The sequence below is a fragment of the Homo sapiens genome, chromosome 12 (assembly GCF_000001405.40).
Source record: "Homo sapiens chromosome 12, GRCh38.p14 Primary Assembly".
Classification (NCBI taxonomy): domain Eukaryota; kingdom Metazoa; phylum Chordata; class Mammalia; order Primates; family Hominidae; genus Homo; species Homo sapiens.
The window spans coordinates 121,693,702-122,796,704 of NC_000012.12; the positions used below are offsets into that span (position 1 = coordinate 121,693,702).

The 1,103,003-nt window shown below is 47.1% G+C and overlaps 23 protein-coding genes, 6 long non-coding RNA genes, 2 other non-coding genes and 4 pseudogenes across 134 annotated transcripts in view, besides 188 other annotated features; 18 read left to right on the plus strand and 17 right to left on the minus strand.

The window, feature by feature from the left end:
- Positions 14,466 to 14,515: an enhancer, noted in NCBI's record as "active region_7181". NCBI's record gives its function as "activates an Ori minimal core promoter by ATAC-STARR-seq in GM12878 lymphoblastoid cells {active_cell/tissue: GM12878}" and the evidence as "EXISTENCE:reporter gene assay evidence [ECO:0000049][PMID:35858748]".
- Positions 18,893 to 19,152: a silencer, noted in NCBI's record as "silent region_4984". NCBI's record gives its function as "represses an Ori minimal core promoter by ATAC-STARR-seq in GM12878 lymphoblastoid cells {active_cell/tissue: GM12878}" and the evidence as "EXISTENCE:reporter gene assay evidence [ECO:0000049][PMID:35858748]".
- Positions 19,051 to 88,367, plus strand: TMEM120B (transmembrane protein 120B). The gene is made up of 12 exons (NM_001080825.2): positions 19,051 to 19,263; positions 49,928 to 50,046; positions 54,625 to 54,741; positions 56,679 to 56,738; positions 58,427 to 58,522; positions 67,948 to 68,037; positions 77,206 to 77,271; positions 77,787 to 77,848; positions 79,720 to 79,812; positions 80,957 to 81,021; positions 81,361 to 81,429; positions 81,908 to 88,367. Exons 1-12 carry the CDS (start codon positions 19,195 to 19,197, stop codon positions 82,019 to 82,021), a joined length of 1,020 nt encoding a protein of 339 aa, NP_001074294.2. The 5' UTR covers positions 19,051 to 19,194; the 3' UTR covers positions 82,022 to 88,367.
- Positions 19,163 to 19,212: a silencer, noted in NCBI's record as "silent region_4985". NCBI's record gives its function as "represses an Ori minimal core promoter by ATAC-STARR-seq in GM12878 lymphoblastoid cells {active_cell/tissue: GM12878}" and the evidence as "EXISTENCE:reporter gene assay evidence [ECO:0000049][PMID:35858748]".
- Positions 19,393 to 19,522: a silencer, noted in NCBI's record as "silent region_4986". NCBI's record gives its function as "represses an Ori minimal core promoter by ATAC-STARR-seq in GM12878 lymphoblastoid cells {active_cell/tissue: GM12878}" and the evidence as "EXISTENCE:reporter gene assay evidence [ECO:0000049][PMID:35858748]".
- Positions 34,136 to 34,756: an enhancer, noted in NCBI's record as "H3K4me1 hESC enhancer chr12:122165743-122166363 (GRCh37/hg19 assembly coordinates)". NCBI's record gives its function as "activates a minimal SCP1, AML or CMV promoter by ChIP-STARR-seq in naive H9 embryonic stem cells {active_cell/tissue: H9 hESC(naive)}" and the evidence as "EXISTENCE:reporter gene assay evidence [ECO:0000049][PMID:30033119]".
- Positions 63,300 to 63,800: an enhancer, noted in NCBI's record as "H3K27ac hESC enhancer chr12:122194907-122195407 (GRCh37/hg19 assembly coordinates)". NCBI's record gives its function as "activates a minimal SCP1, AML or CMV promoter by ChIP-STARR-seq in naive H9 embryonic stem cells {active_cell/tissue: H9 hESC(naive)}" and the evidence as "EXISTENCE:reporter gene assay evidence [ECO:0000049][PMID:30033119]".
- Positions 72,788 to 73,291: an enhancer, noted in NCBI's record as "H3K27ac-H3K4me1 hESC enhancer chr12:122204395-122204898 (GRCh37/hg19 assembly coordinates)". NCBI's record gives its function as "activates a minimal SCP1, AML or CMV promoter by ChIP-STARR-seq in primed H9 embryonic stem cells {active_cell/tissue: H9 hESC(primed)}" and the evidence as "EXISTENCE:reporter gene assay evidence [ECO:0000049][PMID:30033119]".
- Positions 76,381 to 76,893: an enhancer, noted in NCBI's record as "H3K27ac-H3K4me1 hESC enhancer chr12:122207988-122208500 (GRCh37/hg19 assembly coordinates)". NCBI's record gives its function as "activates a minimal SCP1, AML or CMV promoter by ChIP-STARR-seq in primed H9 embryonic stem cells {active_cell/tissue: H9 hESC(primed)}" and the evidence as "EXISTENCE:reporter gene assay evidence [ECO:0000049][PMID:30033119]".
- Positions 79,581 to 79,630: a silencer, noted in NCBI's record as "silent region_4987". NCBI's record gives its function as "represses an Ori minimal core promoter by ATAC-STARR-seq in GM12878 lymphoblastoid cells {active_cell/tissue: GM12878}" and the evidence as "EXISTENCE:reporter gene assay evidence [ECO:0000049][PMID:35858748]".
- Positions 81,282 to 81,576: a silencer, noted in NCBI's record as "tiled region #8824; K562 Repressive non-DNase unmatched - State 23:Low". NCBI's record gives its function as "represses a minimal TATA promoter and a strong SV40 promoter by Sharpr-MPRA in K562 cells {active_cell/tissue: K562}" and the evidence as "EXISTENCE:reporter gene assay evidence [ECO:0000049][PMID:27701403]".
- RHOF (ras homolog family member F, filopodia associated) lies at positions 84,053 to 99,987 on the minus strand. Its single transcript, NM_019034.3, has 5 exons — positions 99,795 to 99,987; positions 99,451 to 99,538; positions 87,382 to 87,491; positions 87,171 to 87,305; positions 84,053 to 85,961 (listed from the first exon to the last, which is right to left on the minus strand). The coding sequence occupies exons 1-5, from the start codon at positions 99,930 to 99,932 to the stop codon at positions 85,797 to 85,799; spliced, it is 636 nt and encodes a 211-aa protein (NP_061907.2). The 5' UTR covers positions 99,933 to 99,987; the 3' UTR covers positions 84,053 to 85,796.
- Positions 85,265 to 85,783: an enhancer, noted in NCBI's record as "H3K4me1 hESC enhancer chr12:122216872-122217390 (GRCh37/hg19 assembly coordinates)". NCBI's record gives its function as "activates a minimal SCP1, AML or CMV promoter by ChIP-STARR-seq in naive H9 embryonic stem cells {active_cell/tissue: H9 hESC(naive)}" and the evidence as "EXISTENCE:reporter gene assay evidence [ECO:0000049][PMID:30033119]".
- Positions 85,784 to 86,302: an enhancer, noted in NCBI's record as "H3K4me1 hESC enhancer chr12:122217391-122217909 (GRCh37/hg19 assembly coordinates)". NCBI's record gives its function as "activates a minimal SCP1, AML or CMV promoter by ChIP-STARR-seq in naive H9 embryonic stem cells {active_cell/tissue: H9 hESC(naive)}" and the evidence as "EXISTENCE:reporter gene assay evidence [ECO:0000049][PMID:30033119]".
- Positions 88,212 to 88,271: an enhancer, noted in NCBI's record as "active region_7182". NCBI's record gives its function as "activates an Ori minimal core promoter by ATAC-STARR-seq in GM12878 lymphoblastoid cells {active_cell/tissue: GM12878}" and the evidence as "EXISTENCE:reporter gene assay evidence [ECO:0000049][PMID:35858748]".
- Positions 88,312 to 88,381: an enhancer, noted in NCBI's record as "active region_7183". NCBI's record gives its function as "activates an Ori minimal core promoter by ATAC-STARR-seq in GM12878 lymphoblastoid cells {active_cell/tissue: GM12878}" and the evidence as "EXISTENCE:reporter gene assay evidence [ECO:0000049][PMID:35858748]".
- Positions 93,653 to 93,702: a silencer, noted in NCBI's record as "silent region_4988". NCBI's record gives its function as "represses an Ori minimal core promoter by ATAC-STARR-seq in GM12878 lymphoblastoid cells {active_cell/tissue: GM12878}" and the evidence as "EXISTENCE:reporter gene assay evidence [ECO:0000049][PMID:35858748]".
- Positions 95,559 to 96,275: an enhancer, noted in NCBI's record as "H3K4me1 hESC enhancer chr12:122227166-122227882 (GRCh37/hg19 assembly coordinates)". NCBI's record gives its function as "activates a minimal SCP1, AML or CMV promoter by ChIP-STARR-seq in naive H9 embryonic stem cells {active_cell/tissue: H9 hESC(naive)}" and the evidence as "EXISTENCE:reporter gene assay evidence [ECO:0000049][PMID:30033119]".
- Positions 96,402 to 96,471: an enhancer, noted in NCBI's record as "active region_7184". NCBI's record gives its function as "activates an Ori minimal core promoter by ATAC-STARR-seq in GM12878 lymphoblastoid cells {active_cell/tissue: GM12878}" and the evidence as "EXISTENCE:reporter gene assay evidence [ECO:0000049][PMID:35858748]".
- On the plus strand, positions 96,454 to 138,955 carry SETD1B (SET domain containing 1B, histone lysine methyltransferase). 4 transcript variants are annotated; one of them, XM_047428553.1, is made up of 17 exons: positions 96,454 to 99,122; positions 111,023 to 111,210; positions 111,417 to 111,515; positions 112,134 to 112,404; positions 114,507 to 114,619; positions 115,902 to 117,134; positions 120,405 to 121,229; positions 123,332 to 123,593; positions 123,669 to 124,003; positions 124,098 to 124,203; positions 125,703 to 126,194; positions 128,789 to 130,048; positions 131,499 to 131,665; positions 133,818 to 133,949; positions 134,034 to 134,153; positions 134,232 to 134,369; positions 136,365 to 138,955. In XM_047428553.1, exons 2-17 carry the CDS (start codon positions 111,037 to 111,039, stop codon positions 136,536 to 136,538), a joined length of 5,901 nt encoding a protein of 1,966 aa, XP_047284509.1. In that variant the 5' UTR covers positions 96,454 to 99,122; positions 111,023 to 111,036; the 3' UTR covers positions 136,539 to 138,955. The 4 variants fall into 4 exon arrangements, with proteins under 4 accessions (XP_047284509.1, XP_024304666.1, NP_001340274.1 ...); XM_024448898.2 differs by lacking the exon at positions 96,454 to 99,122 and adding an exon at positions 109,390 to 110,277; NM_001353345.2 differs by lacking the exon at positions 96,454 to 99,122 and adding an exon at positions 110,308 to 110,532.
- Positions 96,552 to 96,751: an enhancer, noted in NCBI's record as "active region_7185". NCBI's record gives its function as "activates an Ori minimal core promoter by ATAC-STARR-seq in GM12878 lymphoblastoid cells {active_cell/tissue: GM12878}" and the evidence as "EXISTENCE:reporter gene assay evidence [ECO:0000049][PMID:35858748]".
- Positions 99,058 to 99,889: an enhancer, noted in NCBI's record as "H3K4me1 hESC enhancer chr12:122230665-122231496 (GRCh37/hg19 assembly coordinates)". NCBI's record gives its function as "activates a minimal SCP1, AML or CMV promoter by ChIP-STARR-seq in naive H9 embryonic stem cells {active_cell/tissue: H9 hESC(naive)}" and the evidence as "EXISTENCE:reporter gene assay evidence [ECO:0000049][PMID:30033119]".
- Positions 99,058 to 99,901: a biological region, named in NCBI's record as "H3K4me1 hESC enhancer GRCh37_chr12:122230665-122231496".
- Positions 99,362 to 99,901: a silencer, noted in NCBI's record as "silent region_4989". NCBI's record gives its function as "represses an Ori minimal core promoter by ATAC-STARR-seq in GM12878 lymphoblastoid cells {active_cell/tissue: GM12878}" and the evidence as "EXISTENCE:reporter gene assay evidence [ECO:0000049][PMID:35858748]".
- Positions 99,895 to 100,435: an enhancer, noted in NCBI's record as "H3K27ac hESC enhancer chr12:122231502-122232042 (GRCh37/hg19 assembly coordinates)". NCBI's record gives its function as "activates a minimal SCP1, AML or CMV promoter by ChIP-STARR-seq in naive H9 embryonic stem cells {active_cell/tissue: H9 hESC(naive)}" and the evidence as "EXISTENCE:reporter gene assay evidence [ECO:0000049][PMID:30033119]".
- Positions 100,382 to 100,431: an enhancer, noted in NCBI's record as "active region_7186". NCBI's record gives its function as "activates an Ori minimal core promoter by ATAC-STARR-seq in GM12878 lymphoblastoid cells {active_cell/tissue: GM12878}" and the evidence as "EXISTENCE:reporter gene assay evidence [ECO:0000049][PMID:35858748]".
- Positions 100,976 to 101,516: an enhancer, noted in NCBI's record as "H3K4me1 hESC enhancer chr12:122232583-122233123 (GRCh37/hg19 assembly coordinates)". NCBI's record gives its function as "activates a minimal SCP1, AML or CMV promoter by ChIP-STARR-seq in primed H9 embryonic stem cells {active_cell/tissue: H9 hESC(primed)}" and the evidence as "EXISTENCE:reporter gene assay evidence [ECO:0000049][PMID:30033119]".
- LINC01089 (long intergenic non-protein coding RNA 1089) lies at positions 101,566 to 109,245 on the minus strand. Of its 7 annotated transcripts, NR_002809.3 has the most exons (7): positions 109,178 to 109,245; positions 108,930 to 109,083; positions 108,006 to 108,107; positions 107,871 to 107,907; positions 106,146 to 106,255; positions 102,490 to 102,541; positions 101,566 to 102,025 (listed from the first exon to the last, which is right to left on the minus strand). It is a non-coding gene; the product is annotated as a long intergenic non-protein coding RNA 1089 (long non-coding RNA). The 7 variants fall into 7 exon arrangements; NR_152736.1 differs by lacking the exon at positions 107,871 to 107,907; NR_152737.1 differs by lacking the exons at positions 107,871 to 107,907; positions 108,930 to 109,083.
- Positions 101,812 to 101,981: an enhancer, noted in NCBI's record as "active region_7187". NCBI's record gives its function as "activates an Ori minimal core promoter by ATAC-STARR-seq in GM12878 lymphoblastoid cells {active_cell/tissue: GM12878}" and the evidence as "EXISTENCE:reporter gene assay evidence [ECO:0000049][PMID:35858748]".
- Positions 104,218 to 104,759: an enhancer, noted in NCBI's record as "H3K27ac-H3K4me1 hESC enhancer chr12:122235825-122236366 (GRCh37/hg19 assembly coordinates)". NCBI's record gives its function as "activates a minimal SCP1, AML or CMV promoter by ChIP-STARR-seq in primed H9 embryonic stem cells {active_cell/tissue: H9 hESC(primed)}" and the evidence as "EXISTENCE:reporter gene assay evidence [ECO:0000049][PMID:30033119]".
- Positions 104,760 to 105,299: an enhancer, noted in NCBI's record as "H3K27ac-H3K4me1 hESC enhancer chr12:122236367-122236906 (GRCh37/hg19 assembly coordinates)". NCBI's record gives its function as "activates a minimal SCP1, AML or CMV promoter by ChIP-STARR-seq in primed H9 embryonic stem cells {active_cell/tissue: H9 hESC(primed)}" and the evidence as "EXISTENCE:reporter gene assay evidence [ECO:0000049][PMID:30033119]".
- Positions 105,300 to 105,839: an enhancer, noted in NCBI's record as "H3K27ac hESC enhancer chr12:122236907-122237446 (GRCh37/hg19 assembly coordinates)". NCBI's record gives its function as "activates a minimal SCP1, AML or CMV promoter by ChIP-STARR-seq in naive H9 embryonic stem cells {active_cell/tissue: H9 hESC(naive)}" and the evidence as "EXISTENCE:reporter gene assay evidence [ECO:0000049][PMID:30033119]".
- Positions 105,840 to 106,379: an enhancer, noted in NCBI's record as "H3K27ac hESC enhancer chr12:122237447-122237986 (GRCh37/hg19 assembly coordinates)". NCBI's record gives its function as "activates a minimal SCP1, AML or CMV promoter by ChIP-STARR-seq in naive H9 embryonic stem cells {active_cell/tissue: H9 hESC(naive)}" and the evidence as "EXISTENCE:reporter gene assay evidence [ECO:0000049][PMID:30033119]".
- Positions 105,840 to 106,669: a biological region, named in NCBI's record as "H3K27ac hESC enhancer GRCh37_chr12:122237447-122237986".
- Positions 106,170 to 106,219: a silencer, noted in NCBI's record as "silent region_4990". NCBI's record gives its function as "represses an Ori minimal core promoter by ATAC-STARR-seq in GM12878 lymphoblastoid cells {active_cell/tissue: GM12878}" and the evidence as "EXISTENCE:reporter gene assay evidence [ECO:0000049][PMID:35858748]".
- Positions 106,250 to 106,669: a silencer, noted in NCBI's record as "silent region_4991". NCBI's record gives its function as "represses an Ori minimal core promoter by ATAC-STARR-seq in GM12878 lymphoblastoid cells {active_cell/tissue: GM12878}" and the evidence as "EXISTENCE:reporter gene assay evidence [ECO:0000049][PMID:35858748]".
- Positions 106,740 to 107,079: a silencer, noted in NCBI's record as "silent region_4992". NCBI's record gives its function as "represses an Ori minimal core promoter by ATAC-STARR-seq in GM12878 lymphoblastoid cells {active_cell/tissue: GM12878}" and the evidence as "EXISTENCE:reporter gene assay evidence [ECO:0000049][PMID:35858748]".
- Positions 107,090 to 107,159: a silencer, noted in NCBI's record as "silent region_4993". NCBI's record gives its function as "represses an Ori minimal core promoter by ATAC-STARR-seq in GM12878 lymphoblastoid cells {active_cell/tissue: GM12878}" and the evidence as "EXISTENCE:reporter gene assay evidence [ECO:0000049][PMID:35858748]".
- Positions 107,270 to 107,389: an enhancer, noted in NCBI's record as "active region_7188". NCBI's record gives its function as "activates an Ori minimal core promoter by ATAC-STARR-seq in GM12878 lymphoblastoid cells {active_cell/tissue: GM12878}" and the evidence as "EXISTENCE:reporter gene assay evidence [ECO:0000049][PMID:35858748]".
- Positions 107,450 to 107,549: an enhancer, noted in NCBI's record as "active region_7189". NCBI's record gives its function as "activates an Ori minimal core promoter by ATAC-STARR-seq in GM12878 lymphoblastoid cells {active_cell/tissue: GM12878}" and the evidence as "EXISTENCE:reporter gene assay evidence [ECO:0000049][PMID:35858748]".
- Positions 107,570 to 107,629: an enhancer, noted in NCBI's record as "active region_7190". NCBI's record gives its function as "activates an Ori minimal core promoter by ATAC-STARR-seq in GM12878 lymphoblastoid cells {active_cell/tissue: GM12878}" and the evidence as "EXISTENCE:reporter gene assay evidence [ECO:0000049][PMID:35858748]".
- Positions 109,853 to 110,102: a silencer, noted in NCBI's record as "silent region_4994". NCBI's record gives its function as "represses an Ori minimal core promoter by ATAC-STARR-seq in GM12878 lymphoblastoid cells {active_cell/tissue: GM12878}" and the evidence as "EXISTENCE:reporter gene assay evidence [ECO:0000049][PMID:35858748]".
- Positions 110,373 to 110,502: a silencer, noted in NCBI's record as "silent region_4995". NCBI's record gives its function as "represses an Ori minimal core promoter by ATAC-STARR-seq in GM12878 lymphoblastoid cells {active_cell/tissue: GM12878}" and the evidence as "EXISTENCE:reporter gene assay evidence [ECO:0000049][PMID:35858748]".
- Positions 110,543 to 110,602: a silencer, noted in NCBI's record as "silent region_4996". NCBI's record gives its function as "represses an Ori minimal core promoter by ATAC-STARR-seq in GM12878 lymphoblastoid cells {active_cell/tissue: GM12878}" and the evidence as "EXISTENCE:reporter gene assay evidence [ECO:0000049][PMID:35858748]".
- Positions 111,677 to 111,766: a silencer, noted in NCBI's record as "silent region_4997". NCBI's record gives its function as "represses an Ori minimal core promoter by ATAC-STARR-seq in GM12878 lymphoblastoid cells {active_cell/tissue: GM12878}" and the evidence as "EXISTENCE:reporter gene assay evidence [ECO:0000049][PMID:35858748]".
- Positions 116,630 to 117,439: an enhancer, noted in NCBI's record as "H3K27ac-H3K4me1 hESC enhancer chr12:122248237-122249046 (GRCh37/hg19 assembly coordinates)". NCBI's record gives its function as "activates a minimal SCP1, AML or CMV promoter by ChIP-STARR-seq in primed H9 embryonic stem cells {active_cell/tissue: H9 hESC(primed)}" and the evidence as "EXISTENCE:reporter gene assay evidence [ECO:0000049][PMID:30033119]".
- Positions 117,484 to 118,096: an enhancer, noted in NCBI's record as "H3K4me1 hESC enhancer chr12:122249091-122249703 (GRCh37/hg19 assembly coordinates)". NCBI's record gives its function as "activates a minimal SCP1, AML or CMV promoter by ChIP-STARR-seq in primed H9 embryonic stem cells {active_cell/tissue: H9 hESC(primed)}" and the evidence as "EXISTENCE:reporter gene assay evidence [ECO:0000049][PMID:30033119]".
- Positions 118,331 to 118,650: a silencer, noted in NCBI's record as "silent region_4998". NCBI's record gives its function as "represses an Ori minimal core promoter by ATAC-STARR-seq in GM12878 lymphoblastoid cells {active_cell/tissue: GM12878}" and the evidence as "EXISTENCE:reporter gene assay evidence [ECO:0000049][PMID:35858748]".
- Positions 118,791 to 118,880: a silencer, noted in NCBI's record as "silent region_4999". NCBI's record gives its function as "represses an Ori minimal core promoter by ATAC-STARR-seq in GM12878 lymphoblastoid cells {active_cell/tissue: GM12878}" and the evidence as "EXISTENCE:reporter gene assay evidence [ECO:0000049][PMID:35858748]".
- Positions 120,399 to 120,905: an enhancer, noted in NCBI's record as "H3K27ac-H3K4me1 hESC enhancer chr12:122252006-122252512 (GRCh37/hg19 assembly coordinates)". NCBI's record gives its function as "activates a minimal SCP1, AML or CMV promoter by ChIP-STARR-seq in naive H9 embryonic stem cells {active_cell/tissue: H9 hESC(naive)}" and the evidence as "EXISTENCE:reporter gene assay evidence [ECO:0000049][PMID:30033119]".
- Positions 145,147 to 145,817: an enhancer, noted in NCBI's record as "H3K27ac-H3K4me1 hESC enhancer chr12:122276754-122277424 (GRCh37/hg19 assembly coordinates)". NCBI's record gives its function as "activates a minimal SCP1, AML or CMV promoter by ChIP-STARR-seq in primed H9 embryonic stem cells {active_cell/tissue: H9 hESC(primed)}" and the evidence as "EXISTENCE:reporter gene assay evidence [ECO:0000049][PMID:30033119]".
- Positions 145,780 to 145,979: a silencer, noted in NCBI's record as "silent region_5000". NCBI's record gives its function as "represses an Ori minimal core promoter by ATAC-STARR-seq in GM12878 lymphoblastoid cells {active_cell/tissue: GM12878}" and the evidence as "EXISTENCE:reporter gene assay evidence [ECO:0000049][PMID:35858748]".
- HPD (4-hydroxyphenylpyruvate dioxygenase) lies at positions 145,826 to 194,910 on the minus strand. Of its 2 annotated transcripts, NM_001171993.2 has the most exons (16): positions 194,724 to 194,910; positions 169,831 to 169,895; positions 165,224 to 165,490; positions 164,986 to 165,012; positions 164,056 to 164,118; positions 163,627 to 163,731; positions 162,882 to 162,924; positions 162,623 to 162,705; positions 161,002 to 161,091; positions 155,986 to 156,089; positions 155,298 to 155,375; positions 153,351 to 153,513; positions 153,161 to 153,232; positions 150,009 to 150,131; positions 146,231 to 146,347; positions 145,826 to 146,137 (listed from the first exon to the last, which is right to left on the minus strand). In NM_001171993.2, the coding sequence occupies exons 6-16, from the start codon at positions 163,705 to 163,707 to the stop codon at positions 146,027 to 146,029; spliced, it is 1,065 nt and encodes a 354-aa protein (NP_001165464.1). In that variant the 5' UTR covers positions 163,708 to 163,731; positions 164,056 to 164,118; positions 164,986 to 165,012; positions 165,224 to 165,490; positions 169,831 to 169,895; positions 194,724 to 194,910; the 3' UTR covers positions 145,826 to 146,026. The 2 variants fall into 2 exon arrangements, with proteins under 2 accessions (NP_001165464.1, NP_002141.2); NM_002150.3 differs by lacking the exons at positions 165,224 to 165,490; positions 169,831 to 169,895; positions 194,724 to 194,910 and adding an exon at positions 165,120 to 165,158.
- Positions 146,489 to 147,158: an enhancer, noted in NCBI's record as "H3K27ac-H3K4me1 hESC enhancer chr12:122278096-122278765 (GRCh37/hg19 assembly coordinates)". NCBI's record gives its function as "activates a minimal SCP1, AML or CMV promoter by ChIP-STARR-seq in primed H9 embryonic stem cells {active_cell/tissue: H9 hESC(primed)}" and the evidence as "EXISTENCE:reporter gene assay evidence [ECO:0000049][PMID:30033119]".
- Positions 162,080 to 163,279: an enhancer, noted in NCBI's record as "MED14-independent group 3 enhancer chr12:122293687-122294886 (GRCh37/hg19 assembly coordinates)". NCBI's record gives its function as "activates an origin of replication core promoter dependent on BRD2, BRD4, P300/CBP and CDK7 cofactors, and independent of MED14, by STARR-seq in HCT116 cells {active_cell/tissue: HCT116}" and the evidence as "EXISTENCE:reporter gene assay evidence [ECO:0000049][PMID:35650434]".
- Positions 162,095 to 162,274: a silencer, noted in NCBI's record as "fragment chr12:122293702-122293881 (GRCh37/hg19 assembly coordinates)". NCBI's record gives its function as "represses an EF-1alpha promoter that drives an FKBP-Casp9 reporter gene in an ReSE screen in phorbol 12-myristate 13-acetate-treated (for megakaryocytic differentiation) K562 erythroleukemia cells {active_cell/tissue: K562(+PMA)}" and the evidence as "EXISTENCE:reporter gene assay evidence [ECO:0000049][PMID:32094911]".
- TIALD (transcript inducer of AURKA lysosomal degradation) lies at positions 162,552 to 180,636 on the plus strand. The gene is made up of 3 exons (XR_002957437.2): positions 162,552 to 162,945; positions 163,918 to 164,137; positions 180,494 to 180,636. It is a non-coding gene; the product is annotated as a transcript inducer of AURKA lysosomal degradation (long non-coding RNA).
- Positions 166,300 to 166,817: an enhancer, noted in NCBI's record as "H3K27ac-H3K4me1 hESC enhancer chr12:122297907-122298424 (GRCh37/hg19 assembly coordinates)". NCBI's record gives its function as "activates a minimal SCP1, AML or CMV promoter by ChIP-STARR-seq in naive H9 embryonic stem cells {active_cell/tissue: H9 hESC(naive)}" and the evidence as "EXISTENCE:reporter gene assay evidence [ECO:0000049][PMID:30033119]".
- Positions 166,818 to 167,334: an enhancer, noted in NCBI's record as "H3K27ac hESC enhancer chr12:122298425-122298941 (GRCh37/hg19 assembly coordinates)". NCBI's record gives its function as "activates a minimal SCP1, AML or CMV promoter by ChIP-STARR-seq in naive H9 embryonic stem cells {active_cell/tissue: H9 hESC(naive)}" and the evidence as "EXISTENCE:reporter gene assay evidence [ECO:0000049][PMID:30033119]".
- Positions 168,322 to 168,616: a silencer, noted in NCBI's record as "tiled region #2080; K562 Repressive non-DNase unmatched - State 3:PromF". NCBI's record gives its function as "represses a minimal TATA promoter and a strong SV40 promoter by Sharpr-MPRA in K562 cells {active_cell/tissue: K562}" and the evidence as "EXISTENCE:reporter gene assay evidence [ECO:0000049][PMID:27701403]".
- Positions 182,762 to 183,056: a silencer, noted in NCBI's record as "tiled region #2229; K562 Repressive non-DNase unmatched - State 23:Low". NCBI's record gives its function as "represses a minimal TATA promoter and a strong SV40 promoter by Sharpr-MPRA in K562 cells {active_cell/tissue: K562}" and the evidence as "EXISTENCE:reporter gene assay evidence [ECO:0000049][PMID:27701403]".
- Positions 194,746 to 195,359: an enhancer, noted in NCBI's record as "OCT4-NANOG-H3K27ac hESC enhancer chr12:122326353-122326966 (GRCh37/hg19 assembly coordinates)". NCBI's record gives its function as "activates a minimal SCP1, AML or CMV promoter by ChIP-STARR-seq in naive H9 embryonic stem cells {active_cell/tissue: H9 hESC(naive)}" and the evidence as "EXISTENCE:reporter gene assay evidence [ECO:0000049][PMID:30033119]".
- Positions 194,746 to 195,392: a biological region, named in NCBI's record as "OCT4-NANOG-H3K27ac hESC enhancer GRCh37_chr12:122326353-122326966".
- Positions 194,993 to 195,392: an enhancer, noted in NCBI's record as "active region_7191". NCBI's record gives its function as "activates an Ori minimal core promoter by ATAC-STARR-seq in GM12878 lymphoblastoid cells {active_cell/tissue: GM12878}" and the evidence as "EXISTENCE:reporter gene assay evidence [ECO:0000049][PMID:35858748]".
- Positions 195,089 to 224,596, plus strand: PSMD9 (proteasome 26S subunit, non-ATPase 9). 3 transcript variants are annotated; one of them, NM_002813.7, is made up of 6 exons: positions 195,089 to 195,293; positions 201,038 to 201,140; positions 205,933 to 206,144; positions 209,305 to 209,406; positions 222,155 to 222,243; positions 222,583 to 224,596. In NM_002813.7, the coding sequence occupies exons 1-6, from the start codon at positions 195,156 to 195,158 to the stop codon at positions 222,608 to 222,610; spliced, it is 672 nt and encodes a 223-aa protein (NP_002804.2). In that variant the 5' UTR covers positions 195,089 to 195,155; the 3' UTR covers positions 222,611 to 224,596. The 3 variants fall into 3 exon arrangements, 2 of the variants coding, with proteins under 2 accessions (NP_002804.2, NP_001248329.1); NR_048555.3 differs by lacking the exon at positions 205,933 to 206,144; NM_001261400.3 differs by lacking the exons at positions 201,038 to 201,140; positions 205,933 to 206,144.
- Positions 195,360 to 195,973: an enhancer, noted in NCBI's record as "OCT4-NANOG-H3K27ac hESC enhancer chr12:122326967-122327580 (GRCh37/hg19 assembly coordinates)". NCBI's record gives its function as "activates a minimal SCP1, AML or CMV promoter by ChIP-STARR-seq in naive and primed H9 embryonic stem cells {active_cell/tissue: H9 hESC(naive and primed)}" and the evidence as "EXISTENCE:reporter gene assay evidence [ECO:0000049][PMID:30033119]".
- Positions 214,402 to 214,462, plus strand: RNU7-170P (RNA, U7 small nuclear 170 pseudogene; annotated as a pseudogene).
- Positions 217,970 to 218,126: a silencer, noted in NCBI's record as "fragment chr12:122349577-122349733 (GRCh37/hg19 assembly coordinates)". NCBI's record gives its function as "represses an EF-1alpha promoter that drives an FKBP-Casp9 reporter gene in an ReSE screen in HepG2 liver carcinoma cells {active_cell/tissue: HepG2}" and the evidence as "EXISTENCE:reporter gene assay evidence [ECO:0000049][PMID:32094911]".
- CFAP251 (cilia and flagella associated protein 251) lies at positions 224,891 to 310,218 on the plus strand. 2 transcript variants are annotated; one of them, NM_144668.6, is made up of 22 exons: positions 224,891 to 224,994; positions 227,585 to 227,982; positions 229,921 to 230,289; positions 238,045 to 238,185; positions 240,546 to 240,655; positions 248,833 to 248,944; positions 249,194 to 249,274; positions 255,283 to 255,360; positions 257,779 to 257,829; positions 260,419 to 260,633; positions 263,373 to 263,567; positions 264,571 to 264,821; positions 265,242 to 265,393; positions 266,884 to 267,057; positions 268,277 to 268,461; positions 273,254 to 273,368; positions 274,305 to 274,468; positions 281,543 to 281,633; positions 281,841 to 281,984; positions 306,015 to 306,243; positions 307,796 to 307,897; positions 309,951 to 310,218. In NM_144668.6, the coding sequence occupies exons 2-22, from the start codon at positions 227,605 to 227,607 to the stop codon at positions 310,061 to 310,063; spliced, it is 3,450 nt and encodes a 1,149-aa protein (NP_653269.3). In that variant the 5' UTR covers positions 224,891 to 224,994; positions 227,585 to 227,604; the 3' UTR covers positions 310,064 to 310,218. The 2 variants fall into 2 exon arrangements, with proteins under 2 accessions (NP_653269.3, NP_001171474.1); NM_001178003.2 differs by lacking the exons at positions 281,543 to 281,633; positions 281,841 to 281,984; positions 306,015 to 306,243; positions 307,796 to 307,897; positions 309,951 to 310,218 and adding an exon at positions 277,857 to 278,368 and having other exon boundaries at positions 224,891 to 225,007.
- Positions 225,020 to 225,169: a silencer, noted in NCBI's record as "silent region_5001". NCBI's record gives its function as "represses an Ori minimal core promoter by ATAC-STARR-seq in GM12878 lymphoblastoid cells {active_cell/tissue: GM12878}" and the evidence as "EXISTENCE:reporter gene assay evidence [ECO:0000049][PMID:35858748]".
- Positions 230,781 to 231,459: an enhancer, noted in NCBI's record as "H3K27ac hESC enhancer chr12:122362388-122363066 (GRCh37/hg19 assembly coordinates)". NCBI's record gives its function as "activates a minimal SCP1, AML or CMV promoter by ChIP-STARR-seq in primed H9 embryonic stem cells {active_cell/tissue: H9 hESC(primed)}" and the evidence as "EXISTENCE:reporter gene assay evidence [ECO:0000049][PMID:30033119]".
- Positions 231,022 to 231,316: an enhancer, noted in NCBI's record as "tiled regions #2985 and #8376 (exact overlaps); HepG2 Activating DNase matched - State 8:EnhW". NCBI's record gives its function as "activates a minimal TATA promoter and a strong SV40 promoter by Sharpr-MPRA in HepG2 cells {active_cell/tissue: HepG2}" and the evidence as "EXISTENCE:reporter gene assay evidence [ECO:0000049][PMID:27701403]".
- Positions 233,679 to 233,798: a silencer, noted in NCBI's record as "silent region_5002". NCBI's record gives its function as "represses an Ori minimal core promoter by ATAC-STARR-seq in GM12878 lymphoblastoid cells {active_cell/tissue: GM12878}" and the evidence as "EXISTENCE:reporter gene assay evidence [ECO:0000049][PMID:35858748]".
- Positions 264,503 to 265,022: an enhancer, noted in NCBI's record as "H3K4me1 hESC enhancer chr12:122396110-122396629 (GRCh37/hg19 assembly coordinates)". NCBI's record gives its function as "activates a minimal SCP1, AML or CMV promoter by ChIP-STARR-seq in naive H9 embryonic stem cells {active_cell/tissue: H9 hESC(naive)}" and the evidence as "EXISTENCE:reporter gene assay evidence [ECO:0000049][PMID:30033119]".
- Positions 265,023 to 265,541: an enhancer, noted in NCBI's record as "H3K4me1 hESC enhancer chr12:122396630-122397148 (GRCh37/hg19 assembly coordinates)". NCBI's record gives its function as "activates a minimal SCP1, AML or CMV promoter by ChIP-STARR-seq in naive and primed H9 embryonic stem cells {active_cell/tissue: H9 hESC(naive and primed)}" and the evidence as "EXISTENCE:reporter gene assay evidence [ECO:0000049][PMID:30033119]".
- Positions 277,460 to 277,959: an enhancer, noted in NCBI's record as "H3K4me1 hESC enhancer chr12:122409067-122409566 (GRCh37/hg19 assembly coordinates)". NCBI's record gives its function as "activates a minimal SCP1, AML or CMV promoter by ChIP-STARR-seq in naive H9 embryonic stem cells {active_cell/tissue: H9 hESC(naive)}" and the evidence as "EXISTENCE:reporter gene assay evidence [ECO:0000049][PMID:30033119]".
- Positions 286,805 to 286,884: an enhancer, noted in NCBI's record as "active region_7192". NCBI's record gives its function as "activates an Ori minimal core promoter by ATAC-STARR-seq in GM12878 lymphoblastoid cells {active_cell/tissue: GM12878}" and the evidence as "EXISTENCE:reporter gene assay evidence [ECO:0000049][PMID:35858748]".
- Positions 286,905 to 286,954: an enhancer, noted in NCBI's record as "active region_7193". NCBI's record gives its function as "activates an Ori minimal core promoter by ATAC-STARR-seq in GM12878 lymphoblastoid cells {active_cell/tissue: GM12878}" and the evidence as "EXISTENCE:reporter gene assay evidence [ECO:0000049][PMID:35858748]".
- Positions 297,334 to 297,383: an enhancer, noted in NCBI's record as "active region_7194". NCBI's record gives its function as "activates an Ori minimal core promoter by ATAC-STARR-seq in GM12878 lymphoblastoid cells {active_cell/tissue: GM12878}" and the evidence as "EXISTENCE:reporter gene assay evidence [ECO:0000049][PMID:35858748]".
- Positions 298,466 to 298,565: an enhancer, noted in NCBI's record as "active region_7195". NCBI's record gives its function as "activates an Ori minimal core promoter by ATAC-STARR-seq in GM12878 lymphoblastoid cells {active_cell/tissue: GM12878}" and the evidence as "EXISTENCE:reporter gene assay evidence [ECO:0000049][PMID:35858748]".
- Positions 301,322 to 301,616: a silencer, noted in NCBI's record as "tiled region #10891; K562 Repressive non-DNase unmatched - State 22:ReprW". NCBI's record gives its function as "represses a minimal TATA promoter and a strong SV40 promoter by Sharpr-MPRA in K562 cells {active_cell/tissue: K562}" and the evidence as "EXISTENCE:reporter gene assay evidence [ECO:0000049][PMID:27701403]".
- LOC124903038 (uncharacterized) lies at positions 302,772 to 311,999 on the minus strand. Its single transcript, XR_007063499.1, has 2 exons — positions 311,911 to 311,999; positions 302,772 to 303,272 (listed from the first exon to the last, which is right to left on the minus strand). It is a non-coding gene; the product is annotated as an uncharacterized LOC124903038 (long non-coding RNA).
- Positions 328,062 to 328,141: a silencer, noted in NCBI's record as "silent region_5003". NCBI's record gives its function as "represses an Ori minimal core promoter by ATAC-STARR-seq in GM12878 lymphoblastoid cells {active_cell/tissue: GM12878}" and the evidence as "EXISTENCE:reporter gene assay evidence [ECO:0000049][PMID:35858748]".
- BCL7A (BAF chromatin remodeling complex subunit BCL7A) lies at positions 328,183 to 368,343 on the plus strand. Of its 2 annotated transcripts, none has more exons than NM_020993.5 (6): positions 328,183 to 328,482; positions 336,999 to 337,080; positions 341,630 to 341,726; positions 350,185 to 350,352; positions 361,104 to 361,288; positions 365,391 to 368,343. In NM_020993.5, the coding sequence occupies exons 1-6, from the start codon at positions 328,391 to 328,393 to the stop codon at positions 365,460 to 365,462; spliced, it is 696 nt and encodes a 231-aa protein (NP_066273.1). In that variant the 5' UTR covers positions 328,183 to 328,390; the 3' UTR covers positions 365,463 to 368,343. The 2 variants fall into 2 exon arrangements, with proteins under 2 accessions (NP_066273.1, NP_001019979.1); NM_001024808.3 differs by having other exon boundaries at positions 361,104 to 361,225.
- Positions 328,272 to 328,591: a silencer, noted in NCBI's record as "silent region_5004". NCBI's record gives its function as "represses an Ori minimal core promoter by ATAC-STARR-seq in GM12878 lymphoblastoid cells {active_cell/tissue: GM12878}" and the evidence as "EXISTENCE:reporter gene assay evidence [ECO:0000049][PMID:35858748]".
- Positions 328,736 to 329,551: an enhancer, noted in NCBI's record as "H3K27ac hESC enhancer chr12:122460343-122461158 (GRCh37/hg19 assembly coordinates)". NCBI's record gives its function as "activates a minimal SCP1, AML or CMV promoter by ChIP-STARR-seq in naive H9 embryonic stem cells {active_cell/tissue: H9 hESC(naive)}" and the evidence as "EXISTENCE:reporter gene assay evidence [ECO:0000049][PMID:30033119]".
- Positions 328,742 to 328,901: a silencer, noted in NCBI's record as "silent region_5005". NCBI's record gives its function as "represses an Ori minimal core promoter by ATAC-STARR-seq in GM12878 lymphoblastoid cells {active_cell/tissue: GM12878}" and the evidence as "EXISTENCE:reporter gene assay evidence [ECO:0000049][PMID:35858748]".
- Positions 330,382 to 330,471: a silencer, noted in NCBI's record as "silent region_5006". NCBI's record gives its function as "represses an Ori minimal core promoter by ATAC-STARR-seq in GM12878 lymphoblastoid cells {active_cell/tissue: GM12878}" and the evidence as "EXISTENCE:reporter gene assay evidence [ECO:0000049][PMID:35858748]".
- Positions 335,816 to 335,935: an enhancer, noted in NCBI's record as "active region_7196". NCBI's record gives its function as "activates an Ori minimal core promoter by ATAC-STARR-seq in GM12878 lymphoblastoid cells {active_cell/tissue: GM12878}" and the evidence as "EXISTENCE:reporter gene assay evidence [ECO:0000049][PMID:35858748]".
- Positions 336,016 to 336,115: an enhancer, noted in NCBI's record as "active region_7197". NCBI's record gives its function as "activates an Ori minimal core promoter by ATAC-STARR-seq in GM12878 lymphoblastoid cells {active_cell/tissue: GM12878}" and the evidence as "EXISTENCE:reporter gene assay evidence [ECO:0000049][PMID:35858748]".
- Positions 361,077 to 361,691: an enhancer, noted in NCBI's record as "H3K27ac-H3K4me1 hESC enhancer chr12:122492684-122493298 (GRCh37/hg19 assembly coordinates)". NCBI's record gives its function as "activates a minimal SCP1, AML or CMV promoter by ChIP-STARR-seq in primed H9 embryonic stem cells {active_cell/tissue: H9 hESC(primed)}" and the evidence as "EXISTENCE:reporter gene assay evidence [ECO:0000049][PMID:30033119]".
- Positions 369,202 to 369,496: a silencer, noted in NCBI's record as "tiled region #9922; HepG2 Repressive DNase matched - State 1:Tss". NCBI's record gives its function as "represses a minimal TATA promoter and a strong SV40 promoter by Sharpr-MPRA in HepG2 cells {active_cell/tissue: HepG2}" and the evidence as "EXISTENCE:reporter gene assay evidence [ECO:0000049][PMID:27701403]".
- On the plus strand, positions 369,589 to 374,859 carry LINC02985 (long intergenic non-protein coding RNA 2985). Its single transcript, NR_135044.1, has 4 exons — positions 369,589 to 369,830; positions 370,849 to 370,981; positions 374,327 to 374,490; positions 374,588 to 374,859. It is a non-coding gene; the product is annotated as a long intergenic non-protein coding RNA 2985 (long non-coding RNA).
- Positions 370,362 to 370,656: an enhancer, noted in NCBI's record as "tiled region #8907; HepG2 Activating DNase unmatched - State 1:Tss, and K562 Activating DNase unmatched - State 1:Tss". NCBI's record gives its function as "activates a minimal TATA promoter and a strong SV40 promoter by Sharpr-MPRA in HepG2 and K562 cells {active_cell/tissue: HepG2 | K562}" and the evidence as "EXISTENCE:reporter gene assay evidence [ECO:0000049][PMID:27701403]".
- Positions 370,417 to 370,566: a silencer, noted in NCBI's record as "silent region_5007". NCBI's record gives its function as "represses an Ori minimal core promoter by ATAC-STARR-seq in GM12878 lymphoblastoid cells {active_cell/tissue: GM12878}" and the evidence as "EXISTENCE:reporter gene assay evidence [ECO:0000049][PMID:35858748]".
- Positions 370,607 to 370,836: an enhancer, noted in NCBI's record as "active region_7198". NCBI's record gives its function as "activates an Ori minimal core promoter by ATAC-STARR-seq in GM12878 lymphoblastoid cells {active_cell/tissue: GM12878}" and the evidence as "EXISTENCE:reporter gene assay evidence [ECO:0000049][PMID:35858748]".
- Positions 370,977 to 371,026: an enhancer, noted in NCBI's record as "active region_7199". NCBI's record gives its function as "activates an Ori minimal core promoter by ATAC-STARR-seq in GM12878 lymphoblastoid cells {active_cell/tissue: GM12878}" and the evidence as "EXISTENCE:reporter gene assay evidence [ECO:0000049][PMID:35858748]".
- Positions 377,803 to 378,647: an enhancer, noted in NCBI's record as "H3K4me1 hESC enhancer chr12:122509410-122510254 (GRCh37/hg19 assembly coordinates)". NCBI's record gives its function as "activates a minimal SCP1, AML or CMV promoter by ChIP-STARR-seq in naive H9 embryonic stem cells {active_cell/tissue: H9 hESC(naive)}" and the evidence as "EXISTENCE:reporter gene assay evidence [ECO:0000049][PMID:30033119]".
- Positions 383,281 to 383,330: an enhancer, noted in NCBI's record as "active region_7200". NCBI's record gives its function as "activates an Ori minimal core promoter by ATAC-STARR-seq in GM12878 lymphoblastoid cells {active_cell/tissue: GM12878}" and the evidence as "EXISTENCE:reporter gene assay evidence [ECO:0000049][PMID:35858748]".
- Positions 384,598 to 384,877: a silencer, noted in NCBI's record as "silent region_5008". NCBI's record gives its function as "represses an Ori minimal core promoter by ATAC-STARR-seq in GM12878 lymphoblastoid cells {active_cell/tissue: GM12878}" and the evidence as "EXISTENCE:reporter gene assay evidence [ECO:0000049][PMID:35858748]".
- Positions 384,888 to 385,337: a silencer, noted in NCBI's record as "silent region_5009". NCBI's record gives its function as "represses an Ori minimal core promoter by ATAC-STARR-seq in GM12878 lymphoblastoid cells {active_cell/tissue: GM12878}" and the evidence as "EXISTENCE:reporter gene assay evidence [ECO:0000049][PMID:35858748]".
- Positions 385,055 to 453,643, plus strand: MLXIP (MLX interacting protein). 7 transcript variants are annotated; one of them, XM_006719290.5, is made up of 18 exons: positions 385,055 to 385,565; positions 433,555 to 433,661; positions 434,182 to 434,267; positions 435,436 to 435,525; positions 435,887 to 435,928; positions 436,240 to 436,411; positions 437,143 to 437,232; positions 438,591 to 438,682; positions 439,647 to 440,286; positions 441,523 to 441,644; positions 441,788 to 441,965; positions 443,768 to 443,889; positions 444,490 to 444,594; positions 444,723 to 444,850; positions 445,114 to 445,237; positions 447,253 to 447,382; positions 447,707 to 447,818; positions 447,990 to 453,643. In XM_006719290.5, exons 1-18 carry the CDS (start codon positions 385,153 to 385,155, stop codon positions 448,117 to 448,119), a joined length of 2,883 nt encoding a protein of 960 aa, XP_006719353.1. In that variant the 5' UTR covers positions 385,055 to 385,152; the 3' UTR covers positions 448,120 to 453,643. The 7 variants fall into 7 exon arrangements, with proteins under 7 accessions (XP_006719353.1, XP_006719354.1, XP_006719355.1 ...); XM_006719291.5 differs by having other exon boundaries at positions 444,493 to 444,594; XM_006719292.5 differs by lacking the exon at positions 447,707 to 447,818.
- Positions 385,398 to 385,637: an enhancer, noted in NCBI's record as "active region_7201". NCBI's record gives its function as "activates an Ori minimal core promoter by ATAC-STARR-seq in GM12878 lymphoblastoid cells {active_cell/tissue: GM12878}" and the evidence as "EXISTENCE:reporter gene assay evidence [ECO:0000049][PMID:35858748]".
- Positions 387,505 to 387,554: an enhancer, noted in NCBI's record as "active region_7202". NCBI's record gives its function as "activates an Ori minimal core promoter by ATAC-STARR-seq in GM12878 lymphoblastoid cells {active_cell/tissue: GM12878}" and the evidence as "EXISTENCE:reporter gene assay evidence [ECO:0000049][PMID:35858748]".
- Positions 387,625 to 387,674: an enhancer, noted in NCBI's record as "active region_7203". NCBI's record gives its function as "activates an Ori minimal core promoter by ATAC-STARR-seq in GM12878 lymphoblastoid cells {active_cell/tissue: GM12878}" and the evidence as "EXISTENCE:reporter gene assay evidence [ECO:0000049][PMID:35858748]".
- Positions 389,282 to 389,331: an enhancer, noted in NCBI's record as "active region_7204". NCBI's record gives its function as "activates an Ori minimal core promoter by ATAC-STARR-seq in GM12878 lymphoblastoid cells {active_cell/tissue: GM12878}" and the evidence as "EXISTENCE:reporter gene assay evidence [ECO:0000049][PMID:35858748]".
- Positions 402,506 to 403,006: an enhancer, noted in NCBI's record as "H3K4me1 hESC enhancer chr12:122580754-122581254 (GRCh37/hg19 assembly coordinates)". NCBI's record gives its function as "activates a minimal SCP1, AML or CMV promoter by ChIP-STARR-seq in naive H9 embryonic stem cells {active_cell/tissue: H9 hESC(naive)}" and the evidence as "EXISTENCE:reporter gene assay evidence [ECO:0000049][PMID:30033119]".
- Positions 403,007 to 403,507: an enhancer, noted in NCBI's record as "H3K4me1 hESC enhancer chr12:122581255-122581755 (GRCh37/hg19 assembly coordinates)". NCBI's record gives its function as "activates a minimal SCP1, AML or CMV promoter by ChIP-STARR-seq in naive H9 embryonic stem cells {active_cell/tissue: H9 hESC(naive)}" and the evidence as "EXISTENCE:reporter gene assay evidence [ECO:0000049][PMID:30033119]".
- Positions 404,245 to 404,404: a silencer, noted in NCBI's record as "fragment chr12:122582493-122582652 (GRCh37/hg19 assembly coordinates)". NCBI's record gives its function as "represses an EF-1alpha promoter that drives an FKBP-Casp9 reporter gene in an ReSE screen in phorbol 12-myristate 13-acetate-treated (for megakaryocytic differentiation) K562 erythroleukemia cells {active_cell/tissue: K562(+PMA)}" and the evidence as "EXISTENCE:reporter gene assay evidence [ECO:0000049][PMID:32094911]".
- Positions 404,245 to 404,912: a biological region, named in NCBI's record as "H3K27ac hESC enhancer GRCh37_chr12:122582507-122583160".
- Positions 404,259 to 404,912: an enhancer, noted in NCBI's record as "H3K27ac hESC enhancer chr12:122582507-122583160 (GRCh37/hg19 assembly coordinates)". NCBI's record gives its function as "activates a minimal SCP1, AML or CMV promoter by ChIP-STARR-seq in primed H9 embryonic stem cells {active_cell/tissue: H9 hESC(primed)}" and the evidence as "EXISTENCE:reporter gene assay evidence [ECO:0000049][PMID:30033119]".
- Positions 404,913 to 405,566: an enhancer, noted in NCBI's record as "H3K27ac-H3K4me1 hESC enhancer chr12:122583161-122583814 (GRCh37/hg19 assembly coordinates)". NCBI's record gives its function as "activates a minimal SCP1, AML or CMV promoter by ChIP-STARR-seq in primed H9 embryonic stem cells {active_cell/tissue: H9 hESC(primed)}" and the evidence as "EXISTENCE:reporter gene assay evidence [ECO:0000049][PMID:30033119]".
- Positions 415,089 to 415,408: an enhancer, noted in NCBI's record as "active region_7205". NCBI's record gives its function as "activates an Ori minimal core promoter by ATAC-STARR-seq in GM12878 lymphoblastoid cells {active_cell/tissue: GM12878}" and the evidence as "EXISTENCE:reporter gene assay evidence [ECO:0000049][PMID:35858748]".
- Positions 418,421 to 418,715: an enhancer, noted in NCBI's record as "tiled region #11163; HepG2 Activating DNase matched - State 9:DNaseU". NCBI's record gives its function as "activates a minimal TATA promoter and a strong SV40 promoter by Sharpr-MPRA in HepG2 cells {active_cell/tissue: HepG2}" and the evidence as "EXISTENCE:reporter gene assay evidence [ECO:0000049][PMID:27701403]".
- Positions 432,836 to 433,348: an enhancer, noted in NCBI's record as "H3K27ac-H3K4me1 hESC enhancer chr12:122611084-122611596 (GRCh37/hg19 assembly coordinates)". NCBI's record gives its function as "activates a minimal SCP1, AML or CMV promoter by ChIP-STARR-seq in naive H9 embryonic stem cells {active_cell/tissue: H9 hESC(naive)}" and the evidence as "EXISTENCE:reporter gene assay evidence [ECO:0000049][PMID:30033119]".
- Positions 433,349 to 433,859: an enhancer, noted in NCBI's record as "H3K27ac-H3K4me1 hESC enhancer chr12:122611597-122612107 (GRCh37/hg19 assembly coordinates)". NCBI's record gives its function as "activates a minimal SCP1, AML or CMV promoter by ChIP-STARR-seq in naive H9 embryonic stem cells {active_cell/tissue: H9 hESC(naive)}" and the evidence as "EXISTENCE:reporter gene assay evidence [ECO:0000049][PMID:30033119]".
- Positions 435,786 to 436,985: an enhancer, noted in NCBI's record as "MED14-independent group 3 enhancer chr12:122614034-122615233 (GRCh37/hg19 assembly coordinates)". NCBI's record gives its function as "activates an origin of replication core promoter dependent on BRD2, BRD4, P300/CBP and CDK7 cofactors, and independent of MED14, by STARR-seq in HCT116 cells {active_cell/tissue: HCT116}" and the evidence as "EXISTENCE:reporter gene assay evidence [ECO:0000049][PMID:35650434]".
- Positions 444,465 to 445,327: an enhancer, noted in NCBI's record as "H3K4me1 hESC enhancer chr12:122622713-122623575 (GRCh37/hg19 assembly coordinates)". NCBI's record gives its function as "activates a minimal SCP1, AML or CMV promoter by ChIP-STARR-seq in naive H9 embryonic stem cells {active_cell/tissue: H9 hESC(naive)}" and the evidence as "EXISTENCE:reporter gene assay evidence [ECO:0000049][PMID:30033119]".
- Positions 448,788 to 448,988: a silencer, noted in NCBI's record as "peak2016 fragment used in MPRA reporter construct". NCBI's record gives its function as "represses an SCP1 promoter by STARR-seq MPRAs in K562 erythroleukemia cells {active_cell/tissue: K562}" and the evidence as "EXISTENCE:reporter gene assay evidence [ECO:0000049][PMID:32103011]".
- Positions 472,339 to 472,388: an enhancer, noted in NCBI's record as "active region_7206". NCBI's record gives its function as "activates an Ori minimal core promoter by ATAC-STARR-seq in GM12878 lymphoblastoid cells {active_cell/tissue: GM12878}" and the evidence as "EXISTENCE:reporter gene assay evidence [ECO:0000049][PMID:35858748]".
- Positions 472,813 to 473,415: an enhancer, noted in NCBI's record as "H3K4me1 hESC enhancer chr12:122651061-122651663 (GRCh37/hg19 assembly coordinates)". NCBI's record gives its function as "activates a minimal SCP1, AML or CMV promoter by ChIP-STARR-seq in primed H9 embryonic stem cells {active_cell/tissue: H9 hESC(primed)}" and the evidence as "EXISTENCE:reporter gene assay evidence [ECO:0000049][PMID:30033119]".
- Positions 473,069 to 473,118: an enhancer, noted in NCBI's record as "active region_7207". NCBI's record gives its function as "activates an Ori minimal core promoter by ATAC-STARR-seq in GM12878 lymphoblastoid cells {active_cell/tissue: GM12878}" and the evidence as "EXISTENCE:reporter gene assay evidence [ECO:0000049][PMID:35858748]".
- Positions 473,169 to 473,258: an enhancer, noted in NCBI's record as "active region_7208". NCBI's record gives its function as "activates an Ori minimal core promoter by ATAC-STARR-seq in GM12878 lymphoblastoid cells {active_cell/tissue: GM12878}" and the evidence as "EXISTENCE:reporter gene assay evidence [ECO:0000049][PMID:35858748]".
- Positions 474,018 to 509,770, plus strand: LRRC43 (leucine rich repeat containing 43). 12 transcript variants are annotated; one of them, NM_152759.5, is made up of 12 exons: positions 474,018 to 474,081; positions 490,818 to 491,078; positions 492,489 to 492,599; positions 494,000 to 494,139; positions 496,429 to 496,667; positions 497,679 to 497,866; positions 499,044 to 499,303; positions 506,488 to 506,629; positions 506,831 to 506,959; positions 507,045 to 507,233; positions 507,595 to 507,628; positions 509,614 to 509,770. In NM_152759.5, the coding sequence occupies exons 4-12, from the start codon at positions 494,033 to 494,035 to the stop codon at positions 509,739 to 509,741; spliced, it is 1,416 nt and encodes a 471-aa protein (NP_689972.3). In that variant the 5' UTR covers positions 474,018 to 474,081; positions 490,818 to 491,078; positions 492,489 to 492,599; positions 494,000 to 494,032; the 3' UTR covers positions 509,742 to 509,770. The 12 variants fall into 12 exon arrangements, with proteins under 12 accessions (NP_689972.3, XP_016874613.1, NP_001091989.1 ...); XM_017019124.2 differs by lacking the exon at positions 474,018 to 474,081 and adding an exon at positions 489,422 to 489,593 and having other exon boundaries at positions 490,794 to 491,078; NM_001098519.2 differs by lacking the exon at positions 474,018 to 474,081 and adding an exon at positions 489,422 to 489,593.
- On the minus strand, positions 478,328 to 480,520 carry IL31 (interleukin 31). The gene is made up of 3 exons (NM_001014336.2): positions 480,456 to 480,520; positions 480,143 to 480,291; positions 478,328 to 479,040 (listed from the first exon to the last, which is right to left on the minus strand). The coding sequence occupies exons 1-3, from the start codon at positions 480,469 to 480,471 to the stop codon at positions 478,711 to 478,713; spliced, it is 495 nt and encodes a 164-aa protein (NP_001014358.1). The 5' UTR covers positions 480,472 to 480,520; the 3' UTR covers positions 478,328 to 478,710.
- Positions 489,450 to 489,549: a silencer, noted in NCBI's record as "silent region_5010". NCBI's record gives its function as "represses an Ori minimal core promoter by ATAC-STARR-seq in GM12878 lymphoblastoid cells {active_cell/tissue: GM12878}" and the evidence as "EXISTENCE:reporter gene assay evidence [ECO:0000049][PMID:35858748]".
- Positions 491,143 to 491,212: an enhancer, noted in NCBI's record as "active region_7209". NCBI's record gives its function as "activates an Ori minimal core promoter by ATAC-STARR-seq in GM12878 lymphoblastoid cells {active_cell/tissue: GM12878}" and the evidence as "EXISTENCE:reporter gene assay evidence [ECO:0000049][PMID:35858748]".
- Positions 509,693 to 510,322: a silencer, noted in NCBI's record as "silent region_5011". NCBI's record gives its function as "represses an Ori minimal core promoter by ATAC-STARR-seq in GM12878 lymphoblastoid cells {active_cell/tissue: GM12878}" and the evidence as "EXISTENCE:reporter gene assay evidence [ECO:0000049][PMID:35858748]".
- On the plus strand, positions 510,008 to 515,251 carry B3GNT4 (UDP-GlcNAc:betaGal beta-1,3-N-acetylglucosaminyltransferase 4). Of its 3 annotated transcripts, NM_030765.4 has the most exons (3): positions 510,008 to 510,100; positions 510,821 to 510,983; positions 512,617 to 515,251. In NM_030765.4, exons 2-3 carry the CDS (start codon positions 510,918 to 510,920, stop codon positions 513,685 to 513,687), a joined length of 1,137 nt encoding a protein of 378 aa, NP_110392.1. In that variant the 5' UTR covers positions 510,008 to 510,100; positions 510,821 to 510,917; the 3' UTR covers positions 513,688 to 515,251. The 3 variants fall into 3 exon arrangements, with proteins under 3 accessions (NP_110392.1, NP_001317421.1, XP_047285491.1); NM_001330492.2 differs by lacking the exon at positions 510,821 to 510,983; XM_047429535.1 differs by having other exon boundaries at positions 510,821 to 513,836.
- DIABLO (diablo IAP-binding mitochondrial protein) lies at positions 513,961 to 533,755 on the minus strand. 7 transcript variants are annotated; one of them, NM_019887.6, is made up of 7 exons: positions 533,655 to 533,755; positions 532,264 to 532,952; positions 530,811 to 530,943; positions 524,565 to 524,696; positions 523,058 to 523,168; positions 522,787 to 522,883; positions 513,967 to 514,876 (listed from the first exon to the last, which is right to left on the minus strand). In NM_019887.6, the coding sequence occupies exons 2-7, from the start codon at positions 532,311 to 532,313 to the stop codon at positions 514,680 to 514,682; spliced, it is 720 nt and encodes a 239-aa protein (NP_063940.1). In that variant the 5' UTR covers positions 532,314 to 532,952; positions 533,655 to 533,755; the 3' UTR covers positions 513,967 to 514,679. The 7 variants fall into 7 exon arrangements, with proteins under 7 accessions (NP_620308.1, NP_001265232.1, NP_001265271.1 ...); NM_138930.3 differs by lacking the exons at positions 530,811 to 530,943; positions 533,655 to 533,755 and adding an exon at positions 530,944 to 531,047 and having other exon boundaries at positions 513,961 to 514,876; positions 532,264 to 532,867; NM_001371333.1 differs by lacking the exon at positions 533,655 to 533,755 and having other exon boundaries at positions 532,264 to 532,351.
- Positions 530,753 to 531,658: an enhancer, noted in NCBI's record as "H3K27ac-H3K4me1 hESC enhancer chr12:122709001-122709906 (GRCh37/hg19 assembly coordinates)". NCBI's record gives its function as "activates a minimal SCP1, AML or CMV promoter by ChIP-STARR-seq in naive H9 embryonic stem cells {active_cell/tissue: H9 hESC(naive)}" and the evidence as "EXISTENCE:reporter gene assay evidence [ECO:0000049][PMID:30033119]".
- Positions 532,068 to 532,117: an enhancer, noted in NCBI's record as "active region_7210". NCBI's record gives its function as "activates an Ori minimal core promoter by ATAC-STARR-seq in GM12878 lymphoblastoid cells {active_cell/tissue: GM12878}" and the evidence as "EXISTENCE:reporter gene assay evidence [ECO:0000049][PMID:35858748]".
- Positions 532,128 to 532,367: an enhancer, noted in NCBI's record as "active region_7211". NCBI's record gives its function as "activates an Ori minimal core promoter by ATAC-STARR-seq in GM12878 lymphoblastoid cells {active_cell/tissue: GM12878}" and the evidence as "EXISTENCE:reporter gene assay evidence [ECO:0000049][PMID:35858748]".
- Positions 532,421 to 532,715: an enhancer, noted in NCBI's record as "tiled region #2179; HepG2 Activating DNase matched - State 4:PromP, and K562 Activating non-DNase unmatched - State 1:Tss". NCBI's record gives its function as "activates a minimal TATA promoter and a strong SV40 promoter by Sharpr-MPRA in HepG2 and K562 cells {active_cell/tissue: HepG2 | K562}" and the evidence as "EXISTENCE:reporter gene assay evidence [ECO:0000049][PMID:27701403]".
- Positions 532,421 to 533,496: a biological region, named in NCBI's record as "Sharpr-MPRA regulatory region 2179".
- Positions 532,658 to 532,797: a silencer, noted in NCBI's record as "silent region_5012". NCBI's record gives its function as "represses an Ori minimal core promoter by ATAC-STARR-seq in GM12878 lymphoblastoid cells {active_cell/tissue: GM12878}" and the evidence as "EXISTENCE:reporter gene assay evidence [ECO:0000049][PMID:35858748]".
- Positions 532,665 to 533,496: an enhancer, noted in NCBI's record as "H3K4me1 hESC enhancer chr12:122710913-122711744 (GRCh37/hg19 assembly coordinates)". NCBI's record gives its function as "activates a minimal SCP1, AML or CMV promoter by ChIP-STARR-seq in primed H9 embryonic stem cells {active_cell/tissue: H9 hESC(primed)}" and the evidence as "EXISTENCE:reporter gene assay evidence [ECO:0000049][PMID:30033119]".
- On the minus strand, positions 532,729 to 532,863 carry LOC128125816 (uncharacterized). The gene has a single exon (NM_001414998.1). The coding sequence runs from the start codon at positions 532,861 to 532,863 to the stop codon at positions 532,729 to 532,731; it is 135 nt and encodes a 44-aa protein (NP_001401927.1).
- On the plus strand, positions 532,741 to 535,091 carry LOC101593348 (uncharacterized). The gene has a single exon (NR_103497.1). It is a non-coding gene; the product is annotated as an uncharacterized LOC101593348 (long non-coding RNA).
- Positions 533,497 to 534,328: an enhancer, noted in NCBI's record as "H3K4me1 hESC enhancer chr12:122711745-122712576 (GRCh37/hg19 assembly coordinates)". NCBI's record gives its function as "activates a minimal SCP1, AML or CMV promoter by ChIP-STARR-seq in primed H9 embryonic stem cells {active_cell/tissue: H9 hESC(primed)}" and the evidence as "EXISTENCE:reporter gene assay evidence [ECO:0000049][PMID:30033119]".
- On the minus strand, positions 535,863 to 572,793 carry VPS33A (VPS33A core subunit of CORVET and HOPS complexes). Of its 5 annotated transcripts, none has more exons than NM_022916.6 (13): positions 572,606 to 572,793; positions 570,433 to 570,498; positions 569,871 to 569,998; positions 567,560 to 567,746; positions 557,282 to 557,398; positions 556,170 to 556,344; positions 550,868 to 551,061; positions 548,681 to 548,807; positions 546,177 to 546,244; positions 544,886 to 545,023; positions 542,085 to 542,222; positions 539,099 to 539,267; positions 535,863 to 538,726 (listed from the first exon to the last, which is right to left on the minus strand). In NM_022916.6, the coding sequence occupies exons 1-13, from the start codon at positions 572,705 to 572,707 to the stop codon at positions 538,545 to 538,547; spliced, it is 1,791 nt and encodes a 596-aa protein (NP_075067.2). In that variant the 5' UTR covers positions 572,708 to 572,793; the 3' UTR covers positions 535,863 to 538,544. The 5 variants fall into 5 exon arrangements, with proteins under 5 accessions (NP_075067.2, NP_001337947.1, NP_001337948.1 ...); NM_001351018.2 differs by having other exon boundaries at positions 572,376 to 572,793; NM_001351019.2 differs by having other exon boundaries at positions 572,294 to 572,793.
- Positions 571,911 to 572,000: a silencer, noted in NCBI's record as "silent region_5013". NCBI's record gives its function as "represses an Ori minimal core promoter by ATAC-STARR-seq in GM12878 lymphoblastoid cells {active_cell/tissue: GM12878}" and the evidence as "EXISTENCE:reporter gene assay evidence [ECO:0000049][PMID:35858748]".
- Positions 571,911 to 572,794: a biological region, named in NCBI's record as "NANOG-H3K27ac-H3K4me1 hESC enhancer GRCh37_chr12:122750160-122751042".
- Positions 571,912 to 572,794: an enhancer, noted in NCBI's record as "NANOG-H3K27ac-H3K4me1 hESC enhancer chr12:122750160-122751042 (GRCh37/hg19 assembly coordinates)". NCBI's record gives its function as "activates a minimal SCP1, AML or CMV promoter by ChIP-STARR-seq in naive H9 embryonic stem cells {active_cell/tissue: H9 hESC(naive)}" and the evidence as "EXISTENCE:reporter gene assay evidence [ECO:0000049][PMID:30033119]".
- Positions 572,321 to 572,470: an enhancer, noted in NCBI's record as "active region_7212". NCBI's record gives its function as "activates an Ori minimal core promoter by ATAC-STARR-seq in GM12878 lymphoblastoid cells {active_cell/tissue: GM12878}" and the evidence as "EXISTENCE:reporter gene assay evidence [ECO:0000049][PMID:35858748]".
- Positions 572,491 to 572,630: an enhancer, noted in NCBI's record as "active region_7213". NCBI's record gives its function as "activates an Ori minimal core promoter by ATAC-STARR-seq in GM12878 lymphoblastoid cells {active_cell/tissue: GM12878}" and the evidence as "EXISTENCE:reporter gene assay evidence [ECO:0000049][PMID:35858748]".
- CLIP1 (CAP-Gly domain containing linker protein 1) lies at positions 577,768 to 729,255 on the minus strand. 24 transcript variants are annotated; one of them, XM_005253593.4, is made up of 27 exons: positions 728,820 to 728,968; positions 686,667 to 686,857; positions 683,688 to 684,259; positions 670,282 to 670,406; positions 667,258 to 667,480; positions 661,414 to 661,611; positions 660,752 to 660,855; positions 659,025 to 659,085; positions 657,410 to 657,442; positions 653,674 to 653,778; positions 647,052 to 647,996; positions 642,931 to 643,047; positions 640,947 to 641,004; positions 640,326 to 640,409; positions 639,286 to 639,442; positions 634,560 to 634,725; positions 634,246 to 634,461; positions 625,531 to 625,647; positions 623,048 to 623,154; positions 616,061 to 616,181; positions 594,788 to 594,840; positions 585,327 to 585,444; positions 585,091 to 585,241; positions 584,453 to 584,502; positions 582,738 to 582,743; positions 580,337 to 580,461; positions 577,768 to 579,399 (listed from the first exon to the last, which is right to left on the minus strand). In XM_005253593.4, exons 2-27 carry the CDS (start codon positions 686,749 to 686,751, stop codon positions 579,174 to 579,176), a joined length of 4,323 nt encoding a protein of 1,440 aa, XP_005253650.1. In that variant the 5' UTR covers positions 686,752 to 686,857; positions 728,820 to 728,968; the 3' UTR covers positions 577,768 to 579,173. The 24 variants fall into 24 exon arrangements, with proteins under 24 accessions (XP_005253650.1, XP_047285263.1, XP_047285274.1 ...); XM_047429307.1 differs by lacking the exon at positions 728,820 to 728,968 and adding an exon at positions 706,431 to 706,902; XM_047429318.1 differs by lacking the exon at positions 661,414 to 661,611.
- Positions 588,708 to 588,908: a silencer, noted in NCBI's record as "peak2017 fragment used in MPRA reporter construct". NCBI's record gives its function as "represses an SCP1 promoter by STARR-seq MPRAs in K562 erythroleukemia cells {active_cell/tissue: K562}" and the evidence as "EXISTENCE:reporter gene assay evidence [ECO:0000049][PMID:32103011]".
- Positions 595,287 to 595,446: a silencer, noted in NCBI's record as "fragment chr12:122773535-122773694 (GRCh37/hg19 assembly coordinates)". NCBI's record gives its function as "represses an EF-1alpha promoter that drives an FKBP-Casp9 reporter gene in an ReSE screen in HepG2 liver carcinoma cells {active_cell/tissue: HepG2}" and the evidence as "EXISTENCE:reporter gene assay evidence [ECO:0000049][PMID:32094911]".
- Positions 599,620 to 599,679: an enhancer, noted in NCBI's record as "active region_7214". NCBI's record gives its function as "activates an Ori minimal core promoter by ATAC-STARR-seq in GM12878 lymphoblastoid cells {active_cell/tissue: GM12878}" and the evidence as "EXISTENCE:reporter gene assay evidence [ECO:0000049][PMID:35858748]".
- Positions 619,006 to 619,506: an enhancer, noted in NCBI's record as "H3K27ac hESC enhancer chr12:122797254-122797754 (GRCh37/hg19 assembly coordinates)". NCBI's record gives its function as "activates a minimal SCP1, AML or CMV promoter by ChIP-STARR-seq in primed H9 embryonic stem cells {active_cell/tissue: H9 hESC(primed)}" and the evidence as "EXISTENCE:reporter gene assay evidence [ECO:0000049][PMID:30033119]".
- Positions 619,507 to 620,007: an enhancer, noted in NCBI's record as "H3K27ac hESC enhancer chr12:122797755-122798255 (GRCh37/hg19 assembly coordinates)". NCBI's record gives its function as "activates a minimal SCP1, AML or CMV promoter by ChIP-STARR-seq in primed H9 embryonic stem cells {active_cell/tissue: H9 hESC(primed)}" and the evidence as "EXISTENCE:reporter gene assay evidence [ECO:0000049][PMID:30033119]".
- CCDC150P1 (coiled-coil domain containing 150 pseudogene 1) lies at positions 628,473 to 630,146 on the minus strand (annotated as a pseudogene).
- Positions 655,461 to 655,755: a silencer, noted in NCBI's record as "tiled region #10749; HepG2 Repressive DNase matched - State 7:EnhWF". NCBI's record gives its function as "represses a minimal TATA promoter and a strong SV40 promoter by Sharpr-MPRA in HepG2 cells {active_cell/tissue: HepG2}" and the evidence as "EXISTENCE:reporter gene assay evidence [ECO:0000049][PMID:27701403]".
- RPL21P1 (ribosomal protein L21 pseudogene 1) lies at positions 671,041 to 671,973 on the plus strand (annotated as a pseudogene).
- Positions 691,039 to 691,672: an enhancer, noted in NCBI's record as "H3K4me1 hESC enhancer chr12:122869287-122869920 (GRCh37/hg19 assembly coordinates)". NCBI's record gives its function as "activates a minimal SCP1, AML or CMV promoter by ChIP-STARR-seq in primed H9 embryonic stem cells {active_cell/tissue: H9 hESC(primed)}" and the evidence as "EXISTENCE:reporter gene assay evidence [ECO:0000049][PMID:30033119]".
- Positions 692,307 to 692,938: an enhancer, noted in NCBI's record as "NANOG-H3K4me1 hESC enhancer chr12:122870555-122871186 (GRCh37/hg19 assembly coordinates)". NCBI's record gives its function as "activates a minimal SCP1, AML or CMV promoter by ChIP-STARR-seq in naive H9 embryonic stem cells {active_cell/tissue: H9 hESC(naive)}" and the evidence as "EXISTENCE:reporter gene assay evidence [ECO:0000049][PMID:30033119]".
- On the plus strand, positions 701,841 to 706,243 carry CLIP1-AS1 (CLIP1 antisense RNA 1). Its single transcript, NR_045382.1, has 3 exons — positions 701,841 to 701,964; positions 702,882 to 703,004; positions 705,595 to 706,243. It is a non-coding gene; the product is annotated as a CLIP1 antisense RNA 1 (long non-coding RNA).
- Positions 706,258 to 706,317: an enhancer, noted in NCBI's record as "active region_7215". NCBI's record gives its function as "activates an Ori minimal core promoter by ATAC-STARR-seq in GM12878 lymphoblastoid cells {active_cell/tissue: GM12878}" and the evidence as "EXISTENCE:reporter gene assay evidence [ECO:0000049][PMID:35858748]".
- Positions 706,786 to 706,835: an enhancer, noted in NCBI's record as "active region_7216". NCBI's record gives its function as "activates an Ori minimal core promoter by ATAC-STARR-seq in GM12878 lymphoblastoid cells {active_cell/tissue: GM12878}" and the evidence as "EXISTENCE:reporter gene assay evidence [ECO:0000049][PMID:35858748]".
- Positions 706,856 to 706,915: an enhancer, noted in NCBI's record as "active region_7217". NCBI's record gives its function as "activates an Ori minimal core promoter by ATAC-STARR-seq in GM12878 lymphoblastoid cells {active_cell/tissue: GM12878}" and the evidence as "EXISTENCE:reporter gene assay evidence [ECO:0000049][PMID:35858748]".
- Positions 706,856 to 707,558: a biological region, named in NCBI's record as "H3K27ac-H3K4me1 hESC enhancer GRCh37_chr12:122885121-122885806".
- Positions 706,873 to 707,558: an enhancer, noted in NCBI's record as "H3K27ac-H3K4me1 hESC enhancer chr12:122885121-122885806 (GRCh37/hg19 assembly coordinates)". NCBI's record gives its function as "activates a minimal SCP1, AML or CMV promoter by ChIP-STARR-seq in primed H9 embryonic stem cells {active_cell/tissue: H9 hESC(primed)}" and the evidence as "EXISTENCE:reporter gene assay evidence [ECO:0000049][PMID:30033119]".
- Positions 706,936 to 706,985: an enhancer, noted in NCBI's record as "active region_7218". NCBI's record gives its function as "activates an Ori minimal core promoter by ATAC-STARR-seq in GM12878 lymphoblastoid cells {active_cell/tissue: GM12878}" and the evidence as "EXISTENCE:reporter gene assay evidence [ECO:0000049][PMID:35858748]".
- Positions 707,559 to 708,244: an enhancer, noted in NCBI's record as "H3K27ac-H3K4me1 hESC enhancer chr12:122885807-122886492 (GRCh37/hg19 assembly coordinates)". NCBI's record gives its function as "activates a minimal SCP1, AML or CMV promoter by ChIP-STARR-seq in naive H9 embryonic stem cells {active_cell/tissue: H9 hESC(naive)}" and the evidence as "EXISTENCE:reporter gene assay evidence [ECO:0000049][PMID:30033119]".
- Positions 709,908 to 709,957: an enhancer, noted in NCBI's record as "active region_7219". NCBI's record gives its function as "activates an Ori minimal core promoter by ATAC-STARR-seq in GM12878 lymphoblastoid cells {active_cell/tissue: GM12878}" and the evidence as "EXISTENCE:reporter gene assay evidence [ECO:0000049][PMID:35858748]".
- Positions 722,435 to 722,494: an enhancer, noted in NCBI's record as "active region_7220". NCBI's record gives its function as "activates an Ori minimal core promoter by ATAC-STARR-seq in GM12878 lymphoblastoid cells {active_cell/tissue: GM12878}" and the evidence as "EXISTENCE:reporter gene assay evidence [ECO:0000049][PMID:35858748]".
- Positions 722,535 to 722,654: an enhancer, noted in NCBI's record as "active region_7221". NCBI's record gives its function as "activates an Ori minimal core promoter by ATAC-STARR-seq in GM12878 lymphoblastoid cells {active_cell/tissue: GM12878}" and the evidence as "EXISTENCE:reporter gene assay evidence [ECO:0000049][PMID:35858748]".
- Positions 728,265 to 728,664: a silencer, noted in NCBI's record as "silent region_5014". NCBI's record gives its function as "represses an Ori minimal core promoter by ATAC-STARR-seq in GM12878 lymphoblastoid cells {active_cell/tissue: GM12878}" and the evidence as "EXISTENCE:reporter gene assay evidence [ECO:0000049][PMID:35858748]".
- Positions 728,685 to 729,034: a silencer, noted in NCBI's record as "silent region_5015". NCBI's record gives its function as "represses an Ori minimal core promoter by ATAC-STARR-seq in GM12878 lymphoblastoid cells {active_cell/tissue: GM12878}" and the evidence as "EXISTENCE:reporter gene assay evidence [ECO:0000049][PMID:35858748]".
- Positions 730,144 to 730,243: an enhancer, noted in NCBI's record as "active region_7222". NCBI's record gives its function as "activates an Ori minimal core promoter by ATAC-STARR-seq in GM12878 lymphoblastoid cells {active_cell/tissue: GM12878}" and the evidence as "EXISTENCE:reporter gene assay evidence [ECO:0000049][PMID:35858748]".
- Positions 737,923 to 738,424: an enhancer, noted in NCBI's record as "H3K27ac hESC enhancer chr12:122916171-122916672 (GRCh37/hg19 assembly coordinates)". NCBI's record gives its function as "activates a minimal SCP1, AML or CMV promoter by ChIP-STARR-seq in naive H9 embryonic stem cells {active_cell/tissue: H9 hESC(naive)}" and the evidence as "EXISTENCE:reporter gene assay evidence [ECO:0000049][PMID:30033119]".
- Positions 744,081 to 744,375: a silencer, noted in NCBI's record as "tiled region #9757; K562 Repressive non-DNase unmatched - State 23:Low". NCBI's record gives its function as "represses a minimal TATA promoter and a strong SV40 promoter by Sharpr-MPRA in K562 cells {active_cell/tissue: K562}" and the evidence as "EXISTENCE:reporter gene assay evidence [ECO:0000049][PMID:27701403]".
- Positions 749,705 to 750,205: an enhancer, noted in NCBI's record as "H3K27ac hESC enhancer chr12:122927953-122928453 (GRCh37/hg19 assembly coordinates)". NCBI's record gives its function as "activates a minimal SCP1, AML or CMV promoter by ChIP-STARR-seq in primed H9 embryonic stem cells {active_cell/tissue: H9 hESC(primed)}" and the evidence as "EXISTENCE:reporter gene assay evidence [ECO:0000049][PMID:30033119]".
- Positions 764,280 to 764,329: an enhancer, noted in NCBI's record as "active region_7223". NCBI's record gives its function as "activates an Ori minimal core promoter by ATAC-STARR-seq in GM12878 lymphoblastoid cells {active_cell/tissue: GM12878}" and the evidence as "EXISTENCE:reporter gene assay evidence [ECO:0000049][PMID:35858748]".
- Positions 764,360 to 764,419: an enhancer, noted in NCBI's record as "active region_7224". NCBI's record gives its function as "activates an Ori minimal core promoter by ATAC-STARR-seq in GM12878 lymphoblastoid cells {active_cell/tissue: GM12878}" and the evidence as "EXISTENCE:reporter gene assay evidence [ECO:0000049][PMID:35858748]".
- Positions 764,440 to 764,489: an enhancer, noted in NCBI's record as "active region_7225". NCBI's record gives its function as "activates an Ori minimal core promoter by ATAC-STARR-seq in GM12878 lymphoblastoid cells {active_cell/tissue: GM12878}" and the evidence as "EXISTENCE:reporter gene assay evidence [ECO:0000049][PMID:35858748]".
- On the minus strand, positions 777,899 to 807,231 carry ZCCHC8 (zinc finger CCHC-type containing 8). Of its 7 annotated transcripts, none has more exons than NM_017612.5 (14): positions 806,941 to 807,231; positions 805,126 to 805,168; positions 799,014 to 799,088; positions 796,761 to 796,866; positions 795,685 to 795,762; positions 789,759 to 789,862; positions 789,578 to 789,643; positions 788,934 to 788,994; positions 788,244 to 788,386; positions 787,821 to 787,963; positions 786,489 to 786,610; positions 784,505 to 784,591; positions 784,140 to 784,257; positions 777,899 to 780,574 (listed from the first exon to the last, which is right to left on the minus strand). In NM_017612.5, exons 1-14 carry the CDS (start codon positions 807,137 to 807,139, stop codon positions 779,796 to 779,798), a joined length of 2,124 nt encoding a protein of 707 aa, NP_060082.2. In that variant the 5' UTR covers positions 807,140 to 807,231; the 3' UTR covers positions 777,899 to 779,795. The 7 variants fall into 7 exon arrangements, with proteins under 7 accessions (NP_060082.2, NP_001337865.1, XP_047285073.1 ...); XM_047429118.1 differs by lacking the exon at positions 777,899 to 780,574 and adding an exon at positions 784,963 to 785,095 and having other exon boundaries at positions 784,146 to 784,257; NM_001350936.2 differs by lacking the exon at positions 805,126 to 805,168 and having other exon boundaries at positions 806,272 to 807,231.
- Positions 780,351 to 780,400: an enhancer, noted in NCBI's record as "active region_7226". NCBI's record gives its function as "activates an Ori minimal core promoter by ATAC-STARR-seq in GM12878 lymphoblastoid cells {active_cell/tissue: GM12878}" and the evidence as "EXISTENCE:reporter gene assay evidence [ECO:0000049][PMID:35858748]".
- Positions 806,199 to 806,890: an enhancer, noted in NCBI's record as "H3K27ac hESC enhancer chr12:122984447-122985138 (GRCh37/hg19 assembly coordinates)". NCBI's record gives its function as "activates a minimal SCP1, AML or CMV promoter by ChIP-STARR-seq in naive H9 embryonic stem cells {active_cell/tissue: H9 hESC(naive)}" and the evidence as "EXISTENCE:reporter gene assay evidence [ECO:0000049][PMID:30033119]".
- Positions 806,199 to 806,939: a biological region, named in NCBI's record as "H3K27ac hESC enhancer GRCh37_chr12:122984447-122985138".
- Positions 806,790 to 806,939: a silencer, noted in NCBI's record as "silent region_5016". NCBI's record gives its function as "represses an Ori minimal core promoter by ATAC-STARR-seq in GM12878 lymphoblastoid cells {active_cell/tissue: GM12878}" and the evidence as "EXISTENCE:reporter gene assay evidence [ECO:0000049][PMID:35858748]".
- Positions 806,891 to 807,584: an enhancer, noted in NCBI's record as "OCT4-NANOG-H3K27ac hESC enhancer chr12:122985139-122985832 (GRCh37/hg19 assembly coordinates)". NCBI's record gives its function as "activates a minimal SCP1, AML or CMV promoter by ChIP-STARR-seq in naive and primed H9 embryonic stem cells {active_cell/tissue: H9 hESC(naive and primed)}" and the evidence as "EXISTENCE:reporter gene assay evidence [ECO:0000049][PMID:30033119]".
- Positions 806,891 to 807,649: a biological region, named in NCBI's record as "OCT4-NANOG-H3K27ac hESC enhancer GRCh37_chr12:122985139-122985832".
- Positions 807,080 to 807,159: an enhancer, noted in NCBI's record as "active region_7227". NCBI's record gives its function as "activates an Ori minimal core promoter by ATAC-STARR-seq in GM12878 lymphoblastoid cells {active_cell/tissue: GM12878}" and the evidence as "EXISTENCE:reporter gene assay evidence [ECO:0000049][PMID:35858748]".
- Positions 807,360 to 807,419: an enhancer, noted in NCBI's record as "active region_7228". NCBI's record gives its function as "activates an Ori minimal core promoter by ATAC-STARR-seq in GM12878 lymphoblastoid cells {active_cell/tissue: GM12878}" and the evidence as "EXISTENCE:reporter gene assay evidence [ECO:0000049][PMID:35858748]".
- Positions 807,470 to 807,649: an enhancer, noted in NCBI's record as "active region_7229". NCBI's record gives its function as "activates an Ori minimal core promoter by ATAC-STARR-seq in GM12878 lymphoblastoid cells {active_cell/tissue: GM12878}" and the evidence as "EXISTENCE:reporter gene assay evidence [ECO:0000049][PMID:35858748]".
- Positions 807,585 to 808,276: an enhancer, noted in NCBI's record as "OCT4-NANOG-H3K27ac hESC enhancer chr12:122985833-122986524 (GRCh37/hg19 assembly coordinates)". NCBI's record gives its function as "activates a minimal SCP1, AML or CMV promoter by ChIP-STARR-seq in primed H9 embryonic stem cells {active_cell/tissue: H9 hESC(primed)}" and the evidence as "EXISTENCE:reporter gene assay evidence [ECO:0000049][PMID:30033119]".
- RSRC2 (arginine and serine rich coiled-coil 2) lies at positions 809,753 to 833,235 on the minus strand. 15 transcript variants are annotated; one of them, NR_036434.2, is made up of 11 exons: positions 833,147 to 833,235; positions 828,442 to 828,598; positions 827,684 to 827,727; positions 826,803 to 826,880; positions 825,138 to 825,328; positions 823,526 to 823,729; positions 821,404 to 821,526; positions 817,408 to 817,487; positions 814,517 to 814,749; positions 813,133 to 813,222; positions 809,753 to 812,005 (listed from the first exon to the last, which is right to left on the minus strand). NR_036434.2 is itself a non-coding variant. In NM_023012.6 (10 exons), exons 1-10 carry the CDS (start codon positions 833,150 to 833,152, stop codon positions 811,826 to 811,828), a joined length of 1,305 nt encoding a protein of 434 aa, NP_075388.2. In that variant the 5' UTR covers positions 833,153 to 833,235; the 3' UTR covers positions 809,753 to 811,825. The 15 variants fall into 15 exon arrangements, 10 of the variants coding, with proteins under 10 accessions (NP_075388.2, XP_005253658.1, XP_016875319.1 ...); NR_036435.2 differs by having other exon boundaries at positions 814,517 to 814,746; positions 825,138 to 825,350; NR_036436.2 differs by lacking the exon at positions 826,803 to 826,880 and having other exon boundaries at positions 814,517 to 814,746; positions 825,138 to 825,350.
- Positions 810,368 to 810,568: a silencer, noted in NCBI's record as "peak2019 fragment used in MPRA reporter construct". NCBI's record gives its function as "represses an SCP1 promoter by STARR-seq MPRAs in K562 erythroleukemia cells {active_cell/tissue: K562}" and the evidence as "EXISTENCE:reporter gene assay evidence [ECO:0000049][PMID:32103011]".
- Positions 820,523 to 820,712: a silencer, noted in NCBI's record as "silent region_5017". NCBI's record gives its function as "represses an Ori minimal core promoter by ATAC-STARR-seq in GM12878 lymphoblastoid cells {active_cell/tissue: GM12878}" and the evidence as "EXISTENCE:reporter gene assay evidence [ECO:0000049][PMID:35858748]".
- Positions 832,915 to 833,374: an enhancer, noted in NCBI's record as "active region_7230". NCBI's record gives its function as "activates an Ori minimal core promoter by ATAC-STARR-seq in GM12878 lymphoblastoid cells {active_cell/tissue: GM12878}" and the evidence as "EXISTENCE:reporter gene assay evidence [ECO:0000049][PMID:35858748]".
- Positions 833,548 to 932,695, plus strand: KNTC1 (kinetochore associated 1). Of its 11 annotated transcripts, none has more exons than NM_014708.6 (64): positions 833,548 to 833,650; positions 836,290 to 836,491; positions 840,963 to 841,083; positions 844,638 to 844,753; positions 845,975 to 846,053; positions 848,349 to 848,426; positions 849,899 to 849,933; positions 850,458 to 850,568; positions 852,475 to 852,568; positions 852,921 to 852,973; positions 853,714 to 853,829; positions 854,214 to 854,268; positions 856,065 to 856,163; positions 857,618 to 857,661; positions 857,757 to 857,822; positions 857,920 to 857,995; positions 863,683 to 863,808; positions 863,899 to 863,988; positions 868,220 to 868,273; positions 868,937 to 868,998; positions 874,560 to 874,671; positions 875,980 to 876,123; positions 877,175 to 877,231; positions 877,324 to 877,425; positions 879,236 to 879,355; positions 879,441 to 879,584; positions 880,581 to 880,679; positions 881,842 to 881,945; positions 882,099 to 882,198; positions 883,194 to 883,328; positions 883,971 to 884,090; positions 886,204 to 886,276; positions 886,902 to 886,969; positions 889,004 to 889,284; positions 890,577 to 890,749; positions 891,192 to 891,289; positions 891,935 to 892,073; positions 893,000 to 893,056; positions 894,010 to 894,173; positions 895,011 to 895,115; positions 896,906 to 897,034; positions 897,636 to 897,752; positions 900,575 to 900,684; positions 904,030 to 904,237; positions 907,835 to 907,924; positions 908,868 to 909,039; positions 909,128 to 909,186; positions 909,326 to 909,542; positions 910,863 to 910,936; positions 911,176 to 911,386; positions 911,605 to 911,714; positions 915,683 to 915,729; positions 917,121 to 917,199; positions 919,411 to 919,529; positions 919,925 to 920,060; positions 921,290 to 921,385; positions 921,769 to 921,825; positions 924,642 to 924,696; positions 924,781 to 924,844; positions 926,778 to 926,907; positions 928,180 to 928,269; positions 928,761 to 928,906; positions 930,897 to 930,987; positions 932,504 to 932,695. In NM_014708.6, the coding sequence occupies exons 2-64, from the start codon at positions 836,363 to 836,365 to the stop codon at positions 932,525 to 932,527; spliced, it is 6,630 nt and encodes a 2,209-aa protein (NP_055523.1). In that variant the 5' UTR covers positions 833,548 to 833,650; positions 836,290 to 836,362; the 3' UTR covers positions 932,528 to 932,695. The 11 variants fall into 11 exon arrangements, with proteins under 11 accessions (NP_055523.1, XP_006719769.1, XP_011537329.1 ...); XM_006719706.3 differs by having other exon boundaries at positions 836,321 to 836,491; XM_011539027.4 differs by having other exon boundaries at positions 836,321 to 836,491; positions 920,003 to 920,060.
- Positions 835,482 to 835,581: an enhancer, noted in NCBI's record as "active region_7231". NCBI's record gives its function as "activates an Ori minimal core promoter by ATAC-STARR-seq in GM12878 lymphoblastoid cells {active_cell/tissue: GM12878}" and the evidence as "EXISTENCE:reporter gene assay evidence [ECO:0000049][PMID:35858748]".
- Positions 919,151 to 919,220: an enhancer, noted in NCBI's record as "active region_7232". NCBI's record gives its function as "activates an Ori minimal core promoter by ATAC-STARR-seq in GM12878 lymphoblastoid cells {active_cell/tissue: GM12878}" and the evidence as "EXISTENCE:reporter gene assay evidence [ECO:0000049][PMID:35858748]".
- Positions 944,239 to 944,308: a silencer, noted in NCBI's record as "silent region_5018". NCBI's record gives its function as "represses an Ori minimal core promoter by ATAC-STARR-seq in GM12878 lymphoblastoid cells {active_cell/tissue: GM12878}" and the evidence as "EXISTENCE:reporter gene assay evidence [ECO:0000049][PMID:35858748]".
- Positions 944,376 to 945,276: an enhancer, noted in NCBI's record as "H3K27ac-H3K4me1 hESC enhancer chr12:123122624-123123524 (GRCh37/hg19 assembly coordinates)". NCBI's record gives its function as "activates a minimal SCP1, AML or CMV promoter by ChIP-STARR-seq in naive H9 embryonic stem cells {active_cell/tissue: H9 hESC(naive)}" and the evidence as "EXISTENCE:reporter gene assay evidence [ECO:0000049][PMID:30033119]".
- Positions 953,442 to 953,511: an enhancer, noted in NCBI's record as "active region_7233". NCBI's record gives its function as "activates an Ori minimal core promoter by ATAC-STARR-seq in GM12878 lymphoblastoid cells {active_cell/tissue: GM12878}" and the evidence as "EXISTENCE:reporter gene assay evidence [ECO:0000049][PMID:35858748]".
- Positions 953,602 to 953,661: an enhancer, noted in NCBI's record as "active region_7234". NCBI's record gives its function as "activates an Ori minimal core promoter by ATAC-STARR-seq in GM12878 lymphoblastoid cells {active_cell/tissue: GM12878}" and the evidence as "EXISTENCE:reporter gene assay evidence [ECO:0000049][PMID:35858748]".
- Positions 962,975 to 963,024: an enhancer, noted in NCBI's record as "active region_7235". NCBI's record gives its function as "activates an Ori minimal core promoter by ATAC-STARR-seq in GM12878 lymphoblastoid cells {active_cell/tissue: GM12878}" and the evidence as "EXISTENCE:reporter gene assay evidence [ECO:0000049][PMID:35858748]".
- LOC124903124 (uncharacterized) lies at positions 987,584 to 987,695 on the plus strand (annotated as a pseudogene).
- Positions 987,696 to 1,002,205: 14,510 nt separating this feature from the next.
- Positions 1,002,206 to 1,002,298, minus strand: MIR9902-1 (microRNA 9902-1). Its single transcript, NR_162094.1, has one exon. It is a non-coding gene; the product is annotated as a microRNA 9902-1 (primary transcript).
- A 5,293-nt stretch (positions 1,002,299 to 1,007,591) lies between these two features.
- On the minus strand, positions 1,007,592 to 1,009,656 carry HCAR2 (hydroxycarboxylic acid receptor 2). The gene has a single exon (NM_177551.4). The coding sequence runs from the start codon at positions 1,009,580 to 1,009,582 to the stop codon at positions 1,008,491 to 1,008,493; it is 1,092 nt and encodes a 363-aa protein (NP_808219.1). The 5' UTR covers positions 1,009,583 to 1,009,656; the 3' UTR covers positions 1,007,592 to 1,008,490.
- Positions 1,014,427 to 1,014,627: a silencer, noted in NCBI's record as "peak2022 fragment used in MPRA reporter construct". NCBI's record gives its function as "represses an SCP1 promoter by STARR-seq MPRAs in K562 erythroleukemia cells {active_cell/tissue: K562}" and the evidence as "EXISTENCE:reporter gene assay evidence [ECO:0000049][PMID:32103011]".
- MIR9902-2 (microRNA 9902-2) lies at positions 1,015,631 to 1,015,723 on the minus strand. The gene has a single exon (NR_162150.1). It is a non-coding gene; the product is annotated as a microRNA 9902-2 (primary transcript).
- A 5,331-nt stretch (positions 1,015,724 to 1,021,054) lies between these two features.
- HCAR3 (hydroxycarboxylic acid receptor 3) lies at positions 1,021,055 to 1,023,110 on the minus strand. Its single transcript, NM_006018.3, has one exon. The coding sequence runs from the start codon at positions 1,023,034 to 1,023,036 to the stop codon at positions 1,021,873 to 1,021,875; it is 1,164 nt and encodes a 387-aa protein (NP_006009.2). The 5' UTR covers positions 1,023,037 to 1,023,110; the 3' UTR covers positions 1,021,055 to 1,021,872.
- Positions 1,027,740 to 1,027,789: a silencer, noted in NCBI's record as "silent region_5019". NCBI's record gives its function as "represses an Ori minimal core promoter by ATAC-STARR-seq in GM12878 lymphoblastoid cells {active_cell/tissue: GM12878}" and the evidence as "EXISTENCE:reporter gene assay evidence [ECO:0000049][PMID:35858748]".
- On the minus strand, positions 1,032,375 to 1,037,143 carry HCAR1 (hydroxycarboxylic acid receptor 1). Its single transcript, NM_032554.4, has one exon. The coding sequence runs from the start codon at positions 1,036,636 to 1,036,638 to the stop codon at positions 1,035,598 to 1,035,600; it is 1,041 nt and encodes a 346-aa protein (NP_115943.1). The 5' UTR covers positions 1,036,639 to 1,037,143; the 3' UTR covers positions 1,032,375 to 1,035,597.
- Positions 1,035,905 to 1,036,572: an enhancer, noted in NCBI's record as "H3K4me1 hESC enhancer chr12:123214153-123214820 (GRCh37/hg19 assembly coordinates)". NCBI's record gives its function as "activates a minimal SCP1, AML or CMV promoter by ChIP-STARR-seq in naive H9 embryonic stem cells {active_cell/tissue: H9 hESC(naive)}" and the evidence as "EXISTENCE:reporter gene assay evidence [ECO:0000049][PMID:30033119]".
- Positions 1,040,417 to 1,040,916: an enhancer, noted in NCBI's record as "H3K4me1 hESC enhancer chr12:123218665-123219164 (GRCh37/hg19 assembly coordinates)". NCBI's record gives its function as "activates a minimal SCP1, AML or CMV promoter by ChIP-STARR-seq in primed H9 embryonic stem cells {active_cell/tissue: H9 hESC(primed)}" and the evidence as "EXISTENCE:reporter gene assay evidence [ECO:0000049][PMID:30033119]".
- Positions 1,056,221 to 1,056,515: an enhancer, noted in NCBI's record as "tiled region #1215; HepG2 Activating non-DNase unmatched - State 8:EnhW, and K562 Activating DNase unmatched - State 8:EnhW". NCBI's record gives its function as "activates a minimal TATA promoter and a strong SV40 promoter by Sharpr-MPRA in HepG2 and K562 cells {active_cell/tissue: HepG2 | K562}" and the evidence as "EXISTENCE:reporter gene assay evidence [ECO:0000049][PMID:27701403]".
- Positions 1,057,619 to 1,058,480: an enhancer, noted in NCBI's record as "OCT4-NANOG-H3K27ac hESC enhancer chr12:123235867-123236728 (GRCh37/hg19 assembly coordinates)". NCBI's record gives its function as "activates a minimal SCP1, AML or CMV promoter by ChIP-STARR-seq in naive and primed H9 embryonic stem cells {active_cell/tissue: H9 hESC(naive and primed)}" and the evidence as "EXISTENCE:reporter gene assay evidence [ECO:0000049][PMID:30033119]".
- Positions 1,059,123 to 1,077,363, plus strand: DENR (density regulated re-initiation and release factor). The gene is made up of 8 exons (NM_003677.5): positions 1,059,123 to 1,059,249; positions 1,059,992 to 1,060,106; positions 1,068,486 to 1,068,505; positions 1,069,144 to 1,069,228; positions 1,071,603 to 1,071,686; positions 1,073,787 to 1,073,903; positions 1,075,081 to 1,075,220; positions 1,075,333 to 1,077,363. The coding sequence occupies exons 2-8, from the start codon at positions 1,060,001 to 1,060,003 to the stop codon at positions 1,075,375 to 1,075,377; spliced, it is 597 nt and encodes a 198-aa protein (NP_003668.2). The 5' UTR covers positions 1,059,123 to 1,059,249; positions 1,059,992 to 1,060,000; the 3' UTR covers positions 1,075,378 to 1,077,363.
- Positions 1,059,382 to 1,059,431: a silencer, noted in NCBI's record as "silent region_5020". NCBI's record gives its function as "represses an Ori minimal core promoter by ATAC-STARR-seq in GM12878 lymphoblastoid cells {active_cell/tissue: GM12878}" and the evidence as "EXISTENCE:reporter gene assay evidence [ECO:0000049][PMID:35858748]".
- Positions 1,059,572 to 1,059,631: an enhancer, noted in NCBI's record as "active region_7236". NCBI's record gives its function as "activates an Ori minimal core promoter by ATAC-STARR-seq in GM12878 lymphoblastoid cells {active_cell/tissue: GM12878}" and the evidence as "EXISTENCE:reporter gene assay evidence [ECO:0000049][PMID:35858748]".
- Positions 1,080,709 to 1,080,918: a silencer, noted in NCBI's record as "silent region_5021". NCBI's record gives its function as "represses an Ori minimal core promoter by ATAC-STARR-seq in GM12878 lymphoblastoid cells {active_cell/tissue: GM12878}" and the evidence as "EXISTENCE:reporter gene assay evidence [ECO:0000049][PMID:35858748]".
- CCDC62 (coiled-coil domain containing 62) overlaps positions 1,080,871 to 1,103,003 on the plus strand; it is a 52,957-nt gene continuing 30,824 nt past the window's right edge. For 7 of the 8 annotated variants that reach the window (XR_944784.2, NR_027918.3, NM_201435.5 and 4 more), the window contains exons 1-6: positions 1,080,871 to 1,081,005; positions 1,083,790 to 1,083,982; positions 1,087,463 to 1,087,629; positions 1,092,018 to 1,092,119; positions 1,095,057 to 1,095,228; positions 1,098,319 to 1,098,420. Coding sequence is in view for 5 of the 8 variants with exons in the window: in NM_201435.5 (NP_958843.2) it covers positions 1,080,970 to 1,081,005; positions 1,083,790 to 1,083,982; positions 1,087,463 to 1,087,629; positions 1,092,018 to 1,092,119; positions 1,095,057 to 1,095,228; positions 1,098,319 to 1,098,420 (772 nt within the window). In the remaining 3 variants the exon portion in view is untranslated. Of the gene's footprint in view, positions 1,081,006 to 1,083,789; positions 1,083,983 to 1,087,462; positions 1,087,630 to 1,092,017; positions 1,092,120 to 1,095,056; positions 1,095,229 to 1,098,318; positions 1,098,421 to 1,100,578; positions 1,100,621 to 1,103,003 lie in introns of those variants that run through there. The other variant, XM_047429680.1, reaches the window with a different exon arrangement.
- Positions 1,081,018 to 1,081,711: an enhancer, noted in NCBI's record as "H3K27ac-H3K4me1 hESC enhancer chr12:123259266-123259959 (GRCh37/hg19 assembly coordinates)". NCBI's record gives its function as "activates a minimal SCP1, AML or CMV promoter by ChIP-STARR-seq in primed H9 embryonic stem cells {active_cell/tissue: H9 hESC(primed)}" and the evidence as "EXISTENCE:reporter gene assay evidence [ECO:0000049][PMID:30033119]".
- Positions 1,081,018 to 1,081,735: a biological region, named in NCBI's record as "Sharpr-MPRA regulatory region 13845".
- Positions 1,081,099 to 1,081,238: an enhancer, noted in NCBI's record as "active region_7237". NCBI's record gives its function as "activates an Ori minimal core promoter by ATAC-STARR-seq in GM12878 lymphoblastoid cells {active_cell/tissue: GM12878}" and the evidence as "EXISTENCE:reporter gene assay evidence [ECO:0000049][PMID:35858748]".
- Positions 1,081,441 to 1,081,735: a silencer, noted in NCBI's record as "tiled region #13845; K562 Repressive non-DNase unmatched - State 18:Pol2". NCBI's record gives its function as "represses a minimal TATA promoter and a strong SV40 promoter by Sharpr-MPRA in K562 cells {active_cell/tissue: K562}" and the evidence as "EXISTENCE:reporter gene assay evidence [ECO:0000049][PMID:27701403]".
- Positions 1,096,202 to 1,096,755: an enhancer, noted in NCBI's record as "H3K27ac hESC enhancer chr12:123274450-123275003 (GRCh37/hg19 assembly coordinates)". NCBI's record gives its function as "activates a minimal SCP1, AML or CMV promoter by ChIP-STARR-seq in primed H9 embryonic stem cells {active_cell/tissue: H9 hESC(primed)}" and the evidence as "EXISTENCE:reporter gene assay evidence [ECO:0000049][PMID:30033119]".
- Positions 1,102,047 to 1,102,247: a silencer, noted in NCBI's record as "peak2023 fragment used in MPRA reporter construct". NCBI's record gives its function as "represses an SCP1 promoter by STARR-seq MPRAs in K562 erythroleukemia cells {active_cell/tissue: K562}" and the evidence as "EXISTENCE:reporter gene assay evidence [ECO:0000049][PMID:32103011]".

A 1,103,003-nucleotide genomic window follows, 5' to 3' on the forward strand; every position in this document is an offset into this window, starting at 1 on the left:
AGCACTTTGGAAGGCTGAGGCGGGCAGATCATCTGAGGTCAGGAGTTCGAGACCAGCCTGGTCAACATGGTGAAACCCTGTCTCTACTAAAAATACAAAAATTGGCGTGGTGGCATGCGCTTGTAATTCCAGCTACTCAGGAGGCTGAGGCAGGAGAATCACTTGAACCCAGGAGGTGGAGGTTGCAGTGAACTGAGATGGCACCATTGCACTCCAGCCTAGGCAACAGAGCAAGACTCCATCTCAAAAAATAAATAAATAAATAAATAAAAATAATTATGTTCATACATAACTTTAAAAATAAAAGATCCAAACCAGGAAAAATAAATATAAGTGGTAAAACTACAAAGAAAAGCAACTAAATTACCAGAAAAGCAAGGCTGTGGTTACGTCTGGGGGAAAGAAGGAGGCCAAGGCTGAGAGTCTGCATGTTCCAGGATTCTGGGCTCTGGCAGTGATTAATTTCATGACCTGGGTGGTATGTACCTAGGTGTTCAGCTTACTATTACTTGACAAACTGTACATAATGGTTTTTGTGCTTTCCTCTATGCTTATTTCGTGAGAAAATATAAATGTAAAAAAAAGCTGACAAAAGCAAGTCTCAGCACATTGTTGTTTTAAATGTAATAGATTAGTATACAATTTATTTACAAGATGAACAGTACACAACATAATGAGATATAAAAGAACATAAATTGAACTAGAATGATATACCCCAAGTTCACAATAGTGGTTGCTTCTGGAGAGTGAGAAAGTGGGGATTAATGTATAATTATATGCCAGGTGCAGTAGCTCACACCTGTAATCCCAGCACTTTGGGAGGCCAAGACAGGAGGATCGCTTTGAGACCAGCCTGGTCAACATACTGAGACTGCCATCTCTACAGAAAATGTAAAAAATTAGCCGGGTGTGGTGGCATGCACTTGTAGTCCCAGCTACTCGAGAAGTTGAGGTAAAAGGATCACTTGAGCCTGGGAGGTCAAGGATACAGTGAACTGAGATCACATCACCGTGCTCTAGCCTGGGCGACAGAGACAGACCTTGTCTCAAATAAATAAATAAATTAAATATTTTTTAAAAGGCCAGGCCTGGTGGCTCACGCCTGTAATTCCCAGCACTTTGGGAGACCGAGGTGGGCAGATCACGAGGTCAATAGATCGAGACCATCCTGGCCAAAATGGTGAAACCCCATCTCTACTAAAGATACAAAAATTAGCTGGGCATGGTGGCTTACACCTGTAGTCCCAGCTATTCAGGAGGCTGAGGCACAAGAATCACTTGAACCTGGGAGGCGGAGGTTGCAGTGAGCCGAGATCGTGCCACTGCACTCCAGCCTGGGTGACAGAGTGAGATTCTGTCTCAAAAAAAGAAAAAAAGAGGCCAGGTGCGGTGGCTCATGCCTGTAATCCCAGCACTTTGGGAGGCCGAGGCGGGTGGATCATGCGGTCAGGAGATCGAGACCATCCTGGCTGACATGGCGAAACCCCATCTCTACTAAAAATATAAAAAATTAGCCAGGCGTGGTGGTGGGCGCCTGTAGTCCCAGCTACTTGGGAGGCTGAGGCAGGAGAATGGTGCGAACCTGGGAGGCGGAGCTTGCAGTGAGCCGAGATCGCACCACTGCACTTCAGCCTGGATGACAGAGCAAGACTCCGTCTCAAAAAAAAAAAAATATATATATATATATATATATATAATTATATAATAATATGTAATTCTAATCTAGTGGTTTTTAAGGTATTCACAGGGTTGTGCGACCACTACCGCTATCTACTTTTGGAATATTTTCATCACTTCGAAAGGAACCTGATACCCATTAGTTGTCACTCTTCCTTTCCCCACTCCCCCAGCCCCTGGCAAGCACTTCTCTGCTTTCTGTCTCTCTGAATTTGCCTGTTCTGGACATTTCCTATAAGTGGAATCATACCCTATGTAGTCTTTTGTGATGCACGACCTTCACTTCCCACGATGTCTTCAAGGTTTTTCCATGTGACAACCTGTGTCAATACATCATTCTGTTGGATGGCTGAATCATATTCCATTGTGCGGTAGATCACATTTTGTTTATTCATTCATCAGTGGATGGACACTTGCATTGTTTCCACTTTTTGGCTTTTAGGAATAATGCTAGTATCAACATTTGTGTACAAGTTTTTGTGTGGACATAATGTTTCATTTCGTTTGGTGCTACACCCAGAAGTGGAATCGCTCTGTCGTATGGTAACGGTGTTTCATATTTTGAGGAACTGCCAAACTGTCTTCCGAAGTGGCTGCACCATTTCACATTCCCATCGGTAATACGTGAGGGTCTTAATTTCTCCACATCTTTAACATTTATGATTGTCTTTTTAACTTTAGCTATTCTAGTGAGTGAGATCACTCTGATCCGATTTGCATTTCCCTAATAATTAATGATGTTGAACTCAGGATGTCTTTGTTAAATGCAGAAATAACCATGTAAATTTCCAGATTAAATCGCCACATCAAAATTTTTATATGATTAATTTGAACAATTAATACTTTAGTTATTTTCTGATTACAAAAGCAGTATATACTCAAATGATTATTCCCAAAGTCAGGGTAATCCTTTGAGGGGAAGAGAGAGAGAGCCAGGATCGGAGAAGAGGGACATTGGTCATTTAAAGCGATGGCATGGCCAGGCCCAGTGGCTCACACCTGTAATCCCAGCACCTTGGGAGGCCAAGGTGGGAGGATCACTTGAGGTAAGGAGTTTGAGACCAGCCTGGCCAATATGGTGAAATACCATCTCTACAAAAATACAAAAATTAGCTGGGCATGGTGGTGGGTGCCTGTAATCTCAGCTACTTGGGAGGCTGAGCAGGAGAATCCTTTGAACCCTGGAGGCAGAGGTTGCAGAGAGCCGAGATCAGGCCACTGTACTCCAGCCTGGGGAACAAGGGCAAAACTCCATCTAAAAAAAAAAAGAAAAGAATGATGGCAATGTCTTCTTCTTGACCTGGGTCAGTTACACAGATTGACTTTGTAATTATTATTTAAATTACATCTGTACATTTTTTTTTTTTTTTTGAGATGGAGTCTCGCTCTGTCACCCAAGCTGGAGTGCAGTGGCGTGATCTCAGCTCACTGCAAGCTCCACCTCCCGGGTTCACGCCATTCTCCTGCCTCAGCCTCCCGAGTAGCTGGGACTACAGGCGCCCACCACCACGCCCGGCTAATTTTTTGTATTTTTAGTAGAGACGGGGTTTCACTGTGTTAGCCAGAATGGTCTCGATCTCCTGACCTTGTAATCCACCCGCCTCGGCCTCCCAAAGTGCTGAGATTACAGGCGTGAACCACCATGCCCGGCCTACATCCGTACATTTTATGCACAAAAGATTATTACTGTTTCACATTATTACTGTGGAAAATTTGGAAAGCAAATGTTTTGCCTTATCAAAGATGAATAAGGATGAATGTTTACACCATCTAATCATATCAGTGAGTTTTTCTTTGAGTGGTAGGTTTTCAGATTGTGAGAAAAATGGAAAAATAATATTTGTTAATAAATCTTCAACAAACGTTTCGCCTTTTGTTAGATGAAAGAAATTTCAAGATGTTGCCAGCAGGTGGCAGAATAAAATAAGATTTAATCTTGTAGCCCAAAAAGCAAATCAAAACAAAAACGTAAGCAGCAGCCAGCCCTTTACCTGGTCATTGGAAAACATTTCTTATAAATTTCCCAGCCATATCTGCCATAATAGAAAATAACCTGGTAAACAGGGCCTCATTGGAAAACTTTCATTTTATTTTTTTTGAGATGGATCTCGCTCTGTTGCCCAGGCTAGAGTACAGTGGCGTGATCTTGGCTCACTGCAAACTCTGCCTCCTGGGGTCAAGCGATTCTCCTGCCTCAGCCTCATGAGTAGCTGGGATTACAGGCGCCCGCACCATGCCCGGCTAATTTTGGTATCTTTACTAGAGATGGGGTTTCACCATGTTGGCTAAAACTTTAAATTTGGACACCAAGCCAAAAAAATCATTCTCATCATCCCTTTCATTAAGATACATTTATTTGGGGCAGGAGGGAGGATGCAAAAACTGGGAAGAGGGTGGTGGCAGTGATGGGAGATGGGTTATGTATCAGGTGTGATGATTGGATAAATAAATACAATAAGGAGGCCAGGCACAGTGGCTCATGCCTGTAATCCCAGCACTTTAAGAGGCTGAGGCCAGTGGATCACCTGAGGTCAGGAGTTGGAAACCAGCCTGGCCAACATGGTGAAACCCTGTCACTATCAAAAAAGGAAAAAATTAGCTGGGTGTGGTGGTGGGCACCTGTAATCCCAGCTATTTAGGAGGCTGAGGCATGAGAATCTCTTGACCTGGGAGGCGGAGGTTGCAGTGAGCCAAGATCATGGAATGCCATCACATTCCATCCTGTCTATCCTGGGCAACAGAGCAAGACTCCATCTCAAAAAAAAAAAAAAAAAGGCCAGGCGCGGTGGCTCATGCCTGTAAATCCCAGCACTTTGGAAGGCCGAGGCGGATGTATCACAAGGTCAGGAGATCGAGACTATCCTGGCTAACACAGTGAAACCCCGTGTCTACTAAAAATACAAAAAATTAGCCGGGTGCGGTGGTGGGCACCTGTAGTCCCAGCTACTCCGGAGGCTGAGGCAGGAGAATGGTGTGAACCCGGGAGGCGGAGCTTACAGTGAGCCAAGATCGCGCCACTGCACTCCAGCCTAGGTGACAAAAAAAAAAAAAAAAAAGATCGAAGAACTGTTTCATATTACAGGCAGCCAAAGAGACATGACACCTGAATGTGATGGAGAATCTTGGATTGGATCCTTTGCTATAAAGGATGCCGGCCGGGCGCGGTGGCTCATGCCTGTAATCCCAGCACTTTGGGAGGCCAAGGCGGCAGATCACCTGAGGTCGGGAATTCGAGACCAGCCTGACCAACATGGAGAAACTCCGTCTCTACTAAAAATACAAAATTAGCCGGGCGTGGTGGCGCATGCCTGTAATCCCAGCTACTCGGGAGGCTGAGGCAGGAGAATTGCTTGAACCTGGGACGCGGAGGTTGCGGTGAGCCGTGATTGTGCCATTGCACTCCAGCCTGGGTAACAAGAGTGAAATTCCGTCTCAAAAAAAAAAAAAAAGAAAGAAAAATATAAAGGATGCCATTGGAGGGTGGGCATGGTGGCTCATGCCCGTAATCCCAGCACTTTGGGAAAGGCTGAGGCTGGAGGATTGCTTGAGCCCAGTAGTTTGAGACCAGGCTAGGCAGCATGGTGAGATTCAGCTCTACAAAAGTCACCAAAGACCATACATAGTAAGACTCCATTCATATGAAATGTCCAGAATAGGCAAATCTTTTTTTTTTTTTTTTTTTTTTTTTTGGGATGGAGTCTTGCTCTGTCGCCCAGGCTGGAGTGCAGTGGCGCAATGTCGGCTCACTGCAAGCTCTGCCTCCTGGGTTCACACCATTCTCCTGCCTCAGCCTCCAGAGTAGCTGGGGCTACAGGCGCCCGCCACCATGCCCGGCTAATTTTTGTTGTATTTTTTTTAGTAGAGACAGGGTTTCACCGTGTTAGCCAGGATGGTCTCGATCTCCTGACCTCATGATCCGCCTATATCGGCCTCCCACAGTGCTGGGATTATAGGCGTGAGCCATCGTGCCCGGCCAGAATAGGCAAATCTCTATAGAGAAAGTAGATTAGTGGCTTCCAGGAGCTGATGGTAAAGGAGTGACTGTTAATGGGTATGAGGTTTTTTGGGGGAGCATGATGAAAATGTCCTGGAGTTAGGTCATGGTAGTGGTTGTATAACCTATGAATTTACTAAAAACCACTGAATTATTGCTTTTAAAACCAACTTAAAGGGGTAAATGATATCTTAATACAGGTGTTATCTTTATTGCTTCCTTTTTTTTTTTTTTTTTTTTTTTTTTTTTTGCAGACAGAGTCTCGCTCTGTCGTCCAGGCTGGAGGGTAGTGGTGAGATCTTGGCTCACTGCAACCTCCACCTCCCAGGTTCAAGCAATTCTCCTGCCTCAGCCTCCCAAGTAGCTGGGATTACAGGCATGCGCCACCACGCCCGGCTAATTTTGTATTTTTAATAGAGATGGGGTTTCACCATGTTGGCCAGGCTGGTCTCAAACTCCTGACCTCAAGTGATCTATCCTCTCAGCCTCCCAAAGTGCTGGGATTACAGGCATGAGCCACTGTGCCTGACCAAAACATTTATTTATTTATTTATTTATCTATCTATCTGAGATGGAGTCTCGCTCTCTCACCCAGGCTGGAGTGCGGTAGTGCGATCTCGGCTCACTGCAAGCTCCGCCTCCCGGGTTCACGCCATTCTCCTGCCTCAGCCTCCCAAGTAGCTGGGAATACAGGTGCCCGTCACCACGCCCGGCTAATTTTTTGTGTTTTTAGTAGAGACGGGGTTTCATCGTGTTAGCCAGGATGGTCTGGATCTCCTGACCTCGGGGTCCGCCCGCCTCGGCCTCCCAAAGTGCTGGGATTACAGGCGTGAGCCACCTCGCCCTGCCCAAAACATTTATTTTTTAAAAAACACAAATACGGGAAGCTGAGGCAGGAGAATGGCGTGAACCCGGGAGGCGGAGCTTGCAGTGAGCCAAGATAGCGCCACTGCAGCAGTCCGGCCTGGGCAAAAGAGAGAGACTCCGTCTCAAAAAATAAAAAAATAAAAAATTTAAAAAACACAAATATCGTCTGGGCGTGGTGGCTCATGCCTTCAATCCCAGCACTTTGGAAGTTCAAGGTGGGGGGATCATGCGGTCAAGAGATCGAGACCATCCTGGCCAACATGGTGAAACCCGGTCTCTACTAAAAATACAAAAAAAAATGAGCCGGGAGTGGCAGCGTGCGCCTGTAATCCCAGCTACTTGGGAGGCTAAGGCAGGAGAATCGCTTGAACCTGGGAGGCGGAGGTTGCAGTGAGCTGAGATCGCACCACTGCACTCCAGCCTGGCGACAGAGTGAGACTCAGTCTCTAAAAAAATAAACAAATAAAATAAAAAACAAAAGAAAACACAAATATCTAGTGCTGACATGCTAGGCACTTCGCCTACCTACATTATTACATTTCATCCTTGCAACAATCCTACAAGGAGGACTTAAAATCCTTCTTATAGGGGCAGGTAAATAAAGTATTCTCCTGCAAGAACTAAAACTGGGATTTTTTTTTTTTCTTTTTGAGATGGAGTCTCACTCTATCGCCCAGGCTGGAGTGCAGTGGCACGATCTTGGCTCACTGCAACCTCTGCCTCCCAGGTTCAAGTCATTCTCCTGCCTCAGCCTCTTGAGTAGCTGGAACTACAGGCGCCCGCCACCACGTCCAGCTAATTTTTGTATTTTTAGTAGAGACGGGGTTTGACCATGTTGACCGGGCTAGTCTCAAACTCCTGACCTCAGGTAATCCACCTGCCTCAGCCTCCCAAAGTGCTGGGATTACAGGCATAAGCCACTGCGTCTGGCATAACTTTTTGTTTCTTTGTTTGCTTGTTTTGAGACAGGGTCTCACTCTGTTACCCAGACTGGAGTGCAGTGGCACTATCTTGGCTCACTGCAACATCTACCTCTCAGTTTCATATGATTCTTCTGCCTCAGCCTCCCAAGTAGCTGGGTCTACAAGTGTATACCACCATGCCCAGGTAGTTTTTGTATTTTTTGTAGTGACAGGGTTTTGCCGTGTTGCCCAGGCTGCTCTCAAACCCCTGGGCTCAAGCGATCCTCCCACCTGGCCTCCCAAAGTGCTGGGATAACCTGATCATGTAACTTTAATCAATAGGTACACATTATTTTTGGTCCTACTTTTCTTTGCTAAACATGACTTAATATAGCTGTTTACAGGTATCCATTTAATTCCCATAATTATCATTTTAATAGCTGCATGGCATGACGTGAAATAGACTATAGTTCACCCAGCTGTTGCCCTATTGTGGGTATTGAGGATGTATCCATTGTGTGGCTGATCTGAAAAGTGCTGCTATAAACATATTTGCACAAATTGTTTGTTATAATCTTTGGGACTATTTTGAGCAAGGGCATTTGTTGGAAGTAGAAGAAGGAAAAGTCTGAGGAATTTTAACTTCTCCTTGGACAGGTGCCCTTGCTTTTAGAATTGGCTCTTAGTATTTTGCAATGCTTAAGTAGCACAGCTGCTATTAATAGTAGCTACATGATCTTGGGTAAATTCCTTCACCTCTCTGCACCTTAGACTCTAGCACTGGCTGGTAACTTGTAGAATTACAGGATCCTGGGCCTCTCCTAGAACCTACTGAATCAGAATCTGCATTTTAGCAAGATCCCCAGGTGGTGATTCATGGGCACATTAAAAGTCAGAGAGGCTGGGCATGGTGGCTCACACCTGTAATCCCAGCACTTTGAGAGGATCACTTGAGCCCAGGAGTTTGAGACTAGCCTGGGCAACATAGCAAGACCCCGTCTCTACGAGAAATAAAAGAATCAGCTGGGCATGGTGGCACACCTGTAGTCCCAGTTACTCAGGAAGCTGAGGGGAAAGAATTGCTCAAGCCTGGGAGCTGGAGGCTGCAGTGAGCTGTGATCGCACCACTGCACTCCAGCTTGGATGACAGAGACCTTGTCTCAAAAGAAAAAAGAAAGAAAGAAAAAAACAGTTGGAGAAATCATGACTTAGAGTACTTACCTGTAAAATAGGTATAATAAAGGTCTTATGTCATAAGACTGTTATGTAGATAATGCATGTACACACACACACACACACGCACACACACACAGTGTAGAGAAGAGTGCCAGGCACATAGTGAGTGTGTGTTTGCTACTTTTGTGACTCTCCCCAGCTGGTTGAGCAAATCCGCAGGCTGGCGGTCCCTAAGTAGAATGTCTCAAAGAGAACAAAAGGTGAGGGTGGAGGTGAGGGTGAGGGAGGATAGTCTCCCACCATACTTTCTCACCCACCATAATCACAGTCCCCAGAGAGCCAGGTCCAGCCTCCGGTTGCTGATGAGTGCGTCTGAAAGCACTCTGGGGGCGGGGCGTGGTGGCTCACGCCTATAATCCCAGCACTTTGGCAAACCAAGGCAGGCGGATCACCTGAGGTCAGGAGTTCGAGACCAGCCTGGCCAATGTGGCGAAACCCCATCTCTACTAAAAATACAAAAATTAGCCAGGCGAGGTGGCACACACCTGTAATTCCAGCTACTTGGGAGGTGAGGCAGGAGAATTGCTTGAACCCGGGAGATGGAGGTTGCAGTGAGCCGAGACTGTGCCACTGCAATCCAGCTTGGGTGACAGAGCAAGACTCTGTCTTTAAAAAAAAAAATGGAAGTGCTTTGGGCAAGAGCAAGAACCGGGACAGGGCAGCAGCCAAGTCAACCCTGATACTTGGCACATGAGCGGCTGCTCAGATCGGGGTGGCTGGCAGGTGCCATCTACAGAAGGGCTCATAAATAATGCACATGGAGTCCTGACCCCACAGAGAGAAGAGTCCCTCCGATTCGCAACCTGACCGCCTGGCTGACCTGCCCATGGCACCTGCCTGGATCTCCCTGGGAGGCAGGGCCAGCCTCCCCTGCCCAGAGGCAACTTGAGGCTGAAGGACCTGTTTGGATTGCAAGCTGCAAGCAGAGGTGAAGGGGTATCTGCTTCCCAAATCCTCTGCTTGGTAACATTATATTCTTCCTCCAAGGTCCTGTGTTTTTGTAGCCCCAATGAAATGAACTGTTTTCTGTTTTTTCACCATTCAAGTGATTTAACTGCTTTTAGAATCTTCACAACAACATTGGTTTATTCTCTTCATGACACATTGTACTGGGAGTCTTAAATGTCTCCAGTGACCAGCAGGTAACATAAACCGATGATGGAGTTTATGTTATGGAGGCCTGGGCAAGACAACTGGGAATGGTGGGGACTGCGGCAACAGGCAGGGCCCATGTAATGGTGCTAGCTGTTCCTATGTTCCAGCCAATCGCCATGCAGGAATGTGAACCCAGTGTGTCCAGATCTTCCCTTCTTTTTTTTTTTTTTTTTCTTTTTTTTGAGATGGAGTCTTGCTCTGTTGCCCGGGCTGGAGTGCAGTGGTGCGATCTCAGCTCACTGCAAGCTCCACCTCCCGAGTTACACCATTCAATTGCATCAGCCTCCTGAGTAGCTGGGATTACAGGCGCCCGCCACCACGCCCGGCTAATTTTTTTGTATTTTTAGTAGAGACGGGGTTTCTCCATGTTGGCCAGGATGGTCTCGATCTCCTGACCTTGTGATCCACCCGCCTCAGCCTCCCAAAGTGCTGGGATTACAGGCGTGAGCCACAGCTCCTGGCCTTATTTTTTTTTAAAGAGGGAGTCTTGGTCTGTTGCCCAGGCCAGAGTGCAGTGACGTGATCTTGGCTCACTACAACCTCCACCTCCCAGATTCAAGCAATTCTCCTGCTTCAGCCTCCGGAGTAGCTGGGACTACAGGCGCTCATCACCACACCTGTCTAATTATTGTATTTTTAGTAGAGACGAGGTTTCACCATGTTGGCCAGGCTGGTCTCAAACTCCTGACCTCAGGTGATCTGCCCGCCTTGACCTCCCAAAGTGCTGGGATTACAGGCATGAGCCACTGCACCTGGCCTCAACATGGGTGAGTCACAAATGCATTTGGCTGAGATGTAGTAACAGTGTAGATTTACTTTCTCACCTGAAAGAACAAAACAAAATAGATAAAATATATATGAAACAATGTTTTTCAAGACATCAGACATCAGTCAACAGAGGACAGTGATCCCTGAGGGACAGGGAACAAACGGGGTGAGCCCAGTGATTGCCCCCGCAATGCTACTGTCTTGGGAGTTTCCAGGCCATGATGCAGAGAGGGGGAACTCAGGTGGAGTCTGGCAGACCCCCTGAGTTGAGCAAACACAGCTAAGAGTTCAGGGGGACCAGGGAGGTTAGAGTTCTGGAGAGGATACAGCTGCACACAGAGAATCCCAGAGATCTGCAGCGAGCCCTTCTCCAGTCATCCTTTGAGTGATGCTCAGCCCACTCACGACATCAAAGGGCAGACCCAAGGCCAGAGAAAGAACCACCTGAAATGATTAGAGGTGCGAGTGCATTCTGCTTGTGCCACCAGCCAGCCTCAAAAACCTCAGGGTTCTTGGGGGATTGGTCTTGCCTCGGTAGTGGGGAAAAATTAGCTCTAGACTAAGTTGCACCTTTTTTGTTGTTTTTTATTGTTGTTGTTGTTGTTGAGACAGAGGCTTGCTCTGTCACCCAGGCTGGAGTGCAGTGGCGTGGTCTCTGCTCACTGGCGCGGTCTCTGCTCACTGCAACCTCTGTCTCCTGGGTTCAAGCAAGACTCCTGCCTCAGCCTCCTGAGTAGCTGGGATTACAGGTGCCTGCCACCTCACCCAGCTAATTTTTGTATTTTTAGTAGAGATGGAGTTTCACCATGTTGACCAGGCTGGTCTTTCTGACCTCAAGTGATCCATCTGTCTTGGCCTCCCAAAGTGCTGGGATTACAGGGGTCAGCCATCTTGCCCAGCCTTTTAAAATTTAATTTAATTTAATTTAATTTTTGAGATAGCGTCTCGCTCTGTTGCCCAGGTTGGAGTGCAGTGGTGTAATCTCGGCTCACTGCAGACTCTGCCTCCTGGGTTCAAGCAATTGTCATGCCTCAGCCTCCGGAGTAGCTGGGGTTACAGGCGCATGCCACCATGCTTGGCTAATTTTTGTATTTTCAGTAGAGACAGGGTTTCACCATGTTGGCCAGGCTGGTCTCGAACTCCTGACTTCAGGTGATCCACCTGCCTTGGCCTCCCAGTGTGCTGGGATTATAGGCATGAGCCACCTTGCTCAGCCTTGTTGTTTTTTTAGGAAAAGGTGGGGCCAAGGCACAGAGCAAGCAGGACAGGGGAAGGGGAGGGTGGTCCAGGGGAAAGAGGAAAGAACATTTTTAAGGATACCAAAATATAGAAGAAGTAGAAAGAGGAGGAGGAAAGAGGAGGAAAAATGATGAAGAAAAAGAAAGAGAAAGAGAATCCAGCAAGGTAAAATCCACAATGTCTAACATCCAATCAACAATAACCAGGCAAACATGCAGGAAAATATCACTATTAAAGAGGACAAAAATACATCAACTGAAACCAATCCAAAACTGACACAGATATGAGAATTAGTAGATAAGGATATTAAGATAGTTACTGAAACTGTATTTCATATGTTTATAAAGTTAAGTAGAAACATAGAAGGTACAAAGACAAATAGAACTTCTAGTGATGAAAACTACAGTATGTGAGATAAAAAATACTCCAGATGGGATTAATAGCAGATTAGACATTATAGTAGAAAAGATTAGTGACCTAGAAGACATGACGCTAGAAACTGTCCATTTTTGGTGTGTTATTTCATGATTGTATTTGTCTGTTTAAACTCATACAATTGTGTTCCCAAAAGAATAAATTTGGAAGAGGCAACACCTTCACTCCACACCAGAGAATATCTCTTTCTGGTTTGCAAAAATTGAAAAAAAAAAAAAAAAAAAGAAAGAGTTTTACTACTTGTTAGTTATACCTTACTAAAGCTGACAGAAAAAAAAAACTTTGGAATATAATGCCTGGATTATTATTATTATTATTATTATTTTTTTTAATGAGACAGTCTCCCTCTATTGCCCAGGCTGGAGTGCAATGGCACGGTCTTGGCTCACTGCCACCTCCGCCTCCTGGGTTCAAGCGATTCTCCTGCCTCAGCCTCCCTAGTAGCTGGGACTACAGGTGTGTGCCACCACCACGCCTGGCTAGTTTTTTTGTAGTTTTAGTAGAGATGGGGTTTTACCATATTGGCCAGGCTGGTCTCAAACTCCTGACCTTGTGACCTGCCCGCCTCAGCCTCCCAAAGTGTTGGGATTACAGGCGTAAGCCACCGCACCTGGCCAATGCCTGGAATTTACTTCAAAATAATATAAGGGTCAGGAAAAATGGGTGGGAACGTAGATGAAACAAAGTTGGTCATGATGTGTTGAAACTCACTATTAGATATTATTTTCTCTACTTATAAATTTCTCCAAACTTTTCTTTGTAAAAGAAAAATAAATAAATAAATAAATATTTCAGGTTGATTTTTTTTTTTTTTTTTTTTTTTGAGACGGAGTTTCACTCTTGTTGCCCAGGCTGGAGTGCAATGGTGGAATCTCGGCTCACCACAACCTCCGCCTCCTGGGTTCACGCGATTCTCCTGCCTCACCCTCCCTAGTAGCTGGGATTACAGGCATGTGCCACCATGCCCGGCTAATTTTGTATTTTTAGTAGAGACAGGATTTCTTCATGTTGGTCGGGCTGGTCTCAAACTCCCAACCTCAGGTGATCCGTCCGCCTTGGCCTCCCAAAGTGCTGGGATTACAGGCATGAGCCATTCTGCCCGGCCATTCAGCTTGGATTTTTAAACCCACAGGAATGTAAGCTCCATAAGGGTAGGCATTTTGTCTTCTTTTGTTCATTGATATGTCTATTTTGTTGAATTTTTATTTTATTTATTTATTTTTTTGAGATGGAGCCTCACTCTGTTGTCCATGCTGGAGTGCAGTGGCATGATCTCGGCTCACTGTAACCTCCACTTCCTGGGTTCAAGTGATTCTCCTGCCTCAGCCTCCCAAGTAGCTGGGATTACAGGCACCCACCACCATGCCCGGCTAATTTTTTGTATTTTTAGTAGAGACGGGGTCTCACCATGTTGGCCAGGCTGGTCTCAAACTCCTGTCCTCAGGTGATCCACCCGATTCGGCCTCCCAAAGTGCTGGGATAACAGGCGTGAGCTACTGTACCGGGCATTTTTTTTCTTTTTGAGATGGAGTCTTGCTCTGTCGCCAGGCTGGAGTGCAATGGCGCAGTCTTGGCTCACTGCAACTTCCACCTCCTGGGTTCAAGCGATTCTCCTGCCTCAGCCTCCCAAGTAGCTGGGATTACAGGCACCTGCCACCATACCCGGCTAATTTTTTGTATTTTTAGTAGAGACGGGGTTTCACTGTGTTAGCCAGGATGTTCTGGATCTCCTTACTTTGTGATCCACCCGCCTCAGCCTCCCAAAGTGCTGGGATTACAGGCGTGAGCCACCGTGCCCGGCCCAACATTGTTTTAATCAATAAATACACACACACACACACACACACACACACACACACACACACGTATTTTTTTGTTTTAAACGGAGTCTCGCTCTTGTTACCCAGGCTGGAGTGCAATGGTGTCATCTTGGACCACTGCAACCTCTGCCTCCTGGGTTCAAGTGATTCTCCTGTCTCAGCCTCCAGAGTAGCTGGGATTACAGGCGTCGCCACCATGCCTGGCTAATTTTGTATTTTTAGTAGAAACGAGGTTTCACTATGTTGGTCAGGCTGGTCTCAAACTCCTGACCTCAAGCAATCCACCCACCTCGGCCTTCCAAAGTGCTGGGGTTATAGGCATGAGCCACCACACCTGGCCTATATACATATATATTTTTTTCTTTTGAGACGGAGTCTCTGTCATCCAGGCTGGAGTGCAGTGGCACGATCTCAGCTCACTGCAACCTCTGTCTCCTGAATTCAAGCGATTCTCCTGCCTCAGCCTCCAGAGTAGCTAGGATTATAGCCACACCCAGCTAATTTTTGTATTTTTAGTAGAGACAGGATTTCATCATGTTGGCCAGGCTGGTCTTGAACTCCTGACCTCAGGTGATCTCCCCACCTCGGCCTCCCAAAGTGCTGGGATTACAAGCGTGAGCCACTGCGCCTGGCCATGTTTTAGTAAATATTTTAAAAATAGATGAGTGATTTCTCCTTTTCAGTTTGCAGTTCCAGCATTAGACCCTGGAAACTACTGATCTGAAGACAGAAACCAACCTTTATGCACCTGAATGTTCCCACCCCCGGGGGCCGATACTTGCAATGCCACAGACAATTTTTGAACTTGACTGCCCCACAGTCCACCAGCGAGCTTGGGAACCTCTGATTTGTTAATTAATTGATAGGGCTCTGGTTTAGGAGTCAGAGATGATAACTTTAATTCAAAGTGAGCCATTAATTAGCTGGGAATCGTGGGCAGGTCACACCCCTCTTCAGTCCTCAATTAAGACCTGCAAATATTTCTCTGTGTGCTTATGTGCATATTTCCCATTACAAATCCTCAGAGGGGCTTTTGAACCCCAAAAGTTGGGGACCTCTGCACTAGATGGTCTTTAAAGTTCATTCCTTTAACAAATATTTATTGAGGGCCTACTATGTGCCAAGCCTTGGGGCTGAACAAAGCCTGAGACACAGACAAGTTCCCTGAGATCTTGTGGAGGTTACATTCCTATGGAGGGAAACAACCAACCACCATGGGAACAAACAATTACAGATGATGGTAAGTCACAGGAAGGAAATGAAACAGGTGATAGGGAAGTGATGGGGTGATGGGGGGAGGCCGGCCCTCCAGGTGTTCAGGAAGGGTCTTTTTTCAGAGGTGGTATTATGGGTTTGAACTGTGTTCCCCAAAAAGACATGTTCTGTTTTCTTTCTTTCCTTTCTCCCTTTTTTCCGTCTTTCTTTCCTTCCTTCCTTCCCTCCTTCCTTCCTTCCTTCTTTCTTTCAGACAGAGTCTCGCTCTGTCATCCAGGCTGGAGAGCAGTGGCGCGATCTTGGCTCACTGCAACCTCCGCCTCCCAAGTTCAAGCGATTCTCCTGCCTCAGACTCCCGAGTAGCTGAGATTACAGGTGCCAGCCACCATGTCTGGCTTATTTTTGTAGTTTTAGTAGAGACGAGGTTTCACCATGTTGGTCAGTCTGGTTTTGAACTCCTGGCCTCAAGTGATCCACCTGCCTTGGCCTCCCAAAGTGCTGCGAATACAGGTGTGAGCCACTGGGAGGCCAGAACTTCAAGTGATCTGCCTGCCTCAGCCTCCCGAAATGCTGGGATTACAGGTGTGAGTCACTGCGCCTGGCCTCATTCCTATGTCTCTAATGCCTGGAACAATGTCTGACACATAGTAGATACTCAATCTTTTTTTTTTTTTTTTCAAAGACAGGGTCTTGCTATGTTGCCCAGGCAACTCAACATTTACTCAACAATTAAGTATCCACTATGTGGTTGTTTCCCTCCACGGGAATGTAACCTCCACAAGATCTCAGGGAACTTGTCTGTGTCTCAGGCTTTGTTGGAACCCGAGGGCTTGACACATAGTAGACCCTCAGTAAATATTTGTTAAAGGAATGAACTTTAACACTTAGTAACACTTAGTATCACTTAACACTTAGTATCACTTTCTAACACTTGGAATGTGACCCTATTTGGAAATAGGGCCTTTCCAGATGTAAAGTTGAGATGTGATCACACTAGGAAAGGGTGTCTTTTTTTTATTTTTATTTTTTTGAGAGAGGCTCTTGTCCTGTCACCCAGGCTAGTGTGCAGTGGTGTGATGACAGCTCACTACTGGAGGCTGCGAAGGCCCCGAGCCCTGGGAGCCCATGCTATTTATTGGTAATCCAACAGAGAAACAGGTGGTGAGAATGTGGAGGTCAAGAGGGCACGTTGCATTAAGCCCATGATTTACAGCTGTGATGGTTTAGCATTTGCTCCGCTACTTAAGATAATGGAGAGCAGGTTCTTTTAACACAAGATACAATTGATCCTGGGTGAGCAAGGAGCAAGGAGCCAGCAAGTCTAGACACATTCCAGAGCCACGAGCCCTGGATTCTATCCAAGCCACGAGGGGTTTTATGCCCTGGGCTTAGATTATGGTGCATCAGGGCAGCCTTCCACCCTTTAGCACAGAGCTTGGTGTTCCAAAGGCCACAAGGGGTTTTAGACCTTGGACCCTGGACATGTTCCAAGACTCTTTTACATTGTGTCAGACATACAAGCCCTGCCTCAGCTTCTCCCAACACTCAGCTTTTCCCAACACACTACAGCCTCGACCTCTGGAGCTCAAGTGATCCTCCCATCTCAGCCTCCCAAGGAGCTGGGAATACAGGCTTGTACCATAATGCCCGGCTAATTTTTGTATTTTTAGTAGAAATGGGGTCTCACTATGTTGGCCAGGCTGGTCTCCAACTCCTGGCCTCTAGTGATCTGCCCACCTCGGCCTCCCAAAGTGCTGGGATTACAGGCGTGAGCCACCATGCCTGGCCAGAAAGGGTGTCTTTTTAAGAGAGGACACACACAGACATGCACACAGGAAAGAAGACGGTGCAACAGGGTAGAGATTGGGGTGATGCAGCTGCGAGCTAAGGAACGCCAGTGAAGGAGCCCCCCGCCACCACATACACCCACAAGCTATGAGGAGGGAAGGATTCTGCCCAGAGCTTCAGAGGGAGCACTGCTTTGCTGACACCTTCCTCTCAGATTTCTAGATGCCAGAACTGTGAGACAATACATTTCTTTCTTTTCTTTTTTTCTTTCCTTCCTTCCCTCCCTTCCTTCCTCTCTCTCTCTTTTTTTTGAGACTCAGTTTCACTCTTGTTGCCTAGGTTGGAGTGCAATGGCACGATCTCAGCTCACCACAACCTCCACCTCCCTGGTTCAAGTGATTCTCCTGCATCAGCCTCCTGAGTAACTGGATTACAGGCATGTGCCACCACACCTGGCTAATTTTTTTGTGTGTTTTTAGTAGAGATGGGGTTTCTCCATGTTGGTCAGGCTGGTCTTGAACTCCCAACCTCAGGTGATCCTCCTGCCTCAGCCTCCCAAAGTGCTGGGATTACAAGCGTGAGCGACCGCGCCCGGCCTCCTTCTTTCTTTATGAGACTGGGTCTCGCTCTGTTACCCAGGCTGGGGTGCAGTGGTGCAATCATAGCTTACTGCAGCCTTGACCTCCCAGGCCCAAGGAATTCTTGGACCTCAGCCTCCGGAGTAGCTGGGACCACAGGCGCGTGCCACCACACCCAGCTAATCTGTAAATTTTTTGTAGAAACAAGGTCTCCTTATGTTGCCCCCGTTGGTGAGAATACATTTCTATTGTTTAAACTACCCAGGTTGTGGTTATGGCAGCTTTAGCAACGAACACAGGGGGCCGGGCACGGTGGCTCATGCCTGTAATCCTAGCACTTTGGGAGGCCAAGTCGGGCGGATTACTTAAGGTCAGGAGTTCGAGAGCAGCCTGGCCAACACTGCAAAACCCCGCCTCTACTAAAAATACAAAAATTAGCTGGATGTGGTATAACCTGGCTACTCCAGAGGCTGAGGTATGAGACGCACTTGATTCCGGGAGGCGGAAGTTGCAGTGAGCTGAGATCACACCACTGCACTCCAGCCTAGGCGACAGAAAAAAAAAAAAACACCCATAAAAATAGAAGAAAAAAGAAAGATAAAAAAGTAAAGTAACACAGGTGTCATTTGAAACTGAGGCCTGAATGATGAAAAAAAGGCACATCGTATGAAGATTTAGAGGGAAGAAAGTTCCATGCAAGGTCAGGAAGAGAAAAAGCAATGGCTGGAGGGTACGAGTCCAGGGCGGTGAGATAGAAGGGACTGGAAAGCTAGGCAGGGGCAGTTCTTGCAGGACTTGGCAGAGGAGGGGACAGAACTGGATTTAATCAGCTTGGAGGCGGTTGTCCCTTGAGCGACAGAAACAGCTGTTAAGAACGTCACCCAGAGCGTTAGAGGGCAGGAATCTAGGATGTATTAGCTGCAGCACATAATAATGACAACGTGAAATGACCGTGCCCTCTCTGCGCTGCGCCGCCCGGCCCCCGACCTTTTTGGATGGTCGATGTCAGCGCCAGCCTTCCGGGGCGCTGGCCTGGGCTCAAGTCAGGCAATGACCAGGGGCCGGTGAGCTTTCATTTCACCTCCCCCAAATCTCCTTTCCCCAAACTCTAGACACCCCCAAAACACACAATCTAAGTCAAATAATCTCTGCAAATGCAACCTGCAGACAAGTCCCCCAACTCTTCCTGGAAGAGACAGATTCTGGAGGCGCAGAGGCACTGCCAAGGGGGCCGCAACAGACCCCGAAAGACCTTGCGAGCCTGCCATGTCCCGGTCCGGAACGCCGCACGCGGGGCGGGGCGGGGCACATGCGCACGCGCGGCCCCGCCTCCCAGGCGTGGGGCGGGGCGGGCGCCGGGGCGGGGCCGTGACGTCAGTTGCGCGCGTGGCTCTGGCTGCGCAGGAACAGCTGGTGCCTCCGAGGGCGGTCGGCGAGCGCGCGGGCGTGGGGCGCTGGGGGGCCGGTCGGGCAGCGCTGCGGGAGCAGCCGCCGGCACCGCCGCCTTGCACCATCGCATCATGTCCGGGCAGCTGGAGCGTTGCGAGCGCGAATGGCACGAGCTGGAGGGAGAATTTCAAGAACTGCAGGTAGGGCCAGGCCACCTGGTCCCGCAACTCTGCTGCCCGCGGTGCAGCGCCTTGCCCTTCCTGAGCCCCCCGGCCCGGGCGGTGGGGACAGTCAGGGCCTAGGGAGTGCCCCGGAGAGGCCCTGGGGGCGGACGGGAGGCATGGACCAGCCCCCTCCCATCACCCGGCGCTTCAGCTCTTCGTCCACGTGGGGCGCCGGGTCGCAGCCCCCTCTTCCGCCGCCCTCCCACTGGCTCTCTGCTCCACGCACCCCCTTCGCTGCAGAAAGTTGGTCTGTGGCCTCTGAGGCAAGTTCCAGGCGTGTTCATCTGTGGGGGTGGTTCAAAGAGAACAGCCCAGCCCCCACCTCTGCAGGGTCTCCCCAGATCTCACCCCGCCCCCTCCCATCTGCTTTTGGTAGCTCAGCTCCCACCCCGTGCTCTGGCGGGGCAGCACTATCCTGCAGCTCTGTTTTGGGAGGTGTACTTAAGAGCTGTTCACCTTGAACCTCTAGGTTGTGCTTGGGGATTAGGGACCCCTATTTCCTGTCTTTGGGGGCTCTGACGCTGCTGCAGGCTGATTTTGGCGTGGAGAGCATCTGTCAGTTCGGACAGCTGAGTAGCCTCACCCAGTGATAGGGGAAACTCCCAGCTCTATCCTTCTGGCCCGGAGCCTTACACGGGGTGGAGTGAGGGCGGGTGTAAGGCGGGGGTCCCCTGAGAGAATGGCATTGCTGCTGGGTGTGGGGAGCGGTCCTGGCAGCAGTTGTTCCTGCTAAGAGGTTCAGAGAGGCCCCAGCTACCTACCGTGTTGACTAGAGACGCCTCAGGAAACCTTGGGGTTGACCAAGAGGGACTCGGTGACTATTTTTGAAGACAGGGCTGTTCCCTCTCCAGTCACGGGATTGTTTTTCGGGGGGTTGGCTTTGCCTGAAATTACATTGCACACTATCACCCCAGTCCTCTCATTTGGAGCAGTGACATTGTCCCTGTCCATGTACCTCTTGTCTGCAGTTCAGTTGGCCTCCTACAGTGTGCAGAGGGGAGAGGAGGTTGCCAAGGGTGTCTCTGATGGGTCTTTCTAGACACGTGGTTGTAGATTCTGATCAATAGACAGAGGGTTGCTGGAGAGCCGGGGCAGGAATGGGGGTGCCCTTTCAGGCATGAATAGAGGGGAAGGGACCTAGACACATCTCGACCTGTCCAGCATGTGTAGGTTGATGCCTTCTCTTCTAGGGCCTGGGTCCCATCCGGTTCTCAGGGGACTGTTTTGGCTCCACTCCCACGGAGAAGACTCAGCCACTTCTTGTTTTGTTTTGTTTTGTTTTGTTTTTGTGACAGAGTCTCACTGTCGCCCAGGCTGGAGTGCAGTGGCGTGATCTCGGCTTACTACAGCCTCCGCCTCCCGGGTTCGAGCCATTCTCTGCCTCAGCCTCCTGAGTAGCTGGAATTACGGGTGTGCGCCACCGTGCCCGGCTAATTTTTTTGTGTTTTAGTAGAGATAGGGTTTCACTATGTTGGCCAGGCTTCTGACCTCAGGTGATTCACCCACCTCGGCCTCCCAAAGTGCTGAGATTACAGGCATGAGCCACTGTGCCTGGCCCTCAGCCACTTCTTTTTTTTTTTTTTTTTTTTTTTGAGATAGAGTCTTGCTCTGTCACCAGACTTGAGTGCAGTGGCACGATCGTGGCTCACTGCAACCTCCGCCTCCCGGATTCAAGCGATTCTCCTGCCTCAGTCTCCCAAGTAGCAGAGATTATAGGTGCGCGCCACCATGCCCAGCTAATTTTTGTATTTTTAGTAGAGACAGGGTTTCACCATGTTGGCCAGGATGGTCTCAATCTCTTGACCTCGTGATCTGCCTGCCTCGGCCTCCCAAAGTGCTGGGATTACAGTAGTGAGCCACCGTGCCTGGTCCTCAGCCACTTCTTAATGCTTTGTCTTACTGGGCTCGGAGGTCATGGTCAGCTGTGGAACCAAGTGGGTGTTAGGGTTGGGAATGGGAGAAGAGAAGAGGTTTGCTGTGTGAAGCTTGTGTTGTTCATAATTCCTGTCCCTTGCTTTGCCTTAGACAAGGAGGAGGAGGGGGAAGAGTCTTAACACTTCAGAGTGAGGCCCAGCGCGGCGGCTCATGCCTGTAATTCCAGAACTTTGGGAGACCGAGGCGGGTGGATCACAAGGTTTGGAGTTTGAGACCAGCCTGGCCAACACAGTGAGACCCTGTCTCTACTAAAAATGCAAAATTAGCTGGGTGTGGTGGCATGTACCTATAATCCCAGATCCTCGAGTGGCTGAGGCAGGAATTGCTTGAAACTGGGAGGGGGAGGTTGCAGTGAGACAAGACTGTGCCATTGCACTCCAGCCTGGGCAACAGAGCAAGACTCCGTCTCAAAAACAAAACAAAACAAAAAACAGCAACAACACTTAAGAGCTGTGCAATTAATGCAATTAACAGCAATTAGATAGCAAGTCTTGGCAGGCAGAGGTTGCAAAGGAGTTGTTTGACTCTTTCTTAGGACTTGGTCCTCAGATGCTGAGGTATGTTAGGGACAAAGGGATTGGGAATCAATTCTTGATTTTGTTCCCTGGTGCACAGCAAGGGTTGTAGAAGAAGGTCTGAGTGAGTGGAAACTGATGCCTCCTGCTCGGTTCATGATGGGGGAACTAGAAGGGACTGCATCCTACTTTGGGGAAGAGGGAGCCTGCTTGCTGCAGGCTTTGGTGGTCACCTGCTGGGTCAGGGGCCAGTCAGGGATGGCTCCCGGTGTCAAGATCATAGATCGGAGCAGAAACTGCCATCTACATCTTCAATTCACAGATGAGGAAACTGAAGCTTGGGCATGCTGATTCCCTGGACGGGGGCCACACAGCTAGTTAGTGGTAAAGTTGGGGCCATAATTTAGTTCTCTAAATATTGGTAGGCCCCTCTCTGCCTTCTCACGTTCCCCTTCATGTTAGATGTGAGAGCTCTGAACTCTCAAGATGCAAGGCTCTGGGACTCTGTATATGGTAAGTAGGATGTCCATTGCGTATGTGCTGGGCAGTTTCGGATACGAGATATTTGTTGGGAGCTCGGTGCATTGGCTCATACCTGTAATCTCAGCACTTTGGGAGGACAAGTTGGGAGGACCGCTCCCAGCAGGATTGCCCAGCAGTTTGAGACCAGCCTGGGAAACATAGGGAAACCCCTGTCTCTACAAACAGTAAAAAAAAAAAATTGCTGGGTGTGGTGGTGCATGGTTGTGGTCCCAGCTACTAGGGAGGCTGGAGTAGGAGGGCTGTTTGAGCCCCAGAGGTCAAGGCTGCAGTGAGCCATGATTGCACCACTGTACTCTAGCCTGGGTGACAGAGTTAGACCCTCTCTCTCAAAAAAAAAAAAAAAGAGATTTGTTGGGGAACAAGCAGGTAACAGCAGGTAGGTAGGTGGGCACACTGAACTAGAAAGCTTAACAATAGGAAGGATTTTTTTTCTACTAGAAAATCCTGGTCTATTTTAATTTTCCTACATCTTCCTTAGAATCCGGGTTGAGGGTTTCATATTTGTATCTCATTGATTCTGGGGTGATGTGTAACAATGTGTAATGTCTCTGTGTCTTACCTCTTTTTCTCTTTTTTTTTCTTTCTTTTTTTTTTTTTTTGAGACACAGTCTTGCTCTGTCGCCCAAACTAGAGTACAGTGGCACAATCTTGGCTCACTGCAACCTTTGCCTCCCGGGTTAAAGCTATTCTCCTGCCTCAGCCTCCTGAGTAGCTGGGATTACAGGCACCCGCCACCGTGCCCGGCTAATTTTTATATTTTTAGCAGAGACAGGGTTTCACCATCTTGGCCAGTCTGGTCTAGAACTCCTGACCTCGTGATCCATCTGCCTTGGCCTCCCAAAGTGCTGGGATTACAGGCGTGAGCCACTGCACCTGGCTTTCCTTTTTTGAATGAAGGAAAGAAAGAGCAAACCTAATTCTCAGACCCCAGAAGATTTGAAAGATCTTTGGAATTTCCCTCCTCCCCACCCCAAGAAAACCCAATGTAATCTCTGGGACTGAGGAGAGGAAAGGATCAGTTTTCTTTGGACTGTGATTTGCATGTGTCAGGGCCTTCCTGAACCCTGGGGCACAGTTGAGTCTCCATGAGGACTTAGTTTTTGGGTGGCTGGGGTTTCAGGCATGCTGGTGAGTTGAGTGCTAGTCTGAGACCAGTGTGCTCCTGGTCTCCTGGCCTGTGGCGTGACCGCAGAAGGTCACTTACAGACACAAGGGCAAGTAATTTAATGAGCATTTCCTGCCTTGCATCACTGGAAACCTGATCTCGTTCCTCCCAGCCAAGGAAGAAGGTGGCCCGTAGCAGCTTTTCCCTAAGTCTGACCTCACAGTGATGCAAGGGCCTTGAAGGCCATGGTAAAGATTTTGGCTTTTACTGCTAATGACATGTACATCCGTCTGGCTGCTGTGTATAGAATAGACATCAGGGAGACAGGCTCGAAGCAAGAAGATCAGCATTATTTCATTAATAACCCTATGAAATTGATCCTAGAATCTCTGTTTTACAGAGGTTAAGTCACTTATCCAAGGTCACATGGCCTGTCAGTGCAGGAGCCAGGATTCGAACCCAGGCTGTTGAACACCAGTGTCTGTGCTCTTAACTACTGCCCTAGGCTCATCTGTGCCCTGAGTACTCCTGTTAGCTTTTGTTTCTCTTCTATCTTGGCTTGTGGGGCGTCTTTCTTTCTTTTTTATTTGAGACGGAGTCTCGCTCTGTTGCCCAGGCTGGAGTGCAGTGGCTCGATCTCAGCTCACCACAACCTCCGCCTTCCAGGTTCAAGCGATTCTCCTGCCTCAGCCTCCCGAGTAGCTGGGATTACAGATGTGTGCCACCACTCCTGGCTAATTTTTGTATTTTTAGTAGAGACAGGGTTTCACTATGTTGGCCAGGCTGGTCTCGAATTCCTGACCTTGTGATCCGCCTGCCTCAGCCTCCCAAAGTGCTGGGATTACAAGCGTGAGCTACCGCACCCAGCCGGGCATCTTTCTTTAGTAGCAGATTGTGCAGAAAAAGACACTGCACAGGGAATCAGTATTCTTGAGTTCAGGTCCTAGCTTTGCCATTGTCTAGTATCTGAATTTGGTGAGCCACCTCTCTCAGGTTGAGTTTCTTTATCTAAAAACAAAGGCTGACAATAATAATAATCATAACAACAACAATAACAATAATAGCTAACTGCGTGAAACACAGATTATCCCATTTAATCTAAATATCAACCCATGGCCTGGCGCAGTGGCCCATGCCTGTAATCCCAGCACTTTGGGAGGCTAAGGAGGGCAGAGCACTTTGAGCTTAGGTGTTCAAGACCAGCCTGGGCAACATGGTGAAACCCCATCACTATAAAACAAACAAACAAACAAAAAACAAAAAAAAACCTTAGCTGGGCATTGGTCGCTCGCTCCTGTAATCCCAGCTACTTGGGAGGCTGAGGCTGAAGAATCGCTTGAACCCAGAAGGCGGAGGTTGCAGTGAGCCAAGATCGTGCCAGGGTACTCCAGCCTGGGTGACAGAGTGAGATCCTGTCTCAAAAATAAATGAATGAGTGAATGAATGAATGACAACCCTGTTTTTTAGATGAGGAGATTGAAGCTAAGAGATGCTGAGTAACTTGAAAGTCATGGAGCCAGAATTCGAACCCATGCCTGCTGTATAACTCAGATACTAATACCGTGGGCTCCAAAAGTATCCTGAGACTCTTAGCTCTAGAAGAAAAGTTTTGAACTTGCTGGGTCCCTTTTCATTTATATAGTGCTTTCACACAATGCACTATCAGGACTCTTAGTTGCAAATGAAAAAAACCCAGTCTGACTGGTTTTAAGCCAAAAGAGGGTTTATTGAGTCAAGTCTAGTGGCAAATGGCTTCAGGCAAGGCTGGATCCAGGAGCTCAGGTGATGTCTGTGTCTGTGTGTGGATGTCTCTCTCTCTCTCCTCTGTGTCAGCATTATTCTCAGGCAGTCCCTCCCATGTTGTGGCAAAGATGGCCAGGTGGCCCTCAGCTGACATCTGTCAGCTTAGCAGCTCTGGCAGAAACAGAGCATCCTTTCCCCCTGTGGTTTCAGCAAGCGTCCCAGGGCTGACTCTCATTGGCCCAGCTTGGGTCATGTGACTATGCCTTACTTAACCAGTCACTGTGGCACTGATTGGCCAGGTCACGGTCACATATCTGCTCCTGAAGCCTAAAAGTGGGATCAGTGCCACCACACTACATGAAACGAGTTGGGGAGGGATGGTCCCATGAAGGAAAATCAAAAAGCTGGTAGTTTAAAAAAAAAAAACAGAGAGAGGGATGCTGGACAGGCACCTTTTGGGGGGCTAATAGAAATTGTTGGCTGGGTGTAGTGGCCTATGCCTGTAATCCCAACAGGAGGCTGAGGCAGGTAGATCGCTTGAGCCCAGGAGTTTGAGACCAGCCTGGGCAATGTAGTAAGACCCTGACTCTACAAAAAACCACAAAAATTAGCTAGGCATGGTGGCGTGCACCCATGGTCCCACCTACTTGGGAGGCTGAAGTGGGAGGATTACCTAAGTTCAGGAAGTGGAGGTTGCAGTAAGCTGAGATCCTGCCACTGCACCCCAGCCTGGGTGACAGAGTGAGACCCTGTCTCAAAAAATGTTTTTTTCTTCAAGGGAAACAGTGGCATCGATTGGACACTGCTTAAATTGCTAACGGGGGTAGTTTAAGGGGGTGGTTCACAGTTGCATGTTAGGCCACACTGCATTCTTTTTTTTTTGAGACGGAGTTTTGCTCTTGTTGTCCAGGCTGGAGTACAATGGCTCTGTCTCGGCTCACTGCAACCTCTGCCTCTCGGGTTCAAGTGATTCTCCTGCCTCAGCCTCCTGAGTAGCTGTAGCTAGGACTACAGGCACATGCCACCACACCTGGCTAATTTTTGTATTTTTAGTAGAGACAGGGTTTCACCATGTTGGCCAGCTGGTCTCGAACTCCTGACCTCAGGTGATCTGCCCACCTCGGCCTCCCAGAGTGCTGGGATTATAGGCATGAGCCACCTTGCCCGGCCCACACTACATTCTTGATGATGTCACATCTTTGTGACAGTGCCTAGCCTGCTGCATGCACCTCATCTCCTAGCTCTTTCACAGCTGATGACACCGAGGCACAGAGGGATTACATAACTCAGCTAATAAGTGGCAGGCTCTGGATCTGAACTCGGGCAACTTGATGGCAGCATCAAATCACTTAACCATTGTGTTTTCATGCCACCCAAATGCGTGCCTCCCACGCACAGACCCCCACTTACCGCTCCCGTAACATACCGTTCATGGATTCTGACACATGACTCAGAATCTGTCCCGCACAGGACGCATACACGTTAGGCGAAGTCATCCTTGGTGGTGTTTCTATGGTGATGAGTCCTGGTTAAGTATAGTCAGCGTCTGAAAGTCTATTTGAAGTTGATTTCTTAGAGCTATATAAAAGTAATCTCTTGTCCAGGCACAGTGGCTCATGCCTGTAATCCCAGCACCTTGGGAGGCCAAGATAGGCAGGTCATTTGAGCTCAGGAGTTTGAGACCAGCCTAGGCAACATGGCAAAACCCCTGTCTCTACAAAAAATACAAAAATTAGCCAGGCATGGTGGCACAGGCCTGTAGTTTCAGCTACTCGGGTGGTTGAGAGAGGAGGATCGCCTGAGCCCAGGGAGGTGAAGGCTGTGGTGAGCAGCCATGATTGTGTCACTGCACTCCAGACTGGGCGACAGAGTAAGACTGTGTCTCAAAAGAAAAAAAAAAGGAATCTCTTGAAAGTTTACCACCAGCAAGAGGCACAGCTCTAAGGCACCACACTTAAGTGGCGGTATGGCCCTATTGCAGTCTACTGGACTGCCCAGCGACTTCTGATGCTCCTGGGCCAGAACCATGTCTGTAAATGCCGTGAGATTCCTCTAGCAATTCCTGCAACACATGTTGACTCCCCAGTCCTGGATCTTCCGACAGCCAAGATGTGTTAAGGAGGTGTCTTCAGATGTTTCACATCTGTACTGGGAACAGGAGTCATTAACCTCATCTTCCCACTGGGGCAGAGCTTGGGTCTCAGAGGACAGCAGAGGTGGCAGAGATCCCTGAATCTTCCAAAGGAAACTTGCTTGTTTGTGTCTTCTACATGCGGAGGATGGTAATTAGACAAGTAGGGAAGATGCTCTGGGCATGACAGCTCACAGAGCTCATGTGAGCAGTTCTCCTTTTTGTTGTTGTTTTGTAAGAGAGGGTCTCACTTTGTCGCCCAGGCTGGAATGCAGTGGTCCCATCATGGATCACTGCAGCTTCAACTTCCTGGGTTCAAGTGATTCTCCCTCTTCAGCCTCCTGAGTATCTGGGACTACAGGCACACACCACCACACTTGGCTAAGTTTTGTAATTTTTGTAGAGATGGGGTTTTGTCATGTTGCCCAGGCTGGTCTTGAACTTCTGGCCTCAAGCATTCCTCCCATCTCAGCCTCCCAAAGTGCTGAGACTATAGGTATGAGTGCCTGGTCCTCCTTTTTTTTTTTCAACCAAGAGTTTCACTCTTGTTGCCCAGGCTGGAGTGCAGTGGTGCCATCTTGGCTCACTGCAACCTCCGCCTTCTGGTTTCAAGCAATTCTTCTGCCTCAGTCTCCCGAGTAGCTGGGATTGCAGGCAGGCACCACCACGCCCAGCTAATTTTTGTATTTTTAGTAGATGGGGTTTCACCATGTTGGCCAAGCTGGTCTTGAACTCCTAACCTCGTGATCCGCCCACTCCAGCCTCCCAAAGTGCTGGGATTACAGGCATAAGCCACTGCATTCAGCCCTGGCCCTCCTTTTTTTTTGAATGGAATCAGTTCTACTTTTTTTTTTTTTTTTTTTTTTGAGACAGCGTCTTGCTCTGTCGCCCAGGCTGGAGTGCAGTGGCTCAATCTTAGCTCATTGCAACCTCTGCCTCCCGGGTTCAAGCGATTTTCCTGCCTCAGCCTCCTGAGTAGCTGGGACTACAGGCATGTGCCACCATGCCCAGCTAATTTTTGTATTTTTAGTAGAGTTTCACCATGTTGGCCAGGATGGTCTCGATCTCTTGACCTTGTGATCCGCCCGCTTTGGCCTCTCAAAGTGCTGGGATTATAGGCGTGAGCCACCACACCTGGCCTTTTTTTTTTTTTTTTGAGATAGAGTCTCGCTCTGTTGCCCAGGCTGGAATACAGTGGCACGATCTCGGCTCACTGCAACCTCTGCCTCCCGGGTTCAAGCGATTCTTCTGCCTCAGCCCCCTGAGTAGTTGGTATTACAGGCGTGTGCTACCACAGCAGGCTAATTTTTTTATTTGTAGTAGATACGGGGTTTTACCATGTTGATCAGGCTAGTGTCGAACTCCTGACCTTGTGATCTGCTCACCTCAGCCTCCCACAGTGCTGGGATTAGAGGCGTAAGCCACTGTGCCCGGCCTCCATTCTACATTTTTATAAGTAATACATATTCACACAGTTAAAAATTCATGTAGCAGCCATGCATAGTAGTTTTTATAACACAACTAAAAACTGGCAACCTGAACGTCCGTGGGAATGGATCATTACACTGAGCACCCAGAGAGAGGTGAAGCAGGAGAGTGAATAAACTGAGCTACCTGTGTTAACATCCTGCAGAAAGTTGCAGAGGGGTATGTACAATGTGGCACTTGCAATAAAGGCAAAAACATTGAAAACAACACAGTATATTGCTTAATGATACATTGTATGTAGTCCAAGTATAAAGACTTGCAAAGGAGTGATAAAGACCACAGTTGGTGCTATCATGGAAATTCAGACAGGGCCCAAGCAAGAAGTCAATGGCTGTCTCAGGAAGGTCTCGCTGAAAATAAGGGGCTGTTTACAAAGGTGTGGGCAGTTTTTTAAATTTACTTTTTTTTTTTTTTTTTGAGATGGAGTTTCGCTCTTGTTGCCCAGGCTGGAGTGCAATGGCGCGATCTTGGCTCACTGCAACCTCCGCCTCCCGGGTTCAAGCAATTCTCTTGCCTCAGCCTCCCAAGTAGCTGAGATTACAGGCATGCACCTCCACACCCGGCTAATTTTGTATTTGTAGTAGAGACGGGGTTTCTCCATGTTAGTCAGGCTGGTCTCAAACTCCTGACCTCAGGTGATCCGCCTGCCTCGCCTCCCAAAGTGCTGGGATTACAGACATGAGCCACCGCGCCTGGCTTTTGTTTGTTTGTTTGTTTGTTTTGTTTTGTTTTAAGAGAGAGGGGGGTCTAACTCCATCGTTCAGGCTGAAGTGCAGTGGCGGTATCATAGCTCACTGCAGCCTTGAACTCCTAGGCTCAAGCTATCTTCCCACCTCAGCCTCCTGAGTAGCTGGGACTACAGGCATGTGCCACTGTGCTCAGCTAATGTTCTAATCTTCTGCAGAGACAGGGTCTTGCTGTGTTGCCCAGGCTCAGGTATGGGCAGTTTAATGGCTGGAGCTGGCCACAGCAGGGAGCTGTTACTAGTCCTGATCCTGAAAGGGGAGGAGTCACCAGAGCTTGGCACAAGCTTGTGCTGGCGGGGCAGGAGCTGCCAGTGAGGAGCTGTAGTGGATGAAGGGGGCAGCAGAACAGGGAGGAGGCAGGAGAAACAGATACCCCAGCCTCTCTCTTCTCCCGCCCTCCAGTCTTCTGGTGACTACCATTGACTAAACTCAACTGGAGGGCAGTTCCTAGGGATCAGCCTCCCAGGGCACAGAGAAAGCCAGGACTGATCTGGGGTGGGCATGGGTTGAGGAAATTACCACAATCTACCTCTTTGGCAGGGGCAGAGGATGGGAATACCATGTAGGAGGGATCCATGAGGCCATTCAACTCTGTGTGTACTATTCCTTCTTTTCTTTTGTTTTTCTTTTGAGACAAGGTCTCTGACACTCGGACTAGAGTGCGGGGGTGTGATCATGACCACGGCAGCCTTCACCTCCTGGCTCAAGTGATCCTCCTGTCTCAGTCTCGCAAGTAGCTGTGACTACAGGCACATACCACCATGCCAGTTATAATTAAATTTTTTTTTTGAGACATGGGATCTCACTGTGTTGTCCAGGCTGGTCTCAAGTGATCCTTTTTTTTTTTTTTTTTTTTTTTTTGAGATGGAGTCTTGCACTGTCACCCAGGCTGGAGTGCAGTGGCACGATCTCCACTCACTGCATCCTTCACCTCCTGGGTTCAAGTGATTCTCCTGCCTCAGCCTCCATAGTAGCTGGGATTACAGGCACCGGCCACCACACCCAGCTAATTTTTTGTATTTTTAGTAGAGACGGTTTCACTATGTTGGCCAGACTGGTCTTGAACTCCTGACTTCGTGATCCGCCCGCCTCAGCCTCTCAAAGTGCTGGGATTACAGGTGTGAGCAACTGTGCCCAGCCAGATAATTTTTATATTTTTGGTAGACACAGGGTTTCACCATGTTGGTCAGGCTGATCTCGAACTCCCGGCCTCAAGCAAGTGATCCACCCGCCTTGGCCTCCCAAAGTGCTGGGATTACAGCTGTGAGCCACTGCACCTGGCTGTACTATTTCTTAGGTTTATGGTGAGAAGATGGATGTTAATTAAATGATGTTATGTCTTTTTTTTTTCACATGCCTTAACTGTTTCATAATAAAATATGCAGGAGACCAAAAAATAATGCAACATACTAAAAGTTGTGTTTTTTTTTTTTTGAGATGGAGTCTCGCTCTGTCACCCAGGCTGGAATGCAGTCGCGCAATCTCGACTCATTGCAAGCTCTGCCTCCCAGGTTCACGCCATTCTCCTGCCTCAGCCTCTCGAGTAGCTGGGACTACAGGCGCCCGCCACCACACCCGGCTAAGTTTTTGTATTTTTAGTAGAGACGAGGTTTCACCACATTAGCCAGGATGGTCTCGATCTCCTGACTTTGTGATCCACCCGCCTTGGCCTCCCAAAGTGCTGGGATTACAGGTGTGAGCCACCGCGCCTGGCCAACATACTAAAAGTTTTATAAAGAGAAACAGTTCTATAGGCTCCATGTCAGTCATTTACGTGGTTAGGACCATGCAAATATCACTTACAGCAGAATCAAGTAGTGTACTATGATTGTATTTTTCTCTCTTGGATGAATAAGTGTCTTGGTATTTGATTCCTTACTGCCAATGTTTTCCTTATAATTACCCTTTTTCCCCTTTGTTCTGATTTGGGTATTCTATGAAGTGTGCTTTGTTTGTTTGTTTGGATTGGCTTTGAAGTAGGCAGCTGGGGAGCTGGGGTTTGCCTTGTGCTGCAGAATGGATTTTCTTCCACAACTGTCTATCAGTGCCCCCAGCACTCTAAGTTAAATTTTTAGAGCTAGGGATTCGATGGTGGGAGTCAATCATGTTTAATGTGCTGGTGGTCCCTGCACTGTCTGCAGAGAGCTGCCTCCCATTTTTGGGTGAGGGTCTCCCGTGTTCTAATCTACTGCTGCCAAGGTTGGAAATAAAAATAGCAGTTTGGCATCTTCTTTAAAAGTTAGACAGAAATTTACCATATGACCCAGCAATTCCATTCCTAGGTATCTACCCAAGAGAAATGAAAAGACAGGTCCACACAGACTTACATGACATCGGATCTTCATAGCAGCATTATTCACGATACAGTAACCAAAAAGTCAAAACAACCCAAACAACTGGTGTATCTGGGCCACATTTTTATTGCTGACTAGCAATAAAAGGAAACAAAACAGATCCATGCTACAAAAACATGATGCTAAGTCAAAAAAGCCAGATGCAAAAACCCCATGCTGTGTGATTCCATTTATATGAAATATGCAGAAAAGAACTATAGAGACAGGGCCAGGCATGGTGCCTCACGCCTGTAATCCCAGCACTCTGGGAGGCCAAGGAGGGCAGATCACCTGAGGTCAGGGGTTCGAGACCAGCCTGGCCAACATGGTGAAACCGCATCTCTACTATAAATACAAGAATTAGCCGGGTGTGGTGATGCGTACCTGTAGTCCCAGCTACTGAGGAGGCTGAGGCAGGAGAATGGCTTGAACCTGAGAGGCGGAGGTTGCAGTAAGCAGAGATCATGCCACTGCACTCCAGCCTGGGCAACAAGCGAGACTCTGTCTCAAAAAAAAAAAAACAAAAAAAAAACCACCTCTGGACAGAAAGGTGGTTAAAGGTTGCTGTGGGTTAGGAAGAAGGGGAGATGGAGAGTGACTGCGAAGAGACACCGGGGATCTTATTGGGTGATAGAAGGTTCTAACACGAGATGTGGTGATGGTTGTACAACCTGGTAAATGTATAAAAATCACTGAATTATATTATTAAAATGGGTGAATTGTATGGCATGTAAATTATATATCAATGAAGTTGTTAAAAATAATGCTTCGGCTGGGCGCAGTGGCTCACGCCTGTAATCCCAGCACTTTGGGAGGCCGATGCAGGTGGATCATGAGGTCAGGAGATCGAGACCATCCTGGCTAACATGGTGAAACCGCGTCTCTACTAAAAATAGAAAAAATTAGCCGGGCATGGTGGCAGGCACCTGTAGTCCCAGCTACTCGGGAGGCTGATGCAGGAGAAAGGCATGAACCTGGGAGGCGGAGCTTGCAGTGAGCCGAGATCGCGCTACTGCACTCCAGCCTGGGTGACAGAGCGAGACTCTGTCTCAAAAAAAAAAATAAAATAAAATAATAATAATAATGCTTCAGGCCAGGTGCAGGGGCTCATTCATGCCTATAATCCCAGCACTTGGGAAGGCCAAGGTAGGTGGATTGCCTGAGGTCAGGAGTTTGAGACCAACCTGACCAACATGGTGAAACTCTGTCTCTACTAAAAAAATACAAAAATTAGCCAGGCATGGAGGTACGTGCCTGTAATCCCAGCTACTTGGGAGGCTGAGGCAGGGAGAATTGCTTGAACCCAGGAGATGGAGGTTGCAGTGAACTGAGGTCTTGCCATTGCACTTCAGCCTGGGCAACAGAGTGGGACTCTGTCTCAAAAAAAAAAAAAAAAAAAAAAAAAAAAAGCTTCAGGCTGGGCACGGTGGCTCACGCCTGTAATCCCAGCACTTTGGGAGGCTAAGGCAGGATCAGCCTGGGCAACATGGCAAACACCCATCTCTACTACAAATACAAAAATTAGTCAGTTTCATAACCCGGTCTCAAAATAAATAGATACATACAAATAATTTTAAAATGCTTTAGTTTCTCCGTTTGGTAGAAAAACACCCAATGTGGGTGTTCAGAGATATGCATTTTTAGGGGTGCTGCTTAGTTCCTGGCTTGATGAAGGAATCATTCAAGCAGCCTCCAAGTCCCTGGTTTTTCACATCTTTAGGATGACATCCAGGGGCCATGGCTCATGCCTGTCATCCCAGCACTTTGGGAGGCCAAGGCAAGAGGATTGCTTGAACCCAGGAGTTTGAGACCAGCCTGGGCAGCATAATGAGACCCCGTCTCTGCAAAAAAATAAAAAATGAGCCAGGCATGGTCGTGCGTGCCCATGGTTCCAGCTTCTCGGGAGGCTGAGGCAGGAGGATCACTTGAGCTGGGGAAGTTGAGGCTGTGGTGAGCTGTGATTGCACCACTGCCCTTCCAGCCCGCATGACAGAGAGAGACCCTGTCTCAAAAAAAAAAAAAAAAAAAAAAAGACCGTGCCCTGGTTAAGAGATTCGTAACATTGGCCCGGTGCGGTGGCTCACGCTTGTAATCCCAGCACTTTGGGAGGCCGAGGCGGGCGGATCACGAGGTCAGGAGATAGAGACCATCCTGGCTAACACGGTGAAACCCTGTCTTTACTAAAAAATACAAAAAATTAGACAGGCGTGGTGGCAGGCGCCAGTAGTCCCAGCTACTCGGGAGGCTGAGGCAGGAGAATGGCGTGAACCCGGGAGGTGGAGCTGGCAGTGAGCCAAGATCGTGCCACTGCACTCCAGCCTGGGCGACAGAGCGACACTCCATCTCAAAAAAAAAAAAAAAAAAAGAGATTGGTAACAATGAGTCCAAGGTTCAGAGCTTCTTTTCTTAACTAAGTGTGGTTAACTTTGCTCAGAAGGAAAGTTCTGTTCTTTGCCATATTAATCTGATTTTTGACACTCACTTTTCTTTTTCCCCCTAAGACAGAGTCTCACTCTGTCGCCCAGGCTAGAGTGCAGTGGTGTGATCTCGGTTCACTGCGCCCTCTGCCTTCCGGGTTCAAGTGATTCTCCGGCCTCAGCCTCCCAAATAGCTGGGATTACAGGTGCCTGCCAGGACGCTTGGCGAATTTTTGTATTTTTAGTAGGGAATGGGTTTCACAGGCCGGGCACGGTGGCTCACGCCTGTAATGCCAGCACTTTGGGAGGCAGAGGTGGGCGGATCATGAGGTCAGGAGATCGAGACCATCCTGGCTAACACAGTGAAACCCTGCCTCTACTAAAAATACAAAAAATTAGCCGGGCATGGTGGTGGGCGCCTGTGGTCCCAGCTACTCGGGAGGCTGAGGCAGGAGAATGGCGTGAACTTGGGAGATGGAGCTTGCAGTGAGCCGAGATTACGCCACTGTACTCCAGCCTGGGCGACAGAGCGAGACTCCGTCTCAAAAAAAAAAAAAAAGAGAATGGGTTTCACCATGTTGGCCAGGCTTGTGTCAAACCCCTGACCTCAGATGATCCGCCCACCTCGGCCTCCCAAAGTGCTGGGATTACAGGCATGAGCCACCGCGCCCGGCCGACACTCACTTCTGAAATGGAAACACTCAGCCCCAACTGGGAAGGTAAAACAGAACAGCACAGAACGTGTTTACTTATGTAATTAGGAAGTCAGAAGGGTGCTACCTTCAGGTGTAAGCAGTTCCAGGAGCTCAGGTGCAATCATTAGGGCTCCGCTTTCATCTACCTCTCTGCCCTGTTTTCCCAAACTGGGTTCATTCTCAGGCTGGGTCCTCCAGAGACTGGCAAGACAGCCCTATGAGCTCTGGGTCCCCATCTTGCTACCTTCAGAACTAGGGAGAGAAGAGTTTCTCTTTCTCAGCAGTTCTCATAAATCCTCTTCTACTGAGTTTTGCTGGTTCCAGATGCCCATCCCTGAATTACCTGCTGGGTTGGGAGGCCGATGTTCTGACTGGCCAGGCCTGGGCCATGTGCTCTCTCCTGGAGCCTGTGGCCAGGCCTAACCCTGCTTCTAGCCACATTTCATGGACTGAGTGTGGCAGAGGGATGGGTACCGCAAAAAACTATGGGGATGTTAACCAGAAGGGGAATGGCTGCCTGATTGGCAAAAACAGCAGAAAGCCTCCATCCGGCCAGCTGGTTCCATTCGAGGCCACAGGGCCAAGGTTGCTTGGAGGCTTGCAGTGCCTCCGTTGGCTCACCCTCTGCTCCCGGAAAAAGCATCTCAAAGCACAGATCCAACTGAGGGCCTGCTGGAGACACCCTGATGTGCAAAGAGTAGCCAGGGACTCCAAGGGAAGACTGGGATTGTATCTCGTCCACCTGGCAGAAATGCCCCATGCACAGTGCATCAAGACAGCTGCATAGAAAACAGTATGGCAGTTCCTCAAAAAATTAAACATCGAATTACCATATGGTCCAGCAATTCCACTTCTGGGGTATATACCTAAAACAATTGAAAGCAGGTGGGATGTGGTGGCTCACACCTGTAATCCCAGCACTTTGGGAGGCTGAAGTGGGAGAATAGCGTCAGCCCAGGAGTTGGAGATCAGCCTGGGCAACATAGACCATCTCTACAAGAAAAAAAAAAAAAAGCTGACAGGGTGGCACATGCCTGTAGTTCTAGCTACTCGGGAGGCTGAGGTGGGAGGATCGCTTGAGCCCAGGAGTTTGAGGCTGCAGTGAGCCATGATTGTGCCACTGCACCGCAGCCTGGGCGACAGAGAGCGATCCCGTCTTTTAAAATATAGAAAGCGGGGTTTCAGAAAGATATTTGTACACCCATGCTCACGGCAGCACTATTCACAATAGCCAAAAGATGGAAGCAACCCATCTTCCATCCATCAGTGGAGGCGTGGATAAATAAAATGTGGCTCGTCCATATAGTGGACTACTAGCCTTAAAAAGGAAGGAAATTCTGGCCAGGTGCGGTGGCTCACGCCTGTAATCCCAGCACTTTGGGTGGCTGAGGTGGGCAGATCATGAGGTCAGGAGATCGATACCATCCTGGCCAACATGGTGAAACCCCGTCTCTACTAAAAATACAAAAATTAGCTGGGCGTGGTAGCAGGCGCCTGTAATCCCAGCTACTCAAGAGGCTGAGGAAGGAGAATCCCTGGAACCCAGGAAGCGGAGGTTGCAGTGAGCCAGGATTGGGCCGCTGCACTCCAGCCTGGCAACAGAGTGAGACTCCATCTCAAAAAAAAAAAAAAAGAAGGAAATTCTGATACATGCCATGATACAGGTGAGCCTGGAGCACATTATGCTAAGTGATAAATAAGCCAGTCATTAAAGGACACATACTGGTCTGGGCACGGTGGCTCACACCTGTAATCTCAGCACTTTAGGAGGCAGAGGCGGGCAGATCATGAGGTCAGGAGATCGAGACCATCCTGGCCAATATGGTGAAACCCCTTCTCTACTAAAAAAAAAAATACAAAAATTAGCTGGGCATGATACTGCATGCCTGTAGCCCCAACTACTTGGAAGGCTGAGACAGGAGAGTCACTTCAATCCAGGAGGCGGAGGTTTCAGTGAGCCGAGATCACTCCACTGCACTCCAGCCTGGCGACAGAGCGAGACACAGTCAAAAAAAAAAAAAAAACAAACAAAAAAAAACCGGGCGCGGTGGCTCACACCTGTAATCCCAGCAGTTTGGGAGGCTGAGGCGGGTGGATCACCTGAGGTTGGGAGTTCGAGACCAGCCTGACCAACATGGAGAAATGCCATCTCTACTAAAAATACAAAAATTAGCTGGGCATGGTGGCACATGCCTGTAATCCCAGCTACTCGGGAGGCTGAGGCAGGAGAATCACTTGAACCCAGGAGGCGGAGGTTTCGGTGAGCCGAGATTGCGCCACTGCACTCCAGTCTGGGTAACAAGAGCGAAACTCTGTCTCAAAAAAAAAAAAGAAAAGACACATACTGTATGATTCCACTTACAGGCGGTACCTAGAGTAGTCAAATTCGTAGAGACAGAAGACAGAATAGTGATTGCCAGGGGCTGAGGGGAAGGTGAAATGGGGAATTATTTGATGGGTTCATAGTTTCTGTTTGGCATGGTGAAGTTCTGGAAATGGATTGTGGTATAGTCACACATTGCATACTGATGTGTCTGTCAAAGACAGTGGTCCTATGAGATTATGATGCTATATTTTTACTGTACCTTTTTCTGTGTTTAGATACATTTATTTATTTATTTTATTTTTTTCAGGCGTAGTCTTGCTTTGTCGCCCAGGCTGGAGTGCAGTGGTGCGATCTAGGCTCACTGCAACGTCTGCCTCCCCAGCTCAAGTGATTCTCCTGCCTCAGCCTCCTGAGTAGCTGAGATTACAGGCGGGTGCCACCATGCCTGGCTAATTTTTGTAGTATTTTTAGCAGAGAAGGGGTTTTGCCATACTGGCCAGGCTGGTTTCAAACTCCTGGCCTCAAGTGATCTGCCCTAGGCCCTGTTTAGATACATTTAGATACATGAATACTTACCACTGTGTTACAGTCTGCTACAGTATTGAGTACAGTAGCATGCTGTGTAGGTTTGTAGCCCAGGAGCAATAGTCTATACCATCCAGGTTTCTGTAGGTGTACTCTAACGTTTGCGTAATGACGGCATCGCCTAATAATGCATTTCTTAGAACGATCCTGTTTCTTAAGCGACACATGACTGTACCACAGTATGAGTGTAATGCCATCGCATTGTACAATTAAAATGATTAAGAGGATAAATATTTTGTGTATTTTATCACAATTTAAAACATTTACAAATGGTTAAAAGTTATGTATATTTTACCACAATTAAAAAATGAAAGAGAGGTTCATGCCTGTAATCCCAGTACTTTGGGAGGCCGAGGCAGGCGGATCACCTGAGGTCAGGAGTTTGAGACCAGCCTGGCTAACACGGTGAAATGCTGTCTCTATTAAACATACAAAAATTAGCTGGGCGTGGTGGCGGGCGCCTGTAGCCCCAGCTACTCGGGAGGCTGAAGCAGTAGAATCTCTTGAACCCAAAAGGCAGAGGTTGCAGTGAGCAGAGATCGGGCCATTGCACTCCAGCCTGGGCAGCAGAGCAAGACTCCATCTCAAAAGGAAAGAAAGAGTCTGGAAAAAAGTAAGGATACAAGAAATGAATTGATGACCTTTCCCACTGCTTGTGAGGCTGGCACAAGGGTGGAATCCACGAAGACTGGGCGTGGGCGCAGAATGCCTTGCGGGTGGAGAATGTGTCACACTAAGGTCCTTGTTTGTGGCTCCCCTCACTCCATGTTGTCCTCCTCGTGGCTGGCAAATCCTGAGCCTAGAGCTAAGGCTGGGGGTGGACTAGGTGTGTGTGACCTCCAGTGAGGGATCCCTCCCCTTTACCCCTGAAATGACTCTGGCCAATGACAGAGCGAGAGAATTGCAGGGGAGCAGGAATGACCTCGTGTATCAGGGGACAAAATTATGGGAAGGCCCACGGATTAACCATTCTTATCCAGTCACCATCACCAGTGGAACATTAGAAAAGTACCTGAAAAAAATTAAATGTTTATAGCATGGAGTGTTGCTCAGATGTGGACAGCTGTTATATGCTGTGGGTGGGACTATAAATTGGTATAGCTACTCTGAAGGGCAGTTTGCCAAAACTTACTAAATCTAATAACAAGGCCGGACGCGGTGGCTCACGCCTGTAATCCCAGCACTTTGGGAGGCCGAGGCAGGTGGATCACAAAGTCAGGAGATCCAGACCATCCTGGTTAACATGGTGAAACCCTGTCTCTACTAAAAATACAAAAAATTAGCCGGGCGTGGTGGCACGTGCCTGTAGTCCCAGCTACTTGGGAGGCTGAGGCAGGAGAATCACTTGAACCTGGGAGGCGGAGGTTGCAGTGAGCCGAGGTCGCGCCACTGCACTCCAGCCTGGGCAACAGAGGGAGACTCTGTCTCAAAAAAAAAAAAAAAAAATCTAATAACAAGCCTGTACCCTCTGACCTGCAATTTTACCTCTCTTCCCCAGAGAAATCTTCTCTAGAGACATACTTGCCTGTGTGCCCAGAGAGGCCGTGCAAGGATACTATTCTTTTGCATTGTTGGTTATAGTCAGACACAGGAAGCAACATAAATATCCAGCAATAGGGGAAGGACTAAAGAAACTAGAGTATATCTGTAGCACAAAATATGCATACCACTAAAGAGTGGAGTGTATCCATATATTCTTTTTTTATTTTTGAGAGAGAGAGTCTCGCTCTGTTGCCCAGGCTGGAGTGCCCTGGCATGATCTCGGCTCACTGCAAGCTCCGCCTCCTGGGTTCACACCATTCTCCTGCCTCAGCCTCCCAAGTAGCTGGGACTACAGGCGCCCGCCACCATGCCTGGCTAATTTTTTGTATTTTTAGTAAAGAAGGGGTTTCACCATGTTAGCTAGGATGGGTTTGATCTCCTGACCTCATGATCCGCCCGCCTCGGCCTCCCAAAGTGCTGGGATTATAGGCGTGAGCCACCGTGCCTGGTATTTTTTTTTTTTTTGAGACAGAGTCTCACTCTGTTGCCCAGGCCGGAGTGCAATGGTGTGACCTCGGCTCACTGCAGCCTCTGCCTTGGGTTCAAGCAACTCTCATGCCTCAGCCTCCCAAGTAACTGGGATTACAGGTGTGCACCATCATGCCTGGCTAATTTTTGTATTTTTAGTAGAGATGGGGTTTCGCCATGTAGGCCAGGCTGGTCTCGAACTCTTGACCTCAAGTGATCCGCCCACCTCGGCCTCCCAAAGTGCTAGGATTACAGGTGTGAGCCACTGCACCTGGCCCCATATATTGTTATGTGCGTAGATCTCCAAGACATATTATTGAGTGAGAAAAGCAAGTTATGGAATCTAATGTATATTCTGATACTGTTAATATACTTTTAAAAAACCCAAAGGATGTGTTTAGGGTATAAGCTACGCTGCTGTCACAAAGAGATCTGAAAGTAAAATGCCTGGAATTAAGTAGTTTCTTTGTCACATGACAGTCCAGAGGGCGGCGTGGCCCAGGGTGAGTGGTGTTTTTTATCTACGGTGCATAAAACAACGGCTGCCTGATGCTCGTGGATTCTGTGGGTCAGGAATATAGACAGGGCATAGAGGGAGGCCTGACTGTGCTCTGTGATGTCTGGTGCCTTTTCTGGGAAAACTTGAGTGGCGAGGGGTAACTCACATGGCTGGGGCTGGAATCTTCTGGAGGTTTCTTTCTTTTTCTTTTTTTTTGAGATGGAGTTTTGCTCTTGTTGCCCAGGCTGGAGTGCAATGGCATGATCTTGGCTCACTGCAACCTCTGCCTCCCAGGTTCAAGCAATTCTCCTGCCTCAGCCTCCTGAGTAGCTGGCATTACAGGCATGAACCACCATGCCTGGCTAATTTTGTACTTTTAGTAGAGATGGGGTTTCTCCATGTTGGTCAGGTTGGTCTCGAACTCCCGACCTCAGATGATCCACCCACCTTGGCATCCGAAAGTGCTGGGATTACAGGCGTGAGCCACCACGCCTGGCCATGAAAGTTTCTTTTTCTTTGTTTTTTTAGTTTGCAAAATAAGTTTTATTTTTACTTCTTTTAAAAAATGGACAGGCTGGGCATGGTGGCTCACACCTGTAATCCCAGCACTTTGCGAGGCTGAGATGGGTGGATCACCTGAGGTCAGGAGTTTGAAACCAGCCTGGCCAACATGGCAAAACCCATCTCTACTAAAAATACAAAAATTAGCTGGGCGTGATGGCAGGTGCCTGTAATCCCAGGTACTTTGGAGGCTGAGGCAGGAGAATCACTTGAACCTGGGAGGTGGAGGTTGCAGCGAGCTGAGATAGTGCCATTGCACTCCAGCCTGGGCGACAAGAGCAAAACTACATCTCAAAAAAAGAAAAAAAAAAGGACATTAATATTTAGTATATATGTACATAACTTCACCCAGGCTATTCTGGACATGCTGCCCATGGGTTAGCCCTGCTCTTCAAGGAGCAGTAAAATACAAAAAATTAGCTGGGTGTGGTGGCATGCGCCTGTAGTCCCAGCTACTTGGGAGGCTGAGGCAGGAGAATCACTTGAACCCAGGAGGCAGAGGTTGCAGTGATCCAAGATCGCACCAGTGCACTCTAGCCTGGGCAACAGAGCAAGACTCTGTCTCAAAAAAAAAAAAAAACAAAAAAAAAAACCCAGAAACAAAACCTCCCAACTTAGTGAAAACAAGGCATTCAGTGACAGACCAGCAGCAGAAACTGCTTATTACCAATTTATACTAGTTATTTTATGAAGTCATATCTGTATAAAAACAAACATTAAAGAGAATAAATAGATTTAAATAAAGTTGCAAGCATAATTACAAATAAATACCATATTACCAGATTTTTTTTTTTTTTGAGACAGAGTCTTGCTCTGTTGCCAGGCTGGAGTGCAGTGGCACGATCTCGGCTCACTGCAACCTCCGCGTCCTGGGATCAAGTAATTCTCCTGCCTCAGCCTCCCGAGTAGCTGGGACTACAGGCGCACACCACCATGGGCAGCTAATTTTTGTATTTTTAGTAGAGATAGGGTTTCACAATGTTGGCCAGGATGGCCTCGATCTGTTGACTTTGTGATCCGCCTGCCTTGGCCTCCCAAAATGCTGGGATTACAGGCATGAGCCACCGTGCCCGGCCTTTTTTTTTTTTGAGACCAAGTCTCACTCTGTCGCCCAGGCTGGAGTGCAGTGGCGCATTCTCGGCTCACTGCAACCTCCGCCTCCTGGGTTCAAGTGAGTCTTCTGCCTCAGTCCCCTGAGTAGCTGGGATTACAGGCGCATACCACCACACACGGCTAATTTTTATATTTTTAGTAGAGACGGGGGTTTCACCGTGTTAGTCAGGCTGGTCTTGAACCCCTGACCTCGTGATCCACCCGCATCGGCCTCCCAAAGTGTTGGGATTACAGTGCGCCTGGCCATATTACCAGATTTTAAACAATAATCTATAAAAGTGTTACTACCTAAGGACTTTCACTCAAGAAGAAAAACTACATAGTAACACCAAACTTGCAGGGTGGTGAGTTACTAGATACGTTTTCTCTAAATGGAAGCTTACCTAGCTTCAGCAACATTTCTGGATGAGGCATCAAGTTACTGTTGCACATTTTATTTATTTATTTATTTATTTTTAAGACGGCGTGTCTCGCTCTGTGGCCCAGGCTGGAGTGCAGTGGCGTGGTCTCAGCTCACTGCAACCTCTGCCTCCCAGGTTCACTCCATTCTCCTGCCTCAGCCTCCTGCCACCATGCCTGGCTAATTGTTTGGTGTTTTTTTTTTTTTTGTATTTTTAGTAGAGACGGGGTTTTACCATGTTAGCCAGGATTGTCTCGATCTCCTGACCTTGTGATCCGCCCGCCTTGGCCTCCCAAAGTGCTGGGATTACAGGCGTGAGCCACCGTGCCCGGCCGGTCTCGAACTCTTGACCTCAGGTGATCCGCCTGCCTTGGCCTCCCAAAGTGCTGGGATTACAGGTGTGAGCCACCATGCCCGGCCTTCTTTTTCTTTTTGAGACAGAGTCTCCCTCTGTTGACCAGGCTGGAGCGCAGTGGCACACTCTCAGCACACTGCAACCTCCGCCTCCCGGGTTCAAGCAATCCTCCTGCCTCAGCCTCTGGAGTAGCTGGGATTATAGGCATGCACCACCACACTAATTTTTGTAATTTTAGTAGAGATGAGGTTTCACCATGTTGGCAAGGCTGGTCTCAAACTCCTGACCTCAGGTGATCTGCCCACTTTGGCCTCCCAAAGTGTCGGGATTACAGGTGCGAGCCACTGCACCTGGCCTGGACGTTTCTTTACGTACATGTCTGGAACCTATGCGGGACTGACAGATTTGTCTTAGTTGGGGCTACTGATTGGAGTGACTACCTGGGACTTGTCTCTGTGGTTAAAGCTTCTATATAGCATGGTTGCCTCAGGATAGCTGGACTTTTTGCTCCAAGAGCAACTAGTTCCACTTCCTTAGTTGCTCCAGGAACTTAGGTGGAAGCCACAGGGCCTTCCGTGACTTTTTCTCAGAAGTTATGTAGTGTCAATTCTGCCATATTCTATTGTCAGACTAGTCACAAGCCTACCTAGATTTAAGGAGAGAGAACAGAGGCACTGCCTCTCTATGTGAGGCATAATAAAGAATAGGTGACCCTGTTTTAAAACCATCACAGTGGACGGGACATGGTGGCTTACGTCTGTAAACCCAGACTTTGGGAGGCCGAGGTGGGCGGATTACCCAAGGTCATGAGTTTGATACCAGCCTGGCCAAAATGATGAAACCCTGTTTCTACTAAAAATACAAAAATTAGCTGGGTGTGGTTGCATGCACCCTTAATCTCAGCTACTCGGGAGGCTGAGGCAGGAGAATCACTTGAACCTAGGAGGCGGAGGTTGCAGTAAGCCGAGATTGTGCCACTGCACTCCAGCGTGGGTGACAGAGCAAGACTCTGTCTCAAAAAAAAAAAAGTCACAGTTGGGAAGCTCTGTCCCATGAGGTTGCGTTGGGACTCAGGTTAGTTTGGTTGGGGAGGGGCAATGGCCTCTGCCATTTGCATCATGTGACTTCCATTTCTGGCTTCAAGGTAACTGAGCCCTTTGTTGCATTTCCCAGCCAGGGAAGAGAGGGTGGAGGGCAAGCAGTTCCTAATAAAAAATGTGGTTCAGAACTTGCACAAGTTGCCAGGTGCAGTGTCTCACATCTGTAACCCCAGCACTTTGGGAGGCCAAAGTGGGCGCATCACTTGAGGCCAGGAGTTTGAGACCAGCCTAGTCAACATGGTGAAACCCCATCTCTACTAAAAATACAAAAATTAGTTGGACATGGTGGTGCACGCCTGTAGTCCCAGCTACTTGGGAGGCTGAGGCACAAGAATTACTTGAACCCGGGAGGTGGAGCATACAGTGACCTGAGGTGGAGCCCCTGCACTCTAGCCTGGGTGATAGAGTGAGACCCTGTCTCCACAAAAAAAAAAAAAAAAAGAAAGTCCAGGCACAGTGGCTCACACCTGTAATCTATTCTACTAAAAATCTACTCTACTAAAAATATAAAAATACAAAAATTAGCTGGGCATGGTGGCGCATGCCTGTAATCCCAGCTACTCGGGAGGCTGAGGCAGGAGAATTGCTTGAACCCAGGAGGCAGAGGTTGCAGTGAGCCGAGATTGCGCCACTGGACTCCAGCCTGGCCACAGAGAGAGACTCCATCTCAAAAAAAAAAGCAGACCTCAGCCATAGCTGTGGTGTTTTAATTTTTAACAAGGATGATGTCTTCATGTTTTACTTGTGACATTAAATATTAATTGAAACAGATGAGGGCCTGATGAGCATCTGGCAGCTGATTTTGCAGCCCTGGTCTTATCTCTCCATGGCGGGACCCAGCACCAAAGGCCACCAGGAGGGGTGCGGGCCCCTTATCTCGCAGCAGCCTCTCAGGCCAGGGCCCCGTCTTCCCCAAGGTTGCATCATCTGGGCAGGATCTCTCCACCTCTGTCCTCCTTGTCTGGGTTCATTACCAGCAGGTATTTGTTGGACATACAGGGCTGTTTAGCACTGAATAATTCAAAAGTGATTAAAACACAGCCTTTCTCCACACAGATAACTTATTAATTACCAGTGGAAAGTTGGACGCTACATAGCGCAGAAACTGGATGGGCATCCTGGCTGCCTTTACCAAGCAAAGTTAGCATCGTGGACACGGTGTCCCTACTGGCAGGAGCCACTAATAAGGGCACAACATCCTTTTAGTAGCATGCTGGTCCCCACACATACCCCAAATCATGAGGAAACATCCGCAGACCCCCACTGGGGGACATTCTTCCAGACAACTGGACCGAACTCTTTAAAAACTTAAGTTCGGCCGGGCATGGTGGCTCATGCCTGTAATCCCAGCACTTTGGGAGGCCGAGGTGGGAGGATCATTTGAGGTCAGGAGTTCCAGACCAGCCTGGCCAACATGGTGAAACCCCGTCCATCTCTACTAAAAATACAAAAATTAGCTGGGTATGGTGGCACCTATAATCCCAGCTACTTGGGAGGCTGAGGCAGGAGAATTGCTTGAACCCGGGAGGCAGAGGTTGCAGTGAGCCAAGATCGCACCACTGTACTCTGGCCTGGGCGACAAGAGTCAAACTCTGTCTCAAAAAACAAAAAACAAAAACAAACTTAAATTCACGAAAGACAGAGATTGGGAGATTGTTCTAGATTAAAGGAGAGTAAAGAGATATGAACAGTACCAGAAGGCATGAGACTGAATTGGATCCAAGATCTGGAGGAAAATTGCCATAAAAGAGACAGTTAGCAAAATTTGAATTTGAGTGGTATATGAGGCCATAGCATTGTGTTATATCAACGTTACATTTTCTAGACAATTGACCCTTGAACAAGGTGGGGTTAGGGGTGCCAATCAGTCAAAAAGCCAAATATGTAACTTCTTTTTTTTTTGGAACAGAGTCTCCCTCTGTTACTGAGGCTGGAGTGCAGTGACACGATCTCAGCTAACTACAGCCACCACCTCCTGGGTTCAAGTAATCCTCCCACCTCAGCCTTCCGAGTAGCTGGGACTACAGGCGCCCGCCACCACACCTGGCTAATTTTTGTATTTTTAGTAGAGACGGGTTTCACCATGTTGACCAGGCTGGTCTTGAACTCCTGGCCTCAAGTGATCCACACACCACAGCCTCCCAAAGTGCTGGGATTACAAGTGTGAACCACCCAGCCTGGCCGGAAACTTTTGACTCCTGCAACACTTCTTTTTTTTTTTTTTTTTTTTTTTGAGACAGAGTGCAGTGGTGTGATCTCAGCTCACTGCAATCTCCCCCTCCCGGGTTGAAGCGATTCTCCTGCCTCAGCCTCCTGAGTACCTGGGATTACAGGTGCCCGCCACCATGCCCGGCTAATTTTTGTGTTTTTAGTAGAGATGGGGTTTCACCATGTTGGTCAGCCTGGTCTCAAACTCCTGACCTCAGGTGATCGGCCCATCTTGGCCTCCCAAAGTGTTGGGATTACAGGCGTGAGCCAACGCGCCCGGCGACTCCCACAAAACTTCTATCAGCCTAATGTTGACCAGAGTCTCACTGATAACAGATACAGTTGATTAACACACATTTTATGTATGCATTATACATTGTATTCTTACAATAAAGAAAGCTAGAGAGGCCTGGCACGGTGGCTCATGCTTGTAATCCCAGCACTTTGGGAGGCTGAGGCAGGTGAATCATCTGAGTTTGGGAGTTCGAGACCAGCCTGACCAACATGGAGAAACCCTGTCTCTACTAAAAATACAAAATTAGCCAGGCGTGGTGGTGCATGCCTGTAATCCCAGCTACTCGGGAGGCTGAGGCAGGAGAATCGCTTGAACCCGGGGAGGTGAAGGTTGCAGTGATTCGAGATCATGCCACTGCACTCCAGCCTGGGCAACAAGAGTGAGACTCTGTCTTAAAAAAAAAAACCAAAAAGCTGGAGAAAAGAAAGTGTTATTAAGAAAATCATAAGGAAGAGAAAATATATTTACTCTTCATTAAGTGGAAGTGCACCATTGTAAAGGTCTTCATCCTTTGTGTCTTCACATTGAGGAGTAGCAGGAGGAGGAAGAGGAGGGCTTGGTCTTGCTGTCTCGGGGTGGCAGAGGTGGAAGAAAATCTGTGTATAAGTGGACATGCAGTTGAAACCCGTGTCGTTTAAGGGTCAGTTGCATTTGATAATTGTACTATGGATATTTGAGAGAATATAGCTGTTCTTACTATATACACACTGTACTATTTAGGAGAAAAGAGGTGTGTTGCCTGCAACTGACTCCCAAATGGTTTAGCACTGGAGTGGGCAAATCTTTTTGGTAAAAGGCCAAATAGTAAAAATTTTGAGCTTTATGGGCCATATGGTCTCTGTCACAACTACTTGTTTTGCTGTTAGAGTCCCAGCACAGCCACAGGGAATATTTGAATGGGTGGGTGTGGCTGTGTTCCAATAAAACTTTATTTATGGATACTGCAATGCCAATTTATATAATTTTCACACACCACGAAAGATTCTTGTGATTTTTTTTCAACCCTGCAAAACCCATTTCTGTCTTACTGAGCATACAAAATTAGGTAGCCAGACTTGGCCTGCGGCGGTGGTTTACGAATGCCTGCTTGATAGAGAAAAAGAACACACAGGCAGGCACACATACATGGGGGATAAAGCAAATACAGCATGATGGAACAGCTAGTGAATCTGGTGAAGAATAGAGGCGAGTTCTTTGTATTGTTTTTGTAATTCTGCAAGCTTGAAATTATTATTATTACTATTATTATTATTTTGAGACAGAGTTTCACTCTTGTTGCCCAAGCTGGAGTGCAATGGCGCGATCTCGGCTCACCACAACCTGTGCCTCCCGGGTTCAAGCGATTCTCCTGATTCAGCCTCCTGAATAGCTGGGATTACAGGCATGTGCCATCACGCCTGGCTAATTTTGTGTTGTTAGTAGAGACAGGGTTTCTCCATGTTAGTCAGGCTGGTTTCAAACTTCTGACTTCAGGTGATCCATCTGCCTTGGCCTCCCAAAGTGCTGGGATTACAGGCATGAGCCACTGCGCCTGAAATTATTATTATTATTATTCATTTATTTATTTATTTGAGACGGAGTCTCACTCTGGAGTGCAGTGGCATAATCTCAGCTCACCGCAACCTCCACCTCCTGGGTTCAAGCAATTCTCATGCCTTAGCCTCCCGAGTAGCTGGGATTACAGGCGTGAGCCACCATGCCCAACTTGAAATTATTTTAAAATAAAAACATTAAGTAAAATAAAAGCATTGATTTTTCCTTCCTGGGGGGCCCAGGAAGGAGAGAAGGGAGTCACCCTTTCATCTTCCTAGTGGGTGGGCCAAGGTGACTCACTCACAGCATTCTTGGATGTCTCCTAATTGTCATCTAGTTAATTCTTAGCCTTTGCCTCTTCCTTATTTACTGACTTAACTTCCTTTTTTTTTTTTTGAGATGGAGTCTTGCTCTGTCACCTAGGCTGGAGTGCCGTGGCACGATCTCAGCTCACTGCAACCTCCGACTCCCAGATTCAAACGATTCTCCTGTCTCAGCCTCCAGAGTAGCTGGGACTACAGGCATACGCCACCATGCCCGGCTGATTTTTGTATTTTTAGTAGAGACAGGGTTTCACTATTTTGGTCAGGCTGGTCTCGAACTCCTGACCTCAAATTATCTGCCTGCCTTGGCCTCCCAAAGTGCTGGGATTACAGACGTGAGCCACCGTGCCCGGCCTGACTTAATTTTCATACCTAGGTGCCTTGCTTGGCAGGCAGGGGAGTTTAGCCTCTGTGCTCACTGTTGGACCATCCCCTTTTGCTCTCCCTCTAATAAATCCATCTCTTCAACTGCTAAAAACAAAACAAAACAAAAAAAATCACTTTAAATATGTTTGTTGGCTTATCGTTGCTTTGTTTTTCAATGTTTTTTAATTCCTCAAGACCCATGTTGACCTTGTCTGTATCATTCTAATTTTGGTACATGTGCTGCCAAAGTGAGCAGTGGCTTATTGTTTTTGTTTTTATTTTTATTTTTTGAGACGGAGTTTCATACTTTCGCCCAGGCTGGAGTGAAGTGGCGTGGTCTTAGTTCACTGCAACCTCCGCCCCCTGGGTTCAAGTGATTCTCCTGCCTCAGTCTCCCAAGTAGTTGGGATTACAGACGCCCGCCTGGCTAATTTTTACATTTTTAGTAGAGACGGGGTTTTGCCATGTTGGCCAGGCTGGTCTCGAACTCCTGACCTCTGATCTACCTGCCTCAGCCTCCCAAAGTGCTGGGATTACAGGCGTGAGCCAGCGCGTCCGGCCAGCTTATTGTTTTTAATGTCATGGTCTTCATCTCCCATGCTGGTTTCCCTAGATTGTTGGTGTTTGTCTTAGAAGTCCAGAGATAAGGGGTTGTTTCCCTGCCTGTGGTGGTATTTATTTGGAGGTATGTGATGGTGGCAAAGTCAAGAAGTTACTGTTTTCTGTTCCCCCAGCACTGGGGCGAAGTCTCTTATATTTTTCCTGGCCTTGTGGCCCTGAATGGTTATTTCAGGAATGAGCTATTGAATTCATTGGAGTGACTGTGTCTGGAGTGGGGAGGGTGGCTTTAAGGAAAGGGGTATGTGCTTTTCTTAGTTGACCTAACAGGAACTCTCTTCATTGTCAGGATCAGAAACTCAACTCAAAGTGAACACTAAATAAAGAGTGATTTATTGGCTGGGTGTGGTGAGTCACGCCTGTAATCCCAGCACTTTGGCAGGCCGAAGCGGGCAGGTCACAAGGCCAGGAGTTCGAGACCAGCCTGGCCAATATGGTGAAACCCCATCTCTACTAAAAATACCAAAAAAAAAAAAATTAGCTGGGCGTAGTTGTGGGCACCTGTAGTCCCAGCTACTTGGGAGGCTGAGGCAGGAGAATCGCTTGAACCCAGGAGGCGGAGGTTGCAGTGAGCCAAGATCATGCCACTGCACTCCAGCCTGGGTGACAGAGCGAGACTCTCTCAAAAAAAAAAAGAAAAGAAAATGAGCTGTTCATATTCTCCCACACACCCTCCCCCGGGTCCCCTGTTCTTCAGGAGACGCACAGGATCTACAAGCAGAAGCTGGAGGAGCTGGCTGCGCTGCAGACGCTGTGTAGCAGTTCCATCAGTAAGCAGAAGAAGCACCTCAAGGACTTGAAGCTTACACTCCAGAGGTAGGTGCAGCTGTAGCCCGGGGGCTGCCCTGGTTCTGAGGGACAGAAGTCCAACTCAAAACAGGCTGAAGCAGAGAATGGAAATCTCAGTGGAAAAAGACAGGACTGGGAGTTGCTTCAGGCATCACTGGATCCAGGAGTCAAAGGGTGTTTTGGGGCATGTATTTTTCCCTCTAAATTCTGCCTTCCTCTGGATTGGTGTCACTCTCAGGGTGACTGTCCCCTTCACCAGCAGTGCCAGGCTTATATTCTCCAGCCTTGCTTCCTGCCGGCTGTGCCACCCTGGCTGAAGGAGAGTGTCTCTCTTTTTTTTTTTTTTTTTTTCTTGAAATGGAGTCTTTCACTCTGTTGCCCAGGCTGGAGTGCCATGGCATGATTTCGGCTCACTGCAACCTCTGTCTCCTGGGTTCAAGCGATTCTCCTGCCTCAGCCTCCTGAGTAGCTGTGATTACAGGCATGAGCCACTGTGCCTGGCCGAGAGTTTCTCGTTCCCAGTACTTCAGCCGACATTCTGGGTTCAGTCCTCATTGGCTGGGATTGGTTGAATGCCCATTTGTGAACCAATCACTGAGAAGCTGCTTGGGCAGCGCCATGCCGTGTGCTAAGTCTGTGGCCCTGGGCGGTGGAGGGATGGCCACATGGGTGATGGGAGAAGAAGATAAGTAGTTTCCCGGGTGAAAGTTGGGTGCTGTTATAGGAAGGTGCCCTGCCGGACAAGTAAGCAGGCAGCGTCCTTTTGTGGGTGTGGGGTGCCCTCCCCACTGGGGTTGCTGGTGTAGTGGCCACTAGGCTGCCATCCCTGGTGGAGATGTGCTTGAGCTCATAGCTTAGTTCAGTTCCCAAGGCCTGGATCGTGTTCATTTCCTGACACTCATGGTCTCCAGGTCTGGGAAGTCCCCTCCTGCCTGGTATGTGAAGGGGCCCAGTGGATGCCGTGACCCCATTGTCAGGCAGGGAAACTGAGGCTCCAAGTGACTTGTCCCAGGTCACTTAGCTGGGCCTCCATTTTAGAATCTGGGACTCCTGGTCAACTCTTTCCTTGTGGACAATTTTGGAGGAAGGTCCTGATTATAGCTCTCAGTGTGGCTGGCCATTTTGGAAATGGAGGCCCGCAACTAAGGGGTAGAGAGTGTGGATGGCCCTGTGCAAACACGTCACCAGATGTGGCTTTGGAAAAACACATCTTGGTAATGGCAGGGCTCAGAGTCTAGAGTTTCTTCAGATTCTCAGTGATTGCTTCACAGATGGGCACATGGCGAACCCCAGCACTATTGATGGGTCTTTGTGGGGGCCGTGCAGTGCACTGTGGGATAGTGAGTAGCATCCCTGGCCTCTGCCCACTGATGCCAGTAGCACTCCTGCCCCAGGTGTGTCCACCAAGATCTCTCCAGGCATTGCCAGCTGTCCTCAGTTGAGAAGTGCTGGGTTAGAAGGTTGACCCGTGAGTTAGGGTCTTAGACCAAGGACCCCTGTCATTCTGAGATGTGTCTGCTGACTTGTTTTCTGGTTTTGAGAGTTCCGTGTTACCAAAGAATAACAGACCATGATTGGTCGACTGCTTATGCTTTCAGGTGCCTTTTTGTCTGTCTCTTGGTCATCTGTAGGTTATTCCTTTATTTCTATTTTTTAAAATTATTTTCATTCATTCATTCATTCATTCAGAGATGAAGTCTCGCTCTGTTGCCCAGGCTGGGGTGCAGTGGTGCAATCTCGGCTCACTGCAACCTCTGCCTCCCGGGTTCAAGCAATTCTTCCTGTCTCAGCCTCCCGAGTAGCTGGGATTACAGGTGCCCGCCACCACGCCCAGCTAATTTTTGTACTTTTACTAGAGACAGGGTTTCACCATGTTGGCCAGGCTGGTCTCAAATTCCTGACCTTAAGTGATCATCCTGCCTCGGCCTCCCAAAGTGCTGAGATTACAGGTGTGAGCCACCATGCCTGGCCTTACTTTTTTTGAGATAGTGTCTTGCTCTGTCACCCAGGCTGGAGTGCAGTGGCGCAATCACGGCTCACCACAGCCTTGATCTCCTGGGCTCAAGCGATCCTCCCACCTTAGCCTCATGAATACTAGGACTACATGCATGTACCACCATGCTTGGTTGTTGTTTTTTGTTATTGTTGTTGTTGTTTTTGAGATGGAGTTTTGCTCTGTCACCCAGGCTGGAATGCAGTGGTGCTATCTTGGCTCACTGAACCTCTGCCTCCCGGGTTCAAGTGATTCTCCTGCCTCAGCCTCCCAAGTAGCTGGGATTATAGGGGCCTGCCACCACACCCAGCTGATTTTTATATTTTCAGTAGAGACAGGGTTTTGCCATTTTGGCCAGGCTGGTCTCGAACTCCTGACTTCAGGTGATCTGCCCACTTCAGTTTCCCAAAGTGCTGGGATTACAGGCATGAGCCACCACACCCAGCCCCTGGTTGTTTTCTTAAACCGCCCCCCCACTTTTTTTTTTTTTTGAGACAGAGTTTCGCTCTTGTTGCCCAGGCTGGAGTGCAATGGTGCGATCTTGGCTCACTGCAACCTCTGCCTCCCGGGTTCAAGCGATTCTCCTGCCTCAGCCTCCCGAGTAGCTGGGATTACAGGCATGCACCACCATGCCCAGCTAATTTTGTATTTTTAGTAGAGACGGGGTTTCTCCATATTGGTCATGCTGGTCTTGAACTCCCAACCTCAGGTGATCGGCCCACCTCAGCCTCCCAACGTATTGGGATTACAGGCTTGAGCCACTGCACCCGGCCTTGGTTGTTTTCTTTAATTAATTTTTTATAGAGACGGGGTCTTGCTATGTTAGTCAGGCTGGTCTCAAACTCATGGCCTCAAGTGATCCTCCTGCCCTGGCCTCCCAAAGTGCTGGGATCATAGGCGTATGTGCTGGGACTATAACATCATGCCTGCTAGCTATTTCTTTAGAAAAATGAGAAGAAGGCCGGGCGTGGTGGCTCACGCCGGTAATCCCAACACTTTGGGAGGCCGAGGCAGGCAGATCATGAGGTCAGGAGATCGAGACCATCCTGGCTAACATGGTGAAACCCCATCTCTTCTAAAAATACAAAAAAAAAATTAGCTGGGCGTGGTGGCAGGCACCTGTAATCCCAGCTACTTGGGAGGCTGAGGCAGGAGAATGGCGTGAACCCAGGAGGCGGAGCTTGCAGCGAGCCGAGATGGCGCCACTGCACTCCAGCCTGGGCGACAGAGCAAGACTCTGTCTCAAAAAAAAAAAGAAAAGAAAAGAAAAATGAGAAGAAAAATAGTATTGTCAGTAATTATCCCTTGAGCTCATACTATCAAGTATTATTCTAGATGCTCTATGCTGTACTTACTCATTTAATCCTCACCAGGCTATTGTCTGTGAGGTAGGCTTGAGGTTATCCCGGCTTTTCAGGTATGGAAAATAAGGCAGAGAGGTTTAAGGACTTTCTGAAAGTCACAAGACTACCTGGGAGGCAGCATCACTCCTCCAACCCCGAGAGTTGAGATGGGGAACTGCGGTTGCGAGAGGCACTGGGGTAGAAGGTGGGAGGCTGGGGTAGAAGGCGGGAGGCTGGGGTAGAAGGCGGGAGGCACTGGGGTAGAAGGCGGGAGGCTGGGGTAAAAGGCGGGAGGCTGGGGTAGAAGGCGGGAGGCTGGGGTAGAAGGCGGGAGGCTGGGGTAGAAGGCGGGAGGCTGGGGTAGAAGGCGGGAGGCTGGGGTAGAAGGCGGGAGGCTGGGGTAGAAGGCGGGAGGCTGGGGTAGAAGGCGGGAGGCTGGGGTAGAAGGCGGGAGGCTGGGGTAGAAGGCGGGAGGCTGGGGTAGAAGGCGGGAGGCTGGGGTAGAAGGCGGGAGGCACTGGGGTAGAAGGCGGGAGGCTGGGGTAGAAGGCGGGAGGCTGGGGTAGAAGGCGGGAGGCTGGGGTAGAAGGCGGGAGGCTGGGGTAGAAGGCGGGAGGCTGGGGTAGAAGGCGGGAGGCTGGGGTAGAAGGCGGGAGGCTGGGGTAGAAGGCGGGAGGCTGGGGTAGAAGGCGGGAGGCTGGGGTAGAAGGCGGGAGGCTGGGGTAGAAGGCGGGAGGCTGGGGTAGAAGGCGGGAGGCTGGGGTAGAAGGCGGGAGGCTGGGGTAGAAGGCGGGAGGCTGGGGTAGAAGGTGGGAGGCACTGGGGTAGAAGGTGGGAGGCTGGGGTAGAAGGTGGGAGGCACTGGGGTAGAAGGTGGGAGGCTGGGGTAGAAGGTGGGAGGCACTGGGGTAGAAGGTGGGAGGCTGGGGTAGAAGGTGGGAGGCACTGGGGTAGAAGGTGGGAGGCTGGGGTAGAAGGTGGGAGGCACTGGGGTAGAAGGTGGGAGGCTGGGGTAGAAGGTGGGAGGCACTGGGGTAGAAGGTGGGAGGCTGGGGTAGAAGGTGGGAGGCTGGGGTAGAAGGTGGGAGGCTGGGGTAGAAGGTGGGAGGCACTGGGGTAGAAGGTGGGAGGCTGGGGTAGAAGGTGGGAGGCTGGGGTAGAAGGTAGGAGGCACTGGGGTAGAAGGTGGGAGGCTGGGGCCCGGGGAGTCCATAGCCCTCCTCCCTCTGAGTGACGCCCCTTCCCCTGTGCCTGCATCTCTGTCCGCAGGTGCAAACGCCATGCCAGTCGGGAGGAGGCGGAGCTCGTTCAGCAGATGGCAGCGAACATCAAGGAGCGGCAGGACGTCTTCTTCGACATGGAGGCCTACCTGCCCAAGAAGAACGGGTAGGAGCTGGCAACCTCCCCACCCCTAGCACAGGCCCATGCCCAGGCCTAGCACAGCTGGTCCATATAACTCTCGCCTTCCTGCTGGTGCTCAGATTGAAGGGGAAAGAGGGAAACAAGGGCAGGAGAGATAAGGAGCCTTCCTTACACATTCCTCCATGAGCCCAGGAGGGGACCTTAGCCACACCGTGTGACAGCAGCATTCCTGGGAGGTCCGTTGCAAGGAACCAGCACTCACTGCATGCCTGCTGACACCTGGGGTTAAGAGGGAAACTGTCCTCTCCCAGGAGAACAAACATGCATTGCGTGCCTCCTGCACGCTCAGAGCTGTGCCGGGACCTCCTGTGATGTCACCTGGTTTATCCTCAACAATCTGTGCGTCAGACCAAGAGATGCCCATTTTTACAAGATTCAGAGACATCAGCGAATGTTTGGCCACACCAGGATGTGAACAGCAGACATTCTGACTCCAAAGCCCACGTTCTTTGTATTTTCCCCCTTCAGAGAAGTCCCCGTTCCCTCCCTTAAGTGATGTCATTGCCACCTTGTTCTGGAGAGAGAGAGCTGCTTACAGCCTCATATCATCATGACCTGACTTAACGCTGCTGAGCACAGTCAGTTCACCCTGACCCTGTTTTCCGGATCAGCCTCGCGCTGAGTCAGAGCCGTGCATTAGGAGGAGGGGCTCCTTTCAGGCCTGTAGCGGGTGGGAGGGAGCTGGCTAGCCCTGTTATATTTTAACCCATTCCTCCGAGCTTCTCCTTTTTGACTGTGTTCGAATAGACCCCATGAGTTAAGTGATGATCATTTTCTGCAGAATGAGCAGCAGCCTAGCATTCGTGACCCTCTTACAGTGTCATGCGTGTCTGCCTTCCTGCCCCTCTGTCCCTAGGCCTCTGTGCCTCTTAACCTCAGTTGGGAATCTTTGGATTGCAAACGATAGAAAACCCAACTCAAGGCCGGGCGCGGTGGCTTGTGCCTGTCATCCCAGCACTTCGGGAGGCCGAGGTGGGAGGATCACTTGAGCCCAGGAATTCAAGACCAGCCTGGACAACATTGTGAGACCACATCTCTACAAAACTTTAACAAAATTGGTGTGCTGGTGTGTACCCATAATCCCAGCTACTTTGGCGACTGAGGTGGGAGGACTACTTGAGCCTAGAGGTTCAAGACTGCAGTGACGCTGGGCACAGTGGCTCATGCCTGTAATCCCAGCACTTTGGGAGACGGAGGCAGGTGGATCACTTAAGGTTAGGAGTTCAAGACCAGCCTGGCCAACATGGTGAAACCCCTAAACCTACTAAAAATACAAAAATTAGCTGGCCTGGTGGCACGTGCCTGTAATCCCAGCTACTTGGGAGGCTGAGGCAGCAGAATTGCTTGAACCCAGGAGGTGGAGGTTATAGCGAGTCCTGATCGTGCCACTGCAGTCCAGTCTGGGTGACAGACCGAGACTCTGTCTCAAAAAAAAAAAAAAACAAAAAACACTGCAGTGAGCTATGATCATACCATTGCACTCTAGCCTGGGCAACAGAGTGAGACCCTGTCTCTAAAAATAATAACAATGATAATAATAATAATAATGAAAAATAAAGAAAATTCTTTAAAAATTGACCTAGAGGTTGTACCTTTGCCTCCACCTCATTGGCTATGCTTAGTCACCTGCTCACATCTGGCTGCAAGGCAGGCTTAGAAATACGGTCTCTAGGGTAGCATGGAGGAGAAATCGACTCCTCACACTGTCCTGTCACAGGTTAATGTCCTTTGGTTAGTTGTCATTCTCACTCGATGTGGGGGCCCATTTGCCCGCTGAGCTTAGGCCCCCTATCTTCTAACATCAGTGCTTGGGATGTGCTCATTAAGTGTGTTGAGTTTGAATGTTGTTGATTCGCACCCACCTGCTAAGGATCATGCCCCTCACAGGTGTTTCCTTCCAGGCTCTACTTGAACCTGGTCCTCGGCAATGTGAACGTGACCCTCCTCAGCAACCAGGCCAAGTAAGTGTCCCCCACCCACCACCCAGACCCACACCTCACACCGCCCCCACACCCACACCCACACCCCAAACCCCACACTGAGAACCCACACCCCACATCCACACCCACACCAACACCCCACACCTCAAACCCACACCCACACTCCACACCAACACCCCACCCACACCAACACCAACACCAACACCACACCCACACCCCACACTGCGAACCCACACCCACACCCACACCCACACCCCACACCACACACTCAAAACCCACACCCCATGCCAACACCCCACCCACACCCTACACCCACACCCCATACTCACACCCCACACTCCACACTCACACTCCACACCTTACAGCCACACCTACACCCCACACCCCATACACAACACCCCACACCAACACCACACACCACACTCCACACCCCATACCCACACCCCACACCCACACCACACACCACACCCCACATCCCACACCCACACCCCACACCCCACACCCACACCTCACCCCACACCCCACACTAACACCCCACACCCACACCACACACCCCACACCCACACCCCACACCCCACACCCCATATTCACACCCCACACCCAACACCCACACCCCAAACTGACACCCACTCTCTACACCCATATCACACTCCACACTCACACCCCACACCTACACCCCACACCCACACCCCAAACCCAAACCCACACCCCACACCTTACACCCATACCTATACCCCAAACCCACACCCCACACCTAACACCCCATACCCCACACCCACACCTATACTCACACCCCACACCCAACACCCCACACCCCCATTCACACCCCACACCTAATACCCAACACCCCACACCCCACACCGACACCTATACCCACACCCCACACCCACACCCCATACCCCACACCCACACCACACACCCCACACCCACACCCCACCCCACACCCACACCCCACCCCACACCCCATATTCACATCCCACCCCACTCTCACCCCACACCCTATCCTACACCCCAACCCACACCCCGTCTCACGCTTTTCACCTGGCTCAGAGGCCTCCGGCATTCTGTTCCTTCAGCTCAGGGAAGTTGCATCTAAGCTAGAATTTTTGCATAAATAAAAACCTGGTCACAGGTGAGGCGCTGGCTTTTGGAGTTTCTGACACTCTCCTCCTCTGTAGGTAGAGCACCTGGGAGAGGGTTGGTTCCTTGGTTCCTTCCCTTCCTTCCCTCCCTCCCCTCCCTCCCCTCCCTCCCTTCCTCCAAGTCAGTATGTTGGGTGGACAGGACTTCCCATTTCGCACAAGAAATGGCCCTGCTCTGTTTCACGCCCTATCACACACATAGGGAGATGGGCAGTCCAGTCTACTCTGAGTCTACCCCATTTCCAGACAGCCGCAAACCCTGGCCTTTCAGCAGCAGCAGTTGGTTGAGGGAAGAGGCCCTGTCTCTGCCCCCTGCCTGTCCCCAGCATGGGCCCAGAGCCCCAGACCAGAGTCCAGGGACATGGGCCTTCTGCATACTTGGCCCTCTTCCCCTCATTGGTCACCACTAACCCGTCAAGGCCAGGTCTTTCCTTTAGTGGAATGGGAAGGTCCTTATGGGCCATGGCAGTGGCTGAAGGACAAGGGTCTGATGGGGCTGAGGGCCATGCCCAGGTGCTGGAATAGTCATGGTAAGGGGCACACCCCTGGGCGTGTCTGTCGTGGCAGGTTCGCCTACAAGGACGAATATGAGAAGTTCAAGCTCTACCTGACCATCATCCTGCTCCTGGGTGCCGTGGCATGTCGATTTGTCCTTCACTACAGGTAGTGGGTGTGGCCGTGTGTGCCTGGGCCTGGGCATGCAGACGTCAGGTGGGGGCCGGGAGAGAGGGATCCAGGGGACCCGGAGCCTCTCCTGCTTCTGTGTTGTTTGGCATGATGAGGTGTAGGGGAGAGAGGGGCCATTTCTCATGGGAAATGCCAGTCCTGTCTGCCCCACCTCCATCCAACAAGTATCTGTTAAACGGCTGCTGGAAAGGCCTTGTACTGTACTAGTTAAGAAGGAGTTCATTACCTGGCGCGGTGGCTCACGCCTGTAATCCCAGTACTTTGGGAGGCCGAGGCAGGCAGATCATTTGAGGTCAGGAGTTCAAGACCAGCCTGGCCAACATGGTGAAACCCTGTCTCTACTAAAAATGCAAAAATTAGCCAGGCATGGTGGAGTATGTCTTTAGTCCCAGCTACTCGGAAGGGTGAGACAGGAGAATCGCTTGAACCCAGGAGGCAGAGGTTGCAGTGAGTTGAGATCGCTGCACTCCAGCCTGGGTGACAGAGTCTTGCTCTGTCACCCCAAAAAAAAGGAGTTCACTGTGGTCTATCTGTACAGTGGCATATCATTCAGCTATGAAGAGAAATGAAAAGTTGGGCGTGGTGGCTCACACCTGTAATCCCAGTACAGTACTTTGGGAGGCAGGAGGACTACTCGAGGTCAGGAGTTTGAGCCTATCCTGGGTAACACAGCAAGACCCCCATCTCTACAAAGATAAAAAATAAAATTATTTAGCTGGGTGCAGTGGCTCACACCTGTAATCTCAGCACTTTGGGAGGCTGAGATGGGAGGACTGTTTGAGTCCAGGAGTTTGAGGCTGCAGTGAGCCATGATCACACCACTGCACTTTAGCCTTGGGGACAGAGGGAGACCTGGTCTGAACAAAAGGGAGAGAGAAATGAAGTACTGTCACCAGTACGGAGCCAGGCTGCAGCATGGATGAACCTTGAAAATGTGATGCTGAGTTAAAGAACCAGTCACAAAAAGATACACAGTAGGATTCCATTGCTGAGAACTGCCCAGAACAGGCAAATCTATAGAGACGGGGAGTAGGTGAGTGGTGGCCAGGGGCTGCGGGAGGCAGGAAGGAGGGCATGACTGCTACTGGGTACAAGGTTTTTTTTTAGAGTAATAAGAATGTTCTCCCAGCCTGGGCAACATGGTCAAACCCTGTCTCTACTGAAAATACAAAAATTAGCCAGGCGTGGTGGTGGGTGCCTGTAATCCCAGCTACCCAAGAGGTTGAGGCAGGAGAATCACTTGAACCTGGGAGGCAGAGGTTGCAATGAGCCAAGATTGTGCCACTGCACTCCAGCCTGGACAACAGAGCGAGACCTTGTCTCAAAAACAAACAAAAAAAAAAAGAATGTTCTGGAGTTAGGTAATGGTTGTACAACTCTGAATATACTAAAAATCACTAAATTATATACTTTAAAAGAACAAGTTTTATGGTATGTGAATTATATCCCAATTATATTTAAAAAAAAAAAGAGAAAAAGAGAAAAGAAAATGGTTTTGAGACCAACTGGCTGTTACTATGGGCAGGTTCCCTCTGGGAGCCTCAGTCTCCCCATCTGTAAAACAAGGGTGACGGCAGTCCCTGCCTCACAGGGCTGTGACAATTCAGGGAGCTGGCACCGTGTGTGGAAGCTCCACCCTGGCTGGCACGTGGAGGCGCTGCTGGGGGTGCTCCCCAGCTGCTGGTACCGTCCAAGTGCAGCACAGCCATGCCGTGAGGCTGTGGGCTGCTGCTGCCCTGCCTGGGCTGCTGTTCCTTTCTCTGGCCCTGGGTTCTCTGTCCCCAGGGGAAGCGGTCAAGTACGGTTTGGGCATTTGGCCTATGTGCCAAGCGTTTATTGCCTGGCAGGCACTTGGCTGGGCATCCGGCTGCTGGTCTGGCCACTTGAATGCCCAAACAAAGGCTCTTTCAGGCCCTGGGCCCGTGCTCGCCTGCTGCCCAGAGCCTGGCCTGTTTCCACGAGGGCAAAGGCTGCACACATCTGTACTACTCCTCATGTGCCTCCCTCAAAGAGGGTAAAAGTTGTCAATGTGCAGCCACAGTCCCTTGCACAGGGACCTCCAGGGCCCTCCGAAGGCAAACCCTTGCTGTCCTGAGGCCCAAGGTTCCCCGAGGGCCTGGGCGTCTCTTTTTCTCCTACCTGCTTCTGTGTTCATCTCCTAGGGCCACTGTAACTAAGTACCATAGACTGGGGGCTTAAAACGACAGACACATTTTCCCACAGTTCTGGAAGCCGGCGGTCTGAAAGCAGGGCGTGGCAGGGCCATGCCGCTCCACAGGCTTCGGGGAGGGAGGACCCTTCCTCGCCTCTCCAGCTTCTGGGAATTGCCAGCAAGCCCGTATTGCCTGGCTTAAAGCTGTGTTTCACTCGCCTCTGTCTCTGTCACCACGCCACACGGCCTCCTTCCCTAGTGTAAGGACACTAGACACTGGATTTAGAGCCCACCCTAACACAGTATGACCTCATTTGAACTAATTCCATCTACAAAGACCCTGTTTCCAAATAAGGTCACATTCTGAGGTCCCAGTGGACGTGAATTTTGGAAGGATGCTATTCAACCCAGTACACCTTCTATAGGCTAAAAACGGGGCAGAGGAGGGGGATTGGACGGGCCGTTCATCTCTGTGCCGGTGCCCCCGGGAAGCCTGCCCTGCTGTTTAACCTTAGGCAAATGACGAACCTCTCCCAGCCTCAGTTTCTTGACAGATACAGTGAGCGTGACAGGAGCTACTTGGCAGGGCAGCTTGGAGGGCAGGAGAAGCTGTGTCTGGAGACTGGTTAGACTGGTGCCTGTTTAAATATTAGCACCGGTTAGCATCACCGTTGTTTTGGGCTAAGACTGGGCATACGGGAAAAAGGCTCACAGCTTCATAGCTAGTGCGTCCACAGAGCAGGATTCTCTTTTCTTCCTCTTGCCCCTCTTGGGATGGTTTCCTGGCTAGGCTCCCCACCCGGAGGCCCTTCTTGGTACCACTAAGCCTGCAGCTGGGCATGGCCAGCATCCTCTAGGGTTCTGGGTCCAGCTCTGCCACTCACGGGCTTTGTGACCTGAAGTGGATCCCTGGGCCTCTCTGTCTGTCTCCTCACCTTTTCCACAGGCTCCAGGACATCTACTCCACCAGTACTCCTTGGGCGTTTGGAGGCTTTGGTGAGGCAGCAGGAGAGTTGGAAGCCTCCTTCTGCTGCCTTCAGGCCAAGAGGCTGTGCCTGGTTAGGACTGTCCTCTATCAGGTTTGAACCAGGCTAGGAAAGAGGTAGTCAGAGTTAATTTTGGCTCGAGTGGGCTTGGGTTTGGACCTCACTCCAGTGCTTGCCGTCTGTGTGATCTGTAAAATGGGAAGTGGTACTGTCTTAGTGTGGGTTGGCCCAGAAGAGACCCCCAAGACAAGCATTTTAGTGCCAGTAGTTTATTTAGGAGGTGATCCCAGGAGACACTGGTAGTGGAATGGGAAGTGAGGCAAGAAAGCATTATCCTGTGGGTAGTTGGAGCTCAATACTGCTAGGGAATGAGGGGACAGCGTAGAACATGCCTCAGAGTTATCCCACCTGAGGGTGAGGGAGCTGGGGTATTTATCCACCATTTGCTATCAGTTGGGGCAGTTGAGGACTGACCCCAGAGGGTGTTAATTGCTCCACCCTTCTGATCTGCACCTTGCACCAGCAGAGTAGATGCTGGTGGCTTGATAAAGCCCCCCAGGAACACCCAGAGTGGCGGGTTCTGGTAGTTGGAAGTCATGCCGACAGGGATGTGGTAAGTGCACCTGCTTTAGGAACCAGTTCTGTAGTGTCCAAGAATCCAGAGCGATCATCTATGCAAAATGCCTGCAAGGTTATAAGTTCCCAATAATTAGTCTCTGCCTAGTGCTGAATAATGATCCCCAAAGATGTTCATGTCCTGGTCTCCAGAGCCCGTGAATAAGTTACCTTACAGAAGGGACTCTGCAGATGTGATTAAGACTCTTGAGATGGGCCGGGTGTGGTGGTTCATGCCTGTAATCCCAGCACTTTGGAAGGCTGAGGTTGGAGGATCGCTTGAGCCCAGGAGTTCAAAACCAGCCTGGGCAACATGGCGAAACCCCCTCTCTACAAAAAATACAAAAATTAGTCGGGCCTGATGGCATGCATCTGTAATCCCAGCTACTCGGGAGGCCAAGGCAGGAGAATTACTTGAACAAAAGAGCAAAACTCTGTCTCTAGATGGAGTCTTGCTATGACCAGTCCTAGCTGGTCTCAAACTCCTAAAGTCTTTGTCCTTGACCCCAACAGGGAAGGTCCCATGTACCTCCCAGTGTCACACAGACTTATCCAGTATGGGAACAGAAATGGCCGCTGGGTGCAGTCTATCTTCATAAAAGGGAGGGAACCCCCCCGAATCTCCTCCATTTCTCTCCCTAAACTGGGAGATGATTTCACCAACTGTAAGGGCCCTGGGGGCAAAATGAAAGGAGGATGCAACTGCTTTGAAGCTTTGTGGCCCTACTTTGTGGTCACAGACAACAGTCACTCTCTGCCCACACCTTGCTGAACCTTTGCTCACAGAGTTCGTCTCAAGAGAGTCAGGAACAGACCCTGGAATCTCAGGGCCTCAGTTCAAATCTGGCTCTGCCTCTTCCCGGCTGTGGGACTGTGGGCAAGTCAGTTGTTCTCCTGAGCTGACACTCCCCACCTGGAGAGCAGGGAGAAGACATGCACCTCCCGTGCAGGGCTGCTGAGGACACTAGCTGAGGACGGTGCCTGAGAGTAGCAGGGCAGTGTACGGTGTCCGTCATGACTTCGGCAGCACCAGAGAGCGTCCACAGTCTCAGAAGCACAGCTCTGAGGACATCAGAGGTCAACATGACTTGAACAGGAAATGAGTGTGGCAAGGGAGGGAGCTCGGCCTCCCTGGGCGGTGGGGGGGGGGGGTGTCACTTATTTATTATTTATATTTTTGAGACAGAGTCTCACTCTGTCACCCAGGCTGGAGTACAGTGGTGTGATCTCAGCTCACTGCAACCTCTGTCTCCTGGGTTCAAGCGATTCACCTGCCTCAGCATCCCGAGTAGCTGAGATCACAGGAGCGCACCACCACACCCGGATAATTTTTTGTATTTTGTTTTGTTTTGTTTTTTTGAGACAGAGTCTCACTCTGTCTCCGAGGCTGGAGTGCAGTGGCGCGATCTTGGCTCACTGCAAGCTCCGCCTCCCGGGTTCACACCATTCTCCTGCCTCAGCCTCCCAAGTAGCTGGGACTACAGGTGCTTACCACTGCGCCCGGCTAATTATTATTATTATTTATTTTTTTTTTGAGACAGAGTCTTGCTTTGTCGCCCAGGCTGGAGTGCAGTGGCACGATCTTGGCTCACTGCAAGCTCTGCCTCCTGGGTTCATGCCATTCTCCTGCCTCAGCCTCCCGAGTAGCTGGGACTACAGGTGCCCGCCACCATGCCCGGCTACTTTTTTGTATTTTTAGTAGAGACGGGGTTTCACCATGTTAGCCAGGATGGTCTCGATCTCCTGACCTCGTGATCCACCCACCTCGGCCTCCCAAAGTGTTGGGATTACAGGCGTGAGCCACCACGCCCAGCCGATTTTTTTGTATTTTTAATAGAGATGGGGTTTCACCATGTTGGCCAGGCTGGTCTTGAACTCCTGACCTCAAGTGATCCACCCACGTTAGCCTCCCAGAGTGCTGGAATTATAGGCGCAAGCCACTGTGCCCAGCCAAGAAAAGTTTTTAAAATTAGCCTGATGTGGTATTGTGCACCTGTATTCCCACCTACTTAGGAGTCTGAGGTGAGAGGATCGCTTGAGCCCAGGAGATTAAGGCTACAGTGGGCCATGATCACGTCACTGCACTCCAGCCTGACTCTAAAAACAGAAAAAAATTGCCAAAGACAGAGCCTTTGTCAGTGCCTCCTCAGACAGACTGGCAGTGGTGGGGAAGCCCTCAGAGGGGCGTCTGTCACTGACTCTCTCACAGAGTTCTTTTCCCTGGGGATGCTCACATGGTGGGTCGGCCTCTCCACTTCACAGATTGCAGGGCTGAGGCCAGTGGGGCTCTGATAATCCCCACACAGCGGTCTGCCGGCCCTCCATGCTGACCAGGTACAGCATGCTCCACAGCCCGGGTCTGTCGCCTTCAAAGCTGGATCGGCCCAGCCCCGCGCTGTGGTCACCATGGAGGAGGACGGCCCAGCCCCGCGCTGTGGTCACCATGGAGGAGGATGGCCTAGCTCCACGCTGTGGCCACCATGGAGGAGGACGGCCCAGCCCCGCGCTGTGGTCACCATGGAGGAGGATGGCCTAGCTCCACGCTGTGGCCACCATGGAGGAGGACGGCCCAGCCCCGTGCTGTGGTCACCATGGAGGAGGACGGCCCAGCCCCGCGCTGTGGTCACCATGGAGGAGGACGGCCCAGCCCCGCGCTGTGGTCACCATGGAGGAGGATGGCCTAGCTCCACGCTGTGGTCACCATGGAGGAGGACGGCCCAGCTCCACGCTGTGGTCACCATGGAGGAGGACGGCCCAGCCCTGCGCTGTGGTCACCATGGAGGAGGACGGCCTAGCCCCGTGCTGTGGTCACCATGGAGGAGGACGGCCTAGCTCCACGTTGTGGTCACCATAGAGGAGGACGGCCCAGCCCCGTGCTGTGGTCACCATGGAGGAGGACGGCCTAGCCCCGTGCTGTGGTCACCATGGAGGAGGACGGCCCAGCCCCGCGCTGTGGTCACCATGGAGGAGGAAAAGGAGTTCTTCAGTTAGTGTTACAGACAATATGGCCCACTGGGATTTTTTTATATATGTAACAAAGTTTACAGATGGTTTAAGGGGACACAGGGAGTTTATAGCTTAACACTGCAGACAACCTAAAATAGAACATAGAGTGTCTACTGTTTTTTTTTTTTTTCTGAGGTGGAGTCTCGCTCACTCCCCTCGGCCTCCCAAAGTGCTGGGATTACAGGCGTGAGCCACCGCACCCAGCCAAGTCTCCTGTTCTTAAAGTTCTCCCGTTAGTGGTGGTAGTATTCAAGTTCCCTGCGGCAAATCCGAACGGGTCTGCAGCGACCTCCATTCTTGCCTCTTCAGAAGAAAGAATTTGACTGAGGGGCATAAGGCAGAAGAAGAAACAAGTTTTAGAGCAGGAGTGAAAGTATATTAAAAAGCTTGGCCGGATGCGGTGGCTCACGCTTGTAGTCCCAACACTTTGAGAGGCCGAGGCAGGTGGATCACCTGAGGTCAGGAGTTTGAGACCAGCCTGGCCAATGTGGTGAAACCCTGTCTCTGTTGAAAATACAAAGATTAGCTGGGTGTGGTGGCAGGCGCCTGTAATCCCATCTACTCTGGAGGCTGAGGCAAGAAAATCGCTTGAACCCAGGAGGTGGAGGTTGCAGTGAGCCGAGATCCCACCATTGCACTCCAGCCTGGGTGAAAGAGTGAAACTCCGTGTCAAACAAACAAAACGCTTTAGAGCAGGAATGAAAAGCCACTGGGCGCAGTGGCTCATGCCTGTAATGCCAGCACTTTTGGGAGGCTGAGTTGGGTGAATCACTTGTGGTCAGGAGTTCGATACCAGCCTGGCCAACATGGTGAAACCCCATCTCTACTAAAAATACAAAAATCAGGCCGGGTGCGATAACTCACCCCTGTAATCCCAGCACTTTGGGAAGCCGAGGCAGGTGGATCACGAGGTCAAGAGATCGAGACCATCCTGACCAACATGGTGAAACCTCTTCTCTACTAAAAGTACAAAAATCAGCTGGGCATCATGGTGTGCACCCATAGTCCCAGCTACTCAGGAGGCTGAGGCAGGAAAATCACTTGAACCCAGGAGGCGGAGGTTGCAGTAAGCCGAGATCACGCCACCGCACTCCAGCCTGGCCCCAGAGCGAAACTACGTCTCAAAAAAAAAAAAAAAAAAAAAAAATTAGCTGGGTGTGGTGGAGCATGCCTGTAGTCCCAGCTACTCGGGAGGCTGAGGCAGGAGAATCGGTTGAACCCGGGAGGCAGAGGTTGCAGTGAGCCAAGATTGCGCCACTGCACTCCAGCCTGAGCGAGACTCTGTCTCAAAAAAAAAAAGAAAAAGTAAAGTACACTTAGAAGAGGGCCGAGCGGGCATCTTGGAGGACAAGTGTGCGGTGTGCCCTTTGACCTGGGGTCTTATATGCTGGCAGACTTCCGGGGGTCTGGTGACCCTCCTCTGATTCTTCCCTTGGGGTGGGCTGTCTGCATGCGCAGTGGCCTGCGAGCTGGGAGGGGCGCGTGCGCAGTTTGTTTCCTGGAGTTGCACACATGCTCACTTGAGGCATCCTTCCCTTTGCCAGTGGAATGTCCCCGGAAAGTCATGTACGAGTTAAACACTGTCATTTTGCCTCCTAGTGCACGTGCTTGAGCCCACTTGCTCAGCTCCTGAGATCTTACCAGGAGGCTGCTGATCACCAGCTTCATGTTTTTCCTATCTATAGGGAGATTGCCTTTCCCTGGCACTGGGTGTGGCCAATTATTATTTAAGAGAGACAGTTAACAACCACCTGACCATTACCTGATGGTCACCTGACATTCCTGGTTGGAGGGGGCCCTGTTTATATCTGATTAGCTACCTACTCTAACTCTCTAACATCACAGACGGTAGGGCCCATAGGTAATTTTTTGTATTAAATACATGTAACAAAGTTTACAGATGCTTTAAGGGGGCAGAGGGAGTTTATATCTTAACACTGCAGGCAACCTTAAATAGAACATTAAGTCTCCCATTCTTTTGTTTTTTTTTGGGACAGAGTCTCGCTCTGTCGCTCAGGCTGGAGTGCAATGGCACGATCTCAGCTCACTGCAACCTCCACCTCCTGGGTTCAAGCAATTCTCCTACCTCAGCCTCCCAAGCAGCTGGGACTACAGGTGTGTGCCACCACACCCTGGTAATTTTTGTATTTTTAGTAGAGATGGAGTTTCACCATATTGGCCAAACTGGTCTCGAACTCCTGGCCTCAAGTGATCCATCTGTCTCAGCCTCCCCAAGTGCTGGGATTACAGGCGGGAGCCACCACGCCTGGCCAAGTCTCCCGTTCTTAAAGTCCTTCCGTTAACATCCCACCAGAAATTTCACATCACATGGGAAGAGTTTAGAAGACAGACAGGTTGCCCTGGGCTGAGTGGTCAGGGAAGGAGGGGGAGACTCAGCTGGAGCTTGAAGCGCAGGTGGGACTCAGGGAGAAAGATGAGGAGGTTCAGAGGCATTTGCAGGGCCGGGGAAGACGCTCAAGAGACCAAGCTCCCCCTGCCTCCCTGGTGTCATAAGGGCTTCCAGAGGCAGCGCGTGCTGTGGGCAGCCCTCAGCCTGGTTTGCTGCTCTGTGAGGTGAGGGTGGGATGGCTGTGCCTGGTTCTCACGCCCGCACCCCTCCCGGGGGCTGTTTCCTTGCACAGGGTGACTGACGAAGTCTTCAACTTCCTGCTGGTGTGGTATTACTGCACCCTGACCATTCGGGAGAGCATTCTCATCAGCAACGGCTCAAGGTACCTGGGCACCTGGCTTTGTGGGGAGCACAAGAGGAGTTAAAGGGAAATGTCACGAGGGGCGTCAGATGGGGGCCGACACCCTCAGGCTGCATTCCTCTCCTCCTTGGGGGTTGCTCTGTGACTGTTCAGATCCAGGAAGGAGGAAAGCTGATGCTGTTGATGCGGCAGCTCTTGTTTATGATCAGCCTCTTGCTTATGAGCAATAGAAGACCTAACTCAGACTGGCTCAACACAATAAGAAACATATTTTCTCATAAAAAGAAGTGAGCGGCATGGCACGGTGGCTCACGCCTGTAATCCCAGCACTTTGGGAGGCCGAGGGGGGCAGATCACGAGGTCAGGAGATGGAGACCAGTCTGGCCAACATAGTGAAACCCTGTCTCTACTAAAAATACAAAAAATTAGCCGGGTGTGGTCCCAGCTACTCAGAAGGCTGAGGCAGAATAGCGTGAACCCAGGAGGCAGAGGTTGCAGTGAGCTGAGATCGCACCATTGCACTCCAGCCCAGGGACAATGCAGGACTCTGTCTCAAAAAAAAAAAAAAAAGAGGTGACCCATTGTTCTGCCTTCAGTTAAGTCTTGATCCAAGTGCTCTCCGTCTCTCACTTCTGCCTTCTGTGTTGTGTTTATCTCAGGCTGCTATTGGGGCACCCAGCAACTCCAGGCTCATGTCACTATTTATAGCATTCCCAGCAAACGGAGCACATTCCTCTCTTCCAAGACTCTCACTGGGTCGCACTGGCTATGTCCAGGTGCAGAATGGATCATGTACCTATCCCTGAACCAGTCACTGTTGCCAGGGATTGCAGTGCTGTGACTGGCCAGGCTGGAGCCTCACACCCACCCTGATAGCCGTCACTGGGAGCGGAGAAGCTGAGTGTCAGGAGAGGAATGGTTCCTCAGAGGAAAACTGGGAGACCGTTACTAGGAGGATGGACGGGTTTTGGTGACAAGAGTGGGTGGGTGGTCTTCTACGGGGAGATAGAGGGGAGAGTGGACAGGTGAAGAGGATATTAGGCCAAACCTGCCCCACCAGAGAGATGATGCTGGGGAGGACAGAGGCCGGGCTAGGAGTGTGGACTCCTGGGTTCCGGTCCCAGTGCAGTCACTGAGCAGCCCTGTGACCCTGGGCAAGCCATGTATCCTCTTTGGACTGTTTCAGAGTCCCACGGGGGAGTGGGTGTGTCACAGTGGTGCTGAGTGAGTCCAGGCAAGACTGGGGGTTCCCTTGGCCCCCATCTCTGAAGGGCTCTGAGTGCGAGAAGCCCTGTTGTTTTCTCTCAGTCTCTTTCCTGCCCTGCCTGCCTCTAAGCTGAGTCTTGAGACCCAGTTAAAACCCATGACTTGCCACCTGGAGGACCTATTTTCCAAAGGTCTAATTCCTTTTGGGGGTGGCCATTGGAACCTCGGCATGCCTTTTTTTTTTTTTTTTTTTTTTTGAGACGAAGTCTTGCTCTGTCGCCCAGGCTGGAGTGCAGTGGCGCAATCTCGGCTCACTGCAACCTCCGCCTCCCGGGTTCACGCCATTCTCCTGCCTCAGCCTCTTGAGTAGCTGGGACTACAGGCGCCCGCCACCACACCCGGCTAATTTTTTGTATTTTTAGTAGAGATGGGGTTTCACTGTGTTAGCCAGGATGGTCTCGATCTCCTGACCTCGTGATCCGCCCACCTCAGCCTCCCAAAGTGCTGGGATTACAGGCGTGAGCCACTGCACCTGGCCGAGATGGAGTCTTGTTCTGTGGCCTAGACTGGAGTGCAGTGGCACCATCTCAGCTCACTGCAACCTCTGCCTCCCAGTTGAAGCGATTCTTCTGTCTCAGCCTCCCGAGTAGCTAGGATCACAGGTGCGTGCCACCACGCCCAGCTAATTTTTGTATTTTTAGTAGAGACTGGGTTTCATCATGTTGGCCAGGCTGGTCTCAAACTCTTGACCTCAAGTGATCTGCCCTCCTTGGCCTCCCAAAGTGTTGGGATTACAGGTGTGAGCCACCGCGCCCTGCCAACGTGCCATTCCGGTTCCTGTTCTTTCCTGAAACAAAAAGTAACAAGCTCCTGCTTCCTCCTTCCTCCTGGGAACTAGTGAGGAACACCCAGGAGCTGCGCAGCCCCCACCGCCTAATGTGCCACCTTCCCACTTGTTTGCCTTGTGGTTTCGTATGGCAGGTCCCTGCCCTACACTGAACGTAGAGCCTGGAGGTAAGGAGAGCCCCCCTCCTGCCTGGCCTCCTGAGGGCAACAGGAAGTTTCACGAATGCAACCTTGTAGCTGCACACAGCCATTTAGAAAACATCAGTGTGTAGGCCAGGCATGGTGGCTCACGCCTGTAATCCCAGCATTTTGGGAGGCAGAGGTGGGCAGATCACTGGAGCCCAGGAGTTCAAGACCAGCCTGGGCAACAAAATAAGATTTCATCTTTACCAAAAAAAAAAAAAAAAAATTAGCTGGGCATGGTGGTGTGTGCCTGTAGTCCCAGCTAATTAAAAAATTAACCAGGCATGGGCCAGGTGCGGTGGCTCATGCCTGTAATCCCAGCACTTTGGGAGGCCAAGGCGGTGGATCACCTGAGGTCAGGAGTTTGAGACCAGCCTGACCAACATGGGGAAACCCCATCTCTCCTAAAAATACAAAATTAGCCGGGCGTGGTGGTGCATGCCTGTAATCCCAGCTACTCAGGAAGGCTGAGGCAGGAGAATTGCTTGAACCCGGGAGGCTGAGGTTGTGGTGAGCCGAGATCATGCCACTGCACTCCAGCCTGGGCAACAAGAGTGAAACTCGGTCTAAAAAAAAATTAGCCAGGCATGGTGGTGTACACCTGTAGTCCTAGCTACTCAGGAGGCTGAGGTGGGAGGATTGTATGAGCCCAGGAGGTTGAGGCCACTGCACTCCAGCCTAGGCAAGTGAGACCCTGACTCAAAAAAAAAAAAGTGCTCTGGGGCATGTGATGCCTCTAGCAATCATTAACACTTTAGTAAGAGTTACTCTGGGCAGCTTTTTATTCTAATGTGACGCTGTGGATGGGGGGCGACCAGAGAGATGGGAGCAGCACTGAGTGGAGGTCTCTGCAAGTGTGGGACTCTCCAGCAAAACAGAGAGGGCTGCTAACAGGGCAAAAATGGACTTCCAAAGCCAGCCTCCCTTGCCTAACAGTTTAGCAGGAGCTGTTCAGAGTTCCTGGAGTTCACTCTCTGACAGGAGAGCAGGGATGGTTGTCCCTGAGCTTGCAATTCAAAGCTTCGTGTGAGTCTGCTCTACCCTCCATCTGCCATTCATCAGACATTTATTGAGTGTCTCCTAAGTACCAAACACTGAACTAAGGACTCCAAGATAACTTACACTCTGCCTCCTGGGAGCACCCACAGAGGTTTTTTTCTTTTCTTTCTTTTCTTTCTTTTTTTTTTTTTTTTTTGAGACAGAGTCGTGCTCTGTCACTTAGGCTGGAGTGCAGTGGTGTGTTCTCGGCTCACTGCAGCCTCCGCCTCCTGGGTTCAAGCAATTCTCCTGCCTCAGCCTCCCAAGTAGCTGGGATTAGAGGTGCACACCACCATGCCTAGCTAATTTTTGTATTTTTAGTAGAGATGGGGTTTCACCGTGCTGGCCAGGCTGATCTTGAACTCCTGACCTCAGGTGATCTGCTCACCTCGGCCTTCTGAAGTGCTGGGATTAGAGGCATGAGCCACTGTGCCCAGCCCCGAGTTTTTTTTACTAAGGACCTTTTATGGCATATATGGTTCAAGGAATTTGAGGTTGCAATGGAACCATTCCTCCAGGCCTGTCTCCCCTTGGTGGTCTGAGGCAGGGGTTTGAATGGGCAAGTGGAGTCTGGAATGGGGCCTCTGGGCCCAAATAGATGCATTATCTTCTATTTAGGTTAGTCTAAAAGTATTTGTGTTTTGCAGTCATTTTTTGCACCAACCTAATAGAAGGACTACAGGAGCTGGGGCCAGCTTGTCGGGGAGGGAGCAAGGCAGGTGGGCTAAATCCGAGTGACTCATACTTGTGACTCATCTTCCACATCTGTTGGAGATTTAGCCTCCGCCCTCCTCCAGCTCCTCCTCAGGGCTGATTGATCCTGGGGGCAGGCAAGGGAGATGCCTTGGAGGCCTCCCCTCCTGCTTGGTTCTTTACCAGGGAGTAGCTCAGAAGCCCTTGCAGGAGAGCCTGTGTGGAGGCGGTGGGAGGTGAGACTGGGATGAACTCTAGTTTCTCATCCCTGAAGCATCCACTCACTCGGGGCTGGTGCGCGCCGTCAACACCCCACAGTCTTTGCCGAAGTGACCCAAACCCAAGTTCTGCGTGAGGAAGGGTCCTGGGGCCATCACGGCATTCTAGAGACGGCGTCGCTGAACCCTACGGGCCTCCTGGGGGCCTGCTGCCCTGTTTTGTCTGATGGAGGCGCTTTTGTCCAGTTCTGGCTGCACCTGAGATTTGAATTGGGACAGGAGGTGTGGTCAGGGGAGCAGGTAGGGGTGGGGACTTCCTCATCGAGATATGAAGCCACCCTCGGTTTGTGTCTGGTGCCTGCCAAGTGAGATGCCACTCATCAGCTCAGCATAATAAGCAAGTCAGCTCTTGTAAACTTGAAAATGATGGAAAACCATCCCATAGGGACTAAACCTGAAGGGGTCTTATGGGCCCATGTAACTGGGAATTTCCATTCAAGGAGGTCAGGAGGGCTCAGGAGGTGTTCATGGCCCGGCTCCAGCTCCCTGTTCTGTTTTCCCCTGCGATGGCCCCCAGCGGCCCCCAGGCAGGCCTCCCACCAGCAGTAACCCCTGGGCTGACAGACCTCCCTCCACCCCAGTTGGAATCTTGACACAGACTTCTGATTGGCCAGGCTTGGGTGACCTACTGATCTCTGAGAGCCAGTCACTGTTGCCAGAGGACTGCAGAGGGTCCTGATTGGTTGGCTGGGGGTCATGTGCTTGGGTATAAGACTGTGGTCTATCCCAGCCACCCAGACTGAGTGTGGGGGTGAGGTGGTTCCCCACAGGGGCAAAGCAGAGGCCACCCAATGAGGATGGGCTGTGATCAGCAACTGGGCAAAACAGCCGATGTCTATTACAGTTAGTTCTGGGCCAGAATGAGTAATGACTCGGTGATCATGTTTGGTTTTCTAGGGAGCCAGCCTAGGGTGCCTGCCTCCAACTGGCTTTTCTAGGAGGGATCCTCAGTGGAGAAGCCATTCCCCACTGTCTAGATGGCCCAAGGCACAGAGCCAGGAGTGGCCTGGGGTTCACAGTGGCTGGTGCACATATCTCCTGCACACTCACAGCCATGTTAATGTGTCCTGAAGGGAGAAGTCTACCCTTGCAATTTCCAGATATTGGGACATGCTGTCCCTACGTCTGGCCATTGATGCACCTGCTCCTCCTGGAGCTCATAAAATAAAAAAAGGCCGTGAGCTCCTGCAAGGTTTCTTTTTTGTTTTGTTTTGTTTGAGATGGAGTCTCGCTCTGTCGCCCAGGCTGGAGTGCAGTGGTGCGATCTCGGCTCACTGCAAGCTCCGCGTCCCGGGTTCACGCCATTCTCCTGCCTCAACCTCCCGAGTAGCTGGGACTACAGGCACCCGCCACCACGCCCGGCTAATTTTTGTATTTTTTAGTAGAGACGGGGTTTCACTATGTTAGCCAGGATGGTCTCGATCTCCTGACCTGGTGATCTGCCCGCCTCGGCCTCCCAAAGTGCTGGGATTACAGGCGTGAGCCACCGCGCCCAGCTGCCCCTGCAAGCTTTAACTTCTGTGGTGAAATGAGCCCAGAGAGTGACTGCAAATGGGTGTAGGTTTCTTTCTGCAATGATAAAAAGGTTTTAAAACAGATTCTGGTGACAGTTGCACAACTCTGTGAATATACTAAAAGCCACTCAGTTGTGCACTTTCAGTGAGTGAATTGTACGGTATCTGAATCACATCACAGTAAAATGGCTACATAAACACATGTGCACACAACCAGCCCAGAGCCCCGGGGTGTGCAGATGGACGCCTGGGCTTGTGAATGCCGGGCCAGGGAAGGAGCGATTTCTAGCCTCACCCGATGTCACTGAGCTGTGTTTATTGGTGGCATCTGTCAGAGCTGGGCTCTGGGCACGGCGAGCTGTGAAATGAAAAGCTGCTGCTCAGTCAGGCTTGTTGCCTGGAGTCTGTGTCTGCCTCAGGCTGCTCCTAGACAGAGGGCATTTCTCAGGGGAGCTTTGGGAGCAGGACAAAGGAGTGTGGCGCCTGCCAAGTGCTGAGGGCTGACGTGGCTCTGCAGAGCTCTGGGAAGTTGCAGAGAGACCTCCTGGTTGCTCTTCAAGCTGGAAGTTGGGGGATCTGGCCAACTGCCTTTGCTGTCAGAAATTTGGAGCCCAGGGGCTTCTTAGACTCTGACAGGCGAGACTAGGATACATGAGTGGAGGTGGGAGTTTTCTGGGGACAAAGAAGTAGATGGACATCTCACCCTGTCCCCATGACCGCACGTGGCACCTGCAACAATCTCCTGTCACCTCTGCGCTGGTGGCATCCAGATTAGCTGCTGCTTTCACCAGCCACACCTCCCAGGCATCATTCATGTCAACATTTATTGAGTGCCTGTTGTTTACCTGGTGCTGTTAGTGCTGTGAACACAGAGCTGCATAAAACCTTGCCCCTCAGCATAACTCCTGGGGAACACACAGGCTGTTGCTTGAAAAGCCAATTTATGCCCAGAACTGTTGCATGGGCCGTCAAGGGAAGAGTGATGGTTTAGATCCAGTCTCGTTCTTACGATGTGCGTATGCGAGACCCTGCCTGGAAAAAAAAGAGAAAGCACGTGGGCGTGTGTGTGGACCCATTTCCCTGCCCAGTCCCAAGAGAGTTCTGGAGGGATGAAGGTTAATGACTGTTCCCACGAGCATCCCCAGCCTCCACCTCCCAGTCCTGGGGAGGAGGGAGTTGGCTGCTCCTGGGTGCATTTGGCAAGTTGCTGCCATGTGTTTGGACTAGAGGAGCCTGGGGAGGCCAGCCAAGGCCTGAGACACACTCTGGGATGTTGAAGGTTACAGGGTTGAGGGGTCCAACTCCTTTTTTCCTAGGCTGCCCCTGATGCTGGGGGTGGGGGGTGACAACCAGGCTCTACCCAACTGTGGATCAGGAGCCCCCAGCTGGGCCGGGTGCAGTGACTCATGCCTGTAATCCCAGCACTTTGGGAGGCCGAGGCAGGTGGATCCCCTGAGGTCAGGAGTTCGAGACCAGCCTGGCCAACCTGTTGAAATCCTGTCTCTACTAAAAATACAAAAATTAGCCAGGTGTGGTGGCAGGCGCCTGTAGTCGCAGCTACTCGGGAGACTGAGGCAGGAGAATTGCCTGAACCCAGGAGGCGGAGGTTGTAGTGAGCCAAGAATGTGCCATTGCACTCCAGCCTGGGCAATAGAGCAAGACTGTCTCAAAAAAAAAAAAAAAAGGCAAAAAAAAAAACCCCAAAAAACCCAGCTGGGGGAGTGCTGAGTTCTGGAAACAGAGTTCCCATAGCCTCTGGACTGGATAGATGAAGTCCAGGGCTGGGCAAGGGCCTCCTGTCACTGAGATGACAGGAGATGGGCCTGGGGCATGTAGCTCCTGGGGAGAAGCTGCCTCGGAGATGGTGTGAGGTGCCGCGTGTGGCATCCATCAGCCTCTGCTTCTGTACAGGGCAATGTCATAGCTGCAGTCCTGTGTAAGAATGTCTGGCCAGGCACAGTGGGTCACGACTATAATCCTAGCACTTTGGAAGGCCAAGGCAAGAGGATTGCTTGAGCCCAGGAATTTGAGACCAGTCGGGGCAACATAGCAAGACCCTGTCTCTAAAAAAAAAAAAATTTAGCTGGGCGTGGTGGCGCACGCCTGTGATCCCAGCTACTCAGGAGGCTGAGGTGGGAGAATTGCTTGACCTGGGAGGTCAGGGCTGCAGTGAGCCATGATTGCACCACTGCACTCCAGACAGGGTGACAGAGTGAGACCCTGCCTGGAAAAGAGAAAACGTGTGTGTGTGTGTGTGTGTGTACATGCATGCTTATTCAACACATTTATTGAGCAGCTGCTTGGAACCCAGGGTCACAGATAGACTGGTGAACAATAGAGACAAGACCCCTGCTCAATCTAGAGGTGACATAGGGGTGGGAGAGGGGGCAGATCACAGGAAGAAAGGCACGTAATTGCAGACAGTGATCCATGCCATGAAGGAGGTGAAGTGGGGCAGTGTGATCCGAGTGGGGCCATCAGGCTGGTTCAGATAAGGCGGTCAGGAGGCCTTTGTGAGGTGACAGCTAGTCTGAAGCTTGCACTTGGACGAGGAGCCAGGCACGTCAAGGTCTTGGAGCAGAGAGAGCAGCAAGTCCAAAGGCCCTGGGTGAGCCCGCTGGGTGTAGCTGTAGGAAGTACCGCCCGCCGAGTGTCCTAAGCCACAGAGTGTATTTCCTCACAGTTTGGTGCTGGAAGTCTAGAATGGAGGTACTGGCGGGGCTGGTTTCTCCTGAGACCATTCTCTGTGGCTCACAGATGGCATCTCCCCGTGTGTCCTCATGTGGCCTTTTCTCTGTGCACAAACAGCCCTGGTGTCTCTCCCCTTCTTGCAGAGACACCAGTCACACTGGACTAGGGCCCACCAGTGTGACCTTGTTTTACCTCAGTCCCCTCTTCAAAGGCCCTGTCTTCAAATACAGTCACGGACGTTCTAAGGTGCTGGGGGGCTCAGCTTCAGTGCAGGAATTGGAGCCACTATTCAGTCTGTAGGAGGCCCTGAGGTGGCAGCAGGCAGGCTTGGCGGGTTCTAGGAGAGCCCACATTCCTGGAGGGCCTGCGTGCTGGGGAGAAGACCTGGTGGGGAGGACAGGAGCCGTGCCTGGAGCGCCCGCGTGCTGGGGAGAGGACCAGGTGGGGAGGACAGGAGTGAGGCTTGAAGGCAGGTGAGGCTAGGGGTGTGCTCTGAGGGTTGCTGGAAACCACTGGAAGCCCAAGTGGGAGTCCAGGCTAATCTGCAGCTGGTTTGTGTGGGATGGTGCAGCCCTGTGGGACAGAGAGGAGGGCACGGTCAGGGTTCCAGTCTGTTTCTTACTCCAAGAAGCCGTCTCTGAGTGCAGAGTAACCCCTGCTGCATAGGTGGGGCCTCAGCGAGACACATGCCTGCGTTGCTCTCCCCTCCTGAGCACTTTCCGTTCTCTCCCTCTCCCGAGAATTAAAGGCTGGTGGGTGTCTCACCACTACGTCTCCACATTCCTGTCCGGAGTGATGCTGACCTGGTGAGTAGCCCCTCGCTGGGCCCCTCCAGCCTCCCAGGGAGTAGAGCCTGGGGCCCGGGAATGGGGAGGGGGCTGATCCAGACAGCGGTGGGGGGTGTGCTCCAGGGCCAACTTGGGAAAGAAAGTATGAGCCTGCAGCTGCGCCGGGCTGCGCGGGCCCCACCCAGCCCGTGAGGGGTTCTCCAGGGAATGGTTTCGGGTGTCCCTGGCCAGGGCAGAGGTAGCGGGGCTGCAAGGCTGGAGGGAGCGAGTGAGGCTGGGCACTGAAGGAGACTGCGGAGGACAGAGGGGTCACAGGGAGTTAGCGCTTCTGCACGGCCATGTGGACCCCTGTGCTTCTAGAAAGGAAGATGGGATGACCTCGCCCAGCCCCAGGGATAGAAGGGCGGAAGTCTGGACCTCAGTTTGACTTTATACACCTTTTCGCCTCTTCTGGTTGGAATGGAGTTGGGGCGGGGAGGAATGTCTCATTTCATAGTGGGCCCCACCTTTGTTTTTTCCTACCTTCTCTCCAGGCCTAATGGACCCATTTATCAGAAGTTTCGCAACCAGTTCTTAGCATTTTCCATTTTTCAGAGTGAGTGACTGTTGCCTGGATTTGGGGGAAGGGACATGGTTTTCTGAGACTTTCACCAAGGGAGGGCCCCAGCTGACATCAATCAGTGCTTGCCTGTGTGGCAGGGAGACCAGACTGGGGGAGAGGGTCCCAGAAATCCAGAAGGAGAGCTGTCCCCGCCCCAGGTCAGCTCCACCCACCTCCCAGCCCCCAGCACTGCCTGCTCCTTCCCCAGGCTGGAACCCTGCCAACTGTGACCTTTGGGAACTGAGTAGCATTGGGGATACCAGCCTTTTTTCCAGTCCTAAATAAGTCCTCCAAATGGAAATATATATTATTTTTCTCATCTGAAAATTGCTCTGGATTTGTATACTGGTCCCAAGGGTTGCCTCTGGGGAAGGGGGCTTGAATGCTTGGGGACAGGGAGAGCGTCTTACTTTTCACCAACCTGTTTGTTCCCTTTAAATTTTATCCCATGTGTGTATTGCCTTTCTTTCCCTTTCTTTCTTTCTCTTTCTTTCTTTCTTTTTCTTCCTTTCTTTTTCTTTCTTTCTCTTTCTCTCTCTCTCTCTTTCTCTCTTTCTCTCTCTCTCTCTTTCTCTCTTTCTTTCTTTCTTTCTGATGGAGTCTTGCTCTGTTGCCCAGGCTGGAGTGCAGTGGCGCGATCTTGGCTCACTGCAACCTCCGCCTCCTGGGTTCAAACGATTCTTCTGCCTCAGCCTCCCGGGTGGCTGGGACTACAGGTGCGCACCACCACGCCCAGCTAATTTTTTTTATTTTTAATAAAGATGAGATTTCACCATGTTGGTCAGGGTGGTCTGGAACTCCTGACCTCAGGTGGTCCACCCACCTCTGCCACCCAAAGTGTTGGGATTACAGGCATGAGCCACCACGCCGTACCGTTTCTTTCTTTTTTTTTTTTTTTGAGATGGAGTTTCTGTCTGTCACCCAGGCTGGAGTGCGGTGTTGTGATCTCGGCTCACTGCAACCTCCACCTCCCGGTTCAAGCGATTCTCCTGCCAAGTAGCTGGGATTACAGGTGCCTGCCACCATGCCTGGTTACTTTTTGTATTTTGGTAGAGATGAGATTTCACCAGTTGGCCAGGCTGGTCTTGAACTCCTGGCCTCAAGGGATCTGCCTGCCTTGGCTTCCCAAAGTGTTGGGATTACAGGCATGAGCCATCACGCCTGGCTGTATTGACTTTTCAGATACTACAACCTACATTTTAAGTTAAAACCTGCTTGCAAACAAATACAAATGTATAAAGCCAAGAATGGAAATTGTATATCAGCCCACCCTAGAGGTGACGTTAGTTAAGATCTATGTCCTCTCAAAAGTTTTTATTCATAAATAGGTATATACATGTGTGTATTACATTATGTATCTTTTACAAGTATGGGACCTTTCTGTACATAGAGCTTTACTATTATAACCTGCCTTTTGAATTTTTAACAGTTTATCATGGCTATTTTTCATGTCATTACCACCTCATTTTTAGCAACAACGAAGTATCCCATTGGATGGAACTCTGTCTTGTGTCTTAGCATTGCACAGAGCTCCCAACATAGCACTGGCATAGCTTGCATTCCAGCAAGCATCTATTGAGTGTCTACTGCATGGAAAATTCCAGAAGTTTCAAATCTAGTTGGGGCTTAGATGGGTCCTCACATACCTGTGTTCTCTCTGTGTTCTGGATAAGGGCTAAAGCAGGTTCAGACCAGAGTGTGTGTGTCTGTTTGTGGTGTGTGGGCGTGGGAGAGGGTTGTAACCAGGGCACCCTTTCTGCTTCTGCCCAGTAAAGACCCATCAGCCTGTGCTTGGGGCAGAGAGGTGTGGCCCTGTCTTCCGGGGACACCAGGCCCTGAGCCCAGGTGCTGTGCTCCCCCTGCAGGCTGCGTCCAGTTCCTGCAATATTATTACCAGAGGGGCTGCCTCTACCGGCTGCGGGCCCTGGGGGAGAGGAACCACCTGGATCTCACAGTGGGTGAGTAGCTGGGCCTGGGTTGGAGCCGGGGCAGGTACTGGACCTGCCAGCTCCCCACACCGGGAGTGCAGCCCTGCGAGCACCTCCCATACAGCGGAGCCAGGCCGCTGCCCTTTATCCGAAGCGCCTTCCAGAATTCATCCTGGATTCTGTTTCAGCTGCCAAGTGCCAGGCCAGCTGCATACCAGGCCCCGAGGGCAGGGCCTCTGTCTCAGCCTCTGGAAGTGTCTATTTTTTTGTGTGTGTTCTAGAATACACACACACAAATTAGCCATTTGTGTGTAACATGTCTACATACCAACACGTATAAGTATATAAATGCATGTACACGGGGGAGACATGCCTCACTCTGAAGCCATAGGAGTGCCAGCCAGAAAAGTGAGGAGACACCTCATTGAGAATTTCAGGGGAAACTGTTTTTAATACAACTCTGCTATCTTTTTTTTTTTTTTTTTTTTTTTTGAGACGGAGTCTCACTCTTGCCCAGGCTGCATTGCAGTGGCACGATCTCTATTCACTGCAACCTCCGCCTCCCGGGTTCAAGTGATTCTCCCGCCTCAGCCTCCTGAGTAGCTGGGATTACAGGCATGTGCCACCACGCCCGGCTAATTTTTGTATTTTTAGTAGAAATGGGGTTTCACCTTGTTGGCCAGGCTGGTCTCAAACTGCTGGCCTCAAGTGATCTGCCCACCTTGGCCTCCCAACGTGCTGGGATTATAGGCGTGGGCCACTGCACCTGGCCAACTCTGCTGTCTTTTGACATAGTCATTTCCATCAAATTACTCTCCTAAGTAGGTCCTCCTGTCTCAAGACTCGATAGAACTAATGCATGTGAAAATTCATTATAAAATGCAAAACCCTGTGCAGATTAAAGAAATTAGTAACAACATAGCGCCCAGTGTCTGTGTGTTGTCACCTGGCTCTTGGTGGCTTGAAGAGAGAGAGCAGTCAGGCCAGGTGACAGGGTTGCTATTGTCATAGTGAATGCCCACCCAGCTATGACAGGTGAGGGCTGACCCCCCGCATGTGTGACTGTCCCTGGCTCATCTTAGGGTGACTGGTGTGGCTGGGGGTGGGCGTCTGGTGGAGCTGTGGGGGCAGCGGACCCCCTCAGCGGGTCCTTTTTCTTCCCTCCTCTCCACAGAAGGGTTCCAGTCCTGGATGTGGCGGGGCCTCACCTTTCTCCTGCCCTTCCTCTTCTGTGGCCATGTGAGTCCCCCTGGAGTTTGTGGGTATCTCCTGTCTGGGCTGACCCCCAGGAACAGAAGGTCTTCAGGCCTTGCCCTCCTTCTCCATCCGTCCCCATGCTGGGGCCCACAGCATCCTGGGGCCGGGGCAGCCTCTGGGCCCAGGGATGCCAAGGCAGGAGCCAGAACTGACCTAGCTCTGCCCTGGCCTCGGGTGCCTGCATTTCATTTTGGGGGTGTCTGTCAGTGTTGTGGGTAGTTGATACCCAAAGTTGGGTGAGGGGCCTGGCCATCACCCTGGCTTTCTACGTGGCCGGCCAGGGGAGTCTGGTGGGTGAGCAGCGCCTGCCTTCCTCTCCAGTTCTGGCAGCTCTACAATGCCGTCACGCTGTTTGAGCTCTCCAGCCACGAGGAATGCAGAGAATGGCAGGTATGGGGGGTGGGGGCATGCTCGGGGGAGGTTCCCGGGAGGGCTGGGGTGGCAGGGATGGGGTGTATGTGTGGCATGCTGGGGTGCGGATTCCTGGGGAGGGCTGGGATGGCAGATGTGGGGGTGGGGTGTGTGCGTGTGTGTGGTGTGCTGTGGGGAGGTTCCTGGGGCGGGCTGGGCTGGCAGGTGTGGGGTGTTGTGGGGGGCCTGCTTGGCGGGAGGCTTCTGGAAGGGCTAGGGGTGGAGCCTCTCCCAATCTGTGGATCCCAAGGAGGTTCGCCCCATCGAGCCCTTCCCAGGCCCTGCCCAAGCCTGAGGCCTCACCCTTCCCCCAGGTCTCCTGAATCTCTGCCTTCGATGGCAAAACCCTGCAGTTTGGGAGTTTGGGGGCAGCTGTGCTGGAGATTCTGGGGTGCTGGGGGCAGGGGTTCAGCAGGGCAGATGCCCCAGCCTCGCCCTCCTCTCTGGACTCCCCCAGGTGTTCGTACTGGCGTTCACCTTCCTCATCCTCTTCCTCGGCAACTTCCTGACCACGCTCAAAGTCGTGCATGCCAAGCTCCAGAAGAACAGAGGCAAGACAAAGCAGCCGTGAGCCTCGGGCTCCTGTGCCCTCGGCCCGGACTTCAGACTGCAGGGGGCTCCCGGGCTCCTTCCCAGCAGCCCTCTCAGGCCCGTGGCATCGCTGGGAGAGGGCCCAGGCCCTGGTCCCCCAGTGGACCCCAGTGGTCTAGAGGAATGTGAGCCCCGCCTGTCCGCACAGTGTCCGCCCACCTATTTATGACATATTTAATGCTGGGTCCCCCATCGTCCCTGGAACCCGAGGCCTCACTCCTGTGCTTGAAGGTGGCTGAGGCCGGGCCAGTCTTCCTGGGGATGGGGCCTGAAGCCTCAGGGAGCCCCTCTGTTCCCACTCCTGTCATTTGAACCCCTCTGGGTGGGGTTTGGATGTGCCTCGCGGGGTTGGATTTATGCTGACCTGCTACTTACCAGGCCCAGGCTGGGGTGGTGTGAACCCTCAGTGTCCTGTGGCGCCCCCACCCCGGGGCCACTCTGCTTCTGCTGTGAGCCCCCTCCTCGCCCACCCCGCCACGTGGTGAGGGTTATTTTAAGTTCTCAGAGACCCACCGCGTCTGCCTCGTGCTCTTCTTGCCCCTGGAGCGCTGGGGGCATCCTGAGTCAGGCTGTGAGAAGATTCGCCACCAGAGGGCGCCCCGGGCCCTGGGTCGTCCAAGGGGACAAGGACGTTCCCGTCTGTGCTTCGGGGTTCCCTGACCCCCCCATCCTGCAGCCCACCTTCCTGCAGTGTCGTGGCAGGTACTTGGAGAGTGGGACCAAGACCCTTGGCCCCTGTGGAGGGGAACCACCTCCCCCCTCCTTCCCAGAGCTTCTGGATGTTGTGGGAGGGAGGTGGGGGTGCCTGGCAGGCTCACCCCCAGGGGCCGCACCCTGAGGCGGGGTCAGAGCCACTGGGCATCGCTTGGGTGAGATTCTGCATTCGACGGGAGGCAGAGAGGCCACCAGGTTTGGCTGAGTGCTCTGCCCCACCATTCATATATGGGCCTCAGCTCCCCCTAACTGTGGCCCTACAAATCCCTAGGCCAGACCTCACAGCAGTGCCCACAGGCATGCCTTGTTTAGCCCTCCTCAAGGAATTTTAAAATTTTTAATTACTTTTTTTTTTTTTGAGACAGGGTCTGTTGCCTAGGCGGGAGTGCAGTGGCATCATAGGTCACTGTAGCCTCCGCCTCCAGGGCTCAAGGGATCCTCCCACCTCAGCCTCTGGAGTAGCTGGGACCACAATCACACACCACCATGCCCTGCTCCTTTTTTTTTTTTTTTTTTGAGATGGGAGTCTCGATCTGTTACCCAGGCTGGAGTGCAGTGACACAATCTCAGCTCACTGCAACCTCTGCCTCCCAGGTTCAAGTGATTCTCCTGCCTCAGCCTCCCGAGTAACTGGGACTACAGGCGCGTGCCACCATGCCTGGCTTTTGTTTTGTTTTGTTTTGTTTTGTATTTTTAGTAGAGACAGGGTTTCACCATGTTTGCCAGGATAGTCTCGATCTCTTGACCTTGTGATCTGCCTGCCTCAGCCTCCCAAAGTGCTGGGATTACAGGTGTGAGCCACCATGCCTGGTCACCCTGCTACTTTTTAATACTTTTTAGTAGAGATGGGGTCTCACTATGTTGCCCAGGCTGGTCTCCAACTCATGGGCTCAACTCATCCTCCTATCTTGGCCTCCCAAAGCGCTGGGATTACAGGTGTGAGCCACTGTGCCTGGCCTGATTACATTTTTAAAATGAGATTTCCCCACCCCTACAGTGAGATTCCACATAAAAATCCAGATTTCTGCTTTCCCTAGAAAAACGGACCTGGCAACATTCCCGTGGCACAGGACGCCTACTCTCCAGTTGCCACAGGCCCTGCCACCCCCCTGCCCTTCATTCTGGTCTCCTTTCTGGTCCTTTTTAGGCACCTGCGTTTGCCCTAGATTAGGAGTCAGCTAGCTGTCTGTAAAGGGCCAGATGGCAACTATTTTGAGCTTTATGGGCCAGGTGGTTTGTGGCAGCTACTCTTCACCTGCAGCCCCAGAGCACAAGGCAATGCAGAAAGGAATGGGTGTTGCTGTGTTCCAATAAAACTTTATTTACAAATCAGGCTGTGGCCAGATGTGGCCCACAGGCTGTAGTTGTTGGACCTCTACCGTAGACCATCATGAGGCCTGGGGTTCTTCGAGAACAAGAACTCCTTGGTTGATTCCCCAGGGTACGGCAGGGCCTTGGGAACCTGGGTGGGTTGGGGAGGGTCTCAGAAGGCTCCTTCCTTTGGCAACCTGACTTCTTGGAAGCTCAGGTTTAGCTGACGCCCCAGCACTGGGCCAGGGGGGCTGAGGCAGGAGATATGGGGAAGGCTAGGAGTTGCCTGAAGCCATTATCCCATCTTAGGCGACACCGACTCCTAGGCGCCCTCCAGAGCCAAGCAGCTTGCGACTTCTGGTAGGCACCGGAATCCCCTGGGATGCTTGTTTTAAAAGTCCTGGGCCGGGCACGGTGGCTCACGCCTGTAATCCCAGCACTTTGGGAGGCTAAGGCGGGTGGATCACGAGGTCAGGAGTTCAAGACCAGCCTGGCCAACATGGTGAAACCCTGTCTCTACTAAAAATACAAAAATTAGCCGGACGTGGTGGTGTGCGCATGTAGTCCCAGCTACTCAGGAGGCTGAGGCAAGAGAATCGCTTGAACCCAGGAGGTGGAGCTTGCAGTGAGCCAAGATCATGCCACTGCACTCTAGCCTGAGTGACAGAATGAGACTCTGTCCCAAAAAAAAAAAAAAAAAAAAATTCCCAGACCCTCGGCCCCAGACCTTCCCAAAGGAGGCTCAGGGATTAGGTATCTGGCTGTTGGTGACACAGGTGGTCTATGAACCAGTTCTGAGAAACTGTCCCGCGTGGACAGGGGGTAGATCCCATCAGTTCTCAAAGGAGGCCAGGATGTCTCGCCTCCTGAACTCCACAGGCTGGTAGAAGCGGGGCTTGAGGGACAGCAGGTTGGGAGCTTGAGGACTAAGTGGGCCAGTCCTGTCCTACCACAGTGGGGGGAACAGTCCACAGAAAACTTGCTCATGACCACACTGGGAGCCGACTGTTCTTCCCATCCCAAGTCTCTGACACTGGGGGCTTTGGGTGAAACCTTAAGGAGATGGTCAGATGGGTGGTCCAGGGTATACTTTTAACAACTGAGAAGCCATTTTTTCTGCCCCCTGGGCACATGTGCCCAGCTCTGCAAAGACAGTGGCCAAGTTGAAGACAAGTCTTCCATGTGGGGTGGAGATGGGAGGGGTGGGTGCCAGGCTGCAGCCTGTGTCCTCCTGATAGGCCCAGCCCCCTCGGTGGCCTCCGTGTTCCTGGGGGAAGGAAGGAAGGAGCTGGAGGATACAGTGGTGCCTATCTCGGGAGCCCAGGGAGGCAGGGACACAGGAGTGGCAGGCTTGGGGCGCCCGCGTGGAACAGTGCCAGGTCTACGTTTACCCACTACCAGATAGACTTTTTCATTTCAAGCATAACTTGAGTCTGCACTGGGGAGACACTCGTGGTGGGGGTGGCTGTGATGAGGGCACTTGCGAGTCCCGACAACAGACACTGGCTCCTGCACCCACATCACCACCATGTCCCAGGGGCAGCCTGGAGGGGAGTTTGTGGTCAGAGCCCCAGCCAGGAAAGGAGAGAGTTCCAGAATGTTCCAAGAGTCTAGCCGCAGGCCCCAGACACCATGAGCTGGAGGGTCGGGATGGGGCAGCCTCCCTGGTGCAATCGGCACCTGGGCCCCCGGGCCCTGTCAGTGCTGTCGTGAGGTCTGTCTGCCCTGGGTCAGAGCAGCAGGCAGAGCCGGCGCTTCTTCTGCCGTTGCGCCTTCTTCAGAGCGCTGAGAGCCACCTTGGCGGCCTCCCGGAAGACGTCCTCCACATTCTCCCGAAACTTGGCGGAACATTCCAGGTAGAGAGCAGCTCGGATCTGTTCGCAGGCGCTCAGGCCCTGGGTGGGGGGAGGAGCCAGCATTAGGTGAGGGGCCCCTGGAGGTCTCCTAGCACCACCTGGTGGGTTTGGGACTGGCTCTGAGGACTCTGCAGGGATGGAGGCCTTGGTTTGGGCCTGTCTGTCTCCTCCATCCTGGCTGCCCCTCACAGTGTGTGGGTGGAATGGAGGGCCAGGGCAGTGCAGCCCGCAGGTTGGAAGAAGCCCTGTCCAGGCCCCCACCCTGGCCTCTCTCCAGCTCCGGGCAGGGAGGGGCTGAATCCTGAGACCCGGGGTTGGTTCCCCCAGGTGTCTCCCAGGCCTGTGAGAAGAGTTGGAGGCCTCAAGACAGAAAGGACTTCCAGCCACCTCTCTCCCTTCTCTGAAAGTACCATTTAGGCAAATTAATTTGCCCTTTTATTTATTTATTTTTGAGATGGAGTTTTGCTCTTGTTACCCAGGCTGGAGTGCAATGGCGCGATCTTGGTTCATCACAACCTCTGCCACCCAGGTTCAAGCGATTCTCCTGCCTCAGCCTCCCGAGTAGCTGGGATTACAGGCATGCGCCACCATGCCCGGCTAATGTTGTATTTTTAGTAGAGATGGGGTTTCTCTCATGTTGGTCAGGCTGGTCTCAAACTCCCAACCTCAGGTGATTCGCCCGCCTCGGCCTCCCAAAGTGCTGGGATTACAGGCGTGAGCCACTATGCCCGGCCGGATTTGCCCTTATTAATGGTTATTTCTTGTGAAAGTTTCTTTTTGCCTTTGCATTCCTTTTATTCTGTTTATTCCCCCATGCCTCACCCAAAGAGTTGCACGGTCAATTGGCCCGTGAAGGGGACGCCTACTTTCAAACAAGGCAGACAGGACACGACAGGACGGCGGCTCATAGCACAGACTTTGGATTGCAGTGGATGGGACCAGATCCTGGCTCCACTTCTCGCTAGCTGTGTGGCCCTGGGCAAGCTGCTTAACCTCTCTGGGCCTCAGTTTCTCCCCCTGTAAACTGGGGGATGTGAACAGCGCCTGCCTCCGAGTCCTAAGGATTGGGAGTAGTCGTGTAAAGTGCTCAGGTCCACAGGCCATCAATACTAATAGTTAAAAATTATTCTTAGAATCTTGCTTCCCTCAGCTCCCTGAAAGGCCACTAAGGCACCCCAGTTGCAGAGGCCAAAGGTCCGGGAGGCTTCACAGCCACGGCTGTGCCCCAGGGTCTTGGCCCCGGCCCACCTGCATGTAGGTGATGGGCTCCAGCTGGGCGGCCCGGAGCTTCCGCAGCTGCTCCTTGTCCTTCCTCAGGTCTGTCTTGCAGCCGATGAGCACCATGGGGATCCCGCGGCAGAAATGCGTGACCTCAGGGAACCACTGTGGAGGGAGGAGGCGGGATCAGGGGTGCGGCCGGGCCCAGATGTGGGGCCACCACCCAGGAGGCCGGCCTCACCTTGATGAGGACGTTGTCGTAGCTGGTGGGATTCATGACGTCATAGCAGATGAGCACGAGGTGGGTGTTCTGGTAGGACAGGGGCCGCAGCCGGTCATAGTCTTCTTGCCCTGAAAGCACAGAGCAGCGGGGGTCAGGGGACGTCCCCTCCCTGTCTGGACTCTGACGGGTGAAGGGGAAGGGGCCAGGCAAGTGACCCTGCCTTAGGGCCTCAATTTCCTCATCTATACAATGGGCAGCAAGCCAGGAGTGCTGGCACAGGCCTGTGGTCGCAGCTACTCGGGAGGCTGAGGCCGGAGGATCGCTTGAGCCCAGGAGGTCAAGGCTACAGTGAGCCGTGATCATGCCACTGCACTCCAGCCTGGGTGACAGAGCGAGACCCTGTCTCTTAACAACAAAACCCATGAGCGGCAGCCCCCCAGTCCTGGATGGTGGTAAAGAATCCTCAAGATCAAACCCACGCAGTGCTGAGAGCTTGGCCTGATTCTAGGGCTGGGGCTGGAGAAACTGCTAGAGATGATGCCGATAGCCAGTGTGATCCCCCTGCCCTGATGGTCAAGGGCAGAGTGCAGACTGGAACCCTCCCCTCCCCAAAGATTCAGACCTGTGGGGCTGAGTGGGCTCATAGTGTCCCCAAGTCCTGAGAGGCTGGTGTCTGGCTTCAGCCTCCAGCTTCTCAGGTTCTGATGCAGTCAGCTGAGTTCCCTGCCTATTCTTGCAAGCACTAGGAGGAGGGTGGTGGGTTGCTGGGAACAGCACCGAGCGCCCTCCCCACCCAGATTCACAGAGCACACTCCCTGGGGGGATACTTTAATCCGGAGGCCGTGACGCCTGGCTCCGCCCCGAGACGAGCTGAATCCAAATACGGATCTAGGCTTGAGCTTGGTTGGGTTTGCTTTTTTCTTCTTCTTCTTTATAAACAATTCTTTGTAACTTTTTGTATTGACAGTTTCAAACTTACAGTAAAATTGCAACACGAGTATGAAGAGCTCTCTGACTGTGATTCACCACCTGTTTGCATTGGCCCCTCTGACTTTATCTGGAGACAGACACTTCTGTTTCTCCCTGTCAGGGCACGGTAACTGTAGACATCTGCCTCTTCACCCCTTAGCTCAGCGCCTATCTGCTGAGAACAAGGGCGTTCTCTCCCCTGCCCCAAGCCCCCAGAAACCGCATGGACTCTGCATTCTAATCTGATCCACAGACCATAGTCAGATTTTGACCATTTCACCAATATTGTCCTTTATTTTTTTCCCCGTTGAGGAGCCAGCCCAGCCCAGGGTTCTACACTGCACTTAGTCATCCTGCCCCGGTATTTTTTTAAAATCCCCACAGTGAGAACTGAGAGCTTTTCAGGCTCATTGGTGACCAGCCCCCCGCCCCTCCACTTCCTTCCACTGAACAAGGAACGTGGAGGCCCAGGAATCCCCCTGCCCTGTCCGCAGCTGTTGCAGGTGCTGGGTGGCACCAGCCTGCCCCCCGTTCCTTCTCTGCCAGACACCTCTCAGGACAAGTGGCCTCTCCACGGAGTACCACCAGGCCATGTCTGCTCCTAACCCCTTGCTGGTGATGGGGCATGGCCACCCTCTCCCCACTGGATCCCCCTCAACCCAGGGACCTCCAAAAGTCTTCAGCCAGCTCCCCCATGGAACAGTGCTTAAGGGTGAGGTCACTAGAGACAGATGAGACACATGTTCAAATCCCAGCTCTGCCCTCACTGGCTGTGTGACCTTGACTTAGACAGGACAGTGGTGGGAGTCTTGGCTTCCCCATCTGGGACATGAAAATCATAAAATCTACCTCACGGGGCTGTCACCAGCCAAGGCACACCATTGCACTCCAGCCTGGGTGACAAGAGCGAAACTCTGTCTCAAAAAAAATAAAAATAAAAATAAAAAATGAATTAACATAAAGCATTCAACGCCTCAGTTGCACAAGCCTCATTTCAGGTGATGAACTGCCGCCCGGGGCTCATGGCTAATGCAGTGATTGGGGCAGGTGCACGGCATTTCCTCCACTGCAGAAAGTTCTACTGGACGGTGGGCCCCTGTCTACTGCTGGCCACCCCCCGCCCCTACACCATCCTCATCTAAGTCCTCGTCTGTCCCTCTTCCCTGCCTCCTGCAGCCCTTTGATGAATCCATTATCCACCTGACAGCTGGATGGATCTTAAAACACAAGTCATATCCTGGCCCCCTCTCCACAACTGAAGCATCTTCAATGGCTCCCTATTGCCCCCCCCCCCACCTTTTCTTTGAGACAAGAGTCTCGCTCTGTCACCCAGGCTGGAGTGCAGTGTCCCAATCTCAGCTCACTGCAACCTCTGCCTGCCGGGTTCAAGCAATTCTCCTGCCACAGCCTCCCAAGTAGCTGAGATTACAGGTGCTTGCCACCATGCCTGGCTAATTTTTGTTTTTGAGACAGAGTTTCGCTCTTGTTGCCCAGGCTGGAGTGCAATGGCGCGATCTCGGCTCACTGCAACCTACACCTCCCAGGTTCAAGTGATTCTCCTGCCTCAGCCTCCCGAGTAGCTAGGATTACAGGCGCCCACCACCACACCCAGCTAATTTTGTATTTTTAGTAGAGATGGGGTTTCTCCATGTTGGTCAGGCTGGTCTCGAACTCCCGACCTCTGGTGATCCACTCACCTCGACCTTCCAAAGTGCTGGGATTACAGGGATGAAATTTTTGTATTTTTTAAGTAGAGATGGGGTTTTTGCCATCTTGGCCAGGCTGGTCTTGAACTCCTGACCTCAGGTCATCCACCTGCCTCGGCCTCCCAGAGTGCTGGGATTATAGGCATGAGCCACCGTGCCTGGCCCCTATTGCCCTTTGCATAAAATCCAAACATCTCCCCTGGTTCACATGACTTCATCGCCTGCCACACCCGCTTGCTCACTGCAGTCCCGCCAAGGCACCATCTCACTGTTTCTCAAACCCACCAAGCTCTCATGTCCCAGCCTTTGTGCTTGCTGTTCCACATGCCAGGAAGGTCCTTCCCTCATTTCTCTTTTCACCGTTTTCTCTCTAGCATTTTATTCTTAAACATCCAGATTAACCATCTATATTTTTTCCCTTTTGAGGATAACTGCCTGCCCTCTGCGACTGCCTTTATAATAATACATCCTATACTCTATGCAGTTTTCAGGGTGCTTTAGTCTAGAAATGGTTAAGAAATCCTTGGTGAAGCGTGGTGGCTCATGCTTGTAATCCCAGCACTTTGGGAGGCCGAGGCAGGGGGATCACGAGGTCAGGATTTTGAGACCAGTCTAACCAAGATGGTGAGACCCCGTCTCTACTAAAAATACAAAAATTAGCTGGGTGTGGTGGCAGGTGCCTGTAGTCCCAGCTACTCCAGAGGCTGAGGCAGGAGAATTGCTTGAACCTGGGAGGCAGAGGTTGCAGTGAGCCGAGATCGTGCCATTGCACTCTAGCCTGGGTGACAGAGCAAGACGTCGTCTCAAAAAAAAAAAAAAAGAAAAAAAAATCCTTACATGACAGCCAGATATGGTAGGGAAATGATGAATACTCCCACAACATAGGAAGAACCTGAGAGTCACAGAAATGAAGTGATTTGCTTGAGGTCAATGACTCAGTGACTGGGCCAGGAGTCAACCCCAGCTCATGAAATTCCAAGTGGGATGTTCCTTCTGCTGATACACACTAACGTGCTATTTTGTTTTGTATTGTGCAAAAATAGGTTCTGGTCCTTTAAGATGTAACAATGGGGTTCACAGTTCTGGCATAACTTATTCCCTTTTACAAATATGGCCGGAGTGAACAGGTACATTAGTCCCCCTAACCCACAAGGGTGGATTCCAAGACCCCCAGTGGATGTTTGAAACCACAGTCTAGAACTCTAGATACGCTGTTTTTTTCTATATGTACACACCTATAAGACAGCTTAGTTTATGAATTAGGCACAGTAAGAGATTAACAACAAGAATAAAATAAAACAGGGCCAGGCACCGTGGCTCACACCTGTAATCCCAGCACTTTGGGAAGCCAAGGCGGGAGGATCACTTGAACTCAGGAGTTCAAGACCAGCCTGGCTTGTTACCGAGCCAGCTACTGACTGACTCACAGGCAGGTGGTGTCTCCAGCAGGGATACACAGAGGAAGGGGCGAATCATATCCCGGGTGGGATGCAGCAGGACAGCGCACGATCTCATCACGCTGCTCAGAGCAGTGCATGATCTAAAATTTATGAATTATTTCTCGAATTTTCCAGGTAATATTTTCAGACCTCAGGTAACTGAAACTACAGAAAGTGAAACCGTGGATAAGGTTATAAAATGGGGCCCCCTTGGACGTCTTCTCTCATTTCTTTTTTTCTTTACTTTTTTTTTTTTTTTTTTTTTGGAGACAGGGTCTTGCTCTGTTGCCCAGGCTGGAGTGCAGTGGCACGATCTCAGCTCACTGTAAGCTACGCCTCCTGGGTTCAAGTGGTTCTCCTGCCTCAGCCTCTTGAGTAGCTGGGACTACAGGCAGGTGCCACCATGCCTGGCTAATTTTTTTTGTATTTTTATTATTTTATTTTATTTTTGAGACGGAGTCTCACTCTGTCACCCAGGCTGGAGTGCAGTGGTGCGATCTCAGCTCACTGCAACCTCCGCCTCCCGGGTTCAAGCGATTCTCCTGCCTCAGCCTCCTGAGTAGCTGGGACTTGACAGGTGCCCGCCACCACACCAAGCTAATTTTTTGTACTTTTAGTAGAGACGGGGTTTCACTGTGTTAGCCAGGATGGTCTCGATCTCCTGACCTCGTGATCCGCCCACCTCAGCCTCCCAAAGTGCTGGGATTACAGGTGTGAGCCACGTGCCCAGCCTTTTCTTTTCTTTGTTTGTTTTGAGACAGAATCTCACTCTATCGCCCAGGCTGGAATGCAGTGGCGTGATCTCGGCTCACTGCAAACTCCGCCTTCTGGGTTCACGCCATTCTTCTGCTTCAAGCCTCCAGAGTAGCTGGGACTACAGGCGCCCACCACCACGCCCGGCTAATTTTTTTTTTATTTTTTTAAGTAGAGACGGGGTTTCACCGTGTAAGCCAGGATGGTCTCGATCTCCTGACCTTGTGATCCACCCGCCTCGGCCTCCCAAAGTGCTGGGATTACAGGTGTGAGCCACAGCACCTGGCCTTTTTTCTGTATTTTTAGTAGAGACGGCGTTTCACCATGTTGGCCAGGCTAGTCTCAAACTCCTGACCTGAGATGATCCACCTGCCTCGGCCTCCCAAAGTGCTGGGATTACAGGCGTGAGCCACCATGTCAGCCAAGGTTGTTCCACTCTCGTCACACACAGCAGAGACAAGGGTTGAGACTTGCCCACTGGGTTTGGCAACTATGGCATGCAGTGACATCAGGACAGGAGGTGGCGGGGCAGGCATCAGGCTGCAGTGGGTGAGGGAAGAAGTCAGCCCCGGGGCGCTGGAGGCAGTCACACCCTGCCTGCCTTTCCTGGGGCCTCTGCCCTTGCTGTTCACTCCTCCAGAAGGCTCTTTCAACAGGGAGCAGTGTGGCTCCTTCCCTCCTCTCCTTCAGGGCTCTATGGAATGTCGCCTCCTCCCAGAGACCTTTCCTGACTGCTCTGAAACAGCTTCCTTGGCAGTCTGCCCCATGACAGTGGCTTTACTCATGGCTCTCACCCCTACCTGATTTCACAATACTTCTCTGGGGCCGGGCGGGGTGATTCACACCTGTAATCCCAGCACTTTTGGAGGCTGAGGCAGGTGGATCACTTGAGGTCAGGAGTTCGAGACCAATCTGGCCAACATGGTGAAACCCTGTCTCTACTAAAAATACAAAAAACTGGCCGGGTATGGGGCCAGGCACGTGTAGTCCCAGCTACTTGGGAGGCTGAGGCTGGAGAATTGCTTGAACCCAGGAGGCTGAGGTTGCAGTGAGCTGAGATCGTGCCATTTCACTACAGCCTGAGGAACACAGCGAGACTCTGTCTCAAAACAAAAACAAAAATCAAAAACAAAAAAAACAGTAATTCTCTGGGTTTTTTGGTTTGCCTCTCCTGCGGGCAGGAACCACCTCTGTGCTGTTCACTGTTGGGTCCCTGGGAACACAGGCGAGCTCAATACCTGTTTGGTGAAGGAAGGCTCAAAGGAAGGAGTGGTTGAAGAGGGTTAATCGTCATCTCTCTGGCTTTAGGTGCCCTGCAGCCTTGGCAAGGGCATTCCACTTCCTGACCTGTGTTCATTCAAGCAGCCACCCTGGGAGGTGCGCTGGGTGGGGACAGTTCTTCCTGTTAAGAACGCAAGTGGTGGAGGGGGCCTTTGTCAAGGTCAGAGACAAGCACCCTGTGAGCCAGAGGCCAACCAGTCCCCAAGGTCAGCTGCCTGCCAGGCCATTCTAAAAGCACCAGTTCTTCCAGGAAGCTGTCCCCAGCCTTCCCAACCGGGAATTAACCTCTGGGCCTCAGTTTTCTCATCTGTGAAATGGAGATGTGAAAAGTGAGCGAGCCTTGATGACAGTCATAATAAAGATGGTTAATATCGACTCTCTTTCTCTCATATAAAAGTCATGGTCTAGACCGGGCGCTGTGGCGCATGCTTGTAATCCCAGCACTTTGGGAGGCTGAGGCGGGCGGATCGCTTGAGGTCAAGAGTTCAAGACCAGCCTGGGCAACATGGTGAAACGCTGTCTCTACTAAAAATACAAAAATTAGCCGGATGTGGTGGCATATGCCTGTAATCCCAGCTACTTGGGAGGCTGAGGCAGGGGAATCACTTGAGCTGGGGAGGTGGAGCAGAGATTGAACCACTACACTCCAGCCTGGGCAACAGAGTGAGACTCTGCCTCAAAAAAAAAAAAAAAAAAAGGGGGGGGGGGCGGGGTTTGCTCTGTTGCTCAGGCTGGAGTGCAGTGGTGTGATCATAGCTCACTCCAGCCTCAACCTCCTGGGCTCAAGCCATCCTCCTGCCTCAGCCTCCTGAGGAGCTGGGGCCGCAGGTGTGTACCACTGTGTTACATGCCAGGTCTAGCTCAAAGCCCTTCACCTGGATTAACTCATCTTTCCCCCAAAAGCCCTACAAGGTAGACACTATTGTTGGCCCCATTTTACAGGCTGAGAAACGGAAGCACAGAGAGCTGGAGTGACTTGCCCCAGGCCACACAGCTAAGGGGAAGCTTTGTAAATAACAGAGGACCTTACTGGAGTATTTTTTTTTCTTAGCCTACCCCAGAAAACAGGAAGGAATCCTCACCCTACTTGTCCCAGCCCTGACCAGGTGAGGAAAAATGTCAGCCCTCTCAAGAAAGAGGGCCTCTGGAAAGGGAGAGGCAGCCAGCTCCGACTCCAGCACCTCCTCCAGGTTGCCTTCCTGGCTTGACTCTGCCCAACCCAGCTTTCCCTAGAATTCAGTGTGGGCCTTTGGGGCGTGGGGGTGGTGGGGGGACCAGGCCTGCAGAGGACTACTTCCGTGTGCACCAACCCCATGCCCACTTGGGGATGGGGGAGCGTACTATTAATAAATACCTTCTCTCATATGAGTCAGGAGGGTCAGGTTCCATTCACTCATGCACATTCTGGGCAGGACTGTTCAGGGCAGCCTCCACATCTCGAATTGACGCCCACATTTCCCTCTCTGGGTGTCAATTTCCTTATCTGGGAGAGGGGGTGATAACAGTGATAACCCTCCCCCTAATCTGGAAGGTGAAAGCCCAGGAGAAGGGAGGCAATGCTTAGAGCGGGAGCAGTGCAGGGGCAGGGGTGGAGTGGGGGGCAGTGCCGGGAGGCAGGAGGACTGCTATTGTGGTTACTGTTGAAACTTCCAGGAGAAGTTAATAGCCTGGCATGGTGGGTGGTCAGAACCCCAGAATCTTTGGACCCAGAAGCTTCAGGGGCCTCCCAGCCACCAGGTGATACCATTACCCTCCACATTCTACCTAAAATGATACCAGGGCTGAAAGGGTCCATGTCACCTGCCCGTAGTCACAGAGGGGGCCCATCCAGCCTCTGCAGATGGGCTTAGAGGTTAAAACAGCCCAGGTAGACCAGGCGTGGTGGCTCACACCTGTAATCCCAGCACTTTGGGAGGCTGACATGGGAGGATCACTTGAGCCCAAGAGGCTGTGGCTGCAATGAGTTATGATCATGCTATGGCACTCCAGCCTGGGTGACAGAGCGAGACCCTGTCTCTAACCATTCCCCACCTCAAAAAAAAACCCAGGAATTACATGCAAAGGATGCACGTGCTTCTGGTGAGGAAGTCTCTAGGCCTGGGCTCCCCCTAGAGCCGCCCATCGTCCTGACGTGCACTCAGGCGGTGCGGCAGGGCTGGGCGGAAGGGAGGCTCATGCCGCACACAGGGCTATTTTCTTGGTGGGATGAGGCTTTGCCAAGGAAGTCCTGCTTCCAGGGACAGGGGTCTCTAAGGCCCAGAGCAGAGTTGAGGAAAAAAGACCTCAAATCTGCAGGAGGACACACAGGGCGGGTGGACCCCAGCTCCAGCTGCGGCGTTGGTCAGGGAGGGGTACTGGCAGCATGAGAAGTGAAGCTGCCAGAAGAGGAACCCACTTTTACTCACTCTGCTGGGGGCCGCCCACCTGTGCTTTCCCAGGGAGACAGGGGCTGGGCAGCCCCAGCTGGGAGTTGAGACCACCTTCTGGGTGACCCCAGCCTTGTCTCAGCCCAGGCCTCCGGTGCTTCTGGGGCTCACAACACACATCTGTCCCTGGTTCCTTGTCTTAGCAAATCCTACTCCATTGCCTAACAATTTTCTTTCTGTTCCCATCTCAGGCTGAAAAGGGGACCACCGCTCCCCGGGCAACCCCTATCCCATCCTGTGCCCCTCTAACCCTGGACCCCACACCTTGGCCCTGATGAGCTCACTCTCCCGTCTGTGTCTTCACAGCCCACCTCACCCCGCCTCCCCCGGCCCAGGAAACTTCAGACTTCACCGCAGCTTCCTGCCTCAGAGGATGTCAGGGCCCCGGTGAGGCCGACAGAGCAGTGAGTGCCATGGCCCCCGCCCCTTCCCTTCTGAGCCCTGCGAGCCCCGTCACCCGATCTGCCCTCCCTCCGCTGTGGTGTCTGTAACTACTTCCTCAGGAGGGAGACAGCCACACGGGCCTTCCACGAGGGCCCCTGTGGGCAGCGTCCGGCCCCTGCCCAGGACCAGCGTTTGGTCCTGGGTGTGGAGAAATTCAGCCTCTGAGAGCCACCCCTGTCTCACAGCTCTGGTGGCCACCAGTCGGGAAGATGCCCCTTCCGCCACTGTGTGTGGCCCATTGGGTTCTAGAACTTTCTACAACTACGTTTACTAGACTCATTTCTGGCTTGGCCATTCCCTCACCCTCTTGGCCTTTGCCTCTCTCTACGTGGCCGCCTGGCCATGGCTTTCTGTCCTGTTCTCCTGAGAGCCGTCCACCTGCAGGCCGAGATGAATCATCTCCGGCATTCGGATCCACTACCCATTCATTCCATCACCTTCCAGGCCTTGCTCCATGACAAGCACTGGGACCTGGGCTCTCCCTGGTGGCACTCACTGACCAGGGGATTTCCTCCTATGAGCAAGCCTTCCCTGGTCACGGGGGGATACCCTACAGGGAGCAGCCAGATCTCTTCTCCCTGGGTGCCCCTCCTTGGGGTCTGTCAGACTGTGAGGCTAGCCACCTCCCCTGAGCCCTGCTTCTCTGCTGCTTGGAAGAGACTTGCCAGGGAAGATAGATCTCCCCGCTGCAGCAGGGTCTGGGGGTCAGCTTGGGGCATGGCACCGTAGATTCCAAAGCACAGGCTTGAGCTAGGGCTGGGCAGGGATGGTAGGAGGATCTTTTTAATTTTTTTTAATTTTTATTTTTTGAAACAGGGTCTCGCTCTGTTGCCCAGGCTGGAGTGCAGTAGCGTGATCTTGACTCACTGCAATTTCCGCCTCCTGGGTTCAAGCAATTCTCCTGCCTCAGCCTTCCGAGTAGCTGGGACTATAGGTATGTGCCAACACGCCTGGCTAATTTTTATACTTTTAGTAGAGACGGGGTTTCATCATGTTGCCCAGGCTGGTCTTGAACTCCTGGCTTCAAGCAATCCTCCTGCCTCAGCCTCCCAAAGTGCTGGGAGATGTAGTCTCGCCCTGTCACCCAGGCTGGACTGCAATGGCACAATCTCGGCTCACTGCAACCTCTGCCTCCCGGGTTCAAACGATTCTCCTGCCTCAGCCTCCCGAGTAGCTGGGATTACAGGTGCCCACCACCACACCCAGCTAATTTTTGGATTTTTAGTAGAGATGGGGTTTCACCATGTTGGGCAGGCTGGTGGACATCATATATTAATCTGATTTAATCCTCATGACCCTCTTAGTGCTCATGACAGATCAGGAAACTGAGGCCCAGACATCCCCAATGATACGTAGCCAATAGAGCTGGGGTCAAAGCCCAGATCTGACTCCAAAGAGGATGGCAGGAACAGGATGGGACCATGGATGGGATCCCCATGGTGCCAGTGGTCGCCTGCTTCTGGTGACTGTAGCAGGGGATGCTCCTCCATCCCTCTGGTAGCAGCTCTTAGCACAAATTCTTCCTACAGCAACTTGCAGCTTTCCAGAATCTCCACAACTCAATCTACTCTGACATGTTCCTTGAGCATCTCTCTCTGGGCAAGGCCAGAAAGGCCATCCCTGTTCTTATGATGTGGAGGCTGCCCTGAACAGTGAACCCCGGGACCTGATAGGGGAGGCCCTGATGGCAGAGGAGGAGGAAAGAAAAAACCTCCTGACCTCTTGCAGGGCAGTGGGTTGCTGTGAATGTCTCCACCCAGCAGCACTTGACTCAAAAAGTGGGTCAATGACCTTGCCCCTCCCTGGCTACTGCACAGGAAACATGAGAGTAAAGGTGTCCCAGACCATGACTTTTACTACCCCCGGGCCACGCCCCGGGAATTCCTCTGATGCCTCAGCTCTCCCAGCTCACCAGGGGCTAGAGACAGGCGCTGTTTTGGGGTTGGCCCTACAGGGCCCACATCCCACAAAGACAGGTTCCTCAGAGGCCACGATAGGACCTGCTGAAGTCGGAATGGAGGGGGGCTCTGAGCTAGGACAGCCCCTTTTCGGGTCCTCTCCAAGGTCTAGGTGGGGGTGGAGGTGTCTGGATTTTGGCTCCATCCTAGGTCAGTGTCTGACCTCACCTCACACACACAAGGCTTGGCTGGCCGGAGAGGGCCACCGGATGACGTGGTTCCCTGCAGGTCACTAAACACTGAGTCACAGAGGTGGGGTGAGGCCCCACCTGGGGATCTCAACCTTTGGTCCCCAATGTTGATGAAGCCCAGATGGGAGTCAGGGTCCTCCCACTGACTGTTTCTCCTGTCCCCACCCCTCACAACACCGACTCCCAAGCAATTGCACATAAATCCGTAAACCACCCGTGGGGGCCTGCAGGTGGCAGGCAGAGCCTGGTGTGGGGCCCCTGCCCCCAGTGCTCTGTTCCTTCCTCAGTTCATTTTCTACACTGTCTGGTTTTGTCCCAGGGAACTAGGAAAGCACAGAAGTAATTGTAGCCACGCAATTCCAGAACCACCAACTGCAAGCCGTGGAATCCTGGGAGCTGCAGACACAGAACTCGCATCCACAGGACCCCAGAGCCTCAGGCTGCAGAGCGCAGGCCACAGAGCCCTGGAGCCACAGGCTGATCTGCAGCCGGGAGCATCCCAGAACCACAGGACCCAGACACACAGCCCAGGCAATCCGAGCACCAAGGGACTCAAATCTGCAGCTCACAGAGTCTGCAGAGACCACAGCAGGTAGCGCAGCAATCCTGGAACCATGGGAGGCCCAAGAGCAGCCCACTGCTTTCTAGAACCACAGGAGAGGAACGAGCTGTGGGCTCTCAGCACAGAGCTGGGAGGGTGGCCCCAGAGTTCACCTCCTCCTCCAAACACCTTCCACTTACGTATAGGGCTTGGCCTCTAGGGCCCCGCAGCCAGCGCCCCTGAGCGGCCTCCAGGAGTGAAGAGCCGGCCAAGGCCCTGCCAAGGCTGCAGGGCGGGGACACCCAGTGGGGGACGCCCGGGAGGGGAAACCCTTCGGGCGGGCGGACCCTCGGGCCCCCCGGCGCGCAGGCGCACTCACCGGCCGTGTCGTAGAGGTTCAGGGTCACCTCCTTGCTGCCAACGGTCACGCTGGCCGTGTACTTCTCGAACACCGATGGGGCGTAGTGCTGCGGGAGAGGGGGTCGGGTTGGTCCTTAGTGGGGCCGGCGGGGGCCAAAGTTCCAGCTGAATCCACTGTCCACCCCCCTCACTCGTCCCGGATCAGCCCCCCCTCACCCCGCTGGGCTCTGGAATTCCCGAGGGGGCGCCCCGGGGTGGCGGCCGCCTGTCCGTGCTCGGGACGCTGGGGACTGAGGGTCGGGGCTCTGGGCTCAGGGTAAGGGGCGTCCCTCGCCCCCACCCCAGCCCCGCTGCGGGCCTCACCTCGGGGAAGGAGCCCTGGCTGTACACCATGAGCAGCGAGGTCTTGCCGCAGCCGCCGTCGCCCACGATCACGATCTTCAGCTCCTTCCTGCCCGGACCGGGGGCGGCGGTCTGGGCCAGGGCCCCGGGGGCATCCATTGCCCGGAGCCCGCAGCACTGGCGGCGGCGCGCCGGGCACTAGCGGAGCCAAGAGGTCGGGGGCGGGGCGGGGCCGGAACCAGCCCCGCCCACTCGGAGCAGCGCCGCCTCCGCCAGGCAGCCTCCCGGCCGACCTCCCAGCCTCAGTTTCCTTTCTGCTAAGGTCTCAGCCCTGGGTGTGGGTATTCAGCTCTCAGTCCCAGGGATACTGCAGCACCGGAAAAACGGGGCTCAGCTGCGAGCAAAGCTCCCACCCCCAACCCACCGCCACCCTCCGCGCGTCACGTCGCGCCCCTCGCCGGCGAGACCCGATCGTGGCTGCCCAGCGACTCCAGGTGCCCCTGATTAGCAGGCTCCGCCTTCGGCAGGGACCCTCTGATTGGCTGGCGCGGCCAGACAGGGTCTCCCGGATTGGCTGGCTGTGCCTCCGCACCGGGTTCGAGAAGCCCCCGGCCTCCAGCTCCGGGAAGAGCCCCTCAACTTTGCACTGCCCCAGCGGTGTGGCTTGGCACATGTCCGCCTCTGGCCTCAGCTTCCCCACAGGAGGTAGCGGCGGTGGCACCAGGGAAGATGCTGACGCGAGAGTCATGTCTGCCCACCTCGCCTGGGCCAGGGACGCCAGCGTGCACGCGGGTTCGGGGTGAGGGACTGGGCTCCGCTTACCCGCACCCCGACCCTGGGCTGCAGGGTGGACGTCTGACGCCCTCTGCCGGGCAATCGCCTCGGCGCCGGCCGCTCCGGGCGCAGGTTGGCCCGAAACCACTAGGGGCGGCCGCCTCCTTCCGGCAGGAGCCAGAGGCGTGAACCACGCAAGACGTCGTCAGGGAGGGGCAGGTTGGAGTAGCTCTAGTTGAAGTCAACTTGGTCCCTCTCCTGGAGCTTTGGAGACTGATAACCCCACACCCACCAAGAAATGTAAGAAAATGCGTTTCCTTGCCAGCAGCCACATGTCCTTCATCCCAGGAATCCCCCCAACTCTCCCATCCCCTGATCAAAACAGCTTATTTGTTGAGCACTTACTGTAGGCAGTGCTATCAGGGCTGCTGGCTGAATTACCCGTAACCCCCACCCCTCCTCTTACTCCTCACCCTGGGCGGGCTGACTGCCCTCTGCACCACCCAGATGAGTCGACAGGGTGGCAGAGGGACCCCCCCCTGGAGCCGGTCCACGGCAGACAGGCACGAGAGCATGGCCGAGAGTGGGATCCTACCAGCTGGGGTAGGAAGAGCCCATTTCTAACAAAACCCCCAACAGCAGCATGGTTGGGGGCAAGTGGCCTTCGTAGTTTCCTCAGATAGGGGCTGGCAGGACTCAGGATCTTTTTGCTGGCGACCCCACCCCGAAGACTCCCAGTTTTCAAGGTCTCGGCAAGGGTCATGTAAACCTCACTTCGTGGAGGAAAACCGCCAACCTGGCAGTTCCATGGTCAAGGTTCTCACAGTGCAAGCAAGGCACGGTCTGACCACCAGAGGGCAGCAGCGACCGCCCACAGAATCCCAAGACCACAGCAGAGCTGGGAAGGGGAGGCCGGGGAGGCACCCCAGGTTCTCAGTGGACGCCCTCTTCAGGCACTGGGCAAAGGGTAATCTCCTGGGTCAAGCACCCCCTAGACAAATGCACAGCAACTCATCCATTCCTTTTTTGCAACACGTTTATTGAGAGGCAGTTGTGCTCCAGCCTTCCAGGAGGTCACAGTCTTAGGGGAAGCAGTGCAATGGAGGTTGGAAGCAGGGGAACCCTTTACTGAAGGCTGAGCGCTGGCTGGCACACTAGGCCTGGCAGCACTGGAGGGCAGGCAGGGAAAGTAGGGTGGGTAACCCAGCCTGGCAAATGCACGGCAGCTAGAAAACCTCTTCAGGTTCTGGGGTGGCTGGGCCATGAGAGGGGAGGCCAGGCAGGGCTGTCAAGGTAACCGGGGTCAGATCATGGAGTTGCCTGCCAGGCTCCACAGGAGTGGGGGACAGAAGCAGAGCAACCCAGCTACCAGCCGGGCCCTGAGCTCCCTCAGGGTGACCAGGGAGGAGCTGTGACTGGCTGGGGAGGCAGGGCTGGGGCCGAGGTTCCCCAGGACGACAGGAGGGAGCCAAGGCACTCTAAGAGGTGGAAGAAGAGGACCAGAAGCTGGTGAGTGCATCACTGGAGCCCATAGGAGGGCTCCTGACTGTCCTCAAAAGCCTCAGACCTCAGTGTCCACTTTCTCCATCCAAGAAATGGGGCTGTGATCTCTGCTTATGACAGCACAAGCTTGCACAGAAGTGGAGGCGGGAAATAAGCACAAGTGTGCCTTCCCAGCCCGGCCTGGGTCCAGGCAGAACAGCTGATACTGGCCCCAGTCTGCCCACCCACCCCTGCTGGCCAGGAGGCTGGCAGAACCCCAGCCCCACCTGCCTGGAGCGCGTTTGATTTGGACTCGACTGTTGTGGTGATGGAGGGGGGCTGGATCTGTAGCTAAAAATACCTCGGAGCCAAGCCAGCTGCTCAGAGCTTCCTCGGAGGCTGGGCCGCGCTGGGCCCACTGAGGAACTGGGCATGCCCACCCAGGAGGTAGCTCCCTTACCTGCTAGAGGTTGAGGGCCTGAGTCACTCCCCCTTCCAGTCACCAGGAATTCCTGGAGAGTTTGAGAAAGCAAGAAAGATTCTTTAAGCTGGTTCCTGACACAACAGCTGTTAGGCCACTGAAGCCTGGGGGAGCGGCCGGGTGGCATTTGTGGGGTCAGCTCATCGGTGTCCACACAGGGGCCTATGCCATAGTGCGGCCAACAGGGAAACTGAGCCCTGGAGAGTTGCAGGGGCCCAGCCACTGCTGTGTTGTCAGAGCAAAGTCCAGCCAGCCCCAGTGAGGCTGGAGGCAACGCTGTGGCACCCACTTCCCTGGATGCCTGAGAACCCTGCAGAGGGGCCACCCACATGAGGCAGAAGACACTCAGCCTTCAGGGATGAAGCTACTCCCTGAGGTCCCAGGGACGGGAGCTGGCCTGGCAAATACATCTACCCTGCCTGAGCAGTCCCCAGGCCTTGGCTGCCCATGAGCACTCGGGGACAGGCCAGAGACAAGGCCACTCCTTGAGTGCTAAAAGTTCCCGTCACAAAAGCCAGACTCAGCAACAGCTCAAAACATTATTGTCCGGCCAGGCGCGGTGGCTCATGCCTGTAATCCCAGCACTTTGGGAGGCCGAGGTGGGCGGATCACCTGAGGTCAGTTTGAGACCAGCCTGACCAACATGGAGAAACCCTGTCTCTACTAAAAATACAAAATTATCCGGGCGTGGTGGCACATGCCTGTAATCCCAGCTACTCGGAGGCTGAGGCAGGAGAATCGCTTGAACCCTGGAGGCGGAGGTTGCGGTGAGCCCAGATCACACCATTGCCTGGGCAACAAGAGCGAAACTCTGTCTCAAAAAAAAAAAAAAAAAAATTATTGCTGGACCTGCTCCTCCCAGCGCTCAGGGGCAGGAGCTTGCTGGAAGTCACATGCCAGCTACAGATGCACTGGGCCAGACGACCTGAGATGGTGGTGCCACCTCACTGCACAGCCCAGGCAGAGGCTGTGTCTCCACCCAGAGGGTCCGAAAGGTCATGTTCCACGCTAGGGCTCCGGGCGGAGAGGCCGGAAGAGGCGGGGATGCCGGCGACTCAGTAGTAAGGCAAGTCCTGCCACCTCCTGGCCGGCCCTTCCGCTGGCGTGGCCCTCTCTCTGCAAGCCCTGGGGCCCAGCGCCAGCAGCGGCCCCGCCCCGCGTTCGCTGGGTGACCGGTGGGCGGGGCGCCCTCGAGGGACCAGCAGGAACAGCAGCAGGAGGACAAACTGCCTCACCCTCCCTGCCCCAAGAGGTGATGGTGGGGGGACAAAGAAAGAAGAGGGACCAAAGCAGAGAGAGAGGGGTACAGTCCAGCCAGGTGGGTCCCGACACCGTGCCGAGAACCACATCCAGACCACAGCTGAGCACCCAACAGCTCACTGATTGGATCCAGGGAGGGGAGAAACTGGCTGGAGCCCTCCAGGGTGCAGCTGGGAGGGAGACGTACATCAATTACTTAATTATCCAAAGCAGGTGGGGAGTAAAGACCCCACCCGGAGAGCAACGAAGACTCTAAAGGGAGGCGCCACACCCTCGGGCGGCAGAGGGTAACGTGAGAGCAACGGGGTTCAATGGCAGAGCCAAATTTAAAACAGGTTTCAGGGAGTATAGAAGGAGGAGGCTTTTGGGATATTAACAATGTGAACCTCAATTTTTATCAGGTGCTTTCGCCCTCTTGCTGTACTTGGGCAGCGGGGAGTCTGGGCAGGAACACTCTTCCCTCCCAGCAAAGGAGCTGGACCCAGCACGGCTCATCGGGGATTGAAGACCCAGCCCTGGCCCTCACAGGAGGAGCCAACAGCACCACGCCAGTTACTTCCAACCAGACAGTCCCGGGCAGGGATGCCAGCAGACAGCTGGCACGGGAGGAAGCCCAAAATAACCCAGACAGCTGGGGTGAGGGGGTGCCATGGGCACAGGCGCTGGCTGCCAAGTCAAGCCACCTGGAACCCCATCCTGGCTCTATTGGTGGTGGCCTTGTGACCTTGGGGAGTCACTTCTCCCCGGACCATGGGTGGGTGACCCAAATCTTGACCCCATCATGGAACAGCCCCTGTGGATGGGGAAAGGCCTGCAGCTGGACTCAACCACTCCAGAGGAGAACCGCGTTGGCCGCCTTCCCAGGGAGCGCCAGATTCCCCTTTGCCCTGAGGCAGGGACACGTGCTTCAGCAGGTGGGCTGGTGCGGGGGGAAGCTCTGAGGCAGCCCAGCCCCCACCCCCTGCAGCCACTCCCAGCAATAACCACGATCACAATGGAGGCCAACTAAAAGCTTGGGAGGAGGGCCTCTTTAACGCACTTAATCCTCCCACCACCCTTTCCAGCAGGCATCCTTATCACTTTACAGGGAGACACTCACCCAAGGTCACCAGCACTGAGAGATCCTAGCCCATGGCGAACTATCTCCCTTAACTTAGCACCAAGATACCTTTAGCAAGATCTCCTTGTTAATCCGAACAGGCCCCCAGAGCTCGGTGTAGCCCTCACAGCGGGAGTGGGGCACAAGTCCCAAATAGGGGAGGTGGTGTGATCAGGAGCACCTGGACCCAAATGGTTCATCAAAGCAATCACAAAGCAGAAATCACAAGGAGGGGGGCTCCGAGACCAAGGGCCGCCATCTCCAGCTGTGGAGCTTCTTAGACACTGAGATGGGAAACTATTCAATACATGAAGTCGGCTAGCGTTAGAATGAAATCAATTACTATGTGCCAAGCGTGGAACGTGGCACTTCTGCGTCAAAACCCCAGGTGTTACCAGGCTAGGGGCTGGAGTCTCAAAATGTGTTCCCAGACCACAGCATCAGCCTCACCTCACCTGGGAACTTGTTAGAAATGCCAGTCCTAAGGACCAACCCACTGAATCAGACACTTGGGCACCAGGCCCGGTGGTCCATTTTCAGTGAGCCCCCCTTCCGGTGTGATTCTGATGCCGGTTCCAGACTAAGAACCACTGATCTAGCCCTGTTTTCGGAGATGGAGAAATAGGCTTGGAGGCTATACCGCTTACGCAAGGCCATAGCTGTTCAATGGCTCGCCAGGTTTCAAATCCAGCTTTGTCTGGTTCTAGAAACAAGGCTTATATACAGGCCTGCCCATTCGGGGACTGGAGAAGAAAACAATCCCAGGAAGGTGGAGAAGCGTCAAGGAAGGCCCTTTCATAGAGAAAGGTGGCCGGAACCTCGGGTCTCTGTTCTTTGCCTCTCTAGCAGCCAGACATCAGAGGACGGCTCACACTGTCACCCCACATGCCCCACGGGGGCGGCTGGAGGGAAGGCCACAGCACAGTTGGGCTTTCTGACAGTGACCTGTGTCTTTCAGAAGTAGGCGGCACCCAGGGCCCTCCCCCCGCCGAAGAACACACAACTGGGAAATACTTGCAAGTGGATCCTCTCGTATGCTGCTATATTCGGCAGAGACTTACACGCCCCAAATGCCTGACAACAGAAGCTGACAGACGGGGATGGATGGCCCCGGCGGCCCAGCAGGCGGCCCTACGCGCTCGCAGCTGGGGGGGGGGGGGTGGGGTGGGGCGGGGCCGCAGAACCAGCCCGGCGTGTTTGGGGTTCGGCCCTCCCTGGGCTGCAGGCCAGAGCCCCCCAAATCTCCCTCACGGTCTGGGCAAGTACTCACACCTACCTTAGTGGGAGGACTGTCAGAGTCAAACTAGGCCTGCCCCTGCCGTTGACAGAAGGAAAGATTGTCCATTCGGGGGGTGCCCGAACGTCGCCCCTTCTCCGGCCCAGAACCTGGAGGAGAGGAAGGTGGAGGGCGGATCAGGGCGTTGGGGGAGAGAGATGTGACCGGCCGAATACACAGCAGACGGGCTCCGGGGCTGAAAGGGAGCACCCCAGACGCCGCCCCTCCCCCAGCGGCCCGGGCGGCCGGGGGTGGCTGAGTCAGAAGGTTCAACCCCGGCCCGGGCGGCGGCTCATCTGCATTTCCAAAGGCCCGCCCCGCCCGCACCCTCCCCGGGAAGGGCCGGAGATCTGAGGCTTCGCCGGGAGCCCCGCGCCTCGGGGGATCCCGGGGCCCCCCCTCCGCTTTCCCAGGCTTCCCCCACCTCCTGCCTGGAGAGCTGGGCTGGAGGGCTGCCCAACGGGGCGTCTGCGGCCACCCCGAGGGCCTCCCGCCCTGAGTGAGGACAAAGGGGGCGACCCCCCGCCCCGCGCTGACTCGGCTCTCAGAGGGCGACTGGGAGGTCGGACCTGGGCGCCCAGAGCTGGGTGGGCAGCGGGGGGCGGCCTGGGGTCAGGGCCAGGCCGGTCCGCGGCTTCCGGAGGAGCCGGTGGGACCCGGGGCGGCCTCGAAGCCCCGCCGACCCCGTGGCCCTCGGCTGCGGGCGCCCGCGCAGGACAAAGACGAAAGAGGGAAGCGGTCCGGGGCGAGGCCTCCTGGTGCCCGCGTGGGCCGCCGGGTCGCCCAGCCCCCTACCCCTGCCGCTCCTCCCGCCCGGCGCGCGGCGGCCGCCACCGCCCCAGCCACGGGCAGCGCGCGAAATGGCGCCCATCAGGCCGCCGCGCCCGGCTGAGGCGAGCGCGGGAGGCGCGGCGCGCGACGCCCCCGAGGCCCACGGCCCCCGAAACGGCCCCCGACACCCGGTCGCCAGCGCTGCGCCCCGCGGGCTCTCGGGGCCCGACCTGGCCGCGGGCCCGCCTCCTGCTCCGGGCTCCCCACGACCGGGGGGACGGAGGAAAGGAGGAAGGAAGGAAAGAGAGCCGCCGCCATTAGCAAAGCAGCCCTGCCCGGCTGGGCCCGCCTGCCAGACCAGCCCGGCCCAGCCGCGACGGGCTCGAAGCCTGTAAAGAAAACTGGTGTTTGGGAGGAGGAGCGAGCGCGGCCGGGAGGACAGCAGCTCCGGGCTGCGGGCGGAGATGCTGCGTCATGGTGCCAACATGGACGCCGGCCTTTTGTCCTCCTTCGCGTTGCCAGCGCAGGCGCGCCCCGGAGCCCCGAGAAGCCGGCTTCGGGGTGCGGAATCCTCACGATCGAAAGGAAAGTGGGCCCAAGGCTGGGCGATGAGGCTCCCTAGTGTTTTAAGCCCCCCCGTCTCCAAAGCACTTCAATTTCTTCTCCCCATCCAGGTTCAGACCTGGGAAGAGCGAGGGGGCGAAGGCAGGCGGCTCCATGGACCCCCGAGGGTCGCTGCGAAGCCCGTCTTCTCGCCCTTGGGGCAGAAGAGGCACAGGGGTCCGAAGAGCCCTTCGTGTCCCAACCCCCCGCCCACTGCCCGCTCCGGCTGCCAAATACAATGCTCCAGAATCCTCCTTCTCCTCTCAGCTCCCAAACACTTGCAGCCCTTGCTTGGCCTGCAAAAGGGTTTCCTCGAAGGGGCAAAAGGCACTTTTTATCTTTCTTACTTACCCGCTCAGCCCGGTGCCATGGAGTCTAGAAGATCAAGCTGGGCGGTGGTTTTGGAGACGTTATTGTAAAAACATATATATTTTTTGATTTAGTTGGGAAATTTGGGGGTTATGGTGGTGTCTTTGTTCTTATTACCTTTTTGTAAGTTACACCCTCACGTTCTGCTCCTTCCACTTCTGCAAACTTTCCAGGGTTGGGTAGGCAAAAAGGCGGCTTCGCTGAGGACTGTTTACTGCTCTGGATATAGCAATGGTGTGATCGTCATTAAGAGACAAAAGGCGAAAATACAGTCAAATCAAACAAAAGGCACAAGACGCACCAGCCGCCCAACCACCATAGAAAATACCCCCCACTTAACGTTGGTGTTTGCTGGAACCAGCTAGGACTTGTTTTCCAGTTTTAATCTAGTTTCCTGTGACGGCTTTAGTCTCTCTACACAAAGAAAAGGTCTTCCTTTCCCTCACCCACCAGCTCCCCCCAACCCCCAACACCAAAGACGAGAAAAACAGGGCTGTTTTTCTTCAAATAGATCGATTTTCAAAGAAAGTGTACAAGCTACGGGGAAGAAAGCTGACTAGCATTTAGTGCTGTAAACATTTTCAAAAGCATAAAGCTAGAACCTTAGCTTTATAAAGCAAGATCGTCTCAAGCATCTTAACTGGCTTATATTAGACAAGAGAGACAAAGACATACATGCAGATGAAGGTTCGGAAAATTAAGGACATCTCAGCAACATTAACATCAAAACTGTACTGCGTCAGGACAGAATGGATTGGGTACTTACAATGTAAAAGGTTTTTTAAAAACTAAAAGAGTAACAACTGCTCACAATTTTTTGTTGCTGCCATTTCGCTAGTCCTAAAGCTATATACATTTAAAACATTACCTTGTTAAAAAGAGAGAAGGAGTTAATAAGATGGCCAGGTTTAAGTGTTTAATAGAGGAAACTAGATATATTTAAAAATTTATTGTTCAGTCAAGAGAATACAGATTAAGACAGCTCCAAGCTCCCCCCACCCACCCATAGAACAAAAAGAGGAAAAAAAATATGTCATTTACTTAGGTTTTTTTGGAATTCAAAACTGTTAACTGCTGACATGAATGGTGTGCTATGACCTAGTTATACAAGACAAAGATGGATTCCAAGTCATAAGGAAAAATCCAGATCTTTTTAAAAAGTCTTCTCCAGTCTTCCAACTGTGAGTCCTTGGGCCTGTTGACAAATGTTAAACACACTGAGACGTCCTGAACTGGATGGTAGAGTCAAAGGAAAAACATTCCCCATTTGCAACAAAGGAAAAACCCACTTGGCCATTTAATTCCATTGCAGAAAAATGGCTTCCCTCATCTGTTGGCCTCTCCTTCGTGTCTGATGAAGGATGTTTTGAGATCAGCGTCTAATAACTCAAGCCCTATAGAAGCCGCGCGCTGATTGGCTGCCGCGCCCTGCCGCCCTGCTCCAGCCAATTACCTACCCACGGCCAAATTACAAACCCCGAAAAGAGCCCCAATATGAGCTACACCAGCTCCGAGCCCCGGCGAGGCGGCTCCTGCGCCTCGGCCGCCAGAGAGGAGCGGCAGAGGGGGCTGCAAACGCGTCCTCGCGAAGCCCGGGAGCCTCGGAGTTGAACTCACAAAATGGAAGCCGCGCGCTGATTGGCCGCCGCCACTCCCGGACCTTTAATAAAGAAAGGGGAAGGAAAAGATAAATGCAAAAAAGGGGGACTCTCTCCTCCGCGGGTGGCTGGAGGAAGGGGGGGAAGCATGTGTTCAGGACAATTACAGGGCGCTCCCCTCCAAAAATAAAAACAGAAGAAGGCGTCTATCGCCCAGGTCCAGGCGAGGGCTGCATCCTCCCAGGAATGCGAATGCTAACGTGGTGAACCCTGGTCTCCCTTCCCCAGCTCAGCTCCGGGGAGGGGGTCGCGGGCCGCAGGAGGAAGCCGGAGCGCAGATACCTCGATTGCAACTCCTCTGAGTCGACGCCGGCCTCCCCCCGCGGCTCCCAGCGTCCACACACACCCTCGGCCCCCCAGACCCCAGCCATCTCCCCGGGCCCCGCGCGCCCGCCTCCGGCCCGGGCAGTTTGGAAACAGTTTTGCAGGCCCGGGACGCACGCCGCGGCGGTCGCGGCTCTGAGGGTAGTCCCGGCCGCGGGAGGTAGAGCCCGGGGAGACCCCCTCCCCCGCCAGCCAAGACCCCCACCCCAGTCCCAGAAAAATAAATAAATTAAAAGGCCTTCCCCCGGGGAGGGGGAGGCAGTGTGGGAGCGCGCGAGTGAGGGGTGGGGGGCCGCTGGGGCCCGGGGCTTTGGCGGCGCAGCTGCCGCCGCCGGGAGAGTGCCTGGGGAAGCGGCGAGGAAGGAGAGGGGAGGAGGAAGAGGAGGAGGAGGAGGAAGAGGAGGAGGGTGAGCGCTCGGGTCGGGCTCCTTAGCGGTGTATTGTGGGATGTGCGGCTACTGGGAGCCGAGCCTCCGCCGCCAGCCGCCTCCCGGGCAGCAGCAGCAGCAGCGGCGGCGGCAGCGGCAGCAGCTCCGGGCCCGGCAGCCGCGGCGGCGGCGCCCCCCCTTCCTGGCCCCCGGTCCGGCCGCCCCGGCCTCGGCTCCCTCGGGGGACACCATGTACTGGCTGGCGGCGCAGGGAGGCCGGCGCCCGGCGGGGATGTAAGCGCGGCTCGGGGAGGGAGAGGCCGCGGCCGGCAGCCGGGCGGCCCAAGCCCCCGGCCCCGGCCCTGGCCCGAGCGGGCGAGCGGGCGGGCGGGCGGCGGCGCCGCCAGGCCCTGCCGCCAGCCTCGCGCCAGAGCCGGGCCGAGCTAGCGGGTGAGCGCCACGCCGGGCGGCCGGGCGGGCACCATGGGCCGGAGTCCGCGTCCTCCGGGCGCCCCGGGCCCCGCCAGCCCGCCCAGGGGACCCCCGGGAGCCCCTCGCTGCCGCCCCGAGACGGTGGCCGAGCGGGCGGGCGCGTAATTCTCCCGGAAGGGTTATTCTCTCGCTCCATTCTTGTTTTGGGGGGAGCCAGCGAGACAGCTCCTTTCGGGGCGCGCTGGCAAGGTGGGAGGGGGTGGGGGCCTGCCGATTGGATTCTTTCGCGTGTGTGTAGAAGCGGCCGCCGCCGCCGCCGCGGCGGAGACGACAACAACTTGCTGGTTTTCAGGTTGGGTTAACGGCATGGAGAACAGTCACCCCCCCCACCACCACCACCAGCAGCCCCCGCCGCAGCCCGGCCCTTCGGGCGAGAGGAGGAACCACCATTGGAGAAGTTACAAGTTGATGATTGACCCGGCTCTGAAAAAGGGGCATCATAAACTGTACCGCTACGATGGGCAGCATTTCAGCCTGGCGGTGAGTAGCCGGCGCGCCCCCCCAGCCGTGCCCCGCGTCGTGTCCGGGGAGACGCGCCTAGCGGCCAGGGACCCCCCGCCCGATCCCCCGGCCAACTGTCAGACGGGGCCCCAGCCCTGGAGTTTGACAAGTGCCTCGAGAAAGGGGTCTGCCCATGGGGAGGGGGACCAGTTCTCTCATCCCGGCCCCCCAATTTCTCCCCACAGATGTCCAGCAACCGCCCGGTGGAAATTGTCGAAGATCCCCGGGTCGTCGGGATCTGGACCAAAAACAAGGAGCTGGAGCTGTCGGTGCCCAAATTCAAGGTAGGACCCCTCCCCACTGCCCCGCCGTCCCTCCCCCACCTCCCCGAGTTCGAAAATAACGCCAGTCCTGACCGAGCCCAGCCGGATTCCCAGTTCCCGCCGTCCGGGGCCAGGGAAGTTTTGGCGGGGAGGGGTAGAGCGCTGGCGAGAGGGTGTCCCCTCTCAGCTACTGAAAACAAAATAACACTGGGTGAAACTGTAATCACGGCGCAGATACAGTGTCCTGCACGCCCCGCGGGGGGCTCGGCTCCGAGACTCTCCCCTCTCGCTAGCCCACTACAGGACAACTTCTTAAGCCTGAGGGGTCGCCCCTGACCCGGCAGCAGGAAGAGAAGGCCAGAAAGGGGGGTGGGGAAAGAGAAACTGTTTCTTTTTCCCCTTTCCTTCCGAACCCAGAGGACTTCCACGTTCCAAACGATTTAATCCTCCGCTTCCCGGGCCCGCCCGCGTGCATTTTTTTTTTCCAAAAAAAATTTTTTTTTTTTTTTTAATTTTTAGTTTTTTTACCCTTTATTGTTTTCAACGGGTGGGCGAGTTGCGGGCGGGGCGGGGGGGATGTTGTGTTTTCCCTTAGGTTTAAACGTTCTTCAAACTCCCTTCCCCCTCGGCCCCTGCCAGATCGATGAGTTCTACGTGGGCCCGGTGCCTCCGAAGCAGGTGACATTTGCCAAGCTGAATGATAACATCCGTGAAAACTTCCTGAGGGACATGTGCAAGAAGTATGGGGAGGTGGAGGAGGTGGAGATTTTGTACAACCCCAAGACCAAGAAGCACCTGGGCATCGCCAAGGTGGTCTTTGCCACGGTCCGGGGAGCCAAGGATGCCGTTCAGCACTTGCACAGCACTTCCGTCATGGGCAACATTATCCACGTGGAGCTGGACACCAAAGGTGAGCCTGGCAGGGGAGGAGCGTGGGGAGACCTGTCAGCCCGACCCTTTCCCTCCCCACCCTTCCTGCAGCGTGGGGAGGACCCCCCCTCACTCTTCCTTGGGATCCCCCCCCACAACCTTATTTCTTAGCCCCCTCCTGAGGGTAGAGTCGCGTGGAGCTAAATGTGTTGTCTGTTGCTAGGAGACAGTCTGTAATTTACCAAATGTGCCGGTCCTTGGCCACCGCACCCCTAGGGACCACCCGGAGGCTTCCCCACCGCTGACACCCCCGCGGGCCCCCTCTCTGAGCCCTGGTGGCTTGGGTTTAGACAGTCCCCAGTGTTGCCTGTGTTAGGGGAGGAGACAGAGTTTGTTTACTTGTGGGGGACTGAGGAAGTGCCACTAGGATGCCTTGAAATACATCAAGAGAAGGTCTGAAAACTGAAAAGAGAGTCCTCTAAGGATCCAGGGTGTCCCCCCACCTCCTTGCTGCCCCTTCCCCTCTGGAAGTGGCAGCCAATCTGGGGCCAGGAGTGTTGTTTCATTGATAAGGTTCTCGACAGAGCCGCCGGGGAAGAGCAGAGCCGGGAAGAGGGAAGAGCCAGGCAGGCGGCTCTGGGTGCTCAAGGGTTGACACTGTGTCTTCCCTCCTCTCTCTTAAAGAGACCGCAGCACCTCCCCTGCTCTGGAATCAGCTAGGTGCTCTCTGGAGCTGGCTGGGGAGGCCATACCTCCCACCCTGTGGGTCTTCGGAGGCCCCTGCAGGACCAAGGGGCTTGGAGGACTCGAGGGCATTCCCCAAAGTGTGCCTGAGGCCTCTTTAGGGAAGCTCCCACCTATAAAAGAAGGTGCCGAGTGCTTTGAGGGCCAGCCAGCTTGTGGGGAGATGTCATTCGGTCCCTAGCCCACCGGGGTCCCCTGGGAAACCCTGCCTGGGAGGGCAAAAGTGCAGCTTCCAGGAATTTTGTGAGCATGGCGTTCAGGGACAACTGGGACACACCAAACCCAAGGCAGGAAAATCAGAACTTTTCTTTTTTTGCGTTTAATGATTAAAATGTATTGACCGAGCTCTAAGCCGGTGCCGGGGGGTGGTGGCAGTTATTCCACGCACACTTGCCGAGCCTGTGCCCGGTTCTGTTCCTCCTCTCAGGGCACAGCCCTCTTTTTCTGTCCAGTCCACAGTCCCTCCCACCCCTTTCCCTAGCTTCTCAGTCTCTGGGGGTTGGGGGGGCAGTGAGGACCTTGGGTGGCTGCAGCACGATTTCTCCCTGATAATTGAATTGAACATGGTAACCCCTTTCCTATCACGTGCCCACATTTTAAGGAGCAGCCAGGTCTCAACAAAATTTCAATTCTGTAAAAAAAAAAAAAAAAAGAAAAGAAAAGAAAAGAAAAAAAACACAAAAGCCCTCAGAGACTGCCAACTAAGTTTGTATTTCAAGAAAGAGACCAGTAAAGTGTAGCTCCAGGAACGTGTCTTTTTTGCATATGTAAGCAGCTGCCTCTGAGGCTCTATAAATATCGATAACCCCTGGGCCCTGGTCTATAAAAGCCTCCTTCTGCTGAGGGGTGGAGGGTTCAAGCCCAAGGTAGTCCCCAGGCCACCCTGGGGCCCTCAGCCTGGTCAGGGCCTGTGGAGTTCACAGTAATGTGCTACTAGAGCGTGTTGCAAACTCTGCTGCTCACCTGGCCCCAGATATTTAACAAACTCTGGCTTCTGTGTCACGGGCTTCCCTTCCTCTTACTGCAAGCCCCTGGGTATTGAGCAGAAAGGGGAAGACCTGGCTCTGTGGGTGCCATGGCCCAGGTAATGCAGGGGTGGGGGGGGGCTGGGCGTCGCGGGTGGCACCTCTGGGTTTGGGTTTGGGGGAGTCTCAGCCCCAGGAGACATGAGCTTCTGGATCTCAGGATCAGAAAAATGGTGCAGCTCAGCAGCTTTGTTGAAGAGGTGGGGACCCTGAGCGAGGTGCAGAGGGGTGGGAACTCAGGGCCACACAGCCTCCCTAGGACTGGGGTCTCGGGCACAAGGGACCCACCAGGGTGCCACACAGGTTGGAATCCTTGTGGGGGCTGCCCCATCCTGGAACCTCACTGAGTTCCCCCTTTCCTGCCCATCTACAGGGGAAACCCGAATGCGGTTCTATGAACTGTTGGTCACTGGCCGATACACCCCCCAGACCCTCCCAGTGGGCGAGCTGGACGCTGTCTCTCCAATCGTGAATGAGACCCTGCAGGTGGGTTTATGGCCGTCAGTCTGCCCCATCGCCAGCTCTTTGATGTGCCCCCCACCTCTGGAAAGCCTCACCAACTCTCTTATGGGACCCCCAGCCTACCCCCACCTCACTCCAGCTTTGGAGACCAAGGCCTAGGAGGGTGTGAAGCCTGGCCACGCCCCCCACAATTGGGAGCAGGGCCTAGAGCCCCATTTTCCCAAGTGCTCCTGCAGTAGGGCTCCATGGGATTGGTTCTGTTTCCTGTGGCTTCTCCCCTCCCCAGCACAGGCTGTGATTCCCACAGACCCAGAGCCTGCCCTGGCCCGCTTTTCCACGTTGATGCCAAACATTGCTGTTTCCGGGGTCCTTAGTGTCTGGTGTCCTGGGCATGCCACTACCCCTAAACCCAGAAACCAGAGTTCATGCCCTGCCTTCCAGAGCAAGGCTGACTCCTTCCAAACCACTGCCTTCCAGGACACAGGGACAACTCTCGCGTGGGGCGAGTCTCATGCCAGCTCCTCCCTGGCATCAGGCTGACTAGCTGCCACTGGCCTGTTCATCACTTTTTTTTTGTTTTATTTATTTTTTTGAGACAGAGTCTCAGTCTGTCCCCAGGCTGGAGTGCAGTGGTGCGATCTCAGCTCACTGCAAGCTCCACCTCCTGGGCTCAAGTGATTCTCTTGCCTCAGCCTCCTGAGTAGCTGGGATTACAGGCACACGCCACCACACCTGGCTAATTTTTATATTTTTGGTTAGTAGAGGTGGGGTTTCACCATGTTGTCCAGGCTGGTCTTGAACTCCTGACCTCAAGTGATCCACCTGCCTCGGCTTCCCAAAGTGCTGGGGTTACAGTCATGAGCCACCACGCCTGGCCTCTGTTTATCACTTTAAATCCTAAAGCACTGGGTGACTAGGAGGACAAAGCCCTTGGCCATCCTCTCGTGCACAAGATTGTAGTTCTTGGTCATAATCCTGCCTGGAAGGTCTTTGATTTCTGACAGCCTGAGGCAGAAAGAAAATCCCAGCCTAAACCAAGATGTTACAGTCTTCTTTTTTCTCTGCCTCCTCTGGAATTAGGAATGACCCTCAAGGTTCCCTGAACATATTTGGCTACCCCTAAGATTAGAGAAAAAGTTAGTACCATCCTGACACTCCTCCTCAATCTCCCCCACTTCCATTCCTTATGCTGCAGTTCTAGAGCAGTTTGGCTCTGAGCTTCCCAGCAGCCAGAGTGAGAAGGGAAAATAGCCCTGTTCCATTGCATGTTTTCCCCCAGTGGTCTGACATCTCTGTCTCTCCTTAGCTGTCAGATGCCCTGAAGCGCCTCAAGGATGGAGGCCTGTCTGCAGGCTGTGGCTCCGGCTCCTCCTCTGTCACCCCCAATAGCGGTGGGACACCCTTCTCCCAGGACACAGCTTATTCCAGCTGCCGCCTGGACACACCCAACTCCTATGGACAGGGCACCCCGCTCACACCGCGCCTGGGCACCCCTTTCTCACAGGACTCCAGCTACTCCAGCCGCCAGCCCACACCCTCATACCTCTTCAGCCAGGACCCTGCAGTGACCTTCAAGGCCCGGCGCCACGAGAGCAAGTTCACGGACGCCTACAACCGCCGCCACGAACATCATTATGTACACAATTCTCCCGCGGTCACTGCGGTGGCCGGGGCCACAGCCGCTTTCCGGGGTTCCTCGGACCTCCCGTTCGGAGCAGTCGGCGGCACTGGGGGCAGCAGCGGTCCCCCGTTCAAGGCTCAACCACAGGATTCAGCCACATTTGCCCACACTCCACCACCCGCCCAAGCAACCCCTGCTCCTGGATTCAAGTCTGCTTTCTCTCCGTATCAGACCCCAGTGGCCCACTTCCCTCCACCCCCGGAAGAGCCCACCGCCACAGCCGCTTTTGGGGCCCGCGACAGTGGGGAGTTCCGGAGGGCACCGGCGCCCCCACCCCTGCCACCTGCTGAGCCTCTGGCCAAGGAGAAGCCAGGCACGCCACCCGGCCCGCCGCCCCCCGACACCAACAGCATGGAGCTGGGCGGCCGGCCCACCTTCGGCTGGAGTCCTGAGCCCTGTGACAGCCCTGGCACGCCCACGCTGGAGTCGTCCCCTGCAGGGCCAGAGAAACCCCACGACAGCCTGGACTCGCGCATCGAGATGCTGCTGAAGGAGCAGCGCACCAAGCTGCTCTTCCTGAGGGAGCCGGACTCGGACACCGAGCTGCAGATGGAGGGCAGCCCCATCTCCTCCTCCTCCTCCCAGCTCTCCCCACTGGCCCCCTTTGGCACCAACTCCCAGCCAGGCTTCCGGGGCCCCACGCCCCCCTCGTCACGCCCCTCCAGCACCGGCCTGGAGGATATCAGCCCAACACCCCTCCCAGACTCCGACGAGGACGAGGAGCTCGACCTGGGCCTTGGGCCTCGGCCTCCACCTGAGCCAGGCCCCCCGGACCCTGCTGGGCTTCTGAGCCAGACAGCTGAGGTGGCCTTGGACCTGGTTGGAGACAGAACCCCGACCTCAGAGAAGATGGATGAGGTACCACCGTGTCTGTCCATCTGTCTGGGACTGGTTTTGTCTATCTTGTATCTCCCTTTCCCCCTTCAAGCATTTAGCATGACTAGCTAAGATGCGGAAGCAATGGGGCTAGGAAAGCCAATATAACAGGTGGAACTTACAGAATAAAAAGGGGATGCAGAAAACACCAGGGGCTGTGATTGAGCAATTGGTTTGGCAATGAGCTCCCTAGCAGCCGTGGAGAGAAGGAAAGCATGGCCTAGTTCTGATGCTCTCCTTGTTAGGTAAGAAGTCAGCTTTTCCTAGGGATAAATTCTGGCCTGAGCTGCTTTGGTAGGCGTTTGCTGAGAGTTCAGAGAGTATGAGCTGTGGGGATGGCTCTTGGTCCCCTTGTCTGTTGCGTGGCTTGGGAATGATCAGGGAGAGTCCTGGCCCTCAGGCAGAGGGGAGGAGAGAGATTGGCCAGAATACTGTGCTGGGCTAAGTGGGGTGAAGCCCCGGAGCATTGTCTCCTAGAGCCTGGTGCCCTCTGAAGAGGGGGAAACCATGGCAGACAGGGAGGGTGCTGGTTTCCCTTCTTCTCCCACTGGCTCCAGGGATGAAGGAGTTAAGAGCTAACTTGGGGTGGGGGTGGGGTGCCATGTAGCCAGAAAAAGGCAAAGTTGACCATCCCCCACCCTCTCCTCAGGTCATGGGGTCTCGTTGCCTAAACCTCCAGCCTCAGGAAGTCCCGCCCAGGGGTTGGGGGTGAGGGTGCCACGTGCCAGGTTCCCCTGGGAGGGTGTTGGGTCATCTTCCTTGGCTCCACTCCTCCTTCTCGGTCCAGGCACCTGCCTTGGAGCCGTAGTCCCGGTGGGCATGGGCAGTCAGGGGCTTAGACAGAGCTCTGCGTCCCTGTGGGCGGAGGGGAGGAGGACTGCCCCCTTCTTGGGCCCTTTGATTAGGCGGGTCTGGCTGCATCAGGGAGGAACGAGAGGAACTTGGCTTGCCTGGGAGGGTGCTGCAGGTGGCTGGGGCTCCAGGGGGCCTCCAAGCAGTTCTGGGGAAGTGGTTTCTGGCATCAAGGGGTCCAGGCAGGGGGCCTTGGCAGGGGGCGTTGACAGGTGTGCAGCTGTAGGGGGGCCGCCGGCCCTGGCACCCGTCTCCTCCGCTCCGTCTAGGCTGCCTGGGGTGAGGAGTGTTTACCATGCTGACCACGGTCCAGGGCTGAGAGGCCCGCAGTGGCTGGAGCGAAAGGCAGGCTGAGGCCCCGGGAGCGAGGGTCTGGGACTGCCCGGCCGCCAGCGCAGGGAGTCGCCGAGTGCCGGGAAGCTCCGGGCCGGCCCGCGGGCGCCCCCTGCTGGCGCCGGGGAATAGCGCCTGGGCTTTCTGCGGCCGCGCGCAGTGCGGGGAGCTGGACCCCGTCCCATCCTAGGTGGGGGAGCGGCGCAGGCGGGGCCAGCCGAGGGTGCAGGGGGGGCTTTTCTTCTAAACAGTGGCTGGTCGTTAAAAGTTCAGGCTCAAGTTCTTGAGTCCTGCCAAGTCACTTACTGGTTATGTGACCCTGGAAAAGGCACTTTTGCCTTTCTGAGTCTCAGTTTCGTCATCTGCCAAATGGGCCTGTGAGAGTCCCTGCAGCACAGGACCTCAGCTTAAGTGAGGTGCCGCACAGGATGCTCCCGGCACCGCCAGGCCTGCTGGACTCCCAGTTCTCAGCAAATTCCTGCCGCTTCTCACCCCGAGACTGCTGGGCAGAGGGAGGGGCAGGGCCGGCCGGGGCTGGAGCGCAGGATCTGCCTCCCTGTGATTGGCTGGCGGCGGCGGCCCGGGTTAACCCTCTGTGTGCCGCGGCGCGCTGTGCTCGGCTCTGTCCAGGACTGATCTGGGGAGTGCTCTCTGAGGATCCACCCGAGCCCGTCTGTCTCTTCTTGATGTGCATGGGGATCCTGAGAAGGAGAGTGTGTGCGTGCGTGCGTGTGTGTGTGTGTATGTGTGCACAGAGGGGACCTGGTAAAGTCCAGAGCTTCCTGCCGCTGCCTTAGTTTGGGTAGTCTCCGTCCTCCTACCCCGCTACCTGCAGTTTTCCTCTGAGGCCTTCCTCACCTGTAGTCTGACCTCTGATCTTGCAACTTGCACAGACTCCACCTCCACCCCCACTCCCCCTCAGCCTTCAAAGGTCCCCCCACCCCAAGTCCAGACCTGTCCACTCGGCTCCCTAAAGCCCCACGCCCATCCTTGACACCTCCCACATTTACCCCTCACCACCGCCCTGGATCCCAGCTGCAGCCCCGCACTGGGCAGGTCCTGGGCTCCAGACCTTCTTCTGACTGGCTGTGCCGCGGGGCCACGGCTGAGGCTCTGAGTGTGTTTATTAACTGTCAAATGGGTCGGAGCAGAGCCCCCCGCCCTGTGAGGTTATCTTTCGGATAAAAAATGAGGCAGCCGTCTGCAGCGCTTAGCCCCACGCGGGCCCACACTGATTGTGCAGTCACGAGACTAGGTGAAAAGAGTAATCAAGGAAAAATAAATAACAACACACTTCCTGTTTATGGGCCTTAGTGCTGCTAAACCCCCGCTCCAATGTCACCTTTCCTGCCTGGCCGTCTGCCGCAGAGTGAGGACAGCAGGGTGACTGAGAGCACAGGCTGCAGAACCACTTCCTGGTTCAAATCCCGGCTCCATCTCTTCTTGGCTGTGTGGCCTTGGGCAGGTTACTTAAATTCTCTGTGCCCCAGTTTCCTCGTGGGGCAAAAATGGAGTTGAAAATAGGGCTGTTCTGAGGATTAGCTGAGTTAATAAATGTGGAGCGTTTAGAAAGGCCCTGGCACATAAGAGACACTATGGAAGTGGCAACTATTTCTGCACACAAGTTGCAACAGAATCTCTGAAATTGCAACAGTTTCATCCTCTGTGCCCCACCCGTCTCCCTGCCTTCTTTCTCTCCCTCACGTTTCCCGTATTCACCCTCATCATCCTTTTGCCTTTTCCTGCTGGCTCCGCTCCACAAGAGTAAGATGTTTGCCTGCCTCTTCAACTTTGTGTCCCCAGCACCTAGACCAGTGCCTGGCACACAGGTACTGAGCAAATGTTTGTTGAATTGGAATGAATGAATGAATTCTAGTGGTAACTCCATGAGGCAGGGACTATGATGCCCATTTTGCAAATGAAGACGCTGAGGCTTGGAGAGGCTGAATGGCTTGCACTGGGTCACACAGCTGGGAGTGCCACTGATTGCTAGTCTTGCAGAGGGGACTCCGAGAGCCCCTTGGCCTTCCAGACTCACCTCACTGTCTCTCCCTGCTCTCTCTGCAGGGCCAGCAGTCCTCAGGCGAGGACATGGAGATCTCGGATGACGAGATGCCCTCGGCCCCCATCACCAGCGCTGACTGCCCCAAGCCCATGGTGGTGACCCCAGGAGCGGCAGCCGTGGCAGCCCCTTCTGTGCTAGCCCCAACCCTGCCGCTGCCCCCGCCACCTGGCTTCCCCCCGCTGCCCCCCCCACCACCACCACCCCCACCGCAGCCTGGCTTCCCCATGCCCCCACCGCTGCCCCCACCGCCGCCCCCACCCCCTCCAGCCCACCCTGCTGTGACAGTGCCCCCACCACCCTTGCCAGCGCCGCCTGGAGTCCCGCCCCCACCCATCCTGCCACCACTGCCCCCCTTTCCGCCGGGCCTGTTCCCTGTGATGCAGGTGGACATGAGCCACGTGCTGGGTGGCCAGTGGGGCGGCATGCCCATGTCCTTCCAGATGCAAACGCAGGTGCTCAGCCGGCTGATGACGGGCCAGGGCGCCTGCCCCTACCCGCCCTTCATGGCCGCTGCGGCCGCCGCTGCCTCAGCTGGGCTCCAGTTTGTCAACCTGCCGCCCTACCGGGGCCCCTTCTCCCTGAGCAACTCCGGCCCAGGCCGCGGGCAGCACTGGCCACCACTGCCCAAGTTTGACCCGTCAGTGCCTCCACCAGGCTACATGCCACGCCAGGAGGACCCACACAAAGCCACGGTGGATGGCGTCCTGCTGGTGGTCCTCAAAGAACTCAAGGCCATCATGAAGCGTGACCTGAACCGCAAGATGGTGGAAGTGGTGGCTTTCCGGGCCTTTGACGAGTGGTGGGACAAGAAGGAGCGGATGGCCAAGGTGGGTGGGTGGGTGCAGGGCTCTGCAGGGTGGCTGTGGAGGGGGGCAGGTCCCCAGCCGGGCACCTCCTCTTTCCCTGAGACTGTTAACTGGAAACGCTGCCGTGGACCCCACTATGGGAGCTCCATTTCATGTGGCCACTTTCAAAGTTCCGCAAACTGTGCTCCACTTCAGCAGCCACTAGATGCACACGGCTCTTTGAATTTAAATGAGTGGCCAGGCATGGTGGCGTACACCTTTAATCCCAGCACTTTGGGAGGCTGAGGTGGGAGGATTGCTTGAGCCTAGGAGTTCAAGATCAGCCTGAGCAGTATAGCAAGAGCCCATCTCTAAAAATAAATGTGCAAATTAACTTAAATGAATTAAAACAGAGTAAAATTAAAACTCCTCCTTTGTACATGCCACATTTCAAGTGCTCGGGAGCCACAGGTGCCTAGTGGTAGTACACAGGATAGCTGGTGCAGACTGCCCCCCCCGCCCATTGCAGACAGCTCACAGCTGCGACTCCCTTTGAACTTGACTCCCCTCACCTCCCCTCATGCCGCCTTTTACACGGAGCCCTGTCTTGGACCACTTTTTTCCTTTTTTTGTTTTTTTGAGACAGGGTCTCGCTGTATCGTCCAGGCTGGAGTGTAGTGGCGCAATCATAGCTCACTGCACCCTCAACCTCCCTGTGCTCAAGGGATCCTCTCACCTCAGCCTCCAAGTAGCTGGGACTACAGGCATGTACCACCACACCCAGCTAATTTGTGTGTTTTTCTGTAAAGACAGAGTTTCACCACGTTGCCCAGGCTGGTCTTGAACTCCTAGGCTCAAGTGATCCTCTGCCTTTTGGGCTGGGATTATATGCGTCAGCCACCGCTCCTGGCCTACTTACTATTTTCTTTTCTTTCTTTTTTTTTTTTTTTTTTTTCGGAGATGGAGTCTCACTCTGTCACCCTGGCTGGAGTGCAATGGCGTGATCTCAGCCCTCTGCAGCCTCCACCTCCTGGGTTCAAGCGATTCTCCTGCCTCAGTGTCCTAAGTAGCTGGGACTATAGGCACCCACTACCATGCCTGGCTGATTTTTGTATTTTTAGTAGAGATGGGGTTTCACCTTGTTGGCCAGGCTGGTCTCGAACTCCTGACCTCAAGTGATCCACCTGCTTCAGCCTACCAAAGTGCTGGGATTACAGATGTGAGCCACTATGCCTGGTCTCTTTTTTCCTTTTTAACATATTATTTGCCTGTTTGCAATCTTACAGGTAATCTAAAATTACTTATTTTCTCCATAAGAGAGAACTTTTTCTTGAATACTTTAAACTCCCCTTAATCCCTCCCCTCCACCCCATTCCCCCCTGCTCCCCTCCCTCGACCGTGGTTATGAGTTTGAGTGTCCCCTGGAGCCTGCTTTGGGAAATGCTTGCTTTCTGCCACAGAGGTAAGCAGCACTTGTCAGAGCCTGTTTGTCATCCGTTTAACTGGGCAGTAAAATTAGAATGAACCGTCTGAAATCACTGATACACAGCTCTTTATGGTTCAGCCAAATTATACTGACCCTACAGTAACAGCTAATAGCTATTCCATTCACAATTTGAATAAAAAGAGCCACCAGGCCTCATGTGCCCTGCACCTTGCAAAGCTCTTCATGTGGCTCGTTTTGTTAATTCTCACAGCATCCCTTTGAAGGCAGAGCATTTCAGAACCACAGGGGCAACCCCTTAGTGAGCAGTGAAATAAAGCCAGTAGGTCCTGTTTTTAATGCATGGGAAGAGAAGAGAAAATGGGATAGTGTAAATCTTACCTTGTGAAGGTGGTGTTGCACAGATGTGTCCCTATGGTGTAGTTTTTGGATTGTCTGCAAAGTGCAAAGGCCACTGTTGTAAGGAAGGCAGGTACAGTAGTCCTATTCTACAGGGGAGGACATTGAGATCTATGAGGCAGAGCGGTGCTCTAGAGCCTCGTGGGTAACGGCATAGTGTGGCCAGGTGTGTAGGGAATGAGGATGCAGTTACCTGTGGTGGCTGTTACTGCCGAGTGGAAGGCAGGTAGCCTGGGGAGGGCTCCCTGCAAGGGTTGGTGGTGCCAGAAGCGGTGACGGTCCCCTCCTGTCTCCACCCCAGGCCTCGCTGACCCCGGTGAAGTCGGGCGAGCACAAGGACGAGGACAGGCCGAAGCCCAAGGACCGCATCGCCTCGTGCCTGCTGGAGTCATGGGGCAAGGGCGAGGGCCTGGGCTACGAGGGCCTGGGCCTGGGCATTGGGCTGCGTGGGGCCATTCGCCTGCCCTCCTTCAAGGTCAAGAGGAAGGAGCCACCAGACACCACCTCATCTGGCGACCAGAAGCGGCTGCGGCCCTCGACCTCTGTGGATGAGGAAGATGAAGGTTCGTGCTCTGGGTGCTGGGGTCCCCTTCTTCCGCATCCCCCCAGCCCAGCTCTGACTCCCTCCCTTCCTGCAGAGTCCGAGCGAGAGCGAGACCGGGATATGGCAGACACCCCCTGTGAGCTCGCCAAGCGGGACCCCAAGGGCGTGGGTGTGCGGCGGCGGCCGGCGCGGCCTCTGGAGCTGGACAGTGGTGGGGAGGAGGACGAGAAGGAGTCATTGTCGGCGTCCTCGTCCTCATCCGCGTCATCATCCTCGGGGTCCTCAACCACCTCACCCTCGTCCTCGGCCTCCGACAAGGAGGAGGAACAGGAGAGCACCGAGGAGGAAGAGGAGGCGGAGGAGGAGGAGGAGGAGGAAGTCCCCAGGAGCCAGCTCTCCTCCTCCTCAACCTCATCCACATCAGATAAGGTGCCTAGCAGGCCAGGAAGCCTCAGGGGGCCGGGCCAGGCGACGAGGGCCAGACCCTTCGGCTCACCTGTCCCCACTCTTCCTTCTCCCCCAGGATGACGACGATGACGACAGTGATGACCGGGACGAGTCTGAGAACGATGACGAGGACACAGCCCTGTCAGAGGCGAGTGAGAAGGACGAAGGGGACTCGGATGAAGGTGAGCAGGGAGGCCGTGGCTGCCTGGCCCTCCCGGAGTCCCTCTTTCCCCGGGGCAGAGCCTGAGCAATTGTCAGAAATACTTCTGAGCCAAAATGTTGTGCTTTTGAGACGTTACCTTGTTAAAACACACACACAGGGTGGCGTACGGTTCCATCTTCAGGGAGTGCCGTGAACATAATGGCATGTCCATAGAAATAGAAAGCAGGTCTGTGGTCCTTAGGGCTGGGGAGCCCGGTGTTCAGGGGGGCTTGCTCAGCCTACATGGCTTCCTTTTCAACTGATAAAAATACTTAGGGACCAGATCGAGGTGGTGGTTGTGCAACATTACAAATGTACTAAATGCTGCTGGAATTATCACTTTGTAACGAGCAGTTGGCCGGACGCAGTGGCTTACACCTGTAATCCCAGCACTTTGAGAGGCCTAGGCGAGTGGATCACCTGAGGTTAGGAGTTCGAGACCAGCCTGGCCAACATGGTGAAACCCCGTCTCTACTAAAAATGCAAAAAATAGCCAGGCGTGGTGGTGGGCACCTGTAATCCCAGCTACTTGGGAGGCTGAGGCAGGAGAATTGCTTGAATCCAGGAGGCAGAGGTTGCAGTGAGCTGAGATCATGCCACTGCACTCCAGCCTGGGTGACAGAGTGACACTCCACCTCAAAAAAAATAATAAATAAAATTTTTTTTACAAAGTGAGCAGTTTTTGGCTGGGCGCAGTGGCTCACGCCTGTAATCCCAGCACTTTGGGAGGCCAAGGCAAGTGGATCACGAGGTCAACAGATCGAGACCATCCTGGCTAACACGGTGAAACCCCGTCTCTAATAAAAATACAAAAAATTAGCCGGGCATGGTGGCAGGTGCCTGTAGTCCTAGCTACTCAGGAGGCTGAGGCAGGAGAATGGCGTGAACCCAGGAGGCGGAGCTTGCAGTGAGCCGGGATCGCCCCACTGCACTCCACCCTGGGCGACAGAGCGAGACTCCGTCTCAAAAAAAAAAAAAAAAAGTGAGCAGTTTTCTGTTATGTTAATTTTACCTCAGTTTTTAAAAGCGACTACTAGCGGCCGGGTGTGGTGGCTCACTCCTTTAATCCCAGCACTTTGGGAGGCTGAGGCAAGTGGATCACCTGAGGTCAGGAGTTTGAAACCAGCCTGGCTAACATGGTGAAACCCTGTCTCTACTAAAAGTACAAAATTAGCCGGGCGTGGTGGTGCATGCCTGTAATCCCAGCTACTTGGGAGGCTGAGGCAGGAGAATCGCTTGAACCCAGGAAGTGGAGGTTGCAGTGAGCCGAGATCGTGCCACTGCACTCCAGTCTGGGCAACAAGAGCAAAACTCAAAAAAAAGAAAAAAAAGACTCCTAGTGAACACATGCCCCACACACATATCTGAGGGCCGTGTTCAGCCTGGGTGCCACCAGTTTGAGGCCATTGGTGAGGGGTCTGGTGGGGGCTGGGGCACAGCGGGTCCTCAGGCAGCCCCTCGTCTGTGTCCCCCATCCAGAGGAGACAGTGAGCATTGTAACCTCCAAGGCCGAAGCCACGTCGTCCAGTGAGAGTTCCGAGTCTTCTGAGTTTGAGTCAAGCTCCGAGTCCTCGCCCTCATCCTCGGAGGATGAGGAGGAGGTAGTGGCCAGGGAAGAGGAGGAAGAAGAGGAGGAGGAGGAGATGGTGGCCGAGGAAAGCATGGCTTCTGCAGGCCCTGAGGACTTTGAGCAGGACGGGGAGGAAGCGGCTCTGGCCCCGGGGGCACCTGCAGTGGACTCGTTGGGCATGGAAGAGGAGGTGGACATCGAGACTGAGGCTGTGGCCCCTGAGGAGCGGCCCTCCATGCTGGACGAGCCCCCCTTGCCTGTGGGTGTTGAAGAGCCAGCGGACTCCAGGGAGCCGCCTGAGGAACCAGGCCTGAGCCAGGAAGGGGCCATGTTGCTGTCTCCAGAGCCCCCTGCCAAGGAGGTGGAGGCTCGACCCCCATTGTCCCCTGAGCGAGCTCCAGGTAACACCTGCAACCCCCTGGGAGGGTGGTGGGAGGGAGGCAGGAAGTCCTCACTGTCAGAATCAGCCCGGGCTTCCTGGGGTAGATCGCTGACCGTCCCCAGCCTCAGTTTCCCGTGTAAAACGAGATCAGCCGGTTGTGCCTCCCTCGAGCGAGATGAGGTGTTGGGTGCCAGCACTGAGCCTGGCACTGCATGGATCAACCCAAAGGGGAACGACTGCTATTTTTCAGTCCTCACTGCCAGCGTTTCCCTGGTGGCTTGGTCCTTGGACCATCAGTCCCATGAGATGCTCCCCAAAAGGAGGATGGGTGTCCATGGTCACTTGAGTGACAAGTCGGTGGGGTAGGCCCTGGGGTGCTGGGCCAGGTGAGGGCTGCAGGCATTGCCCCCTCCGGCATCGTGATGCTGCTGCACAGAGCATATGAGAACTCTAACTGCATGGCCAGTAGAACTTTCCACAGTGATGGCAGCGTTCTCAGGCTGTGCTGTCCAGCACTGTAGCCTTCAGACACAATGTTGCTACCAAACTCTTGAAACGTGGCCAGTGGCACAGTGGAACTGAATTTATAATAGTGTTCAATTTATTTTGGCTTACATAGATAGCTGCATGTGGTTAGCACCTACCTCTTTTTTTATTTTTATTTTTATTTTTTTTGAGACATAGTCCCGCTCTGTCACCCAGGCTGGAGTGCAGTGGCACGATCTCGGCTCACCGCAAGCTCCGCCTCCCAGGTTCACGCCATTCTCCTGCCTCAGCCTCCAGAGTAGCTGGGACTACAGGCACTCGCCACCACACCCGACTAATTTTTTGTATTTTTAGTAGAGATGGGGTTTCTCCGCGTTAGCCAGGATGGTCTCGATCTCCTGACCTCATGATCCACCCACCTCGGCCTCCCAAAGTGCTGGGATTACAGGCGTGAGCCACCATGCCCGGTCCTAGCACCTACCTTTAATAAGTCCTTCAGGAAAGGATTACAGCTGCCCCTGTACATTGAACACATGGCTAGGGCCCACGGACATGCAGTTTTCAACCAAATATGGACGGAAAAGACCGGTGGGATGCGAAACCCACTGTATATGGAGGGCGATCGCCTATACGTGGGTTCTGCAAGGCAGACTACAAGCTTTGAGTATGTGCAGATTTAGGTATACCAGGGAGTGTTAGAACCAATTCTCTGTGTGTATTGAGGGACGACTGTGTTTTGTTTAATGTAATGTATTTTGTTTTGTTTATTCCACCATTAACCACAGTCTTTGAACATTGACTCAATACTAAGCCTCTATTGTGTCCCTGCTATTATTTTAGGCAGTAGCAATGCAACAGTGGACCAAACAGACAAAAATATCTGCTCCCACGGAGCAGGGGAACAGATGACAACAGATCAATTAGAAAATGAAAAACAGGTGGCAGGCTCCTGTAATCCCAGCTACTTGGGAGGCTGAGGCAGGAGAATTGCTTGAACCCGGGTGGCAGAGGTTGCAGCGAGCCGAGATCGTGCCACACTGCACTCCAGCCTGGGCGATAGAGTGAGACTGTCTTAAAAAAAAAAAAAAAGAAAGAAAAAGAAATGTGCCGGGCGCGGTGGCTCACACCTGTAATCCCAGCACTGTGGGAAGCCGAGGTAGGCAGATCAACTGAGGTCAGGAGTTTGAGACCAGCCAGGCCAGCATGACGAAACCCCATCTCTACTAAAAGTACAAAAAATTAGCAGGGCGTGGTGGCACGTGCCTGTAATCCCAGCGGCTTGGGAGGCTGAGGAAGGAGAATTGCTTGAACCTGGGAGGAGGAGGTTGCAGTGAGCTGAGATTGTGCCATTGCACTCCAGCCTGGGTGACAGAGTGAGACTGTCTCGAAAAAATAAAAATAAAATAATGTAAAAATAGAAAATGAAAAAGATGTATTCTGTGGTCGGGCATGGTGGCTCACATCTGTAATTCCAGCACTTTGGGAGGCCAAGGCTGGCGGATCACTTGAGGCCAGGAGTTCAAGACCAGCCTAGGCAACATAGAGCCCATCTCTACAAAACATTTAAAGATTAGCTGGGCGTGGTGGCACATTCCTGTAGTCCCACCTACTCAGGAGCCTTAGGCAGGAGGATCCCTTGAGCCCTGGCGGTCTAGGCTGCAGTGACCGTGATCATGCCACTGCATTCCACCCGTCTCAAAAATAAAAAAATAAGTAAATTCATTAAAAAATTAAGAAGTGTATCCTGTGACAGTGGAGATAAGTGCTAGGAAAAAAATCCTTGAAGGCTCCGACAAGTCCTGCAGAAAAGAGACTTGTTGAATTTTATTCAGTCATAGAGCAGATTTTCTTGGGCCACAGGGACTTTGTTCTGAAGACGTAGTATGAAAGGCTGGAATACATGTCTCCTGCATCTGTGATTTAGCCTAGCAACATTGATAAAGCACATACTGTGTGCCTGACACTGGGTTGGGCGCTGAGGAGTCCTTGAGGGGTTTAGCTGGAGAAGGACAGGTCCCGTGCTCAGACTCAGGGCTGTGAGCCTGCCAGGTATGGAGCACAAAATAAGGCACTGAGAGACGTTTGGATTGAATAGTAAATGTCTCGTGTTCGCTCACCTCTCTGCAGAACATGACCTGGAAGTGGAGCCGGAGCCCCCTATGATGCTCCCCTTGCCGCTGCAACCACCATTGCCGCCCCCACGACCACCCCGGCCACCCAGCCCACCGCCGGAGCCTGAGACCACAGATGCCTCACACCCATCTGTCCCTCCGGAGCCCCTTGCCGAGGACCACCCCCCGCATACTCCAGGCCTCTGTGGCAGCCTGGCCAAGTCGCAGAGCACAGAGACGGTGCCAGCCACACCAGGCGGGGAGCCCCCGCTATCAGGGGGCAGCAGTGGCCTGTCCCTGAGCTCTCCGCAAGTGCCCGGCAGCCCCTTCTCCTACCCAGCCCCGTCCCCTAGCTTGAGCAGTGGGGGCCTCCCTCGGACACCTGGCCGGGACTTCAGCTTCACACCCACCTTCTCCGAGCCCAGCGGGCCCTTGCTCCTGCCCGTCTGCCCACTCCCCACTGGCCGACGCGATGAACGCTCCGGGCCCCTGGCCTCCCCGGTGCTCCTGGAGACGGGCCTGCCCCTCCCTCTGCCCCTTCCCCTGCCCTTGCCCTTGGCATTGCCCGCCGTCTTGCGGGCCCAGGCTCGTGCGCCCACCCCGCTGCCACCCCTGCTGCCCGCCCCCCTGGCCTCTTGCCCTCCCCCAATGAAGAGGAAGCCGGGCCGGCCCCGGCGATCCCCACCATCTATGCTCTCCTTGGATGGGCCCTTGGTCCGACCACCAGCAGGGGCCGCCCTTGGAAGGGAACTCCTGCTCCTGCCGGGCCAGCCACAGACCCCCGTCTTCCCCAGCACCCATGACCCCCGGACGGTGACCCTGGACTTCCGGAACGCGGGGATCCCAGCCCCTCCACCACCCCTTCCCCCCCAGCCACCCCCACCCCCACCTCCCCCACCTGTAGAGCCCACCAAGCTGCCCTTTAAGGAGCTAGACAACCAGTGGCCCTCCGAGGCCATTCCTCCGGGCCCCCGTGGGCGCGATGAGGTCACTGAGGAATACATGGAGTTGGCCAAGAGCCGGGGGCCGTGGCGCCGGCCACCTAAGAAGCGCCATGAGGACCTGGTGCCACCTGCGGGCTCGCCCGAACTCTCGCCACCCCAGCCCCTCTTCCGGCCCCGCTCGGAGTTTGAGGAGATGACCATCCTGTATGACATCTGGAACGGTGGCATCGATGAGGAGGACATCCGCTTCCTGTGTGTCACCTACGAGCGACTGCTACAGCAGGACAATGGCATGGACTGGCTTAACGACACGCTCTGGGTCTACCATCCCTATATCCTGCTGGCATGGGGGGCTCTGCACCTTCTGGGATGCAGGAAGTCCCTGCTCACCTCTCTGGGCCCCACCACCCAGTCTGTAGCAGCCCGCGGTGCCCATGAAGGTGACAGCATGCACCACCGTCACTTCCCAAGCAGGGTTTGTGTCCCGGCACCATGCCAGGCTCCCGAGTGAATCATTGGCACGTTTTAAGGACTCCCTCTGCGCCAGGCCCATCTCACCCCCAGAGTTAGCAGGTCTCAGGGTCACATGTAACAGCAGTGCCGTGCAGCTTAACAGCACACACGGGCGCAGGGCCTCCTTGTCCTGTCCCCTTCATAACCTCAGGTAATCCCGGTAGCCTGGTGAAGATGGGGGCTATGATTCCCATTTTACATATGAAGAAGCTAAGGCTCAGAGAGGTTCAGTGACCTGTCCAAAGACACAGCTACAGGTGGCAGAGTTGAGATTTGAACCCAGGCAAACCTGGCTCTAGAGTCCAGGCTCTTCACCACCAGGCTTTCATGAGGCTTGGCTGTTCACATAGGCCAGTGAGGCTAGACCTCTCATTATCCCTGCTGTATTAGACTGATTTGTGAGCACTCAGTTTGTGTCAAGAGCTCTGCTCAAGTGCCGGGCACCATGGCTCACAGCTGTAATCCCAGCACTATGGGAGGCTGAGGCGGACGGATCACTCGAGGCCAGAAGTTTGAGACCAGCCTGGCCAACATGGCAAAACCCCATTTCTACTAAAAATACAAAAATTAGCCGGGTGTGGTAGCACATGCCTATAATTCCAGCTACTCTGGAGGCTGAGGCAGGAGAATTGCTTGAACCCGGGAGGCACAGGTTGTAGTGAGCCAAGATCGCACCACTGCACTCCAGCCTGGGTGACAGAACAAGACTCTGTCTCAAAAAAAAAAAAAAACTCTGCTAAGGACCATAAGCATATTTCATCACTTGCAGAGAGGCATCACTGTCACCCCAATTTACAGATGGGAAACTGAGCAGAAAGTTGTTAAAACACCCAGCACTTTGGGAGGCCGAGGTGGATGGATCACTTGATCTCTGGAGGTTGAAGCCAGCCTGGGAAACATAGCAAAACCCCATCTCTACAAAAAAAATCCAGAAATTAGTTGGGTGTGGTGGCGCACGCCTGTAGCCCCAGCTGCTCAGAAGGCTGAGGCTGCAGTAAGCTGAGATTGCACCACTGCACTCGAGCCTGGGCAACAGGAGACCCTGTCTCAAAAAAAAAAAAAAAAAAAAAGACACCTAGAGCCATGCAACTAGGTATTGACCGTCAGCAGGGTTGGTCAGCGGGCAGCCACGTGGAGGTGGCATGGGAGTGGGCAGTAGAACTGGACATCGCTGTCCCTGAAGGGTGGTCTGAGGATGGGCGGGACCAGTCTATGAAGGGACCAGAAGGGGCTCTCAGAATGTCCATGTGGCCCTTGACCCACACCCACCCACCAGCCTCTCTTCAGCTAAGAAGAAGAAACGGGACGATGGCATCCGCGAGCACGTGACGGGCTGTGCCCGCAGTGAGGGCTTCTACACCATCGACAAGAAGGACAAGCTCAGATACCTCAACAGCAGCCGTGCCAGCACCGATGAGCCCCCCGCAGACACCCAGGTACTGCCAGGGCTCCTGGACACATCAGAGCCTGCTGGGCTGGGCCACGGGGATCCAGGGCACTCATGGAGGGGTGCCAGGCAGAGGGAGGAGTTGTGAGGCCAGAGGGGCTGGCACACAGAGGGTGCAAGTGGAAGGGGAGAGGCGGGTGGGCGGGGCCTAGGAGAAGGAAGGAGTTTGCCTTAGTCCCATGGGCCCTGGAGCACCTCCAAAGGGTTTAATTAGGGATGTGACGGAGCTGTATTTCCGCAAGTTCATTCATTTTTTGTTTTTTGCTTGGGTTTTTTTTTTAGGGGGGGACAAAGCCTTGCTCTGTCACATAGGCTGAAGTGCAGTGGCACAGTCTCAGCTCACTGCAACCTCTGCCTCCTGGGTTCAAATGATTCTCCTGCCTCAGCCTCCTGAGTAGCTGGGATTACAGGTGCCCACCACCATGCCTGGCTAATTTTTTGTATTTTTAGTAGAGATGGGGTTTTGCCATGTTGGCCAGGTTGGTCTCGAACTCCTGACCTCAAGTAATTCGCCTGCCTTGGTCTCCCAAACTGCTGGGATTATAAGCATAAGCCACATCGCATGGCCTCATTCATTCTTTTTTTAATCCAGTAAATATCTGTTGAGTACATGCTGTGTACCGGGCACTGTTCTGGGTCTATAGCAGTGAACAAAACCAAATCCTATTCCTCGTGGAATTTAATTATTTATTTTTATTTTTAAATTAAAAAAAAATTGAGACGGGGTCTCACTCTGTAGCCCAAGCTGATCTGGAACTCCTGGGCTCAAGCGATCCTCCCGTCTCAGCCTCCCAAAGTGTTGAGATTATAGGTGTGAGCCACGGTACCCAGCTGGAATTTATATTTTAATGGGGACTCATAGGAAATAATCAAGTGAAGAAAGAAGCACGTAATTCCAGGCAGGGAAAATGCGATGGAGAAAACAGGAGAGGGGTTAGGGATTACCAAGTCAAAGGGGAGTCAGAGAGGGTCAGACCCAGGCGAAGTGTGGGAAGGCGCCATGTGGATGCCAGAGAGACTACAGAGAAGTGAAAAAGCGACTTCCATAAAAAGTTAAAACCAGAGAGGGGCTCACTGACCCCAGCAGGCCTCCCTAGGACAGCAGCAGTGCAAAGGCCCTGAGGCAGCAGGGAGCTCCATGGTGTGAGGAAGGGAAGGGAGAGGCCACTTGTGGGAGAGACAGCACAGGCCACCAGGGTCGGGGGTACTGTGGTGGTAAGTGACCTGTCTCCTGGGGTGACAGGCAGCAGAGGGAGGTTGTGAGAGGAGCTGGGGTGGTGTGGAGCTGGTGCAGGGGTCCTGAGGGCAGACTGTTCGGGTTGCTGCGGTTTCCAGACCGGATGTGCCGGACTTAGCTGGGCCGCGAGGAGCCATTAGCTGTGGAAGAATATGAGGAAGTGGGATGGACAGGACCAGGGCTGGCCTGGGTACAGGAGACAGGGATGGGCGGGGGGTGACAGCCCAGGGTGTGGCTGGGGTCGGGGGTGCTGGGAAGCTGGACACCAGGCCTGAGATGGGGAGGCTGATATGCTATCACCACGAGGCAGCTTGAGTTCTGCGGGTTCTGAAAACACCCAGGCAGAGAGGTCTTGGTGGGCATGTGGGTATGGCGGAGCTTAGGATGGGGATCTCCGGCCCGGGGACCTAAGTGTAGGCATCGCCAGGAGAGAAGTGGTGACTGAAGGTCACAGCAGGGTGACCTCACCTGGGAGGGCACTTGGGGCAGAGGCCTGGGATGCTCCAAAGGTTAATGGCTGGGGCAGAGGCCCAGGGAGGCCAAGAGCAGGACGTGACACAAGGGTTTCGGAAGGATCCCCGATTTTGAACGCTTGTGGGGTGAGAGGGGTCTGGGTGAGAGCCAAGGAGGGGGTCAGGGTAGACAAAACTTTCGGCTGAAATGGGGAAAAGACAGCGCCAGGCAAGAGTGAGTCTCGTCGTTTTGAAGATAGAAGGAGCTTGAGACGCTCAGATACTGATGGGATGGAGGAGGCAGGGAAGCGGTGACAATTAGGGACCGACAGGTGTGGAGAAGCCCAGAGCAAGGAGCCCAGGACACTGGGGATGACAGAGATCCAGAGCCTAGGGTGGGACCGCCGAGGACACGGCCAGCTCCGCTGAGCCCCGCACACCGTCCACTGCAGGGCATGAGCATCCCAGCACAGCCCCACGCCTCCACCCGGGCAGGCTCGGAGCGGCGTTCGGAGCAGCGCCGCCTGCTGTCCTCCTTCACTGGCAGCTGTGACAGTGACCTGCTCAAGTTCAACCAGCTCAAGGTGAGGCCGGGCTTCACCCAGATCGCCGGGGTGGCGGCAGGACCTGAGACCGGGGCTCACCTCTCCCCCTCTTCCCTCCCACAGTTCCGGAAGAAAAAGCTCAAGTTCTGCAAGAGCCACATTCACGACTGGGGCTTGTTCGCCATGGAGCCCATCGCGGCTGACGAGATGGTCATCGAGTACGTGGGCCAGAATATCCGTCAGGTAGGCACCGCCCGGCAGGATGGGCACCGGGGTGGGCATGGGGCCGGCCCAGCCAGACTGACCCCCTTTTGTGGCCAGGTGATCGCAGACATGCGGGAGAAGCGTTATGAGGACGAGGGCATCGGGAGCAGCTACATGTTCCGGGTGGACCATGACACCATCATCGACGCCACCAAGTGCGGCAACTTCGCGCGCTTCATCAACCACAGCTGCAACGTGAGTGCCCAGCGGGGGGTGGCCCCTGCCCCTGCTCCTGCCCCTGGCCCTGCTTCTGTGCCAGGAGGGCCTGGAAGCCCCGGCACGGGAATCAGCTCGGCCTCCTTCCCAAGCTCAGGTTGGCCAAGGGTTATAGGGAGAGGAGGACATGTGAGGTCTTTTACCAGGAGCTCTACTCCTCTGAGCCTCAGTTTCTCATCTGTCAAATGGGCATAGTGAGACTTCTGTGGCATTTAGAGGACTCAAAGAAGTGGTTGGTTCAGTTCATTGGTAATTTCGGAGTTATTTCTCTGCGTTAGCCTTTTCTCCGTGCCTTCATTGGTCAGGCTCAGTCCTGCTCGGGCCGAGCTGTCCACTAGAACTTTCTGCAAGGGGGAGGTGCACTGCGTGCATCTGTGCTGTGGGTTAGCCACATGTGTGGTGGTGAGCACTGGAAATGTGCCCAGTGCATCTGGGGACCTGAGTTTTAAATTTTATTTCATTTTGATGAATTTAAACTTAATTAGCTTGTGACGACTGTATTGGGTGGTGCAGGCCTAGAGGGGAGGGACACTGATAACAGGGATTTGAGTGCTGAAGGAAGAGCACAGGAAGCTCTGAGCAGGAGGCAGGCATGTTCCGGGGTGGATGCCCCTGACTTTGGGTTCAAGTCTTGGCATTGCAGCTTAGTGAGTTACTTAATGTCTCTTATGCCTGAGTTTCCTTGTCTGTAAAACAGAGACAATAACAGTCTCTCCTTTTAGGTTGTTGGGAGGGCCACATAGGTGGGTCACTGCACGTGGGCCATTTGAGTGCTGGCCAGGCCAGTCCTCAGCGCCTGCTGGCTCTCTTCGTTGTGACTTGATCCTTGCCTGGGTGGTAGGGACTTTCCTGTGAATATCCGGGGAGATCTGAGGGGTGAGAGGGAATTGCCCAGGGGAAGCGGTGCTGGGGCAAGGGGAACTGCGTGTTCAAAGGCCCTGGGGCAGTTGGGAGAACACCTGTTTGAGAGATAGCAAGGGAGGCAGTGGGCATGGGGTGGGGTAAGAGGATGGGGTGGGCAGGGCTGAGGGTGGCCAAGCTGAGGAACTAAGTTTCTCTGAGAGCCAAGGTCGCTGGAAGGTTGGAGCCATCGGGCAACAGGTTCTGCTATCCCTTTGGAAACGTTTCCCTGGCTGCTGGGGCAGGAGTGGATTTTTTCAGGGGTGAGAGTGGCCAAGGGGGCTGTAGCAGGCGGGTGAGCAGTGATGGGGGCCTGAGCGTGGCTGGTGGCCCCAGAAGTGGAGAGCAGTAGACACAACCAAGAGGCCCTTCCGGGACTGAACTCACCGGCCCTGGTTGGGGCCAGATCTGGACTGAAGGAGGCAGGGAGGCAGATGCTCTGGGGCCTGGGTGTGTGGTGCAGCGGCTGCCCAGAGCAGGAGCAGATCATGCTTTAGGTGTGAGCTAAGTCAAAGACAGTACCCAGGGCTGCCACTGGCAGACAGCAGGTAGTTGCATTTATGGGCTTGGAGGCCTTTACCTTTTCTGTAAAGGGCCAGATAATAAATGTTTTTGGCTTGGTGGCTCAGATGATCTCTATGGCAACTACTGAACTTGGCTATTGTAACAAAAGCAGCCACAAATTATATGCAAATGAATGGGAGAATGGATATGGCTATGTGCCAGTAAAACTTTATTTACAAAAACAGGCTGCTAGGGGCTATAGTTTGCTGACCCTTTTTTTAGAGCTCAGAAGTGAGACCTGAGCTAAAAATAGACATACATTTGGGAGGCACTTGTACTACGAATGGAAATGAAAGGCCTGGGAAATAATTTTTATCATCATTATTTAATATCAGAGGCAAGGGGTCACCCCTGGGGGTCGGGGGAGCCAAGGTCCAGAGCAGAGCAGTGGGCTGGGGGTCACGTGGCATGTCAGGCCTTAAGCACAGGCCTGGTTGGGTTTGGGGGGTCTGCAGTGGTGGGGGACCCTGGGGGACCAGGGGCTCATTCTCCCCCCCACCTTGCCTGCAGCCCAACTGCTATGCCAAGGTGATCACGGTGGAGTCACAGAAGAAGATAGTCATCTACTCGAAGCAGCACATTAACGTCAATGAGGAGATTACCTATGACTATAAGTTCCCCATCGAGGACGTCAAGATCCCCTGCCTCTGTGGCTCCGAGAACTGCCGGGGGACCCTCAACTAGGCCCCGGCACCAGACTCAAAGGATGTCAGCCGTAGCCCTGGGACTCCCGAGCGTGGAGCCCCTGGCCCCGGGGCCCGGCCCCCCGCGCCCGCCCCCATTTCAGGTGCTGTCCTCTACCCAGCGGCCATTCAGGGCCTGGCGCCCCACACTACCCCCTGGAGCCCCTGGCTCCGGCCCCTCCGCGGGAAAGGGCTTCTCTGTCGTTCAGCCCACGTCTCTCTCATTTTAACAAACGCCCCTTTCAGGATTTCTGTTTAACTCCAGCATCAGCTTCTCTCTCTCCGTCTCTCCTCCCCTCTCTCTCTTCTCTGTCTCTTCTCTCTCCCACCATCACCCTCGGCCTCTTCCTGTGAATGCTGCTACGTTGTTTTGTCTTCTCTATTTTTTTCCTCGTTGTGAGAAAAGACATTTAACCGTTGAAATGTGAAGGTGGAATCAGAGAGGGGCCCCGCGGGGGTCTGCAGAGGCCTCAGTGTGGCTGTGCGTGGCCCGTGTCCTGGAAGCCACCCGGACCTGGACGCAGGGCCAGGTGCTGTGGGAAGGATGGAGGCCCCCACGGCCTTGACCTCAGAACACTACGCCCTGAAAGCGCCCCTCACTGCCCGTGGGCACAGTGAGGAGACCCCACACCTTTCCCCACCCGAGCTGCAGCCTGTTCCTTCCCCAGAGGCCTGGGGCACCACTGACCCGGTGGACCCTGATGGAGCTAAGCTGTCCCAGGCAGGGGTCTCCGCTCTGGGCTTTCCCTGCCACCTCACACCCCAGCACCCCCTAAACCTTGGGTTCAATGTTTACTTTCTCATTCGGATGCCAGCAACGCGGGAGCCTCTCGGAGGCCCCAGTGCAGGTGAGGGGCGCTGAGAACGCGGGCAGCCACTCTCTTCTGCCCTTGCCTTCGCCCTGGGTGGGACAGGGCTCCCAAGGGCAGGCGGGTCCCCCAGTCCCGCCATTACGGGTTGTCAGACCGTCTGCGTGTGGCATTTTTTGGCTTATAAGCTTCACCCACTCACCCCCAACCCACACCCCACATCCCCCTGCCGGCAGCCCCTCAACCTAAGAAGGCCAGAGCATATTTATTTTCGGAGGGAGCAGATTACTTCTCCCAGAGAAAGGAAAATCTTGGAAAAGATTTAAAAACACAAATCTAAGCCTTGACGGTTTTTTTTTCCCTTTTGACCCCCTTCCCATCTCTTCAGAATTTATTCCCATGGCTTTTTTTTTTCTTGTGCGTGTATAAAATCAAAAGGAAGGGGAAAAAGGTTTTTGAAGTTCAGAACCAACTTCTGTATATAGAGGCTGCCGCAAAGGACTTTCTCTTGGGAACATTGTTTCTTGTAGAAACATGCGGGAAGACATTTTTTGCTCATTTCTTTGTACTTCCAAAAAAAAAGGAAAAAAAAGACAAAAGCAAGTCCCCCCGTACCCCAGAAAGCAGAGGAGGCGTGTAAATAATTTCTGGAAAGTGACTGTTGTGACCCGGAGTCCTCATCAAGATGAGCGCGCTCCATGAGGGAGCTGCTCCCACCCTGCGGACGCAGGCGGCCGGAGCCTCTGGTATCTCAGCTTGTGTCAAGCTTGTTATCATGTAAATTCTGTACAAAGAATTGTTATTTTTCTCTTTTTTGTTGTTGGTGGTTTTGTTGTGTGTTTTTTGTTGTTTTTTTTTTATTCCTTTCCCCCAGGCCCTCTCTATTTGAGACTGTGCCCGCCGGTTTCAAGATCAAGGAAATTGGTGGCAACAAGACACAGATGGGGTACCTGGGCACAGCGGCGAACTTCTCTTCCGTTTGCGGTTTTCTGCCTAATTGTGCAACTGAGGAAATAATTTATTTTTCACATGAGGAAATGCGTAGCTTGTAGAGACGGCTGATTCAAGTTACATGTACAGCCTCCAAAGGGCTGTCTCCATTCTGTCCCCTTCCCATAAAAGAAGTGGGGGTGTTCGAGAAGACCAGGGAAGGGACCCTTGCCTCACCCCTCCCCCTGGCCTCACCTTGCTCCCAGCCATCGTGCCCAGTGTTAACCTCGGCTGGCCTTCACTAAGGGGACTAGACCTCCCTCTCCCCAGGAGCCCCAGCCCCAGAGTGGTTTGCAATAATCAAGATATGTGTCGAGTCATTTTTCTTTCAACTCCCTCATTTTTCATTGAACAAATCTCTGCTTTTCAAGAGTTGGGGGTTTCTGCTATTTTTTGCTTTCTCTCCCTCCCCCTGCAAAGATGAGAACCAATGAGTTTTAGGGATGTTTGTGCGGGTAGACTCCATCATCCATATGTAACTTGTTTTGAAGAGAAGTGTTTCCGTTGTGTGTCTTGATGTAAATATTTGTTCATATTTTTGTGAATTCAATACTATGTACCATTGTATTATAGTAACTTTTATAAAGCAAACCATAAATATACTGACTTTTCTTACAGATACGCCGTCTCTCTTGCTCTCCTCTCTCCCTCTCCTCTTTATTCTTTCTTTCTGTTGGGAGCACATCCTGCTTCTGTGGAGGGTGGAGTGGTCCACTCAGACACTCAGATCAGCAGGGGTTTTTTTGTTTGTTTTTGAGACAGGGTCTCACTCTGTCACCTCAGGCTGGAGTGCAGTGGTGCAATCATGGCTCACTGCAGCCTTGACTTCCTGGGCTCAAGTGATCCTCCCACCTCAGCCTCCTGAGTAGCTGGGACTACAGGAGCACACCACCATGCCCAGCTAATTTTTAAGAAATTTTTCTGTAGAGACGGGGTCTCCCTATGTTGCCCAGGCTGGTTTCAAACTCCTGGGCTCAAGCAATCCTCCCACCTCAGCCTCCCAAAGTAGTGGGATTACAGATGTGAGCCACCGTGCCCAGCCTGAACTTGTAGGTGGGTTTTGTGAAATGGGCCAAATTATAGTCACCACTAGACCTTCCACAGCTTTTAAGTGTGATTTCTAGATTTTTTTCTTAAAACCTCAGGTTTCTGACTCATGAGGTCTGCAATGAAGGAAATAAGATCAGGTATCCTTTTACTATCACTAGAAGAACGTAGGTGGTTCCTCAGAAATGTTTAACACTTAAGGAGATGCCCCCCTGGTCTGCATTTGAGGGAGGAAAAAGGGCTGATAAAATAGTAGAAGTTGAGAAGAATTAAATCTATCCTGTATTCATGGCATTTCAGAGATGCTGTGCCCCAGTCAGTCTCAGCTCTGCTTGACCCAGTAGACGGGTGATAAAGGGCTTATAGTTGGCGTCCACGGTAAATGTCTCCAAGAAGACGTAAAACCTTAGCAAAAAGCAATATGCCTGAAAAGACGCTGTACGTCACTTCCTACTGGAGAAATGTGAATTATCCCAGGATGCCGTTTCCCCCTGTCAGGTTGGCAAATATTAAAAGGTGGAGGAAACCCAATTTGAGGGAGCAGGAGGCTGGGGTACTCTCGTGTGTCATTAGGGGAAGCCAAAAATCACTGCAACCTTTAGGAGGAAAAATACCTATTAGTAATCATTATTTAAAATGCACACGGCCGGCACGGTGGCTCACGCCTGTGATCCCAGCACTTTGGGAGGCCTAGGAGGGCAGATCACCTGAGGTCAGGAGTTCGAGCTAGCCTAGCCAACATGGTAAAACCCCATCTCTATTAAAAATACAAAAAAATTAGCCGAGTGTGGTGGTGCACGCCTGTAATCCCAGATACTTGGGAGGCTGAGGTGGGAGAATCGCTTGAACCCAGAAGGTGGAGGTTGCAGGGAGCCGAGATCATGCCACTGCACTCCAGCCTGGGCGACAGAGTGAGACCTCGTCTCAAAATAAAATGATCAAATGCACACAAAAGTCTTGGCTCCGTTGTTCCACTGTGAGGAATTGAGCCTGACAGATACAGTGGGCAACAATATGAAGAAGAGTGTTCTTCGCAGCCTCATTTCTGGTATCAACGAAACGAAGGGAGAGTAAATTGTCCGTTCACAGTGGGCTGCTTTTAGGAATTGTGCATCCAGACAGGTGGACACTCCCGTAAGTGGATTCATGGGAATAGAGGGCTGAGGTCCGGGCTGAGCCAGGAAAGAGAAGGAAGTGTCTGGCCATTAATTCAATCAACCAATATTTATTGAGCACCTTGTATGTGCCAGGTACTCTTCTAGGCTCTGGGGATAGGAATGAAGGAAACATACTGTTCTTGAGGGCGAGCCAGACAAATGTGAAAAGTAAGTGCAATAGTAAGGAGGAATAAAGCTAAGAGAAGGGGGTGTAGCTGAAGGAATATACAATTTTACCTTTATTATTTATTTTAGAGACAAGGTCTAGTTCTGTCACCCAGGCTGGAGTGCAGTGGCATGATCATAGCTCACTGCAGCCTCGATCTGCTGAGCTCAATGATCCCCCCACTTCAACCTCCTAAGCTGATCAGGGCCATAGGCACACTTTACCATACCAGCTAATTTTAAAAATTTCTTTTCTTTTTTTTTTTCTTGAGACAGAGTTTTGCTCTTGTTGCCCAGGCTAGAGTGCAATGGTACAATCTCGGCTCACTGCAACCTCCACCTGCCGAGTTCAAGCAATTCTCCTGCCTCAGCTTCCTGAGTAGGGATTACAGGGATTACTAGGATTACAGGCATGTGCCACCAAGCCCAGCTAATTTTGTATTTTTAGTAGAGATGGGATTTCTCCATGTTAAGCATGCTGGTCTCGAACTCCTGACCTCAGGGGATGTGCCCTCCTCGGCCTCCCAAAGTGCTGGGATTATAGGTGTAAGCCACCGCGCCAGGGCTTTTTCTTTCTTTCTTTTCTTTCTTTCTTTCTTTCTTTCTTTCTTTCTTTCTTTCTTTTTTCTTTTTTTTTCTTTTTTTTTTTTTTTGTTGTTGTTGTTGTTGAGACAGAGTCTTGCTCTGTCACCCAGGCTTGAGTGCAGTGGTGCAATCTTGGCTCACTGCAACTTCTGCCTTCTGGGTTCAAGCCATTCTCCCACCTCAGCCTCCCGGGTAGCTGGGACTACGGGCATGTGCCACCATGCCCGGCTAAGTTTTTTGTATTTTTAGTAGAGATGGAGTTTCACCATGCTGGCCAGGCTGGTCTCCAACTCCTGACCTCAAGTGATCCGCCCGCCTTGGCCTCCCAAAGTGCTGGGATTCTAGACATGAGCCACCGTGCCCGGCCTTTTTTTCTTTCTTTTTTTTTTTTTTTGAGGCAGTCTCTCTCTGTTGCCCAGGCTGGAGTGCAATGGTATGGTCTCGGCTCACTGCAACCTCTGCCTCCCAGGTTCCCAGGTTCAAGGGATTCTCATGCCTCAGCCTCCTGAGTAGCTGGGACTATAGCTGCGCACCACCATACCCAGCTAGTTTTTTTATTATTAGAAGAGACGAAACCCTATCTCTATTTTTTATTTTATTTATTTTATTGAGACAGAGTCTCACTCTGTCGCCCAGGCTGGAGTGCAGTGGCGCAATCTCGGTTACTGCAACCTCCGCCTCCTGGGTTCAGGATATTCTCCTGCCTCAGCCTCCTGAGTAGCTGGGATTACAGGCATGTGCCATCATGCCCGGCTAATGTTTGTATTTTTAGTAGAGACGGGGTTTCACCATGTTGGCCAGGCTGGTCTCAAATGCCTAACCTCAAGTAATCTTCCCGCCTCAGCCTTTCAAAGTGCTGGGATTACAGGTGTGAGCCACCTGTATCCGGCCAATTTTTAAATTTTTATAGAAATAGGGTCTCACTATGTTTCCCAAGCTGGTCTTGAACTCCTGGGCTCAAGCAATCCTCTGGCCTCGGCCTCCCAAAGTGCCAGGATTATAGGTACGAGCCACTGCGCCTGTCTTCATCTTCTCTCTTGAACTTGCTCTCCTGTCATATTTTCTACTTTGGTCAATGACACTTCTGTTCTCTGCCTCCACCCACCGCTGCCTGCCACTGACCACCTAAGCTCAAAGGCCAGGGATCCTGGATTTAAACCTTCTCTTTCCCTCCCTTACCTACCAAATCTGATGCTTCTTCCCTATTCCTCAAATCCATCCACCTCTTCCTCTGCTCCTCAGTCCCAAGAGATAACTCCTTTCTTCATTGCCTCTATTGTATTGTGGGGGCCAAAATGGGAGCCCCTCTCCAGCTTCTCAGGAGGCTGAGGCAGGAGAAAGGATCACTTGAGGCCAGGAGTTTGAGGCCAGCCTGGGAAACATGGAGAAACCCTGTCTCTACTAAAAATACAAAAATTAGCCAGGCGTGGTGGCATATGCCTATGGTCCCAGCTATTAGGGAGGCTGAGGTAGGAGGATCGCTGAAACTGGGGAGATCAAGGCTGCAGTGAACTGTGATCATGCCACTGCTCTCCAGCCTTGGTGACAGAGACCTCAGACAGAGAGAGGGAGGTCCCAGACAGACTTGGGTTCCCTTGTGGGCAAGAGCCCCTCCCCCCAAAATAAGACTATTCATATAGCATTGACTGTGCCAGCCTCTGTTTTAAACGTCTTTGATACTAGCAACAGGGCTAGGAGGAGGGTATTATTATAATTCCCACTTAACATAGGAAACTGAAGCACTGAGAGGTCAAGTAGCTTGCCATAGGTCACACAGCTACCACGTGGCTATCTGAGAGGTGAACTCAGGCAGCCTGGCTCTCTAGTATGTTCTCAGCTAGTGGGTGTCTGCTCTGCATGCTTTATTTATTTATTTATGTATTTATGAGATGGAGTTTCGCTCTTTTTGCCCAGGCTGGAGTGCAGTGGTGCGATCTCACTGCAACCTCTGCCTCCTGGGTTCGAGTGATTCTCCTGCCTCAGCCTCCCGAGTAGCTGGGATTACAGGTGCGCACCACCAGGCCCAGCTAATTTTGTATTTTTAATAGAGATGGGGTTTCACCATGTTGGCCAGGCTGGTCTTGAACTCCCGACCTCAGGTGATCCACCCACCTTGACCTCCCAATATTTATTTTTGAGATGGAGTCTCACTCTGCCACCCAGGCTAGAGTGCAGAGGCGTGATCTCGGCTCACTGCAAGCTCCACTTCCCAGGTTCAAAGGATTCTCCTGCCTCAGCCTCCCGAGTAGCTGGGATTACAGGCACCCTCCTCCATTCCCGGCTAATTTTTGTATTTTTAGTAGAGGCGAGGTTTCACCCTGTTGGGCAGGCTGGTCTCTAACTCCTGACCTCAAGTGATCCACCTGCCTCAGCCTCCCAAAGTGCTGGGATTACAGGCATGAGCTACCGCACCTGGCCATATGTGCCCAACTTTCTAAAATGTTGACTCAAATTTGTTTGAAACCATGCAGGCAAAACGAAGTAGGTCTATGAGCCACATTTGGTCTGTAAGCCACTAGTTTGCATCCTTCTGGGTTATACAATTTCCCTTCTTCACATTAAGTCACAGGAGAATAGAGGGGGAGTATTTTTTTTGCACGGAATCCTTTGGGTTCTCTCTGATCTCTTTATTTCTGAAGTTCGTGATCCCAGAAGCTCTGATTTCTTCTATAATCTGAAAAAAATCCCCAATTCCCACCATTATACCAACTCAGAGTATTTTTTTCTTCTATTGAGCTCTGCTGCCTCCTAGCTCTGAGTTGACTTATCCTCACGGAGGGTTCTCAAGCATTAGAAGCAGAAAGAGGCCAGAGACAGTGGCTCATTCCTATAATTCCAGCACTTTGGAAGGCTGAGGTGGGCGGATCACCTGAGACCAGGAATTCGAGACTGGCCAACATAGTGAGATCCCATCTCCATGAAAAATAAAAACAAAATTAGCTGGGCGTGGTGGCACATGCCTATAGTCCCAGCTACTTGGGAGGCTGAGGTAGGAGGATCACCTGAGCTCAGAAGGTGGAGGTTGCAGTAAGCCAAGAGCACACCACTGCACTCCAGCCTGAGCAATGGAGTGAGACTCTGTCTAAAAAAAAAAAAAAAAGAGAGAAAAAGAAAAAAAAAAGAGGCCAAATTTGCCCACCACCAACTCTTACCTGGTTTTGAAGAAAGAATCTCCTTCCTAGGGTTTTAGGACCCAGCTGCCTCATTCTTTTGCAAGGATCACTCACTCTTCTATGAGTATGAACAAGCCCCTTTCCAAAAGAAGTCCTCACTGCGGGCAAGGCTGGGGCAGTGCAGCTGCGTGGGTGGTCATGGGCACTGCCCTGCTGAGGGCAGGGACTGGGATACCAGGCCCCTCCTACCTGCTTTATCTCTGAGACCAGGAACCAAGGGACCATATCCTACAGTTGATGAGCAGGGATGCTGCCCCTAGAGTCCCTTGTCTAACACTCTCCCCTCTCCTGTGTTCAGAGGTTTGGGCTCTGGGTAGCAAAACTGAAGACAGCTCATCTTTAGAGATCATCGGCCGGGCGCGGTGGCTCACGCCTGTAATCCCAGCACTTTGGGAGGCCGAGACCATCCTGGCTAACAAGGTGAAACTCCGTCTCTGCTAAAAATACAAAAAATTAGCCGGGCGTGGTGGCGGGCGCCTGTAGTCCCAGCTACTCGGGAGGCTGAGGCAGGAGAATGGCGTGAACCCGGGAGGCGGAGCTTGCAGTGAGCCGAGATCGCACCACTGCACTCCAGCCTGGGGGACAGAGCGAAACTCCGTCTCAACAACAACAAAAAGAGATCATCAAGCCGGCAGACAAGATGCTGCCAAACTCTGACCCCACCTCAGGGCCTTTCTCCGTTCGCTCTTCCTGGAATCCTTTTCCCGAGCATGGTCCCATGGCTGGCTCCCAAATGTCACCTTCTCGGAGAGGTCTTCCGTTATCAAAATTAGCTCCCCTGCGATCTTCGCTTCCACATATTCTCATCAACTGCCTTTTTTTTTTTTGAGACAGGGTCTCACTCTTGCCCAGGCTGGAGTGCAGTGTCAGGATCAGGGCTCGCTGCAGCTTAGACCTCTGTCCATCAATCGATCCTCCCACCTCAGCCTCCTGAGTAGCTGGGACCACAGGTGTGCGCCACTACGCCAGGCTAATTTTTATTTGTTATTTGTGTAGACGCAGGGGGGTCGGGGTCTTGCTATGTTACCGGGCTGGGCTCGAACTCCTGGCCTCAAGCGATCCTCCCACCTCTGCCTCCCAAAGCGCTGAAATTACAGGTGTGAGCCACCACGCCCGGCTCATCGCTTGCTTTATTGTCTGAATCGCGTTTATCTCTCTACAAAAGCAGTGTCATCCGTCTTTCCCTCCAGAGCAAGTCCCCTTCCTTCCCTGGTTCCAGAATTCCCCTCTCCGCGTGGTCCCGCTGGCAAAGCGCTGGCACCCGCAGCTCCTCGGTCCCGCGGCGCTGGCGGCCGCCCTGGCCTCCCCCTGGCTGCCATAAGGCACTACTGCCTTATGCGCAACACAAACACAGACACAGTATTGGACCGGGGCACGCTTTAATCGGGAGGGCTGGAGCAGAGGGCGGCCCCGCCGAGGGGCGTGGTCAGTGTGGGCGGAGCCTTGGGGGCCGAGTCCGCTGGTGGGCGGGACCCAAGGGGAGCAGCCAGTAGGGAAGTTGGGCGAGTTCCAGAATCAGGGGGCGTGGCTGTGTGGCTGTGGCCTCCGTGGGGTGGGCGGGGCTTACATGCCGGGCACCACCCCATTGGTCTCCATGTTGGTGAGGTTACCCCGCAGGTTCTGCTCCTCCTCGAAAGCCTTGAACAGTGAGTTGAAGTTGCCGGCTCCAAAACCCTGTGGCGGGAAAGAGAGGAGATGAGCCAAGGACCCAGAAAACCGAGTGTGCTAGCTGCCTGTCCCCTCGGGCCTGCCGGGGACAAGCAGTACCTGGTGGTTGTGGCGCTGGATGACTTCCAGGAAGAGCGTGGGCCGGTCCTGCACCGGTTTGGTGAAGATCTGCAGGAGGTAGCCTTTCTCGTCGTAGTCCACCAGGATTTTCAGCTCCTAGGCGGGAGACAGGGGGCTCTGCTAGGGGAGGCTGGCACGGTGAGATCCTTGGAAAGTCCACAGGGGCTCCTGCACCCCAAAAGTCTGGAAATGACCTCTTTTTCTGGCAGTTCAGCCACCTCCAAATATATCCCCAAACTGTCCTATTACTATCCCCCTACTACAGTTCCTAAGGCACCATTCAAGACTGCTGCCCGCTTCTAATCTTGTATCCTTACAATCCATCCTCCCCGCAGACATTATCAGGACACTTTCTTTTTCTTTTTTGAGACGGAGCCTTGCGCTGTTACCCAGGCTGGAGTGCGGTGGCGCAATCTTGGCTCACTGAAACCTCCGCCTTCCGGGTTCAAGCGATTCTCCTGTCTCAGCCTCCCGAGTAGCTGGGACTACAGGCGCAGGCTACCATGCCCGGCTAATTTTTGTATTTTTAGTAAGACGGGGTTTCACGATATTGGTCAGGCTGGTCTCGAACTCCTGACCTCAGGTGATCCACCCACCTCGACCTCCCAAAGTGTTGGGATTACAGGCGTGAGCCACCATGACCTGCTGCGGGATCTTTTAAAAGTCGGATCATGTCATTCCCCTGTTTAAAATCCTCCAGTGGAAATCGGAACCCTCATGTACTGCTGGTGGGACTGTAAAATGGTGCAACCACTTTGGAAAACAGTCTGGCAGCTTCTCAAAAAGTTAAACATATAGTGTTGCTTCCTTAAAATACGGATTAAAAAAAAAAAAGGGGGTGGCCAGGCATGGTGGCTCACTTTGGGAGGCCGAGGCAGGTGGATCACCTGAGCTCAGTTCGAGACCAGCCTGGCCAACATGGGGAAACCCAGTCACTACAAAAAAAAATACAAAAATTAGGCTGGGCAAGGTGGCTCACGCCTGTAATCCCAGCACTCTGGGAGGCTGAGGTGAGTGAATCACCCGAGGTCAGGAGTTCGAGACCAGCCTGGCCAACATGGTGAAACCCCATCTCTACTAAAAATAAAAATAAAAATAAATTGGCTGGGCATGGTGGCACACGCCTGTTATCCCAGCTACTCAGGAGGCAGAGGCAGGAGAATCGCTTGAACCCGGGAAGTGGAGGTTGCAGTGAGCCAAGATCGGCCACTGCTCTCCAGCCTGGGCAACAGAGCAAGACTCTGTCTCAAAAAAAAAAAAAAAAAAATTAGCTGGGCGTGGTGGCGGGCGCCTATAATCCCAGCTACTGGGGAGGCTGAGGCAGGAGAATTGCTTGAACCCAGGAGGCTGGAGGTTGCAATGGGCCAAGATCGCACCACTGCACCCCAGCCTGGGAAACAAAGCAAGACTCCATCTCTAAACAAACAAAAGGGAACATGGAATTACCATGTGACCTAGCTACTCCTAGATATATTCCAAAGTGCATTGAAAACACGTCCACACAGAGCCTTGTACATAGATGTTCACAGTAGCATTACGTATAACACCCCAAAAGTGGAAACAACCCAAATATCTATCAACGAGGAATAGATAAACAATGTGTGTCTATCTATACAATGGGATATTTTTCAGCCACAAAAAGGAACGAAGCACTGACACACACCCCACGCAGATGAACCTTGAGCACATGCTATGGGAAAGAAGCTGCTCACAATAGGCCTATTTTGTGATTCCTTTTTTTTTTTTTCCGAGATGGAGTTTCACTCTGTCGCCCAGGCTGGAGTGCAATGGCGCGATCTCGGCTCACTGCAACCTCCCCTTCCCTGGGTTCAAGCAATTCTCCGGCCTCAGGCTCCCCAGTAGCTGGGATTACAGGCATCTGCTATCACACCCAGCTAATTTTTGTATTTTTAGTAGAGACAGGGTTTCACCATGTTGGCCAGGCTGGTCTTGAACTCCTGACCTCATGATCCGCCCACCTCAGCCTCCCAAAGTGCTGGGATTACAGGCATGAGCCACCGTGCCTGGACTTTGTGATTCCTTTTGATGAAATGTCCAGAATAGGCAAATCTATAGAGACTGAAGGTAGATTAATGGTGCCTAGGGCTGGGGTGGGAGGGGGGAAGGGAACAGAGGGGGTTGGGAGGTGCTGGCTAAGAGGCTCAAGGTTTCTTTTTGGGGTGACAAAAATGTTCTAAAATTGATTTTTTGCCCAGGCTGGAATGCAGTAGCCTGATCATGGCTCACTGCAGCTTTGACCTCCTGGCCTCAAGTGATCCTCTCACCTCAGCCTCCTGAGTAGCTGGGACTACAGGCACGAACCACCATGCCCAGCTAATTTTTTAAAACTGTTTTTTTTGTAGATACAGGGTCGCCCTGTGTTTCTCAGGCTGGTCTTAAACTCCTGGCCTCAAGCAATCCTCTCACTTCAACCTCCCAAAATGCTGGGATTATAGGTGTGAGCCACTGTGTCTGGCCTAACTGTTTTTGTTTTTCTTTTAGACAGGGTATCACCCAGGCTGGAGTGCAGTGGCCTGATGATGGCTCACTGTAGCCTCTACCTCCTGGGTTGAAGTGATTCTCCCACTTCAGCCTCCCCAGTAGCTGGGACCACAGACACAGATCACCACGCACAGCTAATTTTTTTTTTTCTTTTTGTAGAGATGGGGGTTTCGCCATATTGACCAGGCTGGTCTCAAACTCCTGACCTCAAGTGATCCACCTGCCTTGGCCTCCCAAAGTGCTGGGATTACAGGCATGAACCACCATACCTAGTCCTAAAATGGATCTTTTTTTTTTTTTTTTTTTTTTTTGAGACAGAGTCTCACTGTGTCGCCCAGGCTGGAATGTAGTAGCGCAATCTCGGCTCACTGCAACCTCCGCCTCCCGGGTTCAAGTGATTCTCCTGCCTCAGCCTCCTGAGTAGCTGGGATTACAGGCATGTGTCACCACGCCTGGCTAATTTTTGTATTTTTAGTAGAGGCAGGGTTTCACCATGTTGGTCAGGCTGGTCTCGAACTCCTGACCTCATGATCCGCCCGCCTCGGCCTCCCAAAGTACTGAGATTACAAGCATGAACCACCACACCCAGTCCTAAAATGGATTTTGATGATAGTTGCACAACATAGCAAATAGCTAGAAATCATAGAATTGTACACCTTAAAAAAATGACATGTTATGTGACATATGTCAATAACACTGCTAAAACCAAACCAAAAAACCCTCCAGTGGTTTCTGGTCACAAAAGAACAAAATCCAGATTCCTGAATAATAGCTCACAAGAGGAACTGGCTCTTGCTTACCTGTCTGACCTAGGTCATCGCTCAAAAACAGCCTCCCATCCACTCTAGCCTATTCTTTCTGTTCCTCAGACGCTCAGGGCATGCTCCTACCTCGGCCCTTGCTGATCCCTCTGCCAGGAATGCCTTTCTTCCCGCTGTTCACATGGCCAGCTCCCGCTCATGATCTAGACTTCACTCAGATGTCACCTCCTCAGAGAGGCCCTCCCTGACCAGTCTCTGTAAAGCAGCCCCAGGCTGCCTGTTTGAACTTCCTGCACTGACTATCTCTGACCGTGCTTTTATTGTTTATTTGTTTGTCATCTGTCTCCTCCTCCCACATAGACCCTAGAATAAATGTCCTTTGCCAGCAGGGACTTGGTCTGGGCTCCCCTCCGGGCTGAGACAATATTTCTGAAAAGATGCAATGCAGAGCTCATACTCCCCCCACAAGGCTGCGGATCCTGCCTGGGCCTCACCTCCAGGGCATCAATGTTCTCCTTCACCTTGATCTTGGCCGTCTTCAGCTTCTCCCGCAGTTGTTTGTAGTACGTGGAGGGAACAGATAAGAACTCCAGGCCTCTCTCTCTCAAGTGGCGAATCTGTTTCAGAGCAAAGCTGAGGTCAGCCTTCGGCCTCCAAGTTCAACTCCCCTAGCCAGGTGGAGGTGCTGGGTCATCAGGATACAGGGTCCCTATCCTAGCTCCCCTCAACTGCCAGGATGCTGTGTGGCCTCTTCCCCTTTCTTCTCTGTCATGGGCCCCGTTAGAACAACAACTGCTAGATTTATAGAACACTCACCATGTGCCTGCCTTGAGCACTTTCTTTTTTTCTTTTTTTTTGAGATGGAGTCTCTGTTGCCCAGGCTGGAGTGCAGTGGCACGATCTTAGCTCACTGCAACCTCTGCCTCCCGGTTCAAGCGATTCTCCTGCTTCAGCCTCCTGAGTAGCTGGGATTACAGGTGACTACCATCACACTCAGCTATGTATTTTTAGTAGAGATGGGGTTTCACCATGTTAGCCAGGTTGGTCTCGAACTCCTGACCTCAGGCGATCCACCTACCTCGGCCTCCCAAAGTGCTGGGATTACAGGCGTGAGCCACTGAGCCCGGCCTGAGCACTTTCTACGTATTCCCTCATTATGTCCATGCAGCAATCTTTTGAGGCAGCTGAAGGACTATTCTCCCATTTCATAGCTGGGGAAACTGAGGCATGAAACGATTAAGGATCTATTAGGCCGAGTGTGGTGGCTCACGCCTGTAAGCCCAGCACTTTTGGAGGCTGAGGCGGGCAGATCACTTGAAGTCAGGAGTTGGAGACCAGCCTGACCAACATGGCAAAATCCTGTCTCTATTAAAAATACAAAAAAAAGGCCGGGCGAGGTGGCTCACGCCTGTAATCCCAGCACATTGGGAGGCCAAGATGGGTGATCACGAGGTTAGGAGATCAAGACCATCCTGGCTAACACAGTGAAACCCCTACTAAAAATACAAAAAAAAAATTAGCTGGGCGTGGTGGTGGGAGCGTGTAGTCCCAGCTACTTGGGAGGCTGAGGCAGGAGAATGGCGTAAACCCGGGAGGCAGAGCTTGCAGTGAGCCGAGATCGCGTCACTGCAATCTAGCCTGAGCAACAGAGCGAGACTCTGTCTCAAAATAAAATAAAATAAATAAAAAATAAAAAATAAAAATAAAATACAAAAAAAGTTATCCAGGCGTGGTGTCATGCACCTGTAATCCCAGCTACTTGGGAGGCTGAGGCAGGAGAATCGCTTGAACCCAGGAGGTGGAGGTTGCAGTGAGCCAAAATCGCACCACTGCACTCCAGCCTAGAAGACAGAGCAAGACTGCATCTCAAAAAAGAAGGATATATATATATATACACACACATATATATATTTGAGAGACAGGGTCTTTGTTCTGTCACCCAGGCTGCAGTGCAGTGGCATGATCTTAGCTCACTGCAGCCTCAACCTCCCCAGGCTCAGCTGATCCTCCTACTTCAGACTTCTGGGTAACTAGAACCACAGGTGTGCACCACCACACCTGGCTAATTTTTTGATTTTTTTGTAAAGATGAGGTCTTATGGCCGGGCGCAGTGGCTCACACCTGTAATCCCAGCACTTTGGGAGGCCAAGGTGGGCAGATCACAAGATCAGGAGATCGAGACCATCCTGGCTAACACAGTGAAACCCCGTCTCTACTAAAAATACAAAAAAAAACATTAGCTGGGCGTGGTGGCGGGTGCCTGTAGTCCCAGCTACTTGGGAGGCTGAGGCAGGAGAATGGCGTGAACCCAGGAGGCGGAGCTTGCAGTGAGCCGAGATCGCGCCACTGCACTCCAGCCTGGGCGACAGAGCCAGGCTCCGTCTCAAAAAAAAAAAAAAAAAAAAGGATGAGGTCTTACTATGTTGCCCACGTTGGTCTTGAACTTCTGAGCTCAAGCAGTCCTCCTGCCTCGGCCTCCCACAGTGTCTGACCCCCCAATTTAAATGTGCAATGCCATTCACCCTTGCTGTCCCAATTCCCTGCTTTACTTTCTTCCTGGGTGCTCTCTACCATCTAGCATTTATATTTTACTTATTTTGTTTATTGCTCCACAAGGGCAGAAACTGTTATAGGCATGAGCCACCATGCCCAACCTTAATTTCCTCATTTTAAAAAAAATTTCTTTTTTGAGGTTGCGGGGAGATAGGGCCTCACTCTCTGTCACCTAGGCTGGAGAAAAGTGGCTCAATCATAGCTAACTGCAGCCTTGAAATCCTTGGCTAAATGGATCCTCCTGCTTCAGCCTCCCAAGTAGCTAGGACTACAGGCATGAACCACCAAGCCTGGTTAATTTTGTTTACTTTTTGCAGAGACAGGGTCCCACTGTTTTCCAGGCTGATCTCTAACTTATGGGCTCAAACAATCCTTCTGCTTTGGCCTCCCGTGTAGTTGGGACTACAGGCATAAGCCACTGTGCCCAGTCCTAATTTCCTTTATTAATTACTATTATTTTTTTCTAAAGCAGAATTTCACTCTTGTCGCCCAGGCTGTGGTACAGTGGTGCGACCTTGGCTCACTGCAACCTCTACCTCCTGAGTTCAAGCACTTCTCTTGCCTCAGCCTCCTGAGAAGCTGGGATTACAGGTGCCCGCAACCACGCCCAGATAATTTTTGTATTTTTAGTAGAGATGGGGTTTCACCATGTTGGCCAGGCTGGTCTCAAACTCCTGACCTCAGGTGATCCCCCTGCCTTGGCCACCCAAAGTGCTGGGATTACAGGTGTGAGCCACTGTGCCCGGCCCTAATTTCCTGATTTTTAAGGTAAGGCAACTAAAGTCCAGAGACAGCACTGAATCTCCCAGAGACACAGAGCAAGCCACTGGCAGAACCGGGACCATCACCCAGGCTTCCTGATACCCTGGCGCCTGCTACCTCCAAAGCCCAGGGGTTCTGTGGAGACTGAACTCTCTGGGGGTGGGTGTGGCTGTGCCTGCCCATGAGTTGCAAGAAGCAGTGAGGGAGTCCTGTCAGTCTCCCAGCCCAGAGAAACGGGCCCAGGACTGCCGCCACCCGCCCTCTCAATTTTGCAGAGATCGTCCCTGGCTCTGAATGAGAGAGGAATTCGGACAGGGAAGGGGGTTCTAACCGCTGTGATGATGTCTTCGGTCTTGAGAGCGATGTGCTGGACCCCAGCGCCCCCGTTATAGTCCACATATTCCTGGGGGAGGGAAACAAGGAGACCACTGTCATTTGCCCCATCACCCACATCCCTGACCCTACAAGAGCCCCCAGACCTCTTCCCTGCTCCCCTCTCCCCCAGCCAGGGGCGGCCTCACCTGGATCTGGGACTTCTTCTTGCCAGGCGCTGGCTCATTGATGGGCATCTTGATGGACTCTTCATAGTTGGCCACCACAATGGATCGCAGAGAGCTATATTCCGTGTGCACCTGCGTGTCATCCACGGACCAGAAGCGGTGGAACTGCAGGTTTTTCAGGTACCTGTAGGGTGGGCGGTGGAACACATATGCTCTGAGCGCCTCCAGGGACGGCCTCCATCACCCATTTCCACCTTCCAGAATCTGTCCCTGAGCAGGCTCCAGAAAGGAGATGCCACTGCCATCATACCCATCAGAGATTTAGATCTTTTTGTTGTTGTTGTTGCTCGAGACAGAGTCTCACTCTTGCCCAGGCTGGAGTGCAGTGGTGCAGTCTTGGCTCACTGCAGCCTCAATCTCCAGGCTCAATTGCTCCTCCCACCTCAGCTTCCCAAGTAGCTGGGACTACAGGCATGTGCTACCACACCTGGATAATTTTGGGGTATTTTTATTTTTTGTTTTTTGAGACGGAGTTTCGCTCTTTTCGCCCAGGCTGGAATGCAGTGACGCAATCTCGGCTCGCTGCAGCTGCCACTTCCTGGGTCCAGGCGATTCTCCTGCCTCAGCCTCCCAAGTAGCTGGGATTACAGGCATGCACCACCATGCCCAACTAATTTTTTGTATTTAGTAGAGACAGTGTTTCACTGTGTTGGTCAGGCTGGTCTCGAACTCCTAACCTCAGGTGATCCACCCGCCTCGGCCTCCCAAAGTGCTGGGATTACAGGCATGAGCCACTGTGCCCGGCCGTATTTTTTGTAGAGATGGGGTCTCACTATGTTGCCCAGGCTGTCTTGAACTCCTGGGTTCAAGCCATCCACCTGCCTGGGCCTCCAAAGTACTAAGATTCCAAATATGGGCCACCACGCCCAGCCTAGATTTGTACCTTTATGATGACATTTTTCCTTCAGGTGGAAGTGTCTTGGAACGAAATACATACAGGACGGCAAGGCTCCCACAGATGGAAGTAAAGTGCTTTGAGAAAAAGGCCCTTGCTTGGAATTTGGACAGGGGGCTCTCTGGGTGGTGGCAACCTTCCTCCAAGCCTCCCTGGACTGTGATGTCCCCAGGGTTCCTCAGAAGGAGGGCCTGTGGGTCGCTTTGGGCCTCAAGTCCACTGGTCTCCATGTTGACAGTTTTACAGTGAATAAATGCATCAGTGGCCTCAGGCTAACTCCCAACATCTTGTGCTGTATTTTCCACTTTTATTTTATTTTACTTTATTATTATTATTATTATTTTGAGACAAAGTCTCTCTCTCTCACCCAGGCTGGAGTGCAGTGGCGTAATCTCAGCTCACTGCAACCTCCGCCTTCCTGGTTCAAGCGATTCTCCTGTCTCAGCTTCCCAAGTAGCTGGGATTACAGGCACACACTGCCACACCCAGCTAATTTTTGTATTTTTAGTAGAGACCGGGGTTCGCCATGTTGGTCAGGCTGGTCTTGAACTCCTGACCTCAGGTGATCCACCCGCCTCCGCCTCCCAAAGTGCTGGGATTACAGGCGTGAGCAAGTGCGCCCGGTCTATTTTATTTTATTTGTTTATTGGAGACAAAATCTTGCTCTGTTTCCCAGGCTGGAGTCTCACTCTGTCGCCCAACCTCCACCTCCCGGGTTCAAGCGATTCTCCTGCCTCAGCCTCTTGAGTAACTGGAATTACAGGGGCCCAACACCTCGCCCACTGAGTTTTTATATTTTTAGTAGAGACGGGGTTTCTCCATATTGGTCAGGCTGGTGTTGAACCCCTGACCTCAAGTGATCCTCCCACCTCGGCTTCCCAGAATGCTGGGATTACGGGTGTGAGCCACTGCACCCAGTCGTATTTTCCATGTTAGTGCAAGGACCAGGGAGTGGGCCAGTCCACCGTGAGGACCCGTCATCTTCACGCAGAGGGAGAGGGCCAAGGTCTCACCATTCGGAGGCGGACACCATCTCCTGATCAGGCTGGTTTCCCACAATGTGGTCGATCATCTCCAGACTGCATTTGGGCCTGGGAAGGGAAGAAGATGGGGGTGAGAAGGTGGCTACCCCCCAGATTGCTCCCTTCTCCATGACCCCTCAATAATAATAATAGCTCACACTTCTGTTTTTGGAGTTCTATTTTTTTGTAGAGATGGAGTCTCTACAAAAAGAGAGACTCTTTTTTTTGCCCAGGTTGGTCTAAAACTCTGGGGCTCAAGTGAACCTCCTGCTTCAGACTCCCAAAGTGCTGGGATTATAGGTATGAGCCACTGCGCCTGGACTCACACTTATGTAGCATTTACTAATGGGCCGGACATTTTATTTTGTCAACTCATTTACTATTACAGTCCCCATTTTACAGATGAAGAAACTGAGGCCTAGAGAGATGAAGCGACTTGCCCAGGGTGAAATGGCTGTGAAGTAACAGAGCTGGGATTTGAACCCGGGGAAGTTTGGTTGCAGAGGCCATGGTCTCAGCCTCTGTGCCACCTCTTCAAGCACCCCTGAGGACTTCCAGGAATTCCCTAGCCGGCTCCATTCTGCCCCAACACACATGCGCAGTGGACATGGAGGAAGGGGCATTACTTTTCACAGTCCCTCAGGGCTTTCCACCCACCTCTGCCCTGAGGGACACTCACAGTTTAGGAAGTAGGGGGTCCATGAACGCTGGGGCCTCATATCCAGGCAAGAATTGGCCGATGTAGTTCATCTTCTCCACCAGGGTGTGTGTGGTGTCCCCATACTACGGGTGGAAAACAGCCTGGCTCGGCCCCTGGGCACCCATCCCCGCCGAGGACAGAGCACATTTCATAGCGCTAACGTAGCCCCGGGTTCCAACCTGCATCTGACCCTAACCAGATGCGTGATCTTGGGTAAGTCACTTCTCCTTTCTGAAATGAATTGCAATCTGTCACTTGTTTGAGAGTTTCCGTGAGGGCGGGGACACTGTTTTGCTCATGATGGTGTACCCAGCGCCAAGCTCAGTGCCTGGCACAGGGGAGGTACTCAATGAAGCACCTACTTCATTTATTTCAGTAGGTCAACTAGATGAAGAACGCAGGAGGGCATTGGATTAAATTATACTGAAGAGCAGCCTGGCGCGGTGGCTTAGGCCTGTAATCCCAGCACTTTGGGAGGCCAAGGCGGGTGGATCATGAGGTCAGGAGATCGAGACCATCCTGGCGAACACGGTGAAATCCTGTCTCTACTAAAAAATACAAAAAATTAGCCGGGTGTGGTGGCGTGGCGGGTGCCCGTAGTCCCAGCTACTTGGGAGGCTGAGACAGGAGAATGGCATGAACCCAGGAGGCAGAGCTTGCAGTGAGCAGAGATCGTGCCACTACACTCCAGCCTGGGCGACAGAATGAGACTCCGTCTCAAAAAAAAAATTATACTGAAGAGTTCTGTCAGCCACTTTAACCATCTTTTTTTTTTTTTTTTTTTAAGGCGGAGTCTCACTCTGTCACTCAGGCTGGAGTGCATTGGCACGATCTCGGCTTACTGCAACCTCCATCTCCCGGGTTCAAGCCATTCTCCTGCCTCAGCCTCCTGAGTAGCTGGGATTATAGGCGTGTACCACCATGCCGGGCCCACCTCAACATCCCAAAGTGCCGGGATTACAGGCATGAGCCACTGTACCTAGCCTTTTTTTTTTTTTTTTTTTTTGTTTGAGACGGAGTCTTGCTTGTTGGCCAGGCTAGAGTGTAGTGGTGTGATCTTGGCTCTCTGCAACCTCCGCCTCCCAGGTTCAAGCGATTCTCCTGCCTCAGCCTCCCAAATAGCTGGGACTACAAGCACGTGCCACCACACCTGGCTAATTTTTTTTTTTTTTTGAGACAGAGCTCCGCTCTTGTTGCCCAGGCTGGAGTGCAATGGTGCGATCTTGGCTCACCACAACGTCTGCCTCCCGGGTTCAAGCGATTCTCCTGCCTCAGCCTCCTGAGTAGCTGGGATTACAGGCATGCACCACCACGTCCAGCCAATTTTGTATTTTTAGTAGAGATGGGGTTTCTCCATGTTGGTCAGGCTGGTCTCAAACTCCCAACCTCAGGTGATCCGCCCCCTTGGCCTTCCAAAGTGCTGGGATTACAAGCATGAGCCACCGTGCCCAGCCCCACACCTGGCTAATTTTTGTGTTGTTTTACTTAGTGACATGGGGTTTTACCATTTTGGCCAGGCTGGTCTTGAACTCCTGACCTCAAGTGATCCACCCACCTTGGCCTCCCAAAGTGCTGGGATTACAGGCACACTTTAACCATTTTTATGTTTAATTTAATTTTTTAACTTTTATTTTTTAAAATTTTTATTTATTTATTTGAGATGGAGTCTCGCTCTGTCGCCCAGGCTGGAGTACAGTGGTGCAACCTTGGCTCACTGCAACCTCTGTCTCCCGGGTTCAAGTGATTCTTCTGCCTCAGCCTCCCGAGTAGCTGGGATTACAGGCGCCTGTCATGCCCAGCTAATTTTTGTATATTTAGTAAAGACAGGGTTTTGCCACGTTGGCCAGGCTGGTCTCGAACTCCTGAACTCAGGTGATCCACCTGCCTCGGCCTCACAAAGTGCTGGGATTACAGGCACACTTTAACCATTTTTATGTTTAATTTAATTTTTTAACTTTTTAAAACATTTTTATTCATTTATTTATTTATTTATTTTTTTTTTTTTTTTTTTTTTTTTTTTGAGACGGAGTCTCGCTCTGTCGCCCAGGCTGGAGTGCAGTGGCGCGATCTCGGCTCACTGCAAGCTCCGCCTCCCGGGTTCACGCCATTCTCCTGCCTCAGCCTCCCGAGTAGCTGGGACTACAGGCGCCCGCTACCACGCCCGGCTACTTTTTTGTATTTTTTTTTTTTTTTTTTTAGTAGAGACGGGGTTTCACCGTGTTAGCCAGGATGGTCTCGATCTCCTGACCTCGTGATCCGCCCGCCTCGGCCTCCCAAAGTGCTGGGATTACAGGCGTGAGCCACCGCGCCCGGCCTATTCATTTATTTTTGAGACAGAGTCTCACTCTGTCAACCAGGCTGAAGTGCAGTGGTGTGATAACAGCTCACTGCAGCCTCTACCTCCTGGACTCAAGCAATCCTCCCACCTCAGCCTCCCATGTAGGTGGGACCACAGGCATGCTCCATCATGCCTGGCCAATTTTTAATTTTTTCGTAGAGATGGGGTCTCACTTTGTTGCGCAGGCTGGTCTCAAATTCCTGGGCTCAAGCAGTCCTCTTGCCTTGGCCTCCCAAATTGCTGAGATTACAGGTGTGAGCCACTGCACCTGGCCTATTTATTTTTTATTTGTATTTTTAATTTTTGTAGAGATGGGGTCTCCCTATCTTGCCCATGCTGGTCTCGAACTCCTGGCCTCAAGTGATCCTCCTGCCTCAGCCTCCCAAACTGCTGGGATTATAGGTGTGAGCCACTGTGCCCAGCCCTTTATGTTGAATTTAATCTCAAGGAGGTAAGAGCTATGATTGTCTCTGTATTACAGTAACACGGGTCCTAAACAGAATTGGTCATCTTTGCTGAGTGTCTAATGTGCCAGGCACTGTTCTAAGTGCTATACACAAATGACCTCATTGGATCCTTTTTTTTTTTTTTTTTTTTTTTTTTTTTTGAGAGGGAGTCTTGTTCTGTCGCCCAGGCTGGAGTGCAGAGGTGCAATCTTGGCTCACTGCAACCTCTGCCTCCTGGGTTCAAGCGATTCTCCCACCTCAGCCTCCCAAGTAGCTGGGACTACAGGTGCACACCACCATGCCTGGCTAACTTTTGTATTTTTTTTTAGTAGAGGTGGGGTTTCACCATGTTGGCCAGGCTAACTTCTGACCTCAAGTGATTCGCCCGCCTCAGCCTCCTACAGTGCTGGGATTATGGGCGTGAGCCACTGCGCCCAGTTCTCATTGGATCCTTACGATGACCCTATGAGGAGTCATAGTTGAAGATACTGAGGCTTGCAGCCATAAAAAGGAACAAGATCATGTCCTTTACGGGGACATGGATGGAGCTGGAAGCCGTTATCCTCAGCAAACTAACGCAGGAACAGAAAACCAAACACTGCATGTTCTCACTTAGAAGTGAGAGCTAAATGATGAGAAAAGATGGACACATCACGGGGAACAACAGACACTAGGGCCTGTCAGGTGGGGGAGGTCGGGGAGGGAGTGCACCAAGGAGAGTAGCTAACAGATGCCGGGCTTAATACCTAGGTGATGGGATGATCTGTGTAGCAAACCACCATGCATGCGTTTACCTATGTAACAAACTTGAACATCCAGCACATATACCCCAGAACCTATAATAAAAGTTGAAGAGGTGGGGCGCGGTGGCTCACACTTATAATCCCAGCACTTTGGGAGGCTGAGGCGGGCGGATCACAAGGTCAGGAGATCGAGACCATCCTGGATAACACGGTGAAACCTCTACTAAAAATACAAAATTTAGCCGGGCGTGGTGGCGGGCGCCTGTAGTCCCAGCTACTCGGGAGGCTGAGGCAGGAGAATGGCGTGAACCCGGAAGGCAGCGCTTGCAGTGAGCCGAGATCGTGCCACTGCACTCCAGCCTGGGCGACAGAGCGAGACTCCATCTCAAAAAAAAAAAAAAAAAGAAAAAAGAAAGTTGAAGAAAACAGCCTGGCACGGTGGCTCACGCCTGTAATCCCAGCACTTTGGGAGGCTGAGGCGGATGGATCACTTGAGGTCAGGAGTTCGAGACCAGCCTGGCCAACATGGCAAAACCCTGTCTCTACTAAAAACACAAAAATTAGCCGTGTGTGCGGGTGGATGCCTGTAATCCCCAGGAGGCTGAGACAGAAGAATCACTTGAGCCCAGGAGGCAGAGGTTGCAGTGAGCTGAGATCACGCGACTGCACTCCAGCCTGGGCGACAGAGAGACTCCGTCTGAAAAAAGAAAAAAGAATAAAAAAAAAAGAAAAAGGCCGGGCACAGTGGCCCACGCCTGTAATCCCAGCACTTTGGGAGGCTGAGTTGGGCGGATCACCAGGTCAGGAGATTGAGACCATCCTGGCTAACACGGTGAAACCCCATCTCTACTAAAAATACAAAAAAGAAAAAATTAGCCGGGCATGGTGGCACGCACTTGTGGTCCCAACTACTCGGGAGGCTGAGGCAGGAGAGTCACTTGAACCTGGGAGGCGGAGGTTGCAGAGAGCCAAGATCACACCACTACACTCCAGCCTGGGCGACAGAGCGAGACTCCATCTTTAAAAAAAAATTTTTTTGAGGAAAACAAAAAGATACTGCTGAGGCACAGGAAAGTTAAGCGCATGTCCCAGACCACATAGGTGTTCCAGTTCCAGTCTTTGCTCATTTAAACAGAGTCATAGAGAGGTACAGTAATATGCCCAAAGTCACACAGCTCGTGTGGGAACTGATGTCCCCAGACCCCATCCTTCTCCCTTCTTCAGAGCCCCTGCCTTCACCCCCTTGCTGTCATCCTCCCGCACTGGGAGGAAGGGAAGCCTGGGAGGAGTGGCTGGTGGCTCCTGCAGTCCCCGTACACTGGCCAGGCAATACGGGGGACAGACTTGAGGGACAATGTCTGTGCTCCAAGGCCCATGGGTGGGATGGTTTGATGGAGTCAGCTGCGGGGCTCCTGGCATCTCAGTGGTGCCGACAGCAGGAGGGGTGGGGGCACCAAAGGGAACTCACCGTCTGCAGCACAGCAAACTTCACCTTCCCAAACTTGTCTTGCTCTACCCAGGGCTCCCGCATGATTTTGGCGCCCCGTTCCCGTGCTTTCTGCAGAGAAGATGGGATCGGGGAATTGGTGAGGGCTGGAGCCTTCCAGAACCCTTGCCTGCTGCTCCTGCCTGGTGGCCTCTGCGTGGTCCTGCAGGCCCCTCCAGTTTCTCCAGCCCCAGGTAGGAACCCCAGCCAGCTTCAGCCATTACCCCCAATACTCATGCTCATTTGGCAAATAGGGAAACTGAGGCCCAGGCCCAGAGTTGGGGCTATGGGAGACAAACTAGGTAGGGATGGGTGTCTGTCCTGCCTCTGCTAACTCCCCCTGTGATCAGTCCCCTTCTCTAGTCCTCAATTTCACCATCTGTAAAAAGAATGGTTGGATGAGAATAATAAGAAGATTCATGCATTTATTTAGCAAAACTGGACTGCATGACAGTGCTTATATCATGCACCAGGCTCTGTTCTAGATTCTAACCTCGTTCATCCTCACAGCAACATTATGCAAAAGTACTATTATCATCTCCATTCTCTAGGTGAGGACGTTGAAGCACAGAGACATTAAGTCACTTGCCCGAAGTCACACGGCTAAGATTCAGACCTGGAGAGCCTGGCTCTGGAACGCACACTCTGAATCTGTAGGCTGCCTGTTGGGTACAGTGTTTGGTTTAGAGTTGTGCTCAAGAAACAGTAATTCTGAGGCCAGGCAAAATGGCTCATGCCTGTAATCCCAGCACTTTAGGAGGCCGAGGTGGGTGGATCACTTGAGGTCAGGAGTTCAAGACCAGCCTGGCCAATATGGCAAAACTCCATCTCTACTAAAATACAAAAATTAGCTGGGCATGGTGGCAGGCGCCTGTAATCCCAGCTACTCGGGAGGCTGAGGCAGGAGAATCGCTTGAACCCAGGAGGTGGAGGTTGCAGTGAGCCAAGATTGCGCCACTGCTCTCCAGCCTGGGCAACAGAGCAAGACTCTGACACACACACACACACAAAAGAAAGAAAAAGAAAATGAAAAAAGAAAAAAAAGGAAATGACCAGCCTGACCAACAAGGAGAAACCCCATCTCTACTAAAAATACAAAACTAGCCGGGCGTGGTGGCGCATGCCTGTAATCCTAGCTACTTAGGAGGCTGAGGCAGGAGAATTGCTTGAATCCAGGAGGCAGAAGTTGCGGTGAGCCGAGATCGTGCCATTGCACTCCAACCTGGGCAACAAGAGCAAAACTCCGTCTCACAAAAAAAAAAAAAAAAAAAAAAGGAAATGGTAATTCTAATTTCCTCCTTTGACAACCCAGCTGTGGTTAGCCCCATCTGGCAGCTGTGGAAACTGAGGCTCAGTGAGAGAGAGGACACGGGGGAAGGCAGGGCACCCCCGGAGCCCAGGTGTGTGTCACACCAGCATCTGGGCTTGTCACTGTGATGCAGCATCTGGGCTTGTCACTGTGATGCAGCATCTGAGCTTGTCACTGTGATGTGGCATCTGGGCTTGTCACTGTGATGCAGCAGTGTCCTTCCAGCCCTGACTGATGGGGTCCCCATGGCAGACGGAGGCCTTCCTCTCTCAGTCCACCCAGGTGCTTTCTTACCTGCACGATGTAGTCACAATCTTCCACCTCGAACGCAATGTCCTTCACTCCGTCACCGTGTTTCACCAGGTGATCGCCCATCTCTGTGGCCGGCAGGGAGAGGATGGCACTGGAGTCTGGAGTCTAGGTCCCCTCACCTGGCTTTTAGTCTCCATCCAGGCCCTGAACCCAGAGCCCACCCACGGAGCCATGCGTCCACCCTCCCAGAACCCAGATCCCACCCACAGAGCCATGCGTCCACCCTCCCCGGGCACCTCACCTTTGTTCCAGGGGTTGAGCGCTGAGGAGAGGACAAACACAATCTAAGATAGGAGGAGAAGGAGGTGAGGCTAGTGGCTCAGGGGGGCATGGGGAGGTGCACCCATCGGCCCCTCCCTGCCGACCCGAAACACCCCTGATGGAGCACAAGAACTCCTGGACCTGGGTTCTAGCTCCTTCTCTGCCTTAGTTTCCCACACTGGTCCTGAGGGATGGGGCTTTCAGCCAGACCCCCTCTGGATCCTCAGAGGAACTGCTAGGTCAGGTCTCCCTCGGGGAGAGAACTCCAGGGACCCCATCGGTCAGGGCACTGCTTAAAATTCCTCTCCTCTGATATCCCAGGTTTTCTGAGCACCTGTGGGGTCAGTGTTGGGCCAGGCTGAGGAGGAAACGAAACTAGGAAGGGCCGTGTTGCATGGCTGTACAAAGATGCCAGCGGAGGGGTCGGTGGGAGCTGAATTATATGTTTTTGTTGTTGTTGTTGGGGTTTTTTGTTGTTTTTTGTTTTTTTTTGTTGAGATGGAGTCTTGCTCTGTCGCCCAGGCTGGAGTGCAGTGGCACGACGTTGGCTCACTGCAACCTCTGCCTCCCGGGTTCAAGCGATGTGCCTGCCTCAGCCTCCTGAGTAGCTGGGATTACAGGTGCCCACCATCATGCCCAGCTAATTTTTCTATTTTTAATAGAGATGGGGTTTCACCATGTTGGCCAGGCAGGGGTTGGGGGCTGTCCTGGGGGTGGTGACTCACCTTCCCTTGTTTGATTACATGGCTGACCACCTCCCGGGAACCGGTCTCCAGGCCCCTGTAGGCTAGAGGTTCAAAGCCCATCTTGCTGCAGTAGAATGACGTGGCCTGAATCACAGGGTTGCAGCAGGGTTCATGAGGGTCAAGGGGCCAGCATGGGGGACTTCCGCAAGAGAGCCCCTGGCCCCCCTCAGCCTGCCTGCCCTATTGCCTCAGGGGCAGAGACCCTCCTGGGAAGATAGACTGCTGCCTGCACATTTTGCTGACAGATAACTTTCCCGCTGGTGTAATTAGGATTCAGAGTATCTGGCCCACCCCTGGCCTGATCCTCCCTCCCAAGGGCCAATCACAGACCCTGCTGGAGGCCTGCCCTTGTCAGGCAGCCCTCTGCCCTGCCGTCTGCTCACTCCAGCACCTTGCCCCGGCTTCTACCTGCTTGGCGTTGCCAACCCAGAAGGTCACAGAGTGGAAGTGGAGGAATCGGCCTCTCTCAGGCTGCAGAAGGAGAGAAGAGGTGAGGTTGAGTCCCTGAAAGTGAGTCTAGAAAAGTGCGGGTGGAGTGATGTCCCCTAGCCACCCTCCTTATTCCAGCCTCAACCACAGAACTTAGGAGCAGCGGAACCCCATGCAGCCTTGCCAAGCCTCAAAAGAGGTTTCTCATGTGGAAGTTGAGCTCCTGGGTGTCTTGGATGGGGAAACCCCCTCAGGAGGCCTGCCAAGGTTTCACACAGGGAAATAGACTTATGTTGCAGCAATATGGATTTAAGTTAGACCTTAGAAAGAACTTCCAGATGGGATTAAAAGATTGGCAGGCATTTGAGAAGGGGTACAGGTTTTGTTTTGGTTTTTGTTTCTGAGATGGAGTTTTGCTCTATTGCCCAGGCTGGAGTGGAGTGCAGTGGTGCAATCTTGGCTCACTGCAACTTCCGCCTCCCAGGTTCAAGCGATCCTAGGGTTCAAGTGATCTCCCCCACCTTAGCCTCCTGAGTAGCTGGGATTACAGGGGTGCGCTACCATGCCCGGCTAATTTTCGTATTTTTAGTAGAGACGGGGTTTCCTCATGTTGACCAGGCTGGTCTCGAACTCCTGACCTCAAGTATTTGCCTGCCTTGGCCTCCCAAAGCACTGGGATTACAGGCATGAGCCACCATGCCCGGCCAGGATACAAGTTTGTTGTGAGGGTGAGGTTGAGTCCAGCTCAGTCTCGGGGAGCCCCGGGGGTAAAGCTGAGTGTGCAGGCATGCACGTCATGTATCCACTCCAGTCCTTCCTCTTCTGCTCTCTGCTGAAACCCCAGTCTCCCTGCACTCCGACCCCCTTCTAGACTCAGGCCCCTACATTTCCCACATTTCGCCTGCTTACCTTTGCCCCTTTGTCACTGTAAGTCGTCTAAGGAGAAAAAGAAGGACAGTGAGACTTGGAGGTTCCAACACAAGGTGCTTCTGGAAGCGTTACTGAAGATGTCCCACCCAAGGGGAGATGGCCATGGCACTTACCATGATTGATCTTAGTCAAACCTCCTACTGGGACTAGAGGCCTGGGGAGTGCTGGGCCGGAGTATTTAACCCCAAGCAGGTCCCGCCCAGGCCTCCTGGCCTACCTGGGGGATGGGGTGGGGAGCTGAGCCCAGCCCTGGAAGGTTCCAGGCCTGGGGACCTCTGATCCAGCCGCAGCCTCATTGAACAGGATGGTGTTGCCAGGCCCAGAGAGGGGCAGTGACGTCCACTAGTCAGTGGGAGGCAGAGTCAGGGCCAGAAGCCAAGGGCAAGCTTTTCCAGGACGCTGGGAATGTGACCATTACTGCCCAGAATCCAAAGCTCAGAAGCCAAGGCCGGCTGGAGTGCAGTGGCGGCTCCAGAACTCTTGCCTAGAGGAAATTTGAGGGGGCATTTGGAGACTGGCCCCAAAGTCCTGTTTGCGTCACAGCGTTGTATTCCATAGCTCTGAGAGGCACGGCAGGAGAAGGTTTGCATCCTGGCTCTGTTACATACAGTGTGACTTGGGAAAATCACCATATCCCTTTGAGCCTCATTTGTAAAACAGGAATGAGAATAGTGTGGTGGGGATTAAAGGAGATAAGCACGCTCTTTGGAACAGGACCTGGCACACAGGACACTCTCAGTGTTGGTTATAATTCATTGGGACAGAGAACATTCCTAGGCCATGAGGTCAGCAAGCGGCAGGGAAGAACTGGAACATGAACCGGGCTATTCTAACTCCAGGACCCACACTTTAAATTGCTAGATTGCCCTCTATACAAATGGGAGATATTGATATCCCCATCAGATGGGGAAACTGAGGCCTGGAGAGGTGAACACATGTCTCCCAGGTCATGGAACTGGTAAGAGCAGAGCCCCAAACTCTGGCCTGTTTGATTCTGAAGTTGGATCTCATTGCACCAGTGCAGACCACTTCTCCCTCCTTTTCTCTATTTTCTGGGCCATTCAGGAGGCAGGCAAGGTGGTCCCACCCCCTTATTCTGCCTGTCCTGGGCCTGCCCAGTGTGCTCCCAGTGTCCACCTCAGCTCCTTAAGTCTAAATTTCCAACTGGGGGCCGGGGGTGGTGGCTCACGCCTGTAATCCCAGCACTTTGGGAGGCCAAGGAGGGAGGATCACTTGAGGCCAGGAGTTTGAGACCAGCCTGGCAACATGGTAAAACCTCATCTCTACTAAAAATACAAACATTAGCTGGGCACGGTGGTGCACGTCTGTAGTCCCAGCTACTCAGGGGACTGAGGCAGGAGGATCACTTGAACCAAGGAGGCAGAGATTGCAGTGAGCAGTGATCATGCCACTGCCCTCCAGCCTGGGTGACAGAGTGAGACTCCATCTCAAATAAATAAATAAATATCCAACTGGGAAAACTTGAGTGGAGGTGGCCCAGGGTGGATCTCACAGGCCCAGAAGGTTCCCATGGAGGAGAAGAGCTCTGTGTAGCCTGCCTATCCCCTCCAGGCCAGCAGGAACATCTTGTCACTTTGATTGCTGTGGCCAACTCAAACCCCCACTCCTGGAGCCTGCCCTGGCTTATATGCTAAGCACAAAGGCCAATGTTTACTAACTCAAGGAAGTGTGTCAACAGCAGTGGGTTGCAAAGGCTGGCAGGCATCTAGAGGTAGGAACTCTGTCCCCAACACTGTAGGTCTCAGTCCCATGCTGGGTGCACCCCTAGATGCCATTCACATGTCTGGGCAGAGAGCAGGGAGGCAAGCCTGCAGGGCCCAGTATCCAGAGTCCCCTCCCTGATGCTCTCTGTTCAGGCTGGGCTCCACTGGATAACAGATCAGCAGTGGCTGGGTGTGACTGTCTCTGTTCTTCATGCCCGACCATGCAGAGGTGGGTTCCAGAGGCCTTGCTCAAGAAGCTCACTGATCAGATGGGTTCATAGGACGCATCCTTGAAAATACCCTGGTGTGCAGAAAAGCATTCACCTAGCTGGGCCTGGTAGTGAGCACCTGTAGTCCCCAGCCACTCAGGAGGCTGAGGTGGGAGGATCACTTGAGTCCAGGAGTTAAAGGTTGCAGTGAGCTATGATCACGCCACTGCACTCTAGCCTGGGGAACAGGGTGAGAACTTGTATCAAAAATAGATAAGGCAGGGCCCAGTGGCTCACACCTGTAATCCTAGCACTTTGGGAGGCCGAGGAGGGAGGATCACTTGAGGTTAGGTGTTCGAGACCAGCCTGGCCAACATGGTGAAACCCTATCTCTACTAAAAATACAAAAATTAGCCTGGATGCAGTGGCTCATGCCTATAATCCTAGCACTTTAGGAGGCTGAGGCGGGTGGGTCACCTGAGGTCAGGAGTTTGAGACCAGCCTGACCAATATGGTGAAACACCGTCTCTACTAAAAATACAAAAATTAGCTGGGCATGGTGGCAGGCACCTGTAGTCCCATCTACTTGGGAGGCTGAGACAGGAGAATTGCTTGAACCCAGGAGGTGGAGGTTGCAGTGAGCCGAGATCATGCCACTGCACTCCAGCCTGAGCAACAGAGTAAGACTCTGTCTCAAAAAAAAAAAAAAAATTAGCTGGGTGTGGTGGTGTGTGCCTGTAATCCCACCCAGCTACTTGGGAGGCTGAGGCAGGAGAATCACTTGAACCCAGGAGGTGGAGGTTGCAATGCGAGATTGTGCCACTGCGCTCCAGCCTGGGCGACAGAATGAGACCCTGTCTCAAAATAAAGAAATAAGTAAGTAAGTAAGTAAATAAAATGGAACAAGTCTCAGTTACTGATAGTTCTTACTATAGTGTTTGCTAATATTACAGCTTCTGGAAAAAAACATGAAAAAGAGGCAATCTCTAAATGGAGATACACTTTCAGGGTTTTAAAAAGCAGTTTTTAGTTGCTAATGAGCCCTTGTGAAACCACACAGCTGACCCTTAGAGTCATGATTTTCTAGCTGATAGGGATCTTTTTACAGGCGTCCACCCGGGCTCTGAAACTGACAGACTTAAAGGGCTTAAGAAAGCCTCGCTTCGCTCTTAGCCTCGAGACAAACAGTCTCTTGGCTTAGCTACTGCAGAAGAAAATCCTGAATTCACGAATTCTAGTTTTCCAAACCTGATCCCAAGCTGAAAGCTCTGCAAGGGGACGGTTGCTTGAGCCCAAGAGGTCGAGGCTGCAATGAGCTATGATCGCACCACTGCACTCCAGCCTCGGTGACAGAGTGAGACCCTGTCTTAAAAAAAGAGAAAAAAAAATGCTGAAACCTGATGCTGTCTGCTGTGAGCTGTTTCAGTGTCAGCATGAATTCTGCCAAACTAAAAAAATGGGCAAAATTGCTCCACTCAACACACAGGACTTTAACTCTAGGACCCTGGCAGATTAGAGACATCCCTCCCTGGGGCCATATGCTGTGCAAACATCGTGGATGCTGCTGGACAGTGTGGGTCACTTACAGATGTCCATGATGAAAGAGTTCCTCTCTAATGGGACCATTTACATTGGGCTGCTCTTCAGCTCTGCATTTCTTTTTTTTTTTTTTTTGAGACGGAGTCTCGCTCTTGCTGCCCAGGCTGGAGTGCAATGGTGCGATCTCGGCTTATTACAACCTCCGCCTCCCAGGTTCAATCGATTCTCCTGTCTCAGCATCCCAAGTAGCAGGGATTACAGGCATGTGCCACCACGCCCAGCTAATTTTGTATTTTTAGTAGAGATGGGGTTTCACCATGTTGGTCAGGCATGTCTCGAACTCCTGACCTCAGGTGATCTGCCCACCTCGGCCTCCCAAAGTGCTGGGATTACAGGCGTGAGCCACCGCTCTCGGCCTTTTTTTTTTTTTTTTTTTTTTTTTTTTTGAGACAGAGTCTCCCTCTGTGGCCCAGGCTGGAGTGCAGTGGCGTGATCTTGGCATCTCGGCTCAATGCAAGCTTTTTTTTTTTTTTTTTTTTTTTTTAGGCTGGAGTGCAATGGTGCAATCTCGGCTCACTGCAAGCTCCACCTCCAAGGTTCACGCCATTCTCCTGCCTCAGCCTCCGGAGTAGCTGGGAATACAGGCACCTGCCACCTGGCTCAGCTAATGTTTTGTATTTTTAGTAGAGATGAGGTTTCACCGTGTTAGCCAGGATGGTCTCAATCTCCTGACCTCGTGATTCGCTCGCCTTGGCCTCCCAAAGTGCCGGGATTATAGGCGTGAGCCACCGCGCCCGGCACCCCCCCTCCTTTTTTTTTTTTTAAGATGGTCTTGGGATGTCTCCCAAGCTGAAGTGCAATGGCGTGATCTCTGCTCACTGCAACCTCCGCCTCCTAGGTTCAAGTGATTCTCCCGCCTCAGTCTCCCAAGTAGTTAAGACTACAGGCATGCGCCACCACACCAAGCTAATTTTTGTATTTTTTATCAGAGACAGGGCTTCGCCATGTTGGCGAGGCTGATCTCGAACTCTTGGCCTCAGGTGATCTTCCCGCCTCGGCCTCCCAAAGTGCTGGGATTACAGGCGTGAGCCACTGCGCCCAGCCAGCTCTGCATTTCTGGTGCTGATTCCTTCCTAACTTGTGATTCCTGCCCAAAGCAACAAGCCGAGAGAGGGTACATCACAGGGACCGTGATCCTTCCACGCACTCCTTCAGACTGGACTCTCAAAACTCCCCACCAAATGTTTCACTGCAGTTGATCGTTGTGTCTGACTTTCTCAATTCGTTGCAATTTGCAACAATGGACTAATAGCCTGATTCTCCTTCCCGCATCTTTGTCCTGACGTACTCACCTTAGTAAGGCTGTCTGTTAAATGCAACTGTCCCTCAAAAGGCATTATTTCTTCTATGCTGCTCACTACAGAAATGATCAGAATGAAAAGCATTGGTGGCGAGCCAGGAGCAGTGGCTGACACCTGTAATCCCAGCACTTTAAGAGGCTGAGATGGGGGGATCCCTTGAGCCCAGGAGTTCAAGGGTACAGTGAGCTATAATTGCACCACTGCACTTCAGCCTGGGCAGCAGAATGAGACCCTGTCTCTAAAAGAAAAAAAAAAAGAAAGAAAAGGGTGGAGAGTTATATAAGCCCATTTTGGAAATTTGTGAAAATCCAGGATTTTGCCCCTTCCACTTCCTGAACCTGAAATGAAGCTTTCTGGTTAAGTTGTATAAAAATGTTTTTCTGTGAAAAGGTTTTTGTCCCTCTTGGCTGGGCACGGTGGCTCATGCCTGTAATCCCAGCACTTTGGGAGGCCAAGGCAGGCAGATCATTTGAGGTCAGGAATTTGAGACCAGCCTGGCCAACATAGCGAAACCCTGTTTCTACTAAAAATACAAAAAAAAAAAAAAAAAAAAAAATTAGCTGGGCATGGTGGTACACACCTGTAATCCTAGCTACTCAGGAGGCTGAGGCAGGAGAATCACTTGAACCCGGGAGGCAGGGTTCATTGAGCTGAGATCGTGCCACTGCACTCCAGCCTGGCGACAGAGCAAGACTCTGTCACACAAAAAAAAGAAAAAATATCTTATTAAAGCCAGGTACAGTGGCTCATACCTGTAATCCCAGCACTTTGGGAGGCGGAGGCAGGAGGATCACTTGAGGCCAGGGGTTCAAGACCAACCTGGGCAACCTAGTGAGACCCTGTCTCTACAAAAAGTTTAAAAAGTAGCCGGCTATAGTGGTGCATGCCCGTAGTCCCAGCTACTCAGGAGGCTAAGTGGGGAAGATCTCTTGAGCCCAGGAGCTTAAGACTGAAGTGAGCTATGATTGTACCATTGTACTCCAGCCTGGGCAACAGAGGGAGGCCCTGACTATTAAAAAAAAAAAAAAAATGGCCGGGCGCAGTGGCTCACGTCTGTAATCCCAGCACTTTGGGAGGCCAAGGCAGACGGATCACGAGGTCAGGAGATCGAGACCATCCTGGCTAACATGGTGAAACCCCGTCTCTACTAAAAATACAAAAAATTAGCCAGGCATGGTGGCAGGCGCCTGTAGTCCCAGCTACTTGGGAGGCTGAGGCAGGAGAATGGAGTGAACCCGGGGCGCGGAGCTTGCAGTGAGCCAGGATTGCACCACTGCACTCCAGCCTGGGCGACAGAGTGAGACTCCGTCTCAAAAACAACAACAACAACAACAACAACAACAAAAAACTCCTGTTATAGACAATACCCACATTAATTCCCATCCTCAATTTTAAGGCTATTATCACTTCCACTGGTTCATCTTAGGGTAGAAAATATTATAAACGTCTGGGCATATTGGCTCACGCCTGTAATCCCAGCACTTTGGGAGGCTGAGGTGGGTGGATCACTTGAGGTCAGGAGTTCGAGACCAGCCTAGTCAACATGGTGAAACCCCGTCTCTACTAAAAATACAAAAATTAGCTGGGCATGATGGCGGGCACCCGTAGTTTCGGCTACTCGGGAGGGTGAGGCAGGAGAATCGCTTGAACCTGGGAGTCGGAGGCTGCAGTGAGCTGAGATCATGCCAGTGCACTCTAACCTGGGCGACACAGCGACACTCTCTTTCTTTCTTTCTTTCTTTCTTTGAGACAGAGTTTCGCTTTTGTTGCCCAGGCTGGAGTGCACTGGCATGATCTCAGCTTACTGCAACCTCCGCCTCCCGGGTTCAACCAATTCTCCTGCCTCAGCCTCCCAAGTAACTGGGATTATGGGTGCCCGCCACCACACCCGGCTATTTTTTGTATTTTTAGTAGAGATGGGGTTTCGTCATGTTGGCCAGGCTGGTCTCACACCCTGACCTCACGTGATCTGTCCGCCTTGGCCTCCCAAAGTGCTGGGATTACAGGCATGAGCCACTGTGCCCAGCCACGACACTCTCTTTCAAAAAAAAGGAAAAAAAAAAAGAAAGAAAATATTATAAACAAAGTAATCTAAAGTAATCTAAGTATCCATCAACAGGAGATTGGCTTAATACAATAAAACATTAACTATTAAAAATAATCAAGAGGCTGGGTGTGGTGGCTCATGCCTGTAATCCCAGCACTTTGGGAGGCCAAAGCGGGAGGATCACCTGAGGTCAGGAGTTCAAGGCCAGCCTGGGCAACATGGCGAAACCCCATCTCTACTAAAAAAATAAAAAGAGCTGGGCGTAGTGTTGGGCGCCTGTAATCCCATCTACTCGAGAGGCTGAGGCACAAATTGCTTGAACCTCAGAGGTGGAGGTTGCGGTAAGCCTAGATTGAGCCACTGCACTCCAGCCTGGGCAACAGAGTGAGACTCTGTTTTTTAAAAAACAAAGCAAAACAAAACAAAAAGGTGGGGCGCCGTGGCTCACGCCTGTACTCCTAGCACTTTGGGAGGCCGAGGTGGTTGGATCACGAGGTCGGGAGATCGAGACCATCCTGGCTAACACGGTGAAACCCTGTCTCTACTAAAAATACAAAAACAAAATTAGCCAGGCATGGTGGCAGGCGCCTGTAGTCCCAGCTACTCGGGAGGCTGAGGCAGGAGAATGGTGTGAACTCGGGAGGCAGAGCTTGCAGTGAGCAGAGATCTTGCCACTGCACTCCAGCCTGGGGGACACAGCGAGACTCCGCCTCAAAAAAAAAAAAAAAAGAATAAATAAACTTTCTAGATGTTCTAGATGGTGATGGGAAAAAGCTCTAAGATATGTTACGTTTAAAAAAAAAAAGGCACGGAGCAGTGTATATAAGTTACCATTTGTGTAAAAAAAAAACCCCACAGTTTACAGATGGTTTTAATTTTGTTCTTACAGTTTATTTGAATTTTCCACAGTACAAAACATGCCAACGGTTCTCAGCCATTTGACGGAGTTTAAATAAAGAGAACCAATGCAACCTTGCCATTTGGAATCTTCTGCTGTTGGGAGCACCCCAAGCTTAGTGACTTCAGGGTTTATTTCATACTTCTCTGCACATCTAGTTGGCCTTTCTGGTTCTGCAGCAAAGTCTATTTACATGTTTTACATCATAATTTACATGATTTAAGATTTTGTAAATATGGCTTCTATTTGTTGAGCTATAACTTACACAGAGTGAAATTCATAGAACTGTACACTGAAAAGAGTATTTCAGCGTACAGTTCTATGAATTTTGAAAACATATACAGTTGCATAACTATGACCTCAATCAAGATACAGGACAATTCCATTACCCCAAAATGTAATCACCACAAATCCACCCTCGCTGTGCACCTTTGTCCTCAATCCACCCTCATCCCAACCCCTGGCAACCACTGATCTATTTTCTTTCCTTACAGCTTTGCCTTTTCTAGAATGTCATATAAATGAATCAAGCAGTATGTAGCCTTTTCAGTCTTGCTTCATTCACCCAACAAAATACATTTGAGGCCGGGTGTGGTGGCTCACGCCTGTAATCCCAGCACTTTGGGAGGCGGAGGTGGGCAGATCACCTGAAGTCAGGAATTCAAAAACCAGTCTGGCCAACATGGCAAAACCCCATCTCTACTAAAAATACAAAAATTAGCTGGGTATGGTGGCACGCATCTGTAGTCCCAGTGACTCAGGAGGCTGACGCATGAGAATCGCTGGAACCCAGGATGTGGAGGCTGCAGTGAGCCAAGATTGCACCACTGCACTCCAGCCTGGGAGACAGAGAGAGACCCTGTCTCAAAAAAAAAAAAAAAAAATTGAGATTCATCCACGTTGATGCTTGCATCCAGACTTTACTTTCTTGTTTTTCTTTTCTTTTCTTTTTTTTTTAGACAAGGTCTCACTCATTCTGTTACCTAGGCTGGAATGCAGTGGGACTACAGGCACACACCAACATGACTGGCTAAATTGTTTTTTTTGAGACGAATTCTCACTCTGTCACCTAGGCTAGAGTGCAGTGGTGTGATCTTGGCTCACTGCAACCTCCACCTCCCAGGTTCAAGTGATTCTCCTGCCTCAGCTTCCCGAGTAGCTGGGATTACAGGTGCACATCACCATGCCTGGCTAATTTTTGTATTTTTAATAGAGACAGGGTTTTGCCATGTTGGCTCGGCTGGTCTCTAACTCCTGACCTCAAGTGGTCCGCCTGCCTCGGCCTCCCAAAGGGAGGGACCCCTGGGATTACAGGTGTCAGCCACCGTGCCCGACACCACTGGCTAAATTTTTGTTTGTTTGTTTGTAGAGTCAAGGTTTTGCTATGTTGCCCAGGCTGGTCTTGAACTCCTGGCTTCAAGAAATTCTCCCACCTTGGCCTCCCAATATGTTGGCATTATAGGTGTGAGCCACAGTGCCCCGCCCAAACTTTGTTTCTCTCTATTGCTGAGCAGTGTTTCATTGTATGCTTGTGCCAGAGTTTAATACTGCTCATTGGCCAGGCACAGTGGCTCATGCTTATAATGCCAGCACTTTCAGAGGCTGAGGCAGGAGGATCACTTGAGCCCAGGAGGTCAAGGCTGCAATGATCACTTCACTGCACTCCAGCCTGGGTGACACAGCGAGACCCTGTTCCCAAAAAAATGAAAACCCAAACAAACAACACTGCTTAGTTGCTTTCTGTAATCAGCCTATTAACAAATCAAGGGAGAATGAGTCTTGGTTACAAAACAGAATACAAATGTGAAGGGTTAGAGAACAGAAGCTGGGCAATACACTTCCTCATCTTTTTTTGTTTTGTTTTGTTTTGTTTTTTGAGACGGAGTCTTGCACTGTTGCCCAGGCTGGAGTGCAGTGGCGCGATCTCGGCTCACTGGCCTCAAGTGATCCTCCCGTCTCAGCCTCCCAAAGTGCTGGGGTTACAGGTGTGAGTCAACACACCCAGCCCTTTGCCTGTCTATTTCTTTCTTTTTTCTTTTTTTTTTTTTTTTTGAGATGGAGTCTTGCTCTGTCCCCCAAGCTGGAGTGCAGTGGCAAAATCTTGGCTCACTGCAGCCTCTGCCTCCCAGGTTCAAGTGATTCTCCTGCCTCAGCCTCCTGAGTAGCCTGGGATTACAGGCCTGTGCCCCCATGCCCAGCTAGTTTTTATATTTTTATTAGACATAGAGTTTCACCATGTTGGCCAGGCTGGTCTCAAACTCCTGGCCTCAAATGATCCACCTGCCTCAGCCTCCCGAAGTGCTGGGATTACAGGCATGAGCCACCATGCCCGGCCCCTTTGCCTATTTCTTAATCGAATTATAGTCTTTTTATTATTGAGCTATAAGAGTTCTCTTTGTTTGTTTTCTTACTTTTGAGGCAGACTCTCGCCCTATCATCCAGGCTGGAGTGCAAGTGCAGTGGCACGATCATATTTCACTGTAACCTCAACCTCCCTGGCTCCAGCGATCCTCCCAGCTCAGCCTTCCAAGTAGTTGGGACTACAGGCATGTGCCACTGTGCCCAGCCAATTAAAAACAATTTTTTGGCTGGGTGTGGTGGCTCATGCCTGTAATCCTAGCACTTTGGGAGGCCGAGGCGGATCACTTGAGGTCAGGAGTTCGAGACCAGCCTGGCCAACATGGTGAAACCCTGTCTGTACTAAAAATACAAAAATTAACCGGACATGGTGGCAGACGCCTATAATCCCAGCTGCTCAGGAGACTGAGGCAGGAGAATCGCTTGAACCTGGGAGACGGAGGTTGCAGTGAGCCAGGATCGCGCCATTGCCCTCCAGCCTGGGTGACAAGAGTGAAACTTCGTCTCAAAAAAAAAAAAAAAAAAAAAAAATTGGTGGATATGGGGTCTCACTATGTTGCCCAGGCTTGTCTTGAACTCCTGGGCTCAGGGGGTCCTCCCGCCAAAGTACTGGGATTATAGTCATGAGCCACTGGTGTGGAAAGAGTTCTTAATATATTCTAGATATAAATCCCTTATCGAATATATTTGGAAGTATTTTTTCCCCATTTTGTAGGTTTTCACTTTTTTTTTTTTAGTGCAGTGGCTCTCGGCCCACTGCAACCTCTGCCTCCTGGGTTCAAGAGATTCTCTTGCCTCAGCCTCCTGAGTAGCTAGGATTAAAGGCGCCCACCACCAGGCCCAACTAATTTTTGTGTTTTTAGTAGAGACAGGGTTTCACCATGTTGCCCAGGCTGGTCTCAAACTCCTGACCTCAAGTGATCCACCCACCTTGGCCTCCCAAAGTGCTGGAATTACTGGCGTGAGCCACCATGCCTGGCCTTCACTTTCTTAATTGTATTATTTTTAGTGCAACAGCTTTTAATTTTGATGAAGTCCAGCGTATCTACCTGTTCTTCAGTCACTTGTGCTTTAGTGTCCTAAGAAGTGGGCTGATTATTATTATTATTATTATTTTAGAGATGGGGTCTTCCTGTGTTGCCTAGGCTAACCTTGAACTCCTGGGCTCAAGCAGTCCTTCTGCCTCGGCCTTCCACAATGCTGGGATTACAGGCATGAACCACCACACCCAGCGTAAGCTGATTTTTTTTTTTTTTTTAGCTTAAAAGGAAAAAATCTTCTGCAGAAGGAACATGATTCACCAGATGGTTACCTCTGGAGGCAGCACACTTTTTCAAAATAATTAAAATAATGTTAACACAAACTAAATTCCCATTTTCTGGTCACTTTGTTTTATGTGCCAGGCACTGTACTAAGCACATTCCATGCTCTGCTCTTTACTCATTAAATCCACAACAACCCTGTTAAGTAGGTGCTCTCATATCCCCATTTCACAGATTAGAAGATGGAGGCTTACTAGCTAGGTGTGGTGGCGCATGCCTGTAATCCCAGCTACTAGGGAGGCTGAGGCGGGAGAACCACTTGAACCAGGAGGCGGAGGTTGCAGTGAGTGGAGATCGTGCCACTGCACTCCAGCCTGAGTGACACAGTAAGACTCTGTCTCAAAAAAAAAAAAAAAGAAGGCAAGGATGGGTGATCTCATTGTCAGGGGGTTTAGATTTTATCTTTGAGACAATAGGGAGCTATTGAAGGTTTTTTTTTTTTTTTTTTGAGACAGAGTTTCACTCTTGTTACTTAGGTTGGAGTGCAATGGCGGGATCTCAGCTCACCACAACCTCTGCCTCCTGGGTTCAAGCGATTCTCCTGCCTCAGCCTCCTGAGTAGCTGGGATTATAGGCATGTGCCACCACACCTGGCTAATTTTGTATTTTTAGTAGAGATGGGGTTTCTCCATGTTGGTCAGGCTGGTCGTGAACTCCCGACCTCAGTTGATCCGCCCGCCTCGGTCTCCCAAAGTGCTGGGATTACAGTCATGAGCCACCGCACCCGGCCTATTGAAGGTTTTATAGTAGAGATGCAACGTGATCAGAACATTAAAGCTTGCTCTGCTCTAGGTGAGCACAGGGAAGAGAGCTGGGCTGGAAACCCAGCTGCCCAGAGCTGCTGTGCCATTGCCCAGTGGCCTATTTGTGATTCTCCATTAGGTTTGGGGAAGATAAGTAAACCAAGAAGCTTTACATTTAAAAATTGGATCTAGGCTGTAATCCCCTCACTTTGGGAGGCCGAGGCAGACAGATCGCTTGAGCCTAGGAATTCAACATGACCCTGGGTAACATGGCAAAACCCCATTTCTACAAAAAAAAACCCCAAAATCAGCCAGGTGTGGTGGGGCACACCTGTAGTCCTAGCTGCTCAGGAGGCTGAGACGGGTGAATCGATTGAGCCCAGGAGGTTGAGGCTACAGTGAGCTGTGATTATGCCACTGCACTCCAGCCTGGGTGACAGAGTGAGACCCTGTCTCAATTAAAAAAAAAAAATGCATCTAAAAGCAGTCAAATAGCCCTGTGCTCTGCTTCCTGCAATCTACAACTGGAGACTCCCAAACAGGCAGAACTAGTGAGGATTCAGAGGCAGAAGTCCATGGACAGAACCTCACCCCTCCCCTGCCAGGCCCCACAGCTCTCCCAAGCAAGGGCAGCTGGGACCAGAGCAGGTGAAGGCTGGCCCGGGTGCCCAGCTAGTCTTGTTATCAGGGCTGGTGATCCTGGGCAGGGCCACTTAGGTGGGGCTGGTCTTTATCTCTTGAGGTACAGAGCCCATGTGTCTGAGCTTTGTGGTGACAGGAAGCTGTATCACCAGGCACCAGTGATGGCTGGGAGGGACCAGAGAGTTGGTGGCACGGGACATAGGACCCCTGGGCTCTGAAGACTGTGTAATCTTGGGCCACTCCTGGCATCCTCTGAGTCTTAGTGTCCTAACTGTGCAAGCCAGGGAGCACTGGAGCTGGTGTGGACCGTAGGATGTCCTCTGTTCCTGGCACCGGGGCATTGAGGAGTGTCCTGGAGATTTCTTTTCTCTCTTTTTTTTCTTTTTGAGATGGAGTCTCGGGCTGGGCGCGGTGGCTCACGACTGTAATCCCAGCACTTTGGGAGGCCGAGGCGGGTGGATCACAAGGTCAGGAGTTCAAGACCAGCCTGGCCAAGATGGTGAAACCCCGTCTCTACTAAAAATACAAAAAAAAAAAAAATTAGCTGGGCGTGGTGGTGGGCACCTGTAATCCCAGCCACTCAGGAGGCTGAGGCAGAGAATTGCTTGAACCTGGGAGGCGGAGGTTGCAGTGAGCCAAGATCACGCCACTACACTCCAGCCTGGGCGACAGAGCGAGACTCCTCTCAAAAAAAAAAAAGAGATGGAGTCTTGCTCTGTCGCCCAGGCTGGAGTGCAATGGTGCACTCCCACTGCAACCTCCGCCTCCCAGCTTCAAGTGATTCTCCTGCCTCAGCCTCCTGAGTAGCTGGGACTAACAGGAGCCCGCCACCAGGACCAGTTAGTTTCTTTTGTATTTTTAGTAGAGACGGGGTTTCACCATGTTGGCCAGTCTAGTCTTGAACTACTGACCTCAAGTGATCCACCTGCCTCAGCCTCCCAAAGCATTGGGATTGCAGGCATGAGCCACCGTGCCTGGCCTAAAATTTCTTGTCTCTCCAGCATCCACTCCTGTTCTCATAACAGCGTCTCCCTTCTCCATCCTTTCCCTGCTCCGTTCATGTCGTTTGGGTGGGGCATGTGAGCCAGGACTGGGCAGTGAGAATCCCTGTGATTGGTTCAGGGCTGGGCACCTGGCCAGAACTGGCCATATGGATTTGCTCTGGATCTTCTGCTTGAGAAAAGAGGCTCACTCTGAGCTCTGAGTATGCTGCACTGATCCAGTGGTGCTGCGGGGGCCAACCCTGAGTCAGCTGAAGGAAAACATGCTTGTATATAAAGCCAGAACAGAGAAACCAGAGCTGAGAGAAGATAGGCTGATTCCTGATGTCTGAGCAACTTGTTCCAGGCAGAAACAAGCTCCTGGATGAGTCAAACCTTTTTCCCTTTTGCTTAAGCTAGTTTGAGTTGGGTTTCTGGCATTTACAACCACTGGTGCTGACAAACACAAAGAAAGAAACAATAACACCACCACCATCTGTGAGCATGTATTCACTGTCAAGCACCGAGGTAGGGATCATGGGGATTGTCTGTTCCACAGGGAGGTAGTACTTGATCATTTTGTTTGCATTTGCTGGCACACATAAAATAAAGTTGACTGATTTTAGCAGTTTTTATTATTATTTTAAAACTCTCTGCAGACATTGCATCCCTGTGGTAGATTCTACTGTCCATAACCCTTCAAGGAAGGCCTCAATGCCCAGCTGTAGGGAGACTGGTTGGCTGTCACCTCCTATCGGATCTGCCTCAGCTGTAGAGACTTGGCCACAGCTTTCCCAGAGCAGCCCACTTTTTGTGATTGAGCAAGGGAGTAGAGAGGCTGGTCCCTTTCAGCCCAATGGGGGTGACTCTGACCAGTGAGTCTGTCTCCAGGGCCCCGGTAGGGCTGGCCAAGGCCTTGTGGAGTCTCCACCACTGAGTTCTCCTTCTCCCCAGTCCAGCCTCCTCTGCTTCCTTTCACTGATGTGGATCCTTAAAATCATTTTATGGCCGGGCGCGGTGGCTCACGCCTGTAATCCCAGCACTTTGGGAAGCTGAGGCGGGCGGATCACAAGGTCAGGAGATCGAGACCATCCTGGATAACACCATGAAACCCCATCTCTACTAAAAAAATACAAAAAATTAGCTGGGCGTGCTGGCGGGCGCCTGTGGTCCCAGCTACGCGGGAGGCTGAGGCAGGAGAATGGCGTGAACCCGGGAGGTGGAGCTTGCAGTGAGCCGAGATCGCGCCACTGCACTCCAGCCTGGGAGACAGAGACTCCGTCTCAAAAAAAAAAAATCATTTTATGGCCAGGCATGGCGGTTCACGCCTGTAATCCCAGCGCTTTGGGAGGCAGAGGCAGAGGATCGCTTCTGTCCAGGAGTTCAAGGCTGCAGTGGGCTATGATTTTGCCACTGCACTCCAGCCTGGGTGACAGAGCAAGACCCTGTCTCAAACAAAACAACAGCAAGAAAAAAATCTTGCACCCTAAGCTCTGTCTCATCCTCTGCTCCTAGACAACCCAACGCATGACAGCTCCCTTATGACTTGTACCTGATGGGGTGGGAAAGAGGTGATGGAGGCAGCACCCCCCGGTATATGCCACGGCTAAGCACTGTGCCCATTTTATCTCTCAGCTTTCTATTTTTCTCCTCTCATTTTGCAGATGAGGAACTTGAGATTCAAGAAGAGGAAGAATTGCCCAAATAACTTGTTCTTTGTGGCTAGAAAATGCTTACATGGAACTCACCAGGCCACATTCATATTACTATGTTTGTGATCATCCAAACATAAAACCAGTTCCTAGGCCGTGTGCGGTGGCTCACATCTGTAATCCTAGAATTTTGGGAGGCCGAGGTGGGTGGATCACCTGAGGTCAGGAGTTCGAGGCCAGCCTGGCCAACATGGTGAAACCCCCATCTCTGCTAAAAATACAAAAATTAGCTGGGCGTGGTGGCGGGCGCCTGTAATCCCAGCTACTTGGGAGGCTGAGGCAGGAGAATCGCTTGAACCTGGGAGGCAGAGGTTGCAGTGAGCCGAGATCACGCCATTGCACTCCAGCCTGGGCAACAAGAGCAAAACTCCATCTCAAAACAAACAAACAAGCAAACAAACAAAACCAAAAACAGTTCCTGCTTCCAAGATTTTAAGGCATTAACATCCATTTGGGAGATGTGTGCATGTGAAACATCCATTTGGGAGACACCTGAAACATCTGAACTTTCTTTGTCACTTTCTTTTTTTTTTTTTGAGACGTAGTTTCGCTCTTGTTACCCAGGCTGGAGTGCAATGGCACGATCTCTGCCCACCGCAACCTCTGCCTCCCGGGTTCAAGCGATTCCCTTGCCTCAACCTCCCGAGTAGCTGGGATTACAGGCATGTGCCACCACATCCGGCTAATTTTGTGTTTTTAGTAGAGAGGGGTTTCTCCATGCTGGTCAGGCTGGTCTCGAACTCCCAACCTCAGGTGATCTGTCTGCCTCAGCCTCCCAAAGTGCTGGGATTACAGGCGTGAGCCACCGTGCCTGGCCTTGTCACTTTCTTAAGTCTAAAACAAGGCCTGGCAAACATTTTCCATAAAAAGCCATATGGTAAATATTTCTGCTTTGTGGGCTATCAGGCCTCTGCTGAAACTACTGTAGCCTGCAAACAGCCACAGACAATAGGTGAACAAATTGGTGTGGCTATGTGCCAATAAAAACTTATTTACAAAAACAGTCAATGAGGGAAAAAACAGACAGTGGTCCAGATTTAGACCAAGGGCCATGGTTTACCCACCCCTGCCTAGGCAATCAACAAAACAGTAACCTTGGTTTGTAGCATTTCCTGAATTCTGTGGTGTAGATACTCTGTATGGTCAATTTCTTTTCTTTTTTTTCTCCCCCTTTTTCTTTCTTTCTTTTTTTTTTTTTTTTGAGACATGGTCTCACTGTGTCACCTAGACCGAAGTGCAGTGGCTCAATCTCGGCTCACTGCAACCTCCATCTGCCAGGCTGAAGCAATCCTCCTACCTCAGCCTCCCAAGTAGCTGGAATTATAGGTATGTGCCACCAAGCCCGGCTAATTTTTGAATTTCTTATATAGACAGGGTTTCACCATGTTGCCCAGGCTGGTGGCAAACTCTTGGGCTCAAGTACACTGCCCACTTCGGCGTCCCAAAGTGTTGGGATTACAGGCATGAGCCACTGCACCTGGCCGGTATGGTCAATTTCGAGTATCAACATGAAGTCATTGAACTTGGGGTTAAGCTAAGTACAGTACATACCAAACGGATACAAACAGAAGTAAATAACCCCAAAAGCACAGATGAGGCTGGGTACATTGGCTCACATCTATATTCCCACCATTTTGGGAGGCTGAGTCTGGAGGATCATTTCAGTCCTGGAGTTCAAGACCAGCCTGGGCAACAAAGCAAAATCCCATCTCAAAAAGAACAGAGTAGAGAAGAGAAGAGACAGCATTGGTGATACTAAAACTTAGTAAAAATGATTAGGAAGTTGAGGCCAGGCGTGGTGGCTCACGCCTGTAATCCAGCACCTGGGAAGGCCGAGGTGGGAGGATCACCTGAGGTCAGGAGTTTCAGACAGGCTTGGTCAAAATGGCGAAACCCCATCTCTACTAAATATACAAAAATTAGCTGGGCGTGGTGGCGGGCGCCTGTAGTCCCAGCTACCTGAGAGGCTGAGGCAGGAGAATCGCTGGAACCCAGGAAGTGGAAGCTGCAGTGAGCCAAGATTGTGCCACTGCACTTGAGGCTGGGCCACAGCGAGACTGTGTCTAAAAAATAATAATAATAAAAACTGGCCCACAAACTTCCTGGAGAATTGACCGTGGGCTCTCCTGAGTGAATAGGAGCTACTTCCCTGCTTTCGTTGCCTGAGGTTTAGAGGTGGGAGGCCCCCATGATAGGGAAAACAGCCACCAGGGAGGCCGAACAGCTGATACGGGATCAAGGCCCGGGGTACATCAAAGGGCTTTTCCTTCCTCTCAGGCTAAATTACCATCACGTCAGTAGCTCCATCACTTGCATAAGCGGAGGGTAAGGTTACTCAAGCCCAGCCATCGATCCCTTTCAGGCTGAACCTGTGTCCTCATCATCCAAAGTCCCCATGCTTGCATACGTCTCCCACCCTTCAGTTTGGAGCACTGACTTTCATCGTTGGCAAGGGCAATGGGGAGTTCTCTTTGGCCTCTGATTTGCTGAATTGCCTTCAATACATGGCTTAACCTCTCTGAACCCCCATCCCCATTTCCGAGTCTTAGGAAGAACTGTGGCAGGGCGCGGTGGCTCATGCCTGTAATCCCAGATCTTTGGGAGGCTGAAGTGGGCTGAAGTGGGAGGATCACTTGAGGTCAGGAGTTCGAGACCAGCCTGGCCAACATGGTGAAACCCCGTCTGTACTAAAAATACAAAAATTAGCCGGGCATGGTGGTGCACGCCTGTAAGCCCAGCTACAAGGGAGGCTGAGGCAGGAGAATTGCTTGAACCCAGGAGGCGGAGGTTGCAGTGAGCCAAGATTGCGTCACTGTACTCTAGCCTGGGTGACACAGCAAGACTCCATCTCCAAAAAAAAAAAAAAAAAAGAACTGTTATGAGTCTCTGTTACCTACAGGGATAGAAGTGAGTGACTACATGTCCAGTGCTTTGCATGCAACACAACCACCCTGTGAGGGAGGTATTATTCTACCCATTGTACAGTTGAAGAAACTGAGACTCAGAGAAGCTAACTGGCTCATACTAGTAGGTAGAGTTGGGATTCATCTCTCCTTACCCCAAATCCTAGTTTTTCATCCTTTCTGGTGTGCCTTACTGCCTCTAGAGCCCCTCCAGATTTTTACAAATGAGAGGGGTGTGAGAGGCTGCTGGCCACAGACCTGAAACCTAAATGTGCCAGGAGAGCAACAGAGAAGAGCTGGGTGAGGTTGGGCGCGGTGGTTCACGCCTGTAGTCCCAGCACTTTGGGAGGCAGAGGCAGGTGGATCACTTGAGGCCAGGAGTTCGAGACCAGCCTGGCCAACATGGTAAGACCCCCATCTCTACTAAAAATACAAAAATGAGCCGAGTGTGGTGGCACATGCCTGTAATCCCAGCTACTCAGGAGGCTGAGGCACCAGAATAGCTTGAACTTGGGAGGTGGAGGTTGCAGTAAGCTGAGATCGTGCCACTGCGCTCCAGCCTGGGTGACGGATTGAGACTCTGTCTCAAAATAATAATAATAATAAACAGAAGAGCTGGGTGGGATTGGGGAAAGCTGCATCCCACCCCCACACTCTGCCAACGAGGGCAGTAACTTAGCTCCAGACAGTTGTTGCCTGTGGGTACATGGGCCTGGTGTGGCCGGATTTTGTTCAAAAGAAGTTAGCAATGTGAATTTTTATGTGAAATCCTTTGATTTGAAGATTGTCTTGTTTTGAATTCTATTTGTATGAAATATCCAGAATAGGTAAATCCACAGACCCACAGTGCAGACTGGTGGCTGCCGGGCTCTGCGGGGAGGGAGGAAGGGAAAGTGACTGCTTAAGGAGAATGGGTGTCCTTTTGGGGTGATGGAAAGAAGTATTCTGGAACCAGATAGAGGTGGTGGTTGCACAACATTGTGAATTACTAAATGCTGCTGAATGTTTTCACTGTTTTGTGACTCTCATCTCAATAAATTGAATTGGTTTTAAATTTTTCTTTATGATTTTGTGCGTTTTTAGATATTGGGAAATAGCATTTTTATTGAAGATGAGTATACATGGAGAAGTGCATAAGTGTATAGCTCTGAATTGTCACAAACAGAACACACCTGTTTAACCAGCTCAGCTATGTGGTTTTTTGTTTGTTTTGTTTTTTTATTGAGATAGTCTCACTCTGTCGCCCAGGCTGGGGTATAGTGGTATGATCTTGGCTCACTGCAACCTCTACCTCCTGGGTTCAAGCAATTCTCCTGCCTCAGCCTCCCAAGTAGCTGGGATTACAGGCGTACGCCACCACGCCCGGCTAATTTTTGTATTTTTAGTAGAGATGAGGTTTTGCCATGTTGGCCAGGCTGGTCTCAAACTCCTGACCTCAAGTGATCCACCCACCTCAGCCTCCCAAAGTGTTGGGATTACAGGCATGAACCACTGTGCCCAGGTTACAGATATGTGTTTTGGTTTTTCGTTCTTTTTTTTTTTTTTTGAGACAGGTTCTCACTCTGTTGCCCAGGTTGGAGTGTAGTGACACCATCATAACTCACTGCAGCCTCAAAATCCTGGGCTCAAGTGATCCTCCCACCTCAGCCTCCCCAGCAGCTGGGACTACAGGCATGTGCTACCACACCAGGCTATTTTTTTTTCCTTTGGCAAAGATGGGGGTCTCACTATGTTGTCTCGGCTGGTCTCAAACTCCTGGGCTCAAACCATCCTCCCGCCTTGGCCTCCCAAAGTGTGGAGATTACAGATGTGAGCCACCATGACTGACTTATTTTGTTCTTTAATACATAACTTATAGGCCGGGTGAGGTGGCTTCTGACTGTAATCCCAGCACTTTGGGAGGCTGAGGCGGGTGTATCGCCTGAGGTCAGGAGTTTGAGACCAGCCTGGCCACCTTGGCGAAGCTCTGTCGCTACTAAAAATACAAAAATTAGCCAGGCGTGGTGGTGGGCACCTGTAATCCCAGCTACTCAGGAGGCTGAGGCCAGAGAATTGCTTGAACCCAGGAGGCGGAGGTTGCAATGAGCCGAGATTGCACTCCAGTCTGGGCAACAAGAGGGAAAATCTGTCTAAATAAATAAATAAATAATTAATTAAAAAATAACTAATACAACTTGGTTGGGGCGGGGTGGGGGGATGAAAATACACATAATTAAGAGGAAAAAAAAGTAAAGAAAACAAGCCTACTGATAATCCTTCATCTACAGACAACCACCTTGGATGATCTGGGAATGCCCACCCAGACTACTCTTTTCTTTTCTTTCCTTTTCTCTTCTGTTCTCTTCTCTTCTCTTCTCTTTTTTCTTTTCTTTTCTTTTCTCTTATTTGATGGGGTCTTTCTCTGTTGCCCAAGCTGGAGTGCAGTGGTGTGATCAGCTCAGTGCAGCCTTAAACTCCTGGGCTCAAGGGATCCTCCCATCTCGGCCTGAGTAGCTGGGACTACAGGCAAGCACCACCATGCCTGGCCCACACAGACTACTTTCTAAAAATGTATAAACATATATAGATATGACAAGATATACAGATAATGATACATATGATTTGATACTTATGCTAATTTTTTTACATATACTTTGTAAACACTTTTGTCATGGCAATAAATACACATGTTCACCTGGTGTGTGTATATGTGTGTGTTTCATTGAAAAGCTATACTGGGTGGGGCCAGGTGCAGTGGCTCATGCCTGTAATCCCAGCACTTTGGGAGGCAGAGGTGGGTGGATCACTTGAGCCCAGGAATTCGAGACCAGCTTGGACAATGGCCAGAACAGATCTCTACAAAAATTTAAAAATTAGCTGGGTGTGGTGGTGTATGTATATGGTCCCAGCTATTGGGGAGGCTGAGGTGGGGGGATTGCTTGAGCCTGGGAGGTTGAGGCTGCAGTGAGCCATGATTGCACCACTACACTCAAGCCTGAGTGACAGAGCGAGACCCTGTATCAAAATGAAAAAAAGAAAAAAAAAAAAAAAGAAAGGCTGTACCATGATTTCTTTTTTCTTTCTTTCTTTTTTTTTCAGATGGTGTCTTGCTCTGTCGCCCAGACTCGGGTACAGTGGCATGATCTCGGCTCATTGCAACCTCTGCCTCCCAGGTTTAAGAGATTCTCCTGCCTCCGCTTCCCTGGGATTACATGCGCCCACCATCACACCCAGATAATTTTTGAATTTTTAATAGAGATGGGGTTTCACCATCTTGGCCACGCTGGTCTTGAACTCCTGACCTCGTGATCCACCCGCCTTGGCCTCCCAAAGTGCTGGGATTATAGGCGTGAGCCACCATGCCCGGCCTGTACCATGATTTCTTTAACCAGCTCCTAGAATCAAGCATTACCAAGATCTTCCCATTAGAAACAGCATGGATGGTGATCTAGCTCATTTGAATGTAGAGTTTAATGCTCTTTAACAATTGCTTTATTAAATTACTCTGAATTTATATTAATAAGTATCTTATTACTATTTTATGTTTTGTAGAGACAGAGTCTTGTCATGTTGCCCAGGCTAGTCTCAAACTTCTGGCCTCAAGTGATTCTCCTGCATTGGCCTTCCAACATGCTAGGATTACAGACATGAGCCACCATGCCAGGCAGTATCTTATTATTGTTATTATTTTCAAGGGTCTCAATCTGTCACCCAGGCTGGTGTGCAGTGGCGTGACCTCAGCTCACTGCAACCACTGCCTCCCAGGCTCAAGCAATCCCCCCACATCAGCCTCCCAAGTAGCTGGGACTACAAGTGTGTCCCACCACGCCAGGCTAATTTTTTGTATTTTTAGTAGTAGGATTTCGCCATGTTGGCCAGGCTGGTCTCGAACTCCTGACCTCAGGTGATCTGCCCACCTTGGCCTCCCAGTGTTGGGATTACAGGCGTGAGCCAACGTGCACAACCCAGTATCTTATTTTTAAAAATTACTTTCTGCTCTGCTCCACGCTCTGCCCAGGTACTAAATATTAACACCCTCACAGGTATAACTGCTTCCCTTTTTCCATTCTATGGGGGAGTTGACTTTACTGAATAAAAATAGGATGATTTACTATGTGGGTCTCTGCATCTTACTTTTCCAAATGCTTAATTATTGGCAACTGTGGTGGATATTCCTTTAGCCCCTCCAAATCTCTTCCCTCCCTGCCCTTCTCTGTGCCCCAAGCCTTATCACCTTCAGCCAACCTGAGACCCTGGCAGGAAAGGAGAGGAGAGACAAGTGGGGGTATCTCTTCCTTGGCTTCCTCCCTGCCAGACGTTGTTTTAGCAGCTGTTTTAGCAGCAGCTATGTCCCTGTACTGAAGGCCACACTCCTGTTGGGTGACTACAACTCTCTCTAGGTTTCCAAACCCTCCCTTCTCTTGCCCCTTTAGGCTTAAGGGGTGGGGTAAGAGACCCCATGCTCACCAGCCCCAGGTGGCTTCATTATCCTTATCTGCTCCCATGACTTTGTTTTTTTGTTTGTTTGTTTGTTTTGTTTTGAGATGGAGTCTTGCTCTGTCGCCAGTCTGGAGTGCAGTGGTGCGATCTTGGCTCGTTGCAAACTCCGCCTCCCGGGTTCAAGCGATTCTCCTGCCTCAGCCTCCCAACTAGCTGGGACTATAGGCATGTGCCACCATGCTCAGCTAATTTTTTGTATTTTTAATAGAGACAGGGTTTCACCATGTTGGCCAGGATGGTCTTGATCTCCTGACCTCATGATCCGCCCACCTCAGCCTCCCAAACTATTGGGATTACAGGCGTGAGCCACCGCGCCCAACCTAATTTTCGTATTTTCATTAGAGATGGGGTTTCACCATGTTCGCCAGGCTGGTCTTGAACTCCTGACCTCAGGTGATCCTCCCGCCTAGGCCTCTCAAAGTGCTGGGATTACAGGCATGAGCCACTGTGCTGGCCTGATTAAGCAACTAATTTACAATTCTTAAAAACTTTTAGGGGGCCAACTCATGAGCGAGCCTGCCACCTTTATGGCTGTCAGAGTCCAGACCCTTGTTTTATAGATTCAGGAAACGAGGGGAGGATTTGTCGTTTGTAGGATTCCTGGGCCAGAGTGAGGTGAAACATGGAAAGTGTGGTGGTCCTCAAGTCAGGCAGTATGAATTCTGACCAACCAGGTCTCGCCAGGGATCTCTAGTTCCCTGGCTCTATTTCCCATGTGTTTGTCTCTTGGCCTACCTCTCGTTCTGAAATGAAGATGAGCAAGATGTGAAAGCTTGAGAGAGGCAACTGAAGTTCTCCTAGATCTTGGCAGCTTTCTAAAACAAAGGTTTTGCTGGGCTGTCTGTGGCCACTGCAGGGAAGATGAAACAGAACAACTGGAAAGGGGAAAGACAGCTCTCTCAGACTGTTCCCTTGCAATCCTCAAACAGTCCAACATTTGAAGATAAACAAGCCTCAGTCCACATTCTCTAAGAATCTCCAGTGCATGGGACAGACAGGTAAACATGCATTTACAATACCAAGTGAAAAGTGCAGAAAACAGCCCAGCTGTGGGGTGGGACACATAATGATTTCCAGGGAGGTAGTATTTCTTTTTCTTTTTGTTTTTGAGAGGGATCTTTTTCTTTTTGTTTTTGAGAGGGAGTCTTGCTCTGTTGCCCAGGCTGGAGTACAGTGGTGTAATCTCAGCTCACTGCAACCTCTGCCTCCCAGCTTCTCCTGCCTCAGCCTCCTGAGTAGCTGGGATTACAGGCACCTGCCACCAAACCCAACTAATCTATTTTAGTAGAGATGGGGTTTCACCATGTTGGCCAGGCTGGTCTTGAACTACCGACCTCAAGTGAGCCACCCGCCTCGGCCTCCCAAAGTGCTGGGATTACAGGTGTGAGCCACCTCACCCAGCCTTGAGCTGGATCTTGAAGGAGAGGTTCAAGTCAGCCTGGCCTGAGATGGTGTTCCAGGGTGGGAAGAGCAGGTGCTAAGACCCAGTGCTAAGAGAGACTGAGCAAAAAACGTGCCAGAAACTGTTAGAAGTTCAGCATGGCTGGAGCATAAGTTGTGTGTGTGTGTGTGTGTGTGTGTGTGTGTGTGTGTGTGTGTGTGTGTGTGTGTGGTGGGGTACAGGGATGGGAGGTGGTCTAAAGGCAAGCAGAGATCAGGAGTCTTAAAGGCCAAGAGAAGGGCACTGAAGCCATTAAGCAGTAGCGTGCCAATGTCACTCTTGGGAAGGTTGTTCTGGCTGCTTTGGAGACTGGGTTAAAGTGCGCAACCTGAGACAGTTCAAAGACTGCCCAATCAGGAGGAAGAGGTGGCGGGGTAGGAGTAGAGGTGGAGGAGATGGGTGGATTTGGGAGCTATGAAGGCAGTCACAGGATAGAGGTTTATTATAATGACAGCAATATTGACAAGCTCATAATGTAGTAACCTAACAACAGCTCTCTTTTCAGACCGCATGGGTAAGAATCTTCTCCTCACCCTTTTTATTTGGAAAAATTTCAAACCTCAGAAGAACTGCAAGATAGTTCCCCCACACAACCAACTTTTCCTTTTCCTTCTTTCTTTTTTTTTTTTTTTTGATAGAAACTGGGTCTTGCCACGTTGCTCAGGCTGGTCTCAAATTCCTAGGATCAGGGGATCCTCCCACTTCTGCCTCCCAAAGTGCTAGGATTATAGCCATGAGCTGCCTACAAAAGTTTCCTTGAACATGCATATACTCTTCATGTGGATTTGCTAATTGTTACATTTTGCCTCTTTCTCCCCTTGTATCATTTTCTTTGAACCACTTGCAAGTTAGTAGCTGAAACCATGACGCTACACATCTAAATATTTGAGCATTTATCTCCTTACCATAAAAAGAGTTTCTTTCACATAATTGCAACATCATTATCTGACTGAGGAAACTTAACACTGATATACTATAATTTAATATAAAGTTCATATTTAGATTTCATCAATTGGCCCAGTAAGTCTTTTAAAGCCGCTGTTTCTCATTAATAATTCAAGTAAGGATCATGTATTGCATTTAGTCATCGTTTCTCTTTTCCTCTCTTTTTTTTTTTTTTTTTGAGACGGAGTTTCGCTCTGTCGCCCAGGCTGGAGTGCAGTGGCATGATCGCCGCTCACTGCAACCTCTGCCTCAAGCAATTCCCCGGCCTCAGCCTCCCAAGTAGCTGGGATTACAGGTGTGTGCCGCTGTGCCCGGCTGATTTTTGTATTTTTACTAGAGATGGGGTTTTACTATGTTGGCCAGGCTGGTCTCAAACCCCTGACCTTATGTGATCCACCCACTTCGGCCACCCAAAATGCCGGGATTACGGGCGTGAACCATCATGCCTGGTCCTCCGCTAATTAATTTTTTTTTTTGTAGAGACGTAAGTCTTGCTATATTGCCCAGGCTGGTCTTAAACTCCTGGACTCAAGGGATCCTCCTGCCTTGATCTCCCAGAGATATAGGACTACAGACATGAGCCACTGCACCTGTATCTCTCTCTCTCTCTCTTTTGACAATGTTAGAAATGTTAGTTTATTTTTCTACCTTTTCTCTTTTTTTCTTCTTTCTGTTTAAAGTTTGTTTTAAAATTTTATCTTGAAGTGGTTTTAAACTCACAGAAAAGTTCCAAAAATATTATAAAGAACATTTATATGTTTCACCAATTATTTACATTTTGTAAATGTAAATAATTTACATTTACAAATAATTTACAGAGTCACCAATTATTAACATTTTGCCGTATTTACTTTATCTCTCTCTTGTCTACAAATATATATCTCTTTCTTTTTCTTGAGACGGAGTCTCACTATATGGTCCAGGCTGGAGTGCAGTGGCACGATCTCGGCTCACTACAACCTCCACCTCCCAGGTTCAAGCGATTCTCTCCTGCCTCAGTCTCCCGAGTAGCTGGGATTACAGGTGCCTGCCACCACGCCCAGCTGATTTTTGTATTTTTAGTAGAGACGGGGTTTCACCATGTTGGTCAGGCTAATCTCAAACTCCTGACCTCAAGTGATCCACCCCCCTCAGCCTCCCAAAGTGCTGAGATTACAGGCGTGAGCCACCATGCCCGGCCTTACATATATATCTGTATTTTTTTTTTTTTTAGATGAAGTCTTGCTCTGTCGCCAGGCTGTAGTGCAGTAGCACCATCTCGGCTCATTGTAACCTCTGCCTCCCGGATTCAAGTGATCCTCCTGACTCAATCTCCCGAGTAGCTGTGACTACAGGCATGAGTCACCACGTCCAGCTAATTTTTGTATTTTTGGTGGAGACAGAGTTTCACCATGTTGGCCAGGATGGTCTCCATCTCTTGACCTTGTGATCCGCCCACCTCGGTGTCCCAAAGTGCTGGGATTACAGGTGTGAGCCACCACGCCCGGCCTATATCTGTATTCTTTTCTGAACCATTTGAAAGTAAATTGCCTCTCTTAACCCTAAATACTACAGGGTACTTTTTCTAAGGGCACTGTCTTACAAAACCACAGTGAAAGTATCAAAATCAGGAAATTTTCAGATATCAAGGGTGGGAGGATATTACAATTTTTTTAAAAATCAGGAAATTTGGCCAGGTGCGGTGGCTCACGCCTGTAATCCCAGCACATTGGGAGGCTAAGGCGGGTGGATTGCCTGAGGTCAGGAGTTCTAGACCAGTCTGGCCAACATGGTGAAACCTTGTCTCTACTAAAAATACAAAAAAATTAGCCGAGCATGGTGGCATACGCCTGTAATCCCAGCTACTCGGGAGGCAGGGGAATTGCTTGAACCAGGGAGGTGGACGTTGCAGTGAGCCGAGATCTCGCCACTGCACTCCAGCCTGGGCAACAGAGCCACCACGCCCGGATAATTTTTGTATTTTTAGTAGGGACAAGGTTTCAGCATGTTGGCCAGGCTGGTCTTGAACTCCTGACCTCAGGTGATCCAGCCGCCTCGGTCTCCCAAAATGCTGAGATAACAGGCGTAAGCCACCGCACCTGGCCACATATTGCATTTAGTTTTTTTTTTTTTTTTTGAGATGGGGTCTCACTCTCTCGCCCGGGCTGGAGTGCAGTGGCACGATCTCTGCTCACTGCAAGCTCTGTCTCCCAGGTTCATGCCATTCTCCTGCCTCAGCCTCCTGAGTAGCTGGGACTACAGGCACGTGCCACCATGCCCGGCTAAATTTTTGTATTTTTAGTAGAGATGGAGTTTCACCGTGTTAGCCAGGATGGTCTCGATCTCCTAACCTCATGATCCACCTGGCTTGGCCTCCCAAAGTGCTGGGATTACAGGCGTGAGCCACCGCGCCTGGCCTAGTTTTTTTTTTTTTTTTTTTTTTGAGACGGAGTCTTGCTCTGCCGCTCAGGCAGTGAGCCACCTGCCCTGGCCTCCCAAAATGCTAGGATTATAGCCATAAGCAGCTTACAAAACAGTTTTCTTGAACATGCTTATACTCTTCACGTGGATTTGCTAATTGTTACATTTTGCCTCTTTCTCCCCTTGTATCACTTTCTTCGGACCACTTGCAAGTTAGTAGCAGAAATCATGACACTACACATCTAAATAATTGAGCATTTATCTCGTTCCAATAAAGATAAAAGTGATTCTCTCATATAATTGCAACACCATTATCTGACTGAGGAAATTTAACACTGATATACTATAATTTAATATAAAGTTCATATTTAGATTTCACCAGTTGGCCCAATAAGTCTTGTAAAGCTGCTGTTTCTCATTAAATAATTCAAGTAAGGATCATGTATTGCATTTAGTCATTATTTCTCTCTTCCTCCCTTTTTAACTTTATTATTTATTTATTTATTTGAGACAGAGTCTCACTCGGTCACTCAGGCTGGAGTGCAGTGACATGATCTCAGCTCATTGCAACCTCTGCCTCCCCGGTTCAAGCGATTCTCCTGCGTCAGCCTCCCAGGTAGCTGGGATTACAAGTGTGTGGCACTGTGCCTTGGTAACTTTTGTATTTTTAGTAGAGACGGTGTTTCACCATGTTGGCCAGGCTGGTCTTGAACTCCTGACCTCAAGTGATCCACCCACCTCAGCCTCCCAAAGTGCTGGGATTACAGGTGTGAATCACCACACCTGGTCCTCTGCTAATTAATTATTATTTTTTTTTTTTTGTAGAGATGGAGGTCTTGCTATGTTGCCCAGGCTAGTCTCAAACTCCTGGACCTAAGGGATCCTCCTGCCTTGATCTCCCAGCATAATGGGACTACAGGTATGAGCCACTGCACCTGTATTTCTCTCTCTCTCTCTCTCGATAATGTTAGAAATGTTAGTTTATTTTTGAGGGGTGCGGTAGCTCACTCCTGTAATCCCAGCACTTTGAAAGGCCGAGCTGGGCTGGATCACTTGAGGCCAGGGGTTCGAGACCTCAGCCTCCTGAGTACCTGGGATTACAGGTGTGTGCCACCACACCCGGCTAATATTTTATATTTTTGGTAGAGACAGGGTTTCACCATGTTGGCGAGGCTAGTCTCAAACTCCTGACCTCAAATGATCTGCTTGCCACAGCCTCCCAAAGTGCTGGGATTATAGGCATGAGCCACCACACCTGGCCCATTGCATTTAGTTGATGCACATCTTTAGTGTTCTTAAATCTAGGCAATTGCATATCCGCCTCCTTTCTCTGTCCCCCACCCCTTATTCCCCATGTGTATTTCACAACATTGACTTTTTTTGAAGTTTTCAGGCCAGTTGTTTTGAAGTATGTCCCTTCTTTTGGATATGTCTGTTTTCCAATGATTAGATTCAGGGCAAACATGTTTGAATACTACACAGATGACCGCTGAGCCCTTTTCAAGACAAAATATTAGAGGCACATGGTCAGATATCAAAGTTGATTGTTTAGGTAAGCTGGGTTGGAATTTTGGCCTCACATTTTGCTAGTTGGGTAAATTGGTTATTGAGACGGTTTTCTCAGCTGTCAAATTGGGATGTAATAATCTAGCTTCATGAGGTTGTTGAATTAATATATGTAAGGCATTTAGAACAGCGTCTGGCACATTATAAGTATCAATAAATAAACACTGTTACCGTTATTATTATCACTACGATTTTTAGAGGCCTTAACAGGAACATCCAGCACCTTCAACAGTATATGGCTCATAGGAATCATTCCATGAATATTTGTTAGCAGAAGGACAGCTCTATGAGATAGATTGCTATCAATTACTGCCCCATTTTACAGATGAGGAAACTGAGGCCCAGAGAAGCCAAGTAGTGACCTAGGGTCACACAGATTGCCGTTAAGTGGCAAGATACGGGGTGTGTACTCAGGCATATCGGATCTGTAAAGTGAGGGATAAGGAACCTTAATGTATTTTGTAAATCCTCCAGGGCTGTGTGGATGTGAAGAACTGAATTGGAGCGCCACGCAGCGGTTCTCTGGCGTACAGTATCCATCCATACAGTAGGCGCTCAATAAATGTCTGCTGCACGAATGAGAAAATGAGTCAGCTGGGGCGAGATCATCCCCTAGCGTTGGTGTGCAATTGCGTGGGGATCCATTGCTTCCGACGCTACTCCTGCCGGGTCACCACAGGCGCACGTGTTCCGGCAGGGCGCGGCTTCCGGTGACCCAGCTCCGCCCTAAGCCCCATCCCAAGCCCCGCCCCTTGACTGTTCTCGCGTTCGCGGACGGCTGTGGTGTTTTGGCGCATGGGCGGAGCCGTAGTTACGGTCGACTGGGGCGTCGTCCCTAGCCCGGGAGCCGGGTCTCTGGAGTCGCGGCCCGGGGTTCACGATGTCCGACGAGGAAGCGAGGCAGAGCGGAGGCTCCTCGCAGGCCGGCGTCGTGACTGTCAGCGACGTCCAGGAGCTGATGCGGCGCAAGGAGGAGATAGAAGCGCAGATCAAGGCCAACTATGACGTGCTGGAAAGCGTGAGTGTGGGTTCGGGGCGCCCCAAGTCGCCTAACCCGGCCCGGAGTCCCTGGGGTACTGGGATGCCAGGGCGGCCTCAGTTTGGGCGCTCCGCAACGGATCTCCCTGGGAGGCCCAAGGCGCCGCAAGTGCGGCCTCTGTCGGCACAAGAAGGCAGGCAAAGAACTTTAGCAACTGAAGAGTTAGCCATATTGATATCCAGCAAGAGTTTGTGGAGCCCTGCTGTGTGCTAGGCGCTGGTTTAAGTGCTGTGCATTGTTGAGTTAATTTAATCTTTGCAACAACCCTTTGAGGTGGATGCTGTTACTCTTTCCATTTTAGGGAGGGGGAAACAGGTGTTACTTGGTGATTAAACAGCTGTCATGTGCCTCGCTGACTGCCTTATCTTAATTTTGTACTTTTTGTAAAGACAGAGTCTCACTGTGTTGCCCAGGTTGGTATCGAACTCATGGCCTCAAGCGATCCTTCCACCTCGGCCTTTCAAAGTGCTGGGATTACAGGCGTGAGCTACTGCACCCGGCATTTGCTGATTGTATCGTGAATTCTTAAACTTCAGTGTGTATATGAATTACCTGGGGATCTTATTAAAATGCAGATTTTGTTTGAGGCAAGGGAGCAGATTCTGCATTTGTAGCAAACTCCCAGCAATGCTGATGCTAGTGGTCTAAGGACCGAACTTTGAGTTACAAATAAGGCTCATCATCCTTATTGCATAAGGAGGAAACTGAGGCCCAGAGTGGGGCAAACGCCTATCTAAGGTCATGTAGTTCGGAAGTGGCAGTGGTGGGTCTGGCTCAAAAGCTGATGCAGGTTTTCTTATGCCATCTAGTGTAAAATCACAGATCAGTTTGCAGAGGAAGATGCAATTAATTATGCCCAAGTAGGGTGGGATGGAATGCATTTTAGGTGATGTAAGATGAAGTTTCTTTTTTTTTTGTCTGAGACGGAGTCTTGCTTTGTCACCCAGGCTGGAGTGCAGTGGCTCAATCTCGGCTCACTGCAGCCTCTGCCTCCTGGGTTCAAGTGATTCTCCTGCCTCAGCCTCCCGAGTAGTAGGGATTACAGGCGAGCGCCAGTACGCCAGGCTAATTTTTTATTTTAAGTAAAAGCAGGGTTTCACCATGTTGGTCAGGCCGGTGTTGGATTCCTGACCTCAGGTGATCCGCCCACCTTGGCCTCCCCAAGTGCTGGGATTACAGGCGTGAGCCACCGCGTCCGGCCATAAGATGAAGTTTCATACGGAGGGCCAGAGAACCATTTTACTGGGTGCTGACTATATGCTCAAAGTGGGATTCAGACTTCAGGTCTGTTACATTCAGAACCTGTGCTTTCAAGCAAATTACCAGCAATTTCTCAAACTTTAGTTTACTTTCTACCACATGCAGTATACTATATGCATATACCACTTGTGTTATTCCTTTGATATTTTTATTTAAATAGATCTACTTTTAATCTTATATAAATGTATTATTATTGTTATTATTATTATTGAGACAGGGTCTCGCTCTGTTGCCCAGGCTGGAGTTCAGTGGCACCATCTTGGTTCACTGCAGCCTCAATCTCCTGGTGTCAAGCAATCCTCCCACCTCAGCCTCCCAAGTAGCTGAGACTGCAGGTACGTGCCACCACGCCCAGCTAATTTTTGTATTTTTTGTAGCTATGGGGTCTCACTATGTTGCTTGCTCAGACTGGTCTGAAACTCCTGGGCTCAAGCAGTCCTCCTGCCTCTGCCTCCCAAAGTGTTGGGGTTACAGGCATGAGCCACAGTGCCTTGCCCATAAATGTATTTTAAAAGGAAATTTCAAAACTCCGCTGCATATGGAAAATGATAATCTCTTCTCTTAAATATAAGGTCAGATGCTTTGCATGTTGATACGGCATGTTGGTTGCTTCTGGCTAGCTGCTGTTGCTTGCTGAAAGCTTTCAGCCTGAAACCGTGCTCTATATTTGTTTTTAAAAAGTGGGTTTGGGCCGGGCCTGGTGGCTCACGCCTGTAATCCCAGCACTTTGGGAGGCCAAGGTGGGTGGATCACCTGAGGCCAGGATGGTCTCGATCTCCTGACCTCGTGATCCGCCCGCCTCGGCCTCCCAAAGTGCTGGGATTACAGGCTTGAGCCACCGCGCCAGGCCTACAAAAAATTTTTTTAAAAATTAGTTGGGCGTGGTGGTGCATGCCTGTAGTCCTAGCTACTTGGGAGGCTGAGGCAGGAGGATTGCTTGAACCCTGAATGTTGAGGCTGCAGGGAGCTATAATTGCACCACTGCACTCTCTTGTGGGTGACAGAGTGAGATGCTGTCTCTTTAAAAAAAAAAAAAAAAAAAAGGCCGGGTGCGGTGGCTCATGCCTCTAATCCCAGCACTTTGGGAGGCCGAGGCGGGCGGATCACGAGGTCAGGAGATCGAGACCATCCTGGCTAACACAGTGAAACCCCGTCTCTACTAAAAATACAAAAAATTAGCTGGACGTGGTGGCCAGCGCCTGTAGTCCCAGCTACTCTGGAGGCTGAGGCAGGAGAATGGCCTGAACCCGGGATGTGGAGCTTGCAGTGAGCCAAGATTGCGCCACTGCACTTCAGCCTGGGTGACAGAGCGAGACTCCGTCTCAAGAAAAAAGAAAAAAAAAAAAAAGACTGGGCATGGTGGCTCACGTCTGTAATCCCAGCACTTTGGAAGGCCGAGGTGTGTGGATCGCTTGAGGTCAGGAGTCCGAGACCAGCCTGGCCAACATGGTGAAACCCCGTCTCAACGAAAAATACAAAAATTAGCCAGGTGTGGTGGTACACATCTATAATCCCAGCTACCCGGGAGGCTGATGCAAGAGAATCACTTGAACCTGGGAGGCGGAGGTTGCAGTGAACCAAGACTGCACCACGACACTCCAGCCTGGGTGACAGAGATTCCATCTCAAAAAAAAAAAAAAAAAAAAAAAGAAGTGGACAGCTAAAACTATAAATCTCGTATAATAAAGCATAGGAGTAAATCTTCATGACCTTGGATTAGGCAAAGCCTTTTTAGATATGGCACCAAAAACACAAGCTACAAAAGAAAAAATGATAAGTTGGACTTCAACTTTAAAACTGTGTTTCAAAGGGCATAGTAAAATGAAAAGATAAGCTCCAGAATGGGAGAAAATATTTGCATATCATTTCTCTGATAAGAGGATAGTATCTAGACTATAATAAGAGCTCTTACAACTCAATAATAAAAAGACAGCCAATTAGAAGACAGGGAAAGGATCTGAATAAACATTTCTCCAAAGAAAATATGGTCAATACAAATGGTCAATGGCCAGGCGTGGTGGCTCATGCCTGTAATCCCAGGACTTTGGGAGTCTGAGGCAGGAGGATCACTTGAGGCCAGGGGTTTGAGACTAGCCTGGGCAACACAGTAAGAGCCTATCTTTACAAAAAATTCAAAATTAAAGGCCGGGCATGGTGGCTCATGCCTGTAATCCCAGCACTTTGGGAGGCCGAGGCTGGCAGATCACGAGGTCAGGAGATCGAGACCATCCTGGTTAACACGGTGAAACCCCGTCTCTACTAAAAATACAAAAAAATTAGCCGGGTGTGGTGGCAGACGCCTGTAGTCCCAGCTACTCGGGAGGCTGAGGCAGGAGAAGGGCCTGAACCCAGGAGGCGGAGCTTGCAGTGAGCCAAGATCTCGCCACTGTACTCTAGCCTGGGCAACAGAGCGAGACTCTGTCTTTAAAAAAAAAAAATTAAAAATTAAAAATTAGCCAGGTGTGATGACATGTGCCTGTGGTCCCAGCTACTTAGGAGGCTGAGACAGATCGCTTGAACCCAGGAGTTTAAGGCGGCAGTGAGCTATGAACACACCACTGCACCCGATCCTGGGCAACAGAAGATCTTGTCTCAAACCAATACAAACACAAAAGCCATTACCTTTTACACTTTACATGGGTCAGTTATATGGTATCTGAATTATATCTCAATAAAACTGTTATAAAAACAGAGGGTACTAGAGATAGCAAGTAACTGGGGTGTTGCAGAGACCAGCACCAAATGGACACTTTTGCCTTGACAATTGCAGGATTGTAGAGAATTGGGAGAGGAATATGTATTTTTGATTCAGGGTTATTTAATGCCGTGTGTGTGAGCTGCTAGTGTTATGGATCCCATCCTTTGAGAAGCATTATCCAATGTGATATTGATTCTCAAAGGCTGGTCAACCCTTAACCACTGTGGGAAGGCAGGAGCAGATACAGGTTTTTAGCCCCTGGCGCATTTCTGCAGTGTCACGGCGAGTCCTGTGTTAGGGGAGTGTGGAGAACTATCTCCCTGCGCAGTGGACAGTAGGTTTGGGTGTAACCCGGAGGCTTCCAGAGAGAAAGGGAGCAAAATGAATGGAATCCCTCTTCTCAGTGCCTGTGTACACTGGCAGCTTGTCCCTGGACTGACTAATCCTTACAGCCACTATTTATGACTTCTGCGCGTAGTCGTTTTCTGAGGCCACCTTAACACCACAGAGTTGGTGACTTAAAACAGGAATTTACTTTGTCCCAGCTCTGGAGGCCAGAAGTCTGAAATCAAGGTGTCAGCAGGGTTGGCTCCTTCTGCAGGCTCTGAGAGAGAAGCTCCCAAGCCTTTCTCCTGGCCTCTGGTGACTGCTGGCGGTCCTTGGCCTACAGCTGTGTCACTTGAACCTCTGCCTGCATCTTCATGTGGCCTTCCTCCTGTGTCTGTCCCACACCTACCTCTGCCTTTCTTTTATGAGGACACCAGCCACCAGATGAGCTTATCTCGAGATCCTTAACATAATTACATCTACAAAGACTCTTTTTCAAATAAAGTCATATTTACAGGTTCTGGGGGTTAGCTCGTGGTTATCTGTTTTTGGGGGCCGCTCTTCAACCCACTATGCTGTGTATGCGCGTGGCATGTGCTAAGTACTCTGCAGGTCAGCTCGTTAGTTCTTGCAGCAGGTAGGGAGGGAGGCGAGTGCTCCTATTCCCATTTTATAATTGAGGAAGCTGAGGCTTAGAGAGGAGAAGGTCTCAGCTAAGGATGCCCAGCTTGTACATGGCAGAGTTGAGATTCAAATTAAAGTCTAACCAATTGCAAAGCCCCTCCCCTGAACCATGTGACTGGTTTCACTGCTTTTGTGTACTCTCCTCTGACTCATGTTAAAAAAAAAAAAAGTGTTGTTTTGAATAAAGAATACATTCCCATAGGCAAAATTCAAAACCTACAGAGGGGTATAAAATGGACTGTCTCTCTCCCTGCCCTGTCACCTAGCCACCCAGTTCTTCTCCCCGGAGGCAGCTGGTGCTATCAGTTTCCTTCTTCAGATCTTTTTATTTTCAGAAGAATCAAAGCCCTGCCACAGCTGGGTGCTGTCTGGGCTTTTCACTCCCCTCTAGCTTCCAGGGCCAGCAGCCAGGTGTCAGCCACCTGTGGGAAGGAGGGTGTGAAGGAGTGGAGGAAGAGGCTGGCCTTGGGGATGATGCTCAAAGGAGTCTTTGGTTTTATCGGCACTGTTTTAACTTCAAAAAAGAATGGATTCATGCATTACTTGCGTCGTTAAAAATAAAAAATGAAAAACACAGTGCCCACCCCAGGGTAGTTGTGAGGGCATGAGTAGAGCCCCTGGTGTAAGTGATCAGTATGTGGCAGTTTTCATTACTGTCACCTTTATTATGACTTCAGAGGAGAAGGGTCTGGGGAAAGACATCCTGGGGACATTACACCCATGAGCACCTTTTAACCACGTTTCTTTCCTCCAGCAAAAAGGCATTGGGATGAACGAGCCGCTGGTGGACTGTGAGGGCTACCCCCGGTCAGACGTGGACCTGTACCAAGTCCGCACCGCCAGGCACAACATCATATGTGAGTGGCCCTCTTAGAAGACTTTCCCCACCTTGTGGTGGGAAGGTGTTAAAGGCATACAAATAAAACCAACTATCTGTATTATCTACTGCCTTCTCTTCTGCCTTGATGGGATTGTCTTGTCCCCATCCAAGGACTGAGAACCAAGGGAATGGGCTAGACTCTAAGGTTCTATATTTCTGGTTTCATTTTCTCTCTCTCTCTCTCTCTCTTTTTTTTTTGAGTCAGGGTCTTGCTCTGTCTTCCAGGCTGGAGTGCAGTGGTGCTAACATGACTCACTGCAGTCTCAACCCCCCAGGCTCCAAGTGCTCCTTCTGCCTCAGCCTCCCAAGTAGCTGGGACTATAGGCATGTGTCGCTGTGCCTGGCTAATTTTTTTTAGTAGAGACGAGTCTCACTAAGTGGCCCAGGTGAGTCTTGAACTCCTGGACTCAAGTGGTCCTCCTGCCTTGGCCTTCCAAGGTGCTGATTGTTTTTAATTAAAGAGCTAGCAGAGAGTACAGATTGGATAGTATATTTGTTTTCTGTTTCTGCCATAACAAATGACGTGATTTGTTTTTAATTAAAGAGCTAGCAGAGAGTACAGATTGGATAGTATATTTGTTTCTGTTTCTGCCATAACAAATGACCACAGACTTAGTAGCTGGAGATAAGAAGTCCAGATGGGTCTCACTGGACTAAAATCAAGGTGTTGGCAGGGCTGGCTCCTTCTGGAGGATCTAGGGGAGAACCTGTTCCTGGTCTTTTCTGGTTTCCAAAGGCTGCCCACCGTCCTTGGCTCATGGCTTCGTCCATCTACACAGCCAGCAGTCGCATTTCCCTCCCTCTGATTCTGTCATAACATCTCTTTCTCTCACTCTCCTGCCTCCCTCTTTCACCTATAAAGACCTCTGTGATGACACCAGGCCCACCTGGATAATCCAGGATCATGTCCGAATCTTAAGGTCCTTAATCACATCTGCAGAGCCTCTTTTGCCATGTAAGGTGGCATATTCCCAGCTTCTAGGGGCTAGGATGTGGATGTGTTGGGGGCCATTATCCACTCAGCCATAGGTAGGCAACCGTCTCCACCACAGAGTCCTATTAGCATTTATCCTCCACATTTTTCACTTACTAACTCCTCTTTAATCTGTTTGAATCTTGATTCCATCTGCATCACATCTTATTTATTTATTTATTTTTTGAGACGGAGTCTCGCTCTGTCACCCAGGTTGGAGTGCAGTGGCACGATCTTGGCTCACTGCAACTTCCACCTCCCGAGTGACAGAGCAAGAGACCGTCTCAAAAAAAAAAAAAAAATCTGTTTGAGCAATTCCTTATTGGTCTTTTTTTGAAAAATCTGTTCTCGGCCGGGTGCGGTGGCTCATGCCTGTAATCCCAGCACTTTGGGAAGCCAAGGCGGGCAGATCACCTGAGGTCAGGAGTTTGAGTCTAGCCTGACCAACATGGCAAAATCCTGTCTGTACTAAAAATAGAAAAATTAACTGGATGTGGTGGCACATGCCTGTAATTCCAGCTACTTGGGAGGCTGAGACAGGAGAATCACTTGAACCCAGGAGGCAGAGGTTGCAAAGAGCCGAGATTACACCACTGCACTCCACCCTGGGCGACAGAGCAAACAAAACTCTGTCTCAAAAAAAAGAAAGAAAATCTATTCTCAAAACAGCCCTTTTTAAAGAACAGTTATAGATTTACATAAAAATTGGAAAATAATGGCTGGGTGCGGTGGCTCACGCCTGTAATCCCAGCACACTGGGAGGCCGAGGTGGGCAGATCACCTGAGGTCGGGAGTTCGAGACCAGCCTGACCAACATGGAGAAACCCTGTCTCTACTAAAAATACAAAATTAGCTGGGCATGGTGGCACGAACCTGTAATCCCAGCTACTCAGGAGGTTGAGGCAGGAGAATCACTTGAACCCAGGAGGCGGAGGTTGCCGTGAGCCGAGATTGTGCCATTGCACTCCAGCCTGGGCAACAAGAGTGAAACTCTGTCTCAAAAAAAAAAAAAAAAAGAAAAGAAAAAAAAATTGGAAAATAATGCATAGGTCCTTTGGCTTCTGTATGTAATCTCCCGTGTTGTTAACAGCATATATACACATACATGTGTATATATCTACACATACATGTAAATATATACACACATACATGTGTATGTAAAATATACACATGCGTGTATATATGCAAAATACACATATGAGTGAATGACTCAGGCTGGGTGTAACCAAGATTTCACTTTTCTCTGAAATCCTCTAGAAGGAAAAATGCTGCATAAGCTGGGCACAGAGGCTCATGCCTGTAATCCCAGCACTTTGGGAGGCTGAGGCCTCCCAAATATATACACATGTGTATACACACAGGTTCAAGTGATTCTCCAGCCTTAGCTTCCCAAGTAGCTGGGATTACAGGTGCCCACCATCACACCGGACTAATTTTTTTTTTTTTTTTGAGATGGAATCTTGCTTAGCCACCTAGGCTGGAGTGCAGTGGCATGATCTCGGCTCACTCACTGCACTCACCATCTCCCGGGTTCAAGTGATTCTCCCATCTCAGCCTCCCAAGTAGCTGAGATTACAGGCATCCGCCATCGTGCCCGGCTAATTTTTATATTTTAGTAGAGACAGGGTTTCACCATGTTGGCCAGGCTGGTCTTGAACTCCTGACCTCAGGTGATCCGCCCGCCTCGGCCTCGACAGGCGTGAGCCACCATGCCTGGCCTAATTTTTTAGTAGTATTTTTTTAGTAGAGACGGGATTTCACCATGTTGGCCAGGCTGGTCTCCAACTCCTGACCTCAGGTGATCCGCCCGCCTCGGCCTCGACAGGCGTGAGCCACCATGCCTGGCCTAATTTTTTAGTAGTATTTTTTTAGTAGAGACGGGATTTCACCATGTTGGCCAGGCTGGTCTCGAACTCCTGACCTCAGGTGATCTGCCCGCCTCGGCCTCGCAAAGTGCTGGGATTACAGGCATGAGCCACCGCGCCCAGCTAACAGCTTATGTTAATATGGTACGTTTGTTATAATTGCAAATTTGTTTTTTGAAATACACTGCAGAAACATTTTGTACTGAAAAAAACCCTTTCAACATTTTGATTAGAATTGTAATATGTTGTAAATAGTCGTTCGTTCCATTCCCCAACAGCTGTGTATTGAGCACTTCCCTGTGCCAGGCATTGCAGAGTCTAGGGATGCTGTGGACCTCACTGGGGGAGGGCTTTTCTAGTGAAAGTGACCATGTATTATGTAAGTCTGCCTCCCAAGTGCATGTCTCCACTTGTTCAGATCTGGGTTCTTTTCCCACATCTGCTCCTGTGGGTTGAGAACTTGAATCCCTTCATGACTGAGGGTCTTGCCTTTGCTCCAAAGTGACAGTGGCAGAGGAGGCAGGTCAGGTAGTACCGCAATCCCACTGACAGGCACAAGGTATCAAAATACCAGCTGCTGTGCTGGCGTGGCCTGCAGATTGCCATGGTGGTTCACAACATTTTGAATTAGCTATCTGTACTGAAAAATCAGAGAATTTCACTTCAAAGATCCCAATTTTCAGCTTTTCTGGAAAAATCAAAGATTTTGTAGCATTGGGTCTTCCTCCCAAACCCAGCCAATTGGCAAGAGCCCTGTAGCAGGGGTGCCCTTTGGCCACCTCCCTGTGGACTCCCTCTCCTGGACTGAATGTCTCCAGGATTACTAGGCTTATGCAGCACTTTTTTTTTTTTTTTTTGAGACGAATTCTTGCTTTGTCGCCAGGCTGGAGGGCAGTGGTGCGATCTCGGCTCACTGCAACCTCCACCTCCTGGGTTCAAGTAATTCTCCTGCTTCAGCCTCCCAAGTAGCTGGGATTACAGGCACCCGCCACCACGCCCAGCTAATTTTTGTTTTTGTTTTGTTTTGTTTTGTTTTTGAGACGGAGTCTTGCTCTGTTGCCCAGGCTAGAGTGCAGTGGCGCGATCTCGGCTCACTGCAATCTCCGCCTCCCTGGTTCACGCCAATCTCCTGCCTCAGCCTCCCGAGTAGCTGGGACTACAGGCGCCTGCCATCATGCCCGGCTAATTTTTGTATTTTTAGTAGAGACGGGGTTTCACCGTGTTAGCCAGGATGGTCTCCATCTCCTGACCTCGTGATCCGGCCACCTTGACTTCCCAAAGTTCTGGGATTACAGGCCTGAGCCACCACGCTCGGCCTAATTTTTGTATTTTTTAGTAGAGACGGGGTTTCACCATGTTGGCAAGGTGGTCGCGATCTCTTGACCTCGTGATCTGCCTGCCTCGGCCTCCCACAGTGCTGGGATTACAGGCGTGAGCCTCTGTGCCCGGCTTATGCAGCATTTTTCCTTCTAGAGGATTTCAGAGAAAAGTGAAATCTTGATTACACCCAGCCTGAGTCATTCATTCACATGATCACAGCGCTGGCCCCTCATACATATGCCTTTGAGTTCATGGCTGTGGATTCAGCTGGTTGTTACCTTCCTTCTGCTCACCTCTCAGGGCTCACCCGAGACAGCACTGCCTTCAGGAAGCCTTCCCTCATATCCTAGACTAGCGAGGGCAGACTTTGCTGCTGGCCAGGCCTCCCTGCAGTCATCAGATGTTATTGTAATTACTTATTCTGGAGCTGCTCCTTGCAGGACTGAATGCTCCATGAGGGAATGTCCTCTGTCTTGGTCAGAGACTCCTTCTCACCTCTAGCTCCACATCTGGCATGTAATAAGCACTTGTTAACTCTTCAGTGAATAAATGTAGGAGTCTTGTGTCCTCCACTGTCTTCCTTGGCCCCTGATGTGTGGTTCTCATCCCAGGCCTGCAGAATGATCACAAGGCAGTGATGAAGCAGGTGGAGGAGGCCCTGCACCAGCTGCACGCTCGCGACAAGGAGAAGCAGGCCCGGGACATGGCTGAGGCCCACAAAGAGGCCATGAGCCGCAAACTGGGTCAGAGTGAGAGCCAGGGCCCTCCACGGGCCTTCGCCAAAGTGAACAGCATCAGCCCCGGCTCCCCAGCCAGCATCGCGGTAATCCAGGGGTTGGCCACTCAAGTCCATGCCCAGGGGACACGGTGGGTCAGGTAGCCTTCGGGGATGTGGAAAGACAGACTAGTTCTCTCCGTGCTGCGGTGCTGAGTTCAGTTACTCATTTAACAAACACTGACTGAGGCCTGTCGTGTATCCAGCCCTGTGCTGGGGGCAGAGTTTTAGAGAGGGGTCAGCCCCGGCTGCCCACTACATTGGTGGGGGAGTGACCTCTTCCCAGTGACAGAAGATGATAAATGTCCCAAGAGAGGGAGAGGATCTCTTCTTGGGGCTCATTTTAGCTGGGCACTGAATGATGAAAATGAGAATGGCATCTTGCCAAATGAGTTATGCATCTTATGTGGTGTCTTAAAAAAAACATTAGGCTGGGCACAGTGGCTCATGCGTGTAATCCCAGCACTTGAGAAGGCTGAGGCGACTTGGAAAGCTGAGATGGGAGGATCACTTGGGCTCAGGAAGTCGAAGTTGCAGTGAGCTGTGACTGTGCCACTGCACTCCAGCCTGGGTGACAGAGTGAGACCTTGTCTTAAAAAAAATTTTTTTTTGACCGGGAGCATTGGCTCACGCCTGTAATCCCAGCATGTTGGGAGGCCGAGGCCAGTGGATCACTTGAGGTCAGGAGTTCGAGACCAACCTGGCCAACATGGCGAAACCCCGTCTCTACTAAAAATACGAAAATCATGCCACTGCACTCCAGCCTGGGCAACAGAGTGAGACTCCGTCTCAAAAAAAAAAAAAAAATTTACCCATTTAAAGTCCGTATACAGTTTAGTGTCTTTTGGTGTATTCACAGAGCCATGCATTACCACAATCAATTTTCTTTCTATTTAAAAAATTTGCAGCCAGGTGCAGTGGCTCACGCCTGTAATCCCAGCACTTTGGGAGGCTTAGGTGGGCGATCACCTTATGTCAGGAGTTCAAGACCAGCCTGGCCAACATGGCGAAACCCCATCTCTACTAAAAATACAAACATTAGCCGGGTGTGGTGACATGTGCCTGTAATCCCAGCTACTCGGGAGGCTGAGGCAGGAGAATCGCCTGAACCCAGGAGGTGGAGGTTGCAGTGAGCGGAGATCGTGCCACTACACTCCAGAGCCTGGGCGACAGAGTGAGACTCTGTCTAAAAAAAAAAAAAAAAAAAAAAGGAGATGGGGTTTCGCTCTGTTGCGTAGGTTGGTCTCCATCTCCTGGGCTCAAGTGATTCTACCACCTTGGCCTCCCAAAATGCTGGGATTATAGGCATGAGCCACCATGCCCAGCCATAATCAATTTCAGAACATTGTCATTGTCTTGTAAAGAAACTCTGTAGTGATTTGCCATCACTTCCCAATCCCCCAGCTCCCCGCACCCAGTTATCTACTTTCTGTCTCTATGTATTTGTCTATTCTGGATATTTCCTATAAGTTGAATCATATAATATGTGACCTTTTATGACTGGCTTCTTTCACTTAGCAAATTTTCAAGTCATCTGTATTGAGCATGGATCAGTGCTTCATTTGTTTACAGACAGGGTCTCACTCTCTCACCCAGACTTCAGTGCCATGGTGCCATCATAGCTCACTGCAACCTCAAACTCGCAGAGTCAAGTGATCCTCCTGTCTCAGCCTCCCAAGCAGCTAGGACTGTAGGCACATGTAACCATGCCTGGTTAATTTTTTATTTCCTTTTTTTTTTAGAGATGGGTTCTCACTATGTTGCCCAGGCTGGTCTTGAACTCCTGGCCTCAAGCGATCCTTCTTCCTCGGCCTCCCAAAGTGCTAGAATTACAGGCATGAGCTGTCATGCCTGGCCCTTCATTCCTTCTTTTTTTTTTTTTTTTTTTTTTTTTTTGAGACGGAGTCTCGCTCTGTCGCCCAGGCTGGAGTGCAGTGGCACGATCTCGGCTCACTGCAAGCTCCGCCTCCCAGGTTCACGCCATTCTCCTGCCTCATCCTCCCGAGTAGCTGGGACTACAGGCGCCTGCCATCACGTCCAGCTAATTTTTATTTTTTGTATTTTTAGTAGAGACAGGGTTTCACTTTGTTAGCCAGGGTGGTCTCGATCTCCTGACCTCGTGATCCGCCCGCCTCAGCCTCCCAAAGTGCTGGGATTACAGGCGTGAGCCACTGTGCCTGGCCCTTCATTCCTTTTTATGGCCAAATAATATTCCACTGCCTGGATATATCATATTTTATTTATCCATTTGTCAGTTAATGGACATTTGAATTGTTACCACTTTTTGGCTATTACGAAGCATGTTGCTGCGAACATTCTTGTACAGTTTTTTTGTGGAGATGTAGTTAAATTTAATTCCACAGCCACTTCTGGGATAGGTCCTAATCTTTACTCATTTCATCCTCGAGGAAAAGCCTTGCAGACCTGAAGTAACTTATGTCAGGACACATAGTTCCTGCCAGGTGGAATGGGGTCCTAAACCCTGGTCAGGACACATAGTTCCTGCCAGGTGGAATGGGGTCCTAAACCCTGGTCAGGACACATAGTTCCTGCCAGGTGGAATGGGGTCCTAAACCCTGGTCCTACCAGTCTTCTTTAATGGTCACAAGTCTGTAAGTTACACAGAAGCTCCCTATCATTCACTACCCCATCTACTGCATCTAACCCAGTGCCAGTTGGCCCACAACAAATACTTGTTACAGGGGTGAATGAGTGGTGGTCTGTCTTCTTAGGACCTAGAACAAGAGCGTCACTCTAGTCTTGGATGCGCCCTGTGCCTGTGGCTGCTTGTCTGGGGGCTTCTAGGGCAAGTGTCTTGTCTAAATGTTGATCACTGAATAAAATGGGCCCAGCCTGGCTTGCCTTCTCTTACCCTTGAACCTGGGTTAGGACCGCAGAGAGCAGCATTTGGCCTTTCCCATGCTCCTCAAGGCCTTCACAGTGTCTGGTAACTGCCAGCTCTCAGACATTGGGCAGACCTGGTCATCTTTACTAGAGCTGCCCTCAAAGGAACCCCAGGAGGAGGTGGCCCCGTTACCCACTGCCCCTTCCTGCATGAGGTGTCTACATCCCTGACCTCTTTGTTCTGAGCCTACCCTGTAGAAAACAAGCTCGTGACCTTGGCATTAAATTGGGTATTGAAGGTTAGAGACCACCAGGAGCACACTGAACCTCTAGCCTGATTTTCCATTTTTCCTTCCCTCTCCAGGGTCTGCAAGTGGATGATGAGATTGTGGAGTTCGGCTCTGTGAACACCCAGAACTTCCAGTCACTGCATAACATTGGCAGTGTGGTGCAGCACAGTGAGGGGGTGAGTGGGGCTACCTGGTGTCTCGGTCTGTTTGGGTTTTTCTAACAGTATGCCATAGACTGCGTGGCTTACAAACAACAGAAGTTCATTTTTCACAGCTCTGGAGGCAGGGAAGTCCAAGATCCAGGCACCAGCCAATTTGGTGTCTGGGGAGGGCTTGCTTCCTAACTCCTAGGTGGTGCCTTCTTGCTGTGTCCTCACATGGCAGAAAGGGGAGGAACCCTGGGAGCTCTTGTATAAGGGCACTAATCCCAGTGGGGGCGCCACCCCTCATGACCTAATCACCTTGCAGAGGCCCCACCCCTAATACCATCACATTGGTGGTTAGGATTTCAACATATGAATTTCAGGGGGCCACAGACATTCAGGTCATAGCACTCGGCCTCTGGTCTATAGCCCTGGAGTTACTGGAAGTGTTGCTGAGGCCCTGGACTGCTGCCTTCATGGTGTTGCTCAGCACAGCCCCATTCAAGGACTTGGCACCTGCTATTCCTTCTGTTTAGAATGCTCTTCCTCTTCATCCTCCTTCTGTTTTACACTGGTGACATGCTCGCAGGGGGCCTTTCCTGGCTACCCTAACCCAAATTCCCCTCTCCTCTGCCCTGTCTCTGTTTTCATTTAACAAGGTTTCTTAGAGATCTTTTCTTTTTTTTTTTTTTTTTTTTAAGACAGGGTCATGCTGTGTCACCCAGGCTAGAGTGTGGTGGTGCTATCATAACTACCTCACGGCTAATTTTTTTATATTTTGTGGAGGCGGGGTCTTGCTATGTTGTCCAGGCTGGAATTTTTGTTGTTGTTTTGTAGCAAAGATCCACACTTTTCAGGAGTGATACTGTGGCAAAGCCCAGGAAAATTATTAACTAAAGTTTTTGGTTCCCAAATGAAGTCTCCAGTTAACCCAACAGTTGTGGATTTTTTGACTCCTGCTTAGCTGCACGGTTCATCTACTTGTAACCCATCAGTGCAGGCCAGGCCAGGTCAGGTCAGGAGATGGCTGGCAGTTGCCTATGCCCCTGCTAGTGGTCAGGCCATCGTTTCTGCACTGATACTGTCATCAAATCTGTAACTTGTATGGACGTTTAAAATGATGATTTTGTGAAATTTATCAGTTTTTTTGCTTATGGCTCTTGCATTTTGTGTCCATTTAAAGAAATTCTTTTTTTTTTTTTTAATTAAGAAATTCTTGGCTGGGCGTGGTGGCTCACTCCTGTAATCCCAGCACTTTAGGAGGGCGAGGTGGGTGGATCACGAAGTCAGGAGTTGGAGACCATCCTGGCTAACACGGTGAAACCCCGTCTCTACTAAAAATACAAAAAATTAGCCGGGTGTGGTGGCACACACTTGTAGTCCCAGTTACTTGGGAGACTGAGGAAGGAGAATCGCTTGAACCCAGGAGGCAGAGCTTGCAGTGAGCCGAGATCGCGCCATTGCACTCCAGCCTAGGCGACAGAGCAAGACTCTGTCTCAAAAAAAGAAATTCTTTTAATTCTTTTATTGTTTTATTTCTGTTTTTCCTTTAGTCCATCTGAAATTTATTATTATTATTATTATTATTATTATTATTATTTGAGATGGAGTCTCGCTCTGTCACCCAGGCTGGAGTGCAGTGGTGCGATCTTGGCTCACTGCAACCTCCGCCTCCCAGGTTCAAGTGATTCTCCTGCCTCAGCCTCCTGAGTAGCTGGGATTACAGGCGCCCACCACCATGCCTGGCTAATTTTTGTATTTTTAGTAGAGATGGGGTTTCGCTATGTTGGCCAGGCTGGTCTCAAACTGGCCTCCCAAAGTGCTGGGACTACAGATGTGAGCCACTGCGCCTGGTCTATTTTTATTATTTTTACAACAGTTTTATTGAGATTTAATGCACATACTACACAGTTCACCCATTTAAAGTGGTTTTTAGTGTAGTCACAGAATTATGCAGCCATCACAATTGTACATTTTCATCACTTCTCCTCCTGAGGCAGCCACTTTCCAGCCACATGTCCTTCAGAAAGACTGCTCATATACCAGCACACAGAGCTGCCAGTTGATTTTATTTTATTAAGGTGTAATTTACCTGCACCAGATCCACCTTTTTCAGTGTACAGTCCCATGAGTTTTCTTCTTTTTCTTTTCTTTTTTTTTTTTTAGATGGAGTCTTGCTCTGTCGCCCAGGCTGGAGTGCAGTGGTGCAGTCTCGGGGGGGCTACTGCAAGCTCTGCCTCCCAGGTTCACGCCATTCTCCTGCCTCAGCCTCCCGAGTAGCTGGGACTACAGGCATGTGCCACCATGCCCAGCTAATTTTTTTGTATTTTTAGTAGAGATGGGGTTTCACTGTGTTAGCCAGGATGGTCTCGATCTCCTGACCTCGTGATCCACCTGCCTTGGCCTCCCAAAGTGCTGGGATTACAGGTGTGAGCCACCACACCCAGCCGAGTTTTCTTTTTTTTTTCTTTAAGATGGAGTTTTGCTCTTTTGCCCAGTCTGGAGTGCAGTGGCACGATCTCGGCTCACTGCAACCTCTGCCTCCCAGGTTCAAGCGATTCTCCAGCCTCAGTCTCCCAAGTAGCTGGGATTATAGGTGCCCACCACCACGCCCAGCTAATTTTTTTTTGTATTTTTAGTAGAGACAGGGTTTCAGCATGTTGGCCAGGCTGGTCTCAAACTCCTAACCTCAGGTGATCCACCCACCTCAGCCTCCCAAAGTTCTGGGATTACAGGAGTGAGCCACTGTGGCCTGCCATTCCCGTGAGTTTTCACAAATGTATGTAGTATGTCATTGCCACCACGATGAAGGTCAAGAGCATTCCAACACCCCATAAAATTGCCTCAGGCTTCTTTGTAGTTAATCCCTCACCGTCAACTTCCAGAATGTCATAGAGAGAAAAACCACACAATATATTGCCTTTTGAGTCTGGTGTTCTTCACTCAGCCCAGTGGATTCTGAGACTTCTGTCTGTTGTGTGGATCTGTGAGAAGAGCTGCTGGTTTTTAATCTGTTTTATCCAGTTAAATGTATTCTCAGCTTCCGTGTAGGCTTATAAATCCTTCTTTATAAAAGTAGTGATTCAATTTTAAGCAAAATGAATCTTTTCTTCATGTGAAATTTCACGGGGAATTCCAAGATGTCACTGGATAAAGGCTGAGCTGTCTTGGTGGGCTGGAGGATGGAGAAGGTCGTGTGTTGTGAGTAGGGCCTTTCTGGCTTCAGCCTCATCCCCTCAGGGGACCTGAGCTCAGCTGGAGAATCAAGAATCCGGGTTTGGTTGTCTGTTTTGTGAGTCAAGAAAAAAAACCTTGCATAGCACAGTGGCTCACACCTGTAATCCCAGCACTTTGGGAGGCTGAGGCGGGTGGATCACCTGAGGTCAGGAGTTCAAGACCAGCCTGGCCAACATGGTGAAACCCCATCTCTACTAAAAATAAGAAATTAGGCCTGGCACGGTGGCTCACACCTGTAATCCCAGCACTTTAAGAGGCCAAAGTGGGCAGATCACAAGGTCAAGAGATCGAGACCATCCTGCCCAACATGGTGAAAACCGGTCTCTACTAAAAATACAAAAAAAAAAAAAAAATTATCTGGGTGTGGTGGTGTGTGCCTGTAGTCCCAGCTACTTGGGCTGCTGAGGCAGGAGAATCACTTGAACCTCGGAGGCAGAGGTTGCAGTGAACCAAGATCACGCCACTGCACTCCAGCCTGGGCCGCACAGCGAGACTCTCCCATCTCAAAAAAAAAAAAATTAGGTGTGGTGGTACTCTCCAGCTACTTGGGAGGCCGAGGCAGGAGAATTGCTTGAACCCGGGAGGCAGAGGTTGCAGTGAGCTTAGATCATGCCACTGCACCCTAGCCTGGGCGACAGAGTGAGGCTCTGTGTCAAAAAAAAAAAAAAAACCAAAAAACTCACAGTGTTCTATTGTGAGACATTTAGATAGTTTGCCATTTTGTGGAGATTAACACTCTTGCAGATGGATTTCTATTTCTTTTTTTATTTTTTTTGAGACGAAGTTTTTCTCTTGTTGCCTAGGCTGGAGTGCAATGGCATGATCTCAGCTCACTGCAACCTCCGCCTCACAGATTCAAGCGATTCTCCTGCCTCAGCCTCCCAAGTAGTTGGGACTACAGGCACCCGCCACCACGCCCAGCTAATTTTTGTATTTTCAGTAGAGATGGGGTTTCACCATGTTGGCCAGGCGGGTCTTGAACTCCTGACCTCAGGTGATCTGCCCGCCTCGGCCTCCCAAAGTGCTGGGATTACAGGCGTGAGCCACTGTGCCCGGCCTTTCTTTGTTTTTTTTTTTGTTTGTTTTTTATTTGAGATGGAGTCTTGCTCTGTCACCCAGGCTGGAGTGCAGTGGCATTATCTCAGCTCACTGCAACCTCTGCCTCCCGGCACCTGGCCTTTTTTAGCGAACTTCCTACAGCTGGGATTTCTAGATCAAATGCATACATTTTCAAGGGGAAAAGATCTTTAAAAAATTATAAATGACTGCTGATGGATAATGGATTTCTTTTTGGGTGATGAAAATGATCCAGAATTAGATAGTGGTGGTTGTTTATACTAAATACATTGAATATACTGAACTCTGAATATACTAAAACTCACTTAATTGTATACTTTAAAATGGTGAATTTTATTGTATGCAAATTATGTCTCAATGATAAAAATAGGCTGGCTGCAGTGGCTCACGCCTGTGTTCCCAACACTTTGGGAGGCCAAGGCAGGAGGATCACTTGAGGCCAGGAGTTTGAGACCAGCCTGGGCAATATTGTGAGACTGTGTCTCTCCAAAATATTTTTTAAGAAATTGGCCAAGCATAGTGGCATGTGGCCAAGCTGCTCTGGAGGCTGAGGCAGGAGGATCACTTGACCCTAGGAGTTCAAGGGTGCAGTAAGCCAAGGTCACACCACTGCACTCCAGCCTGGATGACAGAGTGAAACCCTGTCTCAAATAAATAAAATACATATTTATCCTTAAAATCACATAGTGCAATTGTATTTACAAACAAAAGTCCTAGTGTTATAGCTCTAAGAATTTGTCTACCAGGTTTTCTGGTCATCGCTGGAAACACCCTCTCCCCTCAAAAATAAATTTTTTTTTTTTTTTGAGACAGAGTTGTCGCTCTTGTTGCCCAGGCTGGAGTGCAGTGGCGCGATCTTGGCTCACTGCAACCTCCGCCTCCCGGGTTCAAGCAATTCTCCTGCCTCAGCCTCCTGAGTAGCTGGGATTACAGGCATGCACCACCAAGCCCGGCTAATTTTGTATTTTTAGTAGAGATGGAGTTTCTCCATGTTGGTCAGGCTGGTCTCTTAATTCCTGACCTCAGATGATCTGCCCGCTTCGGCCTCCCAAAGTGCTGAGATTATAGGCGTGAGCCACTGTGCCTGGCCCCAAAATAATTTTTTAAAAAGTCCTGTGTCTCTCCCTTCCTTAGTGCCTCTTCCGCTGCACATGCTGGGTCCTGGGCGAGGTACTGGGGCTGTAACGGGGAACGAAACAAACAGGGTCCTTGCCTTGGGAGCACTTTGGTGGGGGAGCCAGGCCTTAATCAAATAATCTCAGCTGTATAATGATACACACTGATAAGTGTTATGAAGGAAGAGTGTTAAGAAGCTCAGAGAGTAAATCATGGGGCCCTGATTTGGTTTGGGATTGAAGGAGTGTTCCTCAGGAAGTGACCTTCAGATGTGTATAGAAGTTTCTCTGGTCGAGGGGAAGCTGGCAGGGAGAAAAGCCTTCAAAGCAGGTTCATAGGCCCTGGGGTGGGAGGATCAAAGAACTCAAAGGAGGGTGGAGCCCAGAGCAGAATGGAGAGAAGGGGAGGAGGTGAGGCCAGGAGGTGTTAAGGTCAGGCCTGTGGTCCTTAGTAAAGATTGTGCTGTTTTTTTCCTGAGGTGCAGAAGGGAGCCACCGCACAGTTCCAGATTGGGGTGTGACAGGGGTAAGAAGCCTTCTCTGGATGTTAGGTAGAGAACAGATTGGAGGGTGACAGAGCTGTAGCAGTCAGTCAAGAGAGGATGGTGGCTGTGACAAATGGGGTGGAGGAAGGGGTCAATCAAAGAGACATTTAGGGTGTAAAATCCATGGGCCTTAACCTGATGGAGTGTGTCAAGGAGGCCTCCAGGTTTCCAGCCTGCCCAGGGCTGTCATTTATAGAACTGGAAGCACACAAGTGTGTCCCTCACACAGTTTCCACACGTGGGTGCATGCGTCTACAGCCACTGCCTTTTTTTTTTTTTTTAGGACAGGGTCTCTCGCTCTGCTGCCCAGGCTGGAGTGCAGTGGTGCAATCATAGCTCACTGCAGCCTCAAACTCCAGGGCTTGAGCAGTCCTCCTGCCTTGGCCTCCCAGGTAGCTGGGACTACAGGTGTGCACCACCACACCTGGCTAATTTTTTTTTTTTTCATTTTTTGTAGAGACAGGGTCTTGCTATGTTGCCTAGGCCGGTCTAGAACTCCTGGGCTCAAGTGAGCCTCCAGCCTCAGCCCCTCAAAACATTCAGATTATTAAGCATGAGCCACCACGCCTGGCTGTGATTGCTTTTTGACAAAGATGACACAGAAAAGGCCTAATGTACATGTTACTCTGCATTTCCGCCCACTTCGAAGGGAATTCCTTGTCGGCACATTTGTATCTTCATTCCTTTGAATGATCCCACCATGTTCCATTGGTCGGTTCACCATCTTTTACTTAGCCAGCCTCCCATGTTCGACATTTAGGTTGTTTCCAGTGTTTGGCCGTAACAAACAGTGGTGTAGCGAGTGTCCTTGCCTGTGGGAGAATTTCTGCCATGTTGCTAGATGTGTCATTACTGAGTTAAAGGCAGTGCACATTTACCCTTCATAGATCTTGTCAAGGTGTCCTCCAAGAAGCTTGTGCCAGTGCACCTTCTCTCAAGTAGCACCTGTGAGTGCGTCTGTTTCTAGCTTTCCCAACTATGTTACAGTCTTTGGCAATAACATAGATATTCTTTGACAATCTGGTAGGAAATGACTTTTTTTTTTTTTTTTTTTTTGAGATGGAGTCTCGCTCTATAGCCAGGCTGGAGTGCAGCGGCATGATCTCAGCTCACTGCAGCCTCCGCCTCCCAGGTTCAAGCGATTCTCCTGCCTCAGCCTCCCAAGTAGCTGGGACTACAGGTGCCTGCCACCATGCCCAGCTAATGTTTGTATTTTTAGTAGAGATGGGTTTTCACTATGTTGGCCAGGATGGTCTCTATCTCTTGACCTCATGATCCGCCTGCCTTGGCCTCCCAAGGTGCTGGGATTACAGGTGTGAGCTACCATGCCCGGCCTATGCTGTATTTTCTTAGATTTAGAGATTCCATTGATAGACCTGACATATTTATTTTTTTGTGGTAAATATACATAATATAAAAATTACCATTTTAGGCCGGGCGCGGTGGCTCACGCCTATAATCCCAGCACTTTGGGAGGCCAAGGTGGGCGGATCACCTGAGGTCAGGAGCTGGAGACCAGCCTGCCAGCGTGGTGAAACCCTATCTCTACTAAAAATACAAAATTAGCCGGGCGTCGTGGTGGGCGCCTGTAATCCCAGTTACTCTGGAGGCTGAGGCAGGAGAATTGCCTGAACCCGGGAGGCAGAGGTTGCAGTGAGCCGAGATCACGCCACTGCACTCTGGCCTGGGTGACAAGAGTGAAACTTTGTCTCAAAAAAAAAAAAATTACCATTTTAACCATTAAAAAATCTACACTTTAGTGGCATTAAGTACATTCACATTATTTTGCAAATATCACCCCTACCCATCTCCCATCTCCAAAACTTTTTCACCCTCCTAAACTGAAACCCAAATCTCCATTAAACACTAACTCTCCATTCCCACTTTCCGCAGGCCCTGGCACCCACCATCCTACTTTCTGTCTCTATGAATTTGACTACTCCAGGGACCTCATCTAGGTGAAATCTTACATACTGTGTAGTTTTTTTGTTTTGTTTTGTTTTGTTTTTGAGATGGTGTCTCGCTCTGTTGCCCAGGCTGGAGTGCAGTGGCTCAATCTCCACTCACTGCACCCTCCACCTCCCAGGTTTGAGCCATTCTTCTATCTCAGCCTCCTGAGTAGCTGGGACTACAGGCGTATGCCACCAGGCATGGCTAATTTTTGTATTTTTAGTAGAGATGGGGTTTTGCCATGTTGGCCAGGCTGGTCTTAAACTCCTTATCTCAGATGATCTGCCTGCCTCTGCCTCCCAAAGTGCTGGGATTACAGGACACTGTATAGTTTTTGTCTGGCTTATTTCACTTAGCATAATGTCCTCAAGGTTCATCCATGTTACAGCATGTGTCAGAATTTCCTTCCTTTTAAAGGCTGTATAATATTCGACTGTATGTATACACCACATTATTTTTATCCATTCATTAGTCAATGGACACTAGGATTGCTTCCACCTTTTTGTTGTGAACAATGCTGCTTTGAACATGGTTGTAGCAATATCTGTTCAAATCTCTGCTTTCATTTCTTTGTATATATGCCCAGAAATTTAATTGCTGCATCATGTGGTCATTCTATGTTTAAAGTTTCTAAAATTTTTTTTAACTTCAATATATGAACTTTTTTTTTTTTTTTGAGATGGAGTCTTGCTCTCACCCAGGCTGGAGTGCAGTGGTGCAATCTCAGCTCACTGCAACCTCCGCCTCCCAGGTTAGTGATTCTCCTGTCTTAGCCTCCTGAGTAGCTGGGATTACAGGCACCCACCACCACTCCCAGCTAATTTTTGTATTTTTAGTAGAGACTGGGTTTCACCATGTTGACCAGGCTCGCCTCGAACTCCTGACCTCAAGTAATCCACCTGCCTTGGCCTCCCAAAGTGCTGGGATTGCAGGCGTGAACCACCACACCTGGCCTATGAACATTTTAAAATGTCAAAGATGACTTCCAGGTTTCTGGAATGAGCTTGCTTATTTATTTATTTATTTATTTATTTATTTATTTATTTATTTATTTATTTATTTTGAGACAGGTTCTCTGTTGCCAAGGCTGGAGTGCAGTGGTGTGATCTTGGCTCACTGCAATCTGGACTTCCCAGGCTCAAGCAATCCTCCCACCTCAGCCTTGAGAGTAGCTGGGACTACAGGCATGTGCCACCATGCCCAGCTAATTTTTGCATTTTGTGGTTTTGCCGTGTTGCCCAGGCTGGTCTTGAATTCCTGGGCTCAAGCGATCCCACCCGTCTTGGCCTCCCAAAGTGCTGCTATTATAGGCGTGAGCCACCGTGCCCGGCGCTTTGTTTAGGTTTTGGAGGACCCTCCATTACTGTTTTCCACTGCCGTGCACCGTTTCACATTCCCACCAGTGGTGCACAGGGCTCCATTTTCCCCGCTTCCTCGCCAGCACTTGTTTTCTGTTTCATAATCAGTGTGTGGTAGAATCTCATTGTGGTTTTGATTTTCATTTCTCTTATGATTAGTGACATGGAGCATCTTTTCCTGTGCTTTTTGATCATTTGTATATCTTCTTTGAAGAAATGTCTATTTAGGCTGGGCGCTGTGTCTCATGCCTGTAATCCCAGTGCTTTGGGAGGCTGAGGCGGGCGGATCACTCGAGCTCAGGAGTTTGAGACCAGCCTGGGGATCATGGTGAAACCTGTCTCTGGAAAAAAATACAAAAATTAGCCAGGTGTGGAGGATTGTGCCTGTAGTCACAGCTACTCAGGAGGCTGAGGCAGGAGAATCGCTTGAGCCCAGGAGGCAGAGGTTGCAGTGAGCTAAGGGATTGCATCACTACACTCCAGCCTGGGCAACAGGAGTGAAACCCTGTCTCAAAAAAAAAAAAAAAAAAAGAAAGAAAAAGAAAGGTCTATTCAAGTCCTTTGCTCATTTTCTTTTCTTTTCTTTTTTTTTTTTTTTGAGACGGAGTCTCGCTCTGTCACCCAGGCTGGAGTGCAGTGGCACAATCTCGGCTCACTGCAAACTCCGCCTCCTGGGTTGACGCCATTCTCCTGCCTCAGCCTCCCGAGTAGCTGGGACTACAGGCGTCCACCACCAAGCCTGGCTAATTTTTTTTGTGTGTGTATTTTTAGTAGAGATAGGGTTTCACTGTGTTAGCCACGATGGTGTCAATCTCCTGACTTTGTGATCTGCCCACCTTGGCCTCCCAAAGTGCTGGGATTACAGGCGTGAGCCACCGCGCCTGGCCTTTTTTTTTGTATTTTTAGTAGAGACGGGGTTTCACCGTGTTAGCCAGGATGGTCTTGATCTCCTGACCTCATGATCCGCCTGCCTTGGCCTCCCAAAGTGTTGGGATTACAGGCGTGAGCCACCACACCCAGCCCTTTGCTCATATTCTAATCAGATTTTTTTGTTGATGTTGAGGTATAGGAGTTCTTTATATGTTCTGGATGTTAAATCCTTATTAGATATATGATTTGCATGTATTTTCTTTTTTCTTTTTTTTTTTTTTTTAAGACAGAATCTCACTCTGTCACCCAGGCTGGAGTGCAGTGGCACATTCATGGCTCACTGCAGCCTTGAGCTTCTGGGCTCAAGTGATCCTCCCACCTCAGCCTCCCAAGTAGCTGGGACTACAGATGTGCGTCATCAAGCCTGGCTAATTAAAAAAAATATATGTTTTTTGTAAAGACGAGATCTCTCTTTGTTGCCGGGCTGGTCTTGAACTTTTGAGCTGAGGCAGTCCTCCTGCCTGGGCCTCTGAATGTGTTGGGATTACAGGCATGAGCCACCGTACCCAGCATGTATGTATTTTCTCCTATCATGTGGGTTGCCTTTTCACTCTGTTAATAGTGTCATTTGATACATAGAAGTTTTAGATTTTGATGGCATCTTGTTTTATTTATTTATTTTTATTTTTTTGAGACAGGGTCTCACTCTGTTGCCCAGGCTGGAGTGCAGTGGTGCAGTCACAGCTCACTGCAGCCTTGACCTCCCTTGAGCAATCCTCCTGCCTCAGCCTCCCGAGTAGCTGGGACTATAGGTGCACACCACCATGCCTCGCTAATTTTTATACTTTTTGTAGAGTCAGGGTTTCACCATGCCCAGCCTGGTCTTCAACTCCTGGGCTCAAGTGATCTTCCTGCCTCCCAAAGTGCTGGGATTACTGGCGTGAGCCACCGTGCCTGGATATCGTATTTTAATTTGTAATTTTTTTGGTATGTACTCCCCCTGCTTTAATTTTAATTTTTTAAATTAAAGTACTATATACAGGCTGGGTGTGGTGGCTCATGCCTGTAATCCCAGCACTTTGGGAGGCTGAGGTGGGTGGATCACCTGAGATCAGGAGTTCAAGACCAGCCTGGCCAACATGGCGAAACCCCATCTCTATTAAAAATACAAAAATTATCTGGGCATGGTGGCACGTGCCTGTAATCCCAGTTGCTCAGGAGGCTGAGGCAGGAGAATTGCTTGAACCGGGGAGGCGGAGGTTGCAGTGAGCCGAGATTGTGCCACTGTACTCCAGCCTGCGCGACAGAGAACCCATCTCAAAAAAAAGAAAGTAATACATACATGCCAGGTGTGGTGGCACATGCCCAAAATCCCAGCACTTTGGGATGCTGAGGTGGGCAGATCACTTGAGCCCAGGAGTTTGAGACCAGGCTGGCCAGTATGGTGAAACCCTGTCTCTACTAAATATACAGAAACATTAGCTGAGCATGGTGCTGCATGCCTGTAGTCCCAGCTACTCAGGAGGCTGAGGCACGAGAATTGCTTGAACCTAGGAGGCTGAGGTTGCGGTGAGCTGAGATTGCACCACTACACTCCAGCCTGGGCAACAGAGCAAGACTCTGTCTCAGAAAAATAAAGCAATACATACGCATGGTTAAAAAATTAATGATATGGAAATATATAAAAGTAAACATCTTCTTTTTCCAAAGGACTAGTCCTCTCTGGAAGTAACCACTCTTAACAAGTTTTTCCATGTTCTTCCAGAAAACTTCGCACACTAGAGCAACACAGGTGTCCTTTTAGAAAATATTATCGGCCGGGCACGGTGGCTCACACCTGTAATCCCAGCACTTTGGGAGGCTGAGGTGGGTGGATCACCTGAGATCAGGAGTTCTGAGACCAGCCTGGCCAACATGGCGAAACCCTGTCTCTACTAAAAATACTAAAATTAGGCGGGTGTGGTGGCGGGCACCTGTAGTCCCAGCTACTCAGGAGGCTGGGGCATGAGAATTGCTAGAACCTGGGAAGCAGAGGTTGCAGTGAGCCAAGATTGTGCCACTGCACTCCAGCCTGGGTGACAGAGTGAGACTGTGTCTCAAAAAAAAAAAAAAAGAAAGAAAATATTATCAAATAGGTTCATACTTTGGTGGGGTTTTGGTTTGTTTTGACTAAAACCCTTCATTCTCTGTACTGTATTTGAACAATACCTATTGATGGACATTTCTGGTGTTTTCAGTTTTTGAATTTCTACACAGTCCTGGAATGAACATTTCATTTGTATGTCTCGCTAATTTTTATACTTTTTGTAGAGTGCTGGGATTACAGGCATTTGTATGTCTTGTAATTTGTATGTCATCTTGCAATTGTGTACTATGTACCTTGGATGTACCTTTTAAAGATCGTTGGTGGTGGGACACGTGTTTTTTGAGGAAGATGGTACTGAGGTCAGCACCCTGGCTGCCCTGAGAGTGCAGTGCCACGTTCCCCACCCTCTCGCCAACCACAGGATTATGCTGCAAATGTAAATCTTTACCAATTTGATAGGCAAAAAATGGGATCTCAGCATTTTAGCCTGCATCTCTGAGTACTAACGAGGCTGAACACGAAATGAGCTTATTTTCTTTTCAGAAGCCCCTGAATGTGACAGTGATCCGCAGGGGGGAAAAACACCAGCTTAGACTTGTTCCAACACGCTGGGCAGGAAAAGGACTGCTGGGGTAAAGTATCTGTTTCTGTTCATTCTCACTGGGGCATCATTTGAGTGTTTGTTAAACATGAAGCTGGAGGGGAAGGCTGGGGAGACATTGGGGAATAATGGGAATCCCCAGTTTGCATGGAAACTGCAGATAAATCCTCGTGGTAGGAACGAGACTACAGCTCTAGAAGCAGAGGGAGCCCCAGAGTCTCTCCTGGGAGTCTCTCCAGTTCATTCATGCACTAGGCATTTGCTTTAAAAGAATGAAAGAACATTGGTGAAAAGGTCAGAAGGGCTCAGCCTCTGACCTTCCTGAAGGGAGCCTCCAAACTTACGCCATTCCTTTTCTTCTTTCTTCCAGCTGCAACATTATTCCTCTGCAAAGATGATTGTCCCTGGGGAACAGTAACAGGAAAGCATCTTCCCTTGCCCTGGACTTGGGTCTAGGGATTTCCAACTTGTCTTCTCTCCCTGAAGCATAAGGATCTGGAAGAGGCTTGTAACCTGAACTTCTGTGTGGTGGCAGTACTGTGGCCCACCAGTGTAATCTCCCTGGATTAAGGCATTCTTAAAAACTTAGGCTTGGCCTCTTTCACAAATTAGGCCACGGCCCTAAATAGGAATTCCCTGGATTGTGGGCAAGTGGGCGGAAGTTATTCTGGCAGGTACTGGTGTGATTATTATTATTATTTTTAATAAAGAGTTTTACAGTGCTGATATGACCCTGTTGTCACCCCAGCTGAATTTCTTATGACCCTCCCAAACCAAAGCTCAGATGGGGTCAGAAGAGCTTCATAGAAAGTTGGGCAAAACAGGCTAGCAATTGCAAAGTCAGGCTTTGACCAACATATTTCTTTGCACTGAGGCCTTGCTGCTGTGGATACGGAAATGGTTAAGTACTGTGCTTCCTCAGCAGCTGGGCTGTCAGGGCCATAGTAGCTCCCTTTGGAGAACAGGGAAAGCCTGGAGGCTTCCCAGGTGGCCCAGCGTGGTGTCCTGTCAGCTTCCTCTTTAGGAACCCACCAGAGGGCAGCAAGCTCCTTTCACTTCGCTAGTAAGAACCCCTCCGTTTTTGTGTGTTTTTGTTTTTGTTTTCTGGAGACAAGGTCTTGCTTTGTCACCCAGGCTGGAGTGCAGTGTCGTGATCAAGGTTCACTGAAGCCTTGACGCTGTGGGCACTGCCTCAGCCGCCCAAGTATCTGGGACCACAGGCGTGCACCACCATGCATAGCTAATTTATTTTTTGTAGAGACAGGGTCTCCCTGTGTTGACCAGGTTGGTCTCGAACTCCTGGGCTCAAGCAGTCCTCCTGCCTTGGCCTCCTAAAGTGCTGGGATCACAGGCGTGAGCCACTGCGCCCAGCCCACTGCTAGTTTGACTTTTTATAATTGAACCTCCTGGCTATGCCCTGAGATCAGCGCTATTTTGTAAACCGCTGAGGTATGGATAGGAACGAGTAGATCAGACCTCTTGAAAATGCTTATTCTTCCTCCCTTTTATTTTTTGTCTCTTTTAAGATGGTAAAATGGTTCTCAGGGATTCCTGCCAATACTTTGAATTATTTTTTCCTCTCCATGGTATCAGTGTTCATTTCCCCAGTTCTTGCACACCGCTTTCTGTTTTGGCAGTTCTGCCAGGCAAGCCCTGTGTTCCTTGGGACTGGTTTTGCTGTGGTTGGATACAGATACCAGCTTGCCTTGATGGGATTGGTATTGCTGTGTGCTTCCAGCCACAGGTTCTCACACTCAATTCCAAAGCCTTCCTATTGGGCGAATTCCCTCAAACTCTATTTGACCTGACAGCCATACGTATTCCCCTCTGGTAGCCACAGACATGCTGTGTTTACCAATGTTTGCTGTTTAAATTGCATGTTCTAATTCCACGTATTTTCCAGTCTCTTTTATAAAGTCTCAGACTATAATAAACACAGCTTGCCCAGTTTATCCTTTCTTTTTTATTTTAAGATGTATGCATATTAATCAATTTACCATCACTGGGGCATGGCAGTGTGGGCGGGGAGAATTATTCACATTCTCCTAAAATGACAGCAGCAGAGAGCCTTCTGCCTCAGTGGCTCTGGCTGGTTTCCTGCAGGGGTCCCAGTGGAAACCCGTGTGGCCACCTGTTGCCGTCTTCCATGAGATGTTAGTGGAGAGCCACTTTGACGTGGAATGATCCTAATAGATATAGCCAGACCGGTTTTGCGGAAACGCTTTGTGCTGAGAACCGCAAGCTGGTGCACCCTGTGTCATATCTGCCCCCAGCCAGCTGGAATTGTCTGCAACACGCGGTGCCCGGTGAGGAGGCAGGCAGGACGGTTGTGTGCTGCATCCATGAGACCTGGAAATTCAGTTTGCTTTTGGAAAAGAGCATTGTATCCGAGTTCATACTTCTCCACCCCATCTTGCCAAGGTTGCGGAAAGTAAAAATTGGCAGTATTGGCCGCTGCAGCTTCTTAGGGGACGGGACCATGTGAAAAGGTGGGATCGTGCGAGCGGAGGAAGGACAGAAAAGCGAGGAAAGTCTATGCCGCCAGCGACCGGCAGGAGGCACGTCGGGCACGCTCGTCACCGTTTCCTGGCACGTGACCACCGCCCTGCCCTGTCGCTTTAGGGCCTGTCGCTTCCGGCGGTGGCGGTTGCCATGGGGACGGAGCTTGGGTGGCAACCAGAACTAGGGAGCTGGTGGAGAAGGTGGCGGCCGCTGGAAGGAGGCCCGGGAGGTGGCTGAGGGGTCCAGGCGGCGGGACGACTCTGGCCTTTTGAAGACCGGGGTGGGTGCTCTCTGTAAGTCCGGGGCGGAGGCCACGCGGCCCTGGCGAGGGGGCCCCCGACCTGGCGGGGTCTGGTGCCCCTTGGGGGGCGCTCACCCGACCTGGCCCTTGTGGGGCCTGGGGCGGCCCCAGGGAGACCTGAGTTGGAGGCAGAGGCCGCACCTGGGCTTTAATCCCCTCGCAGAGCCACGCACCTGGCACCCCTGCCCCAAACCCCTGCGGCTCGAACCCGGCTGTCCAGACGCGCCGGCGAAGTTGGGCTCAGTCAAAAGAGGCTCGGTGGTGAGAGCCCTAGACTTGATTCAGAGCAGTGATTTTTCAGCTGGAGAAACTAAGTGCCAGAGAAATCTCGTTCTTACTAGCGGTGTCATCTTGAATAAGTCACTTCACCTCTCAGAGCCTCAAACTCATTTATCCATTCATTATTTATTTATTATTATTATTATTATTTTTTTTTTACCAGAGATGAATTTGAGGAGCTGATACATTTAGTGCTGAGAAAGAAATTAAGAAATAGAAATACCTTTTCTACTCTGTACTCTCTGGGACTTTATTTTCAAAGTGTTGAGTTCTCTTATTCTAATGTCACTGAAAATGTAGGGATTTTTTTTGTTCGGGGTCCAACTCTTTAGGGATAAAGTATCCATCCTTATTGTTTTCCTAGTTCAAACTCTTGTTTGTTGTAAGGAATAAATGGAGAATATGCCAGAAGGCTTTCAAACTGTTCATTTCTTTGCACATTAGGGTTGCTTTTCTCTCAAATAATAACAACTGCTACCATTTTTTCAAGCTGTATGTGCCAGAATTGTGATGAGCATTTTATATATGTTATCACTTCTCTACAACAACCCTAGAATTTAGGATTATTCTTTTCATTTTGCCCATGAGAAAATGCAGACTCTGAGGGGTAAAGTGACTTGCCCAAGGTCACAGAGCAAGTACGTGGTGGAAATGGGATTCAATGCTAGGACAAGCTGACAGCAAGGCCCTTGCTTTTAACCACTAGGCTACCCTGCTTCTTCTCGTATTCCTGTTTCTAGAATTGTTGCTAATATGTGGGTTATGCATTTTGCTGCCTGTGGGAATATAAATATATTTTAAATGAGTAAAAAGGCTACAAGGTGTTTATTCCCAGAAAGTTGACAGGCCCTGGATCAGTATTTTTAAGATCTGGGCCACAAATACATATACTTTAAGATTTCCCAGCTGCGCGTGATGGCTCACGCCTGTAATCCCAGCACTTTGGGAAGCCAAGGCGGGCGGATCACTTGAGGTCAGGAGTTTAAGACCAGACTGGCCAAAATGGTGAAACCCTGCCTCCATTGAAAAAATACAAAAATTAGCTGGGTGTGGTGGCAGACGCCTGTAATCCCAGCTGCTCGGGAGGCTGAGGCAGGAGAATAGCTTGAACCCTGGAGGCAGTAATTGCAGTGAGCCAAGATCGTGCCACTGCACTCCAGCCTGGGCAACAAGAACAAAACTCTGTCTCAAGAGAAAAAAAAAAAAAAGGTTTCCCACAAATGTGACTTTTTTTTTTTTTTTTTTTTTTTGAGAGAGGGTCTCGCTCTGTTGCCCAGGCTGGACTGCAGTGGCATGATCTTGGCTCGCTGCAACCTCCGCCTCCCAGATTCAAGCTATTCTCCTGCCTCGGCCTTCTGAGTAGCTCAGATTACAGGCACCACCACCACACCAGGCTTTTTGTATTTTTTTTTTTTTTTTGAGACGGAGTCTCGCTGTGTTGCCCAGGCTGGAGTGCAGTGGCACGATCTCGGCTCACTGCAAGCTCCGCCTCCCGGGTTCACACCATTCTCCTGCCTCAGCCTCCCGAGTAGCTGGGACTACAGGCGCCCACCGCCAAGCCCGGCTAATTTTTTGTATTTTTAGTAGAGACGGGGTTTCACCGTGTTAGCCAGGATGGTCTCGATCTCCTGACCTCGTGATCCACCCGCGTCAGCCTCCCAAAGTGCTGGGATTACAGGCGTGAGCCACCACGCCCGGCCAACTTTTTGTATTTTTAGTAGAGATGGGGTTTCACCATGTTGGCCAGGCTGGTCTCAAACTCCTGACCTCAACTGATCCTCCCGCCTCAGCCTCCCAAAGTGTTGGGATTACAGGCGTGAGCCACTGTGCCTGGCCAGAAATATGACATTCTTTTTTTGTTTTTATTTTTGAGACAGAACTTTGCTCTTGTTACCCAGGCTGGAGTGCAATGGTATGATCTTGGCTCACTGCAACCTCTGCCTCCCAGGTTCAAGCGATTCTCCTGCCTCAGCCTCCCAAGTAGCTGGGATTACAGGCGCCTGCCACCACACCCAGCTAATTTTTGTATTTTTAGTAGAAACGGGGTTTCATCATGTTGGCCAGGCTGGTCTCAAACTCCTGACCTCAGGTGATCCATCTGCATTGGCCTCCCATAGTGCTGGGATTACAGGCATGAGCCACCGTGCCTGGTCAGAAACATGACATTCTTTTTATTCCTATGGAAAGGGAACAGAGCCATTTATGCACATTTCATCAGTAGGTTAGTGCACTAGGAGATGGAAATGGGAAGCTGAGGGCCAGCTGGTTATTATGGTCAAAATCTCTCTAGAGGAAACTCTACAGAGAAGAATGTCAGATGCAGCAGAAGCTCCCCGAGAAGCAACAGGAGAAAATGGAGAAACAGAAATGAAAGAAGAGGAGGAACCTAATCCAAATTATAAAGAAGTAGAAGATCCACAACAGGAATCAAAAGATGACACAATAGCATGGAGAGAGTCTCAGGAGGAGGAGAGGAAAACGGGCGAGGAGGAAGGGGAGGAGGAGGGGAAGGAGGACAAAAAGATTGTCATGGAAGAAACTGAGGAAAAGGCTGGAGAAGTCCAAGAGAAGGAGGCTTCAGGAATACAGGAAGAAACCACAGTAGAGCCCCAAGAAGTCACAGCGTCCATGATCCGTTTGGAGACACAGATTACTGATTCCCAGTCAATCACATCAGGAATTTTCCCAGTAAGTAGTCATCTTAATTCATTCATCAATTCATTCAGAATCATTAGTTGAATGCTTAGTATAGGCCAGACTATGGGAACACAAAACCAAATAAGGTACAATCCATTCCTTTTTTTTTTTTTTTGAGACAGAGTCTCACTGTTGCCCAGGCTGGAGTGCAGGGGCACAATCTCAGCCTGCTGCAACCTCCGCCTCCTGGGTTCAAACTATTCTCCTGCCTCAGTCTCCTGAGTAGCTAAGATTACAGGCATCCACCACCACACCCAGCTAATGTTTTATATTTTCAGTAGAGATGGGGTTTCGGTCTTACCATGTTGGCCAGACTGGTCTCAAATGCATGATCTCAAATGATCTGCCCACCTTGGCCTCCCAAAGTGCTAGGATTACAGGCACACGCCACCACGCCCGGCCACAATCCATTCTTTTTTTTTTTTTTTTTTTGAGACAGAGTTTCACTCTTGTTGCCCAGGCTGGAGTGCAATGGCGTGATCTCGGCTCACTGCAACCTCTGCCTCCTGGGTTCAAGTGATTCTCCTGCCTCAGCCTCCCGAGTAGTGAGATTACAGGCGTCCGCCACCTCGCCTGGCTGATTTTTTTGTATTTTTAGTAGAGGCAGGCTGTCACTTATGTTGGCCAGGCTGGTCTCAAACTCTTGACCTCAGGTGATCCACCAGCTTTGGCCTCCCAAAGTGCTAGGAGCCCCTGCACCTGGCCACAATCCATTCTTTTAAGGAGCTCTAAGGTGTGTAGGGAGGCAGACCTATGAGTGCAGTGAGTGAAAGATGCACAGGAGATGAAACAGGGCCTCTTAACTCAGTTTGGAGGATGGCCAGGGAAAGCTTCCTGGAGGAGGTGTGTGCCACAGCTGAGGTGCTCGCCTTAGAATGGAGTCGGTATGATAATAGGAGTGTAGGCTTCCCACAGACTGCTCCCAGTAGGAGAACTTAGCTGTGGCCTAAGAATAGGTCACTGTCTGTAGCTAGTCAGCCTTTTGGAGACCACGAGTGCCACTTAGAAGAATGATTTTGCCATTGTGGGTCTGCTGGTAGGCCAAGAATAAACTTGAACACACCCACGTTTGTCCTGTTCTTTTCTTTTCTCTTTTCTTTTCTTTTTTCTTTTTTGAGACGGAGTCTCGCTCTGTCGCCCAGGCTGGAGTACAGTGGTGCAATCTTGGCTCACTGCAAGCTCCGCCTCCTGGGTTCATGCTATTCTCCTGCCTCAGCCTCCCGAGTAGCTGGGACTACAGGCGCCCGCCACCACGCCCAGCTAATTTTTTGTTTTTGTATTTTTAGTAGAGATGGGGTTTCACCATGTTAGCCAGGATGGTCTCGATCTCCTGACCTCGTGATCTGCCCGCCTCGGCCTCCCAAAGTGCTGGGATTACAGGCGTGAACCACCGTGCCTGGCTCTTTTCTTATCTTTTCCTTTTCCCCCTCCCCTCCCCTCTCCTCCCCTTCCTGTCCCTTCTTCTCTCCTCTCATCCCTCCTTCCTTTCTGGGGTCTCACTTTGTCACCTAGGCTGGAGTACAGTGACATGATCTTTCACAAGCAGCCTCAACCTCCCAGGCTCAAGCAATCCTCTCACCTCAGCCTCCTGAGTAGCTGGGGCTACAGGCATGTACCACCACGCCCAGCTAATTTTGTTCATTTTTGGTAGACATAAGGTGGCACTGTGTTGCCCAGGCTGGTCTTGAACTCCTGGGCTCAAGTGATCCTCCCCTCTTGGCCTCCCAAAGTGTTGGGATTACAGGGGTGAGCCATTATACCCCATCTTGTTTTGTTTTTTAAGTACAAAATGTTCCAGCCTCTTTTAAAAAACATTTCATAATTCCTAGGTGAGGCTAACACTAAGACTGGCTGACTGGGAATAGAAAAGGTGAATAAATGGTGAGTAGCAGCACATATGGAATCATGATATTTTATTTCTTTTTAAAGAAAACCCAAAGAGGTAGCAAGTCAAAGCTTTCCTTACAATTGGAGGATGCAGAAACAGATGAGCTTTTAAGAGACCTGAGCACACAAATTGAATTTCTTGATTTGGATCAAATCAGTCCTGAGGAACAACAGATTAGTTCCCCTGAAAGGCAGCCCTCAGGAGAGCTTGAGGAGAAAACCGACCGGATGCCCCAAGATGAACTGGGACAAGAAAGAAGGGACTTGGAGCCAGAAAACAGAGAGGAGGGACAAGAAAGGAGAGTATCCGACATCCAGTCCAAAGCAGGGATCTCCCGGGAGTCACTGGTGTCCAGCACCACAGAGGACATTCTGTTTCAAAAGGATAAAAGCACCCCGGTGTATCCCTTGGTAAGTGTAATGCTTTTAAATCTCCCCCAGTGCTTTTGAGAGTGTTGCGCAATAGGGGAATTTTATGCATGTTGGGGGAAAAAGAATACCACCAGAAGGATACTTTTTAAACTAATAATAGACTTGTGTTTTTTTTTTTAAGACAGTCTTGCTTTGTCGCCCAGGCTGGAGTGCAGTGGCACGATCTTGGCTCACTGCAGCCTCCACCTCCCAGGTTCAAGCAATTCTTGTGCCTCAGTCTCCCGAGTAGCTAGGATTACAGGCATGAGCCACCACGCCTGGCTAATTTTTGTATTTTTAGTAGAGATGGCGTCTCGCCACGCCATGTTGGCCAGGTTGGTCTTGAACTCCTGACCTCAGATCATCCACCTGCTTCGGTCTCCCAAAGTGCTGGGATTACAGGCGTGAGCCACCACGCCCGGCCTAGACTTGTGTCTTTTTTTTTTTTTTTTTTTTTTGGAGACACAGTTTCACTCTTTTTGCCCAGGCTGGAGTGCAATGGCACGATCTTGGCTCACTGCAACCTCCGCCTCCCGGGTTCAAGCGATTCTCCTGCCTCAGCCTCCCAAGTAGCTGGGATTACAGGCGCCTGCCACCATGCCTGGCTTTTTTTGTATTTTTAGTAGAGATGGGATTTCACCATGTTGGCCAGGGTGATCTCGATCTCTGGACCTCGTGATCCGCCCACCTCGGCCTCCCAAAGTGCTGGGATTACAGGCGTGAGCCACCACGCCCGGCCTAGACTTGTGTCTTTTAAAGTTCGGTTAAGAGCTCCGACTGGAACACGTGTGACTGAACATGAACTTGAGAGCGGCATCTGCGTTCAATGGTGTTGCTCAGCAGGCAGGAAATTCCAGACATAGTTTGTCTGTTGCATAGGGTGCTATTTCACGTGGGAGATCCAAACTCCATTCCGCCCCTTTCCCCAGCTTCCTCCTCCCCCTTTCCTTCCCGCTTCCTCTCCCTCTTCTTCCCTTCCCTCTTCTTCCCCTCCCCTCTCCTTTCCCTTTTCTCTCTTCCCTCCTGTCTCCTCTCCTTTTTTCTCTCACATTGTAAAACTCCTCCTTCATGCTGCCAATTCCACCCCTTCCCCTTCTTGCCTCACCTCTTCTGCCTTTATCTTTACATGACCCCAAAACCATCCATTCCAAGAGGGTCCCAGAGTGGAAGGTAATGGAGGAGTGAAAGCCGCAGTGAAAAGCCCCAGGCAGTCCAGAGGAATCTGCCTTTGCCACTGCTGAAAATATTCCAGGGAGGCACCATCTGCGAGGAGTAAAAATATTATCATTTACCAGGAGAAGGAAAAGGAGGAGTTTTTTCCTTCTTCCTCCATCTGCTACTTTCTGAAAATTGTTTCCTAGGATTCATCCTTCCTGTAGATTCATGCCTTTGGAAGATGTGGAAGCGATTGAATGGATATCAAATACTTAATGTAGTTCCTAAGACATAGTGAGTACTCAGTAAGTGTCCGCAACTGTGTGTCATGACGATGACGGTGGCAAGACGTCTGGAGGGAAATGCAGGCAACTGGAAACCTCCTTTCTGCATATGGGCTTCATTTGAGCCCCGTGTGACAGCCTCTCTCCCACAGCTTGCAACTGTTCACTCCGAGAGAAAGAATAATTGAGCTTTAGGGCTCACAAAGACTCTTGTCTTGTTTAGCCAGCAAACATAAATCAGGCAATGTCTCTAAGAAGGTGTATTCTTTGTGTCAGGGGCACAGCTATCTGGACTTGGCAAGAGCCACTCCCCCAAGTTTTGGGTCTCGCTTAGCCTTGGTCTCACTGCGGAACCAAAACGGCAGAACCAAAAATTTTCTAGACTGTCTTCCTTTACAAATTACTTTAGCTTTTATTTATTTATTTATTTTTTGAGGTGGAGTCTTGCTCTGTCACCTAGGCTGGAGTGCAGTGGCGTGATCTTGGATCACTGCAACCTCCACCTCCTGGGTTCAAGTGATTCTCCTGCCTCAGCCTCCCGAGTAGCTGGGACTACAGGCATGCACCACCACGCCCAGCTAATTTTTTGTAATTTTTTTTTTTTTTTTTTTTTTTTTAGTAGAGACGGAGTTTCACCGTGTTAGCCCGGATGGTCTTGATCTCCTGACCATGCAATCTGCCCGCCTAGGCCTCCCAGAGTGCTGGGATTACAGGCGTGAGCCACCATGCCCGGCCTTTTTTAAGAGACAGAGCCCTGCTGTGTTGCCCAGGCTGGACTAGAACTCAATCCTCCCACTTCAGCCTCCTGACATTTCTTTAGCTTATTGCATGTATCTTCTTTCTTCTTTCTTTTTCCTTCACTTTCTTTTTCTTTCTCTCTTTCTCCTTTATTATTTTTTTCTTTTTGTTTATTTTGAGACAGGCTCTCACTCTATCACCCAGACTGGAGTGCAGTGGTGCGATCATGGTTCACTGCAACCTCCGTCTCCTGGGTTCAATGGATCTTCCCACCTCAGCCTCCCCAGTATCTGGGACTACAGGTGTGTATCACCACACCCAGCTAATTTTAAAAATCTTTTTTAGAGATGGGGTCTCACTATGTCTCTCAGGCTGGCCTTGAACTCCTAAGCTCAAGCAATCCTCCCGCCTCGGCCTCCCAAAGTGTTGAGATTATAGGTGTGAGCTACCGTACCCGGCCTCAATTTTTTCTTTTTGTTAAAACTATTCAGTGTTGGCCGGGCGCGGTGGCTCACACCTGTAATCCCAGCACTTTGGGAGCCCAAGGTGGGTGGATCACCTGAGGTCAGGAGTTCAAGACCAGCCTGATCAACATGGTGAAACCCCTCTCCACTAAAAATACAAAATCAGCCGGGCGTGGTGGTGCATGCCTGTAATCCCAGCTACTTAGGAGACTGAGCCAGGAGAATCGCTTGAACCCAGGAAGGCAGAAGTTGCAGTGAGCCAAGATTGCGCCATTGCACTTCAGCCTGGGTAATAGAGTGAGACTCTGTTTCAAACAAACAAACAAACAAAAACTATTCAGGATTATTTGTAAAAAATTCAGACAACTTATACATGTTTGAAGGCAAAGATTCTTCTTCCTACACACACCCCCACCCAATCTCATTTCCCTATGTAATTCCTGCCACAGTTGGCTGTGACTGCTCCTCTCCTGACCTTGTTCTGTGCATGTACAACATGTTATCTGTGTGCCCATGCCTGTGCACATGGCTCACATTTAGTTTTTGTGTTGTTTAGGTTTTTTTTTTTTTTTACCGGTGAGATAATCCTGCATTTCTACAAAATGTTTTTCCACTTAATATGTCTTGGAAGGTTTCTTGTATCAGTGCATGTATCTCTACTTCCTCTTTTTGTTTTTCTTTTTTTGAGATGGAGTCTCACTCTCACCCAGGCTGGAGTGCAGTGGTGCTATCTTGGCTCTCTGCAACCTCTGCCTCCCTGGGTTCAAGTGATTCTCCTGCCTCAGCCTCTCATGTAGCTGGGATTATAGGCACGCACCACCATACCCAGCTAACTTTTGTATTTTTGTAGACACAGGGTTTCGCCATGTAGGCCAGGCTGGTCTCGAGCTCCTGACCTCAGGTGATCCACCCACCTCAGCCTCCCAAAGTGTTGGAATTTCAGGCATGAGCCACCGTGCCCAGCCCACTTCCTCTTTTTAAATGTAACTGTTCCCCTTTCTGTGGCCATTTAGGTTGCTTCTAATTTCTTGCTGTCACACAAGGTCCTACAGTGAACGTGCTCCTCCATCTCTCCTGTGTCCACAGCATCCTCCTTTTCCTTTGGGGTCCTCTCCTTAGTGCTAAGGCCTGTACTAGCTCCCATTGTTCACGGTAAATAGACATGACTGTGGATCCCACCTCCAGCTAGGAAACAAGGCAATCATGTATTTATGAGCAGGAATCTTATGAATATCAAATACAATGAAATCTGGTTTTGACAGCAAAGTTTTATTTTCCAGATTAATATGTTTTAGAAAAAGATTGATGTAAGCAGTGGCTATCTCCATAATCATCTGTCATGCATGTTAAAACTTCTGCAAAACACGATGATTAATACTATTTGATTTCCACAATTGTGAACGCTGCTCGAGTGGGGTTGTTCTGTTACCACTAAGTGAAGTCAGCCTCGTGGTGACCCGGGAAGAGCTGTTGTGGCTGAAGACAGGAGTCCTTTTAGGAATGCTTTCTTTTTGTCACTAATTTGTTAAATGGCAAAATAAATTTCCAGGAAGATGATCCTTTTAGGATTAGCAAGTTTCCAAAAGAACAATTTCATTTGAATAAATCAGCTTTTAAGAAACAGCCAAATATTAAATAATTCTGTTCCTAGAAGTTGCAGCTTGAGACAATTATGATTCCATAATTCTACCACTCACACCCACACAATAAGAGATCTAAATATAAATATAAATTATAGGGAATGAGCAGATGGAAACAGGAGAGGATGGGGAATTAAGAATGTAGGAGAGAGAAATTGGCCACATTACCTGCTATGTCTGTCTTGGGGAGAAACAATTTAATTTTATAAGTATTGTTCAAAGATAAGAAAGGAAACTTACCAGATTTTGTTTCTATATGCCAATTTAATTCACTGATTCTTAGCAACGCAACGCATCACTTTCAGCACTCTACTGCATTTGATTACTTGACCCTAGATAATTTTATGTATATGTGTATATATATACGTATATATATATATATATACGTATATATATACGTATATATATATATATATACGTATATATATATATATTTTTTTTTTGAGACAGGGTCTTGCTCTGTTGCTCAGGCTGCAGTGCAGCATGACGATCTCGGCTCACAGCAACCTCCACCTCCTAGGCTCAGTCAATCCTCCTGCTTCAGCCTCCTGAGTAGATGGGATTACAGGTGCACACCACCATGCCTGGCTAATTTTTGTATTTTTTTTAGAGATGGGGTTTCACTATGTTGCCCAGGCTGGTCTTGAACTCCTGGGATCAAGCAATCCACTCACCTCAGCCTCCCAAAGTTCTGGGATTACAGATGTGAGCCACTGCACCCTGCCTGGATTTTATTTTTGAGCAGTTTTAGGTTTATAGAAAAATTGAAGGCCGGGAGCAGTGGCTCATGCCTGTAATTCCAGCACTTTGGGAGACTGAGGCAGGCGGATCATGAGATTGAGAGACTGAGACCATCCTGGCCAACATGGTGAAACCCTGTCTCTACTAAAAATACAAAAATTATCTGGACATGGTGGTGCATGCCTGTAGTCCCAGCTACTCAGGAGGCTGAGGCAGGAGACTCTCTTGAACCCAGGAGGTGGAGGCTGCAGTGAGCCGAGATCATGCCACTGCACTGCAGCCTGGTGACAGAGCGAGACTCCATCTCAAAAAAAAAAAAAAAGAAAAAAGAAAAAAAAATTGAGCTGAATGTACTGTACACAGGGCGCCCACATATTCCTCTGCACATCCCTCCTCTTTTTCACAGTTTTCCCTTTTATTCACATCCTGGATGAGTGTGGTTCATCCGTTAGCACTGATGAGCCAATACTGGTACCTTATTATTAACCTAAGTCCATAGTGTATATTGGGGGTCATTCTGTGTGTCATGCTTATTATGGGCCTGGACAAATGTATCCTGACATGTACCCAGCATTCTAGTATCATACAAATAGATTCATGCCCTGAAACCCCCTGTCCTCCACCGATCCATCCCTCCCTTCCTCCCCTGAGCCCTGGCAACCACTGATCTTTTTTTTTTTTTTGAGACAGGGTCTTGCTCTGTTGCCCAGGCTGGAGTGCAATGGCGTGATCTCAGCTTGCTATAACCTCCGCCTCCTGGGTTCAAGCAATTCTCCTGGCTCAGCCTCCCAAGTAGCTGGGATTACAGGCATGCGCCACCACACCTGGCTAATTTTTGTATTTTCAGTAGAGATGGGGTTTCACCGTGTTGACCAGGCTGGTCTTGAACTCCTGACCTGAGATGATCCACCCGCCTCGGCCTCCCAAAGTGTTGGGATTACAGGCGTGAGCCACTGTGCCGGGCCACACTGATCTTTTTATTGTCTCCAAGTTTCACCTTTTCTAGAAAGTCATAGTTGGAATCATGTAATATGCAGTCTTTTCATATTGGCTTCATTCACTTACCAACACGCATGTAACTTTCCTCCATACCTTTTTGTGGCTTGTTAGCCCTTTTTTTTTCCTCGTTGAATAATATTGCATTGTCTGGATGTGCCACAGTTGGTTTATTCTTAATTTTTAAAAAATACTTTGAGCTGGGCGCCGTTGCCCACTGCTGTAATTCCAGCACTTTGGGAGGCCGAGGCAGGCGGATCATGAGGTCAAGAGATCAAGATTATCCTGGCCAACATGGTGAAACCCTGTTTCTACTAGAAATACAAAAAGTAGCTGGATGTGGTGGTGCATGCCTGTACTCCAAGCTACTCGGGAGGCTGAGGCAGGAGAATCACTTGAACCTGGGAGGCGGAGTGAACAGTGAGCTGAGATTGTGCCACTGCACTCCAGCCTGGCAACAGAGTGAGACTCTGTTCCCTCCTCCAAAAAAAACAAAAAAAACCCCAAAAAACTTTGAACACAAAACTAGTACATAAATAAACTAGTATTGAAGTAAAAGCAGTAGTCAGATTTATTGTACTTATAATTTTTCATTTCATAAAATTTTAATTTTGGGTTTATTCCAGGCAATACAGAATTTTTAATTCTTCTGAAGAGATTTTGTCTCTTCATCCTTTATCCTTCCAGTAGAAATAGTACATAGGGACCAAATACCCAGGCTGAATAATTAATTGCCTTTCTTTTTTTTTTTTTTTTTTGAGATGGAGTATCACTCTGTCATCCAGGCTGGAGTGCAGTGGCACGATCTTAGCTCACTGCAACCTCCGCCTCCCAGGTTCAAGTGATTCTCCAGCCTCAGCCTCCTGAGTAGCTGGGAGTAAAGGTGCGTGCCACCACGCCTGGCTAATTTTTGTGTTTTTAGTAGAGATGAGGTTTCACCATTTTGGCCAGGCTGGTCTAGAACCCTCAACCTCAGGTGATCCACCCACCTCAGCCTCCCAAAGTGCTGGGATTACAGGCATGAAACAGGGCTCCCAGCCTATTTGCCTTTCTTATAAAGTTACGTAATGACTTCATTGTAACTTGTCTACTCTACATGCTTTTAGAAAGTAAATGGAATTTCACAACGTTAGGTGCTCACTGTGTGTCTGGTATTGAACAAAGTTTAGGTCCTGGGGAGTGGAAGAAAAGGAAGTTATTTCTGTGTATTGTTGAAGACTTTCTTTTCTAATGGAGATATAATTAACATGCCATAAAATTCACCCTTTAAATTTTTTTTTAAATTGTGGTAAAATACACGGAACATTAACGTTGCCATCTTAACCTTTTTTTCTCACACTGTCGCCCGGGCTGGAGTGCGATGGCGCGATCTCGGCTCACTGCAACCTCCGCCTCCCGGGTTCAAGTGATTCTCCTGCCTCAGCCTCCCAAGTAGCTGGGATTACAGGCATGCATCACCACACCCAGCTATTTTTTGTATTTCTAATAGAGACAGGATTTCACCATGTTGGCCAGGTTGGTCTCGAACTCCCGACTTCAGGTAATCCACCCGCCTCAGCCTCCCAAAGTGCTGGGATTACAGGCATGAGCCACCACGCCTGGCTGAGGACTTTCTTAAAGTGGTTCCTCTTCACTGAACTGTTGATGTGAAATCCTTCCCCTCCGGCGAGTTCCTGGAGCCCCAGCTCTGGGCTGAACACGCTGTAATGTCTTGCTGGCTTTGCCCTTGTCTTCCAGACCATGACCTGGTCGTTTGGATGGAACAGTTCTCTTCCTGTTTACTATATTCGAGAGGAAAGGCAGAGAGTTCTTCTGTATGTTTGTGCTCACACTGCGATCATCTACAACGTGTTCAGGAACAATCAATACCACCTTCAGGTATGCAGGGATTTCCTTCCTACAGGTGGGGGAGTTGTCTTTAACGTGCGTGTGGTATTTTGTTTTGTATCTCAAGGGCTGACTTCATTCTATCACTGTCGTATTTTCCCACTCTCCTTGGAACTAAAAGCAAGCCTGTCTTTAGAAACACATGGTATTGTTTATTGTCTCTCTGTTTCTAATCAGAATCAACTTACAAAACAGCAGTTGATATTAATTTTATAGTGAGAATTTAAAACATCTGTATTTTTTACACTTCTGCAAAAATGTGGACAGCGTAGATCATATCTCCACAGATATAACACAAAGGGCAGCTATTCAGCAGGGTGCCGACCTCACGGACACTTACACACATCTCTAGTTTTCAAAGGGCTTTCATCTTATAACTGTACCGAGAAGTGGGTATTCATATATCCATTTTACAGAAGAAGAAACTGAGGCTCAGAGTGTTTTAAGTGACTTGCCCAAGACTGTACTAGTAAACAATGACTCTACATCTCCTGTCTTGAAAGTGTTAAGTAGGTCAGTTGTCCTTTTATCCCTCCCTCCTCTCAGCAGCTTTGCTCATTTTCACCCCTCTCTGAGCCTCCCCCATTTGTCCTTCATGCCTGCCCTCCTCACAGCACTCTGCCTCCTTTGTTCCTGATATTTGGGACCCACTTCATTTTCATCATTTACCTTTCCAAGCATCCTATTCCTTGGTGTCTGACTTTCCACTCGTTGGCCTGGTCAACTGTTCCACATCACCCTTTCAGTTGACGTGTGTTGTTACAGGAGTGTCCTTAGCTGATGCCTAGATCAAAAACACCACGAGGTATTTACCAAGGACCCAGTCAGTACTCAGTGTTGTGCCAGGGACTCAAGATGTCTGGGTGCAACTTAAGGAATTCACTCTCTAGAAGTCCAGAAATACGCAGGCAGAAATCAGCAGGCAGCTCCCCTTGGAGCTTCATTGAATGCATGGCACTGAACACAGTGGTGATGGCAGAGAGAGAAGGAGAGATTGCTGTGGGCAGGCTCAGATAGTCAGGGGAAGCAGGATGCGCAGATGGGCTGGGGTGGAAGGAGGCAGGAGTCCAGCCTCACTAGGGCCAGAGGGCTGGGAGTGGCCTTGACCATCCATTCGTTTCACAAATAGTTATAGCTGCTATGTTTCACAGTATAGGTCTGTAGTAATGAACAAAACAGATGTATTCCCTGCTCTCATGGAGCTTACAGTCTAGAACAGAGACAGATGTTAAACAAGTGAACACATAAATGATTACAAATTGTAACCAGTGCTTGAAAGGAGATGTGAAAACGCTCTAAGGGAGAAAAATCAGGGTAAGAGAAGACTTAACTTTAGATTGAGTGGGCAGGGATTGAAGAGGTGCTGTTTCTGCTGAGACCTGGAGGATGCGAATGAGCCAGCCAAAGACAGTCTGGGGGAGAACATTCCAAACAGAGGGAGCAACAAGTGTTCAGGCCTGTGTGTGGGGCCTGGAAAGAAGGCTGGTGTGGCTGCTGCACCATGAGGGAGACAGAGAAGGAAGGAGGGAAGAGGGGCCATTTCCCAGCAGGGAGTGCTGCCATTTGTGTTCCCAGAAGATTCCTCTCTTGTGTGCATAAAAGGATTGTAAGAAGATAAGAGTGGAAGCAGAGGCCGAGCATGGTGGCTCATGCCTGTAATTTCAGCACAGGCTGTGGCCAAGGAGGCTGAGGTGGGTATATCGCTTGAGCCCAGGAGTTTGAGGCCAGCCTGGGCAACATGGCAAGACCCTTGTCTCTACAAAAAATGTAAAAATTAGCTGGGCACGGTGGCATGTGCCTGTAGTCCCAGCTACTTGGGAGGCCGAGGTGGGAGAATTGCTTGAGCCCAGGAGATCGAGGCTGCAGTGAGCCAAGATTGTGTTGATGCACTCTAGTCTGGGTGACAGAGTGAGACCCTGCCTCAAACAAACAAAAAGAGTGGGAGTAGAGAGACCAGTGAGGAACTTTTTGCCCCAGAGCTGCTCAGAGCCCTGAAGTGAGCAGTGTTCTAGAGAGAAGAGGCCGGCAGCGTGACTCAGAGTGGCTGGGGGAGGGGAGGACCCAGATGCTTATCCTCCACTTGGGTTGGGAGTTGCCGCTTGCCTTCACCTCTAGGAGCCACTGTTCATGTAGGGAACTTATCTTTCAGGTGTTTGGAGGGAGAGGAAGTTTGAAAATCACCCACTAGGAAGTGGAGAAACACCCAGGAAGGCCAGCGGGAACAGAATTTCCAGCCAGATGAGCGTTGAAAGGAGCTCAGATCTTTCTGTGGGTCCCCGGCCTTTGCTGATAGTGGCCAAGGCTGGGCCGCATCTTGGATGTTTCAAAGCGTTTTCTCTCCATTTCCATAGGGCCACGCCAATATTATCTCCTGCCTCTGCGTCAGTGAAGACAGGCGGTGGATCGCCACAGCAGACAAAGGGCCAGACTGCCTGGTGATTATATGGGACTCCTTCACAGGGTAGGCTTTGTGTAGCCACTTCTTTTTTCCCTGAATTTCTGTAGAGTATCTGCCACTGTGTGACAGTGACAGAATGAGCAATGCCAATGCCTAGAAATTTGATTTGTTGGTGTTCCACAGTAGACTGGCTTATGCTGACTCACACTAACCTAGCTCACACAAGCTCAAAGCATAACCCAGATGGCAAATCTGTCATTTACAATGAGAAACATTACTTCTACAAGGACAGATTTTTTAGTGGCTGGTCATGCTGCCTCTTCTGGGCAGTTCTTAATGGTTGCTACCAAGTGTTCGTGTCTATCGCTGCTCCTCATTCCATACATTTCTTGTTGGATATGTTCGATTTCGATCTGTTTGCCTGCCATGGTTTTAGGTATAGTAATGATGGGAGGCTTTCCAAAGCTGCTGTTTCTCTGCAGTCTCTCTCTAATTCTAACAACCCACCATTGCCTCCTTTCTTTTATAGTACAGACAGGGTCTCGCTCCATTGCCCACGCTGGAGTGCGTTGGCGCAATCATAGCTCATTGCAGCCATGAACTCCCAGGATCAAGAGATTCTCCTGCCTTGGCCTCCTGAGTAGCTGGGACCACAGGCGCATGCAACCACACCTGGCTAACTTACTTTTGTAGAGAGGAAGTCTTGCCATGTTGCCCTGGCTGGTTTTGAACTCCTGGCTTCAAGAGATCCTCCCATCTTGGACTCTCAAAGCACTGGGATTATAGGCATGAGCCACCTTGCCTAGCCTCTTTTTAAATATTTTATTTTATTGTATTATATTTTTGTAGAGATGGGGTCTTGCTTTGTTTCCAGGCTGGTCTTGAACTCCTGGGCTCAAGCCATCCTCCTGCCTCGGCCTCCCAAAGTGCTGGGATTACAGGCATGAGCCACCGCATCCGATCTCTCTTTCTCTCTTTTTTAAATTAACAGACTTTTATTTTTAGAACAGTTTTAGATTTACAGAAGAATTGGGAAGATAGTACTGAGGATTCCCATAAACCCCACACCCAGGTTCCCACATTAGTTACATCTTACATTAGTAGGATCAATTTGCTGTAATTCATGAACCAATATTGACACATTATTATTAACAGACATCCAGGATCCCACCCAGGAGACCACATTCGATTTAGCTGTGATGGCTCCTTAGGCTCTGCACGGCTATGGCCGTTTCTTAGACTTTCCTTGTTTTTGATGACTGACAGTTTTAAGGAGTACAGGTCAGGGATTTGGTAGGGTCTCCATCTATTGCACTGTGTCTGATGGTTTTCTCGTGATAAGCCTACCAGCCTTTTGACACACTCTGGTGTCTAAGAAATGAGTTGCAGTGACCTTCTTAACCTGGGGGTAAAAGGCAGGCTCACTTCGATCAAGCGTCAGATAAACCAGTCCAGGTGGTGAGGGGAGGTTGACAGCCCACGGACTCTCTGGCACTGGAGCTGGGTCCGGAAGGCCGGGGTTGTGTTCCCTCCTTGTATCTGCTTCTGTAACTCACTCTCCTCCTTCCCCGGCTGGAGGCAGACTGAATGGAGAGTCTCTCTGGTATCAAGGTTGTCATCCGGTATTGCCTTTCTTCCTAACTCATCAAATTCACCTTTTCTGGTCCCTTTTCTGATAGTGCATCCAACAAGGAAAGGTGGAATTTCCGTGGGCTTGGGCAGTGCTGCTCAAAGTGTGGTCTGCAGGCTGAGCTCATCTGTCAGCTGGTCCTGGGCTATGCTGAACAGAAAGTACAGAAAATGAGAGGGGGCCTTTGGGAACTTGTATAGCAATTTGTTCTTGCTATGGTATTTTTATTTTGTGAAAGTGTTTGACCTGGGCTGGGTGCAGTGGCTCATGCACTTTGGGAGCCTCCCAGCACTTTGGGAGGCTGAGGCAGGAGGATCACTTGAGGCCAGGAGTGGGCAACATAGTGAGACTCTGTCTCTACAAAAAATTAAAAGTTAGCCACATGTGGTGGTGCATGCCTGTAGTCCCAGCTACGCGGGAGGCTGAGGCGGGAAGATGGCTTGAGCTTAGGTGTTTGAGGCTGCAGTGAGCCATGATCGTGCCATTGCACTCCTGCCAGGGCGACAGAGCAAAACCCTGTCTCAAGGAAAAAAATATTTATTGGTCTGCAAAGGAATAAAGTTTTTAAAAATATCTTTCACCACAGATAGTTTGCAAAGTGCTGGGCAAGATGATGCCTAGGCAGTTGGGGGATACTGTGGGGCTGAACACGCCACCTTGTGTGACAGCCGTCAAGCAGGAGGCAGTCTTATCTGCCGAGGACATTGGGAATGGGGCTGCTAGTTTGGGCTGTGGGATGTGACATGCTGTAATCAATGAGAATGCAGTAGAGGTCCACCAAATGAAGGGAAGGAGCTGTAGGGTTTCAGGGAGGGGCCTGGTTGGGGACAAAAAGCATGAGCCTGCAGCAGATGGTGGGTGGGTGGTGATGCTTGTCCAGCCGTGCTGGGCAGGGTGGGAATAAGAACAGGGAATGTGACTGGTGGTGGCTTGCCTGGGTAGGATAATTGGAAGGGGAGAAGGGAAGGGGCCCAGGGGAATTCAGAGTGACATGAAAGAGCAGGTGGCAGGAGGCAGGTGTGAGTGTGGGCTCTGGCGTCCACCTGGGCTTCCATGCCCGGTCAGCCGTGGTCTGCTGTGTGACTTGGAGGCCCAGAGAAGAAAGTGACTTTCCCATTTGTGAAAAAAGAATAATGACATCTACTGTTTTTTACTTTCCTTGGGCTGCTGTAACAAATTACCTCAAACGATTTACTCTCTTGCAGTTCTGGAGGCCAGAAGTCTGAAACCAAGGTGTCGGCAGGGTTGGCTGCTTCTGGGGGCTGTGAGGGAGAATCTGTCCCAGGCCTCTCCCCTTGCTTCTGCTGGCTGCGGGTGACCCTTGGTGTCTTTGGCTTGTGGACGCATCCCTCCAATCTCTGCCGCCATCTTCCCATGACATTCCCACCATGCATCCATCTGTGTCTTCTTGAGGACACTGGGCATTAGATTTGGGGCCCACCCCAGTCCAGCACAACCTCATCTTAACTAACTATGTCCACAAAGGACCTGTGTCCAAATAAGGTCATATTCTGAGGTTCTGGGTGGGCCTGAGTTTGGAGGGACCACTTAGCCCATTAAACCCAATGCACAGGATGTTGTGAGGATCACTAGAGCGCAGCACCAGGCCATGATAGAGGATCCTAGATGGGTTTTCTTTCTTAACTCCTGGCCTGAGGCAGAGAGCAGTCAGATTTCACTGACAAGATTGTTAGGGCCTGGTTGGGTAGGTGGGTGGGGAGGGAAGAGTTCAACAAGTGAGTCCAGATGCACGAGGAGGTTAGGAAGAAGTTACGTTGAATGTTCTAGAGTGGGGGACACAGGAACTGCTCTCCCACAGGTGACCAGTGACCTCCAGGGGATCTCATTACCCAACCCTGATCCTCATCTGACTTGACTTCTCTGTGGCATCTAACACTTCATTTCCTGTGGCTTCTCTGATCTCACATCCCTACAATACATGGCCTTTGTGTCTGGCTTCTTTCACTTAGCATCGTGCTTGAAGGTTCATCCGTGGTGTGGCACGTGTCCTTTCTATGGCGGAATCACAGTACATTGTATGGATAGATCAAACAATGTATAGTCTTTCATCTGGTTTTTTGTTTTGTTTTTGTTTTTGTGAGACAGGGTCTCACTCTATCACCCAGGCGGGAGTGCAGTGGTGTGATCATGGCTCACTGCAGCCTTGGCCTCCGAGGCTCAAGTGATCCTCCCACCTCAGCTTCCTGAGTAGTTGGGACCATGGATACATGCCACTGAGCCTGGCTAATTTTTTTTTTTTTCTGGTAGAGACAGGGTCCTGCTATGTTGCCCAAGCTGGTCTCGAACTCCTAGGCACAAGTGATCCGTCTGCCTTGGCCTCCCGAAGTACTGGGATTACAACTGTAAGCCACTGTGCCCAGCCTCATCTGTTGTTGTTGTTGTTGTTGTTATTTTTGAGACAGGGTCTCGCTCTGTTGCCCAGGCTAGAGTGCAGTGGCACAATCTCAGCTCACTGCAACTTCTATCTCCTGGGCTCAGATGATCCTCCCATCTCAGCCTCCCAAGTAGCTGGGACCACAGGTGTACACCACCACACCCAGCTAATTTTTTTGTATTTTTTTTTTTAATAGATACAGGGTTTCACCATGTTACTCAGGCTGGTCTCGAATTCCTGGGCTCAAGTGATCCACCTGACTCAGCCTCCCAAAGTGCTGGGATTACAGGCGTGAGCCACCATGCCCGGCTCATCTGTTTAATTTGTAAAAAAATGATTTTAGTACATTTTAATAGAAAACTCTTAAATTTAATGAAAACCAGGCCGGGCATGGTGGCTCATGCCTGTAATCCCAGCACTTTGGGAGGCCGAGGCGGGTGGATCACTTGAGGTCAGGCATTCGAGACCAGCCTGGCCAACATGGTGAAACCCCGTCTCTACAAAAATACAAAATACAAAAAATTAGTCGGGCATAATGGTGCACTCCTGTAATCCCACCTACTCAGAAGGCTGAGACAGAATCGCTTGAACCCAGGCGGCGGAGGTTGCAGTGAGCTGAGATCGTGCCATTGCACTCCAATCTGGGCGACAGAGCGAGAATTCATCTAAAAAAAAAAAAATTAATGAAAACTGATACATTTTCATGGAAAGCACTGGCTGCCATCTCCGATCTTAGTCTTCTTTCTAGAGGTAATCAATTTGGTGTGTTTCCTTCCAAAACATTTGCTTTTGTTTTGAACACACGTATATGGATATCTTCATGTAGCTTGTCTCCACAACATTGTTGGTGTGATGTTTTCCCAGACAAATCTGATTGTGTTGCCACCCTGATTAAAACCCTTTAGAGACTGTCCATTGTCAAATCAACTTATGCTACAGGGGACACGCACCCTGCATTAGGGCCCTGCAGACACTTCCCCCAGAAAGTGAAATGCCCGCTGCCTGCACCCATAGCCGTCTGTGGCTGCTACACGCTCTCAGCTGCAAGTACTGGCACATCCAACTTAACCACAAGGGAAGGGTATTATCTCATGCAGTAGAAGCCTGCAGTCGGCCGGCAGAAGGGTCAGAGTCCTTCAGGTGTGTCTCATCTCTGAAGCCTTTGCTGACCAACACCTTCACCAGACAGAGCTGCCCCGTTATGATGTGGAGCCACTGTTTTTTCCTTATTTGTGAAACTCTCTCTCTACTAGACATGAAGCAACTTGAGGGCAGTGATTTTTTTTAAAAAATTTCACAGTAAAGCATATCTGTGGTTAATAATGCAAATGCTATGTTAATATGAATTTTATGATATCCCAAGTGATTACTTTGGGACCCAGAAAAGATTATTCAGAGGCTGTTTTGGTTTTAGGATTAATATTCATTTTATTAGTGATAAATTAAAAACCGTAGTTCTTCCTCCAGTTTTTCGCTCAGCTTAAAAATCTTACTCTGTTTATAAATCTAGCATATTTTTGCAATCACCTTTGAAGAGGCTTTGATTAATGTTTGGCCCCACTTACAAATTTGGTTATTAACTCCTTTTAAACATGTAAAACTGCATTTCAATATTTAAGAGATTTAGTTTCTTTACGTTTTTTAGTAGTCTGATTAACAAACAAATCCTTCATGGTACTTAAGTAATTACTGCAAATCTAGTAAATTAGACATAAATATGGTAAATCTTAAGTTTCCTTAAGTGTTCTAATATTGTTTATAAACCTATTACGATTTTAATTTAAAATCACAAGTCTAAATCAACTATATATTTTAAATTAGCATCACAAATCTAATCTGTTAGCAACTCTGGTATGTCAAATTCACTTAAACATTACAAATTCCTAAAAAATGAACAAATTCTCTTATCACAAATATGTTAATAATGCAGGTCTGACTGACTTCATCTTCTCTATATTCAATTCCAAGTATCTCCAGGGATGAGATACATTTTCTCACTAAGGACTTCACTGTGTTATTTCCAATCATTTTGGAATTGCCTTCCCAGGTGAATTTCTGGGGCTACTTCTCAGTAGGATGAAGTTTCTCCAGTGACAGAGAACCAGAGAAGTCCTCAGCTGGGACACAGACTTGATACCAGCCAGTTGGGACCCTAGCGTGACATACAGAGATGCTGAGGCCTGTTTATCTTCACTGTATCTAGGACTCCATAAACAAACAAACAAACAAACAAAAAAGAACCATGTGACCCGCATTCCTGGTTTAAGTCTTGCTACCACCTACTTTTCATTCCAGTGGGAATCAGCAGACCTCCCCCAACCCAACCATTACAGCTTCCATCTTCGCTTCCACTGCTTCTGTGCTTTGGCTGTCTTAGATACTTGCATGTCATCTAATTCTGGGTATTTCAAGGCTGTGTTGGAATCATACAGCTCTAAGGTCTTGTCAGTAACACAGTATGGAAATGTAAGAGCAAAAAATAAAAGTTCCTCCTCACCCAAACCCCATCTTCAGAGGAACCATTGCTTACAGTTTGGAGTCTATTCCTCCAGAGTTTTTTCAATACATACACACGCACACACACACACATGATTAGGATGATGCGATTGTTTTGCAGTGTGCTTTTTTCACAAATTTTGGTCACTTTCCCAATCTACCTCATTCTTTTTGAAGGCAGCAAAGTTTTTATTTTTATTTCTATTTTTTATTTTTATGTCTTTATTTTTTTTTGAGATGGAGTTTCACTTTTGTTCCCCGGCTGGAGTGCAATGGTGTAATCTTGGCTCACTGCAAACTCCGCCTCCTGGGTTCAAGTGATTCTCCTACCTCAGCTTCCCGAGTAGCTGGGATTATAGGTGCCTACCACCACACCTGGCTAATTTTTTGTATTTTTAGTAGAGACGGGGTTTCACCATGTTGGCCAGGCTGGTCTCGAACTCCTGACCTCAGGTGATCCACCTGCCTTGGCCTCCCAAAGTGCTGGAATTACAGGTGTGAGCCACCATGCTGGCCTTTTTTTTTTTTTTTTTTTTTGAGGCAAGATCTTGCTTTATCACCCAGGCTGGAGTGCGGTGGCGTGATCTTGGCTCACTGCAGCCTCAACCTCCTGGACTCAAGCGATACTCCCACCTCAGCCTCCCAAGTAGTTGGGCCCACAGGCACGTGCCACCACACCTGGCTAATTTTTCTATTTTTGGTAGAGATAGGGTTTTGCCATGTTGTCCAGGCTGATCTTGAACTCCTTAGCTCAAGCAATCCACCCTCCTCAGCCTCCCAAAGTGCTGGGATTACCAGTATGCAGCACTGTGCCCAGCCTAGTTTCTTATCATATGGTTATGCTATAATATCTTTTTAAATAATTCATGTATGGTATATTAAGGGACATTTGTGTTGTTTGATTTTTGCTATTAGAGCAGTACCATGATGACTGTGAATTTTCATTGACCTTTGTTTACTTTTTCCATGATTTCCCTAGGAAAAAGTCGTAAGGGTGGAGTTACTGGGCTGTAGGGTGTATGCATTGAAGGTTTTGATAGATACAGCCAAACTGCTTCTAGAAAAGTGCTGCTCCTTTGCATTCCCACCTGTGTAGGAGAGTGCCCGATTCCCTGAGAGCTGGGACGTTGTCCTAGTCATCTTTTCATATTTACATCCTTCCTGCCAGGCACAACCTGGCACAGAATCAGTGCCTGGTACCTAGTGAATGAGAACCTAGAGCTTGTGAAGAGGGCAAACAGCAGGCCCATTGCCTTGAGTTAGGCTTGACTATTATTGTTGTTGAGGTTAAATTCGCATAACATAAAACTGACCATTTTAAAGCATACGGTTCGGTGACATTTAATACATTTACACTCTTATGCAACCATCATCTCTATCCAGTTCCAAAACATTTTCACCGCCCCAGAAGGACACCCTGCATCCATTATCTGTCTCTGTGGGTTTGCCTATTCCGGCCGTTTCATATGAGTGGACTCATACACCACACGCCTTTCGTGCCTGGCTTCTTTCACTCAGCATCGCTTCCGACGCTCATCCATGTCATAGCATGCATCAGTGCTTCATTCCCTTTTATGACTCAGAAAGATTCCACTGTATGGATAGACCACATTTTGTTCTGTTTTGGAGAGGTTTGGGCTGAGCTCAGACCTGCCCTGGGACTCTCTGGGAAGCCAGGGAGACCTCAGCAAGTGTCGCCCCCCTTGTCCTGTTTTGCAGTATTCCTGTGCACACAATATTTGACAGCTGCCCTGAAGGGAATGGCATCATGGCCATGGCCATGACCCACGACGCCAAGTATCTGGCAACCATCTCAGATGCTGAAGTCCAGGTAAAGGCCCTGGCCCTTTGGGTCAGCATCAGCGAGCTGGCCGACCTGTGCAGCGTGTCCCCATGGGCAGCTCTGTTCAGGCTGGGCTGTGTGATGTCTGTGATATTCTCAAAAGACCAGACTCCACAGCACAGAGTCTGGGCCTCTGTCCTTAGTTACTTGAAGTTTTGGGGTCACCACAAGAGGTGTAAGTTACTTCAGCAGACTTCACAGACCTTCTCATGCCCCTCTCTCTACTGTCACCTACAGAAGGTATGCATCTGGAAGTGGACTTTGGCAGTGGAAACGCCAGCATGCACTCTCGAACTCCCCACAGAGTACGGTGTTCAGGTGAGTTCAGTTGGAGCCTGTAAACATCAACCTGAAGTTATACAGGTGCAAGGCCAGGCTGGGCGTGGTGGCTCACACCTGTAATCCCAGAACTTTGGGAGGCTGAGGTAGGTTATCACTTGAGGTCAGGAGTTCAAGGCCAGCCTGGCCAACACAGTGAAACCCTGTCTCTACTAAAAATACAAAAATTCCCTGGGTGTGGTGGCACATGCCTATAGTCCCAGCTACTTGGAAGACTGAGGCATGAGAATTTCTTGAACCTGGGAGGCAGAGGTTGCAGTGAGCCGAGACTGCGCCACTGCACTCCAGCCTCGGTGACAAAGTGAGACTCTGTCTCAAAAAAACAAAAACAAAGTTCTACAAATGCCAGGCCAAAACCTACTTTTTGTTTCAGTAGAGTTGTGTTATGTTGCAGTAGAGTGTTTTTGTTTGTTTGTTTTGTTTTTGTTTTTGTTTTGAGACAGAGTTTCGCTCTTGTTGCCCAGGCTGGAGTCTGGAGTGCAATGGCACGATCTCGGCTCAACACAACCTCTGCCTCCCAGGTTCAAGCGATTCTCCTGCCTCAGCCTCCCGAGTAGCTGGGATTACAGGCACGTGCCACCACGCCTGGCTAATTTTGTATTTTTTTTAGTAGAGACGGGTTTTCTCCATGTTGGTCAGGCTGGTCTTGAACTCCCGACCTCAGGTGATCTCCCCACCTTGTCCTCCCAAAATGTTGGGATTACAGGCATGAGCCACTGCACCTGGCCTCAGTAGAGCTTTTAAAACCCTTTCATTTCCTGATCTTGTTTTACTTGAATATAATAGCTAATATTTTTGAAGCACTTATGTTCCAGAGTCTGCTAAATTCTTTACTTACATTATCTCACATAATCCATGCAAACATGCTAGCAAAAAAGATATTAATATCTGTGGAATACTACCATTAATTATTAAATAATTTGTCTAAAATCACCCACCTGGCAGTCTTTCTTATTCTAGAAGTGTGCTCTTAACTACTTCAAACCTTGTAAAACTAACTCTGAGGAGTATAGGGAAGTTATCATTATTGCTCCCAACTTGCATGAGGTGACTTGCCAAGGACACCCAGAAAGTTTCTATCAGGTCTCCTTATTTCCTGAGTCACTGCTCCCTGCTTTTGTGACTTGTCTCATTCATCCTTGCATGCTTCATTTGTCATACATTTATTGAGTACCTGTTCTGTGCCAGGCACTGTGGTAAGTACATGCCTGACTTGCAGGATCTAAAATCCAAACAGAGGGTTTGGGTGACTAGACTCAGCCAGGGAAATATGGTTATGCAGCCATATGTCCATCTTCTTTCCTTTCCCCCCAACATTCCTCTTGCTCCTAAAAAATTTTTTCTTTCTCCTTAAGGTTGTGTTAACACAGTAGCCACCAACCATATGTGGCTATTTAGGATGGATTTTTCTATTGCTGCAAAAAACACCATTGGGGTTTTGATAGCGATAGTGTTGAATCTGTAGATCACTTTGGATGGTATCATCATTTTCACAGTGTTGTCTTCCAATCCATGAGCATGGGATGCCTTGCCGTTTATTTATGTCTTCTTTAATTTCTTTCAGGGGTGTTTTGTAATTTCCAGAGTTCAAGTCTTCACCTCCGGTTAAATTTATTCCTAAGGATTTTGTGGTTTTTTGATGCTATTATAAATGGATTTGTTTTCTTAATTTCTGTTTTAGATTGTTCATTGCTAGTGTATAAAAAGGCAGCTAATTTTTGTGTGTTGATTTTGTACCTTGCAACCTTGCTGAGTACACATGGTGATTTAAATTTAAAATGATTAAAATGAAAAAAAATCTTTTTTGAGACAGGGTCTCACTGCTGTCCAGTCTGGAGAGCAGTGGCGCGATCTCAGCTCACTGCAGCCTCTGCCTCCTGAGCTCAAGCAGTCCTCCTACCTTAGCCTCCTGAGTAGCTGGGACTACAGGTGCACACTATCATGCCCAGCTAATTTTTTAATTTTTTTCAGAGACAGAGTTTTGCCATGTTGGTCAGGCTGGTCTCCAACTCCTAGGCTCAAGCCATCCACCCGCCTCAGCCTCCCAAAGTGTTGGGATTACAGGCGTGAGCCACCACACCTGGCCCTCTTCTTCTTTTTGCTATGCTTTCTTCTTGGGTATTGTCATCTATTCCCAAGGCCATTTACTTCCAAGACATATCCTGAAATCTTTCCTCTCCTTTCCACCTCTGTTGCTACCATCCTAGTCCAGGCCACAGTCACCTCTACCTGCATTATCTGGCCCGCTGGTCTCTCTGTGTTCACTCTCGCTTCACTCTCTAACAGTCTTCCCACAGCAGTCAGACTGTTTTTTTTGTTGTTGTTGTTTTGTTTTCTTTTCTTTTCTTTTCTTTTCTTTTTTTTTGAGATGGAGTCTCATTCTGTTGCCCAGGCTGGAGTGCGGTGGCACGATCTCGGCTCACTGCAACCTCTGCCTCCTGGGTTCAAGCGATTCTCCTGCCTCAACCTCCTGGGTAGCTGGGACTACAGGCACGTGCCACCATGCCTGGCTAATTTTTTGTATTTTTAGTACAGATGGGGTTTCACCATGTTAGCCAGGATGGTCTCCATCTCCTGACCTCATGATCCGCCCGCCTTGGCCTCCCAAAGTGCTGGGATTACAGGTATAAGCCACCGTGCCCGGCCAGAGTGTTATTTTTATTTTTCATTTTTATTTATTTATTTTTGAGACAGAGTCTTGCTCTGTCACCTAGGCTGGAGTGCAGTGGCGCAATCTTGGCTCACCGCAAGCTTTGCCTCCTGGGTTCACGCCATTCTCCTGCCTCAACCACCTGAGTAGCTGGGACTACAGGCGCCCACCACCACGCCTGGCTAATTTTTTTGTATTTTTAATAGAGACGGAGTTTCACCGTGTTAGCCAGGATGGTCTCAATCTCCTGACCTTGTGATCTGTCTGCCTTGGCCTCCCAAAGTGCTGAGATTACAGGCGTGAGCCACCATGCCTGGCCATATTTTTAAATAATTAAAATATTACATCACTCCTGTACTTAAAATCCTTCAGTAACTTCTCATTGTCCTCAGAATAACATTAAAATTCCATGACATGTGGCCTCCAAGGTGTGATCTGATCCCTCCATCCATCTCCTAATGTCTACCATCCTGATTATTGTTTATCAGTTTGCATTTTCCAGAATTTCATGTACAATAAATGGACTCTGTTTGCAGAGAGCTTTGGTTTCTTCCACTCAGTTTTGTTGTTGCACGTATCAGTAGTGTATTCCTTTTTATTGTTGAATAGTAGTGCATTGAATAGGTGTGTAACTGTTTATTAATTCACTGTTAATGGACATTGGGTTGTTTCCTGGTTGTGGCTATTGAAAATAAAGCTGCTGTGAATGTTCATGGACAAGTCTTTATTTTTGAAGGAGATTTTCCTGTGGTATAGAATTCTAGAGTGGTAGTATTTTCTTTCAGCAGTTCATATCTTCAAGGATGTGATTCTGTTGTCTTCTGGTTTCTACCATTTCTGTTGAAAAGTCAGCTGTCGATCCCTATTTTGAATGTTGTGTGTCTCTCTCCTTGGCCCCCAGCTGATTTTACAGATTTTTCCCTTGGTTTTCAGCAGGGTTTTTGTTTTGTTTTGTTTTGTTCTGTTTTTGAGACAGGGTCTCACTCCATCACCTAGGCTGAAGTGCAGTGGCACAGTCACTGCTCATTGCAGCCTTGACCTCTTAGGCTCAAGTGATTTTCCCACCTCAGCCTCCCAGGTGGCACCATCACACCTGGCTAATTTTTTTTTTTTTTAGAGATGGGGTCTCGCTGTGTTGCCCAGGCTGGTCCCAAACTCCTGGGTTCAAGTGACCTTCCCACCTCAGTCTCCCAAGGTGCAGGGATTATAGGCATGAGCCACTGCTGCACCAGCCCCAGCAGCTTTTCAATGATGTGTCTATGTGGAAGTGGGTATGTTGTTGATTTTTGTAAAGCTTATCCTTTAGGATTTCTTGAACCTGAGATGTTATATCTCTTCTCAGTTTTGGAAAATTCTCAGCCATTACCTCTTTACACATTTCTTCTGCCACATTCTTTCTTTATTCTTCTTCTGGGGCTCCAATTACATATACGTTAGACCTTTTCTGGTCTTGTCCCACTGGTCTTTTATTTTCTTTTATGTATTTTCTATCCTTTCATCTGTTTCTGCTTCAGTCTGAATGTTTTCTACTATAATTTGTCTTCCTTTCCTGCTGACTAGTTCTTTCTTTGGCTATATCTAAATTTTTGTTAAACTGTCTATTAAGCATTTTAAATCATTTTTTCAGGTCTAGAATTTCCATTTGATTCTTTTTTAAGTAGAGCTATCTGCTGAGATTCCCCATCTTGTCCTCTACTTCCTGCATGTTAATCCTGTGATTGTCTAATAACCCCAATGCTCGGATCTCCTGTGGCTTCTTTCTGCTGATTGCTTTTTCCCCTTGGTTTTCAGTCATTTGGATGGGTCTTTTTTCTTTTCTTTTCTTTTCTTTTTTTTGAGATGGGGGTCTTGCTCTGTTGCCCAGGCTGGTCTTGAACTCCTGGCCTCAAGCGATCCTCCTGCAAAGTTCTGGGATTCCAGGCATACACCACAGCGCCTGGCCTGGATGTATCTCTTTAATATGCCTGGCTATTTTTTACTGAATGCCTGATGTTGTGTTTTTTAAAGTGTAGAAATAAATTTGAGGCTTGAGATGACTTCGTCCAAAGAAGACTGACTTCTGCTCCTTAAAGGCACTTAGCAGAGTGGTCAGCTTAATCTAATCAGAGCTTGAGGTCGTTTGAGGCTGATTTTCAGGCTTTGTGAAGTCTGCCTCATGCACTTGCTTTTGCCAGTTCCTTACCCTACCCAGGCTTTTGTGCTGTTCTGATATGAATTCTCAAACACTGGCATTAGTAGTTTACACCCCTGTGGTATGTAACATTCATAAAATGTTCAGAAAATGATAGGTAAGGAATAGGCGTGGAGACGGGGTGGAAATGGCAGAAATGGAACTTAAAAAGCTTTTTTCCAGCCTGTCCCTCAGTGCTGTCTCCTGCAGCCCTTCTCCCCAGGCTGTAGCCACCCACCTCCCATGCACATTTCAAACACATACCCCATGGCTCCCCAGGAAGAGCTTGCTTTGTTGTTCTTGCTGTGGCTGTTTGGTTTCTGTATTTAAAACTTTCCGTCACTTCCATAGTTTCTGCAGGGTTGGTTTTTGGGAAGGGAGCCAGCAGCCCATGCTATTCACCATCTTGGCAGGAATTAGAATCCCCTTCCAATATCTTGCATTCATTCCAAGATATTGTGTGGCCCTGTCAAATTTAGAAATGTATACGCAGCAGTCTTTATCTAAAAGGATACAGAATAAAGGTTATTGGTGAATACTGGTTTACTTTTGCTTGTTCCAATTTATTTTATTATTATTATTGTTATTATTTTAAATTGACCACTATCAGAAAAGCTTGTTATAGCCAGGCGCAGTGGCCCACACCTGTAATCCCAGCACTTTGGGAGGCTGAGGCAGGTGGATCGCTTGAGGTAGGGTTCAAAACCAGCCTGGCCAACATGGTGAAACCCCATCTCTACTAAAAATATAAAAATTAGCTGGGTGTGGGGGCACATGCTGGTAGTCCCAACTACTCAGGAGGCTGAGGCAGGAGAATTACTTGAACCCAGGAGATAGAGGCTGCAGTGAGCTGAGATGGCGCCACTGCACTCCAGCCTAGGCGACAGAGCAAGACTCTGGCTCAAAAAAAAAAAAAGAAAAGCTTATTCTAATTTATAGATGATGAATTATAATAGATCAAACTGGAAAGGGAACACATTTGACACTGTTTATTTTAATCACCAGTATTTAAATGATATTCCTATTTTTTTTTACGAAATGCGGTATCTTTTCTGTTTTATATTCCTACTCATTTGTTTTAATTAAAATTATTATTTAATTTTAACATTCAGCTTAACCAGAAACAGAAAATTTATCATTAATGTATTTTCATACTTTATATTTCAGAACTACGTTACTTTTAACCCAACAAATAATAAAGAATTGGTGAGCAATAGTAAAACACGGGCAATATATTATGCATGGGTAAGCAGAAATATTTTGATTTGTTTTAAATGTGGGTAGAAGTATGTGTTCATTCTTTGAGTACAAATGTTTCAGTAATGTAACAATATAGTATCTCTACTTAGGAAGCAATGAATATATATTAAAATGTTTTTATTTAACTGTAGTATTTAGTCCTATTAGAAATTAGCATATTAAATCAAAAGCAAATAATCCAATTTTATTTATTAAATTTTATTGAAGTAATGAGGCAAATGTTTATTTGAATTTATTTAACAAGACTAAAATACAAGTTTTATGGTTTTTTTGGAGATGAGGTCTCACTATGTTGCCCAGGCTGGCCTCAAATTCCTGGGCTCAAGTGATCTTCCCGCTTAATCCTCTCAAGTAGCTGGGATTAGAGGGGTGAGCCGGCCACACCTGGCTCTAAAATACAGCAGGTTTTTTTTTTTTTTTTTTTTGAGACCTTGGTCTTTTTTCCCTTTTAGAAAGGAATTAGCAAACAGATTAGTGATACATATACTGACACAGGGCAAAATCATGAGAATAAAAAACATTGAGGCTGAGCACAGTGGCTCATGACTGTACTTCCAGCACCATGGGAGGCCAAGGCAGGAGGATCACTTGAGGCCAGGAGTTTAAGACTAGCCTGAGCAACATAACAAGACCTCATCTCTACAAAAAATTATTTAAAAAAATTTAACAGTGCATGGTGATGCATGCCTGTAGTCCCAGCTGCTCAGAAGGCTGAGGCTGGAGGATTGCTTGAGCCCAGGAGTTTGAGACTGCAATGAGCTGTGATGGTGATGGTGCCACTGCACTATAGCCTGGGCAACAGAGTGAGACTCTGTCTCAACAAAACAAAACACAACAAAACAAAAAACGTTTCAAGTTAAACATGGAATAGCTATGTGACTCAGCAATTCCAAGGTAAGATGTAAAAGAATTGAAAAGAAGCATTCAAACAAATACTTCTACACAAATGTTCACAGCAGCAGCAGCAGCACTATTTGTAATAACCAAAAGGTAGAAACAAGCCAAGTGTTCATCAACTGATGAGTAGGTAAACAAAATGTGGTCTATCCATACAATGGAATGTTATTGTATGAAGTGCTGATACATGCTGTGACATGGATCAGCCTTGAAAGTATGATGCTAAATGAAAGACACCAGACACGAAAGTCACGTGTTGTATGATGCCATTTCTATGGAATGTCCAGCATAGGCAAGTCCACAGATACAGAGTAAACTGGTGGTTTTCAAGGCCTGGAGAGAGACGGAGTGGCTGCTTAATAGGTAGGAGATTTCCTTTTGGGGTTATGAAAATGTCTTGGATCTAGATGGTTGCTCAGCATTGTGAATGTATGAAACACCGCTGAATTGCACACTTTAACATGGTTATGATTAATTTTATGTTAAGTGGATTTTACCTCAATAAAAAATTGTAGAACAAAACCAAAACACATTGAGTCACTGATTGTGAGTGATAGTCATTATTTAAGATATTTATTATAGCTTTATTTTATTTTATTTTTGAGATGGGGTCTCACTCTGTCATCCAGGCTGCAGTGCAGTGGTGCGATCTCAGCTCACTGCAACCTCTGCCTCTCAGGTTCAAGCAATTCTCCTGCCTCAGCTTCCTGGGTAGCTGGGATTACAGGAACCTGCCACCACACCTGGCTAATTTTTGTATTTTTAGTAGAGACGGGGTTTCTCCATGTTGGCCAGGCTTGTCTCAAACTCCTAACCTCAAGTGATCTGCCCGCCTCAGCCTCCCAAAGTGCTGAGATTATAGGCGTGAGCCACCGTGCCCAGCCGATTGTGACTTTACATAGTACTTAATGCAAATTCGAATTCTCTATTAATAAGCCTTTAAAACTTTAATAAATACCTTAAGGTCGGCCGCAGTGGCTCACGCCTGTAATCCCAACACTTTGGGAGGCTGAGGTGGGCGGATCACCTGAGGTCAGGAGTTCGAGACCAGCCTGGCCAACATGGCAAAACCCCATCTCTACTAAAAAAAAAAAAAAATTAGCTGGGCATGGTAGTGCGCTCCTGTAATCCCAGCTACTCAGGAGGCTGAGGCAGGAGAATTGCTTGAACCCAGGAGGCGGAGTTTGCCGTGAGCTGAGATCGCGCCACTGCACTCCAGGCTGGGCGATAGATGTGTTTCTGCTTGAAGACACCTTATTTAATATAGAACTCCATCTCAAGAAAAAAAAAGTCATAATCATTTGTGGCATTTTTTATATTTTTTATGTATTTGCTTTTCTTTCAGAATGTTTTTAGATATTTCCCAAGACAGCAAGTTCTCTTACCTGTAGAAACTGCAAATTTCTGACCTTGTTTAGATGTATTTGTTTTGCTTTTATTATTAATGCCGTTCTTCCTTTGGAAACTGGGTCTTTTTGAGTAGTGATTATTTTTTCCTCTTATCAGTATGAAGAGAGGGATACACTGGCTCACAGTGCCCCACTTTTAACTGAAAAAGTGAGTATGCCTATTGCATTTTTGTCCATCAGATTTTGTGGAGAATAAATATTTATGTGCAAGCTTAGCTGCTTCGGGCTACTCTTTGTACATCTTGATATTAAGCTACTGGGAAATAATTTGAAAAATTTTACTTGGGTCCTGTATACATATTGAATTGTCAGTTGAAAATCATGTAAGTATTGTTAAAAATAATTTTTTTTTTTGAGACGGAGTCTTGCTCTGTCGCCCAGGCTGGCGTGCAGTGGCGTGATCTTGGCTCACTGCAAGCTCTGCCTCCCGGGTTCACGCCATTCTTCTGCCTCAGCCTCCCGAGTAGCTGGGACTACAGGCGCCTGCCACCACGCCCGGCTAATTTTTTGTATTTTTTTTTAGTAGAGACGGGGTTTCACTGTGTTAGCCAGGATGGTCTTGATCTCCTGACCTTATGATCCACCTACCTCAGCCTCCCAAAGTGCTGGGATTACAGGCGTGAGCCACTGCACCTGGCCCTAATAAAATGTTATACAAAGAGTTATTGCTGTGAGAAAATATAAAAACGTGATGGCTTTTAGAATGTGTATGTGCATATTGACAAGGAATGAAAGTTGTGGGGGTGCAGTGGCTCTCATCTGTAATCCCAACACTTTGGGAGACTGAGGTGAGAGGATCACTTGAGCTCAGGAGTTTGAGACCAGCCTGGGCAACACAGGCTAGACTTCGTTTCTACTAAAAAAAAAAAAAAAAAAAAAAAAAAAAAAATTGCCAGCCAGGGTGGTATGAGTCTGTGGTCCCAGCTACTCGGGAGGCTGAGGTGGGAGGATCACTTGAGCCCAGGTGGTCAAGGCTACAGTGAGCTGTGTTTGTGCCACTGCATTCCAGCCTGGGCAACAGAACAAGACCCTGTATATAAAAAAAAAAAAAATGAATGAAACAGTGTAAGTAAAGTCGTTGAACATGAGTGGATCCCTTATAAAGCTGCTCAGTTTCAGAATAATACATGATATTAGGTATTTAGATGTTTGAGAGCCAATAAGAGGGAGGTGAACCAGATGTTGAGAAAACATTTTATCTTGCCTGCTTGCCGCAAGCTCTTGTGTCTGAGGTGGAACTTGAGTCGTCTCCTGTAGCATTTTCTGCATTTGCTGCCCATGTAACCTGCTCTCAGGGAGCACCTGATGATGAGTTTTCTGCATACTTGCTTCTCTCTCGGTATGATTTGTAGAAATTTATTTAAGAGGGCATGCCAAAAGACAAAAACAAAAAATAAAAAGTTGAGATGGATGGGCACAATGAGATTATTCTGTCTGCAGACTTGTTTTTCATAAATGAAAGTACTAAAAAATACCATCAGTTCTCATTATTGTTGGTAGTTATGTTATATAAAGTCTCTGTAAACACCAAATTAGCAGATACTTAACTATTGCTCTTAAGGGAAATATAGGGGTAGGTTTCTGTGAGCCTCTGGTCACATTTTCACCAATTGATCAATACATAAGCTTGTTTTATGTGTATTTCTATTTAAAGACACTTTATTTAATATATAACATTGATTCATTAACATTGAACTCATGGCCAACAGCACTATAACTCATGACTTGAACAAAACTCATCTAACCTACATATTTTCTCCATAAAGCACATCACAGCATTCTTTTGCTTAGGAACACTAGCCAGCACTTCAGCACTATGTTTCAGGGTCAATTTAAATACTAAAATCACCAAGAAAAATGCAAACAACCAAAAATGCAAACAACATGGCACTAAATAGACCATGAAAAGGACACTTGTTTATAGTCAGAGCTGAGACAAGAAGGCGGAGCATTGCCCTGCCTGCCCTCAACTGGAAATGTGCATGTTGAGTGAGTAAAATTATTTGTCACACTGCACATGCACTTCTGCAAATGACCGTGAGAGTGCTGCAAGTATTGATTTTGGGATTACAAATCAATTCTTAAAGTAGGTAAATTCGCAAATACAGAATCCACAAATAATGAGCCATTTGAAATGATAAAAATGTATTGAAACAGTGCTGCTCTTAGAAAGAACTTGGTGCTCTTGTTTGACTAATCATTATTTTACTATTCCTCTTGTGTTCAAGTCAGAAGAGGTAAACCTTAGGATCTTCTCTGTATTATTAGAGAATCGGGCAGCATAGAGAATAGGGCATTTCTATGTACAGTGCTTAAATATTTTCTACTGATGGGAAAATACCTTATGATAAAAGGAGGCTGGGATAATTATTTTATGCTATTTTATAACCAGAGCATGCTTTGACTCACAACAGGCATTAGTTTCTTCACCAGTCTCTGAAACCTCCATAAGAGAAGTTTAACAGGTATAAACAGTGATTAACCACTCTCTCGTTTGCTTTAAACAAACAATGTAATTGAACAGAGTACATAACCCTTCACTTGCTCTTAGCAAACTTCCAGAGGTTCAGAACTGCCTGGACCATGGCAATTCATGGGAGACGGTTTTAGTGATTGTTTTCTTTTTCTTTCTCTTTTTCTCACTATATTTCAGCATAGCATTATAAAATATCGTATTGATAAATGCTTTGTTTTATATTTATTACCAACAGTAACTATAACCTTTCTTTTGAAACAGACCTTCAACAAGCTTGTGGGAAAGTTTAGCCAGTCCATCTTTCACTTGAATTTAACACAAATACTCTCAGCCACAATGGAAGGGAAGCTGGTTGTCTGGGACATACACCGCCCACCCTCATCTGCCTCCACCTTTTTGGGCTTTCCCTATATCAAGCCTTGTAAATTGGTTCATTTGCAGAAAGAGGGTATCACGGTACTTACCACAATTGATAGGTAATTTTAACTTAATTAAAAGATAACTATGGATAATTATAAAAATATTTTAAAATTGTTATGGGAGGTTGGGCACAGTGGCTTACACCTCTAATTTCAGTTCTTTGGGAGGCTGAGGTGGGAGGATCACATGAGGCCAGAAGTTCAAGACCAGCCTGGGCAACATAGTGAGACCCTATCTCTACCAAAAAACAAAGAGAGAGAGATGGGAGGATTGCTTGAGCCCAGGAGTTCGAGGCTGCAATGAGCTATCATTGCCACTGTGCTCCAGACTGGGTGTTAGAGTGAGACCCTCCTGTCTTAAAAAAAAAAAAAAAAAAAAAAAAAAAAAAAACCTCTTTTGGATGTATATGCATATTTTGTATAGCATAAAGTATTCTGGGGAGAATCATAATGAACTGGGAACATTGGTTGCCTCTGAGGAAAAGAACTGAGAACTAAGATCAGGGATGGGGGTGGATTTACTTCTTTTTATAGTTCCATTTATACTAATTGGATTTTTAAAAAAATCATGAGTATGCATTATGTTTAAAAAATCCCTTTGTGTCGATGAAACAAAAAGGAACTAGATTTTTTCTTCTGTGCTAATTGGATGGATTTTGCACCCAACATTTTACATGCATTAAATGTAAGAAAATAATTTGAATAGCTGTATTATTTTTGTCTGATTACAAGATAACATTTACAGCTGGGAGCGGTGGCTCACGCCTGTAATCCCAGCATTTTGGGAGGCCGAGGCGGGTGGCCTCAGGAGTTTGAGACCAGCCTGGCCAACATGGTGAAACCCTGTCTCTACTAAAAATACAAAAATTAGGCAGGTGTGGTGGTGTGCGGCTGTAATCCCAGCATCTTGGGAAGCTGAGGCATGAGAATCACTTGAACCCAGGAGGCAGAGGTTGCAGTGAGCCAAGATCTCACCACTGCACTCCAGTCTGGGCGACAGAGTGAGACTCGGTCTCAAAACAAAACAAAAATAATATTTACCCATTGTGAGAAGATCAAATGCATCAAAACTCTGTCTTAATTAAGACAGAGTTCTCATTTCAGCTGGGTCCCTTCCTTGCTGAGTGACCTTGAGCAAGGAACTTAACCTTGTTGAGCCTCTATTTCTTCATCTGTAAAATGGGCATAACAGTACTATTTCTCTCAGAGTGGTTTTATGAGGATTTCACGAGATATGGATGCACATGCTTGGTGCAGGGGAACCCTAGGTAAATGGTGGCCATCGTCAGTGTGTGAGAGAAGTTCCCGAAGGTGTGGAGAAAATTGCCTAGTGATGGGGACGCTACCCATATGGTTAGAGTCACTGGGCCATCTGCTTTCAAAATGCCCATTTGCTTCCATTCGCCTTTCTTTCGATGCAGGGGAACAATGAGGTCTTGACATGGTTTTACAAAGAGAAATGCAAATTGTCACCCTCACTCAGTGGAGCGAGAAGATAGGAGAACTGCAGTTGGCCATGCAATCAACCTTTAATCGGTTGGGGTTTAGGATCCAGTGGAGACCAGGCCTGGGTTCTCCAAGTTAATAAAACCCAGTCAGGACCTGGGAGTCCAAGAAGGAAAAGGTCTCTGGAAATACTTGGTCAGTATTGCTGCTTCTGTCCAGCAGAGGGCAGGGACAGATGTTCAAGCCAATTAGCCCACCTGCCTTGCTTATTAATCAGAAACCTCATTTAACCACTCTGCATATGTAAGAGAAAAATCCTCCTCATCTGCCCCCCGTGATTAGAATTATGTCAAAGTCTTTTTTAAAAAGCCCATTTGGGATGGATCCAAGGACTGGAAATGAAAGCCATTTTGTCACGTGGCACTGCCTTCTGCCGTGATGACTGGACAGGGTTTTATGATCACACTAACAGTAGTGCCTTCCTGTAAAGTGGCTAGTGTCCCATTGCCAGCCTGCATGATTTCAGAGGGCTGGTGAAGCGATTCTCTCCATTGTCATCTGTAGTTATATGGGGAGTGTAAATCCTTGTCCACCTCCATTGCGTATGGCTGATCTTGGAGGGCAGGGAAGAACTAGCAGAGAGCATGGACTTTGCTTTAGATATACCTGGGTTCCTTGCATAGTCAAGCCACATGGCCCTGATAAAATTGCCAGGTATAAGTATGTCCCATGCAATATATGGGATGTACTTACACTAAATTTTTTGTTTGTTTGTCTGTTTTGTTTTTTGAGACGGAGTTTTGTGCTTGTCACCCAGGCTGGAGTGCAATGATGCAATCTCGGCTCACTGCAAGCTCCGCCTTCCATGTTCAAGCGATTCTCCTGCCTCAGCCTCCCGAGTAGCTGGGATTACAGGTGCACACCACCACACCTGACTAATTTTTGTATTTTTAGTAGAGGCGGGGTTTCACCATGTTGGCCAGACTGGTCTCGAACTCCTGACCTCAGGTGATCCACCCGACTTGGCCTCCCAAAGTGCTGGGACTACAGACATGAGCCACCACACCCAGCTACACTAAATTTTTTTAATGCAAATTTTCAAAGTAACTGGGTATCTGTATTGTTACCTGCTAAATCTGGCAACACAATGCCCTGAGCAAATTTCTTAACTCTCTGAAAGTTAGTTTCCTAGATGTAAATTGGGATAACAGTAAAATCATTCTCGTTGGGAGTATTAAATTAAGTTTTTGCAATGCCCCAGAATCCAGAGCCTGACATATAATTAGGTATTATATAGATGCTACTTGTTATTATTGCTATTTGCAAAACTGATGTTATTCTCCATTTCAGCTACATTGTCACAGGTGACATTAAGGGGAACATTAAGTTCTATGATCACACCCTGTCTATTGTTAACTGGTACAGTCACTTGAAACTGGGCGCCATAAGAACTCTGTCCTTTTCAAAGACCCCAGCAACTCCTCCTACTGAAAAATCAAACTATCCTCCTGACTGCACTTTAAAAGGTGACCTTTTTGTCTTAAGGTAAGTTGTTAATGAATCTAGTCATTAGAATGGTTGAAAAATGATCACTGTCTTCTTTAGTTTGCATACAGTGGGAGGTTCGTGTTGTTCCTGGGATATCTCCCTGGCTGATTGTGATAACCACTGGATCATTTAAAAAATTAATGAAACATAAGGCCGGGCGTGGTGGCTCACGCCTGTAATCCCAGCACTTTGGGAGGCCAAGGCGGGTGGATCACGAGGTCAGGAGATCGAGACCATCCTGGCTAACATGGTGAAACCCCGTCTCTATTAAAAATACAAAAAATTAGCCGGGCGTGGTGACGGGTGCCTGTAGTCCCAGCTACTCGGGAGGCTGAGGCAGGAGAATGGTGTGAACCCGGGAGACGGAGCTTGCAGTGAGCTGAGATAGCGCCACTCTACTCCAGCCTGGGCGACAGAGCGAGACTCTGTCTCAAAAAAAAAAAAAAAAAAAATTAATGAAACATGACTTTAATATTAAGACTCTTTAGTAACTGGAAGCTGTAAAGTCCTGATCCCTGATCTCTCACCTCTGTTGAGTCTGGAGTCTTTTGCTGCAGGTTGGTCTCTTTTCTCTAAGCTGAGCTTGTCCTAGCCACTGCAGTTAAAGGCACTGGATAATTAATAGCCATAACATTTCAAGACCGAATTATCTGTGAGTCTGCTTAATTACCCTTGCAGTAGTTACAGGCACATCTGTATGTGTGCACCAAACTCCATATTTGCATACACAAATGAATATTTGCATGTGCAGATTAGCTAATTGTACAACTGACTGTCCATCTGCATACTTAATGACTCAATTTACATGGAGAAAAGTGGGCTTTTTCACTTGCAAATGGAGGCTGTTGGGTATTGGTGGTATATTTTTGGAAATGTTGGGTTAATAATGTCACTAAATTACAGACGACAGAGGCGTTTTATGTGCAATTAGAAGCAGAATAGCTGGCATGCCCCATTCCCTGCAAACACTGATATTGTTTGGTCTCTCCTTGGCAAACAGGAATTTTATCATTGGAACATCTGATGCCGCGGTGTACCACTTAACAACAGATGGGACCAAACTTGAGAAGTTATTTGTAGAGCCCAAGGATGCCATTTGTGCCATCTCCTGCCACCCATATCAACCCCTCATTGCCATCGGGAGCATCTGTGGGATGATCAAAGTGTGGAATTATGAAAACAAACAATATCTTTTCAGCAGGGTTTTTGAGAAGGGGCTTGGAGTCCAGAGTCTGACCTACAACCCCGAAGGTATTTTCATCTTATCAGCCTACCATCGGTTCCACATGGACAGCCCTGAAAGGGATGGATGCACCTGGGCTGGCATAGCTCCAGGAAGTCTCCCCGACTCCAGCCCCCAGCAGGCTGGATGAGGCGCCTTCTCTCTGGGGCTCCCGTGGTGTTCTGGGCCTATCTGTGCGTCTCTGCGCGCTCACCCCAGCAGGCTGGATGAGGCGCCTTCTCTCTGGGGCTCCCGCGGTGTCCTGGGCCTATCTGTGCGTCTCTGCGCGCTCACCCCAGGAGATCACGCGTTTCGGTTCATTTCTCCGCACGGGAGCTTTGTTGTGTTAGTTGCTGTCTTCTCCGCACCCAGAACAAAGCCTGGCACAGACTCAACATCTCTTGAATGAATGTAATCCTTTTCCATCGTTCTCTGGCTTGTCATTTCAGGAGCCCTTCTTGGAGCTGGCTTTACAGAGGGGACAGTTTACATTCTTGATGCAATGTCTTTAGAAAATGAAAGCCCAGAGCCTTTCAAATATTCCAGAACCAGTGTGACTCATATAAGCTTTTCCCATGACTCCCAGTATATGGCAACTGCTGTAAGTATTTTCATGGACAACCCATCCAGTGGCTTAGCAATTTTATTTGAAACCAAAAGAGGCCAGACATAGTAGCTAACACCTGTAATCCCAATGATTTGGGAGGCCGAGGTGGGAGGATCATTGGAGGACAGGAATTCAAGACCAGCCTAGGAAACACAGCAGGACCCCACTGCTACAAAAACACTTTTTAAAAATTAGCCAGGCCTTGTGGCACACATCTGTAGCCCCAGTTATCCAGGAGGCTGAGGCGGGAGGACCCCTGCGGGCCAGGAGTTTGAGGTTACAGTGAGCTATAAGGCAGGTATGTTGGTCTGCCTTTATGTTGGGAGGGAAAAGCAGTGGTCTTCGCTAAACTCCTGTCCCTTCCGGCGCTCTCCATCCCCACACTGGTGCGGCCACTCCTCCGGTTTGTGTACACAACGCTTCTGAAGCCAAAGCTGTCTCAGCATACTGTGGGTGCACACAGTCCAGCTTCTGTGTCCCCTCAGGCCAGGCTCTCCCACTCCAACTGGGTTCACTTGCAGCCTTCATACCTTTCAAAAACACATAGCTTTTTTATTATATGTAGCTGGACAAAGAAAAGGGAGGACGAAGGCACAAAGAGTCAGGCTTTTGGCTTTCCACAGACAGCGAGGGGGCACCTGGAAAGGAGTGTAAAACCATAGTTTCACGTTCATACTTTCTTCCCCGCTACCTTTTCAGTTTTCTGCTTTTAACTTTAATTTTCTTATCTGTAAAATGGGCATTAGGCCAGGTGTAGCTTATACCTGTAATCCCAGCACTTTGGGAGGTCGAGGCAGTCAGATTGCTTGAGGCAGGAGTTCGAGACCAGCCTGGGCAACATGGTGAGACACCCCCCATCTCTACAAAAACTAATGAAAAAAAACTAGCCAGGTATGGTGGCATGTGCCTGTAGTCCTAGCTACTTAGGAGGCTGAGGCTGGAGGATCTTTTGAGCCCAGGAGACTGAGACTGCAGTGAGCCGTGATCAGGCCACTGCACTCTAGCCTGGGCAACAGATCAAGACTCTTGTCTCAAAAAAAACCCAAAAAAACTAAACTAAAACTAAAATGGATATTGTTTTACTACTTGCTTGAATAGACTAAGATTATTTTTGAAAAAAATATTCTTAGTATTTTTTTTTTTGATAGGGTCCTGCTCTGTTGTACAGGCTGAAGTGCAACAGATCTTGGCTCGCTGCAACCTCCTCCTCCCAGGTTCAAGCAATTCTTGTGTCAGCCTCCCAAGTAGCTGGAATTATAGGCATGTGCCACCACGCCCAGCTAATTTTTGTATTTTTAGTAGAGATGGGGTTTTGCCATATTGGCCAGGCTGGTCTCAAACTCCCGACCTCAGGTGATCCACCCGCCTCGGCCTCCCAAAGTGCTGGGATTACAGGCGTGAGCCACCGCGCCTGGCCCATAATGATGATTCTTAATTTACTAAACGTAAAATGGGATAACTCCTTCTCTTTTGCTCATCTTCAGGATAGAAGTTTTACTGTGGCTGTTTACATGCTGGTGGTCAGAAATGGACAGAGGGTCTGGGAGTACTTAGCAAGACTTCGCTCTCATCGCAAAAGCATTCGAAGTCTCCTGTTTGGGGTTTACCTGGACAGCAATGAGCCTAGACTGCTGAGCCTTGGGACAGACAGGCTCTTGGTGAGCTGTTTAGTTTTCGTTGACCTGGTCGCCAAGACTGTGTCTCACTCTTGTGACATCCCTGGCATCTTGCATAGAGCCAGGCCCACAGTACGTGTGTTTGTTGGAGAAAATGAATGCACAGTGAAGGATCACAAACCTCTCCAGGTTGGCATTTTGCCTTAACATGGCTGGGACACCACCTGGGGACTCCTGTGCTGAACGAGGAGGCTTCCCGGGCAGCAACAAGTTAGAAGGCAAGGAGCGGGGAGTTCCCCATAGCTTGGAAAGCAGCCGCCCTTGCCTCCCAGTGTGCACGGGGAGGGCTGACACTCACTAACACTGTCTTCATGTCCATCAGTTGGGGCCAGGCTGCTACCTAAATGTGAAAACTAGGAGAGGTTGTGAGATAAGAGGAAAAGGTAGGGATGGGCAAACGCAATATTACAGAGTCAGGTGAAATGGATTCAACCAGTCATTGTATCTGTCTGTTTTTCCTTCCTCCCTCCCTCCCTCCTTTCTTCTCCCCCTCTCTCCCTCCCTCCCTTCCTTCCTTCCCTTTCTTCTTCCCTCCCTCCCCCGCCCCTCCCTTCTTTCTCTCCCCTTCCTTCCTTTATTCAGTTTCTCCATCCATTCATCCATCTGTCCATCCATCCATCCATCCGTCCATCCACCCATCCATCCATCCATTCTGCCCTGCCCACGGAAGCATACCTGTATGGGCCCAGTTCAGTGGCTACTGATTTGTGACTGCCAAGTGTTGGGCTGAGATTTAGATATGAATTAGTTCCTAAGATAATAAGTGACACAGTATAACAGAACTGTAAGACGTCAGGTGTGGGAATCAGCTGGATCTAAATTTGAATTTTTGAATTTTTACTCTGCCACTTTTTAGCTATGTGACCTTGGACAAGCCACTCTGAACATCCTTGAACATCTGTTTTCTCATCTGTAAAATGGGCAGAACAGTACCCCTTTGCAGGGAAGTTCTGAGGATGACATGACAGCTGTTTTTAGAGCACTCAGCTCATTGTCTTCCAGGTAGTGAATTCTCAGTACTGATGACTTAGTCAGTGTCAGGTCTAGGCAAGTCTTCTCTTAGGAGACCTGATACCGTCTCCCCCAGAACAGCACTGTTGGCTGATAATTATAAAGGCTGTCACCCAAGAGCTTGGGGTTCCTTAGCTGAGCCTTTAATTTGGCTTGGTCCTCATGTGTGTCCATCTGGGCTCCTCTGCAGATAGAGTATGATCTTCTCAGGAGCTACAAAGACCACCTGGAAGTCCTGGACATTCACCACACCGACCAGGGCTGCTATCCCACCTGCATGGTCTGGTACCCACCACTCACCAGGGAACTCTTCCTGCTTATTTGCAACAGTGGCTACAAAGTGAAGCTTTTTAATGCTACTACCAAAATGTGCAGGTAAGCACCCGGAGCTTCCCATTGCAGGGGGCGTGGATCAAGTTCTCTGCCCCCAACCTGTTTCAGGTCTCCACATAGGGACCTGCAGGCAGCTTGGCTACTATTATCATCCTCTTTGCTTTGCAGAGGAGGAGACTGAGGCACAGATAACGTAAGTAATTCTCACCAAGGTCATGTGGCCCTGTGTGGAGGTGAGATGTGCAGAATCCAGGAAGGACACAGACCCTGGGGCCCTGGGAAAGTTGCTAATGCTATCTCCTATTCTCCTCTCATTAAGAAAAACATAGTTTTACCTGGCTACTAACAATTGTTTGATTTTTTCTTACTCTTGGGTCTCAAAGGAGTTTTAACTTTAATTGCTAGCCCTCCTTTGTTTACACCCTGCGTGAGCCAGGTACCGTTTTAGGTGCTGAAGATGATGAAAACAGAACAGTTTCCATCACTGTGGAGTTTACATGTTGGCGGGGGCAGGTGATGCAATGGCGTGAACAAGTAGCAAGGTAGTAGGTATGTGGTAATCAGGTCTGTGCAAAGAAGAAAAAAAAAAAAAGGAAAAGGAAAAGGCAGGATAAAAAGGTGGGGAGGCAGGGAAGGCCTTGGAGAGCAGGGGACATCTGAGCATCCAGACAGAGACTTGAAGAAAGTGAGGGGGAAGCGAGGGGCTGCTGTGCGGTTGGAGGAAAGACAGTGGATCAGCAAGGGCCAATGAGTGAAGGTGGGAGGCGTCTGGGGTTTGGGAAATGCCGCGAAGGCTGGTGAGGCCAGAGTGGAATGGGCAAGGAGGGGGCATGGGAGAGCAGGTCAGAGGTACGGGCTGGTGCCAGGCACACGGCACCCTGGAGACTCTGGTTCCTTCCCGGGTAAGGCGAGAGCTAGTGGAGGGTTTTGAGCAGGGGAGTGACATGTTCTGATTGATGCTTTAGAATGATGTCTGGCTTCTGTACAGAGAGCAGACTCTGGGGCGCAAAGGTAGAAGCAAGATTCGGGAAACTGGTGTGAGAGCTGATGGCGGCTTGGCCCTGAGGGCAGAAAAGAGGGGTCAGATTCTGGATATATCCTGCCGGCAAAGCGAACAGCGTTTGCTAATGGAGGGAACAGGAGGTGTGAGAGAAGACACCTCTCGAAGTCAGAAGAATGGACTGGACCTTTAAAGAGATGAGGAGGACAAGGGAAAGATAGCTTTGAGATAAACCAGGGGTCAGACTGGACAAGGCAAGCTTGAGATGCCTGCTTGGCATTCAGGTGGGAACCCACGAATCAGACTCTGGATTGTGGAGGTCCCGGGAGAGGCTGGGCTGGAGTCAGGAACACAGGATGGTTGAAGGCACGAGACGGGGAGGACACCAGCCGGGGAGCAGGGCGTCCGCTGCTGGGGAGCAGGGAGTCCACAGCCAGGGAGCAGGGCATCTGCAGCCCAGCATCCTAGAGTGGCATCTCCTCCCTCCTGATGCCATCCTGCACATGCACGTGGGCCCCTGTGCTTTGGCCCCTGTGAGCCCTCACAAGAAACACTGACGATTGTGCCTCGAGTACAGCAGGGCCTGCACTGTCATCCCATTCCCTCATCCACAGCCCTGCTAACTATTCTCCCACCGAGCTTCAGGAGGCTGTGTGACTTGTCCAAGGTCAAACAGGGCAGGACTTGACCCTTGACCCTAGCCCTGACCCCATCCTCTACTCAGCGCTGTGGGGCCTCGACACAGCCCTGGCTTTGGGATCTTACCTGGTCAGCCCTGGAGGGGAGCTTCTGCCTTTGGTTTGGCTGTGTCTTGGGTATGGCTGGAAAGAAGGATGGAGGCAGGAGAAGTTCGAAGGGAGAATGTTTCAGTGATCCACCACGACCACCACCACTGCCACTGCCACCACCACCAGGAGAAGGAAGTCAGGGAACTGGCAGCAGCTGGCTCAGGCTTGAAGACTATCATGGTTTTGAAATGTATCTCAGATAAGACAGGTCCTCAAAAGGCCAGGACCACCCGGGATTTGTTGTTGTTGTTGTTGTTGTTGTTGTTGTTGTAAACAGTTCTTTCCCAGAAGGCACAAGAAAAAATGACTGAGAAATGCCATGTTTTATGGTAGAGAGAAAAATCCAGGACAGTTTCCTTAAACGATTAAAACACTGGAAAGCATGTGTAAAGAGGAGCTTTAGAAAGATTTCAGAATCATTGTGCATAGTTTTTAATGAAAACATACTTTTTGGACAAAGAATATCTCTCAGATATGCGCAGTCCTAAGACACTGAATTGGCAGAGCTGGAGAATGAGGGCTGGCAGACCTCGGGCCTGAAGTTCCTGCTAACAGTCATTCACTGGAGGAAAGAGGCAGGAGGGACTTTTAGACACAAAGTTGGGAGCTTCTGCCTGTTGATGATCAATCTGAAATTAGCATAAAGCATCTTAAAAATTTTTATCAAGGTGATACTCACGTAACATAAAATGAACCATTTGAAAGTGAACAGTTCAGCCGGGCGTGGTGGCTCACGCCCCAGCATTTGGGAGGGGCCGAGGCAGGTGGATCACCTGAGGTCAGGAGTTCGAGACCAGCCTGGCCAACATGGTGAAACCCTGTCTCTACTAAAAATACAAAAATTAGCCGGGCGTGGTGGCATGCACCTGTAATCCCAGCTACGTGGGAGACTGAAGCAGGAAATCTCATGAACCCGGGAGGTGGAAGTTGCAGTGAGGCGGGATTTTACTAGCCACTTTACTCCAGCCTGGGCGACAGAGCTAGACTCTGTCTTAAAAAAAATAAAATAAAATAAAATAAAGAAAGTGAACAGTTCCATGGCATTTAGTACTCATGGTGCTGTGCAACCCCCACTGTAGCTTCAGAGCATTTCCATCATTCCAGAATAAAAGCCCTTGCATAAAGCATCTTGTAAGCTGTAGGAATAAGAAAGCCTCATAACCATGGCTTAATTGGGAAGGAATTGTCTTTTTGTGATAAATCCAAAAGAATGTAAAAATGCATTTAAAAAAGATTTGAAAGAACATGAAAAGGCAGTTCACAGGAAAAGGCCAATAAACCTATGAGCAGATGCTCACTAGTATGTCAAAGATGCAAATGAAAACAAGATATCATTTTTTCACCAATCAGATTAGCAAAGATAAAAATGATTGATAGTGCTTAGCATTGGCAAGAGGCTAGGAAAACGGGCACTCTCATCCGCTTCTGGGGGCGGGTGTGAATCAGTGTAACCTTTTGGGAAAGCAATTTGTCACCCTCTATTAAATTTTATCATATCTTCTGACTTCTAGGAATGTAGCCCACAGAAGTACTCACACAGTATGCCAAGACATAAGTAAACGGATGTCTTGTTTGAAAATATTTTTAAAAATGGAAACAATCCAAATGCCCATTAATAGGGGATGAGTTAAACAATGGTTTGTCAGTACACTGGAACACGATGCTGCTTTTAGAAAAGAAAAAAAAAGGAAGAGTAAGACAGCTCTCTGTGTAATGACGTGGAAATATCTCAAAGATGTAAAATGAGATAAAGCAAATTACCAATGAAGCATGAATAGCATAATTCTATTTTTATATAAAATTATAATTACAAAAGAAATTCTTGAGTCATATACACCAAATTATTACTCATGATTATCTTGGGATAGGGTGCAGCAATGTGGAGATATAGATTTTCTCCTTCTTCTTCTTCTTTTTTTTTTTTTTTTTGAGGCAGGGTCTCACTCTGTTGCCCAGGCTGGAGTGCAGTGGCATGATCTCAGCTCACTGCAGCCTCGACCTCCCAGGCTCAAACAATGCTCCCACCTTAGCCTCAGGCCACCAAGCCAGGCTAATTTTTCATAGAGACAGGAAACTACTATGTTGCCCAGGCTGGACTCGAACTCCTAACCCCAAGCAATCCTCCCACCTTAGCCTCCCAAAGTGCTGGGATTATGGGAATGAGCCACTGCGTTCTGCCCATGACCAGAGTCTTAAAACCTATGTTGAGATTTATGGAATTTTAAAAACTCTTCCCTTCCCTCCCCTCCCCTCCCCTCCCCTTCCCTCCCCTCCCCTCCCCTCTCCTTCCCTCCCCTTCCCTCCCCTCCCCTTCCCTCCCCTCCCCTCCCCTTCCCTCCCCTCCCCCTCCCCCTCCCCTTCTTCTTCCTTTCGATGGAGTCTTGCTCTGTCACCCAGGATGGAGTGCAGTAGCGTGATTTCACCTCATTACAACCTCCACCTCCTAGGTTCAAGCGATTCTCATGCCTCAGCCTCCTGAGTAGCTGGGACTACAGGCGCGCACCACTATGCCTGGCTAATTTTTTTTTTTTTTTTTTTTTTTTAGTAGAGGTGGTGTTTCACCATGTTGGCCAGGCTGGTCTTGAAACTCCTGACCTCAGTTGATCCACCTGCCTCGGCCTCCCAAAGTACTGGGATTACAGGCGTGAGCCACCATGCCCCATCCATGACCAAAGAGTCTTTTTTTTTTTTTTTTGAGATGGAGTCTCACTTTGTCACCTAGGCTGGAGTACAGTGGCGTAATCTCAGCTCACTGCAGCCTCCACCTCCCAGTTTCAAGCGATTCTCCTGCCTCAGCCTCCTGAGTAGCTGGGATTGCAGGCACCTGCCACCACGCCTGGCTAATTTTTGTATTTTTAGTAGAGACGGGGTTTCACCATATTGGCCAGGCTGGTCTCAAACTCCTGACCTTGTGATCCGCCTGCCTTGGCCTCCCGAAGTGCTGGGATTACAGGTGTGAGCCACTGCGCCTGGCCCGACCAAAGAATCTTAAAACCTATGTTGAGATTTGTGGAATTTTAAAAACTCTTTCTCTTTTTGCCTTCAGAAAGACGCTTCTGGGGCCAGCTTATGGTTCCCCTATTGAGCAGACACAAGTCCTCCCAGTGAGAAGCATGGCGGAGCTACAGAAACGCTACTTGGTGTTTATTAACAGAGACAAGGTAACAGCGCTCTCTTCTCCAGTTCTGGGAGTTGACTCTGTGTGTCATGAGCAGCAGTCATTACTGAAGATCACGAGACTCAGAGAGTTCTGGGTTTACAGCCAAGCCCAACTGCTTCCACCCCAGTCAGCTGTGATACTGAAAATTGCCCTTGATGAGTTAGGAAGACTCTTGGGAGACATTTCTGAGCAGAGTTACTGCATTTTCTATATTCCCAGTGAAGATACATGGGCCACCAAAGGATTTTTCCTTCTTATTTATTTACATGGAAAAACTCTTGTAAAAATATGCAAATTAGTTACACTTTGTTGTACATTTAATGAATAATCTGCGTTGAAAAGTGTAAAGTCGGGCCAGGTGAGGTGGCTCACGCCTGTAATCCCAGCACTTTGGGAGGCCAAGGCGGGTGGATCACGAGGTCAGGAGATGGAGACCATCCTGGCTAACACGGTGAAACCCCGTCTCTACTAAAAATACAAAAAATGAGCCGGGCGTGGTGGTGGGCGCCTGTAGTCCCAGCTACTCAGGAGGCTGAGGCAGGAGAATGGCATGAACCCGGGAGGCGGAGTTTGCAGTAAGCCGAGATCGCGCCACTGCAGTCCAGCCTGGACGACAGAGTGAGACTCCGTCAAAAAAAAGAAAAGTGTAAAGTCATAGGTTGTGAGATGTATTCTGGAAAACCCTGGACAACTGACCATGAAGGCAGGGAGGAAAGCTTCCCTTCTGTGTACCTGTTAGAGCTGTGCAAGGGGCCCCCTACCAGGGCTGGTGTGTGTGGATGCCCAGCTACATTAAATGTGGCTCTCACACTCAGAGATGGGTCCAGACACACAGGTCCTTCTGGCACACAGATCTGGAGGTGACATGTGAACGTGCCAGGCCTCTCTCGGGCCCAGCTACCTGAGTCTGAATATCCAATTATGTGTTCCTTTCTAGGTGGGACTTCAGATCTTACCAGTTGACGGCAATCCACATAAGACATCTGCTATTGTTTGCCACCCGAACGGGGTGGCCGGCATGGCCGTTTCCTATGATGGCTGCTACGCCTTCACTGCGGGAGGGCACGATCGCTCGGTGGTGCAGTGGAAAATCACCTTAAGGTACACGATGGGGCGAGAAGGAAGGTATCAAGTGTAAACTCCTTTTCACTCAGCAACAGTGATAGACACTGAACCCTACTGCGTGCCAGGCACTGTGCTAGGATGTCACAGGGCCTGGCCTTCAGGTTGCTCCCCGGTGGCATTGCTCACATTACTCTGCAGACAGGAGTTGCTGTCCTGTCCCATGGACCAATGGTGTTTGCAGTTCAGGCGATGTGACAGCACCTTGGGCTCACCCCTGCTCCCTAAAATGCTTCTCCCTCTGCTCCACATATCCACACCTGCTAGAAAGATCTAGGCCGACCCTCCAAAGCATATACTACGGAAATAGTAAGAGGATCATTTCAAGTGGTATTTTCGGCTCCTCTTCTCACCCTCCCTGCCCTGAATGGAGAACCTCTGCCTGAGGCGAGGCTGGAGAATTCTAGAGTTGAACATTGGAGAGTATGTGGACTTTGAGGTGAAAGGGATAATATGAGTTTGAATATGGGCCCACCCTCTACTGGCTATGGGGCCTAGGGCAAGCTTCTTAACGTCCCTGATCTTTAGATTCCTTGCATGCAAAATGAGGGTGATAGCATGTGAAATGGGGGTGATAATAGGAACTTCTGTAGGATCCCTGTAAAGATCAGGTAGTTTAATAGGGGAAAAGCACCTAGTACAGAGCAAAGTACTCGGCAAGTGAATGATTTCCTTTCGTCTCTTCTTCCTGTAAGGGCATTTGCTTATGAGCTCAGAATCTTCCCTAATAAAGAGGGGACAAGCACCCACACTGTCCTCTCATCTACCCAAATCCGGCATGCTGCCGCAGGGCAGAGTCAACCATGTGGCAGCCGGTTCCTGTTCCTGACCACTTCTCCAAGCCCCTGCGCTGCCTGTGGCTCGGCTGGGCCTCTCTCGGTAGTGTGACGTTGAGGAGCAAAAACAGCTCAGAGGCACCTTCCTTCCTCGGAAAACAAACCTGATTCCTGGCTGCCAGCACAGTGTACCCCCTGCCATCTGCCAAATGCACATCTTTCTTTTTATGGCAGATATTGAAGCTTCTACTCTTAACCTGAATATGAGCAAAAATAGCCGGTTAAATCTGCTTTGGAACCACGGTGGTTTGAGATTGCACTTGCAGCTCTGACTTCCACCCCACCTTCACCTGAGAGAGCAGATCTTGGGAACTTGAGGATTTAGGAGCTGGAGGTGAACTCTCCTATTGAAAAGGGATCATGGCCTCAGAATGGCTGCCTGGTTCCTTGCTCCCTGGCTTGTTGCCTGGAACCATGGGGGCAAGCCACACCCTGTGGGGACAAGCAGAACCTTCCCTTCTATTTGTTGTTGTTGTTGAGACAGGGTCTGGCTCAGTCGCTCAGGCTGTAGTACAGAGGTGTGATCATGGCTCACTGCAGCCTCGAACTCCTGGGCTCAAACAATTCTCCTGCCTCAGCCTCCTGAGTAGCTGGGACCACAGGCATATGCCAATGTGCCTGGCTAACTTTAAAAAAATTTTTTTTGTCGATACAGAGTCACACCAAGCCTAGGCTGGTCTTGAACTCATGGGCTCAAGCCTTGGGCACCTAAAGTGTTGGGATTACAGATGTGAGCCACTGCACCCAGCTAGAACCTTCCTTCTGAAATGTTTGTCTTCTTCTCAGTCGTCGTGGGATCTGGAATGGTAGAAATTTAAGAAGAAGAAAAAAAGGCCTCTGCTTTCCAATAGCTTTCGCCTGGCCAGAGTCCAGGCTTCTGAGAATTTCAATTTAATCTGTGGTGGGGACAAAGGATCATTATAAACTAATTATCACTTCATTGCTGCTTCTGGTGACTTAATATGATCAGCACTTCACTAATGGAGAGAAATGTAAAAAACCTAAACAAGTAAACAAACAGAATTTCCTACTAGAGTTACTGATGATGAGTTGTAGGGGAGATAAAGATGATAAATCCCCTCACATTCGATCATTTCAGTCAGTGCACCCCTTGGCCCCAACTGCTACCATCACAGTCTATGGCGCTTCTGCCCCGGGAGAGCCCCTTCCATCCCCTCTCTCAGGGTTCATTCCGCACGCCCCTTCTTCTCCTGCTCCGTGCTAGCATGCACCCTTTCTCTTCTCCTTGTCTGGCATCTGTTTCCAAATCCTGCATTACTTTTTTGTGCTCATCCTCCCTGCCTCCTGTCATCCTGCTGCCCTGCTCAGCCAAGAGCAGAGAGACCCCGATTCGAATCCTAGCTAATCACTACCTGCTTGCTGGATGACGCCAGGCAAGTCCCTTCACTTCTCGGAGCCTCAGTTCCTCCAACTCTTAAATGGGACTGCTACCACCAAGTTCAGACCATTCCTCCTCCTCCTCATCCAGGGAGCGTTTACAGAGCACCTACTGTGTGCTTGCCACAGGGCTGAGCTTTAGCTCCTTTCCAGAAGTACTGTATGGATTGCTGGGTACAGAGCAGGTTTTCAATAAGTGTCATTTCCCTTTTGTGCCCTAATGACCTCTTTTCTGTTGCAAGTGTTAGAAACACAATTTAGGCAAAAGGGAATGTATGAGAAGGTCGTTGGGATCGCATGTAGCTACACCACAAGAAGGTCACGGACAGCGGCACACTTGGTGCTCACAGCACTTGCTGTCTACTTGGCCCTGCTGTTGGCTTCATTCTCTGCAGAACTGGGTTTCCTTACTCAGCAGGAAGATGGCTGCTGACAGTTCCCAAATTTCACAAATTATAGCTCTCACCACAGAGAGAGGGAGTCTCTTTCCCAGCTTGTGTTGGAGAAATGCCAGTACAGCCCCCTGGCCCCTCTGGGGTCAGTTGACGGTGGCCAGGAGGTAGGGGATGTAGGGGAGCTCTGAACACCAGAGCCGGGAGCTGCAGGCTGTTCTCAGAGGACCAGGTGCTCTTGCTAGCCTTTCCCCTCAGGGGCTCCTGCTGGGGACAGGCTCCTCTGTGTCACTTCTGGCCTTTACCTGGCTCTGCTCCAGAGCCACATGGCTAAAAGTGGCCTTGCTGCTCACTGAGCTTGTTGGGATTGGGCCTGGGCCTGGCCTGGAGGCCACAGAGAGGGAGCCCTCTCAGCTGGACACTTGCCTCCATGGCAAGTGCTGAGAAGTGGGGAAGACCCTTGCTGGAGGGGCCCTTGCTGGAGGGTCTTGCTGGAGGGGCCCTCAGGCACCCCTGGAGAATACCCAGGTTCCTCAGACCTTAAGCCAGTCCGTGGGCTTGTGCATGCCTCAGTGAGAGGACCCAGGACAGTGCATGGCAGACTCTTCCTAAGAAAGGTGTAGGAGTGTGCTGATACCCATTTCCATGGCCGTAATAATCCCAACCACTTGTGCTGAGTTTTCTCAGGGCCGGGGCCTGCACTGAGTGAGTTCCATGTATCATCTGATTTCATCCTGACAGCCATCCTGGGAGCCAGGCACCAATATTATCCCCATCAGACACATCAAGAAGCTAACTCCAAGGGGTCTGATGACTGCCCAAGCAATGGAGGAGGCAGTGGAGCTGGGATTCACAGCCAGGGCTTTCTAAGTCCACCCCACACCTTAACAAACATTCATTACAGGAGGAAAATAAAGGACTTTTGTCTCCAATCTTTGTGATATGGTTTGGCTCTGTGTTCCTACCCAAATCTCATCTTGAATTGTACTCCGATAATTCCCGTGTATGGTGGGAGGGACCTGGTGGGAGATGGTTGGATGGTGGGGGAGCAGGGGGTGGTTTCCCCCATGTTGTTCTCGTGGTAGTGAATAAGTCTCACAAGATCTGATGGTTTGATAAGGGGAAACCTGTTTCACTTGGCTCTCATTCTCTCTTGCCACTGCCATGTGAGACGTGCCTTTCACCTTCCGCCATGATTGTGAGGCCTCCCCAGCCACATGAAACTGTAACAATAAACCTCTTTCTTTTGTAAATTGTGCAGTCTCAGTTATGTCTTTATCAGCAGCATGAAAATGGACTAATATAGTACATTGGTACCAGTAGAATGGGGCACTGCTGAAAAGATATCTGAAAATGTCAAAGTGACTTTGGAACTGGGTAACAGGCAGAGGTTGGAACAGTTTGGAGGGCTCAGAAGAAGACAGGAAGATGTGGGAAGGTTTGGAACTTCCTAGAGACTTGTTGAATGGCTTTAGCCAAAAGCCTGATAGTGATATGGACAATAAGGTTCAGGCTGAGGTGGTCTCAGATGGAGATGAGGAACTTGTTGGGAACTGGAGCAAAAGTGATTCTGTTATGTTTTAGCAAAGAGACTGGTGGCATTTTGCCCCTGCCCTAGAGATTTGTGGAACTTTGAACTTGAGAGAGATGATTTAAGATATCTGGTAGAGTAATTTTTTTTTTTTTTTTGAGATGGAGTCTCACTCTTGTCACCCAGGCTGGAGTGCAATGGCACGATCTTGGCTCACTGCAACCTCCACCTCCCGGGTTCAAGTGATTCTCCTGCCTCAGCCTCCTGAGTAGCTGGGACCACAGGTGTGTGCCACCATGCCTGGCTAATTTTTTGTATTTTTAGTAGAGAAAGGGTTTCACCGTGTTAGCCAGGATGGTCTTGATCTCCTGACCTCGTGATCCACCTGCCTCGGCCTCCCAAAGTGCTGGGATTACAGGCATGAGCTACCGCGCCTGGCCTCTGGCGGAAGAAATTTCTAAGCAGCAAAGCATTCGAGAGGTGACTTGGGTGCTGTTAAAGGCATTCAGTTTTATAAAGAAAGCAGAGCATAAAAGTTTGGAAAATTTGCAGCCTGACTATGTGATAGAAAAGAAAAACCCATTTTCTGAGGAGAAATTCAACCCAACTGTAGAAAGTTGCCTATGTAACCAATAGCTGAATGTTAATCTGCAAGACAATGGGGAAAATGTCTCCAGGGCATGTCAGACATCTTCTTGGCAGCCCCTCCCATCACAGTCCTGGAGGCCTAGGAGAAAATGGTTTCTTGGGACAAGCCCAGGATCCTCATGCTGTGTGCTGCCTAGGGACTTGGTGCCCGGCATCCCAGCCACTCCAGTCATGGCTGAAAGGGGCCAACATAGAGCTCAGGCTGTGGCTTCAGAGGGTGGAAGCCCCAAGCCTTGGCAGCTTTCATGACGTGTTGAGCCTGCCAGTCCACAGAAGTCAAGAATTGGGGTTTGGGAACCTCTGCCTAGATTTCAGAAGGTGTATGGAAACACCTTGATGCCCAGGCAGAAGTTTGTTGCAGGGGCGGGGCCCTCATGGAGCACCTCTGCTAGAGCAGTGTGGAAGGGAAATGTGGGGTCAGAGCCCCCACACAGAGTCTCTACTGGGGCACTGCCTAGTGGAGCTGTGAGAAGAGGGCCACCATCCTCCAGACCTCAGGATGGTAGATCCACTGACAGCTTGCACTGTTTGCCTGGAAAAGCCATAGACACTAATGCCAGCCCATGAAAGCAGCCAGGAGGGAGGCTGTACCCTGTAAAGCCACAGGGATGGAGCTGCCCAAGACCATGGGAACCCACCTCTTGCATCAGCGTGACCTGGATATAAGACATGGAGTCAAAGGAGATCATTTTGGAGCTTTAAGATTTGACTGCCCTCCTGGATTTCAGACTTGCATGAGGCCTGTAGCCCCTTTGTTTCGGCCAATTCCTCCCATTTGGAATGGCCGTATTTACCCAATTTTGGTACCTCCATTCTATCTAGGAAGTAATTAACTTGCTTTTGATTTTACAGGCAGAAGGGACTTGCCTGTCTCAGATAAGACTTTGGATGTGGACTTTTGAGTTAATGTGAAATGAGTTACGATTTTGGGGGACTATTGGGAAGGCATGATTGGTTTTGAAATGTAAGGACATGAGATTTGGGAGGGGTCAGAGGCGGAATGATATGGTTTGGCTGTGTCTCCACCCAAATCTCATCTTGAATTGTACTCCCATAATTCCCATGTGTTGTGGGAGGGACCTGGTGGGAGATGGTTGGATTGTGGGGGCAGTTTCCCCCATGCTGTTCCCATGGTAGTGAATAAGTCTCATGAGATCTGATGGTTTGATAAGGGGAAACCTGATTCACTTGGTCTCTCATTCTCTCTCTTGCCACTGCCATGTGAGACATGCCTTTCACCTTGCGCCATAATTGTGAGTCCTCCCCAGCCATGTGAAACCGTAAGTCCAATAAACCTCTTTCTTTTGTAAATTGCCCAGTCTCGGGTATGTTTTTATCAGCAGCATGAAAACAGACTAGAATACCGTGTCTGCGTTTATTTATTAATTCTTACAACAATGCTGTGAGGCAGAATCGTCTCATTTTATAGTGGAGGACACTGATGCCAGGGGGGTTAAGTCACCTCCCCAGAATCACACAGCTTGCCAGGGGTAGAGCCGGGACTTGCACACATGTCCGTGTGACTCCACACTCTGGACACTTCCCCACTTCCCCACTGTGGTCTACATGAGGTGTGCTTGATGTCGCAGCAAAAAGGCTAATCACCCGATTAGCAGTAATCCAGTTAGTGGATTATTAGAATGATTTCTGATGATTAGCCTTTTGTAGGAGGCAAAGTTGGTCTCATACAAAAGTAGGTTTTCTTACCATTGAAAGGGCCTATTTTTGGAAAGTCTGACCTTGAGTTAGAGAGCAGAGGGTTATTTTTATCTGACTGGCATGGGTCCCTGTGGTCTCCTGAGTTTTTATGGAAGCAATTAGTGTTGGCAGTTCACTTGTACAATATCCCATTCTTTTGACTCTGATCGTTCGTGGATCTAAAGTTACGGGTAAGGCTGCTCTGTCTGGGAGGATTGTGGTTTCAGAACACAGGATGCCTCCCCCACCCCCAGGAGAGACATGTTCCCCAAAGATTGCAGACAAATTGCCAAGCACCTGCCCTGTCATCATCAAGAGAATATCACCATAATTAAGGCAGATGCCCTCTACCTCTGAGTTCCACGCTTGAAATGGAATTTTCTGGTTTGGGCTTCATTTTAAAGGACCTTTTCTTAACAAGTGTGTAGAGACCCTAACTGTATCTGTGCTGTGATACCCTTCAGAGGGCCGCAGTGCTGTGCGGACCACCTTCTGAGCCATGCTCATGCTTGAGCGCTTTCTAATAGAGACATTTCTGTTGTTGTTCCAGTGTCCTGGAGGCAGCGGTTTCTCTTGGGGGTGAAGACTTGACCCCATTCTATGGTCTGCTGTCTGGTGGCCGGGAAGGAAAATTCTACAGGGTAATTGTCCCTAGAGTAAACACCTCCTGGTAACATCTAGTTAAGTTTGTAAAGCAAATGTGCCCAGGGTTAACCTTGCTTTATTCCAAAGCTTTGTTCCCCCATTCAGCTTAAAAGGTACTTTCTAGAAAATGTCCTTGAAGTGTTCATGGATGCTTCAGACTTAAGCCTAAATGTGTGTTGTGTTTCCGTTGTATTCCTACATAGGAGCTAGAAGACTACTTCTACTATTCTCAGCTCCGCAGTCAAGGCATCGACACAATGGAGACCAGAAAGGTGTCAGAACACATTTGCCTGTCAGAGCTTCCTTTTGTCATGAGAGCAATTGGCTTTTACCCATCTGAAGAGAAGGTAGGGAGAACGAAAACAAGAGCAGCAACGGGATGTGCTATTTATAAAAAACAACCTCTGGGAACAATCATTATAGGTCAAAGCAAAAATTGCACATTTTTCTTGCATAAATGGATCAGAAAGATGGTTCTGGGCATTTCAGATGCACTCCTGAGTAACTGCCTTATGGTAGAGATATGCTGTTTCTGAAAGGCGCACTCCTCATGGAAGTTTGATGTTGGTTGGAGCATGGGTCTTGCAACCATGGTGTTGAATTGGACGGACTGGGGCTGCCGTCTCAGCCCTGACCCTTGCTAGGTGAGGACCAGCCTCGTAGGATTTTTTTCTTTTTTTTTTTTTTTGAGGTGGAGTCTCCCTCTGTCACGCAGGTTGGACTGCAGTGGCACAATTTTGGCTCACTGCAACCTCCACCTCCTAGGTTCAAGCGGTTCTCCTGGCTCAGCCTTCCGAGTAGCTGGGATTACAGACACCCACCACCACGCCCCGCTAATTTTTGTATTTTTAGTAGAGACGAGGCTTCACGATGTTGGTCAGACTGGTCTCAAACTCCTGACCTCAAGTGATCTGCCCGCCTCGGCCTCCCAAAGTGCTGTCATTACAGGCATGAGCGACCACTCCCGGCCAGCCTTATAGGATTTGAGGAGGGGATTGATGCCTACGCAGCCCTGGGCACGGTGCTGGGTGCACAGGAAGAGCTCAGTGAATGGAGGGAGTTATTATCCTTGTTAGTCTCGCTGTCTAGTTGCTCTTAACCTAGCAGGTGTTAATGGGGCACCTTTGGAAGCTGGGTGCTTGTCTGGACTGTGGAGCACGGAGGGTGCAGCCGTCCCTCATGACCGTGCTGCAGAAGCACCCCTAGATGCAAGAAGCCCCAAGCAGAGTCAAGAAGCATCTCAGGGAAATGTTCCTCATGTAAACTGTTGTTTAAAGTGCAGGTAAGCCGGTTGTGGCAGCTCACGCCTATAATCCAAACACTTTGGGATGCCAAGTTGGGGAGGATCACTTGAGCCCAGGAGTTTGAGAGCAGCCAGGGTAACATAGAGAGATCCTATCTATACCCATCCCCCCCAAAAAATTGCCCGGTGTGGTGGCCCATGCTTGTGGTCCCAGCTGCTCAGGAGGCCATGGCAGGAGGATCACTTGAGCCCCAGAGGTGGAGGCTTCAGTGCCCGTGATTGTGCCACTGCACTCCAGCCTGGGAGACAGAGCGAGACCCTGTCTCAAAAAAATTAATAAATAAATAAAGTACAATTTATTGTATTTCTTCTGACTTTTATTAATATTTTCCTGTTTTATACATATTTATATAATCATATATATAATCATGCATCATTTAATGTTGGGGAGATGTTCTGAGAACTGTGTCATTAAGCAACATCGTTATTGTGTGAACATCATAGAGTGTCCTTATACAAACACAGATGGCAGAGCCTACTACACGCCTGGGCCGTATGGTAGAGCCTGTTGCTCCTAGGCTATAAACCTGAACAGCATGCGGCTGTACTGCATATTGTAGTCAGTGGTAACACAGTGGTATTTGTGTATCTAAGCATATCTAAATGAAGAAAAGGTACAGTAAAAATATAGTATTATGACCGTATGGAACCACCATCATATATGCAATCTGTCATTGCAATATTATTAAGTGCAGTGTGACTGTATAGATGTATATAGTTTTAAAAAACTAATTGGCCTTGGCGCAGTGGCTCACGCCTGTAATCCCAGCACTTTGGGAGGCTTAGGTGGGTGGATCACCTGAGGTCAAGAGTTTGAGACCAGCCTGGCTAACATGGTGAAGCCCTGTCTCTACTAAAAAATACAAAAATTAGCTGGGCATGGTGGCGCACGCCTGTAGTCCCAGCTACTTGGGAGGCTGAGGCAAGAGAATCGCTTGAACCCAGGAGGCGGAGGTTGCAGTGAGCCAAGATCACACCACAGCACTCCAGCCTGGGCGACAGAGCGAAACTCTCCTCAAAAAATAAAAAACTGGCCGGGTGTGGTGGCTCAGACCTGTAATCCCAGCACTTTGGGAGGCCAAGGCGGGCGGATCACGAGGTCAGAAGATCGAGACCATCCTGGCTAACACGGTGAAACCCCATCTCTATGAAAAATACAAAAAAAAAATTAGCCGGGCGTGGTGGTGGGCGCCTGTAGTCCCAGCTATTCAGGAGGCTGAGGGAGGAGAATGGCGTGAACCCGGGAGGCGGAGCTTGTAGTGAGCCGAGATTGCGCCACTGCACTCCAGCCTGGGTGACAGAGCGAGACTCCATCTCAGAAAAATAAAAATAAATAAATAAATAAAAATAAAATAAAATAAAAACAAACAAAAAAACTAATTGATACCACATGGAATATGTGTTTGTATGCTATATTTTCCCTTAATAGTGTATCATAAGTATTTTCCATTATATTAAAAATTCTCCAAGGCCGGGCGCGGTGGCTCACGCCTGTAATCCCAGCACTTTGGGAGGCCGAGGCGGGTGGATCACGAGGTCAGGAGATCGAGACCATCCTGGCTAACACGGTGAAACCCCGTCTCTACTAAAAAAATACAAAAAATAAGCCGAGCGTGGTGGCGGGTGCCTATAGTCCCAGCTACTCAGGAGGCTGAGGCAGGAGAATGGCGTGAACCCGGGAGGCGGAGCTTACAGTGAGCCGAGATCGTGCCACTGCACTCCAGCCTGGGCGACAGAGCAAGACTCTGTCTCAAAAAAAAAAAAAAAAAAAAAAAAAAAATTATCCGAAAACATGCTTTTTAAAGGATATATTTTAATTTTTTAACTTTTTCTAATTTAGAAAATAGAATTATAAAGAAGAAAATAGAAATTACTCAGAGATCATCACTGTTATTATTTTGGTAGATATCCTATCATTTTATATATGGACATAGATATATCTATATTTTTAAACAAGGAATTGAGATTATATGGTATATATATGTATATACCTATATATATCAACATTATACAGAGGATGCGTGTGCATATACATATGTATCGACATTCTCAGTAACTTGTTTTGTGAGCAAGGTGGTAAAAATTCCTTGGCAACATGCTTTTAAAGGCTGCAAACTTAATTGGACCACTCTCCAGTTGATAGCCGTGTGAGTTGTCTAAAGTAGCTGGTGTCAGAGACACAGCTGTGTGGAGCATCTCTGTGCATGGTTTTTGCACACTTCTCTCATTATTTTCCTGGGTCATAGTGCAAGAAGTAGAATTACTGGGTCAGAGAATATGAAATTGCAGACCCTATTGCTAACCTACTTTCCATAAATGTAGCATTTTACGTGCCCATCTTCAGGAATCCACAAGTCCTGAAACCCAGCTAAGACTCAGTGTTCATGTTGGCTGAGAACACTTGAGCAATATAAACTGTGGTCCCAGTCCCTGCTCTCGGCTTCAGTGGCCTACCCAGAATCACCTGTTTTGTGTGCTCCAGGTACACAAAACTCATTTCTCGAGAAATTAGTTATCAGAGCCCTTTAATCCCTTCTGAGTCTTGAACGAGGACCTTAAAATCACCAGGTACTGTTGTAAGCTCCTCTAAAGGTCTTTGGCTGATGTGCATTTTGTCATAGCACATTGCTAGAAACATAAGCAACTCTGAGAAAGTTCGTACAGCCCACGTGGTGTTCCAGAGAGTGGCATTTTCCAAAGAGTGTTCCCTAGAACATGGCTTCCCAAACTGGGAAGCTGCATCGGAGCATTTACTGACTATTCAGCTCCTGGGCCCTGCCCAGGTCCAGCCAATCGGAATCTCCAAGCACAGGCTTGGGATTCTCTACATCTCCTGGGGGTGCTCACTGCGGAGCCGCCGACATTTGAAGAGAGGGAGGGGCTCAACACACTGAGTGAGATCATTAGTCAGCTTTCTTCTTCTTTTTTTTTTTTTTTTTTTGAGACAGCATCTTGCTCTGTCACGCAGGCTGGAGTGCAGTGGTGTGATCTCAGTTTACTGCAATCTCCGCCTCCCAGGTTCAAGCGATTCTCCTGCCTCAGCCTCCCGAGTAACTGGGATTACAGGCATGCACCACCATGCCTGGCTAATTTTTGTATTTTTTAGTAGAGACAGGATTTCACCATGTTGGCCAGGCTGGTCTCGAACTCCTGACCTCAAGTGATCCACCTGCATCAGCCTCTCAAAGTGCTGGGATTACAGGCGTGAGCCACCGTGCCCGGCCTCAGCCTTATTCTTTGGTTACAAGTTACGGAAACCTAAGTCGACCCATTTTCTGGTTCACAGAATTCCAGGTCCAGAGGGAGTGGGGATGTGCAGTGTAACCTAAGCCAGGCCCTCATCCATGTCGCTGGGAAGGGTCTCTCTCTTTAGGCCTCGCTTTCTGCTGTGTTGTCTCCCTCCGTGTCCGGCCCCCAGTCCACATCCAGTGGGATTCAATGCCACAGGCAGGAGCCTGTCCCCTTCCCAGAGCTGCAGACATTGTCACTGTCATCACTGCCATCAGGCATGTGCCACTCAGGTTGGCCAGGCGTGGGCACTCTCCTTCTTGGAGTGTGGGGTGGGCTCAGTCCCCTTTAACCATGGGGACTATGACCAGATGACAGCTAAGACGTGGGCAGGTGTCTCAGCCTCTTCATGCTTCAGCTTCCTCATCTACAAAATGAGTGCAGCAGTCGCACCCAGGACCACTCTGAGCAGGTGGCGTGGCTTCCACGGAATTCTGAGCAAGGCAAAAAGTGGGCCCCTCTTCATTCTCACTTCCTTCTTTTTTTTTTTTTTTTTGGAGACAGGGTCTCACTGTGTCACCTGGTCCTCCAGCCTCAGCCCTCCAAGTAGCTGGGACTACAGGAGCGTGCCACCATGCTCTGCTAATTTTTCAATTTTGGTAGAGATGGGGTTTCTCCATGTTGGCCAGACGGGTCTCAAACTCCTGAGCTCGAGCCATCCACCCTCCTTAGCCTCCCACAGTGCTGGGATTCTAGGCATGAGCCACCGCTCCCTGACCTCATTTCCTTCTCATTTTACATTAGAAATGTTGCCTCAGATGTCTCACTGTTCCCACGGCCGCTGCACTTCATCTGCATGGTTCTGTCTGTGGTTCTGCTTCTTCTGTTTTTAGTCCAACGTTTAACCAAATACCCACCTCCTCTGGGTGATTGGTTGGCCTAACACTTGGTACTTCAAGATGGAGAAAGGGAAGAAGCACATCTTGGTGCAAACTAGCTGGCCTGGCTGCAGTTCCCAGCCTCCTTGGCGAGCCATCCCAGCGGTGGTCTGAACGCCGGAGTCTGCTCTGTAGATGAGGCTGGAGCAGGCTGCGCTCTCGTAGGGGTGTCGTGAGGACTAGAGAGCGAGGGTCTGTGCGGTGCCCAGCGCACAGAGGTGCTTACTCAGTGGGGGGCTCTTCCCTCAGTATTTCCTGTTGAGTCAGCATGTTCCTCTTAAGAGGCGATGGGATCGCCCCTCATTTTCTTATTTTTAATTTTATTTTGTAAAATTCCAAGCAAACACAAAAACAGAGAAAAGAATAAAATGAACTCTTGGCCAGTCACGGTGGCTCACACCTGTAGTCCTAGCACTTTGGGAGGCTGAGGCAGGAGGATCGCTTTAGTAAGCCCAGGAGTTCAAGACCAACCTAGGCAATATAGGGAGACCCTGTCTCTACAAAAAATAAAAAAAAAATAGCTGTAGTGGCATGTGCCTATGGTCCCAGCTTCTCGGGAGGCTGAGGTGGGAGAATTGCTTGGGCCTGTGAGGTCAAGGATGCAGTGAGCCGTGATCACGCCACTGCACACACACACCCCACACTCCTGCATATCCATCAGTCAACTTCAGCTTCAGCAATTCTCAGCTCCCGTTTGGTCCAGACCCACTGACCTGCTCCCGCCCCATGGGTTATTCTGAAGCAAGTTCCAGGCACCCTTGCCTCACAAGGAGGCCTTTCAAACCCAGGTGCCCCTTCCTCAGCCAGGGAGAGGTTCTCCTTCACAAGGCCTGCAGGCACCTGAGGTTCACACTTCTATGAAAGTCACCAAAATGCCATCGTGGGCCGTGCCTCTCGCAGTTCCTGTGGGTGAGGAGTATTCCGGCAGCTCTCTGATGCCTGCAGGTCAGTGCTAACCATGGAGGCCACATTGTGGAGGCTCCAGGGTCAGGCAGCTCTGGGTTTGAATCCTGACTGTGACCACGTGCCAGTTACGACTTGGTCAAGTTTCAGAACCTCTCCATGCCTCAGTTTCCTCATCTACAAAATAAACATAATAGTAGTACCTACCTCCAGAATTATTGTGAAGATTAACTGAGTATCCGTTTCGTACAGTACACGGCACACGTTAAATGTTTAAAAATGTCATCTGATATTTTTGTCTTTGTCATGATATCCCCATCTGTGGATCCGTGATTCCAGAAGCCCTTTATGAGAATGTTTCTCTGACCTTGTGCTTCTTTGTGTATAATACCCTTTCCAAAATCTAAAAGTTTATATTTTCTTGATTTTCTGGTAAAGATACTTTACATAAATGTCCAAACGCCATCAAATTGATGGCAGTCTTCTCACTTGTTCAGGATTTTTTTTTTTTTAAGAGGCAGTGTCTCACTCTGTCGCCCAGGCTGGAGTGCAGTGGTGTGATCACAGCTCACTGCAGCCTCGACTTCCTGGGCTCAAGTGATCCCTCTGCCCCAGCCTCTCTAGTAGCTGATATTATAGGCGCACATCACCACATCATTCAGGATTCTTGATTTTTTTTTTTTTTTGAGACGGAGTTTCACTCTTGTTGCCCAGGCTGGAGTGCAATGGCGCCATCTCAGTTCACCGCACCTCCACCTCTCGGGTTCAAGCAATTCTCCTGCCTCAGCCTCCTGAGTAGCTAGGATGATAGGCATGCGCCATCTTGCCTGGCTAATTTTGTATTTTTAGTAGAGACGGGGTTTCTCCATGTTGGTCAGGCTGGTCTCAAACTCCCGACTTCATGTGATCCACTCACCTCGGCCTCCCAAAGTGCTGGGATTACAGGTGTGAGCCACTGTGCCCAGCCAGGATTCTTGAGTTTAATCCCTGGGCTGTCCTGCTTTGTTGGTGAGGTGTTTAGCCCTGGCAACCAGTGCCCACGTGTCGCACAAAATACTTGAGAAAGAGGGTGGGCACAGAGCAACCCGCTTGTCTCTGCTTCCTATAGAAATAAGGAAGTCCTGCATATGCCTGGAGTCCCGGCTGCTTGAGAGGCTGAGGCAGGAGGATCACTTGAGGCCAAGAGTTCCAGACCAACCTAGGCAACATAGCGAGACCCCGATCTCTAAAAAATTTTAAAAATTGGGCTAGGCACAGTGGCTCACAATCCCAGCATTTTGGGAGGCCAAGGCAGAGGGATTGCTTGAGCCTAGGAGTTCAAGACCAGTCTGGGCAACATAAGGAGACCCGTCTCTGCTAATAAACAATTAGCTGGGTGTGGTGGCGTGCACTTGTAGTCCCAGATACTTGGAGGGCTGAGGTGGGAAGGATCGAAGGATCGCTTGCGCACAGGAGATCAAGACTGTAGTGAGCTGTGATTGTGCCATTGCACTCCAGACTGGACAGCAGAGTGAGGCCCTGTCTCAAAAAAAAATTAGTTGGGGATAGTGGTGTGCAACCGGAGTCCCAGCTACCCTGGAGGCTGAGGCAGGAGGATTGCTTGATCCCAGGTGCTGTAGGCTGCAGCATGCTATGATCATGCCTGTGAATAGCTACTGTCCTCCAGCCTGGGCACCATAGCTCTCCAAAAAAAAAAAAAAAAGGTAAGGAAGTGTCTAATTATTAAAGATGTACTCATTTGTTCTATCATTGGCAAAAAATAATAAAGCTTAAACAACTTATCAAAATCTTGCTGATGAAGAAAAGGTATCCGGAAAAAAATGTTAGTTGGTAACAAATGTTACAAAGTAACAAACATTGACAATTACTTAAAAACATAAAGACAGAAATAAAAACGGAGGTTGTAAGGTTTGCACTGGATGTTGTATGTTCTCCCGGCTGACCCCACCACTTCCCAAAAGGAGAGTTTCGGTGCCGCACTCAGTGAGGGCCCCGCTCACCCTTGGATTACAGGGCTTTTTATCTACTTTAAAAAAAAAAAAACGTTTCCTCTTTGGAGATGTTTTCTGAAGGCTCCAGGTGTGCCCCACATCAGTGAGCAGACTTGATTAGCTGATGAGTTAGTTTATATCTGAAGCTACACCGGGAGAAGTTTCTGACCTTTTGTTTTCAAGTCAGATTTATAGTGATTAAAAAAAATCTTTTCAGGGCTTTGAAACTAACCCAGGCTTTACCGTGGTTAATGAAACATTTCCTACTGAGATGTAGCCGCTCCCCCTCCTTCAGGAAGTTGCATGGAGTATACGCCTCACTACTGGAGTGTGTTCACACTTGGTTACAGAAAAGACGCAGATGCAGGGTTTAAACCAGCGGCCCAAAGACTATACATTATTGATATCTTTCTTACGTCATTACAACTGTCTTGGGGATTTGAAGCTAGTTAGTGTGGTACACTGAAGCCAAATTACACAAGAATATAACCCTCCCCAAAGAATTCCTAGCCATTCCCTTCTTTCGCAGAAAGCTGTGCTCAGGAGCAAAACACAGCCAAAGTGGTCATGGTGGGCTGCTCCTAGAAATCATTATTTATTTATTTATTTATTTATTTTTTGAGACTAAGTCTGTCTCCCAGGCTGGAGTGCAGTGGCTCAATTTCAGCTCACTGCACTCACTGCAACCTCTGCCTCCCAGGTTCAAGCGATTCTCCTGCCTCAGCCTCCCGAGTATCTGAGACTACAGGCGCCCACCACCACACCCAGCTAATTTTTTGTATTTTCAGTAGAAACGGGGTTTCACGGTGTTAGCCAGGAAGGTCTCAATCTCCTGACCTCCTGATCCGCCTGCCTTGGCCTCCCAAAGTGCTGGGATTACAAGGTGTGAGCCACGGCGCCCGGCCTAGAAATCATTTTTAAATGAAAGATCTGCAGCATGTATAATGTTATCAAAGGAACCATAGCTTAGGTGTCATCGTTTCTACAGATGATTTCACATACAAGGCAGTTCCATCCTCTATCTTTATAAATGTGTCTTTTCCTCCAGGATGTTGGACTGTCCACGTTGGGATGGGGCCCAGCATATCATTCGTTTCCTGCTTACTTGCAACTTCACTTCTTTTTAGCTTGCAGAGTGTTGTATAATCTTGACAGGTTTGGGCAGGGAATTAACATTGGTGCAACCACCTAGTTCTGTAAACTTAAGTCTAATCCTGTAGAGACGTATGTGCCCAGCAAGTGCCCACATGGTGGACGCTTGGCAAATGTTGATGGAATGAGTGAATGAATCAATGATGCTCATTGGTCATATTCGACAGCAGAGACAGTGAGGAAGACACAATCCCTGACATTATTATTTGATCTCAGTGTAATTCTTAGTAACCCTAATGTGTTTGATATATTCAGGAGCTTGGGCATAGCTTAGGAGCATTTAGAAAGGAATTAAATAGTCACTTAACTTTTTATTTTATTTGCTATTTATTTTTTGCTTAACTTTAAAAATGTATATATCTTTTGACTCAACAAATGTACTTTTAAGAGTGTATCCTGGCCAGGCGCGGAGGCTCACGCCTGTAATCCCAGCACTTTGGGAGGCCGAGGTGGGAGGATCACCTGAGGTCAGGAGTTCGAGACCAGTTTGGCCAACATGGCCAAACCCCGTCTCTACTAAAAATACAAAAATTAGCTGGGCATGGTGGTGCATGCCTGTAATCCCAGCAACTCCAGAGGGTGAGGCAGGAGAATCGCTTGAACCCAGGAGGCAGAGGTTGCAGTGAGCTGAAATGGTGCCACCATACTCTCCAGCCTGGGCGACAGAGCAAGACTCCATCTCAAAAAAAAAAAAAAAAAAAGGGAGTGTATCCTACAGAAAAACTCACCCAAGTTTATAATGATGTACATATGGAAGGAATAATTTTAAATATATAATATATATAAATATTGAGATGGAGTCTCACTACGTTGCCCAGGCTGGTCTCAAACTCCTGGGCTTAGGCAAGCCTCTTGCTTTAGCCTTCCTAGTTGCTGGGACTACAGGCCCTCCAAACCTGTACTTGACCTGAAGGGACAATTGTTGTCACATAGTCTATTGTGTTGAAAATCAAAACAACACTGATATCCATTGATAGGAGATGAGATTAATAAAATAAGGCACACCTACAAGTGAGATTGGCCTGGTACTGTGTCTCTTCACCTGTATTCCCAGCACTTTATGAGGCCAAAGTGGAAGGACCGCTTGTCCTTGGGAATTCAAGACCAGCCTGAGCAGCGTAGTGAGACCTTGTCTCTACAAATTATTATTATTTTTTTGAGAGAGTCTTGCTGTTTTGCCCAGGCTGGTAGGCAATGGCGTGATCTCGGCTCACTGCAACCTCCACCTCCTGGATTCAAGCAATTCTTCTGTCTCAGCCTCCCGAGTAGCTGGAATTACCCGCAGTGCCACCATGCCCAGCTAATTTTTTGTATCTTTAGTAGAGATGGGGTTTCGCCATGTTGGCCAGGCTGGTCTCGAACTCCTCACCTCAGATGATCCTCCCACCTTGGCCTCCCAAAGTGCTGGGATTATAGGCATGAGCCACCATGGCTGGCCACGAATTTTTTTTTTTTTTTTTTGGAGACCGAGTCTCCCTCTGTCACCCAGGCTGCAGCGCAGTGGCACGATCTCAGCTCACTGCAAGCTCCGCCTCCTGGGTTCACACCATTCTCCTGCCTCAGCCTCCTGAGTAGCTGGGACTACAGGCACCCGCCACCACGCCTGGCTAATTTTTTTTTTGTATTTTTAGTAGAGACGGGGTTTCACCGTCTCTACAGTGATCAGAGGATCACTGACCTCGTGATCCTCCCACCTCGGCCTCCCAAAGTGCTGGGATTACAGATGTGAGCCACCGCGCCCAGCCGAATTTTTTTTTTTTTAATTGCTGGATGTAGTGGCTCACGCCTGAAGTCCCAGCTACTCAGGAGGCTGAGGTGGGAGGATCACATGAGCCCAGAGGTCAAGGCTGCAGTGAGCCATGATTGCACCATTGCTCTCCAGTATGGGCAACACAGTGAGACTCTGTCTCAAAGAAAAAGAAAAAAAAAAAAAAGCCCATCTAGGGGTTCTATAAATAAAAGGCCGTTTCATTCAGTGGCATCTGCCCTCCTTAGGAGACAGTTGTGGCTATAAATTTGGGGAGACCTCGGACATACATTTCTGTACTATTTAAGTTCTCCTAACTATAAACATGCAGCTTGTGTTGCTTTTGTATTCAGAACAAAAACGAGAAAGATAAACAAGCAAATCCCCCCAAAGCCCTGTGTGCTAATCTTCATGGCTAAAGCAGGGTCCCAGCTGGGATGGAGGTCTGTAGCCAAGTGGTTCAGCCTCACCCATAACGAGGGGGGTAATTTGAGCCAAGAAGCACAGGGACAATTTCTGTTCTGATAAAGACCCCGAGGGAATTTGGAAATTTGCACTTTGAAGAGAAGCCCTCAGTATGTTGGGTCTTGCCCTGAAACGTAAATATCAGCAGGCATTTCCATCCTGAAGGTAATAGAAGTGGCCCAGTGTTCTAGGGGAGGCCTTCCTGGCCAACAGAGAGTCCGTGGCCAGGCCCCTGCCCAGCGAGAGGTGGGCTTCCTGCAGAAAGATCAGAGCAAGACAAAACTATTTCTGCTTTTCACATGTAAAGCATTTAAAGAAATAAATCTTGGATTACTATGCAGCCATTAAAAAGAATGCAGGCGATAGAGTCCAGGCCTGGTGGTTCATACCCGTAATCCCAGCAGTTTGGGAGGCTGAGGTGGGCGCATCACCTGAGGTCAGGAGTTCGAGACCACCCTGGCCAACATGGTGAAGCCCTGTCTCTACTAAAAATACAAAAATTAGCCAGGCATGGTGGCGCACACCTGTAATCCCAGCTACTCGGGAGGCTGAGGCAGGAGAATCGCTTGAACCCGGGAGGCGGAGGTTGCAGTGAGCTAAGATGGCACCATTGCACTCCAGCCTGGGCAAGAAAAGCGAGACTCCGTCTCAAAAAAAAAAAAAAAAAAGAATACAGGTAATAGTAATGCATAATACCATTCTGGGAAAGTGAGGCCTAGAGAGAGAAGAAAGATTGTATAGTCACTTAGCTACCGAGGGCACAGCCAGGGTTTGAACCAAGCTGGCTGACCCCCAACTCCAGGTTCTGTTCCTACGTATGTATGAGTTGGTACAAAGAAGGAAGAAAACCCTAAAAATTCTGGCATCCAACACTGGTTATTGCTGCAGGACGGGGAATTTCAGGGCATTTTATTATTATTTTTCTTTATATCTCCATTGTTAGAATTTTTCATAACAAGCATGTTTCACTCTTGACTGGTTTTATGATATAAAAGGGTAGATCACAATGATGGTGGAAGATATATTTTAAAAATATTTTAAATATTTTTAAATATTTTTAAAAATATTTCAAAAATATTAAATTAATGTTCTTAGAATCGAAATGTTGTTACTTGCCATTGCCATGGCTTCTCCATATTATTTATTTTCTTTTCTTAAAAAAAACTTTATTGAGATATACCACATACCACGTAATTCACCTGTTTAGAGGATGCAGTTCATTGGTTTTTAGAATGTCCACCGAGTAGTGCAGACATCACCACCACGTAATCCTAGAACATGTTTATCATCCCAAAAAGAAACCCCAGACCCATGAGCACTCACTTCCCATTTCTCCTTCAACCACCGATGTGCTTTCTGTCTCTATGGATTGGCCTATCTTGGCATTTCATATAAATGGAGTCATGAAATATGTGGTCTTTTGGGTCCAGCTTCTTTCACTCACTCAGCATCATGTTTTCCAGGTTCATCCAGGTTGTAGCTTGTCTCAGTCCTTCATTCTTTTCTTTATGATTGAGTAACATTCTATTCGTTCATGTAGATATGCCACATTTTATGTATCCATTCACGAACAGATGGACATTTACGTTTTCCCATTTTCTTGGCTATTATGGATAAGGCTGCTGTGAACATTCGTGTGCAAGTTTTTTGTTGTTGTTGGATTTTTTTTTCTTTTTTTTCTCTTTTTTTTTTTTTTGAGATGAAATCTCCCTCTGGCTGGAGTGCAATGGCGCGATCTCGGCTCACTGCAGCCTCTGCCTCCCAAGTTCAAGTGATTCTCCCACCTCAGCCTCCCGAGTACCTGGGACTACAGGTGCCCGCCCCCACGCCCAGCTAATTTTTGTATTTTTAGTAGAGATGGGGTTTCACCATGTTGGCCAGGCTGGTCTTGAACTCCTGACCTCAAATGATCCACCCAACTTGGCCTCCCAAAGTGCTGGGATCCCAGATGTGAGCCACGGTGCCCGGCCCACATCACTTCTTCACTTGAGCTAGGAACCATCTGGGGCTTTAGGGTGCATGAGGCAGGATCAGGATTTTAGAGAGCTGTGGACACAGAATTAGCAAATCCTTGATTGTGGGTTTGGTACAAGGTGCAAGACTTGTCATTCAGCTAGGACTGTCTCTTTCAGACCTTTGAAAACATTCACTGGGAAGGGAAGAGTCCCTGGAGGTGTTTGAGACCTGGGCTCTGATGCAGGGCAGGGTGACAGTCACTCTAAAGGGCCCTGTGAATGGGTGTTGTTCACATGGAGTAGAAGACAGTGGGCAAGAGCACCAGGCCAGGCCTTGGCTGCTGTCACCTGAGACTGCGTCCAGAGGGCAGAACTGTGCATGCATGCCCCACTCCTGGAAAAAGAGGCAGTCGCCATCCAGATCTAGTTCCTGGAGGGAGGTATGGAGCAGTTGGGGTCACAGTGTTGCATGAATCGCAGAGGGGGCGCTCACAGGGGTCTCCAGATGTGGCCATGCAGTGACGCTGCCCAGCCCTTACGCCCCCTCCTCAGCCCACTACTCCCTGCCCCGGGTCAGCGAGGAGATGCAGGGGGTGACCAGGGGAGGGTATGAGTGAAGATGATGAGTGGGAACAAGACACTGTGCCCCATTAGTTGAGAATGTTCTAGAGGGTATTGTGCGTTGGGAAGAGGGCGTGGGGAAGAGGGTGAGTGCTCCCAGTCCTACTGGTCCATGAAACCATTAGAAAAGCAAACCTGCCCCCACCAGGAGCCTGCTTATAAAAACAAGGAATGGCCCCAGTTCAAATATATCGTGTTCCTCTCCATTTAATAGGGAGGTTGTAAAACTTAATTATAGAACATAATTCTAAGGACATCAATGGCTTCCTGAGGCTGACAGCAGGGATCACAGACCCAAAGGCCTGCGTCATCAATGACAGAGGCAGAAATAAGATGCTCTCGGGTGAGGGGACTCCAGCCCACCACCAAGAGGCCACCCTCATGTCTTGGGGCCTGGAGCAGTCGGGGCAACAGAGGCCCAGATGCTGTATGTCTAAATGTTTAAAAGTTACCAATCAAGCAACAAGCTGATAAATAAATATTCCCCCTTGACAGTTCAACCTTCAACATGAGCTGATTCAAAGTTCACACCCGAATGGGCAGCATGCAGGGCCAAGCCAAGCTGGGCCTGCCCCATGTGTCCTCCCAGCTCTGACCCCATCCCTGGCCACTGTGTGCATGGCATTCAGGAGGTGGACCCTTCTCTATACTCTCCAAACAGCAGCCCCGGGGCACCCTTCAGGCCTATGGGTGGGCAACACCAGGGGCACAGGTTGGCCTCAGGAGGGTGAGATCCCCATGGGCCCCGGAAGTGGGCTTAGGTTATGTAGGGGAGAGAAGCCTCGGGTTCAGGTACCCAGAGTGTGGTCTAGAATTGGGTGCATGGGCTCGGGGTGGGCACCTCCTCTGCACCCTCCTCCTCATGCTTGTTTCCCAGCATACAGTGTCTTCCTCTGACCTCCTACTGGCCAAACCCTTCATGGCTCTGCAGTAGGCCCACCTCTTCCAGGAAGCCTTCCCGAAGCCCACCTGGCTGAGAGCTCCTCCAACCTTTGATGATGTTCTCCTGCATCTTGGCACTGAATCTTCTAGAGCCACGGTAGCCAACCTTTTAAAATCAGTTGAGGGCACTTAAAAAAATACATCAGTATTTTTACACCTGATTTTTACACCTGGGCCCCAGCCTTGTGCAACAGAACCTAGGGGTGGAGTCTAAGCATGGACAGTTTTTAAAGCCCCAGGCAGCCAGGGCTGAGGACCTTGGCGATGGAGCCTGTTAGTTCGCTTTCCTTGTGTATATCGTCTCTTGAGCATCTCTTCACATGGCCCAGACCTTAATAGACACTGAATAAATATTTGCTGACCCCAGTGACTAAGATTGAAAACCAGAATGCAGAACTGTTCTAGTAATAATTGAGAGACTTGTATTTCATTGGCTTTGCACTAAACCAAATGCTCAGTAACTACTAGTAAATCGAGTAAAATTAACTAGGGCACTAAATGATTATTCTAAGCTTCTTGTGAGTTTCAAGAGAATTCTTTTTGTGGCCTCACTTGTGTCCACATTATTTACTTCATCATTCATTCATTCATCCATTCATCCATCTATCTATCCATTCAGTAAACATTTCTCTGAGCCTCTATAATGTGCCAGGCTCTGAACTAAGCTGCCGGGGAAATAGAGATGAAAGCTCTGGCTACAGCTTAATGGGGAAAACAGATGTGAGCCCAAAGAATTAGAGCGTGCACCGCAGCTGCCACCCATTATTACTCTCTACTGAAAGTCACAAGCTTGGGGCTGATTCATTTTGGCACCAGTATCACCTCCGTGAACCCCTGTGGTCTAAGAGCAGCAGTATTCAAAGTGTGGTCCCCAGACCAACAGGATTGACTTCACGTGACCTAGGGACTTACAAGAAATGCAAATGGTCAGACCCTATCCCAGACTCAGAAACCCCCCAGGTGGGACCAGCAGTCTGTTTGAACAAGACCTCCCGGTCATTGTGAAGCCTGACATGTCAGCGAGCCTTTGCCTTCCAGCCATGTTTCTCAAGCTTGGCTACGCATTCAAATCATTCGAATGAGAAGCTTCCAAAAATTTGGTCCCCAGACCAATTAAATCAGGATCTCAGCTGGTTGTGGTGGCTCATTCCTGTAATCCCAGCAATTTGGGAGGCCGAGGCAGGCAGATCACTTGAAGTCAAGAGTTTGAGACCAGCCTGGCCAACAGTAGGAACCCTGTTGCTACTAAAAATACAAAAATTAGCCAGCTGTGGTGGCGCGCGCCTGTAGTCCCAGCTACTTGGGAGGCTGAGGCAGGAGAATTGGTTGGACTCAGGAGGTGGAGGTTGCTGTGATCCGAGATCACGCCACTGGACTCCTGCCTGGGCGACAGAGTGAGACTATCATCTAAAAAAAAAAATCAGGTTCTCAGGGAATAGGATCTGGGCCTCAGAACTGTTTAAGCTCTCCAGGTGAATGGAATAAAGCCCCGCCTTAGCAGGCGTGAGAATGCCAATCAAAGGCCAGGCTGACTGACAACCACCAGTGCGTCTGGGCCGCTCAGCTAGGACTCCTGCTTCTCTCAAGCCATCTTCACACGGGGGCGTTCAGAACAAGCTCTGCGTTCTATTTCCAGCTCCGAGGTTCCTCTCCCAAGCATGAACTTTGTTCAGACAAGTAGCAGAACCTGCCTTTTCAACGAACACTTGCGAAGTCGGCTCAGGAAGGAAATGTCAGTGATGCCGAAGCTGCCAACTCCGTGCTTGTTGAGTAGTGATTCTTGATCAGTCATACGGGAAGAGAGAGTAAGAGGTGAATCACATGCTGAGTGGTTTGTGCTGTGAATGTTTGCTGAGCTCTTTGGAACTCTCTGGGTATGAGTAACTCAGGCCCTTATGAATTCCTTTTGTCGTCTTAGTCTCCTGTTCTGAACTGAGTTAAATCATATATTACATTGGTAATTTATATATATTTATATATATTATTTCTTTTTTTTTTCTTTTTCAGACAGGGTCTTACTCCTCACTCCTGTTGCCCAGGCTGGAGTGCAGTGGCACAATCACGGCTCAGTGCAGCCTCCACCTCCCGGGCTCAGGTGATCCTCCCATCTCAGCCTCCCAAGTAGCTGGGACTACAGGCACATGCGCCACCACGCCAAGCTAATTTGTTGTCTTTTTTGTAGAGACAGGATTTCACAGCCCAGGCTGTCTCAAGCTCCTAAAACGATCTACCCACTCCAGCCTCCTAAAGTGCTGGGATTACAGGCGTAAGCCACCCCACCCAGCCAAATTATAATTTATCTTATGTTATGATTACATGTATTGTAATTAGCAAGTGCATAGAAAAATATAATCACAAGAGCTCTCCCTCTCCCTCTCCCACTCCCTCTCCCTCTCCGTCTCCCTCTCCCTCTCCCTCTCCCCACGGTCTCCCTCTCATGCGGAGCCGAAGCTGGACTGTACTGCTGCCATCTCGGCTCACTGCAACCTCCCTGCCTGATTCTCCTGCCTCAGCCTGCCGAGTGCCTGCGATTGCAGGCACGCGCCGCCACGCCTGACTGGTTTTGGTGGAGACCGGGTTTCGCTGTGTTGGCCGGGCCGGTCTCCAGCCCCTAACCGCGAGTGATCCGCCAACCTCGGCCTCCCGAGGTGCCGGGATTGCAGACGGAGTCTCGTTCACTCAGTGCTCAATGGTGCCCAGGCTGGAGTGCAGTGGCGTGATCTCGGCTCACTACAACCTACACCTCCCAGCCGCCTGCCTTGGCCTCCCAAAGTGCCGAGATTGCAGCCTCTGCCCGGCCGCCACCCCGTCTGGGAAGTGAGGAGTGTCTCTGCCTGGCCGCCCATCGTCGGGGATGTGAGGAGCCCCTCTGCCTGGCTGCCCAGTCTGGAAAGTGAGGAGCGTCTCCACCCGGCCGCCATCCCATCTAGGAAGTGAGGAGCGCCTCTTCCCAGCCGCCATCACATCTAGGAAGTGAGGAGCGTCTCTGCCCGGCCGCCCATCGTCTGAGATGTGGGGAGCGCCTCTGCCCCGCCGCCCCATCTGGGATGTGAGGAGTGCCTCTGCCCGGCCGAGACCCCGTCTGGGAGGTGAGGAGCGTCTCTGCCCGGCCGCCCCGTCTGAGAAGTGAGGAGACCCTCTGCCTGGCAACCACCCCGTCTGAGAAGTGAGGAGCCCCTCTGCCCGGCCAGCACCCCGTCCGGGAGGGAGGTGGGGGGGTCAGCCCCCCGCCCGGCCAGCCGCCCCGTCCGGGAGGGAGGTGGGGGGGGTCAGCCCCCCCGCCCGGCCAGCCGCCCCGTCCGGGAGGTGAGGGGCGCCTCTGCCCGGCCGCCCCTACTGGGAAGTGAGGAGCCCCTCTGCCCGGCCAGCACCCCGTCCGGGAGGGAGGTGGGGGGGTCAGCCCCCCGCCCGGCCAGCCGCCCCGTCCGGGAGGGAGGTGGGGGGGGGGTCAGCCCCCCCGCCTGGCCAGCCGCCCCATCCGGGAGGTGAGGGGCGCCTCTGCCCGGCGGCCCCTACTGGGAAGTGAGGAGCCCCTCTGCCCGGCCAGCCGCCCCGTCCGGGAGGGAGGTGGGGGGGGTCAGCCCCCCCGCCCGGCCAGCCGCCCCGTCCGGGAGGTGAGGGGCGCCTCTGCCCGGCCGCCCCTACTGGGAAGTGAGGAGCCCCTCTGCCCGGCCAGCCGCCCCGTCCGGGAGGGAGGTGGGGGGGTCAGCCCCCCCGCTCGGCCAGCCGCCCCGTCCGGGAGGGAGGTGGGGGGGGTCAGCCCCCCTGCCCGGCCAGCCGCCCCGTCCGGGAGGTGAGGGGCGCCTCTGCCCGGCCGCCCCTACTGGGAAGTGAGGAGCCCCTCTGCCCGGCCACCACCCCGTCTGGGACGTGTGCCCAACAGCTCATTGAGAACGGGCCAGGATGACAATGGCGGCTTTGTGGAATAGAAAGGCGGGAAAGGTGGGGAAAAGATTGAGAAATCGGATGGTTGCCGTGTCTGTGTAGAAAGAAGTAGACATGGGAGACTTTTCATTTTGTTCTGCACTAAGAAAAATTCCTCTGCCTTGGGATCCTGTTGATCTGTGACCTTACCCCCAACCCTGTGCTCTCTGAAACATGTGCTGTGTCCACTCAGGGTTAAATGGATTAAGGGCGGTGCAAGATGTGCTTTGTTAAACAGATGCTTGAAGGCAGCATGCTCGTTAAGAGTCATCACCAATCCCTAATCTCAAGTAATCAGGGACACAAACACTGCGGAAGGCCGCAGGGTCCTCTGCCTAGGAAAACCAGAGACCTTTGTTCACTTGTTTATCTGCTGACCTTCCCTCCACTATTGTCCCATGACCCTGCCAAATCCCCCTCTGTGAGAAACACCCAAGAATTATCAATAAAAAAATAAATTAAAAAAAAAATAATAATCACAAGAATAATTACTGTCTGTTGAATGCTTGCTATGTGTTAGGCATTATGTTAAGCACTTTACGTACATAGTCTCAATAAGCTTCAGAAAAGCCCAATGCATACGTATTACTGTATTCCCTGCTTTTTCAAGATGAGGAAACTGAGGAGAAGGAATGTGAGTAACTCACTCAAGGTCATATAGACAGAAAATGGCAGAGCCAGAGTTTGAACCTAGGTCTATCATCAAAGATTGCTCTTTTAGCCCCAACCTCTACTGCCTCATGGTAAATAGTAGCATTCCTATGTAGTAATACTGTCAAAATTATATAGTGCAATATGCAAATAATTGCTACTGGATAGTGTTTTTTCCTACATAAAATTATACATGATTTAACAAGCAATTGTACATAGTATAAACTCAGTAAATGCTGTATATGAAACAGTGTTACCATTTACAGCTACTTTTATAATATCAATTATGTATCAATTACAGTTAATTTGTATCTGTAACCAATAATGTTATTTCAACATTCCTGGAATCTTGCCTTTTTTTTTTGAGACAGGTTCTCACTCTGGCCCAAGCTGGAGTGCAGTGGCACAATCAGGGCTCACTGCAGCCTTGGCTTTCTGGGCTCAAGCCATCCTCCTGCATGAGCCCCCCAGTAGCTAGGACTGCCACCACACCTGTTTTTAGATTTTAGTGGAGATGAGGTCTCATTATGTTGCCCAGGCTGGTCTCAAACTCCTGAGCTCAAGCCATCCTCCCACCCTGGCCTCCCAAAGTGCTGGGATTATAGGCATGAGCCACCATGCCTGACCTGGAATGTTGCATTGAGAATATGTGGCATCTCTGAAACTACTAGGTGATTACTTAGATACAGCGTTAAAGGAAAAAAGCAGGATGTAAAATTATACATATGATACCAGTTTTGTAAAAAATATGCATGTGTATTTTATATGCATAGAAAAAATAGGAAGGAAGTGCCCCAAATCTCACCGAAATTGTGATTGGATGGTTGGATTACAAGAGATTTTTATTTTTTTCTTGATACTTGAGGCCAGACCAAGATGTGAGGGTGAAGGGTACTTGAGATAGGTTGGTAGCTTGGCAGTGCTGCAAACTGGTGTCCTCTGAATTTTTGTTCCACATTTTTTAAGTGGGACATGGAGAAATTGGTTACCGATTGATAAGTAATGTGTACAAATAGAGATTAAATTCCTGGTTCATTCCCACAGACCAAAGTAGAATGCCTGTTCTTTGGCAGGAGCAGGGAGGAGAGGAAGCAAATTGGTTCCCACTTCTCTGTTGCTCTTATTCTTTCTTTGTAAAATTCCAAACCCCACAGTTTATTGGGAAACATCCTAGGTTAAAATGTAAATGCTAAAATAAGTTACTAATTCCTAGCCCTTTCACTGGTATAATTGGGGTTTCTGCATTTCAGCTGACTGCTACATGCACGGTACAAAAATACTGCACAGAGAGAGGCTGACGGCAGTGAGGAACAGTTTTGTTTGTTTCTTTATTTATTATATTTCTCTCTTCCTCGTGTTTTGCCAGTGACATAAGGCGTCCTGTGAGGAGTCCTGTGTTAACTGGCCCCGCATTTCCACTTAAACCTAGGCATGTCAGCACCCTTTTCTCATTCGAGAAAAATTAGAAAATACACAAACTTTCCAAATGAGAAGGGGAAAATTTTTTAAATTATTATTTTTTTAAGCTGCAAAGAATGAACGTCTAAAAGATCTCATGGGCTTGGGCTCTGTAGGAGTTGGCAGTAGTAACACCATCACCCGATCATCTGCTGGTGGCCAAAAGGAAAGCCCTTATCAAAAAGGTATTTAGGAGCCTGGAGTCACAGCTTTTATCTCTGATGGGAAGCTGTGCACACTCTAAAGTGAGGTGGCCTGGTGCAGCCCCACTGGAGGGTGTTTTTAAGTTCTTGCAGTGACAAGTTGTCACATTTTCTTTTTGCTTCATCCAGATGCATGAATCAAAGCAACTGAAGTCTGAAAGGGAATGAAATGCCATGAGCCAGTATCTGTAACCTGCGGGTGACAACTCGAGAGCAACAAGTGACTGGGTTTAAGATGATCTCCTTTTAAAGGCGTCTTTAAAGCAAAAGGAAGCATGTGTGTTAGGGATCCACGCGCATGTGATGAACCACATAGAGCAGTGAAGTGGTGCAAATGGAAAATTCAGTAGCCAGTACATGGGGCGAGGAGGTAGTGAGATGGCACGAGGGAACAGCACATGCGTGAATGCAAAGGCGTACGCCACAACACCCGGCTCATTTTTGTATTTTTTGTAGAGACAGAGTTTCACCAGGTTGTGCAGGCTGGTCTCTAGTTCCTGGGTTCAAGCAGTTCTCCTGTCCCAGCCTCCCAAAATGCTGAGATGGCAAGGTGTGAGTCACCGTTCCTGACCATCATCTCTCAAAAAAAAAAAAAAAAAAAAGGCATGCATGATGGCTCACTCCTGCATCCCTACACTTTGGGAGGCAGCTGTGCTGCAGCCTGGGTGATAGAGCGAGATTCTGTCTCTTAAAGAAAAAAAATTTAAGTCTTCCAATCCCTGAATATGGAAAGTCTTTCCATTTACTTATGTTTTCTTTAGTTTTTTTTTTTTTTACAATATTTTGTAGCTTTTAGAGCACAAATCTTGCATTTTTGTTAAATTGATTCCTAAGTACTTTATTCTTCTTAATCCTATTATAATTGGAATTGTTTTATTAATTTATTATAATTATTGTGCTGTTCACTGCTAGTGTGTAAAGAAATACAATAGTTTGTTTTTTTTTTTTTGAGTTAGAGTTTTGCACTTGTCACCCAGGCTGGAGTGTAATGGCGCCATCTCAGCTCACTACAGCCTCCACCTCCCCAGTTCAAGCGATTCTCCTGCCTCAGCCCCCCGAGTAGCTGGGACTATAGGCATACGCTACCACGCCGGGCTAATTTCGTATTTTTAGTGGAGACAGATTTTCACCGTGTTGGCCAGGCTGGTCTTGAACTCCTGACCTCAGGTGATCTACCCACCTTGGCCTCCCAGAGTGCTGGAATTACAAGCCTGAGCCACCATGCCCGGCCTCAATTGATTTTTTTTTTAAGACAGGGTCTCACTTTGTGTCCCAGGCTGGAGTGCAGTGGCATGATCATGGGCTCACTGCAGCCTCGAACTTGTGGGCTCAAGCAGTCCTCCCACCTCAGCCCCCTGAGTAGCTGGAACCATAGGTGCATGCCACATGCCTGATTAATTTTTTGTTTTCTGTAGAAGCAGGGTCTTTTAATATGTTGCCCAAGCTGGTCTCGAACTCCTGGCCTCAAGCAATCCTCCAGCCTCAGCCTCCCAAAGTGATGGGATTACAGGGGTGAGCCACTGCACCTGGCCTATAATTGATGTTTATATTATTGATCTTATACCCTGCAACCTTGCTGAAGTTGTTTACCAGTTCTAATAGTTTTTAGTGTAATATATATATATATATATATATATATATATATATATATATATATATATATATATATGATTGTGTTATCTGCAAATAGAGATAGTTTTGCTTCTCCCATTCAATTCTGGGTGCCTTTTATCTTCTTTTCCTGCCTAATTTCCCTGGCTAGAACCTCCAGGACAGTGTGGAATGGAAGTGGTGCCAGGTGGCTCATGCCTGTAATCCCAGCACATTGGGAGACCAAGGTGGGCAGATTGCTTGAGCCCAGGAGTTTGAGACCAGCCTGGGCAACATGGTGAAACCCCGTCTCTAAAAAAAAATACAAAAATTAGCCAGGCATGGTCAAGCATGCCTATAGTCCCAGGAACTCTGGAGGCTGAGGTGAGAGGATCGCCTGAACCTGAGAGGTCAAGGCTACAGTGAGCAGAGGTTGCCTCACTGCACTCCAGTCTGGGTCAAAGAGTGAGACCCTGTATCAAAAAAAAAAAAAAAAAAAAAAAAAAAAAGGGGGAAGTGGTGAGAGTGGACATCCTTGTCTTTTTTTCTGATCTTAGGAGGAGAAAGCATTTAGTCCTTCATCATTAAGTATGATGTTAGCTGTGGGTTTTTCACACATGCCCGTTATTGGGTTGAGGAAGCTTCTTTCTATTCCTAGTTTGTTGAGTGTTTTTACCATGTAAAGTTGTTAGATTTTGTTAAATGCTTTTTTTCTATGTCTGTTTAGATGATCATGTGGTTTCTGTCCTTTATTCTGTTAATAATAATGTATTATATTAATTGAGGTTGACATGTTAAACCAACCTTGCATTCTTGGGATAAATCCCACTTGATCATGGTGCACAATCATTTTGTATGCTCCTGGATTTAATTTCTTGTATTTTCTGGAGGATTTTTCCATCTAAAATAATTGGAAAGTATTCCTTTTTCCTCTATTTTTGTGCAGTTTGTGGAAAATTAGTATTCTTTTTTTTTCCCCCCGCCGAGACAGAGTTTCACTCTGTTGCCCAGGCTGGAGTGCAGTGGCACGTTCTTGGCTCACTGTAACCTCAACTTCCAGGGTTCAAGTGATTCTCATACTGTGCCAGGCTAATTTTTGTATTTTTAGTAGAGACAGGGTTTCACCATGTTGGCCAGGCTGGTCTCAAACTCCTGGCCTCAAGTGATCCTTTGGCCACGGCCTCCCAAAGTGCTAGGATTACAGGCATGAGCCGCTGCACCAGCCCTACTGTCCAATTTTTAGAAATCTATCCTGGTGCCTTTTCTATTTACTGTGGTCTTTTTTTTTTCCCCATCTTTCCCCTAGATTGATGATATATTTAACGAAATCAAATTTGGTGAATATGTGGACACTGGAAAGCTAATCGACAAGATCAACTTACCAGATTTCCTAAAAGTGTACCTTAACCACAAGCCACCTTTTGGTAACACCATGAGTGGCATCCACAAGAGCTTTGAGGTGCTCGGTTATACCAACTCCAAAGGGAAAAAGGCCATTCGAAGAGAGGACTTCCTGAGACTGCTCGTTACTAAAGGTAAGCACATACATCAGGATGTCTGGTAACATCCTGGGGCCATTCCCAGTGTAGAGAACTGAGTTTGGGGAGCCAGCCCCTGTGGAGCTCCATCTTTCATGAAAGAGGTGATTTGACCAGATTTGAGCCATGAGGGGTCTGGCTGACCCACCTGCATCCCTGGCAAGTACGAAGTAATGGGAGGGACCCGGAGCTAGAAAGCAAAAGAATGTGATTCGTGTTGCAACTACCTGAGCCTCAGCAAGACTCGGCATCCTCACTTGTAAAATGGGAATAAAAATGCCAGCTGATCCATCTCCCTGGGCTGTCATAAGATTTGGGTTGGGGCCGGGCGCAGTGGCTCATGCCTGTAATCCCAGCACTTTGGGAGGCCGAGGCGGGCGGATTGCTTGAGGTCAGAAGTTCAAGACCAGCCTGGCCAACACAGTGAAACCCCATCTCTACTAAAAATACAAAAATTAGCCGGGTATGGTGGCACACGCCTGTAATCCCAGCTACTTGGGAGGCTGAGGCAGGAGAATTGCTTGAACCCGGGAGGTGGAGGTTGCAGTGAGCCAAGATCACGCCACTGCAGTTCAGGCTGGGTGACAGAGCGAGACTGTCAAAAAAAAAAAAAAGAAAGAAAAAAAGAAAAGAAAAGAAAACAAATATTTGGATTGCATTTGTGAAATGCAACCACACCAAAGTAAACTTTTTAATTTTTACCTACTATGTTTCTCATTATTGTACATGAGGATGTCAAGTAAACTCTCTTGGGATGACAGTTTCATCTTAGTCCAAGTGGGTGGTTCTGAGAGGAGGGAATTTGAAATGAAGCAGAGCCTGGTCCCCGCAGCATGCTGTCCTATTTCTCTATGCCAGCCCCATGTATGTTCCTTGCCTGGAGGACCCTGTTTAACACCATTAGGAAGCATATGTGACAGTACCATGGGACTCTAGATCATTTTTGTGTCTAAAGAAAAGGGGCTGGGCGCAGTGGCTCACACCTGTAATCCCAGCAGTTTCAGAGGCTGAGGCAGGAAGATCACTTGAGCCCAGGAGTTCGAGACCAGCCTGGCCCAACATAGCAAGACTTCATCTCCACCAGAAAAGTTTTTATTGTTTTTGTTGCTTTTTTTTTTTTTTTTTTTGAGACAGAGTCTCGCTCTGTTGCCCAGGCTGAACTGCAGTGGCACGATCTCAGTTCACTGCAACCTCCAACTCCAGGGTTCAAGCAATTCTCCTGTCTCAGCCTCCCGAGTAGCTGGGATTACAGGCCGCGCCACCACACCCGGCTAATTTTTGTATTTTTAGTAGAGATGGGGTTTCACCATGTTGGCCAGGCTGGTCTCGAACTCCTGACCTCAAGTGATACGCCCACCTTGGCCTCTGCAAGTGCTGGGATTACAGGCATGAGCCACCACGCCCAGCCTAAATTTTTTTTTCAATTGAGTAAAAGAAAAAAAAATAGTGGGATAATTCTCTTTAAGACCTCTGAATAATAACGCTAAGCCCTGACAGTATGCTTAGCCTCAAGAGTTAAACAATCACCTTCTCACTCTTTGACACACAGGTGAGCATATGACGGAGGAGGAGATGTTGGATTGCTTTGCTTCACTGTTTGGCCTGAATCCCGAGGGATGGAAATCCGAGCCTGCAACCTGCTCCGTCAAAGGTACCCCAGCTGGCTTTGTCTGGGCATGTAGCTGTGGCTCACTGATTTGTTGTAGACTTCAGTACATTTATTTCTCCTGATCGGTGCAAGCCACTCTCCCTAAGACTGCACATAACAAAGCATGTCTGTTGGGAATCCCACATGAATAAGTTATGAAAAGAACAGTGAGTGGTGGCTTTTGTTCCCGCGCTCTGTCCGTCCTTTTGTTTCTTCTGGGCTTATTTTCCCTTTGTTCCACTGACCTGTCATCTTGCCGGCTTGGGTGGGTGAATATTGGCCACCCGTAGAGGATCCAGTTTGACAGCTGTTTCAGGAGAATAGGTATGTAAAGAGAGACTTGGGGGCCAGGCACCATGGCTCACGCCTGTAATTCCAGCACTTTGGGAGGCCAAGGCAGGAGAATCGCTTGAGGTTCAGAATTTGAGACTGGCCTGGGCAACATAGCGAGATCCCATCTCTACAAAAAAAAAACCAGGCTGGGCGCAGTGGCTCACGCCTGTAATCCCAATGCTTTGGGAGGCCGAGGAGGGTGGATCACATGAGGTCAGGAGTTCAAGACCAGCCTGACCAACATGGTGAAATCCCATCTCTACTAAAAATACGAAAATTAGCCAAGCATGGTGGCACACACCTGTAATCCCAGTTACTTGGGAGGCTGGGGCAGGAGAATCGCTTGAATCCAGGAGGTGGAGGTTGCAGTGAGCCGAGATCACACCATTGCACTCTAGCCTGGGTGACAAGAGCAAAACTCCGTCTCTAAATTAATTAATTAATTAAAGCAAAACAAAACAATTAGCTGGGCATAGCGGTGTATGCTTTTAGTCCCAGCTACTCAGGAGGCTTAAGTGGGAGGATGACTTGGGCCCAGGTGTTCACGGCTGCGGTGAGTGAGGATTGTGCCACTGTACTCCAGCCTGGGCAACAGAGTGAGAGCCTGTCTCAATTAAAAAAGAGAGAGAGAGAGAGAAAGATTTGGAGAAGGAGAGAGCATCAACTTGGTGGGCAGTACAAGCCCAGCTACAAGCTGCCAAAACTTTCAGGTTTTTAAAGATCATCCTCCTGTCCCTTCCTGCTATAGCCTAAGTATTTTTCACCTTTTCGTGCACTGGACCTGAAGTTAGGGCCGTGACTTTCAGCTCAGGAGGAACCAATCTAAACGGCTCTTCTAGGCTCACTGGTACAGGAGCAACTCTGCTGACAAGCCCGGGGATGGTCAGATCCCACCACCATCACCAAGACTGAGGAGGGTGCAAAGACCCCTCACCCATTCCCCTTTTCCCTCTCCTTTTATTGTCCATTCCCCACATCAAATTAAACAAAGTCCCTGAACTCAGATAATTTCAGACTCCAGTAGCTAACAGGTCATTCCCAACCTGCAAGCTCTCCCTACCCCATTCCTTTATGTGCTTCAGATCTCAGAATGTACCTTTCCTGATTGTTATATATTTCTGCTGTGTTCCCAGGCATCTTGAAACAGAAAAATCAATCATACCATGTGGTTAAGGCTTTCCAGTAAGGTTTGCAGAGATTTGGTTAACAGCGTTCTGTTCCGTAAAGGAGAGATTTTTAAGCAATTTCCACCCAGAGTTTTTCAAGGAATCAAAGCCAAATCACAGCACAAAGCCCCTCTTGTTTTTGTTTAGTAGCATTTCCTTGTGTTTTTGGAAAATCCTCCTGAGTTAGAAACATAGTCATTGAGGCCAGATGCGGTAGCTGTAATCCCAGCGCTTTGGGAGTCTGAGGTGGGAGGATCACTTGAAGCCAGCAGTTTGAGATCAGCCTGGGTAACATAGCGAGACCCCATCTCTACAAAAAAATTTTAAAATAAGCTGGGCGTGGTGGCGTGTGCCTGTAGTCCCAGCTACTTGGGAGGCTGAGGTGGGAGGATCACTTGACCCCAGGAGTTCAAGGCTGCAGTGAGCTATGATCGTGTCACTGCACTCCAGCCTGGGCAACAGAGCAAGGCCCTGTCTCAAACCCCTCCCCTCACCCAAAAAAGAAAGAAACATAATCATCATGAAGGCATTTGGTGTTCTTTTCTTGTTTTGGCTAGGTTCAGAAATTTGCCTTGAAGAAGAACTTCCAGACGAAATCACTGCAGAAATATTCGCGACTGAAATTCTTGGCTTAACCATTTCAGAAGATTCCGGCCAGGATGGTCAGTGAAGTTACCAGGAATGTTTAAAGCACAAAGGACTTTGGGTGTGTGTGCATGCACATGTGTGTGTTTTCCATGAGGCACTGCTTTTTATGCATTTCCCTCCCCCCTCTCATCTTTAGAACATTTAGACATTAAAGCAAGTTTCTGGTGAGCAATGGAATTCACAAAGTTGGACATTCCACTGTTTCTGAAATAGAAAAGTGGGCGGAGGCGAGAAAAACCCTGGCAGCTGGATGTACATGGTGGCTGGATCTCTGGGTCTCTGGTGATGCTGCCTGGATGGGGTTTGCACGGGATATGGAGGGGGCGTGGTCTCAGGGGGCAGAGGGGTCCTCAGCCAGCAGCAGGCCTCCCTCGCGACACATGTGGTCCAGGGAAATGATGGTCCATGGCCTCATTCCCTTTCCCTGCAGGGCCACCTGGACCCTCCGCCCAGTGTGGCCCAGTGTGGATCACCCCTGCCTGTTGTGGGGCTGGGGTGGGGGTGCCGGGTGCGCCGGGCTCCTGAGAGTCCCAGATTGTGGCTTCTTATCAGCAAAACACCCAAGTGGTGGTGTGTGACCGTTATAAAGAGCATCATTAGCCATGCTTAACCCCGGTGGCAGCTGCCAGGAGAATGCAGAAGCCCCTCTGAGCGCCCCCGAGCCTGTTCACGCTGCACCTGCGCCAGAAACCACAGAGCAGCCCCGCCCAGCAGAGGCCGGGGCCTCCCTCGCACCCACACTCACCAGTGTGGTGGCTTGGCCGCCTCACACTCTGCTGGGCCGCAAAACATGTAGTAGGCAAAAATAGGGGCCGGTTCCCCAGCTCTGGGACGTTCAGGGGGCGTTACTAAGTTTATAGCAGTATTTTGGCCTTGAAAATAGCATAGCATTGTAGTGTGAACAGATGAGAGTTAGTCTGACTTTGGAGTTTTGTCATCCGTTCTGAGGCCTCATTCAGGCAAAGGTGCCAGATGTCATTCTCCAACACACTCCGTCCAACACACCCCCTAGACCAGCTTCTTCCTCAGAGAAACTAGCATCTGAGATAACATTTCTGATCCACTTAAAGTGCCTTTCTCGGAAGGAACATTCCGTGGCAGAGAAACAGAATAACAACCACATCCTTACTCATGCACGAAGCCCCCTCCACTACGTGGGGTCCAGCTGGAAATCTGGCATGGTGAGAATCTTTGGAACGCCCCGGAACGTGGAACGGAACTGTCTACCCCAAACCAGGCTGTGTCACTGTGACCTTGGGGCAGACAGCACGGGCCAAGGTTCTGCCGGTGCCAGCTTGTCAGATCATGTCACCAGGGCTTTGCAACCTAATTTACATTTTGTTCTTTTTAAAAAACATGAAAAGAAAAACAAGCTTTATGAATCAATTTTGCAGCTGCTGAGGGCTTAGGAGATCTAGTATCAAGCCAGTTAAAAAGTTCCTGGGGACATTTTAGGGAACAAGAAACTCTCAAGTGACTTGTTCTCTTCAAAAAATAACTCGGAATTGGATGCAGTCTCTCACCAACCGGGGGCTTCATTCATTGAATCTGGCGCCCTCTGATTTGGTTCTGATTGATGGCATGTATTGGAATTGTCTTGAGCAGAACCGACCTGTGGTCAGTTGGACCCACTATGGCAGGTTCATTAAGCTGGGACACTGCCTAGCGCAGGCAGATGCTCTTTCTCTCTGCCCATCCGGCTTCAGCATCTCCTTTGGACTCAGAGAGCGGGGAGGTGGAGGTCCTGGTTATGGATCATGGTTACGGTTATGTTCACTGAGGAGACCAAAATCACCATGGACAGCAGGATTGGCACGAATGGCATCCCACCCCACACCCAGCCCAGCCTGGCAGGGGGACCCTTCTTACCTGGGAACCTCTTTCTGCAGGTGTTTGTGGGTTGTTTGGTTTTTCGTTTTTGAGATGGAGTCTGGCTCTGCCACCCAGGCTGGAGTGCAGTGGTGCGATCTCAGCTCACTGCAACCTCCGCCTCTTGGGTTCAAGCAATTTTTGTGCCTCAGCCTCCTAAGTAGCTGGGATTACAGGCATGTGCCACCAGCCACCATGCCTGGCTAATTTTTTTTTTTTTTTTTTTTTTTGAGACAGAGTCTCGCTCTGTCGCACAGGCTGGAGTGCAGTGGTGCAGTCTCGGCTCACTGCAACCTTCACCAGAGAAACTAGCATCTGAGATAACTCAGATTATGTCCCAGGTTCAAGTGATTCTCCTGCCTCAGCCTCCCAGGATACAGCTGGGATTACAGGCACACACCACCATGCCTGGCTAATTTTTCTATTTTCAGTAGAGATGGGATTTCACCGCGTTGGCCAGGCTGGTCTCGAACTCCTGACCTCAGGTGATCCACCTGCCTTGGCCTCCCAAAGTTCTGGGATTACAGATGTGAGCCACCGCCCTGGCCAAGGTGCTTGGGTTTTGTTGTCTCCCAACTTCCTTGACAAAAGCAGGGCACAGCCAATTGCCCCTTTCAGCTCCAGGAGGGCCTCTTCACCTCTCATCAGGGCAGGCCCAGCCTGTTGGCCTCAAAGATGAGAAAAGGGAGGACCCAGTGGCCCGGTCCCATCAGCAGGAAAGAGGATACAGTGCAGAGAGCTCAGGCTTCCAGCAGTAGGGTGGCAAGGCAGCGACAACAGGAAGGGATGGCAAAGAAGACAGCGTCGCGGAGCTTGCTCATGCATCACACTTAGGGACTAAATGCTGAACACCAAAAACACTGTGATGCTCCTTTGCAGAAAGATTCCTGTGCGTTTCACACGGGGCTTGTGGCCGGCTGACTCTTACATCCCGGTTTGTGAGTTCTGGATCAGGAACCACCAAGAGCCTCCCCGGCGCCAGCTCTCTGCTCCAGACCCGGTCCCACCTGCAGGTGAGGGCCTCGCACGCACAGCGTCTGCGCTGGGAGCCCATGGACTTGCCGCGCTCCTGTTCAGCTTCTGCAACTTTCTAGCCACCTGTGCGCCCTTGGGTGTGGCTAAGCTCTTAGACCTCAGTTTCCTCCCGGAGCAACTCCTGCGGTGGTGGTGCGGATGAGAAGAGATGGTGCAAGTAAAGCGTTATTGGCACAGGGTAGAGCTCCAAATATGACAGCAGCTATTATTATCACAGCAGAAACTGTGCCCGAGAATCAGGAAGACATTTGGTGCAAATTAACCTCTCCCAAACCCAGAGTTTGAGCAAGAGTTAGCGTTTGCTCAAATAGGGGTCTCTCCTAGTTTTGACGATGAGCTCTCAACAAGTATTTGTGGAATGATGGAATGAATGAATTTGAAGCCTCCCTGCTCTTTTCTTTTTTTTTTTTTTTGCCGCTCTGTCACCCAGGCTGCAGTGCAGTGGCACAATCTCGGCTCATTGCAACCTCCGCCTCCCAGGTTCAAGTGATTCTCCTGCCTCAGCCTTCCAAGTGGCTGGGATTACAGGCCTGCGGCACCACACCTGGCTAATTTTTGTATTTTTAGTAGAGATGGGGTTTCACCATGTTGGCCAGGCTGGTCTCAAACTCCTGACCTCAGGTGATCCACCCACCTCGGCCTCCCAAAGTGTTGAGATTACAGGCGTGAGCCACTGTGCCTAGCCACTCCATGCTCTTTTCATAGCTGACTTAGCTTTGGAATGAAGGCCAATGGCAGGTCCTTATAGGGCCCTCATCAGGCTGGGCAAACCTCCCCTGTCAAGGGCCAGGGAGTAAATATTGAGGCTCTTGGGGCCAAAGGGCCTCCGTAGTGACTTCCCAATCCTGCCATTGTAGTGCAAAAGCCCCCAGGGACAACACAGAAAAGAATGCCCGTGGCTGCCTCCCAGCCCCACTTCACCTATGGACACTGACATTTGGATTTCATGATAATTTCCACATATCATGGACTATTATTTGTCTTTTGTTTTTTTTTCAACCATTTAAAAATGTGAAACCCATTCTTAGCTCGGAGACCTGCAAACACAGGCAGCAGCCTAGATTTGTCCCACAGGGTGTAGCTCACCACCCCCGACTCTGCCTCGTAGGCCAAGGGTACTCATTCCAGCAGATTTCCACAAATACTACAAATCTGTACCAAACACCTGACCGGCACTCTTCAAAAAATGTCAAAGTCATGACAGACAAGGAAAGATGGAGAAACTCTCACAGACCAGAAGAGACGGAACCATGACAACTAAATGCAGTGTGGACACCTGGATCCGTTCCTGAAACAGAAAAAGGACATCAGTGGAAAAACTGGTGAAATCCAGCTAAAGTCTGTGGTTTAGTTAACAGTGTTGCACCAATATTAATTTCTGAGTTTTGGGCGGTGCGCAGTGGCTTACACCTGTAATCCCAGCACTTTGGGCAGCCGAGCTGGGAGGATCACTTGAGCCCAGGAGTTCAAAATCTGCCTGGGCAACATAGGGAGACCCCGTCTCTACAAAACATTTTTTTAAAATTAGCTGGACATGGTGGAGCATGCCTGTGGTCTCAGCTAGTCAGGAGGCTGAGGCCAGAGGATCACTTGAGCCTGGGAGGTTGAGGCCGTAGTGAGCCGTGATCGTGCCACTGCACTCCAGCCTGGGTGACAGAGTGAGATCCTATCTCAAAACAAAATTTCTGAGTTTTGCTCAGTGTATCACAGTTGTGTAAGATGTTCACATTAGGGAAACTGGGTGAAGGGTCTAGGGATCATGGCACTATCTTGGCAAGCCTAAAATTATTTCAACATAAAGTTTTTATTTATTTTTATTTTTATTTTTATTTTTTGAGATGGAGTCTCGCTCTGTCACCTAGGCTGGAGTGCAGTGGCGTGATCTTGGCTCACTGCAACCTCCGCCTCCCGGGTTCTTGCCATTCTCCTGCCTCAGCCAGCTGGGACTACAGACGCCTGCCACTATGCCCGGCTAATTTTTTATATTTTTAGTAGAGATGGGGTTTCACCATGTTAGCCAGGATGGTCTCGATCTCTTGACCTCATGATCCGCCAGCTTCGGCCTCCCAAAGTGCTGGGATTACAGGCGTGAGCCACCGCGCCCGGCCATAAAGTTTTTAAAAAATGAAATCTGTACCACCTTTCTGACTCAGTCACCCCTGAATTATTTCCACTATCTGCTCTGTGCTTTCAATTCTTGAGCAGATTCTCCTGCCGGCGCCACAGCACCTGGTCCCCTCACTGGCTGCCTGGCCTGTGCAGACCTGGCCTTCTGCTGTGCTTCGAGGTGATGCAAACAAAAAGGTCTTTTTTTAAACATCTGTGTCCTCAAGCTGTGGCTGCCTGAGACACTGGTGTTTTCGGCTTGAGCATGTTCTTTAGGGATTTGGCCAGCAGTTCCCTTGCGGGCAGCTATTTCCAAATTGACTGTAATAAATAGATGCCAGGCGCTGGGAGTTGACAGTAGTTGCCACCCTGCTCATATGTCATGTAACCGCCCTCTGCTAGCTTAGCTGGAAGGAATATTAAAAAAAAAAAAAGAAAAGCCGGTTGATCCAACACTGTTCAGCGGCAGCGAGATGCTGACTGGTGGGACAGTGAGCTGCGGGTCTCGGTGCCCCGAAGCTGGTGTTCTCCCGAGTGCACTGATGCCAAGGCGGACTCACATTTATCAGTGCCCAGGCGTGAGGCATCAGCCCCAGGAAAGTCGTCCAGCACTGGCATCACTGCCCTCCCTGAGAGTGTGAAATTGCAAGTGATGCCGTGAGGCAAGGGTGGGGGCGTCAATACTGAAGCTGCCCCGCCTCAAAAGGGCTTGGACCATGGCTGGGCACGGTGGCTCACGCCTGTAATCCCAGCACTTTGGGAGGCCGAGGCGGGCGGATCACGAGGTCAGGAGATCGAGCCCATCCTAGCCAACACGGTGAAACCCCATCTCTACTAAAAAAAAAAAAAATACAAAAAATTTAGCAGGGCGTGGTAGCAGGCACCTGTAGTCCCAGCTACTCGGGAGGCTGAGGCAGGAGAATGGCATCAACCTGAGAGGCGGAGCTTGCAGTGAGCCGAGATCGCGCCACTGCACTCCAGCCTGGGCGACAGAGCGAGACTCTGTCTCAAAAAACAAAAACAACAAAAAAAGGGCTCGGACCATCGTCTGAGGCCCCCTCCCCATGTCCTCTTGTTGTTTTGATTGGAAGTCATAAAACACATCAGTGTAAATATAGTATTTATTTTTGCATATCTTTTTAAAGCTGCATATCTTTAAAGCTGGTGGAGTTTTTTGAGGGGAGCAAGTTTCATGACCACAGCAAGGGCAGGCTCCAGTGAGCACTTCACGCCACCTGGATGTGCTGCAGACTGCACCACCCCCAGCCCACCGGCCAGACTGGCTGCCCTGGAGAAGGCTTAGTGGGTAGTCCCCTGGGCCTGGACCACGGCTGTCCCTGCACCCGCGAGGGGATGGGGGGAGTGGGGCACATGCCTCCTGGATGCGAGGGTGGCTGCCGTCCCCCCTCCCCTGGAAGCATCTCATTTCTTCCTTTATAATCTGAGCGAGATGGGGCTGGAAGAAGTGGCTGTAGCCCCAGCACTTTAGGAGGCCAAAGTGGGCAGATCACCTGAAGTCAGAAGTTTGAGATCAGCCTGACCAACATGGCAAAACCCCGTCTCTATTAAAAATACAAAAATTAGCCGGTTGTGGTGGCGCGCTCCTGTAATCCCAGCTACTTGGGAGGCTGAGACAGGTTAATCGCTTGAACCTGGGAAGCAAAGATTGCAGTGAGCCGAGATGGCGCCACTGCACTCCAGCCTGGGTGACAGAGCCAGACTTCATCTAAAAAGAAGAAAAAAAAAACCTGAGAGAGATGGACTTCATTTATTACCCACTCACGAATTCAACAAACGCTGACTGTGTGCTGGGCCCTGTGTGAGGGCTGCCTATCTGGAGTGAACAAGAGAGTGGCTGTTGTCTTTAGGGGGCTCATGTTAAACAAACACATTAATGTAAACTTGCAAACGGTGCTCAGAGCTACGAGGGAAAAGCCCGGCCCCTGTGAGAGGGAATCCCTAGAGGGGGGCAGGTTTAGATGAAGTGGTCAGAGAGGGGAGAATGTTCCAGAGGGAGCCAAGTGAGCCAAAGCTGGGAGCTGCGGAAGAGCCAGATGCATTCAGTGAACCAAAGCTTTCCATGGTCAACCCTGGGGAATGCTGCAGGCTCAAGACAAGGCATCTAGAATGACCTCTAGTGTTCCTTTACCACTGCCAGTGTATGATTCTTCCTCATGAGCCTGAGTAGGAATGTTTCATATGGGAAGTGGGTAGGTGGCGGGGTGCAGCAGCTCACACCTGTAATCCCAGCACTTTGGGAGGCTGAGGTGGGAAGATTGCTCGAAGCCAGGAGTTCAATACCAGCCTGGGCAACACAGCAAGACCCCGACTCTATTAAATTTAAAAAGGAAAAAATGAAGTGGGTAGGAAGAATGGAGGCTGGTCAAGTGTTCCAAGTGGAAGATCTGGCCACTTCTCATTTCTTCATATTCCAGGGTCCTGATGTGGGATAGGCGGTCACTCAGAGGGTCCCAGGAAAGACTAGCCCCAAAGTCAGTGTGTTCCTTCCTATGACACCAGCCACAGATTGAATGGCTCACAGTGGGTTTCAGCCCCACCTACTTTAAGTCCTTAAGTTGGCACTTTTTCATCCTTTTGAGATTTCCAGGGATTTCAAGTTTTTAAAAATGAAATCAGCTGGGCAACATGGCTCATGCCTGTAATCCCAACACTTTGGGAGGTCAAGGCAGGAGGATCGTTTTGGCCTAGGAGTTTGAGACCAGCCTGGGCAATATGGTGAAACCCCATTTTTATTAAAAATACAAAATTTAGGCTAGGCCCAGTGGATCACACCTGTAATCCCAGCACTTTGGGAGGTCAAGGTGGGCGGATCACCTGAGGTCAGAAGTTTGAGACCAGCCTGGCCAACATGGTGAAACCCCATCTTTACTAAAAATACAAAAATTAGCAGGACATGTTAGCACGCACCTGTAATCCCAGCTACTCAAGCAGCTGAGGCAGGAGAATTGCTTGAACTCAGGAGGTGGAGGTTGGTGAGCCAAGATTGTGCCACTGCACTCCAGCCTGGGGGACAGAGCAAGACTCCATCTCAAAAAAATAAATAAATAAAAACAAAATTTAGCTGGGCATGGTGGCACAAGGCTGTGGTCCCAGCTACTCCAGAGGCTGAGGTGGGAGGATCACTTCAGCCTGGAGAAGTTGAGGTGCAGTGAGCTGTTTTGCACCCCTGCACTTCAGCCTGGGCAGCAGAGTGAGACTCTGTCTCAAAGAAGGAGAAGGAGAGAGGGACAGCTTCAATTTGGTGTCAATCATGATCTTTGGTTTGCAGTAATAGAAATTGACTCTGCTTAGCTTAAGTGGAAAAGGACTTGATTTCAAAGCTACCAGGCAACTCACAGAATCAATGGAGACACTGGAGAAGCAAGCCCTGGAGATGAGTGGGAACCAAAGGATGCCAGGACGTCCCAGTGGTGCTGCCACCCCTGAGCACTTGATCCTCCAATCTCGTTAAGATTTCCAATGGCCACGTCTGCTGTGAGTCATTTCTCCATTGTCCCTACCTTCCTCAAACCTCAAAGTCAAAATCAATCCCACAGTAAGATCCCGCTTGACCTCCACTAGGATAGCTAAAAATTTAAAAAGACAATAACAAGTGCTGGCGAGGATGCGGAGCAGTTGCCACATTGCCGGTGGAAGTGTAAAAGGGTGCAGCTGCTTTGGAAAGTAGCTTGGCAGTTCCTCAAAATGTTAAATATAGAATTACCATATGACCCAGCAATTCCCTTCCTAGGTATGTGGCCAAGAGAAGGGAAAATATACATCCACACATAAAGACCATTATGTACATTAGTGTTCACAGCAACATGAATCATAGTAGCTAAAAGGTAAGGTAAGACCAGGCACGATGGCTCATGCCACAGATCACAGATCCCAGCACTTTGGGATGCGAGGGTGGGAGAATTACTTGAATCCAGTAGTTCGAAACTTTGAGACCAGCCTGGGCAAGTGAGACCTCATCTCTTGAAAAAAACAAAACAAAACAAAACAAAACAAAACCAAGGCAGGGCATGGTGGCTCACGCCCGTAATCCCAGCACTTTGGGAGGCAGAGGCAGGTGGATCACCTAAGATCAGGTGTTTGAGACCAGCCCGGCCAACATGGTGAAACCCCATCTCTACTAAAAATACAAAAATTAGCTGGGCATGGTGGCTCGTGCCTGTAATCCCAGATACTTGGAAGGCTGAGGCATGAGAATGGCTTGAACTCGGGAGGCGGAGGTTTCAGTGAGTTGAGATCATGCCATTGCACTCCAGCCTGGGCGACAGAGCGAGACTCCATCTCAAAAAAAAAAAAAAAAGAAAAACAAAAGGTAGAAACAACCCCATAACCATCAACAAAAGAATGAAAAAACAAATTGTGGTATATCTATACAGTGGAATATTATTTAGCTATAAGAAGAAATTATGTATTAATGCATGCTACCGGATAGATGATCTTTGAGAACATGCTGAGCAAAAGAAGCCAGACCTAAAAGGCCACATATTGTATGACTCAATTCATGTGAAACATCCTTAATTTACGTGAAACCATATAGACTAGTGGTTACCAGGGACCGTGGGGAGGGGACAGAGAGTGACTGTTTAATGTGACTGTTTAATGGGTACAGGGTTTCTTTTATGGATGATGAAATGTTCTAAAATTGATTGTGGTGACAGTTGCACAACTCCGTGAATATACTAAAACCCACTGAATTATACACTTTAAAAGGGTGAATTTTATGCTGCATGAATTATATCTTAATAGAACCATTATTTTAAAAAATCAACCGGCTAGACCATCCACCATCCACACCTAAGGTTGGAACCCATTCCCAGGACTTAACTGGGCCCCCAGTGAAGAGAGAGACAGACCCCCTTTAGCTCCGGTAGCGGGGTGGGGAGGGGCTGCCTCCACCCACAAAGGCTCACCCAGAACTAGGAGGGTGTTCAGATGCTGAACAGGTGGAATCACTCCACATGTGGAGAGTACAGGGGAAGAAGTCTGGGCAGCCTTCTAGATCCCTGACCTAAGAATGTACCGAGCCTGTGTGTAGAAGGATCCCAACTTTATTCCAAGCCACTGGGTCATCCAGACTTTCTGCATTTAGAAAATGCTAATAATTTGGGACCTCACTGAGTTCCACCAGCTGCGTGTTGCTGAATGCTTATCAACCAGCTCTGGGTGGGGAAGAGGGGAGGGGCCTGACGTATAGCACTTGCCAATTTCCATAGTGTAAATATTCCCATTAGAGCTGATTTCAAACTATCAGCATTATGACATGTGTGGAGTCCGGAAGCCCCGGTTCCCCAATCGGGAGAGCTGAGTTCTGGCCACAACTCTGCTAAGTGGCTGGGCAGCTATTGAATTGTAGCTTTCTTTTCTGTAAAAGGAGGGAGGTGGCCTTGATGGTCTTTGTCGTGCTTTGCTTCATCGCCTTTCTGTTCCTGTGTCAGAGGAATGGAGTATATTTCATTCTGTGGTTGGAGCTTTCTCCTTAAAGCTTTGCCTCTTTGCTAGGCCTGGCTAATGACCTGCTCCCTAAACACCAGAGCACCTCTGTTTATGAAACCACAGGCTGCTGCTGCCGCTGCAAGTTGCTAGGCTGCAGAGACTCACCGAGGCTGGGCCTGCACGCGCCTCACAATTACACATCTCTGTTCCAGAGATGGAAACCTCCTCCACCCCGCAGTGGTGAACGAGCCTCCACCCCGCAGTGGTGAACGAGCCTCCACCCCGGAGGAACAGCAGCAGGAGTGGATGGAGACTTGAATTTAGAAAGCAGGGAAAGGGGAATCGTTTGACTTCAGTCCCTAGCGAGGGTCATTACATAGTAATGATGTTTAATCATTATGATGATTATAATGATGACGTGAACAATCGTACAGGTCCTCTAACAAATATAGTCATGTGTCGCTTAACGACGAGGATATGTCCTGAGAAATGCATTGCTGGGCAATTTTTTTCCTGTTTTTTTAAGAGAGTCTCATTCTGTCACTCAGGCTGCAGGGCAGTAGCACGATCACAGCTCACTGCTGCCTTGAACTCCTGGGCTCAAGCGATCCTTCCACCTCAGCTGGCTGAGTAACTGGGACTACAGGGGTGCACCACCACACCTGGCTGATTTTTTTTTCATTTTTTTGTAAAGACTAAGTCTCGCTATGTTGCCCAGACTGGGCTTGAACTCCTGGCCTCAAGTGGTCCTCCCACTTTGGCCTCCAAAGTGCTGGGAGTACAGGTGTGAGCCAGCCATGGTGCCCAGCCCAGACAATTTCATCAGTGTGCAAACATCACGGAGTGTGATTTCACAAACCCAGATGGTGTCACCTACTGTAAACCTAGGCTGTATGGTACAGCCTACTGCTCCTAAGCTACAAACCTGTACGGCCTGGGAATCCTATACTGTACCGTACTGAATTCTGCAGGCAATTGTAACACAAAGGTAAGGGTTTGTGTATCTAAACATTTCTAAGCATAGAAAAGGTACAGCAAAAATACAGTGTAAAACATAAAAAATGGTCCATCTGCACAGGCACTTACCGTGAATGGATCTTGCAGGCTAGAAGTTGCTCTGGGTGAGTCAGTGAGTGGTGAGAGAATGTGAAGACCCAGGACATTACTATCCACTACTATAGGCTTTACAAACATGGTACACTTATGCTGCATTAGATTTATTTTAAAAATACAGTTACAGCCAGGCGCGGTGGCTCATGCCTGTAATCCCAGCACTTTGGGAGGCTGAGACGGGTGGATCACCTGAGGTCAGGAGTTCAAGACCAGCCTGACCAACATGGTGAAACCCCATCTCTACCAAAAATACAAAAATTAGCCGGTGTGGTGGCGGGTGCCTGTAATCCCAGCTACTTGGGAGGCTGAGGCAGGAGAATTGCTTGAACCAGAGAGGCGGAGGTTGCAGTGAGCCATGATCATGCCATTGCACTCCAGCCTGGGCAACAAGAGCGAAACTGTATCTCAAAATATAAAAATAAAAATAAAAAAATAAAGTTAGGCTGGGCATAGTGGCTCACAAGTGTAATCCCAGCACTTTGGGAGGCTGAGGCAGGAAGATCCTTTGAGCCCAGGAGTTTGAGACCAGTCTGGGCAAAAAAGTGAGACCCCCCCCGCCTTACAATAAAGAAAAAAAAAAGCGTGGTGGCACACACCTGTAGTCCCGGCCTCCTCAGGAGGCTGAGGATGGCTTCAGCCCAGAAGGTCAAAGCTGCAGTGAATAATGATCCTGCCACTGCACTCCACCTGGGCAATAGAGTGAGACCCTGTCTCAAAAAAATAAATAAATAAAAAATAGCTGGGCATGGTGGCCCACATCTGTGGTCCCAGCCACTTGGGAGGCTGAGGTAGGAGGATCACTTGAGCCTGGGAGGGGGAGGCTGCAGTGAGCCATGATCCTGCCACTGCACTCCAGCCTGGGCAGAGTGAGACCCTGTCTCTAAATAAATAATGTAATTGCGGGAGCAAGACCCCGTCTCTAAATCAATGAATGAAAGTAATTGCACTATGACGTGAGGATGGATCCAATGTCATCAGCTCCGTTACAATTTTCTGGGACCACCATCGTATATGCAGTTGTTGACTGGAACGTTGCTATGTGGCACACGTCCGTCCTTTCTGATGCAGCACTTACCGCGTGGTGACACTGCTCTAAGTGCTTGACAGATAGTGTGCATAATTCTCTTTTTATTTTGTTTTTTGAGATGGAGACTCGCTCTGTCGCCCAGGCTGGAGTGCAGTGGTGCGATCTCGGCTCACTGCAAGCTCCACCTCCTGGGTTTATGCCATTCTCCTGCCTCAGCCTCCCGAGTAGCTGGGACTACAGGCGCCCGCCACCACACCCGGATAATTTTTTGTATTTTTAGTAGAGACAGGGTTTCACCATGTTAGCCAGGATGGTTTCGATCTCCTGACCTCGTGATCCGCCCGCCTCGGCCTCCCAAAGTGCTGGGATTACAGGCATGAGCCACCGCGCCTGGTCTAGCGCGCGTAATTTTCATAAGAACCCTATGAAATGGGTGTAGTTATTTTCATCCCCATTTTACAGATGAGGCACAGAGAGGTTAGGACATTTGACACAGCCATAACTAACTCACTCACTCCTGTGACCCTGGAATCCCTCTTTTACTCTTTTTTTTTTTTCTTTTCTTTGAGATGGAGTCTCGCTCTGTTACTCAGGCTGGAGTGCAGTGGTGTGATCTGGGCTCACTGAGACCTCCATCTCCCGAGTTCAAGTGATTCTCCTGCCTCAGCCTCCTGAGTAGCTGGGATTACAGGCACCTGCCACCACACCCGGGTAATTTTTGTATTTTTAGTAAAGATGGGGTTTCGCCATGTTGGCCAGGCTGGTCTTGAACTTCTCACCTCAGGTGATCTGCCTGCCCGCCTCAGTCTCCCAAAGTGCTAGGATTACAAGCGTGAGCCACTGTACCCGGCCTCTCTTTTACTCTTTTAACATAACTAGAATAATAGTAAACATTTGTAGAGAGCTTGACTTCCAGTTTCTAGTAAACAATTATTCAGACTAACTCTCGAAGTAACTAAAAATGCTAGGAAAAATACTTGAAAATATCCTAAAAGCCACTACATGCTGACTGTAAGAAAGAAGATAGTGAGAAATTAGGCCAAAATTGAAGGAAAAAAACTGAAATGTAATCTGGCAAGGAAGCCACTTTTACTTTTGCCAGCTTAGCATATTTGAACTTGACCATGAATGATTTTATGGGGCAAGAGGCCAGAAAATTAGGCTGGGTGCGGTGGCTCACGCCTGTAATCCCAGCACTTTGGAAGGCTGAGGCGGGCGGATCATGAGGTCAGGAGATCGAAACCATCCTGGCTAACATGGTGAAACCCTGTCTCTGCTAAAAATACAAAAAAAAAAAAATTAGCTGGGCGTGGTGGCGGGCGTCTATAGTCCCAGCTACTCAGGAGGTTGAGGCAAGAGAATGGTGTGAACCCAGAAGGCGGAGCTTGCAGTGAGCCGAGATTGTGCCACTGCACTCCAGCCTGGGCAACAGAGCGAGACTCCGTTTCAAAAAAAAAAAAAAAAAAAAAGGCTGGGCGCGGTGGCTCATGCCTGTAATCCCAGCACTTTGGGAGGCTGAGGTGGGCAGATCACGAGGTCGGGAGATCGAGACCATCCTGGCTAACACGGTGAAACCCCGTCTCTACTAAAAATACAAAAAATTAGCCAGGCGTGGTGGCGGGCGCCTGTAGTCCCAGCTACTTGGGAGGTTGAGGCAGGAAAATGGTGTGAACCCAGGAGGCGGAGCTTGCAGTGAGCTGAGATCACGTCACTGCACTCTAGCCTAGGTGACAGAGCAAGACTCCGTCTCAATCAAAAAAAGGCCAGAAAATTAAAATCCACGACTCACACTAAGCGGGAGTCCTTTCCCACGATAATCTGGGCCCTGTCGGACTCCACCAATGGTATGCTGGTAAATGTTCAACCACCAGCTCTGGCTGGGGCTGGGGAAGGAGGGTCCTGATGTATAAATCATTTGCCGATTTCCATGGTGTAAATACTCCCTCCACAGCTGATTCCAAACTCTCAGCATGAGGTCACTAAACACAGAGCTGGGAAGCAGAAGCCTGTAAACCATCTGCAGCACATCCCTGGCTCCACCCTCAGACTACAAGAAGTCAACCAGTCTTGCACAACTATGCGGCCAGGATTCGCATCACCTGAGTGGTCGGGGGCTCACAAACCCTGAACTAGGATTGAGGTCACCCCAGACTAGCAGTGACCTGAGGGGCCTGGCAGAAGCAAATATAAATTATTTCTAGGGGGAGGCCTCAAATTATCCCTATGAATAAATTTTAAAATAGTGTCCAGCATGGTCAAAGAGAACCAGGCATATAACAAGGAACTATGACACCATGAGCAAGACCTAGCAGAAACAGACTCTTGGAGACTTCAAATACTAGAATCATCAGACACAGGCTGTAAAACTACTGTGCTTTGTTGAAAGAAAGAAGTGTAAAAATACCTGCAGGAGACAGGAAACTACTAAAAGTGACATACTAGATTTACAAAGGACATTTGAAGAAAGCTTTATGGTTTTATTGGGGATCAAAATCACAAATACTTTCAGGGGCCAGACAGGTAACACAAATGAGTAAAGTGGCTATGAGTGCACTGGTGACCCAGATAACTCTGTCTGAAAGATACAGACAGAGCTCTCTGCTCTAGCCGATGGGTGCCATGTGGCACTGAGGGTCCAGTTTGCAGATCTGCTGGTTCTAGAGAAGCTGGGTATTTTTTTTTTTCCTTCCTTCCTTCCTCCCTCCCTCCTTCCCTCTTTTTCTTCCTTCTTCCTTCCCTCCCTCTCTCCTTCTCCTCATCCCTCTCTCTTTTCTTCTTTCTTTCTTTCGTTCTTTCTTTTCTCTCTCTCTCTCTCTCTCTCTCTTTCTTTGCTTCATGCAGTGGCATGATCTTGGCTCACTGCAGCCTCTACGTTCTGGGCTCAAGCCATCTTCCCCACCTCAGCCTCCTGAGCAGCTGGGGCTGCAGATGCGCACAACCACACCTGGCTATTTTTTGAATTTTTTGTAGAGATGGGGTTTCACCATGTTGCCCAGGCTGGTCTCAAACTCCTGGCCTCTAGCAGTCCACCCACCTCGGCCTCCCAAAGTGCTGGAATCACAGATGTGAGCCACCGCGCCCAGCCTAGATTTCTTTTTATTATGATCAAATACACATAAAATTGACCATTGTAACCATTTAAAAGTGTACAATTCAGCGTCATTAAGTACATTCACATTGTTCTGCAACCATCACCACTATCTCATTCCAGAACTTTCCTATCACTCCGAAAGGAAACCCCACATCCGTTAGCAGTCACTCCTGCTCTCCCTCCCCCTTGCCTCTGGCAACCACCAATCTGATATCTGTCTTTATGGATTCGCCTAGTTGTAGATATCTCCCGCAAATGGACTTACGCATATTTATCCTTTTGTGACTGGCTTCTTTCACTTAGCGTGTTTCAAGGTTCACCCATGTTGTAGCATGTATTCATTCCCTTTTATGGCTGAATAATATTCCATTGTGTGGATAGACACATTTATCTGTTCCTCAGTCACTATTTGAATTCTGACATAATATTTTCCTATTTTAAATTTTAAGATACATTTTTTTAAAGTTTCATGTGGCCCAAAGCACATACCTATTGATCTCACATATCTCTGTGAGATCTGTTTTATGACCTGCTGTTGCATATTTTCCCAGAAAATTCTCGGAACGATTCTCTGAAGTCCTTCTTTCTCTTTCTCTTTTTTTTCTTTTTCTTTCTCTCTTTCTTTTTTTGTTTTGTTTTGTTTTATTTTGTTTTGTTTTGTTTTTTTGAGATTCAGTTTTGCTCTGTTGCCCAGGCTGGAGTGCAATGGCATGATCATTGCACCTCTGCCTCCCAGGTTCAAGCATTTTCCTGCCTCAGCCTCCCGCGTAGCTCAGATTACAGGCCTGCACCACCACGCCCAGCTAATTTTTGTATTTTTAGTAGAGACAGGGTTTCTCCATGTTGGCCAGGCTGGTCTCGAACTCCTGACCTCGTGATCTGCCCACTTCGGCCTCCAAAGTGCTGGGATTACAGGCATGAACCACCGCGCCCGGCCTTTTTTTTTTTTCTGAGACAGGGTCTCACTCTGTCTCCCAGGCTGGAGTGCAGTGGCTGGATCTCTGCTCACTGCAACCTCCGTCTCCCAGGTTCAAGCGAGTCTCCTGCCTCAGACTCCCGAGTAGCTGCGATTACAGGAGCCCACCACCGCGCCCGGCTAATTTTTGTATTTTTAGTAGAGACGGGGTTTCACCCACCATGTTGGCCAGGCTGGTATCGAACTCTTAACCTCAAGTGATCCACCCGCCTCGGCCTCCCAAAGTGCTGGTATTACAGGCATGAGCCACCGCGCCCGGCCAGTATTTGTTCTTTTCTTCATTTTTCACGTCAGGAGACTGCGTTTCAGAATAGTAAAAACAAATGCCTAGGAAAAGGCCTGCGGTCTCTCCATTTCCACAGTAGCGTGTTCCCCAAAGACCAAACCCTCAGGGGAAACGTCTAGAATGAGTAACAACTTAAGGCTGCAACCTTAAACTTTCCCAGGACTCAGTTTCCCCAGCTGTGAAATGGCTGCTGTCGGGCTGTCATCTCCAGGCCCGGGGCGCTGACATTTGGGCCACTCTCGGTCTCCCTCTTCATTCTGGGCGCGCATTAGCTCTGGTCCGGCCGGTTCCGCTGCAGCTGAACAGCAAGATGCGGCACCCAGGTTACCCTGATCATCGCAGATTTCTCCCCGGGGCTCTGTTCTGAGGCCTCAAAAGTGCTCCTTGTAGATGGGACCAGGGGTCATTTGGGCAGTAGCAGCGCCTGGTCTCAGTCTGGTACTGAAGTCAGGAATGGCTTAAGGTGAAATCGTGGTCCTCTGGTGAAGCTCAGCGAAGACCCCCTCGCCTTGTTTATGACAAGAGAACTTCTGGGGGCGGGAGGAAGAGTCCCTGTTACGATGCTGATCATCATTGAGCTTTTGCTGAGCAGAAAACTCTTTAGTACTCAAGGTCGAGAGTCTCTGGTGGTCTGCCTGGCACCAGGCACCTTCCTACAACCCTAGTTTTCCAAAAGGACAAAGCCTGGGGCAGGCGACGTCCTAGCTCGCATTTGAACAGGGCCGCGGGCCAGCAGAGATGCGCGATGCCCAACTCTTTCCAAGAGCACCTCGCGTCCCGAACCGGTGCCTTCAACTCGGAGAAGTCAAGAGACCCGCAAGAAACTTGCACGACTGCACCCGCCGCCGCGCTCTGGGGGCTGGGCAGGGGCAGCTGGGCTGGCTCCCGGGGAACGCGACCCCCCCGCGCCCCGCAGACCGGCTGTCTCCCATGGACCCCTCGGCACCTGCAGCCTCCGAGGAAGGGTCAGCGCGCGTGTCCGCACGCCCGCCCCCACCGCGCGCCCAGAGCCGGGGGTCGCCGTGCGCCCTTCGCCACCTCCCCAGGAGGGCGTCCGGGGCGTCCCCTCTGGGGGCGCAGGAGGCCCGGGGGCGCTGCCCGGTGGCCGCGGCGCCCGGAGGCCGCACTGCCGGCGGCGGCGGCGGCGCGGCTCCCCCTGCTCTGTGCAGCTGCCGCCCGGCGCTTGCGCACTGGGCCAGGCGCGCGGCGGCCCCGGGCTTTGTGTGTGTGTGTATGTGTGTGTGTGTGTGTGTGTGTGTGTGAGTGTGTGCGTGTGAGAGTGCGAGTGTCTGTGCGCGAGTGAGTGAGCGGCGGGCGGGCGCGAGTGTGGCCGCCGCGGAGCGCGAGCAGGACCCGGCGGGCGCGCTCCCCAGCCTCCGTCTCCCCGCCGGAACCATGTCGGGCAGGTCGGTTCGAGCCGAGACGAGGAGCCGGGCCAAAGATGATATCAAGAGGGTCATGGCGGCGATCGAGAAAGTGCGCAAATGGTAAGCGGAGGCGCCCGCCGCCAGCCGCCTCCCCGGCCGCCCCGAGCCCGAGCGCGGCTCCAGAGAGCCGCGGGGCGCAGCGCCCCGGCCGCCTGCCCCGGCCCAGCCCCGCCGCGGGCCCCGGGACTTGGCGAGGGCGGGCGGACGGGCGGGCGGCGCGCGAGCCGGGTCACCTGCGCCAGGCTGGGGCCGCGGCCGCTGCCCAGGTGCGCTCGCGCCTGTAGCCCACCTGGCGCGGCGGCCCGGAGGCGGCGGGCGCCGGGGCCAGGCGGTTGGAGCGGCGGGGCGGCCCCCGCCGCGGCGCTCGGCTCCCGGGAGGGGGGCTCGGGGCCGGCCCCAGAAGCCATTTCGTTTTGTGCAAGTCACATGAAAGCGGCTTCCCGCGCGCCGGGGCCGCGATGCCGGCGGCGGCGGGGAGAGCGCGAGCTCCATTGTGCAGGCTCCGAGCGGGCCGCCGCCGCCGTCTCCTCCCCGCGCACCCCGGCCCGCGCCCCGCCGCCCTCCGCCAGCCCCGGCCCGCCCGGCCGCCCGCTCCCGCCTCCCGGGCCCGGCGCCCTCGAGTCTGCGGAGTTTGCAGAGCGCGAGCCGTTTAAATTTAGCGCTTTGGGCTGCCTGGAGCGAGGGCTCTCGGCGACCAGGAAAGATGGGGGCGAGCGCTGGGAGCCAGCGGCCAGGGGCGCGGGGCGCCCACGTCCCACCCCGCTCTGCGCGGCGCCCCGGGCGGGGGGCTCGGGCCAGCCGATGTTTTTGGCCAGAAGCCGTTCGTCCTGGGCCGCGGCTGCCTCTCCACACCGGGAGCTCGTGTTTGTTTTGCGGAGGGAGCTGTTGTTTTTGTTCTCTGCACCGGGGAGAGGGGGACTTGGTGGCGGCCGCGCGTGGTTTTCGGGATCACATTAGCGTCCGCCCGGCGTGGCCCGGTCGACATTAAGGGGATCGAACCTTTCCGCGGCCTCGTCGGGGTCTGCTCGGAATCGGCCCCTGGGCCAGGCCCGAGGCGCAAGCAGATCGCCAGGTTGGGTCAGAGTTGTTGAAAACTCCCCGCTGCCTGATTTCAACTTTATTATTTTTTTCCCACGCCTTCACTGGGGTCCCGGAGGGAGAGGAGCCGCCGCAACGCTGGCTCTGAGTGTCAGCGCCCGCGGGCTCGTCTCGACCCTTTATTTCGAGCCTGGAAGCTGGGCAGGCCCTGTGGCAGGGGATGTTTACGTTTGGGGGTGTCGTTTCTCGAGTAGCGCCTCGGTCTCTAAAAGCCACTGGGGGCGAGCCTCCGGTGTGGCGGTGTCACAAGTTAGCTGTCCTTTCTGAGTCAAACCCAACAAAAAAGGCAAGAGGAAAATCAATAAAGTCCACGTGCTCCCCGGCCTCCTATGGAAAGGGCTGGCTGCGATGGCCGGATGCCCGGCCGTGGGCTGGGTTTGGCTCCAGTGGGACAAAGAATTTTCAGAACCGTGAGAAGGGGAGGCTTTCCAAAGTTGAGATCCAAGTCGTCGGTGTCTCGGGAGCTCCCCTGGTACACAGGGTGCCCGGTGCCCGACTGGAGCCATTTAAAAATGGCAGAAACAGCTGCAGGCCAACACACACACGCTGGAAAACAACCCGCAGCCCCCTCTACTGTGGGATTCCCCGCGGGAAGCCCGGAGTTGCTCCCCTCCTTGCCTCAGCCCCTGTGCAAAGAAAGAACTGGTGTCTGTGCCTGGGTCCCTTCTGTCGCCGGCCTGGAGGTTGGGAAACAGCCGGCAAGCCGCCTTTCTCTGCTCGAGGAGGCGTGGTGGGGCCTCCTACTCCAGGTTCCCGGCTGGACAGAGGCTCCTGCACCCTGACAGCTGCTCCCGCAGAGCGGCCAGCTGCTCTGCAGGGAGGGCAGATGGAGAGATGGGGCTTCCCACCCCGCGGGCCCCGGGGCGGCCGGCCTGGAGGCCTTCCAGCCCGCTGACCCCGCGGGGACCAGGCCTGTAGTTGGAGCTTGAGGGGCTGTACCTCTGCGCCTCCCTGGGTTTGGGGAAACAACACATCGTGTCCTCTGAAGACCTCAGGCTTTGGGATCTCATGGTCCAGCTTCCAGTTCACTTCGTTGCCGCGACCTTGGGCATATCATTGTCACTTCTCTAACCATGGTGACCCGGGGTTTTGTGCTTGGCTTCCAGGTCCCCTCGGGTTATTGAGGACGATTGAGGTCATGCCTCCGAGAGCACCGCGCCCTGGGCGCAGGAGGAGCTGTTGCTCAGTGTTGTCTGTGTTGTAAGGTGGACTTTGTAGAAACTTGGCTTTGAGGTTTTTTGTTTTTTTTTTTTTTTGGCCCCTTCTAAGCGAAAGCCTTGGACTTATTGCCCAGGTTTCTCTGGCCCCTGAGAAGCCATATCTCACCTTCCCCGCGCCTTCGGATTGGGTCTTAGACTCAGCCCATGAGACTGTGGGTTGTTTATTAATTGTGTGGTCACCAACCATGCATTTCACCACTGGTGGGGGGGTGGGGTTGCCAGGTTTAACCAGATAAAAATACAGCACACCCAGTTAAATTTGAATTTCAGATAAACAATGAAAGATTTTTTTAAAAATAAATGTTTTTGAGTATGTCTCATGCAATATTTGGGACACACTTATACTAAAACATTATCTAATTTATCTGAAATGCAAATTTAACAGGGCACCCTGTATTTTACCCAGAGGGAAGCCGAAGTGTTTGGCAGATCATTTGGCCCCATGAGCCTTGGGTGGGTTTCTCCTCAGCCCTAGTGACCCCTAAAATTACCCCCCCGACCCACCCACTGTCCCCTGATGCTTCCCCCACCCCCGGAAAAAGCTGTGGCCTCCCTCTCATTTGGGGCAGGCTGCCTCCTGTTCTCTTTTTCTGGTGTTTCAGCAAGGCAGGCCAGTGGAGGTGAGGTGACCAGAAGATGGCTAAAGGGAAAACAAAATGGTGGGCCTCTTTTTGGGAAACTGGGCCAGGGTTTGGGGGCCCTGTGCTGGTGGAGGAGAGAAGACCCCAGGGCGATGGTAGGAGACGAAAGCTTGGGCTGCAGCGTAAGCTTGGAGGCCCGCTGCGGTGGCTCACGCCTGTAATCCCAGAGCTTTGGGAGGCTGAGACAGGAGGATTGCTTGAGCCCAGGAGTTTGAGACCAGCCTGGGTCTCAAACCAAAAAAAAAGAAAAAGAAAAAAAAGAGCCGGGCGCGGTGGCTCACGCCTGTAATTTCAGCACTCTGGGAGGCCGGGCAGGCGGATCACGAGGTCAGGAGATCAAGACCATCCTGGCAAACATGGTGAAACCCCGTCTCTACTAAAAAAATACAAAAAAATTAGCCAGGCGTGGTGGCGGGCGCCTGTAGTCCCAGCTACTTGGGAGGCTGAGGCAGGAGAATGGCGGGAACCCAGGAGGTGGAGCTTGCAGTGAGCGGAGATTGCGCCACCGCACTCCAGCCTGGGCAACAGAGCGAGACTCCATCTCAAAAAAAAAAAAGAAGAAGAAGAAAAAAGAAAAATTAGTCTGGACGCAGTGGCTCATGCCTGTAATCCCAGCACTTTGGGAGGCCGAGGCAGGCAGGTCACCTGAAGTCAGGAGTTGGAAACCAGCCTGGCCAACATGGTGAAACCCTGTCTCTACTAAAAATACAAAAAATTAGCTGGATGTGGTGGTACACGCCTGTAATCCCAGCTACTCTTAAGGCTGAGGCAGGAAAATTGCTTGAACCTGGGAGGCGCAGGTTGCAGTAAGCCGAGATCGCGCCACTGCACTCCAGCCTGAGCAACAGAGCAAGACTCCATCTCAAAAAAAAAAAAAAAAAAAAAAGAAGAAAGAAAAGAGAAAAGGCCGGGCACGTTGGCTCACACCTGTAATCCCAGCACTTTAGGAGGCCGAGGAGGGAGGATCACGAGGTCAGGAGATCGAGACCATCCTGGCTAACAGTGAAACCCCATCTCTACTAAAAATACAAAAAATTAGCCGGGAGTGGTGGCAGGCGCCTATAGTCCCACCTACTTGGGAGGATGAGGCAGGAGAATGGCATGAACCCACGAGGCAGAGCTTGCAGTGAGCCAAGATTGCACCACTGTACTCCAGCCTGGGCGACAGAGCGAGACTCCGTCTCAAAAAAAAAAAAAAAAAAAGAAAAAAATTAGACAGGCATGGTGACCCTCGTCTGTAATCCCAGCTACTCAGGAGGCTAAGCCTGGAGGATCACTTGAGCCCAGGAGGTTGAGGCTGCAGTGAGCTACGATTGTGCCACTGTACTCTAGCCTGGGTGACAGGGTGAGACCTTGTCTCAAAAAACAAACAAAAAAAGTAGGCTTAGGCCCAGGACCCCTTAGCACCTGGTCTGAGGGTTCCCTCAATGACTTGCTGTGAGGACTGAGAAAGGTCTGTGCCTGAAGAGCTCCCGTCTGTCCCAGGAGAGGTAGAGGTTTGGGCCTGAGGCCTCCCTCACCTCAGCTCCTCCAGAGGTTTCATCATGGAGACATTCCTACTGGGCACATGGCAGGTCAGGCAGACCTGGGCCTAGCTAGGGTGAGGCCAGCCATGGGCCAGGCCTCTTGAGGTGACAGGGACTAGCCATGAGGAGTGAGTACAAGGACAGGGAGTAGAGCTTTCCTGGAGGGAGTCAGCAGGGTCCCCTTGAGTGGTGGGTAACCCTAAGATGGTCTTGTTGGCTAACCCTTGGACCTGGACACAGGAGAACATTCGAAATTGGCCTTAGCCTGGAGAATCTGGGATGGATTCTTGTAGTTTATATAGGAGTCCGTGCTGGGGAGGAGCAGTTGGGGCTATATTCCTACTGCTGGGACCTCATTTTTTCCTTTCCTCCCAGAAGCTCAAGTGTAATGGGAAGGGAAAGGTGTTGAAGTCAGGGTAAGGTGACGGGGCCGCCAAGACAGGAGGCGCGGGGCACACCCAGGGCCAGCTTTGCAGCAAGTTGGGCTGCAGCCTGGTGGTTGTGGGGATTTCTGCACCTGGTGCTTACAGGTGTCAAGAGTGAGGGCATCTGAGGGGGGCCAGAGAGCCCATCTGGGGCAAGCTGTCGCTCCCTGGGGCATGTGGGCCCAGGTCATGTTTTCAAGAGTAGCCAGAAGTCTGGATTCTTATGCAAAGCCTGTTTTGTTGTTTGTTTGTTTGTTTGTTTGAAGTTTGGCAGCAGATTTAACATTTTTAAAGTACTGTGCAGGCCAAACAAAACACGCCTGTTGACTGGTTGTTTGCCATCCTAAATATAAAGTGGGGCCCATGTGTGGTGGCTCACACCTGTAATCCCAGCATTTTGGGAGGCCAAGGCAGGAAGATCACTTGAGCCCAGGAGGTCGAGGCTGCAGTGAGCAGTGATCGCACCACCGCACTCCAGCCTGGGCAACAGAGGGAGACCTTATCTCAAAAAAATAACAAATAGGCTGGGCACAGTGGCTTATACCTGTAATTCCAGCACTTTGGGAGGCCAAGGCGGGTGGGTCACCTGAGGTCAAGAGTTTGATGTCAGCCTGGCCAACATGGTGAAACCCGTCTCTACTAAAAATACAAAAATTAGCCGGGCGTGGTGGCATGTGCTTGTAGTCCCAGCTACTCAGGAGGCTGAGGCAGGAGAATCGCTTGAACCCGGGAGGCGGAGGTTGCAGTGAGCCGAGATTGTGCCACTGCACTCCAGCCTGGGCCACAGAGCAGGAGTCCGTCTCAAAAAAATAAAAAAAATAAAAAAATAAGAAAGTGATGAGTATAGCTTAATACCCTCATTGGGGAAGAGGAGCAACGCCCTTTTTTGGGGAGGGGTATGTGTTCTGTGGTGATGGTTTTGGGGGGCAATTGTGGGAAACCTCAGCTGCTCCGCTGAACCCGTGTGCCCACCCAGTGTGTCTGTGGCTGTGAAATCCCATGTCCTCCTGGGTGCTCACTTGGTGCCTTAAACTTGAGCTCCATGGCCCCTCCGGGTGGCTGCTTAGCTGAGCATAGGTCCAGCTCAGAGGTAGAATTCTTAATGTTCTTGCCTCTGTCCCAGAGTCCCCTCAATGTCCACACCTAGAAATACAGTTTCTCATCACTGGGGTAACTTGAGAACTCGGTGAAGAGGTTGCCAGTTGGGGCAAAGAGAGGCACGAAAGCCTGGCTGCATTCAGCTTGTAGCCTGCGGTGGCCTCGAGCCTCGCTGGGAAGCAGCTGCAAACTTGCATCTTGGCTGATTTGCGGCCGCAAAGCCCAGATCTCTGGCACACTTTCTGCCCTGAAAGGTGTCCTGTGTGTTACAAGTCAATTACTTTTTTTTTTTTTTCCCAAACACAATCAAACCTTGAATGGGTTGATTTACTGGGAAGCTGGTCCAGGGCTCATGAGTAATGAATGGCTTTGGCCAATCTGCATGGAGTCCTGGCAATTTGTCATTCTTCCTCCAGCTTCTGTTACCCTGGCGCTCCTTTAGAATGATTCTTGGTTTTCATGGCCAACAGAATAGCAGGAGGTGGTGTCTGGGGTCCGAGCCCAAATCTAATTCTCTTCTGCCACTTCCTGTCTGTGAGACCCCAAGCTAGTGGTATAACCTCTCTGGGCATCCTGTTTCTGCATCTGTAAAAAGGGTGACAATCGTCCCCCTCTTGTAGCCTGTTGGGAATCCCAGGGAGAGAGGGTGTGTAAGTAGAGTGCTTGGCGTGGAGCCTGGCATGTAATAGCCTGGGCACACAGTGGCTATTGTGATGGTTGCTCTAACAACTGAGGTTCTTCCCAGGAGCACTCGGTCTCTTCTGGACACCTTCTGATTGCTCAGAATTGAGGAGGGGAAAGGTGGGCATTGTGGTTTGTCTGCTCTGCCCACAGGAGGCAGGAGACGGGCCAGTGGACTTAGACACTCGTCTTTCCTGCATCGTTTCTGGGTGAAAAGGTGCAAGGAGGAGGGAGCAGAGAGGCTGGTCTCAACAGCTGTGCTGGGTGAAGGGTTCGAGTGCTGGCTCTGGGAGAATGAGTTCACCTTCACCGCCCTGTGCCTCGGTTTCTTTATCTGTCAAATGGGGAAGTTGCCATTTCCTGCCGGATGAGCCGGCACAGTCCTTGGTACATAGAAGGCGCTAGGAATGGCCACTGGTATAATAAGAAAAGCCGGGCCGTAGCGTCCTCTGATGGAACACGTGGGACCCGAGCGGGCAGGGTTTTTGGGGGTGAGGTGTCTGTGGTTTCGGCTGGCTGGGTTTGAGTATGCTCCGTCATCCCGCAACCCCCGTGGTGACAGGGTGGGAGTCCTGTAACCTGTCACACCAGCATGTGAGGGCCACATGCCCCACGAGGGGGTGATCTAAGGCTGAGTTTGGGCAGAGAGGCCAAAAAAAGGTGCCAGGCAGCTCACGGACAGAGGTGCTCGTGCCACACAGAATTCTCAGTTCTGGGAATTTTTGTCACCAAAATTGCTGAGGACTCGGGCAGCTACGTCGCCTGTACCAGGGGTGCGCCTGCCCCAACAGTGCCTGCTGGGCCCCTTAAATCCGCCAGCCTCCTAGCTGAGCCATCAGTGGCTCCTTGGTGGCCTCGCAGGTCTCCTGATCTGGCAGAGTCTTGATTTAGGAGCCTCGGTTCCAACCCCAGCCCTGCTTCTGGGAGGCTCTCCTGAGCCTCAGTCCCCTCAGGGGTGTGGCTGCTGGGTCTTCGTGGCGGTAAGGGACAAGTCGGAGTGCAGGGGGTCAAGGACAGGAGGTGGCTGGCTGTAGCAATAATCGGAAAAATGACAGTGGCTCGGAGCAGAGTGGTGGTGGTGGAGGAGAGGGTGGGCATTGTTATCTCGAATGAAAACCAGTCCTGTTTGCTTCTGTGGCTTGTAAGTTTCTCCTCATCCATAAACCTGCCTCTCACAGTGGGGGGTCTGGACTCCGTCCTTCAGGCGTTTGTAATGCAGCTGGGGTGACCTTGCAGACAGGGTCACTAGGAGCCCTGAATCAGGGGTGCAGTTCCCCTCCCACCTGGCTGCACCCACACATTCAGGCTGTGTAACCTCCTTTCGGGCCGAGGTCACCACTCCCTGGCTCTCCTTGGCCGCCACGAAGGGCATTCTTCCGGCAGAGTGTGGGCGGCTCCCCGGCTTGCCTGCTCATGCCTCCCCTGACCTCAGACGCATCGCCCAGAGGGCAGGAGGAGCCCCGGGGTGTCCTTGGTGACGACTCCACCCCCCATGAGAGGAATCGGCCTGCTGGCCTGAAGCCCTCTCTGCTGCCCAGACAGGCGCGGGTGGCCCAGTCCACTGGCTGCGTGGCATTGGCAGTGACACAGGAGGAACCTGGGCCCGACTCGTGCCACCCATAGGAGTCCTTGTAATGGCAGCCCCACCCTCAGCCTTTTTGGCGACAGCCTGGAGAGGGCAACCACCCTATGTGGTGTAACGGGTGGAGAAACCAGGCTTAGATGGGTGATGTGGCCTGCCCAGGGCCTCCCGCTAGTGAGGGTGGAGCTGGGATTCCAACCCTCATCTGTGTGATCTGGAGCTTGCTCTCAGCCCCAAGGGAGTGTGGCCTGTGTCCCCCAGGGATGAAGAGTCCCCGGTAACAGGCTCTTCCTCATCCTCCTCAGGGAGAAGAAATGGGTGACCGTTGGTGACACATCCCTACGAATCTACAAATGGGTCCCTGTGACGGAGCCCAAGGTTGATGACGTGAGTATGGAGGGCTGGTCCCCTGGGGTGGGCCACCCATTCGTGCTCCTCCCACCATGGGGAGGGAGATTGTCCACTGCTACCCACCGTGCTGGGGCTCTGGGACCAAGAGCCCCTGGGAGTAGAAGGACCCAGATTAGACCTGGGGAGGCTGCTGTACCAGTCCCCACCCCTCCCACTCCAGCCCCAGAGTCTGGCCCTCAGAGCGGTGGACGGGGGGATCCCGCAAGCTGTGTCTTCTTCTTCTTCTTCTTCTTCTTTTTGATACAGAGTCTCACTCTGCCGCCCAGGCTGGAGTGCAGTGGTGTGATCTTGGCTCACTGCATCCTCTGCCTCGTGAGTTCAAGCGATTCTCCAGCCTCAGCCTCCCGAGTAGCTGGGATTACAGGTGCACACCACCACACCCAGCCAATTTTTTCGTATTTTTAGTAGAGACGCAGTTTCACCGTGTTGGCCAGGCTCGTCTTGAACTCCTGACCTCGGGTGATCCACCTGCCTGGGCCTCCCAAAGTGCTGGAGTTAAGGCGTGAACCAGTGCGCCCGGCCTGCAAGTTGTGTCTTCTGGGCCGAGCGCCCCCCCCAGGGCTTGGCACTGTGTTTTGGGGCAGGTGTGGTGGTGCCCACAGTTAGGCACGTTCTCCCCACCTTTGTGGTTCTGTTCCTGAGCCTCTGACCATCTGCCAGGCCCTGGGCTGATGCCTCACATGTGGCATCTCCGTTATTTTTCCTACTCAGCCTGTGGAGTTGATCTTTTTAACCTCTCCTCTGTACAAGTGAGGGCACAGGCTCAGAGAGGTGAAGCCACTTCACATGGCTCACCTCAGAGCTGTGAATGGAGCTCAGGTCTGTCTGACTCCAAAGCGCAGGTTCTCTCTGCGCTTGGAGAGGCTTCTGGTGAGTGGAGCTGCTGGTGACAGGGGTCCCCGGTGCTAGGAAAGCCTGGTGTAGGGATGCGGGGCTCCAGGAGGGCTCCAGGAGGGGTGGCGCCATCCCGACTTCCACCACTAGAGGGAATGCGAGGCGCTGTCCTGTGATGGCTGGCAACTGCCCCGAGCAGACAGTGCTCTCCCAACTTCGTGGTTCCCAGGCCAGTTACCTCCAGAGACCCCTCTCATTTCCATCCCAAATCAAGAACAGTCTGCCCCATAGGCCTTTGCCTGGGCCATTCCCCCCTGCCTGGACTGCCTTCCGTATTTACTCAAACTCAGTCCTTCTACCTGGGAAGATGGCGCAGACTAACCCACATGGCTGCGGCCACTCCTGGGAGTGACGTAAAGTCATGATTGGTAGGTTTGGGGTGGGGGAAGCATGTGGGGGTCCAGCTTCCTCCAAAAAGACAGGGGCTAAGTTTCTCGCCCCCATCTTCAGTTATCTGCCCGGCAAGTCTTGGGTCTCTGGGCAGGGCTGTGGCTCCATTCTTCACCCCGTGATCACATGCTCACCCCTGAACTTGGGCCTTTGTTGTCCCTTCTGGTTCTAGCCTGGGCTCCCGGAATCACCAGGGCTGCTTTCCCCAAAGGGACTGAGCCTTGGTCTCTCTCCGCATCTCCCAGGGAAGAGCAGGGCAAGCTCCTCGAAGGCAGTTCCTGGCTCCGGCCCATGTCTGTGCCTTGCCCGCCATTAGGTGTAGAAATGCTGGTTGCATTTGAGAAGATGTGGTCCCTGCTCTCAAGGAATTTCTAATCTCGTTTGGGGAAGATAATTATAGAATAGCATGAAACAGATATCAGGGAAGTGCCAAATGGAATATGATCAAGGGGAAAACGTAAGCCCTGGGCCATCGGGAAGGACCGGGCAGCTCTAGGCTTCAAGGGACCGTTTGATTTGGAGGCAGACAGACCAGCCCCGATTAACCTGTGATGTTAGGCAGGTGACCCCACATTGCTGGGCCTTAGTTCCCTCTTTTGTGTAATGGAGCAGTAACATCCAAATCGCGGTTTCTGCAACAGAGCAAAAGCAATATATCACCACGGAGAATACTTAGCACTGTGCCGGCTGTGCAGACGGTGCCGAGAAATGCAAATTCCCTCTTCATCTGTGAGCCATGATGTGCCATGTGCCACTCCCCCACCCCCTTTCCCTCTAGGGCGATGGTTCTCGGCCTGGCTGAGCACCTTCAGAAGATGCAGATTCCTGGGCCCATCACCAGCCGCTGAGTCTCTGCAGGTTGAGGCTGGGAATCTGCCTTGTGGAGGGAGAGCTTTTTATTGTTTTAAACACTCAGTATCTATATGGTTATATCCATTTGTTACTTTAGAACTCTTGAAAATTTCATCCTTTTAAATAGGTAAAATATGTTACAAAATTCAAATTCAAAACAATTTTTTGATTAAGACAATTTACATATCATAGAAGTCACTTTTTTTTTTTTTTTAAGAGACAGGGTCTCTGTTGCCCAGTCTGGAGTGCAATGGCAGGATCATAGCTCACTGCAGCCTCGACCTCCTGGGCTCAAGCAATCCTTCTATCTCTGCCTCCTGAGTAGCTGAGACTGCAGGCATGCATACCTGGCTAATTTATTTATTATTTTTATTTATTCATTTATTTTTTTGAGACAGAGTCTCACTCTGTTGCCAGACTGGAGTGCAGTGGTGCAATCTTGGCTCACTGCAACCTCCACCTCCCGGGTTCAAGCAATTCTTCTGCCTCAGCCTCCCAAGTAGATAGGACTACAGGCGCGCGCCACCACGTCCAGCTAATTTTTGTATTTTTAATAGAGACGGGGTTTCACCATGTTAGCCAGGATGGTCTTGAGTTCTTGACATCATGATCCGCCCGCCTCGGCCTCCCAAAGTGCTGGGATTACCGGCGTGAGCCACCACGCCCAGCCACACACCTGGCTTATTTATTTATTTAATAGAGACAGGGTCTGGCTGTGTTGCTCAGGCTGGTCTCAAACTCCTGGCCCCAAGCCATCCTCCTGCCTGAGCCTCCCAAAGTGCTGGGATTACAGGCGTGAGCCACCATGCCTGGCCAGAAGTCACTGTTTTATTCAGTTCAGTTAGTGTATTCACAAAGTTGTGCACCTGTCACCACTGTAATTCCAGAACATTTTCATCACCCTAAAAAAGGAACTCATACCCATTAGCAGTCACTTCCCATTCCCCTCGCCTGCCCCGGTAACCACCAGTCCACTTTTTGTCTGTTTGGATTTGTGTATCTTCCGATGTTACTCTTTTACTGCATATCTTTTATAAATCTGCCTCTCATCCCTGCATGCACCCCCCATCCCCACCCCAGTTCTCGCCCCTGGAGGCAACCAGTGTTGCCAGGTTTTGTTTATCCTTCTAAAGGGAGACTTCGCTCGCAAACATGCATGTAAATACACGCATGCACATACAGAGCATGCACACACACACACATCCTTTGCTTACCACTGGTGGTGAGGCTCACGTATCCTGCATCTTTCATATATATATATATATATATATATATATATATATATATATATATATATATATATCTTGGCGATATTGACATATGTTAAGTGTTAGTATTCTGCAGATCACCCCATGTTAGTCTGTGAAGAACCACCTTATTCCCTGTAATTGTTGCATCCGATTTCATTGAATGAATGTACCACGATTGATTTAACGAGTCTCCTACAGTTCAGCCAAGGTTGTTTCTAACATGATTCCTTTCGTAAAAAAAAAAAAAAAAAAAAAATTGAATGGCCGGGCACAGTGGCTCACACCTGTAATCCCAGGACTTTGGGAGGCTGAGGCAGGCAGATCACGAGGTCAGGAGTTCGAGACCAGCCTGGCCAATATATTGGTGAAACCCGTCTCTACTAAAAATACAAAAATTAGCCGGGTGTGGTGGCAGGCACCTGTAGCTCCAGCTATTTGGGAGGCTGAGGCAGAAGAATCGCTTGAATCTGGGAGTTGGAGTTGGAGCTTGCAGTGAGCCATGATCACGCCACTGCACTCTAGCCTGGGTGACAGAACGAGACTCTGTCTCAAAAAAAAAAAAAAGAAAAAAGGAATGGCACGAAAAGCATCCCCATCCTCCCTCCTTTCTCCCGGGGTCCTCCCTCCTTTCTCCCGGGGTCTTCCTTCCTAACTCCTCTTGCGCTTTTGTGCTGGAGGTCAGTGGAGTACACTTTGAGAAAGGCTGCCCCAGGGGGCCTGCAGCTGGTGGAAGTGAGTGACCTCTGGGTCACCTGGCATTACTTTGTACCTGGGCTGATGGTAGCCTCTTCCCCAGATACTCTCCCTAAAAGAGGAGGCAGGTCCTGCCAGCCAGGGTGTTTCCACACTGCTGCTGACAGCCCCAGAAACAGGCAGGCTTATTTTCCAGGGTGCCGGAGCTGGGCCAGCCTCAGAACCCTCCCCACTGTGGGGCTCTCTGATTCCACAGTGGGCGAGACCCAGAGGCCAGTCCCTAATAGGACGTGTTCAAATGTGGGCCCAGGAAAACCTCCAGAGGCCTGGGGGCTCCAGGAGGCTTCAATGGAATAAAATATTCACACCACTCCCCAGGGGCTCTGAGCACGTGTGCGCACACACATGATCTGGTGACTTGGTTTCTGCTCCATTTTCCCCTGCAGAAAAACAAGAATAAGAAAAAAGGCAAGGACGAGAAGTGTGGCTCAGAGGTGACCACTCCGGAGAACAGTTCCTCCCCAGGGATGATGGACATGCATGGTGAGTGCCCATGGCCTGCCAGCCTCTCCTGCCCAGCCCGGGGCCTTGGCCAAGCACTCGGTCATGTTTTTGTTTCTCCAGCAGGTTTGTTCACATTCCAGGCAAGGGGTAGGAGGGCTGGGCAGGGCCCGGCGGCCTCTGTGCCAAGGAGAAGAGTCAGCGGAGGAGAGGATGTTTCTTTTCCCAGCGTACCAAGCCAAGAGACATAAACTAAGCCAGAGACATAGAAATTAGACCCTCTCCTCACCCAGGGACAAGAACCCCGCAGGAGATGTTTCTCTCAGCCTCGTGTGTCCAGGAAGATTGTTTGGGCGTATGTTTCTTCGCCCCCTCATATAAATTATATAAATGGCTGTGTTTCCCATTTTGCTTTGGCTGCTGGGAATCTCCAAACTGGATTTTGTTTGTTTGTTTTGTTTTGTTTTGTTTTTGAGATGGAGTTTTGCTCTGTTGACCAGGCCAGAGTGCGGTGGCGTGGTCTTGGCTCACTGCAATCTATGCCTCCTGGGTTCAAGCAATTCTCCTGCCTCAGCCTCCCAAGCAGCTGGGATTACAGCCATGCACCACCATCCCTGACCGATTTTTGTATTTTTTAGTAAGACGGGGTTCCACCATGTTGGCAAGGCTGGTCTCAAACTCCTCGCCTCAAGTGATCTGCCCGCCACGGCCTCCCAAAGTGCTGGGATTACAGGCATGAACCACCGTGCCCGGCCTCCAAACTGGATTTCTGATTTCATGTTAATCCCACCAGGACCTTGGGAACTGCCCTTCCACGTCTACACCTAACTTCCTTTGCTGTTTAATTTCAAATGTTGTAACTTAGCCGGGTACAGGAAACACGCACCTGTAGTCCTGGCTCCTTGGGAGGCTGAGGTGGGAGGGTCGCTTGAGCCCAGGAGTTCAAGGCTGCAGTGAGCTATGATTGCACCTGAGAGTAGCTGCTGCACTCCAGCCTGGGCAATACAGTGAGACCCCATCTCTTCAAAAGGCAAAAAAACCCAAAAAAGTTGTAATCTAGGTCCATCAACCAAATCCAGATGGTGCTGTCTGCCATTGTTTCCTGTTGGCGGTGTCTGTTTCTGTTTTGACCTTTTTATTTGAGAGGAAACGTGCAAATGATGTGTGTATGACTCCATGAAATGTTCCCAAACTGCACACACCCACGTAACCACCCAGGTCAAAACACAGAACGTTCCGAGCTAGTCCCCAGTGTCCCCCGCAGGTCCTCACGGTTTTCTCCATCCACCCAAGGAAAATGCCCTCAGAGATTCAAACCTAAAGCTCCTTTTTTTTTTTTAAGGCAGAGTCTCGCTCCTGTCACCCAGGCTGGAGTGCAGTGGTGCGATCTCAGCTCACCGCAACCTCCGCCTCCTGGGTTCAAGCAATTCTTCTGCCTCAGCCTCCTGAGTAGCTGGGATTACAGGCACGTGCTACCATGCCTGGCTAATTTTTTTGTATTTTAGTAGATACGAGGTTTCACCATGTTGCCCAGGCTGGTCTCGAACTCCTGGTCTCGAACGCCCGCCTTGGCCTCCCAAAGTGCTAGGATTTACAGGTGTGAGCCACCGCACCCGTCCCTAAAGCTTCATAAAAATTAAGTTGGTTTTCCGTGTTTGGAAATCAGGAAATCTCCGTCCTGCCATCCCTTGAGAAATCAGATCTGGCAGCCCCGTGGCTGTGTGCTCCCTCGAGGCAAGGGCTGCCTGGAACTGCCTGAAGCCAGAGCCGCCTTCCCTTAGCAAGAGTGTGGCGCCTCCAGGCCCACCTGGCTCACCCACTGCCTCTTTGTCACCTGCCTGGCCTGCTAGGACAAGAGCCTGCAACCCCTGCCTTTTTCTATCTCTTGACCCCAATTTCAACGTCTTTGTACTTTTGACCACTGGAAGCTTTGGTACAGCCAGGTAGTAGTAGACAAATAACTAAAAAAGGAACTGGAAGGGAATATTGGTTTGCTGGAGTTTCTGATCTCTCCAGACCCAGGGCTGTCTTGTTCTGGGGAAGGAAGGCCAGCGAACTTCCCCACGTGCTCAAATCGACCTGTCTGGAAAACACAGTCACCAGCTCCAAGGGCAGGGGGACTGGCAGGTTTCTGAACGGGCTTTAGAAAAGCACAGTGGCGGTGGCTCATGCCTGTAATCCTAGCACTTTGGGAGGCTGAGGCAGGCAAATCACAAGGTCAGGAGTTCGAGACCAGCCTGGCCAACATGGTGAAACCCTGTCTCTACTAAAAATACAAACAATGGGTGCGGTGGCTCACGCTTGTAATCCCAGCACTTTGGGAGGCTGAGGTGGGCGGATCACCTGAGGTTGGGAGTTCGAGACTAGCCTGACCAACATGGAGAAGCCCTGTCTCTACTAAAAAATTTACAAAATTAGCCAGGCGTGGGGGCGCGTGCCTGTAATCCCAGCTAGTCGGGAGGCTGAGGCAGGAGAATCGCTTGAACTCAGGAGGCAGAGGTTGCGGTGAGCGGAGATTGCGCCATTGCACTCCAGCCTGGGCAACAAGAGTGAAACTATCTCAAAAAAGAAAAAAGATACAAAAAATTAGCTGGGTGTAGTGGCGGGCACCTGTAATCCCAGCTGCTCAGGAGGCTGAGGCAGGAGAATCGCTTGAACCTAGGAGGCAGAAGCTGCAGTGAGCCGAGATCGCACCACTGCACTCCAGCCCAGGCAACAGGGTGAGACTCCGTCTCAAAAAAAGAAAAAAGAAACGCACAGTGGGAGCCAGGCACAGTGGCTCACGCCTGTAATCCCAGCACTTTGGGAGGCTGGTGTGGGCGGGTCACTTGAGGCCAGGAGTTCAAGACCAGCCTGGCCAACATGGCAAAACCCCATCTCTACTAAAAATATAAAAATTAGCTGGGCATGATGGCGTGTGCCTGTAATCCCAGCTACTCAGGAGGCTGAGGCAAGAAAATCGCTTGAATCTGGGAGGCGGAGGCTGCAGTGAGCTAAGATCAGGCCACTGCACTCCAGCCTGGGCAAAGGAGCGAGACTCTGCCTCAAAAAAAAAAAAAAAAAAAAAAAAAAAAGAGCAGTGGGGCTTTGTTGCTGGTTAATGTGTCAAGAAAGCCCCCCCAACCAGCCATACAATCATAGTTGGGTTATGTTTCATTTTCAGAAATAGATATGTGAGCTGGGATGTGGCCTGTCTCAGTGGCATTCCTTAGCATCCCCTTTCCCTCTGGGGACTGGGGAGACCCCACGCCCGACTCAGGACTGAGGTTGGATTACAGACGCAGAATTACACCAGAGGGCCTTTTCGAGCTGAGGCCAGGACCCCACCTGGGTTCACATCCTAACTCTCCCTGCACCTTCCCCTGGCTGTGTGATCTTGGGCTATTTGTTTAACCTCTAGCTTTGGGGTTTGTTTAGTTTTAATCTGTAGAATGGGGATGGTAATGCCTACTTCATAAACTCACTGTGAGGATTAAATTAAATAATCTCTTAAAAACCTTGGCATGGGACCAAGCACAGTGGCTCACACCTGTAATCCCAGCACTTTGGGAGGCCGAGTTAGGAGGATCACTTGAGCCCAGGAGTTTGAGACCAGCCTGGGCAACACAGGGAGACCTCATCTCTACAAAAAAAACAATAGGTGGTTCGTATCTATAGTCCCAGCATTCTGGGAGGCCAAGGCGGGCAGATCATGAGGTTGGGAGATCGAGACCATCCTGGCTAACACGGTGAAACCCCATCTCTACTAAAAATACAAAAAAATTAGCCAGGCGTGGTGGCTGGTGCCTGTAGTCCCAGCTACTCGGGAGGCTGAGGCAAGAGAATGGCGTGAACCTGGGAGGTGGAGCTTTCAGTGAGCCAAGATCACGCCACTGCACTACAGCCTGGGCGACAGAGCAAGACTCAGTCTAAAAAAAAATAGATTAAAAAAAAAAATAATAATAATAATAAATTTAAATTAGCAGGTTGTGGTGATGCGCACCTATAGTCACAGCTACTCTGGAGGCTGAGGATCATTTGAACCTGGGAGTTGGAGGCTGCAGTGAACAGTAATTGCACCACTGCATTCCACTCTGGGCAACAGAGCAAGACCCCATCTCTTAAATATATATATATATATAATATATATATTATATATATTATATAATATAATATATAATATAATTATAGTAAATATTTTATTTTGGGCCAGGTGTGGTGGCTCATGCCTGTCATCCCAGCACTTTAGGAGGCCGAGATGGGAGGATCATTTGAAGTCAGGAGTTGGAGACCAGCCTGGTCTCTATGGTAAAATCCCATCTCTACTAAAAATACAAAAATTATTGGGTGTGGTGGCACACGCCTGTAATCCCAGCTACTTGGGAGGCTGAGGCAGGAGAATCACTTGAACCTGGAGGCAAAGGTTGCAGTGAGCTGAGATCATGCCACTGCATTCCAGCCTGGGCGACAGAGCAAGACTCCATAAAAAAAAAAAATTATTTTACTGTATTCAAAAATAGAGACAGGGTCTTGCTATGTTGCCCAGGCTGTTTCCAAACTCCTGAGTTCAAGCAATCCTCCTCCCTCAACCTCCCAAAGTGCTGGGAGTATAGGCATGATCCACTGTGCCCAGCCTATAATAAAAATTTTAAAAACCTTGGCATGTTAACAGCTCACATTTATGAAACCGTCACAATGTGCCAAGTATTGTGCTAAGCCCGTTACATCATTGCCTCATTTGAGTCTAATAACCAACCGCATTTTACAGATGGAGAAACTAAGGCCCAGTGAGGTGAAGTAACATGCATGGTTAGCAAGTTCATAACTTCCAGTGCCATTGATGGCATTTGAGGTTGGTTCTTTGAAGACAGAATCCAGGTTTGTGGCTGGCCGTGGTGGCTCACACCCATAATCCTAGGACTTTGGGAGGCCAAGTTGTGAGGATCGTTTAAGGTCAGGAGTTGGAGAGCAGCCTGGCCAAACAATGGTGAAACCCCATCTCTACTAAAAATACAAAAATTAGCCGGGCATGGTGGTGGGCACCTGTAATCCCAGCTACTCGGGAGGCTGAGGCAGGAAAATCCCTTGAATCGGGAAGGGGAGGTTGCAGTGAGCCAAGATTGCACCACTGCACTCCAGCCTGGGCAAGAGAGTGAGGCCGTGTCTCCAAAAAAAAAAAAAAAAAACCAAAAGATCCAGATTTGTGACCTGGATAAACTCTCCAGAAAAATCTAGGATGCTGAACAAACCAGGTCCCCAGACACAGGTGCCCTGTTGACTTTCTGATTTTCATTTTAGTGCACGTGCAGCCGAAAGCCAGTCAGACTGCAGAGTGTGTAAATGGGAAGGTCAGGGAAAGGTGTGGGCCGGGCAAGTTTTCTGGAAGGCTTCAAGTGGGAGGATGGGTACAGCAGGGGATGAAGGAGAGGGCGGTGCCCCGGGCCCTTTAGTCCACAAGACTCAGCTGAAGTTAGCCCAAGTATCAGGGTCACGCTGTTACCAGGCTACCAGGCTAGACCAGACGTTAAACATTAGTGCTCATTGTCATTCATTAACAGAGCCTCAGGAACCTACGGGGCCAGCCTCTTGCGCGTGTGCTTGCCATAGGAAGGAAGTCTAGTTTTTCTCAAGGGAGAAATCGGGGAGCACACATCCTTCTTTTTTTTTTTTAAGTCCCAGAATTCACAAGAGGATGCTTTTGTGTAACGAGCACCCCAGAGTACAGTTAAAATCAGATCCAGGTTACCCGTGTGGGGCCGCCTGACTGCCTGGTGCTTCCTCGGCAGGTTGAGGTAGAGGAGGGGCGTGGGGCTGGGAGTTGGGCAGATGGGTCCGGCAAGTGGCTCTGCTGCTCCCAGCCTCAGTTTCCCCCTCCGGAAAGTGAAGGTGGTAACGGTGCCTTTCCAACGGGTTGTGGGGAGGATTCCACGAGGTGTCCATAAATGCTTCTGCCCAGTGCCTGGCATGGTGGCAGGTGCCCAGGTCTGTTGGGGTGTCTCTGTCTCTTTCTCATGTTTACAAAAGTGGCCATCGCCCCGGGTGCAGCATGGCCCCCAGAAAGGCTGCTTTGGTTTTGAAACCTCCACTTGGGTCTCTGCTGTTTAAAACGACTCTCCTAGGTTGGGCACAGTGGCTCAGGCCTATGATCTCAGTGCTTTGGGAGGCCAAGACAGGAGGATCACTTGAGCCCAGGGGTCCAAGACAGCCTGGGCAACATAGTGAGACCCCATCTCTACAAAAAACTTAAAAATTAGCCAGATGCAGTGGCACATGCCTGTGGCCCCAGCTACTCAGGAGGCAGAGGCAGGAGGATGGCTTGAGCCTAGGAGTTCGAGGCTGCAGTGAGCTATGATTGTGCTGCTGTACTCCAGCCTGGGCAACAGAGCAAGACCCTGTCTCTAAAAATAAAAAATACATAAATGGCTGGGTGTGGTGGCTTACTCCTGTAATCCCAGCACTTTGGGAGGTTGAAGCGGGCAGATCACCTGAGGTCAGGAGTTCAAGAGCAAGCCTGACCAACATGGCGAAACCCCGTCTCTACTAAAAAATAATAAAAACAAAAGTTAACTGGGCATGTTGGTGCATGCCTGTAATCCCAGCTACCTGGGAGGCTGAGGCATGAGAATCGCTTGAACCAGGAGGTGGAGATTATAGTGAGCCGAGATCGCGCCACCGCACTCCAGCCTGGGTGACAGACTCCATCTCAAAAAAATAAATAGAGTGACTCTGTGCCTGAGAAGGGGGTGCAGGACAAGGGGAGGTGCAGCCCGGGCCCCAGCTCTGCCCCCAGCCCAACTGTAAATGCCATTGCCCAATTACCCCTTCTCTTTCTTCTTTGTATTGTGAAGGGTTTTGTTGTCAAGAACAGTAGAGAGAGGAATACGATCCCCCTGTACACTCCACCTTGATTTTCATGAACACGGTGCCACATTTGTCTCATCTATTTTTTCAATGTGTTAGATTTTTGTAATTAAAATATAATTCACATATAAAAAATACACAGCTAGTGGCCGGGTGTGATGGCTCACACCTGTAATCCCAGCACTTTGGTAGGCTGAGGTGGGCAGATCACCTGAGGCCAAGAGTTCGAGACCAGGCTGGCCAACATGGAGAAACCCGTCTCTACTAAAAAATACAAAACTCAGCCAGGTATGGTGGCAGGCGCCTGTAATCTACTTGGGAGGCTGAGGCAGGAGTATTGCTTGAACCCAGGAGGTGGAGGTTGCAGCGAGCCCAGATCGCGCCATTGCACTCCAATTTGGGCGACAGAGCAAGACTCCATCTCAAAAAAAAAAAAAAAAAGTGTAAAAGTTCAGGGAGTCCTGACAGTGGCCGGCAGCCTGCACTGAAGTATTTTCTGGTAAATTTCCCTGCCTCATGACATTCAAGTCTGCACCTAAACGTCATAGCATGCATTGCTGAAAATATGACGTTTCTACATACCCACTGTCCCATGATCACTTCTAACTAAATTAACAACAGTTCCTTAATAGCTTTTAAAACCCAGACCATATTCAAATTCCCCAATTGTTCCAAAGTGTTACAGCTGGCACGTTTGAAACAGGATCCAAATCATTTCCATACATCATATTTAGTCGAGTCTCCTAGCTTTCTTTATTCTAAAGTCATCTCCCCTCCCCCAACTTTTTTTTTTTTTTAAATATGATACTGACTTTAAGGGAGTGGACCACGTGTCCCGTGGAATATGCCACCTCCCGCTGTCTCTCTCTCCCTTTTATTTCCTATCAAGTGGAACTCAGCTCCAGGCTGGATGCAGTCAGACAGAACGCCTTGGCAATCCCGCCTCACGGACCATGCCGTGTCTTCTGTATCGCTTCCCTGCCAGACACACAAGACGTCTGGTTTCTACACCCAGAATGAGGCCTCAAATGTCCCCCCAGGATTTTAAATATGTTAGGCCACCATCCCCAGCTGGCTGCCTCCAGACGCAGGGTACAGTTGGCTCAGTGTGGGGAAGGTCAGGCCAGTGCCGGAATTCTTTGCCTCTCTGGACACATGGGATGGCTGTGGTGCTTGGGTGGGTGGGTGGGTGGGGGTCAGGGGGCGGGAGTGAGCTCAGGGGTCCCAGGAGGAGGCGTATCCAGTATCCAGACCCCTACCACACGGCCGGGTGCAGTGGCTCAACGCCTGTAATCCCACCACTTTGGGAGGCCGAGGCAGGAGGATTACCTGAGGTCAGGAGTTCGAGACGGGTCTGGCCAACATGGTGAAACCCCATCTCTACTAAAAATACAAAATTAGCCAGGCGTGGTGGCAAGTACCTGTAATCCCAGCTACTCGGGAGGTGGAGGCAGTGAGCCAAGATTGCACCACGGTCCTCCAGCCTGGTTGACAGAGCGAGATCCGTCTCAAAAAAAAAAAAAACGGTAACCAGACCCCTCCCCGGGAGAGCTGCCATGGGGTTCCGGGCATTGAGGCACAGGGATGCTGAGCCCTCTGACCTACCCGTCCTTGGCAGCTGTGGGATTTCATCCTGTGGTTCTGTTCCCACCCCCTACAGACGATAACAGCAACCAGAGCTCCATCGCAGATGCCTCCCCCATCAAACAGGAGAACAGCAGCAACTCCAGCCCCGCTCCAGAGCCCAACTCGGCTGTGCCCAGCGACGGCACCGAGGCCAAGGTGGATGAGGCCCAGGCTGATGGGAAGGAGCACCCAGGAGCTGAAGGTATGTGGCCTCTGGAGGTGGGGCTCTGACGGCCTCCCTGTAACCGGCCTTCAGGCAGTCTGTGGCTAGGTGTTCCAGGAGGCCCTGTCATGTGCCAGCCCCAGCAAGGAGACAGTAAAGAGAGGTGACACCTGGAGTACATGGTCTCGTGGGGGAATTAAAAAAATCAGACAGGCCAGGTGCAGTGGCTCATGCCTGTAATCCCTGCACTTTAGGAGGCCAAGGTGTGAGGACTGCTTGAGCCTAGGAGTTCAAGACCAGCCTGGGCAACATAGCAAGACCTCATCTCTACCAAAAAAAAAAAAATAGCCAAGTGTGGTGGCACACACCTGTGATCCAGCTACTCAGGAGGCCGAGGTCGGAGGATCACTTGAGCACAGGAGGTCAAGACTACTACAGTGAGCCATGATCATGCCTCCGCACTCCAGCCTGGGTGACAATAAGACCCTGTCTCAATAATAAGTAAATAAATAAAAATCAAACAATTGGCCAGGCATGGTGGCTCACACCTATAATCCTAATGCTTTGGAAGGCTGAAGCAGGAGGATCACTTGAGGCCAAGAGTTTGAGACCAGCCTGGATAGCATAGCAAGACCCTGTCTCTACAAAAAAATGCTTTAAGATGAGCTGGGCATGGTGGCATGTGCCTGTGGTCCCAGCTACTCAAGAGGCTGAGGCGGGAGTATCCCTTGAGCTCAGGAGTTGGAGGCTGCAGTGAGCCGTGATCACACAACTGAACTCCAGCCTGGGTGACAGAGTGAGACCCTGGCTCAAAATATAATTATATTAATAAATTTTAAATGTATTTAAAAATCAGACAACCTAGTATTAGGAAGATAAGTGTGGCAGAGAATTATAAAGTAGGAAAGGGGTGGGGGGTCTTGCTGAATGACCTGGAGAGTTGCAGTTTTAAATGGGGTGGTCGGGGCGGCCTTTGAATAAGACAAGGCTCAAACTGGGCGACTGAGCAAGCCATGTGGGGATCTGGGAGGAGAGCAGTGTGGGCAGAGGTAAGAGTGAGTGAGGAGCTGGAAAATAAGATGGGCACCAGGCGCGGTGGCTCACGCCTGTAATCCCAGCACTTTGGGAGGCCGAGGCAGGCGGATCACTTGAGGTCAGGAGTTCAAGACCAGCCTGGCCAACACGGTGAAACCCTGTCTCTACTAAAAATACAAAAATTAGCAGAGTGTGGTGGCATGTGCCTGTAATTCCAGCTAGTCAGGAGGCTGAGGCAAGAGAATCACTTGAACCCAGGAGGCGGAGGTTGCAGTGAGCCGAAATTGTGCCATTGCACTCCAGTCTGGGCGATAGAGCAAGACTCTGTCTCAGAAAAATTTTAAAAAGTTAATAATAATACGGGGTCAGACAGCAGGCAGCGCCTCAGGTGTGGGGGGCTCGTAAGGCCACTGCCTGGCCTGGGTTTTCATGGTAAGACGGGAGCCACTGGGGGCTTGGGTGACATGATCTGAAGGATTAAGAACAGATGATGGGGTGATTGTGTGAGAGTGTGTGTGTGATTGTGTGAATGTGTACACAAATATTTGTGTGTGTTTATTTTGAGTCTCTACAGAAAAATTAAAAGAATGGCATAATACTGTCCTATATATCCACCTGCTGAACTTGGCAATTGTTGGCTTTTGGGTTTCTTTTGCTTTGTATTTTTTCTGGGACCATTTGAAAGTAAGTTATAGATCTCAGGACATTTCATCCCTAAACATGTCAGCACGTGTCTTTTAAAAATAAAGACATTCTGGGCTGGGCACAGTAGCTTATGCTTATAATCTCAGCACTTTGGGAGGCTGAGGCAGGAGGATCTTTTGAGCCCAGGAGTTCAAGACCACCCTAGGCAAGAAGACGAAACCCCGTCTCTACAAAAAATATAAAAATGAGCCCGGCATGGTGGCATGCGCCTGTAGTCCCAGGAGGATCGACTGAACCTGAGAGGTCGAGGCTGCAGTGAGCCATGATTGCACCACTCCAGCCTGGGTAACAGGGTGAGACCTTGCTAAAAAAAAAAAAAAAAAAAAAAAGGCATTCTCTTACAGATTTACAAATACCGTTACTGCATCTAAGAAAATGAGCAGCATTCCGGATGGTCTAACATGGAGGTATATTTTGAAGGTGAGGGGAGAGCCTGTGTTGGGCAGTACATAGGGGTGAGTGCGGACCTGAGGGCAACTCTGGGCACCTGGAGGGACAGCAGTGGCTGAGCGGGTCTGGGGAGGGCAGGCCAGGTCTGGAGCGCCTTGCACACCCATGAGGAGCTGGCGAGCATGGAATGTGGAATGGCAAATGTGACCAGCCTGCAGCTAGGGCCACCCCAGGGCTCAGGGCGTGTGTGTCCTGGGAGCAGCCAGTGTGGTTCTAGGAGAAAGGCTGTCCCCTGCTGCAGAGCTGATCCGCACCCCTGTGCAAGGAGGCTCTGGGCTGGCGCCAGGGCCCCAGTCATAGCTGCACTCTGCTTCCTGCACCCCAAGAACCCATAGGTCAGCAGGGGAGACAGACACTGGAACGAAGGACTCATTGGCAGAGATGCAGACAGACTCTATCCAGCCCGTGGTGTGAGAATCTGGCTATACAGAACCCTGCAGTATCATTTTTTAAATTTGAATGTGATGTCAAAATTTAAAAATTGAGCTTAAAACAGGATTGATTTCTAGCTTCTTTTGAAGAATCAGCTTTGACAATACCGGGCCTGCTCTTCCCTGGGGCAGTTACCAGCTGAAGCAGAAGAGACCCTTCCCTGTTGTCTCTAAACCAAGGCCAAAGGGCGCTTGCCTTGTGTTACCTCATGGCCACTGTTGTTTTTCTTATTGTAGATTTTAAAAGGAAAATTAAGATATTTCTTGGGTTTTTTTTTTTTTTTTCCAGACGGAGTCTTGCTCTGTCGCCCAGGCTGGAGTGCAATGACGTGATCTCGGCTCACTGCAACCTCCGCCTCCCAGGTTCAAGTGATTCTCTTGCCTCAGACTCGTGAGTAGCTGGGTTTACAGGCGTGCACCACCACGCCCGGCTAATTTTTGTATTTTTAGTAGAGATGGGGTTTCACCATGTTGGCCAGGCTGTTCTCAATCTCCTGACCTCGGGATCCACCCACCTCGGCCTCCTAAAGTGCTGGGATTACAGGTGTGAACCACCACGCCTGGACTATTTCTTGGTTTTTGTTTGTTTGTTTGAAATGGGGTCTTGGCCGGGCGCAGTGGCTCATGCCTGTAATCCCCGCACTTTGGGAGGCTGAGGCGGGCGGATCACAAGGTCAGGAGATTGAGACCATCCTGGCTAACATGGTGAAACCCCGTCTCTACTAAAAATACAAAAAAATTATCCGGGCATGGTATTGGGCGCCTGTAGTCCCGGCTACTCGGGAGGCTGAGGCAGGAGAATGGTGTGAACTCGGGAGGCGGAGCTTGTGTTGAGCCGAGATCGCACCACTGCACTCCAGCCTGGGCGACAGAGCGAGAATCCGTCTCAGAAAAAAAAAAAGAAAAAAAGAAATGGGATCTCACTGTTGCCCAGGCTGGAGTGCAGTGGTACAATCTCCGCTCACTGCAGCCTTGAACTGCTGGGCTCAGGTGATCCTCCTGCCTCAGTCTCCCAAGTAACTGGGACTACAGACATGCACCACCATGCCCTGGTAATGTTTATAGTTTTTTGTACAGACGGGGTGTTGCTATGTTGCCCAGGCTGGTCTTGAACTTCTGGGCTCCAGTGATCCTCCCACTTTGGCCTCCCAAAGTGCTGAGATTACAGATGTGAACCACCACACCCAGCCAAGATGTTTCTTGAAGCTATTTCTCTATCAGAAGTGGAGGTGGAAAAGTGGAAAAGAAAAAGGCTGGAGAAGGCTTTTTTTTTTTTTTTTTTTTTGAGACGGAGTTTCGCTCTTGTTGCCCAGGCTGGAGTGCAATGGTGCAACCTTGGTTCACCACAACCTCCACCTCCCGCGTTCAAGCGATTCTCCTGCCTCAGCCTCCAGAGTAGCTGGGATTACAGGCATGCACCCCCACACCCGGCTAACTTTTTATTTTTAGTAGCGACAGGGTTTCTCCATGTTGGTCAGGCTGGTCTTGAACTCCCAACCTCAGGTGATCCGCCCGCCTCGGCCTCCCAAAGTGCTGGGATTATAGGCGTGAGCCACTGCGCCTAGGCTGAGAAAGCTATTTTTTTTTTTTAAGAAAACTGGGAAAGTACATATTTGAAGAGAGTATTTCTTAACATTTTATTTGTGAAGCTTATCTATGTCTGAATCCAACAGCCCACTTGACTCATTTGTGGTATTGCCTGGCCCCTCATGGGGCTTTTGAGTTCATAGTCACCGCTGTGATGGACACAGTTAAAAAGGGATTGGAGGGGCCTCCAGGAATGCTTCTTGGAGGAGTTGCTGTCTTGACCTGGTATTAGAAAGGAGGCAGGCTGGCCGGGTGCAGTGGCTCATGGCTGTAATCCTAGCACTTTGGGAGGTCGAGGTGGGTGAATCGCTTGAGCTCAGGAGCTCGAGACCAGCCTGAGCAACGTGGTGAAACCCTGTCTTTACAAAAAATTTTAAAATTAGCTGGATGTGGTAGTACATGCCTGTGGTCCCAGCTACTTGGGAGGCTGAGGCGAAGATCACTTGAGCCCAGGAGTTTGAGACCAGCCTGGGCAACATGGTGAAATCCCATCTCTACAAAAAATACAAAAATTAGGCCGGGCACAGTGGGTCACACCTGTAATCCCAGCACTTTGGGAGGCTGAGGTGGGCAGATCACCTGAGGTCAGGAGTTCGAGACCAGCCTGCCCAGCATGGCAAAACACTGTTTCTACTAAAAATACAAAAAATTAGCTGGGTGTGGTGGCGAGCACCTGTAATCCCAGCTACTCGGGAAGCTGAGGCAGGAGAATTGCTTGAACCCAGGAGGCGGAGGTTTTAGTGAGCCGAGATCATGCCACTGCACTCCAGCCTGGGCAATGAGAGTGAAACGTGTAAAAAAAAAAAAAAAAAAATATATATATATATATATACATATACACACACACAAAAAAAAATACATAAAACTATAGGCATGTGCCTGTAGTCCCAGCTGCTCAGGATACTAAGGTAGGAAGATTGCTTGAGCCTGGGAGGTGGAGGTTGCAGTGAGCATGGTCCTCCCACTGCACTCCAGCCTGGATGACAGAGCATGACCCTGTCTTAAAAAAAAAAAAAAAAAGAGAAGAAAAAGAAGAAGAAAGTAAGAAAGTGTGGTGTGGCAGGACCACAGAGCTCAAAATAGGGAGTGTTGGGAAAGAAAGCTGGAAATAACAGGAATTTGGAAGGCCTCCCTCGCTCAATGGGATAAGCAATTGGGTCTTCAAATATGCTGGAGAGGCCGGGCGTGGTGGCTCATACCTGTATTCCCAGCACTTTGGGAGGCCGAGGCAGGTGGATCACCTGAGGTCAGGAGTTTGAGACCAGCCTGGCCAACATAGTGAAACCCCATCTCTACTAAAAATACAAAAAATAGCCCGGTGTGGTGGTGCATACTTGTAATGCCAGTTTCTTGGGAGGCTGAGACAGGAGACTAGCTTGAACCCAGGAGGCAGAGATTGCAGGTTCATGCCATTCTCCATATCAACTATAATACTTCCCGTTCAAGTCTGTGACTGTGCCATAATTTATGTGAACAGTCCCTTAGTGATGGTCACTTAGGTGTTCCCGTCTTTTGTTTTGCACATGCAGTCCTGCGGGGGGTCTGGTACCCTCATCTCTCTTCACTTTTGCCCAGGTGCAGGTGGCTCTGCAGGCTGCGTCCCTGGAAGTGGAACCGTTTAGTCAGAGGCTGCATATGCACTCAGAATGTCACAGGTTCTGCCTGGCTTTTCCCCCCGAGAAGTCATGGGTAGGATGACACCACTAGCACAGGGGTTCTCAGCCTCAGCACCCCTGGCATTTGGAGACGGATCATTCTTTTTGTTTTTCTGAGACGGAGTCTCGCTGTGTCACCCAGGGCGGAGTGCAGTGATGCAATCTGGGCTCATTGCAACCTCTCTGCCTCCCGGGTTCAACTGATTCTTCTGCCTCAGCCTCACGAGTAGCTGGGACTACAGGCGTGCATTTGCCATCACACCTGGTTCATTTTTGTATTTTTAGCAGAGACAGGGTTTCACCATGTTGGCCAGGCTGGTCTCAAACTCCTGACCTCAGGTGATCCACCCGCCTCAGCCTCCAAAGTGTTGGGATTACAGGCGTGAGCCACCACAACCAGTCTTGGATCCTTCTTTATTGTGGGGGGGGGGCCATCCTGTGCATTGTGGGACATTGAGCAGCATCTCTGGCCTCCACCAAAATGTTTCCAGTTGTTAACCAATGTCCCCAGGATAGGGGCAGGGGTAAAATCACCCCCTGCTGAGAGCCAGTGCCCTAGCGGCTTTGCCATAGCCTTCGCTGCGTACAGTATGTGTCGTCCCCTCTCATCTCCCCTCATGGCCCCCGTGATCCCAGCATGCCCACCAGGCTTCCCTGGAAGGTGGTTCTGCAGGTAGAAGGCAGAGGGGGTGAGACGGGGGCTGTGGTCACATACAGGGGGACACTCACCAGCTGTGTGGGCCTGGGCAGGAACATCACCTCCACACACCCTCCTACTTCCTTGTTTGTAAAATGGGATGACCAGCTACTCGGGAGGCTAAGGTGGGAGGATCACTTGAGCCTGGGAGGTGGAGGCTGCAGTGAGCCATGATCGTGCCACTGCACTCCAGCTTGGGCGACAGAGCGAGACCCTGTCTCAGCAGAAAATAAAATGGGATAAACAGAAGCTGCCTCCCTCGCCGGGAGCGAAGGGGGCGAGAACGCCAGCAAAGTGCTCGGCCTGGAGCTGGGGCTTAGGAGGAGGGTCTGGGAGCTGCAGGGTTGCCTTGTCCACCCTTCTGTCGGGGGAGCGATTGCGGGGTTCCCAAGGACGGACATGGGCTTCGTGTGCAGCCGCGTTCCTGCTTCTTTCCCATCCTGGTTTCTTTCTGGCCGTGGCCTTGTTTCTCCCACGTTGGGGGTGTGTGTCTCCTTTGCTCTAGAAGCCCGATTTGAGCTCCGCAGCAGGAATTATGTTTTGAGTTAGTGTGTCCAGTTGGTTGCTACTTTCTCGCCACTACCACCAGATGCTAAATTGGTGGGACGCAGGTGGGACCTCCACCAGGGTCCTCTCTGGCCACCCCAGGCCCCTGGGCCTGCACGGCTGCCCTGCACTGCTCAGCCAGGATCCACCTGCCTGCTGCCCGAGCTGCCCGTGGGAAGGGCACAAGGACAGACCCGTGTGGCCTTCCCAGGTGGGTGCGTGCTGTCTGCCGGGATGGGGCAGGTCGGCCACCAGCTGTTGACCTTGCTTTGAACTTGTTTACTGCTGTGTGAGTTCAGGGAATGACATAATTCCTGTCCAAGCTCCCTGGACTAAATTTAGGTCCCAGGAAAATAATTTTCCCTGGGTGAGTTCCAGCACCGCAGCGCCCAGAGAATCGGCTGCTGCCCTGAGCTCCTGAATGCTCTGTGGGTTCCAAGGCCAGTTCCCACCAAGCTCTAGGGCCTGGCTCTCAGGAGAGGCCTCTGCCGGGCACCTCTCTGCCCAGCACGGGTCAGCGTGAGTCTCTGGGTGACTGGCCACCTTCATGATTTCTAAGCCTACATCTGGGGCACCCACCTCCCCCACCACTCTGCAGAGCCTGCTGTGCCCGGCAGAAAAGGAGCTGTGGTCAGATCCAAAGCCACAGATGGGCAACTTTTCTAGTAAAAACTTTAAATATTTATGTTAAAGCAAACATTTATTATGAAATAGAGTATAACAATAACATGATTTCTCTCTCTCTCTTTTTTTTTTTTTTTTTTTTTTTTTGAGACAAAGTCTCACTCTGTCACCCAGGCTGGAGTGCAGTGGTGCGATTTTCCGCTCACTGCAACCTCCGCCTCCTGGGGTCAAGCGATTCTCCTGCCTCAGCCACCCGAGTAGCTGAGATTACAGGCACCTGCCATCACACCCAGCTACTTTTTATATTTTTAGTAGAGACGGGGTTTCACCATGTTGGCCAGGCTGGTCTTGAACTCTTGACCTCAAGTGATCTGCCTGCCTTGGTCTCCCAAAATGCTGGGATTACAGGTGTGAGCCACCACGCCTGGCCTGGCCTGGCCCCTCTCTTTTAAAAAAAAAAAATAAATAAACTAGAGATGAGATTTCACTATATTTCCCAGGCTGTTCACAAACTCCTGAGCTCAAGCTATCTTCCCACCTTGGCCTTCCAAAGTGTTGGGAGTACAGGTGTGAGCAACTACACCTGGGTGATTTTTCTTTTTATTGAGATGAAATTCACATAAAATTAACCAGGTTAAGTGAATAATTCACTGACAGTACACTCACAAGGTTGTGCAACCACCACTTCTATCTGGTTCCAAAACATTTTAATCACCCCAGAAAGAAACCTTGCACCCAGCCGCAATCATTCTCCACTTCTCCCTTCCCCAGCAACACTGGGTCCCTGCCCAGGGCAACCACGAAACTTTCTGTCTCCATGGGTTTGCCTATTCTGGACTTTTCATATAAATGGAATCATATACTCTGTGGCCTTTTGTGTCTGACTTCTCACTCAGCATAATGTTTTCTTTCTTTTTGTTTTTTTATTGTTTTGTTTTTTGTTTTGTTTTGTTTTGGAGACAGAGTCTCACTCTGTCACCCAGGCTGGAGTGCAGTGGCATGATCTTGTCTCACTGGAACCTCCGCCTCCTGGGTTTATGGGATTCTCCTGCCTCAGCCTCCCAAGTAGCTGGGATTACAGGCGCGCGACACCACGCCTGGCTTACTTTTGTATTTTTTTAGTCGGGGGGGGGGGGGGGTTTGCCATGTTGGCCAGGCTGGTCTCAAACTCCTGACCTCAGCCGATCCACCCACCTTAGCCTCCCAAAGTGCTGGGATTACAGGCGTGAGCCACCGTGCCTAGCCTGTTTTTGTTGTTGTTGTCGTTTTTTGAGACAGTCTTACTCTGTCGCCCAGGCTGGAGTGCCGTGGCATGATCTCGGCTCCCAATCCAGGAGGTGGTCCTGGGTTCAAACGATTCTCCTGCCTCAGCCTCCGAGTAACTGGGATTACAGGCGTGCACCACCATGCCTGGCTAATTTTTGTATTTTTAGTAGAGACGGGGTTTCACCATGTTGGCCAGGCTGGTCTTGAACTCCTGACTTCAAGTGATCCGCCTGCCTTGGCCTCCCAAAGTGGTGGGATTATAGGCGTGAGCCGCCGCGCCCGGCCAGGGCTCCTAGTCTGAGAAGTAAGTGTCAACCCTGCTCAGACTCCCTGGGAAGGAGGGTCTTGCTGTCCCGTTCCCCCGCCCTCTGTGTCCCGGCCTGTCCCAGGCCCTGCACTGTCTCCTTCTTCTTCCCATCTTGCCTGCTTGCTTTTAAACTTAAGCATGGGTTATTTTCCCCTTTGTTATTACTCTGCCTCAGAAACCCCAGCAGGGAAGTCTTGGTCGCACAGGCATTCTCTAGGATTCGTTTCGTGTGTGCTTTTTAACATCAGGGTACCATGGTGTCCGGGCCTCGGGTAGGATTTTTGCTGCCCCTTCACGAGTGTCTGGCTCTGTGTCCAGTAAGCTTTAGGAAAAACCGCTGCCGCCACTGCCTCCTCCCAAGCTGCACCCACCCCCCCGCCCCATCCAGCCTGCACCTTCCTTCTGCTAAAGAAAACTTGGGGTGGAGCAGCAGGAAGACAGGCATGAGAAATCACCCGAATAACTGGGTTCATTCTACTGGCGATTCCTTGATGGAATGGTGTGCGGCCATCTTGTAAGCTGTGATATTTAAAGAACCTTTAAAGACATGAAGAATTCCTCCGAAATACCACATGACCCCCATTTGGGAAGAGGAGAAAATTTGTACGCATGGAGGGAGGGGAAACTGGAAAGACGGGAATTAATCCTCTAAAACATTAGTGGGGTGGTCCCTGGGTGGTGACAGGTGATTTTTAACTTTATTTTTTCTGTACTTTTCTGTTTCCTGCAATGGTCAGTCATTGCTCTGGCAATCGGAAAAATACCCTTATTATTGTTATTATTTTGAGACGGAGTTTCGCTCTGTCACCCAAGCTTTAGTGCAGTGGCGCGATCTCGGCTCACTGCAACCTCCGCCTCCCGGGTTCACGCCATCCTCCTGCCTCAGCCTCCCGAGTAGGTGGGACTACAGGCGCCCGCCGCCACCACGCCCGGCTAATTTTTTGTATTTTTAGTAGAGACGGGGTTTCACCGTGTTAGCCAGGATGGTCTCGATCTCCTGACCTCGTGATCCGCCAGCCTCGGCCTCCCAAAGTGCTGGGATTACAGGCCTGAGCCACCGTGCCCGGCCAAATACCCATATTATTAAGAGAAATGTTTACAAAAGGTTAGGACGAAGCCACCTTGGCTGCGGGAGAGAGGAATTGACAGCCATGATTGTTGGTGCGCACTGCGGCCGCCAGGGGGTGCTGGGTGCACGCAGCACAGAGACTGCAGCCTCCTCCAGTCGCCTCCCAGGGCCCTCAGCAGCTAAGTGTGCAGGAGAGGGTTGCAGACGCCAGGGTCCGTGTGTGACCTGGCTGCTGGAAACAGCGCCACTGAAAAATCAACAGGAGACTCCCCAGCCCTCCAGCCCCCCAGCTCATTGTAGCCTTCAAAGACCACTGGCCCCAAAACTACCCGATTCAAGGTATTTTCAGTATTTGGCCCCACCGGCCCCGCCTCTCACGTGTCTGAAAACAGCTCCTGTCGTCTTGCTCTTCCCTCAGATGCTTCTGATGAGCAGAATTCACAGTCCTCGATGGAACATTCGATGAACAGCTCAGAGAAAGTAGATCGGCAGCCGTCTGGAGACTCGGGTCTGGCCGCAGAGACGTCTGCAATCTCTCAGGTACCTCGCTCGAGGTCTCAGAGGGGCAGCCAGATCGGCCGGGAGCCCATTGGGTTGTCGGGGGTACGTTGAAAGGTGTTTCGTCATTGTGTTTTGTTGTTTTGTCGTTGGACCATTGGAACTGTCATTTGTCCATTGGGCTATGTCCATGAACACAGTCCTGGGCTCTGCCTTGGGCTCTGGGGCCGAGGGATAATGAGACTTGTGGCCTCTGCCCTCAAGGAGCCTCTGGGTCGGAGGAGGATGAAGGGACCTTGAACCCAGCCTCGGCTGCTACGTTTTGTCTGTTCAGGTTCACACAGGCATTGCCTCATCTCAGTGATCCCCAGATCGGTGACCTTTAGAGCTGGGAAGACAAGACTTCAGAAACCTAAGTGGTGGGGCCTCCGACGGAGCGGTGCTGCTGGCCCCACTTGCACTGCATGGGCCCCTCTCCAGGGCATCACTCTGTGTTGGAATCTGGTCTGAATGAGTCAGCACAGGTGCAGTGGGGCCCGGTGGTTAGGAGCAAACCTCCCAGAGTCGGGCCCAAGTTTGAATCCCAGCTCCCAAAATGGGATCACGGAACTGTCTTAGGGCCACCGTGAGGATTCGATGGGAGAACTTGGGTAAAACACTTAGCATGGAGCGGACACAAGATGCAGAGGTGTCATTGGCCATGACCACTATTAGGATTTTTCACTGTAAATCCTCTAGACTTTTTTTCCTTCGAGACAGAGTCTCACTTTGTCACCCAGGCTGGAGTGCAGTGGCATGATCCCGGCTCACTCCAACCTCCACCTCCTGGATTCAAGCAATTCTCCTGCCTCAGCCTCCCAAGTAGGTGGGATTACAGGTGCCTACCACTCTGCCTGGCTGATTTTTGTATTTTTAGTAGAGATGGGTTTCACCATGTTGGCCAGGCTGGTCTCAAATTCCTGACCTCAAATGATCCACTCCCTCAGCCTCTCAAAGTGCTGGGATTACAGGCGTGAGCCACTGCGCCTGGCAACTTCAAAATCTTTAAACCCTTTGATTGGCAGGTCCCTTTCCAGAACCTCACCCCATGGAACCCCCTCCACATGCCCTAGCTCTAAGGGGCTGCTTAGGGAAATCTGGGGTCTTGTCTGAGACAGACTAGGGCGCAGCCATCTAGAAGAGCATGGTTGTGCCTTCCAGGTTCTGATAAACATTCTTGCAGCGTGCAGTGAGAAAAGCAAGCTGCAGATCCGCAGGCGTAGCATGAGCCCATCTGGTTAAAAACAGTAGAAACCAAAGCCTGGTGATTTATATTAAGACCAAAGTTGTCGGCTGGGATCTCTGGGCCTCTTGATCTCAGAGAAGAAAAGCTCAGCTTGAAACTTTGATCCATACCCTGAGAGTATCCAATGCTCCCCCGCAGTACCTGGAAATGCCAGGAGTCCCCCATTCTCACATCGCCCCCACTACCCCACACTCTTGCTTCCAGGAGACCCAGACCTAAAATTGGGCCTCTTCCACCATTTTCACAGGCACACCGACACACATATTGTCCACAGAGCTAGGTGTGTGAGTGACATGGAGGATGTACTCCAGTAAAGCAGACAGCCTGACATTTCAAGCAATACGTTTTTGGCCGGGTGCAGTGGCTCACATTTGTAAGCCCAGCACTTTGGGAGGCTGAGGCAGGTGGATCACTTGAGGCCAGGAGTTCGAGACCAGCCTGGGCAACATAGCAAGACCCCGTCTCTCCAACAAAAAGAAAAAGAAAATTAGCCAGGCATGGTGGTGCGCTCCTATAGTCCCAGCTACTCTGGAGGCTGAGGCGGGAGGATTGCTTGAGCCTGAGAGTTCAAGGCTGCAGTGGGCTATGATCCTACCATTGCCCTCCAGCCTGGGTGACAGAGCAAGACCCTGTCTCAAAAAAATAAATACAGAAAAAAGGAGAGAAAGGACAGAAAGGTAGCCTTCCTGACTCCCTGCGATCCCTGCTCCCAGGGTCCCCCAGAAGGGGCTCATGTCACTGTCTCTGCAAGTCCATCGCATGTCCTACTCGAGGCCTCTCCTCTGCAACATTTATCTCTGAGAACCCACCATGGACCAGGGGCTATACCTAATCCCTGCCTGCCACAGTGGGGCTGACAATGGGCTCAGGATAAGCAGACACAAGTAGGTCACAGAGTCCCACTAAGTGCCGTGAGAGAGTGAAACAGGGTGACGTGAAGAAGCAGAACAGGCCATGGGTAGAGGGTGCTGTGGCTGGCGTCAGCAGGGAGGGGCTGGCTGTGAGCCGGACATGAAGGGGGCCCAGGCTGGGACGGTGAGCTCTCCAGGCAGGGGCAGACCAAGGTGCAGAGACCTCAAGACAGGAGCCAGCTTGAAGAACGAAAGAGAGGCCAGGGTGGCCGGGGAGGCCAGAACCTGGTGGGTGAGGAAGAGAATGGTCTGATGAGGGAAGAAGTGGGCCAGGCTTGTCACTAGGGCCTTCTTGGTCCTGGTGAGGAACTGGGTTTGTTCAGAAGTCAGTAGGAAAGTTGTGGAATGCTTTGTATTTGTAAGTTGTGGTTTCTATTGGAGGAAGGTTGCTGGGGCCATCCTGTTGGCCACAAGCAGGCTGCTCCATCAGCCAGGCCAGAGGCCGGGTTGGAGGGGGGGTGCGGGCGGAGAGGTGGCTTCAGGGGGTGTCCAGGCCTGGGTCTTTCTCCCAGGCTGATGGGGAGCACCAGTTAGGATGGCTGCGGTCAGGAGTTTGGTCTCAGGTGACAGGTTAGGTTTGAGAGGCCCAAGACAATTGTGTGATGGATGAGTGAGTGTTAAACCTTTTCTGGTGTCCTGGGTTTCATGGGAATTCAGTGACAACTACAGACCCTTTCCCCCAGAATAACACACACACATATGTGTATACCCAGCAAATGCTGAGAGTCCAGCCCAGACCAGGCACTGTGCCCAGCCCTGCAGGAGCAGGAGTCTACATGGCAGAGTGGGTCTGGGCCTCTGGGAGATGGCCTAGAACTTGCAGAGATTGCCAGGCATCATGGCTCACACCTGTAATCCAAGCAGTTTGGGAGGCTGAGGCAGGAGGATCCCTTGAGCCCGGGAGTTCAAGACCAGCCTGGGCAGCATAGCAAGACCCCATCTCTACAAAAAACTTAAAAAAAAAAAATCATCCGGGCATGGTGGCACATGCATATAGTCCCAGCTACTCAGGAGGCTGAGGCAGGGGGATCCTCTGAGACCAGGAAGTCGAGGCTGCAGTGAGCTATGATGACCACTACACCCCAGCCTGAGCAGCAAAGCAAGACTCTGTCTCTAAAAAAAATTATAAAAAGAACTTGGAAAAGCTGGTGCGGTGGCTCACGCCTGTAATCCTAGCACTCTGGGAAGGTGAGGCGGGCAGATCACCTGAGGTCAGGAGTTTGAGACCAGCCTGGCCAACATGGTGAAACATGGAGACATGGTGAAACCCTGTCTCTACCAAAAATACAAAAAATTAGCCAGGCATGGTGGTGTGCACCTGTAATCCCAGCACTCTGGGAGGCCGAGGTGGGCAGATAACCTGAGGTCAGGAGTTTGAGACCAGCCTGGCCCACATGGTGAAACCCCGTCTCTACTAAAAATACAAAAATTAGCCGGGCATGGTGGCGCGTGCCTGTAATCACAGCTACTTGGGAGGCTGAGGCAGGAGAATCACTTGAACCCAGGAGGCGGAGGTTGCAGTGAGCCAAGATTGCCCCACTGCACTCCAGCCTGGCAACAGAGTGAGACTCCATCTCAACAACAAAAACAAGAACTTGGAAAGGTGAACTTGAAACAATAATCACAAGTAATCACCCTAGCAATGAATCATAGATGGGAAGATTGATAACAGCAACTTCTGGTCCAGTCTGAATGAGTGGGGAGAGCCTAGGGTCCAAGGCAGCAGTGTAGGAAATGCTCCCGAGTTACCAGCCATTGGCATGTGATAGGGTCAGGCAGGGGCCAGGGGACACCGCGCTCCATAGCTCCAGGAAGAGTTTGGGTGTGAGGGTCTCCATAGGTCCTCAAACTCTCTGGAGTCCACGCTTGGGCCTCGGGTCTGGAACTGCTGGTCTGAACCACAAAGCCGCCCCCGCTCGGTTCCTTCCTTGGCTGACCTTCGGCCTCACGCCTGGCCTAACTTGCTCTCCTGGCCCATTAACCTGTGTTCCCCTTTTCTCCTCTCCCCAAGGATTTGGAAGGAGTGCCACCCTCTAAAAAGATGAAACTGGAGGCCTCTCAACAAAACTCCGAAGAGATGTAGACGATGCTTTAAAGCCTCCGATCCATGTTCCATGGAAGGTACATCAGCAATTAATTCTAGAGCAACTTTGCCCCAGCGATTCCTCTTGGGTGCGAACAGAACTACTAACGTTTCAAGTTTACCAAGTGCAAATCCAAGAAGACCCAGAACGGCGTCACTTCTCAGACACTGAAGAACTCTGCTGTGAAGCAAAACACTCAAACCTTTAAGGGACTGTCCTTGGGGAGGCAGGCGGGGCTGACAGCTCAGGAGTGTCTGCACACTGTCTCGGAAGCCAGGATTCCATTTGTGTTGCTGCTGTATTTTCCCCCCACTTCTCTATGTAACGATATAAGCTATCGGAGGGTGGTACCGATCAGGAACGCTTTTTGGCGGGGCTTTCCACTGTTCAACCGATTCCTTCCGCTTTCTTTTTTTGTGCCTTGTGCCCTTGAGGTGACCTCTGGCATGTATCCTGGTGGTTCTTACATCCCCCTCTGCAAAGTGCCCTCTTGGTTTGGTTCGGGCGGCGGCTGCCACCCTACTCACCGCTCTCCTCCCTGCCCCAGGACTTCATCGGAGCAGGCAGGGTGGAGCGAAGGAGCTCCTTAGCCCACCTGGTTTGCAGGTGCAGGGGGACCTTAGGCACGCCCCAAGCACCAGGCACCAGGGCCCAAGGACGCGCAGGTGTTGGGGCACAGTCCCCAAGGGCTCGGCCCCTTGGATCAGGCTGGGCACTCGCTGTGCTCTCCCCTCCTTGGGGCGTTTAGGACTGGGCGTCTCCAAGCCCACCATGGCCCAGATGGACGTGCAAAGCCCTTGGAATTTTCTGGCACTTCCTCTCTATTGCCCCCACCACCACCACCCCCATCACTGCTTTCTCCCAGACCTCCGAATACGAAATGGCTTCTCTGGCTGACTGCAAGGCTGTCTCCTTAAGGCACTGAGTGGGCCGGGGAGGCTGGGAGCCGGCGGCAGGATTAGCTGGTGCTGAACTTTCTCTCATAGGACGTCGCTTGGATTTCAAATCCACGGTCACCTGCTGCCCTTTGCCTCCCCCGACGCCCCAGCCTGTGCCCCGGAGAGGCAGGATCGCAGTGGTCAGAATCCACGTGCTTTCCTATTCTCAGGCTGTTCTGACTCTGAGCCAACAGCTGGACCGTGTCTCATCCCCAGAACATGCCGTCTGTCCCCACCGGGGAGTGGGCCTTGATGGCCGGGCCTCGAAGGCCACAAACAAGGCGTCGAGGAATTGGAAAGATTTGCACACCCTCCAGAAAGGAGAGACGCAATCTCCCCTCCCTCCCATCCCCCACCTTCGCTGGAACAGCTTCCTCTCACTGAACGGAGACGCCCCCTTGGACGAACTGCCTAATCGTTTGGTTCTGAGGCCTGGTTTGCTCTTAATTAATATATGAACTCCTCAGACCTTAAACCTTTTCCTAAGCTTTCTTTACTGCACTGGAGTTCTGACTCCCTTTGAGTTGTGTGTTACTGGGGGTGGGGTGGGGTCATGGGTTTTGTTGTTTTTGGGGGCTAATTGGTGCATATTCAGGTACCACCTTTGACGTGTGGCTCTTTCTCCTGACCATCATGGGAAGTGTCTGCTGGATTCCATTTTCTAAGAGTTTCTGAGGGTGAGGCTCTTATTTTTTTTTTTAAGGGATCCTGTCTATTTCCTGCACTTCGAGAAGAATCAAAATGTTCCTGAATTTCAAATACCTCATGCAAAATGTCTCCTGAAATAAGGGAAAAAAAAAAAACCACAACTTTGAAAATCTTAATGTTGAAGTTAGCAATGCCGAAAGGTTTCTGTCTTAAAAAAAAAAATCCTTGTACTTATCAATTTTGCCCCTTAGGCAGTCAGTTTTGTTGAGAACTGTGTCCTGCATCCTGGCGCAGAACCTACCTGATGCGGTTCCTCTCCACGCATCTCGAGGCGGCGTTACCTCCAGATTCCGTAGAGTTAGAGTCACATTTTTCTTTGCAGCGAAACTCCATCTTGGTGAGAGATGAATTTGGATATTTATTTCCTTCTCTGTTTTTGGGAAACGAGAGGCTACAACCAAGACAGCTGAAGGAGAATGAAACACACACATCCACAGAAACAGAGAGGCGTAGGTGGCCCTGCCGTTGACCGCAGCCTCTCTGGACAGGCAAGGGGAGTTGGCGCAGGTGAGGACTCAGACGACGTCCACCGTCCCAAGGCTGTCACTAGTATTTCTCTGAAGTGCCTGAAGGTAGGAATGGGCCGGCGATTGGGACCAGCTGGGCCCCACCACGGCCACGCCAGGCAAAGCGCCAGCAGCCCTGCACTCCACGCTGGCCAAGAAGGCCTTCCACGCAGAATGACAAGACTGCAAAAATCCGATGTGCTTCCTTCCCTGGCGCAGTCGCTCCTCGAGCCGCTGCCCCCCACCCACCCTGCACCCCTCGCCCTCCCCCCACCACAGAATCTAAGACCTTTCAGCTTCGAGCCAGGGGGCGGGGGATCCCGAGCAAAAGCCTTCCGTGGACATCAGGCCCCGTGGCCTCAAGGGCTCCCAGGGCAAACCTAATTCCCCCCAAAACGTGAAGTCGGGGAAGCTGCGGCTACACATTCCACAAAGTGCTGGCACTTACACCCACAACCCGGAAGGCTGTGGACCGATTCCTCTAGGGTGGTGACCTCCCATTAGCAAACGGTGTCATGGTTTGGAATGTTCATTATCGCCAAGAACCTGGTTAGAGGCATAAAGACCTTTTTTCACCGTTACCTAATTTTTTCCCCTTTCAAGAATTTTTTTTTTTTTTGGTGTGTTGTACAGCAGTATAATTTTTCACTTATTTATTCCATCAGTAGATATGGTTTGTACAATGTACAATTGTTTCATTTCAGAAAATAAAAATTTCAAATCATGAATACCTTGTGGTTTTGTCTCATTTTAAGTAAGGTCAGATCGATGGTGACGGTGTCCCTCTCCAGCTGCTCCGGCCTCTCTTGCTTGGCCGTGTGGCCCTGATTCTACAAGACACACAAGTTCCTTGCACACAGGAGCTGTTGCCTTCCATAGTCATAAGAGCTGCCATTATTAAGCACCAGCTGGATGCCAGGCAAGCCACTAGTTGCTCCTTTCTGTGGGCAGGTATTGTTGGCCACCTTGTGCAGGTGAGAAAACAGCAGGACAGTCCCCTGCAGGGCTCTCATGCCGGGTCAGGCCCCCAGGTTGAAAGCCACACCTGAGGCCAGGCGTGGTGGCTCATGCTTGTAATCCCAGCACTTTGGGAGGCCGAGAAGGGCGATCACCTGAGGTCAGGAGTTCGAGACCAGCCTGGGCAACATGGCGAAACCCCGTGTCTACTAAAAATAGAAAAATTAGCCAGGTGTGGTGGCACACACCTTTAATCCCAACTAGTTGGGAGGCCAAGGCAGGAGAATGGCTTGAACCTGGGAGGCAGAGGTTGCAGTGAGCTGAGATCACGCCACTGCACTCCAGCCTGGGTGCAACAGAGTGAGATTCTGTCTCAAAAAAAAAAAAGCCACACCTGATCCGCCTACCCCGAGACCTGGGTTCCAGCAGGGACATGTTTTCAGCTTCCCTGTCTCTGAGGGGACTCTGGATTGTGGTAGGGACTCAGGGGCGTTAGTGCATGGGTGGACTGCAACCTCGGCTTGACTTGTCCTAACAGCCTCTAGTGACTTACATGGTTGGGCTGGAACCAGACCTTTCCCAGGGCTGTGACCCTTTCAGCCCAGACTCCTTCCCCCACGCTGACTTCCCCACCTCTGTCCAGCGTCACCTGGCCCTTGGGTCAGCCCCTAAAGAGAGCTGGCAGGGGTGGGGGTGTTGTGTCAGCGGGTCTAGGCCAAGCTGCACTGCGTGGACCGGCTGCAGGCAGATGCTCTCTCCTGTTTGTTCTGTCTGACTCTCCTTCCTACCCGTTCCTTTTTAACATGTTCCAGTGTTTTTACCAGAATTGGCTGCTCAGCTAAATAAACTCCTGATATGGAAAGTTCAGCCTGACAAAACACAAATCATAGAGGCCTTGTTTGCTTAAGGAAAAAAAATGCCTGAGCTGGCACACGTTCCCGCGCTTCCTTTCTGCCCTCCCTGCGTGTCTGTTCCCAGCTCTCACTCTCTGGATCGGTCCCTCCCTCCTCTCTCTAAGGCTTCTGCCCTTTCCCCCTGCCTCCCTTGTCTCCACCCGCCTAGATCACTGTCTCACAGTCATTCTGTGGAACTTCCTCTGTGTCTCTCACTGGAGCCGCCTAACTTCCTCTCCCACCTCCCTTCATCAAGGAGCAGTCTCATGCCCAGGAGCTAGAAATGTAGGCTTTGCCGGCATTGGTTGAGCTGTGCTGGGCCCTAGGCAGCGATGACTCAAACTTGACCCTTAACCCCCAGGCAGGTAAGTGAGCCGCAGTGCTTTACGATGCCGACCACAGTTTGGAATTAGGGGATACAGACATTCTGATGGCAAGGGTCAGGGAATCTCCTAGGACACTGGAGGAATACCAGGCCTGGGGCTAAGCAGCTCGTTTTTCCTTTTTGACACAAAGGAGGGGCTGGAGGCTTCTGAGCCAAGGCTCTGCTGGACTAGGGATGGTGTTGCCAATGAATAGCATGGATTGGAAAAGACCAGACTGGAAGTGGGAGCCGGGCAACTAGGGAACTGGAACAATAGGCCAAGCGGGGGGCCAGCGGTTGGCAACAGGGCCCATGTGGCCCCAGGCAATGTGAAGGCGGTCAGTAGGCAGGGAGGTGGGGTGGGAAAGGGATCAGCTGGGGGAGGTAGGCAGAAAAGGCTCAGGTCCAAGTTCCAGGCCATGCTAAGGCAACAAGTGTCACAGAGGTCCGTGGTGGGGCCGAGGATGGACTGCAGACCCTAAAGGCCAAGTCCAACTTCCCTCTATCGCTCCTCTGGGTGAAGAATGCATGTTTCCTCCAGAGTCTCAGATTAGATAGACATCCTTTGACCTTGTCTATCCAGTTCTGTTTCCCTCTTCTTCCCATAGGGGTCTCCCTCCCTCCCCGTCCTTAAGTGGGGCGGGCACTTAGCCCAGGGTGGTGATATGACCCAGTCCTATCCAATCACCATGGTCCCGCCTCCTGGCTACCACAATTGGCTCAGGGATGAGCACGTGGCCCATAGCAGCCCAGTGAGAGTCAGCCCTGGGTGGGAACTGGTGGGAAAGAATTCTGCTGGAGCATCTGGAGTTGCTCAAATGGAGTGGCTGTGGCCATCTTTCCTTACACGTGGGGAGGAATCAGCCTGAGAATGAAACCATCACAGGAAAGGGCTGAAAGACGGTGAGTGTGTGCTTTCTAAGGGCAGCATTTGGGCCTTGGCCCCAGCCGGCCCTGAAGCCAGCACAACCCCCGGAACGTCTCAATTTGTGAGCCAATAAATGCCCTTGATGGTTTAGGCAAGTTTTCACTGGGTCTTACCCGACGTGAGCCCCCACTCCTCCATATGGACCTGTTTTGGACCAATGAGGCATCCTCTTCTGTAGTCCTCAACACGCGGAGCTCCACCACTCCTGAGCAGTGTGACCTCAGGCAAGTATCTTAACCTCTCTGGGTCCCTGTTTCCTCATCTGTATAATGAGGACAATAATAATGCCTACCAGGGTTGTTGTGAGGATTAAATGAATACGTGTAAAGCGCTCAAGGCAGGCCCAGGCACACAGTGAATCTCAAATGTTAACTGCTATTTTATAGTTATTATCCTCGCGCACCTCTAGCTTTAGAAGACCAGTTCCGAGAGCAGGAGGCACAGGGAAGGGAAGAATGGCCCTCCCCTGGTTGCCTTGGGTTTGCCCTCAGTTACACTTTGCTCTCTGAAGACCCACCTCTTCCCCAAGTGATTGACACTGGAGTCATCCGCACAGCATGCTCCAGATGCGGCACAGCCTGAGTCAGGCCTTGTGGGATGCGCCCACCCGGGAACAGGAAGGAGAGACGTGCCTGACTGAGCAGAGGGCTGGAGGTCAGACAACACGTCCCTGCCCTGGGCACTGGCTGCTCAGTCATTAAAACAGACCCAAATAGCTTCTGGCCAGGGGCTCAAAGGAACAGCCTGTTAGAGACTCAGTTTTCCAGTCTCTCTTCACTGTTGTTCTCTCTCCACAGGTGGGGTTGGGGAGAGGCCTCGGGATGGCAAGGACCAGGGTCTGCGGCCAAGCCTGTGGGTCCTGTCTCCCTCTAGGATGCCCCTGGGACACTGGTACCCATGGATGCACTGGGTGACTTGAGGTCAATGGCTTTCTCTCTCCAGACCTAGGCAGAAAAAGCAATCTGCTTTGCATCAGAGAACCTCAAGAGGCTCTTAATCCTGCTCTTTTCTCCCTCTGGGCTCCCTCCGTGATGAGCTCATCTGACCTCCTGGCAACCCCGAAGGGTGGTTTAGAGCAGGGAATCAGCCTCCCGATTTACAGAAAGGATAACTCAGGCCAGGGAAGCGACTTGGACAGGGTCCTGCAGGGACTCAGTGAAGGAGGCTTCGGAACCCAGCCTGTCTTCCAGCAGGCCAGGAATCAGCAAATCTGGCTACCTGTTTTTTTATTTTTATTTATTTATTTATTTTGAGACAAAGTCTCGCTCTTGTCATCCAGGCTGGAGTGCAATGGCATGATCTCGGCTCACTGCAACCTCCGCCTCTGGGGCTCAAGCGATTCTCCTGCCTCAGCCTCCTGAGTAGCTGGGATTACAGGTGCCTGCCACCACGCCCAGCTAATTTTTGTATTTTTAGTAGAGATGGGGTTTCACCATGTTGGCCAGGCTGGTCTTGAACTCCTGACCTCAGGTGATCTGCCCGCCTTGGCCTCCCAAAGTGCCGGGATTACAGGCCTGAGCCACTATGCCCAGCCCACCTGATTTTTTTAAAATAAAGTTTTATTGGAACAAGCCATGCTTATTCATTTACATATTGTTCCTGGCTGCTTTCACCATGCAACAACAGAGTTGAATACAGATGCTCTTCAATTTACAGTGGGGTTACTTCCCAGTAAGCCCATAAATTGGCCTGTGGTCCCAGCTAACTTGAAAGGCTGAGTGGGAGAATCACTTGAGCCTGGGAGGTCAAGGCTGCAGTGAACCCTGATGGCGCCACTGCACTCCAGCCTGGGTGACAGAGTGAGACCCTGAGTGAGGGTCCCAAGTAGCTGGAAGCCTACAGGTGCATTCCGCCATGCGCGGCCCTTTTTTTTTTTTTTTTTTTTTTTTGGTAGAGACTGGATTTTACCATGTTGCCCAGGCTGCTGTTGAACTCCTGGCTTCAAGTGATCCTCCTACCTTGGCCTCTGTAAGCATTTACAGGGATTACAGGCATGAGCCACTGTGCCCAGCCCTGAATATTTAATCAACATGTAAGGGTGTAGCTCAATGATTTTTCACCCACTGAACACACCTGCATGACTTGCATCTGCATCAATAAACAGAATATCACTAATCCCCAGTCCCCTTCTTATCCCTGTCTAGTCACTACCCCTCGAAGTGTGGCCGACACCCTGACTTCTACCTGCACCGATTTCTTTGGCTTATTTTTTAGCTTTACATACACAGAATGATGTAGTGTGTGCTCTTGTGTGTCTAGCTTCTTTCACTCAACATGGTATTTGTGAGATTCAGTACTGCTGTGTGAGACTGTATGTCATTCATTCTCATTGCTGGAGAATATTCCGTGGGATGAGTGTACCACAATGTGCTTATCCATTCTTTGGACATTTGAGATATTTCCAGCCAGGGTGGTGGGGAGAATTATGAATTCTGGAGGATCGCTTGAGGCCAGGATTTCAAGACCAGCCTGGGCAACATAGCCAAACCCCATCCCAAAAAAAATTTAAAAATTAGCCAAGCATGTGATACACACCTTTAGTCCCAGCTACCCAGGAGGCTGAGGTGTGAGGATCGCTTGAGCCCAGGAGTTGGAGAGTGCAGTAAGCCAAAATTGTGCCACTGCACTCCAGCCTGGGCAACAGAGCAAGATCTTATCTAAAAAAAAAACGAAACAAAAAAATGGCCTGGCAAAATCTTTGTGACTTTGGTTAGCGAAAGCTTTTTGCTAAACGTTTGCCTAACCCCCTCCCCACCGAACAAAAAAAAAACTTCTTTTTGCCTGTAAATCCATCACTTTGGGAGGCTGAGGCAGGCAGATCACTTGAGGTCAGGAGTTTGAGAACCAGCCTGGGCAACATGGTGAAACTCTGTCTCTACCAAAATACAAAAGTTAGCCGAGTGGCCGGGCATGGTACACCTGTGATCCCAGCACTTTGGGAGGCCAAGGTGGGTGGATCATCTGAGGTCAGGACTTTGAGACCAGCCTGGCCAACATGGTGAAACCCCATCTCTACTAAAAGTACAAAAAATTAGCCAGGAGTGGTGGTGGGCGCCTGTAATCCCAGCTATTTAGGAGGCTGAGGCAGGTGAATTGCTTGAACTTGGGAGGCGGAGGTTGTAGTTAGCTGAGATTGCTCCACTGCACTCCAGCCTGGGCAAAAAGAGTGAGACTCTGTCTCAAAAAAAAAAAAGTTAGGGCCAGGCATGGTGGTGCGCACCTGTAATCCCAACTATTCAGGAGGCTGAGGCCCCAGAATCACTTGAACCCAGGAGATGGCGGTTGCAGTGAGGCGAGATTGCGTCACTGCACTCTAGCCTGGGTGATGAAGTGAGATTCTGCCTCAAAAAAAAAAAAAAAAAAATTCCAAACCCACACCCATCTATTTCTTCACCCTTCTGTGCCTCAGTTTTCTTATGTGTAAGATAAAGGTAACTGTCCCTGACCTGCCCACCTCCCAGGGTTGTGTGGGAACCAGTTAGATCTGGACCTTTGAGGAAGGCTGTACAAACTGTTGAGGGCTTTTCAGCCATGAAACTCTTCTGCCCGTACCCCATAAATACAATTAGGTGCTTGCTGCAGAGGCATCGGGGGTCTCTGGCCAGAGGTGACATCTGAAGCAATCGGGATCCTGTTTGGTTTTGCCACATCCGACCTGCCGCCCAGCTGGGGCAAGACAGCCACGCGCGGCGGATGCACCGGCCCTGAACTCTTTCTCGAGTAGTCCCCAGAGGTAGCTGCTGCCTTTCAGTTTCTGCACTTGTTTATTTTCAAAGGGACGTTGCCAGACCACGAGGCCACCCTGCCCTTTCATGGTTTGTTTTATGCAGATTTCAGGAAGAGAGAGAAGAGGTAAAGAGACCAGAAACAAAGTCTTCTGCAAGCAAAGAACTGCAACAGGCCCCAGCTGTTAGGTTTGAGGGGCGTATGGGGCAGGCGACTGAACTGCAGAGTTGGAGCCAGAGGTACCATTGCTGACCCCTGAGCCCAGGAGCCTTGAGAATACTGACAGTGTTAATAATAACTGCAATCATCCAACATATGATGCTAGAATAACTGGACATCTGTGTGCAAAAATATTAAACCTATACCTTGCACCTTATCACAAAATTCACTCAAAATAGATCATAGACCAAAATGTGAAACATAAAACTAAGACTTCCAGGGGAAAACAGGAGAAAATCTTTGTGACTTTGGGGTTAGGCAAAGCTTTTTGCTAAAGACATTGATAAGAGATTGAAAAAACAAGCAGATTGCCAGATGATCTTTGCAAAACATGTATCTGATAAAAGACTTGTAGCCAGAACATATAAAGAACTCTCTTTTTTTCTTCGTTGTTCTTTTTTTTTTTTTTTTGAGATGGAGTCTCACTTTGTCGCCCAAGCTAGAGTGCAGTGGGGCAATCTCAGCTCACTGCACCCTCTGCCTCCTGGGTTCAAGCAATTCTCCTGCCTCAGCCTCCCAAGTAGCTGGGATTATAGGGCATGCGCCACCATGCCCAGCTAATTTTTTTTTTTTTTTTTGAGACGGAATCTCGCTCTTATTGCCAGGCTGGAGTGCAGTGGTGCGATCTTGGCTCACTGCAACCTCCAACTCCCTGGTTCAAGCGATTCTCCTGCCTCAGCCTCCCGAGAACCTGGGATTACAGGCACACTCCACCACGCCCAGCTAATTTTTATATTTTTGGTAGAGATGGGGTTTTGCCATATTGGCCAGGCTGGTCTCGAACTCCTGACCTCAAGCAATCCGCCCATCTCGGCCTCCCAAAGTGCTGGGATTACAGGTGTGAGTCACCACACCCAGCCTCTTTTTCCTTTTCTTTCTTTCTTTTTTTTTTTTTGAGACAGGGCCTTGCTCTGAGCTGGAGTGCAGTGGTGTGATCACGGCTCACTGCAGCCTCAACCTCCCGGGCTCAGGTGATCCACCCACCTCAGTCCCCCAGGTAGCTGTGATCATGCCACTGCACTCCAGCCTGGGCGACAGAGCAAGACCCTATCTCTAAATTTTAAAAAAGTGCAAAAATCTGGATGTAAATATTTACACTGGTCTTATTCATAACCACCAAAAACTAGAAACAACTAAAATGGCTTCAACTGGTAAATGTATAAACACGCAGTGGTACGTTCATAAAATGAAATACTATGCAGCAATAAAAAGGAATGAGCTACAGATACATGCAGCAGCAGGGCAGAATCTCAGATGTATTATGCTAAGTGAGAGAAGCCACACTCAAGGCTACTTTTTGAAGGATTCTGTTCCGGAAAAGGCAAAACAATGGGAACAAGAAACAGATGGGTAGTTGCCAGGGACTAGAATGCAGAGAGGGACTGACTACAAAGGGCAAGTGGGAACTGGGGGTGACGATGGGTACTGGAACTGGTGTGTGTGTGTGTGTGTGTGTGTTTGTGTTTGTATACGTGTCTATGTATGTATATGCGTGTGTGTATATTTTTTAAGAGACAAGGTCTTGTTCTGTCATCCAGTCTGGAGTGTAATGGCACGATCATAGCTCACTGCAGCCTCGAACTTCTGGGCTCAAGGGATTCTCCTGCCTCAGCTGCCCGAGTGGCTGGGACCACAGGCTCATGCCACCATGCCTGGCTAATTTTTAATTTTTTTGTACCAACAGGATCTTGCCATCTTGCCCAAGTTGGTTTCCAACTCCTGGGCTCCAGCGATCCTCCCCCCTCAGCCTCCCAAAGTGCTGGGATTACAAGTGTGAGCCACTGTGCCTGTCCTGTCCTATATCTTTTTTTTTTTTTTTTGACAGAGTCTCACTCTGTCGCCCAGGCTGGAGTGCAGTGGTGCAATCTTGGCTCACTGCAACCTCCGTGTCCCAGGTTAAAGCAATTCTGCCTCAGCCTCCCAAGTAGCTGGGATTACAAGCTCATGCCACCACGCCCAGCTAATTCGTGTATTTCACCATGTTGGCCAGGCTGGTCTTGAACTCCTGACCTCAAATGATCCACATGCCTCAGCCTCCCAAAGTGCTGGGATTACAGGCATGAGCCACCGCGCCCGGCCCTGTCTTATATCTTGATTGCGGTAGTGTTCACTTGACTGTATATGTTTGTCAAAACTCCTGGAACTGTACATTAAAAAGAACTTTTCCAGGTGCAGTGGCTCATGCCTGTAAACCCAGCACTTTGGGAGGCTGAGGCAGGCGGATCATTTGAGGTCTGGAGTTCAAGACCAGCCTGGCCAACAGGGCGAAAACCCGTCTCTACTAAAAATACAAAAATTAGCCGGGCATGGTGGCATGTGCCTATAGTCCCAGCTACTCGGGAGGCTGAGGCAGGAGAATCGCTTGAACCCAGGAGGTGGACGTTGCAGTGAGCTGAGATTGTGCCACTGCACTCCAGCCTGGGCAACAGAGTGGGATTCTGTCTCAAAATAAATAAATACATAAATGAATAAAGAGGACAGTCAGACTGTGCACAGTGGCTCATGCTTGTAATCCCAGCACTTTGGGAGCCCAAGGCAGGAGGATCCCTTGAGCCCAGGAATTCTTTTTTTTTTTTTTTTTTTTTTTCTTGAGGCAGAGTCTAATTCTGTCGCCAGCCAGGTTGGAGTGCAGTGGTGATCTCGGCTCACTGCAATCTCCGACTCCCAGGTTCAAGCGATTCTCCTGCCTCAGCCTCCCGAGTAGCTGAGATTACAAGCGTGTGCCATCACGCCCGACTAATTTTTGTATTTTTAGTAGAGACGGGGTTTCACCATGTTGGCCAGGATGGTCTTGATCTCCTGACCTTGTGATCCGCCCGCCTCGGCGTCCCAAAGTGCTGGGATTACAGGCGTGAGCCACTGCACCCGGCCAGAGCCCAGGAATTCAAGACCAGCCTGGGCAACATAGGGAGACCATGTCTCTATAAAAAAATTAAATAATATAAAAATAAAGAGGATAGTTGCTCCTGAGCTCCAGCTGCTGACACGTGGAAATAAGGGCCCGGTATTGTCAGGTGTTCTGATAGTACAGGAAAATCCTAACTTTTCTTTTTTGAGACAGAGTGTTGCTCTGTCACCCAGGCTGAAGTATAATGGCGTGATCTCAGCTCACTGCAACCTCCGCCTCCCGGGTTCAAGCGATTCTCCTGTCTCAGCCTGCCGAGTAGCTGGGACTACAGGCATGGGCCACCACGCCCGGCTAATTTTTGTATTTTTAGTAGAGACGGGGTTTCACCATGTTGTCCAGGCTGATCAACTTCTGACCTCAAATGATCCACCCACCTTGGCCTCCCAAAGTGCTGGGATTATAGGCGTGAGCCACCGGCGCCCAGCCAATCCTAACATTCTAATGTCTATAATATGAAATGTCATGATTTTTACAATGTTAGCAAATCATTCAAAATTTTAGTAAACTGTCTAGATGTTAGTTTTTACTATGGTAAAAACATCGGCCAGGCGCGGTGGCTCATGCCTCTAATCCCAGCACTTTGGGAGGCCGAGGCGGGCGGATCACAAGGTCAAGAGATCGAGACCATCCTGGCTAACACAGTGAAACCCCGTCTCCACTAAAAATACAGAAAACTAGCCAGGTGTGGTGGCAGGCGCTTGTAATCCCAGCTACGGGAGGCTGAGGCAGGAGAATGGTGCGAACCCGGGAGGCGGAGGTTGCAGTGAGCCGAGATTGGGCCACTGCACTCCAGCCTGGACGACAGAGCAGACTCCATCTCAAAAAAAAAAAAAATGGTCACCCCTTTTGCTCCTAAATCACCCTCAAAGTAAAAGAGAACAAGAAACAGAAGCAGAAATCCATATTTAGTGAAATAAGACAACACCTGTAGCTCCAAACCTGTAGAAGCAGATCCCAGAGAAAAGCAGGCCAGTTCTCTCCTGGAATCCCAGAAAGTCCCAGGAATTGGAGGCTTCAGTGCTGCAGTAGGGAGGGGACTAAAAACAAAGTCTGTATATGGAGCAGTAAGACCTCCGGGTTCTCATCCCCCATCCTGTGTGCTCTCGGGTGACTAGCCCTCTCCCTCTCCAGGTTTAGCTTCTGGAGAAATTAAATCAAAGAGGCTCTAGAACTGGGGATGGCAGGCATTGAGTGCAGGGAGTGAGTTGCCAGAGGCTGAGAGCAGAGAGATTTAGTGGCAGTGGGCAGAGCAAACAGCAAAATGACTGCCCTCTTCCCTGGCCTTGCTCCAGAAACTGAGCAGCCAGACATACACACTCCCAGAAGGCAGTTGGAGGTCCCCCCGGGCAATCAGAACCACCCACAGAGAAGACCTCCAGATACTGACATTTAGAAGCCTCTGACCAAAGAGCTGCCTGGCCACCCACTGGCTTACTCGCTGACAGGCCATGCTCCTGCCGTACACACCGATCCTATCAGTCATCCTCATGGGCTCCTTTCCAGACTTCTGAGGAAAGCTTCCAACATGAAGAGGGAGTTCAAAACAAACAGAGAGAGAGAGAGAGAGAGAGAGAAAAGAAATATAAACAATGCAGGGAGCAAAAGATAACTTCAAATAAACTCAAAATATTCTTCTGGGAGAGATGAGACAATATTGCATACATAAAACAAGAAGAGGATGCTATCACTAAATTTTAAAAAAAAGTAACAGAAAGTAAGAAAGACCTCTAAGAAATGTTTCTGAAATGAGGTATAATTTTTTTTTTTTTGAGAGGGAGTCTTACTCTGTCACCCAGGCTGGAGCGCAGTGGCGTGATCTCAGCTCACTGCAACCTCCGTCTCCCAGGTTCAAGCGATTCTCGTGCCTCAGTGCCCCGAGTAGCTGGAATTACAGGTACACACCACCACGCCTGGCTAATTTTTGTATTTTTAGTAGAGGCGGGGTTTACACCATGTTGGCCAGGCTGGTGTCAAACTCCTGACCTCAGGTGATCCACCTGCCTTGGCTTCCCAAAGTGCTAGGATTACAGGCGTGAGCCACTGGACCTGGCGAAAACTCTTTTTTTAATCATAACTTTAAAAACCCAGTTTTAAGTTTTATTTTTTGTGCTACACTGTTTCTTGTGTTCCATATCGTTCTCGTACTTGAATTTCATTTTTGTCTTCTTGGAGAGAACAACCTCTAGTAGTAATTCTTTCTAATGTGGCCAATGGATGAAAAGACTATTTTACCTTCTATCCTCTAAAATTTATTGAGGTGACAATATAAGGAGCTCAAACAACTCTACAGGAAAAAAAATCTAATCATCTGATTTAAAATGGGCAAAAGAACTGAATAGACATTTATCAAAAGAAGACATACAAATGGCAAACAGGTATATGAAAAGATGCTCAACATCACTGATCATCAGAGTAATGCAAATCAAAACTACAACGAGGCCAGGTGTGACGGCTCACACCTGTAATCCCAGCACTCTGGGAGGGTGAGGTGGGAGGATCACTTAAGCCCAGGAGTTCAAGACCAGCCTGGGCAACATGGGGAGACCCAGTCTCTACAAAAAATTAATAAATTGGCCAGGTGTAATGGCACATACCTGTAGTCCAAGCTACTCTGGAGGCTGAAGTGGGAGGATCACTTGAGTCCAGGAGGTAAAGGATGCAGTAAGCCTTGATTGTATTACTGCACTCCAGCCTGGGCAACACAGTAAGACCCTGTCTCAAAACAAACAAACAAAACAACAACACACTAAATGAGAAATCATCTGTATTAGTCCATTTTCACACTACTGATAAAGGCATACCCGAGACTGAGCAACTTACAAAAGAAAGAGGTTTAAGGGACTCACAGTTCCATGTGGCTGGGGAGGCCTCACAATCATGGTGGAAGGTGAAAGACACATCTCACATGGCCGCAGACAAGAGAAGAGAGCTTGTGCAGGGAAACTCCCCTTTTTAAAAATCATCAGATCTCATGAGACTTATTCACTATCACTAGAACAGCACAGGAAAGGCCTGCCCCCCATGATTCAATTACCTCCACCGGGTCCCTCCCACAACACATGGGAATTCAAGATGAGATTTGGGTGGGGACACCCAAATCATATCATCATCTCACCCCAGTTAAACCATATCATCATCTCACTCCAGTTAATGCAGCTCTTGGCTGGGCACAGTGGCTTGTGTCTGTAATCCCGGCACTTTGGGAGGCCAAGGTAAGCAGACAATTTAAGTTCAGGAGTTCCAGAGCAGCCTGGTGAACATAGTGAAACCCTGTCTTTACTAAAAATACAAAATTTAGCTGGGCATGGTGGCGGGCCCCTGTAATCCCAGCTACTCTGGAGGATGAGGCAGGAGAATTGCTTGAACTGAGAGGAGGTTCATAAAATAAAAATAAAGGCTGTGTTTGTATCGCTGGGAAATTTTCTTTTATTGCTGCTTTGGTTATTTCCTCTCTTGTTTACTTCTTTCTTTCTGTAACTATCTAGATGGATCCTCCATGTCACAACTTCTCTTTTCCTTTTGGCAGTTTTCTGGGAGAAACCCTCAGTTTGTTTATTTATTTTGAGATGGAGTTCGCTCTTGTTGCCCAGGCTGGAGTGCAATGGCGTGATCTCGGCTCACCAAAACCTCTGCCTCTTGGGTTCAAGTGATTCTCCTGCCTCAGCTTCCTGAGTAGCTGGGATTACAGGCATGCGCCACCATGCCTGGCTAATTTTGCATTTTTAGTAGAGACGGGGTTTCACCATGTTGGCCAGGCTGGTCTGAAACTCCCGACCTCAGGTGATCTGCCCACCTCAGCCTCCCAAAGTGCTGGGATTACAGGCATGAGCTACCGTGCCTGGCCTGTGTATTTTTGGAGACAGAGTCTTGCTCTGTTGCCCAGGCTGGAGGGCAGTGGTGCAAACTCTGCCTCCCGGGTTCAAGCGATTCTCGTGCGTCACCTCCCAAGTAGCTGGGGCTAGAGGCATGTGCCACCATGTCTGGTTACTTTTTATATAAACCTTCAGTTTAATCTTTTAGCTTACTGCTGTGTTTTTCAGCTTTATTCACTTTGCTTTTTTTCTATATTTTCGTTTCAACTCAACTTTTAAAAAATCATACTTGTATATTTGTATATTTATATTTATTTTCCAAGACCTCATTTGCCTCTTTTTCATAATGGGCTATTATTGCTCCATGGTACAGAATCTTCTGTTCTTTCCTAAACTATTAGTTATTTTTAAAATATTTGTTAACTTTCTCCCCCTTGCTAGTTCTCAGGTACCCGCTTTCTCCCAGAGTGCTGGCTTTCCTTAATTATTTGCTGACTTGTGCTGGTGTGTAACCCTTCATACTTAGGTATTTCTATTTGTCTGACTGCTGATTTGATTCCAATCCAGTGTTTCTTCTGATTCGTGGAGAAGAGACGACAACGCTGTGAGGCTCTGGTTTTGGTGGCTTGTCTGGGTGTGGGAGCTCCTTGTCATCATGGGATTTTTAGCTCCCTGGGTCGCCATCCTACATGGCCACTCTCCTGCCGATGCTGCCCGCTACTCAGCAGGAGGGGAAGTCGAGACCACCTCCTTAACCTTACAGACATTGATTGTGAGCTTGGAGCACCTTCCGTGACTGGACCACCCATGCAGTGGTCCTTTGCTTTTTGCATTTTTAACTGCAATTTTCCCCAAGAGTCTTCCCTAATACAGTCTCTTAGGAATTGACGGTGGGATTAAACAAGGCATGTTTCTGCACTGAATATGGTCTATGGGTTGCCACTTTGCAACCTCAGCTTTAAGGCTTATTTCCTCCCAGGAAACTGATGTTAACTTTTTAAGTTAAAAATGTGTATATAAGTAATACATGTTTATTTTGGAAATTAGAAAATACAGGCCAGGTGTGGTGGCTCATGCCTGTAATCCCAGCATTTTGGGAGGTTGAGGCAGGAGGATTGCCTGAGCCCAGGAGTTTGAGACCAGCCTGGGCAACATAGGGAAATTCCATCTCTACAAAAAAATTAAACATTAGCTGGGTGTGGTGGTGCCCACCTGTGGTCACAGCTACTCGGGAGACTGAGGTGGGAGGATAGCTTGGGCAGGGGAGGTTGAGGCTACAGTGAGCCACGATCACACCAATGTGACACAGTGAGACCCTGTCTCAAAAAAAAAAAAAAAGAAAGAAAATATAGGTAAACACAAAGACAAAAAAGCAGGGCATGGTGGCTCACACCTGTAATTCTAGCACCTTGGGAGGCTGAGGCAGGAGGATCACTTGAGGTCAGGAACTCGAGACGAGACCAGGCTGGGCAGCATGGCGAGACCCCATCTCTATAAAAAGTACAAAAATTAGCAGGGCACGGTGGTGTGCACCTGTGGTCCTGCTACTTGGGAAGTTGAGGTGGGAGGATCACCTGAGCCCTGGAGGTTGAGGGTGCTGTGAGCCATGATGGCACCACTCCACTCCAGTCCAGGTGAAAGAGCCAGATCCTGTCTCAAAAAAAAAAAAAAAAAAAAGTGGCTGGGCATGTAAACTTACCAAGGACCAAGGAGACAAGTCTTGAGAGAAAGGAAGGCAACTCAAAGGATGGACTTTTAAACACTTGTAACCAGCATTGGGAACAGTAGTAGGTTGAAGAGGGAAATCTAGAACTCATGCCTGAAAACTGCCAGTCATCCAGCCCATTTTTCCATACAGACATTTGGAAATAAGTTAATGGAGCCATTTTGGTGAGAGCCCTCTGTTCCCTTCAGGAGGCCTTTGTCAGGAAGAGGGTGGGGCAGGGGACTCACCCCCCACTCAAATCTGGAACTGAAACCAGCTTCAAAGCCGAGTGCAGAGCCAGCGCGGTGGCTCATGCCTGTCATCCCAGCACTTTGGGAGTCCAAGGCAGGCCTCACTTGAGGTCAGGAGTTCCAGACCGGCCTGGCCAACATGGTGATTGCACCACTGCGCTACAGCCTTGGGTGACAGAGCAAGACTCTGTCTCAAAAAACAAAACAACAATAAAACAAAGCAGAGTGCAGGAGTGGCTGTGGACTCTGGACGCCCTGCTAGGATTAGGATGGGTGTTCCTGGCTCATGGGCCTCACTGGCTCTTCTGATGCCCTGCCACCCCCACCCCAGACTGGCTTTGAGCCCCGGAAACCTTGACAGCTTTCTAGAGGTGTCTGTCAGTTAGGTTGTGCCACGCGAAGTTGCCGTTTCTGCAGGTCAAATAGTGGTGGACTATTGGCAATTTCTAGGCACCTCTGGTCTGGTTGATCCAAATCCTCCAACCTGTGGCACATTTATTTAGCGCTCATTTTGTGCCAGCCTGCCTGCTAAGCAACTTATAGCCATTTTTATTTGTATTTATTTTTCTTTTTGAGACAGGGCCTCGCTCTGTCGCCCAGGCTAGAGTGCAATGGCGCAATCTCGGCTCACTGCAACCTCCACCTCCCGGATTCAAGCGATTCTCCTGCCTCAGCCTCCCGAGTAGCTGGGATTACAGGGGTGCACCACTACGACCGGCTAATTTTTGTTATTTTTAGTAGAGACAGGGTTTCACCGTGTTGGCCTGGCTGGTCTTGAACTTCTGGCCTCAAGTGATCCACCCGCCTCGGCCTCCAAAAGTGCTAGGATTACAGGCATGAGCCACCGCGCCCCACTATAGCCATTTTTAAACTGTCCCAAGTTTCTGAGGAAACGGAATTGTTCACCATTTGACAGAGAAGAAAACTCTGGCTCAGATACTCCCCTTTTAGAATTGTTTCGGGGGCTGGCTCGTCCGTCAAACTTTAAAAAAATAACAACAGCATGCTGAGTTGAAGTTAAAAGAGCTGGGGTCTGGAGGTCGCTGGGCTCAGGGGCGCTGCCACTCAACAGCTGCGCCGAGCTGGGGACGCGCAGGGGAAGCAAGTTCCCAGCTCTGTGGACTCCAGGTCTGAGAAAAATCCTGTCGGTATTCAGCCACCCAGTGTTCCCATCAATACGATGAGAATAATGAGGACAATAGCCACCACGTCCGGCAAACTCAGGCGTGAGCTGCGAGGACTCGGTACCGCCCGGCAGGGAAAAAGCAGGGCCTGGAGGCCGAGGAGCCCCACCCGCACCCACCACGTGGAGCCGGCCGGGCCTGCGGCGAAGCCACAGGGCGACTCCCGGGGCGCGGAGCGGGGCGGGGGCGGGACTAGCACGGCCCCACTCTGCCGACGCCTCTCCCAGGTCGCGACACCGGCGAGCCGCTCCGCCCGGCCACCGTGTCCCTCAGCACCCACGGACGCCGGGAGAGGAGGAGGTGGCGAGGGGCACGGCCGGGAGGCGTGGCCTCCGCTTCCCCTTTTTTTTTTTTTTTGGTCCGCCTAGCTAAGGAAAGGTTCCCCTGCGCCTTTAAGAGGCCGACGCGGGCAGCCGATTGGCCCAGACGCCTCGGTGACGTCACGCCGGGGCCGGAGCCCTCCCCCTCCCGCCGCGCCGCGCGCTCGCGGACAGTCGGCGCGCGGGCCGGGCCGGGCCGGCGCCCCTCTGCCTCGCGCGCTTGTCGCGTTGCCCCGGGCTCCGGGGGATGCCCCCGGCCGAGCCCTTCTCATGGCCGCCGACGTCTTCATGTGCTCCCCGCGCCGGCCTCGCAGCCGGGGCCGCCAGGTGCTGCTCAAGCCCCAGGTGTCCGAGGACGACGACGACTCGGACACGGATGAGCCGTCCCCGCCGCCCGCCTCCGGCGCGGCCACCCCGGCCCGGGCCCACGCGAGCGCCGCGCCACCGCCGCCTCGGGCCGGGCCGGGCCGCGAGGAACCTCCGCGCCGCCAGCAGATCATCCACAGCGGCCACTTCATGGTGTCGTCGCCGCACCGAGAGCACCCGCCCAAGAAGGGCTACGATTTCGACACGGTCAACAAACAGACGTGCCAGACCTACAGCTTCGGCAAGACTAGCTCCTGCCACCTGTCCATCGACGCCTCGCTCACCAAGCTCTTCGAGTGCATGACTTTGGCCTACAGGTAGGGACCCCCGCGACCCCCTGAGGCCCCGGCCGGAGGCCCTTGTTTGACAAAACAAGCGTGGAGGGAAGGGCCGCCTGGCAACCCCGTGGCTTCATGCATTCCCTTTGGGTCTTCCTCCTTCGGGAGGGTTTATGGATCTGGGGTTCCCCGCGTTGCCAGAGGAGCCGGGGTCCTGGCCTCTTCCCCTGCCAGCAGTGCCGGGGTCCTTTCGGGTTCACGTTCCCCATCCAGGCCCTCCCCTCCAGTGTCCTGGGACCACCGATGTTGGACGAGGAAGAGGTATAAACACTGGCTGCATCTTGTGTTACCCGACTCTATCGACTCCTTCCTCCAAACGCTTTGTGTGTTTCCCCCATATCCAGCAGCGGTCAGGACCACCTGTTCGGGGTGACTGGAGGCTGGCTCTGCTGTTTAATGGTTGTGTAACACCTCGGAGCCTGTTTCCTCCTTTATAAAAGGGGAATGACTGTAGTGTCTGCCTCCAAGGGGCTGTTGTGGGGATGGAGTGAGATAGGTAAATTGCTTATTCCAGTGCTTGGCCAGAGTTAGGTGTCCCTGCACCTGGAGGCTGGCCCCCTTACAACCTCATCGGGAGGCCCGCCCCCATCTCGGGAGGGCTTTGGGTGCCTCCTAAGAAGACTTTTGGTGCCACAGCTGTTGGAGGTGCAGTCTGTCCTTCTGGCAAGTTGGAGGGTTTTCTGGCCGGTCCTGAAACATTATATGAGGGAGATGTCATTGTTGAGGGCAGACATCCCAGACACCGTTCTGACATGTGGATTCGGCTCTGGGCAGAGATTCCTCTTTTCCAAGTCACAGAAAATGCCTGGCCCTCAAAGATTAAAGCGCTTTTTCACTCTCTCTCCCTTTCCCACTATGAATATTAGGTATTTGCTGCAGGTAACTTTTTTGTCTGCGCAACAGAACTTCTTTGGACTGGCAGCAGCGGCCTTGAGCAGCTTGGCCCTGCAGAAAGCTCATGATGGGATCTCTGCTGAGTTAAGCTTATTGCATTAGGAACTGGACTAGCGGGGGCTGTCTTAGGTCTGCTCTGGAGGCATCGCGGGAGAAGTTTCCTAGGAGACTCCATAAACAGCGTAATAAAAGAGCAGGAATATCTTGCCCCCTCTCACCTCACCTTTTTAAGAGAGCTGTGAGCCCCAAGCATATCCAGGTTTAAATGTTATGCTTTTACCTGAAGTTAAAATATTAGATACTTAGCCCTGGATGGCACCCCCCTCACCGCCGCGGTCCCTGGAATAAACGATTAGTCAACTTGTTCTTTGTTATGTTCCTGAAACACCCCTATTTCCTCTCTTGAAGGTTTCCCTGATGATCTGTTCCCGTAGCTCCTCCTCCCATCCCCCTTACCCGGCACATTGGTCAGTCTCTGCTGATTCTCTGGTCTTGCCAGTTTGAGCTGGCACTGAGCCTGTAAAGATGTTCTGCTTTTTAAAAAACAAATGGTGTTGAGGCTGCAGCCCTGTGCGCCCTCCAGTCTCTGATTTTGAGCAGTTCCATTGGAATCAAACCCGACTGGATCGCAGCATATGCTATGCCTCGAGAGAGCCTTTTCAAACAAAGCTCGAGGTGAAAGACTGGAATGTATCTTATTAAGAAAACTTAATCCTCTTCTTTATTTTAATATAAACTTCTACATATACAGGGAGAGAATGGATGAGTCACGGGGGGCATGGACTGGAAAGGTCTCACCTAAGTAAGCTCTGCTAAATGAAAACTAAATCAGTCTCCCCTTTGCACTCTTGTTTGGATAACCTAAAGGCTTATTAAACAACACCAAATAATTTTAGTAATGGCATTTTTTTTTTCATTTCTCTCAAAAATATTTTGGCAGCTGGCCGTTGCTCAGTTAACTTTCTTGATTGCAAAATGCACCATCAGTTTGGTGCAAGAAGCTTATCTTGCTCTCTTGGCTCTCTCACTTTCGCTGCTTTTCCCTGTGCCTAAGGTCTCCTGCTGCCTAAGGTCGGCCACCTAAGGTCTACCACCACAGGCCCTCGGATGGGATCTGTCCAGTCATTTCTCATGAAGATGCCCTTTGTCTGTCTGTGTGAGGCTGGTTTGTCCAGTGCTGAGTTTAGTTGGCAGTGTAGAACTTTGGTATGGATGACAGACAAATGACTCAAAACCAGTTGTCTGGGCTGTAGTCTGTGGCACAGAAAGAAACTAGAGGAAGGTGAGTTTCTGACCCCAGCTCTCCTAGTGAGAACTGCTACCTGGCTTTCAGGGAAGGAAGGTTGAGATCGGAGGCAACGCGGGGCGTGGTGGCTCATGCCTGTAGTCCCAGCACTTTGGGAGGCCGAGGTGGGGGATTGCTTGAGCCCAGGAGTTCAAGATCAGCCTGGGCAATGTAGCAAGATCCCCATCTCTAAAAAAGAAAAAGAAAGAAAGAAAAAAAGGGATTGGGGGCAGGGCAGAAAGAAGACTTAACCTCAGAGCCTGTCTGGCTTCCATCCTGGTGGGGTTCATGCCTTCCCTGCCGGCTGTCTGGGTCCTCCCCTCCTGCCCGAGCTGAGAAAGGCCAGCTGGGTCTCCTCTTCTGTGTGACTGTTTCTGGCCTAGGTTCTTTCTAACTTCAACTTCCTGTCTGTCCTCTGGCCTCTTCGTTCTAGCTGTCTAACTCTCCGTGGTACACTCTGCTTTTTGTTGTTGTTGTTTGATTTCCTGTTAGCTGCTGCCTCCCAGCTGTTTCCAGATGAGGTTCAACAGCTCTCTGGGGAGGAACTAAGTGCAGGGGAAGTTGTGGTTATTTTTTACCGAGTCCTGAGAAGTGGCCTAGGGATTCTGACTGTGATCCATTCCTGAACTGGCAGGGCTTCACCTCCTGAAGGGTCTTTGCCCGGGGCTGACTTTGGGTGTGGAACAGGGTGTTTGAGGACTTGGATATGAGTGTGCCCAGGGCCTGCTGGGTAGGGAACCGTGCAGATGGGATTCCTTGTCCTTCTCACTCAGTTTTGCTGAGAAGCCCTGTGGCGAAGGGTCTTGATTTGGTCCAGAAACATGTGCTCAATTATTGGGACATTTTGGAGAGAAGGGGTTGCCTTTCCCCGAGGCAAACCAGGTGTTAATGATGGAAAAAATCCTTATTTTTCCTTAGACTTATCTGAAGTCTAAGAATGCTATTCAATGGGAAAGATAAAATTTCCCTGCAAGGTGGAAGTGAGGATCAGCAGAGATAACCTCTGGGAATGGAGCTGGGAATGGGGCTAGTGCCTGGCAAGTAACACACAAGAGGAGGGTTTAACGGGCTCCGCATAGCAAGTGGGTTATGGCAGAATTTTAGTTCTGCATCTGCATTCATCTGACATTTATGAGGAGCCCGTGTCTTATCTATGAACTGAAGGAAATAGTGTATCTAACCAGGGTCTTAGCTGAGCTTTCAAATGCCTGCTTGACAAATACTAAATAGAAGCATTCTTGATTTGGCCGGGTGCTTTCTGAGGCTCTACAATGGAGCTATGTACTGTAGAACATAGTTCATGGTTCTTGCCCTCTTGACACTGTAAGGAATGTCACACATGTATATCCTTCACACAGAATTTCCTTTTTTTGAGATAGGATCTCGCTCTGTTTCCCAGTCTGGAGGATAGTGATGTGATCACAGCTCACTGCAGCCTTGACCTCCCAGGCTCAAGCAGTCCTCTTGTCTCAGCCTCTTGAGTAGCTGGGACTGCGGGCACGCACTACTATGCCTGGCTAATTTTTTATTTTTTGTAGATATGGGGTGTTGCTATGCTTCTCAGGATGGTCTTGAACTCCTGGCCTTAAGCAGTCCTTCCACCTCAGCCTTCCAAAATGATGAGATTCTAGGAGTGAGCTATTGTGCCCAGCCCCCACCTACAGATTCTGAACACTTCTAGTGTGTACCTTTTTGTGGTTGGTTTTGGTTCCATTTCTTTGCCTTTTTAGAAACTCCTTATTTCAGGGAGCGTTGGTATGAATATTTCCGGTGGTGGGGGGAAGAGATAGTCTTTTTCTGTATTTAGAGATAAGCAGTTTCTGGAAAATAGGTTTCTGTTTAAGAAGTGGGTGTTTGGAGAGACTTAAATTAGGGCTTGTAAGATAGCCTTGGGATGTAAGTTTCTAAAAAGTGGCCCCCTCCACGAATGCTTTGTATAGTAACCCTTCATTCTTTTTTTTTTTTGAGACGGAGTTTCGCTCATGTTGCCCAGTCTGGAGTGCAATGGTGCGATCTCGGCTCACTGCAACCTCTGCCTCCTGAGTTCAAGTGATTCTCCTGCCTCAGCCTCCCAAGTAGCAAGGATTACAGGCATGCACCACCATGCCCGACTAATTTTGTATTTTTAGTAGAGATGGGGTTTCTCCATGTTGGTCAGGCTGGTCTCGAACTCCCAACCTCAGGTGATCTGCCTGCCTCAGCCTCCCAAAATGCTGGGATTACAGGCGTGAGCCACCGGGCCCGGCTAACCCTTCATTCTTGATCAAAGCGGGAATCTGTGCCAGACTTAAGGAGTAGCAAGGGCTAAAGGTTAGAGCACTGTGTCCTCCAAACTTTGAATTTTCAGTAGAGGTACTGTCTAATGCTAAGCACAGTTAACCAGTTGTAAATGGAAACCTTTCATGCAAATACTAAATTGGTTTTTCTCTTTTGCAGTCATACGGAAGATAAGCAGTGTTTCTTCTCCTGCGTTCTTCAGTCTTTAACCATTAGATGGTGCGCCGTTGCAGGGTGTGCACTGAGGTGGGAGCCGGGGCTGCAGAGATGAAAAAACACAGTCTCTCTCCTCAAGGGGCTCACAGGCTAGGCGTGGGGACAGATAGTTATAGAACAGTTAGTAAGGGCTGTGATAACTGTGACCTCTTGTGACACTACCGGGAAGGATATCTCAGCCAGATTGTGTGTGTGTGTGTGTGTGTGTGTGTGTGTGTGTGTGTGTGTGTGTGTTGACATGACCAGGAGCAGTGCGGATGGTTTTCCTGACATCAGGCTTCAATGTGTATCTCCCCTTTCGCTGTTAACTCTCAAAGATTACCAATTACATTACCCAACAGGAAGCCCCAGTGCTCCCCGCTTTAGCGGTGTGGGACCAAACTTCCATTGCTTGTAGACGCTGGTTGGTTCATTGCCCACATGCTGGAAGGGGAGGAAGGAGAGGAAGGGGAGGAAGACCTGGGGAAAGAGTCCAGGTGACGAGGTTAGAGGAGAGGATGGAGGGAGGTTATTTTCCGGGTGGAAGAAGAAAAGAGAATTCACACAGACTGAACATTTATTATGTTCCACATTCTCCTTCCATGACCTTTTTTTTTGTTTGTTTGAGACGGAGTTTCGCTCTTGTCACCCAGGCTGGAGTGCAGTGGCGTGATCTTGGCTCACTGCAACCTCTGCCTCCCAGGTTCAAGCGATTCTCCTGCCTCAGCTTTCCAAGTAGCTGGGATTACAGGTATGCATCACCATGCCCAGCTAAGTTTTTGTATCTTTAGTAGAGACAGGATTTTGCCATGTTGGCCAGGCTGGTCTCAAACTCCTGACCTCAAGTGATCGGCCAGTCTCGGCCTCCCAAAGTGCTGAGGTTACAGGCGTGAGCCACTGTGCCCGGCCTCTTAACGTGATCTTAAGCAACTCACACAACAACCCTGTCAGGTAGGTGGTGGTGGAATCCTCATTTTAAAAAATAAATAAGTAAATAAAAAATAAAAAACCAAAGCTCAGACGTTAATTAGCTGTGTTACCGAGAGGTTACACAACTTGTCCACGGAAAAGTGTCTTGAGGAGAAAAGTGACCTACCTTATCTGCCCACAAAAGCCCGGCTTCTGTTAGAGGAGAGTGCAAATGCCAGTTCCTCTCCAGAGCGGGAAACCCAGATGGGGAAGGTGGATGCCTCGGTCCACTCCATGTCTCTCTGTGGCTGCCCTCCCTGCTGGCGAAACCCTGTGCTTCCCAGAGTGCATGAACATCGCATCCCCCTGGAAGGCACCCTGATGTCATTCGGCCTGTGTCATTATGTGATCCCGGCTTACCAGAATCCCTGCTGTCTTCACCTTTGACTTCCGCGCTAAGCCTAACAGCTTCGGCACATCCTAGGAGATTAAGAATCATCTGATGGATTGAAAGGGACACTCAGGGACCTGGAAGCCAACTTTATAATCTGTAGTGAATTTTTTTTTTTTTTTTGAGATGGAGTCTCGCTCTGTCGCCCAGGCTGGAGTGCAATGGCGCGATCTGGGCTCACTGCAACCTCCGCCTCCTGGGTTCAAGTGATTCTCCTGCCTCAGCCTCCTGAGTAGCTGGGATTACAGGCACATGCCACCATGCCCGGCTAATTTTTGTATTTTTGGTAGAGATGGGGTTTCATCATGTTGGTCAGGCTGTTTTTTTGTTTGTTTGTTTTTCTTTTCTCACTTGCAAGCTAACAAGTTAAGTGAATTGTGTTTATCTTGAGCTCTGCAGAGACAAACACAACCTTTGTGGAATGGTGCTTTAGGGGACATTGGCGTGGAGTGGGACAACAAGATAAGTGCTTTTGCTGGATGGTGTTCGTATCGTGGCTTGCTTGGACAGGTGTGGTGGGCAGATTAATGGCCCCCCGAAGATGTGCACATCCTCATCCACAGAACCTGTGACTGTGCTAGGTCATATGGCAAAGGCGAATTAAGGTTACAGATGGAATCAAGGTTGCTGGTCTACTGACCTTAACATAGGGAGATTATCTGGATTATCTGAGTGAGCCTGGTGTAATCACAGGGGTCCTTAAAATTAAGAGGGAATCAAAGAGAGAACCAGAGAGTGAGCAGCAGAGGAAGGATGTCAGCTGCTGTTGGCAGCTTTGAAGATGGAGGAAAGCCACGGGATTGGGAATATGGGCCCCTCAGAGCTGGAAAAGGCGAGGGGACGGGTTCTCCCCCAGAGCTTCTGGGAAGAACGCAGCCCTGCTGAATCTTGTGAGACCCAAATCAGACCTCTGACCTCTAGAACTGTAAAATCATAAAGTCTGTTGTTCTAAGCCACTAAGTTTGCGGTAATTTGTTACAGTGACAACAGGAAACTCATCTTCACTCTTCTCCCACCACAGGAGAGCAGAGGAGCCCACCCCGGGCTTAAGATTGAGCTATGCCGTGGGTCCTCGGCACCAGCGAGGGGATCTAGTGATAGGAGGGCCCTGGTTATAAAAGGAAAGGTCTGTAAAGTGGATCCTTGTTCCCTGGTATAATTTCTATAATAGAAGTGTTGTAGAAAGTTAATTTTCCTTTTTTTAAAGGATTTATGTGATGGCTGATGAGAGCCTGAGCTCTCATTCCCTAGAATCAAATTACTTCTTGGGTAGAAAATGTGCAGTCCAGATAGCCAGTGTCTTAGGTGATTACTTTCTGTATTTTGTTGGAGTTCTGTTGTCTGTGATTAGAATTCAGGCCACAGGGTGTGTGTTTTTGGCAGAGTTCTCTAGCCGCGTGGATCAGGGACCCTCGTGCTGGCCTGTGGAATGGGGTGCTGGTCACCTCATGCTAATTCCAGGACTTCGAGGACTGGCCGATTTCAGTGGAGACTGGTCCTGGGTTCCAGGCAGTGCTAGGTCCCCCGCGGGGGAGATGCTCTTCTTCACTGTCCGGCCAGACGCCTTGAAGAGACTGACTCTCACAGGCCAGCCCTGCCGTCTTTGCAGCCCTGCTTCTTGTGCTGCCGCCGGCTGTCACCCACCACCCTGTTTCTTTTCTGGTACAAAGCTCTGCCCCTGGGAGCTTCTGGATCCGCCCAGCTTGAGCCTGCCAGGGCCTGTGTCTCACATATGGACCTTGCTATGAGCTTCCTGGGACCATCAACACTCTTGGCGGTTGTCTAATTGAATTAGCCCCATGAGGGCTAATTGAGAGGGAGCCTGGCTGGCCGGGCCCCAGAGCATGAGGCTGGCTATGATCTGGGTTTGGCCGCCCCAGCACAAATGCTTTTTCCCTCCAGAAGTATTAATCAGGCACACCCTGTTGTGTGCAGGCACGGTTCTAGCCCTTGGGGATACAGTGGTAAGCAAGGCGGGTTAGTCCTCTCCCCTCATGGGACTTCCATGCTAGTGGGGGGATTGTCAGCACATCAGGTCTTATATTGTGAGTGCAGGCAAGAATAGAAAGAAGATGAAGGCTAGAGAGTACTGGGGCTGGGGAGGGTGGGTGGCTACTTTAGGCTGGGTAGAGAAGTCCTCTGGGGGAGGTGACCTTTCTGGGTGAACTCTGAAACCTAAGTGTCAAGTAGGAGCCAGGCACGATGGTCGTTCCAGGTGCGGGAAGAGGCCCAGGCAGAGGCCTTCGCTGGAGTGAGCTTGGCGCATTGCAAGGTTAGAAAGAAGGCTAGCTTGGTCAGAATGTAGAGGGCAGGAGTGAGTGGCAGGAGGTAAGATAGAAGAGGCAAGGGGCCTTGTGGGCCAGGGTAGGAAGTTAGGAGATGGTTTTGGTGGCACTGGGGAGTACTGGTTTATCTCCACAGGGCGGCTGGGGCCAGTCTACAGGAGACGGGTCTAGGGAGGGTGAGAGCAGGAGCGAGGCTACCAGTTGGGCGGTTGTGGAGCTCCAGCCTCAGACTAGGACGGTAGCAGCGAGGTGGTGAGGAGCTGTATTCAGGGTGGTTTTTGGACTTGCTGGTGAATTGGACCTGGCAGATGAAAGGAAGAAAGGAATCAACAGTGACTCTGAGGTTTGGCCTGAGCAGCTGGGGCCATTACTGAAATGAAGAAGGCTGGGCAAGGAGCGGTCAGCTGTGAAGCTGGGGTATGTCACGCTGAGGACACCACAGTGCACAAAGCTCGGCTGCCTGGGGGCTGCCCTGACAGCCAGAGCCGTGGGCGGGCAGCTTCCCTGAGAAGGGCTGAGGGCTGTCAGTGTGGTGGACATCACAGCCGCCTACTTTGCCCTACCCAGGTGCCCTAGGTTTCTTCTTGCTCCCCTGCCCCTCCCCCTCTGCTGTCCCTCTCCAGGGGAGGCTTTGGAGTTTGGAGCTTGCGTTCTGAGTGGCGTGGAATATGCATCTCCTGCGGGCTGTTTCTGCTCAGCTGAGTCTGGTGGTGCTGGAGAAATACTGTCTGCTTTGAATACCCTAGAGACCTCTCCAAGCCCAGCATTGTTGATGTATTTGGGAGCTGACTGCACCATCAGAAAAATCTTCTAGAAGGAGGCAGTAGAGAAGGGGTGATTTTGGTAGCTCCAGAAGGGGCTCCAGCATCTGGAGAAAGAATTCTAGGAAGAGGATTCCATGTCATCCGCCTTTAAGTCTCGGAAGTAAGCATGAAGAATCCCAGTGGTGAGGAGGAAAGGCTGAGGAGTCAGAAAAAGCTCCTACAAGAAGATGGAACAGCTCCTACAAAGAGGTGGCTGTGGGTAGAAGCAGCCGCCTGGGGCAGTTTTCAGGCTTTGGAGAAGGAAAGCAGCTTCTCTGTTGAGGAATATTCTGCAAGTAGGTGATCCACTTTGAAAGCTGGTTACTATTCCTTCCTTCTAGGCCTGTCGGTGGGGAAGGAGGGCAGCCGTGTTTGCTCTGCTCCCATGAGGCAAATTCGGTCACCAAAACAAAAAAACAGCTTCTTATGTAGAAAGCAGGGGAATTAGCCTAGTTTTCGGATATTCACCCAGTATTCTAGCTTTTTAAAGAACAGCCTGAAGAGGCTGGGTGCAGTGGCTCATGTGTGTAACCTCAGCACTATGGGAGGTTGAGGCGGGAGGACTGCCTGAGCCCAGGAGTTTGAGACCAGCCTGGTCAATGTAGTGAGACCCCCATCTCTACAAAAAAAAAAAAAAAAAAAAAAATTAGCTGGGTGTGGTGGTGCCTGTCTGTAATCCCAGCTGCTGGGGAGGCTGGGGCAAAAGGATCCCTTGAGCCCAGGAAGTGGAGGCAGCAGAGCTATAATCATACCACTGCACTCCAGCCTGGATGACAGAGCAAGACCCTGTCTCAAACAAGCAAACAAACAAATAGAACAGCCTGAAGAACCTCTTCATATGGTTACATGGTCACATGGTAACCAGCCCGTTCACAATGGGCTGCCTCATTTTAAGACTGGCAGTTGGGACCTGCCCAGATAGCTTGATACTGAGCTTTTTAAAGAAAGTGAATCAATAAATTCCTTTTATTTATTAAAAGGAAACGCTTTCAATGCATTCTTAAAACAGTATATAATTATCCTAGCTTGGTGTTTTAAACAACTGTTTTCTAGTTGAGTAGCAGGGTCTTTTAAATTGCCTCTTTTGTCTTTAAATTATCAAGCAGATCTTTCTCTGCCTTGAAGCAGAAAACTCTTTCATCCGTTTGTAGTCAGGCTTTTTTCTTTTTAACACAACTTTCTGTAAGTGTAATTTACATAGCATAAAATGGACCCATTGTAAGTGTAAGGTTCAGTGATTTTTTTTTTTAGTTGTGCAGTCATTGTCACAGCCCAGTGCTGGGACATTCCATCACCTCAGTAAGATCCCCAGAGTACATCCATGTTGTAGCACACATCAGGTGTTTAGTGCATTTTAATGCTGAATAGTCTTCAGTTTTTTGGATGTACCACATTTTGTTTTCTTGACATGTTTTTGAGGAGACACCTAGTACCTTTGTTATTCGGGTATTGACTTCCCATTTCCTGTAATAAGGCTCTTATAGAATCAGCTAGGAACTTCCTTACAGGATGAGAAGAAGGAAATGGCTGTGAGGTATGTGGAAAGATGATGGGATTGGAAGCCACAAGACAGTGGTGCGACTGGTTAGCATCTGCCCCTTAGCTCCTTAAGTCTTGGTGCCCATGAGGGTGGAGGATGCAAGAGAGAGAGGGTTAGACTGGAGTCATGGTTACCAACCTTACTCTTCTTCCATGGCTTTCTTTTTTGAAAGATATTACCTTAGGAACAAAGCGCATTCAGTAATTTAAAAAGAAACAAATTACCAGTATATGCCACAACATGGATGAATCTCAGAAACATTATGTTGAATGAAATAAGCCTTACCCAGCCGGGTGTGGTGACTCACGCCTGTAATCCCAACACTTTGCGAGGCCGAGGCAGGCAGATCATTTGAGGTCAGGAGTTCGAGACCAGCCTGGCCAACATGGCGAAACCCTGTCTCTACCGAAAATACAAAAAAATTAGCTGGTGTGGTGGCACATGCCTGTAATCCCAGCTACTCGGGAGGCTGAGGCAGGAGACTCTCTTGAAACCGAGAGGCAGAGGTTACAGTGAGCCAAGATCCCACCACTGCCCTCCATCCTGGGCAACAGAGCGAGACTCTGTCTCAAAAAAAAAAAACAAAACAAAACACATAACAAAATAAGATGGATTAATGGATGGAGAAATGGCTTAGTAGTTATAATTGTAAGAATTCAGGTGGTGGGTACTTGAGTATTCATTGTACAGTTCTTTCAACTTTCCCTGTATGTTTGATAATTTTCTTAATAAAATGTTAGGAAAATTGCATTTATTTGAAGGATGACCATCATGGCTTTATCATGAGCAAGTAAATACTTTTAAAAACATTGATCTACCTGAAGCTATCTTCCCAGAAATAAAAAATATTGAAAACAACTTTTGCAATGAAGTACTGATGCATGCTGCAACATGGAAGAACCTTGGAAACGCTGCACTAGGTGAAAGAAGCCAGACACAAAAGACCACGTATGTGATCTGTTGATGCGAAAGGCCTAGAGTAGCAAACTCATAGACACAGAAAGCAGAGCAGTGGCTGCCAAGGGCTGGGGAAAGGGAAAATGGATAGTCACTGCTAATGGGTTGTTTTTTTTTTGAGGCTGTGATGAAAATGTTCTAAAATTAGGGTGGCGATGGTTACATAACTCTGAATATACTGAAAACCACTGAACACTTTTAAAGGGTCACTTTGATGGTGTGTAAATTATGTCTCAATAAGCTGTTATTGTTTAAAAAATATTGAAAACAGTTCTGACTTTCAACATTATCTTTAGGAATCTGACTTGGGAAGTGCAAGATCAGATGATCTTGGAGATCTTAACTATGTCAGTGTCTAGAAATTCCATGATTCTTTATCTTTACTGTGTACAGTAAGTGGAGGAGTGTTTGGGAAAGTGACCTCCTTGGAGCATTCCTTCTAGACTGAAGATGACGTGGGAATTGGTTTCTTCAGCTTGCACCAGAGCTTGCCAAATCACTCTCTGTAAAGTTAGTTTGTTAAGACCTTTACGGCCGGGTGCAGTGGCTCAGGCCTGTAGTCCCAGCACTTTGGGAGGCCAAGGCAGGTGCATTGCTTGAGCTCAGGAGTTTGAGACCAGCCTTAGCAACATGGCAAAACCTTGTGTCTGTTTAAAAAAACAACAAAACAAAAAAAGACTTTTTCTTCTTTTATCTGGGTCAAGGGTCACAAACTTAAATGCTCACAAGGGCCAGGAAATAGGATATCTGTAAGGCTAAAAAGACCTTTTCTGTTATTTATTTTCCTCCTTTTCATAAAGTCATGGTTATGGAGAAATCTCTGTTTGTTATGAAAACCGTAAGCATCAACTGCAGTTGACTTGGTCTCAATGACAGGCGGTAGGGAGTAGTGGAGACTGTGGTGGTGAACTAGAGTGTTTGCTGAAAGAGCAGCCATCACTTAACTTCAGGTGATTCTTGCCATGTGGGAATGTGAGCCTAGTGTTATGAGATTCGACATATTTGAAAAACTGGAGGAAATCTGGATTTAAGGTCTGAATTCAGCTATTAGGTATTCTGGGGTTGTGAGTTTAATCTAGATTGAATCTGGTTTAGAAGTGAGTCTTGGCCTAAGCGATGAAGGCGGTGTGCTGTTTGCCACAGAACGGCTCTGGCACAAGAAATATTTTTTTTCCCCTTTCTTTTTCTTTCTTTTTCTTTTCTTTTCTTTTCTTTTTTCTTTTCTTTTCTTTGAGACAGGATCTCTCCCTGTCACCCAGACTGGAGTGCAGTGGCGCGATCTCAGCTCATTGCAACCTCCACATCCTGGGCTCAAACTGTCCTCCTGCCTCAGCCTCCCAAGTAGCTGGGACTACAAGGCATGCAGCACCATGCCTGGCTAATTTTTGTATTTTTTGTAGAGACAGGGTTTTGCCATGTTGCTCAGGTTGGTCTTGAACTCCCAAGCTCTAGCAACTCATCTGCCATGGCCTCCCAAAGTGCTGGGATTACAGGTGTGAACCACTGAGCCCAGTCAAGGTAGTTTTTTTTAGGTGTTCTTACACTACGTCTACCTTCTTGGCCCTGCTCTGTTTAAAGTCACAGGACCATAATCTTCTGAATACCAAATCTAAGACTGCCTGGTACACCCCAGAGGTATGCATGTGCCTAGGAGACGGTTAGTTACTCTGAGTTATGAGGAGCTGGGGTGATGATTTTAAGTATTCTTGTTCTGGGAATGGAGGGTATATTCTCCATTTTGTGAAATTCTTGGACTATAGGTTACATTCCATTTTAAGCTATCACCCCTCAGCATCACCACCATACTTGACTAAGGTGGGACTGTTTGCATAGGGTAATTTTGGGATGGGGGAAAGGGACAATACTTTGAACTCTATAAACGGTTGATTTGGCTGGAGTTGAAACAAAATTACAACATTAAGTTAGACTGAGGAGGGCTCTGTCTTGACTCTTGTTTAGTTTCCGACCTGCACATTTTATGTTATGTTACCTATCTTCGGCTTTGCTTCCCCAGTGTGTGTGTTGTTGTGTGTGATGTGTGTGGGGTGTGGTGTGTGTGGTATGTTTGTGTGGTGGGGTGTGTGGTGTGGGTATGTATGTGTTGTGTGTGTTGTGTGTATGTGTGGTGTGGTCTGTGTATATGTATGTGTGGTGTGTGTGTATGGTGTGTGTGGTGTGCATGTGTTGGTGTGTTTGCTGTGTGTGTTGGTGTGTGGTGTGTGTGTTGGTGTGTGGGATGTGTGTGGGGTCTGTTGATGTGTGTGTTGGCGTGTAGGGTATGTAGTGTGTGTAGTGTGTGGGGGTGGATGTCTGTGTGTGGTGTGTGTTGGTGTGTGGTGTGTGTAGTGTATGGTATGTGTTGGTGTGTGTGCAGTGYGGGTGTGGGGTGTGCATTTGTGCTGTCTGTATGTAGTGTGTGTGTGGTGTGGGTGCGTGGAATGTGTTTGCAGTGTCTGTGTATTGTGTGTGTTGGTGTGTGGTGTGTGTTGGTGTGTGTGGTGTGTGGGTGGTTATGTGTGTGGTGTGTGTTGGTGTGTTATATGTGGGGTGTGTGTGTTGTATGTGTGGGGTGTGTGTATGTTTGCGGTGTGTTTGGTGTGTGGTGTGTGTGTGCGGTGTCTGTGTTGGTGTGTGTGGAGGGTGTGTGTGTTGGTTTGGGGGGTGTGTTTGCGGTGCCTGTGGCATGGGTGTAGTGTGTGTGTTGGTGTGTATGGTGTGTGTTTGTGGTGTGTGTGTGGTGTGTGTGTTGGTGTGTGGTGTGTTGGTGTGTGTGTTGATATGTGTGTGTGGTGTATGTGTGCGGTGTTGGTGTGTGGGGTGTGTTGGTGTGGGGGGTGTGTTTGCGGTGCCTGTGTGGTGTGTGTGGTGTGGGTGTAGTGTGTGTGTGGTGTGTGTATTTGCAGTGTCTGTGTGTGTCGGTGTGTGTCGTGTGTTGGTGTGTGTGTCAGTGTGTGTGGGGTGTGTGTTTGCAGTGTCTGGTGTGTGGGGTGTGTTGGTGTGTGTTGGCATGTGTGTGTGGTGTGTGTGTGTTTGCGGTGTCTGGTGTGGTGGTGTGTGGGGTGTGTTGGTGTGTGTGTTGGCATGTGTGTGTGGTGTGTGTGTGTTTGCGGTGTCTGGTGTGGTGTGTGTGCAGGGTGTGGGTGTATTTGCGCTATCTGTGTGGTGTGTGTGGTGGGTTTGCGGTGTCTGGTGTGGTGTGTTGGTGTGTGTGGTGGTGTGTGTGTGGTGTGTTGTGTGTGTTGGTATGTGTGTGGGGTGTGTGGGATGTGTATGTTTGCAGTGTCTGTGTGTGGTGTTGGTGTGTGTTGTGTGTGTTGGTGTGTGGAGTGTGTGGGTGTGTGTATGTGGTGTCTGGTGTGGTATTGGTGTGTGTGTTGGTGTGTGGGTGTGTGCGATGTCTGTGTGTGGTGTGATGGTGTGTGTGGTGTGTGGTGTGTTGGTGTGTGTGTGGTGTGTATGGGTGTGTGTATGTTTGCGGTGGGTGTATGTTTGCAGTGTCTGTGTGGTGTTGGTGTGTGGTGTGTGTGGTGTGTGTGGGGTGTGGGTGTGTGTATGCGGTGTCTGGTGTGGTATTGGTGTGTGTGTGTTGGTGTGTGGGTGTGTGTTTGCAATGTCTGTGTGTGTGGTGTGTTGGTGTGTGTGTTGTGTGTGGTGTGTTGGTGTGTGGGTGTGTTTGCAGTGTGTGTTGGTGTGTGGTGTGTTGGTGTGTGTGTTGGTGTTGTGTGTGTGGTGTATGTTTTCGGTGTCTGTGGTGTTGGTGTGTGTGGTGTGTTGGTGTGTGTGCAGGTGTGTGTGCGATGTCTGTTGTGTGTTGTGTGTGTGGTGTGTTGTATGTGTGGTGTGTTGGCATGTGTGTGGTATGTGTGGGTGTGTGTATGCGGTGTCTGTGGTGTTGGTGTGGGGTGTGTGTTATGTGTGTGGTGTGTTGGTGTGTGTGTTGGTGTGTGTGGGGTGTGGGTGTGTTTGCAGTGTTTCTATGGTGTGGTGTTGGTGTGTGTGGTACGTATGGGGAGTGTGTGGGTATGTGTGTGCATTGTCTGGTGTTGGTGTGTGATTGTGTGGTGTATTGGTGTGTGTTGGTGTGTTTGTGGGGTGTGGGGGTATGTGTGTGCGGTGTCTGTGTGGTGTGGTGTTGGTGTGTTGTGTGTGTGGGGTGTGTGGGAATGTGTGTGGTGTCTGTGGGGTGGTGTTGGTGTATGTTGTGTGTGGTGTGTTGGTATGTGTTGGTGTGTGTGGGGTGTGGGTATGTGTGTGGTGTCTGTGTGCGGTGTGGTGGTGTGTGTGGTGAGTGCGGTGTGGTGGTGTGTGTGGTGTGTGGTGTGTTGGTGTGTGTGTTGGTTTGTGTGTGGGATGTGTGGGTATGTGTGTGCAGTGTCTGTGTGGTGTGTTGGTGTGTGTGGTATGTTGTGTGTGTGGGGGGGTGTGTGTTTGCAGTACACACTCACACATGCACACTTAGTGCTTGTGCGGCCGCCTTGCACAGGTTCCTTAGGATTCCTGGCTCTGGCTTTTGGATCTGATTTGGAAAGGTGTTGGCAAGTAGCTTTATGGTTCTTAAGTGCCTTAGCATAGGCCTCGAATCCAGATTCAAATAGCGTTTGTATTTATCCGCCACACAGTGCTTCCTCTGCAGAGACATGTTTGCTGAAAAGTTGGGGAGTTCTTTAAAGCTTAGGACCTTACTTTTTGGAATTTGTCCACATCTTTCAGGCCTCCTTCCAGATTTTACTCATTGTTATTTCTCTATGTTCATAGTATAGTTTTTTTTTTACATTTTAAAATTAAAGTTAACCTTTTCTTTTCAAGTTGCATTTCAAATTATCATAGAAAATCAGAAATATAGGTAAAGCTAAAAGAAAGAAATAAAAATTACAACACCCAGAGATAACTTGTCAGTTCTCTAGTGTTTATCCTTATAGACCTTATTTTTTATTTTTATTTTTTGCATGGTGAGTATATATATATTTTCCTTATTTTTATTTTTATTATTATTTTTTTTTGAGACAGAATCTCGCTCTGTCGCCAGGCTGGAGTGCAGTGGCGCGATCTCAGCTCACTGCAACCTCCGCCTCCCTGGTTCAAGTGATTCTTCTCCCTCAGCCTCCCGAGTAGCTGGGACTACAGGCTTGGGCCACCACGTATTTTTTCCATTTAATAGAGTGTGAACATCCCTCCAAGCCACAAAATATCCATCTGCAATTTTTTATTTTTTAAAGATAGGTCTCACTTTGTTGCCTAGGCTGGGCTGCAAATGTGTGATCATAGCTCACTGCAGCCTTGAACTCCTGGGCTCAAGCAATCGTCCCGCCTCAGCCTCCCGAGTAGCTGGGACCACAGGTGTGCACCGCCACACCCGGCTTCTGCAGTGTTTCTTAGTGGCTGGATAGTATTTCATTGTATGGATGTACTACTATTTATTTTCTCTCTCTCTGTTGATCACCGAGAATATTTCGCTGGTGTTTTTGATAACGCCTCCCATGTTTCTAGGCCCCTGTTCCATTCATCTCTGTTTTCATAGCCCTGGTTGGCTACTTTCTCTGAAAATGTCTGCTTCCTCCTCCTTCCTGATAGGAGCCTTTACCCTGGGAAGCTTTCAAGTCTCTAAAAATGGCAGCAATTCTTATCACCACTTTAGGCACCCCTCCTTGTCCCACTGTCCCACCCTCCCAGGACAGGTGTGTCTAGGGGAATGGTGGTCAGCAGGCGCGGAGCTGAACGGTGGCCTGTTTATTCTGAGTCCGGGAGTGGAAGCTCCTGCGCTTTCACATTTGTCCAGCAGCCTGCTGTGGGGCAGGGGTAGAACGCACAGTCAGCAGCATGCCCGCAGGACTGATGCCGCAGCTTGCATGCCTTGTGGTGCTCTGCTGACAGACCCCCGAGGCTGTGACCGCGGTGTCCCCGAGGTGACTCCTGCCCTTGGCTGTTTGTTGTGCCTGAGGTAGGGAGAGCAAGGCTCTGTGAAAGTTGTGATTCCAGGTGTGAGTCCCCCCAGCTGGCGTGAGCTCTCACGTGGAACTGGAATGCTGCGGGTACATGTCCCTGCAAGTTACAAAACTGGGGAATGACTTGGTACATGGAAGGAAGAGCTGACTCAACGCTCTGAAAAATGATTTAAGTATTTTTTGTCAGATTGAGTCCGGAGATGCCGCTGTCTGGCTTGGCAGCCTTGCTTCTCAGCTGCTCGCTTGTGGTGCTTCCGTGGGCCTGTCTGTCCTAACACTTGCATTGTCAGAAGAGTGCTCGGCAGAGGAGCTTTTGGCCGAAGGCATGAGGACTTTGGTTATGGGTGTTTTTTTTGGGCGGACAGGGTCTCGCTCTGTCACCCAGGCTGGAGTGCAATGGTGTGATCACAGCTCACTGCAGCGTTGAACCCCTGTGCTTAAGCAGTCCTGTCACCCTGGCCTCACTACAGGTGTGAGCCACTGCACCCAGCCTTAATTTTAAAACATAACCAGGGCCAGGTTTGGTGGCTCACGCCTGTAATCACAGCACTTTGGGAGGCTGACGTGGGAGGATCACTTGAACCCAGGAGTTCCATATCATCCTGGGCAACATAACGAGACCCTATTTTTACAAAAACTAAAAAATTAGCCAGGTGTGGTGGCTCACACCTGTAGTCCCAGCTGCTCAGGAGGCTGAGGCGGGAGGATCTCTTGAGACCAGAAGTTGGAGGCTGCTGAACTATGATCACTGCACTCCCGCCTGGGTGACAGAGTGAGACCCTGCCTCTAAAAAAAAAAAAAAGTAATTAATTAATTAAAATTGCTCAGGCCCAGCTGTGTGAAGGCCGGTGTCCCCACACTGCCCACCATCCCCCTGCTGTGTTCTTGCTGAGAGTTCCTTACTGAGGGCTCCATTTCCTGGCCCGGTGGAATGCCTGCTCCCAGCTCCCTACTCTCCCAGGCTGCTCCCTTATCTATTGGGCCAGTCTCTGTTTCCCTTTAGTTTTGGAATCCATGGGTTCCCCCTCCCCACAAGAAACCTTGGCAGAAGGCTTTGTCCATAGGGAAGCAAAGAACCCAGTTAGCAGCTCAGCTCTGGCCTGGCCTTGGCCTTGACCTTTCACAGTACTGTGAGCCAGCAGGTAGGTAAGCTCACTGGTGCTATGCACGGCCTCCTTCAGATCCTTCTCAGGGCAGCCTACCAGAGACTGTATTTGCAGAGGAGCTGGCAGGGCCTGTGTGGAGCCAGCTGCGCTGCGCCTGATAAGTTTGTTTGCTTATCTTTGTTTGTGTGCTTGTTGCTGGCTCCTTGGAGCTATGGGTGTGTTTGTGGGGTGTTGGAGATGACTGACCCTGATTGGTAAAATAGGGATGAAGCGAGCAGGGCAGGGTGTGGTGTGAGAAATAATGTCATCTATTCTTCCGGTGCCCCCCACTTCTTCCCCACAGAGAGATTTTCCTTCTGTTCCCTGTCCTAGAGGGCCCTGGGGCAGCAGCTTTTAGGTTCTTGGAAAGATGGGGAGCAGCCACCCCCGCTGAGCAACTCAGATTGAGGTTGGGGTGTGCTGCCCTCCCAGACGACTGGAAGATTGACACAGCAGCGCTCTTTCAGTTCTTTGTTCTTTGTTGGCTGGGATCACTGGAAATATATCAGTGAGACTTAAATGTGTCCTGGGAGCTTGAGCTGCCCAGTAGGCGACCCATGGCTGCAGAACAGCCAGCTCCAGCAATGTGTCATCCTGGAAGGGCAGCTGGCCTGCCTTCTGTCAGGTCACATGGGTTGGCTGATGTTGGTTTCTGTGTAATTTTTTTCCTCCTTTTTAACATGGTGCCTCAAAGTCACGGGGACTTGAGGGTAGAAATTAGGAGGGAAGGGCAGGTTTTTCAGCTGGCTCTTGGGCTGTGCTTGACAAAGCCATCATTGTTTTGAATAAAGTGCCAGTTGGTGTGGTTTGCGTCGCTCCGGTGCTCTGAAATTGGCTTCTCTTCTTCCACCTCTGCTGCTGATCCTGGGGGTGGGCTGGGAGGAGGACCACTGGTTCCAGAGAAGAAACCACTTCCCTTTGCCTCCCTGCTCAGCAGGAGCAGCGGGAACAGCGTCTTAGGACAGTGAGTTAACTACTGCAGAGCAGCTGGGCGTGGTGGCTCACGCCTGTAATCCCAGCACTTTGGGAGGTCAAGGCGGGAGGATCACTTGAGCCCAGGAGTGTAAGACCAGCCTGGGCAACATAGCAAGATCTTCTACAAAAATTATTTAAAAAATTAGCCAGTCATGGTGGCATGTGCCCGTGGCCCCAGCTACTTGGGAGGCTGAAGTAGGAGGATGGCGTCAGCTGGGGAGTTTGAGGCTGCAGTGAACCATGATCGTGCCACTGCACTTCAGCTGGCCTAGGCAACAGAGCAAGGCCATGTCTCCAAAAAAACCAAAACAAACCAAAACAAAACCCCAAAACAAACAAACACAAAAACCAAACTATTGCAAAGCAGATTGCTGTCTCTTGGTCCAGAGGGCATCCTGGACCCCAGCTGTTGGCAGCCAGCGGGCATCCTGGACCCCAGCTGTTGCAGCCAGCCTTGCCTCTTGGTAATGCCCTGGGGGCATTGCCCTTCCAGGCATCGTGCTGCGCACTGGTGGCCCCAGCCTCACTTGGCCCTAGCCTGTTCCAGACATGAGACCGCCTGCTGTGGTCAGGTTCCCCACCTGCTGTCCCTGCAGCCCGGGCTGATTTCCCCAATGACCTTTTTGGTCTGATGTCTGTCCCTATCATGTGTATGATGCCTCAGGCTACAAATAACCAGCAAGAGAGAACAGTTCCTCTGCTGAACTCCCTCAGGGGGAGGAGCAGAGCCTCAGGGCTTTGGCTTTCTGATGCCAACTTAGGTTGCATTGTCCTACCTCTGCGCCTCCTTGGTTTCCTATTTGTGTGGCTATATGAGGAATAGTCCTCATATCCAAATATATTTGTGGAAATCCCAGCCCTGAAGGAGTTTAGGGCATTAGGAGAACTCCCTTGGTGGGTGGGAGGGTGGAGGCGGCTCACATGGAAAGGTGTTTGTAGTGAGAAGATGGAGACTACATTTCCTCCCCAAGTCAGGAACTTCGTTTCTCTGCATTTGAATCAATAGCTCTCCAAGTGCAGTGTGGTTATACCCCGACATTTGAAGAGCCAGGAAGGAGGAAATGCAGAGTGCAAAAACATGTCAGGTCTCTGCCCCAGACAGCCAAGTTCAAGTGTTTTTTTTTTCTCAAAGATGGAGCTGCAGTGCAGGAGGAGTGTAGACCTGGTGAACAGAGCTGGGTGGTCAGGTGGCAAGATGAAATGACCTTATCTACAGGGTTAGTTATTCAGACTGACTTGGGAAGCACCTCTGTGGTACCATTTGAGGAGCACAGAAGAATCTGTGAATGGATCTAAAATGACTTCTTTAGGTCAGTCCTTTGAGTTTTATGGGATTAAGGTTGGCTTGCTATTAAAATGTGTTTGTAAAAATACCTAATTTGCCCCTCTCTTAAGGAATAGAGCTTCCTTTGATATTAACCAGTTTTCTAGATCACTGTTTATTTTGTTTAATCATCTCTTTTACAAAATTAACCATTTTTAATGGGAAGTAGAAATCTGTCTCAAATGCATACTCATTTTTGCTGCTTTCTTGAACATATTGAACATAACTTTTGATTATTTAGAAACATATTTTTGAATATTATTTATTGCATTATTGTGGTAATCTTTCATTGTTAAGGTATATTGAATTCTCTGTTCAACAGTCCCAGACTTTCTCATGAGTTAGGTTTTCAACTTGAATGATCATCTCCTCTAGGCTTTTGGCTGTCACTTGCTCAGCAGTGAGTTTCCCTTTTTGTCTGGTGTCTCCCATTTTCTATTGGTTTGCATAACTTGTTAAATTGAGTGTAAAACAAGGGTAATTAACTTAGTGAGGGTTTAGAGACTCTCCTCTGAGTCAAGTGCACAGACCTTTGTTATCTATCTTGAATTACTTTTACTTACTTCTGGATAACTAAATTAAGCTCCAGATAATTGTGAGATAATGGTATACATACAGACTCCTTTTACAGAATACTCCGAAGCCATTATTAGCCAGTTATTAGCCAGTTACATCAGTGAATGTTGTTCACCAGATTAACTTGTATGTGTAATAGAAATTATCTGCAAATCTTGTGAAAGGGCAAAGATCCTCAACTCTTCAAAAAATTATAATATATTCTCATTTTTGAAATCTGGCAAATAAGTAAACTCAATCAACAGGGCAGACTATGTCCCCGGGCTAACTGAATTTTACTTTTTGCCAATTATGAGATGGACATTCACTTCTTCCCCTTTGCCAAGAGGAAATCATTCTGTGGAGGTTCTTTTCCTTCCTCCTCCCTCATCACATAGAGGTGTATGCTCATGGTCAAATGCAGGATTCAGACATTTTGGAAAGACAGGAAGAAAAGAGCCCTGGAAAGCTGCTCTTAGAGTTACACCCTGTTGTTTTGTCACTTTGCTTTTTTTTCTTTTTTTTTTTCCTGTGCCCATGTAGGTAAAAATAGACCTGCAGCATCATTTTCAGTTGTCTTTTGAAGAACAAAAGTTTTTAATTTTGAGAAAGTCTAATATATGTCTTTTTTTTTCTTTTCATGCTTTTTGTGTTGTATTTAAGAAATCTTTGCCAATCCAAGGCCTGTAAGATTTTTCTCCTGTATTCTCTTCAAGAAGTTATTTATTTATTTATTTATTTATTTTTTTCTTTTTTTTTCTTTTTTTTTTTTTTGAGACGGAGTCTCGCTCTGTCGCCCAGGCTGGAGTGCAGTGGCGGGATCTCGGCTCACTGCAAGCTCCGCCTCCCAGGTTCACGCCATTCTCCTGCCGCAGCCTCCCGAGTAGCTGGGATTACAGGCCCATGCCACCATGCCCAGCTACTTTTTGTATTTTTAGTAAAGACAGGGTTTCACCATGTTAGTCAGGCTGGTCTCGAACTCCTGACCTTGTGATCCACCCACCTTGGCCTCCCAAAGTGCTGGGATTACAGGCGTGAGCCACCGCGCCCGGCCTTCTCTTCAAGAAGTTTTATAGTTTTAGCTTTTACATTTAGGATGTGAACCATTTTGAGTTAATATTTGTATATGGTGTGAGGTAAGGGTTGTGATTCAGTTAAATAGTCCTTTGATGACTATCCTTGTTTATAGCTCTTCTCATTATACTTCTTAAATTATTTCCTTGAGATATATTCTCAAAAGTGAAACTACAAGATCAAAGTAGGTATTCACACTGAAGTCTGATATACATTGCAAGAGTAGTTTTCAAAAGTTGTATTAATTAGAAAAGACAGCCCCTAGAATGGGAGAACATATTGGCAAATTATATATCTATTAAAAGATGTATATTTAGAATATATAAAGAATTCTACAAATTAAAAAAAACACAAATAACCCAATTTAAAAATGGACAGAGGACTTGAATAGACATTTTTCCAAAGAAGATACACAAATGGCCAATAAACATGTGAAAAGATGTTTAATACCATTAATCGTTAGGGAAATGCGCTCAAAACCACAGTAAGAGGCTACTTCACAGCATTAGCCTGTGGAAAGTGTGGGAGAGCATCGAGATCCATTCCCTCTGTGTGCTGGTGGGAATGTACAATGGTGCAGCTGCTGTGGAAAACAGTCTGGCAACTCCCCAACACATTAAACATGGAGTTACCATGTGACCTAGCAATTCCCTTCCTAAGAATCTCCCCAAGAGAAATGAAAATATAGTTCCTACAAAAACTTGTACACAGATGTTCACAGAAGTATTAATCATAACAGCCAAAAGTTGGAAATAGTCTAAATGTCCACCAGCTGATGAATGGATTAAACAATGTGATATATCTGTGGATAGGAATATTATTCAGTGGCAAACAGGAATGGAATGCTGACACATGCTACAACATGGATGAGCCTTGAAAACATGACACAGAGTGAAACAAGTCAATCCCAAATGGTTACATACTATATGATTCCACTTATGTGAAATATGAAACGTCCAGAATATGCATTCATGTAGAGACAGAAAGTGGATCAATAGTTGTTTAGGGTCGAAGTGGAATAACTAAAGAGTGTGGGCATTTCTTTTAAATGCTCTAAAGTTGTGATGGCAGTTGCATAGCTCTCTGAATATATGAAACACGATTGAATTGTACACTATTTTTTGAGACAGGGTCTCGCTCTGTCACCCAGGCTGAAGTGCAGCGGCATGATCACGGCTCTCTGCAGCCTCGACCTCCCAGGCTCAAGGCATTTTCCCGCCTTGGCTTCCCAAGTAGCTGGGACTACAGGTGTACGCCACCATGCCTGGCTAATTTTATATGTATGTATGTATGTATGTATGTATTTATTTATTTATTTATTTATTTATTTATTTATTTATTTTTGAGGCAGAGTTTCACTCTTCTACCCAGGCTGGAGTGTGGTGGTGCAGTTTTGGCTCACTGCAACCTCCACCTTCTGGTTTCAAGCGATTCTCTTGCTTCAATCTCCTAAGTAGCTGGGATTAGAGGCGCCCGCCACCATGCCCGGCTAATTTTTGTATTTTTAGTAGACACGGGATTTACCATGTTGGCCAGGCTGATCTTGAATTCCTGACCTTGTAATCCACCTGCCTTGGCCTCCCAAAGTGCTGAGATTACAGGCATGAACCATTGCACCTGGCCTTTTTTTTTTTTTTTTTGAGACAGAGTCTCGCTGTGTCACCCAGGCTGGAGTTCAGTGGCACGATCTCGGCTCACTGCAACCTCTGCCTCTCTGGTTGAAGCAGTTCTCTGCCTCAGCCTCCCAAGTAGCTGGGATTACAGGTGCCCACCACCACACCTGGCTAATTTTTGTATTTTTTTTTTTTTTTTAGTAGAGACAGGGTTTCACCATCTTGGTCAGGCTCGTCTTGAACTCCTGACTTTATGATCCTCCCGCCTTGGCCTCCCAAAGTGCTGGGATTACAGGTGTGAGCCACTGTGCCCGGCCTAATTTTGTTTGTTTTTTTTTTTTTTTGTAGAGACAGGGTTTTGCTGTGTTGTCCAGGCTGGTCTCTAACTTCTGGGCTCATGTGATCCTTCCGCCTTGGTCTCCCAAAGTGCGGAGATTACAAGTGTAAGCTACCGTGCCTGGCCAAATTGTACACTTCAAATGAGTGAACTGTGTGGTATGTGAACTATATTCCAATAAAGCTGTTACAGAAAGCATGTGGTACCAATTAATAGTCCCACTAGTGTTATTTAAGAGGGTCCAACTCCTTACATTATCCCCAACCCTTGGGTATCATTACTATAATTTAAAAACTTCAATCAGCTCTATTAAGGTATAATATGTAAACAATAAAATTCACCCTTACAAGTGTACTGATTTATAGTTTTGGCAAATGTATGCACACATGTGACCACTGCAATCAATATACAGAACATTTCCATGACCCCAGAAGGTTCCCTCGCGCCCTTCCCAGGCATCCTCTCCTTCCCTATCTGCGCACTATCACTGTGAATCAGATTAGTCTTTCCGTGTGTTTTGTATAAATAGAATCAGACAGTTTGTATCCTTGTGTCTCGCTTCCTTTGTTCGGCATGTTTTTAAGACTTATCCATGTTGCTGTCTGCACCTGTAGTTAATATTCTGTCGTATAGATATAGCAGTGCGTTTTCTCCATTCATGTGTTGGTAGATGTATTTGATTTATCTTCAGTTTTCTTGTTTTTGGCTTTACCATAATTACCTTTTCTTTTTTTTTTTTTTTTTTTTTTGAGACGGAGTCTCACTGTCTCGCCCAGGCTGGAGTGCAATGGTGCGATCTTGGCTCACTGCAACGTCTGCCTCCCGGGTTCAAGCAATTCTCCTGCCTCAGCCTCTCGAGTAGCTGGGACTATAGGTGCCCGCCACCACGCCCAGCTAATTTTTTTGTATTTTTAGTGGAGATGGGGTTTCACCACTTTAGCCAGGATGGTCTTGATCTCCTGACCTTGTGATCTGCCCACCTCGGCGTCTCAAAGTGCTAGGATTACAGGCATGAGCCACCACACCCGGCCAGCCTTTTTTCTTGTAGAAGAATCCTTCTGCCTTCCCCCCGTGGCTCTGACCTTTTGAAGGGACTGGCCCAGTTGTCTTGAAGTCCGTCCCACAGTCTGCATTTGTCGTTTCCTGGTGAACATGTTTCCTTGCTCCCCGTGTTTCCTCTAAACCACTAAATCACGTGAGTCCTGAAAGGCTTTGTTAGATTTAGGTGAAACATTTTTGGTGGGTGCCTCATGGGCGATCACATCAAAGGTCCATACTGTCAGGTGGGCCCACTGTTGGTGGTGCTAAATTGGGCCATTTGGTTCAGACCTTGACAGCCACATCCTTTTTATCTCTGCAGTTAGTCACTGGGGAAGCTTCACTGATTGTGGAGCTCCTTACACCTTAAGGACTAAGCTTTTTTCCTAATGCCTCTCTCAGTTTGACACTTACCTTCTAACTTTGCTTATTGATTTTTTTTTTATTTAGAAGAGATTTTTCACGGGTTTTTTTTTTGGAGACGGAGTTTCGCTCTTGTTGCCCAGGCTGGAGTGCAGTGTTGAGATCTCAGCTCACCACAACTTCTGCCTCCCAGGATCAAGAGATTCTCCTGCCTCAGCCTCCTGAGTAGCTGGGATTACAGCCGTGCCCGGCTAATTTTGTATTTTTAGTGGAGATGGGGTTTCTCTGTGTTGGTCAGGCTGGTCTAGAACTCCCGACCTCAGGTGATCTGCCTGACTCGGCCTCCCAAAGTGCTGGGATTACAGGAGTGAGCCACCGCGCTCGGCTGATTTTTCACTTTTATGTGGTCAAAACACCCATGGTACAAAAGAGGTATCTCTCAAAAACTTCCCTTTTAGAGGCGGAGCTTGCAGTGAGCCGAGATTGTGCCACTGCAGTCCGGCCTGGGCTAAAGAGCGGGACTCCGTCTCAAAAAAAAAAAAAACTTCCCTTTTATAAGCCCTTTCCCCCCCTTCTTTTCCTCCTCTCTCTCTTGTTCCCTTCTTTCTCTGTCTGCTTTACTTTAGAACCTGATGTGACAAATTAGCTTTGATTCCTATTCTGTCATCGTTTTGGACTATAGGTTCAGACTATAGGTTCACACTTAAGTGTGAGATGTTGGCCAACTGGCATTTCCATCGCTTCACTTGCTCTTCTTTTTCAAGGATTTGCCTGTTGCCCAGGCCAGCCCCTGGCTGGGAAAAGTAGCAGCAAGGTTGGGACTTTGATCCTAGGCTCTGCACTGTGGGTGGTGTTATCTCAACTTATCCTCTGTCTTCAAAGCTGCAGACCCATTTATGGTGGTGATGGAGAAGGGAGGGAAGAGCATGGGCCAGAAGCCAAAGCTGCTCGTTTCTGGAGAAGGCCTCCTGATTCCCTCTGCCTGAAACCCTTTTCTCTCCCTTCTTTCCCTGGTTAACTCCTGCCCGTCCTTGGAGACTCCGCTCAGGCATCCTAATTAAGGAAAACACCACTGGGTGCCCCTCCATTGCACTTCCATACACTCCACACATGCCTTTGCTCACTCAAAGGAAGACCTTTCTGTCTTCTGCATTAGCTCGTGAGGTCCTGAGGGCAGAGCCAGGGATGGCATTGTCACTGTGTTGTCACTGTCTGTGCAGAGCCTGACACATCGGGCTTTTGGTAAGTGTTGCTGGGATGTTCCACTCCCTGGCCTGCAGAGGGTTTCTGTATGGTGTGGATGCATTTGATTCCTGGTGGTGAAAGCAAGATGGAATCGCAGGTTCTTTTTTTTTTTTTTTTTTTTTTTTGAGATGGAGTCTCACTCTGTCATCCAGGCTGGAGTGCAGTGGCGCGATCTCGGCTCACTGCAACCTCCGCCTCCCGGGTTCAAGTGATCCTCCTGCCGTAGCCTCCTGAGTAGCTGGGACTACAGGCCTGCACCTCCAAGCCTGGCTAATTTTTGTATTTTTAGTAGAGATGGGGTTTTACTATGTTGGCCAGGCTGGTCTCAAACTCCTGACCTCAGGTGATACACCCACCTTGGCCTCCCGAAGTGCTGTGATTACAGGTGTGAGCCACAGCACCCGGCCTTCACTGCTCTTGATTCCCATAGATTCATGGAGCTGAAAGAGAGGTAGCAGCATCAGCTGCACCAGCTGCACTAGCTTCCGGGTGCAGGACTCCAACTGGGCCCACGCCTCTCCTCTGAGAGCACTGGCAGGGGTTCAACGTCACCAGCCCTCCTCCTTGTGTTCTCCTCTGTCTGTCGCCCTCTCCCAGGTTGTCCACTCTGTAGCTTGACTAAGAGGCACTTGATAAGGGTCACTGCTGTGAAGTGTGCCTGAGAGCTGATGGTGCAGGCAGTCATCAGGCCCTTGGTGGCATTTCCTCGTGGCGGGAGCTGGGGGTTCAGGTGACAGGACAGCTGTGAAACCCCCAGCTGCAATTCCTGTGTAAGGGCTAATAAAGACATTTCTGCCTGTGCTGTCGCTCTTGGTGGGATGCATTTGCATTTTCCTGGATGTACCTAATCTCACAGCTCTGGTGCTCTCCAGCTCCGCAGCACCTTTGTTCAGCATCCCCCCACAGTCGTTCCCCCTCTTCCCATCCAGAGTCACGGTGAGGCTTGGCCACAGTGGCCTAGAGGCTTTAATTGTGCGGTTCCCACAGCACAGTGAGTCAGACAGCCCTGAACGTCTTGGGAAGCATCAGCTGAATGTATGAATTCTTTTTACTGAGAACCTCCTGTGTTCCAGATAGAAAGTCAGTCTGCTCTAAATACCTGGCTTCATTTCATTCTTACCACAGCTCTGTGAAGTAGTTTTCTTTTTTTCCCAAAGAAAGTGAAGTTCTGAAAGGCCAGGTGTCTGTCCAAGGCTGCAGAGCTGGCAGGCAGTTGGACACTGACTGCCCTCTCCCGGCTCTCCTGTGGCTGGTGGTGACAGGGTGGTTAGAAAAGTGTCTTTTCCGAGTTGGCCCTGATTGAAAAGGGGGATTTGGGGGGACATTGTCCTCCCCCAGCTCTCCTGTGACCAGTGGTGACAGGGTGGTGATAAAAGCATCTTTCTGAGTTGGCCTTGATTGGAAGGTGGGGGGTTGCGGGGACACTGCCCTCTCTGGCTCTCCCCTGGCCGGCGGTGACTAGGTGGTAATAAAAGTATCTTTCCAAGCTGACCCTGATTGGAAGGTGCGCCATGTGTCCCCTGCGAAGGGCAGCCTGGCCTGTGATGCTGCTGATGGAGAAGATGAATTTTTATGACATTAAGACAGAATCAGGGCCGAAAGGGGTGGTTCACACCTGTAATCCCAGCACTTTGGGAGGCTGAGGCGGGTGAATCACGAGTTCAAGAGATCAAGACCATCCTGGCCAACACGGTGAAACCTCGTCTGTACTAAAAATACAAAAATTAGCCAGGTATGGTGGCGGGCATCTACAATCTCAGCTACTCAGGAGGCTGAGGCAGGAGAATGGCTTTAACCCAGGAGGCAGAGGTTGCAGTGAGCTGAGATAACACCACTGCAACTCTAGCCTGGCGACAGAGCGAGACTCCATCTCAAAAAAAAAAAAAAAAAAAAAGACAGAATTAGATTTCCTCAGTAAAATCTGGGATTTTGCCATCAGAGGAATCATATTATCATTCTTCCTTATGTCAGGAAAGGGTAGCAGGCCCTTGTACATAACACGAGGACTGAAACTTTATAGTCAAAAAATCAACATAAATGGTTGGCTTCAAGTTTTGTTCATAATTACTCTCTCCCTGCTCGACTCCTCCCCACCTCTAAATGCACGCTGGCCCCCAAAGATCTGCAGGAAGGAGAAGACACAAAATCTCCTTCCCATGTGGGTCACGCCCTTTCATTAGTCCGTGAGCTCCTGCAAGGCCTGTGTTTTGCTTTCACTTGTGTGTGGAGGGAACCAGCAGTACATCAGGGACTTCGGTTTTGAGAAATGAGTGCCCATCACTGTCTAGGCAGACTTCTTTTTCCTGCTCTGTAGTTTTTCTTAAATTATGTGTGTCTTACAAATTCTCATTCCATTTTAGTCTATTCTTCCAGGAGGCCTTCAAGCAGGGGTAAATGAAAGAGAGAGACATTAGTCACTCTGACCTTGACTTTTAGTGACTAAACCTGTGCTCACCCTCATGTGAAACTATAAAAAATATAATTTCCTTTTTAGGTGGCACAATCTCAGCTCACTGCAACCTCTGCCTTCCGGGCTCAAGTGATTCTCCTGCCTCAGCCTCCTGAGTAGCTGGGATTACAAGCGTGCACCACCACACCTGGCTAATTTTTGTATTTTTAGTAGAGATGGGGTTTCACCATGTTGGCCATGCTGGTCTCGAACTCCTGACCTGAAGTGTTCTGCCCACCTTGGCCTCCCAAAGTGCTGGGATTACAAGGCGTGAGCCACCACGCCCAGCTAATTTTTGTATTTTTAGTAGTGACGGGGTTGCACTGTGTTGGCTAGGCTGGTCTTGAACTCCTGACCTGAAGTGATCCGCCCGCCTTGGCCTCCCAAAGTGTTGGGATTATAGGCATGAGCCACTGTGCCCAACTACTTTTTGTATTCTTAGTAGTGATGGGGTTTTGCCATGTTGGCCAGGCTGGTCTCGAACTCCTGGCCTTAAGCGATCCACACTGGGATTACAGGTGTGAGCCACCGTGCCTGGCCCAAATTGTTGCTTTTCACAGACAGGAAAGAAATGTAGATATATGGAATGCTGACAAAGATGTAATCCGTTCATACGTCTCAGGAGAGACAGAAGGGCTGTTTGACCTCAGATGGGTTGGCTGAGGAGATTTGCAGCATGTCTGAAATACAAAAACTGTTTCTACAGCTTGCCTTCGATTTAGAGTAGGCTCCAACTCTTCTGCCCATCCCAAACTCCTTTGCTACTTGGAAGGTTAATAAGTTGACTAAAAAACACCCATGGGAAGAGGATGCAAAGGAGAGATTTAGGTTGACAACTGATTCTCAGTAGCAGATGGGAGAAAGCATCTTTAGCAGGCAAAGGGAAAATGGATTTTATTTTGGAATTTCTATTATGTGATGAGGGCAGTACAAAGTTGTTCGTATGCTTTTTTGAATCCTCTTCCTCAAATAAGCCAGAATCCTGTGGTTGCAGTGGGTGTTACAGGATCCAGCTATTCTTCCTTTTGCCGAATGGAAGTGGGTGTGACCCCAACGCATCCCTGCTCTGGGTGCCTCTCATTTTTATTCTTTAGGGCCAGGAACTCTCTTTCTGGGGAGGGATACAATTCCAGACCCTTAAAACTGAAAATAATTGGGAACAATCTTTACTGAATTATCTCTTGTCTCAAAAAGGGAAAAACCTATTTAAAGCCTATTTAGGTTTAGGGTCAGGTACGGTGGCTCACGTCTGTAATCTTAGCACATTAGGAGGCCGAGGCAGGAGGATTGCTTGAGGTCAGGAGTTCGAGATCAGCCTGGGCAGCATGGGGAGATGCTTATCTCTCTTTTTTTTATTTTTTGAGACAGAGTTTTGCTCTTGTTGCCCAGGCTGGAGTGCAATGGCGCGGTCTTGGGTCACTGCAACCTCCGCCTCCTGGGCTCAAGCAATTCTCCTGCCTCAGCCTCGTGAGTAGCTGGGATTACAGGTATGTGCCACCACGCCCGGCTAATTTTGTATTTTTAGTAGAGACAGGGTTTCTCCATGTTGGTCAGGCTGGTCTCAAACTCCCAACCTCAGGTGATCCACCCGCTTCGGCCTCCTAAAGTGCTGGGATTACAGGTGTGAGCCACTGCACCTGGCCTGGGAGACGCTTATCTTTACCAAAAAAATTAAAATTTAGCTGGGCATGGTGGTGCATGCCTGTAGTCCCAAATTCTTGGGAGGCTGAGGTGGGAGGATCACATGAACCCAGTAGTTCAAGGCTGCAGTGAGCTATGATCATGCCACTGCACTCCAGCCTGGGCAACAGAGCTAGATCCTGCTCTTCAAAAGAAAAAAAAATAAAAAAAGGGCTGGGCGCAGTGGCTCACGCCTGTAATCCCAGCACTTTGGGAGGCCAAGGTGGGCGGATCACGAGGTCAGGAGATCGAGACCATCCTGGCTAACATGGTGAAACCCCGTCTCTACTAAAAATACAAAAAATTAGCCGGGCGTGGTGGCGGGCGCCTGTAGTCCCAGCTACTCAGGAGGCTGAGGCAGGAGAATGGCGTGAACCCAGGAGGCGGAGCTTGCAGTGAGCCGAGATGGCGCCACTGCCCTCCAGCCTGGGTGACAGAGCAAGACTCTGTCTCAAAAAAAAAAAAAAAAAAGTCTATTTATAGGTCTTGGCTACCTGGCGAGTGTTACCTTATCCTTTTAAATGCATCAGACAGCTTCAGATTTCTTTGACTTGTAAGTAGGCTGTGTAGCTGGCAGTGCCTTGAAATGACTAATAGTGGTGATAATATCAAATTTGTTTTTTGTCAGTCTTCATAGGTGCTTAGAAACATTTGCAAGTATGATCTGTTTTTATTACATCTCTGGTAGCCAATTTCTAGAGTCTTGACTCCAGGTGTGTACTCTGGCTAGAGAATGCTGTTCCTTGATTTATTGCCTCTTTAAGCCAGGTGTCTGCAATTGGGTAGAGTTTTTCATTCTTTACATAAACATTTTACCTTGGTGAATATTTAAACCAACTACCAACTGAATTACCTTTTTATGAAGGTGCTAGGGAAAAGCTGTATTCTTTGGGGACAGTCATGCTTAGTACTGAATATAATGGAAACCTTTCCCTGCTGCCTGTGGCTTAGCCGTTTGGTCAGGGTGAGGGTGGCAGCTGCCATATCAGCTAGGTGGGGCTATGTCAAACACAATAAAATGAGGATAGTGCTTGTGTTTGAGTGGTATAACTGCGTGATTTGGTTTTGTTTTGCTGTTTTTTCTTTCTAAATTTCCTTTTTATATTATTTAGAAATGTTAGAAAAATATGATCAGAAATGTGAAGGAGGTTCATGAAGCAAATTATAGCAAACCAGATAGCTTTGGATTTCTCTTTTTAAGTAGGTTAAGTAGTGTAAGTAGAATAACATTCCTTAATTTGGTATGGTGATGGCCCAATTTGAAGTGGGGTGCTGCCTACATTAATTGATTTATTAAACATAATCCCAATCAACATATTAAAATAGTTTTCTTTTTTCTTTTAGAATAGTTTTATTTTGAGATTTGTCAACATGGTCATAAAGTTCACTTGAAAGAATAGTAGGCAAGAATTCTAAAATTGTTTTAAAAGATGATGGGTGCTAACCTTACTTAGATAGTAAAGTATAGCACAGAGTTGTGGTGATTAAATTAGTGTGATGGCAGCACAGGATTGGACACAGGTCAGTGGTGATGCAGGGCCCAGAACAAGCCCTGGTATAGGTGAAGATGCAACATATGTTCAGAGAAGTGTCGTAAGTCATTGTGGGAAGATGAGACAATGAGATAACTAGTTGGAATTTGTTTTTGTGAGCTGTGTAAAGAACTAAATTGATTTTCTCCCCAGATGAATCAGAGTTATGTAAAAAGTGAAATCATTAAAAATGTATGTACAGGCCGGGCGTGGTGGCTCACGCCTGTAATCCCAGCACTTTGGGAGGCCAAGGCAGGCGGATCACAAGGTCAGGAGGTCGAGACCATCCTGGCTAACACGGTGAAACCCCATCTCTACTAAAAATATATATATAAAAAAATAGCCGGACGTGGTGGTGGCGGGCGCCTGTAGTCCCAGCTACTCAGGAGGCTGAGGCAGGAGAGTGGCCTGAACCCAGGAGGCAGAGCTTGCAGTGAGCCAAGATCGTGCCACTGCACTCCAGCCTGGGCAACAGAGCGAGACTCCATCTCAAAAAAAAAAAAAAATGTGTGTACAAAACCCATAAGAAACAACATCCAGAAGTGGTCCCAAATATATGTATCTATGGGAAGGGGGTGTATGATGAAGATGGACCTTTAGTTTAATGGGGAAAGATGGATTATTTAGGAAATCTTACCTAAAGCAGGATCCCTACATCATCCCTGTACATTCATTCCACCAAATAAATCCTAGTTGGCTTTATTGAATTGAATGTAACAAGGGAAGCCGTGAAAGTTCTAGAAGGAAATAGGTAAGTGTTTTCAAAGTCTTAGGCTAGGAAAAGCCTTGTTAAGTACGACACAAAAAACAGAAGCATAAAAAAAGGACTTCTAAATTTTGACTATGTTAATGAAAATTAGTGTTTATCACAGCATTGTTTATTTGAAACAGCACGTCTGTTAATATAAATGTATGTCTGTGGGGAAATGGTTAAGTAGATTATGATAAATGTGTACAGTGAAATATTCTGTATATAAAAATAAAATAATATAAAACTTTATTGGCATAAGATGTCTGTGACATATAAGTGAAAAATGGGTTATAAAACAAACCTGTTCCTACCTATTTAAGCATTATGTTATTCATATATATATGGATTTTTTGGTTTTTTCTTTTTGTTTTGAGACAGGGTCTCACTCTGCCACGCAGGCTAGAGTACAGTGGTGAGTTCACAGTTCACTGCAGCCCTGCAGCTTCCACCTCCTGGACTCAGGTGCTCCTCCCACCTCAGCCTCCCGAGTAGCTGGGACTACAGGCATGTACCACCACACCTGGCTAATTTTTGTATCTTTTGTAGAGATATGGTTTCGCCATGCTGTCCAGGCTGGTCTCGCTCTTCTGGGTTCAAGCGATCCACCCACCTCAGCCTCCCAAAGTGCTGGGATTACAGATGTGAGCCACCACATCCAGCCTATTTATATATTTTTATCTTTATTTATATACATACATAGTCAGATGAATATGTATTGCCAAGACTTAAGGGCCAACTTCAGAGTTAGAACAGTCCATATAACTGCCTTCATTTCTTTTTTTTTTTTTTTTTTTTTGAGACGGAGTCTCGCTCTGTCGCCCAGGCTGGAGTACAGTGGTACGATCTCAGCTCAGTGCAAGCTCCGCCTCCCAGGTTCATGCCATTCTCCTGCGTCAGCCTCCCGAGGAGCTGGGAGTACAGGCACCCGCCAGCATGCCTGGCTAACTTTTTTGTATTTTTAGTAGAGACGGAGTTTCACTGTGTTAGCCAGGATGGTCTCGAACTCCTGACCTCGTGATCCGCCCGCCTCGGCCTCCCAAAGTGCTGGGATTACAGGCGTGAGCCACTGCACCCGGCCTTTTTTTTTTTTTTTTTTGAGACAGCATTTCACTCTTGTTGCCCAGGCTAGAGTGTAATGGCACAATCTTGGCTCACCGCGCAACCTCTGCCTCCCAGGTTCAAGTGATTCTCCTGCCTCAGCCTCCTAAGTAGCTGGGATTACAGGCATGTGCTACCACACCCGGCTAATTTTTGTATTTTTAGTAGACAGGGTTTCATCATGTTGGCCAGACTGTTATCAAACTCCTGACCTCAGGTGATCCACCCACCTCAGCCTCCCAAAGTGCTGGGATTACAGGCGTGAGCCACTGCGCCTGGCTGACTGCCTTCATTTCTAATACCAAATGCAAGTTGGGGAGTTCCCAAAACCACCCTCAGTTTCAATAATTCACTAGAAAAACAGAACGCACTGAAAAGTATTATATTCATGGTTGCAGTATATTATAAGGAAAGGATTCAAATTAAAATCAGCCAAGACGCAAGTTTTTACTGGACTTGATCCATTCTACCCCTGTGGTTGACCTTTAGTTTCTAGCCCCGCCCAGATGTCTGGCTAAGACCTTTAGTTAGCCTTTCCTCTGGAGGTTGGAACTGATACCCTGTGCTCCAGGCCCCCATTGTAAGTCAGATTGGTAACTGTTCTGTGGCCAAAGCCCCCAGGCAAACAAAGACACTCCCATCAGGCAGAACTAATTTCTAATTCCAGGGGCCTAGAATTCACCTCCCAGCAGCCCAGGGCAAAGGCTTGACCTCTCTTTGGGAAGGTGACTTCTTTTTTTTTTTTTTTTTTGGTGGGGGGGGACAGGGTCTCACTCTGTTGCCCAGACTGGAGTGCGGTGGCACGATCTCGGCTCACCTCAACCCCCACCTCCCGGGTTCAAGCGATTCTCCTGCTTCAGCCTCCTGAGTAGCTGGGATTACAGGTATGCGCCACTACTGCCCGGTTAATTTTTTTATTTTTAGTAGAGATGGGGTTTCATCATGTTGGCCAGGCTGGTCTTGAACTCCTGACCTCAAATGATCCACCTGCCTCAGCCTCCCAAAGTGCTGGGATTACAATCGTGAGCCACCGCACCCAGCCAGGAAGACTACTTCTTTGCTACACAATATTATCACCAAAATGTAACAGGTTATTTCTAGGTGGCGGAATTGAAGGTGAGTTTGCTTTTGTTCTTTGCACTTTTCCTTTTTGTTTGAATTTTCTTTTATTATGGATAGATATATATTTTAATCAATAAAACTACAAAAGCTTAAAAGATAAAAGTGAAAACTAAATCTCTGAACGGGTGGGAGGGCAGGCAGGGAAGCAGTACAAGAAATTCTAAAGAAAAACCAGTAGTGGCTGGGCGCGGTGTCTCACGCCTATAATCCCAGCACTTTGGGAGGCCGAGGCAGGTGGATCACCTGAGGTCGGGAGTTCAAGACCACCCTGGCTAACATGGTGAAACCCCGTCTCTACTAAAAATACAAAAAATTAGCTGGGCATGGTAGCGGGCACCTGTCATCCCAACTACTCAGGAGGCTGAGGAGGAGAACTGCTTGAACCTGGGAGGCAGAGGTTGCAGTGAGTGAAGATCGCACCATTGCACTCCAGCCTGGGCAACAAGAGCGAAACTCCTTCTCAAAAAAAAAAAAAAAAAGACCAGTAGAGATGACTACACAAATATGTAACCTACATTCAAAAGACATGCCATAAAAACAAGTAAAAGACAATGAAAATCCTAGGGGAAACATTTGCAGAAACATCACAAAGCATTAGTACCACTAATATTATAATATTGCGAATATAAAATAGCAAGGGAAACAATGGCTGACACCTGGGCACAGCTGTAATCCCAGTACTTCGGGAGGCTGAGGTGGGCAGATCACCTGAGGTCAGGAGTTCAAGACCAGCCTGGCCAACATGGCAAAACCCTGTCTCTACAAAAACACAAAAATTAGCCAGGCATGATGGCAGTACCTGTAATCCCAGCTACTTGGGAGGCTGAGGCAGGAGAATCACTTGAACCCGGGAGGTGGAGGTTGCAGTGAGCCAAGATCATGCTGCTGCAATCCAGCCTGGGTGACAGAGCGAGACTCCATCTGAAAACACACACACACACACACACACACACACACACACAACATTGACATTTCAATGACTGTAAATGACGTGTAGTCTGTTTACCAGTAATGTCCCAAAGCCAATTTCCCGGCTTTGACATTGTGCTCCAGCGATACAAGAGCCACCACTGGGGAAAGCTGGGTGAAGGGTACGTGGAGCTCTTTGTTCCATTTGTGTGACTTCCTGAGAGTCTATAATTACTTCAGAATAAGTTTTTTTTTAATTTTATTATTATTATACTTTAAGTTTTAGGGTACATGTGCACAACGTGCAGGTTTGTTACATATGTATACATGTGCCATGTTGGTTTTTAGAAAAGGCAAAGGGCATGGGCAAACAGCTCAGAAAATATGGGGCACATGGCTAACGCGCAGGTTTTTAATTATGAAATTTCATTAACAAATGATGCAAATTGAAGTGAAATACCAAGTTTGCCTCTTGCAAATCTGGTTTCATCTCCAGTCCGGAGGAGCACCTTGGGGTCTGATTGGGGTTTACTCTTCTGGCGAGGAAACCTAGGACTCTGGCTTTAAATGGTGCCCTGCCCAGGGGTCCCTGCCCCTGCCCCTGCCTGAAAGTCCACTTATGGCTTGAATCTGACAGGAAACTTAAGAACATGCCCAAGAAGCTCCTAAAACTCAGGAGCATGCCTCACCATGCCCAGCATTGACCACGTGCTGGGCCCAGGCCCTCATATCTGCTATGGCTGACCCAGCTGTCCAGTGTGGTGGATGTGGTCACTGTTTTGCAGAAGGTGGGCTGGGCCGGGCCAGCCTGGGTGACGAGGCCAGAAATGGAACCACTCTGCTTTCTTTGTTGGTTAGAAGTGGTCTAGACATGGTGGTGTCTGTCCTCTAGTGGAAGGCCTGGACACAGCCCATCCCAGGCAGGGTGAAGTCACCATTGCAGGCAGGCACATCTTGCCTGGTATCCACTCCCTCAAGTTGCCCTATTTTTGGGTGGTCATGGAAATGATTACTCCCTGCTTTTCACACAGAAAAGACAAACATACACCCTCACAAACAAGCTGGCACGCATGTGGGCGGAGCACCTGCAGGCACTCGAACACTCGCACACTGGAGTGTGCACCAGCCTTCCCGCCACAGCCCTCGGATCCTACTTCTCCAACAGGATGTTCTTTGAATGTAAGAAAAAAGATGCCAAGAGATCCACGAGGAGGATGGAGCAGGACCTGAAACCCCCTGGGGTTCCTCCATAGGAGACTCTCTGCTCGGGCAGGTGGCCCGACATGCACACTGCCCCTCCTGTCAAGCCATTGGCAGTGGCCCCTCCCGCGTGCCAGCTCCTCAATGAACCTTTGTTCGTCTGTAGCCTGTTAGCTTTGGCTGCTGGCAGCCTGTGGGACCAGGCCCACATCCCAGGACTAGCCGATAGAGACTGCCCTTTTGAAGCAAGTGAATTGGACTCCTGGAAGAGTCATTCCTCCACTCCCTCATTGAAACCACCTAATAACCGTGATCCTCATATCTGGATCTGGTGCACAGAATTGACTGATATATCTGTTTTTGTGATGAATTGCCTTCCGCAATTAACTAGAAGCCCTAGAATGTCTTGGACCTTGCCTGGTCTTTTTTCCTTGTTTATTTTGAAAAAGTAATACAGTAGTCCCCCCTTATCTGAGGGGGTGTGTTCTAAGACCCCAGTGGATGCCTGAAAGCTCAGATAGTGCCGAACCCTGTATACAGTACATTTTTTTCACATGTTAGCTCTATACTTGTGATAAAGCTTAATTTATAAGTTAGGCACAGTAAGAGATTAACAACAATAATAACATAGAGCAATTATGACAATCTACTATTCACAATTGCATGGATAGAAAATCTGTTTTTACCATAGATCTTAGCAACCTCAGCCTTGTTAAGTTGAGAACTTGCACCTTTTCACTTAATGAAAGCACTTTAAGGCTTCTCTAGGTCATATCTGAATTGCCAGCATCACTACTCTTATGCTTTGTGGCCATTATTAAGTAAAATAAGGGCTACCTGAACATAAGCACTGTGATACCACAACCATGGATCTGATCACTGAGATGGCTGCTAAGTGACTTAGCAGGTGGGTGGCAACTACAGTGTGGATCTGCTGGACAAAGGGATGAGTCATGTCCCAGGCGGGACAGAGCGGTACGGCGTGAGATTTTGCTATTCCAAATGGTGCACGGTTTAGGATTTATAGATTGTTTATTTCTGCAACTTTCCATGTAATATTTTCAGACAGCGGTTGATCATGGGTAAAGCACAATACCGCAGAAAAGGGAGGAATGCCGTACATTCCAGTGTTATATTTCAACAATACAAAACGGTGTTCAGTGAACACTCCTTCTCACTGGACCCCTTGCTTCTCCAGCTCATCTCTGCAAAGGGAAATCGCTGTGGCACTCTTACCTTTTCTTATGTATCCATCTTGGCTGTCTTTTCTCCTCCCTCCTCTCCTACATGTCTGTGTGGATATCTCTGAATATAAACGGTAGCCATACCAGGCCGGGCGCAGTGGCTCACGCCTATAATCCCAGCACTTTGGGAGGCCAAGGTGGGTGGATTGCTTGAGGTCAGGAGTTCGAGACCAGCCTGGCTAACATGGTGAAACCCTGTCTCTACTAAAAATACAAAAATTAGCTGGGCGTGGTGGTACACGCCTGTTATCCCAGCTACTCAGGAGGCTTAGGCAGGGGAATTGCTTGAACCCGGGAGGCGGAGGTTGCAGTGAGCTGAGATTGCCACTGCACTCCAACCTGGTGACAGAGTGAGACTCCCATCTCAAAAAAAAAAAAATAGATAATAAAAATAAAAAACACATGGGCTGGGCACGGTGGCTCGTGCCTGTAATCCCAGCACTTTGGGAGGTCGAAGCGGGCAGATCACGAGGTCAGGAGATCAAGACCATCCTGGCTAACATGGTGAAACCCCGTCTCTACTAAAAATACAAAAAATTAGCTGGGCATGGTGGCGGCGGGCATCTGTAGTCCCAGCTACTTGGAGGCTAAGGAAGGACAGTGGCGTGAACCTGGGAGGTGGAGCTTGCAGTGAGCCGAGATCGCGCCACTACAATCCAGCCTGGGCGACAGAGTGAGACTCTGTCTCAAAAAAACAAACAAAACAAAACAAAACAAAACAAACAAACAAAAAAACAGAAAAAAGAAAAACAAATGGTAGCCATACCATATATCTTGTACCTTGGTTTTATTTTTGTTTTTTCACTTAACAGTGCATCTTGTAGGTCTTCCCTATGTGTTACCACATAGAAATGTGTTATTTTAAAAATTACCCCGTAGTGTTCCACTGTGTAGATATGCCAGTTTTTTTGTTTTGTTTTGTTTTGTTTTTGAGATGAGCCTCGCTGTGTCGCCCAGGCTGGAGTGCAATGGCGCAATCTCAGCTCACTGCAAGCTCCGCCTTCCAGGTTCATGCCATTCTCCTGCCGCAGCCTCCCAAATAGCTGGGACTACAGGCACCTGCCACCACACCCGGCTAATTTTTTGTATTTTTAGTAGAGATGGGGTTTCACCGTGTTAGCCAGGATGGTCTCGATCTCCTGACCTTGTGATCCACCCTCCTCGGCCTCCCAAAGTGCTGGGATTACAGGCGTGAGCCACCGCGCCTGGCGATATGCCAGTTTTGACTGGTTCCCTGTGATGAATATCTAGGTTATTTCCAACCTTTTGCTGCCGCAAACAGTGCTGCAGTTTAATGTCCTTCTCTTCACGTCTTTGTGCCCATGTGAGGTGGATCTGTCGAATCACTTCCTAGGAGTGGGCTTGTGGGTCACAGGGATGTGCAGTTACAGTGTTGATGGGCAGTTGTCAGCTTGCCCTTCAAAAAGGCTCACAATTGTTTTTGCCCATCATTCTATCCCCAGCACCAGCTTAGTGACGAGAACTCTTCCCCACCAGAGCTCTAAACTGATTGGGAAGTAAAACGGAGGAATCACTTTGTAGCAGCGCTATTCGCTGTAGCCCAAAGGTGGATACGACCTGTGTCCTACTGATGATGGATAAACAGAATGTGGTCCATCTATACATGGAATATGATTCTGCCTTGAAAGTAATGAAGTTCTGAGAATATTTTTTTCTTTCTTTCCCCCTCCCCCCTTCTTCTCTCTTTCTCTCTTCCCTTCCTTCCCCTTCTCTTTCTTTTCTCTTTTCTTTTCTTCTTTTGAGACAGGGTCTTGCCCTGTCACCCAGGCTGGAGTGCAGTGGTACAATAGTGGCTCACTGCAGCCTTGACCTCCTGGGCTCGAGCAATCCTCCCATCTCAGTCTTCTGAGTAGCTAGGACCACAGGCACATGCCACCAAGCCCAGCTGATTTTCTGATTTTTTGTGGAGATGGTGGTCTCTCACTACGTTACCCAGACCAGTCTCAAACTCCTGGGCTCAAGCAGTTCTCCTGCCTTGGCCCCTCAAAGTGCTGGGATTACAAGTGGGGAACTAGGTAATGGTGCTGGTTATAAAACATTGTGAATGTTCTTAATGGCACTGAATCATCTACTTTAAAATGGTTAAAATGGTAAATTTTATATTTATTTTACTACAAGAAAAAGAGTCAGCAGATGGTGGCCAAAATATTACCTTTATTGTTGACCAAGCTGAGGATATGGCTTGTAAGAGAACCCTGGACTGACCTTCCACCTCCACCCCCTCTTCAGGAGCAGGGGAAGGAGGGAACGACCCCAGCCCAGGTTCTTCTTCAGCACTCATTGTACCTGTCCTGCAGCACTCACTGTGAGATGCCCCACTCTACCTGTCTGTCAGGGAGTAGGGAGGAAGCCAGGGATGTTTTGCTAAGGGGTGTCCCTCTAAGAAGCACCAGGAATGGTGAAGAAACGTTGTCCCATGACAAACAAATATGGTTGAATGAACAAATGAATGGGCTCCACCACTGTTCTGAGACCTATAACGATAGCCCCAGAGCCCTCTGCATGCTTGGTTTTTTTTTTTTTTTTTTGAAACGGTGTCTCACTCTGTCGCCAGGCTGGAATGCAGTGGTGCCATCTTGGCTCACTGCAACCTCCGCCTCCCAGGTTCAAGCGATTCCCCTGCCTCAGCCTCCCAAGTAGGTGGGACTACAGATGCATGCCACCATGCCCAGCTAATTTTTGTATTTTTAGTAGAGATGGAGTTTCACCATGTTGGCCAGGATGGTCTTGATCTCTTGACCTCATGATCTGCCTGCCTCGGCCTCCCAAAGTGCTGGAATTCCAGGCGCGAGCCACTGTGCCCAGCCTTTTTTTTTTTTTTTTTTTTTAAATTGAGATGGAGTCTTGCTCTGCTGCCCAGGCTGGAGTGCAGCGGCGAGGTCTCAGCCTCCTGAGTAGCTGGGATTACAGGCACGTGCCACCATGCCTGACTAATTTTTGTATTTTTAGTAGAGACAGGATTTCACCATGTTGGCCAGGCTGGTCTCGTGACCCTCCTGACCCTCGTGATCTGCCCACCTCGGCCTCCCAAAGTGCTGAGATTACAGGTGTGAGCCACCGTGCCCGGCCTCTGCCTGCTTTCTTTTGGAGAGAATGGTCTGAGCAGGAGTCAGGAGTTCGTCCCAGCCAGACCGAACAGAATTAGGGACCCCTGACCTGGCCATGCCCGGCCTGCCCTCTCTGCCTGCCCCTGTTCTTACTTCCAGCTTGGTCTGTGCAAGGCTTGCAATTTAATTTCCTTCCATTCCAAAGCAGTCTCTTGCCAGCCCTCTGAGGAATTCATAGTTTGCTAGTTTCATCCAAGAAAAGTTTTGAGAGAGACCTTTGTTGTACTGTGAATTTCCTGTTTCATGTCAAGAACCTGCCTTCTAGGAAGGGCAGCTGTGGCAGGGTGGTGTAAAGATTGTTCTTCATGGAAAATTTAGCATTCATTTAATAACTGCATATTTAAAACACCTCCCACGTGCCAGGCCCTGTGCTGGCGACCCTAGGCGATGGCCTTCCCACAGAGGGTGAGGAGAGGGCTAGCGAATGGGTGAGTGCAGTTGACCTCTGTTCTGATGGGCAGATGGCAGGGGCGGGTTCAGGAGGTGGAGGCCAGAGGAGGATTGCGTGTCTTGGGGGAAGCCAGTGGTCTTGCAGAAATGGTCAGAACATGTTTCTGGTCTGCTTTAAAGAAGGAATGGAGCATAATCCAAGTTAGACTAAGAGACAGCCCAGTCACCTTTGTCTGGAAGATGTTGAGCTGGCAGCATGAGTTAGGGGAGCAGAAGTCCCCCCAGTCACAGACGCTTTCTGGCGGTGCTTCCCTGGGGGCTCTGCCAGGGAGGGCTGCCCTCCACTGCTGCAGGCTCCCTTGTGGGCTTTGTAAAAAAAATTTTTAGACAGGGTCTCTCTCTGTCACCCAGGCTGAGGTGCAGTGGCACCATGATAGCTCACTGCACCCTCCAACTCCTGGGCTCCAGGGATCCTCCCACCTCAGCCTTCCAAGTAGCCAGGACCACAGGCACAGGCTACCACTCCCTGCTACTTTTTTCTTTTTCTTTTTCTTTTTTTTTTGAGACAGAGTCTTGCTCTGTCGTCCGGGCTGGAGTGCAGTGATGCGATCTCGGCTCACTGTACTCTCCGCCTCCCAGGTTCACGCCATTCTCCGGCCTCAGCCTCCCAAGTAGCTGGGAGTACAGGCGCCCGCCACCACGACGCCTGGCTAATTTTTTTTGTATTTTTAGTAGAGACGGGGGTTTCACCATGTTAGCCAGGATGGTCTCGATCTCTTGACCTCGTGATACACCCGCCTCGGCCTCCCAAAGTGGTGGGATTACAGGCGTGAGCTACCGTGCCCGGCCTTCTTTTCTTTTTCTTTTTTTTTTTTTAAAGAGACGAGGTCTTGTTATATTGCCCAGGCTGGTCTGGAACTCGTGAGCTCAAGTGATCCTCCCGCCTCAGCCCTCCAAGTGCTGGGATTACAGGCGTGAGCCACTGCACCTGGCCCATTGTGGGACTTTTAGAGCAGCTTTTCCTGAGTACCCTGTGAAGAAGGGTCCCCGTGGAGGTCTGCGTAGGAAATGTCCCTGCTCCTCTCCTTGAAGATTGACGGGGCACAGCCTAACAGCTCTGCCAGGCCCATCAGGAGCCTGCCCAGGGTTTCTGGGCATGAGTCGTCCAGGGTGTCCCTTCCTTTGTGACACCTGACGCATTCATTGCCACCTTGCCACCTTCTGAGGCATCACAGAACTTCACGCGTTGCCTCCTCAGATCTTGACTTGAAATTGCCTTGGGGGCGGGCTGGGGGTGCAGGCCGTCGACCCTTTCCGGCCCGCCGTGGCTGGTTTGTTTGGATTTTGAGTTGGACGCCCTTCTTTGTGTTTCTTGAGCGCCACCTGTTGGTCATAGAGATATTACCGAAACTCGGGGTGGAACGGTGATCCCAGTTGGGAGTTCTGGTCTCTGTGTTGCTGCTGAAGTCTGACTGTGTTTGACGTAAACACCCAAAGAAAAGGGAAACATTTCAGCTCACGGAGAGGAAGAAGAGGGGACCCTCAAACTAAACTTTGAGGTTTCTAGCCTGTAAGGCTAAATTTCCCTGCGTCTTGCCGCTCCCCTCATTGTGTGTGATTAAAGCTGTTGGTATGACACCCTCTGCCCTCCAGCTTTGTCTGCTGTACCCCCTGCCTTCAGACTCCCTTTTTTGGTTGGTTATTTTTGTTTGTTTGTTTTCTGAGACGGTCTTGCTCTTTCACTTAGGCTGGAGTGCATTGGTGCCATCATGGCTCACTGCAACCTCAAACACCTGGGCTCAAGCGACCTTCCTGCCTCAGTCTCCCCAGTAGCTAGGACTACAGACGCATGCCACCATGCCCTGTTCACACATTGAGGGCTTTTCACTGCCTCGATCAGGCTGAGTTCTGCTCACTGGGGCCACCACAGGCCAGGCAGAAGGAACTGTGTGGGCTTTGTCGAGCTGGCTTTCCCTATCCACTAGGCCTTTGCTTAAACGCCACTTCCTCCAGAAAGCCTCCCCTCACTGCTCTGGTCAGGTTGGCTATCCACCTTGTGCCCACAGCCATCTGCCCTTCAGGACGCTGAGCACAGAGGCATGACGTGTGCTCCCACCCAAGGCGTGCTGCATGAGGGGAACCTCCCCGCCTCAGCTGTCCCCCACCCTCAGCCGTCCCCCGCCCCAGCCGTCCCCCGCCCTCAGCTGTCCCCCTCCTCAGCCGTCCCCCCACCCTCAGCCGTCCCCCACCTCAGCCGCCCCCCCGCCCTCAGCCGTCCCCCACCTCAGCCGTCCCCCTGCCCTCAGCCGTCCCCCTCCTCAGCCGTCCCCCCACCCTCAGCCGTCCCCCTCCTCAGCCGTCCCCCGTCCTCAGCCGTCCCCCACCTCAGCCGCCCCCCCGCCCTCAGCCGTCCCCCACCTCAGCCGTCCCCCTCCTCAGCCGTCCCCCGCCCTCAGTCCTCGGCTCTTCACAGTGCAGAGCAGATGAGGCTTCTGCAGCTACGCAATCCCACCCTCAGGGCTGGCCTGGCACTCGGAGCTGACCTCTGCCCAGGTCTCTGTTCCTGGTGTTGGCAGAGGGCACCGGCGTCACCTTTTCCACCTGTGGAGAAAGAGGAACCACATGGCAATATGGCAAACATAAGAGAAAGGACTTCAGGGCGGGGGTTGTTAAAAACATCATACCCTTCAATATATGTACCTACTATGTACTCATAAAAATCAAAACAATTTTTTTTTTAATTATGCCTTTTGCCAGGCACGGTGGTGCATGCCTGTAATCCTACCACTTTTGGAGGCCGAGGTGGGAGGATCACTTGAGGTCAGGGGTTCAAAACCAGCCTGACGAACGTGGTAAAACCCTGTCTCTACTAAAAATACAAAAATTAGGCCGGGCTTGGTGGCTCACGCCTGTAATCCCAGCACTTTGGGAGGCCGAGGCAGGCAGATCAGCTGAGGTCAGGAGTTCCAGACCAGCCTGACCAACATGATGAAATCCCATCTCTACTAAAAATAGAAAATTAGCTGGGTGTGGTGGCGCATGCCTGTAATCCCAGCTATACAGGAGGCTGAGGCAGGAGAATCACTTGAACCCGGGAGGCAGAGGTTGCCGTGAGCTGAGGTCGCGCCATTGCACTCCAGCCTGGGCAACAAGAGCGAAACTCCATCTCCAAAAACAAACAAAAATTTGGCTGATGTGGTGGTGGGCACCTGTAGTCCCAGCTACTCGGTTGGCTGAGGCGGCAGAATCGCTTGAAGCCAGGAGGCGGAAGTTGCAGTGAGCCAAGATCTCGCCACTGCACTCCAGCCTGGGCAACAGAGCGAGACTCCATCTCAAAAAAAAAAAAAATTATTCCTTTCAGTAATAACTTAACCCTAGATCATTGAGATTGTTATTAATATCTTTGTGTTTGCTTTAGGGTTTACCAGTTGTGTGTGTGTCTAAACATGTATGTGTGTGTGTATTTTACTGTACCCAAATGTGCTTTCATTTAGTCCTTATTAACACACTCTAGAGGAGGAGGCGTCATTCTGATTTTACCCAGGGCACTGCTGTGGTAGGCAGCAGGTACGCCATGACACAGCAGTGGCTGTCTGATTCCGTAGCTGCCTGCTGTACCACCGGTGAGGCCAGGCCATCAGCATGGAGGTGGGTTAGATGAGCCTTTGAACTTGGGAGAGAAGGAAGGAAGGAAGGTGTGTGACTACTCTGAGTCCCTGACCCGTTGTGCAGAGGCTGCTGCTGTCTGCGTGTCTCTTGTGTGCTGAGAGGATGCACTGTGACATTTTTCTGGGGGAGTCATAACCTTCTGGCCTGTATTGCCCAAAGCCTGGGCTCCTTGGGGGTTTGGGTGGGGATAGGCACAAGGGTCCTGCCAGGGGCACAGCCAGGGCATCTGCCTTCCAGGGCAGGTTCCAGGTTCACAGAATGTTTGCTGCTCAGGCGCCTCCTGTGAAGACTGCAGCTACTGTTGGCAAATCTCGGCTTGCCACGTGGCCTTTCTGAGTGGGACTGGAGAAGGGGCAGGGCTGTGGCCTGTGGTCAGATCAAACCTCCACAGCCGCACTGTGATATGGACCAGAAATAGTGCCTTGCCCATCTCAAGCCATCTGAAAAAGAGAAACCCTATGCGGGCTGCCCAGAGATGGCTCCCGGCCTAGCACTTGGAAAACTGAGCTGCCCAAGACAGCTGTGCCACCAGGGAGGCTGGGTTTACAAGTGCTCTGGACTTATTGAATGAAGAATTGTTAATTGAGCCCCTACTATGTGCCAAGCCACCAAACGTCCTCCCTAGAGGAGCTGCAGTGTCAACAGGGAAAGGTGCTTGTGTGCAGACACTACTACATAAGAGCTCCCGTGAGACCGTCCCCGAGTGGAGGAGAGCAGAGGGGCCCTGAAGGAATCAGCAGCAGCCTGGGAGAGGCCAGGCCAGCTCAGAGGAGATGGTGTCGGGGGCAGCATCTTGAAGGATTAGGAGGTGGCTGAGTGGAGGGCCATCAAGAGTGAGGACCATGTCAGAGGCTCTGGGAGGCAGAATAGGCCCTGCCCTGCAGGCACTCAGGCCAGTGGGATGCTCGGGTACTTGGATTGTGAATGCCTCGTGGGGGCTGGTGGCAAAGCAGGCAGGCCACGACCAGGTCACAGGAGCCTGGTTTGCACTCTGTGGTCAACAGATTTCTTCTAATTTTTAGTTATGGAAAATTTGTAGGATATGCCAAAGTAGACGGAAGAATGTAGTGAACCCCACATGCTGCCACCGCACACACCAGTTGCTGTGTGACCCATGACTGCCCTTGGTCTGCCCCTCTCTGGAAACAAGAATGACTTTGAATCCAGGAAGGGAGGCTGGTCAAATGTGAATAACAATGAACAGCCCAAATGTAACCTTTGCTCCTCCTGGAGGGCACTCACTGCATGCCCAGTGTTCAGTTTGTTAGTCTGGTTCATGGAATCCTCCCAGCAGCCCTCTGCAGAGGTGTTTGGGTTAAAGTCCCTTCAACAGATATTGGTGGGTGGCTCCAAGGCTGCAAAACCCCCACGGCCAGTCCTGCCCTCCGCGCCCTGACAGTATCCCCACCATGCCCTGCCCTGTGTGGCTCTGAAGAAATCCCCCAGTGACCTGAATTCCATGAAGCCGGGTGTATGGCTGGGGGTGGATCAGTCAAGAGTTTGGTCCTGGAATGATCGGGTGGCACTTTGTAATTTCACTTCAATTTCAGAGTAACCACTGAGTCTCCCCGCTTTGCCTTGCCTTTCAGTGGGAAGTTGGTGTCTCCAAAGTGGAAGAATTTCAAGGGCCTGAAGCTACAGTGGAGAGACAAGATCCGGCTCAATAATGCCATCTGGCGGGCCTGGTACATGCAGTGTAAGTGCCGCCCAGCCTGGGCGCCGGTGGTGGTCAGAACTTCACGGCCTGGAGGCCTGGGCACCCAGGGACCAGAGTCTGCTCCTGGGACCTGGTGTTTCTAACAGAAGTTCAGTCTGTGCAGACAGGAAACCCAAGCCATCAGGCCCAGCAGAGGGGTGGCATCTGAAGAGTCAGGGAGCAGGTCTAGGAAGACTCAGGCATGGGCCTTCTCTCTCCAGCCCGAGTGTCATGGATCCGGTAGCTTCTCCGGGAGATGAGTGTGCTAGGGCAGGCTTGTGTTGGGCTGGTCTTTCTCTGAGAAGCCACACTGCCTCTCTGACTGAGGCGTTCGTTATTGACAGATTCCTCTCCTTTCACCTGGACTCCTTTATTTCCCTGAAATCTCCTTTTCCTAGGGAAGGAGAAGGAAAGGGTACCTGGGAATGTGGTCTGCCCTAGGGGAGGGGTGCAGCAGACAGGCTGGGGCTCCCTCAGGGGTCTGGATCATGGTGCTGACTCTCACCCTCTCTCTGCTCAGATCTGGAGAAGCGCAAGAATCCTGTGTGCCACTTTGTGACACCCCTGGACGGCTCTGTGGACGTAGACGAGCACCGCCGGCCGGAGGTACTTGGCAGTGACCAAGGGTGGCTGAGAGTGGAAACATACCAGCACCTCACCGGGAGTGGCTCACCGCGGGCTGGTCCTGTAGGAGAGGCTGCCGAGGGTAGTGCAGCGCCTGCCCTGCGCCATCCATGCCCTGGGGGCCAGGCCTGGGAGCTGGTGGCCTCTGGCAACCCCAGGCTGCAGAGCCTCCCCCTTCTCAGAGGGACTGGCCCAGGGACTGAGGGGGTTAATATCTTTCTGTTAATTTTTAAAGTGTGTGTCTATGTGTGATTATACATGCACAGGAAGTGTCTAGAGGAATATATAGAAGTGTCTTTATTAAGAGACTTCAGGAACCTCTGGGGAGTAGGATTAGGGCTGCCAGATGAGGGGGAGATGCTTTCTTCACTGCATACTCTTCTGTGTGGCTTTAATTTTGTCTAGGCATGTCTCACTGTTAACGATAAAGGGGGAATTTAGAAGGTAAGCTAATGAAAGACAGTTTTGAGACAGGTATAATCTGGTATTAGACAGTATCAAGGGATATCATTTTGTTGGGTATGGCAATATTGTAATCAGTTCTTTTTAACAGAAAAGCATCTTTGCTGTCGAGGACACACACACAGTGTTTGTAGGTGAGGTGATTTGGGCCTTGAGATCAGAAAGTGAGGCAACCCCAGGCATTGGGGCTCCTTATCTCTGGAGCTCGAAGGCTGTCATGCAAGGCATCCACACTGGCATCACGCGAAGGTTGGATGAGAGGCCCCTGGAGGGCACATTCCACCTGAAACTTCCTGGAATTGGCTGTTCATTTTTGCCCTTTGAATGTGGCAGAGGCTGTGGGGAAGGGGCATTTATGGGGGGGCTTGGGAATTGCTGCAGCGTTCCCCTGCTTCTTCCTCTGTGGAGCATTCTGCTCTCACCCTGTCCTCCTGGACAGAGCCTCAGGACCGTGCCCCCAAGGCCTTTGGCTACCTTAGGTCTTGAAATGACAGCGCATTGTTAGCTAGAGGGTCTGCTATAGCATGGAAGAAGTGGGACGTACTTTCTGAGTGATGTGGTAGCCACTGTGGGGTTTCCCGCTGGATTGCCTAAGGCCTGATTATAGTGCCGGATACTCAGTACACCAGTTGAGCTTTGCTAATCAAGCAGAGCCCCCTCTTCACTCTGCTCTCTGTCCCTGTCCTAGGCCATCACCACGGAAGGGAAGTACTGGAAGAGCCGCATCGAGATTGTGATCCGGGAGTATCACAAGTGGAGAACCTACTTCAAGAAAAGGGTATCTGGCTGGAGTGTTCAGGCAGCCCGCCTAGGGAGGGAGTGGGCAGAGTCCCTGGTTCAGGGCCCTGGCCGAGGCGGTAGGCTCCACAGCCGCCCCACCTGAACGTGGAGCGTCAAGCAGTAAATCTGGGGCCCAGCGTGCCAGACTAGCCTGGGCAATGGCCTGCCTCGGTCAGGTTGTCTTTGCTCTCAGTTTCCCCATCTGTGCACTGGGTGGAAGTCTCCTTTGTGCAGGCATCGGCCTGGGGATGGTGTGAGCAGGACCCCTACCTGCCTCCCTGAGAGTTCTGTATATTCTAGAGCCCTTGGGCCCTCCTAGGGCCATTGGTGACCGCCGTGTCCTGTCCCTTTGCCCACAGCTACAGCAGCACAAGGATGAGGACCTCTCCAGCCTGGTCCAGGTGGGTGAGCCTGGGAGCTCTGAGGACCCCCACTTTGACATGAGACAGCAGGGACTTCGGTGGCCCACCAGGGAGCCCTGCAAAAGGCGGCAGGCCATGGGCCCTCCCTGGAGTCTCAGGAATGGCTCAAGAAGCAGTCCAGCTCTCTCTCCTGGGTGGGCTGGAGGGAGCCGCTCTCCAAATGCCTCCACCCTGCTGCCTCACTTCCACTGAGCACCCCTTTGACGAATTTCCCCAGGTGACAGGCGTGGGAATTCTTCGTCCCACTGTTACTCTTTGATGCTTCCTCCCCTGTGTTGGTGTTGTGTTAGGACGATGACATGCTGTATTGGCACAAGCACGGGGATGGATGGAAGACCCCCGTCCCCATGGAGGAGGATCCCCTGCTGGACACAGACATGCTCATGTCGGAATTCAGCGACACCCTCTTCTCCACACTTTCTTCACACCAGCCGGTGGCCTGGCCCAATCCCCGGGAAATAGGTAACCCAAACCAGGGCCTTGGGCTTTGAACAGCCAGCCGCTTCCTTCTCTGCCAGGCCCCCTCTGGGCCAGGGTTCCTTCAGGGCCATCTCTGAGCTGCTGCACGTCACGGTTGGGGGCAGGCAGTAAGGAAGGGAAGGATGGCTGGCCTCATTTGACATCCAGGCCGCACGTACCGAGTGGGTGGGGTCTGCAGAGTGGGCCCACTGGGCAGCTGCCATTCCCGTAGTGCCATGGTGGGAGGACAGCAGCAGGGTCTAGTCTGAGTCATTGGCACATTTCAGATACCGTTCTCTTCACGGGGTACGTGTGCCGTGCCTAAGCCGAGGCGGCCGGGCCGTGACTCATGCTAAAGAAAATCAGAAGCACTCCCGGGTGTGACCGCTCACCTTGGTGGCATTCAGTCTTCCAGTTAACCTCTCAGGGAAGAGCCCAAAGATTGAAAATTAGAACAGTGTTCGGGGAGGTCTCTGTTCTCTCTTGAGCTCTTTACAGCTTCCTGGGGTGTCCATTCCCTGATACTCAATTTTACCTTCCTGGCAAAAACTTACTTTCCTGCCTTTTGAGGGTGCGGAATGGCCACAAACCCTGAGAAGGTAGAAATCCCAGCCAGCTCCTTGGAAGACTCTGGGATGTGAGCAGGGCCAGGAAGTTCTGTTCCAGGCCTTTTTTACGTTCCTGCAACATTGTCTGAGAAGACAAAATGGTTCCTCTCTCTGTGATTCTTGCAGCACATCTGGGAAATGCAGACATGATCCAGCCGGGACTGATTCCTTTGCAGCCTAACCTGGACTTCATGGACACCTTTGAGCCTTTCCAGGGTGAGGACCAGAGGCAGAGAGAGCACGGTTGCCTCCATCTCCCCCAGCCCAGCACAGAGCAGATCGCTGCCTTCCTTTAAGAGGCGAGACTTGGTAGAATGGGCAAGGGGGCGAGCAAAGAATTTTTTTTTAAACTGAACTGTTTTTTGTAGTAACTGCAAGGTCTGGGAAGTTTTTCTGGGACATTGTTCAGCAAGGAAATTGGCTCTGGATTTAGCCGTGACTGTAAGCAGTTCTCCCTCGAAGCAGCAGAGGGCACTGATGACACAGCCAGCTCCCTACCAAGGCCCTGCAGTTAGATGGGTCCTTGAGCACCTGCCATTGTGACAGCAGCAGAAACGTCAGGCCTGGGAGTGTTTCAGAGCCCAGGATAGTTGCCAACATGTGTGGTTCCAACCAGAGCCCCCTTTCTACAGAAAAAAAGGTGTCTCAGGGTAATACCCTCTGTCCATGGCATCCCCCTGGGCCATGTGGGGTTTAGGGGTTTAGTCCTTGATTTGTTTGAGTCTTTTTTTTTTTTTTTTTTTTTTTTTAGAGACAGGGTCTTGCACTGTCACCCAGGCTAGAGTGCAGTGGTTCAATCATGGTTCACTGCAGCCCTGAACTCCTGGGCTCAAGCGATCCTCCCACCTCAGCCTCCTGAGTACCTGGGACTACAGGCACACACCACCACACCCAGTTCATTTCTTCATTTTTTTGTAAAGACGGGGGTCTGCTATGTTGCCCAGGTGATCCTCCTGCCTCTGCTTCCCAAAGTGCTGGGATTACAGGTGTAAGCCATCACACCCAGCCTGTTTTAGTCTTTGTTATTTTGAGACAGAGCCTTGCTCTGTAGCCCACGCTGGAGTGCAGTGGCAAGAACACGGCTCACTGCACCCTCAACCTCCCTCCTGGACTTAAGCGATCCTTCCGCTTCAGCCTCCTGTGTAGTTGGGACCACTGGTGGCACCAACCAGGCATGGTGGTTGTGGTTGGCACCTTTTTTTTTTTTTTTTTTTTTTTTTTTTTGAGACGGGAATCTCGCTCTGTCATCAGGCTGGAGTGCAGTGGTGCGATCTTAGCTCACTGCAACCCCTGCCTCCTGGGTTCAAGCCATTCTCCTGCCTCAGCCTCCTGAGTAGCTGGGACTACAGGCATGTGCCACTACACCCAGCTAATTTTTGTATTTTTAGTAGAGATGGAGTTTCACCATGTTAGCCAGGATGGTCTTGATCTCTTGACCTCATGATCTGCCTACCTCGGCCTCCCAAAGTGCTGGGATTACAGGCATGAGCCACCGTGCCTGGCCCTGTTTGAGTCTTGATTCCAGCAAATGCTGGGCACACTGAGCTCAGAAGACCCCTGCTGTTGTTTTTCAGACCTCTTCTCTTCTAGCCGCTCCATTTTTGGCTCCATGCTACCTGCATCTGCCTCAGCACCTGTACCAGATCCCAACAACCCACCTGCACAGGTAGAGGAAGCTGGGGGATGGGTGGGGGAAGGGGCTGGCAGGCACAGGGCTGCTCATCAAAGGTTTGCTGCCAGAGCAAGGCTAATGGCATAGCCACACAGTCACCAGCAAAGCGCCAAGCAGTGCTAGACCAGCACTAATGTGCAGAGGCACGATTCCATCCCTCTTTTACAGCATCCTTCAGCACCCATGGGGTGGGAGACTCTTGGTCCAGGTGTGCTTCTGCCTGAGTGCCAGGTAACCTATGTGCAGCTAGCTCTGCTCCGACTAATTAACACAGAATTAGCTAGACAGAGAAGAAAAACATGGATTACTAATAAAAATAACTTCTGTATATTTCTTTCACGTTTTACTAAGCAATCCAAAAAGTTGCTTACAGGTGCTTGGGGCTACAGAGCTGAGTGAGGTACCATTCTTTGTCCTTACGGAGCCCTCATGCTTATGCCCATGACCAGTTAGACACTGGTAACCTGGCACCATCTTCAAACGGGCTCCGGGAAGAATTGCTACTGCAGAGACTGGGATCTGAACCATTGATTCCTCGTAGCTTTTCTTATTTAGGAAGAGGTGGCCTGATGACCAGTTGACACGTGAAATTGTCCTCGGGGATTCCCGAGCAGCTGCAATCCAGGCTGCCTCTGCTCAGTAATAGAAGATGGCAGAGACTTTGGGGAGACTCTGCTGGACTCCAGAAACAAGATATTCCCAGGCTGCTAGCCAGCTGTGTGAGGGCCGTTGCCTTATCTGAGCTCTGAGTTATTTAGTTTTTAATGGAAACAAGACCCCCGCAGACACGCAGGGAAACACAAATCCCTATCAGATCAGCAGCCATGGACGTGGAGACGTGGCCTTTGTCCCTCTGTCCCAGCGCCCGGCCTGTGTAGTTGGACTTGGCAGTGTGCAGCGCTAGAAAGGAATTGTCTGACCCCAGCATTGCTTCCTGGCTCCTTTCTTCCTTTTTCAGGAGAGCATCCTGCCGACCACAGCCCTCCCCACTGTGAGCCTTCCTGACAGCCTCATCGCGCCCCCTACCGCCCCATCCCTGGCTCACATGGATGAGCAGGGCTGTGAACACACCTCCCGGACTGAGGACCCGTTTATCCAGCCCACGGACTTCGGTCCCTCAGAGCCGCCACTGAGTGTCCCGCAGCCCTTCCTCCCTGTCTTCACCATGCCCCTGCTGTCTCCCAGCCCCGCCCCACCGCCCATCTCCCCCGTGTTACCATTAGTTCCTCCTCCTGCCACTGCCCTGAACCCCCCGGCTCCACCCACCTTCCATCAGCCACAGAAGTTTGCTGGAGTCAACAAAGCGCCGTCTGTCATCACCCACACGGCCTCTGCCACCCTCACCCACGATGCCCCCGCCACCACCTTTAGCCAGAGTCAGGGCCTTGTGATCACCACCCATCACCCTGCCCCGTCAGCGGCCCCTTGTGGGCTGGCACTGTCTCCTGTCACCCGGCCTCCCCAGCCACGGTTAACTTTTGTGCACCCCAAACCTGTATCCTTGACTGGGGGCAGGCCTAAGCAGCCCCACAAAATAGTGCCTGCTCCCAAACCAGAGCCCGTGTCCTTGGTGTTGAAGAATGCCCGTATCGCCCCAGGTGAGCCAGGCGGGGAGACTCAGTGCGGGGCTCCCCCCGACCCAGAGGGATGTTTTCCCATCCCAAAGGCTTTCAAACTTGTGACCACCACCACCACCCTGGTGTGCACGTGCATGCGCACACACATACACTTAAATGAAACAAAAGTGTCATGAAATAATACATGGCCATGATCTAGTCCGTTTTCTATGCTCTATCTTTTTTGTTTTTTTGTTTGGTTTTTTTTTTTTTGAGACAGTCTCTGTTGCCCAGGCTGGAGTGCAGTGGCATAATCTCGGCTCACTGCAACCGCCCCCTCCCGGGTTCAAGCGATTCTCCTTCGTCAGCCTCCCGAGTAGTTGGGATTACAGGTGTGCGCCACTATACTCGGCTAATTTTTGTTTGTTTGTTTGTTTTTTGAGATGGAGTCTCACTCTGTCGCCTAGCTGGAGTGCAGTGGTGTGATCTCGGCTCACTGCAACCTCCGCCTCCTGGGTTCAAGTGATTCTCCTGCCTCAGCCTCCCGAGTTAGCTGGGATTACAGGCGCCCATCACTACACCCAGCTAATTTTTTGTATTTTTAGTAGAGATGGGGTTTCACCATGTTGGCCAGGCTGGTCTCGAACTCCTGATCTCAGGCGATCTGCCCACCTTGGCCTCCCAAAGTGCTGGGATTACAGGTGTGAGCCCCCACACCCAGTCTCTATTCTCTTTTTTTTTTTTTTGAGACGGAGTTTCACTGTTATTGCCCAGGCTGGAGTGAGATGACATGATCTTGGCTCACTGCAACCTCTGCCTCCCGGGTTCAAGTGATTCTCCTGCCTCATCCTCCTGAGTAGCTGAGATTACAGGCATGTGCCACCACACCTGGCTAATTTTGTATCTTCAGTAGAGATGGGGTTTCACCACATTGGCCAGGCTGGTCTCGAACTCCTGACCTCTGGTGATCCACCTGCCTCGGCCTCCCAAGGTGCTGGGATTACAGATGTGAGCCATTGCACCCAGCCTCTCTATCTTTTTTTTAAAGTTAGTCACAACCTACAGTGTGAAAACATGGTCCTGGCCATCTCTTTCCTGGGTCTATAACATGTCTCCTTCAAGAAGTCACACAAATGGTTTTAGGTGCCTTGGTGGCTTTGTCTTCCTGTCCCCTGGGGTTGAGAACAAGCTGTCTCACTGGCAGAGAGGCAGCCTCTGCAGGGTGGGCCAGGCCCTGTGGCCCAGGGCTGCACCTGAACATCCTCCTTATCCTGGCAGCTGCCTTTTCAGGCCAACCACAAGCGGTGATCATGACGTCAGGGCCTCTGAAGAGAGAAGGGATGTTGGCCTCCACCGTGTCCCAGTCCAACGTGGTCATTGCGCCTGCTGCCATCGCCAGGGTGAGGAGGGCCCTAGGCAGACCTGCAGTGTCCTTCTCACCCCGGAGCACTCTGATCTTGGGCGGCCCTCACCTGAGACGACTGGTGTGCCGCCCTGCTGTATATCAGCAGTCAGGGGTGACCTGTCTCCCATGTCACTGCAGGCTCCTGGGGTCCCGGAGTTCCACAGCAGCATCCTGGTGACAGATCTCGGCCATGGCACGAGCAGCCCGCCTGCCCCCGTCTCCCGGCTCTTCCCAAGCACAGCGCAAGACCCCCTGGGGAAGGGCGAGCAGGTCCCGCTGCATGGGGGCAGCCCCCAGGTCACTGTCACAGGGCCCAGTGAGTGTTCACTCGGCGGGATGGTTGGGGCATCGCAAGGGAAGTAACTGGGCCTGCCGTAGACCATGGGGGGTGCTTGCTGGGTCCCCAGGACGGAGCCTGGGCTTAGGACACACAGTGAGGTCTTGTAGGCCTGCTGATAACACAGTCTGGGAACACGCTCTGTGGGTGGCAGGATGAAATGTGGTGGCACTGGCAGGGCAAAAAGTAGTGAACATGTGGCAGTGTAGGTGACCCGTGTGCTCGGGGAGTCCCTGCTGACTGCCCACGAAGGCCTGGTACTGAGCTGCTGATCTCACCCAGAGAAGGGATTGAGGAGCCCTGGGCTTCCTGTCTCTGGGAGCATCAGCCTGGGGTTGCTGTGGCCACAGAAGCCGTCCAGCCTCATCTGGGCACCAACGTGGCCTTCCCCAGCAGGTCTCAGCACTACAGGTCTGTGGCCCATGTCCACTCTTAGGCCATCCAGGGGCAAGATAGTCAGAGCAGGACTGATTTTGCCCAGGGACATCTGAGGAGCCAACAGGCCAGATCAGGGACAAATGGTGTGCCCGAGGCTGTGCTGCTGGTAGAGGGTGTGGGCAGATGGGGCCCCTTCCCTCAAATGCCTGCCATACCAGGAAGGGAAATGGAAATGGCCTCTTTTCTTAAATAAATGCATGGTGTAGGCCAGGCGCAGTGGCTCATGCCTGTACGCCCAGCACTTTGGGAGGCTAAGGCAGGTGGATCACTTGAGGTCAGGAGTTCGAGACCAGCCCAGCCAACATGGTGAAACCTTGTCCCTATCAAAAAATGCAAAAAAAAAAAAAAAAAAAAAAAGCAGGGCTTAGTGGCATGCACCTGTAGTCCCAGCTACTCAGGAGACCGAGATGGGAGAATCACTTGAATCCAGGAGGTGGAGGTTGAAGTGAGCTGAGATCGAGTCACTGCACTCCAGCCTGGGTGACAGAGCGAGACTCAATCTCAAACAAACAAAGGCATGGTGTAGCTGCTCCTGGAACTCTGAGCAAACAGTTGTCTCCCTCTTCCCTCAGGAAGACGCGAATGAGGGAGGGTCTCTGACTTAGTGGGCTCAGCCAGCAGGGGCCTTTTCCAAGGACAGGCTTTGGAGAGTAAGGACTCTTCAGTCTGGAAAGATAGAAACAAGAGAGTTGGGAGTCAGGCCCCTCAAATAATCGAGGGAGAGGTTAGGGCCAACCATTGCCTTGGTCTCCGGAGTCTCAGAACACAGAACTTAGAGCCTGCTGCACAGCCTCACGGGGAGTTTGGGGAAAATAATCCAGCAGAGAGGAAAGGAAGCGGAGGCATTTGTTACAGTAAAGCAGAATGGGCCGAGAAGGCCGAGTCCACCTGGGACTGAGCACGGTCACTCACTCCTCTAATCCTAGCACTTTGGGAGGCAGAGGCAGGTGGATCGCTTGAGCCCAGGAGATTGAGACCAGCCTAGACAATATAGTGAGACCTTGGCTCTATAAAAAATGTTTTTTAATTAAAAAATATAATAATAATAAAGAGCCCACCTGCGAAATATCTCGTAAAGCGACACCAGTGACTGGAACACGTCACACAGGGTTGCTCCATCGTGTTCTGTGTGGATTAAGGGTGTTTTTGTTGTTGTTATTAATTTAAGATTTTCAGGGAGTGAATAAGAATAATCTAAGGAAGCATGTGTGTGCAGTTGAAAGAACCAAGTGCAATACGTGGCTAGCAGCGAGCACCTCATAACCCTGCAGAGACCCCAGGCTGCCTCCTGGTGGCGTTGAGGGGCCAGGCCTCCGCCCCTCAGAGGAGTCTGTTCTTACCAGGTCGGGACTGCCCAAACTCAGGGCAGGCCTCTCCGTGTGCATCGGAGCAGAGCCCCAGTCCTCAATCTCCCCAGAACAACTGCTCAGGGAAATCCGACCCCAAAAATGTGGCTGCACTAAAGGTACCGCATGTCTCCTCTTGGTTCCCTTGGGAGGAGGGGAGAGGAGTGCAGGACATCAAGGATCTGTGTCTTGTCTGGAACGGAGACCTCAGACCCAGCCAGAGCTGCCCAGGCAGGGGTGGATCAGAAATGGGCTTCTCCTTGCCCCATGCCACGAACCAGCCCTGTGGGGATGGTGGGCCCCCTGGAGGCTTTTGGGTGAGCCCCAAGCCTGGGAGCCAACGCTGAGTCCACGTAGTGTGCAGGTACTGCTCAGGCTGCCCGCATCAGTTGCAGGAGGGGTGTGGCCACCACCAGAGCTGTGCTGTGGGGAGGAGGCAGGGCTGGGTGGGGAAGGCGGAGCTTGCAGCACCTGGGATGCACCGGTTCAGCCCTGCCGTTCCCAGCCCCAGCTGTGCACCATTCTGCAGAGCGGGTTTTCTGTGGTTCCCAGTCTTGTCCCTCCGGCTCCTCATTGGAGCCTTCAGCTTCTCGTCGTGCCCTCCTCCCACGTAGCTCTCTAGCCCTGGCCCTTGGGCACCCAGGATCAGCGTAGGGGGTGAGGAAGGGTGGACAGTGTGCCTGCAATGTGCCTGTCTTAGTGACCAGCGGGTTCTCCAGCAGAACCGGCAGATGAAGCACATCTCAGCTGAGCAGAAAAGGCGCTTCAACATCAAGATGTGCTTCGACATGCTCAACAGCCTCATCTCCAACAATTCCAAGCTGGTGAGTTGCCAAGAGCGTGGGCTGTGGCAGGGCAGGGGAGCTGGCAGGACGTGCTCCCTGCGTGGTCATTGCTGGTGGCAGGCCTGCTGGCTGTGGGTGCTGCCTCCAGCCACCTGCCCCTTCTGCAGACCAGTCACGCCATCACACTGCAGAAGACTGTGGAGTACATCACCAAGCTGCAGCAGGAGAGAGGCCAGATGCAGGAGGAGGCCCGGCGGCTGCGGGAGGAGATCGAGGAGCTCAATGCCACCATCATGTGAGCTTCTGGGCCTTGGGGCTCCAACCAGGCACCCCATCCCGATGCAGGGCCTGCCTCAGAGGTGGTGGGACCCTGTGGCCTCATCACTGGTCAGTGCCTCTTTGCTGCAGTAGTTCTGCTCTTTGTCAACCTCCTTCCACAGACCTCTCTTCTCTGTGCCTGGCTGTGGCCCGGCACTGGGCCAGCCCTGCCATCTTTTGTCCCAGGGTCCTTATTGGCCACTGGCTGCTCCACAGCTCCCACGGCTCCTGTCATTTCAGCTCCTGCCAGCAGCTGCTCCCTGCCACGGGAGTCCCCGTTACCCGGCGCCAGTTTGATCACATGAAAGACATGTTTGACGAATACGTGAAAACCCGGACCTTGCAGAATTGGAAGTTCTGGATTGTATCTTTGGGTTTTCTTTTTGCTCTTCCCGGCCCTCAGCCAATGCACTGAAGCCACAGACCGTGGCACTGTAGTTACTTTAGAAAGACTCTTTAAATGCCTGTCACCAAGCTCCTCACGACAGGCAGTGCTAGTGTCTATCTCGGGAGAGAGTGGTCCGGCCTGGCCTGCTGTGTGGGCTGGAGGTGCTGATGGGGCTTCAGGGTGCTTTGCAGGAAGGGCTAGGGAGGTAGAACGGTGGGCTTCGCTCTCTAGGTCCTTAAGAAATCAGGACAATGCTAGAGCCACTTGCAGAAGGTGCAGGGGAAGGAGGCATGGTTCCACACAGCCTGGCAGCCAGCTCGGTCCTCGAAGCCACAGGGAGGGTGAGTGCCACCCCTGCTGTGACAGGCGGAAACCAGGACTCCCTCCACTGAGTGGTAGAGCCCAATTTGAAGCCTAATGGAGCATGTCCACCTCTAGGGGCTCTCGTGCCAAGGCCACCTTGCACTCAGCCTTCCAGGTGGCAGCACGGCTCTCACGGGGAGTGGTTCCCGCCTGGTCACTCCCCACCCTGCCACCGCTCTGCCTCTGAGTAAACGGTCGGCACATGTGTTGGGTTGACCGTGGCATTGGGGCAAGGGTCTGACAGTCAGAGGTGACGGTCGTGCAGGAGGAGAGAATCCCAGCTGCAGCTATCGGGCAGGGCAGGGCGCAGCACCTGTGTGTGCTGGAAGGGACAGAGTGTTTTTGTTTGTTTCTTTTTTCCCCCTGAGACAGGGTCTCACTCTGTCACCCAGGCTGGAGTGCAGTGGTACAATCACAGTTCACTGCAGCCTCCACCTTCCCAGACTCAAGTGTTCCTCCTGCCTCAGCCTCCTGAGTGGCTGGAACTACAGGCTCATGCCACCACGCCCGGCTAATTTTTGTATTTTTAATGGAGATGGGGTTTCACCATTTTGGCCAGGCTGGCCCCAAACTCCTGACCTCAGGTGATCCCCCTGCCTTGGCCTCCCAAAGTGCTGGGATTACAGGCGTGAGCCACCGTGCCCGGCCATAAGAGGCAGTTTTTAATTGAAGAGATGACAGGCACCAGCTCTGATTCCTCTGTGTTGCTGTTTTACTGCCTGCCCTGGTCCTGATCCCTGTCATTAATAGAGCTGGGTGGCGTCTGGAATGAATCAGAGCTTCTTTGATGAAATGGCATACTCCCCATCATCAGGCCGAGGTGGAGGAACTGTGAGTGCCGTCCTGATCAAAGTCCGAGGGGAAACATGCCTCAGGCCTTCACTAAGATGGTCTAGGAGACTGGCATGCACTTTTGCATTTAACACAGAAGGCAAACGCCACTTTCAGGCAGATGGCTCCTGCCTTTATTTATTTATTTATTTATTTTGAGAACAGAGTCTTGCTCTGTCACCCAGGCTGGAGTGCAGTGGTGCAATCTCGGCTCACTGCAGCCTCCGCCTCCCGGGTTCAAGCGATTCTCCTGCCTCAGCCTCCCAAGTAGCTGGGATTATAGGCACCCACCACCACGCCCAGCTAATTTTTGTATTAGTAGAGATGGGGTTTCACCATGTTGGCCAGGCTGGTCTCAAACTCCTGACCTCAAGTGATTCACCCACCTCAGCCCCCCAAAGTGCTGGGATTATAGACGTGAGCCACCGCGCCCGGCTGGCTTCTGCCTTTCCACCTGCTCTGTGCCTTTGATGTTCCTGGCACTGTATGTAAGAACGATTTTGATCGCATGTTTGTGCTAGGACCTGTTCCAGACTAGAGACCTTCTGTGTCCCTGTCCCCTGCCTGCTCGGTGCTTGAGCGGCCCTGTTGTCCAGGTACAGTTAGAGCAGAGTGTTTTCATGAAGTGGAAGACACACCTTGCCTAGAGATCTCTCCCTCTTTTCCCCAGTGATCCATTCTCTGTGGGCAGATACTTTCCAGCCCCAGGGGAAAGGAGTACGCCAGTCCAACCACCTTCGGGTCTGCAGTCCCCAGCCCCTCTCCGTGCTTGCCTTTTCTTTAACCACACACTGCAGTTCAGCATCATCATCAAGCCGCTGTTTGAGTCGTTCAAGGGCATGGTGTCCACCAGCAGCCTGGAGGAGCTGCACCGGACGGCGCTCTCCTGGCTGGACCAGCACTGCTCCCTGCCCATCCTCAGGCCGAGTGAGTGGGGCAGTGCCAGGGTGGGGGGCTTCATGCTAGTCCTGGAGGGAGGACAGCCCCAGGCTGAGGACAGTATTAGCCAGACTCCACTGCAGGCAGCCAGGTGGGGCCGGGGCAGGGGCACAGTGCTGTCCAGGAGGTCCTCAGTCAGGAGCGCCCAGTGGGGGCAGGAGGCTCCTGCCCTTTTGTGTCTCCCAGCTTGTTCAGACCCAGCTTGCATGGATCTAGTGCCAACTATTTGCCAGGCCCTGTATCAGGTGCCTTCAGGTGTGTTTTCTTGTTTAATTCTTATAACAACAAGCAAAGATTATCCCATATGTTAAGGTTATAGAAGCTTAATATCAGAACAGCTGGCAGCCCCATGGCACCAGGAACAGCATAGGATGCTCCACCTACGGCAGCTCCTGGATTTGGGGAGGCTTCTGGAGGCAGAGGGGTGAGTGCCCAGGTCTCGGTGTCGGCCCCTGGCACTCCTCCCTGCAGTCCAGCATGGCTGCTGCTCGCCCCGTGCCTGAGCATTCCCACATGGGTTGTAGGTACAAAGCCGAGTGTGCGGTGTGTGGTGGGTCTGTGTCACTGCCTGTGTCTGACCCTTTCTGTCTTGCAGTGGTATTGAGCACGCTGCGGCAGCTGAGCACCTCCACCTCCATCCTCACAGACCCGGCACAGCTGCCAGAGCAGGCGTCCAAGGCTGTCACCAGGATTGGCAAGAGATTGGGAGAGTCCTAGCTGCTTAGCTGGCATGTGGCCGCATGAGATGCCAGGAGACCCTTCCCTGCCCATGGAGAGTAGGCTGCGCCCCCCAGCCCTTCCTGACGCTCAGCCTCGGGGCCTCTCTCCAACTCTGCCGGCCCACCGTGGCATCGGGAGGCCATGCTCAGGTCTGAAGCAGGTTTGGGGCCTGCTGACAGCAATAGCCCGCCTTTGGGAACCCCTTGCTGTGAACTCTCTCACTCAGTGACCTCAGTCACCAACCTCCTCTGCCCTCGGGGCAGCCCACACAAAAGGGAAGTGCTGGCCGTGCTGGTCCTGCCCTGCTGGTGGCCTGCCGGGCCTGGCGCCGGTGAGCGGAATCGATGGGATGAGGGTGACAGGGCCTGCTCCTGTCCTGAGGCCCAGCCTTGTCCCTCCTGCCACGTCCTGTCCACATGCATGCCTCTGCCTGATGCCCTGCTCCACTCTCTGGTCTGCCCGTGGGGCAGTTGGAAGGCGTCTTTCTTTCTCCCCTCAACTCTGACAGCACCCAGCCCTTGTGGATGGACTTGGGCTTCTATTCAGGCTTATGCATGGCAGGCTGCCAGGGGGAAGTGCCTTCTTCAGAGGTCCTCCAGGACACATGTGTGCAGAAACGGTGGATGTGGAACACACAGGACCAGAATGGAAGCGTGTGATGCACGGTGGCTGCTCTGGCTGAGAGGCCCTGCTGGGCATGTTTCATCTGTCCCCTTTTAGCTCCACCTGACATTGCAGGATCCATGGGGACTCAGCCCAGGGCCTTCTCGGATGTCACCTCACCGCTGTGGCCCTTCTGCCGTTCTTCTCCACTTGGCTCCAGCTGCAGCTGTTGACAGATCAAGCATGTCCTGTGGGAGCTTAGAACCCTGAAGTTCTAGTGTCTGAAAGATCAGACTCCACGTCCTGCTGTCAGCCTTGTCATCTTGTCTGATGTCTTTCAGCTGGGAGCCCCAAACCAGGACAGTTCTCGGACCAAAGATGCCCCCACACTCAAAAGTCTGTCCCGTCTTGTGTTTGGAGAAGGAAACAATGTTGGCAGGCAGCACTCTGTGGTGGTCAGCCCTCAGAGCTGTTTCTAGGCATCTCTCAGATCAGACAGCAAAGAATCTACCCAGATCTGGGCTGGGTGGAGGTGTGGCTGGGCTGGGGGCCATTCTGAGCCTGCAGTGAGAGTTTGGCCCAGCCTCAGTCCTTGCTCTTCTCTGGCTACCTCTGCAGGGAGCTGCAGGGGCAAGCACTCTCTCCAGCACTCAGGAAGCCCGGCCGAGGGTACCTCCTCGTGGAAAGAATGCACTTTAAAGCTCTGCTGAGGAGTTCGGAGCCCAGGCTTTCAGGCGACCTCTGCCCTCCCTGCCTCTCCTCACCCTCCCTCTCTTCCTGCAGGGCCTGGGAAGGGCTTTGAGGGAGCCTGGGAGCCATGTGAAGAGGGGCACGCCTGGGCTGTCCCACAGTTTAGATCCAGTTGGAGGTTCTCCCTGGCTCCTGCAGGCCTGCGGGGATCTCTCCCCACTTCAGGCCTCCGGCCAGCTGCCTGCCCTCTTGTCTGTGCTTCAGCCCTGCACAAAAGCAGCTTGGTGACACCACTCAGCCACCCAGAGTACGTGTTTACAGGCTTTCCAGATCACCTTCCTGTGGGGTGAACGTAATGAGGCGGGGCTGGTCCTTGGAATTTCCCCTGGAAAATGGTAACAGACTCCATCCTTGACCCGGGGATGAGCATGAAGGCATTGTCCCAAAGGCAGAGGCCACCGTGGTAGGAATTCCACCAAGGCCAGAAGGGAAAAAGGAAGAACCCACCGTGTCTGGCTGTGCGGGCCCTGGGGAGGGTCGTGAGTGCAGCCCCTCTCTACTTCTGTGCCTTTGTAAAACGTGTAGATAACCGCAGTGGTTGGCTGAGCCAAGAACTCTCCTAAATCAGTGGCTTTCTCCCCACCCCTTGCTGGGGAGTCATTTTTAAAAAAATCTGTGGGATATAAAATTGGCCTCCTGCTGCTTCAGCCTACCTCTCCCTCTGCTGACTTAATGTCGTGATTCTGTTTCTTCAGATATTTAAGGCTGTTAGGTTGTGTGAGCCTTGAAGTGTGTGTGTGTGTCCCAGCGACTGTCCACTGTCCAGGAGATGCATGTCTTTGTATTGGAGATATTTCTGTAACTCATTCTCTTGGTGCTCACGATTGCCATGGCCATAGGGCCACAGTGCCGTATCTGCTGCAGACATGATTGTTTCTTGTTCTAGAGGTTTTCTTGTTTTCGAATCTTGCCTGATGAATCCAGCCAGACCAAGGGGCCTAGATTTGACCTCTGTCCTGGGCTCCTGGGCCAGGTGCAGGAACATCTGAGGCCACTCTGCTGGCCACCTCCAGTGGGTGCTGACCACAGGATGGGCTTTGTTTACACTCATTTTCACCCTGATTCTTGCCCCCACTTTCATAAAAGAAACTTCAAAATGCTGACGCTTTGGAGAGTAAGAAAATCAATCTTGGCTGGGCACGGTGGCTCCTGCCTGTGATCCTAGCACTTTGGGAGGCTGAAGCTGAAGGATCACTTGAGCTCAGGAGTTGGAGACCAACCCTGGCAACATAACAAGACCCTGTCTCTACAAAAAAAAAAAAAAAAAAAAAAAATTTAGCCGTGTGTAGCAGTGAGTGCCTGTGGTCCCAGCTACTTGGGCCTGAGGCTGGAGGATTGCTTGAGCCTAGAAGTTGCAGTGAGCTATGATCATGCCACACTGTACTCCAGCCTGGATGACAGAGTGAAACCCTGCCTCTAAATAAAAGAAAATAGAGGCAGACTGTGGTGGCTCACGCCTGTAATCCCAGCACTTTGGTAGGCCAAGGCGGGTGGATCACCTGCAGTCAGGAGTTCACAACCAGCCTGACCAACATGGTGAAACCCTGTCTATACTAAAAATACAAAACATTAGCCACGTGTGGTGGTACACGCCTGTAATCCCAGCTACTCGGGAGGCTGAGTCAGGAGAATCACTTGAACCTGGGAGGCGGAGGTTGCAGTGAGCTGAGATTGTACCACTGCACTCCAGCCTGGGTGACAGAGCAAAACCCTATCTCAAAAAAAAAAAGAAGAAAAAAATAGAAAATCCAAAAAGAAAAACCAGAAGGCCTGCTGGCGTATAAATCCCTGGGCGGGTTTCTGATAAATTGCCCTGTGCTGTCAGCCCCTGCACTGCACTGCTGCCTTCCATGGTGGGTGGGAGACCCCAGAGCGGGGCAGGCGCCACTGAGGGCTTTTCTTGGAGTCGGCCAGCAGGCCACGCAGCATCCGGCACCCTGGGCGGGCTGGCTAGCTGCCTTCTTAGGACATCTCTACTTTGAAGGATTTTACCGCAGGAAGCAATAGCAGCGCTGGCCATTGGTGCTGATGACAGCATTGGGTCTGGTTGAGGGGAAGGGGCTGGAAAGCAGCAGACCCCCCCAGTGCTGCGCATGGTCCCGGAGCTGTCAGCCAGGGGAGTGGGGTCAGCCGTCAGCCAGCCCTCCCATTTCCCGCCCATGGGCCCTGACCACACTCCCTTTTCTAGAAGTCAATCCTAAGGTTTCTCTGCTCTGGCTAAGAGGATGTAAATTTGGATTCTTAGAGGGCATGGCACCCCCAGTCCCTGCCCAGATAAAGTAGCACAGTGGCAGGCAGCACCTCTGTCTGTTGCTGACGTTGGGGGGCTTACACACCCACCTCATCTCCGTGCACAGCCATGACTGGCCCTGCCGGCAGCTGGGGTGCAGGTAAGGGTCTCTCTCATAGAGGGGAGCTGCAGCTGAGAACTGGCGAGGCCCCTTCCTCCAAGGCCCTAGCTGGCCCCCGGGTGAACCTGAGGTGGCAGGTTCAGGTTTTCAAGATGGTGAGGTCTCGCTGTCTGCTGGACAGTACGTTAGGCTCTCAGAACTCATGGGTGTGGAGCTGGGCCTGTCCCGGGCCAGTGGACCCCTGTGTGTGGGGGATTTGGGGTGCTGTGGGCCTGGTTATGCACTGGCAGATGGACCTTGCTTTGGTCCAGCTCTTTTCCTTACCCTGGCTCTGACGTGGGAAGGCTTGGAGGGCCCGTCTCATCACCCCCGTTCGCCCTCAGCTGTCCCTTTCCCTTGTCGCCTGGCCGCTGCCTCGCCCGCCTGAGGCCTCCTAGCAGGCAGCCTGGGTGTGAGTTGAGCCTCTCTCTTTTCCCTCTGGTGGGAAAGTGGCCTTTCCCTCAACACCTGCTCCCCGGCCCCAGAGGAACCCACCTGTTTTGGAGCTCAGCTTGGCCCAGCGTTTCCTTGGGGAAGGGAAAGGAGGGCTGGACAGCACTGATCCGGGCAGGCAGCGTGTGCAGCAGTGGCCAGCCAGAGTGCCAAAGATGCACGGGGATGTGGTGTGTGGCTCCGGGCCCTCGACATCTCTGCTTTGGGGGATTTTTACCTTGTCTGCACACTTGTCAGGGGAGAGGGGACAGCAAGGTGGGAGGTTGAAGAGCTTTGAGGCTCAGCAGCATGTTTGTGGCATTCGGTGGACACCATGGCCTTGGGCGGCTGGACAGGTTTTTGTGATGTGAGGGACACGCATGGGGCACATGGTAAGCTTGGCAAGGGCTCCAGGAACGCTGACGAAGGGTTTTAGGACCCCCACCCCCATGCCTGTACCAGGGCTGGCCTCCAGAGCGGGTGAGGACAGAGCAGCTGTGGGCTTTTCATTCTGAGGTCTTGGCCCCCCTGGCCACCGCAAGGGACTCTTTGCTTGTCAGGGCTTGCAAAAACCAACCTTCGAGAAAGAAAAGGGAACTCTTCACGTTGAATGTTGACTTTGTGTGTATGCGTGTGTGTGTGTGTGTGTGCACGCGCGCGTGTGCGTGTTGACTTCATGGAATTTTGTTTTGTGAAATTCCCCTCCAATCGTGTCAGAATTTACCTCCATGCCCCAGTCACACTGTTGGTTCTGCGCTCTGAACCTGGGTGTAGCTCATTTGAAGGACTCTCTTCTGCGTTTCCTAACAGTTATTTGGTGGTCTCAAGAGTTGAGGTTGTGGAGGGTTGGGAGAAACTGAAGTTCTATACATTTCCATAGAGTTTACATCCTGCAGTTAAAAGGCAGGGAGGGCTCAGCCCGGGCCCCACAGCTCCAGGCCATCCCCTACGGGCTGCCCACAGTGCCCCCTTTTCTCTAGCCGAATCTTTTTCGAACAGCCCGGGAAAGGAAAACGGATTCACTTGCTGATTTTGTTCACGGCGGAAGCACCATGTTCCGTTCCTTTTTCAGGTTCAGTTTGTTGTGTAAATGGCGGTTTTTTCTGGTGTGAGCTTTGGTGATGGTGGCAGGGCTCCTTTGAAGAGATGGTTCCACCTCGTGGTCTGAAGAACAAACCAGAGAAGAGTCTGGTTTGGCCAGAGGCCCCCTCCGGTCCACGTCACCCTGAGTACACCCCTCTGATTGCTCTGCTGTCAAGAAGCACGTTTCCACCAGCTGTATTCAACACTACAATGCATTTTTTAAACTATATTTGCATCCAAGACAATAAAGACACCTTATTTTTTTTGAAAAGCCTGTGATGTGTGGCCTTAAATACTATCCTGTTGCAGCAGTGGAAGAGATGGGAAAATGAAGAGATCTGAGCATAGCGATGCCCTTGGCCAGCTCACTCCTTCTAACCTCGGGAGGTGTGATAAGCCTGGGATGGAGGCATTGGGTGGGGAAGAGGCCCAGGGTGGGAGGGCGATTCTAGAGGTGTGTCCAGAAAGTCGGTGCTCCTCTTCTAAAGACAGGCCTCCCCACAAAGGCTGATGAGAAAGGCCCAGTGTGGCGGGTTCTGCCTGTGGCCTCAGCAGGGGCTAGTGAGGCAGGCCACTGCTCCAGGCCGCACCCAGATGGACAGAACTCACTGGTGCCCCTATAAACCTCCCGTTTCCTCATCCGGGACTTGGGCAAAGAGCACCAGGCCTGCACGCTTGACAGTTTCACGTGAAATCACATGTGTCCAAGTGTTCAGTAGCCCGTGGAGCTCTGTGCTTAGAGAGTGCAGTCATCAGCACAGCCAGCACTGGCCCAGCTCTGCAAGATCCTCAGTCACAGTGGGAGCCTCCAGGCACTGTGGTTCCCCTCCTCGTTATTGACCCAATACCAGAGATGGGAAAGACTAGAAAGCTGGCCAGTAGAACTGTTCCTTTGTTCAGGTGCTGAGAAGGTTTGGCTCATCTTCGTTTAATGTAGCAGCTTTTCTCTGTCGTTTTCCTGGGCCCCGCGCCCACCCATCTGGCGCCCTGTGCCTGGACAGGGTGACCCAGCGAGAAGACACAGCCCCGCACAGAGCCATGGGGTTGCTTCACCAGATGACTGCCCAGATCTGGATCTCGATGTAGAATGCAGTGGGTTGATACACAAGCTCTTGTCTGATCAAACCCCCATACCTCCCCCGAGGAGACACAAAGCAAGCCTGGGCCTTGAGAGCCGGGGGTCCTAGAGGGAAAGGTGAGCGCCTCACAGACTCCTTTGGGCTGGAAGGAACTCGGTTTCCACTGAGCTCAGCAGCAGGGGTCTGTGTTAATGTTTTGAGCGCAGCTCCATACCTACCTGGGATCCTAAAAGATGGTAGGGGCATGATTGGAGGAGAAAGCAGAGTTTGGATGGGTTGGGGAGGGAGTAGCAGCGACAGGAGCAGGACAGGAGCAGGATCCAGAGGGAGCGAGGCCGGTGCCCTGGAGTCCTATTCCTTGATGTTCACTGGGCCCTGCTCAGGCTTAACATTTCCGGCTGCTGCAGGGGCACGTACAGCTCTGCACATTTCTCAAGGTGGTGGCGTGGTTAATTCCATTACAGACAAACCGGAGTCATGTCCGAGGTAGCGAGGCTACATGGGTCAGAGAAGCCTAACCGGGCTTTTCCCTCTTGTAAGTGGCCTCACCATCCACCACTCACCCAAGCCCAAATCCAGAGAATTATCCCTGATGTCCTTCCTCTCCCCTCCCAATACCAAGTCCTGCCAAGTTTCTCTTCTCAGTTTCTTCTAAATACACATCCGCTTCTCTCCATCCCTGCTGCCATCACCCCCATCCAAGTCACGTCATTGCCCAAGCAGCTCAAGTAGTGGCCTCATCCATCCTCCACATCATAGCACGAGCTTTAAAAAGCCCAAGTCTAGCCAGGTCACTCTTCTCTTCAGTCCTTCCAGCGCTTTCCAGATAAAGGCCCAGGCCCTCAGGGAAGCCCCTCCCCTGCTTTCTTTGCTGTTTTTTTCGTTTTCTGAACACACCAGGTTTGGTTTGGTTTTGCTGTTTACAGTTTTCCCAAGGTCTGTCTCCTCTGTCCCAGCCCTTCCCCATCTCCACTCTTTTCCTTCAGGTCTTTCCTTAAACATCAGATCCTCAGAAACCAGCCTTCATATTCCCTCCCCACCACACAGGTGCACGCACACATGGAGTCGGGCCTCGGAGCGGCTCTCAGGACACCGATCATGTTGAATTACTCAGTTTCTCTTCCCCACCAGATTCTGAGCCCACCAGGACGAGGGCCTGGTGCCGTACCTCGCACAGACCTGGCAGGAAGCAGATATCGAGACAGCCTGTGGATGAACTCTCCTGGAGCCCATCCTGCTCCAGCTGCCTCTGCCCACACCCTGGGACTGGTGGGGCAGGGGAGGAAAGGGGGATCAGAGGGGGTAGGTTGAGCGACAGTAGGCGTTGACTCTGAAGACTGCGTAGGTAATTTCAAAACTTCAACTTGAGTAATTGTAGCTATAAGACTAATCTCTAAATGGTGTGAAAAGCATTTCATCTTGATGTGGACTCGATTCTGTAGAACATGGTTTCCCTTATTTTCGGTAAAGATCTGAAATTAGATTTGTATAGGGTGGTGTGATTGAACTTATCCTGAAGTTTAATGCATGTACTTTCTACCTTTTTAGTTCAGAAAATCTTCAGTACACAGAAGTGGAGAATAGTATAATGAGCCCCTTCATCATAATGAATGACCACTATCCAGTTTAACAATGATCAACTCAGGGCCAATTTTGTTTTTTTCTAAGACCTCACGCCCACCTCCATTATTTTGAAGCACATTCCAGACACCATATGGATTTCATCTGTTAAGTATGCCTTTTTTTTTTCTTTTTGAGACAGGGTCTCACTCTGTTGCCCAGGCTGGAGTGCAATGGTGCAGTCTCAGCTCACTGTAACCTCTGCCTTCCTGGGTTCAAGCAATTCTCGTACCCCCTCCTCCCGAGTAGCTGGGACTACAGGTGCCTGCCACCAGGCTGGGCTAATTTTTATATTTTTAGTAGAGACAGAATTTCACCATGTTGGCCAGGCTGATCTTGAACTCCTGGCCTCAAGTGATCCACCCCCACCTCGGCCTTCCAAAGTGCTGGGATTACAGGCATGAGCCACGGCACCCGGCCGTAAGTATGCTTTTTAATACCATTTCCAGAATTGCATATATACCTGCAAAGTTGGTCATTTAAAAGTTCCCAAAGGCTTTGTGAAAAGCAACAAAATCACAGTTAATGAGAAATCTGGGGAATGGGGCATTCTGATTGATCAGATTTTCTGTTTCACTGAAAATCGTTAGCTAGAAAACCCTTATTGTGTAGAGGGGGGAAAAGCTTTTTAAGATAAGAGTCTACTTTCCTGCCTTAATGGGCTTGGTACAGTGAGCAGTCTAATCTCTTCATCTAGTCTGACTGATTTTCTCTCCTGGGGGAAGTACTGAACAGAGCTGGTTGGTTGCATTACAATTTTGCATTGGGGGTGGAGCCTGAATGATCAGGGGTTAGCGGTCCTCCCCAACTTGCCCCCCACACCTGTCCCATAGCCCTGACTCCAACGTGTTGGTGTCTCCCAAGTTCCCAGCGCCACCCATCAGTGGACTATAATGATGCTGTGTCAACTCTCCTGTATGTACTGAGATCTGTGTTTCTCTAGTTTCTGTCCCTCCTTTCCCTAATACTTGCTGTGTATTTACCGACTCTTCCTTTTTATTCTCTGACCAAGATGTGGGTACTGGCTAGGTGCGGCGGCTCACGCCTATAATCCCAGCACTTTGGGAGGCCAAGGCGGGCGGACCACTTGAGGTCAGGAGTTTGAGACCAGCCTGGCCAACATGGTGAAACCCCATCTCTACAAAAAATACAAAAAATTAGCCGGGTGTGGTGGCGGGCACCTGTAGTCCCAGCTACTCAGGAAGCTGAGGCAGGAGAATCGCTTGAACCCGGGAAGCGGAGGTTGCAGTGACCCGAGATTGAGCCACTGCATTCCAGCCTGGGCGACAGAGCGAGACTCCATCTCAAAAAAAAAAAAAAAAAAAAAAACCACCCACAAATTAGCCAGGCATGGTGACGCACATTTAATAATCCCAGCTACTTGGGAGGCTGGGGTGGGAGGATCGCTTGAACACAGGAGGCAGAGGTTGCAATGAGCCAAGATTGTGCCATTGCACTCCAGCCTGGGCAACAGAGCGAGATTCCATTTAAAAAAAAAAAAAAAGGGCCGGGCACCGTGGCTCCACCTATAATCTCAGCACTTTGGGAGGCTGAGGCGGGTGGATCACCTGAGGTCAGGAGTTCGAGACCAGACTGGCCAACATGGCGAAAGCTCATCTCTACTAAAAATACAAAAAATTGCTGGGCACGGTGGCTCACGCCTGTAATCCCAGCACTTTGAGAGGCCGAGGTGGGTGGCTCACCTGAGGTCAGGAGTTCAAGACCAGCTTGACCAACATGGAGAAACCCCATCTCTACTAAAAATACAAAATTTGCCAGGGTGGTGGTGCATGCCTGTAATCCCAGCTACTTGGGAGGCTGAGGCAGGAGAATCGCTTGAACCCGGGAGACGGAGGTTGCAGTGAGCCAAGATCACGCCATTGCACTCTAGCCTGGGCAAAAGGTGTGAAACTCCAACTCAAAAAAAAAAAAAAAAAAAAAAAGTAGCTGAGCATGGTGGCAGGTGCCTGTAATCCCAGCTACTTAGGGTGCTGAGGCAGCAGAATTGCTTGAAACTAGAGGCAGAGCTCGCAGTGAGCCAAGATCATGCCATTGCACTCCAGTCTGGGTGTCAGAGCGAGACTCTGCCTCAAAAAAAAAAACCAAATGTGTGTACTGAAGGTTGTATTTTAATGAGACTCAGAGAATACAACAGTGACTTTATTGCAAATACAATAAAATCTTTGTTGATACCTGTGATAGGTTGTGGTATTTGGCTTCTGAGCCAGGACTGAGCTGGATGAGCAGAGATGGACCAGCAAAGGGGTTGGGGCCAGGGCGAGGAGGCAGAAGCGACCTCCCATGCAGAGCCCTTTAGGGAAGGGCAAACTTCACAGAAACAGTGGCCAAATCTCACATCTGCAGAGGTTTTGTCTTTTCCTGGACATTCCCTTTGCTGCCCCCTGGGGCTTTCTCTTGTCAGTTATCTCTTCTGTCCCTTGCATTTTTCTCCTTTTTCATTGACTCATTCCTCTCTATTCACAAGTTTTCTCTTTCTCAAGTCCCTCTACCTCTAACTAACCTTACTTTCCATCTCTGTGCCCAAAACTTGCTCATCTGCAAACACTCTGCATCCTGATAAATGGCATTGACGTCTCCCCAAATGTTCCAGCCAGAAACTCAGACTTCACCCTAGCCTCTTCCTTTCCCTCTCTTCCCACGTTCAGCCTATTAGCAAGTCTCGCCAATAACACCTCCAAAATACAGACGGCCCTGACTTAGGATTCTTTTTTTTTTTTTGAGACAGAGTCTCACTCTGTAGCCCAGGCTGTAGTGCAGTGGCGTTATCTTAGCTCACTGCAACCTCCACCTCCTGGGTTCAAGCGATTCTCCTGCCTCAGCCTTCCTAGTAGCTGGGACTACAGGTGTACAGGTGCCCACCTCCATGCCCGGCTAAATTTTGTATTTTTAGTAGAGATGGGGTTTCACCATATTGGCCAGACTGGTCTTGAATTCCTGACCTCAAATGATCCACCCGCCTTGGCCTCCCAAAGTCCTAGGATTACAGGCGTGAGCCACCACACCCGGCGATTTAGGATTTTTTGACTTTAGGATGGTGTAAAAGCAATACGCACTCAGTAGAAACTGTACTTAAGATGTTGAATTTTGATCTTCTTCCAGGCTAGTGACGTGCCGTATGATCTCTTCGTGGTGCTGGGCAGTGGCAGTGAGCTGAATGAAGGCAGACAGCCAACACTCCTGCATCCTGGGCTGCCAGGCACTTTTGCCCAACTGTAGGCTGCTGTGAGTGTTCCGAGCCCTTTTAAGGCAGGCTGGGCTGAGCTATGATGTTCAGGAGGTTAGGTGTATTAAATGCATTTTTTACTTAACATTTTCAGCTTACAGTGGGTTTATTGGGACGTGACCCCATTGTAAGTCCATGAGCATCTGTAATCACAGACCCAGCCACCTCTCCCCATTCCCACTGCCATGACAATAACCCTCTTGCCTGGACAATTTGAATATTCATGTTGTTGTTGTTGTTGATGTTGTTTTGAGACACAGTTTCACTTTGTCACCCAGGCTGCAGTGCAGTGGCGCAATCTTGGCTCACAGCAACCTCCACCTCCCGAGTTCAAGCGATTCTCATGCCTCACCCTCCTGAGTATCTGGGATTACAGGTCTACGCCACCGCGCCTGGCTAATTTTTGTATTATTAGTAGAGATGGGGTTTTGCCATGTTGGCCAGGCTGGTCTTGAACTCCTGACGTCAAGTGATAAGCCCACTTTGGCCTCCCAAAGTGCTAGGATTACAGAAGTCGGCCACCCCGCCTGGCCCATGTTTTGCCTCTTGCTGCTTTCAGTCAATTCTCTATTCAGCTGGAATGGTGTTTTTAAAAGATGCTGCTTCAACTTCCAGGGGCTTCCCATTACATTTAGAATGAAATCCAAAGTCATCATTGTGAAGTGCTATTAGTCCCACGAGATTTGGGTCCTGAGTGACTGCCTGGGTGACAGCTGTCCTGTGCCTAGAAGTCTTCTTCTATGAAGTGTGGATAATAATCACACCTCGAATTTGCTGATTTTGTAGTCAGCACGTATAAAGGCAGCCGCTTTTCTTCCTCTTTTTCTTTTTTTTTTTGAATGGAGTCTCACTCTGTCGCCAGGCTGGAGTCTAGTGGCATGATCTCAGCTCACTGCAACCCCCACCTCCCAGGTTCAAGTGATTCTCCTGCCTCAGCCTCCCAAATAGCTGGTATTACAGGTGCACACCACCACACCCAGCTAATTTTTGTATTTTTAGTGGAGACAGGGTTTCACCATGTTGGCCAGGATGGTCTCGATCTCTTGACCTTGATCCCAAAGTGCTGGGATTACAGGTGTAAGCCACCGCGCCTGGCCCAGCAGCAACTTTTTTTTTTTTTTTTTTTTTGAGATGGAGTCTTGCTCTGTCGCCCAGGCTGGAGTGCAGTGACACGATCGCGGATCACTGCAAGCTCTGCCTCCCTAGTTCACGCGATTCTCTTGCCTCAGCCTCCCAAGTAGCTGGGATTACAGGCGCATGCCACCATGCCTGGCTAATTTTTTGTATTTTATTGGTAGAGACTGGCTTTCACTGTGCTGGCCAGGCTGGTCTCCAACTCCTGACCTCGTGATCTGCCCGCCTCGGCCTTCCAAAGTGCTGGGATTACAGGCATGAGCCACCATGCCCGGCTGCAACTTTCCTTATTCTTCATCTCTGTTTCCCCATTCCTGACAAAATGTCTCAGTTTATATCAAGGCCACCACGAAGACTGTCCAGCTCAGTCAGTAACACCCTGGCAGCATTTCTGAGTTTTCTTTTTTCACGGCAGCCTGCCTGTCCCTTCCCATTTGTCACATTTTGGGTGGTGAATTCTTTCTCCAAAATGTTGCTAACTGTGGTCCCATCCCATGCTGTGCACACAGCTGGTATAAGTCAGAATTCAGTTATCTCCTAACAGAACTCTCCCAGCGCTGATCAAAAAAGATCAGGAAACATCATCCTGCTTTCTAACACCCATCCCTTTTTCTTTTTTCTTTTTTTGTAGAGATGAGGTCTTCCTATGTTCCTCAGGCTGGTCTCAAACTCCTGAGCTCAATCAGCCCACCCACCTCAGCCTCTAAAAGCACTGGGATTACAGGTGTGAACCACCACACCTGGCCTTTCCCCATTCCTTTTTCTTTTCTTTTCTTTTCTTTTTTTTCTTTTTCTTTTTTTTTTCTTTTTGAGACGGAGTCTTGCTCTGTTGCCCAGGCTAGAGTGCAGTGGCACGATCTCGGCTCACTGCAACCTCCGTCTCCCGGGTTCAAGCTATTTCTGGCTAATTTTTGTATTTTTTTAGTAGACAGGGTTTCACCATGTTGACCAGGCTGGTCCCAAACTCCTGACCTCAAGTGATCCACCCTCCTCAGCCTCCCAAAGTGCTAGGATTACAGGTGGGAGCCACCGCGCCTGGCTTCTTCTCTTTTTTTTTGAGACGGAGTTTCACTCTTGTTGCTCAGGCTGGAGTGCAGTGGCGCAATCTCGACTCACTGCAACCTCTACCTCTAGGGTTCCAGTGATTCTCCTGCCTCAGCCTCCTGGGTAGCTGGGATTACAGGCACGAGCTACTATGCCCGTTTAATTATTTTTTTTTTTTTGTATTTTTAGTGGAGACAGGGTTTCACCATGTTGGCCAGGTTGGTCTCGAACTCCTGACCTCAGGTGATCCACCTGCCTCGGCCCCCCAAAGTGCTAGGATTACAGGCATAAGCCACCATGTCCAGCTCCCATTCCTGTTTCAAAACTCTGCCTCCCTCCTCTCCTGCCCTCAGCAGGAGCACTTCAGTTTATAAGTCTTCTAGGAGAAGTCCCCCCACCCCCGTCCATTGCTTGCATTCAGTGCAACGGTAACTTCAATCCCATTGCTTCCCGATTACGATTAGGATTACGCAGCCCAGGTCCCAGCAAGAGGAGCTCTCTGTGGCTACTCAACCGCACCCCACACTTCTTCCCTCTGTGCTGCCGTGCATTCCCCTCCCTGGAAGGCCCAGCGCTCTCTCTCCGCTGTGGCCTGGCCCAGCCCTCCCTGCTGTGCCCCCGGAACCACCGCCAGTGCTCCATTTCTGCTGCTGATATCAAGTGCGGTGTAGCTGTCAGTACCACATTTTATCTCTCCTTTTTCAGGACAAGGACCACATCTCATTTTATCTGTCATCTATCATAGCACACAGCTTCTATGTCCCAGGCACTTGGTAATCTCGCAATGTAAATCACATCTGCCGCTGCCTGCCAGTGTGAGCCCTAGGAGGTAGATGCTTTATAATACCCATGTTAGAGATAAGGAAATTGAGGCTTACAGGGTTATATCAGATATGCCCCAGGCGTGAGCCACTGCACCCGGCCTTATGTTATCCCATTTTCAACTTCAAAAAACTCTCCCTATAGAGATTGTTGTCCTCATTTTACACATGAGAAAACAGGTTTACCTTTCAACATAAGAACATTTAACAAACCAGGAGTAGATGGAGTAGAACTTCCCCAGCCTGATGAAGAGCATCTACAAAAAGTCCACAGCTAACATCATGTTTAATGTGAGAGACTGATGCTTGCCCCTAAGATCAGGAACAAGAAGTGGATATCTGCTCCTTCCCCGTCAATATTGTCAATATCAGTATTGTCCTGGAGGTTCTGGTTAGGGCAATTGGGCAAAACAGAGAAATATAAGACTTGGCCAGGCGCAGTGGCTCACGCCTATAATCCTAGCACTTTGGGAGGCCGAGGTGGGCAGATCATTTGAGCCCAGGAGTTCTAGACCAGACTGGGCAATAGTGAGACCTCGTCTCTACAAAAAATAAACAAAATTAGCTGGGTGTGGTGGTGCATGCCTGTTGTCCCAGCTACTTGGGAGGCTGAGGCAGGAGAATCTATTGAACCCAGAGGCAGAGATTACAGTGAGTCAAGATCGCGCCACTGCACTCCAGCCTGGGCAACGAGCGAAACTCCATCTCAAAAACAAACAAACAAACAAACAAAACACAAAAAAGAGGCCGGGCATAGTGGCTCACACCTGTAATCCCAACACTTTGGGACACTAAGGCCGGTGGATCACCTGAGGTCGGGAGTTCGAGACCAGTCTGGCCAACATGGTGAAACCCTATCTCTACAAAAAAAAAAAAAAAGGTAACTGAGTGTGGCGATGGGCATCTGTAATCCCAGCTACTCAGAAGGCTGAGGCAGGAGAATCGCTTGAACCAGGGAGGCAGAGGTTGCAGTGAGCTGAGATCGCTCCATTACACTCCAGCCTGAGTGACAAGAGCTAAACTCTGTCTCAAAAAAAAAAAAAAGAAGAAGAAAGAAAAAGAAATACAAGGCTTTCAGATTGGAAAGGAAGAAAAACCATTTGCAGATGATACGATGGTATGCGTAGAAAGTCCTAAAGGATGCACACAAGCCCTTTAGAGCGAGTGAATGGGATCAGCAAGGTTGCAGGACATGGGATCAGTATACAACAATCAGCTGTCTTTCTTTTTTTTTTTTTTGAGACGGAGTTTCGCTCTTGTCGCCCAGGCTGGAGTGCAATGGCGCACTCTCGGCTCACCGCAATCTCCGCCTCCCAGGTTCAAGCAATTCTTCTGCCTCAGCCTCCCAAGTAGCTGGGACTACAGGCATGTACCACCACGCCAGGCTAATTTTGTATTTTTAGTAGAGACAGGGTTTCTCCATGTTGAGGCTGGTCTTGAACTCCCGACCTCAGGTAATCCACCCGCCTTGGCCTCCCAAAGTGCTGGGACTACAGGTGTGAGCCACCGCGCCCGGCCAATCAGCTGTCTTTCTGTACACTGGCAAGAAATAGCCCAAAAATGAAATTAAGAAAACAATTTCATTTTCAATAGCATCAACGAAGACAAAATACTTAGGAATAAATTTAACCAAGGAGGTGCACTCAGTATCATACTGAAAGTTATACAACAGTGTTGAAGAACATTATTCAACCATACAAAGGAATGAAATACTGTTATGTACTACAAAGTGGAAGACCCTCAAAACCATTATGCTGAGTGAGAGGAGGCAGACACAGAAGGCCACATGTTGTGTGGTCCTATACAAATGAAATATCCAGGGCCAGGCGTGGTAGCTCACGCCTGTAATCCCAGCACTTTGGGAGGCCGAGGTAGGTGGATTGCTTGAGCCCAGGAGTTTGAGACCAGCCTGGGCAACTTGGCGAAACCCTGTCTCTACAAAAAAGTACAAAAATTAGCTACAAAAAAGTACAAAAATTGTAGTGGCACACGCCTGTAGTTCCAGCTACTTGGAAGGCTGTGATGGGAGGATCACTTGAGCCTGGGAGGTCAAGGCTAAGATTCAGTGAACCATGATTGCACCACTGCACTCCATCCTGGGTGACAGAGTGAGACCTGTCCCCCGCCCAAAAAAAATTAAAATTAAAATTAAAAAAAGAGAAATTGACCAGGCACGATAGCTCATGCCTGTAATCTCAGCACTTTGGGAGAGTGGATCACCTGAGGTCAGGAGCTTGAGATCAGCCTGGCCAACATAGTGAAACCCCATCTCTACTAAAAATTCAAAAGTTAGCCAAGCGTGGTGGCAGGCACCTGTAATCCCAGCTACTCGAGAGGCTGAGACAGGAGAATCACTTGAACCCAGGAAATGGACGTTGCAGTGAGCTGAGATTGCGCCACTGCACTCCAGCCTGGGCAATGGAGTGAGACTATCTCAAAAAAAAAAAAGTAGGCTGGTTGTGGTGGCTCACGTCTGTAATCCCAGCACTTCGGGAGGCCGAGGCGGGTGGATCACAAGGTCAGGAGATCAAGATCATCCTGGTTAACACGGTGGAACCCCGTCTCTACTAAAAATACAAAAAATTAGCCGGGCGTTGTGGCGGGTGCCTGTAGTCCCAGCTACTTGGGAGGCTGAGGCAGGAGAATGGCGTGAACCCGTGAGGCGGAGCTTGTAGTGAGCTGAGATAGCACCACTGCACTCCAGCCTGGGGTGTGTGATCCAGAGCTGGATTAAAAAAAAAAAAAAGAAAGTAAGAAGTAGTGTTGAAATGTCAGTTAAGGTATAGAGATATTGAAACCCTCATACATGGCTAATGGGAATGTGAAATGGTGCAGCCACCATGGAAAACAGCCAGGCATTTCTTCCAAAAGTTAAAAGTAGAGCTACCATGTGGCCCAGCAATTCCACTCCTGGGTATATACCCAAAATAAATGAAAACAGGGATACTTGCAGGTAAATGTTCGAAGCAGCAGCATTCACAAATGGCCAAATATAGAGACGACCCAAGTGTACTTGAAGTGATGAAAGAATAAACAAAATGTGATCTACCCACACAATGGACTGTTACTCAGCCGTCAGAAGGAATGACGTGCTGACACACGCTGCAACATGGATGAACCTTGAAAAAGGGAAGAAGTCAGACATAAGAGGACAAATACTATATGATTCTCTTCATGGGAAATTGTGGAGTAGGCTGGGCACGGTGGCTCACACTTGTAATCCTAGCACTTCGGGAGGCTAAGATGGGCAGATCACCTGAGGTCAGGCATTTGAGACCAGCTGGCCAACATGCTGAGACCCTGTCTCTACTAAAAATAGAAAAATTAGCCAGGCGTGGAGGTGGGCCCCTGTAATCCTAGCTACTCGGGAGGCTGAGGCAGAAGAGTCGCTTGAACCTGGGAGGCAGAGGTTGCAGTGAGCTAAGATCCCGCCATTGCACACCCCCCTGGGCGACAGAGCAAAACTGTCTCAAAAAAAAAAAAAAAAAATTGTGGAACAGGCAAATCCATCGAGACAGAAAGTAGATTAGTGGTTTCCAGACACTGGGGAGACTGAAAGCAAGTGGGTAGTGACTACTAATGGGGAGATAAGAATGTTCTGGAATTATATAGTGACGATAGGTGCACAACTCTGTGAATACACACACACACACACTGCTAAACTGTATAATTGTTTAATTGTAACTTTTAGAGATGAAGTTGTTTGTCTAAGGTTATGTCACATATAGTAAGTAAAGGACCAGAAACTGAATCCAAGAATAGCTGCTCTTAGCACTAATGCTGTTGGGGGAAAATGTTTCCAGGGCCATTGAATAGGAAATTAATAACGTTGGGATCTTGAAGAGCCTCAGAATTGTCATTCTAAGTATTCCTTCTCACTATAAAGTACTGTCATTTTGGGTAGTGCGTAAAAGGGCTGAGAGAAATAATATTGCATTGGTTTTACTGCAAAATTGGTTCTACAAGGAGTCACGCCAGGGGACTGCTTTGTCCATTCAGCGGGGAGATCCGAAGAGCAGATAAAGAGCTGGGGACAGTGGAGCTGAGCCTGGTGTCAGAGATGGTTGAGAAGAAACACCAATGTCACAAACCCACTGCTACAGTAAGACACCTGGGGGTGCTAAAGTCTTTTCTTACCTTATTACCAACACTTGGAAAAGCCTTCACACCTCTCCATTTCTCACCTTCTCTCCAAGTGCTATTTCTTTTTTAAAACTTGAAATCATGTTTATTTGACTGATTTCTAAAATAATACATACTAACTTTAGAAAATTTGGAAAATACATTAAAATATAAAGAAAATTCTTGGCCAGGCATGGTTGCTCATGCCTGTAATCCCAGCACTTTGGGAGACCGAGGTGGGTGGATCACCTGAGATCAGGAGTTTGAGACCAGCCTGGCCAACAAGGTGAAACCCCATCGCTACTAAAAATACAAAAATTAGCCTGGTGTGGTCGTGGGCACCTGTAATCCCCGCTACTCAGGAGGCTGAAGCAGGAGAATCGCTTGAGCCCAGGAGGCGGAGATTGCAGTGGGCTGAGATCGCACCACTGAGATCAAAAAGAAAAAACAAAAAAAGAAAAATTCTCCCCCTGCCCAAAGATTTTTTTTTTTTTTTGCCAGTCTTGCTTTCTGTCTATATGTAAGATAGGTGGACACACACACACACACAGACACTTTATTTTAAACTTATATTTTAGGTTCAGGGGTACATGTGAAGGTTTGTTACATAGCAACATGGTATGGTTAGGCTTTATGTCCCCACCCAAATCTCATCTGGAATTGTAATCCCCACGTGTCTAGCGAGAAGCCAGGTGGAGGTGATTGGATCACGGGGGCAGTTTTCCCCATGCTGTTCTCGTGATAATGAGTGAGTTCTCTCTGATGGTTTTATAAGGGGGCGCTTCTTCCTTTGCTCACCACTCTCTCTCGCCTGCGGCCATGTAAGAAGTGTCTCTTCCGCTTCTGTCATGGTTGTAAATTTTCTGAGGCCTCCCCAGCCCTGCAAAACTGTGAGTCAATTAAACCTCTTTTCTTTATAAAATAGCAAGTCTCGGATATGCCTTTTTTTTTTTTTTTTTTTTGGAGATGGAGTCTCGCTGTCTCTCCCAGTCTGGACTGCAGTGGCACGATCTCAGCTCACTGCAAGCTCCGCCTCCCGGGTTCACGCCATTCTCCTGCCTCAGCCTCCCGAGTAGCTGGGACTACAGGCGCCCGCCACCACGCCCAGCTAATTTTTTGTATTTTTAGTAGAGATGGGGCTTCACCATGTTAGCCAAGATGGTCTCAATCTCCTGACCTTGTGATCCACCTGCCTCGGCCTCCCAAAGTGCTGGGATTACAGGTGTGAGCCACTGTGCCTGGCCCCAGGTATGTCTTTATAGCAGTATGAAAATGAACTGCCAGGCGTGGTGGCTCATGCCTGTAACCTCAGCACTTTGGGAGGCCAAGGTGGGTGGATCACCTGAGGTCGGGAGTTCAAGACCAGCCTGACCAACATGGAGAAACCCTGTCTCTACTAAAAATATAAAATTAGCCGGGCGTGGCAGCACATGTAATCCCAGCTACTTGGGAGGCTGAGGCAGGAGAATCACTTGAACCCGGGAGGCAGAGGTTGCGGTGAGCTGAGATGGCGCCACTGCACTCCAGCCTGGGTGACAAGAGCGAAACTCTGTCTCAAAAAAAGAAAATGAACAAGTAAACTTGTGTCATGGGGGTTTATTTATACAGATTATTTCATCACTCAGGTATTAAGCCTAGTACCCAACAGTTATCTTCTCTGCCTGTTCCTCTCCCTCTTCCCCCCCACCCTCCTGCCCGCCTCCACCCTCCCCCTCCAGTAAACCCCAGTGTCTGTTGTTTCCTTCTTTGTGGTCATCGGTTCTCATCATCTAGCTCCCACTTATAAGTGAGAACGTGTGGTATTTCGTTTTCTGTTCTTGCGTTAGTTTGCTGAGGATGATGGCCTCCAACTCCATCCGTGTTCCCCCAACAGACATATTTTTTAACTCAATGGGGGATCGTCATAAATATATTTTATAACCTGCTTTTATAAATTAACGTCATACTTGAAGCATTTTACCCTGCCAGTAAACATTCTTTGATAAAATGACTTTGAGCGGCCACTGTTTGTTCATTGCCTTATTTTCAGTCATCGGGGTTGTATAGCAGCCGTGAAAGTGTGCCCCTCAGATTTCCCACTCTGGGAAGTATAATTGACCCAGGGCCCCCAGCTGCTGTGCCCGGAAATCCATCACCCAGCACATGGAGACCCCGCTTCCCGCAGGCTTCTCCCATCTAGAGACAGCATGGCAGGGATGCTGAGGCTGGCTCGTTCCTGGGAGACCCAGGCTTCTCTTAGGATTTTCCCACATTCGTGCTGAAGTCTCCCAGGATGGCACCGTAGGCTGAGACGCTGCCCCCAACCTCCTTTCCTTCCTTCATCCTGTCCTCCAGCAAGAGTCAGACCTGCCTGTGGTGGGACAGCTCCCTGAATCCCCTGCTCCCTCCTCTTTTCCCTCCCAGGCCTGGCTCTGATGAATCTCTTTATTTATTTAGTATTTTTTCAAGACAGAGTCTCACTCTGTCACCCAGGCTGGAGTGCAGTGGCGCCATCTCTGCTCACTGCAACCTCTGCCTCCCAGGTTCAAGCGATTCTCCTGCCTCAGCCTCCCGAGTAGCTGGGATTACAGGTGCCCGCCACCACGCCCGGCTAATTTTTATATTTTTAGTAGAGACGGGGTTTCACCATGTTGGCCAGCCTGGTGTTGAACTCCTGACCTCAGGTGATTCTCCCACTTCCACCTCCCAAAGTGTTGGGATTACAGGCATAAGCCACCACGCCTGGCCTTGATGAATGTCTTGCATGGCAAAGAATCCCATCTTGGTCCCTGCTTCTAGAGGACCTGGACTGACACAGGTCATCTCCACTTCGGTTTGCTTGTTTGGTTTTGGTGTTACCCTCAATGCTATTATGAGCATGTAAGTGTGCATATCCCATCCAAATCTAGGATTATTGCCTTAGGAAATTATGTGAGGCAGGAATTCCAGGAGAGGGTTACTGGGTGGAGACCGAATCCCTGTGTAAGGCTCTGATGCGTGTTTCAGAAGTGGCTGAGTGGGCCTTTCTCACCCTCAGGCTTTCTCACTTGTAAAGCTCTGCTGATGTGAAGGCATAAGAAACCTCCTGTTTATTTGCCTTTCTTGGTTACTTGTGAGGTTGAGCAGTTTCACATTTACTGCCTATTTAATTTCTGGCTTTATATGTAAGCATTTCTTTTTTGTTGTTGTTTTTTGTTTGTTTGTTTGTTTTGTTTTGTTTTGAGATGGAGTCTTGCTCTGTCGTCCAGGCTGGAGTGCAGTGGCGTGATCTCAGCACACTGCAACCTCCACCTCCCAGGTTCAAATGATTCTCATGCCTCAGCCTCCCGAGCAGCTGGGATTACAGGCGTGCACCACCACTCCCGCCCAAGCTTTTCTTTTGTTTTTCTCTCCCTTCTCCTCCTTCTTTTCTCATTTGTCTCTCTTTATCTGATCACCTCTTCTATTTGCTTTGTCTCTTTTTTTTTTTTTTTTTTTTTTTTTTGAGACAGAGTCTCACTCTGTCACCCAGGCTGGAGTGCAATGGTGTGATCTCGGCTCACTGCAGCCTCCACTACCTGGGTTCAAGTGATTCGTTTGCCTCAGCCTCCCAAGTAGCTGGGATTACAGGTACCCGCTGCCATGCCCAGCTAATTTTTGTATTTTTAGTAGAGACGGGGTTTCACCATGTTGGCCAGGATGGTCTTGATCTCCTGACCTCGTGATCCACCCGCCTCGGCCTCCCAAAGTGCTGGGATTACAGGCATGAGCCACTGCGCTCGGCCTTTTTTTAATTTTTGTTTTTTTGAGACAGAGTCCTGCTCAGTCACCCAGGCTGGAGTGTAGTGGCACGATCTCTCCTGACTGCAACCTCCGCCTCCCGGGCTCAAGCCATTCTCCTGCTTCAGCCTCCCAAGTAGCTGGGATTACAGGTGCCTGCCACCATGCCCGGCTAATTTTTGTATTTTTATTAGAGACGGAGTTTCACCATGTTGGCCAGGTTGGTCTTGAACCCCTGACCTTGTGATCCGCCGCCTCGGCCTCCTAAAGTGCTAGGATATTACAGGAGTGAGTCACCATGCCTGACGTTTTTTTTTTTTTTTGAGTCGGGTTTTGCTCAGTCGCCCAGGCTGGAGTGCAATGGCACGATCTCGGCTCACGCAACCTCCACCTCCTGGATTCAAGTGATTCTCCTGCCTCAGCCTCCTGAGTAGCTGGGGTTACAGGTACATACCATCAAGCCTGGCTAATTTTTGTATTTTTAGTAGAGACAGGGTTTCACCATGTTGACCAGGCTGGTCTTGGACTCCTGACCTTGTGATCTGCCCGCCTCGGCCTCCCAAAGTGCTGGGATATTACAGGAGTGAGCCACCGTGCCTGACGTTTTGTTTTTTTGTGTTTTTTTGAGACCGGTTTTGCTCAGTCGCCCAGGCTAGAGTGCAGTGGCATGATCTCGGCTCACTGCAACCTCCACCTCCCGGATTCAAACGATTCTCCCGCCTCAGCCTCCTGAGTAGCTGGGATTACAAGCACCCGCCATCAAGACTGGCTAATTTTTGTATTTTTAGTAGAGACAGGGTTTCACCATGTTGGCCAGGCTGGTCTTGAACTCCTGACAGCAAGTGATCCAACCGCGTTGGCCTTCCAAAGTGCTGGGATTACAGGCGTGAACCACTGTGCCCAGTCCTTTTTGCCTCTTTCTAGGTTTTGGCGGATTATCATCAACATAAATTCTAGTGACTTGAGAGTTTGTGCTAGTTGCGTTCCAGGTAACTTAGGAGTTATCACACTCACCCCTGCGGTGGGTTCTGTCCCATGCTGCGTCTTTCGGGAAAGGCAAATATGAGTTAGATTTTTTCCTCTTGCATATGTTGTGGGAGGTGATCTTGATTTACATACAAATGTCTGCCCCTAATCTCCTTCCCTATCTCCCTTTGACATTTTTCTTGTTTCTGAGAATCTGTGGGGAAAACAGGCATCAAGGCAAACATTTCCATACGGGTAGACCCCCTGCATCAGGCCTCAGGGTCTTGTGCCAAAAACAGCGAGCACCATGAATGGGAGCGCTGCCACAGGCTGCAGCCCAGGTGAACCTTCAAGACACCATGCTACGAGAAAGAAACAGCCACAAAAGACCACATGTTGTCTGATTCCATGTATGTGAAATGGCCAGACAGGCAAACCCATGGAGACGGGGAGTGGCTTAGTGGTTACCAGGGACGGAGGCCAGGGAAGGATGGGAAGCGTCTGCCCATGGGCACGAGGTTTATTTATTTATTTTTGCAGAGATGGGGTCTTGCTGTGTTTCCCAGGCTGGTCTCGAATTCCTGGGCTCAAGCGATCCTCCCACCTCGGACTCCCGAAGTGCTGGGATTACAGATGAGCCACCATTCCCAGCATAGTACAGAGTTTCTTTTGGGGATGATAAAAATGTCCTGGAATTAGATAGTGGTGATGTGGCACAACTGCGAATATCTTTAAAAACATCAAATTGTCGCTGGGTGTGCTGGCTCTTGCCTATAATCCCAGCACTTCAGGAGAGTGAGCTGAGAGGAAGGCATGAGCCCAGGAGTTCAAGACCAACCTGGGCAACATAGTGAGACCTCATCTGTATAAAAAAACAAAACAAACACAAAAGACATCCAATTGTAAACTGTATGTATGTATGTATGTATTTATTTATTGAGACAGTCTCGCTCTGTTGCCCAGGCTGGAGTACAGTGGCATGATCTCAGCTCACTGCAACCTCCATCTCCCAGGTTCAAGCAATTCACCTGCCTCACCCTCCTGAGTAGCTGGGATTATAGGCACAGGCCACCACGCCTGGCTAATTTGTGCATTTGTATTAGAGATGGGGTTTCCCCATGTTGGCCAGGCTGGTCATGAACTCCTGACCTCAAGTGATCCGCCTGCCTCGGCCTCCCAAAGTGCTAGGATTACAGATGTGAGCCACCACACCTGGCCCAATTATACACTTTAAATGGGCTAACTTTACAGTATATAAATTATATGTTTAAAAATGTTTAAAATACTGATTCCAGGCTGGGCGCGGTGGCTCATGCCTATAATCCCAGCCCTTTGGGAGGCTGAGGTGGGTGGATCACGTAAGGTCTGGAGTTTGAGACCAGCCTGGCCAACATGGTGAAACTCCATCTCTACTAAAAATAGAAAAATTAGCTGGTCATGGTGACACGCACCTGTAATTCCAGCTACTCAGGAGGCTGAGGGAGGTGAATTGCTTGAACCTGGGAGCCAGAAGCTGCAGTGAGCCGAGACTGCGCCACTGCATTCCAGCCTGGGTGACAGAGCAAGAGTCTGTTAAAAAAAAGAAAAAAAAAAAAAAAAACCTGATTCCAGGGCCCAGCCAAAACTACTAAATCAGAACCTCTGGGTGTAAGCCTAGGAATCTGCATTTCACCTCCCTCTCAGCAGTACCGGCTGTGTACTTTGTTTAGAAATCACTAAGCATTTCAAGACAGTGATGAGAACAGAGGGTGAAAACAAGCTCAGGGCCCTCTGAGCTCTGGGCCCCATGACTGAGTAGGTCACAGGCTCGTGAAGCTGGCCCTGCAGCCCAGAATGAAGCCTGCATGCTCTACCCAAAGGACGACGGAGCATTTGGTTAGCGGGTTTGCCTCTTCATCCAAGGACCTGGAAGGAGAGGAGAAATTAGCAACTTTAAAGGTTTCCTCTCCCTGTAAGAGCAGTGCGGTGGTTTTAGTGAGAAGAGTGCAGCGGAGTCCCCCGGCCCGTGGCTGAGTCATCTCCAGAACTGCGGGCTTTCAGTGACAGAAGGAGAAAGGCTGAGCCTGCGCTAGATCTGCGGGAGCTCCTTGGTCAATCCATCAATCCAATAGCATTAAATGACTCTTCTGGCAGATTGGATCAGAATGGGAATTCATTAAAGGAGACCAGGTGGTTCGCAGAATCGCTGTGAGCCTGTTGCTCATGGGAACCCGTCTGGGGTGGGGGGCACCAGGCGGCCACTGAGAGCTCAGCCCCTGTTCCTCCAGAGAGGGGATCTTGTTGCAATTGCCACCTCTCCGTGCAACGAAGCACCTGCCACCATCTCCGCTGCTTTGTGTCACCAGCGTCTGATTTGAAGTCTGATTGCATTGCCGCGGTCTCAGGCCCACAACCTAGCTAAGAGGGAGGCTGGGAAGACAAGTGTTGCATTTCAGTTTCTGCAGCAGACAGCAGGTCCCTCTGCCCACCAAACAACCCTTACCCAGAGTGGGCACATGTCAAGCTTTTATTCAACTCGGTGTTGAGGGAATCAGCGTAACACAGCTGATTCAAAGGAGGAGATGAGAGACTAGTATTGGTTTCTCATCTGTCTGTCTGTCTGTTGTCAGTGAAGATAAAGAATGCCAGAATCAAACAGCTCTGTTAGATGCGAAAGTGGTTCATGCCCTACAGTAAATACAACCATAACCTTTGGAGTCATCTTCTCTACTGGGTAGAGATCATTTGCATCTTATCTGTTTTCTCTAAGTTCAAAGACCCTGGGGCCTAATGAATAATATATAATACGTCAAACAAAGTTCCATTCTCTGAGAACAATGCCAAAGTTCCATTCTCCGAGAACAATGCCATCTAATAGAACTTCCTGCGGTAATGGAGATATTCTGTCTGTGCTATCCAATGAGGTCGCCACTAGCCACTGCAGCTGTCGAGCACGCAAGATGTGAGTGACACTGAGAAACTGAATTTTTTTAAAAAGTTTTTTTTTTTTTTGAAATGGAGTCTCACTCTGTTGCCCAGGCTGGAGTGCAGTGGTGCAATCTCCACTCACTGCAACCTCTGCCTCCCGGGTTCAAGCAATTCTCCTGCCTCAGCCTCCCTAGTAGCTGAAACTACAGGTGTGCACCACCACACCTGGCTAATTTTTGTATTTTTTAGTAGAGATGAGGTTTTACCATGTTGGCCAGGCTGGTCTCAACTCCTGACCTCAGGTGATCCACCAGCCTCAGCCTCCCAACGTGCTGGGATTACAGGTATGAGCCAACACACCTGGCAAAAAAAAATGTTTTAAGTAATTAAAAAAAAAATAGAAGTGGGAAGGCCGGGTGTGGTGGCTCACGCCTGTAATCCCAGCACTTTGGGAGGCCAAGGTGGGCGGATCACTCAAGGTCAGGAGTTTGAGACCAGCCTGGCCAACCTGGTGAAACCCCATCTCTACTAAAACTATAAAAATTAGCTGGGCGTGGTGGTGCATGCCTGTAATCCCAGCTACTTGGGAGGCTGAGGCAGGAGAATTGCTAGAACCTGGGACGTGGAGATTGTAATGAGCCGAGATTGCATCATTGCACTCTAACCTGGGCAACAAAGGCAAAACTCTGTCTCAAAAAAAAAAAAAAAGAGGTGGGTTCTCACCATGTTGGGATCTCGCCATGTTGCCCAGGCTGGTCTCGAGCTGATCACTCAAGTGATCCACCCACCTCAGCCTCCTAAAGGGCTGGGATTACAGGGGTGAGCCACAGCACCTGACCTATTTTAAGTAATTTTAGATTTATAGAAAATTTATAGACAGTACAGAGAGTTCCTATATACCCTTCACCCAGCTTCCCCTAAGTGGGAATTTGTTAAGTAACTGTGCACGTTTATAAAAACTAAGCGATTAACACTCATACAATATTAATCACTAAACTACCAACTGTCTGAATTTTCTCCATTTTTTTCACTAATGTCTGTTTTCTGGTCCAAGAGTCAGTCCAAGTTCCCACATTGTGCTTAGTGCTTGTATCTCCTTAGTCTTCAATCTGTGACCATTTCTTAGCCTTTCCTTGTTTTTCATGACCCTGACACTTTTGAAGAGTGCCAGTCAAGGATTTTGTGAATTGACCCTAGGTTGGGCTTGGCAGGTGTTTTCTCCTGATGGGACTGGGATGGTGGTTTTGGAAGATCACAGAGAAGTGAGGGAGGTACCTTCTCATTGTGTCATGTGAGGGGTGCGTGATACCCAAGCGTGGGCTCACTGGCCAGAGGTGGTGTCTGAGATGCATCTCCCCTGCCACCTTACCGTATTCCCTCTTGTGCTCTGTTCTTTAGAAGGGAGTCACCAAGTCCCACCCGCCTTCAAGATGAGGGAAGTTAAGCCCCACCTCCTGGAGGGAGGAATATCGAAGATTTGTGGACATATGTTAAAGCCACCACCATGGTTTGAAGGGAGATTCTTTGAGGCTATGCAGATTTCCTGTTTCTCCTTAAAGTTTCACCTGCTAACTTCAGCATTCTTCTGTGGATCCTGCCTGAGGCAGTTATTACTGTGGTGTTCTAATGATGATTTTCTATTTCCCTCATTCCTTCTATATTTATGATTTATTAATTAGAATTCTAGTTGGGCGCAGTGGCTCATTCCTGTAATTCCAGCACTTTGGGAGGCCGAGACAGGTGGATCACGAGGTCAGGAGATCGAGACCATCCTGGCTAACACGGTGAAACCCCGTCTCTACTAAAAATACAAAAAAATTAGCCGGGCGTGGTGGCGGGCGCCTGTAGTCCCAGCTATTCTGGAGGCTGAGGCAGTGGAATGGCGTGAACCCGGGAGGCAGAGGTTGCAGTGAGCCGAGATCGTGCCACTGCACTCCAGCCTGGGCGACAGAGCGAGACTCCGTCTCAAAAAAAAAAAAAAAAAAAAAAAAGAATTCTATAAGGAACATTTGAACCTTTTCCCTAATTTATTTATCTTGTCAACCATTTATTTTGTTGTTGTTTGTTGTTGTTGTTTTGAAACAAGGTCTCACTCTGTTGCCCAGGCTGGAGTATAGTGACGCCATCTTGGCTCACTGCAACCTCCACCTCCTAGGTTCAAGCAAGTGGTACCTCAGCCTCCCAAGTAGCTGGGATTACAGGCATGCACCACTACACTTGGCCAGTTTTTGTATTTTTTGTGGAGATGGGATTTCGCCATGTTGCCCAGCCTGGTCTCGAGCTCCTGACCTCAAGTGATGTTCCTGCCTCAGCCTCCCAAAGTGCTGGGATTACAGGTGTGAGACACCACGGCTGGCCCAACTATTTGTTTATATCAAAATGAACTTGTGGGTATTTACTTTATTCTTTGAAAGGACATAGGTCATCTTTTTGCCTTATTTCCCAGTTTTAGATAATTTTTCTAATATGTGTAAAGGTGTTCTGATGTAGGACAGTCAAAAAGAGAGATAGAAGTCCACCACACTGGATATTTTCTGGAAAGATCACCAAAACCTTGTCATTGGAAACTAGGATATCTGGGGGCTTAAATGCCTGCTACGGGGCCGGGCACGGTGGCTCACACCTGTAATCCCAGCACTTTGGGAGGCCAAGGCAGGCGGATCACAAGGTCAGGAGATCGAGACCATCCTGGCTAACACGGTGAAACCCCGTCTCTACTAAAAATACAAAAAATTAGCCGGGCGTGGTGGCGGGCGCCTGTAGTCCCAGCTACTTGGGAGGCTGAGGCAGGAGAATCGCTTGAACCTGGGAGGCGGAGCTTGCAGTGAGCCGAGATTGCACCACTGCACTCCAGCCTGGGTGACAGAGTGAGACTCTCCGAAGGAAAAAAAACAAAAAAGCCTGCTAGGGGCTGCAGTAGAAATACCTGTGAGAATAAAAATGAGAAGTCCAAGACTGAAGTGCGTGTCTCAGAGTCCTAACCACATCCCTCCTTACATATGGACTTGTGCAAACCACACCTCTTCGGTCCTCAGTTTCCCCCGAGATAAGATGAATATATAGGTGCTGGTAGACTCAAGATTAGTGGTTCTCAAACTTGAGGGTGTATTAGAATCCCCTGGAGGGCCCCATAAAGCCCAGATTTCTGTCTCCACCCACAGACCTTCCGATTCAGTAGGTCTGGGGTGAGACCCAATGATTGACATTTCTAAAATGTTGCCACGGGCTGCTGCTGCTGCTGCTGGGCCAGGGACCACGTTTTGAGTCCGGGTGATCTCTAAGAAGCCTTAACAGTTGTGGACTTAACATTGATTCAAATGACAAAATCTTTGGACCTGGCTAGGAAGAAGTCCCCTAGGCCCTGAAAACCCAGTGGGGAGTTGTGCAGAGGACACTGTAAGATTGCTGCATGCCGCGCCTGGCATTGACAGCCTGTGAGGCCCAACCACTGCCCGGGGAGGGTCAAAGCCTGAGTAAGGCAGAGAAGCTCAGGCTGGAAACTGGGCTCCACCCCTTAACAGCTGTGTGGCCTTGAGCAAGTGACTGACTGACTTCCTGCCTCAGTTTCCCTACCTATGAAAAGAGGATGGTGCTTAACATGACCTGGCATAAAGAAAATGCTCAATGAGTGTTTATTGCTGCTGAGGTCTTGCTTTGTCTCTGGAGTGAGTGGTGCTGTCCTAGCTCACTGCAGCCTCGAACTCCTGGGCTCAAGCAATCCTCCCACCTCAGCCTCCCAAGTAGCACACCACCATGTCTGGCTAATTTTTTTGTTTTGTTTTGGGTTGGTTTTTTTAGAGATGGGATCTTGCTATGTTGCCCAGGCTGGTCCGAAACTCTGGCCCCAAGCAGTCCTCCAGCCTTAGCTTCCCAAAGTGCTGGGATATCTGATCTGTGTTACAACCCTATGAGGCTGTGGCCATCACCATCGCCATTTCCAGACGAAACTAGCCACCGTGTACCACCAGGGTCATTATTTCTTTTCTCTTTCTTTTTTTTAAATAGAGATGGGGTCTCACTATGTTGCCCAGGCTGGTCTGGAACTCCTGGGCTCAAGTGATCCTCCTGCCTTTATCTCCCAAAGTGCTGGGATTGCAGGTGTGAGCCACAGTGCCTGGCTCAGGGTCATTATTTTTTATTGAGCCCGTCCAGTGGGAAGAAATGACAGTGGTAGAAGCGATACCTCTTTCTAGAGCATGTCCATCTGCCCTCTGCCACAACTCTACCCAGCTTGGAGTCCCATTTGCCAATGTCAAGCCCCTCACAAAATGTGTCACAGATTATGAGAAAAATTCAATATAATTTATTAAATAGATTCCGAGGGCTCCCCCAGGGAGCATTGACAACTCTTAGTACAATAAATATCAATAAATTAACATAGCTGCCACCTCCCACCCTCACGAGGGTATAATAAGTAAGACTTAAGCCTGCAGAAGAAAAGCATTCCATAAATACCAAGACTAATAACAATAACCTAATGTTTTTCAAGGTAATTCACAAATTCACATCTCAGCCCTCCCGGGACTAGCCCATATGAGGGGTCCCTGAGATTATTCATTGGAAAAATGTACTTAAGGAATCACGGCAGAGTTCCCACACTTAGCTGTCGGTCATCTTTTTAAGGCTCCTTAAGTTCCTGCCAATCCGAAAGGAAGAGATGGCCTTAAGTGGTGGCCTGTTGGGCTCCAGAGGTCAATGATTTTAGTGCGAGGTCCATGCACTCTGAAAACTGTTGAGAAATAGTCAGGATGAAGCGTTTACATTCATGGGTGTCTGTTGGCACAGAAATGTTTGTTTCTGGTGCATCTTGAAATATGAGTTTGTCGAGGTGCTCTATGATCTCATCAATAACAGATTTGTTGTCTAGCTGTCTGATTGTCTTGAGATATGCCCGGATGGCTGGGCTGTGGATGTTGTTTGGCGGCTGGGCGTCAGGGCTGAGACACGGCAGCGTGTAATTCTGGGACACGAGCACGCCCTTCTCTTCCTCCACCTGTGGAATGAGGAGAAATGGTCAGTGTTGGGTTTGCAATGACAGCTGCAAGTCTTAACAGTGAATGTTTGCATGCTTCCTCCGTAACCCGCCTCGTTGATATATTTATCTGATCAATGTCACAACCCTATGAGGCTGTGCCATCACCAACCCCATTTCCAGATGAAACTAGAGCTTAGGTGGCTGCAGTCCTGAAGCCTGTGCTCAGAACCACTGATCCATCCAGCTGAGGCCTCCCAGCCTTCCAGAACCCACTCTCACGTGCTCAGGGTGGTGGGAATTGCAGCACATCTGGCCTTCCATGGCAGCTCCCCGCCCTTTGGGACTCTGTGTTAAAGCCACGCACGCTCCACTTATAAAGGAGAGTGTTAGGCTTGTCCGGAAAGGCCTCCGAGATGCAGGCGAGAGTTTTCCCCAACAAACCAAGGAGTCCGGACCACTCCCTCCCTTCCTCTTTCTAAGTACTAACTAGAGTCAGACCAAATTGCCAGCAGCACCTCATCAACCTGAACTGCCCAGTCATCTTGGGTTGGTAACAACCTCTGCCTTTTATAAAAGCCAAGGCTAAGGTCTAAATACCAAGGCAGATGAGAAGAGTAATGCCAATTTTATGAATTGTTTCCAAGTTTGGGCATTTGTTTGTTTGATCAAAGCTATCTTGGCTGGGCACAGTGGCTCACGCCTGTAATCCCAGCACTTTGGGAGGCCAAGGCAGGCGGATCACTTGAGGTCAGGAGTTCAAGACCAGCCTGGCCAACGTGGAGAAACTCTGTCTCTACTAAAAATATGAAAATTAGCTGGGCGTGGTGGCGCATGCCTGTAGTCCCAGCTACTCGGGAGGCTGAGGCAGGAGAATCGCTTGAACCCAGGAAGCAGAGGTTGCAGTGAGCCAAGATTGCACCACTGCACTCCAGCCTGGGTGACAGAGTAAGACTCTGTCTCAAAAAAAAAAAAAAAGCCATCTTTGCCTGTCTAGTTTCCCCCATCCCTTCCTGGCATAGCTACAGCCCTGGTTTCAGGTCCGGAGAGAGGAGCCTCTTTGGAGGGCAATGGAAGGCATTTTTAAGAAATCGTTTAGAAAAGAAATCTCTAGGACACTCACATCTTTCAAAAGCATCTTCGAGAGGGACTGTAATTCCTCGACTATTTTCTGTACATCATCACTTGGTCGTAGTAAACGGACGGGCAACGTGTGGGAGGCCAGCCAGCCTCCCAGGCAGCAGAACAGAAAGAGCACAGACGTCGAGGGGCCTGGAGAGAGAACGATGCCGTGAGCGCATACATCACACACCCCTGCCCACCCTGGCTCCATCCCTGCAGCCCTGCTGAGCCAACCCTGGGGGTAGTGCTTCCAGAATCTTCCTGGTGAGATAAGATGATGCCCAAGACTCCGGAAGCACCAGGACCAGTGATACCTGAGTGAGAGGCCATGGCGAGAGAGAGCAAGGCCAGCTTCAGTGGGGGCTTCTGGAGCCAGATGTGTTCGCCATGGCTGCCTGGAGGTATATAAAGGGCCAGGGTGAGGAGAAAGAGCAGTCAGCGTCCCGCCCATGGCAAAACCATTTACTCAGCTTTTCTCCAGAAAACACTCAAAAGTTCTACTGGCCACGGCTGAGTGAAAGGGCTGAATGGAAATGCTGAGGTTACCCTCCAGGTGGGCAGATGCCTGACTCAGACACACACATACTTCACAAGAAGGCACATGAATGCATCTTTGCCATTCTTCTTGGAAGGAGCCTGTTGATTTGACTAGACAAAATTTTGAAGCCCAGGGTTGACAGACACGACCATACCACCAAGGAGCGGGTGACTTCCAGGAGTTCAAGGCCAGCGGCCACAGGGAATTTCTGGGGAGGAAATGCGAAGCCGGCATGAGATGTGCAGAATGCGGTATCTCTGGAAATTTCTGCAGCATATGCCCACGCCGGTGTGCAGGGACGGCCCCATAACTGCTGTGAATGTGGCGGGTCGAAGGCTTCATCTCAACTCCATGTGGCCTTGGACATCACTGGACTCTCCATCGTGCCTCTGCAATCTCAGGGCCCAGAACCAGAGACTGTGATCCAGAGTTATTGCTTGAAATCCTTGTTCATATCTTTTTTCTTTTTTTTTTTTTTGAGATGGAGTCTTGCTCTGTCACCCAGGCTGGAGTGCGGTGGCGTGATCACTGCAACCTCTGTCTCCTGGGCTCAAGCAATTCTCATGCCTCAGTCTCAGCCTCCCAAGTAGCTGGGACTACAGGCACGTGCCACCATGCCCAGCTAATTTTTGTATTTTTAGTAGAAATGGGGTTTCGCCATGTTGGTCAAGCTGGTCTCTAACTCCTGACCTCAGGTGATCTGCCTGCCTCGGCTTCCCAAAGTGCTGGAATTACAGGCATGAGCCACTGCGCCAGCCTAGAAACTTTATTGCTTTTCTTTCTTTCTTTCTTTCTTTCTTTTTTTTTGAGACAGAGTCTTGCTCTGTCGCCTGGGCTGGAGTGCAGTAGCGCAATCTCGGCTCACTGCAACCTCCACTTCCCAGGTTCAAGCAATTCTCTTGCCTCAGCCTCCTGAGTGGCTGGGATTACAGGCGCCCACCACCACGCACAGCTAATTTTTGTATTTTTAGTAGAGACGGGGTTCACTATGTTGGCCAGGCTGGTCTCAAACGCCTGACCTTGTGATCCACCTGCCTCCGCCTCTCAAAGTGCTGGGATTACAGGTGCGAGCCACCACTCTGGCCTTAGAAACTATTTCTAAGTTCATTAGCTTTCTTTTTCTTTCTTTTTTTTTTTTTTTGAGACAGGGTCTCATTCTGTCACCCAGGCCAGAGTGCAGTGGCATCATCACAACTCACGGCAGCCCCGATCCCCTGGGCTCAAGTGATCCTCCTACCTCAGCCTCCCAAATAGCTGGGACCACAGGCACAAATCACTATGCTAATTTTTTTTTTTCTTTTTTGAGACAGAGTTTCGCTCTTGTTGCCCAGGCTGGAGTGCAATAGCACGATCTCGGCTCACTGCAACCTCCGCCTCCTGGGTTCAAGCGATTCTCCTGCCTTAGCCTCCCGAGAAGCTGGGATTACAGGCACCCACCACCACGCCGGGCTAATTTTTGTATTTTTAGTAGAGACGGGGTTTCACCATGTTGGCCAGGCTGGCCTCTATCTCCTGACCTCAGGTGATCTGCCCGCCTCAGATTCCCAAACTGCTGGGATTATAGGCATGAGCGACTGCACCCGGCCTCCTTATTCATATTTTAGTGCCAGCTTTGATCAGGCCATTTTATAGGGTATCGGGAATAGCGGTGAAGAAGTTAGAGTTCCTGCCCTTGTGGGCCCGTCATTGCTGTGGGCTGCGGACAATAGCAACAACATTCATAAATAAGCTAGAAAGCACTGTGACGGTTGGAGAGTGACGGGCAGGATACTTTAAGTCAGGTGATCAGCAAAAGTCTCTCTGAGAGGTGACATTGAAGAAGAGACTGAAAGACAAGAAGGAGCCAGTTGTGGGAAGACCTGGGAGAAGAGTGTTCCAAGGCAACGGGACAGGAGTGCAAAATCCTCAGGTGAAAATGAGCTCGATGCTGTTCCTAGAACGGGAAGAGGGTCATGGCAGCCACAGTGACGCGAGAGGACAGGAGGGTAGTGGGGAGGTGGGCAGCGGCTCCATCACAGAGGCCTGAGGCTGGGACAAAGAGCCTGGGTTTTATTCCACATGTGACGAGGCAGTGCTGGGCGGCTTTCAGTAGGGAAACATAAGATCAGATGCACTTTATTTTTTTCTTTTCTTAATTGTTTTGTCTTTTGTTTTGTTTTTTTTTTTGGAGAGAAGATCTCAAGCGATCCTCCCACCTTGGCTTCCCAAAGTTCTGGGATTACAGGCATGAGTCACCATGCCTAGCCCTGATGAACTTTATTTATTAGTAGTAGTAGCATTTTTTTTTTTCTTAAGACAGAGTCTCACTTTGTCGCACAGGCAGGAGTGAAGTGGCGCAATCTCAGCTCACTGCAACCTCCACCTCCCCTGTTCAAGCAATTCTCGTGCCTCAGCCTCCTGAGTAGCTGGGATCACAGGCATGTACCACCATGCCTGGCTAATTCTTGTATTTTTAGTAGAGATGGAGTTTCACCATGTTGGGATGAGGTCAGTCTGGGCAGCCCACAGAACTCAAGGTGCACAGAGGGGACACAGCCAGGAAGCCCTCCCACCCATCATCCCAAGTCCCCCTGCCGCCAGCCACCACTGACTTTTTCTTTACTTCCCAAACTGCCACAATATGGCTTTCACCACCCCACTAATGTAATCAATATCCTCTAGCAGAGTCCATGGTAGGCATGACCTTCATCCACAGGTGTTTACTGCCATAATTATGTTGCATTGCATGGCAAAAGGGGTTTTGTGGATGTAGTCATGATTACTATTCAGTTTACCTAAAATAGAGAGATTTTCCTGCATTCCCTGGGCCTCCCCAATGCAATCCCATGAGCCCATAAAGCAGAAGAGGAAGTCAGAGAGATTACGAGCAAGAGAAGGGCTCACCTGCTGTTGCTGGCTTGAAGATGGTGGGGGGCAGCGTGGAAAGCACGAGAAGGAAATAATTTGGTCAATAACCACTGAGCTTGGAAGAGGATGCTGAGACCTAGATGAGAACCCTAGCCAGCCAGCACCTTTATTTCAGCTCAGTGAGTTCCTGAGCAAAGAATCTATCCATGGCATGCTAGACTTTGACCTACAAACTCTATGAGAGAGAAAGTGTGTGTGTGTGTGTGTGTGTGTGTGTGTGTGTGTGTGTGTTTAATAGAAAGGATCTTGCTCTCTCACCCAGGCTGGAGTGAAGTGGTGTGATCACGGCTCACTGCAGCCTTGACCTCCCAGACTCAAGCAGCCCTCTTACCCCAGCCTCCCAAGTAGTTGGGACTGTAGGCCTGCACCACCATGCCTGGCTAATTTTTCTATTTTTTGTAGCGATGGGATCTCACCATGTTGCCCAGGTTGGTGTTGAACTCCTGGGCTCAAGCAGTCCTGCCTCACCTTCCCAAAGTGCTGGGATCACAGGCGTGAGCCACTGCGCCTGGCCACCTTTGTGGTTTTATTTATTTATTTATTTATTTATTTATTTATTTATTATTTTGAGATGGAGTGTGGCTCTGTTGCCCAGGATGGAGTGCAGTGGCATGATCTTGGCTCACTGCAACCTCTGCCTCCTGGGTTCAAGAGATTCTCCTGTCTCAGCCTCCCAAGTAACTGGGATTACAGGTACGTGCCACCATGCCTGGTTAATTTTTGTATTTTTTGTAGAGACAGGGTTTTGCCATGTTGTCCAGGCTGGTCTTGAACTCCTGACCTCAAGTGATCCACCCACCTTGGCCTCCCAAGGTGCTAGGATTACAAGTGGGAGCCACCACGCCTGGCTGCATTTGTGGTTTTAAACTGCTGTTTGTGATATTTGTTATGGCAGCAATAGAGAACTAATACAGTACCCAGAGACCACATGTCAGCCTTACTGGGGTTTCAGCCTTCATTTTACATGACCCCTCTATAGCATGAAACATTGCCAACCACTTCCACCTTCTTGACAACCTCTCGTAACAACCTCTCCTGTAACAACGTCATCCTGATCCCTTTTGCCCCTCTCCCTAGCTCCACGGTGTCCACCCGTGATCTGGATTCCTCACACTTTACTGTCTGTCTCCTTCACACTCCAGACCTAAATGTCCACCTGAATGTCCCAGTGATACCTCAAAATCAACATGCCCAAAGGTGAGGGTGAGAAGAGGGTAATAGTGATAGTGGAGATGAAGAGGTGTGGATGGGTTGTAGAAATGTTTAGGAGGAAAAATACGTAAGAGGTGGCTTTCTTTTTTTTTTTTTTTTTTTTTTTTTTTGAGACATTGTCTTGCTCTGTCACCTGGCCTGGAGTGCAGTGGCATGATCTCGGCTCACCACAACCTCTGCCTCCCGGGTTCAAGCGATTGTCCTGCCTCAGCCTCTTGAGTAGCCGGGATTACAGGCGTGAGCCACCACTCTTGGCGTTTTTTTGTTTGTTTGTTTTTCTTGTATTTTTAGTAGAGATGGGGTTTTTTCATGTTGGCCAGGCTGGTCTTGAACTCCTGACCTTGTGATCCACCTGCCTCGGCCTCCCAAGGTGCTGGGATTATAGGCGTGAGCCATGGTGCCTGGCCAGGGTGGTGTTTGATTGGATATGGGGATGGTGGAGAGGGAAGAGTTGAGGACAACCTCTGGGTTTCTGGTTTGAGCAACTGGATAAATGATATTGGTACAAACGAAGAGGATCACAGGCCTCAGGCCTTTGGGGCTCGGGTGAGGTGATGAATTCTGGCTCTTTGCTTGTTGGTTGGCTGGTTTGGTTTGGTTTTCTTTTCTTTAAGAGGCAAGGTCTCAGTCTGTCACCTAGGCTAGAGTGCAGTGGTGTGATCACAGCTCACTGCAGCCTCAAACTCCCAGGCTCAAGAGATCCTTCCGCCTCAGCCTCCTGAGTAGCTGGGGTTATAGGCACACGGCATACCACCAGGCCTGGCTAACTTTTTAATTTTAACTTTTTGTAGAAATAAGATCCTCCTCTATTGCCTAGGCTGGTCTTAAACTCCGGGGCTCAAGCAATCCACTCACCTTGGCCTCCCAAAGTGCTGCGACTGTAGGTGCAAGCCACGTGCCCGGCCTGATTCAGCTTTTGACACAGTGAATGGGAAGTGTTATGGATGCTCAGCTGAAGACACACAGTAGGCTGTTGGACGTGTGGATCTGAAGCGTGTAGGAAGGAACTACAGATGTAAATGTGGGTGCCATCAAGGTATTGTGGCAGATAAAACTGTAAGCCAGTAAGAGATGAGCAGTGTGAGGTGTGGAAGTCGTGTGGAGCCCTGGGACATGCTTCCATTAACAGGACAAGGAGAAGATGATGATTTAATCTAGAACATGGAGAAGGCACTCTCAAGAGAAAAAGAAGGCTGGGTGCGGTGGCTCACACCTGTAATCCCAGCACTTTGGGAGGCCGAGGCGGGCGGATCACGAGGTCAAAAGGTCGAGACCATCCTGGCCAACATGGTGAAACCCTGTCTACTAAAAATACAAAAAAATTAGCTGGGTGTGGTGGCGCGTGTCTGTAGTCCCAGCTACTCAGGAGGCTGAGGCAGGAGAATTGCTTGAACCCAGAAGGTGGAGGTTGCGGTGAGCCGAGATTGCGCCACTGAACTCCAGCCTCGTGACAGAGTGAGACTCCGTCTCAAAAAAAAAAAAAAAAAAAGAGAGAGAGAAAGAAAAGTAACACCAGAAATACATGTTGTCATGGAATAAGATGAAAAGCAGTTTTTCAAGGAGGAAATGGTTGGCATCATCAAAAGCCATGAAGAGGTCAAATAAGATAAAGGCTGAGGAGATTCACTAGATTGGGCAACATGAGGTCACAGAAACTTTGCTGGGAGAGTTTGAATAAATTTTTGGTGTGGCAGTTATATTGTGGTGGTTTGGGAAGTGAGGAAAAAGTGAGCATAGGCCAGGGGCGAGTGGCTCACACCTGTAATCCCAGCACTTTGGGAGGCCAAGGCAGGTGGATCACTTGAGGTCAGGAGTTCGAGACCAGCCTGACCAGCATGGAGAAACCCTGTCTCTACTAAAAATACAAAAACTAGCTGGGCATGGTGGCGGGAGCCTGCAATCCCAGCTACTCAGAAGGCTGAGGCAGGAGAATTGCTTGAACCCAGGAGGCGGAGGTTGCAGTGAGCCAAGATTGCGCCACTGCACTCCAGCCTGGGCAACAGAGCAAAACTCCGTCTCAAAAGAAAAGAAAAAAAGAAAAAGTGAGTATAGACCACTGTGTCAAGAAGCTTGGATGAGAAGGAAGAGAAAAGAGACAGTGTTGGCTGCAGGGGGACTTGGGATGAAGGGTGGAAGGGCTTCCTGGCTGGGCCTCTTCTGTGTATCTTGGGCTCTGTGGTCTGCCCAGACCTGACCTCATTCCTGAGCTCTTACTCCTAACCAATGGCTGATTTGACACAGTAGACGCCCATTGGCATCTGGACCTTAACTTGTTCCAAACAGGATGCTTGATTTCCCCTCTCAGTCTTCTCTTCCTTCACTGCACATTGTCCATCTGTTGCTCCATCAAAATTGCAGGAGCCATATCTGTGATTCATCTCCTTGATTTATTTATATCACTATGGACTCATAGATATTTATTTTATTCTTTGAGAGCCAGGCATGGTGGCTCACGCCTGTGATCTCAGCACTTTGGGAGGCTGAGGTGGGTGGATCACTTGAGGTCAGGAATTCGAGACCAGCCTGGGCAACATGGCGAAACCCCATCTGTACTAAAAATACAAAAAAATTAGCCAGGCATGGTGATGCATGCCTGTAGTCCCAGCCACTCAGGAGGCTGAGGTGGGAGGACCGCTTCAGTTCAGGAGGTCCAGGCTTCAGTGACCTGTGATCACGCTACTGCACAGTAGCCTGGATAACAAAGGGAGACCCTGCCTCAAAAAAAAAAAAGGATATTTTCTTCTTTGAAAGGACATATGGTTGGCTGGGCCCGGTGGCTCATGCATGTAATCCCAGCACTTTGAGAGGCTGAGGTGGGCGGATGACGAGGTCAGGAGATCGAGACCATCCTGACTAACACGGTGAAACCCCGTCTCTACTAAAAATACAAAAAATTAGCCGGGCTTGGTGGCGGGCGCCTGTAGTCCCAGCTACTCAGGAGGCTGAGGCAGGAGAATGGCGTGAACCTGGCAGGCGGAGCTTGCAGTGAGCCGAGATTGCACCACTGCACTCCAGCCTGGACGGCAGAGGGAGACTCCGTCTCAAAAAAAAAAAAAGGAAAAGAAAGGACATATGGTCATCTTTTTGCCTTAACTCCCAGTTTTGGATAAATTTTTTTTTTTTTTTGAGACAGTCTCACTCTGTTGCCCAGGCTGGAGTGCAGTGATGTGATCTCGGCTCACTGCAACCTCCGCCTCCTGGGTTCAAGCAATTCTCCTGCCTCAGCCTCCGAAGTAGCTGGGACTATAGGCATGTGTCACCACGCCTGGCTAATTTTTGTATTTTTAGTAGAGACGGGGTTTCACCATGTTGATCAGGCTGGTCTCGAACTCCTGACCTCAGGTGATCCACCCACCTCAGCCTCCCAAAGTGCTGGGTTTACAGGGGTGAGCCATCGCGCCCAGCCTAATTTTTCTAATAACAGTAAAGTTGTCCCGATATCGTATAGTCAAAAAGAATGAGAGATGTTAATGTGTTCCTCCAAAATTCATTTGTCAGAACCTGATGCCCAGTGTGATAGTATTAAAACGTGGGGCCCTTTGGGAAGTGATTAAGTTTGGGGGCTCCTCAGGAATGGGATCAATGTCCTTATAAAAGAAGCTTCATGGCTGGGCGTGGTGGCTCACGCCTGTAATCCCAACACTTTGGGAGGCTGAGGCCAGTGGATTGCCTGAGCCCAGGAGTTTGAGACCAACCTGGGCAACATGGTGAAACTCCATCTCTACTAAAATACAAAAAATTAGGCTGGGTGCGGTGGCTCACGTATGTAATCCCAGCACTTGGGGAGACCGAGGTGGGTGGATCACCTGAGGTCAGGAGTTCGAGACCAGCCTGGCCAACATGGTGAAACCCCGTCTCTACTAAAAATACACATTAGCGGGGCGTTGTGGCAGGCGGTTGTAATCCCAGCTACTCGGGAGGCTGAGGCAGGAGAATCGGTTGAATCTGGGAGGCGGAGGTTGCAGTGAGCCGAGATCGCGCCATTGCACTCCAGCCTGGACAACAAGAGTGAAACTCGGTCTCAAAAAAAAAAAAAAAAAAAAAAAAGCCGGAAGTGGTCATGCGCGCCTGTAATCCCAGCTACTCGGGAGGCTGAGGCAGGAGAATCGCTTGAACCCGGGACACGGAGATTGCGGTGAGCTGAGATCTCGCCACTGGACTCCAGCCTGGGCGACAGAGCGAGACTCTGTCTCAATAAAATAAAATAAATAAAAAATTTAAAAAATGAGGTCTGGGTGATTAAACAGTTATACAGGTGGACAGTGATAAAATCCCTGACTCCAGGGTTAGAGAGACCACCCTGGAACCCACTGGCTGGTTGGAGTCGAGATGTTTGACCTTGGGCCCTCTTCTCCTTTCTCCATCTGTCAGATGGGTATAGGATGACTTTCCGTGGGGAGTGCTTGACAGGAGCTAAGAAACAGGTCAGCTATGGCGCTTACTGCCTGCGGGAGCTGCCGCACTTAGAACCACCAGCTGTTATCCCATTTTTATAGATGAGGGCAGAAGAGAAAACGCAGGTGGTTGGGGCCAGGCTGTCTGATCCGGATGGGGGACTTTTCCCTCGGGGCAGGTGAGAGCGCCTGGAGAGGCCCCTGCCCCCGCGCACGCGTCCTAGCGGTTGCCGGGCAACGCGGCCCGGGCCATGGAGGCGTCGTACGAGTCCGAGTCCGAGTCCGAGTCTGAGGCCGGGCCTGGGACTCAGCGGCCCGGGACCGGGACCGTGAGCGCGGCCGTGCGCGAGCACTTGCGGAAGCTGTGTCTGCGCGAGTTCCCGTGCGGTGCCGGCAGCTGGGTGCGGGCGCCGGGGCCGGAACTCTGGGGGCCTGGACCGGCTGCGGGGAGGCACGGGCCCGGGCGAGCGGAGCGGGCTGGTCCCTGGGGCCTGGGATCTGCGCATTCTGGGGGCCGCCGACATGGGGGCGGGTGGGGCTTGAGGGTGACGGTGGGGCCCGAGTCGCGGGCACTGCGCGGGGAGGAGAGCGGGGCCCGTCCTGAGCACATCAGCTGACCTGGGCTGGGGCCTCTCCCTGACTTGAAGACGTCAACACCCCAGATTTCTAGTGGGCAGGCTCCTTTTGGGGTGAAAAGCTTTTGTTTTGGGCAAAGAGTTCCACAACTTTTCCCAGCCTCCGAGCATTTAATAAGAGCCTGAGGCAGTGTGAGAGGTGGCTCAGCCTGAAGCCTGCGACCTTGAGTCCAGGAGAAGGGGTTACCCCCCATCCTGCCTCCCTGTCTCCAGAGTCCTAGACCCTTCCCTCCCGTGGCTTCAACCACGAGGGGCGCCCAGGTGTGGCCCAGGAAGGCTTACTGCCCAGGCTGGAGCATAGTGACGCGATGTCGACTTACTGCAACCTCCGCCTCCCAAGTAGCAGGGATTACAGGCACCTGCCACCATGCCCGGCTAATTATTGTATTTTTAGTAGAGACAGGATTTCACCATGTTGCCCAGGCTGGTCTCAAACTCCTGACCTCAAGTGATCCACCTGCCTTTTTAAAAGGAATGGCACCTTTTAATTATTTTGTATCTCACCTCATCTGTAGTTATATCCATGGCTAATAATCCATCAAAATTATTGATTATTCACTGTCTAGATTTTTTTTTTTTTTTTTGAGACGGAGTCTCGCTCTGTCACCCAGCCTGGAGTGCAGTGGCGTGATCTCGGCTCACTGCAACCTCCGCCTCCCGGGTTCAAACGATTCTCCTGCCTTAGCCTCCCGAGTAGCTGAGACTACAGTTGCGTGCCACCACGCCCGGCTAATTTTTTGTATTTTTAGTCGAGACGGGGTTTCACCGTGTTAGCCAGGATGGCCTCGATCTCTTGACCTCATGATCCGCCTGCCTCAGCCTCCCAAAGTGCTGGGATTACAGGCATGAGCCACCGCACCTGGCCTACTCTCTAGATTTCTAAACTCTATCCCTAATCGTCCAGTTTTATGATCTGTTCTGTTTTGAGAGTTTGGTGTCCTTAAGGGGGCTGTGTCACACCTACAGAAAATCCCTCCTCTGCCACTGCAGAATAAGTCGCGCTTTCTTCCTCAAACTTGGCGAACTTGGAGGGAGCTTGTCCCCAGAGAGGAGGATGTGGTGAGCCCCGGAGAGGAGACGGTGGAGGCCCTGCTGGGCCTGGTCCGCAGCCGCCACTCCCCCTGGGCTCTGCTGAACAACTCGAATGCAGAAGACAGTTTCCTGAGAGAATTGGCCATCCGGAACCCGCTGACGATCACAGACACCTTCTTCTACTCCTACTTCCGGTCCCTGCGGGTAATAGACAAGAAGGTCAGTGCTGGGCACGTGGTAGGTGATGTTAGGGTGGCCGCTCCCCTAAGGGAGGTTGTGGGGAGGGCACCCTTCCCCACAGCGCGTCAGGGATCCTGCTTTCAGGGCTGAAACGAAGGCCAGCCTGCCCTCCATCTGCTTCATCTCCCTGGCTTGTGTGCCAGGCAGGGCCGGCTACTCGGTCAGCCTTGCGTTTCTTCTTCCTTTACCCCTGGAAGCCATCATGGCACAGCTTCCACCCCTGAGTTCTGCAGTGGACCCTCCTGGGTCCTAGTAAAGGTTTTTTGAAGGGTCTGTGTTAGTTTTACTTCGTTTAAACCGTGGGGGTCAGGGTAGGGGAAGGTTGGTGTAGTTCTATTTTAATTTGTTACCAAAAAGCATTCTTTGTTTACATCAGTAGCAGAGCCCAGTCTCGGCATGGTGGCTCTCTGGTGCTTGTAATCTCAGCACTTTGGGAGGCTGAGGCAGGAGGATCGTGTGAGTCTAGGTGTTAGAGGCCCAGCCTGGGCAACATAGTGGGATCCCACCTCTGTAACATCTTTAAATTTAGCCAGGTATGGTGGTGCACGCCTGTAGCCCCAGCTACTCAGAGGCTTAGGCAGGAGAATCACTTGAGGTGGGGAGGTAGAGGCTGCAGTGATCATGATCGCACCGCTGCACTCCAGCCTGGGTGACAGAATGAGACCCTGTCTCAATCAATTAAGCAAGCAAGCAAACAAGAGTGAGACTCTGTCTCAATAAATAAATAAAGCCAGCAAGCCAGCCCAAAAATTGCCTGGAAACTTGGTCTCAGCCTTCCCAACCCTTGGCTTTCTTTTTCCAGAGCCACTGGGAAGTGACACGGCACTAGGGGACAAATAGGGTGACTGACTGGTAGCAGTTTGCCAGGGACTTTCAGTTTCAGTGCAGAAGGTTTCGTGTCCTGGACAGACTGGCACAGTTGGTGGCCCTGGAGAAGCGAGGCCCCGCTGGGAAGGGCCCTGATGTCTTTGAGGTCACAGGAACTGAGGAGTCACGGATGGGTCACTGCAGCTTCTGGTCGGACCCTGCTCTGGGTGATTCCTGGACACCTTGACTGACTTCAGTGCCCAGAGTTCACTGTGGCTCTGGGGTAGACAGAAAGGAGAGAGGTTCCTGCCCTCGCAGGTGGCTTATGGTCCAACAAAGGACACAGGTCATTGGCCTAGAAATCATGCACCACCTATGGTCAGAGGAAGGATGGAGGTTGGGAGAGGCTCTTGGATCCTGGCAGAGCGATGCAGTGCAGGAACGGCTTCCGGGGAGCAGGGGGTGGGAAGGGAGGGGAAGTAACTCTGATGGAGGAGCCGCTGTCTTCCTAATGTGGACATGGGTTCTGTGCCCGTGCTCCCTCTCCTGCTACAGCCCTCAGCTTCCTCTCCCCTCTTCCAGGTCACCCTGGTGGATAAAGACCTCCTGAAATTTCTAAAGCTGGAGGAGTTGGTACTGAGCGCCAATCGAATCAAGGAGGTGGATGCCACCAATCTGCCCCCCACACTCAAGGTGAAGGAGCCCCGGTCTGTGTTGAGTATTTGGGCCTCCGCTGCCCAGAGGCCTTGCCTTACCCTGCCCCACATAGTGTGGCCAGCATGGGTGGAGGGTAAGGCCCAGCTCCAGGCTTTTAAAATGTAGGTCACTTTCCTAGAAAAGTTCAACATAGAATAACCATATGACCCAGTGCTTCCATTCCTAGGTGTATCCATGAAGGAACTGAAGACAGGGATTTAGCCAGATTCTTGTACTCCAGAGTTCAGAGCTGCGTTACTCACAATAGCAGAAGGGTGGACACAACTCAAGGGTCTATAAACAGATGAATGGATAAACAAAAAAATGTGGACAGGCCAGGCGCGGTGGCTCACACCTGTAATCCCAGCACTTTGGGAGGCCGAGGCAGGTGGATCACCTGAGGTCAGGAGTTTGAGACCAGCCTGGCCAACATGGCGAAACCCCATCTCTACTAAAAATACAAAAATTAGCCGGGTGTGGTGGCATGCGCCTGTAGTCCCAGCTGCTTGGGAGGCTGAGACAGGAGAATTGCTTGAACCCAGGAGGCAAGGGTTGCAGTGAGCCGAGACTGTGCCACTGCACTCCAGTCTGGGCGACAGAGTGACTCCATCTCAAAGTGGTCTATCCATTCAATAGAATGCTATTCACTCATAGAAAGGAATGAAGTAGGCCTGAATCCCAGCACTCTGGGAGGCTGAGGTGGGCAGATTGCCTGTTCTCAGGAATTCAAAACCAGCCTGGGCAACATAGGAATATCCCCTCTACAAAAATACAAAAATTAGCCAGGCGTCGTGGCTGGTGCCTGTAATAGCAGCTACTCAGGAGGCTGAGGCAGGAGAATCGCTTGAACCCAGGAGGCGGAGGTTGCAGTGAGCCAAGATTGTGCCACTGCACTCCAGCCTGGGCAACAGAGCGAGACTCCACCTCAAAATAATAATAAATAAACAATAAATAAATAAAAATTAAAAAAACCCAAACCAACAAGCAAACAACAACAAAAAAAGGTGGGTGAGGCCGTGGATAAGAACTACAAGCAAGGAAGGTTAGCTTTGGATTTATTCCTTATCCATCTAGGAGCCCTTTTGGCCTCCCAGAGACGCATTCCTATGGGTTGAGAAGGTGCCAGATGTTATGCAGCTCCCCCACTGCCAATCCAGCATCACCCCCCATTCCAGATGTTGAAGTGTCTTTCACAAAAGGAAAAGAAACTTCCCAAGACCTGCTGCAGGAATCTTTTCTTCCTGGGTTTTTAAAAGGGAGTCGGGGTGGTGCCAGGGAGGCCAGGTGTGAGTAGTTTGTGATTCCTCTACTAAGTTTTGCGGGACAGAGGGGAGGGGCCTGATCCTCAGCGCTGACTTGGGGCCCCATCGTCCCGGGCCTTCCGTGTGGTCTCCCAGGTGCTGGAGCTCTACGGCAATGAGATCAGCAGCATGGAGTGTCTGTGTGCCCACCCACCCGCCGGCCTGCAGCACTTGGGGTTAGGCCACAACAAACTTCTAGGCCCCTTGGAAAGTCTCTACGTCACCGCTAATCACTGGTAACTCGGGAGCCCAGATGGAAAGTGAGAGGGAGGGATTAAGTATCAGGTTGGGGCGATTCTACCCCAGTGGCTTGAGAACTCAGCTTTGGTCTTTTTTGTAACTCCCAGTTGGCTGCTAAATCCAGACTTATGGTTTATTTCTCTGAATCCCCCTTCAGTGGGATTTTGTAAACAAAAAGCCCGGGGAAGGAGAACAAGAGGTAGTAGGTGTGAGTCAGAGCCTTTGCTTTGGTGCCGTATTTTAATTTTTTAATTTTTTTATCTTATTTTTTTATTTTTTTGAGACAGCATCTCGCTTTGTCGCCCAGGCTGGAGCGCATTGGCGCCATCTCTGCTCATTGCAAGCTCCGCCTGCCGGGTTCACGCCATTCTCCTGCCTCAGCCTCCCGAGTAGCTGGGACTACAGGCACCCGCCACCATGCCCGGCTAATTATTTTGTATTTTTAGTAGAGACGGGGTTTCACTGTGTTAGCCAGGATGGTCTCCATCTCCTGACCTCGTGATCCGCCCGTCTCGGCCTCCCAAAGTGCTGGGATTACAGGCGTGAGCCACTGTGCCCGGCCTAATTTTTTTATTTTAATTTTTTTATTTTAATTTTTTATTTTAATTTTTTTTTGAGATGGAGTTTCACTCTGTTGCCCAGGCTAGAGTGCTGTGCGTGATCTCGGCTCACTGCAACCTCCACCTCCCAGGGTCAAGCAATTCTCCTGCCTCAGCCTCCCAAGTAGCGGGTATTACAGGCACCCACCACCACACCTGGCTAATTTTTGTATTTTTAGTAGAGACGGGGTTTCACCATGTTGGCCAGGATGGTCTCGAACTCCTGACCTCAAGTGATCCACTTACTTTGGCCTCCCAAAGTGCTGGGATTACAGGCGTGAGCCACCGCACTTGGCCTGGTGCCGTATTTTAGAGGAGGGTTGCTCACCTTGGGCTCGTTGGCATCGGAACCCCATCACCCTTTGATGTGGGGCTGTCCTGGGCATGGTGGGATATTGAGCAGCATACCTGGCCTGCACCCGCAGATGCCAGGAGCACTTCCCCATTAGTTGTGACAAACAAAAATGTCTCCAGACAGTTTTTGTCTGAGCCTGATGTCCCCTGAGCAGCAAAATCCCCCCAAGCTGAGAACCACCACCCTGGAACCAAGCCCTAGCGCCAGCCGCTCCATCGCTATTGAAGGTTCAGGCTCATTAGGAGCCTGCAGATGGTTCAGCTCCCAGTTGATATTCAACTTGATCTCCTCAGTGGGTGAGCGGTAGAAAACTTAACATCCTGGACCTGAGGGGTAGGAGGGGATCAGAGACCACCCAGAAAAAGCCATCAAAGGAAGCTGGGAGAGGAAGGCTTTGCAAAACATGCTGTGAGAAGTCCCAGGACTTCAGCAGCCCAGCAAGGATGGAAGGGGTAGAACCACCTCCCCTCTCTCCTTCCCCCGAGGAACCTGGAGGGCATGCCCTTGGGGGGTCCAACCCTCTACATGCCTGGAGCGGGCGGACGCAGCAGGGAAGGGAAGCCCCCTCTCTGACCCTGGTTTCCTCTTCCTCCCCTTCTCTTCTGCTCTTAGGGGAAGAGTGAGGCTGGGATTGGGAGATGCTGTGCTGACAGCGGCCGCTTGTGTTTTTCTTCTGTTCTCAGAGCCGAGATCAATTTGCTTTCTAGTTTGTGGCAGCAGGAAAGTCACCCTGCCCCTGCCCTGTGTCTTGGTCTGGCCACAGGCCTTGGCCCGTGCTCTTTGCAGGCCCCTCCCAGGCCCCTTTCCTCCTGGGGTCCCGCCCCAGTCTGGCTTTGAGAAGCCATCTCCTGCTTCTAGACCGCCCAGCCCTCCAGCCTCTGGCTCCCTCCTCCCACTCCCCAGCATCAACCCCACTCCTGCCCTGTCCACTCCTGCCCTGTCCACAACTCCCCCACGGTGGCTGTCCCCTGCTGTGCCGTCCAGTCTGCCTGTACTATTTGTGCAGAGCCTCCTAGACGCACGCAGTGCGCGAGGCTCTGTGGAAGCTACTGAGAGGTTTGGCCAAGAAGAGAGGAGCCCCGTGAAGGGAGGTCGGTGGGGGCGTCTCTGTGACTCCAACTGTGAGGGTGGCAGTGCTACGGAGAGTGGAGATGAAGAGCCAGGCACTCGTTCCCGACCCGGGGTTAACTTGGGTCAAGGGTAGGACAGGGGTGCAGGCCGTGGATGGGCAGAATCCTTAGCCCCAGGCTCCCCGTCCGTTTTGGCCACAGGCTGCTTGCCCCCTGCTCACCTGGCTTCTTGACCCCCAGACGGTCCTGCTCACCTTCCAGGCCCAACCTCGTCTCCCTGGACCTGGGCTTCAACGACCTGACAGACCTGCAGAGCATGGTCACCAGCCTGAGGACCCTCCGGCACCTGCGACTCCTGGTGCTGCAGGGAAACCCACTGGCCTTGGTGCCCTACTACCGCGGCCTCACCATCGACAGCCTGGCCCAGCTCTGCGTGCTGGACGACATCACCGTGTCTCCCAATGAGAAGCATCTCTTCCGGGGGCTCAGCCTCAATGGCGGTGAGGGTACTGGCATGCAGGGAGGGGGTGGCATGTGACACCCCAGCCTGCGCCTGGCTGTGCCCCGCCCTCCTGGGTCCGTGTACCCGTCTGTCCTGCAACTCCCCATTTGACCCAGACCCTATTCAGGTATAGCCTCTCTTCTGGGTCAGAGCTTTCCACCAGGCTTTGATTCCTGTGATTGGGATTTGGAGACAGAAGTGATAGGGGGAGGCCGGGCGCGGTGGCTAACGCCTGTAATCCCAGCATTTTGGGAGGCTGAAGCAGACAGATCGCTTGAAGTCAGGAGTTTGAGACCAGCCTGGCCAACATGGTGAAACCTCGTCTGTACTAAAAATACAAAAATTAGCCAGGCATGGTGGCAAGTGCCTGTAATCCCAGCTACTCAGGAGGCTGAGGCACGAGAATCTTTTGAACCCGGGAGGTGGAGGCTGCAGTGAGCCGAGATGACACCAGTGTACTCTAGCCTAGGTGACAGAGCAAGACAAAAAAAAAAAAGGTGGTGTGGGAGGATCACTTGAGCCCAGGAGGTGGAGGCTGCAGTGAGCTATCATCTCACCACTGCACTCTAGCCTGGCGACAGAGCGAGACCCCGTCTCTAAAAAAAATAAAAAGTCAAAACAACCTGTGGGGACTTGGGACAGTTATTTCAATCAGCTTCTTCACCTCCCTGGTGGCTTGAGATCACCCCCTTGTGGTTCATGCCGCAAGGTGCACCGGAGGCTTCTCCAGGTCACTGTGACGTGCTAGATAATGCTAAGGTGACCTGCAGAGTAGCCCTTATCACTCCCATATACAGATCAGGAAAACAAGGCTGAAGAGGGGTATAATGACACCTGGATCACTCCAGGCCAGCTTGCCAGAGCTGTGACATGAACCTGACCGCCCCACCAAGGCTCAGCCCTGAGTGCTGGAGAGAATCTAGGGACCCGTGCCTTCCCAGCCCTCTTGCTTTCTATCTGCCAACTTCCATTCCATGGGCCCCCCTGTCCTGCCCATTCCTCCCTGCAGATCTCTTGGCACAGGAGGCGCAGTTTGTGGTGACCATCGGAAACATCAGAGGAGTCCTGGACACCTCTGTCTTAGACCCGGAACCCAGGCCCGAAGGCCCTTTCATCACTTACAACTATTACGTGACCTATGATTTTGTGAAAGATGAAGAAGGCGAAATGAATGAGTCCGCGGGCGTCCTGGCCGAGGTGTGCCCTGGTCTGTCCCTAGGAGTATGGGGGGCTCTTGTGAAGGCTGAACTGCTTTGTGGGCCCCAGGAAAATCCTTTTAATTAATTAATTAATTTATTTATTGAGGAGGAGTCTCGCTCTGTCACCCAGGCTGGAGTGCGATGGCGTAATCTCAGCTCACTGTAACCTCTGCCTCCTGGGTTCAAGCAATTCTCCTGCCTCAGATCCCCAGTAGCTGGAATTACAGGTCCCCACCACTAGGCCCAGCTAATTTTTGTATTTTTAGTAGAGATGAGATTTCACCTTGTTGACCAGGCTGGTCTGGAACTCCTGAGCTCAAGTGATCCTCGGCCTCCCAAAGTGCTGGGATTACAGGTGTGAGCCACCGCGCTGGCCAAGAAAGATTCTTAATGTGGAATCTGGTGATTCATGCAAGGACCTGGCTTCAGCTCAGCCTCTTTCTTGCAGCTAGAGCAATTTTCAACCATGCACACTCCCCTTGCCCCCTTAAAATCTGAGCCTAACAAGAGAGCCACCCGGCATTTCATAAGTCAGCCCCTTGTTCCCAGCCCCATTCTGCAATTTATTTCTTTTTTGTGTGTGTGTGTGATGGAGTCTCGCTCTGTCGCTCAGGCTGGAGTGCAGTGGCGCAATCTCGGCTGACTGCAACCTCTGCCTCTGGGTTCAAGTGATTCTCCTGCCTCAGCCTCCTGAGTAGCTGGGATTACAGGCTCGCGCCACCATACCTGGCTCATTTTTTGTATTTTTAGTAGAGATGGGGTTTCACCATGTTAGCCAGGATGGCCTGGATCTCCTGACCTCGTGATCCGCCTGCCTCGGCCTCCCAAAGTACTGGGATTACAGGCGTGAGCCACCGCGCCTAGCCCCATTCTGCAATTTCTACAACTCCTCCCATCTCCCTCCACATCAGAAGAAAACCCAAGGATACCATCCAACCAGGAGAAACCTGTCTCCTCCTCCCACATAGAAGTGGTTCTTGCTTTTACTCTTAATGTAGGTCTTTCAGAAAAGACAAAAGTGGGTTTCTAAGCGCCTTCCTGCCTCCTAGCGTGGTGTGTCTGCTCATGCGTGAACCTCATCCAGATGTCGGGAGCTGTGTTACAGACACCCCCGGCATCAGCTGAGCACATCCTGAAGACGGCAGCCTTGGACGAGTTTCTGTCTCTTCCTGCAGATCGTCAAGCCCTCTCCCAGCTTAGAATTATTAGTTGAGGAATCTCCTGAAGAGGTCGTGGAAGACGTCATCGAAGACATTGTTGAAGAGGTTACTGAAGAGGTCGAAGGGTCTCTGGAGTCTGAGGTGGAGGAGTCAGGAGAGTCGGAGCTGTCTGTCATCTCGGGGCCTTCGACCATCTTGCAGATGCCGAGGGCCTCTGCAGAAGAGCTGGCCAAGTTGAGGCTGCGTATAGATCCCCGGCTCTGCCCGTCCCCAGGGTAAGGATGGAAATCTGAACCAGGGCAAGTGGTCAGAGCAGTAGGGTCACGAGCCTAGACCACACTGCGACCTTCCATTAAAAGTCCTGAGGCTGGCGGGGCGCGGTGGCTCACGTCTGTAATCCCGGCACTTTGGGAGGCAGAGGCGGGCGGATCACGAGGTCAGGAGATCGAGACCATCCTGGCTAACATGGTGAAACCCCGTCTCTACTAAAAATACGAAAAAATTAGCCAGGCGTGGTGGCAGGCGCCTGTAGTCCCAGCTACTCGGGAGGCTGAGGCAGGAGAATGTCGTGAACCCAGGAGGCGGGGCTTGCAGTGAGCCGAGATCGTGCCACTGCGCTCCAGCCCGGCGACAGAGCGAGACTCCGTCTCATAAAAAAAAAAAAAAAAAAAAAAAAAAAAGGCCCACTAGACTGTTAGCTGTGCTGGCGGCATTTAGATTTCGTGTTCAGCCCTCTTCTCTGGAGGGTTCAACTTAGCTAAATCCTTCTACTCTAACCATCTACTCAAAGTACAACTGAGTCCCACTTCCCTGACCAGCCAAGATTTTCGGAATGATTGAATTTCTTTTTTGGCGGGGACAGTCTCACTCTGTCACCCAGGCTGGAGTGCAGTGGTGCGATCTCAGCTTACTGCATCCTCCATCTCCCGGATTCAAGCAATTCTTGTGCCTCAGCCTACAGTTGGGACTACAGGCATGTGCTACCATGCCCAGCTAATTTTTATAGTTTTAGTAAAGATGGGGTTTCACCATGTTGACCAGGCTGGTCTTGAGCTCCTGGTCTCAAGTGATCTGCCCGCCTCAGCCTCCCAAAGTGCTGGGATTACAGGCGTCAGCCATCGCGCCCAGCCTGAATTTCTTGAGTCGATCGAGACATGATAAATTAATAGCCCTTTTCATTTCAGCCCTTGGGTGTGAAAACCTTTTTTGGTTTAACATTTTAATCCATCTAAGATGTATTCTCACACATAAAGTGCTGTAAGGATCTTCCATCCTGTATACCATGTTCTTTCTTGCCAGTCTAGCTCCATTCCTTCTCTCTTTTTTGTGCTACTTTTGTTATGAAGATTGTAGAGTAATTGTTATAAATATTAATTTTATTATAAACATAAATATGTTACAGACCCAACAATACATTGTTATAATTACTGCTTTATATAATCCATGTCTTGCAGAGAAGAAAGGAGAGCACAAATATAAAGTTGTTTTTTTTTTTAAGCTTGTTAACCTTCTTAGTTACCATTTCTGGGGAACCATGAATTCATGTCTTCCTTTAGAATTGATTTACTGTTGTGGCTCATGCCTGTAATCCCAGCACTTTGGGAGGCTGAGGTGGACAGATCACCTCAGGAGGTCGAGACCCGCCTGACCAACATGGTGAAACACCATCTCTACTAAATACAAAAAATTAGCCAGGAGTGGTGACTAATCCCAGCTGTAATCCCAGCTACTTAGGCTGGGGCAGGAGAATTGCTTGAACCCAGGAGGCAGAGGTTGCGGTGAGCCAGGATTGCACCATTCCACTCCACCCTGGGCAATAAGAAAGAAGCTCCGTCTCAAAAAAAAAAAAAAGAAAAGAAAAGAAAAAAGGATTTACTTTCTGGTTTCATTCCCTCCCTCCCTCTTTCTTCCTTTCTCTCTTTTTTGTGGTGGGGTCTCTCGATGTTGACCAGGTTGGTCTTGAACTCCTGATCTCAAGCAATCCTACTGCCTCAGCCTCCCAAAGTGCTGCAATTACAGATGTGGGGCACTATGCCTGGGCTTGGTGTCATTTTCTTGCTCCAGTATGCTTCATTCTCACCCCCATTTCCTTCATGTTGTTATGGTCAAATATATTACATTTCTACATGTTATAGCCCAAACTACAATTTTATAGATGTTGTCTTATGCTATTGCATTTTATTCTAATTAGAACCAAGGACAAGAAATATATGACTATACTGTCTTTTGTATTTGCCTACATGATTACCTTTATTGGTGATCTTTGTTTTTTATGTGAATTTGAATTACCCTCTGGTGTTACTTCCTTTCAGCCTGAAGAACTTCCTTCAGGAAGTTAATGTATTCATGTATTCAACTTCTTTTCATGTTTCGTGTAAGGCAAATCTACTGGCAACAAAGTCAGTTTTTTCTTTCTCTTCATATGTCTTTATTTCACCTGCAATTTTCAAAGATAGTTTTGCTGGGTCTAGAATTGTTGGTTGACAGTTTTGGTGTTTTTCTTTTCCCCTGCTACCCCAGAACATTTTTTTTTTTTTGAGAGGGAGTCTCGCCCTGTTGCCCAGGGTGGAGTGCCGTGGCTGGATCTTGGCTCACTGCAACCTTTGCTTCCTGGGTTCAAGCAATTCTCCTGCCTCAGCCTCCCAAGTAGCTGGGATTACAGGCACCTACTACCATGCCCAGCTGATTTTTAGTTGAGGCGGGGTTTCACAGTGTTGGCCAGGCTGGTCTTGAACTCCTGAGCTCAAGTGGTCCATCCGCCTCAGCCTCCCAAAATGCTGAGATTACAGGTGTGAGCCACCATGCCTGGCCTACCCTAGAACTTTGAATATGTCGCCAGCCTGCCTACTGGCCTCCATTGTTTCTGATGAAAACTCAGCTGTTCATCTTATTGGGATTCCTTTGTCTGTCATGAGTCATTTTTCTCTTCCTGCTTTCAGGATTTTCACTTTGTCTTTCAGCATTTTTACTATGATGTCTCTGGGTATGGATGTGTTTGCATTTATCCTGCCTGGAGTTTGCCAAGCTTCTTCAATATATAGATGAACGTTTTAAATCAAATTTTGGAAGTTTTCAGCCGTTATCCTTCAAGTATTTTTCTCTGTTCCTTTTTCTATCTCCTCTCCTTCTAGCACTTCTATTATGTGTTCTTCTAGTAGCTCTTCAGAAAACCCAAGGGAAACCTGGAGTGTTTACCAGGGGCCCACCTCCTTGGAGGGCTTTGAACACAAATTTTTGTTCCCCTAGCGCCCATGAGGTTGCCTAAAGTTCTCTTTAGCTTCTCAGCCACCACTTTTGGATTTGGCTCTTGAGCATTAATGTGGCACTAAGCTCATTCTCTTTGACTGTTCCCCTTTGCCCTGATGTTGGCCCTGAAAATTCTCAGTGACTTGGCTCTTCAGCACCTTCAACAGATAATGTTAATATTGTGTCAAGCTGATATGACTGTTCTCAGCAGGAAGGTTTGTCCAGTATAGTCTAGTCTACCACGTCCTAAAACAGAATTTCCACATTGATTTTCTAAACATACATTTTATTTTTGCAGTCTAATAGATTTATTTTAAATTGTCTTAAGTTATATTCCTTAGTTTACTTGTAAGCCTTTATATTTTCCATACAATTATTTGCCATATGTAATTTCCCAAGTTCAACAATTAGCAAACGCCAGTCATCCACATACCATTTCCAGGTGCAGGTGTGATGCCAGGTATCGGGATTACAAACAACAAATCAGATGGAAAATGGTCTGTTCTAGAGGGCTGGGCACAGTGGCTCATGCCTGTAATCCCAGCAGTTTGGGAGGCCGAGGCAGGCAGATCACTTGAGGTCAGGAGTTTGAGATCAGTCTGGCCAACATGGTGAAACCCTGTATCTGCTAAAAATATAAAAAATTATCTGGGCATGGTGGCACATGCCTGTAATCCCAGCTACTCAGGAGGCCGAGGCAGAAGAATCACTGGAACCCGGAAGGTGGAGGTGGCAGTGAGCCGAGATTGCACCACTGCACTCCAGCCTGGGAAGACTCTGTCTCAAAAAAAAAAAAAAATCTGTTCTATTTGGGCACTTACCTTTTCATGAGGGAAATGAACAAACAGTAATTACATATGTTAATGTCACAAGTGGTACGTCAGAGGAAGTACAGGACAAATCTCTGCCCCTAGGATGGGCACATAGACTTAGAAAGTGTGGGAAACACATTCACCCATCCAAACCCAAAGAACAGACTCAGAGACACGAAGAACAGCGGAAATGAGACTTTTCATGGCAGTTTTGGAAGATCAGGTGTCTGGTAGGCAGGAACACTGGGGCAGTCACGACAGGTCATTTATCTCCTAGTGGGCAAGTCCCTCCCCCAGTTCCTCATTGGTCAAGTACTATGGGGTTACAATCTTCCTGGGTGTCGCCCAAGTATCATTATCCCCTAATAAGGTCATACCCCGTCTCCTTCCCCACTTAAGTTTTGCTCTTGTCGCCCAGGCTAGAGTACAGTGGTGTGATCTTGGCTCACTGCAACCTCTGGCTCCTGGGTTCAAGCAATTCTCCTGCCTTAGCCTCTGAAGTAGCTGGGATTACAGATGCATGTCACCACCCCTGGCCAATTTTTTTTTTGTATTTTTAGTAGAGACAGAGTTTCACTACGTTGGCCAGGCTGGTCTCAAACTTCTGACCTCAGGTGATCCACCCACCTTAGCCTCCCAAGTGCTGGGATTACAGGTGTGAGCCACCGCGCCTGGCCCCCTTTCATGGGCTGACCCCTCCTCTACATCCTGTTCGCTAAGTGTGACTTTCTAGGTGCCTGAGTCGTGAGGTTCGTCACGTCCGCAAGGTTGGCTGCCAGTACTCAGATTTTTTATGCCTTGAAAATGGACCATTTAAACTGTTTCTCACAGGAGGCATGGTAGAAAGAAGGTTAACTATGGAGGAAGGCAGGGATTGGCAAGAGATAGGGCTGCAGAGAGACAGAGAAAAAGACCCTTTCTCCCAAGGGGAAACTAGTAAGAAGTTTTCAAGCAGAGGAGTAATGAGATCAGGTTTCCATTTGAGGAAGATGACTGCAGTGGAGAAGATGACAGTGTGCAGACAGACTTTCAACTCTTCTACTCACTTCTCCGGTAGATTGTTGAGTGCTAACCTTTATATATTTGTATCATTCATGTACATATGTTATCACTGGTTTGGGGTTTTTTTTTCATGCCATTTTTTATTCAGGAGGGTCTAACATTTCTTTAACCTGAGAAGTACAATTTTTCTTTTTCTTTTTTCTTTTTTGAGATGGAGTTTCACTCTTGTTGCCCAGGCTGGAGTGCAGTGGTGTGCTCTCGGCTCACCACAACCTCCGCCTCCCGGGTTCAAGCGATTCTCCTGCCTCAGCCACTTGAGTAGCTGGAATTACAGGTGCCCACCACCATGCCCGGCTAATTTTTGTATTTTTAGTAGAGACAGGGTTTCACCGTGTTGGCCAGGAGAGTTCGAGACCAGAACTCCTGACCTTAAGTGATTCATCTGCCTCAGCCTCCCAGAATGCTGGGATGACAGGCATGAGCCACTGCGCCCGGCCGAGATATAGTTAATATATCATAACGTTCATGTTAAAGCGTATGAGTCGGTGGTTTTTAGTGTATTCACAGAGTTGCGCAACCATTACCACAGTCTAATTCCAGAACGTTTCCATCACCCCAGAAAGGTACCCATTAGGCGTCACCTTCGATTCCCCATCCCTCTAGTCCAAGGCAACCATTAAAGTACTTTCTGTCTCTGTGGATTTGCCTGTTCTGGATATTTCATATGGATGGAATCACAAAATACATAGCCTTTTGTGTCTGGCTTCTTTCACTGAGCATCATGTTTTCAAGGCTCATCTGTGGTCGGTGTAATAAGTATCAGTGCTTCATTCCTTTTTTTTTTTTTTTTTTTTTTTGAGATGGGGTTTCATTCTTGTCACCCAGGCTGGAGGGCAGTGGTGCGATCTCGGCTCACTGCAACCTCCACCTCCCAGGTTCAAGTGATTCTCCTGCCTCAGCTTCCCAAGTAGCTGGGCTTACAGGCTCCCGCCAGCACACCCGGCTAATTTTTCTGTATTTTTTAGTAGAGATGGGGTTTCACTATGTTGCCCAGGCTGGTTTTGAACTCCTGGCCTCAAGTGATCCGCCCACCTCGGCCTCCCAAAGTGCTGGGATTACAGGCATGAGCCACTGAGCCCGGCCCATATCACTATGTTTCAAACCAGTTATTATTGTCATATGTACTTTCACGATTTTTTTTTTTTTTTTGAGACAGAGTTGCTCTGTCAGCAGGCTGGAGTGCAGTGGCGCGATCTCGGCTCACTGCAACCTCCACCTCCCAGGTTCAACGTTCAACTTGGACATACTTTAAATTTGTTGGAGTATATTATTAATTCTCCTTCATGCTGTGATCCAATTGGTAGAACAATTTATGTTAAATCACTTCCTGAGTGGGATGCTGCTTCAGGGTTGCCATGGTGTTCTGAGACTTAGGAAACTCCAGTCCCCTCTGTGTTCTAGCCTGGGGCTAGGCTAGAATTGTTTCAGCTTTTTTTTTTTTTTTTTTTTTTGAGACGGAGTCTTGCTCTGTCACCCAGGCTGGAGTGTACTGTCGCGATCTCAGCTCACTGCAACCTCCACCTCCCAGGTTCAAGCGATTCTCCTCCCTCAGCCTCCTGAGTAGCTGGGACCACGGGCACATGCCACCACGCCTGGCTAATTTTTTGTATTTTTAGTAGAGACGGGGTTTCACTGTGTTAGCCAGCATGGTCTCGATCTCCTGACCTCGTGATCTGCCTGCCTCTGCCTCCCAAAGTGCTGGGATTACAGGCGTGAGTCACCCTGCCCGGCCTCTGCTTTTTTTTTTCTCCTGCAGGAGGGTCTCACTTTGTCGCCCGGGATCGAGTACAGTGGCATGAACATGGCTCACTGCAGCCTTGACTTCCTGGGCTCAAGCAATCCTCCTACCTCAGCCCCCAAAGTAGCTGGGACTGCAGCCATGTGCCACCACGCCCAGCTAATGTTTGTATTTTTTGTAGAAACGGGGTCTCGATATGTTGCCCAAGCTGCTCTCGAACTCCTTGGTTCAGGCGATCCTCCTGTCTCGGCTTCCCAAAGTGCTGGGATTAGAAGCCAGAGCCACCACGCTCAGCCCTTTGCTGAACTTTTAACAAACAACTCTTGCTGCCTTTCGGTTGGTTTCTTTCAGTTGCTCAGGGTGGTCCTGCCTCTGAAGGAGGGCTCCACTTGCCTTTCTTTTGCTGTCTCCTCTGTATCCACACCTTTCTGGCCTTCTGGTCCCCTTGCCCTGCCTGGTGGCAGCCGGACCTCACGTCTCATGCTGTTTGTGGGCTTCGATGCTCGTGGTCTCCTCGGATGTCCCCTCACAGTCCTGTCCCGGGTCCCTGGCCACAGCCCCTGGGTGACGGCACCCCCGTCTTCATCCCTCCCTCCCCAAGGACTGTCCTCTTCAGCACTGCCCACAAGCCCTGGGCTGAGGTCATCCCCTGCAGTTACGAGATGCAGCACTCTCTCAGGGACCTGGTCCCACTGAAGGCCTTCCTGCTGGCGGGGACCACCGTGACCATCGTGGAGGAGAAGGTGGGCAGGCGGAGGCAGTGCCCGGCCATCCACAGGCTGCACTTCTGTCCTTGTTCCTGTTCCCATCGGGCTGTCCCCCATGGGAGCCGCACTCCCTGGTTAGATGAGTTCTCAGCGCCATTCCAGAAAGGGTGAGGGAGAGGTGACCCCAGGCAGCCCGCCTGGGCCTCTGCTCACTCGAGGATTCTCTCCTGCCCCTAGATTCTCTCCTGGCCTGTGGTGCTACCTGCTGTTGACAGTCCCCTGTCTGCCAAGAAAGGAAAGGGGGAGAAAGACAAGAAAGGGAAGGAGAAAGACAGGACGGGGAAAGGAGAGAAAGAGCCGGCCAAGGTACCGGGCCTTGGTGCTGGGGAGGGCAGCCTGGCCACACCCTTGCTTCAACTTGTCCCACCCTCCTGTCCTCCCGTCGTCGCAGGAGTGGAAGGTGCTGAAGAAGAAGAAAGAGCCGCCCAAGGAGCTCCGGCAGGACCCCCCCATCCTCCAGGTGCTGGGCCGGGGCCTGGTGATCCTGGAGCCCCTGCTCGCCGGGGAGCCCCTGGTGTCCACCGTGTGCAACTTCGGCGTGGTCCGCACATTGACATCTGACAGGCTGACGTTGGCCAGGGTACAGCCGGGCCCTAGCCACATCCTCCACCTCTGCCTTCGCCCTCCCCATGGGAACCCCGCGGGCAAGCAAGGGCTGTGGGCCCAGGTCACGGGATGGGGAGGAGGTGGTGGGGAGGGCCTTTCCCTGGGGCATGCAGCTGGGCTGCTGGTGCTGCCGCCTGCACAGAGGGCGCCTCCGTGGACTTTGGCCCAGTCAGCAGCCTTCCCTTTGGGGATGGGCTGGGGCAGCCACCCTCACCAGGAGACCCCCGCCTTCCTGGACCTGTCAGAGCCTTGGAGGAGGTGGGGCCCCAGAGACACCCCTTCTCTAGTACCTCCCCTCTCCAGTAAGCATCTCGTTTTGTGGTTCTTTCTCTCAGGATTCAAAGAAGATTAAGAAAGTTGCCAAAAAAGGTGAGTGCCGATGGTGGTGACCAAAGGCAGGGATTGTCAGGAGGACCTGCTGAGGGCCAGCCCTGGGGGAGGCCAAAGGAACCAAAGGGTGGGGAATGGTAGCTTCTGGCCTGGGGAGAGGCCACATCCCCCCTTAGATCCAGTGTTATTATTTCTTCTCTGCAGCCCTCAGACCACAGGGCCTGTGTGGGTGGTGACCAGGGTGGGGAAGGCACCTGTGGTAGAGCCATAGCGGGGCAAGAGCTTGGAGCTGGGGCTGCCTGGGGCTCATCTGGTTCCGAGGTGTCTGCCTCCAGCTTCAGGCCATCGGCCCTTATTTGCTGTAAGAGGGGCCTGGGCTTGTCCTGTGGGGAGCTGGAGAAGCATCTGAAATGGGTGCGTCTCAGGTTTGAGGTTCAGAAAGAACAACCAACTGGGAGGGAGAGAAAGGAGACAGGGAGTGCCGTGGGAGGTGGCTGCAAAAAGCATGAGGCCCGATCATAGCAGAGCAACCCATCATACTGAAGCCGAAAAGTGGAAACAGGCCCAACATGGTGGCTCACGCCTGTAATCCCAGCACTTTGGCGTGCGGATCACCTGAGGTGAGGAGTTCGAGACCAGCCTAGCCAACATGGTGAAACCCCGTCTCTACTGAAAACACAAAAATTAGCCAGGTGCGGTGGTGGGTGCCTGTAATCCCAGCTACTCAGGAGACTGAGGCAGGAGAGTCGCTTGAACCTGGAAGGCAGAGGTGGCAGTGAGCTGAGATCGCGCCATTTCACGCCAGCCTGAAGAAGTAAACGTTGGAGGGCATATGCTGCTGGACTTCAAAACCCATGCCTATATGAACATGTGATTTGTGATACTTATCTGTGGGTTAAGATGGCCTTAAAAAGGTTTTTTTTTTTTTAATCTCTTTAATGTTTGGCTTAATTGAAGACAGCTGGATTCTTACAGCTACTTCTGCAGTCAACTGCTTGCAATATGTTGCTGTAATTGACGTGCACAAAGAAAATCCAACCTCAGGCCCATAATTGGAAAAGAGGGAGTATTTTAATAGACCTTAAAATAATATAATTTCTTTAATATTACACCAAATTTGACAAGTGGTAATTTCTTAAAGGTTGTTACAATGTGAAAACAATCTATATTGAATTTTTCATAATCAGATTAAAATTCATTAATCTAGTTTGCATTTTGAACGGATATTTTACCATGCAGTTTGTAACATGCATGAGTTACTTGTAAACTACAGGTTAACAGACTTATGCAGATATTCCAACAGTTGACACCTGTCACTATACATTTTCCAAAGATCACGTTCTTTACTATCACCACCCACATCATTAGAAAGGTCTTTGCGTATTGGAAAATTGGTAAATTCATGGTGGCAGATACAATGTTGTCTCATTTTTAGGGCAAATGTTATACATTTATTGAAATGCTTTCAGTTGTTTCCCCTGAAGTGCTATAATTACTTCATTTTTAAGAAAATATCTGCAGCTGGGCTCGGTAGTGTACGCCTGTGATCCTAGCACGTTGGGAGGCCTAGGCAGGCGGATCACTTGAGGTCAGGAGTTCGAGACCAGGCTGGCCAACATGGTGAAACCCCGTCTCTACTAAAACTACAAAAAATAGCCGGTCGTGGTGACAGGCGCCTGTAATCCCAGCTACTTGGAGGCTGACGCAGGAGAATCGCTTGAACCTGGGAGGCGGAGGTTGCAGTGAGCCGGGATCATGCCACCGCACTCCAGCCTGGGCGACGGAGCACGACACTGTCTCAAAGCAAAAAGCAGCCAGTCTTGCAACTCAAACAGCTGCGATTTATTAAATGATCTAATTAAATACAATTTAATTTTATTTCTTATTACTGTTAACACCCGAGGACCAAAACTGTGCTCCCGCTGGGACAGGGTCCAGGGCTTGCATATGGGATGGGTCAGGGCGGCCGAGAACGCCAGCCCATCCGTCTCCCGGGGCTCATGCTCGCACTTAAATTTTCTCAGAAAAGCCGAAAGCCGTGATTCCGATCTACGAAGGCGATTACCACCCTGAGCCCCTGACCGTAGAGGTGCAGATCCAGCTGAACCAGTGCCGCTCGGCGGAGGAGGCTCTGCGCATGTTCGCCGTGTAGGGCGTGGGCAGTAAAGGCTGTTCCCAGCACTCCCGCCTCCGCTTCTGTCCCGCCGCACGCGTCGGGGGGCGGGTGTGGCGCCGGCGTCCTGGGGAGGAGGAGCAGCCTCTGCCCGACCCGGCTCGTGCGGACCCCAGGACCGGGCGCGGGACGCGTGCGTCCAGCCTCCGGCGCTGCGGAGACCCGCGGCTGGGTCCGGGGAGGCCCCAAACCCGCCCCCGCCAGAACCCCGCCCCAAATTCCCACCTCCTCCAGAAGCCCCGCCCACTCCCGAGCCCCGAGAGCTCCGCGCACCTGGGCGCCATCCGCCCTGGCTCCGCTGCACGAGCTCCACGCCCGTACCCCGGCGTCACGCTCAGGTAGGTTGGGGGCCGGGACGCCGCTGCTGTGAGGGAGGCTGGGTCACCGTGCAGGGAGGGGCGTCGCCAGGGCGGCCGTGCCTTTGCACCCCGCGGCCCGCTCCCCGGTCCCCCAGGGTCCCCGCGAGGACGCCGGCCCCGCCCGGGTGCGGCGCGAGTCTGGCCTCGGCGGGCACGGCTCGGGGCCCACGGGCCGCTCGGCTTCGGTTCTCCAGGCTGGGGACAGAGGCTGGAGCCGGGCGCGGTAGACCCCGCCAGCCTGGGCCGCCCGCGCCCGACGCGCAGCGCTGCTGCCAACCCCGGCCCGGGGGTCCCCGCAGAGTGGGTCTCTGCTGCCGTCAGCCCTTCGGAGACTGTCGCGTTGAAAGAATGAACCAGAGTTCGCCCCCTGCCCGCGCCAGGGCGTTTTGGGTCACCGAGTCCTGTGGGGATCCGAGGCGGCTGCCGCCCAAGGCCGAGCGCAGCCTCAGGACCCGCGCCCCACCAGACGGGGTCGTGCGCTCCGCGGCGGGTGGAGAGCCGGGCTCTGGGGTCTCCGCGGCTCGGAGGGCGGCGGGGCGAGGCCGTGCGGCCAGCGCCTGGGGACGCCCGCGGCGGGACAGGGGCCACCCGGGCCGCGGCGCAGCCTGGGCTGAAACCTCCTGGGACGGAACCAAGCCACCTGCTGTGCGCCCTTCTCGGTGAATGGCACCGCCGCCCGCCCGGGCCTCTCGTCCACAGCCCGCGGTGCTCGCACACCTGAGACTCATCTCGCTTCGACCCCGCCGCCGCCGCCGCCCGGCATCCTGAGCACGGAGACAGTCTCCAGCTGCCGTTCATGCTTCCTCCCCAGCCTTCCGCAGCCCACCAGGGAAGGGGCGGTAGGAGTGGCCTTTTACCAAAGGTCAGATTCTTTCACCGCCTCTGCCAGACCCCCTTGTCCCCCACCCCCGCATAGATCTCCAGGGGGCTCAGAAAACTCTGGCCGGTGGCTCACGCCTGTAGTCCCAACGCTTTGGGAGGCCAAGGCGGGAGGATCGCTTGAGGCCAGGAGTTCCAGACCAGCCCAGGCAACAAAAGATACCACATCTCTACAAAAAATAAATTAGCCGGGCCCTGCACGCCTGTAGTCCCAGCTACTGGGGAGGCCGAGGCCGGAGGATCGCTTGAACCCAGGAGTTCCAGGCTGCAGTGAGCTATAATTGTGCCACTGCACTAGAGTCTGGGTGACAGAGACACTGTCTCAAAAAAAACCAACAAAACCCTTAGCTCTTTCACTAGCCGGGCTGGCCTCTTCCTACTGTAAACCTGCTGGGCCCCCGTCTCCCTTCTTTCTCCCCTCTCTCCTGCCCTGGAGCTGCCTGACTCTGCCCACGGCCTGCAGAGACCCCAGGTCTTCACGCAAGGTGCCATTCCTCACTCAGTTCTTGCTCAAACGTCCCTCCATCAAGGAGGGCTTTTTAGCTACCCTTGGCTATGGGATCCGTCCTCCGCGTCAGCCAATTCTCTGCATTAGACTGTAACTTCTCAACATACCTGGTTCCTATGCGTTTTGTGCTCCCCTCTGAGAGGGCAGCGACCCTGTCTTGCTTGCCACTGCATCCCTAGCACCTAGCAGTTGCTTTTCTGGTGACGGCGGCTGTGGCAGTGGCCAATGCGGCAGACTGGTCAGAAGTGAAGGGACAGGATGACTTGGCAGTGGAGGTCAAGGGGAGGGGACTGGGGCAGAGGGAGACACCAGAGGGACAAAAATGAGAAACTGAAGACAGGCTTTGCTACGTGGAGCTCGGGCAGGCCACACTGGTGGATTCTGTCTCCTCATCCTTCTTTTCAGGTCCCTGGGAGAAATCAGCACTTAGAACGTGGTGGGAAGGCGGGGCGGGGTGCCTCGGAAGCCATCCCTGATACAAGTCCCCAGCTTTCCTGCTTCCCCTCTTGTGGTGTGTGGCTTTGTCTCCCTCCCTCCCTCCTGGAAGCCCCGACCTCTGAGGCAGGTGTAAAGGGTGTGTGCTTTGGTGGCCACGGCCACCCTGTGGTGCTGGTTCTCCTCCGAGGGAAGCAGTGCACTCCTGGTCATCTTGGAGACGCCCAACACAGGACCCCACAGGCACCAAGCTTTTTTTGGGAAATGGTTTCACTTCCCACTTGAAAAGCCCTGAATGTCAGTTCCACACTTAGTGAATTTGATCCAAGCTAAACTGAGTCTGTGCCTAAAACTCATCAGGTGCTCGAGTTTCCTGGAAGAATGGCTGGGAACGTTTATGGTGTCAGCTGTAAAGTGGCTGCAAGTCCTTTTGGGAAAAACAGACCCAGGAGTCCTCAGATGATGGCAGAGGAGGGCAAGGGCTGGCAAAGCAGCTGTGCTTAGCCCATCCTCAGGGGAGGGAGGACTCTGGAAAGAGCCTGAGGATACGCTGAGAATAAAAAGTCCAGAGGCCAGCAGGGACTTAGCGGCTGGGGTGCAGGTTAACTCCTGCCCAACTCTTGGGGACAGGGACCCGGGGCTGGGCCCTGCTCAGGTGGCTCTCTCCTTGCAGGGACCGGCGATGCTCTGCAGGCTGTGCTGGCTGGTCTCGTACAGCTTGGCTGTGCTGTTGCTCGGCTGCCTGCTCTTCCTGAGGAAGGCGGCCAAGCCCGCAGGAGACCCCACGGCCCACCAGCCTTTCTGGGCTCCCCCAACACCCCGTCACAGCCGGTGTCCACCCAACCACACAGTGTCTAGCGCCTCTCTGTCCCTGCCTAGCCGTCACCGTCTCTTCTTGACCTATCGTCACTGCCGAAATTTCTCTATCTTGCTGGAGCCTTCAGGCTGTTCCAAGGATACCTTCTTGCTCCTGGCCATCAAGTCACAGCCTGGTCACGTGGAGCGACGTGCGGCTATCCGCAGCACGTGGGGCAGGGTGGGGGGATGGGCTAGGGGCCGGCAGCTGAAGCTGGTGTTCCTCCTAGGGGTGGCAGGATCCGCTCCCCCAGCCCAGCTGCTGGCCTATGAGAGTAGGGAGTTTGATGACATCCTCCAGTGGGACTTCACTGAGGACTTCTTCAACCTGACGCTCAAGGAGCTGCACCTGCAGCGCTGGGTGGTGGCTGCCTGCCCCCAGGCCCATTTCATGCTAAAGGGAGATGACGATGTCTTTGTCCACGTCCCCAACGTGTTAGAGTTCCTGGATGGCTGGGACCCAGCCCAGGACCTCCTGGTGGGAGATGTCATCCGCCAAGCCCTGCCCAACAGGAACACTAAGGTCAAATACTTCATCCCACCCTCAATGTACAGGGCCACCCACTACCCACCCTATGCTGGTGGGGGAGGATATGTCATGTCCAGAGCCACAGTGCGGCGCCTCCAGGCTATCATGGAAGATGCTGAACTCTTCCCCATTGATGATGTCTTTGTGGGTATGTGCCTGAGGCGGCTGGGGCTGAGCCCTATGCACCATGCTGGCTTCAAGACATTTGGAATCCGGCGGCCCCTGGACCCCTTAGACCCCTGCCTGTATAGGGGGCTCCTGCTGGTTCACCGCCTCAGCCCCCTCGAGATGTGGACCATGTGGGCACTGGTGACAGATGAGGGGCTCAAGTGTGCAGCTGGCCCCATACCCCAGCGCTGAAGGGTGGGTTGGGCAACAGCCTGAGAGTGGACTCAGTGTTGATTCTCTATCGTGATGCGAAATTGATGCCTGCTGCTCTACAGAAAATGCCAACTTGGTTTTTTAACTCCTCTCACCCTGTTAGCTCTGATTAAAAACACTGCAACCCAGCTAACTTGTCCAGCATATGTTGAATGGGAGCCAAAGTGTAGCAAATGCTGCCAGGAACCTGTCGGGGCATTCCGGGCGCTGCCTGGGGCGCTGCAGTCTGGGACCTCAAGGAAGGAGGCTGCATAGGACCCCAGGAGAGACGCATTTTCTCTTTCAGATGCAAACAAAATCTTACACTCTTCTCCTTTGGATACAATAGAGAAACGGAAAGAAAGGAAGGAACAAGAGGCCTGTGTTAAGTCCTGTTGATGTTAAGTCCTGTTGAGAGCACCAGGTAAACACTCTGCACCCCTTCTCTTAGTAGTAATAGGTTTTTCACTCCTTGGCCTCAGCTGTCCTCACAGGACAGTGGGGGCAGATCAGAGAACACATCAGAAATACATACAAAGAAATCGTACAAACTGGACAGGTTCCCCTCCCCCTGCCACAACTGGCATCCCAACAGAGGGAACAAGTACTAAATCATTTTTGACGACGTAAATAAGACTGAAAACAGGTTAAACAGTTGCTGAACTTAAGGGCATGACAAAAAGGACTCCTCTCTCTGACCCAGGTAGGCAAAATGCTTTGGGTGTGAGGTAAAAAAAATGGGTAAGAGCAGCTGTACAGAGTGGGGTGAAATGTTAAACAGGGTGCAGTGCCCAAGGGCTAAGAACCAGGTCCAGCGCAAGCCTGAGACCACAGGAGGCACTCACAGCTCACAAAGGCGTCTCGCCTGATTGGCCAGGGCAGGATCTGCCGCCTCTTCTCGGTGCACAGACAGTCATGCCAACCCTGGGCAGGGTGGCATCTGCCCCTGCTTTCCCCACTGAGTGGGGAGACAGGGCAGTGTGCTCAGGCCCTCAATCCTCACGCAGGTAGGCCTCCTGCTCCGACTCAGCCCGCTCCTCCCCTTCCTCCTGTGTTTTCTGACGGAGCTCTTCTATCTGTGCTTCTGCCAGCTTGGTTTCTGCTTTCCGGGAGAGCTGGTGCACCTCTTCCACCTGCAGTTTCACCAGCTGAATGTGATTCCTGGCGGTTATAGAGGCCTGATCTGCGCCTGCCAAAAGATGGGACAATCGGGTTGAGCAGCCGTGCAGGGCGCGGAAGGCTCATGTGGACGTTGGCCTGGGGGTGCTGTGGCTGTCATCTGAACCCCTCTTGGGGTCACTTTCCTTGACCTCCCTGTCTTCTCTCTCTGCAAAGAAACTTCCACCTCTATGTTCAGGTCTGGATTTAACTGACACTCTGTCAAAAACAGCATTTTTCTTCAGCTGTCAGCGGCCAACATCACAATTATTAAATGCAACTCTCACAATCATCTTTATAGCTACAGAGCTTTTAGTACAGACCTTTGATTAATTTTTTTAACTACACATCTTCCATTTCTTTTTGACAAAGAGATCATGAATAAAATTGTCAAAGATCCCTTTCATCACCTTGACTAATCTTTAAAGGTAAAGGAATGCATAGAAAAATATTTTTTTACTATAAATTTATGTAACAGCATAAAAGGTATTAAATATGTTTTATAATTTTTTCACTTAAACATGTTTTGAAGGCCGGGCGCAGTGGCTCACGCCTCTAATCTCAGAACTTTGGGAAGCCAAGGCAGGCAGATCACCTGAGGGTCAGAAGTTCGAGACCAGCCTGGCTAACATGGTGAACCCGTCTCTACCAAAAATACAAAAAAAAATTAGCCAGGCATGGTGGCGCATGCCTGTAATCCCAGCTACTTGGGAGGCTGAGGCAGGAGAATAGCTTGGACCCGGGAGGCGAAGGCTGAAGTGAGCCAAGATCGTGCCACTGCACTCCAGCCTGGGCGACAGACTCCGTCTCAAAAAAAAAAGAAAAAAAGAAAAAAGGCTGGGTGCAGTGGCTCGTGCCTGTAATCCTAGCACTTTGGGATGCCGAGGTGGGTGGACTGCCTGAGCTCAGGAGTTCAAGACCAGCCTGGGTAACACGGTGAAACCCCGTTTCTACTAAAATACAAAAAAAGTAGCTGGGTGTGGCAGAGTGCACCTGCAGTCTCAGCTACTTGGGAGCCTGAAGCAGGAGAATTGCTTGAACCTGGGAGGCGGAGGTTGCAGTGAGCTGAGATCGCGCCACTTCACTCCAGCCTAGGTGAGAGTGAAACTCGTCTCCCCCCCAAAAAAAAAAATGAGCTCTCTCATTTTACCTGCTGCTAGTTAGTGTATTTCACCATCTGGGTATATACATTTTATCAATTCGTCTGTAGAACATTTTGATCTTACTGCATTAACAAGAACCTTCAGGACAATGTTGACAGGTAGTGGAGAATGGCAGGCATCCTCCTCTTCTAACTTCGATGAAAACACTTCTGAAAGTCCACACAATTAAGTAGGATTACTTAACCTTTATTACATTAAGAAAATTATCTCTTCATAATTGTACTTAGATTCGAATCATAAATGGCTACTACACTGAAGATGTTTTGGGCATATGTTAAGTGGTTTTTCTCCTTTAATCTATGGATATATCATCTCAAACAGTGAATTATATTTGTTTGAGAAGGAGTCTCACTCTATAGTTTTTTACAGTGTTGAACTATCATTCTATTTTGAGGGTAAATGGCTACGTTTGATTTACGGCTACATTTTGAAGTGATACTGAGCTTTTCGTTTTGGTGCTGCCCTAGTCCAGTTTGGGATCGGGGCTATGCTGGCTTCATACAGTAGTAAGAGGAGGCTTGTCATTACTTTCTTTGCGCTGGTACACTTACAGTAACATAGGTATTATAGTTTTGGAAGATTTGATAAAACTCTCCCACGAAACATCCTAGGCCCTGGTGTCCATTTTGGGGACATCAAAATCTTCGAATACCATTTCTACCTTTTTTTTTTTTTTTTTTTTGAGATGGAGTCTCACTTATCACCCAGGCTGGAGTGCAGTGGCGCGATCTCGGCTCACTGTAAGCTCCACCTCCCGGGTTCACGCCATTCTCCTGCCTCAGCCTCCTGAGTAGCTGGGACTACAGGTGCCCACCACCATGCCTAATTTATTTATTTATTTTTTTTATTTTAGTAGAGACGGGGTTTCACCACGTTAGCCAGGATGGTCTTGATCTCCTGACCTCGTGATCCACCCGCCTTGGCCTCCCAAAGTGCTGGGATTACAGGCGTGAGCCACCGCGCCCAGGTGATATATCAACTTTTTAAATGATTTTGTTGTCTCTTCCTTTTGTCACCTGGTACAAAATTTACTGTGTGTCTTAGAAGAGTATGTAAATTTAGAGGGAGGGGGCAAAGTTTTATATTTAGTATATATACATTTGTTAGGTGTTTAAAAACCACTCTGCAAAACCAGCCTGGGAAACTTAGCAAAACTCTGTTTCTACTAAAAATAAAAAAATTAGCTGGGGCATGGTGGTGTGCACCTGTAATCCCAGCTACTGGGGAGGCTAAAGTGGGGAGGATCACTTGAGTCCAGGAGGTTGAGACTACAGCAAGCTATGATCTATGATCCCACCACAGCATTCCCGCATGGACCCTGTCTCTCTCACACACACAAATCTGATTTTCCTTTGTTTAGTTAAAAGTAAAAAAAAAAAAAAAAAAAAAAAAAAAAAAAAAAAATCACAGACGGGCACAGTGGCTCACGCCTGTAATCCCAGCACTTTGGGAGGCTGAGGCAGGTGGACTGCCTTAGCTCAGGAGTTCGAGACTAGCCTGGGCAACATGGTGAAACCCCATCTCTACCAAAAAATAAAAAAGATTAATCGGGCGTGGTGGTGACTGCCTGTGGTCCCAGCTACTCAGGAGGCTGAGACAGGATTGCTTGACCCTGGGAGGCAGAAGTAACGGTGAGCCAAGATCAAGGAACTGCACTCCAACCCGGGTGACAGAGTGAGACCCTGTCTCCAAAATAAAAAACAATCACACTGAGCTGGGTGCAGTGGCTCAGCTCACGCCTGTGATCCTAGCACTCTGGCAGGCCAAGACGGGAGGATCACTTGAGCCCATGAGTTCAAAATCAGCCTGGGGAACATAACAAGACACCAACTCTTAAAAAAAAAAAAGAAAATTAGTTGGGCTGCTTGGGACGCTGAAATGGGAAGATGGCTTGAGCCCAGGTCAAGGCTGCAGTAAGCTGTGATCATGCCATTACACTCCAGCCTGGGCAACAGAGCAAGACCCTGTCTCCAAAACAAATTCTGTTCTAATCCTTAATAGCTTTAATAGCTTTAATTTTTTTGGTTGTCTTGACCTGCAAGCGTGCTCAGAAAATTGAGTATTACACACATCTCAGATCTCCTTGTAATTCTATCAGTTTTTGCCTCATTAAGTACATTTCATGATTGATAATGTCTTAATGAATTGTTCTGTCCTACTGATTACTTTTTATCTTGAATTCTTTGATTTAGCTAGTTTTAGCTAAATTTTGGAACACAATCTAAACGTGTCATTTAATAAGTTTATTTTTACTGCAATCACTGATGTTTGAAATTATTCCTATAATTTTTTTTTTTTTTTTTTAAATTACAGATGGAGTTTTGCCATGTTGGCCAGGCTGGTCTCGAACTCTTGACCTCAGCTGATCCATCTGACTTGGCCTTCCAAAGTGCTGGGATCATAGGTGTGAACTACTGCACGTGGCCCAATTTTGTATTTTCTAATTGACGGGTTTTCTTTTTAAACCTTTCCTGCCTCAACTGGAGCTACCAAGTTTCCTCCCACTCCTACTAATTCTCTTTGCAGTGTTTAACAATGTCTAATGTCAATGTGCTTAGCATGTTTTCACTTTCCCAAATTTAAAAACTTGTTTTACACTCAGAACTTTTGAAAAAAAATCTTAGTAGCTTCTCTCAAAACTGATTTTTCCTTCTTCATAGTTCTTCCAGAAAGTGTATACAGGTGGTACTTTGAGTCTATGTCTGAGGATATCTTTTATTCTCACTTTTTGATGGTAGTTGGCTATACATAAAATCCTAGGTTATGGATTTATCGTCACCTCTAGTGTTGCGGAGAAGATGCCTGATGTTTGATTCTACTTCCTTTGTAGGTAATCTATTTTTTCTTAGTAGCTTTTGGGATTTTGCTCTGAATCTTTTTGTTATGCTGTTACTTTATTGTTCGCTTATTTATTTATTTTTGTTTTTTTTTTTGAGATGGAGTCTTGCTCTGTTGCCCAGGGTGGAGTGCAGTGGTGTGATCTCTGCTCACTGCAAGCTCTGCCTCCCAGGTTCACGCCATTCTCCTGCCTCAGCCTCCCGAGTAGCTGGGACTACAGGCACCCGCCACCACACATAGCTAATTTTTTTGTATTTTTAGTAGAGACGGGGTTTTACCATGTTAACCAGGATGGTCTTTATCTCCTGACCACATGATCCGCCCACCTCAGCCTCCTAAAGTGCTGGGATTACAGGCGTGAGCCACTGCGCCCGGCCATTTTTTTGTTTTTAAGACAGGGTCTTGCTTTGTCAACCAGGCTGGGGTACACTGGCCTGATCATGGCTCACTGCAGCCTCGACCTCCAGGGCCCAAGTGATCCTCTCACCTCAGCCTCCCAAGAAGCTGGGACTACAGGCGCCCATCACCATGCCTGGCTAATTTTTTTGTAGAGACAGGGTTTCATCGTGTTGTCAAGTCTGGTCTCGAACTCCTGAGCTCAAGTGATCCACCTGCTTAGGCATCCCGAAGTGCTGGGATTACAACAGGTATGAGCCACTGCACCTGGACCAGATTTTTGGTTAAAAAAGTGAAATCATAAGGCCGTGCACAGTGTCTCATGTCTGTAATCCCAGCAGTTTGAGAGGCCAAGGCGGGTGGATCACTTGAGCTCAGGAGTTCAAGACCAGCCTGGACAACATGGCAAAATCCTGTCTCTACCGGAAACATATAATCCCAGCTACCTGGGAGACTGACATGGTAGGATCGCTTGAGCCCAGAGGCTAAGGCTGTAGTAAGCAGTGAGCCATGATTGTGCCACTGTACTCCAGCCTGGTAACAGAGTAAGACCTTGTCTCAGGGAAAAAAAAAAAAAAAATTCCGTTTACAACTTTGTTAGCCCTTTCTATGAGTTCTAGGAAAATGTCTACTTTTCTCAAATAATGCTTATACATCCCCTCCTTTTCTCCTTCTAGATATTCTCCTTTTCTCCTTCTAGATATAAGCATATCCTCCTGTTCACTGCACCTAGAAATCCTCTGCCATGTTTGTGTGGCACAACTATAATGCTGCTTCCACACTTCCGTTGTTTCATTCTTGTTCCAAATCTCTGATCCCTCAGGATCACTACTTTTTCTCAGGATCACTACTTTTTCTGGGCCAAGCGCAGTGGCTCATGTCTGTAATCCCAGCACTTTGGGAGGCCGAGGCAGGCAGATCACCTGAGATCAGGAATTCAAGACCGGTCTGGCCAACATGGTGAAACTCCGTCTCTACTAAAAATAAAAAAATTAGCCAGGCATGGTGGCAGGCGCTTCCAAGCCCAACTACTCAGGAGGCAGAGGCAAGAGAATTGCTTGAAGCAGGGAGGTGGAGGTTGCAGTGAGCTGAGTTCACACCACTGCACTCCAGCCTGGGGGATGGAATGAGACTGTCTCAAAAAAACAAACAAACAAAAAAACTAACAACAACAAAAAAAACCTTCTAAAAGAATTATTTTTTGTTTTTCAGTATGATGACACAACACTTACCTTAAAAAATGTTTTATATCTTTTCTTTGAGATGGGGTCTCACTCTGTTGCACAGGCTGGAGTGCAATGATCTCACCTCACTGCAACCTCTGCCTCCCAGGCTCAAGTGATCCTCCTATCTTACCCTCCCAAGTAGCTGGGATTGCAGGTGTGAGCCACCACACCCAGCCCTTTGTATCATTTTTAAGATTTGATGATTGAGAACCCTAGCCTGCTAATCTTGACATCAGAAAACAAGAGTATGTTTTAATATAACAATTTCTTTTTTGAGACAGGGTCTAGCTCTTTTGCCTAGGATGGAGTGCACAGGCATGATCATAGCTCACTGCAGCCTTGAGCTCCTGGGTTCAAGCAATCCTCCCACCTCTGCCTCCCGAGTAGCTGGGACTACAGGCGAGCGCCAATACGCCCAGCTAATTTTTGTATTTTTGGTAGAGATGGGGTTTCACTGTGTTGCCCTTGAACTCCTGGGCTCCAGCAATCTGCCTGCCTTGGCTTCCCAAAGACACGCGTTGAGTCCCTGTGCCTGACTCATCCCAGTTTCTTTTTTTTTTCTTGAGACAGAGTCTTGCTCTGTCACCAAGGCTTGAGGTGCAGTGGAGCCATCTAGGCTCACTGCAGCCTCCACCCCCTGGGTTCAAGCCATTCTCCTGCACAGGCGTGTGCCACTACACCTGGCTAATTTTTGTATTTTTAGTAGAGACAGGGTTTCACCACGGTGGCCAGGGTAGTGTCAAACTCTTGACCTCAAGTGACCCACCTCAAGTGATCCGCCCTCCTTGGCCCCCCAAAGTGCTGGGATTATAGGCATGAGCCACTGCAACCAGTTTCTTAATAAGAACTAGTACTAAGCTATAACTTTGGTGAGCCGGCTGGGTGCGGTGGCTCGCACCTGTAATCCCAGCACTTTGAGAGGCTGAAGTGAGGAACAACATGACGAAACCTGCCTCTACTAAAAATACAAAAATTAGCCAGGCGTGGTGGTGCATGCTTGTAATCGGGAGGCTGAGGCAGGAAAATTGCTTGAACTGGAGAGGCAGAGGTTGCAGTGAGCTGAGAAAGTGCTACCACTGCAGCCTGGGCACCAAGAGTGAAACTCTGTCTCAAAAAAAAAAAAATTTGGCCGGACACAGTGGCTCATGCCTGTAATCCCAGCACTTTGGGAGGCCAAGGCGGGTGGATCACCTGAGGTCAGGAGTTCAAGACCAGCCTGGCCAACATGGCAAAACCCCTTCTCTATTAAAAATACAAAAACTATTCTCTATTAAAAATACAAAAACTAGCTGGGCGTGGTGGCGGGTGCCTGTAATCCCAGCTACTTGGGAGGCTGAGGCAGGAGAATCACTTGAACCCAGGAGGTGGAGGTTGCAGTGAGCCTAGATGGCGCCAGTGCACTCCAGCCTGGGTGACAGGAACAAAACTCCATTAAAAAAAATTTTTTTTTCTGTGAGCCTACCTACCTAGGTTGGGACCACTCAGGTAGGATGTTCTATGATGGGCACCTTGGGGCACCACGGTGCAAAGGACAAAGCACTGGCTGCTGGGAGAATAGGAGAAGCAGAGGCTTTGGAATTCGACCTACTTGGCTCCGTGGCTCATGCCTATAATCCCAGCACTTTGGGAGGCCAAGGTGGGTAGACTGCTTGAGCCTAGGATTTCGAGATTAGCCTGTGCAACATTGTAAAACCCCATCTCTATTTTATGAAGGAAAAAAAAAAAAAAAAAAAAAAGACCTACTCAGCTGAATCTCAGCTTGGCTGCTTACTCACCATACCGTGTCATCTTAGCCGAATGATCTGGCCCATCTGCCCTCTAGTTTCTTCACATATAAAAAGTGCCTACGAAATGCCTACCACAAAGCCTGACATAGACAAATAATTTGTCCTGGTTTTGCCACTGACTATGATTCCAGGTCTCATTTTCTCCATCTGTACAAAAAGGTTCACATAGATTACTCATCTCAAGTCTCAGCCAACGGTGTAATTCTATGATTGTTAATAAATTGTATTACCAAAAGAAGCTAAAACTATTTGGAAGCAATCCAATTTTCCAATGGTAATAGTTTTATCATTTTTCATTTTGAAGACATAACCTAGCTTCTACTGGTCTGGTCTGCAAGGGTATGCTCATTGTTTCTATTGTGCAAATAAAATGTAGGTTAATATGTAGGAAATGGGGAAAATTTCTCAAAGTGAGAGCCACTTAGACCATTTACTATAAAGCCCTCATTTTAGAAAACCAGATGAAAACTCAAATGGTACCTTCCTAGTTAAAAAATTAAAAAAAAAACCCAACACAAAACTTGAACCTACCAGTTTGATATGCAGCTTCTGCTGCCATCTCTGAAAGACCAACTGCAGTCATCCAAGTGGTTTCCAGCTTCAAGTACTCTTGGTGTTTTGAAGTCATCTATATAAATCAAGCAAAGTGCTTCAGACAGCATAAGAGGTCTAGCCCATTTAAATGGACTTAAAGTAGTAGATTTAGAGAACACTGATTATATTGATTAGACTTAATTCAATAATTTAGATACCACATGAGGTAGGTGCACTAACACAGAAATGCCTAGAACTTTCTGCTTACCTCAGCTCTGGCTCCTATGATCACCTGCCACACTTCATCTTCCTCCTCTGAATTCATTTTCCCAAGTAAACTTGTATATTGTCGGTAAAGAGAAGTTAAGGTATAAACAGCCTACAAATAGAGAATGAACAAGTCTGAGTAAAGTAAGTGAGACATATCAGAAGGAATAGAGAGATTTCCACCTCAAGGAAATTAAGTCCCATTACAGCAAACTGGCTCTTCCATCCTGCTGCCTCAATGAAATTGCACTATTATCCTATGAAGTAAAGGTATCAGGACATTAGTATCTCCATCTGTAAACTTCTGTGTTTTTAAAAGCTTGTCAGCAATTCAGACACAGAAAGAGAAAACAATGCAAGGGAAAACTTTAAAGGTTGAGGGGAAAAAAGCTGCTGGAAAATATATGTAAAACAAATGCACAAATGAGACTTCAATACTTTTGATTATCCATATACGCTAAAAAATTTTTATTGGCCGGGTGCAGTGGCTCATGCCTGTAATCCTAGCACTTTGGGAGGCTAAGACACGTGGATCACCTGAAGTCAGGAGTTCGAGACCAGCTTGGCCAACATGGCAAAACCCCGTCTCTACTAAAAATACAAAAAAATTAGCCGGGCATGGTGGCACACACCTGTAATCCCAGCTACTCAGGAGGCTGAGGAAGGAAAATCGCTTGAACCCAGGAGGCGGAGATTGCAGCGAGCTGACATCACTCCACTGCACTCCAGCCTGCGTAAGCAAGACTCCATCTCAAAAAAAAAAATTTATTATTTTTTACAAACAGGATGCTATGTCACCCAGACGGAAGTGCACTGGCATGTTCATAGCTCACTGTAATCTCAAACTCCTAGACTCAAGTGATCCTCCCACCTCAGCCCCTGGAGTAACTGGGACTACAGGCACACAACACACCATGCCTGGCTAAGTTTAAAATTTTTTTTCTGCTAGAGATGGGGCTTGCTACATTGACTGGGTTGGTCTTGAACTCCTGGCCCCAAGTGATCCTCCCGCCTTGGCCTCCCAAACTGCTGGGATTACAGATGTGAGCCACCACGCCTGGCCCATATACTCTCTTTTCTATTAGGTTAGATCAGTGGCTTTTAAATAATCCTCACAGAGCAACCTCTGTTGATGGACCACAGGCCCCTGTGCCCTTAACTGAACCATATCAGCTTCACTCCTGTTTTATATACTAGGCTGCCACATTTAAGATTTTTCTGTAAAAAAAAAAAAAAAGGTTCCTGGGAAAAGTCTAAAAACGAGTGATTTAGATCAGGGCTCAGCAAACTTTTTGAAGGGCCTGACAGTAAATATTTTGGGCTTTGTGGGCCTTACAGCCTCTGTTGAAACTACTCAAATCCTCAAAAACCGTTATTGACAACACATAAACAAATAGGCCTGGCTATGTTTCAATCAAATACCAACATGGGTATCAGACACAATTTGGTTGTGAGCCATTATTTGCTAAACCATGGTTTAGAAGATCAAGAGTTAAGAGGAGACATACCTTAGTATATTCAGTAATAGCTTCAATCAACGCATATGTGGTCTGAGAGAGAAAGGTAGAGGTGCTATCTGTTACCAAAGACACTGCTCTCCTCATCAATGCTTCACTACTAAGGGAATGAGGCTCTGATTTCTGAAAGACACAAACATTGTCACTCAACCTCTAAAGCTCAAACTGAGAACTTTTTCACCAATAGGCAAGCAAAAAACGTAATTGTCATGCTGCTTAGTGTTTTAGGCTGAAACTGCACTATATTTCTTTGGGTTATATTTTTTAAGGCCTTATTTTGGCAATTTAAGACAATATAGAGAAATAATTCCGGAGTATGCTTTCTACCAACTTTCATTCTCTGCTCCAAAAAGCAAATTATTTCTTTACATATAAAATAAATTGTGGCGGGGTACGGTGGCTCACACCTGTAATACCAGCACTTTGGGAGGCTGAGGCAGGCAGATCACGAGGTCAGGAGATTGAGACGATCCTGGCCAACATGGTGAAACCCCGTCTCTACTAAAAAAATACAAAAATTAGCTGGGCCGTAGTGGTGTGCGTCTTTAATCCCAGCTACTCGGGAGGCTGAGGCAGGAGAATCGACTGAACCCAGGAGGCAGAGGTTACAGTGAGCCGAGACTGCCACTGCACTCCAGCCTGGGTGACAGAGCAAGACTAAAAAAAAAAAAAAAAAAGTGCCGGGCACGGTGGCTCACGCCTGTAATCCCAGCACTTTGGGAGGCTGAGGCAGGCAGATCACGAGGTCAGGAGATTGAGACGATCCTGGCCAACATGGTGAAACCCCGTCTCTACTAAAAATACAAAAATTAGCTGGGCGTGGTGGCACACGCCTGTAGTCCCAGCTACTTGGGAGGCTGAGGCAGAAGAATCACTTGAACCCAGGAGGCAGAGGTTGCAGTGAGCCGAGATTGCACCACTGCGCTCCAGCCTGGTGACAGAGCGAGACTACATCTCAAAAAAAAAACAAAAAACCAAAAAAACCCCCAAAACTATTGATTATAACCAACAAATTGATAAGATTACAATTCATTCATTAACAGTGTTAGATACTTGAGACGCAAGTCTCAACAAGACATTCTCTGCCCTCAAACACAGGTGTAGGGGTAGAGAGAGCAGGATGATGGGCTAACAGAACTAGAAAAATGAACACAATCATGTATCATGGAAGCTGTGGGAGGAGTATGTATGAGCTACACTGGGGGCATGCAGAAGGGAGCAATCAGTTCTATGTTGAGTGCTAATAGCTTAGAAAAGGCTTCACAAGTTTGATGAGGATTAAGCTGAGTCTAATAAAGTGGGCCAGGCATGGTGGCTAACGCCTGTAATCCCAATAGTTTGGGAGGCCGAGGCGGGTGGATCACAAGGTCAAGAGATCGAGACCAGCCTGGCCAACATGGCGAAACCCCAACTCTACTAAAAATACAAAAAAAAAAAAATTAGCTGGGCATGGTGGTGGGCACCTGTAGTCCCAGCTACTTGAGAGGCTGAGGCAGGAGAATCGCTTGAACCCAGGAGGTGGAGGTTGCAGTGAGAGCCAAGATCGTGCCACTTCACTCCAGCCTGGGCGACAGAGCAAGACTCTTTCGCCAAAAAAAAAAAAAGTGGATGGGGGAGGGCAATTCTGAGCAGAATGAAGCAGTACAGTGTTGATGGGGGGACCTCGGTTATTTTATTTTTTTTTTTTGAGACAGAGTCTCACTCTATCACCCAGGCTGGAGTGCAGTGGTTCAATCTTGGCTCATTGCAACCTCCGCCTCCTGGGTTCAAGCGATTCTCCTGCCTCAGCTTCCCCAGTGGCTGGGATTTCAGGCACCTGCCACCACGCTTTGCTATTTTTTTGGTATATTTAGTAGAGATGGGGTTTCATCATGTTGCCCAGGCTGGTTTTGAACTCCTGACCTCAAGTGATACACATGCTTTGGCCTCCCAAAGTGCTGGGATTACAGGTGTGAGCCACCATGCCCACCCTGACCTCAGCTATTTTAAAAAAGGAAAGACTAATATAATTACCTTAAGAGTTAAGGGACTGTGGCCACCTGGACTAAATACTGGCAACTGTAATGACACATCCTCCCTGACTCTCTGCCTTTTTCCTCCTCAGCAAAGCACTCTTACACCTGTAATCCCAGCACTTTGGGAGGCTGAGGCGGGCAGATCACCTGAGATCAGGAGTTTGAGACAAGCCTGGCCAACATGGTGAAACCCCGTCTCTACTAAAAAGACACAAATTAGCTGGGCGTGGTGGCGGGTACCTGTAATCCCAGCTACTCGGGAGGCTGAGGCAGGAGAATTGCCTGAACCCAGGAGGTGGAGGTTGCAGTGAGCCGAGATCTTGCCATTGCACTCCAGCCTGGGTGGTAAGAGTGAAACTCGTCTCAAAACAAAACAAAACAAAACAAAAACAAAAACAAAAAATCAATCACTCTATGTTGTCTTGTTTTTGCTATTCAGAGTACAAACACTCAGAATCACTGCATGTTGAAAGAGGCAGTCAAGAAATATTTTTGATATGAACAAATCAAGAACTTTATATTTCAAATAATTAAGTATTCATTAGGCATCTTATACAGGACTACAAAAGGAAGAAAGACACCTCTGCTCACAAGAAGCTAATTTTGTCTCAATATTCTGATAAGTCTTCATAATGTGCTACATTTTATAATGTGTTTTCACTTGTTCCTCACAACAGTCCAGTTATTATCCTTTCTTATTTACAAGCAATGACATGGAAGCTCAGAATAGTTATGTAACTTTTCCAAAAAGTCACATCTAGACCTCAAACCAAATCTCACTTCAAAGTCTGTACCCTTCCCATTATGCTCTGATGACTCAGGAGGGTGCCAAAGGATTATCATCAAATATCAAAATATACAATATTAAGTGGCCAAAAAGGAGGAGATAGTTGTTGGACAGGAATAAGGAAAGGCTTTAAATAGAGGTGAGACTTGGTACTAAAGATACCTAGAATCAGAATGGCCACGCATCCTGGAGAATAGGTAACAATGAGGAAAATAATACTTTTGTTGCAGGGGATGTCCAGGGATCTAGCCTGGTTGGAGCTAAGAGAAATGAGACTCACTAGGGCCCTGGAGTGCAGGGAGACTTAGTTTAATTTTAGTTCTGAACGCCTCATGGAAAGCCACTGTAGGTTTTTCATTTCTCATTCTGTTGCCCAGGATGGAGTATAGTGTTGTGATCCCAGCTCACTGCAGCCTTGAACTCCTGAAATCAAATCATCCTCCTGCCTCCCAGGTAGCTAGGACTACCGACACACGCCACCACACCTAGCTAATTATTTTTTGTAGAGGGGTGGTCTCGCTATGTTTCTCAGGCTGGTCTCGAACTCTTGGCCTACAGTGATCCTCCCACCTCAGCCTCCAAAAGTACTGGGATTACAAGAGAGAGCCATCGTGCCTAGCTGACCACTGAGGGGTTTTGAAGAATGGAAGTGGCATTGCTGTACTAAATGACTAGAGACCCCAGTCATGTGGCCCAGAACTGAGGTTAACTGGGCTTAGAAAGTAATATAATAACTGAGAAAGGACAAACCTAAAAAAAAATCTTTTGAATGAAAAAAACAAAGGTTGTCCCAATTGTGGTCGAAAATAGCCTGGTATTCAAGTGAGGGGTTTTAGGGCTATGGATTCATCAGCATGCAGAGATGACAACTGAAGTGAGGCACAGTAAGGTGAGGGCTCATGAATGAGCCTCAGAAGATGCTGAAAATACTTGTAATACATGGAATTAATCTTCCTTTTGTGATGAACACACACGTTAAGTGGCAGGAATATTTTGCTGAAATGGAGCTTGCTGGTTTCCTCTCTAGCTCTTCCCCATAAAGCATATAAGCTATGATTTTTTTAAATGAAGTGCCACTTTTATATCAACTACTTAATTGACAGCTCCACCTAGATGTTTCCTAGACATCTTAGAAATGACATTTCCAAAAAATTTTTTTCCTTTCAAAACCCACTCCTCTCCATCCTACTAAATGGCATCGCCATTCATTCAGTTGCTAAGGCCTTTAAAAAATCTTGGAATCTGGCCAGGTGCAGTGGCTGACGCCTGTAATCCCAGCACTTTGGGAGGCCGAGGCAGGTGGATCACGAGGTCAGGAGATCGAGACCATCCTGGCTAACACGGTGAAACCCTGTCCCTACTACAAATACAAAAAAATTAGCAGGGTGTGGTGGCGGGCGCCTGTAGTCCCAGCTACTCGGGAGGCTGAGGCAGGAGAATGGTGTGAACCCAGGAGGCAGAGCTTCCTGGGCAACAGAGCGAGACTCCGTCTCCAAAAAAAAAAAAAAAAAAAAATTTTTGGAATCTAGAGCAGTGGTCCCCAACGTTTGTGGCACCAGGGACCGGCTCTGTTGAAGACAATTTTTTCATGGACTGGGTGGGGTGAGGATGGTTTCAGGATGAAACTGTTCCACCTCAGATCATGAGGCATTAGATTCTTACAAGAAGCACACAACCTAGATCCCTCGCACGTGTAGTTCACAATAGGTTTCGTGCTCCTATGAGAATCCCATGCCACTGCTGATCTGCCCAGAGGCAGAGCTCAGGCAGTAATGCTCACCTGCCCACCACTCACCTCCTGCTGTGCAGCTTGCTTCCTAACAGGCCACAGACCAGTACCAGCCCAGGGGTTGGGGACCCCTAATCTAGAGAATACACCCGACAACCAATCCATCAGCAACTCCTGCTAACTACGTTGAGCTAAATTCTCCCCACCTCTTCTGCTTGCCTGGTCCAAGCCAGTATCATTTCATGCCTAGATATAGCAACTAGTCTTCCTAGTTCCACACAGCAACCTTTTAACTTTTAAAATTTATGTCAGATCATAATAGTTCTGTGTTAAAAATCCTCTGTGACAGCCGGGCACGGTGGCTCAGGCCTGTAATCCCAGCACCTTGGGATGCCGAGGCGTGTGGATCGCCTGAGGTCAGGGGTTCGTGACCAGCCTCACAAGCATGGAGAAACCCCATCTCTACTAAAAATACAAAAACTAGCTGGGTGCGGTGGCACACCCCTGTAATCCCAGCTACCCGGAGGCTAAGGCATGAGAATTGCTTGAACCTGGGAGGCGGAGGTTGCAGTGAGCCAAGATTGTGCCATTGCACTGCAGCCTGGCAACAGAGTGAGACTCTGTCTTTAAAAAAAAAAAAAAAAAATATCTTCTGCGGCTTCTTTTTCAGAAAACCCAAAGCCTTACAACAATGGCCCACAAAATACAAAGGACACAATCTGATTATCAGTTAACTCTCTGGCTTCATCTATTACGGTCTCCCCCATTCGCCTCCAGACACATTAGCTCCATGCTCCTCAGACATACCAGGCATACTTCTGCTTCTAGGTCTTTGTCCTTCTGAGTTCCTTCTGCCTGGCAAGCTCCTCCCCGCACCAGATAGTATAATGGCTCTTTCAGAACATTCAGATCTCTACTTCGCCTTATCAGAGTAGCTTGACCACCTTTATCTAAAACAAAACTCCCTCCCAGAATTGCCTATTCACTTACCTCATTTGTTTTGTTTTGTTTTTGAGAAAAGGTCTTGCCCTGTCACCCAGGCTGGAGAGCAGTGGTGAGATCATAGCTCACTGCAGCCTCAAACTCCTGGGCTCAAGTGATCTTCCTGCCTCAGCCTCCTGAGTAGTTGCCACTAGAAGTGTGAGCCACCACACCCGGCTAAATTTTTCTGTTTTGTAGAGACAGAGTCTCCCTATGTTGACTAGGCTGGTCTCAAACTCCTGAGCTCAAGCCATCCTCCCACCTCAGCCTCCCAAAGCCCTGGGCATCAGCCACTGTGCCCGGCCCTGTTTTCTTCCCACCATTTATCACCAGCTGATATTTTATATTTTATCCTCTTTCATCTCCACAAAGCTTTTGTGAGAACAAGAATTTTTTGTTGTTCATTCTTACATTCTCAGTGTCTTGCACATAAAAGTTGCTCAATAAATTTCTGTTGAATCAAAGACTACTTTGTTGATAGACTGTAATATCCTCTTATTTCTCTCTACTCGCTTTATACAATTTGATGTGCTGTTCCTACCAAATGAGATAATCAAAATGAGAATATTAATATATCTGCTCAACTGTGAAAAGATGCCGGTACTGTGGGGGAAGGGATGGGAGCACTGGGAAAAACTATGGTAGCTTGTCTAATGCTTCACCGCCCACTTGAGACTTCAAGAGGACACGGTACACTAGATAAGAATCACTGCACACGACAGTACCTGTGCAATAGGAACCGCACACAGGGTTACTCCAAAGCCAATCGTCACAGTTTTGTGCCATGGTCTTATCAATTCTGAGAAACACCGCTTCTTAAAGTTAGCCACAACAGGAACACACAAACACTGTCTGTACCTGGAAGTAGAAGTCAGATTTCATAAGGCACGACCGCCAATCTGTAACAGGCTCTTGGATTTACTTGCAGGGGCTGTAAACTCAAACTCGAGCCAAGCAGGAACCTAAATGAGGATGCAGGACAGCTGAGGGGTTTTGAAATTTTCAACATACACCAAGTTTAAAATGTTGCCTCAGGCAGGGTGTTGGTGGCTCACGCCTGTAATCCTAGCACTTGGAAGGCCAAGGGCAAGGCGGGAGGATCACTTGAGCCCAGGAGTTCACGACCAGCCTGGGCAACATGGCTGGCAACATGACCCCGTGTCTATTAAAAAAAAATAAGTAAATAAAGGCCGAGGCGGGTGGATCACTTGAGGTCAGGAATTCGAAATCTGCCTGACCAACATGGTGAAACCCCATCTCTACTTAAAACACAAAAATTAGCCCGGAGTGGTGGCACGCTCCTGTAATCCCAGCTACTCGGGAGGCTGAGGCAGGAGAATCGCTTGAACCTGGGAGGCAGAGGTTGCAGTGAGCCGAGAGCGCCCCACTGCACTTCAGCCTGGGCAACAGAGCGAGACTGAGTCTCAAACAAAACAAAAAGAAAAAAAAAAATTAGCCGGGCGTGGTGGCGGGCGCCTGCAATCCCAGCTACTCGGGAGGCTGAGGCTGAGAATCGCTTGAAGCCGGGAGGCACAGGTTGCAGTGAGCTGAGATCTCGCCACTGCACTCCAGCCTGGGCGACAGAGGCAGATCTTGTCTCAAAAAAATTAAAATAAAATAAAATGTTGCCTTTAAACTTTTTAGAAACGGATGCCACAATAACCGCTCCTGCAGGCAGAATTTAGCTCTGGACCCCTGGCCTGGGTGCCAGTTGTGTGTGACGGTCCCGCTACAATCGCCCAGGAGCCTGCAGCGCTAGGTAGAGAGCCCTGCGCCAGCTCCCCCGGCCCCTTCTGCCCTCGGGAGGACGTCTTCAGACGCTCGTCTCCCTTCCCGGACTCCCCCCATGCCGTGTCCCTCCTCCTCTCCACGTCTCCTCAGGGACTTCGAGTGGCTGACGAGGGCTGGTCAGGAGGCGGAGCAGCCCCAAGAAGGCAGCCCGGGGTCTCGGGGACTCGTTTCTAGAAGATGGACGAACTGAAAAGGAAGCCGGGCTTGACCCAGGGGGCGGAGGCGGGGCTGTCCTCAGTCCTCCCGACCGGAGCGAGACGCCGCGACCCAGCTGGGCGGACGAGAGATGAGCGCGTAAGGAAGGCGGGCGCCGTGGGCCGGGCCACAGCGCTGTCCGCGTCGGTCCCTCCCTCTGGTCCTGTCCCCTCTACGCGGCCGCAGCGGTACCTGAAGAATGAAGTTACGCTGCGCGACAGCCAACTCTTCAGAGCCGCCATTGTGCAGCGCGCGGACGCCAGACGCACACGCCGGAAGTGACGCAGCTTCGTGAGCGCGGAGCGGGGCACGGCCTCCACCTGAGAGCGCCTCGCCCCATAGCCACGCCCCCACCCAAGGAAGCAGTCGGGATTGGGCAGGCAGGGGGAAAGGGGGCGAGGCTTAGGGCAAAGGCTGTAACGGCCGCGCAAGGCAACCAACCGCCGGAACTTCCGCGCGGGGCGGGGCATATGCAGGGCCTGAGGGCGCGGAGGTGGGTCCGGCGCGGAGCTGAGTCGGGCGCCGTGACGCTGGCGGGTGGGCGGGGACTCAGTTCGGGCCAGGGCTTGAAGGGAATTTCCTGGTGAGTTAGGGAGGCGGGGCCGGGCGGGAGGCGGGGCCGGGCGGGAGGCGGGGCCGGGCGCGGCGACGGCGCTGTCACTTCAGCACCAGGAAGTAAGTGGTCCAGCCGGCCAGCAGCAGCGCCCCGATGAGCACCGTGTAGCTGAGGAGCACGAAGGCGAGCAGCTCCCGCAGCAGCTGCAGCACGTGGACGGTGGACGAGGCCGGCATCGCGCTGCGCGGGAGCCCCAGGACGGTCGGCGGCCTGCCGGGCTGGCGCCGTCCCAGAGGGGCGGACGGGAACACACGAGGTCCTGGCCCTCGAAACAGCAAACGAAGGCCAGGAAGCCCACAGTGCCGACCTCCCCAACAGCCTCCTGGACGCTCGCTTCTCGGTTACACTGGAGAATCCTTCTCAACCCAAACTGCCCTCGTTCTTCGGCTCTGATCCGGGCTGAGGAGGCAGAAGCCCGGCTCTTCCCCGCGCCCCGCAGCTGCATGAGTTTTCCTCCCTGGCCCGCTCCTCCCACCACCTCCTGCATTTTTAATGCTGTGAGTGCCGCTAATGCGCTGGTGGAGTAAACCTTTCTTTTCCCGTCACTCAAGCTGCAGCCCCAGCTGCGGCCCTGGCTGGAAGGGGAAGGGGAGAGAGACCCATTTGGGCAGGAGGAAGGCACAGGCCCAAACCTGCTCTTCTGTGAGTCCCCTGGCCCCAAGGCTTGCCAGCAGCAGAGCTGGAGGATCTTTGCTTTGTGGTCCAGCATGCTTGCCTTCTGGCCAGCTGGGACTGCAGGGTGCCAGGTGGTGGGTGGGCATCAATCCGATCCTGGGCTCACCCCCGCCACCGTGCTCTGTGCATCTGCCCCAGCCCTGCTAACTTCCACCAGAGACGACATCAGACAGTAAGAACCCCACACCAGCTCATCAGACAGTAGGAACCCTACAACACCTCCAATGCTGCTTTGCCCAGCCACTCCCCACAGTGTCAGGCACTGGCTTCCTTCTCTCCCCACCTCACTTACTTGGCAAAGTTTCCACGAATCTTCCACCCTGAAGCTCCGCGGTTCTGTCTGCTCTGGTGCCCAAAGGTAGCTTGTGTGTATTCTGCGATCTCGGCAGAACTGAGATTTTCAAGCAGCGGCACTCAACAACTAGGTGTGGTCTAGAGACCAATTACAACCTCCGCGTGGTCCCCGAGCTCTCAGGGAGCTGCGCACAGGCGTTCCTAGCCCAGGCGGGGCGCTGGCAACCCTGCCCGCCCTCTGCCTGTGTCGCCACCACAGCCCACAGGGCTCAGATGTGGTTTCACAGACCCAGATGGGCTGAGCAGGCGGCACACTAGTGGGTATTTCAAGCCCCTTCTTGTTTTTTTCTGAACATTGTAAGGGGTTATGGGGTTATAGTGCGAACAGTTTCGTTTCTAACAAACACATTGAGAGCAGTCCCATCTCCTCCGAGTCTGGGCACCAGAAGAACCACTGGACAGTGTTCACTTGCGACCGCCCAACTACTAAAGCAAAAGCTGTTGTCTTAAAAAACATGCAAGTGCAAGCATGCACGGGTGTGAGAACCAAGCTTAAGTGACCGAGATCTCCTGAGTGCTTGATTCCGATTTACAAAGAGTTTTGCAGCTTACAGACTCATTATACAGATACTTTCCCAATGTGACACTTCCAATTTCACCTCCTCACAATGTGAGGCAAAAGGAGCCAGTGAGGATTTCTGCAAAGAACAGACACTTTCCCAGATGCAACAACAAAGGAAACGAAAGCATAAACTATGCTGCTTCTGATTATTTTGCTCGTTGCCGTAGTTTTTAGTTCAAGACTGTTTTCTGACCTTTGAAAAGAGCAGGCAGTGTGGACATCAACCCTTTTATCAACATCATCATCCAGAAGCAAATGGCTCCTTAATTTAATCAGGATCTCTTATTATCAAATTATTGCCTTGGCCACAGTGAGGCTGAAAACAGGAGCAGAACATTATCAAGCTGCTCAGGAAGCCAGTGAGTAGTAATTACTCCCCCAGAGAACTGGTCATCTTCCGTGTCCTACCTAGTGGCAACGGAGTACAGCTGAGATTTATACCCTCCTCCACACCAAAATAATGGATGAAACAGACAGGCTATTAAAAATAGGCCTGATTCTGTTCCCTTTTAACCCTCACATCCTTCAAATGGATGTCTCCAGGCAGTTAAGTGTTCTAGCCTTTGCGGCCCCTTGTTACCGCCTGATTTTGGGTGTTTTACAGCAACGGAGGAACTTAAGCAAAGAAACACTATGTGGCTTGAAATTCACACTAATCCATTTAGAAATAAAAGAATCTGAGAAATTTTAAATAATTGCCTTTTTCTTCTGTTGTCTGACAAAAAAGGTATCCTCTATTTTCTATAGGATGTCATCATTAAACCACGACTGAATATATCACAGTCTACAATAAATTCAGTCTAAAGAAGATCATCTATGTGATGTCTGCATTTTTTTGCCTCACCATCTTTATCATAGTCCCTCTTACTGTCTGCTTTAGACATCCAGTTCATTTTGATATTTTAAAAAGAGTATTTCAGCTGGTGTGGTGACTCACACCCATAATCCCAACACTTTGTGGGGCTGAGGCAGGAGGGCTGCTTAAAGCTAGGAGTTCGAGACCACCCTAGCCAACAGAAAATTAAAAAGATAATAAATTTAATGAAAAAGAAAAAAAGAATTATTTCTCTTGAGGCCAGGAGTTTGAGCAACAAAGACCCTGTCTCTAAAAGGAAGAAAAAAAAATTGCTGGGTGTGGTGGTGCTTTGCTATAGTCCCAGCTACTCGTGAGACTGAGGCAGGAGGACTGCTTGAGCCCAGAAGTTCAAGGCTGTGGTGAGCTATGATTGTGCCACTGCACTCCAGCCTGGGCAACAGAATAAGACCTCATCTCAAAAAAATAATTTCTTCTTGAATTAAACTCTGCTCAATACAAACACTTCCTCCTGGTGACAGGCTGGTCTTTAGTGTACAACTGAGAACAAGACCGACCAACACATCATGCTTAATCATAATCCATTTGCAGTGAGGGCAGATCTGAATCGAATAGAACTCACAATGAGACTGTCCCAGTTTTCTCTGAGAATTAAATGTGCTGTTTTAAATCATCCCTCTTTCAACCATTACTCTTTTGCTCCACAATTAACAAAATACTTAATTCTCTGTTGGTTAGAATTCAACACTCTATAGCAAGACACAAAACAGTGTCTGTGTAGACTTCTTTATTAAGGGGGCTGCTGGTGTAGAACTGTCTACCCAACTAGACAAAAGTCCAGACATGATGTAAACAATCCACTCTCCCCAACAATAAATGTACCGTTCACATATCCTTTCTCAGTAAGGGCATACTCTTTTGAGACAAAGACTGCTTCAAGTATTAAATGAACTTACACAAAGGCGTATAATATATAATTATCTACCATTTTCTATTTGCATACAAATGAAGCAATTGAAGTTTTTCAGTCTTCTGCTGAATGCATTTTTAGGAGCTGCCCTAACTATGCTCTGAGCAAGCAAGTATATAGAGTCTTGGGTGAGTGCAGACACATGAGACTACAACTGAGTATCTGTTCCCAGGACAGAATCCCCAGCCAGGGAGACTTGACCAGACTTGAATTGAGCCCCAGGAACCAAAAAATGGAGGGGCAGGGTGGATTCCATTCTCTAAAGCAGCTGATGACTGCCTGAGGTGGAAGGTATAAACTAATCTCCCTGGGATATAACAAGTATTTAAAAAAGGATTTTCTACAATGAAAATGGTTTTCTTTAAGACATTTCCAAATACTGAATATCAAGGCCAAATTAATTCCATGAGAAACTAATCTTTCAATTATTATCTCTGCCACTCTTCATTCTTTCATTAAAGAGATTTTTAAAAAAGTATACAGAATTTCTCTTTCATTAATAATATTTACCGTGCCCATCAGAACTCCACTAATGGGCCGGGCACGGTGGTTCACACCTGTAATCCCAGCACTTTGGGAGGCCGAGGTGGGCCAATCGCCTGAGGTCAGGAGTTTGAGACCAGCCTGGCCAATATGGTGAAACCCCATCTCTACTAAAAATACAAAAATTAGCCAGGTGTGGTGGTGCACATCTGTAATCCCAGCTACTCAGGAGGCTGAGGCATGAGAATCGTCTGAACCCGGGAAGTGGAGGTTGCAGTGAGCTGACATCGCACCACTGCACTCCAGTCTGAAAAGAGCGTGAGACTCTGTCTCAAACAAACAAAAACAAAACAAAACAAAAACCTCCACTAATGAAAAAGGTGGGGAAAAACAATGTGTGGTTACTAATCAACAACCAAAATCACACCTGGCTGGGACCCAGCAAAGCAGGGGACCAGCTAGTTTTGCTGGAGGCTTGGGCAAGGGCAGCAAAACTGCCAACCTGACTTGGTGCCCTTGGTGCCTTAACTCCTCCAGAAGCTAAGATGGAGGAGCAGAGGGGCAGAGAACACACGGATTTTCAACTTCTCCTCCAACACCCCTGCCCCCCACCACAGCCTGACAGTCTCCTGCAGGAGTAGCAGCAGCTGTGGCTGCTGGTCTCCAAGATCATCAAGAGATACACCTGGAGAAGGCTGAGGTCACCAGAGAGGGGGCTGAAACAGTGTTTTCAGCTGAGTACGGAGTGGCCACAGACTGCTAGAAAAGTACACGTGGCAGTTACCATGGAAACGAAGTGGCCAGATGCTGAAGAAGCAAGAGTTGCCCCTGCTCACTGTGGGACCAGTTGGATGTTGGGCCCTTGATGGACAGAAGAGAAAACGGAAACCTCAATGGAGGCACCCACCACTGCTGTGTCTGGAGTTAACGTGTGTGCTAAGAAACTGTCTTTGAATTACTTCAAAGGCTGAATTCTCAGAAGGTTGCTCCCCAATTATCACATTCTTCCATGTCAAAAGCCCCTGATAAGTATGGAACCTAAGGAGATGTAGCTGATCACATAGAGCATAAACTTTGTTTCTGGGCAAGAAGCTCCCCTAAACCTCTTGCTTTGTAAGAAGTAGAAGGAAGCAAACTTGCCTTAGTGATCAGTTGCGACAGTGACTGATGACCCTAAATATAATCTCCCACACTCTGCAGGAAAAAGAAATCTCAACTCAGTGATAAAATGATCTCCAGCTCCCAACACTTAACCACTGTCCTAGGCCTGATGCGCCTTGAAGAAATACAGCACTGGGGATTAGAGGATGAACTTTCTCTTTTTATTTTCAGTTTCACCTCCTCAGTCTCAGCTTTCTTATTTTAAGAGCTGGCCCCGTTTGTCTGGCTGAATGGATTATCTACCCCCACCATCCTTAATGTATTTCCAGAGGTCTCTAATGAAGACCCTGAGCTTAGAAAACTCAAAACCAGTGCTGCTTTTACTCAGGTTGATTTTCTTCTATTCTTCTTTCTTCAGCAGATTAGGGGCCAGGCACGGTGGCTCAGGCCTGTAATCCCAGCACTGTGGGAGGCCGAGGCAGGTGGATCACCTGAGGTCAGGAGTTTGAGACCAGCCTGGCCAACATGGTGAAACACCATGGCTACTAAAAATACAAAAATTAGCCGGGTGTGGTGGTGCATGCCTGTAGTCCCAGCTACTCAGGAGGCTGAGGCAGGAGAATTGCTTGAACCTAGGAGGTGGAGGTTGCAGTGAGGTGAGACCGTGCCACTGCACTCTAGTCTGGGTGACAGAGCAAGACTCCGTCTCAAAGGAAAAAAAAAAAGGGAATACAAAAGAGACGGAGAAAGCAGTAAACAGTAGTATAATTTAAGAAGCTGACCCCAGAATATATTCTGTATTCCCATGTTTCTTCTATGGGGTTTTACTTCCTTTCAGCAATTTCTTCAAAGAGGTAGTTTATTCTGCAGTACACTTGTTAAGTCTCCTCTGAACATCCTAGAAAGGTTTTTCCATCAGAGCCTCTATCCAACTGGTTCCATTCATTAGTTTAGTGGTGGCAATGACATATTCTGTACCTCCATCTTCCAACTGGGAGAGAAATCGCAGGGCAGCAATTTCAGCGAAGGTTACGCCCCCAAGGAAAAATATCAGAGTCACTCGGTTTTCTCCCGGTTGACCTAAAATTTAAACATTTCAGAATTAAAAACTATTTATTATTAATGCTTCTCTTCCCACCTCTTCAAACATTTTATCATTCATAAGAATAAACAAGTGCCTTCATCCAGACAGTTCATCTGAAACCTAAGAATACTGATTTTGATCTCAACATTTTTTTTTAACTTCTGAGATTCTCAACACAGAAGTTGAAAGCTGCTATCCCTCAGGGAATAATCCGATTCGAGTTCTTACTACATACATTAGCAACGAACAAAAGAGGTGTATTTAATTCTGACTCCTAAGTGCTTTACTATTTTACAAAGCAACTGTACAATACCTGAAAACCACACTAACAGTACATAATTATCTGTAGATGCTGGACTGGGACTTACGTTTCTTCTGCAGTCCTGTGGGCAGTGGCTGCCGCTCCTCAAAGTGGGGCCCTGGGAGGATGCGGAGGACCTCCTCGATGCTCCGCCAGCCAGGCCGGGAAAGCAGCTGGGCCAGCCGCACACTGAGCGGGGCATACCCACTGTACACATACGATATGTCCGTGGGGTTCTGTGAGATAATTAAAGAACAAAAACCCTATAGATACAGAGACTTAGAGCTACCTGACTGTGGCCTTTTGGGTAATCCAAAATTATTTGATTTGGATTTAAAGATATACAACCCCCACCCCTGCCATGCCTTGTTCTAATCCACCCTAGCTGGGCTCAATTTTTAGCAGCCAGAGCTTCAATTTTGACTGAAATCTTGAAAAGCCACTCAAAGCAGCTCTAGGTACAGAAGATGAAGAATTATTTGGTTTGGCATGAAACTTTTTTTTTTTTTTTGAGACAGAGTCTGGCTCTGTCACCCAGGCTGGAGTGCAGTGGCATAATTTCAGCTCACTGCAACCTCCGCCTCCCTAGTTCAAGCAATTCTCCTGCCTCAGGCTCCCAAAGAGCTGGGATTACAGGTGTGCACCACCACTCCTGGCTCATTGTTGTATTTTTAGTAGAGACAGGGTTTCACCATGTTGGCCAGGCTGGTCTTGAATTTCTGACCTCAGGTGATCCACCTGCCTCGGCCTCCCAAAGTGTTGGGATTACAGGCCTGAGCCACCGCGTCCAGCCAGCATGAAACATATTGGGGGGAACTTGGCACTCCCTAGCTGAGCAATGATGTGCAATAACCTTTGAACTTAGCAATTCTACTTTTAGGCATTAATCCTACAGAGGTGCTTGCAGAACAAAAGATAATAGACCAAAGTATAAACGTATTAACTGCAACACTGCATGTAACAGTAAAGACTGGAAACAACCTGAATTTCTATCAATAGCAATCTGTTAAATCATTAAATAAGGTATAGCCTCAAAACCACTATGTAGCAATTTAGAAAAATTAAAAAGAAGGGGAAGATCACAGAAGACCCTTCAAGATCCTTTGTTAAGTGGTGGGTGGGTCCAGAGTCAGAAAGGTCAGAACAGTGAAGACAGCTGAACTAATATGTACATGATAGACTCTAGACATTAAGGGTCTCTATTTTCCCACCGGGAAAAAATCATTTAATTTTGCTCCTGACAGAGGAGACTGTCTAGTTATGAGCTTTTGTTGCAAGAGGCGGCCTAATAAAGTTCCTTATGAAAAACCAAAAAAGACTGAAATTTAGAAACATTAGAATAAGTAATAAATGTAAAGCAAAGTGCACCCCACTTTGGAGACCAACAGTAGAGAATATGCACTCTTTATGTAAAAATGTATATGCACAGAATCTTTCTGGAAGGATAGATAAAAAACTGGCCACAGTGGCTGCCTCTGAGGGGAAACTGTGGAAGGAAACTCACTTGGCCCTGATGGCCCTGCTTTTGCATAGCTTTTTTTTTCCCTTTTTCTTTTTCTTTTTGAGATAGGGTCTCATTCTGTCGCCCATGCTGGAGTGCAGCAGTGCAATCTCAGCTCACTGTAGCCTCAACCTCCCAGGCTCAGCCTCCTGGGAGGCTCCCACCTCAGCCTTCTGAGTACAGTAGCTGGGCCTACAGATGCATGCTCCACCATGCCCTGATCACTTTTGTATTTTTTAGTAGAGACAGGGTTTCACCATGTTGGCCAGGCTGGTCTTGAACTCCTGACCTCAAGTGATCCTCCTGCCTTGGCCTCCCAAAGTGCTGGAATTACAGGTGTGAGCCACCGCGCCTGGCCATGGCTGGCTTGTTTATGAGTGCTGGACATCTCCACTGACTCCTCTAGACACTCTCCACCCTTCTCCGCAATGCTCTGTGCCCGGAGATGGACCTGTGCGTCCCACACCAACACACTCCAATGCCTTCTCTTTGGGTCTGACCAAGACAAAGCACCAGAGTGAACTGGAGAGTGGGCAGCAGTGTGAGGATGACGTTGTCACTGGCCAGCTTCCTCTGCTGGAGGTTGACCATACCCTCAGCCAGAGGCCCCTCACCCCTTACCTCACCAGATGGCCTCACCACAGCTCTTCTCTCCAGGTTCTAAGACAAGTTTCTAGAACACCCCCCTCTCCTTGTCCTTCAGGCCGTGGCTGGCAAGGGCTCCCCACTGCACTGCCTCTCCACTCTTCCCACATCTTTATTTATTTGAGACAGAGTCTTACTGTGTAGCCCAGCCTGGAGTGCAGTGGCACAAACATGGTTCACTGCAACCGCCTCCTGGGCTCAGTGATCCTCTAACCACAGCCCCTCGGACTAAAGGCTCATACTACCACTGGCCATTTTTTTTGTAGAGACAAGGTTTTGCCATGTTGCCCAGGCTGGTCTCGAACTCCTGGACTCAAGCGATCTGACCCTTCAGCCTCCCAATATACTGGGATTACAAGAATGAGCCACCGAGCCTGCCCCATAACTTTTTTTTTTTTTTTTTTGAGACAGAGTCTTGCTCTGTCGCCCAGGCTGGAGTGCAATGGCATGATCTGAGCTCACTACAACCTCCGCCTCCCAGGTTCAAGCAATTCTCCTGCCTCAGCCCCCCAAGTAGATGGGATTACAGGCACGCACCACAATGCTGGGCTAATTTTTGTATTTTTAGTAGAGATGGGGTTTCCCATGTTAGTCAGGCTGTTCTCAAACTCCTGAGCTCAAGTGATCTGCCCGCCTCGGCCTCCCAAAGTGCTGGGATTATAGGTGTGAGCCACCGCGCCCAGCCCACATCTTTATTAAACTCTCCAGAAACTCCCCAGTTTAAGAGCATTCTCTGTGTCCTTCTAGGATTCTGATGGATACAATACATGCATACATTACTTTTTCAAAAACATTAGAAAATTGTTTTCAGAAAGCAAGGCAGATGTGTAGGTTCAGAAGCATGTGTTGTCACCTGGACGATCTAACCAGTCCCTAAGCTGAGACGAGGTGGAGAAGTGTGGCTTACTTGCTCATTAACATCATCCATCCAGAGGCGTAATGTTTTCCGTATAGTTGGGTAATTGTTTCTGCCCCCCGTCTGCGGTTTCAGCAGGCCGGCCTTCTCCAGGTTGTGTAAGGTCAATATGTGCTCATAGCCGTATGTCTGCAAGGGAAGTCATTTGGCCTTGATGTCAGATCAGGAAAAGGATTTCTGCAATTTTCAAAGAAGGGCACTTCCAACAAATCAATTTGGTTTGTACTGCAGGACATGTTACCAAAGTCCAGCAATGTTAGTGGATGGGCACAGAGGACAGGGTGGAGGGATGAAACTTGTCCTAAAACTGCTTGCCTGTTACTATTAATTCAGCTCACTGTTTCAAAGAGAAATTTAAAATTTTTACTTTAAAGTCAGAATTTATGGACCCAATCTAAGCAAGCATCAAATAAATGATAGTATATTTTTATAAGGGATATAATTAGCTCTAAAAAAGAGTAAGGCATATGTATACATCCTGATAAGAAAGGTCTCCAGAATATATTAAAAAAAAAATAACATGTAGAGTAGGACATTATTTCTATTTTTAAAAAGTAGCCAAGGTCTGGGCATGCTGGCTCACACCTGTAATCCCAGTACTTTGGGAGGCCGAGGCGGGCCAATCACTTGAAGTCAGGAGTTTGAGACCAGCCTGGCCAACATGGTGAAACCCTGTCTCTACTAAAAATTAAAAAATTAGCTGGGCCTGGTGGCATGTACCTGTAATCCCAGCTACTCGGGAGGCTGAGGCAGGAGAATCGCTTGAACCCAGGAGGTTACAGTGAGCCAAGATTGTGCCACTGCACTCCACTCTGGGCAACAGGGTGAGATACTGTCTCAAAAAATAAATAAATTTTAAAAAGTAGCCAACACTTATAAAATACTTTCTATGAGCTGGGCACTGTTCTGGTCTAAGCACTTACATACATTAACTCAGTCATCCCGGCTCTAACCCCATGACGTAGGTATCATTACCTTCATTTTACAGAGATGTTTAAATAACCTGCCTAAAGTCACACAGCTAGTGAAGAGCAGAGCTGAAACCTGGATCCAGCCAGTCTTGCTCTGAAGTCTGTGTATGGAAACATTCTGTCTAAATGCAAAGAATGGAGTTTGGAAGGAAGCAAATCAGACTGCTGACACTGGTCACATCTGGGGAGGGAAACTGGGGTATGAGCAAGGTACAGGGGACGTTCACATTTTGCTCTGTGTACTTCTGCATTATTTGACTCTTACACAAGGATACATAACTTAAAAAAAGACAAAAACAAAAAATTAATGAGCACTCAATTTTAATAAAAATGTACTTAACTGTCACTGGTAACAGCAAATAAATACTACCTGAGTCATTTTCAAACAAAGGGGAGACTTTTCAAAAACAAGAGTGGCCTTTTCCTTATTATAAGTAACACAGGCTTAATTTAAGTAAACCTGCTAAGCAACTGTCATCAGAAATTTGCAGAAAGTTCTTTTCCTCCGTGGTATAACTGCGGAGTTAAGAACATGGGCGCTACACTCAAATTGCCTGGTTTACCACTGGCTGTGCCACTTACCAGCCAGGTAACCTTGGGTGAGTTACCTAAACTAGTCTGTGCCTCAGTTTTTCATCCATAAAACTGGGACGATAGCAGTCTCTAACTCACAAGGCTGTTGTGAATATTTGTTGTTGTTGTTATGGTAACTACAGTTAACAAGGAAGTATTGTGAAGATGAAACAAATGAATGCACATAAAGTTTTTCTTTTTTTTTTTTTTTTTTTTGAGACGGAGTCTCGCTCTGTCGCCCAGGCCGGACTGCGGACTGCAGTGGCGCAATCTCGGCTCACTGCAAGCTCCGCCTCCCGGGTTCACGCCATTCTCCTGCCTCAGCCTCCCGAGTAGCTGGGACTACAGGCGCCCGCCACCGCGCCCGGCTAATTTTTTGTATTTTTAGTAGAGTCAGGGTACAGAGCCACCGCGCCCGGCCTATAAAGTTTTTCCAATAGATCCTAGCACATAGTAAATGCTCAAGAAATGTTACCTATTATTATTATTTTTTACTTTTTGTAAACAAGCTATGTTGCCTAGGCTGGTTTTGGACTCCTGGGCTCAAGCAATCCTCCTAACTCAGCCTCCTGGGTAGCTGGGACTGCAGACACAGCCACCATGCCTGGTAAATTTTTGTATTTTTTTTGTAGAGACAGGGTCTTGCTATGTTGCCAGGCTGGTCTTGGCCTCCAGCGATCCTCCTGCCTCAGCCCCACAAAATATTGAGATAACAGAGGTGAGCCACTGTGCCCAGCCTGTTAGCTATTATTATCACACAAATACAATAAACAGTGATGGCTACCAAGACCAATTCCTCTAGGTGTTAAAAAATTTATACAACAGTCGTTACAAGATACCAAAATGGCAGCTTTGTAATTTTTATTTTTTTTAATTTTAAATTTTTTATTATTATTTTTTGAGACAGAGTCTCACTCTGTTGCCCAGGCTGGAGTGCAGGGGCATGATCTTGACACACTGTAACCTCCGCCTCCTGCGTTCAAGCGATTCTCCTGCCTGATCCTCTCAAATAGCTGGGACTACAGGTGCATGCTACCATGCCTGGCTAATTTTTGTATTTTTAATAGAGATGGGGGTTTCACCATGTTGGCCAGGCTGGTCTCAAACTCCTAACCTCAAGTGATCCACCTGCTTTGGCCTCCCAAAGTGCTGGGATTACAGGCGTAAGCCACTGTGCCCGGCCCATGAAGTATTTTTTAAAAAGATGCTGTCCCCCTTGGCAAATTAATAATTTAAAAATATACTCACCTGGAGAATCTCTCTTTTGTAATAATCCAAAACTTTTTGTTTGAGCCCACTATTACACACGGATTGGAGGCAAACTAGTCTTAACACCTTGATCAACGAGTGCTTTTGGGCGATACAATCCTCAATGTAATTGTTGACCTGGAAATAAAGTAGCATACATATACATATACATTTACATATACATACACACACACACACACACACACACACACACACACACAATACATGGTTTAGGAACTTAACTTGATGTTTATTATTATTTTTCAAAGTCCAATAAAGGAGATACGTGGGAAAATGAGTTATTTTTCCACAGTCCCTAACCCTTCCCCGAAATAGCTCTGCTAGCCCCAGCCACACACACACCCTGGCCACCACACACACACACACACCCCACACACACATACATACATACACACACACACACACACACACACACCCCCCAGTGATCAGGCCAAGTCACTGGAGCCCAAGGCCGCTGAGAATACAATTGGTCACTCCATATGCCTGTCTGGACACGTCTGTCTCTAAGGACACGCTTCTGAGAGGCTACCAGATGTCTACTCCATTTCAATAGTATCAACAACTAATCTAGCAAAAAGTATCAGTAATTGTTTTATGTTAGGAATTTTCATAAAGTGAATAATTTAAAATTTGTTAATAGAGCTATTTAAAGGAGTTATATAAGAAACTCTTTCAAAAGAGCAAATACCTTATCTAATACAGTCTTAAAAAGATTTGATTTTAGGGGCCAGGTCTCATGTTGCCATGTATGGCAGAAAGTGTCTTGCACAGAATAATGTTAAATATCTGTTACTTGATAAAATCTACACTTGCACATTTTGCATTTGCTCTTAAAAATATTTAAGTGGCCGGGCGCAGTGACTCACGCCTGTAATCCCAACAGTTTGGGAGGCCAAGGTGGGCGGATCACAAGGTCGGAGATCGAGACCATCCTGGCTAACATGGTGAAACCCCGTCTCTATTAAAAATACAAAAAATTAGCCAGGTGTGGTGGTGAGCGCCTGTAGTCCCAGCTACTCGGGAGGCTGAGGCAGAATGGCGTCAACCCGGGAGGCGGAGCTTGCAGTGAGCAGAGATGGCGCCACTGCACTCCAGCCTGGGCAACAGAGCAAGCTGGGTGACACACAGTGAGACTCCGTCTCAAAAAAAAAAAAAAAAAAAAAAAAAAAAAAGGCAAGGCATGGGAATCAAAGCAATTGGTTTTCTGGCTATAATCTGAGGTTTAATAAGCTTTCAATTACTTGTTAAAGAGGTTTTTTTGTCCACATACCTTATCAGTGTCTATTCCAGACATAAACTCCTGTTCCACGGTTAATTTATCAAAAAAGTCTTCAGAAGCTAAAATGAAATTAGCAAATTTGCAACTTAGAAATTAAATGTTAATTTACTTGAGTGGCATGCTTTTATACACAGAGCACGATTCAGAAACTAGACATGTGGCTGGGCACGGTGGCTCACACCTGTAATCTCAGCACTGTAGGGGGCCGAGGTGGGTGGATCACTTCAGGCCAGGAGTTCAAGACCAGCCTGACCAACATGGCCAAACCCCATCTCTACCAAAAACACAAAAATTAGCTGGGTATGGTGGCACACACCCGTAGTCCCAGCTACTCGGGAGGCTAAGGCACAAGAATCACTTGAGGCGGGGAGGCGGAGGTTACAGTGAGCCAAGATCACACCATTGCTCTCCAGCCTGGGCAACAGAGCGAGACTCTGTCTCAAAAGAAAAGAAACCAGACATCATGCAAAAAAGCAAGCAAGCAATAAGTTCAAGTCATCACCTGAAGAAAATCTTTTAGGAAACATGGAAAACGCTAGGCCTCTGCACTCCTAAGTTACACTAGATACAGTCGACAAGTGCACTCTTTTGTATCCTTAGGATTTCAGTACAGACCCCAGAATGAGCGTCAGTATGAATGAAAGCTAATTTCTCAAGAACATTTCATTTTCATCATTAGGTTCAACCCAATTTCAACTGGTTTCCACTCCTATGAACAGGGAAACAAAGGACTGATTTTCCGATAACTGTGATTTACTTAAGATTCGAAGTATACTTCATAAAACAATCTCCTACTCAGCTTTTACAGCCCTGTGTTGTAACAAACAAACAAACTCATGTCTGCTTTAATAGATGTCTTCTGAGCTCTTTCAAAATACTCAACATATACTCTTTGTACCAATTCTGCACAGAATATTCAAGGGAAGAACATGCGCCAATAAGTAATCCTTCAAAAAAGGAAAAAAGCTGCTGGCCGCGGTGGCTCATGCCTGTAATCCCAGCACTTTGGGAGCCAAGGCAGGCGGATCACCTGAGGTTGGGAGTTTGAGACCAGCCTGACCAACATGGTGAAACACCATCTCTAGTAAAAATAGAAAATAAGCCAGGCGTGGTGGCAAGTACCTGTAATCCCAGCTACTTGGGAGGCTGAGGCAGGAGAATCACTTGAACCCGGGAGGCAGAGGTTGCGGTGAGCCAAGATTGTGCCATTGCACTGCAGCCTGGGCAACAAGAGTGAAACTCCGTCTCAAAAAAAAAAAAAAAAGAAAAAAAGCTAGACTAAAAAAATTAACCATCTCAGATTATGATGGCAAACTTATGGATAATTTTTTTCTCTTATCTACATTCCAAATATTTTTCATATAAATGATAATGAAAAAATTTGAGTTAAAAAATGGACCCTTCCTCTCTTTCTCTTTTTCTTTCTTTCGTTATTTCGAGATGGAGTCCTGCTCTGTCGCCCAGGCCGGAGTGCAGTGGTGCAATCTTGGCTCACTGCAACCTCTGCCTCCCGGTTCAAGCAATTCTCCTGCCTCAGTCTCCTGAGTAGCTGGGATTACAGGTGCCCGCCACCACACCTGGCTAATTTTTGTATTTTTAGTACAGATGGTGTTCCACTATGTTGGCCAGGCTGGTCTCGAATGCCTGACCTCAGGCGATCCACCTGCCTCGGCCTCCCAAAGTGGTGGGATTACAGACATGAGCCACCTCGCCCAGTCTTTTTTTTTTTTAATGGAGTCTCGCTCAACCAGGCTGGAGTGCAGTGGCGTGATTTCAGCTCACTGTAACCTTTGCCTCCAGGGTTCATGTGATTCTCATGCCTCAACCTCCTGAGTAGCTGTAACTACAGGCATGTGCCACCATGCCCAGCTAATTTTTGTATTTTTAGTAGAGACAGGGTTTCGCCATGTTGCCCAGGCTGGTCTTCAATTCCTGGACTCAAGTGATCTGCCTGCCTCAGCCTCCCGAAGTGCTGGGGTTACAGATGTGAGCCATCATGCCTGGCCAACAAATGGAACATTCTTTTTGTTTTGTTTTTCGAGATGGAGTCTCACTCTGTCACCCAGGCTGGAGTGCAGTGGCGTGATGTCGGCTCACTGCAACCTCCGCCTTCCAGGTTCAAGCAATTCTCCTGCCTCAGCCTCCCAGGTAGCTGGGACTACAGATGCATACCACTGTGCCTGGCTAATTTTTGTATTTGTAGTAGACATGGGGTTTCATCATGTTGGCCAGGCTGGTCTCAAACTCCTGACCTCAAGTGATCTGCCCGTCTTGGCCTCCCGAAGTGCTGGGATTACAGGCATGAGCCACCATGCCCCGCCTGGAATATCCTTAACTATTAACATATGTATACTTCATTAACACTGAGAAGAACACGTGGTATTAAGACAGAGCTGACTCTCCCGAAGAGGCATTGTGGTGTTGATGACCTAGGTGTCAAACGTTGTATGTGCAAGTAGCCCCAGACTGAAACAATCATTACAAAGGATACTCACTAGTGACATCTTTGATCAATTCTGCAATTGAGGTATGGTTTGCAAGCGAGCCCCTTGCTGCCTGCATGTGGGGCAACTGGGAAACAAACTGCTTGATCTCCCCCACGGTCTTAGCATTGTGTCTTTCCTGAAATAAACAAGAGAGCAGTGCCTCAAGCAGGGAAGATAGTTTATTTATTTTATTTTTTTGAGAAGGACTCTCGCTTTGTTGCCCAGGCTGGAGTGCAGTGGCGCAATCTCGGCTCACTGCAACCTCCGCCTCCCAGGTTCAAGTGATTCTCATGCCTCAGCCTCCCGAGTAGCTGGGATTACAGGTGCCCACCACCATGCCCAAACTAATTTTTGTATTTTTAGTAGAGACAGGGTTTCACCATATTGGTCAGGCTGGTCTCGAACTCCTGACCTCAGGTGATCCACCCACCTTGGCCTCCCAAAGTGTTAGGATTACAGGCGTGAGCCACCACGCCTGGCCGATATTTTAAGTGCTTTGTTTTTTGTATTGTTCAGAGGATGTTTCATTTATATTAATGAGAAAGGAAGAATGGAATACAAATAAATCATTACATTACATAAAAAAAGAGAAAAGAAAAGTATATATATGACTGAAATAATAGAGGTCATGGTGCCTGTCTCCTGAATTAGCACTTCTTTAAAGAAGCAAATGCCTCAGAGTCTGTCTTCCAATGTACCAGCTTAAACACTGTGTCAGTATTTTGTGGACATCTGAGTATTGGTGAAAGATAGTACTATATAAACCATACAAATTTCTGAGTAAAAAACTAAGACAAAAAATTATGTTTAGAGGGTACCATAAAGAGGAAAAGTTTCCTGTGTAACAGAAAAAAATCCATTTTTTCTGTTGACCCTCAGTCTTTTATTTGATGTTGAGACAGGGTCTCTGTCGCCCAGGCTGGAGTGCAGTGGTGTCATCACAGCTCACTGCAGCCTCCGCCTCCTAGGCTCCTACCTCAGCCTCCCAAGGAGCTGGGATTACAGGCACACGCCACTGCCCAGCTAGTTAAAAAAAAAAAAAGTTTTGTAGAGACAGTGTCTTGCTGTGTTGCCCAGGCTGGTCTAGGACTTCTGGGCTCAAGCGATCCTCCTGCCTCAGCCTCCGACAGTGCCGGGATGACAGGCGTGAGCCACTGTGCCTGGCCTGAACCTTAGTCTTGAGTATAGTCTATGAACAAAGCGAACATAGCTTGGTGATGATAATATTTTTTGGCAAAATTTAATAACTTAAACCAAAAGTAACTTCAGAAATATGAAAATCAATTAATGAACATAATTCCTGAGAAAGATAAAATCTGGAATTACATGGCCTAGTTCCAAGCCAGCCTGGGCAACGCAGGAAGTCCCCATCTCTACAGAAAAAAAAACAACAAAAAACTCTGCCAGGCATGATGGCATGTGCCTGTGGTCCCAGCTACTCGGGAGGCTGAGGTGGGAGGATTGCTTGAGCCTGGGAGGTAGCAGCTCAGTAAGCCATGATTGTACCACTACACCCATCCTGGGAGACAAAGCGAGACCCTGTCAAAAAAAAATCTAGAACTACATACTCAGTGAAAAATTCATTTTCAAAAACTTCCCATTTATGTTTCCAAAGTTGAAATATTCAGACTTTATGATCTTGTTGAATTCCCATGTTTCAAAAAGGAGCCTGAGCAAGAATAAACTAGTGAACGGGCAAGAGGAGGCAGGAAGGTGATAATGAAGCCACCAATTTCAAAGCTCGGGGTTGCTGGGGATTTCAGTCTCATTATCACCTGCCACACGTGCTGACTTCCCCTGCCGCAGTCACACTGGCTAAACTTGAGTTTTCAGCATGAACCACAAGTTCTATTATAGAGGATTCTTTATTTGTAGTACAGATGGCTTCCTCTTAGGCAAGGTAGGAAATAATTTAAGACGATAAAGCAAATGTTTATGATGGAAGTCTGTAAACTGCACACACTTGCGCCTCCACCTACCCTCCACACAAAAAGAACTTTACGCAACGCGGGTCTGAGAAAGTTTAAAATGAAAACCTCGGATCTTCCAATACTGAATCTGCAGTTACTGAAGATGAGAAAAGTTGCATTGAAGCCTGGTTTAATGGCTACATATTTTTGGAGCTCTTATTCCCCTCAGGGGTGGGCATCTACCTGAGGCCTAGAGTTGCAGAATGACACCCAAAACTTGCCTCACCTCGAATGCTGCAGAGATGATCTTTGCTTTCTTGCTGAGCACAGAGCCAACTGCGTTGAAGTTCTTATCTCGGATCTCAGCATAGAGCTCCTCTGCAGAATTCAGCTGCAGCTTCTTTGCTTCCGTGGGGAGGTCCTTACCACCATCGCCCTGTTTCTTAGGTGCAAATTTCTCTGGAGGTAATTTCACATAACCTGAGCAGCAGTGGAAGGGAATAAGCACCTGTGTGCAATGACTGGAAGAACCAATCCGGTAACCAAGCACAAAACAGAATTTCCAACTCAGGAGAAAATGGAAGACGGCAAACGACACATAGCTCTGAGCTTTTGATTTTCCATGATCAAAGTACAGGAAGTAGTGACTCTAATACTGATACCACAGTTCTCATTATCTTTGGGGCACCTATATAAACCACATGCAGCAATGTCCACTTCCTAAACTTATTCAGGGATTAGGTCACTTTTCCACTCAGAAAACTTTCAAGGATCTCCCCATTGACTTTTAGTATTTTTTCAAACTGTAGATCATGTTCCATTAGTGGATCATGAAATCAAGCTGGTGGGTTGCAAGTAGCATCTTAAAACCAAAACCAAACGAAACCAAAACAAAACAACAGTACCAAAAACAGCACAGAGTAGAAAATACAAAAGCTTATCACACGCTGTTAGAGAAGCTAGTGGTGGCTTCGTTTTATTTTTTTTTTAAATAAAACTTTTGTTTCAGTTTAACATGCACATGCATACATGTGTGTATATACTGGCTCATGATATAAAATACATTTCTTACTGTGGATTGGAATCCAAAATAGTTTAAAAGCCATCCTAGAACAAGAATTAGAAACTACGGTCTGAGGACCAAACTCTGTTCACGTTCTGTTTTTTTTTTTTTTTTTGAGACGGAGTTTCACTCTTGTCACCCAGGCTGGAGTGCAATGGCACGATCTCGGCTCACTGCAACCTCCACCTCCTGGGTTCAAATGATTCTCCTGCCTCAGCCTCCTGAGTAGCTCAGATTATAGGCACCCACCACCATGCCCGGCTAATTTTCTTGTATTTTTAGTAGAGACAGGGTTTCACCATGTTGGCCAGGCTGGTCTTGAACTCTTGTCTTCAGGTGAGCCACCCTCCTGGGCCTCCCAAAGTGCTGGATTACAGGTGTGAGCCACCATGCCCAGCCCACTTTCTGTTTTTGCAAATAAAGTTTTATTGGCACATGGCCACAGCTATTCTTTTTGTATTGTCTATGGCTACTTTCACATGACAATGACAGAGACAAGGAGGTTCCTCTGTATGACCTGCACTTTGTAACAAGCAAAAGCCTAAAATACTTACTATCTGGGTCTTTATAGAAAAAGCTGTACACCCTGATCTAGAATAAGCTTCCAAATTCCTTAGCATGGTATCCACTTCCTCTGCGAAGTAGCCTTAATCTCCTTCTCCCTACTCTGCTCCTGCCAAGCCAAGTGAGTCCCTATTTTCCTGGAACACCCCACATGTGCTCATGAACTACGGATGGCATGGAGCTGGTGTAACTCTGCAGTAAAGCAATTTGGCAACATGTACCAAGTGCCTTTCACCCCAAAAATCCTGCATCAGGGAATCCAGGGAAAGAAAATAATCTGATATATGAAAAAAATCTTATGTAGGCTGGGCACAGTGGCTCACGCCTGTAATCCCAGCACTTTGAGAGGCTTAGGTGGGAGGATCTCTCTCTCTCTCTTATTTTATTTATTTATTTATTTATTTATTTAAGAGGGAGTCTCGCTCTCTCGCCCAGGCTGGAGTGCAGTGGCGTGATCTCAGCTCACTACAACCTCCACCTCCCGGGTTCAAGCGATTCTCCTGCCTCAGCCTCCTGAGTAGCTAGGATTACAGGCGCCCGCCACCACACCCGACTAATTTTTGTACTTTTAGTAGAGACGGGTTTCACCATGTTGGCCAGGCTGGTCTCGAACTCCTGACCTCAGATGATCCGCTCACCTCAACCTCCCAAAGTGCTGGGATTACAGACATGAGCCAGTGTGTCCAGCCACTTTTTGGTTTTTTAATTGAGACACAGTCTCAGTCTGTCACCCAGACTGGAGTGCAGTGGCACGATCTCGGCTCACTGCAACCTCCACCTCCCAGGTTCAAGCAATTCTCCTGCCTCAGCCTCCCAAGTAGCTGGGATTATAGCCACCCGCCACCATACCTGGCTAATTTTTTTTTGTATTTAGTAGAAATGGGGTTTCACTATGTTGGTCAGGCTGGTCTCGAACTCCTGACCTCAGGTGATTGGCCCGCCTTGGCCTCCCACAGTGCTAGGATTACAGGCATAAGCCACCATGCCTGCCCTATACTGTGGATTTTAATGTAACGATTACAGTATGCATACACTAGGAAAATGCTCATTAGCATACCAAATCAAAACTCAGGTTTGAAACTATTTGTACAACCTGATTCCATTTTTTGTTAACTACAATAAACTACACAAGGGGAAAAAAAGACTAGGAAATAATACCACAATATTAACAGTGGTTGTCCCAAGGTTTGGGGCCACAGGGCTGTTGGGGTAAGGTTGGAGGATAATAACGGATCTATGTTTTCTTCTATTTTTCCAATTTTTTTCCTAATCAATGTTTGACTTACATTACGAAAAAACTTGCTACAAGGAGGCTGGGAATTTATACATATTTTTTCTCTTCTTGGAAAATCCCTTCCCACATACCTCCCACCCCTCCTATACAGCTGTCCCTGGGCCAACTCCCAGGCCGCCTCTCCCCCCACCATTCCCCATCCTGAACTTCAGAGCTCTTCTTTCATGCCTTCCTGGGTGCTACATGCTCTGGGACCACCCTGTTTCTTTGATTTCCACCCACAACCCAGCATAGGGCTCTCCTGAAATAAATTCCTCTGTCAATAAATAGAGTTTTAAAAAGTATTAAAGGTGCCATTTTTTTGACAAACAATAATAATAAGACTTTTTACAATCTTATCACTAAAGACCTTCCATACGTGTGGAAACGCCTCCTCATGCATGTCTCTCTCTCCGTCACCCACGTCATTCATTCATCCATTCTTGTGGTAAATTGCACATAATATAAAAATTACTACTTTGTTTTACAGTGAATGATCCAGTAGCATTTAGTACATATACAACATGGTAGGACCACAGCCAGTATCTAGTTCCACACTTTTTTATCCCAAAGGGAAACCCTGTAGCCAATAAGTGGTGACTCCCCATCCCCTTCCTGTAGTCCTGGCAACCACGAGTCCGTTTCCCTCTGAATTGCAGGCCCTTCCTCTCTTCCTTCCTTTCTTTCTTTTTAAATATTTAAAAAAATTTTCACCTATTTTATTATTTTTTTGAGACAAAGTCTCACTCTGTCACCCGGGCTGGAGTGCAGCCGTGCGATCTTGGCTCACTGCAAGCTCCACCTCCTAAGTTCAAGCGATTCTCGTGCCTCAGCCTCCTGAGTAGCTGGTACTACAGGCATGCGCCACCAAATCCAGCTGTGTGTGTGTGTGTGTGTGTGTGTATTTTTAGTAGTGATGGGGTTTCACCACGTTGGTCAGCCTGGTCTCAAACTTCTGATCTCACGTGATCTGCCTGCCTTGGCCTCCCAAAGTGCTGGGGTTACAGGAGTGAGCCACCGCGCCTGGCCTCATCTTTCTTACACATCCCTCTCCTCAGGCCTTCCCTTGGCTCCCTGTGACTTCATTCAGGATGGCAATAGAGGCCGGGGACTATGCAGACGAGGGAAGAAGGCCAGGCTGAGACAGGTGTAGGGGTCTGTGGTGAGGCAGGGAGCTCTAGACACTCTGGGTCCTGGCCACCAGTGGGAGCATGGCCTCTTGCCAGTGCTTCCAATATTTTTCGTCATGGCCTAATTCAGGATTATTACTTAAAATGTATCACATTCTAAAGCTGACAGAAATAAATATCATGTGGGCCAAAACCAGCCAAACCAAACATACTTGTGATCTACCTAATCACCCACCAAGGCCAGGCACTAACCAGCCATCCACATCTTCCATAGAGTGGCCTCGACCTTCTGTACCAGCCGTTTTTCTAAAATATTTCTCCAGCCATGCACTCCACTCAACCACGTTGCTTGGCTCGTCATGACTCTGTGTATGATGCCGACTGCCCCTGCCCCAGGATCTCCAACTAAACTCTCCACGTCTTTCCAACCAGCACAAACGCCACTGCTTCTGCCGCCTTCGTCAACTACTGCCGGCTGCAAGGATGTGTGCGTCGCAAATGCCAGTGCCCTCTGAGGGAGACCCTTGGCCTCTGCTCACAGGGGACAAGGACCGGCCTGGGCACTAAAATTCTGGCCAACTCTTGTGTCACCGACAACTGCAATTTGCTCAGATGTCACTGAATCCTAGTGTCTGAAAGTCAGAGGTCAGTATTTTTATTGTTTCAAGGGTTCTCTGATTTCTATGTAAAGGAAGCAGCTTTCTAAAAACTGACCCTTTGGAGGCATGGTCTGATTATTCCACCTCCAGTTATTTCCAGTTTTTACGGTATTCTTAGTTATTTTTTATAAATATATTATAAATATAGTTTGGAATACACATACATATGCAGACACATATATAACAACCTCTAATTGAAATAGGCATGGCTACGCAGTTTTTCATGTTCCACATTTATTATTTTGATGGTTCCAAATATTTTCTTTTTTTTTGAGACAGTCTCACTCTGTCGCCAGGCTGGAGTGCAGTGGCGCTCTCTCGGCTCACTGCAACCTCCTCCTCCCGGGTTCAAGCAATTCCTCCATATCAGCCTCCCAAGTAGCTGGGGCTACAGGCATGTGCCACCACACTCAGCTAATTTTTTGTATTTTTAGTAGAGACGGGCATCTCACCATGTTTGCCAGACTGGTCTTGAACACCTGACCTCAAGTGATCTGCCCGCCTTGGCTTCCCAAAGAGCTGGAATTACAAGTGTGAGCCACCACACCCAGGTGGTTCCATAATATTTCATAATGTACTCAACCACTGAGATTGTTTGGAAAATTCTGGTAAGAAAATGGAAATCGAAATTCTTATGCAAACCTCACTGATCCTCTTTTTTGGAATGATTCCTCAAGGCACATTCTTAGGCTTTGGGTTTTCTTTGGCCAAGGGTTAGAAAAGTTTTATGTGTTGCTAAATTGCTTACAAAAAGGTCTGTATTAATCTACACTCTGAATCATTAAAATCGGATCTCTGACTTTAAATTATGCTTAAGTGTGCAATATACAAACAGTAGCCTCCACAAAGGATATTCTTCTCATATTACCTATTAGTGAAAACAGATGTCATGTACTTACTGTTCTGAATGCCATAAATTTCATCAATGAGTCCTTCATATGTCAGCTGAGTGGCAAGAGGTGTTAATAAATCCACATTCCGATCAAGCAACAAGAGATTATCAAAAACAGGAAATATTGAATTCTGGCTTCCTGTAAACTCTCTCTTCATCCTGATCATCATATTGGCCACTTGCTGGAAACAAAACATTGGATGAGGTGGGGCCCCCCTGGGAACAAGCAGATTTTAAAATTTGTCTAAAACCAGAAAGACAATCAAAAAAGTAAAAAAGGAGAAAAACTGGAAGAGTGCATTGCTTAGAAATAAGCAGCTCTAGAAAAGCACCTTGCTGTTGGCACCCATCCCGACACTTGCACCAAGGCAGCTGCCATTTGCCAATGAGGCATAAAATCAGGTCAGTCTATTCTTGTGATTCGCAGTAGTTATGTTCTATGAAGTCACTGCAAACACTAAATTAGCGAAGATGGAACCACTGTTCCTAGGAGAAACGCAGACTTAGGTTCCTGGGAGCCTCTGGTCTCAACGTTTCTGTCAATTGATCAATACGTAACCCAGTTTTATATGTGTTTCTGCTTAAAGATGCCTGACTTAACATAATTGTTGATCACTCACACTGAACTGACAGCCAGCAGCTCTGTGACTCGTGCCTGAACGAAGCGTCTCTGACACACGTAATGTCTCCGCCAGGCACACCACAGCCTTCTTGTGCACAAGACACCCGACTGCACCTCAGTCCTACATTTGCAGGCCATTTTAAACAGTGAAATCACCAAAAAAAGTACACACGTGTGGAAAATATGACAGTGAGACTGTGAAAAGTACACTTGTTTGCAGTCTGAGAGCTGAAATGGGAAGGTGGAGTGTCAGCTGCCTCAGTTGGGAACATGCGCAGTGGTTACTCAAACTGTCACCACTGTGCACGCCGACAAAAGCACCATGAGTACTGACTTGGAGGGTTATAAGTGCATTTTAATCAGTAGGCAAATTCATGAGTACAGTATTCATAAATAATTAAGATCAACTGAATTTGTTTGTAAGGAGCTTCCCGTTCCTCCTCCCTTTTGGGGTGTGAAGGGCCCTCCTTTACCACCACAAAGCAGCCGGTTCTCACCCGAGCGCATTCTCCTTTCCCAAAGATCTGGGGGATCGTTCCATACAGAGCTTGCAGGGTCATCAGCCCCTTGGCTGCGTGGTACAGGCTCGTCTGGTCACCCTCCAGGTAGCACTCCTGTGAGGGAAAAGGCCAATTATTGCCAGGCCATGGGGGCCTCCCAGGGGCCCATCTCTGTTCCTGGGGCTGGGGTGCAGCGACAGACAATAAAATCATTTCCAGTTATTTCACACTGTGCCAGGAAAATTGGGGACTCAAGTTCATTTTCCAAAACTGCTGCCTGTCAGACCAGGCGCTGAGGCTGGCAGCCCCAGGGTGGGTGCAGCCGTGGAAGCACCTCTCCTGGGCAGAGCCGGGGCTTCTGGGAGAAAACTGTTCACCCAGCATGCCAGCTCTTCTGAATCAGCTCTTAAATAAAAGACGGAAGAATACAGACTTACACTGAACGATGGGTTCCCATTCACTGGTGAGAGTAAACTCTGGTAGGACATGCTGGGAGAGCGACATGCTAATACCCAGAAATGCAAAAGACCACAGGACGAATACTTTATTGTTTTCAAAAAGGATGAGGCAGATTTTCATGACAACTGACAACTGAAGGCCACAATCTGTTGAGTATGATCTCATTTTATAAAAAATATATATTTTTGCATTGAAAAAAGGACCTCCAACTCAGCAAACTATCACAAGGACAAAAAAACAAACACCGCATGTTCTCACTCATAGGTGGGAATTGAACAATGAGAACACTTGGACACAGGAAGGGGAACATCACACACCAGGGCCTGTCGTGGGGTGGGGGAAGGGGGGAGGGATAGCATTAGGAGATATACCTAATGTAAATGATGAGTTAATGGGTGCAGCACACCAACATGGCACATGTATACATATGTAACAAACCTGCATGTTGTGCACATGTACCCTAGAACTTAAAGTATAAAAAAAAAAAAAAGAAAAAAGAATCTCCAAAATACACACAAAACCACCTGGGAAGGCTAGGTGCAGTGGCTCATGGCTGTAATCACAGCACTTTGGGAGGCTGAGATAGGAGGATTGCTTGAGCTCTTGAGTTTGAGACCAGACTGGGCAACATAGTGAGACCCTGTATCTATAAAAAATTAAATAATTAGCCAGGGATAGTAGCATGCATCTGTATCTGAGCTACTCAGGAGGGTAAGGCAGGAGGATCACCGGAGCCCAGGGATTTGAGGCTGCAATGAGCTATGTTCGCACCGCCACACTCCCCTCTGGGCAACAGAGCAAGACCCCATCTCTTTTTTTATTTTTATTTTTATTTTTTTTTTGAGATGGAGTCTCGCTCTGTCGCCCTGGCTGGAGTGCAGTGGCGCGATCTCGGCTCACTGCAAGCTCCACCTACTGGGTTCACACCATTCTCCTGCCTCAGCCTCCCAAGTAGCTGGGACTACAGGCGCCCGCCACCACGCCTGGCTAATTTTTTTGTATTTCTTAGTAGAGACGGGGTTTCACCATGTTAGCCCTGATGGTCTCGATCTCCTGACCTCGTGATCCGCCCACCTCGGCCTCCCAAAGTGCTGGGATTACAGGCGTGAGCCACCGCGCCCAGCCGACCCCATCTCTTTAAAAAAAAAAGAGAGAGAGAAAAAAACCACCTGTGAGGTGAGAGGAGGGAAGCAGTCACTTTTGATACAGGTGGATCAAAACACAGGTTCTAGACTCAGATTGCCTTGTTCTGAATCCAACTGTGTCACTTACTAGCTGTGCCCTGGGCCAGTTAGAGAATCTCTTTGTGCCTCAATTTATTCATATGTAGAAGGGAGTATAGTCCACATAGGGCAAGTATTAAATGAGAAAAATACATGTAAAGCATTTAATCCCAGTACCTGAAACATACAGCAAATGCTCAGTAACAGTTAGCTTTTATTTGGAATTATTTAGGTTTTTTTACAACCATTATCCACTCATAAGTCAATATGGTACATTTTATCAATTCCCTCCACCCCTACCAACCCAACATGTCCCTGCTGTCCACAGCCAGAACTGAGGGGGCCCTGAGGGTCCAGGGCCTGAGGAAGAGAGAGCGGGGTTGTCACTTGTCAGGCCCTCTGCCCCAGGGAGGAAGGATGGCAGACATGGTGGGGAGCGTTTGGTTATTATTGAGAGTGTCGCCGGACTACTCTTTCAAGTGTGGTATATTTTAACGTTTCCCTGAATATGGCAGACCATCGAGAATATGTCAAAAGACACGCTTTTTGGCAAAACCACTTAAAACTCCAGATCAGATGAACGTTCAAGGGCAAAAGACATTGAGGGCTGGGTGCGGTGGCTCACGCCTGTAATCCCAGCACTTTGGGAGGCTGAGCGGGGAGGATCATGAGGTCGGGAGTTCTAGACCAGCCTGACCAAAATGGTGAAACCCCTTCTCTACTAAAAATACAAAAATTAGCCAGGTGTGGTGGCATGTGCCTGTAATCCCAGCTACTCAGGTGACTGAGGCAGCAGAATCACTTGAACTCAGGAGGTGGAGGTTGCAGTGAGCTGAGATTGTGCCACTGCACTCCAGCCGGGGCAACAGAGCAAGACTGTCTCAAAAAAAAAAAAAAAAAAGACATTAAGGAACTCCTCTCCAAATAGCATTCATATTTTACTTAATTTTTTTAAGTTGTACTACTACAAAGACATCTCTTTTACAATATTTTTTAAAAGATGTAAAAGTTAACAACAGATTTTAATCTTGGTTGTTTTTCCTTTTTTGAGACAGAGTCTTGCTCTATCACCCAGGCTGGAGTGCAGTCGGGCAACCTCAGCTCACTGCAACCTACACCTCCCGAGTTCAAGTGATTCTCCTGCCTCAGCCTCCTGAGTAGCTGGGATCATAGGTGCCCACCACCATGCCTGGCTAAGTTTTTGTGTTTTTAATAGAGATGGGGTTTCACCACGTTGCCGAGGCTGGTCTCGAACCCCTAACCTCAGGTGATCCGTCTGCCTTGGCCGCCCAAAGTGCCACCACACCCAGCCCAATACCCTTAACATTTAAATGCGCATTTTTTTAACCCCAAAGTCTCACATACCCACACAGCAGAATACCTTGCAGAATACCATACAAGAGGCAGGTTTTATATATGCTGATTTTTATATATACGCGTAAAGGCCACAGTACCTTAAGCAATGTTATTGAGCATTTGACTGGGCAGAACTCTAATTCCCACATTTTACACAGAACAATGACATAGATGGTCACAACTGTAACTCAAAACACAGAGAGATCTAGATGTACCTCCTGAAGCCAATCACAGAAATACGATTAACGTCATCTCCACCAAAAATCGGGGCTGACTTTAACATTAGGCTCTTAGGTCGAAGCTCTTAGCTGTGCCATCCGGATAAAGTCCTTTCTTTTTCTTTCTGCCACTTCCTCTAACTCCCCCAATCCACCCCCCCGCCTTTTTTTTTTTTTTTGAGATAGGCTCTCGCTCTGTTGCCCAGGCTGGAGTACAGTGGTGCAATCTTGGCTCACTGCAACCCCTGCCTCCTGGGCTCAAGTGATTCTCCTGCCTCAGTCTGCGAAGTAGCTGGGATTACAGGCATGCACCACCACACCCAGCTAATTTTAATTTTGTTTTATTTTTAGTAGAGATGGAGTTTTGCTATGTTGCCCAGCCTGGTCTCGAACTACTGACCATAGATGATCCGCCCACCTCAGCCTCCCAAAGTGCTGGCAGGTAGGAGCCACCATGTCCGGCCAAAACAGCATCTTAGGTGAATATACAAAGCCAAAGGCTTGAAATTGTCAGTAGAAAATAGTTCTGGCCAGGCGCGGTGGCTCACGCCTGTAATCCCAGCACTTTGGGAGGCTGAGGCGGTGGATCGCCTGAGGTCAGGAGTTCGAGACCAGCTTGGGCCACATGGTGAAACCCTGTCTCTACCAAAAACACAAAAAATTAGCCAGTGTGGTGGCTGGCGCCTGTAGTCCCAGCTACTCAGGAGGCTGAGGCAGGAGAATCACTTGAACCCAGGAGGTGGAGGCTGCAATGAGACGAGATGGCACCAACGCACTCCAGCCTAGGCGGCAGAGTGAAACTCAGTTTCAAGGAAAAAAAAAAAAAAAAGAAAATAGTTCTGCCCTTTCTTACAAATCATAAGTAAAATAAACAGGTTATTTCTCCTCTGCACAGATTTTGTCACTCCAAGAGAGTTTGCTTCGGCTGCTACCAATTCCCATTAAATACACAAATATGGATTAATTAAAAATGAGTATACCATCACAGGTATGTGATAAAGCACATATAGAAAACTGTTAATCCAGAAGATAAGTGGTGGATAGACAGGTGTTCACTGTACAATTCAATTTTTTGGTATATTGAAATTTTCCTATAAAATGTTAGAAGGAAATCTATATTACCATCAGGTAGGATTTCGTGTAAGCAAACCACTAGGGAACAAGGTACAAAAGAGCCAAGAGGGTTGGGCGCAATGGCCCACGCCTGTAATCCCAGCACTCTGGGAGGCCGAGATGAGCAGATCATGAGGTCAGGAGTTCGAGACCAGCCTGGCCAACATGGTGAAACCCCGTCTCTACTAAAAATACAAAAAATTAGCCAGGTGCAGTGGCGGGCACCTGTAATTCCAACTACTCGGGAGGCTGAGGCAGGAGAATCGCTTGAACCTGGGAGGCGGAGGTTGCAGTGAGCCGAGATTGCGCCACACAGCACTCCAGCCTGGGGAACAAGAGTGAGACTCCGTCTCAAAAAAAAAAAAAAAAAAAAAAAAAGCCAAGAAAGTCCCCTGGTTATAGGATTAGTCGGTGGTGCCACTGACTTCTACTGCCCCAGATTAACTTTTTTATTTTTCGCTTTTTCTGTGGCCGGGTCTCACTCTGTCACCCAGGCAGGAGTGCACTGGTGTGATCACAGCGCCCTGCAGCCTCAACCTCCTGGGCTCAAGTGATCCTTCTGCCTCAGCCTCCTGAGTTACTGGAATGACAGGTGCACATCACCACGTGTGGCTAGTTTTTTGTAAAGACAGGGCCTCACTCTGTTGCCCAGGCTGGTCTCGAACTCCTGGCCTTAAGTGATCCTCCCACCTTGGTCTCCCAAAGTGCTGGGATTACGGGCATGAACCACTGTGCCTGGCCTATTTTATTTTTTTAAATAAGTTTCATTTTTCCCCCTTTTGTGAAAACTGTCAACAAATTAACTCTTTTAACGAGGTGATCTCTGTAACAACACAATGGGGAAAAAAAGATTCCAATAATTTTATGTACTATACCAGCGGTTCCCTAAAGTTCTAGTCTCTACCTTCGAAGTATTTTATTGGTAAGAAGAAAAAAAGGCCAGGCACAGTGGCTCACACCTGCAGTCCCAGCAGTTTGGGAGGCTGAGGCAGGCAGATCTCTTGAGGTCAGGAGTTCGAGACCAGCCTGGCCAACATGGTGAAACCCCATCTCCACTACAAATACAAAAATTAGCCTGGCGTGGTGGCGCGTTCCTGTAATCCCAGCTACTCGGATAGCTAAGACGGGAGAATTGCTTGAACTGGGGAGGTGGAAGTTGCGGTGAGACGAGATTGTGCCACTGCATCCCAGCCTGGGTGACTGAGTGAGAATCTGTCTCAAAAACAATTAAAAAAAAAAAAGTTCTAGTCTCCAGAGCAGCAGCAGCGGCACCAGCAGCAGCAGCATCATAAACTCATAAATCAAAGAAACATGGGTAAGTGTGATTATGTTAAAAACATACACACAGCCAAAATTACCAGAAGCAATGTCAAAAGAAATGACAAAGGCGAACGCAGCCTACAAAGGGCGCATGTGCAGAGGGGCCTACAAACAGGCTCATTCTCGGCAGCACTGCCTCCAACAGCGTAGAGAGGAAAAAAATGCTCTCCAACAGAAAGCTGATTTAATACATTATGTACATCCAAACAATGGAACTCTATGCAGCTTCAAATGAGAATAAACAAGTATTGCCATACGTGGTAGAAAATGACTCAGAGATATTATTAAGAGAATAACGCAACATACCAAAGTATATATATCATATGCTACTACTTGTACAAAAGTGGGGAGGGATTATATACTATGAGCTGTAGCTGCATATAATATCCCCCCACCCCAAATTAAAAGAGAAATAGTGATTGCTTCTGGGATAAGGGGCAGTCTGAGAACTGGGGTAAAAAGTAGCTTCAGGCCAGGCACAGTGGCTCACGCCTGTAATTCCAGCACTTTCAGAGGCCGAGGCAGGTGGATCATCTGAGGTCAGGACATCGAGATCAGTCTGGGCAACATGGTAAAATCCCGTCTCTACTAAAAATACAAAAATTAGGCGGGCGTGGTGGTGGATGCCTGTAATCCCAGCTACTTGAGAGGCTGAGGCAAGAGAACTGCTTGAACCCAGAAGGCGGAGGTTGCAGTGAGTCGAGACTGTGCCACTGCACTCCAGCCTGGGCAACAGAGTGAGACTCTGCCTCAAAAAAAAAAAAAAAAAAAAAAAGGGCCGGGCGCAGGTGGAAGCTCAGGAGGCTGGACAACACGGTGAAACCCCGTCTCTACTAATACACAAAAAAATTAGCTGGGCGTGGTGGTGTGTGCCTGTAATCCTAGTTACTTGGGAGGCTGAGGCAGGAGAACTGCTTGAACCTGGGAGGTGAAGGTTGCAGTGAGCTGAGATTACACCAGTGCACTCCAGCCTGGGTGACAGTGTGAGACTCCATCTCAAAAAAAAAAAGATTTTCTTCTTTGTCTGCAGAGTGGAAGATTTATGAAGACTCAAAAAGCACAATCTAAAAGAACAAAAGTGATATATTTACCTGCTTTAGGGTGAAGGACTCACACTTCTGATTTCAAAGCTTATGGCAAAGCTACTGTAATCAAGACAGTGTAGTACTGGCATAAGGACGGACATACAGACATATAGATCAGTGAAACAGAACTAAAAGACCAAAAACAGACCCTTACATTTGTGGACAATTGATTTTTGACAAGGGTACCAAAACAATTCAATGAGGAAAATACAGTCTTTTCAACAAATAGTGCTGGAACAAATAGATATCCATGTGTAAAAAATGAAATTTGGACACCCACCTTGCATTACATACAGAATTAACTTAAAATGGGTTGAAGACCTAAACATAAGATGTAGAAAAATTATAAGCTGGGCGCGGTGGGTCACACCTGTAATCCCAGCACTTTGGGAGGCTGAGGCGGGAGGATTGCCTGAGCTCAGGAGTGTGAGACCAGCCTGGGCAACATAGTGAGACCTGTCTCTTTAAAAAATAAAAAATTATAGAACTCTTAGAAGGAAACATCAGAGTGAATCTTTGTGATCCTGGGGTAGGCAATGGCTTCTCAGAGATGATACTGAAAGCACAAGTAACAAGAGAAAAACTGGATAAAAGAGACTTCACCAAAATTTAAAACTTTAGTGCATCGAACGACACCAATCTCACCAAGAAAGTGAAAAGAACTCACAGAACAAAAGAAAATACTTGGAAATCATGTATCTGAGGAGAGACTTGCATTTAGAATCTATTAAGAATTCTTACAATTCTGTAATAAAAATGACAGAACCCAATTTTAAAAATGGGCAAGTGATCTGAACAGACATTTGTTTAGCTGAAGACAAAGGCCAACAGGCACAAGAAAAGATGATCAACATCCTTAGTCATTATGGAAATGCAAATAAAAACTACAATGAGACACCACTTCATACTCAGTAGGATGACTAAATTCAAAGAATAACAGGCCAGGCATGGTGGCTCACGCCTGTAATCGCAGCACTTTGGGAGGCTGAGATAGGTGGATCACCTGAGGTCAGGAGTTCAAGACCAGCCTGACCAACATGGCGAAACCCCATCTCCACTAAAAATACAAAAACTAGCCAGGCGTGGTGGTGCATGCTTGTAATCCCATCTACTCAGGAAGCTGAGGCGGGAGAATTGCTTGAGCCTGGGAGGCCGAGGTTGCAGTGTGCCAAGATCGAGATCGCACCACTGTACTCCAGGCTGGGTGACAAAGTGACAATCCATCTCAAAAAAAAAAAAAAAAAAAAAGACAGAATAATAAGTCTGTCCATGTGGATATACAACTGGAACCCTCCCACACTGCTGCTGGGAGTACAAACGGTACAGCTTCAGTGCAAAAGAGTTTGGCAGCTCCTCCAAATGTTAAATGCAGAGTTACCACAACTCAGCAATTCTACTCCTAGGGGTGTGTGTGTGTGTATGTATGTGTGTATGTATGTATGTATGTATGTATGTATGTATGTATGTATGTATTTTTGAGACAGAGTTTCACTCTTGTTGCCCAGGCTGGAGTGCAATGGCGTGATCTCAGCTCACTGTAACCTCCACCTCCCAGGTTCAAGCAATTCTCCCGCCTCAGCCTCCCAAGTAGCTGGGATTACAGGCATGCGCCATCATGCCTGGCTAATTTTGTATTTTTAGTAGAGACGGGATTTCTCCATGTTGGTCAGGCTGGTCTTGAACTCCCAACCTCAAGTGATCCATCCACCTCAGCCTCCCAAAGTGCTAGGATCACAGGCGTGAGCCACCACGCCCAGTCTCTACTCCTAGGTATATCTAAGAGAAATGAAACCATACATCCACATAAAAACTTTTCACAATATTCACAGTATCGTGACAGCCAAAAAGTGGAAACAACCCATCAGGTGTCCATCAGCTGATGAATGATAATATCATTACAATGGAATACTATTCAGCAATAAGAAGGAATGAAGGCCTCGCGCAGGCTTCAACCTGGGTGAACCCTCAAAACATTACACTAAGTGAAGATGCCAGACACAAAGGACCATTTATGTATTATAGAATTTCATTTCTAAAAAATCTCCAGAATAAGTTCAAAACCAGCCTGGACAACATAATAAGACGCTGTCTCTCCAAAAAATAAAAATAGAAAAAAAAAGAAATTAAAAAAAAATTAGCCAGGTGTGGCGGCACATGCCTGTAGTTCCAGCTACTCAAAAGGCTGAGGCTGAAAATTCGTTCAAGCCTAGGAGGTCAAGGCTGCAGTGAGGTATTATCACGTCACTGCACTCCAACCTGGGCAAAAGAGTGAGACTCTATCTCAAAAAAAGAAGAAAAGGAAAACTCCAGAATAAGCGAATTCATACAGACTGAACTAGATTAGTGGCTGCCAGAGGCTGAGGGAAGGAAAGATAGCGACAGACTGCTACTGGGCATGGGGATTCTTTTCGGAATAGTTAAAATGTGCCATACTTAGAGAGTGGAGATAGTTGCACAACTTTGTAAATACACTAAAAACCACTGAATTTTGCACCTTAAAGGAGAGAATTTCATGGCATTGTGAGTTTTTTTTTTTGTTTTTTGTTTTTTGTTTTTTTGAGATAGAGTCTCCCTCTGTCGCCCAAGCTGGAGTGCAGTGGCGCAATCTCGGCTTACTGCAACCTCCACCTCCCGGGTTCAAGTGATTCTCCTGCCTCAGCCTCCTGAATAGCTGGGACCACAGGGACCCACCACCACACCCGGTTAATTTTGTATTTCTAGTAGAGACGGGGTTTCCCCATGTTTCCCAGGCTGGTCTCAAACTCCTGATCTCAGGTGATCCACCCGCCTCAGCCTCCTAAAGTGCTAGGATTACAGGCATGAGCCACTTACCTCAGCCAGTATTGTGAGTTATAATAAATAAAGCTAATATTTTAAAATTTTAAAATTTAACTACTTTTAATGGGAAGTGTCTACATGATAAAAGACATTATACACAAAGTTAAGCCAGGCGCGGTGGCTCACGCCTGTAATCCCAGCAGTTTGGGAGGCGGAGGCGGGCGGATCATGAAGCGGATCCTGGCCAAGCAACATGGTGAAACCTTGTCTCTACTAAAAATACAAAAATCAGCTAAGCATAGTGGCGCACACTTGTAATCCCAGCTACTCAGGAGGCTGAGGCAGAAGAATCCCTTGAACCCAAGAGGCGGAGGCTGCAGTGAGCTGAGATCGCGCCACTGCGCTCCAGCCCGGGCGACAGAGCGAGACTCCGTCTCAAAAAAACAAAACAAAACAAAAAAACAAAGTTAAAAGACAAGTCACAGACTGGGAAGATACTTGCAGCTTTTATAATCCATAATGATCAACATCCAGAATATACAAAGAATTACTCAAAAAGAAAAAACGGGCAAAGAAAATGAACAATTTGTTGAACAGAAAATCTTAAACATCAATAAACATATAAAATGGGACTCAGCTTCACAGTAATCAGTACTGTGGTATGCTCACACTCATAAACTGGGCAAAAATTAATGCCTGAAGTTAAGGAAATGCCAAACTTACTTTGAATGCACCCTCTGATTCCATGGATAAGAGATCCCCATCGAATGGAATGAGATCTAAGCTGTACTCCTCCCTGTGAATAAAGGATCCCAAGACACCCAGATCCTTCAACCGCTGTTCGCACAACAGGCTACGGCGTGGCACAAACAGAATATGAAAATCTCTCGTTGGGCCTCGTCTATCTTCACTGCAAAGGAAGCAACATTTGTTAGCTTATGAGCTCCTAAGAGTCATGGACCATTTTGCTTTTTTTATCCCCACTGCCTGGCACATAGCAGGCACTAAATAAATGCTGGCTAGATAAATCATATAAATACTGACTCTCAGGCCGGGTGCAGTGGCTCACACCTGTAATCTCAGCACTTTGGGAGGCCAAGGCGGGCGGATCAGTTGAGGTCAGGAGTTCGAGACCAGTCTGGTCAAGGTGGCAAAACCCCGTCTCTATAAAATATACAAAAATGGCTGGGCGCAGTGGCTCATGCCTGTAATCCCAGCACTTTGGGAGGCCGAGGCGAGCGGATCACGAGAACAGGAGGTGGAGACCAACCTGGCCAACACGAAGAAACCACGACTCTACTAAAAATACAAAAAATTAGCCGGGCATGGTGGCAGGCACCTGTAATCCCAGCTACTTGGGAGGCTGAGGCAGGAGAATCGCTTGAAACCGGGAGGCAGAGGTTGCAGTGAGCCGAGACCACGCCACTGCATTCCAGCCTGGGCAACACAGCGAGACTCCATCTCAAAATAAATAAATAAAAACTAAAACAAAAATATACAAAAATCAGCTGGGCATGGTGGTGTGTGCCTGTAATCTCAGCTACTTGGGAGGCTAAAGCAGGGGAATTGCTTGAACCCTGGAGGCAGAGGTTGCAGTGAGCAGAGATTCCACCACTGCACTCCAGCCTGGGCAACAGAGTGAGACTGTGTCTCAAAAAAATAACCAAAAACTGACTCAGACCCAACGTGTTACAGCTGTACCCACTCTCTCTCTCTTTCTTCCCCCTGACAGGAAAGCATCACTGAGTCCTGGCGAGTACATTTTAGCATTCTCTTAAACCATTTATGGGGCATTGAAGCTCTCAGGTTGATTGAAATAGGATATCTGTGTCTCAATAAAAACAAATGGTTCTTCAACCAAAGCAATGCAGCCACAAAGAGTCTTAAATTAAAATGAAAGATCACTTTTGACTCCCACTCCTACTCTCCTTGACAGAGAACTTCCAAAAATAGCCCATATGCTTTTAAGATTTTAGGGGCTGCAACAATCAATTGTACCACAGAGTGCAGACTCGGCTGGGAGCACTTCCTCTATAGACTGGATGCTATATTAAAATTTAATCAGCTTTTTTTTTTTTTTTGCTTATGAAATTCAAGTACATGCAGTATATTTAAAAATAACTGCTGGAGGTTTATTTTTTTAAACTAGGGCCCTTTTTACTGACACAGGTTTAAGCTTTTGGCTATCTTTAAAGAATGGGTAGCTTTTGGCTATCTTGAAAGAATGGGTAGATAGGATGATCCTCCTCTCCAACTGCTGACAACAACTTCCTAAGTTTCTCATCCTCTCTATTTTTAATTTTTGGGGGGTACATAGCAGGCGCATGTATTTATGGGGTCCATGAGATGTTTTGATGTGGGCATGCAATGTGAAATAAGCACATCACGGAGAATGGGGGGACACATCCTCTCAAGCACTTACTCTTTGAGTTACAAAACAATCCAATTACACTCTTTTTTTTTTTTTTTTTTTGAGACGGAGTCTCCCTCTGTTGCCCAGGCTGGAGTGCAGTGGCGCGATCTCAGCTCACTGCAACCTCTGCCTCCCGGGTTCAACAGACTATCATGCCTCAGTCTCCCGAGTAGCTGGGACTACAGGCACAGGCCACCAAACCTGGCTAATTTTTGTATTTTTAGTAGAGACGGGGTTTCACTATGTTGGCCAGGCTGGTCTCGAACCCCTGACCTCAAGTGATCCACCCGCCTTGGCCTCCCAAAATGCTGGGATTACAAGTGTGAGCCACCATGCCCAGTCTCACTTTTTAAGTTTAAAAATACGTAATTATTATTAACTATAGTCACCCTGTTGTGCTATCAAATAGTAGGTCTTATTCTATTTTTTGTTGTACCCATTAACTATCTCCACCTCCCCCCAGCCCCCATCTTCTCTTTTATATTCTTCCATGCCTATCTCAGTTTTCCAAAAGACCACCTTGCACTGGCAAGAGTGAGGGTCTTCCATGAGAAGGAGCTCATAAATTAAAAGCATTATAAGAACCAAACTCTTTTGGATCAAACACAAGCTCTGAGATACCTGAGCACGTTTTCAGCGATTATATCCATCAACTCTAGCCTGGGTCTGACAAAAAAAATTATATTCTTCACATCAGCTGCCGGCAAACGATTTCCTTTAAGTGTGAACATTTTTTCCACTTCATGTTCCTAGGCAAACACATACACAAAAGGTTAACAAGAAGACTGAAATTTACCTATAATTTTCAGACTCAGAAATCATAAATACCCCCAATCAAGTGCACATTAATATTTTAATATCAAAATTTAGATTCCCTCAAAGCCAAATACATAAAGGACAAAGTTTCAGTAGAAAGCCACTGTTACTGCATCAGCATTCAAATGACTCTTACATGATGATGAACTATCAAAGACACCAGGAAATGGTCACATAATATAATGCTAGAATCAGTATAGAATCACTGGCCAATGGATACAAAATGTTAATCGGGCACTAGTATTAGTGTTTATAAAGACCAAACAGCTTTGCAAACCAATGATTCAGGAAGAAATATAAAATCCTATTGTAACTGCTAAAGTACAGAATTATTAATCCCCTAACAAAACCCAAATAGCTCATTTACCTTCAATAGTGAATACTGTGCAATCAGGCCAAAGGGTCCAGTTAGGTATTCATCCCAAACTATTGCCTGTAAGAGGGGAGAAACATTCTCTTATTATAGTTAATATCAGGAATTTTAACAATACCAATAAAAAATAGCCTAACAGGAGGAGTATTTGCTTCAAATTCTGAGTTAAAAAATTTTATCCTAGTGTTACAAAATTAAAATAATAATAATACATAAAGGAGAAAAAAGAATTTAAAAATTTTTTGGGGTTTTGCTGTTATTTTGTTTCTGAGACGGAGTCTTGCTGTGTTGCCCAGGCTAGCGTGCAGTGGTGTGATATCAGCGTACTGCAACCTCTGCCTCCAGGGTTCAAGTGATTCTCCTGCCTCAGCTTCCTGAGTAGCTGGGATTATAGGCATGCACCACCATGCCTGGCCAATTTTTGTACTTTTTGTAGAGATGAGGTTTCACTATGTTGCCCAGGCTGGTCTTGAACTCCTGACCTACGGTGATCCACCCGCCTCGTTCTTCCAAAGTGGTGGGATTACAAGCATGAGCCACTGCACGCGGCCGAATAAAAAAAATTTAATTACCTCTGACCACATTCATATCCTTAGTCTAAAGAAAAATAGCATCCAGGGCAAGCGATGCTACTGTTGGTCCTGAGAAAGGAGTTAATCACTGTCCTGAACAGAAAGAAGGAATTTTAGTTGTTGTATATCTGTGTCATGGTATCATTAAATTGAGCCATATGGAAATTGTCAACTATACAAAATTAAAACCTACAATATAGGTATTACAAATCTTATTTTGGCAAAAGAGGATTTTTTTTCTTTTTTTTTTTTTTTTGAGATGGGGCAGTGGTGGAATCACAGCTCACTGCAGCCTCGATTTCCTGGGCTCAGGTGATCTTCCCATCTCAGCCTCTGGAGTAACTGGGACTACAGGTGTGTGCCACCACATCACGCTAATTTTTATTTTAGTAGAGATGAGATTTTGCCATGTCACCCAGGCTGGTCTCCAACTCTGGGCTCAAGCGAGCTGCCTGCCGTGGCCTCCCAAAGTACTGGGATTACACCGCACTTCCTATTCCACCACGCCTGGCCAAAAGAGAAAATCCTTAAAAGCTCAGTAAATTCAAGTAACTTTCCAAGGCCATATAGACCTTGGACCATACAGAGTGAAAGGGAGTGAGGACTCCAACCTAGGACTTTTTGACACCATGAGTCATTGCTTTGGGCCCCTATGAGTATTTCTACCGCTAAACTCCAGTATCATTTCTTTTTCTTATTTATTTAAATAATTGTACATTAACGTTTAGTTAAAAGAAATAATACAGAGCGAGCCCCTGTACACTTTGCTCAGTTTCCTCCAGGGGTAACATATTACAACCAGGATACTGACATTGATACAATCCATGATGTTATTCAGATTTCAGCATCCTTTTCTGAATTGAAACTGGGCCCCTATGATGTAGACTGCTTTCTTCTCTCAAAGGCTGCTAGCACCCACTTTACCTCTTGGGGTTCTGTTCTCTACAAGACTGAGGCTCCCCAGTTCGACTTTTCACAGTTGTACTGTCAGTAACTTAGGGTGACTGATAAACCCTAAGGGGATGAAGGAGAGGTGACACTGTTTAAAAGAAATCCTATAAAATCTCTGATCTAGTTCCTGACTCCCTTGTGAAAAGGGTGCTACTAGAGAAGTTATACTGTTTTAGGAGGCCAGGTTAAAAGCCCAAATGATTACAACTTCTCTCATAACACGCGTGAGCAGCAGGTTGCAAGGTGCAGGTGTTTCAAGAGAGCTTCTAAGGTACACGTATGATCCCTGTAATGAATGGACACTGGACCATCCACATTCTTGGACCGCTCACCCGTCCGGTGCCTCGGCAGGCAGCGGAGGAAACACCTGACGTAAACCAGCTCATCAGCTGCCGGGCTATCACAGTGGCTTACTCTGCTCTCACAAAACAGTCGCGGTGCCACTCCGGCTCCAGGCTGTACGCCCAGGGCCCCCCCCTTCATCGCTGCCTCCTGCACAGGGGTGCAGGTAAAAGGGCCCTGAGGCTCGCCTCCTTGGAAGCCCCAAGGACCTCATAAACCGCGAACTCAGGCGGTCAGGGAACGGATTAAACCAGGCCGGACCAGGGGAGGCGAGGGCGGTGTCGCTGCCTCCCGCCCCTCACCTTGCTTCCTGCGCACTTGTCCAGGAACTCGCGCAGCTCGCGACGCACCGCCTCGCGCAACACGTTTAGGTTCACTCGGCCGTAGGACAGATGAGCCGCCATCTTGCTCCACCACCCCCTGCCCCACAACGCCAACCGAGTCCGCCGGTTCCTACGGGAGGACCACGGACGCAGTCACGTGACCAAACGTCCACGTGACCGGTACGGCAGCGCACGCCAACCCGGAAACCGGAATCTGCTGGGTTCGGGTTCTACCTAGTCTGGCCCTAGTGTCCGCCTCTTTCTTCTACCCCGGTGGTTATTCAGATTCTCGCCAAGACCCAGAGCGCGTTTCAGAGTCTGGTCACTCCAGGAGTCGTCGGGCGCTGAAAAGCGATTTTAAAGATCTGGAGTAGACCGGGCGCGGTGGCTTACGCCTGTAATCCCAACACTTTAAGAGGCCGAGGTAGGAGTGATCGCTTCAGGCCGGGAGTTTGAGACCAGCCTGGGCAGACTTCGTCTCAAAAAAAAAAAAAAAAGACATTGACTCTCTCTTGTCCCTTTTAAAAATCGCGAATTTTTATTTGCAGCAAAGGTACTTGCTGCAAGATGATATCTTAAGGCTAAACTTGGATAGGAAAAAAAACTTTTTTTTTTTTGAGACAGTGTCTCGCCCTGTCGCCCAGGCTGGAGTGCAGTGACGTGATCATAGCTCACTGTAGCCTCCACCTCCCGGGCTCAAGTGATCTTCCCACCTCAGCCGCCAGAGTAGCTGGAACCACAGGTGCGCGCCGCCACCCACTGCTCAAATCTTAAATTATAGCAGTCAGAAGTTTCTTAGCTTTGCACTAATCAAGGCTGTTTTAATTTCTGAGCTAAAATGTATCAATATGGTGAGGAGTCGAGGGAATCTTGAGTGGACTTTTTTTTTTTTTTTTTTTTTTGGGTAATCCCTAACAGACTTTTACAGTGACATGACATTTCACACAAATAGTATTGCTTCTGGAATCCAGGTCCCACCATTTGCCTCAGTAAAATTCCATGTTACCTCTGAGTTGTAGTGAGGATCAATGAGGGTATGAATTTCATCGTGCAGTCCACGTGAGAGGCTTAACTGGGTGCCTGGAACTTAATTGCTCAATAAACTATTAATATTAGTAGGATATATGCGTTTTGATACTTTGGGGTGGAAATGGGCCTTTGGGATCTGGTCAAAGATGAAAATTTCCTTCTTTGAGTGCAAAGCTTCCTTTTTTTTTTTTTTTTTTTTTGAGACGGAATCTTGCTCTGTTGCCCAGGCTGGAGTGCAGTCGTGCCATCTTGGCTCACTGCAATCTCTGCCTCCTGGGTCAAGCGATTCTTCTGCCTCAGCCTCCCGAGTAGCTGGGACTACAGGCGCGTGCCACCACGCCCGGCTAATTTTTTGTATTTTTAGTAGAGATGGGGTTTCTCCATGTTGGCCAGGCTGGTCTCGAACTCCTGACCTCATGATCCGCCCGTCTCGGCCTCCCAGTGCTGGGATTACAGGTGTGAGCCACTGTGCCCGGCCTCCTCCAGCATCTTCTATACAGTTTACATTATGAAGCACTTATCATAGAGTCTGAACAAGCAGAGTGATATTTGTGGATGGTGCAGAAAAGCAGCCACTCAACCAAAAACTTCTGTTCTCAATTTGATTCCAGCAAGGACATTTAGATTTTAATAATTTAACACACATGGAGGCCGGGCACGGTGGCTCACGCCTGTAATCCCAGCACTTTGGGAGGCCGAGGCGGGTGGATCACGAGGTCAGGAGATCGAAACCATCCTGGCTAACACGGTGAAACCCTGTCTCTACTAAAAATACAGAAAATTAGCCGGGCATGGTGGCGGGCGCCTGTAGTCCCAGCTACTCGGGAGGCTGAGGCAGGAGAATGGCGTGAACCCGGGAGGCGAAGGTTGCAGTGAGCCGAGATCTCACCACTGCACTCCAGGCTGGGCGACAGAGCGAGACTCGTCTCAAAAACAAAAACAAAACACACATGGAAACGCTTCCATGCTTTAGTTCTCAACCTGGTTTTCAAGGTGGTTCTCAGCCTCAACAGAGATTTATTTTTTTATTTTTTTATTTTTATTATTTTTTTTTTTTGAGATGGAGTCTCGCCCTGTCGCCCAGGCTGGAGTGCAGTGGCGCGATCTCGGCTCACTGCAAGCTCCGCCTCCCGGGTTCACGCCATTTTCCTGCCTCAGTCTCCCCAGCAGCTGGGACTACAGGCGCCCGCCACCACGCCCGGCTTATTTTTTTTCTATTTTTAGTAGAGACGGGGTTTCACCGTGTTAGCCAAGATGGTCTTGATCTCCTGACCTTGTGATCCGCCCGCCTCGGCCTCCCAAAGTGCTGGGATTACAGGCGTGAGCCACCGCGCCCAGCTTTTTTTTTTTTTTTTTTTTAATAGAAATGGGGTTTCCCTATGTTGCCTAGGTTGGCCTCAAGCTCTTGGGTTCCAGCTATCATCTGGCCTCAGCCTCCAGAGTAACTGGGACTACAGATGCCTGCTACTGCTCCTGGCTGATAATACACAATTCTTTTTCTATATACAGACTCACAGCCAAGAGAATGCATCATGTTAACGCCTGTGAGAATAAAAGTTGTGTTCAGCAGGCCATGTCATGAGCTGTTAAATGAGGGTATAACTTACTCCAAGAGGTGAAATGCCCCAGGTTAGTGAAATCTCAAGGATGTGTGAGTGTAACTAAGACTAGGATGATAAACTATCCCCAAGCAGGATCAGGATGCTACAAAATGATGAAGTAACAACAGGTGCTTTTATAGACCAGGAGAGACAACTGCTATAGTTACCCTACAAATACTGCAGACTTGTTTAGAGTCTTTTAATCACCTAAGGTCAGTACCAAAGTTGAGAACTACTGTGTTTTAATGTATTATCTAGGTAGAAGTAATGTTCTTATTCAAGCAGTAACTGCTTTGGAAATACCTACCTATGGGTGAGTCCTTGGGTCCTGACGCTGGCTGCCTACTTGACAATGACTCCCAACCTTTCTTCAGTCTTCAGTACCTGAATACCGTCCTTCCCACCAACTTCCCCACCCCAGCTCTCTCACCACCCCTTTCCTAGCATACCTCATCCAGACTCTAAACATAACTGAATCTACAGGTTTTAAGACCCTTCTCCATATCCCACCCACTGTCCGGTTTCCATCCTTGGGTTCTTCCAAGATGTTTTATAAACATTTGTTTATAAAACAGATGTTAGGTGAGGCATGGTGGTGCACGCCTGTAATCCCAGCACTTTGGGAGGCTGAGATGGGCAGATCACCTGAGGTCAGGAGTTCAAGACCACCCTGGCCAACATGGTGAAAGCCTGTCTCTACTAATACAAAAACTTGCTGGGTATGGTGGCGCATGCCTGTAGTCCCAGCTACTCAGGAGGCTGAGGCAGGAGAATCGCTTGAATCTGGGAGGCAGAGGCTGGAGTGAGCCAAGATCGTGCCACTGCGCTCCAGCCTGGGCGACAGAGTGAAACTCTGTCTCAATAAATAATAGATAAATAAAAATTTAAAAAATTACCTGGGCATGGTGGCATGCGCCTGTGGTCCCAGCCATTCAGGTGGCTGAGGTGGAAGAATTGCTTGAGCACTGGAGGCGGAGGTTGCAGTGAGCCGAGATTGCACAACTGCACTCCAGCCTGAGTGACAGTGAGACCCTGCCTCAAAACAAGAGAAGCATGTTCAAAGGCATAGCACTCAATTGGTTCAGTATCATTTTTGTAAATATTATATGGACTTTTCAATTTGTAAGACTTCATGGACGAATAGATAGTTGGCACCACATGGTGCCACATTGATTTTTATCAGGTAATTATTTTTGTCAGGTAATGTGGGGTGATACAGTAATGGATAACAACTACAAGTACGTTATGCTAAATGGGTCATGAAACACTTTAAGAAGGACAGAAAGACATACCAAAAAAAAAATGAGAGACAGTGTCTCACTCTGTTGCCTAGGAGTGCAGTGGCACAATCATAGCTCACTGTAGCCTCTTAACTCCTGGGCTCAAGCAATTCTCCTGCCTCAACCTCCCCAGTAGCTGGGACTACAGGTGTGCACCACGCTTGGCTTTTTTTTTTTTTCGAGATGGAGTCTCACTCTTTCGCCCAGGCTGGACTGCAGTGGCACGATCTTGGCTCAATGCAAGCTCCGCCTCCTGGGTGCACGCCATTCTCCTGCCTCAGCCTCCCGAGTAGCTGGGACTACAGGTGCCCGCCACCGTGCCCGGGTAATTTTTTGTATTTTTAGTAGAGACAGGGTTTCACCGTGTTAGCCAGGATGGTCTCGATCTCCTGACCTCGTGATCCACCCGCCTCGGCCTCCCAAAGTGCTGGGATTAAAGGCGTGAGCCACCGCACCAGGCCTACCAATTTCTTAAAAACTTTAGTAACAAGACTGCAGTAGAAATTGCTATATGAATGTATAGGGTTTGCTCATTTGAAGTAAAACCATTATGACAAACCTGAGAATATCAATTTACTACCATTAGCAAAAAAGAATAACCATTTATTGGCTGGGTGAGCACTCCCAACACTTTAGGAGGCTGAAGTGGGAGGATCACTTGAACCCAGGAGTTCAAAACCAGCCCGGGCAACATAGGGAGACTCACTCTGTACAAAAAATTTAAAAATTAGCCAGGTGTTGTAATCCCAGCACTTTGGGTGGCCGAGGCAGGCGGATCACGAGGTCAGGAGATCGAGGCCATCCTGGCTAACACGGTGAAACCCTGTCTCTACTAAAAATACAAAAAACTAGCTGGGCATGGTGGCGGATGCCTATAGTCTCAGCTACTCGGGAGGCTGAGGCAGGAGAATGGCGTGAACCCAGGAGGTGGAGCTTGCAGTGAGCCGAGATCACACCACTGCACCCAGCCTGGGCGACAGAGTGAGACTCCGTCTCAAAAAAAAAAAAAAAAAAAAAAAAATTGGCCAGGTGTGGTGGCACTTGCCTGTAGTCCTAGCTGCTTTGGAGGCTGAGGTGAGAGGATTGCTTGAGCTCAGGAGTTGGAGGCTGCAGCAATCCATGATTGTGCCACTGTATTCCAGCCTGGGCAACAGAGTGAGACCCTGTCTCAAACAAAACAAAACCCACAAAACAAAAAAGAATAACCATTTATTAAAGTAGATACAGAACACTTGTTTGGCCAAATTTTAATACTGCTTTACATGTTTTCTGTTTGTGAAACAATTCGTATTACATTTATAACCAAAAATTTCAACTGGTACCAGATTGAATATTCACTGTCGAACACACAGTTGATAATCTTGAGGGGAAAATACATCAAAGGCATATATACAATTATAGAAGTTCTTATTGTACATGTAGCATGGAAGATACATTTTATGACTTTTTACATATTCTAGAAGACATTCAAATGAAGATAAATAGATTCAAACTGGTCGATAAACTGTTCAGGTGCTTTGAGGTCCTTCATTTTCTTTTTTGTGATAAGAAAATCCAGAATTATTAACGTTGAATTTCTCATCGTACATTCATCTAAAAACAGTAAAAAAACTTGTGAAGGGAGATTGTAGATTGGTTATTTAGGTGTTTTATACTGGCTTATTGTTAATTGACTGCTGGGGATACCTGCCAGAGAAGGAAAAAAAAATTGGAGAAAATTCCTCCAGTTATTTAAATCTGGTGAAGAAATAAAAGGAAAACAAACAAATGAAAATGGTTGCAAAGCCACAAGATGCTATGTCTGGCCTAGTCTGTTATGTCCTAATGATCATTTTAAGTGTTTTCTTTTTCAAAAAGGTAAATGTCCAAAAAGAAAGACACATTGTGTATGTTTTTTTCCCAAAATATAGATTTTTAAAAAATATATACATACAATATATAGAAGCTGAAATTATGCAAAACTAATAAACAAAACACCACAGTAGATTAAGTGGGTGCAGCATATAGATTATAAAATGTCCCCACAGCAGTTTGGGGGCTTGCCCCTCCCTTTACCTGCTTCATGATTTTATAATCACACCTAAGTATTATCAAGCCTGAAGTAAAGGCACTACTGATAACAGGTAGTGCAAAGAGCTCAGATATTTCTTTGAATAAGAATAAAATACTTTAAATGAGTAGATGAAAATGCAAAATGGCACATTTTTTCAACTCATTCCAGTGTCAAAGCTTAACCAAAAAATCTAAATATACAAATGCAGCCTGGAAATATCTTAGTGCAAATATGAAAAGTAACGGCATAATTTAAAGTTACTTAAATAAGGTATTGTGAGGGTAGGGGTTTTTCTACAAGGTCGGGGGGCCAATAAATGTAATGGCATCTGGTGCAATGTCTTCAAACGTAAAAATCAAGAAAACAAAATTCGAGGTGAAAACTCACCTACTAAATATTTATTATTCTAACTCATACGGGGAGACTAAAGGGCAATTTGTTGAAGATCAAAATATTTTCCTAGATTTGTTGACGGGGTTAAAAAATAACATGAGTTCTCCTGAAGTCTGCACACACAATGCTGGTGTTACGTTGTGTCAATGCGAGTGCGTCTGAGCAAGCCCAGTTCTCCACTGGAGGCTTCATCAGAAGGTTTCGTCGTCATTGCAGTTGGTGGCCCAGTGTCCAAACATCTCACAGATTTCACAGTATGGGCGTTCCTCACCCCGACTGCCATGGTGTGTGGAATGGGGAGGGTCCTCTGACATCTGTGCCTGGGTAGGACAATCCTCTGTGTCGTGGAGATCAAAGCAGTCACAAATGTCACAGAAGAGGCGAGGTTTCTTCTTGGACTGTTTCTCCTGATCATCACTACAAATGTTAATGTGTGAAATCAGAAAATTTATCAGAAGAAACTGAAGAGACAAGAACACTTGCAAAAAATTTAAAAATTAAGCAAGAACTAATTATGGCCAAGTCTGTGAGCTTCCAGTATAAGTAGTGCATTATCCCACATTTAAAGTATTTTTTTTATTTTTGAGATGGAGTCTCAGACTCTCACCCAGGCTGGAGTGCAGTGGCATGATCTTGGCTTACTGCAATCTCCACCTCCTAGGTGAAAGCAATTCTCCTGCCTCAGCCTCCCAAGTAGCTGGAATTACAGGTGCGTGCCACCCCACACAGTTACTTTTTTGTATTTTCAGTAGAGATGGGGTTTTGCCAAGTTAGCCAAGTTGGTCTTGAACTCCTGACCCCAGGTGATCTGCCCACCTCGGCCTCCCAAAGTGCTGGGATTACAGTCGTGGCCACCACGCCAGCCTCACATTTAAAATCTTCATGTCAAAGCATTTGTAGTCTCCTCTCACTCACTTGCCAGATTTATGGAAATCTATTTATGGCAAAGGAACCACAAAACATTTGTTTTTTTTTGTTGCGTCTTTTTACAATCCCCTAGAGAAGCTCACTTTAAAAACATATTTATTTTGATGAAACTAAGGTTCCAATCAGTATGGTTTTTTTTGAGACAGGGTCTTGCTCTGTCACCCAGGTTGGAGTACAGTGGCGCAATCTCGGCTCATTGCAACCTCCAGCTCCAAGGCTCAAGTAGTTCTCCTGCCTCAGCCTCCCAAGTAGCTGGGATTACAGGCATGCAACACTACGCCTGGCTAACTTTTGTATTTTTAGTAGAGACGAGGTTTCATCGTGTTGGCCAGGCTGGTCTCGAACTCCTGACCCTCAAGTGGTCCGCCCGCCTCGGCCTCCCAAAGTGCTGGGATTATAGCAATCAGTATGTCTTCATATGAAATACCTGTCATAATTGTTTAGGTCATCCCCGTTCCCATTCAGGGCTGCTTCTGACATCATCTCCACCTTCATCTTGAGGTCTTGATTCTTCCTTTGAAGGTCCACTATTACTGAATTTAGGAAATCAATCTGATTTGTTAAAAAAAAAATGTGTAAAATGTCAAGAATATATATAAGCTGGAGCATCAAGAAGTCATGAAGTTTATACCTTTAAGCTCTGGCGGCAAAGTGTGCAGAAGGGGCCAACAGCGGCTATTAGGAACCCATGCTTTTCACTCTCCCGGAGGACAGGCATGCTGAGATTGTGTGAGTAAAGAGCTGAACTTAAATGAGGCCATGTCTAGGTGGTAAGGCTATGGCAGTTTCTTTTACCCCCTCACACCTTTCAGATTTCTTCAAATGTTCATTACTGAGGAGATGCTATTTTATATTTTAAAAAAAAATTTAAATTACACTTCATTGAATGTTTCTAGGTATAACATGGGTAAACTTCATTTGTTTTGTTTTGTTTTTTTTTTTTTTTTGAGACGGAGTCTCGCTCTGTCGCCCAGGCTGGAGTGCAGTGGCAGGATCTCGGCTCACTGCAGCCTCTGTCTCCTGGGTTCAAGCAATTCTACTGTCTCAGCCTCCTGAATAGCTGGGATTACAGGCATGCACCACCATGCCTGGCTGATTTTTGTATTTTTAGTAGAGACGGGGTTTTGCCATGTTGGCCAGGATGGTCTCAAACTCCTGACCTCAGGTGATCCACCCGGCTTGGCCTCCCAAAGTGCTGGGAATACATGTGTGAGCCACGGTGCCAGGCCATGAATTAATTAATTATTTTATTTATTTATGAGATGGAGTCTTGCTCTGTTGCCCAGGCTGGAGTGCAGTGGCTCGATCTCGGCTCACTGCGACCTCTGCCTCCCGGGTTCAAGTGATTCTCCTGCCTCAGCCTCCCGAGTAGCTGGGACTATAGGCACGTGCCACCAAACCCAGCTAATTTTTGTATTTTTAATAGAGACGGGGTTTCATCATATTGTCCAGGATGGACTCAAACTCCTGACCTCGTGATCCGCCTGCCTCGGCCTCCCAAAGTGTTGGGATTACAGGCATGAGCCACTGTACCCAGCTGAAATTATTCCTAAACATCTAAATCTGTGGGTTGGTGGAGTGCTATTGATTCATGAAAAAATATAAGAAACATTTTTTTAAATAGGAGAAAAAAATCTTGCATTCTCCAGAAGTCATAATCTTATATTTCTGAATATATGGGCACAAGTTTGTTTTCATTCTACCACATAAAAAATATTGGCCAGGCGTGGTGGCTCACGCCTGTAATCCCAACACTTTGGGAGACAGAGGCAGGCGGATCATCTGAGGTCAGGAGTTCAAGACCAACCTGGCCAACATAGTGATACCCTGTCTCTAGTAAAAATACAAAAATTAGCTGGGTGTGGTGGCTTACGCCTGTAGTCCCAGCTACTCAGGAGGCTGAGGCTGGAAACTCGCTTGAACCCAGGAGGCGGACGTTGCAGTGAGCCATGACTACGCCACTGCAGTCCAGCCTGGGCAACAGAGCAAGACTCCATCTCAAAAAAGAAAAAAATACACACACACACACACGCGCACACACACACACACACACACACACACACAAAATGCATAAAAAGGTTAGTTCTTCCATTAAACTCTACAATCCATCCAGGACTTTTCTGTTCGGCAGATTTGAAAAAGTCACATGGAAATTTCCTTCAGACTCTCATTTATCAACTGACTGATAATGGTGGAGCAATAAGTAAACATGTCCTCAGGGAAAATGGAGAAGGCTAAAGCTCCCTCCCAACCTAGGAGAGACAGCCAGGCACGCCAACAAGGCGGTGTTCAGGTACCACCCAGAGGGAGAGTGCCCATGCCAAGAGCTGGGGCAGTGGGGACAACAAGATGGCCAACAGGAGGGACCGCTCTTATCCTGAACATTTCCTTTCAATCAAAGGGCATTTTGACTTAAAAACAAAAAATTTCTTCCTTCTACAAATAATGAAAAGTCTCATTTCTCTAAACTGAAAGATCCCACTTTACAATATTTAAAATATATATAGATATACACACACATATACATAAATATTTTACTTTTTAAAGAAATATTTGGTCTTTTTCTCCTGCTGGGGAGTTATGAACAAAGTTAGCAATCACTGCAGTCTTTCTCTGCAGCATATCCCAGCATCATGGAGGCCACCTCTGAAGGCAGACCTACTGAGTCTACCTTCACTTCTCAACGTGCATTTTCTAAGTCATTATCGTGTTAAGAGCTCCATTTCAGGAAGAAGAAAAAGCCACAAAATGGACATAAGTATAGTGGGAAACCACACACACACACACACACACACGTGTGCACGCAAATTAGGAAACATGAAACGAACCATTTGCTGATTGGAAGAAAAGTGTTGTCAGCAGCAGATGAAACAAACCGAAGCAGAAAGGAAGGGGGAAGAGAAGACACTGTTAGTTATTAAGCCCAGTAGACATACAAAGAGGACAATGCTAATCCATGGTAAGTTTGTACAGTGTTGAATCGTTTTGTGCCCCTCAAAGGAGGTGTCTGGCAACTAACATCTCAAGGTGAGTTTTTCTTTTATTTAAATATAAAATGTGGCTTTTGTACTTTTGAATTTTGAACATGACTAATACATACAAAGTATATTAAAATTAAAAGACAGATGTTTGTTGCTATATACAATTATATTTCCAAGTACAGAATAGTTTGCCTTTATATAATCCCTTTTTACAAATTTTTGTTTGTTTTGAGACAGGGCCTTGCTCTGTCACCCAGCTTGGAGTGCCCATGTTGCGCAGGCTGGTCTCGGGCTCCAGCGATCTGCCTACCTTGGCCTACCAAAGTGCTGGGATTGCAGGTGTGAGCTGCTGTGCCCGGGCCCCCCACCCCACCTTTTTTTTTTCTGAGACAGGTTCTTGCTTTGTCAGTCAGGCCTAAGTGCGGTGGCATGATCATGGCTCACTGCAGCCTCAACCTTCTGGACTCAAGTGATCCTCCTGCCTCAGCTTCTGGGGTAACTGGGACTATGGGAGCATGGCGCCATGCCTAACTAATTTTATTTTTTGTAGAGATGGGGTCTTGCCATTGTTGCTCAGGCTGGTCTCGATCTCCTGATCTCAAACAGTCCGCTTGCCACAGCCTTCCAAAAAGCTGGAATTATAGGCGTGAGCCACTGCACCTGGCCCAGGCCCTTAAAAACTTTTTTTTAATTAAGTAATTGTTTTGAGACAGGGTGTTGCTCTGTCACTCAGGCTGCAGGATTGTTTTTTGTTTTTTTTGTTTTTTTTTTTTTGTAGAGATGAGGTCTCGCTATGTCCAGGTTGGTCTCAAACTTTTGGGCTCAAGCAATCATCCCACCTTGGCCTCCCAAAGTGCTGGAATTACAGGGATAAGCCACCATTCCTGGCCTAATCCCATTTTTAGTTTAAAACTAAAGTTGTTTTGTTAATTTTCGCTTTAAGAGACTGAGTTTTCAAGAAACCAGTCTTTTTAAGGTTCAGATGAGTAACAAACCCTTTGACAGAGCAATTCTACTTCTAGGAATTCATCCTGCAGAAATACTAATATATAAAATGATAGCTGCCCAAGATAATTCCTTACGGCATTGTTTATAATACACCCAAAGGATCAGAAACATCCCAGTGTCATTGTCAACCAATAGGGAACTGACTAAATTATAGTAAATCCACGTAATGGAACACTACATAGCTATAAAAAAAATAAGTGCAGAACCGTTTATGTAGTATGCCATTATTTATGTTAAAAAAAAAAAAGGGAGGGAAGACTGTATTAGTGCTGGCTTGTATACACACTTTAAAAAATCTCTGAAAAGGAAAGACACAAATAACAGTAATTAACTGTTTGCAGGGTTGGGAACTGAGCAGAAGAGAGAGAAGGTTTGGAGGAAGACATTTAATGTATATATTTTTAATTCTGTTTAATGTTTGGACTAGAGGAATGCATTACCAATTCAAAAGACTAAATGATACAAAAGGCATCAAATGAGAAGGAAAATAAACGAAAAGATTCAATGATTTTGAAAAACAGCAAGAAAGTAAAGCAATAAGGCAGGAACATTACCTGACTCTCCTGGGCTCTTTCATCCTCGTCTGCCTGAGTGTCTGTATTACCTTATATTTGAGGAAAAAAAAAAAAAAACAAGTGGAGGGAGAATATATGTATATTTTTAATCACAATCTAAACTGCAGTGAAAGGGCCTGTGTTCAAAACTCATTTTCCTGTGGACTTCCCAGATGCACCACTTTCAGCACATGTGGATGAGTTTGTGTCCCCTTGCGGGACCCTACAGGGTCTCACAGACACCAGCCTTGCCCTTCACGTGCTCTCCCTCAGGCCTGCTAACTCCTGGGTTAGAATGCCTGTCACGTCCATCTGAATGTACAGAGGCAATCCACCCTTCTTCACCAAAGGGACCACCTCTTCTCCTGCACTGTTATGTACTTTAAGACCCCCCAGTCTGGATGGCAGCAGGCAGCCATCATAGTAGGTTTGTGACAATATTGACAGACCACAAGAAGCCCCAGGAACGGGGATGGCAGGCACATGGGATTAGCCCTTGATTGATTAAGTGGTGGAAGAGCTAAGGAGAGTCAGGGTCAGGGCAGCATGAGAGCTGTCTTCGAAGAGCATCTCTACTAGAAAGGGCTCCTCGGGAGGACGCGGGGTGTACAGAGAAGCACTGGGCAGGCGCCCTTTACCTGAGGAGCTGCTGAGCTGCCTCTTGTTTTCTTTGAGTTGAAGCTCCAAGTTCTTTACCTTGAGCTCGAGCTTCACCTTATCAGACTCTAGAGTCTGAACAACTGAATGCAAGGACTTGGCAGAGGCGTTTTCTCCCCTGAGCACTGTGACCTGAAACACAGTTGTTTAGCTTAGGCTGAGGGTTTGAACGAAAGGAGGCCGCGTGAAAGCTCGTGCACCCTGGGTGGTACTCTACCTCATTTCTCAGTTTCTCCAGCTCGGCATCCTTTTCTGTGAGTAAGGCACTAGTTATACTGATGGATTTCTGCAAGGAAGCTTTCTCTTCATCTGCGTCTTTTATGAACTTGGATTCTCTAAAAGACCAAAGAGTTAAAAGTTCCACAAATCAACCGAAAGACTGGTCAGTGTACAACTGTTCTAGAACAAACACATAATTAATGTTAGTTAATGTAAAAAAAAAAATATAACAGGGAAGTTTTATAGGGAGTTAAGGCCATTATGCTCACAAAATTTTACTTGAAATTTTACTTACTGTGAGGGGAGAAAAAGTTTACCTATGCATAGACATGCCAGAGTCTGCATGTGATTGTATCCATTTGAACTTAAAGAAACAAGTTAATAAATTTGGAAGAGGTAGAATTAAAAAAAAAAAAAACGGTTGCACCCTCCCCAATATTCTACTAAAATCTAACCCCAAGTTGAAGTTTGTTAATTCTTGAATAAATTATTACCAAGCAATAACGACAATTAAAATACACACATGCAAAGCAGTTATACAGATGTCATGCAGAGCAGCTTTATGCTGGAAATATCAATTGGTTCTCACTAATTTCAGTAACTTTTGTAGCAAGTTCCAAGAATGGGTGTTTAAGATGTTATGGGCCAAAACAGTAGTAAAGATTATTATTATTACTCAAACTGAAGGATTATTACTTTCCAGCCATAGACTCTGAAGAGGACATTAAATTAGCTCATAGAAATTAATGGTAATTACATAAAGGCTAGAACAGAAAATGTTAAAATGGTTTTCTCAGGTGCAGAATGAAAGCATGGGGAGCCTGGAAGGAGAAATTCAGAGCGCCTGGTTTATGTTCTCGGCCTGACTCAGCACTTGGTTATCAGCAGAGGGCGGGGATGAGGCCTTTAATGAGAGGGTTGTGGGAGTGAGAAGAGAAAGGGAAAGACGAAGGAGGAACAGGGAGGAACGCAGGACACAGTGAAAACAGCCCAAAGAGCAGGCTAGCATGTGTTTACATATGTGTACCTATTTAAAGTTGTGTGTTTTTTTTATTTTTTTTTTTGACAGAGTCTCGCTCTGTTGCCCAGGCTGGAGTCCAGTGGTGCGATCTCTGCTCACTGCAACCTCCGCCTCCTGGGTTCAAGCGATTCTCCTGCCTCAGCCTCCTGAGTAGCTGGGATTACAGGCGCCTGCCACCACGCCCAGCTAATTTTTGTATTTTTAGTAGAGATGGGGTTTCACCATGTTGGTCACCAGGCTGGTCTCAAACTCCTGACCTCAAGTGATCCGCCCACCTCAGCCTCACAAAGTGCTGGGATTACAGGCGTGAGCCGGCCATACTGAAAGTTTTGTTATAAAAACTACATGCATTTCAAAATGCCAAGGTCATTAAATACAAGAAAAGGCTGAGAAACTGTCACATATAGAGAAGACGAAGGAGATATGACAACTAACTGCAAGGCGGGATCCTAGTTTGGATGCTGTAACACAAAAGGACATTAGTGAGCAAACTGGTGAAATCTGAATGAAGTCCCTTGTTTCAGCTGAGAGTATGCTGCTCATGGGAGTTTCTCAGTTTTGATGAGTGTGCCGGGGCTGTGTAGGATGTTCAATTAGGGGCCTCTGGGGGAAGGTCTGTGAGAACTGGATGCACTACTTTTGCAACTCTTCTGGAAATCTAAAATTATTTTAAAATAAAAAGTTTTTTAAATGACATGCAGTGTGAAACACGAGAGGAAAATGACAAAAATACTTTAGGAAAAACAAAACTGGAGAAAAGTTTCCTAGGCTAGGCCACAGGCCATATGACCTAAGACACTACATTACCACAGTCACCAGTGAGTGGTCATAACCTTAACAAGAAGCCAAATCACACCTGGTTCTATTCCAAGGAACTGGGAAAATGCAGAGGATGTACTGGTTGTCTGTTTTGGAACCAACTGGAGGAACAGAAAACTGAGGCCCAGGTTAGAAACGGCAGAATGTATGTCTGGTTAGTGAGACCCAAGATATCCGGCACACAAGTTACAGAAATCTCATGACTTATGGCAAATTGAAACTCTACACAAAGATGAAAATATAAGTGTTGTATTTATCTCATTGTGTGGCTTACACTTACACTCCAGAATGAGAAGTAGTAAGAAAAGAATCTGAGACAGAAATTTCTTGAATTAAAAACCCCAGCATTACTCACGCACTGGCAACGGGTGGGCATCAGTGCGGGTAAATTACTAAGCTAGTAACCTTGTTAGGACATAGGCTCTTGCTTAGGTTAAAACAGCAACTTAAATGAAAGGAATGTACAGGTGCTTTTTGCCACCTGGGAAGTAAAAATATCTGATGTCACCCAAAGATGCAATAAAGCCTGGGTTTCAGCCAGGCGCGGTGTCTCATCCATGTCATCCCAGCATTCTGGGAGGCCAAGGCAGGAGGATCGCTTGAGGCCAGGAGTTCGAGACCAGCCTGGTTGACACAGTGAGACCCCCGTCTCTACAGAAACTTACAAAAAAAAAAAATTAGCTAGGCATGGCAGCGCATGCTTGTTGTCCCAGCTACTAGGGAAGCTGAGGCGGGAGGATGGCTTGAGGCGGGAGGATGGCTTGAGCCCAGGAGCTTGAGGTTGTAGTGAGCTGTGATAGTGTCACTGCACTCCAGCCTGGGCAACAGAGCAAGACCCCGTCTGAAAAAAAAAATCCTGGGTTTCTTATGTTTCTATTAAATGCATTTAGTAGTTGATTCTGTTAAAAAAAAAATGATTTCCAGAGCTTCACTTGCTATAAATCCAACTCAAATTTGAAAAAATGTAATTTTAAATGTTTTTACTAAAAAAAACCAGGATTTTGGGTTATCAAGAAGAGATTTAGATTTCCCTATAATCAGGACTCTATTTGGCCAAGATCCCACAGATGCTTAGTGCTGGGGAGGGATAAACAAACCTCCAGCTGGCAGAAGGAAAAAGGGACAGGTGCCCTTCTCTGGGGCCACCAAACAAACTCTGCTCATCATCACACACACACACAACCTCTCAGCCTGGCTGCTTTCTAAGGAGATCGCTGCCAGAATGCTTCTTATACAAGTTACCAACACGTGCATGGTTAAGAAAGAAATTTGACTTGTGATTTATACACCAAATGACAGGATAAGTAGACTCTGGCAGCTCATCTTTGTGACCTATTGTCATTGCTAGCTTCTTAGGCCATCTCTAAGCTCCAATTCCACTATGCAAACCACCAGGAGGGACTACATTAAACCATTGTCTATGCCAACATTACTGACGTCTGAGTCACAAATCGTATTAAGCCATTAGCTGGAATGACTTGGTATTACCAAAAAAAATCAAGAAGGGAAAATAAACATAACATGAAAGAAGGGATAGAGGGAACAGAAATCTTTCTCTCTCCATCTCCCAAGGGAACATTTTACCCAGATTCTTTCCTTACTACTTATATAAGAAACAAATTCCAGTAATGAAGCAAATACCTTAAAGTGTTACTGGGCAAGCTTTAAAAATGCAAGATAACAAGAACCAAATATTAGAACCATGAAGAGAAACGCAAATACAGTAAGGAGACTAAATTTGCACTGAAGTTCTTTGCTGTATATAGATATAAAAAGGAAATATATGTGTGTGTTTGTGTGTGTATATATATATGTATATATATATACTGCTGAGAATATTTTACAAAACAAAAGCAAGACACAGAGGGACAAAGGCAGCCAAAAAATATATACAACAATTTGGTTTACTAAAAATATATGAAATTTATTTATTATAACGTGGATAGACTTTCTTTAGTCTTACCATTAAAGACACACAGATATAGCAAAGGAAGCAAGAGTAGGAAAGGGAAAAGAGAGGGGTGAAATGAGCATTGGTAAGTAGCGCAAGCTCGGAGACAGTCAGACAGTTAGCAACCCACAGTGAGCCGGATGAGCTGAAGTAGCACGGGACCTCCTCAGAATTTGGGGGCTTTATTGTCAAACCAGTTTTTACTCCTAACAGAAATCCTGCACTGGCACTGACAGGATGAATTCTGACTCCAAAATCCATGCCTCGCGCCTTTGGCTTTGGAGCCCCTTCTTTGACACTAAAAAGCCTAGAGAATGGAGCAACCAAACCGGCTCCCAAATCTGCATCAGGCTTCAGAGGCACAGATGAACAAACTCCCCCAGTTCTGGCAATTAGAGCAATGCAAGGCATACCCTGCTTTACCCATTAGACTCTTAGAGCCTGTTTTAAAAGGCTTACCCAACTTGAGAGTTTTTCAAAGAAATGATTACATTTTTATGCTTGGGGAAAAATTTTTTACTACATACTGCTTGCAACTCAATGTTTAAAGTTACAAAAAAACAAAAAACAAAAAGAAAAAAAACCCCACAGCAAATAAAGAAGGATTCCACTAATTCCTTTCTTTTTCTTTCTTTCTTTTCTTTTTTTTTTTTTTTGAGATGGAATCTCGCTCTGTTGCCCAGGCTGGAGTGCAGTGGTGCGATCTCGGCTCACTGTAACCTCCGCCTCCTGAGTTCAAGCAACTCTGCTGCCTCAGACTCCTGAGTAGCTGAGATTCCAGGCACCCGCCACCACACCCAGCTAATTTTTGTATTTTTAGTAGAGATGGGGTTTCACCATGTTGGCCAGGCTGGTCTTGAACTCCTGACCTCAGGTGATCCTCCCAAAGCACTGGGATTACAGGCGTGACCCACCGCACCCAGCCGGATTCTAATTTCTTCATGATAACCAGTTTAATCCTACAGTTGGGAGTAAGTTCTGCACTTGAATATCATGACTATTTGGCCATAGTGATTCTATTACTATCTTAACTATGTACGTTTAATGATCACTTCTGAATTCAAGTGTTGACTAAGCTCTCAGTTCTTGCATGACCAACTACATTTCAAATACTCACAATGTAAGTATTTGCAAGGCTTTTTAAATTAATAGTATATTAAGTTCTTTTTGGTACTCAATGGTTGACACATTTATTTAACCATTACACGCATAGGCCTACATATGAATCCTTTATCAATCTGAGTTTTAGAAGGCAATGAAGGGCCCCAACTATTATCTAAAATCCATTTACATTCAGGTTTCTAAAACAGAAATAACTTTCCATAAGGGTTAATTAACAAACAAACAAAAAACACTTCTACACATGAGAAACTAGGAGTGAAATTTTCACTCCCAGAAAAAGTCATCTTTATCTATAATTTCTGATGAAAATTAAGAGTGATTTTCAAGAGACATCCTCCTAAACATTGAGGACATAAAACAGGAACAGAGAGAAGTAGGAGAGAGAACTTCACGGCCCCAAAATTTGTTTCATCTTTTTTTTTTTTTTGAGATGGAGTTTTGCTCTTGTTGCCCAGGCTGGAGTGCAATGGCGCGATCTCGGCGCACTGCAACCTCTGCATCCCGGGTTGAAGCGATTCTCCTGCCTCAGCCTCCTGAGTAGCTGGGACTACAGATGCCCGCCACCGTGCCCGGCTATTTTTGTATTTTTAGTAGAGACGGGGTTTCACCATGTTGGCCAGGCTGGTCTCAAACTCCTGACCTCAGGTGATCCACCTGCCTCGGCCTCCCAAAGTGTTGGGATTACAGGCATGAGCCACTGCACCTGGTCATGTTCCATCTTTTTAAGCCATGAAAAGCGTCCCATGCCTAACCATATTTTGAAAGGCATGTAATTTACTTAAAGTTACATGATAAGGACTTCATCATTAAGTACATCATCTCTTTTTTAAAAAGATACACATAAATAATAAATAAATAAAAAGCTTAAAAATTCACTCAGAAGAGAACCAGCATAAAAAATCTGATGATCTGAGTCTTTAGCCTACACCTGTCTTTTATTAGTCCTGAGTCCTTGGCCAACTTGCCTAACTTTTTGAGCTTTAGTTTCATCATTTTATGTATTTATTTTATTTTAGAGACAGGGTCTCACTATGTTGCCCAGGCTAGAGTACAGCAGCTCTTCTCAGGCATGATCAGAGTGCACTACAGCACTGAATACCTGGGCTCAAGTGATCCTCTCACCTCAGCCTCCTGAGTAGCTGGGACTACAGGCATGTGCCACCATGTCCAGCTAATTTCATCATTTAAAAATGCAAGCTCCACCATTATATTTCACTGGGTTGTTTTGAGATTAGATCAATTTGTGAATTATGACGTGCTACATAAATGTAGGGAGATACCAGTCCTTTTTTTTTTTTTTTTTGAGACGGAGTCTTGCTCTGTCACCAGGCTGGAGTGCAGTGGCACGATCTCGGCTCACTACAACCTCCACCTCCCGGGTTCAGGCAATTCTCCCGCTTCAGCCTCCTGAGTAGCTAGGACTGCAGGCACATGCCACCATGCCCAGCTAATTTTTGTATTTTTAGTAGAGACGGGGTTTCACCTTTCACCATGTTAGCCAGGATGGTCTCAATCTCTTGACTTTGTGATCCACCCACCTCGGCCTCCCAAAGTGCTGGGATTACAGGTGTAAGCCACGGTGCCCGGCCTAATTTTTGTATTGCCAGGCTGGTCTTGAACTTCTGACCTCAAGTGATCCACCTGCCTTGGCCTCCCAAAGTGCTGGGATTACAGGCGTGAGCCACCGCACCCGACCTTTTTTTTTTTTTTTTTAAATGGAGACATAGTCTCACTATGTTGCCCAGGCTGGTCTTGAACTCTTGTGCTCAACTGATCCTCCCTTTTTGGCCTCCCAAAGTGCTGGGGTTACAGGCATGAACCACCGTGCCAGGCCACAGCTCCCTTGCCAGAATGCTGCAGGAACAAGCCCTATTTATTTTTTCACGTGTCCTTGATAACTCCTTACATAAGGGTTTTTTTTTTAAAAAAGAAACAAAAATCTTATTTATGTAAAATTAAATACCCCGAGGCCCACAGAGACAGAATTGTGGCTATAAACAGGGACGAGGTTTAGGCATGGCAAACTAGGCATCACTTTTCAAGTTCCCTGGAGAACATCTGGCTGGGCTGGGAATCATTGGTTATGCTATTCTTTAAGGTTTGTTTTTAGTTTTAGTTTTGTTTCTAATAAGCAAAAAAGCACATCACTGTTGTGATACGCACCTATTTAGTATTCTGCAGCAACTGCTGGATAGGCTGTTGTTCTCAGCAGTAGCACCCACTAAACCTGCTTGGCACCGTGTAAAGCACAGACATTCTCTAAATAAAAACCGCACATTTTAAAAGAGCAGACAGGCCAGGCGCAGTGGCTCACGACTGTAATCCCAACACTTTGGGAGGCTGAGGCAAGTGGATCACGAGGTCAGGAGTTAGAGACAAGCCTGGCCAAGATGGTGAAACCCTATCTCTACTAAAACTACAAAAATTAGCCAGGCATGGTGGTGCACGCCTGTAATACCAGTTACTTGGGAGGCTGAGGCAGGAGAATTGCTTGAACCTGGGAGGTGGGGAGGTTGCAGTGAGAGCCAAGATCGCGCCACTGCACTCCAGCCTGGGTGATAGAGCAAGACTCTGTCTTAAAAAAAAAAAAAAAAAAAAAAAAAAAAAAAAGTAGACAAAGACTTATCAGGGGCACGGCAGTGGTGAAACACACGCGCATTCTGAGTATAAACACCACCTTAGTGAAATTTCACTAAATATTTCTAAATTTAAAAAAAGGAAAGGCAGCCTGGGCAACATAACAAGACCTTGTCACTATAAAAAAAAATTTTTAAAGCCGGGTGCGGTGGCTCACGCCTGTAATCCCAGCACTTTGGGAGGCTGAGGCAGGCGGATCACGACGTCAGGAGATAGAGACCATCCTGGCTAACACGGTGAAACCCCATCTCTACTAAAAATACAAAAATTTAGCCGGGTGTGGTGTCATGCACCTGTAATCCCAGCTACTCAGGAGGGGGAGGCAGGAGAATCGCTTGAACCCAGGAGGCGGAGGTTGCAGTGAGCCGAGATCGCACCACTGCACTCCAGCCTGGGCGACAGAGCGAGAGTCTGCCTCAAAAAACAAACAAACAAACAAAAAATTAGCCAGGTGTGATCACGCATGCCTGTAGTCCCAGCCACTTGGGAGGCTGAGAGGTCGGAAGATCAATTGAGCCCAGGAGATTGAGGCTGCCGTAAGCCATGATTGAGCCATTGCACTCCAACTGGGGAGACACAGCAAGATCATGTCTGAAAAAAATAAATTAAAAAAAGAAAAAAGAAAATGCATCCCTGGACCAAGGCCTAACGTCCTTTAGAATGTGGCTTACGGAATCCAAATAGCTAAATCTAAATAAATAAAGCCCTCAACTCCTAAGCAACTGCTACGCTGGCAGAGGAGACAGTGCTGCGTAAAACATACGCTTCAGTAGGTCGGTGGGGAAACCTCCTCTGCCCTGACGAGTGGGAATAATACTTCACAAGAGCATGGAGAAATTACTGGTTATGCTATTCTTTAAGGTTTGTTTTTATTTTTAGTTTTGTTTTTAACAAGCGAAAAAGCACATCACTGTTGTAATATGCACCCATTCTGCAGCACCCACTGGACAGGCTGTGGTTCTCGGCAGTAGCACCCCCTAAACCTGCTTGGACCGTGTAGCACAGACATTCTCTAAACAAAAACTGCACGTTTTAGAAGAGCAAAGACTTATCAGCTTATAGAAGCATGAAGCTTCTACACAATTATTTCTGTGAGCTATGTTCTTCCTTATTGGAAAGTACTGAAAAAGTTATCCTAGTTTTTAATTTGAGTATCATTTGACTATCATGGGAGAGTAAGTAAGAAAGCCTTTTAAAGCAAATAGAAACACTTAAAATCACATTACCCATTATTAGTGAACATTAAAATTTTCATATAATTGAAATCAGTATTTATATCCAGATCAATAACTGTATGTAAGATTCTAGTATGTTTAGTTACTGAAACTAGGAGGTAACAGTGGTGTAACATGAGACAATCTGATTTTAGATCACTTCTGAGTGAAAGCAACTGAACATGGCTTATGAACTATTTTTGTTTTAGTAATAGTGAAACTTCTGCAAATGGATTCTCTTTTTCTTTTTTTTTTTTGAGACGGAGTCTCTCACTGTTGCCCAGGCTGGAGTGCAGTGGCGCGATCTCGGCTCACTGCAACCTCCGCTTCCCAGGTTCAAGTGATTCTCCTGCCTCAGCCTCCCAAGTAGTTGAGATTACAGGCACCTGCCACTATGCCTGGCTAATTTTTTGTATTTTTAGTTGAGATGGGGATTCACTATGTTGGTCAGGCTGGTGTCGAACTCGTGATCCGCCAGCCTTGGCCTCCCAAAGTGCTGGGATTACAGGTGTGAGCTATCACACCTAGCCCTGCAAATGGATTTTCATATTTTGTCAGTTACAAGTACCAAACTATCACAATGCCATTTTCTGAATCTAAGAAGGTCACTTGTTTTCTACTATAAGTTACCACACATATCATGTTCTGACATCTTATTAAACACACACACATACAACAATAAACAGAAAGCTTACCTTTTTTTCATTTCTAACAACTGATTATTGAGCACAGATCTTTCTTCTTCCAGCTAGGAAAAAAACACAAAAAACTTCAGTTCATAACCAGGCCACAGAAAGGCATATTTCTCATCCCACATGTACATCCCCCAGGCTCCAGGACAGCTAAAGCCATTGGCTTTCCTCAACAGCAATGAAGAGGGACAAGTGGTCACTCTATCACAGGATGTGTAGTTATTAATATATAAATCACTTACGACCTCAGTAACTCCCCCTCCTCAGGGACCTGAGAGTTAAACATATTAAACAATCACACCTTGAACACAACGAAGCACATCTTTTTTTTTTTTTTTTTTTTTTTTTGAGACGGAGTGTCGCTCTGTCGCCCAGGCTGGAGTGCAGTGGCGTGATCTCGGCTCACTGCAAGCTCCGCCTCCCGGGTTCACGCCATTCTCCTGCCTCAGCCTCCCGAGTAGCTGGGACTACAGGCGCCCGCCACAACGCCCGGCTAATTTTTTGTATTTTTTAGTAGAGACGGGTTTTCACCGTCTTAGCCAGGATGGTCTCGATCTCCTGACCTTGTGATCCGCCCGCCTCAGCCTCCCAAAGTGCTGGGATTACAGGCGTGAGCCACCGCGCCTGGCCCAAAGCACATCTTAAGCATTCAAAAATGTTAATTGGCCAGGCGCGGTGGCTCACACCTGTAATCTCAGCACTTTGGTGGGGCAAGATGGGCGGATCAGGAGTTCGAGCCCAGCCTGGCCAACATGGTGAAAGCCCATCTCTACTAAAAATGTAAAAATTAGCCAGGTGTGGTGTGTGCCTACAATCCCAGCTACTCAGGAGGCTGAGGCAGGAGAATCGCTTGAACCCAGGAGGCAGAGGTTGCAGTGAGCCAAGATTGAACCACTGCACTCCAGCCTGGGTGACAGAGTGAGACTCCATCTAAAAAAAAAAAATTGTTAAATGATTGAGTAAAGCTCCACTGCTAACATTCTAGTTCCTTTACTTAAACCGCAGAAGTCAAGTGTCACTAAATTGCAGAGGACTAGGTACAGGCTACATACTCTCTGTGGGCCTCAATGTACTCACATCCATCAATTCAACACACATTCATTGAATGGTTAGTATATTCAAGCATTATTCAAGCATTTGTTTCTCATGTATAAAACAAAGAGGTTACAAAAGAATTTCCAGTGGTTCTTTATTATCTCATGAAGGATAAAAAACAAAAGATTCAGGTAGTTAATCTTGTGAAGGAGGAATCATCTCTACCTCCAACCTGCACTACCCAGTTTGGCCAAATACCACCAGTTTCAACTCACACTGTTAATGTTTTTTTTTTTTTTTCTTTTTTGATACAGAGTCTTGCTCTGTTGCCCAGCTGGAGTGCAGTGGTGCAATCTCGGCTCACTGCAACCTCTGCCTCCCAGGTTCAAGTGATTCTCCTGCTTCAGTCTCCCAAATAGCTGGGATTACAGGTGCCTACCACCATGCCCAGCTAATGTTTGTATTTTTAGTAGACAGGGTTTCGCCATGTTGGCCAGGCTGCACACTGTTAATTTTTTTAAAAGGGTCAAAAAGCTCTTATATTTTTTTAAATAAAAAGATAACACCAAAGATTATGTAATGGCTTCCAACAGCCTAGAATTTAAGTTACTAGCTCACTCTAAGTAGTTATAGTCATTATTAATTATTACTTATGTTCATGCTTTGCTATGAGGTCTTATTTTAAAAATTCTTAAATATACATTATGTTCTGAACATAAATATCCCTTTACCATGAAATCTGTAAATGTTAACATAGTTTTATAGACTCTTTGATGTCCTAGCCCATTAAGATGTATGTTTTTGCTGCATGACTAATTCACAGAAATATTTAGAAATTTTTAGAATGAAAGGAAGAAAAAAGAGTGGGAGGCAAACTTTAAAAAATGAAATGAGAAAGAGAACATCTGGAGAGTGGGATATGGAGATGAGAAGGGTTTTCATTTTGGTCTTTATGCCCTTTGTACAGTTTATATTTATTCTTTAAAGAAGGAATCTGTTTTAGTTTTATAATTTAAAAGTTAAAAAAATCAATACTTAAAACTGGAAAATTTTTACAATGAATATATAAATGGACAAAGAGCATGGCAGACAATTCACAAAACAAAATAAAAATCATTAGTGAATATTTGAAAAATCATTCAACCCTACAAAAACACAATACGCAAAGATTCTCCCTCTTTCTTAGAGGGTCCATGTGCCTGAATTTCCAAGGAAGAGATGTTTGATATTTATCATACTGATCTTTATAGAAAACAATGTTTTTTCTTCTTCTGGTCCAGGATTATTACCCAATCTAGGAGATAGCAAGCTGCATCTAGCAGTTTTATTTCTTTTTTCTTTTTTTTATTTTTTTTTATTTTTTTTAGTTTTTTAAGTTTTTTTTAGTTTTTTTTTTAGTTTTACTCTTGTTGCCCAGGCTGGAGTGCAATGGCCCTACCTCAGCTCACTGCAACCTCAGCCTCCTGGGTTAATGTGATTCTCCTGCCTCAGCCTCCTAAGTAGCTGGGATTACAGGCGCTGCCACCATGCCTGGATCATTTTTTGTATTTTTAGTAGAGGTGGGGTTTCACCATGTTGGCCAGGCTGGTCTCAAACTCCTGACCTCAGGTGATCCACCCGCCTCAGCCACCCGAAGTGTTGGGATTACAGGTGTCAGCTTCTGCGCCCGACCCTTTTCTTTTTTTTTGAGACAGAGTCTCACTCTGTCACCTAGGCTGGAGTGCAGTGGCGCGATCTTGGCTCACTGCAACCTCTGCCTCCCAGGTTCAAGCGATTCTCCTGTCTCAGCCTCCCAAAGAGTGGGGATTACAGATGTGTGCTACCATGCCCAGCTAACTTTTCTATTTTTAGTAGAGACGGGGTTTCATCATGTTGGCCAGGCTGGTCTCGAACTCCTGACCTCAGGTGATCCACCCGCCATGGCATCCCAAAATGCTGGGATTACAGGTGTGAGCTATCACGCCCGGCCAGTTCCTCATTCTTTCCTTGTCTTTTATGGCCTTGACAGTTTTGAAGAGTATAAGCCAGTTATTTTCTAGAACGTCAGTTTGGATTCGTCTGATGTTTCCATGTCATTAGAGTCAAATCATGTACTTTTTGGCAGGAACACCACAGAAGTAATCCTGTGTCCTTCTCAGCAGATGATATCAGGAGGTACACACTGTTGATTTTTGGTGAGGTTAACTTCGGTCACTTGGTTAAGGAGGAAGTATCTTCCATGTTTCTCCACTGGAAAGATACTATTTTTTTCATTGTAATTAATATGTATTTTTGGGGGATACGTTTTGAAACTACGTAAATATCCTGTTATTCAACAAACTTTTACCTACTTGTTTTAGCACAGATTGATGATTCTTGCCTGAACAAATTATTACCATGCTGGTTACCATATGATGATTGTATGACTCTGTCATTCCAACCATTAAATATTAGTTGGCCTTCTACCATGAGAAAGGGCTTTCATTTTCCATTCATTCATTCATTCATTCAAGACAGAGTCTCGCTCTGTCACCCAGGCTGGAGTGCAGGGACAAAATCTCGGCTCACTGCAACCTCCGCTTCCCAGGTTCAAGCAATTCTCGTGCCTCAGCCTCCCAAGTAGCTGGGATTACAGGCATGTGTCACCACGCCAGGCTAATTTTTTGTATTTTTTTTTTTTTTTAGTAGAGATGGAGTTTCACTATATTGGTCAGGCTGGTCTCGAACTCCTGGCCTCAAGCGATCTGCCCATCTTGGCCTCCCAAAGTACTGGGATTACAGGTGTGAGCCACTACTCCTGGCTTCCATTTATTTATTAATACCTGTTTAGATTCATGGTTTCCTGTTATTCAGTCGGTTATAATCTATTATATCTCTATTTATTTTGATGCTCGAATTATCTCACATTTGGTCAGTGGGAGCTTCTTCAAGATGGCTCTGATGTCCTCTCCACTAATCTCTATTATTCTTTGAGCGCTTCCTTGCTTTTTGGTACACAAAATATTCCAAGCTCACCTTATACTCTTTCCGTCCCAGCCCTGGCATCAGCCATTTCTCTATGCACTTCTGACTCCTTTAGTGAAGAGTATTTAGAAAACAAGCTCTAGGCATTAGTTGTGCTCATTGGTACTGGGTTTTGTTACTTCTAAGCCCTGTCAGTGGAGTTGACCAAAACTTAAAACTTCTACTCTTCAAAAGATATTGTTAAGAAAGTATAAAGATGGCCGGGCACGGTGGCTCAAGCCTGTAATCCCAGCACTTTGGGAGGCCGAGGCGGGCGGATCACGAGGTCAGGAGATCGAGACCATCCTGGCTAACATGGTGAAACCCCGTCTCTACTAAAAATATAAAAAATTAGCCGGGCGCGGTGGTGGGCGCCTGTAGTCCCAGCTACTCGGGAGGCTGAGGCAGGAGAATGGCATGAACCCGGGAGGCGGAGCTTGCAGTGGGCCGAGATAGCACCACTGCAGTCCAGCCTGGGCAAAAGAGCAAGACTCTGTCTCAAAAAAAAAAAAAAAAAAAAGGCAAAGAAAGTATAAAGACAATCCACAGATGGGGAGAAAACATTCGCAAAACACAACCCAATAAAGAACTTGTATCTAGAATATAGTAAGAACTTTCATAATGCAATAATATGTAGACACAAAAACAAAATGAAAAATGACCGAAAGATGTGAATGGACATTTTACCAAAGAAGAGAGACAGATGGTTAGTAAGCACAGGAAATGATACTCAGCATCATCAGTCATCAGGAGAACGCAAACTGAAACCACACTGAGATACACTCCACATGCCACCTGGGCACCCAAGCCCTCCATCCCAGTGGTTCCCTAGTTGGCAAATAGATTAATGTTTAAAAAGACAAAACAAAACAAAAACCCCTAGGTGCTGAGAAGTATGTGGGATAACCGGAAACCTCATAAATTGCTGGTGAGAATGTAAAATAGTACTAATTTTGGAAAATGGTTTGAGAATTTCTTTTTCTTTTTTTTTTTGAGACGGAGTTTCGCTCTTGTTGCCCACGCTGGATTGCAATGGCGCAATCTCGGCTCACTGCAACCTGTGCCTCCTGGGTTCAAGCGATTCTCCTGCCTCAGCCTCCTGAGTAGCTGGGATTATAGGCATGTGCCACCACGCTCGGCTAATTTTCTATTTTTAGTAGAGACAGGTTTTCTCCACGTTGATCAGGCTGGTCTCGAACTCCTGACCTCAGGTGATCCGCCCGCCTCGGCCTCCCAAAGTGCTGGGATTACAGGCGTGAGTTACCGTGCCCGGCCTGAGAATTTGTTTTTTTTTTTGTTTTTTGTTTTTTGTTTTTTTTTGAGACAGAGTCTTGCTCTGTTGCCCAGGCTGGAGTGCAGCGGCGCAATCTCGGCTCACTGCAAGCTCTGCCTCCCAGGTTCACACCATTCTCCTGCCTCAGCCTCCCGGAGAATTTCTTAAAAAGGTAAACATACACTTACCATACTAGCAATTCCACTCTTAGGTGTTTACCCATGATAAATGAAAACATATGCCCCTGGCCTCTTCACGAATTCAAAACAACTTTACTCAAAATACCCCCAAACCTGTAATCCCAGCACTTTGGGAGGCCGAGGCGGGCGGATCACAAGGTCAGGAGATCCAGACCATCCTGACTAACATGGTGAAACCCTGTCTCTACTAAAAATACAAAAAAATTAGCCGGGTGTGGTGGTGGGTGCCTGTAGTCCCAGCTACTTGGGAGGCTGAGGCAGGAGAATGGCGTGAACCTGGGAGAAGGAGCTTGCAGTGAGCTGAGATGGCGCCACTGCACTCCAGCCTGGGTAAGAGTGCAAGACTCTGTCTCAAAAAAAAAAAAAAACAAAAAAAAAAACCCCAAACTGGAACAACCCACTGTCCAAATGGATAAAGCAACTATGATATAATCCCAAACTGCTGATATACATAACAACATGGATAGACCTCCAAAGGAATATGCTAAGTGAAATAAATCAGAGTGACCGGGCACAGTGGCTCACACCTGTAATCTCAGCACTCTGGGAGGCCAAGGCAGGATGACCACTTGAGCCCAGGAGTTCGAGACCAGCCTGGGTAACATAGTGAGACCTTGTCTCTATAAAAAGATCAAAAAATTAATCAAATGTGACACAGACGCCTGTAGTCCTAGCTACTCAGGAGGCTGAAGTGGGAGGCTACAATGAGTCAAGACTGCACCACAGCACTCCAGCCTGGGTGACAGAGTGAGACCCTGTCTCAAATAATAATAATAAAATAGATAAAAATAGGGCCGGGTGCAGTGCCTCACGTCTGTAATCTCAGCACTTTGGGAGGCAAGGTAGGCAGATCATGAGGTCAGGAGATAGAGACTCCATCCTGCCTAACTAACATGGTGAAACTCCGTCTCTACTAAAAATACAAAAAATTAGCTGGGCGTGGTGGCATGCACCTCTATAATCCCAGCTACTCAGAAGGCTAAGACAGGAGAATTGCTTGAACCCAGGAGGCAGAGGTTTCAGTGAGCCAAGATTGTGCCATTGCACTCCAGCCTGGGAGACAGAGCGAGACTCCATCTCAAAAAAAAAAAGAAAAATAATAATTAAAAATCAATAAATTAAAATTAAAAATAGAAAAAGATTTTCTCTTTGGGAGGCTGAGATGGGCGGCAAATCATTTGAGGTTGGAGTCCAAGACCAGCCGGCCAACACGATAAAACCCCATCTCTACTAAAAACACAAAAATGAGCCAGGTGTGGTGGCGTGTACTTGTGATCCCAGCTACTCAGGAGGCTGAGGCAGGAGAATCGCTTGAACCCAGGAGGCAGAGGTTGCAGTAAGCCAAGATCGCACCACTGCACTCCAGCCTGGGGAACAGAGTGAGACTCCGTTTCAAAAAATTAAAAAGAAACTAGATACATAAGGCTATATAATGTTTTGAATTTCCCAAATTTCCTTATGTATAATGTCTAATGTTTTCTACTGTGGTAAGGGAAAATAGTTTGAAATATTTCACCTTTTTAAATTGACTGAAAATCATTTTATGGTCTAACACATAACCTGTCCTGGAGAATGCTCCCTGTGCACTTGAGAAGTGTGTGTCTTCTGCTGCTGTTGGATGGAGCAATCTGCAGATGACTGTTAGGTCCTGTTGATTTAGAGTGTTATTCAAGTCTTCTGTTTCCTTCTTCATCTCTGCATAGTTGTTCTACCCATCACTGAAATGGGGTACTGAAGCCTTCAGCTATAATTGTTGAATTTTCAATTTCTCTTTTTAATTCTGTCAGTTTTTGCTTCATGTATTTCGGGACTCTGTTATTAGGTACATCTATGTTTAAAATTGTTATATCTTTCTGATGGATTGACATTTTTTCGTTGTTCTCTGTCTCTAGTAACAATTTTTGCCTTAAAATCCATTTTGTCTGATAGTAGTATAGTTTCTCCAGCTTGCTTTTGGTTACTGTTTGCATAGTATGTCTTGTTCCATCCTTTTACTTTCAACCTATTTGTGGCTTTGAATATAAATTGCATCTCTTATAGACAGCATATAGTTAGATCATGTTATTTTAAAAATCCATTCTGCTAGTCTCTGCCATTTATTCAGAGTGTTCAATCCATTTATATTTACTGTGTTTATGAATAAGGTTACATACTGTTTTGATTCCATTTATGTGACCTACTAAAAAAGGTAAAACTATTGGATCAGAAAAGAGTTTTCAGGGAGTGAGAATGAACTGACTATAAAGGAGGATAAGAGAACCTTTTGGGGTGAAGGAAATCTTGATTGTGGGGTCAGTTTTATGACCATATATATTTGTCAAAATTCACCCAACTATACACCTATGAAGGGTAAATTTTATTTGATGTAAATTAGACCTTAATAAACATGACTTTGAGAAAAAGAAAGCAAGTTGGAGTAATATGTACAATATGGCTTTTGTAGAAAACAAAAACAATGTGTGCATATATGCATTTGCATATGCTGGTATATACACGAGGAACACCAAGGAAAAATATACCATTTATAATGTAGCTTCAATGAAATGGCAATGAAGAGGAGTAATAACTTTTAAATTACACATATTTGTATTGTTTCATATTACAAATGTATTATATTTCTAATTTAAAAATAACATTACAATTTAAAATAAATAATTCTTATTTCTTTGGAAATAAAAAAATTATAGATGAAATGACAGGGTATCTAGGATTTAGGATTTGCTTCAAAACACTCAGGGTAGAGCTGAGTGCGGTGGCTCATGCCTGTGGTCCCAGCTACTCAGGAAGCTGAGGCAGGAGGATTCCTTGAGCCTTATAGCTGGAGGTTTCAGTAAGCTATGATCATGCCACTGCACGCTAGCCTGGGTGACAAAGTGAGACTACCTCAAAAAAAAAAAAAAAAAAAAAACATGCAGGGCAAACAAGGTAGAGAGGATGAATGGGAGTACAGCGTAGACGAGTGGCCAAGAGTTAATTGCTAATGAAATTTTATACACAGAGATTCATTGTACTGCTCACTCTGCTTCTGTGTATGCTTGAAACTTTTCATAATAAAAGGTTAAAAAAGAACATGGATATGTAAAGGGGAAAAAAGGGAGAGTTAAAGAAAAATATTTCAGAGAACAATGTTACAGTGAAAGTGATGCACAAATAATCATAGTTCGGGGAACACTGGACTGGAAAATCTCCAAGAGCTCATGTATGCATAACCCTATTTTGTAAATAAACATGGTGGGTACTTGGTTTTATGTCTGTCAGCTACGCTAAGAAAAATAGTAGCTCGGGTGAAATGAAGGACATTAGAAGTCCATAGTCATGACATACACAACTTCTGCTTTGTAGGCTCAGTAAAACCACTTGAACAAAAAATCTCCGGAGAGGAGAAGCGCCTCTCTGTTTATTGTGATCTCCCCTATTTTTGGAACACAGGCACACAGTAGGCACTCAATAACCACGCACTGTGTGAACGAATGTGTCATAGTCAGTATGCTGGTGCTCTCAATGGGTATGAGTTAGTAGTGGTACTCAGAAGCCAGGATTCTCACAGAATGAAGAACTTTCTGCTCAACTGAGGTGTTCACATTTGGGCTATTTTAGTCTCTTCTCGAACCAAGCAAGTGTTCTGAGGTCCAAAATAGCAGCTCTACCTTGACAGCACAAAACCCATTCCCTGTGTCTGAGAAATTCTAGTCTCGCCTCCCACACACCGACTTCTGCTCCTGGAAGTGCAGAAGGTAATGGGAAAAAACGGAAGAGGAAGCCTCAGTCATTTTTGCATGGCAAAGCCCTTTCAGAGAAGAAGGGAGTGGCGCAGACACAGTGATCGGCTGCACAGATCCCCCTTTTCTAGGCGAGCCGTGTTGCCCAGCTTCTGGGACAGCTTAGCTGGTGGCCCCATCAGGGATCACCACAACTACGGAGCCACTTCCGGCAGGGTCATGTCGCCCTCCCAGCATGGATCACATCCAGTGACTGATCCATGTGGGATTACCGAAAGACTGGCCATCTCCGTCCAGTTTGGGACGAATCTGCATGGCCACTCCAGCTCCAGAGCTCCCCACGGCATTGGTCAAGGCTGTTGCTGGGCCTGCATCATGGCTCAGTTTCTCCAACTGCCTGATCCTGTTTCTTTCTCCTCCTTTCCATCGGAGCTGCCCCGAGAGCATACTTCGGTAAGTATCATCACACTAAACTCTCTCTTGGCCTGTTTCCCAGGGAACTCAACCTGCAACAGTACGCATTATGCTACCAACTAAAGTTCTGTATTATGCAGGAAAGACCACATGCCTTAGGACTGGTTTAAGTTGATATGAATATGTACATGAATTATGTAAGAATATTTACATCTTCACACTGGGCATGGCGGCTCAAGCCTGTAATTGCAGCACTTTGGGAGGCCGAGGCGGGTGGATCACCTGAGGTCGAGTTCAAACGTGGCCAACGTGGCCAAACTCCGTCTCCACTAAAAATAAAAAAAAATTAGCTGGGCGTGGTGGTGGGCGTCTGTAGTCCCAGCTACTAGGGAGGCTGAGGCAGAAGAACTGCTTGAACCCATGAGGCAGAGGTTGCTGAGATTATGCCATCGCACTCCAGCCTGGGTGACAGAGCAGCACTCTGTCTCAAAAAAAAAAAAAAAAAAGAATATTTACATCTTCAAATACATTCACATTGTCCTTTATCAAAGAATGATATTGGGGCTGGGTGGTGGCACATGCCTGTCTGTAATCCCAGCATTTTGGGAGGATGAGCCAGGTGGATCACTTGAAGTCAGGAGTTCAAGACCAGCCTGGTCAACATAGCAAAACCCTGTCTCTACTAAAAATACAAAAATTAGCTGTGTGTGGTGGTGCACGCCAGTAGTCTCAGCTACTGGGGAGGCTGAGGGAGGAGAATCGCGTGAACCCAGGAGACGGAGGTTGCAATGGGCTGAGATCGCGCCACTGCACTCCAGCCTGGCAACAGGGTGAGACTCCGTCTCAAAAAGAAAAAGAAGAATGATATCAATGGTGTGGCTACAGGGCGGGGGTATCGTGACTGCCTGAAGCCAATACATACAAGTAGTTCTTCACAGAGAGTGCACGTGTCACCTTAATCTTTACTTTTTACTCCTGGGTGCTGAAAAGACAACAGCTACTCTTCCCTTAATACTGCTTGTATCTTTAGTGCAGCCGAAGTGCATCTTCTGTTCAGATGTAAACACCCTTAACTATGCAGAGGCAGAGTGGAAAAGACCTACACCCTTTGGCCTAGACTCTGGCAGTCATTTCCAGGATGGATAACTTCTCTGTGCCAGGCAATGGCTTTCTACAAAACCCCTCAAAAGCCAGAGAGGTTAAGAGGATTCTAGAGAAGTCTAGAGGAAGGTCTCAAACAAGAAACTTAAAAGATACGAAAGAGAATATACAGGCTGTAAAAAGACTTTCAGGAACTGCACATACCCCTTGGACCATTTCCTAAACGTAATAATGCTTGAATGCACGTGATTGCGCCAAAGGATGATTCCCACAGAACCTAAACAAATCAGACGTTTGGCTTTAGTGATTCCCTAAGTTGCAGATATAATTTTTTTAAATAATTACTTTATTATTGTTGTTAAAATGATACATGCTGTTTTTGTTTTTAAAGAATAAATTCAGCAAAAAAAAAAAAAAAAAAAAGATGCCGGGCGCGGTGGCTCATGCCTGCAATCCCAGCACTTTGGGAGGCCGAGGCAAGCAGATCATGAGGTCAGGAGATCGAGACCATCCTGGCTAGCACGGTGAAACCCCGTCTCTACTAAAAATACAAAAAATTAGCCGGGCGTGGTGGCAGGTGCCTGTAGTCCCAGCTACTCGGGAAGCTGAGGCAGGAGAATGGCGTGAACCCGGGAGGCGGAGCTTGCAGTGAGCTGAGATCGTGCCACTGCACTCCAGCCTGGGCGACAGAGCAAGACTCTGTCTCAAAAAAAAAAAGAAGGAAACATATTTCCCCAATTCTTCCACTTAGAAATAACCACAACTAGGCTGGGTGTGATAGCTCATGCCTGTAATCCCAGCACTTTGGGAGGCTAAGGCCAGAGGATCGCTTGAGTCCAAGAGTTTGAGATCAGCCTGGGCATCATAGCGAGACCCTTCTCTACCAAAAACAAACAAACCAACCTGAAAAATTAGCCAGGCATAGTGGTATGTGCCTGTGGTCCCAACTACCTGGGAGGCTGAGGTGGAAGGATGGCTTGAGCCAGGGCAGTAGAGACTGCAGTGAGCTGTGATTATGTCACTGTACTCCAGCCTGGGTGGCAGAGAAAGACATCATCGAAAATAAAAGAAAAAAAAGACCATAACATTAGCTGAATGACATGCCAGACATCTCCATATATATACACAATGAGAAGGACAGAGAGGGGGAAAAAAGCAAATTTAATTTTACTTTAACAGGAGAGAGAATAAATCGAAGTAAACAAAATAAATTGGCTGAGAGCAAAAAAATGTTATTTACCACAAGATATATGTGATTCTAAGACATCCCAATAGTTTCATACATTTGTTTTGTAAAATTTAAGTAAAATATGTTCTTAAAATGTAAGAGGTTTATTTCATTTTCTTAGGTATAAATTAATTCTTTTTTTGTTTTGAGACGGTCTCGCTCTGTCACCCAGGCTGGAGTGCAGTGGCGCGATCTCAGCTCACTGCAACCTCCGCCTCCTGGGTTCAAGTGATTTTCCTGCCTCAGCCTCCTGAGTAGCCGCCCGTATTGAACATCTCTGTGATATAAAAGATGAAGAAGTTTGTACACTTCCACTTTCTTTCAGTCCTACCCCTCAAATTTTGTTAGTCACATTCTCTCTATATTTTTTTCTACTTTTTTTCCTTTTTCTTTTTACCTTGCAAATGTTTTACACTTGCATTCACCAAATGATCAAAATTAACATCACCAATAATGGGACAAAGGAACATCACATGCCTCCTGGCAGGACACAGTATCACTTATATAGTCTTCCTACTAAAAATGCATAACCTGAATATCATCAGGAAGAAGCATCAGACAAACTCAAAATAAGAGAGTTTATGCAGCTTAACTAACTGGCCCTGTTCTCATAAAAAATGTCAATGTCATGAAAGACAAAAACAGAGGAATCGTTCCAGATTAAAGATGACTAAAGAGACACGACAACTCAGTGAAAAGAATGCATGATCTTGGACTGAATCCTGAATTAAAAAAACAATGCTGTAAAGGACGTTACTGGGACAACTGCCTGAACAGGAATAGGGTCTGTACGTTAGGTAATACTGTTGTATCGAGGTTAAACTCCCTGAATTTCATGACTGCACTGTTTATATAAAAATAGTAGAATATATGAGCATTATTTGTTCTATTCTTACAACTTTTCACAAAGTTTGAAACAATTTCCAAATGAAATATTAAAAACTTAGTCTGGGTCGGGCGCGGCGGCTCATGCCTATAATCCCAGTACTTTGGGAGGCCGAGGCGAGTCCTGACCTTCAGGAGGTCAGGATTTTGAGACAAGCCTGGCCAATATGGCGAAACCCCATCTCTACTAAAAATACAAAAATTAGCTGGGCGTGGTAGCGCATGCCTATATTTCCAGGTACTCAGGAGGCTGAGGCAGGAGAATCACTTGAACCCGGGAGGCGGAGGTTGCAGTGAGCCGAGACTGCAGCACTGCACTCCAGCCTGGGCGACAGAATCAGACTCTGTCTCAAAATAACAAAGAACCCCACAACATTAGTATGTGCCCATAAACCCCACAGCTGTGTGCTTAGCTCTCTGTTTACTTGGATTTAACGCTCATGACCAGTCCTTGTGTCCGCTTCTCTTTTGCTAAGGCCTTTATTTTGATTCATGTCTTGCTTGGCTCAAATTTATCATCAAGTGGCTCCTTTTCAGAAGGACTCACAAACACCACAGCTTCTAAGTCCTTTCATGTTTGGAAACATGTGCCTGCTGTCTCACCTGAATAGTCATTGTCTGGAGACGATGCTCTTGGCCATATTTCCTGTCCCTCAGAACAGTGGATGTGGTGCAGCAGAGTTTTTTTTGCATTGAATGTATCTGCAGTTGGGTTGGTTTTTTTAAGTTTTTATAAGAAATTTGATTTTTCCGCCTGGGCACTTAGAATTATTATTTTTTATTATTATTATTATTTTGAGACAGTTTCACTCTTGTTGCCCAGGCTGAAGTGTAATGGCGCTATCTCAGCTCACCGCAACCTCTGCCTCCTGGGTTCAGGCGATTCTCCTGCCTCAGCCTCCCAAGTAGCAGGGATTACAGGCATGCGCCACCATGCCTGGCTATTTTTTTTCTTTTTTAGTAGAGATGGAGTTTCTCCATGTTGGTGAGGCTGGTCTTGAACTCCTGACCTCAGGTGATTTGCCTGCCTCGGCCTCCCAGTGCTGGGATTACAGGCATGAACCACCATGCCCACCATAGAATTATTTCTGTATTGTTGAATTTCAGTAATCACCAGGGTATTTTTTTTGGGGTGTCTATTATTTTGGACCAATTTTTCCCAATGGGTCCCCCTACTGGGTTTCCATACAACCCACTCTCTTTTCTTTTTGCGGATTCAGTTCTTCCTTTACTTGGGGAAATTTCCTTATCGTATCTCCTAATACTTACACACACGCACACACACATATATTTGAGACAGAATCTTGCTCTGTCCCCCAGGCTGGTATGCAGTGGTGTGGTCTCGGCTCACTGCAACCTCCACCTCCTGGGTTCAAGCTATTCTCCCATGTCAGTATCCAAGTAACTGGGATTACAGGCAGGCACCACCACGCCTGGCTAATTTTTGTATTTTTAGTAGAGACAGGGTTTCGCCATGTTAGCCAGGCTGGTTTCAAACTCCTGACCTCAAGTGATCTGCCCACCTCGGCCTCACACAGTCCTAGAATTACAGGCTTGAGCCACCGTGCCCAGCCTAAATATAGATACATTTTTGAGACAGGGTCTTGCTATGTTGCCCAGGCTGGTCTTGAACTCCTAAGCTCAAACAGTCTCCTGGCTTGGCCTCCCAAATTGCTGGGATTACAGGCATGAGCCACTGCATCTGGCCCTTTCCTTTATATTTTAAGAAATGCTTATAAGGCTGCTTCCTGTTTATGATTTATTTAGTAGTCTTGATCTGGTGTGGTTTGGTCTTCAATTTGTTTCCTTAATTCTTCAATCTCCCTGTTAAACTTGTGTCATTTTATCATCTTCTCTTTGAACAGTTGTTTTGTTTTATTCAAATAACTTGAGTTTTACATAACACAAAGCACTATTTTCCCTGGGTAACAGCTTCTCTTGGCCTGAATTCCTGTCTCTCTCTGGCTCTTGATGTTCCGTTCTTTCTCTTTTCCCTCTTAGGGTGCAGAATGTGTACACTTCATCTTATTCTCGATGGCTCTACCTAGACCTTCCCTTGGCTCACATATACCGTGAGTTTCCCCCAACACCCTTCCTACCTTATCTGAGGCCTTTATCTTTAACCCCACGTTACAGCTAAAAGTTAAGCACTGTAATTGACACATTTCTGTAGCCAGAGGTTTCTGGATAGAGTCAAGGTTGGGATAGTTGAGGCTACACATAGACTCCGTTGGTGATCTCTTTCCTGAGATTTTTCTTCAGTGTTCTATGCACATCACTCACTCTACCTGAACACAGGTAATCTCATTCCCACAGGAGAACATCCTCAGCCTTGGGGCACGCATCCCCAGTCAGCTCTTTCCACAGTGCTCCTACTGCTTCTGCTACCTTCCCTTCCTAGAGACTGGAACACAGCCTCTCCTGTGATTGGAGGTGGTTATGTGATACGATCATAGAAATGTGAACTTTCTTCCCCAAATTAGAAGACAGAGCCATGTGAGAAGCCCTTTGCATTTCCCTGCCTTGTCCTCCCCCTGATTCCATCCAGAAAGCTCTGCGATGCTTGAGGTACAATAGCCAACCGGGGATCAGACGGACAAGAACTACACGCCTAGCAGAGCAGCAAGCAGGAAGGAAGGGCCAGCTCCGTGCAGACGTTCCTGAGGGGGTACCCGCCCGGACTGCCTACTGCGGACTTATTATCACTTGAGAAAAATACCCACAGTGCCCTGTGCCTGTCAGCTGCAGTTTGTTGGCTGGACTAGCTACAGAAAATGACCACTGGCAGTTTTTCCCACCGTTGGTAAAATCCTGCGGTGGTGCAAAGGGGCATTGAGCCTCAGAAATTTTTCCTTTACTTTTCCCAGGCTGTCTACTCACTTCTTCAGTCTAATTTTTTCCAAACTAGACTGGGCACAGGGATGGAGAGAATTCAAGTACAAATTCTCAGGATTTTGCTGTTCACCGTCCTTTCCACTTACCACTGGGGACAAAGTGTCAGAGTCAAACCACAATTTTGTTTCCTTTCTTGGTTGCCAATTTACTTTTTATTTTTTGAGACGGAGTCTTGCTCTGTCGCCCAGGCTGGAGTCCAGTGGTACGATCTCGACTAACTGCAACCTCTGCCTCCCGGGTTCAAGTGATTCTCCTGCCTCAGTCTCCCGAGTAGCCAGAATTACAGGCATGCACCACCATGCCCGGCTAATTTTTGTATTTGTTATTAGAGATGGGGTTTCACCATGTTTCTCAGCTAGTCTCGAACTCCTGACCTCAGGTGATCTGTCTGCCTCAGCCTCCTAAAGGGCTGGGATTACAGGCGTGAGCCTCCACGTCCAGCCTTGGGTGCCAATTTAAAAGTTTATAGCATGAAGTTGACTGGCTTTGTTGGCTTCTGCTGGACACATTTTTTAATACAGAAAAACTGTGTTCATAGCATTGGGTACTGAAGGGAGACAGAGTCTGTGATCCAGCTTCAATCAGCCCTAGTTGCCCAGAAGTCCCCTGAGCCCAGATTAAAATTATGATGGCTGATAACCACCATTTTTCCAAACTAATACACAATAAGCTAAAAATAGCTTTCCCTTTCTAAGCATTCATGTCTGGGAATTCAGGCTCATTTAAATGGCAGGTGACTATTCATGATCAATTTAGATGCTAACCCCAATTTTTTTGTATAATACATCTGCTATAACCTCTGTCAGGAAAAACTGTTCATGAAATACAGTTATTGAGTCATTTAATCCCTGTCCGGTTTCCATAAGCAAACTGTAACCTCATTCTACAAATAGCCAGGGGGAGAATCAGCTCTGTTCCCATAGTGATAGCTCACTGTATTTGCTATCTTTACAAGGTGGAACACATGTGAGGTTTGGAAATGATAAATCAGACATATCAAAAGTGACTACCTAAGGTGACTATTTCTATAGAAGAATCAACATTATTTTTAGAATTCCCTATGAAAAGAAAATAGGGGTAGACTATACCTATAGTCCCAGCTACTGGGGAGCCTGAGGCTGAAGGATCCCTTGAGCCCAGGAGGTTGAGGCTGCAGTGAGCTATGATAGTGCCACTGCTCTCCAGCCCAGGCTACAAAGTGAGACTCTGTCTCTTAAAAAAGAAACGAATGCTCTGTATAGTTTCCATTAATCTTAAACTATATGACCTTGCCTGAATTTACACTGTATGCTTCTACCAGCCACACAAAGAGCAAATGCCCCACTAAGTTGGTGATCAGGTTTTCGGCCACCACAACTCTGCAACAAAAGCTACTGCGATGGTTAATACTGAGTGTCAACTCGATTGGATTGAGGATGCAAAGTACTGATCCTGGGTATGTCTGTGAGGGTGTTGCTAAAGGAAATTTCACATCTGAGTCAGTGGGCTGAGAAAGGCTGCCCACCTTTCATCTAGGTGGGCACAACGTAATCAGCTGCCAGCTTGACCAGAATAAAAAGCAGTCAGATGGCTGAGCGCAGTGGCTCATGCCTGTAATCCCAGCACTTTGGGAGGCTGAGGTGGACGGATTGCCTAAGCTCAGGAGTTCGAGATTACCCTGGGCAACATGATGAAACCCAGTCTCTACTAAAATACAATAAATTAGCCAGGCCTGGTGGCACGCGCCTGTAGTCCCAGCTGCTAGGAAGGCTGAGGCATGAGAATCACTTAAGCCCAGGAGGCCAAGTGATCGAGCCACTGCACTCCAGCTTGGACTACAGAGTGAGACTCCATCTAAAAAAAAAAAAAAAGCAAGCAGAAGAACGTGAAAAGACTAGACTGGTTTAGCCTCCCAGCCTACATTTTTCTCCCATGCTGGAAGCTTCCTGCCCTAGAACATTGGACTTCAAGTTCTTCAGCTTTGGGACTCGAACTGGCTTCCTTGGTCCTCAGCTTGCAGATGGCCTCGTGTGGGACCTTGTGATTGTGTGAGTTAACAGTCCTTAATAAACTCCCCTTGATATCTATCTATCCTACTAGTTCTGTCCCTCTAGAGAACCCCGACTAATTCAGCTATGAAGCTGGAAGTAAAGTGAATCATCTAAAAAATGGAAAGAGCAGTCACAAAGTCCTCTGTCTTCTTCTGTAAAACAGAAACTGGGGCCCTGGCTAAAAACAAGATACTCACCAAACACCCATGCATTCATTCAAACCTACACGTCGTGCTCTATGATTCCTACTTTCTCACTGTCTGTGGGAGAAGCAGAAGCACACGATCCTGACCAAAATGCTGGGTTCTAAGGTCAGGGCACTGCAGAGCCCGCACCTGACCACAAAGGGGCAGCAGCTTGCTCTGCTCAAGATCAGAGGCCATGACCTTTAACATGGGCCTTTAACAATGAGGACATGATCACCAAGTGAGAAAGGAGACAAGAAAAGATGCAAAAGCAGACCTGTGAATGGCAAGATTCTGGGATGCACTGGGTTTTCTAAGCAAAATAAATATTTGAGGCAGAAAAAAAAAGTACCAGTAGGGTTCAGAAGCCATTTTTAGAGCAATGTTTGACCGCACCTACCCCATTTCTAGCTCACAGCTTTTTAAAATCTTGAACAATAATCATGAAGTAAGCAGAAAAAAGTTTTATTCTCAGAATAGAACAGCAGCTGGACAAACAGGCTTTCAAACACAATTTCAAATCTCAGCTCCTCCACTGCCTATCTGTGTATCCTTGGTAAGTTCACTTTTTTTTTTTTTTTTTTTTTTTTTTTTTGAGACAGAGTCTCACTCTGTCGCCCAGGCTGGAGTGCAGTGGCACGATCTCGGCTCACTGTAACCTCCACCTCCCAGATTCAAGCAATTCTCTCCCTCAGTATCCCGAGTAGCTGGGATTACAGGCGCCCGCCACCATGCCTGGTTAATTTTTGTATTTTTAGTAGAGATGGGGTTTCACCATCTTGGCCAGGCCGGTCTCGAACTCCTGACCTCATGATCCACCCGCCTCGGCCTCCCAAAATGCTGAGATTACAGGTGTGAGTCACTGTGCCCAGCCATTAGTTCACTTTTGAGCCTGTTTCCTGTCTAAAAATAATCCTACTATCTCTGAGGTAGGTTGTGATGATTCCATGAAATAATGGTAAAGCAATCAGCTCAGTTCAACAAATTATGGTGCTTCTAAATAAAGGAATCAGGAGAGAACCTAGGTCGTGGGTCAGTACTTACCTTTCCCAAGTCAATCTAGTCTCCACTGTCTCGATTTTAGAATGAAAAAGCAAATTTTTCTGTAGTACTACAACTAAAATTATTTTTTTTAAATAGCATTTCTGCCAAATACTGTAGCTCTGTAATACATTTCTAACACAGCTGATCAATAGTCTGACTTAACTGGAGAAAGCAACTAAGTGAAATTTTATAGAATTCTTGGAGATGATACAATAAAAGAGTAACAGAGCCCGATGAATTAATCGGTCTTCATTAAACTAAGGTGGCTTCTAAGTTACTTTAAACGGGTGGCTCACTCCACTCTTTTGAAATATATATACCATGGAAAGAATGGTCTATAATCTTTCTTGGTAATCAATGTTTTTCACAATCTCCATCATGAAAGCCTATCACATTTTAATTCACATACACATTATTTCTCCTTCTGAGTTACATACAGAAAACTACCAGTGGCTTAAGAATCCACCCATTCTTTAAAAGTAAGTCACTTCTTAGCCATTCCTGTAGGCATTACTTTCTAACACTCTGCAAAGTGCCTGATTTTTACATTTTTTAATCACAAAACCTTTTCAGTAGGAAGCTAATTGAAATCTCTACTGCAAAAGAGAACAGAGCTGCTAGGATGGAGAGGAGCCCAAGTCAGGCAAAGAAACTGTGGGAAATTCTAAACAAGGAAGCATGATGTCTCCTGAATCCCTTCTGGTTCTGAGTGACAGAGACAAGAACTGTAATCATCAGTCCAGTTAAGGTCACAGCATAAGTCAAGAGGATGATCTCTGTAAGTTCCTCCTATTTATGGAACCCACTCTCTCTACCAGAGATGTTCAATGAAATGACAGGAGATGGCAATAGACTCAGCACTTAGCCAAAGTCCTTCTCTTCCAAGTCCCTGTGGACACACTGATGCTGGAGATGCCAAATGCTGTAGGTGTTTTAGCTTGTGCCAGGAAAAAAGAACCCCTGCTGGTCAATGGGCTTCCATTCTTCATGACCTCCAGTTTCTCACAAACTCATCAAAGGAGAGTGCAGTGACCCTAGTTAAGTCAACACACTGATACTCTCCTTGGCCCCCATCAGAAGATGACATCTCTTGACACTAGTCGCCAAATGATGCTGAACAAATTACTATCATCTTTGTGCTTCCGTTTCCCCTTTTACAAATGGGGATAATAATAGTGCTATTGCTTAGAATTATGGCAAGGACTGCGATGACAGCTAGCACTTATTTGTGCCTGTCACATAGCAAGAGCCCATAAATGTTAGCTACTATCACCAACAGCATCATCATCATCTTGGAGTCTGAAGAGATGTGGCATTTCTTCCACAAAAGCAACAATGAAGATTTTAAAGTCTAAAGTTAACTCTCCAAAAAGTGCTTTCACCACAAATTGCACCATGTCAATGGGTACTCAGTACAACTACCCCAAACTAATCCATCCCAAGTAAGAATTAATGTTTGCAACACACAACGGGAAAAAAAATTTTTTCCCCTTGGAGTACAAAACAAGAATGAATGACTACACAGCAAAAGTCTCTTAAAAATGTAATTTTAAGCTGCTGCTCTGAAGTCAGATGTGACTCACAATTCAGCACTTTGATTCAACTGTTAGAGAAGAATAAAAGGCAGATATAGCTTCCTTTAAAATCAGTTTTGTTGCCATGTTTAATCAACTTCTATAAGAAACCTTTGTAATTTAAATATAGAAGTAAATAGGTTGTGGTTTGCTTATAGTTCATGCCAGTTGTAACATATATTCTATATTTACCAATGCACACAAGTGTACATGTATGCACAGTTTCATTAGAAAAGGCTTAAGCATGTTTTTTAATTTAAACAAAAGCAGAGTTCTATTTAAAATCAGCTGCCAACACTTACACCAAATCTATATTCTTGGAATCTGTTTCTTCAAAATCAATTTTGATGAAAGTGAAAAAAATCTTAAGAGAAAAATAATTTTGTAATCCAAGTAGTAGTAGGGTGAAGATACTGTCCCCTTCCATTTAAATGTTGAGCTACAAGATTGTCTAATAAAGATAGTATTTTCTACTTGCTTGCAAGTTCCAGTGTTCTGTGTGTTTTTTAAAGGACCTGTCAAATCTCTCCTACCCTAAATCCTACAGCAGCACGTTTGAAAACAAGGAGACACATAGCACAGGTAACTTGGAATTCCATTTGGAATGACCCCACCACACTGAGCAGACCTCCGAGTGGCCTCTGAGCGTGCTGCCAACAGCAGCAGCACCCAGCATGGCACAGCTGGAACCCCTCGCCAAAGGACACTGACCTTTTGATGACTTGTGACTTCGTCCCTGCTTCTCCCCAGCTCCTCAGCAAGTTTAACGTTCTCTTCTTGCAACGCTGAAAGCTGCTGGGACTTCTGAGCTGCTGCCTGCTTTAGGGTTTCTCTGCAAGGACAGTGAGTGCAGGGTTACCATAGAAACAAGACAGGCAAGGAAACTGTGGGAGACAACCAGCTTCACAGCACTGAAGAAAATATATCTGGGTCACGTGCCTGATAGGATCTATAATAACAGCAGACAGTATTATCTACATGCAGAAGGGGTTAAATGGCCATAACCTCCCAAAAGGAGGGCTGCCACCCACAATTATTACATTTTTCAGAACCTAATAAACCCTATGCCCACCCTCCCACCACCCAAACTTACCCCATAAAAAAGGAATTTTGCTATAAAATAAATGACAAATGAGATGGTCAGTACAGCCCTCCTGTCTTTAGGAATATTTCCATTAGATGATTTTACTAAAACCCACTTCGTTGATAAAGTGATTTAATTTGCTGCCAAGGCACTCTGTTCTAACTGCACAGATCTATAATTTGTTTTTTTCTGGAAGAAATAAAAATCCAATGGTCCCATTTACCAGTATCTGTCAGAGTCAAGTGCTGATGTAAATCTGAGTATATTTTTAGGACAACTAGAGGCGGAATGCCCCAAGGAAATATAGTTTCCTAATTACATAACAGGTGTTTTATTTTATAGTAGTCTTTCCACAATGCTAATTTATAATTGAAAGAAGCAAATAAAAATATAATACAGACTGCTAACTTATACCGTGAATATCAGCATAGAAAAAATGAACAGGATAGGTATATTTATTAAACATCTTCTTGTTCTTAAAATAATCCAAAACATACATCCTAAACATTATCCTTTATACATGAATATGCACAATATTTGATCACTAAATCTTAGTTTTATGCTATAGAGGGTTTTGATGGAATTGTGAATTTTAAGTACATCTGTGTTGGTTAAACTCCATTTAGCAAGCTGTCATACATGGCTGAATTCTGAATCAAGTCATCTGGGTATGAATCCATCTGCTGATGCATGAACACATCTATTTTTAACTTCAATTGTCTAATGGGTGGCAGTTCTCGGCACATTCGATTTTCTCAATTTTTAATTCTCCATCCACCTATAATATGCACACTGGGATGACCTCAGGAAGACTTAGGGAAATAAATCCACACAAAAATTCTCTTAGCACACTAAATTAGGCTTTTTACAGAGATGTTTATTTAGCAATTGAAGATAAACTGAGAAGGAATTTTAGCCTCAGCTAGTCACTCACAAAAGAGATGCATATATATGAATCTCTCTCTATATATGTATATATGTATATACATGCACATACACACATATCACAGTGAAAGTTCATCTGTCCAAAGTCCATCAATCTTTGACAAATCAAATTTCCTTATGGTAAAATTACCATAAGCTAAACATATTTCCCAGGTGGTCACTGCCTTCATGAGTGGCTACATGGTGTCTGCATGTGTGTGGCCTGTCAAAGTGCTACGCTTATACTCCTGTTCCTTCTCTCTCAAGCCCACAGGAAGGAAAATAAAAACGACACATCAAGGAAGTAATCTAAAAGTGGCCAAAGTATCCTAAAGCATTGACCTATAAAAACAAAATTATTATTATTATTATTTTTTTTTTTTTGAGACAGAGTCTCGCTCTGTCGCCCAGGCTGGAGTGCAGTGGCACGAACTCGGCTCACTGCAAGCTCCACCTCCCAGGTTCACGCCATTCTCCTGCCTCAGCCTCCTGAGTAACTGGGACTACAGGTGTCCGCCACCGCGCCCAGCCAATTTTTGTATTTTTAGTAGAGACGGGGTTTCATCATGTTGGCCAGGATGGTCTGGATCTCTTGACCTCGTGATCTGCCCGCCTCGGCCTCCCAAAGTGCTGGGATTACAGGCATGAGCCACCGCGCCCGGCCAAAATTATTGTTTTAAAATTTACAAAATGCTTCCATGTCCATTTTCTCATTTAATCCTCAAAGCCCAAGGAGGCTCATGTCATTTATGTTTTAATGAGAAGACTGAAGCTCCGGGAAGTAAACAGATTTGCCCCAAATCATAAAGCCAGAAAGCAGCAAAACCACAAGAACAGGAGCTACAGCTGGCAGATGACTTCAGTCGTGGTTCAGATATAGAGCACTTTGTTTTTTCTTTAGTGGGTAGTGGGTGAATCCATTTCATAGAGGAAAGAGGCTCCAATAACCCAAATTCTGGAAATACTCAAGGAATGATTTTCAAAATAGCTACAAAAATATTTCTAATGGTTTTTAAAGAAGCTACTTTTCTTTCTACATGACAAGATACCTTGACACAGAAGAGACTAGGTTTAAAACTAAAGACAAACATTGTTAATATTGTAAACATTTTACTTATGAATCCATCATAAATCTATTATCATGCTAAATGTATTGTACATTTACTACTGTGCCAGGTTAGTAAAGACAAAAATTAGATTACTTATGCCCTTTTTTCCCTAAGATCCAAAATTATACACCACAAGAAACTGTTTCATTGTTATCTACAACTGAAAATAGGAGCTGGCTAACCGAAATCAAGCAAGAGCTTTCCTAAAAGCAGCCTTGTAAGTGGCACACAGGAAAAGAACAGTTACAAGTGCTGGTTTCCAGGGGCAAGGGCAATATTCTAGAGGGAGGGGTTCCTATTAGAACCCTTGTGGTGGCTGAGCGTAGTGGCTCAAGCCTGTAATCCCAGCACTTTGGGAGGCTGAGGCAGGCGGATCACTTGAGGCCAGGAGTTCGAGACCAGCCTGGCCAACATGGCAAAACCCCATCTCTACTAAAAATACAAAAATTAGTTGGGCGTGGTGGTGCATGTCTGTGATCCCAGCTACTTGGGAGGCTGGGGTGGCATGATGAATTAAACCCGGGAGGTGGTGGCTGCAGTGAGCTGAGACTGCTGCCACTGTACTCTAGCTAGGGCAACAGAGTGACACCCTGTCTCAAAAAAATAAGAAACCCTGTGTCTATATTGGTGCCCCTTTTTCTCCAGGAACCACAGTCCTATTAGGTGAAGAGAAACACCAAAAAAGCTCCAGAGGACACGCAAAACCCCATACACGTTAAACCACGGAAGAAGTAAGCAGCTGCTCATTCTCCAGCTTTGAGCTCTGAGGAATAAGACTAAGGAATAGCAAAGTGACTGCTTTGTTTTGAGAAGCACTGTTCCCATTACACAGTCCTCTTACCGCAGAAGGCCCTGGAAATCTGACCACAAAGCCACCAGTCATCAGGGGCAGGGGCTTTTTCAACCTACTCCCCATACCTCCTGTGCCAGCTTCCATGGAACGCTACCAGCGTGTCTCCCACTGTTCCTCCCTCCCGTTAACAGTCCCAGCCATATTGTGCCAAGTCACTGACAGGAAGATGTGATTCCCTCAGGTCTGTTGGGGCAGAAAAATAGTAGAAAATCCAAAGCAGCCCAGGCTCTTTCTGCCCTGGGATCCGGTCCCTCCCCACCTGAATGTGTTCAGGGATCAGAGGTCTGGGGAGTACAGCACCAGGAACAGCTCAGCACAGGCTGGGGTTAGCGTGACAGCAGCTGGAGCCACAATCTCAGCTAAGCTTTTATTAGTCAACGGAATAATTCGAAGGAGGGGGTCACAAAAACAATTTATGTCACCTGGCCGGGCGTGGTGGCTCATGCCTATAATCCCAGTACTTTGGGAGGCCGAGGCAGGCGGATCACCTGAGGTTGGTAGTTCGAGACCAGCCTGATCAACATGGAGAAACCCCGTCTCTACTAAAAATACAAAATTAGCTGGGCACGGTGGTACATGCCTGTAATCCCAGCTACTGAGGCAGGAGAACCACTTGAACCCAGGAGGTGGAGGTTACAGTGAGCCAAGATCATGCCACTGCACTCCATCCTGGGCAACAAGAGCAAAACTCCATTTCAAAACAACAACAACAACAAAAAAAAACTATGTCTTCATAAGGGTGAAACCAACACCACACTGAGGGTAGGTGACGTGACAGGATTCAGTGAGGACTCTGAACATTAAAGGTGATCTCACTGGAATACTAGTAATGACCGCAACAAAAGACTCCTAAGAGCCAGGTGCAGTGGCTCCCGCCTGTAATCCCAGCACTTTGGGAGGTCAAGGCGGGCAGATCATTTGAGGCCAGGAGTTCAAGACCAGCCTGGCCAACATGGTGAAACCCCATCTCTACTAAAAATACAAAAAAATGGCCAGGCGCAGTGGCTCACAGCTGTAATCCCAGCACTTTGGGAGGCTGAGGCAGGCGGATCACAAGGTCAGGCGTTCGAGTACAGCCTGGCGAATATGGTGAAACCCTGTTTCTACTAAAAATACAAAAATTAGATGGGTGTGGTGGCAGGCATCTGTAATCCCAGCTGCTCGGGAGGCTGAGGCAGGAGAATCGCTTCAACCCGGGAGGCGGAGGTTGCAGTGAGCCGAGACTGCACCACTGCACTCTAGCCTGGGCTAAAGGGTGAGACTCCATCTCAAAAAAAAAAAAAAAAAAAAGTACAAAAAAATTAGCTGGGCATGGCGACGCGCGCCTGTAATCTCAGCTACTTGGGAGGTTGAGGCACGAAAACTGCTTGAACCCAGGAGGCAGAGGTCGTGGTGAGCAGAGATCACACTACTACACTCCAGTCTGGGGAACAGAGACTCTGTCTCAGAAACAAACAAACAAATAAAAACAACAAAAGACTCGTAAGTAGTACTGCAGGAAAATGGAATTTTATCTAAACCCCAAGAACCCTCTTGGCCAGGTCCACTTGGCCCTGCCCCTCCATCACCTAGTAGGACCCAGGGAGCTTGGCGGTGGGATTATGGCAGTGCAGGTTGGAGAGGGAGTCTCTCGTGGCAGTTCACATTCTCTCTCACCAGCTGCCCATGGGACACAATGCAGGAATTCAACCTGGTGCCCCAAAGCCCTTCAGGTTTGCAAAATGACTCGTGTCACCAAGAAAAGAAATCCTAATCTGTACCTGCACCCTGCTTCCTGAATGAATAGAACTAAACTGTCACATTACAACAAATGACTTTGTTTTTCCTGTCATGGTGACCCATCTTCTATTTGTGTCACTTGATGTTGGCAGGCCAAGGAAATTGAAGCCTCCCCTGATGACCATAATCACAATTGTAAATTTATAAATCTGCATAAATGAAATTGTTGGAACTGTTTAAACATAATCCCATCATCTAGAGACCCGCCATTTAAACTAGGACTGAGGAAGAAAATCACCGACATCACAAGCTGTGCATCCCCTCGCAGGAGCAGCTCAGATCACTCCCAGGAAAATTTTAAAACTCCCCGAAGAACCACACATGTGCTAGCTTAATCCAAGCTCAATCAACAAATAGTATTGAGGATGATGACTTAAAACAGCAGTTTGGAACTGATGTTTTTGTTTTTGCTTGAATCTCATCTATGTATTAGGATTGGAAATAAAAGACACAAACCCTTGAAGGGCAGGGACCGTATATACTCACCTTTTTATCCTTCCTACCTTAACTGTACCTACCATGAAAGACAAAGACACACTCCAATGTTCACCAGGTGAATTAGCTTTAGGGTTTTAGGTTAATACGGTTGATACAGTGTCATTAACAGAATAGAAGACCAAATGAAATCTACACCGTAACTATCCTTTAAAATGTCTGAAAATGCCAATCTCTAATAACTACACTAGCCAAACTTGAAAGGCAAGAACTGAGTTAGCATCAACAAAGGAAGTATGAACAGTCTGTCTGCCTGAAACCACGTAACAAATTGATGTGTAAACCTTAATTTTACAGTCTTCCAAAATGCTGGTCATTTCATTTCCATGCCAGACGGTTTGATTCCTTTTCTTTTTTTTTTTTTGAGATGGAGTCTCGCTCTGTCACCCAGGCTGGAGTGCAGTGGCTCGATCTCGGCTCACTGCAAACTCCGCCTCCCGGGTTCACGCCATTCTCCTGCCTTAGCCTCCTGAGTAGCTGAGACTACAGGCGTCCGCCACCACGCCCGGCTAATTTCTTTGTATTTTTAGTAGAGACGGGGTTTCACCGTGTTAGCCAGGATGGTCTCAATCTCCTGACTTCGTGCTCCACCCACCTCAGCCTCCCAAAGTGCTGGGATTACAGGCATGAACCACCGTGCCTGGTCTATTACTCTTAAAATTGAAATACTGAAAATGTAGAAAGTGACATGCTATTTGATTTTTTTCCCCCTATAAAAAGAGTTTTGAGGGACTTGCTAATGAAGGGTCTGACATTTCCAAATGTTAAGATTGGCTGGCCAGGCGCAGTGGTTCATGCCTATAATCCCAGAACTTTGGGAGGCTGAGGAGGGAGGATCACTTGAGGTCGGAAGTTCAAGACCAAATGTTAAGACTGGCTGTTCTGATTCTACTCGTACTTTCAAGGCTTTCGAGTCACTTCTTTTTTTTTTTTTGAGACAGGATCTCACTCTGTCACCCAGGCTGGAGTGCAGTGGCACGATTATGGCTCACTGCAGCCTCAACCTGCTGGGCTCAAGCGATCCTCCCACCTCAGCCTCCTGAGTAATTGGCAAATAGGCACACACCACCATACCCAACTAATTTTTGTACTTTTTGTAGAAACAGGGTTTTGCTGTGTTGCCCAGGCTGGTCTCAAACTCCCAGGCTCAAGTGATCTACCCACCTCAGCCTCCCAGTGATGGGATTACAGGCACGTGCCACCACACCCACCCCAAAGTCACATCTGAATCCCCAACTGAACTCATCAGCCAGTACACATTTCATTCTGATCCTTTAACTTAGCTGTGGCTCTGACCTCACGGTGGTTACTGATGTTGCTTCTGGGGTATGCAATAGAGTCTGCATACGTTTACTTTATGTACTTCTCAAATAATTTTTAAGTAATTAGCATTGTGTTCACATTTTCAATTTAAAATAAATTCCATATTTTTTTCTCAAAGGATAGAAACTTACATTTCTTTCCTAAATTCTTCCATTTTTTGATTCTCTACAGTCAGGAGTTCTTTTGATTTGTTCAGCTCTTCCACATTTTTCAAGTTGTTTTCTTTAAGTGTGTCCAACTTAAAGACCAAGAGAAAAAAACTTGATGAAATTATTTCATTTTCCAGTGACATGAATGAACAAATTATTCATGAAAATGTGTACTGAAAAGACAGATGAAATTAGTCACTCGCAAAAAAAAAAAGTCTCCTGGGTGAAGAGATTACAGATGACAAGTCTATTACAAACTGCAAACCTCCTCCTTACATTTAGTCTGATATATATATATCCTGTACACCTGGCCAAAAGGTCAAACTAGATTGCTACACAGAAGTAAAGTTTTCTTTTATCTTGTGTACAATTATCAGCACTTATCACTGAACTTGCTATTCAAATATGATTAAAAACAAGAAATAAAATGCAAAGCAATGACATCAGCAAGGATTATTCTTTGTAATGAAAAGAAACCCTTTTCTTTCCCCAAAGATTAGTGATTTAGGATACGATATTTTTCAATGTCAGTACCAGATTTACATAGTCCTCATTACAAAAATTATTTATTTGAATCAAAATTATTTGTAGACTGGAAAAAAATTTAGTTACCCATCTGAACTTGAACCTGAAGAGGAAAAAGCCATGTCGTGGGACTGAAGGGCACTTACACCCACCTGGCTCCATCATTGGCCCACGGGGATGCAGCCAGCTGAGGGCCTGGCTCTTGGTGGAAAGCCAGAGCTGTCACTGGGATGAGTGGGGATATGACTGATCATAGGCTGTGGCAGGTGGTTGGAGCTCTAGGTGCAGAGCCACCACCAAGGATGGTAGCTCATGTGGGCCTCCATTCCTCAAGGTGGCTCCTGGGGCCATGCTGGCTTTCTGGGCCTTGAGAAGTTGTCTCCTACAGCCAGAAAAGGGAGCTATCTCCTTTTGCCATGCCACATGCCACCAGTCAGGAGTCCTAGAAAATGTCTTGCTAGTTTTACAACTACCATCTTCCTTTTAACACCTAACATTCCAGATTAACAGAACAAGAAAAATAAAATATCACAATGGGTCCGAAAATATGGTTCATCCAACCCTGAATTCTGGCTATAACAAAGACACCAAGGGATCTGTTATAGAACGACACAGTTCCCCCTGGTTCCACTGCTGCAGGTTAGACACATTCCCTAAAATCCTCTCATTTACTTCAGCTTCTAATTTTGATTAACAGCTATGATTTTTTAATGCTTTTATACTTTTAGTTTAAGTCATCTTCTCTTAGGATTGTCAGTTCTATAAATGTACTTCCTTCTATGTGAAGTGTTGTTATTTATCATATCATTACCTCCAAATGTTCATCTCCTTTGAAAAGTTGATCCTTGACCTCCACAATGAGGAGGCCTGGTCTTTACAGTGGCTCCTCAGTTTGGCCACTGCCTCCCCCTTGCTTTCCTTCCTTAATGTCTTACCTGCCTATTACTTTTAAAAGTATCTGGGCTGGGCGTGGTGGCTCATGCCTGTAATCCCAGCCCTTTGGGAGGCCAAGGTGGGAGGATCACGAGGTCAGGAGTTCCAGAACAGCCTGGCCAACATGGCAAAACTCCGTCCCTACTTAAAATACAAAAATTAGCCAGGCGTGGTAGTGGGCACCTGTAATCCCAGCTACTCGGGAGGCTGAGGCAGGAGAATCACTTGAACCCAGGAGGTGGAGGTTGCAGTGAGCCGAGATCATGCCATTGCACAACAGCCTGGGCAACAAGAGCAAGACTCCATCTCAAAACAACAACAACAAAACAAAACAAAAAAAGCAACAACAACAAAAAAGCATCTGAAGTTCCACAGGACTTCACATAACCATTTTGGTGCCTCAGTCGGCTTAGGATTTAGATAACAGCTTTCCAAATGAAGAAAGGGTTGGTATGAGCTAGGAGGGTGGGAGCAGGGAAATCCAAAGAGGAGGAGAAATGCCACAGAAGGAGAAATGCTACTTGTGGACAGAATCAAAATATCTTGACGCCACATATTTGTCCCTGCTCCAAAAGTGACTCATTCAAGATGACACAAAAGGAAATCAGTACTGAATTGGGCCAAGAAAAGGCCTACATCAGACTCAGGGCTGAGGAAGAAAACTTAGTGGCTCAAAGTTGGGAAAGAGAAGAGAAAAAACAATGTGTGTGATGTAAGATCAAGGATACAAAAGCTAGAGCAGGCCATCAGTACCTCCTCTCACTAGTGCCATCAGTAAACAGTCACCTTAGCCACACTATTAGGATTTTTTCCTCAATTTGTAAAGTTGATCCTAATAAGTAATGAAGTGATACACTTTATTTAAGATTATCGTGGCTCTGGCATGCATTTCAAACCTGTGTAAAGTCACACACTTCAAAAACATAAGCAATCCTGAGTCAGTGACCAAACATTCTACCAAGTTGGTAAGCTGTTCTTTGTATAAAAAGCTATTTAAATCTGATTACTTCATTCTGTAGTTTTGCATTTGTTTGCTTGGTGTCCTCCAAGGAGGCCAGAGTCTCAGTCTTCTCTTTGGTCATCTGTTCCATTATCTGCATGGCATCTTCCGCTGTTTGAGCAGCCTAAATACAAGGAAACACTGTGAGAAATGAGGACAGCCCTCGCCAACACCGTTAGGTGAGGATCGGGCTGTGCTGTTCAGGCAGCACTCAGTGTCTGTGTGGGTAAGGGAGGCACACAGAGAGGGTGAATCAGTCACAATCCAGTGCTGAAACAGACGGACCAGGACAGGAAAGGTCTTTACTCTGAAGTAGAATATGCAGACCCTTTCCTGCCATTTTTCAATGTCAATTGTTATGCAATTTGCATGTAAACATACATCTTCCAGTGAAAGTTCCAAATGACACTGGCAAGCATGCTCCCTTCATTCTGACTTATGTTTGAGAGACCGTTCGGAGGTAACAATGAATAACATCCTTATATAGCTGAATTTCTTGGAATCATATTTATTATTATAAGTTTAAAATACCATCCTTGCTATTTCAAATCTGGGGCTTTCAAAGTCACTCAAATTTAGGCTGAGAATTTTTCAAATAAATATAAAAATTATTTGGGCACTTCTAACATAAGGCTCAAGTGTTTAACGAGAAGCATTTAATGCAAGTTGTGGGTAATGAATAAAAACACGGCTGTGAATAAAAAGATGCATATGGAGACAAATTCTTAGCTGTTAACTATCAAAATTAATTATAAAAAGTTAGATATAGGCCGGGCGCAGTGGCTCACGCCTGTAATCCCAGCACTTTGGGAGGCCGAGGCAGGCGGATCACGAGGTCAAGATATTGAGACCATCCTGGCCAACATAGTGAAACCCCGTCTCTAATAAAAATACAAAAAACTAGCTGGCCGTGGTGGCGGGTGCCTGTAGCTACTTGGGAGGTGGGGCAGGAGAATGGTGTGAACCTGGGAGGCGGAGGTTGCAGTGAGCTGAGATTGCGCCACTGCACTCCAGCCTGGCGACACAGCGAGACTCCGTCTCAAAAAAAAAAAAAAAAGTTAGATGTAAAAATAACCATAAAAATAAATGAAAATATAGCTAGGCATGGTAGCATGTGCCTACAGTCCCAGCTACTCAGGGAGCTGAGACGGGAGGATTGCTTGAGCCCAGGAGGTGGAAAGTAGCCTGGGAAACACAGCAAGATTCCCACCTCTAAAAAAATAAATTAATTAACAGGCCAGGCGCAGTGGCTCATGCCTGTAATCCTAGCACTTTGGGAGGCCGAGGCAGGCAGATCACAAGGTCAGGAGTCAATATGGTGAAACCCAGTCCCTACTAAAAATACAAAGCTTAGCCGGGTGTGGCAGCACGCACCTGTAGTCCCAGCTACTCAAGAGGGTGAGGCAGGAGAATCGCTTGAACCCGGGAGGCAGAGGTTGCAGTGAGCCAAGGTCACACCACTGTACTCCAACCTGGGTGACAGAGCGAGACTCTTTTTTTTTTTTTTAGGCAGTCTCATTCTGTCACCAGGCTGGAGCGCAGTGGTGCAATCTCAGCTCACTGCAACCTCCGCCTCCCTGGTTCAAGTGATTCTCCTGCCTCAGCCTCCTGAGTAGCTGGAACTACAGGCCCACATCACCACACCGGGCTAATTTTTGTATTTTTAGTAGAGACGGGGTTTCACCATGTTGGCCAGGATGGTCTTGATCTTCTGATCTCGTGATCCGCCTGCAACAGCCTCCCAAAGTGCTGGGATTACAGGTGTAAGCCACCGCACCCGGTGAGACTCTGTCTTAAATAAATAAATAAATAAATAAATAAATAAATAAATAAAGTCCTTTAGGCACTTGTTTATAATTTATTGGTCTAATAAAGTTTATGAAAATTCTGCATTTTTCCCTATCCAATTATCAGCCATGAAGATTTCAATGGAATCTTCCAACTCCAAATGGACAGACACAATGAAATAGTTAAAAGCCAAACAGAAGACTATATTTCAATATGTGCCAATTTATTGCTTTTTTTTTTTTTCCCTTGAGACAGAGTTTTTCACTCTTGTTGCCCAGGCTGGAGTGCAATGGCGCAAGCTCGGCTCACTGCAACCTCCATCTCCTGGATTCAAGTGATTCTACTGCCTCAGCCTCCTGAGTAGCTGGGATTATAAGCGCACGCCACCACGCCTGGCGAATTTTTGTATTTTTAGTAGAGACAGGGTTTCACCATGTTGGTTAGGCTGGTCTCGAACTCCTGACCTCAGGTGATCCACCTGCCTCAGCCCCCGTGAGCCACCACACCTGGCTGTTCTTTTTTTTTAGATGGGGTCTCGCTCTGTCAACCAGGCTGGAGTGCAATGGCATGATCTCGGTTTCCTGCAACTTCTGCCTCCTGGGCTCAAGCAATCCTCTCATCTCAGCCTCCTGAGCAGCTGGGACGATAGGCATGTGTCACCATGCCCAGCTAATTACTGTATTTTTTGTAGAGACAGGGTTTTGCCATGTTGCCCAGGCTGGTCTCGAACTCCTAGACTGAAGCCATCTGTCCACCTCAGCCTCCCAAAGTGCTGGGATTACAGGCGTGAGCCACTGCGCCCAGCCGAATTTCACTATTGCTCTTAAGCTTTTTCATAAAGTTTCTCCTTAGATTAAAAAATAAATCCTTTTTATTCACAGTTTGCAATTTTTTTCAAATGGGGAGAGACTACTACAGTGAGATACTTAGTAAAGAATCCCCCTTTCAGACTGTAACGAACAGCTTGAGACATATAAGCAACTGACTTAATGAGGTGGATTTCCATAAGCAGAAATGAAGAAAGATGACCTACACCACTTGAGTTAGTGCACAGTGTTAGTAAGCAGTCTGGGTGCTCAATACTTGACCCTCTCACTTTACCGTAAATGACTGAAGAGTCTCGAGCTCTCTAATTTTAAGAGTAAGCTTGTTCTTGTCTTTTCTCAAAGTACGGTTTTCATTTTGAGATTCTAGGAGATTGGCTGAAATATGGCTGTTGGTTTTGGCCAACTGGCTGATCTCTTTCTGAAGGATGAAGTAGCTTTCTGCCAGGGTTTCCTTCTCCTTCAGGAGCTCATCCTTTTCCAGCATCATTTCGCTCTTCTCAGCCAGGAGGTTCTGGTTGTCTTGCATCACCTGGGCTTTTTCGGCCAGGGTCACCTCATGGTTCCGCTGAAGGTCATCCAGAATCTTGGTGAGGCAGCTGTGCAGTTCCTGCAGCTCTGCCTTGGATTTGGACAAGGCAGCAAAATCACTTTTCAGAGTCTTTATATGGGCAGCAAGTTGAGCTGCTTCTGCAGTCAACAGTTCCTTCTCCTCGATTATCTCTGCCAGTTCTTGCTCTGATTTGCTCTTCTCTTGAAGTAGCACAAACTTCTCGGACTGCAGCTCCTCGATACACACTCTTAACTCCTCCACCTCCTGCTCCAGGAGCACCATCCTCCCGTGAAGTTGATTGTTTTCGTACAAGGATGACTCGCTCTCCTTTGCTCTGGCTTCCTGTTCCAGGATTAAGGACTGCTGCATTTCCTGGATCTCCTTGCTTAATTTGTGACACTCTTCTTGCAGGTTCAAGCCATCTCTCAGCAAAATGTTCTTCTCGGAACAACACGTGTTAAGTTGAGCATCCAAACTCTCCTTTGCTTGCAATATGTGAGTGTGTTCTTTTTCCAGATTCTTTTTGGTATTTTGAGCCTCTTTCAGCATCAAAGAGAGGTCGCACTTGCTGGCCACTAGTTCTTGGTTTTCCTTTTTTCTCTCTTGAAGCTCCTTCTTCAGAGCATCAATATTACCGAGGAGTTTCATATTCTCTTGCACAACTAAACTTCTGTTTGCAGACTCTTGATCACATTGCCTTTTGAGGTCTCCTATGGCTTTGATGGAATTCTCTCTCTCTGCAAGTAAAGCTCCATTTTGCGTTTCCAGTGAGGATTTTTCTTTCAAGAGACTATCCTGCTGCTTTTTAAGTTCAGTCATTTTCTGAGAAGCCATCTCCTTCTCGGAAGTCAGGTAAGTGATCTTCTCATTCAGGCTCATCTCAGTATGGGCAGCCTCTTCTAAGCATTTGTGGAGTTTTTCAGTGATTATTCTATTTTCACTTAAAAGTTCCTCTTTCTCAGCCAAGAGCCTTCTCTCGGAGGCAGCCAAGGTTTCTTTCTCATGCAGAAGCTGGATGCACTCGGAGTCCGTGACCGCCCGCCTGGCCTTAATTTCCTCCAAGAGCTTCGTGAGGCTTGTGTTTGCGGCCTCGAGTTGCACGGTCTCCAGCTCTGCCTTCCTCAGGGCCTTGCTGGCATCATCCAGCTGTGCGCGGAGCCCACTGGCTTCTGAGCGGAGCAGCTGTTTGACCTGGAGAGCGGCCTGGAGGCTGGCATTCAGCTTTTCCTGATCTTGAAGCAGCATGTCCGTCTCTAACTGCAGATTTCTGTTGTTCTGAAGAACATTATCTCGTTCTACCTTTAAGGCTATGCACGTGTTATCGAGATTGGACAATTTCTCTAAAGCTGACTTTTTCTCAGCTGTGAGATCTTCAGTCTCCTGTACCAAAGCTTTCTGATCTTTGACTAGCTCCTCATAAGACCTTTGAAGCTTCTGAATGATGTCATCCTTATCTTTGGCCAAGATGAAGTTTTCGGTAATAAGTTTCTTGATCTGGTCCTCCAGGTGATCTTTTTCTTCCTGGTCCTTCTCAGTCTTAGCAATCAAAGTATCTTTGCTGAGCTGGAGCTCTTCAATGAGTGCCTGCATGCTCACCTTGGAAGCTTGCAAAGAGTCATTTTCCACATTTATCTTCAAGAGTTCTTCCTGTACAACATTGATTTCTTTAAGCAATTTCTCTCTCTCAACAGCCAAAGCTTCTTTATTGAGATGTTCCTGCTCATAATACTTTTCGGCATCTTGCTTTTCTTCTAAGAATTTCTCCTTTTCTAAATTAAGAGTTTCATTCACTGACCACAGTTTCTGCTGGTCTCCCTGAAGTAAAGCTATTTTGGCCTCCAATTCTACAAGCTTGGATAAAAGTGAACCGTTTTCTAACTTTAAATCATTTCCCTCCTGAGAAAGAAGCTGCTTCTCTGATTTCAGACCCCTCAGCTCTTCTGACATTAGTTCAATTTCTTTTTTGGCTGATGTTAACAAATAAGTTAGCGACTACAGAAACAAAAGATGGAAAGAATGGAAACAAAAATGAAATCAAGCAGACAAATGCAAGCCCAAATAACTTAATGTAACCTAAATGATAAAAACTTTACAATTTCTACAATAAACTTTATAGAAACTATCTGAATAACAAGGGAAAGAAACTAAACAGAGCCCATAAAAAGGTAAGTCAAAAGTGTAGTTTTGCAAAGTGCTTCTGTATCTGTTAGCTTATTTTATCTTTGAAACAACTTGTGAAATTATTCCCAGTAGCTACCTAGAAGATAAAAATAGTAGCTTGATTTTAATATCAGGGCATAAGATTCTTTCCTGCCATTCCAATTATCAAATTACTTTGAAAGCAGAAAGGATTCATAGAACAATTTTTAAAAATACAATTAAAAGAAGTACAAAAACTCAGTATATTTTAATGAAAAAAGGAAGGGGCATAACAAGGGAAAATAAACTACTGCCTTCCAAACTCACCACAGGACCTTACTTAAGGGTAGCTGAGGGGCTGAGAGTGATTTAGTCCCAATATCACATATAACTTAAAAACTACAGCCTAATTTCTAGGCTTTGCTGACTAAAAGGAATAGTTTTTTTTTTTTATTTACTGAATTATAAGATAATTTGACCACAGTGTCTATACCAGTGCTATCCAGAACTTTCTGCAATGATATAATTTTTTTTTTTTTTTTTTGAGACTGAGTCTCGCTCTATCTATTGCCCAGGCTGGAGTGCAATGGTGCGATCTTGGCTCACTGCAACCTCCGCCTCTGGGTTCAAGCTATTCTCATGCCTCAGCCTCCCAAGTAGCTGGGATTACAAGGCTCCGCCACCGTGCCCGGCTAATTTTTGTATTTTTAGTAGAGACGGGGTTTCACCATGTTGGCCAGGCTGGTCTCAAACTCCTGACCCCAAGTGATCCACCCACCTAGGCCTCCCGAAGTGCTGGGATTACAGGCATGAGCCACCACGCCCAGCTGATATAAATGTTCTTATTTGCACTCCCATCATGGTGACCATATGACTACTGAGCACCTGAAATGTGGTGAGTGCAACTGAGGAGCTAAATTTTTAATTAAAATGTAACAAATTTAAATTTATTTATTTATTTATTTATTTTGGAGGCAGAGTCTCACTCTGTGGCCCAGGCTGGAGGGAAGTGGCGCGATCTCGGCTCACTGCAACCTCTGCCTCCCAGTTTCAAGCGATCCTCTTTTAAGCATATACAAAAATAGAGAAAATAATGTAGACCGCATATATTCCCATATTAAGGTTTTTATTTTTATTTATTTTTTGAGACAGTCTCACTCTGTCACCCAGGCCAGAGTGCAGTGGCACCATCTCAGCTCACTGCAGCCTCCGCCTCCCAGGCTCAAAGGATTCTCCTGCCTCAGCCTCCTGAGTAGCTGGGACTACAGGTGTGTGCCACCACACCCAATTAATTTTTTGTATTTGTAGTAGAGACGGTCTCACGATGTTGTCCAGGGTGGTCTCAAACTCCTGTGCTCAGGCAATCTGCCCACCTTGGCCTCCCAAAGTGCTAGGATTACAGGCGTGAGCCACCAGAACTGGCTACAAATTTACATTTGAATGGCCTCACATGGCTGGTGGCTACTACATTAGGCAGCACAGCTATAGCCCACTGGCTCTTAAAAGTAGGGAATAGGAGGCTTCATGGGTTCCAGGAACCTTGTTGAGTGCACACGTAAACTTTCCTGAAAAAATATCTGTAGATTTCATTAGATTATTCCAAAGAGTCTGGGACTGATTACGATCCACTGAAATTAGATACTAGACACGTTTGGAGGGGAACAGTCCTGGCATTTTTAACTCAATGACTCTTGCACAAAACCAACCAACAAAATCAGTGAGACTGGCCAGGAATGGTGGCTCATGCCTGCAATCCCAGCACCTTGTGAGACTGGCCAGGAATGGTGGCTCACGCCTGCAACCCCAGCGCCTTGTGAGACTGGCCAGGAATGGTGGCTCACGCCTGCAACCCCAGCGCCTTGTGAGACTGGCCAGGAACGATGAATCACGCCTGCAATCCCAGCACCTTGGGAAGCTGAAGCAGGTGGATCGCTTGCATCCAGGGGTTCGAGACCAGCCTGAGCAACATAGCGAGACTCTGTCTCTACAAAAAATAAAAAATTAGCCAGGTGTAGTGGCACGTGCTTTTAGTCTCAGCTACTTGGGAAGCTGAGGCAAGGGGATCACTTGAGCCCGAGAGGTTGAGGCTGCAGTGAGCCATGACTGTGCCGCTGCACTCAGCCTGGGTGACAGAGTGAGACCTTGTCTCAAAAAAACAAACAACAACCGAGGAGACCTTACATCAGCTTCTGCGATGCTGTGGTTTGCTCAGGCTGAAACATTTTAAAGGAAATACAAAAAAAAAACTGAAGTCTGCACAGATAAAGGAAACCACAAAGACAAAAGATCTGGGAATTGTATCTAGTGTTAAATGGCTCATAAAACTGGAGGTATTTCACAGAAAGAAGAGAAATCCTCAACTATCAGCATGTAGAAGAGGGAGAATATGGGCCTCCCAGATGACATGCACGGCACACACATACCATGTCATGTCCACTTAGTTAGCAAGAGGCTTTTCATGAGATTGGTTTCAAGTCCTATATATGCTCTTTTATCATTTCTTTCTACTAAACTCCTATAAACACATTAAAAATAAAGAAAGGTGAATATTTACTTTCCTTTGAGCAATAGAAGGTTAAACAGTGGGCAAGGTTGAACTTCGTGAAGTTACCAGAGTCACAAAATGTACTGGGCAGGCCAGGCATGGTGGCTCACACCTGTAATCCCAACACTTTAAGAGGCCAAGATGGGAGGACTGCTTGAGCCCAGGAGTTTGAGACCAGCCTGGGCAACACAGCAAGACCCCATTCTCTACAAAAAAAAGAAAAAATATATATTGGGCACAGATACAATCCTAAAACCATAAAATGAAATCCAACATATCAAATTCTGCTCTATCTACTAACAAGGTGTTTCCTCCCTGCCCTTGAATCCAGCTTCCTTGTCAATAAGCTCACAGTACCTTCCTGGGGACACATAAAGCCCTCTGTGGAGTTCTCAATTCTAACTCTTCCTAGAAGAGCTCTGTTCCTCCAACCAGGCTCTCTCTAGTCCTGATTCCTTGCTTGCTTACTTCATGTGACCTCTGCCTCTTGCTTTATCGCAACATCTCTCCAAACCCTAGTGCAAGGCAGCAACAAGCACGGCCAAGATTAGAGGAACAAGCAGGCAAGCAGAGCTCAGGCAACGAAAGAACCTTTGTGACCTCTGGGAAACAAGCAGCACAGGGGTGATGGCTACACAGTCCATTCCAGGAAAGACTGGCAGGAAACACCGTCCGAGAAGGAACAGCAGCTGGCACAAAACACTTGAAGCCATAGGAAATGTAATGTACCACCCTGCCACGCACTCAGAAGGGTAACGTCTGTAGAGGCCACCTTAACTTTTCCCACTGGCTGCTGCTTTCTAAGCACCCTTCCTGCCTCGACACAGAGCTCAGGCAAGCTACAACACAAGGAAATTCTCTCGCGTCACGTACTTTGGCTTTGTCGGCTTGCTTTCTCAGCTCCTCCAGCTCCTGCAGCAAGCCACTGTTCTCCTCCCGTGCGCCCTTCAGCTTGTCCTCTGTGTCCAGCAGCGTCTTCTGGAGGTTCTGTAGGATTTCTTCATGCTTGGTTTTTGTCTCAGAAGTGGCTCTCTCATACCTGGCTTTCAGCTCCTGACACTGGTTGTGGCTTGTTTCCATTTTCTTTTCCTGCAGAGACCCCGAATGAGGGAATGAGTCATCTGCCCATGCGTGTACTATCCCTTGCCTTCCTTGCCAGCCAACAGGCCCACTGAGTATCTCCTTACCAGGTCCGACAATTTCCTCTCCAATTCTTTCTTTTCTTCCTCATGCTTTTTAGCTGCTTCTTGCTGGCTCTGTTCAGCTTTGACAGTCATGTCCTCAATACTTTTTTGCAGAAAACTTGCATTTTCATTAGCCTTTGTAAGTTTTAGCTGTAATTCTTCTACATCTCTAGAAAAAGTTTCAATATAAGGTGTCAGATTTTTCATAAGAATGTTTTAAATTTAAGTTATATTAAAATATACTATTAATAATTGTAATTATTTTCAAAAGTTATGTGTAATTAATAACATCAGAACTAGGCAAGAAATTTTGTTTTGTTTTGTTTTGTTTTGTTTTGTTTTGGGGGGGCGGAGTCTCGCTCTGTCGCACAGGCTGGAGTGCAGTGGCATGATCTCCGCTCACTGCAAGCTCCGCCTCCCGGGTTCATGCCATTCTGCCTCAGCCTCCCCAGTAGCTGGGACTACAGGCACCTGCCAGCACGCCTGGCTACTTTTTTGTATTTTTAGTAGAGACAGGGTTTCACCGTGTTAGCCAGGATGGTCTCGATCTCCTGGCCTCGTGATTCGCCTGCCTCGGCCTCCCAAAGTGTTAGGATTACAGGCGTGAGCCACCATGCCTGGGCACAAGAAATTTTAAAATGCTTTGCCTAAATAATCATTTTACCAGTTATGATAGTCACAAATACATTATTTAGAGTAATAACTACTGTAATTGGGAAGGTTTACTATTTTATGTCAATAAATTAATAAGGAAAAATGAGTGAAAAATAAACTTATTAAAGGAAACGAGACCAGGCAGTGGTGGCTTATGCCTATGATCCCAGCACCCTGGGAGGCTGAGATGAGATCATTTAAGTTCAGGAGTTCAAGACCAGCCTGGTCAACATGGCGAAACCCCGTCTCTACTAAAAATACAAAAATTAGCCAGGTGTGGTGGCGCATGCCTACAATCCCAGCTACTCAGGAGGCTGAGGCAGGAGAACTGCTTGAGTCGGGTAGACAGAGGTTGCAGTGAGCCAAGATCGCATCACTGCAGTCCAGCCTGGGCAACAAAGCAAGACTCTGCCTCAATTAAAAATAAATAAAGGAGGCCAGGCACGGTGGCTCACACCTATAATCCCAGCACTTTGGGAGGCCGATGGGGGGGCGGATCACGAGGTTAGGAGATTAAGACCATCCTGGCTAACACAGTGAAACCCTCTCTCTAATAAAAATACAAAAAATTAGCCGGGCATGGTGGTGGGCACCTGTAGTCCCAGCTACTCTGGAGGCTGAGGCAAGAGAATGGCGTGAACCTGGGAGGTGGAGCTTGCAGTGAGCCGAGATCGCGCCACTGCACTCCAGCCTGGGCGACAGAGCGAGACTCTGTCTCAAAAAAAAAAATTAATTAATTAACTTAAATAAATAAATAAATAAATAAAGGAAATGAATGTTTCAAAATTTTAGCAGACTAGATTACTAAAAATTCACTCTAGTGCTTCTGGAGGACAGCAGATACAAAAATGACAATAAATAACTTGAAGTTCTACTTTAAAGAGACCATGTGGTTGAACAAAAATATGTATATAAAACATGGGGGGCCGGGTGCGTTGGCTCACGCCTGTAATCCCTGCACTTTGGGAGGCAGAGGTGGGAGGATCACCTGAGGTCAGGAGTTCGAGACCAGCCTGACCAACATAGAGAAACCCCATCTCTACTAAAAATACAAAATTAGCTGGGCGTGGTGGCGCATGCCTGTAATCCCAGCTACTCAGGAGGCTGAGACAGGAGAATCACTTGAACCCAGAAGGTGGAGGTTGCGGTGACCCAAGATCACACCATCGCACTCCAGCCTGGGCAACAAGAGCAAAGCTCCGTCTCAAAAAAAAACAAAAAACAAAAAACACGGGATGTTGATCAAGAAAACAGACTATTAGATGAATCACAGATGCAAGAGGGAAACTTGGGGGGCACTTCTGAATTTTATAGCCACAAAATACCTACAAAAATGGAGCTTCTTGAAGGCACTGAGCCACCACTACCTGTGTAGCAGCAGCACCTCAAGGCAAGTTTGACCAAAGTTGCCCAACCAAGGCCTGACCACCACTCAGCACCGATGAAATTGTGTGGGGGTGAAAGGCTGGATGTCTTAATAAATAGAACTTTGCAGGTATTAACACTTTTAAGAAGTAGAAGTCTAATGCCTACAGACTTAATTTATAAATGTTTGCCTTATAAATTCTTTGATTTTTATATGACAGCTATTAAAAGAAAAAGATCAAAGCAACAAGAATTCCAGAATAAAGACAAAAACAGATATTAAGATAGAGGAAACTTCAGCACTGAAGAAGTATAATGCAGTTTTTTTTTTTTTTTTTTTTGAGATGGAGTCTCGCACTGTTGCCTGGGCTGGAGTGCAATGGTGCGATCTGAGCTCACGGCACCCTCTGCCTCCCAGGTTCAAATGATTCTCCTGCCTCAGCCTCCTGAGTAGCTGGGAATCCAGGCACCTGCCACCACGCTCAGCTCATTTTTTGTATTTTTTTAGTAGAGACAGGGTTTCACTATGTTGGCCAGGCTGTTCTTGAACTCCTGACCTCGTGATCCGCCTGCCTCAGCCTCCCAAAGTGCTGGCATGACAGGCCTGAGCCACCACGCCCGGCCTACAATGTAGTTATTAAGAGCAGGAGGGGCTCTGGGACCAGACTGCCCAGATCTGAAACCTCAGGCTTCACCCCAGTAAGCCTCAGTTTCGCTCCCTCCCTTCCTTTTTATTATTTATTTATTTTTTTTTTGAGACGGAGTTTCACTCTTGTTGCCCAGGCTGGAGTGCAATGGCACTATCTCAGCTCACCGCAACCTCCACCTCCCGGGTCCAACTGATTCTCCTGCCTCAGCCTCCTGAGTAGCTGGGATTACAGGAATGCGCCACCATACCCGGCTAATTTTGTATCTTTAGTAGAGACGGGGTTTTCCATGTTGGTCAGGCTGTTCTTGAACTCCCAACCTCAGGTGATCCGCCTACCTCGGCCTCCCAAAGTGCAGGGAGATTACAGACATGAGCTACATACAGTGCCTGGCCTTATTCATTTTTTTGAGACGGAGTCTAGCTTTGTCACCAAGGCTGGAGTGCGGCAGCATGATCCTGGCTCATTGCAACCTCCGCCTCCTGGGTTCAAGCGATTCTCCTGCCTCAGCCTCCCAAGTAGCTGAGATTACGGGTGCACACCACCATGCCTGGCTAATTTTTGTATTTTTAGTAGCGATAGGGTTTCATCATGTTGGCCCAGCTGGTCTTGAACTGCTGACCTCAGGCGATCTGCCCGCCTCAGCCTCCCAAAGTGCCTGGCCTCTTTTTCTTTTAAATGGGAATAATGCTAAACTCACTTCGTAGGATAATAAGAATTAGAAAGCTGTTAGCACAGTGCATGGCCCATAGTAATAGATAATATGTGTTTCCTATTAAAATAAGTTCAGGCCAGGTACGGTGACTCATGCCTGTAATTCCAGCACTTTGGGCGGCCAAGGCGGCCAGATCGCCTGAGGTCAGGAGTTTGAGACCACCCTGGCCAACATGGTGAAAACTCATCTTTACTATAAATACAAAAATCAGCCGGGTGTGGTGGCACGTGCCTGTAGTCCCAGCTACTAGGGAGGCTTAGGCAGGAGAATCGCTTGAACCTGGGAGGTGAAGGCTGCAGTGAGCCGAGATCACGCCACTGCATTCCAGCCTGGACCACAGAATGAGACTCTATCTCAAAAAAAAATAGTTAAAAATATTTTTAAAGGTTGGGCACGGTGGCTCATGCCTGTAATCCCAGCACTTTGGGAGGCCAAGGCCCTGAGGTCAGGAGTTCGAGACCAGCCTGACCAACATGGAGAAACCCTGTCTCTACTAAAAATACAAAATTAGCCAGGCATGGTGGTGCAAGCCTGTAATCTCAGCTACTCGGGAGGCTGAAGCAGGAGAATTGCTTGAACCCAGGAGGCGGAGGTTGTGGTGAGCTGAGATCGCACCATTGCACTCCAGACTGGGCAAGAAGAGCAAAACTCCGTCTCAAAAAAAAAAAAAAAGCGTATATGTATATATACATCTATATACACATCTATATATAAACACATCTATATATATTTTTAACTGCCTGTAAAATATATTATTGTCATTGGTAAACTACTACCTTTTCTTTTTTCTTATTTCTTTTTAGATGGAGCGTCTCTCTATTGCCCAGGCTAGAGTGCAGTGGCACAATCTCAGCTCACTGCAACCTCCACCTCCTGGGTTTCAAGTGATTCTCTCATCTCAGCCTCCCCAGTAGCTGGGATTACAGGCTTGCACCACCACGCCTGGCTAATTTTGTATTTTTAGTGGAGACAAGGTTTCGCCATGTTGGCCAGGTTGGCCTCGAACTCCTGACCTCAAGTGATCCGCCCACCTCGGCCTCTCAAAGTGCTGGGATTACAGGCATGAGCCACCGCACCCGGCCTTATTATCTTTTCTTTACAAGTCACCAAAAGGTCTATAAATAGTATTGTATTCCTTAATTCTGTTGTTCTTGACAAGTAAGATAGGTAAAATCCATTTTAGAAGGTTAAATAGTTGATTCAAGGACACAATGAGGTAATAACAGAAAAGAACAGAGACGGGAAACTTTAAAACGTAACAATCCTAAACATTTTGTCTCCCCTCCCACCTAGAGCTTGCCGCAGAGCCTAACCTAAGGTCAGCACTCTTTTCAACAGTCACATATACCTTTCTTTCAGACGTAATTCATCGTTCATTTTTGTCAGCTGAGAAGAGTTATCTCCTGACATCTTCATTATTTCTGCAATGTCATTTTCCAGTTTTTCCTTTGCCTTTATCAGCTGCTCTTCTCTCTCATCTTTCTCTCTAAATTTTGCCTCCATATCTAAATATATAGAGAAAAAAAGAATAGCACGGCTGTGTTATATCAACAAAAACTGACTGAGTGTATTCTTGCTCTGGTAATATTTTCACACAGCAATTCTTGTCCTCATAAAAATCACATTCTAGTGAAGAAGGCACACAATAAGCAAGATAACGAAAATAAATCATATAATTAATAGCGGTAAGTGCTAAGAGGAAGGAAAATAAATGCAGGCAAAGGAGCTGGGAAGGAGGTTAGAATCTCAGATGGGGCTTCCCTGAGGTGCTGACATTTCAGGGAAAACCTGAAGGAAGTGAGGGAATGGGGAAAAGCAAGTGCACAGGCTCTGAGAAAGGAACACCCACCACGTCTGAGCACCACAAGGAGGCTGAAGTGGTTGGAGTGGAATGAACAGGGGAAGGGGGTCCCAGATGAAATCCGAGAGATAATAGGGCCTGATCGTGTAAGGATCACGGCTTTCCCTGAGTGGGATGGGAGTCACTGGATGACCTTGAGGAGAGGAGCGACATGATCTGACTTCGTATTAAAAGGATTGCTGTGGCTGCTGTGTTGAGAACAGACCGAAGCCGGCACAGGCAGCAGCAGTGAGCCCCAAGGGTCAGCTGTCAGGGTAGCTCAGATGAAAGATGGCCGTTGGCTTGGAGCAAGGATAGCAGTGGGAGTGGTGAGATGTGGTAGATTCTGGCTCTTGTGAAAACAGAGCAAAGAGGACTTGCTGGAGGTTACAGATCTCAAACAAGTATTTCATCACATTGTTATATCACCATGATGAGTGAAGAGGCTATGCCTGAATAGTACATTTGTTATGTAACATACTACAACTGTCTCGAATACGGGAAAGCCTACTGTATTTAATGTTTAGTCACCAGAGATGTCTTCTTACCTGCTAAGTTTTCTCTCAGCTTCTCCAAGTCAGAAGACAGCATGTTAAACTGTTCCTCCTTTTGGTGTAACTTATTTACAGTTTCTATTTAGGATAAAAGTTAGAAGTTTAATATGTTTCATATTTAATAAGCTATCTGGAGCTTGGCTGTCTTACAACCCAGTCAAATATTATGCTCAAGAGATCTGAGAACACAGGAATACTAAAAAGTCCCCTTACAAATCACATGGCTGTGTCCAGCCTGAAAGAAGCAGGTCTGCCGCTGTCTCTGGCCTCCCTGAATCAGTACTTCAGACAGGCATCAGGCCCTTTCCACTCATCTCTCTTTCCTCCTTCCAGTTAAAACTCAATAAAGCTATCAATGATGAAAGCATAAATAACACTCTTCCCAGGAATACTTACATTTTAATACAGAACAAGCCTTAAGCTAAAAGAAGAAAAAATTGGGAGTTTGAGGCTTCAGGAAACCAATGGAAGCCAGTCTTTCTGAGCACGGCAGGAACTTCCAGGAGAGTGAAATTAGGCTACGAGCAGTGTAACTCTGTGCACTCCACAGGTCAGCTCCAGTATGAAAGAATGATATTTTTTAAAGCAATCTGCACACGCTCTGGTAAGACATACCTTGCATACTTCTCTGAACAGAGACTGCCTCCTCTGAAGCTTCAGCAAACTTTTCTTTCTAAAGAAAAAGAATGAGAGATTCTGAACAGAAAGATTTCAAATTGTAAAGACAAGAAGTTTCTATCAATTATAACTACGATACTGTCTACTTTTTGTTGCTGGTCTTGTTTTATTAAAACTAATACACCTCAAACATATGACACCAATTACTACATGTGGGTCATAAACATGTGCATGTATACACACAAAAGAGTGCAGTTTGCATGTGTGTGTATGGACATGTGGGAAGGCAGGTTCACCAGCATGCCCATGTAGGCATGTTCGTACTTAGGTAAGTACATGCATGTGCGTGTATACATAGGGTGCACGTGCATGCTTCATGTTGCCACCTCTCAAACAGCAGACCTTCTCTTCAGAAATCTGTGTGAAATGGTGAACAAAGCTCTGAAGTTTGTTATTTCTGAGAGTAATCTAATATCTTGAATCTAGGTCTGTGTCGCTACTTTTGAAACTGAAAAGGCCCATAAGTCACTTACAGTTCAAGGTCTTTTCTAAACATGACAATAGGCCAAGCTAAAAATCACTCTCCTGGTTGTCCTGAGATGAACTTCGAGCTAGCTACATCAAGAAGGTTGTTACATGAGTATTTCTAACTAGATAGGATTATGAAAAGATGGTGCAGGGGCCACAGTGCATCCAAGCCCACAGGCTGCCCCCTGTGCCATCCCACAGCCAGACTCAAGGTGGCATGTCTTGTCCTAAGATATACGGAAGGATACTCTAACTTAGGGGGAAAAAAAAAAAGGCAAGGCATCCTAAAAGCTTGGGAGGAGGGCAGAGAAGCAATGAACTCAAAACATTTTCTTAAAGGACACCAGGCTGGGCGCAGTAGCTCACGCCTATAATCCCAGCACTTTGGGAGGCCGAGGAGGGCAGATCACTTGAGGTCAGTCGTTCAAGACCAGCCTGGCCAACATGGAGAAACCCCATCTCTACTAAAAATACAAAAATTAGCCAGTCGTGGTAACAGGCGCCTGTAATCCCAGCTACTCAAGAGGCTGAGGCAGGAGAATTTCTTGAACCTGGGAGGCAGAGGCTGCAGTGAGCCGAGATCGCGCCACTGCACTCCAACCTGGGCAACAGAACAAGACTCTGTCTCAAAAAAAAAAAAAAGATCACACACGTTAATTCACACTGTTAATAGCACAGAAGTGTAATGAACAGCGAAGAGGAAGGGATGTGGAGGACCTGGGACAGCTGACCCTGCGTGGCACATATACCTCGTCTAGTTTCTCCATAAGCCTCTGGCTTTTCTTTCCATGGCATGTGGGTGGGTACCACTGGCACTACTCATGAGTATCAGCCTTGTTTAAACTCGGGTTTTCAGTGCAGGAGGCAAGTAGGAAGGAACAGAGTTGAGAAAAGGTAAAAAATATACATATGCCATACAACTTGAGATTAAGGAAAGAGAAAACATATAAAAGGGAAGGTAATTTTCTGAGATGGAATAAACTGAGTTAGATTTATTTTAATTTATTTAATTAGACAGCAAGCATCCTGCCTCGCCAACAGAGGGCGCCTACGGCCCAGTACAGCTACTGCCCTGATAATCACAGTTTAGGGGCCTCATTCAATATGAAGGGGCCTCATTCAATATGAAACCTAACTGTGTTCGATGTATAACTTGGAAGGGCTCTGTGTTTAGTAAAACTAAGTAGTCAATAACATTTCAAAGCAGTGCGTTACCAAAGGCGAAGGGATAGATTAAAAAAAAAAAAAAAAAAAAGTAATACCTACCTTTGTTGTTTGGGTTTGATCCGATTCCCCTCAAAGGACAATATTTATCAGCCAATAACTAATACACTCAAGTTGAATCAACACTTAGAAAGAGAAAGGAAACAGCTACAATATTTCTTACTGGAGGATTTTTTAAAACAGGAAATGGCCAGAAACCCTGAGATTCAGATTCCCAACAGGTACTTACCAAAATCTGAAGTTCTTTTTCCAAAGTCTCTTTCACTTGACTGACTTCACTCAAATTTTCCTGAAGGTTAGTAAGCTTTAGCTCTCTCCCCTGGAGCTCTCTGGTAATGCTACTAGCCTAACACACAGTGTTACATGGTATAGAAGCAAATGAACAAAAGGAAAACAAAAGAGAATGAGAAGAAAAAAATAAACAAATGTAAAAAACTTATGAGAAACATAAAACAAAACTGAAAGGAATACAAATTTGGTGTTGGTTTTTAATTCTAAGAAGTCAATGACTTTTCAAACAATCAGTTCTATGATATGATTTCCTAATGGCTATTTTTGTGTTTTTTTTTTTTTCTCTTTCTTTCTGACACAGGGTCTCCCCTGTCACCCAGGCTAGAGTGCAGTGGTGTGATCATGGCTCACTGCAGCCTTAGAACTCCTGAGTTCAAGTGATCTTCCAGCACCAGCCTCCTAAGCAGCGGAGATTACAGGCACGTGCCACTACAGCTAATGTTTAAAAAATTTTTTTACAGATGGGGTCTCTGGCTGGGCTCGGTGGCTAATGCCTGTAATCCCAACACTTTGGGAGGCTGAGGCAAGTGGATCATTTGAGGTCAGGAGTTCAACACCAGCCTGGCCAATATGGTGAAACCCTATCTCTACTAAAAATACAAAAATTAACTGGGCATGGTGGCACGCTCCTGTAATCCCGCTACTTGGGAGGCTGAGGCAGAAGAATCGCTTGAGCCTGGGAGGCGGAGGTTGGGTGAGCCGAGACCAGACCACTGCACTCCAGTCTGGGTGACACAGTGGGACTCTGCCTCAAAAAAAAAAAAAAAAGAAAGAAAAGAGAGATGGGGTCTCACCATGCTGCCCAGGCTGGTCTCAAACTCCTAGACCCAAGCAATCCTCTTATTTTGGACTCTCAAAGTGCTGGGATTAGAGGCATGAGCCACTGTGCCCAGAGACTATTTTTAAATAGTCAAAATAGACTATTTTTCTATACTTCATTGTAACTTGGAGTATCAGCATGATCTAAAGCAGAAGGTGTGGATGCTTACTTTCTAAATGAGCTACTTGAGCAATTTCATTTCCTAGACTTTAAAAACCTTGGCTGGTCACGGTGGCTCACGCCTGTAATCCCAGCACTTTGGGAGGCAGAGGTGGGCGGATCACGAAGTCAGGAGATCGAGGCCATCCTGGCCAACATGGTGAAACCCCATCTCTACTAAAAATATAAAAAATTAGCCAGGCGTGGTGGCACGCACCTGTAGTCCCAGCTACTCAGGAGGCTGAGGCAGGAGAATCGCTTGAACCTGGGAGGTGGAGGCTACAGTGAGCCGAGATCATGCCACTGCACTCCAGCCTGGGCCACAGAGCGAGACTCTGTCTCAAAAAAAAAAAAAACAAAACCAAAACCAAAAAACCTTAAGGCCAGGCACAGTGGCTCACACCTGTTATCCCAGCACATTGGGAGGCCGAGGTCAGCAGATCTCAGCTGAGGTCAGGAGTTCAAGACCAGCCCGGCCAACGTGGTGAAATCCTGTCTCTACTAAAAATACAAAAATTAGCCAGGCGTGGTGGCACACACCTGTGATCCCAGCTACTGGGGAAGCTGAAGCAGGAGAATCCCTTGAGCCTGGGAGGCGGAGGCTGCAGTGAGGGTGACAGAACGAGACTCTGTCTTAAAAAATAAATAAATAAAAACAAAAACCTTAAGATGCGAATATATGTGGTCTACATTATTTTCTCTATTTGTGTATATGCTTAAAGTAGTTTGACATTTAAATAAAATTTAAAAATCCACTGGACAGGCAAGGTGCAGTGGCTGAAGCCTATAATCCCAGCACTTTGGGAGGCCGAGGTCAGTGGATCACTTGAGGTCAGGAGTTCGAGACCACCCTGGCCAACATGGTGAAACCCTCTCTCTATTAAAAATACAAAAATGAGCCAGGCATGATGGCGGGCGCCTGTAATCCTGGCTACTCGGGAGGCTGAGGCAGGAGAATCGCTTGAACCTGGGAGGTGGAGGTTGCAGTGACTCGAGATTGTGCCACTGCACTCCAGCCTGCGCAACAGAGTGAGACTGTCTCAAAAAAACAGAACAAAACAAAACAAAAAAATCCACTGGACAATAGTCATTAGAACTTGGCTTTCATGAAATCTTGATGTTAAAAAGTAAACTAGCATTAGCTAAATATTATCTTCTAATTAATTTTTGTGTTTTGATTAGTATTTCGGAACCACATGAGGAGATTTGAGAAAAATTTCCTGTAACCAGTTTGTCATCTTCGACTATGGTTAGTTAGCAATTTTTTGCTGTTTGTCAGTCCTCACCTCACCCCATTTAACCATCACAACCCTTCCTTCTTTGCCAATAGAGCAGCTTCTCCCACAAAAAAGTTCAGAACATTGAGCATCAATACCAGTGCCTCAACTAGTGGCAGGACTGGGAAACAATTCCTCGAACCACCTTTAAAGATAAAGATGACATTTAACAAGGCTAGTTAGTAAGGAATGCAGCTGGCGAATGTTTCACGTAATTTCCTAAGCCTTGACCACATGCACACTTGTTCAGTATTTCCCCCAGAAAAGGAGGGGACAGATCATGTTCTCATTATGCCACAGAAAAAAACTCCAATGAGATTTCTGCCATGCAAAGGGCTCCAAGCTCTTACCCTTAATTTTGCTGTGAATGTTATTTATCACAGCATGGGTTTTTTTTTGTTTTTTGGAGATGGAGTCTTGCTCTGTCGCCCAGGATGGGGTACAGTGGCACGATCTCAGCTCACTGCCACCTCCACCTCCCGGGTTCAAGCAATTCTTGTGCCTCAGCCTCCTGAGTAGCTGGGACTACAGACGCACACCACCACACCTGGCTAATTTTTGTATTTTTAGTAGACAGGGGCCAGGCTGGACTCAAACTCCTGACCTCAACTGATCCGCCTGCCTCAGCCTCCCAAAGCACTGGGATTACAGGCATGAGCCACCTTGCCCGGCCAACATGTTAATTTATAATAGTCAAGAAGCACTGAATTCAGTCTGTTTTTATACATAACCCTATAGATAAGCAATTACAGTCATGCATTGCTTAAGAACCAGGATATCTTATGAGAAATGCATCATTAGGCATTTCATTGTTGTGGGGACATCACAGGGTGCACTTACACACACCTAGAAGGTATAGTCTACTACACACCTGGGCTACGTGGCACAGCCTATTGTTCCTATACTATAAACCTGTATAAAATGTTACTGTACTGAATGTTGTAGGCAACTGTAACACAATGCTAAGTATTTGTGTATCAAAGCATATTTAAACATACAAAAGGTAAAGATACCATATTACAATCTTATGGAACCGCCTTTGTTTATGTGGTCCATTGTTGATTGAAACATCATTATGTGGCACCTGACTATATGTGGTTAGAAGAGGAGGAGATGATCTTTTAAGCTTTTTTTTTTTTTTTCCTTTAGACAGAGTCTTGCTCTGTCTCCCAGGCTGGAGTGCAGTGGAATAATCTCAGGTCACTGCAACCTCCGCCTCCCGGGTTGTTCAAGTGATTCTCCTGCCTCAGCCTCCTGGGTAGCTGGGATTACAGGTGTCCGCCACCATGCCAGGCTAATTTTGTATTTTTAGTAGAGATGGGGTTTCACTATGTTGGCCAGGCTGATCTCGAACTCCTGACCTCAGGTGATCACCTGCCTCAGCCTCCCAAAGTGCTGGGATTACAGGCGTGAGCCACTGCGCCTGGCCGATCTTTTGAGTTTCTGTTCATTCATTCATCTTAACACCATAGTGTTAGGGCATTCTTTATTTTAAACAGATTATAGACTGGAGCTAAGCTTAAATTAGAAGTCACAGCATAGCCCAGAGATAAATAGATCAGGTACCCAGATAACAGGCAACCAAAATAAATTCACATGGTTGAGCCATTATTTTCTCTAATCTCCTCAGATGAAACCATACTTGAGATACTCAGAACATACTACACTATACTCAACTGGGGACATCAAGCAATTTAATTAAATCAGCAATTTGGAAGATGAATGATCTCAACTCAAAAGTAACATAATGCAAAACAAGAATAACAAATGGAAAAGAAAAGAATGGAGGATGTCAATACAAACCTTGCTACTTTCAGCATTCTTTTCAATCTCTAAATGTTTAATCTGTTTCTCAGCTGCCTCAAGCTGCTGTCTAAGTTTCTTCATTTCCGATTTACCTTCGGAACTGGCTTTCCGAAGTGCATCAAGATCCAAGAGCTTTTCTTCAGTAGCCTTGAGCTGTGATGTAAAATTATCAATAACCTTGGTTTGTTCATTGCATTTGGCTTGCAGTACCTCTAGCTCCTTTACCTTTATTTCAGCTTCCTGTAATTTGTTTAACGTGTCTTCCATTTCTACGAGATGCTGGTCTTCTGCTTTGTCCAGTTTCGACCTGATGGCTTCCAGACTGTTTTCCTTTTCTTTAATAACTTTCATCAGTTTAGCCCTCAAGGCTTCCATCTCTTTAGCATGGGCAGCCCGTTCAGAGTCTTGTTGATTCTGCAAATTTTCTATTTCGTGTTGGTAATCTAGTCTCATTTTCTCTATTTGTGTTTTTAGTTCAGCAAATTCTGCCGTCTCTGTTCCAAGCCCTTTGCTGAAAGATACCTTCAGTTCTTCCATCGCCTGCTGGTGGGATGCGATGGCAGTCTCCAGTTTGGACTTCCATAGAGCTATCACATCTGAGTTCTCTTTGTTGGCATGCTCCAGCTTGCTTTTCAATGACTCGTTCTCTTTGGAAAGCTTTTCCGTGGCGGTATACAGAGCCTTTATCTCCTTCTGATGAGTTTCTTCCCGGGCTCCAAAATGCTCCTTCAGAGAAGTTATTTCTCTCTGGTGGTCAGTACGGGTGACTTCTAACTTTTCTTGCAAAGAGCTTATCTCTTGCAAAAGGGAAAGTGACATGTCCACATCCCCAGCAGGCTTATTGGACTCTAGCCTTCTTCGGAGCTCAGCTACTTCCTGTACTCTCAATGCTAGGTCTTTCTCCAGTTCCATTATACGTGACTTTTCTGAAACTGTAGCCACCTATTAACAGCAGTCCAAAGAAAAAAAGATCATTTAAATAACAAGTCATTGACTATTTTCTTTTCTTTTTTTTTTTTTTTTTTTTTTTTTTTTTTTTTTTTTTGAGATGGAGTTTCGCTCTTCTTACCCAGGCTGGAGTACAATGGTGCGATCTCAGCTCACTGCAACCTCCACCTCCTGGGTTCAGGCGATTCTCCTGCCTCAGCCTCCTGAGTAGCTAGGATTACAGGCATGCGCCACCACACCCAGCTAATTTTTGCATTTTTAGTAGAGATGGGGTTTCACCATGTTGGTTAGGCTGGTCTCAAACTCCTGACCTCAGGTGATCCACTCGCCCCGGCCTCCCAAAGTGCTGGGATTACAGGCATGAGCCACTGCACCTGGCCTGATTATTTTCTTTAACACTGAAGATATTTAATAACTACCCCATCTCAGGCAGCAAACTATTATGAACGTTTATAGGTTAATATATATTTCTAACTGTGATAATGGCTTAAGTCCAACTTTAGTATCTCCAATTCTAAAGAAGCTTAAATCAGATAAATATCCATTAACTGATAAGTTAACAGAAACAGTAACTTTCAAAGTTCACAGATATAACTGCCTCCTGAAAGAAAACATTTCCTTATTTTGCCAGTTTGTCCTACCCCACTTCATCCAGGTTGCATAAATGCTTATCCATTTCATGGAGGTGATCTTATAGAACTGTGCCATCCGGAACAGTAGCTGTTGGCCACACGTGGCTATTGAGCACTTGAGATGTGGCTCATCTGAAGTGAGGTGTGGTATAAGTGCAAAATACACATCAGATTTTGAAGACTTAGAAGAAAAGGATCACAAAATGTCTTGTGGGCCAAGTGCAGTGGCTCACGCCTGTAATCCCACCACTTTGGGAGGCCGAGGCAGAAGGATCACTTGAGGCCAGGAGTTCAAGATCAGTCTCGGCAACACAGCAAGACCCCGTCTTTGCAAAAAATAAAAAATTAGCCAGGCATGGTGGTGTCGCCTGTGGTAACAGGTACTTGGGAGGCTAAGACGGGAGGATTGCTTGAGTCTAGGAGGTTGAGGCTATAGTGAGTAATTGTGCCATTGTACTCCAGCCTGGGAGACAGAGCACGACTCTGTCTCTAAAAAAAAAAAAAAACAAACTGAAATTATATTTTAAAATGTTTAAAATATCTTAATAATTTTATTTTGATTAATATTTTGAATATATCAGTTACATAAAATATATTATTAAAACTAATTTAACTTGTGACTTACAAAAAAGTAATGTGGGTACCAGAAAATTATAAATTGTACATGTGTGGCTTACATTATACTTCTATTGGACAGCACTTGCATAAAAGGTCTAAAATTACCTATCAAATGTTTCAATGAATAACACATCACCTGTAGAATGAAAGCCTCAATTGAAGAATGAAGAATTAATTTACTAAACTTTTTTTTTTTTTTTTTTTGAGATGGAGTTTTGCTTTCGTTGCCCAGTGCAATGGCGCGATCCCAGCTCACTGCAACCTCCACCTCCCAGGTTCAAGCGATTCTCCTGCCTCAGCCTTCCAAGTAGCTGGGATTACAGGCATGTGCCACCAGACCTGGCTAATTTTGCATTTTTAGTAGAGACGGGGTTTCACTATGTTGGTCAGGCTGGTCTCGAACTCCTGACCTCCAGTGATCCACCCACCTTGGCCTCCCAAAGTGCTGGGATTACAGGCGTGAGCCACCACGCCTGGCCTACTGATCATTTTATTAAAACACAAAGTAAGAATGATTACTTACCTGCAATAATACACAAGAATCTTACACAAAATCCCCTTTTTAGATATGATAATTCTATCAGCATTTTGATGTAAACATCTTCTTCCCCTAACCCCCTAACCCAGTGGTTCTCAGACATTAGTACGCACATGAATCACCTGGAATGTACATCTAACCTGCAAGTTTCTACCTATTCCCATGTACTTCGATTCTATTTGAGCTCCGGGATAGTACCCAAGAATCTTCTTCCTTTAAATAAATACCCCAGGGCTAGAAAAACACTTTCTTAACCTGTGCCCTTTCATTGCTAGAAAATTACTTCCCTCTGCTACCTGCTATGCAGTCCATTTAGTACATAGGATGTGTGGAAAATAGCTTCCATCACAAAAATTCTTGGACTAATCTGGGAAATGAAAGGGAACAAAATAATTTTAAAACAGCAGTGAGTCCCATATTTCAAGGATCAAAACTCCTGTGATTGGCTGGGTGAGGTGGTACATGCCTATATACCTAGCACTTTGGGAGGCCAAGGCAAGAGGATCACTTGTGGCCAGGAGTTCAAGATCAGCCTGGGCAACACAGCGAGAACTCCATCTCTACAAAAAAATGTTAAATATTCTTCTGAATTTAAGACTCCTCTCCCACACTGCCTTTCTTTGAGACAGAAAATAACAGATATGTTTTCTTTCATTTCCTCTGTCCACCCTACAGGCTGTGACACCAATAAAGATTAAAATGCCCATAAGAGAAGAGGAAAAGAAAGCACTGAGTCTCCAAAACTGCATAATCAAAGTAAATAAAATTAAATATTTCAGAGCTGACTATAATTGCTGTGCTTCGTGGTTATAGACTCATCAGGTTAAAGATGTTAATTCATTTACACATGATTTTCTGGGGAAGGAAGAGTCCAAGAGTTTGTTACGTCAAAATAACATACAAAACATTAATAAACCCATCAGGATCTGGCAGAATTTGCTAAATAAAAGAAAAAAAAACACAAAACACTAATAAACCCCATTGCTGCAAGGTCTGTAGCATAAATACATTAAACCCAATAGGGCAATGGTTCTTAGTTACAACAAAACAGTCAAGTAGAGAAAAATGCCAAGTAAAAAATAAGTAAAAATAATAAATACCAATGTGATTTTACTTTCCGTGGCATTTCCCTATAAAGTACAGCAATTTATTTTTCATTTCCCAAAATCTGCCCTAATTCAAAACTATGTGGTATGTCTGCTTCTCCCACTAGTTTGAGACCATGAATTAAGTCAGAAATTATTTCTTATTCTTCCTAACATCTCTACAGCACCAAGCACACTGTTTGGAAACTGGATTTATTGGCTAGAAAGTATTCTAAAGCACTTCCTAAAAAGTAACATAGGTGATATGAAACTTACATGGGTAGCTGGTTATCTTAACACTTGGGAACCCAAGAGTGAGGATCAACAGAAGACATACTTCGTTATGGAAAGATATAAGCTTTACACTGAAATACTTGGATAAACCATGGTGTAACTGAATGCCTTATCTAGAGCAGGAAAAAAAACATCAAAATTGTTTGCTGACAAAACTAAGATACGGGAGAGGAGTTTACATGTTTTAAAAAAATATATTACTTCAAAAGCCATCACACTAAAGGAACTCAATCTCATTAGTCCATTGTATTTCCCGGATCAATTATTTGGCTCTCAGTTAATGAGGAAACAGCACCAAATTGCCACTTTTTTTTTTTTTTTTGAAACAGGGTCTTGCTCTATTGCCCAGGCTGGAGTGCAGAGACATGAACATGGCTCACTGCAAGCCTCGACCTCCTGGGCTCAAGAGATCCTTCCACCTCAGCCTGCCATGTAGCCACCACACCCAGCTAATTTTTTTTTTTATTTTTTGTAGAAGCAGGGTATCACCACCTTGCCCAGGCTGGTCTTGAATTCTTGGACTCAGGTGATCCTCCTGCCTTGGCCTCCCAAAGTGCTGGGATTACAGGCATGAAACACCATGCCTGGCCCACTCTTTTTTTGTTTTCTTACCAAATACACAGGAGAAATCTTTAGTTCAGAGGCCGATAGTTCCTTCTTCTTAAAAAATAAAAACACATGATTTAGAAAAGAAAAATTGTCTAGATTTTTAGATCAGTCAATTAATTCTCAACAAGAGAAATTTCTACAAACACTAGAAATTTTTTTAAAAATCAGGATAGCAAATTTGATTAGAGACAGAGTAATTTTTGGAATTCTAAAGTTAAGAATCTGGGCAATTTAGTCACTGACAGACAAATTCATGATTTAAAAGGGTATGTGACTACATATCTTACATGTAAGTGACTATTTCTTTTTCTTTTTTTTTTTTTGAGACAGAGTTTCGCTCTTGTTGCCCAGGCTGGAGTGCAATGGCGTGATCTCGGCTCACCGCAACCTCTGCCTCCCAGGTTCAAGTGATTCTCCTGCCTCAGCCTCCCTAGTAGCTGGGATTACAGGCATGTGTCACCACGCCCGGATAATTTTAGTATTTTTAGTAGAGATGGGGTTTCTCCATGTTGGCCAGGCTGGTCTCAAACTCCCAACCTCAGGTGATCCACCCACCTCAGCCTCCCAAAGTGCTGGGATTACAGGCATGAGCCACCGCGCCTGGCCATTTCTTAATCTTTACGCACAAAACAACTTCCATAATAGACGGACTCCATCCTGTGGTGCTTAAGAGCACAGACTCTGGGGCCAAATGTCCTAGATGCAAATCCTGCCTCCATTATTACTATTTGCTGTTTTATCTTAGGCAAGTTATTTAACTTCTCTGCGCCTCAGTGTTCTTGTCTGTAAAATGGGGACACTAATATTCCCTACCTCCTAGGGTTGTGTTGAGACTGAATACCTGCAAAGCACTTAGAATAGTGTCTGGCATGAAGTATGCACTATATAGGTGCTTTAATATATAAATAAACTAAAACCTGAGTAATGTCCTGGCTCCAAGGGCTAAGCACAATGAGCTCAGGGCAGGAAGAAGCCATTCTGTTCCCAACATGCATTTCCCTCCTCACCACTGAGGGTTTTTTTGTTTTGTTTTGTTTTTTCCAGACAGAGTCTCACTCTGTCACCCAGGCTGGGGTGCAGTGGCACGATCTCAGCTCATTGCAAACTCCATTTCCTGGATTCAAGCAATCCTCCTGCCTCAGCCTCCCATGTACCTGAGATTACAGGCATGCGCCACCAGGCCCAGCCAATTTTTGTATTTTCAGTAAAGACAGGGTTTCACCATGTTGGCCAGGCTGGTCTCAAACTCCTGACCTCAAGTAATCTGCCTGCCTCAGCCTCCCAAAGTGCTGGGATAAGAAGCAAGAGCCACTGCGCCCAGTGTCCACTGAGGTTTCAATCCCCCGAGCGACAGGAAGGAGGGAGATGCAGAGATCAGCCTTCCAAGATAAAAAGGTAACTGGGGTGAAAGTTTTTAACTCTCATGAAACACAGCCCATGTTTCCATTTCCTTCTCCAAGAGGCCAGGGAAGAAGGCAGGAAGAGAGCTAAAGTAAAACAACAATAACAAAAAATTATTTAGAAAGCCTAGTAACTAGATATTTGAGAACAAGAGGACAATTGACTGCTTGTGGCCAACTGGAGAAATATATTTCATGGTATTAATATAAATAACTTCAAATACAGTTATATCCATTCATTTATTCAGTTGTAAAGTTTCTGATCCTGATTTGGTTGGGTTACCAAAGGAATGAGTCTTTACTTTTGACAAAAGACGAGATATAAAACACCTGTTCCTACTCATCAGTCTCAGCTCACAAACACCTGAATGGTACCAAGACCAAACTCAGGTTGAACCACTGGGTCAAGGCTCAGGCCAACTATAAAGCATGTCACCTGAGGTGTCCACCCTTCACATGCATGGGTCTGCTTCATTAAATAGTGAAAACCATTACCCTAGTGTCTTCTAACTCCCTCTGGAGTTTGTCAGCTTTGGTCTTTTCAAAGAGCAGGCTCTGTTCAAGCTCCTTAATGCGGGCATGCTCCAGTTTGGTCTGCGTCTGTTAGTAAAAAGGAAGAGGAAGAGAACACAACAGTGCCACCATGACATGCCAGCACGAGAGGAGAGACAGCGGCATGCAGGCTGAGCCACCAGTACCTTCTGCCAAAGGGTGAACCAAAGGGGAATGGAGAAGGGAAGAGGTGGAGGTGAGATGAGGTGGGCAGTGAGGATGAATACCAGGGACAAAGGATGGTGGTGGGCAGGGGGCATGGGCTAGTCTGTTCAGAAAGAAAAAATGGAAAACACATGAGGCCAGATGAAGTGTCAGAGGCATGCAGCCAAATATAAGTAATATTGATAAGTGAAGTTTATCAGCACCAATTAGAATAGTTAATATCCCTCCCTCTAAACTATCATTATCCCTCCGCCCCACAAAGGCTACTTGACATTAATGTGTATGTAACTGACTCGATAACTTCACAAGGTATATTGACCCTCAGAATGATGGTCACTATCACCTAAATATGGCAAAGGTATTATAAATCTTAAACTGTTCAATAAGTCCTTAGAGCAGATTCTTGCACCTTAGCATATAACTTGACGTAAATAAGGGTCAAATAAAAACCTCAGTAGAAGGAATCTATTCCTTCTCTAGCTCCAACTAGAGCTAAGAAATCATGCTAGCAGCCTCTGCAGAAATGGGTGAGAAGGGTCTGAGTTAAGAGTCTTAGCAACATTCCTACATGTGATGGGGAAGAGGCCATGGAAGCTCTAGTTTCCTTCCAGCAGTGGATGTCCCAAAGGCTATTGGGCTCCAGGGAGGGAAAAAAGGACTCAGAATTACAAAGAGAAAATTTAGTAATAATTATCCTCTATAGTCTCCATCTCTGAAGGAGTCCAATTGAGAGGCTCAAGAGAGGAGGAAAGTTTACCTCAAACTGGTAAGGGGTTTATTATTTTTACCTTAAGATGAAGTTGTTTTTATTAGCTCAGACATAAAAACGCAACTCAACACAAAGGCATGAGTTTGAGCTCTCTCAAAAAGAGCTGGTGGGTTCCTAAGGTGATTCAAAACCTGTGATCTCAGATACTCTGCTCTCCCCACCATTACGCACTTGGATGTAGCCTGATAGGGAACCCAGAGGATAATCTCTAACAGGTTTAAGTGCAGCAGAATCTTAATTTGAAATAATCTAGGTCCAAATGTACCTCTTCCCACCCCCACCTCTCTTACACAAGAGGTTATCAGTTATCAGAATCAGTGACTGACAAGGCCCACACCCGCAGGGCTGCTCTCAGCAACTGTCAGTTACGTGCAGTAATTTAAATACTTTGTGGTACTAATTGACCTATCAGTCTGGACAATTATGGGCAATGAAAAAATGACAACAGACTCTAAACAAAGTGACACAAAGTGCAGAGCTTCAGTAGAGGGGGGAATGTAAAAGTGAAGATTGCAAACGTCTTCACTCATTCCAGTGGGACTCGGGGACCTCAATACATTCAAGAGGTCACTTTGCTTGTAAACCAGGTATCGACAAACCATGATGAGATATTTAAAAGGTGAACAAAAAAATTTTTTTTAATTCATCACCTGCTTCAGCTCTGTATACTCCACAAAAATAATGAAATACAATTCAAGCCCTAACTGTCTGGATAATCCCCTTGGTCTGTATGTGCCTTGGATGGACACTGTTCAATTTCCCTGCTTTTATAAGAAAAGAATCTAATCCTTATCTACATAATTGGGGTCACAGCCTCAGGAGCTGAAATCCAAAACTACAGTAGTAGGAAAAAGAAAAGGCAATAGAACCTTTCTTCTCTTGACACAGTTAAGTGTCCTCTGGGTAAAAGGTCACTATTTCCAGATAAAAAGCAAATACACATTTAATGTGATCTCCTCCCCATTCAGAGATCTTTCAGATAAGCGTAGCCAACGCCTCCTTACTGATGGGTCTATATACACATTATCTGGGACTCTACAGTGCCTCAGCCTCCGTAGTAGCTGGGATTACAGGCATGCGCCACCACACCTGGCTAATTTTTGTATTTCAGTAGAGACTGGGTTTCACCATGTTGGCCAGGCTGGTCTCGAACTGGCTGGTCTCAAACTCCTGACCTTGAGTGATCAATCAGCAGCAAGGGAACTAGTGATCCACTTCCATGCCACAGCACACAGTAAAAATGTGACACTGAACAGGACAACCCTTCTTGTAAAATCATTCCTTTCTTAGAATAAGAACACAGAGTATCCCAAGAGGAAAGTCCTGGGACAGGGGATTGAGAAGGAAAGCAAAGGCTTTGCGAGAAGCGCACAGGAAAGGCAGGGGGGAAATCCCATGCAGACTGACACCGGGGGCAGCGGGAGCCTGTTTCGGAAGGAGAGAAGAGACCCAGATCACTGAAGTAGCTTCACAAAAAGGAACCCTTCAGAACGAAGACCTTTTAAAAAATTCAGTCTTGTGTTTTTTTGTTTTTTTTGTTTTTTTTGTTTTTTTTTGAGATGGAGTTTTGTTCTTGTTGTCCAGGCTGGAGTGCAGTGGCATGATCTCCTGTCACTGCAACCTCTGCCTCCTGGGTTCAAGCGATTCTCCTGCCTCAGCCTCCCTAGTAGCTGGGATTACAGGTGCGTGCCACCATATTCGGCTAATTTTTGTATTTTTAGTAGAGACAGGGTTTCACCATGTTGGCCAGGCTGGTCTCAAACTCCTAACCTTAGGTGTTCTGCCCGCCTCAACCTCCCAAAGTGCTGGGATTACAGGTGTGAGCCACAGTGCCTGGCCAAAAGTTTAGTCTTGAGTTGTCTATTTCAGCTGCCAGGAGGTGGTAGGAAGTAATGTCATTCTTTAATTTCCGTCTTATGTGGCAGTAAATCAAGGCAAAACGTTTTCAGGTTCTTTACAACCAGCAGCACAGCTGGCAGGGTACACCAGGAAGCAGGGCTCTGGAGACCACATAGCAAGGACTTGTACTGGGTGTTTGAACTTGGAGGAAGAAAAATAAAACACCTGCATACCTAGTAATGCTACAGCTAGAAAACTCTCACTTCGGTAATAACAATTTAAAACATGCTATTGTCTTCATTGACAAACGCTTGCCTCTAGTTTTGCAACTAAGGAAAATATTGTAGAAACAAACAGAAGTTTAAATGTCTCATCAGCTGCACTGGCAGGCACTGGCCAGTGGCGGGGGCACACTGAAAAGGCAGCCAGTCAGCTCCGGGACAGCAGCCAGCCTCACAATCCCCTTTCCTCTCATGGGAAGCAAAATTAGACAACTTGGAAACTTCCCCAGAATTCCCACAACTCCACATCTAGAATGCCTTATGCTCCAGCCAGATATCATCTCTTTTGGAATAATTCCACTAAAATTAGAAGACATTATGAATTAGGTGAAGAAGGCCAGGTCTCCAGACAAAAAACATTTTTCCCCCCTTTCTGGCAAAATTCTTTATAAAGCAAACGTTGGCCTATTCATTAAACACATGAATGTGTGGAGCTTAGTCATTACATACAATTTCTTCAGGATATAAATGTAATTGCTTTGAAAGCCACATGCACAGAAACATTAAGGTCAATGTCCCAAGGTCAGATTATGCAGTTAGTGTTTGAGTATATCAATAAGCATTTTAATCTGTGATCAATCTTTGTTAACAAGGGAAATATCCACACAGTTAAGTGCCCTCTTACATTCTCAGGATCTTCAGAAATCTGGCTCTTTTGCTATCAGTAAAAAAATAAAAAAAATTAAACAACAACAAAAAAGAGATTCCAATAAAGCTTCAATATGTGTTAGGGTTTCAAGATAACTTTATTTGATTAATTTCAAGTAAGTTTATCAGACAGACTATACAACCCAGTGCTGATGTAAATTATTTTAACTGGACCCTCCTGAAGACACCATGGGCTATATTTCACATGAATTAGATGATGACATGAAACTTCTAATGAGACTTTGGGGTGTTTTTAAATGGATGAGAACAACACAAAAATTGACTAAAGGAATGTGGCTGTATATGAAATGAGTGAAGAAGATATCTATTAAATTGTTAATGAACCATTAAATTCTGGGCCCCATAAAACTAGAACCCAGAAAATGCCCCCCTTGCTCTTTGTTAACTGTAAAGATACATTTATTTTCAAAGAAATCAGAGTTGCTGTTTGGAAGGGCCCCTCAAATTTAAGCATGGTGTGGGCAGCCAGCAGACTCTAAAATTGTAGCAAAACTGCATATTTGGGAAACGCACAGTTAAGTGCAATTTTTACTAAAATATTGTAGATTAAAGAACTACAAATCTGGAAAATTTGAAAAACTGAATGATTTACATTTGTCATATATCTAGCAATGGCTTGAAACCATCAAAACCATTTAATTCTGGTGTCTAATTTAAAAACTAATATGAATAAATTGTTAAAAAGGGATGAGAAACCTGACACTAAAGGAAAATCCATGAATTCTACAAATGCCATGAAAGTAAAAGAAGTTGAAATATAAAGTGTTCTTAGTTTTTGCTCTGCTAATTACTTTTTTAAAAAAATTAACAATTACAACATATTCCTTTTATAGGGTTATAAAAGGATTTATCCTGCTCAACTGGAAAGCAAAGCTGAGATAAAGCAAAAAACTTTGTTGTGGACTTTTTTTTTTTTTTTTGGAGACAAAGTCTCGACCCATCCCCCAAGCTGGAGTGCAGTGGCACGATCTCGGCTCACTGCAACCTCCACCTCCTGGGTTCAAGCGATTCTCCTGCCTCAGCCTCCCAAGTAGCTGGGATTACAGGCACCCGCCACCACGCCCGGCTAATTTTGTATTTTTAGTAGAGACGGGGTCTCACCACGTTAGCCAGGCTGGTTTCGAACTCCTGACCTCGGGTGATCCACCTACCTCGGCCTCCCAAAGTGCTGGGATTACAGGCGTGAACCACCGCACCCGGCCTGTTATGGACTACTATGACAAAATTTAAAATGCCTTTTCTAATCATCAGACGAACACCATTAAGTCTCACTTAGGACTGCTTTAAATTGAGGACACACTGCCAGATTTATGACTTGATGAGATCCAATTCATGGTTTTGCATTTTGAAGCATGAGAAAGAAGTAGTGCAAGTTCCACTCTGCTAGGAAGTGGGCCACACACTCACAGGCTCAAGTACCGGCACCGTCACCACAAAGCCACCCCCAGAACCTTCCCCCGCCACTTCCTCAGCTGGCTGTTCTGGCCGCTCATTTCAATTGGTGCATTATTTCGCCCGTGTTCTGAATACTGATACCCATAAAAGCTGTAAGAGAGCTGGAGGGGTTTTACCTCAAGATCACCTTTGGTAATTGATTCTTCTTCAACCCGGAACTGAAGGTCCTCAACCTTCCTGTGGAATAAAACCCAAACAAAACACTTAAGAAACTAAGTAACACACAGCCTTTAAAAAAACAAAACAAACAAACAAAAAAACACGTTGGGCATGGTAGGCCACTCCTATAATCCCAGCAATTTGGGAGGTGGAGGCAGGAGGATCGCTTGAGGCCAGGAGTTTGAGACCAGCTGGGGCAACATAGTGAGACCCAGTCCTTATATTTAAAAAAAAAAAAAAAAATCTATCATCACTACCCTGGTGAATTCAAGCAGACAGCCACCAGAAATGCCTTAGAGACATAGCAAGTTTAAAAATGCATCTTTGCACTTTGGGAGGGCAAGGTGGGAGAATGGCTTAAAGCCAGGAGTTTAAGAGCGGCCTGAGCAACATGACGAGACCTCATCTCCACCAAAAAATTAAGAAATTAGCCAGGTGTGGCAGCGTGCACCCGTGTCAACTACTTGGGCAGCTGAGGTGGGAGGATTGCTTGAGCCCAGGTAGTCAAGGCTGCAGTGAGTTATGATCGTATGACTGCACTCCAGGCTGCACAACTGAGTGAGACCTTGTCTCAAAAAGAAAAAATAAAATAAGCCACCTGTAATCCTAGCATTTTGTGAAGCTAAGGTGGACAGACTGCTTGAGTTCAGTTTGAGACCAGCCTGGTCAATATGGCAAAACCCCATCTCTACAAAAATTAGCCAGGCATGTTGGCATGTGCCTGTGTCCTAGCTACTTGGGAAGCTGGGGTAGGAGGATCACTTGAGCCAGGGATGTCACAGCTGCAGTGAGCCATGATCACACCAGTGCACTCCAGCCTGAGTGACAGAGTGAGACCCTGTCTCAAAAGATAATAAATAATGTTTTCTTTTTTTTTTTTGAGACGGAGTCTTGCTCTGTCACCCAGACTGGAGTGCAGTGGCGCGATCTCGGCTCACTGCCACCTCTGCCACCCGGGTTCAAGCAATTCTCCTGCCTCAGCCTCCCAAGTAGCTGGGATTACAGGCGCCCGCCAACAGGCCTGGCTAATTTTTGTATTTTTAGTAGAGACGGGGTTTCACCATGTTGGTCACGTTGGTCTCGAACTTCTGACCTCAAGTGATCCACCCGCCTCAGCCTCCCAAAGTGCTGGGATTACAGGCGTGAGTCACTGCGCCCAATCAGGCCATGTCTAAATGATTCCAAACTTATTGAAAAAAGTCAAATCAAAGCAGACGCTCTTCACACAGTATGGCAGAGTTCACCTTCTGCTGGACACATAGTCATTCCTTTGGTTCTAAGGGTTGATACCAACATGATTATTAATAGGAAATTTTCTTCTGAGGTCATTGAAAATGAAAAGGCTGCTGGGCGCGGTGGCTCACACCTGTAATCCCAGCACTTTGGGAGGCTGAGGCAGATGGATCTCCTGAGCTCAGGAGTTCGAGACCAGCCTAGGCAACATGGTGAAACTCCATCTCTACTAAAATACAAAAAATTAGCCAGGCGTGGTGGCACATTCCTGTGGTCCCAGCTACTTGGGAGGCTGAGGCAGGAGAATTGCTTGAACCTGGGAGGCAGAGGTTGTAGTGAGCTGAGATTGCACCACTGCACTGCAGCCTGGGCAACAGAGCTAGACTCTGTCTCAAAAACAAAAAAAAAGGGGGAAAGGCCACACTTGCACCAGGAAACAGTCTGGGGTCACCTTTTCTCCTCTTCAAGCTGGTTGAGAAGCTCCACCTTCTCCCTGTCAGCAGCTTCCACCATTGTTCGCAGCTGGTCCATTTTGGCTTCCAATTCCAGGACATGCTGGGGAAGGCAAGAATGTCGGTAAATGGACTATTTCTGACCCAGATACAGACCCAGTGATACTTCTCCAAAGAGCTGTGGGTCACCATGGTGGGTGGGCGTTACTCTAAAACCTTATGTTAAAAAGCTTTCTCTATTTTAATAGGTTATTCTCAACAGCTTTCCTGGAAGATAGATGATGAAAGTGATAAAGAACAATGTTAAAACACCTCTCATCTTTTTTGAAGCTGAAACACATATTAAGAGTAATCCACAAACAGCAGCTATAATCAATCATTGGTAAGGCCCTAGTAACCAAGCTGGCCTAACACAGACAGGCCAAAAGACCCGGACACAAAGACCAAACACTAAGGTCGAATCAAGAACAAAACTTCATCTCTGTGATCATGGAAACTGGCACCCCAGACTGTAGCTTTCAAACAAGCACAGCAAAGAAATGTACACCCATTTCTTGTGCTCTCAAGTCTAGCTCCTCGGTGCCAAGCACCGGGCATGCTTCTCGGCTCCTCAGTGGCTTTAGAAACCATCACCATCTCCGCAACAAGGTCCAGACTTCACCTGGTCATGTCCGTCCCGGGCCAGAGCTAGCTCCTGCTCTATCTCCCCCACGTGGCTCGTGGCCTTGGCCACCTCCGCCCTCTCCAGATCCCGTTCCGCCAGCAGCTGCTCAATGTGCTGCTGCTTCTCCTTCAGGGCCTCCTGGAGGGCAGTGGTACCGGAGATCTTCCTGGCGTAACGGGAGGAGGTTTCAGTCAACTGTAAAGGAAAGTTAGAGAAATGAAGGGCGATGATGCTGTCAGAAAAGCGAGGGAGGCGCGATGCATGCATGGCGGGCATCTGCTCGGCAAAGCAAGGGCGCTGCTCCAGCTGGCAGGCTGGCCAGGATTAGGAAAGGCTTCCTCAAAAACACAAGACAGTGTGTGCCTTCTGTCTATAAATCTCACAAAGAATACATCAACGTAAAGAGATCAGCCAGGTGCGGTGGCTCATGCCTGTAATCCTAGCACTTCAGGAGGCCAAGGCGGGTGGATCACTTGAGGCCAGGAGTTTGAGACCTGGCCAAGATGATGAGACCCCATCTCTACTAAAAATACAAAAATTAGCTGGAGTGCAGTGGTGCGATCTCAGCTGACTGCAACCTCCACCTCCTGGATTCAAGTGATTCTCCTGCTTCAGCCTCCCAAGTAGCTGGGATCACAGGCGTGCACCACTACCGCCCAGCTAATTTTTATATTTTTAGTAGAGACGGGGTTTTGCCATGTTCGCCAGGCTGTTCTCGAACTCTAAAGTGCTAAGGTTACAGGTGTGAGCCACCGCGCCAAAGGCCATCTGCTCAGCCACTGCTGGCTCCAGATCAAGTCAGCCTTGACTTCATCTTCTGCAGTCAGAGCTGCTGCAGCTGTCGCCTGAAAGCTCTTCTCTTCATCGGTTTCCCTAGGCCCTTACTGCAAGATGCACAGGATGCAGACTTACAGCGAGGATCTTTCCTCAATTAATAACTCGGCAACTTGAGAACTACAAAAGAATCAACCTTTTGTTCTTGAAATTACTTAAACATACCAGGAAGAAACTCCTGTTGTCTTTTTTAACCATTTGACCTTGACCTTCCAATTTCATTATATAGCTAAATTATACCTTCTCTTGCTAATATTTCTTCCTGAATACATTAAATGTGTGGTTCCCAAACCATGTGCAGAGATGCCCCAGGGTGCTGAGCAAACTCACCAGTGCACTGTAGGATGTTTTAAAATTTCAAGAGAAACACAGCGACATCTGCTGGACTCTGTGCAAACTACTAGTTTGAGGCAATTCAGTCTCATTAGATTGTCCTACAGTCCTTTCAATAACATCATGTACTTTCAAAGCTGGGTTTTGGCTATTCCCATGACGAAAATGAAAGTATGATGCAAAAATCAACATGCACAGGAAATGAGGTTGGTGATGAGAAATCAGATTCCAAGGCTTGACTAGATGTGTAGAGCCCAACAGCAGCGCACACAGTAACATGAAGTCATTCTGGTTATTAAAGAATGAATTGGGTCCCTCTCCCTCTCTCCCTCTCCCTCTCTCCCTCTCCCTCTCCCCACGGTCTCCCTCTCCCTCTCTTTCCATGGTCTCCCTCTGATGCCGAGCCGAAGCTGGACTGTACTGCTGCCATCTCGGCTCACTGCAGCCTCCCTGCCTGATTCTCCTGCCTCAGCCTGCCGAGTGCCTGCGATTGCAGGCGCGCGCCGCCACGCCTGACTGGTTTTCGTATTTTTTTGGTGGAGACGGGGTTTCGCTGTGTTGGCCGGGCTGGTCTCCAGCTCCTAACTGCGAGTGATCCGCCAGCCTCGGCCTCCCGAGGTGCCGAGATTGCAGACGGAGTCTGGTTCACTCAGTGCTCAATGGTACCCAGGCTGGAGTGCAGTAGCGTGATCTCGGCTCGCTACAACCTCCACCTCCCAGCCGCCTGCCTTGGCCTCCCAAAGTGCCGAGACTGCAGCCTCTGCCCAGCCGCCACCCCGTCTGGGAAGTGAGGAGCCCCTCTGCCTGGCTGCCCAGTCTGGAAAGTGAGGAGCGTCTCTGCCCGGCCGCCATCTCATCTAGAAGTGAGGAGCGCCTCTTCCCGGCCGCCGTCCCATCTAGGAAGTGAGGAGCGTCTCTGCCCGGCCGCCCATCGTCTGAGATGTGGGGAGCGCCTCTGCCCCGCTGCCCCATCTGGGATGTGAGGAGCGCCTCTACCTGGCCGCGACCCTGTCTGGGAGGTGAGGAGCGTCTCTGCCCGGCCGCCCCGTCTGAGAAGAGAGGAGACCCTCCGCCTGGCAACCGCCCCGTCTGAGAAGTGAGGAGCCCCTCCGCCCGGCAGCCGCCCTGTCTGAGAAGTGAAGAGCCCCTCCGCCCGGCAGCCACCCCGTCTGGGAAGTGAGGAGCGTCTCCGCCCGGCAGCCACCCCATCCAGGAGGGAGGTGGGGGGGGTCAGCCCGCCACCCGGCCAGCCGCCCCGTCCGGGAGGGAGGTGGGGGGGGTCAGCCCCCCCCGCCCGGCCAGCCGCCCCGTCCGGAAGGTGAGGGGCGCCTCTGCCCGGCCACCCCTACTGGGAAGTGAGGAGCCCCTCTGCCCGGCCAGCCGCCCCGTCCGGGAGGGAGATGGGGGGGTCAGTCCCCTGCCCAGCCAGCCGCCCCGTCCGGGAGGTGAGGGGCGCCTCTGCCCGGCCGCCCCTACTGGGAAGTGAGGAGCCCCTCTGCCCGGCTAGCCGCCCCATCCGGGAGGGAGGTGGGGGGGGTCAGCCCCCCGCCCGGCCAGCCGCCCCGCCTGGGAGGTGAGGGGCGCCTCTGCTCGGCCGCCCCTACTGGGAAGTGAGGAGCCCCTCTGCCCGGCCACCACCCCGTCTGGGAGGTGTACCCAACAGCTCATTGAGAACGGGCCATGATGACAATGGCGGTTTTGTGGAATAGAAAGGGGGGAAAGGTGGGGAAAAGATTGAGAAATCGAATGGTTGCCATGTCTGTGTAGAAAGAGGTAGACATGGGAGACTTTTCATTTTGCTCTGTACTAAGAAAAATTCTTCTGCCTTGGGATCCTGTTGATCTGTGACCTTACCCCCAACCCTGTGCTCTCTGAAACATGTGCTGTGTCCACTCAGGGTTAAATGGATTAAGGGCGGTGCAAGATGTGCTTTGTTAAACAGATGCTTGAAGGCAGCATGCTCGTTAAGAGTCATCACCACTCCCTAATCTCAAGTACCCAGGGACACAAACACTGCGGAAGGCCGCAGGGTCCTCTGCCTAGGAAAACCAGAGACCTTTGTTTACTTGTTTATCTGCTGACCTTCCCTCCACTATTGTCCTATGACCCTGCCAAATCCCCCTCTGCGAGAAACACCCAAGAATGAACAATTAAAAAAAAAAAAAGAAAAAAGAAAAAAAAAACCACTTGTTGAAATATTGAGTTAGATATGGAAGGGGGCAGTATGGCATAATGACTTAAGGTCCAGTTTCTGTATACAAGTCTTAGCTCCATCACTTCTTAGCTATTTTACCTTCAGTGAGCTACCTGACTTCAGTTGAGCCTCAGTTTTCTCATCTGTAAATTGGGTATATATTTCATAGGATTGTTTGATAAAATGTAAGATAAAATGAGATAACTTTGTAAAATGCTTATTACATTGTCTGGCACATGGTATTTCCTCAATAAATAGTTGACTTTAAAAAAAAAAAAAAAAAAGAATGAATTGGCCAGGTGTGGTGGCTCACGCCTCATGCCTGTAATCCCAGCACTTTGGGAAGCAGAGGCGGGCAGATCACCTGAGGTCAGGTGTTCGAGACTGGCCTGGCCAACATGGTGAAACCTCGTCTCTACTAAAAATACAAAAATTAGCCGGGCATGGTGGCGTGTGCCTATAATCCCAGCTACTTGGGAGGCTGAGGCAGGAAAATCGCTTGAACCCGGGAGACAAGAGGTTGCAGTGCGCTGAGATCGTGCCACTGCACTCTAACCTGGGCAACAGCAAGACTCCATCTCAAAAAAATAAAAAATAAAAATAAAAACAAATAAAGAATGAATTAAATTTTTTTCAATTTTTGTTTTTCTAAAACAGAAATACATTTCTGAGCAAAGTAACTGAAATGACACTTTCAATTTCTCTATCTTTGTCATACTATTTTATGGTGATTTTTGGCTTAGAAACCATAAAGACACAAAAATAAGCTGTCTCACAGGTACAGAAACTCACGTCTCTTTTGTCAATTTTCACTGAATGAGGTGAGCTAAGAGGTACAAGAACTGGTCCAAAAAGTAAGAGGAGAGATTGGCGGGAGCAGGGAGAGCTTGCTATTTCCCAAAGAAATGGACACAATTAAAAGGTAATAAAAATTACTCAAGAAAGAATTCCTAATCCAGAATAGACCCTCCCATGGAATTGTTCCTAGAACAGCAAAGGAGGCAAGCTGTCCCTATCAGAGTTTCTGACCCACATTAAACAAAGCTCTGTCTGAACACAGGGGTTTGGGGCTCTTCTCCATTTCATTGTTCTTGTCATGCTTTTCTCATAAAAGTAATTTTTCTGTTGAAGATGCAGGCTTCCTCTTTATGCGCAAATGGAAATGCTCTGAGCAGTACTTATTCTACCTGAACATAGAGGAAGGAAGCCTAGATGGCTGGCAGAGGAGCACAGCCCCACGTGAAGATTTCAGCACCTGTCCCTTCTCTGCCCGACGACAATGGAAGAGCAGGCACCGTGAGATCCTGGGCTAACCACCTCCTCCCCGCAGCACAACGCAACATCCTAGCTCCTGGTCTGCGGTTCCCCACCACCCAGCGGAGACCTGAACTCAGTCTGAGGAAAGTCTGATGCCGCCATTTCTAACTTAAACAGTATTTGCCCCACTTCTAGGTAATAAACTTATGGGCAGGGCTTTGACCCTAATAAAATAACACCTTAATAAACAGAATGAGGTGTTGCCTATTTTAATGCTAGTGATTCTATTTTTACTGCTCTAAACAGGAAAAAGAGGGAGAGAGGGAAAGGGACCAGGAGAAGAAGAGGAAAGAAGAGAGTAATCAAAACAGGCTTTCCTAGTATCCTCTTCCAGCTCCAAGAGTTCCCTTTAGTGTCCTCTGGCTCAAGTCAGGGACACTTCACACACTAACTGCTTCCAGTAGGTCAGGTTGTATTAACATTAAAATCCTATTAACACACCTTTTCTCAAAACACTTCACTTCCTAAAATTATTTGAAGTCAAAGAGAAAGAGAGGCTGGGAGCAGTGGCTCACGCCTGTAAATCCCAACACTTTGGAAGTCCAGGGCAAGAGGATCGCTTGAGCCTAAGAATTCGAGACCAGCCTGGGCAACACAGTGGGTCCCTCTCTCTACAAAAAAAAAAAAAAAAAAAAAATTAAATTAACCAGGCGTGGTGGTGTGCACCAGTAGTCCCAACTACTGGGGAGGCTGAGGCAGCAGGACTGCTTGAGCCTGGGACGTTGAGGCTGGGTGACAAAGTGAGACCCTGACTCAAAAGAAAAAATAAAAAAAAGAGAGAGAGGGAGAGACAGATCTATGGACTTGAAGAAAAGGATCTCTCCAATGTTCCTATCATTTTGTCCTAAAATAATTTCATAGAAAATAATTTGACCCCTGTGTTAGACTAGGCAGTAGTTATACAGATTCACCAAGAACACATGCATTTTTAAGCTTTTAAGAATCTGAAAGGGACTATTAAAAGCACTTTCTGATTTCAAAAAACGCATTCTTGCTGGAGTTACATTTTTCAAAACTTACTTGCAAAGACTTTCACAGCAAAAGCTGTGAGCAACATTCAGCACAAGGACAAGCAAAGCAGCAAAGCAGCAAAGCAGGGGCACTGACCACGGGCCTTAATCCTGCCTGGGAAGTGGAGGCAGGTAGTGAGAAAGGGGCCTTACTAGTCCTGTCCGACTGGGCCTGCTGCTCACAGAGGAGGCCACTGAGCTCATGGAGCTGAGGGAAGAGGCAGAAGGGCTGCGCTTCAGGCTGGCGGACGTGGTCGCCATCACTCGCCTCACTGCGTTGGCCTTGGCTTTGGCTGGTGTAGTGGAAGGGAAGCCAATCTTGGTAACTTTGTGGACAGGAGCGAACAAGCCATATTTGGGTTGACACTGAAAATACCTTTAGAGAACAATAAGAACAATAACAAAAAACAACTTAATCACAAGAAATAATAACTATAACCAAAAGGTTCTCCCAACTCCTAACTTACGGTTGGATTCCTGGAAATTCTACAGCTAAGCTGGGGTTACACACCAGCACGTAGCAGTCACATGTATGTAGGCTAACAACCTCAGTGATGGTTTAGAACACACACTGGTGACAATATGATACACAGAGTCAGAATTGCTCACCTGTTGCTGAGATTCTGCATAAAGGAAATAAATATTTTCACAACCTGATAAATGTACAGCAGAGGAGTTTAGCAATAGAACAAGCCCATTTAATAAAACCGTGCCAAACAAAGGGAAAGGAAATCAAACAGGCACCTAACTTTGGCAGATCCATTAAAGTAAACATGAAGAGTTGGACGTGGTGGCTCACGCCTGTAATCCCAGCACTGTGGGAGGCCGAGGCGGCAGATCACTTGAGCCCAGGAGTTCAAGACCAGCCAGGGCAATATGGACAGACCCCGTCTCTACAAAAAATACAAAAACTAGCCAGGCATGGTGGTGCAGGAGGCTCTCTTGAGCCCAAGAGGTCAAGGCTGAAGTAACCCGAGATTGCACCACTGTAGTCCAGCCTGGGTGACGGGGTGGACTCTGTCTCAAAACAAACAAATAAAAAACTCAAGTGATGGGCGCACCAAAATCTCAGATATCACTACAAAAGAAGTTATTCATATAACCAAACACCATCTGTTCCCCAAAAACCTATTGAAATAAGTAAAATGTATAATTTTTTTTTTTTTGAGACAAAGTCTCAGTCTGTTGCCCAGGCTGGAGTGCAGCGGCGCAATCTCAGCTCACCACAACCTCCGCCTCCCAGGTTCAAGCGATTCTCCTGCCTCAGCCTCCCGAGTAGCTGGGACTACAGGCACACGCCACCCTGCCTGGCTGATTTTTGTATTTTTAGTAGAGACAGGGTTTCAATATGTTGGCCAGGATGGTCTCGAACTCCTGATCTCGTGATCTGCCCACCTTGGCCTCCCAAAGTGCTGGGATTACAGGCGTGAGCCACCATGCCCCGCCCAAAAAATATATACTTTTTTTAATTAAAAAAAAAAATCTACCCAAACTTAACTGTAGAGAAATATAAATACAAAATGGCTAACATACAGGAAAAATCTAGTTAAAAAAAAGAGGCCAGGCGCCGTGGCTCACGCCTGTAATAGAACTTCCAGAGGCCAAGGTGGGCGGATCATGAGGTCAGGAGATCGAGACCATCCTGTCCAACATGGTGAAACCCAGTCTCTACTAAAAATACAAAAATTATCTGGGCGTGGTGGTGTGTGTCTGTAATCCCAGCTACTCGGGAGGCTGAAGCAGGAGAATCGCTTGAACCTGAGAGTCAGAGGTTGCGGTGAGCCAAGATTGTGCCACTGCACTTCAGCCTGGCAACAGAGCAAGACTCCATCTCAAAAAAAAAAAAAAAAAAAAAAAAAAAAAAAGTTCATTGAAAATTTTTAATATCTGTTTCAATAAAAATATGATAAAAAAAAAAAAAAAAGATAAAGTACTCTGCAAGTATAGCATTGAGAAGACCCAGAAAAAACAAAACGGCATTGGAGGGAAAAAAAAAAAGTAAACATGGAGAAATATTAACTATTAATGTCTATTTTCAGACTGACATGGGCAATGCCATGACTCTAAAGGATTACAGTGTTTTAATATGAAGAAAAGATGGCTTCATAATCATTGCAGTTCCAAGAGAGCTTTATCTCTATGAGTCATAATTACTGTATCTGGTAGATAAAGCCCTTTTCTCTATAATTAATTTGCTTATAACCAATTTGTCTGTTTTATAAGTAAAATGTTAACTACCACATTTTAATAATCAAGTGATGCATTAATGTACTGTATACTACTAATAATGCATCATAGACAACACCTGTGCCTTCAAAACATTTTGAAAAGAAAAGTGGGAAATTCCTTCTGCATCTGTGTGCATTACTGTACTCCCATCCTGTGTCTGGGAGGCAAGAACGGGGTTATCCAGGCTGGACGCGGTGGCTCACACCTGTAATACCAGCACTTTGGGAGACCAAGACAGGTGGATCACTTGTGCCCAGGAGTTTGAGACCAGCCTGGGCAACACCCCGTCTCTACTAAAAATACAAAAATTAGCCAGGCATTGTGGCGTGCGCCTGTAATTTCAGCTACTTGGGAGGCTGAGGCAGGAGAATTGCTTGAATCCAGAAGGGGGAGGTTGCATGCACTGAGCCGAGATGGCGCCACTGCACTCCAGCCCGGCCAACAGACAGAGGCCCTGTCTCAAAAAAAAAAAAAAAAGAATGGGGTTATCCTTACGATGGAAGAGGTCCGCTTGGCGGTCTGTTCTCCTGCCGCAGGATGGAATTCTCATCAAATATGAAGACACATTTTGCAGTTCTTTTCCCTAATAAAGGTGGCTACCTTCTGCCCCCGCCCCCTCCCCAGACGCCCAGGTATTCTTTCAGAAGTCAACTCCTATCAAAAGGGAGAGAAGCCAGACAGATAACATGGTATTTCCTATTTTGAAAAATAAACAGAATGCTTGTTCAGAATCTACTCAGACATACTACATGTATTACTAAGGAGACAGTCAAAAAGAACAGCCCCAATTTTAGTGTGGGGAAAAAAAATTAGCAGATGGGTCTTAGGAAATAAAAGTGCCACTCTTCCAAACACAACTTTCCATGTTATGATACACGCTTGGTGAGACTGGCCTGAGCATCGTCACGTACAAGAGTGACACAAGATGTTGCACAACGCCAAACAAACCTTGTTCCAGCAACAGCGCCATCATTCTTCCCAAGTGGCTCATCTAACTCCACGCCACACCACTCCCCCTTGGCAAAGTCGGTCTCCCCAAGAAACCGGACTACACCAGCCTTAGTGCCACCAACCTGGAAGAAGAGAAGGTTAAAATAAAGAGATGAACATCACTCTATAGCTTAATCGTTTGTGGTCCCTACTAGTAACTAGGTACTACATTCCATCATTTCCACCAGCAACTTCTTTGCTTTAGCTTCTCTTTGACTCTAAGAGTTCTCTTGAAGGAAGTCTGGCAAAGAAACTTACCTGGCTGACTTATATTACCAGAGTGATTTGATGCCTAATATGTTGCAATAATGAGACAGCCAATCTAATATGCAGTCATTAAGGCTGTTCACCAAGTTCATTATTGCTTTTCTTAGAAAATACTTTTTTTTTTTTTTTTGAGACAGGGTCTCACTCTGTCATCCAGGCTAGAGTGCAGTGGCACCATCATGGCTCACTGCAACCTTGACCTCCCGGGCTAGGGGATCTTCCCACCTCAACCTCCTGGGTAGCTGAAACTACAGGTGCACACCACCAAACAGGCTATTTTTTTTTGTATTTTTTGTGGAGACAGGGTTTTGCCATGTTGCCCAGGCTGGTCTTGAACTCCTGGGCTCAAGTGATCTGCCCACCTCAGCTTCCCAAAGTGTTGGGATTACAGGCGTGAGCCACCACTCTTGGACCTCACTTTATTTTTCTAACAGAAATGTTCCTGCTTCGCCTTTCGGCCGGAACCGCCATCTTCCAGTAATTCGCCAAAATGACGAACACAAAGCGAAAGAGGAGAGGCACCCGATATATGTTCTCTAGGCCTTTTAGAAAAAATGGAGTTGCTCCTTTGGCCACATATATGCAAATCTATAAGAAAGGTGATATTGCAGCCATAAAAAATGATGAGTTCATGTCCTTTGTAGGGACATGGATGAAATTGGGAATCATCATTCTCAGTAAACTATCGCAAGGACAAAAAACCAAACACCGCATGTTCTCACTCATAGGTGGGAATTGAACAATGAGAACACATGGACACAGTAAGGGGAACATCACACTCTGGGGACTGTTGTGGGGTGGGGGGAGAGGAGAGGGATAGCATTAGGAGATATACCTAATGCTAAATGACGAGTTAATGGGTGCAGCACACCAGCATGGCACATGTATACATATGTAACTAACCTGCACAATGTGCACATGTACCCTAAAACTTAAAGTATAATAATAATAAAATAAAAATAAAAAAAAGAAAGGTGATATTGTAGACATCAAAGGAATGCGTACTGTTCAAAAAGGAATGCCCCACAAGTGTTACCATGGCAAAAGTGGAAGTCTACAATGTTACCCAGCATGCTGTTGGCATTGTTGTAAACAAACAAGGGCAAGATTCTTGCCAAGAGAAATAATGTGCGTATGGAGCACATTAAGCACTCTAAGAGCCAAGATAGCTTCCTGAAACGCGTGAAGGAAAATGATCAGAAAAAGAAAGAAGCCAAAGAGCAAGGGACCTGGGTTCAACTCAAGCGCCAGCCTGCTCCACCCAGAGAAGCACACTTTGTGAGAACCAATGGGAAGGAGCCTGAGCTGCTGGAACCTATTCCCTATGAATTCATGGCATAATAGATGTTAAAAAATAAAATAAAATAAAGGACCTCTGGGCTATTTAAAAAAAAAAAAAAAGAAAGAACTGCTCCTGCTTCAAAACAAACTTGTGGCTGGGCACAGTGGTTCATGCCTGTAATCTCAGCACTTTGGGAGGCCCAGGCAGGAGAACTGCTCGAGCCCAGGAGTTCGAGACCAGGCTGGACAACATAAGGAAGACCCTGTCTGTACAAATAATAAAAAAAATTAGCCGGGCATAGTGGTGTGCGCCTGTGGTCCCACTCCTCAGGAAGCTGAGGTGGGAGGATTGCTTGAGCCCAAGGGTTTGAGGCTGCAGTGAGCCACAGTTGTACCACTGCACTCCAGCCTGGGTGACAGAGTGAGACTCCACCTCAAAAAAATAAAAAAGTAAATAGGCCAGGCACGATGGCTCACGCCTCCCAGCACTTTGGGAGGCCAAGGTGGGTGGATCACCTGAGGTTGGGAGTTTGAGAGCAGCCTGGCCAACATGGTAAAAACCTGTCTCTACTAAAAATACAAAAATCAGCTGGGTGTGGTGGCTCACGCCTGTAGTCCCAGCTACTTGGGAGGCTGAGGCACAAGAATAACTTGCACCCGGGAAGCGGAGGTTGCAATGATCCAAGATCACACCACTGCACTCCAGCCTAGGCGACAGGGAGAGACTCTGTCTCAAAAAAAAAAAAAAGTACTTCAAAAAATAATTGGCCCAGTGTGGAAGTTCACACCTATAATCCCAGCACTTTGGGAGGCTGAGGTGGGAGGATCGCTGGAGTCCCCAAGGCTGCAGTGAGCCATGATCACACCACTGCACTACAGCCTGGGCAATAGAACAAGAAACTGTTTCAAAAAATAATAATTGACTCTTGCTATTTTCCACAGTGAGGCTCTCTGTTTCTTCACAACTATTAAAATTATCCTTCCTAGGCTGGGTGCGGTGGCTCAGGTCTGTAATTCCAACACTTTGGGAGGCCAAGGCAGGCGGATCACTTGAGGCCAGGAGTTCGAGACCAGCTTGGCCAACATGGTGAAACTCCATCTCTACTAAAGATACAAAAATTAGCTGGATGCAGTGGCACATGCCTATAATCCCAGCTACTCAAGTGGCTGAGGCACAAGAGTTGCTTGAACCAAGGAGGCAGAGGTTGCAGTGAGCCAAGACTGTGCCAATGTACTCCAGCCTGGGTGACAGAGTGAGACCTTGTCTCAAAAAAAAGAGTACTAGTTCTAGACTTGACACATTTGACCTTTTAGTACTCGTTAGTACTAACACACAAATCATCACCTATATAAAATTGGTCTCACTGCAGTTGAGTCAAAAGAAAATAAAGTCGGCCTCAATTTTCTCCTTCCTCCCACACCACACCATTCAGAGCAGCAGTCCAGCCAGCATCATGTGAGCAGGACACAGCACATTAGTTAAAGATGATGCAACCTCTTCAGACAATGTGTTAAATTCTTTGGGGATGAGTCGAAGTCACTGTCATGACAATTGCTTTTCCAAGAGGCATCTAATAGGCTATAGTCAACAATTCTCCAAGCAAACTACAAGCTTCATTCAGATCAGCTTTGTAAAAAGTAATCACAAATAACAAATTAGCAACTATTTCTCTAAATGCAGGTAATATACATGTATCCTGAAAAAAAAATTATGTCACAAAATTTGTCTGAAATGAATGATTACTAGTTCCTAGAACAAAAAGTTTTCTTATATTCTTTCTCCCACCAAACATGGAACTCTTCACTCATTTAACAGAAAATGTATTTTTCTTTTCCCTGTAAAAAATCAGTAGTTATTCTATGGAGACAGAAAGTCAGGTGAAGTCCTAAAATCATCAAATGTTTTTCTACTTAATCATTCTACAATCAAAAAACGTGTTTACGCATTTCAACGGGACTTTACAAAGTTAGGTTTTATTTCTCATGTGTTCCAGACAATGCAGAAAAGTCTAGTACATGCACGTACAGGAAACAGAAGCATTAAATAATGCATTGACAATAAACAGAAGGCACTATTATCAAATCATATCTAAGAAATCTATGTTCTAAGACAAATATCTAAGTTATTAAAGAAAAACATTTTCAATATTGAAACAAAAAACAAGGCCAGGTGCAGTGGCTCATGCCTGTAATCCCACCATTTTGGGAGGCCAAGGCAGGAGGATCATCTGAGGCCAGGAGTTTGAGACTGGCCTGGGCAACACAGTGAGACTCCATCTCTACAAAAATTTAAAAATTAGCCAGGCATGGTGGCATGTGCCTGTGATCCCAGCTACTGAGGCTGCAAGTGAGCTATGATCATGACACTGCACTCCAGCCTGGACAAGACAGTGAGACCCTGTCTCAAAAACAAACAAAAAAACTAAAAGATAGATTCCCATGGCAAACACAAACAAGCCCAATTCGTTCTCTTTACTCTCAGAATGTTAGCATGTAACTCCTAATACTGTGGTAAAAGTCACTACTGAAGACAGAATTAATTTAAACTAGAAACGCAAAAAAAACCCTAGATACTATTTTTATGCTTTAGCAAACCTCAGATTTTTAAGTTCTCATTTATTTATTCAATATATATTTCTTGAGTGTTTGGATCCTTAAAAAACAAGGATAAACAGAATACAGCGTTGGCCATTGAGGGAGACAGACAAGAAGATTCAGACAAGAAATTCCTGTAAAAAGTGTTAAGTACATCAAGAGATTTCTACAAAATGCTGTGGGAACAGAAACAAATACCCTTCCTGTACGCTCCTGTAAAAAATAAAAACACTGATAAATTCCTGTTGGGTTAATGAGTGGGTGTCTACAAACAGGAAACAGAAACAATCCTCTCTGGACTCTCTCATCTCTTCATTATCCAGTTCTCGGCAAGCCATTTAATCTCACAGTGCCTGAGTGCATAAAGCTATAAAATGTCTCAAGAGCAGTAATGAGGGGTTGTTTCACAGGAATTTTGTGAGCAGTCTTGTAAGGTGGCTTCTTATCTGCCATATTCCAAGATAAACAGCTTATTTTAAAAAGTAAACATGGAGGCCAGGTGGGGTGACTCATGTCTGCAATCCTAGCTCTTTGGGAGGCCGAGGCAGGCAGATCACTTGAGGTCAGGAGTTTGAGACAGGCCTGAAATTCTGTCTCTACTAAAAATACAAAAATTAGTCGGGCATGGTGGCAAGCACCTGTAATCCCAGCTACTCGGGAGGTTGAGGCGGGAAAATCACTTCAACCCCAGAGGTGGAGGTTGCAGTGACCCAAGATCACACCACTGCACTTCAATAAAAAAAAAATAAAATAAAATAAACATGGTTAGCTGGTATTTGCCAAATACAAATGTAAGCCTCACTTAAAACTTAATTGCCTGTGACATGAAAGAGCCAAAGCACGGTACTTTTTTTTTTTTCCTTCTTTTTGAGACGGAGTTTCGCTCTGTCGTCCAGGCTGGAGTGCAGTGGCATGATCTCAGCTCACTACAACCTCTGCCTCCCGGGTTCCAGAGATTTTCCTGCCTCAGCCTCCCAAGCAGCTGGGATTACAGGCATGTGCCACCACGCCCGGCTAATATTTTTGTATTTTTAGTAGAGACAGGGTTTCACCATGTTGGCCAGGCTAGTCTCCAACTCCTGACCTCAACTGATTCCACCCACCTTGACCTCCCAAAATGCTAGGATTACAGACGTGAGCCACCACGTCTGGCCACTTTTGATTACCTCAAGTAATATAATTACCTCCAGTGAAGGGCCAGTTCACCTTCCAGCAACTCTCCTACAGAGAAGGGTAAAATCTTCACTGGTCCTAAGTCGACCTCTGCTTGCCCTACTTTACTCTCTCCTTCATGGGTATAAAGTGACGACTGTATTCAAAACCCTCTGATTCTCTCCACACTATTTAATGAGCTCCTACTATGTGCCAGGCCCTGTCCTAAGTGTTGTGGGTGTGACAGTGAATGAGACAGAAAGTTTCCGTGCTTTCATGGAGGTTAAATTCTGGGCAGGGAGAAATGGACAATAAGCAAGTAAAAAAATGAAAGATAATTTTCAACTGGTGAAGAGGGCTATGAAAAAAATAAAACAGGGTAGTGTGACACTGCCATAGAAGGTGTCTTTAGTTGGGGTGGCCAAGGAAGGGATGCCTGAGGAGGTAACACTTGAGCATGACTTAAGTGACCACGAGGCACCGGGCACAAAACATCCCAAGCAGAAGAAACAACAAATTCTAAAGTGGGAATGAGTCTGGGTGTTTAGAAACAGCAAAGGGGGCCAGGCATGGTGGCTCACACCTGTAATTCCAGCACTTTGGGAGGCCAAGGCAGACAGATCATTTGAGGACAGGAATTCGAGACCAGCCTGGGCAACATGGCGAAACCCTGTCTCTACTAAAAATACAAAAATTAGCCAGCTGTGGTGGCTCACGCCTGTAGTCCCAGCTACTCAGGAGGCTGGGGCGCGACAATTGCTTGAGCCCTGTAGGCAGAGGGTGCAATGAGCCGAAATGGCGCTGCTGCACTTCAGCCTGGGCAACAGAGCAAAACCTATCTCAAAAAAAAAAAAAAAGAAGAAGAAGAAAGAAAAGAAACAGCAAAGGGGCCAGTGTAGCTGAAGCAGAGTGAGAAAGGGGTGTGAGAAGGACAAGAGGTCGGGAGGGTGGGCAGGGTCCAGAGAACAAGGGGCACTGCAAGTCCAAGGAAGGAGTTTCGATTTTTATTTTAATGCCATGAGGAGCCCCTTTAGATCACGATGTGTTGGTCTTCGTTGGTGCCATATCTACAACACCTGGAACAACTTCCGGTGCATAGCAGACGCTCAGGATATTTTCTGAATGAATTGCAGAGCATTAAACACAGCCTTTATAAAGCCATCATATTTTCTCTAGGCTAAATAAACAGTCCCAGTTACTTTATTCCTTTTATGATATCATTTTGAGTCTCCCAATCTCTAACAGGTGACATTAAATAAATCCCCTTAAAAAGAAATATGACAAGAGCAGATGACATATAACAGATACCCTCTTGTAAGTCTAACTCCCTAGAACTAACAGGTAAACAAAAGATGCACAATTATGAATAGACGCTTTGGCTAAAAGATGATGTTTTACTTGACTTGCACTTTATGTCTCGGAACTACTTAATCTCCGCTTCTGAAAGGCATCTGAGCTTCCACAGGATCCAGGACCCCAAGAATATCAAGACACAGGAAAGGGTAATGCATGCCTGTAATCCCAGCTACATGGGAGGCTGGGACAAGAGAATCGCCTGAACCTGGGAGGCAGAGGTTGCAGTGAGCCGAGATCATGCCACTGCACTCCAGCCTGGGCAACAGAGCAGGACTCTGTCTCAAAAAAAAAAAAGAAAAAAAAAAAAATCACCTCTTCTAACCCTGGGGGTTGATAAAATGCAGAATATTTATTCACCAGAAGCAGTCTTTTATATGGCACCCACTTGACCAAAATATTAGCAAAGTTTGCTTTTTAAATCTACAAAAGATCATAAGCTACCAAGTGTCTGAGGCTCAAGATATTTTTGTGATTATGCTTAGAGAATTCACAGGGACAATAAAGTTGTTAAAAGTTAGGAGATGTGATCCAGTAATAAGACAACACTGGCACTCAGTACTCAGGCCTGTGTGGCCAAACCTCCCTCTCCCCAAGTCCCAAAGCAGTGGCATGGGCTCCTCAACACAGAAAAGCTCCAAACTCCCAAGCCCCAAGAGCCTATACAAAGTTCTCAAGTCTAGACAGACACCAAATTTGGCACCTTTGGGGTTAGGATATTGGCTCAGGTTTAGAAAAAGAAACCACCGCCCAATTACTGAGCACCATAGAAAACGCTCCAAACATTGTGAAAATCAAAGCCAACGTTGCAGGCAGACTGGGCACTATTAAAAAGAGTTTAGGCAAAGGAACAGCATCACCAAATTGACATTTTAATTGATCTCTCTGTAATTGTGCAAAGAATAGAGGTGAGGAGAGACAAGGCAAGTGGCATGGACGGTGCCATGCAAGTCCAGGTAAAGATGATGATGGCCTGACCCAAAGCAGTCAGGGCACAGGGCACAGGACACAGGCGAGGAGGATGGACAGTGAGACCAGAGGCATGGGATCTGACAGGCAGGTGGACGGTTTCCTGTGTTTCCAAGCCTCAAAAGGAAAACTGGGGAACCCTCTCAAAACTGAAAGCAAGGAGCAGGAAGAGCACTGACAACGATGACCTGCTAAAATGTGACCCCACTGAGTCTGCTGTGTGCAAACAGGAAAAAGCTGCTTAACGCAGCTTCTCTGCAGCAGCATAAGGGGCCATGTATTTCCCTCCTGGACAACCCTAAAAGGTTACACTAGGTGAAGTTTAGAACTGGGAAACTGAAAAATGAAAAAAAAACTTGGCCGGGCACAGTGGCTCACGCCTGTAATCCCAGAACTTTGGGAGGCCAAGGTGGGCGGATCACTTGAGGTCAGGAGTTCGAGACCATACTGGCCAACATGGTGAAACCCTGTCTCTATGGGGAAAAAAAAAAAATACAGTCTGGGTGTGGTGGCTCACACCTGTAATCCCAATGCTTTGGGAGGCCGAGGCGAGCAGATCACCTGAGGTCAGGAGTTCAAGACCAGCCTGACCAACATGGAAAAACCCCGTCTCTACTAAAAATACAAAATTAGCCAGGCGTGGTGGCACATCCAGATAATCCCAGCTACTCAGGAGGCTGAGACAGGAGAATCACTTGAACCCGGGAGGCGGAGGTTGCAGTGAGATTGCGCCATTGCACTCCAGCCTGGGCGACAAGAGTGAAACCTGGTCTAAAGAAAAAAAAAAAAAATTAGTCGGGTGTGGTGGTGGGTGCCTGTAATCCCAGCTACGCTACTTGGGAAGCTGAGGCAGGAGAATCGCTTGAACTCACGGGGCAGAGGATGCAGTGAACTGAGATCATGCCACTGCACTCCAGCTGGGCAAAAGAGCGAGATTCCATCTTGATTAAAAAAAAAAAAACAAAACTAAAATCAGAAAAAATAATTATTCAAATCTGCAGCAAACCTCATCGCAAAGGAATTAAGCTAAGTAAAATCCATTGTGTTAGAAACGATCTCAAGATTCAGCCAAAAGGGGCTTTTAACTAAATGTGACTATCTGGCATCTTCTCAATTGTGGACCACACAAAACAGCAAATCCTGCCACTAACTACTCCATCAGCAATCTAGGCAAATGGATTTCAGGTAAAGAACAACTTCCCCAGAGCATAAACTCCCACCCAAAAAGAGCCCAAGAATTCCCCAAGTAGACAATGAAGAAACACTCAATGTAAATGCAAGGTCACAACCAGGCTCATAGGTTTGAGGTTCTAAGTCACCGATAAGAGGATTGAGAAAAACAGAAAAAATCGAATTATTAGGTGCAGCGTATACTGCTCGGAAGATGGGTGCACCAAAATCTCACAAAACACCACTAAAGAACTCACTCACGTAAGCAAACACCACTGGTTCCCCAATAACCTACGGTAATAAAAAAAATTTAATTAAAAAAGTTAATAAGGGCCGGGCGTGGTGGCTCACGCCTGTAATCGCAGCACTTTGGGAGGCAGAGGCAGGTGGATTGCCTGAGCTCAGGAGTTCAAGACTAGCTTGGGCAACATGACAAAACCCCATCTCTACTAAAAATACAAAGAATTAGCCAGGTGTGGTGGCGCACGTCTGTAGTCCCAGCTCCGGAGGCTGAGGCACGAGAATCGCTTGAACCCGGCAGGCAGAGGTTGCAGTGAGCCAAGATTGCGCCACTGCACTCCAACCTAGGGGGACAGAGTGAGACTCTGTCTCAAAAAAAAGAAAAAAAAAAAGTTAATATGGTAAATGAATCTAAAAAAAGAGCTTTAATTAACTTAATAAACAAGGTGAAAAAAAGCACCAGTAAGACTGAAAAAAAAAAAAACTTACCAGGAAGGACATACTTGTATACTGTTTGTGGAAACAAAAATAAAGGCTTTTTGGATTGCAATTTGGCAATATCTATTAACAATTTTAAATTATTTATACCCCTTGACTCAAATTTCATTTCTAGGGGAAAAATGGGTGCAATCTAAATGTGTATGATTAAATTAGGTATAGTACATCCAAAGAGTATAATATGAAACAGCAGCTTACTGTTTTAAATTAAGACCTGTATTTGCTTCCATACAAGTGCCCCAAATCTACAGTCTACAATCTACGAAAGCATATTATGAAAATGGCTTATATGTAATAAGACCTCACTATGTGTGTGTTTCACTTCTACATATTATAGACAAACCTCACAAAAATAATGTTCAGCAAATGAAGACAGACACAAAAAAAGCACATACTGGATAAATTATAGTTATTTAAGGTTCAAACACAAGCAAAACAAATCTTGTAAATATTTTTTTTAATTCTCAGGAAGATATTTTTCCCCTTTCACAGTATCAAAGACCTGTATAACAAGTGTTGAGCTCGTGCCTGTAATCCTAGCACTTTGGGAGGCCAAGGAGAGCGGATCACGAGGTCAGGAGTTTGAGAACAGCCTGGCCAATATGGTGAAACCCTGTCTCTATTAAAAATACAAAAATTAGGCTGGGCGTGGTAGCTCACGCCTGTAACCCCAACACTTTGGGAGGCGGAGGCAGGCAGATCACAAGGTCAGGAGATCGAGACCATCCTGGCTAACACAGTGAAACCCCGTCTCTACTAAAAATACAAAAAAAAAAAAAAAAAAATAGCGGCCGGGCGCAGTGGCTCACACCTGTAATCCCAGCAGTTTGGGAGGCCGAGGCAGGCAGATCACGAGGTCAAGAGATCGAGACCATCCTGGCTAACATGGTGAAACCCCGTCTCTACTAAAAATACCAAAAAAAAAAATTAGCAGCCAGGCGCGGTGGCTCACACCTGTAATCCCAGCACTTTGGGAGGCCGAGTCGGGTGGATCACGAGGTCAGGGGTTTGAGACTAGCCTGACCAACATGGTGAAACCCTGTCTCTACTAAAAATACAAAAAGTAGCTGGGCATGGTGGTGGGCGCCTGTAATCCCAGCTACTCAGGAGGCTGAGGCAGGAGAACTGCTTGAACCCAGGAGGCGGAGGTTACAGTGAGCCAAGATCGCGCCACTGCACTCTAGCCTGGGCAACAGAGCGAGACTCTGTCTCCAAAAATAAAAAAAAAGAGTGTTGAGAACAAGAAAATTCTACTCTAAGATTCTTAGTGTAAGAGCCCTGGGGAGTAGCTCACAGAAAGATAAAGCTTGTCAGTTCAAATCTAAAAAGCTGACAAGTCACCTCCTCATATATGGTCATGAGCTAAAAATTCAGCACAGAACATGCAGTCCAAGGCATGGAGACAACCACGTTGAAACACAACAGCTGGGCGTCAGTCAAATTGTCCAAGAACCTGACATCACATCCTAGAAATATCAAATATAATCTAAATGCAGCACTGTAGCCTTGCTTATGGAGGTTAGGAAACAAAGTTGTTAAATATCTCACTGAGGTCCCAAAGGCAAAGCAGGGACTTAGTTTGTCTTCTTAGCACTATGATACGCTGCCCCTCTTTAAAAAAAAAATCACTAAATTCTGAGGTTCTAGAATGTAGAGCATGTAGACCTTACACCTTGTGTTTCTGCTTATTAGTCAAACAGTAGCTACTGTACATTTCCTTCCTCTTCCTAAATCTAAACCTTATCATTTGAAAGGCCCTGAAATTCTTTTTTTTTTTTTTTCTTTGACATAGAGTCTCACTCTGTTGCCCAGGCTAGAGTGCAGTGGCGCAAACTCAGTTCACTGCAACCTCCCCATCCTGGGTTCAACCAATTCTCCTGCCTCAGCTTCCCAAGTAGCTGGGATTACAGGTGTGTGCCACTGAGCTCAGCTAATTTTTGTATTTTTAGTAGAGACGGGGTTTCACCATGTTGACCAGGCTGGTCTTGAACTCCTGACCTTAGGTGATATGCCTGCCTCGGCCTCCAAAACTGCTGGTATTATAGGCATGAGCCACTGCACCTGGCCTTGGCCCAGAAATTCTTGAGTAACATCCTCTGATGCCTTGAGTTTTCCAAGCCATTTAAGGTAGCAGAATCTTATACACACCCATATAATTTCACTAAACCAAAAATTAAAAATCAGAAGGGGAAAAAAAATCCAATTTTTATAAACACATCTAAGTTCACTTCTGAGCTTATTTTGTCAATAAAGTTACTCTTTTTTTTTTTTTTTTTGAAACAGGGTCTTGCTGGAGTGCCATGACATAATCATAGTTCCCTGCAGCTTCCATCTCCCAGGCTCAGCCTCCTGAGTAGCTGGGACTACAGGCGTGAGACCCCATGTCCGGCTTATTTTAATTTTGTTTTATATGGAGTCTTGCTTTGTTGCCCAGGCTGGAGTGTAGTGACGCGATCTTGGCTCACTGCAACCTCCACCTCCTGGGTTTAAGTGATTCTCCTGCCTAAACCTCCAAGTAGCTTGGATTACAGGTGCCTGCCACCATGCCTGTCTAATTTTTGTATTTTTAGTAGAGACGGGGTGTCGCCATGTTGGCCAGGCTGGTCTTGAACTCCTGACCTCAAGTGATCCACCCGCTTAGCCTCCCAAACTACTGGGATTACAGGAATGAGCCACCCCGCCCGGCCAATTATTTTATTTTTTATAGAGACAGGGTCTCACTTTGTTGCCCAGGTTCAAGTGATCCTCCCACCTTGGCCTCCCAAAATGCTGGGATTACAGGCGTAAGCCACCGTACCTAGCCACGGTTACCTTACTATTTACAAGTTCCTTGTTAGTATAGTGGTGAGTGTTTCTGCCTGTCATGTGGAGACTGGAGTTTGAGTCCCCAACAGGGAGCCATATAATATTAAGAAAAAAAATTTTTTTTTTCTTTGAGACAGAGTCTCGCTCTGTCTCCTAGGCTGGAGTGCGGTGGCGCAATCTCGGCTCACTGCAAGCTCCGCCTCCTGGGTTCAGGCCATTCTCTTGCCTCAGCCTCCCGAGTAGCTGGGACTACAGGCGCATGCCACCATGCCCGGCTAATTTTTTTTGTATTTTTTTAGTAGAGATGGGGTTTCACCGCATTAGCCAGGATGGTCTTGATCTCCTGACCTCGTGATCCACCCACCTGGGACTCCCAAAGTGCTGGGATTACAGGCATGAGCCACGGCACCTGGCCAAGAAAATTTTTAATAATAAAAGTAAATATTTAGAAATTATAAACTCAATATTCTTTTAGCTAAACTGCTAGATACAACTAGAATAGTTCACTGCTCTTTCTAGACACAAACTGCACAGCCAGTTTCTAATTTGTTGCGTAGTTACCCATAAACTGAACTGATTAATTTCTCTATAAAAGAGTGGTCATCCCTCCAGAACAGACTCTGAGCCAAGGAGTATCCTATGTGTGTATTTCTGGCATTTTTTTTTTTTTTTTGAGACAGAGTCTCACTCTCTCGCCCAGGCTGGAGTGTAGTGGCGCAATCTCGGCTCACTGCAACCTCCACCTCCCAGGTTCAGGCAATTCTCTGCCTCAGCCTCCTGAGTAGCTGGGATTACAGGCGCCCCCACCAATCCCAGCTAATTTTTTTGTATTTTTAGTAGAGACAGGGTTTCACCATCTTGGCCAGGCTGGTCTTGAACTCCTGACCTCGTGATCCACCCGCCTCAGCCTCCCAAAGTGCTGGGATTATAGGTGTGAGCCACCGCGCCCAGCCCTGATGTGTGTGTATTTCAACCACTCACTGGTGTTTATATCTCAGTTCAATGAAATGACCTCAGAATGTTTCTCTACTCACCAATACTCTGTCTCCGATTTTGAGCTCTCTTTCTCCTTTCTTGATTGAGCCAGCCTCTGAAAGGTTGGAGATAGATTCACTGGCAGTTTTTGTAAGGTTGCTGATCGGAGGCGTAGCTGAAGGTTCCTTTGCTGCTGGCTGTGATGGTTTCTGAGGGATGTTTGAAGGGGTGGAGGGGGAGGAAGACACCATGCTGGCCGTAGAAGTGCACAGCGGTGAAGTAGCTCGGGAGGCGGGCGTTGTCTGCAGGCCATTAGCTTCATCTTCTGCTTGCACCTTCCTTGTTAACTTTGAAGGTCGGGTAAATATGCCCTTTAAAGGTTCACACTGGAAATACCGAACTCCTGCCACCGAACCATCGTTCTTGCCTATGGGTTCATCTAAAACAATTCCAGCCCACTGGCCTGGTGCAAACTGGGTTTCTCCAAGAAACTGGATAAATCCAGGCTTATTTCCATTCACCCAAACTCGCTCCCCAACTCGAAAGTCATCCACAAATTCCTCCTGAGTCTCAGATGATGGAGTGCTTGATGCTTTTTCACTGGATATGGTTTTTTCTACTGGAGCTACAACTGAAAACAAAAGATCATAAGAGATTCGATTTAATTTTCAAGCAGACAACCTCTAACTTAAAGAAAAACTAGAGAAAGCCAACAGCCCACAGGAGTAGCCCAGAACTCTTAGAAAGGTGTTTTAAAGTGTGGTTTTTTGTTCTTTTGAGACAGTCTCGCTCTGTCGCCCAGGCTAGAATGCAGTGGTGTGATCTCGGCTCACTGCAACCTCCACCTTCCGGGTACAAGTGATTCTCCTCCTTCAGCCTCCTGAGTAGCTAGGATTACAGATGTGCACCACCATATCTGGCTAATTTTTGTATTTTTAGTAGAGACGGGGTCTCACCACGTTGGCCAGGCTGGTCTCAAACTCCTGACCTCAGGTGAACCTCCCGCCTCAGCCTCCCAAAGTGTTAGGATTACAGGCATGAGCCACTGTGCCTCACCAAAGTGTTTTTGTTTGTTTTGTGCTGTTTTGTTTTAAACAAGGAAGCCAAGAATAACTGATCCTTCACTACCATCTTCAATGCTGCTAAACTCCGCAAACTGGTAGTTGAGGTTTATTCCTTTATTTGCAATTAAGATTAGAAAAAGTCAAAGTAAGAAAAAAATAAAATCAGTCCTTTTTCCAGGCCTATATTCATAATTGGTCTGATTTCATTATTTGCTACACCCGCCACCCTGCACATCATGAGCAAATATCCATTCACATTCACTAAATAGCACTACTCCACAATTGAGTAGTCAATCGAAGCTGATAAAAACTAGGACTATTCCAGGCACAGTGGCTCACGCCTGTAATCCCACTTCTTTGAGAGGCTGAGGTGGGTGGATCATTTGAGGTCTGGAGTTTGAGACCAGCCCAGTCAACATGATGAAACCCCATTCCTACTAAAAAATATAGGGCCGGGTGCAGTGGCTCACACCTGTAATCCCAGCACTTTGGGAGGCCGAGGCGGGCAGATCACCTGAGGTCGGGAGTTTGAGACCAGCCTGACCAATGTGGAGAAACCCCATCTCTACTAAAAATACAAAATTAGCCGGGCATGGTGGAGCGCGCCTGTAGTCCCAGCTACTCGGGAGGCTGAGGCAGGAGAATCGCTTGCACCTGGGAGGCAGAGGTTGCAGTGAGCCGAAATCATGTCACTGCACTCTTGCCTGGGCAACAAGAGTGAAACTCCGTCTCAAAAAACAAAACAAAACCAAAAAAAAACAAAAATTAGCCAGGCATAGTGGTGGGTGCCATTAATCCCAGCTACTCTGGAGGCTGAGGCAGGAGAATCGCTTGAACCTGGGAGGTGGAGGTTGCAGTGAGCCGAGATTGAGCCACTGCATTCCAGCCTTGATAACAGAACAATACAGCATCTCAAAAAAAAAAAAAAACAAAAACCAGGCCTGGCATGGTGGCTCATGCCTGTAATCCCAGCACTTTGGGAAGCCAAGGCAGGCAGATAACCTGAGGTCAGGAGTTCAAGACCAGCCTGGGCAACATGGTGAAACCCCATCTCTACTAAAAATACAAAATTTAGCCAGACGTGGTGGAGCGCGCCTGTAATCCCAGCTACTTGGGACGCTGAGAGCCATGACAGTACCACTGCCCTCCAGCCTGGGCGACAGAGTGAAACCTTGTCTCAAAAACAAAGAAGCAAACAAAAAACCCTACAAAAATTCATTAAGCTCTCCACATATAAAATTTTACGTCTTTCAATTAAAAATTCTTTCAGGCCAGGCATGGTGGCTCACACCTATAATCCAGCACTTTGGGAGGCTGTGGTAGGCAGATAACTTGAGGTCAGGAGTTCAAGACCAGCCTGGCCAACATGGTGAAACCCCATCTCCACTAAAAATACAAAAATAAGCTGGGTATGGTGGCATGTGTCTGTAATCCCAGCTACTGGGGAGGCTGAGGCAGGAGAATCGCTTGAACCCCGGAGGTGGAGGTTGCAGTGAGCCGAGATTGTGCCACTGCACTCCAGCCTGGGGAATAGAGCAAGACTCCATCTTTAAAAAAAAAAAAAAAAAATGCAAGGCACAGTGGCTCACGCCTGTAATCTCAGCACTTTGGGAGGCCGAGGTGGGTGGATCACGAGGTCAGGAGATCGAGACCAGCCTGGCCAATATGGTGAAACCCCATCTCTACTAATAATACAAAAATTAGCTGAGCGTGGTAGTATGCGCCTATATTCCCAGCTACTTGGGAGGCTGAGGCAGGAGAATCGCTTGAACCCAGGAGGCGGAGCCTGCAGTGAGCCAAGATTGCGCCACTGCACTCCAGCCTGGGTGACAGAGTTAGATTCCATCTCAAAAAAAAAAAAAAATCTTTCAAATATTTTCAAGAATATGAACAGATATAAAATAATGTTTTAAAATTAAAAAGCAAATTGAAGTCTCCATATAGGATAAGGAAAGGAAAAGCGTAAAGTATTACCAGCCGTAGGTGTCTTCAGAGCTGTGCTTCCAGGCTTCAGGATCTTGGTGGGGGCCTTAAGCCCACTTGGCTTTAGCATACTCATTTTCTTTGTATGTCAGAGCTGTTTCTCCTTTGCCTGTTGCCACTATCTTTCCCCAACCATTGATACAACTGTGGGTTCTATAGTGAAGTCAGTCTCTGGATTAAATCTGCAAAGAGAAAGAAATAAAAAGATTTTATAATCTACAGGAGCAAGTAGGAACAACAGGTAGCTTTCATAGACTAAAGCTTTCCTTTCATTTGACAATAATCCATCTCCAGGCTGAACCTAGGAACCTAGAAGACTCTGGTTATTAAACACATGAAAATGCTGCTGAAATGGATTTAAAGGCAATTTACTATCCTCAAGACAAGCAGTTAGCCAGGTGCCATGACCCACTCCTCACATCTGTAATCCCAGCACTTTGGGAGGCTAAGATAGGAGGACTGTTTGAGGCCAGGAGTTCGAGACCAGCCTGATCAATATAGCAAGACCCTGTCTCTACAAAAATAAAAATAAAAATAAATTAGCCATGAGGCTGAGGGGGAAGGATTTCATGAGCCCAGGAGTTTGAGGCTGCAGTGAGCCATGATCGATCACACCACTGTACTCCAGCCTGGGTGACAGAGCAAGACCCCAACTCAAAACAAACAAACAAAAAACACAAAAACAAAAATAAGCAATTAAGACAAACAAAGTGTTTGCTTTGTTTTATATATCTAATGTTCTTAGCTCAGTACAGTTCCTAAAACCCACACAATCCATAAAAGAGGGTTCAGAAAAATCTACACCAAACAATGCGGGGAGAAAAAGGAAGCTTTCAGTTTTTTACTTTCATTTCTATATTGCTTAAGTTTTACTACAACAAGCCTGTATTAGCTATATTTTTTAAATCCACAGAATTATGCAATTTACAATATAAAACTATATATATGTTAAACTACAGGAAGATTAAAACTATGTAAGAAAAAGCCCTACCTGGGAAGTGATGAGGGAAAATTACCTTGTTTCTATCTAGAAAAAAACAATATACTGCTGGTTTACTCAAGACCAGATATGAATCTATGACTTTTGGACTAAGGTAAAATAGTATCCTGTCATATTCTCTTCACCTCCATAGAAAGTGAATTGAAATTACCTTGGGGTTTTGGAATATAGGGAAATATTTTCAGACATAATACCTAAAAACAGAACAATTCAAAGAGAAAAATGCTGCCATTTAATGACTCTGTCAAATGACAATGTTCTGCATTTTTCTCTGCGAGCAGAGCTTGGATGATGAAGCACAGACCTCACTTTCTCATCTTGTCTCCCTCACAGCCAACGCCAGCCACTGGCAAAGAATCTGGCCAGGGATGACAAAGGTACATGCAGCCCACTCCAGCGGATGGAACAGTGCCCTCCCCCAAAGACATGTCCCCCAGCACCTGTGAAAGTGATCTTATTTGGAAAAAGCATCTTTGCAGATATAATTAAGAATCTTGAGATAAGATCATCCTGGATTACCTTGGTAGGCCCAAAACCCAATGAAAAGCATCCCTATAAGAAGAAGTGACCAGGTGCACTGGCTCACGCCTGTAATCCCAACACTTTGGGACGCCAAGGTGGACGGATCACTTGAGGTCAGGAGTCCAAGGCCAGCCTGGTGAACCTGGTGAAACCTCGTCTCTCCTAAAAATACAAAAATTATGGCCGGGCGTGGTGGCTCACACCTGTAATCCCAGCACTTTGAGAGGCCGAGGCAGGCAGATCACCTGAGGTTGGGGGTTTGAGACCAGCCTGACCAACATGGAGAAACTCTGTCTCTACTAAAAATATAAAATTAGCCGGGCATGGTGGTGCATGCCTATAATCCCAGCTACTCGAGAGGCTGCAGCAGGAGAACTGCTTGAACCCGGGAGGCAGAGGTTGTAGTGAGCCCAGGTTGTGCCATTGCACTCCCGCCTGGGCAACGAGAGCAAAACTCCGTCTCAAAAAAAAAAAAAATTAGCCAGGCGTTGTGGCGCGTGCCTCCTGTAGTCCCAGTTACTTGGAAGGCTGAGGCACGAGAATCCCTTGATCCCAGAAGATGAAGGTTGTAGTGAGCCTAGGCAACTGAGCGAGACACCACCTCGAAAAAGAAAAAAAAAAAGATGAGAACACATAGAAAGAAGGCCACGTGAAAACAGAGGCAGAGGTCAGGCATGGTGGTACACACCTGTAATCCCAGGTACTCAGGTGGCAGGAGAATTGGCTGAACCCAGGAGGCAGAGGCTGCAGTGAGCCGAGATCGTGCACTGCACTCCACCCTAGGTGGTAGAGTGAGACTATGTCTCAATAAATAAATAAATAAATAAATAAATAAGTGTGGTTTGGGAGAAGATTCTGAAGGACAGAGTAAGAACTGGCATTTACCTGAAGACAGAAGTCACTATCCTGATTATGAATATAAAATTCCCAAGCTCCTCACCGCCATTACCACCATCACCACTGCCATCAGTGATGAGGGAAAGAGATCCGGGTGGGAGTCCCTACGCTAAGGCCGTAGTTCTGATTCACAGTCAGGTTTGAAACCACCTGCTTTACTGTCAGACTCTCACCACACAGCTTGCAAGTTTCAAGCAGAGTTATTTGTTCCTGCTGCTGCCTCAGACAGATAGAAGGGATTGGCCAAGTCTCCTCTAGACTCAGCCAACAACGACCATGTCTACGTCCATAAAATTTGAGAAGGATGCAAACAGGCTAAGTGTAGAAATTCCCTAGGGCCTTCCCTACTCTTCACCCTGGGCCAACCTCATAGAGTGACAAGGGCCAGGTAGAACTGACAGAGAACAGACGGAGCAGGCACTGTGGTTCTGGAAAACCTTTTACGGTGACAAAATGAAAGAACAAAATGCTCCTTAAATTATTTCACTTGCACACAACAGGGAGCTGTTGGGCTCACGTCAAGCACTCCCTAAAGAGGAATTTTGAAAACGGCCACAAGACCTAACAAGGGAACTTTCAAATCTTGCAGCTCAGTATCATAAACTCACAAAAATCTGACCATCTTCAAGCCTCCGCCTAAAACACAGAAGCATGTGGTTATTACAAACCAAAGACTAATCATAAGCTCTGTCTAGGGCTCTGTTGTCCAATCCTCATGCCTCTGGTTGTCGGTCCATCTGTGTTCCTTGAATCCTAACGCGGAGAACTGTGACCAAGGTTTAATGAAGGAGAAAAATCTAGTCTGTCTCAATAAAAGAATTAGCAGCAACAACGCCAGTGTTGATTTTTTAAATCTTCCAATTTATAATTTCTTTTTCATGCATTATTAATGACTGGCATGTCAGGCTTGCTTCAAAAAAACAAAAGATCAAAGTCTTTGTCATGGTACCCACAACATGCAGTGATCAAGAGGCAACATCTCTGTATAATGTTTCAAGGTCAGTGAATGTCACATTGAAACTAATCAATTCCAAAAAATGTGCAAAACAAAAAAAAAAAGACATTGTTGCCTCACTAATAAGCTGAGCATATTTGAATTTTTGACACTTGTGCTCAATGAATCAGGAGATTTGGACCTAAAATAAGACAAACTACCCTTCTCCCCCACCCTCCCAACATGTAAGGACCATAACACATAGAACATTATAATTCAGAAATAATTTTTATGTGAATTACTATCCCATTTGAGCATTACAATACTATGAATTAGCCACTATTATTACCTCTTTTTTACAAATGAAGAAATGCTGCAGAAATTAAGAAATTAACAGATGTGTTTCCTCACTTGTTCATCACCTGTCTCCTAAGGTCATTCTGCTCAGTGGCACAGATGCGAACACAGGTATTGTGATTCCAAAGTTCATCTCTTTTCACTAAATTTAATATTAAAACTTAGGAGATAGCACTCATCAAGATGAAAAACATCAGTTCTGCTACTACAAGAATGACCTACATATGTATGGCATCAAGAGCTCACATAGCACAAATACAAAACTGCCTGTGTATCAGGCTTCAGCTGTGAAGGTAGGTGTGCAATTACCATTAGTCCAATCAGGAATAAAGAGAATGACGATCTACAAGGTTAAGTGACCTTTCCAAGGTCAAAGAAGTGGTGGCACTCGAAGGCCGGGCGCAGTGGCTCATACCTATAATCCCAGCACTTTGGAAGGCTGAGGTGGGCGGATCACCTGAGGTCAGGAGTTCGAAACCAGCCTGGCCAACATGGTGAAACCCCGCCTCTACTAAAAATAAAAAATTAGCCGGGCATGGTGGCGGGCGCTTGTAATCCCAGCTACTCAGGAGGCTGAGGTGGGAGAATCGCTTGAACCCAGGAGGCGGAGGTTACAGTGGGCCGAGATCGCGCCACTGCACTCCGGCCTGGGTGACAGAGCAAGACTCCATCTCAAAAAATAAAAAAAAAAAATAAAGCGAAATCATTCTCTCCAGTTTCTTTTTTTTTTTTTTCTCTTCTAACACATTTCTGTTCAGGCACAGGCACAAAGAAGATACCTAAATTCAACCATAATCAAAATTTGCCAGTTAAGTTAAAACTGGAAGGGAAACAAGTGAGTTGATGGTAATTTTTTTTTTTTTTTTTGAGACAGTCTCGCTCTGTCGCCAGTCTGGAGTGCAGTGGCGCAATCTCAGCTCTCTGCGACCTCTGCCTCCCAGGTTCAAGCGATTCTCCTGCCTCAGACTCATGAGTAGCTGGGACTACAGGCGCCCACCACCACGCCCAGCTAAATTTTGTATTTTTAGTAGAGACGGGGTTTCACCATATTGGCCAGGATGGTCTCAATCTCTTGACCTTGTGATCCACTAGCCTTGGCCTCCTAAAGTGTTGGGGTTACAGGCGTGAGACACCGCACACGGCCGATGGTAATTTTTAAAGGGTGTTTGAAAAGTGTCACTAAAATGGGACAGGACATCTGAGATGGGTAAAAAGGGACATGAAGGCAAAGTAGCGCTGACAGTGAAAAGGAGTGACGGCAACGGATGAAGGGCTGCTGCAGCGACGACACTGGATGCTCAGATGTGCATGCAAATCTCCCCAGGATCTTGTGAAACTGCAGCTTCAGCTTTCTTACACTCCCAGGGGATATTAATGCTGCCATTTTGAGGACCCTCCACCTCTATGAATAGCAAGGGGTCAAAGGATAGGAGGTGGTGGTTAGAGTGAGAAGATTCATCCCTTTGACCACAGGATGGAACTCAGAGGCCTGAGTATTGAAAGGACTGCTGGTAGGACTGCCCATGTCTATATTTGGAGGAGGAGGTGTTGACAGTAAGAAGGAAGGAAAAGTGAAAAGGAATGAAAGGAAGAGAATGAAGTCAGTGGATGTCGGCTGCAGGAGGGGTAACAGGTGGCAGCGCTTGAAAGGATCTTGAATGTTTGAAGGATGGAGAAATAGTAACATATCAGCAGGAAACAACATGGTCAGCTACCCCATGTACCTTCCCCTGAGGAGCCCCCTTCAGAGGGGTGAAGAGCAGTATCTTCAGAGGCCATCCAAGTTTTAGCATAACAAGGAGGGAAAGAGAATGCAGAGAAGAGGCTGGTGATAGACAAGTTTCATGTTCACAACTTGAATTGCAGAGGTCAAGAGTTTAAAGAGTTTGGGATGGAAAGAAATCAAGAATTGGGCTCGGCCGGGAGCACTGGTTCACACCTGTAATCCCAGCACTTTTGGAGGCCAAGGCAGGCGGTTCACCTGAGGTCAGGAGTTCGAGACCAGCCTGGCCAACATGGCAAAACCCCATCTCTACTAAAAATACAAAAATTAGCCGGATGTGGTGTTGCACGCCTGTAGTCCCAGTTACTTGGGAGGCTGAGTTAGGAGGACCGCTTGAACCCAGGAGACAGAGGTTGCAGTGAGCCGAGATCACACCACTGCACTCCAGCCTGGGCAAGTGCAAGACTCCATCTCAAAAAAAGAAAAGAAAAAAAGAAAATACATCAAAATGAAGAAATGTTAAGTATGTGTTGCCAAACTAAAAAGAAGTATAGTCCAAAAAGTCTAGAAAAAGGAAGCTATGAAGAAAACGTCTATTGACTAATGGGAAAAGGTTCTCTTGAAAAGAGACAGTGAGTCCGTGGAGCAGGTACACCATTGTTATGGAAAAGGTTTGTCAGGATCACAAAGCTGGATAAAAATAGGCATTTGGATAGTCAAGTCAGTGTTCCAAAATTCTATGCTCAGATTACAGTTTAGATTTTCAACAGTGACCAAAGAGAATAGTGTCTTTTTGGCATTTCTCTGATTATAAATACACGGTTATTTTTTATAAACTACAATCTCTCAATTTGTGTGATTCAAGAATCTAATCTTTGAGTAAACGATTTTTTTAAAAAATGAGATTCTGGCTGGCACAGTGGTTCACATCTGTAATCCCAAGACTTTGAGAAGCCGAGGCAGGAGGATCGTTTAAGCCAAAGAGTTTGAGACCAGCCCTGGGCAATATGTCTCAAAAAAAAAAAAAAAAAGAGAGAGAGATTCTGAGCTTACAAAGCTGACGGTAAGATCATCCTGCCAATCGTGACTTGGTTTTTTTAAGATAGGGTCTTGCCCTGTTGCTCAAGCTGGAGTGCAGTAGCACGATCACAGTTCACTGCAGCCTCTAACTCCCAAGCTCAAGTGATTCTCCCACCTTCGCCTCCCATGTATCTAGTACTACAGGTACATGCCACCACACCCAGCTAATTTTTAAATATGTTTGTAGAGATGGGGTTTCTCCACATTGCCCAGAATGGTCTTGAACTCCTGGGCCCAAGGGATCCTCCCGCCTCAGCCTCCCAAAGCACTGGGATTACAGGCGTGCACCACCGTGCCCAGCCTCTGACTTTCATTACTATAATACAGTGGTTCTCAAAGTGTGGTCGGTGCACTCCCAGGGAACCTTTGAGACTCTTTTAGAGAATCAAAACTATTTTCATAATAATACTAAGACATCATTTGCCTTTTTCACTATGTTGACACTTGCACTGATGGTACAAAAGCAATGGTGGATAAGAACTGTACATGCTGTTTCAAGGCAATGGAACCAAACTGCACTATTCTTTTCTGTATTTTACATCACAAGTGCTTGTGGAGGCGGGGGGGAGGACTACTGTCACTTAAGAGTGTGATGAAGCATTTCATAAAGGAGATAAATAATTTTGTTAAATTTCAACCCTTGAATACATGCCTTTTCATATATATATATATATATATATATATATATATATATATATATATTTTTTTTTTTTTTTTTTTTTTTTTTAGAAACAAGGTCTTGCTCTGACACCCAGACAGGAGTGCAGTGGCACGATCACAGCTCACTGTAGCCTCAACCTCCTGGACTCAAGCCATCCTCCCGAGCAGCTGAGACTACAGGCACACACCACCATGCTTGGCCAAATTTTTATTTTTTTGTAGAAGTGCGGTCTGCTATGTTGCCCAGGCTGGACTGGAACTCCTGGGCTCAAGCGATCCTCCTGCTTCAGTCTCCCAAAGTGCTGGGATTAAAGGCGTGAACCACTGCACCTGGCCTATTATTATTTCTAATGAATTAATATTTTTAAATATTCTCAAGTTTTAATTTCTAATATGGTAAATATTAACAGCTATAACATACATAAACAAAAGCTCTTTAGAGATCTCATTCGTTTTTAAGAATGTCAGAGGGCTGGGTGTGGTGACACAGTTCAAACTTGTGTTATTCAAGAGTCAACTATACATAAAACATGCATTTCTATAAAGCAGTCATCAGAAGCACTGGTTCTACAGCAGAGGTTCTCAAAATGTACAGAATCGGCATCACATGAAAGTTTGTTAGAAATGCAAATCCCAAACCTACTGAAACAAACTCTGAGGGTAGGCCAGCTATTTTTTTTTTTTTTTTGAGATGGAGTCTCACTCTGCCGCCCAGGCTGGAGCGCAGTGGCGCGATCTCGGCTCACTGCAAGCTCCGCCTCCCGGGTTCAGGCCATTCTCCTGCCTCAGCCTCCCAAGTAGCTGGGACTACAGGCACCTGCAACCACGCCCGGCTAATTTTTTGTATTTTTAGTAGAGACGGGGTTTCACCGTGTTAGCCAGGATGGTCTCCATCTCCTGACCTCATGATCTGCCTGCCTCGGCCTCCTAAAGTGCTGGGATTACAGGCGTGAGCCACCACCCGGCCAACTATCTGTATTTTAACAAGCCTTCAGGCTATTTGGATGCTGAAGTTTATTATTGTTGCTGTTGTTTCAGAGACAAGGTCTTGTTTTATCACCCAGATTAGAGTGCAGTGACACAATGGTAGCTCACCGCACCCTTTGAATTCTGGGCTCAAGTGATTCACGAACCCCAACCTCCTGAGTAGCTGGGACTACAGGCGTGTGCGACCAAGTCCAGGTAATTGTTTTTTATTTCTTTTTTGTAGAGACTGGGTCTCACTGTGCTGCCCAGGCTGGTTTTAAACTCCTAGGCTCAAGTAATCCTACTGCCTCGGCCTCCCAAAGTGCTGGGGTCATAGGCATGAACAACTGCACCCAGCCCAGATGCTAAAGTTTGAGAACCACTGCTAAGTTATTCATCAAGAAGTAATCTGAGGTTCAACTTCTCAATGATATGGACATAAATCACCTACACAACTGACTTCCCCAACACCTCTACAGCAGCTTCCCCTCCTCCATGTTTTCAAGGCTGGGGGTCCCCTTTGCTTCGAATGTCCTTTCCAAGTCTTGTGGTCTTCAGGTGCTGAAACTTGGCTCAAGGGCAAACTCAGGCATTCATCTGCCCCACAAAACTTACTCCAGTCCTTGCAATGAAAATCTGTTCATCCTTCCACTACCCATGGCAAGTCTGTGCCCCTGCAATAGCCCCTTGCACACTTGGCCATGTGTGTAGCTCACAGATTCCACCACACTAGAAATCTCTCAAGGGAAGAAACTGTATTTTAGTCACCTTTATGTTTTACCCAGCACTTTATAAACAATGTTTACTAAATAAAATGAATGAGAAAAATAGTCTGAAGTATTTAAATGACTCTACAAACCAGCTGAGGTATATCCAATACCAAACCAAAATTACAGCTGGTGCTTGCTACAGATGACACAAAACTATATGACAGACATCTAAGCCCAAAGAATTTATAAAGGGCCGGGTGCGGTGGCTCACGCCTGTAATCCCAGCACTTTGGGAGGCCAAAGCCGGCGGATCACTTGAGGTTAGGTGTTCGAGACCAACCTGGCCAACATGGCGAAACCCCGTCTCTACTAAACATACAAAAATTAGCCGGGCGTGGTGGTGCATGCCTGTAGGCCCAGCTACTTAGGAGGCTGAGGCATGAGAATTGCTTAAACCCAGAAGGCAGAGGTTGCAGTGAGTCGAGATCGCACCACTGCATTCCAGCCAGGAGAGCAGAATGAGATCCTGTCTCAAAAAAAAAAAAAAAAAAAAAAAAAGAATTTATAATGTAGTTGGGGAGAGATACAGTTTGGATATCTGTCTTCTGCTAAATCTCATGTTGAACTGTCAACACCAGTGCTGGAGGGGGGGCCCGGTGGGAGGTGTTTGGGTCATGGGGGCGGATCCCTCATGGCTAGGTGCTGTCTTTTTGACAGTGAGTTCTTGCAGGGTGGGTCATTTAAAAGTGTGTGGCACTTCCTCTCCCTCATTCTCTTTCTCGCTTCTGGAACAGGTGCCATGTGACGCGCCTGTTCCCCCTTTGCCTTCCACCATGATTAGAAGCTTCCTGAGGCCTCCCCAGAAACAGATGCTGCTATGCTTCCTCTCCAGGCTGCACAACTGTGAGCCAATTCAATCTCTTTTCTAATAAATTACACAGTCTCAGATATATATATATATATATATATATAATATATATATACACACATATATATACACACATATATACACACACATATATATACACATATATACACACACATATATATATACATATATATATATATATATATATATGTATATATATATATATTATTTTTTTTTTAAACGGAGTCTCGCTCTGCACCCAGGCTGAAGTGCAGTGGCACAATCTCGGCTCACTGCAACCTCCACCTCCTGGGTTCAAACGATTCTCCTATCTCAGCCTCTCCAGTAGCTGGGACTACAGGTATGCGCCACCACGCCCAGCTAATTTTTGCATTTTTAGTAGAGATGGAGTTTGGACATGTTGGCTAGTCTGGTCTGGAACTCCTGGCCTCAAGTGATCCGCCCACCTCGGCCTCCCAAAGTGTTGGGATTACAGGTGTGAGCCACTGCACCTGGCATCATTTGCTTTTAAAAGTCATGTAATCTTGCTTTCCAAACTATAATGTGACAAAATATACCTACACATTAACCCCTAGAATCCACTGTTGAAACCATTGACTGACACCACGGCTAGACCATTTTTTTTCAAGTCAAGAACCATTTGTATAATGTTTATCTCTCTTCTGCCAGATGAGGTATGAAAAAAAAAAAAGAATAAAATGTTTATCTCTAGAACTTAAGTCACTTCCAAAGAGTCAAAAACAGCTACTGCTTTGCTTGTACTCCCTCGAATATGAGAAGCAGGGAGATCTACTTCAAAGCCCCAACTACGCACCAGGGAGTAGGGCTCCATGAACAGATTGCTCAGCCATACAATCACTTCTCTTCCTGCTCATAAAAGGTTTACACTTCCGGCTCGGTGTGGTGGCTCACACTTGTAATCCCAACACTTGGGAGGCCGGGACAGGCAGATCACTTGAGGTTGGCAGTTTGAGACCAGCCTGGCCAACATAGCGAAACCCCGTCTCTACTAAAAATACAAAAATTAGCCAGATGTGGTGGCGGGCACCTGTAATCCCAGCTACTTAGGAGGCTGAGGCAGGAGGAATGCTTGAATCCAGGAGGCAGGATCTGCAGTGAGCTAAGACCATGTCACTGCACTCCAGCCCGGGTGACAAAGCAAGACTCCGTCTAACAAAAAGAAGAACAAGGCCAGGTGCAGTGGCTCACGCCTGTAATCCCAGCACTTTGGGAGGCTGAGGCAGGTGGATCACCTGAGGTCAGGAGTTCAAGACCAGCCTGGCCAACATGGTGACACCCCATCTCTACTAAAAATACAAAAATTAGCTGGGCATAGTGGCGGGTGCCTGTAATCCCAGCTACTCGGGAGGCTGAGGCAGGAAAATCGCTTGAACCCAGGAGGCGGAGGGTGCAGTGAGCTGAGATCGCGCCATCGTACTCCAGCCTGGGGCACAGAAGCGAGACTTCGTCTCAAAAAGAAAATAATAAATAAAATAGTAATAAGAACTTCATGTCAGCTTTAGGACATGAAAAATAAATGACATTTGGGATGTCAAATTTAGTATTCCTGAAAGTAGGACTATTCTTCCTCCCAACAACACAAAAATGTGTTCTACCCTTCATAAAGTCAAGATTTAGTATTTAGCGCGTTAGATACTGTCATAGCCTCAATGCCTGGAAAACACCAGCACCTGGGGGATGTTTCAAATAGTTGGAACACCATTTGAATGCACCACCACCAGTCCATACAAGAATCACAAATGTTAGTTGTATCACTAATTCTAAGAATCCAAGCTCCTCATTTTCCTCTCAGATATCACTTCTTATCACTACACATTATTTGAACAGTAAATTACATAAAAATCTGTCTTCCAAGCCAGGCACAGTGGTTCACACCTGTAATCCTAGCACGTTAGGGGGCTGAGGTGAGAGGATTGCTTAAGTCCAGGAGTTTGAGACCAGCCTGGGCAACACAGTGAGACCCCCATCTCTACAAAAAAATACAAATTAACTGTGTGTGGTGGATCACGCCTATAGAGCGAGCTACTCAGGAGGCCGAGGCAGGAGAACGGCTTGAGCCCATGAGGCCAAGACTGCAGTGACCTATGATTACACGACTGCACTCCAGCCTGGGCAATAGAACGAGCCCCATCTCTAAAAACAAAACAAAAGAAAGAAGGAAATCTGAGGTTGGGTATACATACAGTTCAAGACCATAGCCTTCTCAAAACATAAAAATATGCTTTCTGTATTTATTCCTTTTAATAAGCAATCCCCTATAACCTGCCTCATTAAGGTAAGAATATTCAAAATATCCACATAAGGAAAAAATTGACTTGTGGTAGAAGAGAGTGAGTGAGTTACCAGGATCTTGAATGAAAACAAAACAGGGCCCCAGCAATGAATCCCAAAGTTTGGTGGTGAAGTTAGTGCTGTACAACACTTCACGCAAAGCACAGAGGGCAGTCACTGTTCCAGGAGCCCCAGAAAACCACCATGGCAAGCCGGCTCGAGAATCACTCCCACTCTAATGCCCGCTACCACTCAGACACATCTCAGTAACTACCCTTCCGTGAAAGAGATCTTGCAAGGTGAATGTGAATTCAAAGGTTAAAGATTCACTTCTATTCTCCCTAATAAGAATACATACTAAAAGCACAAAAATTGTTTTTTGGTTTTTTTTTGAGACAGGGTTTCATTCCTGTTGCCCAGGCTGGAGTGCAGTGGCCCACTCTCAGTTCACTACAACTTCCACCTCCCAGGCTCAAGCAATCCTCCTGCCTCAGCCTCCCGAGTAACTGGGACTACAGGCACACACCACCACCCCCGGCTAATTTTTGTATTTTTAGTAGAGACAGGGTTTCGCTATGTTGGCCAGGCTGGTCTTGAACTCCTGACCTCAAGTGATCCACCCACCTCGGCCTCCCAAAGTGCTGGGATTACAGGTGTGAACCACCACACCCAGCCAGAAATGTTTTTAATAATGAAACTTGATCTAAAGAAGTTATATATTGTCCCTGTGGCTAAAATTCACTGCAGATTGGCAATCTTGTTTTTTTTTTTTTTTTAGATGGAGTCTCACTCTGTCACCTAGGCTGGAGTACAGTGGCATCTCGCCTTACTGCAACCTCTGCCTCCTGGGTTCAAGGGATTCTCCTGCCTCAACCTCCCAAGTAGTTGGGATTACAGGCGTGTGCCACCATGCCCAGCTAATTTTTTGTATTTTTAGTAGAGACGAGGTTTCACCATATTGGCCAGGAGGGTCTCGATTTCCTGACCTCAAGTGATCTGCCCGCCTCGGCCTCCCAGAGTGCTGGGATTACAGGCATGTGCCACCATGCCCAGCCAGACTGGCAATTTCAAGTTCTTACAACTTATGTGTACAGGATGGCTCATTTCTACAAAGCTATCTTAAAGACAACCCAGTTAAAGAGAGACATTTGAAAGGGCATACACCTAGTGGACCCATAAAGGGCTCTTAGTCTCTAAGAAAGTGTTTTAAGAGTCTAGATCTTGGCTGGGCACGGTGGCTCCCACCTGTAATCCCAGCACTTTGGGAAGCTGAGGCAGACAGATCACCTGAGGTCAGTAGTTCGAGACCAGCCTGGACAACAAGGTGAAACCCCCATCTCTACTAAACTACAAAAATTAGCCGGGTGTGGTGGTGCGCACCAGTAGTCCCAGCTATTCAGCAGGCTAAGCCAGGAGAATCACTTGAACCTGGGAGGCAGAAGTTGTGGTTAGCTGAGATCAGACCACTGCACTCCAGCCTGGGTGACAGAGTGAGATTCTGTCTCCAAAAAAAAAAAAAAAAAAGATTCTAGGTTTTATGTATTTAAGAAAATAGGGACATGTGACTGTTTCGGAGGGGGAAAAACAGAGAACACACAGGGCAATGCTTTTAAAAGCACAGTCTACTTCAAAAAACAGGATGTGATGTCTCTCTGACACTGACATGCTTTATGGGTGCAAAGCAATAAGAAAATTATTATTTGGGAGGTGGTGCATCATCTCTCCACTTAAACTCACAGTCAAACTTAGAAAAAAGTTCCATTGTTTACGTACTGCATTACTTAAATAAAAGATGAAAAGGGGCCGGGCGTGGTGGCTCACGCCTGTAATCCCAGTACTTTGGGAGACTGAGGCGGGCGGATCACTTGAGGTGAGTTTGAGACCAGCCTGGCCAACATGGTGAAACCCCGTCTCTACTAAAAATACAAAAAAATCAGCTGGGCGTGGTGGCACGTGCCTATAATCCCAGTTACTCTGGAGGCTCAGGCACGAGAATCGTTTGAAGCCGGGAAGCGGAGGTTGCAGTGAGCCAAGATTTCGCCACTGCACTCCAGCCTGGGCAACACAGTGAGACGCTGTCTCAAAAAAAAAAAAAAAAAAAAAAAAGATGGAAAGGGACAATTTATCAAGTGTTTGCACCCAGAATACAGAAACACAGGGTTTTCTAAGTTTTTATTTACTTAAAGGGACAATCCTTTAGGCCAGGCACAGTGGCTCATGCCTGTAATCCCAGCATTTTGGGAGGCCGAGGTGGACGGATCACGAGATCAGGAGATCGAGACCATCCTGGCCAACATGGTGGAACCGCATCTCTACTAAAAATACAAAAATTAGCTGGGTGTGGTGGTGCGCGCCTGTAATCCCAGCTCCCAGGAGGCGGAGGTTGCAGTGAGCCGAGATTGCATCACTGCACTCCAGTCTGGCGACAGCATGAGACTCCGGCTCAAAAATAAAAAAAAAGAAGGACAATCCTTTAAAAAGTTAATATTAACCCTCAGAGACTAGCTTTCTGAATATCTGTACGAACCAACACCTTTTCTTCCAACTCCAACTGAAACAGGTATAAACAGCACAAGGCAAAATAATCAAAAACAGATGGTGACAACTTCTCGATTGTGATGCATCTGAATTGAGACCTCTGGGTCATAAAGAATTTCTGCCACTGATAACCTAGTCTAATCATTTCAAACTGTTACTTTTTCACAGAAGAAAAAACTTTATGTTTATTTGCAGAAAAAATGGATAGTAAATTCCGTAGCAAATAGAGCTACTGACTAATCACGTACACACAGTAAAAACACTTTCTATTCAACTGTGGAGTTTTCTGCCTTTAAAAGTCCTGCCAGAGGATACTCACAATAATTTTCTCATCATTATACGATCTCTTTCAGCAAAATAAAGAGGGCCTGGTGTCAATGTCTTTACTTTTTATCTATAAGAAGTTGAAGAAAATCAACACAAATCTAGAATATGAAAATAGTACCTCATGGTGTCTGTAGAATCGGGGCAGGCATCAGCTCATATCCTGCCAGAAGCTGGGCAAACATTTTGAACAGCCTGGCTATGAGGTCATGACAATGACCTCACAAACAGGAATTCTCATGTTAGTCGCCCTCTGGGCTGAAGCCTCACCACTTTAAAGGAATCTGGAGCTGATGACTCAAGAAATGTCCTTCCTCCTAAGAAATTATCCTCCCATCTGAGATTAGCAGCATCTAATCTCAGTTTTCTCCACTGCTGACCAGCATCAGCAACACAGGTAAGCAGAGACAAGCAAGTCCACCTAAATAGCTGAACACCAGTCATGTACGCATATCTGTATTACCTGCAAACTTCTGGTACGCAAGTTTTTATTTTGGTTCGGTTCCAAACACTTTTTCTTAGTATTCTTTACTGGAGGATTGGGCTACATTTAAGCATCCCCGCCAGGCGTGGTGGCTCACGCCTGTAATCGCAGTACTTTGGGAGGCCAAGGCAGGCTGATCATGAGGTCAAGAGATAGAGACAACCCTGGCCAACATGGTGAAACCCCGTCTCTACTAATACAAAAATTAGCTGGGCATGGTGGTGCGTGCGTGTAGTCCCAGCTACTTGGGAGACTGAGGCAGGAGAATCTCTTGAACCTGGGAGGTGGAGGTTGCAGTGAGCCGAGATCGTGCCACTGCACTCCTGCCTGGCGATAGAGCAAGACTCCATCTCAAAAAAAAAAAAAGAAAAAGGAAAGAAAAAAGAATCCTGATAACTGAGTAGAAAATAAATCATAAACTTAAAATGTTACCCTTGCCATCCTAATAAACTATTGAGTTCACCAGCCCCAATATTTACCCTGTTTACTAAGGAGAAGTGGAGATTAAGATGTCTAAGTCATTTTGAAAATGCCAGAAGAATAAAGCCTCGGGACAGCTCCGGAATAGCCCTGTGTATCTTTGTGAGGAAAAGGCAAAATGGCCAGGCTGTTGTTTCCTCCCTCTTAAGAGTTTTGAAGTTTGCAAGCCAGCACAGAGTAAGAATTAGTGACATTTTATTATTTCTAAGTGCTTAAAAATTCTGAAATTGAAGGGAACTGTAACAGGGACTCAGAACAATTATCTCAATGGAATCACTGGTAATTTTTATCTGTGTTTTCTTGGGTCTATAGAAATTTTATTTAATGAACAGGTATAATTAATTTCACAGGCAGAAAAAAAATTCTTTTGAGCCACAGTAAAACGGCTTCAACCGAAAGAGTGAAGAAACAGACTCTACTGAGCTGCTTTCTCCACAGAAACAAGAGTGCAGTACAGCCAAGCCAGGATGGAAGTGAATACATATGGAGAGGGGGAGAGGGTGGCTAGCTGTTCACCAAGACTTTTTTGTTGTTGTTTATTTTTTTTTTTTTGAGGCAGAGTCTTGCCCTGTTGCCCAGGTTGAACTGCAGTGATGCACTCATGGCTCATGGCAGCCTTGACCTCCCAGACTCCAGCCATCCTTCCACCTCAGCCTCCCAAGTAGCTGGGACTACAGGCAGACACCACCACACCCGGCAAATTTTTTTTTTTTTTTTTTTTTTTTTTGTAGAGATGGGGTTTTACCATGTTGCCTAGGCTGGTCTTGAACTCCTGGGTGCAAGCGATCCACCAACCTTGGCCTCCCAAAGTGCTGGGATTACAGGCGTAAGCCACCGTGCCTGGCCTCTTTTTCTTCCTGGATTCACACCATATTTCCCAGCTCCCGCTACAGTTCAGTATGATCACGTGACTGAGTTCTAGCCAGTGGAATAAGTGTGTGAGGCATGTGCCACTCTAGGCCTAGCCCAGAGGAACCTACTGTGTACAATCCCCCATGCTCTTTGCCCTTCTGATGGCTTGATGGAGACAAGCCCAGCAACCTCGAAAGCATGTACTGAAGACAACAGAATCAAAAGATGGAAGAGTTCAGGCGTGTGGCTCATGCCTGTAATCCCAGCACTTTGGGAGACCAAAGTGGGTGGATCATCTGAGGTCAGGAGTTTGAGACCAGCCTGGGCAACATGGCAAAAACCTCTCTCTACAAAAAAATACAAAAATTAGCCGGGCATAGTGGTGCACGCCTGTAATCTCAGAGGTTGCAGTGAGCCAAGATCACACCACTGCCCTCCAGTCTGGGCGACAGAGCCAGACTCCATCTCCAAAAAAAAAAAAAAAAAAAAAAAAAAGGAAGAAAGAAGTCTAGACACCTGAATCACCTCTCCCCATTTTCCCATCAGTAAATATGTATCCTAAACTTTTCCAAAACTGAAAATCAACTTATCGGCCACGCATGGTGGCTCACACCTATAATCCCAGCACTTTGGGAGGCAGTCCGATCACAAGGTCAGGAGTTCGAGACCAGCCTGGCCAACATGGTGAAACCCCATCTTTACTAAAAAAAAAATATAAAAATTAGTCGAGAGTGGAGGCGCATGCCTGTAATCCCAGCTACTCAGTAGGCTGAGGCAGGATAATCGCTTGAAGCCAGGAGGCAGAGGTTGCAGTGAGCCAAGATTGTGCCACTGCACTCCAGCCTGGGCAACAGAGTGAGACGCCGTCTCAAAAAAAAACAAAAAAAAAAGAAAATTAACTTATCAGTTTCAGCCACTGAAATAAGTGGGCTTATATGGTATAGTGGCAAGCTTATTTTATGTAATACAGTGGCAAACAGATAAAAACTTTGCTTAGAGCTTTGAATCATCTTGGCCAAGTAAATTCCTCAAATAAATTAATTTTAAGGGACTGGGCTTGGTGGCTCATGCCTGTAATCGCAGCACTTCGGAAGGCCAAGGCAGCCGGATCACCAGAGGTCAGGAATTTGAGACCAGCCTGGCCAACATGGTGAAACCCTGTCTCTACTGAAAATACAAAAAAAAAAAAAAAAAATTAGCTGGTCGTGGTGGCAGGCGCCTGTAATACCAGCTACTTGGGAGGCTGAGGAGAATAGCTTGAACCCTGGAGGTGGAGGTTGCAGTGAGCCGAGATCACGCCACTGCACTCCAGCCTGGGCGACAGAATGAGACTCCACCTTAAAAAAAAAAAAAAAATTAATTTTAAGGACGAGCCTCTAAGATTGAAATGCTTTATATCACAAAAAGCATTATAATGTGAATAATTAAAGTACTATATTTTTATAAAAGCAGAGACATTTTACTCGTAAGAACAAAATATGTTTTTAAAACACACAAGTTTGCCCAGGCATGGTGGCTCACACCTATAATCCCAGCATTTTGGGAGGCCAAGGCAGGTGGATCACTTAAGTCCAGGAGTCTGAGAGCTGCCTGGGCAACATAGTGAAACCCCATCTCTAAAAAAAAAAAATTTTTTTTAATTAGCCGGGCATGGTGGCGCCTGCCTGGAATCCCAGCTACTTCGGAGACTGAGGTGGGAGGATCGCTTGAGCCCAGGAGATTGAGTCCAGCCTAGGCAATATTAGCAAGACTTTATCTCTAAAATCTTTTTTTAAAAAGTTTAAGAAAAAAAGACACTTATTATAGAAAATATATATTTTAATAAAATCTAATCCCCCTTCCTCCTGACCAGATATCCAAAAAAAAAAAAAAAAAACCTTAAGCAATTTACAGAAACAAGAGGTTCCACAAAACAAGCAGTTCCCAAAAACAAGAATGGTGAAAATTATGTTCATACAAAAAGCAGTAATATTCTTCATATTCTCATCTGATTTCTTAAGGTTATGTTTACTCCTATTTTTTAAATGTCATGGTTCAAATAAATAAAAAAGTATGAACAGAGAGCTGGACTAGGAAGTGAGACACCTAAATTCCACCCCAGTTGGATGACCCTGAACAACTCACATAACCCCTTCCCCGGCTCAGTATTCCCAACTTCAACCTGAGGACACTAATTAAATAAGATCTGTTTCTAACTCCATACCTTCACAGTTCTAGTCCTGTTTTGGGTATCAAATCCAAATCCTGTAAGCAAAAGGTCAAGGATTCAGAAGTGAAAGGAAAGACTGTGGCTCTAACTTTGCCAAAGTGAAAAGTACAGACCTCTGCCATCAGTGAAGAAAGAACCCAGATCTGATAAGAGCTTCAAACAGGCTCAGCACCTCCTGGCACACATAGAGCGGCATCACGTTGCCCCAAGAAAATCACATCTCTACACATCAGACCCTTTCCAGTCCATTTTGCCCCATCCACAAAATGAAAATGCCACTTTATTTACTAAATCTAAAAATTCTGTTGGGAGGCAAAGGAGAGTTGAAGAATTTGCAATGAATTTAACCTGCCAGGAGAGGGAGTTTAACACCAAGCTTCCAGAAACAGGCTGCGTGGTAGCTACAACGTCCAGAAACCCAGGTTTCAACGCGGCCCTGCTTCAAGACCCAAAGGAAATTCAGCACCAGGCGGGTGAAGTGACTTACCTGTGCACAGCTGCACTCGCAGACTTCGGAGCCCCCACCTAATTCTAAAATGCTGTATGTCCATGAACTTAATAACAGAAGGTCAGGGGAGAGACGTTCTGAGAGCAACGGAAATCTATCTTAAGATAAAGATGTTTCTGAGGCTGATTTTTCAAGTCAAACTTGAGAGAGAAATTCAAAGGCTATGTTCTCATATCATATTCCTGGGTTTGGGAGGTTCATTCACAGCTTAATCCTGTCCCCTGAAGTCACGGTTACGTAAGTATGCTGTGTCACTTGCTGTCCCCACCCCCAACACAGGAGATGCAGTGTAACCTGAGCTCCTCGGCTTGAGCCACTGAAAACACTTACACAACGCTGGGACCTTTCCAAATTGACTTGTTTCCCCTTAAGAAAGGGCAAGCTATTTGATTTTCTTCCTTCCACTTCATTCACATTCATATTTCTGTATATACAGAAGAGACTGAAAAAGATAAATAAGATTGAAGGGCATTTGCAAATTTTCTTCAATTCTTGAGTAAAACAAAAAAGTCAACTATCCAATGTCACGGAAAAGTAACCAAAAAAAAAAAAATTATGGGCCTGCTTAGCCCCAATTTAAAAACATCACATCTCCTGGCTGAACTGAGCTTAAGGTCCTTGGACGGGCTTCATTTCCCACGTACTGGCTGTTTCTAGAGCCAGGCCCCATACGCTACTGCCACGCGCAGCATACTGCCACACAGAAGGGCTTTGGGGGCACATGGGAAATGGCTCTCCAAGAACACAGGAGACACATCAGCAGTCTCTTCTGACTACTCTTCTTGCCCTCTCTTCCTTCTCTGGACTACTCCAGCTACTGGGCAGCTTCGATTACGGAATGATGACTCACACGCATTCCTGTCTTGTTTGCATATCATGCTATGACTAAGCTCCATGAGATTTGATTTGTCTTCGCATCCAACGAATCTAAAAAAGTTTGATACACAGTAAGAGTTCAAAAAAGTTCTCAAGTGAGTCAACAGCAAAACAAGAATCCATAAAATTATGCAAAATGATGCGATTTTCAAACTAAAGCATCAAGTAACTGTATCTTACACTCTAAACACTTGATAAACACAGAAGCATTACAGGGTTTCCCAACTCCGGATCCTTTTTTTTTTTTTTTTGAGACAGTGTTTCACTCTTGTCGCCCAGGCTGGAGTGCAGTGGCGCGATCTCGGCTCACTGCAACCTCCGCCTCTCGGGTTTAAGCAATTCTCATGCCTTAGCCTCCCAAGTAGCTGGGATTACAGGCACGTGCCACCATGCCTGGCTAATTTTGTATTTTTAGTAGAGACAAGGTTTTGCCATGTTGGTCAGGCTGGTCTCGAACTCCCGACCTCAGGTGATCCGCCCGTCTTGGCCTCCCAAAGTGCTGGGATTACAGACATGAGCCACCACGACTGGCCTGGATCCTTTTCTAAAAAGTGGGCCAATGAAGGGTGGGTATGGTGGTTCACACCTGTAATCCCAACACTTTGGGAGGCTGAGGTGGCAGGATGCTTTGAGCCCAGGAGTTCAATACCAGCCTGGGAAACTTGGTGAGACCTCATCTCTAATTATTAATGAACAAATTAATAAAAAGTAGGTCAATGGGCCGGGCACGGTAATCCTAGCACTTTGGGAGGCCAAGGCGGGCAGATCACTTGAGGTCAGGAATTCAAGACCAGCCTGACCAAAACGGCGAAGCCCCATCTCTACTAAAAATACAAAATCAGCCAGGCGGCGTGGTGGCACATGCCTGTAATCCCAGCTACTCAGGAGGCTGAGGCAGGAGAACTGCTTAAACCTGGGAGGCAGAGGTTGCGGTGAGCAGAGATGGCGCCATTGTACTCCAAGAAAGTAGGTCAATGAAGCTATGGGCAAACTGTTCAATTACTACCTACAATGAGTGCTATTTAACAGGTATGATCTCGGCTGGGCATGCTGGCTCATGCCTGTAATCCCAGCACTTTGGGAGGCCAAGGCGGGAGGATGACCTGAGGTCAGGAGTTCAAGACCAGCCTGACAGACATGGTGAAGCCAGTCTCCACTAACAATACAAAATTATCCAGGTGTGGTAGCACATGCCTGTAATCCCAGCTACTCGGGAGGCTGAGGCAGGAGAATCACTTGAACCTGGGAGGTGGGGGTTGCAGTGAGCCGAGATTTTGCCATTGCACTCCAGCCTGGGCAACAAGAGCAAAACTCCCGCTCAAAAAAAAAAAAAGTGTGAGTCTCAAATTAGATAATTACATTTGTTGACAGTATTATACTTTCTAGACCAGCACTGTCCAGTAGAAATACAATGCAGTACAAATGTATAATTCTGAATTTTCTAGTATCCATATTTTTAAAAATGAAAAAGAATCATGTGAAATTAATTTTCATGATATAGTTTATTTAGCCCAGTAGATTTAAAATATTATTTCAAAATGTAATCAAGGGCTGGGCACGGTGGCTCATGCCTGCCCAAGTGGAAGGATCACTTGAGTTCAGGATTTCAAGACAAGCCTGAGCAACATAGTGAGACTCCATCTCTACAAAATTTTTAAAAATTAGCTGGGTGTAGTGGCACACACCTGCATCCCAGCTACTCCAGAGGCAGAGATGGGACGACTGCTTGAGCCCAAGAGTTTAGTTAGAAGCTGCAGAGAGCTCTGGTCATGGCACTGCACTCCAGCCTGGGCAACAGAGCAAGACCTCATCTCCTGCCTGGGCGTGCTGGTTCATGCCTGTAATCCCAGCACTTTGGGAGACCGAAGCACATGGATCACTTGAGGTCAAGAGTTTGACAGCAGCCTGGCCAACATGGTGAAACCCCATCTCTACTAAAAATATAAAAATTAGTCGGATGTGGTGGTGGGCACCTATAATCCCACCTACTCCGGAGGCTGAGGCAGGAGAATTGCTTGAACCCAGGAGGCGGAGGTTGCAGTGAGCTGAGATAGCGCCACTGTACTCCAGCCTGGGTGGCAGCACTACATTCCAGCCTGGGTGACAGACCAAGACTCTGTCTCAAAAAACAAATATCACCTCGTCTCTAACAACAACAAATGTGATTAACGTAAAATTATTAACATTTTACATTCTTTTTTCATAATAGATCTTTGAAATCCAGAGTGTATTTTATACTTACAGCACACCTCAATTTGGACTCACCACATTTCACGTGCTCAATACGTGATTATGTGGCTCGTGGCTACTACATAGGACACCACCAGGCTAGAATACATACTGGAAGCAGAAAACAAGCAGCTCTCCTCTTGGCATCGATAGTAAAACTAACAAGCAGATAATACCCCAGGCCCCCCTGGATATGCAACATCCATCTTCTGTGCTCCATTACAACATGTATGTGAGGAAAAGGGCAGAGAAATGTAAAACTCCTGAATCTCGAGCCAGGAATAATTTAATTGTTCTTAGCATAGAAAAGGAAAAAATAGCACTTACAGTAAGAGGAACTTTAAAATATCTATTTGACAGGTGATACATAATGTATAAGGAAGCTCTGCTGGCAGCACAAGGCACTGCCCAGTAAAACCGAGAGCTCAGCACAAAGAGTTTGAAAACACACCCACATGAAACTCAAAGCAAAATACAGTACAGAGACTGAGCTACCGATGAAAAATTTAATAAGTATGTCTCAAAGCACATGAAAGGAACCTGTGGCTGGAGATTTAAGGCCAATACAGTAGGAGACATCATTTCTTGTTTTGTTTTTTTTTTTTTTTTTTTTGGTCTGTTTGTTTTTTTGGCACAGAGTCTTACTCTGGTACCCAGGCTGGAGTGCAGTGGCATGATCTCGACTCACTGCAACCTCTGCCTCCTGGGTTCAAGCGATTCTCCTGCCTCAGCCTCCTGAGTAGCTGGTATTACAGGCACCCGTCACCACACCCAGCTAATTTTTTTTTATTTTTAGTAGAGACAGGGTTTCACCATGTTGGCCAAGCTGGTCTTGAACTCCTGACCTCAGGTGAACCACCCACCTTGGCCTCCCAAAGTGTTGGGATTACCACATGAGCCACCGTGCCCAGCCGCATATAGCTGTTTCATTGGCCCATATTCTAACACCTGGGAAACTTGTTAGTCTTCCGAATAAGATACAGAACACTCCTTGTGCACATTTACACAGAGTGGTCCGATGACATGATGACACTGTGTGACTGCTCAGAATGTGTGCCCTAACAACAGTTCCGTGACTCAAAATCAAACCACAGGGCATGAAGGCAGGGAGCATGCACTCCAAGGTAGAATACCCGGTAAGCGCATGAGTGAGCGGTCTACGCGAGCTGAGGACAAGTGACAGACACCTAAGAGCATCGTTGACTCTGGCTTCCCAAAGCTTGGCCCTGAACACAGGGAAAATGTGTGTGACGCCACCAAACACAGTTTGGGGCGCAGGCCACAGAAGGGCCAATGTATCAAATCAGTGCACTAACAAGCGAGATTCACTGGACAGAATATAAAGCAGGGGCCTGGAGACACTGGTTTCAGTATCAACTAGTAGGCTGATTTAAAAGGTAACAGAATAGGCCGGGTGCAGTGGCTGACGCCTGTAATCCCAGTACTTTGGGAGGCCAAGGTGGGTAAATCACTTGAGGCTAGGAGTTCGAGACCTTCGGGCTGGCCAACATGGTGAAACCTGTCTCTACTAAAAATATAAAAATTAGCTAGAAGTGGTGGCACATTCCTGTAATCCCAGTTATTCAGGAGTCTGAGGCAGGAGAATCGCTTGAACCCGGGGAGGTGGAGGTTGCAGTGAGCCAAGATTGCGCCACAGCACTCCAGCCTGGGCAACAGAGCAAGACTCCATCTGAAAACAAAAAACAAAGGCCAGGTACAGTGGCTCACGCCTGTAATCCCAGCACTTTGGGAGGCCGAGGCAGGTGGATCACGAGGTCGGATCCATCAAGACCATCCTGGCTAACACAGTGAAACCCTGTCTCTAATAAAAATACAAAAAAAAAAAATTAGCCTGGCATGGTGGCGGGCGCCTGTAGTCCCAACAACTCAGGAGGCTGAGGCAGAATGGTGTGAACCCGGGAGGCGGAGGTTGCAGTGAGCCAAGATCGCGCCACTGCACTCCAGCCCGGGTGACAGAGCGAGACTCCATCTCAAAAAAAAAAAACAAAACAAAAAAAAACCAACATGGTGCCATGTGTTCACACTTCCATTCTTCCATTCAGTTCCACATATCCCCATCAAGTTCACTGCCTTGTCTATAGGACTGACTTAAACCACCTCTAGAGTCAGGTGTCAGAATAAGAGCATTCCATCATCTTCAAAAACACATGCCTTTCACATGAGATTACTTGTTTTATTGAATATTAAAGTCACTCAGCCTGTCCTTTTTTCCATTCCTGTCATGACTATTTATAAGCACCAATATTTCTTCACTGATCTGCATCCCCTGTGTAATCCCATGAGACGTTCTGTCACTGCTGCATGGCTCCTGTTGCCGTCATTGCCTAGATTCACAAGGGACGCGTTCTCGCAAGTACTATGGTCAAAAAAGTCAGAAGGATTCCAGGAGCCGTAACTCTAGGTTTTTTTTAGTCTTTTGTCACTTTACTGTGCTAGGACCACTAAGATCTATTTTCACTGATATTTCTCTAAGTATGTGGGTATTTATGTATGCTTCATACACGATATATTATATATAACTTTTTAAATAGGCCAGACTCAGCTTTAAAATTAACACAAAGATTAAAAAAGCAAATAGCAGCCAGGCGCGGTGGCTCACACCTGTAATCCCAGCACTTTGGGAGGCCAAGGCGGATAGATCACCTGAGGTGAAGAGTTCAAGACCAGCCTGGCCAACATGGCAAAACCCCATCTTTACTAAAATACAAAAATTAGCCAGGTGTGGTGGTACACACCTATAATCCCAGCTACTCGGGAGGCTGAGACAAGAGAATCACTTGAGCAAGGGAGGCAGAGGTTGCAGTGAGCAGAGATCATGCCACCACACTATCTCAAAAAAAAAAACAAAAAGGAAACAGCAGCCGGGTGTGGTTGCTCACGGCCGTAATCCCAGCACTTTGGGAGGACAAGGCGAGCGGATCACCTGAGGTCAGACGTTCAAGACCAGCCTGGCCAACTTGGTGAAACCCCCTCTCTACTAAAATGCAAAAATTAGCCGGGCATGGCGGCAGCTCCGGTAATCCCAGCTACTCAGAAGGCTGAGGCAGGAGAATCGCTTGAATCCGGGAGGCAGAGGTTGCAGTGAGCCTAGATGGCACCACTGCACTCCAGCCTGGGTGACAGAGCAAGACTCCATCTGGGGGATGGGGGGCGGGAAGCAAACAGCATATCTTTAAGGATAAAGTACGAAAGATGAGTAAATATTGTAATCACTGTTTATTTAAAAGGTCAATGCCGGCCAGCTCAGTGGCTCACGCCCATAATCCCAACACTTTGGGAGGCCAAGGTGGGCAGATAGTTTTGAGCTCAGGAGTTTGAGATCATCCTAGGAAACATGGCGAAACCCTGTCTCTGCAAAAAATACAAAAATTAGCCAGGCGTGGTGGTGCGTGCCTGTGGTCCCACAGAGTGAGACCTTGTCTCAAACAAGTAAAAATAAATGGATCAATGTGAAAAGCCCATTCAGACACTAAAGGACTGACACAAGTCAGTAAGTATCAGAAAATTAACTGGCCCCTTAATTCAAAAGGAGCTACAAGGAAGTTTTATTTCCAATTTCTAACTGAGACAAACCTTACAGAGCAATTTATAAAATTAGCCTGCTAACCTTAAGTGTTGATTTGAGAATATCACACAATAAGACACTGACAGTAAATACAAAGTTTATGGTATCTTTCCAAAGTCAAGAGTAGACATACCCCTTTGAAAAATTATTCTGTGCTTAAGAAAATTATATGTATTTAAAACTTAAGGTGTGTATGACATAGTACAGAATACAAGTTGTACCTAGAGAAGTTTTAAAAAGGAAGGACAGGATTAAAAACTAACCCAGGGAGAAGGTTGGGGCATAAGACAATGTTTTTTTTAGAGATGGAACTCTGAGCTCTGATGCAACTGCCTGCAATTATGAATGCCTTTGCACAGCTCAGTCTGAGTGCAGATTTATATTCCTACTACTTAGCACGCAGAAAATAAAGAGCCTCCCAATGTTCCTCCATCTGCAAAAAAAAAAAAAAATGTTTTAAGGGAACATGGAAAGCTGAATAATTTGAGTTATTTTGTTCATTTACACAAAATTCTACAAAATTCCTGTGACTTTGTAACTCTAACACATACCACTAGCTTAAGACACAGATCTTAAAAGGGGCTGAAATTACTAGGCCTCTCTAGTATCTCCCAGAAGAACTTACTTAATGGGTCGGCAGCAGTCAATTATACTAACGTGTAAAAAGAAGCAATGTGCTTAATATAGCATCATAAAATGTTAGAATCAGAAGAGACTGTAGCAATCTAGTTCAACTCTCTCATTTTACCAACAAGAAAACTGATTCTAAAAAGTGAAATCACTTGTCAAGGTCATACTTACTTAACAGTCTAGGACTAAAACCCCAATCTCCAGGCTCCTGACCCTAATGTAAACTGATGAATAAATGTTTCTAAATTATTATATACAGCAGTGAGATCAAAGAGTCAATCTCAAGGCAAGTTAAAACTGACCTCCCCAGCCAAGGTGGTTCACACCTGCAATCTCAGCACTTTGGGAGGCTGAGGCAGGAAGATCACTTGAGCCCAGGAGTTCAAAACCAGCCTGGGCAACACGGCAAAACTCCATCTCTACAAAAAATTAGCCAGGTATGGTGTCGCGTGCCTGCAGTCCAGGCTATCTGGGAGGCTGAAGGAGGATCACCTGAGCCCAGGAGATTGAAGCTGCAGTGAGCTGTGATTGTGCCACTGCACTCCAGCCTGGATGAGTTTTTTTTTTTTCTTGAGACAGAGTGAGAACACGTGCTACAAGGAGGGTTTTTGGTGAGACCCTGTCTCAAAAAAAAAAAAAAAAAAAAAAAAAGAATTGATTTCCCTTTCCATTCTTCACAAAGGAAAAAAGTTGGCATATTGTTGCCTGCCCCTTAAACAGTCAGACATGGCCCACACCAAAAGCAAAAGCATACCAAAACTGCTCTGAACAAGAAAAGGGTACAAAGACAACTCCTAGAAGAATCAAGGTCTTTCATATTGGATTGGGTTTTTTTCTTTTCATAAAAGCTTTCTTGCCTGTAATGCCAGCACTTTGGGAGGCCGAGGCAAATCACCTGAGGTCAGGAGTTCAAGACCAGCCTGACTAACATGGCGAAACCCCATCTCTACTAAAAATACAAAAATTAGCCAGGCATGGTGGCGGGCACCTGTAATCCCAGCTACTCAGGAGGCTGAGGCAGGACAATCACTTGAACCCGGGAGACGGAGGTTACAGAGCTCACACCATTGCACTCTGGCCTAGACGATAAGAATGATACTCCGTCTCAAAAAAAAAAAAAAAAAGGTTCTTGTTTTTATTTTGCAAATGAGCAAGTTTAATAGTTGCTATAGGTCTTGAGAGACAATGGACAAATAACCACATTTTTTTGAGACATTTCTTTATTTTTTATTATATATTTTTTTGAGATGGAGTCTCACTCTGTCGCCCAGGCTGGAGTGCAGTGGTGCAATCTCAGCTCACTGCAACCTCTACCTCCCAGGTTCACGCCATTCTTCTGCCTCAGCCTCCCGAGTAGCTGGGACTACAGGCGCCTGCCACCACACCAGGCTAATTTTTTGTATTTTTAGTGGAGACAGGGTTTCACCGTGTTAGCCAGGATGGTCTCGATCTCCTGACCTCGTGATCCACCCACCTCGGCCTCCCAAAGTGCTGGGATTACAGGTGTGAGCTACCGCGCCCAGCCTATTCTGTTTTTAAGAGACTATGTTGCCCAGGCTGGTCTTGAACTCCTGGGCTCAAGAGATCCTCCTGCCTCAGCCTCCCAAAGTGTTGGAATTAAAGGCATGAGCCACTGTGCCCGGCCTATAACCACGTTTCTATTTTCACAATACTACAGGGCACCTTGATATTTTTTTTATTGTTTATTATTTTTTTGAGATGGAGTCTCCACTCTGTCACCCAGGGTGGCACGATCTTGGCTCACTGCAACCTCCGCCTCCCAGGCTCAAGTGATTCTCCTGCGTCAGCCTCCCAAGTAGCCAGGATTACAGGTCTGCACAACCATGCCCGGCTAATCTTTATATTTTTGTAGAGACAGGGTTTCACCATGTTGGCCAGGCTGGTCTCAAACTCCTGGCCTCGGGTGATCCGCCCGCCTTGGCCTCCCAGAGTGCTGGGATTACAGGCATGAGTTACCACGCCCAGCCTATAATATTTTTCTTTTCTTTTTCTTTTTTTTTGAGATGGAGTCTTGCTCTGTTGCCCAGGCTGGAATACAGTGGCATGATCTCAGTTCACTGCAACCACTGCCACCCAGGTTCAAGCGATTCTTCCGCCTCAGCCTCTGGAGTAGCTGGGATTACAGGCATGCGCAACCACGCCCAGCTAATTTTTATATTTTTAGTAGAGACAGGGTTTCACCATGTTGGCTAGGCTGGTCTCAAACTCCTGGCCTCAAGTGATCTGCCCACCTTGGCTTCCCAAAGTGCTGGGATTACAGGCACGAGCCACCACGCCCAGCCTATATTTCAAGAGAAGCAGTCTACTAAATTTACTCACAAATCCATAAGATAGTTTCTGTACAACCACCTTAGATGCTGTAAGTGGAAACTAGGAATTGGTTTCATTTGGATTTTAATTTTTTTCAAGACAGAGTCTCACTCTGTTGCCCAGGTTGGAGTGCAGTGGCTCAATCTCAGCTCACTGCAACCTCTGCCTCCCAGGTTCAAGCGATTCTCCTGCATCAGCCTCCCGAGTAGCTGGGATTACAGGCCCCTGCCACCACCCCCAGCTAGTTTTTGTATTTTTAGTAGAGACAGGCTTTCACCATGTTGGCCAGGCTGGTCTCGAACTCCTGACCTCAGGTGATCTACCCACCTTGGCCTCCCAAAGTGCTAAGATGACAGGCGTGGGCCACCGCGCCCGGCCTCATTTGGATTTTAAAATCTAACTTCAGTGTTTGTTATTTTTATTTTTTTTTTTTTTGAGACTGAGTCTTGCTCTGTCACCCAGGCTGGAGTGCAGTGGTGAGATCTCGGCTCACTGAAAGCTCCGCCTCCTGGGTTCACGCCATTCTCCTGCCTCAGCCTCCCGAGTAGCTGGGACTACAGGCGCCTGTCACCATGCCTGGCTAATTTTTTGTATTTTTAGTAGAGACAGGGTTTTGCTATGTTGGCCAGGCTAGTCTTGAACTCCTGGCCTCAAGTGATCCACCCACCTCAGCCTCCCAAAGTGCTGGGATTACAGGCATGAGTCACCATGCCTAGCCTCATTTCTTGCTCTTAATCTGCAATCCATTAACAGCTACAGTTTCCTCGAGAGCAGGACACATGACTGTTTTACTCAACTTTCCCAGTGTCTGGGCTAGTACCTCCCTATAGTAGATGCTTAATAAATATCTGCTAAATATAGAAACTAAAAGATAAAGGCATTCTTTTGTATACCATTTTCATTCGAAATGGTAACATACCATTGTTCTATACTTTGCCTTTGTAAAGTTATATTTATTTATGTATACACACACACACATATATATACACACAGACACACACACACTTTTTTTTTTTTTTTTTTGAGATGGAGTCTCGCTCTGTCACTCAGGCTGGAGTGCAGTGGCGCAATCTCGGCTCACTGCAACCTCCACCTCCTGGGTTCAAGCGATTCTCCTGCCTCAGCCTCCCGAGTAGCTGGGATTACAGGCACGTGCCACCACACCCAGCTAATTTTCGTATTTTTAGTAGAGACAGGGTTTTGCCATGTTGGCCAGGCTGGTCTCGAACTCCTGACCTCAAGTGATCTGCCCACCTCAGCCTCCCAAAGTGCTGGGATTACAGGCGTGAGCCACCACATCCGGCCTTATAAGTAATATTTTGAAGGTAAAAAGAAAAAGATAACAGGTTTGTTTCTCCAAAGAAGCTATACAAACGGCCAATAAGCACATGAAAGGATGTTCAATATTACTAGCCACCAGGTAAATACAAATCAAAATCACGATGAGATACCACACTGCACACTCACTAGGATGACTATAATCAAAAAGACATAGAAGTGCTGGTGAGGATTTGGACAAGCTGAACCTCATTCATTGCTGGTGGTACAACCACTTTGGAAAACAGTATTGTACTGCCTCAAAAGGTAGAGTTCGCATATGACCCAGCAATTCTATAACATTCTTAGGTATAGGCCCAACATAAAAGCAAGCATATGTCTACACAAAAAATTAGACACAAGAGCCAGGCATAGTGGCTTACGCCTGTAATCCCAGCACTTTGGGAGGCTGAGGTGGGCGGATCACCTGAGGTCAGGAGTTTGAGACAAGCCCAGGCAACATGGCGAAACCCTGTCTCTACTAAAACTATAAAAATTAACTGGGTGTGGTGGCAGGCGCCTGTAATCCCAGCTATTGGGGAGGCTGAGGCAGGAGATTTGCTTCAACCCAGGAGGTGGAGGTTGCAATGAGCCGAGATCACGCCATTGCACTCCAGCCTGGGAGACAAGGGCGAAACTCCATCTCAAAAACAAAAACAAAAAATTTATACATGAATGCTCACAGCAGCAGTATTCATGAGACAAAAAGTAGAAACAATCCAAAGGTTCATCAAGTGATGAAGAGACACAATGTGGTATTGGGGTATATCTACACAACAGAATATTACTCAACCATAAAAAGGAATCAAGGGCAGATGCATGCCACAACATGGAGGAACCCTGAAAACACTATGTTAAGCGAAGGAAGCCAGTCATAATGTATGATTCCCTTTATAAGAAATGTCCAGAATAAACAAATCTGTAGAGACGAGAGTAGATTTGCCATGTTGCCCAGGCTGGCATCAAACTCCTGGCCTCCTGCCTAGGGCTGGGAAAGTTGGCAGAAATAAGGAGTGACTGCTAATGGATACATGATTTCTTCTGGGGATGACAAAAATATATTAAAACTTACTTTTCCAAATGGGAGAAAAGGAAAAAAAATGAAAATATAATAAAACTGATAATGGTGATGGGTGCATAACTGCGAATATACTAAAAAACCACTGAATTGTATACTTTAAGTTACTAAACTGTATGGCATATGAATTATATCTCAATAAAGCTGTTATTTTTTAAAAAACTGGTGTACTTAGCAGTTTTCCTACTTACTATCTACAACCAGTTATTTTCTTTTTTTTTTTTTTTTTTTTTTTTAAGAGACAGGCTCTCACTCTGACACCCAAGCTGGAGTGCAATGGCACAATCATGGCTTACTGCAGCCTCAACCTCCTGGGCTCAAGGAATCCTCCCACCTCAGCCTCCTGAGTAGCTGAGACCACAGGTACACAACCATCCCTGGCTAACTTTTGTTTTTGTAGAAATGGAGTTTTGCCATGTTGCCCTGAGCTCACGGGATCCATCCACTTCAGCCTCCCAAAGTGCTGGGATTACAGGGGTGAGCCACCACACCTGGCCAAAAAAATTTTTTAATAAGAAGACTGAGGCCAGGCGTGGTGGCTCACCCCTGTAATCCCAGCACTTTGGAAGGCTGAGGTGGGCGGATTTCATGAGGTCATCAGTTTGAGACCAGCCTGGCCAACATGGCGAAACCCCGTCTCTACTAAAAATACAAAAATTAGACGGGCAAGGTGGCACGTGTTTGTAATCTCAGCTACTCAAGAGGCTGAGGCAGGAGAATCATTTGAACTCGGTAGGCGGAGGTTGCAGTGAGTCAAGATCACGCCACTGCACTCCAGCCTGGGTGACAGAGCGAGACTCCGTCTCTAAAAAACAAAAAAAAACCAAAGTACATACTCTAAAGTATCAAAAAGATTCCTCTGGGCAGTAGCATCATGGATAATTTGTTTTTTTCTGTGTTTTTGTATCTATGCAAATTTTATAATTTATACAATTAACCTACATATTTTAAGAAGAGAACATTATGTTACTAAAATGTAAAGCCCATCTTAAAACTAATACATAAAGAAAAAAATAAACCTGAGACCCTAAAAAAAACTTCACTGGAAAACATTTTCTAAAATCTAAACTTGACTAGATTCTCAAGATGACAACCTAAGCAAGCTACGTATCCCTTTCAACAGAAACTAGTCACATGGTTTCATGTAATAAAGACACCCACTTTTCAGAAACCCAGGCAATAAGTTTTCTTTCACTTAGGCTATAAAAAAAATCACCCTGCTTATAAAGTTTATTTACGGTCTAGAAAGGAAAAGTCTAAATAGGTCCCTTCCTGCTTTAAGGTATTAGAACATAATGTCTCTAATAAAAAGTCATTATATGGGGTAAATCAGGAAGAGAGAGGAGGCAAGAGGTCAAAGGCCTTGATTAAAAGATTTTCAGGAAAACATCCCTACTGACTCTTATCTTTCCTGAGAAGAGGGGGAGAATATGCCAAATATTTCACTACAATACTTGAGTAAAAGAAGGGATTTTTAGAATCGGGGGGAAAAAGACTTATTATATTGCCTCCCTTTATACATCAAACCCAAGTTTTGGATGATTTGCACACCCTGAACATCTGGATCTTCTGGGCCTTAACTTCGGAGAAGATATTATAAATCAAGGACTCGGCAATTTTAAGTGTTAAAAAGGGGCAGAGTTAAACTGGGATCTATCCAAATCATACTTAGACATAAGTAAGCAAAGGAGCAAACAAACACCAAACTGCTTAATTCAAGTCGGAAGTATTTTAGAGCTTACGCTTATAGAAAACATTAGGGCAGCAAAATGTCTGCCTGTAGTCTCATTAGCATTCCTGCAAAGAGGTGGATGAGAATAAACTTCCCCAGGGTAAGAGACACCAAGGAGGGTTCCCAATAGGGATTCTGTAATATGACTACTTCCTCTTTTGAGAGATTTTGAAAGCATACTTTTAAGATTTTGTTGCTGAACCACAATAAATAGACAATTAAAAAGTAGACCCACCCATTGAGTTAGTGCTAGTGGAATATGTCCTTCTGGAAGTGCCATATGGAGATTAAAAGAAAAAAAAAAAAAGCTCTTTACTCATTGTGGCCAAGATTCCTTGGTACTTGGTGCCAGGGCCAGGATATTACCCCAGATGTCCTAGCCAAATTCAAGGTTGGCTAATTACACTCTGACAAACTACAAGCAACAAAAAAAGTCTCCCTCTGTTCCCTTGATTGAAACCTGAAGAGGTCACTCTTCCTTGAAATTGTTTTTATTTTTTAATTTTGATTGAATTGTACACTTTAATATGTGTACTTTGGTTTTGGGGGTTTGTTTTTTGTTTGTTTGTTTTTTTTGAGACAGGGTCTCACTCTGTTGTCCAGCTTGGAGTGCAGTGGCGTGAACACAGCTCACTGTAGCCTCCTGGGATCAGATTTCTTGGGTTTAAGAGATCCTCCTGCCTCAGCCTCCCAAGTAGGTGGGACTACAGGCATGTATCATCATATTCAGCTAGTTTTTTTAAGTTTTTGTAGAGACGGAAGTCTCAATGTGTTGCCCAGGCTGATCTCAAACTCCTGGACTCAAGCGATCCTCCTGCCTTACTCTCCCAAAGTGCTGGGATTATAGACATGAGCCACTGCACCTGGCCAAATATCTGTTTTGTTTTGTTGTTTCTTTTTTGAGACGGAGTTTCTATCTTTTTGCCCAGGCTGGAGTGCAATGGCGCAATCTCAGCTCACTGCAACCTCCACCTCAAAGGTTCAAGTGATTCTCCTGCCTCAGTCTCCCAAGTAGGTGGGATTACAGGCACCTGCCACCATGCCTGGTTAATTTTTTGTATTTTTAGAAGAGACGGGGTTTCACCATGTTGGCCAGGATGGTCTTGATCTCTTGACCTTGTGATGCACCCGCCTCGGCCTCCCAAAGTGCTGGGATTTACAGGCATGAGCCACCACGCCCAGCCCAAAATTCTTGTACAGTACCATCGGTCATTATGGTTTCCCTTAAGAGTGCATTGTAACTCAAATGCCAACTTAAAGCATACGGATTCTTTGAGTTCCGCCTATATGGGAAACACATTATGTATATTAAAAATGCTAAAAAAAAATTAGCTGGGCATGGTGGCGCATGCCTATAATCCCAGCTACTCAGGAGGCTGAGGCATGAGAATCCTCTGAACCCAGGAGGTGGAGGCTGCAGTGAGTCAAGATTACACCAGTACACTCCAGCCTCGGCGACGGAGTGAGACTCTGTCTCAAAAAATAATAATAATAAATAATTTTTTAAAAAAACATAAGACGCTGTTAATAGTTTAAAGCCTCCCTAAACAGCTATCTAAAAACTCGTATCTTGGCAAATACTGACGACTGACACTGCTTTCCAATTAAGATTGAAAAGTGGCTGGGCGCAGTGGCTCACGCCTGTAATCCCAGCACTTTGGGAGGCAGAGGCGGGCGGATCACGAGGTCAGGAGATCAAGACCATCCTGGCCAACACAGTGAAACCCCATCTCTACTAAAAATACAAAAAAATTAGCCGGGTGTGGTGGCGGGCGCCTGTAGTCCCAGCTACTCGGGAGGCTGAGGCAGGAGAATGCCGTGAACCTGGGAGGCGGAGCTTGCAGTGAGCCGAGATGGCGCCACTGCACTCCAGCCTGGGCGACAGAGTGAGACTCCATCTCAAAAAAAAAAAAAAAAAAAAGTGTTATCTAAAGTTTTCTATTAAACATAGATTTTGGCTAGGCACAGTGGCTCACGCCTGTAATCCCACCACTTTGGGAGGCCAAGGCGGGTGGATCACCTGAGGTCAGGAGTTTGAGACCAACCTGGCCAAAATGGTGAAACACTGTTTCTACTAAAAATGCAAAAATCAGCCGTGCGTGGTGGAGTGTGCCTGTAATCCCAGCTACTCAAGAGGCTGAGGCAGGAGAATTGCTTGAACCCGGGAGGCAGAGGTTGCAGTGAGCTAAGATCGTGCCACTGCACTCCAGCTTGAGTGACAGAGGGAGACTCCATCTCAAAAAAAAACCCATAGATTTTGAACTATAAAACTTTAAGACTAAAAAGGACGGCTTTGTTACAAGGTGCGCAATTCCAGGAAAAAGCTATATACACCAATATCAAGTTATCAGGCCTCCCAAAGTTAAGCAAGATCCTGGGCCTGGCACGGTGGCTCATGCCTGTAATCCCAGCACTGTGGGAGGCTGAGGTGGGTGCATCATGAGGTCAGGAGTTCAAGACCAGCCTGGCCAAGATGGTGAAACCCTGTCTCTACTAAAAACACAAAAACTATCTGGGCGTGGTGGCAGGCGCCTGTAATCCCAGCTACTCAGGAGGCTGAGGCAGAGAATCGCTTGAACCCGGGAGGCAGAGGTTGCAGTGAGCCAAGATAGCGCCACTGCTCTCCAGCCTGGGTGATAGAAAAAAAAAGTCCTGAACAGTCCTGAACAGATGGATAGAAATAGGAAAGTATACACTCAATAGCACATCTGAACATCAAGTACTGGGCTGGCCTTTGTGCCATTGCCAAGGTATTCTGTACATTACTTAAAATAACCTAAACTGGGCTCAATTTCTATTCACTAGCTGTGTGGACTTTTAGGCAAATTAGGGAAATTCTTTGAGCCTCATTTTCCCCCATATCTTTATCTTCATCAAAATCATTAATAACATGACATAGTCAGCACAGTAGTACAAGCCTACAGTCCCAGCTACTGGGGAGGTTGAGATGAGAGGATCACTTAAGCTCAGGAATTTGAGTCTAGCTTGGGCGATATAACAAGACCCCTTCTCAAAAAATTAATTAAAAATAACATGGTGGCCGAGAGCAGTGGCTCACACCTGTAATCCCAGCACTTTGGGAAGCTGCAGTGGGTAGATCACCTGAGGTCAGGAGTTCAAGAGCAGCCTGACAAACGCAGTGAAACCCCATCTCTACTAAAAATATAAAACTAGCCGGGTGTGGTGGTGTATGCCTGTAATCCCAGCTACTTGGGAGGCTGAGGCAGAAGAATTGCTTGAACCCAGGAGGCAGAGGTTGCAGTAAGCAGAGATCACGCCATTGCACTCCAGCCTGGGCAACAAGAGCGACACTCCATCTCAAAAAATAATTATAACAATAACATGGTGCCCAGGTGTGGTGGATCACACCGGTAATCCCAACAGTCTGGGTGGGAGGATCTCTTGAGGCCAAGAGTTCCAAAAAAAAATTTGCTGGGCCAGGCGCAGTGGCTCATGCCTGTAATCCCAGCACTCTGGAAGGCTGAGGCAGGCAGATCACCTGAGGGTCAGGAGTTAGATCAGCCTGGCCAACATGGTGAAACCCCGTCTCTACTAAAAATACAAAAATTAGCCAGGTGTGGTGGCATGTGCCTGTAATCCCAGCTACTTGGAGGCTGAGGCAGGAGAATCGCTTGAACCTGGGAGACGGAGGTTGCAGTGAGCTGGGATTGCTCCATTGCACTCCAGCCTGGGGGACAAAAACAAGATTTTGTCTTAAAAACAAAACAAAACAAAACAAAACTTACTGTGTGTGGTGGTACACACCTCCTAGCTACTTGGGAGGCTGAGGCAGGAGGACGGCTTGAGTCCAGGAGTCCAAGGCTATAGTGAGTTATAATTGTGCCACTGCACTCCAGCCTGGTGACCGAGTGAGACTCTGTCTCTAAAAAACAAAAGCAATTTTTTAAAAAGGCATAAAATTATTCTGCCTTTTTTTTTTTTTTTTTTTTGAAACGGAGTCTCGCTCTGTCGCCCAGGCTGGAGTGCAGTGGCGAGATCTCCGCTCACTGCAAGCTCCACCTCCTGGGTTCACACCATTCTCCTGCCTCAGCCTCCTGAGTAGCTGGGACTACAGGCACCCGCCACCAAGCCTGGCTAATTTTTTGTATTTTTAGTAGAGACGGGGTTTCACTGCGTTAGCCAGGATGGTCTCAATCTCCTGACCTCGTGATCCACCCACCTCGGCCTCCCAAGGTGCTGGGATTACAGGTGTGAGCTACCGCGCCCGGCCAAATTATTCTGTATTTTTAAATATTTCAACAAATACATATTTTAAGGACTACAGCCTAGAAAGTCTTCAATGTCCTGCCTCCTCCTTCCTTCTCCCTAGGATGTTTTTCTCTCTGGGCTCTACATTCCTTCACTTCCTTTCTGTCTCTACTCGAAAGTCACATTCCCAGCTAGGTCTCCTCTTGCTGCCCTATGTAAAATTTCCATTCTTCTAACTCTTACCCCTAGTACTTTATACTTTCCCTTCTCTGATTGTTTTTTCTTTGCCATGTGTCACCTAACATACAATAAATTTACTTTTTGTTTATTGTCTGCCTTCTCTACTTGAAGGGAAGTTCCAAGAGAATAACAGGGATTTCTGTCTTTTATTCACTGTTGTATCACCATCATCTAGAACAGCACCTGGCACACGGTACATGCTCAATAAATATTTGTTGCCTGAATACCAAATGAGATCTAATTACAGCCCACAGATAGGTATACCATAGCTCATCAAGCTGCCTTTAGGGATGCTGTCACAGTTCAAAAATACTGCAAAAGAGAACTATAGATTTGCCATAATAAACAACACTGTCTACTCTTCATATCAAAGAAAAACACACTTGACCTTCCATCTCATTTCTACAAGAAAAGGAAAGAAATTGATTATTTGGATAGTGGGGCTGGGCACGGTGGCTCATGCCTGTAATCCCAGCACTTTGGGAGGCCAAGTTAGGAGGATTGTTTGAGCCTAGGAGTTCAAGACCAGCTTGGGAAACATAGCAAGACCTCATCTCTACAGGAAAAAAAATTTTTTTAATTAGCCAGGCATGATAGCATGCACCTGTAGTCCTAGCTACTCAGGAGGCTGAAGTGGGAGGACTGCTTGAGCCCAGGAGGGAGTTCAAGGCTGTAGTGAACTACGATTGTGCCACTGCACTCCAGCCTGCGTGACAGAGCGAGACCCTGTGTCTAAAAAAATAAAATAAAATAAAAATACTGCAAAGGAGAACTACAGGCTTGCTATGACTAATAAACATTGTCTACTCTTCATATCAGAGAAAAACACATTTGACCTCTCAGAGAAGAAAGAAGCTGATTATTTGGATAGTGAAAAGTCATACAAAGTGAAAGTCTCGATTTAGTTAATATATAGACAAAATTCTCTTGTAATGTTAACAAATATTAAACCCTCTCCCTGTGACTTTACTATACTACCTTCTGTTTTTTCCTTTGGTTTGACTTCTATAAAATCAATCTGACATTTATGAACCTTATATTTTCAATTAACCAAGAAACAGATGGGCACGGTGGCTCACACCTGTAATCCCAACACTTTGGGAGGCCAAAGCAGGTGGATCACTTGAATTCAAGAGTTGGAGACCAGCCTGGCCAACATGGTGAAACCCCAGCTCTAGTAAAAATACAAACATTAGCCAGGCATGTGACAGATTCCTGTTGTCCCAGCTACTTGGGAGGCTGAGGTGGGAGAATCACTTGAACCAGGAGGCAAAGGTTGCAGTGAACCAAAATTGCACCACTACACTCTAGCCTGGGCAACAGAGTGAGACTCTGTCTCAAAAAAAAAAAAATTAATTAAAAAAAAATAAGAAACGTTTACTGAGTACATGGAACTCCACAGAATTCTGCAAGGGTCCCGAAATGTGAAGACCCTGGCCTTGATATATCTATTCAAGGAAGACCAGAAATCTACCTGTAAGTAATAACGAAGAACCAGGTGCCCAGTATGTGAAAGGTTCAAAGGTGCCTACCTTTGTATGGGCCATAAGAGAATCAACTCATCTCTTATACACCATCCACTGGCTTTCGAATCCCAGCAGACAGCACTTAAAAAGCAAGAATCGGCCGGGCACAGTGGCTCATGCCTGTAATCCCAGCACTTTGGGAGGCCGAGGTGAGAGGATCACTTGAGGTCAGGAGTTCGAGACCAGCCTGGCCAACATCGTGAAACCCTGTCTCTACTAAAAATACAAAAACTAGCCCGGTGCCGTGGTGTGTGCCTGTAATCCCAGCTACTCGGGAGGCTGAGGCAGGAGAATTGCTTGAGCCTGGGAAGCGGAGGTTGCACCACTGCACTCCAGCCTGGGCAACAGAGCGAGATGCGAGACTCTGTCTCAAAAAAAAAAAAAAAAAAAAGCAAGAATCAAACATGACTGAGTTAGTTCATGTCCCTTATGAGTCACATGGGATGTGACAGAGTGAATTTTAGCCACTAGGTAAAAAAAATTTTTTTTAAGATAAGGACATCAGGCCAGGCGTGGTGGCTCACACCTATAATCCCAGCACTTTGGGAGGCTGAGGCAGGCGGATCACCTGAGGTCAGGTGTGATCAGCCTGGCTGGCCAACGTGATGAAACTCCATCTCTACTAAAAAAATACAAAAAATTAGCCAGGCATGGTGGCAGGCACCTAAAATCCCAGCTACTCGGGAAGCTGAGGCAGGAGAATCGCTTGAACCCAGTAGGCAGAGGTTGCAGTGAGCCGAGATCACTCCATTGCACTCCAGCCTAGGCAACAAGAGTGAAATTCCATGTCAAAAAAAAAAAAAGAGATAAGGATATCAGATTCTAAACTCCTCAATAGGACAGAAACCAGATTAGCTTATGTCATGCTGAAGTGCAAGCTGGAGCTGAAGCAATGATTGAAAAAATAGGGAAGGGCAAAATCTTGATCTTCAGGCAAAATACCTACCCAGGGTCCCACCCGGTTTCAGTTTTCCCCTTTGAACTAGGTCTAGTGGGAAGATGTACTTAACTGCTTTCTCTGAACCTTAAAAATCGGGCACAAGCCTTTGGCCAAGCAATTACCCACTTCAACTTTGCTTTAATGTAGACCAGCCTTGGGGCCAGGTGCGGTAGTTCACACCTGTAATCCCAGCACTTTGGGAGCCCAAAGCAGGTGGATGACTTGAGCCCAGGAGTTCGAAATCAGCCTGGGCAACGTGGTGAAACCCCATCTCTACCACAGATACAAAAATTAGCCGGGCGTGGTGGCGGGCACCTGTAATTCCAGTACTCAGGAGGCTGAGGCACGAGAATCGCTTAAACCTGGGAGGCCGAGATTGCAGTGAGCTGAGATCACGCCACTGCACTCTGGCCGGGGGGACAGATTGAGGCTCCCTCTCATTGATTGATTGATTGATTGATGGATGGATAGACAGACAGACAGACTAGCCTTGCTTTTTGCCACAGATTCCCTATACTAATCGAATAACTAAGCACCTGAAGTCAGAATACCTGAGTTCACATGCTGGTAAAAGGTATTCTGACTTCAGGTGCTTAGCTGTATAACCCTGGTCAAGTTACTTGACCTTTCTATGACCCTCCTGCCGAATGCACATGACGACAGCACGCTCACTGGGTTAGGGTTGATTAAATGAAATAAAACACATAAAAAGCTAGCCCAGAGCCTGGCCACAAGATGCCTTCAATAAATGTTCATTGTTATAATTTACAGAGAAAAAAAGGCCCCAAGTCTGAGAAGCGACATGCCTGGGGATTCTTGCTAAAGGTTATCATTAAATCTAAAAGTCAAACAAACACATTCCTGACTCTGGGATACTCTCCTGATTCGTGGATACCATCGCTAACAGTAGTGACACAAATCAAATAATAAGAACAGCCAGAATCATAACCCTAATGACAGCAGTGGCCACAGCACTTAATACTTATAGAGCTGCTAGGGGCCACTGTCCTAAAAGAGGAAGAAGGCCAGGCTGCTGAATCACACACACACAATTACAGAATCTTCTCCACCCTTTGTTTTAAAAAACAGTTCACTGGCGCCCAAGTTTTGCTAAAAACAGGTATCTAAACCGATGACGGACAACGTGTAATTTCTTCATACCAAAGAGGTGGGGCTGTGCAGGGAGGAGGGGGTGGCGCTCGGCTCCTGCCAGATGGAAAAGCCACATGAAGTGGAGAAACAGCCGGATTCAGGATTCACCCCCGAATCAAAACCCGATTTTTGAAAGGCAGGACCTTCCAATTCGGGCAATCGCTAGGTTCTGCTTGTAAAATAACCTCTGAACAAGTGTCATCTGCCTTCCGCGCCAATCCCCTGCCGCGGTAGAAGGTTCGGATTACCGGGCAGCGGTGTGATTTCGGAAACCCGAGAGCGATCTGGCCACCTCCAGCCTTCCCCGGTCTCCGAGAATCACAGCCCCACTTGAGAGGAAAACAAAAGCCGGGGCAGCGGGGGAGGCCGGGCCAGGGTGCCCTCCATGCCGGATCGCGGGCGCCGGGCACCCGGGGCCTGAGGAATGCTCAGGTGACAGGCGCGGCGCCCGGGGCAACAGGTCCCGCCCGGCTTCGGCCTCCCGGGGTCCGGCCGATCCCACATCCGCCCCGGGGCCCAGGAGAGGGAGCGGGGCGCCAGGGAGAGAGCGGCGCCTGGGGCGGCGCAGGGGCAAGGAGTCCAAGCTCCATCTTGAGGCGGGCGGAGGAAGCGAAGGCCCGGCTCGGCGCTGACAGGGCCGCCACTTTTCCAGCTCCGGAGGAGCCCCCCAGGGACCCCCGGCCTCCGGCGCCGGCCACCCGAGACTCCCGCGGTCCCCTCCCGGACGGCTCCGGCGCGCGAGGCTCGGCCCCGCTCCCGGACGCCGGGCTTCGACCCCCGACCCGACCCTGGGCGGGCCCCGCAGGCCGGGAAGCCGGCAGGGGAGCAGGGGGTGCCGGGAAAGGGAGAGGGCCCGCGCCGCCCCCTGCTCACCTCCTCGGACGCCGCCGGTCGCCGCCACCTGTCCCACTGCAGCAGCAGCAGCCGCCGCGGCCGCCGCCTCCCGCCTCCCGGCTCGTCGGCTCGGGGCGGGGGAGAGCGTGACGCGCCGCCGCCGCCGCGGGGCCGGGCGGGCGCGCGCTGCCAGGAGAAGACGCCGCGCGGCTCCTCCCAGCGCTCCGCCGCCGCGCCCGCCCGGCCGGCCCGGCCGGCCCGGCCCCTCGAGTCCGCACCGGCCCTGCGGCCCGCGCCCGGCCCCGCGCCGCCCCGCCGCCTCTTTGTCTGCGCCCACCGCGGCCCCGGGAGGACCCTGGCCCCGGCGCGCCCGCCGCTCCGCCCTCGAACCCTCCCGAGCCCCGGCTTGGGGAGCAAGGTGCGAGGGAAAACCCACAGGCCTGCTCCGAGGGGCTTCTCGTCATTTCTGCAAAGTGTTCCCAGAATTTGCAAGTCACACCCAAGAGCCCCATTCAGCCTCGACCTCAGCCCGCTCTTTGGGGCTGATTCATTTGTTTGCCCTCCCCTTCCCGCCAGACAAGGGTGAGAAATCCTTTGAAACAGGCTGCAAGGCGCTTCCGAAGCAGGTTAAGTTGGGGATTGGGAAGGATCATCTCTGCCCTCGCCTCCCTCCAGGGAAAGACCCTGGATGAGGCGTCCCTGGAGAAAATGCTGAAAGGAACTGTAGAGCAGGTTAAGCTTGGGAAGAACTGTATCTGCTCCCCACTTCCCTCCGGGAACGACCGCGGGTTAAAAATCCTTTGAAACGATCCCAGGGTTTGCTCCGTTCGTTTGAGAAAAGCCCCTTTTATTCGCCCTGGCTGCTTGGACGGAAGCCCTGGTTAGTGTCCCATCCTCCTTCCCCCCTGGGATTTCCTTTAAAAGCTTTTGAAAGGGACAGGAGGGAAGGCTGCAACAGCCTGCTCGGGGCTGGGGTAGCAGAGGGCGGCCAGCATTTCACTCCCATGGACCATGGCAACCCCAGAAGCCTTACATCTCCAGGGAGGAATTTGCAGCTGTCGGGGAAGCCCAGGATTTTGTGGTGGATAAGGGGGCAGGGGCTTCCTCCTCCTTGCCAGTAGAAGAGAATAATCGGCGGGTGACCCCTCTAGCTGACCTTTATTCAAAGCACCGTGCTGCCTGGACCAGCAGGAAGAGGGAACTGCTCTGGTAATGCACGAAGTTCTGAACTATGTAAATTTGTCTCCTGGCCCCTCCTCTCCATTCATGTCTGAAATCCCTCGAAATGCTGTTACCTAATTCAACATCGCCCTAATTTACAGGCTGCAAGGTCAGGTGGTGGTGGTACTCCTGAAATCCCATATCCATATTCCTAATCTGAAAGGCGCGCCTCACCCCCTAATCTAAACAGTCTTCAGCTGTAATCAGCAAGCTGTGGAATCATAGATGTCATAGGATGAGGCACAGACCACTTCTAATGGGGGAGTTCAGCTAGGAACACTTATGGGCTTGTCTTTTCTTCTCTACTCAGTAGGCTGAGCCTGTCTTTATTAAAAATATTGTTTTGGGGCTGGGTGTGGTGGCTCACGCCTGTAATTCTAGCACTTTGAGAGACCCAGGTGGGTGGATCACCTGCAGACAGGAGTTCAAGACCAGCTTGGCCAACATGGTGAAACCCCGTCTCTAACAAAAAATACAAAAATTAACTGGGCATGGTGGTGCATGCCTGTAGTCCCAGCTACTCGGGAGGCTGAGACACGAGAATTGTTTGAACCCGGGAGGCGGAGGTTGCTGTGACCAGAGTTCAAGCCACTACACTCCAGCCTGGGTGCCGGAGGGAGACTCTGTCTCAAAAAATATATATATATATACACATGTATATATATATGTATATATATGTGTGTGTGTGTGTGTGTGTATATTTGCTTGTTCTCATGGGTTATTCTATGTCATTGTCATGTTCATCATTTGCTTATTTATTTATAATTATATCATTTTGTTCATCATGGAGTCTTGGCGTTAATTTTTTTTTTTTTTTTTTTTTTTGAGATGGAGTCTCACTCTGTCGCCCAGGCTGGAGTGCAGTGGTGCGATCTCGGCTCACCGCAAGCTCTGCCTCCCGGGTTCACGCCATTCTCCTGCCTCAGCCTCCCGAGTAGCTGGGACTACAGGTGCCCGCCACCACGCCCGGCTAATTTTTTGTATTTTTTTAGTACAGACAGGGTTTCACCGTGTTAGCCAGGATGGTCTCGATCTCCTGACCTCGTGATCCGCCTGCTTTGGGCTCCCAAAGTGCTGGGATTACAGACGTGAGCCACCGTGCCCGGCCATTAATTTTTATTTTTTAAAAAATATATCAGCCGGGCACAGCGGGCTGATCACGAGGTCAGGAGCTCGAGACCAGCCTGGCCAATATAGTGAAACCCCGTATCTACTAAAAATACAAAAATTAGCCGGGCATGGTGGCGCATGCCTGTAATCCCAGCTACTAGAGAGGCTGAGGCAGAAGAATTGCTTGAACCCAGGAGGCGGAGGTTGCAATAAGCCAAGATAGCACCACCGCACTGCAGCCTGGGCGACAGAGGGAGACTCTATCTCCAAAAAAAAAAAAAAAAAAAATTAGCATATCGCAATATTGTTTACCTTCACTGCCTCCTTCAATTGTGTGAGCAAGGCCTGGTCTCAGCCCTACTACCAGGGCATTGACAGGGCTCAGACCCCAGGTGGCCACTGTTAGGACTCAAAGTTCCTCCTTCAATATTTACATTCTGTTTTTAGATCTAGCCACTGTGCTTTTTTTTTTTTTTTTTTTTTAAGACTGAGTCTCGCTCTGTCGCCCAGTCTGGAGTGCAGTGGCACCATCTCGGCTCACTTCAACCTCCGCCTTGCAGGGCCAAGCTATTCTCCTGCCTCAGCCTTCCAAGTAGCTGGGACTACAGGCACGTACCACCATACCCAGCTAATTTTTTGTATTTTGGGTAGAGAGGGGGTTTCTCTGTGTTATCCAGGATGGTCTCAATCTCCTGACCTCGTGATCCGCCCACCTCGGCCTCCCAAAGTGCTAGGATTACAGGCATGAGCCACCGCGCCCGACTGCCACAGTGCTTTCTTAAATGCATGTCTTCTGTAAATATGAGAACAGCTCAATTGATGAGACATTGGGAGGTGGAAGGGATGTTGCAGAAGTAGAATGCAAAATAAGAGCTCTCAAGTCTTCATTTTACAAAGCGGGGAGGTAGGTAAATACCTAGGGTTTTGTTTTCTGTTTTTTTTTCCCCAAAAAATTAAGGTTTAATGATATCATTAACGTAACCAATAGGAATAATTAAAAATAGTGGCAGGATTGTGTGGAGAGGAGAGGTAGTCGTGCCTTAGTCATAACAGAAAGTCAATAGATAATGCCTACAGTTGATAAATAACACAAGTATATTTTTATGTATTTTTGTTTTTGTTTTCTTGAGATGAGGTCTCATTCCTGTCACCCAGGCTGGAGCGCAGTGCTGCAATCATGACTCCCTGCAGCCTCTACTTCCCGGGATCAGATGATCCTCCCACCTCAGCCTCCTAAGTAGCTGGGACTACAGGCATGCACAGCCATGCCCAGCTAATTGTTTGTATTTTTAGTAGAGATGGAGTTTTGCCATGTTGCCCAGGCTGGTCTCAAACTCCTGGGCTCAGGCAACCTGTCCCCCTCAGCCTCCCAAAGTGCTGGGATTACAGGCGTGAGCCACCGTGCCTGGCCCACAACAATATTTTTAGAGAGATGGAAGTTAACACCAGAAGAACTAAAAGCAAAAAATTAATAGTCTCTGGGGAACAGGGTTAAGACTAGGTAGGAGTGAGGTAGAAGAACTGAGAACTGTTGCTTTTCTTTTCTTTTGTTCTTTTGTTTTTTTGTTTTTGTTTGTTGTTGTTGTTTTGTTTTGTTTTGTTTTGTTTTGAGACAGGGTCTTGCTCTGTTGCCCAGACTAGAGTGCAGTGGTGCAATCATAGCTCACTACAACCTGGAGCTCCTGGGCTCGAGTGATCCTCCTACCTCAGCCTCCAGACTGGTTCAGACTACAGGCACGTGCCACCATGCCCAGCTAATTTTTTTTAATTTTTAGTAGAGCCAGAGTCTGTCTATGTTGCCCAGGTCTCAAAATCCTGGGCTCAAGCAATCCTCCCATCTTGGCCTCCCAAAGTGCTGGGATTACTGGCATGAGCCACCATGCCCAGACTGCTTTTAATTATAAACCTGAATGTATTTTATTTTTTAAAACCATGTGCAAGGCCAGGAGCAGTGGCTCACACCTATAATCCCAGCAATATGGGAGGCCAAGGTGGGAGGACTGCTTGAGCTGAGGAGTTGGAGACCCACCTGGGCAACATAGCAAGGCCCCATCTCTACCAAAAAAAAAATATAAAAAATTGGCCGGGCACAGTGACTCACACCTATAATCCCAGCACTTTGGGAGGCCGAGGCAGGTGGATTGCCTGAGCTCAGGAGTTTGAGACCAGCCTGGCCAACATGGCGAAACCCAGTCTCTACTAAAAATACAAAAATTAGCCAGCTATGGTGGCATGCACCTGTGGTTCCAGCTACTCAGGAGGCTGAGGGAGGAGAATCAGTTGAACCTAGAAGGCGGAGGTTGCATTGAGCTTGCGCCGCTGCACTCCAGCCTGGGCAATAGAGCGAGACTCCATCTCAATAAATAAATAAATAAATAAATAAATAAATAAATAAATAAGCAAGCTGGGTGTGGTGGTGTGCACCTGTAGTCCTAGCTACTCAGGAGGTAGAGGTGGGAGGATGGCTTGAGCCCAAGAAGTTGAGGCTGCAGTGAGCCGTGTTCCAGCCACTGCACTCCATCCAGGCTGGGTGACAGAGCAAAGCCCCATCTCAAACAAACAAAAAAACATTACTTTCATTTATTTGTTGTTGTTGTTGTTGTTGTTTTTAAACATGGAGATGAGGTCTCACTATGTTGCCAAGACTGATCTCTCCTTGGCTCAAAGGATCTTTCCGCCTTGGCCTCCCAAAATGTTGGGATCCCAGGTGTGAGCCACCACACCCAGCTCATTTTTTTTTTTTTGAGATGGAGTCGCGCTGTCACCAGGCTGGAGTGCGATGGCGCAATTTCAGCTCACTGCAACCTGCGGCTCCCAGGTTCAAGTGATTCTCCTGCCTCAGCCTCCTGAGTAACTGGGACTACAGTCACGCGCCACCACGCCCAGCTAATTTTTGTATTTTCAGTAGAGATACTGTCTCTATTTTCAATAGAGACAGTGTTTTGCCATGTTGGCCAGGCTGATCTCCTGACCTCAAGTGATCCATCCACCTTGGCCTCCCAAAGTGCTGGGATTACAGGTGTCAGCCACTGCACCCAGCCCCAATTTCTTTAAAAAAAGAACAAAAGAAGAAGAAGAAGGAATTAAGATCCTCAACCAAAATGAGTAGAGATTATTCTCCGTAAAATCATGGGTGTTGGTGGTTTTTTTCTCCCCAGCTCTTTAGCATTGATTCTGTGACAGGTTTCGGCAGTACAACAGGTTTGTTTTGTTTTATTATCTGTTTCCTTCCATCCCTACAAGAACGTGAATTTCCAGAGAGTGGGGAATTTTTTTTTTTTTTTGAGAATGAGTCTCTGTCGCTCAGGCTGGAGTGCAGTGGTGCAATCTTGGCTCACTGCAACCTCCGCCTCCTGGATTCAAGTGATTCTCCTGCCTCAGCCTCCCGAGTAGCTGGGATTACAGGCACCCACCACCATGCCCAGCTAATTTTTGTATTTTTAGTAGAGACGGGGTTTCACCATATTGGCCAGGCTGGTCTTGAACTCCTGACCTGTGATCCGCCTGTCTCAGCCTCCCAAAGTGCTGGGATTACAGGCGTGAGCCACTGGGCCCAGCGAGAGCAGGGATTGTTGACTCTTATTTCTTGCTGTGTCTGCATCCCTTGGATGCAGGGTCCACAGTAGATTAGCTTTTTGAAGGATGTGGTGTAAGACTCCTATATTCTAAATAACTAGAGACTTTTTTCCTTGTATTTTGTCTTCTTTTTTTTTAAAGAACAATAGGTGTTCATTACATAAAATTAAGGCAAGCAAAATGAAGGCAACAAAATAGCTACAATCCCACAGATCCTGAAAAAATTACTAATAAATATGTCTAAATTAATTCATTACAGTTTAGAGAGATTTTAAATCTCTCGCTAAGGGACTAATAGTTCTTATCACCATTCAAGGACAATACAGTAAAAAATAGTGGTTTGAAAATATTTCTTGTTTTGTTTTGTTTTGTTTTGTTTGAGACTGAGTTTCGCTCTTGTTGCCCAGGCTGGAGTGCAGTGGCATGATCTCGGCTCACTGCAACCTCCATCTCCCGGATTCAAGCGATTCTCCTGCCTCAGCCTCCCGAGTAGCTGGGATTACAGGCATGTGCCACAACGCCCAGCTAATTTTTTTTGTATTTTTAGTAGAGATGGGGTTTCACCATATTGGTCAGGCTGGTCTCAAACTCCTGACCTCAGATAATCTGCCCACCTCGGCCTCCCAAAGTGCTGGGATTACAGGTGTGAGCCACTGCACCCAGCCAAAAATATTTCATAAACTGCGCCTGTGATCCCAGCATTTAGGGAGGCCAAGGTGGGTGGATCACCTGAGGTCAGGTGTTCAAGACCAGCCTGGCCAACATGGTGAAACTCTATCTCTAAAAACACAAAACTTAGCCGGGCGTGGTGGTGGTGCATGCCTGTAATCCCAGCTACTTGGGAGGCTGAGGCGGAAGGATCGCTTGAACCCAGGAGTTGGAGGTTGGAGTCAGCCAGTGCACACCAGCCTGGGCAGCAGAGCAAGACCCTGTCTAAAAAAAAAAAAAAAAATTCATAAACTGCTATGAAGATGTAAGGATTTATAGGTTTTTACAACAGAAAATGATTTGATTTCAGGCACTAAGTGAAAAAAAAATTTTTTAAATAGAAAAATGAGACAAAAGCTGTCAAAATAAGCACACTTCTAAAATTAAAGATGTTTTAGCCAGGTGCAGTGGCTCACGCCTGTAATCCCAGCACTTTGGGAGGCAAAGATCCCTTGAGCCCAGGAGTTCAAAACCAGCCTGGGCAACATAGTAAAACCCTGTGTCTATTACTATAAATTTTTATAAAAAAGAAAAAAATGAAAGGTGTTATTTTTCCTTTCTCTTTTTTAAAGTTCCTGAACCATAGTAGATAGGTCACAATTAGGGATTTAACTCCTTACTATACATAATGGTGACCACAGTTAATAACATTATATACTTGAAAATTAGTAAGACAGTAGATTTTAAGTGTGCTCACTACACACAAAAAAATTAAGGGCCGGGCACAGTGGCTCATGCCTGTAATCCCAGCACTTTGGGAGGCCAAGGCGGGTGGATCATCTGAGGTCAAGAGTTCGAGACCAGCCTGACCAACATGGTGAAACCCCATCTCTACTGAAAATACAAAAATTAGCTGGGCGTGGTGGTGGGTGCCTGTAATCCCAACTACTTAGGAGGCTGAGGCAGGAGAATTGCTTGAACCCGGGAGGTAGAGGTTGCAGTGAGCCGAGATTGCGCCACTGCACTCCAGCCTTGGTAACAAGAATGAAACTCCATCTCAAAAAAAAAAAAAAAGTTAAGTATTTAAGGTAATACATATAGCTTGCTTTTTTTTTTTTTTTTTTTTTTGAGACAGTCTCTCGCTGTGTCGCCCAGGCTGTAGTGCAGTGGCCCAGTCTTGGCTCACTGCAACCGCCACCTCCTGGGTTCAAGTGATCCTCCCACCTCAGCCTCCCCAGTAGCTGGGATTACAGGCACCCACCACACCAGGCTAATTTTTCTATTTTCAGTAGAGATGGGGTTTTGCATGTCGCCCAGGCTGGTCTCTAACTCCTGACCTCAAGCAATCTGCCTGCCTTGGCCTCTCAAAGTGCTGAGATTATAGTCATGAGCCACTGTGCCTGGCTTATTTTTTAAATTACTTCTGCTTTTATTAATATTGCTTCAGAAATCAGAATCCAACTGATTAGCCCATTCAACAAAGATTTACTGAAATCCTGCTGAGTCCCAAGCACTATTCGAGGTACTGGGGCTATAGCAGTGAAGATCAAGTCCCTGTCCTCAAACTGTTGACTATTACTGGTCACAGGTTTACTAAATCAGCGTGGAGTAATCACTGTTCCCTGATCTCCCCTGGTTTTATGTCCAAGGTGGGTATAATATGCCAGACCACAACCCTTGTCAACATTTGGAAATGTTAACATTTCCAAAACATTTCCAAAGATAGGGAGCTAGTGCTAGTTCATTTCATAAAAAAGCGACTCAGCGGCTGGGTGCGGTGGCTCACGCCTGTAATCCCAGCACTTTGGGAGGCCGAGGCGGGTGGATTGCAAGGTCAGGAGTTCGACACCAGCCTGGCCACTATGGTGAAACCCCATCTCTACTAAAAATCCAAAAAAATTAGCTGGGCGTGGTGGTGCATGCCTGTAATCCCAGCTACTCGGGAGGCTGAGGCAGGAGAATTGCTTGAACCTGGGAGGTGGACGTTGCAGTGAGCTGATATTGCGCCACTGCACTCCAGCCTGGGTGACAGAGTGAGACTCCATCTGAAAAAAAAAAAGCAAAACTGTGAAAGAATGACAAGCTACTAAATTTTATATATATATAAAAATATATTTTTATTATAAATAATTATATATATAAGTAATATTTTATATGTGTATATATATATATATTTTTTGGACACAGGGTCTTGCTCTGTTGCCCAGGCTGGTGGTGCAATCATAACTCACTTCAGCCACAAACTCCCTACCTCTCGGCCTCCTAAACTGCTGAAATGACAGGCGCACCCCACACCCAGTGCCTATTAAATTTAAATTCATAAAACCACTTCTCAAAGAGAACCATCTTGTGACAACAAAGACTGCATTGTACACATTCAGTTAACAAAGAACAATATCAATAGGGCACCACACACCATGATGTAAACTGTATTTAGGGCCATCTAAATAGACTAGTACTTTGAGTGTGTGCAGTTTCACGATGAGGGGGGGTTGAACGAGATCTCTTTTAAACTTCCAACCACAAACATTTTTAAGATTCTGTGACTTTTATCAACTAAAGCAAAACATTTGTGAAATTTGCGTTTGATGCAGCAGTTCTTATCTAATTCAACAAATATTTGTTGAGTACATGGAAAGTTGATTCTATCTTCAGCAAAAATCAAGCAGACTTGGCCAGGCACGGTGGCTCATGCCTGTAATCCCAGCACTTTTGGAGGCCAAGGCGGGTGGATCACTTGAGGTCAGGAGTTTGAGAGCAGCCTGGTCAACAGGGTGAAACCCCATCTCTACTAAAAATACAAAAATTAGCTGGGCGTGTTGGCACGTGCCTGTAATCCCAGCTAATGGGGAGGCTGAGGCAGGAGAATTGCTTGAACCCGGGAGGCGGAGGTTGCAGTGAGCCGAGATCACATCATTGCATTCCAGCCTGGGCAAAGAAGCAAGACTCCACCTCAAAATAAAATAAAATAAAATAAAGGCTGGGTGCAGTGGCTCATCCCTGTAATCCCAGCACTTTGGGAGGCCTAAGCGGGTAGATCACCTGAGGTCAGGAGTTCAAGACCAGCCTGGCCAGGCCAGGCACGGTGGCTCACACTGTAATCCCAGCATTTTGCAAGGCCAAGGTGGGCAGATCACAAGGTCAGGAGTTCAAGACTAGCCTGGCCAATATGGTGAAACCCTGTCTCTACTAAAAATAAAAAAAAAATTAGCCAGGTGTGGCGGCACGTGTCTGTAGTCCCAGCTACTCAGGAGACTGAGGCAGGAGAATCACTTGAACCTGGGAGGCAGAGGTTGCAGTGAGCCAAGATTGCGCCATTGCACTCCAGCCTGGGCAACAGAGTGAGACTCCATCTCAAAAAAAAAAAGACCAAAGGCCGGGCGCAGTGGCTCACGCCTGTAATCCTAGCACTTTGGGAGGCCAAGTCGCGCAGATCACAAGGTCAGGAGATCGAGACCATCCTGGCTAACATGGTGAAACCCCATCTCTACTAAAAACAAAACAAAACAAAACAAAACAAAAAAAAGACCAGCTTGGCCACATGGTGAAACCCTGCCCTACTAAAATACAAAAATTAGCAGAGCGTGATGGCGGGTGCTTGAAATCCCAGCTACTAGGGAGGCTGAGACGGGAGAATCGCTTGAACCCAGGAGACGGTGGTTGCAGTGAGCCGAGATTGCACCACTGCACTCAGCCTGGGCGGCTGAGTAAGACTGTCTCAAAAGAAAAAGAAATCAAGCAGACTCAAATATATGTACACACATGTTCACAGTAGGAAAAAGTGGAAACAACCCAAATGTCCATCGATTGATGAACGAATAAACAAATTGTGGTCTCTCCGAGCAGTGGAACATTACTCAGCTGTTAAAAAAAAAAGAAGAGTACTGATGCATGATACATGCCAGGATGACCCTTGCAAACATTATGCTGAGTGAAAAAAGCCTGACACAACAGATCACCTACTGTATGATTCTTGGCCGGGTGCGGTGGCTCACACCTGTAATCCTAGCACTTTGGGAAGCCAAGGCAGGTGGATCACTTGAGGTCAGGAGTTCAAGACCAGCCTGGCCAAAATGGCAAAACCCCATCTCCACTAAAAAAAAAAAAAAAAAAAAATTAGCCAGGCATGGTGGCAGGCACCTGTAATCCCAGCTACTAGGGAGGCTGAGACATGCTTGAACCCAGGAAGCAGAAGTTGCGTGAGACAAGATTGCACCACTGTACTCCAGCCTGGACAACAGAGCAAGACTCTGTAACGAAAAAAAAAAAGAATCATACAATATATATATATTTTTTGAGATGTAGTCTCACTCTGACACCCAGACTGGAGTGCAATGGTGCGATCTCGGCTCACTGCAACCTCCGCCTTCCGGGTTCAAGTGATTTCTTCTATCTCAGCCTCCTGAATAGCTGGGACTACAGGCGTACACCACCATGCCCAGCTAATTTTTGTATTTTTAGTAGATACGGAGTTTCATCATGTCAGCCAGGCTGGTCTTGAAATCCTGACATCAAGTGATCCACCTGCCTTGGCCTCCCAAAGTGTTGGGATTATACACGTGAGCCACCGCGCCCAGCCACATATTGTATGATTCTTTACATGAAATGTCCAGAAGAGGTAAATCCGTAGAGCTGGCGGGCTGATTAATGGTTGTCAGGGGCTGCAGGAGGGGAGAGTTAGGAGCAACTGCTTAAGAGGTACACAGTCTCCTTTTGGAGCCAGGGACTCACGCCTGTAATCCCAGCACTTTGGGAGGCCAAGGCAGGCAGATCACCTGAGGTCAGGAGTTTGAGACCAGCCTGGCCAACATGGCAAAACCCCTTCTCTACTAAAAACACAAAAATTAGTTGGGTGTGGTGGCGCATGCCTGTAATCCCAGCTACTTGGGAGGCTGAGGTGGGAGAATCATTTGAACCCAGGAGGGGGAGGTTGCAGTGAGCCGAGATCTCGCCATTGCACTCCAGCCTGGGCAACAGAACAAGACTCCATCTCAAAAACAACAACAACAAAAAAAAATGCCAGGTGCTGTGCCTCACGCCTGTAATCCCAACACTTTGGGAGGTCAAGGTGGGCGGATCATGAGGTCAAGAGATTGAGACCATCCTGGCCAACATGGAGAAACCCCGTCTCTACTAAAAATGCAAAGATTAGCTGGGCATGGTGGCACACGCCTGTAGTCCCAGCTACTCAGGAGGCTGAGGCAGGAGAATCGCTTGAACTGGGGAGGTGGAGGTTGCAGTAAGCCGAGATCACCATTGCACTCCAGCCTGGCGACAGAGCAAGACTCTGCCTCAAAAAAAAAGAAAAAAAGGATCTCCTTTTGGGATGATGGAAATAATTTGGAACTAGAGGAAAGGTGGTAGTCACATAACATTGTGAATGTATAAATGCCACTGAATTGTTTATTTTATTTGTTTTTGTTTTTATTTTTATTTTTGTAGAGACAGGGTCTTCCTGCATGGCCCAGGCTGGTCTCAAACTCCTGGGCTCAAACAGTCCTCCTGCCTCAGCCTCCCAAAGTGCTGAGTTTATAGGCATGAGCCACCATGCCCAGACTAAATAACTGTGCTTTTTTTTTTTTTTTTTTTTTCTGAGATGGTCTCACTCTGTCGCCCAGGCTGGAGTGCAGTGGCTCGATCTCAGCTCACTGCAACCTCTGCCTCCCGGGTTCAAGTAATTCTCCTGTCTCAGTCCCCCAAGTAGCTGGGACTACAGGTGCACACCACTACACCAGGCTAATTTTTGTATATTTAGTAGAGACAGGGTTTCACCATGTCAGTCAGGCTGGTCTCAAACTCCTGACCTCAGGTGATCCACCCACCTTGGCCTCCCAAAGAGCTGGGGTTACAGGCATGAGCCACGACGCCTGGCCGAATTGTTTATTTTTAAATGGTTAACTTTATGTTATGTGAATCTCATATCAATAAAAAATAAACAAATAAAAGGAATAAACTATTCAAAAAAAAAGTCAAGTAGAGAATGCATGATAACCAGGTAGACGAGAGATTTTAGAGAAGAGATTTTTAAATTCGGAGGCAGTTTCAGCCAGGTGAAGTGGGTCACATTTGTAATCCCCACACTTTGGGAGGCTGAGGTAGGAGGATCACTTGAGTCCAGGAGTTTGAAACCAGCCTGGTCAACATAGCAAGACTTCGTCGATACAAAAAAGCTTCTTAAAAAATTAGATGGGTGTGGCTCACACCTGTATTCCCAGCTGCTCAAGAGGGTGAGGCATGAGAATCACCTTAGCCTGAGTTCACGGCTACAGTGAGCTATGATTGTGCTACTGCAGTCTGGTCTGGGTAACAGAGCAAGACCCTGTCCCTAAAAATAAATAAATAAATAAATAAATAAATAAATAAATAAACAGGAGTCAGTTTGAACTAAAGTTCTTCCCAACTCTAATATTTTATTATTGTACAGATTCAGCTCTTAGTGTTCAACTCTGACAACTGGATTAATCGCAGCCTTCCTACTCTATCATCTAACTGTACAAAGAGACCAAAATTAAATTTTGGCTAGAAATCTAAAAAAAAAAAAAAAATCATGTACAAGGAATATTCAGCCTCTGCCAGGCTATTTTATTTTATTTTATTTTATTTTATTTTATTTTATTTTATTTTGAGATAGAATCTCACTCTGTTGCCCAGGCTGGAATACAGTGGTGCGATCTTGGCTCACTTCAGCCTCCACCTCACGGGTTCAAACAATTCTCCTGCCCCAGCCTCCCAAGTAGCTGGGATTACAGGTGAATGCCACCACACCCAGCTAATTTTTGTATTTTTTAGTAGAGATAGAGTTTCACCATGTTACCCATGCTGGTCTCGAACTCCTGACCTCAAGTGATCAACCCGCCTCAGCCGCCAAAAGTGCTGGGATTACAGGCATGAGGCACTGCGCCAGGCCCTAAATTTTTATTCGTTTATTTATTTTGAGACAGAGTCTCACTCTGTTGCCTGGGCTGAAGTGCAGTGTGCAATCACAGCTCACTGCAGCCTCGACTTCCCAGGCCTACATGATCCTCCCACCTCAGCCTCCTGAGTAGCTGGGACTACAGGTGCATGCCACCACACGGGCTAGTTTTTGTATTTTTTGTGGAGACAGGATCTTGTTATGTTGCCCAGGCTGGTCTTGAACTCCTACGCTCAAGCAATCTGCATTCGTGGGCCTCCCAAAGTGCTGGGATTACAGGTGTGAACCATCCACCTGGATATTTTTCTTTTCTTTTCTTTCTTCAGACCAGACCTTGGTCTCAGACCGCCCAAGGGATTTGCCATGACTGGAAGGAAGGAGAGAGGGAAGGTAGGGTTGCTACCCAAGAAGAGCAAAAAAAAAAAAAAAAAAAAAAAAATAGGAATTGATATTCAGGTTTTGACATTCAAATGGGATTTTAAAAACAGTTTGAGATATAATTTACATACCCTACAATTCACCCATTTAAAGTGTGTAACTCGGGCCGGATGCGGTGGTTCACGCCTATAATCCCAGCACTTTGGGAGGCTGAGGCGGGCGGATCACCTGAGGTCAGGAGTTTGAGACCAGCCTGACCAACATGGAGAAACCCCATCTGTACTAAAAATATAAAATTAGCTGGGCATGGTGGCGCATGCCTGTAATCCCAGCTACTTGGGAGGCTGAGGCAGGAGAATCGCTTGAACCCAGGAGGCAGAAGTTGCAGTGAGCCGAGATGGCACCATTACACTACAGTCTGGGCAACAACAGGGAAACTCTGACTCAAAAAAATAAAAAAGTATGTAACTCAATGGGTTTTAATATAATACATTATGAATTTTTTAGATTGTGGTAAATTATATATAACGTAAACTTTTCCATTTTAATCTTTTTTTTTTTTTCCTGGGAGACGAGGGTCTTGCTTTGTTGCCCAGGCTGCTCTGGAACTCCCGCCTCAAGTGATCCTCCTCCTTTGATCTTCCAAAGTGCTGGGATTATGGGTGTGAGCCACTGCATCTGGCCCATTTTAACCATAAGTGTACAACTCAGTGACATTAATTGCATTTACAATATTGGTGCCACCCCAAATAGGATTTTGCAGAGAAAACAAAGTGGCTTGATATCTCAGCATGGTTAAGCAACAAAGAATTTTTTTAATTCCTTTATCTTTCATTTGTCATATCAAGGACCCTGAAGGCCAGAGTTTTTGCTATGATATACAGAAGAAACTCCTCTCTGACATTAAGACTTAGCCACTCCAGCCTGGGCGATGAGCGAGACCCTGTTCACACACACACACACACACACACACACACACACACACGGACTTAGCCAGCAGGCCAAAAATGGTAAGAAGGAAGATATAACATAGAAGAAATGAAAAAGAGCAGTGTCCTTCCAGGCACAGGAGTCAATGGGGAGAAAGGAAGAGGGACAGAGGTGAGGGAGGCAGATCTATTGACTGAGATCTGGGACAGGGAAGGGAGCCTGTGTCCCCACTCCATATTTGAGCATCTGGAAGAAAACCCTTGGGCAGGGTGGTGGCCCCATGCCAACATTTTTAAGATGCACGTGGCAAGGTCAGAAGTAAGGAAGATCCAATTTGTGCTCCGAGACTTTCCTTAGACACTCAGCAGCATGAATGCCTGGTTGAGAGCTTTGGGTGCCTACTCTGGGACCCATTCTGGCAGTATCATGGCAGAGATTCAGAGGAGTCAGCTGTGCCAGCGATTGGAGGGGAGGTTGACTCAGCAGGGAGGAGGCACGGAGTCCTGACTGAGCCAAGAAAGAGCATATGTTAGGAGCGGACTCCAACCACTCAGACACAGAACTGGGACGCCGCGTTACAGGACCCAGCTGTGGCTAACATTGCTAATTGCCTCCCCGAGATTCACTCCCCTTTTGTACCAAACAAACCTCTATTTTATGTGGCATGGCAATGTGCCCAACAATTTATGCTCACCTCCTCAGGCTTCCCCTAGGAAAGTCGGCTAGAGGTGCTTTTGGGAAAAAGTTTTTCCTCTCCTGATAAATGGGCACAGACATAGGTGTGCTGTCTGGGGCCAAAGCAGCCATGTTGTTACCCTGCAGTGATGAGGATGATGACAAAAGCCATCAGGCCAAGGTGGCAGAGCAGAAAGACTGAAAGAACAGGACTACTGTCTTGGGAAGAGCGCAATTTATCTGGAGCAAATACTTCAATAAGAACCAAATTAGGCTGGGCGCATGGCTTATGCCTGTAATCCTACCACTTTGGGAGGCCAAGGTGGCAATCCAGCTCAAAAAAAAAAAAAAAAAGAAATTAATGGCTAGCAGACTGATAAACAAAGGACTTTGTGAAGAAAATAGAAATAGCCGCTTGAAGATTTTTTTTTTTTTTTAGACAGAGTCTCACTCTGTTGCCCAGGCTGGAGTGTAGTGGCGCGTTCTCAGCTCACTGCAACCTCCGCCTCCCAGGCTCAAGCTATCCTCCCACCTCAGCCTCCTGAGTAGCAGGGACTATAGGTACACACCACCACACCCAGCTAATTTTTGAATTTTTTATAAAGACAGGGTTTCACCATGTTGCTCAGGCTGGTCTTGAACTCCTAGGGATCAAGCAATTCTCCCTCCTCAGCCTCCCAAAGTGCCAGGATTACAGGCATGGTGAGCCACCATCCCCAGCCAAGGTAGTTTATCTTACCATTATTTAACTTTCCTGCATCCCTGTGTAAACCTCAGGCTGAACATTGATGTCGAATGCATGAGTAATCCAATTTTTCTCCAGCATCTATCCTCTACCCTATCTGTTTTTGTTTTTGTTTTTGTTTGGTAGAGATAGGATCTTGCTTTGTTGCCTAGGTTGGTTTCAAACTCCTGGGTTCAAGTGATCCTCCTGCCTTGGCCTTCCAAAGTGCTGGGATTACAGGCATGAGCCACTGCACCAGCCCTCTACCTTGTCTCTCTTTCTTTGTTTTTTTTTTTTTTTTTTTGAGATGGAATCTCGCTCTGTTGTTTAGGCTGGAGTGCAGTGGCGCAATCTCAGCTCACTGCAACCTCCGCCTCCCAGGTAGGAGCTGGGATTACAAGTGCCTGCCAACACGCCTGGCTAATTTTTGTATTTTTAGTAGAGACAGGTTTTACCATGTTGGCCAGGCTGGTCTCAAACTCCTGACCTCAAGTGGTCCGCCCACCTCGGCCTCCCAAAGTGCTTGGGATTACAGGCGTGGGCCACCGCACCCAGCCTCTACCTTGTCTCTTAACTGACTCCTCATTAGCATGTAAATACATTCGAGCTCTTCTATCTTAAAAACAAAATAAAACTAAACAAAACTGTCCCTCAATAGATTTCCTAGACAAGCTTCTTGAGCTTTATGCCTGGTATCTCTGTTTCCCCTTAGCAATCTTTTGCCCCCATGGTTTAGCTGAAATTGCTATAGCCAACATTATTAACAGTCATATCATTTAGTGACCTTAGTGGTATGGCTATCATTGGTGACTTTGGTAGTAGTAGTTTCATCTGAGCAGTGGAGACAAGAATTTGACCCACCTGAGCTCTTAATAGCATTTTTTTCACTGTTGCCTAGTCTGTCTATGGCATATTGTAAAAAGTGAATGCGGCCGGGCGCAGTGGCTCACGCCTGTAATCCCAGCACTTTGGGAGGCCGAGGCGGACAGATTACCTGAGGTCGGAAGTTTCAGACCAGCCTGACCAACATGGAGAAAATACTAAAAATACAAAATTAGCCGGGCGTGTGGCACATGTCTGTAATCCCAGCTATTTGGGAGACTGAGGCCAGAGAATTGCTTGAACCTGGGAGGCAGAGGTTTCAGTGAGCCAATATCGCGCCATTGCACTCCAGCCTGGGCAACAAGAGCAAAACTCTGTCTCAAAACAAAAACAGGCCGGGCGCGGTGGCTCACGCCTGTAATCCCAGCACTTTGGGAGGCCGAGGCGGGCGGATCACGAGGTCAGGAGATCGAGACCATCCCGGCTAAAACGGTGAAACCCCGTCTCTACTAAAAATACAAAAAATTAGCCGGGCGTAGTGGCGGGCGCCTGTAGTCCCAGCTACTTGGGAGGCTGAGGCAGGAGAATGGCGTGAACCCGGGAGGCGGAGCTTGCAGTGAGCCGAGATCCCGCCACTGCACTCCAGCCTGGGCGACAGAGCGAGACTCCGTCTCAAAAAAAAAAAAAAAAAAAAAAAAAAAAAAAACGGTGAATACAATTATTCATGTCAAACTCTACAAGCAGAGCTGCCTGGATAACTGCAACTGACTGTAGATGCATCAGGGAACCCAGCAGAGACCAGAAGAACCACTCAACTAAGGACAGCCTAAATTTCCAACCCACAGAATTATGAGTGAAATAAATGGTTCCAGCTTTAAACTACTAAGTTTTGGGATAGGTTGTTACTCAGCCATAGCTAAATGATATGTCCTCTTTCCACATCCCCTTCTCAGCTATGTTTTCTGTAACACCATACTCTGCTATTTTCCTCTGTCTTCTCTGGCTGTTCCTTTTCAATCTCTTTGCAAATCTCTACCTACCCCTTAAAACTGACATTCCTCAGGGATCTCTTCTAGTTCCTCTTCTCTTCCTACTGGGTTCAAGTAATCCTTCTGCCTTGGTCTTCCAAAGTGCTGGGATTACAGCACTTTGGATAATCTCATCAGTTTACCCTCAATTACTATCCATAATATACAGAAACAATTCCTAATTTTTTTTTTTTTTTTTTGAGGCAGAGTCTCGCTTTGTCACCCAGGCTGGAGTGCAGTGGCGCAATCTTGGCTCACTGCAACCTCCGCCTCCCCGGTTCAGGAGATTCTCCTGCCTCAGCCTCCCGAGTAGCTGGGATTACAGGCATGTGCCACCACACCCAGCTAATTTTTGTATTTTTTTAGTAGAGATGGGGTTTCACAATGTCGGCCAGGATAGTCTCAATCTCCTGGCCTCATGATCCGCCCACCTCAGCCTTCCAAAATGCTGGGATTACAGGCGTGAGCCACTGTGCCTGGCCAAGTTTTCTATGTTTAGTAGAGATGGGGTTTCACCATGTTGGCCAGGCTTGTCTTAAACTCCTGACCTCAAGTGATCCACCCACCTTGGCCTCCCAAAGTGCTGGGATTACAGGCTTGAGCTGCTGTGCTCGGCCTGCTAAATCTTTATTTATGTATTTATTTATTTTGAGACGGAGTCTCGCTCTGTCACCCAGGCTGGAGTGCAGTGGCGCAATCTCGGCTCACTGCAAACTCCACCTCCCGGGTTCATGCCATTCTCCTGCCTCAGCCTCCCGAGTAGCTGGGACTACAAGCGCCCGCCACTACGCCCGGCTAATTTTTTGTATTTTTAGTAGAGACGGGGTTTCACCGCGTTAGCCAGGATGGTCTCAATCTCCTGACCTCGTGATCCACCCGCCTCGGCCTCCCAAAGTGCTGGGATTACAGGCTTGAGCCACTGCGCCCGGCCCCCAGCCTGCTAAATCTTTATATCCAGTCCAGAATTCTCTTTTTTTGTAAATTCAGATACAAAGTCTCACTGTGTTGCCCAGGCTGGAGTGCAGTGGCACAATCTCAGCTCACTGCAACCTCTGCCTCCTAGGTTCAAGTGATTCTGGTGTCTCAGCCTCCTGGCTATCTGAAATTATAGGTATGTGCCACCATGCCCCACTAATTTTTGCGTTTTTAGTAAAGATGGGGTTTTGTCATGATGGCCAGGCTGAGAGAGACATCAACTCTTAAAAAAAAAAAAAAAGAAAAGTGAAAAGAGAACAACAACAAAAAAATAGTTGAGCATGGTGGCATGCGCCTGTGGTCCCAGCTACTCGGGAGGTTGAGGTGGGAGGATCCCTTGAAACCAGGAGTTAAAAGGCTACAGTGAGCTATGATTGCACCACTTCACTCTAGCCTGGGTGACAGGGTGGGACTCCATCTTTTAAAAAAATTTTTGTTGTTGTTGTTTTTTTTTGAGATGGAGTCTCTCTCCATCACCCAGGCTGAAGCGCAGTAGTGCGATCTCAGCTCACTGCAACCTCCACCTCCGGGTTCAAGCGATTCTCCTGCCTTAGGCTCCCAAGTAGCTGGGACTACAGGTGTCTACCATCACTCCCAGCTAATTTTTTATTTTTAGTAGAGATGAGGGTTCATCATGTTGGCCAGTCTGGTCTCGAACTCCTGACCTCAGGTGAACCGCCCGCTTCAGCCTCCCAAAGTGCTGAGATTACAGGTGTGAGCCACCGCGCCCAGCCAGAATGTCTTTTCATTTATTTTTTATTTTATTTTATTTTATTTTGAGACGGAGTCTCGCTCTATCACCCAGGTTGGAGTGCAGTGGTGCGATTTCGGCTCACTGCAAGCTCCGCCTTCTGGGTTCACACCATTCTCCTGCCTCAGCCTCCTGAGTAGCTGGGACTACAGGCGCCCGCCACCACGCCCGGCTAATTTCTTTGTATTTTTAGTAGAGACGGGATTTCACCATGTTAGCCAGCATGGTCTCGATCTCCTGACCTCATGATCCGCCTGCCTCGGCCTCCCAAAGTGCTGGGATTACAGGTGTGAGCCACTGCGCCCGGCCGTCTTTTCATTTATTTAGGTCTTCTTCAATTTCTCTTAACACTATTTTTAGTTTTTCAGTGTATCACAGTACCCTCCTTTTTTTTTTTTTCTGTAATGCCTTTGAAAAAATTGGGCTGGTTGTGGTGGCTCATGCCTGTAATCCCAGCACTTTGGGAGGCCAAGGTGGTGGATTGCTTGAGCTTAGGAGTTTGAGACCAGCGTGGGCAAAATGGTGAAACCCCCCGTCTCTACTACAAAAAAAAAAAAATTGGCTGGACTTGGTGGTGCGTGCCTGTAACCCCAGCTACTCAGGAGGCTGAGGCAAGAGAATCATTTGAGCCCAGGAGGCAGAGGTTGCAGTGAGCCAAGATCGTCCCACTGCACTCCAGCCTGGGTGACAAAGCGAGACCCCATCTCAAAAAAAAAAAAAAAAAGAAAGAAAGAAAGAAAGAAAAAACTGGGCCAGTTGTCCTATAGAATGTTCTTCCTTCTGGATTTGTTATTTAACTTTTTTTTAATAGAGACGAGGTGGCGCACACAACCACACCTGGCTAATTTTTTTTTTTTTTTTTTAGTGGAGACAGAGTTTCACCATATTGGTCAGGCTGGTCTTGAACTCCTGACCTCGTGATCTGCCCGCCTCAGCCTCCTAAGGTGCTGGGATTTCAGGCATGAGCCACGCACCTGGCTTAACTTTTCTTTCTTCCTTTCTTCCTTCCTTTCTTTTCTTTTCTTTCTTCCTTTCTTCCTTTCTTTTCTTTTCTTTCTTTCTTTTTCTTTCTTCCTCTCTCTTTCTCTTTCTTTCTTTCTGTCTCTCTTTCTCTCTCCCTCTCCCTCCCTCCTTGCTTCCTTCCTTTCCTTCCTTTTCTTCCCTTCCTTCCTTTCTTCATTCCCTCCTTCCCTTTCTTTCTTCTTTCTTTCTTTCCTTCCTTCCTTCGTTCCCTCCTTCCCTCCTTCCCTCTTTCTTTCTTCTTTCTTTCTTTCTTTCTTTCTTTCTTTCTTTCTTTCTTTCTTTCTTTCTCTTTCTTTCTTTCTTTCCTTCCTTCCTTCCTTTCTTTCCTTCTTTCTTTCTTTTTCTTACTCTGTTGCCCTGGCTGGAGTGCATTGGCTTGATCTCGGCTCACTGCAACCTCCGCCTCCCAGGTTCAAGCGATTCTCCCGCCTCAACCACCCGAGTAGCTGGGAGTACAGGTATGCACTACCACGCCTGGCTAATTTTTGTATTTTCAGTAGAGACACAGTGTCACCATGTTGGCCAGGCTGGTCTCAAACTTCCGGCCTAAAGTGATCTGCCCGCCTCAGCCTCCCAAAGTGCTGGGGTTAGAGGCATGAGCCATCGTGCCCGGCCTTTTCTTCTATTTCTTATATTTTCTGCAAACTGGAAGTTAGCCGCCTCGTTTCAGATGAGGCAGAGAAATGAAGAGTTGGTGTCTCTGTGTTGCCCAGGCTGGTCTCGAACTCCTGGGCTCAGGCAATCCTCCCACTTTGGTTTTCCCGTCCCCAGCCATTACATCTTTTTATAGAGATGGGGTCTCACTATGTTGACCAGGCTGGTCTTGATCTCCTGGCCTCACGTGATCTTCCTGCCTCTGCCTCCCAAAGTGCTAGGATTACAGACGTGAGCCACTGCTCCCAGCCACAATGCAACAATAAAAAGACATATAGCCCAATTAAAAATGGGCAGAGGATGGCTAGGCATGGTTGGTTCACACCTGTAATCCCAGCACTTTGAGACGCCAAGGTAGGAGGATCACTTGAGTCCAGGAGTTTGAGATCAGCCTGGACAACATAGCAAGACCCCATTTATTTTTTTTTTAGACCCAGTCTCACTCTGTCGCCCAGGCTGGAGTGCAGTAGGGCAATCTCAGCTTACTGCAACCTCCACCTCCTGGGTTCAAGTGATTCCCCTGCCTCAGCCTCCTGAGTAGCTGGGGCTACAGGCACGTGCCACCGCGCCCAGCTAATTTGTATATTTTTAGTAGAGATGGGGTTTTGCCATATTGGCCAGGCCAGTCTTGAAATCCTGACCTCAGGTGATCCACCCGCCTTGGCCTCTCAAAGTGCTGGGATTACAGGCTTGAGCCACTGTCCCCAGCCCCCATTTCTTTTTCTTTTTCTGCTTTTTTTTTTTTTTTCCTGAGACAGAGTTTCGCTCTTATTGCCCAGGCTGGAGTGCAATGGCATGAGCTCAGCTCACCAAAACCTCCACCTCCCGAGTTCAATCGATTCTCCTGCCTCAGCCTCCCGAGTAGCTGGGATTACAGGCATGCGCCACCATGCCTGGCTAATGTTGTATTTTTAGTAGAGATGGGGTTTCTCCATGTTGGTCAGGCTGGTCTCAAACTCCTGACCTCAGGTGATCCACCCGCCTCGGCCTCCGGAAGTGCTGGGATTACAGGCGTCACCACGCCTGATCCCCAGCCCCCATTTGTTAAAAAAAAAAAAAAAAAAGGTAGAGAATTTGAATAGACATGTATCCAAAGAAGATATACAAATGGCCAATAAGCACATGGAAAGATGTTCAACATCAGTCACTGGGGAAATGCCCATCAAAATAACAGTGAGATGCCACTTCACCCCCACTAAGATAACTAAAATAAAAGGGACAGATAGTAACAAGTGGTGCCAAGAATGTAAAGGAATTAGAATCCTCATACATTGCTGGTAAGAATGTAAGATGGCACAGCTACTTTGAAAACAGTTTGTCAACTTGTCAAAATGTGAAACATAGAGTTCCCATATGACCCAGTAATTATCCTCATAGGTGTATTCCCAAGATAAATAAAAACATATATCCATACAAAAACTGGTACACGAATGTTCATAGCATTATTTATAAGAGTCAACAAGTAGAAACAACCCAAATGTCCATCAACTAATGAGTAGATAAACAAAATGTGTGACCGGGCGTGGTGGCTCATGCCTGTAATCCCAGCATTTTGGGAGGTCGAGGCGGGTGGATTGCTTGAGTCCAGGAGTTGGAGACTAGCCTGAGCAACATAGCAAAACCCTGTCTCTTCGAAAAATATAAAAAAATTAGCTGGGTGTGGTGGTGTTTGCCTATAGTCCCAGCTACTCAGGAGGCTGAGGTCGGAGGATCACCTGAGCCCAGGAGGTCAAGACTGTGGTGAGCCATGATTGTGCCACTGGATTCCAGCCTGGGCAACAGAGTGAGACTCTGTCTCAAAAAACAAACAAACAAAAAAGCAAAGGAACCGTGCATGGTGGCTCACGCCTGTAATCCCGGCACTTTGGGAGGCCAAGGCTGGCAGATCACCTGAGGTTGAGAGTTAAAGACCAGTGTGGCCAATGAAACCAGAGACTGATAAAACCCAGTCTCTACTAAAAATACAAAAAGTAGCTGGATATAATGTTGCACGCCTGTAATCCCAGCTACTAGGAAGGCTGAGGCAGAAGAATTGCTTGAACCCAGGAGACGGTGGTTGCAGTGAGCTGAGATCATGCCACTGCACTCCAGCCTGGGTGACAGAGCGAGACTTCGTCTCAAAAAAATAAAAATACAAATAAAAATAGCAATAGAGCATTATTATTATCATTCATCCATTGCTATGGTCTGAATATATCTCCCCAGAATTAATATGTTGAAATCCTAACCCCCAAGGTGATGATATTAACAGGTGGGGCTTTTTGAGAGGTGACTAAGTCGTGTCGGCAGAGCTATTATGAACTGAATTAGTTCCCTTATAAAAGACACCTCAGGGCTGGGCGCAGTGGCTCACACCTATAATCCCAGCACTTTGGGAGGCCAAGGTGGGTGGGTCATGAGGTCAGGAGCTTGAGACCATCCTGGCTAACACAGTGAAACCCCGTCTCTACTAAAAATACAAAAAATTAGCCACGTGTTGTGGTACTGTATGTAGTCCCAGCTACTCGGAAGGCTGAGGCAGGAGAATCATTTGAACCTGGGAGGCAGAGGTTGCAGTGAGCCAAGATTGCGCCACTGTGCTTCAGCCTGGGTGACAGAGCAAGACTCCGTCTCAAAAACAAAACAAAACAAAACAAGGCACCTCAAAGAGTTAATGAGACTTTTGCACTATGACGTCAGGACACAGTGAACAGGTGCCATCTATGAACCAGGAGATGGTCTTCAGCAGACACTGAATTTGCTGGCACCTTACCCTTGGACTTCCCAGCCTCTAGAACTCTGAGAAACACATTTTGTTTCTAAGCTATCCAACTTAACGGTATTTTTCTTTTCTTTCTTTTCTTTTCTTTTCGAGACACAGTCTTGCTCTGTCACCCAGAGTGGAATGCAGTGTCACGATCTCAACTCACTACAGCCTCCACCTCCTGGGTTCAAGCAATTCTCCCACCTCCGCCTCCCGAGTAGCTGGGATTACAGGTGCACCACCAAGCCCAGCTAATTTTTGTATTTTTAGTAGAGACAGGGTTTCACCATGTTGGCCAGGCTGGTCTCAAACTTCTGACCTCAGGTGATCCGCCCGACTCGGCCTTCCAAAGTGCTGGGCTTACAAGCGTGAGTCACCGCCTGGCATTTTTTATAGCAGCCTGAATGGACTAAGACAGCCATAAAAAAGAATGAAGTACTGATATATGCTATGACATGAAGGAACTTTGAAAACATGATGCTAAGTGAAAGAAGCCAGTCACAAAAGACCACAAAATGTATAATTCCACTGCTATTTTCCAGATAGGAAAATCATAGAGACAGAAAGCATATGAGTGGTTGCCAGGGACAGGGAAAAGAGGAAATGGGGAGTGACTGATAATGGATATGGGCTTTCTTTGGGGGATGATGAAATATTCTAAAATTGTTTGTGGTGATGGCTTTACAACTCTGGGAATAGACTAAAAACCACTGAATTGTACACTTTAAATGGCAAATTTTTAAATATGTGAATTCTATTTCTTTTCTTTTTTTCTTTTTTTTTTTTTTTTTGAGATGGAGTCTTGCTCTGTCACCAGGCTGGAGTGCAGTGGTGCGATCTCGGCTCACTGCAACCTCCGACCCTCTGGTTCAAGCAATTCTCCTGCCTCAGCCTCCCGAGTAGCTGGGATTACAGGCAAACAGTACTAAAAATACAGCTAATTTTTGTATTTTTAGTAGAGACGGGGTTTCACCATGTTGGCCAGGATGGTCTCGATCTCCTGACCTCGTGATCCACCCACCTCGGCCTCCCAAAGTGCCGGGATTACAGGCATGAGCCACCGTGCCTGGCCTTGTGAATTATATTTCAATAAAACTGTTATACAGTTTTGTATAGAGCTACCCATATATGAGTACATGTACAATGGGTGAGATCTACTGAACTCTATAGACCATACCAATGTCTACTTCTTTTTTGGATATTGTACTATATGGTTATATGTTAACATTCACGAGGCCAAGGAGAGGATGCCTGGGACTTTCCAGTATGTTGTTTTGCAACTGTCAGTAAATCAATGATTATTTCAGAATAGTAATTTAAAAAAAAAAAAGACCTGAGGCAAAATGGTTAGGTTGTTTTATTTATTTATTTATTTATTTATTTATTTATTTTGAGACAGAGTCTCACTCTGTCTCCCAGGCTGGAGTTCAGTGGCATGATCTTGGCTCACTGCAACCTCTGCCTCTCAGGTTCAAGTGATTCTCCTGCCTCAGCCTCCTGAGTAGCTGCAATTACAGGCGTGCACCACCACACCTGGCTAATTTTTTTTTTTTTTGAGATGGAGTCTCGCTCTGTTGCCCAGGTTGGAGTGCAGTGGCGTGATCTCGGCTCACTGCAACCTCCACCTCCTGGGTTCAAGCGATTCTCCTGCCTCAGCCTCCCTAGTAGCTGGGACTACAGGCGTGCGCCACCATGCCCAGCTAATTTTTGTATTTTTAGTAGAGATGGGGTTTCACCATGTTGGCCAGGCTGGTCTCGAACTCCTGACCTCAAGTGATCCGCCCACCTCAGCCTCCCAAAGTGCTGGGATTTCAGCCGTGAGCCACCGTGCCCGGCCTATTTTTATTTTTTAGAGACAAGGTCTCACTTTTTCACCCAGGCTAGAGTGCAATGGCATGACCATAGCTCACTGCAGCCTTGAAGTCCTGGGCTCAAGGGATCCTCCTGCCGCGGCCTCTCGAGTACCTAGGACTATTTGTGTGCACCACCATGCCAAGCTAATTTTTTTTCTTTAAAAACAAGAAACAGTATGTCTTTCTTTTGGCCAGGCTAATTTTTATTTTTATTGTTGTTAGAGATGAGGACTTGTTATGTTGCCCAGGCTACTCTCGAACTCCTGGACTCAAGTGATCCTCTCATGCCTCAGCCTCTCAAGTCACTGGGATTACAGGCATGAGCCAACCGCAGCCAGCTCTATCCCTTCTTCCTAAATACCTTTTCATGTGTTTTTTTTTTTTTTTTTTTTGTATATGTACCAAAGTTTGCAATTAATCATGAAGGGATTTATTTTTATTTTATTTTTAGATTTGAACTAGTTATATAAATTATAGAACTGGGACATGAATATGGTAATTAATTCAAATACAGAAGAGTAATAAAAATAAAACTCTTTTCTTTGGACCATGAATTTCTCATACTGCTCTCTATATTCCCTAGAATTTCCTAGCAATGGCTTATAATTGCCCCTTTTCCCCCCAAGTTGGCAGAAAAAACCATTTTTAATCTTAGACTTTTCAATTACTTGCATTATTTTTGGGGTCCCATATCTTCCTCTATTATTGGTTTTGTTTTGCTTTTTTCATTTTATATTCAAGAATTTCAGCTGGATGAGGTGGCCCATGCCTGAAATCTGAGCACTGTGGGAGGATTACTTGAGCCTAGGAGTTTGAAACCAGCCTAAGCAACATAGCAAGACCCTGTCTTTACAAAAAATAGTAAAAGATTAGCCGAGTGTGGTGGTGTGAACCTGTAGTCCCAGCTACTCAGGAGGCTGAGGTGGGAAAATTGCTTGAGCACAGGAGCTCAAGGCTGCAGTGAGCCATCCATGCCACTACACTCCAGCCTGGGCCACAGAGCAAAAAAAAAATTCTTCATAATGCATAGCTCAGAGTGGAATTGGTGAGTCATAAGGTATGCACATGTTTAACTTCACTGTATATTGCCCAATTACTCTCTAAATGGCAGTTCCAGTTCTACTACATTTCCAGCAGTAGAATTTAAGAATTCCCATTGCAAAGCCTAGCATGATGGCACGCACCTGTAGTTCCAGCTACTTGGGAGGCTGAAGCGAGTTGATACCTTGAGCCTAGGAGTTTGAGTCAAACCTGGGCAACACAGTGAGAATCCCTGTCTTCAAAAAAAAAAAAACAACAACAACAACAAAAACAAACCCATGCTCATTAACACTTGGTATTATTAGATATTTAAATATTTGTCCAGGCAGGGTGTGAGGCTCACATCTGTAATCCTAGTACTTGGGGAGGCCAAGCTGAGAGGATCACTTGAGGCTGGGAGTTCAAGACCAGCTTGAATAACACAGCAAGTTCCTCATCTCTGTTTTTAAAATTAAATATTTGTCCATCTAAAAGATTTGAAAGAATTGAGATGGCGTCTCAGTCTATCACCCAGGCTGGAATGCAATGGTACCATCTTAGCTCACTGCAACATCCTCTGAGAAGGTTCAAGCGATTCTCCTGCCTCATCCTCCCGAGTAGCTGGGATTACAGGCCCCCGCCATCATGCCCGGCTAATTTTTTTTTTTTTTGTATTTTTTGTTTTGAGACGGAGTCTTGCTCTGTCACCTAGGCTGGAGTGCAGTGGCGCAATCTCGGCTCATTGCAAGCTCCGCCTCCCGGGTTCACCCCATTATCCTGCCTCAGCCTCCCTAGTAGCTGGGACTACAGGCGCCCGCTACCACGCCCGGCTAATTTTTTGTATTTTTAGTAGAGACGGGGTTTCACCGTGTTAGCCGGGATGGTCTCGATCTCTTGACCTCGTGATCCGCCCGCCTCGGCCTCCCAAAGTGCTGGGATTACAGGCTTGAGCCACCGCGCCCGGCCTCTCTCATGGTTTTAATTTGCTTTTTGCTGATTACTGAGGAACTTGAGAATCTCTTTTTTTTTTTTTTTTTTTTGAGATCGAGTCTCACTCTATTGCCGAGGCTGGAGTGCAGTGGCACAATCTCAGCTCACTGGTTCAAGTGATTCTTTTGTCTCAGCCTCCCAAGTAGCTGGGACTACAGATGCCCACCACCACGCCTCACTAATTTTTTGTATTTTAGTAGAAACGGGGTTTCACCATGTTGCCCGAGCTGGTCTCAAACTTCTAAGCTCAGGCAATCTGCCCACCTCGGCCTCCCAAGGTGCTAGGATTACAGGTATAGGCCACCGTGTCCAGCCGACTTCATATCTTTGGCCCATTATTCTGTTGCATTGTCTATTTTTAAACTGATTGTAGTGGTTTTTAATATATTATGATTCTATATGTTCCAAATATTTTTTCCCATACGTGCCCTGTTTTTTTTTTGTTTTGTTTTGTTGTGTTTTTTAAATTTTTTTAAATGGTGCTTTTCAATTAATAGATGTTTTTAAAACTCTTAGGTCACAAAGTATTAGCCTATATTTTCCTATAAAATTTTTAAGGTTTTTGCTTTTATTCTCCTGGGATAGATTTTTTGTGTAATTTATGATGTGAGACAGCAAATCAAAATTATTTAAACTCATATATGTGGGTATTGCACCTAACCATATATATACATTCAGCCAGGCATGGTGGCTCACGCCTGGAATCCCAGCACTTTGGGAAGCCGAGGCGGGTGGATCACTTGAGGCCAGGACTTCAAGACCAGCCTGGCCCACATGGCGAAACCCCGTCTCTATAAAAAATACAAAAATTAGCCGGGTGTGGTAGCACCTGCCTGTAGTCCCAGCTACTTGGGAGGCTGAGGCAGAGAATTGCTTGGACCCAGGAGGCGGAGGTTGCAGTGAGCAGAGATCGCACCACTGCACTCCAGCCTGGGCAACAGAGCAAGACTCTGTCTCAAAAAAAAATTAACAAAGTATATATATATAAATATATGTATTCCAGTAACAATATAAAATGTAACATACATATATGTGTAATATAGTTTAGTTAACATGTATTACAAAGAAAAGTTAATATATTAAATAATACATGTTATATATTATCTATTACAACTTATCTTTTATATATACACACACACCCACACTCTTTAGTTAATACATATATTAGGGGAATATATAGATAGACCTCTAGATAGACCTCTTTCCATATCAGAAGATGTAGATTACCTTATATTAAAAAAATTTTTTTTGAGACAGAGTTTTGCTCTTGTTGCCCAGGCTGGAGTGCAGTGGTGCAACCTCTACTCACTGCAACCTCCACCTCCCAGGTTCAAGCAATTCTCCTGCCTCATCCTCCCGAGTAGCTGGGATTACAGGTATGCGGGATTACAGGATAATTTTGTATTTTTAGTAGAGACGGGGTTTCTCTATGTTGGCCAGGCTGGTCTCGAACTCCCAACCTCAGGTGATCCACCTGCCTCGGCCTCCCAAAGTGCTGAGATTATAGACATGAGCCACCACGCCTGGCCCCATATTTTAAATTATTTAATTTTTTTTTTCCCTAGAGATGAGTTCTTGCCATGTCGTTCAGGCTGGTCTTGAACTCCTAGGCTCAAGCGATCCTGCTGCCTCAGATTCCCAAAGTGCTGGGATTACAGGCGCGAGCCACTGTACCCAGCCTCCTCATTTTTTTAAACCATTGCGTTGTAAGATCATAGTGTGCTATGATTTCAACAGATTCCTACCAATAGACATTTAGGTTATTTTCAGTACTTGCTACTACACACATTGCCACAATAAACAGCCTTGGGTGCATATATAGTATACTCGTATTTCTTTTCTTCTTAAAAATGTTTTTTGTCTTACCAAGAAGCTTGAATCTGAAGCGCATACAGTGTGCTTTTACAAACATAGTTGTAGGATTAATGCTTAGATTAGAACCACTGAATCTAAAATATGTACATTTACATTTTTAAAAAAATTACCCTCCCAAAAAAGAGTGAGCCAATTTATATCCCCACCAATAATGTATGAGAATGCCTGTTCCCCTCTACTTTAACCTTTCTTAAATGTAAAACCAATCTTACTCCATCAAATACAGGCCATCAGAGCCTACCTGGAAACAGCTATGCATATGTTCCTGTCAGATAAAGCCATTTGAATCCCAAATGAAATTCCTAAAGCTAAAAGGAGATAAGGGTGCCTAAATCTGCTGGGACCAGTCAGATGTTGAGGTTTATGCTCTGCTGGTCAAAAATTACCTTACATTTTATTAGAGTTTACATCAGTTATCACGATTTCAGCAGCTGGTCTAACTCAGACTAGCGGAGACAATAAGGAGACTCATTAGCTCACAAAACAGGACGTTTGCAACACGGTTCAGCTTCAGGGCTGGTTGATGTAGTGGCTCAAGCCGCTAAATTTCTCAAGCACCCAAAATCTTTTCTTCTCTTTCTCTGCCATTTGCGGAGGTGGCTTCATCCTTCATTCAACCATCCTAAGGTAAGATGGTTGCCAGAGCAATGGATATGATATATGATACATTTCTGTCTCATGCGTTGTGTGAGGAGACCACCAAACAGGGTTTGTGTGTGCAGCAAGGCTGTTTATTTCACCTGGGTGCAGGCGGGCTGAGTCCGAAAAGAGAGTCAGCAAAGGGTGGCGTGATTACCACTAGTTCCTTTAGGTTTTGGGATAGGCGGTGGAGTTAGGAGCAATGTTTTGCAGGCAGGGGGTGGATCTCACAAAGTACATTCTCAAGGGTGGGGAGAATTACAAAGAACCTTCTTAAGGGTGGGGGAGATTATAAAGTACATTGATCAGTTAGGGTGGGGCAGAAACAAATCACAGTGGTGGAATGTCATCAGTTAAGGCTATTTTCACTTCTTTTGTGGATCTTCAGTTGCTTCAGGCCATCTGGATGTATTCGTGCAGCACAGGAGATATGATGGCTTAGTTTGGGCTCAGAGGCCTGACAATTTCCTATTCATGCTTTCTTGTGGTTTGCTTTGCTTTTGCTTTTGCTTTTGCTTTTTTTTTTTTTTTTTTTTTTTGAGACAGAGTCTCACTCTGTCTCCCCAGGCTGGAGTGCAGTGGTGCAATCTTGGCTCACTGCCACCTCTGCCTCCCAGGTTCAGGCGATTCTCCTACTTCAGCCTCCCTAGTAGCTGGGACTACAGGCCTGCGCCACCACACCTGGCTAATTTTGTATGTTTAGTAGAGACGGGGTTTCGCCCTTTAGGCCGGGCTGGTCTCGAACTCCTGAACTCAGGTGATCCGCCTGCCTCGGCCTCCCAAAGTGCTGGGATTACAGGTGTGAGCCACTGCTCCTGGCCTTTCCTATGGTTTTCTAAGTGTGCGTGTGCATGCACACACACACGTGCACGCACACACGCACCCTCTGGCATGCATCTCCTTGGCCCAGGTGGGCCCAGATGGGCCCAGGTCTGTCCACCCTGAATATACCATGATCAGGGTAAAGTGAGTATTGCACAGTCAACTATAACATTCACTACTGTGCTTCCATTTTCAAAGACTGAAGCAGAGACTACCAGAAGTCCCGCCCCCCTCAAAGCCATTCTACCCTCTTCCTGTATCTGATTCTTCCTGCCATGTGACATCCAGAATGAAGACATTTCCTAACTTCCTGTGTTATTAGGGATGGCCATGAAAATAAGTTCTGGCCAAGCTGAAGTAGCCCATGCAACCTCTTGGAAGTGTGTGTGTGTGTGTGTGTGTGTGTGTGTGTGTGTGTAAGAGATGGAGGCTTGCTCTGTTGCCCAGGCTAGAGTATAGTGGCATGATTACAGTTCACTGCAAACTTGAACTCCTGGGCTCAAGCGATCCTCCGGCCTCAGCCTTCGAGTAGTTACGATTACAGGGGTGAGCTACAGTGTCCAGTCCAGGCAGTTTTCTTAAAGGGAGAGGGCAAACATTTATCTTTCTTTTCTCCCTCCTGCTGATAGGATGTGATATTGTGACATAATAAGAAATAGGCCGGGCATGGTGGCTCACGCCTGTAATCCCAGCACTTTAGAAGGCCAAAGTGGGCAGATCACTTTCGGCCAGGAGTTTGAGAGCAGCCTGGCCAACACAGTGAAACGCCGTCTCTACTAAAAATACAAAAGTTAGCTGGGCATGGTGGCACATGCCTGTAATTCCAGCTACTCGGGAAGCTGAGAAGGAGAATCACTTGAACCCGCGAGGCGGAGGCTGCAGTGAGCCAAGATCGCACCACTGCCCTCCAGCCTGGGTGACAGAGCGAGACTCTGTGTCAAAAAAAAAAAAAAATAGAAATATACATTTTGATCTTTGTTGCCCCTGGCTTCTGGCCAGAGCTCCTAAAACCTTTGCAGTTTCTAAAGCAAAAAATGTTAGGAGCATCTTTCGTTCTACCATTTGGTCTTTGACCCTGTCTCCTAATACGAGCGCCTAATCCTTTGGAATTTTCTGGGTGACAGGAAGACCTATTGTTCTAATGAAGCCAAACTTGGTGGGCTCTTGGATAGCTTCAGGATGGGGGCTGGTCACCAGAATGACCAAACCATGATTAGCATCCTGAAACTTTCAGCCTCACCCTCCGTCTTCTGGGTGAGGGGAAAGGGCTGGAGATTAAGTTAATAATGGATCACGCCTGCATGAAGAAGTCTCCATAAAGGCAGAGTGTGGGGACTCAGTCTGTAAACCTAGCACTTTGGGAGGCTGAGGCAGGAGGATCACTTAAGCCTCTGGAAGTTGAGGCTGCAGTGAGTCGTGATCATGCCTCTGCACTCCAGCCTGAGTAGTGACAGAGCAAGATGCTGTCTCAAAAAAAAAAAAAAAAAAAAAAAAAAAAAGGCTGGGCGCAGTGGCTCACGCCTGTAATCCCAGCACTTTGGGAGGCCAAGGCAGGCGGATCACCGGGTCAGGAGATCAAGACCATCCTGGCTAACATGGTGAAACCCCATCTCTACTAAAAATACAAAGAAATTAGCCTGGTGTGGTGGTGGGCGCCTGTAGTCCCAGCTACTCCCAGGAGGCTGAGGCAGGAGAATGGCGTGAACCCAGAAGGCGGAGCTCGCAGTGAGCCGAGACTGCACTCCAGCCTGGGTGACACAGCGAGACTCCGTCTCAAAAAAAAAAAAAAAAAGAAAGAAAAAAGAAAAGAAAAAGAAAGAAGGAAAGGCCGGGCGCAGTGGCTCACGCCTGTAATCCCAGAACTTTGGGAGGCCGAGGCGGGCGGATCACGAGGTCAGGAGATCGAGACCATCCTGGCTAACATGGATAAACCCCGTCTCTACTTAAAAAAAAATACAAAAAATTAGCCAGGCGTGGTGGCGGGCGCCTGTAGTCCCAGCTTCTTGGGAGGCTGAGGCAGGAGAATGGTGTGAACCTGGGAGACAGAGCTTGCAGTGAGCCGAGATCGTGCCACTGCACTCCAGCCTGGGCGAAAGAGCGAGACTCCGTCTCAAGAAAGAAAGAAAGAAAGAAAGAAAATCTCCATAAAAATCTCTGAACTTGCAGGCTAGTAAACGCCCACATGCTGGGGGTGTGGCGCACCCCTGCTCCCCGGGGACAGAAGCTCCTGTATTCAGACGCTTCTGCACCTTGCCCTATGTACCTGTTCATCTGGCTGGCCAGGTATATCCTCTATCACATTCTCTATAATAAACTAGTAACTGAAAATGTTTCCTTGAGTTTTGTAAGCCATCATAGCAAATTATTGGACCTAGAAAAGGGGTCATGGGAGCCTCGATTTGTAGTCAAGTCAGACAGAAGTCTGAGTAAACTAGGGACCCACTACTTGAGATTGGCAACCGAAATGGGGGGAAGTCTTGTGATACTAAGCCTGTGGGGTCTGCTCTAAGCTCACGTCATTTGTGTCATAGTTGAATTGTGGAACCCCCAGTTGATGCCTGGAGAGTTGAAGAGGGGGTTGGTGTGGGAAAAACCCCACACATCTGGTGCTGGAAGTGTTGAGTGTTATAGAGAAAACCATTTGCTAGGCTGAGAGCAGTGGCTCACGCCTGTAATTCCAGCACTTTGGGAGGCTGAGGGAGGATCCTTTGGGAAGATTGCTTGAGCCCAGGAGTTCAAGATCAGTGGTAATATAGTGACACCCTGTCTCCACAAAAATAAAAATAAAAAAAAAGCCAGGTGTGGTGGTGTGCGCCTGTGGTCCCAGCTCCTCAGGAGACTGAGGTGGGAAGATCACCTGAGCCCAGGACGTCAAGGCTGCAGTGAGCTACGATCACACCACTGCACTCCAGCCTGGGTGACACAGCAAGACCATGTCTCAAAAAATACGACCAGGCGTGGTGGCTCACACCTGTAATCCCAGCACTTTGGGAGGCCAAGGCGGGCAGATTACTTGAGGTCAGGAGTTCGAGACCAGCCTGTGCAACATGGTAAAACCCTATCTCTACTAAAAATACAAAAATTAGCCAGGCATGGTGGTGCACACCTGTAGTCCCAGCTACTTGGGAGGTTGAGGTGGGAGGATCACCTGAACCTGAGGTGGGAGGTTGACGCTGCAGTGAGCTGTGATCAGGTCACTGCACTCGTGCCTGGGTGACCTAGGGAGATCCTGACTCAAAAAATAAAATAAATTTAAAAATACAGTTTTTTTTCCCCTATACACTGAAGTACAGGTGTAATGACTGGTCCTAGAACCATCATGTTGACCCCAGCAAGCGACCCTGTGCCACTTTTGGACCCCTGTTATGGGTTGGCTTGTGTGCCCTCCAAAGAGATATGTTAAAGTCCTGCCCCTGGGCCAGGTGCGGTGGCTCACGCCTGTAATCCCAGCACTTTGGGAGGCTGAGGTGGGCGGATCATCTGAGGTCAGGAGTTCAAGACCAGCCTGGCCAAATGGTGAAACCCTGTCTCTACTAACAATAACAAAAATTAGCCTGCCATAGTACCCAGCACCTGTAATCCCAAATACTCCGGAAGCTGAGGCAGGAAAATCCCTTGAACCTGGGAGGCAGAGGCTGCAGTGAGCCGCGATCGCACCTCTGCACTCCAGCAACAGAGCAAGACTTCATCTCAAAAAATAAAATAAAATAAAAAAGTCCTGCCTCCCAGCGCCTTGGAATGGGATCTTAGGAAACAGGGTCTTTACAGAAGTAATTGAGGAGGTCAGTGGGGGTAGGCCTGACTCCAATATGATGGGAACCTTCTGAAAAGGAAGTTTGGGCACAGACACGTGTGGACACACAGGACAGATGCCATAAAGGGAGAATCCATGGGAACAGGGAGGACGGGGTGCATATGCAATCTAATGAATGCCTGGGGACACCAGAAGCTGGGAGGGGAGCAAGGAACAGTTTCTCCCCTGGAGTCTTCAGAGGGACCAGGGCCCTGCTGACACCTTCACCTCAGACTTCAGCCCCACAACTGTGAGACAATACATTTCTCTTCTTCAAATCCACCCAGGTTTTTGGTAGTTTGTTATAGCAGACCTAGGAAACTAATAAAAACCACCTACTTTTGGTTTTTGTTTGTTTGTTTTTTGAGACAGTGTTTCACTCCCATCACCCAGGGTGGAGTGCAGTGGCGTGATCTCGGCTCACTACAACTTCCACTTCCTGGGCTCAAGTGATCCTTTTGCCTCAGCCTCCTGAGTAGCCGGGACTACACGCATGCACCACCATACCCAGCTAATTTTTTTTTTTTTTAAGTAGAGACAGGGTTTCACCATATTGGCCAGCCTGGTCTCAAACTCCTGACCTCAAGTGATCCACCTGCCTTAGCCTCCCAGTGTGCTGGGATCACAGGCATGCGTCACTGTGCCCGGCCGTGTGTGCGTGCATGTGTACGTGTGCGTGCATGTGTATGTGTGTGTGTGCGACAGGGTCTCGCTGTGTCACTCAGGCTGGAATGATATGGCACAATCAGGGCTCACTGCAGCCTCAACCTCTTGGGCTCAAGCAATCCTCCAACTTCAGTCTCCTGAGTATATGGGACTACAGGTGTGCAACACCACACATGGCTAATTTTATTTATTTATTTATTTATTTATTTATTTATTTATTTAATTTTTTTTTTTTTTGAGACAGGGTCTTGCTCTGTTGCCCAGGCTGGAGTATAATAGTGTGATCTTGGCTCACTGCAGCCTTGACCTCCCGGGCTCATGTGTGTGCCACCATGCCCAGCTAATCTTTGATTTTTTGTAGGGTTTCGCTATGCTGCCCAGGCTGATCTTGAACTCCTGGGCTCAAGCTGTCCTCCTGCCACGGCCTCCCAAAGTGCTAGGATCACACGCATGAACCTCCATGCCTGGCCCGAAGCTCTTTCATGTATTGATCGTTCTGATTCATCACACTAGTATTTATCACACATGGCAACTCTCTGGCTGCTGAGAATTTGTCCTTGGTTTCTGCTTGAGAAGCACTTCATTTAGAAGTTGCTTTAGGCCTAGCATGGTGGCTGGAAGGCCCAGGAAGGTGGATCACCTGAGGTCAGGAGTTGAGACCAGCCTGGCCAACATGGTAAAACCCCAACTCTACTAAAAATAAAAAAATTAGCCGGGTGTCTTGGAGGGCACCTGTAATTCCAGCTACTCCAGAGGCTGGGGCAGGAGAATCACTTGAGCCCAGGAGGCAGAGGCTGCAGTGAGTCGAGATCGTGCCATTGCACTCCATCCTGGGCAAGAGAGCAAGACTCTGTCTCAAAAAAAAAAAAAAAAAAGAAAAAGAAAAAAATTCCTTTAAGGGCTAGGTGCAATGGCTCACTCCTGTAATCCCAGTACTTTGGGAGACCAAGGCAGACAGATTGCTTGAGCCCAGGAGTTTGAGGCCAGCCTGGGCCACACAGCAAGACCTTGTTTCTACAAAAAAAATTTTTTTAATTAGCCAGGCATGGTGCCATGCACCTGTAGTCCAGCTACTCAGGAGGGAAGATAGCTTGAGCCCAGGAGTTTGAGAGTGTAGTGAGCTGTGATTGCGTCACTGCGCTCCAGCCTGGGCAGCAGAGCATGACCCTGTCTCTTAAATAAATAAATAGAAATAGAAATAGAGTCAGGCATGGTGGCACATGCCAGCCAGTAGTCCCAGCTACCCAGGACACTGATGTTGGAGGGGGGGTATCCCTTGAGCCCTGGAATTTGAGGCCAGCCTGGGCAATATAGCAAGACCTATCTCAAAAAGATAAAAATTCAAAATAGCAGTGACTTTAGGATTTAACTTTGCAGTAGCATGATAATAAACAGTATGTGGGCACTGAAATTACACAGCAGCACGTGGTTGTGTGGTAGTGCATCATGACCAGGAATAAGATCATGATGTCTGAGGCCGGGTGCAGTGGCACACGCCTGTAATCCCAGTAACTTTGGGAGGCTGAGGTGGGTGGATCACCTGAGGTCAGGAGTTCGAGACCAGCCTGGCCAACATGGCAAAATCCTGTCTCTACTACAAATACAAAAATTAGCTGGGTGTGGTGGTGCACGCCTGTAACCCCAGCTACTTGGGAGGCTGAGGTAGGAGAATCCCTTGAACCTGGGAGGCAGAGGTCGCAGTGAGCCGAGATTGCGTCACAACACTCTAGCCTGGGAAACAGAGCGAGACGCTGTCTCAAAAAAATAAATTAAAAAAAAGATCTTAATGTCTGATTTTTCATTATCATTGAAATGAAAGCAGAAAATATAAAAATTTATCAGGGCCAGGCACAGCAGCTCACGCTTGTAATCCCAGCACTTAGGGAGGCCAAGGTGGGCAATCACTTGAGGCCAGGAATTCCAGACCAGCCTGGGCAACGTGGCAAAATCCTGTCTTTACTGAAAAAAAAAAAAAAAAAATTAGCCGGGTGTGGTGGCGTGCACCCGTGATCCCAGCTACTCAGAGGCTGAGTTGGGAGGATCACTTGGGCCTGGGAGGTCGAGGCTGCAGTCAGCCAAGAGTTCACCACTGCTCTCTAGCCTGGACAACAGAGAGACCCCCCGTCTCAAAAAAAAATAATTATGTGGAGAACTTGTGGATTTCTGAGAGACAATTTGTCTGTAAACTCTGTGTTGAGAACTATTGCTATAGCATAGCCCTATATAGTAATATAGTATAGTAGAGTTTACTGTAGGGTTGACTGTACTCAGTGTCTGGCGAGATAAGGCCAATGTTGACTATGAAATGCTCATCTCATTCTGGAAGTCTCGGACTCCTCAGAGATCACAGAAAACAGGAAAAGATGAACATGGATGCAATTCTTTGGAAAAGATTCTGCCTGTCTGTAAGGATGAGAATCAGCTAACTGGGGCCTTCCACAAAGTCCCTCAAACTGGGTGGCTTAATCAGCAGAAATGTAGAAACATATTCTCTCAGTTCTCAGTTTTGTTTTGTTTTTTTGAGACAGAGTCTCACTCTGTTGCCCAGGCTGGAGTGCAATGGCACGACCTCAGCTCACTGCAACCTTGGCCTCCTAAAGTCCTGGGATTACAGGGGTGAGCCACTGAGCCCAGCCATATTCTCTCAGCTTTCAAGGCTAGAATTCCCAGGTTGGCTCCTTCTGGGCACTCTGAGGGACGGGCTGTTCCATGCCTCTCTCACAGCTTCTGGCATTCCTTGGCTCATAGATGCATCACTCCAGTCTCTGCCTCCATCTCCACATCGCTTTCTGCCTCCATCTCTCTGTGCCAGATTTCCCTCTTCTTATAAAGACATCAGTCTTATAAAGGCGCAGTGGCTCATGCCTGCAATCCTAGCACTTTGGGAGACTGAAGTGGGAGGATCTCTTGAGCCCAGGAGTTTGAGACTCACCCAGGCAGCAAGGCAAGACTCTGTCTCTATAAAAAATTTAAAAATTAGCTGGGCATGGTGGTGCTTACCTGTGGTCTCAGATACTTGGGAGGCTGAGACGGGAGGATCACTTGAGCCCAGGAGGTAGAGGCTGCAGTGAGCGATGTTTATGTCACTGTGCTCCAGCCTGGGCAGCAAAGGGAGATCCTGTCTTAAAAAAAAAAACTGGGCTGTAAAATCGAGCTTGTGTCTGTAATCCCAGCACTTTGGGAGGCTAAGGCGGGTGATCATCTGAGGTCAGGACTTCGAGACCAGCCTGGCCAACATGGTGAAACCCTGTGCTACTAAAAATACAAAAATTAGCCGGGCATGGTGGCAGGTGCCTGTAATCCCAGCTACTAGGGAGGCTGAGGCACAAGAATTGCTTGAACCTGAGAGGCAGAGGTTGCAGTGAGCCAAGATCGCATGACTGCACTCCAGCCTGGGCAACAAGAGCAAAACTCCGTGTCAAAAAAAAAAAAAAAATTGTCAGTCACTCTTATGTCCTAACAGAATGTATTCAGTATTCAATTAAAAGACATTTTGGTTCAAAAAAATTAAAATTTAAAAAATTAGCCTGACAACATGGTCAAACTCCATCTTTACAAAAAATAAAAAAATTAGCCTGGCATGGTGGTGTACACCTGTTGTCCCAGCTACTCAGGAGTCTGAAGTGGGAGGATCTCTTGAGCCTGGGAGGTGGAGGTTGCATTGAGCCAAGATTTTGCCACTGCACTCCAGCCTGAGCAACAGAGAGAGACCCTGTCTCAAAAAAAAATTATTTTTTAATTAAAAATCAATACAAGAAATGGTTGAAAAAGGAGAAAGCTACTGACCAATATTTTAATAAACATAGATACAAAATCCTCACCAAAATACTAGCAAACTGTATCCACCAATATATAAAAAGGATTAAACAATATGATCAAATGTGATAGAATACAAGGTTGGTTCAACATCTGAAAATCAATTAATGTAATACATTGAATCAATAGAATGGACAAAAACTGCATGATAATCTCAATACGGAAAATGTATTTGACAAAACTCAATACTCCTTCTTGATAAAAATACTCAACAAACTGGGAAATGAATACCACCCATTCCTACCATAACTGATGAATATTCAGTGGATCATTTATGTTTTGTGCCTGCAGTTATTTACCTATTCCTTTGTAAAACACACTTGGTCGCAATTTCTTCTAAAGAGCACAACAAGGCCTATCTTTATCTAAACATCCTAAAAACACTCAGGAGTGAGTCATTTACACAAAGCACATTAAATATACTGGCAATTTTACTCTGAGCATCAGAATAAAGAAGGAGCTTAGAAAATTGCTTCAGTTCAGGCCGGGTGCGGTGGCTCACGCCTGTAATCCCAGCACTTTGGGAGGCCGAGGCGGGCAGATCACGAGGTCAGGAGATTGAGACCATCCTGACTAACATGGTGAAACCGCATCTCTATTAAAAACACAAAAAATTAGCTGGGCATGGTGGCAGGTGCCTGTAGTCCCAGCTACTCGGGAGGCTGAGGCAGGAGAATGGCGTGAACCTGGGAGGCAGAGCTTGCAGTGAGCCGAGATCACGCCACTGCACTCCAGCCTGGGTGACAGAGCGAGACTCCATCTCAAAAAAAAAAAAAAAAAAAAAAAGAAAGAAAATTGCTTCAGTTCATCAAAAATGAAATGCAAGTTTGCAAGTTATGATGAAGGAAGCTCAAGTAAGGGCAAAACACAGACCAAGGAGTTGGAAGGATGGCTGGGTGCAGTGGCTCTGGCCTGTAATGCCAGCACTTTGGGAGGCTGAGGCAGAAGGATTGCTTGAGCCCAGGAGTTCAAGAGCAGCCTGGGCAACAAACTGAGACCCCATGTCTACAAAAATAAAAATGAGGCTGGGCGCAGTGGCTCACGCCTGTAATCCCAGCATTTTGGGAGGTCGAGGTGGGAGGATCACAAGGTCAGGAGATCCAGACCATCCTGGCTAACACGGTGAAACCCTGTCTCTACTAAAACTACAAAAAATTAGCCGGGCGTGGTGGCGGGCACCTGTAGTCCCAGCTACTCCGGAGGCTGAGGCAGGAGAATGACGCGAACACGGGAGGCGGAGCTTGCAGTGAGCTGAGATTGCACCACTGCACTCCAGCCTGGGCGACAGAGCAAGACTCCGTCTCAAAAAATAAAAATAATAAAATAAATAAATAAATAAAATAAAAATGAAAAAATTAGCCATGCATGGCAGCATGTGCCTTTAGCCCCAGCTCCTTGGGAGGCCGGGCAGGAGGATAGCGAGAGCCCAGGTGTTCGAGGCTATAGTGAGCTATGATCACATCACTGCACTGAAGCCTGGGCAACAGAGCAACACCCTTTCTCTAAAAAAAAAAAGAGTTGGAAGGAACCTTAGTGATCACTGAGTTCAAACTCTTACCCTGAGCACCAATCTACTTAGACCTCAGCCAATCTCTAAAAGGTAATATACAAGTAGGCTATTTTAACCTTTGAATCTAGTCACTTGCTCAACAAAATTTTTTTTTCTTAGGAGACAGGGTCTGTCTCTGACCCAGGCTGAAGTTCAATGTCACGATCACAGTCCACTGCAGCCTCGACCGTCCTCCTATCTCAGCCTTCCGAGCAGTTGGGACCACGGGTGTGTACCACCACACCAAGCTAATTTTGTTTATTTTTTGTAGAGACAGGTCTCGAACCTTGCTATGTTGCCAAGACTGGTCTCAAACTACTGGCCTCAACCTATCCTCTTGTCTTGGCCTCCCAAAGCATTGGGATTACAGGCGTGAGCCACCACATCCAGCCCTGCTGCAAGGTTCTTAACTGGGGGTCCACGGACCTTCTGGATAGAATTCAGGGAAATTTGACATTTCCTTCAATTATGACTGTAGGCAAACATTCTGTTTCTACCACATGCCTGCTATGCCTGTCCTAATCCTTGACTCTCTAAAGTCATGAACCCTATTAGATTTCAACTACCCTCATATAGTAGGTGTTCAGTATTCCTCCAAATGTTCTAAATAAAAACTTAGTAGAATGGGCCAGTACAATGAACAGAGTTGTAATTGGTTTGAAGAATCCAAGATCAGGACTGTGGTAGGAACAGAAGGAAACTTGTTCCAAGTCTGTGAGAAATTTGCCCCAGGTCCAATCCCACAACCTGTTCCAATCCAGTTTCATTTGTCATTCTCACTTATGACTAATGAATTTGCTTCCATGACGGAAAACATTAAGAAATCACTCTGGCATGAGGTCACCCTACAAAGGAGCAATCTCAGCTGCCCGGAATGTCAGCGTTCAGTAAGGGCCACACCCCTTGCCTTTTCAGTAATTCCTCCTATTACAAAATTCCAAATGCAGCCATATTGTTGATAGGAAATTTTGTTTAAAAAATACATTTCTTAGGCCGGGCGCGGTAGCTCGTGCCTGTAATCCCAGCACTTTGGGAGGCTGAGGTGGCGGATCACAAGGTCAGGAGTTCAAGACCAGCCTGGCCAACATGGTGAAACCCCATCTCTACTAAAAATACAAAAAAATTATCCAGGCATGGTGGCATGCACTTGCAGTCCCAGCTACTAGGGAGGCTGTGGCAGGAGAATCGCTTGAACCTGGGAGGCAGAGGTTGCAGTGAGCTGAGATTGCGCCACTGAGATTGCGCCACTGCACTCCAGCCTGGGTGACGGAGCGAGACTCCATCTCATAAATAAATAAATAAATAATTTTTTTGCGGAACGTGGTGGTTCGTGGTTATAATTCTGACACTGTGGGAGGCTAAGGCGGGTGGATCTCCTGAGCCCAGGAGTTAAAGACCAGCCTGGGTAATGTAGGGAGACCCCATCACAATGAAAATTATTAACATAAGCTAGGTGTGGTGACACATGCCTGTTGTCCCTGCTATTTAAGAGGTTGAGGTAGGAGGATTGTTTGAGCCCAGGAGGTCGAGTACCCTAGCCTGGACAACAGAGTGAAACCCTATCTCGAGAAAACACACACACACACACACAAATCCCACATTTCTTTTCTTTCTTTTTTTTTTTTTTTTTTTTTTTGAGATGGAGTCTCGCTCTGTTGCCCAGACTGGAGTGCAGTGGCGTGATCTTGGCTCACTGCAACCTGCGCCTCTCAGGTTCAAGCGATTCTCCTGCCTCAGCCTCCTGAGTAGCTGGGATTACTCCTTCTCAAATTAAAAAAAAAAAAATTTTAAGGGGGAAATAAGGCTGGGAGCAGTGGCTCACACCTGTAATCCCAGCACTTTGGGAGGCCGAAGTGGGTGGATCGCCTGAGGTCAGGAGTTCGAGACCAGCCTGGCCAACATGGCAAAACCCTGTCTCTACTAAAAATACAAAAATTAGCTAGGCATGGTGGTGGGCGCCTGTAATCCCGGCTACTCGGGAGGCTGAGGCACGAGGATAGCTTGAACTTGGGAGGCGGAGGTTGCAGTGAGCCAAGATCGCATCACTGCACTCCAGCTTGGGTGACGGAGTGAGACTCTGTCTCGGGAAAAAAAAAAAGCGGGGGTGAAATACATTTTATTTAGTTTTTGGTCTCATAAAGACAGGTACACAAGTATGGCACAGTGGCTCATGGCTGTAATCCCAGCACTTTGGGAAGAAAATATTATTAAAATAAAAGTTATTTTTACTTTTGTAGAGCGGGGCTTCACCATGTTGCCCAGGCTGTCCTGAACTCCTGAGCTCAAGCAGTCCTCCTGCTCCTGTGAGCCACTGTGCCTGGCCTGCACTTAACATTTTTTTTTTTTTTGAGAGGGAGTCTCACTCTGTCGCCCAGGCTGGAGTGGAGTGGCGCAATCTCAGCTCACTGCAAGCTCCGCCTCCCAGGTTCAAGCCATTCTCCTGCCTCAGTCTCCCGAGTAGCTGGAACTACAGGTGCCCGCCACCACGCCCGGCTAATTTTTGGTATTTTTAGTAGAGTCAGGGTTTCACCATGTTAGCCAGGATGGTCTCGATCTCCTGACCTCGTGATCCGCCCGCCTCGGCCTCCCAAGGTGCTGGGATTACAGGCGTGAGCCACCAAGCCCGGTGCACTTAACATTTTTAAAGGTAAACCTTTTAGTACTGTGGAAATGTGTGCATAGGATGCAGTCCTAGATGATGACGCCGGGCACGGTGGCTCACGCCTGTAATCCCAGCAATTTGGGAGGGAGAGGCGGGCAGATCACTTGAGGTCAGGAGTTCTAGACCAGCCTGGCCAACATGTTGAAACCTCATGACTACTAAAAATAAAAAAATTAGCCAGGCATGGTGGCGGGGGCCTGTAATCCCAGCTACTCAGGAGGCTGAGGCAGAATTGCTTGAATCAGGGAAAGGGAGGTTGCAGTGAGCTGAGACTGGGCCACTGCACTCCAACCTGGGTGACAGAGTGAGACTCCGTCTCAAAAGAAAAAAAAAAAAAAGAATTCAGGGCAAGTCCATAAAGTGAAAGGCAGTTTATTAGGAAAGAATGGCTGTTCCATAGGCAGAGCAGCCCCAGGGCTGCTGGTTGCCCATTTTTATGGTTATTTCTTGATGATATGCCAAACAAGGGGTGAATTATTCTTGCCTCCCCGTTTTAGACCATATAGGGTAACTTCCTAATGTCGCCATGGCATTTGTAAACTGTCATGGTACTGATGGGAGTCTAGCATTGAGGACAACCAGAGATCACTGTCGTGGCCATCGTGGTTTTGGTGGGTTTTAGCTGGCTACTTTACTGCAACCTGTTTTATCAGCAAGGTCTTTATGACACGTATCTTGTGCTGACCTCCTATCTCATCCTGTGACTTAGAATGCCTAATCATCTAGGAATGCAGCCCAGTAGGTCTCAGCCTCATTTTACCCAGCCTCTATACGAGATAGAGTCGCTCTGGTTTAAACGTCTCTGACACAAGCAACTTGCGTACTAAAGGTTGTTACAACACCCTTGCTGGTTTTGCCTGCTAATGATAATCCACAAATTCTAAAGATTTACCTAGAGAGGGCTGGGCACGGTGGCTCACTTTGTAATCCCAGCAATTTGGGAGGCCAAGGCGGGCGGATCACGAGGTCGGGAGATCGAGACCATCCTGGCTAACATGGTGAAACTCTGTCTCCTTTTTTTTTTTTTTTTTTTTTTTTTTTTGGAGACAGAGTCTCGCTCTGTCACCCAGGCTGGAGTGCGGTGGCGCTATCTCGGCTCACTGCAAGCTCCGCCTCCTGGGCTCACGCCATTCTCCTGCCTCAGCCTCCCAAGCAGCTGGGACGACAGGCGCCCGCCACCACGCCCGGCTAATTTTTTTTATTTTTAGTAGAGACGGGGTTTCACCGCGTTAGCCAGGATGGTCTCTATCTCCTGACCTTGTGATCCGCCCGCCTCGGCCTCCCAAAGTCACGCCTGGGACTACAGGTGTGAGCCACCGTGCCCGGCCAATGAAACCCTGTCTCTACCAAAAATACAAAAAATTAGCCGGGCGTGGTGGCGGGCGCCTGTAGTCCCAGCTACTTGGGAGGCAGAGGCAGGAGAATGGCATGAACCCGGGAGGCGGAGCTTGTAGTGAGCCGAGATTGCTCCACTGCACTCCAGCCTGGGCGACAGAGCGAGACTCCATCTCCAAAAAAAAAAAAAAAAAAAAAAAAAAAAAATTTACCTAGAGGGAAAAAAAGTAAAAAAACCCCAATTCAAGACAGAAAAAAGCAAAATGATTCCAGCCGAGAACTTGAAGAATAAAATCAACCAGGAGGACGCTTCATGTTAGTAGAAAGTGGACGGCATTTTCACCATGTAAGGAAATGTGACCTTTTGAAAAAAGAACGAGGTCGTTTTCTATTTTAATAAGGGCAGTTCCTTCTTTCCACTTACCTGCTTCTAGGAGACAACAACAAAGAGCTGGCCTTGTTTTAGCAACCTGCACTGCAGTTTACATTCCCTTTAACCCAAGACAAAGATTAAAGAGATATCCCCACCCCTGCTCCAAGTCAATCTTGAAGGACAAACGTCTGGTTCTTACCTCATCTACCCACACCTGGAACCTGTCATGGCATGGGCAAGTTGAAACAGTAACTTGTTCCTCCACCCAACAGTCTTGCAATACTCCAAAACAGCAAACAATACTTCTTTATTTTATTACTTTAATTAATTAATTTATTTTTTGAGACGGAGTATTGCTCTTGTTGCCCAGGCTGGAATGCAATGGTGGGATCTCGGCTCACCGCAACCTCTGCATCCCGACTTCAGATGATTCTCCTCCCTCAGCCTCTCGAGTAGCTGGGATTACAGGCATGTACCACCACGCCTGGCTAATTTTTTTTTTTTTTTTTTTAGTAGAGATGGGGTTTCTCCATGTTGGTCAGGCTGGTCTTGAACTCCCGACCTCAGGTGATCTGCCCGCCTCAGCCTCCCAGAGTGCTGGGATTACAGGCGTGAGCCAAAGCACCCGGCCAACAATATATTTTTAAAATGGGGCACCTGCCGGCCGGACGCGGTGGCTCATGCCTGTAATCCCAGCACTTTGGGAGGCCGAGGCGGGCAGATCACGGGGTCAGAAGATCGAGACCATCCTGGCTAACACAGTGAAACCCTGTCTCTACTAAAAATACAAAAAAAATAGCCGGGCGTGGTGGCGGGCGCCTGTAGTCCCCGCTAGTCGGGAGGCTGAGGCAGGAATATGTCATGAACCCGGGAGGCGGAGCTTGCAGTGAGCCAAGATAGCGCCACTGCACTCCAGCCTGGGCGACAGAGCGAGACTCCGTCTCAAAAATAAAATAAAATAAATAAAAATAATAAATAAATAAATAAATAGGGCACCCGCTCGAGGCAATTACTTCCTGCTTTATGCGCTCCCTCCCATAAATGGTCTCCTCTGTTCAGTTCATTCAGACTTCTGCTTTAGGAATTATCTTCTTAAAAAACCACTTGGAGGAGGGCGCTCTCCACTGAAAGATCTTTAGCAGACTCTTTTCCCTAATAAAATTCAGACCACAGAGCAAAGCAATCCAGAGTTCTTAGCATCAATGAATACGCCGCTCTTAATTTAAAACTTTTTTTTACCATTCTGCATTTCTTGAGCGTTCCTGCTTCTTCTTCACTGTTTTCTATACATTTCCGTTTTATTTATTTATTTATTTTTTGAGACGGAGTCTTGCTCTGTCACCCAGGCTGGAGTGCAGTGGCACAATCTCGGCTCACTGCAAGCTCCGCCTCCCTGGTTCATGCCGTTCTCCTGCCTCAGCCTCCTAAGTAGCTGGGACTACAGGCGCCCGCCACCATGCCCAGCCAATTTTTTTTGTATTTTTAGTAGAGACGAGGTTTCACCAAGTTAGCCAGGATGGTCTCGATCTCCTAACCTCGTGATCCACCCGCCTCGGCCTTCCAAAGTGCTGGGATTACAGGCGTGAGCCACCACATCCGGCCTTTCTATACATTTCAATGTGCATTTTTGTCTATGAATCCTCCTACCTACGCTTTAAGGATTAGTTCAATGGTTACCTATTTCCAGAAGTCTTCAAATACCCTCCAAATGAATAGTAAATCCAGTGGTCCGGAGAATTTGAAGTCAGTCCTCCACAGGTGATTCTCTCACCACCACAAAATGGCCCAAGTACCTTGCCTTCCTCTCATGGCTGCCAGCTGAATCGTATTGTAATTGAGAGGGAACCCTCTATTTTCTCCTGGTACTGGATAAGCTCCTTAAAGGCAGATTCCAGCACTTTTTTTCCCCCTCGAGACAGAGTCTCACTGTCGCCCAGGCTGGAGTGCAGTGGCCTGATCTCTGCTCTCTGCAGCCTCCGCCTCCCGGGTTCAAGTGATTTCTGTGCCTCAGCCTCCTGAGTGGCTGGGACTACAGGTATGCACCACCATACCTGGCTAATTTTTGTGTTTTTAGTAGAGATGGGGGTTTCACCATGTTGGCCAGGCTGGTCCCAAACCCCTGGCCTCAAGCAATATGCCTGCCTTGGCTTCCCAAAGTGCTGGGATTACAGGCATGAGCCACCGTGCTGGGCCACAGTATTTTTTCTTTTCTTTTCTTTTTTTTTTGAGATGGAGTCTTGCTCTGTCACCCAGGCTGGAGTGCAGTGGCACGATCTCGGCTCACTGAAAGCTCTGCCTCCTGGGTTCACGCCATTCTCCTGCCTCAGTCTCCCGAGTAGCTGGGACTACAGGCGCCCACCGCCACGCCCAGCTATTTAAAATTTTTTTTTTTTTTTAGTAGAGACAGGGTTTCACTGTGTTGGCCAGGATGGTCTCGATCTCCTGACCTCGTGATCCACCTTTTTAATGCGGAAAAGCACACTGAAGAACATTTATCAGAAGTATGTCCTCAGTAAGTGGCTGAACAGGCTGAGTGTGGTGGCTCACACCTGTAATCCCAGCTACTCTGGAGGCTGAGGCAGGAGAATCACTTGAACTTGGGAGGTGGAGGCTGTAGTGAGCTGTGATCATGCCACTGTACTCCAGCCTGGGTGACAGAGCGAGACCCTGTCCCCCACTCAACACCCCCCAAAAATTGAACAAATGAAATAGCCCATTTTTTGAGAATCAGTGCTTTTGGCTGGGCGCCCGGTGGCTCACACTTATAATCCCAGCACTGTGGGAGGCAAGAGGTGGGCAGATCACCTGAGGTCGGGAGTTCGAGACCAGCCTGACCAACATGAAGAAACCCCGTCTCTACTAAAAATACAAAATTAGCCGGGTGTGTGGCACATGACTGTAATCCCAGCTATTTGGGAGGCTGAGGCAGGAGAATCACTTGAACCCGGGAGGCGGAGCTTGCAGTGAGCCAAGATTGTGCCACTGCACTCCAGCCTCGGCAACAGAGCAAGACTCTGTATCAAAAAAAAAAAAAAAAAAAAAAAAAGAATCAGTGCTTTTGTAGAGCTTTTGACAAGGAGGCAGTACAGCAGTTAAGAGCACAGATACGGGGGTCAGAGAGATCTAGATTTAGATTTACTAGGTTGTGTATCAGCTGTGTGTTTTAGTATGTGTGTATTTAGCTGTGTGTATTTCCTCTCAACAATGAGGTTAACAATGCCTACCCAATGTGGTGACGGTGAAAATGGGGTAATGCACAAAAATACCTTAACACGATGTCTGGTAAATGGCAAAGAGATAACTATTAAGAGACCTCTGGTATTCACAGGTGACTCTACTAATGCAGTACTTCTTAAAGGGACATTTAAACAACTACTGCTCTGATTTAGGGAATAGTCAAGTCTTTAGTTGAACACTCACCTTAAGAACCACTTCTGGAATGTCGACAAGTTCCTTTAACCTCTCTCTGCCTCCCTTTCCTTACTTCCAAGTGGTGATAATAATTTGCCTGACAGAAATGCTGAGCGAGATCAGGTTAAAAACACTATGTAAACAACTGTAAAGGATTGCTTTTATTTTGAACTTAAGCTGAGGAAAAGAAGCCAAAAGTATTTTAAATTTTATTCTATTTCTAGCACATTCTGTGAGGGCTTTAAAAAGAAATTTCTCTCTTTATAATTTTCCTTTCCTTTATTCTTTACAGAACAGTAAATTCTGATTACTCAAGTTCTCAAAAATGAAAGCTATATCTGGAATGTTTCTATTTTGCTCCCCCTGTTGGCCTGAGAGCAGGATAACACTGCCTGAGACTAACAATTCAAGACGATCTAAACATTTATTTTCATGGACTTGACTAATATAAAGATGTAATGGCATTCCACAGAAAGACCTAAACCACAGTTTCAGCTCTATCTTATATATATACCTGACAATTAAAAGCAGTATGTTTATGTTTAATTTTTAATTTTTAACTATTAGGGTTCAAATCTAGAAAATTATTTTTATACAAAGGCTAGCTGCATGCCATTCATTTTTCAAAATAATTACTTTTCAAAAATTCTGCTGTTTCTATATTTAAGGCTGAAATCCACTGAAAACACCCAAACTTGCAATTCCTATCATTATTTTTGTTTTGCTACCACTGATTTTTACAATTTACCTTTTTTTTTTTTTTTTTTTGAGATGGAGTTTTGCTCTTGTTGCCCAGGCTGGAGTGCAATGGCGCGACCTCGGCTCACTGCAACCTCCCACTCCCAGGTTCAAGTGATTCTCCTGCCTCAGCCTCCCGAGTAGCTGGGATTACAGGCATGTACCACCACACCTGGCTAATTTTTGTATTTATGTAGAGATGGGGTTTTGCCATGTTGGCCAGGCTGGTCTCGAACTCCTGACCTCAGGTGATCCTTCCTCCTTGGCCTCCCAAAGTGCTAGGATTATAAGCATGAGCCACCACGCCTGGCCAACAATTTACTTTTAAACTTAAAAGTTATATGCACCGGCCAGGTGAGGTGGCTTACGCCTGTAATCCCAGCACTTTGGGAGGCTGGGCGGGCAGATCACCTGAAGTCAGGAGGTCAAGACCAGCCTGACCCGACGTGGAGAAACCCCATCTCTACTAAAAATACGAAGTTAGCTGGGCGTGGTGGCACATGCCTGTAATCCCAGCTACTCCGGAGGCTGAGGCAGGAGAATCGCTTAAACTCGGGAGGCGGAGGTTGCGGTGAGCCGAGATTGTGCCATTGCACTCCAGCCTGGGCAACAAGAGTGAAACCCTTGTCTCAAAAAAAAAAAAGGTTATATACACTGATTTTACCTGTGAATCACTTTTTTGTATTCAAAGTCTTAGATTATGTATATGAAAACTAATTTATTAAACCTCTGTACACAAAGATGAACATACCTGTATAGCAAGCATATATGAAGGATGAAGTTACAAAAAAGTAAAAGTATTACTAAAATTGACACATGTAAATCACTTACAAAAATACCCCAAATGGGATAAAGCTGCTCATCCCTGATTTTTCTCATTTGGTTGTAGGAGTTGAAACATGAATTTAAAATGGTAGAATTTTTTCTTTTAAAAAGTGATATATTAAACTTATATACAGGATAATTAGCAAAATGTAGAAAGGGAAAACAATGTACAAAAGACAGATAAAAACCATCACTCTCGACGGATAGTCACAATCCAAAAATAGTATAAACCTTAACAAACCCTCTCTAAACCAGGTCATATTCACATCTCCCCCCAAGTTTTGTCAGTGAGAATAAAATATACTGAACTAGTGAGCTCAGTCTTTCTTTAAAATAGGCTTGACTTTGGAACATGAACCTTGGATAGATTTTTAAACATGGGAGGGACAAACAGGAAAACCATTCTATCTATCCACTTAATTAGTACTAATTAACGGAACAAAGTTATTAAATAGCTCTCAGTGCTAAGTCAAGCCATTATTCAGAGGCCTTTTTGTTTTTCTGCTGGTTTCGGGGTGAGTTCTTTAACAAGCTTCTTATCCTGAGGTACATTCCAGTAGATTCTGCCATATTCTCAAATTCAAATGGCGTGATTCCAGTTGCAAATTTGCTCATGTCAGGTATAGGGCTATGAATTTTAGTGGCCGTTGAAGGACTGGTGTCTGCAGGAAAGAGCTTCTGGCTGCCCCCATTGCTGATGTCACAGTTTGGTACGACACTGCCATTATCAAGAAGGGCACCTTCAGTGTTTACCGGAGCCAACTCTGCTTTTTCCTTCTGACAAAGTGATGTCACCTCAGAGTCTGGACTGGAGGCATGTCCAGCTTCTGATTTCTTTGTAAAAATCTCTGGTACCTCAGGCTCATCCAGCGTCTGCTTTTCAGATGTTTTTCCCTCCGGGACAGGGAGGTCTAGCTCATTTGGACAAGGTGATGAGGCAACGGAATTGCCAGTTAAAGGTGTGTCCACAGGAACGTCGGAGTCGCTGTTTACGCTCTCGGCCTGCTCAAGAGCTGCCCAGATCCGCCTCTGCTGTTCTTCAAGTTCTTCTAGAGTCAGTGCGTCCTCATCCACAGCTCCAGATGCTGTTCTGGTCTGGGGTGAGTCACTGGGAGTCAGCGGCGGGGTGCCCTTTGGGAGTGGAGGGGTGAAGACGGGTGGAGGAGTTCCCCGGGGGAGTGGAGGAGTGTCAGGAGGTAATGGTGGTTGAAACTGAAAACTTTCGCTGCTCTGAGAACCATGTGGTACCTCCATATCTGAAGTAAGAAAGTTAAGAGATACTTTAGAACTTATAATAGCATTTGGTTTTACTAAAATTTGTTATTTGAACTCAGGTGTATCCAGTAATTCAATGGCCAAAAATAACTGGCTTAACATGAGGGAAATTCTGGATTCTCAGGTGCCATTACCACCACCTGGTATCCTCAGTCCACCTGAAAAGATCTGCAGGGATAGCTGTCAGGATCTTCTGGTGCTAAAGGCTATCCCTCGGGAGATCTGTTTCTGTGCTGTGTGCATCATTTTAGATTGAGGAAATGCGAGCAATTGCATGGAGACTTCAGAATTTCAAGGCAGTGCACTCTACCCAAAAATTTGTGGCAGAATGCAGTAGGAAATTTGACTGGAGGTGCAGGCTGGTTACTGAGTGGGTGGAAGGCTAATGGGGAGGAAGTGAGGGGCAAGGCAGGAGTACACCTTGGGTTATTTCCTAGCTCTTTTTTTTTTTTTTTTTTTTGAGACAGTCTTACTCTGCCACCCAGGCTGGAGTGCAGTGGCACAATCTTAGCTCACTGTATCCTCCGTCTCCTGGGTTCAAGCAATTCTCCTGCCTCAGCCTCCCGAGTAGCTGCAATTACAGTTGTGCACCACCACGCCTGGCAAATTTTTGTATTTTTAGTAGAGACAGGGTTTCACCATGTTGGCCAGGCTGGTCTCGAACTCCTGACCTCAGGTGATCCACCTGCCTTGGCCTCCCAAAATGCTGGGATTATAGGCATGAGCAACTGCACCTAGCCTAATTGCCCAATTTCCCAATTTTTTATTTTTGAGATGGAGTCTTGCTCTGTTGCCCAGGCTGGAGTGCAGTGGCATGATTTCAGCTGGCTGCAACCTCTGCCTCCCGGGTTCAAGCAGTTCTTCTGCCTCTGCCTCCCAAGTAGCTGGGATTACAGCGCACGCCAACATGCCCGGCTGTTTTGTATTTTTAGTAGAGATGGGGTTTCTCCATGTTGGCCAGGCTGGTTTCGAACTCCTGATCTCAAGTGATCCGCCCACCTCGGCCTCCCAAAGTGCTGAGATTACAGGCCTGAGCCACTGTGCCTGGCCCCCAATTGTTTTCTCTAATCTACACTGCTCGCCTGAACTGCAGGTTCACATATCTAACTGCCCACTGACCATCATCACCTACACGTTCCACAGATACAACCTGTCCAAAACAAATGATCTCTTCCTAAAATGAGGACTGTTTTCCCATCTGCTGTTCTCACAAATGGCACCACCAGTGGATCTGCTTGTCCTCTGAGAGTACTCTCTTTCCTTCCATCCATCCCCAGGTCTTTGGCTCTCTGGGGTGCATGCTCTCCTGCTGGCTGCCACAGCCGCTACCTTGCTTCAGGCCCATGACATTTGCCAGGAACATCAGAATCACCCTGACCTCTGGATTCATCTTCCTTGTGTCTGTCCTCCAAACCGCTGCCAGATTCATCACAAGTCTGGCCCTATAACCTTTCCCATCTCCATTGGAAACCATTCAGTGCCTGCCCAGACCCCACAGGATGAAGTCCAATCTTCCTCCATGGCCCTCTAGGATATAGTTTCCTTACTTCCATCATGTCACCTCCTATTGCCTGGCTCAAACTCCAGCTGTCACCCTGCTGCTGGCCTGATGTGCTGTGAAGTTTCACTATCCTGCATCTGCACTTCCCTCTGTCTCAAATGCCCTCCTCCTCATTTCCTTGGTAAATCCCTGCATTCATCCCTCAAGATGCAGTTCAAAGTTACCCTATGACTTCATTCAGCACAGATGCTGTTTTTCCTCTGTGCCACCATTACAGTCTGGAACTGCTCTGTGGCAGCAATATGTAATACTATCATTCTGTATATATCACTGTGGGCCACCACATTTATATGAAAATGATGTTTACACATCTGCAATCCCGAGGTGACAGAGAGTGGTAACTAGGGCAGCAATACTGTCTTATTAAGCTTTCTGCCTCAGGGTCTAGTAGGGGGTCTGAACTTTATTCTATAGACAATAAGATTTGTGAGAATAACAAACTCTCACTTAGAAGTCAACTCATGGCCCAGCACGGTGGCTCATGCCAGTAACATTGGGAGGCTGAGGCAGGCAGATTGCTTAAACTCAGGAGTTCAATATCAGCCTGGGCAACAAAATAAGACCTCGGTGTCTACAAAATATACAAAAATCAGCTGGGTTTGGTGGCATATGCCTATACTCCCAGCTACATGGGAGGCTGAGGTGGGAGGACTGCTTGATCCCAGGAGTCTGAGGCTGCACTGAGCCATGATCGCACCACTGCACTCCAGCCTGGGCAACCGAGCCAGATCCTGTCTCAAAAAAAAAAACAAAAAACAAAACAAAACAGAAATAGAGGAAAGAGCCCCTAGTACAAAACTGAAAATGCCTACACAGAAGTGTGTGACCCTGGTGACAGGGGTGCCACCACCACAAATCCCCAAACTTCAAAAAATGACAACCATGGGCCAGGCACGGTGGCTCACACCTATAATCCCAGCACTTTGGGAGGTGGAGGCGGGCAGATCACCTGAGGTCAGGAGCTCAAGACCAGCCTGGCTAACACGGAGAAACTCCATCTCTACTAAAAATACAAAATTAGCCAGGCGTGGTGGCGGGCACCTGTAATCCCAGCTACTTGGGAGGCTGAGGCAGGAGAATCGCTTGAACCTGAGAGGCGGAGGTTGCAGTGAGCCAAGATCACGCCACTGCACTCCAGCCTGGGAGACAGTGAAACTCTGTCTCGAAAAACAACCGAAAAAACAAAGAAAAACTTAGGGGAAATAATTTGAGGGCTTTGATTCTGAACTTTGAAGTCACTTGTGCAAAATAATTTGATGTGGGGCTTTAATCCCTTTGAACTTTAAGGGAATTTAATTCATGATCTTTTTTTTTTTTGAGATGGAGGCTCACACTTTCGCCAAGGCTGGAGTGCAGTGGCGTGATCTCGGCTCACTGCAACCTCCACCTCCCTGGTTCATGCCATTCTCCTGCCTCAGCCTCCCGAGTAGCTGGGACTACAGGCGCCCACCACCATGCCCAGCTAATTTTTTGTATTTTTAATAGAGACAGGGTTTCACCATGTTTGCCAGGATTGTCTTGATCTCCTTACCTTGTGACCCGCCTGCCTCAGCCTCCCAAAGTGCTGGGATTACAGGCGTGAGCCACCGCGCCCGGCTTAATTCATGGTCTTTAAATTCTCTCTGTGAATTTGAAAATGAAGACAGGGGCCGGGCACGGTGGCTCACGCCTGTAATCCCAGCACTTTGGGAGGCTGAGGTGGGTGGATCACAAGGTCAGGAGTTCGAGACCAGCCTGGTCAAGATGGTGAAACCCTGTCTCTACTAAAAAAAAAAAAGTACAAAAATTAGCTGGGCGTGGTGATGCATGCCTGTAATCCCAACTACTCGGGAGGCTGAGGCGGGAGAATACTTGAACCCGGGAGGCAGAGGTTGCGGTGAGCCGAGATCACGCCATTGTACTCCAGCCTGGGTGACAAGAGTGAGACTCCATCTCAAAAAAAAAAAAAAAAAAGAGAGAAATCAGAGCCATAGGATGAAACCTACCTGAATCGAGCTCCATGTCGGCGGGAGATCCCGCTGAGTTGCTTTCATTCTTCTGCTTCTTTGGACTACCTGGGCTAGAGTGAGATGAAGACCTCTTGTTGCCAGACTTCACACCTGGCTAAAAGAGCAACCAGACCAAACACAAGTTAAGCGGGGTAGATAATGAATTAAACTCCATCCCTTCACTTAAAATGATGTAGAAAAACAATCTGGAGTTAAGTCTAGGTAATTGGTGAATTTTGCCACTGTTTTCCTTTTGGTTTGTCAAGATAACAAAGCAAGAAAAGGCTGTAAGACGCTAATAAATTACACAATCTCGCAGACACAACAACATTTTATAGAGCACACCCTTAAAATCTATTTACCGCTTGGAAGTTAGAAGTAAGGTAATTGGCAAACACATCCTTCTGCTGACATGCCTGCATTGGTATGGAACCAAAGATCCTCCATTCCTAATGATGAAAAGAGAAGGAAAAAAAAAACACATGTATTTGGAAAATGTCATGTTTTGAGATTTTGCTCAAAGGAGGTACAGTGGAGATCTCAAATTACATTTTTCCTTCTTATGTTACTTTTCCTTTATTGGAAATTAAGGAAAATAATGTGTTGAAGGAAAACTAAACTTGCCTGCAAAATAATTAAGACTGAATACTAAAAGACTACCTGACACAATCACTTGGCCAAAAAAGGTTCTACATACTGCAAGCAGAAGATGTAGGCAGGAGTGACTGCTATGGGGCCTCCCAGGCTCCAGTCTCTCTCCCATCAAGCACTGGCACTGCTAACAGGGCCATTCATCGCCCAATTCTCCTAACACACTTACTCATGAGTTTTCTATCTTCTGCTCTTTCTCTTTCCAAATACAGCATCATCTTTAAAGATTCCACACAGCTTGTTTCTCTCTCATCTCCAATCGCACATTCAACAGTGGTTCTCGGTAAGAATCCCATGGAACTCTTGTGAAACATACAGGTTCTAGGTTTTGAATCAGTTAAGTCTAAGGGTGGGACTCAAGAATGTACATTTCTAACGAGTATTCCCAGGGGACTCTGAAGTAGACTGGAAGCTGGACTGGCTTCCAGAAGCACTGATGGTTTGTATCATGCACTTCCGCCCGTAATGAATTACACAGTCTTGCGTGATTGAGAACTTTCTATCTGCTCACTAGACTCTAACTTCAAGTCTTTGGCTGTTTCCCTACTGTCCAGTTCCTAAGAACACCAAGGATACACTTTTTATTTTTATATTTTTTGAGATGGAGTTTTGCTTTCATCACCCAGGCTAAAGTGCAATGGCACGATCTCGGCTCACTGCAACCTCCACCTCCTTGGTTCAAGTGATTCTTCTGCTTCAGCCTCCTGAGTAGCTGGGATTATAGGCGCCTGCCACCACGCTCAGCTAATTTTTATATTTTTAGTAGAGATAGGATTTTGCCATGTTGGCCAGGCTGGTCTCAAACTCCTGAGCTCCAGGTGATCCACCCGCCTTGGCTTCCCAAAGTGCTGGGATTACAGGCACGGGCCACTGCGCCGGCCAAGAATATGCTTTTTAAATAAAACAGTACAATAGTTCATTGTTGAATCCTGAGACCTAAGATGGAAGCTGGAAAAGAGTTAAGTATGGAAAAACCATTCATATAAAAAATGAGAAATTTTACTTTGAGGGGAAAAAAGGCAAGAATAATCAGGAAAAAGAGTGATAATATATTTAGATTTATTATAGATAGAAACTTATTTCCCAAGTTAATTCTGTAAAATTAATAATACTGTCTCAGAAAAATCCATATTGTTAAAAACTTTTAAAATGTTAGAGTACTTTTAGATTTAGATACTCTAACCAATCTATTTTGGCTCCCTTTCTGAGGGCACAAAATCAGAGAAAACTGCTGTTGATGAATATAAGACTTCAATTAAGATTCTAGAAAGATTCTATAAAAGAAATTAAAAATGTAAACAAGTAACAAATTTATTCCTTTAAATAGTAACTGCTATATAAGTTTGTAGGTGTATATGAATTAACTAATTATTTTTTGAGACAGGGTCTAGTGTGATCTCACCTCACTGTAACCTCTGCAATCCTCCCACCCCAGCCTCCCTAGTAGCCAGGACTACAGGCATGTGCCACCACCCTTGGCTAGTTTTTAAATTTTTTCATAGAGACAAGGTCTTGCTATGTTGCCCAGGCTGGTCTCGAACTCTGGGACTCAAGTGATCATCTTGCCTCGGACTCCCAAAGTGTTGGGATTACAGGTGTGAGCCACTATGCCTAGCCAACAAGTTAATATTTTGACCAATCTTTAACATAATAATATCACATCACATGATAATTTAAAAAAATCAATATACTTACGTCTGGAATTCCTCTGGGAGTAGATATATTAAAACCAGGATAGTTGACCAATTTTGAGAGATCGTAAGTGACACTTTTATTCTGTTGTATTTCTCCAACTTCTGTTTCCCCATCAGTGCCATCTATTACAGACCATAAAAAGTGTTAATATTGCTAAATGTCAATATATATCCCTCCCCAGACCAAAAGTACACCTGGAAAGTGCTTATAATCATGGCAACAGAATTAGTTTTGAAATGGCTTTCAATTTTCATTATAATTTTTCTAAATCATTAGGACAGAACTTTTTTTTTTTTTTTTTGAGAAAGGGTCTTGCTTTGTCACCAGGCTGGAGTGCAGTGGCACCATCTTGGCTCACTACAGCTTCTGCCTCTCAGGCTCAAGTGATCCTCCCACCTCAGCCTCCTAAATAGCTGGTACTACATGAACGCACAACCACACCAGGGTAGGCTGTGTATTTTTAGTAGAGACGGGGTTTCACGATGGTGCCCAGGCTGGTCTCAAACTCCTGAGCTCAAGAGATCCACCCACTGCCTCAGCCTCCCGAGTAGCTGGGATTACAGGCGCCTGCCACCACGCTTGGCTAATTTTTGTATTTTTAGTAGAGGCCGGGTTTCACCGTCTTGGCTAGGCTGGTCTTGAACTCCTGACCGCAACTGATCCACCCATCTCGGCCTCCAAAAATCCTGGGATTACAGCCATGAGCCACTGTGCCCGGCTGAAACCTGCTTTTTAAAAACTCAATACTGCACAAAGATTTTGCCATGTCAGCTCATACAGATTTATTCCACTCTTCATGTATGTTGCAGGGAGTCCACAGCTCAGAACTACCAATTTATTTAACCATTCTTTTTTAGGGCCTTAATGTTGTCGTAGATTTTTCACTATCATATTCAATGATACAAAAAGATTCTTGTATACATACAATTTCCTTTTCATATGTGTGAATATCTTTCTAGGGTAGGTATCTAGGAGAGAAGTTCTAGACTATTAGAGGTTTTCTGTATTTTACATTTTACAGGTCTCCTGGCATTTAGGATTTATGTCTGTTATTATTACTGACAAAGATAAGAGCTTATGAGGACTGGCTGGAGAGGTGATACTCTGGCCTAGACAGTACCTGAGCAAGCCCAGAAAACCATCAGATAATCTACAAACTCACTGAAATTTTATTCCTTCCTTGTAAAATTTACCAAGGAAACATCATCATGATATTTTTTAGTTAGCACACATTAAAGAAGCCGGCCATTCCTATCACATTTTGTTGTGATTCTTTAATTAAAAAAAAAAAGGAAACACTTAAGGTGACTTCTCTAACTTAAGATACTATACCTTTTCCATCATAGAGTGCAAGCCCCGAATTCTCCAATTCAGCCTCTTTGAGCCACCCTGGTGGGTACCCTAGCTGGCGCATCCGATAGATAAAAGGTGGAAGACTCTTGTCTGTCACACCTAGTGCATCTTGAAGTTCCTCACTAAGTAAAAATAAAGGAGGAAGAAAAATACTGAATTCTTATTTGCATGAAAACACATAGTATTCTGGTATTTTAAAACATTTCTTGCTTATATTACATACCATGACGTCTAACAAATATAAATTAAAATTTAAAGAAGTGTTTCTAAATGAATTAATGTATATTACCTAGGGCTTTGCCAGAGTACACTTATATCCTGATAATTAGCCCAAAGAGACACAGAACATTCCAAATGCTAGGGAAATAAAAATGACCTTCTATGGTAAAATGCCATTAGTACCTAATAACTCCTGGCTTGAATCTTCCAAATCTTTCTTCTACTTCTTCTGCGTGGTATCGCTGCTGGAAATTCTGATTGTTTGCTTCTCCACAGGCATCCATATACTCTTTTCTCTTTTCACTTATTCGAGCAGCATTCCGAGGCTACATCATGACACATTTGAAAAGAATGGTTTCATGCAACTCAGAAATATTTCAGAAATTAAATAAAAATACTTTTTTTTAGATCAAGTAAACAGATTATTTTAGTTTTAATGTATAACGAACAAGTGTAAAAGAGGGTGAATATTTTAGAAAAATACGTAAGGAAAGGAGCAGTCTATTTATTACCTATTATCATAAATTAAATCAAGTTTTTAGGATAAACTCTACAATTTAATTCTCATGTTTATTCATCTCAAATACAAAGAGTACTGTTTTAAATTATTTACTGAAAAAATTTAATGTCTTAAAATATGAACACAAATTTGAAAAGATTTCAAATTAAAGGACACTGTTTTAAATTATTTACTGAAAAAATTTAATGTCTTAAAATATGAACACAAATTTGAAAAGATTTCAAATTAAAGGACACAAGATTTCAAATTAAAGGAACAAAGAAAGTTCCTTCATGTCATACAATAACATAAATGTGTTGAAAACATTAGAAAGCTCTTGTTCAAAGACTTTTCTTAACATGAGAAAAATTTACCATTGGGCAATCTTTCATTTGGTGTTCTTCAGAACCACAATTGAAACAGTGAGGCTTTGGCCTATTTGGTCAAAAGACAAAGATTTTTATAATGTCAATAAAAATAGAAAAGCAAATCAATAAAATTCTATATGACAGCAAAGTGTATCAGAGAGACAAGAAAGCAAGTTGATCACAGATCACTAATATCTGCAACAAGAAGTACACTTTAATCTCCTTTATTTAGTGATTTAAATAGTACTATGCAGAGTCTTTTAACCAAGAACCCTTCTGTTCCTGACTGATCTGTTACCTCTTTTGAGTTTTTTCAGTGGTTAACAACGAAGAATCAAGGTGAACACATTGATCATATTTCCGTTAGGTAACATGGAAAGAAGGCAGATGGTTATAAGACTGCAATCAAATTGACAGCAACAATTATACCTTTCCACCCACCCAGGCACATTAGGTGAGAACCAATGAATTCCAGGAAGCAGATGATTCATTTAAACATTTAACATATATGTATGGATTAAAATTCTAGCTCAATCTGTAATTAACCTTAGAGTAAACCAGCAGTAAAGAACATGAACTTTTCAAGCCAAAAGTTTATGATTTTGGTTAAAAAAGTAAATAAGTAAAACAAAACAACTCCCCACACAAACCTTTTTGCCTTTACTTGTATTTCTTGCCCTTCTAGAGAAACAATGTGGCTGAAGACTTGATGGTACCTTTAGTGAATTTTATTAAGGAATAGTTATCATGGTCTGCAAAATTTGGAAATTGTTTTAAAGGTGAACTTAGTGGCAAGATGCATAAAAGATCTTCATTCACTATGTAGGATACTTGGGTATTTCCCATCCTTCGGAAAGCTGAGGGTTTTCATTTAGAAGCGGTTGCCCCAATTTATCAAGGCAAAAATTAGTAAAATACAGGACACTTCCTACAACCTGCAGAAAACAAGTCAAAAAATATTGCTATTTAAGCAGAAAAAAAGACATTAAATAATGTAAGATTATGATTAACTGTTTTAACAATTTATTTTTGGATGGAATTATTAGAAATAATAACTTCCTTGTTATTAAGGAGCCAGACTTTGATGTGTAAGTAGAAACTACATCGTCAGTTCCCTCTCTCTGCTAGATCAGTTTTTCCTCTGTATTGGATCATGACTATCAGCTGCATTCTCTACAGAATTCAAACAAAAAATGAAAACCTTGACTCTCATATTTCCCTCCAATGCCCCATTTCATTGCTTCTCTTTGCAAGACATGCAGACCCTTTAGTTATTGTTTCCATTTCCTTTCTTCCCATTTACTCTTTTCTTATCCCTCCAGTTCTTTTTGAAAAAATTCCATACAGACAAGTTGGAAAAGTGGTACAATGAATACCCAATGTATCCTTCACCTAAACAACTGTTAATAGTTTAACATTTTTGTCTGCCTCTCTCTCTCTTTACACATACACCGAACACACACACATACACTTTTTTGTTTGTTTTGAGATAGGGTCTCTGTTGCCCAGGCTGGAGTACAGTGGTGCAATCTTGGCTTACTGCAACCTCCACCTGCCAGGCTCAAACGATCCTCCCACCTCAGCCTCCTGAGAAGCTGGGACCACAAGCACGGTCAGCTATTTTTTTGCCCAGCTATTTTTTTGTATTTTTAGTAGAGGCAGTCTTGCCATGTTGCCCAGGCTGGTCTCAAACTCCTGAGCTTAAGCGATCCACCCGACTCAGCCTCCCAAAATGTTAGGATTACAGCCGTGAACCACTGCACCTGGCCTCACATATACTCTTTAATTTTTTTTTTTTTTTTGAGGCAGGGTCTTGCTCTGTTGTCCAGGCTGGAATGCAGTGGCATGATCTTGGCTCACTGTAACTTCAAAGTCCTGGGCTAAAATGATCCTCCTGCCTCAGTCTCCTGAGTAGTTGTGTCACTACACACAGCTAATTTTTTTTTTTGAGATGGGGTCTTGCTATGTTGTCCAGGCTGGTCTTAAACTCCTGGCCTCAAGCAATCCTCCCGCCTCAGCCTCCCAAAGTGCTGGGACTACAGGTGTTGAGCCACTGTGCCTGGCCTCCATTTTTTTAATGACACTGCCCTCTCTCTTGAACATTTCCAGTAATGCTTCTATACATATCACTGGGCTGAGCTCCTAACAATGGAGCTTCCCAATGACCTCCATGCAGCCAAATTCAATGAACAGTTCTCACTCTTCATCTTTCTTAACCTAGCTGTGACAATTGACACAATTCTTCCTTCCTCCTAAAAACATCTTCCTCCCTTGTCTTCTAGGACATGCTTCTCCGTTCTCTTCTTTCCTTGCTGACTGAGCCTCGCTCTTCTGTGCTAGACTCTTCTCATCCCTCTATCTTCCATGTATTAGAGTGCCCTAGGTCTCAGTCCTCCTCTCCACTTTCACTACTCAGGTGGTTCATCCTGACCCATGGTATGTAGTATAATATGTATGCTTACGACTTCTAAAGGTCAAGTTATTATTATTATTTTTTGAGACGGAGTTTCGCTCTTGTTGCCCAGGCTGGAGTGCCATGGCGCAATCTCAGCTCACTGCAACCTCCGGTTGAACCTCCTGGGTTCAAGCGATTCTCCTGCCTCAGCCTCTCAAGTAGCTGGGATTACAGGCATGCACCACCACACCCGGCTAATTTTGTATTTTTAGTAGAGACGGGGTTTCTTCATGTTGGTCAGGCTGGTCTCAAACTCTCGACCTCAGGTGATCTGCCCGCCTTGGCCTCCCAAAGTGCTGGGATTACTGGCATGAGCCACTGCGCCTGGCCTAAGTTATCACTTTTTAATTATTATTTTTTCACTGGGAGCATAGATTGAAGTTGCCCTGAATATATGTTCTCCTTTACGGTCAAGTTCTGATCAGTCCTAACCTCCAATTTTATATATGGAAGTGTCAACTTGACAGCTCTCAAGGGGCGTGTGAGTGGCATCTCAAACTCACCTGCTTAAAACTGCACTGGATTTCTAGCCCCCTCCAAACCTGCTCCTCCTCTAGTCTTCCCCATCAGAGAAAATATGACGACATCCTTTTTTTTTTTTTTCTGAGATGGAGTCTCGCTCTGTCGCCCAGGCTGGAGTGCAGTGGCGCGATCTCGGCTCACTGCAAGCTCTGCCTTCCAGGTTCATGCCATTCTCCCGCCTCAGCCTCATGAGTAGCTGGGACTACAGGCGCCCACCACCACGCCTGGCTAATTTTTTACGACGACATTCTTACTGGCACTCGGGCCAAAAACCTGAGTCACTCCGATGACTCTTTTGCTCTCATATTCTGCGTCCAATTCATCAACACATTTGATCAGCTCTACTTCCCCAGTACATCCACGTTCTAAGCACTTCTCAGCAGCACCACTCTCACTCCAGTCTCAGTACCAGTTTCTCTCACCTGAGTTGAATACAATAACTTCCTAACTGGTTTTCAGCTTCCACAGATAACCAGCTACAGACTATTTTCCACACAGAACCCAGCTCTTTTAAAAAGTCAATTCATGGCCAGGCGTGGTGGCTCATGCCTGTAATCCTAGCACTTTGGGAGGCCGCGGTGGGTGGATCACAAAGTCAGGAGTTTGAGACCAGCCTGACCAACATGGTGAAACCCCATCTCTACTAAAAATACAAAAATTAGCCAGGTGTGGTGGTGCACACCTGTGATCCCAGCTACTCAGGAGGCTGAGGCAGGAGAATTGCTTGAATCTGGGAGGGGGAGGTTGCAGTAAGCTGAGATTGTGCCATGGCACTCTAGCCTGGGTGACAGAGCGAGAGGCTGTCTCAAAAAAAAAAAAAAAAAAAAAAAAAAGTCAATTCATATCATGTTACATTTCTACTTAAAACCCTCTATCACTTCTCATCTTACAGTAAAATCTAAAGTCCTCATTACAGTCTGTTGCACAACCTACAGATTCAGACCACGTGCTCCAGACTCCAAGGGCCTGGCTTTTTTTTTGAGAGAGAGAGTCTCGCTCTGTTGCCCAGGCTGGAGTGAAGTGGCATGATCTCGGCTCACTGCAACCTCTGTCTCCCGGGTTCTAGCGATTCTCCTGCCTCAGCCCCCTGAGTAGCTGGGATTATGGGCTTCAGTCACCATACCCAGCTAATTTTTGTATTTTTAGTAGAGATGAGGTTTTGCCACGTTGGCCAGGCTGGTCTCCAACTCCTGACCTCAGGTGATCCACCTGCCTTGGCCTCCCAAAGTGCTGGGATTACAGATGTGAGCCGCCGTGCCAGGCCACGGGCCTGGTTTTAAGCCCTGCCCTGGCTTTGCCACTCACTAACCCACTGGCGAGTTACTTAGCTTTCCACCTGTTTCCTCATCTGTACAACTGAAGCCTAAGAGCACCTTCATGAGTAATACCTTTAATGAGCTTAGAACTTACATGCCAGGTAGTGCTCCTGCCTTGGGGCTTTCTACTTACCTTCCTACTGCCTGGAGTGCCCCATTCAAAGCACAGCCTTCACTTACTTCCTCAATGCATCCAAGGTTCGGTTCAGAGAGGCTGTCAGTCACTATACAAACCACCTACCCCACAGCTACTCTGCTTTCTCTGCTTTATTTTTCTTCAGGGCACTACCTTCCCTGACTACAATGTAATTCGATGAGAGCTGGGACTTTGCCCTTCTTTTCACTGCTGTCTCCCTGGAACCTAGAAGGATCCCTGGGACAAAACAGCATTCACTAAATATTTTCGTATTTTTTAAAGGTCTAAATTAATAAACAAAATTCCCAGTTTCTAGGCAAGTGCCACTTTCAATCCCAGAACCTTAGGGTCAGAAGGAAAATGAAAAACTACCTCATTCAAATTCAGAAATTTTTCTTTAAAGTGTCCGGATAACATCTCAGTCCCTATTTGACTCCAGTAATACTGAATTCACTTTTATGAATGAGAAGTGCCATTTCACTTGTTTTTTTTCTTTTTTCTTTTGAATGCCAGGTCATATCATTTTTCACATCTCTTATAGAAACTTGAACTTTCTAAAGGTTGAGTTGAAATGTACCTTCTTGTACTCAATTCAATCACTGGTCTTAATTCTGCCACTTGGCACTTTAAAGGGTGATTTAAAATAAGTTTTAGTCTTTTACAAATAACAACCTTTATCCTATTTGTAGAGATGCGACATCCTTTGTAAATTTTTCTTTCAATAAAGTCTGTGGGCTCTTCATCATCCCAGTAGGCCCATATCTCTTTCTTTTTTATATACACATATGTATCTATACATACATATATATATATATTTTGTTTGTTTGTTTGTTTTCTGAGACAGGGTCTTGCTCTGTCACCTAGACTGGAGTGCAGTGGCACAATCATGGCTCACTGCAGCCTTGACCTCAAGCAGTCCTCCCACTTCAGCCTCCTGAGTAGCTGGGACTACAGGTCCATGCCACCACACTTGGCTAATTTTTTTTTTTTTTGAGACAGAGTCTCACTCTGTTGTCCAGGCTGGAGTGCAGTGGCAAATCTCGGCTCACTGCAGCCTCAGTCTCTTGGGTTCAAAGCAATTTCCGTGACTCAGTCTCCCGAGTAGCTGGGACTACAGGTGTGCACCACCACACTTGGCTAATTTTTGTATTTTCAGTAGAGACAAGGTTTCGCCATGACAGCCAGGCTGGTCTCGAACTCCTGACCTCAAGTGATCCATCGGCCTCAGCCTCCCAAAGTCCTGGGATTACAGGTGTGAGCCACTTCGCCCAGCCACACTTGGCTAATTTCTTAAGAATTTTTCATAGAGATGAGTTCTGGCTATGTTGCCCAGGCTAGTCTGGAACTCCTGGACTCAGGTAATCCTTCCACCTTGGCCTCCCAGAACACTGGGGATTACAGATGTGAGCCACTGCACCCAGCCTAAAATTGTGGTATACTAATATGGGATAATACTACATAAACATGAAAACCAGTTTTCCTTCAATATTATAGAATCCACTATTACATTACCTTTTAAAATATTATATGCTGCGCTGGGCACAGTGGCTCACATCTGTAATCCCAACACTCTGGGAGGCCAAGGAGGGTGGATCACAAAGTCAGGAGTTCGAGACCAGCCTGGCCAACATGGTGAAACCCTGTCCCTACTAAAAATACAAAAATTAGCTGGGCGTGGTGGCGGGTGCCTGTAATCCCAGCTACTCGGGAAGCTGAGGCAGGAGAATTGCTTGAACCCGGGAGGCGGAGGTTGCAGTGAGCCGAGATTGCACCATTGCACTCCAGCCTGGACGACAGGGCAAGACTCCGTTTCAAAAAAAAAAAAAAAAAAATTATAAGCTGCAAAATCATACTACTACATTGTATTAACACTAACGAATTTTGCACAGGTATTGAAAGGCTGTAGCCTAAATGTAGGTCATCCCTGTTAACTTCTTCTGTTTTTCACCCACCATTTGAGACTGTCAACACTTTAAATTCCAAATTTGCCATCTGTTACATTAGCTATCTATCCCTCTCAGCTTTAGCCATGTATAAGTTCAACAAGCATGCTTTCTATATCTTCATCCAACTTCTTGAATAAACACAGTGGTTGGTCAATACAAAAACAAAGTTCTCCAAAGTATGTTTACTGTGCCCCAGGTCACAACGCAATCATTATTAAACAGCAAACTGAGGCTAAAGTCCAAACTGCTATTTACCACAAAAAGATGCTGTTATCAAGTGAAGACATATGACTATACTACTTTATCTTTTAAACGCCACCCAGTTGACATAGGATAGGAAACACCTATTGGCTGAATTCAAAACTGAAATGTCCAAACTTACACTGAAAGCTTCCTTGTTGTTTTTAATGGCACAGGACTCTTCCACTTTGTGGTCCTCCTCTAGCACAATACTGGATGGCTAATACAAAGAAAAACACATATTACAACCGGTAACCAATTTTTAACCAGTTTAAATGGAAGTTAGTAAGTTTAGAAATTAAGCTAAGAATGTTTATGAACGACATTTCATGTGGGAGAATGGAAGATGTAAAAGGAGAGCTTCTTCTGAAGCACTAGCATGCACTACAACTTCTTTTTTAACCAGTATTAATTATGCCGCTTTCAACACTTTAAACTGGCAAGGCAGATAACCAGAAAGATCAAAAATATATAGTTTTACATTACTGGTCAATATTGATAATATAACCCTCACAGACCTCAAGCCACTACAAAAGTTTCCTTGAATCAAAAATAATATTCAGTATGAATTTTATTGTTAAATGTATTTTGTTTGCTGAATCTTTAAAAATTGTACAGAATACATAAAAACCAAAGGCAATAAAAAACGTAATCAATCAGAACACTGTTCTCCAAAGCCTGAGGATAAACAGCTAAAGTTCCTTATTTGAGAAATACTACTTACCTTAATTTTTAATAAAAAAAAAAAAGACCCAGAAATCATAACTCTGATTCTCCTCTCTCTCTCTCTCTTTTTTTTAAAACATAAATGCGTGATCTAATATTCACATAGTAAAACTTCTCAGATTTCTTTGGGCACACAATTAATTTTCTAAAAACAAGTAGAGGGAAAAAAGGATAGTCCACAAGCCTGTTGGTTTTAGATAAAAGGAATCCATCTTTTATAAACCCCAGAAACTTAGATTTTTTTCTGGCCTAAAATTAATTTTCTACCCAAAACCACATGTCCAAGTCAGGCAATGTAAAAAGTCTGAGCCACAAGGTAAAAGAACGCTGTGTGGCTAAACCAGTCAGGCTTCGGAAAAGCAAGCCAGTAGAAGGAGAAGTGGTAAACGGTGTTAATCATTTTGGTTTTGATTCAAGAGGATCCTTGTGGCCCAATAATTGGCAGTGAAACGCATAACTTACTAATCTTAAAGTCTCTTAAATTTGAAATACCTGGGGCAAAAGATTAAAGGAAGTCTTTTCCACATCATTTTTCTGCTGTTCCTCAAATCTTTTTACTAAATTTGATACAAATTCCTCTATTTCTTGATGATATTGCCTGTGTAAGAGGACAAAATGGTCAGAACCCAGACAGAGTAAAACATTCAATAGACTGAAGTCTTATGCATTACTGTAAGATTTCAAGTGTGAATGTTGTTGTTTTTCAGAAGTTTAATAAATCACTGACTCTGTAATACTCAGGAACATATTCCTTAAGATAAATTACATATTATTGCCAAGTTAATGCAATAATTATGATAAAGTAACACAGTGATTGGCATAACAACTGCCAACCAGTTGTGCAAAGAATACACGGATTTTATTTAAAAATTCTGTGTACTTAATTTTTAAATAGATACTACATGTAAATGGTTCAAAATCCAAGAGAAGTAAAAGGGTTACATAATGAAAAGCTCCCTTCCTACCCTGTCTCTTGGCCATCTATTTCTGCAACACAAAGATAGTCCATATATTCAGGTCTTCCACATCCTCCTCCCAGAGATTCTTAATACGTACATAAGGAAACACCAATATAAATATGAAACTGGAAAAGATAAAATCAAAATGCAAAGCAAGAAAAAATACTGAGATCTGCTTTCCCCAGCCCTCCAGGTCAAGAACCAAGCTCATCATATATTCGGTAGTGCTCAGTTCAGGAGGTGTCAAAGGAGCCCAAGCCTTATTACCATGTAATCGGGGAGCCATAATGTCTCAGACTCAGTTTCCTTTTCACAGACTTGATGATTTTTTAGGTATCTTGTAGCTCTGACATTTTAAGATTTCTGTAGATGGGCAGATCACTTGAGGTCAGGAGTTCGAGACCAGCCTGGCCAACATGGCGAAACCCTGTCTCTACTAAAAATACAAAAATTAGCCAGGCCTGGTGGCAGGCACCTGTAATCCCAGCTACTTGGGAGACTGAGGCAAGAGAATCGCTTGAACCCAGTGGGTGGAGGTTGTAGTGAGCCAAGATCTTGCCATTGGACTCCAGCCTGGGCAAAAAGAGTGAAACTCCATCTCAAAAAAAAAAAAAAAAAAGCCAGGTGCGGTGCCTCATACCTGTAATCCCAGCACTTTGGGAGGCCGAGATGGGTGGATCACCTGAGGTCGGGAGTTTGAGACCAGCCTGACCAACATGGAGAAACCCCGTCTCTACTAAAAATACAAAATTAGCTGGGCATGGTGGTGCATGCCTGTAATCCCAGCTACGTGGGAGGCTGCGGCAGGAGAATCACTTGAACCTGGCAGGTGGAGGTTGTGTTGGGCCAAGATTGTGCCATTGCACTCCAGCCTGAGCAACAAGACCGGAACTCCATCTCAAAAAAAAAAAAAAAAAGATTTCTGCAGGTGAAACACTAGGTGAATGGTGCAGAAATGAGACCGTCATGAGCTAGAGGGTTACTGATTCTAACCTGGGCATGAGAGGGACACTAGTGCTACAGCCCAGTTGTGCCCAGCACCTTGCTGCTGTATTTAGCATCCAGCTTCCCAACCCTCAGAGCCTTGGGTTCCACTTCTGCTGGGATAGAGTAGGTTATGGACCTGACCTTGGTCAGCATTAAGAAGACAACAATATGACTAAGTGACTTTCGAGGGAGCAAGCAACTATGTGAAATGTCTATGACCATGCTCTGAAGGAGGGACAGAGCAAACCATTTTAGACCTTACACTCTGAGCAAACACTGCAGGAATGCGCAGGGTCACCCTAAACCCTGATGCTGATGGTTTGCAAAAGTCTAGTTTTGCTGTTAAAACAAATAATCAAGTGAGTAGGCTTTGAAGATGGCCAACATGGAAAACTCAGTTACCTGATTCAGAAAGAGAAATGGTGAACATCATTGTTATTGTTACAGTGATAGTGATGATTTTTATTAGAAGCTATTTATTGAGCTCTTAGAGGTGCTCATGTAGCTACCCCATAGGTAGTTACTATGACTATCCTGTTTTCCAGTGAAGTAACGGATGATGCAGCAAAGATCTGTGACCTTCCCAGGTTCACAGACATAGAAAGTAAGAGTCCAGATATTCAGGTCACTGTGACCCCAATGTCCTTGCTCTTAATCATGATTCCTTGTACTTTAACTCCAGGGGCATTTTAAGTAAAATAATAAAAATGATATGAGTACAAATGAAAACAGCATATTTATAGAGAAAATTGTTCCATAAACACATTATTATATTTAGGAAAGGGAAAAAATTACTTACTTTGAAATAGCATTGTTCATGAATAGAATCTGTAATATAGGTCCATCTAACTTAGTATCGTTCACCAATATTCCACTAAAACAGAAGTTAGAACATATTCTTAGAAGATATTTAAGTAAAACTTGCATACGTATATATAAACGCATAACTTTTATACTTTTTTTTTCCTTTTTTGACACAGGTTCTCACTCTGTCGCTCGTGCTGGAGTGCTGTGGTGAGATCTTGGATCACTGCAACCTCCGCCTCCCGAGATCAAGCAATCCCACCTCACCTTCCCAAGTAGCTGGGACCACAGGTGCATACCACCACATCCAGCAAATTTTTGTATGTTTTGTGGAGACAGGGTTTTGCCATGTTGGCCAGGCTGGTCTCGAACTCCTGAGCTCAAGGGATCCACCTGCCTCAGCCTCCCCAAGTGCTGGGATTATAGCTGTGAACCATCTCACCAGCCTTAAAATTCTTAAGTACCAAAAATCATATAGCATTTTCCACATATTGCAGTTTTCTCAAGAAAATTATACATTTTCACCAATTCTATCTACTTTAATAATTTTATACAGAGGTATCACTTTTTTTTTAATGTTTAACAAAAAATTAAGAACTGCAGTTAATCTTTCAGTTTTCAACCAAACAGTTTGTCTAATGGCCGATTTCCTTACAAATTAGGGGGAGGGAAGGACTAGGTAAACAAGCAGGTTACAAGAATATACTTCCTCTTTTTTTGGGATGGAGTCTCGCTCTGTTGCCCAGGCTGGATTGCAGTGGGGGCAATCTCGGCTCACTGCAGCCTCTGCCTCCCAGGTTCAAGCAATTCTCCTGCCTCAGCCTCCTGAGTAGCTGGGATTATAGGCGAGCGCCACCACGCCCAGCTAATTTTTGTATTTTTATTTTTATTTTAATTATTTATTTATTTGTGAGACGGAGTCTCACTCTGTTGCCCAGGCTGGAGTGCAGTGGTGTGATCTCAGCTCACTGCAAGCTCTGCTTCCCAGGTTCACACCATTCTCCTGCCTCAGCTTCCCAAGTAGCTGGGACTACAGGCGCCTGCGACCATGCCCAGCTAAGTTTTTTGTATTTTTAATAGGGACGGGGTTTCACCACGTTAGCTAGGATGGTCTCGATCTCCTGACCTCGTGATCTGCCCGCCTCGGCCTCCCAAAGTGCTGGGATTACAGGCGTGAGCCACCGCGCCCAGCCTGTGCCTGTATTTTTCTAAAGGAATCTAAATGAATTTGGCTTGGAAGTATATAGGAAAGAACACTTTATAAATAGACTCTTGGAGGGCAAAGCATATTGTACTAAATATCTCAAATCCAAGATTCTAAAGAAGAGATATAAAAAAGTATACTATTCCTGGATTTGACTTTCAAATACCGCAAAAAACAGAACTAGAATGCAGCCTAGAAACCTGTAATATATCCCATGGGTAGCCCGGGGCCAGCTGAATGTCTGATTCTTCCTCTTCTCACCTGCCTCATATTTCTTTTCCTGTACAGCATGTGAAATAAATGTCTCTATTTGGAATTGTCCATATCAAGTAAAGAAATAAAATAAGAGGCTGGGCGCAGTGGCTCATGCCTGTAATCCCAGCACTTTGGGAGGCAGAGGCGGGTGGATCACGAGGTCAGGAGTTCGAGACCAGCCTGGCCAACATGGTGCAACCCCGTTTCTACTAAAAAAAAAAAAAATACAAAAATTAGCCATGCGTGGTGGCACATGCCTGTAAACTCAGCTACTCGGGAGGCTGAGGTGGAGAATTGCTTAAACCCAGGAGGTGGAGGTTGCAGTGAGCCAAGATTGTGCCACTGCACTCCAGCCTGGGCAACACAGCGAGACTCTGTTTCAAAAAAAAAAAAAGGGCCAGGCACGGTGGCTCACGCCTGTAATCCCAGTACTTTGGGAGGCCGAGGCGGGTGGATCACAAGGTCAGGCGATGGAGACCATCCTGGCTAACACGGTGAAACCCCGACTCTACCAAAAATACAAAAAATTAGCCAGGCGTGGCGGCACGCGCCTGTAGTCCCAGCTACTCAGGAGGCTGAGGCAGGAGAATTGCTTGAACAGGGGAGGCGGAGGTTGCAGTGAGCTGAGATTGCACCACTGCACTCCAGCCGGGGTGACAGAGCAACACGCTCGGCCAACCAGGGATGTTTTTAAAAGTCACATGCAGCTGCATGGTTCCTAAAGTGAGTCCAGTTTGATGAACCAGCTATAAATATACTCAGTTGGAGAAATTTGAATATGGAGTTGGTAGGAGATATGATTAAGGAAGTCATTGCAGTTATTAGGTGTGATAATTGAGTGGTGGTTATGCATGAAAAAGTCTCTATTTTTAAAAATACACATTGAAATACTTGGGCTGAAATGTGCATGGGATTAGAAGGAGGCAATATGGCAAAAATATTAAATGTTAAATTAAGTGAGGAAAATATGGGTGCTAACCATACTGTTCTTTTCATTTTTTGTATATTTTCACAATAAAAGTAGAAGAAGGCCAGGGAAAGTAGCTCATGCCTGTAATCCTAGCACCTTGGGAGGCTGAGGATGGCAGATCACCTGAGGTCAGGAGCTGGAGACCAGCTTGGCCAACATGGTGAAACCCCATCTCTGCCAAAAAATACAAAAATTATCCAGGCGTGGTGGCACACACCAGTAGCCCCAGCTACTCGGGAGACCTAGGTGAAGGAATAGCTTGAACCCAGAAGTCAAAGGCTGCACTGAGTCAAGATCATGCCGCTGTACTCCAGCCTGGGCAACAGAGTGAGACTCTGGCTCTGTCTCAAAAACAAACAGAAAGTAAAACAAACAAACAAAACCCAACAAAATGTTTATTGATTAAATAAAGAGGAGAGGCCTGGGCACGATGGCTCATGCCCGTAATGCCAGCACTTTGGGAAGCCGAGGCGGGTGGATCATGAGGTCAGGAGTTCAAGACCAGCCTGACCAACATGGTGAAACCCCGTCTCTACTAAAAATACAGAAATTAGCTGGGCATAGTGGTGTGCACCTGTAATCCCAGCTGCTCGGGAGGCTGAGGCAGGAGAATCACTTGAACCTGGGAGGCAGAGGTTGCAGTGAGCCAAGATCGCACCACTGCACTACAGCCTGGGCGATAGAGTGACACTCTGTCTCAAAAAAAAAAAAAAAAAAAAAAAAAAAAAAAAAAAAAAAAGGAGAAACAGACTAAGCCCAGTGTAATCCCAGGACTTTGGGAGGCTGAGGCAGGAGGATCACTTGAGCCTAGGAGTTTGAAACCAGCCTGGCAATTTGGCAAAACCCCATCTCTAAGCTAAATACAAAAGTTAGCCAGGTGTGGTGGCATGTTCCTGTGGTTCCAGCTACTCAGGAGGCTGAGATGGGAGGATCACTTGAGCCTGGGAGGTTGAGGCTGCAGTGAGCAGTAACTGCACGACTGCAGTCCAGCCTAGACGACAGAGTGAGAAATTGTCTCAAAAAATTTAAAAAAAAACAAAAACCAGGAGAAACTTCTGATTATAACAGTTTCAAAAATAAGGACTAAATCAAAAGGCTTGAGAGCACAAATTTTATCTAAATAATTTAATTTGTCCTTTTTCCTTGGTTTTCTGTACAACACTTTATCAGCCTGACAATATGGAGGGCACCAATTCTAAGAAAACACTGATTTATTTCTTTTTCATGATACTAATCCTTTGTGCTTATAAACTGGCAAAGCCTATATGATGCGGTAATCGTTTGAACTCGGATAAAAATCACCCAATTTAAGATAAATATTAAATGTTTAAATGAATGACTCCATTAGAAAGTGTAAACTTATCTAAATAAAACATCTTTAACATATAAAAATTATGACTTTTATGAGGAATCCTAGTTATATTTAATATATTGAATACCTAATCAAAATTTAGTTTATTTTATTAAGCCTCCCATGTAGCTGAGACCAGAGGAACATGCCACCACATCCAGCTAATTTTTAAAAATTTTTTGTAGAGACAGAGTCTCACCATGTTGTCCAGACTGGTCTCCCACTTCTGGTCTCAAGCAGTCCTCCCAAAGTGCTGAGATTACAGGTGTGAGCCATTGTGCCCAGCCAAAAATGAGTTTAGATACACAAAGTTAGCTCACATAGAGAAAAAAGGGTGAGATATGAGGAAGTTAATTTGAAATATTGGCCGGGTGCGGTGGCTCCTGCCTGTAATCCCAGCACTTTGGGAAGCCGAGGCGGGCAGATCATGATGTCAGGAGATCAAGACCATCCTGGCCAACACGGTGAAACCCCATCTCTACTAAAAATACAAATAAATTAGCCGGGCCTGGTGGCAGGCACCTGTAGTCCCAGCTACTCAGGAGGCTGAGGCAGGAGAAAGCAGAATCGCTTGAACCCAGGAGGTGGAGGCTGCAGTGAGCCGAGGTCATGCCACTGCACTCCAGCCTGGGCGACAGAGCGAGACTCCATCTCAAAAAAAAAAAATCTGAAATATTTCTAAATTCTAAAATTTAAACCTGTAGTCACCACTGCAGCCAGTTATTCCAACTGGTGCCAGGGACTAAAAAGTTCATGTGAGGCCAGGTGCAGTGGCTCATGCCTGTTAATTCCAGCACTTTGGGAGGTTGAGGTGGACAGATCACTCGAGGCCAGGAGTTCGAGACCAGCCTGGCCAACATGGTGAAGCCCCATCTCTACTAAATATATAAAAATTAGCCGAGTGTGGTAGTGGGCACCTGTAATCCCAGCTATTCGGGAGGCTGAGGCAGGAGAATTGCTTGAACCCGGGAGGTGAAGGTTGCAGTGAGCTGAGATAGTACCACTGCAGTCTAGCCTGGGAAACAGAGTAACACTCTGTCTCAAAAAAATTAAAAAATATAATAAAAAAGTGCATGTGAAATTACATCATGGCACCTCCAAATTCTGAAAGCTTGAAAATATAATTTCTCATAATCTGTACTTTAACAAATACTTTAGATTAGTGACCTGTTAAATAAATATATATTTTGAGATACCAGTAATATCTCTGTTAAAGTTAGGTGCCTAGGCTGGGCATGGTGGCTCATCCCTGTAATTCCAGCACTTTGGGAGGCCTAGGCAGAAGGATCACTTCAGGCCAGGAGTTTGAGACCAGCTTGAGTAACACAGCAAGACCCTGACTCTATCAGAAAAAAAAAAAGTAGCTGGGTGTGGTGGTGTCTGCCTGTAGTCCCAGCTATTTGGGAGGCTGAGGCGGGAGGATCAAGGTTTCAGTGAGCTATAATTGCAACACTGTACACCAGCCTGAGTGACAGAGTGAGATCTTGTCTCAAACAAAAACAAAAACATAAAATCAGATGCCTAAATGCAAATCTACACACTTTATCTTTTTCAAAAGCACATTACTTTTTCTTCTAAAATGCTGATTCTTTCATTGTTCTATTTATGAACACATTTTAACTATGTAAATAAATCTTCAGCTAGAGTAATACTGTAATCTTTTTTTTTTTTTTTTTCAGACGGAGTTTCGCTCTTGTCACTCTCAGCTCACTGCAACCTCTACCTCCCGGGTTCAAGGGATTTTCCTGCCTTAGCCTCCCAAGTAGCTGGGATTACAGGCGCCCACCACGTCCAGCTTATTTTTGTAATTTTAGTAGAGACAGCGTTTCACCACGTTGCCCAGGCTGCTCTCGAACTGACCTCAGTTGATCCGCCCACCTCGGCCTCCCAAAGTGCTGGGATTACAGGCGTGAGCCACTGCCCCTGGCCCATTATACTATAATTTTTTTTTTTAGGTGCTGGAATTACAGGCATGAGCCACCAGACCCAGCCAATATTGTAATCTTAATTCTAACTTTCTAGAAATGTTTGTTAAATAGGAATAGCTAGGTTAACAACTTGCCTATTCTGAACATTAAGTAAACATTTTCTGGATTTTGTTTCATCCTTTCATCCAATAAATGAGCTTACAATTTTAATCCACTTATGAGAATTCAGACCTTATCCCCACAATTAAATAACTATTACTTTGATTTCTTCAGAGTATGCTAAACAAATAAAAATGATACAAAAATCCCATACACTTTTTACAACGAAATTCTGATTAAATATTAATATCAGGATAAATAATAAGGGACAACTATGGAGTAATTTCAAAAATCTCATACCTCGGTCGAGTCAGAATGTTCAATTTTCGTTTAAGTTCTTGATGTTATTATTTGTTAAGGAAGATAAGCCCTCATTTAACAATGCAAATCATAAAATTCAACTACTACTTCTCTCACTTTTGGTGTCAGAATATTATAAAGACAAAAGACCCACGGATATTTTGAGGATGACACACTTATTGAGCTTCTATTTTGTTGCAGGGGTAGGCTTTTGAAACCCAAAATTAAAGTACGGTTTTTATCCTTTCGAACATATATTCTAAGACACGATCCTGAAGTTCAACAGACTAACAAACTGAACCAAAACCATTATTGAAGCATCAGTGTTCCTGTCAAACCTTTCAACAACCACTATGTGATAAAGAGAATGCAGTATAACGAGCTGTTAACAACTTTAGAATTTGGAATAAATCTATGGATGTCCACTGTAGAATCCTTTCAACTTTTTTTTTTTTTTTTTGAGACACAGTCTCACCCTGTCGCCCAGGCTGGAGTGCAATGGTGTGATCTTGGCTCACTGCAACCTCCGCCTCCCAGGTTCAAGGGATTCTCCTGCCTCAGCCTCCTGAGTAGCTGGGATTACAAGCACGCGCCACCACGCCCGGCTAATTTTGTATTTTTAGTAGAGACGGGGTTTCACCATGTTGGCCAGGCTGACCTCCTGATCCTCATGATCCACCTGATCCTCATGATCCTCCTGACCTCATGATCCACCCGCCTCGGCCTCCCAAAGTGCTGGGATTACAGGCTTGAGCCACAGCGCCCGGCCTCAACTTTTTGTATTCTGAAAATTTTCCTCACAATGTGGAGGAAGACGACATTCTGAAAAAATAAATCGCGCTTCACAAACCTTAAAAACTGATATACTGACTGGGCGCCGTGGCGGGCGCCTGTAATCCCAGCTATTCGGGAGGCTGAGGCAGGAGAATCGCTTGAACCCGGGAGGCGGAGGTTGCAGTGAGCCGAGATCGCGCCACTGCACTCCAGCCTGGGCAACAGACTGAGACTCCATTCCCCGACCCCGTCCCCCTAAAAAAGCTAACATATCAGCCACTTTCAGTTCTCTACAAATTTTAAAAGGAAAACTACCCGAACCAAAGTTATCTATCTACCTATAAAACTCTACGAACGTAAAAAAAAACATACTAGCAAATCAAGAAAAATCTGCAATCTTGTAACTCAAGTCTAACAGAAACTTCTTTGGCGCGTTTTCCTCAAGGCGTTGCAAAGCATCTTCAGCACAGAAGCGAGCTCCGAGTGGAAGAACTCTAAAATTAATCCCCAATTTTAATCAAGCAATTAACCAATTATCTCAGCACACCCGGATTCCTTGAGGCCCCCAACTCTGCATTCTGGGACCACTAGCGTTTGCCCCGGTATAAAAACCGATCCCGCGTCTAAGCAGCCGGTATTTCATCACCTACAACTGTAACATGACGGCACAATTTGAGCGTGGCTGCGAAATATGAAACCTCACCACGACCTCAAACAGAGGGGGGCAATTAAGGGCTTGTGTACAATCTGTCAGGTGAGCAGCCTAAAATAACCCTAAACACGGCACCCGGGTGGGAGGCAGGAGTGGGTCTGGTCAGGAGACGGCCTCCCTGAGGGGAAGAGGTCTGCGCCGAGGCAGCCTGCGCGCCCCGAACCCTAGACTCTCGGTCCGCCGGCGGGTGACAGAAAGCACTTGGAATTCTGGCCCTCCTGGAACTTCCGCCCGCGCCCTCGCCCTCGCCCGGCGCTGCCCCGGCCCCACGCCTGGCGCTGCCCCGGCCCCACACCCGGGTGACAGGGCCCAGCGAGAGGAAAGGATATTCTCGGCGCGGAGCTGCTCGATGGTCTCCTCGCACTGCCGAAGCCGCTCCCGTAGCTCCGCGTCGCCGACCCCATTTTCGTCCTCCTCGTCGCCGTCGTCGTCCTTGAAGCGAGTGTGAACGGGCTTCGGAATCGACTCCTCTGGGTGGTCGAACGGCTCGAAGAGCTCTAGATCGCCAAAATACACCTCTGCGGCCATTTTGGGCTGTGGAAAAGATTCGAGAAGAGGCGGAGCCGGCCACCAGGGCTTGGGGAAGAAGGTTGGAAGGCGGCACCACTCTCTAGAGCTCTGGCCGCACGGAGCCACCCGCTAGGGTTTTCTCCAGACGCAGGCCGCGAAAGCTGCACACGGGGCGGGGCCAGTCGCTAGAGACTACAACTCCCGGAATGCAGCGGGGCCTATCGGGCTTGCGATTGCCCGGAGGACGGCATGCTGGGACGTGTGGTTTCTAAGCGACTGGTACTCATTGTCTGCATTGCATCCTGGGATTGGTGCTTTTTGAAATGTGAAGAAAGCTGGAGTAGGTCAGAATGCGCTAAAGCAATCTGGGGGCAGGGCGGGGTGGCTCACACCTGTAATACCAACTACTCGGGAGGCAGAGGTGGGAGGATCACGTGAGCCCAGGAGTTGGAGACCACCCTGGGCAACAGAGCGAGACCCAGACACTACAAAAAAATATAAAAATTAGCTGGGCGATTGTAGTCCCAAGTACTCGGCAAGCTGAGGCGGGAGGGTTTGAGCCCAAGAGGTCGAGGCTGCATTGAGCCCAGATGGCGCCACTGCACACCAGCCTGGGAGACAAAGCAAGACCCTGTCTCAAAAAGAAAAAGAAAAACAAAAACCAGTATGGGATGTTCCTGTTAGGCAACTAAGGGTGAAAAATCAGAGCACGACGCATAGCTTCTCACAGATTCTGGTGTGCGTGCCACACCAGAGAATAAGGAACTCCATAGCCTGAAAGGGAACTGAATAAAAATAAACATAAAAGAGAATAAGAAACTCCAGCTTTGCTACAGAGATGACTGTTGTAGATTAGTTTATTGAGCTTGCTTCGTTTTTAATGTAAGATTAGCTAGACTCAACTATTTGTCTGTTGAGGCTTTCTGTCATTCAATCACATTATTTACTTACACCTTCGATGGGCCAGGCACTTGTCTAGGACCTGAGTATGGTTACAAGAGTAACCACAATAGAGTAATTCCTCCTCTCACGAAGGCTGTAGTCCACAAAAAGCAACAAAAACCCCATAATTATAAATGTTCCTGTTCTTGGGTCGAGATGGTTGTTGATGGATATTGATCACACAAAGAAATGTGGGCCGGGGGCGGTGGCTCACATCTGCAACCCCAGCACTTTGGGAGGCCGAGGCAGGTGGATCACGAGGTCAGAAATTCAAGACGAGCATGACCAACATGGAGAAACCCTGTCTCTACTAAAAATACAAAAATTAGCCAGGCGTAGTGGCACACGCCTGTAATCCCAGCTACTCAGGAGGTTGAGGAAGGAGAATCGCTTGAACCCGGGAGGCAGAGGTTGCAGTGAGCCGAAATCGTGCCACTGCACTCCAGCTTGGGCGACAGAGCAAGACTCTGTCTCAAAAAAAAAAAAAAAAAAAAAAAGGTGAAAAACACAGGAAGTTATGAATATTTAACAAACACCCTAGTCTGTGGGAGTCAGTAAAGTGAGGAAGTGAGACTTTAAGGATCGGCAAAGTTGGGGGTGGGAGGATGGAAGAGTGTCTTAGGTGTAAGGACCACCATGTTGAGTGAAAAGGCAGAGTGGAGCAAGATGAGGTTGGAACACTGCTAGGTCAGTGCTCAAAGGCCCTTAAGGAAGCCTCTTTCCGTTTACAACATTGGGAAGTCACTTACACATTTTAACATTTTTTTTTTCTTTTTGTGGACAACAGGATCTCCCTATATTGCCCAGGTAGGTCTTGAACTTCTGAGCTAAAGCTATCCTCCTGCCTCTGCCTCCCTAAATACTGGGATTACAGGAATGACCCACTGTGCCTGGCCATTTAAATTTTTTTTTTTTGAAATTTTATTTTTTGAGACAGAGTCTCACTGTGTCACCCAGGCTGGAGTGCAGTGGCATGATCTCGGCTCACTGCAACCTCCGCCTCCCAGGTTTACTTTCACTGAAAAATCTGCATGAGGCCTGGCGTGGTGGCTCACGCCTGTAATCCCAGCACTTTGGGAGGCCCAGGCGGGTGGATCATGAGGTCAGGAGTTCAAGACCAGCCTGGCCAACATGGTGTAACCCGGGAGTTCAAGACCAGCCTAGCTGACATAGTGAAACCCCGTCTCTACGAAAAATACAAAAATTAGCCGGGCGTGGTGGCGGGTGCCTGTAATTCCAATTACTCAGGAGGCTGAGGCAGGAAAATTGCTTGAACCCAGGAGACAAAGGTTGCAGTGAGCTAGGATCATGCAACTGCACTCCAGCCTGGGCAAAAGAGTCTCTCACAAAAAAAAAAAAAAGAAAAAAAGAAAAAAAAATTCTGCATGTAAGTGGACCCTAAAGTTCAAACCCATGTGTTCAAGGGACAACTGTAATTTCATCTTTTAATTATTTGCATTTGGCTACTCAAAAAAGAAATTGAAATAAAATACTTAGGCCAGGCACTGTGGCTTCACACCTGAATCCCAGGTAGCACTTTGGGAGGCTGAGATGATGCAGATCATTTGAGGCCAAGAGTGGGAGACCAGCCTGGCCAACAGCCTGAGAACCCCATCTCAGGTACATTGTCATGGGCCTTTGGTGCCAGCTACTCAGGGGAGTGAGGTGGGAAGATCACTTGGACCAATATACATATACACACATATTTTATTGGACAGTGCTGCTCTAGATGAGCAAAGTACAGGCTGTATCACTCATCATGTATGGTCAGCTCCTAAAATAACTGTAGACACACAGGAAGCTTTTGCGTCCACACTGCCTTAGAAGGTCATGAACATTTTTAATAAGATTGATTTAAAAAGGCAGAGCTTAATTGAAAAATGTTGATGATCACGAAATGAAGGATCCATAGTGTCATTTCCTTAGAAGGCTTAGATTTGTCACTGAAACACGGTGAAAAGCCATTTTGCCATAGAATTTCTGTGCTCTGGGAAAATGAAAGGTTTATTAAAGTACATTAAAAATCTTACAATCTGGCTAGGTGAAGTGGATCACACCTGTAACCCCATCACTTTGGGAGCCCTGAGGTGGGAGGATTGCTTGAGGCCAGGAATTCAAGACCAACCTGGGCAACGTAACAAGACCTTGTCTTTATAAAAAATTAAAAACAAGCTAGGTGTGTTGGTGAGCACCTGTGGTCCCAGGTACTCAAGAGGCTGAGGTGGGAGGACTGCTTGAGCCTGGGGGAGCCTGCTGCAATGCACTGCACTCCAGCCTAGGACAGAAAGCAAAAAAAAAGAAAACACCCCATTACTTCATTTTCATGTATAAAAAAAATACCTAATGAGCAAGTTGGCAAGACTTAATTCCAGCTTTTAAAATAAGGCTGTCAATCTTATTCCTGTAGTCTTCCCTGATTGTAATGTGCTCTCATTCTGTGATGTTTTCCAAAGGATTTTTCAAAGGAAAGCCAAACCTTATTACTTTGCTGTAACTGAAGTAAATTAACTTCAAGTTTTGCAGGCCCCCCCCACCCCTTGGCTCCAGATTTATGTTCAATCTAGTAACAAAACATTTTCTAGGCTGGCTGCAGTGGCTCACGCCTATAATCCCGGCACTTTGGGAGGCTGAGGAGGGTGGATCACCTGAGGTCAGGAGTTCAGGACCAGCCTGGCCAACATGGTAAAACCCCACCTCTACTAAAAATACAAAAATTAGCTGGGTGCGGTGGTACGCCTGTAATCCCAGTTACATGGGAGGTGGAGGTGGGAGAATTGCTTGAACCTGGGGGGCAGAGGCTCTGGCAGTGAGCCGAGATTGTGCCACTGCACCCAGTTTAGGCAACAGAGCAAGATCCTGTCTCAAAAAAACAAACAAAAAAAATTTCTAATATTTTAATATTTTATAGTCTATGCTGGAGAAGACTTCAAAGGGATAATGAGCAAAAAGCATGCAAAGAACTTGTTATAAGGCACTTTATTAAAATAAAAGTGCTTACATCCCTTTAATGCATTAATCTATCTCCTGAATAACACATGTAATATTTGACAAATACTGAATACCAAGTCTGTCCCTTATAATAGGAAAACATACTATTTTAGTAAGTTTTCTCCTTCCACCTTTTACATTTTTGCTCACCACGGTATTGACTGTAGTATAGTTAACTGGCCTTAAAAAGGGTGGTGGGGAGGGGATTTCTAGCTAGTGTTTTCTAACAGCAATTGCCAAATGCTACAGAAACTATAAAACAAATTCAAAGAAACATCCCAGGTAACTTAAATTAACACCAGTTTTGAGAAAACCATTTTTATTATCATTACCACCCAGCTTATCTGTGCTGGATTATGTACCAAATGGCCAGATCTTCTAAAGAACATCTACATAACATTTCTTTCATGTTTCAAGAGATGAAAATAACTGTACAAGGTTAAGTACAAAAGTACACAAGACAGCGGACACGAAAAAATCCATGTATGAGATTTTATCCCCACCTGCAGCTTTTATATATTTGAAAAGTAGAATTCATGAACTAAAAAATATTATCCTTCTATAGTCCTGTCAAGTTTAATGGAAGTGGGTTTAACCTGATTACAACACTAACACCAGTATCACTGATCTGATATTTACAAAAATTTGTATTTTTCAATAAATTAAAGTCAATGCAACACCCATGCAAGCTAGAGTGCTAGCTGTTTGGTGAACAAGGACGTGACATCAGAACAAGAAGTCTATAAGTCCCAAACTTTACAAGTGTGATCATTTTCAAACTGCATCCATTCCTCGCATTGAAGATGTGAAACCCAAACCCATTCCTCTTTGTGTGTGGGTTTGTGATCTTGCCATTTCATACTGAGCATCTAAATTTCGAAATACTTCTTCCTGCTGCTTCAGAGTCTTGTAACTTTCTTCATCAACTGAGCTACATCCAGCTTCATCTTCACTCTAAAAATCAGACATAAAACATTACAATGAATTCAGATGGAGATAAATATTCTCTCACTTGACACTATTTTTTATGTATTTTTTTTTTTTGAGATGGAGTCTTGCTCTGTTGTCCCGTCTGGAGTGCAGTGGTGCCATCTCGGCTCACTGCAACCTCTGCCTCCTGGGTTTAAGTAATTCTTATGCCTCAGCCTCCCAAATAGCTGGGATTAGAGGCACATGCCACCACGCCCAGCTAATTTTTGTATTTTCAGTAGAGACGGGGTTTCACCACATTGGTCAGGCTGGTCTCGAACTCCTGACCTCAGGGATCCCCCCTGCCGCCTGCCCCCCGGCCTCCCGAAGTGTTGGGATTACAGGTGTGAACTAGGCTGACACTATTAAATTATACTTTTGGCCGGGTGCAGTGTGGCTCACGCCTGTAATCCCAGCACTTTGGGAGGCTGAGACGGGTGGATCACCTGAGGTCAGGATTTCGAGACTAGCCTGGCCAACATGGTGAAACCCCGTCTATACTAAAAACAAAAAACAAACAAACAAAAATATACTTTTGGGATATGTATTTGATCTCAATAACTTAATTTCCATTCATTATTGAACACCTCCAAAGGACAAGGCAATGTTCTTTCTAGGTCTGGAATATAGCAGGGTGTAACAAAAGTTAACTTCAGTTTAGTAGGTTGGAAAAAACATAATATGTAGAAGATGTCAGGGTATAAATGCCACAGAGGAAAGTAAAGTAGAAAATGGGGATGGAGGCTGGGCGCAGTGGCTCAGAACTGTGATCCAGGGCTTTGAGAGGCCGAGGTGGAAGGACTGCTTGAGCCTCGAAGTTTAAGGCTGCAGTGAGGTATGACTGCACCACTGTACTCCAGCCCAAGTGACAGAGCAAGCAGAGCAAAACCCCGTCTCTCTCTCTCTCTCCAAGTGTGTGTGTAGGGAGGACAGTGGGTAGGGGAGATGGAAATGTTTCAGAATGGGATTGCTTGTTATTTCACAAAAGGTGGTGGGAAAGAACTCAAAAACGCTGACACCTGAGTAAAGACCAGAACTAAGAAAATGAGGGAAGAACAGTGCAGGAGGGCTAATAGCTAATACAAAGATCCCCTGGCACATGTGAAACTCACCTTAATACCCATCAATTTCCTAAATTTGACATTTTGGTCCTTGTTTCCAAAATTCAATTTTTCCCATATTTCAGCAGATTGGGATTTGTCCTGTTAACAAACACTGAACTTTAAAATATGTAAAATTTAAATATTTTTTAGGACATGAAATCTCTCAACAATGTCTAAATTAAAAAAAAAAACACCATGGATAGCATTCAATCAATGTAAGTTTAATTATTTCAAGACTTAAGAAACCACAAAGCAAAGAAATACAAGCAAGAGGTTGGCGCCGTGCTTCACTCCTATAATCCCAGCACTTTGGAAGGCCGAGGTGGGCAAATCACCTGAGGTCAGGGGATCGAGACTAGCCTGGATGACTAGGTGAAACCCCGTCTCTACTAAAAATACAAAAAACTAGCCTGGCATGGTGGTGGGCACCTGTAGACCCAGGAGGGTCTCAGGAGTCTGAGGCAGGAGAATTGCTTGAACCTGGGAGGCAGAGGTTGCAGTGAGCTGAGATCACACCACTGCATTCCAGCCTGGGTGACAAGAGCAAGACTCTGTCTCAAAAATAATAAAAATAAAATAAAAAAATGGATTATTTTCCTGTCATAGACCTTTTTCAACATGCAATTTTTGCGACTGCATGTCATTTGCATTTAATGTCATTTGTCATTGCAAATAATGTCAAAAAAAAAAAAGTACCTCATAATCTATGAAAAATTCTAAACCAAGTAGCCTCTTTTCCTTACTACTTCTATGGTAATATTAGTTTTCTTTGAAAGCTTGACTTCAATCAATTATGTTTTATTTTAGTATTAATAACTGGCAAATAAGACTATCATAGCTTATTATAAGTTTTTTGAGACAGGGTCTCACCCAGGCTGAAGTGCAGTGGCGTGATTTTTTTTTTTTTTTTCCAGATGGAGTTTCGCTGGAAACTCACTGCAACCTCCGCCTCCCAGGATCAAGTGATTCTCCTGTTTCAGCCTCCCAAGTAGCTGGGATTACAGGTGCCCACCACCATGCCTGGCTAAGTGGCATGATCTTGGCTCACTGTATGTAGGCTCTGCATCCCAGGCTCAAGCGATTCTCCTGCCTCAGCCTCCCAAGCACCTGGGATTACAGGTGTGTGCCACCACACCCAGCTGATTTTTATCTTCTTTTCAGTAGAGACAGGGTTTTGCCATGTTGGCCAGGCTGGTCTTGGACTCCTTACCTCAACTGATCCGCTCACTTGGCATCCCAAAGTGCTGGGATTAAAGGCATAAGCCACCCGCGTCTGGCCACCCCAGGTTCTTACAAAGTTAAGCCGAAAGTAATATTTTTCAACCCAAATTTGTTTTTCTAAGCAATTACTAATTAGGAATAAACGACAGAAAAGCAGAATAAGAGAACTTACCCCTTCTTTCTTGCCCTGCCAAAGCATTTTCCTTTTTTTCTCTTGTTCAGCAAATTTCATTGGATTAACAGCGGCTGGGTTATAGTAGCTAGGAACAGCTATTCCTGTCTCTGCCAAAGCTTTAGCTTGCAGGGCTGCCATCTGAGCTGCCATGGCTATCTGAGGTGTTACTTGTGTTCCTGATGCCAACAGGGCAGCAACATTGAGAACAGAACCTCCAGTAGCTGCAGCTGCTTGAAGAGAATACAAAAATGGATTTTAAAACGATTTTAAAACATAAACCTCCTGATTTACATTAACGAACGATTTATAAAAAGCTATGAATGTGCAAAAAGGCAGGATTTTCACCAAATCCAAGGAAATGACTGAGTATTAGCTCACAAGTTTTTAGCAAACATTTATTGTGTTCATCAACGGACATATTTCTACATAAACCCTTGATATATAAACCATTTATTGCAAGGCGCAGTGGCTCACGCCTGTAATCCCAGCACTTTGGGAGGCTGAGGTGGGCGGATCACCTGAGGTTGGGAGTTCGAGACCAGCCTGACCAACATGGAGAAACCCCGTCTCTACCAAAAATACAAAATTAGCCGGGCGTGGTGGTACATGCCCGTAATCTCAGCTACTCGGGAGGCTGACGCAGGAGAATCACTTGAACCCAAAAGGCGAAGGTTGCAGTGAGTCGAGATCATGCCACTGCACTCCAGCCTGGGCAACAAGAGCGAAACTCCGTATCAAAACAAAAAAAAAACCCATTTATTTACTTTGAGGATAGAGAATTCTGCAAATAGTAAGAAAGTATGATTTCAGTGGAGATGAACTATAGTGTTTCTAAGGTATAATTACAAAACAATAAAACCTTGTATTTTTTTAAATTTATGAAATGTTCTCATGGACATTTCATTTGATGCTCACATCATATACTTGAAAAACAGTATGCAGCTAAGGCTGGGCGCAGTGGCTCACGTCTGTAATCCCAGCACTTTAGGAGGCCAAGACAGGCGGATCACAAGGTCAGGAGTTCGAGACCAGCCTGGCCAACATAGTGAAACCCCGTCTCAAATAAAAACTACAAAAAAATTAGCCAGGCGTGGTGGCAGGCGCCTATAAGCCCAGGTACTCAGGAGGCTGAGGCAGGAGAATCACTTGAACCCGAGAGGTGGAGGTTGTTGTGAGTCAGGATTGTGCCACTGTACTCCAGCACAGGCGACAGTATGAGCCTCCGTCTCAAAAAAAAAAACAAAAACAAAAACAAAAAAAAACCCAAAAACAACAACAGTATGCAGGTATTATGCTAAGTCCAAGTTCAATAAAGCCCTGGTATTTCCACTGTGATTGAGCAGTCCTCTGTAAAAAAAGACACCTCTGATTACCTATTTTTGTCAGTCCAGAATATAACCTTAAAAAGTACTTAAATTACCAACATTATGGGAACCAGAGTTACCAAAGAGAGTAATGATGTAGTAAAAATAAAATGGCTATTTGTAAACTTTTAGAGTTTCAAATAAGTGCCACTGTTTACCAAAAATGTAAAAAACAACAAAAAACCATCTTCCAGATTAAATTTCATACCAAATCAACAGTAAGCTCTTCGTGATAATTTTTTGTTTTTTGTTTTTGTTTTTTTCTTTTTCGTGAGACAGGGTCTCACTCTGTCACCCAGGCTAGAGTGCAATGGCGTGATGTTGGCTCACTGCAACCTCTACCTCCCGAGTTCAAGCCTCCTGAGTAGCTGGGACTATAGGCACACACAACCACGCCTGGCTAATTTTTGTATTTTTAGCAGAGATGGGGTTTTGCCATGTTGGCCAGGCTGGTCTTGAACTACTGACCTCAGGTGACCCACCTGCCTTGGCCTCCCAAAGTGCTGGGATTACAGAAGTGAGTCACTGAGCCAGGCCTGATAATTTTTGAAATCTGCAATGTTTGTTACGCATAAAAACTTGATTTCTTGAAAGAGAAATACATATTTCAGATCAGTTCACTTTCTTGCATAAACTACATTTCCAAAATCGTAAAAGACATCTGGGGCCGGGCGTGGTGGCTCATGCCTGTAATCCCAGCACTTCGGGAGGCCAAGAAGGACGATCACCAGGTCAAGAGATCGACACCATCCTGGTTCAACACGGTGAAACCCCGTCTCTACTAAAAATACAAAAATTAGCTAGATGTGGTGGTGCACACCTGTAGTCCCAGCTACAGGGGAGGCTGAGGCGGAGAATCGCTTAAATCCAAGAGGCAGAGGTTGCAGTAAGCTGAGATCACGCCACTGCACTCCAGCCTGGGCGATGGAGCGAGACTCCGTAACAACAACAACAAGATCTGTCATGATGACTAGTGTTACATAAACAAACATACTCATTACTAATTTATCAACAAAAATTATCCACATGGACCACATCAGAAACAAGCTACAAAACACTTAAGTGAGAACACTAAAATACACGTTTACAGTGTACTGATGGGAAGTAGGAATCATAGGTGATTTTCTTCCTATTATTTTCTATATTTTTCAATTTTTCTACAAAAAGCATGTCAAACTTAGGCTGGGTGCAGTGGCTCATGCCTGCAATCCCAGCACTTTGGGAGGCTGGGGCAGGAGGACTGCTTAAGCCCGAGATCAAGAATAGTCTTGGCAACATAGTGAAAGGTCCTCTCTACAAAAAATAAGAAAAAAATTAGCCATGCATGGTGATGTGGGACCTGCAGTCCCAGCTACTCGGTAGGCTGAGGTGGGAGGATCACTTGAGCCTGGGAGTTTGAGGCTACCATGCGCTATGCTGGAGCCACTGCACTCCAGTCAGAATGACAGAGCAAATCCCTGTGAAAAACAAAAAAGCTTGAAAGAGCTCAAATCGAGATGACTAAAAAAGAATGAAAAAAATTACCTGCAGCTATTTCTTGTTGTTTTTGTTTTTCAACCATTTCCTTTTCTCGCTGTTCTTGTAATTTCTTTGCCCTTTCCAACCTGCAAAATTAATTTCAATGAATTTAAAATAACACAATATAAAACCATTATGTATATATCTCTCTATATGTGCATGTACAGAGACAAGCCAACTTCCATAAAATTTTAAATTTTTAGCATCCCTCCACCGATAGCCGTATGTGAAGAAAAAGCAATCATTCTTAAGATGATATAAGCTACATTTGAAGAATACCACAACAGTGGTTTTAAACATTTTTGAATTGACTAGTCAGAAATGGGCATAGTTTTTATATGCAGTTCCAATTAACAAGTGAAAAAAATTACGTCTTGCAAGTAACATATTGAAAGCTGAGTAAATTTTAGAGCATGGTTAAGTAGTAAATAAATTTATAGAATTATCTAAATGTTTCTTGAGGGAGAAAAAGCCAGCCGATCAAGACATTCGGATAATTTTTTATATTGTACAGACCTTAGTAAAGTCTTCAATTTAATAAAAATCAAAAAGCCAAAACTAAAAGGTCAAGCAAACCTTGCCATTCTCTGTAATCTAATAAAATGGGAGGAAAACTTTTCTCAATTAGGAAATTACTTCTAGCAGTTGAACAAATTTATCATTTACAAAGGAACTAGTAACATGAAACACAAATTCATCCCAAAACAAAAATGAATTTTTTTTTGAGACAGTCTCACTCTGTTGCCCAGGCTGGAGTGCAATGGCACGACCTTGGCTCACTGCAACCTCCGCCTCCTGGGTTCAAGCGATTCTCCTGCCTCAGCCTCCTGTGTAGCCGGGATTACAGGTACACACCACCATGCCCAGCTAATGTTTGTATTTTTAGTAGAGATGGGGTTTCACCAATGTTGGTCAGCCTGGTCTCAAACTCCTGACCTTCTGATCCGCCCGCCTTGGCCTCCCGAAGTGCTGGCATTACAGGCGTGAGCCACCATGCCCAGCCCAAAAATGAATGCTTGTTCTCTCTACTCACTCTGTTGAATGAGTAGTGTGCATACATTAAATTCACTAATGAGTATGCACACTAAACAAGCTATATGTTAAGTTTACCCTTTCTATATAGCAAATAACAAGTAACATTATCTTCACAATGAATTCCTGAAAGAGGAACTCTTTTCTTCCTAAGGATTCCCTGATTTATCAATCAAGCCAAATGCCACTAACGCCCTCTGTAATGTGGTATAAAGGGGACAGGACTGACAAAACTTGTTTTTGTTTTGGGGCACTATGGGTAATACAATGCAGGGGTAGTAAATTGGATTTGCTTTAAGAATTGTTAAGTCGGCCCGGCGCCACGCCTCTCGCCTGTAATTCCAACACTATGGGAGGCTGAGGTGGGTGGATCACCTGAGGTCAGGAGTTAGAGTCCAGCTTGGTTATTAACATGGTGAAATCCCGCATCTACTAAAAATACAAAAAATTAGCAGGGCGTGGTGGTGGGCGCCTGTAATCTCAGCTACTTGGGGTGCTGAGGCAGGAGAATCGCTTGAACCCAGGAGGCAGGGGTTGCAGTAAGCTGAGATCACACCACTGCACTCCAGCCTAGGCAACAAGACTTCATCTCAAAAAAAAAAAAAGAGGAAAAGGAAAAAAAAAAATTGTTGAAATTTACATAAAAGAAATATAACAAGCTATAATTTTATTCCCTTTTATGAAGCACATATGCATGGAAGGCATAACATAGACTTGACTTTGTCCTTGAGAATAAAAGTTTGTAAATTAGCAGTAACAATAAAATGTAGGTCGCAGGCTTGGCAAGGTGGCTCATGCCTGTAATCCTAGCACTTTGGGAGGCCAAGGTGGGAAGACTGCTTGAGGCCAGCAGTTCGAGACCAGCTTGGCCAACATGGCAAAACCCGTCTCTATTAAAAAGAAAACAAAAATTAGCTGGGTGTGGTGATGCGCATCAGTAATCCCAGCTTCTTGGGAGGCTGAGGCACGAGAATTGCCTGAACCCAGAAGGCAGAGGTTGCAGTGAGCCAAGATCATGCTCCTGCACTCCAGCCTGGGCAACAGAGCAAGACTCCGTCTCAAAAATAAATAAATAAATAAATAAATAAATAAATAAATAAATAAATAAATAAAATAAAATAAAAATAAAAAATAAAAAAAGTAGGTCACAGATCTGAAATGTATTTCCTAAACAGTTTTAAATCCTGACCTTTAAGCCAAAAAAGAAACCAATATAAAAGGTCTATACATGGTAGTTTCTTAAGAAAAAAATTCTCCAGATTTCAAGGTAGTAAATAATCTCATATTCTGAAATTAAAGAACTACATTTAAAACTTTATCTGAAAGATCACCAAGTAATCTATATATCAATGACATTTTGGATGCTATTAACGGCTTCACTTTTAAAAAAATCCAAAAACACAAACAGAATAGACTTATGGCATTCAAGTAAATAAGAGCTTAAAAAATATTTGTCAGAGTTAATGAAATTACAATCTAGCATATACTAAATCCAATTTTATAGTAAATTATTTCCATACTAGTTTCAGAAAGAAGATACGTGTGACTACAACTGGTTGCATTAAAATGGCCATTGAAGATTTGGAATTAATACCATTCACTAAGGTGAATGGAAAGAAGGGGTGAGCTCACACTTTTGCTGCTGTTCAGCTGCAGTTTCTGTCAGGCTGGGTTCCCAGGGAAGCACATCAGGTTACACTGTGTTACCAGCCTGGGCAACATAGGGAGACCCCGTCTTCTCTACAAAAAATACAAAAATTAGCCAGGCATGCCTGTGGTCCCAACTACTTGAGAGGCTGAGGTGGGAGGATTGCTTGGGCCCAGGAATTCAAGTATGCAGTGAGCCGTCATCATGTGCCACTGCACTCCAGCCTGGGTGGGACCCTGTCTCAAAAAACAAAACACCTTAATTTTGTAACGAGAGAAAAAAAAATCAAAACCTAAAAAGTCTATTTTTCAAAATATGGGAAATACTGCAAACAAGTGCTTGGATTTTATTTTACTTTTTGCCTCTCTATGAGGCAGTTCTTTGAATAGTTTTGCAGATTTCAATATATAGTCGTGCTGTGTGTGGTTTCACCATTACTCATCTTTGAAACAGCAGAAAATTTATTTTTGTGTGTGTGTGTGTGTGTGTTTTTTTTTTTTGAGACTGAGTCTCGCTCTATCGCCCAGGCTGGAGTGCAGTGGTGCGATCTTGGCTTACTGCAACCTCTGCCTCATGGGTTCAAGCGATTCTCGTGCCTCAGCCTCCAGAGTAGCTGGGATTACAGGCGCCTGCCACCACGCCCAGCTAATTTTTGTATTTTTAGTAGAGATGGGGTTTCACCATGTTGGCCAGGCTGGTCTCCCAACTCCTGACCTCAAGTGATCCGCCCGCCTCGGCCTCCCAAAATGCCGGGATTACAGGTGTGACCGATTGCACCCGGCCGAAACAGCAGAAAATTAAAAAAAAAAAAAAAAAGTTCTCCCATAGTTACCAGGAATAAAACTTACAAGATCAAATAAATTAGCTTATAATGTATTATCTGTTAATTGCCATCTTCAAAATAATAATATTGACAAAATTTTACTTACTGTTTCAGGTATTTTGTCTATTTGAGGGAGAAAAACAAAAAGTAAAGGAAAAGTCATCTTAGATGAGAAAATAATAGTTCTTGAACCAGATTTAAGACTCAAAAAAAAAAAGTTTCAAATGCAAACTGAAAATATTTGGGAGTCTAAATTTGAGAAAAATGAAATCAGTTAAATCATGAAGGAAAAAACAGAAATTGTAGACATCTCAATCTTATAGTTGTGCAAATGTTTAGGATGAGAATTAAACTATTTACATAGTTCTAGATCACAAATATGCCACCATATTACTAAAGTATGTGAATCATTCTCTTACTGAAAGAATTCATCTTATCCACACAATTGAGCATTTATTTAAAGGCGAACTGGAACAAATGAATTAAGAAATATACACACCTTCTAGCTAAAGCTTCCTGTGCATCCATTGCTGTGTTTCTGCCTCTGAAGGGAGGTGGACTTGGAGTCCGGCTTAAACTTCTGCTAAATCTTCTCGGCTTTTCAATTCTCTTCTTTCTATCTCTGTAGTAAATCGTATTTCATATGTCAAATTATGGCCAAGTCATAACTATTTTGTTAATAAGAAATCAATTAGTTCAAACAAAAATCCCAACGATACAAAAACATTTAGTTTGAGATGCAAAAGATTTAAAACATCAGTGTTACAGCTGAACTCATTGGAAATAACATTTGTTTCCAACTCCCTCATCCCTTTTTAAGAGACAGGGTCTCACCATGTTGCCCAGGCTGGCCTCCAGTGATCCTCCTGCCTTAGCCTCCAGAGTACACAGGTCTACAAGCATGCCCCACCGCATCTGGCTGTTTCCAATCTTTTGCATAGTATATCCAATGTTGGAAAAGCTAGCCTTATACATTAGTCATTTTGTGCTCTTGTAGGTCAATATGTATACCACAGGAATCATTCCTACATATTTTCATCTACAGTGAATTTGTAGATGTTTTTCAAAAATAAAAAGTTATTAACCACTAAAAATTAGGTCTGGCTGGGTGCTGTGGCTCATGCCTGTAATCCCAGAACTTTGGGAAGCTCAGGCGGACAGATGACCTGAGGTCAGGAGTTCGAGACCTGCCTGGCCAACATGGTGAAACCCCGTCTCTACAAAAACACAAAATTTAGCCGTGCGTGATGCTGGGTGCCTGTAATCCCAGCTACTCGGGAGGCTGAGGCAGGAAAATCGCTTGAACCCAGGAGGCAGAGGTTGCAGTGAGCCAAGATTGTGCCATCGCACTCCAGCCTGGGCGACAGAGTGAGACTCTGTCTCAAAACAAACAAAAAAACTAGATGTCAGTGACCAAAAAAGCACTTAAAAAAAAATTTCTTAATTGGTAAGGTTCAAAGTAGTAAACTACTATAAACTAGAACCACTGAGTAAAAATTCATATTGATTTAAAGATCAAGTGATAAATCATAAAAACCAAGTTACTGTATTAAGTACAGGTCCCTTTTTAAATGTATGTTTCAATCTTTCATACACTGACCTAAGTTGCAATCAATTTACAAAAGTCAGTATACTACTGTCATATGTAAACAAGCAGAGAATAACGCATTCATTGAAGAATATTTATAATTAGTTTTCCTCCTGTGCTCTTTATTGTACACCTCCTATCTCAACAAAGCCTCCTCCCACCAATCAAGATAAATCTAAATTGTGTTCATTTACAAACAAAATCTGAGGTAGTTTGTACAATACAGTGGGTTAAGCACATGCATGGAATTTGCATTTAGATATATCTGAAACCTGCTCCTGGCTCTAGCACTTAATAATGATACTGTTTTGGAATTCTGGGGCAAATTTCTTAAACGTCTTTAAGCACGACACACTTACCTTTCAACATGGTTCTTCTGAGAACTAGATGAGCTAATAACATGCAAGGAGTTCTAGCATACAGCATATGGTAAGTATGCAAAAGGAGATTTTAGTTATTTGTGATAATAAAATTAATACAACAAATCCAGTGTTGAACACAACTGAATTTGTTTGTTACGACAGGATTCACTCCTGTCACCCAGACTGGAGTGCAACAGCATGATCTTGGCTCACTGCAACCTCTGCCTTCTGGGCTCAAGTGATTATCCCACCTCAGCCTCCCAAGTAGCTGGGATCATAGGTGTGGGTCATCACCCCAGGCTAATTTTCATATCTTTTGTAGACATGGGGTTTCACCATATTGCCCAGGCTGGTCTTGAACTCCTGGGCTCAAAAAATCTGCTCGCCTCGTTGTGATTACAGGTGTAAACCACGACACCTAGCCAACAACTGCATTTTAATAGGCCTATTCATACCTGCACTTCGCAAGAGATTTATCAATCACGAGAATACCTGTGAATGCTATTCAAGTGGTTAGGTGTGTTCTTCATACGTTAGGTAATGACTAAAATAATTTTACCATAATCTATAAATAGAATTGTGACTCACAATTTTAATACTCTCTTACTGAGGAAGATAAACAGACTCTCTGAGGGTCCTATTAAATTTTATTCAGGATGATGGTCACCTACCGACTCCTACTCCTTGTCCTACTCCTGCTTCTAGTCCTATGCCTGTGTCTTGATCTTGAGCGGGAACGAGACCTGATCCGCCGTTTTCTTTCCCTGCTTCTGGATCTCGATTTCTTCCTCTCTCTGCTTCTGGATCTCGATTTCTTCCGCTCCCTACTCCTGGATCGAGACTTCTTCCGCTCCCTGCTTCTACTACGATGGCGTCTGAAATTAAAGTGCACAAATTTGTAATTACTTAAAAGTTGTGTTGTTTCATTTATACACATCATGAATTAGTTACTTGTAGTAACGCAATAAAGACAAGCAAGTAACTGCACTATATTATTTACAGAAATAAGCGAGATTTTCAAAGGAAATACTAACTGAAAACGAACCCTTCATTTTGTTTGATAATTTGTCCTAGAACATAGTAAACCTATTAACATGTCAAAAGCGTTCAATGCATCCTACCCAAATTTAAGCTTCCGTTTAATACTCTTCCCACAGTAGTTACAAATCTTAATACTTTAGTTTATCTACTAAAAATTTTTGAGTCTGATACCACACACAACCCACAGAATTCTCCAAAAAAAACCCCACCAAAAACCATTCACAAATTTGAGCTGTGATCCAGTTTCTCAAAAATCTTTTTATCTATACTCCAACATTAAAAAAAATCTAGATTGCAGTTTAGCAGCAAACACCAACATCACCATCGATGATGCAAAAGGACTGTTTATCAGCTTAAACCACACAGTTTAACAATATGATTTTTTCAGTGCCAGACAGATTAAGTGGTTAAAAATCTCAGCTGGGCAGAGTGACTCACTCCTGAAATCCCAGCACTTCAGGAGGCCAAGGCCGTCACACTGCTTGAGCCCAGGGATTCGTGAATAGCCTGCACAACATGGCCAAAACCCGTCTCTACAAAAAAATACTAAGAGATTAGCTGGGTGTGGTGGCGCATGTCTGTGGTCTCAGCTGCTTGGGAGGCTTGAGGTCAGATCACTTGAGCCCTGGAGGACAAGAGGCTGCAGTGTGCTGAGAGCACACCACTGCACTCTAGTTAGGGCAACAGAGAGACCATCTCAAAAAAGAAAATCTAGGCTGGGCACGGTGGCTCACACCTGTAATCCCAGCACTTTGGGAGGCCGAGGTAGGTGGATCACCTGAGGTCAGGAGTTCGAGACCAGCCTGGCCAACATGGCGAAACCTCATCTCTACTAAAAATACAAAAACTAGCCAGGCATGGTAGCACATGCCTGTAATCCCAGCTACTTGGGAGGCTGAGAAAGGAGAATCACTTGAACCCAGGAGGCAGAGGTTGCAGTGAGCCGAGATCATGCCACTGCACTCCAGCCTGGGCAACACAGCAAGACTCCGTGTCAAAAAAAAAAAAGGGAAAAGAAATCTAGGCACTTGAGATTTAGTCATCCCTTACACCCCATTCTTGGAAACCATTTTTGCATGATGAGAAAGCAAAGCCCAAAGGCAAAAAACAAACAAAACCACAAACCCAAACAAACGAACAAGAAAAACTCCCTAATTATGATTTTTTTGGGTGTTGCTGGGTCAATGAGAAACTTTATGTAACTTGTTAGAAGGTACTACATTATAATACAACATGACTTACCTTTCACGAGACCTAGATCTTGAGTGACTTCTGCCTCTTGATGACTTTCTTTCTTTGCGTTTGTGCCTGTCCTCACCATTTTCAGATGAATTTAGTCGCTCTCTTCCTTTATCAGAAGAATGTTCTTTGTCATTATGTTCCTCAGACTTATGTTTCTTAGAGGATTTATCTTTGGATTCATGTCTTCTTCCCTGTTTTAAGAAGAAGTTGGTTCTTTCAGGAAAATAGTGCAACAAAGAGAGTTAGTATGGGTATCAGTAGACAAAAATGTTGTGATGCAACATTAGTAACCTTAGGAGTGTGTGGCAAATAAAAAAAAGATCTAGTTTCACATCACCCAAATGTTGCAGATGTAATTACTATTTTTTTTACTATAAACACCCAAAATGTAGTTCCTCCCCAAAATATTTTCAATACAACAGAAACAATGATTTTTAAAGTTGAAATATTGAAAAGCCATTATGCCAGACAAAAGAGGAATCCCTTATGTTTATCTAAAAGAATACAGACCATGTATATACATCAACTTCTAAATCCAGATTACATAATGTTAAGTTTAAGTAAGTAATGGAGATAATGACACAAAAAGTGCACCAGAAACGCATTTCAATTAGGTAGCTAAATATAATTATTACTAAGTACTAATATTTTCTATAATTTCAAATTATTTTACACAGAGATGCAGTGTCCCTTTTACAGTTATACTGCCTGCTACATCCTCTAAAAGACAGCTCTTGATTTTCCTCCCAATGTCTAAACTGTGAAGCAATCACTTTTCATCTTGCAGTATCCCAATAGGCTTAGAGGAGTATTACACTTCATGTACCTAGGGTAGAAATGGCAACTGTATGTTTCAATTTTAAAGAAACCAAACTAGGTATAACAATCCACATGCCATCACACAATACATACTGCCCCCACACTTTAAAAAGACCAAGGCCTTCACATGTGCATTCAGAGACTCAGCTCAAATTAACTGCATGATCAAGTCTCATCCTACCAAATACCAAAGTAGAAGTGCTACATACTACAGTTCCCTACAGGAAGATCTGTCAAATTCATCTTGTAGTGAAAGTTTAAAATCCTAGACATCTCTGAATCACTAAATTTTAATTCTGGAAGGAAACTAAGATCCTCTAACTTAATCCCCTTATTTTATGTATAACTAAGATCTAAAGTTACAAAGCTACATGGGTGAGCTGAACCTTCCCCATGTTTTTCTGATGCCCACGCTACCACTTTTCCACTGTAATAAGACACTACTGTCTCCCAAAAGGCCATAGCATGTTTCTTTCCACTCACGATTAATGTTTCTTAAAAATAAAACTTGGCCAATCATTTTGGAACATGCATGATGATTTATCTGAAAATGATCATAGTACATAATTTATTATTTGCAGAAAAATAAGAGACCTGGAGACACAATTAAATTTTAGTTTCATTGCCAGTTCTCTATAGGAGCTTAGAAAAGAAATTTTCCTTGGTTTTGCTATAACGAGGCAGACTGGAAAAGTCTTAAGTGGTTAAACTTCTAAAGGTTTTAAAGTTTATTTCAAACCAGTTTTTCAAACATAACATTACTATTAATTTAAAAAAAACATTAAAACCCTTAACTGATTTAAGATATATTTAAGGGAAATAGGAGTTTGAATGACTAATAGTTACCTTATCATGAAGTAGGCTTATTATTTTGCTATCTGAGTCTGCAGCGTCTTCAGTTCAGTCTCTTCGCGCATAAGCACGCTGAGTATGATTTATTATAGAAATGTTATCATGTGAGCTAAACAAAATAGTCATTTTCACAAAAACTCTCCTAAATTAAAAATTTAACAGAGCTTCCATTACGGGAAGAGGTGAAGTCCCTGCCCACTCTTGTTTTAGGAGTCCCTTACCCAGCCCCCACAAGACTCTTCTCCCTTTCTGGCTACTACTTCTACACTTCCTTATTGGCTCATTCTTTGTCTTCTCAGGTGGGTGAACAAGTAACTCCTTTGCAATACAGCTGCTGCCTTTCTTTTTCCTCAAGTTTTGGTGTCACCGCCACCTTTTCAGCTGTCCCTCACTCAAACCTTTATTTCAAAATTCAATACTACTATTAGGGAAACTGAACTAGTTTGCAAAAGAAAAGAGAACTCCTGTTATCGTTCATAAGGAAAAAGCAGCGCACAGATATCTAGGGTATTGCTATGTAAAGATGATTGCTGTTTAAAAATCCTGAGCAACTGTCAGGCACCAGGAGACTCGGGACCTCAGATTAATGGAAGCTCTGTGTGACAGGCCTAAAAAAACCAATCATATTCTTCATATGAAATTTTTATTGTGAATATTTTCACAATATAATAAAATTAAAGTTTTGAAGGTACTTTTCACATAAACATCTTCTTCAAAAATGATGAATCAAAATCATGCTTATTTTATAACCCAATAAACCTTTTAAATTTCAAGTTTTGTACTTACCTTGACAACGTCTTATATTCATACAAATCTTTCTACCAGACACTTTATAAGTATTTTAAAGTACCTATTCACTACAAAGTGTTAATTACCTCTTTGCTTCTGCTCCGGCTCCTGTGTTTTCTTCCTTCATTATCTGTGAATACACAAAAAAAATAATCACCATAAACAAAGTTGGAGAAACATTTCATCTTAAAAAACTCTTAATGCTGGAGAAAAATGACTCCCATTAGTCTTCTTCCAATGACTAATTTTTTCATGGCACGGGTGGGATTATTCTACATTAATACAACACACATGTGAAACAAATCAAGCAATCTGAGCAAACCAGGACATAAAGCAGCCTAGATACATCTTTTAAACGGTCATAGACTTTCAGTATTTTACATATATTCTGACCAGCCCATCTAGTTTCCTAGTCTACAGCAAATTCATAAGGGGGTTTAATAGAGAGAGGTAAGCCATTAAGAAAAATAAAAACTAAAGAAAATAAACAGGTTGAATTATATTTGATATGTTCCAACATGGTGAAACCCAGTCTCTACTAAAAATACAAAAATAAGCTAGGCGTGGTGGCGCACGCCTATAATCCCAGCTACTCAGGAGGCTGAGGCAGAAGAACTGCCTGAACCCAGCAGATGGAGGTTGCATTGGGCTGAGAGTGTGTCAATTTTTGTATTTTTGGTCCTGGCTCAGGTGATCTGCCTGCCTTGGCCTCCCAAAGTGCTGGCATTACAGGCTTGAGCCACCATGCCCAGCCAACAAACTAAATGTATGTGTCTTCTTATACAACAGGTCTACATATCTTATACAAATGCTGAGAGTTGTAACCACCTTTAAGAATTCATACCTGACTTTCGTTTTCTTTCTCTTGACCTTGATCGTGATCTTGAATAATGATGTTTTGAAGCTCTAGGAGAAACAGATACTTCTGACTGCTCTTTTTTCTTATCTCTATCTGGTGATGTCTTTTCTGGGGCTAGTCCATCTCGCTCTGTATCACTAGCCTAAAAGTTTAAAAACAAATGATTAAAGTTCTTAATTACATTTTAAATGTTTTCAATTTCTTAAAAGAGGGACAAAGGGAGGGAAGATAGCCCCCCACAATCAATAAATCAGAATGCCTGCTTTCCAAGTAACTAAATGTGCTTTGTACACTAATAAGGCTGAATGGCTTGAAATGACGAACCTGATACTAAAGCAAGACCTACATATTTAGACTGATGTATCTTTAATTTTCTAACGATGATTTGTATAACTTTTAAAACATGGGGTGGGGTGGGGGAGGAATAAGGGCTCCAAGTAGTTCTAATAAGCATTCAAGCAGAGAAAATAGTCCTTTTTAGATGTGTGAATGCATTTAGCTGACTTTACCAATACTTTTAAATTAGCATACATGTCAAACATCAAAAATGAGTTGTTAAAGCTTAAAGATACTCAAGACGATAAAATCTTAAAACAATGCCCTAAGAATATTATAAAATAATAAACAGAAAATTAACTTACCTAAGTGAGAACCTCATCTTAATGTCATTAACCCTCTTTAATGAAAACAGCCCCTTGGCACAGTGCTGCTGCAAAATATGGTCTGCCTCTCCTCACATGTGCTCTGGGCTATGAAAACATTAAGTTGTTTCTGCTTTAAAGCATTTTATAAGTAATTATTACAATATAAATTTTACAAGTTTCAACTAATGCAGAAGGTAGACAATGCTCGGCTATCTGACCAGAGAAGATAACATGAAAATAAAATAATTGATACACCTGGGGAATTGATTACTTAGGAAGGGTTGGCAAGCTATGGTCCTCATTCTGTTTCTGTATGGCCTTGAGCTAGGAATGGTTTTTTACGTTTTTTAAAACTATTTTAGGCATATTTAATAAATAACTTCAGTAAATAGCACTGTAAAGACTGAACTGTTAAAACTAAAGGCACTTAAAACGCCAGTGTTGTGGCTCATGCCTGTAATCCTAGCACTTTGGGAGGTTGAGGCAGGCGGATAACCTGAGGTCAGGAGTTTGAGACCAGCCTAGCCAACATGGTAAAACCCTGCTTCTACTAAAAACACAAAAATTAGCCAAGAGTGGTGGGGCGTGCCTGTAATCCCAGCAACTCAGGAGGTTGAGACAGGAGAATGGCTTGAACCCATGAGGCAGACGTTGAAGTGAGCTAAGATTGCGCCACTGCCCCTCCAGCCTGGGAAAGAATGTGACAGAGACTGCACATGGCCCACAAAGCCAAAAATATTTACCGTCTGGCCCTTTACAGAAACAGTTTATGGACTTTTCACGTATAACATCAAACGGAATCTGGATTGAATAAATAGGGAATCGATAGTCTTCAGCAGGAGGAATCACATTAGAGAACTTCCTCCTTTAGGAAAGTTAGTCCAGAAAATGAATACCAAATATCAAGTACAATAAATGGGGGTATTGTATTTTAACAAATTTTAAACAAGTATCAAGTACAATAAATGGGTGTATTGTACTTTAATAAATGAAGTTGTGAGAGGTCGAGTTACTTCAACAAGTATTTACTAAGGGTCAAAAATGTGCCAAAACCAATGCTAGACTTAGGGAATAAAATGATAAATTAAAAACAGAAAGGTTTTGCAGTTCAATTATGAGATGAAAGACATAAATTACGTGTTATTCCTCTAACAATGGCACAAAAAGAACAGTAAGAAATTAACTACCAGGGAGGCTCTCATGCCAGCATATTGTATATGTACTTATTTCTCCAGTCTGGGTGACTTCTGGAACCATAAAATTTTTATGCTGAAAGGTTTTCACCCCTTAGAATAGAGTTCAACTTTCTCGTTTCACAGATGAGATCCAGCAACATTAGCTGACTTGCTTAAAATGATACTGCATCTCCGTATCTTTACTGTTTACTACTAATAAATAATGCTGTATCATTAAGGATGATTCTGATTTTTCACAATGAATTCTGGACACTTTTTTTTTTCATCGTTATCCTTGAGGACTATTTCAGACTCATTTATTACTTGCTGAGTGTTTGTACAGCTTACACTTGGTAAACAGAAGTGATCTCGAAAATTTTAAGCACCGCTATTACTTCTCTCAGTTGCACGACACTTTTGCCAGAGACAGAATTCCTTAACTAGTGGCAAATCCCATTTACTTTTGCAGAGAACAAGACTAGAATCGAAAACAACCTTCTCATGGAAAATCTAGTGCTTAGCCTAGGCAGTTTTCAGGCAATGGTTTATCTAACTTTAACTTCATGCTTAACATCACAAAGCTGGACAACAGAGAAACCTCCCTGTGACATAGGCTAACTTAAACTTACATCATCAACCATTTTCATCTGTAAAATATACTACAGAGCAACAACAAAAACCATCTTAACACTAAACAAATAGGAATGATAGGTGGTCATTGAGGCCATGGAAAACTTTTATTTCCCTGAGGATATTTTATAGTAGCATAATACAGGTATCCAGGAAAAAAACCTACCAAAAACTGAGTATTAAAATTGCTCTGAAATTTTCTAAGCTTTAATTTAGTACTAATCTATGTGTACACATAAACGTTAACTGCAAAACAGCCTTCTATTCCAGCAGTGGCTCTACGAGGTAGCCACTTTGGTTTCTTATAATTTACATTTTGTTGCAAACTCTAATAACGGCTCGAAACATAGACAAATCTTTTTCCACTGCGAAGGAGGTAAGCACTGGATTGAATACTAGGTCACTTCTCTAGGGGACTGTCTTTTTATTGAACAAGGCACGGCATAAATAAATGTTTAAATTCACTTTTTAAAATACTAGAACCCGGCCGGGCGCGGTGGCTCACTCCTGTAATCCCAGCACTTTGGGAGGCCGAGGCGGGTGGATCATCTGAGGTCAGGAGTTCGAGACCAGCCTGGCCGACGTGGTGAAACCCCGTCTCTACCAAAAATATAAAAAAATTAGCCGGGTGTGGTGGTGGGCGCCTGTAATCCCAGCTACTCGGGAGTCTGAGGCAGGAGAATCGCTTGAACCCGGGAGGCGGAGGTTGCAGTGAGCCAAGATCGCGCCATCGCACTCCAGCCTGGGCGACAAGAGCAAAACTCCGTCTCGAAAAAATACAAAAAAACCTGCAACCCAAGAAAAATAGTATTACTCTTTAAGTATACTGAGGCCCAAAACACTAAACAAAGGAAGACAGTAAAAGAAACGGGTTTAAACTCAATCACCTAAATAATAGAGGGGTATGGGGGAAAAAGAAAATCATCTGCCTAATCCCAGGCATTCCAATCGTTAGGAAGAGCAAACTTTAAAACTATCACTATGTTTAAGAGTCATAATTATTATCGAAAATGATGTAATTTTTTAGTCAGTAAAAAGGAATGCAAAATCTTTACATTTTCCTTTTAACGGAATAAAAATGAGGTAAGCACAAAATAATGTGGATCCGTCAGAATTGGGTATCTTATACACACGCAGGCTTATTGTTCAGAATAGATAATTTACGAACTGTAGCTCCTCTGGGGTCAACGAAGAGTTTTTTTTTTTTTTTTTTTTTTTTTTTTTTTTTTTTTTGAGACGGAGTCTCGCTCTGTCACCCAGGCTGGAGTGCAGTGGCGGGATCTCGGTTCACTGCAAGCTCCGCCTCCCGGGTTCACGCCATTCTCCTGCCTCAGCCTCCCAAGTAGCTGGGACTACAGGCGTCCGCCACTACGCCCGGCTAATTTTTTTGTATTTTTAGTAGAGACAGGGTTTCACCGTTTTAGCCGGGATGGTCTCGATCTCCTGACCTCGTGATCCGCCCGCCTCGGCCTCCCAAAGTGCTGGGATTACAGGCGTGAGCCACCGCGCCCGGCCAACGAAGGGTTTAAATTTAAAGGAACAAGGTCAGTGACAAGACTTAACTGTAACGCTTCTCGGACTTCAAATTGATTACATCACGGGCCACTTCGGAAACCGCGCATCAGTCAGAATTGGTAGTTCCACAACCTTTTAAGTTGAATTTTCACTCCCTTTCAGCAATACCTTCCTAGCTCGTTAATACACAATAATAAGGTTTACACGGACGAACACTAATTGAAATTATGCAACTAGAAGCATCTCATTGAGCGTACAAAAAAAAAAATAGCTACAAGTCGCTCTCTTCTCCCACACTACCCTTTACAGACACTGCCTTTTTGACCCAATACTTTTCAGAGACCACTCCTGATCGTCTTTCTCTTCCCCAGCCCCTTTCTCCACCGCAAATTCTCAGGCCCTAAAAAAAACTTAGAATAAATCACTAGCCAGGGTGAATAAGCGAAAATGGAGGAAGTTCAGTGAGGCGAAAGGAACGTAGGGTTGGGGAAGAGAGGAGGAAAGTTCTGGAAAAAAAAAGGCACTCCCTGCGGCTCCCCACCCCCACCAACACCGCCTTACTTCCCCCTCCCTACAGCAGGCAGCCATGATGGCGGGCGCAGAAGAAGGCCGCGGCGCCATTTTGTCTACACACATACACACGAACAAGGTTCTGGGAGCCGTTCACCCACTGTTGGAACGTAGCAGAAAAATATCCCTGGCTTTAAACTCAGATTCGGTACCTACCGCCATAGTTCAGAGTCCCGGCCGCTAGAGCGGCGCCTCCACTTGTCGCTTTCAACAGTACCGGCCGCTCCGAAGCTTCGCCTCAGACTAAATCGCTCGCGCGAGAGACCCGGATGGCACAAAGGCGAGGAGGCCCGGCGCGTCGCACAGCTTGCTGGGAGAAAAAGGGGCGGTAACAAAAGTTTCTATAACAACGCAATTCGAGGCGGTGATTGGGTGTTCTTTCATAGGGGAGTGTAAAGACCGTGAAGAGGGCGGGGCCAAGAATACACCCCCGGAATGCGCAGTCGGGAGAACGGAATGGGCGGAACTCAGGGTGGGGCAACTTCCTATTTCGAGTCTAAAGTAATCTTGGTCTCTTCCGGCCGCCGTAAAGGGGTTGGGTTTAGTGTTCTCCCGCCAATTTAAGCCTGTGGCATGGAACCTAAAGACTAGAGGCGGTTGTGTGAGTCAGGAAGAGGGGCCAGATATCTGAGTGTTCCTCTTTAGTTTCTTCAATTGCAGGTGAGGACGGGGAGCTGCGCTGTGTAGGGAACTGGGGGTGGGTTCAGGACGAAGTAGCTGCAGCCTCTGCTCAGTTCCTGTTGTTTTCCCCTTGACGCTGGCAGGAGAGAGGTTGGAGTCGGTTTTTGCTGGCGGCGATGTCCAGCGGAGAGCGTTTAAGTATGGAGGCCTAACTGACAAGTGTTTCATCTTGCTCATTCTCTCGTATTCGCGAATCTGTTCTGCATTCCGCCGCCAGAGTGATCTCAAAATTATAAAATCAGACCACTCGTTTGCTGAGTTCCCCTTCTACCCCTTGTACTGAGAATAAAATTCAATCTTGAGGTCGAGGTTTTATTGGACTCCACTGCTCTCTCCCTCACTGTCTTCTGCTTTTGCTTTGACCCGGCAGCAGCATCAAACGCTTCCTACCCAGCCTCCGAGTCTTTGCACTCTGTTCCCTCTGCCTACGTCGCGTTCCGCCTAAGTTTTGCGTACTTCTTGTTATTCAGGTCTCAGCTCAGATGTCACCTCCTTCCCTTCCCAAACAAATCCTTCTTCAGCGACGCCTCACCTTATCCATTTAATCACTGTTTCCTTCAAATCATTTAGCACTTTTTGTAATTATTTGTGCAGTTGCTTTTTTGTGGAGGTAGCATAACAAGATACGTATTAACAATTTTATTTTTGTCCGTTTTTCCCGCAAAAACATAAACTTCATAATGGCAAAGACATTTTGTGTTCTGTTCAAGCTATATTCCCAGTTCCTAGAAAGGTGTCTGGCACATAGTAAATAGGTATTCAATAAACATTTGTTGAATAAGTAAATATGGCAGTTACGGGCGGTTTCTCTATTTCACAGATGTGGGAAATTGAGACCCATAAAGGTATTCATTCCAACCTGTCCCTCCTTCTTCATCTCCTCACTCCCACCCAAACACCAGCCACTGAAACTTCTCTATTCTCCAAACATGTTTTGTTTCTGTTCCCTTGCTTATGCTCTTAGGAAGAACTCTTTAAACATTTATAAAACTATGATCTTCAATTCTCAGCCCAATAACAAATTAGCTAACACCTAAAATTGAATGTTTGCCATCAACCAAGCATTGTTCTGTGAACATTTAAAACTCAAAACATTTGGAGGCTGAAGCAGAAGGATTGCTTGAGCCCAGGAGATCAAGGCCAGCCAGGGCAAAATAGTGAGACCCTCGTCTCTCAAAAAACCAGAAGTGAAAAATAGAAAACTCCTTCAGGTGGGTACAACTAAATTAGTCCCTTGGTATTGGTATCCATGGGAGATTGGTTCCAGGACCTCCCACAGATACCAAAACCCTAGGATGCTTAAGTCCCTGTCATTAAATGGCATAGTATTTGCATGTAGCCTAGGAACATCTGCCTGTATACTTTAAATCATCTCTTGATTTCTTATCTTGCGTAACAGTGTAAATGTGCTATGCCTGTAGGTGCAATCTAGGGATGTGGAACACATGGATATTGACGGCAAACTGTATATATATATTTTTTTTCCAAGACGGAGTTTCACTCTTGTTGCCCAAGCTGGAGTGCAAGTGGCACGATCTCGACTTACTGCAACCTCCGCCTCCCGGGTTCAAGCAATTCTACAGCCTCAGCCTCCTGAGTAGCTGGGATTACAGGCGCACACCACCACGCCCGGCTAATTTTTTGTGTTTTTAGTAGAGAGGGGGTTTCGTCATGTTGGCCAGGCTGGTCTCAAACTCCTGACCTCAGATAATCCACCTGCCTAAGCCTCCCAAAGTTCTGGGATTACAGGTGTGAGCCACCGCGCCGGCCTGGTCTGTATATTCCTATTTTATAAATTAGAGAATTGAGGAACAGAAAGATTAAGTGATCACCCAAGGACAGCTGCCTAGTCATTGTGAAAGAGCACCAAGTCAGAAATTGTTTCTACCTTGTGCTATACCTTTTATAGATATTGAAACATACTTCTAGTAGCACTTATGAAACCAATTGTAATTATTTGATTATCATTCCCTACCAGTCTTGATCCAAGGATTGTTTTTATCCTTAGTGTTCTTTTCCCACCCAGACTCCAGGTAATATGGTTTATGTAAACCTTTGCTTTTTGAGATGGGTAAACCTCATAAGGTTTCAAGCTTAGTCTTTGATCCAGAAACCTAATTCATTTTTTTCTCCTCCCCTTATCATTTTTATTTGTTGTATAATAATACTATGATAGCATCAATGGACTTTTTCTGAACTTCATCTGGAATCTTATCATCCTATGATATCCCTGACAATCTGGCATCTAAACCTACACTGTTTGCTGCTATTAAAGGTTTATTTCTAATGAAAGGTTTATTTCTAATGAAAACTTGGTATAATTAAAGGTTTATTTCTAATGAAAACTTGGTATAATTCCAAACTAGACACACAAAGTAATGGAAGCTCTAAGATACATTGGTAAGATCAGAATTGTTGGTTTGTGTGCATAAACCAATATGTTGTTCTCTGGTAACCATCATAGCTCTAGTTCCATTTATGTTATTGGCCCGAAGTGTTTAGTGGCCACAGCAATAACAAGAAGACTAAGATGTCTGTATATGTTAATGTTAGACTTTTGTTTTTGTTTTGTGAGTAAGCTTTATCATTTCCCAAGGAACCAGGTTCTATGCAACAAGATAATATGGTGTCTAATTTTATGTTGTTCAGGAAAGACAGTGGTTCCTGACTCAGGAAGACAGTCTCAGAAACATGTGGAATGATATTGAGCTGCTAACAAATGATGATACCGGAAGTGGGTACCTGAGTGTCGGTTCAAGAAAAGAACATGGAACTGCTTTATATCAAGTAGATTTGCTAGTGAAGATCTCTTCTGAAAAGGTAGTGATTATTACACTGACTGTTTCATTCACAGAATTTTTACTGAGTGCTTAGTAGGGCTAGTGGCCCACAGTAAATATTTTGTGAATGAACATAGCACTTCCTCAGGGAATCAAGATTCAATCTCAGATTGCTAGAAATTCACGTCTGAATACCCTCTGCATCATGTCAGGATCAGTATTTTCACAACTGAAGGATTCTTAGTTCCTCTTGATATTTCATGCATACAAAAATATGTGTAAGTTGATACAAAGGATATCTTTTTTTTTTTTTTTTGAGACAGATTCTTACTCTGTCACCCAGGCTGGAGTGCAGTGGTGTGATCACGGCTCACTGCAATCTCTGACTCCCAGATTCAAGTGATTCTCGTGCCTCAGCCTCCCAAGTAGCTGAGATTACAGTTGTGTGCCACCATGCTCAGCTAATTTTTTGTATTTTTGTAAAGATGGGGTTTCTCCATGTTGGCCAGGCTGGTCTTGAACTCCTGGCCTCAAGAAATCCACCCACCTCAGCCTCCCAAAGTGCTGGGATTACAGGTGTGAGCCATCACTCCCGGCATACAAAGAATATCTACGACTGACTTAGGAAATAAAATGTTACAAATAGAGTTGAAGGCTCTGAGGGTCCATCCCTGAATCTGTGTTCCTCCTGTTTCCTACCAGAGTCAAGCACCCTGCTGAGTATGAGGTTTATCCGTGCATTTCTTTCTACATTTTAACTTTCTTCTGTCAGTAATTGCACCATTCTTGCTTCATGCCTGAAACCTTATTCTTTGCATTCTATAGAAGGTACTATTAGCTGGGTGTGGTGGCATGCACATGTAGTCCCAGCTACTTGGGAGGCTGGTATTTAATTCTTTTTTTTTTTTAATAAAAGAAATTTTTTTTCACTCAAATGGAATCTGACAGATAAGGCAGGGCATCCACTGTGGACGTTATTCCTAAAGGGAATTAAATGTATGCTTTTGACTTTTTTTTTTAAACTGGCTGATGGGATTTTAAAAAGAAATCATTCTTTATGCAGCTTTAAGCTGGTGTCTGTGGAACTGTGCTGCTTTTTCTTGCTGTGGTGCTATCTCGGCTCGGCTCACTGCAACCTCTGCCTCCTGGGTTCAAAAAATTCTCCTGTCTCAATTTCCCAAGTAGCTGGGATTACAGGTGTGTGCCACCATGCTACTAAAAATTTTCGTATTTTTAGTAGAGATGGGGTTGCCCAGGCTGGTCTTGAACTCCTGGCCTCAAGTGATCCGCCTGCCTTGGCCTCCCAAAGTGCTGGGATTAAAGGCATGAGTCACTGTGCCTGATTTGTACCGCTTTAAATGTACCATGAATCATGTTAAAGGCAGTATAATCCAACAATAAGATAATTAGTATAAGATAAACATTAATTATGAGTAGTACAAATCTCATTGTATTTTTTGTCATTATTTATTAGAGGCAAAAATTTCAAGTGCAGCATTTCTTTTTTTTAAATTTTTTGAATCCTTCGAGACATCTGAAAGCACAGTTTCTATAATGAGGAAATGACGTCTATTTTTTAGTATTTTTGTTCGTTTGTTTGAGATGGAGTCTTGCTCTGTCGCCCAGGCTGGAGTACAGTGGCATGATCTCAGCTCACTGCAAGCTCTGCCTCCCAGGTTCACGCCATTCTCCTGCCTCAGCCTCTCAAGTAGCTGGGACTACAGGCGCCCGCCACTATGCCCAGCTAATTTTTTGTATTTTTAGTAGAGACGGGGTTTCACCATGTTAGCCAGGATGGTCTCGATCTCCTGACCTCGTGATCCGCCCGGCTCGGCCTCCCAAAGTGCTGGGATTACAGGCTTGAGCCACCGCACCCGGCCATTTGTTTTTTTTTTTTTTAAGAGAGACTCTCACTCTGTAGCCCAGGCTGGAGTACAGTGATGTGATATTGACTCATTACAACCTCCCACTCCTGGATTCAAGTGATTCTCCTGCCTCAGCCTCTGGAGTAGCTGGGATTATAGGCGCCTGCCACCACGCCTGGCTAATTTTTCTTTTTTTTTTTTTTTTTTTTTGAGACGAACTCTTGCTCTGTCACCAGGCTGGAGTGCAGTGGCGTGATCTTGGCTCATTGCAACCTCCGCCTCCTGGGTTCAAGCGATTCTTCTGCCTCACCCTCCCGAGTAACTGGGAATACAGACACGAGCCACCACACCCAGCTAATTTTTGTGTTTTTAGTAGAGATGAGGCTTCACCATGTTGAGCAGGATGGTCTCGATCTCTTGACCTTGTGATCCACCCACCTCGGCCTCCCAAAGTTCTGGGATTACAGGTGTGAATCACTGTGCCCGGGCTTTATTTTTTAATATTATCAGGAGCCTTAAAACGTGGAAGTGGCTCAGGCCTTTCTTGACCTCAAGGTTGCTGTTGAAAAATAATAGTGCATGTGTATAGAATCTTGGATTCTGGTAGGAACTAAAATTCTATCTATTATTAGCACGTGGCATACACTTACCAACATGTTTTGAACATCTGCTATGTTCTGAGCCCAATATTAGGAACTTGGACATAAGATGGCATCTTATTCATTCCTTTTAGGATCTTACCTTAAAGTTAGGCACACAGGACACAAACAATAAAAGATGCTTAGCTGTGCAAGTCAGTATATGCTAAATGCCAAATGAACAGTACAGACAGTAAATGAGTAGGAATTCAGTGGCTGGAGAGCTCATTGTCGGTTGGGCAGTTTAAGGAGCATTTCCTTAAGAAACTATGTGTGAGCCCGGTGTGGTGGCATGTCCTGTAGTCCCAGCTACTCAGGCTGAGGCAGGAGAATGGCGTGAGCCCAGGAGTTTGAGGCCAGCCTGGGCAACATAGGGAGACAACATCTCTAAAAAAAATAAAAATTAAAATAAACTACACTTGCTTTGGGCCTTAAGAAGGAGAACAGTCTAGAGAGAAGAGTCTAGAGAGAACAGTGTGGACAGATCCCTAGAAGATATAGTGCCGTTCCTTTTCTTTTTTTTTTTTTTGAGGCAGAGTCTTGCTCTGTTGCCCAGGCTGGAGTGCAGTGGTGTGATCTTGGCTCACTGCAACCTCTGCCTCTCGGGTTCAAGTGATTCTCGTGCCTCAGCCTCCCCAGTAGCTGGGATTACATGCGTCCGCCACCACGCCCGGCTAATTTTAGTGCCATTCCTTGTTGGCAGTGCCTTCATGTAACCTTTTACTAGTTGAAGAAGCAAGTAAAAAGATAAGAAGGAGGCTGGGCGCAGTGCCTCACATTTGTATTCCCGGCACTTTGGGTGGTTGGGATGGAAGGATCGTTTGAGTCCAGGAGTTCTAGACCAGCCTGGCCAACACAGTGAAAACCCCGTCTCTATAAAAGAAAAAGAAAATTAGCCAGGTGTGATGGTGTGCATGTGTAGTCCCAGCTACTTGGGTTGGGGAGGCACGAAGATCCCTTGAGCCCAGGTGTTTAAGGCTGCAGTGAGTTATGATGGCATCACTGCATTCCAACCTGAGCGACAGAGGGAGACCCTGTCTCAAAATAAAGAAAAAAATAAGGTAGAAGAGGGATCAGAATGTTGGGGAATTTTCAAGGATTACACCTGGAGAAGATGACTTTTGAAATAGTCATAAAATGAGGTGATTAGCTGTATTTTGTCAGGGAAGAATAGGACTGGTTAACATTTATTGAGCATATACTATGTGCAGGGCTCTCTCATAAGCCCTTTACGTGAATTCGTTTAATCTTTATTCAGGTGAACCTTGTAGGTATTATTATTGTTACTCTTTTACATGGAGTTAGTTGATGCATTTGCCTAAGATCACTTAGCTAGTAAGGGACTGAGCTTCCTCAACCACTAATCTGTCCCAGTGCTTCAAGACAGCTATGTGTGGGAGGCTCTTGGCAACAGAAACTGAATACTGGAGACTCTGATTTGGCTTGTCTACTGTTTTTAAAAATGTTGGCTTAGCTGCCAATATTTAAAAATCAGAACATTTCACATAAAGATCCAGCTTCTGTTGATGAATTGGGAGGTATGGCCATGCCAGTGCTGCATCCCCACCAGGCTTCCCACTGGCTGGTGTGAAGTAGACTCTATTCTTTCATGTCTGTGGGGGCATGGACCCTCCAGTTCACAGTTCACCACCGTTCCCCTGCCTAGCGTATCCACGACACCAAGACTTTATTCCAATCTTGATTAATTCATTATGTTAATACCTGGCTCCTGCAGCATAAAGTCAATCCTGAGGAAACAAGGACTTGAACATGAGAATCCTTTGCCCTTCCTGCTCATCCTGAACTGTTTTTCTACTTAGGATCCTGGATGGATTCAAGATATACCATACAAAGAAAAACTCGATGATTAATTAGATAGAGGGGCTAAAGAAAAAAAGCCTGTCAAGTTTTAAAGTGGGATATTTGGGAATTTGATGATACTATTGATAAGTATTATTAAACACATATAAAAATGTTTGAATTTTCATCATGCTTTTCTCTCCCACAGGCCTCATTAAATCCAAAGATACAGGCATGCAGCTTAAGTGATGGGTTTATTATTGTAGCCGACCAATCAGTGATATTGCTTGACAGTATTTGTAGATCACTTCAATTGCATCTTGTCTTTGGTAAGTATAATGTAGTGAATGAAGTAAGATAAATTGGAAGTCAAATACATCTGCTGCCAATTTCTGCTGGATTGCCTCCTCTTTACTCCATTATTTCTAAGATTTCAAATTAGACCAATTTCAAGTAATTAAGCTTGAGTGCTTAGTGCCTTATTTGCGTTGGGCACTAGAGTCAAAGGACACTGAGATGATCCCTTCTCTCAATACATCTGAGGGGAAATACACATGTAAAGCAACAACTTAGTTTACTTGCTTGTATTAGAATACTATGGAAAACATGAGCTCATTTGTGTTCAAATTCCTGAATCTTGTACAGAATTTCGGTATCATTAATGGGTATTTGCATATTTTTAGAATTAATAGCTCTCTAAAAATCCTTTAACATACTTATGAATTAATTCTTCATCGAGCTACAAGGCTTCAAGTACATGCAAATGTGGATTTGAGAGTGAATTAAAGCTGGGCGTGGTGGCTCATGCCTGCAATCCCAGCACTTTGGGAGGCTGAGGCCACCAGATCACTTGCGGTCAGGAGTTCAAGACCAGCCTGGCCAACATGGTGAAACCCCATTTCTACTAAAAATACAAAAATCACACCTGTAATCCTTGTACTTTGGAAGGCCCAGGTGGGTGGATTGCCTGAGCTCAGGGGTTTGAGACCAGCCTGGGCAACATGGTGAAATCCCGTTTTCTCTACTAATATACAAAAATTAGCTGGCCGTGCTGGTGTGCGCCTATAGTTCCAGCTACTCGGGAGGCTGAGGTAGGAGAATTGCTTGAACCTGGGAGGTGGAGGTTGCAGTGAGCCAAGATCACTCCACTACACTCCAGCCTGGGTGACAGAGCAAAACTCTGTCTCCAAAAACAACAACAACAACAAAAATTAGCTGGGCATGGTGGCATACACCTGTAATCCCAGCTACTCAGGAGTCTGAGGCAGGAGAATCGCTTGATCCCAGGAGGCAGAGGTTGCAGTGAGCCAAGATTATGCCACTATACTCTAGCCTGAGTGACAGAGTGACAGTCGTGTCTCAAAAACAAAAAAAAGAGTGAATTAAGGGGTAAGTCAGTGATTGTACTGAGCTTAGGCAAGAATATTATGAAAGTTTTTTTTTTTTTTTTTTGAGATGGAGTCTCTCTCGCTCTGTCACCCAGGCTGTAGTGCAGTGGCACAATCTCGGCTCACTGCAAGCTCTGCCTCCCGGGTTCACACCATTCTCCTGCCTCAGCCTCCTGAATAGCTGGGACTACAGGCGCCCACCACCATGCCTGGGCAATTTTTTGTATTTTTTTTTTTTTTTAGTAGAGACAGCATTTCACCATGTTAGCCAGGATGGTCTCGATCTCCTGACCTTGTGATCTGCCTGCCTCGGCCTCCCAAAGTGCTGGGATTATAGGCATGAGCCACGACACCCGACCCCGAAAGTTTTTTCTTTCTTGAGTAGAAATTTTTTTTTTTTTTGAGATGTAGTCTCGCACTGTCGCCTAGGCCGGAGTGTGGTGGCATGATGTCAGCTCACTGCAACCTCCGCCTCCAGGGTCCAAGCAATTCTCCTGCCTCAGCCTCCCAAGTATCTGGGACTACAGGCACCCATCACCACGCCCTGCTAATCTTTTTTTGTATTTTTAGAAGAAACAGGGTTTCACTATGTTGGCCAGGCTGGTCTCAACCTCATGATCTGCCCGCCTCGGCCTCCTGAAGTGTTGGGATTACAGACGTGAGCCACCGTGCCAGGCCTTTTTTTTTTTTTTCCCTGAGACAGTCTCGCTCTGTGGCCCAGGCTGGAGTGCAGTGGTGCTCTCTCAGCTCACTGCAACCTCCACCTCCCAGGTTCAAGAGATTCTTCTGCCTCAGCCTCCCAAGTAGCTGGGAGTACAGGCGCCTGCCACCATGCCTGGTAATTTTTGTATTTTTAGTAGGGTCAGGTTTCACCATGTTGGCCAGGCTGCTCTCAAATTCCTGACCTCAAATGATCCACCCACCTTGGCCTCCCAAAGTGCTGGGATTACAGGCGTGAGCCACTGCACCCGGCCATTAAATAGAAATTTTAAGAGAAAGATAGTTGTTGAAACTTTTACATAAGAACTTAGACAACTGAAAAGGAAACAGAACACATGCATTTTGGAACATATCTTGATTGCAACATGGAGGCAAGAAACTTGTGTTTTATGGAACCTTGACGTATTGACCCTGATTGGTCCACAAGATTCACAGTTTCTTCTATTAAGTGGTGGGATGAGTAACGATGATCCATTTGTGAAAAGACATTGTGGCGGAATAACTTGAGTTCGTAAGCCAGTTACATACTATTGTTTTTCTGTCTTGTCCCTTCCCTCTTTGCTTTGTTTTCTGTTACCTTGGCCTTCTTGCTTTTGCATGAATACAACAGGCACTTCCCACTCCATGATCTTTCCTTGAGCTGTGTCCACCATCTGAATGCTCGGAATGCTCTTCATCTTAGTCATTTGGCTAACTTCCTCACCTCTTTCATGTCTCCTGTGAGCTTTCTAATTAACACTGCAAAATGCACCATTCTTCTGAGCTCTCTTACCTGGCTCTACATTTTTTTCCCCAGAACATCTATCACCTTCTTACATGTCTCACAGTTTGTTTATTATGCTAATTGTTTATCAGCTATTTTTTTTTTTTTTTGAGACGGAGTCTGGCTCTGTTGCCTAGGCTGGAGTGCAGTGGCGTGATTTCAGCTCACTGCAGCCTCCACCTCCTGGGTTCAAGCGATTCTCCTGTCTCAGCCTCCTGAGTAGACTGGATTACAGGCACATGCCACCATGTCCGGCTAATTTTATATTTTTAGTAGAGACGGAGTTTCACCATGTTGGCCAGGCTGGTCTCGAACTCCTGACCTCAAGTGATCTGCCTGCTTCGGCCTCCCAAAGTGCTGGGGTTACAGGTGTGAGCCACCACGCCTGGTCATTTATCAGCTATTTCTGTCTTAGAATATGAGCTCTGTGACGGTGGTAATCTTTTGTTACTGTTCTCAGATATATGTAAAAGGCCTAGAACAAAGTTTACCATATAGTAAGTGCTCAGTAAATATTTCTTGACCAGCTGCATGCAGTGGCTCACATCTGTAACCTCAGCACTTTGGGAGGCAGAGATGGACAATCGCTTGAGCTCAGGAGTTCGAGACCAGTCTGGGTAACATGGCAAAACCTCGTCTGTACAAAAAATACCAAAAACTAGCTGGCCATAGTGGTGTGTACCTGTGGTCCCAGCTACCTGGGAGGCTGAGGTGGGAGAATTGCCTGACTGAGCCCAGGAAGTCTAGGGTGCAGTGAACTGGGGTGGTACCACTGCACTCCAGCCTGGGTAGCAGAGCGAGACGCTGTCTCAAAAACAAAACAAAACAAAAAATATTTGTTGACTGAATAAAAGTCAACAACATTCTTTTTTACTTTCATCACATCTGTTTTGCAGTATTTAGAAGTAACTTAAGTAATCGTTGGCTTTTTAATGAGAAAAATTTGTATTTTTTTTGTATTGAAAATAAAGATTTTCGAAGGAAGCTTGTAACTTTGATTTGAAATTTTCAGATACTGAAGTGGATGTAGTTGGCCTTTGTCAAGAAGGAAAGTTTCTTTTGGTTGGCGAGAGAAGTGGCAACCTACATCTTATTCATGTAACATCAAAACAAACACTACTCACTAATGTAAGATCTTGTTGTATTTTAATTTTCATTATTTAAATTCTAAATAATCTCTTAGACAACTAAAACTCTAGCAAACTATTACTTAACATGTGTTTTAAATTAAAGCAATGTTTTTTTGAACAATTAAGCTTTGAAGGTGTTACCACAGCTTGGATCCTGAGTTCTTGGCTCTCGTGTAAATAGAAATTAACACCAGGTCAAACAGAAATTTTCCCAGGGAATGTTTAGTAGGCTTGTGGCTCAAGGAATCTCAAGGAAACAGCGTATGGGAAAGGGATCCCAAGTGCTAGCTCCCCGAAGGGCTTAGCTCTTGTCATTTTGAGGAAGCTGAGGTGAAAAAGGGAGTGATTTGTAGGCATGTAGAGGCAGGGAACTTTTAGCGCCTGTGAATTTTGGTCGCATCCTTTTTCATGTGTTGTATATCTCACTAGCATGTTAAATCTCCATCCCTGGGTGTGATTTTTAGTATCATAATTAGGTTAAAATTAGGAAATACTTGGTGAAAGGCCAGGGTTGAAGTCCACCTTGTCTTCAGCTGGCTGGATCTGGTCAGGTGCTTAGCAGGACTGCTAGAATCCTGATTTAGTAACCTTGGAAGATGGTCAGGTTTTTATTAGGAATGCTAGAGTCCCACTTTAACAACTTTGGGAGAAGTAACTCCAGGAGACAAATGGTTAGGTTCTTGTATGGTTGGGAATTCAGCTTGGTCAGCTAACTCAGGAGCAGGCAGCTTTCTGCTGTTTGATTCCAGTCAGCTTGTTAAGGGAGGCAGGAAGGTAGAGGAGGGAATGCCCAGACATATGAAGCCTTTGGGGTCTTGGTTACCATGTCTCTTGCCTGCCAGGATTGAGTTTCTTCCCTATACTGAATGGTATTTTAAATTAAAAAAATGTTTTTTTGAAAAATTAAGCTTTGAAGGTGTTACCACAGCTTGGATCCCGAATTCTTGGCTCTCACATAAATAGAAATTAGCACCAGGTCAAACAAAAATTTTCTTAGGCCAGGTTTAGTAGGCTTGTGGCTCAAGGAATCGCAAGGGAGCAGTCTTGAAGGTATTTAGTACACTTGTCCAAAATAGTTTTCCATTTTAAAAGTAAGATGTTTAGAATATAGGCAGAATTATTGCTAATGATAATTGATAACTCTAGAGTTTAAAGAATAAAATCCTTGATTGTATTTTTCTATGTTTAATTTTATTATTTGAAATTAATTTGCATTTAGGCATTTGTTCAGAAAGCTAACGATGAAAATCGGCGGACTTACCAGAATCTTGTCATTGAGAAGGATGGTTCAAATGAAGGTAAGTTTTCCTGAATTTTTTTTTGAATGACTTTTTTTTTTTTTTTTAATGGAGTCTCCCTTTGTCGCCCAGGCTGGAGTGCAGTGGCGCAATCTCAGGTCACTGGAACCACCAGCTCCCAGGTTCAGGCGTCTCCTGCCTCAGCCTCCTGAGTAGCTGGGATTACAGGTGTGTGCCACCACGCCCGGCTAATTTTTGTATTTTTAATAGAGATGGAGTTTCACCATGTTGGCCAGGCTGGTCTCAAGCTCCTGACCTCAAGTGAGTGATCCACCTGCCTCGGCCTCCCAAAGTGCTGGGATTACAGGCGTGAGCCACTGCGCCCAGCCTGAATGACTTCTGACTAATATCCAATCAAAAATTCAAATTTGTGGTTAATAAATTATATAAAATCATTATTATGCTACCTACATTTTTTCTGTTTTTTTTTTTTTTGAGACGAAGTGTCCCTCTTGTCCCCCAGGCTGGAGTGCAATGGCACGACCTCGGCTCACTGAAACCTCTGCCTCCTGAGTTCAAACGATTCTCCTGCCTCAGCCTCCCGAGTAGCTGGGATTACAGGCACCTGCCACCACGCCTGGCTAATTTTTTGTTTTTAGTAGAGATGGGGTTTCACCATGTTGGCTAGGCTGGTCTTGAACTCCTGACCTCAGGTGATCTGCCCGCCTCAGGTGATCTGCCTGTGAGCCACTGTGCCTGGCCTTTTCTGTATTTTTTATACATTTTTTTCTATCAATGCAATTAATATTGTAAGAAACAATTTTTAAATTTTTGAAAAAAATTTTTAAAGCTCTTTTTAGATGTTTAAATATATACTTTTCCTAAATATAATATTCTGAACTTGTTTTTACAGTTTTGAGATTTCTATAGGTTACCAAGGAGACATTATATTCTTTTAAAATGTGTTTCTGGGCTTCAGTATATTATTATATTTTTACTTCAACAAGTGTTAACTGGGCCTTAGTTTATTTTGATATATCTGAGATTTTTTTTTCTGGCACATGAAGTTTGTTGTTTTAATAAAAGTTTCAAAAGAAGTTAACAATGTTTTTGCAAATAACCTACTAGTTCTTTGTAAATAAGTTTTATCTGTAACATTACTATAATATTTGATCATTAGAATTTAAATGAGCAGGCTGTGTGTGGTGGCTCACATCTGTAATTCTAGCACTTTAGGAGGCTGAGGTGGGAGCATTGCTTCAGTCTAGGAGCTCGAAACCAGCCTGGATAATATAGAGAGACCGCCACCTCTACAAAAAATAAAAAATTAGCCACATGTGTTGGTGTGTGTCTGTAGTCCCACTTTCTCAGGAGGCTGAGTTGGGAGGATCTCTTGGGCCTGCAGTGAGCTGCGATCGCTGCACTGCAGTGTCTGGCCTGCGAGTGCAGGCCATTGCACTCCAGCCTGGGAGATAGATTGAGACCCTGTCTCAAAAACAAAAAACAAAAAAAAAACCTTCAAATTGACATATTTTTAAGGTAGTTCCAGATACTGTTTGTTTGTGCTTGCCTGCCTGCCTGCCTGCCTGCCTGCCTTCCTTCCTTCCTTCCTTCCTTCCTTCCTTCCTTCCGTCCTTCCTCTGTCTCTCCCTCTCTTTTTTTTTTTTTCTGAGATGGAGTCTCACTCTGTCACCCAGGCTGGAGAGCAATGACGCAATTTCAGCTCACTGCAACCTCCACTACCCGGGTTCAAGCAATTCTCCTGCCTCAGCCTCCTGAGTAGCTGGGACTACAGGCACGCACCACCACAACCAGCTAATTTTTATATTTTTAGTAGAGACGGGGTTTCACCATGTTGGTCAGGCTGGTCTCGAGCTCCTGACCTCGTGATCTACCTGCCTTGGCCTCCCAAAGTGTTGGCATTACAGGCGTGAGCCACTGCGCCCCGCCTCTTTCTGTCTTTCTCTCTTTCTTCAAAAGCCACGTTCAAACAGACACTGGTTTAAATTTTATATCCATGTGCCTTTTAAAGTAACTGATTCCCAGCCGTGAGCAGTGGCTCAGGCCTGTAATCCCAGCACTTTGGGAGGCTGAGGCAAGCAGATCATGAGGTCAAGAGATCAAGACCATCCTGGCCAACATGGTGAAACCCTGTCTCTACTAAAAATACAAAAATTAGCTGGGCATGGTGGTGCACGCCTGTAGTCCCAGCTACTTGGGAGGCTGAGGCAGGAGAATTGCACCCTAGAGGCGGAGGTTGCAGGGAGCCGAGATCGCGCTGCTGCACTCCAGCCTAGCGACAGAATGAGACTCCATCTCAAAAAAAAGAAACTGATTCTGATTTTATTTCAATAGGTACCTATTATATGCTACTTCTTACATACAGTGGATTTTTTTGTATTACAAACCTTCAGCTTTTAAAAATTCAACAAGGTAAGTAATACATTATATTTTTATTATTGATTTGCAGCAATATTTACTAGTTTTATTAATGTAATAGTAAAATTTTAAGTACTCTCTTTAAGCTTATTTTATCTTACTTGTATTTAGTTATAATTGGGTATACTGTTAAGTATTCAGAATACAGTTATTCTCCTCTGTTAGAGCTGGAACAGTATCTGAATAAATGTAATTTTGATATGGCCTTCAAGGAGCTTAGTTTGGGGAGATAAGCTTCAACAGTTTAGTTGGGGAGACAAGACATATGCTAGCACAATAGTAAATACTTTTTAATGTGGTGGATGAACCTGGAAATGGAAATGACTATGTAGTGTTAATAGTGCAGAACAGGGCTGGCGTGGTGGCTCATGCCTGTAATCCTGGCACTTTGGGAGGCCAAGGCGGGCAGATCACCTGAGGTTGGGAGTGCAAGACCAGCCTGACCAACATGAAGAAACCCTGTCTCTACTAAAAATACAAAATTAGCCAGACAGGGTGGCAGGCGCCTGTAATCCCAGCTAGTCGGGAAGCTGAGGCAGGAGAATAATTTGAACCCAGGAGGCAGAGGTGCGGTGAGCTGAGATCACGCTGTTGCACTCCAGCCTGGGCAGCAAGAGCGAAACTCTGTCTCAAAAAAAAAAATATATAGTGCAGAACAATAATGTAAAATATGTTTTAAGCTAGTAGTCTGGACCATTTATCCCTCTAAGCCAAGTGAAATTATTTGAGGAATGGATTTGGAACAGGTATTTAACATTTTGTTTTATTTTATTATTTTTATTTATTTATTTATTTTTGAGATGGAGTCTTGCTCTGTCGCCCAGGCTGGAGTACAGTGGTATGATATCGGCTCACTGCAACCTCCGCTTCCCAGGTTCAAGTGATTCTTGTGCCTCAGTCTCCCAAGTAACTGGGATTACAGGTGCGCACCACCACACCTGGCTAATTTTTGTATTTTTACTAGAGGCGGGGTTTCACCATGTTGGCCAGGCTGGTCTCGAACTCCTCACGTCAAGTGATTTGCCCGTCTTGGCCTCCCAAAGTGCTGGGATTGTAGGCATGAGCCACTGCGCCCGGCCTAAGTGATATTTTTAAAATACTGACTTGCCAGGCCTGTGCTACGTCTTGGGTATATGACAAGATTGAAGATTTGTTTTCCATAGCTTCATGATGGAGCTAGAAACGTAAGAGCTATTCCAAACAGTGAGAAGCACAGGAGAGTTGGAGTAGGGAGAAGATCCCCTTAGTAGGAAGAGAGGTGGTAAGGGTAGGTATGGAGAGGTACTGGCTGGTGCCCTGAATCTAACATGTCACAGTTAGCGTATTTTGGTCAGGGGCAAAACTTAATTCTCACCAGTGTTCTTTGAACTAGATTGTATTTAATTTCACCTTGACACAAAACAGGTGACTTGTATTATTTTGTAGATTAATACTATACATTTAGCCTGCTTTCTTTTTTAATGCAGCAATTGAGAATGTAGACTTCAGTACAGCAAAAAAGGTAAGAAAATAAATCCATATTGTCCTCTTAAAAAAATTACATTTAATATTAATGTAGTAGAATGTTTCTGTATATAATTGGTCTACTTCTTGATATTTTAGAAATTATTATGATATAACATTTTAATAACATTTCTATTTAAAAATACATTTATGCCCGTAATCCCAGCACTTTGGGAGGCCAAGGGGGCGGATCACCTGAGGTCCGGAGTTCGAGACCAGCCTGACCAACTGGAGAAACCCCATCTCTACTAAAAAATACAAAATTAGCCGGGGGGTGGTGGCGCATGCCTGTACTCCCAGCTACTCAGGAGGCTGAGGCAGGGAATTACTTGAACTCGGGAGGCAGAGGTTGTGGTGAGCCGAGATTGCGCCATTGCACTCTAGCCTGGGCAACAAGAGCAAAACTCTGTCTCCAAAAAAAAAAAAAAAAATTTATAACTGATTGATATCAACTGATTTTAGTGATTTTATGGAGCATAAATATGTATTATATATATGACGTTGTTGTTTTTAATTTTGCAGTTACAAGGACAAATCAAGTCCAGTTTTATTTCTACTGAAAATTATCATACTCTTGGTTGTCTCAGTCTTGTGGCTGGAGATTTAGCAAGTGAAGTTCCTGTGATAATTGGGGTAATTGTTTTTATAAAGTTTTGTTTTTTGTTGCCTAAAGCATTTTCTCAGAAAAATGTTTTTGTTTTGGTTAAATTGCAAAATAATTTGTAACATATAACCGAAACAAGGAAATTATAAAATTAAGGTAATTAAAAATAACTCAATAAATAAATTTCTGTCTTGGAAAAAATATTGCATCTTTACTTTCCCTAGTCTTTACCTGAAAGTACAGCATTTTTTTCAATTATGAGAGCAGACAAAAACGATAGAAAACAAAACCAAAAAATTCCATTGTTACAGTACCTGTGACTTTGTCACTAATGGAAAAACAGCACATTATTGCAGCTGTCTTGAAATAAATATTTACACACCACTACTTCAAAATTATGGTCATCATAGTTTTTCTAATAGGAAGTGTAATTACTACTGGTGACATACTCACAGGGACTGCTGATTCTACTGCTTTTTGTTTTTTGGGGTTTTTGTGGCCTACATTCATAAGTGAAAGAAATTCTGTTTCAGATGGAGATTAGTGAAAATAAAGATGTAAATTTTTTGCCCATCCAGCTTCACAAATCCGTTGAATCTTGAAATAATTCAGGTTAAGAACCTTAGTGTTAGAGAATGGTCCTAAAGAGTAAAGTGTCTTTGATGTAATGCCTGCCTCCTAAGTGATTCTACGTTATTCTTAGTCTTGGCTAGCTAGGCTACTTGCAAGTTTTGTTATTAGTGAAATGGGAACGTGGACAAGGATGCACGTAGAAAAGCACAATTCATTCACAACCATTGGCATGTATACATTGCTGTATAATGTCTTATATCTCATGTTACATGTAAAAAGTAACATTTCATTATTGGTATGTCACTTCCAGTAACCCTGATCATAATTTCTTTAAATTTTGGGGGAAAATACCTAATGTTATATTCAAAGAATAGGCAGAAACTCAGTATAATTACGTTTACAACATTTTTACTTGCCAAATTTATATATTAAGAAGTAGTCAGCTGCGTGTCATGGCATGCTCCTATGGTCCCAGCTACTTGGGAAGCTGAGGCAGAAGAATTGCGTGAGCCCAGGAGTATCAGGCTGCAGTAGCTCTGATCACACCTGTGATCACCCCACTTCACTGCGGCCTGGCAACACAGTGAGATCCTGTCTCTAAAAAGAGAAGAAACAAAAAAGAGAGAAAAGAAGCAGTCATATTTCCACATTGAGCATATCTAATTTAACATTTCACCAGGGTTTCAAAGAATTTAAAATTAATATTTATAAATTTTTTTTCCAAATATCTGTGGTATTTTAATGAAAATACTTATCAAAGACTATATTTTAATCATAATCCTGGAAGAGGTCTTAAAAGTTCACTGCATGTCTTTAGTGCTAGTTGCCTAAATACGCTCATTAAATATTTATGTGAAGGCTGGCATGGTGGCTCATGCCTGTAATCCCAACACTTTGAGAGGCTGAGGTGGGAGGATTGCTTGCACCCAGGAGGTTGAGACCAGTCTCAGCAACATAGGGAGACCCTGTCTCTACAACAAATAGTAAATTAGCCGGGTGTGGTGATGCTCACCTGTAGTCCCAGCTACTGGGGAGGCTGAGGTGGGAGGATCGCTTGAGCCCAGGAGATTGAGGCTGCAGTGAGCTGTGATCACTGCCCTCCAGCCTGGGCAATGGAGTGAGACCCTGTCTCAAATTAAAAAAAAAAAAAAAATTGTAATAACCATGAATTCCAATAGTACACTGTTTTTTTCATTCTCTTCAGAAACCAAGAGAGGAACTGGAAGATGAAACCTAGTTAAGTTAGAATATGTAAATATATTTTAAAATTAGTAACCTATAAAACTTACATGTTTCTACTTTGAGGAAGGCTCAGGTCTAAGAATGAAATTTGCATTTTAAGTACTGTGTTCATTTTTCCAGGGAACCGGTAATTGTGCATTCTCAAAATGGGAACCAGATTCTTCCAAGAAAGGAATGACAGTTAAGAACCTTATTGATGCAGAGATTATTAAAGGTAAAATAAGTTAATGAAACTACTTTAGACAATTATTAGTGAGTTTTAATTTTTATGTCAGTGTACTTAGACTGACATATGGGTCATTTTACCCTACCACTCTTTGAAACAAGCCAGAATAGCTTGATGGTTGTTCACATACAGAACAGTTCTTGACATGTTACAGTTGTTACTCTTCATTTTGGGAGGTTTTACATTTTAGTAATCACCTAACAGAAATAGAGGCAGGAATAAAGGAAAATGGGACCTAGTAATTATGTAGTTCTGCCTTTCTGTGAATATGTTAGTTTTTTATTTAGATATATGAAATATTGAAATAAAATCCTGAGACATCTTATTTTCTCTTTTGTAGGTGCAAAGAAGTTCCAGCTGATAGACAATCTACTTTTTGTTCTTGATACTGATGTATGTTTCTTGTTTCTCCTTCAATGTTTTTACTTGATATGTTTTACAACAAAAATGTCAGACTTACAAAGGCAAGGGTTTTAGCTAGGGTGGATAACTATCTTGTGTACTGTGCTTTTTTTCAGTATATGTACCAAAAAGTTGATCCTGAAATGTAATTTTTTTTTTTTTTTTTGAGATAGAGTTTCGCTCTTGTTTCCCAGGCTGGAGTGCAATGGTGCGATCTCGGCTCACTGCAACCTCCACCTCCCGGGTTCAAGCGATTCTCCTGCCTCAGCCTCCTGAGTAGCTGGGATTACAGGCGCCCATCACCACGCCCGGCTAATTTTTTGTATTTTTAGTAGAGACGGGGTTTCACCATGTTGGCCAGGCTGGTCTCGAACTCCTGACCCCAGGTGGTCCACCCACCTTGGCCTCCCAAAGTGCTGGGATTACAGGTGTGAGCCACTGCGCCTGGTCTGAAATGTAAATTTTTAATCATTAAGAAGACACGTAGGCTAGGCGTGGTGGCTAGCCTACTAAAAATACAAAAAATACAAAAATACAAAAAATTAGCTGGGCGTGGTGGTGGGCGCCTGTAATCCCAGCTACTCAGGAATCTGAGGCAGGAGAATCGCTTGAACCTGGGAGGTGGAGGTTGCAGTGAGCCGAGATCGCACCATTGCACTCCAGCCTGGGCGACAAGAGCAAAACTCTGTCTCAAAAAAAAAGGACATGTAAATGAAATGTCTCTATTGCAGAACGTGCTGAGTTTATGGGATATTTACACTCTAACTCCTGTATGGAACTGGCCCTCTCTTCACGTAGAAGAGTTTCTTCTTACTACAGAAGCAGACTCTCCTTCATCAGTCACGTGGTATGTTATGACTATGGCTAGTAGTCATTTCCCTTCTGTTAGTACCAGGTATCTTGTCTGGTTTTGTTCAGGTCATTTATTATGTTTTACATTCTAAACAACACTGTGAAACAGTCTGACAGAGTAAAGACCGTTTGCAAAATTCACTGGGAACAGTTAGGCAATATGAACTTCCAAGTCATTTTGTTAGAAACTGTCAGTCTGGGCATAAACGTGCAGAAATGGAATACAGTGTCTATTACATTTTATTTTTTATGGAAGAGTGTTACTTTAGTTTATATCTTGTAATTGGCAAAGCCTACTTTTTTAATCAATAGATAATATTGTATGTTTTTGTTGTGTAAAAGTTTACTTGAATTATTTAAAGGTTCTTTTCTCTTTTAGGCAAGGAATTACAAATCTCAAATTAATAGCTCTGACAGCTTCAGCTAATAAGAAGGTATTGGAAAATTTTATTTTGTGCTTGCCTATATTATGTGTTAGAAAAAGCATTAGTGAATACAAAAGTAGATGTTAAATAGTACAGCATATTAGCTCTTAGTTCACACAGAAACTTGACAATCAGAAATAAACCTGCAGAACTCTTTTTAAAGTAAAAAGCTGTAAATCTTGACTCCATATTTTAAATGGAGCACTTCAGGAACCAAAAATGCCCATAGGAAAGTGTTTATTTTATTTTATTATTATTATTTTTTTGAGATGGGATCTTACCCTGTCCCCTGGGCTGTAGTGCTATGGCACAATCTCGGCTCACTGCAACCCCCCACCCCCTGGGTTCAAACGATTCTCCTGCCTCAGCCTCCCAAGTAGCTGGGATTACAGGTGCCTGCCGCCACACCCAGCTAATTTTTGTACTTTTAGTAGAGATGGGGTTTCACCATTTTGGCCAGGCCGGTCTCTATCTCCTGACCTGGTGATTTGCCTGCCTCTCGGCCTCCCGTAGTGCTGGGATTACAGGTGTGAGCCACTGCGCCCGGCCCAGGAAAGTGTTTATTAGAGTGACTCTTACGTAGTTCTGGCACTGAGGAATTACATTTCACCTTAAATACAAACTGTAGAATGGACTTCAGGTATATGTATGGATTTTCATTCAACAGAGTTGGAATATGGGGTAGAACATCATTTCATATGTAACATTTAAATCATATAGTAACAAGCTGGGTGCGTTGGCTCACACCTGTAATCCTAGCGCTTTGGGAGGCCAAGGCAGGTGGATCACCTGAGGTCAAGAGTTTGAGACCAGTCTGGACAACATGGTGAAACCCAGTCTCTACTAAAAATACAAAAATTAGCCGGGCTTGGTGGCGTGCACCTGTAATCCCAGTTACTCGAGAGGCTGAGACAGGAGAATAGCTGGAACCTGGGAGGCAGAGGTTGCGGTAAGCTGAGAGTGCACCAGTGTACTCCACCTGGGCAACAAAAGCGAAACTCCATCTCAAAAAAAGTAAAATAAAATAAGTCATACGGTAACAGACTTACTTATAAATGCTTATTTTTTGCATTTAGCTTTGTACTGTGTGTTTTATTTATTTATTTATTTAGAGACAGTCTCACTCTTTCACCCAGACAGGAGTGTGTGTAGTGGTGCAATCTCGGCTCACTGCAACCTCTTCCTCCCAGGTTCAAGCAATTCTGCCTCAGCCTCCCAAGTAGCTGGGATTACAGATGTGCACCACTATGTTCCAGCTAATTATTTTGGTATTTTTAGTAGAGACGGGGTTTCACCATGTTGGCTAGGCTGGTCTCCAACTCCTGACCTCAAGTGATCCGCCTGCCTCGGCCTCCCAAAGTGCTCCCATGTGTTTTTGGTTTTTTGTTTTTTATTTATTTTTATTTTTTGAGACAGTGTCGCTCTGTTGCCCAGGCCGGAGTGCAGTGGCACAATCTCGGCTCACTGCAACCTCCGTCTCCTGGGTTCCAGAGATTCTTCTGCCTCAGCCTCCCCAGTAGCTGTGATTATCCCAGTAGCTGTGATTACAGATGCACACCGCCACACCAGGCTAATTTTTTGTATTTTAGTAGACAGGGTTTCACTGTGTTGCCCAGGCTGGTCTGGAACTCCTGAGCTCAGGCAATCCGCCTGCCTCAGCCTCCCAAAGTGCTGGGATTATAGGCATGAGCCACCACGCCCAGCCGCTCCCATGTGTTTTAATCTGCTCTTAATTGTGAAGTGCTGTTTTGTACTTGCATGTTTAAATTGATCTGCTAAATTAATTGCTCTGCTATTTTTCTTAGATGAAAAACCTCATGGTTTATTCATTACCTACAATGGAAATACTATATTCTTTGGAAGTATCTAGTGTTTCTTCTCTGGTCCAAACAGGAATTAGCACAGTAAGTTTATTTGCATTTTAAAGTATTCTTTTAACTACTTTTTTCTTTATCTGGTATCTAATCAGGGATGATTAAAAGCCTTAATAATTAAGCTAAGCATTAGTGGAACCTAGTGGAAACCTGGATAAATTTCAGGTTTATAACTATATTTATTAATAGAGATCCTCAAATATACTTACTTGATAGTCTAAGGTTAGTCATCATATTAAAAAAAAAGTCAAAACATCAGTCATCTGCTTATTCTTCTTTCTTGTGTCTCTACAGGAAGTATAGATGATAATGGGAGATGGAGACTATTGCTGTTACATATTTATGTAACTAATTTACATATTTTAAAAATATTTTACCACATTTGTTTAATTTCTTTTTACACACACACTGTAGTTTTCCACATTTTGGAAATTACTTGTAGACATCATGCTGTCACGCCTAAATCTTCAGCAGGTATCTCCTAAAAATAAGGGCATTCTTCTACAATGCAATTATCATACTCAGAAAATGTAACTCAAATACAGTATTATTTATTATAAACTCTTCTAGATTTAAATTTTACCAATTGGGCCAATTACTTTAAAGCTATTTTTTTTTCTTATGATCTAATCAAGAATCACTCATCAAATTTAGGTCTCTGTGTTTTTGTTGTTGTTGTTGTTGTCGAGACAGGGTCTTGCTCTGTTGCCCAAGTTGTAGTACCGTCGCTCAATCATAGCTCACTACAGCCTCCAACTCCTGGGCTCAAGTGGTCCTCCTGCTTCAGCCTCCTGAGTAGCTGGGACTACAGGTGTGCACCACCAGGCCTGGCTAATTTTTACATTTTTTGTAGAGAGGTGGTCTCACTATGTTTCCTGGGCTAGACTCAAGCTCCTGAGCTCAAGTGAGCTTCCTGGCTCACCTCCCCAAATTGTTAATATTACATGTGTGAGCCATTGCATCTGGTCCATTTTTTGTCTTTTAAGACATTGACAGTTTTGAAGAGTCGCCACCCTGTGGTTTTGTAGACTGTTTCTCTATTTGGATTTGATTGTTTCATCATGATTAGATTCATGTTAAGCTTTTTTTGGCACAAATACTGCACAGGTAATATTGTTTTCTAACCACATCACGTTAAGAGGCTCATGGTATCCATTTGTCCTGTTATGGGTGATTTTAAATGTGATCATTTGGTTAAGGCAGTTCTGTCAGATTTCCCCATTTATAAAGTGTTTTTCCCTTAATAGAAAGTAACCTATGTGATATTATTTTGAGTCTATGGGATTTATATTTCCTAGCCATTTTTTCCCAGTGTTTTTTTTTTCCTTAAATTTTTGTGGGTACATAGTAGGTATTTATGGGATACCCAGTTGTTTTAAAGTCCATTGATGGATAATTCATGCCTGAACCAGTAGTTACTCTAGTAATTATAAAATGCATTGCTCTTATATTGGAATTTTAATCATGTTTTTTTGTTATTGTAGGATACCATATACCTTTTAGAAGGAGTTTGCAAAAATGATCCAAAGTAGGTCATGTTTTACCGTGTTAAGTAATAGCTATGTTAAATTTTACGTATTAATATTAAAAGACAAGCGCATTTATAGTTAAAATTTTTTCTAGATTGTCTGAAGACTCAGTCTCTGTGTTAGTACTCAGATGTCTTACGGAAGCTTTACCAGAAAACAGGTAACTTCTCATTTTTTTTTAAGCTTTATCCTTTAGTGAATAACTTAAATTCCCTGAATAATAAGCATTTAACAAAATTTCTCTTCCAACTTAACAGATTGAGTCGGTTACTTCACAAACACAGATTTGCTGAAGCTGAGAGTTTTGCCATTCAGTTTGGACTAGATGTTGAGGTAATCATTCATGTATTCATTTGTTCACCAAACAAGCATTTCGTCATGGGCTAGAGGCTGAGAGGACAGACATGTAATATATAATTGGAATTTAGTGTGATTAAGGCTGTAATTAAGATATGACTGAAGTTGATTAGAGATTCAGAGGAAAGAGTGACCCATAGTTGGGCAGAAAGATGTTACTGAGGAGGTCGTTTTCAGGTCAGGTCTTTTTTTTTTCTTTTTTCTTGAGATGGAGTCTTACTCTGTTGCCCAGGCTAGAGTGCAGTGGTACAATCTCAGCTCACTGCAACCTCCGCCTCCTGGGTTCAAGCGATTCTCCTGCCTCAGCCTACCGAGTAGCTGGGATTATAGGCATGCATCACCATGCCCGGTTAATTTTTGTATTTTTAGTAAAGATGGGGTTTCACCATTTTGGCCAGGCTGGCCTTGAACTCCTAACCTCCTCGTGATCTGCCTGTCTTGTTCTCCCAAAGTGCTGGGATTACAGGTGTGAGCCACTGCACCTGGCCTCAGGTCAGGTCTTGAAGGTGTTCCTGACAGACCAGGGAGGGGAAGGGATTCTGGGTACAAGGTCAGCATGGATAGAATGAGGGGGACTTGTGATGCTTCAGGAACTCCTGCTGATTAGGTGGGACTAGAATGTAGGTTATATGGGCAGCAGAGTAAAAGAAGATGATGATGATGCAGAAGTAGGGGCCTCTGTCACCCAGGCTGGAGTACAGTGGGGCGATCACAGCTTACCGCAGCCTTGACCTCCCAGGCTCAAGTGATCCTCCTGCTTCAGCTTCCCAAGTGGCTGGGACTATAGTTGCATACCACCATGCCCAACTAATTTTTAAATTTTTTGTAGAGACAAGGTTTTCCATGTTACCCAGGCTGGTCTTGAACTCCTGGGCTTAAGAGATCTGTCTACCTTGGCCTCCCAAAGTTTTGAGATTACAGTCCTAAGCCACCACTTGTGGCCAGGAGTGAGATTTGATTTTGCAGGTGATAGGAACCTGCTGACAGTTTTAAGCAGGAGAGTATCTTGATTAGGTTGTCATTTTAGAAAGACAAAGAATTTGGAGAAGGGTAAATACATTGGAACTAAGTACTTTTCTCTAGGAGACCTGAACCAGGGCAATGAAGTACAGATATAGGTGAGAGAGAAGGCTGATAAGAGAGGAATATAGGCCAGGTGCGGTGGCTCACTCCTTTAATTCCAGCACTTTGGGAGACAGAGACAGGCAGATAACCTGAGGTCAGGAGTTCAAGACCAGCCTGGGCAATATGGTGAAACCTAAAAATACTGTACTAACAATACAAAAATTAGCCAGGTGTGGTGGCACATGCCTGTAGTCCCACCTACTCGGGAGGCTGAAGCAGGAGAATCACTTGAACCCAGGAGGTGGAGGTTACAGTGAGCCAAGATCACACCACTGCATTCTATCCTGGGCAACACAGCAAGACTCTGTCTCAGGGAAAAAAAAAAAAAAAGAGGAATATAGTGGGTGGAATCAGCAGGACTTAGTGATCAAATGGAAGGAAGGGCAGGGGACTTGAGGTTGACTTGCTTTACTCTGGCTAAGCATACACATTGGGTGACGATGGCATGACCTGAAATGAGGAATATGTGTGGAAGAGCAGTTTAGGGATAAAAGATGAAAAGTTCTGCTTTATGAAAATTGGATGTGAGCTGAGCACAGTCGTGCATGCTGGTAGTCCTAGCTGCTCGGGAGGCTGAGGGAGGAAGATTCCTTGAGGTCAGGTGTTTGAGGCTATACTGCAATAAGATTGGCCTGTTAATAGCCACTGCACCCCAGCCTGGGCATCATAGTGAGCCTCTCATCTCTAAATTAAAATTAAAAAAAAAATGGATGTGAGGGGTCTGGTGAAATAGAGATGTCTAGTGGGAAGTTGAGGAGTGGCCTACACTGCTTCTAAGGGTCGGAGACACCAGTGTAATGGCTCAGATGACTCCAGCAAATGCAGAGAGTGAAAAGACATCTGAGGATGTGATGTGGGGGCAATAGCATATCAGGGATGGAGGAGGAAGGGCTGTACACATATTTGGGAAGAAATAAGGGAGAAAAACTGTAAGAATGTATGATTATGGAAGCCAAGGAAGCAGTAAGTTTTAAATGTACTGGGGAGTGATCAGCAGTTTCAACTACTACAGAGAAGATCAAGTATAAAAGCTGAAAGACATCTGGAGGATACAGCAATTAGGTCATTGATAATCCTTGAAAAGTCAGTTTTTGGGGAAGTAATAAGAGAGAAAGCCTTACTGTAGTTGGTTAAAGAATTAATATTTACTAAGTGGGTGCTTGCTACTCGTGCTTGTTTTAAAAAATATAACGGTTTTAAACATACAGAATACTTCCTTAAAAAAAAAAAAATATATATATATATATATATATATTTGTATTTTTTGTAGAGGCGGGGTTTCACCATGTTGGCCAGGCTGGTCTCGAACTCGTGACCGCAAGTAATCCACCTGCCTTAGCCTCCCAAGGTGCTGGGATTACAGGCATGAGCCACCATGCCTGGCCGAAAAATATATATTTATTTTTATATATATTTTGTAAACACAGGGTCTTGCTATGTTGCCCAGGCTGGTCTTAAACTCCTGACCTCAAGTGATCCTCCCTTCTCAGCCTCCCAAAGTGATGGGATTACAGGTGTGAGCCACCATACCCAGCAAGAATAATTCTGTGTATTGTTTAGAAATGTATACAAGTTAAGAGACAAAGTAATTAATGGAATTAGTACTAAATACAAGAATAATGTATACTTCTGGTTGGGAGGAAGAGGATGATGTATTTGGAAAGACAACAGTGGGATCTGAAACTATTGGTAACATCTGCTTTATTTTTAAAGCTAAAGGTGATGAGTACATTATTATTATAGTATTTATAATTTACATTATTACTTTTTTGAACATCTGAAAGATTTTAGAAGTAATGTTTAAAAAGAGACAGTGGAGCAAAAAAATCAAACCAAAACAGAAAATCTGTGAAAGAAATGAGGGGAATATTCATGAATTAAACTACTCTTTGTTATCATTTATAGTTTTCAGAACCAGAGAGTCCCTGTCAAAGTTGGTATTGTGTCCATAGGAAACAGAACCTGAAATTTGAGTATTTGTAACTCTAACCTTTAAAGAACTTTTAGTAGACTTAGAAAATTGGTTGTCTTTAAAAACCTGTTTCATGAGCTGGGTGGGCGTGGTGGTGTGCGCCTGTAGTCCCAGCTACTTGAGATGCTGAGGCAAGAGAATTGCTTGAGCCCGGGAGTTCCAGGCTGCAGTGAGCTATGATTACACCGCTGCATTTTAGCCTGAGTGACAGAGCGAGATCTTGTCTCTAAACAGACAAACAAAATCGACTCTGTAACTTTTGGACTGCATAATTTCAGACACGTTACTTAACCTTTCTTGGGTCTCAGTTTTCTTGTTTGTAAAATGGGGATATTAGTACTTACCCCATAGTGTCATGATGACATGTAAAAGTTTACTTCTTAGGTTATGATAATTTAAAAAGACAATTCATATAAATATCTTTCTTCGGTTGATAAATAATCATATATACTTGGCCGGGTGCAGTGGCTCACCTTTGTAATCCCACACTTTGGGAGGCCAAGGTGGGTGGATTACTTGAGGCCAGGAGTTTAAGACCAGCCTGGCCCACATAGCAAAACGCTGTCTGTACTAAAAATACAAATATTAGCTGGGCATGGCAGTGGATGCCTGTTGTCCCAGTTACTCGGGAGGCTGAGGCAGATGAATCGCTTGAATCAGAAGGCGGAGGTTGCAGTGAGCTGAGGTTACACTTACTGCACTCCAGCCTGGGTGACAGAGCAAGACTCTGTCTCAAAAATAAAAAAGAAGGGCCGGGCGCGGTGGCTCACGCCTGTAATCCCAGCACCTTGGAAGGCCAGGGCGGGCAGATCACAAGGTCAGGAGATCGAGACCATCCTGGCTAACACGATGAAACTCCGTCTCTACTAAAAATACAAAAAATTATCCTGGTGTGGTGGCAGGCACCTGTAGTCCTAGCTACTTGGGATGTGGAGGCAGGAGAATCGCTTGAACCCGGGAGGCAGAGGTTGCAGTGAGCCGAGATCCTGCTACTGCACTCCAGCCTGGGCGACAGAGCGAGACTCTGTCTCATAAAAATAAATAAAAAGAAAAACAAGAATGATTGTATATACTTTCGATGTGCAATGTGGTGATTTTATACATTTACATTGTGCAATGATTAAATCAAGCTAATTAACATAACTATCACCTCACTTATCTTTTTTTGTGGTGAGAACATTTAAAACCTACTCTTTTAGCAATTTTTTTTTTTGAGATAGAGTGTTGTTTTGTCTCCCAAACTGGGGTGCAGTGGCGCGATTTTGGCTCACTACAACCTCCACCTACCTCCCAGGTTCGTGTGATTCTCATGCCTCAGCCTCTCGAGTAGCTAGGATTACAGACGCGCACCACCACGCCTGGCTAATTTTTTGTATTTTTAGTAGAGACGGGGTTTTGCCATGTTGCTCAAGCTGGTCTTGAACTTCTGAGCTCAGGTAATCCACCTGCCTCGGCCTCCCAAAATGCAAGGATTACAGGTGTGCGCCACCACGCCTGGCTCTTTTAGCAATTTTGAAATATACATTATTACTAACTACAGTCATCATAGACCTCTGAAACTCATTCCTCCTTCTAACTGAAGCTTTGCAGCCTTGAAACATCTCTGACACCTCTGTATCCTCCCGCCCCTTCCCCTGGGCTCTAGTTGTCACCATTCTACTCTCTACTTTTTTTTTTTTTTTTTTTGAGATGGAGTCTTTCTCTGTTGTGCAGTGGCACGATCTCTGCTCACTGCAAGCTCCGCCTCCCGGGTTCAAGGATTCTCCTGCCTCAGCCTCCCAGGTAGCTGGGATTACAGGCGCCCACTAACATGCACTGCTAAGTTTTGTATTTTTAGTAGAAACCATATTGGCCAGGCTGGTATCGAACTCCTGACCTCAAATAATCCTCCTGCCTCAGCCTCCCAAAGTGCTGGGATTACAGGCGTGAGCCACCGTGCCCGACCTCTACTCTCTACTTTTATGAGTTTGACTATTTTAAGATTTCACATGTAAGTGAGATCATATAGTGTTTTTTTTTTATTGTGTCTGACTTATCTCACTTACCATAATGTCCTTCAGGTTTATCTGTGTTGTTGTTGGAAATGACAAATTTTCCCTCTTTTTTTTTTTTTTTTTTTTTTTAAATAGGGTCTTACCATGTTGCCCAGGCTGGGCTCGAACTCCTGGGCTCAAATGGTTGTCCTGCCTCGGCCTCCTGAGCAGGCTGGCACTACATCTAGCTTCTAGACTGAACAATATTTTACTGTGCAAATATACCACATTTTATTTATTCACTTATCTGTTGATGGATATTTAGATTCCATATCTTAGCTCATATAAAGCTCTTAGTAAGTGTACTGCTTGACACGTTTAGTAAGGACTCAACAGAAATGGTTCCCATACCTGCTAATAATCTGGTTCACCTCTCAGATATCTGAATGTTACTTTCTTTAAATCTCATTCCTGGAGCGCATGAGGATTCACCTTTTTGAAGTAGTTTGTTTCACTCAGCTTACTCTGAGAATAAGCCATCCACAGGTATTATTGTACTTCAAATTGCTTGATGTGGCGTGTTTATATTACAGCTTGTTTACAAGGTCAAGTCAAATCATATATTGGAGAAACTGGCATTGAGTTCTGTGGATGCCAGTGAACAGACCGAATGGCAACAACTTGTAGACGACGCTAAGGAAAATCTACATAAGATCCAGGTATGTTTTTCTTGTCACATACTACAGTATTTAGATTGACGTGTTGATCAACATTAGGTTGCCTTACTGTGTCTGGCATTTGTGAAACAGGATGATGAATTTGTGGTGAATTACTGCCTGAAAGCTCAGTGGATAACCTATGAAACCACTCAAGAGATGCTGAATTATGCCAAAACCAGGGTAGGTTCGTTTTTTTGTATTTTGTTTTTTTGGGGCAGGGGAGAATTTGCTTTAATCTCTCATAATCCTGCCTCAAATATATCTTTTCCTCCTATCCGCTATGTGTATTATTAATAAAAAAGTTTTTATAATAGCTTAATGGAGATAATTCACATCCTATACAATTCACCTATTTAAAGTATACAGTTCAGTGGTTTTTAATATATTCCTTGAGTTGTGCAAGCATCATTATTGTCAATTTTAGAACTTTTAAATCTCCCCAAAAGAACCTCTATCCCAGACCGGACGTGGTGGCTCACGCCTTAATCCCAGCAATTTGTGAGGCTGAGGTGGGTGGATCACCTGAGGTCAGGAGCTGGAGACCAGCCTGGCCAACATGGTGAAACTCCGTCTCTACTAAAAATAAAAAAATTAGTTGGGCGTGGTGGCACGTGCCTGTAGTTCCAGCTATTAGGGAGGCTGAGGCACAAGAATCACTGGAATCCGGGAGGCAGAGGTTGCAGTGAGCTAAAATTGTTCCACTGCTCTTCAGCCTGGGTGACAGAGCAAGACTGTGTCTCAAAAAATAAAATTAAGGCTATGTGCGGTGGCTTACTCCTGTAATCCCAGCACTTTGGGAGGCCAAGGTGGGTGGATCACCTGAGGTCAGGAGTTGAAGACCAGCCTGGCCAATATGGTGAGACCTCATGTTGTCTCTACTAAAAATACAAAAATTAGCCGGGTGTGGTGTCACGCGCCTGTAGTCTCAACTGCTTGGGATGCTGAGGCAGGAGAATTGCTTGAACCTGGGAGGCGGAGGTTGCAGTGAGCTGAGATCACGCCACTGCACTTCAGCCTGGCGACAGAGCAAGACTCCGTCTCAAAAGAAAAAGAAAAAATATTAAATTAAAAGATAAAACTCTTAAATGGCTGGGTGAGGTGTCTCATGCCTGTAGTCCCAGTACTTAGGGAGGCAGAGGTGAGTGGGTCACCTGAGGTCAGGAGTTCACCAGCCTGGCCAATATGGTGAAACCCCATCTCTACTAAAAATATAAAAATGAGCTGGGTGTGGTGGTGCACTCCTGTAGTTCCAGCTACTTGGCAGGCTGAGGCATGAGAATTGCTTGAACCTGGTAGGCAGAGGTTAGGGTGAGCCAAAACTGCGCCACAGCAGCCTGGGCAACAGAGTGAGACTCTTATCAAAAAACAAAAGAAAACAAAACCTCTATGCCATTAATAGTCATTCCCCATTTGCCCCAGTCCCCCAGCTTCAGGAAACCACTAATTTACCTCCTGTCTCTCTAGATTTGCCTATTCTGAACGGTTCAAATAAATGGAATCATATATGTCTCCTTCATGTCTGGCTTCTTTCACTTAGCATAATATTTTCAGGGTTTGGGCTGGGCACGTTGTTTCACGCCTGTAATTCCAGCACTTTGGGAGGCCGAGGTGGGCAGATCACGAGGTCAGGAGATCGAGACCATTGTGACGAACATGGTGAAACCCCGTCTCTACTAAAATACAAAAAATACAAAAAATTATCCAGGCATGGTGGCACGCACCTGTAGTCCCAGGAGGCTGAGGGAAGGTAATCGCTTCAACCTGGGAGGTGGAGGTTGCTTTGAGCTGAGATCGCGCTTCCAGCCTGGCAACGGAGCAAGACTCTGTCCCAAAAAAAATAAAAATAAAAAAAAATCTTCAGGGTTCATCCATGCTGTAGCACATGTCAGTGCTGTATTTCTTTTTATTGGCACATAATATTCTATTTTATGGATATACCACGTTTTGTTTCTCCATTTATCAGTTGATGGACATTTGGGTTGTTTATACTTTTTTCCCCCAATTTTGTTTATATTTTGTTAAAAAATACATAACATGAAATTTACCATTTTCACCTTTTTAAAAAAAAATATTTTATTTTTGAGAGGGAGTCTCGCACTGTCACCCAGGCTGGAGTGCAGTGGTGTGATCTCGGCTCACTGCAACCTCCACCTCCTGGGTTCAAGTGATTCTCCTGCCTCAGCCTCTCAAGTAGCTGAGATTACAGGCTCCCGCTGCCACCACACCTGGCTAATTTTTGTATTTTAGTAGAGACGGAGTTTCACCATGTTGGTCAGGCTGGTCTTGAACTCCTGACCTCAAATGATCTGCCTGTTTTGGCCTCCCAAAGTGCCGCAATTATAGGCATGAGCCACTGCGCCCGGCCTATCTTAAGCATTTTTAAATTTAATGGTATTAAATACATTCATAATCACATTCGGCCATCGTCCATCTCCCCAACTCTTTTCATCGTTGTGAAACTGAAACTCTGCCCATTAAACACAGACTTCCCATTTCTCCGTCTCCCCAGCCCCTGGCAAACCATATGCTGTCTATGTATATAATTTTGACTACTCTAAGTACCTTATATTAAATGGAATCATTTAATCATTTAAGACAGTACTTGTCTTTTGTGACTGGCTTATTTCACTTAGCATAATATCCTCCAGGTTCATTCATGTTGTTGCAAATGACAGAATTTCTTTCTTTTTTGTTTATCCATGGTCCCTGACTCTGACCCTAACCCTGACTTCTTTAGTTATTTCCACATTTTTGCTGCTGTGAATAATTCTGCTATGAACATGGGTGTACAGATGTCTATTTGAGTCCCTCTTTCAGTTCTTTTGAGCATATACCCAGAAGTGGAAATGTTGGGTCATATGCTAATTCTGTTTTTTTGAGACAGAGTCTCACTTTGTCTCCCAGGCTAGAGTGCAATGGCGTGATCTTGGCTCACTGCAACCTCTGCCCACCCCCCAGGCTCAAGTGATTCTCTCGCCTCAGCCTCCCAAGTAGCTGGGATTACAGACATGTGCCTCCACGCCCAGCTAATTTTTGTATTTTTAGTAGAGATGGGGTTTCACCATGTTGGCCAGACTAGTCTTGAACCCTGACTTCAAGTGATCTGCCTGCCTTGGCCTCCCAAAATGCTGGGATTACAGGCGTGAGCCACCACACTGGGCCCTAATTCTCTTTTAAATTTTTTAAGGAACTACCATGTTTTCCATGGTGACTGTGCCATTTCACATTTCCAGCAACAGTGCATAAGTGTTCAGATTTCTCCACCTTTGCTAACACTTTTTGTTTTTGAGACAAGGTCTTGCTTTCACCCAGGCTGGAGTGCAGTTGTAATGCATTGCAGCCTCAAACTCCTGGGTTCAAGCAATCCTCCTGCCTCAGACTCTCAAAGTGTTGGGATTGGGCCAAGCACAGTGGCTGTAATCCCTCCACTAATGTATGTAAGGTGGGAAGGTATGTTTTGATACCGTTTGTATATATTAGTCTTATGCCAAAGAAATAATTTTTTAAAAAATGGATTCTTGGCTGGGTGCAGTGGCTCATGCCTATAATCCTAGCACTTTGGGAGGCCCAGGAGAGCAGAGCACTTGAGGTCAGGAGTTCAAGAGCAGCCTGGCCAGTAAGATGAAACCCCATCTCTACTAAAAATACAAAAATAATTAGCCAGGCCTGGTGGCGCATGCTTGTAATCCCAGCTACTTGGAAGGCTGAGGCAGGAGAATTACTTGAACCCAGAAGGTGGAGGTTGCAGTGAGCAGAGATTGGGCCACTGCACTCCAACCTGGGTGACAGAGCAAGACCCTATCTCAAAAAAAAAAATAATAATAATAATAAATAAAAAATGGATTCTTTTTCTGTCATAGACCTTTTTTGGCATGCAATTTTTGCAATTGCAAATAATGTCATTTTTGCAATGACCTATGAGTATTTTTGCTATTTATTTATTTATTTGTAATTTTTTTTTTGAAACGGAGTCTCATTCTGTACCCCAAGCTGGAGTGCAGTGGTGGGATCTCGGCTCATGGCAACCTCAGCCTCTCGGGCTCAAGGGATTCTCGTGCCTCAGGCTCCTTAGTAGCTGGGACTACAGGTGTGCGCAACAGTGCCTGGTTAATTTTTTATATTTTAGTAGAGACAGGGTTTCACCATGTTGCCCAGGGTCATCCTGAACTCCTGAGCTCAAGCAGTCCGCCCGCCTCAGCCTTCCAAAGTGCTAGGATTACAGGCGTGAGCCACTGCCCCCAGGCAAATGCATTATTTTAAAAAACATGTCAGTTCTTTATAGTTTACTATTCATTTCACACTTAAATGCAATTTATTTAAAAAAATTTTTTGTTATTTCACAGAAAATCCATCATTTAGGAAATAAACAGTAGATATTCTTCTAACTGTATTTCTTATTATTCTTACTTAGCTTTTGAAGAAAGAAGATAAAACTGCTCTCATTTATTCTGATGGCTTGAAAGAGGTAATTACACTAGATTTCTAGGTTAATATGTGGGTGAATATACCTTTATAATATGTTTTCCATTCAAAATAGACCCGTATTTTATCAAGAGCAAGTTATTTCAATACCTTACTTTTCTTATCTGCAAAATGGTAATATTAATAGGTACTTACTTTATAAGGTCATTTTGAGATCAAAGGAAATAATTCATATAAACTGTTGTACATAGTACCTGGTACCTGCTAAACATTCAAATGAAGATAAACTGCGATGTTGATTATGATGGTGCTAAAATACATGTGTGTGTGCATGTGAGCATATAAATATTCAAATTCTTAGTTCAAATTAAGTATTGTAATCCAGCTGGATTTTACCATAAGAATTTAGAAATCAGTGAAAAAACTGATTTTAAAGAGTTCCTACAATTAATGTGTATGTGCCTTTATAATTGGATGTAATTGGAAATGTTTTTCTTATCCCATGTTTTGTGTGTGTGTGTGTGTGTGTGTGTGTGTGTGTGTGTGTGTATGTGTGTGAAATAAAGGCAGTCCTATGGGAATTGAGTTGTGATGTGAGATAAATGTGAATGTGTATAGACATGTGAAATGTAATGATTCATTTTTAATGTTTTAATTTCAATATTGTTGCATATAAATTCAGATTATTAAATTATTTTTTCTTCAGGTGCTAAGAGCTCATGCAAAATTGACTACTTTTTATGGAGCATTTGGACCAGAAAAATTCAGGTGTGTACATTTTTGTTAAAACTTTTTAGGCCAGGCATGGTGTCTCACGCCTGTAATCCCAGCACTTTGGGAGGCTGAGGTGGGCAGATCACCCGAGATCAGGAGTTCGAGACCAGCCTGGCCAACATGGCAAAACCCCATCTCTACTAAAATACAAAAATTAGCCAGGCGTGGTGGCGTGCATCTGTAATCTCAGCTACTAGGGAGGCTGAGACAGGAGAGTCACTTGAACCCGGGAGGCAGAGGTTGCAGTGAGCCGAGATCGTGCCACTGCACCCCAGCCTGGGCGACAGAGCAAGACTCGGTCTCAAAAAAAAAAAAATTTTTTTTTTTAGATTATAAGTTACATAGAAATTTGGAATGTCATAACAGGTATAGCAGTCCTCTTGCTGAATTTGTGTTTCTATGAGGGGTGTTGAGTGATAGAAAATACTAGTTTTTCAGCAACAAAAACGGGCTGAACATCCTTGTTGTCATTTCTTCTTTTTTGAGACAGGGTCTCACTCTGTCACCCAGGTTCGAGTGCAGTGGTGCGATCATAGCTCACTGCAGCCTCAACTTTTTAGGCTTGGTAAAAATCTAACTATTCTGGATAAATCAAGTATTTGGTTCCTTATCTGCAAAGAAGTAAACTCTCTTAAAACCATTTCTAAGTTTCAATGTTATAAGATTATATAGATTTATATTGGTTCTGTAGCTGACATTACTATTTAACAGTAATAATTATGTCCTGTATAATACAAAACATTGTTTATATTGCAAGGCATTATAGAAACCTTTCATGTACAACAGCTGCTCCAAGACACCCGCTAACCCACAGCTCCCAGGTCATTCTCTGTGGGCTCAAGCAGCCGCTCCAAGGCAGCCACAATTATTTTTTTTTCCTAGTAGTAAATTTACCCAGGAATTTTTTCACTGCGCCACCCTAGCAGCGAGAAGGGCAGATCTCCATATGTGTAAGTCCATCTTTTCTATCCTATTGAGTAATAGCCATAAAAATTGGATTTACTTATATTTTACTTAGTGAAAATGTCACCTCTTTAGAATGATCTGGCTCTTCTTGTAACGCCAGTCGTGCCCATATGATGACTCTTCCACAGTTTTTTCAGCTTCAGCAGGAGGCAAAGACTTCAACAGAAGGAGACAGTCTTCACTCTATAAACAGGGTTTGAAAGGAAGAAAAAACAGCTGGTATTTGCAAAGGGCAGTGTGGCCTTACCTCTTTCTTTTCTATTTAAAGATAAAAATACATCATTTGGAAAAACATTATGGTTCAATGTTTTTTATATATTTTTTGAAACGGAGTCTCGCTCTATTGCCAAGGCTGGAGTCCAGCGATGCTATCTTGGCTCACTGCAACCTTTGCCTCTCAGTTTCAAGCAATTCTTGTGCCTCAGCCTCCCAAGTAACTGGGATTACAGGCACCCGCCACCACGCCTGGCTAATTTTTGTATTTTTAGTAGAGACGGTGTTTCACCATGTTGGCCAGGCTGGTCTCGAACTCTGACCTCAGGCAATCCACCCACCTCGGCTTCCCAAAGTGCTGGGATTACAGGTGTGAGCTACTGCACCTGGCCTTATGGTTTAATGTTTTAATAATCTGAAAATCCATTTCTGATGATAGCAACAATAAAATAAATTTAAAATATAATTCTAAGTAATGAAGATTTGTTTAATTCTTAGTCATTGCTATAATTATAGAATCGTATAAAAATAATGACATTTAAAAACACAATAAAAGAGAACCCACGCTCCATTCTAGAATTAAAGGGTCCTAAAACATATAAAACTGAGTCTGGCCCAGGTGCAGTGGCTCACGCCTGTAATCCCAACACTTTGGGATGCCAAGGATACCTGGTATCCTCCCTGGTGATCCTCCTACCTCAGCCTCCCAAGTAGCTTGGGACTACAGATGTGCACCACCACATCTGGCTAATTTTTTTAATTATTTTTTTAGAAATGCAGTCTCTCTGTGTTGTCCACGCCGGTCTTGAACTCCTGAGCTCAAGCGATCTGCCTGCCTCGGCCTCCCAAAGTGCTGGGATTACAGGCGTGAGGTACCACGCCCAGTGCTCATTTCTTTAACACAAATATTTTTACCTTTGATCATAGTCAGATTCTTACCATATCTTCTAATTGCTCATTTCCCTTCATTGTTAATTTATTCTGATAAATAGATTTAAAGTAAGTATACCTCTAATTTTAAGTAATGATATTTTGGTGCCACATGGAAGTATATCTGTGGATTCAATTTCTGGAGGTGCAGTTGCTAAGGCAAAAGGTTATTCATCCAAACTTGGCTTCCAAAGCACCTTTTCCAATAGAATGAGTAGGGGAGGGCCCATTTTCTCACTCATTCACCAACAGTATGTTATAGAACTTGTTTTTTTGCTAATCTGATGTATGCAAAAAAATTTTTTTTAAATATTACCACATGGATTTGATTTCCATTCTTAATTTTGGTTGAAATATTTACTTTCTCAAGGTGAAAAGCCTTTTGTTTTTCTCCTTACATCCTTGGTCCCTCTTTCTCTTGAGTTGTTTTTTTTTTTTAAAAAAAAAAAAACAGAGCTATTTCTGTGGTTTTATTATTGTTGTGTTTTTAGAGACAGGGTCTCCCATGTTGCCCAGGCTAGTCTCAAATTCCTGGGCTCAAGTGATCCTCCTGCCTCGGCCTCCCAAAGTGCTGGGATTACTGGCATGAGCCACCACGCCTGGACCGAGTTGTTCTTTTCAAAATTGACTTTAAAGTTCTTTGTGGGTATTTCAAATTTTCCTCTAATTTGGCATTTTTTTAATTGATTTTGTTATTATTATTTTTTTTTTTTACAAAAAATTCAGAAGTTTGTATTTTTATGTCTGTTTGGAAAAATATTACCCACCGCAAGATTAAAAATAAATTCTTGGCCGGGCACAGTGGTTTATACCTGTAATCCAAGCACTTTGGGAGGCTGAGGTAGGCGGATCGCTTCCCAGGAGTTCAAGACCAGCTTGGGCAACATAGTGAAACCCTGTCTCTACATAAAATACTAAAATTTGCCAGGCAACTTGGCCAGGTGCTTGTAGTCCTGGCTACTAAGGAAGCTGAGGTGGGAGGATCACCTGAGCCTGGGAGGTCGAGGCTGCAGTAAGCTGTGATTGTGCCACTGCACTCCAGCCTGGGTGACACAGTGAAACTCGCCTCAAAAAATAAATAAATAAATACTTTCTCTTGTATTTTTTCATTTTTAGAGTTTCTTTCTACGTTTCAATCTTTTTTTTTTTTTTTTTTGAGACAGAGTCTAGGAGTGTGGAGTGCAGTGGCATGATCTCGGCTCACTGCCACCTCCGCCTCCCAGATTCAAGTGATTCTCCTGCCTCAACCTCCTGAGGAGCTGGGATTACAGGCGTCTGCCACCACACCCAGCTAATTTTTGTACTTTTAGTAGAGATGGGGTTTCACTGTGTTGGCCAGGCTGGCCTCGAACTCCTGACCTCGTAATCTGCCCGCGTCAGCCTCCCAAAGTGCTGGGATTACAAGCGTGAGCCACTGCGCCCGGCCTAAATCTTTTTTTTTTTTTTCAATGAGACAGAGTCTTGCTCTTGTCGCCCAGGCTCGAGTGCGGTGGCTCGATCTTGACTCTGGCTCACTGCAGCCTCTGCCTCCCAGGTTCAAGTGATTCTCCTGCCCAGTAGCTGGGATTACAGGCACGTGCCACTGCACCTGGATAATTTTTTTTTTTTCTTTTAATACGGACTCTCACTTTGTTGCCCAGGCTGGAGTGCAGTGGCATGATCTCAGCTCACTGCAACTTCCGCCTCCTATATTCAAGTGATTCTCCTGCCTCAGCCTCCCGACTAGCTGGGATTACAGGCATGCAACACTACGTCTGGCTAATTTTTGTAGTTTTAGTAGAGATGGGGTTTCGTCATTTGGAGCAGACTGGTTTCAAACTCCTGACCTCAAGTGATCTGCCCGCCTTGGCCTCCCAAAGTGCTGGGTTACAGGAGTGAGCCACTGCACCCAGCCAACTTTTATATTTTTAGTTGAGACGGATTTTGCCATGTTGTCCAGGCTGGTTTTTTTTTTTTTTTTTTTTTGAGGTGGGGTCTCACTCTGTCACCCAGGCTGGAGTGCAGTGGCATGATCTCAGCTCACTGCAGCTTCAGCCTCCCAAGCTCTGCCACCCAAGTAGCTGGGATTACAGGTGAGCACCACCACACTCAGCTAATTTTTTGTAGAGCCTGGGTTTCACCATGTTTCTCAGGCTGGTTTCGAACTCCTGGGCTCAAGTGATCCTCCTGCTTGGCCACCGAAAGTGCTGGGAATATAGACATGAGCCACTGTGGCTGGCTGCCATCTTTTCTAAAGGATGTGGCGAGCTAGTGATTAAAAAAAACTTTTTTTTTTATTTGAGACAGTTTTGTTCTGTTGCCCAGGCTGGAGTGCAATGACATGATCTCGGCTCACTGCAACCTCTGCCTCCTGGGTTCAATCAATTCTGCCTCAGCCTCCCGAGTAGCTGGGATTACAGGCACCTGCCACCACACCGGCTATTTTTTGTATTTTTAATAGAGACAGGGTTTCACCATGTTGACTGGGTTGGTCTTGAATTTCTGACCTCAAGTGGTCCACCCACCTCGGCCTCCCAAAGTGCTGGGATTACAGGCGTGAGCCACCACGATCAGCTGATTTTTAAAAATGTTTAACCAGCTACCTTAATGAATTTCTTTATTATGCATAGTAATATTTCATTTGATCTTGTTTTTTCCAGGTATATAATTTTATATTCAAATAATGAAATTTTATCTTATCAATTCTGATTTTCTTTTTTCCTCGTCAAATTCATTATAGAACACTTACTTATTTAAAAAATAGGCTGGGCACGGTGGCTCATGCCTGTAATCGCAACACTTTGGGAGGCTGAAGTGGGTGGATCAGTTGAGGTCAGGGGTTTGAGACCATCTAGCCAACATGGTGAAACCCCATCTCTACTAAAAATACAAAAATTAGCCAGGCATGGTGGTGCATGCCTGTAATCCCAGCTGCTTGGGAGGCTGAGGCATGAGAATCTCTTGAACTCAGGAGACAAAGGTTGCAGTGAGCCGAGATTGTGCCACTTCACTGCAGCCTGGGTGACAGTGAGACTCCAGCTCAAAAAAATAAAGTAAAATAATATAAACATGCCTGTAATCCCATCTATTCAGGATGCTGAGGTGGCAGGATTGCTTGAGCCCAGGAATTCAAGTCCAGCCTGAGCACATAGTGAGATCCCATCTCAAAAAAACAAATAAAACAAACAAGAGTGAAAAATAGTTATTTCTACGTGTAGTGATTATCTGAGGAGGGTCCTATAGGAAGCTACATGGCTCTGAGGAAGATGTCGGGAGTTCTAGGGTCTGAGATAAGAAGGAAATGTACTTTGCATTGTGTGATCTTTGGAACTGGGTTTTTTTTAGTTTTTTGTTTTTACCTTTATGAAGAAGAAAACTAATTAAAATGCATTTAAAGATAATCCACTTAAAAGGTATAACCTTAATTTTTTTTAAAACTGACTTTTTTCCCTTCTTTGTCTATTCAGTGGCAGTTCTTGGATTGAATTTCTAAATAATGAAGATGATCTTAAAGATATTTTTTTACAGCTAAAAGAAGGAAACCTTGTTTGTGCACAGTATCTTTGGCTTCGACATCGGGTAACATGTTTTACATTTTTTCCTTAACAGCTTTATAGCTCCTGAGTTAGGTGATTGAATCAATGTTGGAGACTAACAAGGTGCAAGTCTGACTGGGTGATGGGATGTTTTTTGATTGGTTCTTAAAATATGACTTGCTTTTGTTTGTAAAGGGCAAGGGGATAAAAAAGACTTTCCCCATGGGCTGGGCGCGATGGCTCACGCCTATAATCCCAGCACTTTGGGAGGCCGAGGCGGGCTGATCACTGGAGGTTGGGAGTTCGAGACCAGCCTGGTCAACATGGTGAATCCGTGTCTCTACCAAAAATAAAAAAGTAGCCGGGCATGGTGGCACGTTCCTGTAGACCCAGCTACTCAGGAGGCTGAGGCAGGGGAATTTCTTTAACCCAGAAGGTGGAGGTTGCAGTGAGCCGAGATCACGCCACTGCACTCCAGCCTGGGTGACAGAGTGAGACTCCGTCCCAAAAAAAAGAAAAAAAAAAATTACTTTTCCCGGAGAAAATTGTCTTCTGATAATATTAAATCAGAAGAAGTACAGTGAATGTACAGTAGAACCTTATTTTATCCAATCATTAAGAATCTAGCTTCTTGGGAGCTAAATGATGAGAACACGTGGATGCATGGAGGGAAACACACACCGGGGCCTTTCAGAAGGTGGAGGGTGAAAGTATCAGGAAAAATAACTAATGATTAATAGGCTTAATAGCTGGGTGATGAAATAATCTGTACAACAAACCCCCTTGACAAAAGTTTACCTACACTTATACCACTGAACTTAAAAGTTAACCAAAAAAAGAGTCTAACTCCTAATCTTAGCTCTAAAGGCAACATGTTATCTGGTTTATTAGTGGGCTTTGTAATGTAGCATTGGTGAAGAAGATGTTGCTACTGCAGCTCAAATTGTGGTAAAAGATTGCCCCTTAAAATTGCTTGTCTCGATCCCTTTAAGGTTGGCCAAAGTTGGTATAGAACATTAGATCCATAAAGTCATAACTTGCCGTGATGCCCTTAATGGCTGCATTGCTTGTTTGAATTCCTAGTATCACCCCCAGTTAAGTTTTCCTTAGAATACTCTCTCTGCTGGTTCTTCTGCTACATGATAAACTATTTGGCACTCAGCGCCGTGACATTGCATACAGTATGCAGCTCCCAACTAGAATCATTTGCATAGTGTGAATCTCCTTTAGCACTCATTATTAAATCAGTAGGCTACTCCTTAAAATGACTTCCTAAAATATCTTTGTCAAACATTTGGAAGCCTTTGGTTTAAATTTGTCAGATCTTAATTTCTCGCTCCTTATAATTTAGGCAAACTTTGAAAGCAGATTTGATGTGAAAATGCTGGAGAGCTTGCTCAACTCAATGTCTGCATCAGTCTCTTTGCAAAAGCTGTGTCCATGGTTTAAAAATGATGTGATTCCATTTGTAAGAAGGACTGTGCCTGAAGGACAGGTGAGTTGTCTTCAGTATTTCCACTCTTGATGACTTTATTTCATTTTTTACATTAGATCATTGAGAATTAAGTCACGTTAACACCAGTTAACACCAGTTAGTTAAGCTAACACCTGTGTTAATTAAAGTGTCTCTTAAAAGACAACTGTGATTCAGAAGGAGATGTTATCATTTGCAACAATATAGATGGAACTGGAGATTATTATGTTAAGTGAAATAAGCCAGGCATGGAAAGACTAACATCACATGTTCTCACTTATTTGTGGGATCTAAAAATCAAAACAATTTAACTCACGGCCATAGAGAGTAGGAGGATGGTTACCAGAGGCTTGGAAGGGTTGTGGGGTGATGGGTGATGGGTGAGAGGTGGGGATGGTTAATGCATACAAAAAAATATATTTAGAAAGAATGAGCCTGGGTGCAGTGACTCACGCCTGTAATCCCATCACTTTGGGAGGCTGAGGTGGGTGAATCACCTGAGGTCAGAAGTTTGAGACCAGCCTGACCAACATGGTGAAACCCTGTGTCTACTAAAAATACAAAAATTAGCCGGGCATGGTGGCATGCCTGTAATCACAGCCACTCGGGAGTCTGAGGCAGTAGAATTGCTTGACCCAGGAGGTTGCAGTGAACCGAGATCGTGCCATTGCATGAGATCCAGCATGGGTGATGAGCGAAACCCTGTCTCAAAAAAAAAAAAAAGAAAGAATAAGACATACTATTTGATTATACAAGAGAGTCAATAATAACTTAATTCTATATTTAAAAATAACTAAAAGAGTGTAATTGGATTGTTTGTAACACAAAGGGGATGGATACCCCACTCTCCATGTTGTGATTATTTCACATTGCTTGCCTGTATCAATGCATCTCATGTACTCCACAAGTATGTACACCTACTACGTGCCCACACACAAGCAAAAAAGACAATCGTGGATAAGAGGTTTATGGACAAAATAAATATTTAAAGGAAAAAAAAGAAATCGTGGAGGTTTTTAGTTATGTCAGTGATTATCCATTAAGAATTTCATTTTTAAATAATCTATTTCAGATAATTCTTGCAAAATGGTTGGAACAAGCAGCCAGGAACCTTGAATTAACTGATAAGGTAATACTGATTTAATTAACAGTAAAAAGACATTTTGCACACTCCCAACAGCATAAAACATTGTTTTGAACTGTCTGTAATCTTTTTTAAAGGCAAATTGGCCAGAAAATGGACTTCAATTGGCAGAGATATTTTTTACAGCAGAAAAAACAGACGAGTTGGGATTGGCATCTTCCTGGCATTGGATTTCCTTGGTATGATGTGAGAATGGATTTTTAGTAATGAAACAGTCAGTTTACCTGAAAGGGTTTGTCTGCATGTATGTGAAGTATCTGGAAATATATCTACTTCTTAAATTTTCTGTTTTTTTGTGCCTTTTTTTTGTTTTGTGCCTTTCAAATCCATATGTAGGAAAATTTGCTTTTTCTTTCTTTCTGATTTGTGTTAAAACTTCAACCTATGTTTTTAATTTATTTATATATTTATTTATTTATTATTCATTTTTGAGACAAGGTCTCACTCTGTTGCCCCAGCTGGAATGCAGTGGTGCAACCATGGCTCACTGCACCCTCAACTTTTGGGCTCAAGTGATCCTCCCACCTCAGCCTCCTGAGTAGCTGGGACTACAGGTGCGCATCACCAGGCCCGACTGATTTTTGTATTTTTTGTAAAGAAGGGGTTTTGCCATGTTGCCCAGGTTGGTCTTGAACTCCCAGACCCAAGTGATCTACCCACCTGGGCTTCCCAAAGTGCTGGGATTATAGGTGTGAGCTACTGTGCCCAGCCCTCTCAACCTATTATTATTATTTTTTTTTGAGATGGAGTCTCACCCTGTTGCCCAGGCTGGAGTGCAGTGGTGCGATCTCAGCTCACTGCAACCACCCCCTCCCAGGTTCAAGCAATTCTCCTGCCTCAGCCTCCCGTGTAGCTGGGACTACAGGCACCCCCCACCACGCCTGGCTAATTTTTTTTATACTTTTAGTAGAGACGGGATTTCACCATGTTGGTCAGACTGATCTCAAATTCCTGACCTCAGATGATCTGCACTGCTCGGCCTCCCAAAGTGCTGGATTACAGGCATGAGCCACTGCTCCTGGCCCCCCTCCACCTGTTTTAATGAACAGTTTTTCTCTATTCAACCAACCAAAAGGGGAACTATATAAACATTCTGCTAAGTGGTATAATTGGGATTTTCTGCATTAGCAGCATTTCACAATCCTTTGAAAAATTAAATCTTGGCTGGGCACGATGGCTTACGCCTGTAATCCCAGCACTTTGGGAGGCCGAGATGGGCAGATCATTTGAGGTCAAGAGATTGAAATCAGCCTGATTAACATGGTGAAACCCCATCCCTAGTAAAAATACAAAAAAAATTAGCCAGGCATGGTGGTGGGTGCCTGTAGTCCTAGCTATTTGAGAGCCTGCGGCAGGAGAATCGCTTGAAACGGGGAGGCAGAGGTTGCAGTGAGCCGAGATTGTGCCACTGCACTCCTGCCTGGGTGACAGAGCATGACTCTGTCCCCCCCAAAAAAAAAGAAAAAAGGAAAAATTAAGTCTTGACAGTACATTAATATTAGTTTTCAAAGGTTGTGTCTGTCAAGTCACCTTTTCTATATAAGAGCTTTTTCCTCTTGCTGTAAAACATTATTTTTATCTTTTCCCTGTTAACTTTTATCAATATTGAAGGTTCTGTTCTTTTTATATAATTTTAGGAAATGTTATGCCTTTATATCTGGTTATGATATATAATCTCTATAGATAGATGGGACACTGAGCACTACCTAAATGATGCTGTGTACTAAGTATACTTGGGTTCTGAAAAAGTATTATACTAATATTCTTAATTTTTCTATTTTTTTAAGAGAAAATATCTTTCAGATTCTGATCTATACTAATTTGGTTAAAATACTACAAAATTTAGAGCATAAGTTGGTTTAAAGTTGCAGGTTTCCTCTTACGTGCATAACCAGGGTTAATTCTTATTTTATCTGAAATAATTCTGATTCTATTTTTCTCTCATACTTTTATTTTATATCGTTAACAACTTTAACACTTTTGTTTTAGAAAGATTATCAGAACACAGAGGAAGTATGTCAGCTAAGGACTTTGGTAAATAACTTGCGAGAGTTGATCACGTTGCATAGGAAGTACAACTGCAAATTAGCCCTCTCTGATTTTGAGAAGGTAAAGTCCAGGGTCATAAGAATTATTTTGTATATCAAGTTATGGGTAGAGTCTGTATTTATTCCATCTTTCTTTTGGCATCCAGGAAAATACAACCACCATAGTGTTCCGAATGTTTGATAAAGTGCTGGCCCCAGAGCTTATTCCCTCCATCTTAGAGAAGTTTATAAGAGTTTACATGAGAGAACATGACTTGCAAGAGGAGGAACTTCTCTTGCTGTACATAGAGGTAACTTTTCCTTTACATCTAGTCTTATTTCTTGGATCTATGCAGTGTAGCACTGTAGTAAATATTTAACTCTTTAAGGAATGTCATATGCTTTCTCAGTAGGACTCATGCAGCATATTGAATTGGTTAAAAATGTGGGTTAATTCTGCTACTAACCATCTTGAGCAAAGGGGGGATACATGAGGACTGTGAACCCGGAAAATCTGAGACAGTTCTCAGTTAATTTAGGGAGTTTATTTTGCCAAAGTTGAGGATACACCCATGACACAGCCTCAGGAAGTCCTGACGACATGTACCCAAGGTGGTCCGGGCACAGCTTGGTTTTATATATTTTAGGGAGAGACACGAGGCATCAGTCAGCATATGTAAGAAGTACATTGGTTCGATCTGGAAAGGTGGGACAACTTGAAGCAAAGGCAGGAAGACTCCAAGCGAGAGGGAGCTTCCAGGTCACAGATAGGTGATACAAAACATTAAAATTCTTTTGAGTTTCTGATTAGCCTTTCCAAAGGAGGCAATCAGATAATGCAGCTGTCTCAGTGAGCAGAGGGGTAACTTTGATAGAATGGGAGGCAAGTTTGCCCTAAGCAATTTCCAGCCTGAGTTTTCCTTAGTGATCTTGGGGGCCCAAGATATTTCCCTTTCACAGTACTTTCTTCAAAGGGCTATTGTGAGACCACAGGAGCATGAACTCAATAAATATTAGCAGTTATTTCTTGTGGATGTTATTAATGTGCTACAGTAATCTTATTTGTAGATTCTTCAAGAATGTTTCATTCTTAAATTTTCTATACCATATAAAACTAAAGGCTAATGTTTTGGCAGTTTTGTATTTTTAGACCATTGTTCAACATTTATGACTAATTAGAATTTTTAGGTTTTTTTTCTTTTAACACATCTATCAAGGCCATATAATATCTGTATCTAGCTGTATGTGGCATTTTTTTAATGAGAATTTTTAATTTTTAAAAAACATACATGTTTATCCCTTTTTAGGATTTACTGAATAGATGCAGCTCAAAGTCCACATCACTCTTTGAAACAGCATGGGAAGCAAAGGCCATGGCAGTAATAGCGTGTTTATCTGACACGGACGTAAGTAAATAGTGACCATTTGCGTTTCCCTTTTGAGCATTAAATCTTTTCTGAAAGCTTTTTTCTGTTCATAAAAGCGACATATATTTGTTTTTGTTTGAGATGGGTCTGGCTGTGTCGCCCAGGCTGGAATGCAGTGACATGATCATGGTTCACTGCAGCCTCAATCTCCCTGGCTCAAGCAATCCCCACCTCAGCCTCCTGAGTAGTTAGGACCATAGGCGTGTGCCACTACGCCCAGCTAATTTTTGTATTTTTTGTAGAGACAGGGTTTCCCAGGCTGGTCTTGAACACCTGGGCTCAAGTGATCTGCCTGCTTCATTCTCCTAAAGTGTCTGTTTTCTTTAATTACAGAAAATAAAAAGTGAATGTTTACTCATTTCCACCCCCAGGGGAACCTCCATGGACAGTTGTATGCATATCTTTGCAGGCTTTTCTGTGGTTATGCAAACATGGAGACTTTTCTTTTTCAGTTATTCGCTGCAATGTGAGACATTTGTTAATATATTGTAATATGCCTTTATTTTAACTTCACACTGTTATTGCCACTATAAAATAGAAATAAAATAATGAAAACTGTTTTTAAACCAGAGACTGAGGCTGGACACAGTGGCTCATGCCTGTAATCCCAGCACTTTTGGAAGCCAAGGCAGACAGATCACCTGAGCTCAGGAATTTGAGACCTGCCTGGGCAACATGGTGGAACCGCATCTCTACAGAAAATACAAAAATTAGCCAGGTGTGGTGGTGCTTGCCTGTAGTCCAAGCTACTTGGGAGCCTGAGGTGGGAGAATCGCTTGAACCCAGGAGGTGGAGGTTGCAGTGAGCTGAGATCGCGCCACTGCACTCCAGCCTGGGCAATGGGAACATGACCCTGCCTCAAAAAAACAAAAAAAACCCAGGGATTGTAGAGACCGTAGAAAGCAATAACGCTGTATGTCTTAGCTTACAGCAGAAAAAATACTCTTCTGAATTTTTCTGAATAGTCAAATTGTTCTCTATATGTGAAAACTGAAGAAATAAATGGTTTTCCAGTGAGTGGATGAAATATTCTCAAACTACCATGTGGTTGATGTAAGACCTGCTGATTAGACTGTGCTGTTCACTTGCATGCATCGTAAACCTGAGGGCTGTTCCTTGTCCATGCGTGCATCTTTTGTAGCTCATATTTGATGCCGTGCTCAAGATCATGTATGCGGCAGTGGTTCCTTGGAGTGCAGCTGTGGAGCAACTGGTGAAACAGCACCTGGAAATGGACCATCCCAAGTAAGATGACTGTCTACGAAACAATGTTGTTATGCTCTGGAGAAACATTGTGTTTTGAGTTGACGTTCATTTATGTTTCTATATTGTTTGCTGTGTCCCATAGTACTTCATAAAAAAGACAATCCATGTTAATATGGGTAAATTTGCTTTCAGAGTCAAGTTATTACAGGAAAGTTACAAACTAATGGAGATGAAAAAACTTTTACGAGGCTATGGAATAAGAGAGGTAAATCTCTTAAACAAGGAAATAATGGTAAGTACACTCTTCGAAGAGTCTTTTTTCTCTTTCATTTCTGGGGCAATATGGAAAGCTTAATGAGGAATTTATATTCTAGGAGGCTAATAGAGCTAGGTTTTTCCACTACATTTCTTTTGTTAGATATGATGTTAATAAGGTGTTCAGTTATTTATGAGAGTATTTATTCTTTTTGACATGGAGTTTCGCTCTTGCCGCCCAGGCTGGAGTGCAATGGCGCGATCTCGGCTCACCACAACCTCCGCCTTCTGGGTTCAAGTGATTTTCCTGCCTCAGCCTCCTGAGTAGCTGGGATTACAGGCATGCACTACCACGCTTGGCTAATTTTTTTTTTGTATTTTTAGTAGAGATGGGGTTTCTCCATGTTGGTCAGGCTGGTTGGTCTTGAGCTCCCGACCTCAGGTGATCTGCCTGCCTCGGCCTCCCATAGTGTTGGGATTACAGGCGTGAGCTACCGCTCCTGGGCTTTTTATGAGAGTATTAAAGACACCAAATAGGCCAGGTGCGGTGGCTCACACCCGTAATCCCAGCACTTTGGGAGGCCAAGGTGGGTGGATCATGAGGTCAAGAGATCAAGACCATTCTGGCCAACATGGTAAAACTCCGTCTCTGCTAAAAATGCAAAAAAATTAGCAGGGTGTGGTGGCATGTGCCTGTAGTCCCAGCTACTTGGGAGGCTGAGGGAGGAGAATCACTTGAACCTGGGAGGCAGAGGTTGCAGTGAGCCGAGATTGCGCCACTGCACTGTAGCCTGGCGACAGAGGGAGACTCTGTCTCAAAAAAAAGACACCAAATAGTAAATTAAGAAGCTGTAGAAGAAAGAAGACAGGACTGTGGAATGATCAGAATATAAATCATGTTTTAATCTTTCATACAATTTAGTTTTTTGCTGCATTATTTAAATTTTTTTGCCACTTTGCTCTTATAAGCAAGTGATTTCTTGGTTTTCTGTGAGTTCTATAACAAAGAAATGTTCATATTGTCTTTTGCAGAGAGTGGTTAGATACATTCTCAAACAAGATGTCCCATCTTCTTTAGAAGATGCTTTAAAGGTAGCCCAAGCGTTTATGTTATCTGATGATGAGATCTACAGTCTAAGAATTATTGACCTGATTGATAGAGAACAGGTTTGTAAGTTTTATGTTGTCATTTCATATGGCTTCTTTGTTTCTGTGTTGTTGTTGTTGTTTTTTGAGACAGGGTCTCGCTCCATTGCCCAGGCTGGAGTGCAGTGGCTGTGTTTCACCATGTTGGTCACGCTGGTCTCAAACTCTCAACCTGAAGTAATCCACCTGCCTTAGCCTCCCAAAGTGCTGAGATTACTGGTGTGAGCTACCATGCTTGGCCTGTTGTGTTTTTAAATGTCATTATTTTTATATGATTCTATAATCATAGCAATGCCTAGGAATTAACTCTTCAGTATCTAGGATCGTATTTTAAATTTATTTTATTGTTTGCTGTCATCAAAAATGGATTTTCAGCATCAGGATGGATAGCTGATGCATGCAGGGCTTAAAATGTGCATGACAGGTTGATGGGTACAGCAAACCACCATGGCACATGTAACAAGCCTGCACTTCCTGCACATGTACCCTGAAACTTAAAGTAAAATAAAATAAAAATGGATTTTCGGATTATTAAAACATTGAACCATAATCTGTTTTTCCAAATGATGTATTTTCATCTTTAAATAGAAAAGAAAGAGGTAAGGCCACACCGTCCTTTGCAAATACCAGCTGTTTTTTCTTCCTTTCAAACCCTGTTTATAGGGTGAAGACTGTCTCCTTCTGTTGAAGTCTTTGCCTCCTGCTGAAGCTGAGAAAACTGCAGAAAGAGTCATCATATGGGCACGACTGGCATTACAAGAAGAGCCAGATCATTCTAAAGAGGTGACATTTTCACTAAGTAAAATATAAGTAAATCCAATTTTTATGGCTATTAATCAATAGGATAGAAAAGATGGACTTACACATATGAAGATCTGCTCTTCTCACTGCTAGGGTGGCCTAGTGAAAAAATTCCTGGGTAAATTTACTACTAGGAGAAAAAAAACAATTGTGGCTGCCTTGGAGCGGCTGCTTGAGCCCACAGAGAATGACCTGGGAGCTGTGGGTTAGCAGGTGTCTTGGAGCAGCTGTTGTACACGAAAGGTTTCTATAAAGCGTTGCAATATAAACAATGTTTTGTGTTATATAGGACATAATTATTGTCAAATAGTAATGTCAGCTACAAAACCAATATAAATCTATATAATCTTATAACATTGAAACTTAGAAATGGTTTTAAGAGAGTTTACTTTTTTGCAGATGAGGAATACTTGGTTTTTCCAGAATAGCTGGATTCTTACTGATTTTTAATTTTTTCTCTTTTTTTAAATATTATATATAGGAGATGAGGTCTTGGTATGTTGCCCAGGCTGGTCTTGAACTCCTGAGTTTAAGTTCTCTTCTAGCCTTAGCCTCCCAAGTAGCTGGGATTACAGGCATGCACCACCATGCTCAATAGTTGGGTTTTTTTTTTCTTTTCTTTTCTTTTTTGAGACAAGAGTCTTGCTCTGTTGCTCAGGCTGGAGCACAGTGGCGCGATCTTAACTCACTGCAACCTCTGCCTCTCAGGTTGAAGCGATTCTCCTGCCTCAGCTGGGAGTAGCTGGGATTACAGGCGTCCGCCACCACACCTGGCTAATTTATGTATTTTTACTAGAGACGGGTTTCACCATGTTGGCCAGGCTGGTCTCAAACTCCTGACGCCAACTGATCTGCCTGCCTCGGCCTTCCAAAGTGCTAGGATTACAGGTGTGAGCCACCACACTTGGCCAATAGTTGGATTTTTAAACCCCTAAGGATAGATACCTCCCAACTTCTCTCAGTCCATTTCAGTAATGTTTTTTGCTGTTGGAAAATGAAGTTATTGTTGTTTTTAACACCTAATATTTGCTATGCAATAGGCATTAGGTTAAATAGCTACTTCTTGTTCATAACAAAGGTGTAAAGTAGTTCCTATTGTTGTCTCCTTATGTATTAAGTTCAAAAACCAAAATATGAAAGTAAATGACTTTTTTCCAAGGTTGTTAGAAAGGGGCAGAACCTCAGCTCAAACTGTCTAATACCATAGTCTGTATTCTTTTTTTTTTTTTTTTTTTTTTTTTTTTTTTTTTTTTTTTTTTTTTTTTTTTTTTTTGAGACGGAGTCTCGCTCTGTCGCCCAGGCTGGAGTGCAGTGGCGGGATCTCGGCTCACTGCAAGCTCCGCCTCCCGGGTTCACGCCATTCTCCTGCCTCAGCCTCCCAAGTAGCTGGGACTACAGGCGCCCGCCACTACGCCCGGCTAATTTTTTGTATTTTTAGTAGAGACGGGGTTTCACCGTTTTAGCCGGGATGGTCTCGATCTCCTGACCTCGTGATCCGCCTGCCTCGGCCTCCCAAAGTGCTGGGATTACAGGCGTGAGCCACCGCGCCCGGCCCGTAGTCTGTATTCTTAAGTACCAGTTTGAATTGCTCCCGTTATGAAAATATTTGAATTTTTTTATTGGCGAGGCACTTACTAAACATTTTACATACATCATGTCTTTTAATTAAAGCATCTCCTTTTTTTCCTTCTCTTAAAATTTTTTTAAATAATCACTGGAAGGTAGTGATTATTTATTAGACTTCTGTTCTCTAGGCCATTTTTTAGACTTCTATTCTTTTTAACTTTTCCAAATGTTTTTTCAAATAGTAAATAACTCTAAAAGCGAATAAGGATCTATTAATCATAATGTAGTTGAAAGGTTATTTGGGAGAGTTGCATATTCTTTGATATTTCTAAATCATATATCCAGGAGTTCATACTGGAGTTTTTCAGGTCTACCCTGTATAACGCTCATTAACCATCCATTTCTCAGCTGCCCAACTCCTCCACGATTGTTTTTTCTGCTTCTGTGGTTTTTGTGTATTTGTATATGTACTACTGAAGTGGTCAGAAAAGGAAGTAGATTTTATTTCGCTTTATTTATTTATTTTTAGGGCAAGGCCTGGAGAATGTCTGTAGCGAAGACATCCGTGGACATTCTTAAGATACTATGTGACATTCAGAAAGGTAGCTTTTACTTCTGTTTTCTCATCTCAGTTTTGTTCCAAAGCTCACCCTCTTCAGAAAGAGGCATCGAAGACAACTCTCACCGTACCCGCAGTTTTTCTGGTTCTGATTGTCTTTATTGATCTTACCCATTTTGCTTCATGAAAAGTCTTCCTTTATTCCTTTATCAGCAATTCAAGAACAGATGCATGCAAAATCAACCTATCATTTGTTTATATGCTCACTTACTATTTAGTGCTAGACTAGATTTCCTTAGCGTCTCGCACTCATTGCTCATTTTTCTCATTTATCAGTTGCTTATGATGGTGGGGAGAAGCCATTTGACTGGAAGTTAAATAAAACAGTGAAGAAAGTAACTTTCCAGGGAAAAAAAAGAAGCTACAATTTACTTCAGAAAAATAACTTTTTTGTAACACATAAACTTCTGTTTTCTACCTCCTGAAAGAATAATTAGATTTTTTTCAAATTAGATCTTTTGTACTTAGTTACTGTATATTATCATTTGAGAAGAACTACTGAAGACTTGAGATGAGAGAACCAAAGCTAATTAAAATTTCTTCTTTTTAAAATTCTGATAATATGAGAATTTGCATGTCTGCTATAACTTTTAAAAATTTAATTACAGACAATCTGCAGAAGAAGGACGAATGTGAAGAAATGTTGAAACTATTTAAAGAGGTTGCTAGCTTACAGGTAAACATATTGAGCCATGTTAAACATTATTACTTGACCAATCAGTGCATTTTTCCCTCCTTAAAGTTTTCTGTATGGCTGGGCGCAGTGGCTTACCCCTGTAATCCCAGCACTTTGGGAGGCCAAGGTGAGTGGATCACAAGGTCAGGAGATCGAGATCATCCTGGCTAACACGGTGAAACCCCGTCTCTACTAAAAATACAAAAAATTAGCCAGGCGTGGTGGCACTCACCTGTAGTCCCAGCTACTCGGGAGGCCGAGGCAGGAGAATTGCTTGAACCCGGGAGGCGGAGGTTGCAGTGAGCTGAGATAGCACCACTGGACTCCAGCCTGGGTGACAGATCGAGACTCCATCTCAAAAAAAAAAAAAAAAAGTTTTTTGCACTAGCCTTTAGGGACTGGAGATACTGGTTTTCCTTCTCTCTCTCTCTCTCTCAACAGCTGTATTGAGATGTAATTTACATACCATATAATTCATCCACTTAAAATATACAATTCAATGATTTTTTTGTTATGTTGTGTTATTAATTTTTTTTTTTTTTTTTGAGATGGAGTTTTGCTCTTGTTGCCCAGGCTGGAGTGCAATGGCGTGATCTCGGCTCACTGCAACCTCCACCTCCCAGGTTCAAGTGATTCTCTTGCCTCAGCCTTCCCAAGTAGCTGGGATTATAGGCATGTGCCACCAAGCCCGGCTAATTTTGTATTTTAAGTAGAGTTGGGGTTTCTCTGTGTGGGTCAGGCTGGTCTCAAACTCCTGACCTCAGGTGATCCGCCCACCTCGGCCTCCCAAAGTGCTGGGATTACAGGTGTGAGCCACCGCGCCTGGCCTTTTTTCTTTTTTTGAGACAAAGTCTCACTCTGTTGCCCAGGCTGGAGGGCTGTGGCATGATCTCAGCTTACTGCAGATTCTGCCTCCCAGGTTCAAGAGATTCTCCTGTCTCAGCCTCTTGAGTAGCTGAGACTCCAGGCATGTGCCACCACACCTAGCTAGTTTTTGTGTTTTTAATAGAGACGGGGTTTTGCCATGTTTGCCAGGCTGGTCTCAAACTCCTGGCCTCAAGCGATCTGCCCGCCTCAGCCTCCCAAAATACTGGGATTATAGGTGTGAGCCACCGTGCGTGGATGCATTATTAATTTTGTTAAAATACTTATAACAAAATGTTCCATGTTAACAGTTATTTAGTTTGTAATTCAGTGGTGTTAATTACATTCACAGTGTTGTGCAGCCATCACCTCTATCTACTTTTTCATGACCCTGAGCAGAAACTCCGTAGCCATGAAAAAATAACTCCCCTTTCCTCTCTTCTCGCAGCCCCTGGTTATCTCTACTTTCTGTCGCTGTGAATTTGCTTATTCTAGCTATTTCATATAAGTGGAATCATACAATTAAGCATGTAAAGGAGTCCTATGACCCAAAAATTTGAGACCAGCTGTAAATAGCTTTCTCTGTGAAAACCATCTGGAGGCCGGGTACAGTGGTTCATGCCTGTAATCCCAACGCTTTGGGAGAATGAGGCTAGAGGATCACTTGAGCTCATGAGTTTGAGACTACCCTAGGCAACATAGTGAGACCTCGTCTCTACTAAAAATAACAAAAATTAGCTGGGCGTGGTGATGCGTGCCTGCAGTCCCAGCTACTTTGGAGGCTGTAGCAAGAAGATGGTGTGAGACTAGAAGGTGGAGGCTGCAGGAGCTGTGTTTATACCACTGCACTCCAGCCTGGGCAACAGAGTGAAACCCTGCCTTAAAATGAATGAATGGATGGATGTAAACAACTGGGAACTACCTTGCTGAGGTGGGGAGGGGAGGAGGGCAAAGGTCGAAAAACTACGCATCAGGTACTATGCTGGGTGATGGGATCAGTTGTACCTCAAGCCTCAGCATCACACAATATACCCAGGTGAGAAGCCCAGACATGTACCCCTGAATCTAAAATAAAAGTTGAAATTATGAAAAAAAAAACTAATGAAAATGATTATTTTAAACAATAGATTAAACAGACTTGGGACTTTGTCTTGCTTACCTTTGCTACAGGAGAACTTTGAGGTCTTTCTTTCATTTGAAGATTATAGCAATAGTTCCCTGGTAGCAGATCTCCGTGAGCAGCACATTAAAGCTCACGAAGTTGCACAGGCGAAACACAAACCTGGGAGCACCCCAGAGCCCATAGCTGCTGAGGTGAGGAGCCCAAGCATGGAATCAAAGCTGCACAGACAGGCACTGGCCCTGCAGATGTCCAAACAAGAGCTGGAGGCAGAGCTGACCTTGAGAGCCTTAAAAGATGGGAACATCAAAACAGCACTGAAAAAATGCAGGTGACATTCCAGATCCCTGAATTGCATAGCTTCTCTGAAATTGCGGCTGGGCACGGTAACTCATACCTGTAATCCCAGCAATTTAGGAGGCCGAGGCAGGCGGATCACAAGGTCAGGAGATCAAGACCATCCTGGCTAACATGGTGAAACCCTGTCTCTACTAAAAATACAAAAAATTAGCCAGGCATGGTGGCATGTGCCTATAGTCCCAGCTACTGGGGAGGCTGAGGCAGGATCGTGGCGGGTTGCAGTGAGCCGAGATCACACCACTGCACTCCAGCCTGAGCTACAGAGCAAGACTCCGTCTCACAAAAAGAAAGAAAGTAACAACTGCCTGATTTCTTCAGTCATAAGGGTAGGGCCAGTGACACTCTTTTTTCACAGAAGCAATTCTTGATTTCTCACCTTCAGAGCATATTTTGGGCCTCAGTGTCAGAAAGTAGTAGCATAAAAGGCAAGTAAGCAATACTGCAGAGTTAGGTAACATAACCATTAAATTTAGGTTACTGTGCACTTCAGCATTTAATGGTATCCTTAGTCATTTGAAAAACAGGCTGGGGCCAGGTGTGGTGACTCACGCCTGTAATCCCAGTACTTTGGGAGGCTGAGGTGGGCAGATCACTTGAGGTCAGGAGTTCAAGACCAGCCTGGCCAACACAGTGAAACCCTGTCTCTACTAAAAATACAACTGTTAGTCGGGTGTGGTGGTGGGCACCTCTAATCCCACCTACTCGGGAGGCTGAGGCAGGAGAATCGCTTGAACCTGGGAGGTGGAGGTTGCAGTGAGCCCAGATCGTGCCATTGCACTCCAGCCTGGGCGACAGAGTGAGACTCAGTCTCAGAAAAAGAAAAACAGGCTGGGCACGGTGACTCACACCTGTAATCCCAGCAGTTTTGGAGGCCAAGGCAGGAGGATTACTTCAGCCCAGGAGTTTGAGACCAGCCTGGGCAACATAGTGAGAGCTCATCTCTACAAAAAAAATTTAAAAATTAGCCAAGTGTGGTGGCACACACCTGTAGTCTCAGCTACTTGGGAGGCTGAAGTGAGAAGATTGCTTGACCCTGGAGGTTGAGGCTGCAGTGAGCCATGATTGTGCCACTGCACTCCTGCCTAGGCGATAGGGCTAGAGCCTGTCTCAAAAAAACAAAAGAAAAACTACACTATATACCATGAGAACATTTAAAAGACATTTAATGTGTTGATGGTGGTGGTGATATATTAATCCAAGAAAGGCCATGCGTTCACTTTCAATGTGAGTATTCTAACTACCAATACTTTCTTTCTTCCAAAGCGACTTGTTTAAGTATCACTGCAATGCTGACACTGGGAAATTGCTATTTCTGACATGTCAGAAGCTTTGTCAGATGTTGGCTGATAATGTCCCAGTGACAGTGCCTGTGGGACTGAATCTTCCTTCCATGATACATGATCTAGCAAGCCAAGCTGCCACCATTTGCAGTCCAGGTGACAATATTTATAATATACGTAGTTTTATATTCTCTGGTTCATGTCATACTTGTCTCCCAAATGCTGTCTCTTTACAATTGGACATCACGGTAATCAGACTAGAGATAGTATCTGCATTTCACAAAGGGATGCTTATAATTGATTCTCTTTGAGGATTATTGTTTGAAAGTATTTCAAAATACTAACAATGTCATTTCTGACTGTTGACATTACTCACTTTTGTAGGATTATGAAATTCCTTGCCTCCCATATCTGATCTTATTTTCAAGTCAAGCTTGAGAAAAAATTTAACTTTTTAGGGTAGTCAAAGCTATATGGAACCTTTCTATCTACATTGTGGCCTTCCTTAGAATTTTAAATGGTAATTATTAAAAGGTTGTTTTCATTATCCTAAAGACATGAAATATGAGTTTAATGATTTTTCTCCATTTTGTTTCAGATTTTTTACTAGATGCTTTAGAACTATGTAAACATACTTTAATGGCTGTAGAGCTTTCCAGACAATGCCAAATGGATGACTGTGGAATCCTCATGAAAGTAAGTTACTTTTGAGTTTTTTCCCTTAAATCCTGGGCAACGCATTATGCACCTTTTTTTTTTTTCGGACAGGGTTTTGTTCTGTCACCCAGGCTGGAGTGCAGTGGCATGATCAAGGCTTACTGCAGTCTTGAACTGGGCTTAAGCAGTCCTCCCACCTCAGCCTTCTGAGTAGCTGGGACTATAAGTGTGTGCCACCACATCTGACTAATTAAAAAAAAATTTTTTTTTTGCAGAGACAGGGTCTCACCATCTTGTCTAGGCTGGTCTTCAATTCCTGGGCTCAAGTGATTCCCCCACCTCAGCCTCTCAAAGTGCTCGGATTACAGGCATGAGCCACTGCACCTGGGCCGTTTTTTAATCATTTGCAAAGTTTATGAAAATACTGAATCCACCTCTTATGTTTTCTTACCCTAGACCGGAAAACAACGTAAGGGCATGAGGCCACTTCTCTGTTCCAGTCACTTGATTGGCTTTAATTTGCACTATCTTTCAAAACATTGGGCCTCCAGCAAGGCCTCCCTCGACATTGTCCTTCTGTTAGAGTTTAACTTAAAATGAAATTTCTATAAGCCATAGACCAGAAGAAACAATGTGTTGTGCAGCGTACTGAGTTCTCTCTTTTTTGTATGATTTGGCACCTAGGCTTCTTTTGGGACACATAAAGATCCATATGAAGAGTGGTCTTACAGTGACTTCTTCAGTGAAGATGGAATTGTTCTTGAGTCACAGATGGTGCTTCCAGTGATTTATGAACTGATTTCATCTCTTGTGCCTCTAGCTGGTAAGTCTTATTTGTATCATTATTTTCTATGTGTTTCTGTCTTATGTAAATTTAAACTGTAGAGGTTTGGAGCTAGAACTACACACAGTAATGTGGGCGAACCTTATAAGCGTAATGTGGAGCTAAAGAAGCAGATACAAAAGAATAAATACTGTGTGATTTCATTTATGTAAAGTACAAACACAGGCTAGGACTAAGCTGGTGCTGTTTGAAGTCAGGGCAGTGGTTACCCTTGAGGGTGGGAAAGGGAAAGGAGGGAGCTGGGGAGCTGGCAATGTTTTGTTTCTTTTTTGTGTGTTTGTTTTGTTTTGTTTTGTTTTGTTTTTGAGACGGAGTCCTGCTCTGTCACTCAGGCTGGAGTGCAGTGGCATGATCTCAGCTCACTGCAACCTCTGCCTCCTGGGTTCAAGCAATTATCGTGCCTCAGCCTCCCAGGTAGCTGGAATTACAGGCTCATGCCACCACGCCTGGCTAATTTTGTATTTTTAGTAGAGATGGGGTTTCACCATGTTGGCCAGGCTGGTCTCAATCTCCTGACCTCAAGTGATCTGCCCGCCTCAGCCTTCCAAAGTGCAGGGATTACAGGCGTGAGCCACCGCGCCCGGCCGATGTTCTATTTCTTGATCTGGATGCTGCTTCTTCAGTTTGTGGACGTTTATCAGGTTATACACTTACCTGTGCATTTTCCTGTGTATATTTATTTTTAAAGCATCAGTTCGCTTTAGAACTTTTTTTATAATAGTGAAATATTTACACATCTGTGAGAGTATGTGCTGTGTGAGGGTTATTTATTTATTTATTAGTTGTATGAATTTAAGGGGTCCAAGTGCTATTTTGTTACATGGATATATTGCATAGTGATGAAGTCTGGGCTTTTAGTGTGGCCATCTATTTAGTGTTGTTTAATGTTTTATTATCTTTTGTAGAAAGCAAGAGATATCCCTTGGAGTCTACCAGTTTGCCATACTGCTCCCTTAATGAAGGTATTTGGCACAAGAAATATATAGCATTCTATTAATATTTATTTATTTATTTATTTATTTATTTTATTTTTTTGAGACAGAGTCTTGCTCTGTTGCCCAGGCTGGAGTGAAATGGCATGATTGGAGCTCACTGCAACCTCTCCACCTCCCGGGCTCAAGCAGTTCTCCTGCCTTAGCCTCCCAAGTAGCTGGGATTACAGGCGTGTGCCACCACGCCGAGCTAGTTCTTTTGTATTTTTAGTAGAGACAGGATTTCACCATGTTGGCCAGCCTGGTCTTGAACTCCTGACGTCAGGTGATCCACCCGCCTCAGCCTCCCAAAGTGCTGGGATTACAGGCGTGAGCCACCACGTCTGGCCTTAAGATTTCTTAATAGAAAGAAATGGTGGTGTGCTCCTGTAGTCCTGGTTACTTGGGAGGCTGAGGTGGGAGGATCTCTTGAGCCCAGGAGGTCAGGGCTGCAATGAGCTATGATGGCACTACTGTACTCCAGCCTGGGCAACAGAAGACCCTATCTCTAAAAAAACAAAAAATCGTAGTTCTAGAAATTTCTTGAAATTCTAAATATGAATGTGATTTAATATCCTTAATGTAATTGTTTAGTTATTATTTTTACATTGTTATTTGTTTAAAAGTTCAGTAGATTATGTGATTTGGCTTATAGTGTTAACTTCTATGAATTTGTTTATAAATTTTTATCTTTCAAATGGAGAAATGGTTTTTCTTCAGCTAAAATAGGCAAGTTACAATCAAAGGATCTCATTAACTAGTAGACTTAGTTATTTTCTGGTTTAAGTCAAGCCTCATGTTAACTTCTCATTAACTAACTGAGAACAAACTCCATGACTATTATCTGTATTGAAGAAGCAGGCTGTCCCTGAAAACAGTTTTCAATAATATGATCTTTCTTTGTTTAAAAAATCTAAATATTAAAATCCTTTATCACTCTGCAGGAGATGGCCTTGTTTTACCTGTTATAAATTCCATCTCTGCCCTGCTTCAGAATCTTCAGGAATCTAGCCAGTGGGAGCTAGCCCTAAGATTTGTGGTTGGTTCATTTGGTACCTGTCTTCAGCACTCTGTGTCAAACTTCATGAATGCCACTTTGAGTGAAAAGGTATAGTGTCAAGAACAAATACTTTGACTTGGGGTGAATATAGATGTAAAAGCGCTAACAGAGGAATTTGGAGTCCACGTTTTCCTATTGTCTTTGTAGCAAGGAAATTGGTAATTCGTCAGATTTAAGAACATTTGTTGAGCATCTCTAAGAATCTGGTGTGGGAATAAGGTGCCTGCACACATTTTCATACTCATTCTTTGCAACAGCCCTGAGAGTTTCCAGTTTACAAATGTGGAAGCTCAGCTCAGATTCAGGGAGGTGGAATAAGTTAACCAAGGTTTTATATTGTAGTGGTAAGTCTTCACACTCTAAGCTTAGTGCAGTGTCCACTATACCACATTTGGTCAAAATATCTGCTGTTTGTTTTGTTATCACCTAAATGGCCAAATTATTATAATTATTTCTGAGAGTATCATTGAGCATCATTGAAGAGATTCTAGAAGACAAACTAACTGTTGATAACTCGCTTATGAAACTGGGCCTCAGAGGGAGTTGTCTTCATTTCTACTACTCTGTTGATATGTATTAAATGCTGACTCTTTTTTAATGAACTGTATTGAGGTATAACTTTCAAAATTAAAATGCACATTTTAAGTATATCAACCAATGTACTCACCTTGTCACCAACACCACAGTGAAGACTTAGGGTATTTTTAATGCTTCCTCTTTGCTCCCTCCCAGTCAGTCCCCCACCCCTTTCTAGCACTATAGGTTAAATTCTGATACTTTTTGGATATAATGATGAATTTTCACCAAAGTTCCTTAATATTTGAAAAAATTTTCAGAATGTTATATAGAACTAGACCTAAATATTTTTTTCTTCTTTTCTAAAAGTTATTTGGAGAGACTACATTAGTTAAATCAAGGCATGTTGTTATGGAATTGAAAGAAAAAGCTGTTATATTTATCAGGGAAAATGCTACAACACTACTGCACAAAGTAAGTATTTGTTCTGGGTAAAAATTTTGTTTGTTTTTTTTTTGCCTTTTACCTCAGTTAATTGCATATGACTCAATAGTTTATGATTCAGTACAGTAGTATTTTACTATTCAAAAACTTCAAGAAACTGTCTTATAGCTAATCAATTATATTTTTATTATGGTAATTGACATGCTATAGAGCTTTTATGAAATAGTAGTCAATCTTGTCCACTGTCGTATCCTGATTTTGGTTACTTATATTTATATTTATTTATTTTTTAGAGATGAGGTTTTTCTCTGTCACCCAGGCTGGAGTGCAGTAGTATGATCATAGTTTGCTACAGCCTTGAACTTCTGGGTTCTAGTTATCCTCCTGCCTCAGCCTCCCAAGTCACTGAGATTATAGGCATGAGCAACTGTGCCCCACTCTGTAGTTATTTATTTTACAGATTAAAGCATTCCAATGATCCTTTCACTTATTTCTATTGCAGAAATCCTAATTTTCCATTACCCTTTATTTTTTAAAAGATTCTAATATTTTAAATATTAGATTTTTTATTAGATGTTTTTAAATATTAGAAATATTTAATGTTTCATCAACTGTATTTGGTGAAAATATAGTTGCATTAAGCATTTAATTTCATTTGTCAGATTACTTCTTTAAAAAAATTGTGTTTTTTTTTTTTTTTTGGAGACAGGGTCTCACTCTGTCACCTAGGCTATAGTGCAGAGGCACCATCATAGCTTACTGCAGCCTTGAACTCATGGGCTCAAGCAACCCTCCTGCTGCTCAGCCTCCTGAGTATCTGGGGCTGCTGGTGTTTTACCATGCCTGGCCAATTTGTAAAAATTTTTTGTAGAGACAGGTCTCACTGTGTTGCCCAGGCTGGTCTTGGACTCTTGGCCTCGAGCAATCCTTCCACCTTGGTCTCCTGAAATGCTGAAAGTACAGGCATGATATTGTGCCCGGGCCCCCCAATTTTTTTTTTTTTTTTTTTTTTTTTGAGACGGAGTCTCGCACTCTCATCCAGGCTGGAGTGCAGTGGCGCGATTTCGGCTCACTGCAAGCTCCGCCTCCCAGGTTCACGCCATTCTCCTGCCTCAGCCTCCTGAGTAGGTGGGACTACAGGTGCCCACCACCACGCCTGGCTAATTTTTGGTATTTTTAGTAGAGACCGGGTTTCACTGTGTTAGCCAGGATGGTCTTGATATCCTGACCCTTGTGATCCACCCTCCTCGGCCTCCCAAAGTGCTGGGATTATAGGCATGAACCACTGCACCTGGCCTAAAATTTTTTATTTGGAGATAATTTCAAAGTTTCAGGAAAATTTTAAGAATAGCACAAAGATCTTTGGTATACCGTTTACTGTTTCATCATTTTCTGGCATGCTCTTTCTCTATTTTTCTATTTATATATAAAATCATTTCATATTTTGTATATATTTTTTGTATTTAGGATTTAGTTACATACATTATAGCTCTTTACCCCTAAATATTTCAGTGCCCTATAGAACTTGTAGTTGCTTTCCTTACTCTTCAGATAGTCATAAAGGACATTAAACCTAAGCAAACACATTAGAACTATGTTACTATAACTTTTCATGAAACACTTCTTCTGTAGTGTCTATAATTCAATTTAGTGGTAAATAAACCTTGAGACACTGAATTCTGTTTTTTTTTCTTTAAAAAGTTTTTTTTAAGTATAAATTAAAATTATTCCTCTTTATTTGTATTTCTGCCCTTTGTGAACAAAGTTAATTCTGTTTTGATTGTGAAGAATTTGCTTCTTTTGCTGGTTTCTTCCTGTAGGTATTTAATTGTCGCTTGGTAGATCTTGACCTGGCGTTGGGTTACTGCACTCTCTTACCTCAAAAAGATGTGTTTGAAAATCTCTGGAAGCTCATAGATAAAGCATGGCAGAATTACGACAAAATCTTGGTATGTCCTAAGGAAGCACACCTTCAATTCTTGAAGTATTCAAGATTGGGGGGGAGAAATGAAGTTGGTTTTGCCACCTGTTCTTAAAGATTTAGTAGAAGAAATGTTGAGCTAACTCGTGATTTCTACCAGCTTCTGCTTGACTGGTGACATACTGTTGCCTGTATATGCAAGTTATGAGCATTGTTCAACCCAAAGAATTACAGTTTTTTAATTTCTTAAAATCTGTGTACACCCTTAGAACCTCAAATCTTATTTTGGTGTAGTTGAAACCCTAGACCCATGAATCAGTTTGTTTTTGTAGGATAAGTTTAACAGATAGAAAATTTCTCTTGGATATTGTGTTAAGGGATTTTCTTGCAAGATAACTAAAATTTGGCCTTTTATTATAAAGGAAAGCCAGGCTAAATGTATAGCATTATACGAAAACCTGAATTACCTAAATATTACGTAAGAAGTAACGACTGTGTACAAAATAATATGTAACATTCTACACGGTTGATCACAAAGTTATGATTTTTATTGTTGCGTTTCGTCTAAAAGGTGTTATAAGAATACATTCTACTTACGATTGAACTTTAATTCTCTTTTAATTTTTTAGGCAATATCTCTGGTGGGCTCTGAGCTGGCAAGTCTCTATCAGGAAATAGAAATGGGGCTTAAGTTCCGTGAACTCAGTACTGATGCCCAGTGGGGCATTCGTCTTGGTAAACTTGGTGTGAGTATTCTTTGTACTGCTGTCATCGATTCTGTTAATTACCCGGTTGGAAAATTTAAAACAAAGATTCTGTTGTTCTTTACTTTTGGGAGGAGAGTGTATGTGTACTGCCTCATACATTTTATTAACTACACACATAGGTGCTTTCAAAGAAATAAGGAACTTTTTGCCTCATTTCCTTTTTTCTGTATTTTTAAGGAAATTAAAAGGGGCCTGACATTTTCAGCTGCTTAACTTTCTCATTTATAGGTATATATCTAGTATCAATTGACATTTATGCTATTTCAGGCCTAGCCTTTAGCCTCATACTTTTGTTTTCTGCTGCTGTTATTTAAAGATAATATTAAAATGTATATACAGCTATATACCATGCTTCAAGAACTCCTAGTGAGAGGTGACAGTGTGCGGGCAGTCCTCACAGCCCTCGCTCGCTCTCGGCGCCTCCTCTGCCTGGGCTCCCACTTTGGCGGCACTTGAGGAGCCCTTCGGCCTGCCGCTGCACTGTGGGAGCCCCTTTTTGGGCTGGCCAAGGCCAGAGCCGGCTCCCTCAGCTTGCAGGGAGGTGTGGAGGGAGAGGCGCGAGCAGGAACCCGGGCTGCGCATGGCGCTTGCGGGCCAGCTGGAGTTCCGGGTGGATGTGGGCTTGGCGGGCCCTGCACTCGGAGCGGCCGGCCGGCCCTGCCGGCCCCGGGCAGTGAGGGGCTTAGCACCCGGGCCAGCGGCTGCGGAGGGTGTACTGGGTCCCCCAGCAGTACCAGCCCACGGGCGCTGTGCTCGCTTTCTCGCCGGGCCTTAGCTGCCTTCCCACGGGGCAGGCCTTGGGACTGCAGCCCGCCATGCCTGAGCCTTCCCCCGCCTCCGTGGGTTCCTGTGCAGCCCGAGCCTCCCCGACAAATGCCGCCCCATGCTCCACGGCGCCCAGTCCCATGGACCGCCCAAGGGCTGAGGAGTGTGAGCGCACGGCACGGGACTGGCAGGCAGCTCCACCTGCAGCCCTTGGTGCGGGATCCACTAGGTGAAGCCAGCTGGGCTCATGAGTCTGGTGGGGACGTGGAGATTCTTTATATCTAGCTCAGGGATTGTAAATACACCAATCAGCACCCTGTGTTTAGCTCAAGGTTTGTGAATGCACCAATCTACACTCTGTATCTAGCTGCTCTGGTGGGGCCTTGGAGAACCTGTGTGTCAAAACTCTGTATCTAACTAATCTGATGGGGACGTGGAGAACCTTTGTATCTAGCTCAGGGATTGTAAACGCACCAATCAGCGTCCTGTCAAAACAGGCCACTCGGCTCTACCAATCAGCAGGATGTGGGTGGGGCCAGATAAGAGAATAAAAGCAGGCTGCCCGAGTCAGCACTGGCAACCCGCTCGGGTCCCCTTCCACACTGTGCTTTGTTCTTTAGCTGTTTGCAATAATCTTGCTACTGCTCACTCTTTGGGTCCACGCTGTTTTTATGAGCTGTGAGACTCACATGAAGATCTGCAGCTTCTTTCCTGAGTGGAGACCACGAGCCCACCGAGAGGAAGGAACAACTCCAGACGCTCTGCCTTAAGAGCTGTAACACTCACTGCGAAGGTCTGCAGCTTCACTCCTGAGCCAGCGAGACCACGAACCCACCAGAAGGAAGAAACTCCCAACACATCTGAACATCAGAAGGAACAAACTCCAGACGCGCCACCTTAAGAGCTGTAACACTCACCTCGGGGGTCCGCGGCTTCATTCTTGAAGTCAGTGAGACCAAGAACCCACCAATTCCGGACACACTAGCAGAGGGGACGTAAATGGCCTTTATTTTTCTTTCTTTTTTTCTTTTTTTTTTTTTTTTGAGACAGAGTCTTGCTCTTTTGCCAGGCTGGAGTGCAGTGGGACGATCTCGGCTCACTGCAACATCCGCCTCCCAGGCTCAGGCAATTCCCCTGCCTCAGCCTCCCAAGTAGCTGGGACTACAGGCATGCACCACCACGCCCGGCTAATTTTTTGTATTTTAGTAGAGACAGGGTTTCACTGTATTGGCCAGGATGGTCTCCCATCTCTTGACCTCGTGATCCGCCCACGTCGGCCTCCCAAAGTGCTGGGATTACAGACATGAGCTACCGCGCCCAGCCTTGAGCTTTATTTTTGACATTGTAAAAGAACAGACAAGCAGGCAGGGCGCAATCTTGTCTTTGACAGGATCTCATTCTGTCACCCAGGCTGGAGTGCAGTGGCATTATCATGGCTCACTGCAGCCTTGACCTCTAGGGCCTAAGTGATCCTCCCAGCTTAGCCTCCTGAGTAGCTGGGACTACAGGCATGCACCACCATGCCCAGCTAATTGTTTTGTATTTTTTTGTAGAGACAAGGTTTCCATGTTGGCCAAGCTGGTCTCAAACTCCTGACCTCAAGTGATCCACCCGCCTCAGCCTCCCACAGTGCTGGGATTATAGGCATGAGCCAAAACCCTGTTTTCTTTACCAAAAATATAAGACATTTTATTTGCCAACAGTTGACTTATCAGAAAGGTAATCAGTACAGAAATGCTATATGTTTTGAAGCTTAATTCTTCTGCAGTAATGGAACTGGTGTTCTGTTGACATTAACAATCAAACTTTTCAGATGAAGAGGCAATGGTTAGGATGACTAAGAGGAGTTTCGGACCCATGTACACCTCAAATCTCAGAATGATGGCTGGGTTGGGTAGTGTGAGGTTGGAGGAGCTATAGACAAATGTTTCTTTTTGAAAAAGGATACTAAGAAGGCAAGTCATGATGTTGCCCTTACTCTGATACATTTCAGTGTAGAGGGTTTTTTTGCTTTGTTTTTTTCTTTTTATTTCTAGATTTCTTTTCAACCAGTTTTCAGGCAACATTTTCTCACCAAGAAAGACCTCATTAAAGCTCTTGTGGAGAATATAGATATGGACACAAGCCTCATTTTGGAATATTGCAGGTAATTCTTTAAACATTAACGGTATTTTTGCTGTTAACAAACTGGTAATTCTTTTGCAAGAACACAGTAATAACGATGATTATTTTATGAGGTCCATAGACCACTATTTTCTTTTGCTCATTCCCAAACTGAGTAAATATGAAATCAGATTAGAGTCTCTTATGATACCACCATTTAAATTCACCATTTAGTGTTTCCCAAACTTGTCTCCTGATAAGCACTGCTTAGGGCACTTGATTTCAAATGCAGGTTTCTGGGCCTCTCTGGCAGTTCTGACTCAGTGGGTCTGGACCAAGGCCTAGAAATCGCTGGTCTCTAATAGGAGCTCAGGTGATTCCTATGATCAGAAAAGTTGGAGAATATTCTTCTGAGTAATAAACTTCTAAATCAGGTTAACTAGGGAGCAAAGTAATCTTAAAAATTAATGAAAAGTATGATTTAGGGAGAATTTCTAATTTCCTATTAAAAATGTTTATAAAAGAATTTTTATTTTTATTTAACTTCTTTCTTTATTTGAGACGGAGTCTCCCTCTGTCACCCAGGCTGGAGTGCAGTGGCGTAATCTCAGCTCACCGCAGCCTCCACCTTCAAGCCATTCTCTGGCCTCAACCTCCCAAGTAGCTGGAATTACAGGCATGCACCACCACGCCTGGCTAATTTTTATATTTTTAATAGAGATGGGGTTTCACCATGTTGGCCAGGCTGGTCCCGAACTCCTGACCTCAAGTGATTCACCCGCCTCGGCCTCCCAAAGTACTGGGATTATAGGCGTGAGCCACTGCGCCTGAACAAGAATTTTTAGAACTAAGATAAAATGTGTTATTTATAGATTCCGCTGACTTTGATAAGTAGGGATAAATGATTTGTAATTTATATCTCAGATGTTTCTGTCTAGTAAATACAAGGACTCGTTTTCTGGTTTCAGAATGCTTTCAGATCTGTCACCTCATTTAATTTTTATAGTTCTTATTGCATATGTTGCCAGTTGATATATGAGAAAACAACATAGTATGTGACCTGCTCAAGGTCAAATTATTAATGACTGCTTCTAAAATATTATGGGTGCTATAACCTCCATCTGATTTGTAACAGATTAATGGAATCTGAGTTATTGAGAATGAAACTGCTTGGTGCATTTCCTGCACTGGGCAGGCATCTAGTTCTTTGTCTCTGTGGATAGTGGGGAAAGACCGTGGCTGTCACCATCTAGTACCTGTAAGTCAAGGACTATAGGCTGCGCATAGCTCGAAGGAGCACTGACTTAAAAGAGTAGTTTGAAATAACAAAACTATGTCATTCTTCAGTTTAGAGTGTTATAAATCCAGAATAGGGTATGCACACTCTTATCTTTTTTATTAATTTGAACTACTGCTAGATTCTTCTGTGATGTTTTATGGTGCAGGACACTTTTTTGAAATTTAAATAGCTATAATGTCAAGTTCATTTCATAATTATTCTACTTACGTGGCATTGATGATTTGTATTCATATGATAGTGACACTTCTGCCTCAGGCAGTGTATCTGAATAAATTTAGATAAACTTTAGAATATCAGAGAGTGACTTGAAAATGGTGGTACTTAAGCCTTTTATTGATATTTTAGTTATGCTGTATAGCAAATTAAACTATCACTGTGTTATTAATAGGGTCTAAAAAGGCATTTCAGTTGTCATTTTGTCTATAGTAACCAGATTCTTTTTTTTTTTTTTTTTTTTTGAGACGGAGTCTCGCTCTGTCACCCAGCCTGAAGTGCAGTGGTGCAATCTTGTCTCACTGCAACCTCCACCTCCTGGGCTCAAGCGATTCTCCTGCCTCAGCCTCTTGAGTAGTTGGGATTACAGGCGCATGCCACCATGCCGGGTTAATTATTTGTATTTTAGTAGAGACCGGGTTTCACCATGTTACCTAGGCTGGTCTTGAACTCCTGAGCTCAGGCAATCCACCCGTCTCGACCTCCCAAAGTGCTAGGATTACAGGCGTGAGCCACCATGCCTGGCCTAATTTTTGTATTTTTGGTAGAGATGGGGTTTCACCATATTGGTCAGGCTGGTCTCCAACTCCTGACCTCGTGATCCACCTGCCTCGGCCTCCCAAAGTGCTGGGATTACAGGCGTGAATCACGTGCCCAGCCTGATTTTTTTTATCTTTAAAAAAAAAAAACAAAACAGCTTTTTGGCCAGGTATGGTGGCTAACGCCTATAATCCCAACACTTTGAGGGGCCAAGGCAGGAGGATCGCTTGAGGCCAGGAGTTGGAGACCAGCCTTGGTGACATAGTGAGAGCCCCATCTCTACAAAGGTAAAAAAATTCACTGAAGTGTTGTGGCGCATGCTTGTAGTTCCAGCTACTTGAGAGGTTGAGGTGGGAGGATTACTTGAGCCCAGGAGGTTGAGACTGCAGTGAGCCTTGATCATGCCGCTGCACTTTAGCCTGGGGAACAGAATGAGACCCTGTCTCAAAGAAACAAAAAAAAATCCAATTTTTGTTTTGTTGATCCTTGGTATTGTTTTTGTTTCAATTTCATTTATTTCTGCTCTGATCTTTATTCTTTTCTTTTACTAATTTTGTTTGGTTTGCTCTTCCTTTTCTACTTCTTTAAGATGTATTGTTAGGTTGTTTATGAATTTTTTCTACTTTTTTGATGTGTAGGCACTTATAGATATAAACTGTTTTCAGCTTTTAATCATTACAAAGAGTTGCTGCAGAAGACATCCTTACTAACATGTATATTTTTCTTCTTAGGTGAAATTTGTAAATGTTGCATTTTTATACTAAAGAGCATAAATATTTTCAATTTTATTACAGATTTCTCTCCAATATTCTAACAGTTTACACACCCACCAGGAATAATACCTGATTTTTTTTTTTTTTTTTTTTTTTTTGAGATGGAGCCTTGCTCTGTTGCCCAAACTGGAGTGCAGTGGTGCGATCTTGGCTCACCGCAACCTCCACCTCCCGGGTTCAAGCAATTCTCCTGCCTCAGCTTCCCGAGTAGCTGGGACTACAGCCATGCGCCACCATGCCTGGCTAATTTTTGTATTTTTAGTAGAGATGGGGTTTCACTATGTTGGCCAGGCTGGTCTCAAACTCCTGACCTCGTGATCTGTTCACCTTGGCCTCCCAAAGTGCTGGGATTACAGGTGTGAGCCACTGCACCCGGCCTAATATCTGATTTTTAAAAGGCAATAATTAGCTTTGATGACAGGTAGTTTGTCTGATTTTGAGACTGGACAATGACAAGGTTAAATTTCAACAATGGAAGCATGTACCCAAGTGTTTTGTCAGATACTTTGCATGGAAATGCCTGCAGTTTGGGAGACTGGTGTGTATTGAATGCTTCTTTTAGCACATTTCAGTTGGACTGCGATGCAGTTCTTCAGCTCTTCATTGAAACGCTGCTCCACAACACAAATGCCGGCCAAGGCCAGGGAGATGCAAGCATGGACTCTGCAAAGCGGCGGCATCCCAAACTCCTGGCCAAAGCCCTTGAGATGGTTCCTTTACTGACGAGCACAAAAGATTTGGTCATCAGTCTTAGTGGAATACTACATAAGGTAGACACACAGTGAAATGAATCGGGTCATCTCAGCCATCCCTCCCACCCTTAATAATTAGATACATTAGTAACAAATTGGATGTATAAGTCTATATTTTTATCAACTTTTAATTTGAAATATTCTCTTGATTTCTATATTTTTAACACAGTTAAATACAATTTTCCCATTTTTCAAAATAGAAATAGCTTTTCTTCCCCAGATTTTTGAAAACCTTACACATTCTTTGAATTTATATGAGCTAGAGAGAAATGTATAAATCAAAACAAGCAATTTCCCTATAACTCCACTCCCTAGAGATGAAGATGTTAATAGTGTGGTGTAGTAACTATCTTAAACTAAATATACTCTTCTGTGACCCTCTTTTTTCACTTAACATATGGTCATTATATGTCATTACATACACATCTATCTCAAAAGAAACAATTTCTTTTTCATCTTTTTCATGGTCCTGCCGGAAATGTCTTTTTTCTTTTTCTTTTCTTTTTTTTTTTTTTTTTGAGACAAGGTCTTGCTCTGTTGCCCAGGCTGGAGTGCAGTGGTATGAATGTGACTCACTACAGCCTCTATGTCCTGGGCTCAAGTGATACTCCAGCCTCAGCCTCCCGAATAGCTGGAATTACAGGTGTGCACCATCATGCCTGGCTCATTTTTGTATTTTTAGTAGAGATGGAATTTCACCGTGTTGTCCAGGCTGGTTTCAAACTCCTGGCCTCAAGTGATCCTCCCACCTTGGCCTCCCAAAGTGCTAGGAATACAGAGGTGAGCCACGAGGCCCAGTGAACCGTCATTTTTGACAGATGCATAACTATTATTCCATTATATGGATAAAACATGCCGTATTTAACCAGGCTTTTATGGTTAGACATTTAAACTTTTTTTTTTTTATTTGAGATAGGGTCTCACTGTCACCCAGGCTGGAGTGCAGTGGTGTGAACATGGCTCATGGCAGCCTTGACCTCCTGGGCTCAAGTGATCCTTCTACCTCAGCCTCCCAGATAGCTGGAACTGTAGGTGCATGCTGCCATACCCCAGTAATTTTTTTAATTTTTAAAATTTTTTAAATTAAAAAAAAAATTTTTTTGTGCAGATGAATCTCACTGTGTTGTCTGGGTATGGCTGGGTAAATTTTATTATCATAAATTGTTATAATTAATATCTTCATACATATTTTTATACTTTTGTCTGATTTGTTTTTTAGTTTTTTTTAAGAGAAGGGGGTCTCACTATATTGCCCAGGTTGGCCTCTAACTCCTGGGCTCAAGTGATCGTCCTGTTCAGCCTCCTGAGTAGCTGGAACTACAGGGACTACACCTGGCTTCTGCTCAGTATTTGTTTAGGAGATCTTCTGATCTTCTGAGAATTGGAATGTTTGGTCAGGGGGTAGTTTAATGGAGAAATGAAGGTGAATGGCAGGGAAAAAAATTTTTTTTTTTTCTGAGATGGAGTTTTGCTCTTGTTGTCCAGGCTGGAGTCTAATGGCGCAGTCTCGGCTCGCTGTAGCCTCTGCCTCCTGGGTTCTCCTGCCTCAACCTTCCAACTAGCTGGGATTACAGGCATGCGCCACCACGTCCAGCTAATTTTTTATATTTAGCAGCAATAGGGTTTCATCATGTTGGTCAGGCTGGTCATGAACTCCTGACCTCAGGTGATCTACCTGCCTCAGCCTCCCAAAGTGCTGGAATTACAGGCATGAGCCACTGTGCCCAGCCTGGAAATAAAATTTTAAGCCTGAAATAAATATTTCAGTTTTATATTTTGCTTGCAATTCAGCCAAAAATTACATAGATTGCTCAAAATTTCTAGGTAACAATATTTCATCTTCCCACTTTGTTCAATGTTGTTTTTCACGCGACTTTTGTTGGCATTTAAAAAATAGGCCAGCCTGGGGAACATAGTAAGAATTTGTCACTACAAAAAATTTTTTTAATTAGTTAGGCCTAGTAGTACGTGCCTGCAGTCCCAGCTATTTGGGAAGCTGAAGAGGGGAGGATTGCTTGAGCCCAGGAGGTCAAGGCTGCAGTGAGTTGTGATTGCACCACTGCACTCCAGCCTGGGTGACAGAGCGAGACTCTGTGTCAAAAATAAAAAGGAAAAAAGTAATGGTGTGTGGGTAGAAAGAAAGAACAAAGAGAAGACTTCCTTTTTTTGTTTTTGTTTTTGTTGTTGTTGTTGTTTTGAGATGAAATCTCACCCTGTTGTCCAGGCTGGAGTGTAATGGCACGATCTTGGCTCACTGCAACCTCCGCCTCCTGGGTTCAAGCGATTCTCCTGCCTCTGCCTCCTGAGTAGTTGGGACTACAGGCACGCACTACCATGCCGGCTAATTTTTGTATTTTTAATAGAGACAAGATTTCGCCATGTTGGCCAGGCTGGTCTCAAATGCCTGACCTCAGGTGATCCACCTGCCTTAGCCTCCCAAAGTGTTGGGATTACAGGCATGAGCCACTGTACCCAGCCTGACTTCCTTTCTTTTTGTGTTAATATGTATATATGCCACACAATTAATTCTTGCACTATAGTATATAGTTAGAGCTAAAACAGAATCCTTTGAGAAACTTGCTTGGAGGCCCACAGTTTTACTCATGTCATTTCTAAGAAAAGGATCAGTTTCTTTCTGTTCCAATTTTCCCATCGTAAATGAAAGAAAGGGAACTTTAATTTCAAAATCTTATAAAATTTTGACCATACCCCTACCCTTTCTATGCTTTTAGTATCTTAAGAGCTTCCTTCTTTTTTTTTTTTGAGACATAGTCTGGTTCTTTTGTTCAGCCTGGAGAGCAGTGGCGTGATCTCAGCTCACTGCAACCTCCACCTCCCAGGTTCAAGCAATTCTCCTGCCTCCGCCTCCCAAGTAGCTGGGACTACAGGTGAATGCCACCACACCCAGCTAATTTTTGTATTTTTGGTAGAGATGGGGTTTCACCCTGTTGGCCAGGCTGGTCTTGAACTCTTGACCCCAGGTGATCCACCCGCCTTGGCCTCCCAAAGTGCTGGGATTACAGGCAAGAGCATCCTTCTTTATTAAAACAAGACTGCCTTGTGCAGCTTTTAAAAACAGCCTTTGATACCTTTTTTTAGCATGTATGTTTATCCTCACAGGTAATTTTAGAGGTGAGAAAATTGTAGCTCTTTATTTTTTTATTTTTATTATTTATTTTTGAGATGGAGTCTCGCTCTGTCACCCAGGCTGGAGTGCAGTGGCGCAATCTCAGCTCACTGCAAGCTCCGCCTCCCGGGTTCACACCATTCTCCTGCCTCAGCCTCCCGAGTAGCTGGGACTACAGGCGCCCACCACCACGCCCAGCTAATTTTTTTTTGTATTTTTAGTAGAGACGGGGTTTCACCGTGTTTGCCAGGATGGTCTCGATCTCCTGACCTCGTGATCCACCCGCCTCGGCCTCCCAAAGTGCTAGGATTACAGGCGTGAGCCACCGTGCCCGGCCGATTGTAGCTCATTTTTAAGGGAGTAATTAATTTAACAATGTAGTGCAGTGACATTTTTATATTTGTAATCTGTGCTGATTATTGTAATTGAATAAAATTTCAACATGGCAAAGTCTTATCAAGTTTTGATATATTTTTGTTTTTATACAGTTGGATCCTTATGACTATGAAATGATTGAAGTTGTCTTGAAAGTTATAGAACGAGCTGATGAAAAGATAACCAATATTAATATTAATCAGGTATAACAAATATATCAAAGATGTAAAAATCATCTTTCTGCTTTTATTTGGATCATAAATCATATCATTATCCAGGGCCTTTCCAAATTATCCATTGAATTCCCTTTAAACTCTGTGGTTTATTTTAGGTTTTTAAAAATCTTTACAAATCTTTAAAAAAAGAAAAAGATTTTCATGACATTCCTATTTTATCACTTATCTTCATCCTTTTTTTGCTGTTTTGAGGTGATTTAAATAACCTCTCCTGCTGTCGAAGAGTATGAAGTCACTACAGAACTAATTGTGAAGAATTAAGGAAACATTTGCCATGTAGGAAGTGAAAAAGGCCATGGGACTGAGAGTTAGGTCAGCTCTGTGTATTAATGGGTAGGTCCAAGACCTACTCAATTATGTCTCAGTACTTTCATTAACTTCTTCATCGTTTCTGAATTTTGGTCATAGTGGCTTTTATACTTTTTAATTTGATTTTAGAAATTAATATTTTAGAAATATTTTAATATTATGTTAATAAGACTTATTATATAAGAAAATATATCAATTCAAAAGATTATACAAAGTGTCCTAATATAAAATATAAACATAGGAAAGATAAGAGCGTAGAGAATTTAGATCTGTAGCCTCTATATTTAAAATGAAATCAAGTATTTTGAATTATATCTCAAATTATTTGAAGAGCAGATAACTGTCAAGCTCTTATTTACAAAACATCTACCAACAACAGGGCACCAGTGGTTTCTCCTCATAGGATTCCTTTAATCATTGTATATAAATTATAGTTTAGATGAATAATGTTAAAGAGAATACTAGAAAAGGTTTTGATCCTCTTTCTGAAAACAAGATGGTCTCAGGAATGGAAACTTTTGATGGTATACTATTAGATGATTTTATGACAGTTTAGGATTGGGTTACTCTTACTGGACAAAAGTTTTTTATTTTAATATAGGCATTGAGTATTCTGAAACATTTGAAGTCATACAGAAGAATTTCTCCTCCCGTGGATCTAGAATATCAGTATATGTTGGAACATGTCATAACTTTGCCATCAGCTGCCCAAACTAGACTGCCTTTTCACCTGATATTCTTTGGCACAGCACAGAACTTCTGGAAAATTCTCTGTATGTGTTCATTAACTTTTTATGAATTTTACTGGATAGCCAAATTTTTTTTCTTAAGCAAATCGTACTTTCCTTGTTTCCTTTCTAGCTACAGAACTCAGTGAAGAATCTTTCCCAACATTGCTCTTAATTTCGAAATTAATGAAGGTAATGGATTAAAACATTGTAAGACATTTCTGTATCCTGCAATTAATTCTGACCCCGTATAGAAGATTTTTCTGCTGCTTTCATGTAAAACCTTATATGTGAATATGTGCTTCAGCCATAACCTTCCTTTTCTTTGAAGTTCTCTCTGGACACTCTGTACGTGTCTACAGCAAAACACGTTTTCGAAAAAAAACTGAAGCCAAAGCTCCTGAAGTTAACACAAGCTAAATCCTCAACACTGATTAACAAGGAAATAACTAAGATCACGCAGACCATCGAATCCTGCTTACTCTCTATAGTCAACCCAGAGTGGGCTGTAGCTATTGCCATCAGCCTTGCCCAGGATATCCCTGAAGGTATGAGCTCTTCTTTTAAAATTGTAGTTAAAAAAAAAAAAAAAGTACTCTTTTTGCATCTTTAAGGAGAAGCAGGATGGTAGTTTTCAAATGTATTTGCTTGCTCTCTTAACTGTGGTGAATGCTGAAACGCTCAAGGGCAGTGGGCATGGGCAGGGAGGCAGGCAATTTCCAACTTGTCCTTGTGCCGCCTTTGGGGTGTGACCTTTGCTAGGAATAGGCAGTGATGGGTACTTTTAATATCCAATCACACTTTCTTTTTTTTTTTGAGATGGAGTCTTGCTCTGTCGCCAGGCTGGAGTGTAGTGGCATGATCTTGGCTCACCGCAACCTCCACCTCCCGGGTTCAAGTGATTCTCCTGCCTCAGTCCCCCGAGTAGCTGGGACTACAGGTGCGCGCCATCATGCCCGGCTAATTTTTGTATTTTTAGTAGAGATGGGGTTTCACCATGTTGGCCAGGATGATCTCGATCTCTTGACCTTGTGATCCGCCCGCCTCGGCCTCCCAAAGTGCTGGGATTACAGGCGTGAGCCACTGCACCTGGCCCAATCGCACTTTCAATGAGGAATCTTTAGATAGTCTCACATAACCAAACAGGTGCACAAGCATAGGCACTCACTGCTACATTTTTGGTTGTAACAAAAGTTGAAAGTGACTTTTTAAAAAATGCTCAGGTCAGGAACTGGTTAGAAAATAGGGTGTATTCATAGAACGAAATATTATGGGGCTGATTTGGAGAGATATCCAAGATATGAAGTGAGAACAGCAAATTATACTAGAATATGTATGGTATTACCCATTAGGGTTAAGATGCACATGCATGCATGTGTGAACACAGACTGACACACACACACAGAAAACTCCTAAAGGCATATAAGAATTTAGAGAATAGGAATGGAATCTGATGAGAGGGCCCCGGTGGGCTTTTTTTTTTTTTTTTTTTTTTTTAACAGAGTCTTGCTCTGTCGCCCAGTTTGGAGTGCAGTGGCGTGATCTTGGCTCACTGCAACCTCTGCCTCAGCCTCTCGAGTAGCTGGGACTACAGGCATGTGCCACCATGCCCAGCTAATTTTTGTATTTTCAGTAGAGACAGGGTTCTTCCGTGTTGGCCAGGGTGGTCTCAAACTCCTGACCTCAGGTGATCCACTTGCCTTGGCCTCCCAAAGTGCTGGGATTACAAATATGAGCCACTGTGCCCAGCCATGAGTATGCATTTTTGTAATTTTTAAAAAGTTGCTAATTTGACCAAAATACATTTTCTTGAAAAGATTAAGATTTGCCTGTAAATCTTTATTTATTTATTTATTTATTTATTTTAGGTTCCTTCAAGATATCTGCTTTGAAATTCTGCCTTTATTTAGCTGAGAGATGGCTACAGAATATCCCATCGCAGGTGTGTCTGAACTATCAGATTGGCGGCTTCTCTTCTTCCTAATTAAATTGTACTAGCTTAATTTACCTTCTCATGCTGCCCTGGTGCCTAAAATGGAGAAGGAAGACCAAGGCTTTATGTAGATGCTTAGGAACATAACTGAGGAAGGGGGGAGGGATTGTGATTGATAAAGATGGATGCTTGGCTTCAACTGAGGCTTACAAAGTAAGATTTTCTTTTTGCTTGGAATTGTTTAAAAGGACGAAAAACGTGAAAAAGCCGAGGCTTTGTTGAAGAAGCTTCATATCCAGTACCGGCGATCGGGCACAGAAGCTGTGCTCATAGCCCACAAGCTGAACACTGAGGAATATTTAAGAGTGATCGGAAAGCCAGCACATCTTATTGTCAGTCTCTACGAACATCCTAGCATCAATCAAAGAATTCAGAATTCATCTGGCACAGATTATCCTGGTGAGGACAAAACAATTTTTTTGTTGTCCAAGAAAAGCTATTATTTTGATTCTCAGTTTTATGTATATATGTACGTGTACATATATATTACTTACATATGCTTATATATGTATATACTTATATGTGTATGTATGTGCATATATACACATACACATATAAGTATTCAATATAAATATTTAAAACTTGAGTTTTTCTTTTCTTTATTTTGAATATCTTAGATATTCATGCAGCAGCTAAAGAAATAGCCGAAGTCAATGAAATTAATTTGGAAAAAGTCTGGGACATGTTGTTGGAAAAATGGCTATGCCCTTCAACAAAACCTGGTGAAGTAAGTACTTGCTGCCCAAGAGTATCTGTAGTTGAGTATGCACTGATGGCTTCTTCTCAAAGGCTAAATATTTATCCCACATGATACAGCCTTCTAATTAGGAGCGCAGACTCTTCAAAGAAGGAAGTTTCTTTGTTTGTTTTGTTTTTGAGATGGAGTCTTGCTTGTTGCCCAGGCTGGAGTGTAATGGCGCGGTCTCGGCTCACTGCAACCTCTGCCTCCTGGGTGCAAGTGATTCTCCTGCCTCAGCCTCCCGAGTAGCTGGGATTACAGGCGCCTGCTACCACACCCGGCTGATTTTTGTATTTTTGGTAGAGACGGGGTTTCACCATGTTGGTCAGACTAGCCTCGAACTCCTGACCTTGTGATCCTCCTGCCTCAGCCTCTCAAAGTGCTGGGATTACAGGCGTGAGCCACTGCACCTGGCCTCTTTTGTTTGTTTTTTAAAGACAGAGTTTCGCTCTGTCACCCTGGCAAGTGCAATGGCACAATCATGGCTTACTGCAGACTCGAATTCCTAGGCTCAAGCAGTCCTCCCCACCTCAGCCTCCCGAGTAGCTGGGACTACACGTGTGCATCACCATGTGTGGCTAATGTTTTGTTTTTTTTGTTTGTTTGTTTGTTTTGTAGAGACAGGGTCTCTCACTTTGTTGGCTAGGCGGGTCTCAAACTCCTGGCCTCAAGTGATCCTCCCGCCTCGATTTCCCAAAATGCTGGGATTACAGGCATAAGCCACTGTGCCTGTCTGGAACTTTTGTTCATTATAGTACCCTCTGTTATCTGATAAGTTTTAAAGAGATTGTTTACTTTTTTTTTTTTTTTTTTTTTTGGATACAGAGTCTTACTCTGTCATCCAGTCTGGAGTGCAGTGGCGTGATCTCAGCAACCTCTGCCGAGGTTCAAGAGATTCTCCCTCCTCAGCTTCCCGAGTAGCTGGGGTTACAGGTGTGCGCCACTATGGCCAGCTAATTTTTGTATTTTTAGTAGAGTTGGGGTTTCACCATGTTGGCCAAGCTGGTCTTGAACTCCCGACCTCAGGTGATCCGCCCGCCTTGGCCTCCCAAAGTGTTGGGATTACAGACATGAGCCACCACGCCTGGCCTGTGGTTGCTTACTTTTTGTTTAAATATTGTTTTGTAGCTGTTTTACCTTTCAGTTGATGATTTCAGATGCTGTCTTGTATGAAAGAAATGGCCTGTTCTTTTACTCAGATTCATGTGATTAACTTTTTGTTTTGAAATAATTTAAAATGTACACAAAAATGCAAAAATAGTAAAAAAAGAATTCCTATATACACCTTTCACCGAGATCCATGAATTTTTAACATTTTGCCATATTTGCTTCATCTCTCCTCTATAATTGATACTCTTACGATATTTTTCTGAACCATTGGAGAGTAAATTGCACGTGGCATGCCCCCTTACCCCCTGAATATTTTAAAGGTGTATTTCCCAAGAACAGGATTTTCTCTAATCCAACCATAATATAATTATCAAAATCAGAAATTTAATGGTGATATAATTGAATTTATGGTCCATTTTGCAGTTACACCAATTGTCCTAATAACGTTTTTTATATAAGCAGTTTTCTCCCCCAGGTCCAGGATCTTGTCTAGGACTATGCCTTGCATTTGTTGGTCATGTCTCTAGTCTGTTTTTGTTTTTTTGACACAGAGTCTGGCTCCATTGCTCAGGCTGGAGGGCAGTGGTACAATATTAGCTCACTGCAACCCCCACCTCCTGGGTTCAAGCGAGTCTCATGTCTCAGCCTCCCAAGTAGCTGGGATTACAGGCGCCCGCCACCATGCCCAGCTAATTTTTGTACTTTTAGTAGAGATGGGGTTTCACCATGTTGGCCGGGCTGGTCTCGAACTCCTGGCCTCATATGTTCCTTCCACCTTGGCCTCCCAAAGTGCTGGTATAACAGGCATGAGCCACCGTGCTTGGCCTCTAGTCTGTTTTAATCTGTAACAGTTCTGTGACTTTTTCTTGTCTTTTATGATATTGACATTTTTGAAGAGTGAAATCCAGCTGTTTCATAAGCTGCCCTCCAATTTGCGCTTGTCTAATACTGCCTCATGGTAATATTCAAATTACTTATTTTTAGCATCATACTGCATAAGTTGTGTTGTGCCCTCCTCAGGGTATGACATTTGGAGGCACATGAGGTCCCTTTGCCCTCACAGGTGATGTTAATTTAGGTAACTTGGTTACGGTGTTGTCTGTTTCTCTACTCCATAATTACTATTTTTCCTTTTGTAATTATTAGAGGAAATATTTTAGGATGATACAATATTCCATTCCTCTTCCAACTCCTTTCCTCTACCCCTGCACACCTGATTTATTGATGTTTTTGAAGAGCACAGGCCAGTTGGTTTATAAAATATTTCATTTTGGGTCTGCTAATGTTTCTTGTGATTTGATTCAGGTTATGTGCTTTTGGCAACAATACTGTATAGGTGATGTATTACTTTCAAAGGATCACACCAGGAAGCACATAATGTCAGTTTTTAAGAAATAGCATCATTAACAACTAAAATTTAAGATAGGATTCAGCAAATCCAGATCTTCTGTATCATTTCTTCTGAATTTTCAGGCAGAACTTGAGGTAGATTCTATAATTCCTATATCCACCTAGGCAGATATTCTTGGGGGAACAAAATCTATTTGTAAACAAATAGTGTAATATGACATTAGGGTTTTGTTTGTTTGTTTGAGATAGGGTCTCATTCAGCCACCCAGGCTAGAGCAGTGGCATGATCTCAGTTCACTACAGCCTCCGCCTCCCCGGCTCAAGTGATTGTCATGCCTCAGTCTCCAGAGTAGCTGGGACTGCAGGTGTCCCAGCTACTTTTAAAAAATTACCTGTGCCCGGCTAATTTTTTTAGTATTTTTACTAGAGATGGGTTTTCGCCATGTTGCCCAGGCTGATCTCGAACTCCTGAGCTTAGGTGATTCACCCACCTCGGCCTCCCAAAGTGCTGGGATTACAGGTGTGAACCACTGCACCTGGCCACCATTAGGTTTTTAATTAGCAATTTTTATATCATTTGGCATTTGATTCAACAAGGATTTTTAAAGTATTTACCAAGAGCATGGACTGTGCTTCAGTGGAAACAGGAGTTAGAAACATCTTGGCCACGTAGAATATGTGGTTGACTTTTAGAAACCAGCCTTTACAGATGTTTTAACTTACATGTAAGTTCAAGGTACACACTAAAAGTTCCTTGAGGCCAGAAACTGCATGTATACATAGCACCTAGTACAGTACTTTGTAAATCCCAACAGATATATACTGAATTAACAAATGGCTCATTTAAAATTCATGGAGTCTTTTCCTTTTACAAATTATCTAATACGGGGCTGGGCAAGGTAGCTCATGACTGTAATCTCAGCACTTTGGGAGGCTGAGGTGGGAGGATTGTTTGAGGCGAGGGGTTTGAGACCAGCCTGAGCAGCATAGTGAGACCCCCATCTCTACAAAAATTTAAAAAATTAGCCAGGTGCCATGGTGTGCACCTGTGGTCCCAGCTACTTAGGAGGCTGAGGCAAGAGGATTGCTTGAGCACAGGAGGTTGAGGCTGCACTGAGCCGTGGTTGTGCCACTGTACTCCAGCCTGAGTGACAGAGCAAGATCCTGTCTCCAAAAATAAAAATAAATAAAAATAAAAATCCAATGCATGTCAGCTCCAGGAGGACAGGAACATTTGCTTTATTTACTCAGGCAATCTATATACTTAGAATTGTGTCTATCATATAGTAAGTGCTCAGTGAATATTTGTTGAGTAAACAAATATGAGTAGACCCATCAGTTAAGCAAAAATCTTTTCATAATTTATGTTATAATTTTTCAATGTAAACATAATATCGTATATTAGGTTTTTTATCTAATAGATTTTCAGAGAGATGAATGTTTGTTTAGTCATAAACTTTTTCAGTTTTTGACCTTTTTTTCCTACCTTTTCAAAGAAACCATCAGAATTATTTGAACTTCAAGAAGATGAAGCCCTACGAAGGTACTCTTTTCCTTTACTTATATTCACCTATATCGTGATGCAAAATAGAAATCTTACCAGTACATTTTTCAGCAGTTGATTTTTTTAAAGGGCTTTCTTGATAAAACTCAGGTCAGAGTCTATGAGATGAATCAGTTCACTAATACGTGGCTAGGAGTCTGCAGTGGAAAACATCAGAGCCAGCCAAGATCTAGAATTTCTGAACTCCTGCGAGGGCGAGGGTTCCTAGCACACCTTTAGCTGAAAGGTGCCTCTCAAGCAGAAGAAAACTCTTTCTTAGCTAGGACTTTGGCCCCAGACCCTTTTATGTTCTCTTACCATGCTAAACTGGGTTGGTTCAGATATGGGCCACCAGATTCTTTTTGCTCTTCTAACCTACGACTGAGGCCTAGAAAGGCACATTGATTTTATCTAATGTGCTAGATCTGATTGGTTATGGCTTGTATTCTTGAGAAGACTCTATCTGGGCTCAAGTCAGAACGAATGTGGCAATCCATTAATGATGCCTGGCACAGGCATGGATAAGGGAGCATGGTGGTTCACATGCCAGCCAGCTTTTTGTCTTTCTAGCCTAAACCAAAAGTAAGCCAAGTGGCCTGGGGAGGCCCTATGTCCAGCCTCAGCCTTGGAGAGCTGATAGAAAAGATGTGGAAAGACAACCCCAAGAAACGGATTCCTTCTGGTTTGGAACAAGCAAAGCTGTCCTAATCACCCATACCATGCCCTCTTTCCCTCTGGACCCGCACCTTGGCCTCATTTAGTCTTTTAAGGGAAAGGCCACCTTTGTTCAAACAAGAAGTAGCTCCTGGTATGTCTACCTGAACTAGGCACGTGGAAGGTCTTGGAGGGAAGCGATTTAAAGAGGAGAGAAAAAGGAAATCCCAAAAGGCTACTTAATGCAAAATTCATAACGTGCTGCTTTTTCCACTAAAAGCTCTGCCCCACCCCTCCTCCAGCTGGCCTGATTCATCCTCCCTTCCCGGAGAGGGGCCAGCCTGCCCTGGGTCTAGAGGTTGAAATGGGCTGCTAACAAGGTCCTGCATACCAAACACAGAATTTCCCATGTGTAGCATTCAAGGGACTTTACAGCTACAGTTTGTATTAATTTCTTAAATAAAATTTAAGGGATCAGAGATTGACTAGCTATTCTATAGATGAGGAGGCTGAAGCCTGGCGTTTATTGTGTGTATTATCATCTTTAGCAATGAAAGAACTCAAGAAAAAGATTAAGCATTCTTTAAAGGGGGAAGCGCAAATGTCATTGACCCATTATCCTTCTGATCTGCCTTTGAGTTGTCTAATGACCGTTCCATGGATAGAAAGATAAGTCTGTTGTTTTGGTAATCCATCACTAAATTAAAAAATGACTGTAATTAAAATTTTTTTTCCAGAGTGCAGTATCTCCTCCTGTCTCGTCCAATTGATTATAGTTCAAGAATGCTGTTTGTATTTGCAACATCAACTACAACCGTAAGCTCTAGAAACTTAATCCAAACTCTTCTGTGCATCTCAGCTTAACATTTTTTTCCTGTTTATTTACCATGCTTGATTGCATTAACAGATGATTCAGATAATGCTCACGTACATATGTATTCAAAGTCTGTCTCATCTCCTAAGCAAGCATTGTCTTGCACCATGCTCCATTTAGTTCTGGTCTCTGTAACATCTGCTTAGCGTGCTGAATGGTGCACCTATTGACAGTTTCCACTGGCTGTCTGCATTCACAGTGGTTAACTCCCTGGTCAGTCCACATTCCTGAAGCCAGGAGCCAAACAAACTGTCCACAAACAAGTCTCCACCAAGGCCTAATCTGGCTGCATGCTCTGGTCAGACCACCCCTTCTGCCCACTAAATTCTAGCTAGATTGAACTTGCAATTTCCCCTAACGGCAATATGACCTTTAGCTTCAGGTTCTTGCCTATAGAAATGTCCTCTGAGGCAGTTGGAGCAGAGAGAGGAGAAGGGGATGGAGCCAGTAGGCAAATGATTCTCAGAGAAAAGGAAGAAAAGGAAGTCTGAGGTGCTGATTTTAAAGTCCGTGACAAAAAGGAAAAAGCCTCCCCTTATATTCTCTACATATAAAGACTTACGACCTAAAAATGGTATTCCATGAAAGGTGGCTAGTGCAGCTCACAGCTCAGCTGTGTACATGCTTTTCTTTGCAGTCTGCCTTATGTGTACTTCCCATTAATTAGTATTAGCATGTATTCAAATGGGAATTCACATTAGTATGATATACAGTAATCTTTCCGTATCTGTGGGAGGACTGGTTCCAGGACCCCCAAGGATACCAAAATCTGAGGACGCTCAAGTCTTTCATATAAAACGGTGTCATATTTGCATGTCACCTACATACATCCTCCTATATACCTTAAATCATCTCTAGGCTACTTATAACACAATGCCTGCAAATCACTTCGTCCCCATGGATTCAGTGTAGTACTTGGCATGCAGCAAATTCATGTTTGGTTTTTAGAACTTTGTGGATTTTTTTTTTTTCTTGAGTATTTTTGATCCACTGTTGGTTGATTCCACGAATACAGAACCCATGGAAATGGGGGCTGACTGTGGATTCAAAAGTTGAGGTTTAGTAAAATTAATTTTTACTACTTCATCAAGAACATTCTGGTTTTTTTTTGTGTTTTTTTTTTTTGAGATGGAGTCTTGCTCTGTCACCCAGGTCGGAGAGCAGTGGCACAATCTTGGCTCACTGCAACCTCCGCCTCCCGGGTTCAAGCAATTCTCCTGCCTCAGCCTCCCGAGTAGCTGGGATTACAGGCGCACGCCACCACGCCTGGCTAATTTTTGTATTTTTAGTAGAGACGGGGTTTCACCATGTTGGCCAGGCTGGTCTCGAACTCCTGACCTCAGGTGATCCACCCACCTCGGGCTCCCAAAGTGCTGGGATTACAGGCGTGAGCCACTGCACCCAGCCCATCAAGAACATTAAGTGAAATTTGTCTTTGGTTTTCTTTTTCTTTTTCTTTTTCTTTTTTTTTTTTTTGAGAGAGAGTCTCACTCTGTTGCCCAGGTTGGAGTAGTGCAGTGGCGCGATCTCAGCTCACTGCAACCTCCGCCTCCGGGTTCAAATGATTCTCCTGCCTCAGCCTCCTGAGTAGCTGGGATTACAGGCACGTGCTACCACACCCGGCTAATTTTTGTATTTTTAGTAGAGACGTGGGTTTCACCATGTTGGTCAGGCTGGTCTTGAACTCCTGACCTCATGATCCACCCGCCTCGGCCTCCCAAAGTGCTGGGATTACAGGCGTGAGCCACTGTGCCCGGCCACCTCTTTGGTTTTCAGTACTGCCAGGGCATGCCTGTAAATACAAGGGCTGCAACAACAGTTGGGGGCCCTCCCTCCATTCTGCCTGCAATTTCACCCACCATTGCTTTTGCACAGTCAGTGCAAATATCAACACAGTGTAAAGGCAAATAACATCTTAGTATCATGAAAACAGCTTTGACCCTTTCCCTCTTGAAGGAGTCTCAGGAATGCCCCTTCAGGGGTCCATGGACCACATGTTAAGAACCACTGTTACACACAGTGCGTTCCGTAACTGTAGAGATTGACTTTACATTTTAAAATAATGACGTTGTTTATGTTGCCTATGTTGAAACTCATTTACCCAACTACAATGTGCAGGTGTTCAACTCTCCAAACCTCTTTTGGTTTTTCAGACATTAGGTATGCATCAGTTAACTTTTGCCCATAGAACTCGAGCTCTTCAGTGTCTCTTCTATTTGGCTGACAAGGAAACTATAGAATCTCTCTTTAAAAAACCCATTGAAGAAGTGAAGTAAGTAGAAATGTTTAAATTGTATTAAGAAATAGGAAACAGATCATTTTTTGGAGCTGTACCTTTTAAGCCCTGAATTCAGAAGAGCATAGTAGAGTAGCTGTGTGAATACAGTTCTGTTGCCCTGAATATCCTTGACATTTTGGCAAAGGGAAAATAGGGCTTTGAGAACATCTTGTTTCCATCGTTTCTTGGAGACATTTAGAAACTGAATGTTTTATTTATCTTGTTCAAATTGATTTCTATCTAATGTTATTATATATTCAGTGAATATATTTGGAAGTCCAAAATGGACATTTAAAACAAACTGGCCTAATATTTCCATATGGTAGTTTTTATTTTAAATGTAAATGTGGCCTATGAGAATGATTCTTAGAAACGTTTCTGTTTTCCAGATCTTATTTGAGATGTATAACTTTTCTGGCATCATTTGAGACTTTGAATATCCCCATCACATATGAATTATTTTGCAGCAGTCCTAAAGAAGGAATGATTAAGGGTCTGTGGAAAAACCACAGCCACGAGTCCATGGTAGGTACACCTCACTGCCCCATTCCCAATTCCCTGCCCCTACTCAGAATCCTGAAAGAGAAAACCAGGAACAGTCTTTTTGTTGTTGTTGTTGTTGGGGACAGAGTTTTGCTCTGTTGCCCAGGCTGGAGTACAGTGGTGTGATCTCAGCTCACTGCAACCTCCATCTCCCGGGTTCAAGCCTCAGCCTCCCAAGTAGCTGGGATTATAGGCGCCCGCCCACCACACCTGGCTAATTTTTGTATTTTTAGTAGAGATGAGGTTTCACCATATTGGCCAGGCTGGTCTCGAACTCCTGACCTCAGGTGATCCACCCACCTGGGCCTCCCAAAGTACTGGGATTACAGGCATGAGCCACTGCACCCGACCCAGGAACAGTCTGTATCCCTGAGCAACTCTACTGCTCTGAGACCTTTCTACTCTCCTGTCACAGCGTGTGGATGGATAAGGCAGTGTGGAAGGTCCTTTTACCTCTTTTGCCTTAAAGTCCACCAGCTAAAGTCATCCCTGCCAACCAGAGAGAGCACTTTTATAATCTCTTCCACGGCTTATCTGTCCTTATCTGGACAGGGAGAGGAGACTGTCCGGTAGACAGAGGATGTCATTTCTCTTCCTCTTAGTTGCCTATGGGATTTAGCCTCTGAGTCAGTTGGAGGCTGGGGCAGGAAGGTTTTTTGGTCCAACAGGCAAACTTTTTCAATAGAAGAAAGAAAGGGGGAGACATCCGAGGTGGTGTCTGAGTCCATGACAGCAAGAAAAATAATCTTTTTTGTCATGTCTTTCATTAGAAAGATGGGGGTCTTCGATAGACATTCACAGATTAGAAGCATATTTTGTGGCCGGGCGCAGTGGCTCATGCCTGTAATCTCAGTACTTTGGGAGGCCGAGGCAGGTAGAGCACTTCAGGTCAGGAGTTCGAGACCAGCCTGCCCGACATGGTGAAACCCCGTCTCTACTAAAAATACAAAAATTATCCAGGCATGATGGCGGCCGCCTGTAATCCCAGCTACTCGGGAAGCTGAGGCAGGAGAATCGCTTGAACCCAGGAGGTGGAGGTTGTGGCGAGCTGAGATCATGCCACTGCACTCCAGCCTGGGCAACAGAGTGAGACTCCATCTCAAAAAAAAAAAAAGCAGCATATTTTGTATTAAGCTGCCCTACTTTTCCAAAGATGGCTTGATTTACTGGTGTCTTGGAATAGCATGATTTTTTTCTTTTTTTGGCTTCAGGCAGTAAGATTGGTGACTGAGCTGTGTTTAGAATACAAAATCTATGACCTGCAGCTTTGGAATGGACTCTTGCAAAAGCTTCTGGGCTTCAATATGGTAAGTAAGACTCAATGCCCTCGACTAAGTATATTTGAAAGCTTTTGCACAGCATCCCCTAAACATTTTGGATTGATACTTGTTATGGAACAGATTTATGCTGAAAACACAGTCACTCTCACTGAGCTCATGCCAAACTTAAAGAACTTGGTGTTAGACCAGAGAGTGCAAAATCCAAAATGACATAAATTTCATTGGAAACAAATGGAAGGTTCCCTAGCCTTTTTTGATATTTATGAACTTGTAAGTGAACTTCTCTGGCAGTTATCATGGAAGATAACGTTTTACCAGTACTTCTTCTGGAACTTTAACATCTGGTATTTCACATTGAAATTTTCCATTTTGGTGGTCTTTAGAACTTTTTTATTTTTAATTTTTTACAGATTCCTTATCTAAGGAAAGTTTTAAAAGCCATCTCCAGTATCCATTCTTTATGGCAGGTATGTAGTTTTTTAAAATAAATTTTATTGAATTTAGTCTTTATACTTTCTGGCCTTGTGACTGCTGGGGACACTGGATTAAGCAGTCAGCTCCTTCTTAAATAACAGAACTGAGCCAAGTACAGTGGCTCACTCCTGTAACCCCAACGCTTTGGGAGGCCAAGGTGGAAGGATCACTTGAGCCCAGGAGTTTGAGGCTGCAGTGAGCCGTGATTGCACCATTGCACTCCAGCTCCGGCCTGGGGAACAGAGCTAGATCCTTTCCCTAAAATAAAGAAAGAAGAAACAGAACTAATCAGCTGTAGGATGATTAAAGTTGTGCCCGGACCCGTTAATACTCAGCTCACATCACCTCCTGAAGATACTGTTTTCCTGAGTTTTCCAGGCCTCACGAGTCACATCTTTATTTATGCTCTCAAGACATTTTGGCTCCACTCTGACTTTTGTCACCATATAATTAGTTTTAATTATATGTTGGACTGCCCCTCACAGACTTTGAAGATCTTTCATGTCAGATACCCTGGCTTGTTCATCTTTTCTACATTTCACATAAGTTGTGTACCCATATAATCATAATATATATTACGCAGAAATATATAATTTATTCTTTGTTTGATAAATTAGAACAATATAGAAGTATGCTGAGTAAAACATGAAAATTCCCCCTTACTCTTTCCCTTCATAATTATCTCCCTAAGGGAACGACTGCTTACAATTTCCTATGTATTCTAGAGATTTCCTTTTTTTTTTTTTTGAGATGGAGTCTCGCTCTGTTGCCCAGGCTGGAGTGCAGTTGTGTGATCTCGGCTCATTGCAAGCTCCGCCTGCTGGGTTCACGCTATTCTCCTGCCTCAGCCTCCTGAGTAGCTGGGACTACAGGCGCATGCCGCCACGCCCTGCTAATTTTTGTATTTTTAATAGAGACGGGGTTTCACCGTGTTAGCCAGGATGGTCTCGATCTCCTGACCTTGTGATCCGCCTGCCTCGGCCTCCCAAAGTGCTGGGATTACAGGTGTGAGCCACCGCACCCGGCCGAGATTTCCTGTTTTACAGGCATGTATGCTATGTGTGTGCATATCTACAGTGTATATATGCATTTTTGCACACATAAATGCAATCACATTCTAAACAAAGTGTTGTTTTCACATAACAGTGGTCTCTGGAGATTGTTCCATATCAGCACATGTAGATCTATCTAATTGTTTTATTGAGATACAATTCACATGTAAAATTTATCCTTTTAAAATACACAATGAAGTAGTTTTTGGTATATGCACAGAGTTGTACAGCCTCACCATTATCTAATTCCAGAACATTTTCCTCACCCCAAAAAGAAAATTCATATCCATTAGCAATCATTCCCCATTCCCCACTCCCTCCAGCCCCCAGTGACCACTAATTTACTTTCTGTCCATGGATTTGCCTATTCTGGACATTTTGTATCAACAGAATCCCACACTATGTGGGATTTTGTGTCCGGCTTCTTTCACTCAGCATCCACATTGTAGCATGGATCAGAACTTCATTCGTCTTTATTGCCAAATAATGTTCCATTATATGGATATACCACTTTTATTTATCCATTTGCCAGTTGATAAAGATTTGAGTTTCTATTTTTGGTCATTATAAATAATGCTGCTATGAACATTTGTGTACAAGTTTTCACTGAACATGTTTTCATTTCTCCTGAGTATATACCTAGAAGTGGGCTTGTTGGGTCTTACAGTAACTCTATGTTTAGCCTTTTGAGGTATTTTATTATTTTTAATGCTTGATTATTCTCCAGAATATGTGGTAAAATATACCTGAAGTTACTTAACCACTCCTCTATTGATGGAAGTTTACATTTTCTTTCCTCTTTTTTTTCTTTAAATGTATAGAGATGGAGGTCTTGCTATGTTGCCTAGGCTGGTCTTAGAACTCCTGAGCTGAAACAATCCTCCTGCCTTGGCCTCCCAAAGTACTGGGATTACAGGTGTGAGCCACCGCGCCTGGCCAGTGTTCTTTCCTTATTCACCTTCTTGAAATTCTTTCTCTTGTCCCCTTCCTTCTTTCCTGTGGCCCTGGCACATAACCGGCTAAGGATTAATTTTCTTTTCTGAGTTGGGTTCTGACTTTTTGCCAAATGGAATAATGAATCAGCAAGGATTGTATAATGAGATCCTGAAAGATACAGTTATGAAGAACATTATGCTAGAACCTTAATCATCTCAAACAGGGAGATATCAGCTTATGATTTTAGTCATCTGGAATATAAACTATAAATGTACAGTTTTGTGACCATTTAACAGCGGCCTCTAGAGAGTGTTCCGTATCAGCGCATAGCGATTTATCTAATTTTTTTGTTGAGATACAATTCACTTGTAAAATTCATCCTTTTGAAAGTATACAATCAAGTAGTTTCTGCTATATTCATAAAATTGTACAACCATCACCATTATCTAATTTCAGAACATTTAGGCTGCAATTTAAAGAGAGTTCATAATACCTTTTTCGAGATGGAGTTTCGCTCTGTCACCCAGGCAACCTCCGCCTCCCGGGTTCAAGCGATTCTTGTGTCTCAGCCTCCCGAGTAGCTGGGATTACAAGCATGCACCACCATGCCTGGCTAATTTTTGTATTTTTAGTAGAGACGGGGTTTTGCCATATTGGCCAGGCTGGTTTCGAACTCCTGACCTCAAGTGATTCACCTGCTTCAGCCTTTCAAAGTGCTGGGATTATAGGTGTGAGCCACCGCGCCTGGCCTAGACTGCAAATTAAAGAGAGTTTGTAATATCCTTAACATGAATATCCCAAACGTGGACTTGTTTTCACAGGTTCCCTACTTCAGCAAAGCGTGGCAGCGTGTGATACAGATACCACTGCTTTCAGGTATTTCGCTCTCTGAAACATTGGCTACAGCATTTTATAGTTGAGTGTGTGTATATCATGGTTGTTTTTTTGTTTTGTTTTCAGCCTCTTGTCCTTTAAGTCCTGATCAGCTGTCAGATTGTTCTGAGAGTCTCATCGCTGTCCTCGAGTAAGCAAAATATTTGTTCTACCAAAAAAAAAAAAAGTTTGTTGCTTATAAGATTCCCTTCTAATAGATATCTCTAATGAGTAATTCCTTTTTGTTAGGAAGTTAAGCATAACACGTGTTTGTTGTTGTTGTTGTTGTTTTGAGATGGAGTCTTGCTCTGTCATCCAGGCTGGAGTGCAGTGGCACAACCTCGGCTCACTGCACCCTCCACCTCCCAGATTCAAGCGATTCTCCTGCCTCAGCCTCCTGAGTAGCTGGGATTACAGGCACGTGCCACCATGCCCAGCTAATTTTTGTATTTTTAGTAGAGATGGAATTTCCAAAGTGTTGGGATTACAGGCATGAGCCATCCCGTGAGTAGCTGGGATTACAGGCATACGCCACGCACCACCACGCCCGGCTATTATTTGTAATTTTATTAGAGACAGCCTCCCAAATTGCTGGGATTACAGGTGTGAGGCACTGCGCCCAGCAACACTTGTTTTGTTTTTTGTTTTTTGTTTTTTGTTTTTGTTTTGTTTTTTGTTTTTGAGACGGAGTCTTGCTCTGTCACCCAGGCTGGAGTGCAGTGGTGCGACCTCAGCTCACTGCAAGCTCCGCCTCCCAGGTTCACGCCATTCTCCCACCTCAGCCTCCTGAGTTGCTGGGATTACAGGCACGTGCCACCATGCCAGGCTAATTTTTGTATTTTTAGTAGAGATGGAATTTCCAGAGTTTTGGGATTACAGGCATGAGCCATCCCGTGAGTAGCTGGGATTACAGGCATGCGTCATGCACCACCACGCCTGGCTAATATTTGTAGTTTTAGTAGAGACAGCCTCCCAAATTGCTGGGATTACAGATGTGAGGCACTGCGCCCAGCAACACTTGTTTTGTTTTGTTTTTGAGACGGAGTCTTGCTCTGTCACCCAGGCTGGAGTGCAGTGGCGCCATCTCGGCTCACTGTAAGCCCTGCTTCCCGGGTTCACGCCGTTCTCCCGCCTCAGCCTCCTGAGTAGCTGGGACTACAGGCGCCCACCACCATGCCCGGCTAATTGTTTGTATTTTTAATAGAGACGGGGTTTCTCCGTGTTAGCCAGGATGGTCTCGATCTCCTGACCTCATGATCCACCTGCCTCGGCCTCCCAAAGTGCTGGGATTACAGGCTTCAGCCACCGCGCCCGGCCAACACTTGTTTTTATACCAAAATATCTTGATTATTTTTACAATGTCTACTTCCCATGTGTTGTGCGACTAGTAAACTGAGCATTCTCTAAAATGAGTACCTACTGTATGAGCATAGAGTACTTTTGGTGACTACCCTAAATCATACAGCGTTGTCGCATATATTTTGAGTCTTCTGGCTGGGTGCGGCGACTCACACCTGTAATCCCAGCACTTCGGGAGTCTGAGGCGAGTGGATCACTTGAGGTCAGGAGTTCGAGACCAGCCTGGCCAACGTGGTGAAACCCCGTCTCTACTAAAAATATAAAAATGAGCTGGGCATGGTGGCGCATGCCTGTAATCCCAGCTACTCAGGAAGCTGAGGAGGGAGAATCACTTGAACCCGGGAGGTGTTGGTTGCAGTGAGCTAAGATCATGCCATCGTACTCCAGCCTGGGTGACAGAGCTAGACTGTTTCTCAAAAAAAAAAAAAAAAAAGGTTTTGAGTCTTCTGAGAATTTAGAAGCCTATCTTTAGGCATCTGTAGGCTTTCAGACATAATCATGATAGCAAACAGTAGTCCGTGTTCCCATGGGTAAATTCTTTTATTCTGTGTAGAGTGCTGTCAAAGACTTGTGTTACTCATTCCTAAGCATATGTCATGCACCAGCACTTTAGTGTTTAAAATTATTGAAAACTTGGACAGGCAGATGACTATGGAAAGCTAGAAAGGCCAATATAATCTAGTGAATCTGCCAGATTATTAACTAATTAATGTTCTCTCTCGAAGATGTCCAGTCTCAGGTGATCTTGACCTGATCGGAGTCGCCAGGCAGTATATCCAGTTAGAACTTCCGGCTTTTGCATTAGCTTGTCTGATGCTCATGCCCCACTCAGAGAAAAGACACCAGCAAATTAAGGTATCGTGCACATGATTCCTCTGGGCTGCCAAGGAAATAGAAGGTTTCATCTTGCATGTCCCTTGCAAAAGGTCGCATTTTCATTTCAGCAAACCTGTAAAGCATGAATACATCAGATATGTGTGAAGCTTGTATGGGGGCTTAGTGGGAGGTAAGACTGAAAGATAGATTAAGGTCCAGCTGAGGGCTGTCTTACAAGGGGTTTGGGCCTTATTGTCTATCAGTGGGGAAACAAGTGATTATTTTAGAACAGCAAACTGAAATGATGAAGGAATTATTTTAAAAGGAATAACCCATTAACCCATGTAGGCTTGGACAGAGGAGAGGACAAGAAGTGAAACAGTTGGGAAGATGTTGCATTTGAGTAGAATTTTATCCCACTTGATCTCTTCATAGCAACCTTGTGCATAGGCAGGGAAGGCTTGAGGGTTAAGTACCCATGATAGGGTCTGGTAATGAACTTGAACAAGACAAGAAGGCTACAAGGAAGGCAGCAGACTTAGCAATTGAATGTGGGAGATAGAAGAGGGGGAGAGTCAGATTTTATGTGTGGGTGCCCATCAGAAGGAGCCACAAGCATTTTGGGGATAGAACTTTTAAAAATAACTCTCATTTCCTTTATAATAGAGAACAAGTAGAACAAAGCATTTTGGAATGTTTTACAGTTATCTTCCCTGCAGGTAGATATACCAGTAGATAGAGATCTACATAAATGAACATACATGCATTCAGGCTTTTTCGTTTGTTTGTTTTTTGTGTTTTGTTTTTTGAGAGTCTCTGTCACCCAGGCTGGAGTCCAGTGGTGCAATCTCAGCTCACTGCAGCCTCCCTCCCGGGTTCAAGTGACTCCCAAGTAGCTGACGTTACGGGCTCCTGCCACCACGCCCGGCTAACTTTTGTATTTTTAGTAGAGACAGGGTTTTGCTATGTTGGCCAGGCAGGTCTCGAACTCCTGACCTGAGGCAATCCGCTGGCCTTGGCCTCCCAAAGTGTTGGGATTATAGGCATGAGCCACTGCGCCCAGCTGAACATGCATATTTTTTATTTGTCATTTGGCTTATTAATTACATTTTTAAAAGCCATCTGTTCTTGTCTTTGACTTTTTCCCCTCTTTTCATCATTCATACACTCATTCCTTGATGTCGTTCAGTGTTTCAGTATTTAAATAGATTTCTTTTGGCACTTAGAAGAGCAAAATACCTGATCAACGGCTCTTGCTGTTGGAATAAATAATAACAATTTTCTATTAATTCTGCTTTGATTTTTCTCTAGAATTTTCTGGGTTCCTGTGACCCTCAGGTTATTTTAAAGCAATTGGAAGAGCATATGAACACGGGCCAGCTAGCAGGATTTTCACATCAAGTAAGAGGCGATTTCATCTCCTTTTTGCTATGAAAATGTTGATACTAGAAGGTAGTCATTTTCCCAAACCAAGAGTAAGCTGAAAACTGCTATGTCTAGCTGTTTGTTTATGTATAGAATTATTTTGCTTTTACTAAAACCTCAGTAAATTTTTTAAGAGGCAGGGACCCTGAGCGTCTTGTTGACTGCTGTACTCCATGGAAAATTTGTAGCCTTAAGTGCTTTTAATTGAAAACAGATCTTCTTCCTCATAAAAAGTCTCAAAGTGCACAACAACAATTACTTTATTTATTGACTGATGCTGACAGGCCTCCTTTCCCTTTTTACCCCCTCAAAAAGGAGGCGCAGTCACAATGCAGTGCTAATTGGGCTTCCGATTGTCAGAAATGTTTTGATATTGAATAAAGGCTTGATACCTGTCATTCTATAGATTAGAAGTCTGATTCTAATAGATTAGAAGTCTGATCTTAATGATACCTGTCATTCTATAGATTAGAAGTCTGATTTTGAATAATATCATCAATAAGAAGGAGTTTGGGATTTTGGCAAAGACCAAATACTTTCAAATGTTGAAGATGCATGCGATGAATACCAACAATATCACTGAGCTAGTGAACTATTTGGCAAATGACTTAAGGTAAGTTAATTAAAAAAAAAAAAACTTACTGTGGAATTTCCTTAAAATCTATCTTTATAAGCTGGGCACGATGGCTCACGACTGTAATCCTAGCACTTTGGGAAGCTGAGGTGGGTGGATCACCTGAGGTTGAGAGTTCAAAACCAGCCTGACCAACATGGAGAAACCCTGTCTCTACTAAAAATACAAAATTAGCCGGGCATGGTGGCACATACCTGTAATCCCAGCTACTAGGGAGGATAAGGCAGGAGAATCTCTTCAACCCGGGAGGCAGAGGTTGCAGTGAGCCGAGATCGCACCATTGCACTCCAGCCTGGGCAACAGGAGCGAAACTCTGTCTCAAAAAAAAAAAAATCTATCTTTATGTTGGAGCAGAATGTCAACTGTAGAGCTATTTGGTTGTAATTAAAAGCTCAAAATATTACATCTCTCATTACTGCACATATCCAAAAGTTAATCATTTAATAACCCAATTTCTTGGAATATGACCTTAGAATCTGACAATTAAACAGGTCATCTGAACCCCCAAATCAAGTGTCTCACAGCCCTGTTCTAAATCCTACATTACAATTTTATGTCTAGACACTTGCTCAGAACATTAATGACTTTATGTAGCATCACTTTTGTTAAACCTGGTTATCTAATTTTCCAGCACCCACAAGTTTAGAAACAATAAGCTTCTTGGGATAGAGCTGGGGGTGGATATGGAAACTGAACGGGAGAAGGAAGAAGTGGGCTGACACTAAAGAAAGGGAAGTTCAAGACCGCAGTACACACCAGATCCATCCCTGCATGTGGTCTAGCCATGTTGGCGCTTGAGAGGTCTTTCTTTCTCATTACCACTCCATGGATTTCCATCTGCTTGTTTATCTCTTGTGATCCAGCCATAATTAGATATTGTCATTTTTGAGCAAGTATTTTTTGAGTTATAATTGATACATATAATAAGCTGGACATACTTGAAGTCTGCAATTTAGTAAATTTTGACATATGTATACCTATAAAGCCATCACCACAATCAAGAGAGTGAACATAATTCTCTGAAAGTTTCCTCATGCCCTCTGTGAAGTTGATTACATGAATTAGGTCATTCTTGTGATACCCAAATTCATCAGAGTCGAGGGGCCCAGGGGAAAAGCACTCAGAGTACAAAACATTGCTCCAAAAACATAATTCTGGCCGGGCGCAGTGGCTTACTCCTGTAATCCCAGCACTTTGGGAGGCCGAGGCGGGTGGATCACCTGAGGTTAGGAGTTCAAGACCAGCCTGGCCAACATGATGAAACCCTGTCTCTACTAAAAATACAAAAAGTTAGCCGAGCATGGTGGCGCATGCCTGTAATCCCAGCTACTCGGGAGGCTAAGGCAGGAGAATCGCTTGAACCCAGGAGGTGGAGGTTGCAGTGAGCCGAGATCGCACCATTGCACTCCAGCCTGTGCAACAAGAGTGAAACTCTGTCTCACAAAAAAGAAAAAAAAGAACAATGTGTAACATGTCTCTTTTTCATAAAACCTCTAACCTTCTCTTTGTTCTTTGGACAATCCAGAGACTACCCAGTCTATGTATATGCCCCAAATTGGAATTATTTCTTCCCAAATAAAACATTAAATTCAGAGATTGGTCTTTACATTTTAATTTTGACTTCAATGCCTCTTTTTCTTTTCTTTTCTTTTCTTTTTGAAATAGGGTCTTGCTTTGTCACCCAGGCTGGAGTGCAGTGGTACAAACGTGGCTCACTGCTGCCCCAACCTCCTGGGTTCAAGCGATCCTCCTACCTCAGTCTCCAGAGTAGCTGGGACTACAAGTGTGCAACACCACACCTGGCTAATTTTATATTTTTTGTAGAGACAGGGCTTTGCCATGTTGCCCAGGCTAGTCTCAAACTCCTGGACCCAAGCCATCTGTACATCTTGGCCTCCCTGAGTGCCGGGATTGTAGGCACAAGGCACTGTGCTTGGCCTAACACTTCTTTTTCTTTTTGATTTTGTAGTTTAGATGAAGCTTCAGTCTTGATAACTGAATATTCAAAGCACTGCGGGAAACCTGTGCCTCCAGACACTGCTCCCTGTGAAATTCTGAAGGTAAAGCTGATGGAAAGTTCTTAGGTTCTAACTTGACATTGTTTATATTCCTAGGGCCTTAAAATTGACAAGCCTTTTCTAGTGTTCTGGAGATAAATGTATTTTTATGTGTAACTGTAATTTTTATATTTTACTTTTTGTGTTAGAGAGTTCTAAACTAGAAATCAAGAGACCACAGTTCTAATCTCAGCCCTGCCACTGGGCAGCAAAGCCTAATGTGGGCTTAGTCTTCAGATCTGGACCCCATGGTCTCTCAGGTGCTTTCCAGCATTACCATTCCTCATAAGGTGGTGTTTTTAATATTGAAGCAGGTGAAAAACTGAATTCTAAAAGGTGTTGATTATTGTCATGCTTGGGTATTAATTGCTTTTTAAATTAATTATTATTCTTTAATTACCTAAAACGTATATTCACTGCAGAAAAAAAAGAAGTATGGCTGGGCACGGTGGCTCACACCTGTAATCCCAGCACTTTGGGAGGCCAAGGGGCAGATTACCTGAGGCCAGGAGTTCAAGACCAGCCTGGCCAACATGGTGAAACCCCGTCTCTACTAAAAATACAAAAATTAGCCAGGCGTGGTGGCACACGCCTGTAATCCCAGCTACTCGGGAGGCTGAGGCAGGAGAATTGCTTGAGCCCGGGATACGGAGGTTGCAGTGAGCTGAGGTCATGCCACTGCACCCCAACCTGGCTGACAGAGCAAGACTCTGTCTCCAAAAAAAAAATATATTAGCCTGGCATGGTGGTGGGAGCCTGTAATCCCAGCTACTAGGGAAGCTGAGGCAGGAGAATTGCTTGAACCCAGGAGTCAGAGGTTGCAGTGAGCCAAGATCACACCATTGTACCCCAGCCTGGGCGACAAGAGCAAAACTCATCTCAAAAAATCAAAACAAAACAAAACAAAAAAAAAAAACAAAGGAAAAAGAGAAATATGAAAGAGCCAAAAGAAAGAGAAAAATACTAAACTGATCTTCAAAATCTCACTACCCAGACATAGGATCACTGTTAACATTTTGCTGTACATTCTTCCAAATTTTTTGTATGTAAAATGTGCACATAATTTATTTTTACTCCCATTTTGAACTTAAGTGCCAGGTAAAATTTTTACTTTGATCATATTTTGGTAGCTTTATTTTTTATTTGCTGTTTTTCAGATCGGAATATTTTGGTAGCTTTAGTAAACCTAAGTATCGTGGCTTTTTTCTTCCTTTGGTCCAGATCAGGCATATTAGAATGAGCCCGCATTTTGTTACCGCCCATTAATAACTTACAGGGCTTACCTCCAGGTGGTTGTGCTCAATGCCATAAGATTACTTTTTTTTTCAGAAGGGGAGAGTATTGATTCGGGAGATAAATTTGTGGCGTTTAAAATCTGTTTCTCTCTAATCTAAAATGCCAAATAGTTTGATATGTAGATTTGTATCACTTCACTTAAGTTCTGTAGTTTATCTGACCATTTTCAATTTGAAAAACTAAGTGACTTATAAAAATCACTTCTGTGTTTCTTCCCATTTAGATGTTTCTTAGTGGATTATCGTAAATCACTGAACCTTTTTTTCAAGAAGGACAAGAATTTTGGAGTCTGCTATTAATGGACCATATTTATTACAGTTTTTAAATTGTACAATCTCTGTATTATAGCTATTTGTCTAACATTACCCCACATGTAATAAATAAAACAATATGAGCATAATTGCCCCATAAAGAACTCATGTCCTGAATTAATAAGTCTTTTCATTGCCAGTCACTTGTGCAATTTATAGAGACTATCAACTTTTTTGCACCATATATGAAGGAAACAAAGTGCAAAAAGTTTGCTCTCTCCCTTAAGAAAATTGAGTGCTTATAGCCTATGTCTTCCATATAAAAAAGTAAGAATATCAGTCTTTTTAATGTTATTCTAAGAAAATATTGGTATAATTTTAGTGGCAGAGTTTATCAGTCAGAAAAATAAAAGCCACTCTAGATATGCCAAGCAGAGAAGAATTTCATGCCAGGGATTGGCTATAAAGTTCTTCAAAAGACTGAAAGAACAGAAGGGAGGTAGAAGCGGGAGCCAGACAAAAGGGAAGAAGGGCTTTGCAGCCACAGATCAGGAGCTGCTCCGGCCCTTGGCTTGGAGCCCCGAGCCCACATTTGCCACTGAGCTGTCGGAGCTGCTGTGGCCACTGCAGTGCTCAGAAGCCCAGGAGTCTCTTTGCCAGTGCTGCTGACAACTTAACACTGCTGCTGTCCAGGCTGCCAAGCCCACCACCAAAAGAAGAAACATCTCTGCACTTTCTCCAAGCTTCTAATTTTTACCCCAGTGCCAAGAAATAGCAGAACCAAACTGGAAGCCACCTGGCTAGAAGTCTGGGAGGAGTGGTCCGCAACTGTAAACCCCCAGCACTGCAGCCGGTGGCCTAGAAAGGCGTGTGGAGCAAAAAGCCAGCACACAGAAGTGTTAATTACACCTGTTATTCTGACTTTGTAGTCCTTTGCCATACTTGCGAATAACTTAAGTGAATTTGATGTTACTGGAATTAGTTTGCCTTTATTTTGCCAGTTGAAAAAAAAGATTTCTAAAAAACTCAATGAAACATGATTCAACACAGGTTTCGAAGTAAAATAAGTCTGGATTTGAGTTCTAGTTCTATCACTTACTAGCTGTGTGGGCCTGAACAAGTTATTTAATTTCCCACAGAGAGAAACAGGGTGGTGTTGCTGTCACCCAGGCTGGAGTGTAGTGTTATGACCATAGCTCACTGCAACCCTGAACCCCTGTGCTTAAGGGATCCTCCTGCTTCAGCCTCCCGAGTATCTGGGACTACAGGCACACACCACCATGCTTTCCTGATTTTTAAATTTTTTTGTAGAGATAAGGTCTTGCTTTCTTGCCCAGGCTGGTCTTGAACTCTAGGCCTCAAGTAATCCTCCCACCTTGGCCTCCCTAAGTACTGGTATGACAGGCATGAGCCACCTTGCTTGGCCCAATTTCTCACCATCTTAATTCCCTCAAACTGAGGACAGTAAAAGTATCTACCTTCTAGTGGCAGGAGGTTTGAATCAGTTCGTATAAAGCATCTAGGCCAGGCACGGTGGCTCACGCCTATAATCCCAGCACTTTGGGAGACCATGGTGGGCAGATCATGAGGTCTGGAGATCGAGACCATCCTGGCTAACATGGTGAAACCCCATCTCTCCTAAAAATACAAAAAATTAGCCAGGCGTGGTGATGCATGCCTGTAATCCCAGCTTCTCAGGGGGCTGAGGTGGGAGAATCACTTGAACCCAGCAGGCAGAGGTTGCAGTGAGCAGAGATCATGCCACTGCACTCCAGCCTGGATGATAGGGCAAGGGCAAGACTCTGTCTAAAAAGAAAAAAAAAAAAAAAATGCGTCTAGCACAGTACCCGAGTGCCAAAAATGCTAGTTATTACGAGTATATAGGCTTCTATTTAGCTAATTGCAAGTTTTTAAATTGCAGTTTCAATAATAAAATTATTTTACACTTTGAAGGTGTTATACTGTTTCTCCACAATAATTAGTTTAAAAATGCAAGTTACTTAATTTGCAATGATATTTTAATGACGTTTGACCTATATTTAAAACATTGTCCAATAACTATTTACATAGGTCTTAGACAGACTTCTAAAGATCATATCATAACAAATAAGAATAGTTGGGCTGGCCGGGCATGGTGGCTCACTCCTGTAATCCCAGCACTTTGGGAGGCTGAGGCAGGTGGATCACCTGAGGTCAGGAGTTCGAGACCAGCCTGGCCAACATGGTGAAACCCCGTCTCTACTAAAAGTACAAAAAATAGCCAGGTGTGGTGGCAGGCACCTGTAATCCCAGCTACTTGGGAGGCTGAGGCAGGAGAATTGCTTGAACCCAGGAGGTGGATGCTTCAGTGAGCCAAGATCAAGCCACTATACTCCAGCCTGGGCAACAGAGTGAGACTCCATCTCAAAAAAAAAAAAAAAATAGCTGGGCTGGGCATGGTGGCTCATACCTGTAATCCCAGCACTTAGGGAGGACTAAGTTAGCGGATTGCTTAAGCCCAGGAGTTCGAGACCAGACTGGGCAACATAGTGAAACCTTGTCTCTACTAAAAACTAAAAAACAACAACAAAAAAATTGACCTGGCATGGTGGTGTGCGCCTGAAGTCACAGCTACTTGGGAGGCTGAAGTGGGAGGATGGCTTGAGGCCAGGAGGCAGAGATTGCAGTGAGCCAAGATTGTGCCACTGCACTCCAGCCTGGGTGACAGTGAACCCCTGTCTCAAAATAAAAATAATAATACAAATAAATACACCATAGAAAAAAATACAAAGGGCTTTTTTCCTCCCCACTAGAGATGGAGTCTTGCTCTATCACCCAGGCTGGAGTGCAGTGAAGCAATCATAGCTCACTGCAGCCTCAAACTCCTGAGCTCAAGCAATCCTGTTGCCTCAGCCTCTTGAGTAGCTGGGACCATACAGGTGCATGTCACCACACTCAGCCAATTTTTTTTTTTTTTTTTGTAGAGCTAGGACCTTGGTATGCTGCCCAGGCTGGTCTCAAACTCCTGGCCTCAGGCAATCTTCCTGAGTTGCTGGGATTAGAGATGTGAACCACTGTGCATGGCCCAAAGGGCTTTGGAACATGTGAAAAGAAAACCTCCCTAATGCTAATAAAAATGCAAATTAAAACTACCTTAGATTCCATTTTTTACTTGCCAGAATGGCAAAAATTAAAGTTTGATAACTGGACAAAATTATCAGAAAATTTATTCTCATATCTTGGTGGAAATTTAAATTTGTATAAGTTCTTTGGAGGACAATTTGACAATCTCTTCAAAATTACAAATATGCATACCTTTTGACCCAACTATTCCACTTCTAGGAACACACACTTGTAAGTTACTCACTATGCCATTATTCTCGGAGGAAACGTTTGGAAACAACCAAAGTACTCATCAGGAGGGGAATGTAGGCCTGGCATGATGGCTCACACCTGTTACCATAGGACTTTGGGAGGCCAAGGTGGAAGGATCACTTGAGGCCAGGAGTTTGAAACCAGTCTGGACAACATAGTAAGACCTCATCTCTACAAAGAAAAAAATTTTTTTAAAGAAGGGAATGGGCTAACTGCATGTGGCCATATACAGAATGAGGAAGTACTCAGTCCTTCTATACAAGTTTCTGGACAGACTGGCATCCTTTATTAGCCCCCCTAAAATGTGTTGGAAGACAAAATTTAGATAATGGAAGTACCTGCCTTGATTGATTGACTTAATGTAGACGGAGTCTCACTATGTTGCCCAAGCTGGCCTTGAACTCCTGAGCTCAAGCAGTCCTCCCACCTCAGCCTCCTGAGTAGCTGTCTATGATTTTATTTTTATTTATTTATTTACATATCATTTATTTATTTATTTTTGAGACAGAATCTCCTTCACCCAGGCTGAGTACAGTGGCAAAATTTTGGCTCACTGCAACCTCCGCCTTCTGGGTTCAAGTGCTTCTCGTGCCTCAGCATCTCAAGTAGCTGGGATTACAAACACACCACCATGCCTGGCTAATTTTTGTATTTTAGTAGAAACGGCATTTCACCACGTTGCCCAGGCTCATCTTGAACTCCTGAGTTCAAGCCATCTGTCCGCCTCAGCCTCCCAAAGTGCTGGGATTACAGACGTGAGCCACCGTGCCTAGCCTATGTTTAAATGAGGAAAACATGTTCTTGGCCCATCCAGAAACCCCAACCAGTCTTCCAGATACCACTAAAACAAAACATTTAACATGCCACCAACAGTTTGCAGAATAAAACCTGATTTTTTTAATGCCTGTAAATTCAATATTGGATAAGTTCATATCATAAAAAAACAAAATTAGACTGCCTATCCACATTCAATTTTCTTTCACCCCAATAAATGTATATTGTAATTGAACAGTGAAATAACTTGGCCGGACATGGTGGCTCACACCTGTGATCTCAGCACTTTGGGAGGCTGAGGTGAATGGATAACCTGAGGTCAGGAGTTTGAGACCAGCCTGGCCAACATGGTGAAACTCAGTTAAAATACAAAATTAGCCGGACGTGGTGGCGCACCTATAATCCCAGCTACTCGGAGGCTAAGGCAGGAGAATCACTTGAACCTGGGAGGCGGAGGTTGCAGTGAGCTGAGATTGCACCATTGCACTCCAGCCTGGGCAACAAAGTGAAACTCCATCTCAAAAAAAAAAAAAAAAAAAAGTCAAGAGGCATGATGCTCAGCCCCAAAAGAAAAATAAACAAAAAGATGCATGATGGTTGCAAAGAGCACTTATATATAAAATGAGGCACAACTTTATTTATTTATTTATTTATTTATTTTTAGACAGAGTCTTGCTCTGTCACCCAGGCTGGAATGCAGTGGGATGATCTCAGCTCACTGCAACCTCCACCTCCCAGGTTCAAGCGATTGTCCTGCCTCAGCCTCCCGAGTAGCTGGGATTACAGGCATGCGCCACCATACCCAGCTAAGTTTTGTATTTTCAGTAGAGACAGGGTTTCACCATGTTGGCCAGGCTGGTTTCAAACTGCGGACCTGAAGTGATCCACCCCGACTTCAGCCTCCCAAAGCCCTGGGATTATAGGTGTGAGCCAGTGCGCCTGGCTAAAATGATGCAAAACTTTAAATCACACAGCAGAACTTCTGCCATACTCAGTTGAGATAGTCAAAGCCCACCCAGAATCAAGGGGAGGAGGCATAGCCCCCCACATCATAGTGGAAGAAGCATAAGAATTTGTGGCCATTAAAAAAAAATTGGTTTTATTGTGGCAAAATACATATAATATTTACCATCTTCACCATTTTTAGGTGTACAGTTCAGTGGTATGTGGCCATTTTTTAAAAATCACAAAGTTTTTAAAAAGCAAGATGTGCGAAATAGTGTGTATAAATACACACAATCTATTTGTAGATCTTTCGATCTTCAAATGTGAAACACTTATAACAGCCACCTACTCCCGAGCTCCTCAGTTATGTCTTATCAAAACGTAAAGTGTTTTTCTCACTGATTGCACATTGAAGTATTAGCCCCAGAAGAGATATAAAAAGATTTTCTTTTTTTTTGAGACGGAGTCTTGCTCTGTCGCCCAGGCTGGAGTGCAGTGGTGCGATCTCGGCTCACTGCAAGCTCCACCTCCCGGGTTCATGCCATTCTCCCGCCTCAGCCTCCCAAGTAGCTGGGACTACAGGTGCCTGCCGCCATGCCCGGCTAATTTTTTGTTTTTGTATTTTTAGTAGAGATGGGGTTTCACCGTGTTAGCCGTGTTAACCAAGATGGTCTCAATCTCCTGACCTCGTGATCTGCCTGCCTTGGCCTCCCAAAGTGCTGGGATTACAGGCGTGGGCCACTGTGCCTGGCCCATAAAAACATTTTCTATGTATAATTTGCATATTTTGGAGTTTGTTTTGAAACAATGGCTACAAGTCCCCTGTAAAATTACCAGTCTACAAGAATACAGTTTAAGTGCCTAGTTTTGTTAAGTAGTGAATCTATTAGAAATCAACTGAAGGCCGGGCACGGTGGCTCACGCCTGTAATCCCAGCACTTTGGGAGGCCAAGGCGGGTGGATCACTTGAGGTCAGGAGTTCAAGACCAGCCTGGCCAACATAATGAAACCCTGTCTGTGCTAAAAATACAAAAATTAGCCGGGCGTGGTGGCAGCCGCCTGTAATCCCAGCTACTCAGGAGGCTGAGGCAGGAGAATTGCTTGAACCCAGGTGGCCTGGGCAACAGCAAGACTATCTCAAAAAAAAAAAAAAAAAAAAAAAAACAGTTGACTGTCAAGTCAATCCGAAAGAACCTGAGTACCGACTAGGCACATAGCACTATTCTAGGTTCTTTGGAGAATACTAGTAGAACACGCAGTCTTTGCAATTGCAATAAGAAGAATAAAAATTTACATAGGAGTAAATGCCAAGTCCCTGGTCTTTGTCTAATCGACAAACTTTGCTGTCTATTGGAATCTATGCTGCATATTCAGATGATGTGGGGATTTTTTTTTTTTAAGACAGAGTTTCACTCTTTTTGCCCAGGCTAGAGTGCAATGGCGTGATCTTGGCTAACTGCAACCTCTGCCTCCTGGGTTAAAGTGATTCTCCTGCCTCAGCTTCCTAGGTAGTGGTGATTACAGGCACTCACCACCATGCCCAGGTAATTTTTGTATTTTTAGTAAAGACGGAGTTTCATCACCATGTTGGTCAGGCTGGTCTCGGATTCTTGACCTCAGGTGATCCACCCACCTCGGCCTCCCAAAGTGCTGGGAGTACAGGTGTAAGCCACCATGCCCGGCCCACCTGGGGATATTTTTAAAATCCCAGTGCCCAGGTCACACCCATACCAGTTATATAAGACTCTGGGGTCTTGGAGTTAGGTTTTAGTAATTTTTTCAAACTTCCCAGGTGTTTTATACAAATCACCTGGGGAACTTCCTTAAATTTCAGATTTGGATTCACAGATCTGGGTTGGGGTCCAAATTCTGCAATTCTTTTATTTTTTTAACAGGATCTGGCTATGTTGCCCAGGCTGGAGTGCAGTGGCCATTCACAGGCCTCCCAGGTAGCTGGGCCTAGAGGCCTGTGCCCAGCCAGATTCTGCATTTCTAACAAGCATCAGGTGATACCAACCCTGCTTGTTCACTGATCACACTTAAAGTAACAAGGGTCTAGACTAGGGGTCAGCAAATAATGGCCCATGGTGACCAAATCATAATTTTTACCTTCTTAAAGGGTTTTAAAAAAAATCCAAACAATAGTAAAAGAATTGTGGCATTAGTTAAAATTCAGATGTCAGTGTTCATGAATAAAATTTTGTTAGGATGAAGCCAGGCTTGTTTGTTTACATATTATCTGGGGCTGCTTCACCCATCAGTGACAGGGTTGAGTAGTTTCAGTAGGGACTGATATGGTTTGGCTATATGTCCCCACCCAAATCTCATGTTGAATTGTAATCCCCAGTGCTGGGAGAGGGACCTGGTGGGAGATGATTGGATCATGGGGGCAGTTTATCCCTTGCTGATCTCACAATAGTGAGTTTTCACCAGATCTTTTTGCTTAAAAGTGTATACTCTTGCTGCTCTCCCTCTCCTGCTCCACCATGTGAGGAAGGTGTTTGCTTCCCCTTTGCCTTCTGCCATGATTGTAAGTTTCCTGAAGTCTCCCAGTCATGCTTCCTGTTAAGCCTGCGGAACTGTGAGTCCATTAAACCTTTTTTCTTCATAAATTTTCCAGTCTCAGGTGGGTCTTTATAGCAGTGTGAGAATGGACTATGCAGAGACCATACGGCTGGCAAAGCTAAAGTATTTCTTTATCTGGCTCTTGACAGATAAAGAAAAGTTGCTTCCCCTTGGTCTACAGAAGCACTGTCCAGTAGAAATATCATGCAAGTACATTTGATGCTTTAAATTTTCTAGTAGACACATTATGCTTTAAGGGTTAATTCCAGGCCTGCTGGAATTAATCTGATCTGTTTTGCTAAAGTTTTTGCAAGGCACTGTCCTGGTCAAGGCATGAAACACAGTGATTAAGGAAACATAGGGATTATAGTGCTGCCTTGTAGCCAGGGGTTTGAAGAGCTTGGGGGTGGTTTGTATCAGCCTGTCACCATTATTTATAACAATTAAATTGATTATTTGCTCCTGGTCTTGGTGAGACCAACTCCACTAAGAACGTCCTGCTATTGAGGCTAGTTGTGGCAGGAATATGCCTATGTGACAAGCAAAGTATGAGAAACACCTGAGATGCTATGTTGGACCCTGATTCCAAGATGCTGTATACACACATCACTGGTTCTTGCTCTGGGTGGGGATAGTGTGTCCAGCCACAGCCCTTACAAAAGGGAGGATTGTGGGAGACTGCGCCTAGTTCTCCAGAGCCTTTGCTCTGAAATACCGGTTGGCCGGGACACATATTCTTAATTTAATGCCATTGCTGTATTGAATCCTTTTCTTGTAATAAACGAGGTTTGTAAGCATTGTCATTTTGGGTCTTGTGACACTCCTTTAGGCACTGAACCCTGTTGAAACTGCCACTGTTAATGCACATATTGTAAAAAACAAAAAAAGATGAAAAAAATATATATATTGTCTGCCTCTGGTCCTTTATCCAGGATAATTTTAATAATATATTTTACTTGCCCCAGTAGCATATCCAAAATATGTTGACGTGTAATCAATATGAAAATATTATTAGATATTTTACACCTTTTTTTCACACTTAGTCTTCAAACTCTGGTGAGTGATTTAAATTTACAACATATCAGGCCAGGTGTGGTGGTTCATGCCTGTAATCCCAGCACTTTGGGAGGCCAAGGTGGAAGGATCGCCTGAATCCAGGAGTTCAAAATCAGCCTGGGCAATGTGGTGAGACCCCGTCTCAACAAAAAATACAAAAATTAGCTGGGTGTGGTCCTGCATGCCTATGGTCCCTGCAACTTGGGAGGCTGAGGCAGGAGGATCACTTGACCCTAGGAGGTCGAGGCTGCAGTGAGCTGTGATCATGCCACTGCACTCCAGCCCGAGTGATAGAGTGAGACCCTGTCTCAATAAATAAACAGCATAACTCAATTTGGGCTAGCGACATTTCAAGTATCTAATGGCCATATGTGGCTAGTGGCCACCGTATTGGCCAGTGCAGTAGAGACCAGGATGACCCATAGTTGTACATCCACTTTCCCTTCTTGAGCCCATTGCTACCCTTCCTGGGTCGTTGTTAATTCCAGTGTTCTTTAAACACGCAGTGCCCCCAGGCAACCACAAATCTCTACCAATCGATTGGAATTGTGTGTCAGAAGAAACTGGCTTACCCTCCTGGTGTAGACGGCTTAGCAAGAAGTCAGGGAAGTGCAAAATCAGATTGGACTCTTGGTCGAGGGATTTTCCCTGGAGGATGTGGTTGGAACACTCTAAAAGGGAGAAGAGCAAGAAAAGGCGCAAAGCTGGAACTGTGGGGCAGGGTGAGAGGAGGGAGAAAAGCACGTTGGCACCTTGACACCATAAACAGGTGGTATTTTTAGGCAGGGAAATAACAGAGTGAACTTGATGTTTTTAGGAAGATGAACTTGACAGCTGCGGGTAGGATGAATTGGCTAGAAGGATTGGAGGCACTCCCAGATGAAGAACTATTTAAATTGCCCAGGAAAAATTACATGCATTTATTTCTACTTTTTTTTGGTGCTTATCGCCCATCATTCCTTCTTTTTGAGATTTAAGTGTAAAGGGCTGTTTTGAGCAGCTCTGGATGTTGGTTACTCATTAATCTACTCATTAATCAGCAGAGATTTGTCCATGATGCTAGTTGTTCCATTTCCTTTAGGGGATAATAACCTTGTGTTATGAATTGCACCTTTATCAAATTAAGAGAAAATGAGAAAGCAGCTTTGTGATAACAACTTTGAGACCAACTAAAAGAAAATAGCTGACTGGGCGCAGTGCCTCACGCCTGTAATCCCAGCACTTTGGGAGGCCAAGGTGGGTGGATCGCTAAGTCAGGAGATTGAGTCCATCCTGGCTAACACGGTGAAACCCCGTCCCTACGAAAAAAAAAGAAATTAGCCGGGTGTGGTGGCAGGCGCCTATAGTCTCAGCTACTCGGGAGGCTGAGGCAGGAGAATGGCATGAACCCGAGAGGCAGAGCTTGCAGTGAGCCAAGATCACGCCACTGCACTCCATCCAGCCTGGGCGACAGACCAAGACTCCGTCTCAAAACAAACAAACAAACAAACAAAAAACTATTTGTAAAAATACTTTATGTGGTAGGAACAAAACTTATGTTCATGACGTACTTTTAAACAGAAGTTTTAAAATGGGCCAGATGTGGTGGCTCACGTCTGTAATTCCAGCGCTTTGGGAGGCTGAGGCAGGAGGACTGCTTGAGCCCAGGAATTGGAGACCAGCCTGGCAAACATGGCGAGACCCTGTCTCTACAAATTGTTTTGTTTTGTTTTTTTTGAGATGAAGTCTTGCTCTGTCGCTCAGCGTGAAGTGCAGTGGCGCGTTCTCGGCTCACCGCAACCTCTGCCTCCCGGGTTCAAGCAATTCTCCTGCCTCAGCTTTAAATTAGCTGGGCGTGGCGAAGGCACGGTGGCTCACGCCTGTAATCCCAGCACTTTGGGAGGCCAAGGCGAGCGGATCACAAGGTCAGGAGATTGAGACCATCCTGGCTAACACGCCATGGTGGTGGGCGCCTGTAGTCCCAGCTACTCGGGAGGCTGAGGAGAAGCAGAGGTTGCAGTGAGCCGAGATCGCGCCACTGCACTCCAGCCTGGGCGACAGAAGCGACAGAGCAAGACTCCGTCTCAAAAAAAAAAAAAAAAAAATTAGCCGAGCATGGTGTTGTGCACCTGTAGTCCCAGCTACTTGGGAGGCTGAGGTGGGAGGATCGCTTAAGCCCAGGAGGTCAAGGCTTTAATGAGCTGTGATCATGCCACCACACTCCATCCGGGGCAACAGAGACCCTGTGCCAAAGAAAAAAAGATATGTATGGAAAACACAAACACTTAGGGTGTGATCAGTTCCTCTGGCAGGTTGCATTTTGTTTCTTATTTCTCTGCATCACATGGTTTTATAAAATCATGAGCCTACTGCAGGTACAATTTTTTACTTTGTATTCTTTTCTCTGCCACTATAAACTTTTTAAAATATTATTTTTAGTAATAGTGTTTTTATTTTTAATGATTTTTTATTTTTAATGAAAAGCCATGCAAGCTCAGGTTCTAATTCTGCTTCTGTGTATAGGTTTATGAGTCGGACTGAATTTTGTAATCTCCCTGAGTCCCTTTTCTTATCCATAAAATGGGGATAATATACCCGCTTCAGTGGTTTCTGTGAGGATCAGATGAGATGATAGATGTAGGCAATCCTCAGCCCACAGCAAATCCTCAAAACTCTTAGGTCACCCCCTGGAGCTATTCTGCACACTTAGACTGTGCTAATATATTTTCACTAAGCTTTTTCCATATTTGGAATTATTCCCTTAAGATACATTCCCAGGAACAGATTTGCCAGATCCAAGGGAATGAAGGGAACATTTTAAAGCCTCCAGTTGCAAATTGCCACACTGCATGCATTTCAAAAGGTCTTCCTCACAAATCCCCATTCCCACCAGCAGCGGATGCACGTCCACTTTACTATGTCCTCAAACCATGTTGCTCATCTGATAGGTTAAAACGGCATCTCACTGTTCACATTGGTGTTTCTTTATTTGTGTGATTGAACCTTAAGAGAACCAGTTAGAAGGCTGCAGTCGCAGATGGAGTCTGGAATTGTCCTCTTGGGCGTAAGCGTGCAAGGCCCAGAAGAGGTCAGGTGGTGGCACTAGAACTTAACAGATGTGATGGACTGTCACGCTTCTTTGACTCTGGAGCTAAGCTAAGAAGGAGTGTTTCCAATGCCCACATTGGTTTCTTGTTCAGAATAAAGTTCTGATACATAAAGGGTTAGCTTTCAACATGTTGGAGAAGTCACTTTTTTTGGATCATAACTGTTATTTGAATTTGTTATATTTATTTATTTAGAGACGGAGTCTCACTCTGTCGCCCAGGATGGAGTACAGTGGCGCGATATCAGCTCACTGCAACCTCTCCCTCCTAGGTTCAAATGATTCTCCTGCCTCAGCCTCCCGAGTAGCTGGGATTACAGGAGCCGGCCACCATGCCCAGCTAATTTTGTAATTTTTTTTAGTAGAGACAAGGTTTCACCATGTTGGCCAGGCTGGTCTTGAACTCCTGACCTCAAGTAATCCACCTGCCTTGCCCTCCCAAAGTGCTGGGATTACAGGTGTGAGCCACCTGTGCCCAGCCTGAATTTGTTTTAAAGTAAGATTAAATATACAGTTAGCCAGGATTGGAGCCAGGATGGGGGCCGGGAGTGGTGGCTCATGTCTATAATCCCAGAGCTTCGGGAGGCTGAGGTGGGAGGGTTGCTTGAGCCTAGGAGGTTGAGGCTATAGTGAGCTATGATCGCACCACTGCACTCCAGCCTGGGCGGCAGAGCGAGACCCTGTCTCTAAAAAAGAAAAAAGAACAGAAAAAACAGCAAGGTTCCTTCTTGTCATTGTTCTATTTATTATATTTCTATTAGCTGTGATTGCCATCATTATTTTTATTATTCTACCCTTGTCTCCATACAGTTATTTTCCATACTGTTGCCTAAGTATATTCTTAAAACATAAGCCGGATCTTGTCCGTGGCTGGCCTCAAACTTTTCACTGGCTTCTCATTTCACTAAGCATAAAACCCAAGTTGCAGAAAACACTTCCCTTCTGTTCGAATTAGAAGCAGGGGTCATCTCCAGGAAAATGGATTATAAAAAGCCCCTCCTTTGGGCAGATCTAACATAAAAAGACACCCCCTTGGGTAAGGTCAAAGTTTTTTAAAAGCGCTGGATTTAAAAGCTGGATTTCGTTTATGGCTCGGTGCTGCCTGCCTGTCCATACCGTGGCTTATAAGGTCGGTAAGATCTAGGCCCAGTCTGCCTTTCCAGCCTCAACCCCTGCCACTCCTGCCATATCTCAGACCAGCCTTCTCTCTAGCCTTACCCGACCAGCCCAGCTAGTCACCATCCCACATCCCCAGTCCCTTGCTGTGACGTCACTCTATTCACTGTCTTCCTGCTGCCATCCAGGGTTATCTTTATTTACTTGTTTATTGACTAGCTCACTGGAATATTGGCCGGGCGCGGTGGCTCACACCTGTAATCCCAGCACTTTGGGAGGCCGAGGCGGGTGGATCACCTCAGGTCGGGAGTTCGAGACCAGCCTGGCCAACATGGTGAAACACTGTCTCTACTAAAAATACCAAAACTAGCCGGGTGTGCTGGCGCACGCCTATAATCCCAGCTACTAGGGAGGCTGAGGCAGGAGAATTGTTTGAACCCGGGGGTCACAGGTTGCAGTGAGCTGAGATCATGCCACTTCACTCCAGCCTGGGCGAAAGAGCAAAACTCTGTCTCAAAAAAATATATATATTTCTACTAAAATAATATATGTTGAAAGATATTGGGAGTATGTGCTCAAAAGTTTCCACTGAGGAGCATGCAAAAAAACCTTGGGGTCACTGGTCTCTTCTTCCTGGGACACCAGCATTGCATGAAAAAGAAACTATTACCCTAAGCACGTCTTTATACTTATGTGGCTACCCCCATCTGGATAGAAACAATCAACAAAATTATTCAGTCTTATTCTCTTACTCAAAAATAACTTAAAAACTACCCAAGGGAGGGATCCAATGTGTTTATTTAAGCACAGATAATGTATTCCAAATCTCTGGGCCCAAGGAGAAACAGCAGAAAGAAGCTTGAATATCTTCTGTCTCACTGAGCCAGGTTTTCCATCACCACAAAGTGGAATGAGAACACCCCACTAATTCATTCTCTACTCCGAATAGAGAAAAAGAATTTGGCTGCTTCATTCCAAGCAAGAGATGGTGGAAGGAGGCCCTTGAGTCTTGAGGATTAAATAGAGCGTCTTCATGTATTTAGCGGTTGCTAACTTTCCCCATTTTTCTTATGTATAATGAGGCACTGCCATTTGTTCATGTGCTCATGAAGCATCCAAGGAAGAGATTTTACCCTGAAAACGCGTAGCTGAAATTCATTAATTTCATGACTACTTAAGAGTCTGCTATGTGCCAGGAACTGTTCTGGGGTTGGGGGATGCAAGATGAACACCATGATAAGGTCCCTCCTGATGGCATGGAGTTCTTTTTTTTTTTTTTTTTTTTTTTTTTTTTTTTTTTTTTGAGGCGGAGTATTGCTCTGTTGCTCAGGCAGAGTGCAATGGTGTGATCTCAGCTCGCTGCAACCTCCGCCTCCTGGATTCAAGTGACTTTCCCACCTTAGCCTCCCGATTAGCTGGGACTACAGGCTCCCACCACCATGCCCAGCTAAGTTTTTTTTGTTTTTTTTTTTTTTTGAGACAAGAGTCTCACTCTGTCACCCAGACTGGAGTGCAATGGCATGATTTCAGCTCACTGCAACCTCCGCCTCCTGGGTTCAAGCAATTCTCCAGCCTCAGCCTCCCGAGTAGCTGGGACTACAGGCACCTGCCACCACGCCCGGCTAATTTTTGTATTTTTAGTAGGGACAGGGTTTTGCTGTGTTGGCCAGGCTGGTCTTGAACTCCTGACCTCAGGTGATCCTCCTGCCTCGACCTCCCAAAATGCTGGGATTACAGGTGAGAGCCTCCGCACCCGGCCTGAACTGCTTTTTCTTTCTAAGTCTTAAAAACAAGAACAGAAACAACAACAACAAAAAAAAACAGCTTTCCTGAGATACAGATAACATATCATACAATTCACTCACTTAAAGTCTGCAATTCAAGCCAGGCAAGGTGGTTTATGCCTGTAATCCCAGCACTTTTTTTTTTTTTTTTTTTTTCCCTGAGGCAGAGTCTCGCTCTCGCCCAGGCTGGAGTGCAGTGGTGTGATCTCGGCTCACTGCAAGCTCTGCCTCCCAGGTTCACGCCATTCTCCTGCCTCAGCCTCCCAAGTAGCTGGGACTACAGGCGCCCGCTACCATGCCCGGCTAATTTTTTTGTATTTTTAGTAGAGACGGGGTTTCACCGTGTTAGCCAGGATGGTCTCGATCTCCTGACCTCATGATCTGCCCGCCTCGGCCTCCCAAAGTGCTGGGATTACAGGCGGCGTGAGCCACCGTGCCTGGCCTATCCCGGCACTTTTAGGAGACTGAGGTGGGAGAATTGCTTGACCCCAGGAGTTCGAGACCAGCCTGGGCAACAAAGTGAGACCCTGTCTCTACAAAAAATACAAAAATTGGCGAGGCACGGTGGCTTACGCCTGTAATTCCAACACATTGGGAGGCCGAGGCGGGTGGATTACCTGAGGTCAGGAGTTCAAGACCAGCCTGGCCAACATGGTGAAACCCTGTCTCTACTAAAAATACAAAAATTAGCTGGGCGTGGTTGGTGCATGCCTGTAATCCCAGCTAATCCAGAGGCTGAGGCAAGAGAATCGCTTGAACCTGGGAAGTGGGAGTCACAGTGAGCTGAGATCGTGCCACTGCACTCCAGCTTAGGCAACAGAGTGAGACTCCATATCAAAAAACAAAACAAAATAAAAATACAAAAATTAGCTGGGTGTGGTGGCAAGCATTTTTTTTTTTTTTTTTTTTTTTTTTTGAGATGGAGTCACTCTGTTGCCCAGGCTGGAGTGCAGTGGGGCGATCTGGGTTCACTGCAACCTCCACCTCCCAGGTTCAAGCGATTCTCCTGCCTTAGCCTCCCGAGTAGCTGGGATTACAGGCGCCCACCGCCATGCCCAGCTAATTTTTGTATTTTTAGTAGAGACAGGGTTTCACCATGTTGGACCAGGCTGGTCTCCAACTCCTGACCTCAGGTGATCCGCCCACCTCGGCCTCCCAAAGTGCTGGGATTACAGGGGTGGGCCACTGCCCTCGGCCTGTGGGATGCACTTACAGTCTCAGCTACTTGTGAGGCTGAGGCCAGAGGATTGCTTAAACCCGGGAGGTCAAGGCTGCAGTGAGTCATGATCTTGCCACTGTACTCCAGCCTGGGTTATAGAATGAGACTGTCTCTAAGTGAATAAATAAAGTTAGCAATTCAATAGTTTTTAGTATATTCACAGATACATATAACCATTATCACAATTTTAGGACAGTTTCATCACCTCTAAAAGAAACCCTTCAGCTGTTGTCCCCCAATCCCCCACCCCAATTCTCCCTAAGCAACCCCTTTTCTGCTTTCTGTGTCTTTGGATTTGCCTATTCTAGGCATTTCCTATAAATGGAACCGTACAATATATGGCCTTTGTGTCAGGGTTGTTTCACTTAACATTTTCGAGGTTCATCCATATTGTAGCAGGGATCAGAACTTCGTTCCTTTTTATGGGAGAGTAATGTTCCATTGTGTGGATAGACTGCATTTAGTTTATCCATTCATCCATTGAATAACATTTGGGTTTGCATAGGGGAAAAACAAACTGTTTTCTACCACTACACACTCAACACAGAACGCTTCTGTCACCAGATGCTAGGGGTTTTTTCCCACACCAGGCAGTTCACTTCTCTGCAGACACCGATTTGCACTATCTGCCTGGAGATAGCATGACATGCCACAGGTTACCAACCCAGTGCCACAAGACTGCCCCCGTTGGAGACGCCAATCACAAGTGGTGAGTTCCCAGGTTTTTCACAACTTTTGCTCAACTTGGCTACAAATCAGAGGTTCTCATGACCCCCTTTTTGGTTCTATAATTTGCTAGAGCAGCTCACAGAACCCAGGAAAACAGGTTACTTACTAGATTATTATAAAGGATATATTAATGGCCAGCAGTGGTGGCTCATGCCTGTAATCCCAGCACTTTGGGAGACCTACTAGACGGAAGGATCACTTGAGCCCAGAGTTCAAGACCAGCTTAGGCAACATAGTGAAACCCCATCTCTACAAAACAAAAAAGTTAGCCAGGCATGGTGGCATGCACCCGTAGTCCCAGCTTCATGGGAGGCTGAAGCGGGAGGATCACTTGAGCCTGGGAGGTCGAGGCTGCAGTGAGCCATGTTATGCCACTGTGTTCTAGCCCGGGCAACAGAGACGGACCCTGTCTCAAAAACAAAAAAACAAAAAACAGAGGATATATTAAAGGATTCAAATAAACAGTCAAATGAAGAGATAACATAGGGCGAGGTTTGGAAGGGCCCATGTGCAGGAGCGTCTGTCCCCATGGGGCTGGGTTGCACCATCTTGGCACATGGATCTACTGTAGTTCACTAGCCCCGAAGCGCTCTGCATCCTGTAGTTCAGGGATTTTTATGGAGGCTTCATCACGTGGGCATGATTGATTATTATAATAACTCAGTCTCCAGCTCCTCTTCCTTTCCCAGCAGATGGGGGATGAGCCTGGAAGCTTCAAGCTTCTAACCACAGTTTGGTCTTTCTGGTGACCAGCCCCCAACCAGGAACCCACAAAAAGTTGCCTCATTAGAACAAAAGATCCTCCTATTACCCAGGAAACCCCAAGGGATTAGGAGCTCTGTGCCAGGAGCTGAGGTCAAAGACCAGATATTAGAACAAAAGAGGCACCATGCTAACATGCTTGTTGCCCAGGAAATTACAAGGGTTTTAGCATCCCAGGAACTGGGGACTAAGACCAAATACATATTCTTCTGTCATAATATCATACAATTGCTTCTACCTTTGGCTATTATTAAAAATATTGATATTTCCTGTAGCCTTTTAACCACCTTGACAATTTTAGGGTGATTTTTAATTAACTTGCTTCAAAATAGATACACAGGTTCAACTCATCTTTAAAATGTCAGTTAAGGACTCTGTGAATTAGTACTGAAACGGGAAAGGCTTCCTTGTCGCAGGAAGTGTGATGGGGGAGTGGCTGGTTTCTTCCGTGCCCTGCTGCTCAAACCTCTAGAAGAGCATACAGACGGGCAGGCTGTGGGACTCCAACCCCACGGCAGCGTCTAGGGGTGAGTGTTTATAGCTGAAGCCCCAGTGGGCGTGTGTTACAGTGTGCTCTTTTAGTTTAGCCATCTATAGGCGGCTTGTGTTAACAAGCTGAATTAGGCCCCCTTATCACAAGGACAGAGGGATTTCTGTATCCCGGGGTTTCTTGCCTTGGTGTACTGGAAGAATCGGATCACACTGGGCTTGGCGAATGAGAGTGCAAGGTTTTATTGATAAGTAGCTCTCAGCAGATAGGGGAGCCAGAAAGGAGATGGTTTTCTTCGGGAGTCGGGCGGCTTCTTCGCAGCCCGGGCTCTCCTCCGACTGCCCAGGCCAAACTCCGCCTCATTCCCCCAGTCAATGGCCTGATGGCCTGTAGGCATGCCAGTGTCTGACTATGTGCTCTTCCGCCAGCGTGCTACCCTCGATGTCCTCTCGATGTCCAGCCACCTGTGTCTGCCTGCTAGGGTCTCGGGGTTTTATTTTATTTTATTTTATTTTGAGATGGAGTCTCGCTCTGTCGCCCAGGCTGGAGTGCAGTGGCGCGATCTCGGCTCACTGCAGGCTCCGCCTCCCGGGTTCAAGTCATTCTCCTGCCTCAGCCTCCTGAGTAGCTGGGACTACAGGCGCCCGCCACCACGCCCGGCTAATTTTTTATTTTTGTATTTTTAGTAGAGACGGGGTTTCACCGTGTTAGCCAGGATGGTCTTGATCTCCTGACCTCGTGATCCGTCCGCCTCAGCCTCCCAAAGTGCTGGGATTACAGGCATGAGCCACAGCGCCTGGCCGGTCTCGGGTTTTTATAGGCACAGGATGGGGGCATGGGGGGCCAGAGTAGTCATGGGAAATGCAACATTTGGGCGCGGAAGGCAGGAGTGCCTGTCCTTACCTAGGTCCGTAGGGGTGGAGCCCTAGCCAGTTACCACACCCTCCTTTACCCAGCATTTCCCTTCCCCCCTTCCATATCATTTAAAGGGACCACGCTCTTCCCCTCCCAGCACTCCCATATCAGTGCAACCACTATGGAGAAGTTTGGAGGTTCTTTAACAAACTTAAAATAGAGCTACCATATGATCCAGCAATCCCACTACTGAGTGTATACCTAGAAGAAAGGAAATCAGTATATGGAAGAGATAGCTGCACTCCATGTTTATTGCAGCCCTATTCACAATAGCTAAGACTTGAAGAGACCTAAGTGTCCATCAACAGATAAAGAAAATATGCTACATATACACAATGGAGTACTATTCAGCCATAAAAAAGAATAAGGTCCTGTCATTTGCAACAGCATGGATGAAACTGGAGGTCATTCTGTTAAATGAAATAAGCCAGGTACAGAAAGACAAACTTCACAAGCTCTCACTTATTTGTGAGAGCTAAAAATTGAAACAATCGAACTCATGGAGATAGAGAGTAGGATGGTTACTAGAGGCTGGGAAGGGTAGTGGAGTTGGGGGAGGAGGGGGACGTGGGGATGGCTAATGGGTACAGAAAATAGAAAGAATGGGCGGGGCACGGTGGCTCATGCCTGTAATCCCAGCACTTCAGGAGGCCGAGGCGGGTGGATCACCTGAGGTCAGGGGTTCAAGACCAGCCTGGCTAACATGGTGAAACCCCGTTTCTACTAAAAATACAAACAATTAGCTGAGCGTGGGGGCACGTGCCTGTAATCCCAGCTACTCGGGAGACTGAGGCAGGAGAATCGCTTGAACCCAGGAGGCAGAGGTTGCAGTGAGCTGAGATCACGCCATTGCACTCCAGCTTGGGCAACAAGAGTGAAACTCCGTCTCAAAAATAATAATAATAATAATAATAAAATAGAAAGAATGAATAAGACCTGGTATTGATAGCACAACAGAGTGACTATAGTCAACATAATTTAATTGTACATTTTAAAATAACTAAAAGAGTATAACTGAATTGTTTGTAACCCAAAGGATAAATGTTTAAGGTGATGGACACCCCATTCACCCTGATGAGATTATTACGCATGGCATGCCTGTGTCAAAATATCTCATGTATCCCATAAATATATACACCTACTATGTACCTAAAAGTTAAAAATTAAAAATTAACAACAAAAGGCTGGCACGGTGGCTCACAGCTATAATCCCAGCACTTTGGGAGGCTGAGGCAGGTGGATCACTTCAGGTCAGGAGTTTGAGACCAGCCTGGCCAACATGGTGAAACCCCATCTGTACTAAAAATACAAAAATTAGCTGGGCGTGGTGGCGCGTGCCTGTAATCCCAGCTACTGGGGAGGCTGAGGCAGGAGAATTGTTTGAACCTGGGAGGCGGAGATTGCAGTGAGCCAAGATTGCACCATTGCACTCCAACCTGGGCAACAGAGCAAGACTGTCTCAAAAATAAATAAATAAACAAAAATACAAATTAACAACAAAAAAAAAGACTCTCTGGTCAGACTTTTTCACTCCCTGTCTTGTATCCGGGATACAATTCTCTGCACGTTTCATGCTGTTTCAAGTCTTTGCTCCCCTTCCCTCTTTGCCTAACTAACTCCCACTCCCTCTTTATGACATGATAGTTACTTAATATCCAAGTTCCTGGAATTGCTTGAAACTGTCTCATTTAATATGAATATACATATATGTAGGAAGCATTAGGACATTCCTTATATTCAAAGAGCTAATGTAATGAATCAGGAGGAAATGTTATTACCTCAAAACCAAATGATTGTCAACTCATGTTTTCTGATGTTATTTAGGTAGGCTTGGTAACTTGGTTATATCTTAAAAGGGTACATTACTCATAACCCACATTATATTTCATACCTCAAAAGAAGAAGTGGTAATTTACAAAACTTCATCCCTCCCCCTTCCCCGTGGTGCCATGTGCTTGGCAGTTGGTGTTTTGGTCAGATCTAAGAAAAGTTTCATCATCAAGCAGTATGAACACATGTGCCGGTGAATCTCTGTCTCCCTTTTTTTTAATGACTCATAACCGGCCACAGGGTACCACATTTAGGGTGACAGCTCTACCATTCACGAGTTTGGCATGTAAACACAAGATCCCCACGTGCAGATCTATTGATGGGTGGTCTTTTCTCAGAAAGGTACATTCTTCTGGCTCGGTCTAGATTACCGGTGGGATTTTTCTATGTTTCATTTTTACTTCTGTGCTTTCGGAAGGACAAAGGGAAGCTGACAGCGAGGGTGAAATGAAAACGTAAGTGATAAGGGTTGTAAGAAACAATGAAAAAGATGTTTTTTGTTGGCTTTTTTTTTTTTTTGGAGATGGAGTCTCACTCTGTCCCCCAGGCTGGAGTGCAATGGCGTGATCTTGGCTCACTGCAACCTCCACCTCCCGGGTTCAAGCGATTCTCCTGCCTCAGCCTCCCAAGTAGCTGGAATTACAGGCATGTGCCACCACACACGGCTAATTTTTAGTAGAGACAGGGTTTCGCCATGTTGGCCAGGCTGTTCTTTAACTCCTGACCTCAAGTGATCCACCTGCTCTTGGCCTCCCAAAGTGCTGGGATTACAGGTGTCAGCCACCATGCCTCGCCAAAACAACAGAAGTTTATTTTCTCATAGTTCTGGAGGCCAGAAGTCAGCAATCAAGCTGCCAGCAGATCCACACTCTCTCCAAAGTCTCTAGGGGAGGATCCTTCTCTGTCTTTTCCAGGCATCCCCTGGCTCATGGCCACGTCACTCCAATCACTGCTTCTGTCTTCATGTGGACTTCTTCTCTGTCTGGCCTCTTCTGTCTCTTCTAAGGACACTGTCATTGCCCACCCTAATCCTATATGATCTCATCTTGATCCTTATCTTAATTCCATCTGCAAAGACCCCATTTCCAAATAAGGTCACCTTCTGAGGTTCCCGGAAGACATGAATTTAGCAGAGGGCACTCTTCAACCTTCAACCTACTACAACCTCCTTTCTCAATTTCCACTGCTTCTGCCTTTGGGTGAAGTATAGAATCCTTTAAATAACAGTGTGCTTTCTGTGTAGTTATTGATTAGAAATAATCTGGCCAGACACAGTCGCCCACGCCTGTAATCCCAGCACTTTGGGAAGCCAAGGTGGGAAGATTATGCGAGCCCAGGAGTTTAAGACCAGCCTGGGCAATATAATGATACCCCATCTCTAATAACAATGATGATGATAATAATAATAAATAGAAGTAATAATCATAAGTTTTACTGAAGTCAACTAACATACAGAAAAATACAGAAATTATAATAGACTTTCATGAAGTCATCATGCCCGTGTGACAACACTCAGATCAGGTAACAGAACATTCCCAGTATAGATTAGGAATCATATTATTTCCATGTTTTAGTTTTTAAAAATTATAGTAAAATAGGCCGGGCACGGTGGCTCACACCTGTAATTAATCCCAGCACTTTGGGAGGCCAAGGCAGGTGGATCACCTGAGGTCAGGAGTTCGAGACCAGCCTGGCCAACATGGCAAAACCCCGTCTCTACTAAAAATACAAAAATTAGCTGGGCATGGTGGCACATGTCTGTAATCCCAGCTACTAGGGAGGCTGAGGCAGGAGGATTGCTTGAACCTGGAGGCTGAGGTTGCAGTGAGCCGAGATTGTGCCACTGCATTCCAGCCTGGGCGAAAGAGTGAGACTGTCTCAAAAACAAAACTTATAGTAAAGTATACATAAAATTTGCCGTCTTAATAACTTCTAAGTGTTCAGTCCAGTGGCATTAAATACATTTATTTTCTTATACAATCATCACTACCATCCATCTCCAGTTCGATCTTGTGAAACTGAAACTTTGGACCCATTAAACACTGACTCCCCATTCTTCCTCACCCCAGCTCCCGGCAACCACCATCCTACTTTCTGTCTCTGGATTCAACTAATCTAAGGACCTCGTATAAGGGGAATCATGCAAGATTCGTCCTTTTGTGACTGGCTTATTTCACTCAGCATAATGTCCTCAATGATCATTCATGTTTGCAGTGTGAGCCAAAATGTCCTTCCCTTTCAATTTTGTTTATTTTATTTGTTTTTTCTGAGAGAAACTCACTCTGTTGCCCAGGCTGGAGTGCAGTGATGTGATCTCAGCTCGCTGTAGCCTTGACCTCTCAAGCTCAAGAGATCCTCCCACCTGAGCCTCCCAAGTAACTGGGGCCACAGGTGCACACCAGCATGCCTGGCTAATTTTCACATTTTTTTTGTAGAGACAGGTTTTTGCCATGTTGCCCAGGCTGGTCTCGAACTCCTGGACTCAAGCGATCTGCCTGCTTTAGTCTCCCAAAGTGCTAGGATTACAGCCACTGCACCTGGCCAGAATGTCCTTCCTTTTCTTTTCTTTCTTTCTTCCTTTTTTTTTTTTTGGAGACGGTGTTTCACTCTTATTGCCCAGGCTGGAGTGCAGTGGCATGATCTCGGCTCACTGCAACCTCTGCCTCCCGGGTTCACGTGATTCTCCTGCCTCAGCCTCCTGAGTAGCTGGGATTACAGGCATGCGCCACCACACCTGGCTAATTTTGTATTTTTAGTAGAGACGGGGTTTCTCCAAGTTGGTCAGGCTGGTCTTGAACTCCCGACCTCAGGTGATCCACCCGCCTTGGCCTCCCAAAATGCTGGGATTACAAGCGTGAGCCACCACGCCCAGCCGTCCTTCCTTTTCAAGGCTGAATAATACAGAAACCGTAGTTTTTTGAAAGGTGATCAAAACCTCCTTTGGATTTTTATGGGTAAGTCTTTAATAATTTTCATCCCTGAATATAATTAATAAACAACATGTGCTTTTATTTCCTTCCTGGTAACACACAGAACAATAATTAAAAATTTCCTTTTATTTATTTAATAAAGACAGTGTCTTCCTATGTTGCCCAGGCTGGTCTCAAACTACTGGGCTCAGTCTTAAAGTGCTGGGATTACAGGCATGAGCCACCGTGCCTGGCCAACAATCTGTGTTTCTTTAGTGTTTTCTTCCTTGATAGTCAAAGATGTTAGTTGTTTAGGTTTTTAAACGAGAACCTAGCCCTCTGCCTGGGGCCTTGAGGTTTTAGCAATGTTACTCAATCTCGTGTACTTTTTTTTTTTTGAGATGAAGTCTCCCTCTGTCGCCCAGGCTGGAGTGCAGTCGTGTGATCTCAGGCCCAATCGCAGCTCACTACAACCTCCGCCTCCTGGGTTCAAACGATTCTCCTGCCTCAGCCTCCTGAGTAGCTGGGATTACAGGCGCACACCACCACACCCAGCTAATTTTTTTGTATTTTTAGTAGAGACGGGGTTTCACCATGTTGGCCAGTCTGGTTTCGTGCCTGGCCAGTCTCATGTACATTTTAATTATCCCTGAATCTATAGAAAAGCTACAGAATCAACAGGTTTCCAAAGTGGATGCGAGCAGCTGGAAGAGAGATTCTCAATGGTCATTTCTTCCTCTTCTTTTTTTTTTGAGACGGAGTATTGCTCTGTTGCCCAGGCTGGAGTGCAGTGGCACAATGACAGCTCACTGCAAGCTCCACCTCCCAGGTTCACGCCATTCTGCTGCCTCAGCCTCCTGAGTAGCTGGGACTACAGGTGCCCGCCACCACGCCTGGCTAATTTTTTGTTTTTGTATTTTTAGTAGAGACGGGGTTTCACCGTGTTAGCCAGGATGGTCTTGATCTCCTGACCTCATGATCCGTCCGCCTGGGATTACAGGCTTGAGTTACCGAGCCCGGCCCATTTCTTCCTCTTTCCTCTTCCTTTCTTTGGCAGCTGAGTCACAGGCAGACCCCACAGGCCCCTGACAGTTGTTTAGATTTAGCTCTATGTCCTCATCCTGGCGGTCCCTCAGAAAGTCAGCAGGATTTTGTTTTGTTTCCTTTTATTTTAGCACACTTACTCATTGTTTTGGAAATATCTCACATTCCAGGTGATTTAAGACTTTTTTTTTTTTTTTTTTTTGATAAAGTATCTCGCTCTGTGGCCCAGGCTAGAATACAATGGCGCTATCTCGGCTCACGCTCACTGCAGCCTCCACCTCCCGGGTTCAAGCAACCCTCCCACCTCAGCCTCCAGAGTAGCTGGGAGTACAGGCATGCACCACCATGCTCGGCTAAGTTTTGCATTTTTAGTAGAGACGGAGTTTCTCCAATTTGACCAGGCTGCTCTTGAACTCCTGACCTCAGGTGATCCACCCGCCTCGGCCTCCCAAAGTGCTGGGATTACAGGCGTGTGCCCAGCCAACACCTGGCTAATTTTTGTATTTTTAGTAGAGATGGGTTTTTGCCATGTTGGCCAGGCTGGTCTCAAACTCCTGATCTCAGGTGATTTGCCCACCTTCGCCTCCCAAAGTGCTAGGATTACAGGCGTGAGCCACCACGCCTGTCCTTTTTTTTTTTTTTTTTTTCAAACAAGGCCTCTCTCTGTCACCCAGGCTGGATTATAGCATGGCAATCTTGGCTCACTCTAACGTTCATCTTCCAGGCTCAAACAGTCCTCCCACCTCAGCCTTCCAAGTCACTGGGACTACAGGTGCCTGCAACCATGCCCGGCTATTTTTGTATTTTTTGTAGAGACAGGGTTTCACCATGTTGCTGAGGCTGGTCTTGAACTCCTGGGCTCAAGCAGTCCACACGCCCCGGCCTCCAAAAGTGCTAGGATTACAGGCGTGATCCACCACACCCAGCTGATTTAAGGTGTCTTGACTAAACAACTCACCTCTTTCTAGATAAGACCCGCTGAATGTGAACTTCCAGCTGAGTAGGGAAAAAAAAAACAAAACTCCAAGATGTGAAGATAGAGAGGAATGTAATTTCATAGCCCTATTAGAAATTCTCAGAGAGATAAATCTGAATTCATCCTGGCTAATTTCCTTCAACCTTTATAAACAAGTATAACACCTTAATCAGCATAGGCACAGGACCTGTTTCCCTTAATCCATCAGCTGTGAAACAGGTTTTTATTGTAGGCGACTTAAGTCATTTATTTTCATAGTTTATACATTACACAATGACTTCGGTCCAAGTGCCAAGAAACAGAGCAAGATCAATTCCATCAACACTTGCAAAGTATTAATCCCTTATATGAGCCTTTTTATTTTTTTTTTTTTGAGACAGAGTCTTGCTCTTTCGCCCAGGCCGGACTGCAGTAGCACTATCTCGGCTCACTGCAAGCTCCGCCTCCCGGGTTCATGCCATTCTCCTGCCTCAGCCTCCCGAGTAGCTGGGACTACAGGCGCCCGCTACCACGCCCGGCTAATTTTTTGTATTTTTAGTAGAGACGGGGTTTCACCGTGTTAGCCAGGATGGTCTCGATCTCCTGACCTCGTGATCCGCCCGCCTCGGCCTCCCAAAGTGCTGGGATTACAGGCGTGAGCCACCGCGCCCGGCCAAAAAATTATTTATTATTATTATTGTTTAGAGACTGAGTCTCACTCCATTGCCCAGGCTGGAGTGCAGTGGCGTGATCTTGGCTCACTGCAACCTCCGCCTCCCGGGTTCAAGCAATTCTCCTGCCTCAGCCTCCCAAGTAGGTGGGATTACAGGCCCGCACTACCACGTCCGGCTAATTTTTGTATTTTCAGTAGAGACGGGGTTTCACCATGTTGGCCAGGCTGGTCTGGAACTCCTGACCTCAGGTGTTCCAAGGAGTTCCGCCCACCCCTTGGCCTCCCAAAGTGTTGGGATTAAAAGCGTGACCCACCACGCCCGGCACTTTATATTAGCCTTTAAACGCCCTCATCCAAAAAAGCCCACCCCAGCTACATTATCTTTTCTCAGAAACTTTTTTTTTTTTTTTTTTAAACAGACAAAGTCTTACTCTGTCTCCCAGGCTGGAGTGCAATGGCTCACTGCAGCCTCCACCTCCCGGGCTCAAGGGATCTTCTCACATCAGCCTCCCGAGTAGCTAGGACTACAGGCATGCACCACCATGCCCAGCTAATATTATTTTTTGTAGAGACAGGGTCTCACTATGTTGCCTAGGCTGGTCTGAAATTCCTGGCTTCAAGCGATCCTTCCACCTCGGCCTTCCAAAGCACTGGGATTACAGATGGGAGACACCGTGGCCAGCCTGAAACCTTTCTCCATGTGGAGTAGAGCAGGAAACGTAGGGGGCGGCCACACCAGGCCTTTTCAGAGCCATGGAAATGTGAGGGAAAGGCTGTGGAGGGAGCTTCTTTCCCCTGCCCCGCACACAACCTAGAGATGCAGAAAAGACAGTATGTGGCTTGCCCACAGCACAGAGCATTGCATCCTACACCGAGGAAGCATGGGCTGTCCACGGCGCTTGGTCATGTTTCAGGGTCAGAAGCTCTCAAATCCCCTGAGAGAAGCGACACAGACTTCAGTGGCATTGCCAGTGATTCCATCTCACCTCTAGTACTCAGGGCTGACAACTCTAATTACTTTATTCTATTTATTTTATTTTATTTTATTTTTTATTTTATGTATTTTATTTTTTTAATTTAATTTTATTTATTTTATTTTTGAGACCGAGTGTTGCTCTGTCTCGCAGGCTGGAGTACAGTGGCACAATCTTGGCTCACTGCAACCTCTGCCTCCCAGGTTCAAGTGATTCTCCTGCCTCAGCCTCCTGAGTAGCTGGGATTACAGGCGCTCACCACCACACCCGGCTAATTTTTGTTTTTTTTGTTTTTGTTTTTGAGATGAGGTTTCGCTCTTGTTACCCAGGCTGGAGTGCAATGGTGCGATCTCAGCTCACTGCAACCTCTGCCTCCTGGGTTCAAGCGATTCTCCTGCCTAAGCCTCTGGAGTAGCTGGGATTGCAGGCGCCCACCCCCATGCCTGCTGCCATGCCCAGCTAATTTTTGTATTTTTAGTAGAGACGGGGTTTCACCATGTTGGCCAGGATGCTCTCAAACTCCTGACCTCAGGTGATCCCCCTGCCTTGGCTTCCCAAAGTGCTGGGATTACAGGCATGAGCCATCGCTTCCAGCCTGTAATTATTTTAATATTGTACCTAAAGCCAGTCCGTCCTGTGTTTTGGAACACTAAGGCTGGTTAGAGATACCTGGAAATATGAGACCTGGGTTCATCTTGGGAATCACACACACACACACACACAAACACACACACACTCACAATCCTTTCCTAACCCTGAGAAGTAAATACTGTTGAGAATTCTTCATCATTAGTTATTTACCTACAAGATGAAAAAGCTCAGCTGGGCACAGTGGCTCACGCCTGTAATCCCAGCACTTTGGGAGGCCGAGGCGGGCAGATGGCTTGAGCCCAGGAGTTCATGATCAGCCTGGGCGACATAGCAAGACCCTGTCTCTACAAAAAAAAAAAAAAAAAAATTAGGCCGGGTGCATTGGCTCACGCCTGTAATCCCAGCACTTTGGGAGGCCGAGGCGGGCAGATCACGAGGTCAGGAGATCGAGACCATCCTGGCTAACATGGTGAAACCCCGTCTCTACTAAAAAAATACAAAACAATTAGCCAGGCGTGGTGGCAGGCGCCTGTGTTCCCAGCTACTTGGGAGGCTGAGGCAGGAGAATAGCGTGAACCCGGGATGCAGAGCTTGCAGTGAGCCGAGATCGCGCCACTGCATTCCAGCCTGGGCGATAGAGCAAGACTCTGTCTCAAAAAAAAAAAAAAAAAAAAATTAACCAGGTGTGGTGGTACATGCTACTCAGGAGGCTGAGGCGGGGAGTACGAGGCTGCAGGAAGCCATGATTGCGCCACTGCACTCCAGCCTGGGCTACGAAGACCCTCTCTCCCCTCCAACCAAAAAAAGATGAAAAAGCTCATTTCTTTCGCTTTTGCTGTAGCAACATGTTGTGTCATCATTTCTGTCCAGCGAGGGATACACAGGGATGTGAAAGGGCCACTGTCAGTCTAGGGATTCTTCTTCCCATTGGATAAAACTAACACCTTGGGTTTGCTTTTTCAGAACCTCGAAGTCTGTATCAGTTAGGGTGTTTTTGGCTACAAGTAATGGAAAACCCAGCTAGAAATGGCTTTAAGCAAAGACATCATTTATCGTCTTGCTTAATCAGAGGTCCAGAGTTCCCTGAACAGGCCAATGACATGGCCGAGCTCCGTCTACCATCTCATCCCCCATCCTCTACATGCTGATTTGCTCTTTGCTTGTCTCCTCACAATGCAAAAAGGCTGAGCCACTCCAAACCTTCTGGCCTTGCAAGAATTTTCAAATATCCTTTTTTTTTCAAATGAGGTGAAATTCACATAACATAAAACTAAACTTTTTATTTTTTAAAAAAAATTCATCTCCAGCCACGTCCTTTTGAAAAACTAATCATTTTAAAGTGAACAATTCTGACCGGGCGTGGTGGCTCACATCTGTAATCCCAGCACTTGTGGAGGCCAAGGCAGGCGAATTACTTGAGGTCAGGAGTTCGAGACAAGCCTGGCCAACATGGTGAAACCCCATCTCTACTAAAAATACAAAATAATTAGCTGGGTGTGGTGGCTCATGCCTGTAATCCCAGCACATTTTTTTTTTTTTTTTTTTTGAGACGTAGTTTCACTCTTGTTGCCCAGGCTGGAGTGCAATGGTGCGATCTCGGCTCACTGCAACCTCTGCCTCCTGGGTTTAAGCGATTCTCCTGCCTCAGCCTCCCGAGTAGTTGGGATTACAGGCATGTGCCACCATGCCTGGCTAATTTTGTATTTTTAGTAGAGATGGGGTTTCTCCATGTTGGTCAGGCTGGTCTGGAACTCCCAACCTCAGGTGATCTGCCCACCTCAGCCTCCCAAAGTGCTGGGATTACAGGTGTGAGCCACCGCGCCCGGCCAACCCCAGCACTTTGGGAGGCCAAGGCGGGCAAGTCATTTGAATCCAGAAGTTTGAGTCTAGCCTGGCCAACATGGTAAAACTCTGTTTCTACTAAAAAAAAAAATACAAAAAAATTAGCCGGGCATGGTGTCGGGTGCCTGTAATCCCAGCTACTCGGGAGGTTGAGGCAGGAGAATCACTTGAACCGGGGAGGTGGAGGTTGCAGTGAGCCAAGATCACGCCATTTCACTCCAGCCTGGGCAAAAGAGCAATAGTCTGTCCCAAAAAAAATAATAAAAATAAAATAAAGTGAAAAATTCTGTGGCATTTAGTACCTTCACCATGTTGTGCAGCCACCACCTGTATCTAGTTCCAAAACATTTTCTTCACACCCAAAGGAAACCCCATACCCATCAAAAACAATCCTCCCCATTCCCCGACTCTCAGCTCATCTGATTTCTAAGTATTTGCTTATTCCGGACATTTCATATAAATGGAGTCACACCATGCGGGGCCTTTTGCACCTGGCTTTTTTCACTTGACATCATGTTTTCAAAGTTCCTCCATGGGACAGCTTGTGTCAGTGCTTTATTCCATTTCATGACCAAATAATAATACATTCTGTCGTACACAGACACCATATTTTGTTCATTCATCAGTTGATGGGCTGTTGGGTTGCTTCCACCTTTTTGCTCTGGTGAATATTGCTGCTATGTACAGGCCTGTGCAAGTATTTGAGTAACCTGTTTTCAACTCTTTTGGGCATGTGACTAAAAGTGGGATTGCTGGGTCATATGATAATTCTATGTTTAATTTTTTGAGGAACTGCCAAACCAAAAGGTCCTTTTCAAAAGTGAAGAAAATCTTCTGAAAAGCATCCCCGGAAGACTTCCTCGACACCTTACTGGCCAGAATGATGTCACTTCTCCATGCCTACAGCGTGGTCTTGGCAAGGAGAGTGATATTACCAAGACTGGCTTAAACTGATCAAGACTCAGTTTCTGTACTGGATTGGCACCCAGTCACCTCTGAATGACACTGTCGCTTGGAGGAGGGTCATTTCTAGAAGGTGGTGACACAGCTAGGTGAGTTCTCTGTCGACCACCCCCTCCCCCAACATTATTAGAGCAATTTGTGTTTCATTCAAGGGCGTAATCTAGTCTGTTCCAGCAGCCAGGCAGCCTTCCCTTTAGGGGTTGTGTAGCTGTCTTTGTTCATTGGTGTGTTTATTCTGCAAACATCTGTCTTAATAAAGAAGTGTGGGAACAAGAGTCATGACCAACAGCAAGAGGATAAAGGCTGTGTGAAGTGGAAGCTCAAGAAATATCGGAGGAGGTGTCTGGCACAATGGTGCATGCCTATAATACCAGCACTTTGGGAGGCTGAGGCAGGAGGATCACTTGGATCAGGAGGTCAGGAGTTGGAGACCAGCCTGGGCAACATGGTGAGACCTCATCTCTATAAAAAATAAAAAATTAGATGAGTTTGGTGGTACGCACCAGTAGTCCCAGCTTCTTGGAAGGCTGAGTTGGAGAGATTGTCTGAGCCTGGGAGGTCAAGGCTGCAGTGAGCCATGATCACACCACTGCCTCCCAGCCTGGGTGACAGAGTGAGACCTTGTCTCTAAAAAATAAATAAATATAAAAAAAGAGAAATATCAGAAGAAGGATCCTGAATGGTATGGGGTGTGCTTTACCTTGTAACGCCCTTGCAGAGATGCTGGGAGTGTATTTCAAGACCCCCATTTGTGGCTGGGTATGGTGGCTCGTGCCTGTAATCCCAGCACTTTGGGAGGCCAAGGCATGCAGATCACCTGAGGTCAGGAGTTTGAGACCAGCCTGGCTAACATGGTGAAACGGCAAACCCCGTCTCTACTATAAAAATAATAATAATACAAAATTAGCTGGGCCTGGTGGTGCACTCCTGCTACTTGGGTGGCTGAGGCAGGAGAATCGCTTGAACTTGGGAGGCAGAGGTTGCAGTGAGCTGAGATCAGGCCACTGCACTCCACCCTGGGAAGCAGAGTGAGACTCTGTCACAAAAAAATAAAAATAAAATAAATAAAATAAAGCTGGGCACGGTGGCTCACGCCTGTAATCCCAGCACTTTGGGAGGCCGAGGTGGGTGGATCACCTGAGGTCAGGAGTTTGAGACCAGCCTGGCTAACATGGTGAAACCCCGTCTCTACTAAAATACAAAAAAGTAGCCAGGCATGGTGGCAGGCACCTGTAATCCCAGCTACTCGGGAGGCTGAGGCAGGAGAACCACTTGAACCCAGAAGGCAGAGGTTTCAGTGAGCTGAGATCGTGCCTCACACTCCAGCCTGGTCAACAAGAGCGAAACTCCGTCTCAAAAAAAAAAAGAAAGTCTCAAATAAGAGTTTTCTTTTCTCCTTGCTACTTGCCAGTTCTGTGAACTTGCATCTGTAAGATGGAAATAATATTATCTGCTCTAATATGTAATAAACAGGTGAGAACAATTTATATCCTTTGCAATCCATAAACTACTATTCATATTAAAATTTTAAGGTAAATTCTTACCTATTTAAAAAAAATTGGCCAGATGTGGTGGCTCACACCTGCAATCCCAGCACTTTGGGTGGCTGAGGTAGGCAGATCACTTAAGGCCAGGAGTTCGAGACCAGCCTGGCCAACATGGCAAAACCCCATCTCTACTAAAAATACAAAAATTAGCCGGGTCTGGTGGTGCACACCTGTAATCCCAGCTACTTGGGAAGCTGAGGCAGGAGAATCACTTGAACCCGGGAGGCAGAGGTTTCAGTGAGCCGAGATAGCGCCACTCTACTCCAGCTTGGGTGACAGAGTGAGATTCTATCTCAAAGAAAAAAAAATTGCAGCAGTTTAATGACACAGCAGCCACCTATCTTTAGGACATAGCTTATGGGAATAAGTACACAAGGACATAGAACAGCCTCACACTACTGAGTCCATCAACTGCAGAGTTCGTGCATTTATATTCTATAAAAAGCTCAAGCCTTTAAACAGTGTCTATTTTCTTTTGTTATGAGACATTTCATTTATTCTTTTTTTTTTTTTTTTTTGAGATGGAGTTTCACTCTTGTTGCCCAGGCTGGAGTGCAATGGTGCAATCTCGGCTCACCGCAACCTCTGCCTCCCGGGTTCAAGCGATTCTCCTGCCTCAGACTCCTGAGTAGCTGGGATTACAGGCACACGCCACCATGCCTGGCTAATTTTGTTGTTGTTTTTTTTTTTTTTTTTGAGACGGAGTGTTGCTCTGTCGCCCAGGCTGGAGTGCAGTGGTGCGATCTCGGCTCACTGCAAGCTCCGCCTCCCAGGTTCACGCCATTCTCCTGCCTCAGCCTCCCGAGTAGCTGGGACTACAGGTGCCCACCACCACGCCTGGCTAATTTTTTGTATTTTTAGTAGAGACGGGGTTTCACCATGTTAGCCAGGATGGAAATTTTGTATTTTTAGTGGAGATGGGGTTTCTCCATGTTGGTCAGGCTGGTCTTGAACTCCTGACCTCAGGTGATTTGCCCACCTGGCCCTCCCAAGTGCTGGGATTATAGGCCTGAGCCACCGCGCCCAGCCCATTTATTATTTTGATAAATATGTACTGAGTTCAAAAAAATAAAAGGAAAACTGACAGCTATTTGTGACAAGAAAGTATTTAAGGGAAATACTTATTATCTTCACATCGCCTTCTCTGGGTGTCAGACTGGGAAGCGTCACTGAGGTCCTTCAAGGAGCAAGCGAGGCCAGGCACAGATTCCAGGGACACCGCTAAAGCACAGTGAGAACTCATTTGTTTTTATCTTAATGTTTATAGGAAAAATAATGTTTGAGGGTAAATGATTGTTATCGGCCCACAAAGGGCAAAGAAAGGGCAGGCTGTACAAATCTAACCGCAGTTCCTCCTGTCAGTCTTTCTCAGCATTGCCAGAAGAGAAATCTGTGGCGCAAATACGGTGTCATGTGACCATTTGGCTTCAGTTGACTGGACCAGCTACTGTCATCCATGCCTGGAAAGTCATCCACAGGCTGGCCAGAAGCCCATGAAGTGACCTGGTACAAAAGCTTTGCTCAAAAGGACATGCTCTAGCTGAATGTAGTTTCCTATAGCTACTGAAACAGATCACCACACACTTAGTGGCTTAAAACCGCAGAGCTGGCCAGGCTCGGGGGCTCACACCTGTAATCCCAGTACTCTCGGAGGCCGAGGTGGGCAGATCACCTGAGGGCAGGAGTTTGAGACCAGCCTGGCCAACGTGGTGAAACCCCGTCTCTACTAAAAATATGAAAAATTAGCCGCGTGTGGTGGTGAGCGCCTGTAATCCCAGATATTCGGGAGGCTGAGGCAGGAGAATCACTTGAACCCGAGAGGCAGAAATTGCAGTGAGCTGAGATTGAGCCACTGCACTCCAGCCTGGGCGACAGAGCGAAACTCCATCTCAAAACAAACAAAAAACCACAGAATTTTATAAGTCCAAACACAAGGGGTCAGTTGGGCCACGCTCCCTCTAGAGGTTCTAGGAGAGAATCATTTCTTGCCTCTTCCAGCTCCTGGTGGCTCCAGGTTTTTGGATGGTAGCTGCATCACTCCCATCTCTGCCTTTATCCTCACATCACCTTCTCTGTGTGTCTCCTCTGTGTGTTTTATTTCTTTTCTTTTTTGAGACAGAGTCTCGCTCCGTTGCCCAGGCTGGAGTGCGGTGGCGGGATCTCAGCTCACTGCAACCTCCACCTCCCGGGTTCAAGCGATTCTCTTGCCTCAGCCTCCTGAGTAACTGGGATTACAGGCGCCCACCACCACACCCAGCTAACTTTTGTATTTTTAGTAGAGATGGGGTATCATCATGTTGGCTGAGCTCGTCTTGAACTCCTGACCTCAGGTGATCCTCCTGCCTTGGCTTCTCAAAATGCTGGGATTACAGGCATGAGCCACCATGCCTGGAGACCTCTGTGTATCTTATAAAGACACTTGTCATTGGATTTGGGGCCCATCCAGATAATCCAGGATGACCTCATCTTGAGATCTGAAATGTAATCATGGGCAAAGACCCTTTTTTCCCAGTGAAATCACATTCACAAGTAAGCTTCCTGGGGTTAGGATATGGACATGTCTTTTGGGGGAGCCACCCTTCAACTCCCTACAGTTGGCTAGTGACTACTGGACTCCTATCCCCCACCCACAGGGAACGGGCATTGCTGGACGGTGGCAACAATCCAGTGGGGTCTTCTCTTCATGGAAGTCTGAACTTGAAACATATAAGAAATTGACACTGCCACTGGAGTTGTGCAGAGGCCAGAAAGAGGACAGGTGGTAGATACTGTGGGTAAGGAAAAGCCAGGAGGTGAGCAGGAAACCAAGTCAGAAGTCAGAGGCACAGTCAACGAAGCAGTGCCACGAGGATGGTGCCAATGCCTGTGGTTGCCCAGCAACCACATTTCATCAATCTGAAGATGCACCTTTCCCCGCCCCCCGCCCCGCATTTTGGCATTTTGGAATGTGTCTAACAACAGACGATGTCTTATTTGCTGCTTTTGGTCGGGCGGCAGCCCTGAGGTTGCTGGGACTGCCCGCAGGTAGGTGAACTCCTAGAGCGTTGTGATCCCCACGGGCAGAGCAGGCGCTGGTGGCTTTGGGAACACCGCGGGACCCTTTTCACTCCTAAGAATCCGAGGGTCAGATGCGTTTGGCAACATTCTCACAGGAGGAGTCAGAGGAGGCTCTCCTGCATGATGGGTGAGCCGGCATAGGAATTGTGCCAAGGGCCATTAGATTTTGTAGAGACTCTGAACCCCCTGTCCAGAGGACAGGAGCTGAGGACAACAGCAGGCGAAAAACACAAACCTCAAAGTGCGTGCACTGGAAAGAGACCAGAAAGCCAGATTGAAAATGTGGAGGTGTTGCAGGAGTAAATCACCGGTTTCCCTTACATCATCCTCTTTACTTTATTTACTTATTTACAGACAGGGTCTCGAACTCCTGGGTTCAGCGATCTTCCTGCCTCGGTTTCCTGAGTAGCTGAGATTGCAGGTGCCTTTTTACTTACAAAAATTTTTTTAATTGAGAGATAGAAATTGTATATATTTATGGTGTACAGCATGGTGTTTTGAAATATGTATACATTATGGAATGGCTAAAATGAGCTAATTAACATATGCATTATCTCTCATGACTTTTTTTGTAGCGAGAACACCTAAAATCTACTCTTAACAATTTTCAAGGACACAATCCATTGTTGTTGACACTATTTATTCATTTATTATAGAAATGGGGTCTTACTATGTTGCCCAGTCTGATCTTGAACTCCTGGCCTCAAACGATTCTCCTGCCTTGGCTTTCCAAAGCCTCTGTGCCCAGCCATTGTTGACTATAGTCACCATGTTGTACAATGGATCTCTTGAATTTATTTCTCCTGTCTAACAGAACATTTGTACCCTTTGATCAACCTCTCCCCAACCCAGCCACCCACCTCCAGCTCCCGGTAACCACCATTCCACCCTCTGCTTCTATGAGTTCAACTTTTTTAGATTCATATATAAGGGAGATCATGCAGTATTTGTCTTTCTGCGTCTGGCTTACTTCACTTAACATAAAGTCACCCAGGTTCATTCAAGTTGTGGCAAATGACAGGATTTCCTTCTTTTTAAACGCTGAATAGTACTTCATTGTGTATACACCACATTTTCTTCATTTATCCACTGATTGACACCTAGGCTGATTCCATATCTTTTTTTTTTTTTTTTTTTTTTTGGAGACAGCATCTCTCTCTGTCACCCAGGCTGGAGTGCAGTGTCACAATTTTGGCTCACTGCAACCTCCACCTCCCGGGTTCAAGTAATTCTCCTGCCTCAGCCTCCCAAGTAGCTGGGATTACAGGTACCCGCCACCATGCCTGACTAATTTTTGTATTTTTAGTAAAGATGAGGTTTTTGCTATGTTGACCAGGCTGGTCTTGAACTCCTGACCTCAAGCAATCCTCTCACCTCGGCCTCCCAAACGTGAGCCACGGCGCCCGGCCAGCTCCTATATCTTGACTGTGGATAATGTCATGAAGAATGCTGCAATAGACATGGGTGTGCAGGTATCTCTTCAACATACTGATTTCATTTCCTTCAGATATGCATTCAGTAGTGAGCTTTCTAGATCATATGGTAGTACTATTTATAATTTTTTGAGGAACCCCCATGCTATTTCCCATAATATCTTTCTTTTCATATATACACAAGACTGATATAGGAAATAAAGAAACACTGGAGACTAAAAGAGTCAAATGAAATTTTGAAGCAATAAGAAAGAAGTATATTATAGTTAAATTGTGTGCATTTTCTTTCTTTCTTCTTTTTCTTCCTTTCTCATTCTTTCTCTTTCTTTCTTTCTGATGGACTCCCTCCCTTCCTTCCTTCCTTCTTTCCTTCCTTCCTTCCCTCCTTCCTTCCCTCCCTCCCTCCCTCCCTCCTTCCTTCCCTCCTTCCTTCCTCCCTTCCTTCCTTCCTTCTTTCCTTCCTTCCTTCCCTCCTTCCTTCCCTCCTTCCTTCCCTCCCTCCCTCCCTCCCTCCCTCCTTCCTTCCTTCCTTCCTTCCTTCCTTCCTTTGTCTCCCTCTGTCACCCAGGCTGGAGTGCAATGGCACAGTCCTGACTCACTGCAACTTCTGCCTCCCGGGTTCAAGCAATTCTCCTGTCTCAGCTTCCTGAGTAGCTGGGATTACAGGCGCGTGCCACCATGCCCGCCTAATTTTTGTATTTTTAGTAGAGATGGGGTTTCACCATGTTAGCCAGGCTGGTCTCAAACTTCTGACCACAGGTGACCCACCCCCCTCAGCCTCCCAAAGTGCTGGGATTACAGGCGTGAGCCACCGCGCCCGGCCTGTTTTTCTTTCTTCATAGTTTATGAAATAATGATACACAGCTTCTAAGAGATGGTATCTGAGACTTGATTAAAGACCGGTTCCAGTTCTTCATGAGGCTCCACAGTTTCCAGAGCATTCTTGCTTGCCCACGATTGCTTCTATAACTTCCATCACCTTGGTCACCTGAGTGTGCACTTGGCTTCTTGCATCCCTGAGGGCCCCAAGTAACCCACAAAATCAGACAAATGTTGGACAAGAAACAGTAATTAAACCCAAAGCTTTGCAGGCCGTGAGTGAACACCATTCCCCCAAACCCTGGATTAGAGAGAGACAAGGGGGCAATTTACCTCAAGGGCCAAGATCCCTTCCTTACCGTTTTTATTTATTTATTTATATTTATTTATTCATTTATTTATTTTTGAGACGGCGTCTCGCTCTGTCGCCCAGGCTGGAGTGCAGTGGCGTGATCTTGGCTCACTGCAACCTCTGCCTCCTGGGTTCAAGCGATTCTCCTGCCTCAGCCTCCCAAGTAGCTGGGACTACAGGCATGTGCCACTATACCCAGCTAAGTTTTTGATTTTTAGTACAGATGGGGTTTCACCATGTTGGCCAGGCTGGTCTCGAACTCCTGACCTCAGGCGATCCGCCCACCTTGGCTTCCCAAAGTGCTGGCATTACAGGCGTGAGCCACTGGGCCCGGCCTTAATTTTTGTATTTTTAGTAGAGACAGGGTTTCAACGTGTTGGCCAGGCTGGTCTCGAACTCTTTTTTTTTTATTTTCATTTTTTTTGAGATAGAGTCTTGCTCTGTCACTCAGGCTAGAGTGGAGGGGCGTAATCTCGACTCACTGCAACCTCCACCTCCCGGGTTCAAGCAATTCTTGTGCCTCAGGCCCGCAAGTAGCTAGGATTACAGGCACACGCCACTGTGCCCAGCTAATTTTTTGTATTTTTAGTAGCAACGGGGTTTCACTATGTTGGCCAAGTTGGTCTCAAACTCCTAAACTCAGATTGGTCTCGAACCCCTGGCCTCAAGTGATCCGCCCACCTCGGTCTCCCAGAGTGCTGGGATTACAGATGTGAGCCACTGTGGCTGGACCCCTCACTGTTTTAAAGACTTGAATTATTGAGGTATTTGCTTTAAAGGTAACAATCTTTACAGTGTTGAGATACAGACTAAGGCCGGGTGCAGTGGCTCATACCTGTAATCCCAGCACTTTGGGAGGTCAAAGTGGGAGGATTGCTTGAGCCCAGGAGTTCAAGACCAGCCTGGGTGGGCAACATGAGACTTCAACACTATAAATAATTAAAAATTAGCTGGGCATGGTGGTACATGCCTGTGGTCCCAGCTTCTCAGGAGGCTGAGGTGGGAGGATCACTTGAGCTCAGGCCATCGAGGCTGCAGTGAGCTGTGATCACGCCACCACACTGCAGCTGGGGTGACAGAACGAGACCTTGTCTCAAAAAAAAAAAAGAGAGAGATTACAGACTGGTCTTTAGCTCAGTGTTTCTCGACCTTTCTTTCTCATTATTGCCCCTCCCCACTTTGCCTTTTTAGATTTTTTTCCTTAGATTTCCCACCATGAATTTTTTTATTGTGAAAAGACATATATATATATATAACATAAAAGTCACCATTTTAAAGTGGTGTTAAGTACATTTATAATTTGGTGCAATTCTCACTCCACTTTCCCGTTCTAGAGCGTTGTCTTCACTCTAAACAGAAACCATTAAGCTGTCACTTCCCATTCTCCCCTCCCCGCCAGTCCCTAGTAACCACTAAGGTTACTGTCTACAGATTTTGCCTATTCTGGACATTTCATGTAAATAGAGTCATATAAAATGTGGCCTTTCGTTCCTTCCTTCCTTCCTTCCCTCATTCCCTCACTCCCTTCCTTCTTTCCTCTTTTCTTCTCTTTTCTCTTTTTCTTTTCTCTTTTCTTTTCTTTTCTTTTCTTTCTTTGTCTCTCTCTCTCTGTCTCTCTCTCTTTTTTTCAGTGCAGTGGCGTCAGCATAGCTCAGCGAAGCCTCGACCTCCCCAGGCTCAAGTGATCCTCCCACCTTAGCCTCCTGAGAAGCTGGGACTACAGGCATGCGTCGCCACGCCCGGCTAAGTTTCGTTTTTTTTTTTTATAGAGATGGGGTCTCGCTATGTAGCCCAGACTGGTCTCAAACTACTGGGCTCAAGCGATCCACCTGCCTCAGCCTCCCAAAGTGTTGGGATTGCAGGCATGAGCCACTGCACCTGGCTCGTGTCTTTCAGTCAGCATAATGTTTCAAGATTCATCCATGATGCAGCATTCCTTGTCTTCAGTACTGCATTCCTTTTCATGTCTGAATAGTATTCCTTTGTGTGGATAGACTGCCTTTTGTTTATCCATTCATCGGTTGATGGACATTTGGGGTTGGGTTACTTTCTGGCTATTGAGAATAGTACTTCTGTGAATATATGTATTCAAATTTTTGTTTGAACACTTGTTTTCAATCTTTTGAATATTTTCCTAGGAGTAGAATTGCCGGGTAACATGGCGATTCTGTGTTTAGCTTACTGAGAAGCTGCCAAACTATTTTCCACAGTGGCTGCATCATTGTATATTCCTGCCAGCAATGCACGAGGTTCCAGTTTCCCGATATCCTCGCCAACACCCTTCCTCCCATGCAGCTTGATTTTATTTTATTTTATTTTATTTATTTGGTTTTATTTCGAGACAGGGTCTCTCTCTGTTGCCCAGTTTGGAGTGCAATGGTGTAATCATGGCTCACTGTAGCCTCAAACTCCTGGCTCAAGCCATCCTCCTATGTCGGCCTCCTGAGTATGGGAAAACAGGTATGTATGACCACACCCAGCTGATTTTTAATTTTTATTTATTTATTTATTTGAGACAGGGTCTCACTCTGTTGCTCAGGCTGGAGTGTAGTGGTATGATCAAAACTCACTGCAGCCTCAAATTCCCAAGCTCAAGCAATCCTCCCACCTCAGCCCTCCAAGTTATTTTTTATTTTTATTTTTGTAGAGATGGGGTCTTGCTATGTTGCCCAGGTTGGTTTCAAACTCCTAGGTTCAAGCAGTCCTCCCACCTTAGCCTCCCCACTATACTTGGCCCCATGGAATTTTTTTTTTTTTTTTTTTTTTTTTTTTTTTTTTTGTGACAGAGTCTCACTCTGTCGCCTAGGCTGGAGTGCAGTGGCATGATCTTGGCTTACTGCAACCTCCCAGGTTCAAGGGATTCTCATGCCTCAGCCTCCCAAAGTAGCTGGGATTATAGGCATGTGCCACCACGCCGGGCTAATTTTTGTATTTGTAATAGAGACGGGGTTTTGTAATGTTGGCCAGCTGGTCTGGAATGCCTGACCTCGAGTGATCTGCCCACCTCGGCCTCCCAAAGTTCTGAGATTGTAGCCACGAGCCACCGCACCCAAATTTTAATTCCACAGGCCAGGTTCGGTGGCTCACACATGTAATCCGAGTACTTTGGGAGGTCAAGGCAGGCAGATCACCTAAGGTCAGGAGTTTGAGACCAGCCTGGCCAACATGGTGAAACCCCGTCTCTACTAAAAATAACAAAAATTAGCCGGACGTGTTGGTGTTCACCTGTAATCCCAGCTACTAGGGGGACTGAGGCAGGAGAATCACTTGAACATGGGAGGCAGAGGTTGCAGTGAGCCAAGATCATGCCACTGTGCTCCAGCTTGGGAGACAGAGTGAGACTCGACTCAAAAAAAAAAAAAAATTCCACAGATAGACTGTGTATTTGTTTATATACTGTGGTCCTTGGGAGGGCAAACCTTGTGTCTAATGGAAACACGTGCAGGGGACACAGACTCAGAAGACTATAGGAATTTATAAAATCACTGCTGGCTCACCAAAAACACAATAGCCAACCCTTCGGGCCAGTAGGCTACCAGATTAAAGACTCTGATTCATCTTATTTTGTTAAAATTTATATATAGACAGACAAATACAGAATCTTTTATTGGGTATGTTAATGTGTTCATATATCTATTTTTTTTTTTTGAGACGAAGTCTCACTCTGTTGCCCAGGCTGGAGGGCAGTGGCACGATCTCTGCTCACTGCAACCTCCACCTCCCAGTTCAAGTGATTCTCCTGCCTCAGCCTCCCGAGTAGCTGAGACCACAGGCACGCGCCACCATGCCCGGCTAATTTTTGTATTTTTAGTAGAGACAGTGTTTCACTATGTTGGCCATGCTGGTCTCAAACTCCTGACCTTGTGATCTGCCCGCCTCAGCCTCCTAAAGTGCTGGGATTACAGGCGTGAGCCACTGCTCCTGGCCTTTTTTTTTTTTTTTTTGTGAGATAAGGTCTCACTTTGTTACCCAGGCTAGAGTGCAGTGGCTCAATCTCAGCTCACTGCCCACCTCCCAGGCTCAAGCGATCCTCCCACCTCAGCCTCCTGAGTAGCTGGTACCACAAGCACACACCACCACACCTGGGGTAATCTTTTTTTTTTTTTTTTTTTTTTTGTAAAGATGGGTTTCACCATGTTTCCCAGGCTGATCTTGAACTCCTGGATTCAAGCTATTTGCCCACCTCGAACTCCTAAAGTACTAGGATTACAGGCTCGAGCCACTGCACCTGGCCCATATACCCAATTTTATTTTAGACTACTCCAGGCAAACTTAGTCCTGCAAACTTTACCTGTGCTGTAAATATTTCAGGCTTGCAAGTCATGCAGTCTCTGTCCCAACTACTCAACTCTGCCTTGTAGTGACAAAGAAGCCACAGATCATACGTAAATGAATGCAAATACTCTAGGGTGAGAGGACAGAGGCCCCTGGGGTGCACACTCTAAGGAGACACTCATCTCAGGTCCTGAAAGTGCAGGGGTGATGCTGAGAGTGAGCGAGTGGTTCAGCCTCTCCCTAGTCCTGGCCCTGTGAATAGCTATGTTCCAATAAAACTTTATTTATAAAAGACTTTATTTATTTTTTTAAAACTTTATTTATAAAAGGTGGCAGGCTAGTTTGGCCTGTGGGCTGTGGTTTGCCACCCCTGGTAAAGCTTTTTCTCATCTGACTCCTGGTTTTCCAGCTCAACCCACATAAGTCTCCCAACCCCTCCCTACAAGTAACAGATATTAACCCATAGGCGTTCTCTATGCTTTCCTGTGTCTGCATAAAGTCCTCTACATATAGATATTTTTTGTTTCATAAAAATGGGAGACAATGTACACATTTTTTGTATCATGCTTTTCACACTTCACAATAATTTGCGGAAACTTTGCCAGTCAGAGGCATTGATTTCTTTTTTTTTTTTTTTTTTTTTTTTTTGAGACAGTCTCTTGCTCAGTTGCCAGGCTAGAGTGCAGTGGCGTGATCTCAGCTCACTGCAACCTCCGCCTCCTGGGTTCAAGCAATTCTCCTGCCTCAGCCTCCTGAGTAGCTGAGACTACAGGCATGCACCACCACGCCCAGCTAATTTTTTTGTATTTTTAGTAGAGACGGGGTTTCACCATGTTGGCCAGGATGGTCTCGATCTCTTGACCTCATGATCCACCTGTCTTGGCCTCCCAAAGTGCTGGGATTACAGGCGGGAGCCACCACGCCCGGCCGGCATTGATTCCTTTTATATAGCTATATGATATTCCATAGGGTGGAAGTAGCATTATTCGTTATGCCTTTTCTTTTTGATGGGCGTTCACTTTGTGGTCAGTTTTCTGCCACATGCACACACACAAAAACAGTGCTCCAATACACATTCTTGTCCTTAAGTGTTGGTGTTTTTATTTCTTTGGATAGATTCTCAAGAGTGGGATTAGAAGATCAAAGGGTATGTTTAGTTTCCATTTTAACAGATGTTGCCAAATTGCTTTCCCAAATGACTACAAAACTTCATATCTGAGCATGCCCTTTTCTCCATATTCCTGCCAGCATTTGAGATTTTTTTTCTCGTTTTAGCTTGATGAATCAGTTTATTCTGAGGAATGTAGAGAGATGTCTCATTGCTGCTTTCATTCGCAAGTGTCTGACCCCTGTAAGTTTGAGGGTCTCTTCATACTGTTGGTTACCCATTTGGTTTTGCTCCTCCGCAAATGGTCTATTTATAGTCTAAGTCCATTTCTGTATTGGTTGATTCTCTTTTTCAGAACAATTTGTAAAAGCTCTTTATATAGTGTCCATTTGACTTTTGGCTTTCATCTACAAAGTGATTAAGAGGTTTGGTGCTGGGGCAGGCTGCCAAAGGTTACATCTTGACTGAGCCCTGACTGGCCACATGACCTCAGCAAATTATTTACCTTCATTATTTAACCTCTGTACTCAACTATAAAATAGTGATCATCATCATCATCATCACGGTAATTCCTCCTTCATAGTGCTGTTAGAGATGATGAGTTAATGTGTGTCAGGTACGTAGAATTCAGCCTGGCACACACTAAGTTCATCAATAGAAGTTGGTGACTATTATTTGTATTACAAATATTTTTTCAGCTCCATCATTTGAATTGGTTTTATTTCTGGTATCCCTTGTCACACAAAATGTTTCAGTGTTTATACGGTCAAATATATCCGTCTTTTTTTCCCCTAGCTTCTGAGTTCCCAGGCTTGGTAAGAAGGTCTCCTTGGGCCGGGCGCGGTGGCTCACGCCTGTAATCCCAGCACTTTGGGAGGCCGAGGCGGGCGGATCACGAGGTCAGGAGATCGAGACCATCCCGGCTAAAACGGTGAAACCCCGTCTCTACTAAAAATACAAAAAATTAGCCGGGCGTAGTGGCGGGCGCCTGTAGTCCCAGCTACTTGGGAGGCTGAGGCAGGAGAATGGCGTGAACCCGGGAGGCGGAGCTTGCAGTGAGCCGAGATCCCGCCACTGCACTCCAGCCTGGGCGACAGAGCGAGACTCCGTCTCAAAAAAAAAAAAAAAAGAAAAAAAAAAAGAAGGTCTCCTTGTTTCCTTCATGACTAATTTCCTCACTCTTAAAATGAGAAACATAGGACCTACTATTTTCCTCACTGAAGTACCCTGTCCTCTCAGCTCCTTGATCTCCCCTCCCCTCCCCTCCTTTCCTTAGCAGGGTTTCTCTCTGTTGTCGAGGCCAGAGTGCAGTGGCACGATCTCAGCTCACTGCAGCCTCAACCTCCCACACTCAAGCAACTTTCCTGCCTCAGCCTCCCAAGTAGCTGAGACCACAGGTGCGCACCACCACGCCTGGCTAATTTTTGTATTTTTTTTTTTTTTTTTTTGTAGAGACAGGGTTTCGCCATGTTGTCCAGGCTGGTTTCAAATTCCTGCCCTCAAACAATCCACCTGCCTCGGCCTCCCAAAGTGCTGGGATTACAGGCGTGAGCCACCGCGCCCAACCCTCCTTGATCTATTTCATCCCTAAAAGAAAAAAAATAAACTATTTTTCTCTACACTCACAACACTCCTGACACCCACTGGGGTTTCCACACCAAGCAGCACTCCAGTTCTCTTTGGACACTGACTGGGTGTCCTACAGTTCAAATCTGACACTGTTCAGCCTGGAGTTAGCATCAGATCCCACAAGCTAAAGGGCCCAGTTCACAAGACGGCTTCCATCCACTCCAGACCCCAATCACAAGTCCCAGCTTCCCACAGGTACTTTTTTTTTTCCTTTCCAACTTTTATTTTAGATTCAGAGGGTACATGTGCAGGTTTGTTCCATGGGTGAATCGCGTGTTGCTGATGTTTGGTGTACAGATTGTTTTGTCACAGGGGTAATGAGCACAGTATCTCATAGGTAGTTTTCCAATCTTCTCCCTCTGCCTCCGCTCCACCCTCCAATAGGCCCTGGTGTCTGTGTTTTTCTTTGTGTCCACGCGAACTCAAGGTTTAGCTCCCACTTATAAGTGAGAGCAGGTGGTGTTTGTTTTTCTGTTCCTGTGTTAGTTCACTTAGGATAATGGCCTCCAGCTCCATCCACATTGCTGCAAAGGACATGTTTTATTCAGTCTTTTTTTTTTTTTTTTTTTTTGAGATGGGGTCTCTTGTTACCCAGGCAGGAGTGCAATAGCTCAATCACAGCTCACTTCAGCCTCGACCTCCCTGGGCTGAAGCAATCCTCCCACCTCAGCTTTCCGAGTAGCTGGGACTACTGCGTGCACCACCATGCTTGACTAATTTTTTGTTTTTCATTTTTTTTTTTGTAGAGACGGGGGGTCTCACTATTTTTGCCCAAGCTGGTCTAGAACTCCTGGGCTCAAGTAATCCTTCCACCTCAGCTTTCCGAAGTGCTAAGATTACAAGCGTGAGCCACCATGTCTGGCCGATTGTGTTTTTTATGGCTGTGTAGTATTCCATGGTGTATATGTACCAGACTTTGTTTACCCAATACACCTGTACTTCCAACTGACCGGATATAAATCAAAAGTTCCCACAGTCCAATCCTCAGGTTCAGTAATTTGCTAGAATAGCTCACAAAACTCGGGAAAACACTTTACTTATATTTATTGGTTTGTCATAAAGAATGCAACTAAGAAACAGCTACGTGGAAAGAGATGCATGGAGGATATAGTATGGGGCGGGAGTGTGCAGAGCTTCCATGCGCCCTCCGATGTGTCCCTCTAGCACTTCATTGAGTTCACCAACTCAGAAGCTCTCTGAACTCTGTCCTCTAGGGACTTTGTGGAGACTTCATTATGGAGGTGTGACTGATTAAATCACTGGCCACTGGGCCCAGTGGCTCACGCCTGTAATCCCAGCACTTTGGGAGGTTGAGACAGATGGATCGCTTGAGCCCAGGAGTTCAAGACCAGCCTGGGCAACATGGTGAAACTGTGTCTCTACAAAAAATACAAAAATTAGCTGGTGGTGTGCAGCTATAGTCCTAGCTACATGGGAGGCTGAGGTGGGAGGATCGCTTCAACCTGGAGAAGTTGAGGCTGCAGTGACCCGTGATCATGCCACTGCACTCCAGCCTGGGTGACAGAGCAACACCTTGCCTCAAAATAAAACAAAACCATTGGCCATTGATGATTAAGTCAATCTCCAGCCCCTCTCCCCTCCCAGAGGTCAAGGGGTGGAGCTGATAGCTCCAATCCTGTGGCCATGCCTTGGTCTTTGCAGGGAGCAGCCCCTGTGCTAAAGCTGTCTGGGGACTCCAGCTACCAGTCATCTCATCAGCATATTAAAAGACAATCACCACACTCTGGGGATTTCAAGGGTCTTAAAAGCTCTTGTGTCAGGAACCAGAGACTAAGAATAAAAATAATCGCAAAGGATGTTCACCTATCCTCAGGAAATTGCAAGGGTTTTAGAGGCTCTGTGTTAGAAACCAAGGGCAGAGATCAAATATACATTTCTCCTGTCGCACTCCCCTTCTCCCTCACCCCAGTGAGATGACACCTTTAGAGCGCTTTCGCTTCCCCTCTCTTCCATTTCCCCTGCCCCCTGTTCCCTGAGAGACTCATGAAACACATCTATTCCCCACCCCACTTTCTGAGGTTTGGCTGAGATAATCTAGCATTTCTTATAATTTCCCTTATGGGATATCCGTTTGGTTTCAATAATCCTCTTTTCTAAGGGTCCTTCTCTATTACACAAATCCCCAGTCTATCCTGTTCCATTTTGAGTTAAAATGTCATCTGCCTATGTTCTTTTTTTTTTTTTTTTTTTTTTTTGAGATGGAGTCTCACTCTGTCACCCAGGCTGGAGTGCAGTGGCATGATCTTGGCTCATTGCAATCTCTGCCTCCCAGGTTCAAGAAATTCTCCTGCCTCAGCCTCCCAAGTAGCTGGGATTACACGTGTGCACCACCACACCCAACTAATTTTTGTATTTTTGGTAGAGACAGGTTTCGCCATGTTGGCCAGGCTGGTCTCAAACTCCTGACCTCAAGTGATTTGCCTGCCTCAGCCTCCCAAAGTGCTGGGATTACGGGTGTGAGCCACCGCGCCCAGCCCTGCCTATGTTTTGAACATGGTTTTCGCTCTCTTTCTTTTTCCCTTTGTTAAGTCTTCTTTTCAGGGCTATTTGCAGCTTGATCAGGTCTTTTCCAAGTAGTGCCATCAGATGGAGGGTGCGCCAGGGTTGTCTCTGAATTTTCTTTTTTTTGAGACCAGGGTCTTGCTCTGTTGCCCAGGCAGGAGTGTAATGGCGCAATCATGGCTCACTGCAGCCTCGACCTCCTGGACTCAAGCAATCCTCTCACTTCAGCCCCCAAGTAGCTGGGACTACAGGCACATACTACCACGCCTGGCAAATTTTTTGGTATTTTTTGTAGAGACAGGGTCTCACCATGTTGTCCAGGCTGGTCTCAAACTCCTGCACTCAAGTGATCCCTCCCACCTCAGCCTCCCAGGGTGTTGGGATTACAGACGAGAGCCACTACGCCTGCCTGATTTCTTGAGTATCTTTGAAAATCTACCTGTTGCTTCAATTGATGAAAAAAAAATTTTTTTTCTTTTTTTTTGAGATGGAGTCTGGTTCTATTGCCCAGGCTGGAGTGCAGTGGTGCAATCTCGGCTCACTGCGACCTCCACCTCCCGGGTTCAAGTGATTCTCCTGCCTCGGTCTCCTGAACAGCTGAGATTACAGGCACCTGCCACCACTCCCAGCTAATTTTCGTATTTTTAGTAGAGACGGCATTTCACCATGTTGGCCAGGCTGGTCTCGAATTCCTGATTTCAAGTGATCCATCTGCCTCGGCCTCCCAAAGTGCTGGGGTTACAGGCGTGAGCCATTGCGCCTGGCCAAAAAAAATGTTTTGAGAACAGAATAGAGGATTCTTGGATTGCTGTCCTTTCTCTCCCTTCTCTGTAGATAAGAAGTGTAGATTACTCTCATCTTTCAGTAATGCAGATGAAGTCTGATTCTAGTCTGAGATTTTTCTTTCGTATCTTCTTTCTCTGCTTGACACTTGTAAACTGTTGTTTTTTTTTTTAATCTTTCTGAATTTTTACCAGAATAGGCCTCCAGAAGAGTCTTCTCAGTGCAGCCAGGAACTCAGTGAGCTCTTTTAATCTGCAGTCTCAGGTCTTTATTAGTTTTGAGGAACTTTACTTCTATGATTTATCTGTTGCATCTTCTCATTTTAGAACTCCTATTATGTACATATTAGTTCTTCGGGAGGAAGGATATCCTCCCACCCTTCTTTTTTTTTGAGACGGAGTCTTGTTCTGTCACCCAGGCTGGAGTGCAGTGGCTCGATCTCAGCTCACTGCAAGCTCTGCCTCCCGGGTTCACGCCATTCTCCTGCCTCAGCCTCTCCAAGTAGCTGGGACTACAGGCACCCGCCACCACGCCCGGCTAATGTTTTGTATTTTTTAGTAGAGACGGGGTTTCACCGTGGTCTCAAACTCCTGACCTCGTGATCCGCCCGCCTCGGCCTCCCAAAGTGCTGGGATTACAAGTGTGAGCCACTGCGCCCGGCCTATCCTCCCACTCTTATATTTTCTCACAAGATCTCCATCTCTTTGTAATGTTGCTCTGTTTTGAGATCTTTCTTGTACTTTATCTCCCAGACTAATTTGAGTCTCAGTTGAGGCCCTACTGGCTTTTAATTCTTAATGGAATTTCTTAGAGCTAAAATAATCATGTATTTTAGCTCTAAAAGGTCATTTCTTTCTTTTTTTTCTTTTCTTTTTTTTTTTGAGACGGAGTTTCACTCTTACAGCCCAGGCTGGAGTGCAATGGTGCAATCTCGGCTTGCTGCAACCTCCGCCTCCCGGGTTCAAGCTATTCTCTTGCCTCAGCCTCCCAGGTAGCTGGGATTACAGGCATGCGCCACCATGCCCAGCTAATTTTTGTATTTTTAGTAGAGACTGGGTGTCACCATGTTGGCCAGGCTGGTCTTGACCTCAGGTGATCTGCCCGCCTCGGCCTCCCAAAGTGTTGGGATTACAGGCATGAGCCACTGTGCCCAGCATGAAAGGTCATTCCTATGCTGTATTTGGATTTCCTGAAGGTCTCTTGTTTATTACTGTTTTTAATTCAGAGATGCCCCTGTCTGCTTCAGCACTGTGGGTTCTCATTTCTCTGTGGGCTCCTGTGTCTGGGTGCTGGGGCCCCTTCAGTGGGTCGTTAATCCTCTTGGTCAGTCACTCGGTCAGTCAAATCCGGTTGTTGATGCTTTCCTACATGGGTAAATCCCCAGGTAGAAGTAGGTGGAACAGCCTCTGCTGCCATGGGCTTGGGACATAGTGTGTCCGGAATTGGTGGGTTCTTGGTCTTACTGACTTCAAGAATGAAGCCGCGGACCCTCGCGGTGAGTGTTACAGTTCTTAAAGGCAGCGTGTGCGGAGTTTGTTCCTTCTGATGTTCGGATGTCTTTGGAGTTTCTTCCTTCTGGTGGGTTCGTGGTCTCGCTGGCTCAGGAGTGAAGCAGCAGACCTTCGTGGTGTTACAGCTCTTAAGGTGCATGTCTGGAGTTGTTCGTTCCTCCCGGTGGGCTCGTGGTCTCTCTGGCTTCAGGAGTGAAACTGCAGACCTTCGTGGTGAGTGTTACAGCTTATATAGGCAGTGTGGACCCAAAGAGTGAGCAGTAGCAACATTTATTGCAAAGAGCAAAAGAACAAAGCTTCCACAAGGTGGAAGAGGACCCTAGCGGGTTGCCTTTGCTGCCGCTGGCAGCCTGCTTTTATTCTCTTATCTGGCCCCACCCACATCCTACTGATTGGTCCATTTTACAGAGAGCCGAGTGGTCTGTTTTGACAGGGTGCTGATTGGTGCGTTTACAATCCCTGAGCTAGACACAAAGGTTCTCCACATCCCCACCAGAGTAGCTAGATACGGAGTGTCCACACAAAGGTTCTCCAAGTCCCCGCCCAGAGTAGCTAGATAGAGAGTGTCCATTGGTGCATTCACAAACCATGAGCTAGACACAGGGTGCTGACTGGTGTGTTTACAAACCTTGAGCTAGATACAGAGTGCCGATTGGTGTATTTACAATCCCTTAGCTAGACATAAAGGTTCTCCAAGTCCCCACCAGACTCAGGAGCCCAGCTGGCTTCACCCAGTGGATCCTGCCCTGGAGCCGCAGGTGGAGCTGCCTGCCAGTCCGTGCTGTGCGCCTGCACTCCTCAGCCCTTGGGTGGTCAGTGGGACTGGGCGCCATGGAGCAGGGGGCCGTGCTCCTCAGGGAGGCTCGGGCCACGCAGGAGCCCACGGAGGGGGTTGGGGGAGGCTCAGGCATGACGGGCTGCAGGTCCCCAGCCCTGCCCCGCAGGAAGGCAGCTAAGGCCCGGCGAGAAATTGAGCACAGCAGCTGCTGGCCCAGGTGCTAAGGCCCTCACTGCCCGGGGCCTGAGCGGCCGACCGGCCGCTCCGAGTGCGGGGGCCCGCTGAGCCCACGCCCACCTGGAACTCGCGCTGGCCCGCAAGCACCGCGCGCAGCCCCGGTTCCCGCCCGCGCCCCTCCCTCCACACCTCCCCGCAAGCTGAGGGAGCGGGCTCCGGCCTTGGCCAGCCCAGAAAGGGGCTCCCACAGTGCAGCGGCGGGCTGAAGGGCTCCTCAAGTGCGGCCAAAGAGGGAGCCCAGGCAGAGGAGGCGCCGAGAGCGAGCAAGGGCTGTGAGGACTGCCAGCACGCTGTCACCTCTCAGTAGAAGCTGGTAGAATTCCCCTGGGGCTCAGAAAACAGTACCTCAAAATGAAGCCTTGATCTGCAGCCTCAGAAGCAAAAGCTTTTCCCTGACTCTCCCGTGTCCTCCTGCCTGGAAGTCCCGCTTTTCCCCCGAGGCCAGCCGTAGAAACTAGAATTCCTCTTTCCCAACGCCAGCCATAAAACCTAAAAATATGATTCTAATTTCCCCTCCATCTTTCTGTATCAAAACTGGCCATTGAAAAATGGCCCACCTTGTTTCACTGTAGCTCATAAGACCCCCATTCCACAGCAGGTCCTGCCCCATACCCTGAAGGAAGGAATGCTGTTCAGAGAGGCCAAGAAGAATCCAGGTGGACAGGCCTTGCCATCTCTTTACACTGATTGCTACTGAGTCCAGCCACGTTAGGTGATTTTTTTTTTAGACGGAGTCTTGCTCTGTTGCCCAGTCTGGAGTGCAGTGGCGTAACCTCTGCTCACTGCAACCTCCACCTCCCGGGTTCAAGAGATTCTGCTGCCTCAGCCTCCTGAGTAGCTGGGATTACAGGTGTGCACCACCATGACCGGCTAATTTTTGTATTTTTGTTAGACACAGAGTTTCACCATGTTGGCCAGGCTGGTCTCGAACTCCTGACCTCAGGTGATCCGCCCACCTCTGCCTCCCAAAGTGCTGGGATTACAGGCGTGAGCCACCACGCCCGACCTAGGTCATACTCTTTTTGTCCAGTTATATTTCTACACAGCTGTCCATAGTTTGTTAAATGTAAGCATAAAAATAGACAATTTCCCCTGTGTCTTTTGGTCTTTGTTCAAAAGGCTTCTCTATCTATACGCTAAATAAATTTATATGCCTTTTTTCCTATTAATTTGCCTTTTGTGAGTTGACTTTTCAGAGGACCTACATTTTGGTGTGGCGAGCAGGGTCACCAAAGCTGCTCTGCTCTTCCGGAAGCCACAGAAAAGGGAACCCAGGAACCAGATCAGCTGGCAAAAAGGTAAGAATTTCTTACCAGTTAGGGTCCCAGCCTCTCTCTCTGTGCAGTATCATTGGGTGAATGGTAAAACTCACTGTTTATCGCTTCTGCAAGGTTTTGATTAATGGGAGTAAAATATTTCTGGGTGGCTAGTCTTGATATCTGGTGTGCCTTTCCCTTCCTTCCTCCCTTGATCCCTCCCTCCCTCCCTCCCTCCCTTCCTTCCTTCCTTCCTTCCTTTTCTTTTTTTATTTTCAGAGTCTTGCTGTGTTGCCCAGGCTGGAGTGCAGTGGCACAATCTCCGCTCTCTGCAACCTCCCCTCCCAGGCTCAAGCAATTCTCATGCCTCAGCCTCCAGGGTAGCTGGGATTACAGGCTCATGCCACCATGCACAGCTAATTTTTTTTTTTTTTTTTGTATTTTTAGTAGAGGCAGGATTTCGCTATGTGGTCCAGGCTGGTCTCAAAACTCCTGGCCTCCAGTGAGCTGCCCACCTTGGCCCCCCAAAGTGTTGGGATTACAGGCGTGAGCCACCGTGCTCAGCCTGGTGTGCCTTTTCTTTTTCTTTTTTTTAGAGTCGAGGTCTCACTCTGTCACCAGGCTGAATTGGTGTGATCACAGCTCACTGCAGCCTCAAAATCCTGAGCTCAAGCAATCCTCCTGCCTCAGCCTCCCAAGTAGCTGGGACTACAGCCGTGTGCCACCGTGCCTGGCTAATTTTATTTTTGTTTCTTTGTAGAGATGAGATCTCCCTGTGTTGCCCAGGCTAGTCTAGATTAGAACTTCTGGGCTCAAGGGATCTTCTTGACTTGGCCTCTGAAAGAGCTGGGATTACAGGTATGAGCCACTGCACCCGGCCCCATGGTTTTTTGCTTGCTTTACTTATCTATTGGTACATAACAAATTAGCTCAAGATGTAATAGCCTAAGCCATCTCTGATGGTTTCTAGGAGTCAGGAATTCAGGTCTCTGCTATACATATCTGGGACCTCAGCTGGAGTCCCAAAGGCTGGGGCTGGGACCATCTGAAGGCACAGTCATGTACAGGTCAGCTGTCAGGATGGCTTCATAATTTGTGGTTTTCAGTGAACAGTGAAACACAGGGTTCTGGTTGAGAAACGATAAAGAATGTATTGGGGGTAGAGATGGAGAGTGATTAGTAATGGAAATGGAATGTAGTGATGTTTGCACAATTCTGTGAATATGCTGCAAACCATTGAATGGTTCACTTGCAATGGGTGAATTTTATAACATATGCGTTATATCTCAATAAAGCTGTTTACAGATTATGAAGAATTTCAAAATGGTGATGGCAGAGTATTTAAAAGGGCCAGGGGCTCTTCTTAGCACACGGCTCTGTGCCTGATACCAGGCCACACGTCTGTGAAGCTTGCCCACTGCTCTCAGCTGAGGGCCTAGTTCAAAGTCTCAACCAGAGCAGCCCCACGGGGTCTCCCCATGAGATCTGGGCTTCCGCCCAGCATGGCGGGCCAAAACAGAGAGAGAGAGACAGAGAAGCCAGTATCTTTTTTTTTGAAACAGGGTCTCACTCTGTCACCCAGGCTGGAGTACAATGGTATGATCATGACTCACTGTAGCCTTGAACTCCTGGGCTCAAGCGATCCTCCCACCTCAGCCTCCTGAGTAGCTGGGACCACAGGCACTCACCACCACGCCCGGCTAATTTTTTAATTTTTACTTTTCATAGAGGCAGGGTCTCCCTGTGTGGGCCAGGCTGGTCTTGAACTTCTGGGCTCAAGTGATCCTCCCACCTTGGCCTCCCAAAGTGCTGGGATTCCAGGCGTGAGCCCCAGTGTCTGGTCCCCTACCCCTTTTATGCCCAGCTTTTAAAGGCACATAACATCACTTCCACCACATTCTACTCATTAAAAGAAAGTCACTAAGTCTGGCCTGCATTCAAGGGGGAAGGAAATCAGACTCTGTCTTTTGAAGAGAGGAGTTTCAAAGAAATTATTGATATATTTGAAACTACCAAATTGGCCTTCATATCTAGGCTAAGTGATGTTTCATGGTCTCCTGCCTAGCACATAGGAGACAAAGCCCCATGTGAATTTTCTTGCCAGGCCCCAACAGAAACCAAGGCTGCATTTACACTGTGGGAACCAACTCTGGAAGAACAAGCAGGCTAAAACCAGTTGGGGAAGGAAGTCTTGTTTCAGGCTTTTTTCCCTCCCCTCTAAATTCCCCTTCTGTATTTTTTTTTTTTTTTTTTTTTTTTTTTGAGACAGAGTCTCGCTCTGTCGCCCAGGCTGGAGTGCAGTGGCACCAATCTCGGCTCACTGCAAGCTCCACCTCCCGGGTTCACGCCATTCTCCTGCTTCAGCCTCCCGAGTAGCTGGGACTACAGGCATCTGCCACCACACCCGGCTAATTTTTTGTATTTTTAGTAGAGACGGGGTTTCACTGTGTTAGCCAGGATGGTCTCGATCTCCTGACCTTGTGATCCGCCTGCCTCGGCCTCCCAAAGTGCTGGGATTACAGGCGTGAGCCACCACACCTGGCCCCACTTCCATAATTTTTCTAATCCTTTTGTGGCATTTCTTCATTTAAAAAAATAAATCATGATTCCAGAGATAGATCTACTGGTGTTTGCTGGGGGCGGGGAAGGGATGAATGGGGAATGAATGATTGCCAGTGGGCACAGCGTTTCTTTTTGGGGTGATGAAAAAGTTCTGAAATTAGATAGTCGTGGTGATTGTACAAGCTTGTGGATATAATAAAAATGAGTGAATAGTATACTTTAAAAGAGTGAATTTGGCTGGGCACAGTGGCTCACACCGGTAATCCCAGCACTTTGGGAGGCTGAGGTGGGAAGATTGCTTAAGCCTAGGAGTTTGAGACCAGACTGGGCAACATAGCGAGACCCTGTCTCAACAAAATTACAAAAATTAGTTGGGCATGGTGGCGTGTGCCTGTAATCCCAGCTACTCAGGAGGCTGTCTCAACAAAATTACAAAAATTAGTCAGGCGTGGTGGCGTGTGCCTGTAATCCCAGCTACTCAGGAGGCTGAGGCAGGAGAATCACTTGAGCCCGGGAGGCAGAGGCTGCAATGAGCCGTGATTGCACCACTGCACTCCAGCCTGGGTGACAGAGCATGACCCTGTTTCAAAAAAAAAAAAGTGAATGTATTGCTTCTTGGCCTCTTGGCTAAGATGAAGTGTAGTATTTGCTTTTAGTAGTTGTCTGCTATGGTCTGAATCTGTCCCCTCTTCCTCCCAAATTTGAAATCCTAACCCCTTAAATGATAGGATTAGGAGGCAGGGACTTTGAGAGGCGATCGGGTCATCAGGGTGCAGCCCTTAGGAATGGGAGTCATGCCCTAATCAAAGAGGCCCCCAGAGAGCTCCCTTCTCCCTTGTGCTGTGTGGGGACACAGAGAGGAAATCTATGCATCAGGTGGCAGGTCCTCACCATCCTCCTCGGACGCTGAATCTGCTGCCGCCTTGATCTTGGACTTCCAGCCTCCACAACCATGGGAAATGAACTGTTGTTTGTAAGCCATGCAGCCCATGGTACCGTGTCATGGCAGCCCTGGTGGACTAAGACAATGTCCTCGGCTGAATTGTGATTGAGAGCTCAATGGTACAGTCCAGGGGGAGCTTTGTGGTGTTTTGGTTTCTCAAAGAACCACTTGGATCGCTAGGACTCCGGTCTGCATTTGAAGCCATCTCCTGCCCAAGGACACCTGGTCACCATGGCCAGCATGCAGCCAGACACCAGGGACCTCCCTGTGGCCACCAGAATTGGTGGATCCATCACTCATGGGGTTTCTCAGGCTTTGCTTTCGCAATTAGTTGGTTCTCCTCAATTGCATTCTGTTTCCCTCTGTTGGTAATAGAGGACTGACCACAGGCAGTGGTGATGACAGGGGAAGTCTTGGCTTAGCTCTTAGTGAGAGAGACATGCAGGGCATTGGCAGAAGTTCGAATTGGTGAGCCCAGCCTGTCCCTCTCAGACGCCTCCAGGCGTGTGTCTAAGAGAAAGTCTCCTGCATGTAAGAAAGTATTCTACAGGCAAACATGACCTTTTGTTTTGTTTTGTTTTGTTTTGTTTTGTTTTGTTTTGTTTTGTTTTTCATTTTGAGACAGAGTCTCACTCTGTCACCCAGGCTGGAGTGCAGTGGTGCAATCTTGGCTCACTGCAACCTCTGCCTCCTGGGTTCAAGCAATTCTTGTGCTCAGCTTCCTACGTGGCTGGGATTACAGGCGTGCACCACCACTCCTGGCTAATTTTTGTATTTTTAGTAGAGACAGAGTTTCGCCATGTTGGCCAGGCTGGTCTTGAAATCCTGACCTCAAGCGATCCACCTGCCTCAGTCTCCCAAAGTGCTGGGATTACAGGCGTGAGCCACCATGCCCAGCCCCAATTTTGCTTAAGGAGGAATTTTATAGTAGGTGAATTAATATCTCAATGGAAAAAAAATACCAGAAGTTTCAAGAGCTGAAATAGTCATAGGCCTCTCTCACTTTCTTTGGGTTCTCAGAACCCACCCAAAGAGTGGTCAAGCTAAAATTTCAACCCAGAGACATCTGATTCCAAAGGCCATTTTTCTTCACCTCTGCCAGCCAGAGAGTGAATGGTCATGTAGCCTGGGAGTGAAAGCCATGCTGGGGGGTTTGAACTTTTTGTTGTCGTTGATGATTGAAGGGTTTTGAGGCAGAAAAGAAACATAATTCAGTTTTTGTTTTAGAAAGATGGAGCTGGGCATGGTAGCTCATGCCTGTAATCCCAGAACTTTGGGAGCCCAGGACAGGGAGGATCACTTGAAGCCAGGAGCATGAGACCAGCCTGGGCAATACCGGGAGATCCCATCTCTTAGAAAAAATAAAAAAAGCAAAGAAAGATAATTCTTAGGAGCTTTATGTGAATATTCTTTATTAGACATAATAACAGATAATATTGAGGAGAGTTTTTTTCTGGGTTGGCTACAATAATTTTTGCAGTTTTGTTTAAAAATTTTTTGATACAGGCTGGGCACAGTGGCTCACACCTGTAATCCCAGCACTTTGGGAAGCCGAGGCAGGTGGATCACTTGAGGTCAGGAGTTTGAGACCAGTGCCTGTAATCCCAGCTACTCGGGAGGCTGAAGCAGGAGAATCACTTGAACCTAGGAGGCGGAGGTTGCAGTGAGCCGGGATCATGCCACTGCACTCCAGCCTGGGTGACAAAGCAAGACTCCGTCTAAAAAAAATGTTTTTTGGCTGGGCGCGGTGGCTCACGCCTGTAATCCCAGCACTTTGGGAGGCCGAGGCGAGCAGATCACGAGATCAAGAGATCAAGACCATCCTGGCTAACGTGATGAAACCCCAGGTATCTCTACTAAAAACACAAAAATTATGGCCGGGTGCAGTGTCTCACGCCTGTAATCCCAGGATTTTGGGAGGCCGAGGTGGGCAGATTACCTGAGGTCAGGAGTTCGAGACCAGCCTGACCAACATGGATAAACCCGATTTCTACTAAAAATACAAAATTAGCTGGGTGTGGTGGCGCATACCTGTAATCCCAGCTACTCGGGAGGCTGAGGCAGGAGAATCGCTTGAACCTGGGATGCAGTGAGCCAACCAAGATGGCACCACTGCACTCCAGGCTGGTGACAGAGCGAGACTCTGTCTCAAAAGAAAAAAAAAATTTTTTTTGATACAGCTCACGAACAGCAAGGCAAAATAAAAAATAATTTTTAAAAAAAGTTCAACTTTTTTTTGCAGGGGAGATAGGGTCTCACTCTGTCTCCCAGGCCGGAGTGCAGTGGTGCAATCATAGCTCACTGTATCCTTGACCTCCTGGGCTCAAGCAATCCTCCCACCTCAGTCTCTCAAAGTGTCGAGATTACAGGCGTGAGCCTGGCCTGAAATCTTGACTAAAATATCAGTGTTCAGCCTCTATGGGAACCCTAGAGACCAGTGCGATTTTTTTTTTTTATCTCATTCACTTTTTAAATTTTTTAATTATTTTATTTCATTTCATTTCATTGAGACAGGGTCTCACTGTCACCCAGGCTGGAGTGCAATCATAGCTAACTGCAGCCTTGACCTACCTCCCCACCATCACCTCAAGCGATCCTCCCATCTCAACCCCTCAAGTAGTTGGGACCACAGATGTGCACCACTATGCCCAGCTAATTTTGTTTTATTTTCAGAAGAGACAAGATCTCACTATATTGCTCAGGCTGGTTTCAAATGCCTGAGCTCAAGGGATCCTCCTGCCTTGGCCTCCCAAAATGCTGGGATTACGAGCATGAGCCATCTCGCCTGGCCAAAAAGATTTTTTTTTTAGTGGATTTTGTGATTTGTTCCCATCATTAAACAAAAGGTCAGTGGAGAGAGAAGCAGCGGTTGGGCAATGTTTGCCTATGAAAAGTCCATCTGTCCTTATCTGTCCTTAATGTTATTCTACTTTATTCTAAAGTTGAATTTCTCTGCTGTGCAGCACAGCAGGCTTTATGTAAAATTCTATTCAAATTTATAGGCGATAAGTGGTTTTTAAATAAACACATAGGGTGTTCCAACTGAGCTCTGAAACCTCTGGCTGATGGATGCATTTAAGAAAGATGGTGAGATGCTGTAAGAGCCAGCCCAGGCCATAGCACAGTTCTACAGACTGAGGGGCTTAATCCACAGAAACGGAGTTTCCCACAGTTCTGAAGGCTCCAAGTCTGCAATAAGTTGTTGGCAGCGTGGTTTCTTCTGAGGCCTCTCTCCTTGGCTTGTAGATGGCCGTCTTCTCCCTGTGTCCTCACTTGGTCATCCCTCTGGGTGTGTCTGTGTCCTGACCCTCTCTTCTCATAAGGACATCAGCCATTCTGGATTAGGGCCCACCCTAATGACCTCAGTTTAATTCAGTTCCCCTTTAAAGTCCCTGCCTCCAAATACAGTCACATTCTGAGATGCTGGGGTTCTTCTTCATCTCTGTAATTTTATCTTTCTAAGAATATTATGTAAGTACAATTATATAGTATATAACTTCTTGAAATTGACCTTTTTTCCAGCCTGGGCAATATGGCGAAACCCCATCTCTACAAAAATGCTATGATGGTGCCACTGCACTCCAGCCTGGGTGACAGAGTGAGACCTTGTCTCAAAAAAAAAAAAAAAAAAAAAAAGCCTGTTTTTCTTCCCCCACTCAGCATAATTTTTATATTTATTTATTTATTTATTTATTTATTTATTTTTTGAGACAAGATCTCACTCTGTCACCCAGGCTAGAAGGCAGTGGTGCAATATCAGATCACTGCAACCTCTGCCTCCCAGGTTCAAGCGATTCTCCTGCCTCTGCCTCCCAAGTGGCTGGGATTACAGGCACCTGCCACCCCACCCAGCTAATTTTTTTGGTATTTTTAGTAGAGATGGGGTTTCACTATGTTGGACAGGCTGGTCTCAAACTCCTGACCTTTGGTGATCCGCCTGCCTCAGCCTCCCAAAGTACTGGGATTACAGGCGTGAGCCACCACACCTGGCATCCACTCAGCATAATTTAATGCTTTAAGATCCATCCAAGTATGGCCGGGCATGGTGGTGTAATCCCAGCACTTTGGAAGGGTTAGACGGGCAGATCACCCGGGTCAGAAGTTCGCAACCAGCCTGGCCAATGTGGTGAAACCCTGTCTACTAAAAATACAGAAAAATAGCCGGGCATGGTGGTGGATGCCTGTAATCCCAGTTACTCTGGAGGCTGAGGAAGGAGAATCACTTGAGCCCGGGAGGCAGAGTTAGTAGTGAGCTGAGATTGTGCCATTGCCCTCCAGCCTGGATGACAAGAGCAAGACTCCATCTCAAAAAAAAAAAAAAAAAAAAAGAAAATCCATCCAAGTTGTTGCCCGTATCAATCATTTATTTCTTTTTTATTGCTAAATAGGATCCCATGGTATGAACGTACTAGTTTAACTATTCACCCACTGAAGGACATTTGCAGAATCTTCTTTTAAAACTAAGCGATGCTGTGTGCAATTGCTCACTTACAAGTGATCTGCCTGCCTTTGTGGATTGCTTGAGCCCAGGAGTTCCAGACCAGTGTGGGCAACATGGCAAAACCCCTTCTCTACTAAAAATCTACAAAATTTGCCAGGCTTGGTGGTGTGCACCTGTAGTCCCAGCTACTCGGGAGGCTGAGGTGGGAGGATGGCCTGAGCCTGGGAGATTGAGGCTGAAGTGAGCTGTGATCTTGCCACTGCAGTCCAGCCTCGGTGACAGAGCCAGACCCTGTCTCAAAACAAACAAACAAACAAACAAAAACAAAAACTAAAGTGAAAGTGTTATAGATACAGCTGAAGCCTCCCTCCATTCCATTTCGCTCCCTGGGATTCCTCTGCAGAATTAATTTCTATCTTGAAGTTAGTAAACATTCTTCTTACCCATGATTTGTATGTGTTATTACATATTGATGTTTCCAGAAACAATGTATGGCTTTGTTTCACAAGTTTTAAGTATTTATAGAGATGTTACCAGATTGTATGTATCTTCCAGCAACTTGCTTTTTGCTCTAGATGTTATGCTCAAGTTTTAGTACTGTTGATACAAATAACTGTGGTTCATTTTTCTTCACTGCTATAGTGTATTCCATTGAGCAACTGAATCTGTTCCCCTACTAATGGATATTTAGGTTGTTTCTTGTTTTTTTACTATAACAATGTTCTCTCTCTCTCTCTCTCTCTTTCTTTCTTCGGAGTTTTGCTCTTGTCACCCAGGCTGGAGTGTAGTGACACATCTCGGCTCACTGCAACCTCCACCTCCTGGATTCAAGTGAGTCTCCTGCCTCAGCCTCCTGAGCAGCTGGGATTATAGGCGGGTGCCACCACGCCCAGCTAATTTTTGTATTTTTAGTAGAGAGGGGGTTTCGCCATGTTGGCCAGGCTGTCTGGTCTTGAATTCCTGACCTCAGGTGATCCACCCACCTCGGCCTCCCAAAGTGCTGGGATTACAGGCATGAGCCACTGCACCCAGCCACAGTGACTATCTTTGACCTGCCTCCTTATGAAGTGGTACCTTCTTTAGAAAGAGAAGAACGTTTAACAAGGAAGAAAAGGGCCAACCTGCAGCGAGATTTGGAGAAGGGAAACAGCATTTGCAGGACATCCACTCAACTCTAGGCTTCGTGCCAGGCGGCTTAAGTATATGATCACAGCCTCGGCTTGGGAGGGGCCTGAGGGCCTAATGAACAGCCTGGTACAGCCTGGTACAGCCTAGGACATCCTGGGAAGTTCTGGAAATACTGACTCCAAGCAGGTCAAGGTATTTGCTCTACTTTTTCCAGTTCAAGTTGCATATCTCTCACTTTGCATGTTCTCAGAACTTTAAAAGCAAAGACTGGAGTCAGACTGCCTGCATTTATTCACCGGGTTCAGTTCATCACTTACCAGTTGTATGAACTTGGACAAGTTACTCAAACTTTCTGGGCTTCAATTCCCTTATCTGTGAAGTCAGAAATAGCACCTAGCCCATAATGTTATTGAAATGATTAAATGAGATCATCTATGTAAAACACTTAGAGCTGTGTCTTACACACCATAGTGCAAATCTTAGATATAATAATTGATGATCGCTGGGTGCAGTGGCTCACACCTGTAATCCCAGCACTTTGAGCGGCCAAGGCAGGAGGATTGCTTGAGCCCAGGAGTTTGAGACCAGCCTGGACAACACAGTGAGATCCCATCTCTAAAAAAAAAAACATACAATAACAACAACAACAACAAAATCAATGAAATGAAATTAAACATTAAAAAATATATAATAATAATTGATGGTGATCAAATGATGATCATGTTGAATACAGCCTCTCTCCAACCGTGTGTACATCTTTGCATTCATGTTGCTTTACCAAAATCCAAACCAGGCAATATCATTTTCGTACTCCAGCATCATATAACTTTTTTTTTTAACTTTAATTTTTTTTTTTTTTTGAGATGGAGTTTTGCTCTTGTTGCCCAGCCTGGAGTGCAGTGGCACGATCTTGGCTCACTGCAACCTCTGCCTCCTGGGTTCAAGCAATTCTACCGCTTCAGCCTCCTGAGTAGCTGGGATTACAAGCATGTGCCACCACACCCGGCTAAGTTTGAATTTTTTTAGTATAGACGGGGTTTTACCATGTTGGTCAGGCTGGTCTTGCACTCCTGACCTCACGTAATCCACCTGCCTTGGCCTCCCAGAGTGCTGGGATTATAGGCGTGAGCCACTGTGCACAGCCTATGATGTATTTTGTTAGCATGCTGAAAAGAAACCAACTTTTTCAACCTGAGGACATCAGTTGGTCAGTTCACTTTCTCTTCTTTTCGGAGTTGCATTGAGAACATCCTGTACTGTTCCTAGCACCTGTTGATAGATGTAAATCCTTGTCTAGGTGTGGCCAGAGCTCCAGGTGTATCAATATTTGTTAACAGCTCAGAAGCACTTGGCTTTCATGGGACAGGGCCGTGGGATTGTGGACTATAGGCCAGGCCCTGATGTTTGAAATGCCACACACAAACTCCTTGTCCCTGAAGACACAGAGGGTAGCCAAATGTTAAATTTGAGCCCAAAGAGAATCCAGCACTGGTTGCAAAATACCCCTGTCTCTTTTGTCTCACAGAAGACAAGAAACAGTGAACAGAACTTCATGGCCCGGTATGAGCTTCAACCAAGCCTCCCAAGGAGTATTCCTTTGCCCTGAGCTTATTAAGCAATATATAAGTAACAGAGGGCTGGGCGCGGTGGCTCACACCTGTAAATCCCAGCACTATGGGAGGCCAAGGTGATTGGATCACGAGGTCAAGAGATCGAGACCATCCTGGCCAACATGGTGAAACCCCATCTCTACTAAAAAATACAAAAATTAGCTGGGCATGGTGGCGCGTGCCTGTAGTACCAGCTACTCAGTAGACTGAGGCAGGAGAATCATTTGAACCCAGGAGGCGGAAGGTGCAGTGAGTAGAGATCGCGCCACTGCACTCCAGCCTGGCGACAGAGAAAGACTCCATCTCAAAAATAAATAAATAAATAAATAAAGTAACAGAGACTTTAATTCTCCAGGAAGGCCTTCCAAAGGGCTCCAGAACACACATTTGGAGGTCCACAGATGAATGGGCCTGAGGCAGAGTGAACCCCATCGTTTCCTGAAAGTTGATTGATTGCCTCTCTGTTCTTTGGAGACCACAGTTTTGTAGCATGGCAGATTATTTATTTATTTATTTATTTTAATTTTTGAGACAGGGTCTGGCTCTGTCACCCAGGCTAAAGTGCGGTGGCTTGATCACAGCTCACTGAAGCCTCAACCTCCCAGGCTCAAGCAATCCTCCCACCTCAGCATCCCAAGCAGCTGGAACCACAGGTGCCTCCCACCACGCTTGGCTAATTTTTTTTTTTTTTGGTAGTGGAGGGATCTTGTTCTGTTGCCCAAGCTACTCCCAAACTCCGGGCCAGACTCAGTGGCTCATGCCTGTAATCTCAGAACTTTGGGAAGCCAAGGCAGTCAGATCTTTTGAGCCCAGGAGTTCAAGACCAGCCTGGGCAGCAAAGCAGAATCCCGTTTCTATAAAAAATACAAAAATTAGCCTAGCACAGTGGTATGCACCTGTAGTCCCAGCTACTTGGGAGGCTGTGGTGAGAGGATCGCTTGAGCCTGGGAGGCGGAGGTTACAGTGAGCTAAGATCATGCTACTGCACTCCAGCCTGGGTGTCAGAGTAAAACTGCATCTCAAGAAGAAAAAAAAAAAAGTGCCGAACTCCTGGCCTCAAGTGATCCTCCTGCCTCAGCCTCCCAAAGTGCTGGGATTACACATATGAGCCACCAGTAATTTTGAAAGCAAAAGAACTGAGATAGGCTCCACTGAAAGCCCAAATGTGCTCGTGAAATAGAGGGTGATCTAAAACATTATCCAAGGAGCACCTGACAGATAGCACGTCTTCGCACAAATAGTAGGTGAAAAAAATACCCTTGGCGTGGCCACCAAGGCCAAGATGGCCTTGAGACTCTGCCTTTCTAGGAATGCCCAGACCAAGGAGCCAAGCCACCCGTGCCCTGCACCTTCTGGGGCCTCCTGTGGTTTTGTGGACCTACTCCTGCACCCCCCTATCATCATGGTTCACCAGGCCCCACCCCACAGCCACCCAGTGCTCCTGCAAAAGGATAGGGACATTCACACCTGCCCAGCCACCCCAGGACCCCCTGGGCCCAAGCTTGGAGTGGCTGCAGAAACTGTGAGCCCCTCTGTTGTTAGGGAGGAGGTCCCTTTGCCTGTGGCTCCCAATAATAGCATGAAAACAAACGACAAATAAAATATCCTTTATGGCCGGGCACAGTGGCTCATGCCTGTAATCCCTTTATGGCCGGGCACAGTGGCTCATGGCTGTAATCACTTTGGGAGGCTGAGGCAGGCAGATCACCTGAGGTCAGGAGTTCGAGACCAGCCTGGCCAACATGGCAAAACTCCATCTGTACTAAAAATACGAAAATTAGCCAGGCGTGGTGGTGGGCACCCATAGTCCCAGCTACTCAGGAGGCTGAAGCAGGAGAATTGCTTGAACCCCGGAGGCAGAGGTTGCAGTGAGCTAAAATTGTGCCACTGGCCTCCAGCCTGGGTGACAGACCAAGACTCCATCTCAAAAAAAAAATAAAAAAAACCCTTTAAGCAGCTGCAGCGCGACTATCGCCTTCATGATCCTTCTAATGAAAGTGATATGGATCAATGGGTTCTCTCAGGTGAGAATCTGGGAGGCGCAGGCATTCAGAGCTTGAGACTCATTCATGGTTAGGAGCTGGGGGAAGGGCTGGGTTCTGGTCCTTAAGCCCAAGCCTGGCTTAATCCTCCTTTTCCATAAGAAATGCTGCCCCCTCTCCAGTTCCTTCCTCTTTCTGCTTGTTATTTTTTGCTCAAGCTCATCTGAAGTATGTTTCAAGTACTTGCATCCCTCAGGACCTTGAGTTAAGCAACCATACTAAGACATCGTGTCACTATAATGAGGGAAAAAAGTGGAATTTCCTTCTCAGGAAGTTTGTCAGTAACACAAACAGCCCCAGCCTCAGTCAACAAAGAATTTCATCAGAAATGCCCGGCGCGGTGGCTCACGCCTGTAATCCCAGCTCTTAGGGAGGCCGAGGCAGGTGGATCACGAGGTCAGGAGATTGAGACAATCCTGGCTAACAAGGTGAAACCCCGTCTCTACTAAAAATACAAAAAATTAGCCGGGCGCATGTAGTCCAAGCTACTCGGGAGACTGAGGCAGGAGAATGGTGTGAACCTGGGAGATGGAGCTGGCAGTGAGCCAAGACCACGCCACTGCACTCCAGCCTGGGCGGCAGAGCGAGACTCCATCTCAAAAAAAAAAAAAAAAAAAAAAAAAAAAAGAATTTCATCAGAATTTCAGTTCCAATTTGAAGACATTGCCAATCTGAACCAAAAGATGGGTGTGCAGACGGCAACCCATAGCCCTTGGCTGGTAAATGGTCAATTTCTAGTTATTGATGGCTCCACCAAACACCACCCCTGTCCAAGGCTCCTCAGATGATCAATTCCTCAGCTCAATCTCTGATTACAGAAGTAAAGTGGGGAAGGGGTCAGGTGGCTGACAGACCATCTGCAGAGAAAACTGTTATAGTTAGCAGCAAGGCCAGCGGATCGATAGATTGTAATCAGGAAGCATTTTGAAAATGAAACCAAACGTCATTTGAAGGATCTGCAATGTGTCTGTGCCTGAATATGGGATACCATTTAGATCCTTCTATAACCACCCAATAGGTCTCCTTGCCCACTACCTAGAGCTGATTTGTGAAGACAAGGGAATTGCAATAGAGAAAGTTTAATTCATGCAGAGCTAGCTGTATGGGAGACTGACATTTTATTATTACTCAAATCAGTCTCCTCAAAAACTCAAGGACTAGAGGGGAGGATTTGAGACAAGGTTTCTGTCACCCAGGCTGGAGTGCAGTGGCATGTTCACAGCTCACTGCAACCTTGACTTCCTGGGCTCAAGTGATCCTCCCACCTCAACCTCCTGAGTAGCTGGGACTACAGGTGCACACCACTGTGCCTAGCTAATTTTTGCATTTTTGTAGAGACGGGGTTTTGCCATGTTTCCAGGCTGGTCTCAAACTCCTGGACTCAAGCAATCTGCCTGTCTTGGCCTCCCAAAGTGCTGGAATTATAGACATGAGCCACTGTGCCCAGCTGGATCTGTTTTGTTTTTTGGTTTTTTTTTGAGATAGAGCCTTGCTTTGTCGCCTAAGCTGGAGTGCAGTGGCACAATCTCAGCTCACTGGAACCTCTGCCTCCCAGGTTCAAGTGATTCTCCTACCTTAGCCTCCCAAGTAGTTTGGACTACAGGCTTGTGCCACCACGCCTGGCTAATTTTTGTATTTTTGTAGAGATGGAGTTTCGCTATGTTGGCCAGGCTGGTCTCGAACTTCTCACCTCAGGTGATCCACCCGCCTCGGCCTCCCAAAGTGCTGGGATTACAGGCGTGAACCACTGTGCCCGGCCTGGATCTGGGTTTTTAAGGATAACTTGGCCGATAGCGGTTCAGAAAGTGGGGAGTGCTGATTGGTCAGGTTGGAGATGAAATCACAGGGAGTCAAAGATGTCCTCTTGTCCTGAATCAGTTCCTGGGTGAGGGCCACAAGACCAGATGAGCCAGTTTATCGATCCGGGTGGTGCCAGCTGATCCATCGAGTACAGGGTCTGCAAAATATCTCAAGCACTGATCTTACATCTAACAATAGTGACATTATCCTCAGGAGCAGTTTGAGGAGGTTCGGAATCTTGCAGCCAGAGGCTGCATGACTCTTAAACCATAATTGCTAATCTGTCCAATGTGTTAGTCCTGCTAAGGCAGTCTAGTCCCCCGGCAGGAAGGGGGTTTGTTTTGGGAAAGGGCTGTTAATGTCTTTTGTTTCAAAGTTAAACAATTTCCTCCCAAAGTGAGTTCGGCCTATGCCCCAGCAAGGAACAAGGACAGCTTGGAGTTCAGAAGCAAGATGGAGTCAGTCAGGTCAGATCTGTTTCACTATCATAATTTTCTCAGTTATAATTTTTGCAAAGGTTGTTTCAATCCCTCACTTTGGGTTTCATAACAACCTTATTCCCTTTTTTTTTTTTTAGACAGAGTCTCGCTCTGCTGCCAGGCTGAAGTGCAGTGGCACAAGCTCAGCTCACCGCAACCTCCAATTCCTGGTTCAAGCGTTTCTCCTGCCTCAGCCTCCCGAGTAGCTGGGATTACAGGCATGTGCCACCACGCCCGGCTAATTTGTGTATTTTTAGTAGAGACTGGTTTTCACCATGTTGGCCAGGATGGTCTTGATCTCCTGACCTCATGATCCACCCGCCTCGGCCTCCCAAAGTGCTGGGATTACAGGTGTGAGCCACTGCACCTGGACTGTAACAACCTTATTCTTCAGGTGTGAGCTGTGAGATGGAAAAAGGGCAAAGACTGCTTTAGCTCCTTTTTCCTGACAGGAGTGTAGTTAGGGCGGGTGTTGACCCCAAGGTAAGAGGAGTGGAATTGCTTTGCAGCTGTCTGCCTGGACTCATGGTGCCTGGTTGGGGTTTTGAGGCTTGCAGGAGTAAGGTGTTAGTATTCTTACCTAGAGTTTTAACATAGTGTTTAAATGAGTAGTTAACTATAAGGTATATAATGAGTCCTAGGTTAAGGAGTGAAAGTCCTAGCTTCAGAAGCCTTTGTAGAGCCCGGGCGTGGTGGTTCATGCCTGTAATCCCAGCACTTTGGGAGACCAAGGCAGGAGGATCGCTTGAGCCCAGGAGTTCAAGACTAGTCTAGGCAATAAAGTGAGACTTTGTCTATGAAAAAAAAGAAGAAAAAAAAAAAGAAGCCTTTGTAGAATTGATCTTAAGCTCTGAGGGATCCAGGTGAATAGCTCCAAGAACCAATCAGACATGGGTCATTAGCAGAGAGAGTTGGGTCAGAGGTTGTTGGACAAACATATCGGGATAGACAAGAATGAGTGAATTTCATTTTATTTTACTTTATTTTATTTGGTACTGCTCCTTGTGGATCAGGACTAACTCATTGGCAATGCACCTATAGTCAGCCAGGAAGGAGCAAATTTAAATACACTGTCCCATATATTATTAGTCAGTTTCCTAGTCCTGGGACTAGATCAGTTCAGTTAAACAGCTGTTTCCCATATCAGGAGGTGGCATTGCACATGGGCTAGGCCTCTATATGTGATGAAGACAAACAGATTTTTAATACGAGGCATTTCTTGTATTAAAATGGAGGAAATACAAGAAAAACAAAAGTTAATGTTGGGCACAATTTATCCAGATGTGAAACTCAAAATACCTTTAGTTATAGAGCAGGAAGGCAGTCGTAATCTGACATGTTTTTGCCTCCTATATTAAAAGAATAAACTTCAGCTTACAGGGTCTCAGGAAAAAAGGTAGTAGCAATTTTATTGAGTCCAAGTCAGAAAAGTGGAAGAAAAATGTGAAAGCATTAGTTTGGAAAACATTAGTTTGGAGCATTAGTTCATTAGCTTCAGGACAGCCATAGTTAAAGGTGCAGTCAACAAGAAAAACTGGTTATCTCTGTGACACACAACAATTTTTAAAATTTAGTTTAATTTTTTTGAAACAGGGTCTCACTCTGTCACGCAGGCTGGAGTGCAGTGGTGTGATCACAGCTCACTGCAGCCACAAAGAATTCAGGATTTAGTCCAAATTGCAGAAAATAACAAAAACTCAAGAACAGTGGACTAGAATCTAACAATGGGTGTACTATAGCTTTTGAAACATAGTTTTTCTCTCTTTAGTCCCCATTTTTATTAAAAACAAATAATAGTAGGACACATGTAATTGCAAAATAAGTCTTAGTCTTATTATACTTGGCCTGATTATTTGTATAACATACAGCAAGAATAATTATTTGCCATATAGGCTCTTTAAAATTGGCTTTGCTGGTCAGGCATGGTGGCTTACACCTGCAATCCCAGCACTTTGGGAGGCCAAGGTGGGAGAAACACTTGAGCCCAGGAGTTCAAGACCAGCCTGGGCAACATAGCGAGATCCCCGTCTCTACAAAAATTAGCCAGGTGTGGTGACGCGTGCCTGTAGTCCCAGCTACTTGGGAGGCTGAGGTGGGAGAATCGCCTGAGCCCGGATGACAGAGCAAGGCCGTGGCCCAAAAATAAATAAATAAATAAAAACAAAATTAGCTTTCCTGAAATTTCATTCCCTAAGGAATCTCACCTTATACTTTTTAAAGCCTTTAGCCCAGCCATGGATTTATCTATGCCTGCAAATACCTGTATGAGTTGGGAGAATTTTCCTCCTCTCAAGGTCCCAAGATAATTTGGGCTTCTGGGCCTGTCAGAAAGTGACATTCTTTACTTACGACAAGTCAGGAACCCTGTATAGAGACTGCATATACAAGGTATAAGGCCAGTTTTCTTGAAGAGCTTTTTTTTTTTTTGAGATGGAGTCTTACTCTTGTCGCCCAGGCTGGAGTGCAATGGCATGATCTCGGATCACTGCAACCTCTGCCTCCTGGGTTCAAGCGATTCTCCTGCCTCAGGCTCCTGAGTAGCTGGGATTACAGGCACCCGCCACCACGCCTGGCTAATTTTTGTATTGTTAGTAGAAACGGGGCTTCACCATGTTGGCCAGGCTGGTCTTGAACTTCCCGACCTCAGGTGATCTGCCCACCTCGACCTCCCAAAGTGCTGGAATTACAGCCACTGTGCCCAGTTATAAATCCCTTTTTCAATTAATCAAACCCTTGCAGAGGAGACAAACAATGATGTTTACCATTCACAGAGAGAGAGAGTGAGAGAGAGACAGAGAGAGAGAGACCAGAAGCCTGGCTTGTCAGAAGTTCTTACTCTCTTTGCTGGCATACCAGATTTCTGGGTTCCCTTTCCCTGCAGCTTCCAGAACAATGGAAAATCACCACGAGTCAGGCCTGTTGCGCTTCCGCTAACAGTTCCTTCAGGGTTCAGCAAATGTGACAGACCAGACAAACTAGGAGAGCCTGTTGGACTTCCATCAGCAATTCCTGTACATACACAAACACTCAAGTGAAAAAGACAAGCAGAAGGACTTGCAGACAGAGACTCCAGACCAAATCACAAACCAAGAATGTTCCTCCAAACAAGTCCCCTATTCTTGATCCAGTTAGAGCAGACACCCCCTTCAGAGAGGCCAGCAGGTCAGAAGGATGAGGTTGTTGGAAGCACCTAGAATACTCACCAAATCAGACACCCATGATGGGGCTACAGGAGCGGGACATCTCCCCAGGACTGTTTATTGCATTTGAATCCATGCACCATGAGTTGGCAACACCCTGCTGGTAGAGACGGTGCTACAGTTAGCCCCCAGTCCAAGAACTAAATTGCCACTTGGGCGGGCCTCCAGATCCATCGCTGGTGGAGGGCTAACAAACGTCAGGCAGGTATCCACAAGGATGGTCCCGGATGACTCCCCAGATTTGCAACCACCCAGTGGAGTTCTCCTTGTCCACTGCCTAGACAAAGCCAATTTATCAAGACAGGGGGCCGGGCCGATGGCTCACACCTGTAATCATAACATTTTGGGAAGCCAAGGCAGGCAGATCACCTGAGGTCAGAAGTTTGAGACCAGCCTGGCCAACATGATGAACACCCGTCTCTACTAAAAATACAAAATTAGCCGGACATGGTGGTGCATGCTTGTAATCCCTACTACTTGGGAGGGTGAGGCAGGAGAATAGCTTGAACCGGGGAGGTAGAGGTTGCAGTGAGCTGAGATCACGACATTGCACTCCAGCCTGTGAAACTCTGTCTCAAAAGAAAAAAAAAAAAAACAAGACAGGGGAATTGCAATAAAGTTTAATTCCTGCAGGGCCATCTGTACAAGAGACCAGAGTTTTATCATTATTCAAATCAGAGAATCCAGGATCAGAGTTTTTAAGGCTAATTTGGTGGGTAGGGGCTTGGGAAGTGGGGAATGCTGGTTGGCTGGGTTAGAAATGAAATCATAGGGGTCAAAGTGAATTTTCTTATTGTCTTCTGTTCCTGGGTGGGATGGCAGAACTGGTTGAGCCAGATTACTGGACTGGGTGGTGTCAGGGGGTGCATCAGAGTGCAGGGTTCTGCAAAATACCTCAAGCACTGATTTTAGGTTTTGCAACAGTGATGTTATTCCCAGGAGCAATTTGGGAAGGTTCAGAATCTTGCAGCCAGAGGTTGCGTGGCTTGTAAACCGTAATTTCTAATCTTATAGCTAATTTGTTAGTCCTGCAAAGGCAGTCTAGCCCTCAGGCAGGAAGGGGGTTCGTTTTGGGAAAGGGCTGTTATTGTCTTTGTTTCAAAGTTAACCTATAAACAAGTTCCTCCCAAAGTTAGTTTGGCCTATGCCCAGTACTGAACGAGGACAGCTTGGAGGTTAGAAGAAAGATGGAGTGAGGTTAGATCTATTTCACCATCATAATTTTCTCAGTTATAATTTTTGCAAAGGCGATTTCGCACTCACTTCAGGTAAGGCATTGTGGGGCAAATAAGAGAATGAACCTCGAAAGGGAAGGGAGCTCAAAGAATCAGAAATGAACATGATCTTGCTCCCCTGACTTTATGGATCTAGACTTAGAGATAATCTCTTGATGCTGGAAAGAGATTGTTGGGAAGAGCTGTGAGGAAGTTCTGGTCTACATACCAGAGAGTGAACTCATGAATCTTGTGACCCTAAGAACTAAGCCCCCAAAATAAACAGCTGCAAGACAGGTTTAAAGGCAGTAATGCAAAATAGATGCATATATGATTATAACCACCTTTTCCAATATATAGACACATAGACAGATCTACATACATAAATTCTGTCTTCCTCTTCCTCTCTCTCGTTTCACACACACACACAAACACACACACAGGAAATGTAGAAGATACTTTCCAATGGCTCAGCCTGAGTATCAGAGTGTCTCTTGCTTGCTTGCTTGCTTGCTTGCTTGCTTGCTTTTTTCTTCTTTTCTTCCTTTCTTTCTTACTTTCTTTTCTTTCTTTCTTTCTTTCTTTCTTTCTTTCTTTCTTTCTTTCTTTCTTTCTTTCTTTCTTTCTTTCTTTCATCTCTCTCTCTCTCTTTCTTTCTTCTTTTTTTTTTTTTTTGAGACAAGTTCTTACTCTGTCACCCTGGCTGGAGTGCAGTGGCCTGATCATAGCTCATGGCAGCCTCAAACTCCTGGGCTCAAGTGATCCTCCCACCACAGCCTCCCAAGTAGCTAGGACTGCATGTGTGTGCCACCATGCCTGGCTAAATATTTACATTTTTTGTACAGATGGAGTCTTGCTATGTTGCCCAGGCTGGTCTTGAACTCCTGGGCTCACATGATCCACCCGCTTTGGCCTCCAAAAGTGCTGAGGTTACAGGGGTGAGCCACTGTGCCCGGCCTGGTGTATATTCTTGTAGTCTGTTGTTCCACACACAAGTACACAGATACACGTATTTTAAAAGAAAATGGATATCATATTCTGTTTAGAAACTTTTTCATTTAAATATAGTATGATCTTCATCTCAAGTCTTTCATTACTTTTGTCTGAAAGAGGATCACAACCTCACTATATGGCAGGCCCCACGCTCATCATGCTGGCCACATTGTTCCTCACTATAGTCGGTTGAGTTCTGGTTCCCAACAGCTATGTTCACCCCAAACCTTAGAATACAACCTTATTTGGAATAAGGGTCTTTGTAGGTATAACTAAGGTAAAGATCTCAAGATGAGAGCATCCTGGATTAGGGTGGGTTATAAAGACAGGCATATTTATGGCCAGGCCTGCTGGATCACACCTGTAATCCCAACACTTTGGGAGGCTGAGGCAGGTGGATCACCTGAGGTCAGGAGTTCAAGACCAGCCTAGCCAACATGGCAAAACCCTGTCTCTACTAAAAATAGAAAAATTAGACAGGTGTGGGGGTGCATGCCTATAATCCCAGCTGTGTGAGAGGCTGAGGAAGGAGAACCGCTTGAGCCCGGGAGGCAGAGTTGCAGTGAGCCGAGATGAAGCCACTGCATTCCAGCCTGGGTGACAGAGCGAGACTCTGTCTCAAATACAGACCAAAAAAAAAAGAGAAGAAAAGACAGGTGTCTGTAAGAAGAGAGGACACAGAGGGGACCACCATGTGGTGACAGGGGCAGAGATTGGAGTGAAGCGTCTACAAGCCAAGGAAAGTCCAAGAGTGCCAGCAGTCTCCGAAAGCTCGGAGTGAGGCATGAAACATTTTCCCTTAGCCTCCAGATGGAACCAACCCTGCCAACACCTTGATTCTGCACTTCTAGCTTCTAGATCTGTGGGAGAATACATTTCTATTGTTCCAAGCCACCCAGCCACAGGAAATGAACACGCAGTCACCAACCTAATTCTCACCTCAGGGCCTTTGCACTTACCATTCCCTCTGCTTGGCGTGTCTTTCCCCCAGACTTTTGCATTGCTTTTCTGTTTAGTCATTCATGGCTCAGCTCAGGGTCAATGCCTCATAGAAGCCATCCCAGTCACCCCAGCCCCGGTTACTTTTTATCCCCATTGTCCCACTCCACCATAGTCATGACACCCATAGCCACCCCAAGGCTCCTTTTTATTCCTGCCTGTCTCCCCACTCCAAAAGTCAGCTCGATGAGAAGAGGACTGTGGCTGCCTTGTTTCTTGTTCTATCTCCACCACCCAGAACAGCGCCTGGCACACAGTTGGTGCTTAATACATAAAACTGATGGAATGAGGCTGGGCACAGTGGCTCACACCTGTAATCCCAGCACTTTGGGAGGCTGAGGCAGGTGGATCACCTGAGGTCAGGAGTTCAAGACCAGCCTGGGCAACATGGCGAGACCCCACCTCTACTAAAAATACAAAAATTAGCCAGGCATGGTGGTGCACACCTGTAATCCCAGCTACTGGGGGGGCTGAGGTAGGAGAATCACTTGAACCCAGGAGGCAGAGGCTGCAGTGAACCCAGATCACACCACTGCACTCCAGCCTAGATGACAGAGTGAGACTCGGTCTCAAAAAAAAAAAAAAAACAAAGAACTGATGGAATGCCTGAATCAGTGAATGAATGTGAGCTGTGGAGGTCCAAACACCCCAAACCACCTCATCCCTTGAACGAATCCGCGTTTCACAACGAGGCTCCCCACTGACTCATGCCTCCGAGGCTGGGGAATCCCTATTTTCCTCTGAGCTCATCCCTGACATCTCTTCCTCTTTAAGGTGATCCTTGCTTTTGGCTTTTTACCTGTACATTGCTTGGTGATACAGACAAGCCAACTGCTCTGAAAGCACAGAGGTAATTCCAGAGCATCCACCTTTCTTCATTTACTGTCATTCACCCAGAGCTGGGAGCCTGTCTCTAAATTCCTTATCTGTGTTCATGTCAGGAGGTTGAAGCAAGCCTCGTCTTGCCAAATAATCAAGGACTGACAGAGTTAGAAATGAAAGCGTAACAGAAACTTGGACTGATCACAGACTCAAACCAGTACATCTCCTTTCCTTCTCTGAATTGGGAACTGAAACCATTCCATAGGAAGCTCGCTCTTCCCCCTCCTATGGAAAAATATCTGCCTGGCTTGATTCCCTTTTTATATTATTTATTATTATTATTTGAGATGAAGTCTTGCTCTGTCCCCCAGGCTGGAGTGCAGGCACACCACCTCGGCTCACTGCAACCTCCGCCTCCTGGGTTCAAGCAATTCTTCTTCCCCCAGCCTTCCCAGTAGCTGGGACTACAAGCGGCCGCCACCATGCCTGGCTAATTTTTCTTGTATTTTTAGTAGAAGTGGGGTTTCGCCATGTTGTCCAGGCTGGTCTCAAACTCCTGACCTCAGGGTGATCTGCCCACCTCGGTCCCCTCAAAGTGCTGGGATTACAGGCATGAACCATTGCACCTGGCCTTGATTCCCTGTTTAATGCACAAATACTAAGAGCAATATTCACCAAACTCTAATAAAATGTAAGTGCTCTTGCGATCCTATCTGTACTATCCTTCCAAATTATTTTTAATCCCAGCTCTTTCTATCTTTGTTTAGACACAGGTGTAATTTCTGCTTAGTTGTTTCATGATGTAGCTCAGTGTCTGTGTCTCTTTCTTACTTTGCAGTGTGGAGTAGTTTTCTACCAGGACAGAGTTAACAACCCATAAAGGTCTCTGCTTAAGTAAGAAGTCCATTTCTGTGAACCATAACCCAGATATAGCAACGCCAGACTGTCTCCTATCAAAATTTATTGAAATGGTAGATTTTTGGTAAGTACAGAAACACAAGCGAAGGAACCAGGAGGAACGTGCACCCCTCTAACTGTGGGGCAGAGGCACATTTCCCTTTTAATGTTAAAAGCAAACAGAGGTGGGAAACAGCTTTCTATCCTGAAGCCGTTTTAACTGCCCAACCCTTAGATTACTATAAACAAGAGAGGAATGGATTGCATTAGTCGCTGGTTGAAAGCAGCAATGCCATTTCCTTTCCCATAATAACACTGTTTAGCTCAGTCCCTTCTGGGGCTAATCCCCTATTACACCCACCGGAAACACAGATATTAACCAAAGCGTGTGAGTCTCTTCCCTGAGTCCATTTCTGCTAAAGCTTGTCTGAAAGATGAATTGGTCCACGGAAGCCAGGTGACCTACTGGCTTGTTTAATGATGCCTGGGCTCCCTCCAGGAGCAACACAATTCCCTCCAATCTCAGCTCTCCTTATCCCTGCTAGAGCTCACAAGCAGGCTAGATATCACCCCAGGAGCTGAGCCCCCTCCAGTCTGAGGCAGATGTGGGAAGAAGGCCAACAAGTCACAAGTAGATCTCTGGCTCCAACTCTGCTCAGCAGAAATGCCTACAATTTGCCCATCTTCAGTCCTGCGAGCGTCAGAGATGAAGCAAAAGTTTCAGATGCCTAGAAGCTTTACTCTCTATTCCTCCAGGATTCCTGCGGTCACACCTTGCAACCAGTCTCCCACTCATCTGCCACCGTTTCCCTAAATCGCATTCTCTGAATCTGGAAGTTCCAGGAAACCTTAGGCCGAGTCCAGTGACATTACTCGATGCAACAGCCCAACTGTTTCTCCAGAGATCCTGGTTCTTGGTGACAATGTCCCTTCTTGGCATGGTTATTTAAGGAGAGGTTGGGCCCAGATAAGAGGGGCTCCATGGCTCACCGGAGTTGGCCATTAACGCCTCTGGAGCGCCTCTGGTTTTGTTGGGGTCCCCTGTGAGCTCGACGCTCGTGCTGCGGTTATTATCTGGCTCACCTGTCATCTTCCTCTGGAGGCAGCGGTTGATCAAAGTGGAGAAGAAGTTGGGAAAGGATGGGCTGGAGAAGTAGTACACCACGGGGTCCAGCATGCTGTTCATGTAGGTGAAGCTGAGAGTGATAAAGAACGCCAGGTCCACCGAGCGGTACACTTCACAATTCTGCGTGCCCGAAGTGTGCAGGAGCCAGAAGATGCGGATCCGCACAACCACGCTGGGAAGGAAGCAGATGACAAAGACGATGGCCACCACCATGATGAAGGTGATGGCTCTCTTGATCTTGGCATGCCGGTCCATTTGTCTCTGCCGCAGGCTCCAGATAATTCTGGCTGAGCAGAACAGGATGATGCCCAGGGGCAGGAAGAACTCCAGGAGGAACATGGCTTCGTGCCACTGGAAGGTATGGCAGATGCTGAAGCTGCTGCACAAATTTGCACCGCCATTCTGGATCGGCATCTTCTTCTTCAGGAGGTGGACTGTCAGGCCAATAGTGATGCCCCACAGAAGGCAAGAGATGATGGCTGCTGTCCGATTGGAGATCTTGTTCAGGGCGTGGTGGGGATGGACCACCCGGAAATACCTGTCTACCGCCACCACCGTGAGGAAGATGATGCTGCCCTGGCGGTTCATAGCCAACATGAAGAGCATCAGCCGGCAAGGGATGTCCCCAAACTTCCAGTCCCAACGCCTCACATAGTTGTCCATCAGGAAGGGCAGGCAGATGATCAGTAGAAAGTCAGCCACTGCCAGGTTGAACAGGAAAATCCGGCTGGATTTCCAGGACTTGAGGTGGAAACAGAAAATCCACAGGGCAAGGCCATTGCCCAGAAGCCCGAAGATAAACTCCAGCCCCAACACCGGCGGCAACACCTTGACAATGAAGTCATCTCGGAACACACAGCAGTTCTTCTTGTCTATTTCCAGAAAGTGATCCTGCAGATGGTGCCGATTCATGAGTGCGGCTAGTGAGTCCGATGGAGCGCCTCGCCTAGTGAATGCTCCAGCAAGGAGGTGTGTGTCTGTGTGGTGAACGTGTGGTTCCACGCCTGCCTTTATGTCATGTCAGGGTGTTGAAATAGATGACTGAATGGTTACCAGGAAACTACGAAATCTCTAAAAAAAAAAAAAAAAAAAAAAGCCAGCAAGGCTCTTATGCAACCTGCTGTTTGCATAAACAAGTAATAAGAATCCCCTGGGCAGACGGGAACCCACAAAATGTCTTAAATGTAAAGGATAAGTTTAGGCAAGCCGACTGTCATTCGAAAATCAGTGAAACATGAAGGACATCCCTTTGGAAGGCTGGGTGCTTGTATGCCAACTGAGTACTCAACGTTGCAGAATTAATTCACCGTCATCTGCTTGGCTGACATAATTAACAAAACAACAACAATAGCAATAACAATTTTTGGTGCCAAACAGTGAGGTTTTCCAGAAACACTAAGAATTAGCATGAAAAATTAACAGGCATATGACATAAACAGTAGCAGACATATGATTTCTTTTGGAAATGCTGAGAAGACAGTAGTTGCCTGTTTGATGAGGACAGACTGGTTGAATTTGACCACTTTTCCTATGCTACCTTTCTGTACAAACATGGAGTGCTTTTCCATATCAGAACTCTGCCATTCATCTCCAGTTAGGAAAAAAAAAATAGCCTGCTGGAGAGTGTAATATTTCATAAGACATTTGAAAACTTGAGCCCAGTTTCAGTGGCATGTTAACATAAGTTGGGTTTTTTGTTTGTTTATATTAGATTTTGATATGCTTCTGTGCTCAAGTGATTTATTTTTAAGTATGTGATTTCTTTTTTTTGCAAACTTTGAATTAATGAGAAAAAGGATTCATGAGGCTAGTCGTAAGCTGTAGCAAATCGGGTGTACTTTGTGCTACAAATTTGTTTTTCTGTGTCGCTCTGCATGAAGAGGGGTACCTTAGGATAGAGCATGGGGTTAGTACCCCATAAGCTGTCTGTTCTAGACAGCCCAGGAAACTGGTCAGTAAGAAAGTTGGTTGCAGGTCCCTGAAACAAACAAAAAACTGGATGAGGTCTCTAACTTGTTTTATGTCCTTGGGACCTTAGGATGTGATTTTTTTTTTTTGAGACAGAGTCTCACTCTGTCACCCAGGCTGGAGAACGGTGGAACAATCTCAGCTCACTGCAACCTCCGCCTCCCAGGTTCAAGCAATTCTTCTGCCTCAGCCTCCTGAGTATCTGGGACTACAGGCGTGCGCCACCACGCCCAGCTAATTTTTTGTATTTTTAGTAAAGACGAGGTTTCACTGTGTTGGCCAGGCTGGTCTCAAACTCCTGACCTTGTGATCCGTCTGCCTCGGCCTCCCAAAGTGCTGGGATTACAGGCGTGAGCCACCGCGCCTGGCCGTGATTTTTTTTAATGAACTTTATTTTTTGGGGCAGTGTTAGATTCACAGCAAAATGGAGCAGAAAGTACGGACGGTCCTGTGCACTCTGTCTCCACACACGCAAAACCTCCCCCACTAAGTATGTGATATTTTCAAAGCCCCCATTTTTGTAAAATTAAACTTAGAGTGACAGGACCTAAGAGGACATGGAACCCCGCCTTGTAGCGGGACACCATTGCACACATTGTTTCTCTGCTTGTCAGTGCGATTGGGTGTCATCCTATAGAATGTTTTCTCCCTTTAATATTTTGGTCTTATGAATTCTTCCATGCAGGAGGTTTCTAAATTGTGTTCCTTCTACTTTGAGTTATAAAATGTAAATTTCTTCCTTTTTTTTTTTTTTTCTGTTTTTTCTTTTGAGATGGAGTTTCGCTCTGTCGCCCAGGCTGGAGTGCAGTGGCATGATCTTGGCTCACTGCAACCTCTGCCTCCCGGGTTCATGCCATTCTCCTGCCTCAGCCTCCCAAGTAGCTGAGACTACAGGTGCAAGCCACCATGCCTGGCTAATTTTTGTATTTTTAGTAGAGATGGATTTCACCATTTTGGCCAGGCTGGTCTTGAACTCCTGACTTCAAGTGATCCTCCCGCCTTGGCATCCCAAAATGCTGGGATTGCAGGTGTGAACCATCGCTGCCACCATAAGATGTCAATTTATTTCTTTAGCTGCAAACGCAGGTTCAATAATAGGAGCTTATAGACTCTTCACAGTAAACTAGAGTCAGGATGACCTAATATTAGATTCCCATAGAACTACAAGTACTTGATGATGATCCAGGTGAGATGAAGACGATGATGAAGAAGATGATGGTGGCACCTACATTATAGAGAGCTTCCCATGTGCTGGAACCCATACTCAGTGCTTTTTTTTTTTTGAGACAAAGTCTCGCTCTTGCCTCACTGCAAGCTCCGCCTCCCGGGTTCACGCCATGCTGCCTCAGCCTCCCGAGTAGCTGGGACTACAGGCACCCACCACCATGCCCAGCTAATTTTTTATATTTTTAGTAGAGACGGGATTTCACCGTGTTAGCCAGGAGCTCAGTGCTTTTATAGTTGCTTGTTTCACCCTGACTGTAGCCCATGTGGAAGGTATTATTACTGATTCTGATTTCAAAATGAGGAAAGTGAAGCTCAGAGAGGATAAAATATTCAGGGCCACCCAGCTCATAAGAGCAGAGCATGGCCGGGCATGGTGGCTCACGCCTGTAATCCCAACACTTTGGGAGGCCGAGACGGGAGGATCACAAGGTCAGGAGATCCAGACCATCTTGGCCAATATGGTGAAACCCCGTCTCTACTAAAATTTACAAAAATTAGCTGGGTGTGGTGGCGGGCGCCTATAATCCCAACTACTTGGGAGGCTGAGGCAGGAGAATCGCTTGAACCAGGGAGTTGGAGGTTGCAGAGAACCGAGATTGTGCCACTGCACTGCAGCCTGGGTGACAGAGTGAGACTCCACCAAAAAAAAAAAAAAAAAAAAAAAAAGCCGGGCACGGTGGCTCACGCCTGTAATCCCAGCACTTTTGGAGGCTGAGGTGGGTGGATCACGAGGTCAGGAGTTTGATACCAGCCTGGTCAACATGGTGAAACCCCATCTCTACTAAAATACAAAATTTAGCTGGGTGTGGTGGCACATGCCTGTAATCCCAGATACTCAGGAGGCTGAGGCAGGAGAACTGCTTGAACTGGGACCCAGGAGGCGGAGGTTGCGGTGAGCCGAGATCACACCATTGCACTACAGCCTGGGCAACAAGAGGGAAACTCTGTCTCAAAAAAAAAAAAACAACAACAAACACAGGCGTGGTGGTTCATGCCTATAATCCCAGCACTTTGGGAGACCAAGGCAGGAGGATTGCTTGAGCCCAGGAGTTCAAGACTAGTCTAGGCAATAAAGTGAGACTTTGTCTATGGAAAAAAAAAAAAAAAGAAGAAGAAGCCTTTGTAGAATTGATCTTAAGCTCTGAGGGATCCAGGTGAATAGCTCCAAGAATCAGTCAGACATGGGTCACTAGCAGAGAGAGTTGGGTCAAAGGTTTTTGGACAAACATATTGGGATAGACAAGAATGAGTGAATTTCATTTTATTTTACTTTATTTTATTTGGTACTGCTCCTTGTGGATCAGGGCTAACTCATAGGCAATGCACCTATAGTCAGCCAGGAAGGAGCAAGTTTAAATACACTGTCCCATATATTATTAATCAGTTTCCTAGTCCTGGGACTAGATCAGTTCAGTTAAACAGCTGTTTCCCATATCAGGAGGTGGCATTGCACACGGGCTAGGCCTCTATACATGATGAAGACAAACAGATTTTTAATACGAGGCATTTCTATGGAAATATAAGAAAAACAAAAGTTAATGTTGGGCACAATTTATCCAGATGTGAAACTCAAAATACCTTTAGTTATAGAGCAGGAAGGCAGTGGTAATCTGACATGTTTTTGCCACCTATATTAAAAGAATAAGCTTCAGCTTACAGGGCCTCAGGAAAAAAGGTAGTAGCAATTTTATTGAGTCCAAGTCAGAAAAGTGGAAGAAAAATGTGAAAGCATTAGTTTGGAAAACATTAGTTTGGAGCATTAGTTAGGTAAGCTTCAGGACAGCCATAGTTAAAGGTGCAGTCAACAAGAAAAACTGGTTATCTCTGTGACACACAATTTTTAAAATCTGGTTTAATTTTTTTGAAACAGGGTCTCACTCTGTCACGCAGGCTGGAGTGCAGTGGTGTGATCACAGCTCACTGCAGCCACAAAGAATTCAGGATTTAGTCCAAATTGCAGAAAATAACAAAAACTCAAGAACAGTGGACAAGACTAGAATCTAACAATGGGTGTACTATAGCTTTTGAAACATAGTTTTTCTCTCTTTAGTCCCCATTTTTATTAAAAACAAATAGTAGTAGGACAAATGTAATTGCGAAATAAGTCTTAGTCTTATTATACTTGGCCTGATTATTTGTATAACGTACAGCAAGAATAATTATTTGCCATATAGGCTCTTTAAAATTGGCTTTGCTGGTCAGGCATGGTGGCTTACACCTGTAATCCCAGCACTTTGGGAGGCCAAGGTGGGAGAAACACTTGAGCCCAGGAGTTCAAGACCAGCCTGGGCAACATAGCGAGATCCCCGTCTCTACAAAAATTAGCCAGGTGTGGTGACGCGTGCCTGTAGTCTCAGCTACTTGGGAGGCTGAGGTGGGAGAATCGCCTGAGCCTGGATGACAGAGCAAGGCCATGGCCCAAAAATAAATAAATAAATAAAAACAAAATTAGCTTTGCTGAAATTTCATTCCCTAAGGAATCTCACCTTATACTTTTTAAAGCCTTTAGCCCAGCCATGGATTTATCTATGCCTGCAAATACCTGTATGAGTTGGGAGAATTTTCCTCCTCTCAAGGTCCCAAGATAATTTGGGCTTCTGGGCCTGTCAGAAAGTGACATTCTTTACTTATGACAAGTCAGGAACCCTGTACAGAGACTGCATATACAAGGTATAAGCCCAGTTTTCTTTTTTTCTTTTTTTTTTTTTATTGATCATTCTTGGGTGTTTCTCGCGGAGGGGGATTTGGCAGGGTCACAGGACAATAGTGGAGGGAAGGTCAGCAGATAAACAAGTGAACAAAGGTCTCTGGTTTTCCTAGGCAGAGGACCCTGCGGCCTTCCGCAGTGTTTGTGTCCCTGGGTACTTGAGATTAGGGAGTGGTGATGACTCTTAACGAGCGTGCTGCCTTCAAGCATCTGTTTAACAAAGCACATCTTGCACCGCCCTTAATCCATTCAACCCTGAGTGGACACAGCACATGTTTCAGAGAGCACAGGGTTGGGGGTAAGGTCACAGATCAACAGGATCCCAAGGCAGAAGAATTTTTCTTAGTACAGAACAAAATGAAAAGTCTCCCATGTCTACCTCTTTCTACACAGACACGGCAATCATCCGATTTCTCAATCTTTTCCCCACCTTTCCCGCCTTTCTATTCCACAAAACCGCCATTGTCATCATGGCCCGTTCTCAATGAGCGGTTGGGTACACCTCCCAGACGGGGTGGTGGCCGGGCAGAGGGGCTCCTCACTTCCCAGGAGGGGCGGCCGGGCAGAGGCGCCCCTCACCTCCCCGACGGGGCGGCTGGCTGGGCGGGGGGCCGACCCCCCCCACCTCCCTCCCGGACGGGGCGGCTGGCCAGGCAAGGCCAGTTTTCTTGAAGAGCTTTTTTTTTTTTTTTTTTTTTTGAGATAGCATCTCACTCTTGTCGCACAGGCTGGAGTGCAATGGCATGATCTCGGATCACTGCAACCTCTGCCTCCTGGGTTCAAGCGATTCTCCTGCCTCAGGCTCCTGAGTAGCTGGGATTACAGGCACCCGCCACCACGCCTGGCTAATTTTTGTATTTTTAGTAGAAACGGGGCTTCACCATGTTGGCCAGGCTGGTCTTGAACTTCCCGACCTCAGGTGATCTGCCCACCTCGACCTCCCAAAGTGCTGGAATTACAGCCACTGTGCCCAGTTATAAATCCTTTTTTCAATTAATCAAACCCTTGCAGAGGAGACAAACAATGATGTTTACCATTCACAGAGAGAGAGAGTGAGAGAGAGACAGAGAGAGAGAGACCAGAAGCCTGGCTTGTCAGAAGTTCTTACTCTCTTTGCTGGCATACCAGATTTCTGGGTTCCCTTTCCCTGCAGCTTCCAGAACAATGGAAAATCACCACGAGTCAGGCCTGTTGCGCTTCCGCTAACAGTTCCTTCAGGGTTCAGCAAATGTGACAGACCAGACAAACTAGGAGAGCCTGTTGGACTTCCATCAGCAATTCCTGTACATACACAAACACTCAAGTGAAAAAGACAAGCAGAAGGACTTGCAGACAGAGACTCCAGACCAAATCACAAACCAAGAATGTTCCTCCAAACAAGTCCCCTATTCTTGATCCAGTTAGAGCAGACACCCCCTTCAGAGAGGCCAGCAGGTCAGAAGGATGAGGTTGTTGGAAGCACCTAGAATACTCACCAAATCAGACACCCATGATGGGGCTACAGGAGCGGGACATCTCCCCAGGACTGTTTATTGCATTTGAATCCATGCACCATGAGTTGGCAACACCCTGCTGGTAGAGACGGTGCTACAGTTAGCCCCCAGTCCAAGAACTAAATTGCCACTTGGGCGGGCCTCCAGATCCATCGCTGGTGGAGGGCTAACAAACGTCAGGCAGGTATCCACAAGGATGGTCCCGGATGACTCCCCAGATTTGCAACCACCCAGTGGAGTTCTCCTTGTCCACTGCCTAGACAAAGCCAATTTATCAAGACGGGGCCAGGCCAGGTGGCTCACGCCTGTAATCATAACATTCCGGGAAGCCAAGGCAGGCAGATCACCTGAGGTCAGAAATTTGAGACCAGCCTGGCCAACATGATGAAAACCCATCTCTACTAAAAATACAAAATTAGCCGGACATGGTGGTGCATGCTTGTAATCCCTACTACTTGGGAGGGTGAGGCAGGAGAATAGCTTGAACCGGGGAGGTAGAGGTTACAGTGAGCTGAGATCACGACATTGCACTCCAGCCTGTGAAACTCTGTCTCAAAAGAAAAAAAAAAAAAAAAAAAAAACAAGACAGGGGAATTGCAATAAAGTTTAATTCCTGCAGGGCCATCTGTACAAGAGACCAGAGTTTTATCATTATTCAAATCAGAGAATCCGGGATCAGCGTTTTTAAGGCTAATTTGGCAGGTAGGGGCTTGGGAAGTGGGGAATGCTGATTGTCTGGGTTAGAGATGAAATCATAGGGGTCAAAGTGAGTTTTCTTACTGTCTTCTGTTCCTGGGTGGGATGGCAGAACTGGTTGAGCCAGATTACTGGACTGGGTGGTGTCAGGGGGTGCATCAGAGTGCAGGGTCTGCAAAATACCTCAAGCACTGATTTTAGGTTTTGCAACAGTGATGTTATTCCCAGGAGCAATTTGGGAAGGTTCAGAATCTTGCAGCCAGAGGCTGCATGGCTGGTAAACCGTAATTTCTAATCTTATAGCTAATTTGTTAGTCCTGCAAAGGCAGTCTAGCCCTCAGGCAGGAAGGGGGTTCGTTTTGGGAAAGGGCTGTTATTGTCTTTGTTTCAAAGTTAAACTATAAACAAGTTCCTCCCGAAGTTAGTATGGCCTATGCCCAGTACTGAACAAGGACAGCTTGGAGGTTAGAAGAAAGATGGAGTGAGGTTAGATCTATTTCACCATCATAATTTTCTCCGTTATAATTTTTGCAAAGGCGGTTTCACCCTCACTTCAGGTAAGGCATTGTGGGGCAAATAAGAGAATGAACCTCGAAAGGGAAGGGAGCTCAAAGAATCAGAAATGAACATGATCTTGCTCCTCTGATTTTATGGATCTAGACTTAGGGATAATCTCTTGATGCTGGAAAGAGATTGTTGGGAAGAGCTGTGAGGAAGTTCTGGTCTACATAGCAGAGAGTGAACTCATGAATCTGGTGACCCCAAGAACTAAGCCCCCAAAATAAACAGCTGCAAGACAGGTTTAAAGGCAGTAATGCAAAATAGATGCATATATGATTATAACCACCTTTTCCAATATATAGACACATAGACAGATCTACATACATAAATTCTGTCTTCCTCTTCCTCTTTCTCCTTTCACACACACACCCACACACACACACACACACACAGAGCAAATGTAGAAGATACTTTCCAATGGCTCAGCCTGAGTATCAGAATGTCTTTCTGTCTCTTTCTTTCTTTCTTTCTTTCTTCCTTTCTTTCCTTCTTTCTTTCTTTCCTTTTCTTCCTTCCTTCCTTCTCTCTCTCTTTCTTTCTTTTCCTTCCCTTCCGTCCTTCTTTCTTTCTTTTTTCTTTTCCTTCCCTTCCTTCCTTCTTTCTTTCTTTTTTCTTTTTTTTTTTGAGACAAGGTCTCACTCTGTCGCCCTGGCTGGAGTGCAGTGGCCTGATCATAGCTCACGGCAGCCTCAAACTCCTGGGCTCAAGTGATCCTCCCACCACAGCCTCCCAAGTAGCTAGGACTGCATGTGTGTGCCACCATGCCTGGCTAAATATTTATATTTTTTGTACAGATGGAGTCTTGCTATGTTGCCCAGGCTGGTCTTGAACTCCTGGGCTCACATGATCCACCCGCTTTGGCCTCCAAAAGTGCTGAGATTACAGGGGTGAGCCACTGTGCCCAGCCTGGTGTGTGTTCCTGTAGTCTGTTGTTCCATACACAAGTACACAGATACACGTATTTTAAAAGAAAATGGATATCATATTCTGTTTAGAAACTTTTTCATTTAAATATAGTATGATCTTCATCTCAAGTCTTTCATTACTTTTGTCTGAAAGGGGATCACGACCTCACTATATGGCAGGCCCCACGCTCATCGTGCTGGCCACATTGTTCCTCACTATAGTCGGTTGAGTTCTGGTTCCCAACAGCTATGTTCACCCCAAACCTTAGAATACAACCTTATTTGGAATAAGGGTCTTTGTAGGTATAACTAAGGTAAAGATCTCAAGATGAGAGCATCCTGGATTAGGGTGGGTTATAAAGACAGGCATATTTATGGCCGGGCCTGCTGGATCACACCTGTAATCCCAACACTTTGGGAGGCTGAGGCAGGTGGATCACCTGAGGTCAGGAGTTCAAGACCAGCCTAGCCAACATGGCAAAACCCTGTCTCTACTAAAAATAGAAAAATTAGACAGGTGTGGGGGTGCATGCCTATAATCCCAGCTACGTGAGAGGCTGAGACAGGAGAATCGGTTGAGCCCAGGAGGCAGAGTTGCAGTGAGCCGAGATGAAGCCACTGCATTCCAGCCTGGGTGACAGAGCGAGACTCTGTCTCAAATACAGACCAAAAAAAAAAAAAGAAAAGAAAAGAAAAGAAAAGAAAAGAAAAGACAGGTGTCTGTAAGAAGAGGAGAGGACACAGAGGGGACCACCATGTGGTGACAGGGGCAGAGATTGGAGTGAAGCGTCTACAAGCCAAGGAAAGTCCAAGAGTGCCAGCAGTCTCCGAAAGCTCGGAGTGAGGCATGAAACATTTTCCCTTAGCCTCCAGATGGAACCAACCCTGCCAACACCTTGATTCTGCACTTCTAGCTTCTAGATCTGTGGGAGAATACATTTCTATTGTTCCAAGCCACCCAGCCACAGGAAATGAACATGCAGTCACCAACCTAATTCTCACCTCAGGGCCTTTGCACTTACCATTCCCTCTGCTTGGCGTGTCTTTCCCCCAGACTTTTGCATTGCTTTTCTGTTTAGTCATTCATGGCTCAGCTCAGGGTCAATGCCTCATAGAAGCCATCCCAGTCACCCCAGCCCCGGTTACTTTTTATCCCCATTGTCCCACTCCACCATAGTCATGACACCCATAGCCACCCCAAGGCTCCTTTTTATTCCTGCCTGTCTCCCCACTCCAAAAGTCAGCTCGATGAGAAGAGGACTGTGGCTGCCTTGTTCCTTGTTCTATCTCCACCACCCAGAACAGCGCCTGGCACACAGTTGGCGCTTAATACATAAAACTGATGGAATGAGGCTGGGCACAGTGGCTCACACCTGTAATCCCAGCACTTTGGGAGGCTGAGGCAGGTGGATCACCTGAGGTCAGGAGTTGGAGACCAGCCTGGGCAACACAGCGAAAGCCCATCTCTACTAAAAATACAAAAATTAGCCAGGCATGGTGGTGCACACCTGTAATCCCAGCTACTGGGGAGGCTGAGGTAGGAGAATCACTTGAACCCAGGAGGCAGAGGCTGCAGTGAACCCAGATCACACCACTGCACTCCAGCCTAGATGACAGAGTGAGACTCGGTCTCAAAAAAAAAAAAAAAACAAAGAACTGATGGAATGCCTGAATCAGTGAATGAATGTGAGCTGTGGAGGTCCAAACACCCCAAACCACCTCATCCCTTGAACGAATCCGCGTTTCACAACGAGGCTCCCCACTGACTCATGCCTCCGAGGCTGGGGAATCCCTATTTTCCTCTGAGCTCATCCCTGACATCTCTTCCTCTTTAAGGTGATCCTTGCTTTTGGCTTTTTACCTGTACATTGCTTGGTGATACAGACAAGCCAACTGCTCTGAAAGCACAGAGGTAATTCCAGAGCATCCACCTTTCTTCATTTACTGTCATTCACCCAGAGCTGGGAGCCTGTCTCTAAATTCCTTATCTGTGTTCATGTCAGGAGGTTGAAGCAAGCCTCGTCTTGCCAAATAATCAAGGACTGACAGAGTTAGAAATGAAAGCGTAACAGAAACTTGGACTGATCACAGACTCAAACCAGTACATCTCCTTTCCTTCTCCGAATTGGGAACTGAAACCATTCCATAGGAAGCTCGCTCTTCCCCCTCCTATGGAAAAATATCTGCCTGGCTTGATTCCCTTTTTATATTATTTATTATTATTATTTGAGATGAAGTCTTGCTCTGTCCCCCAGGCTGGAGTGCAGGCACACCACCTCGGCTCACTGCAACCTCCGCCTCCCGGGTTCAAGCAATTCTTCTTCTCCCAGCCTTCCCAGTAGCTGGGACTACAAGCGGCCGCCACCATGCCTGGCTAATTTTTCTTGTATTTTTAGTAGAAGTGGGGTTTCACCATTTTGTCCAGGCTGGTCTCAAACTCCTTACTTCAGGTGATCTGCCCGCCTTGGCTCCCCCAAAGTGCTGGGATTACAGGCATGAACCATTGCACCTGGCCTTGATTCCCTTTTTAATGCACAAATATGAAGAGCAATATTCACCAAACTCTAATAAAATGTAAGTGCTCTTGCAATCCTATCTGTACTATCCTTCCAAATTATTTTTAATCCCAGCTCTTTCTATCTTTGTTTAGACACAGGTGTAATTTCTGCTTAGTTGTTTCATGATGTAGCTCAGTGTCTGTGTCTCTTTCTTACTTTGCAGTGTGGAGTAGTTTTCTACCAGGACAAAGTTAACAACCCATAAAGGTCTCTGCTTAAGTAAGAAGTCCATTTCTGTGAACCATAACCCAGATATAGCAACGCCAGACTGTCTCCTATCAAAATTTATTGAAATGGTAGATTTTTGGTAAGTACAGAAACACAAGCGAAGGAACCAGGAGGAACGTGCACCCCTCTACCCGTGGGGCAGAGGCACGTTTCCCTTTTAATGGTAAAAGCAAACAGGTGGGAAACAGCTTTCTATCCTGAAGCCGTTTTAACTGTTCAACCCTTAGATTACTATAAACAAGAGAGGAATGGATTGCATTAGTCGCTGGTTGAAAGCAGCAATGCCATTTCCTTTCCCATAATAACACTGTTTAGCTCAGTCCCTTCTGGGGCTAATCCCCTATTACACCCACCGGAAACACAGATACTAACCAAAGCATGTGAGTCTCTTCCCTGAGTCCATTTCTGCTAAAGATTGTCTGAAAGATGAATTGGTCCACGGAAGCCAGGTGACCTACTGGCTTGTTTAATGATGCCTGGGCTTCCTCCAGGAACAACACAATTCCCTCCAATCTCAGCTCTCCTTATCCCTGCTAGAGCTCACAAGCAGGCTAGATATCACCCCAGGAGCTGAGCCCCCTCCAGTCTGAGGCAGATGTGGGAAGAAGGCCAACAAGTCACAAGTAGATCTCTGGCTCCAACTCTGCTCAGCAGAAACGCCTACAATTTGCCCATCTTCAGTCCTGCGAGCGTCAGAGATGAAGCAAGTTTCAGATGCCTAGAAGCTTTACTCTCTGTTCCTCCAGGATTCCTGCGGTCACACCTTGCAACCAGTCTCCCACTCATCTGCCACAGTTTCCCTAAATCAGATTCTCTGAATCTGGAAGTTCCAGGAAATCTTAGGCCGAGTCCAGTGACATTACTCGATGCAACAGCCCAACTGTTTCTCCAGAGATGCTGGTTCTTGGTGACAATGTCCCTTCTTGGAATGGTTATTTGAGGTTGGGCCCAGATAAGAGGGGCTCCATGGCTCACCGGAGTTGGCGATTAACGCCTCTGGAGCGCCTCTGGTTTTGTTGGGGTCCCCTGTGAGCTCGACGCTCGTGCTGCGGTTATTATCTGGCTCACCTGTTATCTTCCTCTGGAGGCAGCGGTTGATCAAAGTGGAGAAGAAGTTGGGAAAGGATGGGCTGGAGAAGTAGTACACCACGGGGTCCAGCATGCTGTTCATGTAGGTGAAGCTGAGAGTGATAAAGAACGCCAGGTCCACCGAGCGGTACACTTCACAATTCTGCGTGCCCGAAGTGTGCAGGAGCCAGAAGATGTGGATCCGCACAACCACGCTGGGAAGGAAGCAGATGACAAAGACGATGGCCACCACCATGATGAAGGTGATGGCTCTCTTGATCTTGGCATGCCGGTCCATTTGTCTCTGCCGCAGGCTCCAGATAATTCTGGCTGAGCAGAACAGGATGATGCCCAGGGGCAGGAAGAACTCCAGGAGGAACATAGCTTCGTGCCACCGGAAGGTATGGCAGATGCTGAAGCTGATGCACACATTTGCAGTGCCATTCTGGATCAGCAACTTCTTCTTCAGGAGGTGGACTGTTAGGCCAACAGTGATGCCCCACAGAAGGCAAGAGATGATGGCTGCTGTCCAATTGGAGATCTTGTTCAGGGCGTGGTGGGGATGGACCACCCGGAAATACCTGTCTACCGCCACCACCGTGAGGAATATGATGCTGCCCTGGCGGTTCATGGCAAACATGAAGAGCACCAGCCGGCAAGGGATGTCCCCAAACTTCCAGTCTGAACGCCGCACATAGTAGTCCATCACGAACGGCAGGCAGATGATCAGTAGAAAGTCAGCTACTGCCAGGTTGAACAGGAAAATCCGGCTGGATTTCCAGGACTTGAGGTGGAAACAGAAAATCCACAGGGCAAGGCCATTGCCCAGAAGCCCAAAGATAAACTCCAGCCCCAACACCGGCGGCAACACCTTGGCAATGAAGTCATCTCGGAACACACAGCAGTTCTTCTTGTCTATTTCCAGAAAGTGATCCTGCAGATGGTGCCGATTCATGAGTGCAGCTAGTGAGTCCGATGGAGCGCCTCGCCTAGTGAATGCTCCAGCAAAGTGGCGTGTGTCTGTATGGTGAACGTGTGGTTCCGTGCCTGCCTTTATGTCATGTCAGGGTGTTGAAATAGATGACTGAATGGTTATCAGGAAACTACGAAATCTCTAAAAAAAAAAAAAAAAAAGCCAGCAAGGCTCTTATGCAACCTGCTGTTTGCATAAACAAATAATAAAAATCCCCTGGGCATACAGGAACCCACCAAATGTCTTAAATGTAAAGGATAAGTTTAGGCAAGCTGACTGTCATTCGAAAATCAGTGAAACATGAAGGACATCCCTTTGGAAGGCTGGGTGCTTGTATGCCAACTGAGTACTCAACGTTGCAGAATTAATTCACCGTCATCTGCTTGGCTGACATAATTAACAAAACAACAACAATAGCAATAATAATTTTTGGTGCCAAACAGTGAGGTTTTCCAGAAACACTAAGAATTAGCATGAAAAATTAACAGGCATATGACATAAACAGTAGCAGGCATATGATTTCTTTTGGAAATGCTGAGAAGACAGTAGTTGCCTGTTTGATGAGGACAGACTGGTTGAATTTGACCACTTTTCCTATGCTACCTTTCTGTACAAACATGGAGTGCTTTTCCATATCAGAACTCTGCCATTCATCTCCAGTTAGGAAAAAAAAAAAAGCCTGCTGGAGAGTGTAATATTTCATAAGATGTTTGAAAACTTGAGCCCAGTTTCAGTGGCATGTTAAAATAAGTTGGGTTTTTTGTTTGTTTATATTAGATTTTGATATGCTTCTGTGCTCAAGTGATTTAAGTATGTGATTTCTTTTTTTTGCAAACTTTGAATTAATGAGAAAAGGATTCATGAGGCTAGTTGTAAGCTGTAGCAAATCGGGTGTACTTTGTGCTACAAATTTGTTTTTCTGTGTCGCTCTGCATGAAGAGGGGTACCTTAGGATAGAGCATGGGGTTAGTACCCCATAAGCTGTCTGTTCTAGACAGCCCAGGAAACTGGTCAGTAAGAAAGTTGGTTGCAGGTCCCTGAAACAAACAAAAAACTGGATGAGGTCTCTAACTTGTTTTATGTCCTTGGGACCTTAGGATGTGATTTTTTTTTTTTGAGACAGAGTCTCACTCTGTCACCCAGGCTGGAGAACGGTGGAACAATCTCAGCTCACTGCAACCTCCGCCTCCCAGGTTCAAGCAATTCTTCTGCCTCAGCCTCCTGAGTATCTGGGACTACAGGCGTGCGCCACCACGCCCAGCTAATTTTTTGTATTTTTAGTAAAGACGAGGTTTCACTGTGTTGGCCAGGCTGGTCTCGAACTCCTGACCTTGTGATCCACCCGCCTCGGTCTCCCAAAGTGCTGTGATTACAGGCGTGAGCCACTGCGCCTGGCCGTGATTTTTTTTTTTTAATGAACTTTATTTTTTAGGGCAGTTTTAGATTCACAGCAAAATTGAGCAGAAAGTACGGACGGTCCTGTGCACTCTGTCTCCACACACGCAAAACCTCCCCCACTAAGTATGTGATATTTTTAAAGCCCCCATTTTTGTAAAATTAAACTTAGAGTGACAGGACCTAAGAGGACATGGAACCCTGCCTTGTAGCGGGACACCATTGCACACATTGTTTCTCTGCTTGTCAGTGCGATTGGGTGTCATCCTATAGAATGTTTTCTCCCTTTAATATTTTGGTCTTATGAATTCTTCCATGCAGGAGACTTCTAAACTATGTTGCTTCTACTTTGAGTTATATAATGTAAATTTCTTCCTTTTTTTTTTTTTTTCTTTTGAGATGGAGTTTCACTCTATCGCCCAGGCTGGAGTGCAGTGGCTCACTGCAACCTCTGCCTCCTGGGTTCCAGTCATTCTCCTGCCTCAGCCTCCCAAGTAGCTGAGACTACAGGTGCCCGCCACCGTGCCTGGCTAATTTTTGTATTTTTTAATAGAGATGGATTTCACCATTTTGGCCAGGCTGGTCTTGAACTCCTGACTTCAAGTGATCCTCCCGCCTTGGCATCCCAAAGTGCTGGGCTTACAGGTGTGAACCATCACTGCCGGCCATAAGATGTCAATTTATTTCTTTAGCTGCAAACGCAGGTTCAATAATAGGAGCTTATAGAGTCTTCAAGTAAACTAGAGTTAGGATGACCTAATATTAGGTTCCCATAGAACTACAAGTACTTGATGATGATCCAGGTGAGATGAAGACAATGATGAAGATGATGGTGGCACCTACATTATAGAGAGCTTCCCATGTGCTGGAACCCATACTCAGTGCTTTTTTTTTTTTGAGACAAAGTCTCGCTCTCGCCTCACTGCAAGCCCCGCCTCCTGGGTTCACGCCATGCTGCCTCAGCCTCCCGAGTAGCTGGGACTACAGGCACCCGCCACCACGCCTAGCTAATTTTTTGTATTTTTAGTAGAGATGGGGTTTCACCATGTTAGCCAGGAGCTCAGTGCTTTTATAGTTGCTTGTTTCACTCTGACTGTAGCCCATGTGGAAGGTATTATTATTGATTCTGATTTCAAATGAGGAAAGTGAAGCTCAGAGAGGATAAAATATTCAGGGCCACCCAGCTCATAAGAGCAGAGCATGGCCGGGCGCGGTGGCTCACGCCTGTAATCCCAACACTTTGGGAGGCCGAGACGGGAGGATCACAAGGTCAGGAGATCCAGACCATCTTGGCCAATATGGTGAAACCCCGTCTCTACTAAAGTATACAAAAATTAGCTGGGCGTGGTGGCGGGCGCCTGTAATCCCAGCCACTTGGGAGGCTGAGGCAGGAGAATCGCTTGAACCAGGGAGTTGGAGGTTGCAGTGAACCAAGATTGTGCCACTGCACTGCAGCCTGGGTGACAGAGCGAGACTCCACCAAACAAACAAACAAACAAACAAAAAAACCCGGGCACAGTGGCTCACGCCTGTAATCCCAGCACTTTGGGAGGCTGAGGTGGGCGGATCACGAGGTCAGGAGTTTGATACCAGCCTGGTCAACATGGTGAAATCAGATCTCTACTAAAAATACAAAATTTAGCTGGGTGTGGTGGCGCGTGCCTGTAATCCCAGCTACTCAGTAGCGGAGGCAGGAGAACTGCTTGAACTGGGACCCAGGAGGCGGAGGTTGCGGTGAGCTGAGATGACGCCATTGCACTACAGCCTGGGCAACAAGAGTGAAACTCTGTTTAGAAAAAAAAAAAAAAAAAACAGAGGCCAGGCGCCGTGGCTCACGCCTGTAATCCAAGCACTTTGGGAGGCTGAGGCGGGCGGATCACGAGGTCAGGAGATCGAGACCATCCTGGCTAACACGGTGAAACCCTGTCTCTACTAAAAATACAAAAACAAAAAATTAGCCAGGCGTCGTGGCGGGCACCTGTAGTCCCAGCTACTTGGGAGGCTGAGGCAGGGGAATGGCATGAACCAGGGAGGCGGAGCTTGCAGTGAGCCTAGATCGTGCCAATGCACTCCAGCCTGGGTGACAGAGTGAGATCCTGTCTCAAAACTAAAAGAAAAAAAACAGCTGAGCTTGGATTTGAATCTGGCAGTGACTTCAAAGCCTGTGTCCCTAACCATCATGCTCACTGCCTCTTACTATGTTATTGCCTTGTCTGTAAGGTTGAAGATCTTGCTCAGGGCATGGTGGGGATGGAGGTCATGCTGTTCAGGCTTTAGTGAAATAATTGGTATTTGTTTCTTGTTCTTGCTGCCTGTGAATACCATGCTTCCTTCTTGGATGTATGTGGACACTTGTCAACAACATTCATAAAGTAATCCTAAGGGCCTTTATTAACTAAGAGTCAGAGAAGTCAGCAGTATTTATTTCTAGAAGCTGAAATTTGCAAGGGACTCTCCCTTTCTAAGTTTCACAATTTCATAATATTTTGTGTGTGTGTTTTTTTTTAAACAATAGTCATGGATAAAATTAGAAAAAAACAACCACAGGCCAGGCCTGGTGACTCACCCTTGTAATCCCAGCACTTCGGGAGGCCGAGGCAGGCAGATCATGAGGTCAGGAGTTCAGGACCAGCCTGGCCAATATGGTGAAACCTAGTCTCTACTAAAAATACAAAAATTAGCCGGGTGTGGTGGCAGGCACCTGTAGTCCCAGCTACTCAGGAGGCTGAGGCAGGTAGAATCGCTTGAACCCGGGAGGCGGAGGTTGCCGTGAGCCAAGATCACACCACTGCACTCCAGCCTGGGCAACAGAGTGAGAATCCATGTCAAAAAATAATAATAATATTAAAATAAAAATAAATAAAAGAACAACCACACATGTTAAGTTTGCAAAAGAACCTGGAGCCTGGATGTATGTTCTGGCTCTCTCATTAACTAGCTGTGAAACCCCTTAACCCCTCACCCGCTCATGAGGAATTAGATGATCTTCGAACTTCCTCCCAGCTCTCACACTACATGATTCTAAACCAAAGTCCGCGGCTACTCGGGCAGATTCTAAAGGGCAGCCTCGCTGGATTCTGGTGCCTCCGATGGAATTTCCGGTCTTCCCACTGCACAGTGAGCATGTTTTGTCTTGCTTGTTTCCTTCTTTCATGCATTTATTATTTTTTTCTTACAAGTGTATGAGTTGTACAGAAACTTGTTTAATGAATCATTTCAAGAGTGAAGGCAGTGATCCCTCCGCATTTCGTAGAAACTCCACTTAAAATTTATCACTCACCCAGTTGAATCTCCATGCCTGGTTATCTTATGACAACTTGAATGTGTACCACTAAACTGGATTGAATTATTGTAAAAATTAATAGTGACACGACTGCATTGTACTGAGAGATTTGCATATGTGATCTCCTTTAATCTTCACAAAAACCCTGTGACAGATGTATTATTATTGTCATTATCATCTCCATTTTACAGATTGAGAAACCGAGGCATCAGGAGGTTAAGTAACTATTTCGTGTCTTTGAACTAACCTGGGATTTTTGGTTTTATTTATTATTTAAATAGAGATAGGGTCTCACTGCATTGCCCAGGCTGGTCTCGAACCGTAGGCCCAGGTGATCTTCCAGCCTCGGCCTCCCAAAGTGCTGGCATTACAGGTGTGAGCCACCATGCCAGGCCATCGGATTTCTGTTTTAATTATCTATTGCTGCATTAAAAATTGCCACAAAACATAGCGGCTTAACACAACCTCCATTGTGTCATCTCTCATGGTTCTCTGTGTTGGCTGGCCTCAGCTGGGTGCTTCTCATTTGGGGATTCTCAGATGGCAGCCGGGCTAGAGTCATACGGATGCTTAAGAAGGACACTGGGACACTCAGGCTTCTCTCTGTCTCCACAGAACCTTGATGCCTCTCTACATGGCGTCCCTGTGGCCTCTCTGTGTGGCCCCTCTATGTGGCATCTACACACAGCCTCTTCACATCTTCTTTCCACGACATAGTCTGGACTTTGTACATGGACATACTTAGGGCTTCTGAAGGCACACAGGCAGACCTTCTCCATCCCTGGGCTTGGAAACCCCAGAACATCACCTCCACCACATTCAATCAGGCAAAACAAATCACAGAGCCAGTCCATATTCCACTGGGAGGTGCCACCTAAGGGTGGGAGTGCCAGGAGGTACAGCACATTGGGGCTATTCAGACTCACCACTACAGAATATAGATGACACTGAGTCAGGACCCTTGGCTAGCAGGAAATAAGGGGCCCCTGGGCCCCCAACGAAGGAGATGTAGTTGTAGAAGCTGGGAAGTAAGGGGGTAGAGAGGAAGCTGATCATACTGACTAGCAGAGACACATAGATACACACACACATTTCTTTTGAAAAAGGAGAAGAGCACTTCATGGTTTTGAAAAGTTTGGGTTTATTGTAAAAAACCTAAGGGCAAACCAGAATAACCAAATAATCTTGAAAAAGAAGAACTAAGTTGGAGAACTCTCCCTTTACTGTAAAGCTACAGTAGTCCAGTGTGATTCTGGCATAAGGATAGATATTACAGCTCAAGAGAGCAGGACTGAGAGTCCAGAAATAAACCCTTATATTCATGATCAGCTGATTTTCAACAAGGGTGCCAAGACAATGGGGGAAAGAAGAGTCTTTGTAATAAATGATGTTGGGACAACTAGGTCACCACAAGCAAAAGAACTGGACCCCTTTGCTACACGGTACACAGAAATTAACTCAACTTGGGTTACGACCTAAATGTAAGAGCTAAATCTAAAAAACTCTTAGAAGGAAATGTAAGAGGCCAGGCATGGTGGCTCACACCTGTAATCCCAGCACTTTGGGAGGCCAAGGTGGGTGGATCCGTTGAACTCAGGAGTTCAAGACCAGCCTGGGCAACACAGCAAGACCTGGTCTCTACAAAAAATACCAAAATTAGCTGGGCATGGTGGCACATGCCTGTGGTCCCAGCTACTTGGGAGGCTGAGGGAGGCAGATTGCTGGAGTCCAGGGGTTCAAGGTTACAATGAGCTGAGATCATGCCACTGCACCCCAGCCTGGGTGACAGAGCAACACCCTGTCTCAACAACAAAAAGAAAAACAAGATAGAGAGGAATCTGAAAGTCTATTCATGAATCTTCTGTCACGCTAAGGGTTAGAACAGACAACAGACCCTTCCCTCCTCGGCTGACCTCATGGCTTCACGTCTTACCGAGTGGTCGCAGCCCCAGCCTGGACTTTTCGTTCCTGCCCTATTGGTCTTCCTGCATTTCCCAAACACTTGGCTCTTTTTCACCTTTCTACATCTGCCTGGAATACCCTTCCCCACTGTGTCCCTGGTGGCTTCCTGTCCATCCTTCAGAGCCGAGTTTGCAAGCTACTTCCTCTGAGACGACTAAGACAGGAGTAAGGGCCCTGGATTCTCCTGCAGGACCCTGTGTGAAAGTGCCAAACACAGGGTCCCACAGGATAATTGTATTATTTTATTTTATTTTTGAGACAGAGTCTTGCTTGGTCGCCCAGGCTGGAGTGCAGTGGTGTGATCTCAGCTCACTACAACCTCTGCCTCCCAGGCTCAAGCGATTCTCCTGCCTCAGCCCCCTGAGTAGCTGGGATTATAGGCACACACCACCACACCCAGCTAATTTTCGTATTTTTAGTAGAGACGGGGTTTCACCATGTTGGCCAGGCTGGTCTTGAACTCCTGACCTCAAGTGATCTGCCCACCTCGGCCTCCCAAACAGCTGGGATTACAGATGTGAGCCACCACCCCTGGCCATATTTTATAATTTTTTATTTTCTAATTTTATTTTTTCCCTTGGTTTCTACAATGGGCCCCGTGGCTATGTTTTTCATTTATGTTTCTACTGTGTCCAGTATAGAGCTAGTGCTTCATTAATGTACCTTGAAATAGGAAATGAATGAATGAATCCTTATAAGGAATAAAATATTTACCCCCCTCCCTCTATGTCATTTTATAGTCCAATACACAGAAACCCGAATACAGATTTGGCTCATATGTGAGCCCATCTGTTTCATCTGTTTATTCTATTCCATCTCTCTCTAATATATAAATAATTATATATTTATATTATATAATGTACATATATAAATATGACATATAATATGGTAAATATGACGATAAACAACATGTCATATGTAAAAATTATATAGCAGAAATATATATAATAAATAAATAAATGTGTGTAAACTTACAGCCTCTGCTTCGTGGATGAGCTCAGAAGGGCCCTGTGCTACCATCTTCAAAATTCTTAATACTTTTTATTATTTAAAAAAAATTTTGGCCTGGCGCAGTGGCTCTCACCTGTAATCCCAGCACTTTGTGAGGCTGAGGTGGGTGGATCACGAGGTTAGGAGTTCAAGACCAGCCTGGCCAATATGGTGAAAACTTGTGTCTACTAAAAATATAAAAATATTAGCCTGCTGCGGTGGCATGCGCCTGTTGTCCCAGTTACTCAAGAGGCTGAGGCAGGAGAATCGCCTGAACCAGGGAGGGGGAGGTTGCAGTGGGCCAAGATGCGCCCCACTGCACTCCAGCCTGGACAACAGAGCGAGACTGTCTGAAAAAAAAATTTTTTTTAATTTAGTGGCATGATCGTAGCTCACTGAAGCCTCTACTTCTTGGTCTCAAGGGATCCTGTCACCTCAGCCTCTCAAGTAGCTAGGACTACAGTCACGCACCACCACACCTGGCTAATTTTTAAAATTTTTGTAGAGATGGAGTCTCACCATGTTGGCCAGAGTGGTGTCAAACTCTTGGCCTCAAGTGATCCTCCCGCCTCGACCTCCCAAAGCTCTGGAATTACAGGCATGAGCCACCTCGCTCAGCCATTAACACCTTTTGAACAAGGGACCCCACATTTTCATTTTTCACTGGGGCCTGCAAAGTAGGTCGCTGATCTTGAAGCCATTTATGCACTCGTTGTGATGATGGAGTCTTTCTTGAATCGTATCAGAAACCTCTGTGAATCAGAAGGCCTGGGAAGCCAACAGGTAGAGACCACGCCTCACAGTGCAGCCAAGTCTCCACCTTGAGAACAACTGGCTCAAGCCCTTGTGCCTCAGAGTTCTAATCCCCTCCAAGGAGCTGCTGCACTTTAGTAACCTTCAGATGCCATGTTAAACATTTTGGTTTTAATAAAGGGTAAGGAAATCCATTCCGAGAATAGACCAAAACTGAAAGTTTTACCATGGTTAGCACGAATAAAAGACACCTCTTGTTTTTTCCACATCATCCCTATAGACTTATAGCTCTTCCAGCTTTCATGTGACTTTTCCTGAAAGACTCTAAAAGGAGGAACAAGGAGGAAGGATCACTTGAACCCAGGAGTTTGAGAGGAGCCTCGGCAACATAATGAGACCCCATCTCTACAAAAATTACAGAAAAATTAGCTGGACATGGTGGAGTGTACCTGTGGCCCCAGCTACTAGGGAGGCTGAGGTGGGAGGATCGCTTGAGCCTGGAAGTCGAGGTTGCAGTGAGCCATGATCACACCACTGCACTCCAGCCTGGGCAACACAGTGAGACCCCATCTCACCAAAAAAAAAAAAAAAAGAGGGAGAACACATTTTCCTCTAAAACAATCATTTTCCTGTTTCAGATAGTTTAAACAAAGTGTTGTCAACAAAGCTATACTCCACTTCTTTACAATGTCCAAAGAAACTTCTTGCTAAGATGTATTTTTCGTCACATTCTGCGAACGTAAAAAGGGAAGCAAATTTAGAATCAAGACTGTATTTCAGTTTGGATTTGATTTTTCTTTTTGTTTGTGCTTGCTGTTTTTTTGGTGAGAACCTCTGCCTGCCTGCCTGCCATGCAGTTCTAGATATTTTAGCTTTTTTTCCTTGGAGGGCAAAATCCTAGGGGTCCTTTGACCTAGAGTCACACACAGGACACAGATTTGCTTTCAGAATCCATTTTTATTACAATGAAGGAACAAAGGAGCAACAGCCCAGGAGAGAATTCTAAGAATAGAACTAAAAGCAGAAGTGTGTGTTTTCGCAGATTCCTATCAGGAGGATGTATGACTAATGCTGGTAAGAATTCTTGCCTTTACTCTTCCCCAGGTAACTGAGGGGCGGGGGAATTCAGGCATGATAACAGAGGAACAACTTAAGCGCTCTAAACCCCAAAGGAAATGCTTTCTTGCCTCCATTTCTTTATATGTAAAACGTGTTAATATAAGAAGTCATAATATTGAGCACTTACTGCCAGGCGCTATGCTTAATGCTTTACATGCACTTAATCATTCATTCAACAAACATTTACTGAGCACCTGCTATGTGCAGGTCCTCTTCTAGGCATTGGGTATATAACAGTGAACAAAGTTCTGATGCCTCAGGAATGTACATTCATTTAAACTGCCCAATGACACACTGAGGTTGTATTACAGTATCCCTGTTTGACAGACGAGGAAAATGAAGCTACAAATGATTAAATAAAATCTGCCAGGCTGGGCGGGGTGCGGTGGCTTACACCTGTAATCCAAGCACTTTGGGAGGCCGAGGCAGGCGGATCACAAGTCAGGAGATCAAGACCATCCCGGCTAACACAATGAAACCCCGTCTGTACTAAAAATACAAAAAATTAGCCGGGCGTGGTGGTGGGGCGCCCGTAGTCCCAGCTACTCTGGAGGCTGAGGCAGGAGAATGGCGTGGACCCAGGAGGCAGAGCTTGCAGTGAGCTGAGATTGGGCCACTGTACTCCAGCCTGGGTGATAGAGCAAGACTCTGTCTCAAAAAAAAAAAAAAAAATATATATATATATAGATAGATAGATATCTATATATCTCTATATATATCTATATATATGCCAGGCTGGGAGCAGTGGCTCATGCTGGCAATCGCAATACTTTGGGAGGCCAAGGTGGGAGGATTGCTGGAGGCCAGGAGTTTGAGACCAGCTTGGGCAACACAGTGAGTGAGACCTCGTCTCTATAAAAAAAATTTAAAAATTAGCTGAGTGTGGTGGCTTATGCCTGTACTCCCAGCTATTCAGGAGGCTGAGGTGGGAGGAACACTTGAGCCCAGGAGTTTGAGGCTGCAGTGAGCTATGATCATGCCACTCACTGCACTCCAGCCTGGGCAACAGAGCAAGATTCAGTGTCTAAAAACACAAGCTGCCCTAAGATCACAGGCCTAGTAAATGCTTGAGCTGAGATTCAAACTTCGATGCTTCTAATGCTCTATAGCTCGTACTTTTCATCACTAGGCTGCACAGTGCCTCTGAAAAAAGGAATAATAGGGACAGCCTAGAGGGGTGTTTTGAGGCCAAAGAACTAGAAGTTGGCAAAGTTCTTTTTTTTTTTTGAGACGGCGTTTCACTCCTGTGGCCCAGTCTGGAGTGCAATGGCACGATGTCACCTCACCGCAACCTCCACCTCCTCGGTTCAAGTGATTCTCCTGCCTCAGCCTCCCGAATAGCTGGGATTATAGGCATGCGCCACCACACCAGGCTAATTTTGAATTTTTAGTAGAGACGAGGTTTCTCCATGTTGGTCAGGCTGGTCTAGAACTCCTGACCTCAGGTGATCCGCCTCAGTCTCCCAAAGTGCTGGGATCACAAGCGTGAGCCACCATGCCCAACCCCCAGAAGTTGGCAAGGTTCTTAAGTGGGTAGAGTATCCTGGGCATTTGAGAGAGTATAAATTAAGGAGTTGAGAACCATGTTCACCACTTTGTAGCTTGAGAAAGGAGCTAGAGTTGGCCTGGAATGTTTCCCCCTAATTCAGGGCAGGGGCAGCTTGTCATTTCGTAGAGTCCTCTGTTTCGAGGGGTCCAGGTACACATTTGGGAAACTCATGTGTATGAGGGAGTCTTGCAATAAGAGGACAAAACTGATGTTCACACAGAATCGGTCTAGAAACTGTATTCCGTGAAAGGATGAAAGCTCTTAACTTCTCTGTCCCCACCCCCCCAAAAAACTTTACTGTCACATAAGAGTTGACTAATGACCCTCCACTAAAAATTACACAGTATACTGCCTGCCACCAAATACGAATTCAGTAAATACTTGGAAAATAAGTGAATAATTTCAATTCACAGTCACATGACAAGTTGTCAAAAGCAATTATAAAAGCAATTGTATTGGACTCAGCACATCCCACTGGAGAAGCCAGGGCAAGGAAACAGATCCCTCAGCACCTTCTTTGAAATACAAAGATTTGAAGAAGGTCAGAGCAGATTGTTTTGTTGTTGTTCTTCTTGGGCTACCAGGAAGTCACAATGATGACAGACGTACAGATGTACATTTGGACAAAATGTACAGATGTACAAAGAAATGTAAAGATGAAAATTGATAGATCAATAGATCCCAATCTAAAGAGCCTCATTCGGCCTGAAATAAAGCATTGATTGACTGAGCCCGGTTTCTGTTTTCTGAGATAAGGAATGATTTAAGGTCAGAGGATAGGAAATGCTGCTAACTGCCCCATAGCCCCTAAGAGAGTGAACATGCCCCATTCAAACACATATACCCATTTACTTAGCCATTTAAAATGACACAGGGGAGGCCAGGCACGGTGGCTCACGCCTGTGATCCCACCACTTTGGGAGGCCAAGGCAGGCGGATCACCTGAGGTCAGGAGCTCGAGACCAGCCTGGCCAACATGGCAAAACCCTGTCTCTACTAAAAATACAAAAATTAGCCGGGTGTGTTGGCTGGCGCCTCTAATCCCAGCTACTCGGGAGGCTGAGGCAGGAGAATTGCTTGAACCCGGGAGGCAGAGGTTGCAGTGAGCCGAGACTGTGCCACTGCACTCCAGCCTGGGACACAGAGTGAGACTCTGTCTCAAAACAAAAACAAACAACGAAAATTACACAAGGGCTGTGCAGTTCCTAGCCCCCCTCCCAACACACACATGCTCCACTCCATGCACATTCTGTCCCCTGCCATTGTGATCAGATAAGAAAATGCAGCCAACTCACTTCAATCAACTGGAACCTCCCCAAAAGGTATAGTTGTGTGAATTTCATTTCCGACAGAATGAGAAGGATGCAGTTCATGTGCGAGAAGCCGTCTTGCAATAAGAAAGGGGGGTGGCATTTTCAAAGCCCCCGACCCCTTAGCACGAGTTAATTCTAAGTCACCACTCTATCTTCCTCAGTGTTGTTGGTCTGCTTGTTCAGTGCCACTCAACAATGTGGGGATCCCATTGCCCATCAGACTGGCTTTGGAAACTATTTGCCACACTGATGCAACTCCTGCGACCGAGGTTCGAAATTGGCATCTCTTCCGGCCTTTGTGTTTTTGAGTGTCCTGGCTGCTTGGGTTTCAGACTGCAGATTTTGAGCTTGTTGTAGAATTTGGGAAAGGAGGGGCTTGAAAAATAATACACCAGGGGATCCAGCATGCTGTTCATGTAGGTGAAGCTGAGGGTTATGTGCAGGGCCCCATGGACAGAGGGATCGCAGGCACTCGAGGGCACCGTCCAGAGGAAATAGAGTCTAGCAGACACGCTGGGCAGGTAGCATGTGATGAACACAATTGCCACCACCATGATGAACCGGGTCGCCTTCTTCATCCGAGCCTGTCTGGCCAGCTGCTGCCTCCGCCTCAGGCTCCAAACAATCTTGAAGGAGCAAAATAAGATGATGCCGAGGGGCATAAAGAACTCCAGCTGGAACATGATGTCATGCCAGCCATTGGCCGACTCCATGATGAAGCTCTCACAGGAGACGGCCGTCTCTTGCACGCAGAGATGGTTCTCCAGCAAAAGATACACTGTTCCCAGGATGACCAGGGCCCACAGGGTGCAGACGATGCCAGCCGCCACCCGGGTGGAGATAGTGTTCACCGCGTGGTGGGGGTGGACCACTTTGAAATACCTGTCCGCAGCCACCACCGTAAGGAACACGATGCTCCCGGCCCTGTTCATGGCCAACGTGAAGAGCCCCACTCGGCAGGGAATGTCCCCAAAAGCCCAGTGTCTACGTCTGAGGTAATAGTCTGTCCGAAAAGGCAGGCAGATCATAAGGAGGAAATCAGCCACGGCCAAATTGAAAAGGTAAACAGTGCTGGGCTTCCAGGTCTTCATGTGGAAGCAGAAACCACACAGGGCGACCCCATTGCCTAGTGCGCCCAGCACAAAGGCCACAATGAGCAGCGGCGGCATCACCTGGGAGATGGTGTCCCCCTCGATGCGGCAGCACGACCCGTTGTACATGGCGGGGACAGAGCAAGTGTCCGGGTGCAGAGCAGCCCAGGGAGTCCCCACAATGGCACAGATGCTTATCTGAGCGTTAGCACTCACCCAGCTGCTGCGTGTCTGACTTCATCACCCAGGATGCGGGTCCTGTGTGTGTGGGTTGGATGCTGCCACAGCAGCGAGAAGAGAAACTTCAGCCAGGAAATGAGAGACCCAGGGAGGTCCTTTCTCTGGAGCCCGTCTCACAAGCCGCCTGCCTCTGGGAGAGGCCAAGCCTGGAGCCGGATGAAGCTTGGAAATGCATGCAATTTTGCAAAAGTGGTCATTTCTGAGAGGCGGTAGGGTGGGGGGGTCCGATGAGATTGATGCCGTAGAGGAGCGATTGGGTCCAGCGCCAGAGTAATTTTCATTTTCAGCTTCGCTGTTCCTCCTCGGACTCCGTGCTGGAGAGCACACAAAGCTGCCCAGAAGGCAAGAAGAAAGCTTGTTTGTCCTCCCTCCTGGTGGAGAAATCCAAACATTTCCTGGAGTGGTTCTGGGCTCCTGCCTTTGCTTTCCTCCCGTAACCTTTGCCTGACTGCCTTGTCCTCTCCCTCATCCCACGGGGCACTCCCATGCGGTGCCAGAGAGGGGAGGCTTTGCTCTGCAGCTCCTCCGGGCCATTTCCTGTGCCGAAAAATACCGCGCTCAAAAATTGGAGGAGTCTGCGGAGAGAAAAGTTCTAATCACGATACTTGATGGATGTTAGAAAAATTCTTTGACGGGAGTCACCTTTCCCCCGCTCTATTCCCACCTCCCTGCCCTTTACATCCTTCCGTGAACCAAAGTGGCCAGTTGCACAACCACCAAGACCATGAAATAGATCTGAAGCCCACTTCTCATATGTCTGTCTCCACAAAACGGCCTCTTTGGGAGCCGGTTTCCCCCTCTGCTGGGAAGCAGAGCCTAGAACTTTTACAAAGATTTGGCCCTGAGTTTCCATTGGCTGTTGAATGAGCCAAACACCATGAGATGTACGTTTTTAATTTCAATTATGTGCTGAGCCCATCAATTAAAACTGCCCCCTGGGGGCGGAAGAGGATTGGAGGAGTTGATTAAGGAGTCCATCTCTAAAGCAATCATGAGTAACATTAGACTGCACAAAAAATTGGAGTCTTTGCTAAAATTTCCTGTCCTTTGGCTTTAAGGATTATTAATCTGCCCTGTGCCTTTCAGCTTCCAGTTTAGAAAATGGGGTGGAGGCCGGGCGCGGTGGCTCACGCTTGTAATCCAAGCACTTTGGTAGGCCCAGGCGGGCGGATCACCAGGTCAGGAGATGGAGACCATCCTGGCTAACACGGTAAAACCCCGTCTCTACTAAAAATACAAAAAAATGAGCCAGGCGTGGTGGCGGGCGCCTGTAGTCCCAGCTACTCGGGAGGCTGAGGCAGGAGAATGGCGTGAACCCGGGAGGCAGAGCTTGCAGGGAGCCAAGATTGCGCCACTGCACTCCAGTCTGGGTGACAGAACCAGACTCCGTCTAAAACAAACAAACAAACAAACAAACAAAACAACAAGAAAAAGAAAAAGAAAAAAGAAAGAAAGAAGAAAATGGGGTGGAGGCCAGTCGCGGTGGCTCACATCTATAATCCCAGCACTTTGGGAGGCCGAGGCAGGTGGATGACTTGAGGTCAGGAGTACAAGACCAGCCTTGCCAACATGGTGAAACCCCATCTCTACTAAAAATATACAAAAATCAGTCAGGTGTTGTGGCATGTGTCTGTAATCCCAGTTACTCAGGAGGCTGAGGCAGGAGAATCACTTGAACCCGGGAGGTGGAGGTTGCAGTGAGCCGAGATCGTGCCAATGAACTCCAGCCTGGGTGACAGAAAGAAACTCTGTCTCAAAAAAAAAAAATGGGGCGGAAAAGAGGGGGTGCATTGAAAGAATGTGTCTGTCTTCTAGATGCACACTGAAGCTAAATTCTTCCCACTGGATGCTGGACTCCAAATCTGTCCACCCACATTCTCCCCTGCCTCGCCCTAGCACAGACCGCAGTCACTTCCCACCTGAACTGTTGAAACAGTTTCCTAACTGGTTTCCCTTCCTCTCATCTATTTCCTGTAAGTCATCTTCTACACAATAATCTGATTTTTCTGAAGCACAGATATTATCATATACCTTTTTTCACTTAAAAATCTTCACTAGCTCCCTTCAATCTGCCAAGGGGCTAGAATGATGGCCTGTGGACCATATCTGGTTTAAAAACCAGCCTGGCTTGGCCGATATGTTTTTAAAACCTGGTGCAGTCCTATAAAAACCTGGATTTCTGTTGTCTCTTAGAACACTGGAAGATCTGGCCACACTGGACCGACACTCCCACATGGAAACAATCAGCTGGAGCTTAGAGTAGATGGAGTAGAGACAGAGAATGAGCCCCTGTAGACAGAGAATGAGCTTTACTGTTTGCCACAGTCCCCACCACTCCCTATTGCCTTACACCTGGTTGGCTTTCCTCATTGGCAAGCCTAGTCTCTGTGGGATTTTGAGTTTGTCACCTCTTGCTCTAGGTTGAAGGTCACATTCCTTGGATTGACGTACAAGGTCCTTCACAGTTGGTTCCCAACCTACCTTTCCAGTATGATTTTCCTGCCACTTTCCTCCTTCCACCCTACTCGCTAGTCTCATAACCTCTAATAAATAAAAACGTGTTCGTCAAACGTCTATATCTAGTTCCCCCACAAATTCAGGAGTTCTTTGAAGACAAACTTCATACTCTTGGCCTGGATGACTAACTCCTACTTTTCTCCTTCTTTCTTTCCTTCCGTCTTTCTTTCTTTCTTTCTTTCTTTTCTTTCTTTCTCTCTCTCTCTTTCTCTCTGTCTCTCTCTCTCTCCCTCTCTGCCTCCCTCCCTCTCTCTCTTTCTTTTTTTTTTGAGACAGAGTCTGGCTCTGTTGTCCAGGCTGGAGTGCAGTGGCTCTGTCTTGGCTCACTGTAGCCTCAACCTCCCAGGCTCAAGCCATCCTCTTACCTTAGCTTCCTGAGTGGCTGGGACTACAGGTGCATGCTACCATGCCCAGCTAATTTTTGTATTTTTTGTAGAGACGGGGTTTTGCCATGTTGTCCAGGTCTCAAACTCCGGGGCTCAAGTGATCCACCCACCTTGACCTCTCAAATGTGCTGACATTACAGGTGTAAGCCACCATGCCAAGCCTAACTCCTACTTTTCATGAGAGCTCATTGTAACCACTTTCACTCTGTGGGCCTTTGTGATTCTGTGATAAGGTGTTAACTAACAGGGGTAACCATGGTAGGTTGAAACACCCCAAGATGAGGTCAGAGGGGTAACCCTGAGTACTTCACATGCTTAGCCTGGATTTTTTAACAAATGGAAAATATTCTTCATTCTACATTCTCAGATACTGTCGGGATTCTTGTAAACACAAATACTTCCTTTTTTTTCCACATGACTAACACCTGCCTTTCTTTTCTAAATCCTTTGTCTTGTCAAATCACCTTCTTCTCTCTCTTTTTTTTTTTTCTTTTTGTGGCTGTAGAATTAGCTGTAAGGCAGAGGATTAAGGAAGAAAAAAATGGCATCTATTCCTCTGAAAGTCTACTGGTTTTTTTGGTTTGTATGTTTTGAGACAGAGTCTGGCTCTGTCGCTAAGGCTGGAGTGCAGTGGCACAAATGTAGCTCCTTTCAGCCTGTGCTTCCCAGGCTCAAGTGATCCTCCCACCTCAGCCTCACAAGTTGCTGGGACCACAGGCACGTGCCACCATGCCTGGCTAATTTTTGTATATTTTGTAGAGACAAGGTCTCACCATACTGGTCAGGCTGGTCCTGAACTCCTGGGTTCAAGCGATCTGCCTGCCTCAGCCTCTCAAAGTGCTGGGATTACAGGCGTGAGCCACCGCACCCACCCCAAAAGCCTACTGGTTTTTCACGTACAATCTGATCTTATTCTACCCCAGGGCTTCAAGAAGATGCTGTCTCTCTCTTCTTGGACTTCCTGCTCAAGATCATGCTGTGGTGCCCTATTCCTTTGTGCACCAAATTTAGATCTATCTAGGCTCATGCCTGTAATCCCAGTACTTTGGGAGGCAGATCACTTGCGATCAGGAGTTCGAGACCAGCCTGCCCAACATGGTGAAACCCCAACTCTACTAAAACTACAAAAATTAGCCGGTCGTGGCCGGGAGTGGTGGCTCACTCCTATAATCCCAGCACTTTGGGAGGCGGAGGTGGGTGGATCACCTGAGGTCAGGAGTTCGAGACCAGCCTGGCCAACATGGTGAAAACCCTGTCTCTACTAAAAATACCAAAACTAGCCGGGTGTGGTGGCAGGTGCCTGTAATCCCAGCTACTTGGGGGGCTGAGGCAGGAGAATCGCTTGAACCTGGGAGGCGGAGGTTGCAGTGGGCCGAGATAGCGCCATTGCACTCCAGCCTAGGGGACAAGAGTGAGACTTTGTCTCAAAAAAAAAAAAAATTAGCCAGTCATGGTGGTGCATGCCTGTAGTCCCAGCTATTCCAGAGGCCGAGTCACAAGAATCGCTTGAACCCAGGAGGTGGAGGTTGCAGTGAGCCAAGATTGCACCACTGCACTCCAGCCTGGGCCACAGAGTGAGAATCTGTCTCAGAAAAAAAAAAAAAAAAAAAACAAAACTGGCCAGGCAGTGGCTCACACCTGTAATCCCAGCACTATGGGAGGCCGAGGAGGGCAGATCACCTGGAATCAGGAGTTCAAGACCAGTCTGGCCAACATGGTAAAACTCCATCTCTATTAAAAATATAAAAATTAGCCAGTGTGGTGGCAAGCACCTGTAGTCCCAGCTACTCGCGAGAGTGAGGCAGGAGAATTGCTAGAAGCTTGGAGGCGGAGGTTGCAGTGAGCCGAGATCGCACCATTGCACTCCAGTCTGGAGGACAAGAGCAAGACTCCATCTAAAAAAATAAATAGGCTGGGCGCGGTGGCTCATGCCTGTAATCCCAGCACTTTGAGAGGTGAGGTGGGTGGATCACAAGGTCAGGAGTTCAAGACCAGCCTGACCAACACGGTGACACCCCATCTCTCCTAAAAATATGAAAATTAGCCAGGTGTGGTGGCGAGCACCTGTAATCCCAGCTACCTGGGAGGCTGAGGCAGGAGAATTGCTTGAACTGGGGAGGCAGAAGTTGCAGTGAGCTGAGATTGCAGCCACAGCACTCCAGCCTCGGTGACAGAATGAGACTCCGTCTCAAAAATAAATAAATAAATCTAAAAATTAATTCAAAATATATCCAAGATCTAGATGTAAAAGCTAAAACTATAAAACTCTTAGAAAACATAGGGGAAAAGCTTAATGACATTGACTAAGGCAATGATTTTTGGATATGATGCCAAAAACACAAGGAACAAAAGAAAAAATAGATAAATTGGACTCCACCAAAAGTAAAACCTTTGTGCCTCAAAGGACACTCACTATCAACAGACAAGGTGAGGTCAGGTGCAGTGGCTCACGCCTGTCATCCCAGCACTTTGGGAGGCCGAGGGAGGCAGATCACTTGAGGTCAGGAGTTTGAGGCTAGCCTGGCTAACATGGTGAAACCTCATCTCTACTAAAAATACAAAAATTAGCTGGGTCTGGTGGCACACATCTGTAGTCTCAGCTTCTTGGGAGGCTGAGGCAGGAGAATCCCTTGAACTTGGGAGGTAGAAGTTGCAGTAAGCTGAGATTGCACCACAGCACTCCAGCCTGGGTGACTGAGACTCCACATTAAAAATAAAAACAAAACAAACAAACAAAAAAATAGACAAGGTGATATGGTTTGGCTGTGTCCCCACCCAAATCTCATCTTGAATTGTAGCCCCCATAACTCCCACATGATGTGGGAGGGACCCAGTGGGAGGTAATTGAACCAGGGGGCAGGACTTTTCTGTGCTATTCTTGTGATAGTGAATAAGTCTCACAAGATCTGATGGTTTTGTAAAGGGGAGTTTCCCTGCACAAGCTCCTTTTTCTTGTCTGCTGCCATGTGAGATGTGCCTTTCAGCTTCCACCATGATTGTGAGGCCTCCCCAGCCACGTGGAACTGTGAGCCCATTAAACCTCTTTCTTTTGTAAATTGCTCAGTCTTGGATATGTCTTTATCAGCAGTGTGAAAGTGGACTAATATACAAGGCAATCCATGGGATGGGAGAAAGTATTTGCAAACCACATATATGTGATAAGGGATTAATATCCGAAATATACAAAGAGCTCTTACAAATCAAGTACAATATCAACAAAAAACAACCTAATTAAAAAATAGACCGGGCACAGTGGCTCACGCCTGTAATCCCAGCACTTTGGGAGGCTGAGACCAGTGGATCACAAGGTCAGGAGATTGAGACCATCCTGGCTAACATGGTGAAACTCCGTCTTTACTAAAAATATAAAAAATGAGCCAGGCATGGTGGCAGGTGCCTATAGTCCCAGCTACTCGGGAGGCTGAGGCAGGAGAATGGTATGAACCCGGGAGGTAGAGCTGGCAGTGAGCCGAAATTGAGTCACTGCACTCTAGCCTGGGTGACAGAGTGAGACTCTGTCTCAAAAAAATAAATAAATAAAATAAAACAAAAATAAAAATAAAGAAATTAGCTGGATGTGGTGGCACACACCTGTAGTCCCAGCTACTCAGGAGGCTGAGGCAGGAAAATTGCTTGAACCCCAGAGGCGGAGGCTGCAGTGAGCTAAGAATGTGCCACTGGACTCCAGCATGGGCAACAGAGTGAGACTCCATCACAAAAAAAAAAAAAAAAAAAAGAGAAAGAAAAAAAAGAAAAGAAGAAAAAGGCAAACGACTTGAATAGGCCTATCTCCAAAGATATACAAATGGCCAATAAACACATTTGCCACTAAGATACTCAATATTACTATTTCACTAGGGAAATCTAAATCAAAACCACAAGATACCACTTCACACACATTAGGATGGTTATTGGTTAAAAAAAAAGAAAAAAGGCTGGGTGCGGTGGCCCATGCTTGTAATCCCAGCACTTTGGGAGGCCGAGGCAGGCGGATCACGAGGTCAGGAGATCGAGACCATCCCAGCTAACACGGTGAAACCCTGTCTCTACTAAAAACACAAAAAAATGATCCAGGCATAGTGGTGGGCAACTGTAGTCCCAGCTACTCGGGAGGCTGAGGCAGGAGAATGGCATGAACCTGGGAGGCAGAGGTTGCAGTGAGCCGAGATCACACCACTGCACTCCAGCCTGGGCGACAGAGCGAGATTCTCTCTAAAAAACAAAACAAACAAACAAACAAAAAAACACAGAAAATAAGCATTGGCAAAATTGTGGAGAAACTGAAACCCTTGTGCATTGTTGGTGGGAATGCAAAATATGGAAAACAATGCGGCAGTTACTAAAAATATTGAGATCCAGCAATTCTACTTCTGGATATATGCCTGAAAGAATTGAAAGCAGGGACTTGAACAGGTATTTGTACACTCATGTTCATAGCAGTATGGTCACAATAGCCAAAAGGCAGAAGCAGCCCAGGAGTCCATCAGCTGATAAACAGATAAACAGAATGTGGTCTATACACACAATGGAACACTATTCTGACTTAAAAAGAAAGGAAAGGGCTGGGTGCGGTGGCTCATGCCTGTAATCCCAGCATCTTGGGAGGCTGAGGCAGGTGGATCTCTTGAGCCCAGGAGTTAGAGACCAGCCTGGACAACATGGCGAAACCCCAACTCTACCAAAAAAAAAAAAAAGAAAGAAAAAAAAGAAAAATGAGCTGGGTGTGGTGATACATGGCTGCCATCCCAGCACTTTGGGAGGCTGAGGTGGGCAGATCATTTGAGATCAGGAGTTTGAGACCAGCCTGGCCAACATGGTGAAACCCTGTCTCTATAAAAAATACAGAATTTAGCCAGGCGTGGTTGCAGGCACCTGCAATCCCAGCTACTCTGGAGGCTGAGGCAGGAGAATCACTTGAACCCGGGAGGTGGAGGTTGCAGGGAGCCAAGACTGTGCCACCACACACCAACCTGGGCAACAGAATGAGATCCTGTCTCAAAAAATATATATATTTATTGAAGCGACCTCTAAAGTGTTTTCTAGATGCTTCAGGACACCCAAAATGAGGAAGAGTTTATCTGTCACCTGGAGCTGAGTGTTGAGTCGGGGAAATAAGACAAGCACAGTAGTCCCCCCTTATCTGTGGGAAAGATGTTCCAAGACCCCAGTGGATGACTGAAACTGCAGACGGCACCGAGATCTATGTGCCCTGTGGGTTTTGGATCTGGGAACAGCTACTAAGTGACTACCAGGTCGGTAGCGTCTACAGTGTAGATACGCTGGGAAAGAGAGGATTCACATCCCGAGCAGGGATGGCGAGAGACTTCATCATGCTACTCAGAATGCTATGCCATTTAAAACTTGTGTTTGTTTCTGGAATTTTCCACTGAATATTTTTGTGCCATAGCTGACCACAGGTAACTGAAAGCCCCGGAAAGCAAAACCACAGATAAGGAAGGCCTAGGATACATAACAATAAAGTAAAACAAATAGAATACGTGGTTTAAAGTAATATTTTCCACAATGAATTAGACACACCACAGATGATATGTGAAATGATATTAGGTGATACAGAGTAATGTATACACATATTTTTATTTTATTTTATTTTATTTTATTTTTTGAGACGGAGTTTCACTCTTGTTGCCCAGGCTGGAGTGCAATGGCACGATCTCGGCTCACCGCAACCTCCGCCTCCCAGGTTCAAGCGATTCTCCTGCCTCAGCCTCCCTAGTAGCTGGGATTACAGGCATGTGCCACCACGCCCGGCTAATTTTGTATTTTTAGTAGAGATGGGGTTTCTCCATGTTGGTCAGGCTGGTCTCAAACTCCCGACCTCAAGTGATCCGCCCGCCTCAGCCTCCCAAAGTGCTGGGATTACAGGCGTGAGCCAGTGCGCCCGGCTTTTATTTTATTTTATGAGACACGGTCCCACTCTGTTGCCCATGCTGGGGTCACTGGCGTGATCTTGGCTCACTGCAGCCTTGACCTCCTGGGTTCAGGTGATTCTCCCACTTCCGCCTCCCGAGTAGCTGGAACTACAGGCATGCGCCAGCAGACTTGGCTAATTGGTTTTTTTAATTATTTTTTGTAGAGACAGGTCTTGCCCTTTGCCCAGGCTGGTCTCAAACTCCTGGACTCAGGCGATACTCCCACCTTGGTCTCCCAAAGAACTGCGATTACAGGTGTGAGTTACCACACCCAGCCACATATTTTAATTTCATAGGTATAACTTTATTTTAGGCCAGGTGTGGTGGCTCACGCTTGTAATTCCAGCACTTAGGTAATGCGAGGTGGGAGTATTGCCTGAGCTCAGGAGTTCGAGACCAGCCTGGGCAACATGGTGAAACCCCATCTCTACATCTCTACTAAAAATAGGAAAATCAGCTGGGTGTGGTGGTGGGTGCCTATAATCCCAGCTACTCGGGAGGCAAAGGCATGAGAATTGCTTGAACCTGGGAGGCGGAGGTTGCAGTGAGCCAAGATTGCACCACTGCACTCCAGCCCTGGCAACAGAGTGAGACTTCATCTCAAAAAAAGAAAAAAGAAAAGAAAAATTTCTAGAGGAATAAAAGAAGGAACAGACATTTCCAGACAAAGGGAAGAGCATGGGAGAAGTTAAGACTGGAGGGCGTCTAAGGAACATTTGAGGAGTTCGGAATTTGGAGTCCATATCAACCAACCACGAAGAGTGGGGCTGTTTTGCAGGGGACCTTGAATTCAGTGGCAGAAGGAGACAGAAGCAGGTGCCATTGTAAAGGACTGGGGGAAAGGCTGAAAGAGAGCAAAGGAAAGCCCATTGTAGTCATGTAGGAATTCTGCAGGTTCAGGGCCTTTGTATGCTGTTTTGTCTTTCTAGAGTTTTCCGTGGTGAACTGTCACGGTGATGTTATCAGGGAATGAGGCCCTGCAGATCACTGAAGCCCACTCCCTTAAGCAGCAACACGTTAAAAAAAAAAACAGTTTCTCATTCTCGTCCTCAGATTCCGCCTAAAAGGGAACTGTTAGTACCATCCTCCAAATAGTTCAAGCCATTGCCGTTAGTCCTGCTCCTTCCAGGCCCAACTAGAATCTGCAGTCTGCAGATCGTACATCATGCATGTCTCCACGCACATTTCTACCATTTTGACTGGCCTAAGGTCTGGGAGGAAAGCAACTGCCTCCTGATTGGTCCCCTGCCTCCTGTCTTGCTCCTCCTCCAGCTCATTCTCCAAAACTCAAATCTGATGATGTCACTTACCTTGCGCAACACTCCAATGCCTTCTCGTTGTCTTTAGCAGGGAATTCAAGATGGCAGGCAAGACACTACAGGAACTGGCCTCAACAGCTCCAGCAAGAGTCATAACTGCGATAGTCTGCAAAGGCCACCTTACAGGGAGCCCTGGAGACGCTCTTCCTTCCTCCTAGGGCTAACTGCTCTTTTGTAGGCCTCAGTCTAGACCAGCCTCTTCCAATAGAGCTTTCTACCGTGATGGAAATATTCTGTAATATGCATGCAGCCACTGAGCTCTGGAAATCGGGAATAGGAACTGAGTTTCTATTTCTTTTCTTTCTTTCTTTCTTTTTTTTTTTTTTATGAGACGGAGTCTTGCTCTGTCGCCCAGGCTGGAGTGCAGTGGCGCCATCTCGGCTCACTGCAAGCTCCGCCTCCCGGGTTCACGCCATTCTCCTGCCTCAGCCTCCCAAGTAGCCGTGACTACAGGTGCCCACCACCACGCCCGGCTAATTGTTTGTATTTTTAGTAGAAACGGGGTTTCACCGTGTTAGCCAGGATGGTCTCAATCTCCTGACCTCGTGATCCGTTCGCCTCGGCCTTCCAAAGTGCTGGGATTACAGGTGGGAGCCACCGCACCCGACCTTTTTTTTTTTTTGAGACAGAGTTTGGCTCTTGCTGCCCAGGCTGGAGGGCAATGGCATGATCTTGGGTCACCGCAAGCTCCGCCTCACGGATTCAAGTTATTCTCCTACCTCAGCCTCCCAAGTATCTGGGATTACAGGCATGCATCACCACGCCCGGCTAATTTTGTATGTTTGGTAGAGACAGGGTTTCTCCATGTTGGGCAGGCTGGTCTCAAATTCCCGACCTCAGGTGATCCGTCAGCCTTGGCCTCCCAAAGTGCTGGGATTACAGGCGTGAGCCACCAGGCCTGGCCTAAAATTAAGTAATATTAAAAACTCAGTTCCAGCCTGACGCAGTGGCTCACCCCTGTAATCCTAGCACTTTGGGAGGCCAAAACAGGCAGATCACCTGAGGTCGGGAGTTCGACACCAGCCTGGCCGACATAGTGAAACCCCATCTCTACTAAAAATATAAAAATTAGCCGGGTGTGGTGGCAGGCACCTGTAATCCCAGCTACTCGGGAGGCTGAGGCAGGAGAATCACTTGAAGCCAGGAGGCAGAGGTTGCAGTGAGCCGAGATAGCGCCATTGCACTCCAGCCTGGGCAACAAGAGTGAAACTCCATCTCAAAACAAACAAAAAAACAAACAAAAAATACACACACACACACACACACACACACACACACTATAATTTAATTTTGGTTAACTTAAAATGCACCAGCTTGGGCAACAAAGTGAGACCCCATCTCTATAACAACTAGGAAAATTTAGCTGGGTGTGGTGGCACACACCTGTAGTCCCAGCTACTTGGAAGGCTGAGCTGGGAGGATCACTTGAGCCTGAGAGGCCGAGGCTGCAGTGAGCCGTAATTGCGCCACTACACTCCAACCTGGGTGACACAGAAAGACCTTGTCTCAAAAAACTTTTTTTAATAAAATAAAATAAATAAATAAATAAAATGTAAAAGCCACAGATGGTTTGTGGCTACCATATCAGAAGTTTGGTAGACCTCACTTCCCCACAGCTCTGAAGCCTTCTGTGATTCTCTTTCTTTAGTCTGGGTCAAGCCCGCTTCTCTGGGCCATTTCGGCCATCCTCACACTTACCATGCAGCATTGTAATGATTTACATGTGTTTCTCCAGTACGTAGCCCAATGCCTGGCACCAAAGGGCTACTCGATAAGTATGTGTCAGATAAATAAATGAACCACCCAAGAAATGATTACAGACTCTTTTTTTGTTTTGTTTCATTTTTTTTGTTTTGTTTTGAGACAGACTCTCACTCTGTCACCCAGGCTGGAGTGCAGTGGTGCGGTCTCTGCTCACTGCAACCTCCACTTCCCGGGTTCAAGCAGTTCTCCTGGCTCAGCCTCCCGAGTAGCTGGGACTACAGGCACCCGCCACCATGCCTGGCTAATTGTTGTATTTTTAGTAGAGACGGGGTTTCACCATGTTGGCCAGGCTTGTCTCCAATTCCTGACCTCACGATCCACCTGCCTCGGCCTCCCAAAGTGCTGGGATTACAGGCGTGAGTCACAGTGCCCAGCTGTGATTCCAGACTTCTGGTAGCTTCCTTCTTCTCCTGGCTGTGAGGTGACACTACTGCACAGAAAGGGTGAATTGAAAGAACTTGGCGACACACCTGCCGGGCTGATCTGGCATGAGCTTGGGGACCTTAGGCTCTGTTGTGCCCCCTACTCTGATGCTTTATAAAGAAAGCAGTTTGGTTTATACGTGACCAGGGCAGGAAGTGAATATTCCTGCCTGGGTTCACCCAACAGGTGGTTGGGGGAAAAACTGTCTATGTGGTATAAATTCGAGGGCTCTGTTTCCCCAAAACTCCTTCCCCAGCCAGGACCCTGATTTTCTCATTGTATTAGCTTCCTGTTTCTCAGGGTGCTGGAGGCCAGAAGTCTGTAATCACAGTGTCAGCAGGACTGTGCATTCTCTAGGGGGACTAGTGAAGACTTTGTCCTTTCCCTTCCAGCCTCTGATTGGCTGTCAGCATTCCTCGGCTTGCGACCACATCCCTCCAGTATCTGCCTCTGTGTTCACATGGACTTCTCTCCCATGTGTCTCTCCTAAGGACATTTGTCATTGGATTTAGGGCACAGTAATCATGAATCATCTCATCGATCTAGGGATCTTTAACTTAATTAGATCTGCAAAGACCCTTTCTCCAAATACGGTCATATTCATAGTTTCTGGGGGACAGGATATGAACACAGATTTTCAAGGGAGGCCACTATTTAACCCACTACAGTGATTTTTTTTTTTTTTTTTAGACAGAGTCTCACTCTGTCTCCAAGGTGCTGGAGTGCAGTGGTACGATCACGGCTCACTGCAGCCTCTAACTCCTGGGCTCAAGCAATCCTCCCGCCTCAGCCTCCCGAATAGCTGGGACTACAGGTGCGTGACACCACACCTGGCTAGTTTTTGTAGATATGGGAGCTGGCTATGTTGCCAGGGCTAGTCTTGAACTCCTGGGCTTGAACTCCTGGGCTCAAGTGATCCTCCCACCTCAGCATCACAAAATGCTGATTACAGGCGTGAGCCACTGTGCCTGGCCTACAATTACTTTTATTTATTTATTTACTTATTTTTGAGACAGTCTCGTTCTGCTGCCCAGGCTGGAGTGCAGTGGTGCAATCTCGGCTCACTGCAGCCTCCACCTCCCGGGTTCAAGCAATTCTCCTGCCTCAGCCTCCTGAGTACTAGGAGTACAGGCATGTGCCAGCACACCTGGCTAATTTTTTTTTTTTTTTTTTTTTAGTAGAGACAGGGTTTCACTGTGTTAGCCAGGCAGGTCTCAAACCCCTGACCTCAAGTGATCCACCTGCCTTGGCCTCCCACACTGCTGGGATTACAGATGTGATCCACTGCGCCCGGCCTACAATGACTTTTCAACGTCAGTTTTTGAGTTCTAGAGTTCCTCTCTACCCAGCAATTTCAACATGCCTTCTCTGGAAGTGAGGAGGAATTACTGACCAAATTTAATGTTGAAGTGATTCATTGTATTTGTTTGTTTGTTTGATTCTGCCTGAAGGGGCTACAGCCCAGGAGAAGGCTGGGACCGAAAGGTTGAGGGGAGAGATGAGGATTGCCTCACACAGTGACCCAGGTGTCACGCGGACCAGACACGGGCTCTGATGGGGAAGTTCTTGCTATTTCAAAATGACTTTAAAATTGCAGTCTGGGCATAGTGGCTCATGCCTGTAACCCCTGCCCTCTGGGAGGCCAAGGTGGGTGAATGACTTTAGGTCAGGAGTTGGAGACCAGCCTGACCAACATGGTGAAACCCTTTCTCTCCTAAAAACACAAAAATCAGCTAGATATGGTGGTGCATGCCTGTAGGCCCAGCTACGTGGGAGGCTGAGGTGAGAGGATTGCTTGAATCGGGGAGGCAGAGGTTGCAGTGAGCCAAGATCACGCCATTGCACTCCAGCCTTGGTGACGGAGGGAGACCTTGTCTCAAAAAAAAAAAAAAAAAAGAGAGAAGAAAATTGCAAATAATAGTTTCTTCTATATATAAAATGCAAGAAAAATTAAAAAGGGGGAGCTATAGATTCAAAGAGATTGAAGAGATAGATCAACCAATTGTCCATACTGTGACTCAGTTAACTCCAAATGTTAAAAAGTTGGAGACATCGGCCAGGTGTGGTGGCTCACGCCTGTAATCCCAGCACTTTGGGAGGCCAAGATGGGTGGATCACGAGGTCAAGAGATCCAGACCATCCTGGCCAACATGGTAGAATCCCATCTCTACTAAAAATACAAAAATTAGCTGGATGTGGTGGTACGCACCTGTAGTCCCAGCTACTCAAGAGACTGAGGCAGGAGAATCACTTGAATCTGGGAGGCAGAGGCTACAGTGAGCTGAAATTGTGCCACTGCACTCCAGCCTGGGTGACAGAGCGAGACTCCGTCTCAAAGAAAAAAAAAAAAGTTGGACACATTCGTGGAAATGTGAACACTGACTGGCTAATTGTATACATTAAGGAATTACTGTTACTTATGTTAGGTGTGATACTGATATTTTGGTTATGTTTAAAGAAAGAGTCCTTATCTTTTACAAATAAATACTGAATATATGTAGATGAAATTATATAACATTTCAAACTTACTTCAAAGTAGTCTGGCAGGGAAGGGGAGTAGAAATAGAAAAAGAGAGGTTACAAGTTTTTGATTGTTGTAGTTGGATGGAGGGAACATGGGCATTCGTTGTCCTGTTCTCTCCGCTTGTATATATTTCTCATAATAAAAAGTTAAGGCCGGGCACGGTGGCTCACGCCTGTAATCTCAGCACTTCAGGAGACCAAGGCGGGTGGATCAGCTGCAATCAGGAGTTCAAAACCAGCCTGACCAACATGGTGAAACACCATCTCTATTAAAATTACAAAAAATTAGCCAGGCGTGATGGCGCACGCCTGTAATCCCAGTTACTTGGGAGGCTAAGGAAGGAGAATTGCTTGAATCCAGGAGGTGGAGGTTGCAGTGAGCCAAGATCGTGCCACTGCAATCCAGCCTGGGAGATGGAGCAAGACTCCGTCTCAAAAAAAAAAAAAAAAAAAAGTTAAGTAGGCCAGGCACAGTGGCTCATGCCTGTAATCCCAGCACTTTGGGAGGCCGAGGCAGGTGGATCACCTGAGGTCAGAAGTTCAAGACCAGCCTGGCCAACATGGTGAAACCCCATCTCTACACAAATACAAAAATTAGCCAGGCATGATGGCAGGTTCCTTTAATCCCAGCTACTTGGGAGGCTGAGGTAGGAGAATGGCTTGAACCCGGGAGGTGGAGGTTCCAGTGAGACAAGATTGTGCCACTGCTCTCTAGCCTGGGAGACACAGCGAGACCCCATCTCAAAAAAAGTTAAATAAAGTCTCGGTGTGGTGGCACATGCCTGTAGTGCCAGCTACTCAGGAGGCTGGAGTAGGAGGATCTTTTGAGCCAAGCAATTCAGGTCCAATCTAGACAACATATTGAGACTCTATCTCTAAAAATAACGTTTTTTTTGGTGGGGCCTGGTGGCTTGCACCTGTAATCCCAGCAGGCTGAGGTGGGAGGATTGCTAAAGCCCAAAAATTTGAGACCGGCCTGGGCATTAGAGTAAGACCTTGCCTCTAAAAGAAAAAAAATTATTAATTTCAATAAAAATAAAAATAAAATTTTAAAAAGAATGCCTGTAATAGTATTTTTTTTTTTTTTGAGATGGAGTTTCACTCTTGTTGCCCAGGCTGAAGTGCAGTGGTGCGATCTCAGCTCACTGCATCCTCCTCCTCCTGGGTTCAAGTGATTCTTAGGTCTCAGCCTCCCAGATATCCAGAATTGCAGGCGTCCACCACCACCACGCTGGGCTAATTTTTTGTATTTTTAGTAGAGATGGGGTTTCATAATGTTAACGGCTGGTCTTGAACTCCTGACCTCAGGTGATCCACCCACCTCAACCTCCCAAAGTGCTGGGATTACAGGCATGAGCCACCACGGGCCCAGCCACTAGAATAGTATTTTTTAAGTGAAAGAAAATTGAGAGTAACTGAAATGTTTACCAGTGGGGAATGAGATAAATAAATTATAGTGACTTCATTCAAAAAAAAATTTACACTTGTTAAATAAAATACATACTTGTTAGCCAGGCTCAGTGGCTCATGCCTGTAATCCCAGCACTTTGGGATACCAAGGCAGGTGGATCACCTGAGGTCAGGAGTTCGAGACCAGCCTGGCCAACATGGCGAAACCCTGTCTCTACTAAAAATACAAAAAATAGCCGGGCGTGGCGGCAAGCACCTGTAATTCCACCTACTTTGGAGGCTGAGGCTGGAGAATTGCTTGAACCCAGGAGGCAGAGGTTGCAGTGAGCCGATATCGTGCCACTGCACTCCAGCCTGGGCGATGAGAGCGAAACTCCGTCTCAAAAAAAAAGAAGCTATACTTATTAAAAAGAATAATAGCATTCACTTGTATAACATTTGCCTTTGGAAAGGCCCTGTTCTAAGCATTTCTGCTATGAGATGCAGAATTAAATGTACTAACCCAGAAAGATGTCCAAGATATGTCCTTAAGTGAATAAAAACGAACTACCACCTTGCAGCTTGTGTGGTATAATTCGATTTTTATAAATTAAAATATGATGTTTTTTATTTCCTTGTACGTTGTTGGTGGGAGAATAAAAAGTTCATTTGCTGTGGGAAACAGTCTGGCAGTTCCTCAAAAAGTTCAACATAGAATTGCCACACGACTCAGCAATTCCACTCCTAGGTATACACCCAAGAGAACTGAAAACAGAGACTCAAATACTCGTACATGGATATTCATAACAGCAGTCTTCCTATAGCCAAAAGGTGATGTGTTGGTTTAGTTTATGTGTTAACTTGGCTGGGCCATGGTGCCCAGATATTTGATTGAATACTATTCTAGATGAGGGTGTGTTTTAGATGAGATTAACATTTAAATGTGTGGCCTTTGAGTAAAGTAGGTTGCACTCCACAGTGTGGGTGTGCCTCACCTGATCAGTTGAAGGCCTTAGAAGAACAAAGACTGAGCTCGTCTGAGCAAGAAAGAATTCTGCCAGCAACATCAGTTCTTCCCAGGGCGTCCAGCCTGCTGGCCTACCCTTCAGATTTGGGACTTGCCATCCTCCATGATTGTGTGAATCAGTTCCTCAAAATAAATGTCTTTATAGAAACAGAAAATTCTATGGTCCTGTTTCTCTGGAGGATCTTGACTAGGACAAGTAGAAACAAGACAAATGGTCACCTGTGAATGAATGGATGAACACATTTGTGGTATATAAATACAATGGAAAATATTATTCAGCCATTAAAATGCTGAAGGGATGAAGTGCTTTTAATGGTTTAATGAATCCTTTTATAAAAAGGATGCGTCATGCTACAAAGTGTATCAGTCTCAAAATCATTATTCTGGTTGGGCACGTTGGCCCACACCTGTAATCCCAGCACTTTGAGAGGCTGAGGCGGGTGGATCACCTGAGGCCAGGAGTTTGAGACCAGCCTGCCCAACGTGGTGAAACCCTGTCTCTACTAAAAATACAAAAAATTAGCCGGTTGTGGTGGCGGGCACCTGTAATTCTAACTACTTGGGAGACTGAGGCAGGAGAGTCACTTGAACCTGGGAGGCAGAGGTTGCAGTGAGCTGAGATCACGCCATTGTAATCCAGCCTGGACAACATGAGCGAAACTGTGTCTCAAAAAAAAAAATTATTATTGTAAGTAAAAGAAGCCAGACACAAAAGGTCACATACAGTATGATTTCATTTATATAAAATACCCAGAATAGATAGATCATAAAGACAGGACTCAGGTTAGCGTTTGCCAGGGGAGAATGAGGAATGACTGCTTAATGATTTTGGGGTTTGCTTTTGGGGTGATGGAAATGTTTTGGAAGTAGATAGAGGTGGTGTTTGCACACCAGATGGAGATACTAAATGTCATTGAATTGCTCACTTTAAATGGTTAATTTTGTGTTATTGTGCTATTGTGTTATGTGAATTGCAACTCAATTTTAAAAATTATATATACATTTTAAAATCTGGAATACATTTTAAAATTTGTACTCTGGAGTTAAGCTGCCTGGTTTAAAGTTAATTCTCTCGCTGAGTAGCTGTGAGATCTTAGGCAAGCTATTTCACCTCTTTGTTTCCTCCTGTGTAAAACAGGAACAATATTACATCACTCTAATATGAAGGAAAAATGAGTTAATCTGTGTAAAGTGCTTATAACAGTGTATAACACAGAGGAGGTGCTATGTAAGTTGTAGCTACTATTATTATTATTTTTTTATTTTTATTTTTATTTTTTGAGACGGAGTCTTGCTCTGTCGCCCAGGCTGGAGTGCAGTGGCGTGATCTCGGCTCACTGCAAGCTCCGCCTCCCTGGTTCATGCCGTTCTCCTGCCTCAGCCTCCCGAGTAGCTGGGACTACAGGCGCCCGCCACTACGCCCGGCTCATTTTTTGTATTTTTATTAGAGACGGGGTTTCACCGTGTTAGCCAGGATGGTCTGGATCTCCCGACCTTGTGATCCGCCTGCCTCGGCCTCCCATGGTGCTGGGATTACAGGCTTCAGCCACCGCGCCCGCCCTATTACTATTATTATTATAATTATATGACCAAACTGTCACAGTACTCTGGGGAGAGAGAAACCTTCATTTTTTACTGTATATGCTTCTGTATGGTTTGAATATTTTGCAAGAAGCATGTAATATTTTTACAATAAAAGACTAAAATGCATTGTAGTAAGACTCTCAGAGTGTCTGGGAGCACAGAATTAGAGTCAAGCTGATCCTCTGCCAGTGCTTTTAGTCCACTGAGAATCGACCTGTGGCGGGTCATCCCAGCTTCAACCAGTGAGATGCGTTTATGCTGATACTTCTGATACTCTGGGTCCCTCATATGAGGGGGTCCTTGGTTTGACTAAGCAAAGACAGGTTTTGCTGCCTGACTTAACAAAGTGCTTATCTCATCCCGATAAAATTGTATCATCTTTTAAAATTAGTCCTCCTCTACATTGAATGTTTATGGGCCTCTTGTGACAGAACTGGTTGTGTCCCTTGTCAGTCCTGTGCTGCAAGAGCAAATGACCTTATTAAACGTCTACTTTTTGGAGAAGCAGAACAGGTTGCTTTTTATTAACTGCTGTGGTGCCGCTCCTCCCTCTTCATCTCAGTCCCCTAATCCTTCTCCCTTTGAGCAGGGCTTCTGGGATCAAGAGTGCAGATGATGGCCTATTTATGTGTTGTTTTTGTCTTCCCAGCATCCAGGCACTCTACTTGGGCATTAGCATCCTGATTTTCCTTGGGCAACAGATTCCGCCCTCTCCATCCATCTCCGAGGTTTGGAGGATTGGGGATTTGGTTCCACCCCTTGCCTCTAAAAATAGGCATGTGACCAGGTCTGGCCAATCAGATCATTCCATCCCTGTGGCCACTGTGACTGGCCCAGGGATGAGCACATGACTCAAAATGCTAATGAGACATTCACCTGAGTTGTTCCCTGGAACTGTTGGAAAAGATAAATATCTCTTTCTTCTGGGATGGTTAAACTAATAGAAAATAACGTAAGTAAGCAGTAGGAAGAAAACATAGGGATAGAGCCAACAGATGAAAAGAGATAGCAACCTTAAAAAAAAAAAACTTGTAAGCCGGGCGCGGTGGCTCACAACTGTAATCCCAGCACTTTGGGAGGCCAAGGCGGCCGGATCACGAGGTCAGGAGATCGAGACCATCCTGGCTAACACGGTGAAACCCCGTCTCTAATAAAAATACAAAAAATTAGCCCGGCGTGGTGGCAGGCGCCTGTAGTCCCAGCTACTCGGGAGGCTGAGGCAGGAGAATGGCGTGAACCCGGGAGGCGGAGCTTGCAGTGAGCCGAGATCGTGCCACTGCACTCCAGCCTGGGCAACAGAGCGAGACTCTGTCTCAAAAAAAAAAAAAAAAAAAAAAAAAAACTTGTAAATTTGACATAATTTCAAATGTACAGAAAATCTACAAGAATAGTATGAAGAAACTCCCATGTGTTTACCCAAAATCACCAAACATACACACTTCTCACATTTGTTTTAGAATTCTCTGAGAGCAAGAGTGAGAGAAAGGTTCTAGAATACGTTGTTTTATCTGCAGGATCCAACTATTCTTGAAACCAAGATCTATTCCTGAAGGGGTGGGTTGCCCCTCCACGCCTGTGGGCATTTCTCGTCAGGTGGAACGAGAGGCTTGGAAAAGAAAGAGACACAGAGACAAATTGTAGAGAAAGAAAAATGGGCCCAGGGGACCGGCGTTCAGCATACGGAGGACCCGTGCCCGCACCGGCCTCTAAGTTCCCTTAGTATTTATTGATCATTAGCAGGCATTTCCCGGACAGGGGGATGTGCCAGGATAATAGGGTATAATAGTAGAGAGAAGGTCAGCAGGAAAACATGTGAACAAATGTCTCTGCATCATAAACATGGTAAAGAAAAAAGTGCTGTGCTTTTGATGTGCATATACATAAACATCTCAATGCCTTAAAGAGCAGTATTGCTGCCAGTATGTCCCACCTCCAGCCCTAAGGCGGTTTTCCCCTATCTCAGTAGATGGAATATACAATCGGGCTTTACACCGAGACATTCCATTGCCCAGGGACGAGCAGGAGACAGATGCCTTCCTCTTATCTCAACTGCACAGAGGTGTTCCTTCCTCTTTTACTAATCCTCCTGAGCACAGACCCTTTACAGGTGTCGGGCTGTGGAATGGTCAGGTCTTTCCCTTCCCACGAGGCCATATTTCAGACTATCACATGAGGAGAAACCTTGGACAATACCTGGCTTTCCTAGGAAGAGGTCCCTGCGGCCTTCTGCAGTGTATTGTGTCTCTGGGTACTTGAGATTAGGGAGTGGTGATGATTCTTAAGGCGCATGCTGCCTTCAAGCATTTGTTTAACAAAGCACATCCTGCACAGCCCTTAATCCATTTAACCCTCAGTTGACACAGCACAGGTCTCAGGAAGCACAGGGTTGGTGGTAGGGTTACAGATTAACAGCATCTCAAGGCAGAAGAATTTTTCTTAGCACAGAACAAAATGGAGTCTCTTATGTCTACTTCTTTCTACACAGACACAGTAACAATCTGATCTTTCTTTTCCCCATATATTCCCATACTCTTACATTTTTCTTTTTTTCATTAAAAAAAATTGTAGGCCGGGCGCGGTGGCTCACGCCTGTAATCCCAGCACTTTGGGAGGCGGAGGCGGGAGGATCCCTTGAGTCCGGGAGTTCGAGACCAGCCTGGACAGCATAGGGAGATTCCCCCACCTCTATAAACAAATTAAAAATTAGCTGGGTGTGGTAACGCGCGCCTGTATTCCCAACTACTTGGGAGGTCGAGGCTGCAGTGAACCGTGTTTGTGCAACTGCACTCCATCCAGCCTAGGTGACAGAGTGAGACCCTGTCAAAACATAAAGAAAAGGATGAAGGAAGGGAGGGAGGAAGGAAGGAAGGGAGGGAGGAAGGAAGGAAAGAAGGAAGGAAGGGAGGGAGGGAGGGAAGGGGAAGAAAGAGACAGAAAGAAGAGAAAGAAGAAAGAAAAGAAAGAACAGAAAAGAAAGAAAAAAGAATTCCTTTAATTTAGTGTATGGTGTTAAAACGCAACCAAACGCTCCATCCGGCGAAGAGAGAGAGAAAAGAAGAGAGGAAGGAAAGAAGGAAGGGAGGGAGGGAGGGAGGGAGAACACCTTCCTTTAATTCAGTGCATGGTGTTAAAATGCGACCAAACGCTCTATCCGGCTGCAATCTCCCCGCACGGGAGTGATTTATGCAGTAGCTGGAGGTTAGTCAGGACTCCAGGATGCACCGCAGACACCGAGGCGATGATCCTCGGACTCATTAATAGGGAGTCATTTGTGACTCAGGTGCGCTCTCTGCGTCTGCAAGTCACGTTCCCTTCGGCACGCCCATCTCGAGGATTCATCCTCTCCAACGGGTGACGAGCACCGCCTGCCGGCGGCCCGCCTCTCGGCCTCTTGGCCACGCCCCCCACCGGAGGGCAAGGCGCACGCTCCGCAATTTTTCTCCGCCCCCGTCTTCCGGCTTCTCGCGACATCCGCCCAGCGGCGGCCGGAATCTCGCGATAAAGGCTCATTGTCTCGCGGGAGCGCTGCTGGCGGTCGGGCGCTCGGGCGGCCCTGGCCGGGGAGACGAGTTGCATGTGTTGGTTCAGCTGGCGATAGCGGCGGGAGCGGAGCCGGCGGGGCCTGTGCGACCGCCTGGGTAACGACCCCAAGTGCTTCTCCCGCTCCCGAGAAGCTCGTAGAGAGTGTGGGGGAAGCTGAGATGCTGCCTGGCGGAAGGGGGCCGGGCCGGGCCTCTCCACACCCCCGCCCACAAGGGCCCCTTCTGGCGTCCCCGGGGTTGCTCCTTCGCCTCAGACCTGGTCGCCCTTGTCCCCTCAGTGCTCTTACATTCTGCGCTCGTTTTCTCTCCTCATCCTTCTTACGCTCTGGTTACCCCGCCCCCTCCCATGCCCTTTTTAGACTCCCCAGGCCCCTCTCATGGCGTTTAGTTGCCCCCACACCCTGCACCCCGGGCTTCTCCGATGACCCACCCCTTGTTCCTAGGCACTTCCAGCCTCTCTCCATTCGGCGCCTTTGTAGCCCTTCTCTCACTGCAGTTTGCATCCCTCCCAGATCACCCTCAGACCTTTTTGCTCCGTGTCTGCCGTGGGTACTCACCCCATCTTTCCTTCCCCATTGCTTCCTGTTTTTCTCTAGTGAGTCCCTCTGCCCCATCCTTCATGGTCCATTTGCTGCTTGCTTCCCTGTAGACCTGTGGAGCAAGGAGATGTTGTGCCTGGGATTGCTCATATTTTATGAATCGAATGCAGCTTGTATCCCCCACTCAACAACAGACTTGAAACAGCTTTGGGGTGGGGAGGTTTCTGTTGAGAGGAACACTGCTCTTCTGGGGTCTTGATTCTAAAATAGTGAGGGTGTGTTATTTTCCTTGCTTACAGGTTTGTGAAATGGCTGCTGACATTTCTGAATCCAGCGGGGCTGACTGCAAAGGAGACCCAAGGAACAGTGCCAAGTTAGATGCCGATTACCCACTTCGAGTCCTTTATTGTGGAGGCAAGTGTTGGTAGCCACAGAATGACTTTTACTCACTATACTTTTATGCATTGTAATAACAGTTTGACATTTGGTAAGCTTTCTTCCCCATCCTTTTCATTTGGTGAGTTTGTACTGGGGGAGAGGAGTCCTGGGGAGGAGGAGGCATGAATTAACAGAGTTTCCCCACCTGGGTGATTTGTGTCTGGCTACTCTGCCTGAAGAAGCTTACAGTCCATTTGTAACAGGATGTGCAACTAGGTTATTTCAGCCTGAAGGTCCTCAAGGTGTATGCTAGTCTAGCTGTCAAAGGAGGGCTTCTTGGAAGATTATGAGTTAAGGATGGCAAGGACTGGATGAGAAGGTGGGGAACGGCGTCCCAGACAAAGCGCACGACTATGTAAGAAAAAGCTTGATGGCTGTCTGTGAAGAAGTGAGCAGCTTTGAGTTTGTCTGGTGTATCGTATAGGGAGGGTGGCCCGTTAAGGAGTGGGAGAAGGTGAGGTTGGAGTGTTGGGTGGTAGGACAGTGAGGAAAGTCTTCTTGGTTTGAATCATGATATATGTATTAGGTTTAATCAAGATCTTTTTCACTTTCGAGTGTTTTTCTTCATTTTCAATATAGAAATATTTGTGAATTGTAAATGCTGTATGTATTCGCATCTTGGAAACTTTCAGAAAAATCTGAAGATACAGGACAGTAAAAGGGCAAGTAAATATTTTTTCAGTAAATATTTCTCAGAACTTACTGTGTGCCTAGTGATGTTTTAGGTGCTGGGGCCTGAGTAGTGAATAAGTCAGAAGATCCTTGTTCACGTGGACCTTACATTCTGTGACTGCAGTAGAGACCACATCTGACATTTAAGTACCGTAGAAGGAGAAATGATATCTTTTTGCCATTAAAAGTAATGGCAAAAACTGCAGTTACTTTTGCACCAACCTAATCATTTTTTGAGCAGGAAAATAAAGTGACAAGAGATTAATATGCTGCATTATTTGGAGGAAATAGAACCCACAAATTTGAAGGCCACTTTCAGAAATCTAGGTTTGAGGTAAATAAGTGCCTTGCTGAGAGTGTAAGCAGTATAAAAGTGAATAAAGAGGGTTAATCAAAGAAAAGATACAATGTTTAATGGTGAAAAAGGAAAAAGATATTTCACAATTGAGAGAGTTGAAAAACCAGAACACCACTAAAAATGATGACTTTGAGAAAGATTAGATTTGGAGATAGATAATAGGCTGACTTGCAATACAGTGAATTTGAGTTTCTCCAAATGGAAGAATCCAAGTATGCTGCATTTGGCAGCAGAGAGAGACAGTATATGAGCTTTTCTAAGGGAGAAAGAGAGAAAAGCCAGAAAGATTCTTGGGGTGTACCTGGAACGAGGTGAACTGGGTAGATTTCACCACATAGAGAATTGCTTAGTTGGTGAGAAGTTTGGAAGCTTAGTGAAAATGTCAGTCTCTAGAAATCTTGTTTTATTTTTCTGTAATTATGAATTAAAACTAAGGGGCCGGGCGCAGTGGCTCACACTTGTAATCCCAGCACTTTGGGAGGCTGAGGCAGGCAGATCATGAGGTCAGGAGTTCAAGACCAGCCTGGCCAACATAGTGAAACCCCGTCTCTACTAAAAATACAAAAACTTAGCCAGGCCTGGTGGCAGGCACCTGTAATCCCAGCTACTTGGGAGGCTGAGGCAGGAGAATCACTTGAACCCGGGAGGCAGAGGTTGCAGTGAGCCGAGATCACGCCATTGCACTCCCACCCGGGCAACAGTGCGAGACCCCATCTCAAAAATAAAAAACAAAACTAAGGATGTGAGAAAAACTGATACATTTATTTTAACAAGATGCTCAGAATATAGATTCCTATTATATTTTTATATAATGATTACCTGTGAAACAACTCTTTAAATTTGGAAACCTATGTGAGTAAAGGATAAGATCTATTCCCTGTGACCTCAGAGGGTCAGTGAACTAGGACTAAAGTGGAAACTACTGAAAGGTGCCTTTCTACCTTGTCAACACTCTCCAGAACAGTACAGGCTTCCACTTAATGTAAAAACATTCTTATGCTTAATTGAAGAAACTAGTAGTGGAGATGGGATTAGACTGTACCTTTTAATTTCTAACATTACCATTTTGTAAAAGTAGTGGATTTTGTTAGCCAGCTTGGTAAGAAGGTATGATGACATTGTTAATAGAGTCCACATCATAATCAACAATTTACAAAGACTATAAACAATTTTTACCTAGTATCTCTGATGTATAAGGTCCTCGGCTAAGTTCTGTGGAGGCATATAAATTGGCAGAGGCCCTGTCTGTCTACATATAACTTAACAGGGAAGATGATGAATGCTGAAAGAAAGAGACAAGAAATAGGCCAGGCGCGGTGGCTCACACCTGTAATCCAAGCACTTTGGGAGGCCAAGGTGGGTGGATCAGCTGAGGTCAGGAGTTCAAGACCAGCCTGGCCAACATGGTGAAACCCTGTCTCTACTAAAAATACAAAAATTAGCTGGGCATAGTGGCAGGCGCCTGTAATCCCAGCTACTCGGGAGGCTGAGGCAGGAGAATCGCTTAAACCTGGGAGGCGGAGATTGCAGTGAGCCAAGATCGTGCCACTGCACTCAGCCTTTGAGAGCAAAACTCCATCCCAGAAAAAAAAGAAGAAAGAGACAAGAAATAAAGATTAAGGACTAATAGCTGCAGTGTCAGTACAGGAGGGGAGAGATTTGTAGGAAATTAGGGGAAGACTTCATAGAGGCAACCACAGCCAAATGGGGATTTGAAGGAAAGGTTGCATTCAGGCAGGCACAGAAGGGCTGAAGGTTGGACTTGCCAGGCAAAGGAGTGGAGGTAGGAAAGTATTTAATAGTGGGTAGTGTGGAGGGAGTTTCGAGTGTTACAGTTTGGTTGTATTGTGGAATTCATGAAGAGGGGCAGCCGGAAATTATGGCAACGTGGTTTGGGGCCAAGTTCTGGGGCACCTGATTTGTAGATAATTGTAAGTCATTGAAAGTTTTGGAGCAGTGAAGTTACATGAAGATGAATCTGGCAGCAAGATAACAATTGAGGGAGGCAGGCTTATTGGCCAGGCTATAATAAGACTTTAGACAAAATTAATGAGCATTTAAATGAGTGGCATAAGTGAGGAAGAGAGGTTGAAAAATAAATTATGGTAGGATGAACAGTATAAAGCAGTTAATCAGATTTGAGGACAAGGGAGATGGGAGAAATAAACTGGATGTAGTTTTGACAGACATTTAGTATTGCTGGAGTGCTTAGAGAAGAGGGAAAACCCTCCAATAGAATACCCAACTGATTAAAGAGAAAAATAGAAGCGATAGTGACATAGGCATTTTTCTTATCATTCCTTCCCCCTCCCTCCCTTTCCCCTTTTGCAAAAAGAAGGATGCAAATTAGAGAATTTGCTCTCAGCTAAAGTCTGGGGTTTCAGAGAGCAGCTCAAATTCATTTAGGAAACACGTTTTAAGCATCTGCTCTGTGGCAAGCATTGTGCTCCATATACAGAAATAAGACATAATTATCTCCTGGAAACTGAGCTTAACTGGGAAGACAAACATTTTAACAGGTGAGTTATAATGTACTAATTGTATACTAGAGGGGTGAGCAGACTGCAGTGAGAATAAAGAACCAACCAGTTCTACTTGGGAGAACTGAAAAAAGGGAAAGTTAAAGTATTGAGTGGATTTTATGTTTGTATATTTAATCTTCAAAATTGAAATATTACAGTTTTATTGATGATAAGCTTCTCAATTGTATAAGTGGTGGGGCCAGGATTAAAATCCAAGACAAGCCATTATAACATCAGCTTCAAGGAAACTTAGCAGAGTCTTGAAGGATGAATAGGTGTTTGCTGAAAAGAATGGCATGGATAGAAGTTCATTGTGGTTGGACCATGGGCTGGTAGGAGTTGAGTCTGGAGAAGTACGATAAGATGTTTGAAAAGTTCTTAATCTGGGAAGTGATGTGATTGGTTATATCTTTTTGGATAATAACTGTTTGGAAGGAAGGAGGAAGTGCCTGAAATGGGTTGAAACTGGCCACAGAAATCAAGTTTAGGAGACTTTATTTTTATTTTAATCTTTTCCACCCTCCTCCCCAAATTTAGAAGACTTTAAAGTATGAGATGATTGAGGCTTAGTGACACTGTGTGCAAAGTTAGTGATTTTGGTGACTGTTGACAGCGAAATTTGTAATTGAAAATATTGACTTTCAGGAAGCTGATTGTGGCTGTTCATTCTCTGTTATAGAAAGGCAGTTTTTGTTTGTTTGTTTTTCAGAAGGAGTCTCACTCTGTTGCCCAGACTGGAGTGTAATGGCGTGATCTCGGCTCACTGCAACCTCCGCCTCCAGGGTTCAAGTGATTCTCCTGGTTCAGCCTCCCGAGTAGCGGAGATTACAGGCGCCTGCCACCGTGCCTGGCTGATTTTTGTATTTTTAGTAGAGATGAGGTTTCACCATCTTGGCCAGGCTGGTCTTGAACTCCTGACCTTGTGATCCACCCGCCTCGGCCTCCCAAAGTGTTGGGATTACAGGCGTGAGCCACCAGACCCGGCCATTCTGATGTGTTCTTAAGACTAGATTTAGTTTATGATCTTGTGCCAAGACCACCACAGAAGTGCTGTTAATTTCAGTGCATTTTATCAAGAGGTACCTGGCTGTGGATTAGTCCCATTCCATGTTTCCATGTGGTGGTAACTTTGCTCATTTGGCCAGGCACAGTGGCTCACACCTTTAATTCCAACACTTTGGGAGGCCGAGGCAGGCAGATCATCTGAGCTCAGGAGTTTGAGACCAGCCTGGGCAACATAGTGAGACCCTGCCTCTACAAAAAATTAAATAAATTAGCCAGGTGTGGTGGCAAGTGCCTGTAGTTCCAGCTACTCGGAGGCTGTAGTGGAAGGAACACTTAAGCCCAGGAGTTCAAGGCTGCATGAGTTAAGATCACATCACTGCACTATAGCCTGGGTGACAAAGTGAGACTGTCTCTTTAACAAAAAAAAAGAAGCTGGAGTCTAGAGGCTTAATTTTTTATTTATTTATTTTTTTTTTGAGTTGGAGTCTTGCCCTGTTGCCCAGGCTGGAGTGCAGTGGCAGTCTCAGCTCACTGCAGCCTCTGCGTCCCAGGATCAAGCGATTCTCCTGCCTCAGCCTTCTGAGTAGCTGGGACTACAGGTGTGCGCCACCACACCCGGCTAATTTTTGTATTTTTAGTAGAGATGGGGTTTCACCATGTTGGCCAGGCTGGTCTTGAACTCCTGACCTCAGGTGATCCACCACCTCGGCCTCCCAAAGTGCTGGGATTGTAGACGTGAGCCACCACACCCGGCCTAGAGGCTTAATTAGATTCAAGTTAAACAGATTTTGGCAAGAAAGTTTCGTGGATGATGTTTCATTCATCATGTTGCATTGCATCAAGAGCTCATAATGTCAGATGTTTCACTATTAGTGATGCTAAGTTTGAAGGTGACGGCTAAATGTTTGCATTGAAAAGGTACAGTTTTCCCTTTCCAAATAAGTAAGTGATCTGTAAAGAGAAATTGACTTTTTTAAAGCAAATAATGGTGAACTTAAAGGAGCTCCCCCAATTTTTTTATTGCATTAGAATTTTGCTGAACCGGGCCAGGCACAGTGGCTCACACCTGTAATCACAGCACTTTGGGAGGCTGAGGCCAAGGCAGGCAGATCACTTGAGGCCAGGAGTTCAAGACCAGCCTGGCCAACATGGCAAAACCCTGTCTCTACTAAAAATACAAAAATTAGCTGGGTGTGGTGGTGCACACCTGTAATCCCAGCTACTCGGGAGGCTGAGCTACGAGAATCACTTGGACCCAGGAGGTAGAGGTTGCAGCCAGCTGAGATGGTGCCATTGCACTCCAGCCTGGGCAACAGAGCAAAACCCCAATTTTTTTTTTTTTCTGAACTAAATATTATTTGAAATAGTATACAAAATTTGTAGCTTTAGTATTTGCTGTGATGGTGTTTAACCAATAATTGTATAGTTATATCCTGAAAGTGTGGCTGAACAACTATGCCTAGTATTTGAACTTGAATTGTGAGGAATATAGGGCTGTAGCTAACCAGAGAGATCTTTGGTGGAAATAACCCTAAACTATAATAGACTAGACTGGACAAAACCAATGGATTCCAGTTTTCTTCTGCCACATACCACCTTTGTCATTGTATGAGCTGTTTAACTCTTTTAGTGCCCCATCTGTAAAATAGTGATTGTGTGGTAGCATGTTAGAATGTTAGTAGGGTGAGGTGAAGGCAGATCATTTTCAGCTGTCAGGTGCCACTAAGTTGCTTGTTTACTTTGTGTAACCTAAGTTAGTGGTTAATAGCATGAGCGTCAGAAACAGGCAGATTCAAATCCTGTTATCCAGATGCAAGTGGTTATGTACTCTAAGCCTCAGTTTCATCATCTGAATATAGATATGGTACTTATCTTACAAGGTTGTGATAACTAAACATAATAATGTATATAAGGCATAGCAAAACATTTGGCACATACTAGGTGCCCAGTGTGTAGTAATTGCTGTGACTACATGGTATACCACCTTCCTCTCCCTGAGAAATCTCAGGATATTGGACACACTGAACTACTCCATTCTAAACCTTAAACATAAAAACAAAAGGCCGGGCGCGGTGGCTCACTCCTGTAATCCCAGCACTTTGGGAGGCTGAGGCGGGCGGATCACAAGGTCAGGAGATCGAGACCATCCTAGCTAATACTGTGAAACCCCGTCTTTACTAAAAATACAAAAAATTAGCCGGGCGCGGTGGCGGGCACCTGTAGTCCCAGCTACTCTGGAGACTGAGGCAGGAGAATGGCGTGAACCCGGGAGGCGGAGCTTGCAGTGAGCCGAGATAGTGCTACTGCAGTCCGGCCTGGGTGAAAGAGCAAGACTCCGTCTCAAAAATAAATAAATAAAAACAAAATAAGCAGTTGACCCAGTATTAGAATTACGGTTAAAATTGGAAGCTTTTCCAGTTCTTCTAGTCCATTATTAGCCTGTACAGGCTCTAACACCAAATGACAGGATTGAACCAAGATTCCTTCTAGCTTTACACTTTCATGATCTTATGTAGCATAACATGAAAAAGCCTTGGCAACATAGCGAGATCCCGTCTCTACAAAAATAAAAAACTTACCTGTACATAGTGGCTCACGCTTATAGTCCCAGCTACTTGGGAGGCTGAAGCGGGAGGATTACTTGAGCTGAGGAGTTCGAGGCTGCAGTGAGCCATGGACACACCACTACACTCCAGCCTGAGTGACAGAGTGAGAGTGAGACCCTTACTCTAAAAAAAATAGGCCAGGTGCGGTGGCTCATGCCTGTAATCCCAGCACTTTGGGAGGCTGAGGCGGACGGATTACCTGAGGTCAGGAGTTTGAGACCAGTCTGGCCAACATGGTGAAACCCCGTCTCTACTAAAAATACAAAAATTAGCCGGGCGTGGTGGCACACGCCTGTAATCCCAGCTACTTGGGAGGCTGAGGCAGGAGAATTTCTTGAGCCCAGGAGACAGAAGTTGCAGTGAGCCGAGATCGTGCCTCTGCACTCCAGCCTGGCAGAAAGAGCAAGACTCTGTCTCAGAAAAAAAAAAAGGAAAAATATATTGCAAAAAGATGGTAGTAAAAATGCTGCTAAAGTTTATAAATGTGTCAGTATGAATAAAAAGTGGTGGCTGTTTTGGTAGAACCATCAAAAGAAATAACCAGGCTGGGAACAGTGCTTCACGCCTGTGATCCCAGCACTTTGGGAAGCTAAGATAGGTAGATCGCTTAAGCCCAGAAGTTTGAGACTAGCCTGGGCAACATGGTGAAACCTTGTCTCTACAAAAAATTAGCTGGGCATGGTGGTGTGCATCTGTAGTCCCATTTAGTTGGGAGACTGAGGTGGGAGGATCATTTGAGCCCCTGGAGGGGTGGAGGCTGCATTGAGCCATGATTGCACCACTGCACCCCAGCCTGGGCAACAGAGTGAGACCGTGTCTCAAAAGAAAAGAAATAACCAGTTTCCTTCAAACTCTGATGTATGGGAAATTGTTCGTGTCTTAGCTTAATTTTTTGACCCACTGAAATGGTTATGGTAAGACCTCATTATATACAAAATAGCATATTTTGATGTTCCATCAGCTGATGGAGACACTCTTTAGATGAAAAAGTCAAGATAGTATCATCTCAAATAACCATGTGCCTTTTACCCCAAAAACACTGAAGAGTAGCATTTGAAAAGTGGTATAGAAAACTTATAGGGAAAATGTAAAAATGAAGCATTTTCTCAAATATAAAAGTAAGGATAAGCCCTGTGTATGTGTGTACATATAGGTTTAACATTTCAAATCTTTTTTCTTTTTACTTCCTCAGTCTGTTCATTACCAACAGAGGTAAGTTCTTTAATTTTTTTTTTTACCTTATGTATTTGAAGTTATTCTTGGTTTTAAAGCTACCTTGAGAATTTTTTTTTATTTTTCATTTTTGATTATTTGATAGTAAAGCTTTAACCTTTTATAGAGAACTTTGATTTAGAGTAATTTTTTGGTCTTATATATTCTTTCCTAAATTTAGACCTTAAATCATACATGTGCATCTTTTGCACATGGCTGTGCAGTTTGGATTTTTGCATGGGACTTATGAATAGTCAGCTAATAAAATAAGAGTAACCTTAATGCCAAAATCTATACAAATGAGCAGAGGAAAGAAAGGGCAGTATAAATTATGTGTAAGACTTTCTAAGTCCAGCTCTATGAGCAAGTCATGAAAATGAGGCACTTATGTGCTCAAAGCAAGAAATAGAGGGAGAAGAAATAAATTGGTACTGTGAAGAGGTACCTAATCCTTCTTAATATCTAATTTTTTATGGGACATATCGTGGTTGAATACAGATTTCCTGTGGATAAGAAGTCAGATGGGAGTGGTTTGTTTTATTCTTTGTATTAACAAGTATAGGGGGTGATTTTTAATTACGACATATTGTTTGACTGAAAATGTTTTGTTGTGACTCAGTTCTTTTTTTTTCTCCTAGTACTGTGAATATATGCCTGATGTTGCTAAATGTAGACAATGGTTAGAGAAGAATTTTCCAAATGAATTTGCAAAACTTACTGTAGGTATGAACATTTTTTTTCTTGCATTAAACTTCTGTACCTGAGACAAATGCATGTATGGCATTATTCTAAAGATAGGAAAGTCCTCCTTTAGTAGGATATTACAGAATTAACATTTATCTGTTAGCTGTTTAAGTTCTCTCTGAGATAGGATAGGTCTGAATATCAACTTTCTTACATAAAAAAGTAAATGGGCCGGGCGCAGTGGCTCACACCTATAATCCTAGCAGTTTGGGAGGCTGAGGCAGGCGGATCACAAGGTCAGGAGATCAAGATCATCTTGGCTAACACAGTGAAACCCCATCTCTACTAAAAATGAAAAAAAAAAAAGGCGTGGTGGCAGGCACCTGTAGTCCCAGCTACTCAGGAGGGTGAGGCAGGAGAACGGCGTGAACCTGGGAGGCAGAGCTTGCCGTGAGCCGAGATCGTGCCACTGCACTCCAGCCTGGGTGACAGAGCAAGACTCCGTCTCAAAAAAAAAAAGTAAGTAAATGATTGGCTGGGCGCAGTGGTTCACGCCTGTAGTCCCAGCACTTTGGGAGGCTGAGGCGGGTGGATCACCTGTGGTCGGGAGTTCAAGACCAGCCTGATCAACATGGAGAAACCCTGTTTCTACTAAAAATACAAAGCTGGGCGTGGTGGCGCATGCCTGTAATCCTAGCTACTCGGGAGGCTGAGGCAGAAGAATCGCTTGAATCCGGGAGGCAGAGGTTGCAGTGAGCCGAGATGGCACCATTGCACGCCAGCCTGGGCAACAAGAGCAAAACTCTGTCTCAAAAAAACAAAATTAAAAAAAGTAAATGATTTAGGGGCAAATATATATTGATTTTTATTGTAAGTGTACTATATGCTACACACTGTTGCAGATTCTGAGGATAAGCCAATAAAAGATTTCCTACTCTTGTGGCAATTACATTCTAGAAAGGGAGACAGATTAAATAAGCAAAACATAGTATGTAGACAGTAATAAGCAGGAAAGGGGGAGATAAGAATTGGTGGGAAGGAATTTGAAATTTTAGGTAGTACCCAGGGAAGATTTTGCTGAAAAGGTGGCAGTTGATTATTTTGGAACTGAGGGAATGAGTCATTTGGGTATCTGGCAGAACATTTCTAGGCAGAGGACACAGCCTGAGGAGAGGCCCTGAGTAGAAGCTTTCCTAGTATATTCAGGAAACAGCAAGGAAGCCTTTGTGTCTGGAGCTTATTGAAGGACCGGAGAAGAGTTTGATATGAAGTCAGAGTAGACCACAACGGGTAGGGCATTGTGGGCTGTTTTGGCTTTTGCTCTTAGTTAGATGATGAGCTCTTGGAGGAGTTTAAGCAGAAGAGTGATAAGGTCTGACTTGTTTCAGCAGCATCACTTAGGCTGCTCTGCTAAGAATAGACCAAAGAGGCCGGGTGCAGTGGCTCACGCTGTAATCCCAGCACTTTGGGAGGCCGAGGCAGGCGGATCACAAGGTCAGGAGATCGAGACCATCCTGGCTAACACGGTGAAACCCTGTCTTTACTAAAAATACAAAAAATTAGCCGGGCGAGGTGGCGGGCGCCTGTAGTCCCAGCTACTTTGGGAGGCTGAGGCAGGAGAATGGCGTGAATCCGGGAGGCAGAGCTTGCAGTGAGCCGAGATCGCACCGCTGCACTCCAGCCTGGATAACAGAGGGAGACTCCGTCTCAAAAAAAATGGAGTTGCCATTGCCAGAGGTGGGAAGACTATGGAGGAACAGAATTCCTCAGTTTTCTCATATTGATGGCTTCTCTTGCAAGACTGGTAAAAATGAAGGCAGTAGCAAGAAGAAGAGAAAGCCTGGTCTGGGAACAGGCCTGCTCAGAGACACCCAGTGCTGCCCCACTCATTGCTCCTTGACTTTCAAGTGATTTCCCTGACACACAAACCCCTAACTTGGTAAGTCCATTTTGGCTGGTAGCTACTCCATCACTGTCAGTGGTTGAATAAGAACCCTCAAGTCTGGTTTTATATTCAGTCTACATGGTTGTCCCTGAACGGGACCTTCCTGGGATAGGATCATGTCTGAGCGGGTGGGGAGCTCTTCTCTAGATGTTAACAAAATTAGTAAGTTTAGATGCTAGAGCACTCCTGCAGAGCCCAAGTGTTCTATGCTCCTTTCCTGTGGCTAAAAATTTCAGCCCTCACATATCAAAAGACTGGGTTTTCTCTTCTGTTACCATACACTTACTATAATGACTTTAGAACTAGACTTGAATAGAAATCTAGCAGTGTAATCCATTGCTTTACAAATTTCATGCTCAGCTGTTGGTAAGATGCCTTATTTGTATATGAGGTTGCTCAAAGGTGATTTCTTTTTTTTTAACAGTGTGAGATGATGTTCATGCTTTTGTATTTCACTTTTATATCTAGAAAATTCACCCAAACAAGAAGCTGGAATTAGTGAGGGTCAAGGAACAGCAGGGGAAGAAGAGGAGAAGAAAAAACAGAAGAGAGGTAAGACCTAAATTCACATCTTGATTTGTACAGTCATACCGTCACTGCGATAGAAAATGTAAGTAATTAAAATGGTTCCCAAAGCTAGGCACAATGGTGGGCGCCTATAGTCACAGCTTCTTAGGGGGCTGAGGCAGGAGGATCACTTAAGCCCAGGAGTTCAAGGCTGTAGTATGCAATGATCGTTCCTCCACATAGCCACTGCACTCTATCCTGGGCAACATAGTGAGACCTCATCCCTTACAAAAAGGGGGAGGTTCCCAACATTAATACCATGTACCTGTTATTGTAATTCCCCATGTATATCATACAAAGGGGCACATACTAATAGGATCATGGTTGGATGTGGTATGATTTGGGCTGTGTCAGTAAATTGGACCTAGGAAAACATGCTTATTTGCCCTGTTTGTATGTAAAAAACAGCTAAAATTCCTGTGTCTTCTATTTAAGTAGAGTGAGGACATTTATATAAAAAATTTTATCTTCTCATTACTTCTGATAGCTCAGTTGAAAACTTTGTTTTACGGCTGTTGCATACACTTGACTCCTTCTCAAACCAACTCCTGGTGCTGTGGATCCTGTACCCACCTGTTTCATTTTCATTCATTATTCTCCCCTATGACTAAAATTCACTTATAAATATTTTTAGGACTTTGCATCTTCAAAAAAAAAAAAAACTCTCCCCAAAGCTCATGTCTTTCTTTACCTTATCCCTCTCCTTCCCTTAGCCAGATTTCTTTACTAAGGCCAGACTCACTATCCCCGCTTCTGTTCTGTGGTACACTGTTCACTCCTCAGTCCATCCTAACCTGACTTCCTGGCCACTGCAGCTCTTCCGATAAGGGTCAGCAGTGGCTTAGTTATTGCTAAATAATAAGCGCACATGCACTCCCTCTTTCCTGAAACATTGTCCCTCCTTGGTTTCTGTTCCTTCCTAGGTCTCCTATCACTCCTCCTTAGTCTTCTGTGCGGACTTCTGTTCCTTCTGCCCTTTAAAAGTTGGTATTTTCCAGGATTCTGTCCTAGGCCCACTTACTTCTCATTCTGCACGTTCTTGTTGGATGATTCTATCACATCCCTAACTTCTGCTGCCCAGTATGCACTTAAAATTCCCAAATCTGTATATCTGGATCTGGCCTGTGTCTCTAGCCTAGAAGTGTGCTTTATCCCAGAAGCACCTCAAACACTGCACTTTGGAAATTAAGCTTACTGAGTCTCGAGTCTCAAGTCCCAAACTGACTTCTTTTTCTCTATTTTGGTTAGTGACAACACTATTTATTCAGTCATGCAAACCAGAGCCCTGAGAACCATCTTACATTCTCTTTCTCCCTTTACTCAGTTCTTGCTTCTGTTCTTTCTCCTCCCTCCTCTCCTGCCTGTGGCCTAGTGGCCATTACTGTTGGCACTGCTTTACTTTCAATTTTTTGCCTGAACTAACGCAAGAGCCTCTGTAGGGGCCTTTCTATCAGTCTTACTCTTCACAGATCCACCGAAACACAGATCCAGTGACTGCTATGTATGTAATCTTTTGCTTTTCTGGCTCCATCTGCTACATATTCATAAGCATCCTTCAATCAAGACAAGTGAAGTTCCCAAATATAACGCCTTTTCTTATCTCTGTACTTGTTCCCTTTCCCTGGAATGTCCTTTCTTATGCCTCTCCAGCCTTTTTCCCTTTACCTGGACCTTTCCTTATTCTTCACAACTCCACCTAGATATTACTTCCTCTAGGAAACTTTCTGTGTCCTCTGGAAGCAGACTAAGTTGTTTCTCTGCAAAGCTATCATAAAGCCTTATTCATGATTCCTATTATTGTATGTATCAGGTTGCTGTAACTTCTTTTTTTACTCCCTTCACTAGACTGAGTCTCTGGAGGGCAGGGGCTATGTTCTGTTCACTTTTGTATCCTCGGCTCTTAGCCCAGTGCTAGGCACATAGTAGGTACTTAATAAATGTTTATTGAATGAATACTTGGATGTGTTTAGTAATTTTTGTATTAGAGAAAAAGAAACTTAAACCTTTTGAGAATTAATAAATTTAAAGACAGTATTCTCTTATGTCAAAAACAACTAAAGCTAAGCTCTTTCTTAATAAATAAAGGTGGAAGGGGTCAAATAAAACAAAAAAAGAAGACCGTACCACAAAAGGTTACTATAGCCAAAATTCCCAGAGCAAAGAAGAAATATGTGACAAGAGTATGTGGCCTTGCAACTTTTGGTGAGTTCAGGCTTAAGTATATTTAAAATGTGTGAACTATTTTCTCTCTCTGTCTCCCTCTATCTCTCTGTCTCTCTCTCTCTCACATACCATGAAAACTTCACAGGTCTGTTTTTTGCTAAGAAGATAAATTTTGCATTTCTAACTATAGCTTCAAAATCAAATTTTAGAGAAATGTCAAAATCTTTTGTAGAGGGGACTTTTTACTTTCTGGAATTCCTGCTTGGGCACATTTTATGTGGGATGAGGACGGCTGGGTAGGATTCTCTTTGAAACCAGCCAATGCTGCTCCTCTGTCCTCTGCAGGCATGGTGGCAAAAGGTTGCAAAATGGCTCATCCCCTCTGGGAATGACAGGAGAGGTTGAGGAAGGTGGCAGAACATCCTTCTTTAGAGCCCCTTAGTTCCTGGAAGCCTTGAATGAGTAGTGAAACTGGGTGAAAATGTAAACTATGATGCCTCTATGAGACAACACAGATTGAAAAACAATCAATAGGCTGGTCTGAGTACAGTGGTGTTTACAGCTAAATGATCACAACCACTTACATATTTCTTTGTTCCTTCTTTACTCCCACTGCTTCACTTGACTAGCCTTAAAAAAGAAAAAAGAGGCCAGGCGTGATGGCTCACACCTGTTATAATCCCAGCACTTTGGGAGGCTGACATGGGCGGATCACCTGAGGTAGGAGTTTGAGACCAGCCTGGCCAACATGGTGAAACCCCATCTCTACTAAAAATACAAAAATGAGCCAGACACGGTGGCACATGCCTGTAATCCCAGCTGTTCAGGAGGCTGAGTCAGGAGAATCGCTTGAATCTGGGAGACGGAGGTTGCAGTGAGCCAAGATCGAGCCACTGCACTCCAGTCTGGGCAACAGAGCAAGACTCCGTCTCAAAAAAAAAAATGAATAAAGTGTCCCTGGATTTATTTTGGTCTTAATATGAGTAAGGGGTAGTATAGATGATTCTGTTTTTATGTATTGAGCCTTTATTTGACCTTGAAAGTGTAAATTGCATTGTTAAGATCTCTGTGGTAGTTTGTATTGTTCTGAAAGGAATATAAAACCCATTAACAATCTGTTTTATGATTTTAAAATGCAGATTAAATTTCAAAATGGAAAAACATCTTTGCACAATTCCAATTACAGTTCTTGCTCTTTCTTTTTTTAAAAAAATAGAAATTGATCTTAAAGAAGCACAAAGATTTTTTGCTCAAAAATTCTCCTGTGGTGCCTCAGTAACAGGGGAGGATGAAATTATCATTCAGGGAGATTTTACAGATGACATAATTGATGTCATTCAGGAAAAATGGCCAGAGGTGAGTGCATGGAACACATACATCGCTAGAGATAAGTTTTTAAAGCAAATTGCTTCCATTTTTTCTTAATTGCAACCACAACTCATGAGATATAATTATTTGTGTTTTATAGGTAGATGATGACAGCATCGAAGATCTTGGAGAAGTAAAGAAGTGAATTTGAAAATTTGTCTGTATTTAATGGCCTGAACTGAGAGTTGATATGGCCAAAGGGAGAGAGGCCTTTTAAAATATATATATATATACACATATATATGTATATATACACATATATGTATGTATACACATATACACATGTATATATACATGTGTGTATGTATACATGTATATATATATACATACACATATATGTATACATATATACACATATATGTATACATATATACACATATGTATACATATATATATATTCTACAGTAAAACTGTAGACTGTCCTCGTCCTTGGCATTTTCACTGTTCTGTACAAGGCTGCTTGTTTTTTTATTGCCAAAGTCAAATAAACGGGAGACTGTCATGCTCATGCATGAATAGAATTTAGTCAAATAAAAAATTTTGGTCATTTGGTACTGACTTTCTCTCTCTCTCTCTCTCTCTTTTTTTTTTTTGACAGAGTCTCGCACTGTTGCCTGGGCTGGAATGCAGTGGTGCGATCTCGGCTCACTGCAACCTCCGCCTCCCGGGTTCAAGTGATTCTCCTGCCTCAGCCTCCCAAGTAGGTGGGATTACAGGCGCCCGCCACCACGCCCAGCTAATTTTTGTATTTTTAGTAGAGATGGGGTTTCACTATGTTGGCCAGGCTGGTCTCGAACTCCTGACCTCGTGATTGGCCCACCTCAGCCTCCCAAAGTGCTGGTATTACAGATGTGAGCCACCGCACCCAGCCTGAGTTTCTCTTTCTCTCTTTTTAACTTTATTTTTTGAAAAACCCGGTAGACTTTTTGTGGGGAGCATTTTTGTTGATAATTTTACTGATCTAAAGCTGAGTGATTTTTTAAAAGAATTTGAATTTGGCTTCCTCACCAGTAATATGTCTCCTTGCTTCTTTGATGTGATAGTTTTGAGATGGGTGAGAATCTAATAGATCTGTGGTTGAATTTGCTGTGTTGTTATGAAGTCCACCCTGTGGGCACAATAACATAACTGTTGGTAGGAGTTGTTTGAGCTATTCTGGAGATTATTTGGTAAAGTATACTAAAAGCCTTAAAACCATGTATGTGCGCTGTTTGAACCCGTAAGCCACTTCTTTGACATTAGAAGACATTAGAAGAAATAATCAGCCTTGCATAAAACTTATGGATGAAAGTATTCATCACAATATTATTTATAATAAAAAATTGCAAATGTTATAAATGAACAATTGGGAAATGGTTAAAGAAGTGATGGTGCATTGTGTGGTAGAATATTATGCATATGTTTAAAGAATCATATTTTCTAAGATTATTTGGAAGCATGTTTGGTAATGTCAAGTGGAGTACCCCAGATACATTTTAGACATTTATCGTCATCATCTGCTCTGAGTGGAAGGCCGTTCAGAGAGGCTAGAGGTTCTTATTCTGGCTATAAATTATGTGAGTAAAATTGTGCTAACCAGTTAAAAGTACTGTACACCCATGCTCAATATATAGTCCTGGAAATAGCAATTGAAACATGTCTTCTCACAAGAGAAAATGACAGTTTTAATGATGTATTTGATGAATTTAAACTTTAAGTCAGGTGCTGCAAATTGGAAAGAAGACTTGTGGTGTTTTAAGTTGCTGTGGACACTTTTAAGAAACTTAGAACCCATGGAACCCTTGTTTATCGCCATGCAAATTACAATCTTGAATGAGTGTTTTTTAAAAATAAAGTATTAGAAAAATGTGTAGTAAAGATGTAAAATTAAAAAATGGAATTCTCCATTAACTGTGGATTTTACTAAATAGAATTACTGGTGAAGCAGATTTATCCATCGAGACTATCTGGTATGCGTTATGTATGTAGTCTGTTGCTGCTGAAAGATGTCTGTGTGCCTGTATCAACATGTGACTTCATGTAAAGTTTCTTTGTGTTCACAGTTCTTAGCAAATGCAGTTACAATCCATAGATAGCCAGCAGTGGATGTTACTCCAGGAAAATGCAGGATTAAAATTGTCCTTGTGTATAACGTGTGAATCATTTTTTTAAACTGAAATTTAAAATGCAACATAGTTTAATCTCTGATTAAAATGTACTAATAGGGCCAAGCTGCTTTGATGCATGGCTATAATCCCAGCCGAGGTGGGAGGATCACTTGAGTCCAGGTTCAAGACTAGCCTGGGCAACATGGCAAGACCCTGTCCCTATAAAAAATACAAAAATTAGCCAGGCATGGTGGCGTGCGCCTGCAGTCCCAGCTACTTGGGAGGCTGAGTTGGGAGGATCACTTGAGCCTGGGAGGTTGAGGCTGCAGTGAACTGAGATCACGACACTGCACTCCAGCCTGGGCAACAGTAAAACCTGGTCTCCAAAAAAAAAAAAAAAAAGTACTAGTAGTTCAAAAATTGACTTTACACATTCTCACAGTCTACCATTTTTAGTAAAAAACATGAACCTTTAAGCAGCCTTATAAGAGATTTTCCATGATTAAGCTGGCAACTTTTAATGCAAATACTTTTTGCATATAGTTTGGTAAGTATTTCATTTTTTAAAAACAGATGCTGACAGTAAGTGATTTTAAACTTTTTATTACTACATAAAAGCCAGTCTGTGGTAGCTTTCTCACTCTTAGTTTAAAAGTTGATAAATTACTGTTTTAAAGATGAATTTTACCTTTTAGTTCCCTGTTCTCATTATTTACTAAATTCCTTTACCTAGGAAATCAAATAGGGAGACTGGGAAAAGTTCATTCAGAACTTCAGTTTGGATTAGACTGTGTGAGTATAAAATCAGATGCAGTGTAATTCTTGTAGCTTTCACCTCTGTCATATTTTTAAAGTTATGTATTCTCTTTAATTTTTTTTGTTGTTGTTGTTTTAATGAAAACCTGTGGGGAGCGAAGGTAAAAACTTGAGATTTTTAATTTGTACCTTGCCATCATAATCCTCTTACTATACTCAGTTACTATTTATGAACCATAATCAAAATGAGCCTAATTTCTTACTATTCTAGATACACACAATTTTATTCATTTTTGAGACAGAGTCTCGCTCTGTTGCCCAGGCTGGAACGCAGTGGCATGATCACAGCTCACTGCAGCCTTGATCTCCCAGCCTCAAGTGATCCTCCCACTTCAGCTTCTGGAGTGGCTGAGACCACAGGCACATGCCACCATACCCAGCTAATTTTTAAATTTTTTATAGAGATGGGGGGTCTCCCTATGTTGTCCAGGCTGGTCTCAAACTCCTGAGCTCAAGCTATCCTCCCACCTCAGCCTCCCAAAGTGCTGGGATTACAGGTGTGAACCACCACACCCAGCCTGTACATGTATTTTTACTTGAGTGTCACACATGGTTGCCTGGTGAACAATGGCACTCGAGGACTTTCTAGAAAAATATCAAGTCTTAACAATGGTGAAACCTAAGAAACGTGAATTAAAACACTCCTCACTTCAAAAATTGACATTCAACCCACATTCCTTTACATCTCATCACCACCAACTTACTGCAGTCATCTACTGCTAGACTGTTTTTAGCAAATACCCACCCAGAATTTGCTTTGTTGATTTATTTATTTATTTTTATTTTTTTGCATTTCTGTAATGATCAGGGAAGTAGACCACCTTTTTGTATTTATTGGCTATTTGGTTTTGGGTTTTGGTGGTAGTGGTGGTTGGTGTTTTTTTGTTTTTTTTTTTTTTTGATACGGAGTGTCCCTCTATTGCCTAGGCTGGAGTGAGGTGGCGCAGTCTTGGCTCACTGTAACCTCCATCTCCTGCATTCAAGCGATTCTCCTGCCTCAGCCTTCCGAGTAGCTGGGACTATGGGTGCGCACCACCACACGTGGCTAGTTTTTGTTTGTTTGTTTGTTTGTTTGATTTTTAGTAGAGACAGGGTTTCGTTGTATTGGCTAGGCTGGTCTCAAACTTCTAATCTCATGATCCATCCTCCTCGGCCTCTCAAAGTGCTGGGATTACAGGCGTGAGCCACCACGTCTGGCCTGATTTTTGTTTTTTTGAGTCAAGGTCTCACTCTCGATCGGACTGGAATGCAGTGGCATGATCACAGCTCATTGGAGCCGCCATCTCCCAGCTCAAGTCAGCCTCGTGAGTAGCTGAGACCACAGGAGTGCACCACCACGCCCAGTTTAAAAAAAAATTTATTTTTTGGCCAGGTGCGGTAGCTCACACCTGTAATCCCAGCACTTTGGGAGGCTGAAGTGGGTGGGTCAACTGAGGTCAGGAGTTCGCGACCAGCCTGGCCAAGGTAGTGAAACCCATCTCTACTAAAAATACAACAAAGGTGGCGTGGTGGCGGGCACCTGTAATCCCAGCTACTCGGGAGGCTGAGGCAGGAGATTTGCTTGAGGCCAGAGGCAGAGTTTGCAGTGAGCCGAGATTGTGCCATTGCACTCCAGCTCAGGCAACAAGAGCCAGACTCCATCTCAAAAAAAAAAAAAAAAAAAGTTTTTTAGAGGTGGGTGTCACCATGTTGCTCAGGCTGGTCTCAAACTCCTGAACGCAACAGATCCTCCTACATTGGCCTCCCAAAGTGCTGGGGTTACAGGCCACTGCGCCCAGCTTTCTTGATTTTAAATTCTAAGACATTGCTTTGGTCTCCCAAACATGAGCCTATCAGTAAAGCTTCAAAATAAGAAATCTTAATTTTGTTTTTCCATTTTCAGATTGTATTTTTTGAACACAAGGGCATGTTTTGGCATTTCATATTCAACCAAAAAGTAAAGTTGAAACCCTGTAAGACCGACCGTATTTAGTAATTGTGTTGCTGTCTGATGGGTTAAGCATTCAGGGATGGGCAGCCGGGGCTGAAGTGTGATAAGCCTTATTTTTTCCTAGTCCCGTTCCCACATCTTAGGAAGAGTGAAAGGGGGATGAAGAGGTGACTATGGAAGAACAGGTGAAAAAGCTTAGATTCAACCCAGAATATCGTAGATTTTGTCATGACAAAGTACCGTGGTTCTCCTCATTGCTTTTCAGGAGCTCCCAAGAGTAAATTTCCCCCTCTTCATCTGTGATTCTTGGTTTAAAGTATCAAAGGTGCTAGGGTAGCCCGCAACTGTTATCCCCGAGGGCTGGGCTCTGCCTCCACGCATTCGAGTGTCAGGTCCTGTTCTGGGAGCCAGCTACACAGGAGCGAGCACGGCCGAGCTCACGGTTATTAGGGGGAAGATGGAAGATAGGGAAGTGAGCAACTCAAATGTCATAAACCAGAGTGCTGGGGGCGGCGCAGCAGCCTTTATTGACTTCTTCATTCTCTGGGTAGTGGTGAACAGCCGGTTCTTTCAGGCCTTCCAGCGCCGGAGCCTCGGGCGTGGGCAAAAAGCGTCCATACGCAGCCTGAGCCACTTGGGAGCCCCCAGTTTCCGAGGCAGAAGAACAGTGCCCACCAGCGCAGCGGGGCTGCGGCCCGGAAACCCTGGCGGGGAGCCCCGAGCCCCGGCGGGCGCACGCCGCGTGGGCACCAGGCAGGCGGTTGGAGTACGGGGCGGGGGTCGGCCGAGGGCGCGGGGCCCCGGGGCTCCGGGCTCGCCCCCGCCGCTCGGGGCAGGCGCGCCGATGGCGTTTCTGAGGTGACGCCGCCCACACCGGGCTTCTCCGGGGGCGGAGGAAACACCTATGAACCCTCCGGCAGCCTTCCTTGCCGGGCGCCAGGTAAGCAGCGGTTCCGGGCGCGGCGGGGCGCCGCGGGAACGGTGCACATTGGTCGAAATCTATTGCTTCTCAAGAACGGTGTCTACTTAAAATGTGAAACAGGCCGGGCGCGGTGGCTCACGCCTGTAATCCCAGCGCTTTGGGAGGCGGAGGCGGGCGGATCACGAGGTCAGGAGATCGAGACCATCCTGGCTAACACAGTGAAACCCCGTCTCTACTAAAAATAAAAAAAAAAAAATTAGCCGGGCGTGGCGGCGGGCGCCTGTAATCCCAGCTACTCGGGAGGCTGAGGCAGGAGAATGGCGTGAACCCGGGAGGCAGAGCTTGCAGTGAGCCGAGATCGCGCCACTGCACTCCAGCCTGGGCGACAGAGCGAGACTCCGTCTCAAAAAAAAAAAAAAAAAAAAAAAGTGAAACAATACACTAGAGGAAAACGGCGTCACGACCGTTTCCTTAACCCAATAACACCTTGTTATTCAGCCCGGGCCACAGAGTAGCGCGTACCCGGTGCTTACTGTTTAAGGAGGACGATTGGCGTCTGGGGAGCTGCTTTCCCATTTACCTCTCAGGGTGTCCTTAATTTACACAACCTGGCGAGTAGAGGAAGGAGCTCTCACAACTCCACTGTACCAAAAAGTCTGGAAGTGGGCTTGCCCAAGGTTCGCGTCCATCAGTGTAAGACGACCTGCCTTTGTGTACTCGGCTTACTGCCTGTTTTCCTGGAGTGGAATATGTGCTCCTTGCCTGGAGGTCTGTGGCCCAGCCACTGGCGCTCAATAAATTATTTGTTGAGTGCATGAATGAAGGGCTAACCCAACACTGGAATTCAAGCCTTGGGACTTGAAATCCCTTGACTCCAAATTCCATTTTCCTTGTTAAGACTAGCAACTGTAATTTATTCATCATTCTTATTTATTTATTTTTGAGACAGGGTCTGGCTCTGTCCCCAGGGCTGGAGTACAGTGACGCAATGTCGGCTTACTGCAGCCTCTGCTTCCCGAGTTCAAGCAATCCTCCCGCCTCAGCCTCCCAAATAGCTGGGACTACAGGCTCCCACCACCATGCCGAGCTAATTTTTGTGTTTTTAGTAGAGACAGGGTTTCGCCATGTTGGCCAGGCTGGTCTCGAACTCCCGACCTCAGGTGATCTGCCCACCTCGGCCTTCCAAAGTGCTGGGATTACAGGCGTGAGCCACTGAGCCCAACCTCATTATTCTTGTTTATTTACAAATCTTACTTTTCAAAAAGCAGTAAGGAGGTACAAAGGGCCTCTGTTGAACCTTTAATTACTGTCTTTAAGGTGGAACTCTATTAAAGTAACACTTTTAGTTGTTTATTTCATAGGCAGGGACAGCACCATGATTTGAAATGTGGTTTACAGTGTTAATGAGAGCTGATGTTTGTTGAGTGATTACAACGGGCCAGGCTTTGTGCTCAGTACTTTACAGAGTTTGTCTTGTTTAATCTTCACCACTCCAAGATGTTAAAATGCAGTTGCTATCGTTTTACAGGTGAGGAAACTAATGCTTAGAGAAGTTAAGTAACTTGCCCAAGGTTATGTAGCCACTAAGTGGCTAATTCTGGGATCACAATTTGGTCAGGCCAACTTGTTAGATTTTAAAATGCTGTATACTTCAAAGAAATTATTGTATTAATAGATAATATTGTTAGATATAAAAATGGCATCATGGTTATATAGGAAATGTTCATTTTTAGAGATGCATTCTGAAGTATGTAAGGGTGAAATGGTATTTTTTAACCAATAATGAAAAGAAAAGGACATTGAAGCAGCCGCAGTGAAATCTCAATAATGGTAGAACCCAGGCACAGAGTATATGGGAGTTTATCGTACTATTGTCTTTGGGTACATGTGAAAGATTTCCTTACATAATTTATTTTTTAATGATGTATGTTGTATTTGGATCAGTTACAATATTAAATTGCCCTTAATAGATTGAGTATGTATAGATGCCTTAGATGTTGTAGTTGTCATGCATATTGAACACTGGAAGACTTAATTTTCTTTTTATAGACTAAAATTCCCATTGTTTAGTAAGGATCATTTACATTTAAACAGTAACTATTTCGTGATTTTGTTTGGTTTTTTTTGATAGAGTTTTGCTCTTGTTGCCCAGGCTAGAGTGCAATGGCACGATCTCGGCTCACTGCAACCTCTGCCTCCAGGGTTCAAGCAGTTCTCCTGCCTCAGCCTCTTGAGTAGCTGGGATTACAGGCGCATGCCACCACACTGAGCTAATTTTTGTATTTTTAGTAGAGATGGGGTTTTGCCACGTTGGCCAGGCTGGTCTCGAACTCCTGACCTCAGGTGATCGGCCCACCTTGACCTCCCAAAATGCTGGAATTACAGGCGTGAGCCACCACGCCTGGCCACTATTTCATGTTTACCTGTACTTGGTTACTCAAATTGCTGGGGCAAGGTAGGGGATAATGTTATTGACTGGCAGAGAAAAGGGTTGTTGGCAAAGGGGGAGAAAAAGTGCAGAAATAGGTTTATTTGTTTACCCAGTGGGTTTTAGAAACAGTCCCACTTTTTAGGCATGGTACGTATGGCATGACAGAAAATTGTAGAGAGGCAGAGTGCATGGTAGATTTTAACTTGAACATGTTTTAAGTATACATAATCTTTTGCTGCCATGTTATTAAAACTTAATTGAACTACTTAGAATTGGCCGCAAAAGAAGATATACTTATTTGGAAAATGGACTTTGGCTGATTTGTTATTGATTTCATTCTATTTTGATGTGAAACCGCTTTCTATGTTTAGAACATCGGGTCAGAAGTTGAGATTTCCACTATCGAGAAACAACGGAAGGAGCTGCAGTTGCTCATTGGAGAATTAAAAGATCGAGATAAAGAGCTCAATGACATGGTTGCAGTGCACCAGCAACAGCTTCTTTCATGGGAAGAGGATCGGCAGAAAGTGTTGACACTGGAAGAACGTTGCAGCAAATTAGAAGGTCAGAAATACATTCAGGGACAACAGTTATGCACTTCTGTGTGCTAACACATTGATGGGCTCATAGGGAAGATAGAGAGGAAGTAAAGACTGCAATCCCTGTTGTCCTCAAGTTTAGGCTCATTGGAGACAGGAGGACTTTATGAACAGCCACAATGGGACAGACACACACAAATAAAGTAGGACAAGCAAAGTATTTCAGTATAGAAAGGGGGCTGGATGGAGCTCCAGTCAACATGGGGTGAGCGCCAGTGGTGAAGTTGAAGTTTTGAGCAAGAGTATGAATGAAGATGCCATATGACTAGCCATTTCTCTTAAACTAAACTGAAAGATTTTAGGCTTTTGGTATTGAACTTGATCTTAAGTTCCTAAAATGGTCATCTTTTAAAGTTATAGCTGTCCGGCCAGGCACAGTGGCTCACACCTGTAATTCCAGCACTTTGGCGGATCACTTGAGCTCTGGAACTAGAGACCAGCCTGGCCAACATGGTGAAACCCCATTTCTACTAAAAATACAAAAAGTTAACTGGGCATGGTGATGCACACCTGTAATCTCAGCTACTCGGGAGGCAGAGGCACGAGAATCGCTTGAACCCAGGAGGCGGAGGTTGCAGTGAGCCAAGATTGCGCCACTGCACTCCAGCCTGTGGGACAGAACAAGACCCTGTCCCAAAAAAAAAAAAAAAAAATTATAGCTGTCTCAAAAATGGTTGCAAAAAGTTTATTTGACACCATATTTTAATTCTGTCATTCCTTTAGTGCTGCCCTAAATCTGAATGTTCCATTGACTCTAGATTGTTAGTAGAATGCATTAGAGGAGAAAACACTAGATCTGTATAATAGAAAGATAACCTTTTTTTACTTAACATTACTCAAAGGATTCTGTAAATGTGACAATCCAAATCTGTCATTTTTGGTGGGGTGCGGTGGCTCATGCCTGTAATCCCAGCACTTTGGGAGGCTGAGGCAGGCGGATCACTTGAGGTCAGGAGTTCAATACCAGCCCAGCCAACATGGTGTACCTCGTCTCTACTAGAAATACAAAAATTAGCGGGGCATGGTGGTGGGCGCCTGTAGTCCCAGCTACTCAGGAGGCTGAGGCAGGAGAATTGCTTGAACCTGGGAGGTGGAGGTTGCAGTGAGCCAAGATTGCGCCACTGCACTCCATCCTGGGCGACAGAGCGAGACTCCGTCAAAACAAAGAAAGAAACAAACAAAAAACCCAAATATATGATTTTTTCGTTTCTTTGATGACCATCTGATTTTACTCTGACCACACCCACACACGTATATACACACAGTGTTTAAAATGGTTGCTCATTAAATGCAGTATAACATCTTATAGCTCTTATATAGACATGTTAAAGAACAAAGATAACACATATAACATATATAACCCACATTATATGTAGCCATCAGTATTTGATTTTAAAATGAGCAAGATTTGAATAGGCACCTCATGGAAAGAGGAAAATTGAATGGCCAATAAATATATTAAAAGTTTCCTGTTCTCATTAGTAGTTAGGGAAATGCAAATGAAAACCAAATTGAGATACTATTTTACCTTTACCAGCCTGGCAGAAATTATCAGGTGTTGGTAAAGTATGGCACCAAGGGAAAGCTGAGACGCTGCTGGTGGGAGTCAGTTGTCACTGCTAGTGTGCAAAATCATTTGGCAGCATCTAGTGAAGCTGAAGGTGTGCATATCCTACAGCCCAGCAAAGCCACTTCTAGGAATATTCTCACCCTTTAATAGACACATGAATCACCTAAGGGTCTTGTTAAAATTTAGATTCTGATACAATAGGTCTGGGGCCCAAGGGTCTGCATTTCTAACAGGCATCCTAGGCGATGCCACTGCCGCTGCTGGTCCAGGGACCACATTTTGAGAAGCAAGGCTCTCAAGAAACTCTTGAAAATATGCACCCAGATGCATGTAAAAAGGCCTGGCGCTGTGGCTCACATCTGTAATCCTAGCACTTTGGGAGGCCGAGTCAGGCGAATCACCTGAGGTCAAGGGTTCGAGGCCAACCTGGCCAACATGGTGAAACCCTGTCTCTACTAAAAATACAAAAATTAGCAGGGTGTGCTGGCTCATGCCTGTAATCCCAGCTACTTGGGAGGCTAAGGCAGAAGAATTGCTTGAACTTGGGAGGTGGAGGTTGCAGTGAGCTGAGATCACACCACTGCACTCCAGCCTGGGCTACAGAGCGAGACTCTGTCTCAAAAAAAAAAAAAAAAAAAAAAAAAGATGCATGTAAAAGAATATTCAGAGCAGCATTGTTTATCATAGCTGCAAAGTGGAAATAACCTAAATGACCATCAATATTAGAAATAAGCTTTGGTAGGCCAGGTACGGTGGCTCACGCCTGTAATCCCAGCACTTTGGGAGGCTGAGGAGGATGAATCATGGGGTCAGGAGATCAAGACCATCCTGGCCAATATGGTGAAACCCCATCTCTACTAAAAATACAAAAAAATAGCCAGACATGGTGGTGCTCGCCCGTAATCCCAGCTACTTGGGAGGCTGAGGCAGAAGAATCGCTTGAACCCAGGAGGTGGAGGTTGCAGTAAGCCGAGATCGTGCCGTTGCCCTCCAGCCTGGGCAACAGAGGGAGGCTCCGTCTCAACGAAAAAAAAAAAAAAGAAGGCCGGGCATGGTGGCTCACGCCTGTAATCCCAGCACTTTGGGAGGCCGAGGTGGGCTGATCACGAGGTCAGGAGATCAAGACCATCCTGGCTAACACGGTGAAACCCCGTCTCTACTAAAAATACAAAAAAATTAGCCAGGCGTGGTGGCAGGCACCTGTAGTCCCAGCTACTCGGGAGGCTGAGGCAGGAGAATGGCGTGAACCCAGGAGGCAGAGCTTGCAGTGAGCCGAGATCGCACCACTGCACTCCAGCCTGGACAACAGAGCAAGACTCTGTCTCAAAAATAAAATAAAATAAAATAAAATAAAATAAAATAAAATAAAATAAAATAAAATAAAAAATAGAAATAAGCTTTGGCGTAATCATTCAGTGGAATATTACCTAGCAATGTTAGTGCACAAACACAAGTTACACACAACTGAGTGAATCTCAGAATCATTATCTTAAGCAAAAAAAGCAAACAGAAGAATTGTCAGAATATGATTCCATTTTTATATGGTTCAAATTAAGCTATAATTTTGAGGCATGCGGTCACTGGTAAAACTGTAATGGAAAGCAAGGAAGTGATTACTCTAAGATCAGGGTCATGGTTGGGAACGCGGAAACTGGAGTGATTATGTTCGGGAAGTGACCTCCAGAGGCTTCCAATTGCTCACAGTTCTGTTTCTTGATTAGGTGTGATATTGTGCATTTCATAATAAAAGGTTTTAAAAGAAGATTGTCTTTTTAAAAATTCTCTACCACATTTTTACCTTTTAACCACCCATTTTGAAAATAATGCCTTTTAAGCTGAAGGTGTGACTACAAATTATTGATGAACTTCCCTCAGGTGAACTACATAAAAGAACTGAAATAATCAGGTCACTCACGAAGAAGGTAAAAGCTCTTGAATCCAATCAAATGGAATGCCAAACAGCTCTCCAAAAGACCCAACTACAGCTTCAGGAAATGGCTCAAAAGGCAACGCATTCTTCTCTTCTCTCTGAAGACCTTGAGGTTGGGATTAGTTTTTGATAAGCTTCACTAGTCCAAATTCCCTTTGTGTTTCAGTTATTGAAAAATTAGATTTGACCGGGCACGGTGGCTCACTCCTGTAATGCCAACACTTTGGGAGGCCGAGGCAGGTGGATCACCTGAGGTCAGGAGTTCGAGACCAGCCTGGCCAGCGTGGAGAAACCCCATCTCTACTAAAAATACAAAATTAGCCGGGCGTGGTGGCACACGCCTGTAGTCCCAGCTACTCAGGAGGCTGAGGCAGGAGAATCGTTTGAACCCGGGAGGTGGAGGTTGCGGTGAGCCAAGATCGCGCCATTGCACTCCAGTCCGGGCAACAAGAGCGAAACTCTGTCTCAAAAAAAAAAAGAAAAAAGAAAAATTAGATTTAAATGTTTCATTAAAAATGCATGTGAGGCTGGGCACAGTGGCTTGGTGGCTCATGCCTGTTATCCCAGCTCTTTGTTTGGGAGGCTGAGGTGGGAGGATTGCTTGAGCCCAGGAATTCACGACCAGGCTTGGCAACATGGCAAATGCCTGTCTCTATAAAAAGAAGAAATACAAAAATGAGCTGGGTGTGGGGGTGCACTGCTGTGGTCCCAGCTACTTGGGAGGCTGAGGCAGGAGGATCACTTGAGCCCAGGAGGTCAAGGCTGCAGTAAGCTGTGATTGTGCCACTACACCCCAGCCTGGGTGACAAAAAAAAAAAAAAAAAAGCGTATGTAAGCCAAGCACAGTGGTGTACGCCTGTAGTCCCAGCCTCTGGGGAGGCTGAGGCAGAAACATTGCTTGGGCCCAGGAGTCCAAGTCCAGCCTGGGCAACATAGTGAGACCTCATCTCAACAAAAAACAACAACAGCAAGCAACCAATGCAAAAATGCATACGTGTGTGTACGAAGGTATCTACACTCATCCACCCCTTGTAGTTTTGTGTTTCTCCTACAGTTTTGGTTAGCTGCACGGCATTATCCTGTCTTAGAGATTGAGCTTCAGTACAACGCTTTTTAACCGTTATGCCATTTGGTTTAGTAGCATCTACCATTTAATCAACAATGAGTTATTTTAGAAAGCTTTCCTCAAAGATGAGAGGGTATAATCAAGTTTTGGTAGCCTCAATGATGTTTTCTAAATTATTGTGTGTTTTTTTTGAGATGGAGTTTCACTCTTGTTGCCCAGGCTGAAGTGCAATGGCACGATCTCGGCTCACCATAACCTCTGCCTCCTGGGTTCAAACAATTCTCTTGCCTCACTCCCCCGAGTAGCTGGGATTACAGGCATGCACCACTATGCCCAGCTAATTTTGTATTTTTAGTAGAGACGGAGTTTCTCCATGTTGGCCAGGCTGGTCTCCAACGCCCGACCTCAGGTGATCCGCCCGCCTCAGCCTCCCAAAGTGCTGGGATTACAGGTGTGAGCCACTGTGCCCAGCCAATTATTGTGTCTTATCTCATAATGTTAGTGGCATATTGGGAATAAAAACTGTAAGACTGGTTTTTTGAGCCCGGCATGGTGGCTCACACCTATAATCCCAGCACTTTGGGAGGCCGAGGTGGGCGGTGACTTGAGGTCCAAAGTCTGAGATCAGCCTGGCCAACATGGTGAAACCCCGTCTCTACTAAAAATTCAAAAATTAACCAGGTGTGGTGGTGGGCACCTGTAGTCCCAACTACTCAGGAGGCTGAGGTAGGAGAGTCAATTGAACCTGAGAGGCAGAGGTTGCAGTGAGCCGAGATCGCACCACTGCACTCCAGCCTGGGGGAAAGAGCGAGACTCCTTGTCAAAAAAAAAGATGGATTTTTTTGGTTTTCTCTTCTAACTGGTCAGTCATCAGATATTTTTTGAGTTCATGCTTATAAGAGGTGCAGAAAGCCAGCTTGTTTATTTGTTATATCCTTCATTCTTTTTTTTTTTTTTTCCTGAGACGGAGTCTCGTTCTGTCGCCCAGGCTGGAGTGCAGTGGTGCCACCTCGGCTCACTGCAAGCTCCGCCTCCCGGGTTCACACTATTCTCCTGCCTCAGCCTCCCTAGTAGCTGGGACTACAGGCGCCCGCCACCACGCCCGGCTAATTTTTTGTATTTTAGTAGAGACGGGGTTTCACCGTGTTAGCCAGGATGGTTTCGATCTCCTGACCTCGTGATCTGCCCGCCTCGGCCTCCCAAAGTGCTGGGATTACAGGTGTGAGCCACCGCGCCTGGCCCCATTCTTTTATTTCTTAGTGATATTTCATATACGTCTTGGTAATATAATGAGTCTTTATTCATAATAGTATAGATTTTTATTTTATGGTTTTTAAAAGAATACTATTCTAGATAGTTTCTAGCTATAAAATAAGTAAAAACTATTCTAGAATATCTACTGATTATGTTGCATGAAAAAGTGGAAGAGATCTTTTTTAACTAATACACTTTATTTATTTAGTGCATTTTTAGGTTCACAGCAAAATTGAGCAGAAAGTAGAGAGAGTTCTCATACACACTCTGTATCCACACACCCAGCCTTCCCCACGATCGACCTCCACACCGGGGTGGTGCATTTCTTATAATTGGTGAATCTTCATGGATACCTCATTGTCACCTAAAGATTACAGTTAACATTAGGGGTCACTCTTTGTGTTTACATTCTATGGGGTTTTGACAGATGTGTAATGACACATATCCTCTACTATATTATAGTATGTACAGAATAGTTTCACTGTCCTAAAAATCCTCTGTGATCTACCCTTCATCCCTTCCTCCCCCTCACCCCTGGTCACACGAATCTTTTTACCGCCTCCATAGTTTTGCCTTTTCCACAATGTCATATGCTTGGAATCCTACAGTATATAGCCTTTTCAGATTGCCTTTTTTCACTTAGTAACACACATTTAAATTTCCTCCTAAAGATATCTTTTTAAAAGTCTAAATAGGCTGGGAGGCCGGGCGCGGTGGCTCATGCCTGTAATCCCAGTACCTTGGGAGGCCAAGGCGGGTGGATCACGAGGTCAGGAGTTCGAGACCAGCCTGACCAACATGGTGAAACCCCATCTCTACTAAAAATACAAAAATCAGCTGGGCATGGTGGCACGTGCCTGTAATCCCAGCTACTTGGGAGGCTGAGGCAGGAGAATCACTTGAACCCAGGAGGCAGAGGTTGTAGTGAGCCAAGACCACGCCACTGCACTCCAGCCTGGCAACAGAGCGAGACTCCGTCTCAAAAATAATGATAATAATAATAATAATTAGGCTGGGTGCAGTGGCTGATGCCTGTAATCTTAGCACTTTGGGAGGCCAAGGTGGGAGGATCGCTTAAGGCCAGGAGTTCAAGACCAGCCTGGGCAACATAGCGAGACCCTCTCTACAAAAAATACAAAAATAAAAATTAACTGGGCATAATGGTGAGAACCTGTAGTCCCAGCTACTCGGGACACTGAGGTGGGAGGACTGCTTGAGCCCAGGAGTTCAAGGTTACTATGAGCTATGAGTGCACCACTGCACTCCAGCCTGGGTGACAGAGTGAGGTCCTATCTCTTTAAAACAAAAACAAAAACAAAAGGCCAGGTGCAGTGGCTCGCCTGTAATCCCAGCACTTTGGGAGGTCAAGGCGGGCAGATCACCCGAAGTCAAGAGTTCGAGACCAGCCCGGCCAACGTGGCGAAACCCTGTTTCTACTAAAAATACAAAAATTAGCCAGGCGTAGTGTTGTGTGCCTGTAATCCCAGCTACTTCAGAGGCTGAAGCAGGAGAATCACTTGAATCCAGGAGGCAGAGGTTGCAGTGAGCCGAGGTCATCCCACCACTGCACTCCAGCCTGGGCGACAGAGTGAGACTCAGTCTCAAAAAATAAAAAGCCTGATGGTTATTTTTCTCAACTAGTAAATAGATTGTATACATAATAATTATATCCGACATAGCACTATGTGTTTTTTTAAATAATTGTTGAGTAGGAATACCCCAGTATGAAGTTCTTTCGACAAAGAATATTTTTTAAATTCACACAATTCACTAATGCTACTTTATTTCAACAAAGGAAATCTCTTACTAATACAGTTCTCATTCATTCATTTTCTTGCCTCTTCCCAACCTAAAATTACACATAAAAGATACTAGGAAATAGACATGTTTACAAGCATCACCAACATAATTCAATAGGGCAAATACAAGTACTGAGAGGATGGTAGAATTAATAGAGAAATATATATTTGTATTCCTTTTTGATGACTGCTTTCTTAGGCCACTTCATTACTAAAACAATGTAGGCTTTATTAGCCCACTCCATTACCAACTCTTTTTTGTTACTAACGAGTTAAACAAGGAAAAAACAAAATAGAGAAGTAAGCGCAGATTGTGGCTAGCAAGAGTAGTGAAAGCTTTAAAAGGACTCAAGCAGTATCATCTGTGTTGTTTTCTTGTAGGCTAGAAACGAAACTCTCAGCAACACGTTAGTGGAACTTTCTGCCCAGGTAGGACAGCTACAAGCTCGAGAACAAGCTCTTACGACAATGATAAAGCTAAAGGTAATCAAAAATAAGAATTCCTCCATTTGCCAGAGTGCTTGGTAGTTATATCCATATTCATTATCTTACCTAAGTCGCTAGGATCCCAGAAATGTGAAGCTACCAACGTTGCTCTTGTTTTTTAAAACGCCCATTTAGAAATGAGGGAAACAAGTTTAAAATGATGTTCCCAAGGCATGAAGAAAGGAGGCAGGACTCTGCTTCTGGTCTTCTGTCTCCAAGGCCCATTCTGTGGGCTGGCAGGTCTGAATTAACTTGTTTTCTCCCCGGGTATCCATTATTAGGTCTCATAGAGTTATGGGCCATTAGATTGCTTGAGAGGTTTTTTTTGTTTTGTTTTGTTTTGAGACGGAGTCTCGCTCTGTGGCCCAGGCTGGAGTGCAGTGGCTCCGTCTCAGCTCGCTGCAAGCTCCGCCTCCCAGGTTCACGCCATTCTCCTGCCTCAGCCTCTTGAGTAGCTGGGACTACAGGCGCCCGCCACCACACCCGGCTAATTTTTTTGTATTTTTAGTAGAGACGGGGTTTCACCGTGTTAGCCAGGATGGTCTCGATCTCCTGACCTCGTGATCCGCCCGCCTCGGCCTCCCAAAGTGCTGGGATTACAGGCGTGAGCCACCGCGCTCAGCCAGAGGTTTTTTTAATGGAGAGAAAAACCATCTGCAATCAAGCAGTTGATGTAGTCACTAACATGCAATATACAACGATACACACTCTCCTGCTGTTACACATGTCATTGACAATTGGTATTTAAGGGAACAATGTTGGTATAATGAAATGCTCACGCTAATAAATATGTGATTTTTCTCAGCACATTGTTTTCAAGTGATTGGGGCAAGTGCTGTTAAAATTAAAGAGAAAGGCCGGGCACGGTGGCTCACGCCTGTAATCCCAGCACTTTGGGAGGCCGAGGCGGGCAGATCACGAGGTCAGGAGATCGAGACCATCCTGGCTAACACGGTGAAACCCCGTCTCTACTAAAAATACAAAAAATTCCCCGGGCGAGGTGGCGGGCGCCTGTAGTCCCAGCTACTCGGGAGGCTGAGGCAGGAAAATGGCATGAACCTGGGAGGCGGAGCTTGCAGTGAGCCGAAATCGCGCCACTGCACTCCAGCCTGGGTGACAGCGAGACTCCGTCTCAAAAAAAAATTAAATTAAATTAAAGAGAAAATATTAAAATCTACAGTCATGTCTTTAGTCAAGTAGCAGACAGTTTAGTGGCTTCAACAACCTCTCTGGTTTCCATCATAGCAAACTCTGGCAAAGCTATAGGTATGTCTGAAGGTGCTGCCAAGGCATTTCCCCACCATTAAAACAGTGGGTGCGTTAGGAAGGCTGTGCTCCTGGAGGCCGGGTGCCGTGGCTCATGCCTATAATCCCAGCACTTTGGGAAGCTGAGGTGGGTGGATCGCTTGAGGTCAGGAGTTTGAGACTAGCCTAGCCAACATGGTGAAACCCCTGTCTTTACTAAAAATACAAAAAAATTAGCCGGGCATGGTGGCACACGCCTGTAATGCCAGCTACTCTGGAGGCTGGGGTGGGAGGATCCCCGGAAGCCGGGAGGTGGAGGTTGCAGTGAGCTGAGATTGCACCACTGCACTCCAGCTTGGGCGACAGAGCAAGACTCTGTCTCAAAAAAAAAAAAAAAAGAAGGTCGGTCGTGGTGGCTCACACCTGTAATCCCTACACTTTGGGAGGCTGAGCCAGGCAGATCACAAGGCCAAGAGATTGAGACCATCCTGGCTAACATGGTGAAACCTCATCTATTTTTAAAAATACAAAAATTAGCTGGGCATGATGGCACACGCCTGTAGTCCCAGCTACTCAGGAGGCTGAGGCAGGAGAATTGCTTGAACCCAGGAGGCAGAGGTTGTGGTAAGCCGAGATCACGCCACTGCACTCCAGCCTGGTGACAGAGCGAGACTTCATCTGGAAAAAAAAAAAAAAGGCTGTGTTTTCCTAGTCTTAGAGATTTTATTTGATGAAAATGGTTTCCATTAGAAGCAGATGCCCTCCAGGACATCCTTATCAAAGGAGCAAGTAGGAATCCCAGGTTTAAGGCTGAAAGGGATTGACTGTCGTGGGTGTCCTGGTGTTAATGGAACTGTGTTCCTGTACTTATTAGAACGGTTATTTTTTGCTACTGACCTGGTCACAAAGTTCCATGGGTTTTTGCATGGCCTGCCCCAACCCTATTATTCTATAAGTCCTAGTGTGAGATGTGCAGACAATGTGATTTTTCAGGAGTGCATTTATGATGCTGTAGCAGAAATGTTTAGACTTCAGTAGGGGTAAAACCTCTTAATAACAGTTATTCCAGGTGAGTGGGGGAGGGATAGAACTTTTACTTATTTTTATACTTTTAGGTGTTGTTTGAGTTGCTTTTCAAGAAGCAGATACCTTTTTTGGTAACTAAAACTGCCTCAACAATTAAGAGATTCTAATTTGGGAGATTTGGAATGATGTTGTTGTGGAGTCTGTCATGTTAACAAGCTGGAAAATGGGAGGGAATGATGGGCCATTAGACTTACCTGTATAATCCAGAGGACGATTTTCCCATCCAGGGGCCACCCACCCTCTTGCTGCTATTATAGTTTCTTAGGTAATGGAATGGTCTGGCTCTAACTTTTTGAGAGAGAGTAAGGGGTAGTGGTTCAGTACATAGTGTCTGAGGCAGCCAGCTAGGTTCAAATGGTGGCTCCACCACTAACTAGCTGTGTAACCGTGGGCAAGGAACGCAGCCTTTCTGTTGACTCATCTGTCACTTGGCAAGAACAATAGTACCACCCTCATAGAGTTACTGTAAAGATTAAATGAATTCATATGCGAAAAATGCTTAGAGTGGAACCTGGCACACGATAAGATCTTAGTGTTATCTTTTCTTCTTGGTTAATTGGAATTTAAGAATCTAGGATAACCATTTTCAAATTTGGTTTTTAGGACAAAGATATTATTGAGGCAGTTAATCACATTGCAGATTGTTCGGGTAAATTTAAAATGCTAGAGCATGCCCTACGTGATGCCAAGATGGCGGAGACTTGTATTGTGAAAGAAAAGCAAGATTATAAGCAGAAATTGAAGGCACTTAAGATTGAAGTCAACAAACTAAAAGGTAAGGAAGAGACCTACATTTAAGATACAAATGTATTATCTTGGGAATATAGTTTTTCATCTGGGTTCACTTAATCTTATGCTTGAGAGTAGATCAATTCCTGGCCTTAGACCCTAACGTGAAATATCCATTTCATTTATATAGGATTATGCTGCAATTTGTGTCTTATAAGATATATAACAGAGTTGGGGAAAACTGCAGAATGTATCATATTTTAAAGTAATCCTGCCTTAGTTGAGGTGGCTGTACCATTAGCTATCGCTAATACATGCTTTGTGGCAGACAACATCAGTATCTCAGTGGCAGACAGTCGTAGCATTTATTAAACCCACATGTCTAGAGGCAAATGGGGGAGTTGGCTGACTGTGGTTGGGCCTCACTGAGCTTCCCATCTGGGCAGTTTTGGCTCACACATTTCATCGTCTTGCTATCAGGCTAGCCTGGGCATTTCTTCCCATGGTGAGGGCAGAAACTTCTGATTCTGAAATTAGGAATTTTTATTTTTGCCGATTTATTTATTTTCGACAGAATCTCACTCTGTCACCCAGGCTGGAGTGCGGTGGTGCAATCTTGGTTCACCACTGCCTCCACCTCCTGGGTTCAAGCTATTCTCCTGTCTCAGCTTCCCGAGTAGCTGGGATTACAGGCACCTACCACCATGCCTGGCTAATTTTTGGATGTTTAGTAGAGACAGAGTTTTGCCATGTTGGCCAGACTAGTCTGGAACTCCCGACCTCAGGTGAATCCCTCTGCCTTGGCCTCCCAAAGTGCTGAGATCTACAGGCGTGAGCCAACACACCCAGCCGATCTTTGCTGATTTAACTTAAAAGATTCAGCATTCAAAAATGTTGTCCTTATGATGCCTTGACCTATGGTTAGCCATAGGTCTTATCTCCATTTGTAGCTTCAGCTAAAACCATAATCGTATTATCATCCCCTTGACAGCAGGAACAGACTCTGCTTCTCTTTTTCAGTGTACTGTTAATAGCATGGCACAAGGGCTACACTCTAGGTATTTGGTATTTATTGAATGTTTATATACACCGAGGTAAAATATTCAAGTAGAAAGAAGTCTGTTCTGTCAATATTTATATACTAAAAACATTTTATAAATTCAATATTAAAACTTTTTTTTTTTTGAGATAGTGTCTTGCTCTGCTGCCCAGGCTGGAGTGCAATGGCGTGATCTCAGCTCACTGCAACCTCCACCTCCTGGGTTCAAGCAATTCTCCTGCCTCAGCCTCCTGAGTAGCTGGGATTACAGGTGGGTGCCACCATGCCCGGCTAATTTTTGTATTTTTAGTAGAGACAGGGTTTCATCATGTTGGTCAGGCTGGTCTCAAACTCCTGAGCTTGTGATCCACCTGCCTCAGCCTCCCAAAAGTGCTGGGATTACAGGCATGAGCCACCACACCCAGCTTAAAACTTTTTTTTTAGAAAAGAAAAATAGTGGCTGGGCATGATGGCTCACATCTGTAATCCTAGCACTTTGGGAGGCCAAAGCAGGCAGATTGCTTGAGGCCAGGACTTCAAGAAGACCAGCCTGGATAACATGGCAGAACCCTGTCTCTACAAAAAATTAGCCAGGCATGGTGGTGTGATCCTGTAGTCCCAGCTACTCGAGAGGCAAAGTGAAAGGATTTCTTGATCCCAGGAGGTGGAGGTTGCAGTGAGCCAAGATTGGCCACTACACTTCAGCCTGGGCAACAGAGCAAGATCCTGCCTCAAAAAAATAAAAAAAAAGAAGAGGAATTTTTATAGAGCTCAATCTCCAGCCCTCCCTCCCCTTCCTGGAGGTCCACAAGTGGGACTGCAGGTTCCAGCCCTGTCTTCACTTGGTGTTTCTGGTGGCTGTCTGCATCCTGAGGCCACGTAGGAGCTCCACCCTGAGTCACCTCGTTAGCATGTAGTCTGGTGTAATCAACTGACTCTTCATGAATGACAAAAGATGCTTCTGTCACTTAGGAAATTCCACAAGTTTTAGGAGCTCTGTTCTCCAGGAACAGAGGACAAAAACCACATCTATTTCTTCTTATACCACAGACATACTCAAGGAACAGAAGGAAAGGAGGGAACGGCGGTGGGGAGATGGGCAGGTCAGGTCATGCTGGGCTCTGCAGTTTGTGGTAATGGATTTGGATTTCATCCTCAGTGCAGTAGCAAGGCTTCTCACTGAGAAATGACACGAGCAGATTTTTATTTTTAGTTTTATTTATTTATTTATTTTTGAGACAGAATTTCACTCTTGTCGCCCAGGCTGGAGTGCAATGGCGCGATCTCAGCTCACTGCAACCCCCGCCTGCCTCTCAAGCAATTCTCCTGCCTCAGCCTTCTGAGTAGCTGGGATTACAGTCGCCCACCACCACACCCAGCTAATTTTTGTATTTTTAGTAGAGACGGGGTTTTACCAGGTTGGCCAGGCTGGTTTCGAACTCCTGACCTCAGGTGATCCACCCGCCTCAGCCTCCCAAAGTGTTGGGATTACAGGTGTGAGCCACTGCACTTGGCCTTTATTTTTATTTTACTTTACTTTTTTTTGAGATGGAGTCTCACTCTGTTGTCCAGGTTGAGTGCAGTGGCGTGATCTCAGCTCACTGCAACCTCTGCCACCTGGATTCAAGCGATTTTCCTGCCTCAGGCTCCTGAGTAGCTGGGATTGCAGGTGTGTGCCACCACACCCAGCTAATTTTTGTATATTTAGTAGAGACGGGGTTTCACCATGTTGGCCAGGCTGGTCTCGAACTCCTGGCCTCAAGTGGTTTGTCCGCCTTGGCCTCCCAAAGTGCTGGGATTATAGGCGTGAGCCACTGCGCTGGGCAGATTTTGATTTTTAAAAGATTGCTCTGTGTACACTGGGCTGTCACAGGAGAGGCAAGGCTGGTGCAGGGAGGTCAGTCAGATGAGAGCAAGCGAAGCCTCCAACCAGGGGTCCTTGCCAGGTGTGGAGATGTTGGCTGTGAAACAGATTTTGTCTATAGATCCATCAGGACCGGAAGGAGCCGCTGAGGATGTGAGAGTTAGGCATAGTGTGTATATGAGGACTGGAACCTAGTATTTATTTGAGGACTTTCTTTTTCTTCTGTTGTGAAGAGGACCTCAATGAAAAGACGACAGAAAATAATGAGCAACGAGAAGAGATCATTCGCCTCAAGCAAGAGAAAAGTTGCCTGCACGATGAATTGCTTTTTACTGGTAAAACAGATGATCGAATGTATTTGTAACCTAGACTTGCAATGATGACAGGCTGAAGGAATTATACCTCTCCCAAAATGGTTTTTTTTTTTTTTTTTTTGAGACAGGGTCTTTTTTGAGACAGGGTCTTGCTCTGTCACCCAGGCTGGAGTGCAGTGGTGCAATCTCGTCTGACTGCAACTTCTGCCTCCCGGGCCCAAGCGATTCTCCTGCCTCAGCCTCCTTAGTAGCTGGGGTTACTGGTATGAGCCACCACGCCCGGCTAAATTTTGTATATTTAGTAGAGACGGGGTTTCACCACATTGGTCAGGCTGGTCTTCTTGAACTCCTAACCTCAAGTGATCTACGGGCCTTGGCCTTCCAAAGTGCTGAGATTGCAGGCGTGAGCCCGGCTTTTTTATTTTTATTTTTTTCTGAGACAGAGTCTCACTCTGTCGCCCAGGCTGGAATGCAGTGGCATGATCTCGGCTCACTGCAACCTCTGCCTCCCAGGTTCAAGCAGTTCTCCTGCCTCAGCCTCCCAAGTAGCTGGGATTACAGGCGCATGCTACCATGCCCGGCTAATTTTTATATTTTTAGTAGAGACGGGGTTTCACCATGTTGGCCAGGCTGATCTCGAACTCTGGCCTCAGATAATCCGCCCGCCTCAGCCTCGCAAAGTGCTGGGATTACAGGCATGAGCCATCACGCCAGGCCTTTTTGTTTGTTTTTAACACCCTTTGTGGGACCGATGGTGGACCAAGCAGCGAGTGTTAATGCTGCCATCCCGTTCCCAGTCACTATTTCCTCTTCTGTAAAATGAGCTATTCTCCCTTCCAGCTTAAGCGTGTGACTCTGCTTCTTACTAAAAACATAACATAGATGCTCCTTGACTTACAGGGTTACATTCTGATAAACCCCTCGCAAGTCAAAAATGCATTTAATGAAGCCAACCCAGCCACCAGCATAGCTCAGCCTAGCCTGCCTTAAACATGCACAGAACACTCGCATTAGCCTGCATTTGGACGAAATCATCTCACACAAAGGCTGTTTTATAATAAATTGTTGAATATATCATGTAATTTACTGAAAGCGAAAAACAGAATGGTTGTATGGGTGCTCAGAGTAGGGGTTTTTTAATGAATGTGTACCCCTAGTAAAAGGGGGACTGAGGGTAGGTATCAGTAGACCAAAAAGTGTTCATATGATTTTCTCTTCGGAACTTTACCTCTAAATCAATGACTTTCCTAACACAAACCACTGAAAAGAAAGCCCAGTAGAATCATCTTGGCTGGCAGGGATGTCAACAAGCTCTCTATGTCAGTCATTCTCAGTTGGGAGTGGAGAAGTAGGCCTTCACCAGTGGAAACTCTGAGATACTGGGGGTAGGTAAGGAATATGGCAGGGAATGGAATGCAGTTTGTCTGTAAATTAATGGGAAAAAATTGAGGCTCATCACAGCCTCAAACTCCTGGACTCAAGGAATCCTCCCGCCTTGGCCTTCCTAGTAGCCTGGCTAAATTTTTAATTTTTTTGCAGAGAAGGGGTCTCACTATGTTGCCCAGGCTGGTCTCTAGCTCCTGGGATCAAGCGATCCCCTTGCCTCGGCCTCTCAAAATGCTGGGATTACAGGTGCGAGCCACCATGCCCGACCTAAGAAGTTTTAAGTGAAATGGAATTCTTAATTTTAATCTCTTGTGATTAAAGATCGGGGTGAAAGTGTGGTATTCTGCCACTAGAGGTCACTATTTTCACCATTTCTAGGATTGCTGCATCTGCAAGTAGTGATAACCCGTTAACGCTGCTAAAGATATCACATATTTGTAGCTTTACAGTTGCATTCAAACAGTCCTTGGACCAGCATTTGTACGCCAGGTGCCCTGCGATATGCTCAGAAGCTCACAGGCCCACAGAATTCACTACTATACAAATGCTATGCATAAAATGCTATGGGAGGTCAAAGGAAAGAACAAAGCTTAAAGGATACGTTAGTCTCTTTTCTTTTTGATTAATCACTTTTTACCCATGCACTCTACTATGTATTACTAAGTAAAATACATGGAATTTGTTAGCTAATATTATAATAAATCGATTTTGTGAAATATTTTTATCATATACTAAGCAGATTTCTTTACCCAGGCTGGAGTGCAGTGGTACAATCGCAGCTCACTGCAGCCTCAAACTCTGAGGCTCAAGTGATCCTCCCACCTCAGCCTCCCAGGTAGGTGGGACCACAGGCACATGCCATCACACATGCCTAATTTTTAAATTTTTTGTATGGATGAGGTTCCACTATGTTGCCCAGTCTGGTCTGGAACTGCTGGGCTCAAGAGATCCTCCTACCTCTGCCTCCCAAAGCCCCAAAGCGTTGGGATTACAGGCATGAGCCACCATGCCTGTCATCCTAAATTGATTCCTTAAACATCTTCTTAACTAAAGACAATCTCACACCATTGTCTGAAAACAATTTTTGTATGTTTTATTCTTCTTTTTCAAAATATAGACAATTGATAGATTTGCATGTTTCAATTATAAAAGTGAACAAAGCCTACAAAAGAATTTATTTATTTAGTAGAGACAGGGTCTTGCTCTGTTGCCCAGCCTGGAGTGCAGTGGTGCAATCATAGCTCACTGCAGCCTCGACTGTCTGGGTTCAAGTGATCCTGCCACCTCAGCCTCCTGAGTTGCTGGGACTACAGGCATGTGTCATCACACCTAGCTAATTTTATTTTATTTTATTTATTTTTAGTAGAGGCAGGGTCTCGCTATGTGGCCCAGGCTGCTGGTCTTGAACTCCTAGCCTCAGATAATCCTCCTGCCTTGGCCTCCCAAAGTACTAAGATTATAGGCATGAGCCATCGTGCTTGGCTTAAGCCCAAAAAAGAATTTTTAAAGGGCATAACATGATAATATGCCGTCAAGTGCTATGGCTAAATGTCACGATTTTTTTTGTTTTTGTTTTTTTTCGGAGATGGAGTCTTGGTCTGTCGCCTAGGCTGGAGTGTAGTGGTGCGATCTTGTCTCACTTCAACTTCCGCCTCCTGGGTTCAAGCAATTCTCATGCCTCAGCCTCCGGAGTAGCTGGGACTGCAGGCACACGTCACGACACCTGGCTAATTTTTTGTACTTTAGTAGAGACGTGGTTTCATTGTGTTGCCCAGGCTGGTCTCGAACTCTTGAGCTCAGACAATCCACCCGCCTCGGCCTCCCAAAGTGTTAGGATTACAGGTGTGAGCCACCGCACCCAGTCAGATGTTACCATGTTTTATTTGAAGTTGGAAGATGTCTTAAAGTTTTACTTTTAAGTTTAAAACTTGTAGAAAATGCAGTTCTTTTTTTTTTTGAGACGGAGTCTCGCTGTCGCCCAGGCTGGAGTGCAGTGGTGTGTTCGCGGCTCACTGCAAGCTCAGCCTCCTGGGTTCATGCCATTCTCCTGCCTCAGCCTCCCGAGTAGCTGGGACTACAGGCGCCCGCCACCATGCCCAGCTAATTTTTTGTATTTTTTAGTAGAGATGGGGTTTCACCGTGTTAGCCAGGATGGTCTTGATTTCCTGACCTCATGATCTGCCCACCTTGGCCTCCCAAAGTGCTGGGATTACAGGCGTGTTCTTTTACATAGGCTGAGGGACATGTTTTGCTTGTACATAACTAGGAGTAAGGAGTTTGCAAAGAGAACAATGATACTAGTTTACATTTCTGTGGGTCCTGACAGTCCTGTAGGTGAGCTCTTATAGACTGAGTGTCTGCCTCAGGTCTCCCAGGCGGTAAAAGGCAGAGTCTTGATCAGAATTCAGCAGGTTCCAGGCGTCTAAGTCCCTTCCCATTGTTTTAGCTTAGGCTGCTTGTTCAGGCAGATAGCAGCAGAGAGTTCCTTACCTCTGTTTTCTGTGGCCAACTTGTGAAAATAGTCAGACCCAATCCACTTTGATCTCTCAGCTAAACCCAGCCATGGAGAAAACTATCTGGACTAGGGAAACATTTATATTTACATTGGCATTGCCTCTTATGCAAAAGTAGATTATTCTGAAATCAGAGATTAAGGCAACATTCAAATATACATATATTTTTTTTTTCTTTGACCACCTGCCCTCCCCCACCGCCCCCCGACAACCCCACTGGCCAACATTCAGATATATTTAAAATTACTCTGAGGGCCAGGTAAAGTAGTTGGCTTTTGTTTAGGGACCATGCTGTATCCAAAACAAGTATTTATTTATTTTTTTTAAGAGACAGTGTCTTGCTGTGTTGACTCAGGCTGGTCTCAAACTCCTGGGCTCAAGCAATCTTCCCACCTCAGCCTCCAAAGTAGCTGGAAATATAACAAAACAGGTTTATTTAAACATTAGGAAATATAACAAAACAGGTTTATTTAAACCCTGCTTGGATGCTGTTAACATGAAAGGCATGTAGAATTGAGACCCACGGAGTCAGATGCACTACGGATATCACTTCCACTGTTAAAATGTCTCAGTTTTGGCCGGGCATGGTGGCTCATGCCTGTAATCCCAGCATTTTGGGAGGCTGAGGCGGGTAGATCACATGAGGCCAGGAGTTCGAGACCAACCTGGCTAACATGGTGAAACACAGGAGTTCAAGACCAGCTT

Excerpts from the sequence above, each read along its gene's own strand:
- TMEM120B (NM_001080825.2), top strand. The coding sequence starts at position 19,195 with ATGTCCGGGCAGCTGGAGCGTTGCGAGCGCGAATGGCACGAGCTGGAG. Across the intron at positions 56,739-58,426 it reads CTCCTCAGCAACCAGGCCAA|GTTCGCCTACAAGGACGAAT; the intron begins GTAAGTGTCCCC and ends CTGTCGTGGCAG. Across the intron at positions 79,813-80,956 it reads CCACCTGGATCTCACAGTGG|AAGGGTTCCAGTCCTGGATG; the intron begins GTGAGTAGCTGG and ends TCCTCTCCACAG.
- RHOF (NM_019034.3), bottom strand. The coding sequence starts at position 99,932 with ATGGATGCCCCCGGGGCCCTGGCCCAGACCGCCGCCCCCGGTCCGGGC. Across the intron at positions 87,306-87,381 it reads ACGACAACGTCCTCATCAAG|TGGTTCCCTGAGGTCACGCA; the intron begins GTGAGGCCGGCC and ends CTCCCTCCACAG. Across the intron at positions 85,962-87,170 it reads AGCCCATCACCTACATGCAG|GGCCTGAGCGCCTGCGAACA; the intron begins GTGGGCCGGGGC and ends CCCCCCACCCAG.
- SETD1B (XM_047428553.1), top strand. The coding sequence starts at position 111,037 with ATGGAGAACAGTCACCCCCCCCACCACCACCACCAGCAGCCCCCGCCG. Across the intron at positions 121,230-123,331 it reads AGAAGGAGCGGATGGCCAAG|GCCTCGCTGACCCCGGTGAA; the intron begins GTGGGTGGGTGG and ends TCTCCACCCCAG. Across the intron at positions 133,950-134,033 it reads TCAAGTTCAACCAGCTCAAG|TTCCGGAAGAAAAAGCTCAA; the intron begins GTGAGGCCGGGC and ends TCCCTCCCACAG.
- HPD (NM_002150.3), bottom strand. Across the intron at positions 162,925-163,626 it reads ATGTAATCAAACAAGGGAAG|ATTGTGTTTGTCCTCTCCTC; the intron begins GTGAGTCACCAC and ends CTCCTATCTTAG. Across the intron at positions 150,132-153,160 it reads CCGAAGACATCATCACAGCG|ATTCGCCACTTGAGAGAGAG; the intron begins GTTAGAACCCCC and ends GCTCTGAAACAG.
- PSMD9 (NM_002813.7), top strand. The coding sequence starts at position 195,156 with ATGTCCGACGAGGAAGCGAGGCAGAGCGGAGGCTCCTCGCAGGCCGGC. Across the intron at positions 195,294-201,037 it reads ACTATGACGTGCTGGAAAGC|CAAAAAGGCATTGGGATGAA; the intron begins GTGAGTGTGGGT and ends TCTTTCCTCCAG. Across the intron at positions 222,244-222,582 it reads GCAGGAAAAGGACTGCTGGG|CTGCAACATTATTCCTCTGC; the intron begins GTAAAGTATCTG and ends TCTTTCTTCCAG.
- CFAP251 (NM_144668.6), top strand. The coding sequence starts at position 227,605 with ATGTCAGATGCAGCAGAAGCTCCCCGAGAAGCAACAGGAGAAAATGGA. Across the intron at positions 264,822-265,241 it reads TCTGACCTACAACCCCGAAG|GAGCCCTTCTTGGAGCTGGC; the intron begins GTATTTTCATCT and ends TTGTCATTTCAG. Across the intron at positions 268,462-273,253 it reads GCTACTACCAAAATGTGCAG|AAAGACGCTTCTGGGGCCAG; the intron begins GTAAGCACCCGG and ends TTTTGCCTTCAG.
- BCL7A (NM_020993.5), top strand. The coding sequence starts at position 328,391 with ATGTCGGGCAGGTCGGTTCGAGCCGAGACGAGGAGCCGGGCCAAAGAT. Across the intron at positions 341,727-350,184 it reads AGGGATGATGGACATGCATG|ACGATAACAGCAACCAGAGC; the intron begins GTGAGTGCCCAT and ends CACCCCCTACAG. Across the intron at positions 361,289-365,390 it reads AGCCCATTGGGTTGTCGGGG|GATTTGGAAGGAGTGCCACC; the intron begins GTACGTTGAAAG and ends CCTCTCCCCAAG.
- MLXIP (XM_006719290.5), top strand. The coding sequence starts at position 385,153 with ATGGCCGCCGACGTCTTCATGTGCTCCCCGCGCCGGCCTCGCAGCCGG. Across the intron at positions 385,566-433,554 it reads TGCATGACTTTGGCCTACAG|TGGGAAGTTGGTGTCTCCAA; the intron begins GTAGGGACCCCC and ends CTTGCCTTTCAG. Across the intron at positions 443,890-444,489 it reads AAAATGTGGCTGCACTAAAG|CAGAACCGGCAGATGAAGCA; the intron begins GTACCGCATGTC and ends CGGGTTCTCCAG.
- IL31 (NM_001014336.2), bottom strand. Across the intron at positions 479,041-480,142 it reads CGAAGATGCTTTTGAAAGAT|GTGGAGGAAGAGAAGGGCGT; the intron begins GTGAGTGTCCTA and ends CTCATTCCACAG.
- LRRC43 (XM_047428658.1), top strand. The coding sequence starts at position 489,444 with ATGGAGGCGTCGTACGAGTCCGAGTCCGAGTCCGAGTCTGAGGCCGGG. Across the intron at positions 497,867-499,043 it reads CCGCGGGCGTCCTGGCCGAG|ATCGTCAAGCCCTCTCCCAG; the intron begins GTGTGCCCTGGT and ends CTCTTCCTGCAG. Across the intron at positions 507,234-507,594 it reads ACAGGCTGACGTTGGCCAGG|GATTCAAAGAAGATTAAGAA; the intron begins GTACAGCCGGGC and ends TCTTTCTCTCAG.
- B3GNT4 (NM_030765.4), top strand. The coding sequence starts at position 510,918 with ATGCTTCCTCCCCAGCCTTCCGCAGCCCACCAGGGAAGGGGCGGTAGG. Across the intron at positions 510,984-512,616 it reads GGAGTGGCCTTTTACCAAAG|GGACCGGCGATGCTCTGCAG; the intron begins GTCAGATTCTTT and ends CTCTCCTTGCAG.
- DIABLO (NM_019887.6), bottom strand. The coding sequence starts at position 532,313 with ATGGCGGCTCTGAAGAGTTGGCTGTCGCGCAGCGTAACTTCATTCTTC. Across the intron at positions 530,944-532,263 it reads AGCGTAACTTCATTCTTCAG|GTACAGACAGTGTTTGTGTG; the intron begins GTACCGCTGCGG and ends TTCTACTTCCAG. Across the intron at positions 522,884-523,057 it reads TCATAGGAGCCAGAGCTGAG|ATGACTTCAAAACACCAAGA; the intron begins GTAAGCAGAAAG and ends TGATTTATATAG.
- LOC128125816 (NM_001414998.1), bottom strand. The coding sequence starts at position 532,863 with ATGCCGGCCTCGTCCACCGTCCACGTGCTGCAGCTGCTGCGGGAGCTG.
- VPS33A (NM_022916.6), bottom strand. The coding sequence starts at position 572,707 with ATGGCGGCTCATCTGTCCTACGGCCGAGTGAACCTAAACGTGTTGCGC. Across the intron at positions 551,062-556,169 it reads AATTTATGGCATTCAGAACA|GTTATGTGAAATTACCTCCA; the intron begins GTAAGTACATGA and ends ACTGCTGCTCAG. Across the intron at positions 538,727-539,098 it reads CACAGGACTGCAGAAGAAAC|GTCAACCGGGAGAAAACCGA; the intron begins GTAAGTCCCAGT and ends TTTAAATTTTAG.
- CLIP1 (NM_001389291.1), bottom strand. The coding sequence starts at position 686,751 with ATGAGTATGCTAAAGCCAAGTGGGCTTAAGGCCCCCACCAAGATCCTG. Across the intron at positions 661,612-667,257 it reads GGCCCAGTCGGACAGGACTA|TTGACTGAAACCTCCTCCCG; the intron begins GTAAGGCCCCTT and ends TTTCCTTTACAG. Across the intron at positions 643,048-647,051 it reads AGAATGCTGAAAGTAGCAAG|GCTAGTAGCATTACCAGAGA; the intron begins GTTTGTATTGAC and ends ACTGTGTGTTAG.
- ZCCHC8 (NM_017612.5), bottom strand. The coding sequence starts at position 807,139 with ATGGCCGCAGAGGTGTATTTTGGCGATCTAGAGCTCTTCGAGCCGTTC. Across the intron at positions 789,863-795,684 it reads ACAACAAGGAAGCTTTCAGT|GTTGTAGGAAGTGTCCTGTA; the intron begins GTAAGTTTGGAC and ends TGTTTTCTGCAG. Across the intron at positions 784,592-786,488 it reads CTCCCAGAGGAATTCCAGAC|GAATGGAGGATCTTTGGTTC; the intron begins GTAAGTATATTG and ends TTTCATCATTAG.
- RSRC2 (XM_005253601.3), bottom strand. Across the intron at positions 825,329-827,683 it reads GCCGGAGCAGAAGCAAAGAG|GGAAGAAGACATGAATCCAA; the intron begins GTAATTAACACT and ends TTCTTAAAACAG. Across the intron at positions 812,006-813,132 it reads GGAAATTGATGGGTATTAAG|AGTGAAGATGAAGCTGGATG; the intron begins GTGAGTTTCACA and ends TCTGATTTTTAG.
- KNTC1 (NM_014708.6), top strand. The coding sequence starts at position 836,363 with ATGTGGAATGATATTGAGCTGCTAACAAATGATGATACCGGAAGTGGG. Across the intron at positions 886,970-889,003 it reads AAGAGGTTGCTAGCTTACAG|GAGAACTTTGAGGTCTTTCT; the intron begins GTAAACATATTG and ends CCTTTGCTACAG. Across the intron at positions 930,988-932,503 it reads CTCCCTGTGAAATTCTGAAG|ATGTTTCTTAGTGGATTATC; the intron begins GTAAAGCTGATG and ends CTTCCCATTTAG.
- HCAR2 (NM_177551.4), bottom strand. The coding sequence starts at position 1,009,582 with ATGAATCGGCACCATCTGCAGGATCACTTTCTGGAAATAGACAAGAAG.
- HCAR3 (NM_006018.3), bottom strand. The coding sequence starts at position 1,023,036 with ATGAATCGGCACCATCTGCAGGATCACTTTCTGGAAATAGACAAGAAG.
- HCAR1 (NM_032554.4), bottom strand. The coding sequence starts at position 1,036,638 with ATGTACAACGGGTCGTGCTGCCGCATCGAGGGGGACACCATCTCCCAG.
- DENR (NM_003677.5), top strand. The coding sequence starts at position 1,060,001 with ATGGCTGCTGACATTTCTGAATCCAGCGGGGCTGACTGCAAAGGAGAC. Across the intron at positions 1,073,904-1,075,080 it reads ATGTGGCCTTGCAACTTTTG|AAATTGATCTTAAAGAAGCA; the intron begins GTGAGTTCAGGC and ends TTAAAAAAATAG. Across the intron at positions 1,075,221-1,075,332 it reads TTCAGGAAAAATGGCCAGAG|GTAGATGATGACAGCATCGA; the intron begins GTGAGTGCATGG and ends TGTGTTTTATAG.